This window comes from Agelaius tricolor, unplaced genomic scaffold (genome assembly GCF_023055355.1).
Source record: "Agelaius tricolor isolate 1412-34295 unplaced genomic scaffold, bAgeTri1.0.p SCAF_4, whole genome shotgun sequence".
NCBI classification, from domain to species: Eukaryota; Metazoa; Chordata; class Aves; order Passeriformes; family Icteridae; genus Agelaius; species Agelaius tricolor.
The window spans coordinates 8,684,296-9,837,728 of record NW_027269264.1 but is presented as its reverse complement, the minus strand read 5'-3'; the positions used below and the strand labels follow the sequence as shown (position 1 = coordinate 9,837,728).

General features: G+C 37.2%; 8 protein-coding genes and 2 long non-coding RNA genes across 27 annotated transcripts; 7 read left to right on the top strand and 3 right to left on the bottom strand.

Annotated features, from left to right (window-relative positions):
* Nucleotides 1-217,777: 217,777 nt before the first annotated feature.
* LINGO2 (leucine rich repeat and Ig domain containing 2) lies at nt 217,778-702,359 on the top strand. Of its 7 annotated transcripts, none has more exons than XM_071424531.1 (7): nt 217,778-217,916; nt 220,118-220,174; nt 381,040-381,116; nt 468,061-468,140; nt 525,051-525,093; nt 583,383-583,469; nt 688,063-702,359. In XM_071424531.1, exons 6-7 carry the CDS (start codon nt 583,425-583,427, stop codon nt 689,917-689,919), a joined length of 1,902 nt encoding a protein of 633 aa, XP_071280632.1. In that variant the 5' UTR covers nt 217,778-217,916; nt 220,118-220,174; nt 381,040-381,116; nt 468,061-468,140; nt 525,051-525,093; nt 583,383-583,424; the 3' UTR covers nt 689,920-702,359. The 7 variants fall into 7 exon arrangements, with proteins under 7 accessions (XP_071280632.1, XP_071280629.1, XP_071280630.1 ...); XM_071424528.1 differs by having other exon boundaries at nt 381,036-381,116; XM_071424529.1 differs by lacking the exon at nt 468,061-468,140 and having other exon boundaries at nt 381,036-381,116.
* Nucleotides 702,360-807,390: 105,031 nt separating this feature from the next.
* Nucleotides 807,391-824,543, top strand: C9orf72 (C9orf72-SMCR8 complex subunit). 2 transcript variants are annotated; one of them, XM_071424526.1, is made up of 11 exons: nt 807,391-807,693; nt 809,150-809,635; nt 812,545-812,604; nt 814,993-815,088; nt 815,723-815,787; nt 816,600-816,672; nt 819,656-819,772; nt 820,483-820,718; nt 821,218-821,275; nt 821,770-821,879; nt 821,960-824,543. In XM_071424526.1, exons 2-11 carry the CDS (start codon nt 809,192-809,194, stop codon nt 822,144-822,146), a joined length of 1,446 nt encoding a protein of 481 aa, XP_071280627.1. In that variant the 5' UTR covers nt 807,391-807,693; nt 809,150-809,191; the 3' UTR covers nt 822,147-824,543. The 2 variants fall into 2 exon arrangements, with proteins under 2 accessions (XP_071280627.1, XP_071280628.1); XM_071424527.1 differs by lacking the exon at nt 807,391-807,693 and adding an exon at nt 807,738-808,299.
* A 21,624-nt stretch (nt 824,544-846,167) lies between these two features.
* MOB3B (MOB kinase activator 3B) lies at nt 846,168-932,451 on the top strand. 7 transcript variants are annotated; one of them, XM_071424518.1, is made up of 6 exons: nt 846,168-846,428; nt 858,101-858,272; nt 880,742-880,878; nt 882,768-883,376; nt 914,792-914,994; nt 927,508-932,451. In XM_071424518.1, the coding sequence occupies exons 4-6, from the start codon at nt 882,959-882,961 to the stop codon at nt 927,535-927,537; spliced, it is 651 nt and encodes a 216-aa protein (XP_071280619.1). In that variant the 5' UTR covers nt 846,168-846,428; nt 858,101-858,272; nt 880,742-880,878; nt 882,768-882,958; the 3' UTR covers nt 927,538-932,451. The 7 variants fall into 7 exon arrangements, with proteins under 7 accessions (XP_071280619.1, XP_071280621.1, XP_071280622.1 ...); XM_071424520.1 differs by lacking the exon at nt 880,742-880,878; XM_071424521.1 differs by lacking the exon at nt 880,742-880,878 and having other exon boundaries at nt 858,101-858,276.
* A 9,739-nt stretch (nt 932,452-942,190) lies between these two features.
* Nucleotides 942,191-947,069, bottom strand: LOC139588824 (uncharacterized). Its single transcript, XR_011678832.1, has 3 exons — nt 946,747-947,069; nt 945,837-945,908; nt 942,191-943,012 (listed from the first exon to the last, which is right to left on the bottom strand). It is a non-coding gene; the product is annotated as an uncharacterized lncRNA (long non-coding RNA).
* A 7,523-nt stretch (nt 947,070-954,592) lies between these two features.
* Nucleotides 954,593-1,001,063, bottom strand: TEK (TEK receptor tyrosine kinase). Of its 3 annotated transcripts, none has more exons than XM_071424509.1 (24): nt 1,000,979-1,001,063; nt 993,194-1,000,720; nt 981,152-981,463; nt 975,893-976,003; nt 972,552-972,704; nt 971,548-971,679; nt 970,252-970,392; nt 969,939-970,067; nt 968,830-968,984; nt 968,431-968,572; nt 967,899-968,060; nt 966,971-967,105; nt 965,914-966,207; nt 964,365-964,664; nt 963,708-963,865; nt 962,257-962,467; nt 961,213-961,323; nt 960,686-960,876; nt 960,112-960,225; nt 959,150-959,220; nt 958,537-958,577; nt 957,361-957,457; nt 956,717-956,816; nt 954,593-956,575 (listed from the first exon to the last, which is right to left on the bottom strand). In XM_071424509.1, exons 2-24 carry the CDS (start codon nt 993,243-993,245, stop codon nt 956,501-956,503), a joined length of 3,387 nt encoding a protein of 1,128 aa, XP_071280610.1. In that variant the 5' UTR covers nt 993,246-1,000,720; nt 1,000,979-1,001,063; the 3' UTR covers nt 954,593-956,500. The 3 variants fall into 3 exon arrangements, with proteins under 3 accessions (XP_071280610.1, XP_071280608.1, XP_071280611.1); XM_071424507.1 differs by lacking the exon at nt 1,000,979-1,001,063 and having other exon boundaries at nt 993,194-993,660; nt 1,000,513-1,000,624; XM_071424510.1 differs by lacking the exons at nt 965,914-966,207; nt 1,000,979-1,001,063 and having other exon boundaries at nt 993,194-993,718.
* A 1,034-nt stretch (nt 1,001,064-1,002,097) lies between these two features.
* Nucleotides 1,002,098-1,039,287, bottom strand: IFT74 (intraflagellar transport 74). Of its 2 annotated transcripts, XM_071424513.1 has the most exons (20): nt 1,039,132-1,039,287; nt 1,038,495-1,038,641; nt 1,037,903-1,038,038; nt 1,037,347-1,037,395; nt 1,036,459-1,036,557; nt 1,036,229-1,036,289; nt 1,035,754-1,035,813; nt 1,034,793-1,034,854; nt 1,024,015-1,024,153; nt 1,022,937-1,022,999; nt 1,022,158-1,022,301; nt 1,021,033-1,021,073; nt 1,019,733-1,019,812; nt 1,016,593-1,016,646; nt 1,012,722-1,012,819; nt 1,011,658-1,011,784; nt 1,007,697-1,007,860; nt 1,006,980-1,007,105; nt 1,004,503-1,004,563; nt 1,002,098-1,002,905 (listed from the first exon to the last, which is right to left on the bottom strand). In XM_071424513.1, the coding sequence occupies exons 2-20, from the start codon at nt 1,038,615-1,038,617 to the stop codon at nt 1,002,790-1,002,792; spliced, it is 1,803 nt and encodes a 600-aa protein (XP_071280614.1). In that variant the 5' UTR covers nt 1,038,618-1,038,641; nt 1,039,132-1,039,287; the 3' UTR covers nt 1,002,098-1,002,789. The 2 variants fall into 2 exon arrangements, with proteins under 2 accessions (XP_071280614.1, XP_071280615.1); XM_071424514.1 differs by lacking the exon at nt 1,039,132-1,039,287 and having other exon boundaries at nt 1,007,697-1,007,896.
* On the top strand, nt 1,013,003-1,014,864 carry LOC139588823 (uncharacterized). The gene is made up of 3 exons (XR_011678831.1): nt 1,013,003-1,013,193; nt 1,014,470-1,014,577; nt 1,014,719-1,014,864. It is a non-coding gene; the product is annotated as an uncharacterized lncRNA (long non-coding RNA).
* LRRC19 (leucine rich repeat containing 19) lies at nt 1,029,355-1,034,779 on the top strand. Its single transcript, XM_071424516.1, has 4 exons — nt 1,029,355-1,030,085; nt 1,031,060-1,031,570; nt 1,031,766-1,031,969; nt 1,033,168-1,034,779. The coding sequence occupies exons 1-4, from the start codon at nt 1,030,002-1,030,004 to the stop codon at nt 1,033,491-1,033,493; spliced, it is 1,125 nt and encodes a 374-aa protein (XP_071280617.1). The 5' UTR covers nt 1,029,355-1,030,001; the 3' UTR covers nt 1,033,494-1,034,779.
* Nucleotides 1,039,288-1,039,344: 57 nt separating the features above from the next.
* Nucleotides 1,039,345-1,057,607, top strand: PLAA (phospholipase A2 activating protein). 2 transcript variants are annotated; one of them, XM_071424512.1, is made up of 14 exons: nt 1,039,345-1,039,571; nt 1,041,726-1,041,910; nt 1,042,838-1,042,938; nt 1,043,022-1,043,142; nt 1,043,475-1,043,642; nt 1,044,693-1,044,828; nt 1,045,331-1,045,500; nt 1,046,969-1,047,126; nt 1,048,179-1,048,398; nt 1,050,372-1,050,440; nt 1,052,022-1,052,093; nt 1,052,929-1,053,030; nt 1,053,622-1,053,786; nt 1,055,242-1,057,607. In XM_071424512.1, the coding sequence occupies exons 1-14, from the start codon at nt 1,039,423-1,039,425 to the stop codon at nt 1,055,805-1,055,807; spliced, it is 2,382 nt and encodes a 793-aa protein (XP_071280613.1). In that variant the 5' UTR covers nt 1,039,345-1,039,422; the 3' UTR covers nt 1,055,808-1,057,607. The 2 variants fall into 2 exon arrangements, with proteins under 2 accessions (XP_071280613.1, XP_071280612.1); XM_071424511.1 differs by having other exon boundaries at nt 1,039,346-1,039,571; nt 1,041,717-1,041,910.
* Nucleotides 1,057,608-1,060,584: 2,977 nt separating this feature from the next.
* CAAP1 (caspase activity and apoptosis inhibitor 1) lies at nt 1,060,585-1,078,838 on the top strand. Its single transcript, XM_071424515.1, has 6 exons — nt 1,060,585-1,061,069; nt 1,062,055-1,062,255; nt 1,063,778-1,063,862; nt 1,064,467-1,064,542; nt 1,072,133-1,072,206; nt 1,076,041-1,078,838. The coding sequence occupies exons 1-6, from the start codon at nt 1,060,938-1,060,940 to the stop codon at nt 1,076,382-1,076,384; spliced, it is 912 nt and encodes a 303-aa protein (XP_071280616.1). The 5' UTR covers nt 1,060,585-1,060,937; the 3' UTR covers nt 1,076,385-1,078,838.
* The last annotated feature ends 74,595 nt before the right edge of the window (nt 1,078,839-1,153,433 follow it).

Below are 1,153,433 nucleotides of genomic sequence, written 5' to 3'. Positions count from 1 at the left end.
GACTCTGAGATCACCATTGAAATTAAATTTTGGGAAAATGAGACTAATACATTAAAGTAAGAATTTCATGCAAACAAAAATCTTCCACCTGTTTGACTTCTGGAGTTACAGTCTAGGCACAATATTTCATGCACTTCAGTTAAATCTCATCTCTATTCTATAAAATAAAGAATTAACTTCACAGGTAAGTTACAGCATCTGTTCTTTTATATTTGAGAATTTCAGCATAATTAAACACTCTGGAGTTTGTTTTTCCCATTCATGGGTTTGGGGAGTTTTTTTCATTTTTCAGAAACGGACGGTTTCAAATATTCAGTGTCTACTAATTTAACAAGGAAACTGAAAATTAGTAAATGACTACCTGAAAATATTTTGAGTTGTGGATTACATTAACATCAGCATTGGATGGTGATGTGTATCACTACAGAATATTACCCCAGAATTCCTGCAGTTATGAATACAAACAGAAATTTATGTAGGAATTGCATAGTTTTTACGACTTTAAAGGGAAAAATGCTTTGGGATACATAGAGCTCAAAATTTCAGTGCACTTAATGGGACTTTCTACATAGAGCTCAAACTTTGATTCAGTGTTTCTAAGAGTGTGTAAGGGACAAGTAACTAAATTTGAAATAATCTTCAAATAATCTCAATGTCTTTTCTAGATTGGTGGCATTTTGATGATCTAACAAGGCAAGCAGAGACTGGTGCAGAGAATGCCTGTAAACAACTTCCACAAACATGATAGCTTAGGATATATTTTCTGAGTTTACATAGCATAGAAATGTTTAAATCCATAATCAAAGATGACCATCAATTGTTAGCATTTCCAGAGGCTGCAAGAATACTCTAAATTACATTATATTAATAATGAATCTGATTTGTTGAGATTTTTTACTTTTCATCAGCTTTTGTGACAAGAAAAGAGAATAGAATGACTGAATTTTGGAGGAATCTTTTGAATAGTGATAATATTATAAAAACACATGTCTGGAGCTACCCGAGTCTTACACATATATACATATAAACAATTACATTATCCCAGCTCCAGTTGTACAGCTTATAGTCTTCCATACTCTGGAACCTGATATGCTGACTGCTTAGACATGTGATTGAAAGTTGTTATTTGAGCTTATTGAAAAAAAAAAAACAGGGAAAAGATTAAGTCTTCCAACTCAGCCCGAGAGGCTTTCTTAGGGTTTATTTTCTTTTGGTTTTATTTCTCTGTAGAAAATAAATTTTTCATTGAGTTCTTTTTAAATTATTATTTGCAGACCCTTTTTTCATTATTTTATGATTCTCAACTAGCTTTTGGTTGGGGTTTTTTTGGGTTTCTTTTTTTAATTTTTTTTTCTTTTTTTCAGAGGTAATAATCCAATCTTTTTTATTTTGAAAGTAATAGTGAAAAGAAGTTTTTAAATTTTTCTTCCATTTTCACTAACAAAGACACAAGTGCTGTGGAAAAATTATTTGTTCAAAACCAGTCTGCTCTAGCATTTATAAAAGTCAATAAAAGTAAATCTCTTTGGGTTTAGACCAAGTCTTTTGTGGTACAGATTCCAGTTTAATAATTCTAGCATCTTTCAAAAGTCCCTTATGGCTCAAACTATCTACACTGTATTATTAGTCTATTCTTTCTCTATTGACATCTCCTATATCAAAACATGTATCTCCCATTAGTGTTAATATAGGAAGCACAGTAAATATGAGATTATATTTATCCAATTGGAATTAAACATCATGGAAACACTTTCATTGCAAACCAGAAAGTTCTGAAAAGCAATAATCTTTTTTGCTTAGTTTATATTTGTGAACACCATATCCAGACCCCCTTTTTTTCCTAGGTGAAACATGAAGGACAGGATTCAGAATCTTAATTTCTCCATGCAAGAATATATAGGCTTACGTGAGCACACTATTAAAAAACCTGAGCTAACAGCTGGTACAAACTGCTGCCAGCCTTTAGAATTAGATTTTCAAAGGATATTGTTGTCTGTTTTTCACAATTGTTAGTGTTTTCTTAAATGTTTTCCTTCAAATAATAGGCAATTGTATGAGTAATGCAGCAATATCTGTTGCTTCCTAATATCTGATTTTTGGTTGCAAACCTCCTGTTTGTACTTCATAAACATAACAAAATCTTTTTGCCTGGATTTTTTGGCCTTCTGTAATGGTAAAATTTCAGAAATTCTGTTTACAAATGTTGAGCCATTGCATCCACAATTAACAACGATGGTATGTGTTTATGAGTTTAATGTATTTGATGATACCAAATTTGATGATTTTAATGTATTTGATGATACCAATGGTACTTATTTGGAAAAGCGGGAAGCTTTTGCCAAGACATTGTATAAAAATATTTTTGTTGTGAGAGCCCAACATCATGAGATGGAGTTACTTCAATTTTTCTTTGAAGCAAAATCGTCAACACATAAAAAAGTTTTCACTCTCCAGACTATATTTCATTAGAGAAACAAAGTAATATAGTTGGTTGAGGAAAATAGTAACATAGAATTTAAGTCTTTGGGATGAGTCAAAGCAAATCCACGCCTCAGAACAAAACCACCTTTTGTCCTCACTCGCACCGCATAGAGGAAAAGGAGAAAGAAAAGTGGTTGACCTTTCTCCATTCTAGCTTCACAGCTGAGCAGCTCTCTACAACTCCTGATTCATCCCTCTGTGGACTGCAGAAAATTTGCCTTTTGGCACGCACCTCTGGGACTTCATCAAGTTTCGTCTCTGCTGCAGGCAGAATTTTAGCAGCTTCCTGCTTCATTCCTCTTTGCATTGCAACAAGGACTTGACGGTTTCTGACCTCTTACACTCATTCAAGCTATGGGAGGTTCTCCAATCTGAGTATTTTGGTTAATCTGGAAGAATGCATTAATTCTACCTTCCAGATTGTCTAGTCTGTGTTACATGCAAAGTTAGTAACACATATATGTTTTTGTTTACCAAAATATTGTGAAATACTCAAAATTTAACAGAAGATGGAGAGCTCAGAAACCTTAGGGTCAGAAAAACCAAAGAGTTATTGTTAGACTGTGCAATTGCATGACACAGTAACATAGCACACTAAACTTTTACATGAAATTATTTTTGCCGTACTGCTACTGTAGCAACAAGCCTTAAAAATCAGTTAAAACAATAAATCCAAAAGAATAGAAATGGAGGCCCATGGGACACATGAAACCTGAAATTTACTAGACTGCTAATTAAAAAACTTCTCATTCCTTCTACTGTGTAACAGAGGAATTTGTTTAAAACAATCTTCAGTGTGCAGGCTCACCTGATCAAGTTGTCACAGAACTTGGCACCAGTTCATGTGTGTGCAAAATAAGCACAGAAGAAGAGAAGCAATCCCATCCTTTAAAACATTAACTACAAGTATCAGATATCTCAAAGTAGGACCACTTTATTTAAGCAGTAGCTCTGCCAGTATCTATTGCTAAACACTTTCTCTTTGCTCATGTGTCCAGAATCTGGTGACCCAGAAGAAACCCTACAAGTATTTTTTTTAACTTAAAGAGATGATTTGCAACCTTAAACCTTGTATATTTCAAAGGACAGCTTTATACTACAGATTCTGACATTTTAGGGGTTTGAAGTACAATACTCTACACTGCATTTTGAAAAATGGATGACAAATCTGCCATAGACAGATTGCTATGTTGAAGTAATTTTTTACAGAAGTGGAGAAACTGAGTTCCTGCTCATAGAATAAAGGATGGTAGTGTTTCACAGAAAAGACCATGTGTTTACATTTTTTTTTCTGGAGATTTTCACTTCTTATCACTCCAGAAATCACAATCTAAAAAATAGATTTCTCTCACTCTTGCTTAAGAAAGACATCCCATGTGGAGTTACAGCAATGTAACATTGCAAAGGATTGCATCTGAGAATAAATGAGTAGGCAGGTGCAGGTTCTTCAGGTTTTAACCGTGTCATCCTGTTGCACTGTGAAGGTCAGGGCAGCCCAGCATGGGCTGAGGAAAACACTTAACTGCACTTGTTATTCAAGAGGGATTTAACTGAAAATATTCCTTACATGAAATGGACAACTAAAAGCAAGTCTTGCAAGCAAAATTGGATCCAGTGCCCTGGAGATAACTTCCAAAAAAGAAAGTGGTGGTTTTAGGTTGCATTTAGAGTTTTACTGACATAAGGCACAAACAATTTCCTCTCCTGATTGCTCTTGAGACTGCAAGTATTTGAAACCACATGTAACTCAACATGCTGAGAACAGCTCAGCTGGTGTCAGCAGGCTTCCTTGCAGTGCATGGAGACATCAGGTGCATAAGCCTTTGCAGAGTCAGAACTTGCTCTCTCTACAAACCCAAAGAGAGCTAATCAGTGGCCTGAGTGCCAAAAAGTACTACCCAAATAGTGTTAGGCAGTAAATGGTGGTAATTTTATACAAAGAATTCTAAAGAAAAACAATGGTAAAATAAGACAGTTTGGGTCAGTCAGTTGTGTTTGGTCAGTTTACTTGAAATGGATATGCTCAGGGAAGTTCAGTATTACTAAAATAATATAAATATTGGAAAACTATACTACTTCTAATTGTGCAATTCTATGTTTATATTTCATTAACATTCATGATCTCAGATGAGGCAGAAATTTTTTTCGATTGGTTTCCTTCTCTCACAAATATTCTGAATATTTGTGACATATTCAGAAATTTAAGCATATACTTATTTAAGGCAGCTGCCTGCAGAGGATACTGTAGAAATTGCAAGGAGAAGGAAAAAAAATCAAATTGGCATGCCTTTCCCACCCCTCCAATTCTAGTGCATTTATTTTTTCTCTTTAGTTGCTTTTTTACCTCTGGCTATAGCTATTTTTACTTTAAGCTTGAACTTTCCAGTCCAAAATAACTCATAATGTCATGTTACAGTTTCAGGTCATGTCCCAGGACTATTTTGGATACCTATATCAGGCAGTAAGTATCAATGAAATGTCTTTTCTTTGCTTTTTCTTTGCTGGGGAAAGAGTGTATGGTTAGAAATTTATATACTGAACTGTACAAGAGATGCACTTCATTTAAGGCTCTGACTGCATCATCAACAAATATTTCTGAAGAGAAAAACAGTACAGATTTTTTTTTTAATTAATCAACTTTGAGACAAGCAATAAATCTGTTGTTTTATTTCTTTTCCACTTATAATCCTTCCACTGTTACAACAGGGTAATGTATTTACTGACTTAAATTAGTTCCCACCCACTATTGATTGCTTCACAGTCTTCAGCACTGTGAAACAATTGTGAAATTAAAGTAGACCAAATACAGAATGGCAAGCTCCTTAAGTAACCTAAATGCATCACAGGTCCTTTGTTTCTCTTCCTCCACTGACTTATGCAATCACACATATGGAAATTTCCTGACCCATAAAAATTTTTTTGAGCAGTCTCTGACTGTTGGCCTTCACAGAGATGAGAGAGGAACAAACTTAACAGGATTTCAAGGCCAGATAAAAAATCAAGTGTTTTTTCCTGTTTTCCTTTTCTTTCTTTTTCTTTTTCCCATGGCAGAACAAAGGTACTTGAGCCACACTTGTGAGTTTACCTTTTTATTTTGATGAGAATATTGGAACTGCTGTAAGTCATGGATCTTTGATTAAGTCAGAAATAGCACAGTATGCATTCCTTTTGAACTAAGATGTAAATAATTCTATTTACTGCAGTTGAGATTCTGGCCTTGTATATTTAAGGATTCCTTCTGGGTTACTTCAATAGGAGCTGTAATATCTGTGGCTAACAACCTGATTTCAAAATAATTTTGAGCGTACATGCACACATATATACATACTCCCCTGCTAATGAGGAAACACTCTCTCAAATATAAGTGTATTTTGGGATGTGCTTTTTGTCTCATCAATGTACAAGACTGATGCAAAAGGACAAATTTTTTTCTGCTCTACATGTTTATATTATGGATGTATTATTTATGATCAAGCTCAGTGGATGCAGAACAATTGATTCAACTTGCCTTATAGGAAAATTAGGTTTTAGCACATACTTTTGCACTGAAACAGCACTGCTTTTGTTATTTATGGTCCCATTATTGTAAGAGCTAAATGATCTGAGTTAGAATTTTAAATTCTGATTGAATTTGCCTAACTGTTTTAAGGTAAGTTCTGTCCCAAGTGAAGTAACATTTTGCACATTAAAAATACAGCAATGTCTGTTGTTGTGTTAACCTCTTTCTCCAATATTTTACCACATTAAGTATTTGCTCCTAAATTTATTAGTGCATACACAAGTACTGCAATAAGGTTATTTTCAGTAAGAAAAGATGAATGTAATATTACATTCTTGCTGAGCTTTCTTTCTTTGTACTTAAAGATATTGAGTAAAGTCTTTCTGCTGAATGTATTAAACTGTGCAATATTACTATATATGAAAATGTGCAATATTACTGTGTATGAATGGCATTACCAGATGAACATGAAATGCATGAATTATGAAGCTATGGATACAAATCCCCAACTTCAAAATAACAATCAGTTTTTTAGGTTGCATCTTAGAAACTCTGATATCAAACTATATATATTCCTATTGTTATCACAATAATATATATACTTAGGAAACCGTTTCAATTAGAGTAATTGCTTAGGAAATGCACTGTCTTTTGTGATGAAAATCTCCATGACCAACAAGGAGCATTTTCCCTAAGATTAAACCATACATACAGTCAAAAAAAATTTGTAGCAATGTTGATAATTGCACCATCTGGTGACTGGCAAGAGATTTCATTTGCCATTCATTTACTAATCCATCCAAGAGAAAGGAGTTACTTTTACTTACTCTTTCTGTCTACATTGTATAAATGGCTAAAGGCCACGAGTAATATTATTGCGTTATTTGTACTCCTAATGCTACATTAAACATCCTTAGAAAAGGAAAACTTGGTCAGAAAAGAGTTAAAGACAAGCACAAAATGAACTAACACTTATAACTAACAATCATGATTGGTTTTTTTCTTTAAATAAAATATTTTCTTTTGTCATGGATGAGTTAGTTTAAATAAGTAATAACTAAGCTTTAACCTCAATGTCAGATCACATAATATCTGAGTTCCTTTGCTCTCTCTGTACTGTTAGTGTAGGTCAGAGTCAGCTGTACTGGGAGCTGTACATGCTGTGTGGAGGCTCAGCTTTTGCATGGAGGGATTCCCCATTTTAGTACTCAAAAGACTTTTACAGATAGTGTTGGAAAGAAATTCCAGTTTGCGTGTGTGACGCACAGAAAGAGTAAGAATTACCTTTGTTTTGCTGGAGGGAGTCTGGCATAAACAGAGTATTACCCACAAAACTCACCCAATACCATAACGATTAAATAGACCTTGACTTTACTTTCTCTTGGACTTCTTTCAGAGACACTTCATACCCTCAGTGTCTTGGTATGCTGTGGAAAAATCCTCTAGCCTCCCTCACTCACTAAGATACTTCAGAGGAGCTCCAAATAGATATTCCTGGCTTCTAGCCAGCCACTTCAAAATTACTGTTTGGGTAGAGAACGGAGCCCTCTGAGCCAAATCATACAGCTTTGGAGATTCATCTGCCACAATTTCTCCTTAATTTTTGTTCAATAGCTAGAGTAATCAGGAAATAGTTTGGGTTTTTTTTGAAAAATATATCTGTGATAGGAGAGAAAGTCTTGAAAAAACCTGTTTGGATAGTAAAACAACTGATATGAATTTATGGACATCTAAGCCTCTATGCATGAAACATGTGTAGAATGAAGAATAACAGAACTGGGACCATTCATTTTAGATAATTTGAATGCAAGTGGGTTGGACTTGTTCAGTCATGTGCAAAGTTATTCTCGTAACTGGCAGTCCATTTTGTGATAGTGTCTCAGCTGTAAATGCATTTACTAGCATACAAACTAGAGATCTCTCTCCTGTGTGAAATTTTCAGCCAAGAAATTAAATGCTTGCTTATGGATGATAGGGTTTTTTCCCTGCTGTTTGCAATCTGGCCATGTACAGGAACAGACGCAGTTGAAGACACCAAACAGTTTACACTGAAATATAAATCAGTTAAACAAAATGATGAGCACATTCCAGAGCTGTGACAGATGACTCTATTGTTGGTAATACTGTAAGCGAGAATATGATGATTTGTGGCCCCTGTGGTGACATCTCTGATACCAAGTGAAACAATGCGAGGGAGTGCTTGCTGACATTGAGCCCAACTGGTACAAAAAGGCTAGAATCTGAATCATCCCTGAGTCATCAAACCCTTCTAAAATTGCAAAAGAGGATCTGACTTAGCCAAGATGGGTCTCAAACACCATAATGGTGTCAAGGGATTGCTGGAGAGACTGGTGGTTGATCCACGCTGACTACCTGCCAGCGGTCAGAAAATATATTAGAAGTATATTTTCTACCAGCTGAAAAATACATGCAATCACAACACTTGGAACATTTTCTATCAAGGCTTAATTTACTAGTGCAGATAAAGCCACTTGTTTTGTTTTGTTTTTGTCTGGACTTTTGAACAACCTTTTGGCAAGGGACTGAAACCTGCTTCAGATGTTCACATCAGAAATTAAGTATCAGCCAATTATGAGTCCATTTGTAGTATCTTTCCTGAATGGCATTGCCCACACTAACTTTCATAATTGAGCATTTTTATTACATGCTGCTTCCAATGGCCCTGGAAGGTCAAGGCTTTGTTCTTCTCAGAGCTGTGAAAACACATAATCAGGGACAGTTTTCCTATTGAAGACTTTCCAGTTTTACCATATAAGATGAAAGCCATGACATTTAACTCTGAGAGAGTGTGATAATGGTTGTCATTTACTATAGGAAATTCTGAACTTACCGGACCCAAATCCTGAGTGCATTGTCTCGGGAATATACAATCAAATTGTAATTTTTCAAAAATAAGAAAACAAAATTCATATGATAATGAAATTTCTTTTGGAAATGTATTAGCAAGAATCACATAAACTCACTAGGTGATTAGGTGTGCTAGATCTAATGCAAGTTGCTATAATGTCAACCAGATATTTTATAAACCTAAAAAAAAAAAATAAAAAGGACATATATTTTCAGCCTACCTTGCAGATTGCACTTATTTTGATGAAAAGCTTTTCTAAGATTTGAGTTTCTATTATGATAATATGAATGTCACAGGAAAGACAATTCTCAAGAATGACATCTTTACTTTTCCCACTAGTCATTGAATATTCTGGAGATGGAAGGACAGGGATTTGTGATTTGTGTATTTTCTCAAAGGGAACTTCCAGATTCAGAGATATTCTGAGGCATAAAGGAATAAACCTTCTTATACAATGTGGGATTGTAATTGCATCTTTAAACCCTCAGCAAGCAGGAAAGTAAATTACGTCTTTGCTGGCACTGGCTTTGAGCATGTTATTGTCTGCCTGTGTAATATGGAGAACAGACTGTTTAAGTTGTTTAAGCTTTTTTGTTGTACATAAGTGTTTGATTCCCCATCCCCCTCTTTTACTTACAGGTCAAGCCTGTCCAACAAAGGACATCAAGGAGAAGGCCTTGATGTGAGAGTGTGGATTATGGTGTAGGTAGATGGCTCCTTCACAGGTGTAACCCGCCCTGTGGAATTGGGAATTACTGAAGTAGGCAGGGAAGCCTTCACCCTCGGGACACACAGACAGCCTATTTTGAGCCACATGCTGACGGTGCTCCCGCCTAGGCTCTGCTGCTCTATGCACAGCGGCTGCCAGCAGCTGCACCAGGCTTTATGCACCTTCATCTGTCTTTGGCAGGAATTTTCCAAGGATATATGAACCATCGGGACAGCGAATAAAGATAATTTTTGTCTCATAACAGATGCTTCATAGAACAATAAAAAGGAGAGATGTTGCCAGTTATAAACAGAAAATTTCAGGTGTGAGCAGTTTAGACAACATAATTTCCTTGTATGCAGTTTTGACTGTAGAGGAAAGAAAAGTAATTTTTTAGAAAAATAATTTACTAGATGGGAAGGCCATAATTTTAAATAACCCATGAGACTACACAGTATTTTGTTTGAGAAGTTTTTGAGAAAGTTTTTGGTTTTTTGAGAAAGTTTTGTAAATGCAAGCTGAGATTCCATAGTGGAGATTTATGAAAGGATTTAGTCATAACAATAAACACAAAAAACAATAGCACAATATCTGGTTAAGGAAGGAAAATTGGTAGTCTGTTAATTCTCTAAATCTCTGAATGCTTTATAACTAATATAAATTTCTTGTTGTCAGTCATTGCAGGGACTTGATACAAAATTTTTTCTCTTTGATGACAAAATCTGACCTGAAACCTAATTTCACTGTGCTTGACAATGATACCATTTGAGCATTTTCCCACCTGCTAAATGTTTACACACTGATATCTTTTCCCACAGTAATGACTAGGAGAAAACCAGTGTGTCAGAAGTAGAAACAAACAAACACCAAGTGGTCTTAACCCTTTCTTCTCTTTCACTTTCTAATGTATCAGACTGCTCAAGTTTTCTAGAGTAAGCTTGAGCATCTTTTCTTATCTTATTTCTTAGCAGTCTTCATTACAAATGAAAGTGCCATTTTTCATAAATATTTGCATAATTTCATAGTTTCATAAATAGTTTTTTCATAGTTTCACAGTTTCATAAATATTTGTAGCTGTGTAGGCTGAAAATAAAGGATTAAAAATAGTCAAAATTATGTGTCAATATAGTATAGCTTGGTTTTGAATGTCTTTGAAAGAATACATGACAAGACAATAAAGAAAGAAGAAAACATTTCTTTTCTTTGTATTTTATGTTTTTATAATGTGACAAAAGAAGAATTTTATTACTGTTTAATAAAACTCTTTCTAAATCAGACTGTTCTATTTGCACATAGAAATTGCCAGAATGTTTTTGTCCTCAAATTTATTATAAGCAATTTAAAAAATATTTGGCAATTGGTTTTGTTTCTTTTCAGATGGGTGACAATTTGGACTCCCTAAAGGAAAAAAAAAAAAATCAAAAAGAGGAAGAAACCTTCTACATTATTGTTAGTGTATGCATTTTTATATGTCACCCTGTATGTTACAAAGTAAGGAAAGGTACATCTGGATCTATATCAATTATTTGGATTTTATCAAATTCCTGGTTTAAAGATCTATATGTGAAACAAAATTTGATGTACTATGAAGCCAAATTGCATATTTGTATGAAATAAAATTTATTAAATTAATGAAATCAATAATTGAATGTGGGCTCACAAAAGCTGCTAATAATGATTTGCTATAATCTTTTTTGGTTCGTTTTTGTTTTTGTTGGGGTTTTTTATGATTTTTTTTTATGATTGCATTGTTTTAAAGATTTTTACCCAGCTGGAGATCCAAAGTGATACAAGGTGATATGGAAGGCAAATACTATTTGCAAGGAGTGAATATGAAATGCTAAAAATTATCTCTTGTTATTTTGCTTCTTACTTGACATCTACTACTGCCTATGAAGATAAAGGGTGTTTTTAATGTGCTACATCAGAAAAAAAGTCACATTCACATGTCTATAGGGCCCTGGATCTTCTTTGAGTCAAATTATGCCTTTACATTTTTAAAACATTTCTTTAGAGTTCCTGAAATAGTTAGAACAAAATGTCTCATACTGTCAGACTGCTACAGCTTGGCAATAAAAGCTAGTGTTGCATATTCTTGAATTGCAATCGCACCAGCTGAAAAAATCTTTGAAGGACTGTTACAGGTAGCTGGAATCAAGCTGTTCTGATCAAGTTTTAAACTGAGCTGTCTCATTGTGCTTGAATTTGTGCTTTCAGGGAGCTAGATGGCACAACTGATGCTGTGTGAGAGTTGAAGGAAAGGGGACTTTATGCAACCAAAAGGGTTATAAGTGTCATATTTTTGGGGTTTTTTCCTCTATACCTCGTGATACAGTGGTCTAAAAAACACCCCCAAGAGTAAAATAAAGCAAAGCAAAGTAAAACAAAACAAAACAGCCCTAAAAAAATCCTGCATGAAGCAGAACCAGGAAGTCTGGTCCTTAAAACACTGCTTTTTTTCTATATTGTGTTTGAAATCCCAGAGTAAAATGCTCCCATAGATTTTAAGATGAACAAATCTCCCTGTGAAAAGAAATTGACATGTTAAATTGTGATCTATAAAAACATGTAAGTATGTATAATTTTGCAGACATTTCTGTCCAGTTTTCTGTAGATGTAATGCATTTTTGCTTTGCTTTGCCTTTGAATGGGGAAAAAAAACCAGCACATTTATCACTTTATTTATAATAGACAGTTATATGCATAACAGTTAATCATATTCCAGGGCTGCATTAGCTGTTTTTGTTGAGTCAGTAATTAAGCAATTGCTCATATGATTAATAGACAAATCTATTTCTACAGCTGTCATTTTCTAAATACCACTATACTGCAAGAGTTGTCAGTTACAACGGATTCTTTCAGCTTTAATGGAGTTACTTCTTCCATGTCTGTGGTAGCAGTTAAAAATACTGGGGTTTAGAGACTTGCAGATTTTAATTAGCGGTTGAAAAACTCTGAATTATCATTAATTAATTAATTTTGCAATTAGGTTTATTTAGTGTAATTAAATAAAAGTTGAGGTCTGAAAACATACAAAAAATTTTCAGAATTTTTTCATTTGCAAGAAAAATGAAATTTTCATATGCTTTATTGAAATCAAATATATGTTGATCAAACTAAAAAATCCCCTTCTTATTTCTTGAATTGATAAAAAATTTCTTCAAATATTCCAAGCACCATTAAACTACATTTCATGTAAAGAGTTGTACACTGAAAGAATTATAATTGCATGATAATCTGTGGTGGAAGTTCCTAGAACTACTTTTCCCGTGATACAATTTTTAACACCCAATTTTGTTTGCAAATCCATTAAGTTAAAGTTATGTTTCATCATGTGAAATTATGTATGATTGGAGATTTGCTGACATTTGAAGAAAATGATTAAATGAGTACCTGCTTCCAGGAAGAAGTGGATATATTAGTGGAATTTAGCTGAATTTTAACTAAGCTGAAATTAAGCATTTTTGTCTTGTTCCAATACAGAAGTAATACAGTTTTCTAACAATTAGTGAACTTCCTAAAATACTAAAAACATAGATATTTTTTTCTTAAATTTGCCCACAAACCTCCCAGCAGTTTCTATTTAAATGGAGGACAAACCTGGCTAAATATTTTCAAAATATTGCTAATCAGGTTACATATGTTAAGGTTGCAGCTAAGCCCTTAGAAGGTGAAAATCCATCTTCCATGCAGTGGGTGCTTTTGAAGTAACACTAGGTTTATTTAAAGTCAAATATAGAAAGCATTAAGAAAGTAATTGAGCTCTTAGATTTCCTGTTGAACAATATTTGTTAATGAAATTTAATTAATCTTGCCACAAGGCAAGTAATTACATTTACATCAACACTTATTTTAGTTTAACAAGACCTTACTTAAATGATATTCATTTGATACTGATATGAGTATATAATTTGAATTATTGTAGCAAAAGTTTGAGTTTTTACCTTTGTGGTAAGAAAAACTGTCATTATCTGCAATGTAGGCTTCTTTCTGTTTGACATCTGTAAAGCAAAGCAGCATGTTTGGGAGAGCAAGATACTACCTGTCTGGGAATATTAGAAGTATTATTAAAAAGCAATTTCTATATGCTTTTTACATGAAAATGCAGATAAGACAATTTTTGGTGACATGAAAGATCTAACTCAGCAGATCTAAAAAAGGTCAATAGAGAATGATGAAAAAAAATAGTAACAGCAAAACTGTTATAAAGTAATAAGAAAATAAGAGTTGTGATCAATACAAAATTAATGTACTTTTCAAAACTGAATAACTGTCATTTCAGTAAAAAAAAAAGGAACATTTGATTTTAGAATGCCACTGTGATTGAATTTCTGAAGTCTTTTGAAGTCACACATTTGGGAAATTCCTGGTATTCAAATAACTTGGAAATTCATCTATTTTATTTCCTTGTTCAGATAGCACAGTCTAGAAGTTCCAAGGCCACTCAGTTCCATTAAATAATTGTACAGATGAAGACATCACCTGCTTGGCACAATTACCTGTTATTTCACGTTATCTACCAAATCTCTTAATATATAAAATTTTATTTGAAAAAGTTTCCTGAAAGAAAAATATTCCATTGCTTTTATCTTTCCTTCTGTCTTAAAACTGAAAATGGAGAGAAACACAAAACTTCAAGTGCAACAGTGATTCATTCCACTTCACAGTTGCATGACATACAAATCAGTGAGGTGCTAATTGCTAGTTTCCTCAATTACAAGCTAAAGGAGATTTCAAGGATGAGTAGAAGAGTTTTGATGAGGTAAAAATTACTGTCTCCATGAAACTCTTTGAAACAGTAATTCCAGTTTGTCTGTTCCCCTGGGCAATATTTACGGGAAAGGGACAGCCTGGAGTAAAGGAAAAACATCTCAGCCCTTGTTAGCCTTGTGTATAATCAGTGGTCATCAACATTAACACTATGTAGAAAACCATGCATTTAACTGACCATGCATCCACTGTACATTGCTTGGCTGCAACAGGCTGATTTAAGGCTTCTCAGTATTTCTAGCAGGCATTGTAGATTTCCAATGATTGTGAAAAACAAGCAAAGAAGAATTTACAGAGAAGGTGCTGTTGGAAATAATGGGTAGTTTAAGAGGGAAAGAGGATCTTGACTCTAAATATCGCAGTTGTCTCACAGTTTTCATTATGGCATTTGAGCTGCCAAAGCTTTGCTTGAGGCTCAGAAATCTCCATTCAAGTATGGTAGTTCAAAGCTTACCAAATTCCAATTATGATAGCACATAACTGTAAACTTATTTAGCATGCATGATGCTCACACAGCTGCTTTAAAGTGAAGAACTATGATAAATTCCTCTATGCACTGTCCAAAAAAAAAAATCCCTTAGTGATTATTTTTCGTTCTGCTCAGAAGAAAAAACCCAAAACAAACAACTGAGAACTGTCACTGATCTCAAACCACATCTGTTACATACTCTCATGGCTACAAATCCTTTTGCTTCAGGTATTCCTTTGCCTAACAAAAACATTTCTAAAACAAAAATTCTCTAAATATTGTTTAGATTTAAAATATTAAAAAAGGAAGTTATATTACTTGCACATAATATTTAAAAATAGTAGTCAAATTACACCAAATCACATTATTTTATGCTCAGATATTTCATCAACACTATCAAAATCCTTTTGGAGTGGTTTTGTCTTCATCTGTGATCCCAGATTTTGTGAAGATAATACAAACAATGGTCTGCTGGTAGAGCAGACAACAGGACGAAAGACACATTTTATAATTTAATTAGATGAATCTTGAATGATGATTTAATAATCCTTGAACTAGTTTGGATCTACTTCCAGCATCAAATTGATGAGGGCAAATAAGCAGGACACATTCTTATTTGATATTTGCAGATAGCCAGACAGGCTCAAAACATGGCCTAGTATTTATGCCAGTGAAGAAGAAGTACTGCTTGCTTCTATCTTGCTTCTGTATTTAATCCAAAGGCAGTCATATTTTACAGCAATTTCTTCTCTGCAATAATTGTTTCATCACTATTATTTGATTTATGATAATCCAAGCTTAAAGATCTCAAAAGACAATATTTGCTGGTCTCTGTACTCAGCATGTGTTCTTGTGCTCATGCTGCTGTGTCTAGAAAATTCCATTTTCTTTTGCCTCATATCTGTGGAAATCTGTCTGACCTAAGGATTTTTGAGGCTTTTTGTTCTGATTTTGTTTCATAGCATTTTTGGAAAGACATGTGTGGCTCCACTATTTCTTAATAGACGTGTATGCAACATCCTTGGCTGTATTAAGTGTTTCAAAGAAAAATTTCTAAATCCAATATGCATGGCAGTGTATCTCAGAATTTCTCTCTTAGATAATATTTTTTAGGAAATTATGTGCAGCAGCCATTTTTGTCTGAGTTTACCCTTAGTGCTTGTAACATTTCCCATTAGAACATGAAATGATTAAAAAAAAAAGCCTACCCCTAGAAATATGGAACATTTTTTGACATAGAAAAAAACCCAAAACAGCAATCATTGTGGTAAATTTGAAAAAAAATAAGTTGAATTTGGAGTTGTTCTCAGATAGTATTTATCATCAAAGTGATATAGGGTAATTTTTCTTTGCTTCCCCCTCCCCTTCTTAGTATTATTCATAATATAAGGGACTGTCTTTTCTCATTGACTTTGTCAAGGTAGTTACAAGCAGCAAAGGTAATATTGTAGTATAAGCCAAAGAAACCAGAATTACAGGCCAGTTTTTGGTCTATCTCAACAACTGTATCACAGTTACAATAAAACTCATTACATAATGATACGTTTCAATACAGAGCTTCAAACTGGGCAGCATTGCTTCAATTCAATCACTGTCACTGCCAGATCTCCATGCTGGGGAACACCTTGACATGCATCTACACAGCACCACAAGGCCAGAAAGGAACTAGCTCCCAGCTCCCACAGGAAACCAAATTTCCTCAGTACTCTGAGCTGAACCTATCAGATATAAACAGACCCTGGGATCTTTTTTTTTTCTTTTTCTTTTTGTCATATAAAATCTCCCAGCAGCTGCTCACCCTTGAATTGATGACATTTTATTTTTCCCTGTCTATTAGAGCAGCTTGTTTACTGTATTGCCAAAATGGGATGGATGAGACAGCATGGAAGAAAATCATCACATTAGAATCATTTAACATTATTATTGGTGCATCATTTCTCCCCTGTTGATTATAACCTTCCAGTTATTGAACTTTGTTTAACGTGTTTAGCAATAAATTTTAGAATGTGAACATTTGCTGAGGTTATCATAAAAATAACAGAAAATGTCCATTTTAAATGATCCCTAAGTGGGGAACAATGGCAATAAAAAATGAAGCTTGCAATATGTGCTCTTAATAATGTCTACAGGGAAGTGTAACATCTTACATACCTCCATTGATTTTTTCCCAGTCCTCTTTAATTTTTAACAAATGTGTAACAAATCAGGCCTGTTTCATTGCATGTGAGGAGAGGGAGGAGAAAGGAAAAGAAGGCAAGGAAAAGCAAGGCGAAGCAAAGCAAAATAAGGAAATTTCTTGACCAAAAGAAACAGCCAGCAAAAAAAACCAGAAAAAACATGTACAAAGTCTTCAGAATTAAAGCAATAAAACTTCATTAATCTTGTAGTGATACATTTTTAATAGTTATTAAGATGTTAGGGATGTTATAATTATGTCTAATTTCTCAGAATGTGGTAAATGTGTTTGTGACTTCCCAAATTAAATTGTATTTACTTGTGTCAATTTCATATCTATCTTAAGAATTCATGCAATTTTTATTGAGTTTTTGACCAGGATTGTTTTGACAGAATCCATTTTTCTCCATGGAAACAATCAAATTTGTTGATGGTATGATGTTATCTTCCAGTGATGAAATTAGCTGATGTCCATAAGTCCCTTTTGCTTAGAGGTGACCTCTACAGTAACAGCAGTAACCCTCAGGACATTGGGTTTCACACCTTGCTGTTAGTGCTGTAGAGTGAAGAACATCTAGGAAGATATATGTTCAGAAATACACAGTTATAGATGCCTGTATTAAGATTTCTTCAACTGCAATTTGAATTTACAAATTGCCAAATTTGACAAATGACAAGGCCTGACCCACTTATTTTGTCTGGTTTTTTTCACAGGGCCCAGGCTAAAGCTGGGCTCAAAGCCTTACAGAGAATGGCGTTACATTAGGCCAGAGGCCGGGGTCCTTCAGGCCTTGAATTTAGGGCCGGTATACTTCAGTGTGTTTATAAATTATCTGGACATGAATCAAATACACAGAGTGAGGTGGATGATGATACTAAAGTAGGAGGGACTGTGGTCTCCTTTGGGGTTCAAGTGGCCTTAAAGAAATATATCCAGAAATATCTAGATAGACTGGAGAACTGGATGATTACAAATTGAAAATCACATATGAATCACATGAAATTTAATGAGACCAAGTGCTGGATTCTTCATTTGAGATGAAATAATCCTGGTAATGCTTACAAACTGAGGAGCTGAGGCTGAAAAGCTGCCCTGCAGAAAGAGATCTGGGGGTCAGTTTCAATAGTCAGCCATGCCCTGGCAGCCAGGATGGCTACCTGTGTCCTGGGGTGCATCAGGCACAGCATCACAGCTGGGCAAGAGCGGGGACTGTCCCACTCTGCTCTGCACTGGGACGGCCTCACCTTGAGTGCTGTTTTATTAGGAGCATAACAAACTGTTAGAGCATGTCCAGAGAAGGGTGACCAATACGGTGAAAGGTAAGACTTAGAAGGAATGGTTGAGGTCACTTTCCCTTGCTTGTTCACCCTGGGGAAGGAAGGCTGAGGGGTGACTTCACTGCCATCTTCAACTTCCTCAAGGGAGGCAGCAGAAGGGGAGGTGGTGATCTCTTCCTCTCTGGTGAACAGCCATTGGAGCCAAGGAACAGGCAACAGGGGAACAGGGAAGTTCAAGTTAGACATTTGGAAAATGTTTTTCAGTAAAAGTCTGAGTGGTTGCTGGAAGAGAATACAAAGGGTAGTGTTCGTGACACCAAATTTGTCAAAGTTGAAGGAGCCTCTGGATGATCCTTTTAGTCATATGGATTATTTTAGGCAGTCCTATGACCAGAAAGGAGGTTGGAATCAGTGATTCCAATGGGGCCCTTGCAATTTTAGATATTCTGTGATTCTAAAGCTAAAGTTGAAAAACTAACCTGAAGACAAGCAAATTACCTGACTCTTTTATTAACTCATGTACAAAAAATTTTTGATCTTATGAAGGGTAAAAAGAAGGATATTTTCTCAGCTTCTTTTGTCTTTAAGGAAATATATAAGGGAGAAAAATAGACATCCTCCTTTTTTTTTCTAGAAAAATGGGATTTATTTTCTTTCTCAATATTTGCATTACTAGTTCTGTTTCCCATGTAAGGATGTTTTGCAGATTTTTCCATGTGACATATAAACATTGATTCTGTTTCAAGTGACTCTGTTTAGAAAAAGCAATAATTGCACAAATGCATTTGCTAAAAGATTTCCTCCAAACTGCTTGCTAATAACAATAATAACAACAAAAGCCCTCAGAAAAGCAGAAAAGTTTTAAGTGGTTTTGAGACTGCTAAAAGCCCTCTGAAAAGCAGAAAAGTTTCAAGTGGTTTTGAGACTGCTGGAGAAATATATTTGTTTTCCTATCCGTTCTTGCAATTTAAAACTGCACTGCAAAATATTCATTAAAGGAATTTTTTTTTCACATATTCTTGAAAACTGATAAAAGCTCTTTCTACTACTTGATCCTCTAGCTTTCTGTGATACCAACAGAAAAAATGCCCAATATTAAAAACACATATTTTTTTTTAAAAATCATTAATTATTGAAAAATACCATAATTCTGCTTTAATGAAGCCTTCCCTCTCTGAAGCTAAAAGTTCTGCCATAGTGAGGAAAATATTTTTCATATTTTGAATTTTTATTTTTTTGCAATGAAAAAGTCATTAAATAAAAAAAATAGTTTGAGATCTGGGTACACATGACACTTTGGCTTTTAAAAATACTTTTTACAAAACATTATTCAATTTATATATTATAATAGTTATTATTATTAATTTATTATATATGTTACATTATAAACAGAAAAGAAGATATAATAGTTTGAGTGGATCAAAAAAATTGGGTTCAAAATTATATTAATGTCTCTATATATTCTACATTTCTAATGAGGAAATTCATTGTAACAGTTTCCTTCACAAATGAATGCTTAGATGTGACAGTGTTCACAAGGGTTCTTGGATGAGGCAAGAGACGAGAATGTTGACTCCATGTTCAGAAGGCTTGATTTATTATTTTATGACATATATATTACATTTTAACTATTCTAAAAAGAAATAGAAGAAAAGGTTTCCTCAGAAGCTAGCTAAGAATAGAATAGAAAAGAAGAATGATAACAAAAGGCAGCTCTCCCAGACTCTGTCCGAGATAGCTCCATCTTGATTGGCCATTAATTATAAACATTCAAGATGGCCCCATCAAAAATCCACCTGTTGCATTCCACAGGAACAGATAACCATTGTTTACATCTCGTTTCTGAGGCCCCAGTTTCTCAGAAGGGAGAAAAATCCCAAGAAAATATTTTTCACAAAAGATGTCTGCGACACTTAGAAACCTAATAACCTTTTCCCCTAAAATTAAAAAGTTCTATTTTATTGTTTAATCTACTTCTACCTTTAGGCTCAGAGATTCTTATTCACACCATAGTTTTCCTCCTTTTCTATAGTATAATAAAGTTAATTTAGCAACAATAATTTCTAGAGATAGGGACAGAGATGGATAAGTATAGATATAGAGAGCTATTTATATGGATGATATAGATAGATTATATACATATTGATTGTATAGATAGATATAGATATAGGTAATAAATAACAGATTATTTCAGCTAGAAGGGACCTATCTACAATCATCCAGTCCAAATGCCTGGCCAATTTATCACTGACCAAAAATTTAATGCGTATTATTATACATTATATCTATATCTATATCTATATCTATATCTATATCATCTATCTATGTTTTCCAAATGCCTCCTAAATACTGACATGCTTGGAGCATAAATCACTCTAAGCACAAAGCCTGTTCCACTGTTTGATGACTCTCTCCATAGAGAAATATTACTTTATGTCAGGTCCAAACCTCCCCTGAGGCGGCTTTGATCCATTCCCTTGCATCCTGTGCCTGGATCTCAGGGAGAAGAGCTCATTACCTCCCTCTCCATACACTCTCCTTAGAAAGCTGTCACCTCTCAGCCTCCTTTTCTCCAAACTAAACAAAATCAAAGACCTCATCTGTTCCTCACAGGATGCTTTTCAGTCCCGTCACCAGTTTTTCCCCTTCTTTGGACAAACTTAAGTACCTTCATGTCTTTTATGGATTGCGCAGCCCAGTACTGCACACAGCTCACAAGGTGAGGTGGCACCTATACAGCAGGATCACCTGCTCTATTGACCATATGGCTGTGCTGTGTTTGATGTCCCTTCTTGGCTGCCTGGGCACACTGCTGGCTCACAGTGAGCCTGCTGCCAACCAGCAACCCCAGACCCTGTTCTGCAGGGCTCATCTCCAGCCACTCCTCTCCTAGTTAGTACTTGGGTCCAACTTACTCCATCCTAAGTGCAGAATCCTGCCATTGGACTTGTGAAATTTCATGCCACTGATAGCTGCCCAATGCTCCAATCCAACCCTCTGTGAAACCTCTCATGCCTCAAGAGAATCACCACCCAGAGTGATATCATCAGCATAAAAGTTAATGGTGTATTCAACTCCTGCATCAGAAATGATGGCTAAATAGCAGAGACTACACATACATCTGCAAAGGTCACATCACGCACCGATAGAAAGATAAAAAAACCTACCAGAAAACAGTGATGCCTCTATCAGGACATGGTTGGTTTTGCATCTCTGCCGACCTCAGTATCTACCTTAAAATATCCTTAAAATAAGCAGATGCCAAGCAATAAACAGATGTCAGTTTTTGATTCTGGTCTATTTCCTTTTTGCCCCAAATTGTTTAGTGGGATTTACTACAATGTTGTTATAAACATAGTATATAATGAGAATAAATTTTCAGTTCAAAATTTCAATTACCTTGTACTAGTTTTACACGGCCTGGTTTTTGGTAGTAGGAAGGCCACAAAGTTGGCCCCTGTGGAAAGCTGCTGGAAGCTTCCACCATGTCAGGCAGAGCCTATCCTTCATGGCTCTGAAGATGGACCTGCTGCTGGCCAAAACCAGGTGAGAATGAGAATGGTTGGTAACACCTCTGTGATGACATATTTAAGAAGGAAGTCACAGGTGTTTTCCTCTTTCCAGAGAAGAGGAGGAGGTGAGAACATGTGAGAGAAAGAACATGCAGACACCAAGATCAGTGGAGGAGGTCACCCGGGTCACCAAGGTCACCTGGGCAGGAGGTGCTCCAGGAACTGCAGCCGTGGTGCAGCCCGTGGTGAAGCAGCTGTGCCCCTGCAGCCCATGAGGATTCACAGGGAATGCAGAGATCCACCTGCACCCCATGGAGGTGCCCATGCAGGAGCAGGTGGATGCCTGGAGGAGGCTGTGATCCTTTGGGAGACCTGTGGAGAGAGGGGCCCTATCCCCAGGCTGGAGCAGCCTGTCCTTTAAGGACTGCTCCCCATGGGAAGAGAGTCATGTCATAGAAGTTTTGGGAGCACTGTTTGCCTGTTGGGGGTATTTACATTGAAGCAGTTTTGGGGGAACTGCTGCTCGTGAGAGTGGAGCCATGCTGGAGAAGTTCACAGAGAGCTATCTCCCATGGGAGGGACCCCACGGTCTCACAGAGCAGTAGAAGAAAATCTCAGCTGATGAACTGACCAAACCCATACCTCCTGTCTCCCTCCACTGCCAGTGGGAAGAAGGAAGGGGCTGAGGGGAAAATAGGTGTCTTAAGGGCTTATTTTACTTTGCATTCTTCTCCTCTGATTCTGTTAGGCATACATTCACTTTGCAACCTTATAGTTGAGCCTGTTTTGACCTTAAAGTGTTTCGCCCCATCCTTATCTCACTCATGAAGCATTTTTTAATTTTCTTCCCTCTCTGCTGCCCAGCTGTGGCAGGGGAGAGTGAGCAAGTGAGCAAGTGACTCTTGTGGGTGCCTGGCATTGGGCCAGTGTGAAACCTTGACATACCTCTCCCTTACTTTTTGGGACTCATTTTAATGTTATTCAAATTTCATAAATATGACCATTCCAGCATTGTCTAGTCAAAAGAAATAATAATTCATGGGTTAACCTGTAATGACTATAGTCTATGTGACGTATTCCGGACTTATGGAAAGTAGCAAAAATAAAGCATTAAAACTGCAAATATTCTTTATCATTTTTTCCATTTTCTTTTTCTCAGCACATGTATTTATGCTTATCTAGAAAACAAGAATTATCTAAAGTTGGCAATTGCATAATTTTATATAAAAATACTAGTTCAGCAAATCGCAAATGAATTTTGAAAAAATAATACCAAGTTAGCGTAAAATTTGATACAGACTAATCCTATAATCATTACTATGAGAATCTCCAAAACCACTCACTGGAATCAATGGAATTCTTTTTGATTGATTCACCATCTCAGGATGTCTTGTCCTTTTACCCCTCTCAGAATGTTTTGTTCTTATTCTTCAGTACAGAAGTGTTAGGTCCCTATCATACTGAATGTCTCAGGAAGTCTTGGAAAACCTTGAAACATAATGTTGTGATTTCTTCCCCAACAGCACTCAGAAGTCTGATACTAGGGGTTTTTTTTGGGGGGTTGGTTTTTTTTTGGCTTGTTTTTTTTTTTTTTTTTTTTTTGTAAATATTAATCTGATTACTTCTCTTTTTGTTAGCAATGTACTCCATCCAAACTATGTGATAAATCATTCATCTCTACTCTATTATCTTCTTGGAAGTATGTCTAAAGCATTTCCTTATTGTGTAAACTAGTAATTTGAAAAGTTGCCATTATTTTAGAAGAGAGCAATTTTAAAATAATTATACAGGGATTACATGTTCTTATGCGCCCTTTTAAAATTATAGCTTTTCAAAAAAAGCCTTAAAAGCATTTGCAGGAGTAAAGAATGAAAGGGAGGAGTGTGTAGAATGCTCTCAGTAAGGAAAAAAGTTCCCCTAGTTTGATAATATTAACTAGATACCAACAATTTCTGTCTTTACAGTTTCTCTATGGTAACTTATATAATTTCTTGGTCATTTTCATCTCCATTCCCATAACTGCCCCTCTTAAGATTATTATATAGAACACAATATAGCTTTAATCAAATGGCTTGTCAGGCTAGGCAGATAAAGAAAAAGAAGAGAATAAGGAACAAAAAGAGAAAAGAATATGTGAAAATATATGGCAGTATGAAAGAGATTTGGATTCCAAGCTGGCTTTGATAATTTGCTGTGATCAAAATATTGCAACTGTATTATCCATGAAGGCACCTATAAAAAATGAGAGTAAAATAACTACACTGCCATCAGCTAACTGCTCCTATGTGTCCTATGCATAAACATGAATTGCTTTGCTTTCTCAGTAAGCCTTACCTCAGACCAGGAAATCAGAACAAGCAAAGTCACAATCAGGATACATCATTATGAAAAAATAAACATTAAATAGTTGTTCAGTTTCCTGTGAGTCCTATAGTATGACTGCACAAACCAAATGCTGTAAGAGATGCTGATATACTTTCATAAATTCTTTTAAATATCATATTGATTATTATGACTCAGCTTTCAGTGTTGGACCTATATGTTTGCTTTTTACACTTGATATTCTGTTGACTTAGAGTAGATGGAAGCTCTATTAGTAAAATGTGAAATGTTCATTTATTTAATTTAAAAATATCCAAAGAGATAATTCAGAAGCACTTTGTCCACTATCTTTATTATACTTTGTTGCACAATTTTCATGTATCACTATTATAGCAATTTAGTTCACTGTTCAAAAGAAGTAAAAGTATGATTAACCTATTTCTTAAATGGAAAAATATATTTCCATATCCAGAGGGTAAATAAAAAAGTAACCTTTAATAGAAAAGGACTTTGGATAAGTTGTTTTCATCTCAGCTCGCTATTTTACAAATTGGAGAAATCTGCCACTATAAATGCTTAAGCAGAAATCACTAATGTATTTTGAGATGAGGATATAAGAGCTTCATATCATTTTAGGTAATGTCTTCAAATGAGTGTCTGACATAAAATGATGAGTCCTGAGTACTTTTAAATTACTATTAAAATTGCCTGCGGGCTGATCAAATGTGGTTTGTGCCAGGAAAGATATGCCATCCAACTCAGGTAATCACTTTTTTTCAAAGTGTGTTGATTCCATCATAAATATTTAATTCAGTCTTACTAAATGCACATATCACTTGAGCTTCTGTTATTTTTCTTTTATCACAGGCAATTACTTCCTCTCTTCTCTCCCCCATTGTTTTAGGTTTTGTTTCCTTGCTTTTTGGGGGTCTTTCGGGTATTTTTTGGGGGTGAGAAGGGAGTGAGATTTTTATTGATTTGGTTTGGTTTGTGCTGTTCTGATTTTTTTTTTTTTACATAGTCCATGCATAGTTTATGCATCGACTACGTAGTTATTTTCCCAGAGTAAATACGTAACTATACCAGTAAATAAGTAAATATACCAAGGATATTAGTGATGGACTTCATTGAAATCTGTGAGAAATTACTGGAATAAAATGGTACCTCTCAAGTAGATTTAACAACCTAACAAAACCCCCTTGAAGTCCCCTAAACTTGTTTAAAAGCTCTAGGCATAAGGGCCAATATAATTTTTAAAAAAATGTGTAATTAAACAATGCTGGTTTCAGCTGGCAGTAAGAGAACATATTTCTCTAATCTTTCTAGAATGAGTATTTTAAGACAAAATAAGGAAATTTATTAATTTCTTCTTCTTTAATAAATTCATTTTTTTTCTTTGAATTGTCATCTTTTTTCAATAAAAACTTGGAAAATATTAAAAATATTAATATAAAATATTTATTCAGTGAAAAAAATCAAGTAGTTTGAGCTCTTTGGAAATCAATTAAACAATACCATCATGCCAACCTGAGCAAAATATAAGCTAACATTGATAAGGTCCAATAATTGTTATTATTTCTAAGTCAAGTGCAGGTTTTCTTTATCAAGAAAGTCTTACACTAGATGCTTTGTCCAAGTGATTCAATGTCATTAAAGCCAGAATTATTTAAATGAATCATAGAATATCTGGGTTTGGGAGGGACCTTAAAGATTATCCAGTTCTCCACCCTCCTTGCAGGGATGCTTTTCACTTGACCAGGTGGCTCAAAGTCCCCTCCTACCAGGGTTTGAAGTCTTCCAGGGATGAGGCATCCACTTCTCTAAGCAATTTATTCCAGTGCCTCTCTATACCCATGGAAAAGAACTTCTTCCTACTACCTAATGTAAACGTACTCTCCTTCCTTTTAAAGCCATTGCCCCATGTTCTATCATTACATGTCCTTGTAAATAGTCTCTCTAGGCCCTGTTTACATAGGGGAAGGCCACAATAAGTTATCCATAGAATTTTCTCCTCTTCAAGCTGAACAGCCCCAGCTCCCTCAGCCTGTCTTCACAAGAGGGGTGCTTTAATCCTCAGATGATTTTTGTGATCCTTGTCTTGAATCATTCCAAGAATTTGATGTCCTTCCTGTGCTGAGGACCCCACAGATGGACGCAGCATTTTGGATGGGATCTCACAAGGGTACAGCAGAGGGGCAGAATCCCCTTCCTCACCCTGCTGGCCAAGCTGCTTTGGATTCAGCCCAGGATCCCTTTAGCCTTCTGGGTTTTGAGCACCTGTTGGCAGATTATGTCATCTATTAACACCCCCGGGTGCTTCTCCCCAGGGCTGCTCTCAATCCATTTCTCACTCAACTCAGCTTGGGTTGTCTGGACCCAGGTGCAGGACTTGCACTTCACTTTGTTGAAGTTTATGAGGTGTGCGTGGGCCTGAGAGTCAAGCCTGTCAGGATCCTTCCAGATGGCATTCCTTTCTTCCAGCAAGTGGACTGCATCACGCAGCTTAATGTTTTTGGCAAACTTGATGAGCCTGTGGTCATTCCCTCAGCCCATGTTGCCAGTGAGGAAGCTTAACAATGTCAGTCCTACTACTGCCTCCAAGCAACACCACTTATCTCTGGTGTCCACATGGACAATGAGCCATTGACCACAACCCTTCGAGTATGATCAGTCAGCCAATTCCTTATCCATTGAGTGGTCTGCCCATCTGATCCATGGCTGTCCAATTTGAAAACAAGGGTATCATGAAATGCTTTGCACAACACATGGATGACATCAATCATTACATTCATGTCCAGTTCGGTCCACTAATTTCTCAAGGCATGTTTCTATGACGAAGGGTTGTGCACATAGTTGAAGGGGTTCTAGATTCAGTTCTGTTCTATCTGTGTTCTCTGTCTGCTAGATTGCAAAAAAAAAGTGTTAAAAATTTTATCAATGTTTAAAACTGCAATATTTTCAACATGTTAAAAACAAAAGGAACACACTTTTTCCTGAAGAAGAGGGTTTGAAAACTTGGGAGTCTGACTTCAGACTTAAGTACACTTTGCCTGCTGTTCCCATAAGATGGAACATTTCTTTTAGGTAATGCTGTTGAAAATAAAATCTTGAGAAATGCATTACAGAATGTGGGTGTGATAATCTCAGTCCATCCAATATATAAATGGAAGGGGTTAAGTTTTGATAGTGATTAAATTTATAGAAGCTCTATCTGGTGTTCACTTTGATTTCCATTGAAGTTAAATCTATAATTTGCTATTCCATTATGTACAGAAATGTATCATTTGCAGGGCAGTATTGACTACATTGCAATTTCCCTTCAGAACAGCTGACACAGTATCTACTTAAAGAAACACTGACTTAATGTGCGCAGTACACTGCTGCTCGTCAGGTACACCTTGACTTTGTCCAAACTCCAGCTATTTTGCAACTTTATGGCATCACTGTTGAGTTTATTCTTCACAAGAAGATCCATAATTAGTTCTATAGTAACTAGACACTTTTCTAGCTAAAACCTTTTCATCTTTGTGCATGTTAGCATTTCTTCTTTAAAAAAACACCCTAAAATCTACTTATAAAGGGTTTTTTCAGAGCACTTTCTCTGTCTTCTCTTATTGAGGTAATTTTGACTTCCACCTCAATCTGTTTCTGCATCTGTGTTCTTCCAGTTCATCTGTTCTCAGTGGCACTTGTAAATTTTATTAGCACACACTATGTTCAGCCATCAAAATTGTTATGAGACTATTCGGTGCTACAGGACATTTTTCAGATAGAAGACAATGGTCTGAAGGAGCCACTTGACATTCCTTCACTGTTTGCTGTTGAATTATTTAGACTTACTCTCTGATAACAATCAGTTTTACATCAGGTTTCTAGGACATTTACCAAGACTCTATACTTTGCTTAATTTTATCTGAGACATAAAGTAGATAATAAAAAAACATGCTTTGTGGTTTGAGTAAACAGTAGGATAAATTAATAATTTTTAATGTAATATCATGCCTTCAGTACACGTCAAGCAGTATTGCCCATACCTTTCATATTTGTCTTTTACTATTCTGCTCAAGAAAAATGAGGAATTAACATGCAGCTTTGACTATTGCACAACAGTAATGGAAATGCAAGTCTTTTCTGAATGACCCAGGTGAAGTAGTACCATTTTAGGGTTCGTATACACAGGCTAACATTCTTAAACTATTAAAATAAAGAAAAATTATTTGAAATATTTTTGGAGCATAGTAATTTTTAGATCTCCTAAAAAAGCTCATATCTATGTCTTCTTGACTTTCCCATTTTTTATAAACTATTGTGATCATTAGAAATGCTTTACAATTGAATTGTTAAATAAATACATTTCCTATGACAGCTGTGGTTTTAATGATCACACAATCCATCACTGAATTTTTAAAGAGCCAGAAGGTATTCTCACTCAGCAATGAAAGCTCTTTATGTGACTAGCGTTTTACCCTTTTTATGTCATTTTATGACAACACATCATAGCTAAATATTTAGACTTATTAAAAATGATCAAATTTTCAAAGGAAATTGAAGAAGTAACATGCAAGAGGAAGCTGGAGAGTGAAACTAAAAAATACAAAATATTAAATCTATAATATGCTTAGTTCTGTGGCATTGGATGTGACAAAACAAGTTTCTGGGAGACAAAGAATAGCCTCAATAACAAATAAATCACAACATGGATGCAGACATTCTAGCTGTCCCTGGATCTTGATATTTTACTTTTAATCTGACCCCTTTTATCTCTTTATCCCTCTATTTTTCTGTGCCTGTTTCTCCCTAAATGGTCTAGATATCTCTCCTTCCCACCTCTGTCTCATTCACAGATCATCCCTTAATAAGCCATTACAATAAAAAAATCCCTTCTTCCCTGAGTCCCTGGTGTGTTGTCTGCCTCTTGTAGTGGCATCCTGTGCATGAGAAGCACATGCACAACCCAGTGAAGCTCAAGAACTTTTCTTCTGGCTTGAATGGGTCTTTAAGCAATGATTTAAAAATGTAAACAAGGAAATGTTTCATATTCTGAGACAATAGTGTGTGGAAAGTTACGACCTAACGAGGAATTTTGCATTCGGATAAGTGCGTAATAGAAGCCCCAACTCAGAGAAATGTCATAAATGTAATTGTAATCCTGGAGGGCCATTAACTGTGAGTGGCATGGCTTGCCTGCTCTAATTATAGTGCCTATGCTTATATGCAGTTATGCTGCTTATTGGTGTGCTGGAGTGGGAGTATAACAGTACGCTAAAGTAATTAAATAAACTGAATGTAATCAAATCACTGAGTTACAATTACAGATTTCTACAATATTTCTGATGTATTTCAAAATATGATGCTTTCATTTTTTATTTTTCTCAATCTCCTAGCAAAAATAGAATAAAACATGTGAAAATTGAAAATTTATTAAGTTGGGAGAATTTTTTTTATAGCTTAAAAAAGAGAAATACTTTAAAATAAAAAAAAATGGTCTAGAAAAGGCAGCTGACATGACATTTCTTTAAATTTCAGGTATGATTATTTAACAAAATTGTTATAATATAGAAATTATTCATATGCTTTTGGATTTGAGTATTTTGGGGAGGCTCTTAAGCAAATTCACTTTGAAATTTCATCCTCAATCTGCATACTAAAAGGAAAAGAGAGGGGAAAAATGGAAATGTGGATGTAGAAAAAAGCCTGTCTTGAAATACACCTGTCTATCAATGAAAAAAATTATTAATGATAAAATTCAAATACATTACTGTACTATGCCAAATCATGCAGTATGACAGAACAGTATTCATACCTTACATGACTAGGTGTAAACTAAGCTGTTGATGTTGACCAACCTACCATTATTCACCCAGCAGTGCTTATAATTTTTAGAAGAACTCTTCAGATGTTGTGTAACAAAAAGTCTGTTTACTTCAAGTCATGAAGCAAAACTTATTTGATTCTTTCACTTTTTAATGATGTAGTCTGTCATTTCTAAAGAATAGAAACAAACCAAGAAACACAAGCATGAGGTTTTTTCCAAGCTGTTGTCTTTTTTTTCAGTCCTTTAACAATTAACATGTTTGAACATAGATGGTGGTAAATTTTGCCCATGAAATATGACAGGAATACTTTTTTCCAGTTTGGGTTTGTTTTTTTTTTTTTTTTCTTTTCTGTATGTATCTCCAAGTGCTAAGCATTAATGTAGCCTTTGGGTAGAAATAAGAGCACCAGAAGCTTTAAGCAACCTTTTTTTGTAACAAGACATATACATTTTGGTTTGGGCTAAAAAACCATTCAATAATGATAAACTATTTGAAATCTCTGTTTCAAGATTGTTTATACTCATTAGCAATCATTTTAGCTTGGCTGACTACCACTCTATCTCAAAAAGCTAAAAACCCTACCCTTTTCATTTTTTGACTGAATGATAGTCTCCTTTACAATTCCCTGTGGGAAAGCATTTTTACAAAGAAGAGAAAAACTGTCATCTTCTTCTATGAATGTTGATACGATTATTTGTTCACAGTGACAGTTTTGATTTGTTTGGTTTTAGCTTTTTGGGCTTCTCTTTTCTCTTTTTAACTGTCAGCACAAAAAAAAATGAAGTATATGCTTGCTTCTCTACTCTAAGTAGATTTGAAGTTGGAACTTGCTTGTTGTGTTACAAGGAAATAATACTTAAAGTTATAAGCATATCTAGGAATGTTTGTTGAAAAGTGAAGCTTGTGTAAATTAAATAATCCAAGGGAAGTCTTTCCTCATAAATGTCTTAAAAAATACTATTTAAGTTCATATTCACTGATCTTCAACTCTTTCATCTAGCAGACAGAAAAAAAAAGAAGGGTGTGTATGAGTGATAACAACTCTTCTCTCAAAATCTTCCACTACGCCATCAATACTCAAGCACACGTATGCTCTTACAGTGGCTGTTAGTTTTGCATTATTGGGTACCGCTGCTGTCAGCCGAGTTAAATTGACTAGCACAGAAATTCCAACTCAAGCCACAGCAAAAATCCAGCTCTACACTACTCGAACAATTATTGAAAGAGTTTTGGCAGGCACTGAGGAGAGTGAGAACACTGCAGTCTCTGGATTTCTTTTAGGGTTTGGGTTAACATTTGAACAAAAGGATCATACACTGCCATCCAGCAGGCACCAGCTTTGAGAGTTCAGATCATCAAAATCCAAAACAGTTTCATTTCAATCTTTAATTAAAAGAATTTATAAAAGATTGCGAGGTGAGTTGCTGACATCTGTTTCTCACCCAGGAGCCATAAATTAACCTTGGTAGCTTCACAGATAAAGCTTGCTCTGTTTACTCCAGTGATTTTAACTCTTTGCCATCTGAGTCATGCACCCAGCTTCTTTGCATCCTGACATGTTAATATTGTTTGCTGTGCTCCCCTTCCTACTAGGAATGTTTATTGTTGACAAGAACCTACTGAAATCCAAATTTTTGGGCCATTATTATGTCTGCATTGGACTGCAGGAACATTATTATGTCCTGCATTATGTCTGAAGGATTCCACTTTCTGGATTTCAATGTCACCTGATTTATGGCCGTAATGTTTTTGTAAATCAGCCACATGAATTGGAATCTGTAAAATGCTTAGAGAATTGGAAACTTTATAAGCATTACCTCTGCCTTTTCTTTCTTTTTTTTTTTCTTTTCTTCTATAACTGTTTCTCCAGCTGCTCAATATTCAATAGTTCAGTTGTTTTTTCAGACTTTATCCTTTCACTCCCTGAGAAAACATAAAAAGTAGCAAAAGGCTTCTGTTAACATAAATCATGGTCTTTGACATTTGACTTCCTGTCAGATGTTGCAGCAAATAAAAATCACACAGCTTACAAAGATCTCCCCATATTATGGTCCAAAATTTTGACAGCATGATCACGTTAGTAGTCCAGTATTCTGGATTCTGCATCCTCCAACATCTTCAGTGCATTCTCCAGAGAAATGTTAAAGTTTAACATTTTGCATTTGATTTTTCATTTGTGTGTGCGGCATTTTTCACTTGTTTTTGCTGTTTCATAATAGTGATTTTAAAGACTTATGGAAATTTATTAAGATCAGTTTCAACTTCAATATTTCTTTCTAAATCCTTGCAACTACTTCCAAGGCAAATGACCTAGGTAGACAGACAGATAGATAGCTAGAGATAGAGATTGACATAGTTGTAGATATAGATAGATATAGATATAGATTATCTAGATATAAATATAGGTAGAGTTACAGGAGTAGATATAGATATATATATAAATATAGATAAATATAATAGACACATATTCTTTTCTATCATCTATCATCACTAACCAGAACTACACACTGTGTGCATTTGTATGGGGCTAGTGAATGTTATTCAGTTGTTCATGGAACAGGGCTCAGTAATATGGATCGTATGATAGGTACCTTTGTTCCATGTTTCCCAAATTCACTTCACCCAAAGATGAAAGTTTCTGTGTTTCTATAGAGACATTAAACTGTTCAAAAAGCCGAAATTTTTCTATGCCAACCTTCATCCCTTCAGAAAAGCCTCAACCAAATGAAAAACAAAAAAAAACCCACCAAACCAGACATAGTTACCTGGCGATACCACATGATAGGTAGGTGAGCTACTCAGGTAGAAAAATTGAAGCAGGAAGAGGATTATGTCAGGGAAGACAACCAAACTGGACATATCTAAGCCTGGTGAAAAGGCTGGCCAGGTGAAAAGCAGCTCCAAAGAAAAATATCTGGGATTCTGGAGAATATCAGGTTGAGCATGAACTGACCATGTGCCCTTGTAACAAAAAATAAAAATTATATCCTCAGCTACAGTAGAAGAAGTATTTTCAACAGGCCTGAGGGAGGTCTGGTATTTTCCCTTTATTCAGCACCTGGAGCACTGTGTCCATCAGGTCTGGGCTCTTCCTATTGGACATACCTAAGAAAGATCAATGAAAAACCACAAGGATGATTAAGGGGCTGTTAGATCTGTCCTATGAGGACATACTGAAAGAACTCTGCTATTTAATCTAGGGAACAGAAGCCTCAGGGATATATTGTTAATGTTTGTAAATACCTGGGAAGGGGTATGTGAAGAGAAAAAGGCCAGGCTCTCTGCAGTGGTCCTCAGGGACAGGACAAGAAATAATGGGAACACACAGTAGCACAAGATTCTGTCTGACCACTAGGAAACTCTTGTTTGCTGTGAGGGTTTCTGAACTAGAAGTTGCTGACAGAGTTGCAGTCTCCATCTTTAGCCATAATAAAAAACTACCTACACATGGTCTTGGGAAACAGGGTCTAGATGTCCCTGTTTGACAAGATGAACACACTTCCCAAGATTCCCTCTAACATTAAGATTAACCATTCTGTACAATTCTGGCACATAGTTGCAGAGAAACAACTTTTCCTGAATTATAAAAGCAGATTTTGCCAGGTAACTTTAAAGCTATCTGTCATGGATAATTGTGCATATGTAAGTATCTTAGGATACAAAGAATAATCCTATCCCTAAAACCTGGGATAAATTTGTTTTCTGTGTTCTACATATAGGTGAAATACATTAATTCTTCAATTCCCATTACTACATAAAGACTGTGTTCTGGCTTGGAAGATTTTGATGTGACTGACTGGTTTCCCTGTAGAAAAAATAGCATGATCAAAACAGAGAAAACCCCTAAACACTTCCCCACCAAGACCAACCAACAAGGGAAAAAACCAAATAAAAAACAACAAACACACAAAAACACACCAGCAAAAACAAATAAACAAATAAAACAAACCCAAACATACAAACAAAAAATCAACAACAAAAAACCACACACACACAGAGAAAAACCTAAATCAAGCAAAGCCACAAATAGAGCAACAGTAAATGTGCATATGATTATCATAAATATTATTTATATATGATAGGGAAAGTGCTACTTAATGACATCATTGCTGTGCATTTATATGCCTATCCTTTTTTTTTCTGTTTCACTTTGTGCCTTGGGACAAGATTTAATGTGAAGTTTCAGAGACTGATAGCTGTATTCATGCAAAAATTACATCTTAAACTCTGTCTGACTATTGTATATATTTATTTAAAATATACTGTTGAGTTCTGCATTTTTCTCCTGCCTCTTTCCAGTTGTTATTTACAGTCTCAAGAGTGCTGATGTGTCTTTTTGCAATGCAAAATGCTATGTCAAGTCTTGAACAGGCTTTTTCTTTGCTTGGCCTGGAGTTAAGGAGACTCAGAGGTGACCTTATTAGTCTCCACATCCCCCTGAAAAATGATTGTAGCCAGGTGGGGGTTGGTCTCTTTCTCCAGGCAGCAACTGACAGAACCAGAGGACACAGCAGCAAGCTGCATCAAGGGAAATATAGGGTGGATGTCAAGAAAAGGTTTTCATGGAAAGAGTGATAAAATTCTGGAATGGCCTGTCCAGGAAGGTGGTGGAGTCACCATCCCAGGATGTGCTTAAACACAGATTGGATGTGGTACTCAGTGCCACGGTTTAGTTGAGGTGTCAGGGCATGGGTTGGACTCAATGACTTTGAAGGTCTCTTCCAACCTAGTCATTCTGTGAATCCTGTTAGCAGTCAGACCTAGCTTATTATTTTGGAACTAGGTCAAATTTAGTTATGCAAAGTTACTTAAAAAAATGTCTATATATAAAATGTGTATATTCAAATATAACATGCATACGTACCAATGATTTTTCCTCTCTTTTCCTCCTCTACATTCTGCCATCCTGAAGCTTTGTAATGCTGTCAAACTTCATATATTCTAAATTGAAATATTCCCAGAAGTAGATTACAGTGTTAAATTGTATCAGTTTAATAAGATGAAGCTCAACTCAGAGGAGGAAAAATATAAGATAAAGCTGTTTCACTTGTTTGAAAACCAAACTCAAACTGTGTATATGTCATATTGACATATTTTTAAATAGAACATGAATGAAAAGTGTATACATGGCACTATAAATTTTCATCCTTCTTTACAGTGAGTAAAAGTAGGTATTTACTGCCCTTGACAGCTTGCCCCATCAAGCCTGAGATACACCTAAGGATTACAGGTATCAGAGGAGAGAGTGATAAATACAGCACAGTATACATGAATGTGTTGGTGGACCTAAGGCTATTTCTGATTAGACAAATGTTATCTATTCACTGAGTGCCACTCACTGAATGTCACTAATAAATTCCTTGATTGTTTCTCAGGATGAATAGGACTTTCAAAATAAAGGGTGCAGAGTCTCAGACTCCAGGCTGTTTATTCCTTTACATAATACACACATTTTAGTAAGCCACTGTAGGCACTTGCTACTGTTAAAAAGGAAAATATTAATCCAGAAAACAAAAATATTGGATACAGCATGAAGAATGCAAAATAGGGTGTTAAACAAACAAGACAGTTTCAGAAGTACAATGTGGTAGTCAAATATGAAAAAAAATCTAATAATCTTGAAGGCATACTAGTAACTTTTAAAATAATGAGTGATACAAGGCTTTGGGGAACTTCCAGACTCTACTGGAGCTTTCTACTGTAATTGACTGATTATTTTTCCCTGGGAAAAGTTGCCATGAAGAAAAGTACCCAAGACAGGGCCTATTTCAAGTATGCTTAACATATGTCCTCATCTTTTCTCAATTTATCACATTTCATCACATGTGAAGTTACCATCACACCTTATTATTAGATACTGACAAGAAATTCAACTAACAAAGTAGGTAAGTTGTCTTCTATTTGGAGTTTCTTTATTGACCACAACATTCTGGAAAAAAACAGCACCTTTAATGCAACCAATAACTTCCTTGAGAGTCTGAGAAAGGTAAAGGGTCATTGCAGGGCTTGCTTAACAGGGAAAATTTCAAAACTGGGTTGCAGCAGCATGGTTGTGACTTGTCCTGCACACCTCAGCGCTCCAGAAGCTACTGAACCTATGTGGGCTTCCTGCTGGTACAGGCTGCTGTCACTCTTCACTAATTTGGCTACAGAACTCTAATGTTTGCTGTTAGAGTTCTGTAACAACAAGGTTAAATAACAGAAGGTGCTGTCTGAGAAATCACTGTATAAAATTCAAGGAATACAAAATCCTATGGAAAAAAACAGAACAGAAAAGTGAAGATTGACTGTTGTGATAATAGAAAGAAAGAAAGAAATGCAATGCTCTTTTGAAGACAGTTTTTATCACCTCTCCATCTGAGTTTCAGCATTTACCTGTCATTTCCACATTGATTGTAGCCTTGTAGCTAAATATCAGTATAGCTGCTAGTCAGAAACAGCCTTTGGAAACCCAACCAGTACAGAAGTTGTTGTCTCACATTTACGTCATGGTATCCTTTTTTTAAGTCTTCGAAAGTCTGTTTAGTCACTGGGCATCTATGATCACTGATGTAATTCTCAGAAATATCAGATTACTGTTTTTAAAGGATGTGATTATTTTTCTCTGAATTCTAGACAGCATAAAAAAAAAAAACACCAAAAAAACCAACAAACAAACAGACAAACAAATGCAGAATAGAAAACCGACAGTTATATCAACAAATTAATAGTTTTAGTACTTTGAATCAGATTCCTGAATGACCTAAATGCATTGAGGTTGTGTCTTTCTACAATATGACATTCCAGAGATTTCATTTTCAACTTGCAGCAGGTTGACAAGGACATTTGCAAGATATTTTAGTTCTCTTCAATATCTTTTTTATTGTAGCAGTACTTTGGTACATTTGCTTAGGGCTAAGATTCTCCCATGATCTCTGAAGTTATATTCTGCTAACAGCATAGAGAAGCACTGAAGGAAGCAGAGTTTCATTTAGCCTTCAGAGTGCCTCTGTCTATAACTTCACACAAAATCCCTTTACATTTTCATTAAGACTTCCAATACCAGCACTACTGTGTAGTTTCTTCTGGGTTAGATCTTCTTTAAAATCAGAAAAAGATGGCATATTTCTCTGTGGTATGGGATTGCAGTAGACATATATAACAACAAATTAATTTTTTGATATTATTTAGCTACCAGATGCAGTACTCAGGGACAATTCATTTTGAGCTCAGTCTAATGAACTTGGTGAAAAATCTTGAATTTTTTCAGACTGCTTTTTCTCTCAGTTTCACTGACTGTGAATATGGGACAAAGTATAGAAACCAAAACACATCTAAGTTACTCAATTAACAGCCTCTGAACTCTCTGATTCTGCTGCTATTCCATTGCAGCCTTGGGACTGTATTCTTGTTCCAAAACACAAAACACAAAATTCAGGGATCTTATGCTACTTCCCATGTTAGTTCTGCTTAGCCAAAGGTACAAGAAAAGCACAAAAATTCACCCAAAGACATGAAACCTGACTGTAAAAGTGAACTGAGTCCTGGAGTGCTCCCATTAAGTTTTTCTCAAAATAATTTTAAGGATCTATTTTGACATGCTGATGGTAGAACTAGTCAGAGTAGCTTTGGCAAAACTGCTTCTTTGATACTGAAATATAGATTTACACTGCATTTAGATTTATCATATAGGCAGAAAAAATTTAAAAGTCTGACAGTCATTTTTTAGTGGCTTCAGTCATATAATGGATAGTTAAATATCTGTCATGGAAAGAGGTTATCAAAAAAGCTACATGGTTTAGGAGCATCTTATAGAAAAACACAACTCCTGTCACAGTGGATCTAGTGGCCTGTGTGGTAATTGATGCAAACATGTTCAGTGTTGAATGCAAACAGTGCCACCAGCTTGATGTGCATTAACAGTAGGTACAAGATGTAGTGTGCACATGGTTTCTCTGCTAAAAGCTCATTCATCAGTTTTCCCACAGAGTTTAAGAGGAAAAAGCAGTCAAAGATAGTCCTATATAATTTTAACATATTATTGAATTAATAAATTATTTTTCTCTGCTATAGCTGCAGGCCACAGTTCAGTTTGATTTTAAGATCAAAGGTTAGGCTAGGGACTGATAGGCTACCAAAAGTTTTTGTCTTTCCCAGAAATGCAAGCAAGAACTTAATAGCCCTGACCTTTTAACTCAGCTGAATTCGGATGAGAAGTTATTGATGTGACACAAGTACATTCTTGCTGCATTTATCCTCCTCCTCATCCCAAAACTTCCTAAGGGGTCACATTCCCTGAATGCTGCAAAAGTGAACAAAGATGATGAAAATCTCTTCTCCAGAATTCCTGAAGTTTTCTTTCCAGGGTGATTCAAGCCCAGGAAGCATTTACTTCTTACTTCTAGTCCAGATTTTTCTTTGTCTAGTTTGAAGAACAGGAGGCTGACGGGTGATTTCATTACTTTCTACAGGTGTCTGAGTAGAGGATATGGAGAGGGAGCTGTCAAGCTCTTCTACCTGAGATCTAGTGATAGGATGCATGGGAATGGGTCAAGGCTGAATCCAGGAAGGTTACTGACATCAGGAAGCCTGTTTATTTTAATGACATTGGGATCAAATGCTGGAACAGGACTCTAGAGAGGTACTTGATACCCCAAATTGGTCAATGTTTAGTAGGCATTTGGACAATGCTCTTAATAACATGCCATTCCTTTTGGTCAGCCCTGAAGTGCTCAGGCAGTTAGACTGGATGATGGTTGACACATCATTTCCAACTGAAATATTCTGTTTTAATGTATTTTGTTCTAGTATGCTCTGTTCTGTCCTTTTCAGAATTATACTGAAAATTTTGGTTAACGCCTTTCTGCCATAAATACCTGCTGAGAGAAGTTGAAAGATCTTAAAACCCATTGGTTCCTTGGCATAAACTCCATGTTCTAGTAATCTGTAGCACCAATATTTAAGTTTATCCAAGCCTTACAGATTTTGTAGTGAAATTAATTTGATTGGGTTGCTTGTTACAGTAGCAATATTCCTTCTATGATTTTAGGTGGAAAAGGACCTCTTCCAAACACTTTTTTTAAGTCCTCTGTAAGTTCAGCTGCTGATGTCAAATTCAAGTTGTTTATTCTGCAAATTTGAATGTACATATACATTCAGTAAAAATTCCTTGCAATGTCAAGCTTGATTGTCTGTTCTGTATACACCCCCCCCCCAAATATTGATACATTTGTGTGCATATACAAGAAAAGATGAAGTAATGTGTAGAAATAACTATATCACATATATATATATCAGTCAGGCCACCAATTGACTGTGTTTATTTACTTTTTAGACTTTAATGAACTAAAAATTTAATCTGAAGAAATTTAAACTGAAGAAGGTAATAAAAGAGCCAAGACAATATGCTGAAGGACAGGCATCAAGATTATGCACATATTTTTGAATTTATTACACTCAAAAATATTAGGTATACTCTGTAATTTTATAGGAAGGATTTATTTAAATCAACAACCACGCTCATTCTGAGAAACTAGCTGCCATGAGTAATATTTTGTGATCCTGTTATATGGTCTTTAACTCATTATAAGCCAGTGCACAGTACAGGTATGGCTGATCAAGCTGGAAATCATCTTCATTGAGGGAAGATCAGATTCTGGTAGCCAATATCTTCAAATGCTTGCAGGCATTGCTTGCTGATTTGACTGTCTATAACCTCACATCAGGGATAAAGTGAGGAGCAAAGGCTGTCTAGGGCAACATGTAAAATCACATTAGAACTGGAGGACTTTGTCCCACAAAAGGTGTGATAGGACTGCCACTACTGTTGTCTTTTTTATGGATCAGTCCTGAAGTTCAAGAAGGAATTTTGCCTTCCAGCATGGTTGCATGAAGCAGCATCTTTTAATGCTAAGTAACTGGTTAAATAACTAAGTCTTTTAATCTGCCAGGCATACCTATTCTGGTGGCATTCACAGTCAGCATTAAATCAGAAAGATCTAAATTATAAAGACCTGGATGCCCTGGAGTTTCCAGAACACAGTCAGATCTTTAGAGATGGGACTGGTATAACCTGCAGGTTACATGATGGCCCCTGCATGCAGAACTGACCATTCTAGTGCAAGCACACTGAAAAATCCTCATAGATCTTGCAAGTTACATGGCTATTTTAGAATTCAGTGCTTCAATTCAAATTTAGGCCAGTATCTGTTTCAGTATGATACCACTTGATGCATATACAGCGCTGGAGACTAAAAAGATTGTAATCTCATCAAGCTCTTCACATGGAAAGTACAGTGAATGGTATCCTCAAGATTTTCTTCATAATTTCCAGTGCTTTAACTGGACAAGAGAGAACTTAGGAATTGTGACAAGAAGCTAACATTTTCTTAAGATTGTCTGTCAGAACCATGTGGTCATGGATGAATGTAAATAGACAGAAACCCCAAAGCATTTTCAGAGACCTTACTGTTTACATACACGTATTAAAGTATTAACATTCTGAATTGAGCAAAATGCTTTTGCATTCAGGACTCTGTGTCTGAAGTATAGCAAATATATAAATTCTTTGGCTGAATTCAGACTAAATAAGAGCAAATCTCGTTTTCATATCTTAAACTAATTAAAAAAACCAAACAAACAAAAACCAAAAAACCCAGAAAAACCCCAAACACTACAACCAATACTTATCTGTAAAGACAAAAGTCTTTGGAAGGAAAATATTTAAGTTGCACCAACAGATAATAAGATTAAACGTTTGATATCTGTGTAAGTACAATAACTTTCAGGTTCAGTCTCAGGTAACTAAGAAACCAGAAATTTGTCAGCAACTCTCCAGCATTCAAAGGCATTATCATAATCTGTTCTACATGAACACTGTTAGCTGTGTAGGCATTTTGTTTCTACTAATGTATCTGCCCTCTCTGTTTAATGCAGGACACCACAGACAGTTACAAGGTACTTGTGGGATATCCGGTTTTAAATTGTACTTTTGGACTAGGAATCCTGCAGCAGAATTGTAACAAAAATAGATTAATTGGTTGTTAGAAGCTTTTCTAACAGGAGCAGAAATACTACGGAGAACTTTAATTTCAGTGTTCTCTACAGAGAACTTTAATGCAGAAAATGAAATTATTTTCCTGATGTTCTAATCATGTTTTGGAAGGCAATTGAATATATTTTAGTTCCACATTTCTGAGACTTTCAACGCTCATTGTTGCTACAGAGACAGATGATTGTAGCAGCATTGATTGTTGCTACAGATGTGACATGGTATAGGTATGCCATAACCCTAATAGAAGTGGTTTTCTGCTGAACAAGGGAGAGAATTGGATCTTGGTGAAACAATAATATTTCAGAAGAGAATACTCAGTCTGTATAGGCACGTTCACTTTCTTAGTGTACTGTGGGCAGTATACTATCCTGAAGCCTCTGCTAAGTAGGGATGCATTTGAGGGCAGAGTGCAATATAATATCCCTTGTGTAACAGCCAATTATATTGATGCTGGTATTTTGAGCAGTGCCAGAAGAGAAGAGGCAGGGGTGTTCAAGCTGAAGAGGGAGAACCAGACCTTATTTCTAAGATGCAGGTTAGAGTTCACTGTCACAATCAGATTTTCCAAATGCATGGGAGAGGCCACAGCGATAACATTAGAAGATACATTGAAAACTCTGGACAGCCTCCACATTTTTAAGATTATGTATTGACTAAAATTCTGTTCTCACTGTGCTGACTTTTAAAAAATCTGCTTTTGCATCTCTGATGAATGGCATAGTTTTCCACTTATCACCTTTAGACAAAGGATATTTTAAAATAAATGTGAAGGATTGTGTACATTTACCTTGTCAATATTTAGACATTATTTTTACTGACAAGTATTATCAAATGCTATGAATTTCAATTTAAATATTTTAACAATATTAGATTCTGTTGCTTTGTCTCAGCTCTGGAAAAAAAAGAATTTTCTTATATAATTCTTAAAGCTTTTAAGCAAAGAAGAACTGTTTCCCTTTAAAATAATACATATGGGCAAAAAATAAAGCTGTCATCCAAAATGTAGTATTCCACTGTGAGGAGCTGTGAGGAGTTCTTTTAATAATGGATGGTTGGGAATGAAATTAGGCCAAACGAGACAAACGTTGTATCTGAGAACAACTGGTAATGAAAAAACAAAACACAAAGGAGTTACCCCGCTGAAGAGGGCTAGAGAAGACAGAACAAGAAGCAGAAAAAATGGGAGGGAGAGGGAGTGTTGGGGAGAGAGAGAGGGAGGAGACAGAGGGAAAAGAGGGTGTTAGCACTGGGACTGCTGTCGATGTCCCCAGGCAGGGCTGTGGACGCTGCCTGCCTGTGGGCAGCTCCTGCAGCCGCTGGACATGAGGTGAGGGGGGACTGGGCAGGAGGTCCAGAAACCTGGACACAGTCATGGTCTGGTTCAGGGCAGCTGGATCACAGGGGCTCCAGGCAGGGATGCAGAGATGAAGCAGGCAGGGCGCTGGTCAGGAACACAGGGAGGCAGGACAGACACAAGGGCAAGAAAGAGCCAGCGAGGGCAGGAGAGCCAAAAGGCAGGACTCCAAAAGCAGGTTTGAAAAGCTCCCAAAAGAACCAAAAGGCGAGGGACAGAACAGCCCCCAGAGCTTGGGGTGCAGTTACTTTTTATGCCCCCAGCTCCTGCCCAAATGCTCCTGCTGACAGGAGATCTTTGGCCCAGTCCAATGTCCCAGTGCAATCCATCAGCAGAGACCTTTTGCCATCAATTGCAGAGTGTCTCTGGGGTACAGTGTCTTAAGTGTTCCCCTGCTGACTGCCTGTCCCATGTGGGACATGAACTGTTTGCCAGGCAAAGTCCCCCCAGAGACAATGCTTTCCTCCATCTTCTCCTGGCTGCCTCCTGTGCATGTGGCAACCCCTGCCTTGTGTGCCTCTGACAACTTTTGTTGAGGCACACCAAAACTCACTGGCTCTTCCCACAAAAGATAAAGCTGTGTAAATGATTGTCTTAATGAGACTTGATATTCCACCTGAAAGGAGAGTGGACTGTTTATGTGGTCATATTTGGTGTTCATTTATTCTTTCAGTTCATCCACCAGGTTCAGTGTCAAATGGCACTTTAACACTTTGTATTCCTTCTGTTCTCTCTGCCATTGCTACTGGAAATTTTAGTTTTTCAATAGAAAACTTCATTCAAGCTTTTGAGTGCTGACATCTGCACATTTGCTTTCTAGGAGTGTAGTGAATGAGGGGTCTGGCTACTTAAAGAAACCTCATCAGAGATTTTAACAGAGTTTGCTAGCTAAGTTCACTGTATTACTTATTACACAAGTTAAAGAATACAAAGGAATATCAAACTAGAAGCAATTGGGAATGTTTACAGGCAAGATGGGAATGAGAAAGAAGCTAAGGGTGCAAAGGATAGAAATGCAAAGATAAGGGTGCAAAAGAGTTTAGCAGTACTTAATCATTGAGTACTTTTACACTTACAAAGTAATTTGACAGGGTTTACTTCAATTATAACAATGTCTTACCTATAGATTTGAGATAGATTTGAGATAGCATAGCATAGATCAATTCACAGAGATAAAATGATGTATACACTTTCCCTATATATATAAAGGTCCCTATCAAAAATTCACCCAGTTTAAGTGAAATAGCCACATCACATTTTGTGTTTCCAAATAGACAAGGATTGCACCCTTAGAAGCATGGAGTCTGTGTGGGTGTGACTGTTGGAATATCAGCCTACTCATCAGCAATGATACTTCAAGTACCAGAGACTTGAGGATCTGTGAGATCTGAGAAGCATTCTGTTCATAGGGAGGTGCTGGCTCAGCCTGCTGCAGTTCAGGAGAGTTCAAAGGGCTTCACTTAGGACTGCTGCTCATAGGGTTGCAAAATTATTGACATGATCCTCAGTAAGTATCCGTTCTGTCCATAATCCAGGTCAGTAACTACTGGGCTTTCTTCCCAAAGTGCACTAACAAACATTCCACTAGGGCTACAATTCACAATTGTATCGCTCTATTTATGCTGCAAATTCAGGTATATGTTTTACCAAGGCTATAACTGATAATTGCTTATCCCTTGTTTCCCACCTTAACTGGGTAGCAATCACACCAGGAGTGATCCCAAAGTGTCTCACAGCTTCACCGGTATGGTCAAGGGAAGCCTCAGTGCTCAGATGGTTTGGTCAAGGCTTAGCAGAACCTTTTGAAAACAAGACATGAGTATGAGGGCAAAGTGTGTATGGGAAGTGCACCACCACATTTCTAGGGATAAAATAATTCCAAGACATTGGCCTTTTTTTTCTGCATTCTTTCCATTAACACATAAGATTTCTCTCATTTGGATATGGATTCTGAAAACAATTTATCACATTCTCAGATTTAAGGAGATTCCTTTATTTTCAAGTGCTCAGCAAGTGTTACAGGATCACTGAATGGCTGAGGTTGGAAGAGATCTCTAAAAGTCATCTTGCCCAAGCACCCTGCTCAAGCAGGATCACCTAGATCAGGTTGCCCAAGACCTTGTATTGTAATTTTTAAAATATCTTTGGGGATAGAGACTTCAAAAAATTTCAGGGAAACCTGTCGCTGTGCTCAGTCAACATCACAGCAAAAAGATTTTTTAGGATAGTATCAGAGATGGTGTTCAAAGACAAGCTATAAAATATCCTATTCTCCCCTCAGACACCAAGACAGTCATCTTTTTGTTAGAGGTTATCAGGTTGGTTATGTCCCCTTGATGGAGCCATGTTGACTACTGCTGAGCACTTTCTTGTCCTTCATGTGCACAGAAATGGTTTCAAGAATTAGTTGCATCCTAACCTTCCCACAAATGGAGGTGAAGCTGACTCACCTGCAGTTCTTTGGGTAGTACCCTGGTCCTGCCCTTCTAGAAGCCAAGATTGATATTTTCTTTCCTCCAATTCTCCATGATTTTCATGATCAAAGTTTATTGAGAGTGGGCTTGCAATTTTTTCAGCCAACTCCATTGGCACTCATGGCTGCATCAGAATTTATAAATGTCCACTTTGTTTCAGTATCCCCTAATCTGGTCCTCTTCATCAGGCATAAGCTTTCCTTGCCCCTGACTTCAGCGCTGGCCCAACCTGACCTTGAACACTTCCAGAGATAGGACAACCACAACTTCTCTGGACAACTTGTCTGACCACCATAATGGTTAAAAAAATATTCCTTATATCTAATCAGAATTGACACTCCTTCATTTTAAAACCTTTATCTTATTACAACAGGTCCTGCTAAAATGTTTGTTCCCATCTTGCTTATGAGCCCCTTTCCAGCATCAGACAGCCACATTAATGTCTCTCCAGAGCCTTCTCTTCACCAGGCAGAACAAACCCCACTTTCTCAGACTTTCTTCATGGAAGAGGTGGAAGAGAGGGGCAGAACCACCTCCCTGGACCTTCTGGCCATGCTTCTTTTGAGGTAGCCTCGGATTCAGTAGGTGGCTCATGTCCAGCCTCTCATCTACCAGCACTCCCAAGTCATTCTTAGCTCTCAATCCACTCATCCTCCAGTCTGTCTTCATACCAGGTGTTGCTACAATTCAGATGCAGTACCTTGCACTTCACTATATTGCATCTCATAAGGATCCTATGGACCCACTCCTTGAAGTTGTAGAGGTCACTGTGGATGACATCTCATCCTTCAGGAGTATTAATTGCACCACACAGTTCGCAAAACTTGCTTTGTTTTGTCTGCAAACTTGCTGAGGGTGCACTCAATCCCACTCTCTACATCATTGATGAAGTCATTAAACAGCACTTGCCCCAGTATGGACCTCTGAGGAACACAACACAACACTGACATAAGTGGGGACATGTTCAATCTGCTTAAAAATTTAACACTGAAGAGGCAAAGCTTTCACAAAGAGAGATTTCTACTCCTGGGACAGAAAACTATTGTTGGAAGTTATTATAATTAAGCCTTGCAAAGTCTTGACCTTTTTTTCTCCAAGACCTGCCTTATATGTTCCTTCTTAAATTGTTTATTTGTTCTGTACTTTGCACTAAAAAAGCTAAGATAAGAGAAGGATATTTTTGGTTCTTCTACCAGAAGCATTATAGAAGAAGACTAATGGTTTGCCTAGAAATATAATAAGTGATTTGTTTTGACTTAAAACCTGCTCCTGAAGTAGATTAAACAGACCCAATGGGAGGTGGATGATGTAGAAGGCAGGATCTTTGCTGACTAACTGTGGAACATTTTTACTATAATAATCTAATGAATAAATAAAAAGAAATGTGACACTCTGTTGCCATGGTTTGTTGCAATGTATTATTCATGCAGCTTGAGAAAGGTAACCTCTGGTACAAGCATTCATTCTATCACCAGGGTACTTCTCCCATTCCAGAGGTCCTGACCTTAAGTTCAAGTGCAGATAAAAGCAGGGGAAAGGTAACATCACGTGAGACTTTTTTTTCAAGTCATCCTTAACAGTATTCATTTTTTTGGGCATGGAGGAAAAGGCAGGGGAGAGCAGAAAAGGAAAAAAAAAAAAAGACAGGCTTGGAAAATGAGAAATGGAATTCTCAGATGATGCAATGGGTGCAGCATGTTATGGGTGCATATGGGCCCTACTAAGGACCTTCCAGGGGAGCACAGGGAAAGAGAAACTTGTTAACTGATTCTTATAGAAAGATTAATTGAGATATTTGATACTGTTTGGTTTAAATCAGTGTTCATTCATCTGCTCTGATTTCTTTTTAGTGACTCTGTTGTTGTCAAGTGTCCATGAAAACAGCCACAGTGGTGGGGTTTGCCCTTTTAGCCAGGTGTCCTCTGCCAGAGAGTTTGGGCTTGTTTTCTTACTGACCGAAGATGCAATTTCTTTTGCTGTCTCCCACTTTTGCTCAATAAAGTTTTCCTTTGAAAATTATTTGCTATCCCCAACTCATTGCTTCGTCAGTAATTTCATTTATCTTCCGTATAGCTGCAATTTTGTACTGTATACCACTGAATGTCCTTTATCCATCAAGCCAAATGAAGAAATCAGTCTGTCCTTCCATATATTTGACATATCTCCCCTATTCACGCCCTTTAGTAATCTGTTCATTAATGTTCAGGAAGTGATAATGACCAAAGGAGAGAGGAAATAACTCAATCTGGCCCCTCATACCACAAAAAGCAAAATGCAGTGCAATCCTTTTACTGGCAGGGTGTACTAAAACTTTCAGTGTTTTCCTAAAACTTTTTAACTTCTCATACAAATCTTCATTGGTAATAGGCAAAATTAAAATAGTAGTGCCTTTTCCTAGTCACTAATGCTGGAAAGAATATGTATGACGGCACCATTATAAGTTGTTAAAAAATAGTCATTTATATTCATATGTATATATTTAGGTGCATATTTTTACTGTTGTGAGTCAAATTCCTGGCCAGATTCTGTTAGTGTCTGCAAACACTATTAAAATTTCTTGACAGACACAAAGTCTCCTTAATTCTCTTAATTTAGAAAAACACAGAGTGCAATTAAATCATACGTACTATAGCATTTTTATGAAAGTCAGAGTTAGGGTGTGATCTGAGTGTATACAATATATTAACAGGATGGTTTGCCAAACACATTCTTTTCAAGGGTCTCATCAGCTGATTAAGGAAGAGCATACAAACCTCATATTTTGTAATGTGGTGGGATATTTAACCCTAAGAACTGTCTTATTCTTGAGATCCTATTCCCTTTTTGCACTCCAGGGTCTCATCAGAGCATAAAATCTTGATTAGCTTTCAGATATCCCAAATTAAACATAAACTGGTTAAGTAAGCTGAGGTGTTTTTCTCTTCTCAGTCACAACAAATTTCACTCCTATGAGCAGAAAACAAAATAACAACTAACAGTCTGAAATGTGAGATGAAGGCAACCAGGGTCATCCCACATTTTTTGTAACAGAATGAAAACAAACATTTAGTTTAAAACTATTTTTATGGGTTTGAACATTCAGATTTCAGAGAAATTTTACAGTGACAGAGTTGGCTATTTTCTTTACTTGCTTTTGTGATTTACAAAGTTTTGAGCAGCACTGGGATGTTCTATGTGTTAGAATATTATTTATTTTTCTCTAAATATCCCCTTTCCTGTAAGTGATTTTCACAACTGGACAGTTCCTTGTAGAGTTCCTTGTAGTAAAGATTCCACTAGATACAATTACCTCTGCTCTTAATATTCCACATGTCTTTGGGGAAAATACTAATACCTCTTATTGAGATTTGTTCACTGAATGCATGTGAGTATTCCACAGTATAAGTGAAATTTGGATAGAAGTTAAAAAAAGAAAATAAACCAACAAAACAGCTGTTTCAAAGACATTAATACAGATTTCTGTCAGTTGTCTAGACATTCCTATCTACATATTCTCCTCCCTGGTATGAATAGTATCTGCAACAGAGCAAAGGCTCACTTTAATAAAGATTTGAAAGGAAGTTAAATTATAGAGTCAGGATAAAAGTAATCAGAGTAGATATATACTATTTAGTAAGAAGGTATTCAGAAAAAAAATTAGTACTTTCTCAGGTTGTGTCAATTTAAGAAACATATTTGGGGATGTCTTGTGCAAACTGTGGGAGTATTTTTTAGTTTTCTAAACTTAGGGGATTTTCTAACAAAAAAGATATTAATAAATACATGTGAAAATTTAGGTGGCAAGGTAAATAGGAGCATTTACAATGCTCAAAGGAGCACTAAGGATTTAGGAACATATCTGAATTTTACACACACTCTACCCACATCTGTACACCACTATATGTAGTATGAGAAAAAAGGATGAACTGGAAGCATTGGACAGTTCTCAGAGCTATGATGCCATTGCCGTTAGGAAGATTTTGTGGAATAAATTCCATGACTGGAGTGGTGGCATGGAGGGCTACAGGTTGTTCTGGAGTGATGGACAAGGAAGGCAAGGTGAAGGAGTTGCACTGAGTGAGAAGGAGGGGTTTGACTGCACAGACTCAGCATTGGTGATGATGTGGTTGAGAGACTCTGGGTTGGGGGGGGTAGAGAAAAGAGGACATATTGTCATGGGTGTCTCCTACCAATTCCCCAGCCCAGCTGGTTACCCACAGATAGGTTATTTTGAAAGCAATTAGAAGAAATCTCTGAATCAGTAGTCCTTGTCTTGAGATTTCAATTTCTGAGATATCAACTTGGAATATGAAACAGTTGTGACAAAAAAAGTCTGTGAAAATCCTGAACTCTGCGAAGATGGTATCCGGTCAATAGTACTCAGTAAGACAATTAGAAAATATTCACTTCTAGAGTTGCTACTGTGAATACAGAAGAATTTGTGACTCAATCCAAACTGTTTTCCGTAACTTATATTTCATATGCACCATGGCAATTTTATCTCCTTCTACAATACATGAAGGTTTTGACTGGGCAGGGACAGTTTGATGGGTACAACTTCTGGTGTTAACTGTCCAGCCTGGAGGGGAGGAGACTGAGGGGAGACCTCACTGCAGTTACAACTTCCTTGTGAGAGGAAGAGGAGGGGCAGGCACGGATCTCTTCTCTGCGGTGACAGTGACAGGACCCAAGGGAATGGTCTGAAGCTGTTTTCATGGGAGGTTTTGTAGGATGTTAGAAAAAGATTCTTCACTCAGAGGGTGGTTGGGCACTGGAATAGGTTCTTGAGAGAAGTGGCCACAGCACCAAGCCTGACAGAGCTCAAGAAGCACATGATGTGACTCTTAAGGCTGCTCTTTTGTAAGGCTGGTCTTTTTGCAAGGCAGAGAGAGTGATTCACATACAAGAATGTTTACCATGGATGCTGGCTGATAATGGACTATGGCAGACATATTCCCCACCCTGGCACACATTGGCTAGAAAACCATGTCATTCTCTAAAGCAAGAGACTCACTTACCCTTGCCCCTGGCAACTGACATAATACAGAATACCAATCTAGAAATGCCCACATGGCACCAGGCTCCAGCTACTCAAGGCTACTGCAAAAAATTATCTCTGTCCTGGAAGGAACCAGAACAAGAGCTATGTCTGGTCAGTTAATAGAAACCAGCAATATTCCTTCAGAGCTTAACTTAAGGACCTGTTCTGTTCAATACTTTTGTAAATAATTTGCATGCAGCAATTGTACACACATAACGTTTCAGCTGATGACACAAAACTGGGGTTGCTGTTGACTCTTGCGGCATGAGAAGTCTTCTAGTGGGATCTTTGTAGCTTGGAGCATTTGGGCAGTCACCAGTGGCATGCAACTTAACAAGATAAAATGGCAGATTATGCACCTAAGAAGGATAACTCTGGACACCAATATGAGCTGGGAGGGGAGTGGCTAAAGATCAGCCGTGCAGAGCAGGATCTGGGGTTGCTGGCTGGCAGCAGGCTCACTGTGAGCCAGCAGTGTGCCCAGGCAGCCAAGGGCAAACTGCATCCTGGAGAGCAGTAGAACCAGGCAGCCAAAATCAGAGATTATCTTCTGAGAAATTCTCCTTTCAACAAATTCACAGAGAATCTGATTTAAGAAAAAGAAATACTATATGTTGTTTAGATGTAGATACTTGTGATGAATGGTGGCGAACCATTTATTTAAAAGGACAATATAGAAATCATTTAGAAGTAAACATAAATGGTATCAGAAATGACAATGTGTATACAGGAGCAAAATACTTAGTTCTTATAACTGTCTATAAGTTATTAGATTTCCTGGAAATAACCTTGTGGAAGACAAAGACCTTTTAATCACAAGACTGTGTTCCTACTATTACTCTTTTGCTGTTTATTTAGTGTCAATGTCTTAGAAGTAAATGGAAAGACATTGTGAAATCTTTTGTCACGTGGTGACTTCTTTCAAAGCACATTGAGTAAGACTTTTTTTTTATGAATAATATGATACAGAAATTCTGATCTGACTTATTGACACTTTACTGAAAGCAGTAATGGGCACTGAGAAGAAGATACTTAGGAAGATATAGTGAAACTGAAATTATTTTATAATCTATGAAGTGGGTCATTGATTGCTACTGAAATATATTTTTAATGAGGAAGTTTCACAGATGTAGAATGAATACTGGTAAAGGAGAGAATAATTTGTTTATAGAAAAAACTGGTGCTAAAATTCATAAGAGCTATTAATTGACAAGGGATTCTGAGAGGCTTTTTCCATTTAGGTTTCTTAACTGTGTTTTGCCATGTGTGTGGAGCACTGACTATGAATTGTGGCCAATCTAGCAAGATAACAACATGAAAAATTACAAGGCATAACAGATAGCAAAATCAGGTACAAGATATACAACTTAAAACAATGTTGATTAGTGGTCGGACCAACAACACAGTAACATGGCAAATAACACAAAAAAGCAACAGTGTAAAGGAGAAATTAACATGAATTCCTGGTCAAGGAAAGTACAAAGAGTACAAAAAGTACAAGGATAGCTCTATTACAAACAGTAATTAGGGTATAAATTTGCAAAAATTAGGATCTATAAAGAAAGAAAAATATAGCAGGCAGGTTTCAAAGAAAGAGATTAAGAAAAACTTGAAAAGTGAAAAAAGGCTCTGTAGAAACAGCTAAGTTTGGGTTGTTCCTGAAGTAGTCTTATTTCTGATCTGTGCTTCAGAAGAAGAGAATAATCCTTTCCATATGACTATGTCTCAGTGTAAATCGCTTCTTCAGTCAGGGAACTCCTGGAGGTTATGAAGTGCTTGGAAATGTTTTGATGGCAGAGATGGACCATCCTGACACATGCATTTTATAAGCATTATTGTACCTTACTAGAACTATGTACATTTTTTAAAAGCCTGGAGATTTTCAGCCTACATCTTCCTCCTGTCGCATGAATGTCTTAACATACAGGGTTTTGTCTCCCCTGCTCTTTTGGGGGAATGGTAGGAAGACTAGGAAATACCTAAACAAGTAGAAATATCAATATTTTATTATCATTTAACTGTGCTGCAGAGGAATAGTTACATCTACAAATTTTGAACAAAAGCTTCAAATATTTTGAGACTGCAATAATTTTTATAAGAAATATATGATTCATGGAAAGAAAATAACAGCAGCAAAAACCCCCAAACAACCTAGAGTTTTTCTGCAAAATATACTTGTAGCACTGAATTTGACAGCTACTTGCACCACATTAGTCTTTTAGACTGGTAAGTATTTTACTTTTATGTCTCTTTGATATTATGTATCAAAAAATCACAGAAGCATGATAATTTGTGTTAGCATGATATTAATAACTTATAAATAAAATTTAGGTACAAATATAATTTGCAATAAAATTTTAAATTGTGGTCTTAGTTTAGTTTGTCTTCTGGACAATTTAATTCAGAATTCAACTAATTAAGTTACCTTTGGAAATTTCTCAGCTAAAAAGTTCTTTTAAAATAGTTCTTACCCTCTGGAGGGCATTAGAGCAGTTCATGTGAACAAATTTCAACTTGTTTCTTACAATAAGTGTTGCTCTGTTAGAAAAGAAATCTCTATCTTATTTTTAACATAAAGGAAATGGATAGTGCTATATTCTGTATTTTCATTCTTTTTTATTTATTCCCTGCAAGGTGCAGTGAAAAAAAGAAAAGTGACAAAACGCTATCCATGCCATTTCTACTGTCTTCCAGGGGCAAAAAAAAAAATTGCAAGGTGTAGCTCAAGGATCTGTGGTTTTGGCTTCATTCCTTTGTTCTTAATGTTTGACCATCTCTTTACCACCCTGTGGTTTGACTGTATGCACACAGAGCTCCCACATTTACCTAGTAATTCCAAGCCTACTGGGCAGGCTAGATATAACTCCCTAGTCAGCTACATTTGCAGAATGAACCTTGTTAAATTGTTTCAGGATGCAGAGTTGCCACTTCCACCCTTACCAGAGGCTTCCTTTGCTTTTTGAAGTATTAAGGAGTAAGTAATCTTTCTCTGCTTTAATTTCTTTCTTATGACTAGAAAAAACACACTCTTCTTCTCTGTCTGTTTTCAGAAAGCAGACGATTTTGTTTCAGATAAGGTTTTTAGTGGATTTCTTCTGCACCTGAAATAGTATCTGGGTTGTGTCTGCTCTAACAATGAAAAGTATGTTTTAAAAGTGTGCCCCCATTGAACTATTACTTGGTCATGATGCATTGTAGTTAAGGGTCTTAGACCTTTTATCTCTGAAATCTTGATCTTTTGAATTTCTGGATAATTATAGATGAGGAAAAGCATGTTTGAATGGGAAAATTATAAACAATTTTCAAGTAGATCATGGGTAATTCTCAGCATATCTCTGAGTAATTTACTAACTTGCTTTTGTTCAAAATTGCATAAATCCTTTACAATTGGATCATTTTACCACCAATCTGTCTATTCTCTAAGAGAACAGATAATTTTTTACTATTGTGCCTTTAGTTCTTACTACTTAAGGTATATTGACTGAATTGAGAAAATTCAGTCATATTGAAATAACTAATTTTTCACATAAAGCCACTTTGCACTCCAGCTTTATCAGATTAAACAGTTTCTACTTTAAAAGAAAGGAAGTTTTATTAAATGTTACTTTTCCTAAATCAATAGCAACAGCAGTGGTACCAAACAGAGTAATTGGAAATAAGGTCCCAATTTAGTAGTAAATTACCAGTCTTTTGGACAGAGATGAGCCCATTTTTTTATCTGAGGTAATAAAAGAGTGAAAGATAAGACAAAAAATTTGTTGTATGTTGTTGCAAAATTAGGAGATACTTTCATAAAAAGGAAAAGAAAAAAGACAATCATGAGTATGTGAACCGTCCATGAGCTGTTCATATTCTTCAATAGACATTATGTTTATGCTACAAAGATTCATGAAGAAAAACATAGATGTACAAGAATAAGGAAAAAACCTGGTTTTCCTTATCATATAATTAAATTAAGGTGAAGATTATGGCACATTTTTTTACCATTATTTTGACTGAGAAATGTAAAAAATAGGGAAATCTTCTTTTATTATTTCATTTCTAAACAATTTATAGCATAAACTCCCAACGCAAACCTGGATTTAAGGGCTAAAATTTTCATAAGATGTCTATGCTGTTTGGTTCTGATGGATTTCTTCCTAATTAAGGCAGTAGAAAACAGAAGTGATTTTTCAATTGCTACCTAATTTAAATTAGGAATAGCATCAACTTCTCTTTCTTTTTCACTAGAGCTGCTATTTAATAGTTCCTGCTTTAGAACAAAGGTACCACAATCTTTCCCCAATAAAATAGGTTACCATGTGCATTGCAATATAAAAAAAATTATTGCTTATTTTTTTTGTCTCAAGACAGAAATAATATTAGATTAAAATGCATTGTATGTGCTTTCCTTCTCCAATGACCCTCTCAACTTTATGTTAAGAAATAGTAATTTTTGACTTATAAACAAATACAGCATCGAAAACATGTAAACTCCTCTTTTTCCTTTGTAATTTTTTCCTTTGCAATTTTTCTCCTTATCTCTAGATCTTAATGGTCTATGTAGCACCACAAGTACCTGCAGTCTCTAACTGCTGGGCATTTAATTGGTGTTTTCATCTAACCAGTAGCTTTAAATCCATGCAAATTTTACATTAGGAAGCTTTTTCAACTACCTTTGGGCATGTCCTTTGTGTGAACCTGCTGTGAAAAATTTATCTCTAAATTGTCATTAGATATTAAGATTTCATATTTGAGAAATATGATATATGGAAAAACAAAATTTTCGATAAAAGAATAACTAATAAACATTAATCAAATTAGTCACTCAGCAGCTAACCCGGGCTTGAAGAAATTAGCTCTTCCTGAGAATATTCCAGCAATAGAATAATCAGAAAAAGAATTCATCAACACTATTTCTCCTCAAATTACCTGTGAAAGACTAGTATTTTCCAAATGAATTATTTAATTTGTGAATCAATTTGAGCAGCTGTGATTAGAAGTGGATAAGGAAGTTTTTCTTTCTGCTTGCAGTCAGAAAAGTAGGTTGTAGTGCTCTACACATGAACATAAGAGGTAAACAGGTGATGAGCTGTTTTATTAAGGAGGATGACCTTATTTGCCCCACTATATAGATCAAATGTATCCCTATTTCTTCAATTAAACTTCTGTCTTAGACAATTGTTATCATTTTTTGCTTTTTTTTTTTTTTTTTAATTTCAATGAATATGAGTAGTTATCTCTAGGCAATTAGCTTTGTGCTCCTAATATCTTTGTACCCCTAAGTGTCTGTGTTGCTGAGGTTTCCATTTTTGTTTGTATAATATTTGGAAGCACAGGTGGCAGAGAGAGAGCCAGGAGAAACAGGACTTTGTGCATCAGTTTCTGTGTCCTGTGTTGGGATCTTTTAGATGAGCTGCCAATGGGGCAGGAGACAGCTGAGGACACATGGCTCAGGGCTAAGAAAGCAGACAAATGTGATTGGTGTTGTTAGTGTCTGCCATGACCTCCTAATCAAGAAATAGGTGAAGATCTCTTGAAGGCACACCCACTTCACAGGCCTTGCTGGTGTGGTGCAGAGACTCAAAGAGTATGGTTGCATGTCTCAAACACTGCTAAAGCAACAGAGGAACTCTGTCATGAGATAAGCAAAGAAGGATGGTAATAACTCCAGTCCTGGTGGAGGTGAGGTCTGGTTAATACATCCTAGATAATACATCCAGACAATAATTCCCACTGTGGTAAACTGTGTAAAGAAGAACCTTCTCATAGGCATATCACTGATCAAAGACCACCCCACATTAAGGCATCTGTGACAGCGACCACTGAAGCCCTCCTCCTCCCCCACCCAAATATGTCTCTATGGATACCTGGAAAATAATGTCCTACAGCAGGACCTTGAGATAAGAAAGAAGTGCTACTATTGTCTAGGTGTTATGTTAGACCTAGGGGGAGGATGACAAAGATGGGAAGAAGAATGTATTACTGATAATAGACAAAAAGAATAAAGAATTTACAGACCACAAGGAAAGCCAACTCAGAAATTGTGTTGAAGTCACAACACAGTTACTGTGTCCGACTGGCTAAAAGGTAATTCCGACAGGTGGATATTGTGATGCAAAGACCACCCACCCAAGAAACTCACCAAATCAAAAGAAAAGAAAGACTGAGCATGTGGACTAATTACATCAGAAGAAAGGGAATCCTTCAGCTGTGGTGACCATGAGGTGATGGAGTACAACTTTCTAAAAGGAAGCAGCAGGACAAAAGGAAGATCGCAATTCCAGGCTGCAGAGAAGCAGACTTAGGCAGGGAACCACTTAGAAGAATCCAGTGGGAAACATGAGTGGAGTGGAGTGGTTCAGAAGAAATTTTTTGAATTCAAATGATCATGTCCTCCAAGTTCAATGTCGATCTACTCTATTCTTGATCTTGAATGGGAAAAATCAGGAGTATAAAAAAGGCAGCAGGAGGCCAGTGTAGATGAAAAGAATCTGCAGACAAAATTCAGACAAACAAATGAGTCATATGAGAATGAGAAGTAGGGTAAGATGACCCAGAAGAAATATAGGTATTGCTCAAAGATGCAGAGAGGGACATAAGAAAGACAAACCTCATCCAACTTAGATTGGGTGATGTGGGATCTCAGCACATCATTCCCGATGTCCAGAGATGCCAGGAGAACCCTTGGGGGTCTCGAAAACCCTGGAATGTTGCCAAGAGTGCTTGGTGGCTTGATTTTGATCCATCCACAGAAGTAACAAGAGTCTGAGGACAAGAGAATCACTTTAGAGTAAAAGGTGTAAAAGAGACACATTTAGAGGGTGAGATATAGACTTTAAGGTTTTTGGTACAGGGGGGTTATGGAGACAAGATGGAGAGATCGGGGCGTGTCTTGTCCTTCTTCTTTCTTCTTCTTGTCCTCCATCTCCTGTGATGATGTTGGCACTTAGAGATTGGTTTCTGGTGAAGGTGCACTTGCCAACATGGGCGAAAAGCATTGGGAAATAAAGGTAAATATTGTATACGTAGGTTTTAGTATAAAAAGACATGACCGCCCCGTGGGTGGTCAGAGAGTGCCTGTGACTGCCTGCAGATCAGACCTCTGTTGGGCAGACAGAAAAATTTTGTAGATAAGAAATAATAAACAACCTGAAGACCGAAAGCTGAAGAGTCCAGACTCGTCCTTTGCATCGCGCCCACCAAAGAACCACTCTACCCGTGTCGGGGCAGAGACAGACAGCCGGACCCGACAGGGTGAGGAATATAAAAGTCAAGAAGAGAGGCTCCTGTAGGTGTATTGGCAGCAAAAGGAAGACCAATGCACAAGAAAGTGCTGAAGGAGAGCTGGACAGAAAGGAGTTCTTCAGAAAAGGACCTGAGGTTTCTTTTGAGGGCAGGAAGATGAACATGAGCCAGTAAGGTGCCCTTGCAGCAAAGACAGCCAACAACTTCCGGTGGTGCAGGGGAACCACTGCTACCAGCAAGTAGGCATCATCCTTCCCCTCTGTCCAGCACTGGTGAGGTCACTCCTGGAGTTCTGTGTCCAGACCCAGGCTTCCCAGTACAAGAGACATGAACATTTTGAAATCAATCCAGCAGTCAAAAGATGACAAAGGGAACATGTTGGGTTCGGCTGTCTGTCTCTGCCCCGACACGGGTAGAGTGGTTCTTGGGTGGCACGCGATGCAAAGGACGAGTCTGGACTCTTCAGCTTTCGGTCTTCAGGTTGTTTATTATTTCTTATCTACAAAATTTTTCTGTCTGCCCAACAGAGGTCTGATCTGCAAGCAGTCACAGGCACTCTCTGACCACCCACGGGGCAGTCATGTCTTTTTATACTAAAACCTACGTATACAATATTTACCTTTATTTCCCAATGCTTTTCACCCATGTTGGCAAGTGCACCTTCACCAGAAACCAATCCCCAAGTGCCAACATCATCACAGGAGATGGAGGACAAGAAGAAGAAAGAAGAAGGACAAGACACGCCCTGATCCCTCCATCTTGTCTCCATAACCCCCCTGTACCAAAAACCTTAAAGTCTATATCTCACCCTCTAAATGTGTCTCTTTTACACCTTGTACTCTAAAGTGATTCTCTTGTCCTCAGACTCTTGTTACTTCTGTGGATGGATCAAAATCAAGCCACCAAACACTCTTGGCAACATTCCAGGGTTTTCGAGACCCCCAAGGGTTCTCCTGGCATCTCTGGACATCGGGAACGATGTGCTGAGATCCCACAGGAACAGAATACCTCTGCATGAAGAGAGGCTGAGAGATCTGGGAACTGCCCAGCTTGGAGAAAAGAAGGCTCAGAGGGTGAACTTACCCATTTGTGTAAACACTTGAATGATGGGCATATATAAGGCAGTGCCAGGCTTTCCTCAGAGGTTAAGGATTAGAGGCATTAGATAAATATTGAAATATATGTAATTGCACTTAAATATGAAAGTTTTTTTTCCTCTGGGGCTGTTTGAACACTGGTGCAGTTTGCCCAGAGAGATTGTGGAGTCTCCATCCTCAGGCAGATTTGAAACACAAACACTGTTCAAGACAACTTAGGTGGCCTTTCTTTGACCCGGGGCTTGACTAGATGTGCTCCAGGTGGTGTGCCATCCGCAGTGATGACAGCTCTGTGCAGCTGATACATCTCAGTTCCGTGAGAATCAAGGACTTTCTAAAAGACCAGATACAGTTCTGAAGTAGTTGCATGTCTGGAAACTTCATTAGTATGAGAGACCTTAGATTGATCTTTCCGCCCCCTGAAGTGTACATGAACATATTTGTTTATTTTTAACCTGCATATGTATACTTGAAATACAGAAAAGTAATTTGAAGTCTTTAGGCAAAAATCACATCATGGCAATATAAAAGCCCAAAAGATTAGACTTGGACTTGGTTGCTTTCCAATGCAACTTAGATTTTCACACAGTTTCTTTAAATATGCATGAAGATTAGCTAAAGAACACAGATAGAGTGTTAATAGATAGACATGACAAGAGAATAAAGGGGCTGATAATATTGGAAACCTATGGGGAGACAAAAGGATGTGCTTTAAATACTTAAATTTTAAATTTAAATTCTTTAAATTTGCTTTTAAAACTATTTCAGTATAGCTCAAATTAATTCAGTGAAATTACACTGATTTACTCCTGGAAGGATTTGGTCCTAAACACAGAAGTGTTTGGGAATTTTGAAATTGTACCCAAGGCTAGAAATTCTGCAAAACTTTGATATCCACATTATCACCTGTTGAACATTCTCCTCTTGGTTGCTACTTGATTCCTGCAGCTTGCTTAAACTCTCACTTCTTCTGAAGCTAGCATAATCTTCTCTATCTTAAACTCTGGCTGCAACATAATAGGAACATAATTTTTTTCCAAGGTTTTAAAATAAAATTGACATAAAATTTAAATTGACATAAATTTTCTAATCTATTAAATAACAGGAATTCATTTAATCATTTTAATTTTATTAAAAGAATCTTAGAAATGGCTCTCCTTTAAAAACAGAGAAAATAACTGAGAAAAAAGGATTTGTTGATTCTGGAACAGATTATTACACTGCATGAACTAATGATGAGTGACTAGTGCTAGAATTAATTAGTACAGGTCTTCATAAAGTTTCTGCATCATATTATCATATTACTGTCACTCTAAAACTTTTTTTTCCTTTCTCAAAGTAGTATTGCAGGGCAGATTCTCTACCCATATAAATCACCATAAGCTTTATGGAGTGAGTCTGTATGTAACAACTGAATGACCAACTTTTTTTTTATATTAATTGTACGTAGACTAGCTGTAACAGGTCAGTCTTTTCTAAACAGGTAGATATTATTTTTATCCTATTTTTATTTTTACTTCTACAAACTACAGAAATATGATTCTCCAAATCACTGAAAAATATTTCTAGTCATACCACATGGTACAAATTGACTAGATTGGTTTGTTTGCTGCTGTGTAATGTAACAAGGATTTGTATTTCTTATTCATTCCAATATGGATGTGATCATTTCCGACAGTAATAATTCACAGAGCCACACTTTAGAGAATATTGAACCATATTCTTTCAACTACCTAAATACATAAAATTCACACACTAATGTTTATGTCAGATTCCTAATGTGTACTATCCCATCAGAGATCCACAGACCATGAATATTTTAGAACTCTATAAACATGGGTGATTTGAAGCAACTGAGCATGAAAAACTTTGAAACTGCAACCTCTTAAAACTCTAATGAGCAGAATATCCTTTGGATTAGTTCTTATAATTTTGTAGACTGCTTCCTTTCCAATTAAGCCTACTCTGAATTTTTAAGTCTCAAACCCATATTCTCAGATGCCATGCATTGCATCAGAGAACAACCTTGAAAAATAATCTTGTAATTATTTGTGTATCTCACAAATGAGATGACTTTTTCTTTCTTAAGATAAAGGGCAAAGTTCCAAGTGTGCTGGATAGCACAGAATAGTAATTGTTCCAATTTTTATTTATTTATTTAATCTGTAGTTTTAAAGCAGGATGAGATAACAATTTATAAAAAGATGGAGGAGATATCTGTGAGCTAAAATGATATCTCACTGTGCTGTGTAACTTCGCCAAGAAAACACATAGGAGACCATAACTTTTATGAAATTTAATAAGAGATTTTAGCAAGCTGCTGTGATTGTTTTTATGATAGTGTTCCTATGTGACCAGACACTTTTGCTTATTGAGCAATTACAAGGGAAAAGCACTGAAAGAAGAACAGGAACAGGTCTCAAGGTATTTCTTAGGAACTCAGGATTTAGAAGTAATTAAATCCCGATTTTTAATTTTTTTGTTTTTAATTCTAATTGATTGAAATTTTAATGATGGCAAAAAAGAATTCCAAAGACTCAGGTAAAACCAATTTGGCTTTATTGCTCTAGAGAAGTTAACATATATGCAATTGCTTTTGTGTTCATGTCTTACATTATTCTTAAACTGGTTAAAACACTTCCTCACACTATCAGGCAAACAACATGTATTTATCAATCACTTCAGGTCTAATAAGAATTATATTTGACTTTGATAGCTTGTTTATTATGTTCATGGTAGGTCAGCATTTGGGTTTTCAGTGGTCAAACAGAGCAGTCCCCTTCTCATGTAGGGTTTAGCTCTGGTACTTCCCATGTCCATGGGATCAAGAATGGCTCCTCATTTGTCTGTCAGCATGCAGCAGCAGTGCTTTCCTCTTCCTCATCTCCACAGACAGGTTCTTTTTCTATTTTATTTTCAACCATTGACTTTTAGGTTAGAGGAGGAGGAATACCTCTTCATATCTGTGGTATGTTTTGTATCTGCTCTTTTTAGTATCATTTTTGTTGCCCCTCTTTTCCTTCCCCCATTGTATTGATGATCTCTGATAATTATAATTTGCAGGTTTTAAATGCATGAAAGAAGAAAGAGCAGCGAGATGGGATTAATAATTGTTCAGGTGTGGCAGGACTTCTGGATGCTTTATGGCAGTGAAAAGATTTTAATAGTTGTCTATTTAAATATCTCACTGTTGTCTTCAATAACCTTGTTTGCATTGGGAAGGAAAGAAACCAGACGTATCTTTTATGAAAGAGGCTACAACTTTTATTAGTATTGAGAGACTGGAAAGTGAATAAATCCTCCAATTTTAAGTGACGTTATCAAATATGTCACGCAGATGTTGTAGTAATCCTTTGGTAAACCAAAGAGAAAGAAATCTTTTAAATTATGGATGTGCTCTTCGATCTGTTGAAGACCACTGTAAGGATCTGCAAAGCTAATGGGCCACACCTCTCTTGCAAAACAATCAACCAAGCAACAACTTTATCCTTGTGCAAATTTTTGTATACTCCGCTTGTTACTTCAGCATGTTGCTATTCTGTTTATGGATTCTGCTGCTCAAAAGAACTGTACAAACATAAGGGACAGGGGGAGTAGCTCAAAGACTGCTTTCTCACTGGAAATTTTGTCTCCTCTTAGAAGCCTATCCATTCCAATCGTGAGCCATTTCCACTGTATTTCACACTCCCAACTCTACCCACAACCACTTCTTCTTTTCCAGGGCCAGAAGGCTGCCAGTATCACTGAGATCAGCTCCATCTTTTCTCAGCTGTAACTGGGAAATAAGCTGAAGCAATATCAGAGCTGTTCCCATTCCACCATCCTGATGTTTCTTATTGACAAAGTACATCTTCACAGAGCCATCTTCAAATAGCCTACAAAAATCTGTAGGCTTTAGATGCATATTTTATCTTAGACTTTGTTAAGTAAAATTCTTTCCAAATAAAAGTAAGTATTATCTTAAAACTTGCATCTAGCAATATCTCCATCAGCATAGCTTTCTCTGGAAGCACTTATTGATGGGAAAAAGTTATAAGAGTTTCATCTAGAAGCACATCAGGGTCTTGATAATCTGAGATCTGTCCCCAGTCCCAAAATAATTTGACAAGTGACACATAGATGTCTCTATTTATTAACCTATATAATGCAAGTGATAGGGGAAATAAGCTCTCTGCTATTGTAGAACTACATTGTAGAAGTTTTTACTGGGAGAATTTCTTAATTATAATTTGGTGGGGAAGCAGAAGCTCCAGAGTGATCAGGAGGGCATGATAACATTGGCAGTTCAGTTGTTTGGCCTCCAAATTGGTTTTTTTAAAGGCGAGTGAAAGCAAAAAAATCCTTGGTTTGATAATGTCTGAATATTGTGCCTTGTCTTCTACTGCAGTTTGAAATCCTGCAAGAAGTATTTTCAGGCAAGCCTTGCTGTTTGAACTCTGGACAGCTCAAGCCATTTGCACTTATTTTTCATCACAATCTACAAATAACAGTTTATAGAAGGGAAAAAAGTTACTGCACAACAGTATCCGCAGACACAGGAAAGAGAAGTGAGACATAAACAACCATGAGCTTCTAACAATCATTCCTAACATTAGTTTTTTCGCTCTTAAATTTTCCAGATTTTCATTTTACAAAGAAACATATATATAAATACAGCAGTGTATTCATTCTTTGTAAACTGGAAGATTTACAAATGTTTCGGTAAAGCAAATACAAATGTTATGACCTGAGTAAAAAAAGAAAATGACAGAGTGAAACACTCAATATGAAAAGTTTTTTACTAATTCATATTTGAACTTGAACTTGTAAAGAAGGTTTTTGTATTAAATATTATTTTCTGTATTCACTACCAATTTATGTGTATACAAAGGTATTTTTGTAAAAAGCATAAAGATTTCAAAAGAAAAATGTGCTTTTTTTTTAAGGAAAACAATAGTTAGAAGCAGAATGGTTTAGTGTTCAAGTAATATATTACTGTAGAAATATAAATTTAATGGCTTTTTTACAATTCTTTCTGGATTAATTAACAGATTGATTCTGGTTTGTTGTTTCGGTTTTTTTTCTTTCTAATTATGTTCAGTAAGAAATGCATTGAAATTTTAACTGTAAAAACCATTATTTTATATATGTCTTTGACTTTTTGGCATACTTGTAGATCTATGAAGGAAAAAACCCTATACTATTAGAAACCCCATAACATTAGAAAGACTACACTATTACTTCTTCAGATAATTAGAATAATCAGAACTTCCTTCCCCTATCACTTTTGCACATTCTTCAGTTAAATCATAATAAATAGGTTATTCTTACTGGTTTATTATCTTATACAACAATATCAATATGACGACAGACCTACAACAGAAACTATATATTTTCTTAAACTATTTGCTTGTCTTTTGTTGGTTTCAACAGTAAATTACAGAAACTTTCAGACTGAACGCGTACTTAAGCATAGGTGGCTAAAGAGCTATCTATGCTCACTAAAAATTGTTCCTGTTTTATCTTTATTTTATCTTACGTTTTCAGACTGATCTCCTATTTAAGCATAGCTGCCTAAAGAACTATCTATGCTCACAAAAAATTGGTCCTATTTTATTTTATATTTTAGAAAAGCTGCTAACTCTAGAAGCTGGAAGTCTGGAAATGCATTTTCAAAATAAGTCTCTTACTCAGCTCTGACAGTTCTCTGAAGATGACAAAGAATCTGATCACCTCAAAAATGAGGCTGGTAGGCTTAGTCGTGCTAGAATGTAGACTGTCTTTTAAGTGCATCCTTCAAAAGTATTTTTCCAGACATGCATACTGTCATGTACCTCTTTGATTTCACTAGAGATTGACACTTTTGAGCCTTCTTTTCAGGAGGAGAATGCCCTCACTACAATTCTCCCCGCCCCTCTCATAAGAGTTGTGCCCTTCATCAGCTTCATTGCTCTTCTTTGGACATGCATCAGCACCTCAGTATCTTTTCATTGCAACAGTTCATTGCCTCTTATATGTCCCTGGACAGATGGAGTTTTGATCTTTCTCAAAAAGTCAGTTAACTAAGATGTTTATTTCAATTCAGTTGGAAGAAATGAAAGGAAAAAAACACTTGGAATACTCTTTTAAGTATTAATTAAATATATTACTTGATGTATAAAAATATTTAAGTAGATTATATGTGGATCTTCTCAGACTAAGTGTGCTATCAACATTTAGCAACACTTATTGTAATTACCTGTACTTTAGTAACTGATACTTAATTTTCAGTGAGTGGTGTTAATGGTCTTTTTTATTGTCTGGTACACAGCAAAACAACGTTCCCAAACAACTCTTAGGCCTATGAAGGCAGTAAATTGCAATATGAGCAAAGAGAGCAGGTGTGGCATTCATCTTATCTTTCTTTCTTTCTTTCTTTCAGAAAGAAAGAAAGAAAGAAAGAAAGAATTTTGAAACAAGAAAAATCCTCTAACAAAAATGCAATGTGGAAATGTTTATATAGTCTATACTCATTTGTGTTGTTCTAGTTTCAGCCTTTTTTCAGGTTAACTTATGAAGAGAAGCCATTAGCTCTACTTCAAGGCACCTCAATAATGAACATTTGTAAACTTAAGTAGGGCAGAAAAGATGTAAAGTTGAAGATAAAAAATATAAATGTTTAGAAATTTCCTGCATTTCTCATGGAACAGATCATATCTAACAATATTCACTGAAGAGGTAAATGCTACTTCAAACTTGTAGGCTCTCACTTGCAGAATTCTGGGATTCTGGGAAATTCCAGAATTCAATAAAATGTGAACATGAATTGGAAAACAAAAATTCCCTTAATATTTCCAACATATAGTGACTCCAATGAAATGTAAAATTATGCAATGCTTGTGATCTAATGCCGAAGGAACCATATATCCAGTTATATAATTTAGTTTTACACATCTCATGTCCTTTATTATTCCTAAACAATCTGGAAAGTTTGGATAATACCTTCAGATGTATTGCAATAACCTTGGAAAAGAAATATAGAGTTCTTTAATGGCATAACTTAACTGAATTAAAATAAAATAACTGAAGAACAACTCACAGAAAACAGAAAATAAATTTGTTATTCCTAATGTAACAATTGCTGCTCTTTTCTCCTCTTTTATTGGAGGTCAGCATAGATGAAGGTCATTGATACCTCTGCCCTTAAATCTGAGTCATGAAAGTTTACCTAGAGTTGCATAAATCACTGTAGATCACTTGTATTTAATCTTGAAATTTGAAACTAAATACAAAAGTGCATTCCTCTTTTCTCACATTTGAATGTTTAAAGAAAGGGTCTTCCTGGAGCACAGACAGGAAGAAATGTGCTCCAGGAAGCTCGTGTGTTACTGCAAGGCTTACTCTTTCGTGGTTTATGCTTTACATAAGGTTAGACTATATAACTCTTTGTTCTTCCCTTAGAATCTATCAGTCTTGAAATTTTTCCCCAAAGTACACATGTATGACACAAGTCATTATCGATTATTAATACTTTACTCTTGATAACAGAAAAAAATTAATCAGAAAACTGAAAAAAAACCCCAAAAAACCCCAAAAAATAAAAACAAACAGTAAAGGAGTCTGCTGTGAAAAACTTTACCTTTTCTTCCAAGGAAGATTTTCAAGTGATTCACAAAAGCTTCACCGTTTTGATAATAAAATTGAAGACCTAGAAAACAGGTCACGATGCTCACATCTTAAGAATTACAGCTATTATAGAAGAAAGCAAAAGTGAAAAATGATTGAATTTATAACCACTCTCATAATCAGAGTAATCAGGGGATGCATTTTCCCACACAAATTGGAAATGATATCACCACATGGATTCATTAATCTGAAACACAGAGAACAGGGCAAACTCTGTGTTGCTTTTATAAAAATGATGTCATTTGGAAAAAAGGTTAAAAAGTTCCTCATGCATCAAGGAAAATGTAGAATTTAATCTCAGTATTTTTATTGCAGTTTCATAAACAAAAACTTAGAGTGAACACAAAGGAAATCTCCTGGAGAAAGTGCATACTTCTTTAATTAGAGAAAAAAAAAAAGAGATTTAGCCTGAAGAGGAATCTACATGCAACACATACATGTAAATTCTAGGTGAGGAGCAAAAGAAGAAAAGCCAAAAAACTTTGCTCAGTGTAGTTACCTTTCTACTGATATCTAATCCTTAACATACACAGAGGTACAATGCTGAAGAAAAGTTCTGTTTGGCAGAACTAGTTCCAGGGTGTGGGGTAAAATGGTATCATTTGTACCCGGTTCTCTAACAGGGTATTTTTTTAACAAGGAAGCAAAACATGAGATGGCAACTTCACAGAAAAAAAATATACTCATAAAATCATAGAATTTGCTGAGTTGGAAGGGTCCCTTCAGGATCGCCAAGCTTAGCTTGTACCATAACCAATCCAACACATCATCCCCATTTCTAAACTGAATGTTTGCTAATTAAATATGCCATATCCTCATGTACCATGTGATCTCAGGAGATGATGCATTAAATTTTAGCCTTCATATTTTCCAGTTTCTGTACTGCATTAGTATGTAAGTCTGAATTTCATATAAAGTGTTAGCAAAGTTCTCTTCACAGTCCAGTTAGACAAAACAATCCATTTCCAGCCAAGAACCAAGGACACTGCTACAGCTTCAGGCCCAGAAGGTATAAACAACATCAAATTGAGGAGAGCAATCTGGGAGGATGGAACTTCATAACATGAAACTGTAATTAGACAATTAACCCAATATGTAAATGGAACAAAACTTATAAAAGTGTAAAAACTTGTGACTGATCTTCCATCTTGTGTCCATCTTGGATGCACCTCTGGCTGGGCTCTTGTACTGCCCCAGGTGAATCCTTTGAAGGCCTTTTAATAAATACATACTTTGTTCTTTTAACTCTGTCTAGCCTCTGTTCCAGGTAGCCTCCTTAGGCATCAGAAGTAGGCATTATTTCATTTTTATAGCAGTTGTGTAGTATAGGAAACCTGCAATAGGTATGGATGACATTATTAAAACAGGTGTTTTGCTTTGGTTTAATTTCCAGAGTTCATAATCTAATTATGTTTCCTCCAGTCATTTGCTAAAAATAAACCTGTGTATTTTTGAAATTTAGGCTTTGAGTGCTAAAAGTCTAGGTATCACCTGCAACTGGCTGAGTAAACTTGGAAAATATAAAGCACATCTTTTCCCTCAGTTTAATCATTTGTATACCATCTTCAGATGTTCTTTTGAACACTTTGAAGAAAAGTCACCATTATTTATTTATCGTTTAAGAATTCCCATCCTTTATTTGATTCAGAGACTAGCACAGCGAAAAAGGATGGGAAAAGGCTGAGATAGTAACTGCCTACTTTTCCTGTCTTTAATAGCAAGATCGGAGAAAAATGAAGCCCTCATAATGTGGGAGGGAACAGTCAGTGTACAGTGTCTTTGCCACTTAGACAAACACAAGTCTATGGGATTGGATGGGATCCACCTGAGGGTACTGAGGGACCTTCTCAAGCTATGTTCAATCATTTACCCCAGATGAGATCACAAATGTGGAGGCTCATCCGTAAGAAGGATCAGAAGGAAGATCCAGGGAACTACAGACTTGTCATCCTGACTTCTCCTGATGCCATAGAAGGTCATGGAGTACATCATCTTGAGGGCCATCATGAGATATGTGCAGGATAACCAGAGAATTAGGCCTAGCCAATATGCAATTATGGAAGGTAGATCCCGCTTGATCAATCTCATCTCCTATAACCAGATGATCTGCTTTTTTAGATCAGCCAGGGAAAGGCTGTGGATGTTATCTACCTAGACTTAAGTAAAGCCTTTGAGAGTTTCTCACAGCATCCTTCTGGAGCAATTTATGGCTGCTTATGGCTTGGACAGATGCACATTTGCTGGGTTAAAAACTGACTGGATGTCCTGGCCCAGACAGCAGTGATGAGGGGTGTCACCGCTAGCTCAGTCACAAGGGAGGTTCCCCGTGACTAAATACTGTGGCCAGTTCTGGTTAACAATTTTATCTATGATCTGCACAAAGGAATTGAGTGCATCTTCAGTCCTTTTGTAGGCATCACCAAGCTGGGAAGGAGCAAAGGTTCTTTCCATTTCCTCTTGGTCACTACATTTAGCCTATTTCCACTGTGTAAAATGAGGGAAATGAATGTAGTATTTCATTGTATTCTGTCTGATAATCTTTGAAATGATACTTGGGTTGTGTTCCTACAGTTGCCACAGGACCCTTGTTTCATTTCAAATGTCTGAAATGTACTTCTGCCTTATTAGCAATAATAATAAAAACAATGTAAAATCAGTATTTTCTGAGCATGTCCCCAGGAATCAAATCAGTGACTGCAATTATTTTACTCCTTCTAAAATTAAAATATATTCCTTACCATTCTTTCTTCATTTATTAAAAGAACTTCAAAAACAAACAAAAACATTTACTGTTCATCATTAAAACAAACACAAAAGTACTTGGTGTAACATTATAATATAAATTCATATTAATAAAATTGTATTCTCAGTTGATAACCCTTCAGTTCAGTAAACAAAACACCAGATATGCATGTTGATTAAAGAAATTAAAAAGCCAGGGAAACTACATTATAGCCCTAATTTTTCCAGACTTTGCAGTGTCAAAGGAATTACTTTTGTAGTCCATTCATGCTAAGATGAAGGAAGCCAGAGGTCAATTAAAAGAAATTATAGTCCATGGCCTTCTCAAAAGGGTATTTCCCCTGTAACAGGTCATCCCTTTACAAAAATATGGAGAAGAAATTGTATCTCAAGTAGGTATGATGTCTCCTAAGGCTTTTAACATCTAAAAGCTGTCCTATTCTTACCTTCAAGCACGTTCAAAGATCTCAATACTCCAAACATAGCCATACTGATGGCTAGACAAGTTCAGCTGTTTTACAGTTTATGTGACAAAACAAGTGTTTTATCTTACAGTAGTAAACAAGTATGCATTCACACAAGTGAAAATGGTCTCGGTGAATCCAAATGCTGGGCTGAAGTTCAGGAGTTTAACTTCAGAACATAAACCCATTTAATGGCAATTTTAATAAAAATACACTTGTTGTTTACATTGTTGACTCAGTGATTTGTCCCAGCTTTTGACTTCATGTATTTTCAGGGTATTCTCAAAATAGTAAGAAAAAACACAAAAACTGTTACCATGAATTTTGATTAAGCCTTTGTATGAGGCCAACAATGACAGACTAGGTTTTTTATAGATGTAGTCTGTGAAGCAATGTACAACAGCTGTAATTAATTTTCTAAGATAATGATGTAACTTAGGTTTCAAAACATTGTATTTTTTTAAATAATGCATCAGATCTTTTTAAAAAAACCGTTGGTTTTTCTGTGTGGCAACTTTGTCCTGAAGTTTCTTTTTAAGTGAAGTTATAAGGTGGACCTAAATTACTCTTTGCATGAAACTTCCTATGATTTCCTGTCTAATTTGTAAGACAATAACAAAAGTGATTAATTAGCGCCTTCTAACATAAGTATGAAATTATGAAAAGCAGTTTCTTTCATATGCAGAACAAAGTACACTGATTGCCATATTCAATAGTCTTGCAAATCTTACAAATATAAAAATGAAGAGCTTTGCTTAGTATAGAGTTGAAAAAGACAAAGCTTCCAATTGGTGGTTCAGTTTTCCAATTTCAAAGGAATTTAGACATAATTCAAAGTCCCTTCTACAAAAAAATTACTATGAGAAAATTCTACCCGTCCAATCTACTAATATTGTGCTTATCTTTCTTTTGAGAGATGTAATTGACATTTCCTTCATTTGTGAAACATTTATCCTGTAGCAACATGGGGCAGAGGCTACGCTTGCGTGCCCACATAATCAGGCCCCAGGTGGATCCCCAGCAAGAATGTCAAGCCATTCATTGAATTGCCAAGTGCAGTTCCCAGAGATGCTTCCCTGGAACCTCAGAGACAAGAAAGAGACCAAACTCAGGCAGCGTGGAGGAGGAGAAGGAAAAAGACTGTAAACACAAAGGTCCCTCACAGAAGATGATGACCCTCCCCTGCTCCTAAAGATAAAAGATTCTCTGTTGAATTTTATTCACTCATTGTTTGCACCGTTACCCCCTTTTTTTTCTTGTTGGCTTTACTTCTCTTTAGTTTGCTACACTGTTATCCCCCCTGTTTTCCCATCTGTCTTTTACTCAGTAAAAACTGAGGGGTAAGAGGGAAAGGCTGGAGGGGCTGTTAAAGTTACACACATCTATTTTCTCAAGCTCACAGATCAACTCATCACCCCCAAGCATCCTGTTATGTGTCCAGCAGCAGGGAACCTGCAACTGTTCCAGATGGATTTTGGATGCTCCTCACCTTCCCATCAGTTTGTCCCTCAGCCTAATCAGAACATCTGGGTCACACTAGCCAAGACTTTACAGCAAGACAATCTCTGCTGTCCATGGGCAGCATGGGTAACCCATTGTTGACGTGTCTGGTAGGGATTCCCTTGGTAGCAGATGACTGGCCTGTCACTAACTCAGATCTCCTCTGCACCACAGGCAAGAAGAGGCCCAATCCGGTAGGCACTTCTGAGGAGTGGACAAAGATTCTCACAGATGGTATAGAGGAACCCCAAGAACTGGACTTGCTGGGGTCCTTCAAGGCAAAATATTGTGTCAAATTTTACTTCAGATGACCGAGTCAACAATGGCTTGAAATTGATGCGGCAAAAGGCATATACAGAAAAGACGTATCACCAATTAACAAAGCCTATAATAACATAAAAATTGGTGTAATTACACCAGTCACATACTCTCTGTGTCCTCACTCCATCCCAAAGTGTTGCCCCGGGGAATGTTTTTTATCTGTGGTGGCTGAGTGTGGGCTGGGATCCCTTCACATCTCCAAGGGGGGTCCCTGTAGTCTTGGCAGGCTTTCTATCCGCACTCCAAACATTACATTATTACATAATTGGAAACAAAAAAGCAAATCTGCACGCCAAAAGAGATATCCTATTCAGAATTCAATGAAAACTGTGATAGCCAAGTTTATAATTGGAACAAAGCAAAGAGAGTCATGGTTTCACTTTTCTGACCTCAGTTGGCCGCAGCTAAGGCTCTTGGTGAGCTTTCTTACCTGCAGTGTTGGCTTAGTAAACAGGCAAACACTACGTTCATTGCACTCAGTGACCTCCTTAGTGACACTGAGGCTACCAGACACGCAACATTGCAACACAGAGCTGCCATACACTTCCTACTGCTTGCCCATGGACATGGCTGCTAAGACCTTGAAGGGATGTGCTGCCTCAACATCTCTTCACACTCAGAATCCATACACACAAGCATCCACAAGCTAAGGGAGCAAATAAAGGACTTAAAGGTGGAAAAATACCCAGATTGGATCAGTGAACGTTTCAGACAGTGGGATTTCACAGGATGAGTTAAATATTTTGTCAAAGGAATTTTTTTGATTGTAATAATTGTTTTTATCATCTTGTTTTTATCAGTCATGTTTCCCTGTTGGGTTAAGTGTATGCAGAAGTCCATGGGGGGGGTCTTCTTAGTAAGAAAAAAAGGGGAGTTGTAGAAGCCCATGAACTCTCTTCTCTTGGTCAATCCCCAAGTCCCCAGCCCTGGAAATAGAAGTAACTACTTACCATAGAGTTAGCCCTCCTGCGGGGAAAAACAGACTCTCCCATGGACCTTTTGTGTCACAACTTCCTCTGGTTTCTCCTTCCCCTGTCCCCTGACTGGCCTGGCATCCCTGGTGGCCACCCCCCTTCCCCTGGAGAACAAACACCTCTGCCCAGCCCTTAACTCCTCTCCCCATCCCTTCCCCTTCTTAGGCTGCCTGCTCCACCTGGTTCACCCTCTTTCTGGCTGGGTTTCCCTTCAGCTGCTGTGTTACTCTGCTGGAATCAAATCTTGCAAAAAAGAGTCTTTCTTGCCTCTGTTGCTGAGCCAGTTGCAGTGGGCGTTGAGTGGAAGTTTGACTGCGTTGCCTGAATGTTAACTCAACTTGCTTTTCAACAAGAGAGGTTTATTGGGGACAAGAAATAGGCAGCAGCATCTACCATTCTAACACCCCCATTTTTATTATCCTTACTTTAATTTTATATATACATGTGGTGGAGTGTGTCTTCCCCATGGTTAGGTTGTAACAACCAATGGAGGTTGTGATGGCCCTGTCCAGGTTAATCTACACTTTGGGGAATGGAAGGCAATATGGAAGTCAAAGTCTGTTCCTAAGGGTGCCCCACATGTCATGTTAATGAGCATTTGCTCATTGTCTCTATCAATCATCTCACTCAATAGCAGACATCCCAGACCCCAATGTGCTCCCCTTATTGCAGCTGGCTCCCTTGAATAGAGTCAAGGTTGTCTCTCAAGGTTACCTACCAAGGTTGAAAGATTCCTTTCCACAACATATTGGTCAGTGATGATTAACATGCTAGACTTTGAAATCTTAGGTGACTTATATAAAGGATTGATTGCACATATATAATTCTTTTAATGCATGTCATTGACCAAGTCTGGGATTTGGCATGGAACCAACTATCCCTAGAACCCTATGTGAGAAAGAGTTTAGAAAGTAGACCTTTAAAAAAGCAGTCCTTCTGAAGCTCACAACTCAGTGAGAGGGTGTCCCTGACAGTTTGCCTATCCCTGTCTTCTCTGAAGGAACTGAATGAAGTGTACATTGACACTGAATCTTATTAAAATACTGTGGCATTTACTATTGAGTTTTTAAAACTCATTATAGTGGTAAAAGTTGCTTCCCTCTTACAAATGAAGCACAGAATTCTATCCATTACAGTATATCACAATTCCTTTTTTTAATTTTTTTTTAAATTCCATCTACATAAATCATAAGTTTTCCAATAGCTGACAAAACTGACAGCACACGGGTCTTTAAAGTACATTGAAGGTCCTCTTCTGGGCAGGTGTCTGGTAAGAAAACATTTTTCATTAATGCCTTGGGCCATGCTTGAAAGGCAGTCAGGACAAACTATAAATGAAGTTTCAGGCTGTTACTGTGATGCCAGATGAAAAACATGCAATTTCATCTCTGCCAACATTTTTTCATTGCATAGATTGCACATGTTGCAGGATTTGACATGTAAATATATATTTAGAGAGGTAATGAAAGCACTGTCTGTGTTAGCAGCAGAGATGGCAATGGTGACCATTTCCATTGACAGGGCAGAGCCCTCCAACATGGGACTTCTCTGCAGTCACAAACACTAGGAAACATTTGTACAACACACAAAAAAGGAGAGGAAAAATCAACATGAGAGCATCCTATCTTCTCATCCATTTCTGTGCAATTGGCTTTGATATCTTTCAGAACTCATTTTTCTTTCCTGTGGACAGATTTCCCATTTGCTTTGTTATGAAAAAAATATTACTCCATAGCTAGTTTTTTCCTTCTAAGTCTTTTCATCCTATGGATGCCACCTTATCTTACTTCAGAAACGAGTCTAAGCCTATCAAAGACTTAGGTGCTACTATTTCTACAATCACAAATATGGAAGTAAAACTTTAATTGTTTTGGAGAAAGCTGAAAGTGAGTATACAGGATTTTATTCCTCATTACCTCATATTACTCCAGAAAAGCTAAGTGTGCAGTTAACTGAGATTTTCAGAATAAATAAAGCCAAATAAAATACAATAAAAAAATTTTTAAAATTAAAAATAATATTTTTAAACTCCATCATTAATATAACAAGGCAATTACCTATTCTACTTTGCTTACATGCAAGGTTTAGAGTGCTTATCACCTTGCCTGGAAGCCACAGAGAACTATTCAAGGCATCATGAAGCCTCCTGACCTGCAATACATACCTTAGGGTGAGTCAAGTATCTCTCTGTAATTTGCTGAATAACAGTGATTATATAGACACAACCCACTCGACTGATCAGGATATACAAATAACCTTTAGGTACTTCTGGAGAAGAACTTGGAACAGGGTCACACAGCAGGCTTATTTGTTTTTTTTCGTGCAGGAAGAATTGTTCCAGATAATCTAGCTAATCAGAAGGTTCCTGAATACCCTCCCACCAATCAGGGACTTGTGGAAGCTTCCCAGTTTGACAAAAACAGCACTAGAACAGTTGGATTAGATGATAAGTTTATGTCTCTTCAAAATGAATTATTCTTTTCTATCATATTCTATTATATGAGAAAGGAGAGTGTCATTTCCTAGGGACAAACTGGGGAATGCCCCCTGGAAATACATCAATTGCATTGATAAAACATTGTGAAATAAAGTGATGTCACTGACAACTCTTTGACAAAAGGGACTTCTGTCCAGCATTGGACAGTTGAGGGACGCATTCACAAAACTGGAATGGCCCAAGGTACAGAGAGTGAAAGCAGTAATTTACAGAGAAATGAATAATCAGGAAAATTGACTAATATGGGTTCTCAAAGTCTTTTTTCTGTTTGCAAAAATCTAAAGTTTCATCTTGCATATTTCTATAATGCTCTTTTGAAACACTACTTTGAAGATATATTTTGGGGTTCAAGAAATTGCATGCAGTCTGTAATGCCCTGGTGCCTAGCACAATGTCTCTGAAATTACCCACACACACATCAGCCATTTATTCTGAGCCACCAGACTGAAGTTCAGCCACCAACAATTTAAACCCAAATGCTACAATGTTAGTTCCCTTACATGTTGCTTTGATCTTTGCTGCTTTTTTTTTTTTTTAAAGTCTCCTAGAGAGTGTACAAATGCAGTAGTATATCTTTTTGGACACTTTTATTTTTGTTCTGCAAAATCCTTGATATTTCAGCAACCTCTGACTTTTCATGTTATTGCTTACTTATCCAGATATCAAGAACCCAGCAGTGCATTACTGCATTGTTTGCACTAACTGATAAGTTTTCCCGTGGTCTGCATTATCTTCTGAAAATACCCTACATTATTTGTTTTGGGGAATTCCTGTATCTCTATATGGCCATTTGCCAAATGTATTGGTCCTTAATTACATAGAATCACAGATTTCTCAGTGAGATTTACATAAAGCACAATGTAAAGATTTGTTTCAGAAATCAAAAAGCTGTTCCAAACCTGCAAAGAATTATTGTCAGCAGCAAAATACATCCACTTTGTTAGTCTCAGTTTAAAATCAGATGTTTTGCCCATATATATATATTTCCTTAACATATATATACATACATATATGTACACACACACATATATATATTTCATTTTGTATTTAATTGATTTTCACCACTGTCATATCATACCAAAAGAAGCTAGAACATGTCAAAAGCTCAGCTGCCACCACTGCCCCTTGTCAAATTACAGCTAATGCAGCAGACCTAAATAAGTAATTCTGAATCAAGATCAGGTACATGAAGTGCCTGTAGGCAGAACAGTCTTCAGAATGATGAATCACTGTCTCAGACTTAAAGTTAAAAAATGCTGTGACAGTCAGAGCAGATTGAAATAGAAGAAGCTTAAACTGTAGTATAGAAAATCCACAGGATGAAATCAAGTAGATGATGCTGGGATCTGGCTGTCAAGTATTTCAAAAGAAATGTTTCATAAGGACTATTTGGTGCCATTGAAAATATTTTATGGTTTATTCTTAAGAAAATATTACTTGCAAGGAGAAGGGGAAGGAGCTGTAGCTCCCTAAAAGCTGTTAAAGACCAGCCATTAATTTGTGTTAAATATCTGAAAATCTAAAATATCATGATTATGAGGCATGGCTTTGTAATGCTGTGGGTTTTTTTAAATTGATTTCAAGATTTAACATTGCTTTATACTTTTACAGTGCTCTTTATGAATGCACTTCATCTGACTACACAATTCTGAAGGCTTTTGTTATTATACTCTTAATGTTAATACATTATTATACATCGGAGAAGAGAAAGTGCTTAACACAAAGACAGGGAAGTCTTAAAAATTCCAGATTCTCACAATAATTAGCTCTGTTGGACAATGTCTCTGAGGCTTTACACAGAAAGGAAGTCCTTCACCTGAACATGGAAAAAAGATAATGCATTAAAGCCTTGCAGCATATGTTTGCCATAGGTATTTTTCTCTTAAAGAACCTTCTGCAAGGACCTCTGAAAGAAAAATTCCTATTGTATTTATTTTCTCCTTTCTAACAAACATTTTCTTAATGTGGAATAAATTGCTCCTCTCTTTCTCAAGAAAGACCCCCAAAGCTTAAACCTTCTGCTCTCCTTACTCATCTACTCTATGCTTTGTATATTTTTCCTAAGAAACAAACACAGTCACATAGGAAACATGACTACGGCAGCAGTGTATAACTATGTGTCAATCAGACTTCAGGAGAAGTCTGCCACCTGAATGCATGACAGAAATTTCTTCAGAAAGCAGTGAAGCTTTCTGACTGTAGTTGCCTGTTGCATTGCAGTGGCTTGCATCTCTGAGTGAGTGAAAAAATCCCAGCAACTTTACTTGCTCCATGCATCTTAAGGCTGTCCAGCACACAAGTAACTGTCTACTGCCTGAATGGTAAGGATCTTCACAAAGATACAAATGAAAATGTAGGTGTCAGTTTCAACATACAGAAGGATCCACAGCAATTGGAATGGTCTGTGTTTCTAGTGAATGCTAAATCACAGATTTCAAAACAAAACAAGAACAAAACACATCTGAATGCAGCAAGTAGTCTTTGGGCAAGGCAAGGCAAGAAGTCTTCTGCTTCAGCTCTGCTGAGACAAGTGATTTGTACAAAGACAAGCAGGACTATCGTTTCTGGGTGTTGAACTTGGGCCTTCTCCTGATTCCTTTGCAGCATGTGAGGAACCTATACCCTCCATGAAGGGTTAGACTTTCTCCTGCATATCTATTCACAAGCTTCAGCAGTGTATCTGCTTGCCCAAAATAAGAGTTAGTAAAGAGTTCAAAGAAAAGTGGTGTCACATTCTAATTATGTTGTACTCTCTAGAATCAAACACTGAAAATAAGTTATCAGAACCTTGTCATAATGTAGGTTGTATAAAAATAATTTTTGTCATATCAGTGCTACACATACTACCTTAATCCTTGACCCACTTTGTGAGAAACAACAGAAAAAGAGTGGAAAGCAATTTCTGTATATTCTGTGTTTCTGGAAGCAAGTCACTGTTATTTGTAAATAGCCTGAAACAACTGCATAGATATGGTGATGTACAGTGATATCTGAACTGGATTTTAAATAATCTACACAGTATGAAATCATGCTCTATAATGCAACCCTGTTGCTGAGAATAGATGCTGAGCACAACTGTGAAGCAAAATATGGGATAAATCCTCATAGTGGGAGTTAGCAATAAGTTATAACACAGCTCAGGTAATTTGAAATGAACTGGTAATATTCACTCTTCTGGTTTGGTGGTGGTTTTTTCTTTGTTTATTTGTCTGAAAATTTAACAGGTGAAACTTGGTACAAAATTAATGTTGTTCTTGAGAATGATTTGTTTAGAAAATCTTGTAGAATACCTGTAGGAACTAGACAGCAAAACAGTAGAAAGTGAAATTTCAACATCGTATGACAGCTTAACATAGTGTAGCATACCATGAACTCTCTTCTCTTGGTCAGTCCCCAAGTCCCCAAGTCCCCAAGTTTGGAAACAGAGGTAACTACTTACCATAGAGTTAGCCCTCCTGCGGGGAAAAACAGACTCTCCCATGGACCTTTTGTGTCACAACTTCCTCTGGTTTCTCCTTCCCCTGTCCCCTGACTGGCCTGGCATCCCTGGTGGCCACCCCCCTTCCCCTGGAGAGCAAACACCTCTGCCCAGCCCTTAACTCCTCTCCCCATCCCTTCCCCTTCTTAGGCTGCCTGCTCCACCTGGTTCACCCTCTTTCTGGCTGGGTTTCCCTTCAGCTGCTGTGTTACTCTGCTGGAATCAAACCTTGCAAAAAAGAGCCTTTCTTGCCTCTGTTGCTGAGCCAGTTGCAGTGGGCGTTGAGTGGAGGTTTGACTGCGTTGCCTGAATGTTAATTCAACTTGCTTTTCAAGTAGGGTTTATTGGGGACAAGAATTGGGGCAGCAGCACCTACCATTCTAACACCCACATTTTAAACATAGTACTTATTTGCTAATATCTGTCAAGGGCATTATAGTTTGTGTTGTTCCCTGCATACATAACTGTTCATGTTCTGCACTGTAATGGTCACATTAATAATAATCCTCTTACTACTAAGGAAATTTCTAATATTCTTGTCATTACTACCTACCAGCTAACATTCAGAAGCCTTTGTATTGAAAAAAACCTGTGTTTTTTCTTTTATCACTATCTGAATCATAAACAAGATCAACAATTTTCTTCAAACCACAAATTTTTGCTTTCTGGTCTGTCAGAAACTCTCTTGTCTCTTGCTTGCCAGCTGCTTGATACGCTGTCAAACCAAAAGTAACAACAAAAAAGTTCCAAACTAGCTAATTAAAACCAAACACCTCTAGCATATTCAAGTTTTATAAAAAAATTTGAATAGTTTTTTATTTAAAAAAAAGTTAAGTTCTGTATTTCATCTTCTGAACATCATATTTTGAGCTATTACCGCATACATTGATCGAGTATCCAGTGTCATGCAATTCATTGTACCACAAACCCAGCAGGTACTATAGACACTAAGTAGAGTGGTGAAAAACTGGTAAAAACACTAGAGAGATGTCTGTATGAAAAACCAGAATAAACACATTGAGCTGTTTGAACGAGGATAAACTCCTTGCTTTGGAAAGCAACTTTTATTTTCAATAACATACTAAGACCTCATTTCACTGCCAGGAGTGACTGACATGTTTTGGTAGGATTTGCAAATACAGCTGTTCTTGCAAAACTTCCCAACAGAATTTACATACCAAATAAGTGCCATTACTTTGCCCACATCTTTTACATCAAGTACCCAACAGAAACAATATGAATATGAAGTGATTTTCCTTTGCGCCACGAATCAAAATACCTGTTCTGTTCACACTTCTATACACAAAACTCCAAGCACTTCTGCTTGGATTCCCAAGTTGTCTATTTATGAATTGTCTGTCATTCATACTTGAGGTTTTTCCAAGCCATAACACAACCAGAAGCTTACATTTTAAACTAGGTAAGATTGGGAAGACACCTTTTAAGACTTTTGCCCAAGGTTTGGCCAATATAGATAGAATTCTTTGCTCTGCCACAGATTTTCTATGAGCCTTCCAACACTTTGTTTTTTTTCTTTCTTTAACATAGGAAGGGTAAGTTCAAAGAACAGCTTTTTCAGTAGTCTTCTAATTCCCCATATAATTTTAAACAAGATCCTTGGCAAGGTTTGGCCAACTGCATGTTCACAGGCACATGCTAGGCACTATTAATAATAATCTGAATGGATCAGTCAAAATTCATTTAAATCTTTACCACCCTGCATAGTCCTGCAAAAAGATTTGTGTGCCTTTTCATGCCTTCATGAATGCAATGCCTACTCATTTTATACTACTCTCAAGACTGCTGTGCACCCGCACAGTGTTTTTTGGACACTTTGAAAAAACACACAAAACCAGTCATTAAATCTGATGCTCATAAAGATGCCAAGGCTTGCAAGACACAAAAGACTAGATTCACTATAGTGCAGACATTGCCTTCCCACTGTTCAGCTTCACAGACAAAAAGGTACTAGATAATGTCCTACTTAGAGATGTAGATTTAACTAATGTGTTCCACTTTCCCGTATGCAACATGAGGATAAAAATTTCTAACTTCAGAGTGTCTATGTCAAGATACTTCAATTTTAGGTCATCAAATGTTTCAATAATATTCTAGTGTCCTTTATAAAAAAAATTATATTTCTAAAATTTAGTGCATGTCTTCTGTAAAATCACTAATTTAGAAAATATTCTCTTGTTAATTTATATAACAGGAGTGCATGATAAGTAGAAGCACAACATTGACTAATTTATGCATTCATTCAATTGTTTCAGGTGAACATTTACAACATTGGCAAATACTATTCTGAACCAATGACTGTGCTAACATAAACTAACTAACATAATCAAAGGGTTTTTTTCAGAATAAGTAGGTTTCTGTAAATGTTAAAAGAATGAGTGCAAGAACAACGAAAACTAGGTGGGAAGCTGTTTTAAACAGGATTGGACTAAGAAGAAAATGTGGAATTAAAAGAAGGCTTGTGTAGACAGAGACTAAAGGATAAGCATCAAAATCAAGGTAGCATGTTGCTATGGAGAGCTTTGAAAATAACAGAGAAGCTGGGATTTAAAGCAAAAGCATAAACTCAGTAGTATAGAGATTTAAGAGTAAAAAGAAAGGAAAAAAGGATGAACTAATGGTCTGAATAAAATAAAAGGGATATTTCATTAAATGTATTATAAATCTGGAGGAAAAAAGTAATGAAATGTAGATTGTAATCTCTGTTATTTTAATAATTTAATTTTCCTTAACATAGTCAAATTTTAATTCTATACCTATATGCAGAATATAATTTGAATATAAAAGTGATTATATTTTAAGAATAATTCCAAGAAGATATTTAAGGAAATGAAATGTATTAGCTGAGGAAAATGTGGATCCTACGTCTTTGGAGAACTTCAATACCCAAGTGGATACCTCTCTCAGCAACCTGCCCAAGGGACCCCTCTTGAATACTGGGGTTGGACTAGAGACCTCAAGAGGTGGCTGCCAATCTTGTTGATTTTATGATTCTATCAATTATAGAAAAGAGGATAGAAATATTTTATCACATTGTCCCAATTGCTACATTTCATATGTATCTTTTTAAAATAGTTTTAATGTAAACAATAGGTGAGATCCGTTTTAATATTAAAACAAAAATTGAGGATCTGAACAATTTGCTATTTGAATGATACAGGTTCTTCTCAAAATAAGACCACTATTTCATGTTTCATTTCCGAGAATTACTTCCTACAGTGCTGCACACCAGAAAAGAAACAAAAAGCACCAAAAGACCCAAAGAGGAAAAAGTCATCAACCTACAAAATTATCATATTTCAAGCAAAGACCAGTGCGATTTCTTTTTATCCATTGGGGTATGACTTTGTAGGTTACTTCAAATAGATTAATTTTTTTTTTTTTTGCACGTGTATAATAATTTAAGAGTTAAAATAATGAAATAAGGACAAAATCAGATCAACAACTATTTGAAGTGAAAAGTAAAGAGCATATTCACATTTACATTCATATCAGGAAAGTCTCACAAAACAGAAATTTCTCCACTTTGGCAGTACTAAAAAAATATGAGAAACAAATTTATCCACAAATGCTAAGATCTTGAGACTGAAAATCAAAAAGTAGAAATTGTTTTCAGTGACATAGAGATGCTAATTTGAAGTGGCACAGTTGAATTTTTAATATGATATGGTAATGTGGTCAAAGGGCAGCACATATATGAGCTACAGTGTATATTACAACACAATAACATTTACTGTAAATGAAATTTGAGTCTGCTTTATCATTCCAAAATCACAGTTTAGTTTCATTCTTAAAAAGCATATTACATACATCAATATGACAAGCTCTCTCATATTAGGTAGTTTTTAAGAGCTGGAAGGAGAATTTCTCCTATCTTTAGATAAATAAGATCTGTGCTTATCTCCAAAATACCTTTGGAAAAAAACATGTTGTATGATGACACAGAATGTCAGATGTCATATGAAATATAATTTACCTCATGTGGAGACAGAATTCAGGTTCTAAAGCAATGCTTTTATTTCCCTTTGGCTTACTCTGTTTTTCTTATAATTTCCCTATTTTTGGTGAGTATTTTCCTTATATTTTAGGCCTAACATACAAAATTGAAGCCCAGAATTTGTTTTGAATGTCGTCAGTGTGAGAGGTTCAGTGTCTGGGTTCTTCACACAAAACATCTCTTTCAACATTACAACTGCAAAACTGGAGTTCACTTTTCCAGAAGTTCCAGCATAGAATAAAACAGAGCTTGATCCATGCAGTCCTCATAAAGACCTTCATTTAGAGAGTGAATTTTGTTTGATGAATTTTCCCTACCACAGACACTGCAATTTACTCAGAAACACTCATTTTTACATTTTTGATAAGTGTAACTCTTAGTCTTAAAAATACCACCACCTAAAAATAATGACTAAACAAGTTCAGGTTCATACAAGACTGGATGTGGACAACATTTCAAAACAGACATAGGGGATTATTTCGGAAGGAGAGAAGGCTCAAGGGCAAATAAGCATCACGGAGAAGGGCAGAAAACAGCACTCATTTATGATACTGTGTCCCTTGTGTAATGTGAACTACTGAATAAAACACCAGTACTCATTTTTTACACTGTTCATAAAAGCACAGGAATTCTCGCTGTTACACATGTTAATGTCACAGACCACTTCCTTCCATTACAGACGAGAGGGCATTGCTTTTCTTCTTGCAGTGCTACTGTAGCACAGACATCAAAGAGATTCTATGATAACTTTGGAGTTACTAATTTTAAGCATCAGCACTGACATAGTTGAAAAAACATTGCATTATGTGGCATTATGTGGCCTTTTCTTGGAATAGTTTTGGAGGCTAAATTAGTTTTGTACTAACATTCACAGATAACAAAGACTGTGAAGGTGAAAGAAAACCCATAGTTTTTATTGTAGCGGACAATGTGAAAAACCTTATTTTTCAGAATAAATTAGATTATTTTAAAGGGAGTTAAAGATTATGGATGGAACTCTATGATATAGAGAAAAAATATTGCCTGTGTTTTTTTAAGTTCTTTCTAGATGCTAGAACAAACCTGTTTTTTAAGCTGAAAACTGAAATTGACACCTTCTTCATGCTTTTGTTTTGTTTGGATACTGTTGGATTTTTATAAAGTTAGGAATTTGATGACAAGAAAGAATAAACCATAACTGTAAGTAAACTGTGATATCTAGCTATGAATTCAATGCATTCATATAAATAGATGTGAAATAAAGTGAAAGAATGACAGTGGCTGAAGACTTGAAAGAACAGGATAGTTCATAGTAGAAACCTTGTCAAGGGACCAAGGACAAATTGAGGAACATTCAGGAGAAACAAGAGTTATTCAAAGTAAACTGGGATCAAGTTGCAAGCATTAGACTAGCAAACAAAAACAGTATTGAAGTAGAGTAAGTTAGTTCAGAGGATGTAAAAAATTTGTCATGCAATAGCAAGTTTTTTTGTTTTGTCTGTATTTCAAAAGACAAGAGTAAGTAAAAAGACACCACAAGGACTACTTACAGTACTTAAAGTACTACTGTAGGAATAGTAAGGAGAAAGTTAGGAAAATTTAATCCCTGAATAGTCTTAAAAATGTTAAGCTTTGGGAAAACTTATTAGGAGGAGTAGCAGAATACCCTTTTCTTTTTTTTTTTTTTAAACCAGATCTGAAGTTAGGTAAGTTAACCATGGTTTTGAAATTTATCACAGCAGTTTTGTGCTGCTTTATCTCAAATGTCCTTCAATAGATAAAGAACAGTGATATCAGTAATGGCACTGTCATTTCAATTCCCAGACCTGCAAGTGTGATAACAGAACTTCAGTTTATAAAGGAATTCAACTTATTAGGCTGTAGAACTTCCTATAAGGATTCAGATATAAAAATTCAGACTTTAATATTGGATTAATATAACTAAGTACAGAAAGTGAGAATTGAGGAAGGTCTAATTTTCATCATAAGCTTTTTCTTTCTTATGTACTGTAGATCAAGTCTGGTAGTTGGAAAGAAACAAGATTTGCAAGTATTGTGTATCTGCAAAATAGTGTTGTCACAGACCAGGACCTTGGCAAATAGGTCAGTTTTTCCCCTTTATTGCTGTGTGCCATGTTACATTTGGCCTATAATCTATATGATATAATTTCGTGTCATGAACAACCCTTCTCTTTATAGAGAAGTAAGAGTGGACTTTGTCTGCTTGTTAAGACATCTTTGGGGGTCATGTCCAAGCACAGCAATTTTTTAGTAGCTTTCAGATTTTTCTGAGGGAACTAACATACTTTGCAATCGCAATAACTTCTAAAGAAATTCCCATATTCAATAAAACCTATTACTTGTATCTGCATAGACTCTTCAAGCTAACTTCAGCCACCTGTAAATTTCTGAGATTGTCATGCAACTCTAAACTACCTAGTTTTGAGGCAAACCGGGAAGCACTCATCAGCACTGAGATTTTGGTATTTGCCATATAATGAAAAAAACATAAACCTTTTAAGGTAGTTACTGTTGTCAAGAAGTGTAGACAGAGCAGAAAAATTGCATCTGCTGTAATGATTGTAAAGCAATGATTCAGAAAGATTTATTGTGATTTCAAATTGGTGGAATTATTGATCACTTAATCTGTATATGAACATAAAATTTAATAGAATTGCACATTTAATTACAATAAGAAAAATAGATTCATTTTAACTCATAAAACTGTAACTATTTTTAATTGAAGGTAATGTGCTGATTAGAGGAATAACTTAGATTTTTTGAAAATGTTGCATCAGTTGAGAGAGAAACTAAGCTATCATCCTTCCCCTACCTCTCTGAGTCCCTCTTCCATAGAGATATCTAGAGATATCTGGAATGTATTCAAAGTAATAAAGTTACCCTCTAGATATTGAATGTTAACATCTTAGATTCAGAAACTGTACCACTATTGCCAATCATTATTTTCATCATTTTCACTCAGATGAAACATTTGTTAACAAAATAAGGAGGTAGAAGTAAGGAAAAATGTCTTTCTTTGAACTGTACAAAATTCCAGTCAGGTTTCTTGTTGAAACATCCATTCCAAGACAAATAGAAAGTGAGATGAGTCATAGCTCTTGATTTGAAGGAGTTGGCAGTGGTCCTAAAACAGGATGGTCTCTTATGCAGCCATGTGCCATTCTGGAAGCTGGGCATTCTCCAATCAGGGAAAGGAAGTAAAGTTTCAGGCATTAAAACACCTTTCCAGAGATTTATTTCATTAAAAACTTGACATAAAACTCATGCCTTGAAACTTAGGTCCTATTCCTATGGGATTTTCTAGATTTGCTAAGGACAAAACACACCATTCTTCACATTCTCTTAGCAGCCTTTCTGTGAAGCCAAGCAATCATAGACTGCATGGTCCAACCCCTTAAAAACAGTTTAGTTGTGAGTACATAGGAATAGATTTATTCTCTCTCTTTGTAGGCACCTGCTGGTATTTTACCTGTGCTCAACAAAGGTGGTAGTCCCTGGGACTGGGAGCTGAGACATAAGTGATAGTTAAAGAAGAGATATCCAAATCATCCTTGTGGATCTTCTACATGAAGAGGAAAAGAGAAAGCTTTGACAAGCATAAGATCATTTAGTGGAAATCACAGGAGAAAGGAATTGTTTTCTTTCCCTCAACTCCTTACTGCTCAGATAGTTAGGATAAATTTGTATGCTTCTTAAAAATTACACCTTCTTTAGAGCTTCATTCACAATTAATTTTTCATTTCAAAACCTTCTCAACACTCTAATGAGCATAATAACTGATAGCAGCACAGCCTGGGGATATCAACTAAATCTTTTTATTATTTCTCAGGGCAGACCTTAACAGATAGGTGGGTTTGTGAGGTTTCATGTGTCTAACTTATTTTATTTGAATTCTGTCATCATTATGGTTTGTGGAAGTCCTTTATTTTAGTATAAGTCCTACAAAAAATTAAAAGGAGAAAAAAGAGATCTTCTAAATGTATTACCTTTTCACCTGTCTTAAATGTGTATTAATACATTTTGTATATGGAACTGTGACACTAATGTGATGAAATATAATTTTTATATACATGAACATTTGAAGATTGAGTCTTTTGACAGCAGGTATAATTAATGTGAGTGGGGCATAGGTTTTTTTGTTATTTTACATTTCATAAATTACTGAATATTTTATAAACTTTTCTGATTTCCAGGGGAAGAATTAAATGAAATAGTGTATTAATTTTTGAATCATCTTCTAAGTACTGATGTCAGCCTCTCACAATTATTATAGGGTCAACAGAATTAATTGTACACCTTGAGATTTAAACAACAATCATTTACACAAAGAAACCCAAACCAGGAATCACAGCCCTTATTCCTTCTTTTCTGTAAAATGAATCTTCTTAACAGTTGCTTGTTTCTTGTAGACAGAACAAAGGAGGTGGTAAGAAAAATCACAGAATCATGGAATATGCTGAGTTGGAAGGGACCCATGAAGATCACCAAGTTAGACTCCTGTGCCTTCACAGGACATCCGCAAGAATCACTCAATGTGCCTGAGATGTCAAGAGTTCCTTGAACTTTTTCAGGCTTGGTGCTGTGACCCCTTCCCTGGGGAGCCTGTTCCAGTGCTCCTGATATCCAGCCTAAACCTCCCCTAACTCAGCTTCAGACCTTTTCCTTAAGTCCTGCCACTGGTTGCAAGAGTCTAGATATCAGTGTCTGCCCCTCCTCTTCTACTCACAAGGAAGGTATACTGCAATTTGGTCTCTCCTCAGGCTCCTCCAGGCTGAACAGACCAAGTGACCTCAGCTGCTCCTCATATGGCTTCTCCTCAGGAACCTTTCAATGGAGCTGCTCTCCAGTTCCTCATGCCCTAGTCTGTCACACACATCCAGGGTTGCCCCATCCGAGGTGCAGAATTCAGCATTTTCCCTTATTGCTCTTCATATGATTGGTGATTGCCCAACCCCCTAATTTGTTGAGTTCTCTCTACAGGACTTCCCCACCCCTGAGAGAGTCAACAGCTCCTGCCAGCTGAGCGTAGTCAGCAAACTTACTTAGTATTCCTCTGAGTCTGGCATCTAAGTGGTTAATGAAGCTGTTGAAGAGCACAGGGCTAAGGATGGAGCCCTGTGGAACCCCACCAGTGACAGCTCACAAGTCTGGTGTCACCTCATTCACTTTGAGCCTAGTTCTGAGCCACTTGTTCACCTAAGTCCAGCTGTGTGCTGGACACTTTGTCCAGAAGGATACTGTGAGACACAGTGTCAAAAGCTTTGGTGAAGTTCAAAAAGATAACATCAATTGGGTTTCCTCGGTCAGCTAGGCGGGTTATCCTATCCTATCAGAAGAAAATCAAGTTTGATAAGCAGGGTTTTCCCCTCATGAAGCTGGGCTGGATGCAATGGAAAACTGTGCTGTCCCTCAGATGATTTTCAGTAACTCCAAGGTGAACTTTTCTGTGATTTTACCAGGCACTGACAGGGCTGCATTTTCGTCATTCTTTCCATGATCAGAAATGGGGACAATGTCTACCAGCTTCCAGTCAGCTGGAACCTCTCTGGGTTCCCAAGTCCACTCAAAAATCATCTTGGGATGACATCCGCCAGCTCTCTGAGGATTCTCTGATTAATCCTATCGGGTGTCATAGATTTTTTTATGGATACAGAAGACGCAGCAGATCCTGCACCATTTCAGGTCAGCTGGGGGGTTTTAATTCTTGCAGTCATGGTCCACCAGCTGAGGGCACTGCCCTCCTCAGTATTGCCCCATGTTTTACTGATAGTTGAAACACCTCCAGTACTCTGTGTGGAATGGACATAATGGACATAAATTCACTTGTGCTTTGACTCTATTTTGTGATTTGCTTTTCTGTCTCTCTATATTACTCTTACTTATTAATCTCCCACAAAAAAAAAAAAAGAGCTAGTAGTGCCTATGATATAGACAGCTAATCAGACTTAAAAAATAAACTTGTTCTCGATGGTGAAAACTTTGCTGCCTTTCATTTTTCTCTGTGATAGATTTGCTTACAAAGTAAAATGAGTGGTATTGAGTACATTAAGAAAGTATGCATATTTCTTTAGTACATATGTTTTCAACATATGGGAAATGTAAGTTTCATGAAAGCTATTCAAAGGTGGGAACAAAGATAACTTTCTAAGCCCTGAACTATTTATCTTGTCACATAAAAGGTTACATTCTAATCCCAAGGTAAATGGTCTGACTTTATTGCATTTTGGGCAGATATACACCATTCCAACTGAGATAAGATCTCTCTATATGTGTTTATCCCAGAAAAAATTGTCCTTTTTTTCCTATTCATCCATCAAAAGATCGATCTTCAGGAAAGATTGTTCTATAAAGTGAAGTAAGCAAGCAAATCTGAACTTCTCTATCAGTCTTATTGCATATCATAGCAATTACTCTTGCTGTCATGAGAAATAAAGCCTGATATCCTTTGAGTTTATATGTGTCAAATGTAGACTTCAAATGTAATACAACTTCAGACAGAAAACAGAATTCAGGCTGAAATTTGTAGCCACTGGTGGGATCTGTAGGCACCTGACTTGCAGTTTTCATAGGAAGCAGGGGAGTATATTAGAAATGTGCCACGTGCCACTGCAGAAAGAGGAACCCAAGCTAGGTGTGAGACAGAGAATATTATCTTGTATGCCCTGGCCACATGCACGAAACAAGAAGGTGTGACCACCAGTTTGATATTTTCCACTGTCAGGACTTACATAGTTGTTTATTAAAGGCATCTTCTCCCCACAGTTAACTCCCTCAGTGGTCTAGTTGCCTCCACCTGACTCTTCTGTGTTTATGTTGTCAGAAAGATTTTATGAATCTGAGTTGAAGGGTTTATGCTGTTGGAAAACTGCTTAGATTTCCTCATCTAACCTCTCTTAATTTTGGGCTGTCCTCTTCCTCCAAGAAGGACAATGTGAAAGATAGCACTGGTCAGATGGATCAGTAAAAATACAGTTTCTTCTGCTCTTACTTTTATTTATAGTTATTTTAATTTTTTCTTATTTTTTTAATTCCAACATAAGAAAAGTGCTAAATATTAAGATGGTACTCAAAGTGCTAAACACTTAGTTGGTGTTTCAAAGCATGTTGAGAGAAGTGATTACCTCTGGCCCTGTACAAGAAGTTTTGGGTTTTCTGTTTCCTTCTCTACAAGTGTGGATTTATTGAAGCTCTGTTTTCCAGTCCCTAAGTCAGGGGCCTACTCTAGTGGAGGGAACAAATCAAGCAAAGAAGTTCTATTACTCTTTGGGTAGTGTGTAGCGGCAGCAGTATTCTGTTTTCCAGTTCTACAAAGAGCAAAGCAGAATGAAAGACAGTCTCTAAATAAAAATCACTGATTTCATCAGAGATACTCACTTTATGTTGAATAAACAACAGAACTTACAAAAAGAAAAAAAAAGAAAGTCAGCAAAGCAATGGGCAAGTCCAATATCTGTTTAAATCAACAAAGCATTTTTCAACACTAGTGAGCTCAGAAATCTGTTTCTAGTTAGATGAAATGTAAAATAATAAGATGTTTAAAATTTGAAGAATATAACTTTTTCATTTTAAATCATAGTGTTAGCTGTATTATGGTAGCAAAAATAGTCGTCATATCTTATCTGTTTAAATCAAATTAAAGCAACAAGATTGTAGGCGTTTAACAACAAAAAGTGTTTAGAGATGTCAATTTAATATGAAGTTAATATTTCTGATTTTCCAAAATGTTTTGTAATAATGATCACTGAAGTATTCCTTAAGTTTATAAAAGCTTCTGATAGCTTATTATTTTTCTGAGAAGAAACATCTCAAGAGTACTGTGTGGGCTATTTAGTGGAAACTAAGAGAAGGAACAAGCTATTATTGCTGTCCAAATTCTAGTCTCCCACATAGTTTATGATTGTCTTAATGTTGTTTCACTTATGACCAAATTGGCTCAAACCTGCAGTAAATATCTTTAGCAGCTTGGTAAGCATGGTGATTTAGTTTATTATTTCAGTGTATATTTATATCAATATATGTACATATATGCTGTATCAAAATGGTATAATTAGCATCAAGGTACTCTTAATTATTTGATATGTTTCAGATTTTCTGCATCCTGTTTGTAATGCATTACTTCAGTATCAAATACAAGTAGTATCATTAAAAATAAAATAGGGTCTCTGAAACAAAGAGACCAAACTGGTGTGCAAACATCTCAATTAACATTTTTATTACTGGCATGTCTTTTTTCTTTTTTCTTGATAATATTAATTTTTATGAAGCAGTCATACCTTTTTTTTCCCCAGGAGCAAAATTGAGCACATAAGTGGGAGGGCAGAGCAGGGTATATCTGTACAGCAGAGAGAACAAGTGGAACAAGAGTATCAGCTCCCAAGATCAAGAATTAGACAAAGTGTTAAAAATCAGTTTACCTTCATGGAGAAATAAATGATAATTTCCCTTTTATACTCCTGCATTGGTTTTGTCTGGGATAGAGGCCTTTTTTCTTCATGGTAGCTCATATGGTACCATGCTTTAGATTTCTGATTCCCCGCAGGAGTGGGATACTGACAGTCTGGGGTTTGGCTGCCTATGAAGTTTAAGCCATAACATCTCCCAAAATAGCACAGCAAATTCTTAAATATGTTTTGTTCTCTTTTTTTTACCCTTCCTGTTTTATTTTGGTTTTCATTTGGGGGTGATGGTGAGGTCGTTTGTTTGTTTATTTGGGTTATTTTAGTGGTTTGGTTTGTTTCGGTTTTTTGTTCAGTTGGTTTTGGTTTTGGCTTTGTTTGGGCATTATTTGTTTGCTTTCTTTCTTGGGTTTTGTTATTTTGTTGGTGTTTTGTCATTGTTTTTCTCTGTAAAGGAAAGGATAACTAGTTCAAAGGGGAAATTTTGCTGCAATTAGTCGTTTCTGTTCTAAGTCTCAAGTTCCAAAAATAAATTTAGTGTCTTGTCAAAGGGACAATGTTTCTGTCTGCTAGGCATAGAGAATTTAAAATGATTGCTAGATTCTTCTTCAGTCAGCACACTCAGACCAGACAAGCAGTATTTAAATCAATGAATAAGTAACTACTGATCAGATACACATCTAAGCTCCAAATTTTTCAGGCAGTTATGACACAGAGACCTAGGGAGGTGCCCCGCAGGCTCACAGTGATATTTCTTGATCTTTCTAATATAAAGAGTAGGGACACTGCACCAAGAAAGAAGGCTAGTGGTTAGGGTACCAGTGCTTAGAATTGTTTCATTCCCTCTGAAGACCTGAAAAACTGGAAGTTGGAGGAGACAGATGCTTGGTATAGTTTGCCTTCTGTCTAATTCTTCTAATGGTGAAATTAACACTTTGCTGTCACAAGTGCAGAGAGGCTTTATTTGTAAATTTCAAAAGAAAAAGAGAGATGAGCTGAGTTAGATTCTCCTAAAAATTCAGGTCCTCCATACATATTATACTTTTCTGCTAAGCCCATACCAGCTTCTAATGCTAATGTGACTACACTCACACAGCTTGCCATAGCATACATACCTTCTCAGAAAGTTATACTGCCATGATCTCAGACCCTGCTTAAACCACACAAACACAAACTGACTCAGGAGCCTGTGGTTCCTTCTCAGTGTAAGCAGAGCAGACATGGTTCTGCTTGAAGAAACCTGCCTGGAATTTCTGGGCAAGGCTAAACTCTGTATTTCAATTGGAATATGGTCATATGTACTAAACTATTTTAGCACAGCCTGGCACCTGGGAAAGCAGAAGTAATTATTTCTATTTGTTTCTTTTAATTTAATTTGTATTAAAATGAGACTGTAAGTTAGAATATGGCCTAGAAATTTTCTGAGTTCCTTATAATCACAGAATAAAGCCTAACTCTGTCCCTGAGTATGTCAAGAACAAATCATGCATGGCCTGAAGAATTAAATATAAAGCAAGGAGCTGGTGCTCCTTGATTAAGCAATAGCAAAGAGCTCTCATTTGTGTGCTCACCATAAGCTCAAGAAGAGCTTTTCCTACATGAGCAGCCAGGCAGCAGGGCCAGGTTGAAGGGTGTGGTACCAAGATTTCCAACCTCTGTGGAATGAAACCCTGAGAAACTCGGTCTGACCACATAACTGAATCTCCACTGAGCACTGAGTCAGTCTAGGGACTCATGAGTCCATGCCTACCTGAACTGCCCTGTAATGCATGCTACTGTCATGCATGACTATGGGAGGACCTTACTTCCCTATTAAAGCAGATAAAAATACAGCTTGTTTATTGGTCTGATCACAACAGCATGAAAATACAACCTGTATGAAAAGCTGCCTGAAAGACTGTTGAGGTCCTTGTGTTTGCCTTGCTTGTCTCTGAGCAAGAATCTGGCATGAGGCCAGGTTTCATAAATAATTGTATGGCACTCCTCTGACTGTCTGAGATCATTAATTTAACTTGCTGTCTGTAGACATCTATGCAACCATTGCCCAAATACTTTATTTTATTTTTCATTTCAATAGTAAACCTGAAAAGGAGACTTGAATGGGAGTTGCCATTATTGTATACAGTTGACATTTTTTACATTACTATGTTCCACTCTTAAAAAAACAGTGGCATATGTTTTGTGATACAAGAGCCTGGTTTTATCATATTATATGCATTTTATCTGCTAACTATGAAATTTGGTTCTTTGTAACTTAGATTCACCACTAGCTGTTCTGGAATTCAAATTTACAGAATCTAATCTTTCCAAAAAAAATTCCTTATATAAACTTTTATCTGCAACAACATACATATTTCTTCTTTGAAGTTCCAATAGAAGGTGAAATGTTATGAGTATGAAGCTCCTCTAAATATATAAATGCCACAGAAGGGTTTAGGTAACTCTAAATATCATTTATGTATAAAATTTATATTCCCAAGTAACAAAAATGTATCTCAAGTAAATTAGCCCAAATTATAACACAATTTTTTTATTACAGTGTCTTTTACAGCCAAGTTGTTCAAATGGCCCATATCAATCATCCTATTTTAAAGCATATTGATATTAAGCAAAGAGGCTCGTTTATGAAATTATACTATTATGCTATTAATTTTTATAGACATTTTTTAAAGTAGCTTTCTACAAGATATAATTAGAAATTTTCAGCTAACAAAATTTAACAGAAAGATGATTTTTCAAATTTGAAATATAAATTCTGGAAGATTTCATTTGCCATTTAACAAAAACCTTAGCAGAACTATCACATTGTTTTATTCCAACCTGACTCCTTTGTTGCTAGGATATCAGAGTTTAAACATTCTGACTAATTTGATTCAACAGAAGTACTAGTTTTAATCACTGATACACTTTGACTTTAAGCTTCACGTATATATATCATAGCTTACTGCATTTATTCCTGAATACTAATGGACCTCTCAAGCTTCATACATGATCAGGAAAATGCTGTCATATTTATCTGTGTATTATTTTCTCTTTTGATAAGGCTGCCTGATGGAAGTTTTTGAAGGATGTAGCTCTCAGTTAACTGTTAACACTTAAGAGTCAGTAGATTGGTAATGATTTTTCTAGGTCTGGCTTTACCCGTCTTGCAAATCTTGTGTTTGTGAACTATTCTAAATCACCAAAAGACACCTAGATTATATCATGCTGTAATTCAAATTAAGATATGAGAATATCTTATTAACTTCTTTTGTAAAAGCACACAGTGTAGTGCTTCTTAATACTGATATTCTCTGAATACACAGGAATACTGAGCAAATTAGATTTATCATTCTTCTGCTTCCTATTTAAATTAATGTATTTATATTGCTAGTCTATCCTCAGAGAAGGAGTAATCACTTTCATTTTATCTACCTCTTCATTTTATCTACCTCTCTTCCTTTCCTATTGAAGAATTTGTGATTAACCACAACTCCTTCATTACTTGCCAGAAGCCTATGCTGGTGGAGGAGAGTTCAATCCCATAAGAGGGGAAATGGAGGCAGTCAAAGGTTTCAAAGAAAGTACAAGATCAGCTTGCCCTGTTGTTTTCCTGCCTGTATCTTCATGGCCACTTTTCAGGAATATTTTTGGTTTTGTTCTGTTAGTATTGTGCATTGTGACAGGAAGCAAGCATTTGGATCACACAGAGAAATAGTCCGCCACAGGAGATACCCCACTTGAGACCCTGGACCCTTTCAAAAGACAGTCTGTCCCTTAATGTGACAAAACTGCAACTCTGCAGGAGGAAAATAAATACACTCCAAAGAATGAATCAAGCAAAGTCTATGTGACCCACTAAAACACAGGTTTTAAATGGTCAGAGTGTGCCCTTGTCACTTTCCATCTATTGCTGCCCCTTGAGAACTCAAAAGCCTCAATGCCTGTTGTTCTAACCCTTCCACACCTGGAAAAAGAGCAGCAGCAAAAAAGACTGGAATGTAACCACAGAGACAGAGGACATCCATTAAATAATTATCTGTGAATTATTTTCTCATCTGCAGCCCAAAACAATCTGTTCCTGCTGATAGTCCTGATGCTACCACATCTGTTAATCCAAGAATGGTTTCTTTGACATCTATATATCAGTGTCATTTATTAATGATGGATTCTATTATGCTTCCCATACAAACCCTTATTTATCATTTGTCTCTGATACCAAGGACATAATAGGAACAGAAGCTGAACTAATTTGGTAGAATACTAGGAGTTGGGCCTGTAAGAAGTGAAAATAATTTGGTACTGATAAAATGAAATATCAAGCAAATATTTGGGAGGCCTCAGTAAAGACTAGCAAAAGTATAATTTCTATTCTTAGATGTCTCATTTTCAAAGTTATAATTTTTTATTTAATTTCATTTCTGTCATTTGAGTTAAACCTAAAATTTTTAGGGCAAGGTTGACCTAAATTTGACAGATTTAGTCAAAAAACAGACTTCCCATGGAAAACATTGTCCCCAAGCCTTGGCTGAAAATCTTCCTTCAAGAATTCACTTCACTAATGGCATATACTATCAGGATAAAATATATTGATTTATGAAATCTTTTTGGAGTTTCAAAGGTTCCCAGGACTTCACAATTTAATTGTTTAGTTCTCTCTATTTTCAGGATTTTCAGTTGAGCTACACCTCTTAAGATGAATCCCAGTTCTGAATGCAGTGAGCTTTATTTACCTCAAAGAAATGCTGAGAGAATTACTAGAAAATCTTGGGGTGAAAATTCTCCAGGTGTATAGCAATATTTGTGCACAGCACACCAATAATTTTGTGTTCATTTTGGCCACAAATTTTAATGAACTCGTGCAGATTTGAGAAAATCAAACATGACTTCTATTAAATTGAAGGATTTGCTGTAAACCATATTGTATATTTAACATTATATTGCCAATATACATTTTGCTAGTGAGGAATTGCAAATTCCATTGTAAGGATGTGGCCGTACTGAAGGAAGGTGTCATGAAAGGAATTTCTTTGCCCAGTCAGAATCTTACACTAATGCATTTCTCCTATAGGGCAACATAACAGGATATAAAAGATAAAGGGACTATTTTTTAATATATTTTTCTTCAGAGTCATGTCTGTGCTAATTAGATCATCCTGCTTCTTCCATGTTGACTAATAATAAACAATGAACAGCTGCTTTCTTTTTTATTTTAGCAAAATTATGACTTATGACCCTGATTTTTGATTAAGACAGTCTGAAATTCCATATGTTTTATAACACCAAATGGAAGGGGAAAAAAACCTCAAATATCAGAAATCTTATTTTGATGTTCAGTGGAGCAGGTAATGACAGTGATGAGGAAATTTCCATTGACTTTGATCTTTAATCCACTGAACAAATACACCAAATCTATCAAAAATAATAAGGTTTTGGGGTTTTTTTCAAGTTGTGTTAACCAAATTGGGTCTTATTTTGGCTTTTGAATCCTGTGTTTTCAAAATATCCATTTGAAAAATTAGAACAAAGCTCTCCTGGTCTGTGACATTCATAAAGCAGCATCAGAGACTATCAAAGTTCTAATTAAGACTACACTTAAGCAACTTTTTTCAGGGACAAAAACGTAATGTTTATCCTAAAAATGGAAGTTTACTGCTGTAAAAATTGAAGGAAAAAGTACTTCTATTATTCTCAGGTTTTCCAGTCTTTTAAACCAATTAGTTTCATACTCCTTAGACATCTCAAGTATGTATGGAACAGCAATAATAATGTTATTTCACTGTGTGAGGAGTGACCAGCGGCAAGCACAAAATTACCTGGGCCTTCTGCTTGGCACTGGTGAGACCACCCCTACTGTTTTGTCTCAGGACTTTTTTTCCTCTCTGCACTCTAGAAGCAAGCATAGCTCAATTACATTGTTCAAAATATCATACCAACTAAAAAAAGCATTCTTATCTACCTACCTATGCAGCTGCCAGCTTGACTTCTTTACTCCAGAAATGCCATCTGTCTTAAAATATTCATCTCATTATGACTGAGCACTGAGTCTTTCTCCAGAATAATAGAGTCCATAGTGTAATGCTTCACAGAGGTGCTAAGAACTTATTTGGAAGATTAAAACTATGTCTTAGTAATGCAATACTTTTCTGTACTATGTGAGATAGAGGATATATAGAGGATAAACCTACCCTGTTGCTGAGACTACAGGGTGCGCTATTTTAAGCAGGTTAACTCCTTATTCAGTTCTCCTTTTTACAGTGGAAACTGCTTTGTGAGAAGTCAGTGTCACTTGTTTCCTTACTCAGGTTAAGAGTTTACCAAATAACACATCACAGTGGTTTTCAGAATGTTTCTTTACTGGAATGGCATGAGCAGACTGAAAATACACTTTGTAGAATAAAAAGTGTGTTTGATTGAATACTTAACATACTTTGAATCTACGTATCTGAAAGACTTATGCTTTTAACCATTTTCTTTGAAACAAACTCTCATTTTTAGCTATTTTGCTTTGCCTGAGCTTTAGTATGTATCTTTGCCTTCATATTTTTAGTATCTGAGTTTTTCCTGTGGTGTTTTTCAAGTTTAACATCTTAGAAAGACATGTGTTTGATTTTTAAAGGACTTCCTTAGTTGTTTCCCCAGGCACAGTTTTATCTCTGATGAAGTCAATGGGGAAAAGGATTCTCCAAAATGACAGTATATAGCTCCTTTGAAACCAGGTGTGTGTCAAATCACAAATCCAGAAACAGAATTTCTTATGTTAAAGTTCAAAACCTTGCCTTTCAGACCTTTTATTCTTCTTTCAGAAAACAAGGAGCCAAGAGACAAATCCTAAGCCCCCAAAACCCATGACTTCTGGCTTAAAGAAAAACGGCTTTAACTTGACCATTATCTTTTTTTCTCTCTTATCAATCTGAAGCTAGATCAAATGTCAGTCCTAGAAAAAGTGCTAAAGGTCTCTTATCCCTCTCAGTGTACAAAGGGATATCCATTCAGGTGGGCCCCAAGAGTGCATGGCTCTTCTGGGATTTGAACTGATATATGTGTGCCTACAATACTTTCCTGTGCTGATGTAGATACAGAGATATAAGTCTGATAAATGTTAGGAGTTGGTGGTTTGTAAATCAGCTGCCATCTCTAATTATTTGTATTTAACTGGCTTAAATATTTCTGAGGTTTCTCTCAAAGATCTAATGGCATTTATTCAAGATAACTTTTTTTCATGCTCTAAAATGTCTGTAATAGGTGGTGTTTATAAAAAAAATCCTGTCTTGAAGACTTTTGTGTAACAGATGGCTAAAGAGACTCCAAAAACAAGATATTTGAATCCAAATAGTCTTTATATATGTCTAACCCTAATCAATGAGTCCAAATACCGTTTAGAATTGTCTTTTTTCAATAAACCATCATACTGTATCTGTGTATTGGCTTAAAGAAAAAATATGAGATCACATCTAAGATTATATATATATATATATATATATATATATATATATATAACTTAGAGATAAAAAGAAAATATAAGATCATATATATATAAATCATATATAAAAATAAAAATACAAGAAAAATATAATATCATATATATATATATATATATATATATGTATACATCCTATAAGAATTGTTTGAGTTTAAACATCATCTAGTAAAACCTCCAAATCTCTATCATCATATGACAAAATAATTTAACAGGTAATTTAAAAAATAATTTTATTTAAAAAATAAACACAATCTAGAGCAGACCCAGTGTAAATTTCATTACCTCGTATCACTTACCTTATTTTAGAATCTAGGGGACACAACGTGTCCTGTATAGAAGACTTTTCTGCTAGAAGGAGATGCTTTAGAACAAACTATTTACTTTGAAGTAATGACAAAAATGTCATTTGCTGTGACAGTTGAGAAGATATTGGACTTTATATGAATTAAGTTCAGTAGGGCATTTTTGTCAATCTTTTTTGAAGGCAAACTGAAGTAAGTCAGGAGGAGCAAATGGGAACATACCTAATGCAATGTGCAATTATTATACATTGTGCTGATTTCATAGAGTTCTTAAGAAGAAAATCTGCATGCTCAAGATATTCTGTCCAAATAATAGCGGTAATTTCTGAAAATTGTTTTAGTTTTTGACACCAATCTTTGCACCTCACATCAGGGAGCACACGTACAGATACATTCCCATTTGCTTTTTGATAAACTAAGTTAGCTGGTAAGAATTTGTTTTTTGAACTAGAAAAAGACACTGAAACAACAGATTAAAAATTATTTGCAAGTTGTCCTTTTGGCAGGATGCAGAGTGTTCATGCTTATATTTGTCACAGGTAATATTTTAAAACATATTTTAAATCTGTTTATATTTTTAACCACTCTTCTTGTGTTATAAACCTGAAATACTTATGTCTGAGCTATCTGAGATCTTGTGAAAGAGGGAAAAGATATTTCTCTCTCCAGGATTAAAAATGAGCATCTGCATGGAAAGAAAGTTTTAAAAGATCTGTAAGACAGAAAGATTGACACTGTTACCACTGGCTAAAAGAACTTCTCTCCAAAGGTACACAGAGAAAATACGTAGATGAGCAGACCACTAAATCTCAGCAGCAACAGACTTAGTAGTAAACACCAGCCAGAGTTTAGAATAAACCAGATGAAGAAATATAATCAAAGAAATACAAGAAGTACTGGCCAAAGTACAAGAACAGAGTGTATGAATTTTTTTTTTAATTTTTGCTGTAAAAGACTTTTTCTTCTTGGAAGACACCACTATCATCACATGAGAAGAAAATCTAGGCAGCTCTACCTCGAAAGTCTTGTTTATATCATGTCCAATCACAGTGTCTTGTGGATTTTCTAAGAGTTTCTCTGTTGATTTAGGTATGTTTCTTTCCACCTTATTAAAACAAAAACAGAGATTAGAAACATTTGTGAAAGACAGGTCTTATTAATAGAGTATTCCCATACTCTATTAAAGTATGGGAATGCTCTACTTGAAGGCACATATCAAAGCTGGTTTACTTATCAGACATACACGTATGTTAACTTAAAGAAAGGCTAAGCAAATGGTCAATAAAAAGATAAAACAAATGGTGGTCTTCAGTGGTTAAACTCTAAAGAACATCCTATTTCTGAATGACTGGAAAGTCATCCAGTTCTTATACTGTAAAATTTGCAAATACACTGCAGTTAATTATTTCCCTATTCATAGCAATGTGATGTCATTTCTTCCATTCCCTTCCTCCCATTCTCAAGCACTGCAGGACAAACACTCTCTCAAGGAGAACGCTTTTTTCCAAATAAATGAAGTGTCTTTGTATTTTTTCTTGAGCATGAATTTAGCAAAGCTTCCTGACCTAAAACTTATTTCAAAAACATCTAAATCAATTTTAAAAATCAGTAAATTGTTATAGCTACAGTAATGGCAAATGTAAGTAAGGTCATCTAAGAAAACCATGGGATACAGCAGTCTGATTTCATATTGCATTCACTACATAAAGGAAGAGTTCATTATTTCTTCTTAAAGAGAACTTCAAAGGGAGGTTAGGTCACTGCCAGATAAAAACAGAGCTCTACTCACTAAATATGACTTGATTGAAGAAGAGGTTGAAAGAACATGTTCTACTGTGTATTGAAGAATGTTATGCTTAATTCCCTTATGACTGAAAAGTAGATGGTGCTTGTGAGTATATTTCCTGCCAGTAGGTGAATTAGCATTTCCTAATCATTTTATTGTGATACAAGTCATGAAAGAACAAGCTGAAGCCACAATTAACATTTGCATCCTGTAGATCTAATAAATGCTTAATTATTTCTGCAAGCCTTGCCTTATATGTCATGAATAAACATTTTCAATGATCAATATTCTTCCTGGAAAAAAAAAAAACCCAACTTAAAAAGCCATAAAGCTACCCAGACAATTTTGAAATTGCTTATTTTTATGATATGAGAATCCCTTCACTGGACTCTAAGAGAGTATAGTCAGCTACAGCAATTCACTACAACCCTTCTCAGATATTCCACTCTTCTCTCTAGCCATCTTTATTTTAACTTTAAAACATGCCTTACATTTTTTCTTAAAAAGTATTTAGCAAATGCTGTCTCATCAAAGTCTTTAAGCATTTACTAAATGTAAGTTTTATGAAAAATATTAAGCTGCCTTAAGATAGGAACACAAAACTCATGGACTGGGTTTTTGGGTCACAGCTAAGCTGTTTGTGCTATGATGAAACAATTGGGGGTATTTGACAGAATAATAGCCCACATGTGCTTTAGGGGTACTTCCCCACTAATCTCATGCTTTGCCACTGTGTATTTTTTATATGAGGGTTACATTTCAGACTTTTTAACTGTGTTGTTTGGTTGGTTGGTTGGTTGGGGTTTTTTTAAAAGTTTGAAATGCTAGCAGTATTGTAACTTTGCGAGTTATGTATTAGGTAATTATTTTGTCACGTAGGAATCCAATTGCTTCTCATTTTTCTTGGAGTAATTTTTAAAGTGTCATTTGCAAAGATTAGCATTCCACCATTTAGAAGCTTCAGCTTCTTTTAGTAAACCTCAACTAACTTTGTTTTTCTCTTTATATATAATAATCTATATATTTACTATATATGTACTATAGTATATACTGTATATAATACTATTTAAATAGTATTGTCATCTTGACCAAACCTGTCAAGTAGGCCTAAGGCTAGGTTATTTATAATATACAGGAAATCTGTTGATTAAATAAAGGGGGCTCTGTAGTAATCCACTTTATGTATTTATTCATTCTTAGCATTGTATTTTTCTTATCATTAAATATTTCTTAATAGTATCAGATTGACAAAATAACAATTTTTGATATATGTACTTTTCCCACTTTTGCACATTTTTGGGAGGAGAATGAAGAATTTAAGCCCCTTTGTCATCAAAATCTCCATGGTAAATATATGGGGTAATTTTTTAAAATCATGAATGGAAGGGAGGAGGAAGGGTCATAAGGTTTTAACACTAGTTAATAAAGAGCAGAGGGAATATGAGCACAGAGGTGTCTTCTTAAACAGCCAGTATAAGTTACTGACCTGAATGTTCTCATAAACAGCCATATTACTCTGTATCGATATGCTTACCACCCAAATGCAGTTCTTTCTGTTATGTGTGACTGACCAGTGATACAGTATATTGGTAGCAGATGTGAGCATATAGGAAGTGGGAGACCAAAAAGGATTTAATAAGGGGTAATATATTCACAATCCTGGCCTCCATCAGTCATGTACATTACTTCACCTTCCTTCACCTTCTTCACCTTCCTTCCTCAGGGTCTCCTGCAGTGCTTGAGGAATCCAGCCAGGTGCTTTGGAATTCACCACAGAAGGAGGGCAAACCAAGTCTTTCCAAATCCCAAGTAAAAGTTACCAAAAGCCAGATTTCCAGGGTACAGCAAAGCAGTTTTGTACCAGCTACACTTCTAGCTATAGGAAGCAGAAATAATTTCCTTGTGCAAAATGCTCACAGTGGTAGCAATAAAGTAACATTTTTATGGAAAGTAATGTGGGCTTTTACAGCAAACTGAGCAATTTGCCAGCAAAAAACCAAAAGGCTTAATAATGCTATATTCTAAATGGCATTTGTAGCATCTGTGATTATTTTTATAAAGTTTCCAAAGTAATTTAGAACATAAAGATTAAAGACACTTCCATCTGTGAGCAAGAAAAAATTGAAAAAAAAATAGGAGCTATTTCTCCTGTATTTCAGCAGCAGCTGAAGTACTAAGATTCTAATTGTTAGCTCACAGTCATCTATTTTGCAGAGAACTTTCTAAAGTACCTTTTATCTTCCTACAGTTTCATTAAGTTAATTTCGCACATTGTCATGGGATTAGTTTATTCTTCAGCTGGAAATGAGACTTTTCTGAGAAGGGTCAAAAGCCACCAGATGTAGTGTCAAAGAGGGAATGATAAAGACTATTCTAAGATAGCATTTGGTCAGAAATCTTGTCATCAATTTTGAATGACATTTCTATCAGGAACACTGCAAATCACATTGACTCCTTCACTGAGTGTCCTATTGACTTATTTTGTTGCAGTCGGCTCAGGCTGGGGTGCATTGATGCATATTTGAAAGCCTCTTCATCTCAGCTACAATGTATTATTTAAAAATGTCAAGCCTATTTTGCTGTTCCTGGAAAATAAATGATTCTCTCTGAGCTCCTAACATGTACACGGAATCTTCTCTCACTAATTTTCTTAAATTATGTATTTCATTGCTGTCTGCTGTAGATATAGGGTGACTGTGTAATTTTTTTCTAGCCCACTATTTCCATATTCACAGTTCCTCATTTAACTTTTTGGTAGGGATATATGGATATATATATTTGGTGGTACATGCAGATATATATATATATAAAAATTTGGGAGATATGTGTGTCACACACGCACACACACACACACACGCACACACACACACACACACAGAGTTTGATGCTGGCATCCTTAACCTGTCTATTTTCAAACCTAGGACTCCCTGGTAGTTTTTGGTGTGGTCCAGGATCCTGAATGTATTTCTTTTCAAAAGAGTTGAACTCCAAGCAACAAACTTTGGCAATTAGTTTTTCATGGTTACTAGTTCAGAATGAAATATCTTCTGTTTTATATTTGTTCCTGATACCTTTAATTCATGACTTAATGCACCAAAAATGACAGTGAGCAGCAGATTTCTCTCCAGGCATCCTGCCTTTCTGTAGAAATCTCACATGTCTCCCCACCTATGAACAAGTTGCCTCTTTTTCCTGTCTAAAGAGCTCCAGCTTCTTTGTTCATTATTTATATGTAAGCAGTTCTGTACTCCTTCATCATACACTGTTAATAGATATTTTGCTGCTTTGGACTCCTACAGACCTCTAGTCTCGCTACCATCTGGATCTGCCAAAAGTTTTGGCTATTCCTTTCATTATTTTTTGCCTAATGTGTACTCTCATTTAATTCACAGATATATTCTTTGACAAGTCCCAATGAAAAATGTTTCTTAAATGTGAGATTTTATTCCCATAGAGGAATTTAATGCAGAAAATACGTTAAGTTTCACTGCAAAACTCTTATCTTCTCTAAATGTTTGGGGGTTTTTTTATTTTTTTTTTTATATCCAGGCAATCAATTGGCTCTACAGACTCTGTGGCAGGCTTCCCTGGGCTTCAGAGGATTTAATATTACATTTATTTTGTTAATTCTTAATTTTTAAATTATTTTAATTAAATTTGAGAGAGTTTATGATTATTTTTATTTCTTCTCTCTTAGTAAATAGCTTCAGTCTTTTGAAGATTGTCTTCTTGCTTCAAATTAGCACCCTTTACCTTGCTGGGAAACCATGCTATCTTCATTTTTTGTTTTCTCAAATATTACCTTTATGATAAGGTAATATTTATTATACCAAAACCTGTTATAGGGGTTACTATGAAGAATTATTTTTAAATATTCCAGAAGTTTTCTTAAAGATAATAATTTCTTATTAACAAGCTTCCTGCTTTTTTGTTAATTTTCATTGTTGGTGGTTTTTTGATCTGTTTTGTTTGTGTTTTTTTGTTTTTTTTTTTTTGGTCACGTTTTTTATTATCAGAACTGTGGTGGCTTTTAAGCTATACATCAGTTAGCATTGCCTTCCTAATCAGCAGATCTGTATGAAAGGTAAATACTCATCTTTTCTCCCAGGTCCTTTACTCTCCTGGAATTACCTGTTATTCACTGATGCAGTCAGTTTCTTTGGACTTGATCTAGAGATCAGCTAGGGCATGGACAGAGAAAATTACTCAAAAAACCCCAGCATGGCCTATTTTGAAGATCTTGGGTTTTTTTAAACTCAGTATTGGAATAGCACAACAATTAGTTTCTTTCATCATTATTTTAGTGTGCCTAATGTGTTTAGTTCAGGAGCAAGTGATTAGTTCTCCTGTACATTATTTTAAGATGATGCACTACATCTGTAGAAGACCAGGTACCAGTGATTTGGTTTCCATGTAAATTAATAGACCTTTTATTTTTTCTTCCATTTCTAATCAGTTTCTATTCTTTACCCTACCAATTATCTGAGGTCAAAACAAAACTAAACTAAAAACCCAAAGAAAAACAAACAATCAAAACCAAACAAAAGCCCCCAACTTTTATTTTTACCTAGAATGGAAGTATCATCCCAAACTGAATCACATTCTTCAAAGCTGGCCATCCTGTACTTCTGCCTTTGTAGTTGGACCACTTATACAATTCATTGCTTGGAAAACAAATGAAAGCAGAGAAAGGGCACTCTTTACACTGCTTCAGCCAGAAGTTTTATGACTATTTCAAAATGCAGAGAGGAAGCAGTGCAACTATGGAGTTATGCTGGAAACACAAGGTTGAACTAATTTCAGAAAAGCAGAATTTTCTGAAGTACATGAAATATTTTAGGAAAGCAAATATGACAAAATGAAGAGTAGATTGGGCCACTAGAGGTCTGGTAGTTCAAATCCAGGCAAAAGGCATTGAAGGAGAGAGCAGCAATGAAAAAGGCAGTGGAAGACCTTGTGTGAAGTGAGAGAGAATTTGGGATATCATCCAAATATTTTCTACAGTTGTATCTGCTATTCTCTCCTTCCATCTAATAGGTTTCCTTGGTCATAGAAACTTTGAGGTGTTTTCGTATCTCCAGATCTGTCAAAAATCTGTAATATTACCTGACAAAAGGAGAATGCTGTATGCGAGTTATACATTACAAAAATTACATTTCTAAACTTCTCTTGCCCTATTTGTTTGAAATAACTCACACTGAAGAATCTAGCTTAGAGCTCTGTGAAGGCATATATCCCTTACAGTTCAGCAGGAGAGTTCATTTGCCATCTACTAACCTCCACAAGGACACCATCGCAATTTAAAAATCAGATGACTTGATTTGCAGTTGATTTCCTGAGTCAGACTCAGGTAGGTATTTTCAGTGAGCTCAGAAAGCCACAGTCACTAATTTCTCTGTCCTCAACACTCTTTCTCTTAGCATTTTCCTCCTGTTACCTTGTACAGCATGCATGACCAGAGCCAAAGTAACTCACTGTCAAAAAAAATTCTTGATACAAGGTTATTTTTGCAGAATAATTTATTAAAATATTTTTAATTAACTTCTATGTGATTTTCTCAAAGATTCTGAGGGTAAAATGATGTTCAGACATAGGATTTGAGATTAATAAATACATTGTAAGAACTGAAGAGACTCAACTGTAAGAACCAAATTTGATTTCCTTCATGACATAAAACAGTAATTTCCATAGCATATCCAAAATTTCTCATTGAAATTGAAATCCAGTTAAGGAAAACTCTCCACTCAGGTCATCCTTGTGAAAAAACAGACTTCTCTGTATCCATTTTTGGGGTATAAAAAATCTGATCCTTTAACTTGTGTCATGAATAAATGTATCAAAATTGCTTAGCATATAGATGAAATGAAGTAAATATTTTAATGCCATTCTGGCAATTTTAATGTATGCAGTCTCCAAAAATTTCAAACCAAAATTGTTTCATTTAGGCTTTCCTGAATTATTAGCTTAGGTTCTTTTTTTAATTTATTTGCATGAAACTAGTCAACAACTTAAATGAAATTTTCAATTAATTTCAAGTAATTTAGAGCTCTAGGTACTTTCTCACCCGTGTGTGAATTAAATTCTTAATAAATGTAACAACTGACTGTTTGTTTTGACTATTTGGACTTTAAATATTAGTATCACAGTTTTAAAACTTCAGACATGGATAAAAATATTTGACATCTGAAGAGCTCTCTGTCCTCAGAGGGAAACAGAACATTGGTCTCATGAATCACTGTAAAGTTGCTTATTATATGTATCCTCTCTTATGAACAGTGAAACTAAGTCAAACTGCTATACACAGCAAAATTGAAGTTCTGTCCCACATATAATTTCAAGAGGTGAAAATGTATATACATATTTTATTTTTACTGATTTTTTTTAATTTCCCTAACTCCAGATGTTATTCTTTATAAATTCCTCCAAATGTTTAGTCAATGGTAAAGGTTGGAAATTTTCACTTGTTAATTTATTTCTGTATCAATTGCCATATCTCAGCTGAAGAGATATTTTGTTGTTAGAAACTTTTTTCATGCAACCACTGAAGAAAAAGTTTTCACAGAAGATGAAATGCTGCTGTGGAAAAGCATATCTTTATTAAAAAAGCAAAAAGCCTGAAATTTTGCAAATGCATAGACAAAAATTAATTGGTGCAGAGATTCAGCTGCATCTGTCCACTAGACTTCAGAGGCAAAATGAAACTGCTTAATTTAATCCATCTGCTCCCTAGAATGAATCCAGTGTCAGTAGCACTGACATGACATGCTGTAGCATGTCATCCTACAGCACTGGCATAATTTCAAAGAGTTTCTAGTTTTTTTCTACTAATAATATATTTCTCAGCTGTCTTTTCAAAAAACATATATAACTGGTTTTCTTTATTCTTTTTAAATAATTTTTAATTATTTTGGGAGACAACTTGCATAATTTACACAATAGTTTACACAATATAAGTCCATAGTATCTACATAACATTTTTCTTGTAAATTTGATATTCTAAATTGCATATTTTTAAAAAGCAGAACAAATGTCCTTGCTTGGTATAACACAGTATAGGTTTACTATTAAAGAATACGAAACATGGACCATTTTGACCATGCAAAATTTAACTAGTAAAATATATTCATTCAGTTAAACCTAAAAAATTTTTCTCCATTGTTTTTAAGACACAACATATTTTATATTTATAAGGAGTTTTCAAGCAGAATTGTTCAAGAATAACGCTGGAGAACAGAGACAAGAATTCAACCTTTATTCCCGTTTTGGACCAAAATATATTCCCACTTCATCCAGAGGTAAAGATTTGTTTATTCATTTTATGCTAAAATAAAATGCATCTTTATATCAATCTCTCCTCATATTACTTCTCAGATAAATAATTATAATTGATGATTGCAGTCAATGAGCTACATGAACTGTGTGCTTCTAAGTCTGGTCAGAAGTGATTAGAAGCAATTTCAGATAAATTGTAGTAAGCTGTGAATAGTCTTCTAGGTCAAAAGGTAACAAAAGTATAAGAGACTGCTTAGAAGAATAACTAAAACATTTTCAGAGAAAATACTTTTCAGGAAAAAGTATAGCTCTTTAAGGCTGATTTTCTTGGACTTGTTGTTACAAAATCTACCCCTGTAGTTTTAGTTTCCTGGATGTCTGAGTGGATGTTGATTTGGATCTTTGGAGAAGAAAAAACTTTTTGATATTTTATTTAGCTGGCAAAGTTTCCTAAGAGACAGTTGTCCTAGAGAAGTAATTTGATAACATCTGATCATATTTTTCATCTATGTCATGCATTTGGTTCCAGGAATAAAATTACCAGGAAAAGTTTAAGAATGCAGGTAATTTGTATTACATTGATCTGTATGTCTCTGAGTATATGCATCCTTATATTTTCAAGTCTGAAATTCAAATTCTATGACAATGCCATTTTGTAAAGTGAGAAGCTAATTTCACATTGTTTCTGCAGTGCAGGAGGACGTTTACGAATAGATTCTTGTGTTGCTAAGAAAGGCATTAAGCAGCAGCAACTATTTAGGATAAATTTGCTAAGCACTGTCATTTTACCTGGCACCTCCACAAATGCTGCCACATCATTAACTCAACTCTGACATAATTTCTTTAGTCTGTCTACTAAAGGTAATGTGTTACTGAGTCTCAGGGTGCATATACATCACTGCCTGATGTGGATCCAGACTTGCAGTCTTTACCTCATTAGGCTTCTATTGCACATCCTGGCTGCTTTTTGGATACTCTTTGCATATGCCTTGTCTCTGTGTTTTTTCATGTGCTTGTGTTATCCTGCTTACAGCTCTTTCATATTCTCTCCTACTTTTGATTACTTAAAGGTCAGGTAACAGAGTAATTTTAGAATATTTTTCTGTGTAGATTTTAACCTGTGAGAATGTAATTCTCTTTTCCATTGATTTTACAATATTTTTAAAATATAAAACCAGCATTTAGGTATTTTGCAGAAAATGCAATACCTGCAGTTCACTATATTTTTCCTGTGTATTTGTTGGCTACAGCTTCCTAAAACTTGTCAAATTAAAGAAAATCATGTTGACTTTTCTAAAAGGGCTAAAAAATGTCATAAGAATTAGGTTTTAAATACAGTCTATACTTATTTAAATGTTTAATTATTTTTTTAATGGGTTTTTCTGATTTTACTAGTATTTCCATAGGTAATTCTGGTCTTAGTGGCTTTTTGAGGCATGATTCCACAAGTTAAGAATTTAAAAAAATTTAAAAAGAGAGAGAAAAATTAACCTGCTCAAAATTATGACTAGATGCAAATATCTGATTTAGATAAGTAAGGAAAATAAAACATATTCTTTAATGGGGCTTTTGATTCTTACAAACCTGTTAATTATTTTTGATGCACTTCATCAGAAAGAAAATTATTGCCTTCTACCTAACAATAAGGAAAAAAATCCATACTGCCATCATCCAAAATAAAGACACCAACAAACACACAAAAAACACCCACTTCAGTTTGGCAAGTAATGTTTTTCAGTGCTGTGGGAGATGCCCACATGCCACCACCATGTACTGCAACACTTCCTTGTGTGCTCATACAATACTTGGGAGATAAAACTGCTGTCTCCTTAGGCATTCCTCAGTTTTATGACAACTTGTTGCTAACTTTAGGACAGAAACTGAGTGATCATCAGCCTTTGGGAAAACTACTCCCACAGGTAGGTGGTGGAAGGTTGCAGCTTATAATGTTCACCTCTGAGTGTGCACAACAATTATTGAAACAAATGTTAACGTAATGAGAAGTTAATCAGAAACAAGAACCTGAAGAAATGAAGTCAACACAAGTTGATTACCAAAATACTGTTTTCAGATCAAGAAAGATACAGGAAAAACAGGTGAAGGAAGTTACCCTGTGAGTATTTTCCATGTTATTATGAAAAACTGAGTTAAAGCCAGGCCTTGTAAGTATGCAGATTTCTTCACTTGCATTATATGAATTAAGACTTTAAAAGCAAACTGCAGACATCTACTACTGAAACTAAAGTTCATATGCAGTCTTCTAGTCATCATTTAATGAGTTGTTTGATTCTGTCAGTATTGTATTTGCTGGAAATGTCCTGACAAAGGCAGGAAAAATTTATCTGATTCCGTGTTCTCAGAAGGCTAATTTATTACTTTAAAATACTAGATTATATTAAAGAATACAGAAGGGGTACTTTCTGAATGCTAAAAAGATAATGAAAACTTGTAACTCTTTCCAGAGTCTCGACACAGCTTGGCCCTGATTGGCCAATGAGTGAAAACAACTCACACCAGAATCCAATGAAACAATCACCTGTGGTAAACAATCTCCAAACACATTCCACATGAGCAAAACAGAGGAGAAGCAAACGAGATAAAAATTGTTTTCCTTTTCTCTGAGGCTTCTCACCTCACCCTTCCTGGGTGAAGGGATTTTTTCAGAGAATGTGAATGCCACATGTCAGCTTTTAGATTTTGTGGGATAGCAACCCAACTTTTTAAAAGGAGAAGAGTGCTAACAAAAAACCCAAACAAACAAATCCTGCCCCCCACCTCCCCCCTGGACTGTATTTTCCCAATTAATTAATCAAGGATTGCATTATAATTGTCTAACTATTTCTCCAACAAAACAGGCAATCAAACAGCAATATGTAGTAAATTAATATATCATGCTGAGAAAGAATATAGAATTTATTTAATAAAATTTTATATACAACCTGTATATTTTTGTTACTGAAAAATGTTAGTAGAACAATGCAACAGGTAAGAAAAAAGCTTATGAAAGAGTCAACCCACATAAAAAAAAAGAGAAAGCTCTTTTAAATCATTTCTCTGAGGCAATGGTGAAAAACAAGTTTGGACATCAAAAGGGATGGGATATAAAAATGAAAATCTTTGTCAGGATGAGATGAAAGATACTGACTGAGAAGGACAAAAGTAGCAATGCTCTAAAAGCCTGTAGCACTTCAGCACTGTGTGTTTTGGCCAAAGCCAGACTAGAGCATGACAAACCAACCTCTGAGGCCTGTTCCAAGGATTGCAAAATGTGACTTTGTGTAGACAAAGGGTCTGAGCCATTTGTCACTGCACTATGCTTCAACAGGCTCAGTCATATAACCTAGACATTCTTGGAGTATTCCTTGTGTGCTTGAGCAAGCACATCAATTCAGTGTCTCTCTTGGGTGACATGGAATTAAATTCAGTAATGACATCAGCAAGCACCATGTGAGAGGCTGATATGTAATGGTTAACAGTTTAAACATTGTTATGAAGGACTGTTTGCCCATTATGGCAAAACTCTATAAAGAATCTGCAACCACCAAAGCCCACCCCTCCCTGAGGGGAACCTTGGACTGTGAGTTAAGCCACCTAAGGGAATTCGAGATAAGATAAAGATGACATTATTTTTCAATTACTCAGGTCTAAGGAGAAGTGAACAAGCCTGTGGAAGAAGAATATATATGCAAGAAAGACAAACCCAGCAGCTGTGCTGAAAATTAACTCTGAGTGAGTTCGGAGTGCCAACACAGGCCTCCAGCCTCATAAAATTCACAGACCAGAGAGCTAAAAAGGTGAGCTGTTTCTCACCATACCATATTTGCAAATGCATTACTGTGAAATTAAATTTTAGTAATTGTGGCCAGGCTTTGGTTCAGCCTTAACCCTGTAAGGTAGAGAAAGCCATATTTTCCTTTTAATCAAACTTGTAAAAGTAAAAATAAAACAAATACAGTTTAATGGGTAAGTGCTATTGGTAAAATTTTTCACTGGGAAAATAGCTGATTTTTTTTTTTCTCTCTCTGTCTTTCTTTTGTTTAACCACACTTGGGCAATGGGGTCCAACTTGGATGACTTGACATACCTAAGAATGTTTGGTCTGTATATTTCAATGTTCTTTTCAATTGTATTAGGCACATATGTTCCTATGTGAGATCAAGGTAAAAACTGTGATTTAGGAAAACTTTCTGTCCTTCATGATAAAAAACCTTTTCCTTAAAGGAAAAAATAAGAGGTTGTGGATGTCTGTATTATTTAGATTTAATAACAAATAGAGAACACTTTGTAATTGAAGTATTTTTAAAAAATACAAAAAGTTGAATTGGAAAGGACGTGTTACACATATTGAACTAAAATTGGCTGGTGACATTAGGAAGCTGATGGTTCATTTTTAATGGAAGTAAAATTAGACTTGTGAGGATGAGGGATTTTGAGGTGTTTTCCATATTTTTTGCTACTTTTTTCTTCCAAGTGGACACTGTTGATTAAGCTGTGCTCATAATTCCTGTCTTGTCTTATAATTATTACTGGAAATAGTCTTTTTCATTCACAAACCAGTCAACCAACCAAAAAAAAACCCAAACTGAGAAAAAAAAAAACCCTAAAGTTGAACATTGTTATTGATTCTGTACCAGAATTCATAGACCATGTCCAATGACATGCAGGAGCTCCAACTCTTGTTTCATCTCTGCTATTGATATCTGTCCTGGACTCCCTGAATACATATCTGTAGAAAGTTCTAAATAGTGGAAAAGCTCAAACCAGACATCTGTTCTAAATTTTATTCCCAGATCACAGTTATAAAATTAATCTGGAAAGTTTCTTTCATTAATCAACTCTGAATTTTGAAGCTGTAACTTGAAATGTAAAAGGGAGGATCGGTTGTCAAAGTGCCCTTGGTCTATGACTGTCAGGAGTCACTGTCCTTTAAATGACAAAATGGGGTTGGAGTTTTAAAGAGCAAAAGCCTTATAAGGGTTATATTTTGATTGACGAGTTACATTATGACTGTTATTATAGCAGAGACCTGGATAACTATAATAATTAGCCTGTCAGCTCAATTGTTACTCTTCATTAAAAATGAATGTGAGGGAGCAATTAATCTCACATCTTTAGCATCATTACACTGTTCTGTTACTGCAGTTATGTGCAGTTCAATATGTCAATTAATCTTCAGAACAATATTATTTTCTAATTTAAGTCTTTCCTTATTTTGATGTTGCACTCAAAGAGCAACATTAAAGTTTGAACATCCTAGACAAAATAAAATTGTTGAAATGGAATCAGAGTTGAAATTTCCACCTCAAAGTATAAAAATTTAAAATGGACATCATTATTGTCCCGCAAATCAGGCCTTGCATATCTTAGTACTTCTCTGCAAGGAATAAAAAGCCAGAAGATTATAGGTAATGGAGAAAGAGCGCCTAGGCTTAGAAAAGTGAAAGAGCAGCTGGGCTACTTTGTTCTTTCTCTGCCTTCTTTATGTTTAACTTCGTAATTGAGCCAAGTGGAAGAAGCTTTGCAAACCCAGAAAATTAAACCTGAATTTGGCTACATAGTCATGTCAACTTGTACTCCTGAGACTCTGGAACTCAGGATCCTGTGTGGGTGAAGCAAAGCAGCAAGCAGGACTAGAACCTTGATCTTCCTGAGAGCTATCTTCAGCCTCTTCAAAGACCTCCTTGGAGGTATCCCACAGGACAGGAGGCTAGAAGAGAAGGCAGTCCAAGAGTGCTGGGCAATATTTAAGCATCCCTTCCTCCAAGCTCAAAACCAGAGTATCCCCATGGTGAAAAAATCAGGCAAGGGGTTGCTGAAAATCTGCATGGACAAGGGAGCTTCTAGGAAATCCCAGCTAGAAGAAAGATATTTATGGGATGTGAAAAGTGGACAGGACACATGGAAGGAATGTAAGAATATAATCACAATACTCAGAGATGTGACAATGGCCAAGGCTCACTTGGAATTGGGTCTGACAAGCGACATCAAGGACAACAGGAAGGGATTTTACAAGTACATCAGCAGCAAAAGGAATACCAGGGAACAGATGGAGCCACTGCTGAATTAGACGGGTGTCCTGATAATGGAAGGTGCAGAGATGTTTATGAATAAATATTTAGCACTCCTCTTTATATGTAGTACACACTGACCAAGGCACATTTCAGAAGTATGTCACTGGGGAATCATTAACACCAAAATAAATTTCAAGCTGGAAAAACCATAAAATTTTGACTGAAGAACTTTTTGAACATGTCAAACAAAAGAAAAAAAAAAGAAGTTAAATTGGCCTTTAGGATATGTTAAACTTTTATATTCATTCAACTCAGAAGTGCATTCTGATTTTTGCTCTTCAGCAAGAGGAGAAATCTATTCACCTTCTCTGTCAGCTAAAGGAATATCTGTAAAGAAAGTAGCAGGAATTTTTTCCAGTGCTCAACAGGAGACACTTTCCATGTGGGTAATATCGGAATTATCTGAAGAGCTGTTGAAGAACAGTGAAAATTTTGCTATGACTGTATGCATTACTCTTTTTTTCCCGTGTCTACTTAAAAAGTGAACTGATTAAAACAGAGCAAAACTTCCTTGGCAGAATTGTGAAACACTTCAAGTTCATTGTCAACCAGATGAGACACCAGATAGATTTAAACTATCAAATTCAAGACTTTCAAGACTGTTTCTCTCTCACATACATTTACATATATATAAATATATTTCTGTGTATATATATGCATATAGAAAAAAAAATATAAATGCATAGAGAAAAAATTGTTTCAGATGTTTAGTCATTAAAAATAACTAATCTATACAGTAGAAATACTAGTATTTTTCATCCCAAAGTTTTCCAATAATATATTTTTATTAACAGATACAGATGCTCCAAGTTAGATCTCTTGAATAAAGAATTTGAAGTTGTCTATTCACTGAAAAGAGAGGCAGAACAAAATTAATTTTCCAGTCAAGGTCAGGCGGAAGGGCATTTATCAGTTAATGTTGATTATTAAATGTAATAAGATAGCCCTTTTTTTAGGAATTGTAGTCTGGTACAATGGAGCATGAGAGCAGCAGATTGAAATTGCCTGATCAGCTTACCTTTGTAGGGCACTTTTGGCTCACTATGGAAAATGGAAGAGATCTCTGAGAGGGTTTTCATTTGGTAAGATTAATGGGAGTGAAGAAAATATAAACAATATATGAAGAAAAATTCCTAACACCATAGGAGATAATACATTAAGTCAGCCTTGGTGACCAACACTTCCACCAGTAATATATTGAAAACATTGTTGTTTCATGTTTATGAAAAAAAAAAAGGAAGATAATGGCCTTGCAGAGAAGAGTCAAATTTGTAAAAACTGGCAACACATCAACATGTTTCTCAATTGTGAATTACTTTAATCACACCACAGGATTTGGAGGTACAGGACAGGTACATACCAGTACTAGAGGAGATATGGTGGCACGATAATGCAGACAATGACAGAAAAATATTGCCTTTCTGCATGTAGGGCCAGTCAGTAAGGCAACACATGACACTATGTAGTTCATAATGCCTAGATCATGACTGCTGAATCTAAAGCTAAAGAAGTGAGTCTATGCTCTTGATATAATTTCCAGAGACTGAAAAAATAATGTAGACAAAACAAATAGTAATAACCTGAAAATAATATTTTTTTCTTTTTCTTTCTCTGATAATGTGAGCAATAGCTCCATGAAGCTGGGTTTGAGATGGTTCATCTGAGTAAAAAGTCAAATACTTTTCTGGTATCAGGTAACTGATTTTGAAAACAAAGCAATCAAAATGGAAAGACAAAAATAATTCTTGCTTAAATAAAAATAGAAATGTAAATTGCAAATCTCCACCTCATAGTTAATGACTATACAAGATTATGCATTTTGTGCAGCTTATTTAGGATCAAAGTAGTAGGAGGCTGATTTTTCAGAAAGGAATCACTGGTTATTTTCTTTGACAATTATTTTTAGCCTGGATAACATACATATTTATTGAATGTTCATTGTTTGTCTGTGAATCAGGATTAAATTAAATACAGACTTCATAAAATATACTCACTTTGAAGTAGTTTTTTTTAATAGCAAGCAAACATTTGCTGTAAAGAATGCAGTTTTAAAAAGGAGACAGTAAATATTATGTTAAACTGTATTTCCTTTATGACACAACTCTTTCAGTTTTGCCCTTTCCTTCTTTAAACCATAGGCATATCAAATCAAATAATTAAAAATTATCCTTATTGAGCACATAAATCCAGTGTTCAATTTATTATTTTGGAAATAATTTTCGAAGCAGCTGAAATTTGAATTAATTTTGTATTATGTTCGCGTACTTGAAGAAATTTGGAGTCTTTATATTGTTTCAGCTTTTATTTTGTTTTGCTTGTTTATATTGGTTCAGACATTCTCTAACTTGTCTTGCACAGGTTTCCTGGGGCCAGAGGATATTTTAAGGACATAAACTGGTATCCTTACTTTCTAAGAACCAGTAAAAATAAAAATTATTAATATATCCACTTTTTATTCCTAATTTTTTACAGATCTGTTGGAGAGGTTGTGAGGACTTTATGTGAAGAAATATGTAATTATTTCTTTTGTCTTAATTTGCCTTTCATCCGCCTTCTGTCTTTTGAAAAAGGAGTGCAAAATGACAATGAATTGCACATGAAAGACTTGGCAGCCAGTGAAATTGATTTGCATGCATTATCAAGTGAGTGTGAAAAACCCAAGCTGAAAATGAAAATAGTGATATCTCAGCAACAAGTTGACAGAAAGTTAAACCCTTCATAATGCTACAGTGATGCAGACAGATGAGTATATAAGAGTTAACAACAGACACCTCTTTGCTCTCACATTTATTTCTAATTCCCATCATAATAAGAAATGCAGAATTTAGGTTAGATGTGTATAGCAGCTAAATTCTTAAATCCTTGCTTCTAAGTAATGCTCACAGTACTACTTTGTAATGTAACCATGCTTCTATTTGTTCAACATTTTGTCTGATTACTTATTAAACTACTGAGATAAACATGATAATAAAATTATTCTATGTACTTGCATGCTTGTTAAATCTGAGAGACGAATGAATGACCGTTGGTTTCTCTATAGTAATAAATACCACAATGCCATTTGTGGACTATCAGAGGGAGGATTACTGTGTCAGTCTTATTAGAACATCACCATTCAAGCTTTGAAATATGGGATTTGTCAGTTTAATATCAAACACACAGCCTGAGTCAACAGTGCATGGCAATGGAGATTTTAAAATAAAGGAGGAATTAAGAATACACTCACACACAATCTATAAACTTGTCTTTATACCTGTATGTACTGCTTCATTTAAAAGTGAGCAGATTTGGGTTGCTCTGGGAGTTTTTCTCTCAATTTAGCAATTCATATGTAGGTTCATATTAATTCTGAGACAGTCTCTTGATGCAGAGTGGTGCTGAAAGTGTCATTACTGAAGTCAACCTTTTAAAGTAAAATAAAATCAGATTTGCTCCACAGAAAATCTGAAGCTCTAACAGACTGGTCTTTTTATTTGTATCTTTTCAGCTTTTTTGTTGTTTTTTGTTTGGTTGGTTGGTTGGATTTTTTTTAATATTATCATGCTAGCTAATCATAAAATCTATTTCTGACATCAAGATACTTTTCCAGAGTGCTTAAGCACAGATTTTTAATGTTTCATTTTCTTCAATCACAAACAAGGTTTTGCACATCCTCTGAAGCAAATGCAGCAGTTGTTCAGAAAAGGCACAGAAGAGTGGAAATAAACTTGTAAATGGGGAAAACAGACTTTAGACATAATAGGTGAAGGGACACAGGCAGAGGAATAAGAAAAATAATGGTAACTAAAATGAGGAAAAATAAAATTAAAGGGACACAATGACAAAGAATGTTGGTTAGGCTATAATAAAAGTTCTTTACTTTTGCAAAGAATATGACTCTTGATTTTTTTAAACGTCTACTTTTTTTCTGCTGGACTCACATGCTAATCAGTCACAGTGATACGTAATGGATTTCCCTCTCTAAATAACTTATAAGAGTGGGACCCCTACAATTATTTTTAGGGGTCGTTTGTTTGAACTAGAAAGGATATAAAGAAAATTACAAAACACAGGTGTATCATTCTTTTGCAAATTAAAAGAATAATTTGGCACCTGTATAGTGAAAAAGAACATCAATACCTTAAATATAAGCTGAATAGACACCTTAAAAGTCAAAGACACTTGGGTCTTGTTTAAGTCCTGAGTATGATTCCAGCCCTCTGGGGAGGGGAGGGGTGGGGTGGGTTCTCAAGAGGGCAGAGTTGGCATTCGAATAGCACATTAAGCCATAGAATGATGGATGATGGTCACAGTACTAAGATCTAAAGGTCCATTACATAAAGATATTTCCTTATGGACATATTTTATGAGTACCATCATTCTAGTATGTTGAAAATGTACTTGAATCATTAAAAGTCACTTTCACCTTCTTATTTCTCTTGCTAAAATGTAATACCTTGTTCTCAACAGTCACTTGCTAAGAAGTATTAAGGATTATAAAAAATGAACTTCTGACAAGTGTATTTGCAAGCAATCTGCATCTTTGCAGTAGGATGCTGCCTTTAATGTCATTCTGCATATTACTTGATTTCTATCCACCTTTCAAGACACTTAGGCAAAGCGTTAAATATGTTTATCAAATACAAAACAAAACCTAATAAATATTAATTGTTAGGTTCTTTCTGTCATCACTGCATCATGGAAGGGACCTGTCACTTATGAAATGGAGGGACTTCAGTTATTTGGAGACTTTCTTTTTAGGTATAATGTGCCAGTTTATGGCAGTTCCGGATTGGGCTCTTGGCCGCAACTTAAATGAAGTTCTGATGTAGAGATGTAGATAAGAAGAGTCTGCTGAGCTCTCTGCCCGCTGTGACATAACCCTGTTACAGGGGCAGGCACAAATTCATGACTGGAGTTGGCAAAGTGAGGGGAAATTCTGATGCTGGCACCTGGGAGGGCAGTTATGTGAGCACAGAAAAGTTAACAGTTCTCACTGCAGTTTGCCAGCATATAAAAAAAGTCTTTCCTTGGTTATGGTCAGGGTGAGATATATTCCCCATGTTGGTAATTAGAGTAGATAAAAGTTTCTTTTTGAGGCTGACTAAAACCCTAATTTACCCCTGAGTGGAGGAGGAGAAATACACTGAACATGGATAAACCATGTCTCATCTAAACATTTTATGCAGGAAACAATTAAAATAAGATATGCAGCAGACTCTAAGTTCCCTGAAACTGAGAAACAAGATTCTTAAATGCCAATTCACTCTTTTCCTTTTTCTTATTTTCCTCAATGTTTTCTACTTTGAAAACAGTCATGTGAATGTTGGCTGATCCAACTTCTCTGACAATTTCCTGGTTATGTCTGTGTCCAACTTTATGGAACTTTTCATCTATGCAGGCCTGTTGTATTGTGAAGAGCTTACTCTCCTGATTTGAATACAGAATACAGCATTAGCAATAAAATCTCTCTGAGCAACATGAAAAAGAAAATAAACAAAGAGTGAAGGAACCAAATTTCAAAATTAAAGTTTTGTTTGTATGGTAACATGATATAAACCTGTTAGGCATTTACTAGGGCCCTCAAGAAGGAAAGAATTGCTTTTTACTCTGAGACTTTTTTATCATAAGGCTTTTTTATTCCCTTAAAGTATGTGTGTAAAAAGTAATATGTAACTAAAATATAGTCTGAAAATATCACAGGATGTAATGAAAGACTCACAAAAGCTTGTTGACATAAAATTTATGCATTTGCAATGAGTTTCCTTATTATACCAAATTGTGGAAAATTAATAATTTTTATTTTCCTTTGCAAAATGCATTTGATATGTCTTGCCAGCAACTTCACTAACTTTACAGTGTGGTTTTGCACCTAGATACTGACCATAAGATTAACTTCTGTTCATCTCTGCTTGCTAAAGAGGTCTGTCCTTGTAGAGATAATATTCTAAGAAAATATGATCATATAGCTTTTGTTTTTCTTAGCAGTCTTTGTTTCACAACCCTTTCTGAAATCCATTGCTAAGTCTTTGCCCTACAAAAGCAGTACTGTGGATTTGTGTATTCTAAGGATATCATCATATTGGTACAATGAAAAACAAAGGGGAAAGAGCTGGATTTTATTTCAAGTTTGCTAGATTTAGGACAGGGAGTAACGAATCATTTTACATGTGGAGAACAAGCCACTGCCGCAGAAACTATGTTCTTTGAACTTAGAGTTGTACTTTGCCTATTTCAGTACTGCTTTTCCTCTACATTTGCCATTTAATAACTAGAAGTATAAATCAAAAAATCCAAATGTTCATCAGCTTTTAAGTCAGAAAAAGACCTGTGCTAGGTACAAAAAACAATACAATAAAGTTTATAATAAGTTATTTCATAAAGAAATTTCATATGGAGTAAACTAATGGTAACTTCCTAAACATCAATTCATAGAAATCTTAGACTGCAGAGAAACTGCTCACCTACTGTCAGGAAAAAAAAAAGTAGGAAAGAGAAAATTTAAAAAAAATTTAAAAAGGGGGGAAAAAGGAGACAACAGATATAATTGAGCAAATCCACTTTTTTCTTGTGTCTGTATCTTGAAGCAACTGTATTGGAGAGTGCTCTGTTGATGACCCAAGCTGCCATTATTCTTGAGCAGGTGCATAGCAGAACTAAATACTTGTGAGTGTCATTTTTCTGCCTGGAATATCCTTCTGGTAGCTTGTGTTGCCATATCAGGTCTACAGTTTTCCTCCATTACCTGCAAAATACATAAAGTCCCAGAACTATGTTTACACATGAGAATAAAATGTTTGTATTTTAAAAATTGCAAAAAGGAAATAAATTTGTATAAAAATGTGCAAAAATCACAGTTTTTTCCACAGGTTCTATTAGCTAAAATGCAGTTATAAGAATTGGGTTTTATATATAAGCAGTTAATGAAGTATTTGTCCTTTCTGACATTAATTCACTCATAGCATTAATTCAGCATATCTGCTTGTTTGCCTCCATCTTTTCTCTTTGCACTTTTCTCCACCTAACCTCCACAAATGAGTATCATCATGTGGGAAAAAAAGACTGAGAGGAAAATTAAGGAAAAAATGGAACACTACATTTTAACAGAAAATAAATTGTGGTCAACATGGCCAACTCCCCCCACAGAATGAATGATAAGAGGAATGAAAGAGAATGGAAATTTATAGATACAGCATGGAGATTTGTAGTTATAACAATATGGAAATTACAGGGAGAAATATGTTGCTACTCCTGGGATGAAATCCAGTCAGCATGCCCAGCTTCTCACACAAGCACATGGTAGGGTGGGATGGAAAGAAAGCAGACTGGAGGCACTCTGGCCAGGCTCTCTTCAAATCCTTGCAGAAGAGGAAGCTTGGTGGCACCTTGTAGCTGATTAGCTGCATAGGAGCTGTCAGAAAATGGATGTAGAAGATGTCTTTCTGTTGAACCAGCAACTGTGGTGAAATGACTCTCCTCAGAAGTGATACACATCCATCCCAAATTTGCCCTGCTCCCAAGGTACTGTCATAGATTAGATGGATGTCTAAGTAAGAAGTTCACTGGGAATGCTCTTGCAATTAAACACATTAACACATAAACACATTTTTTATATTTGTAAAAAATTCATCTTGATAAAATTTTCCCATATTTTTCAATAACAATTTGAAATTAATTTTATCACTAATTTTTGGAAAAGTAGGAAGTGCCAAAATAATATTAACCATAAGCCAAGACCTCTTGACAAGACAAGGAAGTAAATACAATAGTATCTCTTATGGTAATTCTATCTTAAATATTTCAGTACATCTGAGAAATCCTTTGTAATTTTATGTCTACTAGTGGTGTTTAAAGAAGTTGATTTGTTTGCATCATGTACTACTGAACAAAATGTAAAAACAATGGCAATTTATTTATTTGCAAAACACTATTCCAGAAAAAAAAAGTTTGAAAAATTATATAACATTTTAATGGCTACCACAGTCATTATTCACTTTGTTAACAGTGACAAAGTTTTCAAGGTTTTGTCAGTTTTCCTGCACCTGCTACTATATGTAACACATGTATACTTTTTACTTTTACTTTCACTTTCAATATATAAGGCAAAATGCATTCACCAAAGAATATTTTTTTCCTGAAGACAATATGAATTCATGCCAAAATTATTTTGCAATATGAAGTTCAGCTTTGGTTTTCAGATCAAGACATAGCTCTGAGGATGAAATTACCATTTTAAAACATTTTGGACAAACATACATGCATCTTTTTTCAGTGATGTGTGTAGTATAACAATTTAGATGCTCACACTAAATTTCCTTATTTTTCATTGGTTTTGTCTTGACCATTGGAAGATTTTGTGGCATAACTCATTGCATGCTTCTACAAAACTAAGTTTCCCATATAAAATTTTAATATTTTGATTCTGTTTATAGTATGTAAAAATCTCTGATGCTTTGAAATTTTACTGTTTCTTCTGAACAAAACTTCATGATGTCAGTTATTACCTTTTACAGCCTGGGGAACTGAAACAGAAAGAAAGGGAGTGATTTACAAAAGTGCATTTTGCATTTTTTTGAAAGATTTTTAAAAATGATTATTCCAGAAAAAACAACTTAAAGACCATAGAATACAGTTCTTCATGTTAGTGACTTGAGTGAAAAAACTAAAATAAGTGTCTTCAATTGATTTAGTCTTGTATTTATTTATTTATCTGGGTTTAACTTGATTTACAGCTTTGAAAAGCACATTATTACCCATTTAATTTTAATACCAAATATTTAATCACTTGACTTAAGTGAACAAAAAAACTTCAAAAAACCTGAAAATGTATTATGCATCATTTTAAGATTTAGACTCCTCTTAACTGATGCTAATTTAAATATACAAAAGATCTAAGTAAACACGCACATATACTTGCACTTAGCAAATTAATATCAGTTTTTAATGCAAAGTAATGGAATGAAATTACAGAAATTCAAACTATTTGAACTGTTATTGCATTCTTACATAAGACAGTGTCCTGTCACAATATATCCAGCCAAAATATATATGATATGTTAATTTCCTTTCAAAAAAAGTGTGAACCCTTAAATACATTGAAGAAGCAACATAAATTGAACTATTAATATACCATAGGTCTTCTGCATCCCAGTCAAATACCTAATTTCACCAGCCACACAAAGATGTGAGTTCCACATAAGTCATTAATAATCATGCCCAGGAATAAGCCAAGTGAAAAAAATGTGAAATTTAGTCTAGACAAAGGTATGCAGGACACGAAAAGCTTGCGATGAAGCTTGTCATCATGATGACTGCAGAAAACATGACACAGTTTTTTCCGAATAAAAATTTGTGTTTAGCATTCCCACTGTTAATAAAGATCCCATAATTGTCAAATATGCTATTGAACTTAAAAAAAAAACCACAAACAAGAAAATCCCCAAGCCCCAGACCTATCTCACCTTTCAAGGTCTTTCCATAGGTTTTATAACAAATGACAAAGGAGATAGAGTCAGACAACTGCTGAAACAGATAGGAAATTCACAAATGTTCCCAGCATTTTTTAAACTCATTTTAACCATGAGCTACATGATTTATTTCAGAGAAATGGGATTAGTAAATATCTTTTGGTTGGCAGATGCAAAAAAAAACCTCCATAAACCTATTTGTCACTCCTATGTGACAACTGTAAAATTATCTGCAGTAGGAAAACAGCCTATGGAGTAAAGAATGAGCATGATACAGAAATATGTTTGTCCAAGTATTATATCTGCATCAAAGTTCTTCTGACAATGAAAACACTGAACACAGGGAATTTGATCATAGATCAGCTTAGACACCTGGTCTGTGATTTCTGTAGCATATGATTTGGTATGTTTGGCCCTCTGATATCATTCCACCACAGAAATCTCTTAAACAAAGGCAGCTCAAGGCAAACTGCTAATGCTATGTAAAGTTTCTCTGCCTCTGGTGAAGCACAGAGATACTCAGGCAAGCTACATAAAAGGTAGCTCAAGACCTGAAGACAGCCTAGCTAAAACAGCATTGTCTTCCCAAGGATGTGTCCTAGCCATCTGGATTTCTCCTAATTCTTCGTCAACCAGAAAATAAACCCAGCTCAAACATTTCCAACTTGAGCATGGGCACATATAAATGGGAGAGCAGAGTATGCTGGAATATGGTGCACCCTCTTCCACAGTCTCTGACAGCAGCAGCAGCAGTGTGTGGCTGCACTGTGGTCAACAAGGCAGTTCCACCTCAGCACCAGAAATGAGGGAGAGCCCTGCAGCCTCTGGACGTAACACAGTGGTACAGACAGGGAACAGCCGTGTTTTACAGCCAACAGTAATGCAATTATACTTACAAAGATGGAAAAATATTTGGTTACTTAACATCTGAGCAACCTGCTTTATTGAAACTGAATAAGTTTCCACATTTAAAATTTCACGTCTATAAATCCTGCTTTAAAAAAAATAAAATTCGCCATTGAAATAATAATTATTTTTCTAAAATGATTAGTGTTTGCTTTTGTTGAATTTCTGTGTAATGTTTCCCTTGTCAATCTCCCTGTAAGGAGGGGAACTTTGTCTAAGAAAGCCATGCTTTAAATTATCCTAACTATACAAGCAGGTATAAATATTTCAAACTTCTGTCATTTCAGAGAAAAGATTTCTTCTCACTCTAACAGAGTGAGAACCCTAATGAGATGCATTTTAGGAGGCTAGTAAACCATGGAAGAAAATATTACTTCCTTTCTCTGCATTCTCTTTACACAAGAAAGGCTTTGCATTTGAATTAGATTACTAGAGAGGAATTGATATTTTAATCTTGCAATTAAGTACTTTATTATCATTTTTTAACAACAACAACAAAACAAAACAAAAAAACCCATTTAAAGTGTGCTGAATTTTCCAAGATCTTTGCTGTATTAAAATAGACATTCAAGTAAGGTTGCATCTGTTAAAATTTTCAGATGTATTTCTATTGTCTATGATAACGTGGCCTTATGTTTTTTCCAAGCACTTTTGATATCAAAATATTTTGCTGTTTAATATGTGAATGAAAAAATCCAACTGAACATTTCTTTATTTAAATACATAATCCAAATGCTAACATGTATATTTTTGTGCTTTCAGAACTTTTCCTCCAAAAAGTAAGCTGAAAATTTGGTGGGGATATGCTTCATATAGTAGCTTAGCTGAGATGTATTTATATAAGTAATTTAATTAATATAAGTTAGGTAGTACCCCTTCCCTGTATCCTTTAATTTACAAATACACATTAGAAACTTTATTTGTAATTTCTAAACATATTTAAAATGAAGGGCATTTTTAAAAACCATATTCTTCAAATGTTGTTAATTAGGAAACAAATGAAGATAGAATTTAATCTCCAGAAGTATTGTGTTCAGTTTTATAGGTGCTTGGAAAAAATATCGGAAATGGTGAGAGAGGAGGGAGGACTAATTATATTATTTTGTGAAGCAAATCTGCGCAACTTTTAAATACTGTAATCTTTCAGAATTCCTGTCTAGCCACATTTTTGGATTGTAGTATCAGATTTAGATTTTAGAAATTTTGGTTATTACTGGACAATACTGGAAGTTATTTGTTTTTATTCCCTGATAAATATGAGACTGGATATTTGTATGGCATAAGACATTTCGTAACTCCTAAAATATGAAGTATTTTTATTTTTCTACCAATCACCAAGAGACTCTTTCAGTATGTGGAAATGCTTTACTCTTATATTCTTCCACGTTCACCTCATTGCAAGAAGGGTGAGTTTGACAGCTAAAAGATGCTGTTTTCCCATTCTGTCTCCCATTTTGTCTCTTTCTTTGTCAATGACTGAGAGAGAATTGCAAGTTATCACACACTTAATATTTAACTAGTTAACTATTAACATACATTGGGGTGTATATTAACATACACCCCAAAATTTCTGTGAAAAATGAGCACTTTTGTTACAGAAAAAAAATCATCTCTCTCTCTACACTTGGCCACATATGCTAAATTTTCCTTCTGTCCATTTCAGCATTAAAAGAGAAACAAAATTGCATGAGAAAAATTGGTCACTAAGGAGATGATCTGAAAAGTGGAGAGGCAAGTTCTTGATCATTACATAAACAGAAGAAAAACTGAATTAAAATACCACTCTGTGATGCTGCCTCTTCTCTGTCACTGAAAGTGAGGTACTTTTCTGTCTGATTAAAGTGACACAGGGAACAAAAAGACTTTCAACTCAATGTGCTGAAGTCAAGGGTATTTAACTTAGTTTTGGTACTGTTGAGAAAAAAATTTTCTCATCAAGTGGTAAAGTACAGAAAAAATATTCTGCAGAAACTAAAAGGTGAATGTAAGAGGCCATAACACTGAAAAAGAAAAAAAAAAACCAAGAAAAAAAACAAGCTTTCCTTGTATATAATCATAATTTATTTGGTATACAACTACTTTTACTGTGTTACAGTGTATGAAAATGGTGATGAGGAGAGAGCGGCCAAAATAGAGGTCACAGACTCTCAATTGGAGACATCGGTTTGGTTTTAAATTCTAGTATCATTTAACTAGGAAAAGTCAGGAGTACCTGTCCTAGAAATCACTTCCTGTTATTCCTGAAATGAATAATTCACTCTTCTTATTCAGAAGTTTCTTAAACAATAATGTTATGGGGAAAAAATACTGTTATATACTGCTCCTAATTCAGTAGGTTACTGCTTCTGTTAATTTGCAGAGTGGTATAAAGTAGAAATCAGAGAAAAAAGGTATGAAATCACTGCTGTCAGTGATTCTTACTTCTGACTTGCCTTACAAGAAAGGATGTATACCTGAACTAACTCTTGGGAAATAACAGTAATTCATAATAATACCAAGATGTGGGTTGCTTTTAAAAAGAGTGGTGAAAGTTTTATAGAACAGTAGGACAGTTACATTGGTTAGGCTACTGGTTAGTTGCTCAGCACATTTGTCTCCAACATTGTTTAAGAGCAGGTGCCTACAGAGAGCAGCAGGAAGAGAGCCAGCACTGTAGCAAATTTCTCTTGACCTCTCTCCCAAGCCCCATAGTGTGATGGGAACTTCCTGGTTCTGAGGTGACTTCCATGTGGTTCTTTATTCCATGTAGGTTCTCTCTGCTGTAACAAATTTTCTAGCATTTTAATTATGAATACCAGAGTTTGTCAAAACTTGAGGTTAATCTTCCATGTCAAAATCTATTCTAGTTTTAATAAATTTTGGTTGAATCAGAAAAAATGGAAGAGGTAAGTTCCCTGATATTGATTTCAAATATTGTAATGATTTTCAAAATGGAATGATCGTTATACAAAAAATAAAGATTACATCAGTTTAGAACATTTGGAAAACACAATTACAGTTTTGAGGTGGTATTACTACTGCTAATACTAAAATTCTTCTTCATTGTCATTATTATTACTATTATTGGTAATAGTAGTAGTAGTAGTAGTAGTAGTAGTAGTATTTTTAACCATCATCAGCTACTACAACACTTGTTCTCCCAGAAGATTTGATTTGGAAATTTTGGTAATTTCCAGTAAAAAAGGAAAAAGGGACGTTTCTTCTTTTCCAGTGCTATAGTACATTACCTCAGCTTTAAGAACAAGAATGTTCTTGTACTCATTTATTCTACCTTTAGGCAAGCACTATTTCAAAAGAGTGAAACTTAGTCAAAGCTTGAATGAGGGCTAGAGACCTTGATGGTGATGCTTTTTCAATGGGGGATTTAGAGTGGAAAAGGGAAATAAAGCATTGTCCAGTGAAAAAGAGAGTGACACATGAGGTCAACCATGTTGTGAGAAAACAGAGATGACTTCTGAAGAAGAAAGAAAGAGAATTCAAGACTTTACCTGCCAATTGCTATTGGCAAAAGACTTATTCTGTTCTGGCTGAAATTTCAACACTCTATCTTCATTTTCTACTAAAGGTGGCTGGCACTTTATGTCTCAGCAATATCTATTTAAATCAGATTTTCTCTATCAACAATAAACCAAATACCCTTGTGTTTCACACAAGGGTATTCTAGTGAACCTTTCACAAATTTAAGGCAACAACAAGAAAAATAGTTTAATTTCATGGGCTCTCTTTTAGATATTTGTTCTTAATTTTCAGGGCATCATCACTATCAAATATGATCTCTTTTTAAACCCAGGTTATGAAATAAGCAAGGCCATCAGGCAAAATTTGTATAACTCAAATATTACTTTATAAGTAAATAAATTTATTCTCTATTCTGGATTTTAAATCTTTTTTTTTTTCCTATGGTGATTATATTATCAATACTACTAGTAGCACTATAAGTTCATGATAATACAGTGGCAAATTCATGATTACCTCAGGACAAATTGAAATTTCAAATACAAAAGCAAGAATGCAAAAAAAAATTATGAGCTGTCTTAAAAACTAGAGAAAACTCCACCCTGAGAAAACTCATATGCAGTTCAAATTTGGGCATTTTATTTTAAACATAAGATTTTTTGGACAATATCTAAGCAAAGGCTTATGGCTTTGAGCATGAGCTTAAAGGCTCATGATAACAACAGCATTTAGTCTAATCATTCCACAGCTAGGAATATCAGATTATTAAAAGCATAAATGAACTTGAGGTCTCCTAATTAGATGTAAAAAAACCCCCAAAAAAACCTCACCAAAACATTCCAAGAGATCAACCATTCTTTAAATTACTTAATTAGTTTTTATAGTAGGTGATAATATTTTTCTAGTAGAATGCCTCGAGGACAAACACAGGCAATAGCTGGAGGAGAATAATGTACAGAGGCTGAGGTTACAGAACACAGAGCCATGAGGTGAAACCGGTCACCTACTCTTGTTATTTCTGTACTGAGGACTTCTTTGGTGCTGCAGACCCAAACCTACTTTTTGGGTAAAACTAAGCAGCTTCCTAAAATATCCACCTTAAGATGTTTGTAGACTAAAAGCAGTAGCAATGGCCAGCCAAAGATTTTTCTGCTTAAAGAGAAAGTGCAATAATGAAGACCTCATTTTTTGAGGCTTGGATCTGCTGAAATTATTTTCAAGAAATCTATAGCACCAAGTCTGCCAAATTTCAAGTTTGTCACATTTGGCTTATCATGGCATGTAGGTCCAAAGTAAGTTTTATGGTATTCACCTAGATAATGTGTCTAGCTTAAGTGATCATACTCTGTAAAACAATTTTTAACCAACTGTAATGTAGGTATCTCCAGCTGTGTCAGCTGGAGATACCTACATTACAGTTAGGAAAAGACCACCCTCCCAATTTCAGTTTCAGTTTACCAGAAGCCTCTATAAACAGTGTAAGAGTCTTCTGTGTACATGTAAAATCTCTTAGGCTTGCTCCTGACACACTTGTAGCTTTTACGGTACTCAGTGATTAGTTTAGGGGAGTTTTAGGACAGTACTGTCACTGCTTGCGAAGAGTGAAGAGGAGGTAATATTTGCAAAGGTCAAGGACCACAGCTTTCAAAAATTTATGATCCTCAATAACATGACAATGATAAAATTTCTCAAATATCTAAAAGAAAAACCATGCTAGGGACAGCAATTTAGATTATTGTAGCTCAAGTAAGCACTGTTGATCAAAAGACAAGTTTCTTTTTTTATTTTGTGAAAATCATCATAAATTTCATAAGTAAGATGACTCAACTATATGTCTTATTCTACCAATTGCTTTAAGAGAAAGAGGGAGGATTTTCTGATGTAAAGCCTTCCCTGTTTTAAAACTGCTGCTGAATGACACTAGAACTTACCCACTGAACACCACGGAGGTATAACAAAATTTGTCATTCTTCTTACAACCCAGGAAAACCAACAAGGTAACTAACTTTCTACTACGATGTATGCTCAGATTTCAGGTGTTGTCCAGCCAGTAAGGTTAGTCTCGTAATGCAACTGCATTGCATTTAAAGTGAAATTGAAATAATACACTGTAAACAAGACTAGTTGGAATCTGACAGAACAAATAATTTCCTAAATTAGAGAGAGGGTCAAAAATAGTGCTTTGTTTTTTCAACCTTCTCAGATCAATCATAAAGAATCTAAACAAACCTCACAGCCAAAACTGTCATTCAGAGTTTGAAAGTGTTTCCTCTAGCCTCTAACCTCTGACCTTTCTGACTTTCAGCAGAAAGGATGTCACTGGGTGTGATAAACAATGGCAGTCTTAAACCACAGATGTGAGCATGCCATCCTGGCCCCCAGCAGTAACCCTGTCACATATGTGTGAGTTTACTGCATTGTTACTAACGCTTGTAGGATTACATCAGTGAAAGGTGAAAGCCTGCATTGCCCTCCATCCTACAGTATGCTCCATGAAGTCAATGTGCTTACCCCAGTGTAATGTTGTTTTCTCAAAACCATGCAGATAAGTTCTTGTAAACTTCAAATATGCACTAAACTGTGCTCTGCAGCAGGAGAATTCTTGATTTTTTTCCTACAGGTGGGAGAATAAGTCTACACATAGATTATCTTTCTCACATTCACATGCAAGTGAGTGATGGTTTAAAAGTTTTAGCTTTCATATTTTTCAGATTCTGCACTGGCCTTTTTGTGTGATACTGAATTTCCTATAAAGTATCAGCAAGTTCTCACAGCTTAGTTAGACAAAACAAGTCTTTTTCAGCCTGAGAACCAAGGATACCATTGCAACTTTGGGCCCAAAAACTATAAACAACAGCAAATTGAGGAGAGCAAAATGAGAGGATGGGACCTCATAGCCTGAAGCTGTAATTGGACAATTAACCCCAATAGGTAAATGGGCCAAAATTTCTAAAAATGTGAAAACTCATTAACAGTCATCCATCTTGGGTAGATCTTGGGTATAGCCCTGGCTGGGCACTTATGCTGCCTAAGGTGTATCCTTTAAAGGCCTTTTAATAAATGCCTACTTTATTCCTCTAACTCTGTCTAACTTCTGTTCTAGGTGGCCTCTCTAAGCTATCTAGAACAGAACAAAATTGGACTTAGGATTTCCTAGTCACAGTGAAAACCTGGAGTGCAGACACCATCTCAGAACTGACAGGCTAACATTAACACAAGTGCACATTAGAATGCAAAGGATTGAGTCAGATCAACCAGCTTGGTTTCCCAGAGACTTCTTTATTTCAACAAATTGGTGTCAAAATTAGTGGTACACAGGGCAGATTATTTGAAGCTCTTAACCTGAGGCTGTTGTCCAGTCTGACCTCTCCTTAACTGCAATGCCCAAAAAATTCAGGTCATTGAAAATGAAGCTTGGGCTCCAGAAGGGAGGTGACTAAAAATGTAATTTTTTCTCTTCCTTCCTGGGACATAACAAATCAAGGCTTTGATTACCAATAAAGACACAATGATTTTGAAACTTCCTGAGTTAACATTATTTAAAATTGTCACCCATTCCCACCATATTTCTCTGAATTTTCTACCAAAAGATGGTACAGAGCAGAAGCTCTTTCTTTACTGATGTAGAGATGTTCAATAATGCTTCACAGCTACTGAGTCACACCTCCTTTTTCCCCAACTGTAAAGCACTGTTAATGTTCAGAAAAACGTACAAACGTACATAAGACGTACAACGTCTTATGACAAGATTTTAATAAACAATGCTCCAGAGTAAGATATTTGATCCTAGACATTGTGAGAAACATTGTAAATAAAGCATGGAGAGTGGAAACAACAGGTAGAAATTAGGTGAGTTGTTAGTCACTGGTGGGGAAAAAGGAAGATAGGTGGAATTAGTGGAGAAGGGACAATGAGATGAGTGCACCTTAAGAGTGTATCACCTGAAAGATACCCCATTTGGTGACTGAAGACAGGCAGTAATAGATTTTAGTTTAGAAGAAAAAAATGCAATATGCTAGAGTAGCACAGTTCAGAAAACATCACTCAGAGAAGTTGCTCCCTACTGCAATGTCAGGAAGGTGGCAGATGGCAAAGCTCTAACTGTACCAGAAGGCTTTAAGAAATACTGGGGAGAAATAAAAATAAGTTATAAACATTTGGGGACAATCCAAGATTGAGGCTAATGAGTTAATGCTGGGAGAAGAGAGGCCTTCAACTCTTGTGGTGAAGACATTAAAAATACAAGAGGGAGGGAGAAAACTTTTAAGCTACAAGAGGCCCTTGATGGAGGTAGGACTGTGGCTGAGTTCATAAAGCAGACTGACAACTGTGCAGCTAACGTGTTTTCAAAAAACTCACCCATGCAAATAGAAGAGGGTGTTTGGCTCTGAAGACTAACAGAGGAGCCCAAATTAAAAGGAAACCTCAGGTCAGCATGTGACATCTGAAACACAGACACAGATCTTTTGTTTCTGCAATTATTGTATGTCACCCTAAACTATGCCTTATGCTAGATAAAGTTCTGTACAGGTTATTTGTGGCAACATTTTAAGAGGCATAGACAAAATCAGTATTGGGGAAGCACCACTGCACCCTATACCTTCCTTCAGAATATTCCTAAAAGAAAGGCTGAAAATTTATTCACCCATCCTCTCTGTGCATCACTGATTTTCAGATGCATTTCAAACTTCCTTAGGTAAAGTTTGCAAGTGATAAAGTGACTGACAATGTTTTCTGAGGTGTTTCCTTAGCCCCTTTCTCCACCTGGTTTTAGTGCATCACAACCATCTAACTTTTCAGCCTGAATTCCTTCCTCATGAGCCCCAAACTACCTGGGGAACAATATCTGTCTATGCAGATACCCCGATTAGAAAGCTGAATCCCGTGACCGCTCAGCATTGTATCTCACTCAGCCTGTGGAATTTCCTTTCACTACTTCTTCAGATGTTCATTTCAACCTGTGTCAATATGTCCAGATATATCTATTATTTGCTCAAAAAAACCCAGTTTAGTTATGGAAGTGTGAGCTGTTGCACAAAGATCACCACACCTTATCAGTGAAGTTCTAGATAACCTTGTGATGATACAAGATTTAATGAAAAGAGTGTGAAGAATATTAGCTAAGAACACTAGGAGTGTGGGGACTGCTTTATGGATGTTTGGTTTTTCTGAGCCATTCTGCCCATCTGGCTGTATTCTATCTCTGCACAAATACTGATGGAGAGTTCATCTTTTCAGTAGTCTAAAGAAAGTCCTGCAGTTCTGGCAGTACTCAGTCAAGTACAGTAGCTACCTGTGGTTGTGATAGCAGCAGAGACACCATAGAATGGATTATGACAGATTACACAATGACAAAATCTCAGATTTTTTTGGCAAATTATTTAATCACAGACTGCAGGGCTATTATTAGAGAAAGAAAAAGTTAATTCAAAGTTAGGTGAAGTAGGCTTCCACAAGTCATAGATATTCTTCTAGACTGCAGGAAAAAATATTTTGGATGGGTACCAAAATGTACTTGTAATAGCTTTTGACAAATTAATCATTTTTTAGCTCAACATTTTGAGCCACTGTAATTTTGCTGCAAGGGCAAGGACAGTGTGCCTGGGGAGCTGGACAATGTGGAAGAGAGATTTGAATCACGCAGACAGCGTGAAGAAATCTTTATTTCTGGTTCTGCTCTTGCTAGCAAAGACCATTAGCAGATACTGGCAACTTCTGCTTTCTAGAAATTAAGTCTTTTGACAGTTGTGTTTCTTCCTCCACTTCATCTCAGTGTTTGATTACCAATGAAAGAAAAAATCATCAGAAATTCAAGGAGGTTTAGCCAACAGCTCCACCACAGCTTCTTGGACAGTATTAACAAAAAATACTTTTCTTTTTCTTTTTTTCTTTTTTTTTTGTTTAATTTGGAATAGGAAAATGTAAAGGGAAATGAACAAACTGATTGACTTGCTCTGAAAGAGGCAGGATGTGATGGGGGAAGAATGGGAATGGCTGCTTCATAATTTTTCCTTTAGAAAGAAATTAGGTCAGGTATAAAAGCATAATAAGGCTGTTTAAAGCAATTATTTAACATTAAATAATAGAACTTTATTGAAATATTTGTTGGATGAAATGGGTATGGTTTCTGAATATTACAAATACTTCACACAAAAAATGTTCCATAGTGTCCTTTTTTGAAAACCTTAGCTTTACAAACTGATGATTTTTTTTCTGGGGATTTATATTTCCTATGGATTTATATTTCCTCTGGCAAATATTTTTGTCTGACACATTCTTCCCCTTTTTTCTGCCTATTGCCTTAATTTGTCTTTAACAAAAAAAATCCATGTGTTTTGTTAATTTTCTTGTATTTCTGACTTGCTAAATCCCATGCTAAAGGAAAATGAGGCATCTGATTTGATTGTGCCAGCAATACAGCTGTTCTGTGCAGATTTTCTCAATGGAGGTTTTTACATGCCACTTTAGTTGACTTGGATAATCCAGGTACTTCTGTATCATCAAATACTTTATGTCTGGACTCTTCAAACTCTGACATTTGCATAGAAATCAATTTTGATATTAAGAACGTAACTGGAAGCTGCATAGAAAATCAGGCCATGTTATTGAATTCCCTTCTATCCACTTTTTTACTTATAAAATATGATGGAGAATATAAGACTTAATTTGCTGCAAAGGGATACATTAAATAGTTGTTGCCTTTAATTATATCACTGGTTTTGGAGATGAAATCTCTTTTCAAAAATTAGTAGCAATCATAGACAAAATTATAATAGAGTCACAAAAGCTGGTGAAGAAATTCAGATACACAAATAAATACATGGCCTGAAATTCAGTCTTTATTGGACTATGTAATCCATAATTACAACCATTAGTGCCTTCATTTTGAGGCAAGTGTCTAGTTTGGCATTTATGCTACTTATGGTCATCAAAAACAAATTTTGCACAAGCTTTATTGGAGTAGTATGTAAAATATTTGACGGTAAAGTACACTTAGCACCTGTACACGTCAAGAAATATGGGATTTAGGTGTCTTTAATAAAACTAGGAATTTCTTTGGGTGCAATATAAGCTTTGAGCTTCAGTGTTTGCAAATGGCATTTTCACTTCTGAAGATTTTGAATATTTTTTGCACTACTTTTATGCCAGTGGCCAAAATCAGGTCTATTCTTTTACTAAAGAAGTTGAGAACTTTAAGCCTTACCCTTCCAAATGTTTTCCTTGCTTTTTATTCCACTTTTCAGAATAAAATGGTGATTAAACCTAGAGACAGCACTAATATATTAACAAAAATGAATACAATTCTGATGTTCTCTTGCAAAATGTATTTTTTAAAATGTATTATCAAGATCAAACATTTTAAGTATGATCAACATACCTCTACTGTCATTTACAGTGAATCTAAGTAACAGGTGCAAAACCTTTGATGAATAATGGAAATGCACCCCAGAGACTCCTATGTACTTTGTGTCAGGTCACAGCAGTGTAATTTGTCATGCTGCTCATTTACAGGAGTGAATCAGAAGTAAAGGTAATATTTTAAAGTGTGATATTATGTAATTGTCACATTTTAATGGCTTGTAAGCATAAAAATATTTTGTGACAAGTAACTTTACTACAAGAAACACCTTTGTAAAACTGCAAAGACTGAAAGATTATCACGAAAATCCACATCATTCTTACAGCTGACTCTGAGGACACTTCCAGTAGTTTACTAGTATTCTAAGAGAATCTCAAGGCATTAGAAGGGCTGTTCATTAGATGGTTGTTCATGTTTCTTTGCTGTTTGCTACAGCAAAATTTTTGAGCTATTAAAAATGGTTTGGTAGTTATTCCACATTTATGGAAACATTTACATATGTATACTGCATATCAAAAATGGAGGTTCTGACCTCTGCTTTGCTGGTAGCTGTGGGAACTGACACTGTGCCTAGCACTAAAGGTATTAAACGTCTGCAAATATATGTATATTAGATTTCAACAAACAGAAAGGCAAGCCTTGCAGATATTTATTTCTGAATGTTTATTTTTATTAAATTAGTGGGAAGAGCAGACAAAGATTTATCCTACATCAAAAAACATCAAAGATTTATCAATGCAATTGCAACAGGTGATGCCGCGCTGCCTGCATTGCTACTAAACACAGAATTCTGATATGGTGAACTAGGAACTCTGAATATGAGTTTATAACTACAATGAGATGCATTAAAAAGAAGTATTAGAAGAACATTATTATGAGGAAGAGAGAAGGATCGGTGTGTCATTTTTAGGGTGTTAGCCCACTAGTACAAAAGCTGATCCTAATCAATGGGTTCCAAGACTTGATGCTTCAACCCAATCCCCTCCATGTCTCTTAAAGAAAAATTTCTTAAATAATTATAGTTAAATGTTTTATAATATCAATACATTTTTCAAGTACTGTGTTTGTAGAAATAATTTCACTGAGACAAACAGCAATATCTATAAAAATTAAATTATTTGTGATTAAATATTTATGAGTAACAAGATCTCTTGATCAGATCTTGAACATTAATTTTTCCTTTTTGACATTTTAAAACATCAGAATGCTTATTTTTTCTTTTTTCTAACTTTTTTTCAGAAGATCATTATCACAAGTTCCTGACTCCAGTGTTAAACAATTCATTCAAAGGATAGAATTTCATTTACCAAAAGGCCAGCTTTCTACTCTAATCTTCACAATGAGTGTTTGCTGAAAAATGTGAGTCTTCATGATATGCATTTCTATTTCTAAGTTTAGTTAGAAATTTTTAATCAGGTAGCAAGTATAACTGTTTTTACTATAAACAGTGCATGAACCTAAGCTCTCCTATAATTCATAGTTTCATTTCTTACATTGATACAAAAAGAAAAAAATGAAATTTTAGAAAGTCCTCTATTTAAAATGCTCCTGAAGCTGCCACAGCAAACAGAATATTTTCATATTGTCATGCATCAGAAGTGTGTTAAGTGCTGTCTGCATGTGGGTGCTTGGGCCCCTAACAATACACAGATTATCTCCTGACACCCTGGGAAAAGTACTGGTGAACAATCAGATATGCACATGTTGAGATACTGTGATAATTCCTGTCAGTTTCAAACAGTGGTTTCTTGTCCTTGTTTTTGTGGGGGAAAGCAGAAAGTGAAGCAGTTAACACACTAGGACAAAGTATGTTTACAAGAAATTAATATGATGGACACCTTAACTCAGAGGAGACATCTAGGACAAGATCTAAACCTGCTTTAGGAAAAAGGCACTAATGTTGGTGGTCCTGTTTTTAGTCAAAGGATGTACATGAGAAAAATGTCTTGCTTTGACTGTCCCAGTGTTTGCCACAACCTCATTTATTAAGAAATCTACAGCATTTGCTCACCAGACTCTTTACAACTAAGAAGTGGAAAAGCCTTATCTGTTAAGCACCTGCACATTATGCAAAGGCACCAGGTCAAATTAGAGTGCTAATCATCCAGCAGGATGCTCCTCTGATCTCCCCCCCCCAAATTTCTGGATTTGCAGTCCAGCAGGTGAGTACCCCCACCAGTACTGAGTGAGTTTGGATTGTAGTTATAATAAGAAGCTGTAATATCGTACAAACAAAATCATAAAAATAAACACTAATTCCGCAATATAATGTGGCATAAAAAACTTCAGATGAGAAATATCTCAACATAAATGTGATATAAATTGTTCTGATTATCACTCAGTACTGGAGGTCTTTTTACAGATCATATTTTACAGATATTTTTCAAAGATCATCTTCTTGCCTTGTAGTGGGATCTGTAACAAACAGTATGAAAAATCCAAAGTTTCTGAAATCATTTTGAAGTGGAAGTAATGAAACAACACTTATATAATCCTTTCTTAAATACTAGGTCTATTTGCAGTTTAATGCCTATGGGTTTAAAATCCAAAAGTTAAGCTGAAATGTAATAATACATTTTTACTTTTACTTAACTCATTAACTCTTAAAATATATTTCCCCCACAAACTAAGCAACATTTACGAGATTTCTAAAAATCTTTTACTATTTTCTTCTGCCACGCATTTTCTAGGGATACTGTAAATTGAAAATATTTTTAAAAGTCACAATACCAACATGCACCTTTCTATAAAGACTTTGACATTTGTGGCTGCTTGACCACTCATGAGCTAAAATTAAACAAAAAGAACATTATTAAAATAAATTTAATATTTATTAAACTCCTGTCAAATCCCTCTCAAAACTTTCTTTCACAAGTTTATTTTATAGAATGTTTTTTCCTCAATAGAAGGGGGAAAGATAAGTTAAATGCAACAAATAAAATTCATTATTTTATGTGAAAAAATAAAAACAATTTTTGCAAATTAAACCTATTGCTATGAGCCATACTGTTAGTTTTCTAGAGGATTTAAAAAACAATATAAACTTATATATAGAAAACAGGGGGTTAGAGGCCCTCTCCTATGCAGACAGGTTGAGAAAGTTGGGGCTGTTCAGCCTGTAGTGGAGGAGGCTCCACTGTTACCTCAGGGCAGCTTCCCATACCTAAAGGGGCTACAAGAGAGCTGCAGAGGGGCTTTTGACAAGGTCATGTAGTGATGGAACATCATGGAATGGCTTTAGGAAGAAGGAGGGTAGATAAGGTTAGATGTTATTCTAAATAACATATTTGCTGTGAGGTTGGTGATGTTTTGGAACAGGTTTCCTAGAGAGGCTGTGGGTGTCCCATCCCTGGAAGTGCTCACGGCCAGATTGGATGGAGCTCTGACTAGCCTGGTCTAGGGGTAAGTGTCTCTGCTCACGGCAAGGGGCTTGGAAAAAGATAATTTTTAAGGTCCCTTCCAACCTTAACCATTCTATTACTCTATGAAAATGAGGAAAATTAAACACAGAAATAGTATTTATATTATAAAGGAAAACATTACCCCTAATCCTGAAAACACTTTGAAATGAGTTAAACTTAATAAAATATGAGCTCGAGTAGTTTGGTACTTACTTGCTATCACAGTTGTTAGAATGGGTAACATTTAAGTCCACAGTTAAAATATAACCTTATATACATGTGAGGTAATTGCCTCTTCCCAAAACCAGTTATATATATATCACAGCAGCCTGATAAGAGGAATAGCTGCTTCCCTACAGTGTTCATGATTGTTATTGAAAAAACAGGTCTCTTTTATGGTCCAAAATAATTGCTCTGTCAGCTACTGGGGTTTTTTTAGTCCATGAGTAGATTATTATCTCTGCTTTCCCAAGACTTTCCTTGCAACTTAATTTTTTTACTTAAAATCTGTCTCTCTGCATGTGTAGAGAAAAGGGTGTTTTCAACAAATAATTGTTAGAAGAGCCTAAATGTTGTAATTATTATCAATTGTATGCATATAGTATAATATAATACCCAACAGTGATGATGATAGGTTTATTATGTCTATACAGCAATGCAGCATAAAATTCAGTGTTGAAATGCTATTGTTCATCTTTGGCTTTGAAGGACTATGTAGGTTCCAAATTTCTCTGCTGACATTAGAAGACACTTATTTAACAGGCCTTTTTTGGCATGATATTGTGATAGGAAAGTATTTTATATCCTGTTTCTTCATTTTGAAAGAAAATTTGCATAAGCAATGAACACTTACTAATTTTTGATGAGTATTGTTTGATACCCAATGAGTCTAAATCTATTCAAATATGCATTAGCTCAAACCACATGAAATGCAGTCACAGTTTAGGACACTACAAGTGTGAATTCACTGCAGAAATAGCAAAAAATACAATTATTTACCCTTTCAATTTTTTGAGATCTTAATCCATCAATAATTTATATAAAATTTACTTTGAAGCTCCTATTAATTATGTTTTACTTCACAAACTGGTCCAGTGATGGCCACAATAAACAAAAAAACAAAAAAAAATTCTCTTTCATAAAGTGAAGGGAAAAAAATCATTGAACTCCACCTATATATCAACTTGAAAATGAATATAAAATTATTTGAAGTAAAAGTAAAATAGGAGAAGTATACCTATCAGCTGTTTATCATGAAGCCATGTGTAATAATTTAGGATGATTAGTTATAACATATAGGTAAATAAGTGACCTAGGATTAGAACTCCTTTCTACAGCATGAACTGCAAACAAAAATACTGCAATTTTAATTTTTATCTTTCATTAAATGCAGTTCATAAAATGCACTGCTTGTGTGTACATTTTCAGCATCAGGAGGAAATTCTGACTTGGTCCTACCTCAATATCACTCCCTCCATCAGCTCAAATAACTTTCTGGGATCAGTGTTATCACATCTGTAATGACATATCTGACCTGAGAAAATTTGCCACTGAAACTAATGCAACTATTGAGCAACTCACATGACTGCCTGGGATCTGAGGAAGCTTATTTTCTTCAGGGCTTTCCATATTCCTGTATTTTTCAAAAGAAGCCCACAATCCCTGATCTTATTGAACTGGTAATTTCAGACAGAAGTCAAAAGACCTTCTCAGCTGGTTTGTGGTGATAATGATTTCTCAGGAAATACCCATTTGAAAAATGTATGTCTCAGTTGCTTCTCTCTCTGAATTTCTGGCAAGAGAAATTATCCAGAGCTTTATATGGCTCTTAATAGATTGTAGGTTTTATTTATGGAAATTTTTAAAGGAGTTTTCCATAGGCTGGCCACATTTGATGGACTTTACAAGCACAACTAATCTGTGTTTCCTTAGTGAGTAGAAAAGTTTAGTTGAGCATGAATGTTCTTTGGTTTTGAAAGTATTTTTCGTGGTTTTTTTATTAAGTGATTACAAAAGCATTCCCAGTAACCATGTAATTTGAGTATCACACATATACAATAATTCAGTTTTAGCTGACACAAATTTATTTTTCCCTTTTGTTTATGGATTAGTACATTGCTTGTTTTGAATTACTTTCCTAAAAACTCATCAAAGGGGACAAAAAAATCCCTTGTCTGTGTCTAATATATATTGTAGAAATTAACATTACATTTCACAGCAATTTGAATTTGTTGAATTTTTTTATGAAGATAATTCTGAACATGAATCTGAGTTTTAAAGGTAGATAATAGACAGTATCCACTGACACAAGGAAAGTATGCATGCACATTGAGTGGAATGCTTTGAACAGCTCAGCAGTAATAATTTTCTTTATTAGACCAATATCAGTGAGAAAACAGTTGCCTTTTGTTCATGGGTCATAGTCAATACAGTGCCCACATGGGGCACAAAAGCTGGTTTTCATCCATAAGGTGAATTTTTTGAGGAACATGTCTTCAAATGGTAGTACTAAAAGGCATGAGTGGATATTTCATTTTTGCTTCTGTAGTTGTATCTGTGGTATGAGAATCTGATGCTCTGAGCTGGATCAAAGGCATAGAAAGTGCCCATGCTAATCTGAACTTGTTTAGTATTGCTTTGAAGCAGGGGCTATATCAGGTCCTGTTGCTGCATTAGGACTGTTATTTTCTTTTTAGTTTGCTTGCAAAAGAAAAATGGCAGTAATTGTACTTTTCTCTGAAGGCAAATATCACAAGGTTTTTACAGTAATATAGGCAGGCTGAGTATTCTCAAAGGTCTGTGAAGGAAGAAAGGGATTTTACTATTCGATTAACAGTTTAGATTTTTTTTTAAGCCTAATTACCTGCAGAACCACAAACCCACAAAACTAGCACAGGCTTGGAGACTGACTAATGACTATGAGCTCACATAAAGAATGACCTCAACACATGGACCTTTTTTAAGTGCATTAAAGACATAATAAAAGAGGAGTACAGCCTCTCCTCCAGAGTGCAGAACTCACTGAGAGCTGGATGATTGCAGCTGACCAGTGGGGATGTACCCCAAGTGACAGTAAAAGAAGATATTTCCAGGCTCCATCATTATAGCATGAGTTGAATTATCTGAGCATTCCACTGATTTCAGCCACCGTTTTTCAACAGTGGTGTGCTGGTTTTGGCCAGGGGTAGAGTTCATTTTCTTCATGATGCCTGGTATGGGACTCTGTTTTGCCTTTGTGCTAAAATGATGATGATGATGATGATGATGATGATGATGATAGTACAGAGATGTTTTTGCTACTGCTAAACAGTATTTGCAGACTGTAAAGGCCTTTTCTACTCCCCATCCCACCAGTCAGGAGACTGGGAGTGCACAGGAATTTGGGAGGGAATGCAGCCAGGAAAGCTGATCCCAAATGACTGAAAGGGATATCCCACATTATATGATGTCATGGCCAGCATATGAAATGGGCGAAAAAGAGGAAGGTGTGGGCCTTTGGAGGCATGACATTAGTCTGCCCAAGTCACCATTACACATGATGGAACCCTCTATGACTTCCTTGTATGCATTGCTAGAATGCATGGCTTTTGCTTTAACTATATCTCAATCCACAAGGGTTTTTTTTCATTTTTACTTTTCCAGACCTCTCTCTGATCCCACAATGGGAAGGAAGAAGCAAGATATTGCATGACATTTACTTGTTGGCTTGGGTAAACTGCATCAGTCCTTTTTGGCATCCAGTATGGGGCTCACATATTCAAGATAATGACAGGTTTTGTTGGGGTGTTGTAGGTTGAATTTATGTCTGTTATTGCTATTTAGCAGTAAATCAGCAAGCTCCTGTGCTTGCCATGGGGCTCACTTTTCTGACTATAGACTGGACTCTTGAGCTTTCTTTTTGCGTTCTCACTCACTGCAGTGCTGCGCTGCTGATCACCTCCCTCTGCTGTGCCTGGGAATGTTCTGATAGCAGCCACGGCACCGTGCCTGGGCTGGCAGGTGGCCAGGGCATCGCTGCTGTGCCCGAGCTGCTGTCCCTGTGCTGCTGTACTGAACAGGCTGCAATTCCAGTGTCAGTTTGAGTCAGTGTCCCTGGGATTAATCCACAGTGGAGCACATAGCCACCACCTGCAGCCCGTGGAGGACCCCACACTGAAGCAGGTGGATGCAGATGAGGAGGACTGTGAATTGGGAAGCCTGCAATGGATCTAACTGCTGTAGACCTGTGGAGAAAGAAGCCCTGCTGGAACAGGTTTCCTGGCAGGACTTGTGAAATGCTGGAGCAGTCTGTTCCTGAGGGACTTTACTCCAAGGAAGGGGTAGTTAACACTAGAGCAGTTCCTGAATGACTGCAGACTATGAAAAAGTTCAAGGGCTGTCTTCTGTGGGGAGAGCCCCACAGTGGAGCAGGGAAAGAGGAGATTCTCCTACAGCCCATGATAAATACCATGGTGAGGCAGGCTGTCCCCCTGAAGACCATGGAAGTTTGTGATGGACTGTAGCAAGACCCCCTTGCTGGTAAAAAATCTAGGGGCAAGGGGAAGAGTTCTACAATATTGAACTACAATATTGAACATGATGCCCTGGCCCAAAGGGACCAGAAGTGCAGATTATAGTAAATATGTCTTTAAGTCAGTGTTTAAGGCCTGGTTGGATAAAACCTTGACCAGTCTGGTCTAGTGGGAGGTGTCCCTGCACATGGAAAAGAGGATTGGGACTAGATGATCTTTAAAGTCCCTTCCAACACCTCATCATTCTGTGATTCTGTGATTCTAAATTGTTGTAACCCATGGCTTGAGCTACAAGTTAGAGCAATGTCTTTAACGGGAACCATCTAATCTGAGGGAGGGGGAGATGTACACTAAGCCGTGCAACAGTGAACTAACCGGAGCTGGTGCCACACAACACTTCAACTCTCCTGTCCCAAGTGACTGCCATACTTGACACCCCAAAGGCAAATCCATGCACTAATGTACCACAAAGTTTAATATTAAACTGTTCACAACCTCCTTGTTTCAATTACTTTTATTCTGATACTTGTGGCAAGATAGACTTATTTATTCTGAAAATGCAACAAAAAAATCCTAACTGCTGCAATGGACACTGAGACACACAAAGCCTAATTACTTATATTCCACTGATGGATGTGTCCTGCAAGTTAGAATGAATTTCTGTCCCACAGGAATTAAAGCATTTTCAGGATTTTAAGCAATGTGAAAACTGAAATGCAATGTGTTTCTGAATGAATAATCACTGATCTTTTCTTCTTTGCTAATAAGGCTGAGCTACAGCTTATGTTACAAAACCAAACCAAATGTTATGAACCAAAACTCTAGGAACACTTGAGTCTTTTGGAATATGTAGCAAGCACTGAAATACACAGGAAAGTACCTATATGGGAAAAGTGCTGCTTTTTGCTTAAAGCAGTTAAAAGTGCTGCTTTTCAGTTAAATGGGGTTAAATAGAAGAATAACTTATGTTAAACCACCCTTTCCTGGTAAATTCCTTGAAAAGGATAGACACTGCTATGATCACTGATAATGTATTCTTCTGTACTGTCATCCCACACTGGCACCCATTCAGCTTTCCCAGTGAAACAGTATAGTATTACAACTCCATTTTCTTTGTAATTAAGAGAGTAGTCAGGATGTCACTCATACAACATCGTTACCTCCTTCAGGCTAAAAGAGAAGCCTTACAATATTCTGTTCAGAAATGTCAGAATAAAGTTATTAGCCATAAAAATTAACTACTGCAACCTGTCTTAATCTTTGCTCATATATGTGCACACTTTTAATACAACTGCATAAAGGCAGAGGTAATATACAGAAGACAAGCAAAGCTTCATTCTTCCCTACCTTGTCTCAAAGCACATAGCAAACCTTGCAATATTAACTGATGCAGACCTGCTTCAGCTGGAGGTAGGATTTTTTTAACTGCTATAGTATTGGATACTCCTACTAGACTCAATAGAATCCCCTTAAAGATGACTTTTTTGCCAATATATCATAAAGCTGAGGAGGAGGACTGGCAGTGTGATGGGAATGTACATTTCCACCTGTGTCTTCCTTGACCATGAAATCTACCAGCAGTCTAACGCAGCTCTATATCTTGCTCAGTGCCAGCTGAGAAGGGAGGCATGGCAGGTACTAGCAATAGTTGAAAAAATCCAGTTCTGGTAATTATAGCTCTTCTGTAAGACACAACTACTTTAGGTGTTTACAGCATTTCTATTCTATACAGGGTAATCATTTAAAAGACTAACCCCAGAGAGAACCAGCTTGCCATAAACTACTAAAGGTAGAGGACCCAGTAATTTCTCATGGCTATTGTGACAACTACGAAAAGTTACAGGACAAATATTATCAGTCTTGACCGTAAGTGTTTATATGGACTGTATTTGCTCCAGCAGCCTCAACATAAAGACTCACGGCTCCAGTACTTCCCTGACATTATACTGAAAAATTCAGAACATATTTTGTCTCAAGACATTCTTCAGAGGATATTTCTGGAACAATAACTTGACTTTACATCCTGTTGCAGAAAAAACAAGCTCCTAAACCACCTTTGAGAAACACATTCTTGCTCTAGTCCATCTCTATTCATTTACTATTCTTTCACATGCCTTGTAATTAAGTGATACCCTGAAGAGATTTTCTTTTCATGAAGTAAAGCTGTCTTCTCATAAGAACAATATGAGAACTTTTGATATAGATTAAGTGTTTCTTATAAAACTCATGTTGCTTTAATTTTAAATTCTATCATTTGATCACTTAATCAGACACTGTCAGATTAAAAACATTCGAATAATTTCCTTTTCACTTCTCTGCTCATGCTTTATGTTTAATCAAATGTGAACAATAGTACTAATTTTCTGCATATTCTTTTTCATTTTTTTATCCAAGAGTGTTAAGTCATATTGTTTAGGAAAGACAAGAAATTTCACTCTGAAGTTTGCTAGTCAGATTGTTATGAATTCCACAGCTTGTCAAATATCCACTTGAAAAGAAATTGTGTGATCTCACAAATGTGGGCTGATTGCACCATCATCTACACATCTTCTAGACACTTGATCTTGATTCTCCATCACTTTGTACCTTGAGTCATCACCCCGTGACACTGAAAGCCAAGAGTGTACAAATACACATCTCTGGAGATCACCCAGAATTTCTATCATTCCCTCCTCTGAGGTATAAGAAGAAATCAGAAAAATTGGTCTGCCAGTCATAATTCCCTGGAACAGGGGAGAGGGGATTAAAAAGAAAGCATATAGGGGTTTCCAACAGAAACCTTTCACAGGATGTGTCTGTATAACCTGCTTCTCATGCTTATTATGAAGATATGAAGATTCTGGTTAGGAATGAATGACAGCATGCTTACACAAACTCATCAGGAATATCAATTCACCTCTGAAAAGCTTTTCATGACTTGTTTCTCTGGTTTTGATGGAAACTTCTCAAGCTTTCTATCCTTTATCATCAACTATGATAACATAAATTATATTTCTTTGCATTAGGGAAAAAAAAAGAATATAGACCAGAATGATCAAATGACTTAATCTATACGTAGTGACTAAGGTACAAGGTATGTGGGCAATTTGACTTCACATTTCTGTATATATGTAAACTTCATGATTTGACTTCATATTTCTGTATATATAAACTACAGTGAAAATATTTAGTAAAAAATATTATTGGCTCCCTTAAGCCCTGCATTTTCAAATCAGTATACGTAAGTGTTTGCATTTATGTGTCTAAGTGGAGTTTGATGTATTTGATTTGGTTCATTTAATGTTGCATAGATAGTTCTATTATGATATTACTATATAACTACATATTTAGGAATATAATATATAATGATAAGGTAGTAAATATTAGTGCAAATGTTATTTGTGTACATAGTGTTTCTTACAGAGAACAAATATTTTCTCTGTGTCCCATTGTTTTTCAAAGATTAATTTGGCTTTTTAATCAGAGGAACTAGAAATTGCTCATTAGGCCCACAAGAAGCATGAAATTTATAGACTGATTTAACTCTTGTCATGACTCTATGAACAGAAGATCCACTCTGCCAGAAAGAAAAAAGAGAACAAATAGAAGGAATCACTGCAGAGTGCTTCCCCTTTTCCAAGATGCTGTCACACTGCAAGCAGATTTTCCTGCACCGCTTCCATGTCCTTATGATGAGCCAACCTTAGGTCAGGTCTCCATGTATCAGTAGACCTGCAGACCAAGAGGTACATCACCAGTTTCTGTGTGGCAGACATATTCTCTTTACAATTTCACCCCCATGTTATGTTGTTTTGAAGAACAAGTTAAATTGGTCCAAGCATTCAAGATCAGAAAATGAACATCTCTAGTTCTCCAGCAGTGTCACAACAAGTATGTTGTTAACAAGAGGGAGGAATTAACTATTTCATATTAGTTAATGGGATGCTTTATTCAGTCCATTAAATATTTCTAGTTTTCTTCTCATACAGCCTAAGGAAAAAAAAACAAAAACTACCTTTCTTTCATCATTTTCTTAGTTTTGTGGACTGCTCTGTACCAGGAAAGCACTCAACAATCTAATTACTGAACACTGAAAAATGACATTTCAGGGAACTATTGCTTTAAGCTCACAGAATTGAGGTAAATATTGATTTGAGAGAATACCTTCAGTCAGGTCATCACAGTATATTCTTAAAAGTCCAAATTTTAACAATCTCTGTTTTAATTTCAACTAACTGCACTTACATATTGAGTATGTATTTGTATAGTATAGTACAAAGATAGAGTACATGGTGGGGGGTATTTTTTATATCAATGTAGATACAAATACATTTGAAATGCAGTAAAATTTGAAGCAAAAGCTGTTGATCCATGGTCTGTTAACATCTTAAGTTAAGAAGGATAACTTTCAGGTTTTACTTATGAAATATATATCTTAGGCTTTACTATTGAACAGAGGAAAAGAAGAGTAAAGAATAGTGCAGCAGAATCTGTAACAAAGCATGGAGGAAAGATGAGTGTACCAGCGTTGTAAAGACCACAAATAGTGCTGGAATTTAGATCACATTTTTGTGATTTGATGCATGTACATTTTTATACTTGTCTGGTTATTATATGGTCTTATTGGAACAGTGTATGAGCAGAGGCTGGAATGTTTTTCTTTTCTGTTCTTGATTGTGGACTTAATATCTTTAACCATTATGCTACCAGGAAGTACATTACTTCAACTCAGTTAGTAACAATTTTCTCAGATGGTTTGATGACAAACATGCCTGTCTACCATTTACACTTTCTTTAAACGAGTAAACATTTATGGCAAGTATATTGCTAGTGTAAATCAGGGAAAGCAAATCTCACCATAGCAGTTTTAAAATTTTAGCCTTCTCAAGAGAGTAAGCCTGAATCTAATATCAGTGACACACCCCTGTACTGTAACTTATTTATAATATTTGGATGTAAATTTGAAATGCTGGACTCAGTTGTTTTGATGTCAATTTAAATTACAGGAGTGGTTTCTTGCATAAGGTTAAAACAATATATGGTGCAGCTTCAATCTGAAACTCAGGGCTCTGTCTTCCTGATTCAAGGTGCCTTAGCATTTTTCCATGTGTCTCTAATGGCATTTCTTGCAGAGGCACACAAATAAATTGTCTCATATGATTTGAGGGTAGTTTCAAATATCTGATTCTAAAGCACCACTGTTTCCTTAGTGCCTTCAAAGCCACTCATAATGTTCAGACTGAAGTGAAAGTCTGGTTCATCACTGTCATAATAACAATTTTCTAGAGATTTGAAAAACGTGGACTTCTAGAGACTGTGTCTTGACATCTGTCATTCTGACAACAGAAAAATTAAAATTCCAGATATATTGTTGGCTAAGCATTTTCAGATTAGTATTTCTACTGAAATAAGGTTTTTACTGGTACAACTATGAAAGTTGAAGCATTACTTGCAATACACTGTCACATTACCACTGAAGTGGACAAAAAATGCCATGTATTGGGCATCTGACCACTGGGAATTTTACTGCGCTAGAAGCTGTAGGTGGACAGCCACTTAAGTACTTGTCTCATGGCAAATACCAGTGGTACTATACAGTCAAAAAATTTTTTATGTGCTGAGCTTTTCCCTCTTTGTATGCCAAATGGATTTAAAAAAAAATATCCCAAGGATTGTAATTTCTTAATTTCTATTTGTAGTATAAGCTCATGCAGTTGCACCACAGAAAGGTCACAGAAATATGGATTTGGAAGATATTTTCTTTTACAACCCATGCTACAAGCAAATTGCTTTCTCTTAATTAGCACTTATACAGTATTATGCACCACTGTCATATGAGCAACTCATCATCTCCCCCAAGTGGATCACTACTTAATATCACTGATAGAATGTTCTAGGCCCATTTTAATTTTTTTTGTTTCCTCTATGTTCTGATCTAATATGAAACTTGCATTGATGAAATTGCTACATATCAAACCCAAATAATCCAAAAATGAAAGTGAACTTATCACAAAAGAGAAAGTGTTTCATCTGCACCTTTTTTCCACACAGTACACTTTACCTATATCCATTCTATACGTGATAGAAATTAAAAGGTATCAAGGGTATGAACAAGGATAATTCTATATCTGAAGGTTTACTTTATAAAATTCCTTAACTTTTGCTGTGATCAAACACAAGAAGAGGCATAATGCTCCTGAAACACAGGATGTTACTTCAGAATATGAAGCAGAAATTCATACTGTGAGTGTGACTAAGTACTGGCACAGTTTTGTCAAAGAGGCTATGGAGTCTCCATCCCTGGAGATACTCAAAGGCTGTCTGAATATGGCTCTGGGTGGCCCTGCTTGAGCAGGGACACTGGACCAGATGGCCTCCAGCAGTTCCTTCCATCCTCAACCATTCTCTTATCCTTTGATTCTATGAATGCCCATCCCGGTTCTCTCAGCATATAATAATATATATAATTAATTCTACAAGGACATGTCACTGTTAATAAAAAGTGACACAGTTTTAACTGTATCACATTAACACATCACTCCTCTGTTAGTGTGTCTTTCTCTAAGAGTTACCAAAACAATTATGTCAGCATACCTTTCTGATATTCCTTCTTTACATCTGCCAGTTTTCTTTGGCTTGGAAATTGTTGGTAGGATCTGCTGTAGCATATTATCTTCATTACTCTTCAGAATATTTTTCTAGCTGTTCTCAGAGGAAACCAATATGTGCATCTTTTTCATTGCATGAGACACGAGACTGGGAAGGCAGAAGAAGACTACACATAAGATAGTAATTGAGACGTAAGATAGGCATTAACCATGTAGTACCCCTCTGTAATTAGCAGGGATATGGACAAAACTTTCAGATGTAAGGATTACACAGTTTACAGCACCAGGCCTTATCTTACAAGTAAAGATTTTGCAGTGATTAGGAACTTCTAACGAGATCTTAGATGTATAGGCAAACATGTTCTCCGTATAAGTCTAAAATGGTGTTTAACTGTAAGTGTTGTCATGTGACAACAACACAGGAAAATTTTAGCCTGAGATTTAGCAGAACTTTTGAAATTTTAATCCTGTAAAATAATGGCAAAGAGGAAGCAAAATGTTGGAGTAGCTGCTAGCTATTTTTGAAATAGACAAAGATTAGTAGGTGGTATACAGAAAGAGTGTTGCAGCCAAAGCCTGTTGAAGTACTTGTAGAAAAAGTAATTTTTCAGTTTTAGATTAGACTAGATTGTTGGCTCTGTATGTTCTGGTAAAAAAATTCAATGTCCCTTACTAGTTCTAAAATTGAAGTACCTCTCACACACTTACAAGTGAACCTTAAAGGCGTAAGCTGAAAGTGGGCCTTAAAGACTGCGGATAATCTTTTCTACCTCACTCTATGTATTACATTTTTTCCAAAGTGGCAATCTAGTGCTTTTTCTATGGTTTCATATTCATAGGTAATTTGCTCTTGAAGAGAGGACTTGGAATAGAAAATAGCAAATTGGAGCAGCAGAACTCACTTTGCTCTGCTGTAAATGATCATGTAAGGCAACAAAGACTTAAAACATTGAATACTACTGAAAAAAAAAAAGGAATATAGTCCTGATTTTTGTGTATGACAAGTGGAAACAAAGTATTATGTAAATAAAACCTTGCTTCCCTAATCTATAAAAGGTAAGCGAATTACATTTGCTTCTTCAAGTTACTAAAAAGCTTTTTCATCTCTGGAAGACAAGGAATTCCCAGTTCAATTTTAGAGACTTTTTCTTAAAAGCTTTTTGTTTCACTGCAGTTAGGTAATGTAAGTGATCAGGTGAAAGTTTTCCTTTTGCTTTTTCTTGAGGCAAAGACACTATTTTCTCAATGGGTACAACAGGATACAGACAGAAAAGAGAGGGTTTAGTGGATTTATATCTTAAATGGAGGTAGCCTTGTGCATCTCCTGGTACTGAAGATTACCATCAGTTTTGCAAGAATAATAGATATAACAGATGGAGAGCCAGAAAGAAAAATCTGTGTTTAGATTTGGATATCTGGCTTAATAAAGTATCTCATGGAAATGGATATCTCTACATGGTATTACAGATATGGCAGGAGATGGAAAAGTGACAAAGGCTTTGCATTCCTTACAGCAAGTCCAGGAGTCTCTTGAATGCTCATATTTATTCAGTTATTAGTTAGACAAAGATCAATCCCTTCACTAAGAGAAAATACCAAAATTCGTTATTTGCATTCACACTGCCGAGATGACTGGTTCATTTTTCTGAGGCCCTATCCTTACCAGGACCTGTCTCCAAATTCTGTTCACCAGAGCACAAGGCTTTCTTCCCTCTCAGTGTAGCAAAGAATATTTGCTCAATTAAAATATGTAGTTCCAGAGACAGCCAAAAATGAGCAAATTTTTGGACAAGTGCAGCCCTGTTTTGAAGCAAAATGCATGGATTTCTGGGGATTACCAGTTATTCAATGGTATACTAGGAAACACTCATACAATACAGTACATTATTTTTAAAATCCCTAGTTTTTCATCAAAACACTGCTGATTAAAAAAAAGGAAGACAACCTATATTAGTATCACAGATTTTAAACCATGGTTTTTCAAATATTTTTGAAAAAGAAATACTGTTCTAGCATTAGTCAGTTAAAAGTAATATGGTTTTTCTTTTTAGATTCTGTTTTTAAAGGTAAAAAGTATAGTAGAGGTGGTTTTTGAGTTATAAGAAAATGCATATATTGTACTTGAATATCTGTATATAGACTTTGCTGGGGGGGGGGGTGTCTCAGTTGTCCTTGATGGGCTGCAGCTGCGATGTCCTTAATTAAGCTGCAGCTATGACCAATGAAGATAACTAAAATAAAAAGGGGTGGGTTAGCCAGTTAGGGAGACCCTTAGAGGAGCCCTGAACTGAGAGAGAAGAACATGTAGAAGGAGGAGTTTGTGCTGTGAAGATCTGCAGCCATAAGAACGTGCTGAGGAGGTATGGACTTTAGAAATCTGATAACAACAGTATGGGACTCTAGAAATAGAACAACAACAAAAAAGAAGGCAGCACATCATTTGCTTTTAAACAGACAGAAAAAACACTCCAAAATATTATCCTATAGTCTGTATTCACAACCAAATGAAGGTAAAAATCAAACTCATAGTTTTGGGGGATATTTTTCTTTTCCACTTATAAAGTCAGGCCATCTGTCAGACATATAAAATGGAATATTTCCATGAGCTGTTTACTTCTATAAAGGGTAGTCTCCATAGCATTCAGAATTTTTTAAAGGTCAGAATGACATGGTTGCTGTGGTCAGAAAAGAAACAATGACACTTCTATGAGGACCAGATTGACTCTTCAGGTTAAATCTTCCTTTGGGGAAAATGTATGTATTTGGTTTATACCAGGTTATATTGATTTACATCACTATTAGTCTCTCTCCATATTCAAACCATATCAACTTCTTTTACTGATAAAACCAAATGTACTTTGTACACCACAAATTATGTGAGTGATGCTGAAAATTATTACAAATTTCATCATTGACCTACTTTTCTTAACAAGATAAGACTAACAGATCTTGAATTTATTTTCTGAGCAGAGAAAAAGGAGAAAAGGGTCAGACTTTTCTGCAACTGAAACAATAGTTGTTACATCAACATAATAGGACAGGAATTTCTGAATGGGGTTTAAACTACCTTGTTTATTGAGTAGTGTTGTGATTATTTTCGAACTGTGACAGATGTAATTAGAATATTCCTGCTACAGAAGACAGTTTTTCATTAATTTGACTATATGTATGTGCATACATAGAAGTATGTGAGTAAGCTACAGTACCACCTGTATTGCATCAAACACAGAGGAGAAATGTGCAAGTAGAAATAATCAAGAAAGGTGCTGAGAAGTTTATATAGCATCAATATTAATATTTTTTTAATTCTATATCTAGAAAATATTTGTGTATGACAAGTAGAAATGAAATATTATGTAGAAGCTTAAAAAATAGTTTTTTCTGGAATCAATATGCAATCATAACAGCTTTATCATGAAAACATATATTAATATATTCCTAACTTCATTTGATATTCATGTTTTTTCCTTACTTTTTTTATTAGAAAACATTCTTCCATCATCTAAAAGAAAATATACCTGCAGATAAACAGGCAACTTTTCACTGTGAAAAATTAAATCAATCTTCTATTCTTTAATTTAAAATCAGTAACAACAATTCAGCAGATAGTGGAGTTGTGCCATGATAAAACAAATGTTGCACAAATGTTGTTTCACTATCTTACAAGAGGGAAAATTTAAATGCCAATGTGGAAGCAGTTTTGATAAGAGATGCATCTTAATGCAAGCAGAAGCTTGCACTATTCTCTCATGTTGTGGATGGTCTTTCTTGGGAGGAAATATAGTTTTATGTCTTTTTAAGACCTTAAATATTTTCAAGAATTTCTGCCACAGTGGAATTGATCTCCTCAAGATATGAACCCCTCAAGATTTGAGTCAAACTTAGGGTTTTTTTTTTTATCATTGTTAATCAGAAGCTGTAGCTGGACAGTTAGGTTGGGTTTACTAGGTTTATAATTAAGCAATTGCAGTGTGAATGTTGTATTCTTGGCTCATATTTTTTTTCAAGGACAAGAGAAGACGTCTTAAGATGAATGGGCTGTCTGGATGAGAGCCACCTGGAGTGAAGTCGAGATTGAGCAGTAATTGGGGCAGAGGTAATTCCAGCAGTGGGAGATCATGACCACCATTTCAGTGACCACCCACTCCAGACAGACCCCAGAGTCAGATGAAGGGAAGAACTGTGCTAGAGGACTAATTAACATGAGAAGTGAGAGATATAAGGAGCAAATAGGGGGTTGAGTACTAACTGATGAAAAAGTTGTGGAAACTGTGACCAATGAATACTGATGCCTTTGTTTGTTAAAATGTATAAACAGTGTAAAGTTTAGATGATCAGGGAGTCAGGCTTTTGTGTGCTACCACCCAGCTCCCCCCTTTGTGCATTCTAGGATAAAACACAGAAATATCTCACCTGGGCATGTGAGGTGCTACTGCACCAGGTAACAGGCCCCTATTCAGGACAACAGCTGCGTTCCTTTGAATTATGATGAAATGCAGGTCCACACTTCCAAAGTAATTTGATTGATCCAAACTCTAAAACAAGGAATGTTCTCAGTGACAAAAATAATCTGAAAGATTCCCATGAATGCAGCTCAGATCATTTGCCTCTGAGAAAACTTAGACTGATTTTGCTAAGCTGTTCAACTGTAGCTTTGGAGAAAACACTTCTCTCTGTTCCACTGCTGTTCTTCTTGTAATATTTCTAGTAAATTTTTTTTCCCCACTCAAGTCCTATGCAAGATGGTCATAAAAGCCTGCTTTTTGTACTGCTCATTTTGTGGAGATAGAAAGGTTTTGTGCATAGGAAATATATATCGACAAAGCTTTTCTTCAGAAAACACGTAATATGATGAGTTGTTTGTAATAGGCTCCAGCGGTCTGGAAGCAGTATGACTCGAGTATCCAAAATGACAGTCTCCTGAAATGTTTCATTCAGTTATAGACAGGGAAGAAAAAACAGAAGCATAACAGATTCCAAAAAGATATTTAAAATCTCAAATTTTGGAAGATGAAATACATTTGCCTCACTTTTTCACTCTTACTGTTTTACAAGCTGTCATGGCTTGACACTGAACCAACACCAGGCAGCCATGGAAATCACTTACTCACCCTCTCCTGCCACAATTGGGCAGAGGAGAGAAAAAATTTAAATAAAAGCTTCATGAGTTGTGATAAGGACTGGGAGAAAACACTCCAAGGAAAAAACAGGCTCTCTTAGAGGTACAAAATGAGTTTATTACTAAAAAAAAAAAAATCAGAGGAGGATAATGAGAAGTAAAATAAGCCCTCAAAAACAACTTTTCTTCCCCCAACCCCTCCCTCCTTCCCCTGAACGGCGCAGGGAGACAGGGCATGGAGCTTTGGTCAGTTTGCTGCTTGAGGTCTTTCACTGCTCAGGGAGAGGAGTCCTTTCATTGCTACACCATGGGGTCTTTCCCACAGGAGGAAGTTTTCTGTGAACTTCTCCAGCATGGCTCCAATCTCACAAGCAGCAGTCCTCCCAAAACTACTTCAATGTTGGTCACTCTTCCCATGGGGTGCAGCCCTCCAAGGACAGGCTGCTCCAGCCTGGGGCCGGGGCCAGGCCCCTCTCTCCACAGGTCTCCCAAAGGATCACAGCCTCCTCCAGGCATCCACCTGCTCCAGCATGGGCACCTCCATGGGGTGCAGGTGGATCTCTGCATTCCCTGTGAATCCCCATGGGCTGCAGGGGCACAGCTGCCTCACCATGGGCTGCACCACGGCCTGCAGGGGAATATCGGTGCCAGTGCCTGGAGTACATCCTGCCTCTCCTTCACTGACCCTGGTGTCTCCATGTTGCTTCCCTCACATGTTCTCATCTCCTTGTCTTCTCCAAATGGAAAAAATATCCGTGAGTGCCCCACTTCGTGTTCTTGATTTTCTTCTTAAATCTGTTATCACAGAGGCATTAACAACCTCTCTAGCTGGCTCATTCTTGTCCAGCAGCATGTCCATCTTCAGAGCCATCAGGGACTGGCTCTGCTGGACATGGTGGAAGCTTCCAGCAGCTTCTCACAGAAACTAGTGCCTCTCACTGCCCTCCACTACTAAAACCAGGCTGCGCAAAAGAACACACAAGCTTTACTACACTTCTTTGTTTTGGATTTAGTTGGTGCAGTGCAGCCCTCAGATTTGTAATGTATTTTTGAATCCCTATATAAGGGAGTGTAGTTTTTATAACCTCCTGTTGTCAACAGCCCGTACTTATAGCACACTGAAAATGGCAAAATACCAATAATGTATTGTATAGTGTGTCCACTTATCATCTAAAATCATACCTAATATTAGCCAGATTTCTGTTTAAATAATCACCCATGCCTGTGCACCTCGTTCATCCTTGTTGAACTAAACACATATGAATCTTGAAGTTCTGCCAGTTAAAGCACTATTTTATTTCCACCATGTCTGGAGTTTTGGTTTTGGTTTTTGATTGGCTGGTTGGTGGGGGAGGGGGAGTGTTTATGTCACAATAACAGTTGCTTTGTGAAAACATTTAAAGAGATACTTGTATTTTATTTTAAATGAATACTAAATGTAAACGAATCTTTCTATTAGGATTCCATATGCCTGCAGAAGGAAAGCTTTTCTTTTTATTGGCTACTAGCTGGAGTTTCATTACATTTTACAATTAAGTGTTATTTCACTGGATTATTTGGAGAAACAGCATATAGTAGGAAACAAAGAGCTTTCTAGATCAGTAGAAAAATTCATTTATTCAGCTCTTAATATCTGACAATAGCAATCAGTTTTTACACTCTCATGGAAATGAATCACAAAGCATGCTTTTTTAAGAAGCTGCTATGTGTATCTGTAATGCTGTATCTGCTATTCCGAACAGGGCATTTATTGACTATTGAAACTAATACATTTTATACATAAAACACACATAAAATTACTGTGTCTGCACTCCCAGTGATGTCCATGGGCAGCAGTAGCACCTCATTCCCTCCATTTTCTGTAGATGAACAGATATTTTTAGTTGTTTTCACTTTTTTTTTTACTATGTACTCATTCTCAAATTGTTTTACTCAACATAATATTGGTAATTTTTAAGCTCATCTTCTTTGAAATTCTATATATTTTTTTTTTCTAATCTGTCAGGAGTTTTTACTGTATCATTCTGGGATATGTTGAGAAGATATTGTCCTCTTGCTGATTTTATTTTTAATCACTAAGTCCTACCTCCAGATAAAGTTGTTTTAGGACTTTAGAAATTAAACAGTTTTGGTTTGTGAAATAAACAGCAATCAGGTGTTGTGAGGCCAAAAGTAAAAGATTATACAATGAATTATTAACACATGCAGTGCTGATAAATTTGAAATTGCCTAGTAGGATATTTCAAGAACTGAATAAGTGGATTTTTCTCAGAACACTGTAGCAGAAGGACAGAAGTTATAAACATTACTGCCATATCAATTCCTTCCATCCCTCGAATAGTCTTTACCACTTCATTAACAGGTCTAGTGATTAGAAAATAGAGTACTAAAGGAAAACTAGATTTCAAGTAAAAGTCTCAAAGTTAAAGTTTCAAGCAAGAGTTTCATATTATTACTTCTGATGTTTACCTAAGTTGGAAATATGGAAAATTTGTTCTCATTTCATTAGAAAAAATGCAAAAATATTAGCTATATTTTATAGTACAACTGAAGGTTGGTTATATTAGATCAAGGCACAAAACAAAAAGCATAAGTGGTAAGCACCAGGAGACAAAACACAAAAAATATTACAACGAGGCACGGACCTAATATTTAAATAAATAGCTTGGAGAATCAAGAAAATTACAAGATATAATTAGAAGACTAGAAAAGATGAGCTACCAAGAAAGACTCATCTATGAATAATGTTGGTTTTGAAATTTTGTTACACTCTGTTGGTAAATCTGGTCTGAAAATGTTATGTTTAATTTTAGCAAATGAGTGTTTTCAAACTTTCTAGTGCTCTTTAGCAGCTCAAGGAGATTTTTTCCAGATGATTCTTGGTTTAACAACAAATATGAACTTCAAAACATAAACCTTATTTATTTTCAAAAATATTTGATAGAACTTATTTTTGAAAATTTATTTGCCTACCATTTACTTAACATTTAAATACGTCCATTTCTAGGGTAAGATAGGACAGAGTAGAAATAGTTTGTGGCAGAAATTTAACTGCTAACAAAACAATTTTTTTTATGTCTTCAAATGGCTTTCTGAGGGAAAATTAATCTCATGCTGTATGTTTAGGTCTGTTTCTTACGCCACAAATTGTGGCATAAGAAGCAATCATAGTACCAAAGGTAGCTTTCAAGGTCCTAGTGCCTCAGAAGCACCTACTTTGGCTCACTTGCTTTACAGTTCTTGGCAATTAATGTCTCAGTGGATGCCAGAGGGCCTCCTGTGTCTTTTCCCTTCCAGCTTGTCGCAGCAATGAAAATAGTTTGGTCTTCAGCCACATACACATACTCTCCCTTGCAATTTTCTCTGATGGGCAATATAATTTATCCTAAGAATGCCAGGTGGGACTTGTCCAAAGATAAGATAAGTGGTCTTCCATTACAATTAGATTTATTTGCCAATGCATATATAATGCAAGCAGTTCTAAAGGGCAATGATATTAGATTGTTCTGCTAGATATGTACTGGTTTCCAATCTTCACCCTTGCAGAATGCACAATATAAAGCAACAAAGGACCTATGGAGCTACTGTAGGATTTTGTCTCCCTATGTGACCAGATCTTAGCCAGGGCTTCCATCTAGAAGCTGCTTATATTTTGTTCTGTTTGCCCAGTCTCTGGAAGTAAAAGCATATCCTTTTGCAGGCCAATGTAACAAAGTCAATCCCAATAATCACAGCTCACACATCTGTGGTATGAGAGCATTCAGACAGCTTTTCCTGCAATTCCCACCTTGTGTTCTTATCTTAGGACAAATCACATTGCCCATCAGTGGAACTCAAAGGACAGAGGGCGTGCATTGGAGGGGAGAACTCATGCAAAGGACCTGCTACCATTACCAGTAGTCTATAGCCACTTTCAAGGCCTTTGATAGACATTGTTAGCTTAGTGATTGATTGTAGACTAACGCTCAAAAAAGTGAGCAAATATGGCGCTTCAGAATCATGGAATATCATACGCAACAGTGCAGTTTATACATAGAATGTATACATGCTTCTGACCATGGTGTGGATTATTCTAATCAAAATTACCTGGCTTGTGACCAAGGAGAAGAAACCATTCTCCATAGATTATATATTGCTAGCTTTTTGCTACTTAATTTGATTAAATTTTTTTTTACAAGATCTAATTATTTCTTGATGTATGAATGAAGATCTCTTCAGCAATGGATAGAAGTATACAAATGAGTACAAGGCACATAACAGAGAGGATGTTTTCATTTGATTGATAATTTCTTTGTATATTTTTGTAAAGTGAGATGTAATTTGAATGAAAATAATTGAGGGAGAATGCTAAATATATATACAAGGTTGAATTATTAACCCTTTCACTGAAAAATACGGATTTTTCTCTTTCACATTTGAGTAAACACATGTATTTTTATAACGGGGAAGGCAATTGGCAAAGAACTTTTGACTCTTGTTTGTCTTTAAGTAATTGATAATTACTGGGATGGTTTCCAAAAATATTCCGTCTTACCATTAAGTTTATTTCTCATTGGCCAGCTAAATAAATTGGAACACATGTAATTTTTTAATGGAGTATTCATTCATACATTTTCCATTTATTCCTGCTCTTCAGAGATTTAATCCCAACACTAGAGTGACATAGAAAAAACCAGAAAACCCTGTCAATATGAAAGCAGGCTAATAAACAAAACATCACATAATAATGAAAAGTATTTTGATTGTAGATGAAAAGATGTCACAAGACATGACCATTCTCATTTATTATAAAAACCCTTTAAGATGGTAGCTCACTAACAAACCTATATTTTTGGCCTTTGTGTCAAAGACCTGGGATGATATTTTAAATAAAAAGAAAAGTAACATTAATTAATCAAATATAAATAAAATTTCCGGAGTGTGAATGCCATATTTTAGGATAAAAATTTTTAAGTGAGTTTGTGAGCTTCATCATTTCTGTATTTGAACCAAAACTTAAGCTTCAAGTACCTCATTTATACAACTTACATGACTGCATCTTCTCATCTTCTTTGCATAGTAAAACGTATGATTGATTCTTCAAATTGATCTTCAATCCTCCATATGCTATATTAGACTCTATCTTTTATAATTTTGGTTAAAAGTTATTTGAGATACATTGTCTATTCCTTTTGGTATTTGCATTTCAATCCTAACAATTTGTCTAATCTTTTCCCAACTTTTTGACATTAGGTTTTCTCTCTTCATAGAGTCCAGTCCAAAAATTTTCAAGTTCATTATTCACTGTAAAAACAAACCAATTATTTTCTCTTTAATGCAATTCCATATTTCAGTAAGTGATACATCATTCTAACTTTGTGGAATTTGGTGAATAACAATTATGTCTTCACTGCTTTTGTGATTTTGTTAATATTTTTTTTCATGACTTCTTGGTGGGATTGCACTTGTTTCCAGGCAAACTGATGAATTACTGAGAAGCCTGTTAGAGATAAACTGAAGAATATTATTGGCAACTAGTGAGATATCCTATACTTATGCAAATGTAATTGCTCCAGGTAATACATATTTTCTACCTCAACACTAGTTAAAGAGGAAAATTAGCAGTCATTATTGCTGAAGGTGACAAAGGATCATAGAATCTTAGAGTATCCTCAGGTAGAAGAGACCTACAAGGGTCACAGAAATTCAAATCCTGTCCCTGCACAGGACAACACCATGTGCCCAAGAGCATCATCCAAATGAACAAAGATCTTCATTGAGACTCACTTTAAAGCAAAGCAAGAAACACCGAAAAGAAGATGGGTCCTGTCTGCTTCACTGTTGCATTTGATTTCAAACCTCCATGTAGAAAAGACATGAAAGAGAATAGTCATATTTAGCAGAAAAGAGAAGGGGTTCTCTGTTTTTCCATGTTCAGCAAAACTAGTATGGTTAATAGTGATTCTTCCATCTTTAGTGACATGATTTTTATACACATTTGTCATACTGTGGCGCTGAGCATCGATTCAATCCTGAAAAGTGCTTCATGCTTCAAACCTATTTATATCCCTGTAGGCATCAGTTACATTCATTCTTTCAATTCTTTGATGTGAGTATAATTTCTGCTGCAAATGTCCTTGGAGCTTTTTTAAATAATGCCACCAAAATAACATGGAAACATATCTTGGGTTCTGGTACTCCCCACTAAAATCTGTTGAACCATCAGTGAAAAAGTTTCCTCCACGGTTGCTTCTATTAAGAAATTATCATATATGAAGTACAGTGAGGGTGGTGATAGAAAAGACAAAGATGTAAAAACTATGCAATCTATGGGTATCTTGCCTCCTTGTTATCAATTAGCAGACATTTCAGATTCAGCGTCTGGCCACTGGCTGAACATTTGTTATAAGTGCCAATACCTAAAGAAAACCCCCCAAAACTTTATTTCCAATAAAAGGCAATGAATGTCTGGGAAATTATGTGTTTCATAAGTATGTTTTCCTGTCTTTTAATCAAATTATTTTTATTACTTCACGGTTTTCACTTTCTTTCATATACTATTTTGTATATATACAACAAAACAGTTGGTTTGGTGGTGAAAATGAGTTTGTCCTCTCACTCAAGTGGTTGTTAATACGCAAATGACAGAGGAGATAACAGGTACAATGATTGTATGAATGAAATTCAAACACATATATTTGAAGTTTTATTTTAACCTCTATGAAAAGCACAGGTAGTCATGCAGTGAATTTTTGCCCAATTTTGCAAGCATTTTGGACAAACACAGAGAGGGAAGTAATTTTTATAATTATTGCTGGAAGTCGCCCCAGGTTGGGGTACATAATTTATGGAATAAAAGTACACAATGATCACCAGGATTTTAGTATACAGTCATTTTCTTTGGTTCTTCATAAAAACATGATTCACAAAACCATAATCACTCATCCATAAGGCATCATGTTCTGTCACTCCACAGGTTTGTGATTTTAAATACTTTCTAAAATGTAAATATGTTGCTCACAGAGTTCAAGCTCTGTGCCCTCGGTATGTGGATTAAATCCTTAAATCCTGTAGATAAGTAGGTAGAAACATATGCAGTTTAAAAACTCCAGTGATTAAATTGTAATATAAATTGCAACAAAACACAATTTTAAATGGAATCATCTTGCTTTTTGACTGCTTAGAGTCAGCTATAGCAGGATTTCTGACAAGATAATTTTTTTCTCCTCTTTGGATTATGTAAAATGTCTTTTTACTGCCTGAATTTAGATAATCTGTTTTGTCCTTTTACCGGAGAAATTTTGCTTTCTTAGATGACCAAAAATTCTTAACTGTTGGAGTGTCCAGGTAATATTTCTTTGAAACAAAGAGCTTTAAAGCTTTTTTTTATTTGTTTGTGTTTGGAAGACTCCAAAATGAAATTCTTGCTAGATCATTAATTCCCACTGAGAATTCTTATTCAGAGGACCTTTTTATTTTAAAGGATCTTTCATCAAATTGAATTGCATCCCAAGTGTAAAGTGCACTTGCATAACTGAAGTGCTAGACTCATAGCTTAAAATAAATGCTTCATTTTTTTTCTCAATTTATAATGTGTGTACTTTACCATTTCCTAAACACAGCTAAGCAATATTCTGTTGATACCATATTTGTTCTGCCATTAAGCTTATTGTCAAACATTTGTAAAGAGACACTTGGAAGTAATGAGATTTCATTATTAAAGCTCTATTTTTTAAATTTTTTTTTTGTGCTGAGAGGTATTGGTACATGCAAACCTGAAAATGCCTATTTATGTGTGAGGTAATTATATTCATGTCAGCAGTCCCATTGAGTTAATGAGATTATTAACAAGAGAAAAGTTGGTCCTATTTTGGTGTTTTCAGAATTAAACCATGTATTCTGTTTCTATGTTTTTAAAATCTTAGAAGCTGTTTAAGCAGCTCTTTTCCCCCTAGATTTGCTCAATCCTAATTGTTAGACCTATATGCTACTGAGTAGTGATATCCAAGTCCTTTAAGCTGCTTTAAAGATCTAAGCCTAATATACTTGATAGATGCCTATGCTAATGTCATCACTTTCCCTGGTCTCTGTGCAGATTTTCATAAGCATTGCTAATCATTATGACAGAACAATATGATTTCTTTTTTAATCTCAAAAGTTCTTAGCCTCTCTGATATGTGGCCCCACATTGTAAAACATAAAACCCCCCCACGATTATCTCCCTTCTTTCACAAAGGGTGTTTCCTGTATGTGAATGATTTATTTTCTGAGGCTGCTGCTGACAGAAGTGGGATTTTGTGGCTCCTGTGGTGATCCAATACGGTTTCATTTATTCCCTTATTTTTTAAGGAGGCCTTCAATTTCCAAACTAGTCTGAAAAGTCATTTTCCTTTTGTTGTCCGGATTCATAAAATAGACCTTAATTATGAATTCAAGGTGAAATTACTTTGAAATGAATTTGCAAATTGGATATAATAACCAACATTCTTCTATTACTGCACTGAGGAACATCTAGGCTTCAAATACCCACAGGATCCCTAAAGTGATGCTTTCATTACTGGTGATAAAATAGTGGGCCTTTTCCCCATGCAGAAATTTCACACATTATTGCAAGCTTATATGACCAATAAGAGAATCATGTCTCACAAAGATACATTAGCTTCTGTTCCTTAATGCTTTAAAGATCAATGTCGGTTGCTGTCTTATTTACTACTTACATATTGACACTTTGGTATTTTATGTCATCTTGCCCTCTGACAGAACAGAGCTCTTTTCCCATTTTCCTTTCACCAGAAAGGTCTCCCAAGCCTTTTTTCTAAAGACAAGTTTCAAAAATAACAATCAATAATGAACAAGATCCTGCTTATGAGTCACTTGAAGAAACTCAACCCATAAAGTTTCATGGGAACTGATGGGCTATGTCTAAGGGTGCACAGAGAGTGTCTTTGAGAGGCTGCACTGGGTTATCTTTGAAAGATCATGGAGATTCTAGGCAATCTGCAACAACTGCAGAAAGGGAAATGTCACACCCGTATTCAAAAAAGTCCAAAAGGATCATGCTGGTAAGTGCAGACTAGTCAGCTTCACATGGACACAAAATGAAGCAGGTCCTCTTGGACCACATTTCTGAGCACATTAATAACCAGAATTTGATGAGAAAGTCAGTGTGGGCTGCTGAGGGTGTGCCATGAATGACCTTGTGATAAAATGGCAGAATTTGGGAATGAAACAGGTAGATATAAACTGTCTCTATTAGCTTGGGATGTCATGTTGTAGGTGTGTGGACAAAAACAAGAGATGAAATTAGCTGGATCATTGTAGTAGTTACTGGTTCGTGTTTCGTGTAGGGGGTAGTTGCAGGTGATGTTCCTCGAGGGTTTGTCCTGAAATATATTCTGTTTAAAACACTGAAAGGGCTGAATAGGCTGAAAGAGTATACACTCACCAAGTTAATTTATAACTTCAACCCAGGAGCACCAGTTAACACACACTAGAAGGCAAGATGGTCATTCAGAGGAATCTGACAGAAAAAAATGAACGGACCAAAAGGAAGTCCATGAAATTCACTAAGGACAGGTGCAAAATCCTGCACTTAAGATGGAATAATCATGCCTCCTGGTATGATACAGACATGGGGCTCATCAGCCAGGAAGCAGCTCTACAACTCTGCAGTAACGAAATATCAGCCAGCAGTGTTTCTGGATGACAACTAAGACTATGTTTTTCTTGGGCTGTATGAACAACACACTCGGGAAATGATTATACCCCTTTGCTCAGGATTTTTAGTCCCTACACAGTTAGCAAATTCAGTTTACAGTATCCCAGCACGTCAATGATGCTTGCAATTTATAGGAGCTCAGGGATGGTCACTGGACAATGGGACTGGAGCACTCACCCTATGAGGAGATGCTATGGGGCCAGGACTTGGAGCAGAGACATCTTCAGAGCACCTGACAGTAATCCAGTGGCTCTGGGGAAGGGATCAAGGGGCTGAAACCTTCATAGAGGTGCCTGCAGGCAAGAAGAGAGACAGAAGAGATAAATAAAAATGGGGAAGACCCAAATGGACATATGGAAAAATTCAATTTAAATATAATGAAGTTTGAAGGAGGTTGCCAAGAGGGATGGTAGACTATCTGTTTAAGTATTTCCAGGAAGGGATGCACCCTGGTACCCTGAGTACCTTGATCTGAAATTTCTGTGCTGACCTTTATTCAAGCAAGAGGTTTTATCAAAGACAGACTCTAATTCTCTGATTAAATAATTTTTTAGGGTAAAGAGGGAGAAAGCAGGTCACTGTTAGTGAAAAAATAGTATAACAGAACATGACATTGTGGGTTAGTGTTGGCTAATATTATTGATATATAATCAGCATACCATAAAATAGAATAGTGTACATTGGTAGGGATTTCTGGAGTTCAAAGTTCAATTCTCAGCTCAAAGTAAAACTAGATTAGGTTGTTCAGGTTATTATTGAGCAATAAAATTGACTGAGACAAGACAGCAAATATGTATTTTAAACTATGAAAACTGTACCCCCATCTACTTATGCTAAATAATAATTAACAAATAACAGTTTTGACTGCAGATTATGACAGTAAGTCATTATGGCCCAGTTTTTGTTTTGAGAACCATCCTTTGTGGTCATAATGAGTCTGCATAGAATGCACAAAAATCAATTCATAGCTTGGCCTTTGCCATATATCAGACACAGCTTATTAAAATGGTCAAACACATACAGGGCTAAAGTAAAACTCATATTTGAAGGATACCTTTCATTTCTGCTCAGGAAAGAAATGGCCTTAAGAGATTAGAAAAAGAAAGATCTAGTCTAGGGAAGCTGGACACATGGAAAGCTCTTCCATGAAGAGCTACATTAAAAAACTGAATACTTCCTAGAGAAATCTGCAAGAAGTCATGTTGTCAAGGTTATGCAAGAAAATGTTCTCAAAGATCAATATTTCTTCTATGAAATTCAATGCACGTTTATAGTGCACAGTAAAAAATTTTAACTGTAGTTACGAACTAGTGTCTTTATGGTGTTTAGCACGCCTTCTGAGCTAGTTTCTGTATATTTAACTCTATGCTGCATTGCATATTTTAAATTTAGCCTCACTTAGAATTGATCTACTGAGATTAGACTAGTTTACCTGCCTACCTTCCATCTCTGCCTTTTAGTCTTCTCTTATCCTGAAATATCTACAAGGGGTTACTTGAGACAACACTATGCAGCACTACAGGAACCGATTGCTTGGGGTGTTTTAGAAACAATGTATGAAAGATTTCCCCAAAGGCTGCGGTTTTTCAGTTTAAAGCCTGGAAGAATTAAACCGTTGCTGTGAAGCTACGAGGACTGAATGAAAAGACACTCTAGAAGTGTCAGCCTCACTTGAAACAATTTCTTATTCCCACTCAGCAATTAAATTTTTCAGCTGCATGTGTCTGGAAATTGCAGCATTATCCTACTGTCTGATTTATCAATTATGAGGGAAACAGAGAAATTAGGATGATTATAAAACTTGAGCTGTTGTTTTTTGCTTGGTTTTTTTTTTAATTTGGAGGTCTGAAATCTCACTAGTACCATTTAAATCCTTTTCTGTTACCTAATTTTGTATGTAATCTGAGGAACACAAGCAAACAAACAAACAACAAAAAACTCATGGGAAAATACCTCCAAACTAAAATGAAATTATCAGAAGTGGGTATTTTGCAGAGTTTCCTTGAAGGGTAAAAGTCTGAAGTGCTCTGTGTGATTAAGTAGGAAAAGATAAAACATTCCTGCAATTTATTTCTTCAACTTCGTGCCTACTTCTGATCAGGGCCTTATTTTCTCAAAATATTAAAGACCTTGGATGCACACCAAGTTAATTTTTCCCTATAGACACATCAATTTCTAAGTGGTCATTTACATCTTTGCCAAATATTAATAATTATATGTTAAAAAATAGGGCAGATTACATCACTCTAGAAATTTCTAATGAAAGCAAGTTTTTCTAATTCTCCTACAACAAAATCAATTTTAAAAAATCACCTGTTCCTGAAGATTGATGTAAAGTACAAATTGACTATTTTGCCTTTCCTTAACATCTCTCCAAGCTAAGCTTAACAAAAAACTAAGGAGTTGAAGTCCAAGTTTAATGTAAACAATATCTTCTCTGAACTTCTCTAAAAAATTAGTAACATTGCCAAATTTTTGCTTATAATTTTGCCAATAATTGACGATTTATGCCAAATTTATCGATGGGGTATGGTGATAGGCCCAAACCAATACTGATTATCAGCCTGGTTTACACTGATGGTAGCATGAAGGTTGAGGGAGAAAAAGAAGGTCACAGCGTGAGTAAGAAAAGAAGAAAAGAAATAGTGGTAGAGGTCTGGGGAGTATCTTTCCTGGGAAGGAAGGTATAAAAGAAAATGTGTGAAGATAGGACAATAAAGCAGTATTTTCAGAAGTGTGCCAAGTCTGTAGGATCTTTGAGGTCCATTTAATTGATTTAAGAGAACTTCAAAAGGTTTTTGAACAGGTTTTGTTGTCATTTCTTTTGACTTCAAGACTTACAGGTCTAATTAGTGTAGTCTAGTGTGTGGTCTAATTAGGTTAGTGTGCTTTTCGAAGTTATGTTTAACTGTAGGTCAGGCAATAGATTATCAGGATTTAAAATCTCCTACAAGTGCTTCAAAGTCTACAGGTACCATGATTTTGTCCTTTTTTCAGGAGTGACAAAAGAGTCATGTCTCACATTTATTTCACTTCAGAGAATTCTTTGGAATTTCAAAAATTTGTCTTAAATACTGGAGTGAAAATTATGTGTTACAGTGAACATATTTAGTTTTATCAAGCTTTCTTTAAGAAAAAAAGTTTGTGCAGAGTTCTAATATCACAATCCTAAGTGTTGTGGATCACCACAAAAATCTGAAATTTACCCTTCACATTTTCATTGGCAAGAAATTTGCAGCAAGTTATCCCTTTTTTAAAGTCTCTGGATGTGTTGGGGGGAGAGTAGATGTGCATTTAACCTCCAAAATTATTGTCTCTATTGTTACTAGCTATAAGGCAGGAGAAGCCTGCCTTAAAAAAAAAAAAAAAACAAGCAAAAATTAAAACTGTATAGTCTCCATGACCTGGTAAGGGGGGGGTCTGACAGGAAGGAAAAGATGCCATTGGCCTAATTAATTACCTCTGGTGTGTTTGGCAAGAATTTCCTTCTTTTCCTTTTGGAGCAGCTGTGCCACTGCCCAAAGGTAAAAGTAGCATACACACACACAAGGGAACCACCAAAGTTCCTTTAGCAGCCATGTGGTATGACTAACAGGCTCCTGTTTCTTCAGCCTTTCCTCTGTGTTCACTAAAAATGCTGGCCCTGCTGAGCTGCTTAGTCTGCTCTCCTGCTGCCATTTATTTCCAGCACTCTGCTCACCACTGTAACAGCAATTTCAAGACTGTGATACTTCTGCTGTGGTTTTCTTTGCTTCCTGAACAGGACAGAGAAAGAAGCCCATTAAGATTGCCATGCAATGCATCAGAAGGCAAAAAGCACTTACTCATATCTCTTTGTACTTTTGTAAGGGATGAGAACTCCTAGAAGTGAAGAATCTAAATAAAGTTTATATTGCTGCAAAATTGCAGTCCAGCTTTCTCTTCCTTTTTCTTCCCTCACAATGAGATCAGGTGAACTTCTCCACTTTCATACATGCAATATATTGAACGTAGAAAGAAAAATGTCCTATTTAGAAGAATTTAGAATTTGAATGAAAATAAGTCTGCCATCATTGTGTCATCCATCATCTATGTGCCCGTGGCAATTTTGTTTAGTCATATGTCAAAACTAAGTGAACCAGAAGCAAACTGAGCTTAACAAATATTAAACTGGAATGAGAATGAAAAAATGAAATAAAGGAAGAAACCCAAACAAACAGCGCAATCTAAAAAGCTCAGAAAAAAACTTGTGCCAGTCTTCTTTTTCCACAATAAATTGTTCTTGTGTCACTCTACTGTTTCTAATCTGATTGTTTTTCTACTCACTTCTTTTAAGTCTGCTTGCTGTTGAAATATTCTGAAAATGTCTAGATCATAGCACCATCCCTGGTTTCACTTTAGTAGTTAACATTGGAGATTTTAGATACAATGAATTACCCACAACAAGAATCAATACTAAAGATGAGCTTTCAGGACATTATCACGTGTAATTAAAGGTTAGATCAACTAAAATGTTGCTTCTCCCTCACTCTGCAAGTGTACATGGGGAGGGTGAGAAAAGTGCCTTTTTCCTAGGCACTTTTTTTTATTTTCAGCATTCCTAAATTTCTTGTGGAGAGGAAATTGAAAGGGGAAATCTCTGAATCACCATTTTGTCTAATAGTTCTAGATTTCCAGAGCATTTTTCTTTCTTGTTTCTCTGATCTTGAAATCAGATCACCAGAGCTGTCTAGTCATACGTGATCTTAAGGGTAATCATCCCTTCATGGAAAATTTCATGCACTCCTCTTGATATTCCCTCTTTGCTGCTGCCTCCAGCTGTTAATATCAATTCTGTTTTGTTGAGGAAAGCCATTACAATCTCTTCTGGTACTAATGTCAGAATCTCACAATTGTCTCTAATCCCAGATTGGTCCTTGTTTACAAGTGAGAGCCTTCAGGCTCTGTCATAGCGCAAGAGAAAATCCTCATTGGGAGAGAAAAAATGCCTGCCCTAACCTTTCCTGATGGAGAGTGACCTATTTGTCAAGGTATAGCTAGGCTGTCGGGTAGGGCTGACACCTTGTACTGCAATGACCTGAAAAGAGGAGCAGTCTTCCAACTCTAGAGACTTCATAGCTCTGGTTAACTGCAGTGTGTGTAGATTACAGTGTTCTTGAGCTGTCCTCTCTTTGTGGCCTTTAATAAATAAGCAGGGTATCTTGACGATTAAGACTCTTCTGAGAAGGCTTGTTTGGAAAATGCAGACATTTCACTCTGGCTTTTCTGTGACAGTCAATTGGCGTTTGTTGCTAAAATGCTGGATTTTACACAGAGCTTTAGACCAGTGATGATGGCAGTAGGTGGGAATTCAATGAGTAGAATGAAAGGCAGTCATGTTGAAATGTTTCACTAAATCCTCATACCTTTAGTGTAACATCTGATTTCATGTCAGTGTGTGTGCATTTCTGTCCCAAGGACGTTCAGAGGTCCTTTTTCATGTTATTATTGATATTCCACTTCACTGACACCTTATGCATTCTTTTGTTAGTGAATGAACAAAATAAATATCTGAGTTAAGAAGAGTCCTTAAAAGCAGTGACTGAGAAATTCAAGAATTTTCATGAAAAATGCCAGAAGTGCAACAGGTGTGAAATCTCTTCCAGCCAAAGCAATAGAGGATTGAGAATCTTGTTTTAGCCCTTGTTTTAGCTCCTCTGCTAGAGAACCCATAGCAATCTGAATACACCAAGGATTTCTGTAGGCCCAAGGGAAAAAGATGTTTTGTAGCTTCCCACCTATACCATTCTTATTTCAAATTCTTTAGTTTAAAGGCTGACATTTGCCACATGTCTGTATGCTGCTTAGAACAATTGGATACTGGTCTACATTTACCTGTAGACATTCACAACATTTCAAGTATTTCTACTTTTTTATTATTATTTTAATGGTATGAATTTCCTTAAGGGAATTTATATTGTTCTAGTGTTTCTCTTTCCTATTATGGCTCTTTCTTAATCCCCTTGAGTTTCACTCCCATAAGTAGAATATTCAAAGCCACAAATAATTACACTTAATAATTATGTCCTCTTCTGCCTATTGTTTTCATGTTCTTTCACTTATTTATTTATTTAATTAATTTAAGACTGTGTGATTTTGTCAAAGAAACTATTAGCTAGAAGTTCATGTCTGTTAGCAGGAGATACACATCTATACTCCTCTGCAATAAAGAAAAACAATTTATCTGTGTTAACTGTTTCCTAGTGACTTTTATGTTAGTAGCTCACAGAACTCTGGAGCCTGCCAGTAAATAGATTCACATATTGTTGTGTCAGGTTACAAGATTCTCACTTTTCTCTGCCTGAAGATGGGAAATAGGAAATAGGAAATGATAATTTGGTCAATGAGCCTTAAAACATATGTGGACTTTGCACAGCAATTACCTTTCTCTCCAAATATACAAGGAAAGTATTCCCTGTAATGATAATACATTCTCTGTGAAGTGATGTATGGTTTTCGTGGAGATCTTTAAGCAGCAGCACACCTGCTTTGCCTCTGGAGCACCAGATGGGACTGAGCTCAGGATCAGTAGATGACTCAAGAGTTTCTGGTGTGATACTTCCAGCTGCTGGTTCACACAAATCTGAAGGAAGGAGATAGGCATTTGCTGAGATTAGTCCCTTGTGACAGATCATACAAGGTAAATTGTCCATGCATGGTCTGGCATGCTTTAAGGTTTAGAGAGTGAATATATAGAATTCAGAACAGCCTAACAGTAAAATAAAAAAGAATAATGCCTGAAATGCAAAAGCTGAATTCTCCTCCAGAGGTGTTAGGAGCGTTTCTGTATCCTGCAGATGCCGTGTTTCAGATGAATAAACACAAAGGCTATCAACAAGGGCTTAGGGATTGTTCTTGTACTTCTAGCTGGTCTGGTTTTAACCAAGTGCCTGACATGAGACAACCTGATCTATGCAGGGGACATGGGACCTCATATGCATCCACTTGCACCGACTAGGCAGGACTGCTTCTTTTGCCCTTTACATCCTGCATCCAGCAGGATGTAAAGGACAAAACATGGAGTAAATTTTTTCAGACCCTTGCTTAGCTGCTAAAACTAACTCCTAATGCTTAGAAACAGGACACATTCTGCAAGTCTATCTTCCTTGGAAAAATGCAGATGTTCTCTTGGGATTTACTAAGAGCAAAGTTCCCAGAATTTGTCTTGTGAGAACAGAAGGTGGTAGTGGTGATGGGGATCATCTTCTGCAATATTCTATTCCCTTGCTGTGTTACATTGTTTTTCAGACATTCAGAATGGTCTTGTGCACAATTTTAACTGCTTGCCAGATACAGAGGGAAGCTATTGCTTAAAATTATTACAAGAAACAAGTGGTGATTATTTCCCACCCTGCTTATCTATAATTTTCAGGGATTATTACAAGCCACCAGATAGTTCAAACTCCATGGTACTTATGTGGAGATTAATATTCCACTTTCATTACATATGTGCAATTATTTCTTTTGCAGGATTGTGTATTATTTCTTATACATAGGTACTTCCTATTAGCATGTGTGCTCCAAATGAAAAGCTATCACTTGCCAGATTAAAAATGTTGGTACTGAAGTATAATTTGTAATATATTGATGATTACTTTGGGGAGGTAGTACAAATTAGCCAGAGGGGTGAAAAAATAAGGGTAAATTACAGCCTGTTAAGGCTTCATGTGAATTCCCTTATTCAGAAGGAAAGTAACCATCACTAGCCTATTCCCTGAGAGATTTCATTCAGTTCTACTGCACTGAAGCCATGTGACTTCTAAATTAAAGCATCTATACAGGGATTCAATAAATGCCTTGCAGTGAGATTAACCTCTGGTGAAATAAAGCATTAACTTCACTCTTTTCTGGAGGGTCTCCTGTAGAAAGACTGTCTTATAATTGTGGATGAAACCAAATGCAAAAGCAGAATTAGGATTTCAAACAACTGCTGTCAAAAATGTGGTCCGAACCTGTCAGTCAGTAAAATGACAAGGTATCTCAGTCCTCCATTTCTAATTTTTCTAAAGTTTAAGTTTCTACAGAAAATATAACTCAGAAAAGAGCATTTTGCATTGCTTAAAATAATTAAGTTAAATTAAGCTGAAACCATTTGAAAATTATTCTGGTGCTTTTTGTGTATCCTTGTGGAATGAGCCATGAGTGATGGCAGAGGCCTGATCTCTTGAACGTTGCAAGAGAAAAAAGATAAAAATCTCAAAACTAAAAATCTCTGTGACTTATAAAAGCACTAGGGCATAAGTCTAATATTGTAAGTATTTGCATCAAATTTTAAAATTTAAACTTGAAGCAATGCAAGTAGAAAACATAATAAATATTGCTAACTGACTCAGTGACTGCGGTATGAAGCTGATGAAATTTATGTAGATTGTTACAGCTTCCAACTGATTAAAAATCTGCACATTTCAAAGTCAAGTCTACTTAGAAAATGTAGTATATGGTAGAGATAATTCATGCTATATATGTATAAAATATTGTAAAAGTCCAAGGTTATGTCTTTGACCACTCTGGCTGGGAGCAGAGTCCTACTTTTATTCAACTAGTTCCCGGACAGCGCTAAGATAATATCAGATCTGTTACCGTATGATGGGACAGTCCTGGGCCATCATCGATGATTTCCCTGGCATCTGCATCTGGGAGATAGCATCTAAACCCTCCTGGACCATGATTAATGGAATGTCTCAGCTACTCACAAGACCTGTACCTGGAATGATTACATCTGCCGTGCTCAGGAACTGGCGTCACCCTGCTACATGTGAATACAGACTTTGCCTAGATGCTCAGACATTTTGTCTGGACCCTTGAACCTACCTTTGTCTGTGTCCGCACATGTATAGATCTGGTTCTACATATGAAGAGGCACAAAGAAATGTTCAGTGACCCTTGCCTCAGGCAGAAAAAACTGTATATAAGCTAGCTGCTTGAAGCACTCAGTGTGAACCACTGGGGAAACGCTGTCACTTTGTCAGTCGGATCCTGCTTCACCCAGCACCGAAACGCGGGTTTGACGCTGCCCGAGGCTGTGGTCGTCTTTCAAAATTATATTTTTTGTTAACGATCTAATAATTCTTTGTTTAATTTTTTTAGAAATTTGGCTATCGATTTGATCATTTATAACAGAAAATTACTAGGTGTGAACTTATTGACTGGAATATCTTTTGAAAGTGAAATAACTACAGTCCAGGCTGAATAAAAAAGAACATTTCCAACAAGATGTAGTGCAGCAGCTCCTCAGACCCATTGTCAATGTGTGGTCCTTTGGCATTTGTTTAGAGAAGAAGATTTTTTATCTTCATGAGTGAAAATAAAAAAGTTGTCTATGCATATATATAAATTATCCGAAGTATGTATATAAATAAAGCATCTGAAGTTAAAACTCTTTAAAACAGCAGAAGCTTTCTTGTGTCATCCAGATGCATGGTATAGCAAAACTAAAAACTCCACACAAAAACCTGTGAAAAGTAACATACATGGTCTTTCTAATAAACATAAAATCAAGCCAGACGATTCTGCATTTCAAGTAACAAAACAGGATTGCTTTTGCCTTACTTGTGTGATATATGTTAGAAATAATTCATGCTAACAAATAATGTATTTTATAAAGATTGTGAAATCCAAACGAATCTCTGACCACAAGCAGCCTGAGGGATGGATGTCTATTCAAACTCCAAAATTCCTGAAGGCAGCCAGGTAATGATCAGCACTTTAGCCTAAGAATAGACACACCCAGTGCGATGATCACTGGTATCCTAAGTCATCAGAAACCGCCTAAGAGCGATCATCATCCTGCAGATAATATCAATCAAGATAGCCAAAGTCACCAGAAAGATACATGTGAATACTCAACTTCCCGGGATTCAATCAATGCTGGCTATCAACCAGGAGACGGCCTTTGTCCAGCTCTGCACAATGAAAAAACCAACTATGAATGTGAAGAGTTACAAAAGAAATTGGGACTCCTTCGCCTCGGGCACAATAAACTGAATAAAACCTCGTTGCTGGAAGCGGCTTGCATGAACAAGGGGGGGTTGATTTGATGTGATAGAGGTCGGATCCAGGTTCACCCAGCGCCGATCCCAGGCTCGACGCTGTCTCTTTGGCTGTGGTGGTTTTGAGGACTTTATTTTGCTCGTGCAAAAACATAAATAAATCTTTTCACATTTTTTATAATTTGGCTTTCAATTGATCATTTATAACACTTGTTTAGTTATGTATACTGTTGGGGATATCCCAGGGTGCTTTTTCCATTGTAAAATAGTTTGGCAATATGTATGCTTTCAGACTGATTGAGCTATGAAGTGCTAGCAGCACCATGTTTTATGAAATTATCAGGTAACATGAAGAATCATTTTAAGAACAGCTTGTTTTATTACAGTTTTTAATGTTGTTGAGTTTGTATGAGCAGTACAGTACTTCAGCTTTGTTTAGGTAAATCAGAGATATGTTTCGGGCAGATTATCTCCTAAATATGTAAGATAAATATTTTCTTTGGTTTTGTAGGTTTTTTAGTTTGGAGCATTTTTCTATCAATTTAAGACTATTAAATTTGAAGATGAACTGTCTCATAAAATTGTGAACCTACTAGTCTCATTCAGAGCAGCTGGAACCCAAGATCTGTATTTTGTGAGTATTCCAGAAAAAAATTTAGGTCATTTTTTTACCTTTACCTTTACAATTTTACATTCAGAAAATACCTTTACCTTTACATTCAGAAATTACTAACTATGGCAGTCCAAGCAGGAATCTGCAACAATTTGCATACAACTCTGCTATGTGAGCCGGCTCAGAAAGCCAGGGAAAATAATGGGCCATTGGCAGACCATAAGACCTGGTGGTTTGTGACAGAGATGCCAGTACATCCATTTCACACACCTGTGTGTTGAAACTGCAGCATGCCAGGAGGAGAGAGAATGGCTCCAGCTATGAAATCACTCACCATGCATTGCATGCCTCTCTATAAATGTTTCAAGAGGCCTGTATTTCATTTTGGTACAAACAAATTTGCACCATCAGTTGACTATATTAAACTTGAGTACAGTCAGGTTTTTTTTGCACTGCCCAGGACTACTCCATGCGGAGATTCTCTTCCCATTTGGGGCCAATCTGGTGGCAGAAGCAAGACTTTAGAACCCCAAAACATCATTCACATGATAAACAGTGCTTAGATGTCCCCCCAGCACAGCTGCTCTGTTTCCACAAAGCCAGGGAGGGATTTCCATGAGGAATCTACCAGCCATGTGTGAAATCATCTTGCCTATAATTAACTGTGTGATTTCTGTGCCAAATCCCATCTTTCAGATGCCACCTGACAGCACTTCCCAGAGCCTTACCGTTCATGCAGTCATGAATGACACCAGACAAGCTGATAGCCCAAAGTTTGCCTCTATCCCTGAAGCAAGGCTCAGCAAGTCTAGGACACCGGCAACACCATCAATTGACCGCTGCACTATTACTGGGACAAGGTATCATGTACTTCTTGGCACCTCTGTGATGCTCTTTGTCCTGCTGGTTTGTAACTTTTCAAGTTATGAGCTTTAGCAATATTTACTCTTTCACACAGCAAGCTCCACCTAACCTCTAACAATGCCTTTCTCTGACAGTAATGTTTTCCTGCACAGTTAATAGGAAAGATAAGAAGTGCAGAATTTTGAGCTAAAAAAGTGTGAAAATTCAAATTATTGTATTTAAGAGGAAGAGCTGAATATGGTTTGATTCAAATGCATATGTGTACTAATTTTCAGCCTAATTACTTTGTTGTACAGAAATCAACAAATGGGAAATTCAAGTATAACTCAGCAGCTTAGATTGTAAGGCCAGTTGTCAAGTTTGTGTTACCAATCTTATCAGTATGCCAATTTAAATGCTTCCTTTAATTATAAGAGTATTTATTTATCAGAACTATTCTAGTTCTGAAAATTTTAGTGGTTGTTCTGATGACTTAGGCCTGCATCATGCTTAAAATTCATAAATCTGAATGTTGATGGTACAGAAGTATGAAAGAATGAGCTTTCAGGTCAAGTGTTCAAGAAAAGTAAAAGCTTGTACTTTTAAAAGTACATTGATGAGACCTCTTTACTTTATTTATCCAAGAAGAAGGTCAAGCAGGTAAGGCATGGCCACACAATAAAAAAAGACCTAGCTGCAATTTTAACACCTAATTAAAATGTAATGTATATGATGTATACACATCATAACACTGTAATATTGTTAGAAGTTAATGTTGAAATGTGTATAAATAATGTGTTTCCCTTAAAGCTGTCAGTCAAAACTATAAAAAAAAATGTACTCCTATTGTTTTAACTGTGAAAAAGTACTCCAAACTTTCTTTGCTTAATTTTTGGATAATGAATTGAGTCCCTTGAAATTTGGACATTTATGTTACTGATCCTATTGTAACTAGTAGTTCTTTTAGTAAGTGTTGGACTTTCTTCCTGTAAAATATGGTAATTAAAAGTTCTAAAGCAATGCTATAACTTTGGCTCTTTTAATAAAATATTTGCAGATTTTTTTCCTGTGTGAAAGTTTGAGTGGAACTTAAACTAAGAAATTTATACTTTTTGTATGTATCTCAGTGAGGAATCTCCTCCCTCCTTTGTAAAACCTTGAAAATAATAAAAACAAAACAAAACAAAACAAAAGGTTTTCTACTTTCCAATCAAATGCCAGAATTAGTAGAATCAATCAAGCTGTATATGTGGCTGTACTGTATTGTGCTCATTATTAAAACAACCTAAAGTACAATTTAGGTGATTCTCTACAAAGAAGTCATGTTCTTCAGAAATGAAGGTATCTGTACTAGCATTTTGGCCATCAGCAATGTAAAAGTCAGTCTAATAAAAGAAGAATCTAAAACATATCTTCTTTTTTTGTTCAAAGAGGATCAAATCCTAAAATGGATGAAGCTTGTGTCCTCTATATTAAGTTGCCCTCAAGTATTGAAGAAAAGGCCTCCTCACCAGGAAGGGCCCTATACACAAATGTTTTTTTAACAACCTCTAAGAAGCCTAGTATGAAAAAAGTTTTCATCATCAGAGTTGATTGTCTGCCCACTTGAGCACAGAATTATGTATCTTAGCATTGCATGGAATAAATACAATGAGCCTTGAATCTTGAGGACAGTACCAGATATAAACTGCTTTAGACAGAGTTTCACTGACAAATTGAGGCTAAACTGGGTTTGTTGGAGGGGCAACCAAGCTACAAGGAGATGAATTATCTATTAACACGCTTACAAGGAAAACTGCTTGGGGCAGAAAATTAAAAACAGTATAATATATGATATGACAATTCATAAAAGAAACTGAAAGGCTGATAAGTATTGTTGCATTGGCATTTAGCACTTTCCACAAGATAAATACTACTAATTGATTTAGATTTGATATGGTCATTAACATGTAGTCTAATTCTACTTTTACATCACTATTAATCAGGATTAAATCTAGTTGAGTCTGTAGCTCCACTCAGCATTTCCAGGCTCCCAAATATCAAATTAAAAAAGGTGGAAAAATTAATAGGAAAAAAAAGAAAAAAAAAGGGCAAATTTTTAATTTCTACTACTGGAGCCTCTGTCCTGAAGAACATAAAATGAGTAAAACCTCTTACATAATGGATGCTTCAAGAGAAGGGATAGACACTTGTTATTGAAAACAAAAGAAATGAAAGCCTCTGCAGAATATTCCATGGACTGCATTTTACCTCTGTAGCCAAGACTGCAATTTTCTTTAGAGGGATGGAGCACCTCTCTGTGAGGAAAAGCTGAGAGAATTGGGACTGTCCACTGGATAAAAGAAGGCTTTGGGGTGACCTTACTGCACCCTTCCAGTACCTGAAGAGAGCCTGCAAAAAAAGTGGAGGGAGACTACTTACAAGAGCAAGTAATGACAGAACAAGGGGAAATTGCTCCAAACTGAAAGACAGGAGGTTTAGATTAGATACTATGAAAAAAATTTTTTGCGAGAGTGAAGAGGCCCTAGAACATATTGGCCAGAAGAGAAATTGTGGCTGCCCCATCCCTGGGACTGTGTGCAGACAGGCTGAATGAGGCTCTGAGAAACCTGCTGTAGTGGAAGGAGTCCCTGATCATGGCAGGGGACTTGGAACTAGATGATCTTTAAGATACCTTCCAATCCAAACCATTCTATGACTCTGTGATTCTATATGTCACCAGAAATCACAGTGGAAAAATGCATGAATTTGATATAATGCGGTTTAAGGGGAAATCAGTATCAAATTAGTATAAAATTATCTTCGTGTTTTTCTCATTTGAAATTACTCTAGATTTTGCTTTTCAAAATGTGTAATTGTTTCCCAAAGTTAGGAGAGTGGGGATAGTACATGAAGGGTCAAATTTTATTTCCATGTGACTTACAGAGCTGGCTGCTATTTTAAGCAGAAACCGATTAGATTGATATTGTGTGGGGCAGAGAGAGGTTTGAAAAATTAACATAAATATAAAAAAAATAACTATCATTAAACATCAAAGTTAAGGAATCATTTTAATAGATAAAACAGGTGATTTTTGTGAGATTTTAGGCCATGTACAGACTTGACATGCAGGCTTTGGAAGTCTGCTTATGTTGATTCTGCATTTTCCTGAGTTGCAGAGAAGCACTTGTAAAACAAACTAGTTTTTATTGGAATATTTTGCAACAAAACCAATGTGTCCCAGGAACCGAATGATAGAAGAGATGTGTCCCTACAAGTATAGATGCCCATTTCCCATTGTTTCAGAGCTGCTGGTCTTTGTTTTACTGGTAATAACATACCTATTGCCTGAACCTGCTACACCTCTCACCATGTAGGGTTTTACATGAGTAATTCTGTTGATGCTCATTGTTGCTGGGATCAGTAGCAGAATCCAGATGTTATTAACAAATGAGGTAAATTCCAGGGGAGAGGAGGGTATGGGAAAACTTAATAAATGCATAAAGTGTATAACTTTAAACACAATACATGGTTTCAGGATTTTAGAAATATTGATTTCACCAGCATGAGAAAGACTGCTGAATACTCCAAATTGCACATCCTGAGCTTCCTCTGATAGCCAGAAAGCAAATATACCAGAAAAATTTATGAATAGTACTAAAAAAACAAGTTCTTCATGGTAATCTAATGCAATTGTCTTAAACTTTCTTCTCCCTTTTTCCTTCACTAAGTTTCAACCTTTTCAGCAACTAGAAGTTCACAAAAAGACATATCATCTCAGTATATCTGTGTTTTCTATACAATATAATTTCAAAGCCACAAAATATAGCCGTACTTAGGGAAAATGCCTATGATTTGGTGGTGTGGGTTTTTTTACTATTTTATACCACCTTCCAACAGATTTTTACTATATTTGACATATTGATGAAAGCAGTATTTTGGTTTTCCACTTGTAGCAACAAGCTGTTTTCTTCTCACTGTTAAACATACTGTTTTTATTTCAACTGTTGCCTGATAGGAGGGCAGCCAGAGATATATTTTGGTTCTAGTCCTATAAGAAGCTTTTACTATCTTTGAGTAGAAAGGACTGGATATCTGTAAAATTCTCTTGGGACTGCTTGCTTGCATAGTCTGGAATTGCATTTACATTCTGCTTTCCTGGCCAGCTTTCAGGTTGTCAGCTGTGTGTTTAGTTATACCTTGAGTCCCTGTAGAACTGCTTGGCTCTAATCTTGTGAAACAAAGTAGTGATGTCTGACGTCTACAGCAGATTCCAAAGTATCTGGATGAGTCTGGTGAATGTGGTAGTTTGAGTAAAGTAGCAGTGTGAAAGCATGCCCCACTTTTCTCTCTCTCTCCTTCCTAAGTTTCTTTGTATTACAGAGCTAAGAAATGCTTTGGTTCTGTGCAGCTCATTTTCACTGGTGTTTGTGAGTTGATTCTCATGTTGTGGAGTAGTTATGAAGCATGGTTTCATGACCACCTGTGCTGCCTTTACTCCTAGAGACACTGTGAAACTCTCAGCAAGAGGCTGGGGAATGGGGAGATAGCATCAGTTGGTGTTCAGGACCTTCTAATACCTGGGCATGAGTAGTCCTGGGCTCCCCACATGGGTCCATGGGACTTTTCCAACACACAGCTGCTGTCACCTACAGCCACCTGTGAGTAACACTTCTGCCTTATATTCTTTATCCTAAGCACCCTTCCCAGACCTGAGGGGCTGGTGAGTTAACTGAACTACTGATGCTGCACAATGCCCATTTCCAAGTGTGGCCTCTAGGCCTACAAAGGCATCTTCTAAAGAGATTGATTATGCATAATAATTAATAATTGAGTCTGATACTGTCTCATATCCATTTAACTTTGAGCTTGGATGTGCATCTCTTTCATGGTTTTCTCACCTACCACATCCTACCAACTCGTTCATCCTTCTACACTGCTATTCCTACTGACAACTAGAAATAAACCTGTAAGCTGGTGATATAGGTGCCTGGCCAGACATGTCTTCAGGGTGCCTGGATGTTTTATGTCATACACAAAAGTGATTAATCTTCACCCTTATCTTGCAGGTGGCATCTGATGGTGCATACTTTGCTTTTCTGCATCCAGCAGCCTGTCACCTGTTCAGTCACTGTTTTTCCCAATGAGCAACAGAACCTACAGCCAGAATGTGCAGATAAATAGGTGCATATAGAAGGGAGAAAAGTCAAACAGAAGGAACAGTTTTCATTTTAGTGAATTGCATAGTCTGCAATGCACAGTGATGTGTTATCATACGCAGTCCTTAAAGGCTTTTTCAAGCAATGCCTTGTTATAGGGACTCAGCGTTGTCTGGGTAAAGGTGACTTGTCTGGTTGCTGGAAATAAAATCAGCAAAAGACATAGGTCAAGCTTTGCCCCATGGATGCAGATGACCCTTACATTATTCATCTATTTAATTGCTTTTTTACTGGTATGAGTGTTGTGTTGCCTATATTTTACCTTGTTGTTGTTCAGTTTGGCTTTTGCATTTTCTGTTCAAGAACTGTGTCTTGAGGCAGGGGATCTGTTCAGGAAGACATCTCAATTTCCAACGTGTTTTTAGACTAAGCTTGTAAGAATAATTTGCAAAGGTGAACCAAGGAGAAATTAGAAAAGGGAAGATACTTGGGCCCTAGTTTACTCTCTGTGTGACTTTGTTACTGTTGCCCATGAAGATCAAAACACTTGGATTGGCAGTTCTCTTGCTATTGGCTCTTCATGGAGTGGTTCTGCTGCAAAAGATGTTTCCTTCTACTGAGGGTGTTGTCTGTCCTGGGTCCACAGCCTCCTGGCCCAGCCCTGACAATCTGGAGGGAGCTGAGGGTGTCACTGATGCCTTTCTGTATGAGAGTGGCTGCATACTCTCATACAGAAGAAATCACCTGCTGCTCATTTGTAGGAATGATTGAAAAAAAAAAGAATTCCTAAAACTGAAGGGAAGGTCAACAGATGTCTTCTTGTGCAAGCTTTCACAGCCTATCTCTCACAATCAACTACTTTCAATCAAATAACAAAGTTTTGCTTTGGAGGCTGAAATGTCAGATCATTGTAGAAATGTGTTTTCTTCTATGTGAGATAGGTTGTTAATGACCAAATGCAATTGCTATGGGAAATTAAGTGATGTCTGCTGGAGATGTTTCTCTTGATCTTTCTTGCTTTCTGAACAACCAGTACCTTAGTTTTGGCCCACCTGGCTATTATTTCTCTTTCTATTACACAAGAATGTGCCAATGGTGGCATGGAACATGCAGGAAAAATCTAGAAAAGTGCAGACAACCACTTGAGTGTATAAGTACTAGAAAAGCATAAATTTACGAATTGTACAAGTTCAATGAAGTATTTGATTACACAACTATTGTTTGAAATTTGCATTAATTACTTGAAGCTACTGCCATTGTGCTCTGTTTGAGGATTTTTTTTTTCTTAAGAATTTTAAAAATATGGTAGGAGAGAGTCAAATATTCAATGTTGAACTCTTTAGATTGCTGCTTGGATTAAATAATGCAGTTTGAGTTACTTTGAAACTAATATTTTGATGCATGAAAATAGGAAAATGTAAAAAGAACTTCATTTTTAGTTTGTCTCTGAATAAAAGCAATATGTAATATTATCTTTGTATAACTGTAAAGCAAATAATTGGACATCTGCCAGAAAACAAAAGGGAACAAACTTATTAATCATTGCAGATTGTCATTTTGCACTGCTCAGAAGGAATCTTTTACAAGTAATAGTTATGCTGTATTTTATATTTAAAATAACTAAATGGAAGTTTACCTATGCAGAATTAGGAAATGATTTTTTGTATTACGTCCTTTGCAATGCCTAAAAAACCTCATGATTTATCAATGAACTTTCCTGCACAATATTTAGAAGTTTTACTGCTAACAAGGTTATTTTTTTAATTTACTTTTAAGGGTGCAAGTGTTTAACCAGCAAAAATGGCTGCAGATCTTCTTCTTCTTCTTCTTCTTCTTCTTCTTCTTCTTCTTCTTCTTCTTCTTCTTCTTCTTCTTCTTCTTCTTCTGACAAGAAAATAATTTCAGAAAAGATGTGCTTTAAACATTAAAGAATTTTCTGTCCTCTTAAGTAAATAGAGGATACTTTCTCTTAAGTATTGAATAGCTTTTTTGGGTTGGGTTTCTATGAATAATTCAAGTTTCATCCTGTCACCACAACTGTTCTACTTTCATTTGCTAGTGGATATGATGAAATTGGCCAGCTCAACAATGACAGGCACTCCTGTTAGGTTTTTCTATGGTTTGTGTAGTACCAAGAGTACTAAAGTTTTGAGTCTGATTAGGTATTAGGCTACTTCTCTGGTAAAATGCAAAAGGAAATAGCGTCAAAGTCTTTACTAAAGTCCAGGTAAATAACATCCACACAGCTTCTCCCTCATCCAATAAACAGGTGACCTTGCTGTGGAAGGAGATTAGGTTGGTCAAGCTGTACCATGCCTTTCCTAAACCTCTTCTGACTGGACCTGATATCACTGACCTGTATGTGCTGCATGCACACTCTGTAAATGAAATCATCCAGCTCATTCGTTTTCAACAAAGTCATTCTTCCATCAAATCAATTCCTCTTCATTTTAGAGGCAAGAACATTGTGTGGGACAGTATCAAACACATTGAACAAGTATAGTCAGATGACATCAGTCACACTTTCGTTTTCCACAAATGCTGTAATACATCCCTGAATGACATTCAATTTGTGAGGCATGACTTGTCTTTGGTGAAGCCACTTTGGCCATCACCAATCAACTTTCTGTTTTCCATGTGCCTTGGCATAGTTACCAGAAAGATTCTGCCCCATGATCTTGCCAGACACAGATTTGATATTCACTGGCCTGTAGTTCCTGAAATTTTCCTTTTCCTCTTTTTAGAAATGGGGTATATGTTTTTCAATCACTAGAAAGTTCACCAGAATGCCACACTGGTATTATGGATAAGGGCTTAACAACTTCTTCCACCAGTACCCTCAGAACTCTCAGATGCATCTCATCAGGTCCCACAGATTTAAGTATATTGATGTTCCCAAGATGGTTTGAGCTTGATCTTACTGCTGTCTCTTCCTTTGGATTTTGTGAATTGGGTTGTGTGGCTAAATTTCTAGCTAATGAAGACTAAGGCAAAAAAAATTTTGAATACCTCACCCTTCTCCATGTCTGTTGTAACTGAGTCCCCCATTTCACTGCTCAAGGCAGGTGGTACACTTTCCTCCACCCTCTTCTGTCAGTCTGTGTGCCTGAAAAAAATCTTATTATATTTTACATTTGTAGGTAAGTTCAGTTCCATCTGTGCCTCTAATTTTCTGATCCCCACCTTGTGCTATCAGGCCACATTCCTATCACCTCTCCAGGATGCATATTCCCTGTCTCCAGTGCTTTCCACTTTGTTTTGTGTTTTCTTTGTTTTCTTCTGCAACAGCTTTTCTACTGAATAATAGGTTCAGCTGTGCCTCTCCTGTGCTTGGATTTTCAATCACTAGGAAGTTTTCCTTAATGCACTCTACTTTCTTGGATGGCTTGATGTTACTTGTTGCACTTTTCTAGCAGATGTCTTGGTGGCTGAAGACCCCTATCAGGATCAGAGCCCATGACCATGATGCTATCTGCAGCCTATAAATACCTTCTCATCAGTCTCCTCATCTTGAGCAGGGGGCCTTTACTGAGCACCTACCCAAAAGTCAACCTTGCTTTCTTGGTCTCTAATTTTCACCCATCAGTTCTCAACCTGTGCATTGCTGCTCTTTGAAGACAGTCCTGTGCAATCAGCCCCATTTTTGACACAAATGGTAGCTCCTGCACTTCTCCTTCTTTGTCTGTCCCTTCAGAATATTTTCTAGCTGTCAGACAAAGCATGGGACCCTCATTCTGCTCCCTGTCTCTGTCTTCCAGCTCAGGGGATTGGGTGGCCCCAGAACAACAGGTCTTACTATTAAAGACTGAAGCAAAGAAGGCCTTAAGTATCTCTTATCTTTGTCACTATGTTTTCCTCTGCACCCAATAATGGAAGGAGATTCTCCTAACTCTCCTTTTGTTCTTAATATATTTCTATAAACTTTTCTTATTTTCTTCTATGACTGTAGTCAGATTGAGTTCTAGTTGGGCTTTAGCCCTTCTAATTTTCTCTGTGAATAACTTGACATCATTGTGGTTCTCCTGGGTTGTCTGCCCCTTCTTCTGAAGGTCATAAAACCTCTTTTTGTCTCTGCATTCCTGCCAAAATTCTCTGGTCAGCCAGGCTAATCTTCTTCCTCACCAGCTCATCTTTCAACACATGGGGACAGCCTGCTCCTGTGCTTATAAAGACTCCTTCTTTAAGGAAGCCCAGCCCAGCCTTTCTGGGCTCTTCAGGACAGACTGCCAGAGAACTCTGTTAGCCAGGATCCTAAAGAGACCAAACTATGACCTTCAGAAGTCCATAAAACTTTAGTAAAACCATCACAGGTAAAGAAATTGTTTTGTCAGCTGTCCTGAGAAGGATCATCCCTAAAGGCAGAAATGGGTACAAATCCATAGTTCTGTCTGTCACTCTTACTTCATTTCTTTATACTTCCTTCTTCATTGCTTATATTATGTGCATTTCTCTCATGTTTTAATACAACCTATTCTAGAGGAAAGAGCTGAAGAAATACTTCTGCCAAGGGTTTTCTCTTACCTTGTACAAGTTTCATGACCATGATCTACAGAAAAAAAATTGTTATCTATAGAATAACTTTTTTGATGCATAGTAATAACAACAATGATAAAGAGGAATAGAACTCTTAATGTTTTCAACAGTCAAAAGAGTGTCTCACTGAAGTTTTGAAGAAATATTTAATAAATTTTCAGAAGAAAAAAATCACAATATAATTCAAATATTTCAAGTAAGAAGTTTTTACAATAAACCAGGTAAACATTTGTGATTATATATTCAAGATTACACATCATTCCTTTCTGAATGTAGCTGGTACATATTTGATCCTCATGTAAGGAAGCCATTTTCTGAAACAGGGATTGAAGCAGAGTTACATAATCTTAAGTCAAAGCTTTTGCTCTTCATTCTGCAGAAAATAGTTTTCCAGAATTCAAAAGTACATATATAGGTTTAAATTTCTGATATATATGCATTTTATAATAACAAGCCTTGAGCCTGAGTAGTTATCATGAACCTAAAATGGAAGAATGAAACTAGAACTGTTTAACACTTCTATGTTAATCCACATATGGGTGTACAGCACTTCACTTCAAACTGCAAGATGAAAAGCTACAAAATAGAAATACACATATCTATGTTCAGTTTGAGTAATGTAAAAGCTAAAAATATTCTCTTGAAAAAATATCCTAAAAATGTTTCAATCACCATTTAAGCGAGGTTTTAGTGTTCTAAATCACCATTTTAAATACACCACTTTTCAAGTCTCTCTGTGTACACTGATATCATGACAGGTGTTTCACCTCTTAAAGAGTTGCCTCAGATGCAATACCATTGATAAGCAATTATATTTGAATTACAGTAATGCTTAGAGATGTCTTCCTTTGCTACTCTTATACAAACTGAAAATATTTTCCATAAAATATTTGCTACAGAACTGACAACCGTGAAAATTGACTTTTAAGACCCCAGTATTATACCTGGCAAGTGTAGGTGTTGGGTCATTATGTTTCATTCACCTGGTAATCAGTGACAAATCTCTACTGATTCTAGTAATTAGAGTGAATCTCTGCAGAAGTAACAGGGCACAACTAATTCGGCTGACCTAATCTCATATTGAGTCATATTCTCTGAGCAGTTCAACCAGGATGGTACCTTCTGCATCACTATGTGGCATACAAATTTATCAGTTACAGTGGTCTTCAACAGTAATTGGAGACTGGAAAGCATCTGCTAAAAATCTTGCTGTAGCTACAAAATACCTGGTGATGATCACAGTACCATGTGTGCAGTGTTGTTCTGTTTAGAGCTCTTGCCTTGAGAAAACTCTAAAAGGTCCATATCTTTGCAAGTTCTAATTTAATCACACTTTGCATAAAGAAGTTTTTATGAAAGTCTTATATGATAATCACTTACTCAATGTCAATATTTTTTTAACTAACTACTTTATATAAAATTGCTTATTTGCTAATCTACCCTTAAATTTAGATTCCCCCGTATCTGATAAGTAGGTCCTGTCTATTTGCTTTTTAATATTTTTTTAAGTAAATTTTGCTCCTTTAAGCTTTATTTCTTCCTCATATGTCATGAAATTACACAGAAAGCATATGTGTATCTGTGTATTGTATTTACTAAAGGTTTAAATTCTAACTGAAATCTAGAGTACTACTGAAAACCTAAAGGAGAAACATCTAATGAGAACATATGTTCTAAATAAAACATGTCTTAGCTGTGTTACTAGCTCAAACAGAGACAGTGCAATTCATAAAATGAAGAGATTCTCATCCCTCATCAACAAAACTGGAAAACCCAAAACTTAAATGTGTGTTCCTGTTAACAGTTGTGTGGCTGCCACGCATTATCATAGAATAGTAGTGCAATGAAGCTGATAAGATCGTGTGTAAATTTAGGTCTCATTTACTGAGTGTTTGAGTTGAAGGAAAATTTGAATGGAAAAGCAAAATGACCAACTGTTTTAGGATGATGTAAGCAAAGAAAGGAAAGCTTTGTCTATTGGAGTTGTCATATAGAAAAAGATCACATTTTCAATGAGCTTATATATTTACATAGCCTATTTCTTTTTCCTTTGGATACCTCTTCTCTCTGTGATTCTTTCATTCTAGTTAAATTGTGTAGTGCTTTAAGAGAATTTTTGCATTTTTCTATCGCAGTGATTGTTCCTGAAAGAGAAATAGTGCAGTGAGGCCACACAATCTAACTGGTATTGATGTCGAAATACAGCCTCCGGCAATCTGGATGGATCAAAAGTACAATTAGCCCAGGGACTCTGATATGTGGACTTCCATAATTTGCAGCTTGTGGAGAAAATAAGAAATTAGCATCTTCACTTTCTCAGCTGCAAAAGAAAGATAGCACTTTTATATGCCTGCTTCTCTAGGGATATTGCTGATGGAATATGATAATCTAATTAATTTGGAGCAGTGTATATTGTGTGGTACAGTTTTTTTCAAAGCTTTCTCTATAAAATATCAGTCTGCCCCTTCTTACAAAAAAGCTGTAGCTAATAACACTACATTATGGGAATTTTCATGTGAACAGACAACTGAATCTGCAGGCTTGAACAAAAACAACTACTGCAAGATCCAAGTCTATTTGTCATAGCCTTGAGAGTCATGAGTCTCCTCCATGCTTTAAAGTGAAGGAGAGAGGAAAATGCTTTTATCATTAAAAAGTATATTTGATATCATGTGATCATAGAAAGTGACAAATATTTTTCCATTAGAGGTTATTTTTTTCTCTAGAGAATCTCATGGATTACACTTAATCATTATTCATTAATTAATCAATCATTAATGACTAGGCAAAAGTGTTGTTTACTGCATTTAAAAGCCTAATTCAGTAACCAGCTTCCAGAGATGTTGTACTTCTTAATGCATGTTTTATATTTAAAGGAGTATTGAAGCATTAAAACAGAAATCTTGAAATGAACCTCAGTTAAGAACACAGAATGTATTATGAAATCTTGTAAAGAGACAGAAGTAAGAATTAATATCTGTTCTTGGCAGAAACTTGAAATGACAAAAATTACCCCAGGAAAAAGGGGGATTTTGGCATCCTTACACAGAAAAATTAGTTTTGCAAAGCTGTGGTTCAAAAAAACAAGACTACTGTGTCTTTATGCATTAAAGGGAATGCATACTGAATCAAGAACGATGGATTATCATGACATGGATGTTATCAGAGTTGTGGAGTTAATGACAACTATATTTCTTTCCCTAGTACTTTTCTGTAATTTTATGTAGACTTGCTATCCTTGCTTCGGTTAAGTCTATTATTTTTGTGAAGTTGAAAACTTTTATGGTGATCAAATCCTTTAAGGCATTTTTAGTGGGATATAAGCATGTGAAAGTGCCAAAAACGACTGAGACTAGTGCCAAATGCCTAGTCTCCTGAGACTTTTATGAAATATTCAGTCTGATTTAATTTCTACCACAGGGTTATTCAGCTGGGCCACCTCTCATCCTACACCTGGCAGTAAAACCTCAGCATCTACAGAATGTTGATATGTCTGTATCTATAGATGCTTCCAAATTAAGACTACTTTATAACAATTTGGTCTTCTATTTCTCTAGCTAAGGAAGAAGGCAAGGAATCTTGGGTAACAATTGCTAAAATGTAGTCCCTGGACTCAAATGTTACTGAAGTCAAGACTATGGCCTTGTGCACATGCTTATATGCTGTTTACATCTAAAAAATCTTCTTGCATTGACTTAAAGAGGTCTGTCTGGTTTTGTTTGGTTACTTATGTCTTGTAAAAACTCAATCTGGTGATCAATTTGTGACTATTTGTCTGCAGAATGTACAAATCGAGCACTCAAGGAAAATGAGCAGTTTTAGGGTTCCCAAGCCTGAATTTGAATAAATTTATGTAGCAACATTGAAACCCAGTGCTCTAGAATGCAGCCCAGAGACAAGTGGTCTCCTAAACACGGAACTATTGCACATAACTTATGATACATTGTTCTGTGTGTTCTAATTCAGAGGTTTGTTTGTATAGGCAAAGCACAGATGGAAATTATGAACAGGTAAATTTAGTGCATGATGCAGAGGGCTGGAGAAAACATTTAAAAAGAAATAATCTACACTTCATGTGTTGCCTTAACTATCATGATTATTTACGTGATATCACAGTATCCATGTATAAATTTATTCTCTCTCTCTTCAGAGGGAAGCTACACTGAATTAATTATGTGGGTCATTTAGCTAGAATACCTGTAAATGTACCCTTTAATGAAATGAAAACTGAATAAAATCTGCAGAGAGTTAAAATCTTAGAGTTCTGCAGGGGGTCAGGAAATGCCCCCTGCACCTTTGGCTACTTATAGTAAGCTGAATGCAAAATGGTCCAAAAATTCCTGATTCCATTAAAAACTCCATTCTGTAATTTATAGCATTCATATTGTAGCTGAAATTAAATCCAGCCTGATCCAGCTAGACAGCCTCCTCTCTATATGTATATGAAGATTTCTTATGAAACTTCCACTGGCAAGAATGAATGCTGCTTTTCAATTCTGTAGTGGTCAGATTTGTAGATGGGGATGGAGGCATAACTCAGCCTTTTCCTCATTGTCCTTAGACTCACACTAGACCTCAAAACTGTAAAAGAATAAAAATGCCAGTGTTCACATACTGAAACAATAATATAGAATCCCAAAAAACCACTGAAACTCTGTGATTTATACATTTCAGATGGCTTATTTTTGTATTTGTGTTTTTTCAATGGATTGGTAAGTGATCTTCTCAAGTTGTTGAAATGCAGCCTCTAAAATACAATTTACGATACAATGACATGCTGTCTCACTTCTAGTGTGCTTTGAAATATAAGTGACAGGCACAGAAAATTTTCAGAGTAGCACTAAAATTATTATTTCTTTAGCTACCAACATTGCAAAGTCAGGACAATTAATTCTAGTTCAAAAATCACCATTCACAGAATGGATTTTTGTGGCTGTTACTAAGGTAACATAATTGTTGATGTGTATCCACAATGGAGTCCAATATGTCTCCCAAGCCTCTGCTCTTAAAATCTTGCACAGAAATAGTTTGAATTTGCTTGTGTCAGGGAAATAAGCATGACTAAATGCAAAGTACTGCTGTACTGCCTTACTTCTTAGCCATTTAGATCCTCCTGTGTGTAATGTTGCATGTAACAGACTCAAAATGAAGGTCTCATGCAAAACGTCAGCCCACTTGAGATCTGTCCCTTCCATAGATGGTTTCTTTATGATATGCTTCTCTATACCACAGTTCTGACATAAAGCTCAATATGTTTCTATTTCTTTCATTATTATTAACTCTTATTTCTCAGGTTTTACTTTTTCTCATACAAGGAAAAGCCACCTAAGAAGTTTATAAAAATGTTTAAATTATTTAAAATACAAGTAACTGTTCTTTCTGTCCTCAAAATCTACTTTGACTTACCCTTTCTCTTACATTTACTTTTTTAATAATACAGCTTTTTTTTTAATACATTGTATTAACCTGGTGCCTCACTGAAAAAAATGGCAAAGTAAAACTGCAAAATGTACAAAGTTTTTCCTATACTATGCTGTAGTAAGAAATAAGCTGCACAGTGCTAGAGCTCTTAGAGCCAATATAAAAATCATTGTTCTAGAGGATCTCCTATGGATCTCTTCTCTAACTCACAAAATTGAAGTAAAAAAAGCATTTCAGTTTTTTCTACGCTTTTGCTGCAACAAATGACTTTTCAGTACTGAGTCAGTCATGCTAGTTATTAAGTTCTCCAACGTTTCTCAAAAGAAACTTTTCATAATATGGATTTTGGTGTTTTGGTTTGGTGGCTTGACAAGTAAGACAAGTAAGTGACATCACAAATACTGTCCGTTTTATTCAAAACTTTTTCAGATGCAGGATTTATTTGACCCCATAACCATTCCCTCTAATCTTATGCAGTCTTCTTTCATCCATTGCAGTCTGATATTAGTTTACTCAGTCTGCCTGTCAGGCATAAAGAATGCAAATTTCTTTCAAAATCTGTTAGAGGCTAACTTGCCAAGTAGGATTACTTGCTGCCTTGATTATGATTTCAGTGGTGTTTACCATACATTTTACTTAACAGAATTTCCTTGTTCTCATCTTTCTAAAGTAATTCTGTATTCAGCTGAGATCCTTTGAGGTTGTCAGAAGACCTAAGATTTGACAACTTCTTGGGCAAGTGCTCATCCACATACCCAGTGCCCAGCTCCTATTCATGCTATGAATACATGTGTTAAAAGCCTGCTGCTGCCCAATTGTTTTGCAGTGAATGTGAGCAGTAAGATAGTATGGTAATTTAAACTCATGGTAATAAATTACTGGTCTCCTGGCAAATGAGCAGGAACACAACAGCACCTCGGTAAAGAAAAGTATGCATAATAATGAGTGCACAGCTATTTAAATTGCTTAGTTATCCCTTGACTGAGCTGAATCATTTCAGTTACAGCAGAAAAAACTCAAGCAGATTTTTTTTTTATATAAAACATGGAAAAAGCAAAGAAAATTGTTGAAATTATAGCTAGTGACATTCAAAGGCAGCACCAGTGTATATGCATGTCCTTTTGTAAACTTAACAAAAAAATAATATTTGGGGCGAAAAGGAGTTTAAATATTGCAATTTTTTATTATGGATTTTCTCTTGTTAAAGGTATCCCTTAATTACAAAATAATGAAAGTTAATAAAAAAGATTTCAAAGTTGGAACTTTGAGAAAATATATTTTTTTCCAGAGGAAAAGACCCAGATATTAACATCTCCTAGAAGTGCTGCATCCTTCTAAAGAAAACATATCATCTTACAGTACCCAGATCTTAAAAGTTTGAAATTACTTGAAAATATTGCTCTGTGAACTTAGCTTGATTTTACATTTACACGATCTTTGCAAGTTCCACATTAATAAAATAAATTACATTAATTTTAAATCTCTAAATAATAACACTGCAGTAATGTAAGTGAAGCACTTTCTCAAGAACTCAGTGTCTGCCTCTACACAAATGTCCTAACCTGTCTGTTTTCTCTGAATGTCAATGAAAAAGTAGTTTCTACAATATTAAAATTCCTTGTGGCCAGAGAGCAGATTGTCTTGTCCCTTTATTTTCCTTTCTTATGTCTTTCTGCTATAATGAAAATGCCAAAAAATGATGTTTCATCCAGTATTTAAGAAATATGCAAGGATACACCCAAACTGCTGTTGCATAGCAAAAGGCTCTGGTATGACTGTCAGTGTACCTCCGTGTACAGAGAAGTCCACAAGCATCTGATGGATGCATTTGTCAATGCAAATCTGGTCAGCTCTACTGTTTACAGAATTTCCTGTAGGCATATTTGAAGAACAGATGATATCCTGAACTAATACTTACTATTTATTAATCTAGATGCAGCTAGGAAAAAACAAACCTAATGTTCTCTCAACCGCTCAACACAACAGAAGTGCCTGGTGCAGTATGGGAGTACAGCACTTGACATGTTCCCAACTTACTCTTCCAGGCACTGGCCATCCACTATGCCAGTGGATGGGTTTTAAATGGGTTTTTAAACCCACGTATCCTAACAAAAGACCAACAGCAAGCAGAATGACCTTGTTCCATATTATTGTACTATTTGTGCTTATTGAGAGAGATTAGTACAAGTCCTGGTATACAGATCTTCAGTGCAAAAAGAGAGGGTGTACACAAAAGTTACTGAGCTTAATGGCAGGAAAAAACCTGGTGCCACTCAAGTAAATTTTTTTTGCAGTGGTTAAATGGATGACCAAGACAGCAATATTCTTTTATATATTGAGGCCTTGCAACCTCTGAAAATTACAGGCAAAATATTAATGTTAAAATCTAAAATACTTCAAATTGTTTCCATATCTCAGAAAAGTTAAAATTAAACCTATGCTTTCTTATTTACCAAGTATCATTTTTTAATTTGGTTTTAAGCTTTAAAACCCTACTTAAAGCAGTTTCAAAATACCTGGTGTGATAATCAATTATTTTTCCAGAAATCTCAGGGCTTGTCAGCTTGTAGAAGTCAGTGTGTGATAGTTTGTACTCTGAATTTACCACAGCCTTGCATCACAGTAAAGCACTTGAAAAACTTTAATTTGCAGGGAGAATGTGGCTAAGAAGAAAGCATGGTGCAATATGAACCTGGAGTTGGGGGCACAAGAAGAACAAGCTTGTGGAGCTCAATGTAAAACACTGAAAATTCATGTATCATCAATCTCACTGGCAAGTAACATCATTTAGGAGACAGCTGCTACTCAGTGGCTGCTGAAACTAGGGTCCTATATGGTTTATATTCTTGCTTTCTTGTCTTTCTAAATGCTAATGTTTGTTAAAATTATCCCATTTTTTTCACTTTTGTCTTGACTCCTGTTTCAGTCATCTCTAAAAAGATTAAAGTCTGTGTATGCTGTTTTGCAAAGATGCTCTAAGTGCTTCTATGTGGACCAAGAACATGGAGCAGCACTGTGGTAGTATTCTCTGCAAGTTAATAAACTCTGTTAAAAAGGTGATTGCTCTAACTCTGCTGTGCTAACATGGGTGTCCTTGTTGTGAGACCTATGGTATGTATTATTCTCTGCCACAGATATTTATTGGTTCATTACAAGCTTGCCCTGAACCTCACATGAGGTGCGTAACAAAGAACAGATATTTTTTGAGTCTGCCACAGAAAAGAATCTCTAAATTGTTGTAAGGAAATACTGGGAAAGACCACATTTTTTTTCCATTAGCTTTTCATTTGGCCTGACAGTGTTGAAGTGATGTAAAGAAATTTAAGTGTAGCCTTTTTTTGTTTTCAAGTTCTTTAGAAAATGCAGTCTTGCTACAAGGAGCTGTCACCCTGATTTTGATATTAAATTCAGTAGACATAGATAAAACCAGAGACTGGTTTTTTTCTACTGTTTTTTTTCTTCTCTGGTATTTTTCTACCAGAGACTCCCTAGTGCCACCTTTTTCAAGAGCTCTTACGCAATAACCTGTTTGTCAGTGAACAGAAGGCAATGTTGATCACCTAATGTCTCCTAACATGTGCCTGCCTGCAAATCTCTGAAGTATTTGCATGTAGCTCATTGCTACAGACTGTGGCAAGTAAAATATCATCATACTACTTGTCCAGGAACTTCTTCCAACGTTGGTACTGACTAGTTCCATTACATATGTGGTTCTTCCTTGCATTTTGCAAATCTGCTACTACAGGAAATTAAGAAGCATCATTCAAGTAATGTTGAAGGAAGTCACACAAATAGCACCAAATAAGAACTAACATCTTTGTCTGATAGAAAATACTAGATAATAGTGATTTCTAAAACATCCCTACTGGAAGGAATTATGTGTTCCCCTCAACTTGTCAGAAAATTCTAGTTAAGAAAACAGAGAAAGACATGGAAAGTTAGCAAAAAGTGCATCAGACACTGTTTTTTTTAGTTCTCAGAGCCTATGATATATGTCTTGCTGCGACCTCATACCTTTCACTCTAAAAGTTAAAAAAAAATATATTACAAGCCTAAAGCCTGTAAGAGAGAGAATCTCACACTCAAACCTAGAAAGAGAGACGTGGGGTCCTTAACTTCTGCCTAACTTACAGCATTAGGTAAAACATTGTGTTTAATAATGTGTAAGACAATACCAATATTTTTTCCCTAGTTTTTAACTTTTGGTTCCAGCTTTTAAATAATGTCTATCACTCTTTCCTACTTATGTTCTCACATTCTTTTAGAATTTGAATCTTGAGCAACAAAACTGGGAGGAAATATTCTACTACTCACATTTTCCGCTTGACACTCTTGTAAGAAAATAAACAACACTGAATTTTTTCTAGCAATTCAGGTATTGCTTTTGATATTCTTTTGATAAGAACACAAAATTCTAAAAAATGCTAACAAGAGTCTTGATTTTAGATGCTAATTATTAGCCCTTTACGTCTATTAGTAAGATATAATGACAAGCTGGAATTAGTTGATCCTAGTTATCACTCATGTGAATGATGTTGCCCAAAAACTCCAATATTGTGAGTCTTGGTTTTTTGTTGTTGCTTGTAGGAGTTATTGATCCTTGTAGGAATAATCTCTCTTCAGGGGAATATATATTGGCAAATGTATAGATGAGAAAAAAAAGAGAAAAGATGCTTGTAAATCATATTGAGATCAATAGTCTATATGAAAAAAATATGATGGGCATTGCATTTTTGAAGGATTATGCCATTTGCACACCAAAGATCTCATTGAAACACACTAAAGTTTCAGGCATTCAATGACTGTCCCACAGATCAGACATTTAGTCTTCCTAACTTAAGAAAAAAAAGGTTTAACTTTTGTCTAGAACTTCAGATGTTTCAAATAAGATAACCTATCTTTCTCAGAAACTTCAAGTCCAGCTTTGTGGGATAGCATGCAACTGATTTGAAGAATTTTTGTCATATTTTGCAAAACAAAAGGTTTTAACTATTTTGTACACTGAATGATCATAAAGGGATATACTTGATTTATAATTTTTTAAGATAACGTTCTTTAAGTTCTTTTGGGCTGTTCACATGTGAAATCTTATTTCAAGATCAAGTTGTAAATTCTATAACTTTGAAGTTACAGAGTTTTCTTTCCGATTACAACTTCTTTCAGTTTCTGGATCAGTTATGGACCAGAGTATGATTTGTCTTGCCATATCATTCACCAAAATAAAAAATGAACAGGCATGGAGTAAATAAATACTCTCATTATGAAAAAACCACAAAGTTTAATATTATTAGACCTTGAACTGGGATAAGACTAAAACAACCCCTACCCAAATCAGTATTATCTTCTCCTTATTCCGCTCCCCTTGCCTTTACTCTGATTCTGACACAGAAGTATCAGAATTTGACCTCACAACATAGTAACAATTACCAGGAAAGTAGGGAAAGGAGATTTCCTGGGCATATATTTGTATCAGCCAGACAATGAATGCTTGACCTACCAGGTTATTTATTTGGGTTAAACTCTTGGAGGAGGAGGAGGTCAAGCACACCCTCTGGCTAGAGTGTGTTCTTTGCCATGAGTCTACCAAGCAGAGTAATTTGTGGCCCACAGAGCTGGATCCAGCGATGAAAAGAGCTTTTTTTTTAAACAAAGTCTGAGAAACCCTGGGAGAAGAAAGACAGGCTTTTGAAAAGCATGAAAAAACATTCCTGATTACCAGTAATGACTGGACAATGGTTACTCCCACTTAGGAAGGTGGGCCATTTCAAATCAATCTGAAAGAATAAATCTGCAAGGGTAGGCTAAGGGAATAGGGGAAGGATTGTGAATAAATATTTTCCATTTCACCAAGTAGACACGTCTGCTGTCTCTGCAAGGGCTGTGTCAAAAATGGCCTTCAGACTTTAAAAACTTCAGTATGCTCTGGAAAATTCACTACAGGAAACATGAGTTCACCTCTATGTTTTAGATAATTTGAACATTATTTTTTTTTGTAGTATTTTTTTACCTATTCACCAAAAACCTCCCAAATCTGCATCAGCTGCATATCCAGTGTGTCGTACTCTAGCACTTTGAAGCAGGAAAGTCTTTGAGCCAAAGGACATTGTTTTCTATTTTCATAATTTATTCTTCACTGACAGAAAGACTTTGAGAATGCATGTGGCACTGCATGAGTAATAACAAAATTTTCATACCTTTCCATAAATTTGTCTGACCTCTTGTTCAAACATGTTCTCTGTGGCTCTGTTGAATGTGAATGTATGTCTGTAAGGAGCAATACAGCAAGAGCCTCATATAAGTGGAATGTCTGCGTTTTCATTTGTTTGCAAAGTATCATGAATAACCTGGTATTATAAATTATTGTACTATAGTTGGCTCTGGAACAACTGCAGTGATACTCTTCAGTAGAAAGTTGTGTTCTTAATCTTAAAGGCATTCTTGGAGGATTTTTTAAATTATCTTCCCCTTTCTTTGTAAAATCCAGCAAAATTCAATGTTTAACACTAGCAATTCTCTGAATAAGAGAAGAAAGGAAATTTACACTGCTTTACTTCTTCTCTGCTTTTCCATATAACAAGAGTTTACAGTCATTCTCCAGAATATAATGGCCTGTTATCTCCATTTACATGCAAAAGCAATCCTACATGTGTCCAGGTGAGGGCTTATATATACACACACAACTTGCTCAGAAGTTCCAAAACGAGTGCATCTAATTACTACCTGATAACTTGACATTTTGATGCTCCATTAAGATAGCTTGATACTATTTTGTAGCTATTACATGACACTATTACCAAAAGAAAATCTTTCACCAAGCTAAGAGCAGACTACACATTTACAGCCAGATGTTGAGAAGTGGTGTTATGATAAAAGAGGGCAGAGGAATTTAAAGTGCCTGGATCCACAATTTAGGTGGCCAGTAATCTGGCAGATCACTGAAGTCTTGAGAATATTGGGCAAGGATATATGGTTCTGATAAAATTACTAATACCTCGGTATATAAAGCTTCATTCCTGAGTTTGAAGCTCTAGCTTTAGAATTTCCTGTGATGCAGAAATTGTAAAACAATATTATCCAGTTTCCACTAACAAAAGTGAAGATGTGCCAGGGCTATTGTGGCCTAGGAATAGAACAGCTTACGTATTTAGGCAGAGTTGCGTATCTAGTGTTTAGCTATTGCCACTCTCCTGGAAAACTAACAGTATAGGATTAAAAAAAATTATGGCTAGCTGTGATAGTACATTTTTCCTCTTCTGTCTTTATTGAAGGATACAACAGCTATTTTTATCTGGAAAAATATTTGCCTCAAACTCTGGGTTCAGTTGTCTACATTTTGTTTAGCTTTTCTGACATTTCTGAGAATGACCCATCTCCAAAGGGTGAATTCAGCAGACCACAGAAGCAAGCACTAATAATGGATACGACATGGAAATGATTTAAGATGAAAGATGCGCTTGAATTTGTAGGAAACTAGAACAACCTAGAAATGAGAATTTTCTCATGCTCTACTATTAGAAAAGCCCATGGTTACTACTGAAGACCTGGTTTTTCAGAGACTGAAGAGGTTTTTGGGTTTTTTTCAGGTGTTTATTATATGAGAAAACTCAGGTTATTCCCACAGAGTAAGAACTGCTGAAAAGCTCAGCAGCCACAGTGGCAGTCAGGCTTCCAAAACAGTTCACTTCTCCTTTTAGACATCAAAATAATGACACCCTCATTCATAAAATTATACAGCATGCTGTAATGAAGATATTTTGAAAATGAAGCTCTTTGTGTTTTATCTATATGACAAATTGAAGTTGAATTTTTTGTTGTTGTTTTTAAAAGGAAAGACAGAATAAGTAAAATTAGTTTTCTCAGCTCAGAAGAAAAAAAAAACAAAAAAAAAACCAAAAAACCCACAAATAATAATAATAATATCTACAGAGAGCATTTACAGAATTGCTCTTACACTTTTTTTTTTCTTCTGATATGTGCTCCCAGAGATCTGGGAGCTCTTCAAATTCCAGAAAGCTAAATGTTTCCAAGCATTTTTTTGTATTAGTTCTCAGGGGGAAAAAAACCTCAAAATATTTCCTATGACAAACACACAAATATTCCAAGGCCAACAGAGGAGAAGCTGAGGTTCAAGGCATCTGTTAAAGCCTGGACTGCTTCAGGCATGACAGTGCACTCTTGCTGGATCAATTAACTGGACTAGCCATGTGAAAATAGTTGGTAGGATGTACACAGATGAATAAGTTCTTTAATTTTTCATACAGCTACAAGCAGAAAAAAAGTCATGAGAGACAGAGTATACAGTCAAGCTTGGCTACATAGCAGACATTAAGAAGAACAAAGGTTTTTACCAAACCAAGTAGAGATGCTACAGAAATGAGCAAATCTGCAGAAACTACTCCAGGTTTTGTTCTGCTTCACTTCACCAAAATGATTCATCCTTGAGTTTACTCCTTCCTCTGCCCAAGAGCCTGTACAGCAGAAATACATGGACACACCAATCTTGCAGAGGCAGAGATTAATTTACTTTGAAGATGATTGTGTCCTTTTCCTCAAAGTCAGCTTTGCCAGGTAAGCTGGCAGAATGCACATACATTCATCAGGAATCCATTTAAATAGTAAGACAGAAGAGTGATTTTGATAAACGTGCTTGTATAGAATGAGAATGCTCCAGATTGTTTGGGTGTGTTTCTTGCTTTTTGCCTGTTTCCCTTGCTGGTGTAAGAGACAAAGCTCTTGTTATCATCTCACACACAAGACCTTTCAAATGTGGTTACAGAACTTTGGTGCTTCAAATTCTAGCTAAAGGATCCACAGATACCAAAAGCCTGTTTTTAAAGATTTTTTTTTCCTGAATCTTTTTTTTTTCCTTTTCTTAACATCCTCATATTGTGAATGCTCAGCATCTCCATAAGTCAGGCCATGGGTAATCCTATGCAAGATCTGAAATGCCAAGAGTCAATTGACTTTTTTAAACACTATGTGTGAAAGCAGTGCACAGGACTTTACCGTGAGTTAGGGCCAACAGGATTTTGAGACACTTGCAGAACCTTTGTAGTTTCCTTTGGAGGGGTTAATTTGGCATATTGCCACTTGGCTCAAGGGAGAGCACGTATGAGGAAAGGAGTATTTATTGTCACAGCCTACAACAGTAACTTTTTTCCTCCCATTACAGAGTAAAGATAAAAAAATTATATTACTGGCTTTAAGTGATTTGCAGTACTCATTGTGTTTGAAAGATGCTGACACCCATACATGCTACACTGATTCATCTTCTGAACATGAGATGTTCACCAACAAAGATAAGATCTGAGCAACTGGTTACACAGTTAATGCATGCAAAAACACCATGACAGAACCATTTTGAGGACAACTTTCCAACAATGTTTTCAGGGACTATAAAATTGCATTACCAGCACATATTTATTTCTGATTCTGTGTCTTGCAGATAGAAAAACACTTTAATACTGAAAATTTCATAATTTCAAGAGCATATAGTACTTGGCATTTTTTAATTCATATCTAGCACCATGGTTATTAAAAAAAAAAAAAAAAACAGAGGAAACAATGTACTACATATATATAAAGAAAAGGAGCCTGCCCTGAAAAAACAGAAATCAGTACCAAAGGCTGCTTCATGGGAGTCTGGGGAATTTTGCATGGCATGATGGAAAACTGGTGGCATAGCTGATGAACAGGCAGAAAGTGACCCCATATTTTACTGCAATGGTTTGAGTGTTAGATTATGTCTAGATATCTGAGCCATTGCTTGAAGGACTGACATGGAACAGTTCTGAGCCAGTGTTACTTGTTTGTAAAGGTGACCCTATCATTAGCTTGTCCCTTACTGAGAAAAGACATTTGGAGTTAGCCACATCTCCATATCTAGATCCACCTGTTTGAATTTTAATTAAAGCCAATATAAAGCTAATGCAAGTTCAATGGTTGTTTGAAGAGCTTGGAAACAATAGCCTTAAGATTTTTACATTTGAAACTGAACATTGAAATTTATATTATTTAATTTAATGTAAATCAGCTTTACAAATCAGCTTTGTTCCACTGGTGTAGTTGCATCAAGAGGGAAGCATGAGATTTATACATTTATACATTTAGCACATTCAACATTTGTGCTACATATTTAAATACTCAAAGCTTTTATTTGTATGCTATATGTATAGACATAAATATTTAAAGAGGAAAAACATTTTAACTATTAAAGAAAAAAACCCAATATATAAGCCAAATTTAACTCAAAGAAAAATGAGGTTTAAGTTCAAAGTAAGTATATGAAGTGTTACACAAAAGATTGGTATGCCTATTAAATGTTTTGTGGCATATTTTCCAATGTATTATTTTGAGGCAATCTATCACGCACTCTGCTATTAATATCAGCCTGGAAGGTTGTACTTTCTACTTGAATACAGTTTTATGTTAGGCTATGAGAATTTCTGTAAGTTGCAGAATTTCTTAATAAGAGACATCCTTACATGCTACAAATTAAAAAATACCATCTGTTTCTTTGGAAGTCAGCTGGGGCTTGGGCCTCACCCATAGTGCAAAGAAATGAGATTACTGTTCACCCTTACTTTCCTCCTACTTCAAACCATGAATCAAAAATGTTTTTTTTAGTGGGTCCTGATACAAGAAGGGCACACAAAAATCCATGAGTTTGTTAGTCTTCCCAGGGATTGCAACACTAGCTTTCAAACTGTACTGATTCCTGAAATTTAGGCATTTTCTTGACATGTGGCTTAAAAGGAACCTTACTGTTGAGTGAATAGGACTTGCAACCTAATGTTGACCCAAAGGAAGAGAAACAGAGGAATGTCCCACCAGCACAAGAGCAGAGATGGGACCTGTGGAGTTGGTGGTCAGAAGATGATCATGTGGATGAAAATTTCTTGCAGTGGTGCAACCTCCTGAAGCTATGAGGTCTCACAAACTGTTGAAAACATGGACAATGAGAAAGAAAAGAGACTAGGATTCTTTGAAAGGAAGATGGGCTCCAGTACCAACAGAAACACAGACCTGGAGCCAGGGCTCACCACTTGAACCAGTTTGATTTTGTCAGCACTCTCCAGTGACCACCAGAGTTAATTCTGTTGTCATATTCCAGAAAGGCAAATAAATTGAGCCTCCAGAAACCTGAGGATGTAAGTCATGCTAAGTGACAGCCCAAGAAAAAGGGACAAATAATCCTGTTCATTGTCCTGAGAAAAAGCATTATCTGTGACCAATAAGAGAGAGAACAGGGCAGAAGGTGCAAGGAAATTGAGAAAAGCTACACTCATGCCTACAGTGGTAGGGAAAACTGTTTCCACACAAAGAATCTTCAGTCACCATTGCAAGTGCTTCCAGTTACTTTAGGTATGTACTAAACTTCCCTAAATTGCAATAAATCAGAACTACTGTGTACAAGTTCTACAGTATTTTCTGTTAGAAATCTTGCAGTGTATATCCAGAAGAAAAGGTACAAATATTGTACTGAGGACTTTTCATGCATTCAGTTGTATTATGGCATCACTTGCAGACTCATGAGACTCTTGTAAAAAGCATAATATGATAGATAACTAGAGAAAGATACTTTGGATTATTAGCCTTTTAAACAGGCATGTGCCCAAACTGTATTCCTGGAAAAAAAACTGAAGTCCTGAGAAAAATATTAACTAAGATGTTACATTATTTGACACTCTCCATCTGTTAACTTTACACTACTGTGATATCCCACAAGTGGTATTTACACAAGACATTTGAGGATTTTAAGCCAAGTCTATTCTAAATAAGCCTTATTAAATATGATGTCCAAAATGAAACAGATTGTCCATGTAGATACAGTAAGTAGTTTGGATATATTTGGCCAGATGGAGTTTGTTTGAGTGTGGGGTGTGATCATTACAGTAATGGGGGGAGGAGCTCATTCATCTCCAGATACTAATTGTTGATCACAATCTGAACAAGATATCTGAGTAGAGATCATATTGTGTTTCAGATTTTCAATCTCAAGATTCTGCATGCTACATTGTTGGATTTATGTTTTGTTTTTTTGTTTTTTGAAAGTGAGTTTTCACAGTTTTATAAAGACAGTTTACCTAGAAATCTTTCAGTTCTATATAAGGAATCCAGTCCTGAATGCTTTGTGGCTCATATTTTTTATTTAAATACTAGTTTTTCAATCCATATGTAATGAAACTCTGAGTCTTACAGGTATGATATTTGCTCAGAGTATTCTTTTATGTGGTTTTAGCAAGCAATTCACCCCTGCAGACAGTCAGTAAGAGTTTTGTATCATCCTTCCATGATGAATGAACCTTATGCTTTTCTCTCTAAAATTTCTGTTGCAAAAATGCAAACCAGAATGTATTAACAGATATGTTAAACTTGGAATTACTTTTTGGAATAACATGAAACCTTCTAGCACTGAGAAGTATAAAAATTGTTTTGCAAACTGTGTTGCTTGTGTTAGTCTATAATTACTCTGCTAACATGATGTGTTTATAAGTCAGTTGCAGCACAAGCACATCATTCTGTCTGTGTGGAAAACCGCCAACTGAAATACAGACTACTGTTGGCAGCAACACTACTGCACTCTAAAGACAGAAATTTGTCAGCTTAAACAGGTGCCGTAGCCTGTGACCTTGATGTCTAATTTATACTCTGTCAGGCATACTAGATTTCATGGGCAAAGTATGTATATGGACCAGCTGGCTTCTTATGGCACCTTAAATGAGCTCCAGCTCTTAAAAGGCAGGTATTTCCCTCTTAAACACCAACAAACAAAATTGTACCTGTTGTGTCTATTATCTTTTTGTATGTGCAATCCCCTTTTTTATTTCTGAGGAGACTGAAAGAAGGGCATTTCTGAAAGGCACTGATTATAGGGACACTTTCCACTGAGGGATACACTACAGCTGCTGCAAGAAGAGTACACAGAAACTTTTGTGTTCCTATGTACTTCCAACTGAATTCACTTGTGATTATCACTATTACTTTTCTCTCATCCAGATTCCTGACAAGAGATTAAATTACCTCAACTCTGTCCTGTTTTTTGGGACTATAAACTGATAGTCATACAGACCGAAAAGCTGCCAAGCTGCTTAACTATTTTCATAATGCTGGATTCCTAACTGACTAAGTTGAACTTTTTTAAATCTAGTCAGTCTTTCTGAGCTGAGAGTGCTCTCAGTAAATTCTAAGTTAGAAACAGTTGATTTGAATGCTGCCATGACTGGGAATGAGAGACTGGACAGAACTAACCTCCCATGCTGGCTTTTTTCTCCTCCAATCTTGTTCATAAGCTTGTTAATAAGCTAACTTGTGAGATATTGAGACTTGTTCATTAGCTAACAAGTGAGATATTGAGACTATAAAACATTAATCAATCCAAGCAATTTTTACTAAATAGTTAGAATATTGAAAAGAATCAAGCAAACAAAATAAGACCCTCGGATTCCTGTTTTAAGAATTTTAAACTTACATGTGGAGTGTAGATATGGAGGAGTAATGGAAAAGGGACATTTTCCTGTTCACAAAGATTATCAAGTATCTTGCCTGTGAAAACACGCATTCACTTCTCTTCTTTCCTCAGAGAGTCTTAATCTTTCAAGAAATCATTAAAAAAAAAAAAAGAGACACAGAGAGAGAGAGAGAGAGAGAGAGAAAGATTTTATTTTCCCCAAACATATCCAATAAACTTACACCAAATGCATAAATGATAGTTTTTGGGATATTTTCCATGGTCATGGTACGCATTGATTCCAAGACTGCTGAAAAGACTGCATACCACCATTTCTACATGAGTAGCCTCCTTTTACATTAAAAATAATATGTGAAAAATTCAGTAACAAGAAAACAGCAGTTTGTGATAAAAGAAGAAATTTAGCAGTGAGATGCCAATGGTTTGTCATTTGATCTAACCTTCACACTACAGTTACTTTGTTTTTCATGACTCAGTTGCTGTTTAAGTCATAATGGCTGGCTAAAAGCTATTTAAGTGGGAGAGAAAAGCCGACCATTAAAATAGCATTTTGAGGAATAGACTGGGAGAGTGGCTGATGACCTGTGTCAGAATCTGCTGTGTGGAAGGAATCTTTCATGAACAAAAGAAGTTTGCATATTTACTGAATATTAATTTGTTCTATGCCTAACCAGCTCAGCAAAACTAGCTGGGACTTTTTATGGTTCCTTTGATTGAAAAAAATTAAAGATTACTTATGTATCTTCCTGAAATGTCCCTCAATCTATTTGACACATGATCTATTCACCATAAAAGTAAAGTGTGTATTTCAACATTTTTGTATTATATGAAGGATAAAGTCTTGGGTGTTGAGATTGTTTATGCTGAGAGTTGGACTTACACAATAGTTTTTCAGTCCTTCTCTCATTTAGGATCTGTGACTCAAGCAAGGAATTGACAAAATGGCTTCTATTCTTACAGCCCCTTTTGCCAAATTACATGGTATTTGTGGGTTGGCAGGTGACTGTGCCCTAGGCTTATCCTATGCCTGCACCCATTTTCCATAGGATTAATGATCTGGTTCTTTTTTAACACATTACTAGCTCTTTCCAAGTGCTTAACATTACTAGAGAGATGTCAAGGAAAAATAATTTCACATGTGTCTTGAATTCATGAAAAGCATACTGTTTGTACCAGTTTAAGTAGGAACCTCAATGTTTTTTTCCTCACCAGAGCTGAAAAATCTTTCACGTGTAAATAGTCTCAGGGACCTTCTTCTGTGCAGCACCACAACAGAATGAATCTTCACAAAAAAATTTTGTGAAAGTCAGCCTTCAAGAACAGAAATATTAACTCTCAAATTTAGTTTGAACTTTACAGTGGCTTTGAATCCTTTGCAGACTCCACTAGTTAGGAAATATAAATCAGCTTGACCTAACTGAGTCAGCACAAATTAATTAACAAAGCAATGAATTATTTGTAAAACCATGCTACTGCCTAGGGGCTACTTCCTACTGCCTCTTCTTTATTTGAATGCCTGGAGTCTCCAGAACTAACCCACACATCACTTATTTTTATTGCAATGTACTATAGTCCTGCTTATCTGACAGGGTATGGTGAAGAACAGACTGTACATCCCAGAGGTATATACACCTGCAACTCTACAATAGCTATAGTAATAAACTGCTCCTGCTCTGACCTCAACTAAATTGAATTCCCATTATTTCTGTGTCTGTAGGATGATAGAAAATTCTCTGTTTGAAACCTAAAATCAATCCCTATTTTATAAATGCCAGATTTTACCATTTTCCTCAGGAAAATCTCCTGAAAAAAGTTTAATGAACATTTAGCCTGAAGACTATGAATCTTAAGACTCCAGTAAGTCTCTTATAATGATACAAGTTTTGTAAGAATAAATTTTTTTTAATGGCTGTGTAAGGATCTGAAGGAAAGATGTAAACTATCAATTTATTTGTCTTCAGTTCCCAAAGAGTTATGTCATAATTGAAACCAATTCCAGTTTAACAAATTCAAGTTTTTGACAGGAAATATGGACACTGTTTTACTTGTGTCTTACAGGCATTGTGTGAAGAAAAATTGTGAGACTTCAATTCTGTATTATTTTACTTTTTGTGCTCCGTTTTCTTTAAGTAAGAAAACTTCATTTATTTAGAAGGAAAGGAAGACAATTTTCACTCTCACAGTCTCATTAATCTTCCCTGTTAACTGACAGTTAAGCTTTGGATAGTTAAGGATAGGTAAAGGTTGTAGTTCTGCTGCTTTCCTTTCTCCTAACTTTTCTATTTTTAGTAAGAGAGAGAAGGAGGCTAAATCTATCCCAGTATTTGTGAAACACTCATACAGCCCAATGGGAATTACACACATCCAGATAAGCATCTGTGGCACAGTAATAACTGGGATTGTCTTCTAACATGCAGCATGCTTCCTTCCTGAGTGAATCCTTAAGCCAAAGTTGTCAGTCAGAATATTTCAGCCCCTGTGGGAAAACCTGATTTCCCACCACTAATGCAGTACTATCCAGCAACTCTAAAAATTTCCATTCACTAAACAGTAGCAAAGATCCATTATTTTCCTCTTTGTTCTCATTATAAAAATGTAGCTCACATATGGTGTGGGAGGGAAATGCTACAGAGTGCACTTAGAGGACATATATTCTTGAGTTAGAATTGCCACTAAAATTACATTTTAAAAGTCACTGAAAACAGAGTAAACCTCTACCAACTAACGCATTAGATAGTGATCTGGTCTGATTCACACACAATAATCTAATAGTCACAAGTACAAATAAAATATTCTTGGTGCACCTTATTTTTTTTTCTTTTGTAATCACAGTTATCAATGTATTTTTCTTATTATGTGTAGTGGCACCAGAATCCAGCCTCTCCCTTTAACTATCAAGATTATCCAAGTGCTATAAGGAAGATGTAGATTTCTAAGGTTTATTTTGCCAGCTTCAACTTCCTGTGTAGACTGCCATTTGACACACACAACCAAGCAACTTGACTTTCAATCAGAGATTGTTGTTGTTCTTATTCTTGCTACACAGTCATAAATTCATAGCTGTTGAGAAGACCAGCATATGAACTCTTATTTTTTAATGCATGATTTTAGGCATGATTTTAAAAAATTTATTTGCATGTAAGATAAACTCATAATACTTTCTAGGATACATCACAGGATTTCTCTTTCTGTGGATGAGAAATTCATAGGGCATCCTCTGGAGAGCAAAGTAGAATAACAAAGCTGCACTGCTTAAAATGTAAAGTCCTTTAAATCCACATACATATATGCTGTATTTATAGAGACTGTGTTCTGAAGATTTTTAAAGACAAAGCTTTCCATGACTAAAGGGTTGTCCTTGAATATAAAAGAGATGTGGTTTTGTACTTGACATTGACCTGCTGTACCTGAAATATACGTTGTAATCAGCATAAAGAAGTGTTTGACTTAGGTCAGAGATTCAAGATAGAAAATTTCTCTTTGCACAGTTTTATTTCATGTGTTGCTTTTTGTTTTTTTAAAGGATCTCTTAGTTATGCTTAGAGTGATGGAAGTCTTCATATGAGCAAATGCTATCTGCTTTTCTCTTTTCTCTTCATGAAGTTTCTGAGGAATGACAGGTATTTACCAAGTCTCTGTGTGAAGGCCAAACAGCTCTTGGTCTCTTAAAGATCATTTGTATCCTCTGCAGTGTATTGCTCCTAGTTATTCAGAATACTGCATCCAATTCAGGCAACAGAAAAGGTCACCCTGCCCTATCAACTGTTGCTTGAACTGGTTGCTTACTTGTATCCAATCACCCTTTAAATCAACTGAGGAGCCAGAAACTATCCCTAGTGATGGGACCTTTGCTGTTCTGGAAGGCAAGATTCACATGTTCAGAAAGGACTGTCTGTCTTGTCATCTGTGCCTGGTCATGTATATATGCATATATGTATATGTGTATATATATGTATCTATGTATATATGTATATATGTATGTATGTATGTATGTATATATGTAAAATGTGTGTATGTGTATATGTGTATATATGTGTCTGTGTTCTATACATGTGCTCTCTATGTGTGTGTGTCTACTGTGAACACATCTTGGGCCAAGCTGCTGATTGGACCAGGAAAAACAGATGTGTCTCACCACACCCTTTATATGCCATTAAAATATGGCCATTTAAAGTGTTCTTTCAAGTTCTTTGTGCATCTGCGTGGGTATAGAGATAATAAAGGCCAGTTCAGTAGAGGAAATATAGTTCATCTTAACATTTTCATAAGTAGCTTCTCTGATACAGAGTCAAAATGGACAGAGCTCTTGCCTATAAGAAATTCTGTGGAAGACAAAACCAGTACTTAGGTGTGGGATTTCAACAGTAAGTACTGCTAAATGTATTACGACCGTTCTAGCTCCTTCTAGGCAGCAAAACTCAAAATAAGGAATATTTGTTCTCCACAGTCTTTAAGGAGTTTCAGGGACAATATAATCTACCTTGTATTAAGCCTTTCAGACAAAAAACCAACCAACCAATCAAACAAACAAACAACAAAAACCCAACAGAAAACAAAAACAAATAACCAAAACCAACCAAAAAAAACCCCAAACCACAACAAACCAAAAAAAAGACAAAGAAAAATAAAAACAACAGGTTTTGCCTTACTCAAACTTTTATGGGGAAGAAATAGATATTTGAGCACAACTTCATGGACTTGCCCCTACCTGTGTATTTCAACTAGATAAGCCACATCTGGAAGACACCATAATATGTAGCTGATGAAGATCAGTCTTTGTATGTGCAGATTGCCCGACAGTTTATGCAACCTCAAGTTCCGAGCCTGGCCAATTCTCTTTAAAAGTTACTTGTAGGTAAGCTAGATGGAGTGAATGGGAATTCACACAGATCCGATGTCCCTCTTTTCTGCAACTCCCAATTGAATCAGAAGACTTCTGCTTGGGAAAGGCTTGTAGAGGAACACTATACCCTTCCACTGAATCCAGTCTCGGTCTCTTTGTGTGACTTTTCTTCAGCTCTGCCAATAGCAGAGATAGTGCAGATAGCAACCTGTGTGCCCAAAGTCAAAGATGCTTTGATACATCCCTAAATGTTGAGCCAGACACCCTTCTTTTGCTAAAGGCAGATCTACTCACCTTATTCATGAATTACACAACTTTCTCTTTCAAATTTTGACCATGAATCCAAATATTTGAATAATTGAATATTGTACAAACTTTATTTCAACTGAAAGTGGATGCACAGCAAAAATATTCCTATCCTCATCAAGCAGTTAATTTTTGGAATGTTCTCATTTTTTGTTCTAAATTCTTGGCACACTGAGCACATCATATGACTTCAGCAGTTGGAGTTAAGGTTACTCAAATAACTGAAGGAGAGGAGCTCTTGAAGTAACAATTTTCTTTGTGTCTTCACTTAAAACATTAGCTATCACAGCCCCCCTGTGACACAGAAACAATGAAATCCAGCATCTAGTTCTTGCCCAAAAGGTTCTACTCACCTCAGTGAGGGTGAATTTCATCCTAAGTCCTACATCCAATGCACAGGATTGCAACAAGTCAGACACCAGTGCTTCCTTTTGTTCTTTTAATGGTACAAAATAAAATTAAAATTAAAATCACAGGGTGCTGTTTTTAGTGCATCAGTAACATTTTTTAATAGCTAGATTTGTAGATAAATAAATTTTGATACCCTTTCTGTGAATAAGAATAATGCTGATCATTTAAAAAAAAAGTTAATTAACTATCTACATGTCCTTGAGTTGCAATTTTATTTACGGAAATTAACATAATTTTAAATAATAAGCAACATTTTTTTCTATTTTTGTTTCTTTTGTTTCACTGTCTGCCTGCCAATTTCAACTTTTGTTTAGCATCTACAGTTGTTGTATTACTTTGGTGAGGCAATCCCGGATGACTAGTGAAAACCTCCTTGTACAAAAGGAACCAAATCAGTAAAAGAACTTGAATAAATTTTAATAGGAGAGTTTCTTACAAAAATTGTCAAAACAATTTCAGTTGAACCTGGCAACTATGCACAACATGTTCTAAAATTACTCTCAAAATTCTTTAGCAAATAATTATCATTCACATATCAACATATATCAACCTGTATATAGTTATTTAGAGATAAAATTTCAGTTTTCATTACATACAAAGCAAAAGAGCATTTTTTTTCTAGGTGACTATTTATCTCAGATTAAATCCATTTTATTCAGGTAATGAAGATTTGTCTCCCCATGTAAAATACCAAGTTGGTTTTAGTTGAAGAGAGTCAGATATTTGCATCTTCTGACTAAAACTGGATTTAAAATTGCACCTTAATTATTATTGTAATATACTTTGGAAATATAAGGTTTGCTAGTGTTTGCACCTGTAGCAGTTTCAGAAATTTTTGTTCCAAAAATGCCTGACAAAATATGAGTAATGTCTGAACAGATGCATTTTCTGTTAAATAGCAATAGCTGGAAATATGAGGCAGAGTAGGGCAATGATGTATTATTGTTTTCCCTCTATCAGCCTTAGTATCACCATCTGGCTTTCGATTATGGAACTGCAACAAAGTCTATTTTTTCTTTATCACCATCTGGTACCACAGTCAAGTGACAGAGTCACAGAACAAATTTAACCAAAAGTTTTAGGAATTTAAACCATTCAACTTGTAAGGTAAACAGAAGCTGCATATGAAGTACTAAAATAAGCAGTGTAAGGATACAGGCACTGGAACTTGGTGAGCTTAACCTCCAGGGAGAAGAGACTGAAAAATAGCCTGGCTCAACCAACAACATCCTAGATGATTTCTGGGACCACACCAGAGTTTGGCGGCCAGCCTTGCTTGGAGACCGTGAGATTTTGAAAGCAGGAGTGTGGACAGGACATTAATTTGCCATCTAATACACAGAACAACCCCCAGGACTATTTAATACATTAGAACAAGAGTCCTGCTGCTTGGAAAAAGTGATGCTATTGTTCGTACCCATCCAAAATGTGTGGAGGACTGAAACCAGATTGTGCTTTTGTTTACCAAGTGACTGAAGTCTTGCAGTTGCTAGCATGGGATTATTATGTAATGCACGGATGGTTTTGGAATATTTCTATCTCCATGTGAAGAATCTTGATGATGGCAAAAATGGCTCTGTGTTAGAGAAACTGTTTTGAATGCATGACAGTTTTGTTAAAATTAATATCTTTAATACTATTCAGTGAACACTGCCAAAAAATGGCTGCTTAGTTAAATGTAAATTATTTCAGGTATAACTATGTGATGGTTTGGCTGGGATAGAGGTAATTTTTTTACAGTAGCTGGTATGAGATTATGTTTATATTGTTTATATTTGTGAACAGTGTTGATAAAACAGGGAGTTTTTGTTATTGCTGAGCAGGGCCTATGCAGTGCCAAGGCCTTTGCAGCTCCTTACCTATCCCATCATCAAGAAGGCTGAGGGTGTTCAGGGAGCTGGGAGGGGACACAACTGGGACAGCTGACACAAGTGGTATCCCACATCATATGGCATCAGGTTCAGCATATGAAGAAGGGGGAAGAAGGAGGGAGTGGTGGACATTCATAGTGAAGATATTTGTCTGCCCAAGTCAGCAGTACATGTGATGGAGTTTGGCTTTCCTGGAGGTGGGTGAATACTACCTAACGATGGGAAGCAGTGAATGAATGCCTTGTTTTGCCTTGCTTGTGTGCATGGCTTTTGCCAGTCCTTGTCTTAACCCACAATTTTTCTCAATTCTACTCTAAAAATTCTCTCCCCAGGCTGACTCTAGGGGAGTGAATAAGTGGCTATGTGGTACTTAGTTGCTGGCTTGGCTTAAATCACAGCACACTGAAAATAAATGTTGTTTATTCATTACAGCAACTATAAATTCTTGCCACGAGCCCTTGTTTCTACAATACTACAAACAGACCCAGTTATCTATCAACTACCATCGTACTTTGGACTTTCATGCAGGTACCGGGCATGTCCTATTAGCTTTTGTTCAAACATATTTTCTTGCATGTACCTCATGTTCAAATTGTATACAAGTATTTTAATTAAAAGCATTGATAGGATAACTGACAACTATGTCAATACTTTTAAAAAAGTTATCATAAGGTTTCAAATAAATGCTGGAAGTAATAATATATACAATCAGCTTTAGGCTGACCACTTAAATTGCCCTTTCTTCAAGAAATGACAATGTTAATTTTCTTTTTCCTTATCTGTCAACAAAACTATTGCTCTTCCTGCTATACATGTATGACAAGTACTAGAAATTAGTCCTAAATAACATTTTATGATTTAGAACAGCTTTTGAACAGCAACAATAGCTACATCCTGTTCTTTAGAAGAGTAAAAATGTTCTGTAGCTAAGAGAAATTGCTGAGAGAAAATGTTAATTTTGAAAATTCAGGTTGGCTTCACCTGTGAGATACTCCTATTTTACACTGGTAAATTACATCCTCTTAATGCTATTGACATCATACTTATAGAAATTGGAGCAAAGTAACAGTGAATAAGATCCAAAAAAACAAATTAAGAAAATGATAAGCTAGTTTTCTTTAAGGTAGATTTCCTATGATTTAGGAATGTTCAGTACTTTTCTCAAAGTCTTTCTACCTCCAACATTCATGCAATCCTCAAATAAAATGGAAGTACATAATGCCCCTCTATGTCCACCTTCTATAATCTAAAGCAGGTGAATGGGAATGCATAATACTTTTGTGAGAGTTTATGTTTACTACAGCCCTCCTTCTGAACAAAGAAAGGAAAGGTGGGTAATTAAGCACAAAAGAGAATGTATCATTCCTGCTCAGTCAGAGATGCATCTAATTCTGGCCTTTCCAACTTTTAAGAGAGGGAAAAACTACAAATCTTCCATCTTTTGAGAGCCAAATGAGTAGTAATTGTGCATTGGAGTTATGCTGCTATCTTTCTACTGGTATTTAAGAGGGATTGTTTCTTATCCAGAATTATTTGATGACCTCTAAGAATTAAATTTCTGATCCGTAGTTTGTAAAGACATGATTTCTATCTGCTGAATACTTTTTAACATAATGGAGACACTTTATATGTGATTAGAAGTAAAAGATATTGAAATATTCACCTCTGTGATGAAAAAAGCAGAACAGATTATTTATTGGGTCTGAACTTATTTAAGTAGTGATATATAGACACATATTTTATGAAACCTCGTTCCCCAGTGAGTGGTGCTTGGGGCAAGAGGGTAGTGTACTGCACTGAAAACTTGTATGGCTAGGAAGAACTCTGGGATTCCCACTGAGGAGCTACTGCAGCATGCACAAAAGCTATGCCGAGTTGCAGAATAGTACTATTTTGGTAAATATTACGATTTGAGCTCAGAGATATGTGGTCGTGATGATTCTCCCATAGCATATCTCATGCCACTAAATTCTAAATTGCATCTATTTTGGCGCAAAAATGTGGGCCCCGTTCATGCAGCAGTTGTCCTTCCAGCACAGGTCCTTTTCTCATTCAGCAAACTAAGAATGTCACCTTTGGTGCAGATGGCAACAGCCCCACCACCACCACCACCTGCTAGACAGCACACCCTGTCCACAGTTAGAAGACCTACACAACACGTGGTGCCCATCACTCAGTTCTGGAGGTTTAGCCACCATTTCCAGCTTTCACCCTACATGCAGAGACAGTGCAAGTACCGGCTTTAAAGGAACAAAGCAGGTTCTCCTTATAATCCACTGACTATATTTCATTCAGCAGAACATTTGTTAATTCCACTCAAACTGCTTCTCAAACAGTCAAATGGAGGAGATGTAAAAGCATATGAACTAAGAAGGTATTAGATCTTAAATTAAACTAGTGGCAGTGTAAGAGGTAGGCAATGGGAAAAAAAACCCCAAAAACCTTTGACTAGCAGTTTATTTTTTGATATCTCTTTCATGGTTAGGAATAATTTTATATTACAAAAAAATATGAATTTTTCAAAATATAATTTTTCACAAGAAATTGTAACTTCGTATGTGAGCAGCATTTTTAAAATATGCATATTTTGAAAATACTTAAAATTTGAAGTTTTGAGTTAATTTATCATTGAAAGCACTTTTTGAAAACTTTTAGCCATATATTGATATGCATATGTAGATGCTAAATAATTTTTTCTTATTTTTAATTTTTTTAATGTATTTTTTTCTCCTTGTAGATAGACATACCATCATCCAAACGATGATTTAACCTATGATTTCATCCTATCTAGATGCCATATAATATGCTAAATACTGGGACAAAACCCAAAACCACCATGAGAACACCATTGCGAGCCCAGTTCTTCAGAGATTCATATGGGTAAGCATTGCTAAAAATCTGAAAGAAACTTATTGTAGATACCAAATCCAATAGGAAGAGCGCTGTTTGAATTCTTGCTACAGAAACCTCTGAGGGCCAGTACAGTTACTGAAGGAAATCTTTACAAGACAACTAAAAATAGTTGAAACACTTTGATACATTTAATATTTTATGTTAAATTTTCAGTGATTCAAAGATTTTTTAATTTCATTTAAAGAGGCACAGTCTTTACTTACAATACAGTTGAAGGTAAATGCATAATCATTCTTGTTTCTATAAGAACTACTTTTTCAGAGGTAATGACAAAGTAAGTATGGTTGTGATCTTCTTTTTCCTTCCTTTTTCAGGCCTTATGGCAAAATAGAAGTACAACACCCTTTCAAAGTCCCTTTTCAATGAAGAACTAATGGGTACTTTTGAAAATGCTTTTAGATTGCGTTATGCACATACCTCCTGAGAGGAAAAAACAAGTCTCATCAGCTTCGATTTTTATATGGAGCCCTAACTGAATGGCCAGCAGTACGGAAACATTTGATTTCTTGTTCTGCAGGGTTGTTTTATCTCTTCTGAAAGCCAAATACCTACTAGTGAAATGGTAGGCTTCTCAAGCTGCATTAAGGTTGGGCATCTTACTGCAAAAGTACATTTTGTGATTCACAAAATACGCACAATACTTTCAACTGGTCATCACAACAGAGATTTGACTGAAGAGACACAGGAGTGCTGTTAAAGCTTTCTAATGCTCCGTTGTTTATTGAAGTTCCCTTTGGTGATCCCTTCTGCTTAAGTTTCAGTCTTCAATTTTTTCCAAATCTCACCTGTAGCATCTCCTTTCTTCAAGAACAACTCCAAGGGCCCCAGATAACCTGAGCATTTTCCTGTTCCTATTTTTATTTTGTTGTAATTCAGTCTTTATGTACAGCTATCCTGCTTTGTCTTCCACTTAGAGTAATGCCCTAAAGGCGGCAGTATTCAGAAGAGACTAATTTATTGTTGACGGTACTCTTACAGTAGATGAACTACTTTATCTTGCTATTTATATACCTCCAGAAAAATTACACTGGACTGGCAAATTTTATAAACATCTATATGCAATATAAAATTTCTATGGGGTATCAGTGCAATTTCCTCAGAAATAATTGTGCTACCATCACTAACTGGAGTTGCTAGCTACTGCTACTAACTCCACAGAAATCATAGAAATGTTTTGCAACTACTGTGCAACAGCTGGGACTCAATATTAATTAAAGTATTTGGGTACTCAATTTGAGACCAATTCAAGGAACATTGCAATATGTAGTCAGTGCTTTATAAAAATGGGTTAATTCAAAGAAGTCAGTGAGTTAATTGCTTTTGAATCCAGATAACAGGCTGTTTATTTTATGAAAAATAAAACCAGGTACCATTTTACTGTGTTCTCCCAACTTTGCAGGAACTCACAATCATTCATTATGGATCATTCCTTCTTATTGTTTCTCCCTGTAATATAGTATAAACCAAAGTTCTCCTGTGTGGATGTTTAGCATGATTCTGGATTAACAGTGCTGCATTTTCCTGATGAGTGCATTACATGTATTATAGCATGATCAGATGTTGGACCAACATCAAGATATTGTTCTTTATATTTATCAATGGTTAAATGTAACTAGCTGGCCTTTGGTTCATCTCCCTATTTGGGTGGCTTATGACACAGAAGGAGCCAAGATGAAACAGAAAATCTCGGTAAGATTTTAACCCTAAAGACTTGGTAAGAAATTAACCCTAAAGCTGACTAAAGAAGCTAAATGGAAAAGCTTCTGCTGTAAAGACAACAATTTTCTTATCTGTGAAGTATGGCTAGCTACCAGGGCTTCTGCGTGGGGATACTGCTTGAAAAAAAAAACAAACAAAAAACCCAAACACTTAACCTTGGACATTGGTGGTAAAAGAATAAATGCTATATTTCACTTGTGTAAGTTTCCTTTATTCTAAGTCTTCCACCATATGGGTTATGTATGTTTACATTTACCTCCCACCCTCTTATGTTAGCAAAAATCTGTGCAAACTGTGTATGTACACACACTCGTACACTTATGAAAGTGAAGGGAGAATGCAAAACATTTTACAACTCAGTTACCATTTGATTCTTTGAAACTTTCATGTCACTGCTCCTACCAGTAAGTAAAACTCCTCAACTACATCAATTTTTCATCCGTTTTAGAATATGCAGGTTTCTGACGATTGCAGCTTCCAGAAGCTTTCTACAGACAGGGATATGACAGGGATAGGACTTGCTGCCAGTAAAAAAAAACAAAACCCAAAAAACAAAAAACCAAAAAACCAAAACAAAACGAAACAAAAAAACCCCCAAAAAACAAAAAACAAAAAAAAACCAAAACCCCATCAGATCACCTTAGAAAATGTTAGGGACCTCGTATTGCTGCTCATTGCTGCTCCTGAATTGCTCAATGTAAACCTGACACTCCGTGTCCGCCATTAAAAAATGTGTTAAATCCGACTATTTCAAAGAGTACAAAGAACGCAGAGTGAGCTACGGAGCTCCAAACCCCACGCAGCACTAACTCCGCAAGTGCAGGGAGGAACGGGGCCAGCAACAGCTCTTCCATCAGCAAACGCAAACCAAGCAAGCGACGAGGAGGTTGGAGACGCCCTCACACCACCGCCGCGGCCAGCGTCCTCTCCGCAGTACCGGTCCCGGGGAAGCCTCGGACGCGGCCGCCTGCAGAACACAAGGCCGACGGCGACGATCATCGCTCCGCAGCTGCACCCCCGTCCTGTCGAGCCCGTGCCCGCCGCCAGACCCCAGGCAGCCCTCGCCCGCGGGGCCTCCCTGAGGCGCCGGCGTCCCCTCGCCCGGTCGCACAGTGCCCTCCTGCCTCCCACCGCCTCTTCTGAAGCGTGCCCAGAGCGGCCCCGAGCGGCGCCGTCGGGCGTGAATCGGGACGGTCCCAGTGCGAGCCGCCGGGTCCCGCCGGCCGCAAACCCGCGCCCCCTCACCGCGCCGCCCTTGAAATGGCCGCCCAGGCGCGCGGGTCTCCCCTCCTCCGCGCCCCCCCGCCCCCTCCCGCTCCCGGGGGAGGCACATCCCCGAACCGCGGCACCCCGCGGAGCCGGGGTTGCCCCGACCTGCATGCCGCGGAGCCGGGGTTGCCCCGACCTGCATGCCGCGGAGCCGCCCTGCTCTTCCCGGAACACGGCGGGGAGGGAGCAAGGGTGGAAGAGGGGGGATCAACCGCGCCGCCGCCCGCGTCGGGGAGGCGGGGGCACCGCTTCTTGCGGGGCTGTGGGGGCGCCGCACGCGCTCCCTCCTCACGGCGGGGAGGGTTAATAAAGGCCGGCGGCCGCCTGCCCGCGGCCGGAGGTGCCTCTCCGCGGCTCAGCAGTCACCGGGATAGGGGTGGCTCGCTCGCTCGCCACTCCGCGAACCGCTCTGCCTCCCCGAGGTGCCGCCGCTGCTTCGGCGGGACTCGCCGGCGTGTGAGCCGCCGCGCGGAAGGAGCCGCTCCGCCTCTGACAGAGACGCGCCCCCGCCTCCCCTCCCCACCGCCCGCCCGCCCTCACCTCGAGCTGGCGCTACCTCCCCGCTCTGCCGCCGGTGCCTCGCCCGTTCGCCACTGCGCCCCGCTGCTGTCCCCCTGGCGCCTGGCTCCGCCGAGGGGCAGGTGGCCAGCCCAGCCCTTTCCCCCATTGCCCTGCTGCGGCTGCTGCGTCTCTCGTCCCCCGCTGCAGGGAAGTCGCAGCGGCGATTGCCAAGCGGGCGGAGAGGACAGGAGAGGAGTGGAGCCGCCGGCGGCTCGGGCAGCGCGCTGCGTCTGGGTCTCCGGGAATGGACTGGGCTTCGTCCTGCGCCTCAGCCTGCCCGTGGAGAGGAGGGCGGTGATCGTCCGCCCAGCCCGCCAGGGAGGAGAGGCACCCCGGTTAAATGCCACGGCTCCCCGTCCGCTCCCCGCCGCCGCCCCGCGCATCGCTCACCTCGGGAGGGGGCTGTGAAGGTGGCGGCAGAGGCAGCCTCGGCTGCGGCGCGCCCCACTGCCGCTCGCCGTGAGGGAGCGCCCCGGCAGCCGCCAGGTAAGCGACGGGAACACTCCCGGTGCCGTCGGGGGTGGCGGCCGCGGGGAGTCCGCTTGTGAGGGCAGAATAAGTTTCGCGGGGGGGCCTCTGGAAGCGAAGAGGATCCCCGCGTCGTGGGGGTCTGCGCCTCCCGATGCGGGGGCTGCGGACGGCGAGAGTCGGCGGGACGCGGTGCAGCAGAGCTCTCCACCGCCGCCCGCCCCGGCCGGCCTCGTCCCCGGCCCCCCGAGGGCTCTTGGACAAGCGGCGGACGGCGCTGCCCGCCGTGGTGAAGGAGGGTGTCGGGCTGCCCCAGTGGCGGGTTGGGAGGGCGGGACGCCATGCCCAGCATCACACCTTCCCTGGGGAAGAGCTTTCTCCGCCGGGCGGGGAACCGTGCGATGGGAGCAGGAGTTCTTCGGGGGCTCCGAGAGACGTTACAAATACACAATAGTCCTTTGTCACCAGCGAAGAGATGCTTCCACACCTGTGTCCGCTGCTGTGGTGGATGTGCTCGCTGGAGTAGTGCATCAGTAAAGTGGGTCTAGGGGGGTGATGGTGCTGCTGCACGGTGAAGGCACTGTTTTACCTTCTGCACAGCAAATCCAGAATAGCCCCCCCTTTTAGGGAGCAGCTCGAAGTACATGCAGGTGCTTCTGAACATACCTGGAAGAAAAATAACGGCAAGAAAACCATCCACTGATTCATCATTGTCCAGTCTCTTGAGTCTAAAATATAAGGTTTTGCAAGTCCTGTTCTATAGTTGCTGGAGTAAACAGCAGTGCTTTGAATGTTCTTAAGCATTTTCCCATCTAGCTTTCCTTGCCAAGCAAAGAACTGCAGTGTGTTTTTATTACATGCTGCTGTCTCAAAATACTGTTATTTCAAAAGATTTTCTCATTTAAAAAAAAAAAAAAACAAACAACCTCTCACATAAAAAAGAAAACGTCTGAGCACAGAACACTTAAAAAATAAATCAGATCTGAACTTGCATTGCTTGCCAAGTGCTGGGTGGTGGTGATGGGGGCAGAAAGAAGCACACAGCTTTACTGTGCTTTTGTCATGAAAATGAGCCATGCAGTCTTTATTTCAGTCAAAACTACAGCTCTAGGGGAATGGAAGTGAAAATTAGTTTGCATAATGTTCATGGAGGTAAGCCATAACCTGTAAAACCATGAACACAATAATTCTGAAGCCTTACCCTACTTTTTTTAGTGACACATCTGGAATCAACAGATCTACAATGTAAAGTATGTGTAAGATTTTACCTCAAACCAATGTATATGCCGTATAAATAATGATCTAGCATTTAATTTACCATTCAGAACTACAATAGCTGCCTCCACATGGCAAAAAAAAAAAAAAAAAAAAAAAAAAAAGAGGCGTTAGGAGGTAGAATAAAAGGATATGCTTTCCTGAGCTTCTACCTTCCAGTGAAAAACCTAAAATTAAAAGAGATGGTCTCTGTTCCTTCTGTATGCAATCAAGGCACCAGTAGTTCCATTAGAGGCTACACCCTTTCCAGGAAGTGTTTCATTGTAGAGTTGGAGCTGCTATGTGGTCTACCTTACTATATAATATGCCACACAGAAGAGTGCACTAATGTCAATATTTTCCTACTCCTACTATATATATATATATACATGTAAATATCCCAGTCAAAATGGGATTTGGGATTTTTTCTTCAGATCAGCACTTAAAATGATTGACACCTCAGCTACTGTGCCACATCCTTATTTTTCTTGAAAAGTAGTGTTTTTGACAGTAGCTAATATATGTGAATCAGAACAGTGATACTATTCATTTTAAGTAAACAGAATATCCCTGAAAACTGCTTTTACTGCTCTGAATTCCCTCTTCAGAGAGTAGGAATAACACCTACATAGATTGAACAACACAAGGTGTGATCAGCTACATAGAAACAGCGTGGTTTGGTAACAGGTATCAGATCTTTTGTTACTGTTCTAGAATCCAGACATTCTGTGAAAGGGCTCTAGGAGGAAATGTTACCCTGCATAGTTGCAGCAAGAGATGAAAAAATACAAAGTATTAGAGAAGCTCGTTAGTTTAAGGAGCTGTCCACAACTACTGTGATTAATACTCCGTTGGCACGCTACTGTGAACTAATACCAGGATTTGGGTATCCTGCAGTTAAGAAAAAAGACCAAAGTAACTTGCCCTTTGTAGTTCTGAAGCCCTATCATTTTTCTCCACCACAGACAGTTAAGGAGGTCTGAAGATTGGAATATCAGTGGCCGTGTGCCGAGTTTAACAATGTAAGTGTATGTTAGTGCCTTTTTCATATCTTGTATTAAAGCCATTCAAATAACATAAACACAGGGTGGGTGTGGTTATTGGAGAGGGAGGGTATCGATAAGGATTCTAGGAGGACTCCTGTGGTGATTTTTCTAAGTCATGCTGATATGACTGTTGCTTGTTTTTAGAGGTTTTGGTTTTTTGTTTGTATACCTTTTGACTGTCTGAACCCTAGTGAATAAAGTGCAGGCAAAAAGATTAAGGAGTTCTAAAGGCTCTGTATATAGCTGTCTGTTGGTTTATTGGCTTGTCCTTTGTGAGAAGGTGGATTTCTTTATAGCTGTTGCTGGTAATTAAAAATCCAGATGATGGACAAATGGAAGGATAAGTGGATCAGTTTCAGTAAATTTATATGATACTAGGTATGTATATTGGTCCTATTGCAAAGGAGCTTATTTGGCTACTAGTACTATGATACATTATGCGGAGTGCATTCTAATTCTCTGTGCTTTCCCTTCATTTTTTTGTACAGCTATTAAGGAAATTTAAGAAAATTCTATTTCTAAGTAGTCACTGATTGACATGCCTCTGCATAAGGCTGATTTGGCTAAGGTGTGTCTAATTATGAATCTTTATAAATTGTTGCTTATTTCTAATTAGTACAGTGACTAGTTTAACTGTTGATTTTCCAAAATGTTTTAATCTCATGTGGTTTTAGCCAGATACTCATTTTTTCACCTAATTTGAAAGCATAAAATCAAGACTTTTCTTCTTTTCTGGAGAGTGTGGCCTTTCTGTTACTTAGAAAAACATTAAAATAGATGAGATGACTCTGTAAAGAATGGGATTGAAATATTTGAAATTTATAGACACTGGTCTTCAAGATATGTAATATACCAATCAATGTTTTCTGTGATGAGATATCAATATTATTCCCATGAGATATGCTGAGTAGAATTCATATTTGAGCTGCTTCCCATATTATAAACCTTTTGATTCCTGGGGGACAATTTAATTTCTTAATGATGAAAATCTGTGGAGGAAGGAAGATAAACTGTCATCTGTATTGTATAATGACATTTTGGTGGCCCATTTTCTGTTGATAAAATGCAAATCTTGTGATTTTTTTTTTTTCTATCAGGAACTATTCTATGAAGCAGTAGTTCACAAGATTATTTATAAACATACTGATCATAGCTGCTATTTGATTACAGCCTAATCTCTTATTGCTCTTGAAACTGGAAGTAGATATTTGTATCAGCAGACTGTAGGCAAGTCTTGTTCTATATTGATATACTGTTAATGTTTTCAGATTGACTATTATTGTAAAAGTCCTGTTAGGTCAGTGTGGATATTTAGTGAACACCTCTTCTGCATGGTGGAATTAGTGGACCATTTAACCCATCTTTCAGAACTATTCCTAATTACATGCAAATAGAAGTAAGGGTGCATTGCAATTAATATTTTATGGAAAGTGGAAATATTTTAAACTGCTTCTTACTATTGATTTGCACTTCTGCTAACAGTTTTCTCATTCCCTTCATAGTATGCAAGCATTGTAAAGAAATGCCAAAATTCTACCTGAGTTGTTGTATTTTAAATGGCATAGTCAAAGTAGGTGATTCTTAAAAAAAATTCAGAAAAATAAATGTTTCTGAAGGGAATGGATATCTTGATTTTCATCTGATGGTCTATTTCATCTATTAAATTTCCTAAAAACAAAGAAAACTGAGAAAATTGGGTTTTAGTTGGGCAATAAAGTGGCATAATTTATTAGCTGTCAATCTCAAAACTAAAGTTGCAATGAAAGAAAAAGGAATAGAGTATTTGTCGACTTTTGTCATCATTGGAAATAAAACTAAAATGTATTTCAATGGAGTAAACAGAATTACTTTCAGCAGAAACATTTGTTTCTATAAAAATATTTCTTTATTGTGGGCTTTGTTTGATTAACTGCAAAATGCCTGTCCTTTGGTCAGATTAAGGAAAAATAATTATTCTAAAGTCCTATTTCTTTTTGCTTAGCTAGTATTTATACAACAGTACTATGATTAATATTTTATAATTTTGAATAAACATGCTTTATTTCTACTTTTTTTTTAAGTAAAATTTGCATGGCTTCTTAAAGCCATTATTCTTCAGGTGGACACAGATTCTTTTCAATGGTAGAAAACTCCAAATATGTCCTGTAAAACTATAGGTAAGAAAAATTAACTCTTACTTTTTTGATATTAGAAGTTATAATTTAGAAAACTGCTTTTGTTCTGATATGCATGTTTAATGCCTAGGAGCAACCAGTGGTCACTAGTTAAATTTATAGGAATTTTATAGCACTCCGTACCCCTCACCTCTCCCTGTCCCTCAGCTCCCTTTAAGCCGACCTGTCTTCAGTGTTGAATATTTATAAGAGCCATGGGGTGGCATTTACTGAGGCAGACCAAAGACCATCTTTGAGCTGTACAAATGCAGATCTCCATCTCTAAGGGAAGAGTGGAATTTCACTGGAGTCTGGTGTTTTTTCTGTAACTGAGTTTAATATATCACATCACATCACTAGAGAAACCAAATAGGCTGGTCTTAGAACACGACAGCTACTTAGATTGTCATCTCCTGTTCACTTTCCAACCTGAAGAACTTTCATCCTATTATTTCCTTCACTTTATCTTGTTTCTGAGAAAACACAAAGTTTTCTTCAAATGGTATTTATTTCTCAATTGCTGCAATTCATAAAATGCATTTCAACTTGTGTTTTGGTGAAGTATTTATGAAATAGTAGTAGATGCTGGTTGTGAAGAGTCTCATGAGAGAATTTCTTGAGGAAAAGCTCACTTTGGCATCTTCAGGATTCTGTTTCCTTTAACGAAGAAAGATTTGTGTTCCTCTGTGACAAGTCATCAAATAGATTCCCATTCACAGCACACATGAGCTTCAGCAATGATATTGTCCCATACACCTTTTGCAGACCAGCATGTACCAAAGTCAGTTGAAATCATCAAAACTCCACCACATCTGGAATGCATGAGTTCTGCAGGCAGGTAATGTGTGTGGGGAGGACACATACAAAGACTCAACTGTGTTTTATCATGTTTATAGAGACTGAGATAACCTCAAAGAGACAAAAAAACAGAAACAAACTTCTTGGGAAGAAGAAATTATGCTTCCCTTTAGGCCCTGGAGAATAAAAAGGAGGGACAGATTTCAAGATTGTGAGATTTTACAACTCTGCAGACCCTTAGTTGGGATAGATAACACCTGTCAGCCATAGTAAAGAGGAGATAGAGTTTGTGACTGTTTGTGACAAAATCTCATGTTTCTGAAGTGGAAAGGACTAGGAAAGATTGAAGCTGGAACAGTGGAGTGTGACTGGGAAAGAGAGAGCCAGACAAGCCCGTGGCCTCTCAGCATCAATTTGCCTAGCTGCTCTCAGAAGTAACCAACTACACTTATGCTTAAACCCTGTGATTCAATTTTCCAGGCATAGCAGTAATTGTCCTGAAAGAAGAGACTGTGTTGCTATTCCTTTCATGGGTGTTAGAAAGTGTTGAGATTCAGAAAGCCACTCATCTTCAATGGCCCCATGTGAGTACAAGACTTGCTTTAGATATTCCTCTGAATGCCTCCAGTGCTGTATGTAACTATGAAAACCAGAACAATTATAAAGAAGAAAAGAGGAGACTTACCTTTCTATTAAATAGAAAGTATTACTTTGAGCATTAGTATCAGGAATAGATTTTTGGTTTGAAAGCCAGGAAAAATGTAATGTCAATAATGTACATCAGGAAGAACCATTATGGAAATGGGTTGTGTTTGTGGCAGTACATGAGGAGGTAGTCTGGAAGAATTCTATGCAGAATTCTACATTGGCCAATGGCTTTATAGGCTTTATAGTACTTTTGATTTTTTTTTTCTTTTGTTTTGTTTCTTTTTTGAACTACAGAGTGGGAGTAACCAAATCTATTGAGAAAATAGCTGTCTCATGCCAGCTTTTCACTGTTCCATTCCCAGTGTAAACTGGCGCACATTGCAATGAAAAAGAAGCACTTTGGGCTATAGGCAACATGTGAAAACAGAATATATTAATTTATTGTAGTGAAAGCCTTCAAAAAGTAAGAGGACCAGTTAAATTTGAGATAAAATTCCTTTGTGCTCACAACATAAACAGACTCTAGTGCAAACAAGAATTCATTCCAATTGGGAATAGATTCAGTTTGCTAGAATAGGTTATAAAGTAGATAAGTAGATTCACATAAGCTTAAACCCCAAGAAATTCTTGTTTCTGTTGTCTCCATAGACAATGAAGAGGAAGTAATTATGTTAGAGTTATTGCAAAAGTAGTGTAAAGATGTATCAAGGTAAAAGGCAGTGGAACAATTGTAGAAATTAAACTGCAGTAAATAATAAGCTTGCAATAGCTTGCTTCCTAGATTTCTAAAGAAAATGCATAGCTGAGCACCTGAGTGACTTCTGAATCTATAATTTATTTTTAAATGCTATGTCTGATCTGGAGGATAGCCACTTATTAGGAAGAAAAATTAGATCAGGAATTAATAAATAGTAGTCAAACCCCAAGGAAGTAATTCAGAAAAATAAATGAAGTCAACATCTCAAAACATCTAGATGAACATATCAGGAAGATATGATTGCTGCCCACTTTAAGGAGACAAATATACAAATGTGCTGTAATAACAGTCTTGTCCAGCTTCATTCTCACTGCCAGCATGGCTTAAAGTGAATGTACAGTTACATTCTTATTATAAAACACTTTTCTTGCTGATAACATTTCTTCAAAATGTTCATATACTGTTTTAAAAAGCTTGATTAAAGGAACAAAGTTGCATGGGTGTTCTTAATAAAAGAAAGAGATTGTAAATAATTTAGTTTTTTTATTCTTTGCAACCAATATTTCTCTGTTTTTCACAGACCGTATTCTGAAAATGGAAGTTATGTTGAGCCATTAAGTCTTTCGTATTCTTTTAGGGATAGAGTTTTCAGAACAGGAGTCATTTGGGGCTTTGAAAAAACTAGTTCTTGTAAGAAACAGATATAATTTCTACTCTGGCATAGAAGTAATTAAGTAGTGGGCAGTGTTATGCACTGGGGACTGCAAAATAAGTCATCAAATTACTCCTGTTAAACAGTTATGGGGGAAAGACAAGTTAAAAAGTCTTGTACATGAAAAAAAAAATATTAAGAACTCTACAAAAATCTTGCTTAGATTTATTCAGTAATTATTTTGTACTTTTCCTTTGTGAACAGTTTTTGCAGTTTTGAAAACAGCCAAAGGTAAAAAAAGAAAAAAAATCACTGTGATGTATAAAAAATTAAAACCCTTCATGTACTTAAAGATTAACATGCTAAAGCTTTGAAATGGAAAAAGTAGAGGTATGATAAAGTTATATAATAATAAATATTCTAGTTTCTATGATTTTTTTTTTCCCCATTAGACAAACAGAAAATCATGTGATGGGTAAAGAAATTTGAATTACTATCTATTTAAAAATTAATAGTCCATTAACCAAACAGTATTGAAGTAAGAATTTCAGGATTTTTTTTCCTAAATCCATAGAGGTATTATAGCCAGGCAAAATTTTTTAAACAGCACTAGAAGAACAAAGCATGAGTAAAAAAAAAATAATAAGAGTGCTCTGAATATCATAAAAAAATCTGTTGCATTAGGCCATGTTGCTCAATTGCTTCCCTGGCTTTGGCAATTTTATCTTTTCCTGTGGGGCTTTAGCTGTTGGCTGAAGCTATTTACATTGCTCAGAAGGAAGGGTACCAGAGAGTATGAACCGTCAATTTAATTGTTGCACCATTGGTTACTGCACCACTAACCAACCTGATTTACATGGCTGTTTGACCAGTACATGCTACTCTTCATAGCCTTGCTTAAAAACTGTTCACTTTGCAGTGTGGGTAGACAGTAGCCTTCAAATACTTACATCAACACCTTGGTACAATCATGTGGTGTGTTATAGCAATACACCGTCTTGATATTAGATTGTACAACAACCAAATCTGCGTTTTTACTTCTGCTTAATATTGCTTGATTTCACTTAAAATCTTTTTATAAGTGGTTTTTTTTTTGTTTTCTCTTTATTTGAATATACATCAGGTGAGAGTTGCAGAGAAGAGATTATGGTTATATTTAACAGCTAGGAGGTTCAAACAGTTCACTGCTCATTCAGTTAGGGTAACAGTACTGAATATTTGGTGCATCTAAAGATAATGGCTTTTTTTCACCGTTGCCTTTTATAAAGCAATGAAGCTATTGCTTGGTCTGCAGTTTAGAGACAGTTGTTTAGCTAGAAAATGGAGTTTTACTGGAAGTAAGGAAATGCTTCATGTAGAAGAATCAATCTTCATTATTGTAGATGTTCAGTATGAGGAATGTATGTTACATCCATGGGTGCTGGAATTTACACTTAAATATGTAATCAAGGTCACTATGTAATCAAGTTTTATTTTATTCACATACTAGCACAGTATTATTGATAAATTGAAGGATACTAAATGAGTGTCTGTAATGTATTGAGAGCCTAAATTTCTGTTTTAATTACATCCATATGGTGCTTTTGTTGGTACTAGTAATATTTTATATGCTTTCTGGACACATGAAAAAAGCACTGTTCAAGGATGTAGAGAAGAGGACATACAGATAACTGGTGCAATTTTTAAACTCTCTACTTTTGATTGAAAGAGATATCATTATTGCTGTCTTCAAGTACTTTCACTCTGGACATCTCCTTAGATCAGCACAGAAGTAAAAAAGGAGAGCAATGAGATACTGAAAGCCGACATAGCTTGAAGTTCCTGAAACTTCTTCAAATGTGGTGTCAGACATGCAAAGTCAGTTTGGGCTATATAACAGATATGCTTTCTTCAGCAGCTGTCAAAATAGAACATGTTCTGCTGTAATATTTTATTTGAAAGCAATATGATCATATTTCTGATTTGAAATTGGGAATAACTCTGGAAATTAGGTAATGGCTTTGGGGCTATGACAAGTTACCAGTACCTTATGTTTCATATAGGCTATTCAGCTAACAAAACTTTATAATTTACTGTTTGTTCAGCATTTATGAAGCAAACAGAAAACTGCAGAAAGTAATCTTGTAATATATACATAGTAATGTGGTCCTTTCTGTTGATCTAAATTAAAGCAATTGCATTTTAAACTAACCAGAAGGATTTACACTAGAAAAACTTACTGAATTTACAGTAAGCAGCATAACTTCAGGTTCTTTTGAAACTTCTGCTGTACCAGTCTATGTACACACATGCAGAAATGACCTGCTACTCTCATAATACAAATAAACTTACGCCCATTTAAAAGTTTAGTATATAGTTTAGTATACATTTTGATGGAAATTTGAAATCTGAATTCCAAAATAATATTTCAGTTACTTGTAGTTAGTAGATACCCTGTGAGGAAGCATGCTATTTTCTTTTAAGAACAGCTGGTAATAATGAAATATTCCACAAACTGTAAGAAAAAAAATCAGTATTTCTGCTTTTTTTCAGTATCTCCCATGCTTGGATTCTTACATTTTTATACAAGAAATCCAATATTTAAGAATATTTATGGACAGGGTTCAGTTAGAGTACGATAGGACCCTTTTCTGCTGCTGTCAGGAAAATAATTTAAACCTGTGTATGAACTATGTAGTTCTCTCTTTCTCCTACAATTTAATTCCAGTTAATAATTACCAGTACATCCTTCAAAGGGAACAACAGAGCTACTGCTCACTAATACTTATTCTGTGCTATTTGTAGAGCACTGGAAATATTAACTCCTTTTCTAACACTGCATTGTGAGGGGTGATGGTAGTTTCTTCCTTTGAATCTGCTACCAGTAGCATTTTTGCTTTGAAATGCAAATGCTGAGCTCTCTTGAAGTGGTAAGTGCATGACCTCTGATATAACTTGTTATTACCCCTGCAGCTTGTTTCAAAAATGTTTTGCCTGAGTAAAGAACCAAGAATACTCATTCTGCATCACATATTAATGCAAACATTTTTTATTTGTAGTGTCAATCACTAGATGGCACTGCTCTATGGTCTTTTTAAGATGTTACATTTTCCTTTTCTTAAAATAATAATTTTCTTCTCTGGTCTATGGCACAATAAATTGTTACTGATTTAGTGGTATTATTTATCTGGGATTTGTGGCAAATTGTAAAAAAATTGAATAAATATATTTTTGAGGAAGGTTAAATCCTTGAACATGATGTTTCAGCTAAGTGTTTGACATGAGAAGAAACATGCTGTTTGCTAATCTCTGTTCCAGAACTAGTAAAAATAGAAAATATCACAAAAAAATCCCCAAGGAGAATGCTCTTCAATTTCTCTGTTTGTTGATATCTTCGCCAGTTGTAAATCAGCATGTTAAGTGTATCTTTTACTTCTTGGCAGGAAGGTGATTGTGTAATCCTGAACTTGCTAGCTGGCAATTCTAGCTTTTCTAAGCTTCAATTGCTCAGTTGTCAATGCAATCTTTAGCCAACTGCACAAGGAACTGCAAAAGGTAGAAGACAACATAATCCCTTCTGTCACTGGAGTGCTAGCACAGTGTATGGCTGATGCTATTGATTCAACACACTTCTGTGAATAGACTGCTCTACTTACAGGTCAAAAATGTATTTAGGACATCATCACTGCAAAAAACACTGTTACTAGACAGAAACTACAAAATTAAAGGGTCTCGCAGACATTAGCAGCAAAACTGTGTCAAGAAAAAGAAGCAGGAGCTGTTGTTTTTGTGTAGCGTCTTTTCAAAGTTTAGGGTAACATCACTGACTGTTAATGAAGTTACATATGAAGTGGTAACAAGTTTTGTATGACTGCTGCAGAGGGGAGTGTCTTAAAAGTCCTTAGGCATTTGTCTATTTTACTCCTGTATTTTGTTAGTTTTTTTATTAGGGCACTCTGGCACACTGTGGCTCCACATCTGTGTGGTTCCTTAATTATTTGAAGAACAGTATAAAAGAGTACATGTGTCTAATGGCTGCATATAAATGGAACTTCTTTTGATCTCCAGTAAAGCTGTCTCAGGAGTGTTTTCAGTTCTGGCTGGAAGAACTGCAAGGCATTTTTTAACCAGAAAGTGACTGAGATTCTCTTAATATCAAACTCACTTAATATCAAACTCACTCTTTCAGGAGTAGGTGCCAATACTGTCACTAATGACAGGCAGTAGGCATTCTCTGTTGTATAATTTTGAATGATTGAAGGTTCAGACACTAATTTTTGAGTTTGGCATTTGCAAAGAATTCTATCTTTTGGAATTAGGATGGTAGTTGGACCTGTGCAAGTGATTTTGGAGTTTATTTCCAGAGACAGAATTTACTAGTCTAGCTTTTGATGAAGATTAAATTTGCACTCCCATGTGTTCATACTGTGTGACATAATGACTATGAGGCTTTAAATGAATGGCTATTTTCAGCTTGGAAATTTTATGTGCTTTCTATGTAGTGGCTATCCTTTCAAAAATGCATTCACAAAAAGAAAACAGTAATTAGGTTGAAACTTTCAGAAAATATTTTTCAAAGACAAAACTATAGATACTTTGACAGAAAATGTTGAAGTTCTTGCATTAATTGCTTTTCAAAAATTGGCTTTTTATAATAACAAAAATGAAATTAAATTATTTTTCTTAAATTACTTCCAAAAATGAAGTTGTAAATTTCATTTTGCATTTACTTAATCTGGTTACTCTCGTGAAATTTTAAATAATTTTAAATAATCTGCACTTTTGGCTTTGGTGATGGTCATTTGCCTTAGAGAGAGCTAGATGAAAATAAATTTTGCAGAAGTTATAAATTAATAATTCTGGAATTTCACTAAAGATTTCCAAAAAATCAATAAAATTTGGTTTATTTTATAATCCATCATTTCTGATGTGAAGATTCTGGGGGCTTGAGTTTGGTGTTCGCATGGTAATACTCTGCTCAAGAGGGTGTCAGTTTACATATGATTTTAGTTAGTATTTTTTGAGAAAAGTAGAATGCAGGAAGAGGCAGTAGTGGTGCTACCTTTGAATTGGAAGAATCTAGGCTGAAGAATTAATTGCCCTAGATGATGAGACTGTTGTTGATATCTCCATGCTGAAACCAAGTGTTTTATATAGGCATATCAGTACAAGAGTACTTACTGGCTTTTATCACCTGTAGGTTTCTGTAACAATATGCTTGTGTCTGATTTCCAAATTTGCTGTATCATTTTAAAGAATGACATTTGTGGACTTTGGCAGTGTTGCAGTGGGGAAACCATCTCTTCACCAGGACATGAGTAAGCAGTCCTGTTTATCAGTACTTTTCACCAGTGCTTGGAATCTGAACTTCATTCTGTATTAATTTCAGAGTACAGTTCACTGAATTGGTGATATATCTTAAGAGATAGTGATTTATCTTAAGATGTATATAATTGGTGAATATCTTAAAAGAGACTGGATGAAGTATGACTGAATTATAGAAGAAAAATCATATAGACTGCATTGTAACAACAGAAATGTCTTAAAATTAGTCACTTTCTTATATAGCTAGGAAAATTATTTTAGTAACCCAGGATAGTATTGCTGTGCCTAAGGCTGTTCTGTCTTATATGACTTGAGTTAAACTAAAATCTTCTTCCCCTACTCCCCTCACTGCCTTGCTTTCAGTTAAAGCTATAAAAAAACAGTCACACATTTTATACTCTGGCAGGAGAATGAGGCTGCTGCATTTTTGCCTTTGTTTCCTTGTAGAAAACTTAATGATAAGGATCCTATTTTAGTAAAAGTTGGGGGAAAAGACCCTCCACTATAAAAGCATAGAAAACTTTTTTTTTTCCCCTTGGGAAATGACCTCTTGGTTGTTCTTTGATGAAGTAGTAATCCAGGAGATATCCTTTGAGATTATTCAATAGTGGTTTATCTACTGTGTCTTAGCAGACTGTGGAAGCTTCAGATATTTCTTCATTTTTATTTCAAAGTTACTGAAAATTGGCTACTTTGTTTTATAACAGCTTTTAGGATTTAAAACTGAAAAAGAAAAAGGGTCTACTTCACTTCTGAACATATGCACAGTTATTGTCATGGTTTGAGAGGAAGTAAGTTTTCAGGGATGCTGTGGTCAAACCAATGGGTGTTCAGATTTGAATATTGGCACCTGGTGTGGCCACTGAGGGTATGGATACGCCTATGAGAACACGGGGGTTAAAAGCAGAGAACTCCCAGGAGGAAGCTCTCTTGGTTTCCGGCGGGGGAGGGAAGGCCATGCAGCCGGGTGAGGTAGGCCTGGCCCCGAGGATGGAAGGGTGGAAGAGCACCAGGAGGCATCGGGTGGAGCCCCCCCCTCGGAGAGAGAGAGAGAGAGCCAGCCATGTGCCACCTTGAAATATGATAGCACAGCCAGCGAGAAGGGGTGGGGGTGCGGCAGCGAGAAGGCGCCTGGCAAGGGAGCCATGGGGCAGAGCCTGAGATTTTAACCCTTTTTTTGAATAATGGGAACCTTACAAATACTGATCCTCCTGGATCTGAATGAGAAGAGAGATAGAGATGAAATGGAGGAGGAAATGAGCAAGTGTGATGAAAGTTCATGCAAGTGAAAGATGTCAGAAGAGTGGAGAAGAATCTCAGGTGGCAGGAGATGATGGAGTGGCCTTGGCTGGACTTTTCTTGTATAGCCATGGATAGAACCATGGGGGAGGCAATGGCTCAGAGCCAAGACGGTTCAGTGTTGGTACCCCTCGGCCCCAGGGGGTGAAATTTGGGGGGGACAGGTGTCCCAAAAGTGAGAGACTGTGCTCTTTTTGGAACGGGACAAAGCATCCTTAAAAGGAAAAACCCTAGAAGCAGATCTGGTCCATGTGCAGTGGTGAGAGCACTGGACATGGAAGGAAGATGTCACGATAGCAAATGATCTCTGGGCGGTGCCATGACTGACATGGAAACACTCGAGGTTTCAACTGTGTTTCCAGGGGAAGCCTACGGCACAAGAAGGACTCCTCCCCTCTTGATGAACTGAGAATTGATTATCTGAAGGGTGGTGATGGACCGAGAGCTGGTGATCCGAGGGATGGATGTATTGGAAATGTGGTGGGGGGGAGGAGGAAATGTTTTTGGAAGGTTTTCATTTTTCCTGTGTGTTTCTTTTCACATATGGTTGTAGTTTAATTAATGAAGTTTTCTTTTCTTTATTTCTAAGTGGGGGCCTGCTTTGCTTATTCCTGGTCACATCTCACAGCAGACACCAGGGAGGGTGTATTTTCATGGGGGCACTGGCATTGTGCCAGCATCAAACCATGACAGTTATGAAGCTACTACTTTGTATGAAATTATGAGACAATAATTTGGGGCTATTTTATTTGTGAGGGTGTAGAGACTGCATTTAAAAAGCACCTTCTTTACAAGTGTTGTGAGCAGAAATGGAGCATCAAAAAAGATTTGTCACAGAGACCCTGCCATTTAATCCTGAGGTTCAGAAAGGATCACTTTCCTTTCTTAACACCTTGTCAGAGAGACGTCTAAGTGCATCTGGAGCCAATCCTAGTAAGACTTGGTCAATGGTTTAGGTCTAAAGGATTCTATAGGTGCAATTGACCCTTTATATGACTTTGTCCTTTGTATGATTAAGGATGGCAACTCAGATGTATTTATAAGGATAAAATAAAAAATTTATTTAAATAGACTATGATCATGTTAATGATTAGACTAAAAGAATTCAGAATTTTTAACTACAGAATATAGTTAGTTATAACTATTATAGCGAAATATTTTTGAAACTATATTGAAGCAATTCTATAAAAACTAGCAAAATAATTAAGTACAGATTGATATTATTCACCCATATCAATGACTATGGGGAAATCTTTTTCACTCAGCCTTTAGGTGTGTCCTGTTCACACACCTTCAGGTGTGTCCTAACTCAAGGAAGAAACCTCCACACACACTCCAAAAAGAGGATGCATATTAGCAGACCCTTCGATTAAAAAGTGGGATGTGGCTTCTCCAGTATAAAGTGGTTGACTATCAGTCATACTTCCAGGCCAGCTGTGTCAGCTCAGAAGCTTTATGTAAGTCATTACTGCTATCACTTGTTTGCTCTCTTACCAAAATTGTGCCATTGACTGGTGCCAGTTTCCTTCAAGAAAGATATTGTTCTTCCCATCTTCAGAAAATTTGGCTTTGAGATTGAAGAGTCAGTCTGGTCTCAGCGTTCTTCAATACCAAAAGCAGTGCAACTCTCCTTCCTCTGTCCACCAAGGATAATTTTTGTAAAATAGGGTAAAGCATGAACTGTTTTGCCTTTAACCCTTACTGAGGCTGGGCATTCTGCTACACTGCATCTCATGACTGCAGTCAGTCTAAAAATATTTGCAGTTTTTTATGTACAGAAAATACAGCTAGATAACCTAACAAATGCACTTATCAAATCGTTTAAGTTATCATGGACAGTTACTGCTTTATAGAATGTAACATATTAAGAAGCTGTAGAAAACACTGAAGATTTGTTATAAATGCTAAATATAAATGCTTCTAAGGGTGAACTGTATGAAGTGGTAAGTAGCTTTGTGCACTACAAGAGCACTTGAGGAAGTTTTAGAGATATCTGACAAGCTTTTCAGTAGGTTGTACTTAGTACATTGCACAATAACCTAGAATTTCAAACGTTATTAATTTTTGCTTACAATATCACATGAGTTGATCCATCTAATGAAGCTGTGTTTTGTATAAGTCTTAGGGGCTTAACTGAATTGTCCTCAAACACGTAGTCTAAATTTTACTTAATAAACACATTGGTTTTGTGTTGTACAACATGGTGGCTTTTTTGTCATAGCAATATTTAGTGAACTTATCTGTACAGATAGTTTGTCAATCTGGATCTTTGACAGTAAAATCAGTAGAATCAGCTAACAGTAAATTTGAGAGGAGGAGTATTTTCTGTACCCATTTATGAAAAGGCATACGCTACAGAGTGCATGCCTAGCTTTTGTTCCTTTGTCAGAGTATTTTTTAAACAGTAAGAGGTAACAGTACAGCTCTTTCCCATGACCCAACATGCTGGTTTCAAAGAATCCAGATAAAAATCTGACCAAAGACTTCTTTCCATAGCTATTTTAGGAAAAGGATATTCTTCCAAGGGAACAGCCAGACTCCACCTGGTTATCTGTATGTGGGTCTTTGAATTAATATGTGTAAAACAGCTGTGGAATAGTGGATATGTAAACATAACACTTTCAGGTTGTATTACAAAGAAACAAGTACAGAGGCCACTAAGTAGGGTGGTATTTTCTTTCTCCTTTAGATTAAAGTAAGACACCATTATCTTAATTATACATTAATTATCTGTCACTTCTTTAAGCATTACTTGAATATGGTACAACAGAAGTTTAGAGGTTTTAACAAGCACATGTATACATATTCATAGAGAACATTCTCTTATTTTTGCTAAGAAATTTAACATTTCTTGGAAAAATTTGATTTTTATTTTAGGAACATGAAGAATCTTTTACTGCTGTCATAACAAGTTCTTTGTAGCTTCTGTCATTAAGAAAGAAAAATGGATATTCCTTACATGGAAATAAAAACTTTTATTGAACAATAGCTATAACAATGGGTATCTTTTAGTTATTTGCCTTTTAACAATTAGCATTACAATGATATATTGGACTGAAAAATAGTTTTGCACAATAATAAGAATTTCACAAATCACTCCTAGCAAAAAGATATCTATTGCCTCATGATTGCTGAAGGAAGTCCTGTGAAGGAGATAGACCAGTATTTTAGATTGGTAGATAAATATGTAAATAGAAGTTAAGTAGTACTGAGCTTTCCAAGTGGTGGTTGGATTAATTTTCCTTTCCTCTCCTCTCTTCCCATCCTTCTCTCTCCTCCTGTCGCCTCACCACCCCTACCGTCTGCTCAAAAAGTTTTGAAAAGCACTTTATAAGTAATGCTGCTATGTTCTTATTTTACTACAGTTAAACAGGCTGTTTTATTATGCCACTGTAATTCAGTTGGACTTTCACAGCCATTCAAATGGTACAAACTATTGTATTAAAACAGTCTTGTAAACCAGTTCAAGATTTACTCAATTTTTTAATAGCATTCTTGCTTTGATTCAACATGAGAGAGCTTGTTCATATTGTTACTGGAAAAGCCATGAAGCATTTGACTTAAGAAAATGTGCAACCATTAAAAAAAGGCATTACACATGCTTTTTAGCTCTTTTCTGAACTTTAGGTCAGTGATGATCTTTTGATTTTGTCTTTTGCTTCAATTTAAGCCTCAGTCTTTTTTGCTTTGTTATACTCCTTTTTGTCTGGATGTTACCCAAATTATGTAATTATTACAAACTTTTCTGGGGCAAGTTTTCATGTAACAGTGCTATTTTTTTTCAGGAGGAATGTAGGTATTCATACTAGAAGTAAGGCTAATACAAATAAAATTTAAAAATGGGTTCTTATTACTAGTAAACATAATGAAAGTATATCTGCTCAGCCTCTTTTTTTCACAGCATTTTTTACCAATATGCTGTTTGAACTAATTCATATTTTTATTTTTCTATAGAGTTACTGAGCAGGAGGTTCTTTAAGTTTTGTTACCACAAAAAGCTGATTTTCAAAGATAAGTCTTTCCTTTCTCTAGATCCCTGCAAGAGGGACTGGTTTGAAAACTGTCATGTCAGTAAGATTATATTCTTTCTTCAGTGCAGTTTTCAATTCAGCAGGAAACATACCATCTGGTGAAGTCACTGAGTCACTGTTACTTCTGCCCAAGGGAGCAAAATGTGTTTCAGGTTAAAACAAACAAACAAAAAAAAAGGTGTAGGGCTGGAACTTACACATTCCTGGTAGGAAATTATTTATCTTTGTCTAGAACTTTGCCATAAGTGATGATGATGTGATTTGTAGGAGGGGTAAAAAAAAAAAAATTGGCTTAAAAGTGAAAAACTTTTACAATATCATGATCATTTGATCAATGTTCATTTGCCGTATGTAAGAATCATATATAAATATATTTCCTCGACACATTATGTGCCACTGCCTTTTATCTTCTATTTGAATAAAATTTCTTGGAAAAAATAAGTTTTTCCCCAAATACAGATTGTGTTCAGTTCAGCTGATGGTTTTGAATTTGTATCCAAACAGCCCCAGCATTTTGCTTGAATACTATTCAAAAAAACCACTGTGTTTTGTTTTCAAAAAGAGACTTTGAAATTAAATTTGTTTCATTTAAACTAGATTTTAATAAGGCCATCAGGAAACAAATAGAAATTTTCTCAAAGATTTTTACAAATGGAAGTCATCAGTGGTTAGGGTTAGTCACAAAAGTCATTCAAGGCTGTTCCAGAATTGATCAGTACTTTCTCTTGAAAATCAAAGGATCTAAAATACAAAAGGCAGTTTCAACATAACATTCAGGTGAAGGGATAAGTCTTTATCTCCTCCTTGCCATTAAGTAGCATCTCTGTGATGCTGTGATACTCAAATATCTTAAGGAATGCTGAGTAATAGTGTTATCTTAGATTATGGGGACTGAGGAAGAGGTATGGCTGCCAGATAAGTGCAGTTGAAATCAATAATGGAGGCAGTCAAATTTATGAAAAGTAAATATGTCCAGGCCAGTAAACCTGGACGTATTCTGACAAATCAGGCTCTTCAAGTTGATAATCAAAGATTAACAGTGACACTTGTATGTAGACCATTTTGTTCTTAAGTTCCTACTCTGCATGACAGATCCAACAGGTTTGTATCAGAATGACAAATGTTGGAAGGTAAATTCCTGTGGGTTTCTTTCATATGGTATAGCCTGGACAGTATTCTTGTTGGAAAGCTTATTTCCAGCAGTCTTTCTTTCACAGTTACCTTCTTTGCTCCTCTTTATACATAATCTGTTATAATCTATAATCTATATATAATCTGTTTCAACTTGTTTCCAGCTGCTTTTACATAGATAGGTTAAGAAGCAGTCACAAAGACAGTCAGTATTTGAGTCCTGAGGTTTCTAAGCCACGAATCATGAGTGTGAGTTGTATAGAAGGCAGATAAATACCTGATTTATAGGTGTTTAGATCTTGAAGACTTCCATGAACTTAAATGATACCGTTGTCATATCAGAGATGGATAACAAGACTTTTCAGAGCTGGAGGTTTAAAATATGAACAGCATGTTACCTCAACTTGTCGCTGTAGAAGGGAAGTAGAATATTTTATAGGGGTAAAAACCCCTTAAGATCATCGACTCCTTCCTCATCATTAGCACTGGCAAGTCCATCACTAAACCACGTCTCTTAAGTGTCACATCTACACTGCTTTTAAATACCTCCAGTGATGGTGACTCAACCACTTCCATGGGCAGCCTGGTCTACAAAAATTTCTTCGCTTTCAGTGAAGAAATTTTTCTAAATATTGCATATAAGCCTTATCTGAGGCATCTTGAGGCCATTTCCTCCAAGAGAGATATTTGACCAGTAATTATTCTTTTATTGACCAAAGGACTGAAAATATTTTCCTTCTTTGAAGTTGAAATTTTTAAAGTGCTCTTCTTTGTTTGACTTTGGTTCCTGAAATATCTCACCCGTCACTCCATATGGTACATACCTTCCTGTCCTTGTTCCTTCATTTGTGTATTGTGTAGTGGGAGAAACAAGATTCCTTATTCCAGAGACCAGAAAGGAAACTATGATTTTTACACATCCCATCTTGTAAAAAGATTTTCCTCAGAGATTTAGTACCAGTACCACATCTCAAAGACTTAATGTAGCTGTCAAATATACAGTGTTTTGTATTACACATCCATTCCCTTAAAGCTACCATGCTACTTCCAGCAACTGAATAGTTTGGTTTTTTCAAAGCACAAGAAATTAGAAGAGAAGGTTTAAAAGTAACAGATAAATGCACTCAGATCACATTCACCTTGAGTGAATTGACCCAGTGTAAAGTAAATATTCTAATTCACTTCTCTGGTAAATAGTCCTCAGGGCATACTTTTGCAATCAACCCAAGCTGGATTGATCTGAATGAAAAAGAGGTTTTTGTTTAAATTGATTTTGTTTGCAAGTAGGCCAAGTGTTTGGTCTTGTTGATCATGAGGCTGTGTGTGCACTGTTGTATGTGCAAATGATATACTGTATCATTCGTGTCGCATTACAGAGGTGGGTTGACTTCAACCAAACTGGGACAGATGATCTGGGAACCATGAAAGCAGTGGGCAACAACTTAACATTCAGAACTGATATTTGCTAATGGTGTTCTGTGTGTCTAGAGCTATATGCTTTTTCTTCATAAATCTTTGTTGTTTGTTTTGTAGTTTGTTTTTTTTTTTTTGGTTGGTTGGTTGGTTGTTTTGTTTGGTGGTTGGTTTTTTGTTTTTTTTTTTCTATTTTCTGTTACTTTTTCCTAAAATTCAAATAAGTGACATTGAAAGTATTCCTGTACTGAATCACCCAGTACGGAGAGCAAATCTTGAATGGATCTAGTAGCTATGAAAAAAAACTACACAAAAACTCATTAAAACCAAATCACCAAAAGTTCAGTAGCTCTGAAATGTTGTAAATATTTGTCACCACTTAGAACTTCAATAGCTGCAAGTGAAAATTTCTGAATCTAGATTATCAATTATATTTTAGGTTTTTTAAATTCTTTTCATCATCTCTGGTGGAGCAGTCAGCCTTGGAAAACCTAATATATGTAGCGTAAAATGTCAAAGATTAAAATGTGGCAAAGATATGCTGGGGGGGGAAGGAAAAGCTTTTGGAGACAAGAGGATGAAAGATCTGACTGTAGATTTTGCTTAGATTTGTGGCAAATCAGACAACTAGATCTTACCAACGTTTCACTAAGATATATTTGCACAATTAAAGATGAACTTATCATTATCAAACTATGCCCTCCAGCTTTTTTACAGGGGAAGCAAATGAGAATGGTGCGATTATTCCACTATGTGCAAGGTGGAGATATTGACAGAGTTAATTGTGAGTTTAGGTTATCTGCTGAGAGAGGAGACAATCTCAGATTCTTGAAGGCAAATGAACTGTACTTATACTTGTAACTAGCTGCCATTTAGATATACCACTTCCAAGAACAGCATGCTGTTTCACAGGTATTAGGTGATCTTTTGTCTCTGAAAGGAGTTGAAGCTTGGATCTTAATTCTGAAATTAAATTTCCTTTGCATATTATTATGCATGTAAGTGTTTAGTGTTTCAGTTTTAATTTCTTCTGAGAATTTCAGCTGCATTATTTGAGTGGAAACCCCAAATCCATGATGAAGGAACATAACATAATGTTTTCTCTAGAAAACCTGTTTAAAAAAACCCAAAACCAAAAAGCATAGGGAACCTGACTTAGAAAATAAAGCGATTAGAAAAAAATTGTAACTTTTAAAAGACAGATGTGTGCAACTGACTTGAGAGTTAAAATAAATTAATTGCCATTTTTCCCAATGTTTGTTATGTCCATATACACAGAGTAAGGAATACATAACAATAATAGATAGAGGAGATACACTGTGTTGGCTTCTGAAATAAGCTGATACATCTTTGTTGTTTCATAATGGAAAATAGGCAGTCATTAATTTTTGCAATTTAAGTCACTTAGGTTGTTTTGTAATCCCTGTTGGGAATACGAAGCTGAAGACCAGATTCTGAAATATGATTTGCAGTAATGTGCATGCAGTGGGAGAGGAAGACACTGGGGTTTGTTTTTAAGACTTCTAGTCTTAAGTAATAATGTTTTTTGACTTCATTCCTTAAGAAGAGGACATCAAAACAAACTCAAAGTTGTTAATCCTAGTTTGCATAGACATTTGGAAAGTAAGATCTGCTACTGCTTCTTGCTAGACATGTTTGTTTTTTTTTTATTGAGTGAAAGAGTGTGCTCTAGGAGACATAATGCCCACTCTCTGCTTTTGCATTCATTTGTACCATACAGTAATACTCTAAGACTATATTTCTATTTTATGATTTTAAAATTAGAGAATTGGTTCTCTTCCAGATAAATCAATTTTTTCTCAACTTGTTATTTTCCAGGGGACAACTAAAAATGAATCAATAACAGTTGATCTGAGATATTTTTGTGTTGTCTTTTGTTCCTACTTCATCTTCATGTTTTCATGTGTCATTTAAATATATATTAATATAAACAGATTTTGAAAGGAGACGTAATCTGAAAGCAGAATAATTTTGACATTGTCAGAACATATTTTCTTTTTATCTCCAAAGTGAATCTCCCAACTGAAAACTGGATTCTAACAAATGTATCTTGTAATAGAATATATGAGATGGAATATAGTTGTAGCTAAGTATTTTTATTCTAGTTTGGTTGATTTTTTGCTTCAAATTTGTCATATTTTATGTCAGGTGTATGTAAAAATGTCCAAAGCATTTGAAAAGAAGAGCGATACAGTAGATAGGACGGGGGGGGGGGGGGGGGGGGGGGTGTGGCAGAGAGGTGGAATAGTGAAAAAATGATCTAATAGTAAATGAGGGAAAAGAGATTCCCTGAGATTCAACATGCGACAAAAATCTACTGTCATGTACATCTGTACGTTGCCCACTGCATAAATGAGACTTCAGTGATCAGTTAATCTAAAGGCTCAGTGTTTTTGTACAGTATTTTGCACTGGGAGGTTTTGCTATGCATAGAAATTTTTAATGGTAATGAAAAATTACCATTTCCAGTCTGGAAATCTGCTTTGTGAGCACTTTAAATAGTATTTGTTTTAGTTGACTTTGGTTTTCTGGGGTTCTTTTTTGCTCTTGTATTTTGTTTTTTGTCAAGCATTATCTTTGTGTGTATGCTGTTCCTTAAAGAATGCTGATATTCATTCTTTTGTTGAAAAATTTTAGATTGCTGTAACATGGTGTTCCTTTGATCGAGAGAAAATAAAATAACTAATTTGAAACATTTTCTGTAGATCCTCTTCATCAGAAGATAAATTACTATTCTTGAGGTTTCTGCAGACAAACACGGCTTAGTATATGGAGAAAACACATAACCTATAGAGCAGATAAAGGACATTTTAAAATGAGCATTCATTTTTCTATTGAATTAAATTCACACCTCTGAACATGCTACTATTCTTGAGTGGAGTATGTTATTTTAGCTATAATAATAGGTCCTACAATGAGTTCAGAAAGCCAAGAATTGTATGTATTAGGCACATATATGACAAGAAATATGGGTATAACTCACAGCAATTAAACCTAGGGGGTGAAAACGCAGGGCAAATTAAGATACAAGATCTTTTCAGGTTTTTTTTCCTGGCATTTTTTCCTCCTTTTTGTTCTGCATTAATTTCTTAAAAAAGTTTGATCAAAAATTTCATTTAGTGGGATAAATATAAAGACATTGAAGGAAGTTTTGTGTTAGTTACTCTACTATTTCATTATTGTCTTAAATTATAGATGAGATTCACTTTTGGATGTGTGTGCACTATGTAGCTCCAATTTCTGCTCAATATGTGGTAATTCTCTCTTCATTATTGTAGTGCTATTAGCAGTAGTTTTAGTGGAATCTTTAAATTGGCAATTTAGGGTGTTTTTAGGGGCTACTTTGTAGTAGTTTTCATTTGTACAGCATTCCTTTTTTTTTGGCAGGGAAATAAAATGCTCAATATTTTCACTTAGAAGTAGTTGCCTTAGAGGTAACAGGAACACAAAATTGGGAAGTTGGTCATCCTTCTTTTTCCTGGCATTAGTATAAAATCAGTACTCTCATAGTAGACCATCACTTCCTTTCTTGTCCTTACCTGCTGTCAAAATTTTCACTCATTTCCAGGCAGAGACTTTTCAGAAATATACTGAAGAACTTGCTTCTCTACTTGACTCTACTATTTCTTTGAAGGGTATAAGGAAAGTGACATTTTGATCTGAAATATTTTGTGTTGTCTTTTGCTCCTACTTCATCGTCATGGTTTCATGTGTCATTGAAACTTTACATATTCATTGTTTGAAGTGAAATCGTGGCTTATGGCTATTGATTTAGTGGATACAGCTCCACAAATACTCCCATCCAGTTCTAGCTACAATTAATGAATTATGTTATGCACCTTTAGCTCCTTTGCTAATTCTGAATCACAGTGCCTTCATGCAGAGGTCTGCTACTTTGCTCATTCTTAAGCAATTGATGTAATAAAAATATTTAATGTCTTTGTTTTGTACACAACCATTTATTAATTTCCTCATTTAAAAATCTACTTAGATAGCATTTGCTTAGGTTCTGAATATGGGTTCCTAGCCATGTCCATATCCAGCCAGTCCAAACTGACGTCCCTCCATAAGTCTATGATCCAGGAGGATTTATTTTTCAAAGATTGGTGCATCCATAATTTTGTCCTTGTTATAATTCCTTTACTGTATATACTCTTGATGGTTGGGTCTACCATAGAATAACTCGAGTTGGAAAATGCCTGTGCCTGTCTAATTCACTGCTTGGCCTGTGTTCATTCCAAGGTTTCCTTATAAAAGCATGCTAGCTGCTTGCAATCTGCTGGCTCAGTCCCCCATATGCATCAGTCTTTTCAGTTTCTCTACCATGCTCACTGTGTTCTCTAGCAGTCATAGACTACAAAGTAGAGTAGGTTGATCTTGTGTCTTCTCTGCCAGTAATATCACTCAATTTTCTATAAAGTTGTGTTCCATCAGTATTACTTCTTACCTGCATTATGTTTTTTTAATGTAAGTTCCTTTTCATTTGGTCACTAGGAGAAGCATTATCCTGTCTGGTCTGTAGTAACTACATATTAGATAACAAAGCCCCATTTCTGTTGAAAATAAAAGGCATGTTCTCTGATTCAGTTATGATAAGTTGTTTCTCGTTACACCTTTTTATCAAGAATTTATGTAATTTGATCTGTTAAAAGGATCTTTTTTCATATCATTGTGGTTTAACTCCAGGTAGCACCTAAGGCTCACACAGCTGCTCACTCACTTCCCCCTAGTAGATGGGGGAGTGAATCAGGAGGGGAAAAATAGAATAATTTGTATTTTAAGATCAGGTCAGCTACTAGGTAAAGCAAAACCATACCCACAAGCAAAGTAAAACAAAAAATTCATTCACTGCTTCCATGAACAGGCAGGTGTTCAGCCTTCTGTGGGAAATCTTGGCTCCACCTTGTGTAGTGTTTACTTGTGAAGAAAAATTCCTAAAAGTCCAAATGTTCCTTCTTCCTCCTTCTTCCTATCTTTTATTGAGCATGATGCTGTGTGGTACGAGATACCATGGGGGTCAGTTGAGGTCAGGTGTGTCTCCTTCCAGTTTGTGCTTTGCATCCCCAGCCCTACTTGCTTTTGGGACAGTGTGAGAAACAGAAATGGCTTTGATATTGTGCAGATATGATATATTTTTCAGCACTAGCAGCAACATGGGTGTGCTACCAACATTGTTTTTGTCACAAATCCAAGACATGACACCCTGTGAGCTGCTTTGGAGAAAACTAACTCTATTGCAGGTAAAACCAGTACACCTACACCTGACAAAGGATAACTGATTATTCTCTGTTTAAATTTCTCCTTTTATTTCTTAAGCCTATAGTTTTTTCTCTTTCAGGGAGATTTTTCCTTTGGGTTTTAGGATGCAGATGTTTCTGAATTTTAGCTATTATCTACAAACTGATTAGTTGGCTTCTGTATTGCTTGGTCAACATTGCCTCTGGCTCACTGAGCTCACCCACTTGAGAACTGTAGCTGAATCATTACAAAGAACACAAGAGCATTGAAAAAATAAATGAGGTGAATAAGCTGTTAACTATCTGCTCCATCCTCAAAGAAAAAGAATAAATCACATGAACAAAATTAACCTTTTGGTGCAAAGGTTTTATTTCACAAGATCCATAAGATCCTGCAACTAAACAGACAAAATAATATGCTAATTCCTAAAATTTGTTTCTATGCTATGTATTTCAAGCATTGGAAAATTTTTACTATTTAAAAAAACAAAAAGAGACCTTCCATCATGATTAGCAACTAGATTTTAAACATCTTGTATCTGATCTTAAAGAACCAATGGACATATGTAAGAATTTTCTGGATCATGCACTTCAAAAACAGCTATTCTATATGTAGCCAGCTTGTAGGCACAGACTCCATTTCTACAGCAGTTTTAAAAATTACAGGAAGTTTAGTGAAAGAGGAACTGTGGGGGACTTTTTCTTCCAAGATGTTTGAATAATCCTGTGTGTTAATGTTGTTAGAGCTCTCAACAGAAAAATGGCATATCACTATCTCAGAAAATTTAGTGCAGAAGTTGAAGGTCTTTGACCTGGCCAGAAAAAGGTCAAAAGGAAGATGAACACAGAAGGGAAGAGTTCTATAGACCAAAAGTTCTATAGACCAAAATTTGAAACTTGTTGATTTTGGATTATCTTTTCATATCACTCAAACAGATACTAGGTAATAGAAAACTTTTATGCTCTAGGCTGAAGCTTTACAATGCTTAAGCATATTAAACTCTTAGAATAGTTTCTACATATTCTAATCAAATGTTTTACTGACCATACTCAATTTTTGTACAAGTATTAACATGCAGTATCAATTCTCTTCTCCATTCCTTCAGTCTCTACTTTATCCTAAATATCTGTGCAAAAAAGTGACCTATGAGGGAGAAAAATTATTCTGGATTCTAGTGACACAGTATTTTAGATAATCACGTGAAAACGGTTCAGTGTTTTCCTGTTATTTTACAGTTACTTTTTTCCTAAGTCACTTTCTTGTACATTATCAGATGAATTACCAGTGACAACATTTTGTATTGTATTTCCTGCTGCTACTGTTTCCTTCATTGTCTTTCTGTTTCTCAGTGCCACATTCTTCAAGGCACAGGAAGAAATGAAGGAGGTAGAAAATGGCACAGCTAAAAAAGAGCAGAAGTTTCAGCAGTCATTGTCCCTATATTTGTACTGTTGCTTGGCAGAGCTCAGGGGTATTAGTTCACTGTCTTTTCTGATTGAAACATCAAGCATCTTGCTTCCCTGAAAGTGATGCTACCAACTGAATACTTGAGAATTCATTTGTCAAGTTTTATTAGTGTGAATAAAATGATACCTGGTGTAGTCTTCAAGCTGCTGCACTGCACAGCAGAGTAGTCATCCCTTTGGCAATGGGCTTAATGTTGTCCTGTTCCATGACTGCCCACTAATGAGTAGACTGCTGGTGAGCTATATGCAAGTCTTTAAGGAAGTACTCAGTCCAGCAGTTCTCTTAATTTCAGTGTTTTCTCTACTCTAAGTGGTATTACTATTGATGATTGATATGTTCAAGCATATGTATTAGGTAGCTCTGCAAGAAAGACAAAAGGTCAAAAAGCAATAATTAAAAATTAAATTATGCCTCAAAGTGCAATTTTAAGGCCCATTTATTGGCACATCATCACAGATAACCTGTGGTTTCCATATCAGATAACCTCAGATATTTGAGGAGACAGAGTTAAATCTACATATTTTAATGAATGATTTACTTGAGGGAAGCAGAACTAAATAGCTTACAAATCATTTCAGCATAAATGGAAGTCAGTAGTTTGCATCAAATAGTGGTGTTTCAGTTATGTTCCATTGTTCTTACCCTTCTTTTTTCCCCTTTTTTTTAGTTAGAAACAGGAATTAAAAACTCTTGTTTCTAATTAAAGGACCACCATAATTCAATGCAAAATATTCTGAAATTTTCTTTGTATGCTAACCTGACAGGATATGAAACCAGTTATGGACTCACTTTAGCAGAAGGCTTGCATTAAACACAGGTGTTTAGTAAAAAATAGGGGAATAGCAAATACAGAAAAAAATTATTATGGTTCTATTATATTGTCTGCTGGACATCTTAATTTCCAAGAGTAGTGCCCAGATACACAAAAGATTTCAGGACCTTTCTTTGGGTCCCTTTCAGCCAAAAAAATGAATTGAACCTTCATTTTGTTAGCAGTACAAGGAAGTTTGGACAGCTAATGTGTTTAATAAGGACATGCTGTTTAGCAAAAACTCTTTCTTCTATGAGAAGTTACTGATGACTCTTTGAATTTATGATGGTGTGGCTCTCATTTCAGAGACATTGCAGATAATGTTTTTTGTTTCACTGGATATACCAAATGGCATATCCCATCTCTTAAAAAATAGTATAGGCATGTTCCATTTCATATTATAAATTACAGCTGTTTTCTCTCTTCTTGGCAGTATTAATTAATCTCTGCAGCTGAATTTTATGAAATTATTGCCTGATCAGAATTTATGCTTAGACTGGAGACCTTGCCAAATTAATTGGTGTTTCTCAGCATCATCAGATAATTTCTATGGTAAAGGAAGTAAGTTCTTTGGGCAAGGCTTTCAAAAATAAATAGAAAGGGAAGGGAAGTTCAGGGAAGGGAAGTTCAGGAAAGTTCAGGGAAGTTCAAGGAAGTTCAGGGAAGTTCAGGGAAGTTCAGGGAAGTTCAGGGAAGGGAAGTTCAGGGAAGGGAAGTACAGGGAAGTTAAGGGAAGGTTCCAGGAAGGTTCTGGGAAGGTAAGATTCTGGGAAGGTTCTGGGAAGGTTCCGGGAAAGGAAAGGAAAGGAAAGGAAAGGAAAGGAAAGGAAAGGAAAGGAAAGGAAAGGAAAGGAAAGGAAAAAGGAAAAAGAAAGAGAGAGAGAGAAGGCAAGCAAGCTCAAAATAAATGTTCTACTTGTACAGTTGGGACATCTTCATTATATGTTTATGGAGGCACTTTCTAATCAATATATCAATGAATGTGATGCTGAGTTTTGCTTCTCTCTCGTATTCATTGTCATAAAGTGATTTCCACTGTCTTTTTGCTATTTTTTTTTTTTTTTTGAGAAAAACCAGCAATCTCAGCTGCTTCTGTCCCCCAGACCAAACCCATCCCCACCTCTAATCTCCAGATTTTGCCTCTATTTCTCCAGGTATGATGGAAGTCTCTATCAGTTCTCCATTAAAATTCAATTATAATTTTTAACCTACTCTAAATTGATTAGGTTCTACTATTTAAATTTATTCTACTACTATGCCTCTAATACCAAGAATTAGATAGGAATTTGCTATATGTATAGAATTCAAGCTAATTCATTAAAACCTTTTTTCAGTGCTGAATTGTTTTTAAAACTGGATTTTGTTAAAAATGTTTTAGAAACCTATAGGTTTAGGGTGTAATATATGACTTGTGTTTAACACAGTGACTTCCAACTCTGAGTGTGAACACTAAGCAACTGGGCAATAACACTGCTAAAATATGAAGCATAACTGAAAATCATGAAGACCATGATTTCTGTTCAGGCTGATTCTATGAGCATTACTATGTGTAGTCCTAACACTGAAAACTTTTAAGCTATTTTTAACTTCCAAAACAGAAGAGAAATTTTATTTGAAAATTTAGTTTATGATGTTCAATCAACATAAAACACTGCACACACTATAGAAATTGCTTTTTTTTTACCTTTTAAAAAGATGAACACCATTGGGGAATATATACATCTAAAACTGCAGTACTTTTCTTTTCTAAATTAATTTCTGTTCCTGCTGTGCTGAAATGCTCTCACATAAAATGTACATAGGTGTAGTCAGAATCTGACTCTACATATTTGGTATAAGTGAATACAAAATACAAAATCAAAAGCTGGAAATATTTTAGATAGAAAACTTTTAGATAGAAATTTATGCATTCAGAATGTGTACACAGGCAGTGATGACAGCAAAATTAAAACATTTAATACTCTAAGAATAATTAAAAAAATTCTAAATACAACATAGTATATTGTTCAGCCAACAAAAGCTGCATTGAAACATATTTCAAAATTTTGTGTGTGGGTATTTTTGTACAAGGATAAACCTTCTCTGCAATGAATACATCAATTTAAAAAAATGTATATGATATAGTGAATTCTGCTTTTCCCATTCCGTACACAAAACAGGGAGAAAAATCCAGAATATTTACTGCCTAATTTGTAAGCTCTTTGGAAACAAATTAGTAGGTCCAAAAGGGATGACTTGGGAACTGCAGATTGTGACCCCCATCACTGGAATTTGTGATGTGGCACAATAGCCCACAGTCTAAAAACCTGCATAGTTTTTGTTTAGATGTGTTATAATAGTTTTAATTGTTTTTATTATAAGAAAAATTTTATCTTAGCATACATATTCTAACTTCCACTTTTCAATGGTACACAAAAATTTAGGAGAAGTCAGTAGGTAGGTTACCCACCCAAAAGGCTCATTTAAAAGCTAAACTAACAATAATTGTATATTTACGTGTCTGAGTCATTAAAATGTGAATGGTGAAAAAAGGCAGAGAACATCTGGGTATGCTGGTTATGTCATATGGTTTAGCCTTGCTCTAGAATATGCCACTTCGGTGCAGAAATTATAGTCTGATTTGCATTATTATGAGGATTCTCCTCATAATACAGTCTTTACATGTGGAACTGGCAAGAGGTGCCTATTTTCCTTTTCATAAGATGAATTTTACCGAAATAAACCAGTGGAATTAAGTAAGTAGGGCCAACTCATAGTTAGTCCTTGTATTTTTTATTTGCTTGGTTGGTTATTTTATTTTGTTTTGTTTGTTTGTTTCCTGTTTGTGAAATTTTACTATTTTGGAAAAAATCATAAGCAACAAGCTAGAATATTATTGATTTGAGACTTGGTAAACATGGGTACCATTTTGCACACCATTATAATTTTTCTTTAGCATTTTTCTTTTCCACAGAAGAAATAGTACGTTTCTTGACTGTTCTAATGTGGATCTCTCTATAAATAGTATTTTAAAATGTTTTAAGGACAATTTGCATGCAATAGCAACTTTAAGGAGTAATATGGAAGCAGTGCCAAACCCTGCTGAGCATTTCTTTTACATGTAGTCTCACTGATAATTTTAGACACTGCACATAAAAGTGCTAACTTTTCACTCAGTTATTGGAGTGACATTCTGCCGAAAGATTTCTGTAACAAAACATTAAGTTTTAGTGTAATTGTATTAGTCTAAATGAAATTCAGGTAATTAAATACCTGTCCTGTGTGTCATAAGAGGGGCATACTTAACTAAAGGAGTATGTTTTAATGACTGGCAGTGATCTGTCAGAAGAACTTGTATGATTTTTTCTGATCTATCTTTTAGCTCCATTCTAGGGAAATATGTTGTCTTGGAATGATACAAGCATCAGTAGGCATTAAAAGATTATTTTGGTAGTTTTGACTTAAAACCAACTTACAACTATTTCAATTTATGCATTCACCTGCTGTGTTACAGCTCATTAGTCAGCATCATTGTACTTTGAGCTGAGTATGAAATTAGAGTTCAATCAGAACTAAATAAAATATATGGTCTCTGGCAGTCTCGCCATGATACTTTATCTATTTTCTTCAATTTCCTGCGATGAAGAAATAGTCACTTTACTGCATAGGATGTGCAAGGTAAAAATTTTGTTCCTTGACATGTAAGGTAGACTGATACAGAGATTTTATATGAAACCTTGAAATGCAGAAAATTAGATGTGGTTTTAATATACTTTTAGCCTTATTCAAGGTCTTTATCTGCCAGTTTTTAGTGTTAATAATAATTTCTTGTTCCTAATTGCAATTACTTGGGTGTGGAGAGCAAGTATATTATTACACTTCCTTTCCTTTCATCATTAAAGTAGATTTCTCATTTAACTTTGATAATACAGTACTTAGTTTGCTTTTGTATAACATTTTGTTGTATTTGGTTATTTCCAGTTTCTGTGATTTTCTTTGCTTCCATTAGATTAAAATTACAGATAAATATAGCAATTTTTATGAAGCTAAAGTTAAGATAATGCAAATGCCTTGAAATATATTTAGTATCCTCTGTCTTTCTATTATCTATCTACTTTCTATTCAAGATTGAGAAAAAAAAATGTCAGGTACTGCTCAGGCACACATGTATATACTTCATCAAAATGAACTTTAAAGTAGGAATGCTCTGGTTTTGCTATCAGGTCCATACGAGTTCTTACACAATGAAGACTTACCATCAAGATTAATATCTTTTCGTTATTCTACATTCCCATCATTGTAAAAAAATACGGGTTTTTTAGAAAATACAAATAGACAAATAAAATTAAGTAAAATTTAAATAGAGCTGTTGATAATTATTTGCTTCTAGCCCCAACACAGAGTAATAATTTTCTAAATATTTATTATAGATTTCTTACTCAAGTAGTCTAGTAAAAATCTAGGACGTCAATTTGTCTGTTCTAAATGGTACTGTAATTGTGTCATTTATGCTATGACAGAAAGGCTTTTATGGGAAACTAATACATTCTGTCTATATACTGTGTGACAGAAGGCATATAAACACACATTGCCTGTTTGTAGTTTATACGGAAACACAGTGCCTACCTTTTCTTAAAACACCGAATAATGTTTCTTCTACAAGTCATTCAAAAATAACTACAACAGAGTCCAAATTTCATGAATTGTATTTTTACCTGCCACTGATTCTGAGCAAATGGAGCTCTCTAACTGATGCAGATGCTGCACAGAAGCAATACCAGGGTTGTAGCAGCTTTTTTCCTCTTCTTGAGGAGTAGTTTTTAAATTAACTCCCCATTTGTGAGAAGCTGTAATAGGTAGTTATATCATGCCTCAGTATTTCATAAGCTCTGGATAAATTTGGTCTACATAATAGCTTGTTTTCAAGAGCAAAAAAACTGTATTTTTCAGGGATGTATTTACTGCCAGTGTTCTGAAAACCATGTGACAGCTCATAAACTCATATAAATGCTAGATACTAGTTTCTATGACAAAGCGTCTTTGTGTTCCTGTCCATGGTGGGGAGATCGGAACTAGATAGTCTGTAAGGTCCCTTCCAACAGAAACCATTCTATGATTATTGCATAGTATTTGACCTTGGAATACTTTAAATTTCTTTATATCAGAATTTTTCTTTGGGCTAGGATCACTACTTAGTTTAGTCACTACTTAGCCTTCTGCCACCATGGGGTGTTCCTGCCTTGATCCAGTTGTTTGGATTTGAAGTGTGATTTTTTTTTGAAACAAACCTCATGGTTGTTTCCAATTGTCATTCTTTGCTTCACTGTTAGCTGTGCACAGCATTCTCAGGAGATGGATGACCTGTTTAAGACTTCTGTACAGTCAGATTCTTGGGCCAGGTAAGACCAAGGCTGAAGTATAGTTTCCTGAAATACAGGACATGTGGATTATTTTGCCATACACATTCATTGAACTACTTGTTAAAGTAGAACAGGCAGTGTGTTCAAGTCACAGAAAACTTATTAATGTCCCTGCCATTGGTTCTAAACTTATCAAGACAAACTTATCAAGTAGCATTGTGTTTTGCTTAAATATTCGAAGTGTAACTGTTGTGTTACAATTCAATTCTTCTGTCTTCAAAGAATTGTCTAATTTGTCCTCAAGTAATAAATTTTCAAGATTACCTGCAAATTTACTTTTTTTAAACTCTTTGAAAATCATGTTTAGTTGTTTTTTGGCTTTGGTTTGTTTGTTTGACTTTTTCCTCTTTTTTTAAATTATAGCATGTTGAATTTGGTAGCACAGATGCCAAACAAAGTTGTTTTAAGACTGGAAATACAACAGAATTACTTTTCTTGTAATTTCCTTTTCTCTGCTGTGGCAAATAGACTTAGTGCCTAATAGATAAGGGTTAAAAGTGTCTTAAAGAAACAAGAAAGGTATGTTACTGAAATAATACTTCCTCTCATGGAGGCTTCTTTCTCTCAGTTAGACAGATGGGCTCTGCCCACCTTCAGCTGAAAGTCATGATTCATCTATGAACAGCAAAGCTCATCCTACACAGAACCTCATAAATATATAAAACAACTGTTAAAGACTACATGATTCAGCACTCTTTTAGATGAAAAATAGTCATGGAAAATAATAAGCCTGTGAAAGTGAATTATATACTGTGTTCATTATAAAGGACATATCAAAATCTGCAAATTTAATTTTAATAGCCCATAAATTTAATAAACCTTTCCAGGGATTCTTCTGTATGATTGACCAATGATACAAATCATATCTTTTAAATCCTTTTCATGTGGATAAACTGACTTGGCTTATCATGCAAGTAAAATAAAGGATGTCTGAAATTATTTTGAGTATTCATACTTACCCCAGGGCCTTAGATAAATAGCTTGTGACAGGTGTAATAGAAATTAGTTCTGGTAAAACAGCTATTAGTTCTAGTAAAAAATATATTTAATTTATACACTCTTATAATACAACAACTTTAGTATTTTCTCCTTTAAAAAATATTATTGGTGAGTTGCCAACAACACAAAAATTAGGATGGTTCCTAATTAGTTGTCAATTTGCTGTAAATATACTACTTGGCCAAGAAACAAATGAGTATAGAAAAATATCCATACTTAATTATCATCAAGAATAAGTTCAGTGTTCAAGCTACTTTTTACCTCTTGCTTCAAGCGGAGAAAGATGCAAGCTTAAATTAAAGCCATTTGCTTTATCTCCTGTTTGCCTAAATTTCTTTAGGACTGACAGTTATATGAAATGGAGGACGTGTAAAAAGAAAATGGAATGCCTGTTGTCCCTCATTAAAATGAAACTGAAACACTGCTTTTTAATTAGTGAATTCTGATGTATATAAAACTTATTTTATCTTGCCAGTCCACCAAGGACAACTGGGTAATTCTTAATCTCTTAGAATGTTTTGATAATTAACCTGTCATGGTGAAGTCTAGCATTGTGGAGCTATATTTCAAGATAGGTTCATGACATAATATGTCATTATATTGCGTGTTTACAAAATTAATTTACAGAGATATTAAACTGGTGAAACTTCATTTAAATATGTGGTTTCTAAACCATGACATTCAATCAAGATTTTTAAAAGAAGCATTGAAATAAGTGCCAGATAAATTAGCACTTAAGATTATATTTGTGCCTCACTGCCCATTTACTATGCTCTTAATTAGGCACTGAATATGTATTTGGTAAGACAGTAACTGAAATAAGCAACTAAAAAGTTATTTATTCTATTTTACATCCTTGAGATGGCAGTGCAAACAATCAGTGATTCCTTCTCAAGTGGTATAAGTTCAGCTATATGAAGAAATTGTTGCAGTGTTGAGAAACTGGGCCTTTTGAGATTTAGGCATTGCATGAAACAATTAGGTTTTAATTATTTCTTATACAAGTGTAAAAACTATGTGAATAAAGCAATAAAGAAGGGAAAACATTTTCCCTGTTTCTTTTTTCTTGCATTATCTTTCCATGAAAATGAAGAATTATGATTCCAGTCAAACCTAGCATCATTAATTTCCATTGGATTATCCTTTTTATGTTATCATTTATCCTTTCTTTTATCCTTTCTCACTTTGGTCAGTATTTTATTTTAGTCCCAAAGCATGTTTCTACAAAACTGCAAGACTCATCTATATCCTTTTTGTTTACAGAATCCCATTAAGAAAACAACTGCCAAAAAGATGTCAACTTAGAAAACAAACAACATCCTAAAAGAATGTATTAAAATAATTTATGGTGTAAAATTGTGAAGCTGTCATATGGCTTTGTTTCTTTTGTAACACTTCTGAGGCAAATTTAGATAAGAGTTGAAATAAGCATATCTACCAAGGACAAAAAGTGGTCAGATTGACCTTCCAGTTTTCTAGCAGGTCACTAAATAGAAATGAAACAGTAAGAATACAAAACTGAGGGATGGATAATGTTTGAAAAGTTTGAAGGTAAAATTATATGTAAGAACTTCTTAGAATGATTAACTGCCATGTGTTACAGCAGCTTGACCCTCAGGTTTTCTACTTAGAAATTATATGAAAGCACAACTGAAATGATGAACATTATATATATATATATATATAGTTTTATTTCCTTCTGAATCTCTTATTTTCTCACCATTTGCTGCAAATGATCTTCATGGTAGAAATCTGACTCTGCAGAAAAGTATGCCTTCTTTCTTTGGATATGTTCTGAACAGCATGAGTTTTCCCCCACATTCATGTGCTTCCTCACAGATATTTGCATGGAATTTCTGATATTATCTATTTTCTTTATTTATTTCCACCTTCTAATTGGCTCTGAGAATTGATGGAATTGAAGAGGCACAAATTAAATCTAAATGCATAATTTAGTGAACAGGTATGGAGAGACTGGATGGGAAAGGGCAAGTAGGACTGAAAATGTGTTCTAAATCAGCACCAGGTTCAGTGTTTCCTGATTAAAATCTTTCATGGAGAAATATCTGGGTTAAATTTAAAAATTTTACTGGAAGAATGGTATAAATTGCTTGAAGAAGATTGCAGTAGTAGTGTTGGATTTTCATTACACCTCCACTGATGTCCTGAGGAACTACACAGGAACTGTAGTGGTTTAGTGTCAAAATGGAATCTGAATAGATAAAAAAAAATTCTTTATAAGCTAACAATTTCTGTCCAGTCTGTGTTCTAACAGTATTATCTATTAATAAAAGATTAAGGTACATTTTACCAACAGTAGCTGGTAGGTTTGTTGTTTTTTGGTTTTTGTTTGGTTTTTTTTTTAAATTTTGTATTACTGTATTACGTAAATGATTAAGATATTAGTTCATTACTACTTTTGGATTGTTCTAGGAATATAATCTGGTTTAATTAATAAATCTAATAACAATAAAACTAGACCAGTCATAGAAAAGTTACCTTATTTAGAAAGTAATCCAGAAAATCATAGGATGAATAAACTGTACAATATGAAAGCTGTGAGACACAAGCTTAAATTTGAATTGCTCCTTATCATTTTGAACTTTTTATTCCCCAATGAATTTGCATGGAAATAGTGATACTTCAGCTATATTAAAGGGAATAGTAGAAATTGAATCACACGATGGTTTGGGTTGGAAGGGATCTTAGGGCTCATCTAGTTCCAAAACCCCATCTTACAATGTAATTCAGAAATAATATCCAGGATGCACTATCATGGTTCTGTTTTCTAGCTCAAGAAAGCTGTTCTGTTGATTTTTTTCTAAACCTTTTTGTTTGGTTGGTTAAGGTTTTTTGTTGTTGTTTGTTTGTTTGGGGTTTGTTTGGGTTTTTTTTTTTTCTTTGTTTTTTTTGAGGGTGGGAAGTTTTCTTTTTGAGTGCTGGAACCATAGTAAGGGGTGTGATATACTTACCCCATACATTGATGTTTCAGCTGCAGTTTGGAGCTTCAAGACAGAGTTACAGACCTTATTAATACCTAATTTTTCAGGAAAAAAAAAACCAAACAGAATCAAAAAACCCAAAACAAACAAAAATCCCCAAAAAACCCAAACCCAAAACCCAACAAACTAAACCACAAAACAAAACAAATTAACCAAGAAAAGCCAACAAACAGACAAAAAACCCAAACCAAAAGAAAGGAACAGGCAAAAAAGAAAAATAAACCTCCCTAAAAAAGTGCCTTCAAGCATAAGTTATCTTTCCTATAATGCACATACAGAAGTTCTAGTCTTCTTTGAAACATAACTTGACTTTCCTTATCAGTTTCATTTTACAGTGAATGAGATTCAATTACTTCATTTTGCAACACAGCTTGTGATGTTTTTAATAGTAGCTTTTAGTATTTCTGATCTCTGATGCATCTTACTAAAAGTAAAGAGAAAATTTTTAAAAGCTTAAGATTTCTTATGACTCCAAACGTAAAACTAAAAATCTTTCATTTTACTTTAGATTTCTGCTGAACTGCTTCCAAATACTTTTTTCATTCTACCTTTAAATTTTGGACAATTACACTGTATGCCACGGAATGCTGAAGGAAAATTTTTTAAATAATGTTTGATTTTTATTTGCTTTGTATCTTGTCCTGTGTAAAGAAGTAGAAGGAAGATCAAGAATTTTTGTGTGTCTGAAAATACAGTTTTGAAACATTGATGGCATTGCAGTATATCTAAGCTATTAATAAAATCTTGCAGACTTTTTAGCCTTTCATGATATTTCTTCCTTTTTCCCCTGAAGGTATAACATTTGAAATATTGATCCAAATTTTGAGAAAAGAACATCATAGTTTCATTCTTCTTTGCAATACCAAGTAGATGCCAAGGTTAATATGTACTGATTTGTCATCTCCACTGAACACTGAGAGTTCAAGAAAACTTATCTTGTAATTTTCTACTAAAATTCTCTGTTGAAGTGAGAGGGGATACCATGAGACTATGCTATTGAAAATACCAACAATACATTAAAAATAGGTATGAAATCCAATAAGAATATATAATGGCTTCTGGTAGTAGCAATCATCTCCATCACAGAAAACATCAAAATCCCATTGTGTCCAGAGGGAAAAAAAAAGTTTTAAATGGTCTTTAAACATTGCTTTTATGAATAAATACTGCTATCAATATTATATGTATCAATGTACTTTTTATATGTTTTCTTTGGGGATCTCCTGTTTTTTACTGATATTCACAGTATTGACATTCACGGGCAACTCATGAAGGTTGTCACATTTGTAGAGATATAAGATATGAAAATGTCGATTTGAAAATATGTATTATGCTTTGCAAGAATCTTTAAAATTCTGTTTCTGTGTTAATTTTAGTGGACTATTTAGTCTTAATTTTTCTTTCTTCACACAGTTTGTGATTTTTAAAAGCACCATTTAAGGAAACTAGTGAAAAGAAATATTTCTGAGCTCAAAGTGAAATATTTTTGAGAAATTTTCTGAGCTAAAAGTGAAATGCTGGTATTGCCTTCCCTTTGAGTACTTATAGATCTTTTTTCTTGGATTGGAAGGAAATTCACATAAGTGAGGCTCTCCATAAGGATATAAAGAAATGTCTCTTTGGGTGTCTGCATAATTTAAGCCTCTGAGTAGAATGAAAAAGACAGAATAAAATTGAAGATTGTAACCAAGAATTTTTTTTTCCAGATCTGGGACTTAACCTAAGGAGGGTTTGTAATTTTACAAAAGAATTAGGAGTTATTTCCTTGTGTTTTAAGAATAATACAAATAACTGTAGAGACTAAAATTTTAGTGCAGTTGGTCTTACATCATTAATTTCACTGCTGATGTATTTTCTTTGTCCATTTTCCTGCAGTATTAACTAGTAGAAAAGATGAGAATCTTTTTTCCTCAAACTATGCTTATTTCAAAGATGTAATAGAAACTGAATACCACAATAAGTAAAATTATCCTGGATATGAACTCAGGTAAACTGAAACTTGTGTCATAATTTTGAGGACTGTATGAGCTCTTAAACAGTATTGTACATAATACAGCCTGGTCATCAGAGAAGAGATATTTAAAATTTCTCACAGTTTTGTTTGTGAAAATGCAATTGATTTTTGAAGCAGGAGCAACAAGCACAACTGATTAATGTTGTATTTTCTCTTTCTATGGATTCCTGCCCCCAAGATTCAATTTAAGAAAAAAAAAAAAAAAAGAAAAAAGGAAAAAAGAGGTTTTTGGTATTTCAAGTGTTTTAGATTTTATCTGGCTAGTTTTCATTCCTATAAGGCAAGAGTGAAATATATATTTTTTTCTTTCACTTGCTTTTTCCTTAAAATTATTTTACTTTATTCTCTGGACTTTGTTGGTCCTCTTCTCTGTACCAAGTATGTCCTTTCATTTCTTACACCAAGTAGCATACAACTTTCACTGGATTTAGTATTGCATTTTTACTAGCTTTGCCCAGCTCAGCAGTGAAGGAATGATATATGGTGGAAAAGGAGGAACTCAATAATTTAATAGAAAAAGCAAGAGGAATTTTTTTTTCTGTAGATAATACTGCACATGGGAAGTCTTTGAAAAATCATCAAAGGATCAACATGACAATTTGGGTCTTTGACCTAGATATAGGAATGACCTTGGTGCTACTGTATGTTAAATGTAAATAGCTATTCCCATTTGAATTTAAAGCAACAGTATCACAGCCTTTCTCAAGTATGATTTTTTAACACTTTCACAGTCTGAAATTGGTGCTTTCTGAATCTGTAGATGACAAGAAGATGGTAAATTCTGCATGTGTGCTGGGACTAGATTTCCACCTATTTTCGAGAAATTGCTGGAAAAGGAGAACTTTGACAGGGATGACTGTGGTGTACTACACTTAGTCAAGAAAAGCCAACTATACAAATACAAGTAATGGCCAATTCTTTAGAAAAGGGCGATAGTGGATCATAAACTTGAACAAAATTAGTAGAAAAATTCTGAACAACAAGTAGGAAAATAACCCACTAGTTATATAAGTAGTCTTTCTTCCCTCAACATACATAAAGGTTTCAGGGTGTGATGTGCTGGTTTGGGGAGATATACATTAAGGAACAGAGATTTAAGGAAAAACTGTAATAGTTTGCCAGGGTAGGTCATAGTATTCTTGGCACTGGGTCTGAGCATAACTGATCTCTCTTATATAGGGAGGAGAAAGAGACGCACCTCCTTGCAAGGTTTTTCCCAGTCTAATAATTTTTTTTCTAATAATATCATCCTTAGAAACATGTTTTCTGTAATCTTAGAACCTGTTCTCCCAGGATCCTTTCACAGAGGTTTTTTTTCCCTTTCTTCATCTTTTTGTAATGTTAAAAATCTTCTTTTTCACCAATGTTATATTTATGCTAAAGTTTTTTATATACTGTATTCCCATCGGAAGTGTTAAGTGCATTTGGTTGCATGACTGAGATGGTTTTGCAAGTCCCACACAGAATGGTAAAAAAGTTCATAAAAAAAAAAAAGGAAGTAGCACTTCATAATGCTGAGAGGTCTTTTGTTCAAATGTAGTATGAATGACTTTACCCTACCTCTATACGGTACATCCTGACAAATAGGGCAATGGATCACAGTTAGGAAGAATAAGATTAAGAGCCTTGCAGATGGTGGAGTATCTGCTTTGTGGATGGAGAGGTAATTAGGTTTTCTTCAATTGTGGAGTAAAATTCAAACTTTTTCCTGAAGAGAAAACAGATCTTTAAATGAGCAAAGCATAAACTTGCAGAGTTCCAGATGATTTTATTTTCCTAATTATTTCTTCCAATTTTTTTTTTTTTTTCAGAGGCAAAATTATATGTTACAGCTTTTTTAAGAGGAAGCTTCATCAGTAAAAAAGGCTGTTGCATCTCAAGACAAAGAAAGTAGACTGCCTGGAATTCAGATTGTTTTTCAAGGTTATCATGGGGTTCAAAGCCCTTGAAATAAAGATGAAAGCCTAGAGTGAGGTAAAGGACTTCACAATTGTAATAGGAGGTTTGTAGTCTTATTAAGATCAGGGTAGTGCTATATATGCAGAACAATGGCAGCTAGTCCACAGCTGTGTGACTTTTAAGGTATGCATATATTTAGATGAAGTATTGGTGCTTTTATATGAGTGGTAGTGGTTATTTGTCATCTAAATACTGAGATAGAAAAATTGCTAGAGCAAAAGCCAATTTTAGTTATTGTTATCATACCTTCCTTTGGGCATTTAATTCACACAACTTGTAAGAAACTTTCAAAAGAAGTTTCAGATGTGCAAGAAGATTTACACTGCTGCCATGTTCCATGTCTGCCTATTCTCTGTTGAGACAAATGCCATACACGTTTTGTCATGATACATTTTTTTTGGAAACACTTGTTGGAATACACTCAAATTCTTTCAAATCCTTGGCTAAAACTCTTTTTTGACATATATTTGTGGGAAAAGGTAATCTGACAGGACCCAAAGCTGAAGTTATCTTGGCTGACGTTGTTTTTCATTGCAATTGTCAGTTGTAACTGTTAATCTTTTTCATACAGAATCCTGTATCCAGACAATAAGAAAAAAATGTATGTTTTTCAAAATCTTTAAAGATATCTTTAGACCCCTTTTCATTGTCAGCTCTGATAGGTAATACTGATTCCTTCCCATCCACTTTCATATCTAAATTTATAGTTCAACCTTGTGTTATTGCTTTCATGGTAATATTGCTTTAATCACACAGAGGCTTACTTTATATTATCTCATGGATTATTATTTAGTTTATCCTATATTTTTGTTTCTATTTTTTTTTCTTCCTCTGTGCTACGTAGTATGAATTGCTGCCTCTTAGGTTGCTGCCTCTTTCTCTCTTGCTCTACTAGAATAAAGAAAATAATTACCTAGAGCCTTTCTGTATCATGTAGTTGTACTAGGGATCTCTTTTTTTCATTTGAAGAGTACTTTATTTTTAAATAGCTTGCAGATTCACTTCAGTTGTTGAAGTCTTATCAATCAATGCTCAAAACATTTAAAAAAGTATATCTGTAAATGGAATGTAACTGTTGCAATCTACCTGGCCATCAGAAAAATATTATACGCAATATATGTGTTTTACTATGCAGATGTGGTTTGTCAAAACAAGCTTTTCTTGTGAATTACATCTACTTTTTTTAAAACAATCTTGAATGACTCTCCATCATATTATATATTTATAGTTAAACTCTAAGTGCTACCTGTTGCCAGTTTAAATACTAGACTTAGCTAAAAACAAATAATATATTTGTTATTATCAAAAAAAAAAAAGGAAGGCAATGTTTCTACTAAAAAGCTAAAGGACTACTTTAGAATACTTTTTTTTTTATGACTGGATATCTTCACATCTAAAATTATTTTTGATAGCCTCTATCTACACTATTCTTTATCCTCTTCTAATGTAGAAGTGCTGTATGGATTAGATTAATTCAGCTCTTTTTTTCTATTAAGAAGGATTGGAGTTTTTTTTTTATTAAGCCTTTGAAATTGATGACACAGAAAGGAAAATTTGCAATATCCTTGAATAACTTTTATTCAAAATTGAAACTGCACCCCAAGATCTAAGATAATATAAAAGAACACCTGAAGAGTTTAGCTGCCTGTCTAATGCTAACAGCCCCAGTTTTTCTAAGGAACATAGAAAGCAGGCAGAAATAATTTAAATTCATATAAAAGGACTTAGAAATGTTCATATTCAATAAGAAAAAGGTTTCATTCTGTGTATTAGAAGTACACCAAAATATACTGCTAGAAAGGTATAATAAATTGTAAGTCAAAGCTGTAAAACTATGTTGGTGTTTCATAGTCATAATGTTGTCTCTTAAAAGCATCAGAGGTCACAGTGTACATCCCCTGTGGACTTCAATTAGTACAGCTTTCATGGGAATAGTTAAGTGTAAAGCTTGAGTTTGAGCTGGAAAAAAATCTCTTTTGCCTGTTCAGCTGATGTGCTGTTGTTGCTGTTTGGGAGCCTTTCTGCACTTGCATGCTCCAGAGTGTCAGACATTATCCATTCTCAGTGGACCATTTTTAGCTTTTATTTCCAGTCCTCCTTTGAGACCTCTGGATGTTCTGGATAGAATCATTTTCTCTGAAGCAAATTTACCTTTCTGATCTTGGAGACAGTCTGGCCATTCACCATAATAAGTATTACTGCACTTTCTTGGAAGTGTAAAATTCCCTTTATGTGATCGAGTCTCATTTCCTGTGCTCTTCTGTTCACTTGTTTATTCCTTTTCCAGCTGTGTGTACAACTGTCCTTCTGCATCACAACCACATTGTGGATGTAGTTGCGTGACACACCTCAGCAATTTACAGGGTAGCTGCCCTGAAAGCCTTACCTTTGAGTATCAGATTGAGATGAGTGAGGGCAGTGAATTAGACAAAGATTGACCCTGCACTTTCTGCAGTCAAGATGGGCTGCATTCTGGCAAGTTAGCTTTGAAAATTTTTTGACCTGGGTTCTTATGTAAACTGGTAAAGCAGAATATTACCAGGATGTAAAGGACAGGAAGTAATTAGAAAGGTACCTGTTTTAGCAAGTATACCTGTTGTTTGTTTCTCTGTTATTACTTAAGGCAAATGCTTAGCATGTTTGTTGCAGTGTGTCTCTTAAGACCAGTCTCATATTTTGTTTTTATAGTCACACTAAAATCTAAATGAAACAGATATGTAGAGTACGTTACCTGTTCTGTAGGTAAAACAGCACATGATGGTTTTAGGGCTGGTAATAAGGCTTTTTTGTTGTTGTTTAAAGAGAGTATAGTCCTGCATGTACATGCTACACTCCTCCATGCACATTTTACATTGTGAAATTACTTCAGTCCTGATAATCTGCTGTAAATTTGAAAGTTATTGATGGACATTTGAAAAAAAAAAATCTAGTTCATCAAACTTTATGGTTAGTTTTGTACTGTACAGGCCACATTTTACGCAGGGTTTATATTGCTCTTACTGTTACCTAGGAAATGGTAAAATGTGTGTAGGTGTTAGACACCTTCTGCAGTAAAGTACAATGTTACAATGGTAACTTACAGTAGTAACTTAGGGAATATATCCCTAGAATTATAATCAGTGCCATTATGAGTGCAAAACCCCTAAAATTTATGTAGCTGTGTTGTACATCATGGATGTCAGTGTTGAAATATTGTCTGTCCTGGGCTTTGTAAACAGTCATTTAAACTTGTGATGTATTAAGTCTAATGTACTCATTTCAAAACATCACCTCTTCTTTGTATTGAGTAAGAAGAATGTTATCTACAGGACTTGAATTTCTATTTACAATGGTTTATCATTTTCCTTATTAATCAATATACTGCACAGTAACATTATGTATATAACAAACTACTGATTCTCAGATTAAAGAAAAAAAAAAGAGGGGTAGTGTTGCTGAGAGATTCAACATTAGATGACCACTGTTCATTGTTTGTTAAAATGCTAGTCTTCCCAACCTCTGTACCTTTTCTACAGTTTAAAGGAGTATTTTAAGGAGGTGAGCATTATCCTGGAGACAGGGAGCCCTGGAATCCTCCACGCACCATTTAATGCGTGAGGGAATTGGGCTTCCTTCCTGATTGGACATTTTTGGAAGCTGCAGCTTATCTTGAGTTGTACTTCCCTCTTAGGAGAAGACTGTCCTCTTTCCTGTCAAAGACTCTTTCCTCTGCATCTGAACAATGCACAGAATTAATTTCTGATGACTGCACTACAACACCTAAAATTGTCATTTTGATCAGAGTCAGCTGACTCAACTTGATTTTGTTGATAGTGCATGCTAAGGCCACATATGCCGTACTTACGCTTTAAAGATCTTCTCCCCATGACAGTAGCAAGGAAGGACCAGTTAGCCAGGACTATCCAACCACCTCACCAGGGAGCAGGGCAGTGGCCAGGCAGCTCCAGTCCTGGGCAGTGGGTGTTTTCTCATGGATGGCGACAAGTAGCCAAATCCTGATAGCGAGTCATAATCTCAAAGTCTTTACACTAATTTCCTTATCATTCCTGAAAGGAAATAAATTATATATCTGGAATGTATATATTTATAAAATAAGATATATCTCTCAAATGCATAAGAGATTTTGAATCTCTGTAAAATATTTTAGACTATGGTAGCGAAGGAAGCACCTCCTCTGAGGTCTCTTATTCATGTTTTGACAGATGATGAAATATTTGAATAAGAAGAAAGTTGTGAAATCCTAATATGTATTTTTCTAGTCTGATTTACATGCTGCCATGTCAGTAAGCCAGTGATTGCTGAATCTCATTTCTAAATGGGAAACATGATATCTGTGAGTATTACTAACAAGATCCCAAGGTACAAGAGAAAACTTATATGTGTATGTGTATACGATAAATCATGTGCACATGCACAGTTGAGCCTAACCTGGCATAGCTTATTATTTAAAAAGATGTGATATTCGGTTGAATATAATGTAGAAAAAACTGTCTCCGAATTTTTCAGTTCTTTACTTTTGACCGAGCTAAAATGTTATCCTGCAGCTAATATGTAGCTTCCACCTACTCTGGACAAAGGATCACAAGTCCTTTCTTTGCTTTGGGAATCCAACCAATAACTAGAATATAAAGTTGTAGTTTAATAGAGTTTTTCTGCTATTATCAGATTCTAGGAAGTAACTTTTTAAAGTAAAATTCAGTATTAATTTCTGTCTGAATTATGTACACACATAAACTAGGAACACAGATACATTATAATGATGAAAAAAAATTATTTCATCATAAATTAGAATAATATTTATAATGACAATATTTATACAGCTATCAGGGAGTAAAGTGTATGTTTTGAAATTTGAATGTTTCAAACAAAGGATTGCACAAAACTTTTAGGGTCTGTGCATTATAATATTTGGGACTCATGCTGAGATCTGTTACTTGATTATACCAAAGAATACAGCTTAAAGAATAAAAGGTCTCATAAGATACTTTGGCATACTGAAGCCACTATCTGGCAAGCCCAAGATGGAGAAGGATTTAGCAACATGTGAATGTCACTTATTGTTTCATTCCTCTGACTAATTAAAAATCTGATTAAATATCAATCAATATTAGAACTTCATAAAGAGATAATTCAGAAACACTATAAAATTACTTCTTTTTTTATGTAAGCAAAACCTTTTCTGATGTTCTTCAACAGCCTGTATACATGAAATTGAAGTATAATTGTTTAATTTTTTTTTCTGCTTTTGGTAGTGTTATGAAAACACACATATATGGGCTACTAAATAAATAATATATTTCAATTTTTGTCTCTTTGAAACTGAATTGCAGGCAGGAAGTCTTTACATTTATAGTTGCAATTTGGAATGTATTCCAGAATGTATGCGCCTGCTCTCTTTATTTCTCTTTCTTACTTCCCCTGCAATACATTGCTTGTGTGGCTTTGACATAACATGGTTGGTTTTGCTTCAGATACTGGTGGGCACGGGATGACTGCAGAAACAAAACAGTGGTGGGAATTGCCATGCATAAGGGAGGAAGCATACACATAAAGTCAAGAGAATTTTGTAATGGTTTTTAGAGCAGTGTCTCCAAAACATGTGAATCCTGAGCTCCTATCTTTTTCTCAGTTCTGCCTGGGAAATGTATGAGAGTCTGCATGTACACAACACACTACTACTTGAAATATAGCTGTTATCTCTCTGCATATGGATGGACTCAAAATACAATTTTTGGTCAGAACCTTCAAAAGATAACTATATTTTTTCCTTGATGATACTACCATTTCATGAATTCTTTATTTAGGTAATAAAAACAGTGGCAGGTGAAAGTATGGTGGCTTCACCCAGTGCAGTTTTAGTACTGAAAATTTTATGATGCTCACTTCTGCAAAATTTGTAATTACAATTCTGGTCCTTAAAAGGGAAAGTTGTTTAGCTCTCATGGTAAATATGTAATGTACAACTGGCTGGCTTCTTCAGTACTCAACTGAAAATCATGATATGGCAGTGTTAAATTTATCTGGATGGGTAATTATGTGCAATGGTGTGGTGGCCTGATATAGGGTGGCCACTAGAACCTCAGCCACCTGAGGCAAGGTGAGAAATTTAAAAAAACTTGTAGGTTGAAATAAGGACAGGAAGATCCCTAAATTATTACTGTCATGGACAAAGCAGACTCAGCTTAGGGAAAATAAATGTAATTTATTGCCAGTTAAAACATATTTTGATATTGAGAAGCAAAGACAAAATTTAAAACCCACCTCCTCCCACTTCTCCACTCCTTTTACCCACAATCCCCTTTACTCCCTCATTTCCAAATGATCTGCCTGCTCCCCAGCAACATCCTGAGCAGCAGAGGGGGATTGGTAATCAGTGCTGTGGTCAGTATGTAACAGATCTTCCTTGCTGCTCCCTCCTTCTCACCCTATTGCCCTGCTCCAGTGTGGGGTTCCTCCCATGGACTTTTGTCCTTCAGGAAACAGTCACCTCCCTCCTCCACCATGTTATTCACCAAGCTCTCATATGGGCTGCAGGCAATTTCCACTCTGGTAACCTAGAGACACAGAGGAGGAAGGACCATGGTTAGAGGGACCACACAGAAAAGGGGAAACAGAGCACTTCTGTAAGCTATTAAAGATATAAGTGATATTTGGGCACTGAAACCAAATACATTTTAATGAATCCTAAGTCTTTAATAACTGGAGAAATGGAAGGTAATTGATATTTCTTTTGCCAATCCAGATGGTGCATGAAATGTTTCAAAAAATTTTGCTTTTATTATTCCTTTGTTATTTTTTTACTGCTCAAATAAAAAAAGAGAAGGAATTACTTGCTGTTGAAGAAAATCAATGACTAAATGTGGAGCTTAAAATGTGGAGGTACATTCTCAGATGTGATAAATTCACTTTCATTTGCTGAGAAAAGTTTTGTGGTTGAATTCTGTACTTGAGCTGATGCTTTTACATCCAGAGTGACACTATGGAATTAAATGAGGTTGTACCAGTGAAAAGGTAAAAAGTATTTTCTAAAACTCTTTAGAGCAAATAACCGTCTTGTCTTCTACTGTGGTTGATAAATTCAACATCTTCTCTGATTTCTCAGCTCCCTAATTTTTTTCTGGAAATTCAGCGATCTTCAGGTCTCTGTTTTGAGACCCCTGAACATTCCTGCTTCTTTGTTTCAGGGAACATGTTGAATTGTGATCAAATTTAACTTTATGCTTGTATAAAATACATAGTCTTTCTTCAACTTAAAGTAGTGATGTATATGCAACTTTGGAAACTTTTACTTAGCCCTGACATGTGCACAGTTGAGAAAAATTACTTTAAAAGAAACAGATAGAAAAGATAGTGAAATTTAATTATTAATCTACTTTCCCTATACTTCTTTGTCTTTTTTTCCCCCCTCCTTTACAAAAAGCAGATAAATTGCATTAATCTGGGAGATGAACCAATTGATCTTTGGCAAATATTACTGACATTATGTTACCAAAATTCCTCTAGGACATGCAAAAGTTGTTTTAATCATCACTTGGAATGAACATAACTTTAGTTTAAACAGGATGCTATCTGTCAAAATATCCTTGACCTAGTTACTTTTTATTTATTTTTATTTTTTTATTTTCTCATTGTTTGCTCTTGATTTTGCTGAGGAAATGTCACTTTTCAAGTTACTGCTGAGAATATAAGAGTTAATTTGATTTTGAATTTGACATCAACACTATCTCCAATAGCTAATGGCCAGGCTTTTCAGAGAGAAATACTGTGCAGGCTTTGTTAAGACATATGTTTTCATTTTAGAATCATAGAATTGCCTTCAGACATTTAAGCTGAATTTTGATAATAGTGCAGATAGAATGCCACATAAATAGTAATGTCACATGAGTGACATCTTCTTTAGTAACTGGAGATGCCTGAAAAGGTCTGATTAATTTTTTGCTTATGGTGGCAATATTAACTTTTCATTTATTGCTAAAATCCTCAAAGACCACCCAAAATGACAATCAAAACCATCATATACATTTTAAAAGTCAACTTGGAATGAAAATGGTCGTCTGGAAACCAAACACTAAAGGAAAAGGTGAAAATTAAAGTTTAAAAATACCATTAGATGCTTCCCTGCATATTGTTCATGTATTCATTTCCTTAAATGAGTGAGGTTCTGCACATTAATAAATTGCAGAGAGTCAGTTCTAGGATATATACACTGCTGACTGAAATAATCAAAGAAATTGAATTGTATAACATTCATAAAAAAAGAGACTTCTTTATCACTTTATATCACTGAAGGGGAATCAGGGACAGACAAAGGTGATACAGAGACTCCATCATCAGAAGGTATGAAAAAAGTACTTTATTATTAGAAATCTACAGTTCTTATAGAAACAATGGTGGATTTAAGACTTGGTTGGTTTTTAGGAATCTTCACTCACTTATTGGTCAACGAGGGACAACTCCCTCTTGTAAATGTCTTTGAAAAACAGAGATTGTCTGCTAGGTGCAGAGATTGAGAGATTCTCTGAGCTTTCTCACAGCTTCTCACAGCTTCTTAAGAAAATTTTAAGAGAGCTATGTCTCTCTCTGTTCAGAAAATATGTAATTACCACAATTTTATTCAAGAGAAAATGTGATCTTTAATCTGTAGTGTCCATTTGAATTGGAGTGCTTTCCTTAGCTCCTGCTGTAAGCTACATTTGCTAAGGCTGACTGAATATTGCTTACAGAGGTTGTGGTTGGTCCATCTTTGCAGTTTGGAAAGACAGACTGAGCAAATATCTTGTGATGGATTCTGAATTGCATAAATAGCTGATTTTGCCTTGAAGTAAAGGTGAGGTATCTTGCTGTGGTACATTCTGAGCTTCTGTGGTTATATTATATTCATGAGTTACTTGCAAATTATAACAGCAACAAAAGGCAGTGTACGCGGGAGAGTAGGGAGAATGAAATACCTGAATTACTGTACTGTGAAACAGTGAATGTGGTGTATCTGTCTTCCAATTATACTGGTTGTGTCAACACTTCCTTTCCTTTCCATGGCAAAGCAAATAGAGCTTGTGCTTATCTTGGTTTTGTTCGGTTTTTTTTAATAGTTGTATCATTAAAATATGTATGTACTGCATTTTCTAATTCAGTATAGCAATTAAGAAAGAAAGAAAAAAAGTATACAGTGATTTCAAGCAATTAATTCCCAACTTAAAAATTCTGGTTAACGTGTTGCTCAACTAAACCTCTAACTAAAGGAAACTGTGGAAGTATTTATTTAAAGGGTTGTCTCAGAGGTGTGAAAAGAGCATTAGGTGCTGCTTTCTAGGAGCTGAATATTTGTGTGCACAGAACAGGGCAATCAGAAGCAGGCAGAACACTAGTGCTGCATCACCCTTTTCTGCACAAGCTGACATGGCAAATCATACAGCAAAAGAGCATAATTGTTTTCTATTAGAGAGAAATTATAAATTTTCAGGTGCAAATCACAGTGAATATATTTGAAGACACGTGCAGCACTACCAATTTGATTTTATGTCATGTCTTTTCATAGGTGCATCCTGAATATAGTCCAGAAAAATCTTAGTTTTTTTCTGGTGTTAGGATTTGCTAGTGTGAATTGAACACCTCCTATCATTCAGTGAATAACTGAGTGATTATGTAAAGAGAATCCATTGACTGTAAAAAATCAAGGGTGGCTTTCTGCCTAATGAATAATTTGTTCTTAGTAGTGAAGGACACAATGTGTTTTGTGTATGGCACAACAGCACATTAGAGTCCTGTCTTTATTAGACAAAACTGCACAGGGCGGAGTGCAAAATAAAGATGAAAGAAAAAATGTGATAATATATAGGATATGATTGGGATAGTCATATTAGCCCTCACATACATATGTTTCTCCAGATATATTTGTGAATGAAAGGGAAATTTAAGACATATGAAGTAGTTCCACTTTTTTTTCCTTCCTAACATGACTATTGATTACTTCAGGTTCCCAGGCTCTATATTAGTAAAGCATACTCTGAAGTCTGAACTTAGGAGTCAGCTTCTCTTTTTTTCAAGTGATCCACTTCTGGAAGAGAAGCACAGAAATAAAATCATTTTGCAGCACACCTTATTGACACTCACAGCTGTAAAAAGACCCTCATAAATACTGCACAGAATTGGAAGCAGAGGCATAAGAAAGGGAAGGACTAATCATTTCTTGTGCACTAAACTCTGATGATATCTTGATAATAATTTTGCAGTACTAAGATTACTTTGCTGGTATAATTTAGATATTAATAGCTGTATAATAATTTTCTTAATAAATATTCAATTCTCAATTCCAAATATCAATTCTCAATAATTCTTTATTGGTATTGCAATTCAGAGTTCTGAGCAACTTAAACTGGCTCTTTATTTCTAGCTATGCACAAGAGGAACTGTTTATTGGAGAACTTCTCTTTTTTTATGGCATTTAGTTTCTATTTCTCAAATTATTTTGTAATTTTTGAATATTTCATATAATTTTGAGTATTTTAATATGATTAAACATACTAGCTAAAATAAAAATTCAGAAATATTTATTGCATGAAGATATGAGAAGAAGACCATGTCTATTCTTCTTTGGATAGTTTCTACAAAAGAATTTCTTTACTGCTCTTTTGGCACTGTTTTCTTTACATTTTATAGATTTATTACCCAGGACACATGTTTAAAGGAGATAAGGGGAAATATTTTTTGTAAATTTCATTATAATAATGCTAACCTACTCTGTCTGCAGTGAATAAATTTTCATGGTATAAGATGCCTATCTGTTAAAGAAAAAAGCAATAGTTTTTCTGTCTCTACAGTTCCCTCTTCTTGGGAAGCAGCATGAGGTTAATAACAGAACAAACATCTACAATTTTGACATCTTTATGCAGGTGTACTGTATCCAAATTATGAGGTTTAAACAAAGGTAGCAACTTCTTTAATACAGTCTCCTATTATTCAGCAGGTCAATGACTGCTGTTTACTTTTATGATCTCCCTTTTATAGACGTGAAAGAGGCTATGTTCCAGTGCACACCTGGTGTTCACTACATCCTTGGCATATCTTGACATATGTAGCAACTAATGAACTAATTCTACAAATGTCTTGAATGTTTTCTGAGACCTGAATGTTTTACATGAAACTCTCACAGTTCACAGTACATTTCAAAGAGAGGATAGAGTGGTTTTGGTGATAGAAATGATGTTTAGACATCTGCTTGGTTTAAGACAGAAACTGTACATTTGCATTTGTACATCTGATTGTGTGTCATTACCCTCTGTAATATGTTAGTGCTGAATACATAGTCTTTGTTAATGCTTTCATAGTGGTATTATGGAATCACAGAAAGGGTGATATATATATATATATGTATATATATATATATATATGTATATAATTTTAATGTTAGAGACTCCCATGCAAGTCAGCTGTTCCAAGTTCCTGGATCAGAGCATGCTAAACTAGAGCAAGTTGTCCAGGCTCTGTCCAGGTCAATATTGACTGCCTCCAAGGGTGGGGAGACTACAGACTCTAAGCAACCTGTTCAGTGTTGAGTCAGTCTCATACTAGAGAAGTATTTTATTTGTATTGAATTTCTTCATTTCAGTCTGTTCCTGTTGCCTTCTGTTCTGTCACTGAATTTGCTAGCTGTCTGGAGATCTTAGCTCTGTCTTCTTGATTCCTTCCCATTAAGTATTTTTCCATGCAGCTGAGATTGCTGTCTGAGAGTTCTCCAGTATGAACAGTCCCAGTTCTCTTAGTTTCTCCTCCTTAGTCTTTATTGTCTTTGTGTCTCTACACTACACTCATTTCAGAATGTCCGTATGTCTCCTGAAGATAAGAGTCCTGGACCCAACACTCCAGGAGTACCTCGCCAGGGCTGGTTAGAGGGGAAGGATCACATCCTTAGACCTGCTGACAGCACTTCTAATGGAGCACAGGAGACTGTCTGAATGCACACTGCTGGTTAATGCTCAACTTATGGTCCAGCAGGGCCCTCAGATCCTTCTTGGTAGACCTGCTTTCCAGACAGCTACATCAACTATTTCTTGGTGTCATTCTTTCCCAGGCAGAGGTCTTTGAACTTCCCACTCTTAATTTCATAACCCATCACTTTCCCACTGAATCTCACCTGAAGTGTGGTGACCTGTGGTGATTTGACCTATCAATCACTCCTGCCTGTTTTCTATTTCTCAGCAGATATGCTGAGAGTGCAATTTGCCCATCATCCAGGCCATTAATGAAAATGTTGAATGGTGTTGGCCTCAACATACACTCCTAGAAGTCAGCAGTAAAGAATGACCTGCACCTAGACTTTCTGCAACTGATTGACTGTGGGTGTTTTAATTGCACTCCAAAATTTCTTCATTTATATCTTGGTTTCACCCAAGATATACAGTTATGTTTGGGATAACACTACTATTAGGACTTGACAAAATTGCTCATACTTGAACCCCATCTGAGTTGTGCCATAAAAAGTTTGTATTTGGAACACTGGATATGATGGAAAATTTATAATAGCAAAAATTAGTAATATTAAACCAACTAGAATTAGAAATTAAAGATGGCCATATACAAGGAAATAATTTCTTTATAAAAACATCATTGGAAAGAAACACCTATAAAAAGGCAAGGTACAATAAGGGTTATGTTTTGACACTGAGAAGGGCTTCTCTAGATCTCTTTAAAATATCAAGGTTCATTTCATTCCCTGAGCTGAGTCAAATTGACTTTGACATATAGTTCAAAGAAGGTTAAAACATTTTTACATTCCATTAAATTTTGGTATAATAGAGGTGTTCAAGGTGAGCTTTTCATATTGGTCTGTTGCAATTCAACTAGACACAGAATTTAGCAGTTTAAGAGCGATTATAATTACTGGAAATAAGAAAATTTTATCCATGTACTATTCCCAAAATGAAAGCCTTTCTTTTTAAGAGATCACCTTTGATGAATAAATCTGCTTTGTTCAAGACTGCTTTGCTTTTTGAAATGTGAGAGTACTGAAAATGAATACCATAAGCAGTGTGTTAAAATGTCTCTTTATTCTGTTTTGCAATTTAAATTGTTCTATAAGACAAGTGAAAAAAACTACAGTCATTACATTTCCGTACACCAATCAAGTAATGTAATCAGCATTTAGGTTTAAGAAGTGCATGTGGAAAATTCTCCCTTTTTTGTAGAAAACAAGTCTTGAATATTTCCAAAAGTACTTTGATCCTTTCCTAATGTCCTCAGTATACTGGCTGGATATGACAAACAGAGGTTTCTTGGCTGAAAATCCAATTTTGACCATGGACTGTGGAAGTCTACACTCCAGATCTGATTTTGGCTATTTCTCTCTACAGAATAAATATAATTTTCTTTCATCATTCTACCTCTATAATTCAAATATGTAATGATTTAATGTCGCTGTCGAGGCCGTCACGACATAAAGCAGAGACTACAAGCAGTCTCAGTTGGCAACACTTTATTATTGAACATGGCTGAATTTTATACACTTTCTAATTGTTTATGCTTCTTCTATCTTTACTATTGGCTACAATAAATCAACATAATACTATTGGCAAGAAGTTATAGTGACTTAACTAACTTTCTAAAAATGCTTCGTCTCGCTGCAAAGTTCTTTTATCTTTCTTCTCTCAGTCTCCTTGGTTACAGCCTTGGAGAGAGCTCCTTATCAGCTTCTTCTTACTTCTCAGCTTCTTCTCGCTCCTTTAGGTAACAGGCCTGCTGTTAGCCCCTTCCACAATTTTTATGATGCATTTTATTTATTAGAATAAATTTACGTTTTGCAATATAGGTTATATATAAAATTAATTTTTAACAGTATTTCACAGAGATGAACAGAATTTTATTCTTCTGTGATCTTGCAACAGAAAACCTTCATACTTGGAGATGAAAAGCTAGGTGATCTCTTACAGCATATATAGCCAGAAGACATCTTTTTGGAAAGCAATAGTAGAGCCAAAACTTGTCCTGAAATATTAATTTGTTGCTTAATATTTAAGGATCTTCTCTGGGTTTGTTTGGTTTTAGGTCACTTTTGGAGAGTTTTTTGGTTTTTGTTTGTTGGTTTTGGTTGGTTTTGGTTTGGTTTGAAGTTCTTTCTTGCTTAGCATTTTTTCTTTTCTTTTTTTTAATAACCTATTTTGACATACATATTAATTTTGACTAATATTTTCTTGGTTGTTGGAGACTAAGAAAATAAAATGGTAATATTTGTCCAGTTCTTCAGTGTTGATGATGTCAAAATTATTTCTTTGCTGGATTTTGTTTATTTTTATGAAGCATAAAGGCAAATAAAAATTCTGAGAATAATCTCTGTACAATTGATTCCTTTTTTTTCTGTAGAATTGTCACTTTTAACCTTAAAATATAGACTTTTATGCTTACATATGGCTGTCAGTGTTTTTTTTTGCTATATTTTTCTCCATTTCTTCTAAAATATTTGTATATTTGTTTGTTTTTTTTTTACTGAGGTAGCATTGGAATAGTCTTCCCATCCACATGATGATGCTATGAATTTGCAGTGACAGCAGCAGACTACAGAATCTCTGGTTCATTCTAGGAAATGGTGCTAACTAGTGGTCCTGAGTGTGTAAGGTGTTGAATACTTGCCAAACTTGCTTTCAGGAATAGTTATATTTATCATTTCTTCACAATTCCATTCACTTCTCCCACCCCCAAAATGCTCTTAAAATGAGACTGCTATGAAATTAACCAAGTGAATGTTTTCAGACTGCCTAGGTCGATTCTGCCTAAGTCTTTTATTATTGGAGCCTTGAGGGCCAGGACATGACTAGAAGCAGCAGCTGACAGACAGCTGTTTTGTGTAGTTGCATCTGGTGATATTAACTCCAGAAAGATACTGAAAAAGGTGAAAGAAGGTTATTGCTAATGTGAACATCCAGATTCTGGTGTTTTTCTATACACTTTTGAACGTGAAGAACTACATTCCACTGCCAAGAAAATTAGCATAATATTAGGTCAGGGACTTGTATGCAATTCAGCTCTTACAAAAAATAAAATAGAGCTGCCTTTTTAGGAAGATAAAACTTGATCATTCAATATGGGTTTTGGAAGCAGATATGGGAATAGATGGTTTTAGCTAAAAGGTTTCTTGTGAAGATTTGAACAGCATTTTTTTGAGACAGAATAATAGAACAGAATAATGAAATGTTGAGATAAAATGAGATAAAATTAAATTATATTAGATTAGATTAGATTAGACCAGAAAATACCTCCAAGATCATCAAATCCAACCACCCTATCAATTTAACCATATCACTAAGTACCACATCCAATCATTTCTTGAATACTTTCAGGGATAGTGTTTCAGGATAGACTCCTCCACTTTCCTGGGCATCCTGTTCCAATGCTTTACCATCCCTTCAGTGAAGAAATCCTTCCTGATGTCCAACCTGAAGCACCCCTGGTGCAGTTTGAGGATGTTTCCTCTTGTCCTGTCACTGGTTTCCTGGGAGCAGAGGCCAGCCCACCTGGCTACAATCTCCTCTGAGATGGTTGCAGAGAGCAGTAAAGTCCACTGAGTCTCCTTTTTTGCCAGGCCAAAGAATGCCAGTTCCCTTAGTTGTTCCTCATATCACTTATTCTCTGGACTTTTCACTGTGTCCATTGCCTTTCTCTCGACTTGCTCCAGTACCTCAATGTCCTTCTTGAATTGAGGGGACCTGAACTGGACACAGAACTTGAGGTTCTGTCTCACCAATGCTGAACACAGGGAGACAATCCCTGTCCTCGTCCTGCTGGTTCCTCTATTGCTGACACAGGCCAGGATGCCGTTGGCTTCCTTGGCCACCTGGGCACACACTGCCTCGTGTTTAGCTGTATGTCAACCAGCAGTCTGTGGTCCTTTTCTGCAGTTCTGCTTTCTAGCCACTCTTCCTCCAGTGAGGCATGGGGTTGAAAACATTGAATCCTAGGATAATTTGAATCAACTTCGGTAAAGGACTAGGAAAACTGAACTACATATTTACGAATATGAGCAAATTCAGAGAATTTCTTTGTCTTGTTTTCAGTATGAATGACAAAATATCTCTGTATGGTCCATTTGAGCATTATGAACATGTTAAGTGTAGCCAAACCCATTGAGTCTGCTGAGACATGCGCAGATTACTGGGTTTTGAGTCAGACACAGGTGGGTTCTCCTATTTATTGAATGATGAATCATACTCCTATTCATTTTCAGTTCTGACCAAAATAAGGACTCTGTAGACTGATTATGGGTTGTTCTGTACACCTGCTACTCTTTCAAAAATGCATTTTTAGTGAAGTGGATAAGAATTGGTGGTAGTTGATGTGGTTTCTGTTAAGGCTGAAAGGTACATTTACTTTCTCTTGCCCACTGAAAAGGAAAAGCTTAATAGAATTCTGTTGTTCATATAAATGGACCACTTTTTTAAAATATTTTAGAGGGTACTGATTGTTTCTGTGATGTTATAAGACCTATTTTTAGTTAGAATAAAGACACTACAACATCTTCAATGCAGAATTGAAATACAGTGAAATTTCTGACCAAAAAACACTTAAATGTTCTCCAACACAGTCCTGGCCATCAACAGTGGCAGATATATATTTTTTTTCCCTTTCTCTGGTTGGATTTTATTTACGAAATAAACTAAGAAGAGCACATAAATTCTAGTTTAAAACTTTACTGCGCAGTGAAGCATATTCTCATTCTTCTACTCCAAAGAGCCAATCCTTATAATTATATTTTCAGGAAGACACATACTAGAAGGCTGGAGTTTTCTCAGAGTTTCTGCTAATTAATTTGTGTAGTATCTTTATCTTCAGTTATATTATTTATCATATCTTTTAACAGTCTATTATGGTGCACTTTTTTTTTCTTCTTTTTTCGTTATTTATAAAAGGATACAGAAGTACTCAGAATAAATAAAATTGCACTTCAATGCTATAGAGCAATGTGGCAATTGTAATTTCTTCATAAAGTTTTCTTTTGCACCTACTCTTAAGTTATGTTAATTTTTTTTTTTTTTAAGTGGCTTACTGACAGAACATCAAATTCAGATGTTAAGGATGAGGAAATGCAAAAATGAGCTTACATTATCCTATATGATTAAAGTCCAAGAGATATATAACACATACGTGATCATATTATTAGAAAATTATACAAGTGAAGGCAACAGTGTAGTGCATTAGGGTGAGTTACTCTCCTGCTTCAGATATCTAAGTTGCTTTCTTCCTCCACTTATTTTATTATGAATGTCTTCTTTTTGAATACTAAAGCTGGCCTTTTGCATTGTGGATTGTACTTAGTTTAGACTTTGTTATTTTCACTGTTGTGTAACATTATCTTTCAAGGGCTTACTGTCACTGAAAATTCATCTTGTCACTTGTCAGCCTATATTTTGATAATACAGGTGTCAAATGCTGCCAGGTCTTTTATTTACACTAGATACCTCTACATCTCTAGAAACCTTTGAATCCTGAGTCAGTACTTAGGGTCTAATCTGATTATACGTTTAGGGTATTTTAAAATTTTATTGAATGTAAAGGTTTTCATAAATAAATCAGGAGTATACTAATTATTAGAATACTAATAATAAATAATTCTCATATTAATCTGATAAAAATTTAAGGCTTGTAGATTTTATTTAGGTATTTATTGTGTTTCCCTTATGCTCTCTCAGTTTTAATTTCCTTTACTTAATGGAATAGACAAAAGAAATTATAATTAATTTGAAGATTTAGGCTGTTTTTCAAATTTGAGGATATGATATAATTTTTTAATTGTAAAATCCTGTGACTCCAAAAATATAAGAATATGTTTTAAAAAATGAAGAAAAAAAGGGGAAAAGTAACGTTGTAAAAAATGGCTACTCATGTTAAGGGGTTTGATCTAATATATTTTTTCCTGAGACAGTCATTCAATCTTATGTATTTTCAATAGTACATTTATTTAGTATTTAATTATAGTGAGGAAGTTTGTTTCCCTGTCCTGTAAATTCCAGGGGTGTTTATAGGAAATTCTTGACTTTGGACTGAAATCCCTTTCCATTAACATTAAAACTTGAGAGAAAGGATGAAATTTTAAAATTTATTATTTTGGTATTTATCATAAGAATTCCGAGTGCATAGGTGGCATCAACTGAATCTTGCGGAAATGACTGACAGAGTGTCATTATGAATTGTACCCAGTTAAGCTTGAATTGCAAGTGTGATACACTTTTAGGAAGCCTTCAAAACATTGTGACACTTGAATGCAGGATATCCTTGCATGTTGCTGTTGAATGAAATACATGCTTCTATCTTGGTTTGTTCCTAAGAAATCCTTGTGTTGATAGATTGTGAAAAAATAATAGTTTTCCTGAAAGATAATATTTCTACTTTTTTTTCCATCTGTTAAATGTGATGTATGTATTGTCAGGCACACCATCAAGAACATTATGCATTAGTGTTTCACTTTATTAGTCACTTAAATGTCTAATGTTAATTGCTAATTAGTGTCATCATCAACTTTTGTTTTTACAATTACAAATAGATGATTTTTGTTGAGTGGCTGTCAACATGTCTGTTACAGCAGCTTGTTTCTGTTCATCTAAGAATATTCAGTAGTGAATGAAATGAGTAAATGTAAAAACCTATGGGAAAGGTTGATCTGACCTAACTGAGATTTATTATTACAGTTCAGTGTGTTTGTAACAGGTCTGTTTGCTTGTAGAGCTGCATGAGCAGCTATGTTCATTTAGGAAAATTCCTTATTCGATGTAAGGAAAGCTTTGTGAAAATCAGGCCCTCTGTGTTTATACAAAAGTTCACCCTTAGATTCAAGACTTCTTATAAATGTCTTTAACCAAATAAATTGAAGGCAAATGAAAATCAGACCCATGGCCTTCCTTGCATAGTTTTGTTTTGTGTGACTAACAAAGCAGAATACAATTAATTTAGCATGATCCTTTATGATTTTAGAATTTTTCCATTAATTTGCTTCCTACATGCATGGAAATATATGTTTTGTTTCAGTGAGCTTTCTATCTTTCTCACAGCAAATAATTTGGGCATATTATTATGCCTGTTTCCTGTGGACCAGAATTCAGTGAATGCTGCTTTAGAGATAAAATCCCCAGTCTCCCCATTCTAGAGATAAAACGGACAAAACAACCCAGATTATTTCTGTGCTTAAAACATGTTGTGGACAGTATGGAAAAACTCTAGCCTTTTGTACTGATACCATAAATATTTTAACATTCTGTTTTCACTTCGGATAACTTTGTAATTAGAAAAAATAATTTAACGGGTATTTGTCTTTCATAGGGTGTATGTGTAAAAGTTTTTTGCAACAGAGATCCCTTGTGTTCCTTTGTCTTTTTGTTTATGAAAATATTTTTTTGATACAGTTAACTAGGAAAACAATTTTCTATTGATCTGTAATCAGCACTAATTAATCCACAGAAAACTCATGACTAAAGAAATTCATTTTAAAATCCAAAATGAAATCCCACTAGGAACTGTTAATCTTTAAAGTACTTATATCATGTGTTCTGTAAGCAATACAAGATTTTGAGTAAATGCATCTTGAGAATCATTCACATTTGGCATATACAAGACATACTTTTTTTTGTTTTCTCTCTACCTTTACATGTGTCTGTACTTGAATGGTTCATATATGTTAAGTGCACTCTATGTAGTGTGATTCCATTGTACAGGCTTGACTTAAATATATTTGAAACTTTTCTGCCCTTACGGTCTTTTCAGAGAATGAATGAGGAATATAAAGAAAAATATGGTGCGCACGCTAGTGAACTTTTAAAACTGTCATGATGGATAGAGGGGATGCATAATTTGGAAGGTAGTAAAGCTAATAAACTTTCTCCCATATTTATTTCTTCCTCTGATTTCAAGCAAGAGGAATGGCATAGACTTTGTATTGGGAAAAAAGAAACAATAAAAAACCACAAAAATCAGATGCTGTTGAAAGCTGAAGCCATCAAAATGCAGGTAGAATCTTCTGGAAGAAATCTCAAATCCTCCAGAATCCTACACAGCAAAACCATCTAGAATCCAAATGATAAGATAAAGTGAGAGAGAAAACTAATTTATTTCATAGCAGTAGTTAGAAACTCCGTGTTTGATATGAAATTTAATTGCATGACCATAAGACAAATGCACCAGTATGAGCAAAAGACAGGACTCCTATGTAAAAGCACCTTCTGGTATTTTCAGCTTTCTATTAAATTTTTTTCTAAAGTTCTAGTGTTTTATTGCTGTAAACTAATCAGCATGCAGGTGATGTCTCAACCTAATCTTGCAATAATTGAACTGGGAAACCCTTTGTTCCTCAATCCACTTAGCTTTGCAGGTGCAAATTTTGAAGCTTAATTGAGACAGTTTAAATGCAAGTGCATTTAAAGGTATCATTAGAGTTAGACATTTTTTTTTCTCCTTTTTTCAAGAAACGGGAAATAATTTTTCAGAGGAAACAGGTCAGTATAGTGTTTGACTTCAAAATGAACACACCAAAATGAACCTAACATAACACATAAATGAATGTGTTTTTCACTTTTCAAAGTGAAAAACAATCCATTAAGAAAAAGGAAAAATTATAAAAAATTTGTGGTGTGGGCGCAAATTACCAAGAAAGGCCATCACGACATACTGTTAAGATAATTAGTTTACATCTATTAATTCAATTAGAAACGAGAAAATTTACTCTTAAAGAAAACAAACCAAAAATATTTACTATGAGGTTAAGGGATTTTTTTCAGAAAATATGTGCTTATTAGTAGAAGAATTGTTGGTGAATATACTATGCATAAACGTTTATTAATATGATTAGTTTTTGGTAATGCTTCTGTGGTGTATCCCTTATCTGTAGCTTTTGACATCTGTAATAGTTGTAAATAGCTGTGCTAAAGATGTATTTTATTTGCTGTTATGAAGATAATGCATTTTTAATCACCACAGAATTTTAGATCTTAATCTCTAGGTATGAACTCTTGGTCTTCTAAGGAAATTAACTGACCTTACAGTAGTTGTACATGAGACTGCAGGCTGACCCACCTGGATCAGACCAGACATGGATCATCACCTAAGGACTTATTTTAGATCAGCTGCAAATCCTTTACCCTCCAATCATGTCAACAGAGCTCAATCCCAGTGCAGAGGTTACTAGCAGCAGATGTAAAATTTCTAGTAAGTATATTTACTTGCTTGAAAAATATGACTTTGCTACCAAATTTTCATTGGAAATCCTGAATATCTCTGATACTTTTGGTACTGTGCAGTTCTAAACTAGAAGGGGCTATGTTGTAATTATATTAATGGTTCAAACTGGATTACCATCATCTTTGATAAAAACTACCTTTTTATCTTAAATGAAAGAATCCTTGCAAAAATCCAGATATGTGTATGCATGTAACATGCACATATTTTATGTTTTTTTTAGTTCTAAGCTTACATCACTATCTCAATTTGACACTGAGGAAGACAACTTATAAGGAGAAGGTTGCATTAATGTATTGAAGTGAGGGCAGAAATTAATTGAGCCTTTTGACAGCGTGTATAGAATCTTATTTGAAAATATGCATGGAATAATAGAAAGGTATTAGGGAGAAAATGTATTTATTGCAATAGTTATCCAAGTATCACTACCTCAAGAGAAGGCTTGCTAATATGGCATAAAAACGGCAGTCTTCAACAGATTTTGTTGATATTTGAAGTGGATTTAGAACAAATAAAACTTTTATTTTTAAAATATTTATTTTATTTTTTAAAACTTTATTTTAGTTAAGTTATCGAAGGCAGGTGCCATGTTGAAAGAGAGTGCTAGTTTTGGTGTGGAAAAAGTAAAATATTTCTGACAGAAGTGTTCATTTAGTTCATATCTTTGAAGGCTTTTTGACACTGCAAAACTACTGTTCAAAATTTAAGGTGAGCATTTATTTCTAAATGCTCAGTAATTACAAATATAAAGGTGTTTTGAAATGTACATTTTCAGACATAATTAGAATGTTTGGGAAGTCAGTGAGATTTTGAAGAATGTTGCATCAAATCTATCGTGTTTGCCATATGTAGAGTAAAACCAAAAAACCCCATTTTAGATATTGTTTGAGAAATAATGTCATCAAAGCACTGATTTTTAAAAATTGCTATAAATGAAAAGGTGTTTATACTTTACAAACATTGTAGTCTGACCCTAATGTATTCAGACAGAGAATCAGAAAAATCTGATTTACATAATGTAGATCAATGTAATCTCTTTTTTTCAGTTTGACTTGCAGTCCTCTGCCATGTTTTATTAATGTTTATCAGAGAACTAAGCTTTATCAATCTGTTATGAATGATCTGACATTTCAAAGGAGTTAAAGTGATAAATTGTCAACTCTGTCATACAGAGAGAAAGCTCAGAAATGTGGAAAATATTTTGGTGGTGGTGTTTTGTTGTTCTTTTTTTGGATTTTTTTCCCAGTAGTGACATCTGGATTCTCATCTGGCTTTCTGGCACATCTCTATTGCTTCTACTGGTCTGACTGCACTGCTGCCCAATACACTCACTATAAAGCTGCCTGCAAAGCTGGTGTATAGTCACCCTGTTCCTAGCCATCTTTGCATCCTTGCATCCCATTGGTTTTGGCTCCCTTGCAGCAGAAAGGAAGTCTGCCAAACTGCAATTCCTAGTGCAATGCTAGGAGAGCATTCCAAGAACAGCATTGCAAGCACAGAGGAAGAATATGAGCTCCTCAATGCAATTTATTTCATTTCCCCTAGAGTAGAAAAGAATGTCAGATGCTGCTAGCAGCATGGCATCGTCACAGTAATGGGGCAGAGAGGCTTCGAGTATAGTTAAGAAAATTTCTTCAGAACAAGCAAAGTCAAAGAAACAGAAAATTACCAGATAGTGACAGTGAACCTGGAACTTAATTGATACATGGCCATGGGTGGAATCTAGAGCTATTAGTCCACACTTGTTAATAATCTCTTGGAATGTTTTTGAAGTAAAATGTTCTTTTATTCAGAGTGAAGGAAGAAGTAATGTCCTGATATGTAACAAATAAAATAGATTAACAGTTTGATCTGTTTTGCTTAGTTGGTTGATTAGTTTGGGTTTTTTTGTGTCTTTTGGGGGTTTTTTTTGAATGATTTTGATTTTTTGGTAGGTTAGGGTTTTGGTAGAGTTTTGGATTTGTTTGATTTGTTTGGGTTTTTTTTCAAGGCCTTTATAAAAAGAAGAATTGAATATATTAATGTATTAGCTAATAAGGTTGCTCAAAGCAGCTGCCAGCTTTCCATTTATCTTGTAATACCATATACACCTGCTCTGTTACAGATTTCTAGTAATAAAATGAGCTGTCATTACCATACATCCTTGTCAAGAAACAATTGATTTTTATGTGAGCTTGCAAGTATTATACTTTTGTACTTTTCTCATTTAAAAGGCAATTTGGCTATAAATAAATCTTCACAAAAATGTTCTTCATTTCCGTCACCTTGTAGTTTCCCACACATCCTGTGAAATATCTCTGCCTCTCACTGTAGGAGAATTTCACAGAATTTACAAATACACCTTTGTAATAATTCTTTTTTCAGTTACTAGAAACAAAGTGTTAGAATAAAAAATTTGCACAAATACAGCTTAAGTCAAAGCCAGCAAAATCCCTAAAGTAATGCAAAACTTAATACAATAAATTATGTGTTAACAAGACCCAGCTAGCTGTTGCTGATAATGCAGGAAAATAAAATTTAGTTCTGGTAATTTTTGGTTTCAGGTGATATTTTGTCATTCCTGTGAGTAGTAAAAGTAGGTCTTTAGAATAAATATAAGGTACAGCAGGAGCAGTATTCTAGCAGGAATATTGAAAAATATTCTTTCCCTTGTCCTGAAAAGTTCCTTTTCAGAACCACTCTAAATCATGTAATGCAGATCAGTTCTGTTATACTACCTTTAACATTTGCTGACAAATCTAATATGGTTGCATACTTGTCTACAGACCAGGAGTCAGAAGGCATTAACAACAGGAAAAGATTTTGTTTTATTTTAATTTCAGAACAAAATTAAATTTTTGTTATTTTTTGACAGTATAACTGGTCTTGACAATTAGAAGTACTAATTGTATAATAGTTGGCATGTTAATCGCAGAATCATAGAATGGACATGGTCGGAAGGGCCCTTAAAGGCCATCTCATTCCAATCTCCCATCCATATAGAGGGACGTCCTTCACTAGGGCAGGTTTCCAGGCTCCATGCAGCCTGGCCTGGGACACTCATAGGATTGGGGCATCTTTGGGCTCTTTTACAAGAGCATGTAAAAAGTCCTTCTCCTCTCTAGTAGAGTCCCTTCAGGTGCTAGAAGGCTGCAATTAGGTCACCCTAAAAAAAGGCCTTTTGTTTTCCAGGCTGAATAATACCAATTCTCTTAGCTTTTCCTCATAGGAGAGATGCTTCATCCCTCTAATCCTATTTTATCCATTTGGAGGACCCTCTTAAGCTGAATTTTGTGGCTAATTAAAATTCCCTCATCATGTTGCTGATTTCTGCTTTCCTCTAGTGACCATTTATATTTTGCCATAAACTTCTTCTTGAGCATGTCATATCTGAAAAAAAGTAATATTATTCCTTACAGATATGTTGTCATAAGGAACAGTAAAGTGTTTTTCACTACCTGACAAATACCTCATGTTCTTATCTGATATCAGCAACAGAACTCATGTCTGTTCATAGTCATCTATCCTAGGATCCAGACTTAACCATGAAAAAATAGAAGAGTACAGTGTCAGCTTTAGTATTTGAGAAAAAACTGAACACAAATATTTTGCCTCAATCTTCAATGGCAACCTGTCTTTCTACATGCCTCAGGTTGATGGAGTGGGAAATGAGGGCAGGGGTAGGAAAGTCCCTGCCACTGTGTATCCTGGGCTACATCCAAAGCAACATGGCCAGCAGGGTCATGGAGGGGATTCTGCCCTTCGGCTCTCCCCACTCTGAGGAGAGAGCACAAGAAGGATATGGACCTGTTGGTGTGAGTTCAGAGGAGGGCCACTAAGAGTATTAGCTTACCAGACAAGATGCTACTCAGGAAATTTGAGAATTAGTGAGAAAATAGCTTGCATAAAGTTCAGCAAGAAATGTAGTTCAATAAAAATATAGTGTGCTTGAAATATACAGATGCGTACATTTATTCAGAAACACTGGACAATGATCCATTGTAAGGAAAACTGGAATTTTGTCCGTGTACCTGAGGCATGTGTTACATAAATTCTCATCGCCAAAGGACTGGGGAAAGAAAATAAGAGAGAAGGGCCTTGAAGGGAAGCCATGTGAGGAGTGGCTGAGGTCACTTGGTCTGTTCAGCCTGGGGGAGACTGAGAGGAAAACTCACTGCAGTTACAACTTCCTCATGAGAGAAGAGGAGGGGCAGGCACTGATCTCTTCTTTGTGGTGACAGTGACAGGAGCCAAGGGAGTGGCCTGGAGTCGTGTCAGAGGAGGTTTAGGTTGAATATAAGGAGAAGGTTCTTCAGCTAGCGGGTGGTTGGGCACTGGAACAGAATCCCCTGGAAAATTGTCACAGCAGCAAGCTTGTCAGAGTTCAAGTGTTTGGACAAAAGTCTCAGGCACACATTGTGGTTGTTGGGGACATCCTGGGCAGGGCTAAGAGCTGGGCTTGATGATCCTGATGGGTTCCTTCCCATTAAGATAATCTGTGATTCCGTGGTTTTATTTTATGTGCCTGAATTTGTCAATGAGATTAATTGGCCTGAGAACAAGGCCAGTCAAATTCAAATTGTACAGAGTTAGTTTGTTTCGAAATGTCAAACCTGCAGTATTTCAGATCACTTTTAAAGATACAAGCAGTATTCAAAGTATCCAAGTCTTACTAGTCATCTAAATGTGGTTCAAGTAACAACTTTATTTTGCAGATTAAACTTCATGGACCATTTTTCAATTGTGTTTTATCTTTTATTTGTCCTCAAAATGTTAATCAGATTTATACTGCATATTTCCATTCTGTAAATAATTTAGAAGCATTAGGTATTGGTTGTTTTTTTTTTTTTTTGTACTTTTGACTCTACATGCTCTTAGTTTACTACAGGCTTATTAATTCGCTAAGTCTTGCTTTGCAGATGGGTAACTGATATGTTAAATAGTAACTGAAAATTGAGTGTTTGGTTTTTAAAAAGGAAATTGAGCTGGGTTTAATGCTGCAAGGTTATAAAGGTCATAACTGAATTTAGTGTATATTTAAATGGATTCCTTTGAAAGAGGCACAGTGAATGCTGCATTTGACACTGTCTGAGGAATCTGCCTTGCCTTACACTCAGGGCTATGTTTATGGGTGAGGTGTTTAACCTTGCCAAATAGATTTCATATTTCGAGGGACAAATTAAAGCGAATAGCAGTACATTCATGGAGAATGATTTAATGACAAGTGTTCATCCCTGACATATTGGGCTAAATTCTGGTCTTCAGTGTGCTAAAATAACAAAATTAATCCTGTCAAAATAATGTTGCTACTTTTGTGCCTTAGCAGCGACAGAGACCAGATGTCATTCTTCTCTAGTTACATGGGGTTTTTTGCATGTTTTGATGCCATGAGAATACATAGTGTTTACTGTAAGTCGCATTGCTGTGAGTTCCACAATCAGGGAATTAATGCCACTGATTTGAAAGATAAGTCAGATCTATGATTGCTTTGGAGAGATCTCTTTTTGCATATTATCTCAAGCCCAGTTTGAAAGATTTTTAGTGTTTCCTTGAATAATTAAAGGTAATAATCAAGAGAAAAATAGGAGTTTTCATGAGAGAAACCTCTTGTCAGTGCATTCTTTCATTAAAACAGATTGTTACAGTGACAAAGAAAACATAAATAACCTTTTGAGAATGGTATTGATAGTCTTATGGTATTGGAAGTACTTTATTGAGCACAATTTCAAGGCACCAGAGACTAGTGAAGTGGGCCGTGGATATTTTTTTTCCTAATTTTTGAAGGTTTTTTCATTATTTTCTTGTCACAAATAAATGCTTGTTGGCATACTAAGACAATTTCTGCCATCAGGAGAATCAAAATATGCAAATGCTAGTTCAAAATTTAAAGAGAAATCAACCAAAGACCTGCTGAGCTACATTTTTTGGGAGAAGGTATGGATCTCTATGGACCCCCACTGTGTTAAAATGCTTTTCAAAAGTATGGCATTTCGGTGCTTGGCTTATAAGTAAAATGATGTAAATTGACAGCATTACTTTTTTGTAAGTTTTGGGGGTTTTATGTGGAAAAGCAAAACAAGTTTTAAAACTTTGGATAATCAACAGATCCAATTATTTCAAGAGAAAATTATAGACTTATGAATGTCATTTCTTAATGCTTCTTTTACGATTTTTGAAATTAAAAAATGATTTTTAAGTTTAGTTTTCTAGAATGACAACTGATAAATTCAGTGTCTGATTCATTGCCTGCAGTATATTCTGGGCATTCATTATACAGCAACAAATTGCCACCAGATTGCTGCAATCACACCTAGCATGAGCTGTTGTGTTATTTAGCTCTTTTTATCTTCAGAGCACTTCTTCCTCAGTTTTCTCAGTGGACAGCTGGTTCTGAAGCTTGCACACTAATGTTCTTTTCAGAGAGATCACTGTTTTAGCCGCGGTTGAGAGCTGGGGCTTGGATTAAACAAGCTTCAGAAATTTGTGTTAAACAGACCAGACAAGTTCTGGTCAAAAAAACAGGGATACTCCAGCAGCAGCACTAAGGGCTGTATAAGCTTCTTAAGTCAAATGAACTGGAATTCTGACTAATCTTTGTGAAATTAGTTGAAGACTCAGGTCTACCTTTTTGGATCTTGAATGGAAATTTTCTGAGCACTTTACACTTCATAAAAGTGTAAAGGAATAACTGTGTCTTTTATAAAGCTATCAGTGTCATCCATTCTGTAACTGAATTCCTCCCTCTCTGTTATCCACTCTCATTATTTACCCTTTCTTTGTTTATGATTTTTTGAATCTTGTATTGACTTGTAGCATTTTGTAGAAATTCATGTAGAGATTCTGACATTTTCTGTACCCACATTGTTTCTTTAGGAAAAATTGCATAATAGTTTGTAAAGGATTATAACATTTCTCTAAAAATTCAGGAAAACAACCTTTCAGTATGATTTATTTTCTGGAAATAGATAAGTTATTTTCCAAACCATAATAGTCAATTGCTGTCATTGCAAAATATCACAGCAAACTTTATGTATGCTTTATCAAAGTTCACTCACATTAAAATTCACAAATTTTTATGTTAAATTGTCAGTGAGAATGGGGTGGAAGACAGGGTCTCCACTGTCCACTGGAACCTGAAAGAAACACTGGGAATACATGTGATCCAAGTATGACAAGCTTCTCACACCATTCTTCTCGGGAAGAATGATTCTTCTAGGGTTTGCAGTGATTTTTGGTTTGGTTTTGAGGTTTTTGTTTGTTTGGGACTCTTGGTTTTTATGTTTGGTTTACTTTGGAATTTGATGCACAGTTTCTTGGGAGTGCAATGTTTACACAAGTGATTGCACAGTAGCTGCTCTTTAAGCTGTTGCACTAGTTTGCAGCACATTGTCCTTTAGCTGATGACACTACTAATCCTAAGGTTTAAAATAACTTCATTTTATGGCTTATTTCACCTACAGTCTTTTAGAGTTATCTCTATTTTTTCACCCAAAATGAGTGACTTTTGAGAAAAACCCAAAATGCAAAGTTGGAGAGGTCTCTAGATGCTAGTTTTTACACAATTATCTAAGCCCTCTGAAGTGTGATGGGACTATAAAACTGTATTGGTATAACATTCTGAAGCCTTTGAGCAATTTAGTCACTCTAGCAGTTGTAGTAATTTTGTTTTGTTTTGCTTGTTTCTGAAAATTGTCAGAGTTTCAAAGCTCTTTGTCGAACAGAGAATTAAAAGAGGAGAGACAACATTGGGGTATCATATGTGGTGAATTGATCACTGTTTGGGAGCACAGGAATGCATTTTCTTGAGAAATGCGTTGTATATACACAAGAAGAGCAAAGGACCAAATAAACTTCCTCCCATCTGTAGCTTTGAACAGGCCAATAATATCATACATTCCAAAGTATTTCCAGTATTTAATTAAGTCACTTTATCCTAGCCATTTTAATTTCAGTTTTCTGGACAATTACAATATATTTTATATAATAACTTCATATAATCATGAGCAATTGCCTCAATCTTTCTGTGGTGTAATCCTCATGTCTACTTAGTATCTGGTAACTGAACATACTGGAACATATCCCGACACTACCAGTTACTTACAGCTGTTCTATTGTCATTGTCAGGGCTAATGCATTGTTTTGCACTAGTGCAAATAAATTATTTGTATGTCATAAGCCCGGAGTTCTTAGGTAAACGTTTTCTGCTAAAAAGAAAAAAACTTTTTCATTGCTCAGGACTGTATCCAGATAGTTCTTGAGTATCTCCAGTGCCACTCACACAGTAAAGTTCTTCCTCATGTTCAGGTGGAACTTGCTGAGCATCACATTCTGCCATTGCCCATCACCCTATCACTTAGCAGCACTAAGGGCCTGGAGCTATAGTGAAGTTGTTCCATTTTGCTTTTTTCCTTTGATCTCTGAAACTACAGTACATCAACCATGATGCAGACCTGTGCAATTACCACATTTAAACCCCTAAAGCCTCCTTTTCTGAGGCTTGATTTGATTTTATTTTTCCTATAGTCATGAAGCTTTAGTATTTAATTCTCAGTCCCAGTCACCCATTTTTTAGTGAAAAAAATGAATGAAATACAGATGAGTCATAACATTGTCACTCAAGAGGGTCTAAAAAACTTGATAGTTATGAGATATTCTCTTTAATTTGTTGTGAGTTCCATCAATGCACACTTAGTCCCTGTATCATGCTTCCACTGTAAACCAGCAGTCATTGCCATTCTTGTCTCTGTTGAGGAGATAGATATATCGTTTCTGTTGTATAGTAGAATTTAATCAGTTATTGGGGGTGTGGGATTCTGTGATAAGATAATGATTTTCCTCAACTTTCCTTTTTACTTTGTCCTCAGTTTGCTTTTTAAGAAAATATTTTTAACGGTCGTAATCAATAAAGTACTGGATATTTTATATTTAAAACTGAGCTGCATCAAGTAATTCTGACTGATCATAGAAATCATGGAAATTAATGTTTTCAAGTCATTAAAAGTCAGGCACTATAGACTATGTCATCATTCCAAGTAATCAATTCCCTCCACCATTGTTTTTATACACGATAAAGTTAAATTGTGGCTGCCAATGGTGTAGTCTTATATGGTAGGGTACCACATAGGTCTCTGCTGTGTTGTTGCCATGTGGTCACATGAATTTAGATAGATAGCCTTTGTCCCTCCTACCGGAGCCCAGTAAAACAACTGTAAGAACTAGTGGATGGATACTAATGAAATTGAAGGAGGAGATTTCAACTCAGGCATAATTAGGACATTATTGTGGCTGTGAATCTCTGGTGGAAAATGACACTTTAAAGGAAGATGACAGCCCAATAATATGATAATACTAAAAAAAGAAATTAAAATTATTTGTTTCCTGCTTCTGCAACATATGTTATGCTCCAGCCCCTTGCCATCCTCCAAGGGTAAGGCTAAGATTACCAGTGCCCTGAAAGTCAAAAATCTGGCTGCTGCTACAACTTCAAAGCAAGATGAGGACCTGAAATAAATATATTTATAAATTTATTTTCAGGGACTGGTCAACATCTGGGTAAAATGTTGGAATTTAAAATTCATTCTGACTCACTGTGTATGTTTATCTCTTTAGACCTGTAGACTCTGTAATCTAATCCTTGTCAGACACACTGAGTTCCTTAATGCAGTGTCTCTAACAAGAAGCTCATCCATTACACAGAATAACATTCTCAGCATAATTATACACTCTACTGCCTGTTCATCAGTAAAACTTCTACTTGCTGAAAAGCAATATGAAAGAAACCTTAAATCAGTCCACTACTTGTGACTTTTTTTTTTTTAGTTGTTTTTGTAATTAAAATTGTAGTTATACCTTACTGCTGATGTAAAATCTGTTTTAATTGTTTGGATGTGTTGGAGAGAGAAGAGAAAGAGGTGTTTCGTATATAATGAAGGAAGTTATTTAGGTGTTCTCATGTTTTAACACTGAAAAACTGTTACAGAAGCTATTGCTGTGGCTGATTTTATTGTGGTCATGAAATGAAGCCTGGACACAGCGGGTTTGATATGAATTTTGTGTTCCTCGCTTCATATTTCATTATTTCAGTTTCATTATTGCTTGGTGCTTATTCTTTCATGTAACATGGAGTAGAGCAAAAACATGTAGCAGTTTTTAATCTCTAATTTAACTTTTTGATCTCCTTTTAAATTCAGTTTGCTTTATGGCACAATCCTGTAGTTGTGCTGGACAGGAAACCTGCAAGTTGCTTTGTCTTTCATATGCTGCTCTTTACTTCAAATTATTTCCTTGTGGAAAATGCTCATGGATGACTGCACCAGCTTTCTGAAACTTACACATTTGTACTTGTTCCTTCCAAAGACAGGGTAGATGCCCACAGGCTACAAGCAGAACCCAAATACAAACAAAAGAGCCCAAACCTGCAAACCTGTTCTTGGGATTGAAATTATTGATGCATGCACAAAAAAAATACCCCAAAAAAAATACCTCATAGCAAAAAAAAAAAACCAGAGAGGGCAGAATGAACAAATGGGAAGATTGAGTTATAGTACCTGGGGCAGCAGTGTTAGTGGAATATTCTTGTTGTCTGATAAACTGTGTAGGAGGACATCATTTTCACTATTGCTAGGGTTGAATTTTTGCAGTCAAAATAAGGTGTGTTAAGAGGATCTTCCAGCAGATGCAAGCACATTTTTTTGTTGGTTGGTGTGGATGGCAGATGATGCTTTAATACTACATTTAGACTTTTTTTGTTTGGGGGGGGGGGAGTTTGTTTTCTTTTTAATTTGACAATTCACATAGCTAAATTGTGCCAGGCTTTGCATCTGCATGTTGTAGCACAGAGACCTGCTACTCATGCTGGTCATAAAGCCAGAGCCATGTCCACCTGAGTATCACTGCATCCAATGTTTTTCAAGGTGTGAACCACAGAGCTCTGCTGACAAAAATAAAAAGTAAGCAATAAAATACTCTCAAAACATATTAATGTTAAGTCCATTTGAGCAGGTTTTATTTGTCCTGTGGTATTTGACACTGTGATGTGTAAGGGAAAGACTTGTAAGCTGTCTTGCTTAACTAGCAGGGCTCAAAGCCAATTGTTTACTAAAGACTTAAAAAGTTCCTAAAGTTTATTGGAACCAAGAATTGAAAAGAAATGTGACTTGCTATAAGATCTCAACGACAGTAAAATATGTTAATGGTGTAAAAAGCAGTTTGTTGCTTTGCCTTTTCAATAAAGATAGAATCCTTGAGTCATCAAAATGTGTCCAAAATTTGTAGAACCTAAGAGTATTTAACTGTGAGAATTATAGCAATGACAGATGGTGTGGCATTCTTTCAATTATGCCTGGAGTTTTTAAATTGCTTTGAACAATTTAATGCTGGTTAATGTGGTTGTACTGATTAATGCAATGGTTTAATATATTCATACAAAGTTCATTACTTTGGTAATATGTGTAAATAACTTTGACTGATAGGAATAGTTCCACAAGGGGTAATTTAATGTAAATGTTTGTGATTGAAAATGTAGCAATCACTCTTTGTTGTACTAAAAAAGTACTCATTTTTTCAATATTTTCCAGGCAGATTCTCCTCAGATTTCAGAAAGTGTCAGGAGTTTCATTTCATGAGACATCTTTATTTCAGTTAGGTATCCAGGGATATAGAAACAGAAGAATGCCAACCCAGCTCCACTGATGTCTATAGTAAGATTTAATACAGTGAGTTACATCCTCAGTTCGGTGTAGTCAGTACAGCTCCATGATGAAAAAAAACTATTCAACAACAACTTGTTCTTCAAGAAGTGTCCTGGGGAACTCAAGGCTTTATTGCTGGAAAAGAACATGAGTTACAAAACAAATATGGAAGCAGGTTTATCCAATATAAATAGTTGGAAATAAAATCCCAATATATTATTAGCACTCAGGTAAAATCTTTGACTATAGTGTTTGTTAAGAATAAATACATTTCTATATATATATATATGAATGTTTTTCCTCCTAGAGACCTACACATGTACATACATATATATATTCCATATATGGGGTCTATATGCATAAATTTTCATGAGAAAAAAAACCTTTTGGAGGGCTGACCCAAAGCAATTCTATTGAAACTGTCCAAAGCTCTGTTGCTTTTCTTTAGTGTTATTGGAGACACATATGTATATACTTCCTTACTTTGTAGAATTATTATATGTGCATTTAATTTTTAATTGTGCAACCATGTGGTAAAAGTTTTGAATTTGCTTCTAAGTTTTGAAAGTGAAAGTGAAGAAAAAAACATAACTGAACTCCCTATTTCACATGCAGTTTTGCCATGGTGACAGACAAGGGGTCCTAGCCTTAGTCTAGGCTCTATTGAGATGTAAAACACAACACCAATGCTGTTCCGTCCCATCAGAAAATTCACTCAAACAGAATACTAGTTTGTCCTGGAAACAGTGAATTGACTGAAACAGTTTCTAAATGCTCCTTTATCACCCTGCATATCATGAAACATTTCCAAATTCCTATAAAATGTTTCTACAATTTAATAGGCAAACATCATTTATCTCTTGATTCTATATCACCCTCTTGAGCCTGAGGAAGACTGTCTTTTTTCTGCTTTATTAGCAGGAAAAGAATTAAAGTTATTTTTATAACTGACAGTATAGCTGTAGTTTTGAATACAGTGCAGATACTAATATTTTGCAGATTCAATGAAGCTTTGGCTTTCTCTTATTACTATGTATAATATAAGGAGGTGACATCAGAATTTGTGTGTTGTAGCTACAGAACTATGGAAATATAACATTCAGTGACTTATAAAGTTACATTCATTGAGTAATCAGGAAATTTCTATTTTGAAATTTCTGAGATTTCTATACAAAATATGTCTACTGGACACACTCACAAAAGACAGGAGCCCCCAGCTGCTCTGCTCCACTCTGGAGGAAGATATCCACTCTGACCACATTTGTATTATCTGTAGATCAATATCTGTTGAAAATCAAGTTGCATAGTTGCAGTTTTGGTGATGTTAATGCAGCGAAAGTAACACAGAGTGGCTGAGTTGTATGTTCTGTACTGCTCTTCTGTAGTACAGAGCATAGCCCAACCCTCCTGACATAGCAGGTTTAGCTATAGCAGGTTCCACAGGATTGTATCCCAGCAGGTTTTGAACATACCCAGAGGAGAAGATTCCTCTCCATGCACCCTGTTTCCAGTGCTCTGTTACCTTCAAAGAAGTTTTTCCTCATATTTAGATAGAACTTCCTGTGTTTCAGTGTGTGCCTATTGTCCCTTATACCATCGTTGGACATCACACTGGGGATCTGAAAATAGTTTGGCGCCATCCTCTTGACACCCACCCTTAAGACATTTCTTGACTTTGGTAAGATTTCCTCTGAGACACCTCTTCTCCAGGCTAAACAAGCCCAGTTTCCCAGACTTTCCTCCTAAGAGAGATGAGATTGGTCCTCACATCATCTTTGTAGTACCCCTTTCCAGTAGCTTTTTATCTTTCCTGAACTGTAGAGCCCAGAACTGTACACAGCAATCCAGGTGCAGCCTCACTAGGGTTGAGCAGATACCTCCTGCAACCTACTGGCAGTGCTTTTTCTGATACCCCACTGGATACCAGTGGCCTCTTTGGTCCCTAGAACACAGTGGCTCATGGACAGCCTGCTGCCCACTAGCACCCCCAGGCTGCTTCTCCACAGAGAGCTGCTTCCCAGCAGGTCAGCCCCCAGCTTCTACTCATGCATGGGGTTATTCCACCCCAGGTGAAGGATCCTGCCTTTGCCTTTGTTGAACTTCCTTAGGTACTTCTCTGCCCAGCTCCAAGAGTGTCTATCAGTAGGATAGTATGAATCAATCAGCAAGTTTTTTAGACTAACAATAGAAATGAGCAAAACCTACAGTTTCCCTCTAAAATGTATTCATTGCTGAGAGCTATTATCCCATCTGTTCTGTTTGGGGGAGAATCACAGAAACAAATCCTCCCAATTGAAGGTTGGGAAAGACGTCCAGGATCAGTGTGTCCAACTATTAACCTAAACCTCCCATGTACACCACTAAACCGTGTCCCTAAGCACCACATCTACACATTTTTTGAACACTTTCAGGAACGGTGATTCCACCACTTTCATGGATAACCACTTCCAAAAGTGTGTTTGTTTTTAGTTTGTTTCTTTGAAAGAATGAGGTGATTCAATCCCCTGTCAAGCTGGTACTTCTTCCTAAAACCTTATTTGTCATATTTTAAGTTCAAACTAGCTGCATTAGCTTAGTAAACTTATGATTTCAGAACTTTATGAAGTACTCCATATAACTGCATCTGTTTCAGTGTACTAGGTTCAAGAGGTTTAAAGGCTATGATAATCATTCAGGGTTAAGATGCAAGCCTGAAAGTTTCTTATGGAAAATATTATATGATTTGGATGAGCAGGTGGTTCCCATGCCAACCTCTTCTACAAGATATTGGATGCTACCATTTAGCACATATGTATATCTGCAAGCTGAGAATACTTTTTTTAAATTTCAATTTCTGCCATATGGAAGTCGCACAGTTGAGTAATTTTTCTCCATTGTCAGTTTTTCTAGCAAAGAAAAGTCTAGGAACCTTAAAGGAAAGAAAGAGGCCATCATATAAAATACATTAATGCATTGCATAATGTTGTAAGAGGGGTTTAAAAGAGAACAGTGGATTCAAATTGAATTTTGTCTCATCCTATTATTATAATCAGAAATCCACATCTCCTCCTGAATTTTTGATCTCTTAAGTAGTTAATATAATTTTTTTTCATAGTCTTGTGTTGTAGTGTAATGGATCTGGAATATTTTCTTTTGTCTTTATTCTGAAAGTGTCATTGACATATTAAGTTATCTGATGGAATTTAAAACAAATATGCAGTAATTATGTACTGTGTCAAATACTTGTTAAAAATCCTGCAATATAGATTAATCTCTCCAAAGCAGTAAAATATGAAAAGTTGATAATTATTTTATCAGTATTTAACAGAGTATTTACAAGCTTAAGTAATGGTCAGAAGACACTGTGATGCCTTTGAATCTAGAAAGGTAAGCATACTCCTTCTTTCTTTGCAATTCTGTGTGGATGTTATTTTACTCTCACTAACACAGAGTTCAAAAATTCTTTCATGCTAAAACTACGATGGGTTTGTGAACTTAAAATAGCACTAAAACATTATTTTCTCATGTCAGTGCTTTCTTCTACTGCATCAGCTCATAAAAATTACCTGTGAAATGTGTGTCTCTTTACATATGTGGTATCATTCCTTGCTCATTGGAAAATGCTTTTTTTTCTGATAGTTCTGGGATATTTTTCCTCTTTTTACCCCTTTACTAATGTTTTTTCAAGACAAAACAATAGATAAGGTAAAAATATTGTACAATAAAGATGGTTTTGTGATAATTATGTTGTTTCGCAGCATCACATAAATATTATTTTCAAATTTAGAATCAATTAAACATTGCACCAAGAGAAAATAAAAATGTGTTGCTTACTTATGCCAAGCTCTGAAGATATTTTCTAACATTCTGTCTGAATAATCTGTGTCATCAATAAGACTTCCCTTACTATGAAGACATTTTGGTGGTCCAAGCCCAGATTTTTCTATTCTTAAGACAGACACATGCCAATGCCCTTTCCGTATAACCATCATATTCCCAAAAAACCCTGCTTGAATGGCATGTGTATGTGTCACTTGAAGACAAGTGCACCACAACCTGAAGCTCTTCATCCTCATCTGTTAAATGACAAGGTTCCAAGTAAATTTAAAGCTGTAAGGTCATCTTTCTCTGCAATGATCAGCTGATAGCTATCAGCATTTCAGAAGGTGTTTCTCTGCACTGAGGAACTAGGAATTTAACAGTGTTATGGGACAATTACCTCCCAAGTATTTTCTATAATAATTTTGGAATATGTAAATGAGAAAATGATTTTAAAAAATGTTTTATGGAATTTGTTATTTGCATCAATTGGTACATATCATATGTGAAGCAATACCTTCTAACCAGACTTTTAAAGCAAAATAGAAAGGACAAAGAGTGGAAGGACTTTTAAAATCTTTTTTGTGTATTTTCCTGAACTGTGTTTTGATAGACATGCTTGTACTAACTCATGTAACATTTTTAATTATCAGAGCCATAGTCAGTTAGTTCTGTAATAAAGGTAGATCACACAGAGACTTCTTTAGATTAAATTATTGTTGTTCAGATTAAAATTGTAATTTCAGTTCATTAGTAACTGCCTGATGCATACACAGTAAAATTTAATGGGAATGCATTTAGACACAATTCACTAATATAACTGATTATTGCTTAGCAAACACAAAGGTCATATTTTATGAAATATTCTGCTTGAATTTAGTAGTCCATATATTTGTTGCAAAGCAAAGAAATAGTAATACAGTGCTTAATAAAAAGGGGTTTTTTTTCCTAGGATAGTGTACGTAACATAGAGACAGAATTAATGTACATCACTAATCCTGAATTTTCTGTTGGGCTCTTGTCACTGAGAAAGACAAGGGTGTCTAGAAATAACTTTTTCCCCTTCAATCTGATAGTCAATCACCCTGATTATTGCTGCTATTAATGTTTATTATAGTGTAGCTCTGGATTAAACTTTCTGCAACCACCTCTTTCTCTCAGACATTACTGCATCTCAAGGTAAGCCATTAGCAGGATGTTTTCTTCTTTCCAGCACTTCTTGGCTACATTTTTGCATTATAGTCAGAGCATTACTGCAAACGTGTATGTTTTGTGCTGGATAACAGTTTTACATTAAACTTTTGTAGACAAGTAATTTTGCTCTTCCCAGGCAGGTGTGGTGTACATCTTTTTTAATCCGTTTTGCCAAGAACTGCTGTTGATCTAAACCAAATTTAGGTTTTAGAAAAAATGGGGGCATGTTAGATGGTATAGCTTGTGTGTGGGAAGAAGGTGAATGGCTGGAAAGAGACATGATTGCTGGATTTGGTATGCATTTGAAACAAGTTAAAAAAAAAAGAGAGAGTCCTGCTGTTGAGCTCATAGGAAAGTAGAATGATATGAGTAGGTTCTCATTTCCATTATACAATCCAGACTTAAGCTGCCTGTTCTTCTTAAGTCAGCATTCTGGTTAAAGATGAGTTTTTTGCATCAATGCATATAAAAGATATTTTATCATAATGGTGTTCTATTCCCTTAGAGGTGCAGAGTGATGAAGAGGGTCTCAGGCATGAAAGAAGGACCTTTTCTAACCATCTGGTATTTGAAAGGTTGGCAGCAGCAGCTTTGTTTTGTGGCCTGTGCTGTGGTAAATGTCTTCAAGGCAGTAGACCTGCTACTTAGTTCTAAACATTGGTTATTATTGTTCAAAATTGTTTAAAATAACAAAGAAATTCTGTCAATTTCTTAATCCCCTTTTCACAGTTTGTTGTTCCCAATTGTGATTTATAGAGAGATTTGATATTTTTCCTTGATCCTAGTATCTGAACCATGATTAGTCATACCCTTTTAATGGGAAAGGGAAAGAAAGGAAGAATAGTTTGATGTGAAGGGACCTGCAATGATCATCCCATCCAACTGCCTGAACTCTTCAAGGCTGAGCAAACAGGAAAGCCTTATAATAAGGTCATTGTCTAAACGCCTCTTAAACGCTGAGAGACGTGGTTTGTTGAGCACATAGGAAGTCTGTTCCACTGTTTGAACAGGCTCTCTATAAAGAAATGTCTCCTAATGTCAAGTCTGAACCTCCCCAATGCAGCATTGAGCCATTTCTATATCTCCTGTCACAGGATCCCAGGGAAAAGAGGTCAACACCTCCCTCTCCACTTCTCTTCCCAAAGATGTAGAGACAAATGAGGTGATCCCTCAGCCTCCTTTTCTCCAAACTAGACAAACCTAAAGTCCTCAGCCACTCCTCATAGAAGCAGCAGTTTTGTTGTCCTTCTTTGGACACATTTGAGAACCTTCACATCCTCTTATAGACTGTGCAGGCCAGCACTGCACACAGGATTCAGACCACACCAGTGCAGAATACAGCAGAATCATCACCTTTCTTGACCATCTGGCTGTGTTGAGTTTGCCCAGGATGCTGTTTGCCCTCTTGGCTGCCCTGGCACACCAGTGGCTCACAGTTAGCCTGCTGCCAATCAGCACTCCCAGATCCCTACTGCAGGAGAGATCTCCAACCACTCTTCTTCTGGTTCATATTCATCACCAGAGTTACATCATCATAGGTGCAGAATCCAGTGTTAAATTTCATGTCACTGATGATTGCCCAATTCTCAGTCTATCTAAATCACTCTGCAAGGCCTTTCTTCCCCTCAAGGGGGAAAAATCACATTCCAGATTGCTATTATCAGCATAATTGCTAATGGGGCATTCAACTCCTGAATCTTGATCATTGCCTAAAAATCTTGAACAGAGCTTGCCCTAGAACTGAGCTCTGAGGAACATCACTGGTGATCAGTCAACAGCCCCTTTCACAACAACCCTTTGGGCCTGCCCTTCAGCCAGTTCTTTACCCAGCATCCTGAACCTGCTCGTGCAACAGCTGGATAACTTGTCCAGAAAGATGATATAGGGGACAGTGTCAAAAGCCTTAATAAAATCCACCCTTACTACATCCACCACCTTCCCTTCATCCAGGAGGCAGGTATGTAGAAGAATATTAATTAATTAAACTTTTTCCCTGTGTGGACCCATATTGACCATGCCTGATGATTGCATTGTCATTTAGACGCCTTTCAACAGGATTCAATATCATCTTCTCCATTATTTTTCCAGGTGCTGAGGTTAGACTCACAGGTCTGTAGTTTCCTAGATCTTCCTTCTTGCTCTTCATGTAAATTGAAATTACTTTGGCTAGCTTCCAGAGATCGAGGACCTCCCCAGACTCATTCTTCTCACAAAGAAACCAAAAAGGGTAATTGAAGAGCCATTATACAGAAATAAATTTAAAAAGTATTCTGTATTGTTTTATCAAACTTAGTAACTAGGAAGCAAAGAAACTCTACTTATAAATGATTAGCAGAGGGGAAGGTAACTGAACCATGATTTTTAATTTTTAGGAGCTTAAGATACTGTGTAAGTAGCAGCAGCAGGAGGAAAGGAAGAAAAAGACAAGCTTTGATTGTTTGCTTGTTTGATTGTTCTCATTTGGTTTCCATTTTAACCAATCATGCTAAGTCTTTGCATAAATAATGTTCCATATTCATTTTAGATTAAAAAATACATAGAAATGACTGCATAAGAAACAGCGCAGTAATGCTTTCAGCAGTGTGATGAAGATTAGGAAACAAGAAACTTTTTCTTATGTCTGAATTAAGAAGTATCTGGGATAATCAGCAATTTCAGATGTTATTTTCAGTCAGTAGGGATTTTGTGGGAGGAGACAAAGGAATAGATTGAAATAGGGAAGTAGAAAGTAAATCAAAATCTGGACAATGTGTAAAATACCTAGCATTTGCATTGAAGTTTATGTCTTTCATGCCATTGATTCCTGGGTCTCTTTTAATTGCTATGATTTTGTGATTTGAGTTCTCTAAAAGTTTAGTACTTTTCTTCATCTCAAAGAGTTTCTGATACAATGTAAGTCCTGTTTCTCATCTCATGACATACCGCTTCACATTCATCTAATAAGGAATTATTAGATGCTTGTTTTTGTAGTGGTCTCATCATAGGATTGGGACACGTATGAGCATCTTTCGAACAAAGAAAGCCACAAGGAGCATATCTTGTAACTTTTCAGGTATAATGAGTCTCCTAGAAACATGAAACCTATCTATCATGAAAAGGGCAGTACAAGCTGATGCAAGTTGTAGAACTTACATCAAGACCACAGTCATGGTTAATTACTTCTCTTAGAGGCAAGATCTCAAGGCACTGTAGATTAAGGAGGATTTAAATCCAATCTTCTCTTTTTTCAAAATTGTTACACTTTTACCCTAAGTTTCTTTTAGTTAGCTGAGTTGCTGTCCTTGATTCTATTTTGCAGTTTATCCCATAGAAATTTCACATAGTGGGATTTGCAATTACTTGTGGTATTTTCCAGCTCTGTATCTCCTCCCAGTCTATCCTTTGAAATTTTCCCCACTGAATACTTTTACCAGTTTCTGTGAATAAATCTACTTTTACCTATCCAGAATTAGTTTAGCTTTTGATTTTTTTCTTTTGAAATAGGAAAAGCTTTGCCAAGTAGCCTTTCTATTAAGCAGAGGATGTGACAGTGGTAGTGCACAAGGCTTCAAAATTGAATATGCAGTATCACACAACTTTTGATAGCTTTTCAAGCACAGCATAGGAAAAAGTTAGTGCTTGGTGCTTGATTTCTTATTTTTCTGTCTCTTGGTTGACTCAAACTGCTTCAGGCTTACTGACATGTTAACAGATGGCAAAAGACCGTACAGCAAGCATGTGAAGAGGGGACAAACAGAGGCAGCCATGTGGCAGGGTTTAAGTACAAATATATCAGGTAAGCAGCAGCAATAGAAATGCCCCCTTGAATTCCAGGATCAGCACAAGGTAACACATTTGTTCTGATCTCCATGAAAGATATTCACAGGGACTTCAGAGTCTTCAGCTTTGAGTTTCATGACTCTGGCATGTTGCATGTGGCAACTGGACTTGGCAGCACTGTCCCCATGACTCTAATAAACCGTCCATTTGGATAATGCAGACAAAAAATCCTGACTACCTTTAAGGAGAAACTTGATCCTCATGAAAAGAGGTATATTAGAGGTAAGTGTGCCTCAGCAAAGGATAGACACTGGGTTAGAAGATCCCATAGAGTCCAGCTTCCTAATATAAAGGGAAGATGGAATTGACCTGCCTTTTTTGCTGCAGTTGTAGTTGGTACATGGTACTTTTTGAGCAGACTTTGCTAGTGGGATTGCCTTAGCTGAACTTTACTGGTTGTAAAGGACTTTCATTAATATGCTTTTGTCTGTGCAATTTAACTTTTTATAACATTTCTAATGAAACTTTTTTTTTGCCCTTAGGTTTATGGAGTTTCTGAAATGCCAGAGGAAAAAAGTAATTAAGTAGAGAGTAATGGTCTTGAATACAGTTCATAGTTCTTTGTCTATACATTCTAAAGTATGCTTTCTGCAGAGCAAAATCTCACAGGAGAATTAATGTGCTCCAAAGGATAATACCTATGCTATTTTATTATTTTAGAAGAAAACAAAAAAGAGGAAAAACTGGGGGTTTTGGTGATATAACAAGGATGAAGGAAGTATTAGCTTTGGCTTTGCAATCTCTTCACTGTCTCTTTCACAGTGATATTTTCTTAAAAGCCAAAACATTTTTCTTGAGTCTAATGTGTAAAGGGAAAACCTAGGTGCATTTCAGTCACCTCAGTCTCAAACTGTAATCCCCAAATCTCATGTCCAATGGACACCTAATCATGGGCATGTCTTAGCTTTGTGGTCACCTCTGTTTCTCAGGGTGAAGTTTCCTTATGTCCTCAGATTTTGTGGGTGTCCACAGGTGCTTCAGTTTCTGATTTCACCCTGGAGTCTATAAAAAACATAAAGCAACACATACCAGAGTTCTGAGGTCAATGCAACTAAAGCCGTCCACATAATTTTCTGTTACTCAGAACTAGAATATGCACTAGGATATCTATTCTAGTTCTCCATGTTTCTGTTTCCTAGTCTGGTTCTTCAGCTGCCCTTCTTTCTGGGTGCAAAAATGAGAGGCTAAAAAACTATTCCAGAAATGTCCAAAAATTGTCACAGCCCTGAAGATTACTGTATATATTACAGAGAGGACTCACAGAATTGTTGGAGCACAAATGGGAAGTCACCCTTCTTTCTTCATTACCAGTTTTGGATAGTATGGTTTCGTTTCCTTGGACTGAATGCAGTGCATTCAGTTTCCTTTTTTTGGAGAATGAAATAGTTTCAGCAGGAAATGATACCGATTCTCCTGCTAAGAGGCAGAGAGCAGAAATGGACTCCCATGAGGCTACTGAACTAGGATATCTGCTTCCTGTTCATGCACACAAGAGCAAGGAAGGTGGCAATGAAGGTCCATGAAAATACAGGTAGGAGGATATTTTGTAATTTTACAGGTAGAAGGATATTTGCATCTAAACATAGTAATAGATTGTCCTACCTTTTTTTGTAATACTGTGACTCCCAAATGCAAATGAATTTTAAACACTTTAAAACTGCACTTTATGCAAGAAGGGATACATACATAGAAGTCTTCCATGGAAACATATGTAAAATATGTGGGGTTTTGTCCTTTTAGACATTTAGAAAATATGAAGAGATTCAAAGTCTTCATCTTTTTCATCTCATTATTAGAATTTTTGAACAAAAGACTGTGCCTTCTCTGCATGAAGACACATAATTTTGCAAAATATGAGCAAACATAGGGAGTTGTTTTCTGCTGGTGACATCTTTTACGGTTCTGTTTCTAGTATACAGAAGATAGGTCTGCAACTCTGCTTTCTAACTTAAGAACTAACCATCATCTAACTAGCTGTAGAGATAGTTGGTTATAACCAAGACAAAGAATAGTGTACCTATAGTGAGTCCTTCAGAAATCCCTATCAGTTTCCAATGGCATTAAAAGTCTGATTTACACAATTAGACCATGATTTTTCTAAGTCTGTTCAGGTATGGCTGATTTTCAAAGGAAAAAAAAGAAAAAAAAAGTTAAAGAAATATGAGAAATAGAAAGTGTTGGGAGAAATGCCCAGTTATGTCTTAAGAAGTATATCATGTAAGACATTTATGCAAGAAAGTAGGGGTTATCAAACCAAAAAGAAGTCAAGCACTTTTATTTTCAAGTACACTGAAAAGGTTTTGGGTAGCCTACTTACTCTTAACATTTTTCATTTATTAATTATTTTACTCTTTACAGAAATGAAACAAAAATTGATTCCTTGCTGTTTCATCTTAGTCAGTGGTATTTACTGCTATATCCATTGATATTTTACATTTTTTACATGTGATGTAAAAAACCATGATGACTGTTGCTTACCAAAGATCTGTTACTGTAATGGGAAAACCTGTGGTACTACAGGTCACTACAAATTAGAGACAAATTTTTTTCAGATAATCTATACTAAAAGTCTGGCTCTGTGTTAGTTTGGACCAGACTCTTCTATGTTCAAGAGTTGTGTTTGTGAGTTTTCCTCATTCCCAAGTCCTTTTATTACAAAAAGCACTAAATAGAATTTTGCTAGAGAGAAACTATCTATATTGATAGCCTAGTAATTAGCAGATGTTTTGGGTTAGAATATAATGTCTCTTTATATACCATCCACAAAAATATTGTCTGATCTGTCATACAATTGCTCATGAAGCAATCGTATGACAGATTAGACAATATTTCAGAATGAGGATTTTTACCCACAATATTTCAAAATGAGGATTTTCACCCACAAATTAACTCGTATTTGGCAATTAACAAACTTGTCTCCCTTATGGCCATCAGGTTGCAAGTTCATTTCATAGGGGAATGTAGTAATGCCTTTTTTTCTTATCTAGTCTAAATTTTTAATAGGTAATATGTTCAGCTACAGACTCTCTGCTGAATTTTTTGAAATGGCTAATTTTATTTACATAGATACATTCACAAAATTGGGGTTTTTTTGGCTAAGGTACGTGATGAACTAGAACTGTACTATTTCATTCTTCTCTTATTTTGAAATTTTAAGATACACATCAATTTTATCATGGCATAACTTTTTATTTTGCCTTCATTTAAATTATACAATAACATTTCAGCATTTAATTATTTAAATTTCTAATAATTTATGGCTTCATTGGACAATTCTCTTCTCATTTACTGATGGGAAAGGTATGTGGTTCTCCTTTGCCATGCAAGTTCATTCATTATGTCAACATAACTGGAAAAGCCCAGGGTTGAAATACTCATTCTCCTGGTTCCCTCATTCCTGGATGTGAATAAGAATCGAATCGGATTTGTGGGTCATTGCAGGCAGAGACTGTGAGACCCTTTTGTATAAAACACACTCCAGCCTCTCCCTGAAAAGTCCATCCTGTGTTGTCCATCCCCCACCGTTCCTGTAAGCTTTCCAAATTGAAGAGGTTTGATCAGGAACTGATGTTTGACAAATCTTGACAACTGGCTTAGTGACAAGGTTTGCTGGTCAAAAACTGGTAGCTCTTGAGCCCAAAATCACAAGTCTTATGTTGTGTCTAGTTTACAGGGGGTTCTGGATCTTCCCTCAGTAGGAGATGGGAGCCCAATCCTATCTCCAACAGAGGCAAGAGTTATTTGCAGCCAGACTGGATATTTCTCATATCCAGCTCCCACTGAGCTGGGAAGGTAGAGGAAGTACCTGTTCTTCATAACCCAGGTCAGCTTTTGAAAATCTTGCTCCTGCTGCATGTTAAAGTAGAGTTTAACTCTTGAGTTTGATTATATTCTCCTTTTTGGTGGATGGCAGCAATCAATGTTTTTTCTCAGAATGTTTCTTTATAATTCAATTGCTTTTCTTTTTTTTTTAATTATTTTTTAGTAAAAACTTCAATTCTTGGCAAACCCATGCATTTTCTATTCTATTTACTCTGTTTTCTCAGTCGTGCCACATGGAAAATTACTGAGAAGCTTAGACAAATATATTGTAAGAGAATTACACATTTTACTTTTTAAAAATGTAACTATATGCAATGTTTTCACAGATAAAACTTTTGAAGTAGTATGGTTGCTTTGGTATTCAGGTATTTCCTTTGGCATAGGAAAATTCCAGAAATTTCCACCATTAACCCATTAGAATATTTACCAATAAAAACCCAACTTTAGGCTTTTTCTTTGATTTGAACCAAACTTTGGAGTGATTGTCAAGGTTTGTGTGAAGATCTGGTAGAAGGGAGATAATAAAGAGCAGCAGGTTCTGATCTGTACATTGAGGCTGACTGAAAGCCAAACCAAGTTTGGCAAGGGACTCGAAGCCTTGGTGCCTTTGGTTTCACCAGGAAAATTGTTGATTTGGAAATCATTCCTTATATAGTGAGGGGTACAAAAGTCATTTAACAACACCATGCTCAAAATCCCAGTGGGATCAGGGGTTGCATGGTGTTTCAATGAGTTAGGAAGGGTGTCAGAATCTTCCTTAACTGAACAGCACAGCCCCCTGTCTTCAGATGTAATCACGAGCAAAGAGGGGTAAATGTAGTTTTTTGTCTTGTGGAATCACCCATCGACATTTGGTGATAATTTGGATTTATTGAAACAGGTTTAATGCTAAGAATACACTTATTTATAGGAACAATTTTATACATTTTTTTTCTAAAGAAAGGCTGAAAAAAATGTGTTCAACAGCAAGTAGAAAAGTTCCTCCTGGGAAGTTATATGAGTAAAGAAAAAAATGAAATTATAATGGAAGTACCTTACAATCACCTCTGTAATAAGTGGTTGTGCCAGGAATCACAGTGAGCATTTACTTTGCATTATTTTTCATTTCTATAACCTAGTATCTACATTATTGGTTTATTGTTAGTTAGCGATGAAAAATTTTTTCCACACTATATGTTATAAGGAAATTGCTGGCATCATTCCATTGTTCTTTGTTCTTTTTTTAAGTGCAGTATGTTTCTTAGAACAAGACACTGAGTTCCAGTAATAATAAGATATTGTAAAAATGGGAAAAAAAAGGAAAAAGTGTGCATATTTTGGGCCTTTTTTTTTTTTTTTTGCTTTTGCATACAAAAAGTTCAACAAAAGAGTGCTATAATTTGCAGTAAATTGCATAAAATTGACTTGTTAACTATCAGCATGTTTATTTACTTAGGTTGCATAGAAACACATTATGGAAAAGTGGAAATAAAGTTGCTACATTTGAAATAGACTCAGCAGGGAAGCAGAAATTCTCATTGAAATAATTTTATGGCATATTAGTTCTCTTCATTTAAGAAATACTTAGCATATAGGCAATTACTCTTTTGTAACCTCAAACAAAAATATTTTATGGTTGTAGGAAGGGTATTTAGGAAGCTGTGTGAAATTTCAAAGGGAGCACTTTGTCATATAATTTTTGAACAAATGTTTTTTAATATTAATTCCTTTCCTCTGTGTTAAAATAAGAATGTTCCATTTGACTTTCTTTTCTACAAGTATTTAATCTTGCAATTAAAACAAACAATCTTCTGTATAAATCTACTGCAATATTTTTGTTCATATGCTTTGATTTTTTGCATTGCAATGTTTGCACTGGTATTATTTAATTTTAAAGACAAAAAGCATCAGCATGTCTTCCAAGTTGCTACTCCCAAAATCCGTCTCTCATCATATGATTCAAGCCATCTCCATGGTGTTCTGAGCTGCATATCAAAGCCCTAGACTTCTTTGTTCAATTAGAATTGTCAAGCTATCTCCTTAGCCTAAAGAAAGTAATGGATTTTTTTCAGAGTTAATAAGTAATTATGCCATGATTTCAGTGAGAATTATATGATACCAGAAACCTTCCTGACAATAATTTCTTTTGAGATATTTATAGTTTATCTGTCCAAAACTTTAATTAAAGTTACGATATTTTTTCATCTCTATATATATTATACAGTGAACATCTCTTTATATATTATACAGTGAAAAACTAGGCCCAGTTTCAGCAAACCATGTCACAATAAGTTTTCAAGCAGGTGGGTGTTTGATTGACATTCTTTCACTTGGCTCTTGATATATTTCTCCTTCTCAGCTCTCGAGCTATTTATCTCTTTTGTAAATTTGGTGAATGTTTTTGTTACCAGGTTGGTGTGCCTGTTCTCAGTCACCAGGGCTTCAGTAATGTATAGCTTTAAAGTGAAAGAACTGAATTACCTGAGAAAATTTCATGGACAAGAAAGTCATCTTATTGGAGACAGAGTATAAGTAACACTCACAGTACTTTCCATGCAACATTTACTTAAGTAAGTCTGCATAGGGTTCTGACTGTATAATCATAGAATAAATATATTGAGTTAAAAGGACCTTCAAAGCTCAATTCTGGGAGCTGATGGTGATTAATGAAATTCTATCCAACTAAATTTAGAGCTGGTGTATCACTTTCAGTCCTCCAATATTTTTTTTATGGGGAATGGTTTTCTGCATTTTCCGACCTTTCTCTAGATTTTCTCAGTTATTTGTAAAAAATTATCTTTTAGGATGCCCTCCTCCTAGCTTTCTGTGACTGCATTCCCAAGTAGTCCCTGTTCTGTTCATTAAATGACACAAAGGGGAACTCCCATTAACATTAATGACACTGTAATGATTTACAGCCACTCAAGTTGTCTGATTGTCTGCAAATAGACTGGACAGCAGATTTCTCTGTTGACTTCTCCACCATTGCTCATTTTCTGTTTGCTTTTTTGTACATTATACAGTACTAAAAACTGTCTTCTTCATGGCAAACCTAGAAGAGGCAGCAGGCTGCTTTGCTGGCTTATATAATTTAGGGAAGTCCCACTTTCACTTTTTTATATGCACTCCTAAGTTAATCCTTTTTGTTTGTGTTCTACCTTGACTTGTTTTGTTTCTCACCATCTTAACTTTTTTTTCTGTTTTCTTACAAGTCATGCCTGTGACATACCAATCCCAACATTTCTGGTGCTTCCTTTCTTTCTTTTGTCCAATTTGGTCATTAATACTTCGCATGGTTATTGATGCTTGCCTTCATTTCCATGTTTACCTCTCTCACCTGTTTTAGTGTTGTGCTTGCTTCTTTTTGAGTAGCCTTCAAGAGGGACATTGTTGTCAGGCAGGTATTCTTCATTCATGCTCTCTCTTCTATTGTCCTGTCTCTTCTAGAAATTTAGGCCAGCAACTGCTGCCTAGTATTTCTCAGAGCTATTTTAATCAAGCTGTCTCAGCCACATACATTTGCAATGCTGTGTCTCACACAAGAAATGAGAACTGAGTGACTTCCAAGTCAGAATGATGTGTCAACAGTTCTTACCTTCATAGCAAGCATCGCGCCTTCATGGTCTTTCTGTTTCAGCCATGTTACCTGCTCTGTCCCTAAGGCTTGTCTTTACTCCTCCTAGATCTTTAATTCCATGGCTTTTCCCAACATTTTATCTGGTCTGTACTAGTTCTTCTGCATTTCTTGTAGGTAGATGCTGCCTCTTTCTCCAGTCATTGTCTCTAGTAGAAATTTTGTTCAAGCTTCTTGCAATTTCTCTATGCTCCTGACCTCAAATGCAGATTTTACCCTATCCCATCACTGGAAAGTTCTGCTGTCTTATTAAGTAACCTCTTTGCAGGTTGTTTGCAGGACATCTGCAACTCCTTGGCTGCTTTCTCCCATCTCAAAATCTTATTTCCAGAATGCTTTCTCTCTATAGTTACTGCTATGGCCCATGAAGGTTTTGTCTTGGAGTTTATTTTCCATTTCTTGCCATGTGGTACGTTATTACCAGATCCATTTGTGGAGCTCTAAACTTGATTCAGGCAAATGCTGTAGAATGGTAAAATTTCTCCCCATTATGACTTCTAGCAGATAATTGAATTTTTTACTTATGGGAGGCAAGAATTAAATTATTACAGCCCGCAAAGGAGGAAAAGATGCCTTCACTGTTGGGCAGTAGAATAGAATGTGATTCTGAAGTATTTTTTTTCTCAATGGATATGCTGTTGAGCAGCTCTTCAAAAGGAGGAGTATTTTCTTGTTGTCTTGTACCATATATTTTACCAAATCTGAAAAAGAAAACTGAAGGTGGGTCTTGTTACTTAATGTGAGGGAAAATAGCTTACTCAATGAAAAGTGTGCACTTCACATACAGCTTTGTTGTCTGGCAAAATAATTTAATGAAGCCTCAGGCTCCAGAAAAGAAAATGTTTAGTTTAGGTGCCATATCACAGGCAATTATTTCGGATAGAAACTGGAACAAAGGTGTAGGCATGCAGTGGCAAATGGTATCTCAGAAGCTAAAATTCTGTTTCTCAATGTGCTCATTCATCAGTGACATTGCAGTTTAGTGGATTGTCTAATTAGGTGTAATCAGCAGCCAGCTGATGAGCACAGCACTCAGCTCAGATTTATTGGAGCATTAATGAATGATCCCTCTCATGCTTACACTGACCATAAGATCATAGTAATTATATGTTATTTCGCATGTAGCCTTTTTTATGTTCATAAGGCTCCTGCCTGAGATTTTAAATACATTTAGTCTGCAGAAGCCTGAAATGCCTACCTTGGGCTGCAGTTGAAGTACAAGAGATGTGCTATACTTAATGCTAGCACAAAAACCGAGCACAAAATGTCAAGTGAAGCTAATTATTTTTTCTTAAAATTTAGTAAGAATCTGCAAAAAGTCAACTATCCTGAATTCAGTGTTTCTGGAAAAAAATTAACTTCCACTTGAGAAGGTTCATTCTCACATTTCTAACTCTCTGGTGCAATGATCTAGTTGCAATTCTGCCATTTCTTTATAGCTGACTCCCTAGAAATGGAGAACAGAAAGTGGAAGGACATGTGTTCTTTTACACAAGCATTTTTATGTTGCCAGATTACATGTTGGCATTCTAAGGGAAAGTGATAATGTAAATTCCTTGTAGCACAGCTATATTATCTGCAGTGAAGAGGGCAAAGCATCAAAGGTAAACAGGATGGAAGTGGGGAAGGTTGTTACAGAAAGTAACGAGTGACTGTCAGTGTGTGACACATACTGTCTTTGGACTGTGGGTTTTAGTTGTCGTTGGCAATACTCTGGGGTATTGTTGGCATCAGTTAGCATCATTTATCTCAGTGGGAGATGCTTTTGAGGTAAGCCAAAGCTGCAATGCAGTTACTATGTCAGGACTAGCAGCTGTGTCCTGAGATCATCTCTGCAGCTCAGCTGTTCAGAAAAATATTTTAATATCCCTGAAGGTTTAAATCTTCCTGTTTGTTACCAGGTAAAAACATTTCCTTGTGAGTGAGTGAGGCAAGAACACAGGGCTTCATTTGGGATGCTATTGTTTTCTGAACAGATTGCATTGACTTTTTTTTAACTTGGACAACAGTTTAAATCATCATCAGAACCCTGATGGTTTTCTATAAAGGGTTTATAAGCACATCGTTTTAGAAGAGCAGTGAGTGTTTTTGAGATTTGTATGTGGCATCTTTCCAATTGTCATACATCTCTGTGGAGCCATGCATTTGGCAGCTCTGTTCCCACAGGCCATTTTTAGACAATGGCAGTTACACCATATTGCATAACTGCATCCCAAGATGCACCCAAGTTCCCCTTTGATGAAGGAGAATGATGAAGGAAAAGAAATAAGTAGTTTCCCAAGGATGGGAATATCAGGAAATATAGCATATTTGGAAAAAGAGTTACTGGCTTAATAGTCTGAATAACATTCTGGCATCTTCAGTGTATCTAGGGAATGAATGATTCTAGTACTTTCTGAAAAATCACCACAGATCATCTTTGCAAACATTTTTCTGTAAGTCCTTATGAAGAAGGTGGATTTGGATATAGAAGAGGATGTTAAAAATTGCAGACCAGATCACAGCTGCTACTGTGACTTAGAAGAGCTTCAGAGTCTTCCCTGAACTTCTTTTGGGCTGCTTTCCTTTCTGGAATGGTTCAGAATAGGCTGACACACAAGGACTTTATCTTTGGCCTACTTTTGTGGGAATTTGGTATTGCATATTGAGACTAAACTGCACAGAAACTCATGCTGTCTTTCATATGCTACAGACCCATGTTCTCTGAGCCTTATATGCTTCCAGAAGGAGACTCAAAATCCATGTGTTGGACTTTCCTCTGTTACCTGCTGTCATTCCAGATGCCACCAAAGGAAAAAAAAGGAAATGTGATGCTTAGCATTTTTCAGCTGTCTAACCACTAGCAATGTAGCTTAATGATGGAAGATAACATCCTTATTCCACTGTTATATCATCTTTTAGAGCTTTTGTTCCTAAAAATCTCAGATGGTCTTGTCCTCCTCCTCTTTATTTCCAAACATAATTTGTTAACAGAGTAAAAAAAGGAAGAGACAAAAATATCTAGGGGAAGAATAGCGAGGCAGTTGACTGCTCCAAAACAGTTTAAAATGAAAGTTTAAAATGAGAGTTTAAAATAAATATTGCAGATACTATTCTTCATTATTATTTCCCAAAACAAGCTTTTTAAAAAGTCACTTTCTTTTCTTGAAAGCAGATTATCATGGCCTCCCCTGTTTTTGTTTAAAAAGATCAGTTTTCCTCGTGCCCTCTCTGTTTTTTCTGTCACAACCTGATACAAGGATTAATCCCTATAATAGTACAAGAAAATTGAAATTGATTTTCATCACAGCAGTCAACAGCATTTTTAGTAGGTTGGGTTTTCAAGATGACTTCCAAAAATTGTAGATGAACAGCATAAACCTCATGGAGCATATACTTCAACTCTTTAAATTCTTAATTATGGGGGTTCCATCTTATTTAAATAGCAGTAAAAATAATTTTGCAGGAATGCAAAAGCAGAACTGCTGGGTTTTATATGTGCATTGAGCAGTTATAGTTTCCTAGCTGAGTGTTACCATTCTGAAGTCTTGCCAGAAATATTCTGTGTATTTTCTTAGGAAATATCAGCAGGATGATAAGTTAGTTTGCATATTAAAGAGTAAATTGGGAAGCAGTATTTCTAGACATTATTAAACATTAATAATCCCTTTGAGAAATTATCATTTGGAGATGCATATTGTGGAGCAAAATTCAGCTTTGACATTTGATTTCAAGCTTCACATACTTTACTGGATTGAGGTTATAAACTATTTCCAGCCTTGCCAACAATTACTTTGGATTCTTTGGAAAGTGAAGTATATTGTGATTATAATAAATAAATGTTAAACATAATTTGATTTCTTTTCAATTAATGTCATGGTACCTTACCTCTAATTACATTACTAGGTAATTAGGGGAATAGAAAATGAAATTATGGAAGCCGACATGAGACATTCTTAGCATCAGTATTTTAATATGGATTACATTATAGCATGTTTGATAAAACTATATGTTCAAACAGCATTTGTAGATAGAAATATTTTAAAGGTCTCCTGTCTTGAAAAACATTTTGCACATACTATTCTGAGAATTTTCTTAAGAGATAACAGAAAAAATACATTTTTGCTTTATGCTTTGTACTGTCTTGTGGCGTCCAGTGTTAGCAAACTGGTCACAACAAATGAGAAGGCTGAGGCACTTAATAACTTTTAAGCCTCTGTCTTCAGTGGCAGCCTCAATTCCCACATCCCTTGAGTGGATGGATAGCAGGATAGGGGAGGGAAGCAAAGTCCTTCCCACTGTATGGAAATATGAGGTTCATGACCTGAGGAAACTGAATGTACATTAGTTACTCCAGGGGACCCAATGAGATGAATCCCAGAGTCCTGAGGGAACTGGCAGGTGTTGTTGCCAAAGCACTCTCCATGATGTTTGAAAAATCATGGCAGTCAAGTAAAATCCCAGGTGACTGGAACAGGAATAACATTGTACCTATCTTTACAAAGGGTAGAAAAGTTAATTCTGGGAATAGCTGACCTGTGAGTGTCACCTCTGTGCCTGGGAGGATCATGGAACAGATCCTGCTGGAAGCTGTGCTAAGGCACATGGAGGACAGGGAGGTGATTTGGGACCAAGGACAAGTCCTGCCTGACCAGCCTAATGTCAGACAGGAACACTAGTGACTTTCTGTGTTGTAGTGACTACATTAGTGGACGCGAGAAGGTTTACAGATTTCACTTATCTGGACTGTTAGATGGATAAGAAAGTGACTGGATGGTCACATCCACAGGGTATTGGCCAACAGTCCTGATGGGCATCAGTGACAAGTGGTGACCCTCAGTGGTCTGTGTTGGAACCAGTGTTATTTAATACCTTCATTAAGGAGGTAGGTTCACAAGGTTCAACAGGTACAACACCTTGAATCTGGTTCACAAGGCCAGATTCAAGGTGTTGTACCTGTGATGGGACAATCCCCGGTATCAGCACAGGCTGGGAGATGAGCAGATCAAGAGCAGCCTTGGTGCAGTGCTGGCTGACAAGAGGCTGGACATGACCCAGCCGTGGGCACTCCCAGCCCAGAGAGCCAAACGTGTCCTGGGCTGCATCCAGAGCAACGTGGGCAGCAGGGGAGGGAGGGGATTCTGCCCCTCTGCTCTGCTCTGCTGAGAGCCCACCTGGAACCCTGCATCCAGCTCTGGGGTCCTCAGTCCTCAGCACAGGGAGGACATGGACCGGTTAGAGCAAATCCAGAGGAGGCCACCAAGATAATTAAAGGGGTAGAGCTCTTCTTCTATGAGGAAAGACTAAGACAACTGGGATTGTTCAGCCTGGAGAAGACAAGGCTTCCAATTTACCTAATTTTGACCTTCAGTATTTGAAGGCAGCCACCAAGAAAGATGAAAAGCACCTTTTTACAGGGGCATGTAGTGATGGCACAAGGGGGAACAGATTCAAACTGAAAGAGGGTAGGTTTAGATTAGATATTAGGAAGAAATTCCTCAGTGTGATGGCAGTGAGACACTAGAACAGCTTGACCAGAAAAGTTGTGGATGCCTCTTCCCTGAGAGTATTCAAGGCCAGACTGGCTGGGATTCTAAGCAAGTTTGTCTAATGAAAGTTGTCCCTGGCCATGGCAAGAAGAATTGGAGCTGCACGGGCTTTCAGGATCCCTTCCAAACCAATTTTATGACTCTGTGATAGTTCTAGTCTACAAGGAGAGTCAAAAATGGGAGTTTATAAGTGGCAATGTATATTCGGCCTGGCTGAGATGCAGTTTAATCCCCCATAGCAGCAGTGCATACCAATGTAGTGCTGTGCTCTACATTGTTAGCTGGAAAGATGTAGATAACACACCAATATTTTGGGTAATTCTGGTGCAGTGTCAGCACTGCAGCAGAGTTTCTATCATCCTGCATCACATCAGCAGGCCAGGAGCAGGCAAGATCATGGGAGGTGACAAAACCAGGTCAGCTGACCACATTTGACTAAGGGCATGTTCCATACCATATGACATCAGCTCAGACACAGAAACTAAGAAAAGGAGGAGAAAGGGAGGCATTTATTATTTATAGTATTTGCCTTCCAGAGTAACCACTATGTGGTTGAAGCCCTACTGCCTGGGAAGTGGCCAGAGGTTTCTTCCTGATGGGAAGTATAGAACAAAATATTTTTTTTATTTGTGCAGGCACAACTTACAGATTTGCTTTAGTAAACTGTCTCATTTCAACTTAGCTGAAAACAAGCTGTTTTCCATCAAATTTTCTATTCCCTGTCCAACTCAGGAGGAGTGATAGAGGGGCTTGGTAGACACCTCTCATCCAGGTGAGGTCAACTCACCATACAATGTTGTGTTATGCTACATGCTATGCTGTGGTTACGCCATGTTATTTTTACCAACTTTTTTATCTAGACACTTACCATTTACATATAGATGAGCCATATTTAACCCTAGCCAGTAGATAAGCACCCCACAGCCACTCACTTAAACTAATCTGTTGGGTAATTCAGAATAGTAAAAGTGAGAAAACACATAGGTTGAGATAAAGGCTAGAGATAAAGCAAAAGCTGCACAGACCAGAAGAAGGAATTAATTTGCCACTTCTCATCTACAGGTGGGTGTTTAGGTGCCTGGACTTTCCAGGAAAGCAAGACTCCCCCATGCACAACTGTTACTTGGGAAGACAAACATCATTACTTTGAACGTCCCATCCTTCTTTCTCTCAGCTTTATATGTGGAGTATAACACCATATGTTGTGGGATGTCCCTTGGGTCAGCTGGATCAGTTGTCCTGGCTGTGTCCCCTCCCAGGTCCTTGCACACCCCCAACCTCCTCATTGGTGAGATGGGTGAAGAGCAGCAAAGGCCTTGGCTCTGTGTAAGCCCTGCTCAGCAATAACAAAAACAGCCCTGTATAATCAAACCTGTTTCCAGCACAGATTCAACACAATAGAATTGCATACTAGAATAAAGAAAATTAACTCTATCCCAGGAAAAAACCACCATGGACAACTATTGACTTCTTGTCACAATGGAAATGGGACAGAACTATTGACATTCATCTTGGCTTTCAATGTGGCTGGTGCATGACATGCAGACCCAGTGTGCCCAGTTAGGGGTTTCTTACAGTGCAGAAAACCCAGAGAATGTGTTGTTCTTCTGTTATCTTCATAGCACTTTATGCCCTCTGCTTCTAGCACAGCCCAGCCCAGGAGTCCCAAAAACACTTTGTTGGATCAGACATTGACTTGAAACATGAAAATTGCCAGGCAGGCTTCTATGTTGTATCTCACACACTAGATGCCAAAGATAGCTCTGGGTGCTTCAGCATGCCCAGGTGGCATGGTTTCTGGCGCACCAGGGGCTTTGCTCACTGACAGCCACTGATTTTTTTCGTTGCCTAACAAGAACATGATTAATTCAGGCAATGCATTTATTACTGGCAAGTTGAGGAGGAGTAAAATCCTGCTGTATTCATCAGCATATGTTTTGTTGGAAGTCTGAAAATGACTGCATATAATTAGTAGTTATTAGAGACAGTGATGGTTATTATGTATTGCCCTGCCGTAGAGGTGTCAATCCCTTGTCATGCTAGACTCAAACCAGTGAACTCTTTAGGAACCAGAATGTGAGGTTTCTCTGAATAATTTTTCAGTAATTGTTATATTTTTGGAGGAAAAAAAGAGAACAAGCATAGATGAAAATTTCAAATGAGTACTTTGCCTTCCTTGTGAGGACCGCTAAAAGCAAAATGCCTGTTCTTGGCTGGTACTGAAATTGCTGTCATCAGTCATCCTGCTTTAGAACATCCCCATGTTGGACTTCTTGCTGCCTTGGTGGATGATAGCTATTAGAATGAGCGGGTGGCCAGCAAAGTGTGCAGTGAGCACTGCTCAGCCTTTGCACTAGTGACATCTTCCATCTCCAAAGAGACTGAGAAGGCAGAGTAAAGCACAGGTAACCGGCTGTGGAGAACGTCAGCCCTCTGTAAACACAGCCAATGGAACAACAGCATGTACAGGCAGTATCAGCAAGGTCCATCTTGGATCCCTGGGAATGATCCAGTTTTGGTGATGTTTTCTATGGTTTTCCCCCTAAATAAACTGGTACCACTTAGCTAGAAGGGACTATTTATCAAAGTTTTGTACCTTTCTATCATTTTTTTCATTATATAGTGTACAGTATGAAAGAAAAATGTCAGATTCTGTAAGGGGGAGAAAATTTTTCTTGGTGCAAGAATTATATTACCACATTAAATGAGCAAGGTTAGTAATGAGATCAGTAGGAAGCACATATGCTATCAAGAGAAAATAGTTTTCTTGTGTGTCATATCTAGTGAGCCAGACTTTTGCAAAATATGTCTTAACTTATACCATCAGGGTACCAAAAACTGTTATGGCTTCTCTGAACTTTAAACATACTCTGAATTGCTGAAATACCAAATAAACCCCAAAAAGCATAGGGTGAGTTCTTTAAAACTTGATATTCAGGATAAAAACAGGAGTTGAAAACCTCAACCAAAATATTTAGGTTCAATTTTGACCCTTAAAGAGATTTTAAACTGTTTCAAAATGTTAACTAAAATTAGCTAAATAAAGAGCACCTAGCATAAAACATAGGTTTTTTTTCCTCTAGAAAGTAGCAGAACAGCCTTCTTCCACTGAGAAAAGCATTTTTATTCAGCTTCCCTAACCAAGTTACTAAAACAAAAATACACCTCCTGTCAGACTCCTGGCATCTTTTCAAGGACATGGGTTTGTATAAGTCACTTTTTATGTTATCGAGTCCCAGTAAAGGGCAAAATCACTTGTCAGAGTAGAATGGCACTGGCCACAGGGAAGAAATGGGGAGCAGGCATTAGCTTTGTATGAGTGTGCATTCATGCTTCAAAACAGAATGAGGAACTGTCGACCCATGCTAGAATTCAGTTCATTAGGATTGTTTTAGGTAATTGATTGATTACATAATTGCATATTGCAAGTTTTATATGTTCCTAAAGCTAAATTTGATGGGAAACTGTAACATCAGTCAAAAAAGAAAAAAAATAAAGCTTTCTCTGCTGCAGTATTTAACCAGAGCTTAGAGCAGAGGCAACTATTGTGTATGTATTTATTATGTAAAATAAAGATAAGAATAAAGAATGTTTTAAATTTAGAAAATATGTTGAGTTCTATGAAGCAAACCCTTAAATACAAGAACAAGATAGAAGGGAGAAGAAAAAGGACAACTGAAAACTGAAAATAAGACAAGCAATTGTGATCTTTGAAGTGGAATAAAGACATTTATACTATCTGTATAAATATATAAAAACAATCTTCTTCAATGTGTGGGGAGAGTCTTTAAAAATTAATTTATATAACTTGGATTTTTACAAAGATACATCTGTGAATTACTGGTTATTTACAGAGCAGTTCACTTTTACCATCCTGTATAGCCTTTGAACCATCAAGCAGTCTACATTCCTGCCCACCTTGGTATCATCAGCAAACTGACTGAGCCTGCACTCAATCCCCTCATACAATTTATTGATAAAGTTATTAAACAGAACCAATCCATTAGCATGCATTGCAGTGGAGAAACCTACTATGTTTACATTAAGAAGAGTTAAAAAACAATTAATTATTTAATCTTGCTATCACTGATTTATAAGAGATCTTCTTGTGTGCTTGAGCACACAAATGTCAAGGTTTTTCTTAATAATGAAGAGAATTCCTTAAAGTATTCAGTAACACAAACTTTAAAATAATAGGAAAACAATAACTTTGGAAAAAATCTGTGTTCTCCTGAGATCTAATTCCTTAATATGTCTGCTACCATTCAAAATTACACTAATTCATGTCCAGACCAACAAACTCTCTATCAAAGATGCAACCTCAACAGCAGAATTGTAGTTAGATTATGGCCTGTGTGTGAGGCGCTGCCTGGGGAGTGGCACAGGTTACACGATGGTTTTTACACAACCACATTGGGGATGCTCCCCTCAGTAAACTTGTAATCCTTCCTCTGCTTTTTCTAGTATACTGAATGTTGTGTGCTATTATTTGTATCTCTAAAAGAGTAGGGAAATGCCTGTGAGGGAGGAAGCTCTGTGCAGTGACAATTCTCATAAAAATGTGCAGAGACGGGGGGAGCCTGCGTGTGTGTACGCCTTTGTACGCAAAATGACCAAATTCATTTTGCTTCAATTGTCAATGTGAGACCTAGGCCAAGAGTCTGTGTGACAGCCTGTGAAGTGCAAGTTATAAGTGGCTGATAGAGAAATATTTCACTGGAAATATTTATGCAACTTCAACTGAGTAGTCATGCCTAATATTTTATACACTCTATACTGAATTATGCATCAAATATCTATCTGCCAAAGCTAATATATTCAGAATTGTAAAGGCTAGTGAATCATCTGGAACTATCAATCCATGCGTACCCCTGTTGTGGTAGAGAGACAAGGGAGATAACAGGTGACATCGACGTGTAAGAAATTAGAGAGCTAGTACCTAGCTTCAGTTCTCAAAGAAAAAAACATGGAACCTTTCCGGACATGATTTTGTTGATAGAATTTTATGTGCACCTCTACTTGAAGGGAAGAATTCACTTTGCATTATGGTAAGGCTAAGAAAATTTTCCTGAATCTCTAGAACAATGGTGTCAGTCGAATACATAAAATTATTTGCATTTATTTATGTGCAACATTACTCTTGTACAAGGTTGGTTTAGTCAAGCAGTAGTTGAATTCAAAGCTTGATCTTCAAACAGTTTTTGTAGTGAAACTCTGCAGCTCTAGAAAAAGCTAAGACTGTTCATAGAAATTCTGAGAAATCATGTTTCTTTCTAATAGGGTGGCATTGCAGGGCAGCATATAGGAATTTGGTAGGCATCTTTTCACTCTTGGGATATAGTTTGCATTCATATCTCTTCAAATAGTGACTATCTTGTATCATTTAGAAAGGAAAATGGCAAAATTAAATTAGAGAGATGTTTTCCTGTGCTGTGCAACAGTTGGATACAGCACCTTCTACTGTATTCAGAATACTTGCCTTCAATGCCCAAATAAGAAGTCCCTCTGCTCTGGGGGCAGGCAGGAAGAATTTGTTACTGCATTGCCTACTAAGGTTTAATAGCATAAATATTTGTGTATATCCAGAGACATGTATGTGTGACGTATGTATAACTTGTTCTTTTTCCTTTAACAAAATGTTTAAATGTAGCTAGGCTAAAATATCAGCTAAGTTATTGTTTTCCCCATATGATTAATATTTTGGTTAAAACCCGATTTTGGTTAAAACTTTGGTTAAAACTTGGCTTTGGTTAAAACTTGGTTAAAACTTAACTCACTTATTGCAGAGAAAGCAGTTACAGAGCTTATGGTGCTACAGACTGGGGTCTCTGTGGTGTTGAATAGGTTTTTTGTGGACATTGTATGGCTGCTGAATATTTGAGGATGAGCAAGCTAAGCTCCTGCACAGATTAGGTTCTGAGCAGCCTTTAAGCATCAAGCCATGCACACATGCATGTGCACACCCACACAGACAGAGCAAATAGTCTCAGCAGGTGGGTTGCAAACCTCTTGTTGTGTGTCTTTTAGTGAAAAACATTGATGCTGTAGAGATACCAACATCAAACCATAAAGTAACAATGTAAAAATAGCTGGAGAAAGCTAGTGATGGATCATCTGAAGCTGGACCATATGCAGGTCGCACTGCATAGACACAAAGAAGGGTTCTGCTTTTTTGTTAGAGAGGATGATGGGTTTCTTTGTCTGTATGTTTTGGGGAATGTTTTTAAAGCCTCAATTACAGAAATAATTGATACAATCTTCTATCTGTAATTGATGGGTTGCCTAGCTCAGCATCTTGGAAGATCATGCTGCTGATTTAGAAGCTTAAATCAATATGTTTAATTTTAAATGGTGGAGATGTGAATTTTAGCTCAAAGTTAATAGAGAAAATGTGGCCTTTCTAATCTTTCATTTGTGGCCACCAAATATTTTAAAGGCTTGTAAAGAAATAATTTCCCAAAAACTGAATAACCAAGAAATCTGTGGCATCCTGTGGGAAATATGGGCATTATGCCTTGTTTGTTCATGTGCATTTTTTCTGTGACTTAATAATAACTAGAGTATTCTAAACCTAGTGTGAAATATTATTGAAGAATAATTACTTTTTCTTGCTCAAATGCACAGCCATTTAAAATAGTTATTATAGTTTGGGAATGTGTTTATTACAGAGAATTTGCTGATGAAGAAAATAATTACTTGGCTCTGTGATGTTTTCAATTCAAGAAAAGCAGTAACAGCCTACTGTTAAGTTTATTGTACTTTTCATTAAAGCAGCTGTTATTGGCTATTCTCAGAGTGAGGATATGAACCATTGTTCAGATGCAATAATTACTGTTTTCATACAGAACCATCTGGTTTTACCTCTGTTCTCAGTAATTTTAACATTGGTAAGAAATAGTGAATATTCATAAAAGCTGAGGTTTTATGTAATTTTCAGAAAATTAGATGTATTTGTTTTGTTTCAATTAATTTAATACAGGAGACTAGACTTAACTTTTAGCTTATTCTTCAACAAAAAACTAAGAATTTTTAAGGACAGGCCCTGAATATGATTGGATGGTCTAGCAGAAACATAATGCAATTTGTGGCATTTTTGTGGGTTGGGATATTTTTGTTTGATTGCTTTTTGTTTTGGTTTGTTTTACTTTGAACTGAAACATTATGTAAAGATTTGACATTAGCAGTACACTTGAGAGAGTCTCCAGTGCTTTACATCAAATGGAGTGCTTAGTCATGGAGTGCTTTTTCACAGCATTGCTAGAAATAAGAGCACAGTTGAGTTAGGTGACAGGGTGGGTGTCCTCTTTAAGATGGATTTAGATCTATCTTAGATCAAAAGATAAGATGTAAAAGATGTAGAGAAGATAAATGTAGCTTCTCTATTCACAAGTTCAAGAGCAGTACCAAACTTTTGATAACAACATTCTGATAAGAATTAAATTCCTAATGGAAATGCAGCCCCTAATCCCGCAGGCTTGGAAGAATTAGAAACATATCAAGGCTATTTGCTTTTTCCTACACCTGTCACAATTCTCTAAAATGGCTCTGGTTAAAGTACTGCTAATGACTAGCTCAATTACCTTCAAAAGGATTTTGTTTCTTCACAGTTAACATTTTAAGACAACTCTGGTTATCAAATGAACTCTTCGTTTTCTCTCAGTGGTTTTCTCTTTCCCAGATACAGCAGGGGGCATTTCATAGTTTCAAGGGCATTCCTGGCAGAAAGTGCTTAATAATATTAATTGCAAAACTATCTGGGTACTTGTCATAGTCCTGAAGAGATCAGCCTGCACTGACATTTTGTATTCAGATAAAGCTCTGCAAGCAGCAGGGTGCTTGAATTTATTATTGCTGCCAGAAAGCAGGCACAGTTTGCTGGTAGTGGTTTGTCAACAGTGCTGTGCAGTTTTGTAAACTGATGGCAATTTTATTTTATATTTTGCATAGGGTTTTTGGGCAGATCCTAGTGACACTTGGTAAAGTTTCATGGTAGCTGAAAGATAGAAGCAGTCTGCTGACTGCAGAGCATTAAGATGGCAAAAAACTATTAAGACTTAAAACAAATCAGCATTGATAACTCACACACATGGGAGTTTTATGCCGAAAGTTGTATTCCAGAATGCAAGCTAGAGTTTTGCCTATATCTAAAATGTATGGAGATGTTCTGCAGTCCTGATTGTTACTGAAGTAACTGAATCATCCTCTCCAAAGAGTAATTCAGACACAGAATTTTACTGAAGATGAGAGGATCTCAAGTGACTAAATTAACCAAATTTTCAAATGAGGAAAGCTGAGTCATGCTGATCTCTAGATGGTTACTATTCTAAAAATATTCACCTTGAAAGTTGAGGTTGTCACATCCTCTTAGTGTGTGAAAGTAAGGAGATGCTAACAGAAAACTGGGGTAGAAAGCTCCCAAAAATACTTTTTCTCAATGGTACCTGAAGCTGCACCTCTTGAAGCTTGTCCAGGAGCCTGGGCAGATCTGGCTGGCCAGTTGGAGCTGAAGGATACTGGTACTATTTAGTTGCTGAATTCTGGAAGTCTGAAAATCTTACAAAGAACTCTTCTGTAGTTACCTTTCGTATTTGAATATATGTTGTATTTCTTACATCATATCGTGCATATATTAACTTCCTCTCATTAAGTTGTATTTGAAATACTAAATTTGGTATCTTTGATATACCCCCGAGAAAAAGAGAATCAGTCTACAAATAATTCTCTTAGTTTTGTGAGAATTTTCAGAGTTCATTGTAAATTTTAGTGGTATATTAATTATTTCAAGACAAACATAATTCATTACTGTTTTCTGTTCTTTCTGGATGGCTCCATATGACTGGGAATTAGATACTTTTATTACCACATTCTCACCTTATTTCCTAACTCTTGCTATAAAAGATATCTGTCTCTCCTATTGCTGGTGTTTAAGTGTGTTTAACTTTCTAGTGTCACTTGTTGTTTGTGTGTTTGTTATAGGAGGTTTAGTCTCAGTGAAAAAAGCCCCATCAAAGTACTAATTTATTTTCTTCCCTATGCAACCTATTTCTTTTTTAACACTACTTAAGCAACCTTCACTTGTTTCAGATTGGCTTCAGCAGTCATAGGGCAATTTTTCTCTACTATATGAAGAATTCCACCAAGTTTCTTCTAATCAAATCATGGTAATGGTAATGGTAAAATCAATGGTAAAAGCAATGGTAAAATCAAGAGAATGTGAAAGGGCAAGCCTGCTTTTATGGACAGAAGTTCATTTAGGAACTTCATTTAATTTCATTTTGAAAGCAAGCATACATCCGAAGTTTATTCAAGAACTAGAAAAAGACAAAACCAGAGATCATTCAAGGCACTGTTCAAATCTGTCTGCTCTTTTTGGTTAATATGCAGCAATTAAAATTTAGATAAAATAATAATAAAAAAAATTAACTAATCATTCAAAATAAGCAATGAAAATTACACGTATTCTTTGAAACAAAACTCCTGTCTTTTATGTGATGCTGTGATATGGGTGTCTTATCACAGTTACTTAGAAAGCAGTTATCATAAGGAAACACCACATCATTTTCTGAATAGATGTTGCATGTAATTGACAGTGTCATTTTTATCTCAGGATACAGCTATTGCTGGTCTTTTGGAAAATGAATATAATATGATAATTGAAGCTGATATTTGCCTGTAGTTTGTGCACAGATTTAGTGGCTGTACTGAATTGCTGTGTCACAAGGAGGCTTAAGACCTCATTAGGAACCTTTGTTTTATGCAAATACTTGGGATGCAGTCCATCCAAATCCAGGAAAAGAAAATCAGCAATAAATATGTAGGAAAATTTATTTCTTTCAGAGAGAAATAATTGGGTTTTCCACATCTTTTCCACAGAAACTGAAATATTTCTGTTTTATATGTTTTAAAGAACATATATTTTTTGAGGTTATTCTGAAGGCTTTGCAGAGACTCTGTATCAACATTTTTTACCTGTCTATAAAAGCAACATGATGCAGCAGCTAGAGCAAGTACAATAAAATCTCTAAAGAGCTTACTATATTGAGCACATTCATCTTATAAAAAATCAAAACATGCTAGAAAAAGGAAACCTTTTACCATACCATAGAAGACTTTTTAATAATGTCTGCACTAAAATTTGTTTAATTCCCACCCAAATATTTCTGGAATAGAAAGGATTTTAGATTACAGGAAAAAAAATATTATGAAATTATAATACCTGGCTAAAGCTAGGTAAGCAAGATGAGGGCATATGCTCGGCACACAATCGTTTTGTGTGACAGAGTTTGCTGTTTAGTGAACAGAATATCTGTAGCTATTTGTAGTACAGAGTATTAGGAATTTTCACAGAACCTTTCACAGCCTGTCTGGGGACCTTTTTACGCTTTACAGAAACATATCTAGTCTATTGTACAAGGCATACTCTCTGGTTTAGCTACATATCCTGTAGATATTCCTGTAGTATTTCCACATCTCTTTAGAATAAAAGCTTCCTTAACCTAAGGGAAAAAAAAAATCAAATTGTTCCAGCAACTCTTGGGAGGATTTCTGATTTCAGTCAAAAGTCCCTGACAAAAGTCCCAGTGTCAGGTATATACATCCTTTTATATCTTACACTGAGGAGAAAGAATTTTCTTTCCCCTAAGTGTAAATTGTTGCAGCAGTGACACTTTGGTCATTTAACCCTAGAGGAGTTCCAGCCTTCTCAATTAGCCAGGTTACAGGACTACGACCTGCCAACTGAATGAAGCATCTGTGAAAGGAGTGTTTTAAAGCTCCCCAGAAAGCACCTCTTGTAGAACAGGTCTCCACTGGAGTTTCTTCTTACTGACATCTTCAGTCAACAGAGAACCCAAGCATTGCAATCCTTGGTTTGAGTAAGAAGCAGATAGTGAAATAGTCATCTATAGGCAGAATCCAACATGCTGTCAATGGGGGGGTTAACTGCTATTTGTATGTAGCTGAAAACTGTGTATATCCTTCTGTAAAGAATTATGCTTAATGACTACTAATGATTTTTTACTGGTTCTGAGTGCACACATTTAGATTTTTTCATTATCTGTACAATTCAAAAGTATGTGTAGCACCTCAGTACAAGCACACCTACATAAATGAAAACAACAGTCAAATGGGAGTAGCCCACAATGTTATTTACAAAAATACTATATGACTCCAGTAAATTATTTTAAAACATTTTGCTGAGTTTCAACACAAACTTGGTGGACTGGATAAGTGACCATGGACATGACCAAATTATTTAAAATGTACAAAAACATCCTGAATGAGAGTGCTAGTGGCATTAAACCTGACTTCCAGTAAAAATAGAGTGGAATACATTTAATTTATCACTGTTTTCTTAAGTTAAGATGTTAAAAATACATAAAGAGATTAATTTTTCGTTTCAAGTGTAGTAAAGTGGAAGTGAGGGAAGTCATAGTGCTGCATTACAAACAGAATAGTTCAGTTGGAGAAGATTCAAAGGCAATGAACAATAATGACTGGGGGTTATAGGTAGTATTTCTCCATAGAAGAACTTCTTTCTTTTAGCCTAAACAAAACACAGCTGAGTTATTCATGGCAGATTTTTGCCTTGACAAAAATATTCCTTCTTCAGATGTAAGCTCTTCAGATGTAAGCATAATTATTCTATTATTTGAAGTGGTAACAAAGAGATAATGAATGAAACCTTGTTGTACACTGTTGTCACTAGAGAAGGGTGTGCATACACTTCGATGTAATACTCTTCTTCCTCCTCTTCCTGGCAAACACAACAGCATTTGTGTTGACCAGAAGTGCCTTGGACTGGGAAAATTATATTTGGGCCAATGTCTGGTTTTGAAGGGAATATTCAGCTTTTGTTTCAGCTTTTGCAATGAGTAATTATTTTGTTGCCTTTTTTTTTTTTTTACACTAATGCAAGGAGGACATTTTTCTTTCATCTTGACCAATGGTGCTGAAACAGAAAATAGCCAGGAAAATAGAATACCCCTTGGCCATTGGTGTTACACTGTGTTCTGCATCATATCCATTCTCTACTAAGTAATTGTGCTCCTCAGATTCTGTATAAAGAAACTGTATGCTGGCAGTCCATATAGTGATGGACACAGTAGTAAAATCCCCAGTAGAAACTATTCAAAAATCAAAATGTGAGAATATAATTTGTTGTACTATTTCTGCATTATTTAGTTCTGTAGCTGTTCCCTTCAATTTACTGATTAAAGCCTTGTAATTGGCAGTAGATCTCAGAAAGATAGAATTTTAGCCCTATATGTTAGAAGAAAAGAGCTTCCTTAGATATTTGTAGATTTTCATACTGAACTGAATGTACTTTTTGAAAAAATCTCATTTTTGGAGATCTCTCGCTTGAAAGCTTAGCTTCTGGGAGTTACTGGAGACTGTAAGAGGTAAACTCAGGAGCATATAATGCCACACAATAGTTTTTGGATTTGGACAACATTAGGGTGCTTCTTTTTATTTCCTATTTTGTGCTTAGTAAGGAAAGCTGATAGGATTGTCTTGTAGTTACAGAATGTGCCAAGATTTATTGGATCTATTTCTCCATAGCCTCTGTCAAACTATATAAACTTTCCAATCCTTTATATTTGTATTTTAATATTAGGAATATGCCTTCATCTGGTTTTATGTAAGTTCTCTGAAATAATGCTTTTTCACTGGTGACTTGCATTCAGACACCAAATGGAGTGACTAGCATTATTTATAAATATATGGATGAAACAGAAAAATGGTGACATTAACTTAAAAATATATTTTGCTATTTTGAAAAAAATAATATAATATACTATATCTGGAGAGAAAATTATTTGGATAAATTATTTATAATCAAAAGTAATAAGAGAAACAACATAAGTTTCAATGAAAATTTGAATTATAGTTGGAAGAGGAAAAGGGAGAGGAATAAGGGGTTTTTATAATGTTTTATTCATAGGCAGCATGACAAGACAGATAGTTGAATTCAGTCCTATTTGTCTATCATAAACAGAAACGTTGGTATGCGGGCAAAATTTTTACCATAATTTGGATCTCTGATTCTTATAAAGATTGGGAAAGTAGAACAGATATTAAACCTGAAGGTAAACAGTTTCTAATTTAAATATCTGCTTGAGAAGCTGTGTTTTATATTTTGTGTAATTAACACCATTTTTATCGCATAAATTATAAGAATTTAACAGAAAAATTGTGTACCAGAAATGTCAGTGGAATGTATACTTATTCTCAAAATTCATGAGAAATACCTGTATTTTTCTTGCACCCCCTGTACAGAGGTCCAAACTTTTTTTTTCAATTAATGTGACTGCAAACAAGAAAAAAAAATCCTAATGGTTTTTTAGCCTTTATCAATGACCATGTGGATTCACTATGGAAAACCTATGTACTTCCATTGCTAGACAGAGATACTTTGAAAATTACTGCATTTAAAACCCTCCTAATACATCTGGTTTACCAATGAGACAAATTCATGTCTCATATATGCTCTCTGTATAATTTTCTTGGTCAGACTAGCTCTTTAATTGACATGAGTTAAATTACAGCCTATTAACCATTTTTGCTGTGTCTCTTGCTCTTGTCATTGCTTCAAATGATGAAGTAACTGGAAGAGAAATGACCAAGCTTGCAGAAAATGTTGAACAGTTCACTTGCGCTGAAACAAGTCCCAAGAGATGTTAGTAACCTTTACAGAAAAGATAGTAAAGGGCAAGATGTTGATTGCTGCTCTTAGGTTGGCAGTCTTCTTATCAAGAGCTGCAGTAATGTCTGGGTTTATGCACTCCATTTGCTCTCATTGAAAATGCAGACCAGGCATATCACATGCTTAACATTCAGCAAGAGTGGAATCGCTGCGCCGCACAAGAAGTTACTCTGTCTTACAAGGAAGTGCCTGTTAACAATGTGTTAAGCTGAACTTGAGAGGCGAAAAGGATATCTGAATTATGAAAATCTAGTTTTTCCATAATATTACAACAGTAATACTCATAAGTAAGTCAATCTTTTTCCAGCAAGGTCAAGTTCTTGTCTTTACACAGCCAATAAATTCCATATCTGGCTTATATTGACAGCTATATGATAAATTTTTAATTTTTTTTTATATACACTCCATTTTCATCTTGTCCTCTGAGAAGATGGTACAGCTTTTTATAGTAGCTACGGAATGAGAGCAGCAATCCCTATTTCTCTTAACTGTTATGTTTTTCAACTTTGAATTCCTTCTGGGCCAAATATCAAAGAATGCAAGCTCACTAACAAGACCAATCTGGCTGTGATGAGGGAAAACCTTGATTAATAATTAAATGTATATTTTAGGCAATTTTGTTGTAGATTGTGAGGATTATTTTCTTAACACAAAATATTGTGATATGAGATAGATGCAGTAGTTTTGAATTGTGCTACTTGGAAAGATTGGGTGCGAAATTCTTAACTAAACACTGACATTAGATTTGTTTTTTGGTGCGAGATGATACACAGCTGAAATAAAACAGGTTTCTGAGTTACTCAGAGCACAGAGTGTTTAAAATTTTTTCCCCTCATCTTCCTGAAGCTTCCAAAACTACCTTCAGTATTTCAGCTGCACCGTCCTTCTGAGGTCTAGTAAATTTACAGGAAGTCTGGAGATTTCATCTTGATTTCTTTATGTTTTTACTTTTCTCTTGTATCGTGAAATTGCCATAATCAGTTGTTTGTCTTCCAGAGGCGAGTTTTAAGCTCATTTTCCAAAAGTATGGTTCTTTATCCCTTTGTACAATGATAAATGCTCCTCCAGGGTCGCACCCTAACTTTTTGTATCTTGTAAGCATTTTGCAGAAAGGTGATGGCATGATGAGTGTACAGAAAAAGGAGCAGATAGATAGTATTTTTTGGATTTTCTATTTCTGTTGCATCTACATTGCCTTAGATAAGGTAATTTGGTGTAATAAAATTAGTAAAAAAAGAATAATGAATTTGCAGCCCACAGACAGGAGAAATGATGGATTGTTAGTTTAAGAAACATCTTTTTCTCTCTTCTATATCTTGTAAAAACCTGCGATACAGTGTGGGGTTTTTTTCAGAATTAATGTAATTGCATGTTTTCTAAATAGCTGGGGAACCTTCTGCCCTCCTCCAAAGCTGGTTTTAATTTATTCTCCTATGGTAACTACAAGAAATTGAGTATGAAGATTTTCCCTTGCTGATCACACCAAGGTTTTCTCAGGACACTGGCTTTCAAGTATGGAAAATTACTATTCCTGTCACATCAGTAGCACTCAGTTTATCAGAAATACTGAATTATCAAAAGTAAAATTCATCTCTTCAATTTATTCTACCTTATAATTGCTTCTGTATTGGTGTTCATATTTGCATAAAGTGTTGAAAATTTGTTATAATGCTTTTTATATTTTCTCTCATGCAAGAAAATGGCAATCACTTCAGTAAGCATTTGTGTCACTTATATGAAGATATTTGAGATCATGTTACAATGTATTCTAGCTTTACAGTGATTTAGAGGAACTAGAATTTCACGTTCTCCATTTTCTCTACAGTAGAAATCATGTCAGTGATTTAAATAAATTAAGAGACAGTCACTGTAATAGAAAACCAGAGATTCAAAACACTGGTGATTAAGTAATTGGTGATGTTTGTGTTTAGTCTTCACCAGTATCAACAATTCCTAACATGATGATCCACTGTACTGAATCATATTTCAAGAAGAAGAATTAAACAAAATAACAGCAACAAAAATAATGTATTTCTGAACATAGCATAAAGAATATTCTCCAAATTTGTAATATATATAGGAAACATTTGTAGAAAATACACGGTAAGGTAAGCACATTTTAATTTAAGAATCCATAATGACATGGCTAATACTGCTTAAGGGAGGTATCATGACTGTATTCATGAAAATATTAAAACATGTATCTGCCATTTATGCTTTTATACTTTGTGTAATGCTATTAGATTATGCAAGCTTTATCTGTATTTTCTTTCTTATAATGTACTAATGGAAATGTTTCCAACCTTTCTTTGGAACATTCTTTGTACAAAAGAAAAAAGCTTTCTTTCAAATTTTTAAGTGAAAGTTTTTCTTTTGAATACAGTATGTGGCTAAACAGTCAGATTTTTATTTTTATTTTTTTACTACTTGATATTTCAGAACCAATGTAGAAATACACAATTTTCCTGTGATAAATCATCTAGTAGGGTTCTGATATAGGTCCTACTCCAGATCAATGTAGTAAATGGTTTTTGTGAGTGCGCTGGCATTTGGCCAGTGGTCAACCTGCTACGGGTATCAAAGTACAAATTACTCATTTGTGCCTCCCTAATAGGTCCTCGATTTTATTTCAAAATAGAATTTTATTTTAATCCCAAATATTTTGAAATCATTTTGTGATCTCTAGTTAGATCTACTTTAAAAGTCACCTTCAATATATTTAACAGTACTAGTTGCTTGTACCTGGAAAAAGTAGAATATCTTCTAAGCTATCTAAACCTCTGCTACTTAAATAGAACAGTCAACAATCTTATAGGAAAAGTCATAGTCAATTTTTTTTATCTCAGCCCTGGGAAACCATACTAATAAATTGATTTGAGAAGTGCCATAGTGCCTCTCTTCAACTAATTCACAATAATAAGAAAAAATAATCTATCCTTTAGGAAATAATCTTGAAGATTACTATTTTGATTTATAAGGATAGGATAGGATAGGATAGAGCAGAATAATTCAGCTGTAAGGGACCTACAGTGATGATCTTGTCCAGCTCTAGTCAAACACTGACTACAGAAATCTGCCAAAGCCGTGTCCTGTAAGAATTGGTTCAGAACCTGTGTTGCTACTAGAAAAGGCAATAATCTAGATTTTGATAGACAATGATGACCTAGATTTTGTAAGGCTGCAAAACCTGGTTTTTCACCTATGAATCAAGCAAGGCTTTTGCAAATCATACTATGGAGTTGAACTCCTGATTAGGGCTAACTCCTGGTGTTCTTGGTGGTCTGTGGTCTTCCCTGTGTAATTTAGTGCCGCTAAGAGGTCTCAGAAGAGCTCACACAACCATTGTTAACCTGCTCTCTTCTTCCATGCTCTTTCACTTCTGAGACGAAAAATAATGGAGCTAAAATTAAACTGGAGATAAATGGAGGTAAAAATAACAGAAATTCAAAAATTTCTGTTAGTACTCTGGGTCTCCTATCTATGAACCAAGGAACAGCAATAGCTAGCTTTGGTTATGACAAGCTGATTTAAAAATCAAGCTAAGGCTGTAGAACAGAGACATCTACAAATTCTTCAGGCACCAGTGAGAGTTACAAACACTTTCTTCCGGGGACAGATTGTTCATGGTTTCAAATTTAAAATACTGTGGCTTAAACTCTAAAATTAATCTCATACTTTTCTGATTTTTCTTAGTGCAGGTATCTGCCTTCTCCTCTTTCCTTGTGTCAAATACATGTGTTTAGAAAGGTTTAATTTTAAGATGGGATGAAAGATTAAGCTCTGTAACTTTCAGATAAGAAAACACTAACTATAAAATAAAGAGTGAATAAGGCCCTTTATTTGTATCAGTTCTGCCTATATTCTCTCTGAAATAAAACTTGAACAATCTTCAGCCCTGTGACAAGTGTCACCAAGAATTAGACATCGTCAGATGAAAAGCAGAATGTCTTTATCTGAATCACTGGAAGGCTGTGACATGTTGCTTTTAAAATACAGCTTCAAGCATAAGCAAGCTGATGTCTTTAATTAGAAGGATAGAGAGCAGTACAGGAATTAACAGTAGATTTGTGAACTATGATGGACTTTTAGATCATGGTTCTATGTACATATCAACATATGGTCCTGGAAAAGTTGTTTCATTTCCTTCTGGTTAATTTTTTTCTTTGCAAAATCTAAACTAATTTTTCAGTTTAGGCAGTACACCCCCTAGAATGGGAATCTTCTTTGTATGGTGTTAACGTCTAACTGCAATGGATCCTGTTTCCAACTCACTTTCTGCTCTTCTGTAGTAGTGACTTCAAAAACTAGATTTACTTCCAAACAGGTTTGAAAAATTACAGGTATTCTCATAGAAATTTCTGTAACATTTGTGTAAGAAAACAAATTACTATTCATGTATCAGGCTACATTTTCATATTTGCTTTTATAAGAAAAATGAAAAGAAATTCATTGATGAATGAATGATTTCGTTGATGAAAAATGAAAAGAAATTCATTCATTCACTCTATTTATGACTGCATAAATAGATTTATTCCCATTTATACCTTTTATGACAGTTTTGTACAAATGTGCTTCATATTAAATATAGGTTGCCTGGAATTAACTTGGTAAAATAAGTACCTAAGCTTTCACAGCAATTTCTAGTTGCTTCATAATACACCTTAATATAAGTTTTGCTGGTCTCTTCAAATATTAATAAATAAATAACATTTTTAACAGTTTTTAGGGCGATACATCATGGCTTAATAAAATTATGCCTCTGATTTCCTAGACTAATTTTTTTCCTACTGAAAAATTGGGAAATATAAGCAGTATTTAAATACATCTTTTGTTTCTTTAAGTATTAGGTCTCAGGAAATCTTTACAATAAATGATATATTTTAAAAACCTATAAATAGATGAAAAATTAATTTGTTTTGTCACAGTTAATAATAATATATAAAACTGAAGAGATCTAAAACTTAAGAGTTCAATCCTACTATAACAGCTAGAGTAATTTGAAATTCCAACCTTTATTTCAGTAGTGCCAAGGTTAAATCTCAAAAGTTATTCTGTGCACGCAGTTCAGAAACCAGAAAATCTCTAAGGGATTTAGGTCTGAGGATTTTCTGAAGACTGCAGATGCCTTTTTACTTTTGAGTTCTGTTGAATGTTCAGAGAAGTTGACAGACCTCAGCTGAGATCTGAGAAGAAATTAACTCCATGGAGCTTCGGGCGTATCAGTCTAGCATATTCCTTTACAAATACCATGACCTGTATTTTTTGATGCTTTGGTTTAATAATATTTATTCAGGTATTTAAAATTGAAGTAGTTTATATACTTTTCAGGCACCAATATAAGTCCAGATTGGACTTGTCATTAGTCTACATCATGAGAATGTAATGACTGCTCAGTCAAAGACATACTATATAAACTTATGGTCAGATGGTGACTCATTTTGTTATTAAAAAGTAATTCTAACTTTTAAAAAAATTAAAATTTGCTGTCCAGAAAGAGTAGATTAAGAATTTAGATTTCCTGTACTGCATTTCTGGAATTTTAGATTTGCAGTCTTAAATGCCCAGATGTACTTTCAAGTTTCTAGGAACTGAGGATTGCTACAGTCACTTATAAAGATTTTTCAAAGACCATAAAAAAGACCAAAAAAATTTATCTAGTATTTCCATTATTTTCTTCAGTTCAGTCTATGAAAATCAACTGGAAATTATGCCTGACTTTTCAGTCTGCTTTGGATCTGCTACTGAAAAAAAAAGGCCCTCTGAAAACACATCATCATAGTCTTCAAAATCAGGAAATGCTGAGTACCAGACTTGTTTCATTGGATTTTTTGCAAAACATCTACTGGAAGAAAAAATTTATGGTAACAGCAGTCCTTGCAGCCAGTTTGTGAGTGCCTAAAAACTATACTACATGAAGTTCTTGTATGTTGATAATTAGCACTGCACCTAGAAATGTTTCCTTTAAAATCAAGGGAACTGTTTATATGCAGATCTTAACCCAGCTTTCTCAGCCTGTCTTAGCAGGAGTGGTGTTTCATACATCTGATCATCTTTGTCCTTTCCTCTGGACTCAGTTAAAAAAATCCAAATGCTCCTGGTGACTCTAGAGCTGAATGCATTGCAGCGGGGAAGGATCCCCTCCCTCGCCTGCAGCCCACAATTGGATGCTTTGGGTGCAGCCCAAGACATGTTTGGCATTCTGACCTGTGAGCACACTTTACAGGGTCACATTCAGTTTTTCATGCACCAGCACCTTTAAGTTCTCCTCCTCAGGGCTAATCTCAATCCACTCCTGATCCAGACAGTGTCCTCATGCCTGTGCAGGACCTGACACTTGGACTTGCTGAACTTCCTGAGGTTGTGCAGACCTGCCTGTCAACCCTATCAAGGGCCCTCTGGATTTACAACTCTTCCCTCTAAAATATCAGCCACATAACATAGCACTGACACACTTCAGAATCCATCATGGAGATCAATTAAGCAGCTTGTCCTGTCTCAGGTTCCTGGACTTTCCCCATAAATATTCAGGTAAGGAAGAGTGTAAGAAAATGGGAATGTATAGGTTCTGGCAATTCATATTCTAGGGACATTTGGGACTGCAGTTTCTCTCAAATCTTCTGTATTTAAGTAAAATCAGGTTATATGAGCTTTCAATTTAAAATTTCTAGATTACACAATGTTCTGAGACATTTATCCCTTTTTTTTCTAGTTCCTATCTTGTTTATTTTCTTCTGAAATGGCTTGCTTAGTTCTTCTCTTTAAAATTAAGGTTCTTCTCTATGCTAGTATTATAGTAAGATATAGTGTAGTCTTGCTTCACTGAATATTATATGATTATGAAATGCACCATTTTACTTGGCAATTTCTAAACACCTTCCCATGTTTCATGGATATTCTTAATTATAATGTCTATGTTTCAGGAAGGCATTGTATTATATTATATTATTATATTATATTATATTATATTATATTATATTATATTATATTATATTATATTATATTATTATATTATATTCCATTCCATTATATTATATTTGATGAAATTACAAAGGTTGCTTTTTTTTTTAAATGTTAGTTTCCATGAAAAAAAGGTTTACATGGTTATACTCTTTGTCAGAAACCAAACTTGTTTTCTCCCTCTGATATCTTCATGTTAACTGTGATACCTTAATGGTCACTGCTGCTTTTAATTGCAAGTAATATTTCTATCTTTGTCTATCAGATAGAAAATTCATTTGTATGAAACTCTAGAAATCTGAATTTGGGTCAAGAGAGCTGCATTAGGAGTTCCTCAGAGGGAAAAGTACTTTACAACACAGAGAAGCTCTGTCTTGAATACCTGCTTGTTTGAAAGACTGTAAGTGAAAAACACATTGGCTGTATAGGTTATGACAAGGAATTGTAATTCAGTATTTCAAGCTAATAAAGGGAAGAAGTTCAAGGAAAGTATGTAGTACAAGGAAAATATGTGGGACAACTATTAGATAGTGGTAAGAGTTAAGCAGAGAAAAGGAATTGTTTTGTTTTCTTTTGTATATATAATTTTGTAGTTAAAATATGAGAGAACAAAGATTAAGGTCTCCAGGAAATGCTGGGATGCTGCATCCATACAATATATGGAATATTTCAGTTTACATGCTTTTTAAAGAAACTATCCAAATATACTGAACAACAACATTATTTTGCAGAAAGCATCTATTCAGATAGTTACGTCAGTATACTGTTTATAGTTGCGAACTAATAGGAGCTAAATAATCATGTTCAATCACTTCAGATTCCACAACATTCCTATGTGTTGACTTCGCAGCACTGGGAAATGATCAGGCAGTCTCAAGAATTTCTGTAAGGCTTTTTTTTTTCCCCTAAATTTCATATTATAAAGGTTTATTTTATGTTACAATTGGATTTAAAGTGTATTCTACATTATTTTAGCTAGGGTAGGAAGCTGCTTGCATTTTTTTTTCTTCTATGAGACTTGTAATTTTCTGTTTTCTTCATGTCATCTGCAGTTATTCAAATGGACTGTTCAGTAGGCAATCAGCCAGCTATTTGAAACACCTGCAGTACCTGTACTGGTAAGGTAGACTGCTCACTGAAAGAAGTTTGTCATTATCTGAAATGTAGGATAAGTTATGGAATCTTCTGCATATTAATAATTAACTGACTGACCAGGTTTGCATTCTTAATACATTCTTAAGGGCAGAAACCCTTATTTGCTATGCATCTTAGACCTAGTATTAACAGCATTTTGCTGAACATTCAGCTGACTCTTTCACGTAATTGTCATAGTGATTGTTAGACTGTGTCAAGGTGATTAAACTTTTTTCTTTCACAGTAGTTCAGCTGTATTGTTCTGGTTAATTTACTTGGTTACAAAAAGCGAGATGTAATCTGCAAATGCAAGCACTCAAAAATATGAAACCATACTAAATATGCTTCATTTTGATTTTTAAAACATGCATTTTTCTGGGTTGTTCAATTCAAACACCTAATACATCAGCCATGAATCTGAGAAGCAGCAGATACTATTTTTCACTTGTGTTTGCATTCTGATACACTCCTTTTTCAATTTCTCAAATCAACAGATCTGATAGGACTCTTAGCAGCAATGATGGTATAGAAAAAAGGACAATCCTTTAGCTAAGGAATTATTCTGAGTCCTCATTGTGAAAAGGAAACTTGACTCATCCAGGCCCATGAATAAATTGAGACTTTATTTATCTGTGTTAAAACAATTGCAGGGGAAAGACCATTGTTGAAACAATGCCATTGGGATTTTCACAAAAAAATTCCAGAAAAGTACTGTACACAAAAAAAAATCTGAGTATAATTTCAGTGATATGAAATTTGCTTTAAATAAGAGTCTTCATTAGGGCAGCCAGGAACTTCCTTGTTTTTCATTGATGCCACAGTATCCTCTTAGCTCCTACATATAATGAATTTTCTCATTTCACTTCAAGTGTCAAGAAAATGTACACATCAGGATGATGGTCAGAATCCCTAGATAGCTTGGTCTTGTTACTTTTCTTGTCCATAAAGAACCAGACTTCTAATATACAAATCAGATTTTATTTGCCTGAAAAGAGCCTAAGAGGCAGGATCAGACTTTTTTCATCTAGGCATGTTTTGCATTGTATCTAAAAAACAGGCAAAAATGTTTCACAGAATCACAGAATCACAAAACACCCTGGGTTGGAAGGGTCTCACAAGGATTATTGAGTCCAGCTCCTGTTCCTTAATGACACCATCTCCAAGATGTGCATAATGTGCTACAAGGCACACCATGTGCCTGACAGCTTTGTCCAAATGATTCATGAGCTCTGTCAGACTTGGTGCTGTGACCAGGCTCCCTGGGGAGCCAGTTCCAGTGCCCAGTCACACTCTGGGTGAAGAACCTTCTCCTGGTATCCAGCCTAAACCTCTCATGACACAACTTCAGGCCATCTCCCTGGGTTTTGTCTCTGTCACCACAGAGGTCAGTTCCTGCCCCTCCTCTTCCCTCACAGGAAGGTTGTAGACTGCAACAAGATCTCCCCTCATTCTTCTCTTCTCCAAGCTGAACAGACCATGGTCTCAGCCATTCCTCACAAGGTTTCTTCTCAAGGTCCTTTACCATCTTTGTTGTACTCCTTTGGACTTCCTAGAATAATTTCATATCAATCTTATACTGTGGCACCCAGAGCTACACACAGGACTTGTTTGAGGTGAGGCCACCCCAGAGCAGAGCAGAGCAGGACAATCCCCTCCCTTGCCTGGCTGTGATGCTGTGCCTCATGCACCCCAGGACACGGGTGGGCCCTTCTGGCTGCCAGGGCATTGCTGGTTCATGTTCAACTTGTAATCAACCCAGGTCCCTTTCTGCATAGCTGATTTCCAGCCTCTCATTCCTCAATCTGTTTGTACATCCAGGGTTACCTCATCCCACTTGCACTTGTTGGACTTCATGTGGTTGGTGATTGCCTAGCCCTCTAATTTGTTCAGGTCTCTCTACAGGGCCTGCCTTGGAGAGAATCAGGAACATCTCCCAATTTTGAATCACCTGTAAATTTACTTAGTATCCCTTTCAGTCCTTTGTCCAAATAATTTATGAAGATCTCGAAGAGCACAGGGCCAGGTGATCACTCATCATGTGACATGTGACACTGACAGGCCTCCTTGTTTCTGTTCTCCTTCTTTCCATTTTTGAAAATCTGGATAATATTTGCCGAATTCTGATCAGCTAGGACGTCTCTGGATTCCCATTTACCATGCTTTCTGGTAAACATAAACCACTGCCATTTTCTCAAGTCCAGAAGTCCAACCATATTTCCACTGGTTTAGCCTGTTCTTTAAAATAAATAAACTTTCCTGCAAACAAATCTCACACTAATGTGAGCATTAGTGTGGCCAGCATGTGGTCATCTCCCTGTGCTTGCCACTGGTGAGGCCTCATCTGGAACCCTGTGTTCAGTTTTGAATCTCTCCCTAAAATAAAAACATTAAAGTGCTGTGTCATATCCAGAGAAAGGCGATAAAGTTGTAGAAAGGTCTAGAAGTTCAAGTCTTCTGAAGAGTGGTTGAGGGAGCTGGGAGTGTTTAGCTGGTGAAAAGGAGGCTCAGGGAAGACCTTATTCCTCTCTACAACTACCTGAAAGAAGGTTGCAGTGAGGTGGATGTCAGTGTCTTCTGGGTAACTAGTGACAGGCTGAAAAGAAATGGCTTTAGCTGCTCCAGGGGAGGTTTATATGGGATATTAGAAAAATATCTTCAAAGAAAAGTGTTGTCAAGCACTGGAACAGGCTGCCTAGGGTTGAGTCACTATCCCTGTTAGATATGTCATTTGGGGATATAGCTTATTGGTGGACTTGAGCAGTGATGAGTTAATGACTGAATTTGATGTTCTTATAGAATGCAGTGCATTACCTTTTATTTTTTTTCCTTTTTATTCACACTACTAGATTTTAGTTATTTTTATTCATAAAGGAAGGAAAAACAGAAAAAGAAAGAGCTAATGGGAGTGGTTATGATGATGTTCACTATTATTTCAAAGTATCTTCTTTTGATCATGATTGAACTTGTTTAGCTGCTGCCAGTCAATATTCTTTGAAGAAAACTGCCTACTAGCAAAGATGGGAGTTGTGTCAGAAAATCACTGTGAAATTAGGGTGACAGGAATAGAAATATGAATCTGAAACAGAAAACAGCAATGGTGTTTATTGCATCCCTTTTTCCTGTATATTCCACTATAAATATTTATGACTTTTCCTATAACTGAGTTTGGCTCAGCACAGCTTTGTGCCAGGACCACAGGGCCAATAGTTCCTGTTTTGTTTTATTTTCCTGGTGTCCAGTCCTATATCTAAAAGTCTATCTGTCTATAATTGAGTGGAAGTTTGAAAGATGTAACTATTAATCACATTTGTGTTTCTAGCAGGATCAGCAATACTGAGAATTAATCATAAAGCATATTGTCTTCATTACCTTCTCAAGTGCTCCATGGTTATAGAAATGTCTGCCAGTGCTAATGTAGGCTTAGAAAAGACCATAATGTGAAGCCATGAAGAATCTGTATAATCTCTTAATCTTCTGTTCTGTCATTCCATAGCCAAACTGATTCTGCTCTAAGGATAGAAATTAAAAGTATAAATACTTCATCAGCTATGTCTCTGCTTTCCAAATTGCATTAGTGTGCCAGATCATTCCATTTACTTAGAATCTCAGGTGGCCGAAGGTATGAAATCTGTGATCACAAAAATACTGGGAGTATTCACTCCATGAAGTTCAGTGGTTTAATTGGCATTTTCATGTATTTCTAAGACTGCTAGCAGACCTGATTTGCAACTAAAGACCCCTTGGAGGAGACCTCGGAATAAAGCCCAAGAGGAAGATAGAGAACTATAGAGAAAGCACCAAGCATGACTTATAGCCTTTCAAAGAAGTCACAACCTTCAATGGATTAAAAGCAGGCCCACTTTAACATACAAATGTAAACTGTTGTGGGTTTTTTTTTTCAAAGTATTCACTATAAAGTTTGAATGTATCTTTATATTCCACCAATAACCATTTTTTATGATCAATGCGAAAGGCATTATCCCATTTTAGGAATGTTGGCTGACTCTTTCTAGACCCCTGTTCCACAGCGATGAAAATCTAAGGCTCTGGCAATCAGTTATGGTGAAAGTTAGCATGATTCCACATACATAAGTTGGGGAATGTGAAGAGTAGACTTAACCATAAATTACAACAAAGAGTATTGTGGCATATTATATGATTTATGTAGCACATGAAACATTTGAGGATTAGTTTTAAAAAGAGCTGGTGTTCAGAAATGAAAACCATTGTGTATTGAGGTTCTTCTCTCTATATATGCTGCTTTAGTAATCTCATCTAAAATTTGCAGTTTGCTTAACATATTTTAAATTTTTCATAACTGAACCCTTGGATGTGACTGTAAGTACAGAGAGATTTCTTGGAAATGCTACAGACATAAGAACTATGTCTAGATGCTGAGGACAACCTGTGACAGATAATTCCTAAAATTTATTCCTAGATCCTAAGTGCTCAGAATTTGGCTGACTGTTCAGAAACTTCAAACAGGGGGGCAAATGTTTGCCATAAAGTTAATTCCTTATAAAATACATTGGTTGGTGCTTTTTAATTTTTTTTCCTTAGTAAAGTATTAGGAGTAATTTGGGGTAACCTAAATGATTTTTTCTCTCTTGAAGCAGAGACTGTGTGTGTCATGGTTGTATTAGTTTTTCTTAAATCACATGCAAGACAATTTATGTTTTATGAACTACCATAGACAATTGTGCTAGAATAAAAATACAAGTAAAATTAAAGTTTGGGACATTTTGTAGGACTTGAAAAGCAATTAAGATTCATATTTGGACCCAGTAACCAGGTCTATGACTCAATAAGTTATTTTAGCAAGCTCTTTCATAAAACACTACTGTGGGGAGCCATGGAAAGAAAATACAACATTCAGTCCTTTCTTTAAAGTCACATGCCCTAGAAAAACAGAATTCAAAAAAATACATTCAAAACCACTGTGATTTTTAGTAAGGGTCTGACATTTAAGTATATCTTTTTGAAAATAATGTCGAATTTTTACATACAAAATGCTCCATGGTACCATTTCCTAAGTGCAGAAGGCCTATAATGCACTGATATTAACATCACCCTTATTTATTAATCTGAAAAGAAGAGGAGGAAGAAGATGATCCATACTTTTGCCTTCTGCAGAAAATAAATCTATTGGCCAGGTGAACAAGTTACACTGAATTTCAGTATATGGTTGATAGAAGATAATTCTCTTTCTTTATGATTCCTAAAACTTCCTCAGATACCATTTATGTGTCCATGAATTTTAAAACTTTCATTTTAAAAAGACTTCTGAGCTTTGGACAGCATAGTTTACTTCCATGCTCTTGCTAGTTTGCAAAATGAAAGACTTATCTCATGACAAATGCTGTAGAAATAAACTTTAGTTTATATTCATCCAAGTGGATGTGTCTGAACAGGAAATTGTAGCATTTAGGGAGACAAAATTTTTATATGAATACTGGTCATGTAGACATTGACTTAGGTGGAAGTGCTTGTTGTACTGCTGAGCTGTATTATACAGTAACCAATCACCAATTCTTTAGTTGTCAGTGTTAATATTCCGCCATCATATTTAAACTGACCTATCAATCTCAAACTCTAATTTAAAATTATGAAATTAAATCTAAAGAGTGTGATCTAAAACATTGTCAGTGGCATAAAATCAGTAAAGCAAAGGAAACCAGAATTTAGATATTGGTTTAGCCGCAAAATTCTCCCTAAATGGAGAAGTAATGTCTTCCCAAAAATGGCATACTTTACATTACATGAGATAGAGACTTTGAACTCTCAAATAGATCAGTGCTCCCATACAACATGGTCTCAAGTGAGGGTACACTCATCCAGGTCTTTGGTAAAGATATTAAACAGGACTGGCCCCAGTACTGAGCCCTGGAGACCAGCATTTTTGACTGTTTTCCAACTGGATTTGGAAAACACCACCACTCTCTAGCCTGGGCCAGTGAGCCATTTTTTAACCCAGTGAAGAGTTCACTCATTCAGACCCTGAGCAGCTACAGCAATGAACTGGATTTCAGTGCAAATCATAACAAAAAATGTCTCTGCATTTTTTTCCAGACACCTACTTCCCAGGTGCAGAACGAGCACATCAGGTTACAGACATGTAAAGACAACTCATGAACCCTTTTTTTTCTGCAGATGAACCCCTTTTTCTTCTAAAATAAAGTGGTATTGTGTTTGCAAGATTTTTCAAGGTCTGTGAATAAGCATTTGGTATGGAATATATGGCGGTTGTCAAAAATTCCACCGAAATGTTCATATCCAAAGAGACGTTCAAAATGCTTAATTAATATTGGAGTAGAATCATCAATATTTTGACACATTACATTACATTACTTAATGAAAAGAAAACAGTATCTGTCAGATATCAACTAGGAAATTAATATAGAAATGTGTGTCAACACTCATTCAAATATTTTTAATCAGAATTTCTTTTTAAATATTATTTAATCAGATGTTTTCATTTGATCTGTAGTTCTGAAATAGTGCATTGAAAGACAAAAGGCTCTTTTAGACTCTGTGTTTTTTGGAGGCTATGGTCTTATGACTTCATAACACATTCTAGTCTGGATGGAATATTTATCTATTTTTCTAAAATGAATATTCACAATGGTTCCCTCTGCATTAAATTATTCAAATGCATCAAAACTTATCTGCCTCTGGAAGACACCTTTTTGGATGTCCCTCTTATAAGTATCATAGAGATAGGATTCAAAGCTATACTTAACTAGCAAAATAGCGTGTTTTAGAGAACAGAGCTTCTGAGACCACAATGGTATTACTGACAAATCAGCATGTTGTTACAGATACATACAGTGCTGGGTTGAGTTCAAGTAAAATACAGCTTCAAAACAGAGGTATTTGCAGAATAAAATACTGGTCTAGCAGGTGGTGCACTTGTTATCCACATTATTACTATTGATAATCCCCTACCTAAGAGATGTAGGTTTTTTCCTGTAATTTTCAATTTTGTTTTCTACTACAAATAAATTCTGAGCACAATTAAGACATGACAATGCTGAAATTTGCAATAAACTCTAAATTTTACTTCTTTTGTCCCGATTACAAATTTGTTATTTTCTGTAAGTGAAGAAATCAGAATATGTTTATTCATGAAAGCTACTAATTCTTAATAATTTTTCACAACTTGAGTATATTAGCTTCACAACCAATTTTAATATTTTAATTAAGCTCAAAGAATAGGATAGTGAGTCTTTAAATGCTCCATTTAACTAGAAAATGGCATCATCTTCCTTTCACTCTCTGACACCACTTTTAATTATTCACCCTTAATTACTATTGGCTGTAATTATTTTTTTTTTCTTGCAGAGGTGCCACTGTATAAAGTAGGGGGAAATGCTTGACTACTACACATGAAGACAGTTCATATCATAACTAATTTCTGAAGCCATATGACTGAATGTAATATAGAAGTATTGCTTACAATAAACCTCTTTTAACCCCAGGGAAGGTGAAGGCTATTGAAGTTCATGGTATGCTCATTCAAAGAGGTAATTAAGGACTTAAATCTTCCTTCCCTTCATTATCCTCCCATTTCCAAATGCCAAAATATTCTGTTAAATTGTTACCTTAAAAAATGGAGATGACAAAGCTTAACTCAGTGCATTAGGCTTGTCTGAACTTTTAATAGTATAGTTCATAATTTTTCTGTCAAATTAATTGTTTTTCAGCATGATTATTCTGTACGTAAATTTAGCATCTGAACTTAGAGTCTAGCTTTCACAAACAATGGCTAAGGAGAAAGATACCCAAAGTGTGCTCTATAAATTCTGTGTGTTGAACAAATTATTTATTTTCAATGACTTGCAAGAGACAGAGGTGCAGAAAAACAGCTTTTTTTTTTTTTAGCATGTGATTGTATACAAGGTTTATTGTCTCCAATTTCATATTCACTTGATACTTGATATAAATCTAGGTACTAAATCACCTTAATTTTCTTATTTGAAAATAATAAAATAAATGTCCAGCATAGAAGTCTGGCAAATGGCTGTTATACATTTTAAGACTAAGGGTAGAAATACTGTGAACAAATTACTTTTGGAGAAGATATATTTGTTTTCCAGAATAGAAAAGATTAGTGTAAAGGGCAATATAATCCCAACTCTACTGCCAAATAATGTTAAGGTTTGTAATTACCAGTAATGATAGTGAGATTATCCCAAGAATCATGGTGAAATTAAAATAATTATTTAGTAATTAATGGTTATTAAAAGGAAATTACTACCCTGAGAGAAATAGTTGAGTCATTTCACTACTGGTGGTAGTGATGCCAAAAGATTTTTGGTTTTTTATATATTTTTCATATATTCATAGCTCTGCTGTCTATTATTTTATATTTATATAGTTTCTTACCTAGCTTCAGTACTTTGTTATTCAAACACATTCCTGGAATCCAATTCTAATCTTGCTTCTTCCGTAAACCAAGACCATGTCACTTTCCCATGGATTTAGACATAAAAATTGTGGGACTAGAAGCAAGGAGGAGGTTTCAATAAGGGACAAACCAAGAAGGGAATTACTTCATTAACTGTACTTCTAACTGGGGATTCTTGTCAATTATGCTAATTTTCTAACATTCTGAAAATATCAGAGCCCTATATCATGTGTGCATTCCATCCTAAGTAAACCTGGAGGACCTCCAATAAATGGTAACTTCTTGAGACTAATATTTTTGGGCTTGTGATTTTAGAGTTGAAAAGTCATCAGTAACAATGACTAATCATGATCATGAAATATATTTTTTTAATTTTGTGTGTATCTTGAATCACAGAGATCTCTTGAAATATCATTAAGCTTAAAAAAAAAAAGTGTAGACTGTACAAATGTAGCTTCATTAGTAGCGCAAGTTAGTTGACACACTGGATTTTCTTCTCCTAATGAGATACCTGTGAAATCTTGTTAAACACTTGATCATCAGTAGTTTCCAAGTGTGTTTGACTGCAAGGGGAGATTTTCTGCTGGAAAATTAGATGATGTAGCTGATTACTTTGGCTGTGGTAATATGGTAATATAAGAGAGATCATTTAGATTTGAAGGCAAAAGCAAAGATTCCATTATGGAATAGTAATAGCTGAAAAAAAAAATACATCTTGAAAATTTAGCCAATGGAATATTAAAAAGTACAAGGTAAGGTATGTTGGATGAAAACCTACAATCATTTTATTCATTTAATTATTTGATGACAGTAGTAGTATGACACCACAGAAGATGAAAAAAAATAGCCAAAAAAGAAGCATTAAGAGTTAGATGTATTTCAAGCAGTGATCATAATTAAAGCAGTGCAGAAACATAGCTTATGGCTATTCAGATCTTCTGGGGAGTAAGAGAGAAGTACATGATTCTTGTTGATAACTTCAATAATCCAAATTTCCGGATGGCAGGAGGTAGTCATGTTACAGACCTCAAGGTAATAACTTTGCATGTTATAATTGCATATCTTTACTTACTCTTTTTAAATAATATAATTAATATGTCTTAATTTTAGGAGTTCATAAAAATTAATACAATTCCACTGCAGAATTTTTGAATATATGAGATTTGTCATGGTGCCCACAAATATATTTTGGTTTTTTTTGGACAGTTTGTTAGGGTTTTTACCCCACAGACTAATCATCTTATTATATTTAAAATCTGGTTGAAAGTCTAGTTTACACTGCATCAAAGTTTTACATATTTTGCTATTTAAATTTGCATTTTTTGCCTGATTTATATCAAGGAATCTTTATCAAATAGGGTCACAAATTTTGACTTACAAAAAAAAAATTGGCAAATCATTTAGAAAGTAAGTTGACAAAGACTTTTAGATGTCTAAGGTATTCATTAAAACTGTTGCTGATTTTAATGTATATTTAATGTACATTTACTAGAGAGCCATGCAGTTTGTTAATGATTTGAATAAAATTCCTTATTTTCTTTTAAGCAAATATAAAATTACTGAATGCTAAATTAGGTAATGGTAATAAGGTACTGCACTAATGTGATTCCAGCTTACTTTAAAGTTTTCTTCAGCTACTACAATAAACCAGTATTTCAGGTTAATTACAAATACTTTTCATTCATGTATTAAGTCAGACTTTCTATGTAGATGCATAATTTAGTTAGATATAGAGTAGATCTGCTCAATTATTATCAACAGAAAGAAAAAGAATGGTTTTATTTTATCTTGAAGGTAATTTTTTGAAGTGTTACTGTAAATTATAGACTCAAATAAAAAGCATGGTTTGCTTTTAGCATATTCATTTATTTTAGTATTTAAGTAATTAATTTAATTAGTTATGTACATTAGCAGAGCAATTCAATTGTTTTCACTTCTGACTAATGGGAAGTAGTCAGCTTAAAGTACAGAAAACCTTTCTCTTCTCTGAAAGAAACTTTAAGTCATTTCAGTTACACCTAGACCCCTGTATTTCCCAACTAAACCCCAATTTGCTAAATTAAGCTCCAATTTTAGTATTGCAGGTGACATCAAGAGGAGCAACAAGTACCAAAGTGCAGCACTAGGTCTGCTATTGCTTTTGTACCTAGGCCCAGCATTCCCTGTAGCTACCCTTGATGCTGTTTTATCTTATATGGGTTCTCAAACTGCTGTCTGTGCCTGCTTTTATGGACAGCTTTTCTTAGCCATGGGTCAGCTACTGATAGTCCTGCTCCTCAAATTGGTAGAAGTCATTATATTGAGAATGAATCACTGTTATTTTCTATTGACTTCATAATAAAAGAATAAGAGTGATCTTTAAACTTTGGACAGCACTTTACCTTTGATCTTTGTGGTAAGTGTTAGGGATGTTGCTTTTAAAACTTTTTTTAGAGGAGCGACTAACTCTAAGACATTTTGAATTAATGGAGACTAATTTTAAAGGAAAAATATTTTCATAAATCCAGATTAAAGTATTTCAGAATTGCTCTTACTGAGGTTATTTGGATTTTTAATTGCCTGTGCACTCTGTCACCTAATTATGTTGTGTTTGATAATTAGTGATTTCCTTATTCTGCCTAAATACATCAAAATATGAATTATTGGAGAATGGTGCCTAAATGTATAATGAATTAATGAGAACTGTGAATGGTTAATTGCTTTACAAATCTGAGAAAACCAAAAAATTCCAAAGCAGCAAAATAAACATACATATATTTTCTCTAAGGAAAAAATATTCACACAGGTCTCAGTGTTATCATTTTCAGAGGTGTTCATAGAAACTTCATTGACTCTGAGAGGTATTGGGAGGAGCCATGAAATGGCCATTCTCTGTTCAATCAAATTCTCTTCATTTATCTAGGTAGAGCTTTTCTTTCAGTTAGTGATTTGAAAATAAATATTTGTTCACATTTGAGAGGATAAGCACTTCATAGTTAACATAGTACTAAATTCAGGGCATAGACAACGAGTTGTGATAGGCAGAGGGAGTCAGTGTTCTGAGGATACATTTGGCTTTGGAGGAACAGTGAGCAAATACTGTTCATTCCAGCTTCCCATTCATTTTGATGAATGCTCTTGTGACTTGGATATTCTTGGCAAATGGATGTGCTAAATCCAGTCCCAGAGCATATTCATTTGAAATGACTGAAAAATGGATGACGACAAGTTTACTCCATCATTAAGCAGTTGTCAAATCTCCATCATAATCTGTTTTCATCCATGATTTCAAATTGACTGGATACTTTTCTTACACTTGGACTGTTTAATTAGTATTGGGGTTGTGGGGATTTTTTATTTGTTTTCTGAGTTGTTTTACAGAAAAAGTTAACTTTCTTCCATGCAAGTCCCAGATTCTGTATTCATAGGACTCATGAGCAAATGCTCAATATTTTTAGGCATGTGATTTAAATTCAAACAACTCATAGGCTTTAAATGAATCATGTGCTTTACTAAATATGAACCAAAATACTGAGCAGGGGCATGAGAGGTGGGAGGAAACTGTTCTGTTAGACACATATATTAGCTCTGTCTTTTTTCCATGGTCTTAGGGCTGACTAACAGGCCATACTACATTAAGAAATAATAAATGTTAATTGTTTTGTTTACAGCACAGTGGATTTGTGAATTGGGCATAATTTATTTAAAACTATTGCATGAGGTACAAGGATGTGGACAGTAGATAGCCTAAATAGACTGTGTTACTGAATCTAGAAAGCAGCAATCAATTAAATGGAATAAAGAAATATGATGATTGGTTAGAAATGTGATTAACTCATTCTTTGTAGTACCTACCATTGGGGAAAAACACTGATAATACAATTACTGCAAATTAAACCAAATTATTGTGTATTTAAAGGGTTAGAAGCATTGTGTGTCTTGTTAATTAGCCAGGGATTTTTAAATTAATTCATCTCTAATATGTTGTATAAAGATAGAAAGCTGCACTTTACAAAAAAAAAACCCCAGAAACTGTCTTACTCTGAGTATATTTAGAAAAGAAAAGAACTAGTAAAATTCTAGGAGAATTTTGGTATACAAAGAGAATAAAATTATTTTGCAAAAGGTAAGTAATTATTAGATTTTTTAAATAATCTTATACTGAGAAGCAATCGCTGTCTCAGCTCAAGATTAAAAATATACCAAATATAGCACATTCAAATAAATCAGTCTTAAAATGGAATTTATTATTTAACTGTGTCACATGCTAGAAAATGGAGTGTACCAATTTGCTTTGCACCTTGAAGACAATGATGCGTGACTGCAGTCATAGATCTGCATTCAGATCTTGTAGATGAGCAGTTCCAGTTCAGGCAAATGTCAGGAATTGCCACAAATATTTTAAAATGTGCTTCTTAGTTAGTAGTCCATTAAACAATTGCATACTCAACCAGTCCAAATTAGTCCTTCCTAATTTTCTGCCTAAGGAACACACTTACAAATTCTCAAGAAAATCAGGAGATCATGATGGCCTCTAGAAACTCTGTAGTACTGTGTAGTAACAATAAGGAGAAATAGCTTGTGTGATTCTTTCAGAAGGACATTGAATCTTGGAGTTGAACCAGAGGGCTAATGAGGTAGGTTAGCTGTACAAATATCTGTTACAGCATTGCATTTTGGGGAGAAATTAAAGCACTGTGACATGAAAAGGAGTGGTGGGAACTGAAAGTGGTGGAAAGTCCAAAATATAAGGGATTTGAAGAACAAAAGGTGCCACAGCATGTCGAATATATAGGAAGAAGGTCATGAATTTGAGTCACCATTGGTAAATGTTACAAAGAATATAAAGGGGTTGGTAATTTTTTAGTTATCTGCCACTAATAAGAAAGCAAATGGAAAGGTATGTATAGTAATGCATCACACTCTCTGCCCCATCAGACAGTCCATGAATGTAGGATAATCCATCATACGCTATGCCTCTCCATCAAAAACCCAAACATTATCTCCTAAACAGATGGTATTCGACCACTACACCCACCAGATACATTCTTGTTTCAGGTACCATATAGCCCAAGTGTTCCTACCTATGGCAAGCGTTACCCACAGACCCAGAAACTTATCTACTGTGCACAACACCCAGTCATACATACTAAAAAGGGCAGAATACAAACATTTAAGGCCTTGTGAAAAAAATGCCTACAAGAGAAAGAAGTAACTTTCCAGAAGATCTATGAAATTAAATTTCTTTTCAACTTTCTCTGAGAAGAAAGTCTCTAGCAGGTATAGTTAGGAACAAAATGGTTAAAACATACTATTCAGTTGCCAGGCTCAAGACTGACTCCAGCATTATGTCAGTGGAGGCCTCACCCAAGCTAGCTGCTGATGAGAACTATTGTTTCTAACAATCCCTTTCTGGATCTAGCTGATTCCAGGCTACTACAATGGGGGAAGGAGGACTGAGAGTGGGGGGAGCTAATATCCTTTCCCACCCATTCTATTCCTGATGTCAACTCTTAACGTTCAACCGATAGCATAGAAAGTGAATTTTAAACGCTAACCCAGTAAAATGTTTCTTTTATCTTCCTAGCTGCCACCCCTCACCATGTAAAAATAGAACAGGTTCATTTAGTTCTGTTATGGTGAGAAGTATCAACTTTCTCTGAAAAAAATACTCCAAAGTGAAAAAGTCAAAGAAAGTCCCTGGACTTCCTCATTTTGGCTGGCAATGACACACTGATCCTTCTGAAACCTTCTCATTAAACTGTTCATGAAAATTAAGCCTGTCCACAAGCAAATGCAAAAAGGTGATCTGTATCAGAGAGCTGTTTCTGAATGCTATAAACATCTCTCTTGGCTTCCTACTAGCTGCAGAGAATTTTGAAAAAGAGCATAATAATAAAGTGACAGAAAAAAATGAATAAAGAAAGCTGCCACTAAGCAAGGGCATCAAGTTTTGCTACTATGCAGTACAACCTGTGAGTTCCCAGAATTCAGATTGATTTTAGATCAGTAATTTTGTCCATGTTTGTCTCCAAAATAATAATAGGTGTTCCTTTACACCTATTGAAGGTTTTTTCAGACCTTGAAAACAGGTAGAAATTGTAAAATCTGTATAAATATAACCAGGGAAAGTGCCAGATTTTGCAGGGGGATGGGGAAACCCTAGATGAATATACAGATAGGGGAAGGAGACCAGTCAGAGAAAGTGATTGTCCTGCTCTGCTCTGCATAAGGTTGGTCTCACCTTGAATATTGGTGAGACCAACCTTGAATATTGGTGGTCTCACCTTGAATATTGCGTACAGTTTTGGCCACTACAAAATAAGAAAGCTGTAGAGCTATTTGAAAGACCAAAGGAGGACAAAAAAAGGCGGTGAAGGGCCTTGAGGAGAAGCTGTATGAGGAGCAGCTGAGGTTACTTGGTCTGTTCAACCTGGAGAAGAGGAGACTGCGGGGGGACTTCACTGCAGTCTATACCTCATTAGGAGAAATAAAGGGGCAGATAATGGTCCTTTCTCTTTTTTTCTCCCCGAGTGTGTCTGGGCAATGGAACAGGCTCCCCAGGGAAGTGGCCACAGAACCACCATTCTGGTAGAATGCAAGAAGGTTTGAACAAGACTCTTGTCCACATGGTGTGGCTCTTGAGGACATCCTGTGCAAGGACAGGAAATCAATAAACCTTGTAGGTCCCTTGCAACTCAGAATATTCACTGGTTCTATAAAATGACAATAGCTATTAAAATTATTCTTATTAGAAAACTTGGATTATGAAGTTTCAGGAATTTCTACATAAAACACACATCTTCTCAGGAACAGCATATTGAATTTTCCAAGTAAAGTATGAACATGGTTTTGTGGTTTCATCATCTGTGCTGTTCTGCTTAATATTTTGCTGGCTAAGATTTATCTGGCCTTAAAATGTGTCAAAAGTTTAGACTTCCTTGGTATTTACATTCATGTATGTTGGGACTGCTCATAATTAAAAAAAGCAGTTGTATCACCACTGCAGACATAGAGGAAATAGAAAGAAAAGAAAAAAAAGCTTTTGTTTCACCAACGCCACAAAGAAGCAGTTGAAGAAACTGTTCGACTTTCTTTTGGAGCAGGATTTTCTCAGTATCTTCATTTGCTGGCACTGCTCAGAACTGAGATCTGTAGGAGAGATAGTTTCCTGTCCTCCTACCCACAGCATTTTCATCACTGCAGTCAAACAGGCAGCAGTATGCAGATGAACCTGGGAACAAGGCAGGCAGGGAAAAAAAAAAACCAAAAAGAGGACTGGTAACATTTTTTCAAACCATGATTTCTGTTTGTGTTTTTCTATTTAAATGTGTCAGATTTTATTGTCACATTAACTTGGGAATACCTTTTGCTTTTACATCTAGAAAAAACTTTTAATTCTCTTTGAAGAGCTAAATACAGTTGGACGCATTCATCTTCCAGGAATGTAATCTTTTCTCAGTGAGGTTGACATATAACCTGAAATTGTAAGGTGACCTCTGGAAAAATGAAAGTATAAGCCTCTCTATTTCATGCAATTTTTCTTGTCCTAATTAGTGGTAAGGCTTCACAAGATGGCAGATATGATCTAACAAATCATAACTGTCAAAGGCTTCTCCCTTCTCTTTCATGTACTCTACCAACTACTTTCTGACATCAAGCTCCTTGCTGGTTTTTTCCCATGCAGTGATTTCAGTGCTTTTTTGACTACTCAGTGTACTGATTCATCTTGCTAAACTGTCAGGATGTTAACCTGACAAGAAAGAAAATTGTTTTATTTGATGTTTGTGAGTCCATTTGACTTACCTGAAAGTGGGGGAAGTGCCAGAGCTGATCCGTGTGGCATGACATGGGTCTAGAAGTACCTGTGAAAGTCAGTGAACAATTAAACCAATGTACCTGTAGCAGGAAAATTTCACTTGCATGGTTTTCTTCTGCTTTTCTTTCTGTCCAGTAAATTACATACAACGTTTCTACTATCTCTTTGGCTGATATCTAGAGCAGAACTGGTGGCAATGTGCCGTGGAAACAGCAGCACAAATTTAATCATTAAGCCAGGTAGATCACCTGTTAGAATAACAAAATGAAAAAGAATCAGTATAAGGTGATAACATAGAAGATATACATAGAAGAATGACAGATTTTTTTCTAACTTTTAACATATTATGACAAAGGTGTCTACTTATTTTGCTGTGTATTAATTGATTATTAGTATTTTCATGGGATAGCTTTATTCTCAATATAAATCAATTTTGGCTGCAAGGACCACTTGCTGTTCAGTACTTCCTTGCCATGAGTCTATACTATAGTGTGATACAATATCATCAGATTGCAGGGCAAGGACTTTTTGCTTTGACATGTTTCTCCTACTATTCAGTGCTGTTATGCTAAGATTTTTCTGGCTGTATAAATAGCGGTTGATTCTGTGTGTGCATGGATGAATAAGAGATGGAGAAAGAGGGAGAAAGATGAAGGAAGAGGAAACAGTGTACAGAAGGGACAGAAGGAGAGAAACATTACATCCAGACAACAGCTAAAAAGCAGCAGGGTTCCCAAAACCTGTGTGGTAATTGTTCTGCTACCTGGCTTGTCCATATGGAAATTGAACATGATATTTACCGTAACCTGCTAGAGGTTAATTTTTCATTTGGAAAGGAAACTGCAAGTTTGGAGCTACCTAAGACCTGAATGTTTTATAATACTGTATGCTGAGAAGAAATTTAAATATCTAAAATGCACAAACAGCCCTGCCTTTACCTGCCAAGACGGACATGTTGTTAGTTATGTGGAGAGAGAATATTCAAATCTACCTGCTGCTTTTAATGAGTCCTGAGATACTTGCTGCAAACCTGGATATCAGATCAAGTGCTGACTAAATGAGTACTGAGCATCACAGAGCTGCTGATTAAAGGCCTTTTTACTCATACCAGGTTGGTATAAATTAACACCACACATTTTGGAGACTTCAATACTCCTTTTGTCTAGCAGCAGTATACTAAATGTAAATAGCTAATTTTAGATCTGTGACTGGACTGTTAAGAAGTTGCCCTTTTCTGCCAGCTGCTTAAATAATGTATGAATACAAGCATCAGACCAAAGAAAATCATAGTATCTTTCCTCACTATCAACTTCCAGAGAAAGGACATTCTAACCTGGTAACATTCCGTTACTCATATTTCTAGTTTTGATGTTGAAGATTTTAAGAGTGAAATAACAACTTTTGTCTTTCATTGTCTGTGTGATTGTGGAATGGCACAGTAAGAGACAGAGGTGATAATTATTAGGAACAACCAAGTACATGAATTATTAGGACAAAATTATAAGGCAATTAGGGTTTTTTTATTATTTCTCTAGCATTTACTACATGACTACATGACCTTATACATTACATACATACTGCATGACCTTGTACCTCCGACCACTGATGTAAGAATTGCTTGTATATTGACAGTATTCATTTAGTAGTGCAATTCACATATTGTAAAAGGAAACTGGTATGGCATCAACTAAAAAGTATTCATCAGCATTCTCTTAATAATATATGTAGGGGCAACTTAAAAAAAGACAGTAAAAGGCATAATAAAAATTTTTAAAAAAGGTTTTTGTACATGAAAGTAGCTGTTGCTAGTGGAAATATCCTCTCAATGTAGGGTTACATGTATATGAAGCTGGGTAGCTTTTCTTTTAAATTTTTCTAGGTAGAAGAATCAATTTTGCCTCCCAAGATGTAGACATTGATTTAGGATTTGTTCCAGCCCAGTTGTTGCCATAGGGTTGTGCTGGATCACACACAATGTGACAATTTTGTGCAGTGATCAGACAGGATGGATGAGTTGGTACATGTCACTGCTTCTCCAATCTCAGACCACCTATAAAGAACACAGTAGTAAGTGTATATAAGTGAAAAAGAAAAGAGATGAGGGAAGAACATGGAAACAGGTAGAAATGTCACCCCTTATTCACACCCTGACACACAGGCTCAGAGATGAAGCTGAGCTGCCCATTTTACAGCTGACAGAGCTGATATTCTTGTCCTTGAAAGAAATGCCACAAAGCACTGTCAGCTGTCTTTCTTCTTCTAATCAGTTCCCAAATTCTTATCAGATTTGAAGTCCCAGGGGAATTTTTTATTGTCTTTTCACTTTTTTTTTCTGCAGGCTTCCTCTTGTCTGCTCTTTCATGGACTTTTGCCATTTGCCTCAAATATGTCCCATGGAAAGCACTGAGTATACTTTAATGTGACAATGAATCATCATATTAAAAAATCTGTCATACTGCTAGATTGCTGTAAAGAAAATCAAAGATTAACAACAAATTTTCAGTGTTGTTCATTTCCAGTAAGCTGGTTCTGCTTTGAGAATTGTATTTTTAGTGATAGTTTGACCAAATTTATGGGAATTTTTATAGACAGACAATTTTTATAGATAGATACTATAAAAAGGTAGTTTTAATAGTTATAATAACAGGATGGCTTTTGTTTTGGTTTTAGGAAGCAATGGGTTTCATTAAAGGATGCAGAGGTTGTCTATACAGCTAGAATAGATATCAATTAGAATAGATATCAATTGTTAAACTATAAACAAGAGGATGAAGTGTTTTCTTTTTTTTAATTGATGCTTCCAGATGGAATGATGTCACGTTGGAAACAGCAGGATTCAGCCTTAAAAATGCATTGTGCATTGGTACATCAGTTACATAAATCCTGCCCTATCTTCTCCTTCCATCTCCTTTCCCTTTCTTTTTGGCTCATATGAGACCTGACATAAAACAGAAAGGTTACTGACTTTGCTGCAGTAACAAAAGTCTGACAGAGAACCTCTTTATACTGATTTTATTTAACCTCATAGTGGCTGAGATATCTCATCCCCGTCTCTCACCCTGCTTAGGATAAGAAAGTTCAGTCCCAGCTCATGCAGGAAGGACTGAAATGCATAAATTTCTGTTATAGTTTTCCCAAATGCAAGAGGAGCAATTGAAGGCAATTTGTGATTTCATGGCCTTTACATAAACTCTTTGCTAATTTCTTTGCTAACTTATAGCTATATGTTCATTTAGGACAATTATTAGGGTGATTGTTGTGTTAGTGTTAGGTCAACTCTAACAGAAGGAAAGGTGCTTCTTAGCCTCCTGCATTTATTTCACTTTCATCATGCTGTATCATGTATATTCATAAGACAAAGAAGCTGATCATGGAGTGGTAGTTAGGCAGTCTGTACACAACAAGACTTAATAAAATTTACTGCAAATGAACTTTATTCCTGTCTCTCAGTATGAATTTTTAATATTTATTTTACACTACTGGAAGTTTGGCAGAATAGCAACATCCAAACACAAGAATACTATAGATTATGTATTATCAAGTTTAAATGTTTAATTCTTACACATTGGAAAGCATTCTCAATTTGCACATCATTTTTTTGGTCTGTAGTCACTATTACTGTGATAGTCAGCAAAGTCTCCACTGAGGCTTATTATGTAGATAAATGAAACTGTAAGAACTTTATGATCTGTTTCTGTATTTTAAAAATACATGTATCTATGGAAACTTGCTAGAACAACAGACAAGAGGTTGTTCCAAGGTGGGAGGTGAGATGTAGTCCCTTCAGGCAAAAGCGTCCAGTTGCATAGATGTGCAGCAGATGTACTGCACCAAAAAGCAGTATCTGGTTGGTTTTGGTAGGGTTTTTTTGGGGTAACCGTAATAGAGGTATTTGTCTAGTAAGGAAAGAGCTTTGCTTCAGTCCTGTACAACTGGATAATTCTTACTTGATTTCTTTTTGCTCTGTTTAACAAGGGCAATGAAGAAGTGGCACAAATTAGTGCCATGACATTTGTAGGGTAATATACCTGGTGTTTGAAAGAATGGAGTCAAAGGAAGCATTGCACTCTTCTTGGCTTCCTATTTTAACTTTTCTAACAGCATCCAAATTAGACAAAACTTTTTTAACAGCACCCAAATTAGACAAAAAAAAATCTAAATACAAATAAACAAACTCAAAACCAAACAAGCAAACAAAAAACAACGAAAAACCCAGCAAACCAAAACAATAAAATTTCAGTACACTTAGCTCTAAATTATATTCTCGTGCTCCATCTTACAGTAAATATTCATTGTTTTACCTGATTATTACATAATCTGGTGATGTCATTGTTTGCCAGTTAACTGTTTTATGGCTAAAGGGTGCGAAGCAAGCAAAATGCCAACAATATTTGCATTCTATTTCCTCATTAACATCGGAAATATTTTTATATTTCATATAATCTCCCATGTTCAGGCAGAATGTTTCTTCTATTTTTATTATGGTCAGTATTGCACATGGTATCTGTGGGAATGCAGTATAATAAAATTAGAGCAACAACTGGAATAACAGCTATGTAATATGTATACCACAATGATTAATTGTATTCTGCAGCCAAGGTCTGCTTCCTTTTAATTGCCATTTGGGGTAATTTTCATCCCACGTTAAAGGCAATTGTTTATCCATAATAACATCTGTAAATCTAGTTATGAACACACTGCAGCAGCTTTACTGAATCTGTAATACCCCTTTGTAGCAAATATTTTCTTGTGATAGTAGCTAACTTTGTTACAGCCTAAGCTAGACAGGTAGTAGCATATTCAAGAATAAGTACAGTAATGGTAGGGCTTATCTTTTCAAATGATGTGATATTTTACCTGAGAAGATGGTCAAGAATGTATTCTCCTGTCCTCAGAACATATTCAGAAATACTTTTTTTTTTTTTGTAAAGGTACTGAAGGAACAGTATTAAGCCAGATCTGGACTGACCTAGCTTGGTTTGAAATTTTGAAATCTTGCAGGAAGATTTACTAGCAGAATGTATATATGATATTTGTCCAGGCATTTTAAAGTCATCTCTGTTTCAGTGAATTTGGAATCCTAATTTTAGCCTGTATTTTCCCTTCAGTAGTCCTGCCCTCTGCTAAGTCCAAATTTTTAGTTAATTTAGATAGACTTGCCGGACTGTTCACACAGAATTTAAGAAGTAGGAACTGTCTCTACTCTAGGGTTATTCTTCTCCTTTGTTTGATAAATGTTTGCTGTCATGGCTCAATAAGGCATGAGCTGCATTTTTTAAATTTTAGCAGTTTGTATTTGCTGGAGATGCTAGGTTTGCCCTTCCAAATATTCCCCTGATTCCACTTGATTTATTGACTTTCATTATATTTTTGCATAATTTTGTGATCAACCGTGTGGCCATCATTAACACCGATTGGACACATAGTTGAATGCAAAATTTTTTTAAGAGAGGAAAACTCGATTTGGGCTTTTTCAATTAACTTGACAGATGCATAGATGTCACTAGATGGATAAATTCAAATTTAAAAAATTACTTCCATAGATATATTGCTTTTTTTTTTTTTTTTAATCTACACACAATGAGGTTTTTCACATAAACAGACCTAGTTCTCAATTTTATGTAGGGACATTTGCATCTGAGATTTTAGTTTTAAAAAAAGTACATGAAACAAACTGAAGAAACATGAAGTGACTCATTAAAAGAGGTACAGCAATTTGACAAAGTCCATTATTAATAATAATTCCCATTAGAAAGGGGAATTGAGGTCTACCCATTTTCCTTTGTCACTTTTAATTGCATATATATATATTTTTAAAACTCTGGAGGTCTAAGTACATTTATTTGAAGTTGTGCAGCATAGCTGGATGAAAGAGTTTTATGTTTCATCATTACTTGATTGTTTTATTCCTGTTATATGAAGAATAATATGTCTCCTTATGCTTTTCCCAGGTCACTTAAAACATATTTTTGATTAAAATAAGTCAACCCTTCTTCACCTTTTTGCCAATATATGTTCTTTGTGCCTGGCATAAAATACAATTTCTTTGTTCAGAATCCTTGTCATTTACAGCATCTTTTTTTTTTTGAGAGAGGGAAACGTATCAGGAAGCATCATTATCTGTTCTGTCCTCTATATTTAATTTCTGTGTTTAGGCAATCAACTAGCTTGTTCTTTTTGCTGCAGGTGTGCACAGAACCACATGCTTTCAATGGCTTTGGGCAGTAACCAGTAGTAACATGTCTTTACAGTTTTATTAGCTGGTTGTTTTGTTTAGCATATTATTCTTAGATAGACTTTTTGTTCATGGACGATGTGAGAAAAAAATAAGGGGAGCTTTGATTATAGAAAGTTTGTGGTTGATAGCCATATTCTATTTTTTTAAAATTCCAGGCCACACAACTAGAAACTTTTGACATTTGCTGCATTTCATTCCAGGGAATGGGTTATATAGCTAAAAGTGTTGGACAAAATGGGGTTATATCCCAAGTTAGGAGTCAAACAAAGAGAATTAAAGATCTCAATCCTCTAAATGAAATCCTGTGGTGGGTTAGTAAAGTTACCCTTTTGTTTGGTATGACCCTCTGAGTCATACCAAATGAAAAAAAAATATTCTCCCTTTCAGGAGGATATTCTCAACTGGAGAAATACTGGAATAACCCAGGAAATGTAACAAAGTAGTTTAGTTGGAGAATTTATTATGACATACTTATCTCTTAAATTGCAGTAGAGAATTGCAGTAATAGTCTTTACATTTTTATGTACTAAAATTGTGATTCTGCTTATGTGTATATAGTTATAACCAGTAGAGTATAAATGGAGAAACCTTTCAAAACTAGTCAATGAAACTTGAATTGTCTCAGTTTTTTCTCTTGTTTGAAATTAATGAAATGCAAATAAAACATTTGCTTTAGAAAGTCCATTTAGTACTATTGTCAAGACTTGAAAACATGAGGATTAAAGGAATAATAGAAAAAAATACAAAATAATCATTCTTTGAAACAATAGTAACAATACTATCAAGAGACAAGACAATCCCTTAAATTATTTAACTAGTCTTATTTTGTGCAATGAACTAGAGAGTATTTTGTGCAGCAAAGATGTTAAGATAGTATTTATACATGCTGAGAGGTTTCAGTAGAACTCTTCGTTGTCTTCATTTTCTAAAATTCCATGCAGATTGAATTTCTTAGTAGTTGTCCTTTGTGTGCAATGTATACCAATCCAGACTGAGACACTAATCAGTAAGATCTGCCTTTCTACCTGGCATTCTGGTGATTTCACTGATTTTATTAGACCTGCATGAGAAGAAAAAAGAATTGGGCTTTCAGGTTTCCTGGTGGCTTCAGAGCCATATACAGCTGCAATATTTTTCAGCCAAAAAAATACCACATAAATATAAAGGTAAGCTTTCTATTTTTGATGAGACAAAGTAGGAGTGTTTTCTGCATATTTTAAGTGGAAGAAGAGAGAATCTGGAGATAACAGAAACCAGACTCACTGAGTTTTGGTTGGTTTTCTGTCATTAGCAATTTCCTTGGCATTCAATTTACTTACAAAAATTTTCTCTGTGAAAGTGAACCCAGTTGCCAGTCTCCTGGCATTAATAGGGGATAGTATCTACTCTGTTCAGTGACAAGATGCCAGACATGGGAGATTGTCACTGAATCAGAGGCTTGTCTTTCCGGACAGATTAGCTGAACTATTTCCAGTGACAGCTCAGCCATTTGGGCAATTTGAAATTAAGAAAGAATTGAGAATAATGGAAGTCTTCTTCTCTTGGATTCATCATCTATTTACTTGTTCCCAAGCCTCACAAATTTTGATATCTTGTGGTGAAAACAACGCAGAATAATGTCACTATATCTGGGACTGTCTCTGTACCTCACAAATAGCCCTTAGGAATGATGCAATTGCATGGAGTTAATCTGCTGGCCAGTCTGAATTCTATATGGTTTGCATGAACTGGAACAACTAAGTCCAGCTGGAGCTTATCTTTTACCAATAACCAAGGTTTAACTGGTTGAACATAAACTGATTCAGGCTTGTCTGCATTTTTGTGAATGTCCTTACACCAAAAATCACAGTGTGCTCTCTAGAACCCTGGTTACCCTGTGGTTTCAGTTGCTTCCTTATGATCCTAGTTAACAGAGTTGTCTGTAGCATGCCAGAAACACTGACACTGAGGAATCAATCTCTTCTGGGGAAGAGACCAACAATATAAATTCACTTTTTGAGTACTAAGTGTCTCCTGTACTGTTGTTTTCAAGAAATGCACCATAAAAGACATTAAAAAGAGTACAGAGAAGGCCAAAAATGTGGAACATCTTTTGTGTGAAGAGACAGTTATTCATTAACCTGAAAAAAGGTAAGTCAATGGGATATGATCTAGATGTCCTGTAAATCTGAATGGTGTGGAGGCTAGGAGAATATTATTAGTCTCTGTTTCCCATAACACAAAACCACAAAAACATCAGAGAGTATTTTTGGACACAGTTTTCAGAATGAGTCAAAGGTTCTTACTTCTATCATGTATTATATACCCTATTGTAATGTAAGTACAGGCTTTATGTCAAAAAAAAAAAAAAAAATCATTGTCATCATGTCCAGTGCAGACAGACAAACCTGCTGTTGTTTCAAAGAAATTAATTTACCCTTACAAGTTTTCCAAAGTTCACATATTTTAGTCTTTATGTCCATGAGGTGGAAATAATGAATATCCTGTGTCTTCCTTCCTTCTTGTCACAAGTTATATGTTGGGGTGTTTTTTAAGTTTCCAGTTAATCTCTGAAATATCAAGAGCACTGGGAAACAGAGCTCTTACAGTGAGGTTTCATTTATAATTTTGCAGCTCCTGCTGAACTGCTTTAGTGCTGCCTAGTTCGCTGTGACAAGTGCTAGGTGGCTGATAGTCCTCCCAGTAAACTTATCCCACCTCAGTCAGCAGTTCTTGGGTATGTGATAGGAATGTCTTGGTGTATCTACCTACCTCCTGATAGGTAAGAATTGGATTAGAATACAAAAAAATTATTGAGATGGTCATAGTTGTCCATATGACTGAGTTTTCTGGATTATATGCAGTGAGAATCTCATAAGAACAGATTGACACTTCAGAGGTGTAATGTTTTCACCTGGATTTAACACCTTCCTCAGCCATGAATCCATCATCAAGTGGCATCTGGCCCTTTAATGGACTTACAGTTTTTAGGTTAAGCAATTCTTTAAATATCAAGTTTTCTCTTTTCAATGAAGTACCTTGTGCAAAACTATCAGTTGCTATAAAAAATAATTTATTTTCCTGTGATACAAACACACAAAATCTTTCAAAGTTCCCTTAGCCCCAGGAGTAGCACTGTCCCAGCTGTTCTAATTGGATCAGCCTTTTCCAGTCAGCAAAATTCTCTCCTGGTAAAAAAGTTTAATCTGATTTTTCACATCTAGGAAATGCATGTCTACAAAGATCTCTTTATTGGACCACATCTGTGTATTGCCATATAAGTATTCATGTAACTATGTATGCACATATATATATATATATATATATATATATATATATGTATATATGCAAAAATACTGCATAAATGTTTGTCATGTGTGTATTAATGTTCTTGTGTTTACACAGCTTTATAAAGCAGTGTAAACACAAACACTGATTTATAAAGCAGTTTACACAGCTTTATAAAGGTTTACATATAGCTAAGATAAACTATAATAGCAACTGCGAATAGTAAGAGTGCAGTGATATCACGGCACCTATATTTTCTTTTGGCCACTAATGCACAAATGTGCTCATGTAATGATAATTATAAATATAATTATTTATCTTTATTTTTTATGAGGTCTGCACTTCTGTTCTTGAAGTTATTGTTCTTGTCCAAAGTTAACCCTTTTTTATAAACAAAGAGACAAATGTGACCTTTTTAAAGGTCACATTATTTTTGATCATTAGCCGACTTTTCTGGAATTGGAACCTGGACCCTCCATGTACTCTATCAGTACAATAGTTGTTGTGGATGAATTAATGGATTACTTAGGCGTTAGTTATATCTGTACATATTCATGAATCTTCTTTGACACTGGTGCCATATTATAGGTCACTTGTTTTAGCATAGAAATCCTAAAAGCTCCAGAAGTACTGATGAGAGCTCATTATATGCAACAGCCTTGCAGATGAGGGATGTCAAAAAGGAAATACAGAAATTTATGCACCATGGCTACGTAAAAGAGCTGAATTGTGCTACATGTTACTAAAAGTAAAAAATGAATCCGCAGAATCTTTTTTTTTGTGAACGTCTGTGTGTCTGTTCTCTAAATTTATACTCTAAAATCAGGTTATCCTTGACCCCATAACCATTTTGATTTGGAACTTTCATCTTTATTTGGGTCTGTTGTGAATAAAGGACAAAATGCAGTAACAGCTACTAATTTTTTTTAAAAACAGAACATTCACCTTATATCCATTACCCTCCTACTGTGAAAAAAGAGAGTGTAACCTGAGTATCATCAAGAATTAGATTCAATTTGACCTGTTTCTTGGCCTTGTTTGGGATTTCATGTAATTTGCATATATTGATCAGTATTCATGTCTCTACAATTTTGAAAAATATAGCATTAGTACCTCATTTTAGAAGCTTAGAATGGAAGCCAAAAAGAGACATGTTTGAAGGTTTTTTTTATGTATGGAATCAGATACTGGGCCAAGAATAGAATTAAATTTTTGATTCAGTTTATATGAGATGATATTCTTTTTCTTACTACTTTAGTGGTTTTTTTTCTTGAGAGTAGGGGAGCCATTAGATTTTTTTATTTGTTTGCTATTGTAAATACAACTGCAAAACCAGGAAGTGTCAGGAGTGTTAGGCAATCATACACATTTATTTTAAAAATGTTTTTACTTTTCTTAAAGTAGCAGTAATTTGTGTTTGAGCAGCTGGGGTTTGCCTGACCCTACACTGATTGAACCACTGTAAGTATGAAAATTGGCTGCATTTCTATCACTCTTTCATCTCTGTTTAGATATCCTGTGAGGCATATTTCAAACTTCAATCTTTTGCCTTTCTGTCAGCCCAAATCAAAATTAACTTGTGTAGAGGTCTTCGGAAAACAGTGGAAAGTTATTACTTTGTGGACAAACAAGTGGCAAAGCTGCTTTACTGCTTTTTAGTACCTAGTTAAGCATGTTCAACACATTTGTTTACAGAAGCTTAGTCACTCAATAAGCTCATGCATTTCCATAACACATAAAAGAATCTATAAGTCTTGTTCATTGCATTCTGGACATGTCAATGCAGTAGAGACAGTTGGGATAAGAAGAAATTTATTAGCATTTAATTAGAGAATGCTGGAAAAACAAAATGCCTGGCTTCTAATTGTAACTGACTATCACCCTTAAACCAGAGTGAAAATATTTATGAAAGGTTATCCTTGAGGTTTGTATTTGAATTTGGGTTCCAGTTTAGGGTGTTCCAGTTTAGCCCATTCTTTGTAATGGGCTTCCTCTGCTCCTGTATATAATATTTTTCCTTAAAGACCTTCAAGTGCTCAGTATTCTTATGTTGCCATTGCAATCTTTCTTCAGATATACCCTTTAACTTTCTTTGGTCTAGCTGTTTTTTGCTACTGTATATAAGAGATATGTCCTTCTTTTCCTTGTGTACTCATTCCTTATACTTCTATGACACAGAATTACGAGTTGCCTTCCTCTAGTTATCACCATGCCTCAGTTTACTGATGCCTTAATTGGCAGGCTCATGCAAGTTCATGATCATCTTCTCATCTTCTTTTCCCACAAGTCATTTCTTAAAGAAGCAGGATCTCAGACTGGTCTTCTGTAAAATTCTTCCTGTGGTCCCATAAAACACAGGCTTTTCACTCACTTGTAGGTACAAGGATGTGTTTATGACTAGCAAATATTTAGCAAGCTTGTGGCACTTCAAAGATTGGGTCATTGTTTTGTGTGGTTTTCAAAGCCATCTGTATGCCTAAAATTTAATGGTCTAGAAATGAAATAGATAGTGTTTTTGTGGGCAATAAAATAACTCTGAGTTGCCTTACTATAAAACATGAAAGTTTAAACCAAAAAAAAAAAGGGAATAATAAGTGAGATAAACAATGTGCAGGATTTTTTTTTTGGTGAAAATGTCATCATGATGTTGTAAAAAGTGTGTGGATGCTGCCTATTAACTTTGTGAATACAGTTTTTTCTTTAATTATGGCTCTTTTCCTTCAGATCTTGTTCCTAGAAGACATTAGAAATGTCTTCTGATTTCAGTTAGACTATTAGAAGGTTTGTAATGGTTAATTATGAGACACAGAATTGTACTGCACTTTGAATCTGAATAAATTTCATCTTCTCTTTCTTAACTCAACTGGTGAATTTTGAACAACAGCCACGTTTACCTCTCCTAGGAGGACCTGGACAATCTGTGGGGCAGAGCTTGATAGTAGAATAGTCATGTCCACCTAGCATTCTTTCTCTTTGTTTTTCTGATTGCATTTTCGCTGGAGTGAGCAGACCATCCTTAGCATTGTGGTAACTATTGGATTTGATAGCCAGTAGTTAGAAGAGTACACAGCTATGGTCTGGAGTCTCAAGGCAGAACACTGAGCTTTGCAGTTTAGGCATCAGCACCCAAGAACAGTTCCCCACGTGTCAGTACATTAAGTTATTTTTTTGGGACTCCCAATACTTTTGCAGTTTTATTTCTGTAGTACTAAACACATTGTTTTCACTTTGAGTCAGGTGCATACTGTGCTGCAAGACTTTGGGGTTTTGCCCGGAATTCGATTTCTGCCAAGAAAACCCCAAACAATGCCACCCTGTTGTTTCTGCCAAAAAGTTACTAATCTGCTGAGGAATGGATACTTTATGGATTGTAGCATTGCAGGACAATTCAGGATGATGGAGACTCCAGGAGGATTCTACTCCAGCACTCTGTCCTTAGCAAACTCAGCTGTGGATCAGGGAAAATTGCTCAGGGTTTTATTCTGTGGCAGCTGGAAATGCTGTCCCCGCCTAGGGCAGGGATGCCCTTTTTATCTGCTGTGGTCACCTGAAGGTCCCACTGGCCTCTTCATCTCTCCACATGTACAGAAGGCCTGTCCTCCTGCAATACGGGCCTGTCTCCTGCCACAGTTTGTTGCCCCTTGAAAACCTGACAGGATGCACTTGGTCACCTTTCCAGGTCACTGATGGAGATGTAACACAGAACCAACCCCAGGATGGCCCCTGTGGGATCACACAGGGCACCAATCAAGGAAAGTATGACCCAGTGGCCATCCCATCTGGGCACAACTACTCAATCCATATTTACCCCACTGATGGGGCACACACCCCATATCCAGCTTGGCTACAGGGACGTTGTGGGAAGGTGTTGGAAGCCTTGCTGGAGTCAACCTAAATGATAGCTCCTGCCATCTCCATGTCTGCAAATTCAGTCATTTCATAACAGAAGGTATCCAGCTAGTTTGCACACAAATAACTTTTGGTCAAAACACCACAACAATTCCCCATCACCTTTTTCTCTTTCATATTCCAGAACGTCCTTCTAAAGGACCAACTCCTTGACTGTACCAGGGATCAAAGTAAAGTTTGTAGTTTACTTTCTCCCTATAGACAGAGATGTCCCAAGACTCCCAGAAATCTCCAAGACTTTTCTTGATAAATGGCCTTGCAAGAACATCAGCCAGCTTCCTTAGCACAACTGAGTGAAACCTGAGAGTTTATTTAGAGCTTACAGTAATTGTGGGCTCATCCTCCTCTGGTCATTATTCTTGCTCTCGAATCCTATCCTTTAGTAAAGAGAAAACCCTCATTAATGAATAACCAGACAAAAGTTATTCCTGTTTTAAGCCAAGCTCATCTGCCCCTGTATGAGAGCCCTATGTGTTGGTGCTGTCACAATGAGAGCCTCTTCATCTCGTTCTCTTCCCCATCTTCCTTTACTGCAAGTTTTTATTCATCCACTGCCTATTTCAGTCATGTGACTTTTCCCTCTGTATCCCAGTCAATGTGGTTTTGTTTCCATCCATGTGCAGTTGTGTGTCTACCCTGGTGTGGGAGCCTGACATCCTGAAACTGGCCCTGTGGTCTATTTTGCTCCCATTCCCAAGCACCCTTTTCTTTTGAATCTAATCATCATTTCTTTACTAGTCTCTGGATTGTCATCTCCCTCCTCCATTACTTCTGTTTAAAAGACTTCTCAGTGTGATTTAATCTTTCCTCAGAAGTCATACTTTCCACATTGTTAATACCAAGGAGAGATATGGGTTTTGTATTGTTACTTCCCTCCTACCAGGAGATATTGTTCCCCACCTTAAGTCTTACCTATGGCTTTTGAAGTCATGATGCCACTCTGTGTAGAGCAGCATTATTTAGATTTTAGAGCAGATGTACACTCAATAGAGGAAGAACGACTGTGACTAGTTGTTTATAGCTGATAAAGCATGACAATCATTTCCTGAAAACAATCTGATTTTGTCATATTTTTCTGATTATAATCTTGAAACTCTTAACCTATCATTGCTGTTTGAATTTCTAATACATTCTGTAGGTGTTTGTATTTGTAATCTGTCTGAGAGTTTGTTTTCATAGTTTAATGCTTTTATTTCTTTACTTTTTTCCTCATAAAATAGAATATTTATATGTGTAAGCTCTTATTAAGAATTGATATGTATAAATTTAAGCTTATATGAATAATTTTAAGGGTTTTGTAGTTTAAATTATGATCATTGCCATGATATTCTCATTTTTTCCTTATATATTCATGCACAGTGCTCCCTTTCATACACAGAAAATCTCATGAACAGGCGTAATAAGTTAATCCTCAATATACAGTCAAGCTAGGGACAAAAAATTTAATTTTGCAACTACATTTACAGAAATCCAGTGCCAAGTATTATGATTAAAATTTTTCAATACCTCGGTATGTCAGACAACTTTTTAGCTAAATGTCCTGCCTTACTCAAAGACTAGTCAAAGTAGAAATCATTCTAGTCACCTAACTGTCCCTACAAAATTATCAGGGTCTGCATGCTTTTGTTTTAGATTAGCAATTTCAGAACATCTTGAACATTTCAGACTTCAGTTAGGTAGCCATTCTTACTAGCATGTTTAAATAACTGTATTATAACCTGTGTAACTTTGGTGGGTTTTGGCATTAACAAGTGCTTATAGTGAAAATTTGAGTTGTTTTAAAGGCAATCCCATTTTTTTTTTAATCCCACTTTGACCATTACAGTTGCAGTAAAGGAAGAGAAGGACAGATTTCCAGCTACCATTTTAGATTTTAGTTGCAATGGCTTCAGCTAAGTCAGGAAGATCTCTTAGAATTAGATCCCTGACAGTGAAGATTATACTCATAATGCTGGAATCAACTTCCAGCTAAAATAATAGCACAAACTGATATTGGCAAAGAACATACTTTTGTGAGTTTGTGTGTTTGAGCTCAGTCTTCACACTGTCTTACTGACTTGCAGAAATGTTCACATAATTCAAACACACACTCACAGTTACAAACAAGACCTGTTGAAAAGCCATTTTTACCCTGAAAATTTAATAGCCATAATATGAAATCAGAGAATGTCTTCCTGCTCATAAGAGGATAAAGATTCACTGTTAGAAGACTGATGAAATGAAGATGTCTGAAATATATATATATATATATACATATATATATATATAACGTAAATAATTTGTTAACAGATGAAAAATACCTAGAATTATTTCCAGTTCTAATAGTGTGCTGTTTGTCATCATTTTTTTCATGAATGGAGTAGCTTATTTCAGGCAATAAATTGCTCCCACACTCTCTGTTATAAGTATTCCTCCAGGTGTCCTGTACTCAAACACAATTTTATGGCTCCACAGGAGTTAGGATATATTTCTGTTACTTGGTTGAATGCATAGAGCAGCTCCTTGAATCATGCTCCCTGGGTGAATTATGAATTGAGAACTTCCCTTCTGCTGTATTTGCTGAAGAGCAGCCATTTCTTTTGACAATCATTCCTGTGACCCAGCAGAAATCTGCAGAAAGTGATTACAGATAGAATGAAAACAATGGGACTTGATTAAAAAAAAAAAAAAACAAACAAAAACACAACTGAATAATAGTAGAAATAACTTTTGCTATGACTACTAGTAGTTGTCATTACCATGTTAGATGAGTTAGCCAAGTTTTTTCTTCTGCAAGAGCATATTGTCATAGGGTCTACAGAAGGACCTATACCATCAACATCTTCTTCAAGGACATAGTGGGTTTGAATGTTCCCCCCAAATGTTTGCAGAGGGCACCAAGATGTGAGGCATGATCAACACACTGGACGGAAGGGTTGCTATCCAGAGAGCCCATACAGGTCTGAGGGGGCCTGTGCAATTCTCTTGAAGTTCAAAAAGGGCAAGTGCAAAGTCCTGCACCTGGGTGAGGGTAACCAACAGTATCAGTATGGGCTGGGAGATGAAGGGACTGGCAGTGGCACTGCCGAGAACAAGTTGGGGGTGCTGGTGGGTGAGAGGCTGGACATGACCCAGCTATTAGTACTCCAATCCCAGAAAGCCAAACATGTCCTGGGCTGCAGCCAAAGCAGCGTGGGCAGCAGGGGAGGGAGGGGATTCTGCCCCTCTGCTCTGCTCTGGTGAGAGCCCTCCTGGAGCCCTGCATGCAGCTCTGGGGCCCCAGCACAGGGAGGACATGGACCTGTTAGAGCAGGTCCAATGTAGGGCCATGGAAGTAATGATCAGAGGACTGAAGCAATCCTTCTATGAGGACAGTGTGAGAAAGTTGGATGATTGACCATGGAGCAGAGGAGGCTCCAGGAAAACATAATTGCAGCCTTTCAGTACTTAAAGGGGATTTATAGGAATAATGAATATCAAAAAGGAGACATGCATCAGGACTGCCTTCATTTTTCTTTCTTTGTTCTGTACAATGTTAACAGAGTAACTCTACTTGTTTGTGTCCTCCCTCCTTAATGGCAGATGTAAAAAACTGGGAAGGAAACTGGAGGCAAGGGAGAGAAGATGAGTATTATGGTATTACTCTCTTGGAAAGGAACCATGAATAAAAATTCCATCAGCACTCTCAATGTTCTTTATACAGAAAGGAATATCTTACAGATTTCATGTATTTTTTTAACAACAAAAAGCTTCTTTATAAGTCAACTTGGGCATCTTTTGAATATATTTATCTTTTCCCTGCAATGGATGCCACAGTTCTGATACAAAATGTCCTAAGTACATAGCAATTGTTTTATATAGACCTACATGTTTTGTAGAGAATGATCTCAGACAGTATTCTGTTGCTTATTATGAAGCCAAAGAAGATTATTCTTAAAACTGTAGAAAGAAATTGAGTGTCTGAGTCCTGTTGCAAGCACACAGAATTTGAATTTTAAAACTTTTTTTTTGCTACTCATTAAAATGTTTTCAGAAAGATTTCTTTATTTTGGCATATCGGGGGCTTTCAAGCATGATTGGAATTCTGCACAGCATCATAGTTCTGATTTGCACGTCCTCTTAGAGACACTATTCAACTGTAAATTGATTATGGAAAATAATGGGACTCTATAATTAAGGTTTGGCAAAATTCATTAAGATTATTTTCTATCGTACTTTAAACATTTTTTATATTGAATGAATATGCTCGAAAATGGGGTTGCAGTTTTCTGTGCCTAAATTTCTTAGTCATTAATAAACTGTTAATAAGCTGCTGAAGTGTCGAGTTACATTGTGACTCTGAAAAATTTAACTCTGAAAAGTTAGTAATTTCTTACCTAAATGTTCTACTTCTTATCATGGTTTGTATGAATCAGCAACAGCACTGTTTGTTAGGTTTCATTAGGAGAGAAAGATAGTCCTGACTGTCTATTGTCAATCTAAACCAGAGTTTCAGTTCATTTCTGATCCTTCTATAAAATGTGGCAAAGTCAATCAGAATTTTTAGCCTTGCTAACAAGTAAAAGAATATAACAAAAAAAGGATGTCCGTGTTTTGCATAAATCATTACATGTTGATGTAACTGTGTTTATTAATCACAGGAAAATAATGCACAATGTTATTTTGTAAAATTAATTATTATTTTGTTTTAAACACAGATGTCTGAAACATACTGGAAGTATTATTAGCTTTTCTGACATAGTGATAGAAAATACAGCAGCAGCATAAAACTAGTTATTTTTACTTATGGAAATGCTGAGCAGATGGCTTAGCTTCTTCTCTGTGATGGTTATATGCTTTCTGGGTTTGACACTGTTCAGGTATAAAGACTACAGCATATACAGCACATAGATGTACCATCCTTCATTTTCACTCCACACCTGACAAGAAACTTGTGCGTAATTAATATTAGTAAATAATTCTTAATAAATTAGTTATTTTCTGGTTTTCAGTCTCAAAAACATAAATGTGCTATTAAAAATCCTTTGAACTCATTTTTTTATAGAAGACTAAGCAAACAAAAGTAATGGTCTTATAGAGAAGTACTAAGCCTCCTAACACATTTGCATTAAGGAATGCCATTTAACAATTCTTTACTTAAAATTTTTTCTTGTGATTCAAGTTGATCATGGACACTTAATGTTGTCCTTAAGTAGTCAGATATGAAAGATGTAGAGACTACTAGCCTATTCCCCAAACGTTCCAAGTATCCAAAAACCCTATTGACTCTCAAAGAAAGGGTGCAGAAAGCAGCTTTGCAAAATTTCTTGAAATAGCTGTCATAGGTTATCTCTTCTGGGGATACAACTACATGTCTTGTTACAACAATTAAACCAATAAGCTTAATATTTTTTAAGGAAACCACTAACTTTCTGTGTCCTGACTGCAGCCTTGAAACTCTTCCTTATACTGTGTTTCTTTCTCTCCTTCTCAGTCAGTACTTAGACACCCACAATATCCAGATGCTCTTAAAAGGAAAAGCTGGTTTATAAACCCATTGCGGCTTCCAGTTGTTATTTTTTTGAGGCAGGAATGTTCTTAAAGATAACCTGGTCCCTCTACTTTTATAGGGAAATCAAATGGCTAAGTTAAAAGACAACATTAACTGGGGATATCATCTACTACATTTTTTATTAAGATGCCTTATTCTGTACCCAGTGTTGGAAACTCTTATTTTAGGCTGCTGACTTCATTCCAGAAACTAAAAAATGTACTAAAGATCCATGTAAATGGAAGAACATATTCAGATGATTTGGAGAAAGTTTAGCAAATGGTGGAAAAAAAATTTTAATGTACAAATCATATCACTTAAGGAGGAATAGTTCTTTATTTTATTAAACTTACTTTTTTGATTTTTTTTTTTAATTTGAAAATTTTAGTAGTGATTTTCACATAATTTTCTAATAAATATAACAACAGCTAAAATATTCCTTTAAAATTCCAGGCCTTGAAGTTATGTAATGTGTAAATGTGTAAAAGTGTACATTTCTGTTGTGAAGATAATAGTTTCTCAAATTACACGGTTGAGAATTTTTAGGTAGGGAGTAATTTTTGTCAAATCAGAATAATCCTTTCTTGAAAAAATTAAAATATGTCAATTCCTTATTATTCTGAGCTTTCTGTGGTAAAATGTAAATTGAATATTTATTCATTTTCATTGGAATCAAAAGGCTTTAATTCACTGAGTTAAAATTAACTTTTCCTTTGACTTACCTAGAGGTTAATTTTTATTTCACTGCATGGGGATAATGGCTCATAAGAGATGCAAATCCAGTCTGATCTGATAGCATTCCAGAAGTGAACAGATTACTCTTTGGATTACACTTGCCTTTAGATAAATATATTTCATTGTAGGAGGTAAATAGCATTTAGTACCTAAATGAGGACAGCCAATTGTTGTGCCTCTGCAAAGTTCCATGTTGCTCTTCAAAAAAGAGTTATCAAATTTCCTAATAGACTTTTTGGTACTGTATTTATTTATTTATGTATTTATTTAGAGAGGCCATCTGTGGTTTAAAAAGAAATTTTTCTGTTCTACTGTAAGCTACCTTCATTTCCACTTAAGTCCTGACAAATTTGGAGAAGTATATTACTGCTTACTATTGTTTTTCAACAGGTCATGCTCATCCTCAGCATTTTTATTGTCTCCCCTTAGTTTGGAAAGAGACATTTTAGCTGTAAGGAGTTGCAGCTACTTAAACTTCATACTGTAATCATCTGTTCAAAATTTATAGTGGATATTTCTGCTGTATCACAAGGTCTGTGACATGTAAACTTTTCTCTATACCAGGCAATGTCATCACAAGGTCAGGGCAGTTAGTTGTGGATTTGGTGTACTGATCCTAGTTCCACTAGGCTTGAAACCTTATGGTCTTTTCCAGACCTGTTCTAAATCTATTTCATTTGTAAGTTCAAAGAAACTTTGAGCAATTATAACAAAGACTATAATTACTGAGAACTTGAAAAGAAGGGCAAGAATGTTCTCAAGTTGATAACTCCTAATAGAAATTCTGTAAGTATTTAGAAACAGTATGGGGGGGGGTGGGTCTTAGATTAATATGGAATAGAAACTCCAGAATTTCATTTTAGTGGCTGAGTCCAGCAGAATTAGGTCCATGTTCATGCTGATTTATACTAAAGTAATGGAGATAAACAAAAGGAAGTCACAGTAGGCACTGCAGAGAGGGCCAAAATTGCTCTGAACCAGTGTCAGTGTTCTGCAGGAGATGTTCACACCATAAACACCAGGAAATTTGCAGGAACTATATAAACTCTTGTAAACACGGACATCTGATGTGATTAAGATCTCCACATTTCCAAAATGGAAAATACATCTAATATTACACCTGTAACACAAGTAAGTGGTAGAGATTCTAGAGGAATTAGCTCAAAGTCAGTATATCTGCAGTAACAAATCAGTAAACATATTAAGTTTCTCCTCCTGAAGCCTTTCCATCCCTTTGTCAGGATTCCAGTGGATTCTTTTTCTGGCAAGACAGTGGAGAGTATCTGTATCCAAACTGACTGCTGGGAGTTTTTAGTACAGGAATAAAAGTATCTATCTTGTTTCCCAAACAGAGTTCACTCAGACAATATTTGCTTCTGACTTTGCCCTTATTTTCTGTTTTGCAGAAAATAAGCATGTCCATGGTACAAAAATAAGGCTTCAGTTTACATTATTACCCACATTTCAGATTATTGGCTGCTATAAAATGTCTTTCTGTAGAAAAAAAAAAAAGTAGAAATTCTTCTGCATGCTCTTTATTGTATAGAAAATTTCATAATACATAATATAAACCTTATGAAAATCCTTTAGTTTGTCAAGAAGTGTGATGTGCATATATGTAGAAATCATGAGGGAAGACTTTATGATCTCCCTTTTATTATTATTTTTATCTCCCTGATTTTATTCTCACAGAATAAGTATTTATTCTGTGAGCTTTAAACCTGTATGAGGATAAGAAGAATGCTTGTGAAAGCCACTTGGGAAAATTAGTTCAATTTGCTTGGGCAGTTACAGTCTTTTCTTTGAAATAATATGCTTTAAGTAATCTCAATATGTTTTCTGTATATTTGAAATTATCAGGAAAAATAAATTACCAGTCCAGTTGTTATCAATGGTGTTGGTTCTTTTTAAATTTATTTTATTTTATTGGAGTAATTATCTGCTAAATTAAATCTTATTGCACTTTATCTGAAATATCAGCTCAGCATTTCAGTAGTGTCTCAAATACCATTTAGGTGAAACACATTTCTAATTCATAGTATGTTAGATCATGCTACACACACTGTACTCTCAAACACAGGCTGCTTTAAGTGTATATTTTATTTTTCTCTTTTATATGCCCAGATGGTAATCTGCTTGCTTTGGGGTGAACTCATGAAATGAAGCATCTGGAGTTTAGAGTGTTTTGATTTGCTTCAATACTTTCACCAAGTTCTTACTATATTACAAAATATTTATTGCTAGAGCTCTTACCCTGAAAATAGTTTTGCCAAAGGGTAAGGAAATCATAAAAGTGTTGCTACTCTTTTCCAGATTACAATTCTGCTAAAACTACTGCAAACCTTAAGTGCAGGAGCTCAGCTCCCCAATTTGAAGATGAATGTCATATATTTTATAAACACAGTTCTTTGAAATAAGGTCTGCTCTTGAATCACCCATCAAGCTACAAGTGCAAGGTCAAACAACCCTTGGCTTAGTGTAAGAACATTCATATAAAGTTGATTTAGTTATTGTGACAGTTCCGTATTCTCTTTTATATTGCAGTAAGGTATCAATTACATTACAGGTAGATTACAGCTGTAAAACATAGTAACTCTTACGTATGCCTGCTGAAGATTTATAGATGTAACATTTTTAATTCAGGCACTTGTTTCTGTATATGACTGAATAAAATAAATCTGGGTGTGGAAGAGAAAGGCAATCTCAGAGGCAATTTGATTTTGTTTCAGAGTAAGGCAGAGAAGCTGTAAGCAAGGCAATTCCTTCATTGGTTCTTGCCCTTTGGTAATCCCCATATATTTTAGCAGCTCTTAGTGAAGCCATGTCACTGGCACTGAAATTGCTCTGTGTATCCATGGGTAAAGCAAATAGCATATTTCTTATCTTTGTCAGCTGTGGAAATGATGCAGGGCAACTTTGAGTAACAAACAAAAGATAAAAGATGCTTACCCACCAAAGCCAGCAAGCAGTGCCTTAACTCCAGGTTTTGTTGTCTCATGTTGGTTATTGTAACTGTGTACTTTAAGTGGCATTGAAATTAAACTTTTTTTCTTTCTCTTAATGAACTTCTCCCAAAGTTCTTGTAGTAAATTGTCCTTGGTTTTTAATGGAAAAAAACCCTAAATACTCACTATTCTGCAAGAATTAAGCCCTACGTAATGGGAAGCAATGTTTCTTTTGTAAATAATAGAGGTGGGAAAGATAGAGGGGTAGGAGGTACATGATAAACATAGATTATAGTCACATAGAAAATACAAGAGTGCTGTTGGACTTATTCTCATACAAATTAAAGTTTTTCTAATATCTATTCTTTTAATTTCTCCTGTCTTCCTATCTCAACAACTCTGTGGTTGAAAAGGGAAACACTCTTGAATGAAGGGCTTACTACCTAATTTTATCTTGTGACAAATCATATTTGCTGGACTAGAAAGGAAAAAATATAAAACAGGCTGTGCAACAGTTTAGTATATACAAAATAATTTCATAAACTTTTTTTTCCTACCAAAGAGCAATTTCTTTGAACTAGCTATCATGCAACAAAATAAAACAGTCTGTGAAACTCTGCATGACTGAAACCTACAGTTAAAAATGACAATTGTTGGTGTCTATACTGAGCCTTTTAGTTATTCATGTTGTCTTTGTCCTGTTCAATGTGACATGTTTAAACTTTGTCTTTGACTCTGCCAGTTTTGAGCTGTTATGTAATGTAGTTTTATCAAGTCTTTGGTTCATATAAGACTGTGTCTTCCCACCATCCATGGTAAAAAGAGATGATTTCTCCTAAGAGACTGATATAATAATTCCCACTATTTTAACTAGTTACTCCTAAATGTCTCCAAAATGAAACAAAATTATAGGAGTGGTTTACAGAACAATGGTCCATCATGAGGTATTCAAAACTGTAAGAGAACATATCTGACAAGTGGTGGTGTTACAGGTTATTGGAAGGGAGCTGATGATGATATTTCATTGCAAGAAATATGTAGAATATCTCTCTGTCCTTAGGGAATTCTTAATAGCTGTAATTTTGTCAATGAGTAACACACCAAGCACTGTTTCATCCACTATGCGAGGAAGTGGGATGGGTTGGAGAGAGATTTGAGTAGGAGGCATATATCTATATCAGTTACCTTAATGTTTGGAATAGCACAGATAAAAATAAAAACCTAAAGATGGTACATATATATTGACGAGACATTAACAAAACTGCCTTCTGGTTTTCAAGATACATGTTAAGTTGATTTTGACAGGTGGCTGTAAATCTGAGGAAATCTCTAGAGGTAGGGAGAGGAATCAAACTAACACTTTTATTGTATTTATAGAGGAATGCTCTTGAAGGGAAAGAGAACAAGCACTGAAAGGAGAGAGTCAAATGATTATGATTTTTTCAGTTGATGCTGTGAAGTTTATCCTGTAGTGAAGGTTTTTTCCTTTCTTGATAAGTTTGAATTTTGTTTGCAACATTTTAATAATGACCAAACATTGTGACTTTCATTGGAAAATTATCAACTTTTGTCTGTAATAGTAATTAAATATTAGACTTAGTAAGCATTCATTGTAACTGAATGTTATAGGATGATGAAAAATGAAGCGAATAACAGAAGTTAATTATTTTATTGCAAAATCCATCCATATTTTGAATAAAAACATCAATAAATTTATATGGGCTTTGTGGAAAGGAAATGAGATAATAATTTAGCTTCAAAAATCTAAAATTGATTACTTTTCAAAAATCTCATGCATAATCATTAGAATAGGAACTGTAGTAATTTATGATTATATGAATCTTGAGGATATTTAAAAAGGAAAATATTTGACGTTTTTCAGATTTATCTTGATTTTGAAGCCAAAAATATTGCCTTTGTTCACTTTTGAATCACTTCTGATTCCTCAAATAAAGTGATGAAGGATTTAAATATGAACCAAAAAGTATATCCAGTTTGTATTGTTTAAATATTAGAAACTATTGAAAATATCATTGAAGATGAGTTGGATGGGTTCTTAAGAGCCTATTATCCACTGCCCTTCCCCAGTGATGCCTTCTCGCTGTGTATGTGTGATTTCAGATAGATATTTACCAATATTTCACAATGATGGAAATATTGGAGGGTCCACAGCTCCCAAAAACACTTTATTTCAGTGCTTAAAGCATCCTTAGGATTTTTCCATTGAAATTTGATCTATTTTTTCTGCAATTTAAACTCAATACTTCCAGTTGTGTCAGCTTTAAGATCTGATTTTGTTATTACCAATATTTTCTTGTTTAGGATGCTGAAGTTCAACTACATATCCAGAGAGGATAGTATGCCCCTTAACTCCAAATAGGAAGCTGTGGATATTTCAGTGTAATGTCTGCCCTTACAAAGCTACACTTCCTTTGTGTCTCTCTGGAACTCCTTGTAGCTGGGGAGCATGGAATGGAGATAGGAGAATATACAGGAGCCTGTGGGTTACAGTGGTCTGGCACAACTTACTAACTGTACTGAAAGCAGCAATGTTCTGAAGAGTTTTGCTACCTATACCTAGTGCTGATTCTTGAAGGTCTTGTCTGAAGATCTTGGTGTGCAGCAGATATTTTTAATTAACTTCTTCAATACCAAGTCTTGGAGATTTTGATTTCAGAGAAAGTGTGTTATCTTTGTGCCACATGGTTTACTTTTTTTATTAGCTAGTTATTTAGGTTTGAAGAAAACTGTCTCTAAGCTTAATATGTATGTACTGTAAGAAATCTAAAACATGCATTGAATTAAAAAAAAAACAAAAAACAAACTCCAAACCAAACCAAGCCAAAAACCCAAAAAAAGGAAAGAAAGAAAAAAAAAAAAAACCAGCAAAAATCTATTCTTACCTTAAGCTTATGTGATTTTTTTTTTTTTTATCGTCCAATCATTAGGGCTTGAAAGGAAAGATACTTTATAAGGTAATATTTTGAAATACGACAGATTAAAAAACAAGCTATTTCTCTCCTCCGTGTATGTTGGGTAACAGCTCTTTCTATAAAAAAATCCTGACCTGTGATTTAATCCAAAGAAAAATATGGCCAGTACCCTTACAAAATTCTATTGTATAAAGATTTTTTTTTTCATGCTTTCATTTATATATAAAATTAGTTCATTATATTTTCAAGATACAGCTCTGGAGGATCTTTTTCTTCTGGTATAGATCATCTTTCTGTAAATATGATGTGTTTATTTTGCTGCAGTTTAAGCAGGCATTTTTTGGTTGTGTTTCAACATTTAGCTCTGTGACATTAAATTTTTTCAATGTAGGTCAATGTAGATCACATGACTTATTTTCCTGTTGCTCAAGTTTATTGTCTGATCTTAGAACAAGACTGTCTTAGTATATTTCACATGTTTGGCATGTGGCTCAAAAAGTCCAATGAAATCTTTAATATTTCCAGGCTGTCTCTGTGTAGCATGGTTTCGTGACTTCTAGTTTTGATAACTGCGGATTTTGATATTGTTAAATTTTCAGCTGTGATTTTAGTGACAGTTTTTCTCTTCCGTAAAGCAACATCTTAATTAAGGCTGCACACGTGTTGTTGCAATAGACAAAGTTAGGTAAAATATTCCAGAGTTACCAGAGGGGAACTCTTGCAGATAATTTTTCCTTCAAAAAACTAGGATAATCAGTATTTGGGGCAAAACATTCTGCATTTTCCATGTACAGTCTATGAATGAAATTCATATTTTACTTTATTTTGGATTTTTATTTTTATTACAAAACACCATCTGGCTTTTTAGTACCACTAAAGATTTGGTAGAAAATTGCAGTAGCCCCTCCTTATTTGTCTATCAGTATTTTCTATTTTTTATCTCTTCCATTCACAATAATACTTACCTTTAAGATTTTTCTTGACAACTAAGCTGATGCCCTCATAAAGCAGCTCTCTCGAGCTCCCAGATCTTATATCCGAAGGGCGCACAATACTTTTTTTCCAATGTGATTGCCCTTTTTCCCCCATGTGTACACACACTGGCACTGACTATCCTCTTCCATTTCCACAGCTGGTTAGTAAGCTTGTGTGTTTCACCAGCATCAGCTCTGTACAACCTAAAGAGCAGCTTGGGGCCAGGGGCAGCTTGTTTTAAGGTGAGATATTAGTGTTATCCTGTGGCTGGGAAAACTGATTAGCTCCTTTTTGTCTCACCTCTTAGGCAATCACTTATCTCTGAAGAAGCTGTGTCTTGCTGCAGAAAAATTTCTCTTCTCTGATAGCCTCTTGTATTGACCTTGTTGAATTCTCACTAGGGTCTTAATAACAACAACCCTCTAGTCCTCTCCTACCACTTGGGTTTTACGCTTAGAAATAATGAAGTAATGAGATGGAGATGTTATCAACATTTGGGTTATCAGCAGTTTGACCCTTGACTTTCTCTAATGGAGAAGTTTTTGATGTTGATACTCTATTTTGCTGCTACATTTTAGTGAGGAGAGAAATCACAGAATCTGGAATGGTTCAAGGTGGAAGGGCCATCTGGTCCAGCAGGTCATCTGGTCCAACGTCCCTGTTCAACAGGGTCATCCAAAAGTACATGGCACAGGATTTCATCTAGCCAGTTTTTGAATATTTCCAGTGAGAGAGACTCCACATCCTCTCTGGATGATCTGTTCCAGTGGTCAATCGCACACAAAGGAAAGAAGTTCTTCCTCATACTCAGTTGGAACTTCCTGAGCATTTGTTTCTTCCTGTTTGGATCTGATATCTAAATATCCTTTGAAGGTTAGTTAGAATATAATGCAGGGTTCAGAGTTTAATTCTCTCAGCCTCCAGAATCTCATGCTCACCCTTGTTTCAGGTTTGTTGTGTGTCCAACCAAAGGTGAAGGGAAACAACTATAATACTTAAAATATTTCCCTTTGGCATCAGCATAAAAAAAATGAAAAAAAAAAAATAGAGTCATGGTGAATTGGCTTATTTGTGGAGTTTTTGCGCTTTTCTTATTTTTGTTGTTTTTTTTTTTTTGTGAGTTTTTTAATTATGATTTAATTTTTTGGGTTTTTCTTTTCTTCTTCTTCCAATTCCATTACATTGTGTGTCATATCTGAAAAGAATTCAAAGAGAAAAAAATGCAAAATCAATAAATAGTTACAATTCTCTAGGAAGAGAAAACCTGGAAAAAATATTGCTATGAGTGTAAATAAATTTTCTGTTGTGTCCTACAGAAGTATTAGAGAATTGATGCAAATATCATGCCAAAACTACAGCTTTGGTGAATATGCAACCCAGCTTCTTCTCTAGGGAAATATTTGTGTTTAGTGGAGACAATACCAGACCCTGGAGTGCTGACAGTTCATTGCTGTCTTTAAGGACTGCTTCTGCAAATTGCATAAATTCCTTATGTTACAGATGTTCTCTGCAGTTCAGCTATTAGTCCACTTACCTTGCCCATTATGAACCACAAACTATAATATAAAATCATTGAATTAGCTCATATATTCGTATACCACATAACAAGCTATTTGAATGAGAGTTAGATAAAACATATTTCATCATGAAGTCTGCCTTTACTTGTGATATCTAACCTTTTCTGTAACTGCTGTATATTTGTATTATATCCTAAGAATACAAATAATTTTAAATAATATTCTTATTTCTTTTTTATATGATGTTTTTCAGTTTACAGAATAATCTCAAATAGATCTCAATATGTTTTATGTAGACATGCAGGGTAACCTTTTTCAGGTATTGGGAAAGGTCTTGGAGAAGTAATTTGTATATGGAAGAAGAGAAATAATTTTGTTATTTTGGTTGGGTTTTTTTGAAAACTTGTGTGAGACATGTTGATCAAAAGAGTTTATGGCATTTTTCACATTAATTTTGAAATAGTGCATTCTTTGTTAGTCTTTCGTATCATTATAGTTCTGTCTTATCAATCTGTGGTTCTTTCAAGGATGTTCTGGTCCTGACACATATGTGATTAAGAAGTTTTCTTAACTCCTCAACCTTCACTGTGTAAGACAGCTGTTTCTTCGTCTGTTAAAATAAATGGAAAGTTCAGATTTTAATTCAATGTGGCAAGACATTCTAAAACCCTCCTTTCTTACTGTAGAGTTGAAGACATGGATGGAGAAATCTGTGGAGGTGCCAAGTTCTATCACCAGCAGAGAAAAACAGTTAATCCTACTGTTGAAGTGATTTTTTTCCCTTTGTCTCTATTTGGGTTTAATGCTTTGTCAGTTTCACCTTCAGATCCTCCAGTAAATGTCTCTCTATCCTACCCTAGGCAGCTTAGTAGCCTGCTCCCCTTGAGTGCCAATGAATGCACTCCATTTTTTGGTGTTATTAGGAAGTTTCAATTGCCTCTAACCCTATTTACCTTAGCAGACACATTTATGGCTCTGAAAATTTTTTCTATTCCTTTTTGGACAGGAGTTAAATATAATTTGAAAATGTCTCAAGGCATTTCCTTTGAGAGTATCACCATTTCAAAAATCTCTGTACAACTGATGACTAAATAAATTTTCTTTTCTTTTTTCTTTTTTACCTAGTAAGTGAGCCGTGGAGCTGGAAAACTTGGCAGAAAACTCTTTTGTCTTTCCTGCTTTTATCTATGGAACCTGGTTTTCAAGGTAAACGTTCCATTCTAATTGACTGTAATTGTATGCTATTAAAATTTTAAATGTCTAAATGATCTTATAATACCTCTAGGTTTTAAAGAAAAATACCCTTGCTTAGCATTTAATTTACACTTTTAGAGTGAATTCTACTAGAATACTCTTGCAACTTTAAATAAATGCAATTAGTTCCTTTGGATTTATTAACAAATAAACCTCACTCTCAGGAAGAAAGGAAATGTATGGCAAGATCTAAGTAATTTTTGAATTTCTGGGTTATTTCTATTACATTTCCATCAATCTGAGTGAAAAAAAAACTAGATTAATGTGAATGCATTCATTATGTCAATATGTATTTTCTGTATTCTGTGTTTATTGGGAATGTTGTGTTTATTCATGACTTTATTAGAAGGAAGACTGAAGGTAATTCTTGAGACCCCTGGCCTATGTTTGCAATTTTCATTGCTATATAGTTTTTAAAGTAAGAGATTCTTATTCCTGCTCTTAAACATAGCTTTTAATAATGATATCTGAAAGGTAATTATATTCTATATTTGGAAAATCTAGTTTTCTAGAGGTCAGAATACCTCAGAGAAGCTGGTTTATTCTGTTATCATGATTTTATTGTAATTAAGTACTGTGGAAGGCCGCTTTTTCTACCAGAAAAAATATGTGACCATGAAAATATTAACCTGAATACCTCCCTCAGGTTTTGTTACTGTTTACTTTGACACTTTTCTTGTCCGAGCCCTGAATTTTATCTTTGAAGTTATCTTAATTGTCATTAGGAAAGAACTTTCTTCTCTAGTCTTTTTGCCATTGAAATGGCCATTTTTGCTATTTTAGACATGGTGAAACAAAGTTTTCAAAATATGTCCTCTTATAGGGGTCCTCAACAGCAAGCTATGCAACAGCCACTCCAAATTTGTGCTGGGGAAAAGAACTGCCCCTTTTGACAGAAGTGCCACTAGGAGCGCTTGTATGTTTAAGGTGGAAAATTGGGCATTTTGAAAAACAAAATCAGCAGCTTTCCCAGCACCTGGAACAAGGGAGTGAATATTCTTCTCTTCAGCATTTGGGTAACAAGCTGATCCCCAAGGCTGGGCATTTTAATATATTGAATTTCCTAAGAAGGGAGAGGAAAGAAAAGTGACTTAGCCTTTGCTTGAGTTAAACTTCCTCTGAGATGGTGGGTGGTGATTATAAAAGAAAAGTAGTAGCATTTCTTTCATTGCTTTCAGGGCTCCCTTGAGGATGGAAGACATTAAAAAAAAAAAAAAAAAGTGTCTGGCCAGTCTCTTTTAAATACTAGAAATGGCAGAAAATGTCCAGATTTTAAGAAGAGCCCAGACACAACAATTTTCCCTGCAGATAGTTAGGCATTTTACAATCAGATTTGTGAAAAAAAAAAAAAAAAAAAAAAAAAAAAAAAAAAAGAGTGGGTGCATTTCAAAGTGGTTCTGGTGCAATTCCCCAGATGTCATGTCGTACATAGGTTTCTTCTATCTTGAGTTTGCAAAGCCAGCAGAAGAGGGAAAAACACGAGCAGTCAGAAGTCTGACGGCTAAAGCTATAATTTTACATGGGTTTAATCTCAATTTCCATGATTATGTTTCATTGTGTTTAATGGAAATTTAAGAATGTACTTAAGCACTTGCAGAATTGGGACATATTTGGATGAATTACGGCAAAAGAACTGAAAGTGAAAACCATGAGTAGAATTTCCAAAGCATCTGTAGGTGACATAGCAGCAGGCTTAAGATGTTCTTCTGCATTACATATGATAATTTTGTAGCTTTTGTAAGATAGAAATCACAAAAAATAATATAATGGTTTAAAAACTATTTGGCAAAGAGCTTTTTTTTTTCCAAACTAGTATTATGACTTTTTATGCATAATAACCACTTCTGACTTACTGGTCTTCCTTTGACTGTATGTGTAATTAAATCTGAAGGTGCCATTGATTCTAATGACTTACGTGCAATTTTTGGTAATGGCATTTCTATAGCAAAACACCAATATTCAATTTCGAGTTAGCAATAAGTCACTGTCAGTAAGACTAGACTAATATATCTTTATGATGATGAGCTTGTATGGGGTAATGAGATGTTTTTAATCAAACAAAAGGGTAGGTTCAGAGTTGTAATTTGAAATTCTATTTTTAAAAAGGTTTGAGGAACTATTGGAAGTAAATTGTCTTTCATTCTGCCTTTTGTTTTCATCCCTCTGAAAAGATTCATTACTGCCTATTCAACTTGTTTTCCTAACATTCTTGTGGTGAATTTGGGATGCACAGTGCATAACATCTGTGAATTTCCATAAAATGAGGCTGTGAAGGTTTTCTCTATACTTTCCATTTGATGTTAGAAACCTCCCTGAGTAGGTTTTAGGCATCTCAAGAATGTTTCTGTCTTTACTGGTCTAGATTATACTAAGTGCTGCTGTAAAGCACTATATACCAATAGGTTTAATGACTTACCATTTCAGAACAAAAGAAAGGGGCGGGGGGGAAGTTATTTCATACATGCATATGTATTTCTTTTCAAAAGAGAAAAGAGAACAATTTGATAAACTGAAATTTTTTGTGTGTGCAAATATTATAAATTTTTGTGCCCAGGGTGTTTCAAATAAAACTAGATGAGAGGTGGTGTTATGTAACTATGGCTGTTGAAAGTGTGATTTTGCAGGCAGATTAACTTAGTTTCCTTCCCTAGGCCAACACTGCTGTAAGAACTGATTTTTCCTTCCAACCCTCAATTTCAGCCTACCAGTGCAACAGATAATTTTAGTATTAGCAGATGTAGCTAAATTTTGTATCAGTGCAGTACTTTATAAAAATAATTTACTATCAGGTCAAAAATCTTCTCTATTGACTCATATTTCTAATACTCTAAATTTCTACATTTCTTGAGTAAATGCTCTAATTTTGGTGGATTAGTGTCTATATATCAAGGAACATTTGTGGCTCTAGAACACTCCTAGAGCAGAACACAAAAGGTTCTGGATGATTGTAATTTTTTTCCTGCTCTTTAACCTTCAAATCTAGGTTATTAAAAGTACTTATCCAGGGATTGGGTAATAAAATTAGTTAAGGTTTCTCATAGTTCTCAGTGTTACAAGAACTGCGTGCCTGAAAAGAAGCAAAGGCTATCATAATGCTTTGCTTTTGAGACCAAAAGTTGATATTCTTCAGCTGTAAAGAAAACTTGGAATAGCTGTGCTGAAATTACTAGAAATGCATATGTGCTGTTGTGTGAATAAAAGAGAGTAAATCCCCTCAGGTTTAAAACACTTATTTTAATCCACTTGCTCAAATAATCTCTAACAATTCAATCTAGTACCTTCAAAAGTAGTAGGTGACTTCAGACAATCAGATTTTACAGCCAGAAAGGGTCTGATATTCACTAAATTCTGACCATTTCCTTCATGAAATTCAGGCTTCTTCTAAATTCAAAATGCACACCCAAAAAGTCACTTAGAGACATCTTAACACTGCAGATGCAAGACCTGCTGATTCTTGAAACTGTTAGAATAAATTAAAACAATCCATTTCAGTTTTCTTTGGATGTAATCTTGTGCTATTATGTATGCAGTCATCTGCATACTTTGAGTTGTACAGGGAGTTGTAGTCCAAGTTACTCTTGAACTTTAAATAAGTGTTTGGATTTATTTGGAGTCCTTAAGTTTACTCAGTCTTGATTTTCCAGATGAAAGTCAGAAATATGCTTTAGACTATGGGCTTTAGGTGTCCACATTCCAATATAATCAACAGATGTTGAAAACTGTTTAAATACAGTAAACAAGGCCTTTCTTTGGAGAGATGTGGTTTATCCAGTGACAATGTTCCAGTTTCTTCCCTGGTGTCTTCAAACATTAAGTGATGTCTACATTTGCAGGGTACTAAAATTGCTGGTTAGGAAATAGAAACTTAACCCCAGTATTCTTTGGTTTAGAAAAGTCAAGCAGAGATGAAAAAAAAATCTTAGAGAATCTGCTGGAAAAAGTAAAGTTACAATCCACAAATAAAAAGATGTTTTCTTTAGGCCTGGAAATGTAGGAAAGCTTTGTTATTCAACTACTCTGAAGACACTTCCTATGTTTGGCAGAACATAAAGACATCTTAAGAAATGCTAGAAGATCTGTTGCCAACTCTTAGTAAAATGTCAATATGCTTCCATTTTCTGTCTTAAGAGAGAAATATCATTTTAGATTGTGTATCTTGGTTGAAACAGTTAATTCAGTCCTCTCTGACTTTCCTTCATGCCTCACTCACAATCCTACTGTGCATCCTTAAATCATTGTAGTTTGCATTTTTATCATTGCAGCCCAATCTTTGGTATGGAATTTTGAAATGAGAGCTCAGCACAGAAAAATACTGTGTTGTATTTCATTAATCAGAAGGGATATGAGCAGGAAAAAAAGCAATAACTTTGTATACTATTTCTGTCAATACAAGGGTTACACCAGAGTTAAAGGAAAAGGTAGAAGGAGAATTCAGCAAGATAATATATGCAACTCTCCAAAACTGAACCAAGTCAGTTGGTTTATTCTGACTTTGGAAAAAGAATTTGCATGCTCAAAGTGGTCTTTAGTTCCTGACTGGCAAAAGCCAAGCCAAACCAAACCATAACCTTGATAATCTTAAAAGTCCCATTTAACCTAGGCCACTATATTGTTCTGTGATAAAAAAATCAGCTATGTAACAGCCCACTGATATACAGATTTTTAATAACTATATAGTTGACCACAGTTTGACACTTTGCATTCTTTAATATAATCTCTATTTTTAATGTAGCTGTGGTTTCTGGTAAAATATTTTCAGTACCACTAGGGATTGTATAGAAGCTTTTGGCATCAACATTAAGTCTCAGTATTGAATTAGAAGTTTCAGAGCTTTATTTCATCCTTGTTTACTACATCAGTATGAATTAAATCATCTTTGGACTACAAAATCAGATGCACTATACCTTTAAGTCTAATCATGAAGACCACAGCCTTCTGCCTCATTTTAGTCACATACAGTGGACTTTCTGACAGGGAATGTTTAATAACATGAGACCTCAGGCCTGAAAATCCAAGAGCTCAGGATGCTGAAAAGCTACAATCAAGTAAGGGACAGTGAGGAGCTCTGCCATCTCCCTGGGCAAGCCTTGCCTCAAATCTAGCAAAAACCCCTTTAGTGTGCAAGGAAGAACAGGTGACCCAGGTGTGAGAATGAGAACGGCCATAGGTCAGTAGAACTCCCAAGTAATGTAATGCGACATGTCTTGAGAAAGCACTTAAGGAGAGAGGCGAAAAAGGACAGTTCTTGGCCTCTCTGGAACATGGAAAGGGAGTTAAGGGTATTCAAAATGTAGAAAATGGTAATTTCTGCAAAAGTCCTTTGGAAGTGTTGTCCCTGTAAATATTAGAACAGAAAATTCTAACACCATCATATTCTTGTGCTTAAAAGCATGAAGGATGAGGAGTGAATCTGGAATAATAAAAAAAAAAATCTCAGTAAAATATAAGCATTTTAATGAAAATTTGGAGGCAAAGGAGCATCTACCTTTCTTTATATTTAAATAGAAGGCTAAGAAAAAAAGTATCTTCAAATTTCAGAGAGGGTCGTCAAGATTTTGTCAAGAACTACTCTTGCATTTGTTAGTTTATTTAGGTAGAGTTCCTGTTTTGTCTCTGAAGCATGCTGACACCACTTGAAAGCCATTATTTGAACTCAGTCTAGTAAGTATGCAGAAGAAATCAGTGCAAAATTCTTTTTTTTTCCACACATAAAGCTGTTTCTGCTTCTGTAAATTTGAGTTTAAATGAAACCTGTCTGTAATCATTTTTCTACAAAATTTGGAGCTCTAATGGGAAAAAATAATTTGGAAGCAATGGCACAAAATCAGAACAGATTAAATTTAAAGATTCCAATGAAAGGAGAGCTATCATACCATTTATTTAAATGTATTTACTCTAAAAATGTCATTTACATTAAGCAGAAAGCAGTCACCATTTCAATCTCTTAATGTCATGTTAGCCTAGAAGATCAGTGCCTCTGTTGGACATAAAGGTTCACTTGGAAGATGGGGTGGATAGAGAAAGGGGACTAAACAAGAACTGTGTTATTTTAGTTTTCCTTTGAACACTGGGATTTTGGAATGGGACGACCTTTAAGGACCCTTCCAAGTTAAGTCTTTCTGTGATTCTCTTATGATTCTGTGATTAGAACAGTGATGCCTTTCAGAATCAAAGACTCATCATTATGGGACTAAGCAGGCTATTTCTGCAGTATTCATGCATATACAAAAATTTCCCATTTTCATTGAAGTCAAATTTGTCATGAAAATTAAAGGTCATATCCTAAACTAATCTAAGTCGTGTTATCTCTGAAGTTATATTAATTTACAAGAAGTTATGTTTTGGAAATTATGCCGATTCTATATTGAAGTTCATGGAAGAAATATTTTGAAATATTTTTGATCAAAGACTTTATAGAAGTTGCCACATTTATTCATTTGAACATTTTCAGAGTGAAGGTGTTTATGATTTTTTTGTTACTATGACATATCCATATACTATGACTTAAATTTTGCTCTACCTAAAAAAAAAAATCAGATATCAAAATTCAGGAGAAGCTTGTTTCATGCAGTAATATCCTTCACTTGGTATCCAGGAACCAAAAATACATCTATTAATTTCAGTCACTAAATATTAGGAACGCCTACACTGTGCTATGAAATCAGTAATAATTTAACAAATGTTATGAAGAACAAGGAAAAAGAAGTCACAGCAATATTGTCCCTACTTTAAAAATCAGTATTTACAGTACCCATAGAAAGCTAATAGCTACCTAAATTTTATAAAAAGTAAAAAAACCCAACCGAAACAAACAAAAAAACCGCAAAAACCACAAACAAGCAACCCCCAAAAACAAATAAAAGCCTATCAAAACCAAAATCAAACTTAAACTAAATGTGCACCAAACCTATTTATTTTCATGCAAAAAAACCTAGTAAACCTAAAATGGTATATACTGAAGGAAATTAAGGACACAAATGCTAAAACTATGCAAACATCTTAAGCTTATGTGTCTCCTAATCACTCACAGCATGCTTTCAAATCTTTGGTTCTATGTTTTTATTAATTATGGCATTTGAATGTAATGTTTTCTTTCAGAATCATAATTTAAGATGAGTCAGATGACTCAATTCTGTCACAAGCAGACTTCCTAGTAGTAATGACATATTGAGCCACTGCAGTTGCTGGTACGGTCAGCACTTCTAAAGCTGTGCTTATCTTATGCACTGCCTGATTTTTCTTTTGCTTCCTTTGCCCCCTTTAGTTTGAAAACGACTCTTATTTTTAGGAAGGATTTATTTTTTTGTGATGGAGTTTCCTCATTGCATCTCAAAATATCACAATTGATCACATTCAGATTTATCTGTCTAGCTACTTTATGCTATTTACAGTGTCCCACTTTCCCACTTTTTCATGAACCACCCTTTAAAGGAAAGTAGCTCTTCATAATTGGGCAGTTGACCTTCGTGAGGCAGGGCTGCTCTTGATAAAAACTGAACTGTAGCATTTATAACTTTAATCAAAAAAAAATCAAGGAATCTGTAGTATCAATTTGAAGTATCAATTGGACCCATAAAATACACTATAATCAGAGAACCAGCATTGAATCAGAATTGAATAATTTTGGTTGGAAAGGACTTTAAAGACCCTCTAGTTACAGTCCCATGAGCAGGGATGCCTCTTACTAGATCAGGTTGCTCAAAACCCCATCCAACCTGACCTTGAACCATTCCAGGCATGAGGCATTCATAATTTCGAGCAACATTTTCCAGTCTTTTACTAACCTCACAGTGAAGGATTTCTTCCTAAGATCAAATCTAAACCTTCCTTCTTTCAGGTTAATGACAATATGACATTACCTCTTGTCCTATTACTATGTGGCCTTGTGAAAAATCATGCATTTGTGCAACGCAAAAACATGATGCAGAGCAGGAAATAAAAAACACAAATAATTAATTAAAGCCTCAGAAGGTAGTGAGGTCATATTTTTTATGCTTGGACAACTCTGGGGAAAAAAATACTTTCAACACATCTGTGTGCACAGGCTGAAAAAGCTGCATAGCATTCTAAAATTATGTCACTGAAGGTGAAAGTGATCCGAATTTTTTAATGGGTACAATAGACAGAAGACAAGATAGAGAGGAAATTTGGAATTAAGTTATAGTATAAAAGAAATGCCCAGTGGGGTTCTAGTGAAAGTCAATTTTGGCAAAATTGCCAAAGATGGCAGGTTGATGAACCCGAAGAGAAAAGTAAATTTCTCAGAGGAAAAAAATAACTTGGTGTGGACACCATTCTGACTAATGCACCTGATCCACTAGCATTAAGACTCTGATTCTAACTATGCAAAATTCCTTCACATTATTTAAACTGTAGAGCTGTGAAGGCTACTCCATACTTTGGGTGTGAAGAGCTTACACTTTTTAAGGTGTAAATTATGTGGTGTGATAATATTCTAGCTTCATTTAACCATCTTATAGAGCTCCTCAGCTCTATTAAGCATGTTTATAGGAATTCATTTTACAAAGATGATATGCAATGTGCAGAAACAAAAAATAGTTGCTGCTGCTGTTATTAGCAAAATGTATATTTTGTGCATTGCAGCAGGTAGATAGATAATGGTTAGCAGAACTGCATCCTGTGGAGAAAGACACATTTTCTGGGTCACTAAAAAGCCAGCTCACTCACTTTAAGTAAAATAGTAATTGAAGGGTAGAAGATTTACTATGGCAGTGGATTGAAGATTCGAGTTCACTTAAATAAAACACAGGTTCTGGTAGTCAGAAAAGGTTTTTTACTTCCTTTATGAACTGACCAGGTTCTGGGCTGTTCCCCTGCTGTTTGAATTCCAGTTTTTGCCTTAAGTTCATTTCTCCCTCAGTGCACAGACAGTTTCAGATAGTAGTCTGTCTGTCAGTGAAATGCTGTGAAGGCTGTCACATTCCGTCTCTCATTTCTTTCCCTTCAGTTACATAAATAACAAGAATTTCAATGCTGTCACTCCAGGATTATGTGAACCCTTGAACATAACCAAGATTGCTTTGAGAGTGGCTGAGACCAGCATTGGATACCTCAAGCTCTGAGGCATTGGTTTTTTTTCTGTCTTCAGCAATGAGTGTATCAGCTTAATTTCAAAGCAGCTGTGAATAAAGTTGAAGTCCTCTGAAGGACTCTGCCATGGGGCTGGGCCTGCCCCTTTGGGGTCTGACTGGAGGGATTGCATTGCCTTGCACTTGTGCTCCTGCCCAAGTCACTTTGGAGATTAGCATGGAAGGTTGGGTTTGTAACTGTAAGCAAACAAGTGACAGCCAAATGGGAGAACCAGTTCCAAAAAAGCACTGCTCATAGAGACAGGTGTGAGTCTTGCCTAAAGACTGAAAAGGAAAATCATAAGTGCCATTTCACTGATCAGAGGAATAATTTTTCCCTTTAAACCAGATGACGGTTTTGTTTCCAAAATGCTGTATTTATCTGGAGGCTGCTGCATAAAGGAAAAAGCTAAACACTTCAGAGGAAAATTTATATAAATAGTTAGGCTGCCATTAGTATAAGTTCTCTCTTTACTACAATGCCTAGTGTTCTCCTTCAATTAAAGTATCATACTTATCTTACATAATCTTCTAATGATATATTCCAGTTAAAATGCTGGGATTTTTATCTCCACTCTCAAATTAACATTGTGGTACATTCAGCATATTCAATAAGAACAAAAGCTATGAGAAGGAAAAATTTGTGATTTCTGAAATAAGTATTTAGCAGAGGAATTAATTTTGAATTAATACATGTTGGAAAGTACTTAGATAATTTTGCCTTTAAGGACACTCTTACTGAGGTCTTTCAAAGTAAACACATTGTACTTGAATATATTTAATATTTTTGAATAATTTATCCTTTCTTGTGAGATGGTTCTCAGATCTCAAGTGCACACAAAAAAAAAGTTAAAAAAAAAAGACAACACAAAATTACTTGGGTAGTTTGGTAAAATGTGTCTGATTACGTTCTTGCTTCTCATTAATTTAGTTTTGGTTGAAATCAAGACTCTGAGAAGTAAAAGCTTTACCTTTTTGTATCCTTTAAAGGACACAGAGGACTAGACAAGAGTAGTGCTTTTATGAGTCTTCTAACTGTGTCCTACTTGGTGATGGGAAACACCACTGAGGATATGGAGTCCTACAGAGTTTTAGTCCTTTTAGTCTCGCATGAATTATAATTGCTGCAAATATGAAAAGTAATAAAGAACTTATTATATTTTGAAATTACCATCCAGAGGGGGAAGAAAACTCACCCCTTTTTTGTATATTTTCCAGCTATTCTTCTGTCCCTGACAAATACATTTTAAAGAATATTTACTACAATAGACTCTTATGGCATGTATTTATTTATTTATGGCATGTAAACATAGAAAACAGCATTTATAGTTGAAAAGAGGACACATATTACAGTAAAAAATAAACAGTAAACAAAAGCATTCAAAAGAGATCTTTCAAGAGAATCTGAAAGTATTTTGAGGTAAGTCTTTAGTTAGGTATCACTGACATTTCTGTCTAACTAGGGAACCTCTGCTGAACTCCATAATACAGTTCTGCACAGTTCTGTAAGTGGTACAAAGGACTAACTTCTCTTTGCAGTGATTTTGCTTCCCTTCTTCTCCCAGGTACTAATAGAAGGTGTTTATTCTTTGGTCTTCAACCTTCATTAAAGCACTGTTTTGTTTAAATATTTAGGTATACTGTAACACAATTGCCAAATCTGTAGTTTAAATTATGTTACCACTATAGATTGTAGGATGTCCTTTTTTATGTCTGGAAAGTGTAATAAAACCTGCAGACAGGACCAATTATGTAGATAGACCTTAAACATTGTTTTTTGGTTTGTTTTGGAGTTTTTTTGCTTATTGTCTTAAGTGTTGTGTGAATGGACAGAGCATAAGTAAAGGCAGAGATTCGTGAAGAACTTTGAAGCACCAATTTTGGAGAAATTTTCTTTTTTTACAATAGGAATTGATTCTTTTGTGAATAGTGTTAGCTGAATTAATTATGTGATTTTGGTTTTATTTTATGTCCCACCATAAAACCATCCTGGAGGTGTCACATTAATTCCTTTTATGGCAGCACAAAAATAAAAGTAAGCACTAAAAGTCTCCAAATGAAAGTTTTTAAAGGTTTCAGAAAGAAAGACAGAAAGAATTGTTCAACAAGTTTAAGCCAAACTAAATAAATCATAGCTTAAAAAATTAATTTCTAGAAAAATGCTTTGTTTTGAGCATATTTAGTTCTAAAAATAAAATTGCTGAAGCCTGTAAACATAGAAAACAGCATTTATAGTTGAAAAGAGGACGCATATTACAACTTCTTTGACATTATTTAATTTGTATCTGATGGCACCATTTGGTGAAACCAAAACTGAGCTCATAATACATCTGTATCACTGAAATTTTTTATTAGAAGTAAGGCAAAAGTTCCCAATTACTGTCCCTTTGTGTGAGCAAACTTTTGTGATAGCCAGATGAAGTGAGCTTTCTCCTGTTTGTTTGTTTGTATGTTTGGTTTTTTCAAATAATTAACATGTATTAGTTAGCCTGGATAAAAACATGTGTTATCTCCTATAGGAGCCTTTCAAAGGGAGAATTATTATGTTCCCTTTCTCAGGTGTTTATTGTTATTAATATGTGTTTAAAAATAGTAGGAAAATATAATAACTATAATGCTCCAAAAATTAGGTATACATTAAATTCTGGCTACTAATCTTAAAAAGGAAGCAGTTGCTATAAATTGATCAGATATACTGGGCTTCCATATGAAGACTGCATCTCTTTCACTTGACAAAAAGACATTTGCAGGAATGTGGGAGATTTTGATTTCTAAAGACAATGTCAATAGGAATAAATAAGCACTTCCTCTCAGAAAAATAAGGACAAACAAAGAAATGTCCTGGAAGAAATATGGGAATTCCAAAGGGAATATTTTCACAGAAAAGGGAATATTTTCACAGAAGGGAAAATCTCTGAAACTGGTTATTCCTGGAATTTATTAAGTATAATTTGTATCTAGATTGAGGAACCAAACAGGAAAGTGAAATGGAGCAGGATCTTTGCTTCTACAACCAGGGTACAATCTCTCAGGCAGGGAGATCTGAATAAGTGGGTTGGCAATACTGAAATATTTAGCTGTTTCACCAGCTTTATAGGGCGCACAGTAGCTCTGTTCAAAAACTGAGCAGCTCAACAAGCAGGAGCACCTTGTGAGAGCCAGGGCAGAGGTGTAGAAGGATATTTTGGCCTGAGGATCTCAGGTCTGTGCATGCAAGCAAAAGTGATTTCTTTGCAGCACTGCTGTGCAATTCCAGTAACTCTGTATGGCAGCCAAGGTGGCTGTTTCCCTAAGGGGATCAGAGGAATGAAGATTTCAGCCATTTCCTGTCACTTTGCAAGGCATCATTTTAGACTGTCTTGCTAATAAGTGAAGTGTAGCTTAGGGCAAAGAGACTTACCTTTCAGATACAATTTCAGTCTGAAAACTTTAGGGATCTGGCTTTACCTGTATATTCAGGTTTGTAATGTGATTATCAGTATTCAGTGATATTGGGCCATGAAATAGATCTGGGTGTTAGTAAGAAATTGGTAGAATGGGCTTTCACCTTCAGGAATTTTTTTCTTTTTCCTCTCTAATAATAAGAAATTTATTAGACCATAATGGTTAAGACAGAAAGGATTTTAAATTTTAAATTTATTTTAATGAGATTAAATGAAACAAGTTTTCTGGGATTACACATTGGAATGCTGAAAAAAGTATTAACAACCTCTAATCCAGCTCTCTGTTTATATAGTTTCAGGAGGTATAGGTCTTCTGAACAGAAAGCTGAACCAAAGATTATTTTGTGTAAGTAACCAATTTCCAAGATCATATAGTCCAATTTATCTGCATGATCCATATCCTTCACTAGATCAAATTCTCATCCAGCCTGAGTTTGAACAGTTCCACAACTTCTCTGGACAACCTGTGCCAATGTTTACCACTCTCATGTAAAAAATATCTTCCTTATACTAAATCTACTCAAATACCCTCAAATATATTTCAATTTAAAATTCTTGCCTTTTTTCCTGTCCCTAAGGATCTTAAAAAAAATGACTCTGTCTTTCATACAGACTCCCTTTTAGTCTGCAATGAGGCCTTCAGGAGTGGTCTCTTCTCTAGGCCAAAAAAATTCCATCTTCTCAATCTTCCTTCATAAGGAAGACGTTTCAGCCCTCTGTTCATTCATGGATTATGGAGCATCATTAAGTGGTCCTCTTCTGGACCTGCTCTGCTGGGACCCCAGAGCTGCGTGCAGGGCTCCAGGTGGGCTCTCAGCAGAGCAGAGCAGAGGGGCAGAATCCCCTCCTTCCCCTGCTGCCCACGCTGCTTTGGCTGCATCCCAGGACACGTTTGGCTCTCTGGGCTGGGAGTGCTGGGTCACGTCCACGTTTTCATCAATCACCACTCCCAAATCATTCTTGGCATGGCTGCTGCCAGTCCCTTCATCCCCCAGCCCATACTGACACTGTTGGTTACCCTGACCCAGGTGCAGGACTTTGCACTTGCCCTTGTTGAACTTCAAGAGATTTCCCCTGTCAGATCTGTCAGGGTCCCTCCAAATAGCATCCCTTTGCTCTATCAAATCGAGTTTGTGTAGTCTGCAAACTTCCTGAGAGTGTACTCAATCCCACTATGTCATCAAGGAAGATGTTTATGGCATAGTTGCCAGTACAGACCCTTGAGGGACATCACTCATCACTGGTTTCCACCTGGACATTGAGACAATGACTATAAAACTTTTTGGGTATTGCCGTCCAGGCAATTCCTCACCCAATTAAACACCCATCCATCCATCTATCCATCCATCTGTCCGTCCATCTGTCCGTCCATCCATTCACCCATCCCACACCTGTCCCATTTAGTGGCAGGAATGTACCAAAGGCCTCATAGGTAAATGACAACTGTAGTTGTTTCCTTGTCCACCGTTCAGTCATTCCATCACAGAAAGCCACTGTATGAATTAGTAAGGCATGATTTGGTCTGTGAAGTCACACTGGTTGTGTCACTTCCCAGTATCCCATACGCTTCAACATACAGAGATCAGAGTTTCTTCCAGGAGAAACTGTACCTTATAAGGAACAGAGATGAGGCTGACTGGTCAGTGATTCTTAGGATTCTTCTTTTTATCCTCTTATTAATTACTTATTATTATGTCATAATTTATTTTAGGTTTACTTCTTTTATGAGAGAGCTTTTTTTTCTCCATTATTTATTCAGAAATTTACATGTGATTTGCATAATAAGGAAATAGAAAATTATATGGCTTGTCTTAAATAATTCTGAAATTCCTTAGGTCTAAGCTAGTAGCTTGTTTTCCATTATTTTGTGAAACTGAATATGAAAAATATTAAGGAAAATCCTTGGCAGAGGCCAGAATTTTCTGACAAGAATATTGCAGTTACAAATACGTATCCCGCAAACTCCTATTACACACACAGTAACAGCTGCTTAACATACAAGTTACCAATGATTTAAGGCAATATCCAGTTGATAGTGTTCTTTCCTGTGAAGCTGCTCCATTGGTCTTGTTTTTCTTGTCAAGTTCTTAAGTTCTACAGAGGAAAACACTGCAGCCATTAGCTCCATTGAAGAGTGCGTAGTGTAATGTGTCTTCTCATGCACAGACACAGCTGACCTAAGTTGCCAGTGTCACTTACCACAATGCTTGTTTTAGGTCAGTGAGTATTTCCTTGGAAAATGTATTCCTGTACGGAAAGAATAGTAATTGTTGGTAGCTACTCTATCATCTTGCAAACACAGTGATTTTAGGGCTACAAGTTACTGCTTTATTAATGAGCTGGTGCAAGACTTCTAATTATAGGAAGACTCACATCTGCTTTTGTATACAGCTAGAATTGTTAATGATGGTGGAAACATTTCTGCATTACAAGCATTGCTGGTTTTTTGCTTCTGTTTATTAAGAGCGAATTTCTAGAAAAAATTTCATTCTACCTCTACACTCTGTGCTGCTCTTAATGTAAATTGCGGGAGATGTGAGTCAGGTTATATTCTTTTTGATCCTCTGTATTCTCTTTCATAATTTCTTTCAAATGAAGTCTGGATGAATAATACCTTTAAGAAGGAAAAAAGGACAAATTAGTTTTATGTCCATTTTTGAACAGAGGTCTTACTAATGTTTTATGAGACATTTTTATTCTAATAGAAGCAATTGTGAATTAATTCAGGTCAATTATCTTTTTAAAAATATCAATAAAATTTTAAAAATAATTACAGTATTCAGCACTCTCCTCCTGAACAAGATAAGACATTTGAGAAAACAGATACTACCTGAATTTTCAATGAATGGGTATTTTCTCGTAAAAGCATATATTTATGCAATTTTGTTTGTACAACAACTTTGTTTGTACAGATTAGTGACACTGTATTAGACTTAGATCATATAAAACACACAAGCCTTTCTTAATAAAAAGTTCATAAATGCAAAAACCAATTGTAAACTCAAATCTTTTAGTTTGGTGGGGGTTTTTTTCTTTTAATTCTCCCCTACATGAATCTTACTGTTAACAATTATCAACAATTGTTGGCAAATTATGTATGTGATAACTGAACACAAATGATCCACACAGTCATCATTGTTGTTAACAGCTGCTAGTGCACACTTCTTTTTTTGGAAAAGCGGCATAAAAACTATTAAAAAAATTCAGAAAGATAAAATTCACCTAGAACAAGTTCAAAGACTTTAATTCTTATTTGTAAGTAAGTCTCTTGAGGTTAAGACAGGCAGAGTAGAATCAATTATACACTTCAGCCTAAAGAACATTTTATGGAATATTTTTATTTAATTAACTATTAGTTTGCCACAAGGCAGTAAAACTCATTGATATTTAGATATAAATGATGTAAAATTGGTTCTCTGGCTCTTCTTTTGTTTGCATTCCTGCTGTATATATTACTTTAATAGGATTTTGCACACTGAATATAAATGCTCATATTAAACAAAGTCAATTTTCCTATCTCTCTATAGCCTCCTAAGGGGAAGCAGATGTATGAATAAGATAATCCATTATTAGTAGCAATGATGTGAATAAAACACACTCTTTAAATACGGCCTGAGAAAGAGTACTTAGCTGGTTAAATTTTGGAAGGCTGTGTAATGCTTTCAACTAAACTTATTGACAATGTGAGCTGGGGTCATCAATCCACTTGATGCTCTACTGAGCTTAAATAAAAAAATGTGAGAAATTTCGTAGGTGAAAAATAGCAGATAAAGACTATCATTGATACAAACTACAAAGAACAACTCAGACCTTGCACTTCCAAGTAAAAAGCAATGCAGTACAAAACAACAAAATGTATTGATGTCCCATTTTAATTCTGGTTAGAACATTTCTTAAGACTGTTTCATGCCAGAACAAGCTACTTTGAAAAACAAGTTGGTTTTATTTTTGGGGTTTTTTTGTTGGTTGGTTGGGGTTTTGTCTGTTTTGGTTTGGTTTTTTTAAATTTGTTTTATCAAAAAACATGTCCCCCAAACATATTCAGGCGAAATTGAAGAAACTCTTTGCTGAAAAAATGACATTTTTAATGTAAAAGGTTTTCAAATGTTTGGTATAGTTTCTTTCCATTTTTATGTATGTACAGCACTTCTATATGTATAATAAGAAATTCGGATTCATGTCACTTTCCTAAAGGATCATAAAAATAAACAAAATAAGCAGATTTTCAGTTGCAACAGACATTCAGAAGAAACTTTGAAATGCGTGTCATAATTTCACTCCAGACAGCAATTAAGTAACTCAGAGCAAATTTCTCACTTCCCTCCAGTCAGATGGGGGTCTCCCCAATTGAAAGGGTAAAAGTGAGAAAACTCCTGGATTGAAAATAAAACAAATTAACAAATGAAATAATAGTGACAAAAATAAGAATCAAAAATGTAATGAAAGGGAAAGTAACAAAAAAGAGAAAAATATAGCCCTAGAAAAACAAGGGATGCCAGTGAAAAAAAAACTGCTCACCACCAACCAGCAGATTTCCAGCCACTCCCCAAGCAGCAGCCCATAGCCAGCTTTCCCTGTAGTTTATGTGCTGAGCATGATGCCACATGGCCAGTTGGAGTCGGCTGCCCTGGTGTGCTCTCTCCCACCTTCCTGGGCACCACCAAACCCATTTCCAGCAGGGCAGCATAAGAAGCTGAAAAGTCCTTGACTTATTTTAAGCACTGCTCAGCAACTGAACCAGCCATGTGTTATCAACATTATTGTCATCCAAAATGAAAAACACAGCACTGTACCTGCTGTGCAGGAAAATTAATTCTATACCAACCGAAACAGGATGGAAGTAACATTGACTTGCTTCATTTATTTGTTTTCCGTTTTCCATTCTGTTTCCATGCTCTACAGCAAACAGCTCCTCCCTATCTCACAGTCTGATCATGAAATGTTATGATAGAGACATAAATGGAATGCACTAATTTACTCTAATTGTTCAGAATGGAACGGAAGGTTCCTTCATTAAAACAGACTCATCACTCTAACTACTGTATATTACTGAATTTACTGTTAGGAAAAATGCATAAAATACTAAACACAACAAAAAACAATAATGGCTGTTAGGCTGTTAGACTTGCAGAAGGTGTAAGTCTTTGTTTAATATCTCCTATATAATTGTGTTTTCTGCTGTCATTAAATATGAACCAAATAACTCCCTAGTCTTGTTACATTTAAAGAAAATAATCTCTTGACACTAACAGGTTTTTGCTCTATAGAATGGAGTAGAATGAGATACTAAGCTAATATAAAATAATTGAACACAATCTAATAGAATTAGCATCCTGATACCAGTTATTCATCATCTGAGAACAAAAGGTAATTTTGCTGTTGCTTCCTTAAAACCTTGCTTTTTTTCCTTTTGGTGAGATAAACTCAGATGCGGAAGTTATGTAGTGGGAGAAGTCAGCTCAGATTAAAAGAAAAAAGTTTGCATGGATTAACTGACAGACTGGGTTATATTCAAGGTTTATGTCAAAAAGTATAAGTGGTTCTCAGCTAGTACACTTTAAACATTCTATATAACATAATTGTTAACTCAAGTCCAAATCCACTGTGCTGTTATTTCTTGTTTTTGTGTGTTTTTAATTGAGCATGGTTAAGATCTTATCAAAGGAATTGTCTTGTTCTATTTTTTGTTGTTTTTCACATGGTATAGTCTGGGTTAATTCATTAATTCAAAACAAATGAAAAAGGAAGAAAGTTAGGTGCACTGCTGAGCAAAGCCAAAATTTTGCACGGTAGCTTTTACCAAATTCAATGGACTTAAATTTCTTGTTTGGTAGGAAGCTCACATGGTTTCTCAAACTAACTCCCAAATGAAATGTTTTAGCAATGCTTGGAGGAAAGCAATAGTGAACTGGGAGAGGTGGGGATTATATTTTATTTTGTTTTGCAGGTTTTAAGGCTAGCATGTAGTTGGCCTGACTCAGGCAGAAGAAAAAAAAAAATCTTCATTTCCATTTAGATAAAACTTTACCTCTAGTATTGCACCTCTTTTATCTCTAGAATTGTAAATAAACCTATGGACACTTAAATTAAAACAATGTAATTGTTCAAAAAAAATTATATGTAAACACCTGTTACTAAATATATTGAACATAATTTTCATTACAGGATTAGCTCTACAAAGATAGAACAGGCATCTAATACCACATGCTATTCATCCTTTCTATAAATATTCCAGTAGTCAGATTCTGATGGGTTTGTTTCACACAATTTAATTACATCTTTTTCTTTAATGTTATACAGGTATCCAGTGTTTTGTTGTCTCTCTCTCAAACAGATGTTGGACTAGATGAAAAGAAGTGTGTTCATATTTCCACTGATTTGGATTGCATCAATCTCTAAAACTTAAATTTTCCTTTTCTCACTGAATTTTAGTTTCTATTATTGTAGTCTTCCATTCTTTTGTCTATTTTCTTTCATACATAATTGAAGCTTTTCTTTAGTATTGCTCCTACTTTTTTTGGACATTCAATTTAAATCAGCGAGTGATCTTTTCACAGAGTATTTTAAAGTAAACTAATGTAAAAGTTTTCTTTGAAATCCATCTCCTCTTTCCTTTGAAGGCAATATTAATATCAAGGTATTCACTATGAATAGCAATGAGTCTTTACACACTGAAAAACATGTGTCTCTGAATATCAGTGTCTGAACTTAGCACTAAAGTTCCTAAAATTAGCATCTAGGATTAGGTTAAACTTTCTTAAACTTTCACCCATACCACTAGTCCAAAGGCAAATTCCTTTGACTTTTCCCAGTCGTGTTGAGACCTATTTCCATCCTTTCTGTATAACAGGTTTAGGCCTCAGCAATATTGTAACTAGAAAAACATAAGAGGCTTTCTTCCCTAAACATCATAATATGCAGTTTTTGGATTGCTATTTTCACACAGGAGGCAAGTATTAATGGGACAGTGCCATTACTAGTAGAACACAAATATTCTGGAAATTGGTGATCCTTCATAAAATACAAAAAGCTAGGAATGGCTGATCCTTCAGGCCTGTTGGGCAGGCTGAGTCTGAGATTCATTAGAGAGCTTTAGATAAAAGATTTCCTAAAAAATTTACTTGAAATATGTAAATATTATCAAGTTGTGAGTTGGAAAATTTGACTCCTTAGTAGACATGAAGAAAAACAATATCTTGTAAAAGCCTAGCTGTATTAAAAATGGCATGTATAAATAAAGTATAGTAGGTTTTGGTGACATGGCACTCTCTTTTATGTGCGTGGGCTGACAGATGTCATTGTGCTGTGTTTACGCTGTAGTAACACCCCACACCTCACTTCTGCTGTTTGTGACATAGAACAAGCATGCAGCAGAGATTATCCAAACTAACCCTCTGTAACCTATTGCACTTATGGTTCTCCTATTTTAATAAAACATGAACCAAAAACATGGAGAAATTGCTCATTTTTACCTCACAAATTCTCTTAGGTGTTCATTTTCTACTCATCAAATATTTTAACTTTTCATGGCTAGAAGTGCATCTTTTTTTTTTCTCTATTTTTTGGCTGTTAACATGCAAAATACATCTTTTAATAAGAAGTATGCAAAGCAAAGTCAGAGAAACCACTTCATATTTTAAATTTATAAATAGACAAAAACTTATTCCAGGTATGGAGTCAGGTTAAAGTTGCAACATACTTCCCTTCACAAAGTCCTAAGGATTTTTACAACCCAGCCCATATATTTATAGTGAAGCTAAATCACCACCTGGGGCTTTTTCCCCCTTTCTTCCTTCCTTTTTCCTCCTGAGCAGATCCTTAGAGAAAGAATGCACTCATATTTTATTGTAACTTATTTTCAGTGATTTTCTGAGTTGCATTGTTTTAAATGCAGTGTGAAAACATTTTGTTTTCCTTCTTAATATATATCTCAAGAGAACAATTCAAAAGTCCCAGAAAGACAAGAGGTACAAATGAAATGGCTGGAAACCTATTCCTTTGGGAATTGCAGTGAGAAGACGCAAGAATATGCAGTGGCATTAAAAATATGCTTTCTAAAATTTGTGTGTTTTGGACAGCAGGACAGAGGGAAGACTATTAAAGACCAAAATTCCAAGTATTTTGTTTCACTTGGTAGCACCCTAGGTTAAAAACAAAAAGGACAAGGTGGGAATCAAAATATTTTAGTAAATAGCTAATTCACTTTTGTGACAGTGGGAAAAGTTGTACCTAAATGACCATCAACTTGAAATCTAGGAGTGCATGGATGTCTTTGCTGTGCCATTCCTCCCCATTAATTCTCTGTTCTTTGGGAACCTGTGAATGGACATTATTCAGGCATTTTGAAAAGCAGCAGCGTGCTTCTCCATTGAGTAGGCTACTTAATGAGCTCCCACTACTTCTTCCCAGACCTAAATGGAGCACCATCTACCATCACTGTCTCACCCAGTGAAAATAAGTAAATAACTATGTGGACCCTTCAAAACCTCTGTATTGCATGTTCTCTATACCAGGATACAAAGTGTCCTATGAAAATTTTGTATTCTTTTTTTACCTCAACATGGAAGATATAGGGAACACCTAATCTACTGGTCACAAATGATTATCCCTTTTCTGTGCTTTTTGATTATACAGACAGTCCTTGATGATACCCATAAAATGGCAGAAGTCTCATTTGAGAGTTTTAAATAAATATAGTTGCAGTTAATAGATGATTTCATAAATGTTAGTTGGCTTTATTCATCAAATTGTACTACACACAGATGCCATGCTGAGCTCAATCATATCACTTGGATGGTAAAAGGTTACTTGAGGGATCTGTAAATACCACTGTTAAAGTCAGGTTTGTATATGCAGATACATGCAGGTTTTCTTGCACAGTATAAATAGGCTTGAAGGATCTATCTGACATGAATATCCTTGATAGGAATGAGAAATTCACATTTTTCCCTGAGCATGGTAGCTTATTATATTCATGGTACCTTATTTATATTCTGTGTCTTTACTTGCAATGCTCTATGAAGTTTTCCTGAAGTTCCCAAAGGGGTTAATTAAAATATTTGGTCTATTCAATTTCATGTAAATTTCATCATCGTGAGTTTTGGATTTACATGAAACCAGAAAAAGCTCTGTTTGTTCATCACTTTGATGAAAAAGCTCTGTTTGTTCATCACTTTGGCCATCAGGGCCTGTATGAATTTCTTCAGGTTTGGCTAAGGGTCAGCTCCAGGTTGACTCAGTCAAGTTGAAGATCAGTGAACTTGGGCAAAGAAGGGCATAGCGCTGTTTATACACTACTGAGAATTGCCAGGAGAGTTATCAATGCTGATGCTGAACAAAAGGAAAATATTTTTCCCACCATCCTGACACATATATACCTAGTTCTTTAAAGTACTGTAGCCAGTGTATTAAAACTGCTATCTTGTTCTTAATATTTGAACAACTGCTGTTCATTGTTAGCCACTCCCTCTTGACAGCTACTCAACACCACCAGAACACAAGCAGTTACATCTATGCAGCCATTAATCTTTTCATGGCTGACTTGCCTTTGGTTTGAAACTTTAAAAGGAAGAGGCAGATATCATGAATTTTTTTCAGCAATTTTGTTAAAAAGCCTTGTATTCTTTAGGTGACAAGTTTTCTTTGTTTAGCTCTTAGGTTGTCACCATATCATGCAGAGAAACAGCGCATTATTACTTCTAGAGATCTCTTGTAAATGAAGCAGACATAAATATAGACCTGAAATATATCTGAAAGGCAAAGAAAAAAAAAGATAAACAAAAGTAGCATCAATTTATCTTCTGTCTCAAAACTGAGTATACAGTTGATTCACAAAACAAGCATCTGGTGTGCTTATCCTTGTTTGTCTAACAAGTTTAGTTAGCTACTGATGGAAAATTGCTGTAATTAAAAGGTATACTAAAAATAGACATTGCATAAATTATTTAACATGAGAAAAAACTTAATGAAATATTTTGTCCACACAATTTTTAATATTTTAATTTATTGTAAATAATACCAAAAAAATAGGACACCATTGAAAATAAAAAGAAAAAAAAAAACACTTCATGATCTCAGGGCTTTACCCTTCCTGTAGAAACTTACACTAGCCTAGAGGACAACATATGTATTTGTGAGTTTTACTTTACAGGAAATTCCCAAGGTGTTTCATCTCAATTCACACTGAGAGCATGACTGGGAATATCTGCTTGCTGGATTCTTGGTATCAGTGATAGCATAAAGCATCATATGTAGCTTTGGGAAAAACTGAAATTTACCAGTAAAGTTAAATCTGGGCATGACTAGTTGTTTCACGTTTACATACAAAGTCAGATGTCCTGCTTCATAGGTTGGTCAACACAGGAGATGTGGAAAACATACATGACGTGGACTTCTCAGAAGAAGATCGATTAAAGCTGCATGTAGATAGAAAGACAGATATATTTTTCATGTGTTTGTTTGTTTTGGTTTTGTTTTGTTTGCTTGGTTGGTTTGGTCTGTTGTTTTTGTTTGTTGTTTGTGGTTTTTTTGTGGGTTTTTTTTGGCCATATTTTGGGTATCAGTCACTGACTTCTTTCCTTTCTGTACAACTTGCCTCAAGTTGTGAAATACCATCTAGCCTCCAATCTCCTAGGAACAGTAGTCTGTCACCCTGGCTCAGTTTTTCCCAGCACCCTGGGCTAGAAGTGCTCACCTGTGTTGTAGCACAGCACTGCCTCTGGGAAAATGCAGAAAGAATGAACCCCAGGGGATTTGTGTGAGTCATGGTTCCCTGTTCTCATGGAAATGCCATGGAAGAACATTTTGTCATGGAAAACATGATAAAATACCCAATCTGACTTCCTCAGTGCATGTGGCTGGTCCAGAAACCCTCAGAGCTGCCTCTCAGAGCAGTCCTCTCTGTGACTCTACTTGTAGAATAGTATCACAGGAAACTGAATCAGGAGGAAGAATGGAAAGAGCAGCTCAACAGGAAATGCATCATTTCGCTACTAGTATGAAGCTCTAGAAGTATGACACTCATATCCTTGCATTGAAGGCTGACTCCGGGAACCCAAGCCTGTCCCTAATTAATAACATAACAAACATGATACATACTGCTTACCAAAACCACTATTATCTCTATTTATCAGAGAAGGAAAAATAGAATGAAAAATATCTCACTGTTGCTGCATTTTATTTCCCAACACATCTTTCTGATAACTGAAGGAGCTGCACACTGTCTGTTTTCTGATTCTTACCTTCATAATTAACTTAGTGTGAATGGAAACCAAAGAATTATCTTTCCCATCTCTTCTTGTGCCTTCAGGAATGTGGCTGAGTAACAGGACAGATGATAAACACTGTGGCATGTGGATTTAAATGTGCCAGTAGAGATTTGTCCTTTTAGATGAAAAGTCCTAGAATCAACAGTTCTTGCTAGCATCCAGCCCATGAAATAAACTTTATCATCACAAAATCTCTGTTTACCTGGCAGGGAAGAACACACTGTATCTGAGCGCACAACCTGTAGAAGTCAGATGATAATTGATATATTGGATTGTTCTGCTATAAAATGTGTAAAAATGGCATAAAGTATTCAAAGGAAGGTGCTGTTATGTGACACTCAAGATGATGTTGAAACTAAGCCTGGCAGTTTTGGATCCTTCAAATTATTGGCTTTGATTATGCTTTACTAATAGCAAGTAGTAAGGCATCTTACCTTTTCCATCTCATCGGTAATAGCTTCATTTACTTTCCTATACCTTTCTATCAAGTCATTCAGAAAATTCTTACTCCAGAGCTGAAAAATGGAAATTACTCTGCCAATCTTAAGAACTCAAAAGTATCATATCCTCAAAAGAGATGTTCAGAAAAATCAAGAACTATTTAATTCTTCTGCACTTGCTGAGAGAAGCCATGCAATTCTGTTCTCTGAGACCACAGACAGGCTCATCAGCTCTGCTGTCTCAGACACGGAGGAGTGAAGTGAAATGGGTAAGAATCTGTAAAAAACCCCACAGCTACCTTGGACTACTTTTTCATTACTTCTCTTCTGCAAAGATTGGGATTTCTTATTTTTTGTGAAAGAGAGTGATTGCATCATAGAATCAGAATGGTATATATTGGAAGGGATTTTAAAGACCATCCAGTTCCAACTCCCCTGTCCTGTGAAGGGACACCTTCCACTTGACCAGATTGCTCAAAGCCTCATTCAGCCTAGTCTTGAACACTGCTGGGGATGGGGCATCCACACTTCTCTGGGCTACCTGTGCCAGTGCCTCACCTCCCTCACAGTACAGAAGAGGAATGAAGTCATCCCTCAGCTGCTCCTCATTGGAGATGCCATTCAGGTCTTTCTCCAGCCTTGTTGACTTCCCCAAGATGCATTTCAGTGCCCCCATGGTCTTATAAAATTGTGGGGACCAGAACTGCACTCAGTGCTCAGGGTGAAACAGCACCAATTCTATTCCCATAATAGGTGAAAAAATTGCTACAACTGAGGTTACTACCCCATGCCTTTTTTTTGGTAACATAATGTTTCCATTTGCACCCTTCTACTTATCCTGGGTTTTATTCAATGATAGCCGCTTTTCAGGAATTTTTAATAGATAATGCCAGTTTTACAAAGAAAAAGAAAATTATGGTTTGATGACAAAGGCATTTTATCATAAAAACACAGAATATGAGTTGGCAGAGAACCATTAGGATCATGAAGTATGACTCCTAGCCCTGCACAGCACATCCCCAAGAATCATAGCATATGCCTGAGAGTGTTGTCCAAAGGCTTCTTGAGCCCTGCCAGGCTTGGTGCAGTGGCCATTTCCCTGGGGAGCCTTTTCCAGTGCCCAGCCACCTTCTGGATGAAGAGCCTTTCCCTGATATCTAACCTAAACCTTCCCTGACTCAATTTTAGGCCATTTCTTCAAGTCCTATCATTGATCAGCAGAGAGAAAAGATCAGTACCCACCCTTCTTCTGCCCCTCATGAGGAAGTTGCAATTGCAGTGAGTTCTCCCCTCAGTCTCCTCTTCTCCAGGCTGAGCAGACCAAGTGACCTCTGCCACTCCTCATGCGGATTCAAGGGCCTTTAGCATTTTCATTGCCCTCCTCTGAATGCTCTCTTCATAGTTTAACTTCTTTCTTATTCTGTGTCACCCAAAACTGCCCCAGCACTCAAGGTGAGGCTGCCCCAATGCAGAGCAGAGCAGAGCAGGACAATCCCCTCCCTTGCCTGGCTGTGATGCTGTGCCTGATGCACCCCAGGACACGGGTGGGCCCTTCTGGCTGCCAGGGCACTGCTGACTCAGGTTCAGCTTGCCACTGACCAGGAATCTCAGGTCACTTTCTGCAGCGCTGCTTAAGAATATGAAACTGGTTGTAATGGGTTAGAATACACTTCCTCCTAGCTCAAGATCCATCTCTGTCAATGCACAATTGATACAGATATTTATGATATGGTTCTGGCATACACAACTCAAGATTTCTGGAAACATAGATGAGAAAACCAGCCCACCCCTGGAGAAATGCTTCTAAGAGAACATTATTCATCCTAGACAGGAAACAAAATGGTGTTCACCTTTGCAGTTCAGGACACAATTATGGAATCACCACATCAAGAAACATGGGAGGGGAGATGGAGAAAGATTAATTAAAAATGAATGGTTTCCACCATTCAAATTATTCAGAGAACATGTAGAGCACAAAGGCAATAACAAGCTTGTCAACAATAGAGGAAGCTAAGGTGCATACAGATTTTGTATTCTGAGGTAGTGGGCTCTCCTAAGTAGTGCAGTAATGTGAAGGTGACTGAAGACTAAAGCCTTGCAATTCAAAGAAGGTTTCTTGGAGCATGGCTTTAACAGATTTTAAGACTCTCATTGTGCACATAACACACAAAGACAGCAGCAAAATTTTCCACTCTGTTGCTAAATCAACAACAGTTGAATCACAGCGGGATCAGGAATGCCTCTGTAATGCAGTACAAAGGTGCAGAAATGCGCTGGCGCAATCTAACTTTGTGCTTCTTATGTCAAGGTCTGTTCAGGGAAAAAAAACCTTGACCCCAAAAAGGTGATATTAGTTAGACTTTATGGGACCTGAAATACAGGTGCATGTAGCATTGCAAGACAATAGGCTCTTTTGAAACCACTCAGTACTATGTGAGGAGAGTGAGAAAATAATCATTAAGTGAGAAAATAGTTGCTACGGACCTTTATTAGCAACATAAGGAGACATTTTAGTGAAGTGGGCACATAAATAACACCTGCAAATCCTAAGCAAAATGCAAAACATAGCATGTGTGTCTGCCAAAATGGATTCAGCTCAGTCCTGATGCTGTTATGAAAGAAAAGTACTCACAGAAATGAGAAGAAACCTCAGTATTTTCACCTATCACTATGGTGTGCATTTGGTGAGTAAGCAATGGCAGAAATGGAATCATACAGTAGTCACACCTTTTTTCATGGAAATATGCCCAATAAATTATTATATGCTTTATTAGGAGATAAAACAAAAACGAGAGAGAAAATATAATCTTCATGCAATAGACTGATCTCTAAGAGTATATTGGAATTTGATTCTCCAGATTCCACACTATTTAGTCTTCAAATTATTTTGCTTTAAAATGAACACATTCCTGGTGAAGTGGGTATTTAATTACATTCATAAAAGGGAAGAACACTAACAGGAAAAATTGAAAAACTATGTCTATAATGTGGTTGCTCTAACATATTAGTATCAGACTAGTATCCTAATCTTGGTCATGTTGGTTACTCTGAAGCTAGCATTTTACCTTATTTTTCTCATGAATGAAAATCCTAATAGCTTTGTTTCATTTCAGAGGATGAAGAAAGTGCTTCAACTTAAACCTTTTTTATGAAATCACACTCTTGGGAACTAGCTATTCTTTCTATGGCATTGATTCAAAGCTGCTGAATAGCACCTGCAAAAGAAGTTGCTGCCTATTACTAACAATTGAGAATGTACTACTTGATTTATCCAGGGAGCTATAGTGATAGAAAAGTGGCAATCTGCTCCATTTGATAAAAGGTCCACTAAAGACTCAGTAAGAGTGTGTGAATATACTTAAAAGGAATATTCTTTGCTCTTTGGAATAACATCATCACACCAGGTAGGTTTGATCATGACTTTCAGAAAGCACCATGAGAAAGCCATTGATGAAAGCATCCAGCTGACCAAAATGCCTGTTATTCACCCTTCAGAGCTGTCAGGTGAAAATGAGGTCTTATGGCTCAGATCACCAGAAAAGTCGCAATATAGTGACCAAGATCACATTCTGGCTCACTGCAGATGTGCCACTCCCTTCCAAACACACAAGATAGACTTTGACAAGAGACTGTACATAATCCAAAAAATACTGAGATGATAGATAAAGGCAATGCAGATAGAGGGAGTATCATATATGTCAGAAACCATTTCAGTAGTTCTAATGCTCTGACAGTATGTTAGATAACAGAATAGACCACAAAATTTAGGTTCTGTCTTGTGTACCTAAAGAGATAAAATGATACTAAAATAAAGAAATAACAAAATTAAGGTTAGCAAAGCAATGTAGCAACCCAGTGCAAAAGAGGATAAAAAGCTTTGAATCCATGACAAGAAATTGGTTTGGCTGCCATCTGAAAAACATATAAGGATGTGGCAAAAAAATCTAAAATGTACTAAAACATAGAATTCATTCTACCACCATCTGGATTAAGAACATCAAAACAAAGTTACAAAAGTGAACATATGGTGCTGTAGTCAGCCAGTTTTAGCCACTCTGAGAACCTTTATCATCTGTTGATCCTTCTTATAAGAGCTGGAGGAAAACTAAGCAGCATAGAAATTATGACACTGCAAAGAACAGAACTTAAAATAAATTCAAATTTCTTAGCAATCACAGTTACATAAATACAGGTAAATTTTTAAAGAACACCTATTGGAGGATGACCAGAACTTACAAACTATAGCAAAAAGACAATAGCAGTTATGTTTCTGAGTGTGAAAATAAATTTCAAAAGAAAGACTGGAATAGCAATACGAAAAGCATAAATAAAACATTCATCAGTCTGTCAGAAATTTGAAGATGGCATCCAGCAGCCAGTTATTCAAACCATAAAATGTAGTAAACAGCTTCTCTCAGTAGATCACAACATTGCACCTCGACAAAGAGCTCTGCATTCATTTGTGTTTGGTATGCAAAACAAAGTAATTGTCAACCATGTAATTGAGGCCATGTAATAAACTGGTAATTCCAATCATGTGTGTCTATGCTCTTAAAAGAATTACACTGTATCCATATCTGGATTTCAACCTACAATATCAGGTACAGGAAGTAGTTTTTTGAAATATTCCCTAGAGCTGCTTTTTATCTCTATTGAAAATTTTAAGTTATTTTACTTTTCAGTAAATCATCATAACGAAATACATTATTGACAATATTATATCACCCAAATTTTATCAGTAGAAAATATTCTCTAGCTTTAACCACAAGGTGAATAGGGTAATATGAAAACTAAACAAGTCCCAGCAAATGGTTTGAGGCTTTAAGAAATACAGAACTTGTGTTGAAAGAACCTACAAGTACATTTCTTTCCATTGTATGCCTGGGACTTTCCAGGGACTACTTCTCATAGCTAATCATTTTTATAAATAACTGATCTTATACATAAAAGGGTATGAGAAAAAAATTGTTCAGAATCATCACAGGCACAAGGCAACTGAAGGTGATCTTAATTAACAATGTGCTGTGTATTCAGCATTGTTTCATCGTCATTTTGCTGTACAATAAAGAAGCCACTTTGCATTGACTCTGGTCATATGTCCACAGGAAGAGTAAACAGTTTCCTTCACAGGATGAGTAAACTGTTTCCTGGAAGCAACTGATCTCCACTGCCCCTGTCAGGGAGCACAAAGTGCAGCTTTGCAAAGAATTACTAGCTGGCAATCAGCAGAGGAGATGCTGTCAGGAGGAGCTGGAGGCAAGAGTGGAAAAGGTTGACAGAATCACACAATTGCAGAATGAACTAGGTTGGAAAAGACCTTTCGGATCACCAAGTCCAACCTATGACCTAAGACCTCCTCATCAACTAAACCATGGCAATGAGTGCCACCACATCCAGTCTTTTTTTTTAAACGTGTCCAGGGACGGTGACTCTACCACCTCCCTGGGCAATTGGGGAGAAGAAGGCAAGAGTCTTACTGTTGTACTTCATCTGTAGAGCAGTTCAGGCACCTGGGTACATGCAAGACTGAGAAATGAAAATCATGGCCCTGCAACTCTTGGTGTAGGGCACAGAACAGTCACACAGTGTCTCTTTGTGTTAACAGCCTGAAAATGTGGTTACCAGTCTCCGGAGACAGTTGTGGCAGCTGCTTTGCTGCCTTTACAAGGACTCTGCCATATCCCCCGGAAGACTACATAGCAAAGTAGCAAACTGTGTACTTACAGAAATATCTTGAGATGGCTAGTATGAATACTGTAGACAGTTCGCCTTCTTTTTTGAGTTTGGTAGAAAGACATTTTTTCTGATATTATTTCTGTAGACCCTGCTGGAAATAGGAATGCTCTCTCAGGTTGTACTCCTCTTACCTAAAGCTTTGTGAAGGTGCGTAAGCACAACAAGAATTAGAAAAAGTAGAGTCTGCCTTTTTTTCATGGTTCCAAAATGTGTCTTTTCGGAAAGAAAGGCAACTACACAGAAATCTTCTGAAAGTTCATGAACATGTAGAACTCCCTAGAAGTAAAAAATCTATAACTATTCTCTGAAAGTTGCTCTGTGGGAAAGGAGGGACAAGTTGAACCACTGTGGCCAGAGAATTTCCCAGTGCTTCACCTTGCAGGAGCATTTAGGCAATTTGATAACAGAAGAATTCGCGCATAATGAAATTCAGCTGGAAAACTGTGCTCTGGAGAGTGAGCTGATATTCACCACTACACTGGAACTCTTCTATTGAAAGGCAACTTGGAGATGTCATGCTGTGAGTAGACAATGTTTTAAAACTGTAGTTTCTAGATCAGCTTGCAACATTTTAAACAAAGGGCTTTCAGGAACAACAACATGGATATATGAGTGTTCTGTGTTACTTTATGGAATGAATTAGTCTTACTGGCATTTTTTGCAAACTTTAGAAATACTGAAAATATCTTCTCTGAGTTTGTCAGACCTTTGTATGAAGACGCAGACATGCACATCCTCAGTATTTTTTATTGACTATATAGAAAATTATTTATAATAAAATTTTATTCTATATCTAAATGTATATTAGGAATGGACCAAAAATTACTGGCGCCTATTGTATGCTTCAAAACACAGATAATAAGAAACAGAGTGCAGTTGATTTTAGTGTAGTTCTGACTGTTTAGATAAAGACCTAGAAAGAATAACACAATGACACTGTAAGAACAGTATATTCGTAAGTTTTTGTGCTTTATTTAATCATACCTAAGCTATAAAGAAGAAAATAGAAACAGGTACAGATGAAAAAGACAGTCATTACGTGTTCAAATGCAAACAATAGCAATAAAATATAAAACTTATAAAACTTTTTGAAAACAAAAAAACCTTTATTTGTAAACTATTCATTTAACTACATTGTTAGATTAAAACTTCAGAGTTTTAACAGACGAAAAATGGGAACAAAGTCAGATATAAAGATTTCTTTATTTCACTTACTGGAAATCTAACTGTTTGAATTTTTAAAACTATTTCTTTTTTTCTTTTCACTGCTAAGTAAACACATGGATTTCCCAATGCACTAAATTTTTATTATTCCTAGAATCCTAATAACTTTTTAATTACTTAGGGATAGATTGCCATTTAAGGAAACAACAAAATTATAAACTTTTCAGAACCAATCTAAGTCAGCATCTTTCTGAACTGGGTACAATAATAAACACTGTGAGTCTCCACACCACTGTAAAAAATCCATGTAAGTTTAAGCAGTATTTGAAATAGTAGTGTTGAAAATTCAGAGAAAGGCAAAGTAAAGGTGAAGGTAGGTAATGGCCAGATATATACATTCTAAGAGAGTGTTAGTTCATTTTCCTGAAAGGATGGATTGTTATTTAGATTACAAAGATATTATGCTGTTCTACCAGAACAGGATGTTTAGGAAGAATAAATGAGAATGAATAAGACTATTTCTAATTTAATGGGACACTATTTATATTACTTATTGGATAAGCATGAATGAAAAATTAAATACCAGATGTTGTATGCATGTGTGTGTCTGTGATGACTTGATAGAGAACTGAGAAACTACTTCCAGAGTAATTCTAGCCTAGGAATAATAAAACACTGAGAGCAATCAGCTCAGTCTTCATACATGTCCAGCAGTTTCTTAACTGTGCAAAAATTCCTAATTTCTCCTTTTGAACATAGCATATTTGCCTGGGTAAAAGTTATTATGCTCTGTATATGTCAAATTTTCCCACAGAAAATCTTGCTTTACACCAGGAAAGTCACTAATAAGATAAGGATATTTCTTGAAAGCAGTGAAGTTAAAGGTCACCATTATCCCAGAAACATTCCTTGCAGTTTTTTATCAATTTTGTGAGGGTTTTAATGGATTTTACTGAATTTGCTCTTTTAAATCTCTTTATATCAGCCTCTGCTAGCCTCTGTTACTTCACTGAAGAATATTTCAGCCTTAGTTGCTACAGTATAGTCAAACATAGCATATTTTTTTCTCGATAATACCGTGTAACTTCATGTTTTTATTAAATTCCACAGTTCATTTCAGTCCTTCCCAACTAGGCATTATTGGTCATGTCAGTAGGGAAGATTTTAATTTCCTAATCTCTTCTCTTTCAGAAATCAGCATGGGCTTAGTAAAATAAGAAATGACTAGTGGAGTTAACTGTTATCACTGAACATGCATTGAAACGTGAACTAAAAAGACAAAGTTTGAGACACACAATGTTCCATCTGCAAGAGTCAAATCCTGCTCCCATTTAAACCTGTTGAAATGTTGCCATTGAGAGCGCTTGAAAAAAAATGAAACTCAAGAAATAATTTGATTTGTTAGAAGCCTTATTTTTCTACATGGAGAGATTTTAAATGGTTGCCCCTTCTTAAATTTAACCAACATAATTGTAGGCAGGTTTTATTCATTTTTATATTATCTTTTTAACTAAGCTAAAACCTGGCCCAGTCCTGTTTAGGTTATTAGGAGGGTTGAATATTTAATCTTGTTATTAAAAGAGTTATAGAAGTCAAATCAGAAGGGGAATGTGAAGTTATGCAACTATTTTAATATAGACAATTTAGGTACTTGGTCCCTGGAATTTTTAATAAGGTTTTAATACGGTGTTTGGTTTCTTGTTACTATGATTTGCACAGAGCCTATCCTATTGATTGCTTCTAGATCAAAATAAAATCCTTTGAAATTAACATCTTTCATTAACTCTGTCTGAAAATTGCCACATGGCTTTTCCCCAGATAAGGCAGAGAAAATTCAGCAAATCAAAACTTTCTTATTTTTTATTTCATAATAAATTTCCTTTCATTTGAAAATGAAAGCATAATGATAAAACTAGGTAACTCTGTGGAGAGGCAAAATGAGTTTCTAGGGCCAGAATATTTGCTAGTCCTGAAATTATTTTTTCTATTTTTCATTTTTCATCCCAAGAAGTCAGCCAGCATAGCATTTATTCAAATTATAATCTGTATGTTTGTTTATTTGATTTTTACTAGTTTGAAATATATTTCGGAATCCTTTATTCAAGCAAACCCATCTGAAGTTGCTGCTTTTTGATTTCCTTTTTCATGGCCATGCAGTAAAAGGAGTTCTGTTCCTTTATGACAGATAATTTTAAAAAATAAATCAATTTTCTAGTCTATTTCATAAGTGGTGGTTAGTGTGATTTTTTGGAGACATAAAGAGGAGATTTTTGTTGTTCTTTTAAAAAGCTGTCAGACTATCAAGAGAACTGCATTGCATATAGCAACCTTTGTCACAGCTACCAATTATAGATCTTTCCTCTCTTTTGCCAAAAATGAGTGGAAATCCAAATTATGCATTCATTATATTAGTTGAGGAACTGACTTTCTGTTCTCCTCAGAGCTACAGCATTTCCAAATATAATGGTCAGAAATAAGGACAAACAAAATCCTTGAGAAATATGCAAAAAATTATTTGAGTAGAACTGAAAATTTCCAAACATTCCAGTTAGTCCTTCTGTTAGTATAAAAACTGAGGAACAAATTGTACAAAATTTGTTTTGAAGAGAGAGTATTTTCACTGAATTCCAATGGATCCACCGGGTTAGCTCTTTTTCAACCAGCTCTGAGTTTTTAATTGGAAATTACAAGCCCACTTGTGGCAATGATATTTTTCTATCTTCTCTGCAGGGGTTATTAGTGCTTCTATGCCAATAGTAATTGTTGCATAGAATATCACTAAGCAGGATCTGGAAAAACAAATGAGGGATAAATTTTGTGCAGGCACAAAAGACAGACAAGTACTAAGGAGAGCACCAGGGATGGATTATGTTCCTTTAAGGGTAACCAGCAGAACTGCTCAGGCAGAACAGAATCTCACAAGAAAGGTCTCAGCTTTTCCTCCTGACAGATAGACTCCCTTGCCATCTACAGACAGGCTACTTTAAAGATTTAAATGGTAAGGTACTGCTGTTTACAAAGTGTCAGGAGATGCTGCAGCAGATAAGAGGAATAACATTTTCTGAGGTACTGACTGAGATGGGGGTGAAAACAGGACAAATATTGTGTGGAATGTGGTTAATATATACAAAGATTAAAATATGTGAAAGAGTAAAGAACCGATGAGAAAAGTCAGAAATAAGGGGGGAGATGTTTTCTTAGCAGTTTTTTTGTCATTCCAACTCTAAATAGCAATTCTTCTACTTATAATCCTTTTATGATGAAAATGTGAAATATACTTCTGCAGAAGTTATCTATAGAGAAAAAGTTTTAAAAGTAAGCTTGCTACATAGATTGACATTCAAATTACTGTATTTTCTTCACTCATGCATTTTAAGCCTGTATGGATGACAGAAAGATGTAACAGAGCTATAAGATGAATAAATTATCTGAAGGTAGTTATTATGGAGGATATTTATTATCACCCGCTCTCACATCTGTAAACAGATGTGGGTTATTTCCTATATTTTACCATGATGTTAGGAAAGTTTTCTGCACACACTATCGTGACGGATATGGATGAGCTTGGGAAAGCTGACAAGGCATTGAGGCACCCCTTATATTTTGCATTCATCTTTAAAGTTTAGGAGGTCACCAGCTTATAAATGTCCTAGCAATAGGGTCTGCAGCTGCGGTTAGGATGGAACTAAAAAAAATTAATACAGAAGAGAAATGTGGATCTAGAGGACAGCTGGAGTCTGACCATTTCATGCAGCTTTGCTGGACAAATGTGGAGAGTTTTTTTATATATTTGCTTTCCTTATTGTTTTTCAAAGATTCAAGATGCTGGGTGAGGTCTTCATGCTAGAGGAAAACTTTCTGTTTTCCTACCGGATAAGTTCAGACCATGGGTCAGAGTAATATTTCTTCAGGTTAATGGGTTTGCTGTTTTGTTTTATTTTATTTTTCTCCTACTCATTGATACTCTGTGTTTAACACTGGTCTCATAAGCACAATGACATTTTTCAAACATGAATGAACAAGAAAAGATGAATTTTACACTTTTTTGGGAATTTCAGGATAACTGCAAAGATAATACCCAGACTTTTTACTCTATCAGTCTCTTTGACAGTCTCATTCAATAAGGAAGCTGTTGTCTGAATGTCAGTTTATTTGAAATTATTTCCTTATTCCATACTAAGACCCATCCAGGTAAGGACAAAGCTGCTAATACAAAAAAGAGGTGTTTGTAGCCACCCATTCTACTTCATCTTGACAGCAGAGTCCAGATTGCTCTTAGCAACCCAATCTAGTTGGAGCTGTGCCTGCCCATGATGAGGGCTTGGACTGGGCAGCCTTTAAAGTCCCTTCCAACGTTGTGATTCCATTCTGTGATTCTCTCACTTGTATTTGGGCACTGACTAAAATCACCTCTTCTCAAAGCTGATTCACTTTGGAATGAGTATCATGCTGCCTCCTTGACAGACGATGAGGATTGTAACAGCAGTACACTGACCTTCAGCTCCAGTGAAACAAAAAGGCAAGGTTTGCTTGGTAAGAAACAGGCTAAGCTAACAGGTCTAGCTACTCCCTTTCAGAGGAGAGTTTAAACTCAAATAACAGACAAAATAGAATGTGGTTGAATTAAAGGGAAGGATGGGAAAAGAGATAATTTGTGTGTCCCTGAGGACATATAGGATTAAGCAGATCTTTTCTTAGCATCCCATATATAGATAAAAGCCTTAATCCTTTCTGCACTCCTGAAAGGTAAGTCATTTACCTTTCTTCAGGTCTCTACCAGCTCTCCTGTATCCAGCCCAGTATTAGGTCACCCACTGATTTTTAGATGATTTTTTTATGTTTATACAAACATGGTATAGTACGATGCCAGAGAAGCAATTAGCCTTCAGCAAGAGAGTTATTTGCTTCAATTTTTGAGAGGATAGTCTTCTAATACAACTAAACCTATTTACTCTCAGGCACTCAGCTTCAGTTCCATTAATTTCAGTTTAGTGTGACACTCTATAATTTATTCTTCCCAAGATTTACATGCATCTGCACTACCATTAGCTGTATTTGTTGTGCTATTAGCTTTAAACTTTTATAAATATCACAGAGATGGCAAATAAAGTGTCAAGGAAAGTGGATGATGTATGAAAGAGTATTAATATCTGTCTGGAAAGATACACCAAATTTCTTCAGGGAATATACCAGCTCCCATAAGATAACTATTAAGGTTATCTTGGGTTTTGAGGCTTATTCCTGAAGTGTATTGATTCTTTATAGTGTTGGTAGTTCTTTAGGTATAAAAATTGATGTTACCATGAGAGTCGTAACTTGTGTGTCTCTCTCTGGTGCTTCCATCTAAGTTTTGTGTAAATTAAAGACACCAGAACACCCAGTTATCACCCTCTAAGACTTTCAGTGAAGCTTCTCTGTTAGAAAAAAATGGCTTTTCTTCCCTAGGGGGTTTTCTTCCCCCTTTTCCCTATTTTTAGAATCATACGGTAAAGGATGGTCTTCCCTAAGGGGTGAGAGCATCCTTTATGGTGTGATTCTCAAAATAGAGAAAATTATATTTGGGTTGCCTTCCATGAAAGTTCCAAATAGCATGAAAGGTGATATCTCCCAGTTCTTTGCAATTTTTACAATCCTGTTTTAAATATTTTCAGGAGATGGGAGGCAGGTCACAAAGGTGAGACCAGATTATAGTCCTAAATGTTCTAAGCAACCAATACATGTCAGAACAGCTCCTATATAATTCAAATCTCAAAAAAAAAAAGGAAGTAAGACCATGCACCCTCTTACCCCATCTTTTTTTTGTGTCACTAGAACAAAACAGTGTGAAAAGGGAAAAAGATAAAATGAGATCAAGCAATTTTTAATATGAATAATAATGTCCTTAAAAATGATTGGGACAACTGTGTAGCTATTATCTTGTTGTCTTGCACAGACTAGAAATTTAATTAGAATCTGGGTCCAGCATTCCTGTTGTAAAAAACATAGTTCTGATTCTGCTAGCCCCAGAAAAAAAGTGTAATCTCTTTTCTGTTTCATTTTTCTATGTACATCTGACTCGCTCTTTTGAAATTTGATTGGCTTCATACAGAAATCCCAATGAAACAAGAAAAGCAGAGGGAAGTTAAGCAAAGTGATGACCTATCAACACATTTTTGAATATTTTAAAAAAGAATGAGCTTTCAAGCTGTCCGTGTAGGTACACAATCATCTTTCATACAAAAGGACTCTTGCTGATTGTTTCAAATCTCAAGTTCTTGTTCACACTTGTTGTGTAACGGTTTTGGATTTCTGCAAAGCTTTTGATACTGTTTCTCCCAGGACCCTTCTGGGCAAAATGTCCAGCCAATAGCTGGACAAATGCATGGTGACATGGCGGAAAACACAGGCATAAAGGGTTACAGTTAATGGCTGACAACAGGTTTGAGACCTGTCACTAGTGGGTTCTGTAATCCTTGGCCCTGTACTCTTCAAAACAGTCATAAATTACTTGGATGCAGGACTTGAAGGGATACTAAGCAAATTTGCCAAAAAAACTACACTAGGAGGAGTTTCCAAGCCCTTTGAATGAAGGGAGGGTCTGCAGAGAGACTTTGATGAATTAGAGAGCTGGGCAATCATCAACCATATGAAGTTCAACAAAGGGAAAATGCTGGATTCTGCATCTGGAATGGGGTAATCATGAATGTACCAACAGAGTAGGGAATGGGATGCTGGAAAGCAGTGCCATGGAAAGGAACCTGGAGATCCAAGCTGAACATGAGCCTGCAGTGCCCTGGCAGTCTGGAGTGTCACCCGTGTCCTGGGGTGCATCAGGCACAGCATCACAGCCAGGCAAGGGAGGGGATTGTCCTGCTCTGCTCTGCTCTGGGGCAGCCTCACCTTGAGTGCTGGGGCAGTTTTGTGTGCCACAATAGAAAAAAAAAAAAACCAAACCAAAACATTAATCTGTTCGAAAGCACTCAGAGGGGGGCAAGGAAGATGGTGAAGGGCCTTGAGGTGAAGCCATATGAGGAGCAGCTGAGGTCACTTGGTCTGTTCAGCCTGGAGGAGACTGAGGGGAGACTTCATCACAGTTACAACTTCCTTGTGAGGGAAAAGGAAGGGCAGGCACTGATCTCTTCTCTGTGGTGAGCAGTGACAGGGCTTGAGCTCAGCCTGACAGAGTTCAAAAAGTGCTTGGACAATGCCCTCAAACATATGATGTGACTCTGGGGATGTGCTGTGCAGGGCCAGGAGCTGGACTCTATGATCTTTGTGGGTGCTTTCCACAGTAAATTCTCTGTTTCTGTGTCTCCAGGTAAAAACTAAACTACAACATGTTTTATGTATAATTAAAATAATTAAATGTTTGAATTTTGTTTTTTATTTCTCTTAAAGAAACTTCATATTATTAGCTGCCTTTTTGCACCATTTTACACAAACTGGTGAAGAGTATTTCTCTTAGTATCATAACCTAAGAGACTGTCTTCTGTGACCCAACGTAAAGCTGACTGCATAACAAAGGTTTGGAGAAATATGGGCATTTGCAAATTAAGGCCTCCATCTTCCTAGACTAAATGACAGTGTAATTATTGGGATAGTGCTGGCAATTGTTCTTAAGGCTCGGTCCTCCTTCCTAGCAGACTATATTGGTGGGATTCTTGCCATTGAGGGGAATAATATCAAGTTTTGGTCCTGTTTCCTCTGCCAGGCAACAAAAATGTGTTTGATTTTGGTACTTAAAGGAGGATAACATATTTGTAAATTCTGATAAGTTTCTTATTTACTAACAATTTAGACAAAATGATAAATTTTTATGACTGTAGAAACTAGTTATCATTTTAAAAACAGAGTAAATTTCATTCCTCAAGCATGATTGTGAGATATTGTCCTGTATATTAATAGTCCAAACAGAAAATTCTGCTTGGTTCTTTGAACTTGCACTTCAAGGCAAGTTTGATCATAATTTTCCAGACAGTACAGCAATAATCTGAAATAAAGGATCATGGACAGTGAAATGGTGCCAATGTAGATAATTCATGTTTTGAGAGTTCATCATGACAAGGGTAATTTGATCTTAGTGTCCATTTGCTCATTTAATCTCTTCTTTTGGTGAAATGAAATAACCCTAAGGGTAAGAAATTGTTATTTGAAACACCTCAGTTTTTTGTACATCATATGTATAACCTTTTGCCTGACTGTGGATATATTAAACTTCATGAAGCTCCAAGCTGTGCTTGGAGGGGGTCCCAAAATAAGGGTCAGACTCTGTTTTGCATCTCAGAGATTGTGATGTCTTTGGATCCTTTTAGGGGCAGTCCTACAGATATTAATACATGGAAAAGGGAAAGCGAGCAAAAGAGAGGGGCTGTGATTAATGCATAGCATTGTTTCTTAGTATTCAAAATGCACTCATGTCTTTGAGCTTACAGGACTTAAAAATTTACCAATTGAGTGAAATTTAAACCTATTTTAGGCATTTAGCTGTTACTAAAGGTTACAACAAAACTCTGGGCTTTTCTCTTTTTTCTTATTTCCACTCATAACTAATATATTTGATGCTAACTTTACCTTTTAGCATTGTGGGATACCTGTGGTACTAACAGGAATATCACTACACCAGCATTGATGATCTCTACTACTTATCACTTAGTATTCTCTTCTTGTCAATGGAGTGATTTTTTTTAAAGAAAATTTTTGTCTCACAGAAATCATGTGGTTAAAATTAAGGATTCAACTGGGACCTAACAGAGAATATCAACTTTAAGAAAAAATGGGCAAACACACATTTAATGACATGGTCTTGTGTTTTACTTTTATGTCTCTGTTAATAGTTACATAATAGTGAAAGGAGAAGGATGACTGTTTGCAGTCAGTGTTGTCTGCAGCTATCACTTCTTTTGGCAAGCAGGAGCATTTCAGGTATTATGTAATTACCAAAAAATATCTTTCAATGAAATAGCACCATCATCACAAACTGTCAGTTTATACATTCTCCTTCCTTGGCTTCCTTCCAGCAAAGCTTATTTAAAATATACTGGCTGGAGCCAAAATGCATCATGCAATTTTCTAATATGCATTTCCTCATGAAAGATAATGTGGTACATCAATTCATACAACTTTAAGTTAGGTTGAAGTTAAGCAAGATTTGTATTGTTCTGTGGGGTTGAAAAATAGTGGGAGAATGAAATTCTGATGTGCTGTGGGTTAGTGCAGTTGGACAGAACATGAAAAAAAGAAAGGATTAATTACTAAAAACAAAATTAAAGATGCCATTCTCTGAAAACTGCAAGTAGTATAGAGCTGACTGTCTTCATTGTAGTGCAACTGATGTGTACTGGAGTGATAACCTTGCCCTCTGCATGTTTAATGACACTGATAGTCACAATAAAAGAGTCCTTTCACCAAAATTTTCCAGGTTGAGCATTCTGCTGATAGAAAAACTGACCTCCTTGTTTCTTTTTGCTGGGAGAACAGGTCAGGGGATTTTTTCTTCTGAAAGCTGCCTTGTGGCCACAGTTATGCCTCAGGTACTGTAATGTCTTGACCTCTGTCAAAAAGACTTGAGGCTGAACCTGTGCTTATGCCTGTAAGCCTCATGGATGTCTTGAGGGAATCTGAGAAGCAGCTGGATTATGGTCAGGCAGGTCCTTGGGGCATGCAAACCCATATATCCAAGAGATGAAGATATAACCTGCTTAAACAAGGCATTTCCTATAACAGAGTTCATATGAAGTTAGGAAATGCATTCACATATAGAAATATACCAGCTATTTAAAATAACTAATAACTAATAATAATAATAATAATAATAATAATAATAATAATAATAATAGTAGTAGTTCCTGTTTTCATTCCTCTAAGAGAAACCTAAACATGGTGGCATCTTTTTTAGTCTTAATGTTAGTCATTTTTTGCAGTTTTTGATGAAAGTGAGGCAATTTTCACAGCTGAAGAGCAGTCATTGATACACATTTGATAGTTGAGTCAAACATAAATCACTAATTTTTTTACACAATAATCTTTAGCTACATGCTGAACATAATATAATATGGTTTAACAAGTTCAGCTATTAAATCCACATGAGTTTTCACAAATAGAAGAAATTATACAAGGGCTGCAGAAAGCTGTGCTCATTCCTTAATTAATTCATTCATTCATTCATGCTTATTTTGTGTTTGGTAGTACCTCTGAGGTTTTTTTTCTGTGTGTTACTTGTTAAGCATTGAAATAATTCAGCTTTAAAAGGTATCACCATAACATTTGTTGCTTTTTTCTTATGAGGAGGTTGTACAAAAGTGTATGTCTGTTCTACTTATTACATTTAAGAGCTGCAAAACTTGGACTGATTGGGTAAACAAGGATGGCTATCAGGCTGTTCAAAGAGGAACATTCAAAACCTGTGATACCTTCTAGTAGATAAAATTTTATCAATCTTATTTACTGGTGTAGTTAGGCTGCATTAGGGTCACATACATACATGGATACTGTGCTGCTATATGAATAAAAATCTCAGTTTCTTTTTATAGAGACCTTAAAATTCTCAAGCAAGACAAAATTCCCCAGTTGAGACTTTTAAAATATACTAACCTGTAAGCAGTGCAAGCTGACAACACTGCAGCCATCTTTCTGTAGGAAAACACAATCCAGTGTTTTAAAGAACTGAACCTGAAAAATTATGTACAGACATACTTTCACAAAATCTTTTGTATAAACTACCTCCAGGGAGAGGAGACAGAGATGTTCTGCATGCTGTTTTGGATTAAATAGGAGCAGTGCTGTTCATAGGAGCTCCAGATTGTGTTATGTTCTTCATTACATTTCTAAAGTATGGAGTGCAACTGCAGCAGTACCCTTGTCTCTGCTACAGTACTGCAAATGTTTCTTGCACAAATTACATCTTTCACTATTTCATATGTGTCCATGTTCCTACTCACAGACCCCTTTTTAATGATAACATAGCCAATCTAGAACATAGATGCTATAATAACTGAATGTTATCTGTCCAGCACTAAGTATCCCCTCTCACAAGTGTGAAAAAGCAAAGTTTTCATAGCCAAAGAAGGACTGTGTATATACATTGTGCAAGGCAGTCTTTAGAGGATGTACATTATTTTTTGCATTGTCTACAAAGTACTGTTTGGGAGAGACATTGGCGAATAAATGCCTAATAGGAAATATCAAAGTTGTGTTAATATGTAATATAGATGGCAGCATCCTGGCACCTTGGTATAATGAAGGTTCTCCACTCCTTAACCCAGTGCTGGCCTGGGCAAACCCAGTAAAGAGGAAAGGAGTTGGCTCTCTCAGGTTCATGCTCTTGTCATCTTGCCAGGAGCAGCCAGCCATAACACATGGTTGTGATTTGAATCCCTAATGAGAGCACTGGTACTGAGCACACAGGAACTAGAGTGGACAGCCCTCACAGCTATCGAGGTTTCCTGGTGGACCAGCAGACCATTTCATTTTTCCATGAGAAAACTTCCAAGCATAAGATACAAAGTCGTAAGTTACAGGCTGTGGAGGTGTAACCACAGGTTTCCTAGGAAAAGAGTATCTTTGTAATGATTGAGAGGGAGTTTTAGAGTAATGTTTGGGCAACATTAGAGCAATACCCCTTTTGAAAAACATAAATAAACATTCAAAAGCAGAGATTCCATACTGCCTCTTTTCCACTCGTAGTCCCCTTAATTCTGTGTATGAGATGACAGCAGAGAGAAATAGGCTGCCTTGCTGGGACAAATATTCCAGCCAGATCATTCCTGTGCAACTGTCGTGAAACTGCTGCATTACTGTATGCAAGCAGCAGCAAACACCAGAAATGAGCATCTCAATCGACACCCTTTGTTCAGGGGCCACAAATGCCAAGTGGTGGCATGGCACCGAGAAAATGTGCCAAATGTGCTGATCCCATGTTGTTTCCCAGACTGAGTACCGCCAGCCCTGAGCTCTGGCAAACCCACATTTCTTTAAGCAAGGCACTGCACTCGAATTAAATATGCCGACAAGATTTTTTCATTTGCATAAAACATCAGGTTGTTTTGGGTTTTTTTTTTTGTTTGTTTTGACCTGCATGATCACCATGTTTATTCTTGTTTGAAACATGGAGGGAAAATTGGCATCTCAGATACTGGTATGGTAATAGGGCTGTTGCTGACTTTCTTATGGTGATCACTTCTATGACACCACAAGATGCCCTTCGTGACCTAAGATAACTTGTTTTACATTTGCTATCAGCAAGTCAAAGTTCAGTTTTCACATTAAGTTATTTTATAGAAGGGTATCCACACAGTAGATTGAAATGAATTATAACGATTATCAAGTTATCTACTGTCATGGTTGCCAAGTTTTTTCTATGGCATGTGGCCAGGTTAAATTAATGGTTTAGGATGAATCTGTAGATGCACTAAAAATGCTTTTTTCCTGATCCCACCAAGTATGTTACAAAATTCCATGTCACAGATCTAAGTGACTCTTACTGTTAGGGAAACAAGGAAGAGCCCTCAAAAATCTGAGTTTAGGAGAAAGATCATAATCTGCTTCCTTTGCTGTTCCTTCAGATGTGTTTCAATTAGAGATGCCATTTAAAAAGATGAGCCACAGTTTCCAGGGAAGGGGCAGTGGCAGCTCTCCGTAAAGGGTAATTTCTCATACAATTCACAGTTAATTAGTAGCCCAATGACTCTGTGTGACTGCCTTTTGTGCCCTGTCTACTCTACAGGCCTCTCAATCCTCTCTGCCTCAAAAAATGCTTCTGAATAACCTTCTAAATTTTCCTCTGCTGCTGTCATTCCTAGGAAAAGACAGTAGCTACTTATGCTTTTAAGACTGGGCTGACTTGAGGCCGTACTGAGAAAGCAATGACCTACTTGGTCTGGCAGTTTCAGTGGGACATCAGTTTTCAAGAATGAGAGCACTTGAAGGAGAATCTTTCTTGCCTCTTGCTAAGACTGGTGCTACCTGTTGGAAGCTCATCTCATGATGGTTGCCTTTAGTTTAACAACTTTTGTTTCCCCTTCAGCTCTAAAGCTTTTGACACCATCATAGAAGACCAGAAAAATATTTGGATAAATTTATTGTGGCAGCAGAGAGCAATAGGTGAAGGCTTTAAAGTACACTTTCATACTTTGTAATTCTAAACACCAGTTCTTTATTCCACTTACAGTTTTCACATTTATTGCTAGTTCATAAGATACTGGTCATCACATCTTTTCAACAATTTTATGTAAGGAAAGGAAAATACTATCCATAATAAAAAGAGTCTTGGGAATGACAGACTTGATAATGGCAGTATTAAAGTGAAATAACTGAACATAAAAACGTGTTGTGAGTGTAAAGAGGAGAAATCAATGCAAAAAAACCCTACACATTACTTGTAAATGACCACTGAATACCACAGAATTTTTGTAGTCAATTGTAGTCAATTTTGATTTATATGTAAGCACAACTATGTATGTTGTGCTTACTGCAAGGTAACCTCCAGGTATTCTTGAAGCAGAAGGAATAGGAAGCAACTACAGGATTTAGGCAGCTGAATAGTATTTAACTTAATTACAGAAAATAGTATAATTGAAACATATATAAAACAGGTAGCTAGATTTTTCAAATGTAAGTATGATTACAACTGTTAAAGACATTAATCAAATGTCCTGGACATTTTTCAGTTTACATATTTATATAATAATGGCTCATTAGAGCCTCATTGCTAATAATGCTTGTCTGTAATAAATGCAATTTGAATAAGAAAGGTGGAGAGGTGGGATAATACAGTGAAATACAAGAAGCTTGCTTTAAAAGAAAACTGACCATTTTCTTTATTTATGTTAGAGCTCTGCAGGTAGTCATGTTATCTGCCCATTTATTTTTATAAGCAGAATATGAAATGTTTTCAGAAGTTATTTTTTTGAAATAAATAGATAACACAATGTAAAATTAAAAAAAATAGTACTAAGAAATTAAAATTCTCATTTTTGATCCATCAATTGAAGAGAAGAACAGAAAACAAAGGAAGAAAACCAGCACATATATTTTTAAGTGGCTGTTCTAGAAATTACAGTCTGAGTAGAAGAAACATTTGTGCAATAATAAAGAGTAGAAAAAGGAAAATATCTGTTTTTCTGATAGACCTGGAAGAATCCCTGCCTGAAAAGAGATTACCTCTTAAAGAGATATTCCCTGGACCTGGCTATCCTCTATACCTAGTAACTATAAAAAAGTTATTTTCCCTATTTTCTCATTTTGTGCTGTTTATCTTCACTATTATATTAGTGAGAGCTAAGTAACTCTCTGGTTATGTCTACTATCTTTTATCTGATCCTTGTTCTGGATGACTTCTATCTTAATTGCTGTTTCTTGGGCCTGTATGGTCAACTATGCTTCAGTGCATTAGCACAATGAACCAGAACCAGGCCTAAGTTACATGAACTCCATCCATTTACATTTACCCATACTTTTATACCCTAGTTCAGGTACAGGTGGATCTAATTGCTCCTCCAGTCAAAACACCATCACCATTGGCTAATTAAGAAACCACCCTTTGGTACATAACACATTCCACATGTTCACAATACCAGGTGCAGCAAGTTAAAATAAGGATTTTTTCTCATTTTTTTCCTCTGATCATCTCACAGCCTTTGCTAGAATGATGCTTGGGAAAGTTTTGTTTCTCTCTGTGGCTAGATAGCTGCTGCAACATCAGCAAGAAAGGTCTTGCAAACAAATTTGTTCGAATTTGTTTGAAATACTCAAAATTGCATGAAAAAGGAGAGGACATAGAGACTGGTTAGCTTGTTCCACTTAATTAACAAGAAATTTTCATCCCTGTAACTTCTACGTAAGATGTTCTCTCACAATAACTTTCTGCTAGGTTTTCTTAAGAGGCAGAGCCACAAGGAAATAATTCTGTCAAAAGTGACAGAAATATACAGAATGAATAATTATTAAAAAAAAGTGTTACATTTCCAAAAACTCTGAAAAATGAATGCTTTCTTTATAACACAAACAGAAAAGCAGCACCAAAACACAGTGCAAATCAGCTGCACTCCCTTTAATTGCTGAATCTGGACTCCTACAGTGTTGTCTTTTTAGCAACACTTTTTAGAGGAAAATCCATTTGAATGTTTCACCAAAGTGTTATTTTGAGAATGTTTAAACCCATAGTGACTGCAGAGGAATTTGAGGACAGTATCTTTTAAAGCTATTGGGCAAGGATTTTGTTTTAGAAGCAGACATCTTGAATGATAATTGACACCTTAAGTTTTCGTAGCAGAGGAATAAGATAAGTAGGACAAATTCAGAAGTAAAATATTGACTTTTCCAACAAGCTTTTTATTGTTGCACCTTTCTTAAGAAAAACAAAGCTATTGTTCTTCTTTATGCAGTTGCACACCTTATGACTAATCGCCTAGGATAATTTTTGGGGATATTATCCATGCAGAAAGGAGAAAGAGAGCAAAAATTCAATATAAAATTAGGAAGTGCTTGAAAGGTCTTAGAATACTGAGGAAGTAGACTTATATGTATTTAAATGGAAAGGTAAGATTTCTATGCTAATTTAATTATTGGGTGCATTTATGGCATAGAGCAAATATGGAGCTCTGTTAACTCAGGTAAACTAAGTTAGTTTGGAAATTTGGAGCAGGTGTCATAGGTTACACTGGGCAGTGCCTGCCAGGAGCTGCTTAGTGTTTCTGCTTGGCCGAGTCTCAGGAGCTCTATATCTTGCTCAGTGGGGTGATGACAGGATGTCCAGTAATGTCTTGAAAACCTGGCCTACCTACAGTTCTATAAAGGATTATACATGTGCATGTGTGAATATCCATAAAATCCATAAAAGTGTGTGTGTGTGTGTGTGTGTGTGAAGTATGCCCTACAGAGAGAAACTTCTTTCTGAAATAGGAGTATTTTCTTGTAGTATTTCTCCTTCATGCTATCTCTGTTAACCACTTCAGTACTGTAAGAAGAATTAGGTATCAAACACCAGTCAGATTCCTAGAATCACAGAAGCATTTTCAGATATTTTGGTGCTTCTCTGAACTGGACAGCTGAAGCTGCAAAGCTCACTGATAGCCAAGTATCTGATTCCTTCTCACACAACTGTTTCAGCTAGACCTAGGGATATTGCAGCAAAATATTTGTTAAAACCAACTACCTGATATTCAGCAATGCTTATATTAACAGTAAAGTCTGCTTGAATGTGTTTACATCTAAAGATGCGTGGGATGTAATTTCTAATTCATGATAGCTATAAGCAATAATTTCCTAAAGAACATATAAATGTTTCATACATGCAATTATAGCGATATAAACAGCTTTAATTATGATCCCAGCATAAAATAAAAGTTAAAAATCTTTCCAATTAAAACATTGTCAAATACATATCTTTGAACATTAAGGAAACAACGGAATAAATTAATCAGCAACATTTTATTCTAAAATTTGAAGGGCAATATTTCTACAAAGGTCTAAAGACAGGATAGAATGAAGAATTATTTAATGTAAAATTGTGATAACTGCATATTATTTTAAATTAATCCTTTTTTATTAGTTTCCTCTTTCTATGGGTAATATAAGCTGAAATGCACATTTCTGATACCGGAAAATAATTATTTGTTATCTTATTGTGTTTCTTTGCAATATTATTGAAATCCTGCTTAATCATGTTCCCTGATGTCCGACGTCTTAACTAGAGTAAGGGTCCCTTAGTATTTTAGACAATATCATAGCTTCTGAATTATTTTCTTATTAACATTATTTTCAAATGGAAAAAAAATATATTTTACTTTGCTGTTTTAATATAAACCAGTGAATGGTCTGGTTGATTATGGTGAAAAAAGCTGAAGCACTTCTTCCCTGCAATCACCACATATTGTCTTTCATAGCACTATCTTTTTCTTCTGATTTTTTTTTTAACTAAATGAAAATTTTGTTAAATAAAATTGAATAGTTTGTAGAAAAATCTGATAATAGATGAAATTGTTCCTTTGAGACCTGATGAACCTATACAGTCCAACTCCTGTACCTACACAGGACAATCCCCAACAGTCACACCACGTGCCTGAGAGCACTGTCCAAAGGATTCTTGAGCACTGTATGGGTGTGTAAGTGATGGCAACTATACAGTCCTTAAGTCAAAGATGCTCCTAATATGGGGCATGTATCCTTGGGTCTCAATCCTATCTTCTGGTGTGACTGACCTAAATATGACAAACCTTTAAAAATCTATTGAGCTTTGCAGAGTGATGGAGAATTGTTTTCTTAAGTTTGTAAACCAATTTTTAAAGTGGTTTTTGTACTTATTGTAGGGGAGTTATGATACAAATGCAAATTACTGTCATTAAAAACCTTGAAAGATTAAAATAGCTAAGAAAAAACTTTTCGAAATGGCTAAGCCTACCTGAAGTTTAAATAAATAACCTTTATTAATAGGTCTTATACCATTCCTAACTCCAATATTCAGAACCTGTAGTCAGATTATGTCAGAATAATGTTTTACTCAGATGAGGTGTGAGACCATTTCTAGTTTTAGGGTTGTGTTTTTTAAGAAAAGACTGCTGTTGACTGATGCACAAATGGACTCAAGAATATCTCAGAGTTTTCTTTACCATACATTTAACTCATTAACTAAAAGAACTTTATGAAAAACACACATAAACATTTTTCACATATCATTGTGCTATGAACATAAATTGCAGTTTCAAATAATTCTGGCAGCCTGCTGAGTCTTTGTGGGTTTTTTAAAAGATACATTCAAGACTGTATAATGTTAATCCATCTGAGTACAGGGGAAAAGGAAAGTCAATAAAGATGTTGCAGAGAGGTGGAAATTACACCTTCCTGTGTTAGCAACAATTTACCCCCTAAGAAGAGCTTATTTTCAGCAATTTTTGCTCTGAGCTTTGACAAGGATGGAGGGACCCAATTACAATCACCAGAGGACAACAGTCTGCTGCTAGTTAGTTTTGCAGCAGGCATGCAGAATTTCTGCATGCTTCAAGGAGCCTTCAATTGCCCTTTTATGCGTCTTACTCATTTCATAGGTAGAACTGCAGCTGTTGAATAAAATTGCAGTCTGTCTGCCATCCTGGGGTGGATGAGGAGCACAGAGTGAGGAGCTCCAAATGGCTTTTTCTTACCACATGCAAACTCTATTACATGTTCATCAGAGAGACCTCATGGAGAAAGTATGGACTAGAGTTTTGTATTACAGATACTTTACTGGACAAACTGAATGATCCAAATATTTTCCAGTAAAAAATTAACTTAAAAGATTTCACACTGAAGAAGGAGATGGAAGCATCTGATGATGCTCTGTGGCTGTAAACTCTGTTCTCTCCATAGAAACGCTTTCCTCATTCATTCTTCAAAAAGGAACTCTGGTCAGACAGTTTTGTATAAATATATGTTTTGTACCAGAGTTGTCAAAGGGCAATGTTAACCAGATAGTTGATCCTTGATCTTTGATGGGACAGTAGCTGCAGTCATTGGGAACCTACTGGGACTTTTAGAGAAAATTGATTTGCACTCTGATGTGAACAGTTGCAAAAGGAAAAAGGAACAAATATGTCTTCAAAGTTTATTTCCCATACCTCTAGCTCATTAATTGGGAAGGTGAAGAACACAAGCAAGCATTTTTCACAGGTTTTTGTGCAGTATTTAGGATTTTCAGAAAAACATAAAACACAGCCATGGTAGGAAGGTACAACCCTCGACTTTGGGAAAAATCTCATCTTCTTTCTCTAAGTATCTTGACATTCTACACAAGTTTCAGAACATGCATGTGTATACCCATCCTCTTCAGCTCTCCTTACATTGGGATGGTTTATCATTCAAGCACAGCAATAGAACTTGAAACTAGTTTATCATCACTTTACAAATAACCTGCAATTAAACTAGGGATTATTACCACTATAGGAAACACTTTTATCTGTATCAATAGCCATTTTTGAAAAGGGTGTTTTATAAACATCTTCTGTATGAAAATGTTTTTTCTAATTCCTTTATAAAACTTATTGGGGGTTTTGGTCTGGGATGGTTAGTTTTGGCTTTGAGTTTGGATTTTTTTTTCTCAAATTTTAGTTGCTTTAGTCTTTTAACAAATTTTGGAATCTTTGAAATACTGGTGTTTCTGTGTTTCCATTTTAAGCTCTTCATGCAAACAAACCATAGCAGTGTTAATTTCTACCTGTTGTCCAGCCACTGAAATTATGAAATTAATTATTCTCTTCTCAGGAACACTTTGCAGTCAGTACTTTATATCTTCTAAAGTAAAACCACAGTTTAAGGTTAGAAGTGTCACAATCACTAATGGAAATCTCCAGCCTTTACATTTATGAGTTACTTTGTGGAAAGGAAAATCCATTATAGGTTTTCAGTTTAAAAACTGAAATGGCTTAGTAGAGCCTCCAAGAATTGCAGTAAGCTTATCACAGCCACAAAAATCTGGTTAATGTAATAAAGTTTGATAAGATGTTTAACTTAGTTTCATAGAGGGAGGGAGAGAGAAGAAATTAATAAGCTCAAAATAAAGGACATTTTTTCTTACTAAATAAAGTAAAAAACCCCTCTGATTTCATTGTGTATTTATTTAACCTCAAATGTCTTCAGGTAATGGTATATCCAAATATTTCACAGTAGAATAATACATATTAATGCAGTGTACATGCTATATCTCCCTTATCTTCTCCCAAACCTAATACTATCAGAGCAGAAACTTTTTCCCTGTTGTGGCTGTTTGTAGCTATCGCCAAATTCCCAACCAGCTGCTCCCTCACTCATCTTCCTCCACCTTTTTTTCTCTGCTAATTTTCATTTTCAGCTTTCCTTTCTTTCTTCCAGAGCTGATGACTGTGTGCTTGTAGTCAGTCCCCATAATGGTTTGCCTTTACTCTTCTTCCTCATTCTTTACCCTGCTCCAGTAGGTCTCTTTCCCACAAGATGCAGGATTTCAGGAGCAAAAACCTCTTCTACAGGCTCTCCATGGGGAATGCCTGCTCCAGTGCCTGGAGCAACCTCCTTCCCTCCTTCCTTCCTGACCCCACTGCTTTCACTGCTGTGTCTCTCACTTTTGCTTCCTCCTCCTCTGCCTGTGGGGTGTTTTCAGTCTTAAGTATATTTTTCCAGAGGTACCACCAGCATGGCTGCCAGGCTCAGCTCTGGCCAGTGGTGGCTCTAGAGCTGCCTGAATCTGCCCCACACCCAGGACAGATGGATCTGGAGTTGGTCCTATGCAAGGAGAGAGCAGACCTTCAGGTCAGCCTCTGAGCTACATGTGTTCTTTGGGGAGATCCTGGCACTCTGAGGGCTACCCTCAGGACTGAGGACAGGTGGCTATGGGAGCCCATGTGTAATTCCTGTTTCTGCTGCTTGGTGATCTCCACATGGCCAGTCAGCTGGTCTGACCCAGAGTCTTTTCCATGGGACCAGCTTGAATGGCCTCCCCTACCTCAGCTCAGTTGGGTGACCTCAGTTAATAAGGTGGCCTGGAAACAAGTGCCATTCCTCCTCTATAAAACCCTCTTTCAGGGGCACCATCCTGCTTGACTGTTAATGTGGTTTCAGGATGATTGCCGGTTTACACAGCCTCAATGCACTCTTCCAAGTGAGATTTTTCCAAAATAACTGCCTGGGTGTTGCAGAATGCTGGGTGCTGCTAGAGACAAGACTAGCAGCCCTATCCCAACATTCCCAGGAATAGGGGCAGGCAAGACTGGACAGAATTTCTGACTGTGGGTAGGGGCAGGATCACACCCAGGGCAGCGCATCAAGTGGGAGTCCAGTGCCACAGCTTCAGAGAGAGCAGCTCCAGGAAACATGATCAGCCTGTAGCATTTACACAGCCATCGTCACTTTGGTCAGGAAGAGATAGAAATAACTACAATAACTTGAAACAGAAAAACAGGCGAAACTGATGCAACAAAAAGTAGTATTTGTTTCTTTTTATGTCTACATGTAAATGAGTGGGATACAAATTTAGCAAAATAGCTTTCTTAATGCCTCGAGGAAAGATTCCTTCTCTTGATAGAGCCCGACTGCAGACTTTAAAGAAATTTTATTTCAGAACCTGTTTTTGAAATCTCCTCAAAAGGGGATTATTTTTTCCTATCATGAAGTTGCCAAAGACATATTTTCCTTTTTAAATATGATTAAGAACTATTTTTCCTAAAGTGAATCCCATTAAAATTCCTGGTCCTTGTAACTTTGCAATATGAGGAAAATGGGGATTAACACTAAGCATGGATTGCAGGTGAATGTGAATCATTGGTCAGCCTTGATTTCTCTCAGGTACAAAGAAGTAGAGAGGATCAGTGACAGTGCTTTGAACCCTCCAGGTTCACTGAGCCTGAGAAGAAGAGACAGTAGGAAGGAGGAGAAGTTTTGAGTTTGTTTGAGATGTTGCAGCTTGAGACAGATATATAGCATGAACTCTGCCTCTCAGATTGTGATCCCTTCCCCAAGCTGCTTCCAGACTAAGATAGAAATAAAACACCCTTCTGATAAATCTGGATATAAAAGTGCTGTGTAATATTTAATTAGTAGTGAATTAGCTTTTAATATAATGTTTTTCATGTAACTTTGCCTTTGAATACTGTAATATTGTTTTTGAGCAACTAAACATGTTGAAAGGATGGAGGTGTGGCAAGCACCTCCTGCATTAATATTTCCATTTTAATTGAACACGGTAATTTAAATTTCTAATTCACAACTCACCATAAACCTAATTTCTATTTTCATAAGTGCCACCAGACAAAAGTTCGAAATAGGATAGTGCTTTCCTGAGACGCTTTGGATAATCTCACATTCTGGAAAATAAAATGTTGTTGTAAGATAATTTAAAAGAAGTTTCAATCTTTGTTAAGAACATAAATTAAGCTAATTGTGATATCTCTGTTGGTATATTTTTGTTTGGACTGAATTCCCTAGCTGTCTCTCTCTAGCCTGGAGTGCCCCAGGAGCAACCATTTCATTACCTTTCATATGTAATATCTGTCAGAGGCCAATTTTGCTGTAGAATATTTCTTATTCTTTGTAGGTTGTTTTTCTTAGATCTGTCGTTTTACTCAAGATGCAGCTAGATAAAAGATAAACTGATTAAAACTGTTATGTTAAATGATTTCAAGCCAAATATTTAACCATTAAGCACCAAAAGGTCTCATGGATGGATTTTTCAAGTTTTTAGGGGGTAGAAAAGAGACCAGAAATATGCTGTCCTTGGGAGCCATGAGGAAAATTATAGCCAGATGCCTTTCAGATATAGGAGGAATTTTGCACAGCCTTTTTGATGATTTTGCCTCACCACACACAGTGCAGCACACAGGTGTGGCACTTTGCCACTCAAGTGTCTGATTATAAGGGCTTCTTCAAGGCTGAATCTTTTCTTTTTTGCTTTTCTCAGTATGCAACTACAGAAGCAGATGTCACTAGGTGCAGCCTGCTGAAGGAAATAGCAATGTTTAACTGAGATCATCAATTGTTTGAAAGTACTATCTTTGCATTATATAAAGGTAGGCTCTTCCTACTAACCCTCACATTAGAAAACTGTTTAAAATGTGATGAGATAAAAGTGTGCACAACACTTTTGGCTCAGTAAAACAGTCTGAGCTTTTTAATTTTCTAAGCCAAATGAAATGAAAGAATTGCATTCAAAAATTAGAGTTTTAAAGTGCTTTCTTAGATGTTAAGCTAAATTTATCCATGTCTTACATAACTCAAAGTCTCTGTAGTCTCAGACAAGTTTCAAAAACAAATATGAAAGTAAGTTTTACTGCTGTTATCAGTTGTTTTTTTCATGGTATACTGTGTTTCTAAGCTATGAAAGTCACTCTTTTGAGGATGTGTAGACTCCAGAGGAGGGAGGGTGAAAGATCTCCACAAAATAGATCAATTCATGGCCACTATACCTGATAGTAGTAATACTAACAGGGTGGATCTGGACCAGAAGTAGCTCCAAGGTATATTCAGCTGATCAGTCTAGTCAAATTCACTGTTTCAACACCTGCTTACATTCACTTTCTAGAACTTTGACTAGTTTTAGAGCTTCAAGTTGAACTAGAAATTTACAGTACATGCTTAGCAGATGCTGTTGACATGTGAATAAAACAGCAACACAATCAGGCTGAAAACAATTTTTGAAGATCCCCTTGTGCCAGTAATTAAAGTCTAAGCTAAACAAGAGCTTAATCTAATGTCAAACTAACCAAATTGAAGCAATATATAGAATATTATAGAATTGTTTTTTTAGTATGAGTCACAATCACCACAGTTTAGCTAACAAATGGTGTAATTCTGGAGGCGACTCCATCTGGTTGCTTGTAGTGAAAGTTTCCCAATGCTGGACTTGGTTATGTGCAAATGATAACTCTTATTTTCAAGCATTCCTGAGTCCATCAGCTGGCTGTTCTATAGAAGATGAAGATATATTTTTTGTAGAAAAATTATGTATGCCTTTCTGCAAGTCAGAAAATCTGTTTTAATTTAAGCTGCTGCCTTTATTTTAAGGCAGTCCATACTGTTGCTTTGATGCTTGGTCAGTGTAACACACAGAACAATGCAGAGGGCAAGAATGGACTTTACGATGGGTCCATCCTGTATAGATAAATCTCAGATCTGAATACTGTCATGCTCAGTTTTGGTGTTTTTTTTTTTTTAATTATTATTTTCCTTCTGCCAGAGATACACTTTGTAATATTTTTAGGTCAACTGACCACCAAAGGTAATTTAAGAGCACCAGTTACCCAAGGTTTTGATTCTCTAATTCTCATTGTGTGTTTTATCATTAGGACATTCTTTTCAGGAGAAAGGGAATAAAAAAAGGTGTTGATCCCACTAGATTGAACAGATAAGTGTTTTTGTTTTGTTGTTGTTGTTGTCTTTGCTGTGGTTTTGTTTTGTTTTGTTTTGTTGGTTTTTTTTTTTCTTTTTTTTGGTAGAACCTCTATGGAAAAGCTATTAAATAGATAACTGCTATGGCAAGCATTTTTTTTTTCCTTAAAGAAAATGTTTGTTTATTGTGCAGGATACGTTGTTATATATCCAAGACTGGCAGTGAAAACTGAGCTGTGATTTAGCAGATACATATAGTATGAAATTTATATTAGTTGGATTTAATGCACTTCTTTTGTTGCTAAATAGCCATAGGAACTACTGCCATAAGTAGAGAAGACAGGGATAGAATCCAGTCACCCAGAATCCAGTCCAATAACAAAACTGAAATGATCTACTACAAATTTTGCTAGATAATTTCTTCACAGATACTACTGAGATTTCAACTTCTGTAATAATTTTCATGTTATTTTGATTCAACTTCTGTAATTTTTTTCTGATTCTTTTTATTTTGCAAAACTTTCCCCCTTCGGTGTATTTTTATAGTGGATGATTTCCCCTGGCATTAGATCATGACTATTCCTAAAATATTCCTAAAATATTTGCCTGAGAGCTTTTCCTTCTCCATTGGGAAGAGACATCAAAGAGTTATCATCTAATTGATTTTGTGTTTTGTCTTTTTCTTCCATGAAAAATTAGGTCAGCACAACACAGGATAAGGGAAGAAAAGCATTTAAATTAAGACATAGCCGATAGCTTCACCAAGACCTACTCATGTCCATTGAAAACATTTTAATAGGATTTTTTTCTGAAAAGATATTTACTTAATATGAATCTTAGGGGTTTTGTTTTTGAGGTTTTTAATCTAAAGTTTCAAGAGATTTGGACACTGAAATACAGTGGCATAGATGACTAGAATAGAGATTGAATAAATTGTCCAACTGAAATGGAAGCTTTAAAACTCCCTCAAGACTTATGGTTAGGCAGACTCCATTCTTTCTAAGTCTGTAAAACTAACACCTTAACTGCAAGCATATGGACTCCCTGTGCTGCCATTTCAAATGATGTTTAGCTTAAATTAGTCAGTCTCTGAAAACGGAAATGGGAAGATCTTCATCTATCTTAATTCTTTTATCAAGAATGTGTATCTCTATGATATTATATTTTATGCAAATAAAAGAGAGGTCAGCATTCTGATAATTTTATAAATCTGTCAGCTACAATTCCTAGTGAAACCAACTGGATTTTCACAGAGAAAGATGAATAGAAAATAGATTGCTACATGTCAGCAGTATGTTTCAAATTCAGAATCTTAGGATGATTTTTTTTTTAGTTATCAAAATGTGCTTATGTTCACAGAAAAACTACTGAGATATAGGACTGTGTTGTGAAAAAAGAAGATCAGGAAATAAATGTGTGCAATGAATAATGATAGCTCAGCTGCAAGACAGAATGGTTAAGATAGCACCTCTACTGGAAGGATCACCACGAGTTTTAGAAGCGGTATTATTTCTTTGAAAATTGTTTTAGAAGAAAATTGTAAAATCTTCTGTAGATTTTTGTAGTAAAAGTCAAGCCCTTTTATCTTCAGTTACTGTCCCTGTTTTGTGTTTCAAATGATGCCTCATCCCTGGAAATTTTCAAGCCAGGTTGGATGAAGCTTCAAGCAACCTGGTCTAGTGGAAAGTGTCCCTATACATGGCAAATCGTCTAGCAGGAATATATGATCTTTAAGCTCTCTTTCACTTCATCAAACTTCATAGATTCTATGAAGAAAGAAATTTGACTAATTAACACATTAATTGATGTTTCACTAATCTGCTTGCAAACTGTAATAAATTGGTTGGCAAACTAAAAGATAATGAATATTTCTAATTCTATGTCTTTAGTTGCTGTATTTACATAGTGCAGAAAAAAAGGTAAAACTTCATGGATATGAGATAACTAATTCCTGAGTTAGATTGGATATTAATTTAAATTCTGAGGCTGGCACAATTCTGTGTTACATCTTTCTCAGTAGCCAAGTAGCTCAGTAATATTTTCAAGGTGAATTAATTGTCCTTCTACTTTGCACAGAATTTCTAATCCCAAGCTACCCAGTCTCTGCTGTCACTGTTTCTATGCAGCCAGGATGATAGTATACACCAAAATTCATGCCAATCTCTTAACATATTTTTATATATCTTCCCATTCTGGTAAATCACTTTATCCAGATTTCAGAGTACAAAAGATAGATCTAAGTTTGGCATTGCAATTTATGATATTTTTTTGTTGCAATTTTTAAGTAGATGTTCCTGAACTTATATTACAGTACAAATGGATATATATAGAATAGATGTAATTCACCACTTGTGTTTACTTTTAAGTAGCAGTATCTGATTTCTTCTAGAATGTGACAATGGGGAACCAATTGTAGTGAAAAGTGGTTTACATTGATACATGCAGTAAAATTCTAATTTTTGTGAAGTCAGGCTACCTTTATGCATACTATGTGGTGGTCGACAGCCCATGAGCTGAATTCACTTCACAGGATGCTTCTCTTTGACTTTCCAGTTTTCAGGTGAAAGAAAGAAAATAATTATACCATTAGTCAGACAAGAAAAAGCTGAAGTATCTATCCTCCATCATGAAGTGGTTGGAGAGGAATTGCAGCACGGTTTGTAATTAGGAAATAGAAAAGTCCCCATGCTTTTGCTGCCTTTACATTGGCTGCACCATGAACCCAGTGCTAAGGATAAGACAGCCAGGCCACCCCATCCTAACTGCTTCCTTCCCCAACTCTTCAGAATTCAGCTTTGCAACAAAAAAGCACCTTAAAGTTTTGAGATAGGGAAGTCAGTGGGAAGGATAGGCCTGAGTTTAATATCTCTACAAATGGGAAGAAGGTCTGGCAAAGCAGGATCTCCTTTCCACACAGCCAAAGGCAAGCCTAGGCTGACTGCATGCTAAGGATCTGTATGTAGTTCTACAAATGAACCAAATGCTTATTCTTTCAGTGAGTTCTAGGTAACACTGTTAGTGATGTCTAGAGAAAGTCTTTTGTTACTCTGTCATACTTGACCATCTTGTGGTGTGCCTAACCAATTTGTTAAGCTTCTACAATGAAATGACTGCTGTGTCAAGAGCAGTGTGGTAGACAAGAGGTTATCGTCTACTTGGACGTCAGTCAGTCCTTTAATGCAGCTTCCATAAGATCCTCAGAGAGAAGATGTCAATGTGTAGGATGAATTATCAGACTGAACACTGTCTGAATGACCAGGCTCAGATAATGATGATCAGCTACACAAAATGTAATTAGTGCCCAGTTATTGGTGGTGTACTCCAGTGGTCAGTACTAGGTCTAATCCTGTTTAACATCTTCATTAATGAACTGGACAATGGGCCAAATCATATCCTCAACAACTTTCCTGATGACACAGAAAGGGGTGAAGTAGCTGATATATCAGAGAATCATGCTGCCGTCCAGTTGGACTTCAGCAAGCTGGAGAAACAGTCTGGTAGGAACATCATGAGGTTCAGCCAGGGTAGGTGCAACATCCTGCATGTGGGGAGGAACACCTCAAGCACCAGTGTATGCTGGGGGCCACCCAGATGGAAAGCAGCTCTGTGGAAAAGGGCCAAAACATCCTGGTGGATATCAAGTTGAACATGAGCCCATGTGGCAAAAAAGGCCAGTGGTATCCTGGGCTGCATTAGGAGGAGTGCTGCCAGCCAGTCCAAGGAAGGTGATCCTGCCCCTCTCCTCAGCCCTGGGTGAGGTCACTGCCAGAGTACTGTGTCCAGTTCAGAACTCCTCAGTACAAGGGACAAAAAGACACATAAAGTACAGCAGAGGGCTACAAAGATGATCAAGGGACTGGAGCATTTCTCATAAGAGATAAATCTGAGTGAGCTGTGAGTGTTTAGCCTGAGGAAGAGCAGGCTCAGGAAGGTTTTACCAATGTATAAAATTTAGATCATTGAGCCAGGTTGCTTTCAGTAGCATCTAGTGACAGAATAAGAGTCAAAGGACAAAAAGTGAAACACAGGAAGTTTCCTGTAGACATAAAGTAGGTCTGGGTGTGTGTGAGGGTGATAGAGCAGATTGCCGGGGAGGTGCTGGGATCCATCCTTGAAGATTTCAAAGGCCATTAAGATATAGTACCGGAACTGCCTCTGGGTAGGCCTGTTTGAGCAGAAGACTTGGACAGGTTTTTTTACAGAGTACGCTTCCAACCTCAACCATTCACTGATTCTGTGAAAAGAGAAAGGTCAGTTAACAATTCAATTTCTAAGCTCTGCTTTCTGTTTTGACATATCTCAATTGTTTACAGTGGGAGACACACCTACATATAGATACCTAAATATATATATATATATATATATATATATATATATATAGCCTTGAACGGAAAGAAACCTGGCTTGCCTTGTTCTCACATAAACAGTAACACATGTTTTTATTTGTTAAGGGGTGTTATTTGAGCCACTTAGCTTTTCTCTATCTCTTATGTAATTTTTTTATTTTATACTTGGGAGGTTTTTTTCTTTTTTAAGATTTTTTTCCTTTCTGATAAAGATCTATTTCAAAATCAAAACTTTCATTAGAAAGTTTTGAGTCTAAATGATTCAGAAATAAGTTAAATGCTTTAGTGATGTAATACTGAGGAATTAATAACAAAAGTAAAAAAATTCTTTAAAGGGCAGTATTAAAACATTTTAGTGACATGGCTCACTTCAGCATGATTTATGTCATTGAATGATTGGGATTTATGTTGTTAGGTCTGCAGATTTACAGGAGTCCATTCTCAAAATGATGTGTATAAAATAATCTTTGAATAAAAAAAAAAGTGATTGGTAGAGGGGAGAGAGAGTGTTACTTGGGAGGCAGTGGTACTTTTAATGCCCTGCTTATGAGGCACTTACATTTAGTAGAAGTTCTACAGGCAAGAATTTCCCATGACAAAAGGGAAATGTTTGAGGTACTCACAGTTTGTAAGTCTTACACAATTGTTAACCACCATCAGAAATATATAAGATATTTGCACTTTCATTGAAGTACTCCAGAGATGCTGAAGATGTAGATAATACCTTTTCCTGACATTTCTTTTTTTTCTCTTTTCAGTCTCACTTATTTTTTTCACACATCATTCAAGTCCTGATAACTTTAAAATTAGTTGTGCAGTGTTTTACTTCCTATTTGCCTGGTTATTTACTATTCATCACTGTATAAAATTTCCGATAAAGAAAGCCCATCATGTTTTCTTCTGCTATGAAGATTTGCATATTTGGTAGCTTCTTCATCAGCTCATACTGCATACATATTTTTCTTTAATGGAGGGAATGCAAATTACCTCATTTGTAATGCAATGTAAAACATTACAAGAAATATCCTCATGAAGAAATAAAAATTTTTGGCATCTTTAGTACTACATATATGTCTACTTTCAAAGAGGAAAACACCAGTAGTAACTGACTCATTTTCCCAAAACTCTGGCCCCAAAAAGTGTGTATACTTTTATTCAGGTCCAAGTGCAGTATTTTGCTGTGGATCAAAGCTAAAAAGCTGTCACAAACAAGTCAGCAGCAAAACAAAAAAAAGGTACAAAATATGGAAGAATAATAGCTTTAAGAAAACATTAATGTCATCACAGTAATCTGTGTGTACAGAGAGTAATTCATCATTTGTTTTCGAGCAGTATTAGCTGCTTTAAAGCAAGTACATATCTCTTGCTTCATTAATATCTGTAGTCTGGAACAAGATACAGTATTACCACTGTAGGTATGGTGTTCTCTTTTGATTTTAGCCTATTAAGAAAGCAGTTCAGTACCCACTTAAGATCTGACAGGATTGGCAGGCTAGTTCAAACCAAAAGATGTGTCCCATTAGAAATATTTCAGGTAAACCTGATCAAGTCTGAGCAAATGTCATATTTACAAACAGTCTTGTCACAAACATAAACTTACCTAACAAGCTGAAGAAGAAAAAAACCTTTTCTAAGGTGCATAAGCTTAATTTTTATTCATATCTGTAACATATTAGGAAAAAATACCTGAATTAAAAGGTGTTATTTTAATACACACTGTCTCTTTAATAATGAACTCCAACAGACAGAAAAGCTGGATCCCTTCTTTCTTGTAGTTAAGTAAGCTTTCATCACTTTTCCCTTGATGTTGGATTACAGAGCAAAGTTAAAAAAGAAAAGTGAATCTCTAGCCAGGTTTTTAAATCCAGAGATAGGCAACAAATTTAAGTGCCCTGATTCTGAAATGCTGAGCCTCTGGCAACTTCCATTTACTTTAAAGGGAGCTGCCAGAGCACCTGAAAATAAGGTCAGTTATTGAGGCACTTCACTGAAGATTGATAATTCAGAGAAAGAAGATCCATAACAAGAGCAGAGAATGATTGTAACCCTTAGGGAGGAGAAAAAATCCTGAAGTGAAAACAGAGGCATGTCACGGTAACACTCTTACTGTTATTAAGCAGGAAGTGCAGTATCCACAGAAGAAATCAAAATGCATCTATTTTATAAAATGTGAATATTAACATATTTAACACCTTCTAAAAACAGAAAAAAAAAAAAAAAATAGAAAGAAAACAAAGCCAAAACAAAACAAAGAACAAAACACTGAAACAAAGGAGGAGGAGAGTTTTAGGGGACAACATGATTTGAAAAGTCAAATTTCAGACCACTGAGTCATGGCTTTACCTTCTACTGGCTTGTCAGCCTTTGAAGGCTTTCATTTCAAAATGGCATTTGTTCACCCACTGTGCAAGAAGCCTATCTGCACACAGAGCTGAGATACTTATTTACTCCTTCTGCCCAAGTGGGAAGCTGGGTTGAAAATACACGGACACAGAAGGAGATGTGTTTATGATCTCAGGCTACTCGCAAGCCTCACTTAAGTCATTACTTGGCTAAGTTTTTTATTGGCTCATCCTTTCCACCTTTAAATGTGAATGTGTCCCAAGAGGTAATAACACAAGCTTTGTATGTAGTGGTCTCTTGTGGGTAGGGGCCATCTGAGCTGGGGTGTACTTTTACTGCATAGTGAGTAACAGTCATTGTTTGAGCAAATTCTCACTGCTGAACTGGTCAAAACCGGAGTTGCAGTTAGTTTATCATGCAACATCCTTGATAAAAAGGATATAATCTTTTCAGTTCCCACCACTTCCAGGACTTAGATCATCAATTTTCTACTTTTTGCATGCCTGTGGTTGTTTCTTTCATTGCTTAACAGCTTTGTTCTTTAGCTTGTCACTTGGAACTTTGCTCCCATTGTTCAGCAACAGGACCCCAATTTTTTGTTTTTTCTTTTTTTTCTCCCACATTGAGATAGATGTTCTGCATGTAGGTCTGATGCTATCAAAAGCAGGAATCTGGGATGAGGAGGTTTCATTAAATCTAATTTTACCTCTTAGTTGTGTTCCTCAAGCTCATTACAGTAGTACCATGATATGGTTTTTTTTGGGAATTAAAAATGTTGAAAGAAGGCAAATGAAAAAGAAGTGTCAGCAATTCTGTAAAATTACATTGCTCTAAATCTTCATTTTCTTTTGAGCTCTAGCATGTATTTTTCATCAGATTTTTCCTCTTTAGAGTCTTCTGTGTTTCTCCAGTACTAAGCTATCTCATGGCATGAGCTGTGCTAGCACTCACATTAAAAACACTAATTTTCAAGGATTCTTTATTGAGCTGTGAAAATTTGCTCTAGGCAGACACTTGCCTTGAGGCTATGATGCAGAAGGAGGCTGGTGCAATCTACAAGGCCATTTTATGACATTGTTTCTTTCCCACAAGTGTTCCAACCTGAAAGTTCCAGAAGTTTAATTTTTGTGTCCTAATCTCCTGAAATACTGCTGAGTTCTGTCTCGTTAATCCAGAGATTCAGAGGAGTTTCCTGTCAAGGAGCACCAACCAGCTCAGAGAATCCAAACCAGGCCTTTCTCCCTGCAAAACATGCTGGTGTACATTACCACCACATTTCAAATCAGCCTGCCTCACCTAGTTGTCCACAGTGACCTGCCTTAAAAAAAAGTGATTTACATAATTGAGCCTTCCAGCAAATACATTTTTCCCCTCAGAAAGAGATTCACAAACTTGCTGGACTCTGGACAAACTTTGCTTGCAGACAGGTTAGATTTGTGTATGTGTGAAAAGCTAACAGTTTGGGAAGGGTAAAATCCTCCAGACAAATGTAAAAAAAAAACCAGAAACCACTAGAAAAATGAACATGAATATAAGTAATGAGAAATTCTTGATTTAATATCTCTCAGCTTTGTAGTCTAAGGCTGTGTTTTAATGCTCTTGGACTGAGTAGCCTCAAATGTAGGACAGCACTGAGCAATAGCTTCTAGATAATCCCATGGGGATTTTACAGGATCAGCAGAGTCAGGGGCTGGAGCCACCATTGCTTTATAAAAATTAGACTAGGTCCAGGGTTAATCACAGTAGGAACTTTGTGAAAATGTTGTATGGGGTTCCCTCTTCTTGGCTGGTGCATAGTCAATTTTCTCCTAGTTGCTCAAATAGTGCTGTGCTTTGGTTTCAATATGATGATTATGTTCTTTATTGGTCCTTGCATTGATATGGTAACATGATGTATAGTGAGATCATGTGTGATATGACAACTCACACTTGTACTGCTCCTCATTTTACTGAGGGAGGGAGGGAGGGAGGGAGGAAGGAAGTGGCGGAAGGAAGGAAGTGGCGGAAGGAAGGAAGGAAGTGGCGGAAGGAAGTGGCGGAAGGAAGTGGCGGAAGGAAGGAAGTGGCGGAAGGAAGGAAGGAAGGAAGGAAGGAAGGAAGGAAGGAAGGAAGGAAGGAAGGAAGGAAGGAAGGAAGGAAGGAAGGAAGGAAGGAAGGAAGGAAGGAAGGAAGGAAGGAAGGAAGGAAGGCTGGTGGTGTTTCCTGTAGAAGTGACATGGTGTGACAAGGTTCCTCCTGTTTGGAATCAAGTGAACCAGCACAGAAATAAAGGTTGTGATTGTGACTGTTCAATTTTGTTTTTCAGAGTAGGGTAAAAGACCTATATTATGACTCTGGGGAAGGAAGAACTAGAAAGAGAAGGAGAACCTGGTAGTTTCATTTACGTAGCATACAAATGCAAGAATACAAGGCGTTAGGGGTACAAACAATCACTAGTGAGTTGAGAACTAAAGAAGCTAGTCAAATATGCTTGTTTAGTTGACCTACCTTAGTTCAGACAGGGAGTGGCCTCTGAGTATTTCCCAGATGTTAAATGAGGCAACATTATGACTTTAAATGCTGGTTAACACTCTGTCCTTTGGGTCAGTAGGGAGATCAGATTTCTTCCTCACAAACTACATTACAGTATCATATGCAAATAAGTTTTTCTTATATTCTTCTGATCACCTTGCCAAGCACTGCACTGATATATATAGCATTTAGAGAAAGCTTTTTTTGCTGCATATACGTAGTCCAATCTTTTTCTGAAACCAGGGCTAACTTCAAAGTCAGACCAGATCACTAATGCTTTTTCTTCAGTGATTTTGGAAATTTCAAAGGATGGTAATATAACAGTCCTTCTGTACCCACTGTGATTTTGAACCACTCTTATTTTTTCATTATGCCTCTTTAAAATTCCTTTGCTTCTTCCCCAAAGAAAGGAGTACCTCAGAAACAGATTATTCCAAGTCCCAAGCTATCTCTGATATTCTTTCATATAAGTGGAATATACCTTCCTGACAGAGTTTGCAGTGACGACAAATTTTTTGTAGCTTTCCAAATACAGTCAAAGCAAGACTTTTTTATGTTAATATAATTTCTGTCAATCATTTCATAAGCTGGCCATATTACCTCTAATGTTAAAACCTTGATTTTAAACTATCAAATGTGGGGAGGATTTTTGTTTGATTTATTCGGTTTGTTTTTACTACCTCTGGTCATTGAAAACTACCATTTTCTTTTTGTGTTAAACAGTGTTTTGTTTTTATTCAAATTACAGTGCTTTGAGAGTAATCTGCTGTTTTTTGGAAAGCATGCAAGGTGTTCTGGTACTGTATTCTTTTACATTTATTGGCAATGTACAGCTAAAACAATATGTTATTTTCAGGATTACTTCAACAATGTCAGGTGAAAAGTCTGCAGCTAAAAAATATAGTCATATGTATAGTTATATCAAACCTAGAACTTCCATTTTTACTGACCTTTTACTATTTGTGAAAACCTAGCTTTTACTAAAATTTCAGATGGACAAAAATATGCATTAAAGATTTTTTAGTCTAAAAATTCCTGTTTGTTGGGATAATTTGAAATATGTTTCTAACAATCTCTCTAAAGACACATTTATGTAAATTGTGAAAATATAAAGTTAAGCACACAGAAATTATGTACCTATTACCTACAAATTTAGAAAAATCTGTTATATGCTGCAAATTTATTATGGCATGGGCTGCAGACATTGAGTTTTGATATAATAATATACTGTACTGGAAAAATCTTCAGTATCTTCAATATCTTTCAGTATCTTCAATCTTCAATATCATTCCTGTCAGTACCCTTGCATAAAGTCAAATAAATTTAATTAGTAATAATACTTTAACTGTAATAAGTTAGCAATAGTTTTCTAAAATTTCATCAAAATTGCTGCAAAATATTTTGAAAACATTGGGCTAAATCTCTTAATCCTAAGAATGAAGACAGTAGTCAATTGGTAATGTCTGAAAAAATATAGTTTTGGAGCTTTAGATATCCCTGGGAGATTTATATAAATAATTAATGAAGGAGTGTCTTTGGTATTACATTTTGAACATGTTGGCATAAAATCAGGTTTTCCAGGCAGAAGAATAATCATGTTTATTATAACAAACTAATACCACAATATAGCTGTTTTTAAAAAAATATTTCCGAAAGTCACTTCAGAAGCAGTGAAAAAACATGTCCCTTTCACAAAACTTGTATTTTAGGTATGCATATGTTTCTGTAGGATAAAAAACTATTGGACCTACATGTAGTCAGGAGGCACTTAAAAGAAAAATCCATACAAGACTGTAAAACCTCAAGAGAGGTTTTACATACCTTTGCTTAGGATGTCTATGAGGAGTGCATTAGTAGAAACTTGGCTAGAACATAAGTTTACTATTATCACAAAAATATGTTTGCATCATGCTTATACTCTTCCCTAGGCACCTGTCTTTGTCCCTGGTCAGATGAGTTTTTGCTCTGATCTGGTTCAGCCATTCTCATATCCATTGGCAGGAAGGCATTAGATTGTTATCTCCATTCTTGTTATGAATGAATATTGCAAATCCGATCCTCAGACTAATGTAATGAAAGAACAATGCGTCTACACTTTTTGTTATCTATGATCAAACCCTCGTATTTACCAAAAGCAATCTCACAACTTCAACAACCTGAAGTTTATTTACAGCACAAGGACAAACAAGCAGAATCTCTTTGGAAGCGAAGATGTTTCTTTGCTAAGTAATTTTCTTTAGGTTTGTTTATTTTTGTACTTTCAGCTACATAAAACATAAAGCACAAGTGCTCAGTGGCTGAAGATGTCAGATGGAAAACATCAAATTTTATGTTTAAATGAACCTGAATCTGTGTTCTAGACCTCAGCTGGAAGTGGATTTGAAATTGACAAGCATAACAGCTGAACATTATGTGCACTTCTTTGAAATGACCAACTTCAAATCTCAATATCCTCTAAACTCTTAAAGATAATAGTCCGGATAAAAACAGAGATTCCAAATTGTGCAGAGCTTTATGCTGTAGGTTGTCATCTAGCAATTTTAAAATCAATTTGGTGCTGAACAGTAAGCCTATGTAATTCTTTCCGAATTCACATTTCCTACAGAGACCTCCTAGTGCATGCTAAGTCACAGTATCTGTATTTTGTATGCTTAGGAAGAAATTGCTTCTAGGGGAAATATTCAGAAAGTCATGAAGCAACCTAATTCTATATGCTAAGATATTAGACAACATATGGCAGTATACACAGTAATAGCACTTTGTAAGCTGTAGCTGTAGTAAACTAAATCCAGACTTGAAGTTCCAAGGTCATATTCCTAACTCTGTTGCTGATGTAGTGCGTCCATTTAAAGTAATATTTCCTTGTTGAAAACTCCAACTAATTATCCTTGTTTTCTCTGAGTATTTTTGTCCATCAGAAGAAAATAAAAAAGGGAATGTTAGAGGAATAAAAGACTGCCACCTTTCCCTAAACAGTCTAAAGTGGGTAGCTCTCAGCAACTTTATATTTACTTACTAGTGTCTGGATAGCGAAAAAGCTATCCCAACATTTGATGAACTGTGTTTTAGATTCTAGGTGAAGTAAATATTTTCAGAAACTATGTATATACAATTTATTTAAAGAGAATTGTGTGCCACTGTCTTTAAAGCAATATTTTCTATTTGATAGCTTTATTTTATCGGTTTCCATATATAATTTTCTTTCCAACAATGAGAGAACTTATTATGCATAATTAAAGGCTTTCATTTCCTTAAAATTAAATGCAAACCTCTGAAACCTATTTATAGATTTTATTAGATACCCTGACTCTTGTGCTTAAATAGAAGCTTTATATTTTAAGCCATATAGATGTTTAAATCTACATTAAATCTACAGCTTAGATTCTAATTTTAAAGGAAAAGAGGATTTAGGAAAATATTTTAAAAATGTAAATTAAGGAAAAATATGCAAAATTTCATTATTAATTGTGCTACTTAAATGAAACAATTTCTGTATTTTTTCACCATTTTGGTGCAATTCATTTTATCTCACTTTGATATATTTTTTTCATCCATTCAGGATGCACAGCTTCAACAAGGTGAATGTAAAATAAATATGCTGCCAAGTGTCTCAGCCTTTGTTAAATTACTGGTGGGGAAAAAACCAACAAAGCACCTCCCAAAATTCCCTCTGTTACTAAATAAGGGTTTTTTGGGGGTTTTTGGTTTTGTTTTGGTTTGTTTTGTTTTTGTTTTTGTTTTTTTGTCTTTTGTTTTTTGTTTTGTTTTTGTTTTTGTTTTCTGGTTCCATCTCCCTCTTTATTCAAAACCTATTTTAATAAGTTCCTCAACAAATTGTGACACCACCTTCCACTAGTTTTTGGGGCAAACAACTTTGTTGTTTTGAAAAATGGATGCTACCTTTAATCAAATTTATTCGTGCTTGAATGTTAATGTATTTGAATGTATTTTTTGCAGTCTTCTTAAATACTACAGAATTACACTCAAAAAGTTGAAGCATCTGTCCTTCTTAATTTCTTTACGAATATTTAGGATGATGCTGGTCTCTTATATGCATCTTTTTTTTCAAGCTGTTAATAATAAGTTGACAACTTATGTCTCACCCTTCAGAATCACTGCAGAAATTCTCTGGTGACACAGCCAATTCTCTGGATGTGTTTCAGAAGACATGCATATTTTTAGATGACATACAGTGCATCAAAGACACGGTATTCTTCAATGTTCTTTCTAGTCTTAGACTAAAAGGTTCAAGTAACAACCAAAAGTAACAAACATGCTTAGACATTTGAAGCCAGTATTGTCTCAATTCATAATCAGGAAATATCGATGATCTGTTTAGACTCCTCCCTTTAGTTTTACTCTTTATTTACTGAAATTTTGATTGATATTTTTGTTTAAACTTGAGGAGAAAATCAAGATTTTTATTTATTTATATATGTATATTTTATATTATAATATTAGATTACAGATAATCAGTTTAGCATAAAGGAACATTGAACTATTCTAATCATACTGAAACTTTTGTGGTAGTTGTGGAGCAGAGGAGGGCAAGGAGGATGTTTTTACACTAGCACCTATTTATTTTAGCTGTTTCCTTAAATGCTATCTTGTAAAGAAATCTAGTGCAGAAATCAAAGAATTAAAGTGATATTGTCTTTTTTTTTTAATTTCAATAATCTATACATTGTACTGCTTGAGAATTTACATTTTTTGACACAAGGACTTAAAAACAGATAATAAAATACTATTTAATTTAATATTTTCTTTGCTATAGTATGGTACTCGATGGTATTATAAGGAAATGCTAATTGCTGAATTGAAATGGCAGTGTGCAGTCTCATGTAAGGCAGTAAGTCGGTTAAGACAGACAAAGGGAGCAAGCTCCTCTTTTCTTCAAAGAGCTAATATAGCTGAATAATTTCTCAGTAACAGAGTTGATAAAACCCAAGAACATGGTGAGAGAATGTATATAGACAGTGCATTTAAGCGTGGGCGGATGAAGGATGTTTTTCTACAATGTATATGACAATCAGACACTCCAAGCTAAATACCTGATGGCAGATTCAGCTGGGTGGACAAACGTCCACTGGTTTGTGAGTTACCAGTATGATCCCAAGTAGTTCAATGATGTGATGTGCTGGAATTCCAGTAGCTGTGCTGACAGCATTGTACTACCGTCATCCGCTTTGACCACAGAGACACCTCTATCTTGCTAAACAAGAGGATGCAGAAATTGCTTTTAATAATGGTAGTCAGTAGTTCAGTGAGTAGGGCACTCCTTGATAGGAAAAAGATTCTCAATTCTCAGCTGAACAGATGAGGAACACAGCTTGAAACTTGAATTTCTGTTTCCTGGGGGACTGCAACAATGCCAACATATATAAGATATCACCTGAGAAAGAACAAGGGGAGTCTGAAAGAGGAAGAGAGGGACAGACCTCAAAAAAAGTTTAGGAAAAGAAAACGTATGCTAAAGAGGTATCACTAAGTCAGAACATCGTAGTATGTGGTTTGAGAAAGCTTAGTCACAGATTCAGCAGTACCACAATCTGGGTCAGCAAAAAATGAAAATAACTCATTTATTTCTTGCTGATTCTTAGGCCTTGTAAGTTGAATTTTGTAAACTGTATGATCAAAGGTAGTAGAAAAAACTGAAGACTGTTGGTGTTTGGTCCTTTTTGAAAGATGTCAACCGTGAAGCTAGTGCTAAGTATGAGAATACTTGCAAAAGTTCAACTTTTGTGTGGTTACTACCACATTCTTTTTCAAATTTTTTTTAATGGTGTTATTGTTATGTTCTTGGTTGTGGTGATTGCTAAGGATTTCAGTGAGTAATTTCTTTAGGAAGAGGATTACAGTACTTCTTTTAGTTAACCTGTCCACACAAAGAACGGTCTTAATATCGTTTATGAAAAAAAATAACATGTCCTTGGTAATGTTTTGTATAGGTGGGGGTACTGTTCCTCAGTTTTTAATTTGAAGGTCTAGCAATACATAGATCTTGGTGAATCAATCCACTTGAAATAAAGTAGTGGTGATTTCCACCAGGAATAAGTCTTTCACTACGTGGACCAACTTTTTTGTTTTAATCAAAGTTCTTTTATCTGTATTGACATCTAGAGTAGGTTTATTTTGAAAAAGAAGACAAAAAATCCCCCCAAAACTCAAAAAAATGTTGTTTTCTTCGATTACCATTAAATCAATGCAAAAACTCTTATTCTTTTCTTTATGAAGAGAGTTAAATTAATAATGAAAACTTTAAAATTCTCACCTTATTTTTCTATTTGCTATTTATTTGTGCTGTTCATTAAATCCCATGGATTCCATCAAATTTCAGGCTCTGTAAAGCATGTGTTTTGAAAGACTATAAAATGTGATTAGAGAGAAAGAGTTTAAATAATAGTTAAAATAACTACGATGTACTGTGAGACCACATGCCCTTCCATAATTTCTTTTGTAGTAAATTTGATGACTAATTTTACCTCAAGGCATTGTTTCCACCAGAGATAATGGCTTATGGCTAAGAGTTATGCTGTGTTAATGGGGTTGCAGAAACTGTTGATCATTCCATAAAGGAATGACAATATTTCATGTCTGACCCTGTCAGCCCTCTTGGTAAAACCACACTGTGCAACACCAGAATTCTGATCCAAGGAATTCTTGGATCAGAATTCTGATCCAAGGACAAGTATATTTTGAATTTTGTTCTTGTTCTTTCTCTTTTATATGAGTATAATAGCAGAAATTAATAGCAGTAATTAACATACTTAAGGACATACTCTGACAAGCCTTGAAAACCACATGGATATGGTCTCTATCTTATCTTCTCTGCTGACCTCGATGAAAAAATGTAAAAATAACCTATTAAAGCACATGTCACAGCTATTTACTAGTTATTAAATATTTTTATGCCTACATTCATAACACAGTATTATCTCTATTTTCAGCTCTTGAAAATGATCGCCAGTAGATAGAAGTAATTACAAAAAGGTATTTTAGGAATTCATGTGATGGCCAGAGAAACAATTATTTTGTCATTCCACTATACCCATACTTCAGGCTGAAATTATACCTTTATATATTAATCAAAATGAAAACGTAAGACTTGAAAATTTAAAAAATAATTGAAAAAGGAACACAAGACATTTTACTGACAATTGGTAAAAAAATTCCTTCCATTTTTGTTTGCCAAGGCATTTATTAAGAATCAAATAACAGGATATGCTAAGTTGCAAGGGACCCAGTAGAACCACTGAGTCCAGCTCCTGGCCCTGCACAGCACATCCCCAGGAGTCACACCATGTGCCTGAAAGCATTGTCCAAACACCCCTTCAGCTCTACCAGGCTTGATGCAGTGACCACTTCCCTGGGGAGCCTGTTCCAGTGCCCAACCACCCTCTGGGGGAAGAGCCTTTTCCTGATATCCAACCTAAACATCCCCAGCTTAAGGCCATTCCTTTGAGTCCTCTCACTGGTCAGTAAAGTGAAGAGGTCAATGTCTGACCTTCCTCTGCCCTCACAAGGAAGTTGTAAAGGCAATAAGATCTCCCCTCAGTCCATTCTCTAGGCTGAACAGACCTAGTGACCTCAGCCTTTCCTCATCAGCTTCACCTCAAGGCCCTTAATCCACCTTCATGGCCCTTCTTTGGGTACTCTCTAAGAGCTCAATGTCTTTCTTACATTGTGGCTCCAGCACTCCAGGTGAGGCTGCCCCAGAACAGAGCAGAGCAGGACAATCCCTCCCTTGCCTGGCTGTGATGCTGTGCCTGATGCACCCCAGGACACGGGTGGCCCTCCTGGCTGCCAGGGCACTGCTGACTCACGTTCAACTTGCCACTGACCAGGACTCCCTTTCCATGGCACTGCTTTCCAGCATCTCATTCCCCAGGTTGCCAGTCTGTTCTGGGATTTGTGCATATTCAATACTCACAGGCCAGTCTGAGGGACAGAGCTATCTGTATAATGGATAGAGTGAAATGTTTGGATAACATTAGAGATTCTGTTTCACCACTTTGTGCAAAGATATTACAAAAAGACGGATTGGATCCTAGTGAATACCTCAGAGCTGTACACAGGAAATCAAATGCCATGTAGATCTTAACATTATAACTTTGCAGTTTCTTTCAAACTTGCTATATTTGAAACATCAAGCCTAGGAAGCATTATTTAATTAAAAATCATAAGACAGAATTTGTTGGTACAATTGTTAGACATGCAAAAATAACCAAAACTTTTTTATTCTGATCATCAGTATTATTTAAGTATTTTTAAATATTTCCTGATAGCTTTTTCTCCTGCATCTTTTACCTCCCCTCCTCACCTCATCAAGGTCAAAACCCACAAAACCCTCCTCTTTCATTTTGTGGAACTCTTAATTAGTGAGAATTAATAAAAAAAGGATTATCTGAATAATTGAAACTGAATATTTTATTTAAATTTCTACCTTACTTTCAAGGTTCTCTTTTTCTTTTCTTCCCAAATATTTCCCTTGAGTAATAAAAGTTTTATGAATAAAGCAGTTTAGTATTTGTCCTGGTTCTGGCCAGGACAGTAATTTTTTGCCGCAGCCAGGAGGGGCGTAACTCAGACCTGGAGGTTGTCCTGTACCACCTCACACCTACACAGGGGTGAGTGGGCACAAAGGGGTCCTTTCCAGCCAGGGTAACATCAGTTTTCGTGGGGTGGGCATTTGCAGGTGAATTGATCATCTTTCCTGCACACAACATTAATATCAGTATTGGTACTGTCCATTTCTTACCTCATTGCTGTTTTCAGTAAATTGTTCTTATCTCAATCCTTGATCCTTACCTTTCATGTATCCAATTCTCCTCCCCTTCAGAGGAAGGGGATATGGGGAGGCAGAATGAACCAGAGATGTGTTGTTTATCAGGAACACTAATTTGAGGAATACCATCCTTAAAAACCACTGCAGCGGGGTAGCTGTAAATTCTTTGCTCACACTTAAAAACATATTAAATTTAAAGTTTATGACAATTTTGTTTTTATAGTTTTGTTTATGCTTCTTTCATCCCATGGTACTCTTCAGAGTGGTTACACTACTAAATATTATCTGGCATTACAAAAGGGATTGCTAGGGAAATTAATTATATCCTTTGGTTGAAGCACGATCATGCAGGTATCAAGTACTGCTGGTAGATCCTTTCTCACTCTTTTCTCTCTTTTTATAACAGTAATGTCCTGTCCTAGGAAGGATATTGTTGCCCATGGCATTTCTTTCAAATACATAATTTAGGAATGTACAATCAACAATATGTAAAAGATTGGGAAGGAAGTGGATTTTGTATATCTCTGGCAGATTTTTAATGGAAAATGTATCAGATAATTTGTGCATCTGGTAGTTTTTAAGATACCATCCTTTCATTTCAGCTTTAGATTACAGTAGTCATTGGATGTGAGGCCCAAATCTTGTTCCAGCCGGTACTCTATATCTTGGCATAAGTGCTTTCTTTCAATTTAAGCATACAAATTCTCCAGTAATTTATATGACACAGAAAAATACATTCTACAATATCTATTTCTCTGTGTTGAGGCCCTGACAGTCAAGAAATCTCGAGAGAGATATAAGCTTAAATTCTGTGTTGTTGTAGAAAAAACTGCAATTCTAAGATACGGTATTTAGGAAATAACGCTGCTTTGTAAATCTGTGAGGCATAGCACCCTGTTAATGTCAAATATTATGAGGCATTCAATTGGTGGCCTCATATAAAGATAAAAATATTTCCATTTATTGTAATCACAAAGCTTTTTTATTAGATTAGCACTGAAGGGTTATTTCTTTGCCACTTAAGTTTAAATTAAAATATTTGTGGCAATGGCTCCACCAATGACTTATCCTAATCATTCATTACCACCATCTATGGTGTGACTGGAGTCACTGAGAGCATATTGAAAAAGCACTTGAGGTTTCTGTGCCTAGTGTGCCAAAGAGGAAGAGCCCAATAAATCAGGAAGAATTCCAGATGTTAATGCATCCTCTTTGTGTAGAGAGAAGTTTTAGAAAGGAATTTATTTGCTTCAAGATTTGCATTTCTGCTCTGGGAGATAGATGACAATAACTTCAGCTATAAAATCTGCTCGGCAGAATATTACCAGTCCTAGAACTGCATGCACTTGTTGTGGTGGTCAATGTTGCCATGTACACGTGCTTGGAGGTGTTTATCCATTACAGCCTCTCAGTCACTTCTGTCAGAGCTGTACTTGGTACAAACTCTCGATTCTGTATGCATAATTTTCCTTGTTGTGAAGTTGCAACTCATCTTTGTTGATTTATCTGTGCTCATAAAAGATCAAGCACAAGTGAAACACAGTTTAATTTTAATTATATTGGATTCTAATTTCCTTCAGAAGCTTAAAAAAAATCACTTATATATAGTATTATAAAGGTTAGCAAATAGATTAATAGTGTGGTCTGACTTTTAAACATTAGTGAAATCTGTTGTAAACAAAAGGTCAAATCTTATCTGTAGGAGCGTGTATATGCAGCAACTGTTTTCTTTGGGGAGTGATAAAAAATAGGGCCACTGACAAGCAGGTTGAAGGAGTGAAGGCAGTCAGTTAAAAAAAAAATTAATGTAGAGGCTTATAGGATATGTCTTATTTCCAGTCTCCCACGCTGTTAAATATACAGGAAAACTGCAGGTAGAAGTTTGTGGAAGTTCAAGATGTTTCTTACTTCTCTTGAATACTAGAAAAATCTTAATGTTTCATTTAGGCTATTATTATTAATTAAAACTGTTTCATAGAGGACTAACCAGCTTCTATCTTAACCATGCTGTATATTTTAAATATGATAAAATTGCTTCACTCAGTTTTTAAAAGAACATCCAGCACAACTTTTTCCTAAATTTTTTTTCACAAATTGGCTCTCCTAGTTTTGTTTCTAATAAAGCATATTTGTTTCTAAGAACTACATCTGACTGAGGTTGTAAGGCTTTGAAGCATGGTAGTACAACTGTCACACAAAATTATATTTAAACATGTTCAGAAAAAAATTGTTCAAATACCATGAAAAAGGCATTGAAAATATATATGTTTTATGTATTCTCATTTTTCAGTCAGGAGTAGAAGCACAGATTGTAAAGGTTAGTCTTATTTATGAAGATATTTAATGTGATGTTTATATTATTGGCATATATTTTATTTGCTTTTATACTGCGTTTATGATACTTTGGATTTGTTTGTGTCATTTTGATGACTACCCCAAGTAGTAGGACAATGTGTTTTTTTAGTGAATCCAGACTAATGGAGTAGGTGTTACCTTTCATACTGGGGAATAATAGCCACCTGCTACTGGAATAGATATTCATATAAATCACAATGCAAATATGCAAATCTTTTTTTGGCATTACTGTTGTTTTATTATTACTGCTGCAAGTCTGTGAAGCCCAACAGGACAGAAAATGCTAACATTTTGTCTTTAAATGTTCAAAACCATAAAATAAATGAAGCATGAGTATTGATTGTCTTTGCCCTATGTTATCTGCACAGGGGCTATTAAGAAGGGTTTTTTTATCTTCTTTTCATGCCTTATCTTTCATGCCTCATACTGTCTAATGAGGAGCTTCACTTAAAATATAACATTTTGCAGTCTTGAAAGTACATTTCTAAGATACTAAAACGCTATTGTTATGCATTAAAGGCTTTTTACTGGTGTTTTTTATTGATGTGTTGTATTGTATAGAATAATAAAATTTTGTAGTGTGGGAATTACTTTTTTAATTAATTTTTACTTTTAAATTATATTTTGATCTCTTTAAAAACAAAAGTAGAATCATGATTTCAAAAAAGCAGATACCTCTGGATTTCAGATTGTAATGCTGATAGGACTACTTATCAATAATTTAGAATCGTGGCATTCCCATATATTTTTCCCCTTGTAAAAGTTCCTACAGTTTCAGTACACAGATTTTTGGACTGCAAATTACAGTGTTTCTTTCACACTGATGAAACTAGATCTTTGTGCTTCTTTGTTGAAATTCAAGCATTCTGGTGAATGAAAATTGATTTTGTGGCATCAGTTTTTGGCAAGGAAAAGAAAAAAAAATAATGCAAAAAAAACCAACTGAAAATGAGTTTAGGCTGGTTAGCAGTTATGTGCATGTACTGAAATATTTGGTGAAAACCTCCATCCTGTAATATTCTAACTGCAGGAGGTGACAGAATTAATCTTTGTGGACTACTTTGAAGTAGTCTACAGATTAAACTCTTGCTGAAGGTTCTGTAGTTTTTTTTTAATACTTTAAGCACTTATCTGAAATGCCCGGCAGTGCTGGATTCTAAAATGTGTTGCTGGTCACCTTTAGGTTATCACAAGACTTTTCAGAATGTAATCAGAAGGACTGAAGATTTTGGAGCAACCTTCATCTAGCTGAAAATCCTATAAACTGATCCAAAAAAAGAAAAATGAGAGGCATTTGAATTTATAAATGAAATCATTTTCCTCTGTTTACTTTTTTTCCCCTCCCTTCAGAGCAGAAGTAATACATCAGTAGGTCTCCTATGTAAGTTAAAAAACCCAAACTCTGCACTGTTTATTTACAAAGGAGAATTTCTAGGCAGCCCAGTAAAGATTGACTTCAGAACTTGAGCTGTGGGATTTTCTGGCACTTACTTCTCGGGGCATTTTAACATCCCTGTAGGTGTACCTTCCTGAGAGGATGATGAGTAAATCTTTGGTATTTCTCAGCCTTACCTGGAGCAATGTGATTTAACTCAGATAGACCGAGTTTTTGAGCATGAGGATTTATGTTGTTGAAGTCAGAGCACGAATCAGGGTCTCAGAAATTCAAGTGGGTTAATTATGCAGGTCCTGGACAGAGGAAGTCTCAAGTGCCTTTAAGGTTATAAAGAAAAAAAAAAAAAAAAACAAAACAGAATGAGTTGCTAATTCAATTATACACAAAAGGTATTGTTGTAGATTGGTTTTTGTTACTTTCTAAGTTTGACAAATGTGAGGTCAACATACGGGTTTTTTTACCAGATTTACTTTCCATTAATTGTGTGTTTTACTTGCAAGCTCATTGTTGAATTTTTTCCAGATACCTAATAGGTACACATGCATCATAGCTACATTATTTGAGAATAAATTCAAAGTTTTTATTGCCACAGCAAAAGTTCAAAGCTCTGTGTCTGTAGAAAGCAAGCTTTATGCATGCTCAGATATCATATAATATTAAACTTTAATTTAATCTCACAGATCCTGATGTTATTGAAACAATATTTAATTTCTCAGGTAGATTTTTGTTTCTAAGGAACATGCAATGAGTAGATGCAAGTGAGAAAGATCTTGAGGTGGACTTCATTATAGACAGGTCATTCCTGACAGATTCATTTCCTGGTTAACAGATTTATGCAAGAGAGAAGTCTTCTACATTATTTAACTGCCCAAAGGCTTTGTTTTCTGAAGTTGAATCAACATTTGCTGTGCAGCTTGCAGTGGAACTTGAAAACAATTAATCATTAGCCTCTTCATGTCAAGTGATGTACAACCTCAGTCTTCTCTTGTGTTGAACAAACTTATTTATTTTTATATTTATTATAACTTAGAGATAAGGAGTATGATTTATTTATCATACCCCTTATCTCTAAGTTATCATTTCTAGCTCTTTCGTGATTGTTGGTTCTCTCCTGGATTCTTCCATAATTGTGTAAATTGTCTTGGGAATTTAACATTTCTTAATTAATATCAGCAATGTCTAAAAACATTTAGAAAATATTTCAAATATAAATATTAATAACTACATAGAACCAATTATATTTATAGTATTTTATAAATGTAGTAAAAATTTAATATGTATAAATATTGTGTCTCTTTTTATTAAAGAAATTTAGGCATATAAAGAACAGAATGGAACTGAACTAAAAATGAAAACTTATAAAATATAAGAAAGACACACACTAAAAATATAGCTTAACTGAATGAGTATGTAATGCATAACAAGTTGAAGCAAGACCTGTATTACAGTGAAATAAAGTTTACAACTAGAGCTGCAAAATGGTATTTTGATATTTACTAGTAAGAGTATTGAAACATTGAAAACAAGGGCCTCTATGAAACAGAAAAAAGAGTAATCACTAAGCTACTGGTTAAGCTGCCTGGACAAAAATTTCACCTTTGGTATGAAAAATATCAAATATATAATTTTTTTGTTACTATCATTATATTACCTTTAAAAATTCTAGTGATAAGTATGTTTCAAACTGTGTTGAAATTACTGAAGGTTTTTTGGGGTTTTTTAAGATGAATAATTTAAAAATAAATAATATGTATTTTGGAAACACCGACCCTAAAAGGGTAAGAACACACCCTAATTCACAACACCCTAAAAGGTAAGAACAATGAGTCCAACTGTCTTTCTGCTTTGGAAAAAAATATCTAGATATGGAATAAAAGAAACAAAAACCTGTATGCTTACACATGCATCCTGGGAACAGGCTTGTATGTAATAATCAAAGTTTTACTCTCTATGCGATGGTGAGAATGACAGGATCTCCTAGACTATGCATATTGTACTTCCCCACATAATATGTCTGAAAATTGATGCTGGACAGGGTCTGTGTTGCAAGTGATAGTGCATTTGTGTGCACGGGTTATCTATGTATATCTGTACACAAGACTCCTTTTATGGAAGTGTCTGATAATGACAAAATATCAGCTATACTGTATGTCAGTCAGTCACTACTTAGGATGAAATTCCTCCCTGTGAGATTCGTGAGACACAGGAGCTGGTTGGCCAGAGAAGTTAGGGATGCCCAGTCCCTAGAAGAAGTTTCCTGGTCTAGTGGAACACATCCCCACCCATGCCAGTGGGATTGGAACTAGATGGTCTTTAGGTCCCTTCCAACCCTAACCGTTCTGTGATATCATGAATCTATACTTTTCAATCTGATTAGTTAAATTTCAAATCAAGTCATTCATAAATTCACATACTGGCAGTGTACTGCAGCATTAATGATTTATTCTACACATTACTCCACACTACCATTATGTATGCAAAATCTATATCCTCACATAACTGTGCATGCAGTGTCACAGAGTGATGCAACTCTGTTTAGGGCTGATGGCTGGGTGCTCCTAAGTCATGGAGGTTGAGTTGCTCAGAAGCACTAGCCAAGATGAACCTGGAAGCTCCCATAAGTTGCTTCCTTTATTCAAGGAATTGGCAGCAAGTTTTATTGGTTATTGGATTACCATGGTGATGTTCCAACAGTAAATTGCCAATAAACTAGAAATTAACACAATGCACCCTACAATGACACAAGGGGTTCAAATTTCCAGAAGAATGAAATTTGATTGGGGGAGTTCAAATACTGTTGTGTATTTGGTGGTGAAATTCTCCCTTTTTAATACTTGCATTCAAATTGAGGAGATTAATAGGCAATATTAACCTCAAAAATTATTAAGATAACTTTATATTAACCAGTTATACATCTATGTTTTGATAGTGGGTAGCCAAAGTTTTCCAAATTTTTCCTTCCCTAACAATAATTCGCCAGCAGGAAATTTTTGCAGCATAAGTACTTTCATATTTAATTCCAGGTCAAAATTCTGCTTTTCCTTCCTGTATGCTATTTTGGAGTTGATCAGAGAAAGACAACATTAGTCAAAGAATTGAAAAGAAGATTGGGGTGGAAAGGATGGGTGCAAATAAGAAAAAACATTATGTTCAACTACTATCATAGATAGAGTCTTAAAGACAAAATCTGGCATGTTAAGAAGATGAAGGAGATTCAGAAAGTTAAAGAAACATAAAATCCTAAGCACTCCAAGCAGATGAAGGTTGGATTTTGAACTTGACTAACATGATAGGAAAATACAAAGTGTTAGTATCTGTGGCAACAGTTCTCTTCACAGAGAGCAGCAGGCACAACCTTACCAGGATTTCTCTTTGGGAAGGCAGTGAGAAAGCTCAGAGAAAGAAAACAATTCTCATCTCTACTTGCTGTATCTGTTGTTCGGCACATGTGGAATGTGTTAGGGAGATTGTTTACCAAAATTGATTTGTTAATTGGACTCTGGTGATGGTTGTTTGGATTGATTGACCCATTAGGTCAAAGCTGTGTTGTGACTGTTTGTAAGGGGTCAAGGGTTTTCCTTGTACAGCATACAACATAGTATTAGTGTAGTATGCAGTATAACATAATATAGCTTAATAAAGCAATTGATCAGCCTTCTGAGATCATGGACATTATTCCCCAGCTGGGGGTCATCTTGCTGCAATAAGCATCAAGAAAGGAACTGATAAATACAAGGATATGATTCAACATTGAGGTAGATTGAGCACCCTTCAGAGTACTAGTAGAGGAGGCTGAAATAATCTGTGCTTGAAAGACAATTTTTAGTTACCGAAGTAGCTGATAACAGATCAAGGTAGTTTTCTCAGTACGGTGTTCTCTAGTATTCTCAATGTAGAATTCCCAATACTATAGTATATGGTATTATCATAATTAAAATAATTAGAAATCTAAGATGAAATCTTTGTCTGAAATAACATTAGCTCTTCTAGCTTAATGTGACTTACTGTATTTTCTCTGTGAAATGTAGGTACTAACCACTAGCTTGACTGCAGGAACTAATGTAAACTAAGAAGTCTGCCTCTGAAAATCATTGTGGCACAGCTTAAACGGGTTGAAGTCTAAGAAATCCCTGAGGAAAGGCTCTTTCAGAAATGCTCTGGTATCGTTCAGAGTTGTCATTGTGGGAAATATCAGAGAAGCAAACATGAAAAATGCAAGCTGTAAATGTGAGGGAAGCGTATTTTGTGCAGTGAACTATTTGGCAGCATGAGCTGTGAATGAGTAGAAATCTCTGAGCCTCTCCCATCTACCATTTCCTGAGGGACAGAGCAGTCACTATTCACGACTGCCTCCAGTGAGCACCCCACACTTCACCATGTCAGAGAATTTTACAGCATTTGCATTTTCTTCAGTATATTTCTAAGTAAAATGTATATCTCTTGGAATAAAAATAATTCACTTTAGTAAATGAGGAGTGTAGCTGGGAAATAATTATAAGTAGGAAGAAGAGGGTCTGAAATTTTAAGAGACCTCAGGATAGAACTTAATTTAGCATTTTGTGAAATTATACAAAGATAGAACACAAAATAAACATACATTTTTTCATCTAATACTGAACTACAAAAGACAGATTTAACATGGTTACTTATAGTTTTGGCATTACTTAGAATAATGCTTGATGTAATTTTTTTTCCTACAGTCTCTCCATCTCAGTGTCAAAAGCCAAAAAATTTAATTGTTGAGGATTATGCCACTCTATTTTAGAGTAAGCTCCAAAATAAAACAACCTTTCTTAGATCTTTTACTTAAATCAATAATTCCATTGCACTGATTCATGCTGTATCTGCCTGTATTTGCACCTGCCACAGCAATACCTTGCTGAATACTCCCTGAATTTTTGCACATTCCTAATTTCTTTATTTATATTGAAACTCGCTTAATTTCACCAAAAAGCTGTTTCCAAAATGCTTGTATTACTCAAAAAAGCACTTTATCAATGGATAAAGTGATTGACTTGCCAATACATACACCATCCTTATGATGTAAGAATATAATCTCTTAGAGTAATAAAGGTTTCAATGCAAAACAATCCAAAGTAAAATATTTTTATTAAGTGTATCTACTGTTTAGAGATCCACTAGCAGGAGTCCCTTTCAAATACTATCAATAAATGGTCTATTTTTTTCAGAGTTACTTTGCTGTTCCTGTTTTCTACTGTCCAGAAATAAGAATCCAAATAACTCGTGCCTTAATTCCATAGACAAATTTCCTAAAACTTTTTTGTTTCTAACAAGATTATGGTCATGTGGAACACCAACTGACTTTTTAGAATAAGAAATCACAGTTAGGGAGTCACTGTATTTTTTAATTGAAAAACGTTTTGCTGGCAATGATTAAAAAACTAATTTACTGCTTATGGGAAATCTTGTTTTCACTGTTTCCTAACAATACGTTGAATCCTTCACATGTGCTCAAACAAACCATGCAAGTCATCTGATTTTTTGTTTAAAAAAATAGTGGGTTCCTACCTGTGATCAACTTCATAAAATATTTAGTTTTCAAGTCCACTGCTCTTAGGCTTTCATTGCATCTTGTTCAAGTTTTAAATTAAGTTGTGGTATCAGTTTTGGGTAGAGAGAGGATCTCTCAGATGCCTTGCAGCTGAAATGTATATATGTGCACACCATCCTTCTAGAAAGTGTGCCATTCAATTTTAATGTAATGAGGGGGATATTTTCAGTTACGCAGAAGAGCATTCTATTTAATGCAGCCATTTGAGAAATCAATTGCAAAATTTATGTTCATCTGTTCATAAAGCTGGGGATGTCAGACTGTAGATAGCTGCTGTTCTGTTAAAAGGTTAATAGGTTAATACTAGGTTTCCTGGTGAAAGCTGCTGTTTCTCCAGGTGCCATTTCATTTTCTTTGGGGCACACAATTAAAAACAACACTTAACATTCTTTGATTACACTGAGAAAGTATGTTTTTGTATAAATAGTCCTTTTGAAATTAATAGGTCCTGTTTAGTAAGTAAGATAACAGCCCCTCAATATTCCTAGCTGTGATAGGTAAAAAAAATCACAGCACAAAAAAAAAAGCCCTCAAAAATTCAAATAATGTCTCCTAATTCAAATGTTTATCATGTCCTCCGTCATTTTTCACATTGCTCTATGGGAAAGATATTTCTGATTTCTCAGCTGGGAAGACACTTAAACAACTTAGCAAAATGTGATTTCTTCACCCTGAGAATTTCTTTATTTACTCAGACCAGATGTTAAGCTCAGCAGCAGTCTGTTTCCAATACTGCTAAGGGAAAGTGAGGATTCTTGTATAAAATGAGCAACCTTTTTGTAAATGCTCTTGGATTCTAGTACTGGCAGCTTAAAGATCAGAGCTGAATGTCACCTGTATGTTTAATAAACCTCTAAAAGTCATAAGCATAGTCAAAATAATAAGATGTCTGTGTTTGGCCGTCATTCATAAGCAGTTTTATTATTTAAACAGTCAAATCCTTACATTTTTGTGGAAAATCTGAACATGATTTGCTATTGAGGATATCTCTTGCTGTTTTCCTTTTTTATTTTCCAAAAAGAGAGAGAGAAAGGGAGAGAGAGAGAAAGAAAGAGAGAGAGAGAGAGAGAGGTTTTTTTTTCTTTTATTACTTTTTGACCATGGAGTAGCTCTTCTTTCAGTGTGGTAAATTCCAGTCAAGTATTAGGAAAATTTTTGGCTCTCTTTCTATTTGTTCTATTTGCAAGTCGTGTAGTAAGTTTATCCAAAAACAAATGAGTAGTCATTGCCCACAGACAGATGCAAACCAAAAATTTGATATCTAATATGATAAAAACATGGATCTACCACAGTCTTTCCATTAGTTCTGTTAGTCTCAAGACATTAATATTTATGTAGATCATGTAACATTAACATTTTTGCCCTAATGTGAGGACTGGAAGAAATTCCTTCTGGTTAGTCCATTAGGAAAGTATTATGCTAGATCAATGATACCTTTGTATAGGTGATTATAATGAAAAATTTGTGAGAGGTATTTTTGCTGAAGCACTTTATTAGAGGAAACAAAATTTGAGAAAATGCCAACTGGCAATTTGGAGTAGAGGACCTTTAAATATCCCTTCCAAACCAAATTGTTCTATGAGTCTATGAAACTGTGTTAGATATGTGAAATAGGGTTATAATTGTCAAGTAAAATGTATTTGGAGAAACGTGGTTCTATGAAAGGAAATTAGGCTTTACTCAAAGCAGAGGACTCTCACATGATTGCTGTGAACATTGGTAGTTAGTGTTTCTGCTTTTCTTTTAATTTTTTTCCATTGTTTCTCCTATAATTTTACTGTCTCGGTCATGTGGTTTCACTGTACATTTCAATTTCATTAATAAAAAATTTAGAGGAAGGAATAAGACATGTGCTTGAAGTAAGAAAATGCCTTTATGGAAATGCTAGGATTCTTCAGGATGGGTGTATCAGAGAAGGGCAGAGGCAGTTTCTGCTTTCTTTTTAGTGCCAAGCACACACTGAATTCATTACATAAAGGTTGTAAAAATTGAACTACAATTTCTTTTGTATTCTTCTGATAGCCATGCTTCCAGAGTAGATTTTAATTTTTCTAACTATTTTGCAGTTTGTGAATAGCTAGTTTTGCTCAGATATTGGCCCAAAGTCAGCTAACACAAGAAAATAACTTCTCCTGAAGCAATGACTACATTATCTCCAGAAAAGAACTATAACTCAATGTCTCAGTTTTCTCTGTTTCTCTTCTTTTCCCAGTGAGACAATAATTCATGATTGATCTTACCATAATGACAAAAAAGTGTAGAATGAAACAAGAACTAAGCTTAAATTCTTGGCCTTGACTTTTCAGTATGAACAGGTACAGGATTCTAAGCAGACATTTATGTTCAGCATATTGAGTTTAAATTTTTTATCATGTCACCCTTTATGCATAATCCAGAAGTTCAGTAGTTGAATCTTTTGAATGGCATAAATATTTTAAGAAGAAATATCAAAGGTCTTGCCTGCCTTAATCTAAATTCTTAAAGAGATTGTGCTTATTTCTATTCTATGTTTGCCTCTTGGGGTTACCTTGACTGCCTCTTCATCTTCATTAACAGATGAATTTGACTTATGCTGCTTAGTTTTTGTTGTCAAGAATTCTACAAAATCCCTCACAAGTCAGCTGAGTATTCTTAGAGCCTTCCTCAATTCCTAAGATTGACCTGTATTATACCTGTGTATAACACAGGTCAATATTAGAGTACCACTTAGCAGTGCATCCGACATAACATAATTCCTCATATTACTTTAGAAGGAAAATTATTTAAACAGTGCATTCTGGAAGTAAAGTAGTTCATTGAACAGTGAAGAAATTTTCTAGTGTTCCTCGTTTATAACAGTAAAAAAACATTCTCCAAGTCATGAAACAACACAAAAATCATTCTGGTAACCTTCATACCATCTAAGTAGATTATTAAAAAGTATCTACTCTTAGAAAACATATCGTTCATTATACAGAGGATGAAGTAACTATTTTTGCTAGCTTTAAAAGTAGTTTGAAGGAAAAGCTTTTCTGTCACATAAATGGGGCAAATTTTAATGCATTCATTGATCCAGATATGGAAGCAGGAATATCTAAAAATGGATGGATAGATAGAACATGTAATGTACTCAAATTAGGGATAGCAATAAGGTAAAAGAAAATTATTTAAAACAATTAATTTTAAAATAGTAATCAAAACCAACTATATTATAAATTTGTAAAAATGACATAGAATTGCTAAAATTATAGCTCTTTATTAACTTTTAAGATTAAATGTGTCATGAAAAGGTACTTTTCAATACTTATGTTTACGACTCTTTGTTCTGAATTCAGTCCTGATCCAGTATATGAATTGGGATATTGATCAGGAGACTTCCAGAGGTCCTTTCCAGACAATTGGTCTGTGGCTTTGTGTTTCTTCATAGAAAAATTCAAAAAGCCTGGTAAGTTAGGTCCAGTTCTCAACATGAATCACAATATTGTGGCTGTAAAAGCTGCAAGGCAATGGAATTTAAGAAGCAGAGACTACTCTAATACAAAGAGCTATTGTGACTGAGATCTTAACAACAGAAAGTGGAGAGATAGATTTTGTGTTAATTATAGAAATAAGCTTTGGAAGCATAATTGTGATAGCTAAGTCAAGGCTCTCTCTTTTTTCTACAAAGCTGTGATTTAGAAGAGCATACCTAAAAGTGCACCTGGAGAAAAATTAGATTAAGCAAAAAGACATTTGCTAAGCAAAGAAGCCTTCCTCTCTGACTTCTCTGGCACCTCAAAATTAAAATAAGCCTAACTAATCTAACCCTGTCTAGTCAGTATGATAAACCAATGGGTGATTATTTCAGGAAAAAAATAACAGCATATGAACTGAGATCTTCTTAAATGACTTGTCAGTTTGGTACTAGTTTTTGGTGATATCTTGTACTGCCAAGTGCTTCTCAAAACCAAAATGGTAGAAGTTGTTTAAAGTCCTGAATTCAAAAGGCCACCTTAATTAAAAAAAAATTCTTAAAAATAAGTCAATATTTTCAAGTCAAACCCTGTGCCAGGTAGAAATATGGAAGACTATTTGATTTCATGAACAAAAAACAAAAAAAAAAAAAAAATCTGGACTATCACTTTTAAGAATGATACTACAACTGTTATATAACCAGAAGGAGGATTTTAATTGAAGAGCCACCACACTGTAGATTTCAGCTCCCCAGTGATGTTTTCCTTTAAACCTGCCCTACCTCCTCCCTCCATAAAAAAGCTATGATTTTTTTTTAATCAATGACTGTGTTTTAGTGCTTTGTAAGCTCTTCCTTAAGTAATATAAACCTGCAATAGCATTAAGTACACTTTGAAAAAAATGAGACATAAAAGACTACTTCTAGTCCTAGATTTCAATGTGCAACAAGTTTTATCTCCTGCCATGTATGACTACAACTTCATATGCAACTTTAACAGTTTTCACGGATATGTTTTTCTTTCTTATGAGTGTTTAATGTCAAAGATGTGCTAGGTACTCACACTTGAAATATAAAAACAGTGAAAGGAAAAAGATCATCTATCTCACTGATCTAGTCAAGGATTTCACTAACTCAAGTTATTTTGTCTAAAATATTATTTTATTTTATGCATTTTATTTGTTGGGAGTTGAGTTTTTTGTTATTTATATTCTTATCAGGTTGATATTAAGATAGTCTGAAGGAGGGAAGTAGTGGCAGACTTTCACCACAATTGTGAAAAATGAGCAGTGTCAACCTGGTAAGTTTATCTTTTTGTTATTGTTGTATTGATGATGGTTTTCCCACTGATGTTCTCATTTATGTTTGTAGCAAGATCACAGTTACTGTTGGTTTTATTCTTGATGTAATATTTCTGTCTTAATGTCTTAAATTTTGATTTATGTTTAAAAAAAAAAAAAGTGCTCAGCACCTCATTAGCTCTTTGACATAAAATTTTGTCATGGATCCAAGTAGTTTCAGTTCCAGGCAGAGTAGTTAGCACATAAAATTATTTTTTTATCCATTAAGTGTGTATACAATGCTCCTATATTTTTCCCAGCCTTTTCAGGTCTATATTTTGCAATTTGAGAAAAACTATGAAATGAAGGATCTGTGTGTAAAATCTTATTTTTCTGGTTTATTTATTTTATTAATGTCATGGTTTAGGAATAGCACTCCAAATCACCAGTCACTCCTCAACCTATCATTCCTATGGGAGACAAAAGGCAAAGATTATGTGTTGAGATAAAAGCAATGTACTGGAAACAGCAATGAGATAAGAAAAATGGACAGCAATTACAAAAATATGAAAAACCAAAGGTGTGCAAAAGAGGGTGTTTTACATGGAAAAATGCTCAAAAGCCTGGGACAACAAGAAACAATTGCAGACAGACACTCTGTGCTTCCATGCTTTTTTTTGCTGACCACAGGCTATGCCCACTTTCTTCTCAGAGGCAAGAACCCCTTACTCTTGCCACTAAGCATGACCTTAGGTGGTTTAGAATAATAACCTAGTCATGCCCACACATCCCCAGGCTCTGCTCCCTCATGGCTACTGAAAAAATTAACTCTGCTCCGGCTAAAAAACAAGACAACTAATTAAAATAAAACAAAAAAGGGCAAAACTCCACAACTCTTCTAGGCTTTCAAATTGTAATTTTAAAGCAGGTATTTATTCCAGCCTTAATCATACAAATGTTTGCTTCAGGTGAGTTTTCCTTTTATGAAAAATCTTTCTTTGGATTTTTTTTCTTCCCTGAAGAAAGTGCAATTAAAGTAGTGCTATCTCTTTTGGGAGGACAAGTAATTTAAATGTTTAGGGATAATAGTGTCTAACTCCCCAGTCAAGTGACTGGAATAAACCCTTCTGTTTCCTTTACTAACACACACAGCCTTTGGCTAATGGTGTGCTGTGAAGTGCTGGGAAATGGAAAGACAGTTTTAGAAATTCAGAAATAATTACAGCACTTAAAAGAATAATAAACTTAAGTTTATAATCTGAAAATACTGAAAAACTGTGGTATCACGTGTCTAACATAGTATAAAAACAGATTTATAAATGCATTAAATTTATCATCAAAAAAATACCTGATAAGGAGTTGCAGCCTTCTGTCAAGACTGGTCTTTTATGACATTTAATTTCATATATATGTGTAAGTGTAGTAATTTATGTTTGTATATATGTTTATGTGTGTATGTATGTATGTATCTATCTATCCATCTATCTCTGATGATCTATATCCTTTGTTTAAAAGAAATACAATGATTTCTCTGTTTTATTACCAGTACTGACAATTAATCAGTAGTAGTTTACCTCTGGACTAACTTTGACAGCATAATACATAATAATGCAAAGCAAGAAACCCCTCTGTCCTAGTTTAGGAGTGGTGTTTCCAATTTTAATTTTCCCACTGAAACACCCAAGATCACACCCTGCTTGCTCACTCCTTCCCTCCTGGCTATGGCAGGATGGAGAGGAGAAGGGGTGGCACTAAAATGTAAAGATCCTGTATTGAGATAAGAACAATTAACTAGAAACAGTAATGAAATAAGAAGAGCAAAATAACACTGCTAATACCGATAACAGAGTGTACAAGACAGGAAAATCATTCACAGGCCATTGCTCACAACGTGGAGCCCAGCGCCACCTGACTGTAAAACCTGCACACTCTGGCCAAACTGGAAACGGACCCAGCCCCCTCCTGACATCCTGCACATGATATGAGAAGGTATTGAGAAACAGGAGTGCTTTCCAGAGGTTAAATTTGCCCCAGGACACTTGGGACTTTCATGCTTTAACATCACCACCTCTCACTTATGTTTCAGGTAGCACAAAAATGCATTGTTTCTCCAATGTGTTTAAAATGTGTTTTAATGTGTTTAAATTGGCAGCTGTTCAGTCCTCCTTGAAAATTCTTGCCATCCAGAAAGTGAAAATACATCTATAGAATATCTTTGAGGAAAAGCTTGTAAATCCATTATGCAGAACACATAATTTTGTGTAAACCTACCAGCATGCCCCACTTTAAGTATGTCAGGGATGCATGCACCTTTGAGAATTATTTTCAAACTTGTAGCTTGCTTTGATTCCCATTAGGTATAAGAAGATTTTATGTTAGTTGGTTAGTTGGTTGGCTTGTTTGTTAGTTGCTACTTGGCTGGTTTTTTCTCCATGAGGGGGATTAGATACTGAAGAAAATTTCCTAGAGCAATTATGAGATATCTGTCCTTGAAGAATAAATTGGGCATGATCCTCAGCATTTTGATTTAAGTAGTCCTGTTTTAAGACGTGAGTGGGACTAGATGACCTCCAAAGTGTGCTTCCTTTCAAAATCATTCTGTAGATTTATAGATTTCTGATTCGATGGTTAAAGTTATTCCCAAGAAGGAGTAGGAAAGTCTTATCAGCATTTTTTCTTAAATTCACTAACCACTTCATGGAATTAGTTATGAAATATAAATGAAACTGGCATGAAATGTCAGTATGTTCTGCTTAAAGAAATTGCCAAGTGACTTAAACTGTGAGAAAAAGTAGCTCAGCTTTGAAAAGAGCTCATGCTCTTAGGTACAAAGGTTTTGCATACCGTTGCTTTTAAAATAGGAGCAATTGGTAAACTACTTGAAACTCTAACCAAATTTTGTATATAGAAATTTGAAAATCTGGTAATTCACCTTCCTTTGGGAAATCTGAGGTTGAGGTAAAAGCTCAACTGCAGACTTCTGAGATTCCCTCTTTGTTTTGGTTTAGTTCTTGCTGTCATCTTTTCCAAAAGCAGCTTATAGTAACGGACATGTAACTTTAAAAGTTAGTTACTAGTATGGTTATTTTAGTGTACAGATGTACTTGTATGTTGTTTTACCTAAAGAAAACCAAGAAAGGCTTTATGAATGTAATTTCTTCATTTTTTAAGGGCAGAAGAGTAGAGTGCTGTCTTAGTGTCATAGGAGCAATGATCAAGGTATAGTTTGCTAGAAGTCAAAGGAATTGCATCAGAGATAAATTTGGACAAATACTGTTTAAGGAAAACAGAGTAATTTGACTGAAAAAGTATCCCACACCCCAAAAGTGATTACTGAAAAAGCACTAATCTTAAAAGCAGCATTGCCATAATTCATGGAACAGGTTAAAAGTACTACTGTTGACTATTTAAGCCTTTATTTTTAACTACTTCAAAATGCCATCTAATTCCTGTTACTCTTTCCAGTGAGTGACAGCCTATATTGATAACTGTTAACATTTTCCCTATCTTGATCTTCTTTGGCATTTCTAAAATATCTTCATTTAATACGGAATTCATTTGGAGCTTTAACAATGATTTATAGTCCTTAACTTTTTTTGGTGTCTATGTGTTTTTAAGCATAATTACTATCAGTTTTGTGAGCAATATTTCAAAGATAATGCAATATTAAACACTCTTAAGAGAAATTAGAATATTAGAATTATAGTATTATAATATTAGAATTATAATATTAGAAAATTAGAATATTTCATTTTAATATAATTATGGTCTTTGATATAGGTAAAAAGTTACATGATGTTACTGTAGCAAGCAGTATCATCAAGATGAAACCTTGTCTGTTAAATTTCCACACTCTTAGTCTGGGAAGATAGTAGTAGTGAAGTCTTTCCATAGGTATGGGAACAGTTTCATAAATAGCTTTTATACAGGGAAAGAACCAAAGTGCTGCCCTGAGACAATGTGTTATTTATGCCTTGGCTCCCTTGTATTGTTCGGGCTTGGAAAAGATTCCGTTTAGTGTAGAGAGTTTTCCCAGAACCAAATGTCACAGTGGTTCTTCTGAGTAATACAGAATTGTACCCTGCCATCACTGAGACAGAGCATAAATATGCCTGGAGTAAATGTTTCAAGAGCTATCATGTCTGCATCCCTTCGCTAAAAAGAGTGGGTGAGTCTACTTGACTATGACTGTACTAACTATACAAATATATTTCTTCAAAATCAGTTTCACAGGTTTAGAATCCCACACCTATGTTCATATTCAAGATCTTATTCTATTCCTGTATTGGTAATCTGAGTGTTTGATCAAGCTCTGGAATAAAGGTGCATGCCATGCTCATGTCACTGTGTTATTTCAATACAGAAGCCACAAGATGCTTCTCTTAGGTTGTTATGTTTCTTCATATAAATTGTAGAAGATACTTCTGGGCATGTCCAGTTTCTCAGTTAGTATATGTTATCAGATTCAATTTAATCAAATAAACTAAGCCACTCTGGGCTAGCAATTCCCTGTTCTCTTGTTTTAATGAAATTTTCTAGGGTTTTTCTTGCATTTTCAGATGTATTAAGAATAGAGAAAATGAATCCCCTATTTCTTCTTTATTATTTCAGGGTTTTTTTTGTTCATATTGTCTTGCTCTTCCTGTCTAGGAGACATCTGTGACAGTGAAAGTGTTATGAAATCATTGTGGAAAGGTTGTTCTTTGATCTGCTAATTTAATAGAGGTATGAAAATCTGTTTTTTACACGCTTTGCAAAGAGTAGATGTGGAGGGGTGTAAGGGTCATAAATGACAGGGAGAGATCAGCTCAGAAAGTAGGACAGGAGTTGTAGCAAAAGTAAAACAATACAGCTGGAAAGAGAATGAAGGCTAGCCTGATAAAATATTACAAAGGTAGTGAGAATGGGAGAGAGAAAATCTGAAGTTTAACAGTGTGTGGTGTATTTTCAGTATGTGGTTATGTCTTCCAGGTCACTGACATTTTTCTGTGCATTATGTCTTATCACAAACATCATAAATTGGAACATTTTAGAAGCAAATAAATGAAAAATTCTGCTTACTTAACAACATTTTCCATTCCCCTTTCTTTAAAATACACCCAGAACTATGACCACTGTCCAATTTATAATGAAGCTGTAAGTTTCCAAAACAAGGAATATCATCAGTCATTTCCCTGATGTCATAAGAAATGTATGATTTTCTTCCCTTCATAATATTTTCTTTAGTTTTGGGATATCATGCAGTTATTAGTAAATATAACCCAAGTTACTTAACCTCTTCATTCAGGAGATGCCCCTTTTTTGAGTTGGACTTGATGATCCTTCTGGATCCCTTCCAACTCAGAATATTCTGTAACTTGGAGAATAAATAATCTGGAGGAAGATTTTGTGATTTTTTTGCTGGTTCTGCTGGACTTTCATCAGACCATGGAACAGTGAAGGAGGTAATGTCAACCATTAACAGTTCAGAAATACAGGGATCATATTTGCTTGCTAAACCTCCCTTAGCTTGTTCATGCATTGTTCTTATACAATTTTACCATTCATTTTGTTTCCATCTGTAGGCCTAAGAGGTTAGTAAATTTTCTAAACCCTTCTTGTTGAACTCTTTCTCCTAATAACACCCTAATTACAGCTCTGTGAAAACAAGTCAGATTTGAGGAAACTCTTTTTTTGCTTTTAAGAATTTCTATGTATTTTGCAGGGTTGGTTTTAAACATTAGATTATACATATGTTTCACTGTGTTCCTGAAGGACATCCAGTCTTCAGCTGGTTTGAAGTAGAATTTATAACCCTTTTATTAATTTCTGATGAGCATTTACGTGTGATGAAAACAGAAAAAAAGTCTCATTAAGGGAACAGAGTATACCATCTTTAACTATGCTCTTTACTTTTTAAAAAAGCAGAAAACATTCTATGATGCGAAATTGCATAATCTTTTTGCTCTTTTCTGATACTTCTGTTAAAAAGTATGCTTTATAATAGGAATGGAATGGTGTCAGATCCACTTTGAAAGCTAACTATCCAATGCTGGTAAAGAAAGCATCTCCTGACCTATGCAGCAGTGAGTTAGGTTCCACAATCTTATGTTTGGATTTACACAAGCATAAATGTAGTTCTTCTGTGAGTTCTGGCTTATTATTGTTTAATTTTTACTTTGCAATTATTAGTACTAAAAACACTCATCCATAATTTCTTTACACTTTATTAACTTTCAAATACTAATAGTAAATAAAAATTTAAGAGCATGCCAGCCCATATAGATTTTATTTAATTGTGGAACATGCCTCACTCATATTAGAAGAAATCATTTGTCAGAAAAAAGTCTTGAGAGACCTTAATATCGAAAAGCATTTTTATATTTGAGAACTCAAATATTTGACTCACATGGTCAATGAACTGAGTTTAAGGACGATTTTATGTTCTTCTGGAAGAGTAAGCTGATCAGTTCATGAATATATGCTACAACAATTTTCACAACAAACTTCTCTCTATCTAGAAGAAATCGAAGGACACTGCACAAAACTGCTAAATATGATCCTCTTCAATTAATATTTAATAAGTAATATTTAAATATACTTTTTGAAATTTGCTTTGTTGAACCTTACCTAGACAGTTGAGAAATGCTTAACCATCAAAGAAAATGCTTAGTTGTGTTATGTTATTAATCAGAATTTACACCTTTAGCAACCATTCCTACAGCAAAATAAAATAAAATGTAGAAGGGGTAAAAAGGAAAATGAAGCTATAGTACCAAACTTACACACAATGTTGTTTTTTTTAAATTTTAACTGTCAGAAAAGGTTTTATTTTTCAGCACTGATGCATAAATTTGCTCTCGAGATGGCAAGATGGTGATATTGAAGGCAGTTGGTGACAAGAGTGGGTTTTCACTTCATAATTTAATGTGCTTAATTTATCAGTAAGTTAAGGTTATTCGGTAGTCTTATGTTAAAACATTTTAATTAAAGTAACTTTTCAATTTGCTACTTTATGACTTTGAGCTAGAACTGATTTATTCTTTGTGGAAGGGCCATAAAGCACTTCTCACCTTATAATATATTAGTAGAGAGAAAATTAATATATTACAATCTTTATGACACGATTAATGGCCAAAGTTACTTTACAAACCAATGTCTTCCCATAATATTGCATGAAAAATCGGATAAGATGTGTTTTGCCCAATCTAAACGTAATAAAAGAAGAAAATGGAAAAAAATAGCAATGCATGCAGCAGGACAGAGCAGACAGGTGGCTTGGATGAAGCTGTCTCAAATGTTAAATCCAGTATTGGCTTAATGAGGAACTTCTGTGAGATTCTTTTTGTTTGTTTGTTTTATGAGCTGTAAGAAGTAGCAAGATTTTTTTTTTCTATTATGATGTATAACAGAAAAAAATGTTCTAACATCTCTGGAAATGCTTTTAGTAGCACAAATATATTTCTCCTGGCCTTTGCCCACTTTTCTAAAAAAAGTCCATAGTGCTTTGTTCTTTTACTGAATTGGCTCCATGCCATTTTACTGCAAGGGTTGAGGAAAAAAAAAAAAGAGACATTGGCAAGACATATGGAATAGCCAGCGTGAAAGCCATTGAATTAGAGAGCTACTGCATAAATGGAAACAAGAGTGAACAGTGAGGGGAGAGAACTTATGAAGGTGAGGAGCCCATTTATCTGTGTGCCCAAGACAATCCTGCATGAAGGAAAAGGGAATACACACTCAGGTACCCCCTCACCTGTTAGGGCAAAGGACTTAAATCACTGGACACTCCATCTTTAAATAAGCTCTGTCCTCTACAAGGGCTGTCTTAGAAGATGCAGGTACATGTGAGGACTGTTTTCAGCAAATTTCAGGAACCTGAAGTCTCTTAGAGAATCATTCAACAATTCATTTAGAACCATTATCCTTTATCCTGTCACAAGAGGTCGTGCTAAAAGGTTTGTCCCATTTTTCTTACAAGCCCCCTTTAAGTTCTGAAAGGCCAGTGCCTAAATGTTAGCCGGGAGTCTTCTACTGGCTAAACAACTTCAACTCTCTCAGCCTTTATTCATAGGAGAGGTGTCCCATTTCTGTGCCATTTTTAAATGTTTTCAACTAACTGTATTAAGGTTTCAGATTGTTCTTTTTTCCTCATTTCACTTTTTCTCATCCCCTAATCTTCTCTCTCTACCTCTGTCAATGTATATTGACAAAATTGAGCATTATTCTTGCTGTTTCTTTTCATGCTTAAGGGACATCCCAGAACACTCCAACTTGCATTTTTATATTCATTTTAATTTTAAATAAATCTAGTGCACTCTCTTACTAGAAGCTCTTTCCTTTCTAATGGAGCACATCATAATCAAAATTACAAATCATCCTCACCTAAAGTAAAAGAATAAATTTGATTAATACAGGAATAGGCTGGTAATGTGTAATAATTATGGCTAATGTGTCACAAGAGGCAATAAATATGGATAGTAAGATGTACAACAGCCATTTTCAGGGATGTGAAAGCCACTGAATATATTCCTTCTATTTCTTCTAGTTTGTTTCAATATGTAAATTCATCCTTTTAAGATTATGCAGCTGTTGTCAAATTAAAAATTTATCTATAGCCTACCAAGATACAGAAGAATTTTCCAGCAGTAAACTTTTCTGGAAAAAGGAAAGGAGAGGAAGCAAATAAAATTAATAAAATCAGAATATTCATTGAAAATAATACATCAATTCTCATGAAACTGCAGATGTCTAAAGGATATGTAAGCATACCTACATTCATGGATGTATGCATTTTTGCTTTTGTAAAGGACCAGCTGCTCTCTGGGGTGGTGATGTGCCTTTAGGAAGCTGATCAGAGTCCATTTCCTCTCTCCCAGTTGATTGTGAGAAAAATATCAAACAAAACAAGGGGGGGGTTCTTCTCATTATGCATTACTATGAATTTCAAATCCAAAGTTAGAATTGTATCTGAAGTAAATGGGTGAAATCCTTCAAGACTTTTTCACCAGCACGTAATTTCATTAGAATTCATTAAGTCACTGTAGAGAAAAAGAATAGAAAAAAAAAATAGCAGTCCCAGGGAGGGTTGTTCCTTTCAGCTTTCTTTTTCCTCCTTTGAATTACATACTAGCAAGACTTTTTGAAGATTTTATGTCTTGCTTTTTATGAGGGTTTGCATTGCCACCTCCAATGTACTGCCAGTAAGGCAATATGGTTGGGTCTAAAATTTTGATCAACATATTCTCAAGTTCTGAGCAGATATAAGTGTAGCATTGTATCTTATCTCTATACTCTACTGAATGTGTTTTATTTCTGTTAAAAATTATGTATTTATATGACTGTAAAACTTGGAAGGAGTTTCGCATATTAAATTTTGCTACAGAATCAAAAATTAAATCCTTCTCTGGATGTTGGCAGGCTAAAGCACCAACATTTAACTGCAAAAAGTCAGTAGCTTAACTAGTTCAGTGTTTTGGGGTGGTTTTTTTCTTCTTATTGCACTGCTGTTATGCTCATTCAATGTTGAAATTTGAAGAAGCTCTATGTTATCTGAACATTAATATTTTCTGTGTTCTATTTTGTGCTTGTGTGTTGAATTTTAATTCCCCTGGACTGTGGTTCCCCTGAACCCTAGACTGTGACTGAGTTAAAATACTAATAGTGATTAACACTTGGACTGAGTGATATGTAAGTAGTGAAAACCTTCTGTAATACTCCATCTTCTAGAAAGAAGAAAATTTGGAAATAAGAAATAAGTCAGTGAGTCTTTTGACAAAGCCTTTTTTGGTTTCAGATTTAAGGAAATTTTATATGTGCTACCATTTTATGAATGGTGTGTTAATTGAAATTCTAGATGTTAAAGGGCAAGGTGTTTGATTTCATAAGCCTGGCAGGATACTAATCCCTCTGTATTTTTGTTTAACTTCCACGAATTTCTCAAGAAAATACAGCTTGCTATATTTAAAAGGCTTAACAAGGAAAATGAGTGGGTTTGATTGTTTAGTTGGTTTAGGAGGACATTTGAGTTTGGCAAATACTTATCTCAATTGTCATACACCTCAGCATGCCCCTTCCTTAAATTGAAGTCATATTGTTTATTGTGGAGTGTAAGAGCTCCACAGATTGTTGCTCCATTTACATACTCAACCAATGAAATTGTGCAAATTTCCATAATGGCACATTTAAGGGACATAAATTTTGTTTTATTATTCTGCAAATATTGGGCTATCCATGATCAAGATGGTTTTTGGTATAAGCTGTAGAAGAGGTAAATTGTCCTATTGTTAATCAGAACACAAGAGAAAAGAATGAAAAAAAAAAAACAATAATCAAACAACAAAAAACCCTCAAATCACTAATTTTTTTGGAACTATGAACCTTTAAGAAATATTTATTTGGAAACTTTCTGCTTCTGTTATTCCTTCAGGAAGTATAGAGGCTCTGTTATGCATCTAGGATGAACCATCATGATGTTTGTCTTAGTCAGTATTCTAGAACTGAATAAAATTATTAGAGATTGGCAGAAGGCAATCTGACACAGGAAAAATTAAGTCAGGTAGAGGATACGACAGCTTTTTTCTTCTTTCCCGCTAAAGAAAAATGGAATATTTTGACAAAAATATTTTAAAGTATTCCTTTTAATCACAAAGGCATTTCAGGGGTCATTTTCTGATTAGCATTATTTATAACATCATCTTACATTAGAAGGCAGAAGTTAGATGTCCATGTTTTTATTTTTATGCAGGAAATATCTATAAACTCTCGACTATATCTTCTTCTGAAAGTTCAGGAAGTATTATGGCCTTTAACATCCCAGCTTACACAAAACCAATTGTGAAGTCCAGGCAGAGTGTCTGCCACGTTTGTGGAAATTTATTGCAAAGCAGGAAGAATATTTTGACAAAGCTCTTTACTGCCTTTTAAGTGCAAATTTCACATTCTTAGTGTGCTTCAAAGAATTTTTTCACAGAATCACAATAAAATGTAGAAATATTTTGTCATTGCCATGTAAGATTTGAAGTGAGACACTACAGAGAATGGCATTTGTTATTAATTACAGGTCTAGGTCTCCTTTGGCATTCTCAACAGCTTATTTTTCAGATGTTATGGAGGATAGCAATTAACTTTTCAAACAGGGCCACTCATGAGAATCCCAACATCTAAAATTAGATCTCTAAGTTAAAAAATCTTGTCTAAAAACCTGACTTTCCTTTGCTGCTACCAATGTTAATAATAAACCTCAGGGCCTTAAGATCTCTTCTCATTTACACTTTCTCTTCTCCTCTGTGGATAGTTTGTTCTGGGTGAATCCTCCTGTGTTATCAAGGCTGTATCTGCTGCATTCCTTTATGATAAAAGACTGCAGTGCCACTTCAGTAATTGCTGGAGACAGCTAGGCAGCGGCATTTAAACTGCTATGTGTGGAAGCAAAGACAACTGACACTGCTCTACCTATTGTCTTCTTACAACTTTATGGCTGAAGTTGTTTTGCAATTATTGGGACATATTTCTTAATGAAGTTTCTTCTTAAGGTTTCTTTAGTTTGGTTTGGGTTTTTTTTTTCTTGTGGTGCATTTTAGCATTTGACTAACACTGTTATAGGCTGCCTTAATGACATTTCTGTAGGAAAGTAGTATTTGAGTTGGGTCAGAAGTAAAAAGTCTATTTACAGGAATTCTTCTGTTTGGTGGTTTGTTCGTTTTCTGATTAGGAGTCTTTTTGTATCCCTGTCTCAGCAGTCCATCAGCTCTTTTGCCCTTCAGGTGTGTTTGTTTTAAAGTTTAAAAAAAACCCAAAACCAACAAAACAAACAGAAAACCCTCTCTTAAATGTGGAGAATGTGTAGGTAAACTGTGATCACATGTGCAGCCTTTCTGTCCCTGAACTAATTATTTTTTCTGTATTTTAAACAGAAAAGGTATTTTAGCTTAGTACTGCAGGGTTTTTTTAACTATGAAAATGTGATTGCTCTAAAGGCCATTCATCTTATACATAGCAGAAATAATCAAAGGTAACTACTTATATACAGTATTACTGTTATATATAGCAGTCAGTTGGGAAAGTAAAAATTATCTGAAATAAATTGAAACACTTTTTCTTAAAAATGCAAATATTATTCTTAAAATGCATCTTATAACAGATTTTTTCTATTTTATATCTATGATACATGTAACTGTAAATGTAGTGAAAATAAGGGCAGGGTCAAGTTCTGAAAGGGCTTAAACTCTTCTTCAGAACTTCTAAATCTATAACTCCAGTAGCATATGTTAGTTCATTTACTGTGCATGGATTTGAGCAATCATGAAATGAAGCATAGTTATCTTGAGGTGGAATAGTTTAGAGGTGCTACTCTTGAGCAATGACAGCATTAGATGCAATACATAGGTTTCTAAATTGACAAGTTCCCTTTTCTAAACACAAAAGAAAAGCCTGGAATTAAGGTAGAATTATGACCTATGAAAAGTATGGAATGCCTTGAAGAATACTCAATTTTTCGAAGAATAAATATTTTTCACTTACCTTTGTTTCTTTGTCATATTTTTAAAAAAATAAAAAAATTAACATAGTCATTAGGATTGCCTATAATAAATTTATAATATAAATAATATATAATATCTAATATATATTATAGTAATAATATATAATATATAATAATAATATATAATATGATAAATATATAATAATATATAATATATAATATATAAATTTTAATTATTTGTAAATATATTTTTCTCTTCGTTTTAAGAGACTATTCAGGGACTATGCATTTTTCACCAAACAAAATGCTTTAATGTGGTTCTTCACTGTTTAGTCAGCGTCAGCATTGAGAATATGGGTGAACAGGCTTTATTTTGAGAAGAATCTGGTTTTTAATTCTGTTATTTAATTTTAAGGCTTTTTTTTAATTGAAAAGCTGCTGAAGTTGGTTTTTAGAGTCTCCCCTCCCTTTCTTTTCTTCCAAGCTTGAATTAGATGTGTTTAACTGGGTACACCGCAGAGCTAAGGTGGATTGCAGGACACCCCCGCACAGTCTGGTCCCATTCTGCTGCACAGCTCTTCTTTCAGACAGCTCTGCTTATAGTACCCTGCTAGTTTGCCCCATTGTGATTTTTTCCACCCACCTTGGAAGTGTCAAAAGTATCCAAAGGGGAAAAGGGGGAAAAAAATCCATGAGAATTACCTTGTTTGGGTTATGACCAGCTCCTATGAAAGTCAGACTTTTACATGTTCTTCCTCAACAAAAGTTCAAGAGCATTATTTATTTGGTATTTTATCAGTAAATTCTGATAGATATCAAGTACCCTTATCCTGAGACATTAAAATCCATTTGCCCAAATGATCACTGAAGTCAAATAGATCATCTATATGTCTGAATCTTAGTATTTTGAAGAACTCCCTGTATTTGTCTCCAGATATGCATACTCTGAGGTGTCATTTTGTCAGTGAACATCTATATGAATTTCATATAGATGTTCATATAGGCAACTTATTACTATTTTATTATGTGTATTGATTTTCAAAGATTTCATTAAAACATATATAGTGTTGAAATTCTCCGTTTTCTTAACAAAAGAGAACACCATAATTTTGACTGCTATTTAAAATACTACACTAATAATGTTCTTTCTTACTGAAGAAAAAATTTCCAGAAAAAGAAAATTACCACAAAATCCTGAGAATAATTATTTGCTTCTTTTTTTCCTTCTTTTATTTTTGTTGGATTTTCTTAAATATGAATAAAATTTTCACTTATGATTCATAAAAAAAATCTTTCGTGGATATCTCATAAATTTAAGATGAGTTTTTTCTAATAATAACTACAAAGAAACACATCTGTGATTTCTTCATTTTTCCAAGCTGATATGGTATTCAGTATTTTGAAGCAAGCTTTATTCTGAGCATTGTCCTGTTCCTGTGTTGGTTCATAAAAATGACATTTACAGATAATATATAGAACTGTTCAGCTGTTTCAGCTACAGCAGCATGCTTGGTGAGCCACAAAAAAAGATTTCTAATGAAGTATAATTATTTTGGATTTATAGACAAATGTAAATAAATCACATGAAAATCAGGCCATCATCAGATTCTAACAGTTAAAAGAATTTCTGAAATATCATATTTTCAGATACTTTCTGCCCTTCTGCTCTGTGAAAGCCTGAAAAAAACCCCATTATTTTCCTCTTGGGGTTTGCATGCTGAGTGCCTAGTGCCTTTACACTTGATGAGCTTTGTTGTTGATTTCTTGAGTCTAGGGCCTAGAGATTATACATGATCAGTATAGTTTTATGGACAGAAAGAATTCAAATACTTCTGAAAACTGTAAATTCAGTATTTTGCAGATCTAGTCAGCTTTTCTTCTTGGAGGAATAGTTCAAACAGCTTAGTTTTTAATTCCAAAGATACATCAACAAAGACTTTCAGTTTACACCATTATTCTATGTCAGTGCCAGGTAACCTTACTCACTGCATGAAGAAGAACATGGCTTCATAGAAGTTGGTTTTGTCAAGGTTTGGGCTTGCTGCCGTCCTACATTTATATTGGATATGGTTGTGGTTTATGAGCAAATATATTAAGTAGATTATTTATACTGGTGTATTGCTTTTCATTTCAGCTTTTCTATTTCATGCATCAATTTTTTGCAAATGGTTCCATTTAATTATTGTTGGAGATGGATGAATGGTCCTACAAACCATCGAGCAAAAGTTTAATTTAATTCAATTGAATTTATATAATGTTACCTGTCTGAGATTAAATTTCAAATAACATAGAGAACAAAGAAATGAGACCCTGAGAGAAAAGGATGCTTGTAAATTAAGTAAAGAACAAGAAATAATTCTAATTAAATTTGAGGGAAAAAAATTGAAGAGATCAGTGTTTTTCTGCCTGAAGATGGCTGGATTTGGATGACATGGTAAGACTGGCAAAGAATTAAGACAGTGAGCAAACACCAACCAAGACAAGTATCAGTGTGGAAATAGTAACAAAAAGACAGTGCAAAAATATATTTTTATGTAATGACCATGTCATTTGTCTGTCTCTGTTGTGACTGTACTTCTATTACATCTTTTTAGCCTGTCTTCCCTTCTTACTGCTTTCTAATTATTATCAGTCAGTCTGAAAAATTATAACTTCTTTCATGGTCATTGATGCTTCAGGCAGCCACAGACCTTGTTAATACAAGAAAGGGTAGTCAGCCAAGTTCAGTGCTCAGCCTTGTAAGCAATCCAAAGACCAAAGGGAGGGTTAGTTCATTAGATGACAGAAAAATGATAAATATGTCCAATCTGGCCGCTGGTTTGTCGGAGTCTAGATAAAGCATGAAGATGAAGGCAGATTTCTTTTTAACCAATGAGTGCAAAAGTCTGTGTTTCATCAGACTTACAGAAGAAACCAATTGGGAAACCTCACCTATCAATAAGTTAAAAATACAGTAAAAAAATAGGGCATCACTTCAACAAGACACAGAGAATAAGGTCCCAACTAGGCCACAGTAAATCAGGTAAAATAAAATAATTGGCCTCACTTTTGTTATCTTCTTGATGAGAAAATGATAGCACTAAATTTGTTTGCTGTTAATTTAGACGATGGACCCATTAAAGCTACCTAGTGAGACAATCCACTTATTTTTCTTCTATATGAAACACAGAGAGGGACAGGTGGAGGGCAGGCATCAGGCTACCTCAGTGTAGCCCTTGAATGACAATGGGCCATGACTGCAATGTCCTTTTAGAAAGGGCATCTTTAACTGGAAGGCTTCTTAGTTCAGGCATTTTCCTTTATGTGAACTTCTCTCTGAACTCCAATTGTGAAACACATGAGGATTCAGTTAGTATATTGATTATACGTATGTTTTCATATGAAAAATGAAACACTGTGACACCTAGCAACATACATTTTTAGAAGCATTTAACACTGTTCTTCACTGCCATGTGCTGTTTAAATACATTATATTAACATTGCTTCAAGGAGATAAATGCAGACATGGTAACAGACACCTCATGAAATTCAAACATGCAGGCACATTTATTTTCTCCTTGTTGTCTCTTCGTATCTTTAGTTTATAATTTAAATTTTGAGGCAGAACTCTATAAATAATCCAACACTTCAGATGCATGTTTTATAAACATACATATATATATATTTATAAAAGCATTTCATGTAAGCAGGTGATATGAAAGGCTATGACTGTCAAATAGATCCAATTCAACATATAAATATTTAAGGAAGGACTCCTTATTCTGTGTCTTGACATTGAAACTAGAAAGATAGGAAGACTCCCTCTAACCACTATTTATTCCTCTATTTATTCCATTCCTTCATGGAGGCTAGATTTAACTTTTGAACATAACTTACTTTGCACTTCAGTCTAATGGAACTTCTTGGGTTTTTTCTTACATTTATTAATAGGTAGCTTTGCTTTTGTGACATTATATGTGTAGCAAGCATGACATAGTTGTTTCAATTAGCTTTTTTCAATATGCTGCTGTAGTAAAGGTTTTTTGTTAGGATTAACCAAAGCATTCACAGCACTCATGCCTGCATGAGGTCTTAATTTTGATGATTATTCCTAAATGATTTAAGACCTAAATCAAATAAGATTGAAACAAAAATTAGTTATACTGTTCCAACTTGTTTAAATTAATTTAAATTGAGTAAAAACTAATGATAAAAGCGTTTTTTGTCAAGGTTTATTGAATTCCAGAACACTGGACACTCACTGAGCACAAAGCCTATGAGGATTAGCTGAGGGATACAGGGTTGTTTAGCCTGAGGAAGAGGAGGCTCAGGGTACACCTTGTCACCCTCTAGAATTCCCTAAAAGGAGGATATAGCCAGGTGGAGGTCAGTCTCCCACGTAACAAGAGGTAGGATAAGAGGCAATAGTTTCAAGTTGCAGCAGGGGAGGATTAGATTGGATAAGAAAATATTTTCTCACCAAAAGTTGCCAAGCACTGGAAGATGCCAAGCAGTGACCCAGGAAGTGGCTGAGTCACCATTCCTGGACTTATGTAAAACACTCATACATCTGGCACTTCGAGAGATAGATTAGTGGTGGACCTAGCAAAAGTAACTTAATGGGTGGACTTGATAATCTTGGAGGACTTTCCAAACTAAATGATACTATGATTCTACATTTTTCTATGTGAAACTTTTATTTTATTTTATTTTATTTTATTTTATTTTATTTTATTTTATTTTATTTTATTAACATTGGTATTAATCTTTAGCTCTTCTTTCAAATACTATAATATCAGTGGATTTTTAGAGATTACTGTAATCTGAGTATTTGTGGTCCTTCAAAGCAGGCCAGAATTTTAGAAAAAACTCTATCAGGATCTTACCAAAATGAGTAAAACCTATGCTAAAAAGTTGAAAGAATTTTAAGGCATTTTTGCAGAAGGAAATTATAGCACAAGTTTTCCTGTTTTTTTTTTTTTTTTTTTTTTAATCTCTTAAATCTGTGAATTTCACACTGGTTATTTGGCAATTCTGTAGGGTTTTGCTCAGTTTTGAATGTATTCTTCTGGTTCTCCTGCACTTCAGAGCTCTCCCACTGTATCAAAAACACATCTGAAAAATTGCCTGTGATATGTTTGACAATTCTGCTATTTTTTTTCCCTGAATCATGGAATGATTAAAAAAAAAAGAACAGTTGGAAAAAAAACATGCAGTTTTGTTCATGACTTTGGAATTGTTGCATTAAGGAGATGTTGAAAAGTGCTGTCTGTCAACACTGGCACATATTTTCAAATTATCTATGCCAGTTTATGGAAAGTCTGGGTTGTAACAGGTCAGTGTGATATTTTATGTCTGTGAAAAATATCAGCTACCTAACTAAAACTTCAAGGTGGGGTTTTTTTGGGTTTGTATGCTTGTTTTTTGGGGGTTGGGTTTTTTTTTTGGTTGGGTAGTTGGTTTGGGTTTCTTTGACAGGTGGGAAAAGAGAAAAAGAGCACATGAACATTAGACTTCCAAGGTTTGAAAGAAGATATATATCTTGAGAAAAAGTTCATGTAATAAAGTTTTTCATCATTTATTTACAATGAAGAAATATTCTTTCATATTTCTGTTGTGACCTTGACTAATTGCCTGTCCAAGGTATATAATATTATAATTTCTTGTCATGTCATAACATGTAATAATATAATATAATATAATATAATATAATATAATATAATATATCAGTATTTATATCTGAATATATATATTTAATATAAATCTAATATAAATGCTATATATGTGTATATATATACACACATATATAATCCCTATTCATATGTGTATATGTATATATATGCATATGTAGTGTTAATTACCTATATTCCATGGCACTTCAACTATCAGTAATCCAGTTAATCGCAGGTATTGAGCAATAACAGCTTTCAAGCATTGCAGATAGATAAAAATTACAAAGAGACAAAAATTTAGATTTAATGGTAGAATCCTGTTTTCCTGCACACTTATGCATTATTTCTTTCACTATGAATATAACTTCATTTTTTGCTGCAAAACCAAACCAAAGTAAAATGTAAAAAAACAGAAAAGCAGTAGAAAGATAGCTAAGACTTGACCTCACTCAGTTTAAATTATGATATAACAGACTACTATACTGTCAAAAAGGAATAAAGGAAATACCAGAAAATTTTAGAAAAAATTTATGTTATATTAGATAAATTGGAGTTAATTGAGTTAATCTAGATTTATCTGTGATTTTTTTATATGCTACTAATTTGAAGCTTTGAATTTATAAGTAATGTGGAAATTTGAACAATTAGTGCAGCTTTTTAAAACTTTCTTTGAACTAGTAATCAACTTGGTAGGTAGAAGGATTCTTCTTGAAGCATATGGAACATAACTGAAAACTTGACTTTTGTTTTTATTTCTTTTGTTTTCTTTTCCACTTTATATCCTGTGATATTTAACACTGTGAAAAAATAGGAACAGTGAACAATGTGATATGATACGATCTTGAAGAGTCTGTCTATAGGACAAAAAACTGGATTTTAGTATTTGACGTTTCTTTTGTTTGCTTCTTTTCAAAGCACTTGCTGCCTTACAGGTTTTAGTATAGGCAAGACTAATTTCAGAGTCTCAGAACAATCTGTGGAAGTACTCCTTGGAAAGGAAAGATGATTTTATCAGTTAGATTGAAGAAAGCTATGCAATTCTGAATATGAACTGAAGGAAGAAAAATTTACAATTAACTTAGAAATTTCCAAAAGTGGCATGAAAAAATTACAAAGGGAAAAAAAAAATAAAAGGTAGAAGGAGATCTGACATCAGTAGATACTAGCATATTCTAGCATACTTCAAAACTTTAGCTGAAATAAAAATGAAAGGGATGTCATTTTGTCAGAAAGACTATTCCTCCTAACTTTCAGGGTAGTCTTTCTTCCCAAATCTTGCAATGAGTAGCTTGATTTAAGCATCAACCAGAAAGCATAGAATTATGGACTATCCTGAGTTGGGAGAGACCCATATAGTCCATCAGAGTCCAACTCTTGGCCGTGCACAGGACAGTCCCAGGAGTCACACCATGTGCCCGTGAGCCTCGTCCAAGCACTTCTTGAGCTCTGTCAGGCTTGGTGCTGTGACCATGACCGTGGGGAGCCTCAGTGGAAGCCAAAGCCTAAACTGTCAGTAACTCATGTGAGACCAGAATTTTAACCATAATCCTTGTCCATATCCTTCAGATTTCCTCTGCATATTTTGGTCATTAATTCATTATTCATGCTTTTATAATTAATTTTACTTGGTCTGTAATTTTCAATATGCAACAGGCTGAGATATCCCTGAAGAGCTTTAGACACTACTAGAAAGCTTTGTAGGATCAGAAGTCTGTTAAATTAAAAAAAAAAAATGTTTATTTGGTTATTAATGAAGCCGTGAAACCATCGCCCATAACAAAAGTCACACTTATAAATAGGGTTTCTCATGCTTAAGTGCCCTCATGTTCAGTGTAATATTGTAGAAGGATTGCATCCATGTAATACACTATTCTGAGGACAGGTAGGTTTAGACATGTTTTTGAAGTATTGGAAAATCTTCACTTTAATAAAACACATTTTTTTGTTCACAAAAATTGATTTGTAACATTAAAGTACATTTATATATTAAGGCAGAACCTTGGCAGAAAGGTTTCTTGGTAAGTCATTCAAACTTCTAAAAAATTCTAGGCAACTGCATGAATGATCAGATTTAGCCAAAGATAGGATGATGTAGTTCTGCCATAAAAATGTTTACTATTTCTGTGTTTATATTTCACTCAGTGTCATTACCAGCATTAAATCAATGCTTACATTTATGAAAATGGTTTCTTTCTAAACCACTGTGAAATACACATGCATCTCTAACTCTTTTTAATTCATCAGAATCAAAAGTGATTTTTTATTAAAAAATATTGAGCATGTGCAACAGACAAAAAGAGTCCTAATATAATATGTGTCTTTACATTAAGGAATAGTAAATCTTACCTCCTGTATAATTTTCATTACTAGTGGGACAAAAGAAAAAGAGCATTTTTATTTCCAATAAAAATGGTACATTTTTTGAATTTTAGAACATCTTTAAAATTAATGCTACTAATTTTAGCTTTCTTTGATTGGTAGAAAGAGAACTATGCTTTTTTGGCTTTGTAATGTAGATTTACAGAGGATATTCAGTTTCTATCTTAAAAAAAAAAAAGATTTTTCACCATCAGGGAGGTCAGGCACTGGAATAGGTTGCCTAGGGAGGTAGTAGAGTCACCACCCCTGGAGGTGTTGAAGGGGCCTGGATCTTGCTCTGGGTGATGTGGTTGAGTGGTTTGGGGGCCACACTGGCAGTGCCCGGTGGATGGTTGGACTGGGTGACCTTAAAGATCTCTTCCAACATTTACAATTCTGTGAATCTACAATTTGATTGACAATGCAATGAATGCCAGTAAAAGTATATCCAGATGACTTATAGCTAACAGTAAATGAGACATAGAAAATTCAGTAATCCAAATGAGGAGTTCATAAATTTTCTCTGAGGGGAGTAAATGAATGTCAGGTAGGATGTTTGGTACCCCACCCATAACTGTTACTGTCATAACAGTAGTCAGTATCACTCAGAATTTCCTGCTGTCTGTGGAGGGACACAAGCTGGAAAGTTGTAGAGATGCTGGTTTTCTTTCCCCTAGTTATGTTATAAAGCAATGGTGGAACAGCAGTGGAAACCTGGCAAACTCCCTGGCATGAAATACCTGGAAACCAGGGCATCACATGACATAACCCTGATTATATTTAAATTTAAAATTGTATGTGCAGAATCCCTTTACTTTTTCCTAATTTCCTCCTTAAATTCAATTATCTGACTACTTAAATATTCACTCTTCTATTGTTACCTGCACATAAGTTGGAAGAATACATGGATTCAGGGAATCTTCTGCTCCAACATTCTGTCTTGATGACTTTACCATTCAAGCAGGTTGAGGCCTGAAAAGAAGCCTGATTCCATGAAGAAAGCACACAGCAGCCAGTGCAAGCTGGTTTGGTGCTTTTAACCTTAAAGGTGACTACTTGTCATGAACAAAGACCTTTTGTCATGACCTTTGTCCAGACGACAAAGGAAAACAAATCTTAAGTGTGGTGTTATCACTGTCAAATGGAATTCCTGTAATCCTTCCAGAGATAGTTCTGAAGGTGGATTATGATACATTATGCAGGCTTTCTGGCAGGTGTGGGGCAGGCAGATCATCCCAAGATACTTGATGCTCAGAAAACAGATGTTTTTCCACACAGCAGCTGTGTTGACATATTTCAGTCACCTTGAATGCTGGTGTTTCTTTAAGCATCACTTACATTATCTACCAGTAGATATTTGATCCAGGAGTATTTCTGATCACTTTCTGAGAGAATTGCATGAAAAACACATACTATTAGTTATCCTGAATATATAAAATAAGCCTAAATTTTTTTCAGGCTGTGAATCCTAGTGGAATTTCAGCACTAAATGCTGATTCAAGTAGCTAATTTAGCAGCAGATTAGCTTTTTGCATGCAAATGTTCCCATTAACATCTGCAGGCTTGATTGCAGGTTTACATTTAAACAAATACGAGCACTTTTATGCATCAGAGACCAATAGACATTATTTATGTCTGAAACTTTGCAATTAGTAGTAGCTATTATTTCAGTGCATTCTTGTTGCCCCCCAGATATTGCCTGGAAAGGTATATTTGAAAGTTGATACATTTCTAAAATATTTCATAAATTTGTAGCTATGACACACTTTCCTCCTTTCTGTACACTGAATTTGATAGCCTGTTGAAAATTACAATACAAAAAGTGATTTATTAAAATGAGAGTATTATTAAATATTTTAGAATTTCAAAGAAAGACGGGGAAAAGAATGAGTCATGATAATATATCAAATACCATATTTTGTTTCTATCATCTTTACCAAAATAAGAGTCATGATACATACTTCAAATGCAGCCTCTACATATGTAGGTTCTGTGAGCAGATGCACTCATCTCAAGGAGATGTAAATCAAGGAGATGTAAATCTCCTTTTTCATAGCTTCCCTTTAGCATGCTCTGAAACAGACTTAAGAAACCTGAAACTGGTAAACTAACTTGGAAGGTAGATATCTTCTGTGCTAGTACTGAAAATGCATATATATTGTTTTAAAGAATTGAAATAACCTTCATTATTTTGCATATAAGTTATCTCCAGTTTCCGTCAACACTAATCACTGGAATCCTTTGAATCCTGCAGACCATATTTGAAGTACAGACTGGACTGAGACTACTTTCCCACAATTTTTGACTCTCACTTTTTCCACAGAAGAAGCTGAATTACACTTCTAAGTAACATATAGAAGGAGAGATAATAGCAAGAAGAATTTAAAAACCCAATATAACAAAAACCCTACCAAAAGCACAAAAAAAGCATTGCAAAAATCTCCTGAATTAAGGATATCTAAAGGAGGTGGTCTAAAGTTTCTAATTTTTCAATTATTTTGCCAATTAAGGATTAGCTTTTCATATTTCAGCATCTTTGTAGCAGAAAGATTGATGCAAAATCTGTGAAATGTTTATGTTCTTATTCATCTTCTCAGTAACACTGTTTAATATATGGCCCATACTCTGATTTTTGCTCCTCCATTTTCTTTTCCATGGATCTTTTCTTGTGCTTAGGTATGTCCCTCCGTGACTTGTCCCTCCTTCCACTGTTATCTGTTCTTTTTATAATATGCTTGAAACAACCCTAATTTGTAATCCTGGCTAGAGTGAGACGTAATAATAACGCACAATAAAAAAGGGAGCTGATTTCAGGCAAGCAAGAAGCCTTCTGAAGTCTACCATTTCAGGTCACTTTTTCCAGCATTCATTACCCCTAAGAGTCTAGAAGTTGTGCTTGCTTTAGTTCCACATAGAAAATTATGCATAAAATGTGTTAATCACAGTGTATTTATTTTGGACTCACTTTTTTCACTGATTTGCATAAATCACATACTTAGTACACTTGTGATCTGTAATAGATTGAAATATTACTGCAAATATGGTTCCTCTCGTAAAAAAAATTATTAGCAGAAATCTTAAGTGACTTTTTTTTCAGTAGGTTTCAGAATTCAGTGGAATTTACTATTTATTATTTACTTTAAAACAGCAAGGAAAGGTTTGTTTCCACATCTGGTCACAAGAAAAGAAAGCAAAAACATATCTAGTTTAGCTAGGATTCAGTCCACAGTCTTTTTGGGTTTTTTTGAAAATATTTGTTATTTAACTCATTGTCTCATATAATACAGCCTCTATAACAAAGAATGCTAGAACGTTTTCAGCATAAGAGAGGTAAAATATCCACCAGCAAGTGTTGAAATGGTGGTGGGTTTTGTTACTCTTTGTGTCTGACTTGAGAAATCTTCTACGGAATAAATAAATAGGAATATCCAGTCATAGCCAGTAAGGCTCACAATTGGAATATCCTGCTGGACATAATTTGTTTTTATGACAAGGTCACCCATCTAGTTGACCAAGGGAAGCCAGTAGATGAGGTGTTTTTTGACCTTAGCAAAGATTTTGACCCTCTTTTGCACAGTGTCCCTCTGGACAAAATGTCCATCACTCAACTAGACAAATCCATGCTACATTGGGTCAGCATTTGGCTGGTGGGTCAGGCTCCAAGGGGTAAGGAAACTGAGCTACATCAGGCTGGTGGTCAGCCACCAATGGGGTTCCCCAGGAATAAATTTTAGAACCACTGTTTCTTAACTCTATCATAAATGCTGTGGATGCAGGAGCTCCCTCCAACCAATTCCATTGTAAAGTCTCAACTGTACAGAAGTAGTACAACCTCAAAAACAATATACACAGTTGAAACCATATGCTCTCAAATCAAATGAGAGGCCATGCCTGGTAAGTATAACCACTTTCACATGTGTTTAGTCCAGGTTCAGTTAGGCTACCTTTAGTCTAAATGTTGTCAACCATGATAAAAAAGAATGGCAGAATGTACTGGTTCTGGGTATCTCCCAGGAAGTAGGAATTTGGTGTTTGAGTATGGTAAAAAGGGTGTTTGAGTATGGTAAATATTGGAGTTTTGACGCTGTAATGGCAAACAGAAAGCAAGTGCTGGTTCTGTGGTCATTACTAGCATGCAGCAGATAAATGTCTAGAATGTTCATGTACACTAAACGTCCATCTACACTTCTATTTAATTGGTGTCTTTGGAAGCACAGTGGTTTCACTAGTTAATGTGTTTTATTAAAAACATGTATGAATCCTGTGTGTCACAAATATATTGCTACAGGGTTAGCATTTCAAACTATATCAGCCATATTGACCTTCTATCTCTATTTAAGGTATATTATTTTATTCAATTGAGACAACAAAGGTCTAGCATTGAAAATAGTTGCTACTGATACCAAGAGTATCCTTGCTACCAACCCCATTTACTGTCTTACCCAACTGCACTGCTATGGGATTTAAATGGATTTCCAGCCAGAGCACATATCTAAATGCAGACTTTAGTCAATTTGTGACCTTGCCCACTTCCCAAACCCACTTTGTACTGATACTAAAGGCTGATGATCTAACTAGAGGTGTTTGTAACTGCAAACCTAAGATAACAGGATGGCTACAATTTAGGATAACATGGTGGTCCAGTGTGTTCAGACATATTTATGTTCCTAAATAAAATTGCTTCGGTTTTATTTATACCTGGAGTTCTTTTCTCTGTCACAGCAAGTGCATTGGTGAAGGACATCTGGTAATGACGTCTTCCAATTACACTAGAAACTAGAGTATTTACCACTGAAATAGTCATATGTCAAACTCATCTTTGCAAGGACCTTGTAACAGCCTCTTGTCTTTAAGTTTTGTTTTGTTTTGTTTTTTTCCTTTGAGAAGACAGTCAATAGAACACAGTGATTCTACAGAATAGGTTTTATAAAGTAAATTGTGTACTATGCATAGTATACAAGCATGTAATATCCAAGTCACTTTTTGTTTCAGAAAAGTAACTTAGGAGCTAGAATTTTTAAAAAGTGGGTTTTTTAATTGCAATTGAAGTATCAAATAAAAAAAAAAGTAGACAACTGATAATTTTCAACATATTTTTTCCTGTCTGTCCTACCTCCTAAACCATGAGAGTTTAAAGCCATAATACACTGGCAAGGACCACAAACATACTTACTGGCACGAATCATGCAAAGGGCAACTACAACAGTTGTTAAATATACTAGAGGACATCACAAAACTGAATGGTGAGTAGGATTGCAAGAATATTACATCTGTATTGGTTTGACTGTGTTGCTTAGGTCTTCTTTTAGGTTTGAGCATCTCCAAGGAAAGGGATGCCATAGCCTCCACAAATGTACTGTTCCACTGTTTGACAACCCTTATAAACATCAAATAAATTTTCTTTATATTGAACTTGAATTTCCCATGTTCCAAGCTGTGCTTGTTCTGGCTTTACCTTCTTTATTCTTCCTCATTCCTCAGCAATGAAAGAATCTCACTTCACTAAGGTTGAAGAAACCCATATTTCTCATCCACATGCTGTAGCCTTGGCCATCATGGTGAACTCCACTGAAATCACTCCTGTATGTCAGTATCCTGTGCCAAATCCCAGGAGCCTGCACTGTTCGGATGATCTCACTGGTGCTGAACACTAGAGCAGCATCTGTGCCTGACCCTGCTGCTGTACCTGTGCAAGTGAATCCCAAGACTCAGGGCATGCTTTGCTGCCCAGGTGCACTTCTTCCTGGGAAGAGATTGCTACTTCCTAGGAACTTGCTGCCTCTCAGTGTCTTTTCTGCAGAGCTGTTTCTGCTCAGTGAGCCCTAACCTGTCCTGCTGCAGGGGTGAGTATACTTTCCACGACTATGTGGAACTCCATAAGTAGTTCATCACTACTATTACTACTTACTAAATCCCTTACTTATGCCCAACTGCAGCTCATTTCTTCCGCCTGATTGAATTCCTCTAAATAACAGTTCTACTCTCCAGCACAATGTACTCCTCTCAATATTCTGCCTCCCCCCCCTCCCCCCCCATCACTGTTGGCATTGCCTTGATGTCCATCCAACAGGCAATGAAGGCACTAAGATGGTTTGGACTCAGTATCAGTCTCTGAGCAATGTCACTCTTAACTATCCACTATTTGAGCATTGTAACACTGATTCCCACGCTTTAAGTGTCTTTTTCCAGAGCATTTTCTTCTCACTGTTTCTTGTTCATTCTTAGCCTAGACATTCCCTTGGCTACAAGGAGTCTTCATGTGATCATGTCAAGGGCGTGCTAAAGTTAGTGTGCAACATCCACTTCTGTTCCCCAAACACTCTGTCAAGTCACCTATCGCAGAACCTTGGTAGATTTTCATCAGCACCAGGCCACTGCGGCTTCCAGAATAAGTCTGGAAGCCACAGTGGTCTGATAGCACCATGTGAGAGCAAAGCAACTCCAGGTTACTCTTGGTGAAGAGGTAACTACCTATTTCTTAGACAGTAGCACATGGAAGCAGTCAGAGCAAGAATTTTTTTCAGGACCATTTTGTACTTAAATGGGACACTTCTTTCATGTTTTGTTTTTTGTAAGTGAAGGATTATTTTTTATAAACCACAGTACTTTCCTTAGGTACAGACAGTACTTTGAAAGTTAATTACTGAATGTTAAACTGGAACAGATTCTGCTCTCTCCAGTTTTTGGAAATGAGTCTGCATTAGAAAAGTTCATATGGCCCATAAGGTGCTATTTGGTCAGTTGACTCTGATACATCTCATCTGATTTCTCCCAAAGCCTATTAACTGTCTCATGCTTGTGCTGGTTTTAGAAATCTGTTGTAAGTCACCTTAAATGGGGGGGTTTTCTTTCTGTTCTGTAGATGGGTTATATGTGATGTAAAAAATGTGTTGATTTTTTTTTTTTTGTGTATTGCACTGTCTGTTAAAGTACATCTTTCTTTTTTATTACTTTGTTTATCAATTAAAAGAGCATTAAGTTTCCCCTCACTTTGGATTTGATTATGAGGATTTTATCCTTCACTGTCCATATGCATATTTGATTATAATGTACTGAGGTTCAGCATGGTAAGTATTGGTTGTCATGATTACCTCTGAATTATGTTTCTGTCATAAATATATACACAATGGAAGGATAAGAAATGTGTGATAATACCTTTGGTGAAGAGTAATTGGCAAGGTTTTCTGTGAAAAATAGGGAAACAATGTCTGTGTTTCATTCTGTCCCTACTCTGCTGCAAACCAATGTGTTTGTAGGAAGATTCTACAGCCTCTCTAAGCTACTTGCATTCCTCCTGAAGGCAATTAACTACTGTTGTCAGATTTGAGTTCCCAGAAGAGCTGATGCAGTGGTATTTTATTAATGATACTCTGCAGTAAAATGTGTAATGAATTGTGCTGTTTCATTACACAGAAAATCCTTTTGGTTGCTAAGGGTGTATATTTCTCTAGTAAGCTTATACTGAGGGTAGCTACTTCACTAAATGTCTCTTTTTAAGTGATGTGAATATTTTTTTTTTTTTAATGTAAATTTTGCTTTTTAAAATTGCTTATAGATCTCGGATTAATAAAAAATTTCGTCATCTTATGTATAGCATAATCAGGAGGTCTCTGGCACTGAACTTTGCATAAATGTATGAGTAGTGTGTTTTTTATATCAACTTGGTCCTTTTTTCAGTTTCTTAATATTTCTCTACCAAAGGGAATTCAGTTTCCTGAACGTCTTCCTCTTTACTTCACCAAATCTGACCATATCAGGCCTCTTTTTTTCTAGAAACAAGTGTTAGGTTTTACTTCTCTCCATTACTTCAATCCAGTAGAAAACATAAAATGAAGAAGAAGGAATGATTCCTACTCCACTGAGAAATCTGAAGGTTACAGCTAACCACAAGTTGCTATTTTCTGTTTCAGTACCCAATTGATATTTCTTATGATTCAGTTAAATTCGCCATATTTATATATGCACATCAAGGAATCACCCTCTAGTTTTGGGGCAAACAGTGGGCATGATATCTATACCTTGGTTGTGACAAGAACATAAATAATTTCTGCATCAGAAACCTTTACACAATCTAGTCACTGAACAAAATTCTTTTGCTGCTGAGTCCACGTGCTGTGACACTGTTGAAGCCCCACTGTTCTGAACTAGAGAAGACACGATTTAGGTAAACAGTGAGGCCTAAATCTTTGAATGTACCAATCTGCTTAGTTGCACAGGACTTGTTCAAGATGCAAATTGAAAGGTTCTAGACAATCTCACCCCGGCTGCCTTTCCCATAAGGACTGGACCATATAATCTTTCAAAGTCCCTGAATCCAGTCTTTGTCTTTATGATTCTGTGACATGGCTCCAGGTGCTGATTATGTGGATTGGAGGTAAGAGGTACAGTAGTAAGTCAGGCATTTGAGAAATGTATGAGAGCATCAACACAGGCAGGTGCAGACAACCTCAGATTCACCATTTCTTCATCCATACCTAAAACTCAGTAGGTGACTTATGATGAAGTCCATTTCAAACACTATTCTAAAAATTGCACTCATAGTAACCATGACCTTATAGTGTATAAATTCTGATTTAGCAATATAAAAGAGTTTTTTTGTCATCAATATGTTGGTTTTCCTCCTGTCTGAATAGTTAAGGCTCCTAATGATTTTCCCTTGAAAACTGGAGAGATCTCCACACATTCTTTTGTATTGAAAAAGTCGCCAGATGATAACTATATACCTATAATTTAAGTGGCTTTTAATATTTTTGGCAAAAATAGTGGAAGATTTTTTTTTTCAATCTTAATTGTTTTTTCTTTCAAGAAAGAAATTTAGTAGTCCCATTGAGCTCTTTTTTTCTCACCAAATATGTTGTATCAGAATGAGACATTTTTAGCACTGTAGAATCAAGTCTGTCATTTTTGATGCTTGGCTTCCAAGCATAAACTGTAAAGAAAGTGTTTTGCAGCAAATACTGGGTGCAATCCACAGTCAGTGAAAATGAACACCTTACCATGTAAACTTCAGTGGTGTTACCTAGATGACATTTCCAAACTGTGTAACAAATGGCCAAATATTTATAGATAATTTCAGTCAATATGTCATTGCCAAATTGGAGTGGTTATGTATCATAAAGTGTAGACTGCAACTCTAGCTTTGTAATACTCCTTTCACCAGTGTTTTCTATTGGAACCATTTCAAATATCTTCCTGTGTATGTAGTGGAACTAGTGTAAATTATAAACTTTGCTGAAGTTTCTTCGTAATTTTTAAAACCCTGGTGGTTTTTTTTATTATTATTACATGTGACCAAAGGCTAAATATCCATCTGTGTTTTACAATCAACAATCTTCTGAATGTCTTATAAACAATAGATGTTACAGTATAGTTTAAAAGGAAACTTAGTGCAGAGGGGTAGTGGAATGCACTTTATTAAAGTCTCCAGAAAGAAAACACAAGAGCAATATAAAGCAATATAAGAATTGTATTGAGGATGCAGCACATCTGGGAGAGGTCTAATTTTCAAATCGAACATGTTTGCAGTGGTAACTGTATGCTCAGCAAGTTCTCTTTACAGTAGGGACATTACATCAGCAGTAAAATTAGAGACAGAAAGCTCCCTTGAATCTGCTTAGGTCATATGTGAATTCCAGGTCGAATGCTTGCTAGTTTTTGTTGGGAGGGTTCTCTTTCTTTCTTTCTTTCTTTCTTTCTTTCTTTCTTTCTTTCTTTCTTTCTTTCTTTCTTTCTTTCTTTCTTTCTTTCTTTCTTTCTTTCTTTCTTTCTTCCTTCCTTCCTTCCTTCCTTCCTTCCTTCCTTCCTTCCTTCCTTCCTTCCTTCCTTCCTTCCTTTCTTTCTTTCTTTCTTTCTTTCTTTCTTTCTTTCTTTCTTTCTTTCTTTCTTTCTTTCTTTCTTTCTTTCTTTCTTTCTTCCTTCCTTCCTTCCTTCCTTCCTTCCTTCCTTCCTTTCTTTCTTTCTTTCTTTCTTTCTTCCTTCCTTCCTTCCTTCCTTCCTTCCTTCCTTCCTTCCTTCCTTCCTTTCTTTCTTTCTTTCTTTCTTCCTTCCTTTCTTTCCTTTCTTTCCTTCCTCTTTCTTTCTTTCTTTCTTTCTTTCTTTCTTTCTTTCTTTCTTTCTTTCTTTCTTTCTTTCTTTCTTTCTTTCTTTCTTTCTTTCTCTTTCCTTCCTTCCTTCCTTCCTTCCTTCCTTCCTTCCTTCCTTCCTTCCTTCCTTCCTTCCTTCCTTCCTTCCTTCCTTCCCTTCTCTCTTTCTCTCTTTTTCCTCTCTTTCCACATATTAAAATATTTCTTTTTCTTTCTTCTAATATGAGAGATTTACAAGTAGAGTCATAGAAACCAATAACTGTGAAGATCAGAATGACTTACCATATAATACAGGACTCTATCCCCTGCACTATTGGGTAACTACTACTTTTCTATCAACCATTATAATTGTATCAATTTTTTCAAACCTCTTCTTGTTTCTTTGAAGACTGGAAAAGACAGGATGCCATCATATTTCAATAATATTATATGTAGAACATTAAGTGATAAATTTATCTTTGTCAGTTGTTATATATAGCTTGTCATGTTGAATTATTCCTGAGATGATTTTGGCTTAAACGTGGCTCCATAATTTTGTGACACAATCTACTTAGGACTCTCAAGGTAAACACTTTGATATGAGGCTTTCTGTTAGATAAATGAGTTTATATTACATTATTGATCATCACGGTTACAAACTTGGTAACACAGTGTTGATTTTATGGTCAGTTGAATAGCATACCTTTGAGGACCCAGATATATCTGCAGTTTATTATTGATATCTAGGTGCCACACATTGTAAATCCCTTGTTATTATAAAAGACGAAAATCCCCAGGATTTGAAACTGAAGAAAATTTTTTTTTATTTTATTTTATTTTATTTTATTTTATTTTATTTTATTTTATTTTATTTTATTTTATTTTATTTTATTTTCAATTTTTCATTCTTTAATCACAAATTCATTGTGCTTCCTTTTGTGAAAGATATTTGGGAAACCCTGAATTTAAATCTTAGCATTTCAGTACTAATGGCTTATGTAGCATGACATTTTGGATTTGTACAAGATAATACCAGCTGTAGCCATTGAGGTGAGAAACTGCTCAGAATCTACATGAACTACTAGTCAGTAAAAAAAAAACCTATCATTTGTTTAAAATTTTCTGATTGTGTTAATTCCTGTGAGAATTACTGGGATTTGCCTGGGACATGAACTGATTTTGTTAATTTTCCTGAATAATAATTTCAAAAGCTAGTAAGATTACTTTTTTGTGGCTTTAACACACTTCAGCTTGCAGATGTCTGTATTTTTTGTAAAAGATTTTATGACATAGAATTTTACTTTTTTTAATAGAGTAAGAAAATATTAAAATATTTTCTTATGGAGAAAGGAAGGCTAAAGATATAAGCAATGTCAAAGAAAAATGTAACTTGAAGGAAAGTCTAGTATAGTCTGACATTATAGTCTGATAATCACAAAACCTTGCACTTAAGTTGACCTGAGCAAAAAATATGGTAGTCCAGGTCCCTTGGTTAGTAAAAGTATTTTTCTTTCCTGGATATTGAAGGATTATGTCATATACTTGTTTAACTTAGGCATACATGTGACAAAGTAAAGTTGATTTTTCCATAAAAGTCCTGAAATAAATATGATTTTCCAATAGCATTTTTATTTATCTTCTAATGAAGTTTACTTTCAATCTATACTGTCTTCTATAATAAATTGGAAATATTCATTTGAGCAAACATGTTTTTTTCTGGGAACTAGAAGTGTTTCTGTGGATAGACCAGAATATTGAACCCACCAGGCTGTGTAAAGGTGATATTTCATGTGCCTTTAGTGTACATCTTTTGGAAAGTGATATCACTGTAGAAGAATATGAGCTGGAAATTTGGCTTCTAACAAATCTACAGATGGAGCATTGTATCCAGGTAAAGATGTAAAGTGAGTCAGGAGTGAATATGACTTGAGAATGACACAGTAGTCAGTCAAATCCAAAACTACAAAGTCTGAAGAAACTGTGGATGGGAGAACCAGAACTCAGCAAGGGAGCACAGCTAGGGATGTTCTGCTGTGTTATGTTCAAGCTCATTTCAAAGTACACTGGAGAGAGCTGATGTCTGAGATTAGTAATTCAAAGAAAGCTGTTGGAGGCAATATGCTATGGACATTCAACTCCTATTCTCTAATAACAATCTTTCTGAATAAAAATCTATTTGCAATGACAGACCAGATAAAAAAAGTTTTCCTCTGTAGTAAAAACTCAAGTGTTCAATAAGAGTCCAAGAAACCAAGTGCAAATTATTTAATTTAAATATCATATCAGTTGTAAAAATAAAGGTCACCTGACAGTTTTAATTTCTTGAACAATTAAACTAGTCTTGGGACTAGTTTTAAAAAGTAAAAAATCTGGTGAAAAGAATAATTAGTTCAGAGAATAGATATCAGATCATGGAAATAGTAAAGAAAAAATAATTAATTGGAAAGTCCAGCACAAAATAATAATTAATTATAAATCTGATTTTGAAATATTTCAAGGCATTGAAACAATGTCTTCCTGTGGTGTTTGCTATGGAGTTAAATTTTTATAAATACTTTTAATAACTCCAAAATTTACCATTTACTTAAAGAGACAAGAAAGTGAAAATAATAAAATTCCAGAGTTATTAAACGCTCTTTTTATGATTTAGGAACATCTGTTTATACAGAATTACATCTGTAATTATATGCTGTATTCTGTCCAGCAACAGAGTATCAATTAGCACATTATACTAACTTTTTGAACTTTTAATTTTGGGTGTAGTAGAAAAATTGCCTAAATTAAGTATTATTACTATGTACAGATTTTATATATATTAAATATTTATTTCAAATAGATGTCTAAAAATTAAAAACTAACTTTTAGCGCTTACAAGCTTCTCAATAAAGTCTTTCAGTGGATTTTTTTTTTAGCTTCCAAGGGGTAATCTTGAGAAAAGCATCATAAAATCTGTCAAAAAAAAAAAAATAGAGCAAAAAGACCAGAAATATTGAAATGCCAAAACAAGATTCCAATTCTAAAATTATTTTCCTTTTAGAAATGTGCATTTTTATGTGGGTATTTATGAGTGAAAGTATCTGCTAATTGCATTGGCAAAATGTGCCTTTCAATGTATAGACTGTATTATATTAATTAAAAAATCTTCTGTCCTGGTGTTATTTTCCATATCTTCACTAGCCATAACAAAGTTGCTGTAAAATCTGCTTTGTCTCCTGTTCCACTTTTAGGAGAAATTAAATACATGGTATGTGATTCATGTCCTATCAAAAGTGCATTTCCATAATCTATTATTATATAATTTTATTGCTTTTTGGCTTTAACAGAGTTAATACTTATGTGATTAGCCAGCCTTAATCCTTTCATTGCACTTGCTCTTGCAACTAGCTACGCAGGATATTCCTAGATATTGCTTTTCATCTATGGCCATATCATTATGCAAGAGTATCCATTTGCTGCAACAGAGATATAGTTATATCATTTTGCAGATCAGCAAACTGAACCACAAAAAAAATTGTAACATAATGTACCAAAGGTCAGGTGTGAGTGGCAGTGGCAGAACTGAAAAAAAATTTCCAGATTCCAGTGCTAAAAATTGCATCACTGTGAGAAAGATTTTTCCAGTGAAGGAGGGTGTAATAACTTACATGGAATTTATGAAATTTTTAAAAAAGGTGCAAAAGATGCATGGTTGTCTCAAATCATTCATACTTCAGATCTCTCCTGGGACATATGGTGGAGCTATTTTATGCTATTTTAAACTGGACTGAAATTGATACAGATATATAGATAGAGATAGATATAGATAGATATAGATGGCATAGACATAGATATGTTTGTATCTTAAGTCTATTCTATATACATGTTATTTGTGTGTGTGCATTTTCTTATATGTATATTTACATCATAGGAGTACTGTGTGCGTTGCACTTCTGTTTCTCATGGATATATGGCTTGGAAGTTACTCAGATTAGAAATGAGGGGTGAGTGGTGTATCACAAAAAAAAAGAGATGTGGTCATTTGGGTGGGGAAGGCACTTCATTTGCTGTAATCAAATTGCAGCTCAGGTACAATGAAAAGAAATTTACAGAAGAAAGTTTTAGCACAAGTAGAAAGCATTATCTAAGTATTCAGTCTTGATACAGAAGGTCATAAAAACAGAACAGAAATGGTATGGGCAATGTCAATATTTATTTTTGCACACCTATGGTATTATAGGATGTGAAGGTAGTGACAGGGACAGCAGCCTCAAGGCAGTTATATGAAAATTTTGCTTGGTAATAGATTTATCTACTCACACTCTCAGATACTGATATATACAGATACAGTGCTCTATTTTAATTAATCTTTTTCAAGTGTTTGAAGCAGGTAGGGGGCATTATTAATTTTTGATACTTGAGTCCTTGTAGCTCATTTGTACTTATTTTAATATCGTTTGAGAAAGTAATGCACTATAAATTTTCTCCAGAAGTTGAAAGGCCCACAAAGGTGATATACATTAGCTTTATTTTTTTCCCCCAGTTTTTATAACAATAGTAGCCTGGTGATAACCCTAGTCTATTTTAGCAGAGAATGTTGCCCATAGAGGTGAATCTCTATGGGCAAATATTTGTCCTGTTGTCATGTTTTGAAAAAGGTTAATAGACTGCTATTTGCTACCTGTTTTTCTGGTCATGTATGGTCTGTGCTGCTACCTGGACAATTATCTCCAGTCATTGTGCAGATTTAAATTCATCTCTAAATATACTTGCCTCACTCTGCAGGGTGCTCTTTAAGACAGATTACCCATAATCCAAGCTCCCTTATTATGACTCTTCATCTTTTGCTTGGCATAATTGTAGTTGTGCATGAAAAAGGTATTACATTAGATATTAGCAGGTTATAAATTTTCGGTTAGCTTCTGCAATTTGTTTTCACTCTCTAGGGAAGGAAATAATGCTCAGGATTTTTTTCTTTTTTTTTTCTGCTACTTGTTATGTTTGTCTGTTGTAAGCCTCCCTTCTATTCTAAGACATCACCAATGTCCCGATGCTTGTATCTTGCACACACCTCAACCTTGCTTGATGCCCTTTCTTCCAAAAACATTGCTTATCCATCATCTCTCCCTGATTTCTTCAGATTCATCTGTGTTTCTCTTTCACTTGTGTATCCCTCTTCCTAATATATATTCCTATTTGTCCTTTTTGCAATAAAGGACAATTCTAGCTCATGCCTCATTTGATTGACTGACAGCTGGGACTATGCTTTGCTTTCTGCAATCACTTGTTCCTGGCTCCCTGTTTCATTCATTACTAATTCATTGTACTGGAGAAGATGGCTCAGATGGCTTCCTTCACTGAATTTTTTTATGTGCTCAACTTTTTCTAGGCCTCTATAAAGCCTTTTTTCTAGAAAGTCACCATCTTTCTGTGTGCCTTTCATAAAATTGATTGCAAGTTCCTGCAACATTTCATTACAAATGTCTGGAGATTTAATTTCTGTTTTAAATGAAAGACAGCAAAAGATCCACAGCTTTAACTGTAAATAATTCTAATTCCAGTACATGATAAGATTAAATAACTAAAAATTAATGGATTAATGATGATCTACACCAGACAGGACTCTGGCCCCAGAAGATGACTTTAAATAAAGCAGGCTTAGAAATCTGTACCTGTAGCAGTGTCTTTTTGCTGAGATTATTTCTCAAATCTCACCATCTGTTCTGATTCTGAGTGTAAAACATCCCACCACGAGTAAAATTTTCTAGTAGATCACATGTTCTTAGTGGATTTAGAGAAAAGGACTTGTGCTAGTAAGAATTTTAGAATGGTTGGACCGTTAGCGTTCTTGTAGATCCTGCTAATGTTATCAGTAGTTCCCTAGTCTCTTGCAAAGCCAGTATATTTTCCGAAGTTCTGAACGTGACCAAGTGCCTAACTAAAGATTATAAATGGCGTTGTAATTTCTTTGGACTTTGATCACTATTCACATGGTTATAACCTGTTCACTTTTTATCACTTTCTGCAAACCCTAATTTCCAAGGGTCCATAGATTTTTTTCATTATGTACAACTTGCAAGACTTCATATGCTCCTTAATGCAAAAGTGGATAATGGATTTTCTCACTCAATGACATACTCAGTTAACGGGAATGAGATCTCCATGGGTGCGTATCCTTTGTATAGCACCATCTTCATCTTTCCAAAGCCAACGTTTCTGCCATTCTTCAGTCTGTACCCACATGGAATGAAAGAGGGAGCACATCCCCTCTTGTGTTTCTCCTGTCTAAATTGTAACTTTGCAATAGTCTTCTTTCGGACTTTGCTGCTATAGGACTTGGAGCAAATCATGGAATCCATGATAAAGCAGCTTCTTTCAAAAGCTGGTCTGTTGCAAAGGCCTTTCTTAGATCATCAAGAAGTACAATTGTGGAAGTTCCCAGCTGGAAATCAGTGTGCACCTGCGATTAGTGTTTGTCAGGGTGATGGACAGGACAGATGAACTAGATAAAGAAAAGTCATTGAAAGCATTGGCATCCTCCCAGGCCATCCTAGAAATCTTCATACTTGATTTCTACTTCCTCACTTTCTTCCTTCTTTTTTCAATTGAAAAAATTGAAAACCTTCATTATTTTGTGTGCAGAAGTGCTGCATACTCTTCTCAGCCTTGCTAAATAGGAACATATGTATTACTATACAGTGGTTCAAAATGTTGGAATGAGATTTATGCTCAAAATGAACTTTTCAAGGAAGTCAGTATAGTCGAAGCAGTATAATGTCAATTGGAAACTGTCTTCTGCTGGAGAAAACATTATTCCATTATTCCAAAGATTCCATTTTTGTTAAGTTTGTTTTCATTTACATTTCCTGGTTTAGGTTCATTCTTGTAACATAGACACTGTTACCTGCTAATTCTTTTTTGATTCTTTATAGGGAGCCCTTTGAATTTCCTGTCCTAGGAAACACCTTTGCCAGCTACTTGAACAAAGAATTTTTATTTTCTTCCATATTCTGTAGCATAGGGTAAAAGACTTCATATAGCATTTTAAATTTGCTTCAAATGAAAGGATTGCTATTTTAAGGGGTCTTTTTGGTTCAGGTTTGTTTGTTTAGTTTTGTTTTTTTTTATGTGTAGTTAATCAGCTCAGGCTTGCAAGTCCTTAACTTTATTCTATTTAAATTCCTGTCAGATAGGACTTTATACCTGAAATACCAAAATTTATACCTGAATTTGGAATTAAGCATCTATACAGAACCTAAATAGGTTCAGGAAGTAAAACATTGAAAACTTAATGCAAATAAGGAAAATATATTTTAAACAAAGAAGTGTTGGTGTGAATAAATAGTATCTTTTCATTCCTTTGAATCCAGTTGGAATTGATTGAACTTGCAGCCTTATGGTATAGATAACATCACATGTATTTTGCTGTTTTTTTTTTTTTTTTTTTTTAATAGAGGTGACATTTTTCTGCAGTTCACTCTTTGTTGTGAAGACACATTCAGGCACTTCTTGATGCATCTTCCTTGTAATGTGCCTTATGATAATTTAACCCTTGAAGCTTCAGGAAATTTACAGATGCAGAAAATGTAGATGAAGATAAAGAAACTAAACATAAGCATCCAGATCTTTGATACTGGTTCAAATTAAGTATTTAATCCTTTAATCGTTTGCCTACTGATGATTTCAGTATTGATAGTCTTTCTTTCATCAAGAGTTTCAAACATTCCCTACTTAGTTTTGAAAATGTAACTAATGGGAAGAAAATTTATCTACCACTGGCAGCACTCTATTTTTGTGTATCTTACTAAAGTTACCTCTGATACAAGGAGATTGCTGACTATTACTTTGATAACAAAATATTGATTCATAGATGGCTATTAATCCAAATTATTAATAAGAAAATATTTGATGTGTTGAAGGAGAAGTGCTTCTATTATGACTAGTTTCCTACTTTGGAGCAAACTAATAAATCATGCAGCTTTCTCCAGTTTTGCTGATCTCCCTCACATCTTTAGATGATAGAGGGGGTTAAGGGCTCTGAGCATCTTGGCCTAGTGGCCCATGGTAGGAGTTTGGAATTGATGATCTTCAAGGTTCCTTCCAACCCAAACCATTCTATAACTCTGTAATAATCTACAAAGAGTTATAACCTTATGAAGTGATATCACCCTATTCTTAAGCGTAACATTTTCCATGATTCTGATTAACGTTCTATTACTCTGTTCTTCATTATTTTTCTGAAAATAAATATGAAGAAATCTTTCCTATATCCCTAGGCAAGCTTCAGATCATATGTCTAACTGAAGCTGGCATACAGCAATTACTGTTGACATGAATTACTGCTAAAGAGTGCCAGTGAAATAAATGGCAAAATCCAGTATTCTAAATGTGTTATAGGCATAACGAAAATAGTTGGCCCTCCTGAACCTACAACAGAGCCAGCAATATGTGCTTAGAGCACAGAAAGCCAACAGTATCCTGGGCTGCACAAAAAGAAGTGTGGCCAGCCAGTAAGGAAGTTGACTGTCTCTCTATACCCTGCTTTGGAGAGATCCTACCTGAATTCATTCTGGGGCCCCAGTGAAAGAAGAACACAGATGTGTTAGACTGGGTCCAGAAGAGGGGTGCAACAATGGTCAGAGTTCTGAAACATCTCTCCTATGAAGAAAATTGGACAGGATTGAGTTTATTCAGACTGGAGAAGAGAAGGCTGCAGGGAGATGTTATCACAGTTTTTCAATATATAAAGGAGACACGGGAGAAACATAACTAAACCAAACAAAAGACCCCCAACAACAAAACCCCAACCAATCAAACAACTAAAAAAAACCCAACTTTTTACCAAGGCCTCTAGTGACAGGGCAAAGAGCAACAGTTTTAAACTGAAAGAGGGCAAATTTAGTTTGGACATAAAAAAAAAATCAGAGGCATTGTGAGTGCCACATCATTGCAAGTAGCAAGATCAGGTTAGATGGAACATTGAGCAATGTGATCTAGTGAAACATTCCTCCCACAGTGAGAGTGTTTGGCTAGATGATCACCAAGTGACTCCTCTAACTCAAACCATTTTATGATTCTTTAAGAAGAATGCTTCCCAAGAAGTATTTTTCTTTTGTATTGTAGACTGAAATATCTGTTTGTAGCCACCTCGCCTAGCATGTTCAAAGTGACCAAAATGTTTATCTGTTCACTATATTTTATAAAAAAACATTATCTTCAAAACAAAACAAAACAAAACAAAAATTCTAGAAAAGCCCTTCATTAAGGCCTTTATTGACCTAGGAAATACCTCCTTTACTCTTGAACTGAAAATCCCTGAAATGGAGGGGGACTTTGGCTAATTTACAGCTTGTTGCATCACTTTTTTATAGTTGCTTCTTGTGAATAATCGTCAATTGCTCTTCTCTTCCAGTGAACATCTCTCAACCATGCTAGTGTTCATGGAGATAGAGCTGGCTTTCCCTGAAATGCAGTGTTATGATGCTTTTATATCACTGAAGAAAAATAACTTAAAATATTTGTCATTCCATAATCCTTGTGTGCAATACTGGGAAGGTAACTCTAGATTGTCCCTCCAGCTTTGGATCTGATGGCAATTAACACAGATGTGCATAGTGTGAAGACAGGCATATCACCCATAATTGCAGCAGAATCATAATTCAGTTCTCCAGGGACTGCTTCTACATTCTATGAAAGTAGTCTGGAAAATAATCTTGTACTTTACAGCTTGGCAAGAAGAATTAGAACCCCCAACTAAAAATAGTCTTAGTTCTTACCTTCTTTTTTTGACACACAGTTAGGTCAAAATGCAAAGATCCTTCTTCCTCATCAGGCAGACATAATGATGTCCTACATTCCCTTTCAGCAAACATAGCAAGTTAAATCCTCTGCTGTGAGGGATGGGAGGTATCTGAAATTCACTAATTTATTCTGTTTACTGCACTAATCACAAGGCAAAACACAGTTCTGTAAGCCAAGTTTTTCAGCCTCTTCCTCCTGTGGTAATGGAAGCTCTATGGACCATATTCCTAAAGGCAGTCTTTGTGCCAGAGAGATGGGAAAACCTCAAAACAGAGGGTGAAGAGAGAAGGTATTTATTTTCATGAATACAATTATTCATAAATATATCAATATACATAATATTTCATAAATCAATTATTTGCATCTTTTGGAAGTAAGTGAAGGGTGGTACTTAAGGGTTTGTTGTTTTGATTTGGTTTGATTTTTTAAAATCTATGTATAAAATATTTTTCTGAATCTCTGGGTTTCTAAAAACTTTAATATCATAGTATCACTGAATCACCAAATGGCTTAGGTTGGAATGGACCTTCAAAATTATCTAGTATACCTGCATTATAAGTGCCACACAGGCATGTAAATGTCATTAGCTTGAAAGTGCCACTAGATTATGAGCTTGGACTTTTTTATTACTTTTTCTTTCCTCATGAAAGTATCCCCATTTCAAATGTTCAGAAGACTGTAGGCTCCCTTACACTTTATTATGCAGATATAGTCAAAGCCAAGATTTATAACCACAATCCACTGCTTCTATCCAAGTGAGAATTATTATTGCAATCACCACTCCATTCGCCATGTACAGATATCATAACTTTAATCAAAGTTCATAAAACTTCTCATCTGTAGAATGAGGCTAGTCGACAACTTTCCCGTAATATTAGAGGATTTAAAACAAATGAGAAAATATGCAGAACTGAATCCTCCTGGCAATTTAATCCAACAGAAAGCACTTACCTGAGGTGTTTTGATGTTCTCAAACCCTCCATTTAGCTATAAATATCACTTTGCAGTTTAACAGGATTTCAAAAGCAAATATGAGCAACATAGTCCAAGAAGGGATTCAGAATCGAGGAATTTATTGGATCCTTCTTTTTCTTTTCTTTGTTAAAGAATTATATAAGAGAGTTTTTAAAGTCAAATACTATTACATTACCATGTGTGTGACATGCTAGTTCTCAACCAGTTTCTTTTTCTGTGCTGATCTACATAATTTCTGTGGGCCTTCTGTAATATTGTCAGGCCATGGAGATTTTGTTTCTAGAGCAAGAGTTATTATATTTTGAATGGAAGCACACTGGAAAAATGAGTGGGATAAACACTGAATAGTACTGAATACCACTCCCCTACCTAGAGAGGGGATCTTGTTAAGAAACACAAGTGTGGTGCTACTAGAATAAGAGGAACATATTGTGTTGAGTTTGCATGGCCTGGTTTTTGATAGCAGGGGGAAGGCACGGAGGTTGGCTTCTGTGAGAAGCTGCTGGAAGCTTCCACCAAACCCAGCAGAGCCAATCCCTAATGGCTCTGAAGATGGGTGTGCTGCTGGCCCAATTAGAGAGGTTGGTAACGCCTCTGTGATAATAGATTTAAGGAGAAAATCAAAACAAAAGTGTGAAACCATTTTAATTTTGGCCAGAGAAGAGGAGTAGATGAGAACATGTGAGGGAAATAACATGGAGACACCAGGGTCAGTGGAGAAGGAGGAGCAGGAGCTGCTCCAGGCACTGGAGCTGAGATTCCCCTGCAGGCCGTGGTGCAGCCCATGGTGAAGCAGCTGTGCCCCTGCAGCCCGTGGGGATCCATGGGGGATGCAGAGATCCACCTGCACCCCATGGAGGTGCCCATGCTGGAGCACGTGGATGCCTGGAGGAGGCTGTGATCCAGTGGGAGACCTGTGGAGAGGGGGCTCCTTGCTCCCATCCTGTTCTTGGAGGATTGCACCACATGGACAAATGACCCATGCCACAGGATGGGAGGACTGCTGCTTGTGAGATTGGAGCTGTGCTGGAGAGGTTCATGGAGAATTGTCCCCTGTGGGAAGGGAGCCCATGGTGCAGCAAGGGAAGGACTCCTCTCCCTGAGCCAAGCAGAAGAAAACCTTGTGTGATAACTGACCAGCCCCCCACCCCCTGTGCAGCTGGTGGGAAGGAGGGAGGGGCTGGGGAAAAAAAGGTGGTTTTAAGGGCTTAATTTTGGTTCTCATTATTCTCCCCTGATTTTGTTAGTGATAAACTGACTTTGTATCTCTAAATTGAGCGTGTTTTGCCCTTGGAGTGTTTTCTCCCAGTCCTGATCTCAACTCCTGAACCCTTTATTTTCTGTCCTTTCCCCAGGTGTAGCAGGGGAGAGTGAGTGAGTGGCTTTTGTGGGTGCTTACTGTCAGGCCACCACTGGTACCAGATTTGATAGCAAATCTGCTTGAAAGAATTTCTTCCTTACAGCTTTTAATTCTCGTATGAGCAAATGAAACAGGTGAAATAGGTGCTTTGATGTTCTCAAACCCTGAGAACATCAAAACAAAACGGTGAAATGTAACTGTAGTGTTCCTAATGGTGGAACCACAGACCTGACACCTGGTCCTCAACTGCACTGCCAACTGCAGGCTGAAGGCCCTTCACCTCCTTCTCCTTGGTTCCTTCACAGTCATCTGCTGTGTCTAGTCCAAATTTTATGCTTTGAAACAATATTGTCTTGGGTTTTGTGTCCCTCTGGAACAAATAATGAGTGAGAACAGTTGAGTGAGAGTGGTAGGCAAAAGTGAGTTTTTGAAATACATGTAGAAAAGGGCGATACTGAGGTAATTACCTAGGTAGTGCCTTGAATTGTATTTGATACTAGACCATCTTGGATTTTTTTTCACACTTATTGCTGATTTTAGTTCTTCCATTCAGTATTTCTGTATTGTATTCCCATCTTAGCTGTCAGACATTTGCTACCATTTTATCTGAGTTTTCCCCTATCTTTGTTGAGTTTTCCCTCATAGCAGTCATGTCATGCCATTACCTGTACTAACTGATGGAAGACACTAACTTACCTCTGTAAGGTTCCATATAGAGTTAATGTTCAAGAGGGAACTGAAGCTTATGCTCACACATTCTTCATTGTGCATTATTAACTTCATATCTTATATACAGGTAGGTGACCACTGCTTATCTATCACATTTTGGGGGTGTCAGAGGAAGTCACTGGCCTGTTAATTCAGGGGGTATACCCCCTTCTGCTAACAATTCAGTCAGAATAAGAGATGTTTTTTCTTCACCCCTGCACTCTCCTTGAGGAGCTGAATATGGTGATATTTTATAACATGCTTCCTGCAAAAGAAAAACAGTGTAAATAAAATGTTCATATCAGTTTTTCAGTAGCATAAAAATTCTCCCCAGTTATTTTGGAGAATGAAAATAATTACATATCAAATGGGAACTGGAGATTCAAGTAAGTTTGGCTTTCTTTGCCATCTTTAATGATCTATAAATAGTTTGTAATAAATTATCTAACAACAAGGTTTTTGCTTTTGTACTCTTTAGCAGTGTCAACACTGTGCTTCTTCTGGGCTTCAGTTCAGTGAGTCACTCCTGCTTAAGGACTTTTATGAATGTACATTATAACAACTAAAGTCAATTGGAACTAAAGCAGTACTTAACTGCTTACTCAAAAATAAGACTTTAATTAACCTTACAATTGTACTCTTCCCTTTGAGTTGAAGAAAAGGATTACATTGCCTCAATTTCAGCCTCTATAACTATTGGTGTTTACAGATCCAGTTAAGCACCGTCAGCTTTTAGAAGTTTCAGCCAAGGTATTTCAAAGACAGAATTTGGTTGCAAATTTAAGAACAGAATTAAAATAGAAAATTAAAAAAGAAAGAAAATGTTTTCTTTGAACCATCACATTTCATTTAAATAATTCTATTCTTGTCTAGTGTCTTAAGAGCCTTATTAGCAGGAACTTTTCTTTACTTCTGTTTTATTTCACCTTGTGGTATATGTAAGTCTTCCATGAGTTAGACAGAAGCCAGTGTTGTAAGAATTCTAAAAAAAGCATGGTGATCTAAGAAAGAGATATAAGGGTGAAAAATTGCAGGATTTGAAGGAAAAAGTTGAGGACTCCAGGAGTGAAAAAGCAGCAGTGATTACCAGGGGAATTAGTTTAAGTAGGGTAAATAGGAAAAAAACAAGTTCTGTTTCCTGCCTACTCTATTTTCTTTAATAAATATTTATACATTTTATCTTGATTTCCATAGAGATATTCAAGTATCCAGATGTAAGAGCTGACATTTAGAAGAGGAGTTGTCAGTATCCTTCTTAATTCAGCAGAATTATTGTCCTTGAGATATTCCAGTGTAAAAAAATCATTTTGGGATACATGATCACCTTGGATTGTTTTTATGTGCTTTGTAGATTATTACTAAAATAAATAGTAATGATCTGTAAGGTCATCTTACTACAGCATTTGTGTTGAACATGTGAAGCAAATATATAATAAACAGCATCCCTTTATTATGATTTTTTTTCCTTAAATAGGAATTGAATTCCACAACCTTAATTTCATTTTCTTCAGCATGATGCATGATGGCAAATAAACCAAATATCATTTGGAATATGATCACTCCATTTGCTCCCTGCATAATAAAAAGTGCTTTCAGAGCTCTTGGAGTGTTCATCAGCCAAGTTAAGCTCTGAACCACCTAGTGTAGACTATTTACTAGTCTAGTGTGGACTTATTTATTAGTCTACACTAGTTCTTATGCTGCTATAGTTTATATGAGCTAATTATAGTAAAATAAACTAATTCTTAATCAGATTAGCCTTCTGTACCACAGATGGCACTGATTTAAGTGTTCTTTGATTTTTAATATAATATATCTGTGTTGAGAAATCCTATGTAATCACATTACAAAGTATAAGTGGCATTTCAAGATATCTAACAAAGGAGGTAGACTCTATGTTTGTAAGCTTCAGATACAGAATATATTTTCATTTAACATAAAATCTAACAACATTAGTTAAAAAGTTAAAAATTCAATGTCATTTGCCCTGTAATCTAAGAGCATTCTGTAAGCTTTCTTTTGGTTTTAAGAAACAAGTTCAGTTTTCAATAAGAGTAGATGTTTGGCTAAAAAAATGTGAGATTTATAGCCCATGTAAATCAAAGGATTTTTGTATTTAAAAACATCTAAAAACCTCAAAGCATAGTTCATTTGCTCTATTAAACAATGTCAACTTCTTTTGTAACATTTGAGGAATGGGAATTGACATATTGTGCAATTCTATTTTTTTCTTGCATTCATCTCTATTATTTCTAAAGCATTACTGTACTTAGTATTATTCTCTAACATATCTTCTACTTTTCTATTTTCCACTTAAATGATGTTTGCCTTCATCAGTTTTCCAGAGAACTGCATTCTGCTGTGTGTTTGATATAAACCCTCTTCCTGCTTCCTTTAAAAGACTGGCTTGTAACTGGGTTGCATCCACCTTTGCTGATGCCACCTTCTTGTTAAGGTCTTTTCTTATAGATAGGGCTCCCAAATAATTTTATTTGCACTTCCTGTTGTTAGTCTTGGTTATCAGAATGTAGTGATTCCTCATTTCAACTTCAGTGCTTCTCACTAATTAGTAATATCACAGGCAAATGGTAGCCAGTAGTAATCCACTAAAAAGAATAGTAAACACAGTATAAAACAACTCTAAGTTGGTTTTTTTTTCTTGATAAGCTGAATTGCAAGTTTGGTTTTAAACATATGCCATATACCATTAAAAATGACAATACAAAAGAAACAAAACTCTATCTGTAACTACATGGAATATTTTATTTGAAGACATTAAAGAAATTAATTTTCTATTAGTAATTTTAATTATTCATCTCCAGGCTTCCTTCGTTTTAGGTATTATTATGAGAATGTCAAATTTTAGTGAGTATGTATATACACACCACCTATAAATGTACACAGGATCTAAATAGAATGACAAAAAGTTTATTTAGCTGTATTATTCTTTTAATGGCTTTTATCAGTGTAACAGCTGCACACCATTCAGTCACTGATGGAATATATACTTGATCTTCAAACGTGAAACATTACCATTACACTTAGTTTCCAAAGGACAAAGTATCTGTCTCTGAAATCACATAGTAGTCTGGTTGGGGAGCAAATTATATTTTCACTTGTTGTATTGAAGGTGCTGTTAAGACAGGGTGTATATTCATAGTGTGGGCTTTTTGTTTCAAGTTAACTCATTCTAATAAAAGAAAGACATAATAGCACAATATAGAAAAAAATTGTTCTGCTGAAGTGGTTTAAATCAGTATCAAAATTGTTTGTGTTAAAAGCACAGAAATAAATTGAAGTCAGTGAATTATATATTTGGTATCAATATCAACAAAAAAGACATATAACCCACAATACTAAACACTTAAAAGCTTAGTAAACACCTGCAAATTTTCAGGCAGCCTTCTGTGGTAAATCTAAGAAATACAATTGCCATTCACACACACACACTCACATGGAAGACACCGCAGTTGCACAGCCCCATAGCTGCACACACAGCACCTTGCCTTACAGGTTCTGAGCATTGCAAACCTCCTCCTTGGCATCTGGGGCCATGCACACTCTCAATCCTCCATCCTCTGCTGCACAGCAGGCACTGCAGCCCCACCTGCACCTGTGCTCCCCTGCAGCCCAGTGACCCATGCACCACCTGGGAGCAGGGTCTCTCCTCTGCACCCTTTGCTGGAATGGCCCATGGTGGGGTGCATGCTCCTCACAGCGAGACTGTCCTGCTCAGGGTTATTCTTCTTACGCAGCCTTGCGCACTAGCTGTATTGGAACAGCCTTGTGTTCTTGGATATGAGGCATAAATACAGAGTTAGTAACTTTTCTTTGGCGTTATAGTTGGAGGGTTACCACATGCAAGATGGAAAAATGTAGTATGGTGGGAGAATCTGTGCATACATACATATATACATATATATATACATATATATATTTATATATATATGTATATATATATCTTCCTCTATGAAGGTAATGAACTTAATTGCACTTGTATACTTCTGATCTTTGTCTCCAGGAAAACATATATACCTTCCCTGGAAATCCCCCTACATTTGGTTGCTTTCTAAATAAATATTTATACAGGAACGTCACTCTTAAAAAGGGAAATCAGCATTCCAAGGAAGACAATGATCAATAATAATGATCAATCAATGATCAATCAACAATGATCAATCATAATCTTGTTCACCAATTTTAATTAGGAAACTGTCTTTAAATGAATTATTATTGTTTTCAAATATTGTTTTCTAGTTAAATGAATTATTATTGTTTTCTAATAATGCCAGTTAATAATAGAAATTCTCATTCACCAATATGGTCTTTTTCAATTCTTTTTGTGAATGCTTTGAAGTTATTTACAATGGCTCTTCAGGTGCAGGTGGTAATGAACTTTGATTACAGAATCACTAGTTTGGAAGAGACCTTCAAGATCACAGAGTCCAACACATCCCCTAACACCTCATCTAAACCATGGCACTGACAGTCACATCCAATCTCCCTTTAAATATATCCAGGTGACTCTACCACCTCCCTGGGCAGATAATTCCAGTACTTCATCACTTATTAACAATTTCCTTTAGCACATTACCATCCCCATTCTTCTCTGAGAGCTTATTTGTTTAAAATTGAAATCTTGTGTTGTTTACAATATGGGGATAGTTTCACTTTTAAGACTGATTTTATTTTATTCACCATTTTTGCTTGTCTCCCTTCTTCATGTTCTTGAGTTTTTGTCCATTATTTGCTCTCTTCATTCCAGGGAAAAATACTTTGCTGGACTGCTTCCAGCTGTAGCTGTAGTTTGGATGCCAACTGCTGTCAATCTCACCCTTGTGTTGATTTGTTGAGAATTCATTTTTTATAAAAAGCAGTTAATTTTCCAAGTCCAAAAAAAAGTCCATTCAGGAGGATTGAGTGTTTTCACATGTTCAGCTAATATTTTCAAATCTTATAAAGTCAGTGTTTATCTGTGTGGGCAAGTTTTAACATAATAGTCTGTGTCTTTAAGTTGTCCTGGTTATTTTAAACTGTCATTCTTCTCAAGCTCCATGCTGTCAGAAGCCAGACAACTTCAGCTTGATTAGTGAAGCATATTGTCAATATGTTATAGGTGTAAGGTGGGTTTGGTTTTTTTTATAGAAATGGGGGGTTTTTTTGTTTTTTTGGTTTTTTTTTTTTTTTGTTGTAGGATCTCTTTCTAGTAATACAGGGGTTGTTAAGTACAGTCAGGTAGCCTGAAAATAGGGACAGATTACTATTCAAAATTGTCATATTGATTTCAAAGAGCACTTTTGGATAACATCATATGAATTTGAAGCATTATAATTCTCATTTTGAAATATGCACATATTTTACTTCATTTGGAGTTGGGTATTGAGAGTACACATATCTAGATTAAAATTGCTCCAGACTCAAATTAATGGCATGGCTACACCTTAGGAGAATCTGTCCTAAAAATCAATCAGTTAGGGCCCTTTTTATAAATGGACCTGGCCCTTTTTTTAAATGGACAATGTCTATTTACAATGACATCTTCTCTGCCTATTTCATTCATTTTTAAATTCCCCTGCCCCAAATCACACTCAAGAGAACATCTGGGGATTCAGTGGGATTATTTCTTCCCATGGGCACTAGCAACTAATGCTCTATCATGGACAGGGCTCTCAGGGCTTGGTAAGGCAACCTCTGTTGTTAGTATGATGATGGAGGGGGAAAAAAAATGTTTTAGTCCAAACTATGTGAGAAGAAACAGAGCTAAGATTAATATGTAGCAATTCTCTGTTCTTCATTCTGTGCTCAATAAAACACCTTGAGTATAAAATAGCTTGTTTCCTGAAAGGATACTGTAACAATAGGCATGAAATAAGGACAGTAAGTAAAAATAAACTACTTAATTTGGTGCCTGATTTTAGCTCAGTTTGCCTGCTGCAGCCTTTTCTACCATCATAATTTCATGTTGTCTCTCTCCTCCCAGGAAAAAAAATTAAAATTTTTTTGAACATTGTGTGCAGCTTTGGTCCCTGAAATACAAAAATGATATAAAGCCAGTAGAGAGTGTCTAAAGAAGGGCAGTGAAGAAGGGCCTTGAGGGGTGGCTGAGGTCACTTGGTCTGTTCAGCCTGGAGGAGACTGAGGGCAGACCCCACTGCAGTTACAACTTCCTTGTGAGGGGAAGAGGAGGGCCAGGCACTGATCTCTCTCAGTGGTGACAGTGACAGGACCAATGGGAATGGCCTGAAGTTGTGTTGAGGGAGGTTTAGTTTGGATATCAGGAAAAGGTTCTTCACCCAGAGTGTAGTTGGGCACTGGAACAGCTCCCCAGGGAAGTGGTCATTACACCAAGCATATCAGAGCTCAAGAAGTGTTTGGATGATGCTCTCAAGCACACGGTGTGACTCCTGGGGGTGTCATGTGCAGGACCAAGAGCTGGACTTGATCCTTGTGGGTCCCTTCCCACCTGATATATTTGAAATGTTTTTAAAAAAGGAAATAGGTATGCATTTATAATTGTGTATAAAATTGAAAATATGTCAGGACAGGAAATATATTTTTTATTTTTCTTCTGCACTCTTCTTCATTCTAGGATAGTCCACATTGGCTGCATTTTCAGCTAATCTAAACTGCCTGCAGCAGAGGTATTCTTATTTATATCTTCTGAAGCAAAATGCTATTAGGACTGTTATTCATGTTCTTTCAGCAGCTATATTTGGTTGAATCCAACTGTACTGAGTTAGTCCAAAAAGGAACAGAATTAAAATTGCTGAGGTGTGAGTAACCCATATTCATATTCTTCTTATGTTGATTTGGACAGATAAGAGGTGGAGAGACTGATCTGAGTCAGCAAAACTATTTATAGTCAGACTGCTTTAAACTAGTTATATCAAGGCTGTTGGCCAGCCGGTCTGTTGATTGACACATACAAGCAGTTACAGCTAAGCAAAATTTCAGCTTGCACTTAATACAGACCTCAGCTTTGAGGTCTGTGTTGAAAGAGAAGGAACATTTATACAGCTTTAGGGTTTTTTTCTAAATTAGAAACTTTGGAACCTCAGAAACTACTGTTGAATGTCATCATTATTCCCTGTTCATTAATCCCTAATGGCATTCCTAATAATATCTGATTGAACCAGTCTAAAGGAACATACAGATAGGATGTTGAAAATCTTTTTAACCAGTACTTGAAATCTTTGCTGTGAAAAGAATTTGAAGCATAGCTCTTTTAGCTCTTTCTAAACTGTCTTTAGACACTGGAGTTACCAGAAAACCTGTGAGTGGCAGAATTATTGTTAGTATAGTTGCTATATATGGACTTGGGGAGGAACAATTGAAATATTAGCCCCGCTGATACACACTGCTGAAACTGTTCTCATATCCAGCTGCTGGAGAGCATTGTCTTTAACCTGCTTTACTCTCAAGCCAGGTGCACCTTAATCCATCAATTTACTTATGGTTTTTAACATAGTGTGAGAAGATTCATACCGACAACAAAGCATTTAGTGGTTCTAAATTTTGGTAGTTCTTACAATCTCAAAGTATGCGTCGGTGCGCATCAAGCTCTGGTTCAACTGAGCAGGATGTATTTCTGACAGCACTTGTAGAGTCAGAATCACAAGATATCCTAGAAACAGCTGCTCTTCAAAGATTTACTGCTCTCTTAAATTATGTAAATATGTAAGTAAGAGGAATATCTCCATTTGAGAGTATTACTATGGCTATGGCACTCTTTTAGTTTGCAACATAAATAGCAGATTTTACTTCCCATCACAGCAGCCAGCCCGTACAAATAGACTACTTGAATTCTGGGATGATGTTAAAGGAGGCAAGAAAGGTACAGTGGATTCCTTTTGAATAGTTTAAACTGGCCTAGTATGACGTGTTAGCAGAATGTGTAAATTGAAGGTCAGTAGGGAATTGTAGCAACTTACCACTTCAAAAAGCCTTTTTCTTAACTGCATTTTTGGCACACTTATTTTCTAGTTTCTGGTTTTTACTTGTTCCATTTTAGGATGTGCAGGATACTACAGCTTATGGAAGTTTATTTGTTGCCCTCCTCCAAGTTCCTGGTTCAATGACATGTTTTCAATTACAGTTAAATTATTCTGGTAAAAATATTCTCAAAAATAGGTTAGCTGAAAAGTGTTATGAAAAAGCTTTATAGTGGATGACTTTTATTATGGCCTTGTGTTGTCTACAATATCGCATGAAGAAAAAGTTTAATAAATTGGTTTGGATTTTACTTTATTTAAAAGATAAAATATAAGAAAAGAACAGATGCTGTAAGAAAACAGTTTCCACTAGAGAGCATTGTGCAAACCTGACTGTAGCAATGTGATCTTGGCTATGGCACTGTGAGCATCTTCTACCTAGTGCAGCTCCTTCACACAAGCACAGACCTTACCTCTCACACTTTGCTGCACAATCCTGTGTCTTTCCATGAAGAGCTAAAGCTTATTGCCTGTAAGGGACACCTGCGTGCACAAAAGGCCTTTATCCTTCCTGAATGTATTGCTGTCTAGTGGCTGAAATGCACTGCTATGCCTGCACTGGCATTTTATTAAAGTCGTGATAACCCAAAGCACAATATAGACAGCACAAGAGAAATTGGTCAGCTCCTCCTTTGGTCCTCAGGTATTGTTTTGTGGCTATGACTCAAACAAATTTTAGTAGAAATTAAGCAAAATTTCCATCACTGTCCTCTCAAAAAATTTCCATAGAACTGAAATTGTTCACAGTGGCATATCATGTTCTGATAAAGTCATGAATTTCAAAAGTTCTACTGTTGTTTTGACGGATTTGACTTTGCTTAATTTTCTGCTACTATTTTGGATGCTTTTTCAGTTCTATGAGGTTCATTACTCTTATTTTCCATAACCTTGATTTAAATACAAAGTTGTCAGCACTAAGGTAAGTTTTGGCTTTTAAGTATTAATGCTATGATTAACTCAGCAGAAATCAATCTATAGCATATCAAAGACTATGCAGACTCAATTTTCTTAGTGAAAGATGGAATTTTTTAGTGGTAGAGGAGGTGGAGGAACATAGCAATTTTTTATTCCATTTAGTAGCAACAGGTTAGTTACATTGTTCTCATCCTCATGTCAGGAAATGTACGTGTTCCTATGACAATCAGATTGTCACTTGAAAGGTCTTTTAAAATACAAGAAGCAGCTGTCAGTGAAGCATGTGACTATGCCACTAAGAATGAAGAAATGATGGAGGCTTTTCTATGGGTAAAGAAGCCAATGCTATTTAAGGCAGGACAGAATAAAAAGGGATGTGATGTGACCAGCATGGAAATCTGCTGATTATGTGCCTTCCTAAGCACATTCTGCCATCAGTGCATTCCTTCTGTGGTTGTGATGTTAATTCCTGTTAGAGAGTCCTGGTGATGCATGCTTAACTTCGTGAGAAATTTTCCTGTGGGGCTGAATAATTTTCATTGCCCTGTAGCTGCAAGACTGCACCAGTCTTTGTATTTGCTCAAAGTGAATATCCACTGTTATTCCTTGAAATAAATGCTAAATTTTCTGATTTTCCTTGCTTTTGCAATGTGTGTGCTAGATATTATTTTAGTTATAAAATTAGGATAAAAATTCATTCATCTGTAATTATATTATCTCATTTGGCATCTAACTCTAGGACAAGAAATCAGTGATTTAATTTCCTTTCAAAGTCTTTGTCTATCAGATACAGAACAAGCTTAATAATTACCTCAGTTATTGTGAGAACTGTGCTTTCAATATTACATTCCTAATTGTTTTTAGATAAGGAAATTTATTTTTATAGCTCACTCAGCTGACTATTGCAGGCTGGGTGATTCTCCCTTATTTTCAGTGTAGATAGCAAGGTCTATAGATTATATTAAGAGAAATTAATATTGTCCTTCTGGTTCATACAATAGGATGCATTAAAAGTACTTACCTGAGTACACAATATATTTTGATTTTATATGAGAAAATTTAATCCAAAATAAACATGTTTAATAAATATTCACAGAATAACCCAGTAGAGATCTGTAGTGTACCTGAAACTTCCAAGAGCTTAATCATCACATTAAAAATAGTTTTATATTATAACTGCGAGTGAGATAAACCCATCCTTTGTGTGGAAATACCATGTTTATGGTCCAGTCAATTGTGCAGGAATAATCTGTATATTTTCAACCACTAATTCACAAGTCTCTGGTTGGGAAAATTTTACTGTATGCCTTGAGCTGAATTAAACACTGGCTTGTGCTTTAATACAGAAGATTTAATGTACAGTGCACTGGGCAGTCTTATCACCATAAGCTGTTCTTCCTGGTGTATGCAGAGGTGCATCAGGAGTTGATTCCTTATGTACACATTCAGTGGTACCAATCCCATGAACATTAACTCAATATTGGATCCATTCTCCATCACAGTTCTGCTTCCTGATGGTGGCTTTCGGCCTTTGAGCACTTATGTCCATGAGTGATGGATTGTTGCAAGACAACTCTGCAATGTACCTCCTTCCCAAGGGAAACCTCACTCCCTTATAGAGAGTCCTTCTGTCCTGTCACTCCTATTCTGTCCAAACCGTTCAACCTCTTCTGCAGTTGGACCTTCTTGTCCTCCATGCCACATCATCTTTTGGTCACAAATTACCAAGTTTTAGCAGCTACAGTTTGATTTTCCCCTTCACTCTACTGTGTATGCACACAAGCCCCTTAACTTGATCACTCTTTCCAGATTTTCAGAGGATCAGCAAAATGGCAACTGTGGCAAAAGCTGCTCTTTCAGCAGAGAATGAGGGCTTCTTTGAAATCTGGGAGCACTAGAACTATAACATGACAACCCTTGAGAGAAATTTCTAACCATAACCTAACACCATAGGCTGTAAATCCTTCACCAACTGAACCATCATACTTTTGATACTTTATGATTCATCACAGTCCATCTTGTTCTGTCATTGATGCAAAGCTCAATGTCTCAATTCCATCACTGGCATAATTTTGTTTCTAAGAGCTATTCAATCATAACTAGCAGACAAAAGAAAATCCAGTCCATAGCTCATTGCTCCTTAGAGTAAACTAATCCCACCACCTGATGTGTTGATATATGTATCTTTTTGTTTTACAAATCAGAATTTCTATTTTTGCATTTGAACAAACTGTGCCAGAGAGTGAATTAATTAGTTCTTGAGATGAAATAAATTGACTAGGTACATGAAGTATGTTGGTCTCTTGTGAGATTGTTCTAGGCATATGAAAATTGTGGGGTTTTTTTTAATCAAATAAATGTTTCAGAATATATGTACATTTCAACGAGTACTGTTCCTTAGTGAAATGCAGGGTAGTCATCACTGAAGAATGTAGGGTACTTTCTCATCAGTGATTAATGGAGCTGATAGTCTTGGCTTCAATGTTGTTTTGTCAACAATCCAAGAAATATATCATTGTCAAAAATACAGTAATTGGAGGATCAGGACCTGTGAGGTCATTGGTAATCTTTTTCTGTATTGAATTTGGCAAAGTACAAACCAAGTTGACAATAATTTTTAACATTAGCTGTTGCATCAGCTGAAGTCTGAACCACGATTTCAAACTGAATGATTGAAAAGCATTTTGTAGATAGTATCATGAAATAAGAGTTGTGGGATTCTTGAAAAGAACATTAGCAAAGGAGCTGTTTGGGAATACTCACTTAAAATCAGAATCCTGTCATATGTACAGCAGAAAGAAAGCTTTGATAGAATAAACTTGATAATCCTTATGCTTACAATGTGATAAATTAATGTATTCTATTAAGTTCAAATTAAGCTAAAAACTTATATTCTTCAAGTGCTTTTTTTTCATAGCTGGAGGGAATTTTTTCATACTGTTTCAAACATCAGTGTGTTTATCTGAATCATTCCAGTTAGAAGGAAGATCTGTTTCCTTGAATTTAATGCATTTCTTTGAGGTTCATTTTTGAGACAATTGATTCAAATAAGTAAATTTTAACTTTGGGTGGTTGCTGTTTCATTTTGTATTTTTTTAATTTTATTTTTCTGCAACAATACTTGTCTAAAGATAAGTATTTACTTTTAGAGTAAAAAAAGTAAATTTACTTTTTTTATATGCAGGTTAATGCAATTGAAAATATTTGTCAGGAGTTTCAGTGTCTTTAAAGTTAAGTAAATTGCTGGCGTGTTTATCTGTACACACAAATATATAATTAATGAGAAAACTATCATTTTGGCACACCAAAATATCAGAACTTATCTCTAATAAGACACAGAACATGTTGTTAAAGGTGAGCTACTTATGCTAGCCAATAAAACAACTGCTTTAGAGACAAGGTTACTCTGAGTCTTAGACCATTGGGATTGCTTTTACGGAGACCATTTAGTGATATGAACATAATGGAAATGTCTTGGATCATCCCCATACAACTGTATATTTTGCTATAAAACATATCAAGTTGTGAAATTTGGGTGAATAGGATGTTTCTACTATCTATATTATAATAAGGCAAGCTTTATAATACAGTAACAGTAGAGTACTTGGACTATAGCTTTATCATATTTCAAGGGGGGAAGGTAAATTCACACTTACAGAAAATTGGATATGGCAAGTTTGATATTTTATGAAGACATTTTCAAAGGGATGAGGGATAAACAAATATTTTCAGGCAATATTTAAAAAATATGTGCCAATGCTATATACATACATATGCAAGTCTGTATAGATCTGCAGTAGTATAAGTATATATTTATAAATATATATCTAGGGTAGAACAAGGGATGGCAAGCACACACTGCCACAGAAGTATCTTCTCTCAGAAAAAAATATGCTGGCATTGTCTGTTAGTCAATGGGGCTTTGATATCTTGAACTCAAGGGGTAAGATACTTATATAAAATAATTTTTATTATTTTTCTGAAATCACTGCACAAATAGACGAGCAAAGGATATGTTCCAATTATACAACAGAGTATGAGCGTGTGTGATGACATTCACCTAACATGTGCAAAACAAAAGTTAGGATGAGAAAAGGCTTATCAAGTTGTTCCTTGGCAAAATAAACTGTTCCCAGTGCTGTGCCTATAACGCTTTGTCCAATGTGCTGACACTGGTAAACCAAAGGTCCAGTCATTACATTCTCCTTCATTACAGAAAAGCTGAGTAAGAAGTTGGTGCTAGGTATTTTCTTTCTGTCACCTGAGAGATTAGTATTTATTCTTGAACAGTTTGTTGGTTAACTGCTGCTGCAGTAAACGGTGCTGCAGAGGGACTACAAAATATAGTTGATACCTACTTCATAAAATAGTTGCTTTAGAAAGGTTTCTTGCTAGGCTTCATAATACAGAATGAATGTAAATCCAGGAAGGGAGGCTGGACTGAGGAAGACTGGATAGTACAGTGAAACTTCTTGGGAAACTCAAAAAAGGAACTGAGGGACTGAACAAATTGCACTCATCTCTTGAAGGTAGCTGGAAATCAGACAGGAGCAGGCTGCTAGGTAATAAAGGAGTTTGAAAACCGTGATAAACAAAAGCTTTCAGAGGACAATGACTTTTATCCTAAACTAAATTAGTTTCAATAGTTTTAACGAAGGAATTTTCTTTTCAAAGGTGCTGTGATTGTCTCCAGGACTTGGACCCTCTAAGTCTTAAGGTATGTTGTTTATGATTTCCATAGTAAAACAACTCAATATGCGTATGCCTTCTATTGCTGTTTGTGTATATGTTGCAAGACAGTTAAAAATTAAATTCGTTTAGTCTTACATTTGCAAATGCTATGAATTTTTTTCTCTGTATGGAAAAGGTGGGATGTATGTATTTTTTCTTCTTTTGCCTGGCAAGTGGGTCGCAGGTCATATATGTCATCATTCTTAAATGGATGAAATAGCTTTAAAAAGTTTTGATAAGTTTTATTGTGTTTTGTGGTTTACATTTGTAAATCATGAAGTCTGAAAAAGAAAGAAAAATACAATCTCTGCATGATTATATTGAACTTTTCTTTACTGAGCCTTCATTTTGATTGACTGTGTATCAAAAGTCCTGTTCGTGTAACTCATTATTTGAGAACATCATCTTTCCATTTTTTTATAAAATAAGGTGCTTGGTGAAGCACTGTGGATAGGAATAGAGGGGGAAAAGGAAAAGAGTTCAAGGAAGGGAAGTTCTGGGAAGTTCAGGGAAGTTCAGGGAAGGGAAGTTCAGGGAAGTTCAGGGAAGTTTAGGGAAGGGAAGGGAAGAGAAGTTCAGGGAAGGGACATTCAGGGAAGGGAAGGGAAGTTCAGGGAAGGGAAGTTCAGGGAAGGGAAGGGAAGTTCAGGGAAGGGAAGTTCAGGGAAGGGAAGTTCAGGGAAGTTCAGGGAAGGGAAGGGAAGTTCAGGGAAGGGAAGGGAAGTTCAGGGAAGGGAAGTTCAGGGAAGGGAAGTTCAGGGAAGGGAAGTTCAGGGAAGGGAAGGGAAGTTCAGGGAAGGGAAGTTCAGGGAAGGGAAGTTCAGGGAAGGGAAGGGAAGGGAAGGGAAGGGAAGGGAAGGGAAGGGAAGGGAAGGGAAGGGAAGGGAAGGGAAGGGAAGGGAAGGGAAGGGAAGGGAAGGGAAGGGAAGGGAAGGGAAGGGAAGGGAAGGGAAGGGAAGGGAAGGGAAGGGAAGGGAAGGGAATATTTAGTTGCCAATTGGAGTTTAAACGCAGCAGTGATTTAGTGCCCTTCCTTCCTTCCTTGACTTCCTTCCACCACTCCCTTCTGCCACATCCTTTCTTCCTCCCTCCTTCTCTCCACATTTTTTTCTGCTCCAGGCTGATTACACTTGTGTTATAGAACAGTGAAAATTTTTTATATCCTTTGAATGCCCTTGAAAACAAACTGGTCCTTTTTCTGGGATCCAGGATGTTGCTGAATTATGGTTGAGGTATTTTTTACATTGGCTTTTGTTTCACTGTACACTATAGCTCCGAAATGACCTCCAAATCTTTAAGAGATTCTGATAGCACCTTCACAATACTTTCTATTCTGAAAGTTCCCATTCTTTGTTCCAAGCACCTTTCACCTTTCTTCTTTGTTTTGTTGCTGTGCTACCTCTGAAATCACTCTGTCACAAACCCACTGAAAGGTCTCAAAATTCAGAACGAGCATTTAAAGCAAGTCGTCAGAACTGATATTATATTGCATCCATGTTCTTTTCTCTCAGCCAGCTCTTTTTCTCCACCCTTTGTCTGCACTCTTAATTTAAGTGTTAAACCCTTGGGTCAATTAATGGTCCATAACATTTATACTGTCAGATGCAGCACGAAACTCCTACTATGGTGCCCTCTTTTTCCATTAGCACTATTAAAAAATTATGATAAAAAAATAGAGTGAGAGATTAATATCTCCCTGGAGTTTATAAAGAACAAGCCAAAGAGCAGTTATCCACATTTCCCATTTCTTTCTTCTTTGAGACCTAGGCACAGTCATGAAATTGCTAAGCAAGACCAGCAAAATGCTAATAGTGCAATTAGCAGTACAATTCTCAAACCTGAGTGGAATTTCAGGCCATCACAGAATCTAAGCTCCCAAGGTGTAAAGAAATAGCAGAGTGCTGTCACCAGTAATATCATGAAGTTTTTCATATGCAGAAATTGGATTCTGCTTCAATAAAACATCCCTAAACAAAGGAAATGCAAAACATAGCCATTTATTTTGTTTCCATGATGGTGGAAATGCAACAGAATGTGTAGGCTTATTTTGCATGCCTTGCTTGTTTGAATTTACTAGCCCCAACTAAGTAGAACACTATTAGGTTTTTGTTCTGTGGGAAGATGCTTTTAAAAGTATTCTCCAGACTTTACCCTTACTGTCTCTCCAGTATTACCTCAGTTCACTTTCAAAAACTGGAATGCAGTTATGGTAAAAATGAACAAGTAGAGGATGAAATTGATGTTAAATATTAAACCTGTCTATTTAAATGGGGTTCTTGGGGGTTAGATATAGTGGCATTGTCCTTCTTGTGCAGATTCTTTATTTAAATTCCAGTTTTTTTGAATATCCATGACTTCAAAAGTCACAGCTAATATTCTTGCATGAAACCCACTGTCTTAACAGAGAAAAGACAAAACTAACCTTCTCTTTTCTTGCTATTGTAAAAGAATATGTTATTATAACAGAGTTTACACTGATGCATCTCAAAGTACTGTGAAGTAAACAGAAGTTGTGATGATTTTTTCATTCTTTCAACCATTTTACAAGACTTCATGGAATCACAGAATGGATGAGGGTGCTAAGCATCTCTGGAGATAGCCTAGTTCAGAGCCTCTGCTCAAAGCAGAGTCATCTAGAGTAGATAGGATAATGTACAGTCAGATTTTGAGTCTCTCCAAGGATGACAACCTCACAGTCTCCTGGGGAACCTACTCTCGTGTTCAAACAGCATCACAGCAGAAATTCTTTCCTTAATGTTTAGACAGAACTTCATTTATTTCAGTTTGCGGTTGTCTCTTGTCTCGCCACTTGGCATTAGTGCCGAGTTTAACTTCATCTTCTTCAGTCGCTCCAGATATACATTTGTGCACATTGATAAGATTCCCCCAAGTCCTTTTTCTCCATGCTGGAGAGTCCCAGTCACTGTCAGCCACTACTCACATAAGACAAGCTTTGGTCCACTGTCTCTGTGGCCCTGTGCTGAAGTTGCTCTAGTGTGTTCATGTCATTTGTTTTGTAGAGGGCAGAGCTGTGCACAGTCCCCTCAGTCTGTCTCACCAGGTGTAAAGCAGAGGGGAAGGACCAGATGCCTCGATCTGCAAGCAACACTTCTGCTAATGCAGACCCTCTTTGCTGCAAAGGTAACATGCTGCAGCATGGTCAGCTTGTCTCCCAGGAACTCCAAATTCTTCTCTGCAGATCTGGTTTCCAGCCAGTCACCGCCCACCATGAACTTATGCTGGAAGTGTCCTTCTTCCCCAGACATAGGGGTTTGCATTTTCTTTTACTGAACTGCATGAAGCTCCTGTTCATGCATTACTCCAGCCTGTTAATGCTCTCTAACAAGCAGTAGATCCATCTGATATATCAACCACTCCTTCCTGGTTTGTATCATCTTCAAATTACTGAAGGCAAACTCTTCTTAACTTCTGTATGTGGTGGTTGAACACTCCTGAGCCTCGTAGATGCGTAGATGTGTTCCTTGAAAGTCCATCATCTTTTCCCCTAAAAAGTAAGGAAAAAAGTGACAGTAAACACAAGTGGGTCTGCTGAAAGAACTCTTCAGAAGATGACAAGAAATCTAATTCCTAAATATTTTTTTTTTGCTTTTGCTGTTCACAGTGATCTAAATTCCATTTATGAGCTCTCCTGATCTAAAGCTCTGCCATAGATTCTGATTCAAAAATTGCTGGCAAGCAGTGGATGTTATCATTGTTCAGCCTTTCCTTTTCTGAAAAATTAAAACTCATTGAGTAGTCAAGGTATAACCTTGCATCTGGGATACGAACACAAAATTTGAGTCCTGTGCTAGGTGAGTTGTTTTTTCTGGAAATATCAGACACTATACACACCAGGGAAATCACAGGTAGTTTGCTCTTTTGTTTCCCTGCTTCCCCACTTTGTGTTGATTCTTAATTAATTCATATAAATCCTCCTAAATTCTCATGACATTGTTTCTCTTTATTGCTCAATATTTCTTCCTCGGATTTCTCTACAGACCTCAGCTCCTCATTTATTTATGTTGGTATCTTCTTGCTTTGTTGATTTTTATGGTGGATCTGATCTATGAAACATAATTTATCAGGTGTCAGTTTAACCCTGGCTGGCAACTAAGCCCCTCCTTATATAGCCACTCCTTCACTCCCTCCTGACGGATAAAAGTGAGTGAACTTTTGTGGATAAAGATAATGACAGTTCAATAGGTAAAGCAAAGGAAAACAAGGTAATCATTCACTACTTCCCAGCCACAGGCAGCTGTTCAGTCATCTTCAGGACAGCAGGGCTCCACTATGCCTAATCTAGAATTGGGCAGACAAATGCCATTTCTCCAAATCTCCCCTCCCTTTCCCCTTTTCCCTCCAACTTTATATGCTGAGCCTGATGCCATGTGGTATGGGATATCCCTTGGGTCATTTGGGGTCAGCTGTCTCAGCTGTGTCACCTCCCAACTTTTTGTGCAGCCCTCAATCTCCTCACTGGTGGCATAGGTGAGGAGAAACAAAGACCTTGTGTCTGTCATAGCACTGCTCAGCAGTAGCAAAAATATGCCTTTGTTATCAGCACGGTTTCCAGAACAAATGCAAGCAGAACCCCATACTAATTAATAGGGAGAAAACTAATCCCATCCCAGCCAAAACGAGCAAAGCAGGGGATCAAACATACCTTTTCCTTCACTTTTTTTTTTTAATGCTCTGTCTTCAGAGCTTAATTATTTATAGGAGATCTTGCAAAGTTACCTGTGGCCACATATTTGAGTTTTATCCTTGAAATATTTTCATACCTCTCAGCCAATGCTTGTCTTGCAAACAGTCCATATTCTTTGTCTTTCTCTTCCCTCGTTTCACCCTCCAATCCAGTGAAGGATGGCTTTGGGCCTTTCTGAAGAAGGAATCTTCCTTTGTGGTGTCCTGAACTAACAGGTGATCCCCATTTGTTAGCACAGGTGTGTGGGTTTGGGTTAGCGCACTAGTGGAAATTTTGCCTGCTGCTCCATCTATTGGTATTTAGAGAAAAAATACCTACCCTCACGGGGTCAAACACCATTCCTATCTACTTTTTCTGCTCTAGATTGTTCTATTTTAAGCAGTTTTCTTTTGACACCAAAATTGGCTGGAGAATAAACTTTCTAACACAATTTGAGGTATTAGAAAGCAGGTGCTCTTTATTACAACGTTGGACACATTTGGAGGATTTTCCTCTACTCATTGCAACATACTTCCTAGCTAATAGATAAATATAACCTTTCCTAGCACTAACTTATATACCTCATCCCTTTTACTGGAACTCCTTTTGTGGTCTTAGAGGGTCATGTAAAGGAGTTTCTGGTGGTTGTATTCACTGACAGCCCCCAAAACTGTAAGTGGCCCTGCCTTACACTATTCTTAGGGCATGCACTGTTCTTTTTTTGTTACAGAAATTTGCCACAAAAATCACTTAGGTTCCTCATTGTGTGTTTATCCACTGATTCCAGCTACATTTACCATCCTGTGTGTCTACTTTCATATTCTTTTATCTAATTGACTGTTAGTTTTAGGCTTTATCTTGCAATTTCAAGGGAACTGAAAATTTGTTATTTTCCATGCTATCACTTTAGAGAAGTAAATGGTTAAGGTCAGGCATCAGTTCTCATTTTGACCATTTCAGCCCAGTTTCTCTTTTTCTGACTCAAGAATGTCCCCTGTGTATGTTATTATCAAATTCTAGTTTCTGGAGAAACTTTATCCCTCGTATTACCTTCTGCCTTTGTCACTTACATTAAAGATCAAAGTTGATCATATAGTTTGGATGTATCCAAATCTGAAATCTTAGTTAATTTCTTTCCTGTAAGATGCAGAAATATCACAGAGTTTTAAAAAATATTTGGAGTATTTAACTTTGAACATACACAGTCCAACATATTCTGAAGATTTTATGACAACAATTTAATAAAATTTTCTTGTGCATTTCTGGAAGATGGTCATAAAATCTTTACTTTTTTTTTATACTCCTTTAGGTGTCTGTGATATTATGCTTTTGGAGAAAAATTTCTTGCTGCTCTACAGGAGGTGTTATGATGGAAATTACAAGCAAAGATAAAGAATCCTTTCCCATGTATTTTGAGTTCCACAGTAGATTTATTATGATAGTGTGAATATTAGTGCATTCATTCCTCAATTTCAGTAAAATTCTGTTCTGTGTTTGATAATGGAGACCCAGGCATCAATCAGTGACTGATCTATATGCACTGGATTAGATAAAAAAAACCCATTAGCACCTCAATGCAACATATTCAGTTGATTTTTAAAGTATGTTCCACTAATCTTTATCTTTTCCTGCATTCATCTCACCTAGTGTATGATGAAAATAATACTGTAATTTCTGGTCATTTAGTCCAGTACGATCCTAAAACAATGGATATGGTTGCTCTTCCATTTGAAGTCATGGATGATAATTTTTTTAGGCTTGGAACTTTGTTTTTCATGGAAATGCATCATGCTTCAGATGCATTGAACTCTCACTTCCAAACTGGGCAAAGCCTGATGAAGGCTGAACAACAGTTTCTCCTTTGATTCATTCATTTTACTTCAGTTGCTTAAATGCAGGTTAAATGTAGGCTGAAGGCTTTAATTTGTTTAGAAGCCAAATTATTTTTTAACTTTTGAAATATTTGCAAAACTAATTTTACTATAATTTTCTTTCAGATGTTTCTCAATGCAGATAGAATATTTTCTTTTTATCATACGTACATATGCATGGAACTAACACCTCTGTACACATGTTTTCCTTCTCTCTATTAAAAGCCATATGCAACACTTGTGGAAGGGGAACGTACAGAACTTTTGAGATGTTTAGGAGCAGTGCTCTTTAAATTTCAACAAAGACTGAAATAACAATTTGGGGCTCTTAAGGAAAGCATAGATCAATGTATCACTTGGATGAACTTACCTTATCTGAGGGCCATTTGGTATTTTCCATGATATCTGTTCATTGGTCCAAACATTTCAGTGACAGAGAACAGATGGTAAAACAGCTTTATTAAGTAAACTTATCTAAATTATTCATCTTTTTAGTGAAAGAGGTAGGTGCACTGTAGTTTAAACTCTGAAAAAAAACCAGCTAGAATGTAGCAGAAATGTCCACTTGATTTCTAAGTCATATGAGAAGTGTCTGAGAGAGTAGGGGTTGTTTACCCCAGAGAAATGAAAGCTCAGGAAAGACCTTATAATTCTCTACAAGTATATGAAAGGAGATAGTGGAAAGATAGGGCTTGGCTAGAAAACCAGTGACAGGCTTCTTATCCCAGAAAACCAGTGACAAAACAAGAGAATGTAGCCTTGAATAGCTCCTAGTAAGGTTGGGGTTTGATATCATGGAAGGGGTTGGTAAGCATTTGAACTGACTACCTGAGGTGTTGGTGGAGACACCATTCCTGCAGGTATTCTAGAAATGACTGGACATGGCACTTGGTTGTACGGTCTAGATCAATCACAGGTTGGACTCTATGATCTTAGAGGTCTCTTCCAACATAAATCCAAAAATAACAGAATATGCCAAGGTGGAAGGGACCCACGAGGATTGTCAAAGTCCAACTCCTGGCCCTGCATAGGGCATACACAAGAGTCACATCTTGTTCCTGAAAGAATTGTCCAAAAGCTTTTGAACTCTGTCTGATCAACTTCTCTGAGGTCCCTGCTCCAGTGCCCAAATACCCTCGGAGTGAAAACGTCTTCCTGATAGCCAACCTGAACCTCTCCTGACACAACTTCAGGACATTCTCTTGTGTCCTGTCACTGCTCACCACAGAGAAGAGATCAGTGTCTGCTGCTCCTCTTCCCCTCATGAGAAAGTTGTAATTGCAATGAGCTCTCTCCTCAGTCTCCTCCAGGCTGAACAGGCCAAGTGACTTCAGACACTCCTCATATGTCTTCACCTCAAGGCCCTTCACCATCTTTTTTGATCTCCTTTGGACACTCTGTAATGGCTTTACATCTTTCTTACACTGTGGCACCCAAAGGTGCCCCCAGCACTCGAGGTGACGCCACCCCAGTGCAGAGCAGAGCCCCACTGATGATGCTGTTTCTGATGTCCCCAGGACACAAGTGACCCTCCTGGCTGCCGGGGCACTGCTGACATATGTTCAACTTGCCACCGACCAGGACTCCCAGGTCCATTGCCATGGCACTGCTTTCCAGTATCTCATTCCCTAGTGTGTACATAAACCCATGATTGCCCAGTGCCATCAGAATCTGGCACTTGCCCTTGTTGAACTTCATATTTGGGATGATTGCCCGGCAGTCTTATTTGTCCAAGTCTCTCTGCAGGGTCTCCCTGACTTAAGGAGAGTCATCAGTCTCTCCCAATTTTGTATCAACTGCAAACTTACTTAGAATCCCTTCTAGTCCTGTGTCCACATAACTAATGAAGATGTTGAAGAGCACAGGACTGAGGATGGAGCCCTGTGGAAGGCAGCCAATGACAGTTCCTCAGTCTGATGTCACCCCATTCACTGTGATCCTTTGCGCCTGACCTGTAAGCAAGACACACAGACTTGTGATTGCTCACCTACCTCATGATGTGTTTATCCAGCTGTGTGCTGGCTATTTTGTCCAGAAGGTTTCTGTGAGACACAGTATCAAAAGCTTTACTGAAATGCAAAATGATTACAAAACTAACTTCCCTTGATCAGCTAGGTGGGTTACCTTGTCATAAAAAGAAGAAAGGTTTGACAAGCAGGACTTTCCCCTCAAGAAGCCATGCTGGTGACTGTGCTGTCATTCAGGTTCCATTTAGTTTTTCAGTATCCCCCAGAATAGTCTTCTCTATAACCTTACCAGGGAGTCAAGTGAGATTGACAAGCCTGTATTTTCCAGTCTCATTCTTCTGGCCCTTTTTAAAGATTAGAACAATGTTCCTCAGCTTCTTGTGAGCTGGGACCTCTCCAGATTCCCAAGACCATTCAAAAAACCATCAAGAGAGGCTTTGCAAAGAAATCAACCAGCTCTATGAACTATTTTTGAATGAATTTTTTCCCTAAAGTGGTAAGCAGCATTTCTGTAGTCCTCCCACACTACCTGATGTTGCTCCCACTTACACCTTCCTTTTTTGCCTTATCTTCAAAAGAAGATCCCTGACAGGCAGGCTGGCCTTTTGTCCTGCTTGCTTGACTTCTGACACTTTGGAATTGCCTGTTACTGTGCCCTTTGGAGGTGGTGCTCAAAAGGTGTCCAGTATTGACTGACTCCAGTGACTTGAAAAGCACTTTTCCAGGGACATTCCTCATTAGTTCCTTGAGCAGAAGTGAGTCTGTGATTCTGTGAATTACTGGCAGGTACTTCTAAATGGTAGCAAATTTTTTCAAGAAATATTGCAACTATACAGAAGCAGAGATCTAGATTAATGTTGCAACCATCTTTCAATATACCACCTGATTACTTGTTTTGCTTAGTAAAGAGAAGAGCCTACTATTGCTATCAGTTTGCATTGCATCATCCAGTTGGATGGTACAATTTTCCATTAAAGATACTCAACAAAATGGTACTAAGCAAAGCTCTCATGGAACAACTAACTACAATTGTACTGAAATATTTCCATGACCTTTCTCAAATAAGATTCTGTTTTGTTCAGAAGAAGATACTAATTTTGAAATTCAAATGAGAAAGGACTTACAAGTCTATGTCTGAAAATCTGCGATTTTTAAAAAAAAGATAAATATGATTTCTAATTCCTGAGAGTTTTAATGGATCAATAAGTGCAACAGAATTGCATATACTCAGCTAAAATATGTTTTCTGGAACATGCACTTCTCAGTCCCCATCTTGTTCACCAAGTGATATTGATGGTTTTATACTCCTTTATAATGTAGTCATTGATAAAGTGCTTGTATTTCCTTATATTAAGACATGGTTGAGTATATTTCTATAAAAATGTAAGAATATCTGCATTTTCCAGGTGTTTTCAAGCATTATGAGTGTGGTGCCATGAGAGATGCTGTTGTCCATGAGAGGCTGGGATTATTATGATCAAGTGCTGTATTTTGACTTCACCCAGTGGCTTAAAGATTTGTGGGGTGAAGAAGAAGTGTTGAACTTTTAAGAGAATTAAACAGGTAAGTCTATTGAAATAGGTTTTGGGTTTTTTTATTGTCAGTTTTCAGGTTTTTTCAATTGCAAGTTCTATCTCAGTGCTCCCTCTGTGCAAAAAAAATCTATTTCACAATCACAATTGCAAATGACTTTCATACTTTTTATTCTGAGCAGCTCTTTATTTTGTACAGTAAACTGTTTTCTTTAGAGAAAAAAATTTTTGACAAAAGGAGACAGAGTTATTTCCTTACATTGTGATAGCAAGAAGAATTTCTACACCCAATAGCATATAACCACTATGAGAGCAATAAAAAAAATGTAAATAATTCAGTTAACAGAGTTTAGTGTCATCTATGTATGTTATTTTATTAAAACATTGTTAGATGTATTAATTTTAGGGCTGATTTTCTGTTTATTTTACCATAATATTTGGTTTATTATTAGATACTGAGAAATGTCTTTCATCTCTAAGACTCCTGTTTAAACAACCCATCTCATTTCTTAGAATAACCTGCAGAAACCAATTGACTTAAGATAAGGCAATGTGGTAAGGACGCACTAAAACATTACCAAAAGTCAGTCTGTCTTATCTGATTTTGATGGATGTTTCACAAGGCAGGGGGAAGATCAAGAACAGTTTTGTATCTTTTTTTCTGTATGTTGCTGTAGCTTTTATCTTTTCAAGTAAAAACCTTGAAAACTATTCAGGATCATGGCACTCTGGTACAAACTAAATCTAAGAATCAAGACAATGTGTTAAACTAAGATGCTTCCAGCTAATGGGTAATTTTCTCCTTGGTAAAGAATAAAGAATTGATATATTATTTACCAGATCTAGTCAAAACTATCCTGAAGTATGTCTAGGGCAGCAGTAGATACTGCTGAACAAATTCTAGGCTTATGCCAATGTGAGTTGTACCATACAAATACACAGTTTGGCTCAGGAAACATTAGAGCAGTGTTCAGGTGACACTGTACTTTGTGATCTGGACTGTACAACCTCCAGACATGACCCCATGAGTAAAAGACAGCCCATAGAGAAGTACAGAAAACTGTCTTCACATCCATTTCTCCAGACTTCTAGGTTTGGAGTACACTCAGACAGATGCAGGTCAGCTATATCTGTATCTATTTCACAGCTGCACTACCATTGTATTCTGCCTGTTTTCAGAAAAAAGTATTTGCAACAGAATTATTTTTGTAACTGTCAAGAAAAATACATATCAACCACTTAATCCTGCAACTGAACTACTCTCTGTCATAAAAACTAGTAATTTAACTAATAGATTTTTAACAGACTGCAGTTTTTAACATTGAAAAAATGATTTTATAAAAAACTTAAAAATAAAAGGGAAAAAAGTTGGCAAGTGACTGAAATATGACTAACAACTTCAGAAACACAATGTTGCGACTCATCATCCCCATCATAATTGGGGAATTTTCATGCTGATATATAGTGAGAAGAAAAGTGTTTAAAATAACAATATATATAGTATTATATATGTATATGTGTGTTTCTAGTTTCATTTTATTTTCCTATAGAAATCTACAGCCTTTTTAAAATGCTCTTCTCATGTGTCTGTATTTCTCATGGTAGCTTTATTCTGGTGATATGAATGGGAAGTTGAATCAGGATTGTTATTCAGGATTCTGTTGCATCAGGATTGTTTATGCTTCACTAATATTTATCTCCTTAAGACTCAATTTTTTATCCATTTTTAAAAGAAATTGTAACATTTAATTTAAAAGTTAGCTATTAAATAGAAGTAAACAGTGATAGAGGTCAAGGCTTTCAAATTGTGTAGTATGTGGAACACAAGAAGCTAATCCCACATGCAATTCATATTTTGCCTTTCAGAAAATATTACTTTTTCTCTATGCTGTCCCTCATTTGTAGTAGTCTTTTGTGATCTGCACTGTAAAAACTAAGTACGCTTAAACTGTTATTACGTTTGTTGTCACAATAACGGTTCAAACTTTTCACCATTTACATCAAAGGATAAACTGTTTCCAGCTTTCTATGATACACTTCTGGCTGAAAAAATGGGCCAAAAATTAGGAGCTTTACAAGCAACTGGTGGGAGAAATCCTTTCTCATAAGTCTTAAATTGCTTTACTAGCCAATGAACTTAGAAAAAAACCTCCAAGAAGCAGTGGGAAAATTAACTGCTAAATCAAGATCTTCCTATTTTCCCCTCAAATTTTGCATGGTAGCACTATGGCGCAGGGCAATTGATATCCTACCAAGGCCCAGTGCTCTTTTACGGACTGGAGGGAGAGCAATGGTAACCTTGGTCACCTAATGAAAAACTCAAATATTTTTGTAAGAGACTCTTTTCAGTACACGGAAGCTTAAAGCAATTCTTCAAACAGTAAAATTAAGGCACTATTTTTTACAGGTTTACTTTTAGTGGGACTTTTTGCTGAGAAAACTTGTTTTCTGTTTTGATTTGGTTTGGTTTCTACTTTGATTTAATGGCAATATTGCTAATGTATGAGAAGTCTGTCAGGATATTTCAATGCTGGTTTTAGCCTCTTATGACATGGTTATAAAATGATCCCCCCCGAGTTCATGCCTTTCCACATCTTATTCTGTTTTCAACAAATAATATTTATCTTTTAAAGTTTCTGCACAACAGAAATTTAAATATTATATAAATACACATGGCAAACTCAGGATATTTCCATGAGTATTAACAAAAATGAAAGTGTTCCAAAATTTGGTGAGTTCATATCAGGAAAGCTTTACATTTGCCATTCACAACAAAAGCTGAATATGCTATGTAAACTAGCTAACTGAACTGTACTTTCAGAAAAGACCTGGGGGCAATTGTATGTTTTATATCTGGAGGCTTTGAGTGACTAATAATAATACCATGTGCAATAGACTGATAGCTCCAAGTTAATCTAGGGCTGTTTACAGTAGTCTACTCACAAAAATGAAGTAGGAAGTGAGGATATCTGGGAGTTCAGGGATGAGCTGATCAAGTTTTCGACTGCTCCAGTGATTTATGGAGGGTATTCTGAGCTTGACAGACTTGGAACTGATACTACAACTTTCTTTCTTTTTGATTTTTCTTCATCCTTTTTTTTTATTTTTCTTTTGAAATTGTGTTTTCTTAATAATTCTCTTTAATTACTTGTGATTTCTTGAATTTAATTTAGAGGCTATTGTCTTCTTGGAATAAAAGGCTCCTAAGCCATGTAAATACTTGAAAATATAGTGTTCATTTCTATATAAGGTATTCTGTGATTTTTAGAGGCAGAAAATGGTCCTTAAAAGATTGTGTCCTTTAAGAACCAGAAAGCAAAAAAAATTAAACCTTTAAACCTTTGTATTTTTAATTTTAATTGTCTTTTTATTGTTAGTCACATTTTTGGATTTTGAAGCTATAATGATAAACACTTCCTGAAAGAAGACAAGTTTCTATAAATATTTTTCCCTTTCCATTTGAGGTCAGGTTATTAATTTTATTACAATCATCATAATTTTTAAAATTATTATAGATAAAATCTATTTGCATAGTTAAATCAGGGAAAATCTAGTCAGTAGACCTCTGAGAAAGTCTTGCTTTTCCTGTGTAAACACTGTGGGAATGTGACTGACAGTATACTGATCCTTTTATTGGTACACTGTCTCACTGGAAAACCAAGGATGATTTCTTCCTCTTCTTTTTTTTTTTTTCTTTTTTACTCTTCTATCCCATTTCAGTCTTTTAACAGATTTTTCCACATCTGATAGTTTATGATGTAAGCAAATTGTGTTGTCAGTGGTGCACATTGGAACTGTCCATTTCCCTGCTTTGTACTCTAGTTGGTCCTCCCCACTGAGCCTTTACTGCCCTTAATTACTTAAATACAACTTTACACAATGGGCCATATCAGCCCAGAAGGGCTCATTTTGCCTCTTCAAACTCACCCCCATAAACATTTGTAGAAATGAAATCTCATAACCCTTTTTCTCAAATTTATGTTGCAATTAAAAACAAAGTCACTTCTGAATTTTATTTCTCTAACTTAGCTCCTGTCTTGGAGGTTTTATCCTTCTATTTATCATTTTATCACCCCATCAATCAATAAGTTTCAATTGTCTAGCAATTTCATCAGGCCAACAGAGGAAATCGAATGTACCAAACACCACCATGCTCCCTAATAAAAAAAAAAATTAGCTCCTAGGGAAAGTTACAAAAAATTGTTTCATTACAGAGGATCTTACAAAAAGATGAGGCAAAGAGAAGTGTGGAAAAAGGCTTAGGGACATCTTGAGTGTGTCAACACAATTATGCTGGCGCTGACAAGAGAAGTTAAAACCACATAGCACTGTGACTTCTTCAATAAAGTCTTCCCTGCCACAAGTCAAGGTGCAGCTGAAAAGCAGAACACATCCAATCCAGATCAGGTTAGCAATCAAGACCCTGAATATAACATTTTTCAAGTATTTTTAAATACCACCCCTTTGGATGTTCATCACTTCACAGAAATAGATAAATTGGAAAAAAGAGAAAAAAATAAGAAAAAAAAAATGGACCACTGTATCAAAGGAAATGTCAAGTTATTTGAGCCATTCCTTCTAGTTCCCAACCCTTTGCTATGCAAAGTGTGGTTACATAAAAATTGATATAAAGGTCTCTTCTTATTCTTTCTTTTTCTCAGAGTGTCCTGTTGGGTTAGATTTCCATTCCACCATAGGCACATTTAAAATGTTCCATTATTTTTCACAGACATTTCTCTACATTACATTGGTTCGGGTTGTAGTTTGGTTGTCTGAGGATTTCATCAAATTCAAATGGCACTTTGAATTTCTTTCTTTACAATTCCATTATTTCATAGTTCAAGTTTTATGAGAGTTTGCTTTTCTATTCTTATTGGCTGATCTTTTGTGGCACTGTGAATAAAACAGGTATTTGCACACATCTGAGACCACAAGACCATCATTCTGTGATGAGATGGGAATGAACAAATGGCTGCCTCAGTGTGATGCAGCTTGATGATGCTATTATAGTTGGGGACAGCTCAATACAGATTGTCAAAGCAAGCACACTCAGCAGCCAGTGTATATTGAGATATAAAGCTCCTAAACTGGATGTAAATCTCATGCTCTGTGAAATAAACAGTAAGCATTTTAAGAACTCTCTAAATGAACATTGGAAATGATACATTTTAGAAGCTTGAGATGAGCTGTCCAAGTCAGTTGAATAATACCCCATTCTTTCTTCCTACAAAAAGTCAGGAGGAAGAATGGAAATCTTCTAGCATATGGTCATACAATAAAATCACCTTTAAAATGTCCTTTGCAATCTCTGTAACTTGACAACTGAAATTTCACATGTTTCATAGCAGATTCAGTGTTCCAAATTTCTGTGAGTGAAAATAGCTTCCTGGAAAAAAAGCTGAAACCATAGAAATAAAAAATAAAAATAAAAATCTCCATTCTTAATATTGCAATGCAATTTTTTTTTGAAATCTATTAATTCAGGTAAAATACATATGTTATTAAGATTATTAAACATCCCTCTTAATGGTGAAAGTTAAGATCATGGCTGTAAGATATTTTAAGACATTATTGCATAAGATATTATGTATGAGGAACATTGAACAACACTTTTTTTCCAACAATTTATGTTTGAGACATTTGAGTAATATTCAAGTGATATTTCCAAAAACTTGAGAGTTGGATCTGACACTGTTGGTATCTTTGACAATTACTTTACTTCATGGGTTGCTGCAACTAAATTGTGAGTGCTTATTAGGCACAGACTACAATAAAATTATTCTAGGCATCATATCAAATAGCCATTCATCACAAACAAATATTTAGTCCTAATACAGAGCTTCCTCTCTGTAATGAGGTATGTTTAAGATCAAAAAAGTATTTTTGAGAATAATACACTCTTCTATTGCTGTAGATCTAGCTTAAAGCATAAGTGAAACTAAATGTGCAAATGGTATATGCAAGTGGTAAAATGGTATATGTGCATATTTCATATATTTTTAGAGACATCTTTATACATTATTCCTGTATGGACAAAATCACATTCAAAGGAATGTGTGGTAATGTCAGAAATTCTGCCTACAGACTATACATATGTGTATGTATTTACAGAAGATAGATTTCATTAAGCGATGACATGAATTTTGGATTTCCTCTATCACCTTTTCTGTGCTGCAACTATCACAGTAATAATTGTGTTTGCAGTTGAAAGGCAAAGTTATGATTCATTGTAACAAATTCTTTCAAATTAGAACATTAGTGTTCCTCTTACTTTCCTCTGGTAGTTTTTCCTCTAGCAAGGAGGTGGACATGTTGTATTTCTCTTTGTGTTTGGGAATATATTCTGCTCTCTGATTCTGTTAGTTCCACTGCTGCCTCATATAATGGGGAGAAGCAATTCTGCAGTTTCTCCTAAGGTGGAAGTTTCTTCCAAATTAAACCACAGCATTCTGTGGGTTGATCTGGTCTGGATGACTGATGTCCATCCAAGCAGTTCCTGACTCCCTTTCTTCAAGAGGACAGAGCAGCAAAAAAAATATAAAAATTCATAGGTTGTTTCAAACACAAGGAGTTCACCTACCAGTTACAATCATGGGCAAAACAAATTCAACTTGATTGACTATATATATGGGGAATTTAAAATGGAGTAGAATAGTGAAGATCAAAGACAAAACTAGACAAACCTACACCTCTCTCTCCATTCTCTCTGCCTCCCCAGCTTTTCCCCAGGATCAGCTTTTTTCCTCCATTGCCAATCCTTATACCTCCTCTCTGAGTGGCGCAGCCAGATGGGGAATGGAGATTAAGCCATAACACTTTATCACTGTCACTCCTTTGCATTTTTCTTGTGCTTCAGTATGGGATATCCACATCACAGAATACCGTTCTTTCAGAACTGCTCAAGTGTGAATTCTTCCCACAGAGAAGAATCTTTCAAAAATTGATTGGTCCAGAAAGGATCCCCCACCAGCCACAACCTCTGCCAGAAGCCCTGCTTCTGTATGGACTCTTCTCCACAGGCTACAGCTCCTGCCAGGAATGTGGTCCAGCATGAATTTTCTACACAGCCTTCCTCAGGCACACCCTTGCTATGGAATGGCATCCCCTTATGGGCTGGATGTAGATATGTACTCCGTTATGGACCTCCATGGTATGCAGGGATACAACTTGCATCACCATGGTCTTTTCCAGGAGCTGCCAGGAATTTCTTCTCTGGCACCTGGAGCATCTCCTCCTCCTCCCCGTCATTCACTGACCTTGCAGCCTGCGGGGCTCTTTCACATTTTCTCACTCCTCTTTTTTACAATTTGTCTGCAGGATTTCTTTTACTCTTTCTTAGAACTGTTATCACAGAGGCACTACCATTACCATGGCCAATGGGCTTAGCAAGGACCAGGTTGCTCTGCAGTCTACTGGAACAGACATTGTTCTGCCCTGGCAGCCTTGGTTTCTATTCACAGAGGCTACCACTGCAGCTCCACAACCATCAAAACATTGCCACTTATATGGAATGAAAATTTTACTGATGTAACACAGACCATAATTGTCCTTGAATATTTAAAGCTTTAGGAAGAAAGAGGAAATCAGCACCGGTGACAACTTTTTAATTTGTAAAGGACACTGGAGAATAAGAAATTCCATTTCTGAAACTGATAAGACCTGCCCCTCAAGGCAGAGGTAACTCAGGTTCTTGTTAGCAGTCTTCTTGCAGCAGATTAGAATATCCCAGTACCTCCCTGGGGAGCTTTACACCTGAGCTAGTTGTGTAAGGGAGGACATTGGTGTGATCAAAAGCACTGTGGTGCCTCCACAGGGACTGCTTCTTATTTGCCTTCTCCCTCATCTGGATCAAAACCCAGCTTGTGTCATCCAGGGGTGGGTGTTCCTCTGCTCTGTCTGATGTGGATCAGAGCTTTCACCACCACACTCTCCTCCTCCCCTTCTTTTCGGGACAGGGGGTGCAAACCTGACCTCAGCAAAGTAGCCATTGCATTTTTACATTGACAGTTTTTTTTAGTCATTAACCACTAATGTTTCAGTACCTCACAGAAACATATCGCACCAAAATTATACCATTTGTATAATTTTATGCACAACTCCACTTTTTGAAGTTGTGGATAATACATTTAGTAGCTTTCAGGTATCTTAGTAATACAGGTTACTGAAGTTGTTAACTCCTTAAATGAAAATACATTGTAGAAATATCCACTGAGAGAAAAGAGAAACCATGAAGCCAGCATTCCTTAGTTATAAATGTAAAAAAAAATTAGGCACACCCTGTGCTCAAATCTGAATTCATGCAGGTTTTTTTTGATGATTGGATGTTTTTTATTAAGTCTGTAACAACATTTTTTTGCATATTGATATATGTGCTTTACTACCTGTAAGTAGTATATTTTTTTGTGTCAAGCCTGATATGTTTCCTGCTTCTATACCATCTTTTAATGAGATTCTCAGATATCATGATTACTAAGTCTTGAGATTTTTGTCTTGGATTTTATTAGAATGACACTTAAAAACAGAAACTTATGTTTTTGCTCTCTGGGTTTTTTTGTTCATATTATATACTCATGCTGTTAATCCATTTGGATTTGTGCAATAACCAACAGGATTTGCTATTTCTCTCTTTTTATTATTATCAGTGAAAAATAATTCCAACTATTCAGGACTCATCCATTTAGCATATAAATTGTGGCATCTTGGTCCTCTGTTAAAATATTACAGCACGTGACAACACAACCATCATAAGAAAGGGATAGGAAAGTTTTAATTTTTGCATCTTAACCATGCTAAAAAGTAGATCATATATCATTCTGTTAGCCTGATATCTAGGGCCCTCTCCATTCATTTTTCATTTAGTTAAGTAGTAATACCTTTACTTTGATCAGAATTACGTAAAATATGAAAGCAATTTAAGCTGATCGATATACTTTCCAACTGAAATAAGTTAAGAATATTCACATGACACATTTTTACATCTCAGCTGAGAAGTGGTCATGTCTTAAGCTGAACTAAGCACATTGTCTATAGTTATGTGAATGTAGTGCAGGAAGAAACAGTTCCAGCTCATAACTTATTCAAAAAAAGAATGATTTGTGAACAGTTCAGTGTCAGTCTCTTCTCCCTAGTAACAATTGATTGGACTATAAGAATGAGCTTGCAAAGATTAGATTGGATATTTACAAAAAAAAAAAAAAATCTTCTCCAAAAGGGCTGTCAAACATTGGAACAGGCTGTCCAGGTAAATGGTTGTCACCATACCAGGAAGTATCTAGAAGTCATATAGATGTGTTATTTAGAGACATGATTTGATCATAGACTTGGCAGTGCTGGGTAAACAGCTGAACTCAATCTTAAAGGACTTTTTCAATCTAAACCCTAAAATGTAATCTAGATTTCTGTAAGGCCTTTGACATGGCCTTCATCTCCAAACTGGGGAGGTATGCATTTGAATGGTGCAGTATTCTCTAGATGGATGGACTCAGACAGGGAGTTTTGGCTCTGTGTCCAGGTGGAGGCTAGTGACAAATGCTGTCCCTCAGGGCTCTGTCCTGGGACCAGTGCTCTTCAGTATTGTCATCAGTGACATGGACAGTGGTATTGAGTGCATCCTCAGCAAGTTTGCAGAGGACATGAAGCTTAGTGGCGCAGTGGGCACAAGAGAAAGAAGAGAAACCACCCAGGGCAGCCTGGACAAGCTCAAGAAGTGAGTCCACAAGAACCTCATGAAGTTAAAGAAGTGTGTTGGCCCAAGGTGTTGGGTTGGGGCAATCCCAAGCACAGACACACACTGGGAGATGAACTTATTGAGACCAGCCCTGTGGAGGACAACTAGGGAGTTCTGATAAATAAAAAGCTGGACATGACCCTGCCATGTGCACTCTCAGCCCAGAGAGCCAAACGTGTCCTGGGCTGTAGCCAAAGCAACATGGCCAGCAGGGGAGGGAGGAGATTCTGCCCCTCTGGAGCCCTGCATCCAGCTCTGATGTCTCAGCATAGGAAGGACATGGACAAGTTAGAATTGTCCCAGAAGAGGGCCACAAAGATGACCAAAGTGTTGGAGCACCTCTCCTGCAAAGACAGGCTGAGTTCTGTGAGGGTGTTGAGGCACTGGAACAGGTTGCTCAGAGAAGATGGAGATGCCCCACCCCTGGAAGTGCTCAAAACCTATTAGGATGGTGCCCTGAGCAATATGATCTAGGGGGTTGGATTCCTGCCCATGGTAGAGTAGTTGAAATTGTGTGACCTTTAGCGTTCTTTCCAAAAGAAACTAGTCTGTGATTCTAAGTGATTTTGTGATTCTATAGGTGTTTTCATTTGTACAATGGGACAACTGATAAAAAAATACTTTGGTTTTAACCTCCCAAAATGTAAAACCAGTGAAAGACATTTGTTGTCTTTAGAGGAAAAGGCAGATGGATTATATAAGTTGCAGTTAGAGGTTGCTTATTATGCTTCATCTGAGCATTAGCATAATTTCCTTTAGGTTTCTTTGATCTTCCTGTGTTTGCCTCAGGTCGTTTCAAGAGTTATGCTTGAAATGCTTCATTCCACTGGAAAAGCACTGTTGTGAATTTTTGCTGCTGCATAGATTTTCTCAGAAATGAAACTGTACTGCAGTGTCTAAGGGTGTCTAAGGCAAGCAGACACAGCCCATGCTCTATAACTGAGGACAGAAGAAGGTGAGGAGGCTGAACCCTGTCCAGCCAAGGAAAGCTAAATAGAGTCATACACTTCTACAGACATCCACTGCGCTCTTTTTTAATCCCCATTACTTCAGAAGAAAAGCATTTTAACTGTGTGTTGTATAGGAATTCTCTAACTTCTAGTTTCTCTTTTTTCTTTTTCATTTATATTTTTATTAGCATGACATTTTCAAATGCTAATCAATGTGTGAGTTTACTACAATTAATATTTTACATAGCCAGTGCAAACTGACCTTTATGTTGTGAAATAAACAGTTGGGAACAGGAGTTTTGAGATGTCTCCCAGCACATGAAATCTTTAATAAGATTTAAGAACGGCTCCTCAAGTAAAACCTTCTGATCTAGTTGGTCTGGGATAGGATCTAGATAGTCACAAATGCTTTAAGCATTGGGCAGGAAATTGGGTTTTATTCTTACATCTAAATGTAGTCTAAAACTCTTCCTTATTTCTATTGCACATGAGTAATGCTAGACTGGCATAAAACACATGGACACTCACGCACAGTTCCCCTTCTGTGATGCCATAAGTAAAAGGTATAAAGTGTCTGTGTGACCCAGAACTATTTGCCTTTAACTCACTTTTATGGCCAAGACCAAATTCTCTGCTTGGGCTCATTTTTCTGCCACACATTAAGTGTTTGATCTTAGATTTGTTACTTGTCTCTGGGAGCCTCATGCACTGTCTGTCAAGCTCTGGTAATGGTGCTTCTTGGCTCCCACATGTGTCCCATTTGTTTTGATGGCAAGCAATTTGGAGAGTGGACTGTTGAACAGACCACCCACACAGCACTTGGCACCACAGCACCACACCACCTGAAGTCTTGCCTATTTGAGTGAAATCCATAAAGAGTTATATGTAATAACTCTTCCTAAACCCTCCCTAAGCACTTGCATTTTCTGTCCCATCATAAGCAGAGGGCACTAAGAGTTAGTAGGAGAGACAAAGTTTCTGTCAGTAGAGTGAGCAAAAAGAGGTACATTTTTTCTCAGTCTAGTTGTGCCTCACCTCTGGCTCAGAGGATTGACTTTTCTGGGTTGAAGGGCAGTTTATTTTCAAGGCTCATTCAGTCTTGGCCTCTGAGCCATGGTTGCAATCAAAGATGTCAATCAGCATTAGCTGAAATTGTTTTATGATAGAGAACTGGAATGAGGCCACCAATTCATTTCCTATAGGCCACAAAGAAGCCATCTAATTGTCACAATTTTCAGTCATTGCTGACCTCAGGCAATTTCATGCCATTATCTGGAGGTTAAAAGCTCCCGATATCATTACCTGACAATAAAGCCATCTATGCCTTTGAATTCTCATTTCTGAAAGGGTTTTTGGTTTGCCTACACTTCCTCATGTGCTCACAGCAGCTGTTGGTACCAGGACAGAGAAGTGATTGGTGGTGATTGGATTTAGCGGATTGGATTTAGCCAGCCCAGATGCCACCTGCCTCTGTGCACAGTTGTTTTTTGTTCTGTGGCCCAAAGAGCCACAGTGGCTTTAAACCATCTGAATCTCACCCAAAGAGGGAGTCAATATTTACAAAAACATTTCAACAAGTAACTGCAGGCGTTTTTGTTGCCGTTCTGGGGACTGGTATTTCAGAAGCTAGACAGCATTAGCAGATCTCTTTCCATTAACTTGATAATAGGTTGATAGTAACTTGATATTGGCTTGATATTGCATTTGAAAGCGTTTACTCTTTTGGGAGTGAGGTTCTGAGGTTCAGGCCATTAGTTTTATTTGGGTGGTTTTTGTTATTTTTTTTCCTCACAGTGAAATGTTTAATGAATGGTTGTCTTTGCATTTAGTTTTCCATTTTACTTAGAAAGCTGTTTGAAAGACCAATAGAACATTTCACTCTCAGAGACAGTCTTGAAGATGGCTCATGATATTGTCTTCTTCTTTACAGTTCCTTTATTGCATTTATATGATACAGCTATTGAGATTTCCTAAACTACACGTAACTAGTTTTAAAAACAGAAATGTTGGTATCTCTGGGGGTATTTACTAGTATTTTATTGCAAAAACAGATCCCAGAAAATTGAATAGGTTGAGAAGAAACATTTCTGTGGAAGTAAAATCGGATGGATTTGAACTTCAAATTATTTTGGCAGTAGTAGATATCCTTTTTTCCTCTTTTGTGCAATGGGGGGAAAAAAAATCCAATGTAACCATAGAGCTGTAGGATGGTTTCGGTTGCAAGGGACCTTAAAAATTGTATGATTCCAACTGCTATGGTCAGGGACACCTTCCACTAGACCAGGTTGCTCATAGCTCCATCCAGCCTGGCCTCTTGAACACTTCCAGGGATGAGGCATACACAACTTCTCTGGGCAACCTGTTCCATGCCTCATCGCCCTCACAGTGTAGAACTTCCTCCTAATATCAAATATAAACCTAGTTTATTTTACTTCATGTTTTTAATAAGCCCTTAGAAGACAATTTCATATGTGTGTGTGTGTATCTAGATATAGATAGATATAGATATAGATATAGATGATATAGATATAGATATAGATATAGATTAGATATAGATATAGATATAGATGATATAGATATAGATATTTTCCAGCCTATAATTTTTAGGTCAATATTTTTTCTCCCTTTTGATTAATAAAAGTAAGAGTAGAATAGCTTGAAAAATACCCCAGAATATTGTAATAATCTTCTCTGCTTTGTTAAATAATCATATACTTAAATATCAGGGATATGGTCTTCCTCTACCTTTTTTTGTATCACATAATCCACTAAACAGATGATAGTGAGATATTACAAAATAAAATTAAGAAGAAAACACACGCTCCTCCCCCAGAAAACAGTTTTAAATAAAAGTCTCTGGCTTGCAATGCTAAAAATTGCTGAAATATTATTTGAAAGTTTTAAGCTACATTGCACTCAGAAAATGTTTAAACAGCTGGAAGTCAGAAAGAAGGTACTAATCCATGCTAAATTTTTCTAGGACAGCACAGGTGCATACAATATCCTTTACTTGCTATTTCTTCCTACAGTCAGTTCCAGAGGGGCAACAGTGGACCTGGATGTACTACTGTCAGGACATAATAGGATACTTTCAGAGTATAGGTAGAAGAATCTTTTGAAAGATTTGAAGCATTAATTTCTAAAATTAAATTAAATATTTGCTTGATTTATTTTAGTGTATTTTATTAGATAAAAACCTTCTATTACTCTTTATTACTTTGTCATTTCTCCAGTCCACAGGGATGACATCTATTTCTCTTATGTATTGTCTAGAATTTCAGAATTTTTTTGCTTTTAAACATGAATTACTGCTGTAAAAAATAAAAAGGGTAAGAAGAAAACAAGAAACAAACCTTACACCTTTTCAGAATATAGGTAGACATTAGTTTCATGTCTAATAGCTCTGCCCACGGTAACTGAAGTTTTGCAGCAAAGCAGATGTGTCACAGTCCAGCATTCAGAATACTAGAAGCACATGTAATTGGATTACTAAATTATATACTTATTTTGAAAATATTTACTGTATTATACCAAATAAATTCTTAATAATTTTTGATGGAAAAATAGAAACGCTAACTAATTTCTCCTTAACCTTGTGAAATGCTGAAAGATTTCTGGTTTTTGGTTGAGGAGTCAGAAATCAGATTAAAGTGCATTTTAGTGTTTCTTAGTCTAGTCTTTATATCCCTTGTGCTTCCTCTCTACTTTTTTCTCTGTCAGATGTATGGAAATTGAAGGTTGGATGACTTTTCTTGAATCAAAACTTTAAAAAAGTATAGACAGCTTTAAGTGTCATTGTATTATGAGCGGCTAGAGAGTGAGAAAAGGAAAGAGTGAGAATTCAGCTTTTCAGTCATTTTTAAGAGAGTAAAAAGGATTCCTATTGATTTCATCAGCAAGATGTTCAGAAGTCTCTGATATAGTCGCCCAGTGCTACCACAGATGGAAAAAAAGAAATGCTCATTTTACTCCCTCAAGCCTTATCTTTTGAAAGTTCTTACTTCCAACTTGAGCAGTACTTTTAAGAATAAACTTCTGGAATGGAACTGAACTCTGGCTCAGAAAACATTTCTGGTTTAGATTAAGGATCCACTAAAGGGGATCTTAATTAATAATCTTAAAATGGGAAAGATGAGAAGGAGTGGTGAAGACATCTAAGGGGACAATCTTCATTATGTCACCTGGATTTCAATGAATGTGTGTGAAGTCTTGACAGTGGTCAAAGTAAAAATGGCAGTGTGCTATGTAATGTTGGCTGAAGTTTGCTCACTTAAACTTTCCATCCCATCTCTTTTTCACCCTATCTCTTTTTTTGCTGCGACTGTTGCACCATTTATTTAGTAAAGATCCTCTGGAACTGCAAGTATGTAAGACTTTGAGCCTGTAAACTATCATAAACATCCCTCATTTTCACCCATACAGGTAAAAGCTGTTACTCCAAAGTTGAAAGTCTTTTTCCATGGCTTTAGCATTCATTTGGTTAAGTTCTGTAGCAAAACACTACACGGGAAAAAAAAAAATGTGACTGAACAAGGAACAATATTTTACACTAGGAGGGTCATCAATTTCCTTGTCAGAGCTGAAAGGAAACATATTTGTTGTTTCCCTTGACTTTATTTTACCTTCTACAAACACAAAAATTCTACCAATGATCAATGAAAAAAAAGGATCTTCTCTCAGCGCAGTGGTGATTAGACTTCCCCTCTGAGAGCATGGACTGAGCTTCATAAAAAGATTCTTCTACTCATTTAAGAAAATGGGCCTGATGCTTCACATTTTGCTATTTATGCAGTCATTTATACCCAGATAAAAGCAGGTATGAAATGCAATCAGTTCAGTCTTGTTCTCTTACATCTGCTATATACAGACATAAATCATGCATGAGCTGCTTAGTAGTGAAGAATCAAGTTTGAAGTATCTATGTTTTATGAACTTCAATAGTTTCCTGTGAGTCAAAACTAGGCTTGGAAAAAAAAAAAATACTTCAAGGAACTTCAAGCAGGTAATTGTTCCAATCTGTTGTGTTATCTCATGAGCTTTGTCAGCGGTGATCTGCTGCCAAGTTCTCAGTCTGTTGGCATTAATCCTCTCTGCTCTGGGACAATGTTAACCCCCACCTCCTTTGGCCTCCCTGAGGAAAAAACAGATTAGATGCACATGAATTTGCTGCTGAAAACCTTTTCTCTTTTAAGTAGCATAGACAAATGTAAGATACACAGTACAAGTTGTTGCCACACAAGTCACAGATTTCCTGGGGGTATGTATGACCACAGTCTGTTCTATTTCTCATGTGTGTGAAAGTTAATTTGGAACCAGAGAAGAGGAAATGGGAGGGCAGAGACTCAGCCTTCCTTTGGTGTCTCTTTCGTGGAAGTGACTGAGCTTCATACCTCATAAAATATTCATCACATTGTTTGAAGAGTAAAACAACATGTGTGTGTCTGCTCTCAGCCTTTAGGAAAGAGAGCAGTTCCTCATGGGTATGATTTATATTCATTGTGTAAGCTTTTGTGGGGCTGGTAAGTCAGTGAGAATAAAGATTGTGTGGAAAAATGGTTTGAAAAAGGTGTTCTGTGGTGTAGCTCACATCCCTCATTGTGCTGCAGAAATATGATTTATTTTCATACTTCACTAACAAGACTCTCTAGTGAGATGAACGTTAATCTCCACAGACTGCACATCCCCTGAAAAAATATTCCTAGAAGACATTTTTTAATGAGTTATAGGAACTGAGTATCCATATCTATGCATCATATTAAAAGGAAGGCAGCCAACTTAAGATTATTTTACTACTTATTAAAGAGCAACAAGCATTCAAAAAGAAGGAGTGCTGATAGCAATTCCCTAATATATTACTACCTTGTAATTCCTAAATTTTCATTCTGACTCCCCTTTTGCTGCCCCCTGCCAGTCTCAGAAACAGTGCTGACTGAAACAGTGGCACCTTGCCACAATGTCCCTGCCTTTTGTTCAGCCCTTCCCATATACTCCAGAGTTTTCATAATTTCTTCAGTAGCATAGTCTTGCTCATTTTTTGTGCTTTCCTGTTAAATTTCCTTCATATGAAAATAAATACATTTTTGAAATTTTTGAATTTTTTGAATCATTCACTTTCACAAATAAGGTCAAATAGTTTGTAAATTTTTTCTTTGTTGATTATATGCTATACTATGATCAGTCATATTGCTTTATTGAAGTTAGTGATAAAGTCCAGGTGGAGAACACTTTGGATCATGCTCTCAATCTTCCAAATAGTGCCTCATGCTGTCCATAATCCTAGGATAATTAAACTAACTTTTTCTGAGCATCATGTAGCATCTATCATCCTCCAAACTTCTCTTCCTAAAATCTCTTTTACTCCTAAGGCTAAACCTTTTTTGGAGGCTATAATTAGGTCTCATCTCCTAGCTAAAAAATATTTTCAAATGGCAAAGATGATGTGCATCTCCACACACAATCTCCAGTGTTCCTTCACAGGTGTATAAATAAATTATATATATAATACATATATAATATATTATATATATAGTAATGAATAGTAATAAACTATATAATTAATATAATATTAAACTATATAATAAGCTATATATTTGGTGATATGTAGTCCCATGTTTCTTTTCTTGGTACCACTTATCATAATGACACATGACATAAGCTGACCCATCTCACAGTATCAATGACATGACACAGGGATGCGATTTCTGGGAATGACTGCTTTTTCTACCAGTTTGTCATGGTCACCATGGTTGCCTAAACAATGTTTTAGGAGACTTTCCAGGGGGTGAGATGGTCCCAAACTGCATCTGTCTTGGAGGAATCGAAGCAGCAAATTCTTCTATAGTTATTTCTACTGTCAGACAGGTGCTACTCTAGTTTTATTCTTCCACTGTAATTGGAATTACAGAGTAGCTGGGTTTGGGAAAACTAATTCTCTGCAGATGTGAATATTCAGTAGTAACTATTAGGTGATAATAATTCTAACAAAAAATGTTATCTTGGGGAGAAGACGTACTACTTGTATGATCTGAAAGAATCACAGTCTAATCATTTTATGGGCTTTAAAAATATGACCCAGATAATTACCTGCTTCAGAAATGTTTTGCTTTGTGATATGCTGTCATGCTTTTTTTCCTGTAATATACTGGTATTTGCACTGTCATCAGCCCGTGGCCATGGTCCAGGGCTCACTTTTCCTAGGTAGTGTATGAAATAATAAGAACTCTCTTTCTCAGGGTGTTTGTATATTTAAGGTGAGACAGCAGCTAGAAACAAACACACGAGGGGAGTACAAGATTAAGGCAATACTGATCAATATGCTGGGCAGTACCTAATTGATGCAGTTTTTTATGCAGACAGCACCACAATAGTTTTAAGGAGACTCTGAGAGAACTTATAGGAAATTCTAAAGTTATGAGAGAAAGCATAGAAAAAGATGCACATGCATTATATTGTGTCAAATCTGTAAACGGGGAGATGACAATTATGTTGTGTTTGAAAAAATGTTGGTAATATTGGGGCAACACACCAGGTAATCTGAAATGAAATATTCTCCATCTACCACTTAACTCTAGAGGGCCTTGACATAAATAGTTTTTTGAGTTTTCCGTGTTTTTATGGAGCATCAAAGTTTATTTCAGGTTCATTTCAACTGTCTCTTTTTGTGGAAAGCCCCGTCAGCTGCAGACTACCTGAAAGGCTCTGCTGCATATTCTGCCTGAAGATAGGATGACATTATGCTCTTTCTTCTAGAATTTCCCTGAATTTCTATGCCTGTGAGTCAACTTTGTTACGTTTAACAATGAAATGGGAGAAATATGGTTCCAAGGGACAAATCCCTTTCAGAAGAACAGTTTTAGTGACAGTACTTGATTTTAGAAAAGATGTTAAATATTTATATAAAATACAGCAAAAGACAGCAGAAAGAAGTCTGCAGGTCCATAGGTTCATTAAGCAACCTGTTCCAGTCTCATCCCCCTCATAACTGTCTTCCTTATATCCCACCTCAACCTTCCCTCTTTCAATTTAAAACCTGTGCCAGTTGTCTTGTCTTTCTCTATATTTGATATAAACATCCTTTAAATATTGAAAGTCCACAAGGTTATATAATTTTTTGTTAAGCAAAATACTACCTACTACAATTTTATGGAAAATTTCCATGGCAATTTTATTTTCTTAATACTTATCTGGCTTATAGCTGTATCTCAGTGACAGACTGTGGAAAGCTTTGATTCTTAGACCAGAAAAAGAGTCACCACAGATTTATTGGGCCCTCTGTATGCAACCTACAGGATAAATACAGGCTTCCATTCTATGACATCTGAAGTAGAAATTGAAAGGCATCAAGCTCAATAAAACAGGATGCATTTTTCACCTAGTGTCAAAATTCAAATTTTGTCCGCTAATTTTTTTACTCCACACTAAGATTTAGCTCATTCAACATCAGTGCTACTTTTTCACCTTGAAAATTGTTTAAAAGTGTATTGAGACTTCTGCCCTCCAACACTAAATATTGGAGTTGCTGGAAGTACAGCTCTTATCATTAAAAACCTGAAAACCATTTTCCAGTTGGTGCCTGAAAATAATTCAGCTATACTTCCAAGAGTGGTGGGTATTTTGTGGCATGTGCTAAGGCAAAAATTTTTCTACTAAACCCATTAAAGACTTTTAAAAATTAGAAGTGGTATATAGACAAGAGAAGGGAAACCATTAATTTTATTAAAGACAGATAGTTATTCTTCCTATATAAAGTTCAATTTAAATGTGCTACTTTCTTTGAATTAAGAGTCAATTTAATGTTGCTGATCAGGGAAGTGATGCCTAAGATTTATAGTTTTTAAAATTTTCACATATTGAATGCTTTGTAGATTGCTCAAGCATGGCTGCCGATTCTAGTACTTTTCCTATCTTTCTTCCCAGCATTTAGGAACAATAAGTTAACCTTCTTAATACATTCCTAAATATTATTTAGTCTTATGCCAAGAAGAGAAACAGCTACAAGGATGTTCTGTTTTCCAACCAGAATCTGAATCAGATATAAAAAAAATGGGGCAAAGGAAACCTCTGGAATTCTCCCAGTGGGGCAGGACCGCTAACCAACTAGCCTTTTAATTGGATGGTACATGATAAGTGTACTAATCAACTAACCTTATAAAAATTGTAGAATTTTTATACCCCATGCTATTTTTGCCATTTTATGTACCTGAAAGCTTTCAAGTAAAGGTTTGCTTTCACATTCATTCCAACATAATTGGGAAGATCTATTTTGTATTCTAGCCATCAGAAGAATTTTTATTTCCAACTGAAAGAATTGTAGCTCATTTTTGCTATAATAAGAACAGTAAGTAATAGTGATTACTCATACATGCTTGCCATCTCATTAGACATTTGATATAAAAAAGTATCCAATAAAAAGTCTAAGTAGGTTGTGGTATTTTTTTTATCATTTTTGAAAGGTTAGGCTGAATAAGGTTTATTATTTCCATTATGCCTTAGAATTTGATTATTCAATCAATCTGCTTCAATCCAGGAAGTCACTTATGGTCCATCAGTTTAGTGATGCTTTTTGGTTTCTGACATGATTGATTAAAGAAAAAAAATGTTAGAAATAAATAAATAAGATTGCTAGTTTATTTCAGCTTCACTTTCTTCTCTGGCTTGTGTCACTTCTGCAGCAAAATTCACATGCAGAGAAGGTGGAGAATACTAAAAAAAATATAAGCAGGACAGAAGAGCCAAGATATACTGGTAGTTTTCCTTTAGTAACTATCAATCTTGTCAAGTATAAATTAGCAATTTTTTTCATTTAAAGACACCTGTTTAATAATTTCTGAAGTCTTGGAGAATTATTCTGGAAACAGACTTATTTCTTTGCTCATAGACTAAAGAAGAGCATACAATAGGATTGTAGGCATATTAGGAGTGTTCTTACCCACCAATTCCTAAATTCTTTGTGACTGACTCATATGGGCTTAAAATCATTATAATGGAATACATATAAGCTTTTTTTTTACATACCTGAGTTACAGGAGACAGTTGCTCCTGTGCGTGCTTGAGACTTGCATTTTCAAACATCCTTGAAATGGCTTGAATGCTGCTAAAAGAAATAAAATTTTAAGCACCTAAATAACCTTGTAATATTGTCCCAATAAGGCTCAGAAATACATAGTCATGTATTATATCACCTGACCTTGGTAGGCAACTGTATATTAATAACAACACTTGCAATATCCATTTACAGGTAGCATTTATGTTTCCTTAATGTAGATTTATTCCAGGAAAATCGATAACACAGTGCAGAAAGCAACAGAAATATTGGGACTCTACCCCTGTGGTTACAACAGGAGATCTGAGAGGGAAACCTAACCTGCTTTTGTGTCTTGAGCTAAAACCTTATACCATGGGAAGTAGATCTCCTAAAGCTGGCAGTCACTTTTGTTGATTCTGAAGCCTGGAATGGGGATGGGATGAATGATGAACTCATCTGCTAGATGTGCAAGTCAGATTCCAGCACTCTGGACTGAATACAGCAGAGAGTCCCCACCATGGCCAGGGCACAGGGCAAGCAAACAGGGGCTGAGAGCTGTGTCAGTCCAAAGCAATGGTTCACATGATTAGTACAACTATTTCACTTGATATGAATAAAAAAGAAACCAGCCACCAATGGCATTCTCCTGATTTGCTTGGTATGTAATTTTGCTGGGGTCAGAATATACAGTACCCAGTGGCACCCTCTCACCCAAAACATCCGTTTCTGTACCAGTACCTCACTGCAAATGGTACCCAGGTCAGTGAGGCACAACTTAGCCTTGATAAATCCATTCTCCCAGTCATCTTGTTTATTTCTAGCTACATGAGTCCATAGGGGAATGCACTTCATCCCCTTCTCAGAAATTGAGATAAGTTTGAATTACTGGTCTGTAGTTCTCCAAATCCTTCTTTTGCCCTACCTGAAAATCAGTGTGATGGTTATGTCCTTCTTTTTTTTTTTTTTTTTTTTTTGATCACTTACATCCTCATGTTGAACAGAAACCAATCTGGAGTGATAATTTTGGAAAGGGAGCAAAATGAAATTTTTTCCTTTTTAGAGTTTGAGAAGAACAAGTTTTCCAAGCTGCTTGCGAGTGTGGCTTGTGATTTTTCAATTTATTTCACTAATCTTTTCTCTGCCACAGCCTCACTTCATTTTGATTGTTTTATGTTTAAACACAAGAGGAAACCTGATATTTTAAAAATCAGGATTTTATTTATTTCCTTCACAGATCAGATTGCTGGTCTCTCTTTTTTATAGTCTCCATCAGGATCCTTTTACATTTAGACTCATAGTTTTCTTGCTTATTGTGGAACACTGTAGCTAAAACAGAGACACAGTTTTCAGTCTTGATATTAAAGTAATACAAATTTCCAAATGTTTAAATTTACTCTTCGACCATGTCTTTGAAAAGGTTTTTGTCACAAGCCTTTGGATCTGGTCATGTGTTAATATGACTCCCAAGAAATTCCTGGAATCTGTAAATAAATTTCAAGCTGTACAGACAAAGACTTAAGAATTATCTTGGTTGAAGAAAAAAAATTATTTTGATTTCTTTGACTTTTAATCCTCTATTGCTTTCTTTGTTTTCATTCATATACCAGTAAGTTTGAGAACTAAATTTTATTGCCTGCATTTTAGCTATAGTTAAGTGAAATATTAGTTCTTTAGCAAATAGCTCCCCATCCATGCATGTGAATATGTATGTCAAAATTTTAGTTTTCATTATTTTTCTGAGAAAACTATTTGCATAAAGAGAAAATTGTCAGACTTCCTACAAACATTTTTGATTTTTAAGGAGTTGTTGACAAGGAGGCCTGCCTTTTATAGAGAAGTAATGGTGTTAAAATAATAATAACAACAATAAAGTTGTTTGTGCTTTTTTTTAGTGTTGGTGTCTTCCTGCAGTTGCAACTGAAGAGTTTTCTGTTTCAATGTATCACAATTGACATAAACAGAAAGAATGAAGCAGTCTTTATTTTATTTATTTAACACATCTGAGACGTGGTCTTAGCTATCACTTCTAGGAGACAAAGTGTTTCTCATGACTGAATCCAAAGCAGCAGGTGGACAATTGTCTTCTCCTTCCACCTCAATGTCATTCATTGAGGAATTTTGTCAGTGTAAAGACAAACTTTCTTCATGTCTGATACATATAATACAAAGCTTTGTACTTCATCACCACTCATGGCAGTCTCAATTAATTTTTGTACATTGAGCTTATGATCAGTGCACAGGCAGTTGGGTAGCTCCTATCTGAGCTAGTATGAGCACACAGCACAAAAATTCTTGCCAAAACTACATAAAAATGGTAGGCTCCTATCCAAATCCAATTGACGCACGTTTTGCAGGCCTCACAAAGCTCCTGGGCGCCCTGTTTCCTCTGTTCATTTTCAGGAGTCAGCTGCACATGGCTTGATGCTGCACTCAGATGTACTGCTTTTGTCCAGTATTTGGGCATATCAGAATAAAAGCTGGTGTACTGCTTCTTAAAGGACATCTTATTAAAATTGTCTGTCTGACTATAAATAGGCATAATGCAGCATTCATTTGTTCTTCCACCCATAATCTTTTTAATTAGAAAAATACTGAGCCTCACTTCATCCACATTTCACCACTAACTATCTTGATGTTATAGAACTCCTTATTAATTCATCAGTATCCTGCTAGATCAGGCAAGGAAGTTGCTCTGTATAGTTACTCCTCCAAGCACCATTTGGAAGAGCTGATGTTAAGTTAACACACAGTAGAACAAAAAAAAATGTGCTTTAATTTCAGCTTCTTTGAAAAACTGTCCAAAAAACAGAGTAGAATTTGCGAAACCACAGAGGTGACTGACTGCAGATGTAATTTCAAAAGCATTGCAGGAAATAGGATTGTATTACTCAAAAAATGGGAGTTTAACAGACAGCGATGGGTTGACCCTGACATGATGCCAGATGGTTACCAAAACCCCTCTATCAGTGCCCTTCTCAGCTGGACAATGAAGAGAAATTATAACAAATATCTCATGAGCTGAGATAGGGAAGAGAGAGATCATTCACCTGTTACTGTCATGAACAAAAAAGAGTTGACTTGAAGTTAGTTTAATTCGTGTTAATCAAATCAAAGTCGTATAATAAGAAATTAGCCCAAATCTAAAAACCCCTTTTCCATACTCTTCCCTTTTCTTGTCACAACTTCTGTCTTGAATTCTCTCCCTCCTCCCCCCACAGCAGCACTAGTGGATCAGTTCATCTCATGTTGTCACTGCTGCCCTTTCCTTTGTCGCTTTTCTGTGACTGAAACCTTGTCATGCAAACCCAACACACAAATCAAAGTGATAGGACTGCAAGTGACCATTCCTGCTGTAATCATCTGTTAGGTGGACAAAGAGTGATTTTACTCTCACTTTCTGATTAGATATTCTATTTAGGCAATGCTCTGAGGAATTTCAATTCAGGCCAACAGCTTGTCTGCTGTGCAGTAATTGTATTTCTCTTGCATTAACCACTTTGTTGGTTGTCTTAAACCACAGGACAACAAGTTTTTTCTTGCTTCTACACAACATTTGAGCACATAGCAACGACTGAGGAGAATGACTTATGACATGCTGTTGTAACAGAAATGATTGGAGACAGATGTGTCTGTGAAGCAGTACATGAGAACAGTGTACATTTCTTGAAGCTTTTAAATTAAACCCTGTGTAATGCATTCTTGTTGGGAGCAGTGCTTATTTAAAAAACATTCACTCCCCAGAAAAGCATAAGCAATTCATCTACAGGCTAGCAATGTTTTATCTGTTGCTCCTTTTTAGACAGAAGATCAATAAATATGAGTAACTTGAAAAACTAACAACCTTTTGATGTTCGCTGTTGAAGAGAGTCAGAGAATTGACTTTGCACTGGGAGAATCACAGGAGAAGTTGGTAGCTGCCTTCATTCATTACTGGTGTCAGTGGGCAGCAACCAGGGCAGACATACTTGGGGAGTAATGGTGCTTTATATAACCATTCCTACCTCCAGTGTCCCTCGACTTTATGTAGCTCTTTTATATCTGATAAGCTAGATAAGTTGTTTCAAATTGCTTCTCTGTTATGAGTAAACAACTAGAATGCCTTTTGGGGATCAATACCTTTCCTTAGCATCAGATGAGAGACAAAACAGAACCTATTAAGGATGCATGAAAATAAATTGGTAGCACATCTCTATACTTGTAAAGCTGACCTTTCTAGTAGCACATAATTCCAGGGAAGCATCCGTTTTGTCATGGTGCTGTAAATTGATCTGCCTCTAGCATTTTTGTTTCTTTTTGAGGAACTGTGCTTTGAAAGGTACTATTTGGGATGACTGTTACTGTTCTCATTGGGATATGCTTGATGTTATGTTTAATGGTTTTGAAAATTTTGGCCTACAAAAGCAGTATTTCAGTGTTATGCTGGAGTTATGCTGGTAGTCCTTACAACCACTTTGTAAGATTCTATGTAGCATAATCATAGAAAACTAATTTTTAAAAAGTCTGCTATCTTAGTATATTATTTTCTCTACCCTGTTATAATGCTTATTATCATGATATGACAGGGATAGATCCATGTAAAATACAGTAAATTAGTATAAGCTATCATATTCATTCTGACCTTTTTGGGGAACATTTGGGATATTATATTGTACTGTAATTTTTTTTTTTAATATGCACTGAACTACTAATTCTTAATTGAAATGAAGAACACACTGAACAAAAACCACCAAGTAACTGTTGCTCTAAACTAAGACTTTGATGGAAACTAAAAAAAAATTGGATTTCAAATGTATTTCAACCTCACTAGCAACTCTCTTAACTAAGCTAGATTCCTAAGAAGAGAATAAAGTTAATCGTTCAATTCCAAGCCTTTGAAAATAAAAGACACTCATTGATGATTGTGTGAGTAGTTAATTCCTTGTTGTATATTTCCTCAGTGTGCTCCCAGGTGCTGTTTAGAAGGGAATAAGGAATCCTTGCTTCACTGAATTCCACTGTAATTTTGCCACTGGCTTCACTGAGGACTCGTGTCACTGGTTTTCCCAGAAAAGCACAACTGTCAGATCTGATTAGTGAGATTTTACTTTGATTTTTGCTAGGATGCACACATCCCAATGTGTATAAAGATTATGAAAACTGGGCCTGGATTTTCACCTGAAAAGCAGTAATAGTGGTAATCTTCCTAACAGAATTGTATGATAATCAAAGTGATAATATTGCTGAAATTAAAGTGTGACACAGATAAGTCAAATGTATAATCTAAAAACCACGAAGTACAAGCAGAAAGAATTATTGTCTATGAATATTATTCACATGAGGTTATTACTGACATTCATAGTTCAAAAAAGTTGCAAGAATCAATGAAAAAGATTCAGAAAAAGCCTACGTGACAGAATTAATAGCTTACTTTTTTTTTCTTCCAGATGTAATATTAGAAATAAAATTACATATGCCTACATGAATAGTAAAATTATTTATAATAGTTAACTCTTAATAGACAAAAAAAGTAGAAAACAGCATCAAGCACATTTAGAATAAAAACCACTTTTAACTATAGTGATAGTTAATAATAATTAATATCAGTGACAACATAATTGCTTAATAAGGAATGATACAGTCCTGGTTTATGTGAAATTTTGGGTTGGAAGTCTATGTTTATATAAAAAAATCAGCTGTAATTGAAACAAACAATGAGTCTAATATGGGAATTAGTAGAAAGCTTTTTGGTATGCTGTAAGTGAGCAAATAATCTATGCAGTCTACTGAACTAGTTACTATATGACCTGTTTAGGGTTTTTTTGGTTTGTGAAACACTTCCTACTTTAAAAATACAGAATTTTGCAAATAATTTCTCACCAAAAAAAATTATTCTCTAAAAACTATTTCAGTTATTTCTTCCATATTCCAAATTCTCTATACCTGTTATGTGTGTTGTCATAACTAATATCAAGTATTGACGTCATTACCTTGATAATATTAATACATTTGAGTCTTCCATTGATAGTTGAAAATTATTTCAATATTGTCTTAAGCTAATAAAAACAGATTCAATTTTAAGGTGATGTAAAAAAACTATAAAAACTTCATAGAAAAATATTTTTGAAGAACTACATCATTTGCCAATCAAACTAGTTTTTGAAAATAAAAGTAGACACCAGCAGACTGCTTGGTAATATTTTTATATTCTAGATTGCATTTGGATGAAAAGGAGAAATTATGTCAACTTAAAGGATATGTGGGATTGTATTTGACAGAGAGAAAGAACTTCAGCTTTCCAACACAAATTTGACACATTCCACATTTAGAAAAGAAAAACAAAAACAAAAACTGACACAATTCAAAAATCTAAATCAGACATAAGATTAGGACAGGTTCTATTGTTCATCACCTTGCTTTGAGGTAGATCTATACATTTTTATGGAACTGTGCATATCATAAAGAAATATTAATAGTCATGTCACAGCTTCAGGTTGTACTGAGTCTGTCTAAATGACATGTCCACATAGATTTTTTTTTAAATCTATTACAAATATTTTTAACACTTTTTCTTCTAGAAAAACAGTAAAATAGCAGTCTAAAGCCTAAGAAAAGAAAAGACCATAAAACTGTAGAGCATGCTTGCAATTTTAGAATAGTTGTATTTTTTATATTCCAAAATTTTATTTCTTTTTTATTATTATCATTATAGCTAATCTTATTAAAATATTGTAGTCCTTTGGCAGAATTTCTCTCAAAGATATCTATGATAAAAGAAAGTGGTTTTGCATATTCATTCATACATATCATCACATTAAAATATAGCAAGTAGTAAAGAAAAATAAAAATATTAAAGAGTCCAAATTTTCCTACACTTGATTTACACAATAGCTGTCCTGTATCACTGAGCACTGGAAGAGGAAAAAACCAAGAAATTATTTTCTCATCCTGTGTGTGTGTGATACTAGGGAATTTTGCTGAGCCTCTGAGGAGCAACAGCTAAAGAACAAGTAAGCTTAAGAAAAACTAAAAAGATTGCCTATAGTAATGCTAGCCATGGCAAAGGAATGGATTTATAATTAAAAAAAAAAAAAGGTACTACAGGACTACATTATATTCATCTAAGACATCACAGCAAAATGAGTAATGTCTTCTAAGGAGAGTATATGATTTTCTCTAAAAATTATTTCCTGTCTTGTACAACTTTCCCCAATGAATTTTTTAAGCCCTCTGATTTTCTAACAGACCCATCAGTTTTTATTAAATAGTGCACTAATATCCTATATGCTCTTATAGGACAGAGAAAACTGTCCTTATTTTTCCTGAAAATTTTGCACCCTGAAAGAGTAACATGCAAGTGTTTGACCTGCTCAGGGTAAGCCAAAGCCTTTTGTTTTTTCCCTTAGGAAAAAGAGATCCCTTCGTGAAGAGAAAAAGTAAAAATAATCAATACCAGTGCAGCTGAATTAGACAAATTTAATGGTCACCAAAGCATTGTTTCAAATAGTCTGCAGAACTCAGCAGAATCATGAAGTCCTTGAATTAGCCTATTCATATTAAATGTGAAGTGTTATTTGTTAAAGTCACTTTCGAATAATGCACTCTACATAAAATTACTGACTTTATTTATTTATTTATTTATTCATTTATTTAGTTTGAGTTGTGTTTGAAGAGTATTGAAGGTAGCACTAAAATTTAAAAAGCATATTTTTCTTTATTCCTTATGAAGAGCTTACTCTGTTAAATCCCTGCACACTGAGGTAGAAAACAATTCTTCATGTGCATGGGACCCCAAGCAGGGATCATAGCTCTGTTCAGAGATGGCATAGCCCACACTGAATTCCTTCTGATGCTGTCTGAGCATTTTTGTGTGGTTCGCCTCAAAGAAGAGAGAGAAGTAATAAGCCATGCTGATCTCAGGAAGAATTTCTGAAAACAGCCATGGTCTGATTCACCTCAGCTGCTTCCAATAATTGCTTTATTTTTTTTATTTATAAATGCATTAATTTATTTTGTATGTCTTATCTTCTACCCAAGTGGGTTGTTGTTTCTCTTCCTGAAAAGTTAATTTTCCCAATTTATTCTCTGGTGAAAGCTGCCTGTCTCCTTCCTCCAGACTAAAAGCTTTTCATCTGCTTTGGAGTGATCACTTTCCAAGATGTATTATATGACAATTACATTCAGTAGGGACATTGCCTCCCTCTTAGAGTAAAAATACTTGTTCTCTTACTGCCACAGCTGTTTTTCAGGTTTCACTGAGCTGTGATCATTCACTGTAATACGTGAGAAATTATTTTAACCAAATTAAACTGGTTTGGTTTCAGTCTTTTCTGATAACTTTTAAATAAAACTTTTGTATATTATCTGGACAAAAAAGATCCAAAAACAAACTATATAAAAAGTGAGTCTGTATGAAATGTCTATGGTTTTTCTACTGGTTTTTATCCCTGAGTAGATTGATTGAACAAATATATTTTGATGGGTTGACATGGAAAGCTGAGGCCTGAAGAAATGAACTTATTATACAAAGGAAAAACACAGGCTGTTCTCTAGACTTCATCTTTGAATTAGCACTATGCTAAAAGGAAAAAAAAATAAAACAAAAATAAACCTTGGATAAATGTGTCCAATGTTGGTTTTGAATAAAAAATTTACATTAATTAAAAATTCATCAATTGATTGACATGCTTGATTCAATGCATATTTGAGATGCAACATGGACCTTCAATCTTGCATCTACATTATAGCCATGTGGTGATTGTTTTTAAAATGCCGTGACTTTTCTGTGCCAGTATAGCAGATGATTTCCCACAATGAGATCAGAGAAGTAAGAGTCATTACAAGGCAATTATAAGTTAATATAATTTTTTCTAGTTGCATTTTCAAAGAGATAAATAGATGTTAATAACCAGAAATACTTTGTCATAACTTTATGACGTTTTTTCCACATTTTCCTGTTCCTCTCAACCTACAACCATGTAACTCACAGTTTATACAAAATTTACTTTCTTATTAACCTCATCAATAGATTATCTTTCTTTCATTTGCATCAGTGCATCTGAAGAAGAAAATATCACAAAACGCATTCACCTTAAAAGCCATGAAAATGAGAGTACACTATTTCCAATATTGGAACTCATATTTTGTTTGTACTTATTATTACAGCAACATGCCAAAAAAGAAAAAAAAAGACACAAAACAAAACAAAAACAGGGCAAAACAAAAAAAAGCCGCAAAAATTAGTAGATCAGCCTCTCTGCTTCTGTTTTAAAATGTGGAAGTTTTCTGTTTGCTGTTATAAAGTGTGGAAGAAAAAATTAAAAAATTACACAAAGTACATAAACACTACCAGATCCCAAAAACATTTAATTTTCTACATGTATTTTTTGAGATTCAGGACTAAAAAAAAAAAAAAAAAAACAAAATCAAAAAGCATTAAATATGAACTAGAATTACAAACTAAAATTCTTGCAGGGTAAATTCTTTTATATGAGTTGAAACACTTAGGTTAATCTTATTAAAATATATAGATAGACTAGAAATGGATTATATGACGTAAAAGATATCATGACATGTCAGCAATTTAAAACAATTCCTAACATCTATTTGAATAGGAAATGTCTTCACAGTGATTGTGTAAGAAGTTCTGGTATTCAAATAGTGCAGATTCCTTACCTGAAGCATGTAGTATGCTTCTCTTCTGCAAAACAAAATTATAATAGCTTCTATTGAAGATGCATGTTTAATGAGAAATATTGTCAACAATATCAGGAACCCAAATACTATATTTATGCCAAAACCATAAAATGCTATAGAGAATGCTGCTGTAAAATTCTGAACCGAAGCATATCATGCAAGAAAGCCTCCAAATATATCATGTTTTAGTAGTTCTCTGTCAGTTCCATCCCCTTTCTGCTCTAATCCTAAAAACTTTTCTTCCTGCTCTCTGATAATGTTTCAAAGCCTGTCCAAACAATAGTGGTTACACATCCACTAGAAGGAAACGAAACTCTCTGTTGCCACTTACAGTGTAGTTTAACTCATCTTTTGATAGTCTTATAATATTATCACTGATACAGTGTAATGATGCAGTACCTCAAAATAAACTGGTCCATTAAGTTTCAAATGATCTAAAATAGGAGGGCTAGGCATGGCATCTCATTTTAGATCCAGTCTTACTGGATTCTGTAATGTTGTTGTCTATCTGTGGGATGTAAAGGGTTGTATATAGGACTTTTGCCTGTGACTAAAAGCCACCTGTACACTCAGAAAACTGAAACCAATTTGGGAAAATTAGATCAGAAGGTGCCAATACACGGGGCATCTAGGTACTGATCTCTAGAATTTAGAGCAGCAAGCACATAGGCTAAAGTCCAAGATCACAGTGAGTCACACACAGGCATTATAATATTCAGAAATGCAGAGTCTAATTTGACAGATAATAAAACACAGGAACATGAGTGTACAAGCATAAATAATTTCTTATGGGGTTGCTTAAAGCCAGTTTTTCATAAAACAAGATTTTTATTATATATGAAGAACCATATCTTTGTCACTTGTGAATCCAGCAACTCCTTTTTTTCATCAAATGAGGCTGTATTAACCAGGAATTAAGTGACAAAGTCACACACCCCTCAATCCCAAATCTGAAAAATTATCAAATTTAAATTTAAGCAATTCAAAGAAGGATGACTAAAGATAGATGTCTCTGACATCTGTTTTCTGTTAGGAAAACAGAAGCGTGAAAGAGCATTTGTGTGAGAGACCATTTCACTTTCTCATACATGTGAAATGAGAAGGATTGAGCCTTTCCTTAAGTATAATGATGAGCAGAACCCTGGTGTTGCGTTTCAACCTGCTTGCTTTCCTTTCTTTCTTCTTTTCCTCTACTTCTCTCTGTTGTGGTGTGCAGATCCCGTACTTACACTTAAAGGTTACACTGAGTCTTGTGGAAGGTTTTAAGATCTACCTGTGTTAACGAAAAGAGTTCTGGGTCTATTTGGAGTAGCATCAGCAAAGACTAAAGGGCTGCTGTTAGTCCTGGCCTTACTGGGTGGAGGAGGGAAGGGGTGGGGCAGGGGGGGGAGGGGTGTGGGGGGTGGGGAGGAGTAGTGGGAGGCTTTTTCTTCTGGGAATAAAAAGAGATTCCAACAGCCATTGGTTTGGAAATCCCTAGAGCAGCACCATCAACTACTGGAAATTGACCATAGTAGGAGATGGAAGTATCATGTCTGGAAGGAGATGGCAGGACCATACATTGCCACCCACAGTCATCAAAGTATTTTGATCCCTGAGTTGTCATGGGAGCATCCATTTAACACAGAAGAATTTGAAATCGATGATTGTGTCCATCTGATCATCATAGAAATGTAAAATCATAGAAGCATAAAATATCCTGAGTTGGACAGGACCCACAGGGATAATCAAGTCCAACTCATAGCCCTGCATAGAACTACAAGAGTCACACTGCGCCACACTTTGTGAGAGCATTGTCCAAATGCTTCTTGAACTCTTTTCACTTGTGCTATGACCACTTCCCTGGGGATCCTCTTCCAGTGCCTGACCACCCTCTGGGTGAAGAACCTTTTTCTAGTATCCAGCCTAAACTTCCCAGCACAGCTTCAGACCATTCCCATGTGTTCTGGCACTGGTCACCACAGAGAATAAAACCTGCCCCACCATTTCCTCTTGGGAGGATGTTGAAGACCATGATGAAGTCAAGCCTCCTCTTCTCCAGGCTGAACAGACCAAATGACCTCAGACACTCTTCATACTCCTCACTCTTCCCCTCAAGGCCCTTCACTGTCTTTGTTGCCCCCCTTTGGACACTCTCTAACCGCTCAATGTCTTTCTTACATTGTGGCACCCAGAACTGCCCCCAGCACTCGAGGTGGGGCTGCCCCAGAGCAGAGCAGAGCAGAGCAGGACAATCCTCTCCCTTGCCTGGCTGTGATGCTGTGCCTGATGCCCCCCAGGGCACGGGAGGCCCTTCTGGCAGCCAGGGCACTGCTGGCTCATGTTCAGCTTCCCATTGGCCGGAAACTTCAGGCCCCTTTCTACAGAGCTGCTCTCCAGTCTTGTCCACTGTTTGAATGCACAACAGTGGTTGCCTGACACAGATGCAGTATCCATCAATTGTCTTTGTTAAACATTGTGATTGTGCAGCACTCTAATTTTTCCAGAAGGCTACTGTAAGAGATGGCATCAGGACCTTAACTGCAATCTGAAAGGTTTATGTCAACTGGCTTCTCTTGTTTGTCTAGCTGGGCTACCTTGTCATAGAAGAAAATTTGGTTTCACAAGCTGCACTTTCCCCTCAAAATCAAACTGTCTGTGACAATGAAGTCAAACTGGCTGTGGCCACTTGCTGTTAACAATAATTTTTGCTAACAGCTCCTACCTAACTTATCCTTAGGCATGGCTGGGCAAGCTGTTCTGTTTAGTCCTGGTGTCTTTGGACTCACTTCAGCCAGCATGGCTGTGAGTCACTGTATTGCCTGAGCACAAGCAGTGACCTCTGCATTACAAAAGGCTATATGACCTTTTCTGAACTATCTCTTCTTTACTGGAATTTATTGTGTTTAAAATAATGAACAGTAATAATTTCTTGCTTAGGTATTGCTGTTAGACTATTGTGCTTTTTGCTAGGTTACATAATGATGTATATTTGGATATAATATTGTAAGCACACCTCAATATAACTATTGTGAAGCGGTAACTTTGAGAATTCAAAAGGTCAGACTTCAAAACAAGTATTGTTTCTTTTCCACTGTGTTACATTTTTACTTTTTTGTTTGTAAGCTGCATGCTGCAGCATCTTACAACAAGAGAGAAATTGTTTAGGGATAGGGAAAGTCAAGGGAGAAGAGACATAATAGTGATTAGTAAAAGAATTTCTTCTCACAGGACATAATTAAAAGCCCATTGAACTTTCTGGACTCCAAAACGTGGCATCCCTCATACTAAAGCTGTAACAAAAGGTTGTTTGTACATTCCTCAGCAACACAGTAATTTTATTACTTTGCATGAATGACTGTAGCCTGCTTAACCTGATCTCTTTCGATCTTTTCAACGCCAGTAGAATAGAAAGATGCTCATTTGCCCAATTTGATGGCAATTCTCTATAGTTTTACATCCAGTAAAGAGCTCGAGGAAAAGGAGGTGTGTGGGTCTCTCTGCTCATATTGAAAAGTTGACTTCTGAGAAAAGATTGAGATGCAGAGGTCTAGATTAAATCTGACTATAGTAGAGGAGAAGCATTATAAATGTCTCAGTATACACAATCATGATTCAAATGGACTAAAAACTTTTTAGTTTTTAGTCAAAAAAAAGCTAGCAAAAGCTATGCATATTGTCATGTATGCATATATGTATGAGTCTACATGCAGCTTTATATAGATGTAGACAAAATTCTCAATCTTCCAAAAGATAATTAGACTGTATAATGTTTTCTGTAAGGTAGTCACAAGCAGTCAATTCTTTCTTATAAGCTAGACAAGTGCAGCTACATGGGTAATTTGAGATTCCTTATACATGTATCACTGAGAAGTGAAAAATAAATCTTTCTTTTACTATCTTCCGTATTTTCAGAAGTTATTCCATTAGGCAACTGAATTTTCAAAATGAGCCATCATTTTGCTGTGGGATGTTCACTGAGCATTTCTACTCTCATGCAGAATCACATCTATACAGGGTGAAATAATGTAGACTTTTTTTTGACCCCATGGAGTGTTTTTTATTCAACAACACATAAGTCATGAATGGTGCTCTAAAGGAATTAAAGAAATAGCTTCTGTAAAGCTCAGTGAAGTGTTGAATGCCACATGCTTGAAAAGAGTTCAATGTAATTTACTGCTCTGTCAGACAACTGAAATAAGAAAGATGAAAAAAAGTTATTTAAATAGCCTCTAAGCTTATTTATATCTGTTTCACTGAACCTCTGGGCTTTTGATGCACCACATTCAGCTGATGTGCAATAAAAATCGTTAATGCTAACTTCACAGATTTAGTCTCAGAGTATTAAAGGCTTCAAGTGTTTAAATTTTCACCAACTTTTTCTCATTTTTTTGTTGTATGACTTTTCAGATAGCAGAATAGCTGATCTCAATGTGTTTCACATATATTTATCCAGCAGCTGCTTATAAAAACTTTTTTGTTCTTATTATATCTAGATATGACTGTTCCTTTCTTACAGGATGTCTGCTTTTTTCATGACGGGAGGAATGTCTTAAGATTGGGAATTATGATCTTTTAATGCCTCTTAGTTTTCTTTTTTGACTTTATTTCTCATGTTCTATATGGCCTGAAATAAAAGTGTCTTTGTGGTGATATGGAAAAATCAAGGCAAGAGCATATTATGGTATCGAAATGACATCTATGTGTGGATGCTTCACTTTTGCAACACTTTCACAATACACCTAGAGGATTGAGAACGGCTATTATACTCACTGAATTCATAGGAGGCTGAAAAAAATAGACAGAAGACCAAATCCAGAATGTTAATTAAGGTGTCATGATCTCCCCTGATTTTTGTTTAAAATTAAAAAAAAAACCTTTTTATTTGATCACCCAGTGTATGTGCTTTATCAGGAAAAACAAGATACCTGGAGCTGTTATGTCTTAGCCTGCCCATTTATCAAATAGGACAAATTTTTTTTTTTTGAGAGTAAATAGTAGTTTTTTTACTACTACTGTAATGAATGTAAATAATAATTGAAACTGTGTCTATATATACTCTTATTTAGAAATAGTTTTTAGAAACAATTTCTAAATAAGAGTATATATATACACAGGACACTTCATAATGGAAAGTAAATAACTCCTGTAAATTTGAGATAAAAAAATTTCAGATGACTTCAGTAAGTAAAAGTGATGGGAAAGCATTTTTAAGAGTTCTGCACTTGCATTTGAGACAGACTGAAATTGGACAGTTGCTGCAGAATCTAACCTTCCTGCTGAAGGATATCTCCTCAAATTTGCTTGATTTTGTGTGCTGGATAACAAGTATGCTTTTGCGTCTCCATGCTATAATTCACAACTGTGACTGAAATTAGGTAGCCATATATAACACTCTTTGAGAAGGAAAAATAAGCAAATGAATTCCTACCAAGACTTATATCTGAAATCAATCCTCTCAATTTAACTAGCATTGAAAGAAGAATTGATTTTGCAAATTTCTCCCTGAAGCTTAATTCTGTCCTGCATGTATATTGTACTAGTAGAACTGTGTCTAGGTTCAGAAGCAAGGTATTTTTTCCAGACATAATACCTCTACTAATGTGGCTCTTATTGGGCTGAAATTATTAAAAAAGGCTGGGAATTCAGAATTCCAAGAGATGCCTGCAGGTTTTTGCTGGACTGTTGCTCATTCCCTTCTGCATTTGCTCAGTTTTCTATTCAAGTATTAATTTAGTCTTTAAACCTAATGATAGCCAGTGACTTGGCTCAAAAACAAATTCTGGCAATTTGTTTACTCATACTTGTGGAGACAGGGCCAGACAGCGTGCAATACTCTGAGAAATCTCCTTGTCCCATAAGGAAAGAACAAGTCTCAGGAAATGTACTGATTAACAATGAGCATTGGATTGGCATCAACTAGGCATCTCAGCTGGCAAATCTAGAAGATAGTGACAGAGCTAGGAGACACAGAGAACTGCTCTGGCTTCATAGATAAGAGTCCGAGGGGTAGATAGTCCTGAGAGATGTCAGCTCAGAGCACACTGAGCTGATGTTTTAAATGTCCTCAGAAAAGGCTGACCAAGTCTTTTGAGAAGATAGCACCTTATCACTGTGTCAGACTGAGCCTGGTTGCTTCATGCACAGAGGTAGGAGGCTTTTATAGCCAGCTGCTGTGGTCATGAGGCAGAGAGCTGGGCTACTGTCTGAACTGAGCTTTTGTGATAGGAAAATATTTATAGAAAGCTGAACAAAGTGTAGAAACTGGGAGAGCAGTTTGAAATTGAGACAGGATCTTTGCAGGGCATAAGATGGCCTTGTCATATCAAGCACAGGATATGTGCAAAGCTGGTGAAAGCATTTCTTCACCATGGGGCTGGAGAAGTATCCCTGCAACACGACCCAGCTTTATTGGATAACAGATATAGGAAGTGGAAGGATGAGTTTGTATCTGTGGTGAGCAATGCATATCGAGATTGCAATCTATGAATGCCTTTGTGCTCCTAAATGAAGTCATTCAGCAGGTCTAGATTTTACAGAGTGGGAAGTCCTGCAGGTCATCAGCTTGACTAGGAATGAAGTCTTGACTTTTTCAGGTCGTCTTCGAATACTTAAGAGGGTGTGCAATAGCCACTTTTCTCTCCTGCTTTACCCAGATAATGAACAGAATAGTTGAGAGTCCACAGACCTTTGCCTTTCGGTCTCCCCTCAACCTAATGCCTTCCCCAAAAGCACATTGATTTCTAAAACTCTTCTACTGATCTCGTTTTATAATCACTTGATCTACCTTACTTGACACAACTCAAGACTCATCAGAGGATCAGAGACCTTGTGACAGTCTCCATCAAAATAAGAATTCTTTTAAATTCTAATCAAAGTTGAGACATATTGAACCTTCCCTCACTTATCACTCATAAGAAAAAGGGATTAGCAGCATTTAGTCTCCAGGGTGACTGAACCATCATTTATTCGTGAGCTATGAACTCTGAAAGGAAGAGAAAAAGTAAAAGGATTTTGACTGCAATAGGTAATTTGAAAAATGGGAACAAAAAATTGAGAGTTTCTACTTGTAAATCAGGGTATTTTAAACACCAGGAATAAATGCTAAAAAGAATTTCTTAAAAGGCTTAATAAATTATTTTCCAATAAGATAACAGTTGATAGGAGCTGAATATTTAGGGTTTTAAAATTAATAACTGCTCATGTTTGATTTGCTTAGGATTGCATTTATAATTTAAAATTAATTTCCCCAGTTATAGGAACAATTTACATGATGAGTTTTGAATCTATGCAAATATTATGTTTTATATAACCTGTAGATAACTTCTAATCTAACTAGAGATTTTGAAAGTGCTTTCAGCAAATTTCACATACAATTCTTAACTAAAATTTTGAAAAATTTTCTGTACAACTGGAGAAAAGACATATTTGAGTTGAATTCCTGAGTTTTATTTAGATTTAATTCACATCATTCACCACTTATTTCAAGATTGATTTACATTTATTTGACTACATTCATTAAAGTGTATAGGTTCAGTCTGTGTTTGCACTCATTTCAGAGTGATAGGGATCTCTCTAGTAGCAAGTTCTAAGTGAATAGCAGTCTATTCCAACTTCTATTTTTCTGCATTAGAAAACTTGGTTTCACTTCAAAGAGGACACTGAGGTGCTGAAGCATGTCAAGTTCTCATGGGTTGGCCCTGGCCAGATGCCAGGTACTCACCAAAGCTGCTCACTCACCCCCTTCTGCAGCTGGACAGAGGTGTGAAAATTTAACAAAGGGTTCCTTGGTTGAAATTAAGGACCGGAAAGAGATCACTCATCAGATACTATTATGGGTAAAACAGGCTCAACTTAGAGATATGGAGTGAATTTTTTATTAATAAAAATTAATAAAGAGCAGGATAATGAGAATAAAATGAGCTCTGAAAAACCCACCCTGCCTATCCTGCCTTCCAGCTCTACCTCTTACCTTGGTGGTGCAAGGAGACGGGGAATGGGGGTTATGGTCAGTTCACCACCTGAGGCTGCTCCCCCTGCTCAGGGAGAGGAGTCATTTTCCTGCTGCACCCTGGGGTCTCTCCCATGAGAGACAGCTCTCCATGAATTTCTCTGATGCAGCTCCATCTCCTTAACAACAGCTCCCTGTGACCTGCTGCACGTGACTCCCTCCCTTGGGCACCAGTCCCCCTCAAACTGCTGCAGTGTGGGCCACTCTTCCATGGGGTGCAGTCCATCAAGGACAGGCTGCTGCAGCCTGGGGGCAGGGCCCCTCTCTCCATGGGTCTCCCAAAGGATCACAGCCTACTCCAGTTATCCATCTGCTCCTGCATGGATAACTGGATCTCTAGGTGGATCTCTAGAGATCCAGGTGGATCTCTGCTATCCCATGGACCTCCATGGGCTGCAGGGGCAAAATATGGTCTGCACCACAGGCTGCAGGGGAATCTCAGCTTCAGTGCCTGGAGCACCTATACCCATCCTTCTCCACTGATCTTGGTGTCAACATAGTCATTCCTCTCACATGTTCTCACTCTGCTCTTCTTTTATCCAAATTAAAACTGCCCACAACCTTTGATTTCTTCTTAAATATGTTTTTAACAGAGGTGTTACCATCATCTTTAATTGGCCCAGCCTTGGCCAGCAGCATGTTCATCTTCAGAGCCATCAGGGATTGTCTCTGCTAGACATGGTGGAAGCTTCCAGCAGCTTCTCACAGAAACCTCCTCTATGCCCTCTCACCCCCCCCACCCCCACCAAAACCAGGCCATACAAATCCAATACAGCAGTGAAAGGCAACAAGGCTCATGAAAGTCCTAGAAAATGTATCTTATGAGAAATGGCTGTGGGAGCTGGGGTTGTTTAATTTCCAGAAGAGGGGGCTCAGGGGTGACACAATCACCCTCCACAGCTCCTGAAAGAAGGGTGTAGTGAGGGGTTCATTCTTTTCTGCTGTGTGTGCAGGGCCAGGACAAGAGGAAATGGCTATAAGCCATTGGCCATAACAAAGAAGATTCAAATTGTATATTCGAGAAGAATTTTTTCTTATATGCAATTTACATATTAGACCAATATACAATTTGTATATTATGATCACCTGTCAAGGTGATCAAGCAATTGGAATAGATTTCCCTGGGAAGTGGTGGACTCCCTATCCCTGAAGATGCTTGAGGCATCTGGATCAGGCATTAGTGATGTGGTTTAGGGGTTACAGTGGCAGTGCTGGGTGGATGGATGTATTGGGTGACCTTAAAGGTATCTTCCAACCTAGGTAATAGCCTATGTAGCAAAGTGTACTCTATCATTGAACACATGACTTCCAGGCTCTCCAGTGGCCAGTTTGTTTTGCTAGTTACCCCTTTTTTTGTCCATTCTAAGAGTTGAGCTGTATGAGCTTAGACAGTGAATGTTACCAAGCAGATACATAGAGAAGGGAATACAAGCTATGCTGTGGCTGGATAAAGGTGCCCACTAAGATATTCCATCAGTCTCCTCCTCAGTAGGATGAGGAGGGGAGAAAATAAGATGGAAAAAAAAAATTACTTAATCCTGGGATAGTCTTGTGTGAACCAGTAAATTATAGGCATCTAGGCTAAGTTACTTAGCAAGGTATTGTGTGGGTTTTTCCCTTTCAAGTATAAACTCACCTAAATTGAAGAATAAGACTTTATTTCTAACCTCCTTAATCACTTTTTAAAAACCTTGAGTTAAAGCTATAAAAATATATTGTAGGATTTAGAATCAAAGGCTGTTCATAAACATAGCCTATGAATTAAATATGCAATTAATAAACTGTCAGAAAAAAAAACCTATAGATTTTTATTTTAACTACTAAGGAGATAATAAATCATTCTGAAATGATGTTGACATCCTTGTGTTCAACCTGTACATTCTGCTATGCATGATGCCTTCTGAACCATTTGCTGTAGTATGTACAGGATTTCTTATGGCAGTAAGTGCTGGATGATATACTGAGGGGGAGCCAGAAACTTTTTTATTGCAGTAATTTTTGCCTTTTTCTTGCACTCAGGCATTACAAGGATTTCTGAAGAGCAAACAGCCAGACCAACCCCGGAAAATTAAAACGTTTTCCCTTTAATGAAATAAACCAAATAGAATTTTCCCTTTAATGAAATAAAGTAACATTTGTGGCAGAAGGGAGACCCATTTGTTACTGACTTACATACAAAATCTTGGGGAGGTTCCAGCCATTAGCATAATTAATTAGTTTTCCCACTAATATTCAGTGTTCTTTACCTTTATCCATAGATCATCCATCAAGATAACAATTGTTATTCAGGTGTATTTTTTTATTAGTGTAATATGAATGAAGTTGTCTCAGATGCTCATAACATTCTGAATGGGATCTTGGAGTTTTTCCAAGTGTAGTTCATGTTAGACATATTTAAGGGTTCCTAGATTTTTCAATGTTCTTGTAAATCCTGATTACATAGCAAAGGTGAAAAACATATACACATACTCACTCCATACTCACTGTATTTCTATGTACTTGTCATCACAGTTATTACCGTGTAATAACTTTATATGATTGAATTTTCCTATTTTCTGGTTACAAAACTCTGCAGTAAGATACAGATTATTCAGTAAGATACAGGTTATGGAATAATATTGCTCCTATTTTCTGCAAGAGAAAGAATTATGTTCTCCCAAAACTATTTTGGATAATTAGGTGGTTTTGCAGAAATTTGCAGTATTTGGGTGAAAGTCTTGAAAAGTGAACAGTGGAAATTTGAAAGGTGTGTGGAAGTTTTAGTCATTTAAAAAGTGATTCAGCTGTCCTTTCTGTAGGGGAAGTGAATCAAGACAAAATCTATGCCTACTTTTCAAGCAGAAACTGAACTTCTGTGTACCCGCTGTCAGGTATAAAGCTCATGCTGACGATCACAATATAAAACCCAGATTTTTTTTCTCTTTAGCTAAATTTGCAGAAGTGTTCGTGTATATGTGTCTGACTCTATTTTTGTTTGAGCTCCTTTTGGGTCAACACTGTAGAGCTGTATAGGATTTCAAGTTTTTAAGCATAATTTTCAAATGCAGTACCTGTGAAACAAACCAAAATTCTAATGCGATATGACAGTTACATTTGTTATATCTTCCTGGAAGCAAATGGGACATAATAGTTGAGACCCATTCACAACTTAAGACTTTTTTTTCACTCTTTCACTTTAATTGTTTTGATTCAAGGATACTTTCCTTTAAGTAACTGGATTTCCTGAATATCTCATGCTACTGTTGTATGTTGTACTCCAATGGATTGTAGCAATAGTTATAATGAAATCTTGTAATTTGCTGTGAAGTATGCTTGACATGTTATTTCAAATTTTTCTATTGCTTTTGTTTCATAGCTAGATTTTAATCCTTGACTACAACATACCTTGTCTGTATTTGTTCTGGCCTCTCTAGCTATATTTTCCCTTTTTATTAATACTACCCTGTATTACTTTGATTTCAAACACTGTACTGTAAGTACAGTGTTTGAAATCAAAGTAGAAATGTGATAAAGAACAAGGTCATACATGAAAATGGTATGTAAAGTTGCAAGACTATTTTCAGAACACTGTATGAACTCACACTGCTATGTGAGATAAACTTGTATAGTTTGCCTTTATTTACAAGCACTGATTTTGATTTTTTCTCTTTACTGCTAAATTTAGTTATGCTAATTTTCTTACATGAACTTCAATTCCATAAATTGAAAACTTGATTTAGATTTCATCTTTTTTCCTTTCTTCCATGACCTCAAATTGTTTCCCAGGGTGATGTCCTAGAGTAAGTGGTTGTTCTGACATATTTCCCAATCACATCTCCTTAGCAGCACAAATGCATTTAAAAGCATTACATTAAAGTTTTGTTGTCCCACAGATCTTGATAACCTTTAAAATACACTGTGATAGGAATCTTTTCTATGCCTATTCAAGCAAGGCACATCTGTGACTTAATGCCCTTATTTTTTCAGTTACCCATTCCTGAACATCAGCTCCTTGATTCATATAAAACCCTATATCTTATACACAGAATTTTTGACTTTTTGCTGCCATGACTAAATACTGATAGAGAGAAAGATTAATGAGTTCACCAAGAATAGTGTCATTCTTCTTCCTTAGGCACGTTCAGGAAAATCTCCCACTGGTTTCAGTTGCTGGAAAATGGAAAGTTAAATTCCTTATGTAAATTAGATTCTGTACGGAAAATGTAAGGATAGTGATATTGTGTGGGTTTTATTGTTCCTTGATGTGCTTTTATTTCAGCTCTCAACACGAGAAACATTGATAGTCGTGGAAGTAGAGTCTAGCTGAACAGGTCTTATGATTGACATTTAATTAACAGATTTGTCGATATGGATTTCAGAGTACATTTCTACATTCTGTTCTCTACGCAGAAAGCTTACTAAAGGTGCCAACAAATTAACAGACCCATAGGAACTCTTGATTTTGCTCACAGGAATGAGGGCCAGGCAGCAGATTTTAACACTTTGCAGCCCAGACACTTATTTGATTCTTGACTCTCTAACAGGCCTGTTTCAAAATAGATGAGCTCAATATGGTAGCCTTAGTGGTGCAGTCACTGCTGCTAGAAAAGAGAGATGGTAGAGGATTTGGGTTTTCAGGGCATTTGATTTCTGTTTACTGTTCTTGTTACTAAAGTCACACTGGATTGGGTTTTTTTATTTGGTAGGAAAAAATATATATGTGTAGAGTCTGTAACATTCATTTTCCAGACTAGTAGGAAGCACAGGCAGTCACAAACTCTTTAGCTTTTAGGCTAAGCCTATGCAATTCAGAATTATGGAGACTGCAGCTGCATTTATTAAGTCTTTAAAGACTTTGGGACTAATCCAGCCCAGGAGAAGCATCAGCTGTATTTTCTCCCTTTTACAAAAAGTACATTATGGTATCTAAATGATATAACTTTCACTTGAAGCCAAACCTTAACACCTATACCCTTGTGAAAGGATGGGTTGGTAGGCATCTTTCTTGAATAAATTTTGTTCAATATGAAGCAATTTCCTGAAGTGTCATCTGCATTGTATGTGTTGGGTTTCCATATTTTTCAAAATTATATCTGTAATTTTCTCATTTAGCTCAGCCATCATCCTTTATTTCTGTGTCATCTACCAACTGCCTTTGAACAAGCATCTTTGTCTTTGCATTGACAAAAATAAATGTTGTCAAATGAGGCACGTGCTTTCAAAGGGAAATGAAGTACGTCACGTAGTTTGAAATGTGAAAGCCATGTTGTGCTTGTTTTTCACTGTCATTATGTAAAGATGCAGCATCTGGGGCATAAGAAAAATTCAGGAGAGATGCTGCAATAGAAAGTGTCAGAACAAGTCAATCGTTGTGCTCTCCCTCTGCCTGGCAAATCTGTATAAAGTAGAGGTCTAAATAGGAAAAACTTTAAACTGTGGAACTCTTGAAGTGATACATTGTATTTCTCTTGAAAGCTTTTACATGTACAGGCAATTGGAAAAGGCTCCCTGAAACATGAGAACAACTTTAATAACTGTCAAGTGAAGTAGACACATAAACAGAAGAAATGTCACAGTCCATCAGCTTTTCTTTACTTCTCCTATTCACTTCTCTTTTCTTAGTGACCTAAGCATATATAAGGAATCTGTGCGTCAGTTCTGCACTTTATCTCCTGCAGAAAAATGTTGGTACATCTGCTTTGCACTTTTCCTTCTGCACAGCTCCCACCTAGGATTCAAATTGGATTTTCATTTTAAAACTTAAGAATAATCTGTCCTTAAGAAATTATTATGGTAAAAAAAATGATGGTATTTCAGATTTATTCTCCTTCAGTGATTTCTATAGTGAATCTGCTCATTGCACATCCAAACCCAAAAGCTTTTTAGTTGCTGTGCAGACAAACTCAATTTGGTACCTGAAAGTAATGTCAGGGGCTTGATTACTGGTCTCCACCAATTTTATCAATGGAAAATGTGATTTTTAGTGACAGTTTAACACTGTAACATGAGAGATCAGAGGTGCACTTGCATTTCAAACATATGGGAAAAACAGAAAAGTAAGTCACACCAGAAATAGAGACCATAGATACCCAGTTTAGATTTACAGAGACAATGTGTTAATTTTGCTTCATACAAAAGTGAGGACTGCAGATGTTTTTTTAGCATAGGAAAATTATGGGAGGGGGGGGGATTAAATCAAAGTTATTTGTCAATAATAAAGTTCAACTTAAAAACAAAGGCAATAGAAATATAACTACATTATTCTAATCAATAAGTAAACTGAGATAGTGCATTTCTGGGTACTTAATCTTTTTCTACAACATTTTGTTTGGTTTTCATTGGACGTTTTACTCCACACTTTGAGAAAGTCAACAGAAGGCTTTCCCAAGGATGTGCACTGAGGGAGAGAAAAGAGTTAATCCCATGTTTCCTAGAGATTAAAAGATAAAACATATTTCTAATGTATTTCGATTAAAAGGAATAAAAGAGAATTTCAGCTCTTCTGCAGAAGATACTGATAGTCTCCCACTGCTATTCCAGCAGTCAGAACTCCTGGCTCAGCATTTTAGAGTCCTGGAGAGCCCATTTGTTTCAATTCCAATTTCTGACAGTCTATTAAAGACAGTAAGATGATATTTATTCCTCTTCTTCTAAGGGTGAAGAAAAGGAAGAGTTTCATCAGCAAACTAAGCAAATATAAATTTTCTTATTATATATAGAATGTATATGCTGAATATCTATAAATCATGAAGGAGCTAGTTTGTTAGGGACTAGGGAAGGGATAATCTTTAAAAATAAGGGAAGACAGGCCCCTAAGAGAAATATAATACTGTTTCTTTTTAAAACATTACAAGATCTTTTGGTAATTCAGAGTTGTAGGAAGACTGGAAAGTAAGTTGCAATTTTCATATGATCCTTATTGCTGGGCTATGGATTTTTTGTATTCTTTCTCTCTCATAAATAGTATGCAATAGCCCAGTCTAGACAATAGAGAAGACAAACTTTCTCACAATTCAAGGGTTTAATCCTTGGAGTCTAAGATAGTCACATTCTCATTTTCTTGTTCTGTTCATAGATCAGATATTGTGAGGAAATGTCTTATAACTGTGCAAGAACAACTCACCAATTTAAATATTCTTACCTATGGGTCAGGAGGCAGGTGGTAGAAAAAGAAAGGATGTTTTCACTTATTTGAAGCCAGTTATAAGGAACCACAGAAACATGAGGGAAGATGACATATTAATAAAAACTCAAATCTGAGGTACAAGATAGACCAATGTTATGCAAATCTTTTCAGGATTTAAATAAATAAAATTTTTCTAGTGTAATAAGCATTACATATGCTTCTCTTTATGCCCCCCCCCTATATTTTTCCACTCACAGAAGAGACCATTAGCTTAAAAAGGAGTTTGAGGGTGGCCAGGTTTGGTTATAGTTTCTTCTAACCAAAATTTTACGTATTTTGTGTTGGAAATTAATTTCCTCAGAAAAATAATAAAAAGGAAAAATATTGTGTTGGACAATGCAAGTTGTATAGAACTTGGGAAAGAGCTGCTGAGACTTCCGGGTGCCAAACACTCTAAGGAAGGATGGGCTTTTAAATTAAAGAAAAACCTGTTTCCTTACTATGTCAGCAGGGTAACTATTTTGTCAGCAAAAACTGTTTTTGTCAGCAAAAACAAATTAGGTAGTTTTTGACAAAGAATGCTTAAATGTACTGGTTTGAACAGAATAGGTTTATGCAATACATATATATATATATATATATATATATATATATATATATATATACGTTAGCTGTTCCCCTACTTGCTATGTATTTGCCAAGGTGGATCCTTGTTTTTTGTTAACATGTGACTATCCAAATTGTAATGCAGTTCGTCTCTAGAAACAATTATTTCAATCTGTTGGAGGCTTATGTTTTTATCCCTTAGTTTAGCTTTTCTGTCTTTGAATGAGATGTATTTTCCCAGCTAGAATTCTTTTTGCACTCTCTGAAGTTTCAATCCCATTCCATCAAAGTTTCAGGAAATCTTCCCTCCTTACAAAGATCTGATTTGGATTACTCTTCCCAAAGAAACATAACAGAGGCCACAGAAATAGAACACTCTGTAATCTTGGTGCATCTCTTATTTCAAAGTGGACAATTAAACCTGTATTTTAAACAAAGTTGATAAGAAGTCACATTGCTCTCGAAAGTCTGAGATGCTGTAAGCAATGCCAAGAATCATATGAAATCTTGTGGAGGAACTTCTGCTACATAATTTGAGAAAAATTTTTATTTAATGAGTTCTAAGTTTAAACTTTGGAAGACAGAAGTAAAAATGATTCCTTCAAAATTAAACTTGGAAAAACTAGGAATAAGATTTATCTCCTTGTAAAGTATTTCAGCCCTCAACTGAAGAACCCATTCTCTTTAGTAGTACCTTTAGGTATATTAAGAAATCAGGAAGTCCAAAATATGCTTAGATATATTATTAACATGTCTGTTTATTTCCTGGAAATTGTTTAACTGTTATGGCTTATTGATTCAATTTCATTTCATAGTGAAAACATCTCCTGTGGATATGAAGCGGAACATTCTTACATCTTACTAATTACAGCTAGAACAGTATGTATAGGTAGCAAATTATTTTCTCCCCTCTCTTCCCCATGTCGTACTTTCCTTGGAGAAATCCACTCTACAGGGCATTTAAACAATGAGGAAGATACAGAGGTTGCCACAAGAGCACTATGTAGCAGATTGTCAGAGTATGATTAGATTGGGGCGAGGTCAAGCATGAAAACCTGCTGATATTGTCAGCATGACAACAAGATGCTTTAAAAAAAATCTTACCTTCAGTTGCCTTTCTATGATGCAGTTACCTCTATAGAGCTGTCTGACAGCACTGGGCTGGGGTTTGAATTTTATTCAGTTGGGATGAAATTTTCTGTGACAGTCTCATATAATTTCAAACTAATTTTGGGAAGAAATGTTGTTTATTGCTCTTCATTAAAACATCCTCTTGAAGTCAAATGAAGCTTGCTTAGCGGCTCTTGGAAGATTGTTGTTTTCCTCCTTGCACTGTTGAAACTCTTCTCTTCTGAGGTCTTCAGAAGTTTTTAATTACATCATACTGACCTTACAAGGTGAAAATGAAAATTTACTCATCTATTTTCAAAAGCTCTAAAGTCTGTATCCCCACAACAGCAGTATTTTGTAGAATGTGGCATCAATAACTAAGCATGTCAGCAAATGCTGATGCTTAATTTTGAAGAAATAGGATAAATATTGTAATAATTAATCTTTTTTTATGCTGAAAAGAGAGAGGAGAAATAATGTTTTACTGGAATAGACCAATCTATTTCCATTATGGAGCAGTTCTTGCCAAATAGATGGTCCATCAGCATTAAATATATCTTAAGAATATGTTTTAGGACCTTCCTGTGCTTACACTTAACCTCAGATCACAACATATGTATAAAAATCTCATTCCATCTGAGTAAATCAATAGTCAGATTTTAATAGATTCTTAGTGGCCCCCATCAAGAGGGGAAGTGTGAGGTGGTTCTGGTGGCCAGCACTAGAGGAATGCAACAGAATTCTGCTCTGCTTTTTCTATATAATGATTTAGAGTTTGTCACAAAAATGTCATAGAACCTCATTTAGTAGGTAATTTTGGGGGAAATTGTTCAGCTTATTCAGTCTGTACATTGCTCTGTCTCTGTATTTTCCATTAATAGGCATTTAAGAAGTGCCTAAACACATTTAGATATTTCATGAAATGCTGCTTTTTGACCCAGTGTTGTACGTGCTGTCATCACTCTCCCTTGTATTGTGTGTGCCTAAGGAAAGAATCCTACAGAATTGGCTGCTTTTTCTCATTCTCATTCCTCCAGGAACCTGGAGCTGACAAGTTTGGATCAAATACAACACAGTAGATGCCTCAAAGATTGGAATTTCTGCAGATTTTGTTGAAGTCAATGGTGAGTAGAGGGAGGAGTCCTAGATCAGTTTTCCATGGAGGCAAAGGCTGATGTCTGAGCCTTGTGGACACCTGGGCACAACACCTGTTCAGGTAGGGTGAGATACACGACTTGTAATCTTCAGGCCTGTGGGAGGAAATATGGGACACATGGAAAGGAGAGAGAAAAGAGCGCAAGTATTGGAATGGCTGCAGTGGCAACAGGTTTTAAATGAAAGATTAATTTTCTACAATAAGAGAAGTGAGGAAGGCATTAAATGGCAATCTGGATAAAGAGCTTTCAGTGTGTTTTCTCTCTGTTCATTGAATTTCTCTTTTATTTTATACTTTATATTTTCAAGAGTGTGAAAGGGATAAAAATAAAAATTTACAACTCTGAAGTTTTAGCAAATTATTTAGAACAATTATTTGCACAGAAGACAGAACAATTGCTTTAGCTGCTTTTATAATGGTCTATTTTAATGCATATGCATTCAGGTTTCCTTTTATTTCTCTTCCCATCCAGCCCTCAAAGTAGAGAAAATGCTTTTTGATATTTTTTTAATCCCTACATCTTTACTTGTAGTCTGTCTTGTGAGAACTAGCTAAAACTATAAAAACCTGAAACTAGTTAGCAGATATATTGAAGAAAATAGATAATTCACTTCTGGGATTGACATGGCATCACACTGAGTATATTGCTGGTGGCATGGGGAAAAGGCAGGTTCTTATGGGAAAGGAAAACCATTTCGTTTCCTTTCTAAGACCTCAGTAATGACAAGCTAGCGCTCCCTATTTTATGAATTACCTCATGGGAATAACCCACTAGGTTGTGACTTATCTCTGGACCTACAGAGAGCACACTGGATGGAAAAGAGTAGCATTTTTTCATGTAGATATTTTTATTTCACATAGACATTTTATCTTGTGCCTTTGTACCTTCTCAGAAGTACAAGATAGATTTACATGTTCTTCTGAAGTTTTTCATCATCTGGGCTTGATTTACATCCAGAAATTACATATCCCAGCTTGTGGGACACAAGCTCCTGAAACCATGCAGCCAACTTGTGTGTTGTACAGAAATGTGCACCTGACATTGTCTTAGACAGGAACTTTAATTATTTCAATATTTCTATAGTAATTGATTACTCAATGTTTTAAGTAGGCTAATGAGAGGAGGATTCATGCGTCTTGCCACATAAATTGACAGGTACAAGGTGGCTCTATACACCAGTGAGCGAAGTCTTCTCTGAAAGATAACTCTTAACATTTGGTTCCCTGTGATGTAAAACAAACCTCCTAGACTGCCTGGACAGCTTTCCAGCCCCTGAGAACATCAGCATGCCATCATGGTGAATCCAGCATAGGCAACAGGTTTTACTGATTGTTCCTAAGCCACAATCCTATGCACATGACAAAATAATTTTACTGATCACCTGTCCACTTTCAGGTCTGTTATTCACAGCTGTGTCTCATTTGCATAATTAACACATCAAACCAAATTTGCCTCTTTCTGAGAAGGTTTAATGCTCCATACAAAGAAGATATGTGGAAATTCAAAACTATATAAGCTCAACATATCCTAATTATTTATTGAAATAAATTCAGGTATGAAGCATTCCATGTGAAAAATACTTTTAGAGATGGAGAAATTGTGTTCTTCTTTCCCTTGTATAATAAATCAGGTCAATGCAGAGTAATGCTGTTCTTTTTTGGATGGTAGTCAAATGATTTACATGCCAGGAATAGAATATTAGACAGTGATTTGTTTTAATGGAACCTACAACAACTTTTGCCACATAGATATTGAAATAATTTTTGGACTCCTATCAAGTTCATCAGTCTTCAAAATCTGCCCTTCCCTTTCTTTTCATTTGATGCCTATTGCGTAAAAAAAACCCTGAAAAACAACTATTTTCTTTAAATATATCCTTTTTCCAAGAGAAAATTTATTCTAACAGCAGTTGAGAATTATAGACATATCCATAGGTTGTTAAAAATCCTTTCTGAGTAGCTGCTCTTCAAGCAATTATTTCTTTTATCTATTAAAGTAGAGTTTCACTGTTTGAAAATTTGAAAGCGGCAGTTATTTTATATTATGTTTCTTATGAATAGCTTACATGCTTGGCAACTTCCCCATCAATTCAAGATCAGTTTCATTTTTTAATTTTTATTACATTCATAGGAGAACCAAAACAAAACATGAGAACAAAATCATTGATTTGACCCATAATTTAGAATCAAACTCTTTAGCCGAGAGAGATGAAAAAAAATCTAAAACTTGAAAATGCAGCTATGATGTATGAATGCAATCTTCTACAAGTATCTGTGTCTGTGTTTTGTGGAAGTGGTGTTGAAGGAGCAAGTGGAAACTCCTTTCTCATGTGGGAGAATATCTTTAATAGTAATATAAAGGAAAGGAAAGGAAATTTCATATAATTTTCTGTCACATGCTTACTGCTTGATGCAGGATGAGGCGAAGCTAGTATTAGCCATCATTCAATAGAAAAGATTTGAAGCATAAATCAAAACACACAGACAGCTATATGTGTAGATATTTGGACGGGCAGAAAGAATTGCAAATTTTTTGAGAATTCTGCATGTAGTCCTGCATGTGCAGGTTGATTGAATTATTTCAAACTTTTCTAAGGATTTGTAATGACCTGTTCAATGGAGCCGAGATTCACTGTACATAATACAGTGAATTATGTACACCATCTCAAGAAATAAAACAGCATGTGCAATACATTTATATAATATGCAAGAAAAAATAATTTATTGAGTTGAGCCTTGAAATGCTAGTCAAGCACATGGGTTGTAATAGCAGTTATTGTTGCATTCCAGTGACAAGGTATGATTACCTTGTCAACTTCATGGCAACAAAGAGATGACTTCCATGTGACAGAGTAGGAGTCAGATTGCACCATACAACACATCACCCAGAGCAGGTAATGTCTCCACATCATACAAACAAACTTTTATGCACCCTGTAGTTTTCATACCAAATAAAGGACAACAGCAGTGGCATATGACCTGATCACCAGGTTAATCCTGTGAAAAAACTGATAAAGGAAGAATGGAACTTCAATGCAGAAAAGGCCAGAAAAATGAAGCAAATGTGAAACTATAAGAACAGATCTACAAAGTCAAATTGAAGACCCCCCTGTCCCAGCATTCCATTCCTAGTGATAAGTCAAAATAATTTTTCAAGAAGAATATAGATTCTAAACAACCATATACAATGCTTTCCTGATATATTTGCCCAGCCTCTAAGAAGCTGCTTTAGGAAGACTATGATATTCCTTATTTTTTAGCAACCCATAGTGGATTTCTTTTCAATAACTATTTTGAGTCTTGCTTAGAGCAGGGTAAACCTATGATCAGTCATAGTGAGAAGGCTTTCATCACTTAAGTTGTTCTCATATTCTGGAAATAATCAGTTCCTTTATTTGCTTTGTACTTGTTAAGTACAAATTGTGTATGTTAGCTCCTAGTTATGCTTCATGAAGTTACACCAGAATTTTGACTAGATGAGTATACAGAGATTTCATAAAATAAACCACATTAATTATTATCTTTTGTTATGTTTTAAAATAATTCCGACATCAAAAATCACGTGTGAGTGAGGTGGAAATCTTTGCCAATATCAACACTATCTTCCAAATTTCCTCTGTCCCATATTTTGCAGACTTTGTTTCTTTGAGAAGTCTAACAAAAGACTTGAAGCAAAATTGTTTGTTTGCAGCATGCTTCTCTAGACAAAATCATTATTCAGTACTTGTAAGAGACATAATTATTTTTTTCTTTACAGAATACTTATAAAAACTACAAAGGCAAGTTGAAAATCCACCTGATCCACAATAATTCAAACCCAAACCAGCTACATAATCACCAGTTTTCTTTGGTACTAAATAACTTAAATTTTATTATTTTATTTGCTAACTGCTGCAGATTAAATAAAATACTTCAAATGCTAAGACATTGCTTCAGAATATATATCCCTAAATGAGACAAATTTGGTATCTTCCTGTAGAGACATATAGGATAGATGTAGAGAGATGAAGTACATGAAAAGACAAGCTTTGGGTATGAAGCAACATCTTGCTTTTTGTTGCTTTTTCGGTCATTCTTGATAAATCCTGGTTTCCAGGCTTCTTGATGATTCTTGTTGATTTATCATTTTCATTGGCTTGCCTCAGTTTTCTCTTAATCCTGCATCAGTGGTTGATCACTGACTGTAAAAGCGGCATGACCAAGGTATTTCTTCGCTGATCATTCAGAAAGATTAGAAACATTTTCCAAGCTGAGTAAGTCCCAAGATGGATGACCTCCCAATGGTCACATAAAACACATTGCTTTACTAACTCAATAACTAACTTAAACAAGTAAACTTCCAAACCTCACTTTGGTGCTTCTCCTATCTTTGAGATTAAATACCCAGCTCTTCACTGCTTATGCTTTAGTTTTCACAGCACTGATATTCAGATAGTGGAAAAAAAGAAGTACACTTATGACTACATAGCTTTTTTGTGTTTCCCACCACACTGTGTCAAATTTATATGAAATAATAGCGTATCAGCAAACTATTCACTTACATATTTAGTATTTTAATAAAATTCAGTAATAAATAATAAAGGAAATTACAAGTACTAGCACAAGGGCATTATAAAATAAGAAAATACTTTGAATCTATTGGAACATAACCCAGAGTTATATGCTAAAGTCAAAGCTTAAGTGTTGTTCATATTTTTAAGCAATAGTAAAAGTCCAGTCAGACAGTCTGTCATAGAAAGAGCCCCACACAGAATGCCAGTTCATTCCAGGGGCTGCATGGTTTTGTCCAGTCTTTGAAAAATCACTGAAAGAGAAAAAATAAAAGGAGATTAAATCTATGTTGAAATCATGCTTTTATGAAATGTCATGATAAACTTCCTTTGAAAATATATATAGCATTAATATTGTTTAGTTTGAGTTCCCACTGAATAAAAAGTGAACCTCAGCAGTATCATCCTTGTTCTATAAACCTTAGAGTCTGCTTAATTAAAAACTCCTCATTAAATTTACTGTCTAAAACTATTTGTCAGTGAACTGGTTTTGCTTGTTTGTCAAAATTCCAGTCTAAGAAATCTGTATCATTTTCTGCTAAGGACTATTCAGGTTAGTGTTTTTAATGATGGCTATAACTTCCTGTGAAGTTCTCCAAATGTCAGAATTAATTTTTCTTATCAGTATATAAAATAAAAAATATACTGAAGATTTCTTTTTCACCACTCTAAGAACTCATCTAGAAAATAATTACTTCTGCTGATCCATTGCTTCCTAGCAGAGAATAATGTGATATATATATATAGGGTAGCCAGCAGCTCATTTATCAGAGAAGAAAAGTCTTAGTTTAGTTAGCACTGCTGAGCTTTGTCTACAATGAAAACTTAACCAGTGTTAACAGTGTTTGTGAGAAGCGTATGTAATAGAAATGGTGCTAAAAATAGTTCAGCTGCAAAAAAAAGATGGGGTAAAATACATTGCACACATATCTAAAATTCCTTCTTGACATCCAGAGCAGGCAAATTTTAGTTCACAGGCTCAATATATGGAGATGTGGTCCACATCTTGAAGACTTTTTGAAGACTTACTGCTATTTTTAAAATACTGTATAAAATTTTGCAAAGACATTTTTCTTACAGATTTCTTGATCTCTAAATAAGGTTTAATGAAAAATTATATTCTGCCTGTTTTTTGAATGGGGGACAAATCTTCATTTTATCTGTTTCTTTTTGCAGATTCTGACTGAATTTTCTTACAAAATAATTTTTTTACAGAATTTTTTTAAAACAGAAGAATGACTTTGCTTTCACATTTGCTTTCTACTGGTCTTACACAGTTGTAAAACCTCTGAAGAAAGAAATCTATCCCATGTAATTGGCGCTTACTTTGCTTACTTTCTTGTTTCTGAAAATGAAAAGCACTTTAGACATTGAAGAAGTAATACTGTAATATTTGCCCTAATATTCACTGAATAGAAGGATTTGAAATTTTTTCTGTCTCACCAGGTATGTAAGTGCAAGGAGTTTTTGATTCATTTGCATCTTGCTTACATTCACTATTAGGAAAAACAAAACCCACGAAAACTCCAACCCAAACCAAAAAAGCCATGGTCAAATCACAATAAAAATCTGGGCTCAGCTGAATACTCCAGAGCTGAAGGGCACAGCTGTGATGCATGGTCTGTCACCTGCATGGCTGTCTCTGATGGCTGAGGAACATCACAGCAGCGTGAGAAGTATTGCAGCCCTAAGCCCTGGTCCTACCGACTGTATAGCCTGTGTCATCATCTGCATGTGAAAGGGATTGAGGTGAAAACATTGCCACACCTGACAATAAGAACGGAATCCATTTAACAAACATTTTTTCTCAAATCACCATTTCTAAACAAAATTGTTTGCTGGCTGGTAAGAAACTTGCACTTTTTTCCATCAATCCTGTACTATCAGTTGGCTTCCTTGAAATACATGTGCAGCTGAGTATGTACAATTCTTTTCTAACCTTGGGTCTTAATCTGCCATTGTTCATTTTGAAAGCTGAATTCGCTGAAAAAAATTTGGTAAACCAATGACTCATGTATTATTTAGAATTCAAATGGTAAAAATCTGATCCTGGATTTAATGTATGCTATATTAAAGTGATTCTAAAAGGCTTTTATCATTTTCCTGTAATTCTAAGCAGAACTCTGCTTGCTTGCTTTTTGCAATTTTACTTATTTTTTTAGGCTTCCTGTGGGTTCCCTCATTTTCAGTAATGCTGTTAACATAACATTAACCAGTTCTGTGGTTCTGTTTTCTTTTTCCTTTTTTTCTTTTCTTTTCTTTTTTTATTTTTCTATTCCACTCCTAGTAAAACAACTTCTGTATGATTATGTATGCCAGGTTTGAAACAAAGATCAAGTGCTTTATCCACCAGTACTTCAGAAGAACTTTGCTTTATGGAGCCCTTTCTTTCTCATCTCTTAACATTTTGAAGTCATTGGATTTAAGACTCCTTTGAGAATCACTCCTTTTGGCGCAGTCTGGAGAGAGAACAGGAATGTAAAAAGGGGGTGGTGTGGAACGCTTCTCTTTTGCAGAAGGGTGAGACCATGGCATTGGCTAGTCTAGTGCTAAGAGCTTATTGATGTAGAAATGGTGTTAGAGGCGTGAGATGCCAATCACAAAGTGAGTGAACTTCAGAAAAATATGGAACAAATAACAGGCAAAAACAGCCTTTAAGAGAGTGACTGCACAGTGATCAGAATCACAGCTGAGAATACAGGGAGAGTTTCCCAAATGAGGGATGATATTTGACTGCTTAGTAAAGGCCTGAGGCAGTCAGCCCCAGGTGCTTAATGGAAACATTTTTTCTATGTAGAGTTATGCCTTTCACAGTGTTTTTAACAGAAGTCTGCTGAGCCTTTCAATCCATGAAACAAAAGTTTTTCACTTATTGATGATTTTCCTAGGCTTTCTGTCCTTGCAGTAGTGCATCTAACAGGAGGAAGTATATGTCTTGACTGTAAGATGAAAGAAATAAAAGTCCTGTAGGTTTGAAATTCACTATTTAGTCAATAATTGATCAATTGACCGATCGATATTCTCATCACATAAAAGGAAGATGCACAGTTAAAAAAGTAACAAGTCAGAAGAGGAATCCAATTTCAATCAGTCCAGTCCACTCAGCTAATTGAAGGGGACTTTTCCTCTACCTTAGCAAAATGGGGAGGTTGTCTCTTAGTTCTTCCAAGGGAAAGAAAAGGAATTAAATATTTTCAAGTAGGAGGACATGATCTAGAAAAGAGAAAAACAGCATGATGGCTCAAAGTTGAAATTAAGTCAATTGTCTTCCTGACTTGAAGTTAAGAGGATGAAAAATTTTACCTTATTGCTTTCTATATCTGAACTTTAAGAAATAAAGATCAGGGGGTTGGAACAAAATGGGAAGAAAACTACTAAGAAGTTGGGATAAATCACAGCTACATTCTATCTCCATTCACCACCACCCTATTTCTGTATGTAAGGTCTTTTTTATTTAAAATTCAGCTAGGTAATGTTCAGATTTGTTTCAGTTTCTATTCTCTAATTGTATTTTGCAGTGAGTAACACTTGTCATCATCAAAATATAGCTGCATGTTTATGATATATGTTCATGTTTTTGGAAAGGGATGAAAAGTTAATCTAATAAGTGCACATTTACTTGGGTTCTTTTATTAGCCAGAAACACTACTATGGTCTGTAGCTATTAAATAAAAATTCCACTTTCCACTTCATCTTACTTATATATAATGTATTCTTAGGACAGTATATTTATATTAAGGGAGTGATGAATCATGAAGTAGAACAGGAAAAGCTGTGTATCGACTTGTCTTCATTTTCTGCCAAATTCCTAGACTAAATTAAAGTTCCTCAATTTGGAAGTTTGGAGGTTTTTATCTTATTTCTAGTTTATTGATCAAACAGTTCATTGATTTATTTTATTGAGCCTGTAAAACAAACATCATTGCCTTTGGTCCCTGTCTACATTCTACTTTTACCTCTTAGTCTAAGTGCCTAATGGATGACAGATGCTATTGTGGGAAAGCTTGAGACTATAAGCAGCAGGTACTCAGCTGCTCATGACCAAAATGCAGTACCTCTGAAATTTTCATTCTTTCCACTCTTATACATATGACTCATGCTTAATTTGTGTAGTGATTTTAATTTTATGAGGAAGAGATAGATGCATAAAAATACTTATGCATTTCCTGTCATGCTTCAGGTAGACACATGATTAAAACCTTATAATCAAGAAATAATTTTTCACATTCATAGAGTGCTTGTCCTGCTACTCAGGACCTATTTTTAATTAAAAATCTGAGCTCTAGTATACATGCAAATATCACTATGTTAACAATAATCACCATGAAAACATGAAAGACTCACCCACTGTCTTGATAAAGCAACAGAGAAGGAAAGCAGTGAGATATCTTACACCTTTCTTAGCTTCACAAAATGAATTGTAATAGACACAGTATAACATGAGGTTTTCACAAGATTAGCCCTCCCTGAGGGATTTGCTGTCTGAAGATGAAGGATGCTGTAAGGCAGAACTGGGAAACTTTAACTCTTTCTTACTATTCAGCAGGAAAACATTAATATTTTACAATGGTAATGTAAATCTGATACAGCGCTTCATTAAGAGCAGTTAAGAACTAAAAAATACAGAATTTTTACTTTTTGAAATGTGGTAAAATAGGGTAAAATGACACAAAATGCCATAGAAGAGTATAACTAAATTCCTCATTACCTGTGCTCTGCATCATATTGGAACCTTTTGTTTCAGTGGTGGAGAGTAAGAAGTTCTTTCTAGTTCCTATTGTTAGAGAGATTAATATAGGAAAGCCAAGCTTATATTGCAAGAGTATTGAAGTTTATATGAAGAATCAAGGTCTCCGTAATTTGGACTTTTCTGATGATCAGAACCCACTGTACCAACACTCTGGTATCTGTAAAGCAGAATCCCTGCATAATCTTTAAAAACCACCAGTAAGTGTAGCTTTGTGTCGGTCCAGACACAATGTTTTGGTCATTCATCCTTTATTAATACATATGGTTATTTGTTTATATTCCTTTATAGGTATACCTTGTTATGGTATACCTTGTTAATGTTTCATTCTGCAGAATGTGACTTTACAAAATATATTGTTGTGTATCCAGCCATTACTTACATAGAATATACTTGACTTGCACAGGGTGTAAGTAACTGTGTGGCTTTTCTGACTTTGGAGGGAAGCTAAGTAGAGATGAAGTCGGCCATAACTGTATTACATGCCAATTCTCATTCCAAACTAAGTGCCAGTGAAATCCTTTTGGGGTCCATTGCAGCCACACTACATACATATGCAGAACATCTGCCTGAAAGCTTTGTCGTCACCTCTCTCTGAATGTCTCTCTCAGAATGCTTATACAATTGAAATAATTATACAATAATTATTTATTAATAATTATTATTAATAATTGAAATAATTATACAATTGAACAAATTAGCAGGTATGGATTACCTGAGAAATATCAGAAAGTAGTAGCAATAAACACAGCATAGGGAAAAATCTCTTCGTTTTTATTTCTATAGATTATAACAGCATGGTGAATATTCATATTTATAAATATATGGGTTGGTCCAGGCAGCCCAGAAAACATGCAGTTTTCTGTATGGTTATTTTCCTGCACCAGATCATGTTGGCAGATATTGGTACTTAACTGCTTCATCTTAAGACCTTTCTTCTTTTATTTCCATGTGCAAAGATGAGGTTTCTTGCTCATTCTCATTTCAAAAATGCTCTTCATTTAGCAAAACAGATGTTCAATTCAAATAGGCTTCAGGTAATATGGACATCTCTGCCTTTCCTTAGTGAATCCATCATAACCAAATTACATATGCATAAATGCAGCCTAAGTCCTTCAAGGACATACTAATTAGCTGTGTCATTTCAGATTCACTCTTTGGAATAAATATACCCCTGTGGCTGTTTGAAGCATTTAGATTCACAGATTCTATTTGAAAATAGTAATTTGAAATATATTAGCTACATATTGTTATGTACACAGAAAGAAAAAGGGACAAGAAGATAGTTATTCACTAAGGTGTAAAATAAGTTGACTTATTGCACAATCATATATCCTTTTTACACACATACAAGTTGAGACTCTGATCAATCATCTCTACTACTCCTAATTTATTCACAGTGATATAGCTTAGCTAACTGGATTTTTCCTATTCATAATGAAGTGACAGAAAATATTACTAGCACCAGTAATTCACTGTCATGAATACAACCATCATAGGTAATGGAAGATTTTGATTTCTGTCAGTGTAGGTAAATGAAATATTTCTAAAATATGGTATATGTTAACATAACTTGAGATAAAGCAAGTTCAATGGAATGTCTGCTATAGAGAAAACCTATAAGGAGATCCATCAACTTCAGAAAAACTTTAAAAGAGTTGAAGCATTTTTATTAGGTGATGATCTTACACCAAGATTTGTTGAAATAGGCAAACTATGTTGTATGAGATTGGATATCAAGACACAGTAAAGAGATACTAGGTTATTCATAGCTGCTCAAACTTCATGACAGTGTCTATCTAATTAATCAGATGTGCCACTTTAAGTTCCAATTTTTATGCTCTTATTTGTAGTGTAAAAACAGGGAAACTGTAGTGACAAACTTCTCACTCAGAGCTGATAGTAGCTGTGGTACTGTCAAAATCAGGAGAAGCTCTCCCTTGGTGTGAATGCAAAGCAGTGGAAACCTACATGGATTAAACCAAAACATAGTAGTGCTAGCAAGTATTGCAGAGGACATTTGGAATAATCATTCAATCACTATTTCTTTCCTTTTCTCCTTTATCTACTAGGCAACATTCAACCTTACCTAGCTAGAGGTTTTGGTTCTTTTGTTTTAATATAAGGAATTTTAGAAACAAACACGCACACTTCCATCAGGTTCTAAGGAAGATGAGACTGACAACAAAAAGTACTTCAAATCTAGGAAATCACCAGTAGGCTGGAGTGACAGATTCACCAGAAATAAAGTTGTGTTGTATATTGGAAACTGGTATGTGTGTACAGGGAATGTAGCAATCACAGAGTCATAATGTTTGATTATAAATTACATTTGAGGGCTCATTAAGGCACAAGAGCATGCATTTCAATAGAAAAACACAAGGATTTAATACAGGTAAAAAGTCATTATGGCACTCAAGGGCAAAATAAACTGAGCAATTCAGCATGCCTTTATAACAGTAAAGTAATATATATTCTGCTTCAAGCCTTACCCCAATAAAGAGGCCCTAGTTCCAGACAACGCTCCAAATAACTGAGAAATAGAAACACATTATTTACTGATTGGCATTTGTCCCATTTGTTGCTTTGCCTGTCTTCAAATTTTATTTAAGGGTCTTTTTTAATTGAAATTTGGCCTGAGAAGAATTTGACAATACTGCTAATACTGATATTGTGAAAGTCACATAAATACTAAAAATGTGGCTGAAGCACAGTCATGTTCCACCTTCCTCTCAAAATGAGAAAGTTTTTCATACCACTGTTATAAGGCAAACTAGCTAGATTACAAATGCATATCTAAGCAGCACTTCGGCATTTTGTAACTTTTGTACGGTGTAAGTGTTAAAAGCATCTTTTAAAAACAAACACATCTTTCCACTTCCAAAAAAGTTACTTACAACATTCCTCTCATGTTCTCAGGGAAATTATTACACTCATGACTCCATTATGCTGATCTTTCTAAGTTAGTCTGAAAACCTGCATAGCTGTGGCACTGTGGTGTTCTGTGGTGATTTTCCAAAAGGCTAATTATCTAGTGTCAAGAACATTGCTAGTAGAGTAGTGCTAACTACCTTCTTTTCCTCTATTTGTTCAACTAATGAACTTAATTAGGTTCAACTTATGGTTATTGCTTTTCACCGGTTCTTAACTTGAAACTAGCCGCTGCTCTTGTCAGTTTTAATGAAGAAACCTGTTTTTTTCCAAAGATATTAGTTCTGTCATTTAAACATATTAGCCCTCTGAGAGATGGCAGGGGGACCAAGACTAAGTGCACAACACAGCCTCAGTACAGCTGCAAGAATATTCATAGACCACGCCCTCTTGGTGCACATTTGTGGGCACGTGAGAGAGAAGGGTCTAATGGGGAACTTTAAATGTGGCTTGGCTAAGGATAAAATGTTTTCCAGCTTGGGCCAGAGAGCAGGAGAAATACTAACACCTTGGAGGTTCTCACAGAGACAGCAGGGCTGGAACACTCACTCAGCAAAGGATATTGTGGGACTGGTTCAGTGGGAGCAGATTTGGCTTCACAGCATCTGACTGCACCCCAGTAGAGAGTGATCACAGGGCATCACAGGGATGGGGATGGGGATGTTTTCTTCACAGTGATTTCTGGTGGGAGAATGAAAGACATTGCCAAAACAGAAGTTTTAAGGTTTAAGACTAGTTTTTTTTCCCCACAAGGACAACCAGGCATCAGTGCAGGGCACAGGGAGGTGATGGTGCCCTTCTCCTTGGAATATTTCCAAACTCCTTGCAATAAATTCCTAAGAAACCCAGTCAGACCCCATGTCTGAGCCTGTTCTTTGCAGGGGTTAGGACTAGAACCTTCTGAGGTCTCTGCTGGCTTGATGTTTTATGTAACTGCTTTGATCACCTCCATGGTATTTCACCACTAGGTTCACCTGGCTTATTCATTTTTACCCAAAGATCAGCCACTGTAAATCACATACATTTTGAAGACCTGCCTTCAACAAAATGAAGCAATAGAAATTCTGCTAACTAAGGTGTTAGTCCTAGCAGTGGATTTCCCCTGCTTTTCATAGACTTTTATTTTAGTTAATATCTAAATGCCTTAGACAGAGAAGTCCTACCCAAAAGCAAAAGAACTTTTATTTTTATTGTAGTATAGAAAAGCCTTAGTAAGTGTAGAGGTTGCAAGCTTTGTGCTTTAAATTCTTTACCCTCCATTTAGATTCAATTTTTGCCTCTTGTGAATGATTCTTCCAGTATCAAGGGATACCTCTGTCATCACAATATTTTCAATAACATCCACAAATCCTCTGAAAGTCAAAGTATTAAGAACTATTCTGCAGAGAAAACATCAATTCTACTATATTTCAACTATGAAATATGACACTTGCAAACAAATGCAATCCTTGAATATAGTGTAATATAAAAACTGAATGATATATCACCTCGGGCATGGCAATAGTTCTAGGAGTAATAACATGACTGTGATCACTTCCTGCTATTAAGAAATGAACATTCCCTCCCATGTAAAGTAGAAAAACATTTCTTACTGAAGGGCAAGTGTCCACACCAGCCACTGACAGATAATCTTTTGCAATAGTGTATGAAGTGAGTACACCAGAGTAAATACATCCTCACTTTTACCTTTGAAATTTTACCACTTTCAAGGATTATACATGGATATAATTGTCCATGGTTAAATAGAAAAGTCCAAGTGTAGTAATCATAGAAATTACTCTAGTTTTAAGATTTGCACCATCAATTTATGGGTATTTGAAAATATTAGAAATATTGCTTAAATAATTTAAATCAAATATGATGAAATCTACAGGGCAGAATTATGCTGCACTGCATATATGGCCATTCTCAGCCAAGCCCACATGCTCAACACACAATTATACAAGGCAAATAGTGTGTGTGAGCAAATAAGAAGAAATATGGACCTCGATATATTATCTGTAATGATCAACAGCCTTTCAAGCCACTGAATAGGACCATAGATGTATTTAAGATCCTGACATGACTTAATAGATGGATAGCATACAGCTGTCTTTGAAGTTGTTTTCTTTCAATGTATTTACAGTTTCAAAGAGAGGTTCTTCTCCAGCTGCGTCGTGAAGTTTTAGACAAGCCAATTACCTACACTCTTCTAATTGACCTGGAATGGATAAAGTTGCACAGTTTTTATATGTTGTGCATTTAGGCTGACCAGTATTCAAAGCTCATAGTTGGGTCTCCAAACAAAACTTGTGTGTACCATTATTGTAGATTGTGATGTATCTGCACCGATGTCTTCCTCACCAGTTGGCATAATTTCATATCATTTTCTCTTTTTAAAATTTAGTTTGGATTCATATGTTTACTATCTCTGTAATCTCATTAGCATACACTAAAGATATATAAGAATGTTGTTAAAATTTATGTCCTTAAAATATAGACTCTTTGCTTTCATTTTTTAATTTAATGCTTGAAAAGGCATTGTGGATCCTGTGTAAGAGATGTGTATCTGGACCATAAATTAGAACTCTTTGGTTGGAAACATGGCTACAAAAGCCAACTCTTGATCACTAGTTTCCCTTATGCAGTCTTCATGTCCGCTCCATTCTCTTACCCTGCCATTGTCTCATTATTTCCTCCTGAACAGAAATAATCTCATTTCCTAGAACTGACCTGTAGAGAACTGTCACAACACAAATCACTTGATCACTGGCTCAACAACCTGAGTCATGTCAGAAAGTCACTGCCCTGCCAAATCTATTTTAGAAACCCCTGAGGAGCTGACATCATTAATCAGTTCTCCCTGGTGAGGCTTGCTGCAGGGTTTTTTTAGGTTTTTGGATTTTGGTTTGTCTTTTAGTGGTTTGGGTTTTTGGTTTCTTTTGGGTTGGTTTGGGTTTTTTTGTTTGGTTGATTGGTTTGTTGGGGAGATTTTGTGTTTATTTTTGGGTTTTATTTGGTTTTGTCTAAATGTTAAGAATATGTCTGTTTTTCGCTTTCTGCTTTTTTAGTGGCAATGTTGTTAAAAAAAAATGGGATGTGTGCATAAAGCATGCACAGCACTGCTAGTTCACTACTGGAACTGCAAAGTTGCCACTTGACCAACAGAAATGTCAGCACGAATGAACATTATGTCACACAGTGATTACAGTTACTGTAATCTCTCTGCACTTACTTTGCTTTGCCTATTCCTTTGGTTTTTCCTGCTTGACATGAAAGTCTTTTTATCTCATAAGAAGAGAAGATTCAAATAAATTGATTTTAAAAATCTATCCAAAAATTTACAAAATACCTGAAGAAAATTGAAAAAGAAAAGAAAAGAATTCTTATGTTGTTTACATATCATTGCTGTTTTACATTATTATGTCTTCAAAGATGCAGATGGACTATTAATAATTTGTCATATCATCAGTTGTTAGGGTGTGATCTGTCATCAGAATTCTCAGACTCCAGTTTCTGTACGCTTTTGCTTTTGCCAAAGTGAATTGATGCAGCAGGGTCAATGTGATGACTTAGATGTCACTAGTCTTGTGCAGGAAATATGGAAAGGATTATTAGCTATGGAAATCTGTAAGAGAGGATTAAGGCATTGTAATTCTGAAGCTAAAAGACAGTTACATAGATATAGTAAAAAGTTTTTGACTAATATATCGGTTTAGAAGAATATTGCAGCAAGATGCAAGAGGAATTTCCTTCTTGAGATTGGGGTGAAAGTCTTCCAAGCTTATTAAAAAAAAGTAAAGGGATTAATCTAGGATAGCCCATCTTTATGTTTCCATTTATTCATAGACAAAAATGCCCCATTTCAAATCCCTCCTTATGATACTTTCACAAACCAGCTAAGTATCATTGTTTTGCAAGAATGCCTTTTGTCCCTTATTGAAGTTGACAACCTCTGTATTAATGATTAAGTAACTGCTAGAAGGAAATTCATGAGGGAAGACTTTTGAACCATATTAATAGCTTTCTCAATATCTTTTGGACTTCTTGCCTGCTAAATTAGTTCTGTGCTTGAAAAATAATTTCTTAAAATTTTTATTTGGAGTTCCATGTTCCCTTCAATATCTTCCAAGCTGAGGAGTGCATTTGGTTTTGACTATAAACTTTTGGATTAAAGAAAATCCCTTACCACCCCTATGCAAAAGCATCTCTGTATTCCTCTGTATTCCTAATAGGCCTAGAAACATGATGGGTATATTTAAAAGTGTAAACAATACAACTAAGTACATGTGTTCCTGAAATATCTTTGTTCTACCTCCCAGTCCCATTAAACTTGCTTTAAGACTCTAGGCTGTAAGAATTTTATACCTTCTTTCAGTTTGAGGTGTGGAGGTAGCCATTCACCTCTGGACTTATAGTTTTAGTGAAGATTAAGTTTAACTGGTGCTTCCACTAAAATTACGCAGCTTTAGTTGCAATTTTCCATCTGCAATTAGATTAATCGTCTCCAAACTAATGAAGTGTAATTTGTAAATGAACTGTTTGTTTCTCTGAAAGGACCACTCCACTCATCTAACTGTCAAGTCTCTGCCAAATGGATGCTTTGTTAATCATGACTGTCAGAGTCTAGCCTTTCTGAATTAGGTTGACTTTCTGGAGTTGTCCCTTGGCTTGACTCTTTGACAAAGACTAGGAAGGGCAGGAAAGACATCTGTTTCTGGTTTTCTTCAAAGCCACAGAAAAGCAGAGGTGCAGTCTTCTTTATGCCTTCCATCTTTCCTTTGGCAGTGTTAAATAGGTCTTCGGGATTGGGTCTTCTTACACAACATTTTCCTGTTACACGTTCATGATGATATGGCATGCCTGAGATAAAAAATAAGAACAAATTCTTTATGATTACAATAAAGATCAAATACGGCACAGTATATTTTACACAGTAACAATAAGATGATATAGAACCCTAGGACTGGTTGGCCTTGAGCTTAAATTATCCTTTCTCAAGTCATTTCTTTCTAATGTTTCCCCTGGTAGTGCCTTATGATTCCAGGAATATGTTTTTAATGGTTCTTTCAGCTTTCAGGTAATATATCCTCATTCTCCTCAGAATATATTCTTCTCTCAGATTGATGCATCTGTGTATGTGTGTTTGTGTATGTGTGCACATGTTTGTGTGTGTGTGTGTGTAGTTTTGGGGTTTGGGTTTGCAAAAGGGATGGAGCTGCTGGGGTTTTTTGTACTTAAGAGCAGCAGTAGCAGCTAATCTTGTTCTGAGTCCTTTATACTTCTGATAATAAAGTTCATCTGGTTTATACTGTTCCACTAGCATTTATCTAAAGGGTTGGGCTGAGCTAACAGTTGAGCTTTGTGAAACTGCAGATGCATTCGTAATGCATAATTCAGAATGGCAAAACTAATAGTCAGATCACACTACTTATATAAATTCCTTATTTCTTATTTTTCTCATGCTTCTAAACTTTGACAATGAACTGCTTTACTGCAAGCTGTTATTTGCATCCTGATTTGTTACAGTGTGTGCAAGCTCCAAAGCAGCATTGTGCACCCTTCTGAATTTGAGTGAATAAACAAGTTTGTCAAGTGGGGTTCAGGATTTGTAGTGATTTACAAGAATTACAAGTAGATTATTATTATTACCAATTCCAGTGTTTTGGGATTGGCCATTTTACTCACAGAGAATGGTATCTTTGAGGACAAATATATCAAGTAAATAAGGAAAAAAAAAATGCAAAGACAGCTGAGATGCCATTATTTGAAATTTTGGGCATGTATATTTTTAACATTTATTATGTATATCTTTAACATTCACTGCTAGCCAAAAGCCAGAAAAGAGGACAGAAAGTGTTGTGTCAGAAAACAGATCTTACTAATATATTTTCTCTTTTCTCCTTTAGTAAATTGAAGTTACACTTGTTTTCTTGTGTAATAACTTGAAAGAATTTAAATTAATTCTTTATTTAACAGTTTTGTTTTTCAATTAGTGTATTAATTGCTCACTAATCAGTGAGAGTATTCTCATTCTACCCTTCAAATCCATATTTTTCTTATGCATGTTCTTCTTTATGTTCAGAGAGCTTTAATGTCATTTTGGAACAGTTTTTGTTCTTGTATATCAATATCAGGGTTTTTTTCATTTTTAGCTATCAAAGTTACAAGCCACTGATTCCTCCCACCCCCATTCCTCTCACAATGATTAGATTATTTTGGCAATATCCAACAGGGAATGGGCAATAACTCTTAAAATCAAATAGGTATTTCAATATATGAGGAATTAAGATTAAGATTACAGTTCACTTATGTTTTTTCATGCTAAAATGTTTGACAGCTCAGAACACAGCTGAAAACAATGAAAAGACACTACAAACATGGCAAAATGAAAATTAATTTTGCAATTGAATAGACATTATTGGAAAATTGCCTTGCAGTCTGTGGCAGTTTTCCCACTTTGCCTCTACAATGGTAAATATGGACTTAGTGTTCCAGTAGAGCCAAACCAGCTTTCCTGATGATCATCCCACTCTAAGCTTGTCTCTCTTCTGCCAGCCTTATATCTCGCACCTAAAGTTCTGCTAACATCAAGGTGTCTAAAGAGTTATCTTTGTAGTGATAGAAATACGGTAACTTCTTCAAGAGCAGAGAGTTGCTCTGGCCCAGGATAGATAAAGGCATCGTATGAACTGGTAACAACCAGTTCTTTCCTTCCCCTAACCTCCAGTTCAGTCTGGTATGCAAGGGAATGGGGTAGGTTATCTCCCTTGTCCTCCTTTAACTTACCATGGCATAGCTTATTTCCTTCTTGTGCTCAAGGGCAGCTACTCTTAAGAAACAAGGGTCCACCTTTACCCACTTCTGAGTTTAGGCTGTCTCCAGCCACCTCCATCTGTCACAGGACATTAGGCAGGCATTCCGACTCTACTGTCATGTCCAAAAATTAAGTAGCATTTGTAAACAAAGTTAAAAAACATTTGTAACTGGGATGGGCAAACATTATTAAATAAGAGCTGTTTAATTAAACAAGAGCTGTGATATTAGCGTGGATAGCTAAGATTTATGAAAATCTCAATTCAGCACTATTTTGCTAGACTGAAATCACACCTAGGAGCTAGTTGATGAGTACAAGGATTTTCACAAGAGAACATTTGCTGCAAATGTAGGAATAAGTGTGTTGGCAATTAGAGACTTTGGGGGAATATAAAAGATCAGCCTCTGAAATTGAATTTAGATGTGACTGTTCTATTTTCTGTGATTGATCAGGCTTGTGCAATGCCTCAGCTTTTCATTAATGTCAATGGCTAGACTCATGTGCTCTGCCACATCAGCAGAGGGAAGGCCACTTGAATTCTGCTTTCATTCTCCTTTTCTTATTTCCCTGGGGTTCAAGGGTCAGCAATCAAAGTACACATCAACCAGCCAAAACTGAAACTTTTCCTGCCTCACTGAACAGACTCTGAAAAAGACCTGTTTGTATGGATCATGTCTATTGCTATTTGCCATTGCTATTTATCTTACAAATAGAAGAAAAAACATCACCTGCATTAGTCCTGGAATCCTGTATGAAATTATTTCTTATGTCTGGGCAGACAAGTATTTGTATTTTGTATTTATCCTATAACAAGTTATGATTTCCATTGAGAATGTATCATTCTAACACATATAAATACTCTTTAGAGAGACTGAAAGAGCTAGCTTAGTTCAAGGGTGATCTTCATTTATGGAATAGACTGTGTCATTTGTTTCCCCATAAGCAAAATGATTATCATGCTTACTGGACCATTGAAGGCCTCTCAGAATGTAGAGCTAGAACTTATCTTGGGTTTTATGAAAGCTTTAATCATGACAGTAACTTAAAAACAAAACGAGCAAAAAATCAACAAAAACAAACAAAAAAAAAGCACCCAACCAAACAAAATTAAAAAGCTGTAACAAAAATAACAAGGAAAAAGTAGAACTTGATTGATAAGTGATGAAATATCCTTGTTGAAGTTTATGGAAGTCAATTTTTTTCTTATCTAAGGTACTTGAAATGTAAATAATATATGACTATCTTTAAGTTCATGTGCAACCTAAACCATTCTATGATTCTGTGACTTTTTCTGACACAACATGGAATCACCTTCTAAGGAAATTTGTCCTACAATGTCACTGTTAAGAAAAGAACAACTTTTTTAGGCACCACATGATATGTGGTTGAGTGAAACTGAACAAAGGGAAATGACATATTATGAGCAACACGAAGGGAACATAAGAAGTGATAGATCCACTTAACCTTTCTCATATTTTTTTCTAGACCAGCTCTCTTCAGCAACTGCTTCTTGTTCTATGTTATTCTTCAAGCTACTAATGAAAGCTGGCAGCTGTCCTGCTAGCTACCTGAGTCTTTGGTTACCCAGTTAGAGAGTGTTGATGAAACCAGCAGCTATTAACACAGAGGCATACATTTTCACCTTCATGGTGTGTTTGGGTTCTGCCCAACAATCTTTAAAAAATAATCCCCAACACCAATTATCAGCCGAATGTTTTAGTTTATTTATATACATATACACACAGGCACACAAGCTTGACAGACTTTTTTTCTAATTTTTATTTTTACTTAGCAAAATGTAAGTAGATCGTTTAGTATGCACTTGTATAAAAGCTGTAATTTGTAGAAGGTTGGGCTAAAGATGTATTAAAAGAGAGAACCCTGGCAAATTGTGTGTGCATGGAGTAGTTTCTTTTTTCTCTCACTGCTGTGGTTGATGTTTTATTCAGACGATCTCTAAAGACAGTTAATTAGCTCAAGGAAGCAACACAAAAATTTAAGTTAGGTCAGGTAATGAGTTCTGTAGTTTCAGTTGGCTTCCCTGGGTGATTTAACAGAACAGCATTATGTTTTCTCGTGGCCTTGGAAATCCTCAGGCTTAACTCCCAAACTTTCACTTGAGCACTCACAATATCTGCTATCTAACTGATAAATTAAAAATGACAGAGGATGAGAAATGGAGAATAAATTGGCTGTTCCGAGTTCAGCACTAAAGGACAGTAGCTTGGATGATTCACCTTCAAGGACCAAAGGCAGAAATAGCCTTTGAAAGTTGAGTGCTCTCCCTGAAGGTATCTACCAGCCAGTATGAATTTAAGGGATATACCATCCCAGGCTTGATTTCCACTGAACCATGAGGGTCAGTGCCAAGCAGCTGGAAAGGGACTCCTGCCAGCAGGGGCCCATCAGGCAGCTGGCAGAGGTGGAGTAGTGCAGGCAAAAGCACTGCTTGGGTCATTATGGACGCACAATGTGCAGACATATGCCAGTGCTCTCAATTAAACCATGGATGTTACTGTACCTAAACAGAAATTAACTGTTTTTGCAGCAATAAGGCAAAAAAGGGTTCCTTAGTTTCTTTTCTTTAGTGCATATTACATACAAAAAAATGCAAAAAAAAGAAATATGATTAGCCTATGTTCATACCACTAACACAGTTTGTTGCAGTGTTTTAAATCCCAAAGAAATGTTTTCTGTTCACTCCTTTTGCTGATTAGTAAAAAATCTCATATACCCTACTGCTGCAGTTGTTTATGCTGTTTTTATTTTTACTTTCTTCTGGACTGCAGGGCTTGTCTCCTTTTTCTGATATTGAAAATTACTTAATGTCTCAGTTTGAATATGGCATCATTTCCCATCTCTCTAGAGAGTGTGAAAGTAAAAATATTGAAACAAAGCAATGTCTTCATTAATTTGTTTGGAAAAAATGCAGGAATAAAGTAGTTTATTTTTCCTGTAAGCATGAATCAAGAAAAGGTTATGACCAAAAATGGAATGTTCAGAGACAGAATATATTTTGCAGCAAGAATATATTTTGCAGAGTGGAACTTTTATATTGCTCTCCAGTCAAGACTTGCATTATTTATTTAGTCATATGAAATTTATCTCAGAAAAAAATAAATTGGAAATTGGATTTCCCAGACAACAGACAGTATCTTTATCATTAATGGCATTAGTTTCACTGTGGCTGTTTCAAATCTTTTTACTTTTTTTTTTTCTTTTTTTTTTGTGGTTTTGGTGTTTGTTTGTTTGGGAGGGTTAGGGGCTTTTTGTTTGTTTGTTTGTTTGTTTGTGAGGGTTTTTTCTTTTCTTTGGGGGGGGGGGGTTAGGTAATTTTGTGTGAAACAAAAGAGAAATACACATGTGGGGATGTGTAATTGTTGCCAGTCAGGGCAGTATTATTATAAATACCCCAAAGAATGCCGGACTACCGAGCCAGCTAGAAGCTATGTTGATCAGATGCTAGATGCAGTCTAGCAGTACAGGAATGATGCTTTACACAGATTCATTCATTCACATCTAGTTGCATTTTCAGCATACAACTGTACTCTGAAATGCAACATCACTTTCTGTACTAAAGGTATTTTTGTTATGTAAGATAGCTCTTACAACCCAGGAAAGGTAGTACTTCAGATCTCTGCTGGATTTCTCAAAATCAGAATTTCTTTGGCCTTTCCCAGTTCATAGGAACTCACACATTTAGTCAGCAGTGTGCCCTGCCCAGACAAGAATGCTGTCTGTGTCCTGGGGTGCATCAAAACTGGTCAAGGGAAGGGATTGTCTCACTCTGCTCTGCACTGGGGCAGCCTCACCTTGAGATCTGTGAGCAGTTTTTGGCTCTACAATATAAGGATATTAAGCTGTTTAAGAGCATTCAAAGAAAAGCAATGAAGATGATGAAGATCCCTGAGAGCAAGTCATATGAGGAGCAGCTGAGGTCACTTCGTCTGTTCAGCCTCGAGGAGACTGAGGGGAGACCTCACTGCAGTTACAAATTCCTCATGAGGGGACAAGGAGGGGCAGGCACTGATCTCTTCCTAGTGGTGACAGTCACAGAACCTGAGGGAATGGTCTGAAGTTGTGTCAGGGGAGGTTTAGGTTGGATATCAGCAAAAGAGACTTCTCCTAGAGGGTGGTTGGTCACTGGAAGAGTCTCCTCAGGGAAGTGGTCACAGCACCAAGCCTGATTCAATAAATTTTTAGGCAACATTCTCAGACACATGGTGTGATTCTTCAGGCTGTCCTCTTCAGAAACAGGAATTGGACTCTGATGATCCTGATGGGTCCCTTCCAACTCAGGATATTCTACTTTTTATGATTCCATGGAATGCACGGTGGAAACATCTATGAATGAAAAACCATAGTTAGGACTGACACTGATGAATGACTAGTCTGCTTGTGTCACTTTCTTCCATTTAAAAAATATTTATTAGTATAGAATCAATAAGGTTGTAAAAGACTTCTAAGATCAAATTCAACTATTGGTCAGAAATGTGTGTGCGCACATTCATATGTATACATATATATATACACTCAATATATAAAAATATCTTTATAGTATAAGTGCATGCATTATACATGCATGGCTGTAAATATCATGTTAGCTGCAACCATTCTGCTACTGTCTTTTTCCTAGGCTTTGTATAAGAACCCTGCCTTGAGTTATCTGGAAGGTAAAGGAGATTGTTTTTTTTGGTTTTACTTCTGCCTTGGGTTGCTGACTACACATTAATTTCAAATGCCATTCTACCAAATTTAATTCATAGCCAAAGCATTGCAGAATGCTCCACTTGAGTAATAAATCTAGAGGAAGAGCTACTTAAGCGTGCATGAAATCATTTGTCAAGAGATTCAGAGCATTACCTTTGGGTAGCAGGCCCAGGTGTTGGTAACAAAGGGACTACCCTACTGTGAGAAGCTGCCGGAAACTGTGTCCATGTCCAGCAGACCCAATCTGTGTGGGATCCAAGGCCAAGACCTTGCCAATCGAGATGTCAATAACACCTCTGTGATAACATACTAAGAAGGGGTAAAAGAAAAAAATGTGCCGATGTAATTGGGGTCAGAGAAGAGCAGGGTGGAAACATGTGAGAGGAAGAGCTCTGCAGACACCAAGGTCAGGAGCAGATGCTCCAGGCACCAGAGCAGAGATTCTCCTGCAGTCCATGTTCCAGACTATGATGAGGCAGGACGTGCCCCTGCAGCCCATGGAGGTTCCTGGCGGAGCAGATATCCACCCGCAGCCCAAGAAGGAGACCCATGCTGGAGCAGGTGGATGCCTTAGAGGAGGCTGTGAACCCATGAGAGGCCTGTGCTGGAGCAGGGTCCTGATAGGGATCTGTGGCCCCATAGAGAGAGAGGCCCAACTGCAGCAGGTTTCCTGCTAGCACTTGTGACTTCTCATGGGACCCTCCCTGAAGCAGCCTGTCCTTGAAGGACTGCACTTCATGGAAGAGTGACACATGTTCGAGCAGTTCATGGAGAACTGTCTCCTGTGGGAGAAATGGCACACTGGAACAGGGGAAGTGCTGCTCTCTGTGAGCAGCAGCAGAAACTTTTGTGCGATGAACTGACCATAACCCCCACTATCTGTCTCCCTGCACTGCTGGGGCAAGACTGTGAGGGACGGAGGGTTAGGGGAAAAGCGGTTTTAAGATTCATTTTACTTCTCATTGTCCTGCCCTGATTTTGTTGGTAATAAGTTTGCTTAATATTTCCAAGCTGAGCCTGTGTTGCCAGTGATGGTAATCGGTAAGTGATCTCTCCTGGTCCTTATCTCAAACCACAGCCATTTTGCTATATTTTCTGTCTCTTATCCAGTTGTGGAAGGGAATGATAGAGTGGCTTTAGCAGATACCTGGCATCTACCCATGTTGAAATCACCATAATATTAACAGCTGTACAAACTGGAATAATATGACACTGGAATTTGTCATATTAGAGACACATCTCTATTCTTTTAGCACAAACTTTGAGAACTGGTCACATGTGGTGTTTTGAAAAATAGAGTGTGGGCCAAATTCATCCAAAGCAATTTATTTTTCTTCAGAACAGACCAATTACATGTCTCTTAAGTGTTTATAATTATGTCAGCAAAAATAAACACTTTCTGCATTTAAAAATATACCATAGAGATATAAAATGGAGGTATGATTTCTTCAAGTTGTGCTGAACTATTTTGGTTAACCAGTGAAATCTGGGAACCATTAATACTTACTATCTGGAATATAGTACAAGGGAAAATTCCAGAAACATTCATGTAGTTTCTGCTTTACCTAAGACACCTTTGCCTCAATGGACAGACTGATTTGATTTGTGTGGGGCTCTTCCTTTAAAACCTCTTCAAAAGAAAAACAACATTACTAGTGTCACCTTGGATTTCTTTTATCACACACCTAAAATTTTCTTGTAAGAGGGATCAGTATCATTATTCTTGTCATCCATGTTAGTGTTCAGAAACACATAATCACAAGAGCGATTATATGTTGGTGCTTTTATTAAGAGCTCTGGGTGTCAGGGGTATTCAACCCAAATCTGACTCCAACCATACATTCGAGATGAACATGTTTTTATATTCTATTGTTATATAACTTTCATATTAATTATTAAACTTATATTGTTCTATTGTATACATAGATTTCAGTCAAGCATGGCTTCTCGTGGCTCCTCCTTAAATTTCTAACATAGTGTCTCATTATTCTTCTTATGATTATACAATTATATTTAATTACTAAACAATCATCACATCTAACAATTATATCATTTATCATACTGCTTACGCAGGTGCAATGATCTGGCAAAACACAAAGCCTAGTATTTTCAGAGTCTATCTTTAACATTTTCCAGGGCTCCACTATCATCCAGATTGGAAACAGAGGCCCAGAGAAGTAAAAAAAACTTGGGTGTAATTAATCAGCAGAGGTGATAATGCAAGGCAGTGTGCATGGTCTGCAGACTTGAACTTGGCCACACCACCTTTCAGCATATTTATTAAACCTCTCTAAAAATGTTTAGCATCCTAAGTGTACATTGTTTCCCATTTGGTCATCCTTCCTTCTACCTGTGCATTGGAGGATCTAGGCCATGCGGGACAAGGCCGTTGTTTACTCTTTTGGGTGGAAACCGCCTACTTCTTCAATTTCTTATGGAGCAAAAATTAGTTCTGCTAGTCAAAGAGAATGGATCTGGTTAAAATAATCAAATAAAAAGTAATAAATATTTATAGCTATAATGAATTATGTGATCCATAATTGAGTGTGTACTGTATAATACATAATACAACTCTGTATTGTAGCTATCTACAATATATAATTTATATTATACAATTATAATTATATTTAATTATAATCAATCTGGTAATAGTTCTCTCTCAGTCTATGTACTTTGACTACTCTAATTTATTATTCAGCCATTTAATCATTGTTGTGTACTCAATATCATTTTAATATATTTTGAAGGCAATCAAATTTGTGATTTTGCATTTGAGAGTCACTTCTCAAGGACCAAACGTTTCACCCCTCCTAGCTTCTGTGGAACTGTTCTGAGGGAACAAAGTATCTGTGGATTTGAAGGCCTCCTGACAACTATGACTTTATCTCCCACTGTTATTCCCTCCTAATACCAATGGCACAGCAGCCACCATACATTTCTCAGAGTGAGAAGTCCAAGAACTTTTGTAGACTTTTCAAATTTAGGAAAGTTCCAGGAAAGACATGGTGGCATGTAAGTTTCCTAACATAAATAATTTTAAACTGATTCAACAGGTTTAAACTGAGATTAAAGTGTGCAATATCCATGTTCCAAGAGACTATGAGAAACTGCATACTGCTTTGCTTGATTTTCTGTAAATATCCTAAGTCCCTAAGATGTTCTGCTTTCCAATTTATAATGATTTTAAAAAACCCAAATAGGTAGAGTTGTCTGCCATAAACAGTAATTTAAACAGTTGCCATGCAGTGTTATTTGTGTAAAAACAACAACTCAGAATTTTTCACACTCTTATGCTTAGTGCGGAGAGGACAAAATAGTCAAGCAAAACTAGCAAGCTCAGGCAAGAAGTCATCAGTCTCAGCACTCTGAAATTTGAAGGCTCTCTTGGCACCAAGAAAAAACATGATGAAGACAAATACTGCTTTTATGAGTAGAATTTCAACACCCTCAGACCAACACAGATGATTTTTTTGCTTGCTTTCCAATTTTATCAGATAAGAGCCTTTCTGATTGACAGGATTTCATTCACTGAAGGGCCTAACAGGGCTGTTGCTTAGCTAGTGATAAATTAAGTGGTTATTGATCATTAATTTTTTGTCATGTCTTATAGAGTGCAGATGAAAATCAGTATATATGAAAACTAGTTATCCCTTTCCTTCAATTATGTTTGCAGCACATGTGTTGCCTCCAGTGCTGATTTAAAATAGTCTTCTCTCTGACAAAAGCTGCTCTAAACCCAGCTAAAAATGGAAACACAAAACCAGGGAGGAATTGCAATCATTAGGGTTTCTCTTGACATCTTAGGAAGGATGTCTATTCCTTATTCTTTAAGAATTTTTTCTTGAATTTCTGTACAAGAATTAGCTTTCTCATTATACCTGCTTGATGCTGAGAATAGCTGAACTAGCTTCAAATCTTAGTTGCTTTCTGACATTTTATTTACACTGATATTGATGGGATTTATGTATGCTCAGTACAATTCAGAATCAGTTTCTTCATCCCTGTGATGAAACAATGCTCTGCTGACTTCTGCATTTTCTACGCTGCAAACTGCTTCTGTGTGAAAAACCCTGTTGCAAGTGAATTTGTTGTGGGTTTTTCTCACAGCAGTCTGGGTCTGATATTTATGAGTTTCTTTTTGTTTCTGTGCTCCCAGTTTTCTATAGTACTGGTGTAGAAATTGAGTATCAGCTTCCCTGGAAACAATAAGTATTAGATATTATATAACTTCAGAAGGTGGGGGCTGTAGAAGAGGTGGCTTCAATCCTTTCTAGACTTCTAAATGGAAGCTGGGGATGGAGTTACCATGGTAGATACCAGTACAATTCGAGGAACACAGATTGATATGACAGACACTGTGACTTGGTCATACGAACCACTTCAGATAGCTGGACTCCCAAGCCCTTCATCACCCTGGCTGTGCTTTGGTTTCAGCTAACAGAGCAAAAACATCCACATCTCTTCTCTTTAAAGAGAAATGTGGGATTCAAAGAATATCCTCCTTTTTGTTGTGTTTTCTGATTATTTTTTTAATAGACAATAAAAATATTTGTTCTGACATCCTGGTAGAACAGAAACTTCAGTTTAGTCCTTTTTAGAATGCTTGTTTATTCCTAACTTGTCTTCATGCATCTCAGAAATCAAATAAAAGAAAGACAATATTTTCCTCTATACGGTATTATAGGAGTTTATCTTGTGCAGTTGGACAGTGTCTATAATACCAAAAATAAATGGTAGGGAGGAGAGTACTCCCCTCATAATCAGACATTCAGAGGCTTCATGGGGCAGTTTGCAAGCAATCTGCATCTGAGAAATTGCACTATATCTCATTACCCCAAGGATGGGGGATAGAGCCCCTAGCACAATGAGGATCATTCTGCTTCTGCACTCATTAAAGTAAAGCATTGAGAAGAATGAATTGGAAGTGCAGAATATTCTTTAAATTTTTCACAGCATGGAGAAGTGCAGGTTATCAAAAGGCAGCGCAAACAATGACTTTGAACAAGGCTGCATGACAGAAGGGATAGAGAGGTTCTGTCACGGACTCCCAACCCCACTAATTTCATCTGAAGACAGGGTAACATTGGAACCAAATCTGCCAAATCAGCTGCCACTTTGCAAACAATTTTTTTTTTCCTCCTATGCTTTCTGGAAGAGATGGTATACCAGAAGATTAGCTTTTGTGTGAATGACACACTGCTACAGCAATTGTATATTGAATGATTTCTAAGCTTACTTCAATTTATGAGATGTTTTCAACTAACCTGAGAGTCATTTTGACCACCTCACATTTTCTACCTCAAAATGTCTCAGAATATCATCTTAATCCCATTTTTGCAACACTGCTGAATTTGGTTTTGCCCTCTCAGATAGCTTTAAGTTTCTTTGTAAGTACACTCATCATTCTTATGATTCAGAGCATAGAGAGCAAATAACAATGTGACTCAGATCTGAATTGTCTAGGTCCATCTCAAATAGATTCTGAATGTGCCCCTGGCTCTTCAGTTGTCTCTCTGTTACCAGTGACAGTGAAATCTTGCCTGCATTAATCTCATAGCAACAATCCCTGCAGTGGCAATTAAGGGAGAGTCCAACAGATCCAGATTCCTAGTTAAGATTTCAGTGCCTGAAATAGTTATTGGGTATCCATAATTGTTTGTTTCCTGTTATATAAGAAGAATGCAAACCAAATATAGCTTCTTGAGAAAGCATGTAATGACTTTGGACTGGGAAGAAGTAATTGTTCCTATAAGAAAGTTATACCTGAAGACATGAGAAGATTTTATACTGTATATGTATATAATGTATGCCATATAATATATTATATGCCATACAAATATATGTATGCCATATAATCTTACCATAAAAATATATGTTCAGATTTCTTTGATCTTTCATTATTATCATTATTGAAAAGCAATTTGTTATGAAAACTGATTGATGCTGTTCCAGAATTGCATCATTCCTCTGAGTTGCTCAGCTGGATGTACAAATCACCCTCAGTGTTGGTGATGAATAAATTTTAATTCTGGCACTCTTCTCCTGAAGTGTATTGTCTGAAGTACCTTTGGCTTAGATTCTGTAATTGAGTCATTTGAAGACCCTCTGTCTCAAATTGAAGCACACAAACAAAAGGGAAGGCCTTAAAACAGAAAGCTAAAATGTTGTATAAGGAAATTGAAACTTGGACATGAGGTAAAAAACAGGATAGATGAGGGGTGACTTGATTTTTTCTGATATAAACAATCATGTTGTGCTCCTTTGTTCTGGAAGGATTTTGCTACTTTTTTTTCTGGTTTTGCTGCTGTGTCAGAGTAGGCAGTATAGACAAACTCTCACCCATTCTTTGAGAAATGGTGCACCACCATATTTACAGGTACAGAAGTGTCTCTTTAGGCCAGACATTTGTAAGGTTCATCATGATATCAAGTTTCATCAACTTGTGATAATCTTTCAGACAGAAGAAAGAAAAGGCATAGATTGTTTAGGGAATTATATTTTTTGAGGAAAAAAAAAAGTAAAAATATTGGGCTTTAGTTAGATAAATATATTCTTAACATCTAATGTTGATTTGTAGATGTTTTAAATGGTTATGCCAGGCTTCTTTTAAGTCTGTATTTCAAAATAAAATACTTTTTTTCATTTAAAAGTTTATTTTTTAGCCAATTTTACTAGAAGGTGAATTATGTGAATGCCATTCTCTCATCAATTTTTTCCATTACTCACAGCATACTGGTTTTTTGGTATTTTTAATATTTGGTTTCCTTTAGCCAAGATGGTTTCCACTTTCCTTAACAATGACAATAAGTGAAAGAGCTGCATAAAAATTGTTTGGGTCTATAAGCTTCATTTAGAATAATGGCACCATTTAAAGGTGGCAATAGCAAGATGTTTGATTGTAGGATACAAATCTTCTCTGCAAAATCCTTTTGATATTTTGACAGTTAAATTTAATTGTGATAGGGAATGTGTACACAGTTATATACACACCCTTGTTTGCCTTATCACTTCACCATAGTGGGAGGTGGAAACAAATTTTTAAAAATAAAATACCAAAACTTCTGCTTTTAAACTGCTAATATTTTATAATACTAAAGCTTCTGCAGTAGGAGTGAAGGAAATTAACTGGTGGGTTATTTCTTGCTAGTTCATGCATTTTCTTGGTGTCAGTAATTGAAGTGCTGTACAAGTCACTTCCATTTCATGGTGAAATTGTATATTCCTATTTCTTTCTTTTAGAAAGAAAGTTTAAGTTGTGTGCTTTAGAAAGAAGGTTTAAGTTGTGTGCTTGGAGGTTCAGGTACAGAAAAAAGAGCAATTATGTGAAAAAAACTATCATGAAACCATCACTTTCATATTCCTCATACCTTTTCTTTTTGCATGGCATTTAGTTAATTGCTCAGTTAGCTAGCCATGAATAGGTTAATCACATGTATATCTAGTGTTCTGATTTCTCCAGAGTTATTATCAGAATTATATCTGTGTCAAGAGCTAAAGGAAATGTATTCTTCTGGGGAGCTGAATTAAAGCCAACTTGTTTCTTTTTCATTATGGCTTTTGGAAGTGTAAGAATAATGGGAGAATGGTCTTTTTTCCCATCCGTGAAAGCAACAAAAGAAATGCATCCATCAGCATTTCCACTGGTTCAGGTTTCCACCTGTGACTCAAGTGGACAGCTTCTACTTTTGAGCTTTATTTCTGGTTATCATAAGCAGATTCTTTACATGAATTGAAACCACATCATCTGTTTTCAAGATCCTTGAGTAGTTCAAGTCTAAAACACAGTTCTGGAACTTTTTCTAACTGGTTTCTGTAAGTCTTGAGGGATTTGTAATGTCACTGGGGAAAATAAAAATAACTTGAACCACTAATCTCAGTCTTATTTCTGTTCAGGTCTTAAAACGAATGTTTTTTCCTAGCTTCTTCCTATGACCCACCTGGAAGAGACAGGGAATCTCATCTACAGAGTAGTTTCTAAAGGTAGGAATTAGTCCTCTCTATTTCTTTCTCCTTTTTCCTTTGACATTTAAAGATCAGCCAAATCATGACACACAACACCAAAATCCTTGGTCTTCTTAAAATACAACTAGTGGTAAAAAACAATGAGCCTAGTCATTTCCTTTAGGAGAAACATGAGGAGGAAACATTGATAGGCTTCTCTCCAGCACATCAGCAGAGATATTGAGCACTTGAAAATACCCCTGGATGAACACAGACAAAACATCTTCATGATCAAACTCAGCATATTAGCCAGAGAAATGTATGACTAACTGTCTGTGTCTCATGGAAGTTCTAAAACTCCTGCTCTTGGCAGTATCTGAAAACAAATATAGGTTTGCCTAAGTTCATTGAGGGCTGTGTACAGAGAATTACACAACAGCGTGGGTAGTTTTCTGAATCTGGGGCATGTCTTCCTCTCTTGCTGTAGGCAAAATATGTTTTGTAGAGAAGTTATTCTAAGCACTCAAAGGAAGAGGTTGCTTCCCTGCTAGCCTCCTATTTACTTAATTTTTCCTCCTGACTGTGATTGACCATGGGACAGACTGCTGTGCCTGTCCCAATGAGGAGTTATTGACTCCAAGACGCAGAGTACTGAGTGACTCAGCAGGCAGTACTTTCTGTTCCACCAAAAGTTTGTCTTTTCAGTTCATAGCGTATGTCATTCTCCTGAAACAAGAAAAGCAATAGTTTACATTTTATCAACCTCTCCAAGAGCCTTAAACCTGAAACTATCACAACAATATCCCAGGCAGTATATCAATAAAGAGTTTGGCATCTTTTTTAATAACAAAAGTGTATGTCTCCAGTTCTGATCTTCATTTCACACATAAAAGTTGGGGTTTTGAAGCACTAATTATATATATCTATCTATCTGTATCTATGCAAACTTGATTCTAATGACACAGACATTATTAAATAAGGATTAATTTATATTACATACATGACTAATTGGTAGGGATAAAATCTGCTTCACCTTTAATCATGACCGATCCATCTTCAGCATGTTTCAACATGATGCCAAGAGAGTTTCAAATTGAGTTCTACACTTTTATTCTTCTTTTCTCTTTTAAATGTACATAATGGCATTAGAAAACAACTTTTTTCAAAGCACTGAAATTACCTTTTTCAAATTCACTTTTCTACACAGAAGGCTAACATGGCTACAGAAAGGATAATTGCAAAATGAAAGAATCTTGCAACCCTCAAAAATTTTCTCTGCTTCTTAAACAGGGCTAATTTAAGAATTGCATTTTTGCATTAAACTATTTTAAGAATTACATATAATTACATTGCAGTCTGCAGTGAAGACTTTCAAGCAGGCCTCTAAGAATTTAAGTTAAAAATCTATCAGTCCACATAATTTTCATGCTGGACATTAGGACTTTGGTTTGTAAACCAGATTAGCCTCAAGGACACTTATGTTCACTTTTTGAACACCTGTGAACATTTAAGATTTATGTACCTCCCTTAAAACTTTTTTGTCGCTCAAGTTTTTAAACTGCACAAAGTTAGTGAGCAAAATGGAGGTTTCTTTACTTTGTTCTTTTATGTCTGTAATATCCTTACTCAGCTATGCCCTGAGGAATGATAGGAAGGCTAAAAATGCTTCTTTTTGTCTCTTAAGCATACCATAGTTATTAGAAAGACAGTTTTGTGCTAACTTTTGGTATGTTAGACCTTGCCAGCCTTTTCAGGCTGAAATGTCCTGTTACTTTAAAAAATACTTGTGTCTGTTTTGATGTTCTTTTGAGAAATTTCTACTCTCACGCTGCATTGAAGACAGTTTTTTTGGGGAAATGCACAATGTAAAGGAATTCTCTTATACATTTGACTCTTGAGCTACAGGATTAATTTTTTTTTTACTTGCACTCAAATGTGTACATTTTTGTTAATTAAAGTAACGGGGATTTTTCTATTGTCTTACCTGTTTTATTCTGTTTTAATACAAGAAAATGCTATTTTCTTAATGCAGCCTATTTTTTTTAATTGCATTATCTCTAATCCTAATATAATGACAAAATTCTTCTATGCTCTAATTTTTTTCTTCCTCCTGGCTATAGAATCCTAGTCAATAATTTCCAGAAATAATGGCAACAAGAGTTAGGAACCTAAATCATTTTTTGCTATTTTTTGAATACCATTTAATTCAGAGTCCTGCTACGGACTTATTTTTCCTGGACTGAATAAAAATGTTATTTTCATAATCAAATTAATCCTAAATAGTATAAATGGGAATAAAGGAGCTTGAATTCATTTTAAGGACAAGATACTTGTTAACAAATGAGATAAATCTGTGGGAGGAAAGAGGGGGTGTCAAATGCCATCTCATGTGCAATAGAATAAAAGAGAATCATTTTAGTTGGATGGAATCTACAGTGATCCTCTAGCCCAAATGCCTGGACAATTGTGGGATGAGAAAATATCAAAACTGACAGGCTTGTTTGTTGTAGTTTAACCCCATCCAGCAAATAAGCACCCCAAACACACCCACTCACTCTCCTGCCATGGGATAGGGGAGAGAATCAGAAGAGTAAAAATGAGGAAACTCATGGGTTGAGATAAAAAAGGCTAAATAGGTAAAGCAAAACCCACACTTGCAAACAAAGCAAAACAAGGAATTCATGCCCCACGTCCCATGGGCAGGCAGATGTTCAGCCATCTCCAGGAGCATGGAACACTCTCTATGTCTCCCCCATCCTTCTCCCTGCCTACATGCTGAGCAAGACATCATATGATGTAGGATAACCCTTGGGTCAGTTGGGGTCAGCTCTCCCAGCTGTGTCCCCTCCCAGCTCCCTGCACACCCTCAGCCTCCTCGTTGGAGGGGTGGGTGAGGAGCTGCAAAGGCCTTGGCCCTGTGTAAGCCCTGCTCAGCAGGAACTAAAACATCCCTGTGTTATCAAAACTATTTTCAGCATGAATCCAAAACACAGCCCCATAATGCCTCCTATGGAGAAAATTAACACTATCCCAGCCAAAGCAAGAACAATAGAGCACAAAACACCTCTCTAGTAAGCCTGTTCCAGGATTTGATCACCCTCGGCAAAAAATTGTTTCCTATTTCAAGTCTGAACCTCTCCTGATGCAGCTTTGAACCATTTCCACATCTGCTAACACGGAATCTTAGAGAGAACAGTTCAGCACCTCCCTCTCTGTCACTACATTTCTCTTCTCAGAGAAAAGTAAGGCACAAGTCTTCCCAGGAATATTTCTGGGTTTCACATTCTCTGAACATCAGAGAAAAGAAAACACAATTCTTATCTTATTTGCTGTGCCTGTGTTTGTGCCAAAGTAGAATGCAATATGGAGATTGTTTACCCAAAGTAATGGTGTTTTGTTTCCTTGGCCTATCACAAGTGTGTGTGTGTGTGTGTGTGTGTGTGTGTGTGTGTGTGTGTGTGTGTGTGTGTTGGGACTGTGGGCTGACAGTCACAAGATTCTGTGCAGTTGTGTGCAGAGTTGAGTGCTTGGCAGATTCAGTTTAGATGTAATGTAACATAATGTAATATAGTATAGAATAATAAATATAATATAGAATATAAATAAATATAAATATAATAAATGTAATATAGTATAGCATAATAAAGTAATTAATTAGCCTTATGATAAGACGGAGTCAGATGCATCATTCTCTTCCCATGGTTGGGGGCAAAAATATCATCTATACCCTCTCCACTCCCCTTCCTCAGGAATCTGTAGAGAGCAATGAGCTGAGCCTCAGCCTCCTTTTCTGCAAATGAGGTCAGTCCTGAGTGCTCAGCCACTCCTTACAAGACAGGCTAGCCAGCCCTTTCATCAGCTGTGCTGGCCTCCTCTGGACACAATAGGGACCAGCACTTCCTTCTCAAGTGGAGTGGCCCAGCACAGCTCAGGTCACACCAATGCTGGATACAGCAAGATAATCTCCTCTCTGACTGTATGGCTGTGCAGTGTTTGATGTCCCCAGGATGCTGCTTGTCCTCTTGGCTGCCTGGGCACACAGTGGCTCACAGTGAGCCTGCTGCAAACCAGCAACCCCAGATCCTGCTCTGCATGGCTCATCTCCAGCCACTCCCCTCCCAGTTTTTCTTATGTACAGAAGGACTGGGCATTACCTATCCTGCTTTCTTGATTCTTGTTCACTCAGCATATTACTCCTTCCACCCCTTCATTTGTTTTTTTTTTCTTTTCATACAAAACTCTGAAGCACAGTGCTTATCCCTTTTCACATGACACTTTTATCCTGCTACTTTTCTTCATCTAGTTAGCCATTTTGTCAAAAAATCATGTACTCTTCAAAATCTTTCTAGCAAACTCCATTTTTTATCAACAACAATCTATCATGGCTGTTAATTAATGCCACAGTCCTTTAATCTAGTTCTCGCTAATTATTATTATTATTATTATTATTATTATTAGTATAGCATCTTGGAAAAACCTCTGTCCTCTCAAAATTGTTTTTGTTTGCATCATCTGCTTTGTTCTTTTTCTGTGTATCTTCTATCTCTTAACAAGGCAGATGTAGCCTGTAAGGATCCTTTTACCCCATAAATATTTATAAACAGTTCCAAAAAATAGCTTAAGCCTGGAGATAAAACAAGAAGATAAAATTAAATTTAGTCCACTGCAAAGTTATTTACTTTTGCTGCGCCATATGCTTTCAATGTTTTCTAATCTTCCATTTCATTCTCTGCATCCTGACATTTTTGCTCCACTGTGCCTTGTTCTAGTCCTTTTCTCCTTTTCTCTGTCATTTCCCTTCATTTTTTCCCCTCCCTTTCTTCAATGCCACCCAATTTAAAAGCTATAGTATTTCCTGTTTTTCTCTTGTTTTCTGAATGCAGTCTTCCTTCTACATATTTTGCCTTTATTTCCTCTTTCCTGCAAGTTATTCCGTTTCTCTTTCCACTTGTTTTGTTTCAGTTTGGAGGTGTTTTTTGTTTGTTCATTGGTTATTCTTCTGCTTTTTTGTTGGTTTTTTTGGTGTTTGTTTTTTTTTTCAAAACCAATCTAGATCATGCTTATTTACACATTATCTCTTTGTGTCACCTCTTTTTCCCACCTCTACTTTTCCTGCATTACATAATTGTGGGAGCAGTGGAAAGGGCTGATGCTGGGATTCTCAAAACAAGAGGGGAAGTTTGGGCATCATGTCAAACCTCGGTAGAGGATGGCATATGGATTTCAGGCATCTGTATCTATTCAAATTGCAATTTTCCCTTGCAGTTTTGTGTGTAACCCACTATGTATGTTATTTTCAGTTGGCCAAATAACACCAGTTCAGCACTGGAAAGCTAGTTGAAGGCATGCCTGTGTCCCAGTACTCAAGCATTGCTCTTTGTCTGCAAGGAGTAGGAGGGAAGGAAGATGGGCCGTGATTGACTCCATCCACTGTTTGCCAGGATCAGGACATTCTGGAGAGCCCCTCAGGGGTGGAAAAAACCCTGTCTGTGCTGTTCTCTATGTCTTCACACCCACAGAGTGGATAGGAATATGGCCTGGCAGGGTAATTGAGGGGAAGATGTTGGTATGAATTCATGCCACCTACAGTGATTTGTTCACTAGAGTTTCAATTTCATGTGAACACCTCTCAGAAGCTCTCATTTAAGCCAAAAATGTCAAAATATTTCACTGTGAAAAACATACCTGAGTTACCACAGCTGACTATTTCTGAGTTCACACGTCTTAGCAAACAACTTCTGAAATGAGTTTTCCCTCCTCCTCTCAGCTAGGGGTAAGCAATTCATATGTTTTAAGGTGTGAAGGGCTTTTTAAATTTATTTTTTAAAGCTCTACTTTAAAATAAAGTGCTTCTCATATAGAGGGAGTGATTATTTTCCTAGTGCAGTGAATTATAAAACTACTGTGGACTACGAAAAGGCAACATAGTTGTCTCTATCTTCAGCTGTGTAACGCGTCTTGAATCCATCCATTCTACTACTGGGAAATGAAAGACGTGAAAACATTAACTCATCCAGGAAAAATTGAAAGTGGAAATGAAGAGAAAGTATTGTGATTAGAACAAAATCATCTACTGCCATATGCCTTCCCTACAGAGAAAACAGTTTAGACGCCCCTCGCAGGGAAGAACTCAGCTAAGCTTTTCCCTGGAAATAGTCTACTTACATAGTAGCTAGATAAAATAATGTTTATTGTTTATTAGCGGTTCTTCTGTCCCTTAATTTCATTTGATTTATCAAAGACTTTTCAGAACTTTAAACAGAAATACTGGCTTCTGATTAATTCTCAGCTTCAGGTGAGAATTAAAGGTGAAAAATTGTGGAAAAAAAAATACTACCTTCTTTCTTTTTCTTCTGCTTATTCTTATTCTTAATTTTTTTTTTTCTTATGCACGTTATTGTGTTTTGTTCTTGGTCCTATTGAACTGTTTCTCCCTGTGTCCAAGGCTGTCATCACTCAATGAAGTACTTGGAGATTTTTAGGAAGTACTTTGTAATGCAAAAGCTAAAAGCAGTTTTGAGCATCTGCTGCAGGTATGCAATGGCTGAAAGCAAAGTACTTGTTCAGAAAAGCCTGTGTTTTTATATTTCATACTGGAATCATCTGAACTAGTCCTTTTTAAATTAATCTTTATAGAATAATAACTGACCCATCTGAGAACAATAGCCATTATTAATTTAAAGACAGAATTAAATAAATTTTAACAGCAGTACTTGTTTCCCATATTACATTCATTGTGAATTTAAAAATACTCAAAATAGCCTGACTTTAAAGTCTACCTGGAGATATACAACTTTGTCTTATATTTGATGATGTCATTTTGTGTCACGACCATTATCTTTTGCATTTTATTTGTCCCTGTATTAAAACTAGAATCATCCTACAAACATCTGTGAACCTCATATCTTCCTTCAAGTGCCTCTATAATTCTCATGACAGTTTCTAGCAAAAGCAATACTCACAATACTTGTAACAACCTTCTAATTCTCTGATGAGTTCTTTAGAGCTGTCTTTTTGAGCACCCTCACTTGCCAAAGACTTTATTGTTTTCTGTCACTTTTTCTAGTACACTCCTTGCAAGAATGTATATAAAATGAAGGAGGCTGTAGCAGCTATGCTCTCTGTCTGCTCTCTCAGACAAAAAGTTTGGACTCTTCAGCTTCAAATCAAGTTCGGCAGAGGGCTGTATCTCAAAAACTAGAAATTTCCAATTAGTTTTTTGAGAAGCCTACCAGAAGAGAAAGATCCTAATTCAAGCCTTCAGTAAAACAGTCTTCAGATAATACACAGTGAGAACACATGGGAACTAAAATATTGAAAGAATACACTGTTGTTTAAATTACAAGTCTTCATTAACTCGGAAGGTCGAGGAATTCTTGCTCTATATTTCAGTGTATCACAACACCATAAGATCCTGGTTCATCTCTCTAATATATAGGTAGTGTGCTACTGTTCATGGCCTCATCCTATAAGTTTCTGTACCTAATATCTTCACATTCACAGAATCCCTTAGGCACATCATTTAATCTCATTTGAAAGGTCTTGTGCAGTAGAACTAGGACCAGTTCTGGGTACTGCTAAAATTTCAAAGTAACCTTTTTTCACTCATATTTTGCCAAAATGAAAATTCATATTGTCATCACACTTCAGTCAAAATAAAATTCTGTTATTTAACTCAGGAGGAAAATGCTGTTAGGGAGAGCCTACCTGAGTTACAACATAAAAAGGGAGGATAGTTCAAGTGTGTTTAAAATCCATAAGTAATTCAGTTTGACCAAAACCAAACTTCACTGCTCTTCTTCCTTTTCTTAGGATGTCTGTCAATTATTTTAAACTGAATTCATTTTTATCCTGTGACTTCAATAAAGATAGCTAGTACCAAACCATGTTACTCATGTGAAATGGAGAAAGCACTCTTGTTTTTCAAGAAGCAATCATTACCCTACCAGTTGTATCTCATTGAATCTGAAAGAGCTTTTATTATTGTAATTATATTCTGATTGAATTTTTCTGGCATCTATGATTATAGTAATGCAGCTTTTATTTTCTTTTAAACCATAGATTCCATAATGACATATACAACGGCTGGCACCAAAAAAAACCCAAAAAAACACAAAACCATAACCAAAGAAAGTTGTGGTTTTTTTTTTTACTCTCTCTCTTTGAAGGGAAAACATATTTGTTAATCAGAAAACAGCAAAGCATAGTACATTGTCTTGAAATCTTGCATTGTGGTTTGAAAACAAGCCAATTTGGGAAAGTGGATTTCATGATGGAAATATCCCTGTATCTTGGCTTGGTTTATTTTCCTGCTCTGCCAAGCAAAAGTCAAAGGTCTTATAATTTATGTTTCATGGTTTGCAGTACAGTATGTATTCTTATATACTATCCTATATTATTATTATATTATAAATAAAATATTATATATTATTATATATATAATATATATTAGTTCATGGGGTCCCTTTCCAGATTAAAAAAAATAAAAGCCACTATGACCTAGTTCTGGGTAACTACGCTTCCCATAATCTTTGTGAGGAATCAAAGTGATAATGGCAATTATCTGAAGTAAAAATATGTGAAATGAAAAAAAACTGTAATTAACAATCAAAATACAAAATAGAGATGACTTGACTATACTAGACTAATTTACACTAGAATAGACAAGTTTGGTTGGCAGAACTTACAATGGTAATTCAGTCCAACTGCCCGACCACTTCATGGCTGACCACAAGTTAAAATATGCTTTTAGGATATTGCTCAAGTACCTCTTAAACACTGAGAGCCTTGGGGCATTGTCTGCTTATTGAGGAAGCCCTTTGCAGCATCTGACCATGCTCTCAGTGAAGAAGTGCTTCCTGACGTCAAGTCCAAATCTTCAAACCTGCCCTGACACAACTCTGAGCCATTCACAGCCTGTTATTACTGGATCCAAGAGCAAGGAGCTCATCACCTCCCCCACAATTCCCCCTCCTCAGGAAGCTGTAGGGAGCCTTCTTTTCTCTAAGCTAGACAAACTAGAGCTGCATCTCACAGGACATAACTTCCAGCCCTGTCATCAGCTTTGTTACCTTCCTCCTGGCATGACAAACATATTATTTTGTTGAAACCCTTTGCTCATCATGTGATCCTGTCTGCATCAAAGAAATGTAAAAATCAATTCAAGAGCAGATTTGACTTTCCTTTTTTTAATGACTTATCAAAGTCTAGAGATATGTCTTTGCAAGGAGCATTTCTGCATGATTTTACTTAGTCCACACTTCCAATTTTTTCCATTGCTATGAAATATAGCATAGCATGTTTAGAGAATAATACAATGACATACAAAAAAATACAGTGGGAGGTATTGATGTAAATTCTTCAAGGTATGGAGTAAATGATAAAATCATCTGGATCCAAACATCTGAATTTCATCTGTAGATTATTTTTTACACTCACAGTCCATGTTTTTCATGAAAATCAGCATTTATATTTCTGCCTATTTATTAATCTTACATGTTTGCTTTCTCTTTTTTTGCTTCATATTGAAATATTGATTTTCTTTCTCAAAATAATTTTTTAAGGTGGTAGTATTGTCCATAGGGCCATCAGAACAACCGCAGCGCCATGTTATTTATATATTATCATTTCTACAGCATTTGAAGATTTACAGATATCTTCCTAGGCAAAGGTTTCAGAATAAAAATTTTCCTGAGCTTGGGTGGACCTAGAGAACATCCTGCAGAATTTTGCTGATGTTTGTCATGTAAATATCCTGTGTAAAAAGGTTCATAATATAATACAAGGAGCTAAACTGTCAGATCTTGAAAACAAGAGAAAATGGTAGGAACAGAGATAGAAGAACCTGTCTGTTTATGTCTGATCTTTTCTGTGGGATTTTGCCCTCAAATACAATTTCGAAAGAACTTGTGCAGTTTTCACATTAGACATACCCTTTCTGCCACACCCTTATGAAATCAGCCTGCAAGGCAAGGATTATCACATCCTCAAATATCCCAAGATAACCATTTCTGATGGCTAGACTGGAATAACTGAAACCTGATTTTACTGCTCTGGTTTATTTTCAAACATTAACCCTTCACATCTGCAGTGTTATAGCTCCTTCTTCTGAACATATTTTAAATGCTAGTTAAGGTTAGCACTTGCGCTATTGTTTTTGACAGAGTGCAGCTGGCTTAAAAATATAAACCTCTGAAAGCTTCTCTGGCCTCATGAAGCACAGCAACATCATGTGAAACTCTGAGTGTAACATTAAATTTGGGCTCATTTTATTAAAATTTTGATCAAGTGTCATCTACAGAAAACTTGGTTTATTTGCTCTGAAAATATGTTTAAACTACAAAAAAGACTATTGATATAAAGAAGATGATTCTTCAGTGATTGCTCCACATCTGGAGTATCCTAGATGGCTCCTGCATGAAGCTGATGTCAGCAGAACCACAACTTTTAAGAACAAGAGATATGTAAAAGCAAGGAAAATATCAGCCACCTGATTTTGCAATAAACATACTTCCCATTAGACAACATAAACAATGGAATTGAAGCATAGCAAACCTAGGTAGTTTACCAAAAACACAAAAAATCATATCTGCCTGTGTTCATCAGTTTAATGATTTGAAGGATGGCATAGAGACTCCAAACTCTAATGCTTCTTTGGAGTCTGAATTGTGTCAAGGAAGAGTAGCTGAGAAGTCGATATGGAATCTTGTTATAATCCAACTAGTGAGAGAGTCTTCTGCCCAAATTAAGGTGCAAACAACACCATATGCTGAAGTCAATAATATGGACCTTATTTAATAGTCAGTGTGAAGTAGAGAGGAAGAAACAAAAAAGGGGATGGGGAGAGAGGGAGAGGAGGAAGAGAGTGAAAGAGGAGGGAAGGAGAGAAAAAGGAGGAGGAGGAGGCAGTGAGGGGAGGAAGAGACAAGTAGATCCAGGATCATCCCATTGATCTTTCTTCACCCTGGGGTTCTGGGTTGTGGGGGTCCCAGAGTTGTTCTTCTTGGGCATCACCTTTGTACAGTCCAAGCTCTGCATCCATGAGGTGATCACAGATGTTGGAGTGTAACTTGGAGTATCACATGCTTGAGCAGTTGCTTCCCTCCCACAGTCTGTCACATTACTGTATTATAATATGCATTGTAATGCATTAACTAAGGTGTGGTAACCAGATTTCACCTCACCAGGCCTGGAACTAACACCTTCCTGTCACAGATTTCTCCCTTCTGTGCTTACCTCAAATTCCCACTGTGGTGGCTTGTCTTATGGCAAGTTCTGTGGCCTTGACAGTCTTTTGAGACAGGCAACTGCGCTCCTTTAAGTCCTAATGGACCTGTGTACAATAAGCAGTTCCTCTCTGCTACTATCCTGTGTGTAACATATGAAAAACTGACAAAATTAATACATAAATCCAGTGCACTCCTTACATCAAATCAATTTAAACAGAGAAAATATTGCATTTACTATGAAATAAAGTAAGCGTAGCGTGGTTTTCATAATTTTGCTAGGCACTTGTGTTCTTCAAATCTTTGAATAGAAATGTTAAGTTAAACACATATTTTTTCCCCTGAATCTCTAAGTTCTCAAATTAAAATAAGAATAATTTATTTTATATTCACAGGGCATGGGTAAATAACATGGAACATTTAGGTATTACAGATAATTCAGACATAAATGTGTTAATCCCATTGTTTTAAATATTGGTTTGTTTCCTGCCACATGAACTGTAAAAAGGAAAACATATCTAAATAATGTATTTTGATACATATTTTTGGTACTTGGGATGCTGAAAGGGAAGGCTGAAGAACTTGCAAAATACACTTTGGTATTCTCTTCATGCCTTGCAATACTTGATCTCAAATATGCATGAGGACGAATGCAGATCTGGACACTGAGCTGAGCAGACAATAGAGCAGGAGGAAATTCTGTGCATTGAAATCAGACACAACTGGAGCATTTGGTTTGGTTTTGCTGAGGCACCCTGACCTAGAAAATACTTCATTATAATTCTTTATTACTTTAAATCAACTATCTTGATTGTCTGTGAAAAATCAGTCCTGTGTAGAACTATACCATTATACAAGCAGGCATCCCTATGATATCATCAAGGTGTAGATAAAAACAGCTTTTTATATCACACAAAAGGAGTTAGTCTATCTTCTTTCTTATTCCATTGTGACTCTCTTGACATTTGAGGCATTATTCCATATTTACACTAGTGAGACATGATCACAAGTGAGTGTCCATCAGGAGTTAAAGCCAAATTGTGGAGGGAAATGTGCTCCTTTGAAGGGAGCATATAAGCAATTCTACATTAAAATGTATTACTTAAAAAACCATTAAGTGAGTACAGTTAGACAGAATGTTATTGTACTTTAAATCTCTGGAGGAAAGGTGATTAGATGCAGCTGCTATTTTTTCTATTATCAATTTGAATAGAATATTTTACTTGCACATGCTGCAGAAGCTGAGCACAAATTGCCTACTAAACTCTATTATTCTGGGGAACTGCAAGAATAACAAGTTGAGACACTGATGAACTCAGAGAAATATGAATAACATAGTAGCACTCAGGAAGTATCAATGGCATGATGTCTGACACTGGGGACAAACATTCTGAGGATACATACAAGAAATTGCAAAAATGGGTTGTCAAAAGCAGGCCTGAAGATGGGAGATTTTCAAGACCACTTCTCTAGGGAAGTCAGATGCATCTGCAGGGGGTGAGAAATCTTGTCAATAAAAATCTAAGGGATTTTGTCTCTCAGATATTGCCATTCTCCATGTAAAAATGGGGGGAAGGCTAAGCAGAAGGAGTGATTTCTATTTTCACAGACAAAGAATGTGATATGGGGATATTTATGGTTATATCTCAAGCTTACTGCTCTCCCAACCCTATTTCCTGCTTAAAGCTCAGGAGAGTTCAATGTATGAGACAACTTCACGGAGGGAGGGTGAAATACTACCAAGAAGTGTTCCCTAGCTGGCCTTGTTATAACACAGCACAACATAGTAAATGCTGTTGCAAAGGGTTCCAGACACACACACAAAAAAAAATACAGCCTTTATTGAGAAGTGTTTAGAGTGCACAAAGAGGATTTTTTTTCTTTCAAAAGATTCTTTTTGTCTGCATTTGGTGCAGTCTGCTGGATTAGCAACACTTACACCAAAAGTCCTCTTCCCAGAGAACAAACAGCATGCTCCTTTTCTTGAATGATAGGCCCTTAAGCTTTTAGGGCTTAGCTCTATCTGTCAAGTTTCAGTCCTTTCTTCTGAAATTGCCCAGCAGGATTCAGCTGGACTGAGCACACCAGTTTAAATCATATACCTTACAAAATTGCTACAGTAATGATAGCTTTGTCACTTTCATCCCAACATCTGTAGCTTGCTCTGATTAAGGAGGAATTTGCAAAATTAAAGAACTGAATATTTATGTCAATGAGAATTTAAGATTCTCTATGCTGTAATTTGCTATTGACTGTAATCAATCAGAGAAAATTCAGTTTTAATCTTGATCACTTTTGAAAGCTGAGCTATACAGGGCAATCTAAGGTACTACTGAAGGAGAGCAGCAGGAAATTATACTGTACTTCACTAGCACAGCCAATTGATTTAAGGAATTCAGTAGAAGGCAATAAATTCATAACTCTGATATAATCAGCCTGAATGCAGTCTAAGAATTTCTGGGATTATAAAAAGCCTATCAAACTGAATGTTAGTGGATCATCATAGATTAAAAAGTGCTTTGATAATTTTCAGCTTCTCCCCTCAACTCTGCCCTTGTGAGACCCCACCTGGCCCCACATTGCATCCATGTCTGGGATTTGCAGGACAAGGGTGTGGACCTTTTGGAGCTGGTTCAGGGGAGAGCCATAAAGATGATCAGAGTACTGGAATGTCTCTTCTGTGAAGACAGCCTAAGAGGGCTGGAATTGTTCAGTCTGGAGAAGAGAAGATGTCAAGGAGACTTCATTGCATCCTTTCAGTACTTTAAGTGAGCTTATAAAAAAAGAGACAGAGTGCTTTTTACAAAGGCTTGTAGAGATGGGACAAAGGGTAGTCCCCTCCTAAAAGAGGAGAGATTTATACTAGATTTCAGGAAGAAATTCTTTACCCAGAGGATAGTGAGGCAGTGGCATAGCTTGACCAGAGAAGCAGTGGGTATCTCAGCCTTTTCAGTGTTAAGGCCAGGTTGGATGCAGCCCTAAGCAACTTGATCTAGTGGGTGGCATTCCTGTCTATGGCAGAGGGGTTGGAAATAGATGATCTTTAAAGTCCTTTACAATCCAAGCCTTTTTTTGATTATATAATTCTATTATTTAGATAGAAAATAATACCTTCTACTCCCTAAATTACTCTTTCTGAGGCAAAAGAAAGCTGTAAAAGTATATATAGCTTCAGAATCTTCTTCTGAAGATTCATAAATTTCCTAACTCAGAAACTTCTCCCTCCAGAGGGTGGTTGAGCACTGCAAAAAGCTCCCCTGGAAATTTGTCACAGCACCAGACTGACAGAGTTCAAGGAGTATTTGTAAAATGCCCTCAGGTACATGGTGTAACTCCTGGGATGTCCTGCGAAGGATCAGGAGTCGAACTTGTGGGCCCCTTCCAAATCAGGATACCCTACAATTTTATGATTCTGTGAGAAGGAGGGGGTATGTGAGATATTGCAGCATCCTGTGAATAGGATCCAGCCCTGAGAAGCCAGAAGTGCAAGTTCTACTGGTTTTACCACTGAAGTAACAGTCATTAAGTATCACCTAGGTTTCACAGCCCAGACTGTGGTGACCAAAATAAAGAGAGCCTTGTCTTAGTATTTTCCTCTTTACCACCCCAGAATTATGACCTTGAAAGAAGGGTGTTCTGAAAGTTTTTATTCTTTGGCAAATGAGACCATCTCTATTTTTCAGGATACCCTTAGATGACTTCAGATCACAAAACTGGGAAAGTTTTAGCAGAGTGCATAAAATATCAAGTCAAAACAAAACCAAAAACCCATATTTAACCCTAGTCACAATGTTTGGAAGCATGAAAATGAAACAGAAAAGATTTTGCTCAGTACATTACTTTTGTATGTGGTCATTATTGCAAGTCAAGATTTTAATGTATTGGTGTAGGGTACTTTTTTCCTTTCTAACAAGCACTATGCCTTGAATGTGCAACATATTTCCTTGTCATATTCACCTATCAGACTACAAAGTCAGGCTAACAACAAGGACAAATCACACAGCTACTTCAGCTATGGTTTGGATCTCAGATGAGATGCTTCCTATATGCAGCACTTTCTTTGCAGTAGAGTCATTAATTTTCAGCGTGGAATGATTGAGGTTTTGAGTGTTTTTTGGTTTTGAGGTGTTCTTTTAGCTATGACAGCTAAGTGGCTCTTCATGTCAAGAGTGTAACTTAAATGGACCATGACCTAGATAAAACCTTCCCTTTCTTTTCCCTCAGTGTCAGCCTATCCATAAAAATGCCTTGTAACACTCAGTAACTCAGATGTATACTCAGTCTACTTGGATGCATAATATCCATTTAGAAGGCAGCACAAACGCAGGCACATTTGACATTGAACAAGAAGCAGTTAATAAGGTGATAAACTTCTCACCAGCTGGTCATGGGTCTCAAGCTTTTCTGCACATACACACCAACACCCCACCAGAAATTTAACTTCAGTATGAGAATAAGAAATTAGAGAAACATAGACTTTGTTGCTTTGTAAATTAGGAAAGAAGCACCATTTATGTCTAGTTCTTGCTGAAAGGAGTCATGATTTGCTTTTCCATTTATCTGGAACTGACCTGCTCTGGATGTTTTACAGATGTGTCTCTACTGCATTCACTTGCACATGTGAAAAACTGCTCATTTTTGATTTAATGTTCAGATTAACATGACTGAAATGTTCAGTGAAAACTGAAGAGAAGGAATGAAAATAGGAACAGAAGGCACTAACTACCAATTAATAGATGTGTTGGTCTTAGAGGTCTTTTTCAACCTTAAAATTCTATTTTTCTGATTTTTATACTCTTGTAGAAGCACCAAAACTTTTCCCTTCCAGTGAGGTACATCTGATTGTATGTTGTGTATGATTGTTCCAATACATTTTCTGTATTCAAGTGTGTTTTCCATCCCACCACTGTGCTAAATGCCTTTAACAAAACTAGTTAGCTCTTTTTTCTTTTCAAAAGTTAAGGTCAGACACCTTAATATTTATATCAGATTAAAGTTATTAATCATTTAGAAAATCTGAATTTCTGAACAAATAGACATTCTTCTCTTTTTAGGTACCTGCAATTACCTGCAAATCACAGAATTTGAATGTAATTTGCTGTCACCAGCCCTCCCCAGTGGAGTAGCTGGGCAATCTTTCCTGTAAATTCTCTTGTCACCAAAGACATGCTTTATGGAGCATTATGTCACTGTGAGCACTTCTTTCTCCCTGATGCTATTACATCATGTCACGTTAGGTACCTCTGGGAGTGATGTAATGACACAGCAGTTTGGCATGCCACAGGGAGCAGCATTTCTAAGAGTGCTGTGGTAATGGAATGAATACCTATATGAAAACCTGCTCTGAATTAGCATCAAGCCTTGAAGCAAAACACACGCATTAGGAAATGCATTGTTGACGAAAAGCTAATACTTCAATTCTCTGTGGATTAATTAGGAAAGGAGTCCCATCCAGCACCCACAACTGTTTACTTGAATAGTTTTCAAGCAAACTACAGTGTTCAGCTGAGGTCTAATTATGCCTGATAGACCCATAACTTTGTAATTTGAGCAGTATTGTAGAATGTGCCTGTGATTAATTAAATTAGAGATAGTGCCCAAATCTTCACAGAAAGCAAGACCACTTAATTTTTTCACAATCTCTGCCAGAGTTTATTTAAGTATATTTTTTAAAGCCAGTGGGGTCTTCAACCCCTCATTCCCTAGCTTTGAGAATAACCCAGGCTGGTGTGTGTCTTTGTTCCCCATCATGGCTCTGCCTTGCAGATGCCCATAGGGAATCTCATAAGTCCCAGGAAATCTCAACTGCTTTTCACTTAGGCTTATTTCCTACAAAGGTAGTTTTCTGAATAAGGTTAAATGTGCAGCAGTTGTGAAAATGCCTGTGACTGTAGCCAAAGGCACTTAGAAGACAGAAAAGCTGTCACTTAAATGCTGTCCACTTCAGAAACCACAGAGGGCAGCAGGAAGTGAAAAGAATGGTAAGATGATTGCATCTTTTACAATTTCTTTTCATTGCTGATACTGCTACTGCCCTCTCAGTGATCTGGCATTTGTTATTTGATCTTTTCTTTCTTTCTTTCAATGCTGAGTGTTTTTCTGAGAAAGTTTCTGACAGAAAATTTGCCTTGTGTAAGTGCAGAAAACGTGGGGGAAAGAGAGGGATGAAGAAAGAGAGCTTCTAAAATGTTGCATGGAGGCTCAATTATAGTCCAAGAAAAACAGAGAAAAGTAATGATTGAAAGGCTGATCTGTGAGTTTTAATACATTTCTGAGACAAAAGGGTGAATATTTGGACTATGTGGGTTCTGACTGAGATGTTAATAAACCTGTAGTCTTTAACTAAAATTGTTTCAATATTTGAACTGAATTCATGCATTTACATATTTAATGTGTATTGAACTGTCTTTCTAAGAGACCTCTTTCCATTCTTGAAGTAGCTTGAGTTACAAATGTATTTAATTCTGAGGGGTGTTGGAGCTATTTTTACTGTAGATCCCTTAAGAAGTTTGTGTGAGGTCTGATGTGCTTAGGCACATTGTTGTTCGTAAACACGGACACCTCTAACAAGTCAAGCATTAAATGAAGCTTTCACCCACTGAGAAGTTCATGAATACAAAAATTCTGTTTCAGAAATTGATCAATGCTAATTGCATCTCACATTTGCTGAGTCAAGGACGGTGGTGTTACAACCTGTGTTATTAAATTCTTGTGTAATGGGTGTTCTTGTCCCCACTACATTTATCTTTTTTTGCGATTTTCGCACTAAGCCCCAAAACACCAGGCAGAGTCCAAAATTACACACACAGTGCATCCTGCAGTGCATTATGGTCATTACAGGTAACCCCAAGGTTGTTAAGTTCATACCAAAAGCTCTGTGCTCATGTGCCTGCACTACATGTAGGATTGAAACTATACACAGACTCATTATCTTCAAACCTCTATATAGGATATGGAACACCAATATGGTATTCATCTATTTATGTGTTTAGAAGGCATCTCTCCCATCTGGGAAATGTCTTCTGTCTTGTTTGCATCACCCAATGGAGCCATAGAAACTATAGGTGAGAAAAAAGTTCCATGAATCATTAGGGCTCTTGCTATCATCCAAAAGATGGTAAAAACATTTTAAATTGTTTTGAAAATTTTGACAGAGGTCATTTTTTTAAAAGAGAAGTGGCTACATTTTACACAGAACTCTGATACCAGAGATATAATTTGTTAGGAATATCAGTGGTTTATTTGAAGATCCAGCCTGAAGATACTCTGAGTTGTTAATTTCATCTAAAAGAAAAGCAGTCCATTGAGAAAATTTAAAAAAGAGAAAGCGGCAAATGATGGCAAACTGCATTGAGTCTGGCTGAGCTGGAGTTCATTTCCCTCCAGCAGCCCCCACAGCGTTGCTGTGTTGTGCCTTGGTGGCTACAAAGGTGCTGATAATGCAGCAGTGTTTCCTGGGAGAGGACACAGCTGGGCCAGCTGACCCAAACTGACTGGAGGGATGTTCCATGTCAGCCCAGATGTAAAAGCTAAGAATAGGAGGAGTAAGGGAGGACATTCATTGTATACAGGGTTTGCTTTCCTGAGCAAGAGCACCATGTGCTTGCCAATGGGAAATAGAGAATAAAATCTTTTCTTCTCCTCTTTGCTTGCGCATATGTAAGCTTTCACTTTTGCTTTAGTAAACTGCCTTATATCCACCTAGAAATTGTTTTCTTTCTTATTCTCTCTCCCTTGTGCAGCTGAGAAGAAGCAGTGATAGAGAGGCTTGATGGGCACCTGGCATCCAGATAAGGTCAACCCTTACACAAAATAAAAAATAAACCAGATTTTACAATTCTATTTTATTCTTTGAAAATACTGGTTTTGATCAGTGTTTAATTATAGCATTCATTAAAATAACTATTTATTTGGGAAAGAATGCTTATGAATAATACCCACTAATGAGGTCTCCTTTGCAATGTGAAACTTATGGAGAATTAATCCTCTCTGACAACCTAAAATTCCTTAGGAAGTGCAAGGACTTTGCAATTTCAGCTACACTCTTTACCTAATAAAGATTGAATGCTCTGCAAAAAGTTAGAACAAGAAATAAGAAAAGAAATTCAATCTAAATTCAGAATCTGCACTTTGATTTGGTTAATTCAGGCTTTTCAGCCTCTGAATTGAAAACCAGTAGATATATATTTTCTGCCCTTAGAGGAATATAAAATTTCTATAAAAGCTTGGTCATTTTAGAAATTTTTAATGCAGTAAAAAGAAGAATATGATAAAGAATATGATATGAGAAATTATTTAAGATAACAAGTATTAAGCATTTTATAAGTAAAATAATCAACTTGTGTCAGGCTGACATTTTTAGGCATTGATGTTTTGTATGGTAGGTTGCTCTCTGTTACTTAGGGAAAAAAAAAATAGATTCAAACAAGACCATAATTCTTTAAGAGTACTCCAAAGGTGAATTGCAGGAAAAAAAAAAATGCACTTTCAAACCACTAATATTTCTGAAACCTTGAAAACCATGAAAGCTTTCCCCTCTATAATATAATAATAAACTAATCAGACAAACTGTATATTCCACAACACATTTTTCCACATGGGATATAGTGTTAATCTTTCAGTTATTGAAAACAATTTATTCATTAAAATATTATTATTTGTAATCCATCACGAGGTATAGTTCCCAATCCAAATTACTTGTCTCCAGTACTGCACAATGGATGTAAGAGGCAACTCCTCCAGACAACTTGCACTCCAAATGTACAGTATATATATTGAGGGTTATGGGTAAAAACTGCTGAAGTGCTGAAAAAGAAAGGACAGTGAATTCCTTTGAAGTCTAGTAGAAAGTGCTGAATGAAAACATGTGTCCTTACTATAATGTCTGTATTTTGAACCACAAGTCTATCTCACCTGAATATTTATAGTACCATAGAAGACTTTTCCATTTATACCATTTCTGTACGAGTGATCTAGCAGTTTCTGCCTTGCTCTCTTGCTCACCACGAAGCTGGTCACCTGTACCAAAGGGAGTGAGTTGGAAGTAGAGGCAGTCAAGACCAAGCAGTGATTTGCTTGTAACTGTCCTCCTTCATTACTTGCTTGGGTGTTGCAGGATATTGGTGTGGTTTGGGCTTTTGTTTTTCAAAGTTGTGAATGGATGCTACTTCCATCTGTGAGTCAAATATGGCATTATTGTGTAGGCAGTATTGTCAGGCTCAGCAGGACAGGCTTGGACCTGCTGGTCAGTGCACTTATCTCAGGGTTGGACTGCTGCAGTTTCTCATTGTCAGCAACGCCCCATTTTGTTATCTCAATAATGCAGATTCATCTGAGTGTTCAGCTACCCCTGTTTGCAGTCATTTTGTGGAGTTCCTCCATTTCATAGTCAGGTTGTACTGATTTCCTTCTTGCAAGAGTGTGATGTGCATTGTTGTGATAGTTTGCATCCTTAGAGAGAGGGAATGTGAGGAATGACAGACAAGGTAACCTTTTTATTTAAACCAAGAAGTTGTGAGAGCTGTGCCCTCTCCCACAGCAAGAGTCAAATTGTCAAATTGGAGCTGTTTTGTGACAGGACTCTCAGGATGAGGAGGAAAGCAGAAACAGCATCGTGGGCGTGTGTTTGGGGAAGCCGTTCCCAGGCTTGCTGAAATGAGCCTTACAAACCTTGCCAGCAGGCATGGCCTAGCTACTGAACTACCAGCTGCCTGGTCCTACACTTAGCAAGGGAGCAGCTGTTTGAGTGATCTCATACAATTGATTTGCTGCTGTTTCCTGACAAATGAGTTTGCTCTTTATTAGCCCTGTTCATAGTCTCAACAGGCAAAGTACTGCTCATGTAATTCTTCCCTGCACTTGCAAAGTGCACTTGTTATTATTCAAAGTGTACTGTTCTTTTACAGAATTTAAAAATTAATGATTTATTTTTTTCTCTTTCTGCCAACTTAAAAAAAGAAAAAAACACAAAAAAACCCAACAAAAACCCTTTTCAAGTTTGTTTCATTTCTTCAATTAAGATGTCCACAGACACAGTGGAAATGTGCATGGACTGTAAAAATCAGAGCGTGTCTTAGGGTCTCTCCATTTAGTGTGATTTTGTTGTGGTTTAAGAAATATATTCTCTGTGCCATAGAAAACTGAAGAAGCAGCCTTGGTGAGATCCCATTTTGCCCATGGTGTCACTGCACTCCTCATCCACCTGCCAGGCAGATGGAGAACAAATCTTAAAGACACAAAAATTCCTTTTTCATGGCTATGTGTGACTTTTGATCTCATCCTCTGATTTTAGTTTAAATCAGGAAGGACTGTAAGACTACTAAAGCCTCATAGCTAAATACTATTTTGGAGGTTAAAAAAACATAAACAACAACCCAACATGAATTACTCTCTAGTCTCTTCAGAATCAATTATTACCACTCAAGAGAACAAAGTGTTGTAGAAAGATTACAATCCACAGTAGCCGAGCACCATTACAATCCAAAGCACCTGAGAAAAGGAAGCAGAGATTTCCTCTTTTTTTCTGAATTATCTCAGAGAACAGATAACACTAGATCAGTTCAAATTAGTCACAGAAAGGGAGAGAAAAATAAATGGTACATGTGAGAAGATGTGAGAAGATGCAGAGGATGAACTTCCTAGAAGATGTTTGCTAGTTTAAAAAAAAAATTACTGTGATGAAAAGTTCTGACATCTTAAAGTTATTGGAAATTATAAATGAATCATATAAACTGGCGGGATTTGATAATAGTAATTAACCTTGAGATACATTAAGACCCTTGGATAGGTTTTATAAGAATGCTCGAGCCTTGATTTGGCATCTGCTCCCAGACTAGTCCCACACCTGCCACAGAACTGGGAAACAGATCTGCTTCAAATTCTATGTTTATATAACAAATACTTTTCATTTACTCTGAGCTTAAGCCTCTGAATTCTTTCACATCTTCACTACCATCCTACTCCACCCCTCTCCCAACCCGTCCCAGGTCTATTAGAAAGAGTAATTTGTAACAACTGTTACAGTTTCCAGACACAAAATGTGAATTAATTCACATCACCAGACCAGGGCAAGAGACGTCTAATTATTTGTGCTACGTCTTTTCATAGCCCTTCTGTAGCATAAAGAAACACTCAAGGGTGTGCTAAACACAAAATAAAAATGTCTTCCTGTTTTAAATAGAGAGAACTGTGGGAAAAATGCAAAGCAAAATCCATATCAGAAGTCAGTTCTAACATTTGCAGGGATTACAATGGAAGTAATATTTGGTTATAGGCAGAGCCAAGAATATGATGCAGTTAAAAGTTAAAATCAAAGCAAAATGTAGAATATATGATGTTAAAGGAAGAATTTTCTTCTTATTTACTGAGTGATCAACATCCTTTGTGGTAAAAAATATCGTGTATTTAAAGGCTTTCATAACACATGCATCTAAAATGCAGGAGGTAATCTGGCAAACTGGTTGAAAAAAACTTGACTCTTTTTTTTTCCCCAGCTTTTCACTGTTTTTCTTTGCAATCTTGATTTCTTCTTTAATTGAATGAGGGTTTGGGTGTTAAATATGTGTATATTTCTCCTTCATAATGTTCCAGACTGGATTTGGTTGAATGTGATGTAGATTTGTACAAGTATGTGTCTGTAGGTATGTTGGGCTTATGTATATAAATATAATATATTAGATTAGGAATCAAATTGCCTTTAAGGATTTATAAAGCAAGTCATTTTCCCTACCAAGAAATATCTCTTGCATATAGTAATGGCACCTTGGAGTTTGAAACAAATTAATTCAGAAGCAACCTGGCATCACAAAAGTGTGAATGGGAAAAGTATTATTAGATGAAACATGACAGCAAGTTCAGAACAAGAGTATCTTTGTTTTTGTCCTAGTGTTTTTAAGGAATAATGCATTCACAGCCTGGTGAATTTTTCTGAACTTTTAGCACATGAGACTTAAGGGACTACATGTCAGAGAGGTTCAATTAATCAAAACATTAGTGCTTGGAGATGTTTGATTTTAGAGACCATATCCTTGAAATTTTAAAATGGGCAGAATGTATTTCATTATTTCTAGTATGTAAGCCACAATGCCTTGGAGAGAAGGATTAAATGAGGAACTGCAGCTTAAGAACCTGGCTGTTTTTTTCAAGAAGAATTAAAGAGCAGCAGTGAGTCTAAATGCCTACATTTGCACAGCAACATTGGCTTCTGGAGGCAGTTTGATTCTTCTGTTATTCAGAAGGTGTGCTTTCAGCATTAAGTGTGCATTCACCATCTCAGCTCAGGAGGGAGAGAGGCGAAAAGTCAAGGTTTATGAGGTTCTGCCCACTTTCCAAAGACTTAAAAATTTGCTGTGTCCACCAGATCCTGTGACTCAGGAGAGGCCTGTGGGAAGACAGACTTCCACAGCTGCTGTAATAGTCTCCCCTGGAGAACCTTGCAGAACACTTATATAAGGACTGAAAAAAAAGGAAAACAGTGAAGGGGAGAGACAAATACAGGCATAAAATAGGAAAGAACTTTTTCCTATCTGCTAGGCGTCTGCATCTAGTCAGTAGAGCTGCAGTTGCAATATAGTTGCAGGGCTCTTCTTCAAGTGTAACTTTCAGTGGCCTTTGCTCCTTTCAACCATATTGAGCTCAACCACTTAAAATCACCTTTTTTTTTTGGTCACTGTTTTTTATGTATATGACAATGTTTTGTGAACAGCTGCAGAGCATGGCTGAGAAGAGGTGGATATCATCTGAATTGTCCTCAGGATGCTACATAACCAGGAGTATCTGTTAGCACCACACCTGTTTAATTAATGGGGATACATCTTCACACATTGCTCCATTCTAGAGTTGCATTAGTCATAAGTGAATCCTGCTTGTAGTCACCACAAACCTAACTGACCTAACAGCTATCCATTCTCATTGATATATACTGAATTTTGACTTAGTTGTACCAGCAATCTTGTCTCAGCATCCATTCACAGAAAAAAGAGAACATGGATAGCAAATAACAAAGGAAGTGGACTAATAGGATCCATAAATATAATAAAATAACAATAATAATCCCAATAGGCATACAATTTTGCCTTTGGGAGAAGGTTGAATGATAGTTGCCTAGTAATGAAGAGAGGCCAGGTTATGAGCTCCATTCTGCAGCAGGAGCAGCTATGGAAGTGGAGGCTGGTACATAAGGGCTAAGCCTCTGACCCAGAGCTGCTTTCACACACTGGTAGTAACCTGCTGGAATAGCAGCAGCAGCAGCAGCAGCATATAGCTCCTCAAAGGGATTTTGGGGTACAAAGTGAGAGGGTGGATTGTTTTTGATGAGATTCCATGTCATGTGGTGGAGATTTATTAGCACAGTAAAATCAACTCTTTAGCTCAAAGTTTAATGCTGATACATCATGGTGCTCTTTGGATTTCCAGTATTATTTGATCTTTAAGATCTTTCCTAATGAGCAGTGAATTGCTCCTGGACTTCTCGGTCATCATTTCAACTAGGTTTATCTCTTTGAGTTGTTGGTGGTTTTGGGGGGTTTTTGGGGGCTTTTCCACACATTTCATAGCTAAATTAAAATAATCAGAAGGTGGAAAAACATAAAAGCAAAGAAAAAAATTGTGTATCCTCCCTGTTTCTGAGTTGACAGATCCACAGACAATGAGCTCTTTATCTGCAACCCTAAAGTTGTATGTCATTAGAAATTACAGCTTGTCTATTTTCTTATTTAAAAATTAGATTTTTAAAAATTAAATTTTAGTGGTCACCAAGGTCTTTGAAGCTAAGACAACTTCAAAAGAAAATAAAAGAATAACCAGCACTGGTTTCCCAGTGCACTTTTTCTATTATATCATTTAGGCATTTTTTAAATTATTTTTTCTGTCTAACACTGTTGAATATAAAGTTAAGCTAAATCTCCTTCCTCTTATATTCTCTGGTGTGTTTCACAGCCTCACCTTAGATTATACATTTAATGATAATTTTCTTACCAGATGGGAAACCACGACTTTTCTTATTATGTTATTCTGACAAGTTCAGTGAATATTTCCATTAAACACACAAGGATTATGTGTGTGCATGTACCACTGCACTAAATAATTTTGCCAATTGGTACCTGATTTTATTCATGGTGATTATTAGGTGTGGCTGGAAGCCAGCCATTGATACTCCCATGGGACAAAACTGAAATCACAAAAGTTTTACATACCTTGTACCTGTGCTACACAGCAAATATTTGTTCAGTGGAGAAGATAGAGCAGTGCGTGACAACCTGCTCACTCTACAAATGTCATGGGAGACAGCGAAGAAAAGGTTTGCATATGGTAGTCTCAGAGTTGCCCAGGTAAGCTCTGAAATCTTATTAGAAGAAGATAAAAATCACATTTTTGTAACATTTTTCTGGTCAAAAACACACTTGCCCCAAAGACACAAACAGACGCACATCCTTGTTTTTCCCTTGTTTTCTTATTTTTTAACTGTGCTACCAAGCCATGTAATTAGTTAAACTGTACGTATTAGGATGAAGAACAAAGATATTACTTTAATTCAAACGATTTTCACTACTCCATTCAAAGTACTAATTATCACCTACTTACTGATACAATACGTCTTAGGAGGAGAGGGATAGGATGGGAGATGCTCTTTCCTGTGGTTGTGGTGAATGCAGAGTATGTTGTGGTGTTACAAGACACCAGCACTGTGGCAGCACTGACTGTGAGAGGAGTTGCAAGCAGGTCACAGAAGGAGAAGTGCTGCAAAATATAAAAACAGTTTTTGAGGACTTGAGGAATACCTGCATCCTAAAAATGGTAGAAGTCTGCAATATATGTGTTCTGTTTCCTGGCCTCAGCTTTTGTGTTTGCTTTGTTTAGCAGAGATGGAGGTCAGTGGAGAGAGCCATCCATCCATTAATTCCCTAGCAAAGGTACTTGTGTACATCTCAGATTGTTCCCTCTGTCTGACTAGGTGCTCTGTTCAGGTGACCAAGCACTATGGGAGATTATTTTTCCTAGAGGTGAAAATACAGGTATATGCATATTGTATCAGAGAAGGAGGTAAAGAATAGAAATTATACATTTTAGGGACATCTTAATTCACTATCTGCAAGTAAATGCTGATGGTTTGTTCAGTCTGGTACCTTCTGAGTAATGATGCAAACCAACATTACAGCAATGTCAAGCAATCATTTCTGACATTGTCCAAATTTGATGTTTTTTACAGGAGTAAGGTGTCATAACTTTGCTTGGTTGCAGTAGATATATGTACTTAGGCCTCTGAATTTCCACAATTATTTTTAACTAATACCTCTTATCATGCACTTCAATGAAGTGCTGAAAAATGGCCAGTGAAATTGAGACATTAAGAAATAAGGGGGAAAAAAAAGAAAATTATCAATAATCTATGATTCATAGTATAGTAAAACCTATGTTTTTTCCACATCTTATTTGTCATCGTATATCTTAGCCATTTCCCATTCATCTTTATTGCAAAATATATCCTCACACACTCGGAATAACATTTGTCTTCTTGGTTCTGCAGGTATCTGGTAGAAATATTTTCATTATTATGAAATTCAAGGTGGAATTTTAAGACACATAACTGCAAAAAAATAACATGGAGGTGAAATTTTTAATACCTCAAGTACAATATTTGCATATTTTAAGGAAATTTTAATCTTTCATCTCATACTAATCTATCAGATACACCATGCTTTTCTTTTAGAGGAAGAGTGAATAATAAGCAACAAATACACATCAAGTTCAACATGTATGCAAACCCTAGAAAAGTAGTGGTTTTTAAACAAGATTAGTTGGAGCACATCATAATAGAAAAGAAAATAAGTGCCTTTTGCAATATGGAAGATACTTTAAAAATCCATTTATATGGTTTAAAAGATACAAATATCAAAAATCCTGTTTTGTACGACATCATGAAATCTTACCCTTGCCCTTTTATAAAAGCGCACACATATCTTCCTTGGACGTGTCCTTTGCCTTTTGTAGCTGCTAGGCAATTTCCAGATAAATGCTACCATTTTTCAGATAGTGTCAAAAAGCCAAAATGGGACAATTACTTAAGAAATAATTTAAGAAATTTCTTGAGAATATTTTTTTTAAATTAGCTGCTGTTATCTACTAGTTTTTTTTCCTATCTTCTGCCTTTCTGAGCACTTAACAGTTTGCTTGTGGGACCTCCATCTATAAATCAAAATTTGGAAGCACCTAGTTTTTAGTGAAGGGATGTATGGAATGGCTAAGCAATGCTTAGGTTGCTATAGACCAGTTGCAGTTGTTCAACTCTGCAGATAGTATACATATGTACACAGATCTGAATATATATCGCTGCATATATCCTTACTTTCAAATTTAAAAATGGAAGTGTTTTTTCCAAACATGTAATGTAGGACATATGTCAGAGTTAGCTTAAAAATTTTCTAAATGTTTCAGGCTAGCTCAAAAAGAAGTAATTTTTTTAAGTGCAGAAATAACCACTAAGTGGGCTAAGTAACCACTATTTAGTAGTGGATTAGAGTTATATTTAATATTGTCCCCTTGTTAAAATGAAGCTATACTACTTAATAAAGCTATTCTACTTAATAAAGCACTATTCTCTGCCAATAAGCATAATATGGATATGTAGGTTGATATTTATTTGGTTACAAAATACTGCAGGGCTTTATTTTTCCTCAGGAACTGACGGCAAAATAGAACATAAGGAAGCATATTTCCAGAGCATTGTAAGAACCTTACTTTTCTCAAATAATTTTGTTCTGAGTAGGATATGGATCTTACTGGAACAACTGCCTGAAATCTTGCTATGAAACTGTAGTAATGTGATGGTTTGGTGTATTTTTGGGGTCCTTTTCTCATTTGTTTGTTTGTTTGTTTGCTTGTTTGCTTTTAAGGAAGACTCATAAGACATTTTTACTTAATGTATCACGTACTGCCTAAAAGAAAAAGAGAAATCCTTACTATTAATGACTGCATTAATAAGTCTTGTCAGACAACTGAATTAGTAAAAATGCTTGAAGCAACAAATGGAAGGGAACACTGTGTCTAGTTCTGGGCTCCTCAATACAAGAGGGACCAGGAGATCCTGGTGTGCATCCAGCAGAGGGCAACAAAGGTGATAAGGGGACTGGAGCATCTATCTCTTGAGGAAAGGCTGAGGGATCTGGACCTGTTCTGCCCGGAGAAGAGAAGGCTGAGAGGAGATGTTATCCAGGTATACAAGTGTCTGAAGGGAGGGTGTCAAGATGATGGATCCAGGCTCTTCTTGCTGGTGCCAGGCAACAGGACAAGAGGCACCAAGCAGAAACTGATGCACAGGAAGTCCTATCCAAATATGAGAAGGACCCTCTTTACTGTGCATGTGACCATGCACAGGTTGGTTGATCAGGTTGCCTAGAGAGCTTGTGGAGCCTCCTCCTTTGGAGATATTCAGAAAGTGTCTAGATAGACCCCCAAGTACAATGCTCTAGAGGATCCTACCTGAGCATGAAGGTTGGAATAGGTGAGCTACAGTCAACCCTTCCATCTTACCTATTCTGTGATTCTGTAAAAAATCCTATTTTTTTCCCCTAGGAAATATCTTCTATCTCTACTATTTCTGGCCTACAGCTACAGAGCACTGCCTCCCATTTTCTATACAAAATAATTAAATATCATCCTTGGAGGTATAAACTATCCAATTAAAGATTTGCAGAAATCTATATAACTTTTAAAGAATCAGTTGGCTTTGTCAATAAGAAAACCACAACATTATTGGGGAAGTAGTATTATGAACCATCAGGGAAGTAAGAGTTCCGACAGAATGAAGGTCAAAATCTGATCAAATCTGAATCCTCTCTAGCCACAGTCCTGCTGCATTGTTGGATGGAAACTTAGTATAGACTCCTTTGCTTTGCCCAAGATACATATCGTGTGCTGCTTGCTCATCCCTTGAGGAACTAAGGAGAATTCACCAGCAGCATATGTTATGATACACTTTAAATAACCATGTATTTTGCAACTGTAGCCCAAAGACATGTAATTCTAAAGTATTTGAAAAAAAAGTGCTAGTTTTAAAGTAGAGAACACACAAAGATGTGTTAACATAAAAATATGAATAAATTTTCACCAAATAGGGAAATAGTGTGAATAGCACTCTGTAATTATTAGAAATACTTGTGAATAAACGTAACAGTGAATGAAGTATTAAAATCTTTTTAGCTGTATGTAATTGTAATGTTTAAGCACCTTGTTGTGTATGCTCTGAACAGACTACAAAACATTTCTGTTGTCAGGATTGGCCAATAGGAAATGGCAATACTCTGTAATCAGTAAAAAATGGAGAGGTCTCTCTATCAGAGAGCCCTCAGAAGTCCCATTCCCATTTGCACAGCAGACTTGCCAGGAATGAAGATTACAAGTTTCAAGACTGAGTTTAGGGTGGTTTAAAAGCTTTTCAATGATCATTCAAACTAATAAGTAAATAAACAAATAAGTAAATAATAAACTGGAAAGCACTTTGTGTTTTCCCAGCTGGTTCATCTAGGAGCTTAGGAACCTTACAACTAATTGAGTTTATGTCCAGTTAGAATATTTATTGGATCAAATTTGGTCTCCTAGATTTTTGCAGTAAAATTCACAAGTTCAAAGCCCATGTTATGAAGTCCTGCCAGATCACACAAAGTTCTTTCAGTCCAGTTACATTAATCTCTCCACAGTTCACTAAACTCTTGCTTTTGTTGTTTTTTTTCCCAAACACAGCAAAGCAAAAGATGAGTTCTCAGTTTACAGATGTCACTTTTAAAACACTAAGGCTGTTTAACATATCTTTTCTATAGAAAATCAAAGAAATAAGAGCAGAACACTACTTAGATAATGATAAAAATGAATTCTTGGTTATTATCACATTGTACTCAAATTTCAAAAATATAGATTTCTTGGCTCAAAGGCAGGTTTCCTTCAGGACCTTGAAAGAACCATTTGTTTTACCTTGGTCTCCGTTCTAACCCCTGTAAAGTGAAGATAAGAGAAATGTGCTTCACACACCATTTGTTTTAGTTTTGTGAAAAAAAAGTATGTAGCCTGAGGAGTATAAAACATGAATACCAATGGAACAACAAGAACTTTAATGGAAGGTTTCATGCTCAACACTTTTGCTGCAGTGTTTGTTTTGTTTTGATTTCAATTAAAATGGTGAACACTGATATATGAGTACAAGCCATTAGTTTATTAAAGAAACCTCCACTTTCATTTCTGTGATTGCCTTCTTATACTCCCCTTCATTTCCCTTTATTAAATCATGACAACACAATTATTTCATTAATTAAAGACTTAATATGACAGTATTGCTAAAATATTTCATTGCTTCATAGCACTTATCCAGTGTTAGCACTTGAGTTTTCAGCTATTTTCATCTGAGAAACTGTAGAAAATAGGGAGAAACCAGTGCCTCATTTAGTGTTGCATGGGCTGTATTCACTGTCCTGTCAAAGAAACCTTCAGCCACACTCACCTTAAAGTGTCGTGTTTTCAGAAGGGCTTGCTTTAGCTTTGTGTTAGCTTTTTTCCATACCTAGGATGTCAATTGGATATTTATGCTACTTGCATGGTTTAGTAAAATAACAGTTTAAATGTTCTTCTACCTTTGTAGCATCTCCATTCTTTCTTCTTTCTAAGGTTAACTGTTGTTTTGCACCTTTAGTCTGCTCAGCAGCAGTATTCTGCTGTTCTCTGGCCCAACAGAGCTTTAGTACCTTCTGTATTCCCTCTCTTGATTCACTGTCTTTGTAGGAACAGGAGACTGCTGGGAGCAAGTGGATTACAATAAGATATGGCCTTGTCCAATCTTATTGCCAAATTGTTTCAGAACATCTAATATTAACTTTATATGGATTTTCTGTGATGGATGATTATTGTTCCTATGCAATCGTAATAGCCTAGCATTGCAGAAGACTGGATTTATTTCTCTCATTCAATAGGACTAATCAGGTGTGGCAGAAAAGGGTATAAAAAAACCTGACTCTCTCTACAGAATAAATAAGCTACCTGAAATCTGAAAAAATATGATGTCATCAAACAGGTATCATGAATGCAGTCAATGTTAGGGTCAGACTCACTGGGAGATGTATAATTTCGTGCTTGTAGAGATAATAAGTACACTGCTCTTTAGTCTGAATAGGGTTGCTAGATTGTCACTTTGTACCCTTCCTGTGATTACAGATTTCTCTATTTTTCTCTTGATCTCACTTTGCCCCTAATAAATATTGCCTACTCAGCACAGTACTTGAAGTTCAAAATGTTGTCCTCTGAACAGCAGAGCATTTCTTTCTCTGAACAGGTATTAAAACTAGAAAACATGTACTAAAACTAGACTTATTAATCTTTGAGAGTTTAGAAAAAGTGGACCCAGACATGAAGGAGTGGTTTAAAAAAAAAGCATTAGGCTATTAATATTTTGTAATATCTTTCATTTATAATTAACTGGAACAGGAACTCACACAGGCCCTAACCATGATAGCTGTAACCAGCATAAGGTTAAGAAGTATCAGAAACAAAGATCAGTTTGGGTAGCAATGGGCTAGTGATTGTATGCAAAAGGTTTTATATACAAAATCCCCGTTTTTTTCACAGTAGCACAAAGAGATTGCTCAAATATGCAGCCTAATAAAAACAAGCCTTCCACATGCCACAGTTAAAGAAAGTAATTTATATTGCACTATTGTGACTTTGTTATAGTTTCTGGTAGCTATGTATCACGTTGTGATAAGCAAATTATCTTGGTTATGGATGTTTTAATGCTATCACTAGAGAAAAGACCTGATTTGATATCAGTCATTTAGGTCCTCAGCTGTTCCCATACAGTCAAGGCAGCCTGAGCCATTTTTTCCTTCTTTTACCCTTAAATAGCATAATTTTCTTATCTTTCTCCACTAAGTGGCTTTTCTATCACCACCAAGTGGCCTGCACACCAGTCCTCTCCTGAGCTTCTCAGAGGTGATTCTCCCATGTGTTCAAAATATTGCCACTGTAGAAAGATTCCTACATGACACTCTTCTAGTTTTTTTCATTTTGCAAGGCTCTTCATCGGACTTTCAGACATACATTGTCTACTTTTTAGCTGTGCTTCGAGTTTCATTTTCTTTCATATGCTACTCCTTTGTAACAAAGTAAATTATGCCTTAAATGTTCTGGTTTTTCTGTATCTCTTGCCATGATGACCCATCACCTAGAAATATTAATTACTGAATTTCTTTGTCATGAAATCATATCTGCTTTGTATTAACATCTAGAGATTGAAAGATCTCTTCTTTCTTTGCACTCATGTGAGAGAAATTATGAAAAGGAGTAAACAAAATGTACTTAAACTATGAAGTATTTGAGTACCCTGTGAAATCCTTTGCTGCCTTATTGAAGGTGTCTGCCTTCACAGATCTCAACTATCTTATAACTTTGAATTCTTAGAATGAATTGGATCAATGGATTTGTGCAGAGAGCCTAGCCTGTAATTCTCTTCAGGATGAAAATGTTTCTGTATAAAGTTGCCTCCATATGAAGTTAAATTCTGATAAATTTGACCCCCTTATTCTCAATTCATCATTTCAGTTAAGTACTTCTCAACCTCATGCTTGTTTTGCCTCCATTGTTAGAGCAAAAAATTGCTTACAGTGTCAATTACAAGCTCATACAGCATTATTTTTAATGTTGAATTGGACACGAGGTGCAAACCTTTTGAGATGCAGTGTGTATTTATGGTCAGCTACTAGCAGACCAAAAGGTGAGCACATGGAATAATATAGTGTTTAACATACCTATTTCCTGACAAGATTGCTGGAGTATTTTCAGCTGCCTATAATTAAAATGAGTAGATCTTGAATTATTCATACATAAATCCTCAAACCAAGTCAGTGCCTAGTGGATTTAGACATTTCACTTCTGAATATCTTGGTCATTCAAAGTTGCATAGCTAATCCTTCACCTCATCTTTAGCTTCTGAATTCTTTCATAGAACTGAAGATGTCTTGCTATTGGACACTGTTAGTCTTTTGAATTTAATAAGGGTTCTCAACACAGGGAAGAAAGCAGTGACACAGATTTGTATTCTTTTCTCTTCAAAGGTGCAAAAGACAATGTGTACCCCAATAAAAATGTATATACTTCATATTCAGTGACCTGAACTCTTGAGCATCTTCTGTAGAGGTGCAAGTAATTGTTTCGCGATGATTATTTTCATCAGCCTAAAGCATGAAAGCAATTGACTGAAAAAAATCCTCATGTTACATAAAAATGATTACTGCCTGTGAGCCATAATAAACACTGTTGTTCTCACAGTGGTGATGTTAAGCAGCAGAACAAATGAGTACAGCCTGCTGATTGTGCAATGCCTTGATCATTACCAATTGCTGTAACTCCCAGTAAGTAAATGATTTAATTATTGGGGTGCCTGCATGATCTGTTTCTAAGAGGAACAAATGATAACGGTGAGAATGCACCACAGTCACTTTTGACTACAAGTGACTTAAACGTCCAAAGCTCTAAAGGTTTCTCGTTGTTGGGCTTTGCTTCTGCTCTGCTGGATGTCCAGGACATGTGTTAAAATGCAACCACAAAGGAATGCAAAGCCAATTTATATTCAGGAGATAAGAAATAATGAGCAGAATAAAAAAAACTTCAGGAGAGCAGAAGGGAAGAGGTAGGAGGGAAGGCTGGGAGATTTATACCTACAGTTCACAACAGTAGCATCACTATAACTTCAGAAGGTTTATTGCTTTACCATTCCTGGAAACCTGGGCTTCATCCAGAAACTCATCAATCTAACTATGTTATTACTATATTTAGAATTTGAACTAAATGCTGATTGGAGAGTAAAACTGCTGTAAATTGATGAGTCCATGCAGAAAAGAGGTTTCTCCTGTATTCCATGAGAATCCTCCTTTACGCAATGCAGGTGGGCAAGCACGATTTTCAAGTTGAATAGCAAGTTTGTATCTACAGTGATACAGATTGTCAGCTGTCAGCATTGAATAATGAGTCCTGAAATTGAGCAAAAATCATTCTCTGACTAAAGCAAATTTGTTAGGAGTTGCAATTTCGTCCTTAGTTTTACCTGCGCTTCAACCAGATGGGAGCCAGATCAAGTATCTCAATACTGTATTGTAGCTGGCAGTGTGCACACACACCAAATGGCTTACAAACAATAATCCTGTCACCAACAGGATGTTCAGCACTTATGAACTGAAGACTTCATGGAAGTCAAACAACCCTCCTTGATTCATTTTTGCCCTTCTGATCAATCTGGTCAATATGAGATCACCTCCTAATTTTGGAGTCCATCCTTGCAAATATAAGTAATGAAATCACAAGGTTTTTAAAATCTTTGAAAATCCTATTACTTTGACTACTCTGTGGATTTAAATATAAAAAGGGAAAATGTAAAAGTAAATTACTTTTTTTAGACATATCATAGGTTCTCTGCACCAGTGTTTTAGTTTTTAAGGACAGCTCTTTGAAATAGGAACTATCTGTCTCCCTGTGTATGGAAAATGTTTAGCACTGTCTGATACTTTTAGCTGCCAAATGCATTAGATTTCTTGTTGTTTTTCCAGGTTGGTAACATGCATGTAAGGTGGCTTTATCAGTCCCAAGAAATACTACTTTCTCTCTCTTACTCATTTTGAGTAGATTGCACCATTCTTCCTCATTAGACTGTAATTGCTCTGTAATTATTTTAACTACAGCTGGGACAATAAGTCTTGATGGAACAGTACCATAAAAGGAGCGTGGAGGATTCAAAAATCACCTTCTTACTTGATTTTTATTACTTTCCGCCTCCTCCTAAGTACCACAAAAGGTCACAATAGCAGAAAGAAAAAAGAAAGATTAAATAATTTGATTCAGGATGATCACCTAGATACCCCTCTAGTTATAAATCCTCTCCAGAAAAGCTACATTTGTTAGATACATTCTAGGGGGAAGGGGGAGGAGGAAGTGAATTTTTTTACTTGCATATGCAACATATGCAACCATGAGCACTTCACTTACTAAAGCATGTATCCAAGGACTAAGGATAGAAAATAGGAAAAAATATTACAAGGCCTTCATGAGGTCAGTTTCAGTTTTCTCTGCTAGTGTTTTCTGCTTCCATCTGTAAGCATTTGTAAGATTTCCTAACTCATCTCTAGTTCTGTTGGTTAGATGGGAAAAACAAAGCTCTTTTAGCCTTACTCCTCACGCCTACTGCACGAGATGTATAGTGTTTAAGGATCTGTCCCAGGCAGGCCCAGTAAGGCTTCACAAGATATTTATTTCCACTCAGAAAAAAAAGGTTTTCTTTCTGTGACCTAGCTCAGAATGCCTGCCTGTTGGGTCAGTTTTCTGAGAATCAGTTACCTTAGCCGTGCATTTCACAGGAGACATGTTCCTGCAGAGAAATCTGCCAAATGAGTTTCAAGATATTTTGTAAACACTCACAATTAAAAAAAAAAACAAGTAAATTTACTTTAATGCTAGGATTCTTACCCTTTGGGAGGTTCAGTTCTTCATGTCTTTTAAGAAAAATTGTAGATTATTCCAATTTTGTCCAAATTAACACTAACCAATCTAGTACTTTTCACTTTGCCACTCCTTCTTTTTCTTACCTGTTGTATCCAAATCTGTCTGCGTCCAGTGTGCCCTTCCAGTTTTTCCCATGACTGGAAAATAGGTTATATTAAAAAAACAACCTGTTAGAAATCAGCAATGTTTTTTTTTTCCAAGGTCTGCAAGCTAAAATTTATACAAAAATCTAGGAATTTCCCACCACTTCTTTAGTTTCATCTAATTTATTACCACATCTCAGCTCTTCTTAGAGAGCTGTCCATAGTGGGTAAGCATGGAAAGGTAGCAGGAGGGTTAAAGAGGTGCCTTGTGTGAGAAACTGTGGGAAGCCCCAGGACAGGACTGTTAGTAGTCAAGGCCAAGTCCCTGTCACTAAATAAGATAAATATATTGAAGAAGGGGGGAAAAGTTACTGTGCAACAATTGCTGTCAGGGAAGAAAGAGTGAGAATAAGAGAGAAGAACAACCCTGCAGACACCGAGGCCAGTGAGGAAGGAGTGGCAGGAGGTGCTCCAGCCACTGGAGCATGGATTCCCCTGCAGCCCCTGTGCAGACCATGGTGAGGGCCCCTGCAGCCCATGGAGGTCCACTGGAGAACTCCTATGCTGGAGCAGGTGGATGTCTGAAGGAGACTGAGACCCCATGGGAAGCCAACACTGGAGCAGGCTTCTGGCAGGGCCTGTGTCCCCATGGAGAGAAGAGCCTGTGCTGGAGCAGGTTTGCTCTCTGGACTTGTGACCCCACAGGAACTTGTGCAGTCTGTTCCTGAGTGACTGTACCATGGCAGGGACCCATGCTGGAGTACTTAATGGAGAACTTCAGCCCATGGAAAGGTCCAGCACTGGAGCACTTTGGAAAGGACTACTGTGGGAAGGACCCTTTATTGGAACAGGGGAGGAGTGTGATGAGTCCTTCCACGGAGGAGATAGGAGAATCAGAGACAACATCTGATGAAATGACCACAGACCCCAGTCCTGTCATCCTGTGCTACTGTTGGGGAACATGTAGAGACAATCAAAAGTGAAGTTGAGCCCAGGAAGAAAGGGAAGGAGGAAAAGTGGCAGGGGAGGGGGGATGCGGGGTGTAGGATTATGGTGTTTTTAAGATTTGGTTTTATTTCTCATTGTCCCACTCTGACTTCATTGGGAATAAATTATACTAATTTCCTCGAGTCATGTCTGTTGTGCCCAGGACTGCAACTGGTGAGTAACCTCTGCCTGTCCTTATCCCAACCCATGAGCCCTTGGTTTATTTTCTCTCCCCTGTTCAGCTGAGGACTACAGTGATAGAGCAGCTTTGCTGGGGACTGGTGTGCAGCTAGGATCAACCCACCACACCAGCCTTAACACACTGGGGTCAGACACTCATAAGCTTTTTAACTATGTACAGTAGCTAACAGAAACTCATGCATGTGCTTCTCTTTCATGTTCATAAAGTAATAATTTGCATTCATGCTATGTGTATTTTATTGTCTTTATAACAAGCACAAACAAGCCCTCTAATGTGAATTTTATGGTGTGTCATCTCTTCTCTTCTACTCACCTGTCAGGTTTTAAAATTCTGCTTGTGCAGAATAATTGTCTTACAGGTGCCCCAGTTTCTCCCCTTTTATTCCCACCTCATTCATTAAATGTAGTGCAATATGTGTGCTTGAACTGAATTCCTAATTTAATGAGTCTCCTTTAAAATACCTGCACATCAGGAACACATATTTGTACAAAGTTGTCGGGTAACTTTGCAATCTGAATGTCTTAGCAGCAGATTTCTTGTAAGTGATTTGCTTTTTAAAGTAGTGTGTTTACAACTCACCATTTAATTACTTGAATAAATCTTTCATTTATGACTAATTTCATGCACAATATTAATTTTTGGCATAACTCCACAGGTATCAGTGATGGATTGGCATAGAGATCCTATGTAATAATCCTATTCAGCTTTACTTTCTTAGTAAAATGGAAGATGATGTTCAGAAAGCTGTGGTAAAATAAGCTTAAACATGATAATATAATTGCAATTACTTCAGACATCTTTTCTTCTATGCTGCTATCATAAAAAGGACAACTGTGTAAGAGTAATGGGTATCAGTAGAAAAGGTCTCTAATTGCTGTTCCTTTGTTGTGATGCAGGCATGCCTTTAAATAGCTACTGAGCTGAGCCTGCTGTGGAATTCCACCTGCTCACTCATCAGGTCTTCTGCCTTGGAAAAAAAAACAATTACTGCATTTGCCAGCTTTCTGCTGACATTGCTTTACTGGGTTTGCATGACAAGGTTTGGGTGGTGGGGTGGACTATAGGAGTGGGATGACAACTTCTTTGAGAAGCTGCTACAAGTTTCTTTCGTGTCTAATGAAGCCATTGCTAGATGGCTCCAAGACCGACCTGCTGTTGACTGTAAGTGAGGCCATCAGTGATGATGATATCACCTCTGGGGTAATCTATTATAGAAGAGGGGGGAAAAATACCCAACAACTTCATCCAGAAGAAGAGTGAGAACATGTGAGAGGAACAGCTCTGCAGACGCTAAGGGCAGTGAAGCACGAGGGGGAGAAGGCGAAGACTCTCAAAGCTGAGATTCCTCTGCAGCCCCTGGTGCCTGTCAGGTAGCAGGTACCTGCCAGCCCCATGGTGAGTCAGGCTGTCCCCCTGCAACCCATGCAAACCCCAGGAGGAGCAGACATCCACATGCAGCCCATGGAGGACTCCTAGGCTGGACCAGGTGGATGCCCAAAATAGACTGTGACCCTATGGGAAGCAGGATTCTGGCAGGACCTTTGACCCCGTGGAGAGAGGAGTCCACACTGGAGCCAGTTTTCTGGGAGGATTTGGGATCCTTCAGGGGAGCCACACTAGAAGAGTCTGCTCATGACAGACTGCACCACAGGGCAGACACATGTTCAACCAGTTCATAAAGAACCACAGCCCACAGAAGGATTCACTTTGAAGAAGTTTGTGGAGAGCTCTGTCCTGTGAGAGGGACGCTATGCTGGGGTGGGGGGGGGGGGGAAGAGTGTGAGGAGTTCTTTCTTTGCCAAGAACCTTAGGGGGATTCTGTGTGTTTATTTTACCAGGACTAAATACTCATGTTTTTTTACTAACTCAATTCCCTTAGTTAATTCCACTTTTCAGTTTGCCCCCTCCTCCAAATGATTCATATCTGTGTGTGATGTGTAGTCACTGCATGTGATAAGTAATCACTGCATGCTCACCAGTTTATACAATGTTAAGTTTCACACAGGATCTGTTTTTCCTTTTCTGTTGAACCAAAAGATACTTCACACTTTCCTGGTCTGCTGCATTAAGATGGAAATGCCCATGTTTCACTGGCTCTTGGAATATTCATATTAAAAGTACTCTGAGCCCCAGAAGCTGTCCTCAGCATACCCACCTCCCTAACTGAAAAGGAGTAACTGCTAAGCCATTGTGGACTCAAAAGGGAGCAAAATTTGTCTTTTTCTGTGTGTGCCAATCTTGCAGATAATTCTTATGGACTGATAAACGTCCCTCCCATAATGGAGGTGCTGCCAGCTGGGAAAATAAGTATCTGTAGAGACTCTTCTTCCTTAAATGGAATGTTGAAGATTTGTAACTAACATACACAGCAGTCCTTTGGCAGTATCAGTTATCAGGGAGAAGTTTTTATGGGTGGCAGGAAACAGGACAGAAAGACATGGATAATTAATAGTGAGAGTCTACTGCTGATTCTTGCCTTGCATTAGGGGAAGAGAAAAGGTAATAACCTGCAGTTATCACTAGGCAGTGATAAGCCCTTTTAAATGTATATGATTATGCCTCACAGACAGAATGCGGTCTATAAACACCAAACACGAAGAGGCTTAGTGTAGTCCTTGATCCAAAGCCAATTAAAGTCAATGTGGAGCTCTAGGAAAATCAAAGTGCTGAATCTTGCTTACAGTTTATGACTGAAATAAAGCTCTACTGTGGCTGAATTATTCCTACTCCTTTCTCTTTGTGATGAAGAACTGGTAAGTTCTTAGAGCATTAATGAACTAATTCTCTTTCCAATTATTCAGTCCTCTAGAGCCAACATACAACCTGAACATTTACACCCAATTGTTTTGCATTAAATCTGGAGGAAAAAATGGCTGTATTAGCCAAAATGCTTAATGTTTTTCCAGGCTAAGAAACAGCTTTATTTCCATATATCTAAGCTTTTAAAAAGGTAAAGCAGTTGATTATTTTTTAAAATTAAATATTGTTCACAAAATATGAATAAAATGACAGTGTGTCCTCCCAGAGCTGCATTACAGATTGCTGTGAAATTCCTACTTGAGAGAAAAACCCTGGCTTTGTAAAGTAAAGAAGCAGACTGGTTTGTGCTGATGAAATCCCTCCAGGATTCTGAAGGGCACCACCTCATTTTTTTGCATGCGTATTATATCCTCCTACTGATTCCATTAGTGATTCATGGAAATTATACCTATTAAACAAAAAAATATTCATAGATCTGATTGCTGACATGAATATACTGGTTACAAAGGCACTAAGGTACTGGCTGTAAATTGCATGAGACTTTATTTTGTGAAGTTAAAGCATGATAATAGACGGGTATTTTCTTTAGACTTTTGAATCCCTGCAAGGTAAAATAATTTCCTTTGTAAAAAAGAACATGTCGATTTAATGTGTTTTGTTGTGGATGTAAGTGATAGAAAAGCAGACTTCCTAGCTAGGAAGCACAGTAAAGATATCTATAGGATGCAGTAGGTTTCCTTCTTTCTCCATGACCTGGGGATATGTTCCTTTGTATCCACAATCAGTGTATGCAGATTTTTGCAGCCTGGCATCTGCAGTCTGAGCTCTGAGCACAACACCAGCAGCATCTCTTATTTTTGGAATAGCACAAAGACCATGTAGAGTTTGAAAGAATAGGAAGAAAGCACTGAAGTATTAACACAGTAAGCTTTTGTCAGACTTAGCTAAAATTGGGAGAAGGTCAGTGAGATTATAACAGAGAGTCTGAGTAAGCAGCACTGTGCGTTTGATCTTCTAAGAAACATCTGTACAGTAGGAACTATGACTGATCCCTCCTTATCCCATCTTCTGGGAAGATGTTCTGTTTCATTTTGGCACTCTTGTCTTAAGTCTGTACGTTGATGCTATCAGGTCTAGTACAGTTACCTTGGCTTCCAGATTGACTGGTCTCTACACCTGGGAGTTCAAACATTGCAGGAAAGCACTTTCCTCATTTTTCGTTTTGGGGGTGAAGTTCATTGCAGAGATTTGTTCTCATACGATCTCAGTTCTTTTCTAGATAATTACAGCTCTATGATCTTCTCTAATCTGAAGATGGCATGGGAAAAATGTGCTAGCACAAGAGGTTAGTCTTGAGGTCTCATAAAATTAGACTAAAAACGCTTAACCAATTTGAAAATGGTGAATTTTGAAAATATCAAGACAGACATTTTGGGGAATTATTGAATGGAGGATACCCTCAGGCTAATAAACTAGATGTTGCTTTACATATATACCTTACTTGTATCTAAATCTATACCTATCTATCTGTATCTATATCTATATATATAGCTATAATGCTCTTTCTGAACTCATTTCTACTATTCTTGCTTATGAAACTAAATAAATTAAAGTAATGAAAGTGTCAGAGAAACAGGTTTGAAACAAAAGGCATGCTACTAAAGCTAAGACCAGTATATGTGACAACCATGTATGATACTGGGATGATAGCTCACCTTGCTCACATGCCCTCACACATGCCTGTGGTTGTTCAGTTCTGCTGACCTTGCTTATGATAAATTGCTGCCTGGGATGGAGATTTTCTGGCAGTTCATTTTGAGAAGAAGCATTTAGCTAATCATTACCTGCAATCAAAGGTATAATCAGTTTTCTGAACTACTCATAATATTCTTACTGAAAGGGCTCTCTCAAGGAATTAGGTGGCTGGAGAGAAGTTCTGCATGTCTGCACCATTCCTGTAAATGGAAATAGGCAGACGTGAATTTTTCATATCTTGACGACTCTTACTACCAAGAGATTGGATTGCCCTATCAGGCCAGATAGCTAGAAGTAATTATTGATGCCTCTGCTTTGATGATATTTAGTGTTTTCACTCATCATCAGTGTGATATTGTAGCAGAACAGTTTTCTAGGACTTCCTTAGCTTTGAAGTTAACTACTAGAGAACTGTTTGTGGGGCTTTTTTGTTTGTTTTCTTTTTGCCTCATTTATTTGCTGTCAGAGGCTGGTGTTTATAATTCAGCATAGGTGTTTTCATTCTGAAGGGACCAGAGGTTCGAGATAGAATGTGCTCAGTTATCATATCTAGAAATACTGTGACTTCTCACTGCAGGTCTCACTAAGATGAACACAGGAAAGTAAAATATTTTAAACAGGAAGAAAGTGTACATAGACCAGTACCTGTGCAACAGCTTCTCCTACATTAACTATACATTTTAATTTCATCTTAAATATCTTCCTGCACTGAACTTTGATATAGCTTTGATAAAATCCAAATCTCTAAGTACGATAGTATAAACTGTCTAGCTTGCTGTTCTCTTATTAGGTGTATAAGACTTTTAATTTTGTGTGCATTCTTTCCCTCAGGCACATAGATTTCTTTTCACATCCTTTTTTCCCTATCCTTCCCTTTTATTAGCCTTCTGTTCCATGTGGTCAGACTGCTGCTATTTCAGCCCCATTTTAAAATCTATCACTTGACACTGTTTTCAGAAATCCAGAAGAAATTTATTATTAAAGCTCATGAAAATGTGCTAATGACTTAATTTCTTTGTTTATGTATTTAATTGCATTTAAATTTGTATTTAATTTAATTTATCTTATTATGTCAGATAAATATGTTCAAGCAATCGAACTTCCTACATGTTTCTCCTCAGAAGGAACTACCCTTACATAATTGATAACACTTGAGGTGAATGGCACTGTTCTTCTGTCTGATAGACCAATGCTTTACCTTGTCTCCTTTCATGTCAGTGATACTTGCTTATCAACAGAAGCAGGTTTCTTGGTGTGACTCTGAGGCCACCGAGTTCATGATGTGCAGCAAAGACATAATAGGAGCTGAATCCAGTGTACAAGTTGTAGTGGTTTTAATAGAAAGTGAATGATGGTGACACACTGTGCATGGCTGAGTATGGTCCCTGAGGCTGACAAGCCTCTTCCATGGGCTAATTTCTGTTATGCTGAAGCCAACATGGGTAGAAACAATGCAAAATATTTTTAATCTAAACAAAAAATATTTGCTGCATTCCTCATTTTCCCATTAAGAATGCTTCTAAGTGCACCACAGCTTTCATCCCCTCACAAGTCCAAAGATACAAAGATAAGGAACATCGGAGTACATGTGGTTCATGTTAATAAAAATCGTCTCATAGAATTGGATGCTGAAAAAGCAGGGGCAGCACTAGCTTTGATGGAACTAAGCAACAAACTCAGAAAAACTTTGGAAAAAATCTGATTGTCCTTTTCTGCTCTGCACTGGTGCAACCTCACCTCTAGTGCTGGGGGCACTCTTGGGTACCATATATAAAACATTGAGTTCTTAGAGTGCATCCAAAGGAAAGCTGTGAGGATGGTGAAGAGCCTTGAAGGAAAGCTGTATGAGGAGTGGATAAAGTTTCTTGTGAATAGGATTCAGCCTGAAGAAGTGGATAAGGTTCAGCCTGGAGAAGACAAAACTAAGGGGAGACCTCACTGCAGTTACAACTTCCTTGGGAGGGGAAGAGGAGGGGCAGACACTGATCTCTTCCCTGTGGCAAATGGTGACAAAGTGTGAGGGAATGGCCTGAGGAGGTTTAGGTTGGATATTAGAAAAAGATTTTTCACCCAGTGGGTGTTTGGGCACCGGAAAAGGCTTCCTAAGGAAGTGGTCACAGCACCAAGCCTGACAGGGCTCAAAAAGCATTTGGACAATGCTCTCAGGCACGTGGGGTGACTCTTTGGGGTGTCTTGTGCAAGGCCAGGAGTTGGACTCAATAATCCTGATGGGTCCCTTCCAGCTCAGGATGTTTTATGATTCTATGATTTAGGTTGCATTTTGCAAATGCCAACACCCTTTGCTTTTCACGGTACTAATACCAAAGAAGTTGTTGTGTAAGTAAAGGAAGTGGAATGTTTCTTGAAAGGTAAAGTATCTAGGGATAAGAAAGGGATCTTTCTTTCACACTTCTTAGCCAGTGGCCATGACCCCTCACACAGGAGTTCAGCCATGGGGAAACTTGCTCCACGAGGGAGAACCATGTCTCCTCCTTGTGCCACACTCCAATGCAGTCAGGCATTTCTTCCCTTACTCTCAGCTGGCTGCACCTGGTCTGTTCTGCCCATACCACATGAAAGAGGGGAGATCCAGGGCCCTCAGAACCAATCAGGGAGGAGATGCTGGAAGTAGTCATCTGCACACAGGGCAACATGATGCCATTTGCAGACAGGGATTTGGAGACAGCAGCGCAGATGGTACTGCACATGCGCACACATGCACACAAACACAAGCGACCATGGTGCCAGTCTACAGCCATTGCCAGGGGCAGGGCGCAACCTGCTGAGCAGAGAGAATATCAAAAGCGATTTTTATGTGAGTTACGGGTTTGTGAAGAGGCAGCAGTTAACACTTGACTGAGAGCTAAAAGGCTGTCAGCAGTTCACGCTCCTATGGCAAGAGGCTGTCAGTTCCCAAATGGCTTACAGATCAATTACACAAACAAGGAAAGTGGTGAGAGGAAGGCTGTGTTGAAGAACTGAGAATAATGCAAGACCAGAACCTGAGAATGACTCTTACCTGAGCTGAGCATCAGTGGCAGAGGCCAGGTATATGCCTGAACTTCCCGAATCCCAGTCTGAGCCTTAAAACTTTTCTGCACATCCCAGTGGCCTTGCTATGGGACTCTATCTTTTTATCTCAATCACAAACAATCTGCTTTTAAAAGGTTTTTTTTTTTCCTTTTTTTGTTTGATTTAGCTAAGGTGATAAGCCCTACTTTATTCAGGGGTTATTATCAAGTTATATAGACCAGCAGTGGCTTGTCTAACAGGGTAATAAATAAAGTCTTGAACCTGGAAAAGTACAGTCTCTTTCATCTTTTATATCTTTCCTTCTCTTTTTGCACTTTAGGAGAACATGCATCCTTTTCACTAGCTGTCTTTTTCCCCAGTTCCTCTATTATTGGGTCATAACCTGTCCTGTGTTACTGTTTTTGCTTCTATTCTATTTCCCCCTTCATCTCTACTCTTTGTTATTTTATTCTCCTGTTGCATCCTGTTGCTTCATATTATGCAGCTTTATTCTTGTAGAAGGATTGCCTCCTGCAGAAACTGGCCTGCCCTTCCCTATATCTTGGTCTCTTCCCACAGAGCTGGTCCAGTGAAGACCCTAGAAATCTGAGTGATCTTTGAAACACAGCATCACTGAGGAGTTGTCAATCATGTCTTACTGTGGTTGACTGGAGCAGCAAAACAAAAGGAAGGAAAGGGAAAAGTAAAAAAAAAAAAAAAAAAGGGTTCTGAGCCTGATGTTTGCAAAACAATTCCTTTGTGTCAAGGCTAAGAGTTTTCTTTGCAATGTAAAAGTTGATTCCCAGAAGGACTCCTTTTTATTTTGTAGACACATGTTACACTGATGACATGTGAGGCCTTGTTAGCTCTTGTGCTCACCCATGTGCTGAGATTTCATCCTATTCTTTATTGGTTTATATTATTCTTACTAAGCATTCTGACCTCAACTCTGTTTGCAGTTAAAATATTCATTTTAAAGGATTAGCAGTGTATGACTGTCAGCAATGAACTGAAAGGACAGCCCTGGCCAATGGTAGGGCAGCTGCGCAAGGGTGTTTCCTTCTAACATAAATATGTTGTGTGCAGTGTCTTAGAGTGTTATAAATATACATCAGGAGCAGAACAATACAACTGGCCTCAGCTCTAAATTAATCACCATCAACCTAAGTAGGTAATGGTTGAAATTTTTCATAAATAATAGTGATTTCTTAAATATTTCATTACTCCTATTTTGCCTAAGAACCATCTGTTACTTAAAGTCAATATTGAAAACTTGATAGCATTGATTAAGCTCTTATCTCCATTGCTTTTAACTCTTGTACATACATTAGAGAGTGCCAAGAGGGGCAACCAACAGTAGTGAGTAAAAATCTAATGTGTTTTTTTGCTTTTATAGCCACAGAATCAAGCTGTAGTACCTTGGAGATTTAAAGAGCTCTCATGTTTTAAAAAAAGTCAGTCATTGAATCTTGTAAAAGTCACACTGAATTTCTTCAGAATTTCCACATAAACTGACTGAGAAAAATTAAAATGGGAAGGTTTTTCTAGTAATGAATTGCAGTGTAAAAGTAAGAATCATCACCAGTGAGGAAAAATGAGCAGATTATCTTCTGAAGCCTGGTGTCAAACACCTAAAACTTTAAAACCAAATGACCATATAAAAGTGGGATCAAAAAAAAAAAAAAAAACCAAAAAATCTACCATTGAAGTATTTTCAGTAAAAAAATCTCAACATAATTTGCACTGTAAATAGCATATGTATATTTTCAAATGTTCTGTAATAATATTTTCAGCAAACTACTAAATATTAGCCTTTTTTTGGTCTTTTGGGGTTTGTTTTCTTTTCTTTTTTTTTTTTTTTTTTGCAGCTTTTTCTTTCTGGCAGAATTATTCCTATAAAAGTGTAACATAATTGTTTTATTCTTGTAAAATAAACTGTGTCTTTTAAGGAAAAAATAGCAATGCATCCCAGAGGGAAGCACTGCAGCTTGTAGAAATCCCAGCTCATATAAGTAGGATATAGTCAGACTGTAATTTCAGTGAGATACTGTCATGCCCAGGCATTTTGGGCATCAGAAAAATAGAGAAGATTTTAAAGAGAGTGTCTGGGGTTCTTTTTCTGTTTGAAGGGGACAAGAGGAAGGATAGGCTTTTGGTGGGTTTTTTCCTTCTTTCCTAGAGAAGAAAGCAGTCCTTTCTTATGGTAAAAAAGACAAAGCAACCTGTGAATAAAATATTTGGGTTTGAGAAGCTCTAATTTGTAGAAAGCAAGTTAGAGGGAGTTAACAGCTACTGCATGAAATGAGACTATATTCAAAAAGTATCCTTTTTGTTTCAGTATTAGAAGAAGCGTAGAATAATGGAATAATTAATGTTGGAAGTGCAACACTGGGTGAGCACTGTTCCCAGTAATGGTAATAATAAGCATCTTATTTTTTTGCATGTGATATAAGCTTTTTTAAAATAACATGCTGCAATATTCATACATATAAATAACATGCTGCAATACACTTGCTTGAAGAGCCCCTAAATCTGCATATGATTTACTGCAAAAACTATCCCTTCCCAGAAATGAGATTTTAAATCAAATCACGTGTTTTCATATAACCAAACTGAAAAAATGGAGCATTAAAAAAATGGCCCCTTAATATATTTGTTTTAGTCAGTACTAAAAGAACAGCATCTGTTTCCTTTTCAATAATGCTGCATAATTCATTTTAATGCACCGAATGCAACAGACACCACTGAAAACTTCCTGGCTTTTGATTGAGAACTGTGTGGTCTCAGAAAGTTTCCAGTCTCAAAACACATTTGCCAAGGACATACCTGGTTTATTTAATGAACAGGAAACAGTGCAGTCGACTAGTACTGACTGACCTTGCCGTCAAGTATTGCATCCCTGATATCCTGCAAGGTAAAAGTAATGGACAATACGATGAAGTGATGCACAGCTGGGCAGATGAGGCTGCCTGATTTGGTAGTGCGGTATTTTTTTTGGACAGGTTTATGAAGTGTGTTTGTATCTTCCAGCAGGACTTGAACCCGCCACTGCTGCTGCAGGTTAGCAGGGACACCTAGTGGCTCCGGTAAATGCAGCTGGAATTACTTCCCCTTACCGATACACTGCCAAGGTTTTTCAGAACAGGCTCTCAGTGCCTCCCTGCTTCTGTGTTGTCTCAAAGCATTTTGCACCACAGTTCTTCTCTGTACCTTTTTCTGCATTCAACGAAGCAGGGAAAAAAAGCCCTGCGTGTGTTTTAAGTGCTGTGACAGACTTTCAGAAGAAAGAGGGTTGGTGCTTATTGCATGACTGGTGTAGTCAGGGGTTTCAGAACAAAGCAGGAGGTCACTTAAAATCACAAATTCCACATATCAACTTTATTATTTTTTTTGCCATTAAGGCAAGGAAGTGCTTTTCATGATCGTGGGTTTTTTAAAGCTAACCATTCCTAATGTAATGCATATAGAGGTTTTCTTTTGTCATATAGGTATTATGCATTACCTCATTTTTATTTCTTCTGGGACTAAGTAATTCCCACTAAATCAATAATTCTTATGAAAGTGAGGCACTTAAATGACACTTGAGGAATCTGTGCATGTAAAATGCTTTTCTTAGAAAGCCACAGGTCAACCTCTCAGTGAAATTTAAACCAGTAGATACTGAGTGTACAAGGTCACCTTGTAGTGCAGCAAATACACTGCTGCCACATCAGGTTAGGCAGGATCTATCTAGCCCCATATTGTGTCTCATTTGCTGCTGGCAGCAACATCAGAAGTGTACCTGTGATTAATGTGAGTGAGCTGTAGTTTGCCAGGGTCTTGGACACCTCCTGAAGAAACCAGGAAAAATCTAAAAGCATCTGAAGGTTAGATGAGTTCACCAAGAACAAAACATGGTTCTCTGTGCTGATATGCTGCTCTGCATTGGAGCTACATCCTGCCCTAGTAACCTTCGCAGACAACAGCTGCCATTGCAGCTGCCAGCAAGGAGCAGCATTTCATGGCCAGTTTGGGAAAGACTCCTCAAGCATTGCCAAGAGAGCATCAAGTTTGTAAAGTGACAAAAGAATAGGTAGCCCAGCGGGTGAAAAGCTTAGGATCCAGTTGCAGGGAACTTGGTCCCTTCAGTCAAGAGCTCCAAAGAGAATGGCTTTACATAGTAGAGAAAAACACAACTGTGTTTTTCTCTTCTATGTAAAGCCATTCTCTTTAGAGCTCTTAAATCATTTAAATTTAAATCAGAAAAGATCTGACCCCATACAGCTGGAGCAGAACTTAATTATGGCCCATTGAAATCCTATGCAGATGAATTTCAAGCAATCTTTCTCAGCAGGTATGGAAAACCAATGTTTTAAGGATTTGCTCTAAGGTAACATTCAGTAATGATACACAGCCATTAACAAGTTGCTAGAGAAGTTTGAGGCCATCCCTTTCCCAGACAAAGTACTTTTATCGAAACAGAGATAATCTACATAAATTATCTCCCCATAATTTCATTGCTTGTAAAAACTAGATATGGCATCATTCATGGCTGGTAACAAGCCTTGTTGATGAAAATTAAGTCATTACCTGGGATTTTTCTTCTCTGACCTCATCAGATGGCATAAAACACACCCTCTGATTCTATTCTTTAGCATATGTCTATTAATGATAGACTGAATAAATTATAATCATCCTCTGCTTTCAAACAGATGACACTGAGCAGAAGTGGCTTTGATAGGTTTCAAGATCATTGGATTTTGCTAGTCCTCATAAGCCCATGATATCCTTTTATAGTATTTCAGTATAATGGCACCTGGTTATACATCTTTGAAGAGACCTGCCTGTTCCATGCAAGGGAGATGGGCTTTTCTCCCAGCTTTGATCTAAAATTTCCATATGCTCCTTGAATATTTGTGATTGATATTAATGATCATAGAATCATTAAGGTTGGAAAAGACCTACAAAGTCATTGTGTCCAATCTTTGATCAAACATCACCGTGCCTGCTAAACCATGACACCAAGTGTGACCCCCAATCAATTCTTGAACACTCCCAGAGATGGTATCACCACTACTTTTCTGGGCAGACTATTCCAATGCCTAATCACTCTTTCAGTGAAGAAATTCTTCTTGATGTCTAACATGAACTGCCCTTCGCCCAGCTTGAGGCCATTTCCTCTTGTTTTGTTAGTAGTTGCCCAGAAGAAGAGGCCAACCCTACCTCCTACAATCTCTTTTCAGGCAGTTGTAGAGAGCAATGAAGTCACCCCTGAGCCTCCTTTTCTCCAGGCTGAACACCCCCAATTCCCTCAGCTGCTCCTCCTAGGAATTACCTCTGGACCCTTAATCAGCTCTTTCACCCTTCTCTGGACTCATTCCAGCCCCTCGATGTCCTTCCTGTAGTGAGGAGCCCAGAACCTAAACCAGCACTCAAGGTATGGCCTCACCAGTGACAAGCACAGAGGGACAATCACTGCCCTGGACCTGCTGGACTCACTAATGCTGTTACAGGCCAGGATTCCACTGGCTTTCTTGACTACCTGGATGCATGTTGGCTCTTGGTCAGCTGGGTATTGACCAGCACACCCAGGACCTTTTCTTTACTGCTGAGCAGCTTTCCAGACACTTTGTCCCAGCTGTAGCTCTGCATGGTGTTTTTGTGACCCAAGGGCAGGATCTGCCACTGGGCTTTGTTGAACCTCATGTGGCTGGCCTCAGCCCTTTGATTCAGACTGTCCAGATCTTTCTGCAGAGCCTTCCTGCCTTCCAGCAGATCAGCACTCCCATACAACTTAGTGTCACTGAGCTTTGCACTTTTAAACCTCAGTCTTGAGGTCCTTTGGTAGTTATAGTCCCAAAACTGTTTTACTGTGTATTAGGCTGATGAACAGCTCCAAATATCATCAGTCAACCAATGATTAAAATTTAGGAAGCACTTCTTCAAAGTGCTATTATTTAAAATATTGTACAGGGTAGCGTAAGATCTGTCTCCTGAATGATGGCTCTTTGTCCCTTGTCTTTCCCACAAGGTGCTCTGAGAGGAGGCCTGTGAGTAAATATTTGCGAAAGAGATTTTTGAAATTCTCTCTTCTCATGTCTTTTGCCTCTCTCTCATTTGCCTACATACAGAACCGTTGTAAAACTTTGCATTTTTTTCAAATTGCAGTGAATACACTTCTTCATTACATATTCAGTTAATTTCACTTTGCTTCTATGTTACTTTTTTATTTTAAATATGAAAAAGCTTCCATGTGCTACTGCACCACTACTATACACTAATACATAGTTCATCAAAAATGTGGATACTTTTGAATATTACTTAAGGGATTTTTATATTTATTAAGATAATATAAGGTTTTAGAAAAGGAAATGTATTGAGGTCTTGGCAGTTTGTACACCAGCAATACCTACCTTTTGCTGAAGCTGTCATTCTTAATGTGACTTGATTCTGGCTTTACCTCACTGTCTGAGAATCAAAAGCTGCTCTAGCCATCATTACAAATAATGAATGGCTTGTTTGCATTAGAAATTTAATTTCCTAGACTTCAACTAGAGAAAACAAACCCTAATAGCATGGTTGTTTTGAGACTTCTTTATTCTTCATAGTTTGAAGGGGTCATGTACTTGCTTTCTTCACACTCTTTTTTTCCATTTGCCTTAAAACATTCCAGTTTCACCTGTGGTCTAAAGAGATTTTGGAGTCTCATGACAACCAGGCTGAATATAGGTACGAAAATATTTCTTCATCAGTGTCTTGCAAACTTAATGATTAACATATATCAAGTACTATAGCATGTGTTTAGAGAAATAGGCTCTGAATCAGAGATGAGAATGATGTATTCAGCATTTTCTTAAATGACACATATAATTTCATGCAATAAAAGTGTATATTTCCAGATAATTTTTTCATATAAAAGTTACTGAAATGTGTATGAGATTTTTTTTTGCATTTCTTCTGGAATTTATGGTAGGGAACAGATATTCCTCTTGCTATGTTTACTGTATGATTCAAGTAGAGTGTGATAGAAGGAAAAGTTTATAGACTATGTGCCAATATTACCCTACAGAGTAATGGAGTGATGGAATGGAACGGAAATCTGAAGGGCTGACCTCCAATGCTATCTTAATTAAAATTGTCTCTGTTAAAGTACTTGTACTACCAAGAACTGACTACCACGCTTCATACTGTGTGATGAAGTGATTTCATACTTAACATTGTGCAAATGTAATTTAAAATTTGAGACAAAGGAGCAAAGTTGTCACTTCCTAGCTGGAAAAGCTATGAATCAGACATAAGAAAAAAGTCAAATCAAGGTGGTAAATTGGATTTTTGGGTCTCTGTTACTGATGACTAGTATGTTTCATTCATTGTACCTCAAACTAGCAAGTGCATATGCTTACATCCATCTAAAAACAGTTTCTGAATGCACAGCAAATGCTCTGACGGAACAGCCAGCTAGCACCAGATGGCATGGCAGGACACTGTCTAAAAATTTTGTGAACTAAAGTGTCAAAGATTTGCTTTTCTGCAAAGAAGGTCATACGTAAAACTCCCCAAGAAAATTCCTATAAATACCTAAATATAAGATACTCCTTAGAAATAGAAGTTTGTTTGAACTGTCTTGCTTATTTTTTCCCATTTCCTCTTAGGTTTGTGTATTATTGAAATAGCAACCTCAGTGTTAACCCACTTACCCAGTTTTGAGACTCTGTGAATTTGAAATGTATATTTCAGAATAGGTTGAGGGTTTCTGGAACAATTATATAAGCTTCAGTTATTTGTGTTACAGGTTTTGTTATAAAGGCTCGTTATTTATTCAGAAAGAGAACTTTTGCTGTTTATATTAGTTATAATATTTTTCACACGTGGAGGGCTCTTCAAGGAATGAAAAGGAAGATTAAAAGCAAACTTTTCTTTCCCAAGATCTTGCAAAAATGTCATGGCTCCTGTTGAGTCATCCTTTTGAGATATGATAGAATTGGGTTTTACAAGTCAGATGCTGCTGTGTACATACAACAGATGTGTCAAGCTGGACTTGGTCCTTACATCATCAGGTCCTTTTACAGTCTTGTAAGTGCTAAAAGCCACTCAGTCAGATAGAGTTTGAGCATGCCTGAAATGTCGCATACAACAACTAGGTTTCGTTGTCCAGTGGTATTGTGATTTATTTCCATAACTAAAAAAAGACTTTTGCACTGCTAAAAAAGTTAATAATACAGAGAGTCATTAAACAAGAGAGTCATTAAAAGGAAGGAAGAACTCTTGCTCAAAATGATGACTCAGTTAAGAAGACAGATTTGGGAAAGCTGCTTCATACAGCAGAAATTCTCAACCAGAAGGTCCTCCCACCAGCCCCACCAGATTGTGTGAAGAGATGCAGAGGACACGCTTGCTAGCCAGGCATTGGGAAGTGGATTAGAGACTGATACGCCTAATCTGCTTTGCATCCACCTCACCCGTGCTTTTTTAAGGATGCGCTGCCATTCCAAGCCATTAACCAAACTGATGTTTGGAACTGATCAGAAGGATTTCTGGCCTGAATTCAGAAAACGATTCCCCTCTCCTCTGTGCCTTTTTTTCTTCATCCTACCCCATGTGAAGTCAGTGATTCATTCCCTTTAGTCTCATCCATATGGCAGTATGTATTAGAAAAGAAGGATAAATGTTTAAACAGAACTTACCCTTTCAGTCCCAGGAGAGGCAGAAGGAAACAAACAGTGTTTACTCCTTATTTTCTTCTCTTCATATTTGTGAATAAGTTGGAAGGCTTGGACTGTTTCTTTCCCCTTACAGTGAGAATTTCTGGTCACTGAGTCCTGACAGTATGCTTATTTATGTGCTAAGCAGATAGGAACACTCTGCTACTACTAAAATCCTATTCTGGGCAGCTGATAGTTCAGAAATCAGTAAAGTGTTTATCAAACTCCAAGTTCCACTCTCTAAACATCTGCCTGATGTTAACTTCATCTCATATATGTTTGTTTGTGAGATTTTTCCAGACTCAGTATCAGTATTTGGATGTTGTGACCATGCAGAAAATAAGCTAAATTAGCTAGAATGAATATTTCTTAAAGGAAAACTTATCCATGTGTCAGTCAGTTCAGGCAAAGTTAGATACCACATTGTTAAAGAAAGAACCACCCACTTTTGCTGACAGTAAATATATACCAATCAACGGCAACAATGAAAATTTACCAGCATAATTCCTTTTCACAAAAATAGCAAAGCAAATATTGATCAACTATCTTAACTGAGTCAGGCATTAAGTTTCCTGATTGTGAACAAAACTGGCAGCCAAGTGATGCATATATAAAATGCATACATATTGAAAAGAAAATACAGATGCTGGTAGGGAAGAACCTACTATGTTCACTGCTCTCTAGATAGATATAATGCATTTTCTCCATTAATGATAAGTTTTAATACAAGAATTTGAGTCAAAGCTTCACAGAAGAAACATCTGTTGCCAGTACTCATTTTTTATATGATGTTCTCATGGTTCTGTCTCAGATGTCATAGTAGTTATCTAAAATTTTAATTTCATTAAGGATAAAAGTGACCTTCTCACTCTGGCTGATTTTGGACAGGCCATCTTTGAAATAGAAGGAGTCCCAGAATTTTGTGGGTTTCATGGTTTTTATTCTGCATTTCAGAGGTAGTGAATAGTGAGAATCGACAAATAGTCTGTTGTAAAATCTCAGCTTGTTACCTTTTCAGACACAAAACTGAACTTTGATTGATAATTAACCTTCATCTGTAGACTCTTCAAAGCCTTTGTTGCATTTGAGTGGAAGACTGGACTTTAAAGTCACTTAAGCATGATAATCTCTAATTGTACATACGTAATCTGCCTTTCCTTAAACATGAATTGAAATTATGTTTAACAAATTAGTCATTTTAATTTCCAAATTATCAGTGACTTACTCAAAAGTTATAAATATATATGCACTAAAATAATCCATATGAAAATGGGTCAGCTTCCTTCCAAATGATTCTGTGATTCTGCAAAAATCTGTTCTCACAGTAGCAGGCAAGAACACTATTTGATTAAATATATGGCTTAAATTTGTTTGTAAATGAAATAAACATGGAACTTTAGTTCTGAAAATTCAAACAACACCAACTGGCAAAAGATTCTGCATCATTGTTCTGCATCATTGCTCAAAATCCCAGTTCATTATTTTATACGGAAGTTATTACAAAATATGTCCAAATTCACACAGGAATTGCTTAGCTATCCAGCACCAAGCATGTCTGGAGTACAATAGGAAGCTACTTGCTCAGCTACACTGGTCAAAGGCTTCATAGCTCATATAGATTCTTTTAGTATTATTTGTAATATTATATATTGTATATATATAATATATATATGCATGTATATATATATACATATATATGTATATATATAATATTGTATATTAATAGTAAATTATTTGCTATCTATTCTGTGTAGCCTGCAGTTAATTGATCATCTCTCCGTAAGAGTATTGTATTTATTTTTATTTCATTTTATTTAATTAAAGATCCCCACAGAGTGGCTAACTGCCTAACAATTCTTTCTTTTATGCAATACTTTTCTTAAGTCTTTTTGGTAACACTCAGTTCATGAAGACCTTCAAGCAGAATGCAGAATGAGGCACTCTGAATCATTGACTCAAAAAAAAACAGTTAAAAATGCCTGTTATTAACTCTGTGTTCTTCTCTGTCAGGTATTGGATGAAAATTAAAATATGCAGCTTTCCTTTCCCAGGTGATTGTCAGAGGCCCCAGACACTGAAAATGGAATTTGGGCAGAAAAGTTCTGTATGACAGCACTGAGACTTAACCTGTGTCATTCTCACCTATCAGTTTTCTGCAGAAAAAGCTTTTATTTTATACATGTACAGACAGCACAACAATTCTCTGCTATTTATTCTCCACCACATCCTATTACCAGTTACCAACATGTCCCAAACTGCCACTGGATAAGCAACGGCAGATATTCAGACCTCAGTAATCAGAGTGTAAATCACAAATTTAACATGATTTAGTCTCAAAATTCTATAAAAATAATTTTTTTTCTTTTTATCATTTATGCTTTTTTGGTTTGTCTTTGTTTCTGTATTTTAGAGCTCACAGTTCCTAAACATGACATTTTGAACTTATGTCTATAAAGGAGGGCTTGGTTTCTATGACTAGATTCCAGAAGCCTAGACAAAAACCTGGAGGTTCAAAATTTATCAGAATTGACATTATCATTGCACTATAGTGCATCTGTGCACTTTAAAAAGTGCCCTGTATTTTTCTGTTTCTACCTCCGAAGTGTATGCTTTGTATGATACTGACTGATTGAAGATGGGATGTCATTTTCTAATTTATTTTTTTCTTCTAGCACAAAGGATTATGCTTAAATGACCCTATTAAAAATAAAGATTTCCTATGATGGAGCAAAATATAAAAACCCCATGCCCTTCTAGGAATGCTAGAGTGACAGAAATGGAAAAAGTAACACAATCTGTTGAGCAAACAATTATCCTTTACCTGACTGACTTCATGTATATGAGTCATCCTGTCACAATAAATGCATCATGTGCCTTATGTGTACTGTGTGATATTGCTGCCTTTGAGAGTACAGGAACCTGAGTGCAAGTGAAAAGGGCTTTTGACTTGAACTCTGTTTATATAGTAAAGAAGGAAGGAAAATCCAGGGTTCCAATCTGAGATAGCCAATGTTGATAATCTAAAAAAAATGCTTTTGTATCTAACACTACCTGAGGAAGTCCTGTCTGGGTGCAAGAGACTATACTAGATGCATCAAAGCTGATGGAAAACTCATAAGCCTAGGGGAATCCTGACAGTGAGTAAAGAATTGTTACTATTTAGTATGAATCTGATCATTCATTTTGTTCTCAAGTACACTGACATTGGCAAAATTCCTTGATTGAGGAAATTAATTGAAGTTTGATTCACAGCATTGCAGCTTCCAGCAATATCGCTAGCAAGCTGCTTTGACTTCAGTGGAACAAGCTCCTTTTCATCTTCTTACCTAGCAGAAGATTTAGTTGGAAGTGAAACTAGTCTGCAAGACCTCAACTGTCTTCAAAAACCACAATGTTATTTTAGGAAAATGTGCCTCTATTAGCAGTGGTAATGACATCTGACAGCATGCCCATTCAGAATTGAGCACAACAGATGTGGTTCCCATATCCACGATTAGTCCAGGTTTTAGCTGTCCACCTGCAAGAGGCACAGGAGTCTCAAGGGTTGTGAGTACGAGGCAGAGGTTCACATTTTGCAGTGCTGAAGTCATACATACCTTCATGCGTTTCAACACAAACTTGCTCACTCTTAGCTCTCTCTGAGACAGGAGAGACATGAATGCACATTTGCACCAAAGACAAGGATGATTCTCTCTGTTCTGTTGAAACGTCTTTTGGTATATCAGACTTTTACCAGCTCTTTGGCCAGGCTCTTTTTCAAATAAAACAAGATACTAGAGATACATCCTTACACCCTAAAGTAAAATAGACATTTACTTATATAATCTGTGAAAGTTTGATTTGACCAGCATGGGTGCGGCAATGACAGCAACCAAAGTAAAATCATGATGATATGATCAATGTTAGGTCAGATAAAAAAAATAAAAGAGGTGCATGAAATAACAAACCTGATCACAGGTGCAAATAAGATGTGGGGGATGTCCTCTCAGCAAATTGGCTCTGTCCTCAGTCTTAAGCTGAAGTATTCAGTCCTTCTGTCATGGCATGAAGGCATAAAGTAATATTCACTAATGAATATTAAAAGAATATTAAAACATTATTTTAACATTCTTTTAATATTCACTAATGAAGTTCTCTAATAACTGAAGCCACAGTTTGTGTTTTGAAGGAGGCTGAAAATGGAATTTTGGGTGACTGTTGTTTTATTCTAGTCTATTCTCTCATTCAATTATGGTATATAACTACTTATAATCATGAAGTTATGATAACCTCAGGAAAGAAAAAACAGCAAATAATTTTTATTTTTGCTTAGGCAGAAAAGACAATATTTTGGAAACACTGAACACTTTTCACATCTTTGAATCATCTGCTAGGGTGAGATATTTATTTCCTTTAAATTTATGACTCAGTTCTGTGTATTTATAATTATATGGAGTAAGGAAACCTATAGTCATTGCTCTTTTCCCTTTCCAAAAGACACCCCTAAAAAGATATTCATTTTTACCTCTGTGAATCTTATACCCAACAGCAGCTGCTTCAGTAAAAGACAGAGGACTGGTCATTGCTGCATTCTTTTCTTCTCCTGGTTTCATTTAAAAAACTAGTGGAATTTCTGAGCCATATTATTACAATGTTTTTGAACCAGTTGGATGTGGAACCAGGAAATCAAATGGAAAAGCATAGAAAGCTTTGGGAAAAAATTAGCTTGGGGAAGAGAGGGAGCTGGTTTTGTATTTCTGTCATGCACAAGAATAAAGATTGTTGCTTTACAGAGGATTTTCTAAGCTTTGAATTATATAAAAGATGTTGAATTAAAATAGTGTGCCCAAAAAAACAAGATCAGTGCAGCCCAGTTGTTCCTTTTTGAGTATCATTCTTCTGTATTCTGAAACACAAAAGCCAAATTGGGCTGAGATGCAAGACTGAGAAGTAACCTGAGTATATCTTAAATGACTCTATGTGAGGCTCTGCACATGAATAAAAATTCATGGACCTTAAGAGTTTTTTGAGCGCTCAGTTTGGCCAGTAAAAACATTCCATTGAGGCTTATGGCTTCTCCTTAAAACATTCGTACAGTTAGAGATCATGAATAATAGTGTGGTGTATTCAAAAAAATGCTAGGACAGATAACCATTTCTGATAGACTTACAGGAGTGAAGACTGTTGGTGTTGTAGGTTTTCATGTCTTTCTGTGTTACTCATCCCACTTACCAGTTCCTGAACCTAGAATAGTTGCACATCTGGCAATTTCATACCATATGGAAAGTTAGCTGTTGTTAATTCCAGTGAGATTTATGGCAGCACGAAACAAAATTTTTCTACACTACTGATCAATGGATTTCAGTCTGTTGAGCAGTAGAAATCTCCATCTCAGTGTGTCATTTCAAGGATAAAATCTTCTTTTGCAATTGTGTGGAGTTCAATTTTGATCCATTAAGTTGGAGCTCACAAAGTATCTAAAGCTACTCAAAGACACTTTTAGATAACTAAATGTATTTTTGCTATCTAGACCTCCCAGTTGAAAACGATCATTGGGTACTACATGTGTGACTTTGGCCTGTAGCTGATTTTCAAGTTAATTATTTCTGAAGACAAAGTAATTTAAGTTAATATCCCATAGGAAAAAGAAGGTTTTCATTTTTAATCTCCTTGCTAGATTTACAGAGCTGTGTCTTAGTGGTCTTGGATAAATTAGTAGTTTATATAGGATTTTTGAATTTTAGCAAAATTTTACACCATGTCACACAGTGTCATTGCAGACAAAATGTCCATCACAATGCTAGACAAGTCCATAATATTTTGGATAAGAAACTGGGTGATGGGTTGGGTTTAACCAGTTATAGTGGCCATACATGTGGGATTTCCCTGTGCTCAACTTTAGGGCCAGTGCTCTTTAATGTTTTCATAAAGTCTCTGGATGCAGGAATCAAGTGTATCTTAAATGAGTTTGCCAATGGTACAAAGCTAAGACACCCTCAAGGGTAGAGAGGCATTACAGAGAAATCTGGATAGACTAGAGATCTGGCCCATCACCAACCATGTGAAATTTAAGAGCAAGTGCCAGAATCTCCACCTGGGACAGAGTAATCCTGATTATACATTTAAATTGGAGGAGAAGAGATTTCACCTCTGCAGAAAGAGATCTGTGTGTCTGGGTTGATTACAAGTTGGACATGAGTCAGCAGTGCCCTGGCAGCCAGGAGGGCCACCCGTGTCCTGGGGTGCATCAGGCACAGCATCACAGCCAGGCAAGGGAGGGATTGTCCTGCTCTGCTCTGCTCTGGGGCAGCCTCACCTCGAGTGCTGGGGGCTGTTCTGGGTGCTACAGTGTAAGGAGGACAGCAAATCATTAGAGTGTGTCCAGAGGAGGGTGTTCAAGATGGTGAAAGGTCTTGAGGGTTAAAACTTTGGAGGAATGACTGAGGTCACCTGCCTTGTTCAGCCTGGGGAACAGAAGATTGAGTGACCCCATTGTAGTGCAAACCTTCCTCATGGGAGGCAGCAGAGGGGAAGGTGCTTGTCTCTTCCCTTTGGTGATCAGTGATAGGACACAAGAAAATGGAATGAAGCTCCATTATGGAAAGTTCAGATTGGAGATTAGGAAAAAATTCTTCACTGAGAAGATCACTGGAACAGGCTCCCCAGGGAAGTGCACATGGCACCAGGCCTATCAGAGCTCAAGAATTATGAAGTATGATGCTCTTACTCTTGTGATTTACTTTTAGGTTGTTCTGTGAGAAATGGGGAGTTGAACTCAATGATCCTTATGGGTTTCATTCAACTTGACAGATTTTATGACTCCATGACTGAAAAAATGATCATAGTGCTGACCATAGCCCTTGTTCAGGAGCAGCCTGAAAAGAAAATCTCATTTTCCATCTAATTGATATCACCATTGTACCCATACATTCAAATAAACACTGATTTTATGATTATTCTTGAATTCTAAATAATTTTAGGAATATTTGTAATTGTGATAAGTAATAAAGCTTAAAACTGCTGTGAATTTTTTAAATTGAGTGAATTATAACTAACTGGCAAGGAGCTTAGAGAAAGTCATATCATATATTTCAGAAAAAAGGGACATCATTAGCATCCATTCCTTTGTGGATATCCTTTCACCTCCAGATTCAAATGCATAATATTCATATTATTCATACCTCAGCATTCAAGGTAAATAAATGTCTCTCTTGTTTTTTCTTAGCCACTGTAGAGATTTTGCGTTTATATAGTGTCTGCTCAAAAATTACACAGATGCGCAAGATCTCTTCTGGAGGAGATGCTGGAAGATCTCACAGCTTCAATACTATCCTTTCTGCTCATGTACCCTCCTTTTGCAAACCCCTTCCTACGCCCATGCACTAGTAATGCTGAAAATGTGCAGTGCTTTTGAGAATGAATTAATTCAGATCTCTTCAAGTTCCTCTCTTCTTTGATGTTTCTGGTTACTCTGTAGCTTAAGTTACTTTTCAGAGCTAGAAACTAACAGAAAGGATGAAAAATCACATACAGCCTACATAAAGAGGTGCATCAATGCTTTCTGTAGTATAATTATTTCACACACCACCTACAGTAGTTTTTGAATAAGTGATTTTGAGTTGACAGGGCGAATGCCTTCAATTTTAAAATCCCAAATGATATGGTCTCATCTGGGTTTCTTACAATTGTCTTTGATATTAATGAGCTTTTAATTAGGAATAAAATGGAGACATCATTATGGATATTCATGCAGACTCAAGTTTTTTTTAATTAAGGCCATCTGAAAATGCTCTGGCAGTAGAAAGCTATTCTAGCAATAATTTTATTTAGGACAAGGACAAGTACATTAGTATTGTAGAGTATTAATACAGATGGTATGAAGAGTGCTCTCCTTTAAGGACATCTAAGTATATATGCATTTTTGTGAGTCCTAATATGCATGAAATGGTTGAAAATTATTAATTTAAACTGTTTCTAGATAGAATATTAGAATATTATGGTTTTAATGAACTATAACAGTTTAGAAAATGTTTTGAGGAAAAAAATCACTTGAAAAAAATTCTCTAGGAAAAAAGTTTTCAACAAATGATAAAATAATTTCAAGAGAAAAAGGCTTTTGTTTTTTTGTAGATTTGCACTGTACATCTGTAGAGTCAGGCAGAAAATATAACCTAGATCACCATCTTTGAGCTGAAGTCTGTAGATCTAAACCAAGAAAAAAGTTCTGCAAATATGTTATGCATTGAGGTTTACTCCTCACCTTGATGTGAGAAGTACAGCAGTACTATAAAGAGCTGTTACAGATCTTCCAAGAGACTGTAAGTCTGCAGATGAACTTGTTCTAGGTACTGGACAATGCAGCAGCCACAGTGCTTGCAGCTTTGCACCAACTCTTTGCAAGGCAAGGGTCTTCTGACTGGCATCAGCCTCTGGACATCACACATAGATCAGGACAACTGTAGGACGCAGCACCATCCACTATTCCTGCAATATGTCAGTTTCTTGAGGAAGCAGCAAGGTTACATAGACATAGACTGTGTTCTTATGAAAAAGTAAGAAAGAAAAAAAATGTTTACTAGCTTAAAAACTATACACAATTACCTTTGTAACTAGTGCTAGTACATTAGGGCAGCTCAGTAAATTCAATTTGGAAAGCTGTGCTTTCTAATCCCTTTATCTTGATAAACCAGGAAATGTATTTGCTATATTGTTTTATTTGCTATATTGAAGTATTAGTCGTCTTCTGCTAGTAATTAAAGAAAATGTTAACCAAATACATACTAGTAGCAGAGGCTCTGTCTTGTACAAAAATTGTTTTCATTAGATTTCATACTAACTGAATGAGGTGCAGTTTCTTGGGAAGTGACTTTTTTCTGAATAAATTTATGAATACCAAAAAAAAAAAATACTGAGGTAACAGGTCTCCATTACCAGGATTTGGAAAGTTGTTTCTGACACCATAGCAAACAAATATGGGCACACATTTCAAGCAAATGAGCAACTGTAAATTCTCAGAAGAATAGGTTTCATTTGTGTTGAGTAATTTGTCTGTGAAGCATAGAAAAGTTAGCAAATTTCTGTCTGCATCACTTGGAAGCTACCTACAGCACTGCTGTGACACTAAGAGCTCTGCAATGGGCCAGGCTCAAATCAAGGGCTGAATTATTACTGATCCAGCTGAAAAAAAATCTGACTACCAAATTTCATCTGCTTGGTGTCTTCCTCAATGTATCTCTTTCTGTTCCTTTTTTGCTGAACATAGAGGCTTAGTTCTTAGGTCAGCTGACACCAGTAAATATCTGGAGTAACATTCATGGAGTATGGGTATGAATAAAGCAGAGAATAATGGTTGCGTCTTGTCCACCTGCAAATATGTCAGGTCTTATTTCCAAATGTCCTACCTTAATCCATCTGCAGGCTGATATTGAGTCTAAGTATATTTTAAGAATGCCTTTAGCAAACAGGGAATCTCCAAGGCAGTTTGCTATTCTCTTCTTCTCTCAATTGTATAAATTATAATCAACTTTATTTTAATTCAAAGTGCAGTAGTTTTGTGCAGCTGTCCCAAAAGTATCTTCCTTATCTGAGCTATTACGTGATTTCAGTTAGGTCTATCATGAAATTTCTTCACACATGCCCAGTTACTGTTGACCAATGTGTTGACATATATCCCTTCTTTCCTTTGTGCCACCTCAAATGCTGACCACAATTTTCTGCTAAGATAGCCACTCTGAATCCAAAGCCATAATATGAACTGAGGGCCTTTTGGCAAGGACTAAGAATTGTACTCATTTCCTTTTGCTTATTTATAATGTTCCAAATAAAATGCTGCAGCACTTGTACTGTCCTTCCAGACTTTCCCTACTCCCACAGTCAAAAAGAGCAGCAGCAGATAGGTCAGCAGCTTGCTGCAAGGTTGTACTGTGAAGGCCTTGTGCGTGATAGAATGAAGACAGTCCCCAGAGAAAATACACCTTGCTTTGTCTGATAGGGTTTCAGTGAAAGATACAAATATAACTGCTGCTAACAGGCTTAAGGTGTGAGAAAATAACACAGGATGGGTTTCATTTTTTTCTTGTGTTAGCAGATAAGTTGTACTGAAATAATTTGTTGCAGCTTTGCTATACTTTTGAGATTCTTATCTTAGTACAAAAGAAAATATATTGGTTTCAATTTTTTCAGCTTTCCCATTTAATTCAATTTTAAGCCATTTTCAAACAACTTATACTCTATCCACTTCTAGGTAAGACAGATGAATGTTACCCTTTAAAATGCATTTGCTTTTTTCAGACGTATTTAACAAAAAATGTTTCTTAAAAATACAGGTGTAACTATTCAGACCCTTTTGGCTAAAGATCCTTTGAAATGTGCTATGAAGAAACAGCCCTTGTAGTGCTAATTAAATCATCTCTTATCTTTCCCGGGCACATTCTCCGTACAATTTAGCCTCTGCATATCATGATTTGTCACCAGGCCCTGTGTTGCTGCCATAAAAAATAAAAATAAAAATAAAAATAAAAATAATAATAAAAATAAAAATAAAAATAAAAATAAAAATAGAATTAAAATTAAAATTTTAAAAAATTTGAAAAAATACCCTGCAGGGACCCATGTCAGTGGATTAAATAGTTTGAAACCTTTTCTGATGACAGTAATCACAGGACTGTGGTAAACACTAGAATTAACTCTACCAGGCCTATACTCTCTGAAGTACTTTTGGTTTCACTTTTGTCCTGCGCAAACATAGAGCTGCTAGGGAAAAAGTTCTCAGCTGCTAATGGCACATTAATCTGTTTGCCTCTCTTAATAGGAAATAAGGTCATTGTCACCTAGTGTTCATGTGCGGGCAAGATAGCAAATAAGAATATTTGCCTTTAAAGCTAACAAAAATGAAATCATGTCAACAGGTAGAAGCTTGCAAAACATATTGTTAAAGTTACCAATGAGAGCCTCTGTTTACAAAAGGTGGAAGTCAGCACATTACTGGGATAGCAGAATTCTCTGGACTTAAATGTTCACGGATTTGAAGGAAACATCCATCTATAACAGGTTATATCAAGAATGTTTCTTATTATGACCTAGATATAGTGCAGATTGTATCTTCCTAATTGGACTACTGAAGTGAAATTCAAATATGTTTGAATGTACTAGCCCTCAAAATTCTTCTACCAATCCAGATTTAAAAAGCAGCTTTCTTTCTTTTCAGTAGCTTTCCATTATTGACATCTTCACTCATTAAAGATGAGAAGTAGCTGGATGTTAGAATTAAAACTTCAGAGGAAATTCTATCCCTGTTTTTCTACATATGAGATATTGTGCAGGCTGCAGTGGTGTCATCTGTTCTGTTATGCTCAGACACTTTTAGAAGAAAGACTGTCTTTTTCATGAGGAAGATAAACTTTTAATGCACAGTTGTTGAAAAAACTTCCTAAACTTTAATCAATGCAGTTAGCCTTCCTACTGTTTTAGTTTTCAATTAATTTATTCAGACTTCATTAGCTACAACAGATATGGAAAGTGAGCATAGTATTTAACACTTTCACATTATCCCAGCTGTGTCCTGTTTGAGGTAGCAAAGAATTTTAAGATTCACCTGCCTAGACACACTAGAAACATATGATCTTCTTTGAAGTAATGAATCCTAACTTGCAAGAGATTTTTAATCTTTTCCCAAATCTTTACATATTTGGTCTGCTGCATTCTCCAAGAGTTACAACTTTAGCTCTTTGCTGTCATATGATTTATCCTCCTGTACTACAATAACTTCATGTTTCAACCACACCTTCCAAATACTATCACCCTGTGATAAGTTGTTCTCAGTATTTGGAACACTAAAATCTTGCAAGAATCATCAGACAGTGCAATGGAATTTTGCTTTGCAACACTTAAGACAAATCAACTTCATAAAAATGTGGGCTCATGCACTGTTTTTGAAGTCACATATAACTCAGGGGGGCTACCATGCATAGATACTAAACACCAGGTCTAGGGATGGAGTATAGCTGCAACAAGAGGGTGGTCTTTCAACACTGAGGACCCCTAACAAAACACAGTACAAATTACTTAGGAGCTTTACTGTTTTCAGAGGTACAAGTTCCCTTTCTCTATTATTGCATTATCATATCAACACATTTATTGTCATGGTGATTATGTTGTTCTGGTCTTTGCCACTGAACAATTATCTCTTAGTGACATCACTTTTTACTACTGAAATAGGAATACAATTTAATAGAACTAAGGGAACTTTGCAAAAGAAATTTTGTTTAACTCTACCTTTCAAAAATCTGCTTCTGCATTCAGAAGGAATAGATGGTAGAAGAGATCTGTTATTCACAGATGTTAATTCTTTAATTTATTCAACTAAGAATTCTTTGTCAGAATGTGTTTCTATGCAATATTTTCAATTTTTATAAGGTAGGTAATTGTGTGGGTATGAAAGTAATGCTATCCTCCCTGAATGATTGATTTATATCATTAACTTGCACCAAAAAAGTCTGAATTTTATTTTACATCCAAGCATCTTATATCCCTTTGCATAATTGTTCCTATCAGCTTTTCATAAATCTCTTCCCCTCCAACTTAGCAACAAGTTCAGTTGAAATGTCAGTGGAAGTGTTTATAACTCTTGCAAACATTTCCACTTTCTTTTCCTGTTACTTATGCATGAAATTGTCTGCATTGTCTCCTGTGAGACAATCCTTAAGATTTATTATTATTTTTCCTTCAGATTTCTTCCTGAGGTTCACTTTCTCTGTGAAAACTGAAATAAATTTTTAAATTAATCTTAAAAACATTGGTTTAAATACAGAGGGTGTAGTGATGGCTTCATTTCTTTGCTTAATTCGGAGAATGTGGACTTCAAAGACTTGTACAGAAAATTTGTATAATTACATCAATTTGTCACCATGATTTTCTTACCTTCTGCATTTTGGATGCTTCTTTCACTTTGATTCAGACAAAAATATAAGTATTTGGGGTGAAAACTATACCCACTTGTTTGGTTTTAAAACATCTGATACAAATATTTTAAGCAATCTTAATATAATTCTAGTGGGTAAGCTTATGAAGAATGTTGCTGTAGTTGCCTTTTTTGCTTTTGTTTCCTAGTTCTGTATTATGACTTTTTCAATGACCTAAATCTCAATATTTTCTCTGAAAACAAATGCTACTTGAGTGTAATTTCTGAGTTGATGGTAGTCCATGAAGTTTTTGCTGATGACTTAGTAGATGAGAACGATCCTAGTACTGCAGTATAATTGAATCAAATCTTTGCTTCCAATTCAATGAATTGTGAGACTAGTGGTTGTTGTTACTGCTGCTATTATTCAAGGATTCTTAAATCTATTTATTATTGGAATCCAGATAGCTACTTAATGTTTTAGTTTATTTAAATGCTGAAATGTTTAAGAGATCAATAAAGGAAGGGTGAACCAAATCTCTGCCTAAGAACAAAGGCTTGATCAAAGACACAGGGAAAGTAGAAACCTATATTCATTCAAACCATTTGTGAGATGCTCTACTTTAAAGAAAAAACATCCTTTTTAGAGTATCTAGGCAGTCTTGACTTAGTCTATGATTGAAATCGGGAACAATACACTAAGCTTAGACAAATTTCAGGCATGAGACACAATGAGGCAAAGCCTTTGCTTTTACAAACTAGGTCTTACATTGAAAGAACATATGATGGCAATGTCTAAATTACACAGTCAGGTCAGAAAATGACACAGGCAGGATTTCATTCATTCTAGTGGCATTGTGTCCCACAGTAAGAACATTTCTAAATGTCCCATATTTTCATGTGTATTTTGGCTGTCCCTAAAACCATCTCAGTTTGTTTTTCATCTTCCCTTCAACTCCTGGGCAACACTTCCCACCACTGGCACCTTGGGTACAGTCCACCAGGAAAGGTTACTTACCCTTCCTGTCCTTACCTGGTCTGGTGCAGCAGCAAAGGAGAGTTGAAGAAAGCCAGGCCAGCTGCTCTTCCAGCATAAATGTAACAGGTACTTGAGAGATAAAGCTGTGAATAGAAAATTTCCCAAACCACACTGAGCTGGGCAAAATTTTCCACCACAGAAGTTCAGTAGTTTTAGCTGCATATATTCAGTATCTGTCTGCTCAGCACACGAGCAAAGGTGTTTTGTGGCAAAGTTTTGAACAATGGCTTTAGGTGACTTCTTGCTGAAGTGTGAAAGATGATGACAGCCATGCAAAGACAGAACATTTATACTCCTCAGTATCTGCTCCCTGCTTTAAAATACAGCAATGCTAAAATTCGACATTCATAGGAGAAACAATCTTATATAGGCAGAACAATTTACTATCCCTAAACACAGTCTCAAAAAGTATCCATCTCGAAGGACTGCATACTGTGCAAGGGGGGGACCCACGCTGGAGAAATTCATCAGAGACTATCTCCCGTGGAAATGACCCCATGCTGGAGCAGGGGAAGAGTATAAGGAGTGACAGAGGAAATGTGATGAACTGACCACAGCTCCCATTTCCCAAAACCCTGCACTGCCATACTGGAAAGGGAGAAAAGATGAAGTGAAGTTGAGCCCAGGAAAAAGGGAAAGGCTGGGGCAAGTGTTTTAAAATTTGAGGTTTTTTCTCACTATCTTACTCTGATTTAATTGGCAATAAATGAAACTAATTTCCTTTGGCTAAGTCTGTTATGCTTGCAATGGTAACTGATGAGTGTTCTCCCCCTGCTTTATTTCAATGTGTGAACCTTTTTTTATACTTTTTTCTGTTCTGTCCTGTTTAGGAGGACGGTGGTAGAACAGATTCAGTGGGCACCCACTGTCCAGTCAGGATCAATCCAGCAAACACTTTTCAAACAGGGAGTTCACTGTGTTCTCAGGATTGCCTGGTAGCATTTAAGTGAATAATAAGTACAAGTCTGTTTTGTCATGCAACATTTAATCCTAGAACATTTATTGAATACAGTATGTTTTTGTAAAGGGGCTTTTAGAATGTAAATTACTAAGTGACCATCAGGCAAAATTGTCATCTCTGATATGATCCACTGGGGTGGATTTTGTCTGAAAGGCTGAGAAAAGGGGTGGGAAAGGTGAGATCAAAACTACCAAGTCAGAGCATCAAGTGATGATAATGCAGCTAATGACAGAAACAGATCTTGTGACTCTCACCTTTTCTGGCTAAAGCTATGTCCCATAAAATGCATACGAGACACAGCATCAGATAGGACATGGAAAGGACCATGGTCAAGTGCAGTCTCGCTTTCAGTTCTAAAGGCTTCAAAATTAGTCTGAGGGAGAAGTGAAAAAATATGTAATACATGCATGATTTGGCACATTCCTATATATATTTAGAATTGCACTGCATTCTAGGACATCATTGGATTTTTTTTTGGTTTTTTTTTAATTATAGTTTTTCAATTTAAAAGCTACAGGGCACTGTACATTCTTGCAAAGCACTTTTGGGAAGATTCAAAGCTTCAGAACTTTTTAAAAACTGATTTGCATTTCAAAGTAGTAGTGGCTGTTTTGGGTGAGATCACACAGAAGTATTAACTAATAACTTTAATAAGCTTTCATAATTGCATAGCTGAACCTTGAATAGGGTCCTCTTTTAAAAAAGAGTATCAGCCAACAGTAACTTGACTCTTGACTTTGGACTTAGAGAACAGAGCCAAAGACAAAAAGAAGGTAATTAGTTTATTTTTATTTTTTTAATAAAAACTCCTTCATATAATTAATTTCCCAGAGTCTATCAAAGCATGACAAATACCCCAGAAAGGACAGGAAAAAAATTTTATATGTTGTCATCCACATTCAAACAAAGAAAAACTCTTAGTTCATAATAATTTATGTTTTTTGAATTTTCATCTAACAAGCTATAATTTTAGAGGACTATTATGTAGTGAAAGGCAGGTCACAGATCAGTAAGACTATACTTCTAGCTTGCCTCTACCTGTGTGTGTGGGTGTGTGTGTGTGTGTGTGTACATACTTGCATTCATACACCTTACTACCCTGTATGTACCACAATGAAGAGAGGGAAGCAAAAAATGACAGTGCCACAGATGTTTAGAGGGAATACCTACACTGGCAAAGATAAAGTATGTAGTGCTGATTGTTTAAGCAGGAAAGAAAGTCATCATGTTCAACACTGACACTAACAATTCAACCCTGTGCCAGTGAAGTCACCAATTAATTAACATCCCACAAGTCTAAAGAAATGCAGAAAATAATTTTTCGTTTCAAGAAATCATCTTGCAGTGAAAAATATTTTTTAATGGCATAATTTCTTTCTTTTTAAAGTAGCATTTTTATTAATGGATGTATAAACAATAAATAATTGTGATCACACTGATATGGAAGGTACTTTACAGATGAAACTGTATATCCTTTCAAAATGTACATAGACTGGAGGCACATGGTAGGCCTAGCTAGTGATGTTATTGGACATGTCCTGAAAATACAATTTTATATTCACTCAATTCAAATGGGGCCATGTGCAATAGATCGTCAAATTCACTCTAGGCTTCTCCCAGAATTTACCTTGTCCCACGTGTTTTACTTGCTAGACCTTTTAACCCTAGCTGGAGATAAGGTTACATTTTTTGCATAATGAAGATGAAGTCATTTTTCCATAAAGCAGTTCAAAGTGAAGGATATAGTCACAGATTTGGTTAGCAGAAAGAATGATAGTATCATCTGGCTCAATATAAATTGTAATAATAATAAATTTAATCTATACTTTCTTCTAACCTGTACTTATTGATCCACCTAATCTTTTTTTTTCTGACTTGATATTTAATACAAATATCAAGTCAAATAATTTATTATTTGTCCTTATTGAAATGTATCCACTCCAGTTTATATCTCAGTCCTGAATCTTGCTTCCCTTCAAGTGCATACACACACATGCATCCACCCTTACAGATAAATATATATCTCATTATCTTTCCACATACCTTTGCAGAAGACTACTGTTAATTTTTGAATTGCTTTTTCTATATTCCAGCCATAGTCAAAAAAGCCTTTTATCATCTTTTATACTGTCTACCTTCTACTTAGTACTCCTCAGAAGTTTTAGTTACCAGGTGGATTGGATAGCTGCAAAAAGTGTTTCATATTTTCACTGTCTAAACCAAACACTCCAGGATGCTCATCTTCCACTGAACCTGTTTACTTTGTGCTTCATACATTATTAGATGGACACAGTAGGAAATGAAATCCCTGTGGGGTAGAAGTATCACTATGAAAGCACTAACTTCACAGACTGAGCTCTGAAAGTAATGATCGGAGCACCCAGAAGCCTCTCTGATCTAAATTCATTGAAAACACCTAACTCAGAATTCCTGTTGGTTTCCAGTTTTAAGCTAGTGCCTAATGAAGTCAAGTTTATCTCTGAAAACCTTTGTCACAGCTGGAGATAACTAGCAATAGTTACTTGCAAGACTACAATTTAAGGGGGAAACTGAATCTCAGTAGGTTGTCCTTCTAGAACAAAGTGGAAATGTGCTTTTATAAGTAATATAATACAGAGTAATTTTCATCCAGTCTCCAGTCTATACATCAAAACCAGCATGCAGTGTGCCTCACATTAATAGTCTCTGCATAGAAGTGTAAAAATGGAAATACAAAACCACATCAGTCAAGAGTGAAATTCTTCCACAGAGTTGTTGTGGGAGGAGTAATATGCACATCATTCATGTCTGGTCAGACAAAGAGCACAATTTATACGAAGTTCCAAGATAGATGCTTTTTCACACAGTTTAGTTTGTAACAGTCAGAGCACAACAGCTGTTTATTTCTCAGTCCAGTTACAACAGTCCAAATGCGTACAATCCAAACCTCAGAGTTCCTGTTTAGAAATTTTTTAGATACAATAAGATCAATAGATCCAAATATCTGCTCTTTTTCTTGTATCTTGAATCTCCACTGTTCTGATCTTCCATAGTCTGAGTGCAACTCTTCTCCATCGGGAAGGATTATTGGGCGAGTTACCACATTCCAAGTTGTGACCATTGCACACCATCGGAGTGCAATGTTGCTGTAGCAGAGTTACTGGTGGGACTTTCTTTTTCATCAGTCTGTGATTTACACAGGACTGTTTTGATGTGCTTCAAAGAGCTTATTTGCTCAAATAGCTGTCTGATTGCCTCATCAATTTAGCTATACCATATTTGTTTAAATGCATTTATCCTCTATGTATGGGAGGATTTCTTTTATGTTACAATCCATGTGACAACACATAGACAAAAAAAATTTGATTCAAATGCAATTTACAAATTTCTTACACAGTATCCAGATGATCCTCAAAGCCCAAAGAGGCAGATAAGTTGGTGGATTCTTAGCTATTGGGTAATTTTGTCATTGTACCTTGGAGCAGATGGGCCATAATCATCTGTGCAGGTCCAAGAGGTAGTTGCTGGTGGGAGTTATTTAAGTATTTTTACAAGTACAATTAAAATGAAGCCCAAATTAAACAATACAGAAAAGTCATCACAAGCCTGAGGCCCATTATAAGGCTTATTAATATTTTGAAGCCTGTATCCCAGCACTATACCTTAGCCTCATCAAGTTGGCTGTACCATAGGAGTTAAGGCACTTCCATGGTCCTTGCTTGCAGTTTGCTTTACTCTGAACATCTCAAACACACCTTCCTTTGATGAACACCTATATCCTTTTCTTCTTCTTCTTTTGAAATGGGTTTGAAATTGTTTGTCTTCATTTAGTAGCTTCTAAGTAGACTTAAAAAAAGTCTTTTGCCTTTGGTGACTAAACCAGAAAAGTGCATTGCTTGGACAAGGGTAGCTACTGTAGTAGAAGGTATCTTGCCTTCTTCTATCCTCATTTTTAACCTGAAGGTAGGAATGAATAAATCCTTTACAAACTGTGATTTTCATTAAATCTGTGGTGCTTCTTTGGACACTGTGCTGCTTAAATACAGACAGCTCATCTTACCTTGTTTTTGTCTTCCTGAAACTAGTTTATATGTCTTGGAAGCACAAAGATGTATTCTACAAACCCTTCTTGGATCTTGGGTTCTAAACAGTCACAAAAAATATCTCTGTGCAGTAAAAAGCAAAGAATCAATTTGACCTATTATAAATTCTAATCAGAGATGCACCAGTTCTTCCTTCCTCATCTGAGCCATTGCGTATGTGTATGCATGAACAAGCTTCATCTCTTTATAACTGTAATATATGCAAAAAATGATAAGAGGAATCTTTTCATTGTCAAAGACCTCCTTTTCTTGATTATAATACATCATTAACATTTGCCTTAAAACACTAATGGGAGGCAAAAGCTTGGTTTCATATCACCTCACAGAAATCCAATGCTGTAAATTTATCGCAAATGCTATAAGCCCTTTTTGCATACTGAATGGTATTTATCTCTGGGTTAATTATAGAACTGTCTTGAGGAAACTTACTGAGATTGAGAAAAGACTGAAAAGTCTTCTACTGTTTGCAGTAGGAAAAGCTGTTTTGTCTTCATCAACATCTGGAGGGAAATGCTGGATACACAAATCCTTTGACTAACCCCATGATACTGAAGTAAAATCTGCTTTATGTAGGTCATGACATTCACAATAGGTTTTATTGATTTGCTCAATATGAAAACACATGCATTTGCTTTGCAATGGTACTGTTCTTTTTCTGCAGACTTAACTTCTCCCCTTTCCCATCCTCACCCCACAGGCCCGTGACGGAGGGTTAGCCCAGATCAGTGGAGTCATGCGTCACAGAGCTCTATCATGCTGGCAGCTGTTCCTGGGTCTGGCTGTGCTGCTTGTCTTCACAAGCCCCACTGCGGGCTGCCCAGCCCGCTGTGAATGCTCAGCACAAAACAAGTCTGTCAGCTGTCACCGAAGACGTCTGATGTCCATCCCAGAAGGCATTCCCATTGAGACCAAAATCTTGGACCTCAGCAAGAACCGACTGAAAAGCGTTAACCCTGAGGAATTCACATCATACCCGTTGCTGGAGGAGATTGACCTCAGCGACAATATTGTCTCCAACGTTGAGCCTGGAGCTTTTAACAATCTCTTCAACTTGCGCTCCTTGAGGCTGAAAGGAAACCGTCTGAAGCTGGTTCCCCTTGGGGTGTTCACTGGGTTGTCAAACTTAACAAAGCTTGATATAAGTGAAAACAAGATTGTCATTTTGCTGGACTACATGTTTCAAGATCTGCATAACCTAAAATCCCTGGAGGTTGGGGACAATGATTTGGTGTACATATCACACAGGGCCTTCAGTGGGCTGCTTAGCCTGGAGCAGCTCACCCTGGAGAGATGCAACCTCACAGCTGTACCAACAGAAGCTCTTTCTCACCTCCACAACCTCATCAGCCTGCATTTGAAACAGCTCAACATTAATGCTTTGCCGGCATACGCCTTTAAAAGACTGTTTCGCCTGAAGGACCTGCAGATAGAGGCCTGGCCCCTCCTGGACATGCTGCCTGCCAACAGTCTGTACGGTCTCAACCTGACTTCTCTATCCATCACAAACACCAACCTGTCTGCAGTACCTTACTCTGCTTTTAAACATCTGGTTTACCTGACACATCTCAACCTCTCCTACAACCCCATCAGCACCATTGAGGCAGGCATGCTGTCGGATTTGGTGCGCCTGCAGGAGCTCCACATGGTGGGGGCACAGCTGCGCACCATTGAACCACATGCTTTCCAAGGGCTCCGATTCTTACGCGTGCTTAACGTGTCCCAAAACCTGTTAGAAACCCTAGAAGAGAATGTATTCCATTCCTCCAAAAGCCTTGAGGTCCTCTGCATTAACAACAACCCTCTGGCCTGTGACTGTCGTCTTCTTTGGATTTTGCAGCGGCAGCCCACCTTGCAGTTTGGTGGCGAGCCACCAATGTGTGCTGGCCCAGACAGTGTCAGAGAGAGGTCATTCAGAGACTTTCACAGCACAGCTCTCTCCTTTTATTTCACCTGTAAGAAGCCCAAGATACAAGACAAGAAGTTGCAGTACCTGGTAGTGGAGGAAGGACAGACCGTGCAGCTGATGTGCAATGCTGATGGAGACCCACAGCCTACCATCTCCTGGGTTACCCCACGCCGGAGGCTGATCACAACTAAATCAAATGGTAGAGCCACTGTGCTGGGAGATGGCACCCTGGAGATCCGATTTGCCCAAGACCAGGACACTGGGATCTATGTCTGTATTGCAAGTAACGCAGCTGGGAATGACACCTACTCGGCCTCCCTGACAGTAAAGGGGTTTACTTCAGACCGTTTCCTTTATGCCAACAGGACCCCTATGTATATGACAGACTCCAACGACACAAGTTCTAACGGAACTAATGCAAACAGCTACTCTCTGGACCTTAAGACAATATTGGTGTCCACAGCTATGGGCTGTTTCACATTCCTTGGAGTGGTTTTATTTTGTTTCCTTCTTCTTTTTGTGTGGAGCCGAGGGAAAGGCAAACACAAAACCAGCATTGACCTTGAATATGTCCCTCGCAAAAACAATGGTGCTGTGGTTGAAGGGGAGGTTTCTGGACCACGAAGGTTCAATATGAAAATGATTTGATGGTATTCTGCTAGCAGTGCTTTTTCTGTGGCATTAAAACCAATTAAAACAGCCTGGCGTGTGGAATTGCTAGGCAGAAGCAGCTTAATGCAGCTGTCAGTGTATCAAAAGGTTATATGAAAATGGAAAGACTATTTGTGGTTATACAACAGAGCCTCCAGACCTTGAGGCAGATGTGTCAGGGCCTTTCATAGAACTGGGAAATTGTACTAACTGTTTGCATTGCAAATATTGGCATTCTGGGGATATCAGCAATGAACCACTGGCTCATGCTCATGGACAATTGTTCAACATTTTCTACTGCTACAAAAGGAAAAGAAAAAAACCTACAGTGTAGGATTTACATACTTAAAGAAAAAGACACATTTGTCTAAACCACACTCAACAATGAAATTTATATCCATATATCTCATTTGGTAAAACTTTGCATCCTCCCTTCTAGTTGGTTCAACACAAAAAAAAATTGGTAGCTTTTTTTTTTTTTTAATCTACATCTATACTGTGTACATTTTGAAGCAATACAAATGAGAGGTTGTACTTTTAGATATCCACCAATACTGACCCAAGTGTGATGTCACCCATCTTTTAACTACCATAAAAACCCAAATTAGATCCTTGTAGTTACTAATTAGAAATAATATAAGATATTTTTCTCCTCATGTAGAAGGCCAGAGCTGAATAGCTGAGAGCAAAACCACTCAACTCTGTCGATCTACTCTTCATATAAATATAAGGCATGTGCCTAGTTTTGATACAGAATGGAATATTTTTTATATCTGTGATATCACACTGGACCAGTTTACTGTAATACAGCCCTGGCTCTCACACAGGGAAGGCAACCCACTAGTCAATGCTGGCATGGAGGAGTTGAGTTCTACCTTGAAGAGAGAGAATCAGTTTTGTTAGCCCTGATATTAATTTCAAACATAATGTTAAAATGTTAATGTGTACTGGGCCAAATAAAGAGTATAATACATTCTGCAGACTCCTTGGGAAATATGGTCATCTTACTCTTTATACAAGTGAATTAAAACATACAAACACTTACTAGGAATGAACTCTTCTCCAATGCCAAATAAACTACAGTTGTTCATGCATAATATGGGGATTTATAATACTAAAATAATGTTTAAAACATGATAGCCTCAAAAAGGCTGACATACTGCCAGATATAATGAACCTCTAGCCACTGTCATTCTCATCTTGTATATTTGTAGATAACACAAAGCTAATTTCCAAGAACAGATTCCTTAGCTATTCTTGATGCCATTTTAATAACAATGTGGTTATGTTTCTTTCAGGGGCAGTATCTTAGAGCAAGAGGGGCAAGTTTTTCCAGATTTTAGGAATCTTTTTAAGTGGAAAGAAGACAGAAGTGGAACATTAGTTCAGTACAAGTAACCCTTTGTTTGTTTTATGTTTCCAAAGAAATCTTCAAAAGACTGAGAAGTGAAATTTTATTCTTTATCATAAGTACCATGATTTTATTTTTAAATCCTCAGCAATTGCAAGAAGCAAAGTTGTTCAGCCACCTCTCAAGTTTTCCACCAGTTACAAGCCATAGGTTTGTCATACATGGTTGATAGCAAATACCATTTTTAAATGATTGGCATAATCTGGAGAAAGGATGACAATTAGTATATCTATGTTTAACCAAGATGAATATGAAATATTATAAGACAGAACCTTCAGTTTAATGTGATTGAAGAGCCTGTGTTCAATCTTAGATTTCGGCATTTTGAAACCAAAATCAGGCTGACATGATAGGATGCAAGTGCTTCTAATATTAGTATTCACATTCTTTGCAGAGATTTTATAAGCAGGATAAAAAGTCTCCCACTTCTATCAAGGGAAATGTGCCAAAAGTTGTAAAATCCAGCTGTGCTCCCCAGAGGTACCCATAACTTAACTGCAGGACCCAAGGCTAGGCAGTTTTGAGAATCTCTTTTTTTAGTGGTTGATCATTGGTTGCCTCGTTGCTTCATTTTATATTGTCAAACTGAGGAGGTTGCAAGGGTTCATAGAATTTTTTTCATTTAACTTGGCTTTAAGTTCAGAGTTGGGTTTTCTTGCTTCCTTTTCTTTTATGCTCTGAGCTAGATAGTTGAAGATTTATGGACATGCTTGATAACAATACTCTTTGTTCTATGACATTTGTAGAACATTAATAAAATGGAACAACCCCTGACTAAATTCTAACACCAGGGAAATTATTTTTGTTGACATAGTAACCACTGCACTGAAGTCCAAAACTCTACTGTACCTTAATGCGGGCAGTTAAAGAAACAAATGGGGATAAAACAAAATGTTTCTGAACTGTCCCTTGAAGACATTTGCATGTGCCTTTCCCTTGTAATTGTAATTTTTTCCAACTAGTTATCTATTGCCCCTGCAGTCATTTCATGTTAAATGTTAAAATCAGTGTTAGAAGCAAAAATTTACCTAACTTCTAGACATTTTCAGCTGATTTCTTCATATTAAATTACACAATAAAAAAAATAATCTCAAAAAGCACCACCCTAGAAAACATGTACTTTTAGGATTAATTATGAGTTGCTGTATTCCCCTATTCCTTTGGAATGACTCTAAGAAGTGATTGCAGTTAGTGCACTGCAAGGATTTGTGAGCAGAAATGTGCTTAGTTATCTATGTGAATGTGTGCTGGTGATGGAAATCACCCCTTGCTGTTGCTGAGCACCGCCTTGCAGAGCTGTCAGCGTTCTGTGTATTGCCTTGAGTTCAGTCAGTATTCAGTTTTTCAGAATCAGTGTTCGTTCCCTGCCTCTAGCAATGTTCTACTTTTTGCAGCCTACTTATTTCAGCATGGACTTAACAAGGCATATGGCACCTCCTAACAGAAGTGAGGACAGCAAGACTGAGAGACACTTTTGTCTTGCTCCACATAGTCTCCTTCTTATTTATTTGTGGGACACATACTAACTACGGCTCTTTTGGGTGAATAAGGAATACAGTGTCAAAGTCAGACCCAGACAAGCACCTTTTTGGCAATTCTTTTAAGAACAGTGGCTGAATGCTTACCCTGCCTCTTGAAGGAGTCAATTCTCTGCTAGAGATCATGGAGATGCACCACAGTTTATTTTACTGCAGGGGAGAAAAAGGACTGGGCTGTGAGAAGGCATCTGACCCACGTGGCTCCCCTATCATATATTCAGAAACAGGTTGGTAGTGCATACCTGGCACTAAAAGAGAAATCAAAGGTTTTAACCTACCTCTGACTTGTATACTGGCTGGTCTCCATGCTGACAACAGCCTGAATTTACCTGGCAGCCAGTGCAACAAAACTGAGGAGCAGCAATAGTTCTGCAAAAAAGGAGAAAACTGAAAATATCCGAACAAGCATAGGAACTTGAGAAAACAGGTACTAAAATATCCTTGTCAATAACTCCTATAAGAGCAATGCCTGGGCCTCTCACAAATATGTTTTGAAGTCCACTTACACAGATCAGTATGAAGATAAGAACAGATGAATGTACAAGTGTTTACAGAATAACGGTGAATCACAGAATCATTTAGGTTGGAAAAGACCTTCAAGATCATCAATTCCGACCTTTGACTGATCACCACCCTAACAACTAGACCATAACACTATGTGTCACGCCCAGTCATTTAATGAACAGCCCCACGGATAGTGTCTCCACCACCTCCCTGGGCAGTCTATTTCGAAGCTTAAACACCCTTTCAGTGAAGAAACTCTTCCTGATGTCCAACTTGAATCTCTTCTGGTGCAGCTTGGGGCTATATCTCCTCCTCCTGTCACTGGTTGCCTGGGAGAAGAGGCCGACCCTCACCTGGCTACAACCTCCTCCAAGGGAGATGTAGGGAGTGATAAGTTTCCCCTGAGCCTCCTTTTCTCCAGACTGAACACCTTCAGTTACCTCAGCTACTCCTCGTAGGACTTACACTGTAAGTCTCTCCTAGCTCTGGCTCCTCCCTAGCTCTGTTGCCCTTCTCTGGACACATTCCAGCACCTCAATGTCCTTCTTGTAGTGAGTGGAAAAGGACTGGACACAGGACTTGAGGTGTGACTTCACCAGTGCCAAGTACAGGGGGACAATCACTGTCCTGCTGGCCACACTATCACTGATACAGGCTAGGACACCATTGGCCTTCTTGGCCATCTGGGCACACACTGGCTCATGGTCAGCTGCTGTCAGCCAGCACTCTGCTGGGCCACTTTCCAGACACTCCATCCCCAGCCTGTAGCTCTGCATGAGGTTGTTGTGACCCAAGGACAGGATCCAGTGCTTGGCCATTTTGAACCTCATTCCATTGGCCTTGAGCTATTAATCCAGCCTGTCCAGATGCCTCTGCAGAGCTGTCCTTCCCTCCAGCAGACCAACACTCACATCCAACTTGTTGTCACCTGAAAGCTTACTGAGGGAGCACTCCAGATCATTGATAAAGATATTAAACCAGATTGGGCCCAATCCTGAGCCCTGGGAACACAACCAGTGACCAGAAACCAACTGGTCGTGGCAGCATTCGCTTTTCTTTGGGCCTTAAAAACTTCAAACAGTTTTTAATCTAGCCCTTTTCCAAGCCAGTTAAACTTTCCTTGAGTTAAAGAGAACATTGAAGCAATGTACACAGAAAAGGGTTTTTTTGCTATGATTTGCAAAAAAATCATTTGCAAGCAGCACCCCACCTCAGCCTTATTTTTAAGTTTTGAGTTGGTTCTCTGTTTTTTGTCCCTTCTTCTTTCTTCTTAACTTTGCAACTTTCTTTGCAGAAAGGCTTTGTCCATTAAAACATAATGTTAGATTCAGACTGGGAAGCTGCTTTTACCCTTTGTAGCCACCTTATTATATATTCACACATGCTTCTAAGTGCCAGCACAGGTAACAGCTCCTGATACAACTGAACAGGAGACACCAAGGCCCCTAGAGAACTGCTGATCTCACTGGACATTTTTTAACTGAACTTCATTTCAGCTGGCTTCATTATCATACTGCCATTCAAGGTTTCCTTTATTTACTTAAATGGTAGCTATCTTTTTTTCCTTATTTGCTTAATTTTGATTTTGCATCACCTATGACAGCAGCAATTATAACACCATGAAGAAAATTAAGAAATATTATACATTACATCCTCAGCACAACAAATTATAATTTAGGCAGATGAAATAACATAAGAAGTCAGCATTAATATTTAATAGAAAGTCATATATAAACTTTGTAATAGAAGAAAAAACTGGCAAGGAGATTACTGAGGTATGTAGGCCATGTTGCAACTGAATCACATCTAAGATGTGAAACAGACTTTTATACACCATACCTGGATATCTGGTTTTGACATTAGACTTTCCCAGAAAGACTCTCAGGATGTGTGAATGTCAGATATCTGCATTTAACCCATGAAAAGACAAAGCATTGGCTGGAAATCCAAGTGAGCCAGCAATTTCTGGCTGCCCAAGGACAACAGCAGCTTCCAGCAAGGATAGACAAGAAACTATAATCATGCAGTTATTTTGCTTTATTCACTACTGCATCCTGTGACAATACAGTCCATTAGCCACCAATAAAATGCACAGTCCTTACTCATTTTTCTTCACAGGAGGCAACATTTGCATAATAGGCTACAGTCTGTTCCACCTCCACTTAGAGCAGTGAAACATTCAGCAAGAAGTGAGGAAGAGGAAGCCCCTTCTGACCAGCTTGCTAATAAGTTTTACTATTGAATGGTCCTAGTCTACCTGGGGCTATCACGATGGCTGTTTGTCCATTCCCATCCTCTGCTCACCATGTGGCTTGGCGTGGAGTAGTAGGGAAAATAATATACAGTCAAGTCCTCCTCACTGAACTGTAATTCTGATGAGCAGCACAGCAGTAGTGTCTTATAAATCTCGGTCTGCTGCAGATGATCCATGGTTTTGCCATAAAACCACATGTGGGAAAAAAATGGATACATGCTTTCTGATCTTCTTTCGGTATCCTGTGTGATTGACTGCTCTTTGCGCTAAAAAGAACCAGGAAAGAAGAACTAAAAGCTCTCATCCAGTAATTTAAAACTCAATTGTGTCTGAAGGAGTTAAAGGAACATCTTTAGAAATGTCAAAGGGCCTGATTGCTGGAGAATGTTTCAAGAAATGAATGAGATTTTTCAAGTTAGCCAAGCAATTTGGATGCCCTGTTCTTATTATCTGTAATAAGGATTAAAATCTCAATTTTCCTTGGCAGCTTAGAAGAATCACAGTTATTTCAGAGACACATGCTCCTTTTGTCTGTCTCCTTGTTCTGCTCAATTCCCTTCTCGATTTCCGATGACTGTGATGCCAAAGGAAGATCTCTGGATTAGGTTAAATTTCATTGAATATTCACATGGCTTTTGAAATCTAAATCTTAAAGCAGGATCCTAAACCTTCTTCAAGCCAAAAATAAAAGTAAAAAAGAAAGAAGTTTGAGTAAACCTCCTCTTGTAAATTAAATAAATCAAATTTTGTGAGAATCCTGCTACTAAGATAGCTACATGTGAAAAGCCATCTGCAGGAATTTTTTGGGGTTTGGGGTGTTTTTGTTTTGTTTTGCTCTGTTTTGTTTTATCTTTTTCACTAGAAGCAGGTGGTTGGGTATAAAGCCAGTTGGAAATAAAAATCTGTATTTATAGCATAGCAGAATGAGGAAAAAGATGGCATAGTCAATAAAATGCTCCATGTTATTTCAGCTTAAATTGAAAGATGTTTTCATATTAAAATAGGTTATAGATACATACAAAAGGACAGACTTTTGCCTCATAATTTGATTTTCTGTATTTATTTAACTGTACCAAAATTGTCATGAAGCAGAACTGTGGCAGTAAGAGACTGAAAACAGATTTTCTGCTCTAGTCAGGCAATATAAATCAGGAGAAATCCTCTTGACACCATTCTGTTGGTCCTGGTTACACTCAAAACTTGACAAATTAATCTATGTTTTTTGATTTCTACTAAGCAGGCTGCAGTGGACAATAAGCAGAACTTATGTATTAATTATTTCTCATCTTGTGGCATCTTGTGCCTTTTATTCTGGATTACGTTAATATTTACACTGCTAGCACAGCAGCAGAACATGAAAATATACATTCTGGGAAGAGAAGGATAAAAGGAAAATGGAAATCTCTGACCTTGAAGAAGTCTGCCTATTTCTACTCATGGCATTTGCAAGTCAGAAACATCACCTCCTCACACTTAAGGCCAAGAACAATGGCTTTAAAGCATTGTGCATAGGCAGCTGCACAGGCATCTATGAAGACGATGGTCAACTTTTAGTACACATTTTAGTAATTTTGGTCTTTCAGAAAACAAAATATTATTGCTTCTTAAAGAATTCATTTATGTCATTTTGATACTAAAAGTAAACACTTTGGCTTCATTACACTGGGCACTGTATAAGTAGGAAGTAAATTATAACACTGATCTGTTGAGCTTACAGCCATATAGTAGGAAGTTGGCTTTTGAGCAAGTACACATGATAACAAGTCTCTCACTGTTTGTTGAGGGAATGCCATAGTGCAGATATATTAAAATATCATCACACTGAAATCTGTTTGCAAGCACATGTAGTTCATATGTACATGTTTGTGTGTGGAAAAAAATAGTTATATTTGTTTTGTTCCTTTCTTATTTCAAGTATTAAATGTATATTGTTTTTAAAAAGTGACAAGTTTAACATGAAAAATTGTGCTGTAATTTATTTTGATATATGATCATGAGTATGGATTGGAAATGAAACAGCCTTGCTGTCATGATCCATGAAGCACGTGACAATTCAGGTTTGTCCATAAGTTTGCTTCATGTTTGAGCAAAATATGCAAATATAATGGAAAAAAAAAAAAAAAAAAAGCGCTTTGTTGTCAAGACAGTTGTCCTGAATGTCATTTTAAAAGTTACTTTAGGGCTTATGTCATGATGTGTGTCATACTTATCCACAATGAAACCCAAATAAATAATTCCATGGAGTGGCAAAATTTACTTGCAAAAGTGAAGAAAATTTACATTGTTTTCCCTATTGTGGCTGATCACTTTTTTCCCCAAGGTGTAGTGTAGAAAACTAACACCAGAAAAATACACTTTCCTTACAGAGGTCCTTAGTGCTAGGTCTTCACAACAGGCTAACTTTTCAGGCCTACCCCTCTTGAACTGAGAATCTGAATGAACACAGTGAGAAAGAGAAGACTCTGGCAGGTATTTTTCAGCTACTCACTCTCCTCCTTCATTGTATGAAGCCCTCAAACACAGAGAAAATACCTAGGTCTCATTCAGATGCGTATTGGGATTTATTATCCGTACAAACTATCAGTCAGGCTGTGTCCTCACTTTTACTCATGCAGTGTGTTCAGGTAACTGATGGGCATACCAATCAAGCGGATGCTGGAGGAAGAAAAGCATGGCACTTAACAGCACCACAGAGAGAACAGCAGAAAGATAGATTCCACCAGCTGTGTCACTTGGGAGGCAGCAAATACTGAAAATCTGCATTTGAAACATGGTTACTGGGGAAATCACCAGTATTCAAACGCCTCTGTAATTACAAAAAAATTAAGTGGTGGAAAGTAGATTCTGCTGAGGTTGAAACCTATTTCAACCCCCTGAGACTTGCCACAATCTACCAATCCTTTATCAGAGATCAGCTTTGAAGAAGGATGCAGGCTGTAATCTAAACTATTGCTACTCCTATTTTTCCACAGTTAGATACTTTTACCAACAGCAATTTTTTTTATGGTTTCTGGGATAATCTGAATTAAGATTTATCACCCGAATACCCATTATACTCTAATCTAGGGTCCTGTTCTCTAGAATGGAAAACAGTTACTACCTCAGGAAAAGAAGAAGCAGCTTGAAATCCTGATAGATTGCTAGGAGCAGAGACAGACAGGGGCTGAATCTGAGCTCTCCTATGTCCCCTGAAATATGTCTTATCCTCCTGCATTTGCATTTGACACCCCCAAAAGATTTTGACTGATTTACACCACTGTACCCTCCTCTGGAGCAGAATGTCAAACGCAAATGCAAATTGTCAGAGAAACTTTACTATTCATTTTATTACAGTAATCTACTTTATTTATAATATTTTTAATCTGATTGGCAGTCAAATGTACTGCAGTACTGCCTTCAGTATGACATGAAAAAAGAGCCATTTCCCCTACCACTGCACAGAGAACAGCAGTTTATCTCCAAAGGTTCCTCCATCCTAAGATTACTCTATATCAAGAGGTAGAACCTATTCCTATATCACAAGATCTATTGAGCAATTTCCAGCTCTTACAGTAGAAGCAGCTACTAGTTTTCTCCATGATAACCAGGTAGAGAAAAACACCATCACATCAGGCAATCACTGACGTATTCATTAAAATTAAGAAAAAAAAAATTAAAATTTATTAATAACTACTAATAGACAAACACACTTTAGATTTTTAAAAGCATACAAAATTTTCTAAGGCAATCACTTTCAAAAATTTTTAAGAATATTTATATTATTGCACATCTACTATACAGGATTTGCCACAGAGTTATTAGCCCTATATTGGATAATGTAGACATGTTTAAATAAACAAATCTTGGCATCCAAAGTTTATTTTAAGAAATGCCTGGGTTTAATATTTTAGTATTTTTAAAAGCTGATGGGAAATTGAAAATCCCAATACCTACCAAGTAAACTCAATTCACAGAGACTGAGTTATTCTCATATAAGGGAATGCTCACAGTGAATTTTCTGCATCATAAAACTTTCCCACGTACAGCTGTAGATGACGTGCTATTAAAAAACAAAAAAAAGGGTTTTGTTCATCTCTGGTACTATATGAAACTGGAGGAGAGGATGGTAATTCATGCTGGGAAAGCACAAATAAAGTGTGAAAGTGCTGGATTAAGAAACACAGAGTTATTGCAAAGGAACTGGCCTTTCTGTCTACTCAGGCTCAGTAGCAGTCTGGGAAATTTAGTCTAAATTCCTTCTTTCATAAATACAGAAAATTCCTCATTTTCCCTCTCTTCTTGGAAAGTTAAATTTCAACCTTAGTAATCAATGGGAAATGAAACACAGTAAGAAGTTAGTAAAATGCAGGACTGGATAGTAAACATGAATAGAAATTAAAACGTACCTAAAAACTATGTTACATTGGTACTTAGCACATTGTCTAATAATTCTGGAATTATTTTGGTTTGCAGGATCTGGTTTATTAATTAATAGCTAGGAGATTCATTCAGCTAGTTAATGCTGTAATCACCAGCTGGAATATCTTATTTACCTCATCAGTCCCTAAGTGGAAGTTATATTTTTCTGAGCTATTTTCCAATAACTTTCCTATTTATATTACTCAAAAGCACAAGTGATGGAGAGCACACTTATTTTATTATCGGAAGACAATGATAACAAATTTAATCTATTACTTTTGCTAAGAGACCTCTTTGCTGTTTTTACAAAGATTAATAGTTTACATCCTTATCAAAATTATTGTTATCATTAAAGCCAAACATCTCACCTTAAGAATCTATTGACTTTTTTGCATCTGTGCAGTGCACCAGTACTAAAGCACTGCAAAAAACATTGTGCTTTCACATTGAACAGGCATGCCATGAAGAGGGGTTAGAGGCAATGCAGCCTTCTGAGTTGCAGAAACATTTGCATTTTAATGGGCCTTATTGAATTTTTGTTGGCTTTTACAGGTTTGGCAGACTGTCACATTTTGTTAAAGGATATCAGATCATCCTTTCCTGGCTTGGAGAAGGCATAGCATTCAGTTTATAACACAAACAGAAGGCTGCAACTCAGGATTTCTTAGCTGTAATCAAAACCGTGGGCCTCTAACTCTTTGGAGAATACAATAATAGTTACCTTTCAAAAGGATGATTCTAGCATTTTCCTAAGGGTTATAAAGCCAAGCAGTTATAGTTCACCCATACCTGTGTGAGGAATGAAAATTTTGATGGAGGTTGGTACCAAACAAAGAAAATCTTTTTTAAGAAATGCAAGCCCTGCTGCTCAAAGTGCTCCAGAGGAGTGCTCCTCTTGGCAAGGTGGTGACAGCAGTGGTTTGCCCTGTGGTCAGCCTTTCCAACAGTTCTAAATTAAAGGATCTTGCAGAGCAGTGGCAGTGTATGAAAGAAAATTGTCATGAGAGATGCACACCAACTAGATGCTGACTTTTATGCAGTTCAGTGGTATATTGGATGAAAGGACCTCTTAATGCCTCACTTAATTAGTGGGTTTGCAATGCTTGAAAAACATTTTTATCTCCTAAAGCATCTACAAAATTTGTGTCTTTGCCTTTGATTATAGATGAGAAATGCTGAAATGAATGCAAAACACACACCGATTGTCAAGTGTCACACCAAGCACTCAGACTACTACAAAAATATTTCAGTTTCATCCTTATACAAGACTAACAAAACTAAGTCCCACAATTTCTCCACTCTCTAATCCAAGTTTCTTGAAAGAAAACTAGTATTTCCACATGTTTCCCAGGTCTTTAATAGATAAAGTAACAAGGATACACTTTTCAAATTACTGCTGCCAGTGTTTATCGCAGGGAATTTGTCCTGACACAACTCAATTTGCCACAACATTGAGTTGTGGCCAACCTCATCTTCATCTTTTAATCAAGATTGTTTTGCTTATACATGAGCCAAACATTTGGAACTTCCCCATTCCCAGCTTCTGCTTTAGAACTGAAGCCAGAAGATTTTGCTGTGAATGCCAGTGAAGTACGTTTGATAGTTAATGGTTACAGCCTTGCATCCAGCAGTCATTGGGAACTATTTCTGAGGTATGGGCCTCTCTGGCATGATTAAAAGTAGCAACTACTCCCTGGGAAGAAGATTAACCAGTACCTCCATTTTATTTTTCAAGACCTCCATCAGCTTTCAGGACAATGGAAGGTGTGTGTCCAAGTCATTTAGAACTGAAGGAAATATTTGCTGAATGTGCTTGTCATCTTAGAGAACTGCATAAACAAGGCATGTGAGAAACCAATTTGTCCTTTAAGGGTTAAATTACTGAAGCAGAAATCTAAAATGCTGCAAATAAAAGGAGGTATGTATTAAAAAGAATACCTCTGGTAGGTTTTACACTGTAAGAATGAAAGTCAGAAACATGAGTAAAAAGTGAACTCGTTGATGAGAAAATTATTTTTTCAATGTAATAAAATGCTCCCTTCAGAGAGGAGGATCATAAAATACATTTCCTCCAGTATTTAAACACAAGGATTCTCCTCTCTCCTCGTTCAAAGAGGAGATCTACAAACCACCTCATTTCAGTACAAATACTTTCTTAAAATGCATTCTGTTATGTTCAAAATATCAACCCTTCCTGGATTTTCAACAGCTGTTGTAATTGTTTTTCATAGAAATCGATTTTAATTGTAACACTGTTCTGCTACAAGCCTATTGTCTGTGTCCTTCTGAATTGTCAATTACCTAAATGAAGAAATAAAGGCTTGAAAGCGCATTGTTGTAATTAATTTCTATGTTTAAATTATCTAATCACAAAACAAAGTTATGAATTTCATCTATTGAGGCACAAAGAATACTTTCCTTGAAAAATGAAAGAAAAAAGATAAAAAATAAATATAGAAATCCACTACTGGTTCACTTGTGGTTTTTAAGACAAAAGTTTAAGGTTGTCATTCCAGTCCTCTTCTACACTTTTGGAAATATGCATACAATTTTTAGTGAGTATATTGCTTTTAAAGAGAAAAGGTTTTTCTTAAATAGTCTAATAAAGTTGCTTTTCTGCATATACAATCTAGTTTCCCCCAACTAGTATAGTATGTGCCATGAAGAATCATTTCTCAGACTGTCCTTGTCACACACTTTCCAAGCAGGGTGTGATTGGTAAGTTCCACATGTTCTCATTGAGTCTCAGGACCATTAAATGTATGAATTTAATGGTGCCTTAAATGTATGAATTTAACAGTGCCTTCTTCCCAGGCAAGTGTGGGCAGATGGGTCTGGGTGCTGAGGAGCTGCTGATCCATAAATTTTAAATGGTCTTTTCCACACTTCAAGCCCTTTTTCTGCTGTCCACTTCTGCTTTTATGCTCATCATTGCCAAAGAAGAGACACATCTGCCTCCACAGGTGGAAACAATTTTTCTTTGCTGTGGAGATGAACATGCCCTCAGCATGTGTTCTGTTAAGGTGCTTATAGCTATGGGCTCTGGTTTTGTGCTGATGTTTGGCTTCCAGACAACAGCTGGAACAGTTCCAATGGCAACCAGCCTATGTGGAGGACTGTAGAGTGGCATGAATAGCAGACAGGATCACCTGAGGCACAGACAAGCCTTGGGACATGTGTATTTGTGAGCTACCAAGTGGTATCTAACAGCAACAAGAGGAAGTAAATGCCAGAGGCGTCTAACAGGGCTCTGGAACAACCCAGCCAAGTCCTTGGTGACAAGCACAAAACATTAATTCTGAGAAGAAGACTAAAAAATTAGAGAAGTGCCCTTCAGGAAGCCCCAGCAGAGTGAGCACTTCTGCCACGGCCCATTGCAACAGACCAAAATGATGAACTGAACCACACTTGGCACTCACCCCCAGGCACTGGCAGAGTGTGTCCAGCCTGGTTCAGCCTGAAATCTGCTAATTGTGTGTATAACACCTGGACAGTCGAGTGTGCCTTTGGTTGGTGCTGATTCTTGCTTCAGGGGCTGTGGATGGCAGCTCTTTATGCCCACCCCCAGAGATGCTCCCTGAGTTTGCCTGGCCCTTCCTGGCACAGGCAGCAGGCATTGCAGGGTGATATGGTGGCCAATAGGAAGCCAGACTGCTCCCTGTGAGCACCTGCCTAACCCATCAGGTTCTCAGTGCAAACTGCAACTGACTTCAGAGCGCAGCACAATGCCTGCCGCAGAGGCAGCTGGCAAGAGCTCCCAGGCACCCAAAAGCCCACAGATGTCATCACCCCATGGCCTCCCTGGCATCCTCTCCACATCATACACCATTCCCAGTGGGCAGGGGACTGCTGGGACTGCTGACCCAGAGCTGCAGTGGGTGACCTCCAGCATGATGGCTGGGCAGTCCTTTTCCACAGCCATCCTGATATTTTCAGTCTGATGTTTCAGCTGGAGCTCAAAGAGTTCTGTGAAGCCAAATAACAATTCACTGTTTGTATCTCAGATCTTCCAGCCAGTTAACGCTGGTGCTCTTTAAAAACCTCTTGTAAAATTTCTGCCTCTGTTGCAGAGATAAGTACTATCTCAATAATCCCCATAGATATTCACTGCTAAGAAGTGATACCTTTCCACCAAGAAAAGAAATTGTGGCTTTGGAGTACTATAAAGGTAAATGACAAAGATGAACTCAAACAGACCTGTGAAAGAAATAATTTTACAGCACAGAGGCCCAGAGCAAGTTGGAACACAAAGGTCAACTAGAGTGAGAACAATCAAAGCCAAGCGTTCTGTGCCCCAGAACAAGGGATTGTAAAAGATATATCCTCTTGCTGTTATGAGCATGCTGGAGGTTGTCAAGTAACTGCATATTTCTTTGGTCTATGTGTATCACAATATTTTTGAAGCTGGTGGGATTTTATGCCAGTTAGATAAACAGAATTATTGGATTTCACAAAAACAAGAGTGACAACACAGCCCTTGCATCCAGCACACAACTAATACAGTTAAAGCCCTTATCACCCACAAATATTCACCCTGCACCTCTGCTTGAGGTTATGCACAATTTTCTTCCAGAAAAGATTGTTCTTTAGAAGATCAAGATTTTATAGATATATTTTTAATATCAGGAATGGTAATGAGTGCAATTGCAATACTGCAACAGTTTTCTGTTACAGCTTAAATCAGGGCTAAGAAGGCAGTATATCGGATTTCTTAATTACCTTTTTAGTTACAGCTTGCATTCTTGTGGGGACATCTCAGAAATCAGCCAGGTCTTTCCTATCCAGGACTGAAACACAATGGTGGAAGAGGGTTTTTTTTGTTAATGTTCTGTCTTGTAATTCATACATTTTCCTGTGTTTGATAGGCTTCATTGTTGCTGTTTCCTCCCTTTGAATGAACTTTACAGGAAAATTATGAGGAAATATTAATTTTGTTTGTACATTTTTAGATAAAAGCATACTCTAGATTAAATACAGGCAGTCACAGTCTTTAGCAGTAGCTCTTTACAGATTTGTCTTCTATAGATATATGGCTGGCTTCCTCATGACAGGTCACATAGAACCCTTATTCTAGAAAGGATCTAATACCATGCAAGGAAGTCCTTGCTTTTATGCAGGAATAACATGCCTTAATTTAATTTTTACATTTCTTTGGCTTTCAGCAGCCAGAATCAGGAAATCAGCCTCCCTTTTGAAAGATCAATATGGGTGTTTTGGGGTTTTTTTTATTTGATTGTTTGTTTGGTTTTGTTTTGTTTGGTTTGGTTTTTAACAAGAAAGTAGTCAGTTTTGACGAGAAGACCATCACATTGCACTCTGGATGCACCATCTTAGCAAACGCATATAGAGAAGAAACTTCAGCCCTTCTCAGAATGCTCTAACACGCAGCAAGGCAATTAACCATGCTTGTACCCCAGTCAACTTCTCAATATGAATTCTGAGAGAAGCAATACACACCACTTGTTTGCTTGTTTCACAGCCAAGTCTCCCACCACTATCTTTCCTCAATCCCAAATACCCATTTCTATAATACTCATTGGTCCAAGCCAATAACTTTCTGTTGCCTTCTGGTGCACTCCCATCACTGAGTGAAAATGATCTTTTGCTGATAGCAGCCTCATTTCCCATCATACTGATTCCTCTCCACAATTTTGTTTTGCATTTTTCTCCTTGCCTTTTATGTTGTCTGTATGTTGTGTTCCGAAAGAATGTGATTCTTTTGTTTAGAAATTCATTAATATTCAGAGTTTGTGCACTGTACAATGTGCTTATTAAGTAATGAGCACATAGCATGCAGAACTCCCACTTTCTCTCTTGCATTAGTTAGAGGTGGTTGTGGCAAACATTAGTAAATTAAATAAAATTTTTATTACATATTCACCACATATGCCTTTGAAGCCTGTACATGTTGTGCCATGAATGCATAACTAGCACAGAGGGCACAAACCAGAATTCCACAAGCCTTTCTTTGGGACTTTATGACACCTTTGACTATAAGAAAAAGCTCACTTATCTCCAGTCAGCAAGAAATTAAATTGAATGAATGTCAAATAAACTAGAGGGGTAAAAAAAAACCCATCAACTTCAGCCAGAAATGGAGAGAGAATATCTCACAGAAATAGTCTTTCAGACACCAAGGTCACTGCAGAGGAGAGAGGAAGTGTCCTGGTGCCAGCATTAAGATTCCCCTGCAGCCATGCTGAATGCCACATTGAGACAGCTGTGCCCCTGAAGCCCATGGAGATCCACAGGGATGCAGAGATCCACCTGCAGCCAATGGAGAACCTTACAGTGGAGCAGGTGGATGCCTGAAGGAAGCTGTGACCACTCATTGCCACAGACTTCTGTCAGAATCTGTGGCCTTGTGGAAAGATGACCCCACACTGAAGCATATTTGCAGGCGGGATTTGTGACTTCACAAAAGACCCCACAATGGACTGTTACAGAAGTTCATGAAGGACTGTGGAAATGACTCACACAGAAAAACTAATAGGACTGTGTCCTGTGAGAAGGGACCCCATGCTGGCAGAGGGGATGGCTGTGAGGATTCCTCTCAGTGAGGACAAGGGACCATCAGAGATACAAGGTGAACTGACCACAGTCCCTCTTCCCTACTTCAGTGCTGGAAGGCAGCAGATAGAGAAAATTGGGAGTAAAATTAAGCCTGGAAACAAGGGAGGGATGGGGGGGATGACGTTTTTACTAGGTTTACTTCTCGTTATCCCATTCTGTTTGATTGTTAGTAAATTCAATTTATTTCCCCAAGATGAGTCTGTTTTGCCCATGATGGTAATTGGTGAGTGATCTCTCCGTTCGTTTCTCAACACACAAGCCTTTCATTATATTTTCTTTCCCTGTTCAGAAGAGGAGGTGAGTGATAAGAACACCTTTGGTGGTCACTTGGCATCCAGCCAAGTTCAAAGCTCGGCAGAGAAAATCCATCAAATTATCTTATAATGTATTACGATTGAAATCAGTACAGGATCATTTTTGTTTACCTGAACAAACCTTAGGAGATTCACTCATTACTGGTTTCTCTTCTCATTGCTCAGCACTCCCCTACTTCCTTACACAGAACTGTAGCCACAAGTGGCATTTTACTTCTCCATTGATTTAAAATAATTCCTTTGTTTTAATGTTGTGAATACACATACCTTAAGGTTCAATAGTCACATTTTTCTGGCTGAAAGCACACCACTTTCTCAGCTTTCCCCATCAGGCAGTTACCTGTATTTCATGCATAAAAACAGCACTGCCTGGTTGTATATGTACTATTAAGCATGTTTTTAAATTTGGATACTTTTAAACAAACAGTATTTTCACAGCTTCAGCTATTGAAATATCTACTGCTGATTGATAATTTCCCCTAAAAACAATGGTGCAGGCAGGTTGGTATGTCTGTTTGGTTGTCCAATGAGTCCAGCCTCTTGCAGGGGACTTTTAGAATCCTTGTTCTATGAAGCAAGGCTACAGGCCACAACTACAGCAGGTCTTCATCAATCTGCACATCTGCACCACTCGCCAGCCCCCTAGGCTCTGCTCCTGTGAGTCTGTAACGCACAGCACCCTTCTAAACACTTCCTGGTATCACTGATTTTGGCAGAAGTCTGTCATGGGCTTATGAACACTCAGATCATCATGTACGTAAATGTCAAATGGACCATGCCCCTGATATTTTAAACTATTCATGGCAGTTTGGGGATAATTTTTTTGTTAGCATTTTGGTCAGTTTCATTTCTGGAGGTTGTTTTAATGGCAGAAGGGTTTAAGAGGATTTTGCTTTTAACAGCCTCTCCTTCAGAATAAATTTGTAGTAGACACTACGGAAGAATAAATCACAGAGCCACAGAATCATCAAGGTCAGAAGAAACCTTCAAGATTATCTAGTCGACCATCAACCTAGAACCACCAAAATATCACCTAAATCATGTGCCACATTCAGACACCTCCAGAGATGGTGATTCCACCTCCTCACAGGGCAACTGATTCCAATATTTAACTACTCTTTTAGTGAAAAAGAATCATTTCAAATATCTAATCTGAACCTTCCCTGGTGCAACTTTCTGCCATTTTCTCGCATTCTTCTGCTTGAGAAGTGGCAGAAGATCCCAACTTCCACCTCACTACAACCTCCTTTCAGGTGGGTGTGGGGCAATGAGGTTGCTTCCATGGGTCTCCTTTTCTCCAGGCTAAAGAATTGCAGTTCTCTTAACTGCTCTTGGTAAGAGTTGTGCTTCAAACTCTTCAACAGTTTTTTTGCCTTTCTCTGGAAATGCTTCAGCCCCTCTACATCCTTTTTGAATTGAGCGGCTGAGAACTGGACACAGGACTCGAGCTGTTGCTTCATCAGTGCCAGCACAGAAGGACAACCACTTCCCTGGCCACAGTATTGCTGATACAGGTGAGGATGCCACTGACTTCGGCCACCTGGACACACTCCTGGTTGCCTGCCATCCCATCTTTCTTTCTATTTCATATGTAGTAAGTGTGGGTTATGGTCTTTGCACAAAGTATGGGGGTAACTAATTGAGCTGTCATTTTTTTCTTCTCTCTGCAAGTACTTTGATAACTTTTGCTGCTTTTCTTTCCTTTGAGACCTTTATTTTCCTGTAAACAAGCAAACAGTAGATAGAGAGGCAGAAAATTAGTAGACATATGTCCCATATTAGTATGGTAATTTATTAAATATATAATCAGATTTTTCCAGATTGGCCAAAAAATTAAAATTTAATCCAGAAAAATCAACCAATATCAACAAAACCCTCTGCCATACTCTTATACCCTGCACAGATTACTGTATAGGACAGTGTGCTATCTGTTTATTACAGTATCAAGATTAGCAGAGTAAGTGGGTTTGCTACAAGAGAGCAAAAATGACTTTAGAAGAATTCCAAATTTATCTCAGAGGCTTACATCTAATCATCTCTCTCTTTTTGGCTGTTTAATATCTAAAAGGAATTCAACTGCTTGGGCAGTTTTAATTGCCATATCCATGAAAAAGGGATCCAAAAATCTAAAATCTAAACATGTATCCAATAAATGTCTTCTACTAATGGCTTTATTTGCATAATAGCTACATTATTATGATTATCTGGCATGGCTGCATGTGTCCTTTCCAAGTAAGAAGATTATTTTGTTCAAAGAAATTTTACGGTGATGTAACTTTACTATAAAATAGATTGAATCCCTCCTTTTTGTTTCTCAGCTTGGGAATTTTATAGATAAATGTAAGCATCATTTGTAACTTGTTTCTTTTGGATATCATGAATCAATGCAAGCACTTTTATTTTTACCTTAATCCATTTTGTGCTGGATGTGATTTAACGTTTCTGGTTAGCCACCCATCTACTTGGCACACAATATTGTGAACCTGCCATCTGGGTTTCCCAGCACAGCACTCATCAGAGGACAGGAAAGATGAGCTTGCATGGTAGATAGTGCCTGCACCCATGAGCAGTAGTGATGACTGCCATGACTTGTGATGATGCTGAGGGCCCTCTACCATGCAGTAAGGTACCAGGCTGCTGAGCTGATGCTAGAGAATTATTGCAAGATTATCAACATTCTCTCCTTGCTATGTGTTTATAGCTACTCATTCATCTTATCATAGCTCTGTAGGCCCAAAGAGACTAGAAAAGCAGGGAATTGCCATAGAAATTTCACTGAAGGAAGGCATTGCTACCACAGATCATCTGAACATGTCAGATATTGTTGGAATGCAAGGCACTGATAGAAGCAAAGAGTGGTAGGATGCCTCTGCCTACAGAGTTCTCTTTCAGCATGTTGTGACATACTGTCTTCTATTACAGTTTCTCTGATACCCACAACTTGATTTGATAAAATCAAGCTGCAGGATGGGATTAGGATGGCTGAAACAAATTTTACAGAGTGTAAAACTCACAGAGCACTTTCCACTTATTCTTTGGCTGATGGCCATTTTCACCTTGAAAGAGCATCAGTAGGAAATTCAAGTCCTGTCTGACTGATCAGGCTGAAAAAGAGTAAAACTTCTGTCAAAAAATATTTTGCTGCTCACCCTTGTGTTTGTGAGTGCTCACTCTTGTACTCTCATGTTAATAAGTACAGCATTTTATGTATACGTTCAGGCTGTTTTCTCCCATTTGACTTTACATTTATACATAGCCTATGTATTGGACAATGTTTTAGAGAGGACTGTACAACTGTAGAAGTGAGATAATCCAGAAATTCCCCCTTTTCTGTACTCATTTTTTAAAATTATAGTGACATAAACTAGAACTGAGTAATGTTGTGTTCTATATCTCTGAGTCCCATTTTCTACTCTTCTCTCAGCCAAGGAATTCACTTCATATTTATTCAGCAAAACAGTAATTCCATATTAGTTATTTGGCTAAATATGGTCTAATATAATAGCATTTCATAATGCATAATCACTACATTTGCCACTGCAATTAATCTGATGTACCTTCTGAAGAAAAATATTTTATTTTCCCAGTCTACCGTGGAAGTTTTCTGAAGAAAAGAATTTACTGGCTGAGCCACTGTTTTTCCCACTTCACCCCACATTCAATATTTTCAACTCCGGTGCAACAGAAAATTATGCAGAGATTTTTTTTTTAAGCAGTCATTAAAAATATCATCATAAGAATGTACTGAAGACTACACCTAAAAATGGAGGAAAAAAACCTTTGAAAAAGCTTTTTAATATCAAGTAAAATTACTGGGATTTTCCCAATCATTCTTAAATTTAGTGACTACAAAAGGAGAAATCTTAATATTACATATAACTCTTAAAATAAATCTCCTTTATTCAATGAAAACTAAGACAAATATTTTTCTGAAAATAAAATTTCTTTGAAAGCACAACAGTTATTTAATGGTCCAAAGCCACTGTAGAACAGACAGAAATATGTTTTGCAGTATGCCAAACAGCTATTCCACTAAAATAAAACACATCCTAGAGTACATGCATGATTACTTGCATTCTGGATAACTCAGCTGGAAAATTTCATCAGTCTTCTTACGTTTCAACCCTAACTTACCTTCTTACAAGCCAAGTTTCTATTGCCTCTCATTTTTCAATTATACGGGATTAACATTTTTTAAATATCTTGATATAAAGTGTATTTTTTTTTAACTTATGAAACTAAAAAAATAGCCAAAACACTTTTTCCTAAATCCTCAAAAAGAAACCCCAAAAATAGAATAATTCCCTTGAACCACTTATGGCTATGGTGAATTATGAGGCCAAAAGTTTTTAGCCATAATTAGAAATATCAAAAGAGGGTTCTACTTATAACTGAAATTTTAGTTCTATTTTAGCATCTGGATACAGCTGGATAAACACTTCATGTGATGGGTGAGCAGGAGCCTCAGGATCAGGCACAAAGGGTTACAGAGAATGGGGTGACATCAGACTGGTGACCTGTCACTGGTGGGGTTCCACAGGGCTCCATCTCAGCCCTGAGCTCCTCAACAGCTTCATAAATGTCTTGGACAGTGGACTGGAAGAGTTACTAAGCAACTTTGGAGACAATAATAAATTTGGAGGAGCTGCTCACTGTCTCAATGGCAGAGAGGCCCTGCAGAGACACATGGACAAATTAGAGGGATGAGAAATCACCAACCATATGAAGTTTAATGAGGGCAAGTGCCTGTGTGGGGCAATCTTGGTTGTACACACAGACTGGGGAATGAGACATTGGAAAGCAATGCCACAGAAAAGATCTAGAGATCCAAGTTGAACGTGAGTCAGCAGTGCCCTGGCAGCCAGGAGGGCCATCCGAGTCCTGGGGTGCATCAAGCACAGCATCACAGCCAGGCAAGGGAGGAGATTGTCCTGCTCTGCTCTGAGCTGGGGCAGCCTCACCTCGAGTGCTGGGGGCAGCTTTGGGTACCACAGTATAAGAAAGATAGAAAGATAGAAAGCTCCACCAAAGGAAGGCCACAAAACTGGAGAAGGGTCTAGAGAGCAAGTCGAGGGCTTGACACAACAATATGAAGTTTTGTCAGGGCAGCTTTAGATTGGATATCAGGTGAATGGTCTTCACCCAGAGGGTGGTTGGGCACTGGAACAGGTTCCCCAGGGAAGTGGTCACAGAACCAAGCCTGAAAGAGATCAAAAAGTGTTTGGATAATAGTCCTAAGGTGTGATTTTAGAGACTGTGAAGTGCAGGGCCAGCAGTTGGACTCAATAATAATCCCTGTGGGCTCCTTCCAACACAGGATATTCTGTAATTCTATGATTCTGTGATCTGCAAGCTAAGTCTTCTAAACATATAGGCATACATACAGTCAGTACTTATCTGCATGAAATCATTATAATATTACCAAGATATTTTCCTCGGTTTGAATAGTGTGTAGCACTTGTTCCTCTCCTGCAATCTGATAATACCTTATCTCTCTTTTATTGTATTTTTAAGTAATACAAATATAAACAAAAAAAGAAGGCATTACTTAGTTAAGTAGTTCATATTCATCTCCCAGGAGGTGATAAGAAAATTTTCTATTTACTTAACAAATAGCCCAGCTTTGTGCGTTTCTCTGTAAAACCTATTTCTGCCCACTCCAAGTGAATCCCACCATCATGAATGAGTAAAAAATCAAATTGTACCTCCTTTAAATGTTGAAATCTGTAGTTTTGCAATATTCTAGAGATAAAAATAAAGAAAAACCTTAATTCTTAAGACCCCACCCTGAATATTTGCTCTTAAGGTAAATATGTGTTAACACCTTGCCCCATGACCACATATATTGGCAGTATAGGCAGAATGCTACCCATCTTCCATGGCATAACAGCTCATAAAAGCTTTATTTAATAACTCTCTTGCTCTTCATAACACAGAAATGTAACAAATAAACTGGCTACAACAGAGACATCACTCTCTTAGGCCAGTGCTCAGGGCAGAACCATTTGCCACAAGTTTGTCTCATGATTATCAGGATACAAGGGGGTGGGGAATTACATTGGGTAAAACCTTTCCTATGTCTGTATAATTCAATGGCTCCTTCTATGATCAGTTCTTTCTTGAGGGTCCAGCATGAGCACTGACACCCATCCTAGGGATCCAAGCTGAGTTTTCATCTGATTCTTGCTCAAAATTAAATCATCTGGTCTAAAGTCTAAAGAAGTCTGAGTCTAAAGAAGAAGTAAGCATGGTTGTTCTTAAGTAACCTGAACCGAAAACTACAAAACCAACTGACTAGACACAAGATTCAGAATAAAGGAATTTAAATGTTCCAAGAGCCAGAAAGGAAGACAAGGGCAATGTTGATCACCAAATGTTTTCCTGAAAATTGTCTAAGAATGTCCTGACACTAAGTCCTGTTTGAAGCTTTCCACAGTTTCACCTAGGGCCAACACACCATATTTTCAATGGCACATATTGTGTTCTCTATCACATAAAGGGACCAGGAGGCATAAAAATGGGAGTCTATCAAGTGAGGTTCCTGAGTCCCAGGCTTTTGCTTTCTATAGTTCATCTTGAGGCTACTTTTTAAATTTTACTAAAAACCATCATTTTCCAAGTGAGTTCTGCTTTCATAGTCTATTCAGGCATCAACCAGGGAAAGCAGAAAACTCAATCACAGGGCATGATATTAGCCAATATAAGATTTCAGGGGAAAATTCCCCCTAGAGCCGCTATGCTGCTGAAGCACAGAAAAGGTTGGCTAATGTGGGGAAAGGAAAAGTTGTAGTTGGTTTCTCTGGAAGAAATGGTTTAGACTCTCATAAGTGTAGCAAAATCTGGATGACACCTGTCTTTAGTGTACGTTCCAGCTCTAAATGTATCACTGATTTTCCATCTTATCCTTTCACTTAAAATGGAAACTTTAAAAATATCCAGAAATACACAGTGAAACTAATCTATGTAGTAATTTAAGTTAGAGCTGGGTTGAAGATTGGGATACACAACAGTTTCATTCACCCAGAATGGGGCAGACAGTATCCACCTGCCTAGCCTCCATCTACATGTGCCCCACAGCAGCTGGTAATCTCATCTGTTCTTCCCCTTCTGAAGTGACCGCAGCGACAGGAAAGGAGCATCTGCTGACCTCAAGGATTTTGTCCCCTGAAAATGCCTTCCAGAAACATGCTGAATTTTTTCATCTGGTGCAGCTGAACACTGGTTTGAGTGGTGTTGCTTCACTGAAAGAGCCCAATCCAAGAGGCAGATGTTGAAGGTTAATCACTACAAGTCAGCAAACTTTTAAAACCTTAGATACAATTTCTCCAAGAATCAACTGAAGGCCTCATTCTGGTTGCAGGTAAGAATATTTGGTTGGTGGGACTTCTTCCAGTGTAACAGAGTAAGCCTAAGAAAGAATCAAGTGCATGTCTGCTCCAAGAAGTGATAGGACTTGACGAACCATCTGCACAGAGACTACTCTATACAGCTCCAGAGTGACAAAAATGTAGAATGCTAATTTGTCCCCAAATGTAGACTGACAAAATGTAAGTCAACGAAAGGATTTCAGTAAAAGAATAAGTACAATGTATTTCATAAATTCCAGACTGCTGTCCAGATTTTGCACAGTATGTCATAGAAGAGGTGCAGAATTATAGCAGTTATAAATTCACAGAACTTCATCAAAAACAGTAGGGTTCTTCTAATTTAAATTAGCTGAGGATTGTGTCTCAAATCTTAGTCATAACAGCATGCTGTAAGCCAGGAGAAAATTGTTAGAGAAAATAACATTTAAAAATGGTGCTGTGATGATTTTCAGTGATAAACAACTTATCATAAATATTTAAAATCCATTATAACTTTTTATTTATTTTTAAATACAGTATGCTAATTTTGTAAAGCTAAAATCACTAAGTCCACTTATTTGCATAATTGCTGCACAGTAGTTTGGTTAAAGTTTTTTTCAAGATACTTGCTAGTGATAGCTTGATTATATGTTCAGTTGAATTAAGAAGAAAACATACAATAAAGAAAGCTTTTAATGCAAAATACATTATAATAACTAACATAGATAAGAGGAAAGAAAAATTGCAATCTGGTTGAAGGCAGAGAAAAGCTTTCCATAAATTAAAAGTGTCTGCTGAGTTCTAAGACATTAAAATAGCCTGAGCTAACATTGAGTAAGATGCTCTGAGTAGAATGAATAGTGTTGCAGTGATTAAAATATTAACTGGTGGTTAACTGAAACTGGCAACATTCCATTAAAAGTGATTTTTCCTAGAGATGGGAATAATAGCATCAACTAGCAAGAAAGAAGAAGAAAATAAGAATCTGGGAAAATAACTGTCTCCTGCAGATTTTCTTCCTGATTTATTTGCTATTTGTATCATCCTGCACAGTTACTCTCTGTCCCAGGTCTGTGCACATAGCACTCTCAAACTTCTAGGATTCTGAAGAGAGCAAGCTGGAAATACAAGTACCTAACAGCCAGCTGGGCAGAATCTGATCAAGCACTGATATGTAATAGACCTTATTGGAGTTTCACTGGTCGACAGTCTCACACATACAAAAGAATTGCAAACCCAGAGGGAGAACTGAATGGACAAATGAGTCTAACTTCAGTTACAGAGTCCATTGTCCCATCTTTCCAAGAGCTGGAGACAGCTCTGCCCTGGAGAAGCACAGGCACTAGGCCATCTCTGCCAATGGAAACACATAATCTGCAAGACTACCAGAACCTAACATTTCCAGGGCCCCATTTCAGCCCTGCTGACCACTTTACTGTACAATCCATTAGTTTAGAATGGTACAGGATATGGCTGAGGATAAGTAAAAGCAATTATTTCAATTGTTTATTCCAAAATACTTGTTTTAAAAATCTCATTGAGCACCTTTCCAGCTGCACTGTATATCAGATAAAGCAATGTGGCACATGAAGAAGCAGTTCTGAGTGGAAGTGCTGATACTCATCACACTTAAAGAGGAGTAAAATATGAAAAGAGAAGTACACAAAATATCCTGCAGAGAAATTTCATGGAAAATTTTCATGAAAAGAGCAGGCTGCCAGACAGGAAGTCCCTGGCTGAAGCATGAGACTCATTGAATAAACATCTAAAAATCTAAACAGCATTTTTCCACACTTCTTGGAGAAAAATATTTTTTCTGCAGAGAACTTCAAACAGATCAACATCTTGTTGCATAAATCTCAGAATCTGTCAGGATAAGATAACTTTAACATTCCACTAAATCTATGGTAAATGCAGATGAGAGACACCAAGCTAAATAATAAAAGCTCTCAGTATTTAATCATGGGCACCACTTAAACATTCAGCTGGGTTGTTGCAGAAGACAACACAAGGTGAGGAAGGAGACACAGGAAAGGGAAGCCTTCATGGTTAAAGCCTTCCAGGGAGGAAGAACATCACTTGCTGAAAATGAGGGATGTTGAAACAATTTCAGAGGTTCTCACAAGAAGAAATTACACAGCATATCTGCCCAAGGAAGGTATCAGGAAGTATCTGTTAGAAGCTGCAGCATTTAATTCACATGAAGCAGATTCTGATCGGACTGTAATGGTCTGGATAGCCGTGATGGTGTTGGAGATGTGCCGGCATCACCAGTGTTCAGCCTGATAGTCAAGTCCTTGTTGTGTCCAGCACCAGCAGGGATGACCATAGTTGCAAAGATTTGTAACACAGAAATAGTTGAAGAACTGTAAGAAATAAATTTCTCTGTTCTATACCACAGAACTTTAAGAGCATGACTAATTCCAAACACAAATTAAATCTGTACTTTCAAGAGCATATTACTTCTGGTTCAGTCTGAAATACGACAAAAAAATCAAAGGTGCATATCTGCTAGGAGGCACTTCACACTTGATTGGCAAAAAGGAGTTTCTGTGCTCTTATTTTTGCTGGCATATTACCTTAAGAGTTCCCTCTGTATATGTTTGTACAGCACCTGATGCAGACTAACCTTGAACCTTGACAAATCCAGCATAAGTAAATAGATATGATGACAAATCTGGATATAACTTGCAAAGACTGTACTTACATGTCGTGTAGGCACAACAACACAAAATTAAACAAACAACCAGTCGTTCTATTGGTTTTATTTCATAATTAAGCAGAGAAGGTGCCATTTCAAATATTTAACCATACTAAAATAATAATTGTTAAATGAAGAGGGTGATAAGAGCTGTGAAATATGAGCTTTGTCTTCCTTACAGACACCAGCAACTGCATACACCTCATATGGAGCAAGGAAATGCAGCTTTTCAGAAACCCTAATTAGTATGTGTCTGACCCATTTCCAGTGCTAAAAGTTAATTACTTTTTTTTGTGTTTGTTTTTAAACTACATCCAGAGAAGCTGGAATTCAACACCTAACTGAGTTAAGTTACTAAACCCTCATACCTAAAATATCATGCAACAAAGCTGGCTTCCCAGCTCAAAAGCAGACAGAAAATACCTTTCCCATTCTGTTGACTTTTTCACGACAGCAATAGGAAAGCTCTAAAACAGATGTATTACCTATGTGCTCTGTTGTCTGACACAGTGAAGCCATTACAGTCCTGGCATGGCTGGAACTCTCATTTTCAGACTGTCCTTCATATTAACTGAGATTTGGTGGCGCCCACAAGCCCAGCAGCTACTAATGTTCTTTATTCTCATAAGAGGATCAAGAAAGCCTTCCATTTCCAAGTCTATCAGCTGAGTGCTTTTCTCAGCTCTTACCTACTCTTCCCTTTTTTAAAAGGATATTTAGAGTTTACATAGAAACTGATAGCAACACAGGGGTATTATGGTTTGACAATAGCCCAACACCAAGTACCCACAAAAGCTCCTCGCTCACCCTCCCTTGCCACAGCTGGGCAGACGAGAGAAAAATTAATGAAGGATTCATGAGTTGAGATAAGGACCAGAAGAAAATACTCCAAGGGCAAAACAGCCTCATCTTAGAGGTAAAAAGTGAATTTATTACTAGCAGAGTCTGAGGAGGAAAATGACAAGTAAAATAAGCCCTTAGAAAACAACCTTTTTTCCCCAACTCCTCCCTCCTTCCCACTGACAGTGCAGGGAGACAGGGCACAGGGGTTTGGTCAGCTCATCACCATGGTTTTCTTCCACTACTCTGGGACAGAGGTCCTTCCCCTGCTACGCTGTGGAATCCCTCCCATAAGAGATAGTTGTCCATTAACTTTTCCAGCATGGCTCCAATCTCACAAGCAGCAGTCCCCCCAAAACTGCTGTAATGTGAGTCCCTCCCACAGACAAACAGTGCTCCCAAAACTACTGCAATGTTGGTCACTCTCCCATGGGGTGCAGCCCTCCAAGGACAGGCTGCTCCAGCCTGGGGCCAGGGCCCCTCTCTCCATGGGTCTCCCACTGGATCACAGCCTCCCCAGGCATCCACCTGCTCCAGCATGGGCACCTCCATGGGGTGCAGGTGGATCTCTGCATTCCCTGTGAATCCCCATGGGCTGCAGGGGCACAGCTGCTTCACCATGGGCTGCACCACGGCCTGCAGGGGAATCTCAGCTCCAGTGCCTGGAACAGCTCCTGCTCCTCCTTCTACACTGACCCTGGTGTCTCCATGTTGTCTCCTTCACATCTTCTCACCTCCTCCTCCCCTCTGACTTGAAAAATAGCTCTGTGTGCTGCACTTTGTTTTGATTTTCTTATTAAATCTGTTAACACAGAGGTGTTATCAGCCTCTCCAATTGGCCCAGCCTTGGCCAGCAGCATGTCCATCCTCAGAGCCATCATGGATTGGCTCTGCTGGACATGGTAGAAGCTTCCAGCAGCTTCTCACAGAAGCCACCTCTGTGGCCCCCCTGCTACCAAAACCTGGCTAAGCAAAACCAATACACGGGCTAGAAAGCAAGCCAGATGTTCTAGGGCTTTATTAGTTTTACAAAGATTGGGTCCCTGTGTGCCAAAACTACTAATTTTAATATTCTTGTTTTACTATCAGCAGACACATTGCTTTTGGCATAAGACTTGCAATGCTGGCTTGAAGCAGTTTTTATCAGTCATTTTCCAGTGTATTCATTGGAAGCTGCTGTTGCCTCACTTTGCACAGTTGCACCTGGCAGATGTCTTCATTTCTTAGTGAAAGGAAAACTCCTGGCTCTTTACAGTTGTCTTCTCACTGAACTTAACTCAATTATCCTCATTTGTTTTGAACAAGAGCAGGACCATTCCTTGTCAAAATGTATGGCTCCTGAATTTCAGTCAGAATTTATTTCTTGGAATGGTTATCAGCAGTATCTATTAATCAATTCCTACTGGAGACAATTATAAACAACTTATTCTAAATTTGAAAGTTTTTTGGTGAAATGAAGAACTATAATTCTACATCAAGAAAAATATATTCTAGATCCAAACAAATGGTGTTTTGTGGATGTTTCACACAGCAGTTATGGTGTCGATTCTCAAAGCTGAGACTACCTTCTTTTTCTCTGGGAAAAATCCCTGAACCTCAGACAAGTACCAACCATTGCACTAGATGATCATTCAGTTTAACAACGATGTGAACATTACATTGAGACACTGTAGAACATAATTCTTACCCTTGACTCTGTTCTTGGGAAGCCCTACCTGGAATACTGCATACCGTTCTGGTGCCCCCAATAAAAGAAGGACATTAAGCTGTTGGAGCAAGTCCAGAGGGAGGCCACAAAGTTGGCAAGGGGACTAGGGAGAAAGGGTGAGAAAGTTGGGACTATTTGGCCTAGAGAAGGTTGTGGGGATACCTCACATCAACCTTCCAGTATCTGAAGGGTTCTACAGGGAAGCTGGAGAGGGGCTTTTCATCAGGAACTGTAGCAGTAGGACAAGGATTAATGGGTACTCACTAAAAGAGGGTATATTTAGGTTAGAAATACAGATAAAATTCTTTGCTGATAGCAGTAGGCACTGGAGTATGTTGCCCAGAGGAGCTGCAGTTGGTCCATCCCCAGAAATATTCAAAGCCAGGTTGGGTGGGGCTCTGAGCAATCTGTTCTAGTGGGAGATGTCCCTGCCATGAGCAGCTGTGACTAGGAGATCTTTATGGTCCCTTCTAAACCAAACCCTTCAATGATTCTGTGATAATGTGGCAGATGTAAATGCCAGCTGAAATGTCCACTGCACAACAATGCAGAGACTTTCATTTACCACCTGTGAATTCTATTTGACAAAGGGCACTGTGAAGAGAACAGCATTCTTGAATGCCTGCATAAAAGTTTATTTCTAACTCTTCAAATAAATTTAGATCAAATTCCTCTTCATCTGTCAGCCAGGGAAGTACATTGTTAAAACTAATGAACTACCTACAGCAACAGTCTCTTGGACAAGGGATTAAATGGAGCAAGGACAGTGGATTTCCTTTTCCTCCACCTGAAGAGGAAGGGCAGGAGAAATTGTGGAACAATATCTGCTTTTAAAAGGAAAACTGCTAAATAAATAAAGTTACATCCGACTTTCAACAAAGAAAAAAGGGTACAAAAAAAAAGGAGGGATTTTGTTTTGTTTTTTTAAGTGCTTCATTCTCCTTCATTGCTTCCATACAGTGTGGGAGTACCCTGGAGAGGAAACAAATCTTGTGAGAGAGAAGCATGAAACAGGATAAAACATTGAGAAGATCTGCTGCTTGCTGTTGAGGGGTTGTGGTGCATGCAGAGGAACTGCTGAGAGCAGGATGAAGTTGGCAGATCTCAGAGGAGAGGGAAAAGGCACTTTCTAGCTTCTGGAATTGGCTAAGCACTTTGCTGCAGGACAGAAAGCCTCTGAGATGTCAGGAGCCATGCCTAAATGCAAGATGTTTCTTCTAAAGGGACACAGTGAATTCAAAAAAGTACATGTGAACCCCTTATACTTCTAGTCCATTACAACACATGAGCAAGGCTTTCAAACACTTATTGAGAATCTTACCTTACTTATTCTAGTAATACTGATTCTACACAATAGTAGATTCATTTAAAATCCTTTTGGTGTTCATCAGGTTGCTCCATACAGGAGATAATTTCAGCATAACTGACTGGGACTCACAGCAGACTTGACTCATGACAGTACATGGGAAGACAAGGTTGAATGCAAATGCAAGGGTTCAATTTATGTAAGGGCATATGTCCAGTTGAAAATTTATGTAAGGGCATATGTGGCTGCAGGACAAAGGCCTAGAATAGTTCCAGTACTTGTCTGCAGTCGCTAGAATGCATCCCCTTCTAAGAAAAATAAATATCTTCTATATTATCACATATACCTAAGCCCATGATTGCCCCTTATAAACATGTTTTTGCATGACAAAACTATTTTAGTCATGGCACAAATTATGTTGCCATTTTGCCATTTTTATATAGTGAAAATTAGTCATTTTCATGGTGTTTCCACAGAACATTTGCCATTTTTGTGTCCAGATTCTCCATTTCCACCTTCTGATTGGAAACAAATTACTTTTTGTTACACAGCAAGGTGTTACAGAGAAAATAAAATTGAACATAAATTAGGTTTTTGTCTTTCTAGGGACATTCTCCTGTATTCAAGTTGTGTGCAGCTTTAATATGCTTATTTAAGAGGAAAAAAGAAATTTTGAAAAATGTTCCCTCATGAAATGCTTTTCTTCCGGCAAATTTGGATTTACAGAGCAGTCAATGAACAAATTCTAGTATTGCATGAATGTCGGATTTCTGTTCCTGGCCCTTTTTGCTAAAAAACTGCTCCATTTTTCAACATGAATGTACTGGAGAAACCTAGATTTTCTCTAGTACTGAGTTGGCTGCTGTTCACTAGACTTTAAGCAATGTAGATGGTAAAACAGTGACAACACTCAAAAGTCTCTGTCTTAAAACACAACTTGATAAACACAATTCAAAGGAACCGAACCAATCTTCTTCTTTGTGTTTCCTTCACTTCTACCCAGCACTGCTTCTGCAGGTTGGAAGTTTTTCATATGCTGCACATCTCTCCAAGCATAAAAATTTACTTGTGTGCTGACAGAAAAAAAAAAAATACTCAGGTAGAACAAGTGTAACAGTCTAGCATGTTGGGCATGTGTCAGAGTACACCTACATGGGCATGGCACCCATATATAATCTGTAATAGGTAAATGTAAAATGATGGTTTAGCTTTCAGCTAAACTGAACTTTCAGTTCCTGAAGGCAGTCTGTTTTGAAGATAGGGTAAATAATATAAAATTTTAATTAGATTCCTCAAAATGTATCCTGACAAGCAGTGTTTACCACTCTTCAAAACTATATATCTTAAATTATTCCTTTTTACTGGAAATTTAAGATATACGTAAATAACATGTTTAAGTATCCCAGTAAACTTCATTCTCAAGTCATAAGAGTGGCGTGCTGCTGCTGGAGATAAGAATCACTGTGAAGAGAACAGAAGACTCAACATGTATCTGCAAGTTAGTGAATCTGTGTGTGGGAGGAAGCCATATAAATTTATTCAGACTCTTGTTTTAATTCAGAGAACCAGTGTGAATTATATCAGAAAGCAAAATTCATCCTGGATAAAGAGTGTTGGCAGCTGTCTCAGATAATAATAGAGAGATTTAGGCAATTTTAGAAACTGTCTCTGGAAGACAAGTATACAGAAGTTATTTCCACATTTCAGCAGGTGGTTTTTTTGTTTATTTTATTTTGCTTTGTTTCATTTTAACTTAGGTACATCTTTTGATTTTCTTTTTGCAAGCAAAACTGTATTTTTCTTAAAATAATCTCTTTCAGGGGTATGATGAGAAACACTGTAATTTGAATATATATCCTGGCCAAATCCTCAACTTTTTTGTCTTTTCCTCCTCACCTAGTAACTGGATACTTCAGGTATATTTCCCTTGACCCCAGAGACAGACAACTGTCATATTGCAGGAAACAAAATATTGAGTTTTGAAGGAGTGAAAAAAAAGGTTTCAGGAAAGAACTAGGACTACTTAAAGACAAGGTAAAGTTACAGAGGAAAGAATCAAGCATTCAAGGTTATAAACTGAATGAATTTCTAAATTACACACATTTGCTGCAGAATGATATTCAAGGTGCCACTTTGCAAAGCGGTGAGTGGTGATGCTCTGATAATATCTCGGCACAGGGCCTCATGTAGTGTCCTCTGGTTTATTTTTCTTCCCACCATAATGGATCAACAATCAAGACAGTAATGAAGATGTCTCCGAATAAATGCAGGATCTGGACAGAAAAATTTGCAATCTAGTCAACATCAAAATCAGTATGTAAACTATATCCTACTGAGCTAGTTTAAGGCTTAAAGATAAGGGCCTGAGGAGGCTACAACTGTCAAAATATTAAACAGATAATTTCATCTGTAATTTAACAACTTTTTTCTTTGACAGATACCCACAAAAATCCTTGTGAGGAGAAAATTCTATATTTTTCAAAAATTTCATAAAATAAATATAATTGATGGTGATAATTTGAAAGAGGTACTTTATAAAAAATATAACATTATCGTCTAGCTATTTATAGAAATATATTAGTCTTTGCTGAAGAATTAATCCCTGCCTCATTAAAATCTATTAACTTTAAAACCTATTTACTAGTCTAATCAAAATATATTGAAATACTTAAGGGTACAAAGGGGACATACTTCATAAATTCTTTAGTCCTATATAGTGTGCAGTCAAAATCTGTTAATCTTGAATGCACATTTTGATTACCTGAGAAACTGAGTGATCAAAACAATACAAAGTAGTAATACTATCAGTATACATGCAAATAGCTGGATACTTCTGTAGTGGCTTTCTAATGCTCAGAATATTTAATAATTTAACATCCCAGTGCTTTAAAACAATTTAGGATAGAAAGACACTTATTCAATCTTAACTCAAAGGAAAATTAGATCGATTTATTGAGGTCTCATCATGGCAGAGTTTCTATCCTAAAATTTGGAGTTCAGTTAATGTGATATGATGGGAAGTAGCCACAGCACAGTAAGAGGAAAAGTTTACACAAGAAATGCTGTACTTTCTAATGCACAAGACAGTTCCTATGACCTGAAATACATCACTGCTAGAACATCAGCTCAAACCTAAAAGATATGTACAATTTTTGTTTACTGGCCTTGAATATCAGCACACACTAATCCATTCTTCCAAGTTTAACAACTTGCAAGTCTAAATGCTTTACTAACTGAAAACCAAGAATAAAATACATCAGCAATTCTTCGACCAATCGTGCCCATTGCTGCTGGTCAGAGCTTCATTATCAATGTTTAAACATTCAGATGATGATACTGTTATGTTTTTCTCTAGTACAGAAAGGGTGATAAAGGACTCATGATTGACTTTATCTCAAAGTGGTCAAATGGTCACAGTTTACAAAGGACAAAGCAGGCAGGAGATAGAGTACACAGTAAAGCCAACTTGAAATGACCAAAGGGTCTCTTGAATGCATCTATGTAAATGACTATGGTTGCAAGCAAAGGAGTCGTATAAATACAACATTTTAACAGGAGGGTGAAAAGAGGTTGGTCGTGAAAAACATGGTCATACATAATAGAGACTTGGGGAAATATCCCCATCCTGATCTCTTGCCTTTTCCAGACCTCTCTGGTTTAAAGTGCTGAAGATGCACTCCTCAGTTTCAGTAACAGAATACTGTTGGCCTCTTTTCTGGAAAGAAAATAATCCCATAATGTAGTCTTTGGTTCCAGCAAACATGCATGCAGCAAAGTTTGAAAATATCATATAAATTACATAGCAGTTGATGTCCCATTCCTTTTGTCAGTAAACTTTAATGAAATCTCCTGAAATGTATGCATGACTATTCTAAAAACAGAGAAGCTCTTCTGGAAGCCTCCCTTCCAAAATTGCAGATTAGTTTGGTGTGGCCTACATTATTTCTTTAGAGTCCATTGATGTCTCACTTTAATTACATTACTAATTTGTGATTCTCTGTGAGGGGCTTCCCCATGGAAAGTAAAGCCTTTTATGTGAGCAACTGATACCAGTGGGAAAAAAGGGGCAAACTTTCATATGTTCTAGTCCTTTAAGATTTTAATTTGGTAGTGTTCATATCAGTGTCAGCTGTAAATAGAATTCTAAAACCAAATTAATATAATTTCAGAGGAGAACTGGTAATTGAATCTTCATTGGTTTTACTAGGCTAATATATACACAAAAACTCCAAGTTAAAACATAATCCTACAAACATCAACAATTCTTGTCCTTAAATTGGGAAGTTTGGACATATTACATCACATCGTCCTTTCCTTTTCTATTCTGCAATCAGAATTCTTAGTCAGATCTAAATGACATCAGCTGAGCTTACAGAAACATCCCTGGTGAAGATGAGAGTGAATTCATGTTCATAATCCATCATGTTGGAACATTTATTACATGAAACACTAACACTCATAATTTCAAGTAGCATAATGACTGTTCCAGAGATAAAACAATTCATTCAACCACAAGATGGTTGGATAAGACTTTTAACCTTAGCATTATTCAATACATCATTCCTACTATTTAATTACATTGTTAAAAACAATACATTTCATCGCCTATATCAGCACTTGGGACTTTATTTCCCTTGCTTGCTAGCAGATGCTGCAAAGCAGAATGTCTCATCCAGTCAGAGCACCTGGACAAATCCAAGTGTAGCATCTTTTTCTATCACTCACCTGTTTGTGAGTAACCAAAAAGTTCTGTGTCAAAAGCACAAAATTTTTGGTATGCCTTCTTTTCCTTCAACTCCCCTTCACCTCCATTACTATTTTTAGTAGTTTATTCATTTTTTTCCCTCCATATTATAAGGAACTGAGGTAATTTGAAGGAGTTGTCAGTGAGGACTCTGCTGACCTCACCAAAGAAGTTGGCCCAGCAGTGCTTGCATGTGGTAGTTCCCTTAGAATTGCAGTGTTTGGCAGAAACAAAGGCCATAAAAACTTTCACATGATGATTTGGCTGCGTATTGGAAAAATATAATTAATATTTTGGTAGAGGTGTTTTTCTTACTTGTGTTGATTTGCTTTTTTGGTGTAAGTGTACACCAAAAAAGCACAGAACACTCTAATGCCAGAAAATAAGGATTTATATTGAGTACAAATCAAATAATCCCGAAGGTGTTGCTGGGGCTACAAGTACTAGTGCTACAGCTGGTGATGTAACTCTTCCACTGATCAGGCTTCATTATTTTTAAATGAGCATGCACTATTAATGATAGTTTTTATGACCAGAGTACCGTCATGTGCTGAGGTATTCAAACTGAGAATGCGTCATGCAGGCTTGCTGAGACAAAGTAACCTTCTATCTCCCCAAACCCACACTCCACCATGCCCTCCAAAAAAAAGGCACATTTTTGTAACACATCTGAGCTCAAATTATTAAGTTGCTCACACTCAATGTTTCACATCCTATGCTTAAGCATGTCACTCTAGTATTGAGCTTCTAGTTCCAGATTTATTAGAAGATAAAATGAGGGCCCTGGACAAGGACTGAAATAACAGCGAGCTGAGGAGGAATTTCTAGTGCTTTCAAGCTGGAAGAGAACTCTCTACACAATTGGATTGTGTAAAAACCACTACACTTGTACTTAGGAAAATTCTGCTTTTTACGCAACTGGAGTGAGCCATTGAGAAAGTAAAAAATTCAGCAAACAGTCCAACTGTAGACATAGGGGATGTAATGCTATTATTCTCTCTTTGGAAGCATAGCATCTGCATGAGTGGGCGTTTATATGAAGTGTTTCTCAATTCCAGTTTAAATTCAGCAGCTTGGTGTCATATATCTTGTTCTTTCTCTGCTAGATTAAAAAGCTTTTACAGTTGGAAATATAGCATCACCCACTTAATCCCTGAAAAAGAGAATGAAGTGCTGGCTATCAAAAAATTTCTCTTAGCAGCAGTCTTGATGGCTGCCTCCAAAGGGTACCTGTATTTCTCAGTTTAGAAAAATCATTACTAGCTTGCAGAAAAATTTTAAACCCAAGTGAAGAGAGGATAAATACTAACCAGAGCAAGGGAAATTTAACATGCAGGCTTAAAGTTCAGAGGTAGAGACAATAATTGGACAAGTGGGAGTCAGTGAAATGAGTAATGGGATTTTTCACTGTTTTCATCATTCTATAATTTCTCAAGCCTTTGAGATAATGATCAGGGCTATACTATGAATGATTGCCTATTATCTGCAAGGCACTTATAGGGTCCAGGGACAGCCACCTGACAGATTTGAAGGTCTTCCTTTTGCACAGTTGGGCTGATTAATAGTATTCTGAAGATATCTATGACCAGATTCTGAAGATCTGGTCATAGATTATCAGAGATTAAGTGCTGATAGCATTCTCTCTCCTGTTTATATAATTTACAATTTAATTAGTCATGTCTCTTTTTCTGTGAGTTATATTTAACATCATCCTTGAGAATGAAAACCTAGAAGTAGTTCTGAATCCATATCTTTCTTCTAGATGCTGTCTTTCTTCTCTGATATGAAGAAGTTCAAAAACCTGTAACTCTCAATATTAATTCAGATTCTGGATTTGCCCTTTAGAATCTGCAGAATGCCTTTACCAGGAAGTTCAAACATGGACTTATAGCTTGAATTTTTGCTCTTTGGAACTGTAAACAAGGCAGCAAATACTATTTTGCTCTTTGGAACTGTAAACAAGGCAGCAAATACTATTTACACTCTGTGAATTTGTGTTTGTGCAAGTTTATCTGAGCTCAGGGCATGTGATACAAGGATGTAAAGCATTATGCAGGGAATTAGAGAGTATGACCTGTGCATCTTCGCATGGGTCCTGGGTTGGTGCACTTCACTAGGCTGCACTGCTCTAATTCAGTACCTGTTAACTGTGAAAACATATCCTTTTCATCTAGCCAGAGTATTTTCGAATAAAGGTGGCTTTATCAGTTTTCATGCTACAAAATCAGAACTTCTTTGGCTGAGTTTAAGTGAAATCCATGGAGCATAAACTATGTCCCTAGGCCACACACACTGAAATCGCCCTGAAATGTTGAAAAAGAAGAGCGCTTATATTGCAGTAAGAATATTGAAAGAGGGAGCCCTTCTCCTTTTAAGATATCTGAAATCTTTTGAGAAAGGTACTACAAATAGTAGTATATTTTTATATTCTCAAATGTAAGCAATACAAAGGTTTCTTGAGTATGTATTAAGCACTTCCTTTTGCAGCCCTACAGAAGGTGAACAGCAAATATTCCCAGAGGTAGTGAAAGTAGTGAATACTTAACTGGGATGCATAAGTCTGAACAATGACTATATAAAAACCTCAGATGCTCACTAATTTACTAAAATACAATTCTCTGAGAATTTAATGGAATAAAAACTCCTAAGGAAATTTATGAAGAAGAAGAGAGTCATATTATGTCCTTTATCAAAAATGTAAAAACAGGAGTTTTTTTCCAGCCCAGAGTTGACTTTTAAAATTATCCAGCAAAGACCATCATGGTATCAAAGTCTATTTTATTCACACTTACCCTGGTTCTCCTTTGGCCAGCAAGGAGCTTTGCTAGCCCACATCTCACCTATGTGAATTTTGTTGACTGCTTCAGCAGTGGCACATATGGGGATGACATTTCCTTCCCTTTTGCCACAAACTTTTTAATCTAAGAGAAGGTAGTATTTGCTACTCATGACATTGGTAGGTTTTTCTCCTACCCTTCTGAGTGCAAGCACTCCAATGCAGCTTCATAAACTCATGAGTTACACATAGGGCTTTTTCATGTGACTAAAGGCCACATGTACACTCAGAGAAACTCATTTGGGGAAATTAGATCAAAAGGTGCCTATACTTTGGGATCCCTAGGATTGAGGGTAGAAATTGCATAGACTAATGGCCAAATTATCAATGAGAAAAACACAAGGAACATAATATGCATAAATTCAGAAACTAATCTGACAGAAACTAAAACATGGGAACACGAGTGTATAAGCATAAATCATTTGTGATAGGGCTGCTTAAAGCCAGTTGTTGGTAAAACATTTTTTATTATAAATAAATAAATACATTATATTTTTATTTCTATTATAAAATTATTTATAATAAAAATAAATGAAGAACCATATCTTTGTTCACTTGCTAATTCAGCAACTCCTTTTTTCATCAAATGGGGCTGTGCTAACCAGGAATTATTCTGACAAAGGGCACATGCACACTAATTTCCAAATATAGAAAATTATCAAATTAAAGGAATTTAAAGAAGGATGACTAAAGATAGATGTCTCTGACAGTGTTAGGAAAACAGGAGTGTGAAAGACCATACAAGTGTGTCTGAGAGACCACTTCACTTTCTAATACAAGTGAAATGAGGAGGATTGTTGCTTGTTCCTTAAGTTTAATGATGAGCAGAACCCTGGTATTGGGGTTTGACTTGCTTGCTTTCCTTTCTTCTCTTCCTCTACTTCTCTCTGTTGTTGCGGGGTGCAGACCCCATACTTATACTTAAAGCTTATACTGATTGTTGCAAAAGGTTTTAAGATCTACCTGTGTTAACAACAAGAGGGTCTTAACCCAGAATCCCTATTTGGAGTAGTATCAGCAAAGACTAAAGGGTTGCTTTTAATCCTGACCTGCCAGGGAAGGGATAGAAGGCTTTTTCTGCTAGGAATAAAAAAGAGGTGCTGGACAGCCATTAGCTTGGAAATCCCACGTAGAGGAGGATTATCAGAAAATGAGAGATGTTCATGGTAGGAGATGGAGTTATCATGTCTGGAAGGAGATTGCAGGATCATTCATTGCCACCCTGCAGTCATCAAAGTGTTATGATCCCTGAGTTATCATGGGAGGGTCCATTTAGCACAGAAGCTTTTGAGATTGACAGTCATGTACATCTGATCATTATTGCTAACAGCTCCTGCCCAGGTCACCCCCAGTTGTGGCTGGGCAAGCCCTCCTTTTAGTCCTTGTAGCTTTGGATCCACCTCTGCTAGTGAAACTGTGAGCTGGTGCATTGTTGGACACAAGTGGGAAATTCTGCCTTTTAGGCATGAGAACTCAACCATGTTCTCATCAAATCCAACTGACATCCTTTACAAGGCTTTGGTTACCCCTACAACTTTTTGCTCACAAGTTCAGTCACAGTTGTGTAAAAAGAACTTTTTGGTCACTATTTGGTGACTGACCATTGACTTAAATTCTTTTAAAAACCCCTACATGAGGGAAACTAAATCCTTTTGGAAAACTGGCCTCTTTCTCTTGGATTATTCCAAAACGTCATATCATACTGGGCTGAGGGGAGATGATGAATCTAAGGGCAAAAAATGGTGTCTGGAAGAATGCCAAGTGGTTCTTCGATTGCCAATAGGTGCGGAAACAACACTAATGTGGGTTATTTTTGTAGTGTTAGAAGCTGGCAAGGGGTAGTTCAATTCTGTAATCTTTGTTTCACCCACGTCTCTCTCCCAAAAAAAATTAATGACTGCTACATGGGCAGTCATTCTGTGTAGTCTCCACTTACAAATTGCTTGGAGTTCAGGCTTGATGGATCTTTCTTATTATATTTCCAGTCTTGAGTACTGAAATAAAGACTAAAGTTAAAATTTACTATAGAAGTCATCAGCAATTTCCAAGGAAATTCAGACTCTCACTGGGTAACCGTAAGCAGGGCAAAACAAGTAATTTTAAATTCTAGTCTCTGTTCATTCCTTCTTTATGGGTCTGATATAGTAGCTCTGCAAGCAGATGAAGTTGGTTAGCTCTATGCACATGGAATAACATTGTCCTTAATGTACCCAGGACTATACTAGTGATGGCTTTCCTGCCAAGTCAAAAGATCACTACATTATAACTCATAAATTTTATCAAATCTCTTCCTGCAATCTCATTCACAGGCAGTGGTGAATATGATTTTAAGCACTAATGAAAGAAGAGAGGATAATTCCAGCAGATGGAGTGGAATACTAAAGACATTATACCAAATCATACCTACAAAGTGGTATCAAAATCAAATAATTTGCACTTACAAAAGACCTGAAAAAAATCAGAAAGGTGCAGAAAATGATGATTAGACTAATCAGAGGTCTGACAGGAAAATTGCATAAAGTTAAAGAAACAATTGTAATAAATAGCATGAGGCTACTGAGAATTGGGATCCCCCAAAATACCTCCTGATTCAATCATTATAGTTTCTGATTCTTTAATTCTTACCTCTTTTTCAGCCTGTAGAGACAAAGTAGATATGTTTAGTTTGGTCTGACAGGTGCCTGGTCTTTTTAGAGCAACTCCAGTAAATGACTGAGGAGAGGGAAGCATTATAAGGCATATTTCATACATGAGGTCTGCCCAAACATATAAAACATAAAATGTTTTAGATATTTTAATCTTGATGTGCTCTGATCTTTAATAACTTCTTGGACAATAACTTCCACAGTCTGACAGCATGGTAGATGAAGAGCTCTTTGGATATTATTTAGCAGTTTGCTACAATTAAATATCTTGAAATATTTGCTTTGTGTTACAAGGACAGGGGAGTAACCACTCAAAATTAAACCATTTTCCTATTCAAACCATTTCGTTATTCATTATTTTCCATACTCTGCTTTCCTCAACTGCTCTTGTTCCACTGTTTTACTAGAGCAAAATATTGTACAAGCAAACCAGTCTGTGGATGAAAACATCTCCAGACCCACACTGAACTGCTCACTGACCAAAACTGCTGAATTCTTTCATCTGCAGATACATTATTACCTTGTGCTCTCTCAGTGTTCCGACTGATCCAATCAACCATTGATTAGTTCACCGCAAAATGGAAAAATCTCGAATTTGCTAAATTTTATGAAATAAAAGACATAGAAGACTCTGTAAAATATTCTGTATAAAGGATAAACACTTTCTCATGTATTGAAACATTTAAGCCCCAACTTTTTTTCAAAGGTCTGAAACTTAAGCACTGAGGGTCTGGCACTTTAATTCTGCTGTCTGACTATTCTGCCACTAACTTGTGTCTGTATTCATTTCTTCAGCCAGGTCCTCAGAATTTCTAGAAGTGCCTCTTCTAGAAATTCCTTTAGAAAAAGTTTAATTTCTGGCTCAAAAGCATACAGTTGCATATTTGTTTCCTTTCAGTTCAGTCTATGGTTTCCCCTAAAAACAAAACACATTACAAAATGTAACTGAAAAGAAAAATTAGTAGGTAATTCTGAATAGCAGGTGTTCCCTGAACAGCTAGATAACTAATAAGTAAATAAGAATGGCTGCTTTTCTTTAGTGTTTGCTTATTTCACGCTTCTTTATTGCTTTGATATTTTTAATGTTCCTTCTGAAGTAATAGCTTGTAATTACTCTATGTTACTGAAGTGATTGAGGCAAAGAACTATTGATTTCCAAATCAGACATGCCAGATTTGCAGGGTGCTTAGAACCCAAAACATACTACAGAGGTCTGGTATTTAAGCTCCTTAATGTCATTTTACTTCTGATCATTACTACATTGTCCTGTAGACTTTTTGCCCCAAGATCTACTGGTTTTTTGATTCTGGAATAGTCAAATAGGTAGTACTCAAATGTTTCAATACCCAGGGGACCCATAATACCCTCACTAATCAGTGGCTACTGAAATCACCACTCCCCTAATTCAATTCTCACCCATTCTTTAACATAGCTATTTGTTCTTCATTTTGAACCACATTCCTTCTTTCAGCAAGATATCTGATCTGGGAACTGATGATTTCATTATTTGCTACATTCTTGAGGTTTGTTTCATTTAGAACCACCATTTGGTATAAAAGTCCTTCCTGAACTGAGGGCCCCAGAACTGGATATAGAACTCAAGCTGTGGCCTCACCAGTGTCATGTACAATGGAAGAATCACTTCCCTGTCCCTGCTCACCCCATAATTTCAGATATAGGCCCGGATGCCACTGGCCTTCTTAGCTACCTGGGCACACGCTGGTTCATGGTCAGCTGCTGCTGACCAGCACCCCAATCCCCACCTTTCTGCTGAGCCACTTTTCAGGCACTCTTCCCCCAGCCTTTATCTCTGCATGGGGTTTTTGTGACCCAAGGGCAGGACCCAGCACCTGGCCTTATTGAACCTCACACATTTGGCCTTGGCCCATTGATCCAACCTGTCCAGATACCTCTGCAGAGCCCTCCTGCTCTCCAGCAGATCTGTACTCTCCCACAGTTTGGTGTCATCCACAAATTTGCTAATGGTAGACTCAATCCCCTTAATTCAGACCATGAATAAAGATGTTAAACATGACTGGGCTCAACACTGATCCCTGGGGAACACCACTAGTGAGCAGCTACCAACTGGATGCAGCACCATTCACCACCACTCTTGGGACCAAGCTGTGCAGCCAGTTCTTAACCCAACGAAGAGTGCACCTGCTCAAGCCATGGCCTGCCAGCCTTTCAAGGAGAATGCTGGCAGGAGATGGTGTCAAAGGCTTAGGTGAAGTCAAGGTAGACAACATACAAAGCCTTTCCCACATTCACAAAACAGTTCATCTAGTTCTGTTAAAAGAGCTGGACTCGATACTTGTGGGTCCCTGCAAAGTCATAATGTTCTGTGAAATTATTTTTTAAAAAAATAAAAGGAGATCAGGGAGTTGGTCAGGCTAGACCTGCTCTTCCTAAACACCTGTTGGCTGGGTCTGCTCTGCAGGTTGTCATGTGCCACATGATCACACTCAAGATGATCTGCTCCAAAACCTTGTCAGACACCAAGGTCAAACTGAGATGTCTGTAGTTCCCTGGATCTTTCTTGCGGCCCTTCTTGTGGATTTGTGTCACATTGGCCAGCCAATGCTATTGTCTGAGACCTCCCCAGCTATCCAGGAATATGATGGAAAGTGATTTAGTGAACCACAAGTCTTGTACTGTATCGCACCTTAGAGAAAGTACTACCAGGTAAGCATTGCTTCCATTACTTTTCTCTGATCTCTCAACTGAATCCTTTTAATATAGTCATGTTCATTTGCTTTAACTCTCAATTATGAGTTAAAGCAGGCACAATACAGAAATAAACTACATGTATAAAGTAAATCACTGAGATAAACTATGTGCCAAAATCCTACAGAGTGGCAATAATAAATACCAGAGTAAAATGTACTATGCTAAATTTAAACCCTGATATTATAGACATCATGTCCACATCAGAATGGCTTAGTTTTATTTTTACAGCATGGCCACTTATTTTTCTGTGTCATGGAAAAACTGAATTCTGTAGCAAATGGTACATTCATAGGGAATTTGCAACATCAGAATGAATCTCCCAGAGAGTCATTTGGAAAATATCCATGAAGAATCTTCTCTCTTGCATTTCTGTCACTGCTTAAATATTCTTTTTCTGTTTAATTCCATTATGGATGTTTTCCAAATTCAAAAGACTGGCTATGGGACTTGTGTATAATCCTTCTAATCTGAACAGCAGTACGCATAGTTTTTGATGCTTAGAGACTGTAAAGATGGAAAACCTATGGAGAAAAAAAGAAAGAAAAATGAGTCAGTAGAAGTTTGACAATCACAAACTGGGCCTTAAGCCTTAAGACTCAAGAGGAGTCTTGCCTAGTCTTGATCCCTTGGGCTAAGAGGCATACCCATCAGGCTAACCTCATAGGTTATTTCCCATCCTTCACTAGTCCTTTTCTGGCAGGCTGACATCACAGGAAAGAGACGTGAGGTATAAGATGCAAGTTCTCCAAGCACAGTGCCATGGTTTTGCAGGAGCTACAGCATAAGTAGCAACAACTTCCACAACACAGAAGCAACACCAGGGTATTTATCTGATTCACTTGCTCCTGATCAACAGGAGCTTCCCTTTACAAAACAACCCTTTTAAAACCTTTACTCAAAGCTGCCCTCACCGGGTTTTCTGTCTCCGTGCTTCAGGAGATTGTGTGTATTTTCACACTGTCCCCTGGGGTGCTGTGCACACTCTTACATCTCTTGCACAAGTTACAGAAAATTGTATCTCGTCCACCATCTACAACATAAGATATGCTCAGTGAAGGTATAAGAGAAACAGCTAAGGAGTCATTCAACTATGATTTCCAGAGGTTCTTTCAGAAAGTGATATATTGACTAGAAAGAAAAAATAGGTTCATCTGCATGGCAAAACCACACTCCACCAAGAAACCGTTCACCTCTGGAAAATAATGTTTAGTGTTTTCATATTGCCTTTGACATTCATTCTAGGATTAGAAGCTGGAAAACTTAAGGAAGTTTAACTTATGCTAAGCTTTCCTCACTCTCAACAGTGTGAAACTGTGCACTCTGCTGCAATACACAGCATGGCACAAGGCCAGGTTTCTGCTCATCAGAGTTCAGCCCAGCCCCTGGCTTCTATCAATCCAAACTAAGTAAAGGACATGCATCTGTCCATCACCTGAAATACAACCATCACGTGCTTACCAATTCATTTACATTTAATTTTAGAGTTTTATCAGCAAACCTAAGTTCTCTCTACAGTGGTATTCCTGACTGAATTAGTGCCTTTGCTGCAAAGAGATTTTTTCAGTGGAGTCAGATTTGCCCACCACAATGAAACTGTTGGTGTAAATGACACACAAAATTATATAGTATTCATTTGAGAACTTAGGTCTGAACTCATGGACTATTGTATGCATTTTTATGGGGTAGAATGGCCTGGACACCTTTCTATGACACAATAACTTTTTGAGCACTTATCCTCATGGAATGGCTTCTGCCTAGACTGGGTTTTTTTGTTTGTTTTGTTTGCTGGTTTGTTTGGTTTTGTGTGTTTGGGGTTTTTGTGTCAAAAACATTGGTGCACACAATGTTATTGGCTGCTGTCTGAAATTAGAGAACTAGCATACCCAGTCACTGTGGCTCACTTGTGGCCACTGTGATGCCAGTGAAGATCACCATTTTCTTACAGTCACTGGTGAGCAGTGAGGTGTGGAGGAGCACACAGGCAAATCAGGTAACCTGAGAGCACAAGAAGTACTTGGAAAACACTGTCCACATGATTTCAGAAGGCACCATATTCCTGTAAGAGGTGGCAGACCAGATGTGTTTGTCTATTCAGTCACAACTGACTGAGGGTTTTCCTCCAAGTGCCCAGGCCGGGGAGGAAGGCTGCTGGTTTCCGGCCTGGTTGCAGTGTCCTTGGAGGGGTGAAAGGTTTGGCACAGGGAATATCGTGCATTCCCTGAGTGTAACAGCAGGGAATACTAACAGTAACTAACAGGCCTAGGAGAAGCTCAGTGAGAGCCTCTCCCCTTTGGAGGTCTGCTTGGTATGAGTTCAGCCACAGCTGCACACACCGTGTTTTCTTCCTCAGTAAACCAGTTAGGAGCCAATTATCCTTTGCCAAGTCCATCTAAAACTGTAGGACTACAAAAAACCCTGTGATTTAAGAGTCAATGTCTTTTTCCTCTCTTGGACTTTACTTAGAGGTTAGTCTAGCATTTCCTAACCTGTTTGGTCTCAAGTCACTCCGCAGAGATCTAATACAGACACATCACAGACCTTTGAAGAGCTTTGCTTGTGCTCTTCATGCACAAGCTTTCCCAGTACAGCAATCTGGGTGCATGGGAAGTTGTAGAAGGTTATGTCACAGCTTCCTCTTTCCTCTGCTATTCAGAGATGGTTTTCTCTTTCACTGCTCAATCTTGCCTTGCTTGGAAGGAAAATCCCAGTTTTGGATGAAGCTGTCTTACTCTTCATTATCACAATTTTAGTACTTGCACCTTTCACACCAAACTATAAACCCAACTGTGTGGCTGGATTGCAACAAACCTAATTTCTCAACAGATTCACATGAATGTCACATTCTTCTGAGCTATTTGGCCCACCCTGGACTTTAGCAGCTTGACGGCTATCTACTCTTTTCTCCAACCCAAAGCAGCTGCAGCTTACATGAAGCTATTCCATTGCTGAGTAATGAAAAAAGGCATCGAGATCAGAAACATTATTCAAACTCCTGTTATTCATGGCATCTCTGGGGCTGCTGTAAAGAGTCATTAGCAGCTACCCAGATTTGCTTTCACAGAAGCAGATGCTTTGGTTTCTTTCCTCCTTGCATGAGTATGGAGGCCTCTTTATTCTCCTTCTGGTGTGATCAAGGGCTTTGAATAGGTCTACACAGAGCTGTAATAAGGCACTGAGAGAGAGTTATTAGGCTGATAGCCTAGACTGGCTGGCAAACACAGACAAAAACCCATCCCTCTGTATGGCAGTCAGCTGCCAGTCTTCAAGGGGCTTTTATGGTGTTCTTTCAACTACGTGTAAATTATCCGTTCTGCAAAATGGACTGTTCTCCTGAAGGATTAGGCAGCTTATCATTACCACATAATTTCCTCAAAGAAAAGCTGGCTCGCTGTTCCTTTTCATGTCATTAATGAGTTACTTGAGCCAAAAAACACAGCTTGTAACTATGATTGCATGAAGAAGGCTTTGTGAAGATTCCCCTGATCTTCTCTAATTAGAAAATAGACTGGACTCAAAATGGACTTTGGCCTGGAAGGACAGCTTCAACGTCTTCCACAACTGCATTTTAGGCAGATTTCTGCAGCATGATATTTATTGGGCATGAAATGACCAATCATGTGTCTTGATCTCCACAAAAGCCTAGAAGCTGATTTGTGTTGAAGGGCAAACTGTGCCTATCACTTTATTCTCAGCATATTTTCCTTTCTGAGGTGAAAGTACACAGTCTGTTTTGATTGCCAGAGTTTAACTCAGAAAAATAAAAATCCACTGGGGCTCTATGATGATCATCCCAGGTGAATAATACCAAAATAATGTAGCAGAACTTATTGAAACTGGTGAATGAATTACGATTGATTTATATGCCTTTTCTGGGAACATATTTGTGTAACCACACTAATAGTTTAGTCACTACGAAGATTTGGAGAAATGTGAAGGCTTGTATGTTTAATTTCTCTTTAAACCCCAACTTTGTAAAACCTCCATACTTATAAATAGTGTCATCCTTCTCCATAAAAGGCATACGATACATATATTATGGAGGAAAAACCTAAAAGATGCTCTCAGACAATCTCTTTTCCCTGGAATACCTTATATTAATTTAAAAGCAAAACACAACAGCATTTTAACCACAGAATTAGAGGGAAAACTTGAGGCAGCACTTGCAATGCATGAAAATTTTAAATATTAATGAAATGTAGTTCTGATAGGACTTTAAGTTTCAGCCATGGCTTAAACTGTACAGAATTCCCAAATTTTTGTGAAACGGCTTTGATATTATGTTCATCACTCCATCTGATCCACATCCTTAGCCTGTTTCTGCAGCTTTGGTACAGTAGACACTTTTCTAACTGACTATTTTAAGCCTTCATCATATGCTTAACCAGAGATGGAGTACATAATAATTCTGTTCTTTCCTTCTTCATCACAAGAATACAAAGCAAAAACAAGAATACAAAGCAGAAATAGTTGTGCAGGCATTGGGCTGGGTTGAACTATTTTTTAACTAAGAGTCTGTTTTTGAAGGGACAGATCACTAAAAATTAGTACAAATGAATGACTATTCCAAAGCATGCATGAGAAGTCCTTTCATATCTAGGTACCCTATGACTGCTAAAAGGTCAAAACAGAGTGGCAATCAGAAGTGGTCATGGAGATCAATTTATTCAAACTTCCACGAACAAGCATTTGGGATATTTGATGCAGACAGAGTAAGAACAACAGAGCTCCTTTGGCATTTTAAAGATGCTCAAAATTCTTAAAGTACTTCTTGCATAAATTCAGGTTGACTTATCTGTTGCCACTCAAAAGGTTTTCTAACCTTGCCATTTGCCTCTCAAGAATAAGCATGGGAAAGTGAGAGGTAATAAGTGAGAGGTAAGCACTACTCTTGCTTTCTTTTTGAATGCATTTTCATGAAAACAACTTCATATTTGGCCAAGAAACTCATCTGCTCCTGCCGTTTTATGTCTTTTCTAGAGTCAGAATCTCTCTAACACCACAAATTCTTTGCATAGATGAGTATATATTTGGAGTTAAACAAATTAAAGATGTTTATAGCAACAACCTTAGGCTTGTACAGCTGCATTGTAATTAGAAATTACAAAAGGCTGAACTTGAATCCAGAAAAAAAAAAGGACTGGTAGAGCTGATAGCTTCTGTTAGTCTCATCCATATTTTGAGTTTAATCATCCAGATGAAATGGAACTACTTTGTCCTTCTTTTATAGTTAACAGTCCCCTATATTTCCTTCTACTTTTCCCTTCTCTACCTGCAATTAGCACAAAATAGGACAAGCCTATTTCCTCTGAATAAGACAGTGGTGAAGCCCACCCTTGATGACATAAGAATCTCATCCTGTCAGTTCTATTCAGTCATACAGAAATCAAGATACTAACCCCAAGCCTTGGTATTTGGACAAACTCTGACATTTCTACCTGTGGAGTTTCTAAATTCTTTGATATTAAGTTTATGTAATTTTAGACGGGAGATAAAAGGACAGGGGCAATCAAGTTCCAAATGGTTCCTATTGCAGCCTGCACAAAACTTTCCAGGATTCAAAGATCAACTCTCCTGAGCAGCTGCAGAGAAAAAGCAGCCGTAGCATACATACATACATACACACTTACACTTGGACACTTTGATGGCATACTGCCAGTACACAGACACACTGGGCTTGAGAGGTTTACCAGCCTATGGGAGATCAAATCACACTAAAAACATAAGAACCACTTGCGTAGTAAATGTTTGCAATATCACAGAAGAATTTCTTTGGTTTTGTCAGCTCTGCAGTACTTGCAACATTTAGACTTACAATTCCTTTTGTTTGTTTATTTTTATTTTTAACTTTTTGCTACACTCAACACAGCAAGAGGACTTCTGGTGTTATGATTTTCAAGTTTTTCAGTTTTATGCCCTGGACTGCTCAGATGGTTTCGGGGAAAGTTGTCTGATTCACTGTGGACAGTGCACAGGAGAAACAACAAAACCCTCTGAATGTTCAATGGCAAATTCTATTTGCAAACTTTAGAACATTAAGGTAGAAAAAGGTACTTGGCAAATTTAAAGCAACATCCAGACAGAGTAAGGCATTTCACAAACTTCAATTTAGCAGACTTGATCTTAGCCAACTTTAACTTATCCAGACATGAAAGAAACAGGGCAAGAGATCTTTCTCCTTTTTAATGCCTTTATTAAGGTCGGGTAGGGGAGAACCAGCAGGTCCGCACTCACATTATTGCTGCTATGAGAAATAGCATGGAGGAGAAGGAGAAAGCATGCATCGTTGTCCACTGACCTGTGGGCAAAGCTGCAGCTTGCATCCCCACATCAACATCAGGATATGCCCAACTTTTCAGTTTGACATTTGAAATCCTCTGTCCAGCTGACATCTTTTGAGTTTAGGGTGAAGAGTAAAAGGGGTCATAGCAGATACTGGATTCTGTTCCTCACATCTAGACATCACTTTGACCCATCAATTCTGTGTTGGCTCATTGTTTTTAGGGGTTTCTCACTAGGTTTGGTGAGGGGTTTCTTCCATTGCACGCTGGTTCCAATGTCATTTGCATGCTAACTCCGATGTTCCCTCCTCTTCACCGTACAGGTCCCATCCTCCAGGAAGCAGCAGGGTGTCGCTCGACAAAAGGGGAATTCTTCTCCATCAACAACAGGTAGTTAACTAAAACAACAGATGATTACAGTAACAAACAGTTAGAACTCCACCAGGGCAACAACTGGCCCAACCTGTGAACTCTGCAACCTTTTAAAAAAATGGGCAGCTTTTCTACTCATAACAGACACAAGGTATAACTAATTTATTGACTGGGATTTTTTAGTCTGGCTTATAATATATTTTGAAAAGAAGTTAGGAGAAGAAAAACAGAAAGAAAGAGAGAGAAGGAGTAAGAGTAGGAAGATGTCACCACCCATGGGTCAGCAATGAGACATGATTGTTGCAATATCAATGTCCGCTGGCTGAAGTGATGGTCATAGTCTGGATCTGTCAGGGGCAGGGGAAGCCGCACAAACACAAAACTGAGTTCAGTGGGTTAATATATCTTTAGGTTTAGGGGAACACCCACGCACCTTCTAAGACATGACAGCTGCCTCTCACATCAGAGTAGCTGAGCCAGTTTTGCCCCATCAGAAGGGCCAGATACCTTCATATCCACAAGTATTGTCCCAGTCTGCCCCTGGGCAGGAGGGGGGAGTTTTACACCTATTCAGGTTGTTTGAGGGAGGACAATGGCCTGATAAAAAGCACTATCCCACTATCTGCTTCTTACCAGCCTTCTCCCTAACCTGGCTTAAACCCTAGCTTGTTGCTAAACAAAGGTTGATTTGTGATGGTCACTCTCTGGTGCTCACCCCCTCTGCACCTGGGCTGTTATCTTACACATCATTAGCAAAGCAGCCTCTGCCTTTTCAAAAGGCCAATTATTTGAAGCATTTGCAGTTAACATTTCAGTCTCTTACACCCAACTCAGAAGCAAAATTTGAAAAAAATGTATGGAATTCTATCCTGGGGACTCAACTTCCCCTCAAATGAAAGACAAGGAGATTCCAGTTGCAATTTGAGAAGAATTGCAGTCAATTTTCATGTTGATTCTTGATTTTGGACTCTTTATGATTCTTGTTTACACAGATAATAGAGCTAACTATCCCTTTCCAACACTGAGTTAAATAATATTATTTTTATATAATTCGTTGTTAAACTTCCATTTAGAAAGGGTCAGCAAAATGCTGGAAAGCCACAAAAGGCCCCGCTGCAGTGAACTGAGAGATGTCATTGACTGTCCACTGAAGCCTTTTGGTTTATAGAGAGTTAGGCCTTATTTTCAGCCATCTCAGCAGTCCTTCATATGCTGACATGATTTTCTAGATTGTGTTTTCAGCATTCTAATATTCCCTGCTAACATCTCTGTACTTGGCAGAAATTTTAACTATTGCTTCAGAGGACCAGAACTAAGATGATGCAGGGAATATTTAATAACAGCCTCTTAATTCTTCACAGCCAGGATTTTTGCAGGACTTCAGGGAAACAGAAGTGTCCTGTACACATTTTCACATTCTTGATTTAAATGGATGTTTGCTGCATGAATTACATTCTTTACACTACGATGTTGTGCATCTTTGATATATATTAATTTTGTCTGGTACTCCTGTGCAATCTGGAAAGCAATTTACACCTGTACAACAAAGAGGCAAAGCAAAGCATGCGGCCTGATAAGGTATTTTAGGTGGGTTATGTGGCTACATAATATCCTAAACACAGTAGTGAAGGGGTTACTTTGTGGTATCAGTAAGAAGGCTGATATCAGATGAACTGAGTGACTGTAAATGCTGTCCAGTCTGGCTGAAGTGAAAGGCAAATTCCTAATTGCCTTGCCAGAAAAGCACAAACCATTAAGAAAGAGAAGTAATAAAACATGGGTCTTACCGTGTTACCTAAAATTGTTTTATTCTCTCTCCTCATAAATTTTGACTGAAACAGTACTGCAGATTAAAAGCCATTAGCCTAGAGAGGGAATAATACTTTCCTGTAGGGAAACAGGATAAGAATACATAATTGTATCCCTAGGAACTCTGACTAAGAACAGCTTGGTGCAACAGTATAAGCGGATCAAGTACAACAACCATTTTTTTAAACTCACGGTGTTTCTGTGATCTTTTTATTGATTTACTATTTTGCTTAGTATTGAAATCTATCATTGTTCACTAAACCATGAAACAGAGCATCACCCCATCTATTCCTGCACAAGATCTTCTAAAAGCAGATCAGCCCTAGTTCAGGTTTGTTTGTTTTGTTTTTTTTCCCTTTTATGTAAAAAAAAAAATTTATGTAAAAAAAATTGTTGTTTTTTTTAATTAATATTGCATATTTGCTTGCTTTTTCTCTTGTCCTGGGAATAAAATGAAAAGTAGGAAAATTTCTATATTTCCATTACTTTTACAATAATTGGGTGACATATTTTTTGTAGAGCAGCGCTTATAAGTAACTGGGACTTGCTAAAATGTGTGAGAATAGTAAACATTGAAGTTAATCTGTGCAATTTTGCATTCAACCATACAAAACACAACTTTCCTTTAAATCTTTGAGATAACCAGAGATTCTCTTTTATGCTTACTAGGGAAAGGGACGATAGAAAGAATAGAATGATGCTTTAGAAAATGTAATTTGTCCAATTATGTCAAATTTATCCTACTCTAAGCCAATGGAAGTATAAAAAAAGCAATAAAAGATGTACCTATATCCTGTTGTTAGAATTGCATTTCATTATAGAAATAAGAAAAAAAAACTATTTCAAAAGACTTATAATTTTTTTTTAAGTCCTGTCAAAAATGAAGTTGTCCATGTCACATAAAAATAAGAATAATAAAACAATTTGAGATAAAAATTGACAGAATTAGAGAAATTAATACTTTTACAAAACACATTGCATGCCACAGAAGAAAATGTCCTTTTGCAAGATCTTCAAAATGCTGTCCAATGGAGACTTTCTCCAAAGCTGCAGCACCTATTTCTGTTTGAGAAAAACTCTAATTACAGACCTTCTATCTGTTTCCATGTCTCGATTCAACAAACACTGCGTGTACTTCCAGTCCCATTTCTAAATTTTCAAAAGGATGACTGTGTGTCTGCTCTGGGAGAGGCATGTCCATCCCAGCTTGGGCCTGAGCTGGGCAAAGGGCTCCTGTTCCACTTTTAACAAGGTTTCACTCTGTCATTCACAGGCAGGTCTTGTAAGTGGCTCTTCAACTTTTTGCTTTCATTCAGTCACTGCCATTAAGAGGATGTTTTCAAAGCTACCAAGATACCTCAAATAGAATTGCAAGTTATTGTTCACTGAAGTGCCTGTTCTCAGTTCAGCTGAGGCTCTCTCCTCAAAATGTTCACTCACCAGTTCTGCAAGATGATGCTTTTCCACTGCATTAAAATGATAGATCAGCATGTGAGCAATTGTCTCTTGATATAGGAGCGAAGCAGGAATAAAAATTCTGCTATAAATCATACTAAGGAATACACACAAATATTACACATACAGAACACATGTTTTGATCAGGAAAACAATGCCTATTAAATGAGGTCATTTGCTTAGGTTTACTTAGCAACCATGGTATTATATAAATCATTTACTCTGCATTGTTCCTCCTTAGACAATCTTCTTTCTCTGTCCCTCTCCTTCCTCCAAAGTAAAAGAAGTTTTACTGTCATATATCAACTACTTTGATAACTAACTGAGGCAACTGAGTGGACAGATGATGAACTGAGGGTCCCTCTTGATAAAATTTTAAAATGACAGGCATCTCGACACTTAGATATATCTATGTATTTATATGCAACTGCACTTTAACAGTAGGAAAAGAATGATCACAGCGTTGCTTTCTGAATATCTATATTTGCAAATTGCATGCAATGTGTACTGCAAGCTCAAAACACCCAAACAGCATTCATAGTTACTTGTATTGGAAAAACTATTTGTTCTAGAAGTATACAGAAAACAAAATCATACAAAGACCAGGATACTGTTTTAAATGCAATATGTTTTAGGGTTATTTTAAACAACCTCATGGAGTTAGCATTGATTGTAGTACGATCTACGATAACCAACTTCTGGGGCAAGTGGCAAAGCTCACCCAGATGACTTTCAAGTCAGTAGGTGATCTGGTAATGGCTGGATACAAGAATCAGTAATTTCCATGGCAGATCTTACTTCATGGCAAGCAAGGTATCTAAGTGAATTTACAATATATCATGAACTGAAACCTATAGTTCTATTTTCCACGAGTTTCATGCATTGATATTCACAGTGTCTTTCCTCTCTTTTTTTTTCTTAAAGGGATGAGCTATTTTTCTATACAAAAAGTGCAAATGCAGAGATGGACAGTTTTTCAAGGCCCTGAAAAGTCTTCATCTGTTCTCAGCTGTATCTCTACATGTGCTTATACATTTGGATTTGCTGGCTTAGGTACAGACCTGCAGCAGAACAATGAGCCAGAAATAAATTCATTAGCCATTATGTACATTCTTTTTCCTTACAACATTTCTAAGCAGATGGCCTGTCTTCTTCATTTATTCACTAGGTCAATGGATTTCAACTAACATATCTCTGATGTTAAGAATTAAAGAGATCCGGGGATTCTTAAAAAATAACTAAGGAAATACAGACTGTTGCCAATCTGCTTGTTCACTATAGAGGGATGCATATCACTACCAGAAGGCAGAAAAAGACTTTGAAAATTACCCATCTGAGTTAATAAAATTTTGTTATTGTGAATAGAGTGTCACTGGTTTCCTTAAAGCATGATTAATGCCACACAAGATATGCCATCACATTCTTCACTTGGTGACATTGTGTTAGGTATATCTCAGTGAATTCATTACTGAAATTCTGATAACACCTGGAAAAAGTGAATACATTTAAGTGAAGACTGGACTCTGCTGGTCTGAACAGCAAGAGGTAGCTGAACTTGAACAGATAGGATTTTGAGGAGATGCAATTAAGAAACCAATTACATGTAATGATTGATAGCACAGGATAACAACTTAAATGTAAATCGTGGCATTTTATGACTGGCAAAGTTCCTATTCTCCTTCATTTCTGAAAGATGGACTTGGCTTAGACAGAATATGGATACAAGTACTCATTACAATTTTTGATGAATTTGAAAAGCATCAGCTGAAGGTCCTCCACTGTCACACTCCAGTACTAATTGTATTCGACTGAAAGCTTCAGAATAGATAATATTAAACTATTTGACAAGTGTTCCTTCTAGGGGACTTACTATTGCATTTGTCTTAATTATGAATATAAAAACCCTACAGAATGCATCTTTTATTAAGACTAACTATAAGAAATTTGAGAATTCTTCAGCAGTTTCATATCATCTTCAGAAATAAATAATGAAATGAAAATAATTTCAAAAAAAGTACATGTCCTCTGCCACCAGAACTTATCATGTCTTTTCTGTGTAGTGCAAAGAGGTTTGTAATAAAAACACAGATGTACATGGATTGTAGATGAAAAATAAGCTGTACCCAATCCAGTACTGAGTATAAGCATTCTTGACAAAAAGAGTTCAAAGTATCCCATAAACAGATAACTTCATTTTCTTGCTATATTTGGATGGAGAAGATGGTTTTAACTCAATGGAAAGAACTATGCTCAGGAAACAAAAAACATTTTCCAGCTCTCTGCAGGAAGACTCCATAAATCTGCTCATAAGACTCCAGTGTATTCCCATCTGTTTCAAATTTTTATTCTCCTTAGAGTTTTAACACTACAGAACAGAACTCCAAAGTTACTTTACCCCTTAAATGTCCTTAGTGTTAAGACAGACAATTCATCTTCCTGTTGTGCAGGTACAAAATTAGACTCTTAAGAAATCAGCTTTTAGAAAGAGTGGTTTAGGTGAAGCAGGAGCAAAAGTCCATGCAGAATATCTGTGAGATAAGGAGACAGAACTTATTCCTGCATAATGACACATTATTATTTGAGACAGCTTCTAGTTCCTCAGAAAGAGTATGCAGATTCATTTGCTGAAATCCTTTGTAAATTGTAAACCAAAGGAATCATGGAGAAGCTGAAAGTTTTCCAAGTCTTAGCATAACATAAGTTTAAACCAGCTAAATTGTTAACTATTCTGTCAGAAGACAAGCCTTAAGAACCCGGAATTAAGAAAATCATACAGTAATAGTTGGTTTTCCTTTAAAAAAAATTGTATCACCTCTTGGAGCTAGCACTGTTACAGTCTTTCAGTGAGAAGGCAATAATTGTTTAGAAAAGATGCCTAGGGTAGTTTGGAAGTCTGCAAAAAAACTGGTTAGCATTTGTGGGAACTCAGCACATCCCTTCGGATGTCCAGAGCTGCCGAGAACCCCGTCGGGGGGCTCGGAGACCCTGGCATGCTGCCTGGAACACCTGGTGGCTTGATTTTGATCCTTGCAATGAATTGCCAGCTCTGTATGAGGACGTGAAAGTCACACAGGTTTGAATGGTGTAATAATAAAGTATTCACAGGGTGAAAATGTAGATTTTAGGATTTTTGGTATGGGGGTTATGGGGGCAAGATGGAGGAATCAGGGCATGTCTAGTCCTTCTTCTTTCTTCTTCTTGTTCTCCATTTTCTGCTGTGATGTTGGCACTTTGGGATTGGTTTAGAATAGAGGTGCACTGTCTAACATAGGTGATAGTTATTGGGAATTAAAAGTAAATATGATATATGTAGTTTGTAGTATAAAAAGACGATATCGCCTCGGGGGCGGTCAGAGTGCTTGTGGCTGCCTTGCTGAGCAGATCTCAGCTGGGCAGAGAGAAAATTTTATAGATGAGAATTAATAAAAAACCTCAAGACCAAAAAGTGAAGAGTCCAGACTCATTCTTCAAAAGCACGGGCTGCAGCGGAACCATCCTATGCATCTCAGGGCATAGAACAGACAGCCGACCCAAGAAGCATTTTTCTTGATTGTTTAAATTGTTTTCTTGTAAAAGATTAATTTCCTGGAAAAGTTATTCCAGGTAATTATTGCCATGCACCAATTTGTGTATCTGTTTCCATAACAAGGAGAAGTCTTGAAACAAGACACTGAAGAAACAGAGAAAATAGCAAAGTCAATACAGACCCACGGGATTTTATAACAATGCATTTTCAGCCTTCTAAGAAGAAAATGCTCATCTTGTGCTCTTCTAGCCTAAGGCAAAAATTCACAGGCCCAGCTGCATAAGGTTAAGCTGCCAGTTCTCCTACACAAAAGCAGCTTCATTTTCATCCTTACCTTCCAGCTTTAAAAGGTCGTTTTCTGCTTTCTTCAGCTCAGATTTTCAGTGTGGATTCATAGTTGATATTACTTAGCATATCCTCATTAATGTGAGGGTCAGCTAAATTTCAGAGCTTAGAAAAGATTGTTAAATATACAATTAAGGATAGATTCAGGCCATCAAAATATATCCTAACCTTAAGAAAGGCTGGCATTTTCCTTTTTATGCTTTTTGTGTACTTTTTTCAATGTAATGTGTCTTTTGGACAGATTAAGCTCCTCTTTCAGCAAACATACATTTGCTCAAATGAACAGCAGCTTAGTTTGCAAATTGTACATGAATCTCTAGTTCTACAAAACCAGTCACTTCATGATTATGTGAGGAAAAAGCACACCAGAAAAGAAGGATGAGGGTGTACCTTGACTTGCACCTGACTAAAACAGTTCTACCACTGTTTTACCAGTTCTACCATAAATATGTTATATTTATACTGATAAAACTTTGATCCTTGTTCACCAAAAAAAAAGTTAAAATTCAGATCAAAGTCAGCCTGAAAATCTGAAATTCACAGCTGAACTTAATTCATGCTATACAAAAGACAGAGAAATCTATCCCATTGCTACTTGTAAAAGGGAACTGTTTGTTAGTGCTTAATTAGCATAGTTTCATCATGTCAAACTCTACACATCAGACTGTTCTGCAACTGCAGATAGAGTGCTCATGTCAATTTTCATATACAAACACTACATCTCAAAAACAGACCTTTTCTGAAATAAATAGATTTCAGGTAAAACCTCCTTTAGCATCCTGACCCTTTTGTATTTAAGTCTCTTAGAGCAACTTTGAAGGTCTTTTGAGAGAGGCACTACACATCAGCAGTACACAAGGGTGTTTGACTGTGCATTGCTCCAAGAATAGACATGGTTATGAGATGAGTTATTCATTTCCTAAGGTCCCTGGGAGTGAAAGTGCCTTTTACTTGGATGATATCTTGATTGCGTCAGAGTTGTATGTGTATCCAAAGCTGCCTATTTCTGCCACAGTCCAAGTGTTTAGAATCCTAAAGACTTTATTAAGTGTAGAAAAATCTATATGACCCCTTCTTCTAGCTCTGGCCTGCTGGGATTCACAGTGAATGTGTGAATACTCACTTCTCAGAGAGGGAAGCTATTAGCAGTGCAAGCTGTTCTGCTGCTTCTCTCATCAAGGTGGTTTCTATATTTAGGAGAGTTCATGGGGTTGCTGGAAGCCCTGCTCCCTTCTGCTGTTATGACCCTACTTGTTTTAACACTTCAAAGACAAGAGGAGATCAATGAGAAAGAAACTCTGCTCTCTTGTCACAGACATCTTTAGCAGAAAAGAAAGAAATCCATCACTGTCCTGCATGCCCCAGCAATACTGAGTCGAAGGCTCAGGTGGAAAAATTGTCCCAACTCAGGAGAAAGATAGTGATTTCCCAGGAGTGATTATTCTATGCTACCAATAAATAAATATGAAGTAGTATGCATGCTAGTTATGCTAATTAAAGGTTTAGCTAACCCCTGTTTTAGCACTGTCCCTTTCCTCCACACTTTTATGTGTGAGCTGAGATTTGCTTTACTGAGGGAGGAACCTGAAAATACTGCTGAGTGATAGAGAGTGTCTGAACATGGAGAAACCAAATACTTCAAACAGCAGGGCTGGGAAGATATCTTTGTGGATTAAAGGCTAATCCCTTCTTGCAGCTAAGGCTAAAATTGGCACTGTGCTCATTTCTCCCTCTATCTTCAGTTCATTGGAAAACTATGATGACATTACTGCTAAGACTGGACATAGCCTAGTATACAAACAAGTTAATGGGGAGCATAGCCTTTGTAATTAAATTTTCCTTATTTCCAAGTATTATTAAGCCAAAAGCATATATGAGCTTCTAAATAACAAAAGCTATTCATTTGCAATAAGAAATTAAATTATGAATGTTGCAAAATGGAGAAAGGCAATGTTATGTGTAAGTAATACACAGACTCTTCATTTTGATATACAATAATCATGATATTAAACCCAAATAGAACTCTAATGAAAAATGAAAGAAAGGAAAAACCCAACCCAACTCAGAGCTTTATAAGAAGCAGGAGTCACTGCAAGGCTAAACAGACCACATAGTACCATTGAATGCAACAGGAGAAATTAAAGAGATTGAAAATGCAATATGTCTGTATAAGTTGCAGTTCTGGAGACCTTGTTTTTGGGATGAAGGCAAGAGCATTTAAGAGCAATGAAGGAAAAGTAATGCAGAACTGCAGGCTCCTGATGCTGGGTTACTGGAAGGCTTGCTAGCCAGCACGTCTCAGATTGGTGTTTCCTGCTGCCTTACTGCCACTAGTTAGCTTTATGGCCAGGTTAATTCCAACTCTAATATGTCCACATACTTATGTTAACTTATTTCCAAGATCCAGCCTGTTTATGAGCATTTAGCCTATTGGCACAGCATCCAGCAACTCATCACCCTACTCAAAATTCAGCAGAGCAACCTTATAATCTTCTTGCTTTCAGTACTTGGAAAACCTGAGATTAAAAACTGCAAGATGAACCTCAAGTGGCTTTTATTTAAGAAGATCTTTATTTCTTGGCAGTTTAACAGCTGTGGTAAACACCTGAATGCACGCTCAGTTGATACTTAGAAATGTACCAAGAAACATAGCATCTCTGCCACTATTATTACGCAATTTCCTTTGAATGTAGAAAGTTCTTCTATGTTTCTATACTACTGTATTACAGTACTGTGTTCTGAAGTATTGGTGAACCAAAAGTGTCCCATTGATGCTGGTATATTTTTTAAGATTGAATGAGTTTATAGGGTGTGAAGTTCTGGTCAACAGCATGCTTGTTATGATTTAGAAAAAAATTAGATAGATAGACTAATTTTCTGGTAATGCTCAAATGTTGTAAAATGGTAGAAATCCATTGAATGAGCAATTCAAGCAATTTAGGAAATTAAATAAATGGGGCTAATTTCCAGAGGAGGAAAAAAAAACCTCTATAGGGTCCCACCTGAATATAATGTTTTAGACCATTAGCTTAAGTGTCAGAGAGGGAGTAAATTTCATAAACTGATACTATAACTCTCATTTCAGTATGTAATGTTCCCCATTCATAGGTAAGTGCATGTAGCATATAAAGAGAGTATCCTGATCCTGTTGAACAGAAGCCAGCAATCAAGAAGTTAATCTGGAGAGGGCTCTGTAAACCACAATGCCCTTTCTTCAGCTCCCATTAACCTGTAAAGCCACAGCCGTGACAGATCTCTGAGAAGAATTGGGATGTGCTTCTATTTTTCTAACACAATATATTGTAAGATTTTACAAACAAATGGAGTTTTCCATTTGTTTTCCATTTTGAGGAAGGCATTTTCCTCTCTCTTTTCTCTCATAAGATGTGGTATCACGTGATGTAATGAGGAGAACTGTAACTTATCAATATCTGCCAATATCTTTTCCTCCTGCATCACCTCTTCAGGATTCTTACCCGCACAAAGGTTTCCATTGCAGAATTGCTATGGTTGTTATACTACAGAGTTACAGAATCTTTTTTTGAGACATTGTCTTAAGCAAGACTTTTTGATACTTATCTGAATGTTGTGACAGAGGGAGATGCCTGTCTTCCAGAACTGAATTTCTTGTGCAATAATTGTCTTGGACCTCAACAGAAATGTTTTTGCACATCAGTCATAATATAAATAACTCAGTTATTTCAAAGAACACTAGTGCCAGCAAACAAAGTCTCCTTTTCTGTCTTTCTTAATTGTCCCAGTTCAAAAAATATAAACACATTTACCATTAAGTACCAGTCCATGAAGTTGAGTTATGAGATCTGTTTACAGTAAAGCAAACCACATAAGTGTTTCCTCAGGACTAGGATATAGGTTGGTTTTATTTGGTGTGTACCCAGCAAACTACCATTGCCTGATCACAAAAAATAAGTTATGCAAATAAATTTGAAACTGAGTTTTCTTAAATGTAAGCTTGGTCTTATGGTAATTTAAGTGAAGGATGTGGCACTAGTGTCCTGTGCTGGATGATATATCATCCACCTAAATAACCTTTAGATATATGTATCTCCTTAATTTTAGGCCATAGTCAGGAGGATATCTATGTGTATATGTTTGTTGAAATTAAAACAACAATAGAGGAATGTAGCATTTTTTAGAGACTTGATTTCTGTGAATTGAAAAAGTCATCCACTTCTTTATTACCTACTGATTCAGTGTTTGCAAACACCAAGCATGAAACTAAATTCCCATGTGAGACATTCCCTTTTGAAATAAGCTGTGAAGACAATTCTGGAGAAAAGAGATGCTTGCAGCAGATCCTGAAGCAAGCAATGGGAGACCAGCTCCTGCCATTCTTTAGAAGAAGCTCCTCAACAGCTGATGAAGGTGCTGTCTGGTCTGAGATATGACTTGGTTTTACTACAGCAAAGACAGAGTCCCAAAAGGAACTTGGATCTGCAGATTAAAATCAGTGGAGAAAAGCACCAGCCACCTTGTGTGCAAGCAGAGGCAGGTGAGTCCAACTATGTTTTTAAAACATCAGATATGTGCAGGGAATCTATCATTACTTCACAGGATGGGTCAGCACTTTAGCAAAAGCTCCATCACTCAGCTTTTACTGGCACGCAAATAACAAAAACTGCAGCAGTTGACAGCAGATGCAAATCCAACCCATGGCCCTTGCCTGAAGATTTTCTTGGGTATGGGCCTATCAGATGTCATACTTCATTCTAGAGAATCCTTGTTACTATGCTGCTAGAGAAAAAAATGCACTGGCAGCCTAGAGCCAGGCCTCTCTCCATCTCCATGACCTAAAATAAGGTTTTTCTTTCACCTCTAATCTGACTGTTCAGGTTCAAGGATCAGGAGGGGGCCAAAGCATGTGTCACATGGGCCTGATCACATTTGGGAAACTCTGGCAAGTTCAATATTATTGATCACTCCACTCCAGCATTGCACAACAAGATGAATAGCAACATGAAGAAGTAAACTGCTTCTCTGACCCGTAGCCAAGCAAACACATTGTTTAAAAAGGATTTAAGTCTTTGATGAAAGAGCTTTCTATCACAAAGCTTTCTTTTAGTGGACAAAACACACACCCACGGCTCAATGAGAGCTATCTGTGTACTCCATTAGTTCCAATAACCATGCAGTATCTTTAAAACAAGGCACTCCAAATTTTTATGACGTTTTAATTTTGAAAGAATTACTGAACATATGTTCAGTTCCTGAATCTTTTAAAACATTAGTATTGTGGTAATTTTTTCTGAAAAATGGGGACACATGAGTTATCTCTCTCTCTCTATCTGTGTCTTTCATAAAAATGAAACATAAGAGATTTCAATAATAACTGAGATGAGACAATGAAATAAATTGACCTCTTGGTCGCAGGGCATGGCCCTGTAGGTCATGTTACAGTGGATTTTTGTGGCTGTGTCAGCCTCATAAATCCTATATGCATAGAAATGTGTAAAAGAAATGTTGATACCATCTTAACTCTAATTCCAGTAACATGAGGGTATAATTTTCTCTGCTATTTAATCTGGTACAGTAACCTGTGCTGCTCTGGAAAATTTTAAATCTCATGGGGAAAGGGGAGTGAAGAGGAAGGGAAGATGTTTTCTGTCTTGTGTATAAAAAGAGCACAGTAAACTGAATTAATGTTCAGAGTGATTTCACAAGCTCTTTAGATAATATTAAACAAATTATTTTCTTGTGCTAAAATATGTGGCTGTATGCTTTACTCTGTGTCTTCAAATCCTGCATTTTGTCGAGTTATTTCACAATGCAAACAGCTGCAAACCCAGCTTTTTCACCCTTCCCTGTCTAATTTCTTTTTTCTTGTCATGTATGCCTTGGATGTCAAGGTCACCCAAGATAAGTTTTTTCCCATTGTAGTGTGGATTTCTGACTGACATTGCACCTTCTTTTTTCTCTCAAGTTATTGACATGCATCTATATTTCTCTTCATTGTATATTTGAAATGCAGATTTCTCCTCTCTGTGCTGCTGCACAAAGAGCTGGTGCCTCCCAGCAGAGCATCACCATTGCTGTCCAAATGTCCTGGGGCAATGCCTGCTACAGTGCCTCAACCTGGGAGTAGCACATCCTTGACCCATAAAAAAAGAGGGTTTTTTGCCTAGCCTTTGACCTTCCTACACCCTTCAGATTTGAGGCAAGGTCTGTCCATTAATGCACATATGAACCATGGCCATTGTGCAGCAGGCTGAGATTTGGACAGCTGAAGGAAGAGCTAAGCATTTATGGGGGTGAACACAGTTTAACTTCCCACATAAAATGATTAGGAGAGTTTTTGCAGAAGGGATGAAAGTTTGCCTCCACTCCTTTTTCATGTGCATGCCTACCTACAGCATCTCTTTAGAATAGCCAGGTCACTTTGTCTTACCATTTCCTGTCTTTACATGTTTTTCTTTTCCCCATCTTCCCTTTTGCAGTCCTGGAAAGTTATAAGCTTTTGTATACTACAGACCCATTTATTTCATACTTCCCCTGGTGACTCTCCTGCCACACTGTTTTCATTTTTTCTCTTCCACTCTTCAGAGCTCTCCTCTTGAGTGCTTCAAAGGTAGAGTGTAGGGTCAGATCTACACCTTCACCCCAGGTGTCTGCATTTTGGTTCCATGATCTTCACAGTGAGCCAGTGAACTGTGCATTGCACTAGGCAAAGACAGAAGAATGGGGAGGAAAATCGAGTGTGCAGGACTTCTGAAGTCCTGCCTCTGAGATAAGGGTGTATGGAGACAGGATAGCACTTTCTAAGTCAAAGTGTTTTTTCAGATTTAGTCTTTTTTTTTATAGACCAATGTCTATAAAAGACAAGACACAACTTGTGGGTGGGAAGTGACTTTATTTGCATTCTGGGTATTGTCCATGGGCATGAAAGCATATGGCTATGGCTGGCTTTTGTGTACACTGTGTGGCTTGCAAAATTCTTCCAACATGTGGAGACTTGTCCTGGATGCAGCCGAGTAATTCATTTCTGCAACACATTGTAGAAAAACAGTATAATGGATCCATGATCTTCCACAAGGAGGTCACAAAGCTGAAAGGTATACTTGGGCTTCAGTTGGCCTATGAACCAATCCTTATTAATGAGGGATCACTGAGGAAAACAGGTTAAAATTCATACACAAGAGTCCCTGCAAAATGCTTATGTGGGGCTGGTAGAATTTAATTTAAACAATATTGGCATTCTGCTTCAGCAGAGAAGTTCAGAGTTTGGGATTATTATGACAGTTTTTTTCCTGCATTGTTCCACAAATCATAAATCTATTCAGTATGGAATATTAATCCAAATATTTCCAGGTGGGACATGCCTGGGCCCGTCTGACCCTTGCTGCTGGGCCAAAGGCAGCAGCTGTGGTGTTTCACCTCAGAGACACCTTTGGCCAGCTGGATGCTGCAGCTCGGCACTCGGAACAAATCCAGGCAAAGTAGGAACTCAGTTTACCTCTGGTGGAAAAGGTTCAGGCGATGGTGAAGAGAAAAAGGAGAGGATTCTGCTGTAGAGTTTTAATCCAGAGTTTTATTCCAGGATGACAGACCTCTGAATCTTGTAACAGCTCCCAACAGAATGCAGACCACATGGTCCCGTCTCCTTTTAAGCCCAGGGGGAGGGGAAAGGAGAGGTTGGCCCACCTGGGGGATTGGGATAGGTGAAACAGGAAATGGCATCACACTGCAACAATTCAGCTTCTTTCTTTCTTCATTTTGAGAAAGCCCCAGGCTTTCTTGAGCAAGAGGTCAGTGAGGCTTGGTACTGCTTCTCATTTAAGAAGGAAGAATCTCAAGGCTTTCATATTTACTCCCCTAAGGTAAATATCTCCACAATGGTTTCAAGTGAGGGAACTAGTCACGGTCATGGCTGTGCATTGTGCTTTCTTCCCACTAATGGTCCACTTTAAAAAGAATCATTCCTTTGCAAGAAGGAAATCTATGCTGTGCTCACATCCAAAGAAAGACTTGTTCTTCCCTTCTTCCCAGCTGTATACTACCATACTCTGATGCAAAGTGGGAGAATCACACTCAGTCTGTTAGTAATTCTCAGTCTCTCTCCCCCTAACCCCAGCTGGATTAAGGGAGGAGGTGGAAAGGGAAGGTTTGCATTTGCCTTAAAATTCTGCAGCATTTACATGCATGCCAACCCAGAAAAACTGAGTACCCCTCCTCCACGCTGCATTCACAACAACTCTACAACAGGAAGTGCCTGACACCAAAGACTCACATGAAAAGATTTTCAACCATAAGACTCCTTCCAGGACACCTCCATTGGTATACTACTCATTTGCTGTTCCATCTTCACCTTGCCACTGCTCTTGAGCACTTACCAAATTTTCTTCTGTAGCTTCAGGGCTTTGAGATAAAGGATACTTTGATATTAGTCAGTAGTCAAATTACTGCAAATTCTCTTTTCATCTAAAAGAACTAGACCAGGAATAAAATGTGCTCCCACACTACAAAAACAAATTGTTCTTTTCAATGTTTTAATGAATCCTGGGGTTAATTACTCATTGAAAAAGAGTAGTCTAAGACTTCAAATATTGTTTATGCTCATGAAAATTGCATAAAACTCTTGCTCTTTTGGACTCAGGTGTCAACTTACAGTTAAAAAATTTTGTTGGTGATGAGTAGAATTCCTCCTCATCAAAATGCAGTTGGTGCTTGTAAAGTTTTGGAAGGAACATACTTCAATTTATCACTAGAAATAATCTAGGTCAATCATCTCCCTCAATAGTTGTCTGTCTTCCTTTTCCCTAGCTACTGTTCCTAAGGTACAGAGAAAGCTGGTCTCCTTTTTTAAATGTGTTTTTCTGCTTGCTGGCTTCCCAAGTGAGAAAGATAAATGAGATTTATTCACAGTACTGAAAATCAGAGGCTTGATTCCTGCTGCAAACTGTTGGCTTTTTCTCATTGCAATTCAGGGGCGGGGAGACGCCCTGTAAGACAGAGCCTTGTTTTCATTAAATGCAAACATAAAGACATGTATGTTGTTTCAGCAGGAGTTAGGCTGAGTTTGTAAGGAGGAAGACCTAATGTGATTAAAAGAACAAAACCAGTTTTACATGGAGTCACTGTACTGAGCAGTATTTCCCCTGGAAATCCCTGCAGTACTGATGTGGAGCCATATGTCTGCAGCAGGAGGTGAGATGGGGAGTGGCTGTTGCAGTGGCTGGTCTCATCTGGAGCAGGGCAACAGCCAGGGACACAGGAAGGGCACCACAGAGCCTCAAAAGCAATGGAGCTGGACACACATAAGGAAACGCCACACTTGGGAAAGGTGTGTGTGCTGTCCTGTTGCTTGTAACTCATCAGCAGGCACCTCCAAACAAACTTGCAGGCAGTAGGTACACCTTCAGAGGGCAAGTCAGTGCTTTGCTACCTATGCATGGCCTAGCACTTGGAGTGGTTAAAATTATTAAGTCTTAGAGTCAGCTGAATTTAGCCATGAACCTTCTTGTATCTGGTGGATACTGGACCATGAACAGCATGAGAACAGAAGATTTTTTCACATCACAGTGGCATTTCCACAATTAACCCTCCATACTAATACATTCATTCATTCTCCTGCTAAGCTATCTTTTGGTATCCAGTCAGTACACCCCTTGTCATGTTTCCAGCTCAGGAAAACCAAAAACAGCCTCAACAGGAAACTAGGCATTTCTATGGTAAATCACAGAGCTGGAGAAAACTGAAATAAATCAATTAGAAATTGGAAGGTGAGAATGGAGAGGGTTGGGAATCCTTCTGTCAGTTCTGTTATTTGCCAGATGCTTACTTAAGTGGCCAGATTCACATGCACAAACTTTCCTAAAATGCTTTATTGTCTTATGTTTTTTCAAGAAGTATGGCAAAACGTTATGTAACAGGGACTACCCAGAAAGGGCATATTACAGTTTGCAAAGCCCTACCTTGCACTGCAATTTCAAAAGAAAACATCTTTTGTCTGCCTGCCCCCTGCAGAATAAGAAAAGTAAACCCTTGGAATCTGCTCTTTCTGTATTGTTTTGGCCAAAAAAATTTGTAGCACAAGAGCACACCATTTTTCATCTCCTTTGACTCAGGTGTTTATTATTTACTGGATTAATGCTTTATTGAGGTGAATAAAGGATAAGTGCATTAATTTTTAATTTCTCCATCTGGATTTTGATCCTTTGTGGACTGAAAAAGCCCTTTCTTGGACATCTTTTCTTTCACCTTCAGGGAGCCTACAGTCTTGCAGAGGATGCCTTTCCTCCCACTTGGCCTTTCTGAGCCCCTGAGATGCTGAAGACCACAGATGATCATTGTATTCTGAAATAGATATATTCAAAAAAAGACAGTATTTTTCCTGAAAAAATGTTTTTGCTTCTATATGTATGTATTATTCACAAATATATTGTGTAATATCAGATGAAAACATGGATATAGACAGGTCCAATCTGGGTTCTCTTGTAACTGAGCTGAAGTAAAAGCTTTGTCATTGCCACAAACTCCTATCTATGGTTCAGAAGCAAAAGCTAGGAGAAAATACCCCACAGGTGTGGCAAGGATTATAAGTACATGGAACTGGGTAGTGATAGTGCTTTCTAGCAACTGGTATGACAAAGTTGAATTGTGAAATATACTGTTGTGCATCTACAGCAGCTGATGAAGTAGGTCGTTAAAATACCTGGTAGGATTAAATGCTAAAGAAATATTACAATTCACTAACCACAGATCCCTTATTTAGCCGTAGCATGCTATTATCGACCACATTCTTTCTAATAAAAACATCTGGATTTAATGTTGTGTATTGTGTTGACAAGACTATTTACACAGTTTGGCCAGCCAGGATAGCATTTGCAGGTTGAAAGTGAGTACAAGAAGAAGAAAAGAAAGAAATTTTGTACTTCACAAAGTGTGTTTTTGACTGACCAAGTCCTACTATTGGTGTTAATCTGTAGTCAGGACAAATATCCCTCCATAAATAGAGTGGGCAAAAGAAAATGCATAAGTAAAATCTGTGACAAAGGAAGCACCAAGCAAAGTAAAAAGCAAGAACAGATAAAACAAAACCATTAGAAGGTAAAGGTGAGAAGGGTACCAAGCATATTCAAGTCATATTGAAAATAAGTTTGGGAGTAATTCTGAAGTGGAAGTGTAAATATTGCTTTCTTGTCCGCGGTCTGAAAAATGCCATGTTTGTTCACACGTGTTAAAGACTATGTTAGTATGATAGATTTTGTGCAACTCCTCTGATGTCTTTAAAAAACTTTGACTTTTATTTATTTGCCTAAAATGAATATCCATTTTGAAATTCTTGTTGTGCACTTGACATTTTAAACACATTATATCCAATTAATAAATTGGCAACATCTGCTACCCCACACTAAATTCCCTGTAACTAAAGATGTGAAAGCCCTGAAGATTCAGCATTACATGAATTTGTTTATTTTACGTAGATTTATTTTATTTATTTATTTATTTAAAATATGTTGATTTGTTTAATATAATTGAACATAATTGTGCATGTAATGCTTTAACATAATATTACTCAGCAGATGTGCAAATAATTGCTAGTTTATTTTCCACCAGCCATATGGTGCTGATGCATTGTAACACTTGGCAAGACAAGTTAATTAGTCTGAGTGAGTGGACCAGTGCACTGAAACTGATGTTTGGTGGTGACATGGGGATGGTGATGTGTGCCTTGAGAAAACACCAATGTTTTAGTCTGGCAAAGAACTTAATGTTTTTTGCCCTCTGCTGGTAAGAGATCCTGGGTATTACTTTCACATAGCTGGTAATTCAGCTATCTGAAAAAATTCAAACATAAACAGATGTTTAATATGGGCCTGTTGTGAAACCCTGAACAGTTTATTGCATAAAACAGGAACTACAAAGTGAATACCTGATTGTCTGATGACTTTGGATTATCTCATTAAATTCTTCAGAAAACAGACAGAAAATTCAGTTTTCATTTATAAAAATTGTGGTCTGAAACATATTTCAAACACGTTTCAGTTTTAAAGAACCTTCTTATATTTGGGATTCTGAAGAAAACAGCCATCCTAATTCCTAGAGCAATTGCTGAAAAGCTGTGTACTTTTACTATGTAAAAGAGTGTAAAAAACATGGCCAAACACTAACACGACCATCTTAGTAATGCAAAAGAAAGAAAAATACAGCTAATAATTGCCAGCATTTGATCTGCCTTCTTCTAGTCTTTTTCAGCCAACCAAAAAGAAATTAAAGTATTCCTGCTCTTTCAGGAATAATAAAATTAGGCTCATGGACTCTCAGCAGAAATTGGGAGTCTTCTGTATACCTTACGTGTTTAAAGACCCTGAAATGTGACCTCCTAATGGTCTAGTGTTTGAACACTGACCCTGCAATGCTGATCGAAATAACATACTTGCTCTGACTGAGCATGCCTTCATACGAATTAGACTTCCTTCTTCTGTCCTGTTTTGGGTACAGCCTGGACTTAATAGTAACTGACCTAAGGATGTAAAATAAAAATCTGCATTTGTGTGGTGGACTGTCTTAAACATTTCACACCTTAAAAGAGAATAATAGCTGCTGTGAGACTGAGGTTACTTGTGGTCTGTGTTTGATCTTTTATATGCCATGGGCAGCAGTTCCCATGTTCACATATCCATGGCTGCTAAGCCATTTTAAATCTGTGGATTTAAAAGCGGTAAGTGATACTGACAATATGAGAACGGGACAACTGCACCATCGTATCTTTGCTTTCTTTCTTTCATTTTATTATTTTGCTAAGAATAATTCAAATTTTTCAAAAACACACAAACTTATAGAGCAAGGAAATTTTTTGAACCTTATGCTGACACTGGGTTCGAGTGCTGACCAGACTGCAGCAAATAACTTGTGCATGTGCAGTGAATACTTCAGCACTGTAATCAGAGAAATCCTATATCCTTTTTTAATTGACTAACACAGCTCAAGACCAGAAAGATTCATTATGGTTATCTAGTTTAATTTCATTACTATCATCAGCCATGAAATTATGCCCCAAGATTTTTAGCATCAAGAAGACAAACTAGACTATGGATTCAAGTCAGACTAAGAAGTCTACCTCCTAAATCTTCTGTCATCATTTCAATAGTGAAAAGAAAGATGCTAGCCCAGTGATGATCCTTCAGTGGTAATTTTTTGTAGAATTTTTCTATCATCCAGGTTTCCATAATGGATATGATTTTGGATGAGTCTGGACATTTTAAATCTGGATCTGTTTATTTCCCATTTTGGGGTACAGTATCCAGGAACAAGGTACTTGTCTCAACGATCCTGTTAATGAATGTCCTATTGGATCCAAAAGGAGATCTGGATGAAATGCTCCCTATGGCAGTTTGGACTGAGTCTCTCACTCCATGAGGCAGAGGTCCATGCAGCTCGTGAATTCCCAGAGAAAATGTTCACAGGCCATGGGGATTTGAAACTTGAACTTTAAAATCCTTTCCTACCCAAACCCCTCTGATTTTATGGTTTTGAGGTCATGTCTTTGTCACAGATTGTGATTCATTGTTCTGCAGCTCCAGTAGCTCCACATGTCCAAACTCATTCTGATTTATTTAGACACGATAAGAAATAGGACACTATTGAACATATGCTAGGAAAAAGTGACCTACACTTCTCACACTGTATTCTGTAATAGGCTGAATAAACGTTTCCTGGCTGTATACAAAGTTCAATGGGCTCACTTTTGCAAAAAACTGGAATTATAGTTGGTCCCTGCAGACTGAACCATAGTGTGACCCTTTATTGCCAGAGCTCTACTTCCTGGGCAAGATCTCTACTGTAACTCTGAGGCAGACTGTCATGGCTGGAGAATGCTGTACCTGTCTTGTTCAAGAAAAGTCCAATAACAGCACACTGCAGCAATCTTCCCTGCTAAAGTCTTCTTCATCAGCAGTCTTAACTTCTTGTCTTAACTTCTCATTCAATGGATCACAGCTATTCTAGACAGTCTTTATGTGAGACTTTCTGTCCTTTGGGATTTTGTAGGAATTGCTTAATTTGTCTTAATGGCTTTAAGTCTAATCCTGTATAGAGAAAGTAGTTTATGTATTTGGGCTATCTGACTTGACTCCTTAGAGAGTTTGCAGCAGAAGTGTAGGTGCTTCCTTGATTCTTAATTCTTCTGCTCATTTAGACAGACCTGTTTAGGCCCACTTCACAAGTCTCCCTTATTCAGTATCTCACCTGGCTATCTTTTGGGCAAGCAAATGAGTATTTCTTGCTTAATTTCATGTATCCATAAAGTAGTAATTATTTGGATTACAAGTTTTTTTTAAGAACACAAACCTTATGCATTAAATACTATTAAAAGCATTAATTTAAAAGTTGAAAATCAAGTAGCACTCATGAGTAGGAATTCATTGTACACAATCTTGGTCTCACTGCATATTAGAGGGGATGGATGTACAGATAAGTGCACCTGACTTCTTGCTCATAAGAAAGAGTTAAACACATTTCTCCCCCACAAAAAAAATCTGATGTAATTCAGTATGCTTTGCTTTAGCCTGAAAAGTACCATTGCTGAGGGTTTACTAAAGTAATGGTACTCTCTTCACTCCTGGAAGCGCCTGGGGATTCTTTGGATGAAAGACAAAATATAAATTTAAGATATTATTTGCATTACTTCTGCTAATAATAATAATTCAACCCCAGAAAAATGTTTATGGTGAAGTTATTATAATCTGCTAAACAAATGGGTTTATACAGAATCAGAACTGCTGAGACCAGCCTCCTGTAACAAGACAATGCCAGCAGGCATTACTATAACTCAAGCAAGGGCCAGTCAAAATGATACAGCCATTGTGTTGATGTGTTGTATATGATTGTGAGTATTGGTGCCAACTGTGTTATAAACCACTCCCTGGAAATAATAAACCCGACAGATAATAGGAATGAATCAGCATTTTCTCCTTAATCAGAATGTTTTGTAAGCCTGGCTATACAGTCTCAAGATTCAGTAGGGAATATTTTCAGGGAATATTTTCGCTTCCCCTGAAAAACCCAGAAGTTTTTATTAGGTTATGTCCTTTATCTAATAAAGTTAATGGTTGTTTTCTCACACCTTCTGCAGCTCTGCATGAGATAACACTTTAGGGGAGAGTGACAATTACAGATGAAATAGCAGGATGCTTCCTCATACTAGTCCTGTTTGTTGCATTACACCAGAGCTGGAAAGCTGCTCTGGAGCTGAAGCCTCAAGCTGTAAGTGCAGCAGGGACTCAAAGAAGATTCAATTTGGTAGATCATTTGGTGGGGGTGGGGAGCAGGGGGTGGCCTTATAGATATACATATTATGCACTCCCTTTGGCTCATGGGAAAATAAAGTTGATGGAAGTTTAAGCCAAATTAAAAATCTGACTGAGGAAATATGTGATCTCATTGCTTTTCTGCAAGCCTCCTTCTGACTCTGCTTCTTAATGTACCAAAGTAAAGAAGATGTTTGTTTGAATAATATGCAGCTTCTTCTCTCTTGAATCTTCCACACAAAAAAAAATATTACTTTCCGACTAGAATCTGGATTGATTATTTGTGCCTACACTTCAAATATTTCCTCCTACAATCTTTTTTTAAATGAAAGTGAAGGTAGAAAAGTTGCCAGACAAGCTGTGTTGCCCTCCCCTTGTTTTCTGTAAATGCAAAGCCATTATAGTTTTCCTGTTACCTCAGCAATATGTTGTCTTTCTATTCCTTGCAAAAGCTGGATATTTGACTTTGTTGAAGGGAAAAAGTAAAAAAGATGCCTTACAAGGTTTATTTTTATATGGGCCAGCCAAACTGCTCTAATAGAAGCTGAGCTATCCAAGGGTTCACTTGGTGTTTGCCCATTGCAAAGTGAAACTCAGAAATGCAGTTCTCTCCTTATTCCCTCTGGAAGGTGATATCCACCTGGAAGATTTGGCTTTGAGCACTAGGAGAATGCATTAAGCTCATATTAAGTAAAGCACTGACTTGTTTCAATTAATGTGATGGTAAGACCTGCTCCCTTTTTCAGCTTGAGTTTTTGCTTCAGGGATGATAATTATTTTTAGAATAATTTCTAAGAGCATTTGATATTGATACATGTGGCTATTTAAACTTTTTCATCCTTTAACTACCACTGCATTTTAGCCTGGTATCCTGAAAAGTAATGGGTAAGGGTTTGCATGGGCTACTCAAAGATGTACAGGGAGAATTCAGGCTCTTTGTGTCACAACTAATTTGGTAAAATTAGTGGAACCGTTGCTCCAGTAGTCATCCCAAGAGTCCAATAACAAATTTTCAGTTAGCTTGTTAGCACTGCCAATGCCTGTGATCTACAGCATGGCCACAGAACTGCAATGTCAGCATTTGATAAAGGACATTCCTATTCATAAAATCTCCTGGCACAGACAGTAGTGACATTTAGAGTTAAGAAATTAAGGCGTGCAGGTGAAGACCAAGTAAGCTGCTCCAAGTCATAATTAGGGCAGGCTTCTTGGCCTCAGAGCAGCTTAACAGGGGCAGCTTCACAACCACGGTATCCTTTCCCTTTCTTTCACACTTCAGAACACAGAAGAGATTCTCTCCTGTCATTGGATATAGGAAATGTCACTAGCACTCCCCATTCCCCTCCTAAACTGGTTTTTGCTACAGATCTGACTGCAAATTCAGTCCTTGTATTGTAGCCATGTTCATGGATCAGCTGGAAAGTCCTAATTTCCTACCTTTTTATTCTGTATTAAGTTCTGTATCAGATAGATTTAGATTAGATATTAGGAAGAACTTATTCACCTTTGATGAGGGTGGCAAGATGCTGAAACGTATTGTCCAGAGAATTTGTGAAAACTCCATCCCTGGAAGTGTTCAGGTCCAGGTTGAATGGGGGCCTTAGCAACCTGGTCTAGTGAAAGGTGTCCCCTTGTCCATGGCAAGGGACTTGCCATGGGAAGATGACCTTTAAGGTCCTGTCCAAGTCAAATCAGTCTATGATTCTATTTTTCAAGAGTTGATACTCTGTCCTGTCAGCTGAACAGACTTACTGATCTGATCTTTCTGCTCTCTAACTGGTCCAACCCTGTGCTAAGGACTAATTTTTCTTTGGTTTAAAGGAGAAGGAGTAAAAGAGGGGAAGGCAGGTAACTGTAGTCAAACTGATTTGTGGCAGAGTGACAGGGAATCTCCTTCTGTACATTTAAGGGAGGGTCATTCTATGTGTGAAACAGGACAGACACAGATTTGAAGTTTTTAGAAACAGAAGCCCCGCCTTTATTAATGCTCACCCCTATAGCAATCTCCTGCGCATAAATAGTACAACTTCTAGCCAGTGTGAGATTTATAACACCCTCTAGGCCAAACAGTGACCCATGAAGGATGTTCTGTCTTTAATTTGGCATCCAAGCTGTGTCTGCACTGTTACAGAGAAAGCTGCAACACAGTCCTTATGTGCACACTTGGATGCAAGTGAGCACAAGCTGAGCTAATTGCTAATGCTAAGCATCACTTAAGACTGAAATATCTGTGTCTGTATGATACACGAGTTTCTGAAAGATTGTCAGATCCCTAATCAAAAGTCTTTTGCCTTGGGGACTGCCAGTAACCTCTCTGCAGTATTACTCATTCTGGCAGGTAGCATTTCAGAGTCTCATAAATGCAGGAGGCCATGAAAAATTAGGGGATGAAGAAACACCCTTTTTATCTATAGAAAGCAGTATCAGGATTGCCATTGTTCTGGCAAGCTTTGAACAGGCTTTCAGAACGAGAAGGCTAAAGACTAAGCTGCTAAAAATCAGAAAGGATATCCTTGCCACCATGGCATGATGAAAAGCAATGTTTCTTTATGTAGAGGGCGGTCTCTGCTGTCTCAGAAGGAAAATGTGGCTTAACACTGCAGACAGTATTTAGGAGGGAAAAAAAAAGAGGTAAACCCATAGGTTTTATATATATGCCCTTGAAGAATATTTTTTACCTTGTTTTATCATACCATGCTTTTATGCTGTAACTTAATATACATAAGAGAAATTTCAGGACTGTTGAGCATGCAGATTTTCCTAGGGGATGACTGCAAGGTTATTTAGCACAGGTGTTTCTGTAATTGTACAACACTCCCTATTCATATGCCCACAAGCTTTTATTCCCTTGTGAATGATGCTGTTGTCTAGTATTAGAGCACCAGGTTCTAATAAAAGCTCAGATAATACTGCTTTACAGTGACCTCTTCTGCAGTCATCTTTCATTTCATGAATGCATGCAACTTAGGGAATAGGCACTTCTGTACTACATATTATTTATTTAAACAAGTGTGAGTGCAGAGTTTTCCTGAAGATTTTGTTTTAGACATTAGCATAGTTCACACTCCAGGCTGTAGGTACTGTGCAGAACATCACCAAAAAAAAAAAAAAAAAAAAATAGAGAGAATCCCCTCAATTCTTATTATTACTGAAATGGTCAGGTTGTCCCCCGTGTTAGGCTACATCTGGCATGTCCCCACTGAAATGCATAACATTGTGCTCAAGGTACTTAAGGAAGCTGTGATTATACTGTTGCTATGCAGATTCCACTCCAGAGGAGCTGCATGCCCTGCTTGCCTCATTCAGCACACACATCTGCCACGTCTGCAGATCTGAAACTCGTGTGTGCAAACGAGCCAGTGGGGGATAGTCAGTCTGATTCCTGACACCTGTCTGAAACCTTAAGATACCTTTCTACATTTTCACTCATACACTTAACTCACTTGACTACTCTAGCCCAGAGACTGTAGCAAAAAAGAAACAAAAACTACTGGGTAATATTTGTCTGGCTTTTATTTTCTTTTACAAAGCCACATATTTGTAGACACCATTGTTTTAAGGGCTGTGTTTTAAAAAGACAGTATGATTTTTTTCTCTTTAACTTATGCCAAGCACCCAGACATTTGTGAAGCATTAACAGGATCTGGCTGGGAGGAGCATCTCTGATTATCATCCCAAGGAGCAGGAGCTACAGTTACTGAGCTGTCCTGTGTTCTGGTATTTGCTGCTGCTTGGTACCTGTCTTTATAGAATGGTTTCATCTATTATTTGTTTCAGATTTTAAAATAGAGAAATGCAGCAAAAAACTGCCTTCACTGTTCTTCAATTCTTTTGTATTTTCCTATGTAATTTGGATTCAGTCACCCGAGTAAATACCAGGTTCTCTAGAAAAAGGTTACTTCTTCCCTCCTCAGCTACAGAGGGTTCTGCCTGATTCTGGATTCAAGCAGCCCTACTTAATTACTAAGTAGTGTTCTTTCAATTTCTTCCCATGTCAGTTGTGTCTGACAGTGAAAATTACTTAGCAAGTTGACTTAGTACCTTTGCTAATTGCTCAGTAGTGCTATGCTTTGATTTATATTTTTTTTCAGGGGTTTTGAAACACATTGGTTTCAGTAACACTTTCAGATGCTTCTATTATTCTATCATCTTTTATTCTATTCTATAACTTCTATTATTGAAAATTTTCCTGGTTGGAAAAAAAAAAAAGGAGCTTGTGGTCTTTGTTTGTGGTATAAAGTGAAGTTTGTTGTTTTTTTGGTTTTTTTTTTACTGTGCACTGAAGAGGAGTGAGATACCAGCCAAGGTTGCATTCTGTAAAGGTGAAGTTGAAGGTGCATAGCCATACAAAATGTCAGAGATTGACAGTGGAGGGCAAAAAACAGTCCAGAGTGTGACTTGAGAAACCAGAACTGAAGCTGACCTTCCTTTAAGAAAGATTTTGTTGTTTGACTCCCGAGATGTACTGGCAAGTTCCCTAATACAATTGAAGTTTTATGGCAGTAGCATTTTAGAAATATATTTTCTGGGTCTCAATTCCCCAAGGGTCTCCTGATGTCTGGCTGAGATCTTACATGTAAAGAGACAAGTCAGGTTTAATGCAGACTAAGTCAGGTTTGCTAATCACGACCTTTCCTATTACCCATCTGACTGCAAACACCACTGGGGAAAAATACACACCAATAACTGCGTTAGAAAATATTGGAAAGAAAAAAAAACTGAAAGTAAAATTAAAAATCTTGATCTGAAAGAATACAGAAAGGACTGGGGAAGAACTTGATGGAATAATAGAAATAGTCCATTTCAAAACCTTGCTGTTGCTGTGATTACATTATGTCATATGCATATGCCTTTCAAAATTCTAGATGCTGCACTTCTGGGAGCCACAAACTTCCAGCTGCTGCCAGAGCTGTGAGTGCTCACTTGTATTCTACACCTTCTTTTTTTTTTTTTCCTGAGTTAGCAAGAAGAACTCAGAGGAGCAGGAAATCTGTAACTATGAATATTGATAATAGAGGAACAACAATAGAAGAAAAATCTTACACAATTTTTCATTAGTAAAGAAAATCCTGTTCTCCAGATCTTTTCATCCATAAAAGAAGTAGTTACTGCTACTTCATTTCTTACTCTTGAAGCCATTGCTGGCCTCATAGTCCTATCTTCTCAGAGGCAGAGAATGAAAGGGGAGGGAACAGCAGGGGCAGATGGCCCCTTTCAGAAGCAGCCTGCTGGCTGCCCTCCCTGCAGAGAGAGCACTCATTGCTGCCTGGACAGGCAGGAATCAGGCAGACACTGAGCAGGGCAAAGCCCCCAGGCCAGGTTGCAGCAGGGAGGGATCACAGCTCTGCTCAGAGACCCCTGTCCTTCAGGGATGATGCGTGGCCAGCATGGAGAGGAGCTGAGGTTCTGTGCAGCAGCACCCTCCAAGCTGGATCCTTCTTCTGCTCTGAGCTCTGCCCAGGCTTTGCATCACAGGGGGATGCACTCCTTCTAATTTCAGATATTTGTTATAGGTTTGGGTGAAAGGTAGAGCCTTCCTCTGTGCAAAGCACTGCAGGAAAGGAATTACAAAAGGCCATATCACTCCACAGGGTTGAACCAGGGAGGAAGGCAGAAAAGTGTGCTTATAATAATACAAAATATAGTGAAGCAGTTTGAAAGATGAGGAAAGATGAGGAAAGATAGGTGAAAAATAGGAAAGTTGGAAGTTGTTGCTAGAACTCAAAGAAAAGAAACCTCTGTTAAAAAACAAAATGATAGTCTGGAAAATGGAAAAAGTTTTAACAGAAGGTTCTGTAATGTCAGGAAAAGTTACATTTGAAAGCAATTTTTCTGAACTGATCAGAGCTCTTTGAATTTGCAGAGCTGTCACCTTCAAAAGGGCTCAACACACTGCAATTAAATGACCTGAAGAATAGAGTAGTACTTAAAGTCAATTGCATTTCTGAAGAGTGATGCTGAAATGAGAAGCCCAGACGCTGTCAGCAAGTATTGAATAAAATGAATGAGACCTGAAGAAACTGTATGACAAGAAGGTGAATTTGTGAAAGTAACTAAAACAGAAAGCGTCAGCTGAAGAGGCCTGTGTAAGAAAATACTCTGCCTCCTAATCAGAAAAAGAGTCATTGAAATGGTTATTAAAATCAAAGAGCTCTTCTGTTAAGAATGCCTTTATCAAAATATCCATCAAGAAAAAAATGTCCTGTAATGTTTAAGCTCTGGGCAAGTGCTGAAATGGTAAGCATAAAAGTACTTCATTGGAACAAAGTTGAGTGCTCCTAGATGCAGGATGACAGCCAGGCATGCTTTTCATGTGCAGTGGAAAGCTCTCCTGCAGCCTGTAGGACTGTCTTTGATGGCCTCCAAGTACAGTCAATAGACAGTTACCATCTATGGCTGGCTACCTTGAGTATTTGAATGTGAGCACTCTAAACATGCAGGCAGTTTCCTCATACATTACTTTCTTCTTCAGCCTATAGTTACAACTCTGTAGTCACACAGAATTTTACAAATCAGGCATTCAAAGCAAATCAGTTTTAAAAATGCGCAGTGGTCCCAAGAGATCAGAGCAGGTCCCAAGAGATCAGAGCAGAACAGTATCTATTACTGTGAATATCCTATGATGTCCCTTTCATAAACTGCTATTTCGCTAGAATCGCTTCAGATCCATGAATTTCAGGTGCATGCAGGGTGGGCTGGCTCACCTCTCCAACCGTTTTGCTGGGAATGGACAAAGGATTATAATTTATTAGGCCAGAATCTAAGAGGACAGAAGTCTCCAACTATCTTCAGCCTGTGCCTTCAGCTGAGAAAGTGTCATGATGCCCAGCTGTGTTGACCCTGCTATCCTAGGACTTGCTTCTCTAAGGAGAACTCTCTCACAGAGAGAGTTCTGAGGCTTGGGCATCCCCAGGCAGGTTGTCAGGCAAATATTCTCATGGCAAGGAGCCCATGTCACACAGCAGTGAGTGAAGGGGAATGAAGAACCACTGCACCATGATCTCTGTCTTTTCATTTTGCTAATCTAAAGCCACACCCTGTGTTTCCACCACAGGAACTTCACTCTGAAGCTGAAACGCTGCAAGGCAGTAAGCTTTGCTAATCAGTCAGTGTATTGTTTAGTTGTGATGAGCATGAACATGAAGAGAGTTTTGGGTATTTCTGGCTGGATTTTGTGTGACTGAGAGTTAACAGGGAGGGTCTTCACTGCTTGGAGAAGACGCTTTGGTTTTGCATGTTTATGCAAACAAATAAGAACAATGCAAGAAAAAACAGAACTGTTCTTTTGGAACTGTGGCCTCCTAACAGGTTTATGATTCCCCTATGTTCAACAATACTGGAGGTTTATTTTTTTTCCATCTCCACAATAGATTTCACACACATTTTTTCACAATTATTGTGCTACATGCAAATTCTTTATTCTTCCCCAAACGTCAGCCATTTCTTTCCAATTACTTGGGTAATAAGCAGAATTATACTTCTGGGCAAGTATAATAAATGTTTATCCTTTTGAAACCAAGGAGGTTTGACCTTGGAAATGTTTGGACAATATCTTGTGATCTCAGTGAATTGGCACAGAGTTGTTTTTCTAATAGTCTGTATCACTGAGGTTTATCAGTAATATTTCTGCAACCATTTCCTCAACTTACTGTTCAAGAAGAACATGTTCAAGTGGCAGTGCTACTTTCAAGCCTGTCTCAAGTTTGGCACAGATAAATTCAGACATGCCATTAAAAGAATGTTACTGTGAGTAAAAACTGGGAGAGTGGGTTCCTAAACCTTAGCATTCCCCAGAAACACAACCCACCTGCTTTGGGATTTTTGCAGCTTTTTCTGGTTTGATCATGAACTTTAGACTTGCAGACAGGATGTGGAGTGACACCAGCCTGAGGTCAAGCAGTGCAACACCACATTTTATGTGTGTTTGTTGCTAAATTTTTCAACAGTCAGGCACTATGATTCCACTAATCTTGCATCTGTTATAAATGAGCTGTCTCCCCTGTCTTCTAGCATCAGATTCAATATCTTTAGTAACATCAGCTTCCACACCTGCCTCAGTAAGGCACCACCTGGCTAACTGCCTGTCTCATCACTTTAGTCTCCTTTCTGACATTATTAGCCTTATTATATCTCTGACTTCTAAAGGTGGCCACCTGAGGCCTGCTCACCTTTCAAATGGCATAAAAGTACTCAGAACAGAACCTCTGGGTGCAAGACATCAGCTAAATTCATGTAATTGGTTCATTGTAGTGGTTAAATAAAAGTGTCTGTCCATGCTAGAAAGCTTTTATGATTGTTTCTGAGTAGAATGGAAGCTTGAGTAGACTGCAAGCCAAGAACATTTTACAGGATACTTCTACCCTATTTCCACATTTTCATTATTTCTGCATGGCAATGGTTCTCAGACCATCTCAAAAGTCAAGTGCACTTTCACACATGCAGGTATGTAACAGTGAGATGTACCTGTGCAGGTGAACTGACTCTAACTTACAGATGAAAATCAAAACATTCTTGAGGTACAGGCAGCAGTTCTGTTACACTATGATAAAGAAGCAATCTTATGATCCTGACAGATATGTAAGGGTCTCACCCTGCTGGAAATAATTTGGAGTTTTGATTTACATCTCCTTTCCTGGTTTTATATTTATTTTTATTTTTTGTATGACTGAGATGAACACATGGAAGGTATCAAAGAGAACTGACCTTGTCTAAGTTATAATTTATTTCCTCCAAGATGTTCTTAGAGCAAATTATGTTTTCCAAGTGTAAAAATGAAAAAACCTTTCTCACTTTAGCATCCTACTATTTTACCTTCATAGGTGCAGCTGTTGATATCTGCAGGGAAAGAACAAGAGTAACCCAGAAAAGGTAAATAATTTTCTCTCCACAGGTGCTGTTTACATTGTCCTTGTCATGAGACCACTAATCTCTTTCTAAAAAATGGCCCTAAAATTTCTTTGGCCTTTGTAGCTATTGCTTCTTGATAATAGTTTGCCTGTTTTTTTGAAAATAATTTCATATAGTCTTATTTCATATAAAATTCTCAACTGACTTGCTTGTAACTTATAAAACTAATATATTTACATATTTGCCTTTTTTTTAAGATCATATCCAGAAATTTTGCAGATTTTTCATAAATCAGATACTCAGTTTTCTCAATTTTAACTGAGAATTCTCTCCTAGTCAGTTCCAGGCCAACTCTGGGACATTGCAATCTAAGCCCTACACCACAGCACAATATCTGCTTCATATCTAACTTGTTATCTAACTTGTCCTTTTGTGGTCACTCTATCCTAAAACACAATATCACAAGATTCCTGAGCAGCCTGATTGAGCTCTGAAGATACCCTTGCTTTGAACAAAAGCCTGGGCTCTAAAGATCTCCATGGGTCCCTTACAACCTATGTATGTCATATTACAGGTAGTCAGAGGAAAACAGCCTCTAACTGGACAGAACATGTGTCTAAACTGACTTTTGGATAAGTCAAAGGTATATATGCACTGCTTTTGGAGTCCCTTTGGGTGGGGAAAGGGGGAAGCATTGAAGATATGAAGCCATGTAGAGCTATTTACAGCACAACAAGTGTAGACAATTTGCTAAATAAAGAAACAGTCATCATACTTCTTTTCAGTTTTGAAGCAGTGCCATGACTGTGAGATAGATGAAATACAGTGTTGAGAACTCCCAAAACCAATTGTGATATGCATTTGTAGCACTACCTCCTCAGGTGTGCCTAATTTGCTCTTACTGTTTTAAGTAAGGAGGTAGCTAAGAAAATAATGCCTATATGCACACATGAACATAAGTGTTTGTTTAGCAGCAATAGCAGAAATTGTGACACTGGCCAATAAAATAAAAGGCATCACTGATAATAAAATAATAAAAGCCATGAAAAACAAAAAACTGTGAAACATCTCTTTATTAGGCAGTTGGAAGAGTTCAGTAGGAGGTATTGCATACCTCTGAGAAACAAGGTTTATGTAGTAGGAAGATTTCTGGTAAATGTCTTTCGGAGTTGAACATACAGAAATGTGTTTTCTGGACCAAGTGCAACAGCATGGTATGACTGTGTGGAGAGCTAAACCTGAACTTTGGATGAGATGCAGTTTCCCAACCAGAATGAGAGATAGGACAGTTGGTGCAAAATGGGTTGGCATACACCACTGAACTAAAATCGTAGTACCTCACATTGGTAATGATGAGTGTTTGGACTCTATCCTATCTGCAATATTTTTCAAAGTTTAATTTCAAAGTGGAATTTTTGCTCATTTTCTGTCCTCCAGTTCTTTATGGCTCATCTTCTACTGCTGGTGTACTATCCGAGGCTTGAAGACAATTTGGGAGAGCGGGCATTGCCCAGTTTGGAGAAAAGAAGGCTCTGGGGAGGCCTTATTACAGGTTTCCAATACTTAAAGATGGCTTGCAAAAGAGATGGAGAGTGGCTTTTTACAGAGGTAGATGGCAACAGGACAAGGGGGTACCATTTAAAACAAAAAGAGGAGATATTTAAATTAGATTCTTGGAGGACCTTCTTTGCCACGATGTTGATACACTGGCACAGGTTGCTCAGAGAAGCTGTGGATGCCCCATCCCTGCTATGGAGCCCAAGGCAAAGTGGGATGGGACTTTGAGCTACCAGGTCAAGTGAAAGGGACCCCTGCCTAGGACAGCAAGCATGGAACTAGATGCTCTTTAAGGCCCATTCCAATCCAAACTGTTCTGTAATACCATGATTCTAAGGACTTACTAAGGGATACTCATTTTATTCACAGCATGACAGCTCTCTAAAATCCTTCGAGAACTGGCATAAGCACTAAAATCCTGACAGGCAACTCTTTTATTTCATGTCTTCCTCTGGCCTTTACTTGGAAAATTCCTTATGTCTTGGCCTTTCCAGACATGCCTTGTCAGGCATATGAACAGTTAGGATTTCTCTTTAGCTTGTGCTCCCAAGCACATTGTGTTCTTTTAATCTTATTAGAAAGGTCTGTTCAGAAGCAGATGTTATCTACAAAGGAAAGAATTGCATCCTCAATTTCACATGGCATGTCCTAAAACCACTAGTTTCCTGCCTTCTGTCAACAGACAAGTGAAAAATGTAAAACTACTATTGCAGATGAGAGGTTAGTACCTTCAGTGACCTGCCCTACCCTCTTGCTTTACCCTCTGGTGTAAGGAGACCACACCAGAATTTATTTCCATTCTTACATGCTCCCTCTGTTTTTCCCCTGTTCTTTCTACCCACTCGTGCAAAACCACTGTGCACCATACGGATGTCAGATGAGTTGTCACTGAACATAACACATCACAGGTTTTATGAGCTGTGCTCCATTTCACACTGGTGAAGAACACAGAAAACCAGGTTTATTTATACTTACTTGTATAGAGAGCCAAGAGACTCACTTTACAAGCAGGTGGGCTTGCTGGGAGGAATAAACTAGGTTTTGACAGCTCTTTGAAGGATAAAATCTCTTGTCTGCAGCAAACTCCATCCCCTTTGCATGCATGGGTCCGGGTCAAGAGTGTGGATGGTCACTTAAGTGTCTCATAAACCTGCCTAGAACTTTTCATCTTGAGATTTATATGGGATGCATTAAGAAGAGTTTTGCATGAGTGAGGCCCATATGTACACATCCTCCATGCTTTATTAAAGTGTTTCTTTCTTTAAGTAATAGAGCCCTGTGGAAGAGAAATTTAAAAAAAAAAAAGGCAAACTTACAAAAAAAAAAAGCAGCTTAAAAAAAGCCTTTTTTTAACATAAAGACCACAGATACCAGGTCTTATCTAAAACTACTCATGTACATCTGATGTCTTACATAGATAATTACAAGGTGTTCTGGCAGAACAAGTACTAATTCTCTACCACTTAATTCCTCAACAAGGAATTATCCAGAACAAAAATGAGTTTTTTGTGTGACTTAGGTGAGCAGATGCTTGGCTATTTTTGACATGGAGATCTTGACAGTTTTACATATAGGGCTGGCTGATACTTAGCTGTCTCATTACCTCTTAAATGAGCTTGATCCTATCTGAATTTCAGATATATAACATAGCATAAACTACAGAAATGGCACAACTATGAGCAAAAAGACATCTTTTTTCTCTTGGGAACATCTTGCTTTGCCATCTTTGTAATAAGCCTGAAGATCCAACTAGAAGCACTTAACTATTGGGAGAAAAGGCATTGTTAGTACTCAAGTTTTAATCCATTTTGAAGGAGTTCCTTTCTGCAGCTATCTTCAGAAAGCTCAGGGAGTGTCCTGTTTGCAATGAAGGATGCAGCAATGACACATTGCCATTGAAAACAGCAACTCCTGGTATTGTCTTATTCAGTAATATACACATATGTATTTAAAACAGTGACTCACTTTTGAGAATGGATAGAAAGCATAAGCATGACAGAAGAGAGATTTCAAAGAGCAAGTCCATATGTTTCCTTTAAAGGTAGTCTTTTTGGTGGTGGAGGAAAAAGTTATTGCTTGCCTTTACTGACATAAAATCTGCTGTGAAAATGAAAAGTAAATCTTTTTCTGCCCACAGGCAGGAACAGTTACCCAGCTGGGGGATGTTTCCTTCAGTGATATTGAGTACTTTCTGATGGGATTAATTTTTTTCTACAAAAAAGGGAAGATCAAAGCTTCATCTAATATAGGTGAAGTCTGTTTCAGGGAGAAGATACAGAGTATACTAATGCGCAGTGTCCCTGATGTGCAATGCAATGCAGATTTATTCATAACCTGATGGAATCCACAGTTAAACTGGTAAATCTGCTTTCACTGATTGTAGTTAGTTGGACCTGGAGAAATGGCAGGAATGCTTTCCAGCACACAGCTTGTCCCATTGGATGCCTGCCCAAGGAATCAGGAATACTGAGTGTCTTATATATGCACAGGGAGAGAACTGCAGCTTTATTTGGGTCGGAGTAGGAAGATGTGTTGGACCATCATCCTCTAGCTCTGTTAAAACATCTGATATTGATGCAGAACGAATGCACAGAAAGAAACTTTCCCTCACCACTGTCACGCTAGAGGCTTTGCAGCAAAGTAAAATATTGCTCCGATAGATTTATTTGCTTTAGAGTGGTTCTGCACAGGGGAGTGCTGAGGGACATGCCGTGTCCCACGAGAAAAGTCTTGCCCTTTTCAGTCGTCTCTCCCTCTGTGATGTCAGGCAAGCACTTATCATGCTGCTGTCACAGCACATACTCCATTTGTGTGTGCCAGGAAAGGGGAGATGGCATGTTCCTGTACATACCTGTTTCAGGGCATGCCCTGCAATGCCACCACAGAGATGAGCAATACCAAGTTGTCCTCAGGCTAGATAAGCTTAACATGCTGACATGGGCACTGACATGCAAAAATACTTCTTGTGCTCCTAACCACTCCGAAGAAGAGATCAGAAGCTAATATCCAGAAATATATTGGATTATTTCAATTTATGGAAAACCAGTGGCAAAAAATCCTGAATAAGAACTGAAAGAATCTGCAAAAAAATCTCCCATTATTACTCACATAAACAGGCATTTGTTCTATATAAATATTATATGCATCAGCACATACACACTTATATCTACACAAGTATGATAAGTACAAAAATATACACTGAACTATAGGTGAACACTGACAAAGAGTTAGAATGCATCATAATGAAAGCATGCTTCTAGAAATCAGGACATCTGGTTGTGTTTAACACTAATGTCAACAATCAAAATCCTAGAGTCAAGAAAAATTAAATTACAAGTTCAGTTGCAAAACTGGCCAGCTTTGCAAAAGGCAGCATTGCAGCCACACATAAATTTTTAAAAGTATATACAGTAATTATGCAGCAGCTGTAGTGTAGCACTTATGCACATATTTTGGAGTAAGTAGGGTGTTTTCCCTTAGCAAGACACATAGAAGACTAACTTTAATGCTTGTTTCCTGAATACATTTGAAAATATCTACTTGTGCTTCTGTGTACTCATTTTAGAAGCATCACCTTGGCCTCAAGTTGTAGTCAAGTCATGGTCTGAAGATGTTTGTACCCCAAAACGGCAATAGCTTGAAGTACTACCATATCACAGATGCTCTACAGATGGAAGTATGAGAGTTTTCCTCTGATATTCAGTTTTTCTTTGCTATACTTTCAGGGCCTCGTGGACACAATTTTTTACTTAAATTTTAAGGCAAGGACAGGTCTAGATAGTGTGCTTTTGTACCTAACACAGATCACAGCTCTTTACCTAACAATTTCTGTACCAGTCTCATAACCTTTGTGCTGCAGCATCTCTCTGGGAGAGACAATCTTGATTTTAAAATGTCAAATGATTTGCAATTATTTGCTAAGAACTATTATGAGCATGATATAAAATGTGAAATGAACCCTGCTCCTTTACGCAGGGAACTTGGCATATCTTTGGATCAGATGAACATATTGTAACAATCTATTTCCGTATCTGAAAAATCGAAGGAAAACAACTGGTTTGATCAAGCTAATGCACAAGAATTGGAGAAACAGATTGGGCACAAGATGCTATTTTTTGCTGTCAGTTCCAGGGGCCTAGAAATGGTTGCGTGTATAAACACGTCTGCTTGTCATAGATCACTCCTGGGTAATGAGGCAAGCAGCACATGGTGCTGCAGAAATTTAAAATGTGCCAAGATGAAGGAACTGGCACCAACACACAAGCACAAAACTAGTCATGCAGAAGATTACCTAACAATGCTAACTGGAAACTTAAATATGAATCCTTTTTATTACAAAAAAAAAAAAAAAAAAAAAGCTCTTTTCTGTTTACTGCATTGTAGCCATCAGTTACTTTATGAACACAAATGTATCACAATTATAGGAGTGCTGATGATAGAAGTAATTCCTACAGCCCCACACAGACCTTCCTTGCCATGCACACATGCAAGTAGGACAGGCCCACAGCAAAGGCAACACATTGTCCCAGGCTCTGATGGCCTTGGACTGCTTGCTACTAACTCCCTAAGAGCAAAAACGTTACAAAACTGTCCACATTTTCTTCTCTTTTCCTAGAGAAATTACCTACTTGACTCTGTTGAACATTCAATCACTGAAATTTAAATCATGTATTAGAGATCTTTTTTTTCCTTTCCAATATGCAATGTTCAGAGAAGAAATCTTTCAGAGGCCTGAATATGCAATCTCTGGGGAAATTCTTGAAGGCTTTTACCGCATTTTATTTGACCATTGATTTTTAAAGAGCTGGTTATCCTCAACAGATTGCTGCTAAAGTCAAGCAAGAGGTCACTTGGTCTGTTCAGCCTGGAGGAGACTAAAGAGAGAACTCACTGCAGTTACAACTTCCTTGGGAGGGGAAGAGGAGGGGCAGGCACTGATCTCTTCTCTGTAGTGACCAGTGACAGGACCCAAGGCAATGGCCTGAAGCTGTATCAGGGGAGGTTGGATATCAGGAAAAGATTCTTCCCCCAGAGGGTGATTGGGCATGGGAACAGGCTTTGCAGGAAAGTGTCAGGAACCAAGCCTGACAGAGCTCAAAAAGCATTTGGACAATGCTCTTAGGTACATGCTGTGACTCCTGGAGACATCCTGTGCAGGGCCAGGAGCTGGACTCAGTGATCTGTGTGGGCTCCTTCCAACTCAGAATATTCTATGATTCTATGTCCAGTAGCTGTGGTGACATAAAGGAAACTAAAATCTGCAAAGCACAGTGTTTCTAAAGAAACTCCATTTAATAAGGTTCTTATTAAGGCTCGTTCTCTACACTCCCTTCTGAAGTCTTGCAGAAATATATGTTGTGTGCAGCCAAAATGCGCTCCACAGAGTGAACATTTCACATTTATATGGAACTGATGAAAAATCTCACAAATTTGTCCGACTACTTTGCAGCCAAGGATCACTTACATGTACTTCTATGCATAGGTACACCTGCACGTACATATGCAAGGCTGCAAGATTGCTGCATGTGTTTGATGTCTTAGCACTTATCATGTCTGCAGCTTCATAATTTATATGGTTGTACTAATATTTTCTAGCCCCTAAACAAACACTCCAGATTGGTGCAGAGATGGGGTGTCTCATTTATCTAGATTCTTTAAACACATGTTTATTGCCCTTAATATTGGTAGTGTAAGTTTTAGTTAAGCCTGGACATTTTAGAGCTATTTCATGACAAGGCATTATACATCAGGAAAATGGAGAAAAGCAGTTACATGGATTTTTATTGCCTTGTAGGTGCAGGCTCAGGTATTTGTACTTCGCTGATGCAGTTTTGGGGAAGATGATTTAGCTTTCAACAGTGACCCCTTCTGGTGCACGCGGGGAAAGTCTCCATGCACACACTGCCCTGACACTGTCATTTCTAATACAAAACGCTTATAAAAATTATTACTTTCTAGTCGTCATTTGAGGAGCATAAGTGGAAAAAAGGAGTCTGCCATAAAGGCCTCACTTCCTTCCTGACCTTGTGTAACTAAGATATCTCCAAGCACTCTTGATTTTTTTCTTTTTTTTTTAACATGAAATGTCATTTAACCAAGATCAATGCCTCTTAACAAAGCTGCATTACTTAGAGAACAGGAATCAATGTTCAGCCCGGTGCTAAAAGAAAAGACTATAAGTAGGGATCTCAGGCAATAATACCTGTCAAACAACTAATTTTCTTTCTGGGGGTGAAATACTGGAATTTTCATTCTTGCAAATCCATTACTCCCTTCCTCTCTTTTGCTTCTTCCTTTCTGAAGAGCCTTAATGCCATTTAAGATTCGCCTTTCAAGACCATTTTACTGCAATGATCAGTGTTGTAGAGCTTTTAGTCTCTACGCTGGCTCTGAAACACTCTTCATTAATTTATCAGGCAGACACCTCTACTTTTTAAGCAGAGGGGTTACAATCCCAGTGTTGCAATTGAAGTTTCAAAAACATACAGTATACAACATAGTCAGACATAAAAATCTTGAGCAGATTCATACTTGCTGCAATCTTTATCTTTGCTGACTGTTAGCTTGTCTACTAGGCATGCCACCATTTCATTTCACTTGATAAGCCTCTAAAATTTGTGCCTTTCTATATGGAAAAAAAAAAAAAGTTGTTTCTTCTGGACTGGAATGAGAAATTCTATCACGTTCCTCTGTGAAGTGACAACATTTCCTCATTAGTACAGCTTTGCTTCCTCAGCGCTCTTCAAGCATTTTGTTCCATTTTTTGCTAATTTGAGTGGGGGTTTTTGGCAAGGGGTGGAGGCCCAATCAAATTAGATGTGATTCCACTGAGAACACTTCATAGCTTGTGATATTGTTGAACTTCTTTTTAGTTCTATACACTGCAATACACTTGTAAAATCATAAAACTACCAGGACCTGCAATCAAGTTACTAATTCTCCTGCTCTGAGGCCAAAGCAGAACCACCACAGTCACTGCAAGATATCCAACTTGTTCCCACAGACCTATAAAGAAGAGCCCACCACCTCCAGGATAGTTTCATCTGGGGCTTGAATAACCCCATTAACTACTCCTGACTTCCCAGCAGATTCTCCCTTACTGTTATTTAACACTGCTACCCTGTCAATTTGCCTACATGGATGCAGAAAAGAGACATCTACCTTTTAAGTGACTTGGGTTCACATGTCTCAAATAACTGAGTTGCCTCACAGCCATCACCGCATCTCAGGCTTGATCTCTGGGAATTACTATTTAGAACGCCTCTGGTTGGGAGATAGAGAGCCAGGCAGCAAAGCACACAATAAGCAACCCAGCAGAGAGATGGCTAGAATTGCTACCGTATCCTGTCAGCTGAGGTGAGTTGGTCATTACAGAAAGAGCTGTGATAGTCTTTCCCTAGAAAGATTCATCCTTCATTTCGCATGAAGGAGGAATGCTCCTCAGCCTCTTTGAACTCTGCATCTTTCATATTTCAGCCTATGTCTCTCCTAAGTTGCATGTTTTCCTACTTGCTTCTTTTCCCTCTTTCCTGTTGTGGATGTCAGGCACTGTCTTTAAAGCCCAAAAGATTGCTCCCTGCAGACAACTATGAGCAAAGGCTACAAGCCCAGACAAGTGATTTCAGTGGGAGCTAAAAGGTATTGCAGCTTTTTGGTAGGGCAGGAAGCAATGAGCAAGGAGGATAGGCTGGGTGGGATAGATCTTTCAACTGAGGAAAAAGATGCTAATCAGAACACTGCGTAAGGCCTTTAACAGAAGGTGCTGCCGTGGCTGAGACTAAGATGGGACAGGAAAACTGGGAGAGCTATGACGGACAGAAAAAACTGAAACTATGCTCTTTGAGACAAGTGATGGGACTAGATGGGACAGAAAGGAAAGGCAGAGCTGTTGATACTCCTCACTGAAACCCCATCAGACTGGCTTGCTGAAAACGGTTGTAAACTGGCTTTCATGGCTTACTGATTACATTCACAGTGGAAAAGAGAGTATGAACATGGGGGTTATTTGTTCTCTGTTTCTCACCTACTGCAGGATTAGCTTTTACCCAGACTGTTTTAGAATCGAACTCCTCTGCTGCAAAAGAGGAAGAACAGCATCTTCTGAGGATCCTGTTAAAAACATTCAGTAGTTTCCAAAGACATAATGTTTCCTTACTTCCAAAGCCATTACATGGCTTACTCATGCACGATAGAATCTCATAGACTCTTTACCATTCACTGAAGTTTATTTCATTACAAAAAGCATGTGGGATGAATGGTCTTTACCATATTTAATACTGGTAAATCTTCTGATGTGTATCCTTTTTGATATCATTAGGATATCATGTAACTCTGCCACAACTTTCCAAATGATGAAGTGTGCTGAGATTTGGAAAGGATGGCATTGCTCCTTGTAGCATTATTGATGACATTTATAGTATCTCCAGAGCACCAAGAACTCTGTTTGAAAGTCTTTTCTTGGTTTTAAGGTCCACTGGCTTATAGGGTTCTGATCTCATTATTTTTCATTGCTTTCTTTCAAAAGGGCTGTAGAACAGTTGATTAAAAAAAAAAATAAATCCATAGGGCAGAAGAACAGTTTTAATACAAACAAAAAATACAAAATATGATTTTTAAGACTTTTCCTGTGTTTTATTGCTAGCTATATGAAGATTTCCTTGTTCTGCTTGCTGATCAAAGTCACTGCATTAGACCATGGAGCATAAAAATTCTTAATGGAAAACCTCTAGAGAACAATCACTGCCAGAGCATTTTTGTACTGAAGTATACTCACAAGAAAAAATATTAAAATGGGTCAACCTATACATGACAATTTGTATCCAGAGTTAGCTTTCCAGATTTTTCTTCATATTCACTGTCAGTGAATAATTTTTAAGCAAAGATACACAAAAATTAGAAAGCAAACAACATTAATACATAGAGATATTTTTTCACTGTTACATTTCAGGGCCTCTTATTCTGCAGGATGACATAGGAACCCAGAAGACTACATCTGGCAGGTCAAGGTGATCTGTGAACCTGAAAAAAATGTTTCTTAAAAGTACAGACTACAAAACTTCCACTGCCCAGTTCCACAAACCTCAGCTAAATGAGGGCTGAAACACGGATGACAGGATAAAAAATTATTTTATGAGCACCCTACACTCTTCTGTGTACAAAGTAAGCACTTATGCAGTGAATAGGTGCAGAAGTGTTTCCACTTACAAGAACCTGTCCAAAGGAGCCTCATGTTTAAGACATTACAAGTTAAAATATTTTCTCCCTTTTTTGAAGTTTTTGCTCTGTTATCAAATGTATTATAGTTCTTACTCTTGGATTCATTTTTCTACATCAGTCTGCCTCAGCACACAAGTGAACCTGTCAAGAATCTTTCTAGTTGACTGACCAGTCAATGGCAGCCAGCAATTTCACAAATGAATCTGTTTAATCAAGGTACCTAAGGTGAAGAAGGCACTTACAGAGTTTTGCAGGAGCAGGAGACTGACTTGTCACAGCTGTGTTGTTCTTAAATTGATAAGAGCAGACTAACTTGGGTCAAGGAGGAAAATCATTGAACAATAAGTCACTGAAGTGCTTTGCTGAATCAGGTTTTAAGTGTGTACTCAGACACAGTGGAAACTGTCCATCAACTGAAGTTTGGGTAGAATGAAAAACTTTTCAAAGTTTGTCACATTCTTAACTGATATCCTGAAGGGCCATTTGCTGATTCAGTGCCTCAGGCCTCATCTGCAAGCTGCCATGTTCCCTACACTCCCACAAAAAATATCCTTTATCAATGTTTAAAGGATTCGGGGTCAGGTTTTTTCCCCCAGCAAAAGGTATCTGGCAATGTTACTAGTATTTTTTCTCCCTCATTAGTGTAGTTGTCAGTGTTGTTGAAAAACTGTGTGTTTCTTTTTCATGACCTGTATGCAGTCAGTCTTCTGAATGTTCTGAAGACAGAAAAACCCCGTCTCCCCACACCTGCCTGGCCTCAGCATCCCAGAGTGCCGGCAGCCATAGGTTTCTGAGGCATTGCATCTGAACCCTGACACTGTTCCACTGAGCCTCCTCAGCTCCACTCCCATCACCTTGTGCAGCCTGGCAGGGGTCACGGTACAAAGTGATAGCATAGTACCCATTCCATGGAGATTATTCCAGATTTAATTGTGTGTGCATGCAAGACTGAACCCACCTGCCTCCCTGTACGAAACCAAAAATCTTGGATAGAACCTTGCCAGAACCAGTAAAGGGAAACCATGCTGCTTTTTAACAAATACTGTCTGTAAGGTGGAGCCCTTCAGAGGAGGACTGCTCCTTCCAAAAAGTCTGACAAACGGTTATCAAATCACTTCAGAAGCCATGGCCTTCTTGCACTATTTGTCCATACATTTTCATGTTTACAACTCTCCCTTTCACTTTTATAACTTGTACTAACACCTTCCAAGCCTGGTGATGGAGAACAAACCTTATGCCATAGAACTAATAAGCTCAGCTTGTCTCAATAACCAAAAAATGGCTTCAAGAAAAGGATGTGATTTTCTCTGAATATAATACAAAAAACAGTAGGGAAGGATAAGGACTATTTAACTAATGGATGATAATGCAAATTACTGTGACAGTCTGTTTGCAGACTTATGGAAAAGCATCTCGATAGATCCTCGTAATTCCTTTCCCTTTTGGAAGAATTTCTTTGTCAGCCTGGTGTTACAAATCATCCTTTTATTTCTTTTTCTCAAATGGAAGATTGCAAAACTCTATGCAGTTTTGTAGCAGGTAGCCAATGCAGCAAATGAAATAACTGCAGAATTAAGAGAATGATTAATTCAAGTCATTCTCCAGATCAGATGTGTAGATCTTTTTAACCCATGAAAATCTGTAACGCACTTGTATCACCAGTGCTTGTTCTCCCTCTGCTGTTGTGCCTCTGGGATGCCGTACTGGCTTTGTGCTTCATACCAAAATCTTGGTATGACAGAGAGCTACAGGCCAGGTAACCCAGAGGGAAATAAACTCCAGAATAGCTCACTGGTAGAAGACAACAGCTGTTTATGATGGCTCTCATTGCCCCCCTGCAGTACAGGATGGAGGTGTGCTTGCAAGAGTCTAAATCAAGCTGAGTGCTGTCTTCTGTGGCCCTAATTGTTCACCTTTCCCTGGTGGTCAGTGGTGAAGGTTGCTCATTTGCCATTCTGCCAGGCCAGTTCCCCCTTTTCATGTGTTATTCCAGGATATGCATCACATTCCTCCCCCAAATTTTACAGTATTTAGAAAATACTGTGTTACTCTTATAACTGTCCATTACCACTATTGTGTCAAAAAGCAAACAATCAAGACTTCTGAGTACTTCATAAATCACTCAATCGCAGCAGGATTGAAGAGAGAAAGTGCTTCTTTTACATCTGAACTGAGCAGCCACCCTCACATAAATGGTGCCATACACAGGAACTCCAGTTCTGGCTGACATCTGGTGCCACTGGAGCCATTCTTTGAGCAACAGGGTGGCTTGGCCGAAACCACACTAGAACAGAGACAAGGGCAGAGCCGTTCCTAGATTTCTGCAGGGCACCATGGCATGTTCACTGCTTTCTGTGGTTATGGTGAGGGTGGTTCCTGGGCTTATCACCCAGGATGTTACACAACAGACAATATTAAGAACATAAACATACATTTACCTACAGGTCTACAGCATGTGTCTCAGAGGAGAGAAATGGCACCGTCCTGTTAAGCAAGAAGAGTAACTACTGAAAAAATAAACCACCTCACAGCTAACTCAGAATAGTCCTTTAAGCAAATAAAATCTACCTTCTTCATTAATGTCTAGTTGCACAAAAACTTGTCTTCTTTTTGTACTGCAAAAGTCCCCTGTCCTTACTTGTTTGCTGGTTTTTGCTACAAATTACATACTAATACCTAATTTACATATAAATTAAATATTACATTGGAGCTTATTTAGCCCTTTGTGAGGAAAAGCAGCAGAACACTATATGGACATACAGGTTCCATTATGACTGTTTAGTGGTTCAGTTTTGCTTGGTCAGTATCACAAACTGGACAATGGAAAAGTGATGTTTTCATATCTGTTTAGTACAAAGTACTATTCCAACCAGTCAACAGTTGTTAATACTTTAGAGCTTAAAAACTACAAACCTTGCTGTGGTTAACAAAAATAACTCAGTTTGTTCCTAATTAATGCCTCATTAGCTTCAGCATGTATTATGAAACTTTCCTCTTCCTCTCCCAGTCTCAGACATACAATGTGCTTTCAGATCTGACACCATTAAAACAGCCCACCCTCCTTCTCTCTCAGCTATGCCTTTAAACATTAAATTTTAATAATTCCCTTTTCCATTAGTTTCCTAAGGAAATTATTAAAATTTTCTGTATTGATTTACAGACATCATCATATATTCTGTGATGCATAAGCTTCATTCTTACAGAAAATTACCTATCTTTTATCAACTCTGTTTGTTTTCAGCTTAACAAGAATAACAAAGGGAACAATTGCTGAGAATGAGAGAGGAATATAGTGTTCCTAAGACTACTAATTTTCTTTATGCTCCACATATTATTGGAACTCTGTAATCAGCTGAAATATATCTTCACTGATGTTTTTTCTGTCTTTTCTTAGAAGAGGATGATGCATATTTTCTCTTTCTGAAGAATGTTGCAAGCAGAGCATGAACTGTCTTTGTAAATGCATTTCAGGTTGTCAGTGTGCTGTCATACACAGCTCTGATGGAAAAGTAAGCTTGAGGCCCTCGCTGGGGCACGTGGCAGCAACCTACTCCTGGCACGGGCCAGCCCTGCCGTCCCCAAGCACCCACACCCTCATCACTTGCTGGGTGACATTAATGACATTGAGAGGTTGTGCTCAGATTTAATACACAGGTGAAGTGCATGCTGGTGGACCTCTAGCTAGCTATTATCACTCCTCTGTAAGTTTAGTCTAGACTGCAATAGATAGTGAAAGGAGAGTACTTGCAAGCACAAAGCAGGCTGAAGACAGTTGCATGTCTGAAGTTCAGTTGCACAGAACAATAGCCATAGCTGAGTATCCACAGTTTAACAATCCAATATTCACTTTGTAAATTAAGGGATACTTCCTTCACAGATAGATCAGGTATAGAACATTGTGCTAAAAAAAAGTTGATGAGAAAATACATTCTGTCAATTAAAGAGATATTTTTTATTGTGTCTCCTCTTATTAAAGAGGAGATATAACCTAAAACTTCATGGAAAAACAGCTTTAATGATGTGTACATGTTCCTTAACAGGCATGCCTTTAAAGAGGGTGCTATAATCAGTACTCCAGCATATGCAGAATCATAGGTTTAGAGCATCCTTAAACCCCAAGGCTTTGACTGTGCCTGTAAGCTTGAGCTACTCATTTGGAGTAGGTCACCTCCAACACCATCATTTAAAACGATTGGGATAAATCAAACAAGGAGACAGAAGACATAAAAAGGCATATCAGTATCGTAAAATGACTCCGTAGAGGGTTCTCTACACTCCCAGAATGGCAGCACTTAGAGCTCACTTAGTACTTATAGGATGACTGAAGGAGGATCACTTTTCTGGGAAACAGGAGTAAGGAATGTAGCCACATCCCTTCCCAGATCTGAAGATACAAGTAGGAGAAGCAGCTCTTATTGTTATTCTCTCCTGCACATCTCAATCAGCAATAACATCCTTTCCTGGCTTGTTTTGTGCCCCGTCACTGCCTACCTAGGCCTCTAAAAGATGCTTCTGTGCTTGTTGCCACAAAACAAGAGGCATCACAACAGATTACAAAGGAAGGACATTAAACAGCTTTTATTTTAAAAATAATGCTGTTGTTTGTTGTTAAGCCCCACAAACATTGCTGGAAAACAGGCAAATATCTAATGCAGGAGACAGGGTGCACAAAAGAGCACAGTTGGCTATATCACATTTTCCTTTCTTCACTGTAAAATGAAAGATACAATAAAAAATTGTACCTTGCCTCTTCAGCACAGTATTGAATCCTCAAGTTGTATCAAAAAGTCGTATCATTACTAGTTTCATTAAAAAATTACTGGTTTCATTTAAATCTTTCCACCAAATATCTTTTAGAAATAGATATAACCCCTTCACTGCTATTTTTTCTTTATTCTGTTCAATTTCACACACATGATATAATTTTAACACCATTCACCATGGATCCATTGTGAGAGCAGTAAGGGAAACCTTGCTGCAGCAATTTTTTCTCAGTCGTCCAATCTCTTTGATTTCAAAGGAAAGGACACCAGCTTCATTCTTAAATGGTTGCTGTCATTTATGCCTGGGCATATACTCACCAAATCCAAAAAAAAGGTCAGCTGGGTCAGCAAGCAAATAACTGAGTGAACTACTAACTCAGCCTGCAAGCAGTTAAGGAGTAAGGACTGTAAATAAGGAAGCTGTGATTCCACTAGAGCTGCTGCTCAGTACGGATAAAGAAGGCACTCCAATGCTGATCACTTATAGACAGACAGACTGGATGACTTGGGTGTCTATAGATAGAGTGAAGCAATCTCCTGGGCAGTGACATGCAGCTCTCCAGACAGCACTCTCACTCCTCAAAATCCTTGCTTTCCATATAGGATATTATTACTGCACCATATCCATCATCCTGAAATCTCCAGCTGACTCTGTCATGACAACATTTCACTGCTGATGGAGCATATTTTATAGATCAGACAATACTGTGAATTTTTGATAGTATGTCTCTTCAGCCTTTACTCAAAGGGCTGATTTTTTTTTTCCCTGAGTAAATTAGGTATTAGTTTGTGACACAAAAACTCCGCTTTTTAAAAGTTATGGCCTAGAATCACTGTTTTATTTCCACCTATTTTTCTCTGCAGCTACTAGGGTACTTGTCCTAAAGGTCTTTTTTCCCCGTTGAGTAAGGGGACTAGTTACTGCAACAGCTGCAAAAGCCTCTTAAAGGATGACTTTTGGTGTAACTTGGGCACTGAACTACTGCTGTCTTGGAAAATGTCTCCCTTAATGACATGCTTTGGCATCTGTTTTAATTTTAGTTGTGCTGACATAGCAGAGAGGATTTTGTTTTCCTTCATTTTTGTTTTCTCTAGAGAGTTTCCACAGAATACATAACACTCATAACTTTCTCTTACAACACCTGTGAGATGGATAACACTAGCAGCTCCTGTATTCTTTCTATACCTCTAGTCAGGTCTATTAAGAAGACCTTTGTTTAGTCTTTGAGAAAACAAAATATTTCTTTTTTTACTGCCATCCTGAGAAACTGATTATTTCTCTGCACCATACTGTACTACTGCCTTCAGTCACATCACTCTGGAAAGAATCCATGTGTCTTTCCTCTATTATATTATAGAAGAAGATTAAAGTTATTTATTTCATTTAAGGTGATCTTTAGTTTCAGATGTTGCTCATTGAGAGCGTTTATGCCCAATTAGATACTCAGGAGGTTTTACCACTTAAAGTTCTTTCAACTGGCTTCAGAAGAGTAGTGTTCATTCTTTAGAACTAGCTAAAATTAAAACGTAAGTCATTGCAAATCATATGAATTTTGAATCACAGTCTCCATGACTGGAAGTTTCCAGATGTACAGATGCTGACTTCTCCTTCAGAGCTTTCTGAAGGGAAAGGATGTGCATTTTCTAGCTATACAGGGGCCTGCATTAAAAAGAGAGTGCAGCATAAGAATGGTACTGAATAGCACTGGTATTCAGTGACATGCCTTTGGTATAAATATATAGAAATAAATAAGCCATGCATCCAGTTCTTGTCTGAATTTGGCACACAAGTGATGCAACTAGAAAATGACAGCGCGACCTCAGATGGCATTTTGTCCACATAAAATAGTGTTCCAAAACAATATCTAGGGATGACTGAATTGCATTAAATCTAATACCTTCTGAAAAATACAAAATTTTATCCACATTTTGGGGTATTTTTGTCTTTTCATTCTCGTAACTGTTTGGGAAAATTATTGATCTGATCTTGGATGAGACATACCTGGCCCTGATTTGCATGTGTGCGTAACTTTTGCATCCTCTTTTAGATGTTTGTCTTCCTTAGATATTTCAGGCACACCCACATTGAACATATGAGAACTATGCCATATTTTTAGCTGCCCTCCCCACTTTGCTTCAACAAATCTTAGTACAAACAAAACTAGGATCTAGCCTCAAGGCAGGCAAGGACCTCCCCTAGATTTCAGAGTACCTTTTCAAGAGCATTGCTTTTAAAGCCTGTTTTCTCCTGTAGGGACTGACAAGCATGAAATCAAAGCAGCTTTTCCTATGCCAAAATAGACAGCCATGTTTTACTACTCCTGTTGCAGAGAAAGATTAAGTTCGTTGTAGCTAAAGCAGAGCTTTGTGAAACCTAGAAACTGAGCATGCACTATTTAGGGTATAACTAACATCAAATTGCCTTGAACCCAATATAAATGTAATTAATAGTGTAACCAATAGAAGCTTATAAGCTTCTTCCATATATTTTATGTATGTATCTGAGTAATGTGACCACCAGCAGGGGAAACAAGTATACATACAGCAACACATGGGAAGAATCAATTCAAGAAAAAAGCTGATAAATACAAAGATGCAAAAGAGATAGATACAAAAGGTCGCAGGGGGCAGGACATCTTGATGCGTACAAATGAAGAAAGACTGACCAGAACCAAGGTAAGCAGTAAAAGAAGTAGATCATACCCCTCTTTCAGAAGGCAGGCAAAGAGCAAATTAACATCAGGCAGCAAGAGGAAGGACAGCAAAGGAAGCAGACAGGCCCACATATGACCAGACATCCCCTATGGAAGAGCTATCTAGCCTTATTGCCTCCACCTCCATAACCAAGACTACCAAGGACATAGCCATCAGCCTTCTTGGCATCAGTGTCATGGCCCCAGATATACAGCAGTGATTTCAGATATCTATGCTAAGGACAAATAATTTTGCATATGTAGTGAAGATGATGAATATTGTTTAAGCATTAACCATTAGCACAAAATAAGTTGTTAATGAATGTATTTAATAAAGGCTTTTGAGTTTAAAATTGGCCTGCTTTATCAGTCTGCTAAAAACTCCAGTCATAATGATCTCTAATTCCCTACATGTAAACACATATTTAGTTGCAAGATTACGCTCTTTTTAGCTTTAATGATCACAAAGTAAGAATATGAATTTCTGCCTGCTAGGCTACTCCAATGAAATTTAACTCATTGTTGCTGTGAGCATAGTGTGCCTGAATCTTATCAGGACATGTGCCTCTTACTCGGTGAAAATTGTTAAGTAGATGCGATTCATATAGCAGCCCAAGCATTTTAATGATCAGTGCAATATGGTTTATGAAATGATTCATGCTTAAAGAGAGAATGTATTTTTTAAGATCGTAAAATCCAAACGAGTCTCTGACCACAAACAGCCCAGGGACAGGTGTCTACTTCGGAATGTCGAAATTCCTGAAGGCAGCAGGGGAACAATACCCCATTTACCCATGAATACACATGGCCACCACAGTGATGATCGTTGTCTTCAGTCATCCTCCGAGGTAATCAGAAGACACTCAAGAGTAATCATCAATCGAGATAACAGAAGTCGCCAGAAAGATACATCTGAATACGTGACTTCCCCTGACATGATCAGCGCCTGCCAGTACTCAGGAAACAGCAATTGTCCAGCCCAGCACCGTGAAAGAAACTCTCATGCATATGCGTGGTTACAAAGGAAATCGGGGCACCTCTGCCTCAGGCATAAAAAACTGTATAAAACAGCCTCGCTAGAAGTGGCATGTGTGAACAGAGGGGGATCTGATGCGATAGATCCTGGGCTCAATGCTGTCTCTTTGGCTGTGGTGGTTTTGAGGACCGTATTTTGGTCACGGAAAAAGATAAATAAATCTTTTCACATTTTTGATAATTTGGCTTTCAATTGATCATTTATAACAATCAGAAAGTGGAAAGCTGGGCAAGGCTTATGATATTACCACAGCACTAAACAAACATAAAAATTTTCACTGTAATCTGACTGCTGACATGTTGTTTGCAGGACATGTCCTTCTCTGGTGTAAATGGCCAAGCTCCATGGCAGTCCATTGGACCCAGCAGAAGTACCAATCCCATGCATGAAAGTTACTGTTTTGTCATTTGGTCACCTCTCAAATACTTGCTAGCAAAATGTACTCCCTGAAAACTCCAGCAACTAATTTTCTGTCTGCCATTTTTAAGGTGTCACTTCTTACAGATCCAGTATGGAATCTTTTGCTGTTGTCAAAATACACTCTATTTTTTATCAGCTCTCATTTTACAAAAGCACTCTTTGGCATATTAGAAAATGTGCACATCTCACTGTCCTTCAATAACTAGAATTTCACCTCCTCTTCCCCTTTCACTGTAATTTGTCTGAAGACATTTTTCTTTTAACTTCTCTTCATAAACTTCATACAGAAATAGTAGTGACTGATTACAGGAGCCTTATGTTTAATCAGCAGTGCTGCCCACTAGCCCTAAGCATTTGACTTGCAAATTCTTTAGTCAGGTGCCACATCTTCCTCAGTATGACACCAGAAGGATATAATCCTGCTAGTCTGCATCAGATGCTGTTGTTATTACTTTTGTGGGCTGATGCTGTAACTGAAAACCTTCTCTGCCTGAATGTTGGGCTTACCATTTTGGTGTCCTTACCTGAAAAATTGCTCAAGCATGCCTCTAACACTGCATACAATTAATGGCTTTTGTAATTTTCCTTTTTAAAAATCTAAAAATTAAAATATACTTCACTAGGTATTAGGAATTTGAAAATATCTTACAATATTTAATAATGCACTCAAGGTTCAATCAAAAGTGCACCTGTGACTTCGTAGGTGGAAACCGAATGTTGTTATAAAAGATCCCAAAATAAAGTTTCCTGAAGTAGAGATAAGAACCAGTTATGCAATAGTAGGCAAAAGAGAGATTGTTTGAATCTCCAAGCTGATTATGCTGCTTCCTTGCTTAGACTAAAGTGCTGTGGTTGTCCCATTTCAAACTCCACTATAATGCAGTAAATTTTCAATTCCTAAAATAACATATATGTTCAATTAGGAATACACTTAGCATCTCTGATCATGAATTGATTATAATTTCTGTGAGACTTGATAGGTGTTTGTGGATCAAGAACTTATGACTTTGAGAGACACTTGACATTTTGTCTGGTCCTTGGTCCCAGTGGGAGTTACGAACTGACTAGGATTCCTGACTACTGTCTTGTTAAAACCTCTTGTGATTTTTGCACAGTCCTGTGTATTGTAACATAAAAGAGAAAGCCTAGGCAATAACACTACATCATTTAAATCTCTGAGGATTCACATACATTCTTTGTATCTCATTGCATGCCAGGGTAGGCAACTGAGACCTTGATAGCTACCTCTTTTTCTGATTCCAGGGATACCAGGTCTCAGATACCATGCCTGCCCTGTTACCAACTACATTTTCTGGGGTTTATGCCTATTGCTGAGATAGCTCATTTTTCCAGTTTACAAATTTACCATACCACTGCCCCATATAAGAAATACTTCTCTTTGTATATAGCTCATTTAAAAACATCCTTCAAACAAGCTTTCAGTGAAAGGCAAACATCATAACTTCTCATAGCATCATTCCAAATGTTCTTAATAAAGTTTGCAATTGGAGTTGGGGCAGGAGGTAGTTAAGAGTGGATACTGAACACACTTGCATCATAATCATCCTTAGATACCTCAAGTTTCAGGCTGCAGGCATTACAGACAATCTCCTGATGGGAGAGCTTTCTGCTTATAAGCAGTTTTATTAGTTACTTTGGGCATGGAAATGTTCCATGATTGGACCACAAGACCTGCACTTCATCTGCCTATGCAACTTTTGTCACATAAACCTACTTCCTACCACCCAGGTGACTAAGGGTGATGCTTTTGCAGAGTGAAGTGTTCACCTGTTAAGCAAATTATTTAAAATATTTTGTACACTGACAAAATGCTCCACAGAAATATTTGAATAGGAAAATTGAAGTGGCTCATTACCAGCTCTTGACTGAAAGCAGACATGACCATAATTAAATCACTGCAGGGTGACATTACACTTCATGTGGCTGATCCCTACCACAGTGTTTGAGAAAGCTTAACAACTACCAAATGTAGATAACAGCATGGTGTAGCTTCCTCATTTGTGTTCTTCACTTTTAGCACTGTTTACTATTTTATACCATTTATTTTATCAGCAGAAAAGCTTAACTGGCTTTTGCATGGGTCCTCTTTGTTAGTTTTCTCAGATATTCTTATCAAGATTGGATTAATAATTTACATGAAAATACCTGGAAAACTGCTTATTAGTTAAAACTTATGGAGCAAGGGTTGCCAGAGCAATCTTCAGAACTATAGCACACAAAACTCACTCGATATCAAGCCCATCAAGATTTGAAAACCTTGAGATTTTTGGCAATTTAATTTTTTTAGTTATTTATGAGTAGCACAGATGGACAATTATGATTCAGCAATTGCACTGTGAATTTGTTTTCCTTGCCTAACATTTTGTTTCAAGAAAAAGTGAAGACAATTCCAAGATAAATGAGAGTCACCAAGAGTGAAACCAGGACTGAGGAGTAACTGGGGGAAAGGTAACTCCAGCAGTGGCGGATCCTGACCACCAACTCATTGACCACAGACTCAAATGGAGGAAAGAACTGCACCTGAGGACTAATTAGCATGAGAAGTGAGAGATTTAAAGAGCAAATTGGGGGTTGAGTACTAACTGATGAAAAATGAATGGTCACTAACTGTGACCAATGAATGCTGATGCCTTTGTTTGTTAAAACATAAAAACAGTGTAATGTTTAGATGATCAGGGAGTCAGGCTTTTGTGTGCTACCACCCAGCTCCCTCCTTTGCACACTCTAGGATAAAAAAATAGAGATACCTCAACTCAGTGTGAGCATTGGCATTTAGTAATGAGCCCACATTCAGGACCACAATTTACATTTGAAGTTGCAAATGACAATCAATGAACATGTGTGTTCATATCATACCCAAAGTCATCTTGACGACTTTAGCTGTAACACACTGGAAAACAGGCCAAGAAGAATCTATCTCACTTTATTCAACAATATTCTAAATGGCATTGTGTTGCAGAAATTCTTGGATCTTTTGAACACACTAAAATAACTGGGTTTTTTATTCCCTCTCAGAAAGTGGAAGCTAGGTAATATAGTGGGGGTTTCTTGGTCTTCATTTTGGATACACATTCTGAAAGATGCTCTGGAAACTGAACGTTTTTCTTCAGAAGAGGTTTAGAAATAAGTATGTCAAAACGTCGTTTGAAATATCATCTCAGAGTGAAAGCATGCAACCTGGTCACATTTTGAGGTTGTCAGCAGCGTTGCTCTAGTGGCCATGGGTGTTGGTGTTTAAAAATCTAGACACTGGAAAATCATGCTTTGTCACATGCTAGGCCATGAAAACCTGTCCCCAGATAGGACCAAAGGAGTAGATGAAAACAAATGGATACTCATGGCCTTTTTGCTGATAGCCCTAAAGGTCAGCATATCCACCTACTCCACCAGAGATTGGAAATTTCTTCTCATCAAATTACAAAAAGGGGATGTCAAATGAAACCACTGTTTCTTCTAAATGACCTTCCTGTCATTGACATTTCAAGTACATGGGAGTTGCTAAAATACAAGTTCACTTAATATAATGGCATCCAAGTGTGTTCCAAGTCTTTGGCTCACATATGAATTTCTGTGGCAAAGGGCCTAACTCTCAGAAGTAATTTCTTCTGCTGCATATAAGCTCCCATGGCATCTGAACAGTAATTACAAGGACAGATTTAAACAACTGACAGTGGCAATATTACTGAATATATATTTGACCAATGAGTATCTTCACTTCCCTGAATTCAAAAAAGGCACTAAAAATGTAAGAGAACTTGTAAGGGACTTTGAGCAGCAAGGAAAGATGGAAGTGCTCTAGGGCTTGCTCACAAAAAAAGAATCCAGAAGGGAGTTTTTCCTTCCCTAGGTGAAAAGCACACTGCAACCAACAGGTCACAACATACTGTTCTCTGTTTCTTTAGCTGTGCTGTGGCACAAAAGAGAGAGCATTCAAATTGAAAATCTTAAAAAAAAAATTGAAACAAAATCTTGAATGTCAGCTAGCAACTGCATGATGGGTTGACCCTGGCTGGACATCAAGTACCACCAAAGCTGCTCTATCACTACTCCCCTCAGCTGGACTGATAGAAAATAAACAAAAAGCTTGTGGGTCAAGCTAAGGACAGGGAGAGATTACTCAGTGTTACAGGCAAAACAGACTCAACTTAGGGCAATTAATTGAACTTGTTACTAATCAGATCAGAGTAGGGCAATGAGAAGTAAAAGAAAATCTTAATGCCATTTCCCCCAGGTCTCCCTTCTTCATTTCACTTCCCTTTTTATCTACTTCCTGCTCACCAGCAGCAAAGGGAGATGGGGAATGGGGGCTGCAGTCAGTTTATCACATGTTGTCTCTGCCACTACTTCTTCCTCAGGGAGAGGTCTCCTCCCACTGTTCCTCTGCTACAGCATAGGTCCCTCCCGGGAGTGAAAACTGCATGAACTTCCCAGTGCGAGACCCTCCCACAGGTTGCAGCTCTTCATGAACTGCATTGTCGTGGATGCCTTCTGTGGGGTGCAGTCCCTCAGGAAGACTGCTCCAGACTGGATCTGCAATGGGGTCACAAGTCCTGCCAGCAAACCCGCTCCAGGTGTGGGGTCCTCTGTCCATGGGGCCACAGGTCCTGCCAGGAGCCTGCTCCAGCATAGGGCCTCCACTAGGACACAGTCTTCTTTGGACATCCACCTGCTCTAGGCCTGGAGGTCTCCATGGGCTGCAGGTGGATCTCTGCTCCACCATGGACCTCCACAGGCTGCAAGCAGCTGTCTAACCACGGTCTTCATGATGGGCTACAGAGGAATCTTCTCACAGAAGCCACCACCCCTGCAGCCCCTGTGGCACCAAACCCTTGCCACGCAAACCCAACACAAACTGCCTTAAAGAGCTGTTGCTCACCCACCTCCCATACATCATCTTAGCAGCACTGCTGCTTCAAACTCATTAGTGACAAGCATGTTAAAGTTAACTCCTGCTACAGGCTTTGATCTGAAATATTTATTTCAGTAAGAGATGAGCTCATTCCTTGCCACTTTTGGTATGTTTCTTGATAGAACATAGTAAAACATATAAAAAGATGTCTTTCACAAGTAGACATGTGAAATAGAATAGCATGGGGATTGAAGATTCAGCACTGCAGTATGTTAAGTGTCTTGTAAAGTGCATTATAACAGAACAAAAAATACAGGGCAATTCTCCTGTCCTGCTACAGTAGCCATGATTGATAGATTCCTTATATCCATCTGCGAACAAGGAAACAATTTTCAAGATTTCTAAATTATTTTTACACAATATTTATAATCTTACATGCCGATTTGGAATAAAAAGTGGAAAATTTAATCCTTGCTTCCAATATTTTGAGTTTGCTTCCTCCGCTATTAATAAATACTGAAAAAAAAAAAAATCAGCCAGTAGTGGGGAAAATGTGTTGCCTTTTTCCTTCATCAAATTCAATTCTTCTTTCAGTATTTTTAGCTTTTAATGTTATGAAAATAAAAATTACACCATTTCCCCTCATTACTTCTCTGGAAAGAGCTTATTCTTCAGCACCTGAGCTTTAGTTCTAATAGCTCATATTTCTCTTATGCATTTCTGCCCTGGAGGCCATCTACTTTGTCCTGCATTTTGGAAAGAAAACAATTATTAACCTCATCAGTGAAGGTATACAGATTTTACACTTTGCTTGAAGATTTAAGACATGTATGGGACAAATTCCTGTGGAGTTAAGTGTTGCAGAAACGCCAAATTCATGTCACTAAGCGCTCTTAGTGCCTTATTTCTCGCCTGCCAATTTTATTCCTCCCTGGATGCATTATTTTTAGCTACTAATCCAAGCTACTCTCTCAGGCAAAACTGCCTCTGGAAGTTTTATAATTCTGCCAAATGGAAAGAAGAGAGACCCTGGTTTTGATGTGTGTTTCTCTCTTTTTGAAGAGTAAGCAATGCTATATGTTCTTTGGTGTTTCAATCTGAGTATTTTCTTATATTTCCTAAATATAAATATTTTTTATACTTGATGTGGTACCTTGCTGCTATAACCAGCCTTCAAAAGAAAATTAGAGCTTAGTCTGAAACTGTTGATTGTTTTCAGCATCATCTAAAAGTACAATTGCTTTTTCCAACAAGGCAATGACACAAGGCCACATCAGTCCCCTTTCAACAGGGTACATAGCAGAGTAGCTTTAAAATGCCTGATAAGAATTTAATAATCCAAGCAGAAAATTAATGGCATGCTACCAGAAAAATGGACAAGTAAGTCCATTTCAGAAGTCAGTTCAAGACTAGAAAAACAGAAAGCAGACGATAGAATAATTTGTGTTCTTTACAACTTTTAAATGTTGGTATTTTTAACTGTTGTGGACAATACCTTAGATTGTTAACATCAACAGGCAGCAGATAACCATAGATATAAAGGGTGAATGTCCAAAATTGAACTTCTGAATTCTCAAGCACAGGTCTGCTATTTGCTAGCTAAAACCTGTATAGGCTTGTTGTAAAACATAGAAATACTCTGGATTTAACAGAAGTGACACGACTAAATCCTGCAATAAAGAAAGGCATATGCCATACCACAAGGCAAACCCCTCAAGTTAGAGGCAGATCACATGTGCTTCTACATATATTTATATGAAGAAAAGCAGATTTATAAAATAGGAAAAATGGGAAATTCCTTAAAAATACACCCAAAAAAAAGCACTCAGAGGTGTTTGGGGATTTGGCCATTGACATTCAAGATCAGTAACTGCAAGCACCAGAATAGCACAAAATCAACACTTTGCCCCAGCAATCTTCCCAAGAGAAGAGAGAAGTTAAGACTAGGTGAATGTTACATTCAGAATGGGTGTATACCTGAAGTTATTAAGGATGATAATGGTGCCACTACCCCCAGTTTTTAAAAACTCAGTATCACAACACACACTGTGTTTTTCATCATGCTTTTGATGAAAATACATAAAATACGTGAAAGTAAAGCAGAAATAAAATGTCTAATAAAAATGCCTTACTAAGTTATGTAGACAGAAGCTTCTGTAAGACACGAATCTACCATAACCCACTCAAAGTTTAACCAGTCAACCAACAATTAAAACAAATATTTGATGAATCACCTTTTTTCAGAATCTCTTAGAAAGACTCTAATATTTGAACATACCAAACAAGATAATCAAGCCTGAATTATAAGGGCAGAGAAAATAAATATTGAAGTCAAGATGGAATGCCAGAGAAGTGTCTGTTACCAAGCTTTGCTTGCAACATTTCAAAGCAGGATCAATTAAACGAGGTACAGAAAGATTCCACATCTTTTCTCCAGTGAAAATAATTGTACACATTATGAGGCAGTGTTGAATTATACCCACATTGTTGTTCTAAGATAAAGTTGTCATTGACAGCTGCAGTCAACATCCTGCACTGCGCCTCAAGGCAAGGTTTTCCTCTCCTGCAAATCTAAAGGAAATTTTGCCACTGATCCCAGTAGAAGTAAAAGCCAATGCAGAGAATGAAAAAAGATACAGGAAAATAAAAACATTTCCAACACTGATATATTTCTGCAGCCCTCACTGATACTCAAGGTTTGCCTGCATATTGTGTAACTGTTTCGTTTAACTGTACAAGATGAATGAGTATCTGGAATCATTTAAGTATAATGAAATCCTATTTGTATTTCTAAACCATACACTACTCAGAAGTCTTTACACATAGCTCAGAGGTCTTGCTAAATGCATTTGATGTGATTGCTAGCCAGTTCTGTGGATGCTTGAAGAAACTTAATCACTTTCAATTGTCTTAGAATGTTCAGCCTGCATACACTTCATCATGGCTTGCACTTACCATCCAGAGAAACTCTCCTTCCAGCTGACTATAATAAAGAGCTGAGCCGTATTTGGATTTTAACTACTTTCTCATATGGAAAGGCTATGTCACTTGGAACTACCATGATCCTAAGAAACCATTGTGCCTCTTCAGTGCTCAGTTCAAGTGTGTGTAGGACTGGCTCTTTGGTCACATGCAGCTCTAGGAAATTCAAATGTAGTATTTGTGCTGGAGTTGCACACAGTGATGGTAGCAAGGTGATAGCACAAGGTTGCTGGTTGATAGGACAAGGCTGCTGGATGATCAAGTATGCAAGCGAGCCACAAGGGAATGCCGAAGGTGGCCATTCTTCACTGCCTTGCTGTCTAGCTGAATATACAACTACCCCTCAGTGACGAACTGCTGCCATTTTCTGCTTACAAATAACTGCCGAGCCTCTGCTTAAGGAGTAGGTTCCTCGTGTCTTGTGGATCTTGGAAGACTTGGATACACACTTTGAGTCTGGCTAAGAAGTGGAATATACTTCTTTGGCCTTGGAGCTGCAGGAAAACAGCCATAGTAACTTTGTTCTGCTAAAGAGGAGGAACAAAGAAGTTTATGTATCTAAGAGTCCATATAAATGCTCTGCATGAAATCCAGTTGAAAAGTCTTCTGATACACAGGTGGAAAAGCAGCAGAGAGATAAACATGCTGCTCTAACAACACACGAATTTTGGATACCATTTTTTTGTTGGAATTAGAAGTCAGATTTGTCAACACCTGTAAAGGTCTCAATAATGACAATAGGATTGTGGAGATTAAAATAAGCTACCAGTAAGACAATAAAGCCAAATAAGCAGCTTGATAGACTAGCTCAACATTTACAACTTCATGAACTTGTGATTACCCTTCAGCTGCTGCCATTTCAGGTGCAGAACACACTAGTATCACTGAGACTCTTTTTAAAGTATTTCAACCAAAGAATTACCTGCTCAAAACACTATCAGAGCAACAAAAATACATTACCTAGCTTATGGAACATTCTGAACAGGAAGTCCTGGTTACAGTTTGTTTTGTTTTAGAAGTAGGAGCACTGAAATCAGTAGTAGAGACAGACAACCTGGCTTAGCCATACAGCATGGGTAGCAATAAGGCCATCTTCAATCAATTTTGGGGGCTTTAATACAGAATGTTCTGTCACACACCTGAAAAGGAGGAATTACTAGAACTCTAAGTATGTGTGGAAGTGTTTTCCATCTGGAAATCAAAGCAACAGTATCCTTTATCCAAAGTGTAATACTGTCCTGGTTCCAAGGTTACATGCTGTATTTTTACTCTTATAATGCCTTCTGCATTATAAACTGAAATACATTTAAATATATGGCAAGTCATAAATATGCAATTAGACAGGACAGAATTTGGCTCTTCTGGATCCTCATCCTTTCAGCTACAAACCATCTTTCTAAGGTTAATTCTGTTCTCAGATAGCAAAGGCCTAGAGTTCAAGAATGAGTCCTGGGGTGCTTGTGAGGGGCCTCTTCTTGTTCCAACAGACAGGTAACAAGAAAAGATCAGATAGGGGCATCAGTGTAATGGTGAATGTGAATGGGACTACCAAAATTGTCTCGGGGGTGTTCATCCAAATCTGATAATGCTAAAAATTAAGATAACAATCAGATATATTAAACGGTAATCAGACAATTAACAGAGACTTTGGTGGGGGAAAAATCCCCCTAAAAAGTAATATAAAAGCAGCAAAAACATTTGCAGCAGTGGAGACAGCAGCTGCTGATGCTGGGCAGACAGAGCAGCCTCACTGAAGGGCACTGCTGGGCACTTGCACCCTCTTTCTGTGAAGGACACAAGGGAGGGAATCCCCATAGGCATGTGCCTATGTGACCTTGCAGGGGGCTTCCTCAGTGGCTTGGCAGTCTGAGCTGCTGTTTTTTGGTGAAACAGGTGAAAGTATAATAAGGTGCACCCTGGGGTTCATTATTCCATGAGTATGGTCATCCTGTGTGAAGCACGTATATGTTATCAAAATGTTATATTGTTATGCCAGCTCTGATGTGTTGTGATACTAAGAATATAAAGGTTTAGCCAAGGTAACAACTGAAAGCCAAATGGCTTCTTATTGTAAAAACACTGAAAAGGGGAAGTGTAACAGTTGGCAATTTAATCAGGTTGACTGACTGGAGAAAATTGCAACTACGGATAATTCAGCAGTATTGTCTGCTTTTGGTGACAGTTGCAACCTTGGCTGGTATTCAAGCAAATTTTAGCACTGGGTCTAAAACTGGACTACACTAGGAGAAATCTACAGGCTGCTTCCAAGTTTGGTACTGGTCTTCAGTGACCCCTGAGGAAACCCGTCTGTCCTTCTTTGACCTCTAGTTTACATGAAGTCTTAAAGAATGTCAGATTTACAGCAGTCTTTTGGCGACACCAAGAAGATCTAGAAAAGTTGAACCAGAATAGCAGTGACATTCGAACCCTTCTTCTTTCTCTCAGCACAGATATTGACTTCAGAAATTTCCTAGGGTTTTCCCAGGAAAAACTTCCCAGTACTAACCAAAGGTACTACACTGGAAGACTTTTTACCTATGTTGGGCTTGTTAGTCAGCTACCAACCAGCTTCTGCTGATTATCCAGCAAGTGTCTGACCCATTCCAAAGATAAAACAGAACCAGGATCTTGCCATGCTATTCAAGAGTGTATAGTAATATATTTTGAAAGAATACGATGGTAATTTTATAATACATTACATACTTCCTCCAGAAACAAGAGGTATTCCTCGCATGTAGCATGGTACAATAACATCTCTAGCAGCAGTAAGGGACATGCCTTTGAAAGCAGTGACCTCCTTTCAAGTGGAAATGGCATTAGAAATAATGAAGAGAAAATCAGTGTTTTTAAAAAGTGCGTATTTTAGTATTTTGTTGAAAGTGGAAAAAGACTTTCAAGTACAGAAATGCCATGTCTCAAAAAGTTTTTATGTTTGAGAGTATGAAAATGCTATGCATCCAAGAAAATAGCTGTGCAAGGTATTGCAAAAGATGTGATTTTTGATTCAAAAGATGAACAAACTGAAGTCCCTATTTTGAGTTTTAGTACGAATATTTTGGGTTTCAAAAAGCAAGTATTTTCCACCTTCCCTGACTTCCTTTCTTCACCAAATAAAAGCACAAGTATATGCACAACCAGTAGAACAGAAAAGTGTCCATCAAACATCACACTTCGTGATGAATCCTCTGCAGCCATACCTGATTATGAAAGACATGCATTTTTTTAGCACAGTCTGCTCATGATGACAAGTATTTGGTCTGTTTTGCTACCCAAAATTCAAGAGGGCCTTTTAAGGCAGGTAGAAGGTCCATGAGAGTACTTTACATTCCCCTACTCAGTGGTACATGAAGGCTAATGCACTCATGTAGATTTTAAAACATCTTCCAAATATGACTATCCTAATAGAGCAGTACTGGGCCATTTTCATAAGCTTTGGAGAAAAGAACAAGATTTTCTCCTTAAAACCCCTTGTTGGTGGTAATCAGGATATCCATGGCAAACTGCAGGGACTATCTACCACCGTTAAAATCAGTGTGCTCCCACAGATTTTCATCAATACATGTCAGAATCTCTCCTAACAAGAGAAGTAAACCTCTACAGAAGAAGTGAAAATGAGGAAGAAGTGGTTTATGTTGTAGTCCTAATAAGCAGTGCTGCTATAGTTTCTCTGGCCTTCTTCCTTTGTAACAAGTCTTGAAGAAGCTTTCTGTTGTTTTCCCACTATCTTTCATACTTGAAAATTTCCCAAAACACACATCTCCAATTTTAAAAGATGGTCTTGGGTTACAACCATCTTTGTTTCATTGTTAGATCAACAGGATATGATGAACTTGCTTCTGTGCAACATTATTCCCAGAGTTAGGTTTGCCTGCCTACATACCCAAACAAAAGAGAAACTGTTTTAAACCGCTGTAGAGGTTAAGACAGGTTAAGGCTGATCTATGATAGAGCTAAGTTGTATTGTCACACAAATATGAATACAGAAGAAAAAGGAGAGAGGGAATACTCACCTGCAATTGGGAAGTCAGATCAGATGAGACCAGCTGTTTTCAATAGGTTTGTGAATTTAGAATTTATACAAGTCTGCTGTGTAACTGCATCTGAACAATGCCTTTATTTGAAAAATACACCCAGCACAGGAACTTGATTAATGAAAACTACCTTTAGCTAAGATCTTACAACTAGAAGAAACTTGGGTTTCTTACTTAGGGTAAGTATATCTGAGAGATATATATACCACATGACCTTATTTCTTATTTATCAAAAATATCGTGTCTATTTCCACTGTCCAGCTAAACTCTTCATGGATAATTGTATGTTTTCTTTGACAGAATTTATTATCTTACCGAGACAGCTCTCCCCATCAGTAGTGTTAGAATAAAACAACACAGCTGGTTATATCCTGGGGCGAATTCTCCTTTTCTTCAGTTTTGTAATTTATTTATTTATTTCTAACTGATGACACAGAAATATAGTGTAGATTCCACATTCCTATTATTTTTGCCAGGTCAAAACTACTCTAGTGGTTAGTATAGCAGATCCTGTCTTACTGTGATTTAAAAATAACTCTGGAATCAAGAAAACACTTGGAACTCAAATGACTACTGATTCATCATAAATAAAACAGTATCACCATTTTCTTTACATGTTTCCAATTGATGGTAGGCATCTTTTAAGACACTGATTTTGGTTTTCATTTTTTTCATTTCTGGCAGCTGAAGAGGAACTCTCAGTGTGAGTTCAGCAGTCAAGAAAGAGTTAACTATCTTTACTGCCTAAATCCACACTCTGTAGCTTCAGCCTGTACAAAGTTGAACTGCTGTTGTGTAAAAGTAAGTGACATTTGTTCAGAGAAAGACCACCGTTTCCTGAGCTCCAACGCAGCTATTTTAAAAGCTCTTTTGTCATATACAGCTTCCTCCTGCCACCCATTTACATAGATCTCTTGTAGCTGTTTCACCAGTCATGAGGACTTGAAGATATAACACTTTTCTTTAGGGGATCAAATCACTCTTTCTATGTGTGTAACAATCATGGGGAGGGGAAGAGGGAGTTCTCTTAAAATGAAATACCTCAGCACTTCAAAATTCTGTATCCTTAAATTCTGTTTGAAAATTGTTAACTTCAACCGAGTGGCTCTGTAATTTCAAGCTGCTTTCTGTAACTAATGGGTCCCTACACTGTCATGCTTGTGCATTTAGCGATGGCACTGGAAAACGTTGTCCCGAGGCTGTGGACACTTCCTCACTGGAGATATTCAGGAACCATCTGGACACAATCCTGTGCCATGTGCTTTGGGACGACCCTGCTTGAGCAGGGAGGTTCAACCAGGCGACCCACTGAGGTCCCTTCCAATCTGACCCATTCTGTGATCAGCAAAGTACTAACATAATGACAGCAATCTGGAATAGCACCACTCAGATACAAACAACTGGTGAGGGGCAGCTAGAATCAATACCAGAAGTACTGTGTAATCAATTTATATTCAGGTCAACCTCTAATTTGCATGGGTCCTAGTACATACCAAAGCCAGTAGTTCTAAGAACATGTTAAAACTAGCAACAAGAGACTCAATGAACATGCAGCGAGAGTGCCAAGCACATTTTACTGGTTTTAACATAGATACAAAACTGCCTTAAACCATGAACCAGAAGTACTGAGGAAAAGCCCATCATTCACCTCTTATAAGAATGAATAGCTGGGGATAGGGCAGTGCAAGCTTTGTTTTCTCAAAAATCTGCCATCACGTTGCTTATATGTACATAAAATGTAATCTCGGCACTGATACCTGTACTACCACTGAGTGCCCCTGTTTCTTGAAGCCTCAGCCAACTATTCCCATTTGCTCTCTTCTACCTTGGACATAAATTTTTTGCCAATCTGCTCTGCCTGAAAAAGAATTTCATTACAGTAAAATTAGTTTTTTCCAACATCAGTTTTATGAAGTGATGCAAGCCTGCACTGTCTGAGTGCATGCATGGTTTCACTGAAGCAGGGCAGCTAGGTAGCACCACGTTTCCCTGACCTTACTCCACCAGGCTGAGCAACTGAATTCCACTATATTTTATTTCTTTCACTTTTTGCCTATGAACTCCCTTATTCTCCCTTATTCTAAAGCATTAAGTCATAATGATGATTCATCTTGCCATACTAAAAACAAAAATAAAATTGTGTTTTCACTTGAGCTCAGTGTCTGAGCTTGTTTTCATCTTCTCTGTGTGGCATACTCTCTAATTTCTGTGCAAATGTGCAGCATTAGGTTTCATAGCCACATGTATTTTCTGTCAGGGGAAAAATAACTGCTTGCACTGCAGCCTGTCACTTACCTGATGTGTCCACAAAAAGCACCTGCAGAAATATTGTTAAGTCTCTTCGGATTATATGCAATGAGACTTACTGTCTTCTCCATGAGAAGGAAGTATTCAACAGTGAAGGACAACCACAGTGCTATGATAGACAGAAATTTCACACTGCCAACACTATCACCATAGCATTTACAGAGACTCATCTATAACTTTGAGAGAAAAATAAAGGACTTGTAATTTATGATTATGTTCCTTTGGGTAGAACATGATGATTTGACTTCAAATGTAGAATTCACAAGGTAGTTTATAATGGGATAACTGATACAGGAATACTAAGTGCCTTATGAAAGGCTACATGAAAATCCAGTTACAAAATGATGACAACCCTTACATCTTAATTTCTGAAGTCCACTTATTCAGTACCATTACTGATTTAATACCAGTTGCATTTTTTTTTTTACTGTACAGCTTGGTGTCTACAACTGCATGATAATTAATTCACACTAAAGACACAAACCTTTTTCTTATGAACTGCATAGATTACCATTTAGACAAGAGATGAGTAGTTAAATGCCCCAGTTTGACATCCAATCTTTGTATTAAATTAAATAGCAGTAACTTTTCAAACTACTTTAATTCCATTATTCCTCCAAGCTTTCCTGTAATGATTACAAAAATTTTGTCTGGTTTTTTTTTTCCTTTTATTGGAGCTTTGCTTCTCAGAAATTAAAATTACAATCTAACAGACGTAAGTAATTTCATGTTCAGCATGTTTTTAAAATCATTAATTAAAATAATCTAAAAGGCAAATTTTAGCTGGCTGAAGACTACATTTTTCAATGTGATGCTATTCAATAGTCTGTCATTAAAGAGATTTTTACAGGTTTCCCAGGGAGGTCATGGAGTGTCTCTGGTGACATTCAAGACACACCAGGACACCTTCCTGTGTAATCTGCTCTAGATGATCCTGCCTGAGCAGGGAGATTGGATAGGATCATCTCCAGAGGTCCCTTCCAACCCTAACGAATCTGTGAATTTTGAGGTGAGTGGTTTTGGTGATAAAAGTTGGAGGGTATGAATAAAAAAATCCCAGTTCGGGTCTCTTGTGTCCTATTAAACCTTCCTGTATGGGCCTGTTCAAGCTGCCAAAGACACAAGTCCCCAGGGTACTTCCCAACACAACCTGAGGGTACTTCAGGATACTCCTATTTTCTAGGCTGTAAATAAATAAATGCCTCTAATATGTGTCTGTGTTTATTTCAATCATAGAACCATAGAATACTAAGGGTTGGAAGGCACCTTAGAGACCATCCAGTTCCACCCCCCACACACATCCAGGGACACCTCCCACTGCACCAGTGGCTCAAGGCCTTATCCAATCTGGCTTTAAACGTTGCCAGGGACGGTGCATCCATAGGTTCTCTGGGCAACTTGTTCCTGTGTCTCACCACCCTCACAGTAAAGCATTTCTTCCCAATATCTAATGTAAATTTCCCCTCTTTTAATTTGTACCCATTTTTCCTTGTCCTGTCATTACAATTCCTAATGACGAGTTACTCTCCGGCCTCCCGCAGGCGCCCGGACAGGACTGCTAATTAAGTAAGAGGACTATACCACCACCACGTACCTGCAACACTACACCAAACCCGCTCACCTTCACCACTCGCCCTGCTCTATCTTTGGGTTACCAACCCAAATCCGTCATTACCAACTTCCTCTTTTAGGCCGAAAAGCCCCTCCATAAATTGTGCCGGTTGCTCCCAGCACAATGCAGCTTCGCCTTTCGGCTTCCTCCACAAATTGCGCTGGGCCGGGCCTGTTTCCTTCCACTGTGACCCGCCAGACGTGAGACACTCCCCCGCCAGGGAAAGAGCGGCACGGCTTCTCCTGTCCGGGGAGTCACACCGGCACCCCTCCCCCGCCAGGGAAAGAGCGGCACGGCTTCTCCTGTCCGGGGAGTCACACCGGCACAGCTTCCTACGGCCCGACCCGGGGCGGTCACACCGGCACAGCCTCCTACGGCCCGACCCGGGGCGGTCACACCGGCACAGCTCGCCGCAGCTCGGGCCGGGGCGGTCACATCGGCTCGGCTGCACCGGCCCGGGGCGGTGCCGCGCCTGCGGATCCCGCGGTGTGCGGCAGGGGCGGGGCGGCGCAGGCGCGGGGCAGCGGCCGGAGCCGAGGTGAGGCGGGCGCGGGTCCGGGGTGGCGGGGCTGTGTTAGTGTCGGGGGTGGTGTTAGTGGCCTCTCTGCTTTGCGGGGAAAGGAGCGAGGCCATCCTGCAGCTGCCTCCCCGCCACCTCCCCGAGAGGTTCAGACCAGATCCGCACGGTGCGACACGGGCCTGATCCGGGCCGGGAGCGCGGAGGTGCCGCAGCCGCCGAGGTGGCAGTGGCCGCGGTGGAGAGGCGGTGGTGAAAGCGAGCCTCTAGTCAGCCCGTGGGTGCAAGGGGTCAGTTGGGGTGGCTGGCGCCGTGTCTTCCTGAAAATCGTCAAGTCAGGGTGTCAGATAGCCAAGTCAGATGGCCTTGACTTCCCAGCTGCCGCTCGGGCGGGGCACCGGCTGCCTCCTGAGAAGAAGCCGGAGCGAAAGACATTTTACACTTCTGCTGTAAGGTGATAAATAAAAAAGAACTTCAGATACAGAGTTCTGCCGAGTTAAGCTGTGGTAGTGAGGTGTGTGTTCCTGCTCCGTTGGTGGGATTCCCTGCTGCTTGTCATCTGGAGTGCTGCAGGCAGAAAGGAGAGGAAAGCTGCCAACTGCTCATGAGAGGTTTTCCTCAATATGGGTGGGTTCTAGCTGTTAAAGTTTTCTGTCCTTGGTTGAATTTGTTGGCAAACGTTTTTGATTTCATATCGTCCTGTGACTTTAGCCTAACTTTTAGGGAAGATGGAACTTTCTGTTAGCTTCTGCAGCTTTATCAGAATGGGGAAGCTGTAGAGTTGGTGGAAACAGCTAGGGGAGATATTCAGGGATTGTGTCCACACAAGATAAGAAGTTGTCCATCACTATATTCTATAAATTGCTGAGTGCTTGTGTCATAACACCCTGCATAGGATGTAAAGGATACATTTATTGTGTCAGTTTTTGTACACAAGCTGTACGTTGTGCAGGTTCATCATACTTCTCTAGTGAGTAAAGGGCATTTGAGGTCTGACTAATGATTGTAAAGTATGCCACTTTTTTATGTGAAACATACATATGTATATACACAAACTTCCTTTCTGAATGAAGTCTATGATGAAATCTCGGGTGAAGAAGCCAGATTGTTCTTGAAAGTGTCATTTGGAAAGAACTGTGGAAAGACTTTGATTAGAAGGGACCTTAAAGATAGGATGTAGTTCCAAGGCCCCCAGCTCTGGGCAGGCATGCCATCCCACTAGTGTTGCTCAGTGCTCCATCCAGCCTGGCCTTGAGCATTGCCAGGGAGTGGGCATCCACTTCTCTGGGCAACTTTTTCCTGTGTATCGCCACCGTCACAGTAAAGAACTACTTCCTAACATCTAATCTAAATATTTTCTGTCTTGGTTTAAAACAAGTCCTAACACTATTTGCCCGTGTAAAAAGAAGATGAGATAATTATGACGGCTGCTCTAACTTTTTTTCCCCTGTAATTTTTTTCTTTTTTTTTTTTTTAGGTAATGTAAGCATTTTAGTTAGACAAGAGAAAGGAAACAGGCATGTCAGCTCTTTGTCCACCACCATCTCCTGCAATTGCTAAGACAGAGATCTCTTTGAATGGCGAGTCACCATTATTAGCTGCCACTTTTGCTTACTGGGACAATATTCTTGGCCCCCGAGTGCGGCACATTTGGGCTCCAAAGACAGAACAGGTACTTCTCAGTGACGGTGAAATAACTTTTCTTGCTAACCACACCCTGAATGGAGAAATACTTCGGAATGCGGAAAGTGGTGCAATAGATGTGAAGTTCTTTGTTTTGGCCGAAAAAAGAGTAATCATTGTGTCATTAATCTTTGATGGAAACTGGAATGGAGACAGAAGCACATATGGACTGTCAATTATACTTCCGCAAAGTGAACTTGGTTTCTACCTGCCCCTTCACAGAGTGTGTGTGGATAGGTTAACACATATTATAAGGAAAGGAAGGATATGGATGCATAAGGTAAGTTTTTTGTTCATTGCTTAAAATAATTGTTAGGTTGTCTTAGTGCAGTAGCAAAAATTGAGATGCTGTGACGTCTGTTATATGGAGTCCAGAGAGACAAACTCAGAAAAGGCTGGTCTCTGTACAGTTTGATGGTTAAAGGTTGTGAGATTATAAATCAGCAAATTCAAGGCTGGATTTTTAACTGGGATTATCCTGTTGATACTATATTGATACTCGACAAGACTGTGTAGTTGAAAGAGGTTTCCTGTACAGTTATTTATCTCTCTGAATTTCATATTAATTGTTGCTTTTAATTGTGTTAATTTATGTATTTAAATTAAATATAATTGTAAATTTACTGTGTTTCCTTGTTGAGGTCCAGAAAAGGGAACTGATGCAGTTAATCTTCCCATTTCTGTTACATGTTTATTTTAAAAAAAGAGGGTGTTAACAGTTTGTCAGGACTTAAACTTTGGAGAACTAAAGGGAGATCTACAAAAATTCATCTGCTTTAGTCCAAGTATTTTTACTCCTGAAACTTTAAAATGAAGACATGCTAAGTTTTCTTAAGTGGTGAAACTCTGACCTTTGGATCAATCATCAATATTTCCTTATTAAGTGAAATCTTTTATGCGTTTTTCTTTAAACTAAATAAAACTCTAATGGTAAATTTAAAATTTTTGTCATCTTTATGGAGTCCAAGCTGTCTTAGAGCAGTACAGGGCCCATTAGCTGTAATGAATATGGTGATGTACATGTGTCTGGTATCTTCTGTTCTGAGGCTTGTAGTCAACATACTTTAAACTTACTCTTTGCGTGCTCTTATCAGAACTAATTACAGAAATAACAAACTGATATTACTTTTGTGGTGGTGTTTCCTTTTGCTGTATTGCCTGATGATGGCTGGTAGTGCTTTCTGAAACACTGGCTTTTCATAGTTTCTGGGGCTTATTTTTTAGAGGAAGGATAACACATGAAGTTTTTTCTCAATATAGTAAAAACACATTTAATTCCTTATCTAGTCTTTTAAAATCCTGTTGGATGTTAGTAGTTTTAATATAAGTGAATGGTGTCTTATGTTCCTGATTACATTGCTTCTTTCATTTAGTGTCGTCTGCACCGAGTTCTAATGAGAGTGGTCAAATAAGAATTATCCATAAATTTTAGCTGTAATACATTTTCTCAGTTTTTATATTGCTCCATACCAGTATGTTTTCACAGTAGAAGTGACCTTCAAGCAGCATTGAGGATGACTTTTTTTTTTCTTTAAGCAGGTAGGCCAGTTGAATTAGCTGAGACAGCAATACATCACGAATTCTGAAATAGAATTTTTATTTGTTTTAAGAGAGACCACAGATCCCTGCATATATTTGCAGTTTTTCAGTCTAATTCAGAAAAGAGAAAACTGCTTGGAAAATTTAGATTAAAATTTAGACATGATTTGTAGAATAATTGTAACTATGATAAAAAATTAAAACTGCTTCATTCTGTAGTTTGCATTTTGAGTAATTTTAGCAGCTATGGTTACATACAGCAAATAAAAAAAATAATCAAGTCCTATCTGGATCTGTTCTGGATGCTTTAATAGTTGTGAATATTAGCTCTCATTACTTCTGTGTAGAGTCAGACAACATTTCCAGCTAGACTTGAGATGAAAAGAGCCTTTTGAACTCAAGAATTAGGAGAAACATGGAGCAGTGTTCAGACTGGCAAAGAAAAACAGGCAACTGTGAGCAAGTTGTCAATATGGGATTAAAAACCGCATTCACCTACTCTGGTTTATGCTTTGTATGTTTTTCTAATAATTTTCAACAGTTATATTTTTGAAAAAAAGTGGCATACACCATTTGTTCAGCCTTATCTTCAAGAAGACTGAGTTTTTTAAAATGATTGTCAAGAATGTCTTCCTTCTCTGACTGAAGGGTGGAGGTGCCCTGAAGGAATCTGCCTTGTTCCAGTATTGTTTTCACTGATGCTTCTTTTAGATGGTTAGAAAAGGGTTATTGCTGTTTAAGGGCAAACTACTGTAGCTTGTTCCCTATTCATCTGATCAAAAAAATCTCTCGCCAACTCTTTTCTCATTTGAAGGTGATTAACTCTGAGTAGGTCAGTCACAGGAAACCAATGATTAACCAATAAAAATGCAATATCGTGTCAGCATCTAGCAAAAAATATTAGTTCTCCCAGCATCTGCAATTTTTTCTGACTTGTATTGATGCTCCAGCGATTAATGCCAAATCCTCTTCGTGAATAATAATTTCATTCCATTTTAAGTTCATTTTAAATGCAGTTCGCTATTCAGCTGCTGATGAGCCTGTTTTCAGAGCTTTGTTCAGCCTCTTGTACATTGTTTTGTGTACTCTGAGGTTTTGTGTCTCCTGTACTTGGTTATAAAACAATGTTTTGAAGACCTGTAAGTGCCTCAAGACGTGGGAAAAAAAAGTCTTTTGTTTCCTACCCTCCCCAGTCAAATAATTTTTCTCATTCTGAAGATCTTATTTTTCTCCTGTTATGTCAGGAATCCTCAATCTATGCTAGATTCATTTGAAAATGAAAATCCATACATAAAGTGGAATTCTTCACCATAATCTAATCTCATTCTTCACCATAATCTTCACCATAATCATCTCTCATCTGGTGTTTTCTTGATCTGTAATGACAAAAATGTTTTGACATTGTCATCAAATCCTTCCTTTCCTGCCCAAACATGGGAGATGTGCAGTGGAGGGCAGAGCAGGGAGCGTTGATCTGCGTTGCGTGACATCATTTCTTCCTAAAGTCAACTCTGTAAAAGAAAAAGTACTTGAACATCAAAATTTGAATGTAAGAAGCCTGACTCCACAGCGAAGAAACTGAGTGACTGGTGTGTGCATATATACATGAACAAATGCCAGAGAGTTTATATTTATCTGCTTCTCTTGCAGGAGAGGCAAGAACATTTCCAGAAGATTGTCTTGGAAGGCACAGAAAGAATGGAAGATCAGGTAAGGGCCATCTGGTGGATGCATATGGCACACCATTGCAAAACCATTTGACTGCCTCTTATTACTGTAGAAGTAGATGTTGCTTCTTATTTTTGGGATCCGGGAGGATGCATTAGACTGGCTAATAATGTGACATGCACACTAGGCAAAGTTTCTGAAGATAAAGCTTCAGAAATGGAAGCTTTATCTTCAGAAACTGTGATCAGATGTCTTAGAGCAGTTGGAAGCTGTGATCAAATTAAAGGAAATTATATTTCATCGCTTTAGGGATAAAGTAGAAATTTGTGAACAATATTACTCCCGTTCGCGAATCGCAGCATTATGTTTTACAATTTTGATAATTAAAAGAAACAGCCGCATATACCCTTCCCTGACAGTAGGATTGCTTTTCTTGGTACTTTCAGTTAGCTCGCAACCTACTGCCTTCCAGAAACTCTCATCTTTGACCTCTCTAGCAGTCAACTGCGGGAACTTAGAAAACATCCATTGCACAAAGCTTTTAATCAACCCTTTAGAAAATCTTTCACCCCCCTCCCGCAGGAATCCCACAACTTGGAAATATACCTCCTTCTGCTGAGTCGACAGCCTATTACCCATGCTGCCAACTCAGAACACTTCTACCCACTCGCTGCTGGAAACGGAAAATTTAAAACTTTGAAAAGGGTCCCAAAAGCCGCAGTGGCGACTGCTCACGCTGTGCAAGGTGTGTCCCCTCCCCTGAGATTAACAGTCACCTAAAGGGAGCCCCCCCGGCCGGGTCCGTCCCAACACCACCAGGGGAAAACTCACCACTGACTTTGGGGAAAAAACCAGCAGGAGCAGTCCGCAGTCCACGAAGGCGCTCCTTTATCTGCACGCTGCAAGATGGGAGTGCGCCCTCGTTCCCCCGGGAGCACCACCAGACAAAAATCGGCGTGCTCATGCGGAGGTGTTGGTGCTGCCAGGAACCGGTAATTCCAAAAGGGCAATGCCTACAGGACAGATCCAGCACCGTCAGGCGGCTGCTTCCGAGCCGCTCCGCCTTTAAAGCCGTGTCGCACCGGCAATGTCTTCAAAGCCGCGTCACGTTCGGTGCCAAAGTTGACGGGTTCAGGCGGAGCTGCCCTGTGGTAGTGCGCCAACTGCAGTCTTGTCCCGCGGCCACAGGAGCTGACGGGTGCTGGCTAGCCGCTCCCAGAGTGACCGGTGGAGACTACAAATCCCGCCACTGCCAGGTCCTCTGCGAGAACCCTGAGTAGTGGCTCCGTCTGCGGTGTGGTTACTCAGGCGAGAGCAGGACTGCGAAGCACTGAGGTGAAGGAAGGAAGGAGTGGACACACCTATGGGTGCCAAGGCGCTTTATTGACCCAGGCAAGGCCAGTAACGGTGTCAAAGGAAAACCGTTAGGGAGGCACCGATAAAGGGGCAGGGTGTAACGGAAGGAGACACGAGGGACCAATGAACGAAGCCCAGGGGAGGAGCGAGGGACACAACTGAACCAATAGGAATGGCCCAGGGGAGGGAAAAGGCTCAGGGGACAAATCATATGTTAGGTAAGGGAAGATTGACATAGAAATTTCTAGAAATGAAAGGGGATGGTTACAATGATGGACAGGTAACTGGTGGAAGGAACGAACCATTATGAGGGAGAACGTGGAGGGAACCGAGAGTCAAACCAAATTCTTAACTTCTGAAAAATAACCAGCTTTACCATAAACCCATACAGGGCACACAGTGCTACATATTACCTTTCAGAAAAGGAAACTCATTAACTTGAACTTGAAGCTCTGTAAAGGTAGCAGCTTCCATAGAGTCATGCCAGCCTCCTATCAAGCTTGTTTTTCCATTAGGTTAGGTTCAGAATTGCGGAGACATATGGACTCTGTGACGTTGAAATGTTCTTGGAGATTTAATGGATGAGACTGTGAAAAGAATTTGATTTCTGAAACTCTAAATATGAGACTGTGGCTTCCTTTTCTTGTGATAGATAAGTCAGGAAAGTATTTTTGTATGTTAATGAGTAATATGCCTGGTTTTGTTTTCCAGTCATTGTTACAAGATCAGACTTGAATGTAAAATGCTTAACAGTGATTGAATGTAACATAGTATGATCAAATTATCTCACATCAAATACTTGTTGTCTAGGCCAGTCAAAAATGATGCTGAAAATTAGCATGAGACCCAGATACACATTTTAGATGTGACGTTGAGAAGCCAAATATATTTTTCCAGTTTATAATTTTTGATGAGCAAAGCCCAAGAAGTCTATGCATCAATTTCTGCTCATACTACCCTTCTGAGCAGTAGGAAGTTAGGATGTTTTGCATGTAATACTGCAAGTTCATGTTAGTAGTAACTTCTGATACTACCCAATGTGCTTTTACTTCAAGCATCTTATTTATTGTTCAGGGTCAGAGCATCATTCCAATGCTGACAGGAGAAGTCATTCCTGTAATGGAACTCCTTTCATCTATGAAATCACACAGTGTTCCAGAAGAAATAGATGTAAGTTCTTGTTTTATTTTTATCCTGAATTTTTGAAAAGTGACTTTCTTCTTCTGGATAAAACATAACTTTGGGCCTTTACTTTGGTACTCACTTTGCCAGAGAAAATGACCATTTTCCTAAATTCTTGTACACTTCTGTTGCTTCACGTCAAGTTCTCCTAAGTGGTGCAATGCATGACAATATTTTTTATTGTCATCACTTAGCTAAATTGACTGCATAGAATAATGTCGTTGTACGAATGGAGAGACAGTTTGATGCAAACCAAAATGAATGGGCAGATTAATGGATTTGATGTGGATACCTGTTTCAGCACATTATAGTGTTCTCATGGAAGAAGTAGAAGTGATACGACATGCACTAATCTAAAGTATTCTGGATATTTTTTACAGAAAAAAATACACTAGGAAAAACCTGACTTGTGACTGGTGGAGATTGAATAATCAAGTGACTTTCTCATTTTCAAAATGCTTTGTATGAAGACAGGTCTTCTTAAGATTATGCTTTTTAAGGAAGCCTTACAAGTTAACTTAAATAGTTTCCAAACAGTTCCCATGTAGCAAAGCGAAAATCAATTAATTGGAAGGTGATCAGATTCTTGTCTAACTTTTGTTTATATTTACTTGCATTTCAGATAAGTGACACAGTGCTAAATGATGATGACATTGGGGATAGTTGCCATGAAGGCTTTCTCCTCAAGTATGAAATTCAGTTTTGATTTATGCTGTAGTAAAATTATTTAAACTTGTGTATGCATCTAAATGTATCTATCTGCATGTGCATGTGACATTGGATTGGAATAGATTTCTTTATAAGAGGGGGAAAAATGACATATATTTGGCTTTTTGAGATTTTTGTCAATAAAATGTTATAAAGTTTCTGTCATTTTAAAAGAATGATTCTGGGCTAATAGCTGCATCTCTGTAGACTTTGTTGTCACAGGATTATTGGTTTGATAATAGAATTGCTATTAAATACATGTTTTTCTTTGATACCTACATCTAATTTTATAAGACTTTAAGTCAAAGCCTTGCATTTTTTTAAATAGCAAAAAACCTGGGTTGTGCGTAAAGTCTAAATAAGAGTCCTTAATGGTATGGCATATAGCATGCTTATTTTTGAGTTGTGTATTTCTCTTTTACCCCTGATTTTAATTTTTAAGTGGAAATAGTTGAACTTGAGAGCAACTTGGCCTCTTCATGTGGGATAGTGTATTTAATAGGTTTTAATTGATGTTCTGTTACATTTCATTGTATCTCCTGCATAACTGCATTCATATATGTAATGCTTGGTGCCATCTATTTACACACCATCACATGTGCTTCCAATACTGAAGAAACCATTGAACTTTTGGATTTCAGCAGTAACCTATGCTGCTGTTTAAAGTCCTATAGTTATGGACATGTAGGCTATATTTATAATTGAAACACTTCTCTTCTTGTGAAGGTGACAATTGTTTCATTTAAAAAATCTGATTAAATGTATTAACCTATGTCTGTTTTTACTTGCAGTGCAATTAGTTCACACCTGCAGACCTGTGGTTGTTCTGTAGTTGTAGGAAGCAGTGCAGAAAAAGTTAATAAGGTAACATAGTTTCTAATAAACTGAATTTAAATGCTGATTATTAGGAGTGTTACTTGGAACAAAGTTAATCTATAAACATTCTTGAGGCTGAAGAAGGAAGGAGTATTATTGTCTGGCTATCTTCAGTTGACTGGTCTAGCAGAAGAGAATTCTGCCAGAAAATTGCCTTTCAGTTGTATTCTGACAACTATAAGAAAACCAATGTATTTAACTGATACAATACATAAATGAGTAGTAAATGAGTCTGAGCTTTTAAAATCAGATTTTTTAGCTAAAATACACAAATAGAAGAGACCTGACTGGCTTGTCCATTTCAGCTATGTCATAGAATCACAGAATGATCAAACTTGGAAGAGACCTTTAGGTCATCCAGTCCAACCATCCACCTGGCACTGCCACTGTAGCCCCTAAACCACTCAACCAGCACCAGATTTAAGATGCCTCTTAAACATGTCCAGCTATGGGGTCTCCACCACCTCCCTGGGAAACCTATTCCAGTGCCTGACAGCTAACAGTGGAAATTTCTTTTATAATAATTAATCCGAGTCTCCCCTGTCTCATTTTAAGACCATTTCCTCTTGTCCTTTCACTGCAGGCACAGCAGAGACTGGAGACATAGGAGAGACTGGTCCTCACCTCACTGCACCCTCCTTTCAGGGAGCTGTAGAGAGTGATAAGATCACCTGAGCCTCCTTTTTTCAAGACTAAATAGCCACTCCCCCTCAGACATGTTTTCTAATCCTTTCCTTGTTGCCCTTCTCTGGACACATTCCAGCAGTCCAGCACTTCAGTGTGCTTTTTGAAGCAAGAGGCCCAGAAGTAAAGACAGCATTTGAGCTGTGGCCTCATGAGAAGCGGTTACAGGGGGACAAGCACTGCCCTCGTCCTGCTGGCCGCAGTATCCTGCTGGGATACTGGCCAGGATGCTGTTGGCCTTCATCATTGCCTGGGCACACTGCTGGCTCATATAAATCTGGCTATCAACCAGCACCCCCAGGTCCCTTTCTCCTGAACAGCTCTCGAGTGACGCTGTCCCCAGCCTGTAGTGCTGCATGGTGTTGTTGTAACCCAAGGGCAGAACCCAGCACTTGGCCTTTTTGCACCTCATGCAGTTTGTCCTTGGCCCATTGATCAAGTCTGTCTGATCAAGTCTCTCTGCAGAGCCTTCCTTGAGCAGATCAACACTCCTGCCCAGCTTGGTGTCATCTGCAGACTGACTGAGGGTGCACTCAATCCCCACATCCAGATCATCAGTAAAGATGTTGAATATGATCAAGCCTAGAACTGAGCTCTGGGGAACACTGGTAGTGGTGAGTATACAGACAATACCCATATCATTGGGTATTGTCTGTATGCTCTTAAACAATTAGTGTCTCCATAATTTCTCCTGCACTGGGCAGTAATCAGGCTTCTGTGTCATGAGCTGCTTGTGTTTTGTGGAACACGTGTCTATTTCTTCAATGTGAAATAAAAACATTATGAACAGTGGGCCTGCTGAATAAATTGTATTTTAGTTGTAGACTATACATGCTATATATGTACAGCATGCTATATACAAGAAGCCCATTATACTATTTTATAGCATAAAGAACTTCTTGCCTTAATGAAGTATAAAAGTTGGGGTTTTTTTAAATTTAAAGGTACCTATGTTTTGAAATAAACAGTTCATTATGCTTTATAAAAATTGGGGCAAAGGGAATGCATTGTTTCATGTGTATTACCAGCAATGATAAAGGACCTCTGATGAAATCAACAGTAAATGCAGATGCCCACAAGCAACAGGCAAATGAGAGAAAAGAAAATTCTCAGATCTTAGCTGCAATCACAGCTAGCCATAGTTAATATGTATTGTTTCAGAAATTTAAGATTTACACACAGTTAAGTTACTGGACATGTTACATGTTTACGAGAAATGCTATCATGCTATCTATGTACACACATATGCTATATATAATACAAGAGGAAATGTTAGAAGCTTAAGTGGTTATAAAACACTTATGGATCATTAAATAGTTAATAAAAAGGACCTAATGTCTAAATGGTTATGAATATGTAAAGTAATATATCAATAAGCTAGACAGTATAGGGAAAAAACAGTGTAAAAGAATGTGAGCCTCAAAACATCGAGGGTAAATTCCATAAATTAATTCTACACATGTTCTTATCAGCAGCATGCTCCTTGTGTCATGGTACAACTCTTCTGAAGTAACTGCTTTCTTAATAGCATATTTCAGCTTGCCTCAAAGGAAAAAAACACTTGTGGCATATTGTGACAAAAAGTGTCAGTCACAAATTATGTTGTCATTGTTTTAGGTACTGCAGAAACACATTGTGCAAGGACAGAGTCTTTTCAAATATGTTACAGACACAGATAAGACACCACAGGTTAAGACTAAGAGATGAGTGGAATGGAATATGTGTTGTATTTGGAGTGATAACTTGTAGCTTTTTCAGCTCAGAAGATTGAAGATGGGTGATGAAGTACCTGTGTTCATTGTAGTAGAGAGTTTAAGGAAATTGCTGAGGAAATAAGCATCAGTGCTTATTTACAAAATTGACTGTGCCTGATTTGAGACAATAACTGCTATTTCAATATGGAATGAACAAAAAAGAAGAGGCCTGAAAGGCTAGGAAAGTAACCACAGTAACTCATGTTTATTAAAAGAAAGATGTAGAAGAAAATAAGTGATTTGTTCTACATAATTGGGTAAAAAACAAACTTGGTTGCAAGAATGTGTAGGATTTTTTTCATAATTTGACAAGAAGTTGGAGTAGTATGGCTTACAGTGCCAGTAATTAAAAAATAAGTAAAAGTAAGCATGTCACTGTTCTGTGGCCTGTTATTAAGTTTTGGCTTTTCTAGTAAACGTGGTGAATTCTTTTGTTCATAATTTGAAATGCCCAGTACAAGGCATTTCAATAGTCTAGTCAGACTTATTTCCTTACATTTTCCTGTTTTTCAAAACTATTCTTTTTAATGCAGATTGTGAGAACATTGTGCCTGTTTCTCACACCATCTGAGCGGAAGTGTTCCAGACTCTGTAGAAGTGAGTCCTCTTTCAAATATGAGTCAGGACTTTTTGTTCAAGGCTTACTCAAAGTAAGTATGCTTAGGAAAGTTCTGTTCTTCTGTAGTTTAAGAACATTCTTCAATGTATGTTTTTGCATATGATATGCACACACATACAGACATTCACGTTCAAAAACGTGTCATTGTCCCGTGATGTCATTTTTTCTGGCATTGTAACTCCTTGTAATTATCTTCATGTTAAAATTCCAAGCCAGTCTTTTCTATGACACATCTGTTTCTTGAGGATTGTTCAAGATTGTTCCTGTACTTTGAGGTACAATAATAACATGCTCATGTCTGCTTGGGGCTAGAATTCCAAAAGTAATTTAAGTTTTTGTGTTTTAACAAAACCAAGGAAGAACAGTCATATCAGGCCTGGAGTTTCCAAGTATTTTAAACAGTCTGTAGCAATGGGTGGAGATGACTAGAAAAATAATGCTTCTTGCTCTAGCAAGCAGTCTGAACTTACCAGATAATTACAAGACTGTAATGCTAATGGGCTCACAAACCAGGTGATGCAATACTCTAATACACAGGTCACCTCAGTACCTGTTTTCACCTTTTTGTTAAAGAAATCATCCATTATTAAGGACTTACTAGGCAATACAGCCACCAGTTGTTCCAAACAAAATGCATATGAACAAATGGGTTATAAATGTAGGCATGATATTTTAATATGTTTTGTCCCAGTACAGGTTTGTGTTTTTAACTAAAATAGGGGTTTTTTTCCACTAAAACAGGATGCAACAGGAAGCTTTGTGTTGCCTTTCCGTCAAGTAATGTATGCCCCATACCCTACTACACATATAGATGTGGATGTCAATACAGTGAAGCAGATGCCCCCTTGTCATGAACACATCTATAACCAACGACGATACATGAGATCTGAACTGACAGCATTTTGGAGAGCTAATTCAGATGAAGAAATGACTCAAGATCATATTATCCACACAGATGAGAGTTTCACACCTGATTTGTATGTATTCTTCTCACATCTCACAAAGTTACTTGATTTGTGGTAAGAGTGTAGAGTACAGAACCTACTTGCTAATAAAGTACATGGAGCTTCTTAAAAGCAAAAAACTTCTTCAGTTCTGGAATTTACACTTGTTGTGGCAGAATAGACCAGGTCCTTCAGTAGTTTGGTTATATCAAATACTATTGAAATTAATTTTTAGTGATAATTCTGACCATGTCATGTTAATTTTATTGCCTGTTGTAATTGGGGGTATAATAGAGATAAGTGTATTTGACAGAGACCAGTGGCATTTCTAGATTTCGTTAATTTCATCTAAGTGCTTTAAAATTCTCTGTTATCTTTAAAAATACCAGAATTGTAATTTACTACAATTTTAAATTCACTTTTAATTTCAACCTGACTATCAACAGTAATGCTACTCCTGTGTTCAACTCTTAGAAGGTTAATATCCCTTACTAGCAATAACTCACATGTTCGTTTGTTTTCTTTTCCATAGAAATGTCTTTCAAGATATCGTGCATAGAGATACATTAGTAAAAGCCTTCCTGGATCAGGTAATTGTTGCTTTTTTCAGAAAAAAAGAAACACAGTTCAGTACTTTGACCCCTAGGAACAGATAATTTAACACAAATACATTAATTACATAATTACTCAAATATCATTCAATGGTTTGGTAGCTTTTCTTCATACTACTGCTGTGATTCTTCTCCACATAAGTAGAAAGAAAAATACTGCTATAAAACTAAACCCCCACTTAAGTGTGAAAAACAAGGGACATTTTCTATTGCTGTGCAACAGTGTCTACAATTACAGTATTGAAAAAACTGCCTGACCGGGAATAATTTCAGATAACTGTCCATTCATCTATTGTATCTGAGCAGATAGAAAACATAGGAAGCATGCTGTCTATGTACAAATCTGCCATTATTTGCCTGCTGTGTTATAATTAAGGATATCTTATGTGTGTATGCAATGTTTCTTTATTTTCCAGATTCTTGAAATGATTCTTGAATTTCCATATCTACCTAATATTCTTAATTTTTAACAGATCTTTCACCTGAAGCCTGGCTTGTCTCTAAGGAGTACTTTCCTTGCACAATTTCTGCTAGTCCTTCACAGAAAAGCCTTAACTTTAATAAAGTACATAGAGGATGACACGTAAGTGAACAGATGATGGAAAGCAGATTTAGAGAAGCTTCGTTTGCTCTTTTTTAAAACACGTTTTTATTTCCTTGCAGGCAAAAAGGCAAAAAACCTTTTAAGTCTCTTCGTAGTTTAAAGATAGATCTTGACTTGACAGCAGAGGGCGATCTTAACATAATAATGGCTTTGGCTGAGAAGATTAAACCAGGTCTACACTCCTTTATCTTTGGGAGGCCATTCTACACTAGTGTACAAGAACGTGACATGCTCATGACATTTTAAAGTCTTCCCTGCATCTGATATTGCAGTCCTGCAGAGCACAAGATCTGTCAGTGGGACCCCCAAACTGGTGACAAGCACTATCGACTGAGGCATCAGGAGCACAGTAACATTGAGGTGTGTCTCAGGCAGTAAGGGTCTTCTTAGAGGGAATTTCAGCTTAGCTATATAAGCATGATTTTAATTAATTGGTCTCTTCTGTGTGTTTTTTAAGTTGTAAATGTTACCAGAGGTTACCAAGATTCCTTGGCCATATTGGCTTGGTGGATAAATGTGGATATGTTTTGGTGTATGGTAAAAGGAAGCATTTTAATTTTTATTCCCCAGAAACTTCTTTCAAGTGTGTGTCAGATTTTCTCTGTCCTGCTGTGTCAGTATTTTCAGTGTTTCCACAGAAAACAGTATATATGTCCTCACGAACCATGGAGGTTGCAGAAAATGTTCCTTCCAAGAGTTTCAGAGTTTTTAAAACCGTTGTTCTTATGTATGTGGTGCAAATCTTAAATATGACTTTTATTCTTCTGCCTCTTTTAACACTATTACCTTCTTCCTTTAGAGCATTTAAGCATGTTTGCAGTTTTAATATATTACAAATTGCTATTTCTGAGTGCAGACCGTTGATTATTTGCAGCTTAAATAGCAGTACGTTGCACTTGGGAATTAGATCGTTACTCAAGCAGCTTTGTGCATGTAAGTGCCAGCCAGGACACTCTTATCACATATTTCTGGACTGTCCTGCAGTGGAGTCAGTGATCCTGGTCAGTGATCCTGGTCAGTGGTCAGCTAACTGAGGTCTTTCAAAACACAAAACAGAAAACTCGTGTCATTCCACAGCAGTTGTCAGTCCTTCTGTGTGTAAACTGCTACTGGTAGTTGCACTGTCAGTTTCCATGAGGCTCATAGAATCATTTAGAATGGAAAAGACATTCAAGATCATTGAGTCCAACCATTAACCCAGAACTGCCAGGTCCACCTATAAACCTTGTTCCTAAGTACCGCATCTACACATTTTTTGAATTCTTCCAGGGACAGGGATTCCACCACTTTCTGGGCAGATTGTTCCAATGCTTGACAAAATATTCAGATTAAAGTATTAGACCCTTCCAAAGAACATCAAGGTGATAGCCGAGGTAAAAGATAAAACAGTATTTTTTTTTCATTTACATCACCATTAATATATTTAATAATCCTTAATTTAGAGATGTGCATGGCTATGAACTAATATGATTAGCATTTTAGGAAGTTAACTCTAGTCATTAAGCTTACCTATCTTCTTAGTTCAGCTTAGCATAACTCCAACTTAGCTTGAAAATCAAAACACATTTTCTATTGGTATGTCTCAACCTTTCATTCTCAGTAACATATAGAGCAGTGCAGTGTCAGGTGAATCCAGACTTTTTTTTTTACCCAGAAATCAGAGGTATATCTGTAGTGCACATTGTTGTATCTCTGCTCTTTTTGGACAAGTTTAGGAATTTCTTTGTGTCGTGTTTCAGCATAAAGTCATTACTCAGTCTTCACTGGAAAACAGAAAGAGCTGCATTGACTGGAGAAGCCATGGCTGCTTTATTGCTTACCTTGTTTATAGCTCTCCTTTGTAAATAGGTTTCTATTTTCAAGATAGTGTTTTAGTATTACTTTCATGCAGTGTGGCAGAAAAGTTAGAAGTTGGAGTCACAGTTTTTCTGAAATGTCTAATACTCAGATTTTAAAAGAAATTTCTTTATTTAGATGCCCAAAATTCCAATACGTTTCCTGAAAGACAATGATTCTCTATCAAATGTTTAGAGCCTCTAAAAGATGTGAAATAGAGCCCCATCTGCGCACCATTTTTGTGAGCTTGCATAATCAGTGTTACCGGGTTGCAAAAGAACTGACATTTTGTGCAGCCAACTTTTTGCTGTACATGCATGTAGAACTCTTGCAGTAAGCTGAGTGATTCATCAAAGGAACTTGTCAGAATTACATAAGTTACTTGTGCTGAGTTTGTCATTCTACCACTACTGTTCCCTTCTGTGTTTTCAATCAAGACATTAGAGCCTGAATGTGCTTAAGTTGTTACTCTCACGGGTAAATAGTGAAAGAAATGTAATAAACACTGCCAAAACTTCTAATGTAGAAGTTGTGTCAAAATATAAGACCTTTAAATCAGCTGCTGAAATTAATCCTTTCAGCTTGATAAGCATTGGAAACTAGACACTGACACTACTAACAGAGAAGCTTTTGTTTACTGAAGATTCTGTTATTTTTTGAAGTTACTAAAACTGGAAATTCAATTGCTACTTTTGTTGCACAGTGTCACAAGTGCAGATTGTATAGTTAAGTACATTGTTAAATGCATCTGCATGTTGTGTTGTAAATCTAGCTCAGGAAACAAAGTAATAAAATTCATGCACAATTTTTGGACTTTGTTGCTGATTTTTTTTCACAGTATTTCTGCTCTGTATCTAAAAGCATCATAATCTTTTATGCTTTGAATTAAAGAAGAAACCTTTCTTCCTTCTTGTTAAATTTATTTATGTTTGGTTGCTATCACTGATGAAAGTCACATGTTATTTAGCTCCTTCATTTGTTAAGGACTTAGTCATTTCAAGCTGAGACAGATGGGACTTGCTGTGCCTCTGATGTACTCAATTATGAATTTTAAAAACTTTAAATCCCATAGGTGAGAGGTTAGAATGTTTTATCTAGCAGTCAGTGAATACCTTTCTTCAGGATTTTCTTTCCTTACATTTAAAAGAAAATGGCAAATTTATTTCTTCCAGCTGGATTTGAAAAGAGAGTACTGTTTTCAAGCATTTTTAGTAGCACATTATTCCTGGTCTTTGCACACCTAAAAAGGTAGCACAGAAAGATACCCACTGAAATGTCTTACGTAGTAGGACCACAGAGGATATTCCCTGTCTATATACCAGTATGTTGTAGTGTCAGCTTTATTCTAGGGCAGAATAGGCGTTTGGTTCTTATATCTAAGCAAGCAGTTTGTTACACCAATACAGAGTGCCAGGACTTCCGCACTCAGTTCTGTACTGGCAAACAATGTTAGAAAGCTTTCTCTTCCTATTCTCAGACCTGTGAGCACAAAGGAATGTGATCCAGAACATGAGGACAAAGAGGTAGGGTGGTCCCCTCTGTTGTCTAATCAGAGCCTACAAGCAAGTACTTTGTCCTCTTCAGCAGTGAGGAGGCACAAACCGTACTCATTAGTATGCAGAGTAGGTTTTTGCACAAGAGTAGAACTTGTCTTACTTGCCTTCATCCTTATACAGAGCTCCTGTTGCATTTCCTACTTGGGCAAAACACTAAGGAAGCTCCAGGGCAGCATGTGGTTATTTGCAAGGTTGTTCACATGATATTTCAGTTATAGAAAGTAATCATCTCATTTCTCAAAGACATGCTGTTCATGTGCCTGCCCATAAGTTTCAAACACAGAGATTTTCAACTAAAGTTCAGAAGTATGAAGTAAAGGATGCATTCCTGACAACGGCCATCAAATAAGTCCAACTTCAGTTCTAAATAAAATTAATAGAGGTACCCTGTATTGCTTGATTAGCATTGCTTGATTAGCATTGCTTGATTAGCATTGCTTGACTATCATTGGGCAGCTTTTGAAAGCAAAAGATCAGAGGAAAGAGAAATTACTTAACACAGAATGGCAACTGGTAATTGTTCCTTTCTCTTAGATAATTCTGTCTTTATTGTCACATAGATGGAGGAGGCCTTTGACAACTGGAAAAGAGCCAAAAGACTGAGCAATTGCTGGTTGACCAGTTTTACTCAGGTATAAAGCAAAATCATGCCATGTGTCCTCTTAGACATCGTGTCTTACCACATGAGGGAGGAAAAGGTAATTGGGAGTTACCAGCACAGAAAAGTTAATAATGCTTCATCCACCTCATTATGTTGTGTGATAAAATGACTGGATTTGAGGATGTGGAGAATGGGATGTAACAGGCTGACTTCAGCAAGGCTTCCAGCACCCTCCCACAATCTCCCTGTAGCCAAGCTGGTGTTGAGGTGGGGATGCCCCACAAGAGCAGTATCTATCTTGTTGGGTGTTTGGGCTTAGATGTGATGGCCACTGGGTCATATCTGACTGGAGGCTGCTGCCCTGTGGGATCCCAAAGGGTCTCTCCTGGAGTTTGACTTGTGCAATGTCTCTGTCCGTGACCTGAGGAGGTGACCAAGGCCTTCAGGTTTGCAGGTGGTGCCAAATCAGGGATCGCTGTTCAACATGTTCAAAGGGCAGGGCAGCTGTCCATAGGGACCAGGGTGGGAGGAAAGAATGGGTTCCCCATGTCCTTGGGGCAGCAGAAAAGGGCAGCCCTGCCTTGGGCTTTGGAAGCCACGAGACCATGGGCAGCTCTGGGGAGATGGCCCCGGGTCCTGGTGAGCTTATGGCCCAGGAGGACAGCTGGGCAGTGGGGATGCACTCAGAGAAGGGTGCTGTTTCTCTGCCTGGAGGGTTCCCAGGCTTCACAGGATAACATCCTGAGCCCTGGTCTGACCACAGGGCTGAGCCTGCTCTGAGCAGGAAGAGGAATGGAGACCCTCTGAGGTGCCTACCAGCACAAAGTGTGCTGTGGTGGCAGGCTGCAGCCATTTTTCCTCAGGCCAGAGAAAACAGGTGGGCAGTGACCTCTGGAGGGTAAGGGTCCAACCCCCTATGTGGACCAGGCCAACTCCTGTCAACATTACTCATAGAATTGTCTGGTCTGTTCTGACCAGAACTTCATTCCAAAAGCTTTGAGGTGGCCTTGGGCTCACCAGTAAAACTGGAGATAAGCTAGTACATGAATCCCAAAAAGAAAAGGATAGGTATCAGGAATACTTCATCTATAGGGTCTAGTGCACATGTTAAAATTAATGGCAGCATGTCCTCTAGTTGAAAGATGGGGGTTAATCAGGACTTTTTGTAGAAACATCTCTCTATAGCAAGGAAACAAAGACTTAAGATAGAAAAATGTACACATCTAAGCAAGGGTGAGTAAGTAAAGTTCATTTCTGACTGAATTTCAAAGTAAAAATGTGATTCTCAAAGGCAGATATCTGAAGCTTCATCCCTAATCTGTATCTAACAAAAAGCCAAAATGTTTGAAAATGTGCAACAGCCAAAAGCTAATGGATGAAACTTTGAGTTCAATGCCAGTCTCTTCCATTTATAAAATGGTCTCATTAAAGAACAAGAGAGTGTCTTACAGCTTCAATTAAATATGATTAATGGACAGACTTGTTGTTTTCAGTAGAAGCAGGAATGTAAGAAATTAGAGGTCAGGGAAATTTGTACTGCAGCCTATACACAGAATAATTCAATATTTTTTGCTGAAGTGTTCAGCTGACTGATGAAACTGCAGTTTTGGCCTTCAACATTCATCCATGGAAATACAACACAGTTTGTCCTGTGTGTCTCAGGCTGCCTCTTCACTGGAGACTAGTCCTGTGTCACTTCATCACATTCTCTGCCTCGCCTCTGTAACAGCAGTATATGAAAATAGTTTCTGATAACCTGGCATCTGGAGGAAGGACCTTCTGGCATTTTGGGTTTTTTTAGTAGCCAAAGGCACCTCTACAGACAAAGCACAAATAGCACAAGGGACCTGGATAATAAGTAATGACTAATTAACTTTATACCAGCTGTATACCTGCTGTATTGTCTGTTGGCAGAGAACTGGATGCTGGCAGGACGAAGAACATTTTGGGTTCAGTCTGCTTTTAGCATCATAACTGCCAAAGTCTTAAGCTTTCCCTTGAGGTTGGAGACTTGAGAGGCAGCTGATGCAAACATGATTGACATGTTTTTGAATAATGATCACACTAGAAGGAAATGTGTAGGACAGCAAAGTTCTCAGTGATCTAGGCAATCAGCTTTTAATTAAATAACAATGCTATTTAAATAACAATGTTATTTTAATTAAATAAGTGCATAATAAAATGCTTTTAATTAAATCAACACAGCCTTGACTGTGACAGTGTTAATTATAGGTTTGAAGTCCAGTGAAACCTATAAGCATGCAATTGCTGTCAAATTACATTTTTGTTAGTGTGCAGATGCAAAGGTGCAAAGTGATTCCCTCCCACACCACATCTAATGGATGATGGGTTGTCCAAGATAGGTCCCTTTAGCATCCCAGTGTGTGGGGGCATGCAGGTCAGCATCACTGTCTGCCAATATTCATGCTGTTGCTGCTAGGAGATTCACCTTCCTTTTTTCTCTACCTGACTTCATACTTTACTCCTCATTTTTTATTATTTTAAGCTGACATTTTTGCCATCTTTGCATCTTACTCACCAAGCTCCTCTCAGCACCCCACACCTGATTTTTTTTTTTCCAGTAGTCCTAGTTTTGCTACATCCACACACAAACATGTTATTTCTGATACTGTTCACTTAGGCAACACTGGGCATACGTGGCTTTTTTGGCTATATTGGACATATGTAACTTTACCAACAGTGAAGCTCAGTGTGAGTAGCTTTGCACTCAAAGCTGTCCAGCCATTGTTCACTTCAGCCTGGTTGGACTTACTCCTAGACATAATTGCTTGACTTTATTCTCCATGCCCCTGGCTAGTTCATAGTGAGCATGAGCAAGTTCTTCTTATACACACCAACAGTTTACAGAGAAGCAGAGTAACATGTTTTTTCACACATCTGCTGTGGTCTGTCACAGGTCTCCCATAGGACCTTGGCTGCTGTAGGGACATATGTCCCACAGGATCTTTGTAGGCCAAGGCCAAGAGGGTTGTGAGCTGCAGAATGTGCAGGAAGCCAAGCTTTTAGTGCCAGGACCTCCAGGATGGGGAAACATAGTCATTAACAAGGTTCTTTATAGGGCATAAGAGCATAAGGTAGCAGTACAGCACTTCATAAAACAAAGTTGTTGTTATGGTTCAGGGAATTGCATGATGCCAGCATGTCTTGATTGTAGTGCACTCAAGATGGACGTAGATGTTTGCAGTGGATGTTTGCAGTGGATGTTTGATTTCCTGTGACTCCATCAAATAAAATTACTCTTTGATGCCAGCTAATAGTTGCCATAGTAGCTCTATAAATTGTGAATTGTACTTTGGACCCTTTTGCACTCTCTCTAGTTTGACACAAAAAAACAGCTATATTTTTAAACATGTTTTGGGATAGTTGCAGCATGACTGAGCATTGGGCTGAACTGTTTTTATAGCTATCTGTATTTCAGGCAAGATTTTCACATAGATATAAAACTTATATAAATAAAGTGTAAACTGTGAAGATGGAACAAAAATGAAATAAAATGTTCCAGTCATCTTTCTGATAATGCATTTAAGAAAAAAAATATTTAAAAACATTCTTAGCTAATAGACTTCATTAACTTTTGGCACATCTCTTTTCAAACTAATCACTGAATTTTCATTCACATCTTTCCATATATCAATAGATTTCTTTGTCCATTTGTAAGCAAACATACCACTCTGTTACATGTGAAAATAAATGTCTGTCTGTTTAACTATTCTCATGGATGTGGTGACAATGTGATGTCTTTAATTAGTTCCAGAGAAGTCAGCCTGTAAATGTGCTTATTATCAATAAAAGGTAGCCAAATCTATAGCATCACACATTAGTGTATCTATTTTTTAATTATGGAGTTTTCTTAATAGAGTGTATGCATAAATTATAGTATTTGAATGAGAGTTATGTTGGTGGAGGCTGTATTTAATGCTACCTACAGGGGTTTTTTTTTAATGTGGCTTTTTTGTGGCTTTCACTGCTGGTAATTTTATCTTGGAGTGCAAATTCTTGAACTGGATACAGAGCTGTCCCTTGGTTTTGTTAATTCCTGATGCTCAGTAGTGTCAAATACTATAAAAAACATGACATTGGGATAATGCCAAAAGGTGTGTGTTTTGGATCAACACAACCCTTCAACAAAAGATAATATTTGGAAACTGCAGCAATTTTGAGGCAGGACTCTGACAACTGAGAGCTACCGGAGTGATGCTGAAGCCACAGACTGCGACCACGGAGGAACCTGAGAGTAACAGTTTTGAAACAGTTTCAGCCCCATTTCTGAAAGCTGCTGTTGCCCTCTGTGGGAGGAGGCCTGCTCAGATTTTCAGACACTATGAAAAACTATCAAATAAGCTTAAAAAAAAGAAGAGGCAGGTGGGAAGCTGAAGACTGGTAGAGAGGAAGAGAGATAAGTTATTTTGAAAGAAAATGAAGAGAGAATCCAAGAGGCAACAATTTGGTGTTCTGAGTCCCAGACCAAATGTTGCTCTAGCAAGTGAAAAGGAGCAGGACAAGAACTCCGGTCACCTCCCACCAGTCCCTGTTATTCAAATTCTGCCTTTTACCTTTGCAGCTCAGTGAGAGAAACAGAGGTTTTTACTATAAATAACTATAAATAGAGAAATCTCCCCATGGCCTTAAAGCAGTTTCAATAGGAAAGAATTAAGAATTTTTCACTTGAGACCATTTGTCTGAACTCCAAAGAGCCTGATTGTGCAGAGATTGAAAACATTTTTACATTTAAACCCAAACAGGGCCACTACTTTCCTTCAAAACAAGCCAGTGTTATTTTGCTGTGCAATGAAAGATTAATTCTTTGGGCTGTGAAAGGAAGGCTTTTAGATAACTTGGGTAACAGGGGTCACAAAGCCATCCTCTGCCCTGCTCAGTGCACAGAGACCTCTTGTCTATCTGCAGGCAGCTGCTGGAAACAGCTTTGCTGCAGTCGGTGGAGCCTGTGACTGAACCAATCCAGGAGCAGCCAGTGGGATTTCAAATGCTCTCTGTTTGCAAAGAATTCACAGAATATTTTGAGGAAGAAGCCGAGAAGAACAGCCCAATGACACATCAAGAACAAACTTGATGCTTATGACTGTGCTGAAAGGGTAGCATTTACTGCAGTGAAAGCAGAGGATTTGGTTGGAAGGAGGAAGACTTGGAGTAGTTAGGCTCTTGGGAAATTCTTCCCAAGTGGGAGGTCAGAGAAACTGAGTCAAGACTTCTTGAAAGGAAAGAAAGAGGAACAAAAGGATGCTGGCAAGAGCAGAGCAGTGGTGTGCTGGGGAGCCCAGTGGTCAAGGGGTGCAAAGGGAGACTGTCAAAGCTGTGTGTGACAGCCACAGCCCTGAGATGAAAGCCAGCATTAGCACTCACAGGACACAGCCTCAGTGGGGGGGGGACGGACGGACTCAAATGCATGCCTTTTGTTTTGCTACATCGTGTTAGCACTTGGTGAAATGCTGTGAGAGTGTTTTCAAAGAGCAAAACAATTGGTGCTGAGGACCTGAGATCTTTATTTCAGTGTTTCAGCAGTACCCTGTTTCCGACAAGCTTTAGTTCTATCCCATACCCTGACTGCCTACTGACTGGAGTACCTCTTCCCATTCGGTTTAATGGGATGCAATCCAGTTTATGCAGGCCATTAAGTGAGGCAAACCACAGTGAAGAAAAATGATGATCAGGTGAATGATTAGGAGAGCATTCCCCGTGTGAACTGAAACACTACTACAGATGAACTCTCTACCCTAAGTTGCTGATCACAAATAACAAGTAGGAGTGTTTAAATGAAACTAGAGGTAAGAAGGAAAACAGAAAGGAGAAAATGTGAAAAAAAAAAGAAAAATGGTCTCTTTTTATCACAAATGCATTTGAATGTTCAGCACTAAAAAAAATCTGAATGATGGAAAGCAAATAGATACCAGAATGACCATATTTATGTGCTTTTATTTTTTCACCTCATCTGGTCTGGATTACCATACTTTTCTTTCTTCTTGCAGAAGGCTGTTGAAATGCATTTATCCAAATTCTTCCTCCTTTCTCCTCCCTTTCAACTTATCCTATCACTAAATGTAGGCAGTGTTTTTATTTTTAGCAGAAAATTCAAGCAGCATGTGTCAGAAAAAGCAAGCAGGAACATGCCTCAGCAAATATTTCAGTACATGCTTTATTATAAGGTGAGTTTTAAAAACTGTTATAATACATTGAAAAGCCTTTCAGTACATGTGACGTCTTCAGAAGGAGTTGGAAGTGGACTGAAATACATCTATTGATATCAGCCATGGGAGGAATTTGTGGAAAAACTTAGTATGTTTTAAGTTTTTCACCATTTGTTTGAAAGAGTATACAGATAAAAAATTGTTACTATGTTCATTGCTATAGGTTCCTGTATTTCCAGTGTAGGCCAATTTAATTCCCTTCTACTTTTCACAAGGTTCCTTGCCCAGGGCTTTTTGTGTTGCAGCATCTCCAATTATTATGAGTTTGGCTTCTCATTTTAAAAACTCCTACAGTACAGAGAAGCGAGGCATCTTGGAGCCATCTCACACTTGCTTGTGGGCAGAAATTGTGGAATGCTGACTATTCTGCATGTGAGATCTTGCCAACAGCTGGAGAAAAATAAAGCCATTATTTAAAACAGCATTGTTACTTTTTCCAAAAAGAGCAAGACCCATCTGGTTCTTATAGTGTTTGAAGCTGTGTTCAGCAATGCAGATTTTGCTGACTTAGGATAGACTTCAGAACCAGAATCTTTTTAGTGTTTCATGTTTGAAATTTCCTTGACTCTGGGCAGGGGAAGGCTGTAGGTGAGGGGGAAAAAAAGACAAGGGCAAGATCTATGTGTTTCCCTGAATTTTGAGCCAGGAGAGAGCTAAATGTCATCTACCACAAGCTGGAAGGAGCTAGTATAACCACAAGTTGTTTATATTGTGGCAGCATCTCGGGGTTATTAACTTCATCTGCTGAACATTCCTGGGAAAAACAGCTCCAGTGATTGTACAGTCATCTGGATAGAGTGACATTTAGACAGCTTTTTGATGCTCTGGGTTGTTAATTTCACTTGTCTTGTTAAGAGACTGCTCTGATGAGTACAAATGACTTTACTGATAGGCAGCTGCAGAGATAAAAAGTGATAAAGTTTATACCTCATTAATCTACCTAAGTGATTGTGATAAGCAACTTGAAGCCAGCTAGAAATAGTCCAGAGGAATTATTCAAGGTCTGATAGGTTTTAGTACTGGTTTGCTTTATTAAGCAACTTCTCTGAAGGAGACATTTTATTTGCTGTTAAATTTTTGGGGGACTGTATTACAACTGTTCTGGGTTAAAGGGTGGCAGAAAACATTCATTAAAGTAGAAAATTTTATGAAATTTTCTACTTTAATGAAAGTAGAAAATGAAACAGCTAGGTTTTGCCCCAGGAAGAGACATGTCCCAAAGTAAATTTGCACCAAGTTATGGCTTGTCAGTAAGAAAGCTAGGCTTTGCTCTGTGATGTACATCTGCAAGATCTCACAGCCTTGGTGATGCAGACACTCATGATCAGCTTCTGACAGGATTGCTCATTTGGAAGCCCCAAACCAGCAATGAACCACAGTGGTGTTTCCACAACACTGATCTTCAGTCAGTAAGGGAAGGCAAAAAAACTCAGCCCCCAGCCTAAGTCTTCCTCTCTTCTTTTCTTTTACAGTTTAATCTCTCTGTTATGCACAGAAGTTTCCTTGCTGGCTGTGCAGCAAAATTGCTCACCCAGTCACTCTTGAATCTTGCTGATGGGAAATGACAGGTATATTTCTGATGGCAAGCTTGTCTGCTCCCTTTTCTGGACCTAATTGTTTTCAGAAGGAAGGGAAGGGGAAATGGAAGCAGAAGTGGAAGCAGAAAGCAAGGGAGAAAGTAAGGAAAGCTTTTACTAATTACCTTCCTGAAAATCTGCCATATGACTAGTTTTCAATAAGGTGCTTAGAAAGAGTGAGATGAAAACTCTAAATCATATATAACCATTTTTGTAAAACAACTACAAGCAAGTTAAAAAAATCACGAGAGAAAAAGAAAACAAAAGGAAAACCCTAAATAATAACCCAAATGCAACAGATTTCTGATTTTTGAGTGATTCAGTTGCATAAATGCTGCCTTATTTGAGATTATTTTGTTTGCCCTTTAAGTAAGTGGTGAAATGTGAAAGTTGTAATGGAATTAACTTCTCACATACTTTTTACTGTTTCATTTCAAATCTTGCAAGGACATTTTTTACATAGTCATTTGTTATATACAAAGTGAGTTACATCCCATATCATTGGCAGACTCATTTGCTAAAGAGACAAACTGATGAACTAAAATTTCTCTCTTCTTTAATCTCAGGCATTCTGAATTCTTGCATGTTTTTGCATGCAGTTTATCATACCCTTGGACTCCATTCAGAAAGAATGATCACAGAACTAGTTGGAATGGAGCAATCCTGATGGAATAATTTCCCAATTCAAGTAATTCATGAAAGTTATTTAGTGACTATAAAATCAGAAACACCCCAGAATTACATAGACCTTGAAAAATATACAAGGAAAAATTCTCTCTGATGTAATTCAAGAGTAATTCCAATATTTTCAGACAAGGATTCACTCCTCCTTTGGTTTCTCCTTCCCTGTAGGAGTTTGAGATAGGGTTTTACATTCTTGATCCTGATTTGTGAATGGACATTACTGTCAGGGTTGTTCAGGTATCTCTTTTGTCTCTTTACTTTGGAGATACCTGTAAAGACTGTTTTGTCATGAGCTAGGCTGTGTCAAGATCTTCACTGGACAAGAAGACCTTGCTGAATGCATGGTTTGAGTGGATTTAGAAAACACATTTCTTTGAATGTAGTGGGCTCAGGGAACCATGCCTAAATCTGAAAATTATGATGCAACTTGGAGACCAAAACCACTGGTCCCAGAGTGGAATCTAAAATTGTGAGATGGTAACAGGAACAGAAACATCTTGCATTAGTTTACTAAAACCTGATACAAGTGTGTGTGATTAAAAATGTATGGGGACTTTAAACACAAGGACAATTCAGACTGATGTTTTTTCTCTTCAGTTTCAAATCTTTTTTTTCTAGAGTATAAAGTCTGATTCAGAGACCACTGAGAGTTTCCAGTGACATAAAGAACTTTTTCTGTCATCTACCTATGTATAGAAGGAATTAAAGTACTATTGCAACCTCTGTCTTACTGTATAGGTATTGCACCATCAGCAAGAACAGAATACTGTGGACAGAGAATTTTTCAGGTGAGGTACAAAATGGCACTAGAAACTGAAATTTGAGTTTTATTTTTCACTTTCCTTTTATGTTCATTTTGATTTTAAGTCCTTCCCATTAGACTGTTGTAAAAGGTTTTTCAGTCATCTGGATATCAAGCAGTGATTAGTTTATGTAGTCTGAGAATGTATTTACATAACTATTCATAAGATAGTATCCTGGAAACAAAAGAAAGTGTCTGGACATGGCTTCATGCTCAGGCTATAGAATCCCACTGGAGTTATACCAAGAAGATGATCCTGCATGTAGCCAGGACACACTTATGTACATTTTATTTCATTTATTTGAACCCTCTGCTTTTCACTAGAGAATTATATTTCTAGGCAAATTGTACCACTGCATATAACCCACAGGAATATTTAGACTAGTTCTGTATTTTGAAATACATTCCCCACTCACTTCCATTAGTCTTTTTGACCAGCTGTAATGTACAATTTATCTTATAATGAAATGAATTTGGTCACATTTTCGCTGCTCAGGGAGGGGACAAGATGTGCTGTTACCTTCACTTTAACGAAAAAGTACATAATATTTTACCAGTGGTCAAGGAATTGGTGCTCTAAGAGATGGAACTTTTACTAAAGCTAGCATATTAATTTAAAAAAGGAAGAAATGCTTAAAGATGAGATTTTAGACTATGAGTCTGCCTCTATTATCAAGTGAGTCTTTAGTGTTTTTTGAAGGAGAGAGTCACCTTAAAAAATGTCAGCCTTGTGGCGTAACTGTGTTTTGAAGTTGCCTTTACCTTAGTCCTTTAGTCTTGTACACTTTTAAAGGCAGTACTGAGCCCTTACCTTTCCTTCAATTGCTGTGGTTGGAATAACATTGCAAAACTTGTAGGACCCAGGTGATATTGCTGTATGTGAATGAAGAGTTATTGTGTTCATCTGAGCGTTCCTGTAAATCCACTCAGTGAAACAGAGTGCAGACAGAAAAAAATTGCTCTGCCCTGGTATACAGTGCACATAAGGCTGGTCAACACATCCCTGCTGAAAACTGAGGCTGCAACCATTAGGGCCAAAGAGAGAACCAGGTGGCAAGTAAAGAAAGAACCTCAACATTTTCTTCTCCCATTGCAGAATGCATGGGTCTGAGCCCTTCTTGGGTACCTCAGACCACTCATCTTGTGGGCTGTTCAAGCAAGTGCATGCGTTTCACTGAATCAATACTTTGTCCATGCTTTGGCATATAACACAGATGTCCCTGTATGCAAAAGAGTAGGGTTATCCTTAGATAAAAGAGTGAATTAAATAACACTTTTTTTTTTAAGAGAAACACATGACATTGTGCTCCATGGTGTGTGTTGTTATTCTGAATCCAAAGTTAATTTAGCATTCTGGATTTGTGGAGCCTTCAAAGAATAACTTCATAGAGTGTATTTTATTTAGGTATGTTTTACAAGATGTAAACACCAGAAATGCCTTTCCAAGGACTGCATATTCTTCCTAATTAATAATACTGTTCAAAATTACAGGATTTCATCATCTATATATTCTTCCAGCTGATGCTATTGCACTGAGCTCCTAAACTAATTATATGCTACAAAAAGCTTCTGCAAGCCTTCCCTCTCCCAGTCATCAGACTGGAAAATAGGCTTTAATAACACGTGTGGGAGTTCAATCTGGGGATTCAATCTGGGGATGAACAGACCTGAATATTCAAGTGCTCTTCCCATCCACTTCTATTCTATATCAAGGCTTCTCAACGTTGAGTGCCTCTTCTGATCATAAAATAACTAGATCCAAAACAATTAGGGCCTTGAAAGCTTTGAATTTTCCTTGGGGACTTCCACGCAGCCAGTGCAGCTGTCTGAGCAGCAGTGTAATGCTCTCCTGTCACAAAGTCCCACTTAAGTGAGCTACCAGGTTCCAAATTAGTTTTGGTGTCCAAGTGATGTCATTAAATAGAAGATTAAGGCCAGATAGGGAATAGGCCAGCCAGAATCTGAAACATCAATCCATAGCTTCTCCAATTGCAGATACATCTTTCTAGAAAGTGTTAAAATGCTATGTCAGCACTCATCAGGTAAGGTTAAGTGCTAATCAAAAATATTTATCATTGTGGGGAGGGATATATTTTAAAGTGCATGATCATACCCATACTGTTCTGATGTGTCATTCACAACAGATTTCATGCAAGACACACCATTAGCTTTTCTATACCTCCTATATATTGTCAAGTATTTAGTAACAAAGCATGACAGACATTGGTTCATGGTGGGTCTCTCTTCTTGAAATATTAGAAGAATTGTGAAATTCTGCAGTTTTCATATTTGTCTTCCTTTCCTAAGATATTTTCCCCATAATGGCAGGCCAAACTAATACAACATGGACTGAATGGATTTTTTTTCATGAAAAATAATTCAGAGTGTGTTTGAAAAGGGATATAGCTTCCCTAATAAATAGTGGGATCACTGGGAACTGGGGTGAAGAGGACAGTTTGCATATGATCCTTTGATGATCTTATGTAAGCACCGATGGAGCAGGGATCATGGTAGCTCTAAGCAGGATTTTAGATGTTCCATGGAGGACTTCTAAGAGTAGAGGGAAAATAGATTAGGAGAAAATTTGTAGGCTAGTAGATCTAGTAGTAGTCCTGCTTAACAATGTATTTTAAGTAGCTCTTGTACACCAGGAAGGAAGAATTCAGGTTGAATTCTGAGGGATACTCCTCTTGCCTCACCATACCATTGTAGCTATATATTTCTTTCACCTCTGTGTGTCCCACGTTAAACAGAATATTTTTCTTATTCATTTCCTACTGTAGCAAATGCAGTTGAGTAGGCTGGGCCTAGGTGAGAATATAAGCTTGTTTGATATTTGATGAAACCTGGAGATCTTTGCTTCCTCTCCTGAAGAGGTTATTGTGCATTGGCGTCCTCTTACAAAACTCTGGCAGCAAGGGTTGAAGGAGCGGGTTCCACTGTGCAGAGCTCATTAGTTCAGCTGATGTTCTCAGGCAAATCAAACATCCAGGCTGTCCTGTCTGGTGCTCTAAAGGTTACAATGATTTTCACTTATTGGAAATATATCCTTCAGCTATATGGAGTCATTGGGAAAAGCTGGTTTTCACTGACCCTTTTTTTAAATCTGCCTTGAGTGGCTGAAAACGAAATCCTTCATCAAATAGCTCTTAGCAGAGCCAGAAACTCAACCAGTGTGTGCTTTGTGGACCTGACAGAGTCCTAGGCCCATTCATGTTATATTAATGTTGCAGCAATCCCAGGAGGAGACAAAATTCTGGCATTAGTTTCAGAAAAGCATTATTTCTGCCGTTGATAGGAGAGAGGAAGCAAAGGTTTAAAAACATACAAACAAACAAACAAACAAACAAAACCCCCACCAAATAAACACCCACAAAACCAAACCAAACAAACAAACCCACAAAAACTATAAGGAGAGGACTTACATTTTGTCAAAATACACTAAGATTATAGCATTTTCTGATCCACACATTTCTGAAAAAAACAATCCTAAAGAGATGTTGTCAATATAAAAGCTAAAGTAAGTCCAGAGAGCATTTTGAATATAACCATTGTCCTGAGAGAAACCTTAAGCAGTGTTTGAGTCAGAAGAAACAGTGATTGAATTTTGCTGTTTACTTTTTGCAGATAGGAATAGCAAATAATTCTCTAATCTCAGAGGGACAAAGGGCACTGAGTTACACTCTTGGTGACCTTCATATAAAACATATAATCTTTTCATTCTAGAAGCAGAAGATTTTCCTAGTTCATGCTGCTAAAATTGGGTAAAACTTGTTTCCATGTGCTTCACAATAAAATCTGGAGGATGATACTTACTACCAGCAGAGGAGTTATATTTTGCTTTGGAGAATTCTAGGAAAATTATCTTAATGCAAAAGTGAGGCTACTAATTTGGGCACATGTTGCCTTTCCCCCCCAGGTACTCCTAGGTGTTTTCTCTTTAATTTTAGCATCACTCACACTGCTTGGCAAACATCAAAGAGATTTCATTACTGTAGAAATGCACAAGTCTCTGCCTTTCTCTTTCAGTTTTCAACCACAGAAAACCGTGAGAATATCCCACAGATGAGCAGAAACAGGCACATAGCAAGGGAAACAAGATGATTCATGCCAGTCTTTTGACCTCAGCAAGGTTTCTCTTTCACTCATGAAACCACCAGCAAATTTAGTCTGCTGGTGTTCACCTGCTTTTCCAACAAAACATGATTCCTTTCATGAGACACTGCCAGAGCAATAACAGCCTGTGACCACCCAACCCACAGGTTAACGCCAGTGTCAGACCTTGGATAAATGTTTTTCTTCTCTCCTTACCAATTTTTTGGCCCAGACCCATAATGAGTTCTTGAGGCAGTTGTGACAGAGCTGGAATAAAAGCAGGCAACCAACAGCACGCATGCAGCAAAACATGCTTAGGCTTCTGGCACCACCAAAAGACCACCAAATGCTCTTGCTGATGCCTTTCAGTTGCTGGAAATAATTTTTTCTATGGGCAACTATAATTATCAGGACAATCAGCAGAGGGAATAGCTGCCTTTCTGAATCACTGAACCAAAAAATAGGCTTTTGACACGATCACCATAATCTCTGGCCAACATCAACAAAAAAAGGATTCCAAACCTAATAAAGTTGTTGTGGAGCCATCCAATGGCTTTAGTCAGAATTCTTGAACTTTCCCTCCTCATAACCTGGCTCTTGGCAGTTCTGTGAATAATGAAGTCTGGTTGTAAGAAGTAGCCATTATACAGGAGGCATTTGTGAATGCTCCATAAGTCACCCAAAAGAATGACAAAACCAGGCTTACCATGCTTTTTGTAACATGGTATTTTCAGCTGTTGCTTGCCACTACACTGTATTTACTGAAACACCTCCAAATTGCAAAAAAAAAAAAAAAAATCTTAAATTGGAAATTAAAAAAAGCCAAACCACAAACAAACTAAAATGGACACACACAAAAGTCCCCAACACCAAAACCAAAGCAAAAAAACCCCAACACAATACCCCTGAAAATTAGCAGATATATGAAAAGGCTGATTCTGTGTTTACTTATGATAGCAAGGACCCTGTTTGAAATTTACCCTAATGTGTTCTTTTGCCAGGTATAGCAGTGGGAGATTTCCAGATTGTGTTTCTTTAGAATAAGTAAATCAGGACTGGTGGCACAGTTCCTAAATATAACAGAGAGAAGATTTACTGCTATAATATTTGTGCTTCATGCCAACAGCTTCAGTACAGTCTCCATAGTAAAAAAAAGAACCACAAAAAATCAAAATAATGCACAGTAGCATGTGAGTCATGGACTTTGGAGTAGAGAACTTAGACTTTCTATTAAGAATACTTACACCAAAAAGAAAAGGAAAGAAAGGAAAGGAAGTGGTGGAAGTGGCGGAAGTGGAAGAAGGAAGGAAGTGGCAGAAGGAAGGAAGTGGCGGAAGTGGCGGAAGGAAGTGGCGGAAGTGGCGGAAGGGAGGAAGGGAGGGAGGGAGGGAGGGAGGGAGGGAGGGAGGAAGGAAGGAAGGAAGGAAGGAAGGAAGGAAGGAAGGAAGGAAGGAAGGAAGGAAGGAAGGAAGGAAGGAAGGAAGGAAGGAAGGAAGGAAGGAAGGAAGGAAGGAAGGAAGGAAGGAAGGAAGGAAGGAAGGAAGGAAGGAAGGAAGGAAGAAAGAAAGAAAGAAAGAAAGAAAGAAAGAAAGAAAGAAAGAAAGAAAGAAAGAAAGAAAGAAAGAAAGAAAGAAAGAAAGAAAGAAAGAAAGAAAGAAAGAAGAACAGAAAAAAATAGAAGGAAAGAGAAGAGGAGAAAAGGAGAAAATTCTGCATCTTCTTTTTATAGGAAAGAAACAGTCTCCTTCTATCTGTAATCACAAGAGCACATGTGTGTGGTATGGAAGATAAATTGTCTATTTGTCCCACATGAACAGGAGGTAGAGACCACACCTTCAGGCCCAAGTTGTTCTGGCCATCCCTAGAGGGTGGCTAGGGACTAGAAATAAAGCTATTAATGAATGTGTGGAAGAGGTACATTGTATTTGCAGCAGGTGCATGATATATCATGGTGGTGGCAGCTCTCAAGAGAACAGTTCTTTCACCACTGTACTTTGGACACTCCCTCAGCAACCCCATCATCATCCTGCCTTCAGCACACATCAGCAGTGCAACCACAGCTGTTTGCAGCCCATCTTCCTGTCTATTGTGGCCTTGGCTAGGCTGGTCAACACTCTGCATGTTTCCAGAACTATCTGAGAACCAACTGTGCTAGATCTGTGCCATATACATAATTTTCATGTAGTGTGGTGTGAACGATCTGGTATAGTATGAAAGAGCACTCTTGTATTAAATATGTCTTTGTGACAACAGGCCTTCACTGTGTAGAAAGGTGGAGTTAAGTCAGAAGTTAATGCTCAGTACCACATGGTCATGCTGTGAACAGCAAAGAGCTGTAAAAATCATGAGTCAACCATGATGGATACTGATGTGAAGTACCCTCTGGGTTACCAACTGAAAGAGTGTAGGGAGAAAGCATATTTAGGTTTGCATACATTGTGACTTGAGGCTATTCAAGGTTTCATTAATTGATTGCCCGCATGTGTTGAATTTTTTGTATGCTTTCAAATTTTTATGTTTGTAATTTTTCTAAAAGTAACAGAGGAAAGCTAAGTCATGCTGGTGATGAAAAACGAAAACTCTCTTAAAGAGGGACATAAAACAACTCCTCTACAGATCCAAAGGGTACCTAAAGGGCTGAGGTAGTAAATGCCTTCTAGCCATTTCTGTGTGCTTTGAGGTTGTGTATCTGACCCTGCTTGAGTCCAGGTGGGCATTGCAACACACAGGGGCAGTCTGGTGCCAGCACCTGATCAGCTGATTCAGGGCTTTCACATAAAATGAAACCAGTACATTTGATGTAGAAGGGAGTAAAAATGATGTACTTTGAAGTCTGTCATAAAAATTACCTTTAAGTTTAAATTGGGCTTAACAAAGCCACAGCAATTTCTTGTAGACTCAAATCAAAACCATAAGCTGGCCACTTGAAAAAGGAAAGAGGATGAAGTAGGCTCGGATTTTATCCTCCTTTCCCAAGAAAACAGTGGTTATGATAGCATCATGGTTATATACGTGCCTGTATTCTTATTGTCCCCTGCTAGCCCTTTGTATAATCAAGGGATAAATTAAGGGATGAAAATATAAAAAATGTATGTATTATGCCAGGGCAGAAAAATAGATGTACACAAATTTTGTTATCTACCAAGGAGACAAAGTGAATTTAGTCCTATCAGGCACAAGACCCCAAAACAATACAAAAAAACAGGCGGAGAACAGCCACAGGAAAACAATCCTTCTAAGATCCACTTACAAAATTTTGGTTCTTTCAGAGCATCCAAGCACACCTAATACTAAACAGCAACATCACAATATGTTATTCCTACTAGTTCAAATTATCCAATCGGTGTAATTCTCCATCTTGTATTCCCAACAGTGGCAGAGACTAAGCAGTCCTCAATCATTTGATGCTAAATTAAATTGCATTTCAGTTTGCTTGTACTGACAAAAATTAATCTGAAGACCTACTTTCTTTTTTTTAAGCTGTGTATTTTGCGTAGTAGGAAGACGAAAGAGCCTTAACTTTAACAACTTTGCAGTATGAGATTAGAATAATAGGGCATAGATGACTGAATTGACTCCTGGTTAAATTCAGCAGAAATAAATTGACTGATTGCGTTCACAGCTCTGGTTTCTGGCTTCTCTCCCAGCAGCAAAGGAGCAACTTCCATCAAACATGCTGGTGAACGTAGCCATGGCAATGATCCAGACTGCAACATGACTACAGGGAATGGAGAAGCAGGCACCTTTCTGTTCAGAAAGTCAGCTGTCCTTGATGTGCTTTTAAGCACTCTAGTAATTTCTGATGGTTAGAAAATAAAGGGGTTGTGGATTGAAGTTCAGGAAAAGAATTGTCTGTAGTTTGTCCTTTCTGGGCTCTTCTTTTGTTACCAAAAATAGGTTCTGCCTAAGCAAAGCTGGCAGGTTCTTGATATGCTTTAATTATTATAAATCACAGAAAAGAAAATGCTGTCCTCAAAGGCACTGTCTGTCCCTGTTTGAGTGTATATAACCAAATGGATCTTGTCAACTACACCTGCATTTTTTGAAACATCTTTCCATGGAGCATTTAGAGGGATGCAAACTTTTAACTTTTGGGGACAATGGAAAGGCAGTTACTTGTTTTCGTTGTTCAGTTGTTTTAACAGGGAGCTTGTCTGAAAATTATTTTACTGTGTCACTGTTTTTTAACCTGGCATTGTCCTTATGTTTAGGCCTTTCCAAATACCTTAGGAAATTTGGAGTTTGACAGATTCTCTTTTTTAACCTACTCCTTCTTAGGGCTGTGATCCTGCAGACTCTCTGTATGCATGTTTTATTGTCTTTAATTTTGTACATAGAAATATGAAACACAGTAATGTCAATGTCAAACCGTTTCTGCAGGGCAGAAAAAAGAACTGATTCTGCCTGAAAGCAGGGAATTGGTAATGATATAAAAAAGCAGTTCTACCAGTGACTTAAACCTTTCTACTATCAGAAAAAAGATTATTTCTACTGCTATTTGTTCAGATATCTTTGTGAGGAACATTATGGTTGCCTCATAAAAAATAGAAAATTGTTTCAAAAAGGGTCACTTTTCAGGCTTTACTTACAGTGTTTGTGAAGGTTGCAAGGGTTACTTCTATTATCTTTATTTGCAAGTGTTAGGAAATAGAAGTTAATCAGTCACAATAGAGTATTTCCTTCCAAGCAAACCAATCTTCTGCCCCAGTCACAACATGCTGGCAGATTCTCAGGTACCCATCCACCTTTTCTCCTCCGGTTTGGCAGCCAGCAGTTCCTAATCCAACCTCTCATCTAAGAGGCCACAGATTCGGTCCTTCCCTCAGGCCAGCTAAGGTTCTGCTTTGACTCTGCCACATGGAAGCTGCTACCTCACTTCATCTCCAGTTTGAAGAGAGACAAAAGTTGGGCCCTTCTGTGACAGTACAGTTGGGATCCACAGCAGGGCAAGAGGCCACCTTCTTTGCCTTTCACAGTGGGAAAGGAAGCACAGTAGTTTTCAACAAACCTGGTTGATTTGCTGCTATTTTCTGCAAACCTGTTAAGTGGACGGTTCTTGGTCAATGTTTGCCCCACTGCTCTTATTCACAAAACACCTTCAATTTCGCATGATTATTTGTCTTGCATCTTTGTCAGGTTGTACCCTTGTGGGTCTCTGCTGCTTGAAAATAGGGAAATTTGGGGTTCGTTCACTCAGTAAAACCAGGATTTCCCAAACTCATTCTGCATTGCTGTTAGGTTTGCATTTTTTCCACCTAAGAACAGAGACTTTGGCATATAACCACCCTACTTTTAGTTGAGTGTCAGTGAAATGGGTCTCTGCTGTTATTCTCTCTTTCCTCCCACCTTCTGCCTCTTTTTTGTCTGCAGAAAAGATGGGTCAGATGGGAAGGTGTAAGAAATCTTTGTAGGCATGAAAAAGAAAGAACTTTTTTTCCAGTTTGTGTGTGTATATATAGTCAGCTGGGAGAATGTATGTTATGGTTGGGTTTTTTCCCTACTGAGACAATCAGTACAATATAACTGCGAAGGTGAGTATTTCTGTACACATGACTGTGCATCAACATACTCCCAAAAATGCCATGGGTTAGATAAATAAAAAATCGCATTAGCTGATAAAACAGTAACATGGATACTGTTATTTATTCTATCAGTCAACCCTGAGATAAGGGTTTGTGTCTATGCTGATGACTACCACATCAGCTGGGATACTGTTATGAAGGCAAACTCCTCCAGAGCACTGTGTCTGCAAGGAGCTCTGTGAAAGAGGAACATGGGGCCAAGGTTTTTACTGCTACTGCTACAGGTTCTATGGTTGGTCAAAGTCTCACATTTGTTGCCTAAACTAAAGTTAGGTTTTCTCCCAAAACCTAATTTAGGTTTTAGGTCTCTTCCCAGAAGCGGTCTCTTCCCAGAAGTAATTGTCCTGCTCTTGTCTGCAGTTGGGCAGCCTCGTCTGGAGACCAGTGCACAGTTTTGGGTGCCATAACAGAAGGTATAAAGCCATTAAAGAGGGTGTAAAGGTGGTGAAGGGCCTTGAAGGGAAGCCATAGGAGGAGCAGCTGAGGTCACTTGACCCGTTCAGCCTCGAGAAGAGGAGACTGAAGGGAGACCTCAATGCAGTTGCAACTTCCTTGTGAGGGGAAGAGGAGGGGCAGGCACCGATCTCTTCTCTCCAGAATGTGAATTTGTGACCAGTGTCACAAACTCACAAAGTTCATGGATCAGGTGACCAGTGACAGGACACAAGGGAATGGCCTGTAGTTGTGTCAGGGAAGGTTTAGGGTGGCTATCAGGAGAAGGTTCTTCACCCACAGGGTGGTTGGGTACTGGAACAGGGTCCCCAGCACCAAGCCTGACAGAAGTATTTGCACAAAGCTCTCAGATACAGGCTGTGACTCTTGGGGATATCCTGTGCAGGGCTGGGAGTTGGATTTGATGATGCTGGTGGGTCCCTCCCAGCTCAGGATGGGCTGTGATGCCGCAGGACGCGGGCTGACCCTCGGGCAGGGTCGTCTGTGCTGGGTCTGGGGAAGTCTGTGCTGGGGCTGGGGCAGTGTGTACTGGAGCCAGGCCGTGTGCTGGGGCTGGGGCAGTATGTGCTGGGGCTGGGGCAGGGTGTGCTGGGGCTGGGGCAGTGTGTGCTGGAGCCGGGCCGTGTGTGCTGGAGCTGGGGCAGTGTGTGCTGGGGCTTGGGCAGTGTGTGCTGGGGCTGGGGCAGTGTGTGCTGGAGCCAGGCCGTGTGTGCTGGGGCCGGACCGTGTGTGCTAGGGCCGTGGGGCGCGCTGGGCCCAGGTCAAGCCGCGCACGGGCAAGGGCGGAACGCTCGCCAGGGGGCGCCCTCCGCCGCGGCAGGGCTGCGCGGGGGCCCGGGGCCGTCGGGGGTGGCGCCCGGGGGGGCGGGACGGGCGCCGAGCTGAGCCGAGCTGAGCCGAGCCGAGCTGAGCCGAGCTGAGCCGAGCCGAGCCGAGCCGAGCCGAGCCGAGCCGAGCCGACTAGACTAGACTAGACTAGACGAGACTAGACTAGACGAGACTAGACTAGACTAGACTAGACTATAGGCGGGGGAGCCAAGCCAGGCTGTTGCGTTCTTTTCCTGGCCCTCAGGCGAGGAAGGCACCTGAAGGAGCGGCGGCGCCCAGAGGGGTGGGAGGTAAGGCTGGGCCGGCGCACGAGAGGGTGGAGGGTCGGTCCCGCCGCCCACAAACTTTCCGCCGTGAGTGGGACGCGTTTGCGGTGCGGCAGCGGCTCGCCTGCTCCCTGCTGCGCTCGGTCCAAGCGGAGGTGACAGCCTTGCCCAGCTCCTCCAAGCCCGCGGGGACTGCCGTGCTTGGGGGCTCGGCCGGTGCCGGCCCCGCGGGGTGGGGCTCCTGCTGCTCCGCGGCCGCGCTGCCCTGGCGCCCCCGGGCCTTCTCCTGAGGCGGGCGCGGGCGGAGGCGGAACGTGCCCCTGGTGCCGGCCGGAACGACCGGTGGTGGGCGCTGCCTGGGAGGATGGGATGGTGCTGGTGAGCGCGCTCCACTCCGAGCAGCAGCCCAGCACGAAGGTGCGCTTTCCCAAGTGCTCCTCTTTCCTTTTACTTTTCTTTTTTCTTTTTTTTTTTTTTCCTTGGGGGGGGAGGGGGTGGGCGTTATCTGTTCATTTGTTCCTTTCCCTTTTCCCCATCCCGTCTCTCAGAGGTAGGTCTCCGTGTCCTTCCTCCAGAACTTCAGGAGCCGGCTCGGTGCTGCGCGGGAGCCGCGGGCTCTCTGGACCTGCTGCCCTCGGCGGGTGCCCGAGCGCGGCTGGACGAGCTGGGCTGGGCCGGGCTGGGCTGGGCCGGGCCGGGCGCAGAGCTCCCGCCGCCTCTCCGCACCGTGCTCTGGCGCAGGGAGGCGAGGTCCGGAGCCCTGCGTGCTGGTCCTGTTGTAACCGTGTTGAGCAGAGGGGTGGGAGACTCAGCAAGGAGCTTGTCGTCTTCCGTGGCAAATGCTGAGACACAGCCTCTTAAAAAAGGGCAATTTTGCTGCCCTTTCTTTAATGCTGTGGGCGAAGTTAGTGTCTCAAGAAACGTGCCGTGCAGCTGACCTGCCAGGTCTGTTGTAAAGACACAGGTTCGAGGTGCTGGATTTTACTTTTAGTTTTCAAGGTTGCTCAAGGAAAAATGATTTGTGTTAAACTCCTTGTTCCCTAGTGGAACACAGTATCTGAAATCCCTGCAAGTCTTTGCAGTCACAGTGTGACAGCCTGACAGCTGCTGTCTCAGAGACGGACCCAGGGCTTGTTACGGAGAAATGCTTAATTGCCGGTGCAAGGACTCACACGCCCTAGAGGTACCCACTGTTGGCTTAAAAGAGAGCTGCAGTGCAAGTGCAGGCAAAGGCTATTGGAGAGTCCTGCTTGAAGGTGATTGACCCTGCCGATCATCTGTCTTCTGGCAAGACTGCTGCCAGCCAGCATTTGAAGGTGTAGAAGCCTTCTTGCTCCCATTTGATGTTCTGGGACTGGTTGTGGACAGCTTTCATAAATAAAATATTCTGATTGAATAGCTGTATGGTGGTCTAAAGGATAATGGTGTTTGAGGACTCTTCCCAGCCCTGCCTAAATTTCAGCAACTTTTTATATAGGCATCAGGATTGCCTCTATTCTCCAAGATTTTTAGCTGTATTTTACACACAGATATAAATTGTATTTAATAGGAGATACTTGTTAGACAATGTTCTGGACATACCTAACTGGACAATTTATGTGCTGGTTGCGCTGCAGTAGGTAGAGGAGAGCCTGTTTCCCACTTTTCCACAGCAAAGCATGTTATTAAAGATTTGCACAAGTCTCTGAGTGGACCAGTAATTGTGACCTGTAAGCAGGTTGTGCTTCCCTGCTCCATGGCACACAGAAAGGAGCATTCCGGGAACACAAAAACAGCCCAAAAAACCCCAAACATAAGAACAACAACAAAAACAAACAAACAAACAAAAAACAAAACAAAACCCCCAAAAAACCCCAAAACCAAACAAACAAAAACCAAAACAAACCAAAAAACAAACCAAAACAAAAAAAACCCAAAAAAACACCAGAAGGAGGAAACTGATGTTTTTTAAACAGACAATATCCACATCTGAAAGTGGACTGTAGGGTAGAAAGAAAAGGAGCACAAGGTAGAGTACAGTCAAGCAATACTGAATTCCAGAAAGTGCTAAAGAGAAAAGGAGGTGGGTGCAGAATGGCAGGATGTTGCTTGGCATCAAGCCTCTTGCAATGATGATTTTATGCAGTTTGCTGGTGTGTTGGTGTAGTAGCTGATGCTGCTTAGAATGCATTAGCGAATGATGTGAGACTTGGGACTGGACCAGATCACTTCAGTTTCTTTGCTGGTGTTTCTCTCCTGAAAAATATTCTTTATTAACTGCCAGCAAAGTACTTGGAATCGTTAGGCCCCTGGGGAAGGTATTTGTGTTTTGGAACAGAAACTGAGAGAAACAGAGAGGTCCTAGTGCCCTGGGAACCATGACCACAGAGTAATTTGGAATAGCAGTTGTTTAAAAATGTTATAGGACAAACATGGTGCTCATCTTTGTTTAATATTTAGTCTTTATCACTAGTTAGGTAAACTGATATTTTAGATGGAATTTTTTAGGCAAAACACAGTGCTATTTTCAGTCTTCTGTTTTAGGGTATTGTCTCAAAATTAGAGACTTTGGCACCTTTGACAGATAGATAAATGTCTTGTGAGCCTCTTCTGAGCCAGTGACTTAGGCAAGAACTGTCCAGATAAGATGGAGAGAGAAACCTAAAATGAGTCAGCTAGAACTGGAATTTTAAGCTAAGTACTGCAGAATTAAATTTATTTCCAGAGAAACTATACTGTGCTATTCCACTAAGGTTGTGGTGATGGGTAATTAGCGTATTAGTATATTAAAGGAGAAATACTTGCGGAGGAACTGCAGATACGGCTGAAGATCATTTATGTGTGGTGTAACTGAGAGGTTCTTTTAAAGACATTTGGACCAGACAAGAAAAGCAGAGGAGGTTTTGCTCACTGTTCTTGTTACCCAGTCTTGCTGCAGCACTCCCCTTTCTCTTTTGTGCTAGTTCTCATATGCAGTGGGTCTTCTTCTCTGATTTTAAAGCTTTACCTTTGAACAAAACTATGGATTTTATTTGTTTGGGTATTTTGGATAATTTTTTGTTTGTCTGATGGGCTTAGGAAAAGGTTCAACAACTATTAAAGCAGGACAAGGATGTGAGATTGGAAAGAGGGAAAGGGAGGAAGAAAGAATGTAAAACTTGGCCATCTGGTCTTGTGAACCATCACTGTTGTTTGATTTCCCCTGGAAGGATATCAGGGGACTTTGCCTAATCAGGTAGCTTAATGGGACCACACTTTTTAACAGCAGGGGGCTCTTTAGCCAAGAGTTTCTAAGAACTGTTTGGTCTAGGAAGTCTGTCATCGGTTTTAATCTAAGACATGTGCTGCTTCTGCTGTTGAGGTCATTTGCTTACCACACCAACACAATCAAATAAAAAATAAAAAGGTTGTTTTGTTGTTGTTTTTTTTTTTTATTTTGAAGATTCAACATACCCTTATGCTGACAAAAGGTGTAGGTTTTTAATCTAGAAAGAATTTAGTAGGTTCTGTGGATAATAGCATGCAGTATATCCAGGTGGTTGGTAATAGATGACCACTTCTGTCTTAAAAATAACTTTCTTTCCACTGTAGTGAGCATTAGTTTTGGATCTCGGATTTTTGTTTTTTGTGATTTAGCCCTTACTACCACTTGAGTATAGAAAAAATGAAAAAAAAAATTATGCCACTCTAAAGTTTCAAAGCAAATTCTACCAGGTAGAAGAATGCACCCTCTGGAGAGGGTGCTGAACAGGTGTTTAAAGCAGCCTCATGAGCCCTCATACCAGACATTGACTTGGATGGCACTTCCAGTGTCCTGAAACTGGAAAGGTGTGATGGGGGGCTGATTTCTTGCCCTTTGGTTATTCATTCCTTACTTCAGCTCCTCATCTCCGCAGAATTGCAGTTTATCTTTTCCAGCTCACAACTGTCTGTATTTCAAAGTAATCCAACCTTTCATTGATCAGTACAATACAGTACAAATGCTAGGAGCTTTAACTTTTTCTTCTTTTAACCAGGAAAAAAAATTAAGAAAATCTTGAAATTTAGTCACCTTTTTTTTCTTAAAAGAAATTTTAAGTGGCTTTGAAATTTTTACTAGTTTTAATGATTAGTAATTATTTTCACTTTTCCATTTTGGTGTCTCCCTCCCTCCCCCCACCCCCTCTTTGTTCTTGTACCCACTGGCATGGTATTAGAGTGCTTGATGAAGATAGACATTGAAGTGGTGTCTATTCACAGATATATTGAAGCCAATACAATAAAAAAACCTGAACAAACAGACATGGTTTTGTTTCTTTTGATCTCCAGTTACAGCAGAGATAGAAAGTTACAAAAAGATTTATTGTAAGAGTTATGTGTAACAGCATTAGTCTAGAATTTTTCATGAGAACGTTCAGTACTTAATTTTTAAGTACTCTTTTAAAGAAAAAAAGTCAATACTTAGTTATTTGACTTTAAATAGTAGAAGACCATATTCAATTTCAGAAAATGCAGTTCTTTTCACAGGAGTAGAAAGTTGCATATTGTTTCCTCACGGAGGGTTAAGACTGAATTCCAGGTGAGAAATGTGAAAATAGTATTGGTTACAGTTACTTCTTTTTTCTTCTATAAGACACAGTTAACTGTAACTTGTGAAAGCACAGATTTTTTACAGAGAGCTAGCATGAGCAGTTCTTAAATAGCTGTGTTCCCTATAAAAGCTTGGCTGATGTCAGTTAGGTAAGCTTACCTGAATACCCCAGATTATCATCTAATGAGGTCTCTCTTCCTCCCTTTCAAAAAACCCCAAGCAGCCTGCATTTTGGAAGTGTGAGTCACAATTGACAATGAGTTAATAGGTATATCTTTTTTCTGTTCATTGAAGCACCTCTCCAGAAGAGCAGATGGAGGAAGTGAATGTTTCCATGCTGTCCAGGGATGAGCTCTTTTTAGGTCAAGGTGCTGTCATTACCTAACCAAAACATGCTGTGATTCCATGGAGAACTGATAGAATCCAGTTAGAATCCACTAGGCTGTGCAAGGTTGTTACAAGTCGTAGCTGCTGAAGTCTGTGCTGATTCTTGGCGTTTTAGAGACTGGAATCTAAGTGTAGAGCAGAGCAAAGAAAGTAAAATATAAACATAGGTACATATTGATACAACCTTATGTCATCTTGCCTGATACATTATGCATAGGGAGACCTTAAGGTCACGGCCTTCAGTTTGTCAACTTCCTTGAGTTTGGTATCCAAAATTGGTTTACTTTAATTCCCCACAGTAACCACACATTAAAGGCAGCAAATTAAGGAAAAAAAAATCAGAGTTAAGTGTACTTGAACATATTTTGCAGACATCAAACATCACTTCAGTGTCAATGTAGTTGCAAAGTGTTTAAATTAATAAAACAGAGACTGACTAATAAAGTTGGGAATGTTACATTATCTATGTGCCGAACTTATGTTCCCCAAAAAAACAGTTAAGAACTGAGCTCTTCTGTTGGTAATTGAAAGCAGAATTATATTCAGGAGTCTGAAGCCCATTCTTTCCTCCCTGTCTCTGTAAAGAAGGAGCATATGAGAAGGGAGTGGGTGGGCCTGATTTCCCTAGCCCAGTGTCTAATTTGGATGCCTAAAATTAGGCAGTTGAAAATACCCTGTTGTTGCATTCCTGGAATAAGGAATTATACCAATTCATTGCAATAGCTGCATGCAGAATCAGTTTTCTTCCCCTCCACCACAAAGTGGAAGGGATTTTTAAATATCTATTTCATTTGAATAAAGGAAAGGAAGGCAACCCAAGGTACAATCCAGCCATTAAACTTCTTAGCAAAATCTTGAGATTCTGTCCACAGGTAATGTAACAGTACATTAATTTTTTTGTCAAAATAATCCCTTTTTCTTCCCCAGTTCCAGAAGTCATGGACATATTTTAACTCCTTCTTACATTCAAGTTTGACACGTTTAATTTATGATGAAAATATATGAGAAATGAGATATTCTTGAAGATATATGAAATCTGAGGTGGAAAAAAATCCATGTTAGAGGTTTTCCAGTTTTCAAATTAATACGGAGTGATACAGAGACCATAGGGTATTCAAGATGTCTTGAGTAAAGGTTAAACTGATGAAGATGATAATTTGAAGTGTTGCTTGATTCTGCCTGAATGAAGGAAAGAAAGATAGAAGAGGGATGGAAGAAATTTGTTAGTATATGTTCATTCAGTAGTTCTTTTCAGAGTAATTTTGTCTGCTTATGAACTTGAAGCACATTGAATGCATACATATTTTACATAGTGTTGTGAATCAACATGTCCTGAAAATCTATGCTATAGTTATTCAATATGCTGTATAGAAAGCTATATATATAAATCTGTCTATATATATATAAAAATATAAATATATAGTTCATATATATTTATTTCATATTTGTATATTTCATATCTATAAATATATCTCCCTAGGCTATGGAGACAATTATACTTGCAAAATAAAGATCAAAGCTGGTAATTGACTTTTCTTGTTTGGGATAATCTGTCATTATTTTTTGAGTTTAAAGATGTCTTGGTCATCTTAAATTCTCATCTGTTTTGTAAAATAAGATCTTCATAATGCATAAGACTACAGGACGGTCTGTCTTCCTTATGCATGTCTGCATCTTGTACTTTTTTCCTGAGTGAAAGTACTGCAAATAAAAAATCTATGCAGTAATGTATGTAAATTTTTCAGGTTGTAAAACAACTGTTATTTTATGTGGAAAGACTACAAAACCTTTTTAAAATAGTGCAAAGAGACAATACAGGAGCAATATCCACTTGTATTTTTAAAGACCTACAGAAGCAATGATACCAAATGCCCTTTCATTTGAGTACTCTGCATGTTTAACTTAGAGCACTGAATGTTTTTTGAAAACAAGTCCCAACTGTCAGTTTGAAAATTATTAAAATGTGGATATGAAAAACATACCAAGATGAGGGAAATTATTGTATTATTAAAAAGAAACAAAACATAAAAGAATTTACCTCTTTATGTAGTTTTTTTTTCCAAAGACTGTCAAAAATTCTGTGACATGTTCTCAGTTCCATTTGAGCTACTTTCCAGGAACAATGGCTGTATTGCTTATCTTTTAAGAAATTGGTGATTCTTTGAAAGTACTTTTTTATGCTATATGTCGAGCTTTTTAGGATCCATGTTTGAAAACTGTTTCTTGCTTTTGATTGTTCTTCTGACAAACATGTCTCCAGTTCTTCAATTTGATGATTAATTCTATTTTGGAAGCTCTCAATCTTGCTTGTATTCCAAACATCAACAGGAAGATTTTGGGTAAATAGTTGGAAGATGTGTTGAAGAAACTCATAGATGATCCTTATGATGTTCTTCTGTGTAACCTTGGTAATCTCTACAGGGAATCTGAAATCAGTTGTTTTGTTGAGACATTGCTGGGGAAAATAACCACCCATTTTCCACAGAAAGTTCGTGATATGGTAGTTCACTTTGTTTCCTTGGAAAAGACAAACTGAATGTGAGATTTTGATGTACAATGCCATTATCATGCAAATTTGCAGTAAACTTCTCTGAACCATAATGGTCATGCTGCTGAAGCAGTCAGCACTATTTTCCTTTCCTTTTTGCAGATCCGTTAGCTTGCAGTTTCTTGGTTGTCTTATCTTGCTTTCCTGCTTCTCTTTCACATCTCTGAATTTATTTCATCTGTACAACACACTGGGTATTACTCACTGTGTGGGAGTTGCTCTTTCTAACAATGGTCCTGCCAAGGTTTACTGTTTATTTCAGTTTCACATGGTTGCAAAGGTTTTGCTCATTTCTGCTGTATTTAATTGAAAAATGAGTAAATCAGTCAATCCAGTGATTCAGAGGATATTGGCAGATTAGCAGGTTAGCATGTGGTAAGAACACTTCATCTTCTTACATTCTTATTAGAATTGGCAGTCCTGCTTGAAAAATTTTACTTTTATGCTTAAGTTGGCAAAGACAGTAAAAGATAATCACATCCCTGGCTAACAGATATGCAACCAAAGCAAGATGTAATTTTATTGATTTAAGAATAAATATCTTTTTAGTAGGATAAATTGTTTTGTTTGGGCAACGGCTTAAATTTTATTAGCAAAATAACCTTGTTGTTGACACAAGCATTGACTCTCTAGGGCATATGTTGCTGTGACTATGTTGGCAAAAAAAGTAGTATATACAACTCTTGAGACAGATGCCTTTTTCTCCAAAATCTTGATAGCTCACTGTTCAGAGAAGCTTTGTTCTACTCCATCACTTGATGAATCAGCCTCAATTTTTAAATCCATTAAAGAAATCATGCTTTTACCTAAAAAAAGGGAATTCCTTACATTTCAGATTAAGAAAATTCTTGTTCTGAAGCCTCCTCCCATTGTCTCAAAGTGGGTTCTTTCACCTGGTTTGTGAGAGAGTCTGGCTCTGCTCATCCACTGAAATGCAGAAGAAAGCATCTTTTAAATCCAAACCAGTCACATCAGTAATTGTCCACAGTTATTTGGTGTATTGCTCTTAAATCCTGTTCCTTCTGACTTTCTTGTTCCTCTGGAGTCTGGGTCACTAGTAAACAGATTTAAGCCTTCTGTGCCTTACCTTGTGAGATGTATAGAGCCTTCTGACTCAAGCGTTTAACTTGCATAATAAATCTCATCCTAGAAAAGACAGCAACATTCTGGCATCTAGAAACTCATGAGTGAGTTTAATGTCTCCAATTGGCTACTCTGTGAGTTGCAGGAATGGCCATAAAGTTGCCCCAAAAATCAGTGTTGTAACTTCCCTTAGCCCTTACAGATAGTTTTTATTCAATATGTGTCTCTGCTATTTATAAAAAATACTTTTTTTTCCTCTGGTTTTACTGGAACTAGAGGGTCTCCTGGGGATTCCTTGATATGTCCCCCGGGTCCCCTCATTCATTGTAAAAAATTCTCCAGCATCATAATTTTTCCATGTTTTCAGTGACCCTTACTGGCTACAAATACCATATTGATTTAGGCCAGAATAGTGTGTGTGTATTTGTGCAGAGGAAGTTGGGGCCTGAAAGGCCTTGCTTGCCTGGAAGCCCCTTGCTTATCATGTTTCTTTCACCTTTGTAATACCAGTCTCTTTTCTTTCCACAGTAACATGGTAATCAATCTAGCCTAAGTATGACCCCAGTTAGGGTAACCTGTTAGGTTAACAGTTTTCAAAAGTTGAAACCAACAGATCACTTCCAATTTGACAATTATGAAATATAAGAAAGGACATGTATAAAACCTGGCAGACCCCTGCCGCTTGTTTTAAAGTTGCCTGTATCCCTGCTTGCTTATTTCCCTGAGTCTGGCCAGCAACAGGACTAAAATCCATACTTCTTATATGCTCTTTATTTTGATCCATATTCTCTTCATCCATCCCCACTCCTATGTTATATGGTGTGAAAAGGAGGGAACTAACATTCACACATCTTCTGCCTCATCCCCCCTGCAACACACTATCTTTACCTTAGTACATGACATCAGCATATCTCCTCCCAACATATACTTTTTCTGAATACCTGGGTCTCTATACAATGTCATAAAAGCATCAGCATAAACCAAAACTTATCCCATTTACCAAGTCAGCAACAAAACACCAATTCCAAAATAAAACCACAAAAATCCATTTTCCCTATTCACCAATTTATAAGGTGTCCACTACTGCTTACAGTATGTATTCATTTTATCTTTAGTCATTGGATCTTCCCCAGCTTACTCCAGCTTTTCAAAATAAGACCGCAAGAGCTACAGGGTAGAATTGTTGGACTAGTTTGCCAATACTCAATTGCCGAATTCCATTATCCTTAGGTCCAGACCCCTAATACAAATAATTTTTTGCTCTCTGTTCTAACTTCTTGTTAGAAGAAGTTAGAGACAGAGAAAGGAAAAGCTCTCTCTTCCATCACACAGTTTTGTCTGTAACAATTTTAATGCCTAGTCATTTATTTCCCAGTTCTGATCTCCTGTTGTTATTTACACAGTGCCCTGACCTTGTGTCAGCAAAGACAGGAGGACACCTCCTCTCTTTCACACACTATTTATGTTGTGTACAGTGATAGTCACTGTTCCAAATCTTTCTTATCCAATTTACACAGAGCTTGAAGTTTTCAACTACCAATCCCACTGGTCAGCCCAGGACTGCTCACACTGATCAGTTACAACAAAATGAAATTTGATACTCACCAGTCTAGAAATTCACATCACTTTTGCCCTTGTTCAAATATCTCTGGAGTGTTTTACCTTTGAGTTGCTCACCGCCTCGATGCTGGAGAGGATTTGATGGAGTCTCCAACCAAACTGGTGCAAATTCTATTTGATCTGATTCTCCTTTGCTGGTAGCAGAAAGGTGATCCAGGCAAGGCAAGCTTTATAGTTCCCATTTGGATCACCTAGATTGTTGTCCCAAAATAGGTTCTTTCATCTGTTAATGCAAGAGATGATCCACACACAAAGGTGAGGTATTTGATTTATTTAGAGTTCTGCTCAGAAAGGGGTGCTGGGTGACAAACTTGCAAACCCAGCACACAGACTATCAAAGCTTTTTACTGTTTCTACATTTTAGCAAACAAAGGCATTAATGTTCATTTGTTAAAAGTTACATAATTCTGCTATTAATTAGTATTCTGTCTTCTCTTGGTTAAATTATTCCCTTGCTTCTTTTGCTAATTAGTCTGCTCACTCAGTCTTTCTCTTCCTTGTGTTAGTGTGTTTCTTCAGTCCCTGGTCATTATTTTCCTTTGCCAGAATTACCCTTTACCCAGCTGAAGTGTTGGCTTTTTTACTTCCTTATCTTGGGAGTTCTGCCAAATGACCTTGTGGCCTATAAATTCTGCATTCTTTGTGTCTACTATCAGTGGTGCATCATTCTCCCCCAGCTCTGCTAACCTCCTGCTAGGTCTGTGGTCATTGAAGCATGACAAGCCCTAAACCTTAACAAGACTATTCTACGAGCAAGTAAATAATATTTCTAATACCTGGATATCACTCCTGTGAAAACAAGCTCTCAAGGGGACTGAATTCACTTGTGTTGGTAGGAAAATGTCCCATCTTCAAGACTACTCCAGCTGGTGTAAGGCTGAAATTTTTCTTCCAGGGTCTGGCTGCTATACTTCTCTGACTGTCAGTTCTTTGGGCCAGGTTGTAGTAGGACTGCAGGTAGGCACCACTTGATGAATTCTAAGTGTCTGAATCAATCTGAGCCTTTGATAATGACACTTCTAAGAAAGTGCCACTAAGCACTCTGGCTTGAAATTGAAGTGCTTGGTTGGTTCCTGAATATGCATTAGCAAAGTGCCATGTTTCTATGTATCACTGACTTCCTCTAGTGCAGTACCACCTTTTGAATTCATTCCTATAATCACAATATAGGAAGTCACTGGTGGTTGGAAACAAAGACTGAATTGACCATTAAGATAAGCAAAAATTATGAAGTATTCAGCAGGCAGATTTGCTTTTCTTCTTGTGGGAATCTTTATGGATTGCTAATTCTAATAGTGAACAAAAGTGATTTACCTTTATGTTATTCAGTCTGCATAATTACAGGATTATTTGAAAAAGAATATGGGAAATGTATAAGTTCAGAAATATTTGATGTTGTCCTGATTTCATTTGGAATAGGATTTGTTTTTTTCCTCATTGCATGATGTGTTTAGATTCAGCAGGAGGATAGTGTTGATGAAACACTAATGATTTGGCTGTTGCCATTAGGACTGTTGTTTCCTGTGTTCTGCCAATGAACAAGTGCAGAAGAAGTTGGAAGGGAGCCCAGTGAAGACAGCTGACCTGAGCTGGTCAAAGGGATATTCCACACCAGAGAACATCATGCCCAGTATATTAACTGGGAGGAGTTGTACAGGAGCTGCAGATCTTTCACTGGCCAGTAGGTGATGAGGAATTGTATTGTGTATCATTTATTTTTTTTGGGTTTTATTCCTCTTTATCACTATTTTTGTGGTTGTTGTTGTTTATCATTGTGATGATAATGATATTACATTATGTGTCGTTTATTAAACTGTTCTTACTTAAACCTATGTGTTTTACTTTTCTTTCAGATTTTCCTTCCCACTGGGGAAGGGGGAGGAGTGAGTGAGTGACTGTGTGGTTCTTGGTCACCAGCTGGGGTTAAACCATGACAGATGCAAGCAGTGAAGGAATTCCACAATGATCTTGAGATTAGAAAGTATTTTTTTTAAAGGAAAAATAAATCCTGTTAATGCTTGGAAGGATCTATTATTGTCTGACAGAGTGAAACATTGCTATGGATAAGCAGTTTGTTTTAGCAAACTGGTGAATGACTTCAGTAGTTACACGTAGTATCCTAGTAATATAAGAACTCTCCCACAATTATTCTTGTTTTGCTTCTGCTGATGCTAAGGCTGTAGTTATGTTGTGGTATTGTCACAAATTATCTACACACAGAGGTCTTCAGAGAAGTTAGTTTATGAATGAAATATGTGGTAGGGATGTCTTAGTGTTTGAAAGACGGAAAAGAGAATCAGGAGGACTATGGTAGATTTAGCACATTGATTTGCCACAGATGTGTTTTTAATTTTAATTTGGTGTACATGTGTATGGATCTTTTGCATTAAATGGAACATTGATTTAAGTCAAATAAGGACCAGTTCTTTCATCTACTAAAGTAACTTGAGAAATGGCTTAGTCCTGTGTAACAAAGTGGATCTGATTCACTGTTCAGTGGTTCTATTCTGTTTATACACTCTCATACCTCTTTTCCTTCCATTGTCATTTCATAGGAAACCCATGAAATATTTGATTGCTGTGGGAAAAAAAAATAAAAATTCCAAGTGGAGATTAAGCAGTATGGAGTGATTGTAAGTGATGAAGAAGAGAATATCCTGTGTAAGAACCTTCAGGTTAGGGTTAGGGATCAGTGACCGGTTTGCTTTGTGCAGCTTGTCTAAGGACAAATCAGGACAATTGCTTCTCAGAGTAGCTGGAGAGGATTTGATGGAGTCTCTAATCAAACTGGTGCAAATACTATGTGTCTACCTAATATTATACGTCTACCTAATATTATGCATAACCTCCCTAATTTGGGGACATCTGAGGATCCACATGGAGATTACCATCTTCTAAATCAGAACTCTTCTTTCCTGAAAAGAGAGGAAGGAGATAAACACATTCTACCTTGTAGTGCAAACCAGCCACCCTGTGACCAAGCACCTCACACTGGCCCTTTCCTTGTCTCTTCCTGTAAATAAGAAAATACTTTTCCTGTGGAAATGAGAAAAGTGGGCTTGAATGACTGAGTCAGAAGCTATGCATCTGTGCTTTAGTTTCAGTGCTTCAGGATTTTGCATTTCATTGTGTTCTTGCCTCCTAAACACTTCACTGAAGTCTGGTGGATAAACCAAGATCTGCTGAAAGAACCTTTTTTTTGTCTAGTGAGATAGAATATGGTTGTTTGGTTTGGATTTTTTTGGTTGCTTCTTTTTGTGGTTTGTTTTTCTCAACAACAACAACAATAATAATTTTAAAAATCTGTCTGTCACAGATTTTGTATGTCTGTAACAAATGTGAGCATCAAAATGTCTTGTAGTTTTGCTTACATAGCCTGTTATGTTTCAGTGAAGGCTAAAGAACTTTTGGATCCCATTTTGCACCAAAGCAGATAACAATATGAACATTTTATGGCTCATATGGGAGGTGAAAACAAAATCCAGAGGATAAAGCTGAAGGTCTGGTACAAAGGACTAGGTGTCAGCTGAATGGAACTGAGATCCCATATCTGAATTCACCTAAATGAATTTATCTAGGTTCAAAGTTTCTTAGTTTTCCTGTATTTTAACTACATCTTTCTTTACAAAGTAGATATATCTAGTTAGTACGTGTCTTGGGAGCGTTATACAGTTTTACCCAGACTATTTGTCAAGATTGTCTAATGGAAGCATTATGAAGAATGCAGAAAAAAAAAAAAAAGGCTGAGACCTGAAAGTCAGTTTTGACTTTGGGCAACCCTAAATTCTGAGAGATGCTACTTTAGCTACTTTAGCTTCCATATTGTCTTTGTTTCCCTCAGCATTGCCCTCTTTTCTTGCTTAAGAAATAGTAGTGATAAACTCTTAGTTTATGTGATAAAAACTTGCCTGTGCTCCACAAGGTAGTGCAGAGAAACATTGGCAGGTGTGGACGAGCCTTAGTAACCCTTTCCGCGGCTGCTCCCAGCCCCATCACTGGATCCTATCTCCTCAAACCCAGAGGAGCACAAGGGACAGTGGCAGACAAAGACCCAATCTAAGGATTCTGAGGAAAGGCCCCTTCCAGCATTGTGCTGGGGCAGCCTCATCCCCATGGCGTGGGAGAGAAATGCATCAATATGAGCCCGTCCTGGAGCACCTCACAGACTTCCTGGTTTTGCTACCTGGAGGTAGAGGACACATTGCAGCACACAGAGGAAGACAGGACTTCTTATGGGATGCTTAGGGGAGAAACTAAAGGCAGGAAAAGGAATAGAACTGGGTTGTTTGGGAAGGAAAAAGCATGTGAAAGTAAAGGGAGGAAAATGACTGGTCATGTTTAAACAGCAGCTGGTCAAAACTCTTCTCTATTATGACCTGAAGACCATCATGCCCTCCCAGTAAACTCCATTTCTAAATATTTTCCTGGATGAGGGACTGTTTGACTTTCCAAAGGAATTTCCATCTGGCTGCATTGTCTGACTCTTTGGGTTAGATTTTCATGACTAATGTTCTCATCTGCTTACAATCAATTGTAATAAACAGTTAGACTAACTGTTATTGTTCATCTGTCTGTAAGAAGGTCATCTTGGCAGCTAGTGAAAGAGTGGTTATGAAAACACTACCCCAGAAATAGGAGATACAAGGTTCCTAATGCTTTTTCACCTGTATGAGTTAGTGCTAGTCTAGTTAAAGTTGAGGTGTCGTGTGATAAAAGAAGAAATCAAAATGCCACATTAGATTTGCTTGGTTTTCCTGCTGAACAGTATTTTTGTTTCTGGGAAGCATGCATCACTTTATTTTTCCCCTGGAAAACCCTTACGCCTGAATCACAGAATCCAATAAACATAATAGGAAAAGCTCCACTGACTTGTTTACCCACAACTGCAGAGGAAATATTTCACACTGCATGTATTTTAAGAAATCTCCATCAGCCAAATTACTCCTGGGAGCAAGCCTCTAACAGGACATGAATGATCTCAAGCTTAAGGTGAAGTTTACTGCACACAGCCAAATTGATGTGATGGTTAACTCCTACCCAAAGAGCTGGTCCTTTTTCTCTCCTGTTTGGCCTTATTACTGTTTCAGCTTGGAAAAATAGTGTGACTGGAAAGCTAATCACCTTTCCTTTCTCTGAGCAGGAATGATGGTGATGAGAACAATCCAGAGGAGCACAGCCAGTAGGGTGAAAGAGTGGATTCTGTCCCTCTGCTCTGTTCTACCTTGGTGAGACCCCACCTGGAGCACTGCATCCAGCTCTGGGGGCCTCAGCACAAGAAAGATGTGGACCTGTTGGAGCAAGTCAGGAGAAGAGCTGCTAAGTTGATCAGAGGGCTGGAGCACCTCTCTTATGAACACAAGCAGAGAAAGTTGGGGCTGTTCAAGGCTCTCATAAACCTTGCCAGGAATGTGTGACCAGAGAGGTTCCTGTAACAGGATGGATTCTATGTTAGGAAAAGCTCATGTAGCCCCATGAAAATATGACTGTATATGTTCTCCTGTGTTCAGAGAAGTGCCTACAGTACCGTCCATTCTCACAGAATCACAGAATAGGTAAGACTGGAAGGGGCCATAGTGGGTCCCACATCAGCTCCAACTTCCTCTTCACACTATATCAGAAGCAGTTCACATTTCCTGCTTGAAGACCCTCAGTGAATCCAGTGATATTCAGTTGATTTGCTGTATAGATTGTGACTCTAAAAACTAGAGAAAAAACTACTGGTACTGTCCTGTTTGCTGCTTAGAATTTTTTCAGAAGTCTGTCTGTGGAAGACCTTGCACAGAACCTAAAAATTAAGTGGGTTCCTAAGCCCTGTCTTAGTCTTTGCTGAGTAAGCAGTTGGACTGTATGGGAGTATATCACTTGTGGAATTGGTGAACTGGCATGAGTCTTTTAATTGTGTGACATTAGTAACTGGTCATTGGCACCCTTGCTTATTTTGAAATTGCTTAGCCACACACAACAGGCAATTGAAGAAGGTTGCATATGACAGATCAATGTTTTGGGCAGGACAAAAGTTCTGAACACAGGAACTTTTGATGTGCTGAAGCCATGAACAGTTCACTCTAATGCTTATTTCAAAGTCTATTGGAAGGAGAGCTTTGAAACCCGTGATGAATGTACATGTAGAAGATGTCAAGTTTGTGCTATCCATCAGATGTTTCATTTACACTGTGAATTTATTAGATCCAAAGGACTCCATTATCCAGTGGAAATTGGGATATATGTTGTGTTGAGCAGGTTCAAGCTGAGAGGGGCCAAATCTGTTTAAAGAATGTATTTGGAGTACAGCTTTATGAACAGATGGCAACTCCAAATGAGGCAACTGTGTTTTCCTTCCTTGATCTCTATTGGCCTGGTGTGCGACCTTGGACAAATGGCTTGCTCTCCTATTTCTTGCTTCCATCTGCTGTTCCCAAAGCTTTTGAGGAGACATAGTTTTTACATGATACAGTGGTTTTGATGAGAATTTTGTGGTTATATCTTACAGCAAAGAGAGCAGTCATTTGAAAACCTGGTCTTTCACTATTAAAATAAAGCAGCTTTCATAATCTGATTTCTTTTGTTTATTGTACTGATAAAACTACCAAACACAACTTAATTACATTAATGACCTTTATAGAATTATAATGAAGGAAAACTTCTCTTAGATTGTATATCTTATTATGCTTGCAGGTGTAATTTCTTATCTTCTTCATTTTTATAGTGCTTTGCATTAGTAATTTACTGGTTTTTGCAGGTCATCAAATGTGGCAGATTGCAGGGGCAGTGTGCTTCCATTGGGATGCATGGAATGAGACAATCCAGAAGTGTAACATATAGTATGTAAGATATTGCTGGCATTCCACTGTAATCCCTGAACAACATCTTGATTTCACATTATCCTTAAAAAATCTTGTCGTGCAATGAAAGTGCTTAGGTTGAAAAGCCTTCTACTGAAGCAGTTTGGAGGAAAAGGAGAGGATAAGCTGCTAAAAAACAGAATCACAGAGTATCCTGAAGGGATACATGAGGATTGGAAGGGATATATGAGGATTGTCAAAGTTAACTCCTGGCTGTTATCTGTAGGGTACAACACAGGTTAATATGATATAACTTCCTTAGTCTCTTCTTTAGTGTTTTTTATTTTCAAAATCCTTTGCAAGTAAAGGGATTTTGCATTCCTTCCTGACTACATATTTAAGCAGCTTCTCTCTCTTTTATGAGGAGTCTGAAGGGTGCAGAACAGGTAATCTTAAGTTCTGGTGTGATCTGCTTTACAAAATACAATCACCCAAATGCAATCCCCAAGTCACATTATTTTTTAGACAGAATTGCAAATTATTAATAATCAATCTCTTAGCAGTACAACTTGAGCACCAGCTGGGAGATGCCTGTGTAACCCAGCTCTCCCACTCAACCAAATAGGTTTCCTGCAGAGTCTCCAGAGTTTTCAAAGTTCTCAAGGCTTTTCCATTGAGACAGACTGCAGAATCCACGTGGCATGAGGCATCAGAGTCTGCTGTGATAACCTCAGTAACTAATAACCTCTTTTCCATGTACTATATTCTGCACCATACTGTAAACTAACATGTTAACATAACAGAACTTAGCAAATAAATAAAGGCCTGAGAGAGAGCTGTGGATCACCAGTACAGCTTCCTGTTTTCCAAAGTCTGTCCTACTCATGTTCTTATCTAAGAACCTAGTTAGGATTAAAAGATGGTGTCATCGCTTGGCCCTGGACAGTTGCCAGATACCCACCAAAGCCATGCATTCACTCCCTTCTGCAGCTGGACACAGGAGAGAAAATTTAACAAAGGGTTCCTGAGTTGAGATAAGGACCAGGAGAGACATCACTCATCAAATTATGTCACATGCAAAATAGGCTCAACTTAGAGGTATGCATTGAATTTATTACTAAGAAAATCAGAGCAGGAAAATAGGAGTAAAATGAGCCCTTAACAACACCTTCCCCCCACTCCTCCCTCTTTCCAGCTCTACCTCTTACCTTGGTGGTGCAAGGAGACGGGGAATGGGGGTTATGGTCAGTTCACCACCTGAGGCTGCTCCCACTGCTCAGGGAGAGGAGTCATTTTCCTGCTGCACCCTGGGGTCTCTCCCATGAGAGACAGCTCTCCATGAATTTCTCTGATGCAGCTCCATCTCCTTAACAACAGCTCCCTGTGACCTGCTGCACGTGACTCCCTCCCTTGGTCACCAGTCCCCCTCAAACTGCTGCAGTGTGGGCCACACTTCCATGGGGTGCAGTCCATCAAGGACAGGCTGCTGCAGCCTGGGGGCAGGGCCCCTCTCTCCATGGGTCTCCCAAAGGATCACAGCCTCCTCTTAGGCATCCACCTGCTCTAGCATGGGGCTCCTCCACAGGAGGCAGGTGGATCTCTGCATCCCCCGTGGACCCCCGTGGGCTGCAGGGGCACAGCTGCCTCACCATGGGCTGCACCACGGCCTGCAGGGGAATCTCGGCTCCAGTGCCTGGAGTACATCCTGCCTCTCCTTCACTGACCCTGGTATCTGCAGCATTGTTCCTCTCACATGTTCTCACTTTGCTCTTCTCTGGTCACAATTACAACTGCACAACCTCTTATTGTTTTTCTTTCTTCTTAAATATGTTAACACAGAGGTGTTACCACCATTTCTAATTGTTCCAGCCTTGGCCAGAGGCACATCTGTTTTCAGAGCCAGCATGAGTTGGCTCTGTAAGACATGGAATAAGTGTCCAACATCTTGTCACAAAAGCCACCCCAGAATCCCTCCCTTTCCTTCCCCCCTGCCATTTCCAGAACCAGGCCGTGGAACTCCAGTACAGATGCTCATAACTCAATGTCTTCTAAGACAAAATAAGGTAGGTATAAGAAGTTAATTTACACCACAGTAGAAAGGTTCACACCATAACAGGGAGTAAATATGATTTATTAGATAAAAAATTTAACTTTGAGAGTCTGAATTCAACTGGTTAGAGCCTTTTAATTTAAAGGCTCATGGCAACATATTTAATACAGTGAAAATAAAATAAGGTGACTGATAGCCTGTAATGGCACAAGTGGACGCCACAAAAGATCATGTCAGGCTGCTAATTGCCTTGATTCTAACTGTAATTCCCTGTATCTTACCACTATCCAATGCCTTTTCCAAGAGGAAATACTCCAGGTTTATGTACTTTGCTATGAAAATAACCCACACAACTTACACAAAGGCTTTAGCTTTTGCCATGTTCTAGCTGTGGCAGTGGCTGCTGCACTTGGTCCTGCTGGACTGCTGTATTTATTTGTGCCAGAGCCAATGGCACAAATGTTGTACATTATTGAAGCATTGATTAGCCTGAACATACTGCTGGGCTAGTGCACTCCAGAGGGCCAGAAGGCTTCCCTGGTTTTCATGCTTTGAGGAACAAAAACATTGAGAACTGGGCTGGGATGGTAACCAGAAAGCCAATACATTTTTATGTCCTGGGGGCGCAGTGATGAAGCATCAGTGCTGGCTAGGTCACTTAGCTTGGGTGATCAGGCTGTGTTCACTGTGGAATTGTCTATCTGTCTCTTCAAATCATACAGTCAAAATTCAGTCCTATGCCTTTTCAGAATTTAGTCCTTTTTAGACCATGCCAGTCCAGAGGCATAGTTGTCTTACTTTCTATTCTTCATGAATGGTTTTCTACTGAATTAAAATACTGATAGATATGTTAATTGAGAATTCCTGGGGTTGCTTGTTAGGAACTTTGTTCAGCATTTATTTGTTGTAGTATGTGTGACTGTTTATTATGCCATGCAATTTGACATATAGTCCAGAAAAGTGGTGTTGCTGAGTTATTTTTTGTAATCATTGTATTTCTAAGGGAGGGCCATTAGCTGCTCATAATATAGACTTGTTCTCAGCAGTGCAGTAAATTAAGCTGATGCTACATTGTTGTATTGTTCATATTGCTTTCATTTGTAAATTGTGGCATTTAATTATGCCCTAATGATTGTTTTTAGGTAGCTGCAGTAATACTATCAGGCATTTATCCTACATTCACCACAAACTCACTGTTTTTCATTATCAAAGCTAATTTTCTCTTTAGACAGGTCAGACTAGTTTTATTAGTTAAACTAGAGGAAGGGACATGCAGAATGTTTTTAAACATCTCTCAGACTCTTGAATTCCAAGATTTATTTCAAAAGCACTTCATGGGAAACACACAAGAAATCAGATCAGGGCAAATCTTTGTTTGCCCTGCAGACTACTCTCTTACCTCTTACATTCAGTAGAAAGAAGATGGTAGAATTACCATCAGTGGGCTGGTTTAGAATGGTATTATAAAAAGAAGCAACTGTGACCAATTCTGAAATTGTTGTGGTGAGGGAAACTTGGACGCTCAATATGAGTGTTTACCAAGCTTCGTTTATTGAAGAGAGCATCAGACTTTTATGCACAATAAGTAATAAGCTCATACATATTCTGCAAGCTAAGCAATCTATTGGCTATACTACAATATCAGCTCTTCCTTGTACCTTAGAGGTTACATCTTTCTTTTCTCATGTCTCTCTCACTACTTGTTATTGTACCACAGCTATGCTCAAGGACACAGTGTTTTGCAGGTGCAGGGGCCCAGATTAGCTGCATCCTCCCGATTCTTGGTCCAGAACGTGGCCCCTGTAATGTAGCCATTCTTCCACATGAAATGCTAAATCCTCTTTGAGAACTCTTTCTAAAAGTGTCCTAGTTAGGAAGTCCTTAACATCACATTGCATCTCATGGTTGATAGGTAAAATATTTCCAGAGTTGTTTTTTCCCTTAAACAGAAATAGGTAAAAGGGACTGTTACTACTTACATTTCACAGGGTCATCAAGTTTTCGCCTGCAACTAATGTTCCACGGCTAGCAAATACTTTTTTCAGATCTGTAAACATGACAGAATGTGTTATGGGTATGATAGCAGAGAAAACTGATACACAGTCTGCAAAAACAGACGTAGAAAATTGATTTGAAATTTTACCTAGTGTGGGGAACATGTTTACCCACAAAAAGACATCTGCTTTACTTTAAGAAGGTGTTAACTGGGTCATAAGTTAAGTCTTCACGAGACAGTTTTGTGCTATTCTGTGCTTCTCTTTACCTCTGTCTTGGGAGAAAAAAGTTTGCCTCAGTTCTTATTCTCTGCTTAGAGCTTAAACGAGAAGTTGTGTTTCTACTCAAAATTTATTCCTAAAGATTTTTCTGTGTGCATGCTAGTGTTTCAACTCAAATGCAGACAGTAGGATAATAGTAGGGATCATTTTAGTTTTCTGGGATACTGGGGCCTGGATTAGTTAGATGATTCCTTGTATTCCCCATAGATGTCTCTACAAGGGATTTCCTCAGTCCAGTTCATTATACCTTCTCACAAAAAAAGAAGTGCAGTTGAACCAATTCACTTGTTTGGCTTGCTGCCTACACCTTGGAATATGTTCTATCAAAGTTTCATCTTTTGATGCTCCTGTGAACAGTAGTACAGTGCACCATCTGCACCCTAGAAATTATCATTCTGATAATGTCTTAGAAACCAAAATATTATGAAGTCATAAACAGACAAGAAGCATAAAGCTTGACATAATGTTTCCTTGCATTTTTTCAGTGGAGCTGTTCTGTAACATCTGCCTGATGCTGGAATAAACCATGCAATTAATCTAATAGTTCTAATGACAAAGGGATGTGAAAGATCAGAAGAGAGCATATAAGGTTACCTCTTACCCTTTAGCAGCTGTATGTTGAAATCGCTTTTGTAAAAGGCACAGTTCAGGCATGGAGTATGCAGTTTCACAGTCTAGGTACGGTATCTCTGCCACGGAGCTGAAATATGAGTCAGTTTATCTAAAGACTGCTGTCAACAGATACATTTTATGTCTCCAACCTACCATAGATGACATCTGTTCTGTGGAGTTTTTCAGGGTATTGTGTCACTTGGCTTTAAGGGTGTTGGATGGGCACCTGTGTTAAGTTTTATGCTCTACTTCCATGGGTGTGTCTTCTGAAAAACTGGAGATTGCATCAAATTTACCAGCTTTGAATTAAATCTATAGAACTGCATAGCACCTACCATATCTCTGTGGGACAGAAAAGCTACATGCCTATATCTGCGTGACTCTGTAGACAGAATCTGCTTTGCTATAATTACCTCGGAATTATATGGTTTGCTTGGGGCCTACACATTTACAGAAACACCCTTACTTTACATTTTTATTATATTCACAAGACTATCAGTATGTTGGTAATAAAGTAAATCTCATTTAACCCATTGGATAGGTCTGGATGGACTTCTGAAAATTATTTTTGTTGAAATATAGACATGATCATTTTGCAAGCCTTATTTGACTGCTTCTGTTCAATACAGTGACTGAAATATATTTGAATATTAATGTATGCTTGCATTGCAAGTTAGGTCTTTATTTTTCAATATCTAGGTCATAACGAGTTTTGTCTGTTGTTCTGCCTACTTTTTTTTTTTTTAAGTAAGTAGTGGAAAATACAGTGCCAGTGTCCATGTTTGTTTTATAATAAAGAAGTTGGAGCTGAAAGAAACAGAAGAATTATAGTGTTTCGCAGAATTTGGAAAATCCTGATTTTCTGGCAATAGTAGATTTTCCATTGCAATTATAACTGGCAAATTCAGTATTTGAAGTATTTTATCATGTTCCTTTATAGTGACCATGTTCTCTAAATACGCGTGCCACTTATATCACATTTTTCATGTCAGTTTAAGCAGATGTATTAAAATTGAATAACAGACGGAGTAGTGGTTTTTATCTTGAATTCCCAGGTGTGCCACATCAGTATGGCTCTGACCTAAATGGAGCTTTTATTTTAGAGCAAGCAGGTGAAGAGTTGCATGATAGGTTCTGGTCGTACAGGATGTAAAACTGATAGTATGTTGTCCTGTTGTAAAAACAGGAAGTCCACAAGAAGAATAATCCTCTAATTGCATGTACTCCCACATACATGCAATAATTTAAAAATTGAACCTGTCTGAACATGATTATGTAAAGGGCAGCAAATGTAGGTAGTTTACACTATCTTTGTATATATGCCTGATTGTTTTCTACAGTTGAACCTAGAGTTAGAAACTCAGTGGAGACAAAATGCCGTGTGGCCAACAGCCTTTGCTGTAGTGTCTGCCTGTCATTCTTCTGGACTGCTGTTTAGCTGACACTTAAACCAAAGCCTGGTGCAGTGTCTGGGTGAGTGAAGGAGATAATAAAGAAAAAAAAAAAGTGTTAAGGTAGGGAAGAGGGTGTTTTAAAATTAAGAAAGGAGTAGAAGGTATAGAAGTTCCTCACAAAGAACAATATAAGAAAGCATTTCAGAATTTAGCCTGATCTTACAGCATCAGTGAGGTGTGTGTTTTCTGCATGTGAAGCAGTGTGTTTATTCATTATCATCCAATTGGCTGTAATCATGACAACTGCAGATGCACCTCCCTTTTTTGCATCTTGGTACTCAGGTGTTATTCGTGGCTCCTAAAGAAATAACCCATAGTTGAAGTTTCCAGTCTTGCTGACACCAGAGTTATGATTTCCAAGACAGTGACAGTGGCTCTTGCCTAGAAACTTGGTTTTGTGGCTCGTTATCCAGGATTCTCACTCCTTTTTCTAAAGAAAATTTGGACTTCAGTCCCTGCTGTACTAAACAGCAGGGGATACAGTCAGTCACCTGGGTGGCGTTCTTTTCAGAGAACAGATTATTATTTGGGAGTACTCTTGGGATCTGTGGTGATTGCTGCCTCAAAAATCCTGATGGTATCTGCCTCTCTAATAGCAGATCTTGTTTGTGATACAGCTGGGTATACTCAAATAATTTGTAGACTGGATCAAAACCATAAACATATGGAATGCATGAGTGGCAAAAGATGTAATTGAAGTGGGGGTAAAGAATAGCAAGGTAGCAATGAGATTTCCTAACCATTTATTATGTAGCAATTATAATGATGAAAGCATCCTAGGGGGAAGTAGGTCTAAGGTTGTTTTGGCTTTGTGCCAATTCAGGAATAAATTCCAAGTGCTAAAATCTGTGTGAATTTAATCAGTATCCTGTGTGTTGTTAAAAATTCCACAAAATTCTAGTGGATAATAAAATGTTAGAATAAATATAATACAGCTATGTAATAGAAGTGCTAAATAGATAAAAAGTTCTAGCACCATTATTTTTATTCATTGAAGAATGTGTGTCTCTGGCAGGAAGCAGTAGAGGAAAGGACATAAAACAACCTGAGCATAAGGATATTCAAAAATACAACAAATACTCTTGTTTCTGTCATTGTGTTGAGAGGGCATGGCATCTAGGCCATGGTCTGGATGAATGGGTGAAAAACCTATTGCCAATCCAAGTGCTTCCCATTTGGAAGAATGCACAGAAGTGAGGAGAAGACTGCAGTAGGGTAGAAACCTCAGACACTAATCAAGCAGTAAGTGATATTTTGGGAGGATATTCTTTGTTGTCATTTTTCTACAGTTGAATACAATTATATTGAATGTATGAACTATTATTTGTGTAAGGTTCTCCAAATTATCTGCAAATGTTTATTTTGAAGCTCTCCTAGCTTTTCTTTTAACTCAGTCTTTCACCAGCTGAGTATTAACTCATAATAAAGTGCCATATATTCAGATTCTCAAACTGAGGACAACCTGTTGAAAGAATAAGATAGAAGACTCAGACTGAGTGCAGGTAGTTCAGATAATACAGGGCTATTTGCCCCAGTGACTTCTCCACCATTTTGGTGGCTTTTCCTGCTTATCTCACATGTTTTCTCTCCAGTGATTTTCTGGCTTTTGGACTTTTTTTGAGTTGGGGATCTGTTTGGTTGTTTGAGGGTGGGGGTAGTGGGGAGACAATGTCTTTGGCAGGTGATTTTGTTTGTCAGTTTGGTTTTGGTGTTTTTGTTGACTTTAGTGGTGGTGCTTTGGGGTTTGGGTTTCTTTTTTGCTATGATTACTTTGAACCAACCTCTGCTTCTGATGTCTTTAAGTGTCATGCGAGTGTGCCAGTCTTATGAAATCTTACTTTGGGAGAAAAGGAATCTTACTGGTGAATTGGTTATATGCCTGGTTTAGTGATATACTGAAAATGCTGTGAATTGCTCCACTGCTGTAATCACAGTAGCCATCTTTTGGTTTGGATGTGCCTTTGATAAGACAGCCTGTCCTGCAGTATATTTTCCCAGCATCTACACTGTCATAGAAAGTGCCAAGATTTCGATGCTTTTAACAGTTCCCACTAAAATTCTTCTGTGAAGCCATGGGATGAGATATGGTGTAAAGTGGCCTTAAAGTTTCAAGGGGTCCTGAATAAACATCACCACAGAACCCCGCAGTGACCTTTTAATTAGAGCAGCAAATTAAAGTTTTTTATGGTGTACTCTGATTGGGATCTGAGACAAAGACCTTCCTGTTGAGTCACAGCATGTGCTGCACAAAAATGTGCAAGTAGACACAAGAAGCTACTAGGCTTTCCTTTTTCTTGATCAGAAATTATGGGGGACGTAGTGTGGGAAACATGCTGCGTAAATGCATTCTGTAGGAGGAAGTTTATCCACCTGACAACTCCTGCATTCAAACTGTGCTGTCTTTACTATAAATTTTTTGATAAAATTCAGCAATTGACTTTTGTTTAGAGCTAAACCGGGCACTGCCAGGCTGTGGGGAACCACTGTATTGCAATGCAGATGCCACCTTCCAGAGCTTATCATCTGTGCTTTCCCTGTGTGCTGGCAGCTGTGGCCACACAGACAACAAGGAGCACTCATTTATTTTGCTTCATAGTAAACTGCTTGCAATGGTCATAGGAGAAAGAACTCAACCCTGCTGGCTGGTTATGTTCATATGCTGTGTGAATAATGAATTTTGTTCCTTTCTTTTTTAGTATTGGATATTTATTGGCCACAGCTGTGGGCAACATGGTTTGAAAAGCAAGATCCTTAACTGGCAGTGAAGGTAGTTTTCCTATATTTATACCTTTTAAGAGTTTGGTGCTATAGCTCTGTTACAGTAATTTTTTTGGATATATGGTTAGAAGGAGAGCTTGTACTGTGTGAAACTTGCTCTGACCACAAATTGTAAAGAGTAATAAAATACCGTACTTCTGACTATAAAGGGCTTTGCCACAGTGATCTATTTATATAAAAAAATTACCCAAACCCTTATTCCAGATCAGTTTGTGATTAGTTTTGTTTGCTTTGTTAAATTCCTTCTGAAGCACACCATGGGTTAGGCAGTATGCAGAAAAGGTTTTCAAAGTAGTTTAGTTCACTAGAAAGGTAAAGCAGAGTCATAAACTGAGAAGTTACTTTTCAGTGTGTAGAGGGAACAAGGCAATTCCACAGTTGTTCCCTGGGGCATACTGCTAGTGCATTGCTCCTCTAGTGCTGGTACTTTATGGTCTTTTCAGAGCTGTGCAGTCAATACAATGCTGGCTGGTTACTGTATGCTCAACTGCATTAAAAGCAGCACATTTTTGCTATCCTAAACTCTCTCCTGGTGAAAAATCCTTGTTACAGCAACAATTAGTTGTATTGTCATTGGAGAGGAGACTGGCGTTCCTCAGAGGAAGTAGTTATAATGCTCAAGTGTCAAATGTTCTTTCTAATATTGTTTTTTATTTATGATGTCACTGACTTCCTTTGCTTGCTTTCATATTTCACATATGGCAAGGAAAACAGTTTTTTTCCTCCAAGTCCTTCAAGACTGCTGATTTAGAGCTCTAGAGTGCGGATGGTTGCTCCACCCTAGGTATTCTGTTTCTATCTAGCAGATTCTCTTTTTTTCCTCTATGCATGGTAGTAGGTCTTTTTGGCCAAATGGTAAGTTTGAACATGCTAAAGTCTACATGGTGGGGATCAAAATTATTCTCCAGAGAAAATTTTTTTTCAGCCGTCAAGTCAGTTCAGTTCTGCAAGTTAAAACCTATGTAAAATCAACATTGTGGATGATTTATTTCTTGAATTTTGAAAGCACAAATCCCCCAACTAGACAATTATGACCCCACCACCACTTGCAGAGGCTATGCCATGTGACTGCATGCTTCTAAAGCATCTTATCACTTGCCAAATTGCAGGCTATTACTACACCATGCCCTTGACGTATAAAACTGTGAAGTCGTAAATCTGTGAAGTCTTTAAAAGACATCTGTACAAATACCTTCCCTTTGTCTCCTTCATATAAGTTTGAAAATGTCCATCCTGGGATGTATCAGGTACATCATTGCCAGCCAGGTGAGAGAGGGGATTGTCCCAACTTTGCTTTCTACTGGGGCAACTTCACCTTGAGTACTGAGGGCAGTTCTGGGTGCCACAATACAAGAAAGACATTGAGCTGTTAGAGAGTGTCCAGAGCAGGGCATGAGGATGGTGAAGAGCTTTGAGGTGAAGCCATGTGAGGAATGGCTGAGGTCACTTGGTCTGATCAACCTGGAGGAGACTGAGGGGACTCATTACACTTACAGCTTCCTCATGAGGGGAAGAGGAGGGGCAGGCACTGATCTCTTCTCTGGGGTGACAGTGACAGGACCAATGGGAGTGGCCTGACCTTATGTCGGGGAGGTTAAGGCTGGATGTCAGGAGACGTTTCTTCCTCCAGAGGGTGGTTGGGCACTGGAACAGAGTCCCCAGGGAAGTGGTCACTGCACCAAGCCTGGCAGAGTTCAAGAAGTGTTTAGACAGTACTCTCAGGCACATACTGAGACTCTTGGGGATGTCATGTGCAGGGCCAGGAGCTGGACTTAATGATCCTGATGGGTCCCTTCCTACTCAGGAATTTTGTGATAATCAGCTGTAGTTGCTGCCACTCTGTCTATTGCCATATTGAGTGCTTTGATCCAAACCACAGAAAGTGGACTTCTGCTGTTATTTCATACACTTAACTTTTCTGATAATCATGCAGAGCTGTGTTTTAAAGTTAATGGATTAGGTCCTACAGCTGCTGGAGGTCTGTTTCAGAACAAGATTACAGATTTATGGTATAAATAATTGGAAGATATTCACAATTAAATTATCACTTTTGAGTTATTTGCAATTAATTTGAGGGGCTGCACTAGCTACCACATGATTTTGTTTCTTAGCAACATGGAGTTAAGGGTAATTTTTTTCTAACTGAAAATCATCATGTTCATGTACAAATTTATCAGTGTTTGTTAAGAAAGGGTGCAGTGCACCAACTAAAGGATGTCATAGCCTCCTTTGCTTTGGAAAATCCCTCTGATATCATGAATATCTTAGAAAAGTTGCTGAAGGCACTGTGTCAACAACAGTGTGTCTATGCTGTCCATCCCGCTGCATTAACCTGAGCTTTGGTGGGAGAAACCAGACTAAGGCTAATGGGTCTGAATGGGTGTCAGCTGAACTTTTTACATCTTGTTTTCAGTGTGTGTGCTTGTGGGAAGTGCCATTTTCACCCCAGTGTTAGCTATTAGTCTCTGCCAGCATAGTGTTTGTAACTTTACTCTGCCATTGTATCCCTGTTTTTTGCATGCTTTACTTGGACAAGAAGGTGAGTAGCTTTATTTGAAATGTCACTGAGATGTAACATATGATTTAGACATTTTTTTGTAAAGCAGAACACATACACAGTTTCCTAAAGCTGAGATTTAGACCAAAAATAAAATTTCAGTTTGGCCAGGGCATGCAGACTAGGACACCTGAAGTTCTAGGGCGTATAAAATTTCTGGCTTCTAGCAGATAGGCCTTCTACAGAAAGGCCCTGGCATGAGGTCTGAAATCACATTTTTGCATGTGCACATTTTTCTGTTTCGTATAGCTCATATGAGCTGACTAGCATCTTCAGCGGAATTGAGTGGAGTTGGTTTTAGGCTATCATATATGGGAATTGCATGGATGATCTGATAATGTTGGAGAAGGCAGGAAATAATATTTTAACTCTCTCAGAGTTTACTCGGTTTTGTCAGTACTTTTAACAGCCAGAATTTAGGTTTAGGATTTAAGCTGAACAGAACAGAGGGATTTTTTAAGTTCAACCACAGTTTGATAAGGATATGTTATTGTTTTGTAAAGGAGAGTTTTCAGAGTGTAACTGTAAAATTTTAGCTCTGTTTTCTGAATTCATTATCACAGTTCCCACTGAATGCAGCTTAGTCAACATTTCATCTTCAGGAATGGCTTGGAATCAGAAGTTAAGCAAGCTGGAGGAAACAAATGCTATAGTATAATAGAGAATCAAAATGTAATTTGATTTGTGTCCTCTTCTTTAAGGCTATTTTAACTTAGTCCTTTCACCTGATCTTAGTATATTGACTTTAAAGGAATGGAGGATTACTGTTCTCTGTTGCAGCAAATGCTGCAATATGCATACTACAAAAGCCTAACAACCATCCACTGTTGGCATGAAGTCTCTGTCCCCAGATACCAAGAGATTTTGGGGTTAGTGAGCTGGTTCTGTTGGTCTTCATACTGCAGTTAGTAAGCTGACCCACGCAGTCCAACAGTATAGTCAGCTGTGTACAAGAGCAGTGATTGTAACAGCAGCTGGTGAAACAAGCCACGTGCAGCTGTAAAGGCTTTGTTTTGTTGGTGTGGAAGGATGTAGCAGGTAACAGGGGCTTGATAACTGAAAGCAGAGGCTGGTTTTGTACTTAGTAAATGTGGTTTAGTGGTTCAGGATTAGTGGCACAGGATTCAGTGTGCTTGCACACTGTTGGTGTACTACCAACAGCTGTTGGTGTACTACCAACAGCTCAGGTCAGTAAAAAAGCCTGTGAACCAGAGAGAGAACTGGAAAAACCTGTGTGCAATTAAAAAAAACAGCATTCAAAGGGAATGTCAGAACTGCATGCTTCACTGTGATCTGTCACTCTGTCAGTAGTTGCCTGAGCTAAAGGGAGTTCCCAATCTGCTTGAAAGTTTGGGAGGTCTGAAATTGTTATGGCAAACGTAATTCACTTAAGTGGCTGTGGCTAAATAACCACTCCCATAGGGTTTTAGTCCATCTGTCTCATCCTCTGCCTTCCACACACCTTTTCTTATATTCTCCTTTTCTCTGTTTTGTGTGACAAAACAGGATCAAAGAAGTTGATTGGGATGAAAAATCTGTGGTTTTTTTAATTATTAAAGTTTACGTGTGAGTCTCATACAGCTCCCTACAAGGGGATGTATAAATGCTTGGGCCAGGTATCATAGGGGAGATGTCAAGAATGTAGGAACATGAAAAGAGAGAAGAGAAAGTGGGACTGAATTTTTAGAAAAATAATGTGGCCATATACAACCCTGCATGACTTTCAGCCTGTAATGGGTTAAGACCTCATATTCCTGGGTAACAGGGGAACATAAGCTGAATTTCAGTGTAATCTAACTAATGTATCTTTTGTAGTTTCTTTACTGTAGTTCTGAGAGATACTTATTTCAATTCACCTGACATTATATACTACAGGAAGTGCACATTCCTCACTAGAATGCCATGGATGCTGTAACCAATATAAACTTGTAGCAAATAAGCATCAGGGTATTTTCAGTTCCTTTGTGGTGATCAGTGTACTTTTGCAGAATTTCAGATGAGGTGTAATTGGATTTAAGATTTGTAAAAGGCACTAGAATTTTACTACTTGAGCAGCCAGTTATCTGTTAAAACATAAACATTTACCCCATCGAGAAAAAGCATGCTTCATTTGCATTATTAAACAGCACTTATCATCTAGGATTTGAGCACTCATACCTGATTCTGCTGCTGTTAAACAGCTGATGCACTTCATCATAGAAATTACTGCTGTTTAAGTCAACTTCTAATTGTTCTGTACAACCAATTTTCCTAAAAGGAAAGAGGCGCATCTCCATCTGTATAGGAGGGAACTTTGTTGAAAGAATTGGAATTAAATATTTTTAAATAAATTATTGGGATACATAAATTCAATAGTTCTACCTAACATCACCTAACATGCTCATGGAAAATATGATGCAATATTTAAGGGCATCAGTCTAAGAATGACTGCAAATGTTATCTTTTGTGCCCTGATCTAAGCCCAAGCCATTCCTACTCAGTCATGACAGTGATTGTGTTCTTTAGCCAAATATTATTTTTCAATTTTATCCCTATGAAAACCTCAGTATTTTTTAAGAATCATAAATCATTTATTTCAGGCTGATCCAATTTAACAACTATTTATCTCTTGTTTCATAGCTGCGTTCATTTTTAAAGCACACAGTTTTATGGACAGCTATCCATTGTATCTTGCTTTCCCTTTCCAGCCTTCTACCTTAGAAAAGTATCAAAGGTTACTTATATTTTCTCCATTGGACCTTAATACTTTCATTATGGAAACAATATGGTGATTCCTGTGATTGTTTACGATTGCAGTTTTTTGTTAGTCTTGCAAAATCACTTGCCCCTTTTTTTCCCCATGCCCAGACAGAGCATAAGGTAGTTATTGCATGTCAAATGAATGCATATAGTTATATGTTAGAAGTGTTTCTAACTGTGAGAAGGCTTCTTTCTAATCTGCCTGAGTGTCTTGAGTCTGCAGGTCATTATTTTGGTTACTAGCACAAAGTAACCCCAGCAGCTTTAGAGGAAAGGAAATTGCCACTCAACCAGTATCACTCCTGATAGAATGGGGAGTGGAGACTTAGATTTTAAAGAGAAAAATATAAAAATGTAGAAGCGAGCTGATGCAGAGTTGGTTTTCATATTGTGCATTGCTGGATAATCATCTCTGTGTGTGCTTTTTCTTGGAGAAATAATGTTTCTTCACTGTCTGGTTTAATAAAAGAGGATTTATATTAGCTACATTCCCAGCAGACCTCTAAAGCTTGTGTAACTCTCCCTAGAATATCATGATGAAAGGTATGTGTCTAGAAACAGTGTGTCATTTAACATTCTTGTTCCCTGTGATTTAATAGAAAATATGTGGAGAAAGTATATAGTATGCTTTTAACACAGCAATGACTCTGATATGATGCTGGTCATGATGTGTGTTTGTTGTGTTTTTTTTTTTTTTAATGGTATCTGCATCAGTAGGACTGGTTTATTATTTCCAGATGTTGGTATACGTGATTTTGGGCCAAGTTTCTGTCTCTGTCTGTGCACAAACTGGAGGACAGAGTTGGTCACTATGGTGATGCCATGGATGAAGCTTATGAGGTCTGGTTGTCCTGAGACCATCTCCACATCTGTGTTTACCATTCTCAGGCATAGCTCTGAGAATGGTAAATTCCCCAGCAAGGGAATTCACCCAGCTGCATTATAAATGCTTTGGAATAGTCCACCAGGAAAAGATGTTGGTGACTGTCCCAGAAATACATTGCTCTAAAAAAAAAGAGAAACTAAATCATTGGGAGGAATTACCTTTCTGAGCTGCCCATACCAGGACAGTCATTTAGTTCGGAGGGATGTGCAGGACACTGTCCCAGTATACCATTAGGCCAAATACCATGAGTGATAACGTTATTCTTTATGCCTTTATGTATAATTAGAACCTGTCATAAAAGACTAGAAGCACGTTTTTATCAGTTTTGACACAAGTATAAATCAGGAGCAGTTCTGTTGGCATTACTGTAACAGTAAACTGCAAAGTATCTCTTACCAAGAGACAAATTTAGTTTTATGTGGAATGAGAGTGGGTGCTACTGTACCACGGGTTTCAAGGAGTTGTGATTCAGTGTGACCCATATCACATTGTCCACAGTGTTTCAGTTTTGAAGCAGTTCCCCCAAGACCAGTTGAGATCATGAAACTGGAAGCATTTTTCATTCTTGTAAGGTGAAAACTGTCATAGAAGTGAATGTGATGACTGGCAAAGCAAGTTACATTCTCAGTGCTTTAAAAATGGTGAGATTTTGTTTGTCATTTGTTGTTGAAGCTATCTGATGAGTTTTCATTTTTGCTGATGTTATGCAGTTTTGAAGCAATAGCTTTGATTTTTAAGTTCCGCCATACAAAGTTTTAATTGACAGTATGTGGTTTAGGATGAAATGAAAAACCTCTTGTCATGATTGTTGATTCAAGCGCAGTACAGGGAGTGCTGGAAGTCTAAAGGTAGAGTTCCTGAAACGGATTAGTGAATCAGGCCTCAGCAAAGGAGTGGCCATCCTGTCATTAACACCAGCCACTTTATTGCCTAAGCAGAAAAGATGGTCTTAGAGCACAATGATTTTGTCTAGAGTTCTCCCATTAGCATCAGCCTCTGAAGGATCCAAACCTAAAATGCCTGTGCTTGATCACTACTGAAAATAAGGTGAGCCTGCTCCTTTGTCTCCTGTCAATAAAGGAAAAGCTTCTTTATTCCAAGGAAGTAGTGGTAATGTTGTTTGTAAATGTTTACAAAAGCCTAAATTTTTATTTCTTTGATCATTTCTGTTAGCTTTTGAGTAAAGATAATAGTTAATTAGATAGCAAATACCATCAAGAACCAGGATGCAAAAAAAAAAAGTATTTCATAGGGTTGATTCACTGCAGTATTTTGTGAAGGTCAGGTCTTATAGTTTTCTATTTTTCATTCTTGTATGTGAGAATACATGAGAAAACAAGTCTGTTCATCCCCTGGCATTGCACAGTCTTCAGTCATATTTCTAAACAGAGAAAGAGGGAAAAAATAAGCTCTTAGCAGAGCTGTATCTCTTAAGAGAAGTTAAACAGTGAGATACAAGCTTTGTACTCTGTATTTTGGAAGGTTACAGGAAGATGAAAGAGGAACAGCCTTGGCTTTTATTGCAGGATACTGAACAGAAGATTCTCCAGACACAAAATGTGTAGGAAGTTCTTGTTTGTTCTGATTCTGCCCGGGTGAGGTAAAGAACAGTTTCATCTGGCTGCACAGTAGAATAATTTTTTAGATGAGTCTTAGAGGTGAATTTGACCAGAATGTGTGTGTGCTTCTACAGAGACCTTCAACATCAACATAAGACTTGAGATAATGAGTTGTTTGCTGAATGTTTCGGTTGAATTTTCTCTGAATTAATTAATTTTATGCAGATTTCCTGAATATATGGAGAGGAGTGGGAAACATTATTTAATGTGATTCATTTTGTTTGCATATTTAGTAGAAAATAGCTTATAAAATACAGTGTGTTCTTTTTTTCTTGAAGGAGCTTTAATTGCTGTGAGTACTGTGTTTCAAAGTGTCTCTTTTGAAGATAAATTTTATTTGCTGCTCAGCTTGTCGCTTTAAATAAAACTCCTTACATATTCTGATGAATATTTGCAGGTGATGAAGGGAGTCAAACCACATAAGAGCACCAGGTGTATTAATGTGGGGAAGAAAGTAATTACCTGAGCTGTAAAATTCTGGACTTAACCTGCTTATTATTGCAAACTGGGACATTGGCTCCATGCCATCTTCAGGTGTGTCAGTCACAGGCTCAGTCTATGCAGCACTACTCACCTATGTTTTTAAGGGCTTTTAAATAAACAGATGGCTGCCACAGAGTATTTGAGGCTGGAAGTTTTGGGTCTTAGTAACAAACAACAAATTGTAGGGCAAAGTTGACTATTTAAAAGTACCTTCATTTCCTGCCAATGACACTTAACTGTTCCAAGGCTACTTTAAAGTCTTCTTTCCCTGATCTTTGTCAAGGAAAGAATTTCTGGACTGGAATATTCAGGATCTCAGTCTTTGAATATTACTCAAGGGTCATGTCAGATATGACAATAATCTCCCTGGAGCTAATTCCAAAACTTCTTGGATTTTGCAAATGGATATATTCCATATTTTTGGGTATGGAAAAATGACTGTTTACAAGGTAATGATTGGAATATCCCTCCATCATGCCATCAGGAAAAGTTAAAGCAAGCACTTCTCTGCTGATTCCATGTGACTGCTGCTTACCAACAAATTAGCTTGCATGATAGTCTTTCACATGTTTGGAAGAGGATTTTTTTGTGGCCACTTACATCCTATTGTGGGGACACAGGGTCTAGCACACCAAATTTCTCTTTGCTAAGGTAGGTGTTACTTTCTTGTGGATATTAAGAAGAAAGCAACACCTTTTTCTCTTCCTTTTTGCCCCTCAGCAATGCCTCAGGCAACTGTCTTCAGAAGAATTTAGTGCTAGGCACACACTGCCTTGTAAAATTTTCATGGACATGATTTTGGTTAAGGAAAACAGTGCAACACAGATAATCCCATAAGAATTGGCCACTGATAAGGGAGGATTTTTGTATTGCTATGCAGGTTTAACATATATTGTGTTATTTAATTTAATATTGCACAGAATGAAATGTTTATTCTCTGTATTTATTCACAAAATCTTTAGTACTAAAACAAAAGTCTAATTGAAGCAGCTCCTCTCTATCCTGTCACTCCTAAGTGTATAGATTTAGTGATAATATACTTTCTTTCTTGTACAAATATGAGAGCAAACAAAGCTGTAATGCAGTAATTTGTTCAGTCAGGCTCACTGTTGAAACCATTCCACTGCCTGCTTAGGTTAGATGGAACAACACAAAGTCTATGCTCTTGCTTTTGTAAGAACAATGCCAAGTATTTCCCTGTAAAGAAGATGAAGAGAGCTATAGAAAAGTGGTGGCTTCACAATTGCTAATAGTTGTACACAATCCAATAAAAATCTAAGTCTACTACTGAATTTCTGAAGGTGGGTCAATAAAAGTAACAATCTCCATACAGTTTTGTGGGAAACAGGAATTATTTCTGTGCAATACCATAGTTATCCTTCTTATTTGTTCTATGTGGTTTGCAAAAGTGAACACCTCAATAATTTAAAACAGAGAACAAATATGGATAAGTTTTGCTTGCTGATTTCTTTTTGCCACAGAGATGAGCACTGAAGCTATGGCAATTGCTTAGAGGCCCCATTGGTAGCTACAGGAGCAGTTAGATAAAGATTCTAAATTGTCACATAGTTTTTTTTCCTACTTGACTTATATGCACATTTTGAATGTTATACAGTGGCTGTAAAAATGTAGCAAAGTGAAAACGTTGGTTTTAAAATTTGATCATACAAGATTTATTGAATTCCCATCTTTATAACTTAAGAACCTCTATTGGGGTAGATATTTTAAAAGAACAGAGAAGTTAATTCCTTAATACTTCAAAAAATGAGTCACTTAAAAAAAATTAAGTCATCTAGTTAGGGGTTGGGCAGCTTTTAAGGCTAGCATATTACACATTATATTTCATCTTATAATTGCTAGAAAATTCTGGAAAAAAAGTAGCAAACTGATGGGACCAGTCTTGAATTTGCCATTGATGTGTATTGTTTCTGTATCCTTAGGGAAATGAAGTCATTCAGGGGGGCTTTCAAGAGGAAGAGCTAATAAATTGCTCTGAAGTTGATACAAGCTTCTCTGGGAAAAAGAGCAGGGCCTGGAAAGCCTGTGATAGAGAGCAGCTGTTTCCAGATACTTGCATTAAATCTCAGACGTGCTTTCCTGCCAGCTACTTCAGTGCAGAAGATTAACAGACATGTCCATAGCACTCAAGCAAGTCTTCAATAAAGATAAGACTTTCCGCCCAAAACGTAAGTTTGAACCTGGAACCCAGAGGTTTGAACTTCACAAACGAGCGCAAGCATCTCTCAACTCAGGTGTGGACTTGAAAGCAGCTGTGCAGTTGCCCAGTGGAGAAGACCAGAATGACTGGGTGGCTGTTCATGTTGTCGACTTCTTCAATAGGATCAACCTCATTTATGGGACTATCTGTGAGTTCTGCACGGAGAGGAGTTGCCCAGTGATGTCTGGAGGCCCCAAGTACGAGTATCGGTGGCAGGATGACTTGAAGTACAAGAAGCCCACAGCACTGCCTGCACCCCAATATATGAATCTTCTCATGGACTGGATTGAGGTGCAAATCAACAATGAGGATATATTTCCCACAAGTGTAGGTAAGTGTAAGGAAGAAGTCCTAAAGCATAAACTGCCTTTCATTCTTGTACTAAGCGTGTTCTCTTCCCACATATTTAGGGACATAAAAGCTGTTGAACAGCAGGTGGGTAGTAGGAGGGATCAGAAATAGTATGTAGTTTATGAAATGTTAACTATGGTTTCTAGGTATGGTAGTGTTTGTTAGCCTTAAATGTTTATCCCTAATGAGCCTCTGAGTTTAATCACTGAGTGTGATCAGCATTGCATTAATACCTTCTTGAAACTAATCAAATGTGTAAGGCTTTGCACTTTGGCCAGCTACTTACATACAGAATGGATGGAAAGCAAAACTGGTCAGACTGCTCTCATAGTGTACATTTATAAACAAGACAGTGGAGAATCAAGAATGCAATGAACTTAGCCCTCCCACCCTCTCTTGATTTCTCATCCAAAACTCACAAGTTGTTAATTATTCTCCAAAGTATTGTTTTCAGTACTACATATAACTAATAAGCATTGTTATTATTTAAGCAGACAGCCTAGATGAGAGAGCTGTTAACAGCTTCACAAATGTCCTTTTATAATATTCTCTCTGAAGAGTGGCACAAGTAGGTTAAAGTATCCTTGCTGAAAGTGGAAGAATGCATTGTGTAGTGTAGACAGCATAAATATTTAGCTATGGCTGCATGCAACAACAAAAAAGTTATGCTTTCGAAATGTACTCACTTGATTTTTAGCAGTTTTAATTAATGGGTCCTGATTTACTATTTTCAAATGGAAACGCTGGGGGCTTTCTGTAAGAAATGCAAGTTGTTGTGTATTAGTTGTCCCAGATGAGTAACAAACAGGAAGAATGCCATATGTTTAGATAAGCTCAGCCCAATATTTTGGAGTTTATAGGCAGCTAGGTCCTGCAACTAATTGGTAGATCATGCATCGAGAGTCTGTGTCTATCAGTGTTTACAGACCTTTGAAATACCTTACACTTGGACTTGATGGCTATCTATCTGGACAAATCTGTGGTTTGTTTCATAGTTTCTATCACTTTTCTGTTCTACTCTAATAGGTAGAAAGGATGAATTAATTACATTTTTAATCTGGACTTTGACAACATGGCAAGAAGATGGATGATATCAGAAGAAGCAGTATCATATATTTTTTGTAGGTGAAAAATGGGTTTGATTTCTCAAGCATTGGTTGCTTTTTGTTTCTTTAGGGTAAATGATTTTTGGAGTTGAAGATTGTTTGAAGGTGCAGAGAAATAGATGATTTTGCTTCCACTGGTATTTCTGCAGGCTTTCGTTATACCAAATTTCTTCCTTGGAGTATTCCAATATTTTTCTGGTTTTGTGTCATTTGCATAAGTAGAAAGTGTTTGTCAGCAGATATAGGGAGCAGGTAGCACAAATGGTGTGCTGATGGGTTTTACTGAACCAACTAATAATCTCTAACACACAAGCATTCAGCCCTAGATGCTCTGCCATTATATTTGTAATAAGACGCTTCTGAAGGAATTTTTGTCCTGATGGTTTACCTATTGTAAGCTAAGAATGACATCAATAAATACTCTCAGTCTACTTCTCCCATCAGCTTCTGCTGTTGTCAATTAAATCAAACATGAAACAACTGAAGGAGGGGAAAGACGTCTGGTCTCTAAAATGGGGCTGGACACTGCTAAAAGTAAAAACAGGAAAGCCCAATGTTCATAAAAATCTTTGTCTTACTCTGAATTGATCCAAAGGAAAGGGACAAGTCTGCTTGTATTGCTTGTATACTGTGCTGTATTCATTTTACAGACTGAGATGATTGGACCGTCCTGTAAAGAGATTCTATAGATACCTTTAGAGCATTATTAGAGCAGCGCTTGTACCCCTATTACTTTCTTGCCTCCTCTCCAGCCTTTGTTGCAGATACCATGCTGGCCCCCTGCATATTTCTCATTTTCTTTTTGATTAGCCGCTTTCCATATGAAACTGTTGATAAAATTGTTTGGGAGCCTTTAGATCTTTCAATTCAGAGACAAATATATGCTATGTTGTATTTAGTATTCTGGGTATCTCTTATGTGAACAAGTCCCTACTTAGGAGACATGCGAAGGGAAGTTTGGATCTGTTCCTGGGGTAACTTGCCTTACAAAAGAATCTTTTTGGTTGATTTTCATATCAGTCCCAAATTTGAATGTGATACTACCTGTAAACCTATCTGAGTAATGCATTATAAAGCTGTTGAATGAAATTCACTGAGCGTGTGTATTGTTACCTGTGCTGCATTTCACAAGTGATCAGAGAGGGAACCTTGGTTGCTGTGTTAGGTACTGTTTATTCCTACCTGTTCTGCAGCAGCCTTTTGGTTAGCCTGTGCACCATAGGCATAGTGCTAATTAAAATATCTATTTTCATTCACATAAATTAATGGTGATGAATATGACAATTCTTCATTCTTCACAGCAGCTGAAATAAATTTTGAAAGATTATATACTCAGAAAACAAAACAGGCTTATATATGACCTTACTAATAGGACAACAGTTTTAAAGTATTGAGTGGCTGTAAATTAGAGATTGCTTCATTGCTTTGAATCTTTCTAGTCTAAAGATAATTGTTCTAGGAAAAAAAAATGTGTCCAGTGGATGGTATTTGGGCTGACTTTTTCATTAGCAGAAAAGTTTAATGAGGAGATCCAGAGTTGGGTTAGTAAGTGCTGTTCACAGAAACCCTGAACACACTTTTCTCAGCTTAATCCTATTAAACTTTTGCTCTTTCATTTAGCATGTCTCATGGAAACTATCTAAAGAAGGATTTCAAGAACTGTAATTAAGTGCAGCTTTCACTGAGGAGCTAGTTTCAAGGTGTCATGGTTTGACACTGGCACAATGCCAGTGCCCCCATGAGCATACCTTCTCCCTGGTTTCTGCTGTGACATGTGACCAGGAATAAGCAAAGCAGGCTCCTGCTTAGGGAAGAAAGAAAATAAAACTTTATCAACTACACTACAACTATGGATAAAAAGGAACACACACACACAGGGAAAATGAAAACCTTACAAATACATTTCCTCCTCCCCCCACCAAATTTCCAACACAATACATCTATTCCTCAAATCCTCTTAGTCCAGAACCACCCTTCAGACAATCAATCCTCAGTTCATCAAGAGGAGAGGAGTCCTTCTTGTACCATGGGCTTCCCCTGGAAACACAGCTGAAGCCTCGTGTGTTTCCGTGTCACTCGTGGCACCGCCCGGAGTACATCTGCCGTCGTGACCTCTTCCTTTCATGTCCAGTGCTCTCACCACTGAACACGGACCAGAGCTGCTTCTAGGGTTGTCTTTTTAAGGATGCTCTGTCCCGATCCAAAAAAGGCACAGTCTCTCCTTTGGGACACCTGTCCCCACAATCTCTCCTTTGGGACACCTGTCCCCCCCATATTTTTTCACCCCCTGGGGCCGAGGGGCACCAACACTGAACCCTCTTGGTTCTGTGGCCATTGCCTCCCCCTAGAATGCACTCTCTCTCTCTCTCTCTCTCTCTCTCTCTCTCTCTCTCTCTGTGTCTCTCAGGGGGGGCTGCCCGATGGTTCCCAGTGTCTCTCTCTCTCTCTCTCTTCCACCCCCGGGCTCAGGCCTACCTCGCCCGGCCACATGGCTTTTACCCTCCCCCTGGCTGGGGAAGAGACCCGAACTCTTTCCCGCCAGAAACCCAAAGAGGAGGCTCCCAGGCGAGAGCCCTGCTTTTAACCCCGTGTTCTCAGAGGCGGATCCATGTCCTAATGGCCAGGTTAGATGCCAGTTTTAAAGTCTGAATATCCATTGACCAAAACACAGCATCCAAAAAAACACATTTCCTGTCAAACCACCACACAAGGAAAATAATTTCAGAGTAGGAATAGCCAGGTTTGGTGGGATCTTCATTTTGTGGTGGTGGTTTTCCTCAGTGGTAAAAAAAAAAAACAAACAACAAAAAAACAAACCAAAAAAACCCCACAAATGCAATTGAGTTATAAATTGTTATAAATGTTATATTTAACCTTGTCAGTGTTTATACTGGCACAATGGCCTATGGCCTCTTACCAATCATCTGTGGTCTGATGTGGTCTGATTTCCTTTCTGCTTTCCCCTGTCCTTCTGATTTATTCATTTTATTATAAAGAGCCTTATCCCTCAACCACTCTCCCACTTACAGGGAGCTGGTTGCATGGAAAAAGAACTGTCAAGAATTGTGTGCATGTGATAAAAGCAGGTGCTGAATATCTAGACCGCTTCTTTGTATAGCAAAACTTGAACAACTGTTTTTATAAAATGGCCTCACCATCTGTAGAAGATTGTATACATGATTATGTTCTTATGTCCTTAGTGGATGAGAATGCAGTAATAGAACAGAGTCTGTACACCTGCTCAGCCACTACTGAAGCTATCCATCTCCAAAATTAGTTTTTGTAATGTGCCTGGTGTTTATTTAGCTTTAGAGTAAATTCTTTGGTAAGTACTAGTTTCTCTTTAGGGCACCTACTAGTCTCACTGTTTAACACTTTTCAAGGAATATATTTCTCAGCCTTTGGTAAACAGTCTGAAGAAATAATTTGGAATGGAAAGCAGTAGATCCTAGGAAAAGATGCACTTTTTGTTGAACTGTATCAGCTTTCACCAAATGAGTTTTGGCAACCTCAAAAAAGGAGCTAAGAAAGATTTTTTTCTTGGAAAGAATTCTCACAGAAGAATTCTATTTTTCTGTGCTCCCTTTAAATCCTGATTTCAAAACATGATAAATTAATTTGCTTTAGGTTCTTTTCTGTACTTATTGCAGCCTTAAAATGAGAGTAATTATGTCTTGTTGGGATTCCATTCACTTTTCAGTGAATGGAATGCTGAGTTTTTTTCTGTTGTAAGAGTCACTGGAAAAGATACACAGAAATTTAAGGCCACAGGGCATTATGTCATTTATTCTAATCTGAACACCAGCATAACACAGGCCAAAGAACATCACCACATGATTTCTTCATCTGGTCCACAGATTGAAATGAGAAGATGGTCAAGCAACAGAAAATGTTGCTGAAACTAACAGAAAATTCACTTCTTTTTTGGCTTGACATAATTTTTTTTCCCAATAAAAAAAATTGGGAAAGAAGAAGAAGAAAATTGAAGAAAAGTAGTTGACAGAGACCAAAGGTTGTGCCATCTCCATCCTTCAGGGTTTTCAAGACCAGTCAGAATAACACCCCAAGCAACCTAATCTGATGGGATGCAGACTTCCCAAAACCAGTGCTAGCTTTAAATATTCATGATTCTTAATTCCAATTTCAGCACTGCCAGGCTGCCTAAGGAACTAAAAGAGCTAAATTTATTAAAACCCGATTAAGCAGTTTAACATTTAAAGGATGTACAAAATCACTTTTAAGGTATGAGAGTTCTCGTATAGGAGGATTTTAAAAGTTATTAATTAATCAAATCGCCTAGTCATGGCTGATCAAAATAAAAATACTTCAAACATATTTAAAGCCTAGGACTTCAGCTGAAAAATTAATGTATCTTTATCAATACTTTGGCTGTTCCGTGTTTGGCTAGCAAATTTTGCTATCTAACAGCTTCAGGTTTTGCAAAGAGCACGTGTGTGATGCTGCTTTCAAAGAAAGGAGCCTAGTATGTCACAACAATTCACCTACAAAAGCAGACCAAGATTCTGGAGGGACTTTGTAGATATAATTCAAAATTTTCTATGGTTTCCTACTAATATTGTGGTATTGTAGAATTTTTTACAGTTATTATTGTAGAATTTTCTACAGTTTTCTTTTATTACAGTTATTCCTGTCTTATTTCTGTTCAAAAGTACGAGGAAGTGTCCATAGTGTGGGCAAAGTGGTGCTTGCTGGCATTTCCTGCATACACTTTTTGTTCATTTTTTTGCTGCTGTTGCAATTGCACTATCTAGGAACTGCCATTGTTTCAAGCACACCCACCCCACAATCAAAAATATGCAATCTCTATAGCTGGTATGTTTCCATTTTTTTTAAGACAAAGCTTTGCCTGGGAGCAAAGGGAGAGGTCAGATTGCTGTCTGTTAACTGGTAATTCAGTCACCCAGTGCTAGATGCATATAGCTGTAGTCTACCACCTGAAGACCAATGTAAAATCCAAACAATCCTTTCTGCTTGATCTTTGCACGTGTCACACTATTGATGAATTTGGTCTGTAGAAGGGTTTTATTTTGTAAGGTTTACCTGCTTGTCCCTGTTGCTGCCCTTTCTTGGTCACTCCTTCAACATGGATGTGCCTGCCAAGAGCTTTGAATTATTCTTTATGTCAATGAAATAAAGAAAATTCTGCAAAATACAGACTGTCCTATGGCTACAGTTTTTTTCCAGTTATTAAACTTTATGAATTCTGTGCCTATACGAATGTTATAGCAGCAGCACAGCTATGCTCTTAGAGAGTTTGGTGTCTTGAAATATATGTGCTTGGAAAATATCAGGTAGATATTTTACTATTAGATTACACATTTGAGCTTCCTCCTCCTTGCACCTTTTTCCTGCCCCTGTGGTTCAGGATCTAACAGATGATTCAAAGTAACCTAAGCTGGCATATGAACCAGCCCACAAACCTAGCATGCTTCAAGAGTATCATCACAAAAGATTGATGAAAATTGTATTAAGTCCATCTGGATGGTGAGTGATGCAGTTTAGCAGTTAGCAATCTGGTCTTCTTAGCATTGAATTACTTTCTTGCTGACTGATTATATCTTGGAGGAATTTGATTCCCTATTTGTATCTGATATCTAAAATGCCTTGATTAGTTTAAGTATCCTACTTTTACAATAATAGGGACTGAAGCTTGGGAGTAGTCTAGACTAGTAGTCTGGTCCTGAAGCCATATCACTGACAAGCCTTCCTCAGTGTACCCCCTTGGTCTGTTGCTCTGTGTATCATTTGAGGTACCTAAAGGTCCACTGCCAGCTCAGACATATGAATTAACCCATTCTGCAATCTAGTTTTGATGATAGAAGAAAATACGTGCAGTAGAAAGTAAGTGCAAATCTATTAGTGTATTCTCTGCTTTTCCATGGGAAGGATTTAGCACTGCTGGTACGAAGGAATGCTGTCTCACCTGGAGAATGTGTACTGGGAGTCTGATGCCTTGTGTGACATATTTTCAGTATTGTGGTAGTCATTAAGGGCTACAACGCACTTTTACTAACTGACTAAGAAGCAGGTCTCAGTGGCTTTCTTCCTCCATTCTCCATGTCTCAAACTTGAGGGAAATAAAAGGAAATCAACTTAAGTGGGGGCATGAATGGTGGTGGAGGGAAAATTTGAGAGGAAAGGGATGTATTAACTGGCTCTGCAAAGGTTTCAGGATCTCTTCTCAGTCTGATGCTGGTTTTGGAGGAAGAAAAAAGTACAGAACACCCACAAGAAATGGTGTCCCATGTAGGAACTGGGGTGGTTTGTCCAATATCTGCCATCTCCCTTGTTCTTGAGGAATTCAGCTTTCCAGCATGTTGTCAGTACATATGTTGTGGGACATTACTTAAATTAGTCTCTCAGAGATTCAGAAATGCCATGACCACAACTTCTACCCTAACTGAATTTGTGACTTCTTCTCTTTAGCTGCCTTCACAGCACAGCCAATGTCTACAATGTTTAAGTAGGCATGCTGGGGTTGAGCTTGTGCCCAACTCAAAAGGTGTGGGAAATGTGATACCTTGAACATACTTTACCTTGGAAAGTGGGCTTTTGTGAACTGAGCACTCTGCATTCTGCAGTGATGTGTGAATTCCTTCCTGTGATGAACAAGAAGAATAGCTTCTTATGTAAAACCTTCTAAAAAAGACTTTATGTCACAGGCTGCAGGCAGAATGTGTGTAGGAGAAGAATTTACATATCATAATGACTTTGCTGGTTCATTGTTTGGAACACAAACAAAATCAGATTCACAGGAATAAATTTTTTTAGTGACTACCTCTTGCTTATGTTTTTTTTGCCAAATTGAAGTTGTTGTTTAAGCTCAGAAATATTGTAGAAAATATTGTAGAAAATTGCTCCATGAAAAGTAGTCCCTACTTTGAGAAATGTATTTTCATCCTCAAGGTCAATCTTCTGAGCACAACACTGGTACTTTGGGGCATGTTTTATGCACAATCTGGCCCAGGGAAGAGATGTATGCCCTGATAACACGGCATCATCAGCTGCACCCAATATATGGTAACAATCATCAGAATGAAGTGTGATCATAGAGGCATGAAAATAAAATAATTTAGTCCTAATTGGTTTAAACAACAATCTCAATTTGATTTCACTGTTGAGTGGCTGGAGTGATGCTTAGTGTGGCTCTTAGGGAACTTTTGGAAGTCCTAAGTCTAGGAGAAGATTTTTGCTCCAGACAGAACATCAATACTCTCTTTTAAGTTTCTCCATTCTCTTTCAAGTAGAAATTTGGCCTTCTAAATTCATATAGATTATGAATATATGATATATGGAGCAAAAGCAGAAACTTTAGGAGGGAGAAAACTTATTAGTCGCTTTTAAATGTGGTACTCATGTATTTTATAGGTATTTTTTGAAGAAAGTCAAATATGTATGTAGAAAATACTTGGATAAAAAAAACATTGTGCAGCTAAAAGCCAAAAAATAATGTGGCCAGCAGGACCAGGGCAATGGTGAGGTCCACCTTGAATCCTGTGCCTAGTTGTGGGCCTCTCCCTACAAGAAAGACATTGAGGTGCTGGAGCGATTTCAGAGAAGGGCAACAAGGCTGGTGAAGGGTCTGGAGCACAGGTCTTTTGTGGAGTGGTTAGGGACCTGGGTATGTTTAGTCTGGAGAAAAGGAGTCTGAGAGGGGCATTGCTCTCTACAGCCCCCCTGGTTGCAGCCAGGTGAGGGTCAGCCACTGATCTCAGGTAGTCAGCAACCAGACAAGAGAAAATAACCCCATGTTGTGCTAGGAGGAGTTTTGATTGAATATTGGGGAAAATTGCTCCATGAAAAGCATTGTTAAGCACTGGAACAAGCTGCCCAGAGAAGTGGTTGAGTCATTTGGAAGTATCTAAAAGACATGTAGATGTCATGTAGAAGGTACTTGGACACATGTCTTAGTGATGAACTTGACAGTGCTAGGTTTATGATTTGACTTGATCTTAAGGGTCTTTTTTTTCAAACCTAAATAATTTCATTCTTTTATCTTTAAACACAAAGCCAAGAATTATATATTCAGATAACCTGTAAGTACAGTATTCATTCTGATAATGCCACAGAGAAAACCATCAAACCTTTTAAAGTTTGATCGTTTTCAATAGGAGTATTTATAGGTGTGATTAAGTCACTTGTGTGTTAACGATTAGAAGACAACTGTATTTGTACATTTCTGTGCTTAGTTCTGCAGAAGTTCTCTGCCTTGAGGAGCTTTACATGCTCATAGAAAAAAAAGTCAGCAAGAGATTACAGGAAGAAAAATTATTTATATATATATATATATATATATATATATATATATATATATATAACAATACATATACATATATATATATATATAAACATATAAAATTATTATATTATATAACAGGAAGAAAAGTAGTTTAGTATGGCTTCTGCGAGGATGGATTTTTCTGCATCATATTTGTTTGGTCAGTGTTTTCAGCTGAATACTCACTGATAGTGCTGCACATGACATGATTAGTCCTTGTCTGCATAACTGTGTCTTATGGATCTCTTTTCTTCATGAGTGTGTTTATATTTGTTAAGGCGATACCAAAGAAGTTAAAGGTAGGGATGATGGGGGTCATTCTGAAGGGAGTTCATTTCAGACACTCTGAGTGGCTTCCCTTTAGCTCCGTGGTTGTTGTATACACTATTTTTATGGTATGTGGGCCACTGTATTCCCTCATGCAGAGGATTGTCAATACTCTATTCCTCAGCTACTCAGTACTTTGAGGTAAGCAACTTGAAATCTAGACTATAATGTGATTCTGAAAAAGACAGCTGTATTTCTTCTAGCGTATTGATTATTAAGGGTTGTAAGAGGTCTGGGACCTTAACAGAGAACTTTAACCTTTTAGGAAGGACAACAGTATCCTTTTTCTTTTTGAAAAATATAAGTGCATGCAACCCTGAACATGAACATATAAGGTTGCTTAGGAAGTAGAGGAGGAGAAAAAAGCAGACGTCAGTCTTGCACCATTGCCAATCTTTGCATTGTTAAGGGCAATGTTAATTTTATTAGAAAACTTTTCTACAGTCCACGCAAACCTCCTGCTTATTCACTGTCCCTCTGTCCTTAGCAAAGGGACCCAAGGCTTGCTGTATATGTTCCACAAGACTGTGATAGAGTAATTCAGCCATTCATTAAAATAGAACAGATTTAAGTTTATGTGCTACATTCAGAAAAAGCTGAATTACTCTTAAAAGCAGGTTCAAGTCATCATTGGTTCACTAAGGGAAAAGAGTTTGTTCATGCCTTTGTCATAACTATCAAACTATCAGTACCACACAGGATTCACAGCTGGTGCTGTGTACACAAATACTAGTGGCACTGCTGTAAAACATGTTTCTTTATTTAATGTTCCAGTAATGAGTTTAAAGTAATGAGTTTTTCCCTGTTTATGGAAAATTGAAAATGGAAAATTGTTTTCCTGTCAAAAATGGTGTTTGAGCATAGAATTGTTCATATTGGCTGGCAGTCCTGTAGTACTCCCAACACAGGTTTTCTACAACTTCCTAGCTAATGGAAACTTCGAAAAGTATATAGCTGAAAAGTTTTTGAAGTATGCATAGGTCCATATTGAATGGTGGAAAATAAAGTAACTGAAAACACTAGAACAACTCAACAAAAATGGATACTCACCAGCTTATGCTCCATGTTTTGATAGGGCAAATCTGTGCTTTGGTTCTAGCATGGAAATCTGTTATATGCCAGGGGACTGCCTGACTTCAGAAAACCTAAACAAAACTTAGAAGCTTTAGGAGGTTATTCCTTTCTGCTTTTATGGGTCTATCCAAGAAAGTATAAAATGCCCTCTTACACTTTTTCAATGGCCTGAAAAAATCAAAGCAGAAGCCTTGAATTTTCAGAGCAGCAATGCAAACACTTCTATAAAGATGACCAATATAAAGAATGTCTGTAGGTGGTGAGAGCTAATTGGTGTTGAGTCCTTGATATCTGGGAGTTGTGTTTTCCCAGTCCACCAGCACAGGCCTTTCTATGTGACTTGCTTTCTTGCTCCTTAAAAAACCATCCTGTGGTTGTTCATGGGAGGTGTACAACTTCACAGGGTCATGGTTTTTAAGCCCTGTAGAATTTCATCTACAGTCTCTAATCTATCCATAAGTTACCTCTGTGCAGAGCTGTTACCCCCATGAAAATCTACTTTCTATTTGACTGAAATTGCACGGATTTGCAACAGAATCTGGAATTTAATAATTCTCTTTCATTCTCTTCTTAATGCTGTAACTGACTGTAAACTGAGCAGTGTTGATTGAAACCCATCAACCAACACATTCCAGAAACTACTTGCAGTGAAAAAAATGTGCATCCTGCATATGCTTTTTGGTGTTCAAAGCCAAAATATTAAAGCCAATCTTATAAATGTATCTGTGGCAGGGCCAAATGCTTGAACTACAAACAGATCTGATGAGTAAAAGAAATAATGTAAACAGTTGCCTTCTCTGTTATCTTCTTCAGGCCATGTGGATGTGGATAGGCCTGCATAAGCTGTATTCAGGCAATAAACTTTCCTTCTCCTACCCTAGTGTTCAATGTAGGCTCTGTGTGCCTAAGCAGTGAATGAGAGACACCAGGCAACTGTTACTACCCTGTAACTCATAGTAATGACAGGCTCCCCAGAGAAAGGCTCTGCAGCCTGACAGTCATTCTTGGGCTGAGTTGTAAGCTCTGTGTCACAGGGATAAACTGCCTTTATAGTACAAATTCTTCTGTTACAGTGCCACAAAACTTACATGTGCATATTGTGGACTGTGGAAATATAAAATAATTTTCAGTGCCTGAGACTGTTTATATGAAACCGCAAGTCATTACACAATTTTTGGTTACACATTTAACCTGAAAGAATTGTTTCTAAGTAGAGAAAAACCACAAAAGCCAAGGCCTAAATAGTTTCCTTTTCCCTGAAGACTCACCCAAGATGCTGTCCAGCAGATGATTTTCCATGGCAGTAGCTTCCTCCCTGTGCAAATGAACATAGGAATTTCCTAGAAACACAGATCTCTGTAGTGATTCATGTGTCTCCCTTTCCAGAAGTTAGCTTCACTTGGAAAATCCTCTGAGTCATGGTTAGAATGCTTGTAATAGGGGGTATATGTGATACCTGTTCAGTGACTGTTTTGTATTGCTGAGCAGAAAATAATGCTTGCAGGAAACTCAAAGATTAGGAAAGACCTTACAAATGCTGACAGCCTCTCAGCAACACTATGGAGTGAAACAGGCTTTACTGACAGTGCTGACACAGGGGATTTTTTATTTCTTTCCATCTCACAGTGAATCACGTCTAGGAATTTCAGAAAGGCAGTGTCATTTCATATGCTTGAAAATATGCAGTGGAAGCTTGTATTTCCTTCTCATAATGTGAATCAGTGGCACTTTGACTCATTTAGAGATAAAAGGATGGTTGCTGGTAATCAGCAGGAATCAGAGATAATCGAGAAGGGAATAATCAAAGTCAATTAATAGTTAGAGGGGAAAGGGGAGGACAATGAACAGCATATCTTTGATAGACTAACCTCTCATTTGGATATGGAAAGAAGTATCTTTTCATTTAAAAAGATGATGTTCAGGTGAACTGAGAAACATTATATTTTACCAATGAATGTATACCGTCAACATTAGCATGGTGAAATAATAGTGATTTTTATTTGTACAGCACTGACTGTAACCAGACTTAACAGACAAAATTCAGTCCTCTAATAGACAAATCCCTGAAGCTGGCTATATAACTAAGCAGGAGAAACATGTCCAAATCACATGCTGGGTGACATCATATCTTTTGGAAAAGTGCCAATGAATATTTAGGCATTATAACAACACATTTAGAATTTATATGCTTTAAAATTAGTTGCGTTTCTTGATTGCCTTTCTTTTGGATTTTTAAGGCTTGGTTTTGTTTGTTTTTTTTTAAATGAGATGTAATTGTTCAAGAGCCCTATAAGGCATGGTAAATGTTACTATTTCACTTGTCAAATTGAAGGCCAAATCTCAGGTAATCAAAGTAGTCTACATAGTGTGCAAGTAGCTATTCAGGTTGGAAATTCTAAGTGAAAATTATTTTTCTTGAATTGCAGTTTGTTTGTTTGTTTGTTTGTTTGTGGATCCAGAAACAGGTCACAAATACATGGTAGTGTCAGTGATGCCAAGTGTACTCTTTATCTGTTCCTAAACTCCTAGCTCCATTTGTGCAGGAGTACAGAGAATGAAAACTGAAAGGCTTTAGAAAGACCCCCAAATCCCATGCATTTCTAGCCTTCCAAGAGAACACTTGATGCATTTTCTGGGGGGATTAAAATTGTAGATCAAACAGAAAGATTTCGCCCAGCTGTTTGTTTACTCAGGACCCATAAGATCCCACTTTGAACATTTGGTTCCAGATCCCTGGCTTTTAAATACACAATCTGCAGAAGCAAGGCTGTAAAGGTCAAAGCAAGGGTCCGTTCAGCCAAACAGGGAATGTTCATTGTTCAGTGTAAGAAAGGGAAAGGGAAAGATGCTATTTCCCAATTTCCAGCAATCTACATGATAGAGATTGTCTTGGAGGAGTCAAAATATTCTCTGACTCCTGAATGAAAGAAAGAATGAAAATCTCACAAATTACAATCTTACTGTTTTATCTTGGTGGTGACTCCCTGTTTTATGCATTTCAATTTTCTACTGTTTTGGGCTGCATTGAAAATTTCTGCCCATGAATTTTCCTGGCAAAGAAATGAGAAGATGATAAATTTTCCTTGGACAGGCATATGTTGAAAACATTTTATGTCACAGTAGCAGTCACAGCCAGACCCAAAATTTTTGAGCAAAAAGCAATGATAATTTCAGTATTCAGGTTGTGTTGTAATTGGAGCTGGTTGAATATCAGTTAACTAACACGATATATTTTTGCCACAGAGATTGCAGACTTTTATAAATGTCCCAAAGCATGGCAAAAGGTGTCAAGAAACTTTAAAAAATTACAATAATGTAATTGTCTTCTGATAAACCAACAGCAGAAAAAGAGAAAAGAAGGAAAAAAACCTAAACACAACTGAACCTTGTTGACTCAAAGAAACTAGCATTATTCACTCATGTGGACATTTGTCACCAGCATTGGGATAAAGTTTTAGTTTTGCATAGTTTGTGCCTCCTGCAGATAACTGGGCTGCAGGACACTGAGGGTGTCTTTCTAAAGATTCAGCTGCTTGTGTGTGAGCTGAAATGTTTGACATAAAGCAAGCAATGTTGTATGTATTCAAGATGAAAAAATTATCACATGGAATATAGCCTTATCTAAAATGAAGGTTTTCCTTGTTAATCTCTCCTGTCATCTGCTGAAGCTTACTCTAGCATGTCTCCTCTTATGAGGCCTCAGCTGTTAAAGCACACAAAACTTCATTCACAATGTCTCAACAGTTCCTCTTTAAATAAACCATAAAAATCTTTTAATTCTCAAAGTGAATGCTGGTGACAACAGGACCTTCCTTGATTTTTTTGAGCAGGTTTTTCTGTATGTGTGTTTTTATAGGGCTAATTTACAAAAGCTATATTTATTGTATCAGGTTTGTGTTTTGTTGGTAGTGCAATTTACCCTGATATTTTTTATCATCAGGCTTGGTTTCATAAATATAGGGGAAACAGAGTCAGGCTCTAAATATCATTGACTTTCAGTGACACTCTTGAATCTAAAATCTGAATCTTTTATAAAACCTTCCTAAGACAGGCCGATTCTTTATGGCATAACTGGGAGCAATATACTAATGATTTCTGTCATTGGAAGTATGTCAGAGTGTTTACGCCAAAACAAAAAAATAGATGAAAAAGAACTATAACAGTTCTTTCCACCACTCGCAGTTAGTGCCACTTAGCACTTTGGCTAAGTGACTGCTTAGCCAAAACTGTCCTAAAGGTCACAGAAATTTTCTTGAGCAGGTGGGATCCTCAGACGTACACCAGTACTACTGTAGTGCACCAAACCCTGTCTATGCACGGCACAACAAAACTGGATTTCTGTTTTGAAAAAAAGTTCTGTGTCAAGCAGCTGCAGTTAGCATGGAAAAAAATGCAGCCACCTTTGAAAGCTATTTCAACTCTTGCTTCATCCTGCAGTTAAACCCATAAAAGCTCACTGGAAATAGTAACAGCTAATGAACTGTAGTCCTTTCAGCATCATGGGGATATATAGCTATAGAGGCCACAAATGGATTTAAAGGTCTTATTAAAATACAGTTCCTTTAGAGAATTCAGTCCCCATTTCTTTTAATAGTTTGACTTTTGAAATATTTAATTTTTGAACTGAACAAGTCTTTTTCAGTTTTATTTTGTGATACATATTGTAATGTAAACTGTCACCTGCTAAATTTCTGGCCCTAGACTGCAAGCTAGATATTTACAAATGTTTCTAGTGGCTAACTACAAAACTAGATTTCACTCTTCCAGCAATGAGAAAACAACCTGTCCAGTGTCAAAGACATATTTTGCCTTCACCAAGGTGGCTGGCTGAGCATGTGCCTAAGCTGTCTGCATCCCTGAATCTGTTTCCACTCTACGCTGTGCTGCTGGATGGAAGGGCAAGTGTTTGTCCATTTGTCTCTCGCTTTTGGGGAATGAATTGCTTTGTGAACCTGTCAAGATACCTGTAACCTGTAGCATTTTGTCTAGGTCTGGTACCTAAGTTATTCTCTCAAAGTACTTCTATAGCTGTGCAAGTAGAGATGGGAGCTGTGCAGTACAGCTCCAAGTTGGTTGATGGGAACAGGCCTCCTCACCTCCTAAAGGGATCATGCTTAAATCATACCCTAGCAGTTCTGGTGTAAAGATGCTTCTTAAAGGCTATGAGTGCAGCGTGGTAAGACAGTGAGCTCTCTGGTACTGATCCTCACATTTGGGGCTGTACTGGACAAAATTAGAATCACAGAATAATTGGGGCTGGGCTGGAAAAGACCTCTTGAGATCATCTGGTCCAACCATCCGGCTCAAAGCAGGACCATGTAGAACAGGTTGTCCAGTCCATGGATGGAGATTCCACAACCTTTCTGGACAACCTGTTCAAGTTCTTGACCACCTTCAGAGCAAAAACGCATTTTGTTGTGGTCATGTGGTATTTCATGTCTTAATTTGTGCCAGCTGCCTCTTGTCCTCCCAGCTGGACTATGCAGAAGAATCTGCCCCCTTATCTTCGTTCTCTCTCATCAGGTACTTTTGCACATAGATAAAACCCCCTGAGTGTTCTATTTTCAAAGTGAATAGTCCTACCTCTGAGCCTCACTACAAATGAGAGATGTTCTAGTTCCTTCATCCATTATCTCTTGGGTCCTGCACTTGACACTGTTCAGTTAAATTCTTTCTTCTACTGAGGAGCTCAGAGCGGGACTGAGCACTCAGGTGCAGCCTCACCAGGGCTGAGGAGAGGGAAGGACCACCTCCTTTGACCTGCTGATAGTGCTCTCCTCAATGCAGTCGAGGGTGCTGTTGGCCTTTTTCACCCTGAGAGCATACTGTTCACCTGTGGTCAGCTTGGTCTGCCAGAGCTCATATGTTCTCCTCAGCAAAGCTGCCTTCCAGCTTCTCAGCTGCCAAAGTGTACTGGTGCCTCCATTGTTCTTCCCCAGGAACAATACTGTGCAGCTACATGTGCTGAACTTAATGAGATTTCTCTGTGCCTATTTTTCCAACCTCTTTAGGTCTGTCTGAGGAGCACTGCACCTTTAGGCACTCCTCCCAGCTTTGTGTCCTCTTCAAACTCTGACCCAGTATACCAGGTCATTGGTGAAAAGGTTAAACTGTATTGGCCCCAGTATTGAGCCTTGAGATACACACATACATATACAGATACGCTGACTTACCTCCAGCTGGATTTCAAGCCACTCTATGGGCCCAGCAGCTCAGCCCACTTTCAATCCATGTCATTGTCCACTTTTCTAACCCTAATTTTTCCAGCTTGTCTGTGATGGCAGAGATAGAGTGACTTCACTGGAGTCAAGTTAAAGAACATCAGCTTCTCTCCTCACTTTTATCTGCCTAGTTAGTGACCTCATTGTAAAAGCCATCAGGTTGGACAAGTGTGTTTTCCCCTCATAAATACATGCTGACTGCTCTTAATAAACTTCTTGTCCTTCATGTGTTTGAAAATGTGTTTCAGGAAGATTTTCTCCCAGTAACTCCCAGAGACTGAGGTGAGGCTCTGTGTCCTGGAGTTCCCCACATTTCCAACTCAGCCTTCTTGAAGATAGAAGTGATCTTTGCCTTCTCCCTGTTTCTAGGAACATGAGATCACCATGACCTTTCAAAGATAATCAAGAGTGGCCTTGTTGTAACAGTTTCGGGTGCATCCCTTCAGGCCCCATGGATTTATGGATGTCAGATAACACATAGCTTAACCTTCCCCTAAGTCAGTTCTCCTCACTGAGGGTAATGATTCTTTTTTCCATATTTTTCCTTTGGTCTTAGAGGCCTTGGGTTTCTAAAGGCTGATTTAATTAGTAAAGACTGAGCCTAGGAAGGCTCTAACTTTTCTGTGTCATTTGTCACCAGTTCTCATGCTCCATTCAGCAGCAGACACGTATTTTCCTTTGTTTTTCTTTTGCAGTTTGTTTGCTTGTAAAATCCTTTATTGTTGCTGTTAACATACCTTCCAAGATTTCAGCTCCTGTTAGGAGCAATATGCTCATTGCACATCCATGCAGGCCTCCTGGAAGATTATCCTGCTTTATTTCATACTTGTCTGGACAGACCTTTCTTGAGTTCCAGGAGGTGATCCTTTCATATCAGCCAGCCTTACTGGAACCTTCTTCAACAGGATTTTATGCCATGGCATTCTTCCAGGGAGACCCCTGAAGAGATGGAAGTGGATTTTTGTGTAATCCAAGGCTGTGGTCTTGATTTTTGCCTTCCTATCTCCTTTTAGGATCTGCCCTCAACCACTTTATAGTCACTGCAGCCAAGGCAGCCTCTAACTTTCATGTTTCCTAACAGTTCTTCCATCTTCTTTAACAATCAGACTTGGCTGAGTACCTTTCCTTCTTGGCTCCTTCATTATGTGTTCCAGGAGGTTGCAATGCACACAAGAAGTATCCTAGGTTACTTGAGTCCTGCTGGACTGTCCTTCCAAGAGACATTAAGGGTGTTAAGGCTCCCCTTGAGGGCCAGAGGCAGTGAAAACTTCTGCTTGTTTGCTGAAGACATTACCTGCATTTTCCTGAGCAAGCAAGCCATAGCAGATTCCCACCTTAACAGTGCCTGTGTTGGTCTGCCCACTAATCTTGATGCAGAAGCTCTTCACTGACTGCCCCAAGGCACACCTGTTTGCATTTCAAATGCTCTCACAAAGCAGGTTATTCCCCACATAACCGTGCCTGCCTCTACTGCCTTAAAGCCTGCATCCCTTCATTGCAGTCCTCTAACTGCAGTCCTTCTGTCAACATTTATAATGTGATCACTTAGAACAAGTGTTACAGTTTCTGATGTGCATGTAACTACATTTAAATGGCATTTTGTGGTATAACCCTAGGTGGCAAACTAGCTTGAATCTGACCTGCCAAAATATTCTCTGCTGTATCTGGTGGAGATCAAACCCCTTCTTCCAAAACCCCTTGAGGCCATGTAGCTGGCAGCTGCTAGGAGACACAGGCAGGTGGCTCTGGGGAAGAATAACAGAAGGTGTGACGAGCAAAATCCATTTCCATAAAACCTCTTCGAGTGTAGCTACTTACACACACTTACTTGTTCAGAAAATACATTTGGATTATATGTCTTGTAGGCAAAGAGAAAAAGATAGGATGGAAATGCAGATTATTAATCAAATCCCAGATAATTTTAAATTATTTAAAACTGAAAATTGCCTTCACTGTAGTATGCCTGACTATGAAAACTAGAATATTGAAGATCAGGATTACTAGTTTCAAATTATTTTTGCTTCTCTTTTTCTTCATAATATTTTCTTCTAGAATAGAACAAATAATATCTTTCTCTTGTTTATATTTTCTCTCTTCTTGGCTGCTATATGTTCCCCACATTCTCCTCTATAATGCATATATTCATCTGGTCTAGATTTATTCAGGCAGATAAGAATTTAAAGCTCTTACCTTCCACCACCAAGTCTGTTACCAATGAGTAAAGTTTTGACTAACAATCTATTTGTCAGAATATGATCCCCAAAAGGCAAGTAGGGGATCTTCCAGTACTCTTTGCAGAATGAAATGGACACTGCTTTCTTCTTTAAACTTCTATTGTTAATTCCTGTTGACTGTGATAGACAGAGACTTAAGTGCAAGGTCTCTCAGCCATAGACCCAGACACTAATTCAACCAGCCAGCCCCTGCAGGCTTTGGCAGATGGCTCCTTCTTAGTACTGCATCTTTAATAACCCATTTCCCCTTGTTAGCCAGGGACAAGCTGTAAAATTACCTAATGGTGCTTAAAGATACCTTTTAAACTTATCATCTGCATACCACATTTGAACTCTACGCAGTGCTTTTTTTCTAATATGGTTATTCCAAGAGAGTTAGCCACAAAGTTTCCAATTTATATTTCACTTGCTTTTTAATGTCATTCACATTTTGAATTGGATTTTTCTTCTTTTTTTTTTTTTTCAAGCAGAAGCATGAAACTCTCTTAATGTTTACTTTTAATGCTGGTGGTCTCAAAGGAAAAGGAAAAGCTTGGAGTAGTTTTTAAATTTTCAGAAATTATTAATGATTTGATCATGCGAATGGCAGAAGAACAAGGTTCTTTGGATAAGCCTTAGAGTGGGTGCTGGGAATGTATAAGAGGCAGCACATGATTCACGGCAGTGGACCATCTCAATCTAATGCCATACACAGCATTAATTTCTAGGAGTGTGGTGAAAATTAACTGCCTGAAGGAATAAAGTAAAGTAGGAAAGTTTTAAGAGATTTCTTTGATCTTGAAAGTGGGAGGAGATGTTTAGAAAAGTCTTATACACCGAGGGCATAAGATTATTCTTGATGATGCAATACACCTGATCACTGAGTTGGAATAGCAGAAAATGGCTCAACTGCCAAATGAGTGACTGGCAAAGAAAGTCAGGTATGCCAAGTTGTTATGAGTGGGTGAGCTAAAAGAATAAAGAGCAAGAACACAGAGAATGCTGAAATAGATTGCACTGCAGGTTCAGTGGCTACTGAAATTGGTCAACCAAGAAAAATATAAGCTTTCATGTTAATGAGGTGCTACTGCAGGGAATGAAAAAATTAACTTTGTTACTGTTGCCTTACTTCAGAATTAGATGATGGATGCCAACTTAGGGAAGAATTCAGTTTGTATTAACCCTGTAATTAATCCATAAAAGAGAAAAATTTACTCCAGTGAAATCAGGGTGCCTCCCTTTTTCAGCTGAATTTGATAACAGAGCAAATTAACTTATTTTTGGTTAGTTATGTCTTAAAATAATTTGTTCTCTTTCAAAACTTTTGACCCAATTGTGCATTTGATGTTTATTGATTTATTTTTCTTCCAAAATTTACTTGGTCCAGAATGTATCTTACAAGTCATTGGTGTAGGTCTAGTTATTTAATCTTTTGAATTTTTTTCTGTAACTATCCTTTGCTAATGACATTAATATATTCTTATTCTGCTTAAGGTTTTTTTTCTTTGAAAGAGGTAGGATACTTTTGCTTATTGATTTTCCAGACTTATTTTCAAGGAAGTTAGTGGCTAAGCTTTCTTTGATTTCCATGTACCAGATGGACCCCATTGCATCTGAAAAGTCAGATGTTACCATCTATCAATGACATACTGGAATAATCTGTTTAAGTGATAGTGGCTCCTTTTGCACAGACAGTTGTAGGTTTTGAGTGCCTTGTAAATCCAAGCATCTTTGGCCTATACTTTATCAGTTAACATAAGAGTTATGGAGTATATGCAATCAAAATATTCAAATTCTCTTTATATGGGTTGTGTTCCTGCTTTGGAATTATGCTGGACCCAAAACCTGTCAGTCAATGATAGCTTTCATGCAGCCTTCCCTGTATTCCTGTGTTTGAATTTGCATGTGTGTGTGTGCATGTGTGTGCCTACTGATACAACCTAAAATTTCTTGGAAATTCCTGTCACCTGTGAGTGTAAACTCCTGTGTACTCTGGTTCCTTTTCTGGAATAATTTGAAATGGCTTTCCTTTTATGAATCATCTCCTGATATGCACTGAGAATATTGTCATACACATACAAGCTTCGTAAGTCGGCACAAAGAATCAGAAAACACCTTGCATTAGAGGACATAAGGGCTGCAGTGTGAGGAGTTAAAGTTGCCTATTTCTTCTAATGGTCTATGAAAATGAATTTAGCACAGCAATCATCTTAAGAGAAAATTTTTTTTTTGTGATATTAACCTGTCAACTACAGCTGCTTGTTAGTGTCATGATGAATTTTGTCAGATGTGGGACCTGTGTTTTTCAGCTGGAATATCTGTGTGCTGTAGACAGGAAGTCTGGTTCTGAGTGCATCACCAAGACTGTAGCTGCTTGCTACTCCTGATAATGTTTCATTTTGCTGCTTCTTGCAGCCCTTCTGGAGAGGGGCCCTTAGCACAGCATGTGTCTTCCAGTGTCCCTGTGAAATTATTGGGCAGCCAGAATGTTTGGTATTGAAGACATCAGGAGTTAAAGAAAGTAAAAGCTGTGCTGTGGTACACTCAGCGTGGAAAGCCAAAACCACATAATTGCCCAGAAATTGTCAGTTCATTGTAAGTATTGTATGAACAGGGCTATTAACAAGTAGGGAGGAATGCTTTTCCATTGATAACTTGGCCAGGCTCCAGTGTTGTACAAATGTACATACTTTTTCCTTATGTTCATTCAATGGGTTAATAAATTCTCTTTTCCCGTCCTAACCTGTTATACTGCCAAATGGCTGCTATATTTTCTGTCCTAGGAGAGGCTGCATTTTGCACCTGCACTATGGTTTCTGCTCTCAGAGGTATTCTAATAGTTTTCCAAGCTAGTTTAGGATATATGTATATATGTATATATGTATGTAAATGCCATACAGACTTGCTCAAATGCAGCAGTCCAACAAACCTAATTTTGTTACTATATGGAAAATGAATCTTCCATGGCAGATGAGTTATACTGACACATAATCATGACTCTGCAGCTTTTTATGTCAGTGTTCTCTTTGCCTTGAAGAGTTCCAGAGCTGTTATAATGAGTTTATCAGGCTGATCATTGTCTGGAGTAAAACTACCTTTGCTTGGAATAGGCAGCAAGAGTGTTCTGCTCTGTGGCATTTCAGAGTTTCTCTTCTATTCATTCCTCTGAAGCAGCAGCAGCAGCAGAAGTAATCAGTAAAGGGGAGGAGGTTAGATTGCAGTCAAGTAACAGCCTCTGTAAATTTGCTCAAAGTCCAAGGGATCTATCTGGCTTATGCAGGGCAGGAATTTAAGTCTCTGTACTCTGATTTCGGGAAGAGTTTAATTCAGGTACTTTGCATACTGTTTCACAGTATTTGCGTTATAAGATTGGCCTTGTGGTGAAATTGACAATTAAATTGCAGATTTTAGTGCCATCACACATTTCTTGAAATAGAGCAGCAGAGGGAGCTGTTAGGGATGTTCAAATGCTGCAATGCTTCCAACAATTTTCTGATTTGTAATTTGTTGCCTGTAAGAGTTCCCTTCAGGACAGCACATGAATACTTTTGTTGAAGAACTGACAGTGGACCTGCCTGCTGATTTATGTTACTGAAGAGTTACACTGTTAGGGGTATTCCTATTTAAAAAGAAAGTGGTACACCACTTTGCTAAGGAAGCCATATAATCTCAAAATTGTTTTCCTTCCTTCTGCTCCCTCTGATTTGGCAGCAGAAGGGAGGGCAGTATCATGACGATATAGGTACACGGTAGTGTAGATTATCCCTAATATTTTGCAGCTATCTACTTACTTATTTGAGGAACAAAGTCCAGCAAAACTAACATTGTTTTCGTTGGCCTTTCAGATAGACACTTCCTTGACTAACACACTATGAAAACATTACACATTGGCTTAGCTCAGGATAGATGCTTCTGCAGCAAAGGGCAGCTTTTGCAATTTTTTGTGCTTTGAGAAGGAAGAGTGGAACGGTTTGGTTCAGCTAACTTCTCAACATTGTTAGAGTCTGGTAACACTGTTACTTTGATAGCTATTATAAAATTGGAAACAGTTCTTATTTTACCAGGTTGTTACATTCTTAAGCTGTGTTTGCAATAGAATAGTGTCAATCCTTTTGACAATGGAGAATGCAATCTTTTTTCCCTCCACATGTATTTTTAAAAAAGAATGAATTATGATTGGAGCCTGTAAAAGGATTTTCAAATGTGCATCAAAATTTCTGTGCACAATTGCCAAAGGTCTTAACAGCTGCTTTGACTAGAGCATGACTTAAAGCCATACAGATACAGAAGGTAAAATTGGTAATGCATCTGGATCACTCAAGGTTTAACTAGGCAGTCATTTTCCTTGCATGTTACAGATAGGAGGACTGTGGGCCAGTTGAGAACTGCAGGTAATGTGGCAGACAAAAGGCCAGGTTGCTCTCTCTGGCTCCTCAGCATTGTCTTTCTGTGACCTTATGCATTCTGATTCTTGCCTAGAGAAAATCAGGCAACAAAGACCATGTGTATAATGACTTTTCTTCTATTTTCTCTCTCACTTGTACCATTGACCTACTCCAGGGACATTGTGATGCATATTGAAGTAAGAAGATTCAAGATTTATATGTCAAATGAGATAAGCTTTTTGCCTGTGGCATACATCTCAGATGTTTAGCTACCGTCTTTTATTCCCACCTAAGTTAATTTCTTTAATTTTTAATCTCTCTTTCTTAATCCATCTCTTTTTTTCCATCATGCAAAAAACAGGTTTTTTACCAGCAGGATTTAAATTAGGGCCTTCAGAATGACATTAAAACATCCGTGTTTTAAACCAGCAAATCATTACCTTACTAGTAATCACTGTGCAAGATGCTCAGCATATATTTCCATGTGATTGTGACCAGCTTTTTGAGCAGATAGGAGTTGTAATTGTGCCTTTGGAGAGTGAGTCATGAGGGGAGGGCCATGACACTCTCTGCAGTTATGGAGGTGGAATATGCAAAGAAATAAGGCAAAAGATCAGTGTCATGATTCACTTTTGTAGCACTGTGCTGTAGATCTGCTTGATGATGGTAGATGAGATCTGGATCCTCGCTCCAGCACAGGAGCAGATCACCTGACAGCAAATTAGGAAAATGTAACAAATGAAATTGATAGCCATGGAGATCCATGGATATATGGCCCTTTTCAAAAAGAAAAGGCAAATCCCTCTATTTTCTGAAGACTTAAGAAAGACCTTAAGTCTTTCTTAGAACCTTCAGGAATATATTGGGCCAATTGAGTTTTGTAAGTTTTAGAGAGCCCTACTTTATGTGAGAAGTAGCCTTTCCAGCCAGTCAACAGAAGCAAAAAGATCAAAGAAGCATGGGGAGACTGGCACGCCAAGGAATGGCAGATATGCTGCTTCAAAGGCTTTTATATATCCATGAACAAGGCCAACAAGGAGAACCTCACCAGCAGGAGTTTACTGTAAAAAGAAACACAGAATTGTAGTGGGTGACTCTCTGTTAAGGGACACTGAGTTGTTCCTCTGCTGGCCTGATAGACAGTCACAAGGGGCATTCTGCCTTCCAGGAGCTGGGTTCCATGGTGTTGCCAAGAGGGTATCCTGATCTGTCATACACCACTATCCCCATCACTTTTTCACATGGGTACAAATAACACCACAAACCAAAAACTAGATGGATCAAGGAAGACTATTAAGTGCTGACAAGACAGGTGAAAAATATCACAAGGCATCATCGTGCCCAAGTGGTCTCCTTATCTGCCCTGCCTGTTAGAGAAAGCAGGACAACCAGAGACAGACACATTGTGCAAATCAGTGTCTGGGTTTGTGGCCAAAAGCATCAAGAAGGTTTTTGCTTCTGTTACAGTGGGTTGTGTTTTTATGATTTTTAGCCTGTTATGGGGGAAGGGGATCCCCCTGCCTAAAATGGGCAAGAGAATCATTGGCAGCACTCTGGCCAGTCTGGTGAGATGGGCTTTAAACTGAAGGACCTGGGAGGCAGGGTGCAAATGGCAACGATTGTGCCATCGCTTCCTCCTGGGAAGCAGGTTATAGCAACCACTGCAGAGTCAGATGTACCTTGGCTGCCCCTGGAGTTGAGGATCAAAGCACAAAACATATCATAGGTGCTTATGGCTATGGTGAATCCTCTTACACCCCTTCCAGGCAACGTGGCTTCTTGATTCTATTATTTTATGTATATAAGATATATATATATATATATATAGAGAGAGAGAGAGAGAGAGAGAGAGAGAGAGAGAGAGAGGAGGTGGTAGAGTTGCTCTTTATGTGAGAGAGTAACTGGAATGTATCAAGCTTTACCCACCTAAGAATTTATGGGTAAGAATTAAAGGATAGCCACAATTTGGGTGGCACTCTTGTGGGCGTTCACTGTAGGCTACATGGTCAGGAGGAGGAAGGTGATGCGGCACAGGCTCTGGTTCTCCTGGGGGACTTCAGCCACCCTGGTATTTGCTGGAAGGGCTACACAGCCCAGCGCACACAGTCCAGGAAGTTCTTTGATGCAAGTGGTGGAGGGGCCAGCGAGGAAAGGTGTGTTGCTGGACCTTGTATTTACAAACAAGGAAGTACCATTTGAAAACATAAAGGCTGGGGGCAGCCAACCCTAACAATTCTGTGATCTCTCACCAGAGCATTTGGGTGCAGCTTTTCTGCATGTGTACATCATCCCTTAGTACAAAAGTAGCATGTATCGCCCACACTCCTGAGAGGTACAGGAACAGTCGTATTCACAATGCTTGTTACCATGCCTATCTAAGCCCCACTGTATTATTTCCCAATTACAAATGTAATTCTGAGCCAAAGGAACTTTGCTGTGTGACTGAAACATTTAAAAGCTGCTTGCACATTCTTGGAACATATTGGGGAACTCTAGACTTTCAAATGCCAACCTAACCAAAATTATCCTTTTGTTACTTTCTTCCATTATGGCAGCACTGGGGCTCATCCTGCATATGAATCAAGGCTGCCATTTCACTCATTTAGAAATACTTCTTGCAGAAAGAATCAGCTAGCTCAAAAATTTCAGTAACATCTTTCTTTGTCTTTTAATAACCGTAACTGAGCAGTCTGGTTTGGTAGGTTTATGTTCTGTCTCTTTACAGTGTCACGTTGCTGGTAGCAATACAGTCAGTCTTTTAACTGGGTTAGAAGGGGAAGGGGATAAGGCCAGGCTCTCTAGAGATGAGCCTGAGGGTGACATACCAGAGCTGGTGCAATGGACAGCCCAGCTGAAGTGCACCTACACCAATGCACGAGGATAACAAACAGGAGAATCTGGAAACTGTTGTGCAGCAGAAAAGCTATGATGTGTTTGCCATCATGGAAACTTGGTGGAATGCCTGCCATGGCTGGAGTGCTGCAATAGATGTCTATAAATTCTTCAAAAGGGAGACGGGCAAAGCAGCAAAGGGGTTGGGGTAGCATTGTGCCTTAAGGAGTGTTTTGCTGGTATTGACAGTGATGATGATGAAGATGACATGGTTGAGTGCCTATGGGTGAAGCTTGGGGCAAAGATCATCAGGGTGGGTGGTGGGAGTTTGTTAATCCACCCAACCAGGATGAACAGGCTGACGAGGCATTCTGCAAGCACTGGCAGAAGTCTCACAGTCTCCAGACCTAGTACTTGTGGGCAACTTCAACTTGCCAAGTGTCTGCTGGAAATACAACACAACAGAGGGAAAGCAGTCTGGAAGGTTTCTGAAGTGTGTGGAAGACATCTTCCTTACACAACTGGTAAATGAGCCTACTAGAGGAGGTGCTCTGCTGGACTGATTGACTGTGAACAGAGAAGGACTGGTGGGTGATGTGGTGGTCAGTGGCTATCTTGGGCATAGTAACCATGAAATGTTAGTTTTCAATACTGGGTGAAGTAAGGAGGACCACCAGCAGAACTTTCACCTTGGTCTTCCAGCAGGCAGACTTTGGCATGTCTAGGAGATTGTTTGACAGGAGTCTATTGGGACTCAGCCCTGAGGAGGAAAGGAGTCCAGGAAGGATGGCTGTGTTTTAGAAAGGAATTGTTAAATATTCAGAAGCAAGCTATCCCCACATATAGAAAGACAAGTTGTCAGGAATAAGACTGACCTGGTTAAACAGAGAACTTTGGCTGGAACTTGAGGAAAAAAAGAAAACTATTATCTGTGGAAGTAGGATGAGGTAACTTCACAGGACTGTCAGGATGCAGTAAGGCCATGGACGGAGAAGATTAGAAGGGCCAAGTTCTAGCTCAGCTAGAGCTTGATTTGGTCTTCAGTTAAGGACAATGAAAAAACTTTCTATAAATACATTGGCAGCAAAAGGAGGGCCAAGGACAGTCTCCATCCCTTGTTGAGTACAGAGGGTAGTGTAGTGACAAGCAAGGAGGAAAAGTCTGATGTACTTAACGCCTTTTTTGTCTCAGTCTTTAATATCAAGATCAGGTGTCCTCAGGATATGTAGCCCCCAGAGCTGGAAGTTAGGGACAGGGAGCTGAGTGAAGCCCAAATAATCCAGGAGGAAGTGGTTGGTGACCTGCTATGCCAGTTAGATACAAGTCTATGACACCTAATGGGATCCACCCCATAGTAATGATGGAAGAACTTGCCAAACCCCTCTCAATCATCTACCAGCAGTCCTGGTTAACTGAAGAAGTTCCAGCTGACTGGAGGTGGGGATTAGTCACTCCTGATGTGCCTGCAGTGAGAGGACAAAAGGAAATTGCCTTAAGCTGAGACAGGAGAATTCAGATCAGTAACTGGAAAAATATTTTCTCTGCCAGGTGGTCAGGCACTGGAATAGGTTGTCTATTGTCTATTGTCTAGGGGTAGGTGGTGGAGTTGCCATCCCTGGAAGTGTTCAAGAGGCACCTGGGTCTGGTGCTGCTGGTGTGGTTTAGTGTTTAGGGACTACAGTCATAGTTCTGGGTGGACAGTTGGACTGGATGATCTTATAGGTCTCTTCCAACTTTGATGATTCTAAGGCAAAGACTGCTGTGGCTGAGATGAAGGACAGAGAACAGGCTTCTTAACAAATCAAATGAATCTAAATATAAGTTAGTCCAGTCCCAAGAGACACTTGTAATTACTCTGTTCTGTGGCTGATTTATTTATAACTGTAGAGTTGCAATGGGAACAAAACATGAGGCCAAATTCTGACCTCAGAATATAAATCTAGAATCGTTTTGCTCTGATTTTTTTCAGTTTTGATGACATTACTTGGAGTTCATTATATTGTGATTGAGGTCAGAATCTGTTCTCTTTTATCTGATTTTGAGCACAAAGAGCAGCAGGGTGTATGTTCAAACTAGGACTGCTGGCACCTTGATATGGGCATTGGTACCTTGAGGCTGACCAGATTTTGAGCCTCTTCTTTGTGCCAGAGATAGATAGACAGACTGACAGGCTCTCCAAGATTGAGGAGTATAGGTAGCTCACCAAAAAGTTATCAGTTGCTTTCAGTGATACTAGGAGATGCTTTTTAACTCTTTAGGACACTGTGTCAGTTTGTAAATCAGTTTTGCTGAAATATGAAAGAAGAGAGCCACTACCAATTCTCCTGTGCCCAAATTATATATTTGTGATAGCAGCAATGTTTCAGTGTTTATTTAAGAGTAAATGAATCATACACAACTCCATAAAATAGGAGAGATTCTGCAACAGCAAGTGAAACTATGCAATTGGTCTGAAACTTTGATTCATGTGAGGAGCAGGAGGAAACACTGCAAGTTTATTATGAATCCTAGGCTGTTCTATACCAACTATTTTTAAAAATATGTTGTTTACATGTCCTCAAATTGACAGTGTAATGCATCTAAAAAACTGTCAGGTGAACATCCTCTCTTGCAGCAGAAACAGTGCTCTGCGGCTCTTGTAGTTACTGCCTGTAACTGTGAAGGAACATGGCCTGAAGAGAAATTAAGGGATTTATCAGCTTGGTTTATTCAGATTGTTTTAGTCAGTTAATACAGAAGTATGAATATCTTAATTATAGCAACATTCTTCAGTAACAATTATGTGTCAGCCCTTGCAAGATTAAACTAATTATTCTCCATTTTGGAACATATTTGTTCTGGATTACAAAATACAGTGCTTTCAAGAATTCATCTCTCAGTTCAGCAAGCCAACTTGCAGTGAAAAGTGTCAGTTATTCCCCTTCCTCCTTTTTAAAGACTGGATATTTTCTTGGGTATATTTTTTAATTTCTGGTATGGGTATATTTTACAGAAATGCAAAGCAGGTTGCTGCTATAATAATTCCTGAATTTAGCCGTGCTCTGATGGCTGGAATGTGAATGTGATCCCCCTTGTTAAAGAGCAACTACTTGGAGTTTCTATTATGTTTTTGATAGATTATGTTTATTTTGCCCTTGGAAATAACAACAATTGTTATAATCCAGGTGCTTGGGTAATTGTGTGGACTTGTGATTTAAACATTGCCTAGACATCTGTACATACTGTCATTTCTGTAATTTAACCATGTCTCAGTTCATGTTTTGATCATTCAAGCATTCTCTGTAACCTTCTATAATAGCTTTAGCATTTAAATGAATGGATTTGACAACAAAAAGCAAACATTTCTTAAGATAAAGCAGCTGTGCTTTGATAGATGCAGCTATTTTCTGATCCTTGGTTTGTACATCAGGAATAAGAAGAGTAGCACTGCATGTCTACAAGCTACTTAAAATTATTTCAAAAGGATTTTGAAATATCTGGTTAACCCAGTACAGGCCAAAAAAACCCAAGACATTTCCCAAAATTATCTGCACCTCAGTAATGGCAAATATAGAAGCAGTTCAGGGATACTTCTGCAGGCTGATGTGTTTCCCTACTCACATGCTGATGGACATACCAATGTTAATATCCACAGTGGGTATATCTTGGTACCTCCTTGGCCAGGGATTCCAAAATAAGATGCATGTTTATGTCAATCAGATGCAGACTGGTTACAGCACAGTTGATAATTTATGTCATCTGTAATCAAAAATTTGGGTATGGAAATTCTCTCTGTATGTCCTCGCATCACCCTCAGTGAAACCGGGCAATTTGTCTGTCAATTCACCACTCTTATGAGTGCTGAGCAACATTTAACAGGGGACTAAAATTTGAAAACTAGAGAGGTTGCAAAAGTGTTAGTTTAGTACCTCCACCTTCTTTCTGCAAATAAACGTTTTTCTTCTTCAGAGCATGAACTGGGCTTTTAGACATGGAAATGCTTGGCTGTGAGGGTTTTTCTAATTTTTTAAGAGGCAGTAGCTGCATTTATGTGGTTCAAATCCAACTACAGCATGAATTAGATAACTAAAAAATCAGGAAACTGTGCAACAAAGCAGAGTAGCAGTAAAGTTCCAAGCATGGCACTAAAGTCATTATGTCTGAGAGACAATCATAAAAGGAGATAAAATTTTAGGATTTTGGGGATAGCTTAGCGGCACATAACTCCATGCAAGACCAGTCTTTAATGGAGAGCAGTTCTGAAGAAATTATTTGTGCCTCATTATTGATGCCTGACAGTTTATTAGCAAATGGTGCTTTTGCAGCTGCTTTGGAATCTCCAGGTACAAAGTAGTGTAACTTTAAAAGTGTTTTGAAAGAGCCATTCCTGTATCTCTTCAAGAGATTTTCTATTAAAGGAGCAATTGGATTGGTACATGCAACTGTGAGGAAGTTGAAAGCAAAAACGTCCTTCTGTCAGTTATTTAAAATTTGTTATTAAATTTGATGTTGTGAAATGCCACTGTTGAGAAACATGAGCAGGAAGTGTATTACTTCTAAGTGCTCTATATGTATCACTTTGGGGAACAGTTACTGTATGATGTAAATCCATCCATGTTAATAGTTAGATGTGCACTGCAGTGAAAATCACCTATGTTACAATACTGGATAGATTCACCAGTATATTAAATACACTTAAATATATTCACCAGTAAATTATATATAGGAAAAAAATAACTTGTTCCTGTCAGTCTCGATCCATTAAAGTTGTTTATTCATTTGGCTATCTTTGGTGCTAGCTCTCAAACAAATGCATGCATAAAGTGATATTCTGGATTGGAAGGGAGGCCTAGGAAGTCATAACCTAGTTTGCAGTTACAATCTCACACTTGGCTATAAAGTTTTTGTCTCGAGGGATTGACAAGATGGCTATGACAATCTTGCCTTCTCTATTCACAGGTGTTCCCTTTCCAAAGAACTTTCTCCAGATCTGCAAGAAGATACTCTGTAGGCTTTTTCGGGTGTTCGTTCATGTCTACATCCATCATTTTGACCGTATCATCCTTATGGGGGCTGAGGCCCACGTCAACACCTGCTACAAGCATTTTTATTATTTTGTGACAGAGCTCAACCTCATAGACCGCAAAGAATTAGAGCCTTTGGTAAGTGTGGGGTCTGGGCAAAAGCTCTAGGAAGTTTTCCTTCTCCCTTCACCAAGACATTCTCATCCTTGTTGCAGTGAGTTTCCTCTAGGAACAAGGTTTTTCATCCAACACAGACAATTTAAAGGGATTAACTCTGCCTCTCTGCATAGACCCATTCCTTCTGCTGCACTATTTGTGAAATCCTCAGTAGGCTCTGTAGGAAGAAAAAAGTGTAATGTATGTTGTATGGAAAAAGATAAGGTGGAAAATCCTGGCATTTGAAAAGAAGAAGTTCATTTGTCTTTTGCTTCCTGCTGTACTATATACTTAGTATATAATTTTATTCAGTCTGTTTTCACTGGTCAGTAACAGCATGGCACTAAGTCATAGCAGTCACTTAAATGCGTGTAAAGGGAACAGTTATCTATATAAACGTGAATTGTGAGGTTTTTTAAGTCCTTAAGTAGGTGTTTGTGAAGGTATTGAGTGTGTTAGATCCAGAGCACACTCTGAATCTAAGGGAGATAGATGAAGTGAGACAGAGGTTCAGATAATTAGCAGTTTAACAAAACCAGACACTTCCTCGTGGACTGAAATAGATTAAAATTAAAATCATTGTTTCCAGAAGCAAGGACCCAGAAATGGAAATGTTTTTGCTGTTGCTTGCAAATGCAAATAAAGAAAAATATAAGCAGAGAAGGAAAAGTAAGGAACAATTCAGAAAGCAGTTCAAATCCTCACTGTGGGTGTCTAGCCAACTTTAAAAGGGATTGGGGAGACATTTCCCCGTAGGTTAGAGTTTGGACTATACTGTATCATACAGCCTATTAGGAAGTTCTGGAATCACTGGGTTGTGTTTTTGGTTTATGGTTTTTTTTTTTGCACAGAATCACAGGACAGCTGAGGTATTGGCTGGCACCTGTGGATTATCATGTAGTCCAAATCCCTGTGTCACCTAGAACGGGTACCCAGCACCACATCATGTTTTACTTGTTTCATATAACAAGACATTGCAAGGCCGTGTGTAGCACAGTTTATATGAAACAATTCTGAAAGTGCAGCACAGTGATGATTGCCTGTATTTCTGCAGGAATTGGAGCTGTTGCAGGTGTGGTTCTTGTATATACTTGAACTGATTGGAGGAGAAGTCTGTGAAGACAAAATGTATCATCTTGTTTTCAACAGTTTGCAAGGCCCCTGAAAGACACTTATTTGGCCTGTATAGATAAGCTGAAATGTATCTATGTTTTTTTCTATACAGGAGAATTTAATATGCTATATAAATATGTCCTAAGGGGTAGAAGGCAGACCTGCTAAAGAGAGTTTTTCTGCCAGAGTAGTGATGCTAGGTTAGCCTATAGCTATTAAATACTGAAGTTGAATCATAAGCAAGATACAAATCAGAATATCTCAGAGATAGGAATAGAGGTGATGTTAAGTCTATTACAAGAGCTTTAGAATACAGAAAGGACAAAAATGGTTGAATGCTGCAGTTAGTGGGTATCAAAACACCTGCACAAAGTTGACAGATAGGGACAGAGTGGTGCAGGAGGTTACTCAAGCCCAGCAACAGAGCAAGATGGGAATGTGCTCTAGTTGGTGTGTGCTTTCCTTTTGTATTCCTCCCTTCACAAAATTATCCTTGGAATCATTGTATGATTATTAACTTTGCTGGGATTCACCATCTCCCAGATAAAAGTCTCACCTGCTTCCCTCTTCCTGTCCTTGAGTTGGGTGGGTGTGAGCAGTGTGGAAATGCAGAAAAAAAAACATGCCTGTATTTTTCTCTTCAGCTGAGCAAGGAGAAGGGAGGGAATTGCCAAACAAATCAGGCATTACAAATAGTCTTGGGTAGTTGAGGACAATCTGTGGACTGCCGGGTTCACCATGACAGGAAATGAGCCTGCATTATCTCCCTTTATTAGAAAATGGGCCAAGAGATGATTAAATAAACAGACTGCCACATGCTTTAATAAATGGGAAGACAACTGATTTATCAACATAACTTTAAGAAGGGAGAATTGGGGAAGTTGGCAGTAGATGAATCATAATATTAGTCTGCAGGACTTATGCTCTATGTTTAAAATAGATTTTATCAGACTTTTGCAACCTAGTGGAGCAGTTATAAAATCAAATGAAGAAATAATTCAAACAGAGTTCTCCTTCCCATGTGGGAGTTGCATAACTCGTCCTTTCTGCAGTCAAAGAGGTGGTTATAGTTTAAAATGCTACATGTCATTTTCCCATACCCATCAGCAGGTTAATTTGCAAGATTCTTGAGTCTTTCATAGAGTTGTTTTATATGGGGACAAAAGAGGAAACTGACATAGTCACTGACCCCACAGGGCATCCTGAAGAAAAAACACATGTCCAATTGGTTTATTTAGGGAAAAAGATGTCTGAAAGTATATTATTTCTTCTTTGCAGCCAACAGACAGACAAGGTAGCACCATGAGAGCTCTCAGAAGACCTTAAAAGTGTGCATCCATGGGGAGGCTATGGGGAAACATACTTAGCTTTAAGATATGTTATTTGTTTCATGTTGTTTTCCTGTGTGGCTAGCTTTATTTCCCACTGTCAGTAGTTCACCTTAATTCACTTCTGAGCCTCTTCCAGTGGCCAAAACACCAGAGGAATGGGGTTGCTATTACCTCCATCCCACCCTCACCCTTTGTATGTGACAGCTTCTCAAATTTCAAACACAGCAACTAAATATACTTTTTAGTGAGAATCTGTACGCAGCTGCCTCAGCACATAAATTTGTTGTTCAAATATTAGTACAGCTATGGCAAGTATTGCCCCTCTACTTCTTTCCTGGGATCCCTTTTCTCTGACAATGTATTCTACAGTATGTAGGACTTCAGAAATATACCATATAACTTTATGAACACATCATGAGTAAAACAATCTTGGTTCATGGAATTTATTTAATTTATTGCCAGTTAACAAAACTTTTGATTACTGATCTGTGTATTGAGGAGAAAAAAGGGAATTAAACAAAACAGTTGGCAAAGAAACACCTTTCTTCCCTGGGCTCTAATTCAGTATAAAACTTCTTCCTGCTTGCAGGTCTCCACTCACCTTGAGTTTGCTAGGTTACATTCAGATACTTCTAATCCCTTCAGGGAGGTGAGGAGCAATGCAGGAGACTGGGGAGCTGTCTGTTGCTTCTTGATTCTTAGTTGTGTTCCTCCACCCCAGCGTGGGTTTACTGTGGGACACAGTCCCTCCACAGTGTCCCTGCTCTGCTGTGCTGGGACCCACAGTCCCTTCAGGGCTGTGTCTGCTCTGGCACATGGCCCTTCCTTCCAAAAATATGTCTCCAACCACGTCCCAACAGTGCCACCATTTGTCTTCTCCTCTTAACAGCTGCTGCTTTCTTAAATATCTGAGCAGAGGCACCATACGCTTGTTTAGCAGAAATTTTGGCACACGATGGGTTTATTGCAGTGGTGTCAGGGGCAGATGGCAGTAGCTGGCTGGCACAAGACAGTACATGACCTCCTGCCACCATAACCCACCCTGCTAGCCCCTACCACCAAAACCCTTCCAGTAAGGCCCAGTACAAAGCAACCACTTTTAAGTAAGTCATATGGGATCTCTTGGTTAAAGACTTACTTTCTGTTTCCAATTTTGTTTTAGGCTTTTTGCCTATCTCTGGGTTATAGGTATCTTCATCAATCTTCTTATGTGACATATAAAAATATCTAGCATTTGACAGAAGTCTTATGAGCCTGAATTTAACAGTATTTGCAAAGTACTCTGGTGCCACAAAATAAGAGTTGTACCAAGAGAAGACCTTGCTCTTAATTCTACATCCTACCTTCAGCAGCAAACTGGATCCTTGCCACATACAAAAGAAATGGGAAGACCAAAGCTTTCTGTGTTCCTTAACTTGGTGTTTGCTGATTTGCTTTGCTGTTTCTATGGGAGTTACACTGGTGGGAATGGGAAGTGAGCAAGCTTTTCCCTGCTGGGCATTGAAGGGTCCATCTGTCAGAGGAGGGGAAGAGCATTTTCAGCCATAGTCTTGCCAAGCTGGTGAAGAGGTTTTTAAACTAAAGGTGCCAGCAGGAAGGGAACCTCAGTCCATCCCACTCCTACTAGTTTGATAGCAGTGCAAATCAGTTAGTTTCCCAGCAGATTCCTAAATAACTGGAAACTATTGATGGTAGCAAAATTTTCTTCAGAGGTCGAGGTAATAGAGTGCAGAATATAGTAATCTGCTTCACTTATTCTTCTCAAGCTGTTTTTTTTTAATAAATCACATCCTATGAAAACATTGAGCTTTTTCTCAAAGTAATTTTTATAAACATTTTTTCATAAGAGCAGAAAGGAATAATTACATTTGAATGACAAAAAGTAGAGAAATATATTGCTTATATGCACTATTCTGCTTACTTTTGAAATGTTGGTTTCATTTAGATGCAGAGACTATCAGCCACAGTAGCAACTGGCTGGAATTGCATCTGAAAGTGGTGACCATCAGTGGAGCTGAGTGTATAAAAATGGTGAAGTTGGTAATTGCCTCTATGAGTATGGACTTCCTCTGCAGGATAAACAAGGAAATTAGGATTTCCTTGCCTCATTATTCTCACTGTAAAAGCTTCCATTGGCTATGTGGTATGATTGGTTTCTGAAAACATTTTCATCTGGTATTTGGAGCTGCCTAAAAGTAATTGTAACATGGAAGTCAAGATACCAAAGCAAGAAGCCTCTGTTTTCACACAAGTTCCACCAAGTTTTCTGTCTATTTCGGGATGTGCCATTAACAGTAAAGTAGTCATATAGTGCTCAGGTAAACACTTGAGAATTTCTGTTTTGTGCTTTTTGTTTTTCTAGGGTTATAGACCTCATAAATATCAGTCCCTCAGCTCTGTAAGTCTTGTCACTCTGCCTCTGTGCATGAGGCCAAAGTAGCTACTGGTATATGTCTAATTTATATCTTTTCACTAAAAAATTAGCAGCTTTGTGGCATCTTTATCTATACCACAAAAGAATGTTTGCTCATCAGGCAATTCATTGGCAAAATGCCGTAAATGTAGTAAAAAGACTATAAACCTAACACTTCTGGCACTAATTTAATTCAGAACTCAGAGTGGAAAACTCAGCTGTAGCAGGTTTAGAAAAACATGGCAAAAACATTGGCATTTTGTCAAAGGTATCTCAGATGAAGCACAGCTGTGTAAAACAGGATGATTAGAAGAGACTTTTTATGCAGACGAAATTTTCAAAAATATATTTTAAAATAAAAGTATTCCTATTTTAATTCACTGGAGTTTTTCCCAGAATATCTGTTTGTCCACTTAGCTATGTTTTTATGTTGATGCTGAAAATTAGAATTTAAACTTTCCAGTCCATATTCTTTGTATATCCACTTATAATCTTCATGAAAGCAATGAATGCATCCACAAATCAGTAGAGTCTGAAATACAAATTATTTGCCAATCAGAAGAGGACAGTTTGAGCTCAAAAGTACGGGAGAACTAATCTCATTATAGTTACTGTGTTCTTGTTGTCACTATCCTTTATAGCTACCCAGTTTTACTTTCATACTGCTGCTCATTGCTATCAAAGTACAGCCCTTCAGGTCTTTTCAAGGTGTCCTGTGTTACCGCACTTAGAAAAAGCAAGACAACAGTAATATTAAGACACTCTTTTAAAGATACCTCCAGCTGTTTATCCTTCCAGACTTCCCCGTGTGTTTGTGTGTGCTGCCAGGATGGCTTAAGCTTTGGGCAGGTAACATGTAACTTTTAGTCCTGTTCAGACTTGTTCAGTCACTGCTGTCAACTAGAAAATAGGGGTTCATTTTTTCTTTCAGAAGTGCAAAAAAAACAACCAACCAACCAAAAAACTCAAACAACCTGGTATTTCCTGCCCCCAGTCTAGTTACAGTGTTAATATCTAACAGGATTTTCTTTACATTGTACAAGCAGTGTGAATTTCTAAAAAAACTGATCTGATCACCAACTAAAGAAACCAGTTATAGGTAAATGCCATCTTTTCCATGTTCTGCAGGAAATTAGAAAGCAATTGAGAATTCTAGGATTAAACATTGCTGCAAAACAGAATTCTCAACACTGGTGCTCGAAGAAAGCAGAGAATTAAGGTGCACTGGATTTTCTGAATATATAATTCCTGGCACATTTTTAGTAACTATTTCTATTGCATCAGCTGCTTTGCTTGTACTTGACTGAAGACAGAAGGACTTTCCTAGTGAGATTTTGGTTAACTGTTAAAAAAGTGGCTATGATCTCCTTTATGTAGCACTTAACAGCTCCCTTCAATAGTCTAGCTAGTCATAAGGCAAATGTAAAGGCAGTATACAGAAGAAATTTCAGAAAAGCTACTTTACTTAAGTATGGGTTTTCTTAATTGACCATACTTGTTGAGTGACTCTATTAGTTTGATTGAGTGTTGGATTGAACTGTTAATATTCTCTCTAAACCTTCAAGAACCAGAAGACTGAGAAACAAGTCCGCTTTTTCTAATTGTCAAAGGAAAAAAAAAATCTCATGTCACGTGAACTTAGAAGTTCTGCAAAAGAAAAAAGAAATGAGGAAAGATGTATTTATTGTCCCATTTAATCAGATCTGTTAGTATATAAAATAATCTATGCAAAATACCTAGTATATGCAACAAAATTGTAGTTCATAGTAGAGAACTAACATGTCTCCTGATTAATGTTATGCAAAAATTTTAATGCTAAATATAGTTGTAGTGTTTGCTTATTCACTCTGCATCATTTCAGTGTAAAAAGTAACACATTTCAAGTCCATTTAATATGGTGAGGTACACTAAACCCAACTTTTATTTTATTGTTACAGAAGACAAAAACATGCAGAAGGTGAAAATACCTCCTTGGAATATGACAATTTTAAGCAAGTCAGTCATCCAGATGCATGTAGTTTGTATCTAGCTGGGTCTAGCTCTACTCACAAGTGTATTTGGCAGGGTAATTTCCTGATCTGTTCCTGCTTGCAGTCAGTTGATAAAATACCTTTGTCATCAGTGATAAGGGGTTACATTTGCAGACAGGAGTTTTATCTGTGTCCTGCAAACATTGCCAAACAAATTCAGGAGGAACCAAATAGGATTATTGTCAGCCTGTCCTTAGCTTCAAAATAACTACCCTGAAGCCAAAGAGATTGTCTGAGAGATTAATTTAATGCTGTGCATCATGATAATTGAGACTCATTCAAGTGGAAGACATTGTGAAACCTAACAAAGGAAATAACTGAATGATCAATATACCCACTGGACAGCAATTACCAGTCTGTTGGGGTTTTTTTCAGTCAGGATACAGAGAGAGCAGTAACGGAAGAAGTAGAGGAATTTCTTTTTTACTAACTTTGGAGAACAATTTCTAAGTTAATATTCAGGGTATGGTTCTAACTAAAATTTCCATTAAAAAAAAAAGTTTTGTAGATTAATTTATTGTTTCAATTCTGTTGTCAGTCTTCCTATCCTGATCAGTCAGCTATCTGAATACAGATTAGTTGTGCAGCACAGGATCACAGATGCAGTGATCTGGTGCTATTCCATTGTAAACGGCTTGTTTTGTCATCAGGACACAAAGAACTTTGTCCACATGTTAGTTATTTGTTAACTATTGAGAGGTTTGTGAAGAAAGCAGCAATAAAAAGCAGCAGATATCATAGCCATTTGTGCTTTGATGAACTGATCTTTCTCTTTTTCATCTGCTTATTTTACAGTTGTGATGTGAACTACAGAAAGACTCTGAACTGGCTGCACTGGTGCCTCTCTGTGTGCATATACCATTCCCTGTGGCTTGCTTTTCTGTCCATGAGCATAGGGAGGAGAAATGTGTGTCCCAGGGATGCTTGTGTTTGCCCAGCAGAGCCTCAGGTCAGGTTGGAATGGACTGTTATGAGTCCATAAACTGGGAGGCCTGTTTGTATATTGCCTTTCTGCCCAGCACTGCCTCACAAGATGGTTGAATAGACTGTAAGTTCCTTACCTGTGAGACTGCGGTTAATGCTGGGCAATGTTTTTTGTTTGTGGGGTTTTTTTTGTTTGTTTTGGGTTGGGTTTTTTTGGTTGCAGTATTTGGTTGCAGACATGAGTGGCTCCCTGTGGAGTCAGTAAGCTTGGCAAGTGTATTTGGCACGGTGCCCGCTGCTGGCATGTCCTTCTCCTTGCCTCTTGGTCAGGTCTTCCAGGCTGAGGGGTGCCTCCAGGCAAGGTATCCCTGCCCGTCAGCAGGTAATGCTTTCTCTCTGTCCACTTGTCTGTGAATACCCTTGTATATACATTTAAAAACCTCACTATGCTTAAAACAGTTGTCAAAGGGTTAAAAGGAGACGATTCCACATCATCCTTAGGCTTGCTAAGTAGCAGCAGGAGGAGCTGAGGAGAGGGAATATCAAGACATGCTTTGCTTCAATTTGGAGAACTGGAAGTTAGGATGAGACCCAGGCACTGAAGGAGGATTTGAGTCTTTAAAGTAACACTGGTTTTAGTAAAGGTCATTATTGCATTTATTATTTTTCCTATTTTTCCTATTATTATTTTATAGAATACTATTACTTACACAGTTTTTTCACTTCATCTACTTTCTCATCAGCTTTTGCACAGGAGGGGCCTCTGACTTCTATTATATACTGGTTCAAAGGTGATGTTTGTTTGAAGGGTTTTTGCCTTGTGTTTTGGCAGCTATATATTATACTTGCATAAGCATAGAAACACAATTTTCTTTGATGAACATCATTCTTTATGGGAAATTCATTCTTCTTGTAATCCATTCAGATGCAATCAATATCTTAGCACAGGTAAATTTGTCATATTAAAAAGAGATTTTCTCAGCTACTTCTGGCTCTGTTGCATTTTTTCCATTCTTCTCCTGCTGCATTTAAAGGTGAACTGAGGAGTAAAAATTGAAATAGTCAGGTATAGATTTATGTGCTGAATGTATCTGAAATTTATGTTGGAGCATTATGGAAGGGAGAGGGCCAGACATTTAGATATAAATATTGATTACCTTTATAAATTCTTATTTTTTCCCTTCATCTGTGAAATCAAGTTGGTATTCCCTGAAAAATGTTCAGGAATGTGTTCTTCCGTGAATTCACAAATCCTAACAAATCAGATAGATTCTTGATGCTTACAGAGTGGCTTGTTAGCATTAGTTTCAGCAAGTAAGTAAATATTTGAAGGACATCATAAAGAATAGCAAATGTTTCTCTTTATGTTCCTTAGAAGTGAGTTCCATGTTAAATTCTAGTTACTAGTCTTGGGCATATCCAACACATAGAATGGGTCCAGGCTTCTGATTTGCATTTTGGATTTGAAAAACAGCATCTACTTCTGCCTTCATTTTTTTTGAGTTAACTATGTAATCCAGAATTGAGAGCAGGAGTAAGTCTGAATGCAGAATAATGCTCTGGAGTGTCTCGTAATTAATTTTCAAAAGGAAGTGCATCTGGTATCAAAAGTTTTGGTATGGAGAGTGTCTGTTAACAAGCAAAAAAAAAAATTTGAAAAATTTTCAGTGCTCCTGTGTGCCTATCTGTGTCTCTGTGTTTGACTTTCTGATTCCCTTGTTTGTCTAGCCTTTATATTTCATTCAAGATCCAGCTGGGATTGGGCATCACAGTACCTTAAGGCAAAGTGCATTTTCAGTCTTCCTGCCTTTTCAGAAGAGTCAGTTGATAGCTTTTTGTCATCTGCTGTGTTTGGGAAATACTCTTTTGTGCTTTTAATCAGTAACTGTTAGTCAAGACCATTCTTCTCCACCTTTCCCAGTTTAAAATGAACAGTGATGTTTCACAGAAGCACAAACCCAAGGAGACTCAGGAGAGAGTGAAAAACTTTTGTTAGCTTTTTGTTAGACAGTGCTCCACCCAAGGCTATGCAGCAGCAGAGTAACTAAGGATCAGATCTTTCGTGAAGTTTGAGAGGGACTGTTCTGCAGAGTTAAGTGGAGGGGGGAATGTGTGCTAAGTTCTCTGGTTCCCATCAGAATCAGCAAGAGATATGCCAGCAGGCTCTGAGAAGAGTTGAGAGGTAAGTATCTCTGAGGGGGCAGAGTCTGGCAAGTAGGAGCCGCTTGTTCAGTAACAGGCTCAGCAGCAGGCTCTGCAGCACACAGCACGCCTCATGCTGCCATGCAGCCAAGACTGGATGCTAGGGATATGACCCTTCCTCACCTTCTCACCAGCATTTTGAGTGAAGCTAACTTTTTCTTTGCCAGCATCCAAATTATACCAGTCTCTTGAGAAACTATTTCCTGGTTGTTTTGTGAATTCCTCTAAGAAAATAACAAGTAGAAGTGGGTCACTCCCACAAAGCTTGCACCAGTTCACTATCAGAGGAATCATGGGCTTTATCTTTTTTTAAAGCACATCTAATTCACTGTCATTGGGTGATATCAGTAAAAGCTCACACACATATATGCAGGCATGCACTGTGACTGTACCTGTGTGTGTGTCCTTCATTTACCACTAACAATATAGATCAATACAGAGAATGTTTCTATGCATCATTGGTGTCAATGTTTATTAAGGTTAAATGTTTTTCTGACTTTACAGTTTTGGGAAAATTTCCAATACTGTAGCCTAGCCGCCATTGGGACAGAAGGCCTTGCAGGAAGGAAGTTACAGTTACATTGCTGCCATTTGCAGCAATGTTCTCCTGACAGGGTGGAGAAATAGGATCTCGGGAGAAGACTGTGGATTTAATAGTATAACCAAAAAAACCTTAGAAATTAAGGGAGAGAGAGGCTTGGGGAGAATTTGTATTACTATGAAAAATAAATTCTGCCTCTAGAGAGAAGTTAGAAATAGCATGATAGGTTCATGCTTCATAGCTGTCATAAAGGCCTCTTGTTTACATCTTATGCATAGATCATCTAAGTTCCTACTCTGCCCTTTTCCTGGACACATTTATCCATATCTAGACTCCTACCTCTGATGCTATTGCAGTTTGCCTCCCACTGTGTCAGAAGGAGAGTGGCCCAGTTTACAATGGCTCTGATATGGTCCACATTACTCCCTGGACTGTTTTTATAACAGGGCAAGATGATACAGTCTGACTGAAAATCACTGTTCAGCAGAAGTTGCAGAAGGAAGTTGCAGTGTTTTACCTCACAGATCTATCAGCCTTGATTATAGGAAGTACACTACAAACATGCAGACACTGAATATGTGTAAAATTAGGGGCCAGGAAAGATAAAAACTGCCTTGAAATGCTTGAACACCTAATTAATCTTCAGTAGGAAGCTGTCCAACACTCTGCTGGATTTTATTTAGTTCTGCATTTGTGTTTGTTGCTCTAATGAAATAAACCTAATCCCAGCTATTTAAGGAAAAAAAAACCAAAACAACAAAACAAAGCAACTCCCAAAAAAATCCACAAAAACATTTAAGAAGAAAAGGAGACAGATTTTTCCATGAACAGTCAGCTTTGTCATCTTTAACAAATTGGAGGAGAAGCCAGTACTAGTTCAGTTTACTGTATATATCACTGTGGAGATCACTGTGATATATATTATACATATTACTGTATAAACTCCCGTACTAATTACCATTGTCTTTATAACAAATGACAACATCCCATTCTCCTACATGCATGGCAACAAAATAACAAGTAATGCAAGATAAATATACAAGAAAGAAAAACTAGTTAAAGGTTTGGAAAAGGAGGAGAAAGTCCCATAATTATGTGTAGGATTCTAGGTGGAAAAGCAATTTGTTAAACACAGAGGAAGATACAGTTACAAAATTGTCATGAAGCTATTTGCATTAGATCTTAATGACCTTAAAAATTATAAAAAAATTATTCAAGCAAGCTAAGAGATTTTTCAGAGACTTCTGGTAACTTGGTAAATCTCAATTGATTTTCCAAGGTAAATGCTGTGTGGTCTGGTGTATGTGTTTGGCTGTTAGTCAGATAATGCCTTTCCAGAAATCTGCTGACAAATATGAAGTTTTATAGAATGGGGCAGCCAGTTACTAGAGAGTTTGTATGAGAGTGTTTGTAAATCAGATCAAATAAAATCCTATGTGGATCCCAAACCCCAGTTCCTGACGGAGTCTGTGAATGGTCCAAAACCCTATCCTAGAGATGAATGCCACAGCTCTGGTCAAGTCCTCAAGGTTTGTGTTCCCTTTGTGCCTGAGGGTAAAACAGCTAGGCAGAGAAGATATATCTAGGACTCGTGTTGGCTGCAGGTTCAATGACAATGATTTGAATCCTTTTTCTTACATTAAATTAAAAGGTTTCTGGCATTTGCAGTTGATTTATTTCTTAGGGCAAGGGGATGCAGCACCATTTACCTGACATGGGTAGGGATTTATTACATTATTAAAGCTGTCAAAATGACAAAATGCTGTATTTTACATGCAGGTATGTTCATTGTCCTTGAAAGTGACAGAAAGGGGCAGAAACATGGTGCCATATAAAACCACATGAATTTGCAGAGTTGCAGAAATACTAACAGTGAAGAGGCCTGTGCACACTTTATCATAAATGCCATTTGTTTTTTTATTTTCTCTTCTTGTTTTACAGAAAGAGATGACAACCAGGATGTGTCACTAAAAACTATCCACTGAACAAAAGCAAAGTCTAATTTCCTTCTTACTGCAGAGTTTAAGAATATGACAGCCCTCATGGACTGAGCCTGCTTGTTAATCCCTGAAAGCAGGAAAGTTGGGAGCCACAGTTACTGTCACAAATGCTTCTCTCCAGTGTCAATGTTGTTAACCCTAAATGTGCTGCTAGGAACCTCAACTGAGCAACATTGGATTATTGAGAAAAAGAAGAATTATATCAGTTCTAGCTCCTTTATCAGGGATAAGAACCTCTTCAGCCACAGACAACAGTAGATAGTGCCCCTGCTGCTAAAGCTTTACTGAAATTCAGGTCCTTGGGCTGACCTCCAGACTAGTTGTTTCGAAATGAAATCTGCAATTTTGTTTTCTTTTTATTTTGTTTCTTGGTATGTGCTTTCTTTCCTAACTGCAACAGACTATTAAGAGGTTCTGGAATGAAAGAAGACTTTGCCTTTAATGCCCCCTACCCTGCTCCAGGCCACCCAAATCTTGGCCACCATTCCCAAATGCTAGCAAGCCTTGTGTTTCCGGGAAGACAGCCATGTCCTTCAGCTGAACAGACAGAGTATGCTTCATTGTGACTCATAATTTAACGACAATGGAAGGGTTTCTGATTTCAAATACATGAACAGGGATCCAGATATAGCTCTGCAGTGCTGAGGTATTTTCCTTGAATTCATGCTGTGACTGACAGCAAATGTTCTCAGTATCTCTGTATTACATTTAAAAAAAACAGCTACAATCATCATTTTCCTGAAGTACCCAATGAAGTACACCAATCTGTCATGTAATTTCATACCCTTTTATCCCTTTAGGAAAAGGATCCTTCTCAATCACCCTAAAATTTCATCTTTTCAGAGAAAAATAAATTTAATTGGGGTAACTTGCAGGAAGATACAGTAAAGATGAGTAGTAAAAAAGGTTAGAGCAGGAGGGACTAATTGAAGGTCCCTGTTGCAGCTAAACAGTGCCCAGTAATGTGACTTGCTTTATACACTGGGCTAACACAATACATTTTTCCAGAACTTAATTCTGGAAAATGAACACGTGTATGGATAGTCTAGAAGGATCCATTGCAGCAAATCAAATCTTCTATGCCAAATATGCCCTGAGGAGGCTTTCTTCTAAAAAAAAAAAAAATTAAAAAATGAAAGTGAAACAGAATATCACAAGAGAAATACTTCTGAATAAATGGGAATCAAGTGGAACACATCTATGTATTCTGTGCCTTGTAATGAATTTTGCACACTTGTGTTATTGTGAAAAGTTACTTTTTCCTGAGTGAGTGCTGAACCGTGTTGCTGCCTTCTCCTCGAATAAGTTTAGGTATGTTTACATCTTCTGAGACAGAAACAGAAGAAAATCTCATGGAGTATCCAGTGATTGGAACATTTGAAATAAAGAGGTAGCAGACACTAAAGAAGAACAGCAAATATTTTCTAGCTCAATGTTGTAGCACATGATGATTTATTTACCTGCTTGTTTAAATCAGGGCTTGTAAAATTCTTGCTGGGAAAAAGTGCTTTTGTCTGTGAACATTTGGTATACCTATGATGGGAGCTTTTCTGCATCTCTAGAACTACATAAGCAGCATTATCCTTTGCTTTCAAGGGGATGGACCTAAGTGTTCTTATCTCCTTTGGCAGTCTTTGCAATCAGGTTAATTCTCTGGGGATTGGAATGCACACACAGATGATTTCTGTTCTGCTGGCACTTCTGCAGGATATAACTAGCTTCTGGAATTTATTACCACAGGTATTCTTGAGCTTGCCTCATTTTAAAGAAGATGAAAAATATAACTTCTTTGGGGTGGTTCATGTAGCTGGCAACTGCCAGGAATTACAACTTCAATTGCTTATAAAGGGTGTCTTGAACTCCTCAAAGTGCCTGGGCTATGGCACTCCTTGAGATGGAGCTGTAGCTGATGCAGTGTACTTGAATTTCACTGCCACCATGGACAGCTGCCATGTGGTGCTCTCAGTCTGGGCAACACTGTATTTGAAAGATTAACATAAAGATGCAAAGGTGTGGAATTTAGCGCATAAAGATCAAAGTCACTACACAAATTGAAAAACATGTTTTTATGCATAATTTTTATGCATAATTTAGTCTTCATTTTATTACATTACTTACCATATGCTGTTTCGAGACTATTCACTGCAGTTGAGTCTGAAGATTAGGCTGAGAAAAAATTACCTGAGAAAAAATTCAGTTACCTTTTTGTGAATGTATACATTTTTTGAATGCAAAACTTATCAGTTGGAAGTGTTTTCCTTTTTCTTAATTTTTTTTTTTCCCCACAAACCCCTATGTTTCATTTTCTGGTAGGGCACACTGTATGAAGCAAAAGAGTGAAATGGAAAGTTGAACCCTAGAGGATTTGTGTTTGACCTGGCCAAAATCTCTGTAATGGTAAAAGCCCATTTTTACACAGGAGATGAACCAGCTGCAAAGGAGGGAAAAGTGTACTTGTTTTGGTGCTTATTCTGCTAGGAAGAGCATGGAGTTTCCCTCCTCCACCTGCTAAGGTGTGGCCTTCTGTTGAGTATCTCCCAACTGTGCTTCTGCAGCACAGCTAGTGAGCCACCACCAGGCCATCACATGCCACAGGCCATCTCTCCTGTTCCACTCTGTGGCAGCTGACAAGCAAATACAAATGTCTGGAATGTGGCATCACTATGTAAAAGTACCATTTTACCCCTTCCCATAGGGAGAGAGAAGCAGCTTCCTCTTGAATCTTCTGATCAAGTGTTCCAGCTTCATCAGTAATTTGCTCAGGGCCACAAACAGACAGAATCGTGTTTCGCTTGTTAATGCTTTTTCTACCTGATCGTATTATTACATATGTTTCTAATAATGCCAGCATTCCACATTGTTCTGGGACTGGGAATGGTGGGGAAGGAGAGAGAAAAAAGAGGTTATTGTTTGGATTTTTTGTTTTGTTGTGGTTTTTTTAATCACTTTTCTAGTTCTTCAATCAGGTTCTGTTTTTCTTACATATTCTTTTCCTTGATACTTACCTTTAAAGATGCTGTTGTGTTAAGCTTCAAGGCACTTCATAGTGCCTTTATAGAGGAATCATTTCAACTGATAGAAACTCAGCAATACTCTGAAGTAATAAAAGGTTGTGAAAGGATCCTATGAAACCAAACTTTACTTCAGTTGTTAAAGACTTGAGAACTTTCATTGACTGTCTCTGTAATAAGAGATTTTGTAATGAACTTCTGGTTTGTGTTAACATAGATTAGTGACAACTGTAATATGAAACAAATCTGAACATAACTTCCTTAGGTTTTATGAACAATGGAGTCCCAGAGTCTTTTGAAGGGTGGGGTTTTTTTACTAAATCCACAACAGCGAAATTGATTTCTATCAGATTTGAGAGAAGCTGGAGACTTATGAAACTTACTAGTTTTCTCCAAGAACTCAGGCTCTAAAGCAGCAAAACTTATATCAGGCAAGTTGACTCTCCTGATGAATGGATTCATTAAGAACAAGGCAGGGAAAGAGAGGAAAACAGATAAGGTGTAACTCTACAGGGACCTACAGACAACAGCTCAAGATGTGCAGAAACTTAATGGGTGAACACTGTCCTCAGGGACCACAAATTCCTTGTCTGTGGAGAGAATACAGAGAATGATACTCTTTGTAGTTGGGAAGCCACTCTTGTCAAGTCTCTATTAACAGATTAAAAGGACTTTAAGCACCTTTGGGTTAAATAAATTACGTATTTTGGAGATGTCTCACAAAAAGCTACTCCTTCCTGTTGCTTTTTACCTTCTCTGCATGTTCTTGAGGTTTCTCATTTTCTGGATGGGAGGTCTCAGAGCCAGCCTTCAGCCTTTCAGTGTTCCTTTTGCTTCCCCAAGGACACTGTTGTTACAAAAAGTAGCTTTCTCACCTGCTTCCCTGCCTCTAAAAGGGCTACTTCTCACCTATGCCCCCTGAAGAGAGACCATCAAGTCTCTCTGGCTTTCTGGCTGGCTGTTTACCATCTCTTCAGAAGAATAAAAGCGAGAACAGGAGGTTCCTGCAAGAGCAGCAAAACGTTAGTCACTACATGTAAAATAGAAATATGATTGCTATAATAAAGCATGCTTGCTCTATGGGCTTTAGAAAGGGGATAACACTGGGGCATCCAGTATAGTGGTCAGATATTTCTTCTTACCTGTTGGAAGAAATTTTTAATAAAAGACATTTTTAATAATTATGGAGCATATTCCAAAGGCAAAGCAAGCCAAATCAGCACTAAGAACCTGGTGATGGTGTACATTTAAATAGTTATCAAAGTTGATTTTTTTGTGTGTTCTATGCTAAATAGGCAGTGATTTCCAAGGTTTAGCCAAATATGTTAGAGCTTTTAAAGTAGTTTCTGTTCTGTGTTTTAATAAGTTTTCCTGTTTTAAAGACAGATATAATTAATATAATTAAAAGTTATAATAATTTTCTCCCAGAGAAAAAAGTTACTTGTCCAGTCTAATACATGTGTGTCTGTGTTTGTGCATGTGCGTGTATATATACATATCTTTGTGTGTTTGGGGATATGGATGTGGAAGCATCAGCATATGCACGAGTACACTCCCTGCTCTTTCCCATAAAATACATTTTTTTTAATTTTGGTAATTTTTTAGGGGAATGCATCTTTCTGAGAAATAAGTGGTTGATTCCTTTTCTTTCTCCATGCATCAGCTCTGTTTGGTGTGTTGATTTTTTTTAATGCTGTCACATTTGTCTTGGACTTTTTTAGTTGTTTGTTATTAAATAATTGTTCAACTGTATGGGAAGAGAGACCAACATTAACTGTTGTAGTCATTAAAAGAAAAGTTTACTTTTCAAACCAATCATAATGGATGAAGCAATGGAATGCAAATATAAATAAAATAAACATAACAATGCAGAAGTGTTGTGGAGTTATTTACCTTCTAACTCTTCAGCAAGGAAAATGTATGTGGTTTTCATAGCACAGAGCAGACGTTTCTGGCAGGCTCCCTGGACACAGAGGTGAGACCCATCACTGCCAATGCACCAGCTTCACAGACCTCCTGTCACCAATGTGATACCAAGAAAAACTGACCAAATGTCATGCTGATGTGGAGCGGTGTGGCCGGTAGAATGAGAACACCCAGGCTAGGAACTGTCCAGCCCACCTCCAGCCAGTAGGGCACTTCCCCAACCCGAAGTCAGGTCGTGTGCCTAAGGCGATGTTGTGCCTTGCGGACGTTGGCCGCAGAGATACTCCAATGCCGCAGGAGAGAAGGAAGAGGTGACTCTCAGGTTCTTCGGGGTAGGAGGGTTTATTGGGTGAGGGGAGGAAGAGCCAGGGAGAAGAGACCGAGAGAGCCCCGAGGTGGGGAAAACCTCGGATTATAAAGGGACTAGGAGGGGTAAGGGTTGACAAATCAGAAGAGGGGAATGAAGGATACATTTGGGATTGACATAACAGGGAAACCAATTGAACACAGTTGCGGGAGGGGCCCTGGCCCCGTAGCCAATCACCCGACACCCTGACCAGAAGATTCTGGAAAAAGAGGCAGGGGCGCCGAGTGACAGGCAGGCAGCCAGGGGTGGAGAACGAAATGATACATTTTGTAACTATGGTAACTGGGGAGGGGTTTGAGGATTGACAGAAACTGGGAACTGGGCAAGACTCTCAACTCAAACAACAGGGGGAAAACTGAACAAACATGAAACAAACCACAACATCTCCCCCTTTTTTGTTTTAAAAAAAATGGTAGGGGCAAGCACAGTCTAGATTGAAGTCTGAGCCTGCTCCATGTCACCGGAGTCCGAGCAAGTGTCTTCAGGGCTGGAGCTCTCTGAAGAGGCTGAACTCTAATTCTCGCCGCCTTTGCCTGGGACTTCCACTCGGCTGATGTCTGGGACGTTGGTGGCCTTGGATACAAGTCTTTTGACGAGTCCCCAGACAACGGAGCAGGCAATTAGAATGATAAACAGAACTAAAAGGGTGGAGAGTACAGTCTTTAAGATTGACCCCGCCCAACTTGACAATCCCCACCCTTGAAAGAGGTCCCCCAGCCAGTCCGATGTTTGTTGCTTTATTTCATGAACAAGGCCCTGCATCTTGTCGATGGCCACCCTCGCGTCCTCGGCTCGGGATGACAAGTTCAAGCAGCAGAGGCCCTCGAACTCTTCGCAGCGATGATGGTGGAGCAACAGCAAAAAATCAATCGCTGCGCGGTTTTGAAGTGTCGCCTTCCTTGTAGTTTCCTCGTCTGTGAGGAGGTCTGATAGCGTCGCTGACGTTAAATTTGCTTGCTTAGCCACCCAACACTCCAGGCGGGCCAATTCACCTAGAGATTTTGCCACAGATACCCAAGGTAAAAAAAGGGTGAGGGCTACTGTTTTTGGTTTCGACCAATGTTCAATTTGGGAGTCACAATCCGGGTCGAGATCCTTAAGAGCTCTTTTAGGACGGGCCGAATTCGGTTGTGCTCTTCTTAGCTTCCAATCACGGATTTGGGTCATGTTGGGGGTAAGCAGCGACAGCCGCCCCAAAGTACAGGTACCTCCGACCAGGCGAGCGGGGATGCCTGCCCAAGCTCGGTCTCCGCAAATGAAAAAGATCCCACGGGGCAGGGACACCGGCTTGCTACCCAGGGTGGAAGCAAGTGGTATCTTGATGGCCGTTCGACACCACTGGGCAGCTTGATACTCAGGCTTTGATGGTTTGGCCCACGAGTATCTATCGTCCCAAGGACGAGGGGCAAACTGAAACAGAATACAAAGGGAAGCATTGGCGGAGCCGAGCAAATCAAGCTCTGGAGGTTCGGAACTCAAAGGGGCCAGCCCTCTGATCCTGTCCCTCCAGGCGTTCTGAGCATTGATTGTTAATGGGGGGGTCTTGGATAAGGCTGAGGTAAGGGTAGTATTGAAAGGGGAGGAAAATTTATTAAGGGAGAGAGGGATCCCCACAAGGCAAGACGACATTGGGTCCTCTGCTGAACCCATATCTTAACAGATATGTTCCTGGCCGAGGGCACTCGCGAGGGTGCGCCAGACATTGGCCTTGGGCTGGGGGACAATCCACGGGCCCGCTGGTGGTATCAGGGTCCCGAGAAGGATGGCTGCCAAGAGGGTCGAGATGTTGCTGAGGTCCATGGGGGAGAAACTGAAAACAAACACAGAGATAAACGTGAGAAATGAATCTGAATGTGGTCTTGCCTAAGGCAGAGAGAGGGTTAGGGTAAGGATGGCTCCACCCCATGGAGCTTCCGCCGCCATTGCCAACATGCCTCTTTAACCTGCTCCACATTTTCTGTCTTCAGTGTCTTCCCAGGGCGGAAGGGCCTGACCCACTTGGCTGGTATCCATCTCGGCCCGGAGGGGGTGGAAACGCAAGCGTATCCCCTCCCCCAGGTGACGAGATCGAAGGGCCCTTCCGTTTTCCAGGTCTCCGGATCCTTAATAAGGACTGGAGGCCTGGCCCTGGGCTGCAGCTGCTCGTGCTTCCCGAAGTGTCGCACAATAGGCGGGTTGAGATTTTCAAAAGAGCAGTTCAGAAAATTGATGGTGAACAACGCCTTTGCGAGACGGATATGGGGGGACTCCACCTTCACGGCCACTCGTTGTTGTTCTAGGACTCTTTTCAGGCTCTGGTGGACCCTCTCCACCACGGCTTGGCCTGTCGGGGAATAGGGGATGCCGGTCTTGTGTTCTATTCCCCATTGTTGCAGGAAGCTACGCAGTTCCCTGGATTTATACGCCGGGCCATTATCTGTTTTTATGACCTTGGGGATGCCCAGGACAGCAAACGCTTGAATTAGATGTTTCTCGCAGTCCGCTGCCCTTTCCCCTGTGTGGGCAGAGGCATAGACTGCGCCGGAGAAAAGTGTCTACTGAGACATGTACATACTGTAAACGGCCAAACGAAGAAATGTGGGTAACATCCATCTGCCACACCTCGCAGCTAGACAAACCTCTGGGGTTAGCTCCCAAGGGTATAGCTGGGAGCTGGTGGGACTGGCATTGAGGACATGTAGCCACAATCACCTTGGCCTGTTCGCGCGTTAAATGGAATTGCCGAACAAGGCCAGGGGTGTTCTGATGGAACTGCTGGTGGCTGATCTTTGCTTGACCAAACAGATCAGGGAGTGGGGCAGCTTGAACTGGAGCGGCAAGAGCGTCAGCACGCCTGTTGCCCTCCGCAATACTCGAAGTCACAACCTGCTAATTCTCTGATCCGTGATCTCGCTTTTCTGATCAATTCTGCCACCAGCTCGGCAGGCTGTGTCATCCTTTTGGACCTATGATGGCTGAGGAAAACCCACTCTATGATTAAGAGGGGATCCCCCAAGCCCCAGTCCTTGCTCTTGGTGGAATCGTCCCACTGAAAGATCACCCCATGGAGGTGTGGCAGCTTACCCAAAACGATGAACTTAAACGGCAGGCCCAGGTGACATCTGTGGGCCTGCCTGGCCGAGATGGAATCTTGGATTTTCTCCAGTGCTGTCTGGGCCTCTGGGGTAAGGTACCTTGGAGAACTAAGCTCTTCTCCCCCTTTCAATAAATTGAAAAGGGGGGCTAGGTCTTCTGTTGGAATGCCTAGCCAAGGCCTTACCCAGTTCAAGGACCCGCACAGCTGGTGGACATCCGCCAGGTTTTTAATGTTAGTTTTAATAGCCAATTTTTGTGGAACAATGGTCCGCTTCGTTATTTCCAGACCCAGGTACTTCCAGGGTGGCATCCGTTGAATCTTATCTTGCTGAAGCTCAAACCCTGCAACAATCAATGCATCGATTGTCAGGTCAAGCGCGTGGGTAAGTAGGTCGCTGGTCGGAGCACAAACTAAGATGTTGTCCATGTAATGATAAATGATGACATTTTTTGCGGCTGCACGCACTGGGGACAGCAGGGAAGCGACGTACCATTGGCAGATCACTGGGCTGTTCTTCATGCCCTGTGGAAGGACCTGCCAATGATAGCACTTGCTTGGGGCTTCACGGTTGATGGCAGGAACCATGAAGGCAAAACGCGGAGCATCGTCCGGGTGCAAGGGAATTTGAAAGAAACAATTTTTTATGTCAATTACAGCCAAATTCCAATTTTGGGGGAGCATCGTCAGGGACGGCATCCCTGGTTGGAGAGGCCCCATGTCTACAATGATGTTGTTAATTTGACAGAGGTCGTGAAGGAGCCACCATTTATCTTTGTTAGGTTTCTTGATGACAAACACTGGGGAGTTCCATTCTGACATGGTCTCCACCAGGTTGCCCTTCTGTAGCTGCTCCTTGACGAGCTCGTTGAGCGGCCACTGCACTACCTGTACTGGTTTATCTGATTTCCAATTCAGCTTCCAGGTAGGGCGCTCGTCAGTGACCGCTGCCCGAAAAACCTGGGGAGCCACTGGGAGGTCAATTCAGGCTCCCCACTGGGCAAGGAGGTCTCTCCCCCACAGGGGTTCCGTATAGTCTAGTACGAATGGGCGTACTGAAGCCAATTGCCCATCCGGCCCCGTAATTTGCACGATGCTCTTTGATTGTCTAGCCAATTGTAAACCCCCGACACCTCAGACATGACCTGACGCATCCTGCAACTCCCAATGTGACGGCCATTCCCGGGAGGGAATGATCGTAACATCTGCCCCTGTGTCCAACAAGCCCCGAAGAGGCTTCTGCTCCCCCCCTTTTGAAAGTTGACAGGTGATGTGCGGCCCTTCCCGCCCCAGGACTTGGGCCCAGGCCACTGCTGGGCTCTGATCATCAGATGGGGGGAACCCCAAGGCCCAAGTCATTTCAGGGACAGGGATCGCTTGCGCAATCACCTGTCCCTTAGGCAGGAAAGAGGGGGGTCGGACACAGTGCAGCCCCAAGGCGAACTGTCCCGAGTCTGATGGTAAGAGACCCGGGATTATGTTCACCTCTAGAGGGGTAAATTTTGTGTCTCCGACGACGACGTACTTACACCTTATCCGTCCCCAGTTTCCTGGGCACTCCGGGCTGACAGACACGAGATGAAAGTCGGAGTTCCGAAGATGTAAAGGCTCCGTCAGCTGCAGCTGGAAGGGACTGAAAACAGAAAAGGTGGTCAGTACAGGTTTTGGCTGGAGACATGAAATTAGTGTCACATCCGGTGAAATAGTGTCATTGTTGGCGAGTGGCGGTCCCTTGGTTCTCCCCTCCCTGCATGGTGTTAATTGACCCGCCTCATTTTTGTCTTTGCGCAGGGGGGAGCTGCGCTCAGATATTAGTTTTTTGGCAGGGTTTTCCCCTGAAGTCCTTGCTCCTTCTTAAATTCGTAGAACTCCCTCCGCAACGGGCAGTCGGGCATCCAGTGTCCGACCTTCCCACATAGATGGCACGGGGAAGGTCTGGCTGCGGAAGGGCCGGGAGCAGACGAGCAGCATGTTGCTTTGGAGAAGGCGTCGTTGGGTTGTTCTTCTGTGGCGTTGACTCGGGGCGGCGGCTTGTTCTTCCTCTCGCTTTCCCGAGATGGTGTAAGCCGAACCTTCCGGGCGCAGACCTCCAGCATGTCGTGCAGCGTGGGGGGTGGGTGCACCGGGAGACTGAGGATGGCATCCCTGCACGCGGTGTTAGCGTTTGTGGACGCCACCTCTTTTAGGACATGCTCCCGTGCGATCTCATTCCCCACCTGCTGCTCGACAGCTTTGCGGAGCCGCTCGACGAAATCGAGGAACGACTCCTCGGCGCCCTGGAAGATCTTAGGAATAGGAAAGGAGAGGAGCCGCCCCCGGCAGCGCCAGGAACGCCTTCTCAGCTGCCCGCGCTGACTCCCGGAGAGCCTCCGGGGGGATGGCACTCGCCTGCGAATGCCCATCTGCCCAGTTCCCGGTCCCTAGGAGCTGATCAACGGCCAGGACGTTACCTGTGAGGTCCAGCCCCGTATGGGGCTGTTCCCACAGGCTAGGAAGGGCCTCAGTCACCCCCCTCTTCCAAGCCGCCTCCCACATAGCCCGCTCGGTGGGATTGAGCAGGCACGTGAAGAGGCGACGGATATCAAAGGGGGTGACATCGGCTTCGGTGAGTGTCGCCTGCAACACTCCCCGAAAGTATTCACTGTCCCGGCCATAATCTTTTTGTGCCTCGCACAGCTCCTTTATCTGTGAGTGGTGCAGTGGGACCCATTGCCTACGCACCCCACCATCCCCCTTTGGGTGGTAAACAACCGGGGCTGCGGATGGCATTGCAGCAAGCTCTGGCTCCCGGCTCCCGACGCCCCCCCCCCCCCGGACTCTGAAGCATGGGAACCAGAAGGAGGGGCGTGGGAACCGGAAGAGAGGGAGGTAGAGGCGTGGCTGGGAACTTGGGCAGGGCGGTCCGATGTCAGGGGACCCTCCCAGGAGGCGGAGTCAAGGGGTGGAACTTTTAGAGACGCAGGGGGTGGAGAAATGGGAGGTGGCATGGGAGGGACCGTGGGAGGAGCCATGGTGGGAAATGTGGGAGGAGAAATGGGAGGGAACGTGGGAGGAGGGATGGGAGGGACTGACAAGGGGGAGGAATCAGGAAAGGAGGAGGGACCGGAAGGGAAGAGGGACGAGGGGGTGGAGAATTGGGAGTGACCGAATGGCAGGAAGGGGTTAGAACTTGGAGCGAAGGGATTCTGGGATAAAGAAGGGGGTTTTTCTGCCATGGCCATGTGGCTGCCTCCATCTTGAGCTCCATGGGAGCCATTCTGTGGAGACGGAGGCAACCGGGGATAAGTTAGGGTTTTTTCAACAGGGGTTTTCGGGACTGGGGAACTTGAAACCAGGGACTTAGGGACTGGGGCAGGGGAGGTAGGAGAAGACGAGGAGCCCCTAAGAGTCTGGCCAGGACTCTTAGGGCGGGGGAGCCGAGGATTCTGAAGGGGGCCAGGGGACAGATGGGCACCCTGTGCCGGGCTGGAGGGAGCTGCGCCCTTCAGAATTCCAGTTTTATGTTTGGAATGACGGGACGGGGGTTTAGGGGTAGGGGTAGGGGTAGACGAACTGGGGTGTGAACTAAAACTAACTGATGGTTTTTCTGAGCTCCCCCTCGCTTTCAGAAGGGACCGAATTTGCTGAATCCAAAACGAAAGTGGGGAAAGCGAGGCATCCCCCACCCTAATCAAGTGCGACAACCTAGCGTTCACTTTCTGCCAAAAGGCAGGATCCTTGATTAGGTCGGGGGAGACTTCGGGGAACTCAGAAAATAACCATCGAACTAACTTTTTAATTTCTTTTTTGTTAACTGAACAACCCCCCCCAACAAGGATTCCCGCAACTTGGTAATAAAGCCCCTTCTGGGCTACCAAGAGCTTAGCACCCATAGCTTAAAGATTTTAAAATCGGCAGCCACTGAGAAGCCCTCCCCGTTCCAGCAAAGGCAAAAGAAAAAGGTATAAGGGTGCCACCCACCGGCCCCTGTCTAGAGAAAGGAGAAATGGTGACGAAACACCAGAAAAAGGGGGGAAAAGCGACAGGGAGAGTAAAGAAAAACTCACAAAGTCCGGTGGTGACAAACGAAAAGCCGTAACAGCGACGGTCCTGCAGCGGGACGACTCCGAGGTGCGAGGAGCTGCCGTCCGTGATCCCCAGGGAGCGCTACCTCTGAAACGAGGTCTGCTACCACCCTGGGGTAGTTCCGCGACCAGTGAGATTTGGGAATCTCGTCCGTGGGGCTCTGTAGCTGGCGTCCGAGCTCTACTGACGTTGGCGCGGTCAGGAGCAATCCAGAGAGGGCCCCACATTGGGCGCCAGAACTAGAGCGGTGTGGCCGGTAGAATGAGAACACCCAGGCTAGGAACTGTCCAGCCCACCTCCAGCCAGTAGGGCATTTCCCCAACCCGAAGTCAGGTCGTGTGCCTAAGGCGATGTTGTGCCTTGCGGACGTTGGCCGCAGAGATACTCCAATGCCGCAGGAGAGAAGGAAGAGGTGACTCTCAGGTTCTTCGGGGTAGGAGCGTTTATTGGGTGAGGGGAGGAAGAGCCAGGGAGAAGAGACCGAGAGAGCCCCGAGGTGGGGAAAACCTCGGATTATAAAGGGACTAGGAGGGGTAAGGGTTGACAAATCAGAAGAGGGGAATGAAGGATACATTTGGGATTGACATAACAGGGAAACCAATTGAACACAGTTGCGGGAGGGGCCCTGGCCCCGTAGCCAATCACCCGATACCCTGACCAGAAGATTCTGGAAAAAGAGGCAGGGGCGCCGAGTGACAGGCAGGCAGCCAGGGGTGGAGAACAAAATGATACATTTTGTAACTATGGTAACTGGGGAGGGGTTTGAGGATTGACAGAAACTGGGAACTGGGCAAGACCCTCAACTCAAACAACTGGGGGAAAACTGAACAAACATGAAACAAACCACAACACTGATGCAACCAAATGTCATGCTGATGCAACTGGCCAGCCTCTCACCAACACTATGGGATCCAACAAAGCATGTGAGTAGCTGTTCCTCAGCTAAGCTGGCCTGCTCATTTTTGCCTGTCAAATGTTTGAGCTTGGGTAACTCATGGGTTTCATCATGTCATTTAACCTGAGTCCTGGTGAGACACTCCAAGGAGCCTCCAGTGGGTAAGCAGCACCAAGCCAGTTAAAGCAAAGTTTTGTCTCCTAAAAACAAAACTCAAGAGCCTCAATTAGAACTTGGCTGCCACAGAGGAAAAAGAGCTCTAATAGGGCAATAGAAACTATCTCTAGCATATGGACTGGGGCACTCACTGCATTGTTCTCTTTGTCCTCATTCCTAAAGCACCGATAAGCACATGTATGTGCATAATTACATGTTGAAATTACTGTACCTAATACGAGTCAGGTCTGGAGCTCAAGGGCAGCAGGAGCATTGGGGTTAAAAATCGCACAAAAGAGACAACACCCAGTAGGAGAGCTAATGCTGGACTCTCTCTGTGGCATGCGGAGGTTCTGAAGATTAGAGATGTTGAGACTAATGGAGTAACAGGAAAACAGCTGCTGAGGGAAGCTGAGGAACTTGGCAAGCTGAAAGAAGCTCAATGGCAAGAGTAGCAGGAAATTTTGCAGGGCAGCATGTGCACCTCTGTACACCAGAGGGCTGTGCCACCATTCAGAGGGCCCTCAAAAGTTTGTAGAAAAATACCAAGAGAAAGCTCATGAAGGGAGTTGAATAAAGAGAAGTGCAAAGTCCTGCAATTGAGAGGACCAGGCTCAGCCTGTATATGCAGGAGTCACCCAGCCAAAAAACAGTTGGGAAGGACCCAGGGCCCCAGTAGACACCAAGCTCACCACAACCCAGTAATCTGCCCTCATGACAAATATGTCAAATAGCCTCCTGGACTGCATTAAGAGGAGTGGTACCAGCAGTGCAAGAGCTGATCTTTCCTCTGTGATTAGCCCTGGTGAGACATGCCTGGAGTGCTAAGTCCACTCCTGGATGCATCAATACAAGAGACAGTACAGACTGGAGGAATACAGAAAAGGGCCACAAGCATGATGAAAGAACAAGGGCATCTCTCACACAAGGGGAAGCTGAAAGAGATGGGACTGCTTATCCTGTAGAAGCCCAGTGGGGAATGTTATCCCTATATATAAACATTAAAAGAGGTGAGTGAAGAAAACAATCAGACTTTTCTCAGTGGCATCCAATGACACAAAGTACAGGAAACTTGTGTTAAATATGTTTTCATGTTAAACATTGTTATAAATTATCAAATTGAGAGCCAAATTTATAGGAAAATGTAGCAATGATTTATTAGATTGTCAGCGAAACAGAATTTTGATCAGGAAAAAACCACCACAGCCAAGGGCAGCGCCGAACCCAGGATTGACACTGGGTGAACACACGGATCTGACCCCCAAATGTCAGAGTCTCCCCTGTTCACACATGCTGCTTTGAGCAGCAAGTTTTTATACAGTTTATTCCGCCCGAGGCAGAGCTGACCAAATGTTCCTTTGTGTCCCTTCACATGCAGAACCGGGGCCATACATGTGCAGAGTTAGACAAAAATCCAATCCAGGTGTCTGGATGCTGCCTGAGCACTCTGGAGAAGTCGGCATTCACACGTAACAGGGTGGTGCCTGGTGATCACTGTAGTAGATGCAATCTTCGAGGTGCAAAATCATTCTTGAATGGTCCTGGCATTCCAGGGAAGGCAGTGATCAGGAAGGCTCAGGAACTCAGGAACTCAGGAAGCTTCCATTCTTATGTTAAAGGACCTGATATTATCTTAACGTCTTCCTCCCGGGGGAACTAGATGAATAAGACTCTGCTCCCGGCTGGGGTCTGGTCATAGCTTGGACATAGCTTGGATCTTACAATATTTTATACATTAATAGCATTAATTATCTCTACCATATACTACAAACATGAAGAACCTGTTCAAAGTGACCTTGCTCTGAGTGTGGCATTGGACTAGGGACTGCCAGCAGTGCCTCCAGTCCAGTGGTGTGGTGGGCCTGCTACCACAGCAGCCTATCTAGGCTGTCCCGCAGTGAAGAAGCTCTTCCGTGTGCTGTTGACAATCCCCTTGTGGAGGCCAGAAGAGACCTGTCAGGGGAAAGCACAGTAGGAAACCCTCCTATAGAATGTTGTTGCATGCCTTCCTATCCTGATTCCATACAGCAGTGAAAGGTGAGCAGCAAGAGGAAGGCACCTCCCTGCATCAGCCAAGAAGTGAAGGAGTGGGGCAGAAGTGACACTGGCTATTGCACCCCACATGCCTTGCTACACTACACAAGTTGTCTCAGCTATCCATTACCACCATAAATGGGACAATTTTTTTCCTGCTGCTGCTCAGTATGATGGCAAAGCGGGATCCAGCCACCTTTTCTATTCCAAACTGCTCTTCACAGTCCTTGGAGAGAGCATAAAGTAAAAGTGAGGCAAACCTAGCATGTGATGGGGTGAAAAACAAGCAGATCTTCCTGATTAAAAAAAAAATTATATCTGACATGGAACAGATTATGCTCATGGTTTGAAACCTTAGATTGTGTTTAATGTCATGGCAATTAAAGCAGTTAAAGTAAATTTATAGGTCATCTGAAGGTGTCACCCACCTGATGCATGCATTTTGGAACGTGGAGCCATTCTGGCAGAGTAAAACCCACACGTTACTCACACCCTTAAAAGCCACACTGTAGGTAATTACTAACCATTCAGGAATAAATATGGCACAAAGGGTAGCAGTAGTTAAGAGGAGAGGCGCATGAACAGTAGGGCTGTCTTGGTGTAATCACATTCTATCCATTGAAAAGTGAAAAAAAAAACCACAAAAGCGTAAACCAAAACTAGACTAGTTATGAAATTTGGCATTTATAACCTATGAACTGTGCCGAAGAGTACTCCTAGAGCATCATAAAATCTTGTCAGGCTAGTCAGCTCTGCAAATCAGGACATTGGTTTTTTTTTTTGGTTCAGTGTTAACCATGTTTCATGTTCCTTTCTGACTTGCAATGGGCAACAGCCACCGGCTCATGCACTGGAAAGGTCTCATAGCAAGAGACTGGCTTCTAAAAAGTGACATCACTTTCACCAAATGAAGGACAGCTCTTGCTGAACACACCTAGCCTTGTGTGGATGGAGCAGTAAAACATCAAAATGGCTGGGAACAAACAAACTGAACAAAGCTGCATCCATTATTGCTGGTGGTCTCTGTCTCAGCGGTGCTGTCCTTTTAGACAAATCGTCAATTTCTTTTCGATACACTGGCATCAATGTTCATTAGTAAAAACAGAATCACTGGATGCAGTGATAGTTATAGAATTCTAGCCCAGGTTTGGAAGACCTCCTGAGTCTGCAGATAGTCCTAAGGTTTAAAGTCAGCTTTACAGGATTATCCAAGCCTCGTCTCACCATGCTGTGCTGGAGTGCACTTCACTCATAGTCTCTGTCTTTCAGCCTCCCCTGGTCTCAAGCTGTAAAAATCAGATGTTTCCACAAACTGTTCCATGTGGTCCCAGAAGACAAGTGTTCAGTAAACTAAATGTACATGCACTTTATACCATGTTAACAAAATAAAGAAAACTACTCCACCTCCTGTTTAAACTTTCTGAGGCTTTATCTTAGAAAATAATCAGAGAAATAAGCTAACAGTGCAGTCCAAACCCTCTCATAGTAACCAGTAGCTTCAGGGACACACACAGGTAAGACCTGCAGAGTTAAGTCCAAGAATTAAGTCACCTGATCCCCCAGTCGCCATTCCCAGACTAACAATCGCAAATTAATCGATCTACTTGATTTTCAGGGAGCTATGACATGATAAAGTGTGAAGGGACAAATGATATTTGCTAGTTGAAAAACTCTTTACACCCCCAAAATCCTAATAATCCAATATACTGCATTTGTCCTTCTCAAACAGGGTGGTGTGTAATACCTAAATAGGACCTACAAGAAAATTTTTGACAAGGGCTTGTAGTGATAGGACAGGGAATAATGGCTATAAACTGAAAGAAGGCAGATCTATGAATCTATGAGCTCTCTGAGGCAGTGGAACAGGTTGCCCAAGGTGCTGTCCAAGGAGAGTGGATGGAGCTCCGAGCAACCTGCTCTAGAGGGAGGTGACCCTGCCCAAGGCAGGGGGTGGAACTAGGTGACATTTACAGTTTCTTCCAATAAAAACCACTCTATGGTTCTATGATTGTGTCAATCAACTTATGAGGACTGGGAAGGAGAGCTAATTTCCTTAAGTAACCTTAAGTAACAGGTCTAACTGACAGGACACGCTTCATTAAGCAATCCTGCGCTAGATTTTCCTAGCAGAAAAAAAATCAGTATGAAAAAAAGAAAAGTGCACAAAGAATACTGTTTTGATTTAGTAGTGGCGTTCAAAATGCATTGATCAAACAATCTGCTGATCATTTTCTTCTAAGGATCATCCATGGCAATGAAATCAGACTTGCCCAGTCTGTGTTTCTGCCTCAGAGTTACTTGGACATGACATATAGATATAAAAATGGGAAGAAGGTTGAACTAAAGGAAGAGTCTGAGTTGACTCAAAAAAAATTGACTTTTAGAATCACCAGTGCATGATCCTGAGCTTTGTGATGTATGTCTGACCCTCAAAATGTCTGTTCCAAATAACACACCAAAAACTGAATTTTACTGGTAGATAAATGTCAAGTGTCTGCCAGGGTTTCTATCTCAAACAACCTGAATGTTCCTGAGGATGGAATGAGCAGGAACTGTGATAAATTGTTACCTTAGTTTGACATAGCATTTTGTTGCTATTAGCCAGCTTTTCACAAGCTGATTTCATTCAATGGGCCTACATAAATCATTCTTTATACCAGCCCATTGGAAAAAAAAACAATTCCAAAATACAAGATACAGCAGAGGAAAGAAAGAGCAAAACAACTAAAGCTGATGGACTTACTTTGCAGGCCTTGAGTGTGATGTTGAAGGCCAGCCTGTACTGCTGTTGTTTCTGACATTGCCCTTTCACGTGCTGGGGAAAAAAAATGTCTTTAGTTTGTTACTTCTGATTTGTGAGCTCTTGCATTTCCACAGGTTACAATTATCCAAACTGGTCTCCGAAAATTAATCAAACTATTGTAATGGGAACATAATGAAACTCCAAACTCACACCTGAGATCAAACTCATGGCTGAAAAACTGACCTCTCTAAAAGCAAGTGTTATAAAAACCTTCTTAGAGCCATTCATTCATTCAGTGACTGGAATGACAAATGGGACTGAATTTTGCTGCCATTTCCTGTTCTTTAGAGGTGGTTTTACAGGATTCAAGGTGGACTTAAGGCATTCATTCAAAACAGTTACTCTAACAGGTTGGCTATTTCCTGCACCTGTGGCACAGCCAAAGGCTCATTATTTGATCCAGCCCAGTCATGAGACGTATTCAGAGGGATGAAATAAACTTCCCTGAGAGGGACCAATCTGATTTTTATTTATGCCTCAACGCATGGTATACATGAGGCAAACGATTCCTATAAGGGCTGTACACGTGGTGACAGCCCTGTCCCCCGAGAGGCTTCACCTGGCAGGGGACCACGGCAGAAAAAACTTCCACGATCGGGCTGCAAGAGAACCCGCCACAGGCTGGGGGTGGTAGATGCCCGGGTGCCCGCAAAGAAAGCCTCCCAAAAACGCCCGTGAAGTCGGGCTGTGGCAGAAACCTTAGCACATTAAAGCAAACAGCTGCGACGCCACGCCAGCCATTTTTGCTTCCCGTTTCTTGGAGGGATCAGAGGCTCATTGCGAGGGTCATCCTGGCCCTTCTCCCCCCGTCTCCCTTTTTCCCCCCGTGGTCCTGCTTCCCTACCCGTACCTGCTTTGCCCTGCTTCACTTTTTCCACGAACCAGCTCAGCACAGGGACCTCGTGCTCCACTGCTTCCCCAGCGGAGCGGGTGCGACTGCGGCCTGCACCCAGCCCAGCCCAGCCCAGCCCAGCGCGCCGCTGGTTCCCGCGCTGCCCACCGCACGGCCTGCTGCAGCGCTGGCCCACAGCCACCTGCCTGTGGCCGCCAAGGGCACCACAGCCGCAGCTCCGCCACCGCCGCCACCTGCTCTTACGGTGCCCCTACCGCCCTGAGAACCCGCAGTTCTCTCTAGGAGCGCACCCATAGCCACGGCAGCCCGTCCGTCGCCAATGGAAGAGACACACAGACCGCTGCTGCTTGGAGATCGTGCCCCGCCCGCCACAGACACACCGCGGTTGGCAGCAGGCGTCCTCCGTCTGCCGTGCCGATGCTGACAGAGCGTTCTTATGGTAACGCTGTCCCTCTCTTCTGTTTCTTTCTCTATCTCTCTCTTTTTTCCTCTGCTCCTTTTTCCATCCTCTTTTTAGTAGAAACACTTACCTTTTTGCATCAATAAACGGTTCTCAAGATATAATATTGCTGCATTTGCGTTTTATTTTCATCTGAGAAATCTGCCAAAAAGAATCCTCTCCGACTTCCCCTTTTATAGTGGAACGGGACATTCTCCTTTTCTCGAAGAGGGCGATGTACAAATCAGAGAAACCCACAGTACGAGTGAGTGAATGAGAAAGGTCTTTGTTTGAACCAATAAAAGACAGCAAACAGAGATAGGGTATTTTACTTTTCCTAGTGAAAGGTCTGGAAACTGTTACTGGTTAAATATTTTCAAGTCCAAACACTGAAACAGTATTTTCATTTCTTTTTACTCTTCTTATGTGAAAGTAAAAATATCAGCTGTTGCCCATGTACTTTTATATTTAAATAAAGGAAAACAAGACTGTCTCTTCTGTACAGACTTTAAGCTCTTCAGGTTGTGGTTTTGGGGTTTTTTTTTGCTTGGTTGGGTGGATGGGTCGTTGGTTGGGTTGCTTGGTGTTTGGTTTGGTTTTCTTTTGGTTTTTTTAAGTATCTCTGCTACTCTGCCTTAGGCTTTTTGTCCTAAGTCTAGGAGTAAGGGAAAAAAATAGATCAGGAAATGTCCAAATCCTTTTGTCTTGTTCTCTCTGTAGGCTAAAGTTACTAAGCCTTTTTCTTGGATGTCAAACCCAAGTGCATAAAAGTGAATTGCTAAAATTCTGTTCAGAGTAAAGCTGTGGCAAGGAATCATCATGTTAGAAATGGCATTGGAACTCCATTCTTTAAGGAATACACTACATATATTTTTAGTTATGAGACGGAAAAATCTGTGTTTTCTTTCCAAGTGGAATGCAACATATTCCATTTGCTAGCTTTAACTAAAAAACTAATTCTGTGATTGATGGACAGAAAGCAATTCATGAGGAGAAATTCATTAGTTTCTAGACTAGTATGAAGTGTCTCATATTTTTTCTGTTCTGGAGTTTAATTCTTTCTTTGCTTTTTGGGGGTGTTGTTAGGGATTTTGTGTGTGTTTTTGTGGGCATTTTTTGTTAGCAACAGCCTCCTCTGGTACTTGTTTCGGAAAAACCAAGAAAAGAAATAATAGAAAATGACATAATAGAAAATCTACGGGCAGGAGGTATTGGCTCTGGTACACTCAACTGGTTCCCTCCTGGAGCACTTAATGAGGGCAAAGAGGGGAGGAGATAATCCTAAGTAGAATACATGTTTATGTGTGGAACATAAAGCATTTTCAAAGACCATGACAGGAAATTAGCAGGATAGATCTCATTAACTTTGCTCCTCTAGCAATGCTTATTCATTAAGATGTCAGGCAGTATAATTATTTGTTGAAAAATGAAAAAGGAAGACAATCTGTGATTTGTGGTAAAAGGAGAAAAGTAAATAATAAGAGAATTAGATTCTTGTAGATCAATTGCAAAACAGCTAAGAATAGTAGCCTGAAATTAAACCTTTTATAGATTATCTGTACCATTCAGGTGCGCAGATATATATCTTAACTTTCACTGTATGGAAGCAAAAATATGCCCACAACCAATCTGGATAACTTCAGTGTCATGTTGTGGGGGCTCTTTTCCGCAGCTTGCATTTACCATGTGTCTAGTTTTGCTAGCCTCTCAGCTCAAAATCACATTTTCTCATGTCTTGCACTACAAACACCCTGGTAGCTCTTTGATATTGCTTTATACCCCTATTCATTCTTTAGCCAATCAGTCATTCCTAGACTGCTTTGGATATGAACCCAAGTCTTTAGTGTCACATACACTATGCCTAATCTTAGCCTGAATTCCTTGCACAGCTCTGTGCACTGCCTGGAATGGTTGCAGAGGGGATGACTACATGCCAGTTGCCTCTGTGCCATTCCTCTCCTTTGCAGCAAGGGATTTAACACTTGAATTCAGTCTACCTCAGTCAGAGGTAGCAGCCTTCTGTTCCTCCAGAGAGACACACACTCACCTCCAATGATAATAAAGATGTTACATTTTTCACCAGAAAGAGTTCAAGTGCTCATGCCCGAGTGTAAAGTTTGGAAGAGTAGTGACTGCTACAACCAAAAGTGAATACCTCTGGGAATGGAGATGGCCGTAGGATCATAGTCCATTTCACTGAGTCAGAAGCCATTTTATTGAATTTCCAAGGGCTGCAACTGGATCCAAGTGTTCCACACCAGAAATGCTCCTCCTTCTCATCTTTGCATTATTCTGTCAACTTTTAAAGTCTTGCTTATGTGTATAAAGTGAGTCAACTCACTTTATACACATAAGTAATTCAGCTAATGAAGGTGATGATTTAATAAATATTTAAAAACTATAGCCCTCTATTGTCCTAATATAATTTCTCAGCTGCTGGATTTTATTAATATTTTGTTCTGCAACTCTCCTTTTTTTTTTTAGTTTATATTTTAAAAATCTGACTTGTCTTTCTGTAGTCAGCAGAGGGAGCCATATCATTTACTTATGTGAGACCTTGTAGCTTCAGATCTGAATTTGCTCTTTTTTCACTTCAGCTAAACTAGAAACATTCTCCAACCTTAAAATTTCTTTCAAGTGTACTGGTACAGGGGTGGTAACAGTTTGGCAGTTTGGCAGACTGTTACAGACTACAAATAGGATATATTTCCCAGGTATTTAATTTAATGTTAATCATAACAAAAATTACTTAACGTCTACACTGTGCATTATCTTAAAAATTTTTTAAGGTTAGAAGTAATTACATCTTTAAACAAAAAACATTGTAATCACTAAGATGTTTGAAAGAATTGTAGCTTAGTCAAGCAAAAAAAAAAAAAGTGAGGATGGAAAGTCCACATAAATGAGGCTCATCTGGAATTTGGATGCTACTGAAACACATAGTTGCAGGTGACTGCAATCTGTCCAGTTGTGCTTTTTCATCTCATTATATTTGCACATACAATTGAGTCGGCAATGAGCATGAAGTTCCAAATATCTCTGTTTCTTTATCCAAGGAACCAGCTGATGGGTTTCACTTTTTTCATCTTGTGAGGAATGAAATCCTGGAGATAAGAGCTCTTTTTCAGAGTAGTAATTGGTAATTGATGATAGTGAAGTTGATAAGGTCTTAATTTGAAGTGTTGGTCTGTTGTTAAACATTGAATGTTAGAGTTCTAGGACTTGCCTTTAATTGCCGCTGTTAGATGTTACTATTTTACCCTGTATTTGTATCTCTCCCCATCATACTCTCTATTTCTACCCTTTTCCGTCTCACCCCGGATTTGTATCCATTCCCTTCAGGAACCACTTCCCCTGCTCCCCTGCTCTCAGAAGGACTTGCACCCGGACTGAATTCAAATGAGAGGCTGTTGGTACTATATGAACCCTCTCAAAACAACAAACCAGCACATAAACTTTGACTTCAACCCACCAGAACCACACTAAGTCACCCACTCTTGACCAAAGCCAGATTCCGTCCTGTCACCATAATTTGGGTAGGACCCAGCTTGGAGGATACCCCTGGGCTACAAGCCAATATGGTTTTCCTAAGGACTCCCGTGAGGACGGAGGCCCCAGCTCTGCCCCAGAGAGACAAAGCTGCACTCCTCCTCCTCAGCATCGTCCAGTGGGAGCAGCGGCGGTGTGCGCGACCCCTCGGGTTCCCCACCCAGAGCTGTCTTTAATAAAAGCCTTTTAAAGGAGATGGTCTCCTGGCCATATTTATTACAATCTGGTTATGATTTTTATGAGGAATATATAAGGATATGAAGAAGATATTTTTGTTAAGTTCTGTGCCAGAAAATGGACACTGTACTTCAGGGGCCAGTGAGCACTGCAGAGATGCATTTTTAATATCAATTCTTGGAAATAGGATAGTAAAGCAAACTCAGGGTTTAAAATAGCCGTAAAGCTGGTGTCAATCCTCAAAGAAGAAAAATGTGCTTTTGATGGTGTAGCTCCTACTAAATAGGTCAACCAATAAAATCAGAAAAGATCCTTTGGATGTTGAATAGCCGTGGCTGCATTGGAGTCAGTTTTTGGTGTAGAAAAATCCCCTCTAGGCCTCTGCAAGGGAAGAAACTGACTGCAGACTGGAGCTTAAAATACGGGGTCTAGGTGAGCATATATGGATATGAAAAAAACAGGTAGAATTTCAAGTTTGCTTTTTCTCTAGTCACTGAGTCTCAAAGCTAGGGAAGAAATAGAAAAGATGCAGAAGCAACTGTTCCTTGTGTTCCACAACTTTCTGAACTGCTGTTTGTACATGGACAAGGGCAGGTGAGGGTATGCCAAGGATCTTTTGGAGGCAAAATGCAAAGTGGCTGCAAATAAAAAAACTGCCCATCCACTAAACTCCAAAGCATCAGATGGCACCCACTCATATTAACCTCTGATCTCATAGCTTTTCAAACAAAAATAAAGTAGACTATTACAATGGTTTGGGTTGGAAGATACTTTAAAGGTCACAAACTCCAACCATCCCTGCAGTGATCAGGGACTTCTTCAAGTAGATCAGGTTGCTCAGAGATCCAGCCAACCTGACCTTGAATGTTTCTGGGGATATGGACTCTGTGTGTGCACCTCAGCATGAGCTACAGCACATCTTCCTCCACACTTTGGTGTCGGGGAGACATTTTAGGCTCCCTACAGAAGGCATTGTTGTGCTTGGAGGCAGCCAGGGAGCATTTTGGGGCACTCCTTTTGCCTTTGAGGGCAGCTGGGTGTGGGTGGGCTTTGCCTGAGCTTCCGTTTGCAGTAAAGGCAAAAGCAGGGATTGTTTCCTGAGCAGCAGAAGGCTGAGGAATGAGTCAGCATGTGTGTGCTGGTCTGGCCATATTTATCAGAATAGTTGGCTTCCTAGATTACCTTTAGACTGTATTTGGAGACAAAACACTTCAGAGAAATTGTTTGGCTGTGGGGCTGGTTTCATACTGGTGGTGTTTTCATGACTGGTATCACTTCTACTATTCCTTCTACAGATCACATGGGTCCCACCATGTAAATCTCCACTCGAGGTGCTTTTCAAATGAAAGGGAAGAAAACTGAAGGAAAGTCAAGCAATCAAGGAGGTGGAGCACATGACCAGGAGCACTTCAGGATTACTTTCTCCAATACGAGCTCAGAGCCAGACACAGAATAAAAATTCTAGAAACTCTCAAAAGGTAGAAAGATTCCCCTCCTTGTCACCCAGGGAACAGTGCCCTATGTTCACTTCTGAATTGTCCATTCTTTCTTAAAGATGGAAAGTCCCTCCTGTGACTGTTCTGGTGTGGCTTGGATTGGAAACAGTCTCCTTCCTTAATCAACTCCAACCTACACTGCTTTTGGAATGCAGCACACTGCTCCAGCTTTGCCCTGGCAAGGACTTCTGGATGAGGAAGAAAGTGCAATTGCATTTCCAGCCAAAAGGCAATGAGGAGCAGGGCAGCCAAAACATCCTGTGGGGACACAGGTTTTCATCTGTGCACAGAGGCCTTGGTTCCTGCCCGGTGCAGATGGCATGTCTCCCCTGTGACTGCTCCCACTTCCCAGGTGGCCATGGCTAAGAGATACAAGGCTCTGCAAGTGGAACCAAAGAAGGTGGGCATGTCTGCTGCCAGTATAGGAGAGGGGAGAGCAAAGAGCCTGGGTGTTGCCTGGCGAAGGAGGAACAGCACCTGCTGGACCAGCTCTTTGTCATCAAATAAGGACTGGTGGGTGGCACCACTCTTGGGGGCCATCTGGGGCTCAGCAATCATGAAAAGCCTCTGTGCTTGATTGGTTTTGTCCCTCTTTCTGTGCCTTCTGTTGTCCCAGTGCTCAGCGGCTGCTTCCCAGGGCTCTGTAGCTGGCACAGCTAACGTGCACGTGCAGGAGAGCCTCATATGTCAACCTTTTCCATCTGGAAGGTCAGTCTGGAGAGTGAATTCTCCCCTCTGTTTGGTGGCAGAGGCCAGGGCCTGTCATCTGCAGTCCCAGGTGGCACTGAGGGCTGCCCGGTGTCTCAGGCTGATGTCACCCTAGCGCAACAACAGGAGACAATGGCAGGTGCTTGTTTCCAAAGTCACGTTCTGGAGGGGCAATGTCCCCTGTGTGTCCTTTGTCCAGCCCAGCCCCAGACCTAGGGATCAGATGCAGGCACTGCTGCTGCTGCTGCCGCTGAAGTCAGTGAGGATTTGGTAGTTGGTTTCCATCCCCACAGAACGGGTCACTTACGAAGCCGGGTGGTGATGGTGCCCTGCAGATCTCTGGGCTGCACGGCTGTGAGGGAACTGTCCCTGCTTGTTACTGCCCACCAGGGAAAGTTATGCCAGCCAAGTGTGCATCAACACAGCAAATAGGGAATACAGAAGTCTCCTTCATCTGTGTGAACTGAGAGTGGTGACCTTTGAGATTAAGTGGCACAAAGTCAAATTGCTTTAGGTCCCTCTCTCTATTGTGTTAGGTAGTGCTGCTAAATTGGTCTTCATTACAGCAGCAGGGGAAAAAGCCTCTCAGCTCAGCAGGTTTGATAATTTGCCATTTATCCTAGGAATTTCTTTTTATAAAGGACAGAAAAACTTTTTAAAAAGTGAGACAACAGGGAATGATGGTTCCAAATATTGGAACAGCTGTGGTTTCTGTTTCCCTAAGCCCTCCTCCCTGTAGCTTAACTAGTTTCTGCCTCACATCTCCCATTTCTGATGGGCTTGTCCATTTTTAATGAGTGGTTTCCAGGCACCACCATTTACTAAGTTCCACATTTGTTTAAACTGTTTTGTCTTGCTTTCTTTACGTCCATTACAGCCAGTTCTCTACAGATATGTCCAGGGAAGAAATGTAGAAAATTGTTACATGCAACAATATAAAAGAATATAAGAAGAATATTTAAAAGGAGACCTAATTGTCCTTCAGGAGTGACTTAAGCACTTAAAATGCAGGCAGTATTAAAGCTATTGAGTTGATGAATGACACTCTGATGCTTTAATTATGTGATATAATGTTCCCAGTAAAAATTTGCCACAGATGGAGATGTTCACATCAAGTAACAAAATAGCCATTTGTGTCTGCTTGTTAGAAATGTGTGAGAGTATGAGACAAGAACCTCTTTGTACCTCTGACAAATTCTGTACAGAAATTTAAGCAGTTCCAGCAGATGGTTTTAGCCACATTTGCCTGGAAGTCTAGAAAACATCCTTGGAGGTATAGTCTTAGTCACCTCACTGATTTGTAAGAATGTACTTCAACTCCAAATTGCAATGCCCATGCTACAAAAAACACTGGCTAAGTAGTCTCTTTTGAAAAATGTGGTGGAATTTGGTTTTTTTTTTTTTTGGAGCTGTGCTTTGGTCCAGTGAATCTGTTTGCTCTGTGTAAACTTGAAAGAAGAGATCAGACCCTGGGTTCTAAGGCAGAGTTGGTTTATTTCAGTTTGAGCTGGGTGCCACCAGAGAGGGACCCTGACCGAAGAAATCCCTGGGCCTTTATACCCTTACAGTCTGTGCACCCGACCTTCACGCACTTGTCACGTGCCCTTCATGAGCCTCTTAGTCCTATGGTGATTTATGGTCTGGGGTCTTCTAACCCCTCATTGGATTTTCCATGAGGTTCTTGTGCCATTAACTGCTCTTATATTCCAGCTTGGGGCAGTCTTGGGACCCTCCAGGGTCTCAGCCCTTACCTGAAGATAACCAGTCTTTCTCTGTTTTCTCCCCTGCTTAGCCACTATGATAAGAGTTCATTTAAAGTTCACCTACTTTAAGTTTTGAGCAGGGCCCTCTCATTCTAAGGTGAAAGCAAGTTACAATTAAACTTAAACCTACACAGATAATTTTTAATATTCTATAAGTAAACTTATTTTAATCCCCAACAATAAACTCCTAGTTTACATCTAGCACCTGGTTTACAGTGCAAGTTCTGCCTATCTCAAGGCCACACAAGTCATCTCAGCACCCTTGTTTTTGGCTTATTCCCTTTTAATAGGGAATATTATATTTGAGTCAGTCTGGTGTGTCATTAATGTTTCTCTATACTCTGCTGTGATACCCCCACCTTGTAACCAATCACATACCCATCCACAAAGAATCAGAAGGAGAAATCTTGCACTCTCTCAAGCATCTTTCTCCAAGTCTGAGGGGATGACCTGTTGCACCCAACTGGGACATCATTGTGGTCTGATGGACAGTTGTGAGCTGGTAAGTCAAGGGCAAGAGGGGGACATATGTGCAAAACATGAAGTTGGCTACTATGTGAAATTTGGATAGGGTAAATCCACCAAAACCCTTGTACTTGGCTTGACACCAGAAGTTCAAACCAATCCTTCCATTATTTGTCTTACCTAAGGATTGGGACCTTTCTGGCAGGACAAATACCACTGTTTTGAAGCATTTGAGTATGATATTTTGTAAGAGGCCATACCACACTACAGACAGAATGAAAGGGTAAAATAAACAGAAGTAAGTAAGCCCTGCTTGTATATAACAGGTAGTAATTTATAATTATGCACTGAAATTATTAAATGAAATACAAATTGAGTAAGTCTCATATATCCAGGCGAGTTGCAAAAATGTGTTTTACGATATGTAGTACGCTCCTCAACACTATGCTTCATGAATATTGCTGTATGGCTGCCTCTGATAACATTAAACACTTCAAAATATATGTATACTTTGCATATGGGCAAAACCTGATAGTCATGCTAGGCAATGAAATAACAATAGCATGCATTTTATCTTACGGGTGTCAACAGAGCTTTTGAGTAGATTACTTCTACTAGCTGACTTTTGCATTCAAACAGGAGTCTGTCTTAATTATCCTTGTTGAGCACACTGGATTACAACTTCCATTGTTGCACTGCAGCTGCCCTGTTTCACTGTTTGAAACATTTCATTGTTTCAAACACAATGAAATGTATATGGAATACTGCAATAAGTTACCACTTTGCTATGAGTAGCTCTTGGAAAATATAAAAAACCCTCTAAGATGTCAATACCTAACGCATTACAATATGTATGTAGACATTATATCTACATATATCTAGGAAAAAAGAAAACCCCGTGAATGAAACAACAGATTTCATTACTTTAGTTTATACCTGCTTTGGACAATATATACACTTCTACAGCCTATGAAGGCAGAGATGTATATCACTGTGTGATATACACACACATAACTGTGGTAAAACAGTATTGCTGTATTATATATAGTTAGAGCTATACACAGTTCTACACAGCACATCACATTTTGGGCTCCAGCAGATTGAATTTTGGTTTTCTGTAATACATCATTGATGAATGAAGATTTTTTTCTGTCTTAAGCAGCTTCTTCAGCGGAGCAATCAATGCCTGCATAAGTAAATTTCTCATAGAGCGTAGTATTCACATAGGTCTGGAAAGGAAATAAGCAGAGAAGATGTGATGCAAGGTGCATTACCTCAAGAACCCTAAATAATATTGAAATTATGCATAGCCTAATTATTTATATCATTGTAAGTATATATATTTACATAAAATAGAGTTTTATTCTTACCTTCCTGTCTTCTAACATCCTGTTCAGCGACACCAGTATCTGAGCAAATGATGGTCTTTCATATGGTTTTTCTTTCCAGCACTGTCTCATTAGGTCATACCTTTAAAAATCCAACACCAGCATTTGATAGTTTAGATACATAGGTAAAAGTTACAAATATTTGATAATTGAAAGATTGTGCACATTCCACTTTTCACAGGGAAATGGATTTCTACATAGCTGAAGTTACATTTTCCATAGTTTGTTGCTGTCGCAAAAGTTGGTTGGTGACAGGAACCAACTATGGAAAATGTAACTTTAGCTATGTAGAAAATTTTTACTCTGGAATGATCAAAAAGCTCTCTTTGAGCTAAAACCCTGGTGTTTTTGTAAAGAACAGGATAACTGGCTGGAACAGAGAGCCTGAGAAAGTATTCATGGCAAATTAACATTGTATGTTGTATACAAAAGGACTTATGCACTTTTAAATTTTCTTAATGTAGTTTTTATGTTTTGTGCACTTTTTAAATTTTTAATGTAGTTTTTAAATTTTCCAGTAAAAAAAAATTGTTTGCCAGTTTCTTGTAGAAATCTTCTATCTTCTATATCTAAGGTTGCTGTTATTCTATTTCTTTTTTGGTTTTTTTTTCTGAGGCAATACTCACACTTCATCGTCACAGTTGAGAGGCTTTTCCAGTCGGTACCCTTGAGGGAGTTTTTCATATAGTTCTGCACATGTCATTCCACAATATGGTGTTCCACCTAAAGTTTAACCATTGTCATGAATAGAAGCAGCTTTTAATTAAAAAAAAGTTTAATTTCATAGTAGAAATTGAAATTACTAACATAGTAACAGCTAAATTAATCCTAAATTAGGGGGCATTTGGCAGCTACATTTTTATTGTAATGCTTCCTTACTGCTTGATGGAGGAGAAAAGAAAAATTAAGTGTCAATTTTCTCATCTGTGTGGCTGGCCTAATTTTCTCTACAAGTCTGAGGGCCAGGATCTGATAATATTAAAAATATTTTTTCAATAGCATTGATGTCACTGGGCAAGTCATTCCTTCATTAGCATCATAATAAGATCTGGTATGGGCTCATGGAGCTCTTACTGTCAGCTGGTTTTGCCCCTTTCAGTAGGTATTTGGTTGCTTAGACTTTCCACACTGCATCCATATCTAGTGCAAGCCCATTTAGTAAGGAAAGCCAGGAACAAATCAGAAATTCTGAGTCCAGTTGGCAATGTGCACCTCAGTCAGTAGCCTCTCCTGGCCAGCAGACCATGGGCACATCTTCAGGGCAAATCACAAGAGAGGTGTAACACAATGATTTTGAGTGGTGCAAGGCTGTATCACAATCATGATGGGTAGAGGTATTTGCAGAAATGAACTCTAAATTTTATTTGAAGGTTAATGTTCAAAATTTTTCTTCATGCATATTTGGAGTAGGAGGTGATTACTTCCCCACCCTACAATATCATTAAAATATGTCTTGATTTGAAATGCAGGAAAGCTGAGGAAAAGTCACCCACCAAACTCAAAACATGTTGTACTAAGGCTATATATCATATGATATCCTGGAATTTATATTTAGGTATTGCCTGGGTTTTACAGTGTAATGAAAACATGGTCATTATGATTCTTTCTTATTTAAAATGGTACCTGGACTGAAAATTTGACAATTGCATTTCCAAGCATACTGAACCTAAATAAAATGTAGCAGAATAAAACAGAAAGAAAATTGAAATCTATTGTGAAGCAATATTTTTAAAAAGACTTAGTGAATAGAGCTGCCTTGGTGCAGATTGTTTATTTGTGCAGTACAAAATTCAGATACTTACCTAAACTAACAATTTCCCATAAGAGGACACCATATGACCATCTGCAACAGAGGGATATTATGAAGTGCAACAAGAATTAATATTTTAAAATGGTAGGTAGTTTTGCTAGTGTTCAGGGAACACAGGGAAGTGTGATGTTTTTCTGTATTTTTTATAAAGTTTTGTATAATGATGGGGCTAATAACAGGAAAATTAGCAAAATTAATTCACTCTGAATCAACCAAAGACCTTTATCAGATTGTGAGCTTTCAGCAAATACTGAAATTACAGAATTTCTTTTCCAAATACAATTTCTAGTTTCCTAAATAAAATACAAATTTCTTCTGGATTTCCCAAATATTCATCAGGTCTCAAATTTTGAATAAGAAGCACAGCTAAAGTAGCAGGGCACATCCAAGTAGTTTGTGAACACAGAACTTGATCAGACTCTGAGGAAGAAATAAAAATAACTTTTTTGTTATGGGTTTTATTTTTTGCTTCCATTGCTTACTTATGGTGACATTACTACTGAGTATTTTGAATTAAGAGTGGATGTCTCATGTTAGTTATCAAACTTCCCTTCATATGGAAAAATATATATTTTTTTTTTAATGCCACTTGAACACATACTTACACATCACTATTTGTGGTGTAAACACTGTAATTCAAAGATTCAATTGCCATCCATCGCACTGGAAGCCGTCCCTAGAAATTATTTAATGAAAGTTTATTTTCACTTGCTGGTATAGCAATATTGCAGTTTGTATGCCAACAATCATTCTGTGTTGCCTTAGTGAAAACTGACTTTATGCAAGTAAAATTTATCAAGTAAATAAACTTACTAAACCTGAGCAGTTTTACAGAAGAAATTCTGTATTGTGAGAGTGGTGAGACACTGGAACAGGTTTCCCAGAGAAGTTGTGGTTGTGGGAGTGTTCAAGGCCAAGTTGGATGGGGCTCTGAGTAACCTAGTGTAGTGAAAGGTGGGTTTGGAACTAGATGGTGTTGAAGGTACCTTTCCAAACAAATCATTCCGTGATCCTATGATTATACGATTTGCTTCCCAAAGGAACAGTTCACATGAAAGTTAATAAAAGAATTATCCAATCAGCATCAAGGTGAAATGTAAATAATACCTCAGATGATGCCTCTGACCATCGTGTTGCCTTGACAACAAAGTGCTATTTCTGGTCTTTAGCTACATCATGCTTATTACATATCTTCTTTCAGATCCTCCAAAGCACTAGTTCTGGACCCATCCTGGTGTACGTCTGGTTACCTTCTTGCTAATTTTGCCTTGTTCAATAGAATTAGACCTGCTTGACTCATCTATTTTACTGTCATTCATATGCATATAAATAATTTTAAATTAAATGTTATATTATAGACCTGGTATAGGATTTATTTACAAGTAGATGTATTTATATGTATATTAATAAGCATTCATATTTTACATGGTAATTAATAAAATTTAAATAATTGGTTCTAATCGGTAATACCCATAAATTTGCGTTTTTCTTCATATGAAAACACAGATTAAGAAATAAGAAAGCAAAATTAAGAAAACAGACTGTGTCAATTTGTTTTGATCCTTACCATGGTCTTCTTAACGTAAACTTCCTGACCTCTTGATAAGCCAAAGTCAGCTATTTTTGCAACATAATTTTCTCCAACCAAGATGTTTCTTGCTGCCAAATCTCGATGAATAAACTAAAATAATGATGATGATGATGATGATAATGATAACAATAATAGTAATAGTAATAATAATAATAATAAAAATAATAATAATAATAATAATAATAATGTAATAAAATAAGGGAATCAGTATAATTGAGTTTTACATGTATTAATTTACTGCCATATTGAAAATTGCAACCCTTTGGAATAAGAACCTAAAACAAAGAAATTGGCTTAGTATGTCACTACCAAGAACATTTAAACTTTATCTGAAAATGAAAGCAGTTAACTACCATGTTGTTTTAAGTTTTAATGCCTCTTCCATGATTCCCCATGACATAGTATTTGATAAGTTTAAATAGAGACAAAAAAATAAATCTCATTCAGTGTGTGCTATAGAAGCTAAAATTAAAAATTTATGTAATTAAAGGGCATATTCCCTGGAAAAGTATTTTCCATGCTTTCAGTGCGTAGAGAGTTGAAGACTGACCTGTTTCTGGCTCAAGTAGTCCATCCCTCTGGCAACATCTGCTGCAAAATGCAGAAGCTGCTGAGAGGAAAGTGTAGATGCAGTACTGTTGGCAATAGCAAATGCTGGGTCTGTCTCTAGTACTCTGCTTTTCCGAAGGAAGTCCAGTAAATTTCCATGGGGAGCATATTCAATAGCAAGGTAAAGATATCCTAACAAAACATCAGATAGTGAGCATATCATAAAGTAAGAGATGGTCAGTAATAGTCTTGGGAAATTTACACTACCTTGAGTGAAAAAAGGAAATAAACACTGGAGTGAAATGTCAAACAGGCTAATTTTTAGGAGTAAAGGAGAATTTAGAGCAAGTATTGAACATCGTTTCTGGAGTATTAATGTGGGCTTGTAGATCTAAACACAGGTTTATCTGACCTTTTAACAAAAGTTGCACAGAGGTCTGCTAGTGTTTCTCTGGACTATGTGGGCTATATTGTGAGAGGGATTTTTTAAACTAATTTTTAAAGTACATGCATTCAATAGCATCTTACCCCTATGTTCACATGCTCCCAAAAGATTTATGATGTTGGGATGGTGACCAAGTTTACAAAGAACTTCAAGTTCTCCAGCAAAATCTCTGTGATCATCTTTTGAGGCATACTCTGAAAATCAAAAAAGCACGCATTTATGTTTTAGTTGTAAATGAGTTTATAACAATGCATTTTTTTAATTATGAGGACTCCATGTTGCTTGGGTTATTACTGTTTCAACTCCAGTAGAAAGAGAAAAACTGTAAAGTACAGTAGTATTTCTAGAAAAAAATAGGATTTTTCAATCAGAGGAAAAAATTGTGAGAAGCGACTGTCCGTAGAAGCTATCTGCAGAGAAAGGAAGTATCTTAACACACTCTATCACTCTCCTTCTTACCTGAGAGTGTAAAATGTTGTAGCAGATCTTATGAAAAGGAGCTGCTTAAAAATCCTTCCATATGTATGCTGTTGATTATTTCTGCCAGTATGCAGACATTGGCTATTTTTAAATTAATCATCACACTTAAAAGTGTTTTTCAATTTGCCTACATAATGACCTGGAGAATTACAATAAAACATGTACATTCTTGCAGTATTGTACATATTGTAGCTCTGTCTGGAATGTAGCTGTCATGCCCAGTGAAGAAAAAGAGACGTAATGATGCCCATGGTATGTGCATATATGGATGCGTAGGTGCAGTTGTCTCTGAACAGCTATAGTGAACAAGAGGAACTAAGGCTGTGCCCCAAGACATGCTCTCTGCTCCTGTCTATCCAATGCCTTGCAGATGAACTCACATGAAGCTCATACTGGTCTATGAATTGAAAAATACACGATAGTTAATCATATCAACCACTGAGGAGAAATGGAAACCAACTTTACCCACCAGAAATACAGCCCTTGACAAATCTTGGCCTTGTGACACCTGATACAATTTAATTAGCAACTTTGAATATTTATTTTAGCTTTAAAAGAGGGCTACTAAGCATTTTGTATGACAGAGAAACATTTGAAATACACAATCAAGAAAACTCTTTAGTCACAGAATCCCTGGTCTTTACTACCTTTCATCCTTTTTATTGCAGCATCCATGCGTAAGCCATCTTTCTTAATGCGTGCTTTCAGGACTTGCCCAAAGTTACCTTCCCCAATCACATCTTGAAATTTTATGTCATTCCATTCAAGAACTGGATAAATAGTAGGATCTGGACTGTTTTTGGCTTTCCTACTCAGAGTGAGAGTACCTGAGTTAAACTGCAGAGCTGGCTCTTCCCTCTGCAACGGAATTAAGAAAATGACATTAACTGTGATTTCTACTTCACTGAGCAATGCCCTGATTACATTTCCAAAATGACTATGCTCACTCATCTACACACACACACACAGAGCTCAATTCATCTCTTACAAATACAGCAGACAGAGTACATTAGACAGTTACATCTACTTTACCTGCAACAAGCAGTTCTGCCCAGGTCCACAAAATTAATCAGGCTTCTAAATTGATCCTTTTAGATCTGGGCCTCCTGAACAGTTTATAATCATTTTGAAGATGAAGGACATGGGCAAAAATAATGCGATAAAACAGATCTCAAAACCAGTTTTAAGTCTCAGTTTTAAGCTTTATCTCATATTAGGCTTAATTAAATCTTGTGCTGGTCAGGCTGAGCAGGAAAGGTGGTACAAGAAGAAGCAAGAAAATAAAAAGAGAGAGGAAATTATCTTCCTCTATGCTTAAGGAGACATCTCCTCTTCAGTTACACATTCTCATGAAATACTGCTGTGGGAAAAGTTTTAGGACTAGGAGACAAAGCTATTCTGTGTGGCCTGCAGTCTGATCATAGAATTGGGTGAGGCCCTCACCCCTGTTTCTGAAAAAATCTATTTAGATATGAAGGAGCTCTTTGGGCCAGCTTCATTCTGCCCCACAGGTTCCCCTCTGGAGACAGAGAAAAGCAGCAGAAAGCAGAGTGATTTAGAGACTGCAGCAGGATACAAAGAAATATGTGTGTATAGAGTGATATCTCCATGTGATGTTAAAATCTTCAGCAATTTCCTCACAGCCAAAACTGTGATGTTGCCATTGATAGATCCCTGGTGTACTGTCCCCAGGTTGAAAATGGATGAGCATGTATCAGCAGCTGCTGATGCTCAAAAGCAACACTAAATATTTGGTAGTTTTCAAAATCAGGCATGATTTCATAGAGGCAGAACAGGCTCCTCTATTCTGTCTGGCTTGGTACTTGTCATACACAAGTGTGACAAGGCAGAAGAGGGATCACAGCAAATGGTCTGCAAACATTTTTTCAAGTCAAGTTTTCTACCTCCTAGCCTGTAACTGTGCCCTACTAGCTTTAGCTTTGGGGTCACTAGTAGAGAAGCTTTACAACAGTACTAATTGCACACATAAAGAGAAGACAGTGTTTGGGAAAGCCAGGAAAAAGAAATATGAAGAAAACACAGGAAAAGATGAGCTAAAGTTAATAACCAAACTGACACAGGAAAGCTGGAAACCCACCACTACATTTTGGAAAGCCTGAGCCATTCGACGCTGGAAGTTGGCTCGCTTTAACTGCAGCATGATGAGAAAGGCCAGGAGAATTGTTACACAGGTCATCCCTGCAGATCCAAGGATAGCAATAAGCAGCATTTTGCCTCCTTTTGATTCATATGGAGCTGTTGAGGAAGGACAAAAAAATACATCATCATTTTCAGCTTATTCTGAATTTAGCAATACATTAGCGATCTGTGATTGAATACTCCTCTCCTGTAAACTGTTTAAAGAGCTAAGGATACATCCTGTTGTTTTCCAAAAATGTCAGGAACACTGAATGCTCTGAATTTCAGGTGTATGAGCACCTAAATATTCTATTTAATTCAGTCAGAGCAGAGATGAGGCCACATTCAGTGATCTAATGATCTTGCTGTATGCAGCTCTTCAGTTTTTGAGTCATTGGGTCCTTTTTAGTGGATATAGAGAAACAGTGCATGTTGTCACTTCATCAATACCATGCAGTGAAATAAGAATTAAATTTTGGTGGTGCTGTGTTGTGTGTCAGAATTAATAGCAAAAGAAAACTCAGATTAAAACATTAGTATTATGATAATGTCTTAGCTAACTAGTTTATACAACCAGTCCTGGTTTGTGCAAATCCAGTGTGGTGTATTAACTAACCTTTTGTTTCCGGAAGGGTCTTCAGTTCAAATGATGTGTTCGGGTTGCTCAAGCCAATGTTGTTCTGAGCATTAATCTGAACCTGGTACACAGTGTCTGGCTCGAGGCCCTTGAGCTGATATTGAGTAATGCTGGTGTTCTTTATGATAATGTCAACGTGGTTGTACTCAGCCTTGCCATAAATTTTGTAGCTGATGATGATGGAGGAGATGGAATGACCCTCAGCAGCTGTCCAAGAGATGACTGAGGATGTGTCTGTGGTGTTAGAAAACCTGATGTTGTTCGGTGCAGGAGGGATTCCTGAGAACAAACAAAACACACAAGGCATTGGCGTGTACATCCACCTCTTTCTCCTTTCCACAGAGAACAAAGCATTTTCCTCGGTGCTTTTGCTGTTCAAAACACAATTTGTTGATGAGCTATGGTAACTGAATGCAATGATTTTATGATCTTGATGTGCTGTAATCCTTGTAGCAGTATTCCATACTTCCAGCAGAGGTTGGAGTGGCATTCAACATACTCTCTTGGATGAAGATACACATACTGTATGCAAGCATACCATGTTTCCTTTCAGATTAATGCAAAAAGGATTAATATCCTTCTACACTGTATCATCATTCCCTTGTAATTCCCATGTCCTGTACTTTCACTGCTTCAGAGAGCAATCACCTGTCAGGCTGTTGAAAGAAAGGAAATTGATACCAACACTTCCAAAAATCTAATCAGAAAACTGCCAGCAGGGGTGAGTGCTACACTTGCAGATGCAGCCATTAATATTAAGCTAAGTACCTTCTCCTGGAAAACAGTACCCTTATGTGTTTCTTAGAGCAGTTTGGTGTCAGAGCTCAGGAAAATGGAGAGTCCCATGACAGCCATTGATACTTCCACTAACACATGTAGGATTTCAGTGAGGGCCTCCTTACATTACCTATAAGGAGGAAGAAGCCCACCTTTCCAGTGTGTGGTAAGGGCAGTGTCACCCCTCAGCCATTCAGATGGACAGCTGTTCAGATGGTACTTCATTCAGATAGGGCGTTTGTTGTGGTGTTGTGAAAGCACAGTATTCACACTCAGGGAGTTCAAGGGCGGTCTTCAGTGTAGCACACTTAACTACTCTTTGCTCACAGGGGTTTTACCTTGCATTGTATCTTCTCTTCTTTAAGTGCTGACTATTTCTGTATTGTCATAGCCGAATTGAGTAACAAAAGAGCTTGGAGTAGTGAACTCTGATGGCTCATCATTCTGAGGAGGAAAAAACGCTACTTGTGTCAGAAGCATGACTTGCACTGAAATGAAGATGTGAATTCTCAAGCTTGTTTTTCTCCATTTAAAAGAAACCCACATTAATAGTTCCTGACAATTTCCAGCAGAAGAATTCTTTTGGATGCTGAGCTTTCCAAATTACAGCAATAACAACCATAAGCGATCATCAGGAACTAAGCTTTACCAAAATAAAGGATTACATTTAATGTAGTCATCAAGTGACAATTAGTCTGATCACTGGGGGTAACATGAAGAATTAAACAGAAGGATGTGAATCAGCACTTACTGTCACTGAAAGTCCATGCATACAGATAGTTGCTCCATTCTCCTTGGGACCTGGTGTTCACCCGTACCCTGCACATGTATTGCTGTCTAGGCTCAAGATCTTTAATGATCAAGGTGGACATATTTCCTGGCACTTGAGTAATAACACTGCTCTCGTCACCGTTGTCATTCACGCTCTTCCTTTCCACTTCAACACGAATATCATCCTCTGTCCTCAGTGTTAAGGGATGCCATGATAAATTCAGTGATGTCATACTTTTTGGAAAGAGAGTGATACCTTCTGGTGGAGGAAGACCTTGGAAAAGCCACAGTGAAACAGGGAACAACATTTCATGTCTGGTATCTGAGCTAAAATAGGGGTACAGTTATTCCCAACCACTTGCCCCAGTTTGGGGTGACATAGGGTAATTCTCTCAGCCATCCCACATAATTTGGCTGAAGTTACATCTAAGAGGTGTTGATAGTCCCACAGTATCTTAGCAACAGATGATGTGTCAATAAAATGGCATCTTCAATGAGCTGGTGTTGCAGATGCACTTTTTAGATGTGAGAAGCCAACAGTTGTTGTCTTGCTAGATAGGTCCTGGTGCAATCCTCATTTATTCTGTATGTCTGTATTCAGTTTGTTTAGTTTGGGATCTGTCCTAAATGAACTAAAAACTTTCCAGCTTGTTAAAACATCTTCAGTTTTAAAGTAAATTGATCTAACACTAGGAGGAAGGACTACAAAAAAGTGATTCTTATATCCAACTCTGTTGCATAGCCAGCCAAAATATATAATTTTTCCTTTCCTAGATCCCTCATCTCTAAATCAGGGACAATAATAGCTCTGCTTTTTTCTGGTTTTCTTCACCTCTGATTTTTGATTTGTTTTTTTCTTTTCCTTCCTTTTTTTTTTTTAATATCCCTTTTGCCTGAGATTCTTTTGAAAGAGTCTACAAAGTTTTCAAGTCCAACTTTCTTTGCTCAAGTGAAAGTGTTATAACAGATCAGGGAACAGACAGCAGAGGAAAAGAGCTGAAATACCCCATTTGTGAGAAACCACAGTGATCCCTTACCAAGAGCAGCTGTTGTGAAGCTGGCCTGCGGTCCAGGATGGCCTTCTCCACCTTCCCCTTGCCGACTCAGCTGAACACAGAACTGATACTCTGTTTTGGGTTCCAAATTGTCCAGTCTTTTAGTTGTGCCTTTTACTGACAATAAAAGTCAAAAGTAAGTAAAGCCATGGCCCATGTTGAAATATGTTATGGAAGAAAATGTTTGGAAAATACAAGGTAAGATACACAGACTCCTTTTTTTGTTGTTGTTCTTGATTCAGTAGGATAAACTAATTAGAAGTATAATATAACTTTTTAATTTGAGCTCCAACCCCGTCCAAAGGTTGCTTCACCTGCCATTCTTTCAGGACAAAACAATACTGGTTGCTTAGTCAATGTCCTTTCTGTACACAGATCTTGGGTTATACTGATTTAGTAACAATAGTTGTTACAGGTCCTGGAATGTTTTCTGTAGTATTTTAGGCTGTGCATAAAATTTGAAAGCATAGCTGGAGGAGGTCATCCAACTCATAAGCAGGTTTCATTTTGCCTATACCATTACTGATAAATATTTTGGTAAGTTATTTGTCTCACTAGGGCTACAATGAACACAATGCAAGATGGTAGATGCCCCAGCATGTCTCCATACTGCTTTTGAAAATCTTCCATTTACATGGAAGTTTAAAACAGCTGGGCCCAATACTGAGTGCACTTAATCCTAAGGAAGGAGGGGAAAACCTTTTGTTCCTGAAGTGAATATACACTTTCAACAACCGTTGGTGTAACACGTCCACGTGAACATCATGTGTAGTGATAAACAGTCACACATCCAGTCACAAAATTTCTATACATTGTTGAGTCTTTTGAGGCTAATCAAGAACAGAAACACATGATGTTTCAGTTGGTAGGTAAAGTTTGTCTTTAAGGGAATTAAAGAATATCCTCTTACCTTCCACAGACATCCAGGACTGATAACGTTTTGCTGGCTTGTACAGAAGTTTTGTTGACACAACAGGTCCATCTCCATTGTGTAACTCAGCATTGATATCAATTATGAGAAAATTATGTCCTCTGTCTGTCAGCCTCGGGGCATATTGTGGCACAGGAGGAACTGAACAAGAATGCATGTATTAAACTAATGTTTTAGCTCCCTATATCAGTAAGACTCTTGTTATTCCTAGATCTGTAGGAAAATGAAAGATGCTCTTCAAAACTCACATAAAATAGATGGGGTTTTATGCGCTAAAGCTGACAGTTATGATATTTAAAAAAAAACTTGGGTGTACTTCTAAATCTTATCATCACACTTATTCTTTCAATATACATAATTAGTATGTTACTTATAATGGATTTCTGTTCATATTCTAACTGTAAATATTTATTCAGGCATTTTCCAGCAGTGCAGAGAAAGCTCAGACATGCTAAAGTATAAAGCTGTCCTTAAAATTAGAGAGACAAGGACACTTGAAGAAAGCTTTTACCTTTGACTGTAACTTGAAATGGTTTCTCTGCCATTCCTGCTACTGTCTGCACACTGCAAACCCAAGTTCCTGTATCACCAGGCAGGACTCGATTAATTCTAAACATGGCTTCAGAACGATTACTGGTAGAAATTTCATCAGGCTGAAATGAAAAAAAGATGTACAGACCTGAAAAATATGGGCATTTTCAAGTATTCCAATGATGCTTTGAGTTTAGTGATATCTATAAAAAGCATCTATAATGGTCAACTTCATATTTTCATATGTGCTGAGAAGTTCATGGGGTACTCCAGAATACCAAAATTTCATATTATGCTTGAAAACCATAGTATGCATTAACTACAGATAAAGTCAATATAAACATTAGAAATAGCAGAAAGCAATTGATCAGGAGCCTACCCTCAGAACAGTTCCATCTTGCTTCAAGAGTTTGAATTCTTCAGATTTAGGAAGCGGCATCCCTGTTGCTATACAAAATGGTTTGAACTCGACGCCAGAATTGAGTTCCACAGGATCTAGTAAGTTCACTATCTGAGGTGAAAGATCTGCTGACCCTACAGAAGATATATAGTATAATGTCACCCTTCTAACAGACATTTTAAAAGACAGGTTTAGGTGCGCGACAGTGTAGGTGTCTGGTTCTGCCTTCCCTCATGTGGGCATATGCAAGAATCATGCTTCTCAAAGACAACATTTTTACATCTCTTTATATATAATGTGAGAAGGAACAAGCCCTGTGTTCACTCGTCTTTCTTTTTCTGATCCCTCTCCTCTCCTTGTTGTTGACATTTTAAGCACAAACAGTCTAGCCATGGCAAAATCATGCACACATTTTGTTCTGAATGTACAGTACCTCCTTGCTCTCTATTTTGACTGTTTGTAAGACCAGACAGATCATAACAGTATAATTTGGCTGGTTGGATCAGAGCCTTATTTCTCTATTTGGTTTTGTTCTTGAAAAGTTTCACAAACCAGCAGTGAATTTGTCACTTTATTTATCTAGCTAAAATAATAAATGCTGAGTGCATCTTATAGAATACCTTGTCTGAATCCAATGAGACAAGATGTGTTCAGCTTTGTAAACTTAACTTTCTCCCAGCGAGACAGAGAAGTTTTAAACTTTGGTGTTGTCTTAGTGTCTCAGTCATCATTTTCAGGTCATGAAGCTTGTGGTATAGGCATGTATGCAGCCAACCAAGAGGTAGGTAATGATAAAATACCATGAGTTTATACAAAAAGCTTGATGTGCAGCTTCTGTCAAGGATTAATGTTAAGATCAATTAAGTCCTATAGAGTAAAGCTTGAAAATCTAATGATGTCATCCTGATAAATGCAACATATAGGTCAGAGGCTAAGAATACTGCATTACAATGCAGCTGTACAGAAGTGTCTGTGCTCCTGGAAAGTAGTGGGTGGAGCAAGAATACCAGCCTGGAATGGTAATGCTGTACCAGCATTAAGATCTGTTTTAGTTACACTGGGAACAACCATTTAATACCTTACTTTACCTTTTTTTTCACATTGTGGACCATGCCATCCGAAGGAGCAGATGCAGCCCTTAAATCTGTCGCATGTTCCTCGATTGTGGCAATTACATTTGAGTTTGCAATCTGACCCATAAAACCCAGGTTTGCATTCTGCAAATACATATGTTGCAGTTAGTGCAAAAGTGCTAGAAAATGGAAAATGTCTTCCAGTATTTTTCATTCTCATTACAGAAAAAAACTTTTCACATGACTGTAAAATATATCATCTATTACTCTTCTCTTTGGTTCCCTTCTATTAAGGATCCTCCCATTCTTTTTTTTTTTTTCACTATACCTTTATCACATTCCAGTCCCATCCATCCTGTGGCACAAGAACAACCATATGGATCTGGTAGACAGAACATAAAGTTTCTGCAGCCATAATTTTCTTTACAGGTCTCTTCACATGTTTTGCCAAAAGTGTTGGCTCCACAAGCTGTTGAAGGGAGAGAAGGAAAGAATAACCCAATGGCATTGTCCATGAAAGAGCTAGTGCTTCTTATGATACTGCACTAGACAAGAGAAAACATGAATTTAAATTAAAAATAGCACTTTGATCATTCAAATATATTAACAACCACGACAACTTAAGCCACAGCTGTTCTAATAGTCGAGTACAGGCAGCAGAAACAATTTTCTCACTGTGAGGATCTGTCAGCCAAGTACCCTTGCTTTAGATCTATGGGGACACAGATTCAGCAATAAAATGTGTTTATGAGTCTTTCTAATGTAAAATGGACAAGCAGTGCCATGAAACACAAATATTCTTAGTGGTGAATGCACATGAAACTGCTGATGTCAAGGTTTTGCTTCGATGATAAGAGCAGTGCTATGCTGGAGTGTTTTAATGCCAACTATTCCAACAGCTTAGTTCTAGTATTTTCAGCACTGCAATTCAGTCAAATAAAAGGATACATATTTAGCAATGAAGCCAAAAGATGCTTGGAGAAGTCAAAACAATGTGATGTCAACCCTAATTTTTCCAGAATCCAGATTACTTGCCACACACACAGATTTGCACAAAAATATATACACTGTTGATGTCCCTACAGAGACAAAGCACCCTCTGAGCACATTAGCAGCTTCTTCAGAAGCAGCCAGGGAATCTCTAGCATATTTCCTAGTGCCAATGTATTCTTAAGGTGTCCTGTACCACTATGCATTTAAGTTAGTCAGCAGCACTGAGCATACTCATTTCAAGGGAGTTGTAGCACAGCCCAGATTGGAAGTGACCTCCAAAGATCATCTGGTCCAGCCTTTTGTGAGAAAAGGAGCCTAGGAGATATTAGGTAGCATACTGTCCAAGTGCATATTGATCAAGAAGTGTTGGAAACATTCATCATCCCTAGCAAAATAATCTCTACTGGGTGAAGAGAGAAAGAGAGAAATTAAATCACAGCTGCAAGAACAGCCAGAACAGAATTCAGGATTCATCTCACCCAACTCTGTCCTGTCTCTAGCACCAGCTGTAAATGCTGCAGCTTTCAAGAATAAAACTAGGTACTCCATATGATGCTTCCCTCAATAACATGCCAATTTCTTTTACTGAGAACAAATTAATAAGCAATCACTGAAAATATTATTAACTTACCTTTCTCACATGTTTTTCCCATAAATCCTGGAGGACAGATGCATTCCCCAGTATCTTCATGACAAATGCCATTGTTTGTGCAGGAAGGGCAGTGGAAGCTACAGGAAGGGCCCCATTTCTCAGCTTCACATCCTTTTATGGAAAAATATAATGATATATTCATTGTCTTCTTATTCAGTAACCCTTCAAATCATAATATTCTTTTTGGAGCAAAGAGTAAAATACATAAAAGTACAAGCTATATGGAACCCTACATGCCAGCCAACTGGACCACTGTTTTTAGTAAGGTAGCAGTGACTTCAAAATCCAAATTTGGGGCATTACATTTATTTATTCACAACTCCTGGAACTATCGTGTGGATGTTCATGAATAAATGTGTATTACCATCACAAATATCTTACATCAAAAATGTAAGATATTTGAACAGCTATCAATTTTTTCACATCAAATTTATATTTCTGTCCAAGTTAACAGAATATAATTTTCTTTATATCTGATGGACACAGCAGCTGAATAGCAAATTATGTAAAATGTTTGTTGGAAAATATCCCAACTCATTCTTTCAGCCAGTAGGAAGTGAACCTTAAGGGCTAATTAAAACTAAGGTAGTTTGTGAAGTTATAATAATGTATGCTAAAGATGATGAACCCTAGGATAAGTGAGGTATGGATATAACCCACCATAGAGAACATGGAGATCCGGTGAAGAATTATCTCTTTTATTAACTCACGGTGTTTGAAAAGCTGAGATGCTGAAAAAGAATTAACTGTCCTGGCAATAGCTAAGATGAGCTCAACTTAAATCTGATGGGGTGTTTGTTTTTTCTCTCAGCTGTTGACATCAATATCAGCTTGTGCCAAAGGCCCTTGGTACAAAACTTTCTTCTGACATTATCTGATAGCAGCAAATGTCAAGAAATATTTTGGTCCTTATTTGTGCACAATATGTTTCATTTCAGATTAATTTTGACTATTAATCATCACCACCCATTAATAGAACTTACGTCTTACAATAAGCCTCGTGTAAGCAGAAGTGAAAAGGTTTCCTCCTATATATCTGGCAGAGTAAACCCCTGCATCCTGTGGTTGAACTTGAGGATAGGAGACTTCCAGTTCTCCTGGCACTTCGTGCCTGGGCACAGAGTGGATGAAGGAGCCTGAGGAAGGAGCACACAGATACCACAGACAAATGTCATTCACCCTCTAAATAAATACATGAGCTTGCATTGGTAACTGAAGGACAGTTGGGGGAAGCTAAGCAGCAGAATCTTTTTTTAAATTAATTATGAATTTTCTGAAAATTCTAGCTACACTGGTTTTCCTAATTGGAGAAGTGCAAGTAAAAAGGAAGAGACATCTTGACACGATTTAGTAGATAAACAGGACAAACAACTTCACACTCAGCTTTGAGCTTAGTGGTTACAAGTGGTTATGTTTTGTTTCTTGGTCTTCTCTGAAATAAGGGATAACAATCCAAAAGGCTTCTAGGGTGGCTGGAATTGAAGAGCAAATGCCAACCAGGTCTAATTCAGTCTGACTAGCACAAAGATTTACTTAGGAGACAAAAGCAGGAAGAACTCAGCATATCTTTATCTTTTCCTCCCAGATTTAACACACTTCTGTTTCTTCCAGGTTTTTTCACCAAAGACCATTTTTATTTTATTTTAAGATTGCTGTGCTTAGTCATACATGTTTGCTAAATAAGGCAATTTGGTCTTCTTCCATCGCTCTTGGTCAACAAGTAACAACATTTGAACACTGGTTGCTGTCAAAGAGAAGCTGCATCCATTGAACTTCAGGACCCCCAGGAGTCTTTCCACTCCAGTCTGTTAGAGCAAGGCTGCTGCAGTAGGTTGATGCCAGGTCCAGCTAGATCTCACTAAAATATTTGTGCACATGCTCATCCACACTGTATAAGCAAAGTCATCCACCAATACACCCACACAGCACAACTGTGATTTTATGACTACTGCATGTCCATACGACACTCACTAAAATAGTTTAGGTTGGAAGGAGCCTGAAAGATCATCCAGTTTCGAACCCCCTGCCATGGGCAGGGACACCTTCACTAGATCAGGTTGCACAGGGCCCCATCCAGCCTGGCCTTGAACACTTCCAGTGGATGGAGTAACCAACACTTCTATGGACAGCCTGTTCCAGCAATTTACTACACTCACATACAAAAATTTCTTTCTTGTACCTGATCTAAACACACCCTTTATTCAGATTAAAGCCATTCCCCATTGTCACTGTCAAAAGTCCCTCTCTAGGTTTCCCTCAGCTCCCATTAGCACTGAAAGGCTGCCCTAGAGGTCTCCCTCTGGACTTCTCCTGGCTGCAAATCCCAACTTGCTCACATTAACAACCCAGACAGTCTGATCCAGTTCTGATTCACAAGCTCAAATGGCTGAATGAGTACTACCAATGGTACTCTCATGAATCAAATTGTCCTCATCTTCTACATTCCCTTACAGTCACACTGAAAATGCAACAACTTTTTTCTCTTTTTTTTCCTTTTTTCACTTTTCTTAAATTAGTAAGAAGGTAAACAGCATCAGGCAGGACCTCTGCTGTCTGTGACTATACATACTGTCAGTTTGACTGTTGTCAAATTTCAGGGAGCCTAGAAACATAAAACTTTGCTGAGGGTCATAACCAAAGCAGCTGAAAGACTGTGGGTCACTTTAGTCCATGACAGTTCATTCTCCATGAAAACAGGGCTAAATCAAAACAAGAAATAATTAAAGTAATTTGTTTTGAAACTGTGGGGCATTTTCTAGTATCTTTTGAGTTAAAAGCTGCATAACAAACTTGACAACAAAGCATTAAGAAAGGCTTATGCTTACAGGCTGCTAAGCAAGGCTCGATTCTTATGACTTGTTTTCCAAGATGTTATGCCAATGTCTTAAAGCAACCCTGTTTAGCAGAACCTTTTCTTTGTCTAGACAGCCATTGTGAGATTCTGTAAGGGGGATGCAGTACTCGAAACAACTGAAGTGAAAGACTGCAACAGCTAAATATAGTAGAAGACTTTTCTTTTCCAGCTGCTGTATCAGGACTTCTCAGAAATGTTGTTTCAACATCAACCTCAGCTGAAAAACTTGACCTACTGTCTAGAGGCATTCTGAGATTTTTTGCTGAATTTCCAGATGGAATCGCAGCTAAGGAAGTACCATGATGTTAGCAGTCTTGCTCCAATATCTCATCTGGTTTTTTTCTGAGAAACTGGTGACAGGAGATCACAAAATTTTCCTAGGGACCCTGTAATGACAAGTGATGGCAAACTTGTCTGCTGTGCCCTGACACAGCTGAGTCTCTGAAGTCCAAAGAAACAGGTATTTGTGAAAGGCTATTTTACCTATTGCCTCTTTAAAAGACACCTTTTATCTATTTAACTCTTCCAGCCTGTTGAAATGCTCCAGGTAATCATTAACTGGGGTTGAGGCTGACTCACTACATGAGTTCTTTGGCAGTGTGCTGTCACTTCCTTACCTCATCCTGCTCTATTTACCTCCCTGTTTCCTCATGGCTCACTGTAAGCTAGACTGTCAAAGTTGGAGCACAACATTACATGTGCTTTCCACAATCATAATTTGTTGTGGTTTAACAATTTGATTATGAAGGCACTGTGAGTTATAGTGACCTCTATTTTTGTATTTTTCTACAGAAGGTAGAGTGCAACCTGCACAAATTTCTCAGTATCAAGCAGGAGCAACACACAGCTGAACAGTGATTACATGTGGTTTAGGTGCCTTGCTAGATAGAAGAGTTGGTGTTACAAAATTACAAAATTTACAACCGGACTAACTCTTGTAGTTGAATGAAACAAGGACTAGATTTTGTTTACAATTTTTTCTTTCTAATAGCAGAGTACTGGTGATTAATTTCTTAGCTTGAACGGCATCGTAGAAGGTAAATGGCCTCAAAAAACCTTCTGAAGAACACAAAGTATCACTTGAAGAACTGTAGAAATGCAATGAAAGATACTCTAACTGGGCTTTTGCAGCGGCCCAGAAAGAAAAACAAACAAACAACCTAAAAACAATCAGGCAAATATATCAAGGGATGTAGAAGGAAATAAAAAATTAAAACAAAAAACAAAGCAGAGATATAAACAGAGGTTTGGGAATTTTGGTGGAAGAGAAACAGACAGAACATATTGGGTCAGACCAACATATTGGATATGGAAATTCACCCCTTTAGGAGACATTAAATGTATGAGGAATGATGCCTGCTACAGGCAGATGCTGCACAGCATGGGAATCAGCAGCCATAACTTTCAAAGACTTACTTGGCCCTCAACTAAAACAATTATAGCAGAAAGAGAAAAGACAAGATTCCATACCATTCTTGTAGATCACTGCATCTTCCTCTTTTGATGCCATTCTGATGAAGGAGATGTTCACATGCTCTCCCTTATTTGCTGTAACAGTTAATGCCACTGGATGGAATGAAGCTGAAAACAGAAGTATGTGATAAATAGCAGTTACTGTCTCTATGTGGTCTCTTGCCTGATAGCTGAGAATGGTTTGCAGCATGAGCCTCACTCAGATTTTGACACCTCAATTTCATTAGAGCATAAAGTGATTCTTTATCATCAGCAGCCTCAATCTATGCTTTGGCAAAGACAGAGAACTTGCCTATACCCCGAAACAACAGACTGCCACTAGAACCTGAGGCATGAAAAAAATAATTGGCTTCTGGCTAACTGGAAACAGTTTCTAACTAGGAACTCCAACTGGCTGTTTCTTCCTCTCTTAAGACATTTTTGAAGCAGACTGGAAAAAGTACTGGAAATTGTATTGTAGGGAACAAGCTGTCACTGGCAAATAAATACCTAAGGTGATTTAAGTTCTCTTCTACTTAAGCTTTATAATGCAGAAGTGTGAGATAGTTCAGGAGACCACAATCATGCAGGGCTGGGAGAAGGTGAGGTAGATGTAGTAGGTCTGTGTTTGTGTTAGTTCACCAAATGCTGGAAATACAGAGCATGTTGGATTGCACTAAGAACCAAAGGAAAAAAATCATATTCACAGGCTGTGGGACTTTTACCAAAATAGTCTCACCTGAAAATATGGCTTAATGAAAATTCTGTGTGAGAGACTGGTGTAGATCAGCCAGTTTTCCAGCAGGGAAATTGAAGTTCATTTTCCTGCTTAAACAGAAAGGAACTTTTCTACATTTGTTTGTAGATCTTGATTTAAACGAAAAGAAAGCAGTAGATAAAATGATTTTCCCAACATTTCTGTCCAATTCTTATCAGTACATCAGAAGATAACTGGGGAAGGGACAGAAGAAACTCAAGAAATAATAGCTCTTTCTTGAAATGGCAGTTTTAATGAAACTAGTGAAATGGTAATTTTAATTACCAAATTACATTGAAACAAGTTAGAAGTTAAGGATGCTTCCTTTCATTTACTTGGAAAATCCAAAGGAAAAGTTGTGAAGTGTTTTGAGGACAAATTCAAGTTTTCAGGCCATTTCTAGCTCTGAGGGTTTATGCCATACTGTCATTTATATGTCCTATGGGGAAAAAACCGCTTCTAGAATTAGCCAAATTGACTTCTTAACTATCAAGCTCCTTACCTGACAGAGAATTTGATACCTCTGTACTCTCCCTTTTAGAGCACTCAGGGGAATGATGTATTGATTTAAACCAATCCCTTTGCTCTTTCTAAATTTTGAATTTTTTAGCCTTAAGGGTTCCTCCTATGCAAGTTCCTCCATGTAACTCCATCTATCTTTGTTTATCCTTCTGCTGCCACCTGCCTCCCTAGCCAGGTGAGTGGGACTACTCTGACATAAGACCCACCCGAGTTTAGCTGAAAGGAATCCTTGAATACCCATTCGTGCTCCTAGACACCTCTGCATTTTCAGAGGTTCCATTTCACAGCAAATATTTTCAGAGCAAATATTTATTTCACAGCAAATATTTTGTTAAGGAGCATATAAGGAACAGTTAATATAAACTGTTAGACAACTTATTAACAAAAAAATTGTCCTTTATCGAGAATCATGCCTCCTTTCTTGGTTCGTTTTTACAAAACTGTCCATAAAATATCCTTTGGTTCATACCAACAGTTGGAGAAAAAGAATTTGGACCTTGTAGCTGGCTAAAATTTGGTGGGGAAGAAACAGAGATAGAATCAGAAAGCAGAGAAAAAATTATAAAGTAACTTTCTGTCATATTTTATATGTAACAGAGTTGTAAAAAATGAGCAGACAGATTCTATATCAAAGTTTGTATGAGGCAGATATTGTCAGTACCTCCACAACATTATTTTTCAAAATCTGAGGGAGTAAAAAGGATGATATTCTTGCAATAAAAGAAAGAACACTTTGATACTTTCATTACAAAATAGAATTTTAAGTTAAAAATAAAAATGTTTGTAACACATGATGTAAAATAAAGAAAGAAAATCTGAGCAAGAAGGAAGACATTTTTATCAATCCAAGCCAACTTCTCTCCTAGGATATTAATTCCTTGACAGTTTTGACATTTTAATGTTTTATTTATCATTGGAAACAAGACAACTACTGAAAATACACAATTCTTTGCAGAATGGAATTTCCATCCCCTGCACAGTTCTAGTGGTTATGTTCTGAGACTCTGCCACACATTTTCATTCCTTTGTAAGCTATATACACATCAAGTACAAGCTTTTGTCATTTTACCTAAACATTGGTATCTCCACTTACATTTTAGAGAAACAGAAAATTCTAATATAGAATAATGAACTAAGTTTTCATTAGAAACAGGCAACAAAAAAAAAACTGAAAGCAATTCCAGCTTACTGTCAGCTCCCCAGTTAGAAGTTATTTATTAGTAACAAATGCATAGTGAAAAATCATTACCTATTTAAGAAAAAAATAATTCTACAGCTTTTGCAAAAAATAAATTGTTAACTACAAATGATCCTAAGGGGTTTAGTTGCAGTCCTTTTTGGACCAAATTTAGTGAGACAATGCTAATTGTTTTAACAAGATATTGAACTTTTTTATTCCCATCTACTTTTCTTTGCATGTTAGGCTAAACCACAAGACTTTTCTACAGGGTATTGTTGCAATGGAAAGGAATGCACACTCCCTGTTGGGCTCAGCTCCAACGTATTTTTAGATTGTGACTTGTATTACATAATTTCACATCTCAAGTGTGCCAATTCCTTATAGAGACATAACGAACTGAGCTGCAGGACAAATGCCATAATACTCTACTACTAGCATTTCCATTATTGTCCCTTTTACAGGTCTGTGGTTGAGTTTCTGTGGGGAAAACTCAATCAGATATATTAAAATAAACATTTATTGTGTAGAGAAATTGAATAAATTGTATTTGACTAGAAGGAGAATACTCTGTGGTGTTTTATTCTAGAAATGTGTACTTATACAGAATAAGGATCACTCCCCATAAGAAGATAAAGCATAAAGTGTTCCCTCTCATTGCATGTATGAATATTACATTTGTAAGTATAATGTTTCAGTATAAAGAATTCAGGAGAATGGACTTGTTACTTTCAGAATAGCAGATGGTAAAATAAATCAAGAAAATGAACCTGTTTCCATATTACACAGCAAAATTCTTCACTATATGTTCATATTTGATAATAGGTATACAATCAGGGAGATGGCAGTTCCCACTGAGTCAGTAGGGCTACCAAAATGATTACACTCACTCAGTGAGTGTTTCACCAGCCTCTTGCCAGAAGGATGCAAAACAGTGGCTGGGTTTCCAGAAGTGCTGCTTCTTCCTTTGACTTTGGTGTCTCCAATGGGAAACTACACATTTTGAACTCAATTTTTACTGTTGAAAAATATATTCTGCCTTTAAAAATTATGAAGTTAACAACAGTTAAGTGGAAAAAGGTCTGTTTTCCAGATACATATGTTTTCTCAAACCCAACAATCTTTCCTTAACCCCTTTCTCCACTTTCTGTGCACTTTAATAGCTATGAGAATTTCTGATGTACCTCTCTCTCACCCATTTAATCTGATTAGATTATATACTTTCACTGAAGATTTGCTATCTTGAAATTTGTTATTGAAAACTTTTGCAGAGAAAATCTGAGAAAGGTACTCAAACCTAGAAATTAATCCAAGAAACCTACCAACTACTGGTGTGAATGCTGCTTCTGTTTAGAGCAACATCTGTCACATAAGAAGACTTCATAATTTGATTACTTAAAGTTCTCTGCTCCTAGGCCCACAGATGCCAAATGGAAAGAGCTGATCAATTCAGAAGACATTCTTCCTCCCATGTATGTTGCTCTACAACAGCTAGAAATGTGCTCAGCTTGCTGGCAGACTGCCACAGGCAGGGTCACAGTGACATTCCATGGACTGTTATCTTATCTCCTCCTCACTGCACCCTCTTTTGATACAATGGAGTTGTCAGTTTGCAGCTGCAGATCTTTCTTGGTGACCAATCCAACCCTTCAAAGACCACATTTGGTCAGAGAAAACATAAACCAAAGAAAAATGTATATATCCTACTTAGCTTGTTTCCAACCTACCCATGTTCAAAGAAACAATAATGGGCACTAGCTGCAGCTCTTACAAATGAAAAAAATCTCCTTTTATAAATTTGTTATGTAATTTCAGAAGATACCCACAACAAAAATTGCTCTTACTAAAATCTTATAAAGATCAAAATTGTCAAACATCCTTACAGACCAGTTGCCATGGCTCAAAACATTACAGTACATTAAAATCTATTTTAAATTATCTTCAGATTTGAAAATGTGATTTGCTGCAGAAAATTACTCAAAATTTCTTGTGCCTTTCTGTAGTTGATGGTGACCTCTCCTTTGGAAATTGTCCCAGAAGTCTAATGATGTCCAGAAACAAGAGAAATTTTGGACATATGTAAATACAATGTAATAGACCTTAGAAATCTCACCTTCTTGTCCCACTATATCCCTGCACATTTGCTTTTACTATTGTGCATAGCCTAAAACCAAAATCAAATGAATAGTGAAATCTGTAGTGGATTTTTGTGAATAACCTTCTCAGATTGTGGAAAACTTCTCTGGGCTTCCTTTCCAGTGCTGAGAGGGATGCCTCTTTTTTTTTTTTTCCCCACACTGACACAGACAATGAAGATCCAGTTGCTGATCTGTGGTTTTACTAAACCTTAGGCAAGGCAATTATTTTCTGGGCTCAGGTTGCCCATTTACTTAAGACAGATAGAAAAGTGATGCTTAGCTATCTACATCTCAGACCTGTCAAACTTTAAAAATAGAAGCCTATTTGAAATCAAGCATCTGGCATGCAAGAAACCCAGTGGAGGAGTTGTCACATATATTATTCCATGGGGTCAGTGAGGCCACTTTAACTGCTGACTTCGTGTTCCTGGCAGTAGCCAGATGCAGGCAGAATACTTAAAGATGTCTGACTAACTTCCACAAGGAAATGACTAGCACCTAGTACCAACCAGTTTCTCTGCACTGCAGAAAAAAAAAAAGGCCCTGAACCAAGTCCATTTTTATTGACTCAGGACTGCCTTGCCTGCCTGGGACCCTGTTTGTGCCCACTTGTGTCAGCCAGGGGGAGCTGCCACTCAGTAAGCAGTGCCATGGCAAGTTCAGATCTGACCACTATACTGTACCTCCCAGTGGCATCTTCATGGTATGTATCCTTGTCACCTCATGCTTGAGTTTCCCTTCACAGTAATATGCTCCAATAGTTTCACTGGCCTGTTCCCTCTTCCACACCACTGTTTTGGCTGCTGCTCTCTTGGAATCTTCATTAACTTCCAGTGGCTCCCGGTGCTGGTTTGCTACATCCTCCTGGTCCCGGCCTATCGTGATAGACTCACGGGAATGCCATTTGGAAGTGACACATATAAGTGATGTCTCAGAGTTGCCCACCAGAGGGAAGGAATTGATCAGTATGAGGTCCAGTGCCGCTCCTACTTTACCTAAAAAAAAAAAAAAAAAAAAATCAAATGGAAAAAAATTTTACTGCAGAATTTGATGTGGCCAATCAAATCACCAGGTAAGCTGTGTCACCCAGTGCTCAGGGTTTCTCTGGCTGGTGCCATGCACAGCATTCGTGCAAAATTGGATGAACACAGATTAAGTACTCTGTTACAATAGGACTTGAGGATTTATTTTTTATGAAACAAACAGATGGAATTTGCTCTTCTTAGAAAAGGCAGTGCATCTTGCAAACATGTTGAATTTCTTTCAAGAGGTGTTGTAGAAGCCCAAGGAAAACCATAGGTTGCCAAAGTAGATCAATCCGTGTATAGTTAGACATGCACATAAATGCCTCAATATGGTGCTCTTCTGGCAACAGAATTGGTGGATGATAAGATTGTCAGTTTAATAGTGTTTCCTCAATCTCCCTTACATGGATTTAGTACACATGAACTGATGTAAAGCAGGTATGACGTCAGTTATAGGAGATGGTAGTACTTTGAACATTTGCGGTATTTTTTTGCAGCTGTTTTATGAATTTGGACTAATGATTTCAGAGTCAATCACATTAAATATTTGAAGCCCTAACAGACACTGACAAGGCCCATGGCACAAAGCAACTTATGCAAGAAAAAAGAGCAAGTTGGCACCGCTAGATAAATGAGGTCAGATTTAAATCACTCAAAATTGCTGCTTTTGATCAATAGGACTGCCAGAAATACACAGAGGTGAAAGTTTCTTTGAGAATGAGAGATACAAGCCTAATTAAAATATCTTCTAGCAGAGTGTCACAGTTTTAGCTGTTCAAATGTGCATAGTTGGAGGGAAATTCAGCTCTCCTATAATGAACAATTGGCAAATAATAGGCGTTTCCCTTTATTTTTTAAGTTCAGGGTAAGGAGAAGGGAAACACTAACATTTTTTCCAGCTGAAACAGGAAGAATAATTGATTTCTTTTATTCATCACATCTATTTTCCTGATTTTGATACAAGTATATTTTGTATTTACATAGAGAGACCTAATGTTTAGTGCCGGTCAGCTTGCAAATGTTCTCTGATGGGAAGGAAGGGGTATAGTCTTAGATAAGGAAGGTCAAAAGGTCGCAGTGCTGACTGCAGTCTTTGCGTGTGTCTCTGCAGTGCTCTGGGCAAGGGAGGAGGTCTTCCTCTGCTTTCAATGCAAGCAACCACTCTGGGGACTGAAGTATCTTGACAGCACATTGACACTCACCACACCCAACCAGTCTTCCACTGCCGCCACCCTTTCATGTGCCAGCCCAGATAATTTGCAGTTACATAATGGAGAAATGAAACCTTCTGGAAACGTTGCAACGAGCATTAAAGCAAATATTGCATAAACGTGCAGGTCAGTAAAGTCAGTTCATCCTGCTGCACATTGCCAAAATGAATCCTTTGAACAAAGTTAAAGAGGTATGTGATAGAAATGAAGCCAATTCACACATTCATTTTATGGGACATTTGTCTCAAGGCTCTTAGTTTTATACTAGGAACATTTGTGCTTTCATTATGGATCTGATGCACCAGCCAAAGGCCAATATAGCTCAACAATCACCAGCACTGAGAGAAGCTTCTGTTTAGATCAGCAAGGTTCACATGCCAGGTAGAAATATTCTTTAAAATCACAAACTGCAAGATCCTGGTTTCTGCAAACTTTTGCGAAACTCAGAATCAAATCTGGATTCAAATTCTGTGACTTGACGTGACTTTCTGCACTGAGGTCAGGCCCAGTGTCAGAAAGCAGAAATGAAATATTTTTCTGCCTGGCATCCCCAGGGCACAGAGCTACAGCTGCCTTTCCAATACAAAGGTGTGAGCCCAAGGGCTGGTGTCCTTCAGAGGACAGCTGGTCATACAGGGCTCCAGTTCCATTTTCCCTAGTATTTCTCCATTCCTCTGACTTCCACCAAAGATTGAAAGGTGAAAATAGCACCTCTTTCCTCCCCTGAATCTCAGCCTTTTGGTACTCTGAGAAAAAGCAGTAGGAGAAGCCTGAATTTTGAGGACCAGCTTTCATGCTGCCTTTGATCCATATGCAAAGCAACATTCTACCAAAATCGGGGTATTTGCTGCATAATATTTTCCTTGTAGTAAATTCATGCAATAAAGGTGTAGAACAAGTAGACATATTGTTTTTTTAAACTTGAGAATATTCTGGGTGAATCAAAATCTACCCACCAGTGAATGGATAGTGTTCTGATTCACTGTCTAAAGATAGGTGGCTGTTTGTCATATTAAACACTGTGGGGTAGCCCAGACACCTCAATGAGGCAGCTGTAACACAGATGGAGTTTCTTCCCAGAGAAACATAAGAATTTTCTGCCTCTAAAAGCATTTTATATCTATGTGTAAGTATGGAATTATATGTCAAACATGACTTTGCAGCTAAGGTTTCATAGCTGGAATATATTGCAAGCAGAAATAAAAATACTGAAAGTTTTGCACTAAGAAAAACTATGCTTGAAATATAATTTGAAAAAGAAAAAAAAGGCATTTTAGCAATATAAGGCCTTGGAGGTGATAGCAATGTTTTCTTTGACTCCACTTGGTGGGGATTCATGCAGCATCTCTTTATGACAATGCAATTTCAAATAAAACAACTGCTCTTGCTAGAAAGGAACTTATCTAGTCTGGCAAAATTGAGGTCAATCATGTCCTAGATGCTAACGAAGGTTTTGAGTATGTAAGAACCAAATAAGGCAACAGAATTTAGCTTTGAGAAAAGCACAAAAAATAGAGAGAGGAAGCAGCCTATCTCAGCAGCAGGGACAATCCTTTGTGCTGCCTTGAAAAAGTCCTTTCACTCCTTCCCTGGTTCTCAAAGAGCAGACCTTATCAGGAAGGCAATTTGCTGTGTGTGCAAATGGATTTTGAGAAGAGAAACAGCTTGCAGAAGGCCAATGCTGTAAATGGGAAATACCATGCAAAGAAGACCCATTGCCAAGTATTTATGACACATCACTCACTATGCTGCAGTGCTTTGAGTCTTTCCAGCACAGTGAAAATGGCATCCTCTATAGAAGTTTAAATAACAGCTCACTGACTATAGCCCAGACAGCAAAACAAACGGAGGGAAACGCTTACAGTTCCTCTTGGCCCACTCCAAATTACAGGATTGTCCTCTCTCTTGCTGGGTGATATTCAGCTGATGCTCAGTCTTTGACAGCTTTTCTAGTACAGATTTCTGCTGCCCAGAGAAATCTGTATCCTGTGCTGCATCCAAAGCAGTGCAGCCAGCAGGGCAAGGGAGGGGATTCTACCCCTCTGGTCTGGTGAGAGAGGAACCCTCCATCCAGCTCTGGGGTCCTGACACAGGAAGGAAATCGACCTGTAGAAACAGGTCCATGAGAGGCTACCTAGATGATTGGAGAGATGCTGGAGCACCTCTCCAATGAGGAAAGACTGTGAGAGTTGGTATTGTTCAGCATGAGGAAGAGATGACTCCAGGGAGACCTTATAGCACCTTCCAGTTCCTAAAGGGGCTACAAGAAAGTTGAAGAGGGACTTTTGTCAAGGGTATGTAGTGACCGAATAAGGGGTAATGGCTTGAAACAACAGGAGGGCCAATTTAGATTAGATATAAGGAAGGAATTTTTCATAATGAGGGAGGTAAACCACTAGAACAGGTTACCCAGAGAAGCTGTTGATGCCTCATACCTGGAAGTGTTCAAAGCCAGGCTGGATGGAGCAGCCTGGTCTAAATGAAGGTGTCCCTGTCCAAAGGGGTGAGCTTGGAACTAGATGACCCTAAAAAGGTCCCTTCAGCTCAAATTATTTTTTGATTCTATGATATTGACCTGGGGAAGTTGTGCTAAACAGAGAATAAATTTGTCATGCTGTGTCTGTAGTCCCTGTGTGTCTGTAGTCCCTGTGTGAATGGCATTCCCTACCAAAATGCCATTCATACAGGCACAGTCATCATATTTTCTGTGCTGCATTGCACCAGCAAAACTCACCTAGGATCAGCTGAAAGAAATAGTTCTCAGAAATTCCCTAGAACACATCCCAGACATAGGAGCAAGCAAGCAAGCAAGCAAGCAAGCCTCTGATAAAGATTAAAATATAACTGCTCTAGATCATTATTGGTGCTAGATACTAAGGTTCATGAGTAAATTTGGCAATCTTGAGCTGAGATAGTTTGATGCCATAGATGAGTACATACAGCAACTCTTAGTTCAACAAAATCAACAAATCAACAAAAGTCTTGATTTGTCCTTTCCTCTGACAGTCCCTGCCCATACTCTTCCACTGTTAACCCTTGTCTTGTCTCCAGGAAAACATGGGAAAATTCTAGGCACCTTCAATCTAGTGTGAGGCCTTTGCTAAGTTGTCTGTTATTTGGAAAAAATGTTCAACACAATGGCTTATGCTCATCTTCCACAGCAAGCAGCCAGAGTTGTCAGCTCCATCACAGGGTAACCACATCTCACTGAACTTCAAAGTTCATATAATATGGATAGAAGTCATATTTGCAAAGGGTATTGAGAATTCGAAGATCTGAAGAAGGCTTTAGTTTTTGATAATGATTGGTAGCAGAAGCAAAGAAATTGTTTAGACATCACACACCTAAAGATATATTTATTTCCTTATATTTGTAGAACTTTATAACTGATTGCTTGAAATTACTATAAGGAGGAATTCTTCCTCCTGGTATTTGGAGTGTAACAGATCGAGGTGAAGATCTGTTGTAGAGGTAAGCAGAAAGATTAATACTTTTGAAATACTAGTTATTTAAGAGAAGATGAAAGGGCAGAAAATTCCAGTAAATGCCACTCCACTTTTCACCAGGTGAAGCAGAGAATAGATGTAATATGAAACGCTTATGTAGGTTTTTTTTTTTTTTTCCATTTACTGTTATTGCTTGGAACACTAATGATTCCTGCTATTAGGCATCTGGGAACAGGAATATAACATAAAGCTACTATATTGGCAGGGAAAAAGTAGAATCTGAGCTTAGATTTCGTGTTATGCTGAAAGTAAAACAGTCAGTTGCATATGACACTCACTGAAGGATTTAAAAATAATTTAAAGACTGGTGAAAACTTTTAAGTCATCAATCCTTCTTCCTGAAAGTTTCTTAAAATATAACAATGAACACTCCATCTGCTTGAAATGATAAGGTTTTTATTTAGAACAAACCCAACTTGCTACATAGCCTAAACCTCAGTATTTCTCATTGTGTCCTGCTTTATAGTTATAACTTCAGCTGTACCCTCTCCAGTCTTATTTTTTTGGTATAAAACAATGTATCAGATTAAAAGAATTAAATTAATCTATTTAGAAATATGAATGGCAACTATACAAGCAATTTTACTGAGGAAGTATAGCATTTGATTAATTCTTGCGGAAGTACTGAATAAACAATGATTTTTAAAAAATTAATTAACTAGACAATGTGGAAGATAATCAGGCTGGAAATAATGCAAATTGAATATGAAGAAATAAATAAAATAGAGACTAAATCAGCATGTCTCCTCCTCCAAAAGGAAAAAAAATAAGTACTCCTTACTTAATATTAAAGCCAGTCAGAAACTAACCCAAAACATTAACTGTTTGGGCATATTTTTCATAGGAAGAGTAGAACATACACCAAACCAGAATCTGGCAATTTTGGATGTTTTTTCCTGGGCTCTCAACACTTATAATATTTTTGGTTCATTCTCAGAAAAGAAAATAATCTGATGGACTTTGAAACCATGTATTCATTTTATGGGCTCAGTGATCTTTAAGTGTCCTGTTATCTGGAATGTGAAGATAGCAGCGGCTCAGGTAATTTCTCCCAGTGAGTCAGATTCTCTTCTGACAGCTCATTCCTCCACAGGAAAATAAGTTTGAAGTTACTATTGTCCAAAGAGAGTAAGATTCTCTACCATAGAACTGGAACAATAGGGGTGAAAAAATGACAGAAATGCTCCTGGAAAACATCTGATAAATGAGCTAACAACCAGGTGTCCCAATAAAATCTTTTTTGTTGTTTAAGTAAAGAATCAGCTTGTTGTATTTTACATTATGCTACTGTGCAGCTGTGGGATGCTTCACCATTTCAATAGCAAAACCACTTGCCCTTAGAAATAGGGCACTATTTGTGGGGGGAAGGTATTAGGTGAAACCAATAAGAGAGGAGAAATTACTGACAGGCTGTCACTATGCGGTAGTAGGAAGACCAGAGCACATGTGTGAAAAACAAAATAGTTTCAAAGCTAGGAGGGCTGCCTATCTCGGTATCTACTCATCTGCCTTTGGGTACCTCTGGTGCAGCCTAAGGAAATACCACTGCCTTCTTGTTTTCTCTGCATGTCTGCTGTTTCACAACCTGTCAAAACAATATTTTAAGATGAAAAAGCTGGAAGAGAAACAGCGCTGCAGCTTTGTTGGGGTTTCCAGGGGAGAAGCTGTGCCAAAATTTGTGTGTGTGTGTGTGTGTGTGTGTGTGTGTGTGTGTGTGTAACCAAAACACAAGGAAGAAACCAAAACATGGTTTGTCATGATTTCTCCTTAGGCCTGGTTGACCACAAGTGAGTAAAATGGGAAACAACCTAGCAGCACCAATGGTTATTTGAATAACTAGCTGACAGTACACCAGGTAATGCTGAAAATGTTGAAAGAGGCTGAAGAATGTGGGAAAGCTCCAGTAGGACTGGCTTGTAGCAAAGGTGCATATGGTTGGATTTGCAGCCAGCAAAATATGGGTATCATATCATCAAGAGTGCATGTGCACACCAAAATACGTCCCTAACAAGGCTGGCCCTTGTCAGTTGCATTATGAAGCTTGTATTGTACTGCAAATGTGCCAAGCTGAAGTAGGTAAAATAACACATGTAAACAATTAACCCGTGCATACAATAAGCATAAGGTTGGCTGACTGTGAGCACCGACTGCTGGGAGAACACATTCTAATGCACTCTTGCCTGTACAGAAGGGCACCCTCACTTTGCCACTTACTGATTTTTCTGACTAAAGTAGCTGGGAGATGTTTCTGGTGCTAAGCACATTTTGTGACTAAGGAGGCCAAGGCCCCTGACCAGTGGCTTGTCTGCGATGAACAGCCAGGAAATAACACAAGGGAAAATCATCAGCACAACCAGAAGTGCAGTTGGAATTGCATTGTCAAGGAAGGCTTGTTATACTCCAAAGGAGAAATTAACTAAACCACTTCATTAGTCATGCTGACAGCACAAAAAAATAAATAGCAGGCAAGAAAAAAATACCAGCCTTGAAGTAAAAAGTTTGCATTTCTGAAAAGAGGAATGTCATTTGTTAATGTATCTTTCAAAAATCCTTTCAGAACATAGCAAATGCCTAATATCTTTACATTGTAAAGGGGTTAAGGTTCCAAGTGATGAATTACAAAATGTATTTTTATAGCTCTTTGACTTCTTTAAGATGTGACCCTTGTTTAACAGTTGGAGAACAGTTATCAAATCTGTAATACAAACATTCACCATTTTAAACTCTTTATAGGAAATTCTCTATTTTAGACATGGGTTGTTCTTTGCTGCATGGCTCCACTGAAACTACAGTGGAACAGCATCCTAAATACAACCTATGCAGTACAGGATAGAGACTGTCTTTGGAGGCCAGTTCTTTACTGCAGATTCTCTAATATTTTCACCCCTCCATTCCCAGATAGATCTTACAGAGGGACCTGGTCATGAAACTAAATCAGTTTCACACAAGTGTAGATGCACCCATTTTTGGTTCATTGCTGCTGTGCCTAAGCAACACCCTCCATACCTCTATGACTTCTTGGTCTTCCAAGAGAGCGGAACAGAGTTTTTTGTTTGTTTAAGAGATGGGTCTAGGTCGAGCATGCTTGTGTATGTGACTGATACAGAGTCAGTTTCCAGCCCAGGTAATTCTCATTGAGCACGTGAAGGACCAACTGCATCTCCCTGCCCTAGAGACAGCTGTTCAGTGACAGTCAGTATCTATGACTTCTATTCTCCCTCTTGTAAAACCTTCCAGATAAAAATCTTGTGGGTATCAGACAATGTGTGCAAAATACTACAGCTTCAGTTTTCCATTAAATGAAAATTCAGCAAAAAAATAATCTACCCATCTTAATTATGACTAAATATAAAAAACATACAATAGATGTGTGTTCATGTATCTATACATGAAAATTGTATCTAAAACAATAGCATATGTTAACATTTACAAATGTAGTGTGGCTTCATTTCACCCTTTCAGTGCTGATTCCTTTGGTCCTGATGCAATGCCTTTTCACTCCTGACCACTCCCAGCTGTTGAAATGACTTTTGGGAACACAAGCTTCCTGAGAGCTACTCCACATCTCTGTAGGTGTGAACCAGGCACAGTATGGCAGGCAGATGCAATTTCTGTGTCTCACAAATCAAACACACTTTAGGAACGAAAGATAAATTTGTTAAAAATTCCTCCAATTCACATTACTATTTGGATAATTTAGGTGTCAGCAAGGTTGTGCATCAGTGTAATGTCTGGTCATGTGACAAATACCTGATATTAAAACCTTACAGTTACAGTTATGAAATACCTGAGATTAAAAGGTCAGAAGTGGTTTTCCTCCATTTCTTTGAGGAAGGTTCAAAACTCCAGCACTCAGCCACATGACACTCTGAAGTTCAGCTGCCACTTTGATCTGACAACAGCCTATTTGAAGATGCTCACAGAGGCCTAGTCCCTTTAATTGTGGGAAGAATGATATTCTTGTTCACTCTCACAGGCATGGATTAGCCACTGGTTAATACAGGTTTTCTTTTGGTTAAATTAAGCTTGAAAAGAGAAAGAAAAGTCTTGAAGCAAAATTGTTAGAACTTTCCAATCCAACTAAAATTTTTGACATGTCATTTTGAAAAGCCTACAGCATTATAAAGATGCTTGTGTGTCTGGTAATGTGTGTTAAAAGCTGTTCAACTTTCCAAATATGAAAAAAAGTCACATAATACAGATAATTTAGATTTTTTCATAACACCTACTGATCCCAAAGAAAATGCATAGAAACCATCAGCATAGATGATAGAGAGCAATTGAATGCTACTGAGCTGGTTTGCTCCACTGTTACCTTTTTCTAAAAAGGCTATTATAATCTTTTGAGTCTTTTACCATAGATGGGTCCAACAGCTAAACCAGAAAAAAAATCCTGTATTTTTAGAGAGCCACTGGATCTAAGATTATTGGCAGAGAAAAATTGCAGCACAGAAAATCTCTGTCTTGGAGAATGGAGACATTTGACAATATATTTGCTTCCTGATAGAAATAGTCAAAGAAATGTTCTTGAAGCTAATTGCAATTGTGGTTGATTTTCACCAATCCTTTACTAAAGGATAAATAAAATAAAGCTCACACTTGAACATTTCTGAGAGTTAGCTCACTGTGAGAAACTGCAAGTGTATTTCTAGACAATCTGAGGACACCTGAGGATGCCAGAGGCATTTCTGAGGCAAAATGCGAGTTGTGACACTCACTCCTTTCCTTCAGAGGAATAAATAAATAAATAAATCTGCAGCTCTTCTTTGGTCAGAACTCAACAGACCGAACCTAGCCACAAGGCTGGCATTTGAATCCATACTTCAGGATAGATGTCAGCATAATTTTGCTAGTCTAAAATGTCAGGGACATAAACAACCAAAAGAAAAAACATGTGGTGATACTCAATCTAGTTTGAAGAACTGAAGCAGGATTAAATTCAACTTCTTATCAGTTTAATTGAACATTTGCTGTGAAATGAAGAGAGTGCAAAAGTGAGCATTTGTGTATACTTTGAATGCCACCTTCCAAACTGGATCATTAGCTCTAGCTGCTAATGAAGTACTGCTATTAAAAGTAAAAAGACATTAAATCAAAGGCCATTTTTCCTAATGGGAACCAAGTCAGTGGTTTTCACCTTGGAAAAGGGTGGAGTGGATTTTGTGCTTACCCAGCAACACACCCAGAGAAGCCCACAATCATCAGGGACAAGGTTAAGCCAGTTCAGTGTCTGTGCTCAGTGTAGACACTCCCCTGCTCAGGGAATGTCATTCCTGCTTTCCTGAACTCCGCCTGCAGTATCTAGAGGAAAGCAGGCTCGCATTGTCTTCCACTGCTAGCCCCAGGAAACATGATATCATTCTCAAACAAAAGCGGGAAAGCTGACAGATCTATTGAGATGGGTGTGACTACAGCACACACCTCGCTGGTCAGCCCCTGTGGAAAATTCAGGGACTGGTAGCTCATCGGCAATGGGCTGTCTGTGATCTCCACATTTTAATCTCTGCAAATGACTTGTTTCTGCTGTACTTGTGACTTAATAAACGTCATTGCTGTCTGTGTCAGATACGTATATGACACCATGCAGAGAAACAGGAGGGACAAGGAAAAAAGCTGGAATTACTGGACTTTCTTTTTTTCTCCATCCATAATGCTCACAGCACCAGATATTTTCAAAAAGTATAAAGCTGGGAGTGATCTGAGGACTAAATAGGTCGAATCCACGTGCAGCTAAACAACCAAAAAACTGAAGCCACGGAAGAGGAGTTGGCAATAACAATATGCAGCCTATTACAGCAATTGCTAGATAAGAATATTTCCAAACATGATTTCAGCAGATTAAAAACTTTTTATTTTTTGGTCTGCATTAACCTCTAGCCTTTTATCGATGCCAAAAGTAACATCTCAAACTTGCAATTTTATTGTTAACAGCTGTTAGCATGCTGCTAATCAGGAAGATCTGTGCAAAGCAATCGTGAAGAAAGTTGCATGGAAATGAGGACTTCTGCCTTTTCTTCCTAATTTCTGGTTTTCATTGCAGGACAATTTGCAGTTCTACAGCACATTACATTTTCACTGTGAGATGGACTGGAACTATATGTATCTCAATACAATGGTCAGGGGTGAGTTAAGAGTCTAAGATTATCATGTGACTTATATTTTTCTTTTACATATTTTTACAGAAGAAACTGACTAGAAAATCAAATTGAGGATTGTTAAAGTGATACTCAAATGTGGAGCAACTCTGAATCTGATGGCAGGAGGACAGTCGTCCTCAGGGCTCTGCATGTGATAGATTCAGCAAGGTATCTCAAATAAAATTGTTGAAATTACTGTTAACTAAATTTGAATCACTATATTTCTGTATACCTTTCTACAGATATCTCTTATGATAACTTCTGACTTGCTGAACTAATGACATTTCCTGATAATACTATATAACCATATTTGAAGTGGTTTTAATTGATCTTGTATTTTTCCCCTTTTTGCTCACTGACTTCCATCTAAAATACACTTGTGGAATATTGTCTAAAATCAGATACTGGATCAAGCTACACACATCAAGTGTATAGCTAGTTCATAAAATCAGTCACAGAAGAAATTGACATTTAATCTGTATTTAGAACAGATTTCTTAGGGAATGACACCAATGGTTTTAAAGTTATCAGCTGTATGAAAAAAATTGTACCATTAGACAGAAAAAAACCCCTGCTGCAACGTGTGTTAACAAATCCAATAGTCAAAAGTTGCAGCAGTGGATGCTACATGTAGTTAAATCACCCCCAGTTGCTTGGCCCCAGTCCTGCCCTCACTGGCTGTAAGAGCTCTGCACAGAGAAGTGGACTCACTGAAACGAACATGTGTACTTAAATCAGTAAAGGTAAACATTCGAATGAAGGGTAGACAGTCAAAGGGTAGGTGCATACTGTGTGAAAAACAAAGTCATGACAGGTCCACTACAGCAATTAAAAGAAAAAGTTTACCTGAAATCAACAGGCTGAATCCACAGAGAACTAGGTGTGCTAGAGGGTCCATGCTTTCCAAAGTGTATCCATCCAGTTCTTACAGTTGCTCATGGAGTATCCTTTCCCCGGGGTAGCCCTTTAGCAGTTATTCTTGTCCTGCATGGTACGCTGTTTACAAGTCACAGGCAAGAAATCAGAGCACTGGCGCAGGCTGGAACAGTCTCATTGCTGTCTGAGTACAGGGAGTTTAAGTTCCTTTTTCCTGTTTCCTTTGTAGATTAGGATGGGAAAGGCAGGATCTTAAAGGCATTTTTGTATCAGCAGGACTGCAGGGCAGTGCAAATCCCGTCCATCCAGCAATACATCAAAACAATTATCTGAAGCTCTGGGAGAAGCAGGGGACTGCTGTTGTTCATAGTCAGCAGAATAGGAACAATGATGGCATCCTCCAGTAGGCGGGAGAGGGCAAGTAAAACATCCTCCACCTAGGTACAGTAGGTGGAAAATGTTATTATCTCCTTCTTGGAGACCAGGTCTGCTAACTTCTCAGGGTGCTATTGTGTTTTCCCTTATTTATTTAATCCACATGTAAGCTGCTGGCTGCAATGCATTTCTGCACACAATAATGAAAATATGAAGTAAACAGTAACAAAGCAGCCAGCTGAATCCAGTATAGACCAAATCCATCCACAATCCAGTGAACTATTCCCTTAGTTCATGTGTTTTATTGGAAACGATTTTTCTTTACATTTGACAATTGGAACCAGACTGAAAACTTGTTGCAATAATAAAGCTCACACAGAGTTATTATGACTTCAGTAGGATTAAAATGCCCATATCACTCAGGGAGGTCTTGGAAGCTATAACAAAACTCAAAGAAAAAATACAAAGAAAAGCAGAAAAAAAAATTAAATAAATGGAAAGGCAGCACTCAAATGTATAAACTGAATTGAAAATAAAGAGCAATCTTATTTACCACTTTACTAAACATGATCCATTGCAATATAATATTTGGAAGTTCTGTAGTCCTGCCAAGATGCCAACAGCCAGAATTACTTTTATGGAAGTACAGAAAAAGGAATGTTCAGCTTAATTTTGGAAAGGGGGCATGGGTTTAGCCTACTTTAATTTAATTTCCTTTTAGCTTTGACTTGTAGTGTAGATTTCACAGAGGAAGTCCTTCATACCCAAGATCTATTGCCATGTGGAGAGAAATGTTACAACCACAGCAAATGGGAAGGCAGCAGCCCAGAGTTCCTCACCTGTGTGCCTCCTGGCCCTCCATATAACTGAAAGCCAAATCAAGTAGAAATTTATACTGAAAATACTCTTTGAGTGCAAAAACACAGTGTGAGGTACAAACATCACTAAAATTCCTTTTTGATGCTTAAAGGAGGCAGAATATAAGATATTAATGTGGTTTTGTTTCATACTAAAAAAGCCCTTTATATATATTTTGTCCATTTTAAATTTTGGAGAACATCTCCTCTTTTTCAACTCCTAGATGTAATTAGTGATTACCCCTTTCCAGTTGGACCTTATGACAAGGTGGTTATTTATAAGTCTGCAAGCAGCGATCCCTCCAATATCAGAATACCTACTGTATTAGCAGATACTAAGTATAATCATACTTCCTATCTTGTGGAAAACTGTTTTGTCATTCATTTAATCTCTTTATAAGTTGGCCAATCCTCAATTATTTTTTAATGTCCTTTGATTTGTTGAGGGATGGGGAGCAGGGAGGAAGGAGAGGGGAGTTAAGCAACTGCAGTCAAGGCTGTGGTTCTTCAGATTGCTATTCTAAATTTAGAGGGGTTTTTGAAGTTTTCACTTAAATCTCACTTTCCTGCTGTAAAGAGGTCACTGAGGAGAAATGTGTCATGTCTCCATTTGAAATACACCTAGATACAAAGCAATGCTCCTGATACTGATTTTGCAGTATGAAAAATGAGCCAAGTGAGCTCATTCATTCTTTCTGACAAACCAACTTGTATTACTGATAATTTCATCTGCCATGATGACAAGGTGGTTATTTATCTCCAGGACAGAGTGGACAGGCTGAATATGCAGCATTCCACAAATTCAAGAAGGTTGTGAAGGCCTGCTGAAGCCATAAGAGAGGAGATATATACTAACCCAAGTCAGAATTTGTTTATGGTACCTCCATCAGCCGATTGTGTATTTGATTTCTATTTCATTACAAAATTTCATTTTTGAAGAAATAAAGAATAGCATCTATAATTCAGCCAACAATAAGGTACTCCACTTAGGTCTGTTTCTATTTGGAAAGCTTTTCAGTGCCACAGTTTAAATACTCCTCCCACTGAAGTCAAAATGAATCACATGATAAACTTTGTCTACTGCAGAATTTAAAGGATTTCAATATTCTGACTTACTCTCACTCACCATTAAGTGTCTGCTAGGTCTACCTTTATTATTTTCATCTTTATATTTCATGAGACTAGAACATAAGTATTTTTTAAGGTAAGTGATATAAATTTTGTGTCCCATGAATTAAAAGCTGTATGATCTGATCACCCTCTCATTGGTGATTGTCTGTCCCCACCACCAAAGAGACAGTCCTTAGCTAACAGGGATACTGAGTCTCAGCTGGCACTCACTATTAATGACATGAAGAATTCCAAATAGCCTTTGGCAAAACCAGGTGGCCAGTAAAACAAACTGGGCTAAAAGGAAGGATGGCATAAGGAATAAAATATGGTACTGAGTTACTCTAACTTTTATTCCATGTCAGGCTGTTGACTACCAGGCTGTTCAATGAGCATCCTTGCTATATCCTCAGTCAGGTATGTAGCTGTATTTTGGCCCCTTAGGCCACACTCTCATATTTTCTAAAGGTATTGGAAAGACTCCAAAAGTTTCAAAAGAGTTCCCCTCTAAAACATCAAGTTTTTTTTGTTGTTAACTGTTGATTCAAACATATTCACATCTTAACCCCTGACACAATGGCATGCATGAATTCAAATTAGTTGCAGCAGGGAAACAAATTTTCTTCCAACATGTAAATAGAACCCTAGAATTAAACATGGCTTTTCATAACTCTCTTTGCTGAAGGCTAATTTTATGATATGTCAAGTGCCCTGAACTCCTGACACCAGGCTTTCCTCCTTAGATAAGCAGCATAGTTGTCTCAAGGACAGCCCATTCATACATGCTGTACCACATGGAAATATGTGAAGAGGAAAAAGAAACAATGCCACTATACTTCTTTAGTCAGGTAGATGTGTTAGCAGAAATCACATATCCTCTTGCAGTGTCTGGTTGTATTCTATTTTTTGGAACCAGGCCATTACTTTGGCCTTGATGTGATGTTAATGTGTTAGTAGGAGGCAGTAAAGGAATTTCAGGAATTATTACTCATCACAGTCAGCTAATGTGAAACAAAGGTTCACAAATGATAGGGTTGAAGCTTAATTTCTCAAACAGATCATGTTCTCCTCTGCAGCAATTCCTGTGCCACTGAGGCCATCTATAGCCCCTAAACCATCTATCTGGGACCACCTGGAAGTGAGAGGTAGCAGCCAGGAGGCCAGGCAGAGGACATGTGCAGCTGCTGGTGCAAGCACTCAGGATGAGCACTGCCCTACCACTTCAGTGGCAGAGGTAAATGCAGGGAGGTAAAGGTTTCTGGGGTACATGTCATGCAAACAGGGATTGGACAGTATGGAGCAATGGTGCTATTGAAATGAGTAGTTTTGAGAAACTTTCGGTGAGGTGGAGAAGGTAACGGTGTTTTTTGCTGCACCTCATTCTGAGGAGGTGCAGTTTCTTTATGCTTTTTCTACTGCTTCTCCTGCATATGCATACTTAGAAGGCAATTCAGGGTTGTAAACATAGCTATGATCTACTTTTTTTGCTCCATATTTTTGTTTTCTTTTCTAAAAAGAGTTTCTCCTGGACAACATAGCCTGGAAAATGGCTGAGTACTGAGCAGTGTACAGAATAGCCTCAGCCAAAACGAGCTGGCTTTTCCCATCTTTGTGATGCTAAAATGAAAGGGAATCTACTGAATGGAATTAAACACAGGACCTGATGGGAATTTCAGGTTTCTGTCAAAGGGAAAGCTCAGCTGATGAAAAAACACAGGAGTGCTTTAGAACTTCTGTATCAGTAAAGTCATTGTGAATGACATCAGGCCATTTTTCTAAAATCTGTGCTCTGAAAACTTCGACTTTGCAAGTCACTTGTATTCCTCTGTATGTTTTAGAATGGCCTGGCTGTTGTCAGCAGAAGGACAAAAAGATTTTGCTTCTCTGCTCTACCACTTTCATTTTAATTTTTTACAACATATTTTGAAGTATAAATGAGTCTGTGTATCCATGTTTAATGGCAACAGTTGTATATCCAAATATCTTTAAGATATTGATATTGAATCTCCCCAGATGATGCACATAAATACTACTATTACTGCTTAAAGTAAAAGGGCATGAACAAGGCAAATTTCATATTTTTACATCTGGAGAAATAAAGATTAATTTCATAAACCTCTTAAAACATGTGATCTTTGAAGACCGGACTATTGTTTTCAAGGACCAGGAAATGGGTCATGTCAACTGGATCTCAGGGGTAGGGTTCTCAGCCATTAGGGTTACAGAAATTCATTCTTAATATCCTGTTTGCAGGGCCTACTATCTTCCCTGACTTACTATCACACTGTTAGAATGATTCAATGGTGCTTTTTAATGGTGATTTTAAACAAGTACAACTTAGTGATAAATTTGCTGTCTACCTGCCTCTTCTTCCAAATTTGGGATTGGAAATCTTACAAATTGGAAATCTTCCAAATTTGGGATTGGAAATCTGAAGGCTTCATTTAGAATTCTGTCTCTCATGTATAACTGTTAAAGTCACTGAGGCAACTGATAATTTCTACTATAGTCACAATTTTCTTTTTCTTCTTAATTGTAAGAAGTGCTGAGCCCCCCTTACATCACAAGTATTTGAGTTGTATGTTGGAAACAGAGGTCTTGCACCTTACTCATCCTTTGCTGCACAGCAGGAATCTGGGGGTTTGATACAGAGATACCAGTGTTCAGTGAATCAAGTTCAGTCACTTTAAATGAACGCAGCTTTCAAGGAATTAGCTCTACAAGAGGAAACAAGAGTGGATAATTTTACATTTCTGGCTCTTTTTCTCTCTCCCCTTTTTTTTTTTTTAATGTGGAACATTTCCTCCCATTTCACACATTTGGCATATTGTCCAGTTAGTCCTCCTTCCTTAAAAGAGGAACTCTAAGTGTTGAGCACAAGTCAGGGTAAAAACGTTTCTTCCTCTGCTCCAAGATTTTGTCAATCACAAAAAATGATTGATCAAAGCTGGGATTTGAATTCAGATAATCTCTGTAGTAGTGATTGCTTAAGGGCTTCCTTCCTCTTTAATCAAGAAGACAAAGATGATAACTATTTTGTTTGGGAGGAATCCAGCTCCCTCCTGAATACTTGACCTGCATTTCAGAGCCTTGCTCTGCACATACAAGACATGTACCATTTGGTGCTCAGCTGCTATTCACACCATGCAGGTGTTCAAGTGAGCTCCAATTTTAGGACCACTTTCAGAATCTGAAGGGTTTTCACTCTAATTGCTACACCTACCACACCCATTATCACCATGAGAGATACTTCCAACGAGCTCACTCAAAGCAGATATTTTAAGAACAGTTACAAAGGAAATCTAATCTCTTTCTCCTCAAACTAAGACATTCTAATGGCTTGCACCTCTTCATTAGGCCTGCATTATGCCTTGTATTTTTGTTTTATGCTTGCAGCAGGGAAATAGAAGTGTACAGAAAGAATTTACAAACATTTCACCTTGGAAACATATCCCTACAATTGTGAAACAGCACATACTAGCACTAAGAGCCATTAACTAAAGTTGTCAGGCAGAAAGAATTTGCAGTGTTCTGCCTATCTGGAATTGCTCACAGGAATATTGCATTTAAAAAAACCCCTTATTTTTGCAAGAAAAACAAGGTTTTTAAAATCACCATGAAAAGTAATGAAGGCAAGATGAAACAGGAAGACCAACAAGAGGATTAGCTTTTCTTGCAGCAAAAATACAGTTTGCTTGGAGATATGATATCCCTGTATATATGGGAACAAGGCTGGAGTACTGTCATGCCATCATGAGCTGGGAACAAAAGCAGTAATTCCTGTGCTCGTTCTCAAGCACAAATAACATGGCAGAAACAGATGCTTTGATTGAAGGCTTTGAATTGAAATGCTTCTTTTCATACAGTGTGCCATTGAAGTGAGATGTGGAAGTGACAGTAATTGTCAAACCTGGTATCCTTATGCCCCAGTAGCATACTGAAGGGGGACTAGGTAAGGGAACTGTTAACAAACTGCCTACATGTAATTACATGGAACTTGTTGAGATGCACCCACATGTGTAGAGAGATAGCTGACTTAAGGCATTGCAAGGTCATTCCTGAGTACTTTTTTTATTTTATGGTGGTAAGGGAGAGGCTTCTGAGTACTGAAAGCTAGAATGTGTCACTTCAGGAGAGCAAGAAGAGTGATTTGTCCAATGACAGACTGGTCAGCCCCACCTCAATCCCTGAGAAAGTTGTGAAGCAACTAAGGGGGGATACGATCTCCAGACACATGAAGGATGGGAAATTGATTGTGAGCAAGAAGCACAGACTTATGAAGCAGAAATTATGCTTAACCAACCTGATAGCCATCCACAATGAGGCAACTAATAATATACAAGGAGAGAGGTGTGGATGTTGTTTACCTCAGCATAAGCAAGGTGTTTGCCAGAGTTTTCCATTAAATCCTCACAGATAAACTGATCAAGTATGGTTACATAAGCAGGCTTGGGGCTCCCTGTGTGGTCAGTGGCCTGAAGTCCAGTTAGAGGCCAACCAGTAGTGGAATACAACAACCATGGATATGAGGGCAATATAGTTTAACCTTTTCACCAGTGACCTGGATGATGGGTCAGAGATCACCCTCAGGAAGCTTGCAGATGACACAAAGCTGGGAGGAGTGGCTGATACACCATATGGGTGTAGTGCTGGTCAGGGGGATCTAAACAGGTGAAGTGGGCAGCCAAGAATGTAATGAAGTTCCACACACTGGAATTTCACACAGATGCATGCACAGTCCTGCCCCTGTGGAGGAACAATCCAGGCACCCATGCACACTGAGGGCTGAGTGGCTGGAAACCTGATTTACTGAGAAGCACCTTGGGGCCCTTCCTGGTGTACACCAAACTGACCGATAGCCAACAATGCACAGCAAAACAGGCCAGCAGTATTCTGGGTCAAGTTAGGAAGAGCACTGCCAGGCAGACTGAGGGAGGTGATACTTACTCAGCCCTGCTGAGAAAGGTGAGCAGAAGAGATTTTAAGTATCTCCACTCTGCAGATGTTGACAGTTAATTCATGTCCTCTCAGTCTGAAGTCATAGCATAAAATGAATAAAAGATTGTCTGGGTAGAGAGAAAGACGTGCGTTACTGAATTCATGTCCTGACGTACACACAGGAGCCTTAGTGAAAAAACATTGTCTGGTACTCAAACTGTATTAAAAAGAAAAGAAAAAAAAATATATATATAGAAAGAGTTAAAGAACAAGTGATTTTCACTCAAGAAACTATGTAAGGGTACAACTTACACAGCTCACTACTAGGAGTGAGTTAATAATGTTCCAGAGGGAGATGAAACACTTGCCACACAGCTTACCACTCTGAATCTATACAGTTCTTTTCAGCCATGACTGCTATCAAGGAGCATATGGGTGGATTGTTAAGAGAAAGACTGAGTGATGAGATTCTTACAAAGAAACAGGTTATCTGAAGATCCTTCAGTAGAACAAGGAACAGAACTGCATACTGGAGAAAGGGATTTCATGACAGGCATCTCCTGGGAACACAGCAAAAACCTGTAAGCTTTACCATGCTACCTTACAGAATCCCTACCAAGGAATAAAACCTTCCCTTGCCCTGAGAGAAAGCAAAGTCAAAGCAATCTATTTATTCAGTCTGCAGCTTTTTTCCATTGTTTATTGCATTATGTTATTCTAGCACAAGTGGAATTCAGGAGGTGATCTCTCTGGCCGATGGTTCGATTGGTGAGAATATTAGACTTCAACTTTATCTCTGCAAATAATGACCTTTCTCTGGAATAGCTGAAATTCTGACAGGAAGGAAGAGACTTTAGTGGGAATTTCCCCTAGATAACAGTCCTTAGTTTATAGAAATCCCGTTCCATTATCTCTAAATATTCTAAACATATACAGCAACACTATTCAGTCTGCTGAATTAGCAAACACAGTGCTTTCTGTACAAATCTTCAATATTTTTAGCTTACAGATCTTTTTATACTCAAAAAGACAATCATAGATTTGAGGAAATTTAGTGACAAAATACAGAACTATTTTAATGGGCTCAGAACATTTCCTAATAATTTCTCTATTCCAGTTTCATGAAGTGAGGCACATAGTCCACCTCTTTTCTGGAAAAATTTTCTAAGAGAGCAGAACAACTATAAATCCAGATCCCACTGCTTTTTTGTAGTTTCTTTCTATAAGACTAGCTTACTGTTCAGGTAAGATTTCTATCTATAGTCAACTGTGCTATTTCTATTTGATCGGGACTAGCTTACAATATAGGTGAAAGAAATGATCAATATAGGTAAAAGGCTTACAATATAGGTGAAAGAAATGATCAATAAGCAGGTTATAAAATACATTACAGGTAGAATGTGAGACAAATATATAAATGGAAATTTTTTTAAATCTAAATGTTTTCTGAAATTTCGGTATCATAAAGCACATTGTTATTTTCTATATATAAGCCCTGTTTTTATTCTATGTTGAAACCCTTCCTTGTAGATTTTTCTCAGAGGTTTCCTTCCGCTTGAAACTGGAGGGAAAAACACATTGCAGAAAATACAAATAAGTTTCTCTGCTATTTCCTTTACTGGTGAATACTACAGCAGTAAAATGCTTCACACAAAATCAGTGTTAGCTATGTTTCACTACTTTTTATCAGAGTTTGCTCTTTATAATTACATTTTAAAAAATAACAAAGTTAAGTCTCCATTAGGAAATGAAAATTTGCTGGCATTTGCTTTTATTGTAAGATTTTACACTATGAAGCAATTTTGACTTTAAAAGATGCTTGTCATCCTTAGATGCTTTCCTTACTTGGTATAAATTGCTATATATAGGTATGGTATATTGATGTTACCATTTATCTTATTATGCACTTAATTTAAGATAATGCATATGACAGCGTGTCAAGCAGTCCTGTTCTGTTTGACAGGGGTAGGACTACAAGGCAATTAGAAATTCAGGGTGTAAAGCAGACTAAAATTTCACATTTGAGATGCAATTCAGCAATGGGCCTCAGTAACTCATTGGGCAGTATTTCCTTTTTGTTTCTAAAATTCAGATGTTTATTTCCAAAAATTTTAAACAGTGCAAAAGGAGAGATAGTATTAAAACCTGTAACTTCTAAAAACCTGGAAAAATAATTCTATCTTCCACCCTGGTGGTGAATAAATTATCTCAGTAGTCCAGCTTTCCACACAGCCTTTGCACATCTCTCATTGTTGGTCCATTCGGGCAGGAAGGAAATGCCTGGGTTCAGTTCTTGGTGTTCTGTAAAGCTTCTATGAGAGCTTTGTTGTATTCTTTGACCAGCTTTCTCGAATTCTTCATTATTGGCTGGTAGTCACTCTCCTGACTTTTTGTTGCTATGACTGATTAAAAGAATTAAGGAAACAAACTGCCAGTATAAATATGAGCAAAATCACAGATCACAAGGGAACCACAAGACCATACATTTCCTTCTGTGAAAACTGTCAAGGGATGAAAATAGTGGAAAAAACTCTGACCAGGGCTAAAAGATCTACACTTATTTACTAGCTGCCATCTCACGACAAGCACTTTAGAAAAAAGGAGCGATTACATACCTAAGGCACTTTTGTTCACATATATATATATATATATATATATATATATATATATATACGTAGGCAATAAGTTCCTCATGAAGGACTCTGCTTATTGTTACATTGCAAACCAAATCACAGAAGTCCCAGTCCAAGAAAGCAGCCCTGCTCCAGTAGCCCAAGAAGATGTAAGTACTCTGTATAAGGGTCTGCAGTTGGATAGGCAATGTTTTATACTAAGTTAGGAGATACTTTAATATCCTGATCAACTTTTTTTCTTGGTTTGTTTTAAAATCTTTTCTGTTGAGAAAAACTGTGTTTAAGAGTATTGCCTTAATAAAATATTCCTGTAGAGCCTCCTTCAAAGAGGAGGTGGCTCCAACTATATTACACTATCCAAGACTTTTTTCAGATATTTTTCTTGAAATTAGAGCATGTAGCAGATTTGAGAAATGGGATATTTGGTATTTGCAGAAAACAACATCATATGTATACATGTAGCTATGTATATGCATTAATTACTAAATAATTATCATCATCATCAGTATTATTTCTGTGACGGCTAGCCTAACACAGAATTGCCTGAAATATATCCCCATGCCATTTTAATTGCTCAACACACTACACTAGATGGTGGGGTCTAGTTTTGACGTTACCTTTACCAATTACATTTGTACTGTAATCATGTAACAGTGATTTTGTGCATCTTAGAGATTTCAGATTTTTTAAATAACAATTTGTTTCTTAAATAATTTTAAAGAAGTAATTTTATTGCAGTGAATTCACTGTCCCTAGAATATAAAATAAAAGCACAGCCTGGTCCTATTCAGATCTCTATAATAAATAAAGAGAAAAATAGAAAAATAGTACCAGATGAGAAGAACCATCAATTTTAATTAAAACAAATTTCAGTGCTTTTCCTAATTTCAAAAACTATCTTATGAAAGCCATTTGCAAATCAGCAAGTAATGATTTTGCTGACATGATTACTGGAATGCAACTTGTTAATCTGAATTCCATAGAGAGCTACAAGATAGTTCCTCTACCCCAGCATGTTTTTAAACAATGTTACACTGGCAGATTAATATCAGATAAGACTGGAGAGATGGGAAGATAAACTTTATATGTAACCTTGCAGAAAACCTAAGAAAGAAGGAAAAATTCCAGACCACAAGGCAAAACTTATGTTTTAGGACTCCGTAAAACTCTTTCAGACAACACATGCAAGTTTCGCTGTATATAATATCTATCAGCTAAGCAGATATTTGCAAAGGATTGCCTTTCCCATTCTCCCCTGTCTTTTGCAGCCCATTCCGTCCTGTCTTGTTCTGCTGGAGGAAACAGACTTCTTCCTCAATTAATACAGGGTGTGAATTTGACTCTTACTTCTTAAAGAAAAGGATACATTCCTTCATCATAAAGTTGTTTTGCTCATGGTGCTGCCACTTCCTCTCCAAATTTGTAAGCTGAAAACACAAAACCACAAAAAGAGCCAAAAATTAAAATGGTAATAATTACACATATATTTACATAAATAATTTTGTATCAGTACCTTGTACTCTATCAACTGATAAGATTAAAGTTATTTCACATAAAAACCTCTCATTTTTATGTGAAATAAATTTTTATTTCACATAAAAATGAGAAACAATGGCAAAATGCTTTTAAAGCTGCTGCTGATTACCCTGCATATATAATTTAGCACTTTATAATCCATCTGTATAAAAACACTATGCAACTGCAGCAACAGATGAAAAAATCAGATGAGAATTCAAGATTTGTCATATAAGAAAGTTAACAGGCAAGTCAGAAGTAAAAAGGTGAACAATTCACGGAGATACTAATTCTAATTATGCTCCACATATCATTTAGATGGATCTCTTCTTAGAATCAGTAAAATCTAAAATCATCAGAGATACAATATTTCCTGACACTGTCTTGGACTTTGCACTACACAGAAGAAACTTCCTTACTTCCATAGTTAAGTTTCCTGTCTGATGCCAGAAGTTGTGATAAGAACAGAGCTGCAGCGAGAAGATTGTAGGAGTGTGGGTTCAGCGCTGGCACTTCTTCAATACTTTCAGCATCAACAGGAAACTAATGTGGACATTATATTGATGGCTGCTTCCTTACAATACAATTTTATATTTGTTTTTCTGATGCTACTGTTCAAGGTTCTGCATTTCAAGATATGAAGATGTTATTTTTAAAAGTAAAACTAAAAACCATTCTGAGACTAAACTTTAAGTGGAAACTAAGGTAATAAATAAGGAAAATATTGCAGTATTTTAGTTTAAAGCTTTCCTTAAGCTGGAAGAGATGAAAATAGTTTCCATATAATTCAAACCTTAACAGTAAGAATCAGTTTATCTAGTGTACTAGCTTGCAGCAAACAAGGCAATCATTTGTTTCCAAGACTAGGTATTTCTGGCTAATTAGAACTATTATTGTCCTTTTGGTAGACATTGCTGCACATAACACAGCCAGCAAAGGAGCCTGGAACTGAAATACATGTTATCTTGCACAGAGAAAAGGAAAGAGTCAGTGTATTTTTACAGTAACTGCTTGATGACCAGCTGACCTCTTGCAAAATTGCCCAAGTCCTCCACATTTATGAACACTATTTGTACCTCAAAATGCTTGACGAATGTCAAATAATCAGTTATTATAAGACATACCTTAATTCACCCTCATTTTTTTACACTCAGGGCATAAAAAGTAAAGAAACAAATCCTTTTCACCCACATAAAAATAGAACTGCCACATTTAATGAACTGAAGAAATTACATACAACTACTATTTTATATAAAATGCTTAGATTCATTATGCAAGTGTCTTAACACTGAGTATGCATTTCTAATTTACCTAAACCCCAGAATCTGATCTTGGCAAAAAAGATTCACAGTATCTGAAGTCTTTCACATTTTGGCGTGTAGGTTTGAGGATTTGTATCACCAGCCTAGAATGATTATCATAATCCTATGCTACAAATGGACACATATGCCTCAGTCAGAGCTATGTCTTCTCATCTGCTCCACAACATTAATTTCAAAAGAAAGTCAACTCAAACATATACAATATGACCTTCAGCTTTTGACTGTACGAGAAAAAATAACAGTTCTAAAGGACAAATATCTCAACAACATAAATCAATAAAACACAGTGAAATGCATTAAAAAAAACCAGTTTCCCTTTCCACCTTATTTTAAGGTTATCTATTTTTCTTCTGTGCATTCAAACATATTTACCAGTAAAGTTCTGCTGCCAAAATGACAGCAATTTATGTGTGTTTATAATGAAAGAATAGAAGCTGATCAAGAAGTTATAAACATCTTTCCCGATTCATTTTGAAATACAAATATACATATATACCAAAGTTGTTTAAATGTGAACAGACTCTAAAACTTCAGCGGCCTGCAAGGAGCAGAACTGGAAAAAGGAAAATGGAATTAATAGTACAGATTTAAAGGAAAAAAAAAATCACAACGACTTTAAAAGCAAAAGAGATCTTAGCTAATTAGCAGTGACCTTTTTTTTCCCTGCTGTTTCTTTCTAAGTTCGTCTTCAAACTACTTAAGCAAAGGAAGGGCAGAAGGTAGAGAGTTCTGAGCAAGATTAACACAAACACTTAAACAAAGGACTCACATAACTTTTAGCTCAGAAAGATCTCTGCTAATAATCCAAAGCTTACAAGCCATTTGTTGGCACAATATTACCTTTTGTTTGAAAACAGCAAATACAGTTACACACTTACAACACATGACTTAGAAAACTCACTGAGAAGGAACAAACAGATTCTGCCTGTACAATGCTTCATGTGTATGAGAAAGCCAAAACCAAGAAACAAACAACTGAAAGAATAATATGTAACTTGACCTATACCTGAGAATGGGTCTCATTTTCTTGCAGCTCCTTCTTTAGTGTCTCATACTCTGTATTCAAATGCTCCATTATTTTCTTAAAAGCACGACTGCGTTTTGTTAATTTTTCTTTGTCGTCCTCGAGTTTCTCGAGTTAGGGAAAAACCCAAGAGAAACTGATTAATGGATGAGTTCATTTGATGTGGGCTTCAAGCACATTACTTCAATTTACCTTTTAAGATGCTATTTTTTTCCTTTTAGAACAAGATCACATGCATATGCGTAAAGAACTCACATGCTTTTCTCTAGCACTGCATGCTCTATCCCAAAAATAATAATCAATGATTATGACCAAGTTGTATGCTTAGACAATACTGTATGAGCACTAGTGGGAATGCTGTTATTAAGAATTTGTAGGAAATTCTCTTTTGCTTGTGTTCTGTGTTAGATTACTAAATTCAAAACTATGGGCAGTCATAAATTGCATAAGAGTTAAGCTGAATTGTGAAAATAGAAAGGGGAAATTTTGTGGAAAGCAGTTATTAAAAGATACCCAGCTGAATACCTGCTACATGTGCCCAGTTAACAAGTCACACATATAAGCAAAATAGTATTTGGATTAATTTGCACTGATGTGCAATCCTGTTTTTCAGCTGTCAGAAGGACTGCCAGTCACAAAACTGGATTCCCCTCCACTAACTGCTCAAAAGCACACACTTTGTTTCATCCCTTTCATTACCTTTTTCTTTTCTTCTCCTGATGCTTTCAGAGCTGGCAAATTATTGTAGATCTCCAGCTCTGCTTTTGTCTGTTCAATTTTGTCTTTAAGAGAAGCTAGTTCACCAACCATCTTGCCCTCCAACAGTTCCATCTTCTGTAGGTCCAGCTGCAGTTTTTGACTCTCTAGATCACCAGAAACACAATCTCTAATTAACAGTACTTTTTGTTTCAAAATACACAGCCCATTACATAAACATTTATGCTATATTTAACCAATATAAACAGCTCCTAAATATACTTCTGATTTTTTGTATTTTTGGGAGTTATTAATATGAAGGAAACAAAAAATTTGATCTTCACAACCATGCCACAAGTCAGACTCACACTACACACTACAATTACTATATTATAATCCGTAAGTGAAGAATAATGAAAATGGGATGATCTGTATCACAGTGTTTCTATTTGTAATGTTTATAGCACCATGCAATAAATTATAGCACCACAATCTTAAAGCAGTGGTGATAACATACAAAAAGTTTATTGCAATGCAATAGAAGTGCAGACAGAACGCAGACAAACCAAAGAAGTATTTTTATGAGTTTTTTAGCATCATGTTCTTTTTCTTTGTGGTGCTTGAATATGGATGAGACTTGATTTTAGGACAACAAATAGCGAAACTTGCTGTAAACATTTGCTTTGTAGAGGAAAACATTTTCATATATCCTTCATATATTCTTCAAAAAAGAAGTGTCACAGCTTACAACATCAACATAGGCTACAATATATAGCATTAACTTCTGAGATGCCATTAAAAACATAGCAGACTTACGTAATTAAAGGAATTAGAACTGTGGGTGGATTATGACATAAAGAGGAAGGTAGAGACTGAAACTGTCCAGACATGTGGGAGAGAAAAAACTATATATACACAAAGTAATAAAAGTACTTTGACTCAGTCTTGGGGTAAGTTACTTACCCAGAGTCAGGAAGGACTAGATGTTGGCTAGACTTAGTTTGGATGGTTTTGTGATCTGACCTGTCATTGTATTTCATTCACATTCCTGAACATTGAACACATGGCTATTTCATCTTATGTTTCAGATCTGTGTCTAACTCAGAACAACAACAGAGATAATGCAGTTTTCTTCCTACATTCCAAAGTATCAGGCAACATGGGCTATTGAGAGGGATGAGACTGCACAAAAAACCGTTTCTTGGCATATGTTTGCATCTTGAGATTTGTGCTGATCTGCTGAAAAAAGGAGAGAAAATTTCCTCCCCAGTTTAATCATGGCAGTATAAATCTTTAAGGCAGAAGAAAATAGGTGTGTCCATGTGACAGAAGGAGAGTTCACTTTTTCAAAAACTATGGGTATAGTTCTGCCAGTGGACTTACATGGGAAAATCTCACCTGATCAAAACATTCAGAGCAAGATTTTGCTACTCATCTCTCTGCTTGTGTATTTATATGCCATATACTTATATTTTAGAGTGAAACACTCACTTTTATCGACATTTCTGGCATATTACAGAGCGCTTTCATGATTTCTTTAGGAACCTCAAAATAAAAGAAAAAGACAAACCAAGATTTCTGTCCCATTTGCAATTATCCTGAGGAAAGCTTATCCATAAGATAAGATTGAAAGTGTCCTCTATGTGCAAGGAGCATTTATATAAATATGAACAATTCCCATGCAAATTAAAAGAAGTATTTTAAATTATAATATTTTTGATTGCTTCACATGTAAGTAATTCACAGTCTGCCTTCCACTGCAAAGGACTTAGGAAAACACATTCAGTGTGTCTACAATATTTTATAACTGCTCAGTCTTTCACAATGAAGTTTCTGGCATTGGTCAGTGACAGATTGTAAACCACAACTGAAGAGATCACCTCTTTCCTTTCTTGTTCCTAGAGTACTGAGGTTTAAAGACAAATCAATAAATGAGAGTTTTAGATCAGAAACAGTAAAAAATAAAATTAAAAAATAGACTCAGATTGGAGAGAAAAAACAGAAAACAACTATAGATGTTCATGAGTATTTACCTGGGTCTGATCACAGCATTTTTACATAGCTGTTCTAATATCTGTATTTTGTTATTTTTAAATTATACATAGTTGACCAGTTGAAATTTATTTTACATGTAAAGACTAGCACCAACCCAAATGCCAAAAAGGCAAAAAAATTTCTTGGACTGTTCTGTCTAATACAAGCAATGATGAGACTGCAATGGATATTCCTATCCATTCACACTTTCTGGAGAAAAAGAACAAAACTGGAAGGGGAAAATTTTATCCTTATCCAGCAGCAGACTCAATGAAAAAACCTCAAAACTGAAAAAACCTCAAAATTCCTCTAGGGGAAGAGACAGGAAGAGGATGCAGACCAGTTCCTTCTGATAGGCCATGAAGTTGCAGCATCTAGCATGCAGTGTGTACACAGTGGCAAATTCTCAGAACAAACTACAGTGACCCAGGGAAATGTTTTTGGGAAACTATGCCATCAGCACTTTTGTTTACCCTTCACGATTTCCTTTTCTTTTTTATTTTTTTAAGGATTCTGCTGGTGGACTTTTTGTATCTTTGTTATGACAAGAAAATATGGAAATCCAGATTTTAATCATAACAAAAGAATTCTGAAGATGGCTGTGCTATAGTTCAAAGATTAGAAGGAACCTCAACTGTGCAAATTGAGCATTCACTGTATTTCTGAAGGAATCTTGTTTGTTATACTATCTGTGAATCCCAGCTGTCAGACATTTACTTAGGAATAACTTGTCTGCTGAAAATTATGTACTGTAACTTCCTCCTCTTCCCTTACAGAGAAAGAAATTTTTCTTTCAATAATGCCTCTATAGTACTACATGCTACCAAAACATCCTTATATTGGAAAACAGTCAGAAATGATGCTTATATGGAAGAACAAAAAGTCATAAAGTCATACTATAAGGCCCAAAAATTCAAACTACACTACAACTGCAAAATGAGTTATTTTGTGTTAAATCACACAACAGAAAATCAATTTCTCTAAAATTTTGTGCCAAATAACTTATTTGCCCGTAACTACTTTGAAATCACAATACTGGCTCCTATTTTGAAAATTACTGTGAAGTACAACATGAAACAGCCTTCTAAGAAAATGATTTAACGTTCTTAATTCCTGCCCCTTCCTTTCAGCCAAACAAACAAGGAAAGGTTTGCTGAACCAATAATGATATTGGCAAAGACACAGAATTAAACAGTGCAAATAATGAACTAAAGAGATACTTCTTACGGGAATGAAATTAAACTACTGTCTGCTTTTTGAAATTACAGAGAACATCCTCAAGATGTTAATAAGTATTTGAGTGTTTAGAAAATAAAGTCAAAATGAATATTCACTCTGCAGAACTGAAGCTTTGGGATTTGAGAGCTATTCACTGTTGTCAGTTAATTGCCTGTGGAACATACCCATTTGGAAAAGCATAAACCATAAGTAAGTTATACTAAGAACTACATTTACAAATAATTCATGGTTAGATAAATGTGCAAGACTCTGTTTCAGTTTATTAAACACTCTATCAAGATCATGGAAGATCTTATTTTGAGGCAAGTATTAGTAAAATAAAATTCTAGCTCAATTCAACCCCTGTATTGAAATACACGTGTTAAACATATATCTGTGCAAGGAAGATGATACTTTAATGATAATAGTAAGGTAAATATAAATAAGTATACATACCTATTATAAATACATAGTATACAATATCTAATAGATAATAGATATAAATAAATAAATAAAACAAATAGAAATAAATTGATGAAAATAAATAACTTGTTACCCAGAAGCATTTCAATTTGTGAACTTATCACTGCATTTTAATATTTGGAGATCACTTGATATCTAATAATTGGAAATCTTCTACATGATATCAGTGTAACAATGCAGGTAGTCTTTATTATTTTAAGGAATTAATTAGAAAATTCGCTGATCTCACCTGTAATCAGATTCTTAGCAGTGCTCTGTGATTTCTGCATTTCATTTGATTTGAAAGTGAGGTCTTCCTGCATAATCTTCAGCTCTTGATTGGTAACAGATGAAATTTGTTTCATATGATTCAGATTCTGTGTGTTACCAACAACAATGATATGAACATGCTGTATTTTTGAAACAACAACTGGTAACTGGATAAGTAAGAAACTCTCCTGTCCTATGACACTGTCTGTTATTTGGGTGATTTAAAAGTGAATGACTTGCATTCTGCCAACTTCTGATAAAAGATGTATTGACAGGCCAGTACAGATGAAATAAATATGCAGCAAATATAAACTGTGCTGTCATATAGGTCTGTTGTAAAGTAAGTGACAGCGCCTAAAATACACCTTATGGTATACTATATTGAAAGAGGTAAGAGACAATTAAAATAATCATAGAATCAAAGTATTACTCAGTTGAAAGTTTTCTATAACATAAGAAATCCATGGGAGCCAAAAACATTAAAAAGAATACAAGTCTTGAAAGTGAGAAAAATGGCAGACTAGAAATGGGAACAGTTTCTGAACTGCTACATTATTAATTTATAATATTTACATTAAATATTATGCATCAGGGTAGTTCAGACATACTTTTAGTAGAGGGACAACTGAAATATTTTTAGTTCAGTAAAACTAGTGACAGAATAACCCATGAACTGAGTTTTGCAAACTGTGGATAAACAAAATATTGCAGTAGTTTTATTTGCAGTATTTGGAAATGTTTATCATTATTAATGTTAGTTATAGCAGAGATGCAGAGTTATAGAAATTATGAAAATATTCCTTTGTTCTGGTTACAATATCACACACTGCTCAAAACTCTTCCCCTAGAAAAAGAGAGAAATTAAACAAATCCTTTTTTTAACTATGGCTGTACATGGTTTAATGTTTAATCATTTTAAGAGATAATTATGTAGATAAATATAAATATATAAAATCCACCATCCTTCTTTATCCAGCCACCCTCCTGTTTTGTGCGTCTGGAGTCCTAGCTTGCCAAAGGAGGATGAAAATGCTACATGCTTACCCTGCTCAAGTGCTCCAGGAGTGCAACAATGTTGGCTTCTGTTTGGGCCTTTCGTTCCAATTCCTGATTCTTCACATCTTCAAAAGTCGCTAGAAAATCTAGGGATTAACAAATATGAAAAAGAAGGCTCTTACTTTTATGGCTGCAATGTTGTTTCCAATCAAAACTTTGTATTATACTGGAAGCAGTACAGTTTCAGATAGGTTACTGTAATTGTTTATTTAAAAGCCAGGTGGTAGAGACCTTGAAACTTGTCAGCTTATTGACCTTGTTTCATTTGAATGCTGTGTATTTCACAGATTCATAAAAACTCTTGAATGCAAGAAAGTGCAAGAACTCATCAAATTAATTCACTTGCTCCAAGACAAAGCCAGCTCTATGTCTGTAATTCAGATGTTTGTCTATATTCTTCACAAACAGAGCTCCTGATACACACTCTACAGTTCTCCTGGATAATCTATTTCAATGCTTGGTAAGCTTTATTGGTAGGAAGTTTTTACTAATATCCAACCTGAAATCTTTCTGCACCTAGTGTGTGGTGGTTTGACAGGAAATGTGTTTTTTGGGATGCTGTGTTTTTGGCCAATGGATATTCAGACTTTAATATTGGCATTTAACCTGGCCATTGGTACATTGGACACGCCTCTGAGAACACAGGGTTAAAAGCAGAGCTCTCCCCTGGGAGGGTCCTTTTGGGTTTCCGGCGGGAAAGAGTTCGGGTCTGTGCCCTGGCCCAGCTGCTGGCTGGGCAGGGGGAGGGGAAAGCCATGTGGCCAAGAGAGGTAGGCCTGAGCCCGGGGGTGGAAGGGTGGAAGAGAGAAAGAGAGAGAGACACCGGGAGCCACCGGGCAGCCCCCCCTGAGAGACACAGAGAGAGAGAGAGAGAGAGAGAGCCGCTACCTGGGACTGTAACCTTGAGACTGGATAAACATGGGCCTGTGCCGGCAGCACGGCTGGGACGGAGAAGAAGGGGGGGTTCAGCCGGCCACTTGTAGGAGCTTTTAACCCCTTTTTGGAGAATGAGAACTTTACAGATCATTGACCTCTCCTAGAAGATAGAGTGGAAGATGAGGAAGGAATGTGCAAGTGTGAGAGAGGTCTGGGCGAGTGAGAAGTAGTGGAAGAATAGAGAAGAATCCTAGTGGGAAGAGATGATGGAGTGGCTTTTGCTGGACTCTTTTTGTATAGCCATGGACAGAACCATGTTCCTTGTGACACAGAGACTGCATTCTAGGGGGAGGCAATGGCCTCAGAGCCAAGAGGGCTCAGTGTTGGTGCCCCTCGGCCCCAGGGGGTGAAAAAATATGGGGGGGACAGGTGTCCCAAAGGAGAGATTGTGCCTTTTTTGGATCAGGACAGAGCATCCTTAAAAAAGACAACCCTAGAAGCAGCTCTGGTCCGTGTTCAGTGGTGAGAGCACTGGACATGAAAAGGAAGAGGTCACGACGGCAGATGTACTCCGGGCGGTGCCACGAGTGACACGGAAACACACGAGGCTTCAGCTGTGTTTCCAGGGGAAGCCCATGGTACAAGAAGGACTCCTCTCCTCTTGATGAACTGAGGATTGATTGTCTAAAAGGTGGTGCTGGACCGAGAGTTGGTGATTTGAGGAATAGATGTATTGTGTTGGAAATTTGATGGGGGGAGGAGGAAATGTATTGGTAAGATTTTCATTTTCCCTGTGTGTGTTCTTTTTTATTTGTAGTTGTAGTGTAGTTAATAAAGTTTTGTTTTCTTTCTTCCCTAAGTAGGAGCCTGCTTTGCTTATTCCTGGTCACATCTCACAGCAGCTACCAGGGAGAAGGTATCTTCATGGGGGCACTGGCATTGTGCCAGTGTCAAACCATGACATAGTGGTATGCTACTCCTTTTCTATCTTCCACACATATGTAGAAATAAACTATTCCATTATTATTTGAAACAGCCTTTTTACACATCTGACAACTGTCATAAATTTTCTAAAATAAAAGACAAATTCTTTTTATATCTCCTTGCAGGTCATGCTTTCTGCATACTCCCATCAGCTTTCTTAAGGACTGACAGCCCCCTTCTTTATGAGCAGAACTCCCATCTGAAGAATTTGATGCACAGGGAAAAAAATACTTCAGATGTCAAAAAAAATCACACTCCAATGTACACCTTCTGTTGTGGTATTTTCCTTGTTAGTTTGATACTGCTCAGCCATGTTCACTTTGTCTTTCATTCTCCGAGCTATACCACAGAGCTGTACCTAATGAATCGCTCTCTGCTCTGCATTTTCACTGTTGATTACTCCATCCAAGTGTAGAAACTTACACTAAGTCATTTCCAAACTTTTTTGTAATTGATTTCTAACATAACGGATATATACTAAATTCTAACTATGTCCTCCAACATGATTTCAGCTTTTCTGGTGGACCATTTTTTGTAACTGCTCTGTCAGATACTCTCTCCCAATATCCAACTGATTAAGAAAATACTGACTAACTTGAACACACTGACAATCCGACACACTGCAAAACCCCACTTAGTACATCCTTTAATTTTGGCACCGAATCTTTCAAAACTAATGATTTTTTTAACTTAATGCACAATATAGATTAATAATTAATAGACACTATTTGCCTAGCTTGCTTCTAAAAAGACCACAAGGCAGCAGAAGTTATATTGAAGTTAAAGTACACATAATCTGCTACACCTTCCTTTTTCTGCAGTATTTTTCTGACACCAGAAAAGGAAAAAAAGTTGTTTGTACTTGACAAATCAATACTAGTGTTATTCATATTCCCATTCCTGTAACATTAACATATTGTTAGCTTGCATAGTTTTCCCAAATTATTTCTGGAAATTGATACTAATCTGACTGGCCTGTATTTCCCTGTCCCCTCTTCCTCTACATAGGCACCGTATGTCTCTTTCCCCATCCTCAAGACTCCTGGCATGTTCCCCCAAATCTCTCAGGTCTCAGGTCCCCCAAATCACTAACCGGTCTAGAACTCTAGCAATAACCTTTAATGATGGGTAGAAGCAGAACCAAAACCCAAGATGTCAAGCCCTGCAGACCCCATCTGCATTAATATGGAAAATCCAGATCAAGTGAGCTTTTGTCTCTGCTTCTCAGGAAACCTGGCAATTTGAAAACACAGAAACTTGCTGTGTTTTTTATTAATCTTCTTTTATTATTAGCTGAGACCTTTTTCTCAGTATCATGATAGCCATAAGTTATATTGAACATTTTTGGAGAACACTTAAAAAAAGGTATTATATCCCTTGAACCTCCATGGCATGTTTACTGACCATTATCCCTTTTGCTGAGTAACAGACCAACTTTTTTGGTAAGCTGTCTCTTACAGTATGAAAGGAATAAGGTATACTTAAGGTCAGTTGTTTTCACCCTCTGTTAGTTGCTACTGAAGTCTCTACAACATTAAAACTTTTTGACATGTAACAAAGCTTTAGAAACATTCATCTTGAGTAAATAGATACGAGAACTTCTAATTTTATAGAATTACATTTTATCTACAGTCTTCCATGCTGAAGTTCTGCTTTAATCACTCAATCCATTGATTACAACTTCCCTTTCATAAAATAAAGTTGTGTTCCTAAGACATTTAATGGTTTATAAAAAGCCTTGAAAGATGCTCTGAATATTTGTGACTGTCATGTAAGATATCAATTATCTTGTCTGCAGAACAAGACTGCAGAACTTTATGCAAAGATCAGCACACCAGTTCTTTGCAGATATAAATTAACTTTTTTAACAGTAAAACAAAACCTGTAATTTAGTGAAATTAGGCTTAATTATATATATATATATATATATATATATATATATATATATATATCTATCTACACATACACAATATTAGGTAAAAAATATTAGACAACTTACTGTCCATGCTCTCTTCCCTCTTCTTCAACTCCTTGTACTTCCAATTTTCTTCCCCTACAAGACATGTACCATTGATTTAACTTTATATTGTCTCAGGCCTGGATTCCTTCATGAAGGTAAAATGTCTGCTTCAAAAATAAAATTTCTACATGCCTAGGAACTACAGGATTCATCCTATTTCATTTAATGTAGTCAGTTCAACTAACTATATTATATATATATCTTTATATTAAAAAAGAAGATAGCCTAATAAATCAGCCTCAATACAATTTTGACAACATTTCAAGGTTACAACTTCTGATAGATAGGAGGGAGATAAATATTTGGTTTGGGCAAAGGAAATTCACAGGGGTTTCTGAAGTTAAGTGAATTTCAATAATGGAGAACAAATGCTTCTTTGTATTTGCACCAAGATTAGTTAAAACTTTCTGCAGTCCTGTTTAATGTATAAGCCACTTCAACTGCACTTTCACCTATAAGAATGGTCTTTCATAAGGATATGCAGCTTGCAAGTGATAATCTCAAGGAAATAAACAGGAGAACTATACGAGCAATGGTCTAGGAAAATAAAATGCACAGAAAGCTTTCTACAGTTAAGTTGGAAACATTTCCATACACCTTCAATATACTGGTATTAGAAATAAGGAATAACATTCATAGACACCGTATTTTTAAATTCAACTACTGATTATAATTAACTCCTAATTTCTAAGTATTAGTAAAGTGGGACACCTGATATATCTGTCACAAGAAGATGAGACAATTCATTTCCTAGAAATAATTTTAAGTTTCAAACATCTATATTTTTAATTGAGTCTGTTTTATTTTTAACATAATTTTTTAATTTTAAAGGATACAAAGTAAAAGAATCAAATAGGTACAGATAAAAGTGAGCAAATTTCTCTAGAAGTTTTTATTTGTGCACCCCCATGCTTTCCTTTTTATCTGGTATATACAAACAGTAAGAACACCTGAGGGGCTGTAAGTGACTTCAATTCTGCTTCAGCTTCCTTGCAGCTGAGGCTTTGCTCCTTGCTGGACTCTCTCTCTCTCATTTTGCAAGGCAAGGCTCCATTAGTTAATGACTTAGCCTGCTCTACTCTTAAGAGTTCCAGTAATGGTGAGCCATGAAACAGAGTTACATAATCTGTCAAGTGTTTATAGAAAAAAATATTTGAAGTCCACAATTTTGAGATGTCTTTTCAGAAAGTTTTCTTTCAAATACACCACTAATACACAACTGTCTTAACCTCATCTTCAATGTATGAAGGGTTAAGTCTGTTTCATTATGAGTTAATGCTGATTTTGACTAATCATTAAAGTTTACTGCTACTATACAGGCCAAGTAATAAGTGGGTGAATTATTTCCTTATTTAGATTTTTTCAGGTAAAACCTAAAAATAGTTATTCCAACATCGTATGTTTAGTCTTTTTCCAGCTCAGAAATATTTCTAACACTGAAATATTTATCCTAAAATATTAAATAATCCTTTGTTAAAATGTCTATTTTTTTTACTGACTATTTCACCTGATATTTACATTAAAAACTCTGGAGCTGAATTCTGGGAATGCTATGTAATAATGTTTAAATACTGATCCAGAAGTAAAGTCACTGGGGAGAGAGAGAGCACAGGAATTTCAAGGACACACCAAGATACTGATTTAGAGCAGAAGTATGAATGGCCCTCTGTGATCTTCTCTCCATTCACTAGGGAAGGCAGCACTAGCAGTTTACATTTCTGTGTCCTAAAGATACTCTTTATGAGTATCTTTAGTCCCTCTGTGTTACACAAAGAGGTATAATTCCCTCTGTATTATAACTCTAAGTAACTTGATTCTGAATATTCTGACTGGTTCTGATATGCTGACAAAGAACATGTGCTTTTTCCTACATATGCTTCAAACTCTTCTTCAACAAATTTATTTTTCTAAAACAAGAGACAGTCAAGCAATAAATGACTGTGCGTGTGCACTGAACTATAAAATGTGAAAAGTGACTCGCTTCTTACCTTCTGTATTTCTCCAAAGTTAAAATAAAAAATGGTTGCAAGCCAAACAAAAAGGAAAAATTGAAGAACAATAAAGTTTGCAATGATATTATCTGGAAACACAAAGCTAATAACGCAGTCTTAATAAATTATTTCCAAAAATATGAAGTATCTGTAGAAATATGAAATATTTTGCCATGCAAAAGATGATAAACAGATGTCTGAAACATTTGCTTAGAGGCAGATTTTTAGATATTTATTCAACTGGAATAAACTTTCACCTACAGCTAGATTTTACGTTGATTGCACAAGAAAAGGCATAAAGTAAGAAGAACATAATTCCTCAATCCTACAGAAGTTACAAAATTTGTAAAGACTTTCAGAATGCAAGCATATATTTATCTAATTCCTATCTGAACAAGATTTCTTATAATCAAAAGAAGGTTTTCCTGTGCATGGATCTTCCTTTTATCTATAACCTTTTACAGCTTTTTAAGGGCCCATGCTCAAACTGAAGTTGCTTCCTCCAGAAGGGGAAGTAACCACAGAACCATAACTTCCAGTGCTAGGGCAAATTCCAAACCAACGTAGCCTAAGCAACAGCAGCATGTGTTTGCTGGAGGTCAGTGTAAGCTAAGGCCATTACCGGGCAGTTTACAAACTCTTCTTGCCAAGATCAACCCAAGAAGTTTCAAAGACAGATAAATATAATACTGAACTCAGTCTACTTTACACATTGCTATTAAATATCCTCAATTCCACATTTGCTGACAGTGTAACAGATAATGTAAAAGGTAAAATTACTTAAAGCATTTCTAAATATGAGTTTGTTCTGCAGTGCTTCCAGTAAGACAAACTTCTATTCCCCAAACAATATTAAAAATAAAATTGGACAGAAAACCAGACAGCTGTCCTATTATTTTATATGGTAATTTTCAATATGAACTTGTTGAATGTATCACTAAAGGTGGGTACTCCCAATTTGTTATGTCTGAAAAGAAAAGGCTGTACCTGTAGGCACAGAACTTCTCATGCTGATGAATTTTTGACTTACTGCATAAGCCTCAAAATTTTAAGCAGCTCCTAGGTATAACAGTTATAGAACAATCAGATGCAGCTCTGCATAGTCTGCTACAACTCTAATCATATTACCTCGATGGTTCTCCAGATCTGTATCAAGTCGTTGAATGACCTTTTTAAAATAATCTATTTTTTCTTTTACTTCTGCCAACCTAACAAATAGATAATGAAAGTCAAGGTTAAAACTGTGTCATAAAAGACTTACTTTATTTTAGACAAAACTGAAAAGTCAAGAATAAAAATAGAAAATATAGATTTAATCAAACCCTAAAGAATAACAGGATTCTTGTTATTATAAAAGGTATATGTAAATCATCTGTCACTTAGTCCTCTGTTTATTAAATAGAAGTTCTGTAGGTCCTTTTTATTAAAAAACAATTTTTGTTGAGTCATCAGTAATTCTTAACTTACTCAACTAGTCCCTCTGCTGGTTGCTATTCTTAGAGGTACAACATAACTGTTGTACCTTCAAAGAAGTACAACATAACTGTTAAACCGCAATAACTGTATTCCTTAAACTGTATTTAGAAAAATCCATTAAGAAATTTTGAAATAAATCACTTTGCTATGCAATTAATCAAAGTGTGAAATGAAACTACCTTTAACATATTTCTACATAAAATCTCAAATATAATTCTTTGTTATTATTATTTATTCAAAAATTCTGTTAAGCAACTCATTATCCAATTAAAATGCATTAAAAATTAACAAATAATTATAGTTGGAAATATTGCTTAAAAGAATTTAATATTGTTTATAAGAGATTTTATGAATTATCTCAGTTTTTCTTTCAAGAAAGAGAAATCAAAAGGCTCAAAACCAGAAAATATTGTACTGTTTTTATCTCCCCCTCCATACATTACTATTTATTATAAAATTTACTTGACTTTCTGGCCAGTCTTTGGAAAGGCCCAGTACCTAAGAATCAAGAAGCAATGCCCTTCTACTCTTTAGAATGGAACTTTTGTAACTCTTAGGCTTTAAGAACACATAAACAAACTTAAAAATGTGACTGCAGTGTAATAACGGTTAAATTTCATAGCTGTCTCAGAGGAGCATCCCTTACAAATCAATGTCTTCTTCAGCCTTAAACAAGTTTAAGTTAGTGCTATTACAAATTTATATTCTCAAGGTTTGTTCCCAAGGGATGGAAGTACCTTATTATGCAGATCTAAATGTCTTATCACTATAAAACTTGTTTACCTGAAACAGAAGAACATACTCTATTCTCTATGGAAGGTTAGACTAGTACAGGTTTGAAGATATGGTGATGTTCTAAAAGTCTATACAAATAGACATTGTGAACGAACACAACTGTGTGTCTTTAGGGTGTACATGTAATTTATAGCAATAGTATAATAGAGTTACTCACTGTCTTTCCATGCTTGCAATTTTTTGACTATCATCTTTAACCTATAAAAAAGTTCAACAACTTTAACATACAAAATTAAATCTACAACTGAAAAAAGGAAAATTATAAAAAAATCTGAATTCAAAATACAGGGAATAGAAAATTAGCATTTGAAATCACAGATTTGTGACAGTCCAACAAAAAGTGAAGATTTAAGCATTGTCTTCTAAATGTTTAAAAATCATACTTTAAAAAATGAAATACACTTATCATTGGTCATTCAGACCAATAATCTATAAAGTATCAATGGTCAGTTACAATATAGGCCATTGTAAACTGCTCCAATTACTCCTGGACTAGTATACCTGTTCAGTACCTCACAAGGACACTCTGGAGTTAGGTTACAAGAGCTGTTCAACTGGATCAGTTTTCCCAACCAACATCTCTCACGAATAGGAGCAAGTGAACCACCTGAAAACCTCACCATACCAAATTTGTTTTCTTAAAATAATAGAATGGTTTGGGTTAGAAGAGACTTTAAAGATCGCCTGTTTCCAACTCACCCTTCCTCCTACACCCCAGCCCTGCCATGGGCAGGGATGCCATCCACTCGATCGTGTTGCTCAGGGCCTCCATCCAACCTGGCCTTGAACACTTCGAGGGGTGGGGCATCCACATATTCCAGTACCTCACCATCCTCACAGTAAAGAATTTTGTCATAACATCTAGTCTAAATCTTCTGTCTTTTAGTTTAAAACAGTTTCCCCCATCCTATAATTTTCTGCCTGTGTAAAAGTCACTTGCCCACTTTTTTATAAGCCTTCTTTAGGTACTGGACTTTGCTATCAGGTCTCTTCAGAGCTTTCTCTTCTCCAGAATGAACAGTTCCAACTCTCTTATCTTGTCTTCATAGAAGACGTGCTCCAGACCTGGGATTATCTTCACAGCCCTCCTCTGAACCCACTACAATAGGTCTCCAGGTTTTGGCTGGACCCGAAATATCCCAACTATTTTTAATGTCAGATTATTTGCACTGCCTAGAGGACAAATAAAGGCAAAGTTCAAACCTAAGTATTTTCAAGTATTATCACCCCTAATAATACTGGCTTGGAGAATCTTTTACATAACAACATTTTCTATTCTTGCCTGCTTTAGTAATCTCTCTCTTTCCTCCTGTGGAGACTCCATGTTCTTATCCTCAGCAATCATTCGATCACGATGTTCCTTGAGCTCATGGAGCTTTTCGTACAACTGCACAGCTTCCTGTTTCACCGCAGAGTGTGCTATTTCCTGTTGGGAAAAGCAAACACCTACTAGCTGTTTTTAGATGGGAAGAGAGCATTGTGGCAATCATGTTTTAGTTAAGCAACACTTACCTATACATTGCAAGTGAAGCTTATTTCTTACAAAAAGCACAGAGACAGTAAAAAGCACTTTATAAAGTACTTTATAAAAAGTAAAATTTATAATCCATATTGTCAATATTTCATTTTCTGGAATAGAATATTCCCAATCAGTTACTTCTTGATTTACAAGTTCCTCCTTGGGCCAATTTTCTGAGGAGATTTATTACTTCACAGTTTCTAGGGGATTTCAAACTATGTACAACATTCAAAAGGACTGAAAAATATCTAGCAGTATTTGAAAATTATACTTTCTGACTGTATGCTTCAGGTCATAGATCCTTTTATTCATGAAAGACCAAATATGAAAAAAAATTCCCTCATTAAGATATTTTTACCCAAATCTGATTAGAAATTATTAGTGGAAACCAAAAAGCAGATTTGCCTTCCCATACTAGAGCGTGATCCTACAGTATGTGAAAATTTAAGGAAAAGAAATGATGCGTATTTTTTCAATTGTATTATTCTTTATACTAGCATTCAGTGAAGGTTAGTATAGAGACCACTTGCTATCATACATACAGCTCTTAGACTCTCTTCCTTCACATTTAGTGCATCCAATTCCTGCTGTTGAACAACCAATTCCTAAAGAGGAAGCAAAATGCAAAATTCAGATAAAAAATTACTACTCAACTAACTTTTTGCTCTAAACCTTAGTATGTATCAAATGCTGTAAACTGTCCCATTGCTGCTCTTAAAAATTTGAAAGACAAGACTCTGTCCAACTCCTTCACATAACTCAGATGTAGTAAACGCTTGCTTTCAGCATCCAACTTTCCATTACTCTTATCATTGTTATTTGCAGTTGGGCTACTACCAAAAAATTGTTTGCACTTTTTCTACTTTTTTTTTTTTTAATCAGTACCACTGGTAGAATTTATTATCTGTATTTCAGGAGTTTAGAGTCAAATTTTAAAATCTGAATCATGACAGTTTCTTCATAGTCCAGAAAGAGACAGGTAAGCCTTGACTACTGATTCAGCTCATTCTAAGACGGATAGGAAACATGGAACTCATCTCTGTACACACCATACAGAGGAACTTTTAAGACAGTATGCTTGAACTAGATCGTCCCAGAGAGCCTGGAAATGTTGTTCCTGTTGTTAACATAAGGATTAGTGAAGTAACAAACATTTTATATAGCCCAGTTATTTTTTTCGGATACATTCAGACATGCAATAACAATGATAATAATAATAATAGAAAAAGCTAGTCAGATTCACTTTTTTACACAAGAAGAAAACTTTCTACTCAAATGAACTACAAAAATTGCTGGGGTTATTTTTCCTTTTTTCCTACTTTTTACACATGATGAAACATCTAAGTATCCCAGTGGCTTTTAAAAACTGCATGTAAAACCCTAAATTCAAACAGAAAATTGTGAACATTATTTCTTCCTAAAGTATGAAATATAAGAAGGTAAAGCACTTGGTCTTAGCCAATTGCTTTATTTCCAGGTACTTCTACAATTGATTAAGATACCAGCAAGCTTTTTCATTGTATTACTCTGTTGTCAAGTTCTTCCGTATTTAAATTTTATCTAAACCCCCAAAAGTCAGTTTAAGAAATATTTTAGGTAAGCATAATGGAACAAGCCAACCTGTGAGAGTTTCTCATTAGCAGCTTTTATCTCCAGATATTTAGCCTGATTTTCCTGTGACATGTCTTTCATTATGTCATCTGCCACAACCTTTTCACGCTCGATATCTTCTTCTACAGCTTGAATTAACTTTTCTGTGCTGTAAAAATATAATGTTTTTGTAACTTTTACCGGTAAATACATATTGTAAATACTCATTTCAAACTCCAGTATTCCTTCAGCTTCACTGAAGTGCTCAGTGTAACAGAAAAAGCCTAGATGCTATAAAAGGGTGTTACCAATTCATATCCAATCTTCTTGGAACTGAATTAGCAATACAAACATTCACAAAATGTAGAGAAGATGAAGAATTCTCTGCCTTTATAATACTGACATGGTATTTTCCAACACTCCCACACTCTCTAACTGCACTGGTCTCAACATTCACAAAAGTATGGTACTACCTCTCAATCAGTGAATTTCTGGAGTAACAACAAGCAGTTTGAAGTAAGGAAGTAGATATGCAATTTGTGAATGCACATAAAGAAAATATAATACAGATATCAGGATTTGACAGCATCAGATGATGATGATGACGAACAGATTACTCTTTGCAAAGAATTGTTAATTACTTTAGAATGGAGAGTGGTTTCAGAGGTCTGAGAATTGTAGTTTTTAACTATGCAATAATTAGGAAATTAGGTATTTTTTACATTCTTGAATCAGGACTTTATTCTTGTTAGAAAATTGATAGTTTGCAAATACAAAAACTTTACCATTCCAGCTATAGTGAGCAACAAGCAACTGTCTTAGCAGATTTAAGAACACATAAAGAACTGTTCTCACTGTTTTCTGATAAGTCTAGTAATTTCTATGCAATTCCTGAAAGCTAGAGAGTCAACTTGAGAACATACTTAAAGAAAATTAAAACTGAGACCCTGAAGAGTATACCTTAATTCTCTTCATTGTTCATGAAAGATTGCTAAAATGGTTTGCTTGTTTCCAGAGTGATTTCTCCTGTTAAAAATTACAAAATCACACAAATACCTTCCTGCAGGACTTTTTTTCATCTGTTTTTCATTAACTTTTCCTGAGTTGCAAGATGACAAGTTGTAAATTGTGTAAATGACACTATTGGATCAAAGACTGCAGACAAAAATGACCTCAAGTTTAAGAGATGAAGCAAAATAGTGGAACTGCACAATGATAATTCCAGGGTAAGGAAATAATAAAAAATAAAAATATTGTAGAAGCAAGGTAGAGCTGACATTGGAATGGACTTCTGAAGGTTGTCTGGTCCAACCTGTGCACTACTCGAAGCACTGTCACCTAGAGAAGGGTGTCAGTGTCTTTTTTTAGGTTTTCAGTATCTTGAAGGATGGATATACCACAACGTGTTTGGGCAATGCTTTGATGTTTGTTCACTCTTACAAACAGAAGAGTTTTTCCTGATTTTTAAAGGGACTTTGCTGTTCTTCATTTTCAGTCATTCTCCTGCCCTTAGGAGAATCAGCTCCATCTTCTCAACCCCTGCTCATCAGGTATTTACTTCAATAAAATATCCACTAAGCCTTTTCTTCTGGAGATTAAACAATGCCAGTTCTCTCAGCCTTATCCCACAGTATTCATCACTTACAAGGAATTCTCAAAAGAGTTTCAAAAATGTAACCACTTCCAACCAGCTTCCAAGAAAGATCCATAATCTCCAAGAAACTGAGGATATTATGTAATTCTGTCAGGTTAGCAGGTCATGCTAACAGTAATGTTAGCATGGCCATTAAATTTAATACCCTCTTGAAACTAAAACTAATTTATACAGACCCAGTCCAAATATGAGTCCCTCACTGCAAGAACAACAGTTTATAAATGGTTAATTATGTTACATGTGTTAATGGAAAAGAGATTTTTTTAAGCTACATGAGTAGTTTGATCAAAGACCTTTTGGAAGGCATGGAGCTAGGAGATGCCAGGGAGCTTTCATGTTCCTTGTTTATTGAGTGCGCCTCATGCCTCAGTGTGGACCTAGGAAAGCTGTTGCAAGGTCTCAGCAGTGATAGTTTCTCTCAAATTAAGCCCAACCGTGGACATGGAAGAAAGAAAATTGAGAAAGTGCAGTAAAAAATTCAACAAAATGCTAAGGGTTTTGATTTTCAGAAGAAATCTCCACTCTAGATGTAATTCTCCTGGAGACATTGTAATATGGCTTAGAGGGAGCTTGTATTTGAATACAAACACAGTGCCTTTCCTGGCGATCACTGGAACCTTCAAAAGAGTGAGAATACAGTTTTCTACATGTATAGCAATACCACTCTTGAGGGCAGTGAGGTCTCCAAGCTCTATAAGATTTCTCTCATCTTTGCCAGAGATTTAAAGTGTGCAAGACAGGACAAGGAAAGAAACTTGCTGTTCCAGCCCCCTCTATTTAAAGTGTGTGGACACATTACAGCGTAGCCTCTTTACATGAGGCAATTCTCCTTTTCTTACATGATAAATACTCCTGATTAAATGCTTCAAGATGATCCAGCATGTCCTTGAGACTAGAAATGTCTGACTTACAGTGATGCATCCTCTCTGGCAGAAACCTTGTGAGGGGAGGCTGCAACTTAGTGATTTTTCAAGAGGTAATAAAAAAAAATCAGCAATGGCTGTCACAGAAACACAATTCATTACCAGAAGTAATTTGAACACTATGCATGAAGTTGAATCAGAGATGAGACTTGGAAAATTTGTAGAATGTTTTGAGATATTATGCAAAACAAAAGCACCAATAACAAAGACATAGTGAAGCAAAACAATTTATAAAGCCACATATTGGAGGGGAATGGAGATAGAAAGGAGATTAACTGCTCTGTAGTTTGGTGATATGTATTGGACAGAATGAGCACTAATGCAAGTAAAAATGCATAGGACACAGCGCTTGTATATCAATATAATCCCTTTTTTTCAGCCTGTACATAGAAATTCACTCCAGAGAAAGTATGATTTGTTTTTATAACTTCCTGAAATACAGCCCTAATTACAGACATCCTTACAGGGCATGTAATTCTCTGTAAATAACAACCTTATCTGTGACCCTGCAGCTCCTCTGACAATGATATTTCCAAAACACAGGCATTAAAATGGAGTTAACTAGCTACTAGGAAGCTTTACTTTGGTATGCACATATCCTGACATTTTCTTCATTTGATGAATGATCAAATTAAAAATGCAAGTCTTTTTCTGTCTCCATCATTTCTTTAGTTGATTATAACTCAACTTGCTTGTAAATCACCTGTGGCATTTAAACTCACTGCTTCCTCTACAATCTGGAACTTGACACTTCAGCATACTACAGTTAGACTTTCCTATTGGCTGCTGATCCAATTAAATCCAAGATGATTATAAGAAGTTGCTCAACTTAGTCAATCTTTTGCTAAGGATTTTCTAGGTTTATTATTTTTTTACACTACCTGGTTATTCATCAGGTACAAAGGTTGAAGAAAAACAAAGTGCTGTTTCACCATATTATTTCTTGTCACCACACTGAAAAATCTACACATGTGTACATACGATACCTCTCAGAAGCAACCAAAAGGTAAGATACTTGGCAAGTCTAATTCAAAATGCAGGCAAAGATTTATTACTATAACTTTGTTGCTAGACAGGAAGCCAACACATCTCAAGGTACATTAAAATTTCAGGAATTAGTATGAACCTTGGACATGCTGAGTTGTTAAGTAAATTCTACTCCATTAAAAAGCTGGGGAACAGACTCTGAAAACCAGACCAATTCTATAAACACAATCACCTTCCCAGAAAATTAATTACATTATTTTAAAATCATATAGTTTTCAAAGTTCTCAGAAGGAAATTTTTAAGAAGGCTCTTGTAATTACAAGGAAATATCAAAGTGCTACCAATGTATTGCCAGTGTTTTGCCAGGCTAAGTCTCTTTTCAAAGCAGTTAGTTTAAGCAGCAGCTCATAAAAACTGGTTCCAGTAAAATGCTAAATTGCAACTAAAATTACAGATTCTTTCCTGTTCTTTTACTGATTATACAGGCTCACACACAAAAAATGCAGACAGTCTTATTTGTAAGAAATTCCTACCTTTTCAGTAGAAACTTAAGTAAGAGCTAGGAGTTATGTTTTGGACTTAGACATACGTACAACTTAGATTTTTCAACTTGGTCATTATTAACATACAGATTAACACAAAAAACAATACTTAATATATTTTCCCATTCTATTTAAGACAGCTCTTGTCTTCTAATCTGAAAACTACAATAATACTATTAATCTGTATTTATAAATTGCCAGGTTAAGATCTGCTCTGTTTCTGAACTTATAGGAAGCAGTATCTTTAAAGTACAAATACGCTGCAAGATCCAGATGTTAAAATGGCTATTTTGGGAGTTCTCAAAGTGCATCATGTCTTCCATTAACAATACACAAACTGACTAAAAAAACTTGCAGGCCACCAGTACCACCACTGACAAGTGCAAAACTTAATACAGAACATAATTCCACCGGGGCTGCTGTTGCTAGCACCCCTTGTCCCTGCCAGGGATAATGGCTAAATGGCGGAAGGCTTATGAACTCCCTCTGTATTCAGTATAAGTTTCTGACAGAAGTAGAAATACACAATGGATCAGATCATTTTAAGTGGCATTTATCTTCCTCTTCTTTCCAAGAAGTTACGAAATTTCCAGGCTGATTCAATTTAGGTGAATGAGGTCAATCCTCTGGCATGCAAATATATAGAAGTTATCAAAAAGACTTAATCAGTTTGTTCTATGACCTCATTTATTTCATTATGATCAGCAAAGGCCTTCCAGCACTCATTTTAAGGACTGGTGGAGGTTTTGTAAATCTGACAGGCTGCCTATATTTAGCACTGTTCGTAATTAAACTTCCTCATGTAATTTCTCCCGTTCTTTTCTATTAAATTCAGTGAATGCTCTGTACAGCTTACTTTAAACAAGTATCTTACACTTTACCTTTTGGGTTTCTATTACTTTGCAAGATAGAAATCTGGCAAGGAGATACTAATATTAACTTGACACCCTATCTTTTCAGATGTTTAAGAAAAACTGGAAAAATTAAAGGTTCATTACCTTTTACATAACATTTTCATTCAAGTATAATGAATGGCATAAACAGGGACTAACTTAACATCTCACAGATATGGTGTAACATTTCTGCTCAAAATTAATAGAGACTACAAATAGTGTCTGATTCAAAGGCAATGACTGAGAGACCCTTTCTTTGAGAGATGTTAATGTCACAGTAAATACCATTTGTAGGATCTTTCCTAACTTTCAAAAAATAAGGCTTGAATCTGTACAAAAATTCCATCAATAGAGATTGAATCATTTTTACTTAGTTCCAAAGATCAGAGCAACAACTATACCTTCATGACAGAAAAGTGCCAGTTTATGTGATGTTATAGGTTATATTATGCACAAGAAAGAGATTAAAAGATTAATCTTCTAAGTAAATATTGACAAAAATGCTTAGTAACTTACGTAAGAATGTAAAAGAAATCTGACTGGAGAAACCAACAGTTCTCTAGTAGAGCACTCTGCCTCTGTCAGAGCAACAAAAGAAATTGTATGGGGAGAACATGCAAGCTTCAATACTTTCTGCAGTTTACTCCAATCATAGTCTTCCATTACCCATAACTGCTTTAACAGGGATAATAATGAGTACAGCCCTGCCAATTTGTTTTATACATTTATGATACTTTTCTCTATTAACTTGTCTAATCAATCCCTTTTCTAGTTGCTGATACAGTCTGGACACTGGATTTTAGGTTTGGCTCAATTAAGTGAAAGCTGAATTCATTAATTCTGATAACCCCTGTTTTTTCAATTAATTTTACATTACAAAGTATTTATGTAGAACAAAATTTATTAAACTATCATTGAAATAACTGTGTCTATTAATTTGTTAAACAACACTACAGAAGACACTGGTATAATTCTGGTCTTGATATGCAAAAGTGTTGTTTTTTACTAGGCTCCAAACATGAAACTCTATTGGCTTGTGATCTGGGCTGGAACATTGTTTTTGAATCCAGTCACTGCTGACTGCAACATTACATCCCAAACTGTAAGTTTTACATTGATCTGAACTACCCTTACTTTTGGAAGATACACTTGAAGTAGAAGGCATTTTAAAAACTGTTTCATAAACATAAAAGTCCTGAAGAAAGAAATACAAAAATGCAAGTAAGAAGTGGTTTTCTGTGTAATGGACAATTAGCTGATGGTAGTCATTGTAAGTGGGTAAATAACACTGAAGCATATTTGAGATTATTTTGTATCTCAAATTTTTCCAAGCAACAGGAATGCCTCTTAACGTATTTAAATAAATATACTCTTTTCAGAAAACAAAACTATTTCAAGGTATTGAGAGCAAAGACTCAAATCAGAAAAGACTCTAGCTATGCTAACCTTTAACACAGAAAACCAAAATGAAGTTAAGTGCCATAGAATACATATATATAACAAAAGTTTAGTTGAAGGTCTGTTCTAAAGATGTTATTTTAAATTAAGAGTAAATGTAGAATTTTTTTAAAAAATACATTTTAGAAACTATATTTTAATTCATTTACAGTCTTGAATAAATCTCCTCTATGACACCTTCTTTCCAGATTATGTAGGAAAGGAATTCTTTTTATACCCAACAAATAACACATTCCAAATATTAATTCCAAAATGGTATGACAAACTGGTTACATTTTGGATGATCATCACTTAAAGACCCATGTATCTAAGCACTAAGTCCTCTGGAACATCAGGTCTCTAGACACTAGGATTCATTCCACTAGGAGGATTCATTCCACTCTCTCACCAGACCATGAGTTAATTAAGAAAGATGTAAATAAAACTTAATGAAGAGCAATATAACTTTTCTTTTAAAGTGACAGCATTAAAAAATAGATTATTTTCTCTTGCCTTTAAGAGTCCTCACTGAGACACCATCTTTAGCAGACTTTTCTATGGTATTTAATTGTCATTCTCTTTTTTCTATGGTATTTCTTTTTTCTATGGTATTTAATTGTCATTCTCTTTTTTCAACAGGTTGCTTGTGAGGAGTCAGCAAAGAACCTCTTTAATATCTCCCTCAACCTTTTTCAAAATGTTACTAAATTAAGCCTCAAAAACAACAAAATTACTTTGGAAGATCATGACAAAGAGATTCTTGGGCGTTTTATTAACCTCACTGAACTTTATCTGAATGAAAACAACATTACTGTACTGAACAATAACAGCTTCTACAATCTGAAAAATCTCATAACTCTGGATATTAGCAACAACTGTATTAGCACAGTTCATAAAGCAGCATTTGCAGGATTAAATCAACTCTCAGTGTTGAATCTATCCTATAACATGATTGCTCAACTGGATTCTGATACATTTACTTCACTAGAAAGTCTGAGAGTTTTAAATCTACAGTATAATTTTCTGAAATATTTTCATATAAAATCATCCTTTAAACTGACTACAATTGCTTTAGCTGGAAACCCATGGAACTGCTCCTGTGACCTCCTTGACTTACAGATATGGCTAACCGCCTCCAATGTGACATTGGGTAAGTTTTGGTAAGAGCAGCATTTAATATTTTTTTACATCAAATAACTTTACTGTGCATTTTTTTCTGATGTGGATAAAATCAATCATCAATTTACCCATATTATGCAGTAATACAATAGCTATCCGTGAGATTTTTTTCAAGTGCCAAAAAATTACCAGCATCTCATAGCCTTTCCACTGCTCACATTCACAGAAAATGAACGCAACACCACATGTACATTCCCAAACACGGAAAAAATCTCCATCAAGATGGTAGCTATCCAACCAGCTGACTGCATAACTGAAAATACTCCTTTAAAAAACACTGTAACTTCCACTCCTGCTGTTAATCTTAGAAGTAGTGCCTTAACAGCTCTGACTCCAAACAACATCACTGGAAACAATGGAACGCGTGCAGGTAATACACAGATATTTCACTTTACTGCTTATGAGCTGTTTGATTTGCTGTTCAATGACTTTATAGGGGTTTGCATCCCTAGTACACTCTGACTCTTCCATAAAAGCCAGGGCTACAGAGCAGGCATATTTCTATGTCCTGGTAAACAGTCACAGACATTGCAGTGAATATTAAGGTCTATTGAGTAAGTGTTCAAAACAGATAAACCCCACAACTCTCAAATTATACTAAAAAAAGATGATGAAATTTCAAAGCCCTAAAATTCAGATAATTGTCTAGATCTCTGCCCAACAGAACTAGGGAAGCAACTTTCAAAAAAATTTGCTTTTTCCAAAATAACCGCTTTCTAGATGCAGTTGTCTTCCTTAAACATGATAGCATGAACTTACAGATTTTACTCCCATCCTAACTGTGCTCAGTATAAAGGATGTGAATGTGCCTGCCACACATTCTCTGGAAATTTCAGTGATAGTCTCCTCACCTTTCAACGTTAATCTGACATGTCAGTTAACCCTTCCATCCTGAAATGCTTTGCTTCTTTCTTCTGGCTAAAGCAAGAAAATTATCTACAGATATATACACAAATTATAAGCTTACCACTGTGACACATTTCTTTAGCTGTACCACCTTATAATTTATTTATAGGGTAGTGGCCAGCACACAAAAGCAGCTTCTAGATAAAAAACCACTTGCAACTACAGTTTACTGAAATTTTTTTTATTAAAGAAGCACAGCTGAAAGGATATGCCAAACAAAAGGCATGATATTTTAGGGTTCAGACATGAGATTTTCATATAAAAAGTAAAGCCTGGGAAATAGAATTTGAAGCCAATTACTGATTATTTTTTTCCAAAGGTTAATCTTGGAACTTAACTTTTGTAAAAAGAAATATTTATATGCATTTATTATCTTTTATATGCCCCTAGAGCTTCGTCTTTGAAATGGACTTTGAAACAATTCTTTTTTATAAATATGCAAGGTAGTTTTATATTGCTGTGAAACATGCTATGCACATACATTATTAGTCTCTGTTACTGACTTCCTAACAACACAGCAACAACAAAGCTCTGGAGACAGTCATTCCCCTATCAATGTTTACTTGGCGAATTTTCAATTTAACTATGAAAAAAATCATACTTGAACTCTTACTAGTATTCCTCATGAAGATTACTCTTCTTTTTTTCCTGTTTTTTTAAAGAGTTACCGCTTGTTGGCAAAAGCTGGACCTTCCTAGCAGGCGTCCTAGGGTTTGTCCTAGGCACTACACTCCTGATTTTCACTGCTGTAAAATGCCCGGCATGGTATCACTACTTGATCAGCTACCGTCACCGTCGTCTGAAAGAAAATGACTCAGAGATGTTTGAACAGGAGTTCTCAGCTGACATGAGTCCTTCTCCTTCAATATCGGGCACAAGCAGTGAAGAACCCATTGTAATATTTGAGAAAGTTCATGAATGTAGAGATGAAGAAGATGGATTTATTGAGGATAAATACATAGATATTTATGTAAATGAGGAGTGTTAATGTCTTAAACAATGGATGTTGAACTGACATTTCAAAAATGTAGTACACCTGTACTTCAATTTTATGCTTTAATACATACAATACAGAATGAAATTATGCAGCCTATCTCCTTTCATCTTGCCAAATTCTTAACAAGATTTTGCTGCATCAATCAGGAAGTTAAAAAATGGGGTCATATGCATGCATTATTGGCACAACAAATACTTTAAAACTTGCAAAAATACTCATAATCCACTTTTTATAAAAACGTATTTGGCTACCTGTATTGGGGGGCTTACTATATATTCTTTAACATGAACAAAGTAGCAGGTGAAATTGGCATAATTATTAATGCTGTCATTGTGAAGAGGTCTAGAAGAGAAAAATAATTTCTCTAAAATGCTGAAGCAGACCACAGCCAGACTGGGGGCTGGCTCCAAATCAATCAGAGCTGTAACAGCTCTGAAGTCTATTAGGCAAAACTAACACAATCAGAGGATGGAACATTTGGGTATTTTTTGACCCAAATTAGCAGAGCAAGAAAGACCAACTGTTGTATTCCCAAAAATGTGTATGTACAGTTCAATGAAAAATTACCCTTACTGCATTGGTACTGAATCAAGTATTTTCTCTTCATATTTTCTTAACACTTAAAAATTAATTCATACAGGGTGGAACAGACAAACTTGTGAGCTGTTGAAATCTACAGTATTAATACAATGCTGTAAATATTATTAACTAGTAAATTTGTTGCTTTAGAGTGGTTATTGATACATAAAATCTCATTGCTGAGATTGCTTTCACTGGCAACAAGCAGGATCATATCTTCTCCTGCACCTATCTTGTATTATCTAAATAGCTATCTAAATTAGCTACCCCAAAAACTCACTCTCAGCCTATCACTACACAAGCCATTCTCATGGCTTACAAATTCTTATTTCAAGCATCTGACCATCCTCATCTGTCCCTCTGCACAAACCTATGCTACTAGCCAAGCAAAGGTCTAGCTCCCACTCCTGCTTGCTTTCTTCACTCTGCTACTCCACAACAAAACTCCCAAAACTTGACAGCAGACTGCAAAAAGACAGGAGTCTCTACTGCCACCTACTTCTTCCTGGATGGCAGGGTAAATATCTTCAGAAGAGTTACTAAAGTTTAATGCTAGGAACTCCAACTACAACCTGGCACTATTGTATCATCTTGAAATTGTTCATATGCATTGCACTGGTATGGTAGCATGTAACATCTCAATTTTCCCAAGCTGAGTTATGAGAAGTTGAGTTATTCAAAAATGAAAATCATACACATAAATGTACTTACGCTTGTCTTTCTGTGAAAATTTTATCTATATTCTGAGTGTCTCGGTCATTCTGAACCTTTAACTTAAAAAAAAAAAAAAAAAAAATTTAAATACAATCAAGTTTGTAATAAATCATGGAATCATATAGGTTGGAAAACACCTCTTAAGATCATTAAGTCTAACCCTTAACTCAGCACTGACAAGTCCACCAATAAACCACAACAACATGTACACATCTTTTAAATACTTCCAGAGAAATTGATTCACCTCCTATTTCTGTGGGATCTATTCCTGAAACACTTCCTAATATATATGACACAGACATTGTACCTTTATTATTCAACCAAATGCAAGCAAAAAAAGACCAAGAAATATTCAGGTCATCTTTCAAGTTACCAAAACAACCTTTACTGAAACTGGTTTCTTTTGTTTATGGACAAATTGATCATAAGAAATAAAATCTGCATAGTGCCATTCATGCCTTAACACTTAAAAGGCTGTATTAGAAATAAACAAGGAAAGCACAGGAAGAACAAAACTCTTTGATACTGTGGTGGCTATGTCAGAGACCTATTTAATATTTTTTACACTGGAGACATTTAGAAGGCTGAAGACAAAAGAGAACTTAATGCACAGAAGACCAGGCAGATTTACAAGGCAGTGCAGTCTGCTTAAATTTGCCTAAGACTAGTGTTTTGTGCTCCCAAAAAATAAAAAAGATAATTTAACACTCATAATCTGGGGTGACACCACCCTTGTCAAATGTAAATCACAAAAAACTATCATGGGACAGTTAACACAAGACTTCAGGTAATTTTCTTAGTGCTAACATGTTGCCAACATTATGAATAACTTAATTGGAAAAAAATGGCTAAGTTTTAAGTCAGTGCTATGCTTTTTTATATATGTCACACATTCAAAGCACCAAGAAAGTAACACATCCTTTCACTGTTAAAGCATAGCAAATATCCTAATTCTTACCATATTGTAATCACGGATCACTTCTGCCATATCTGTACTGGTGTTAAGTATATCCACAACCTGAAACAAGAAAGAATTCCAACCTGTTACTGCTCTCCTTTTCTTAAAAAAAAAAGTCAGACAAAAGGTTCATGAAAACAGCAAGTTTTGGCTATTGCAATTGGAAAAAACATGATTTGGCAATCTGAATAGATCACATGTCATTTTTAGAAATAATCATCATTATATGTTGCTCTTATAAGCACTGAAATATTACACAGCACCAGTTTCTTAACTCCATATGCAGATGCTTCTCCTAATGTATAGTACACTTTTTGTTTTCCTGTTTCCATCTCTTTCCTTGCCAATAAATGAATAAAAGCAGTATTAACTAGTAAATTTTCACATAGAAATGTCAAAAAATGATTCAGAATAAAGCAAAAGCAGCAAGAGAATAAATAGGAGCATTCAGTATCAAAATTCGACAGCAGCATACCATGTTGTAGTCTGCTAGTTGACCTTGAAAATCTTTGATTTCACCAGCTAAAGCCTCTGCCCTAAATATGAAACAAAAAAATCAAACTTCAGATGGTAAGATTTGCACATGTAAAAATAAAATAATGAAAAAAATAAAACTATTCACTGATTCCTTGAAGCCTGCTCAATACTTGAAAACAGTCTTGTGACTTAGAAAGTTAGCACTGCATTAGCTGCAATTTATCTCACCGTTTTTCATAGGACAAATAGACCGATTTCTCTTGCTTGTACATTTCTACTTCTTCCTGCAGCTTGTTAATTTCTGTTGTAAGTTCATTTATTTTACTTCTGAAAAAAATAAAGGAAAAAGAATCATCACCATTTGGCTATCCAACTAAAGCACAGCTAAAACAGTAAACATATTTTACGATAGGAGGTTTGCAATTAGTATCTCTCACACTGCACTTTGTTTCAACACAGCATTTCTAAGAAGAGGTAAGTGTAGAAAAAAGCAAAATGGTTGTATCAATTAAAGTCCTAAGTAGCTGCTGGAAAACCTTGGTATGAAATAAAATGTTTTAATTAGCTTTTTGTCTCTGCTGGTAAAACAGATGTGGAAATAAAAAAATCACAGTCTAATTTCACAGAATGTGGGTACCATCCATATTTAAAATGACATATTTTAGGACTAATTATTCAAAAGTCTAATATGAGCAACTGATAAATCCTGCATGCAATAGTTTGCACAAGGTCTTGCCTTTGCCACTGCTAGCTGAATGTATAATCCAAGCAAATAATCTAAAATGTACAATAAAAAATTTGTTTTGCAATGCTACTTGTTACAAATGGAGCTATCAGACCTAATAAACTTTGGAGCTGGAAGCTCAGAAACACTGACCCTCCCCTTACTAACACTGTGAGAGAGCATTTAACTTAGCAAGCCTAACAAGAAAAGCTCAAGGGAATCTACTTCCTTTCCTCCTACAGAATATCTACACGCAAATAACCTTCACTTTTACAGCAGCACTCCTATAAAAGTTCATTATACATGAACACCACTTATTTCATGCTATTTTCAAGCTTTAAGTCTGTGTCTGAAAGGGAACAGACCATTAAATGTGTGCTGTTAAGACATACCTCAGCACGCCAAGATAGTACGTTTTATCCATTATCTGTCTCTGAGGACCTGATAAAAGAAAGCAATATGATATTTTGTTTTAAAACCCCTAATTTAGATGAACTGTAAATTAGGAAGACAATTTGCAAAATTTACATTAAAAAATGTACAACTAATATCTTTTGGTGTCCCTATATAGTTATTATGTAATTTTTAAAAAGAAGACATTTTTGGACTGCTGTGAAGATAAACATTACTAATACAAATATACAAATAGTTACTATGTAACAGAGTATTTTAAGTATTCTGTAGTGATGGAAGAAGACAATAACCTTTTTTTATTCTTTTGAATTATTTTTAAAGACAGCTCAGTTATAGAAAAATGCTTATCTTCGGCTACCAAGATTAATGACAGAAAGAGGGATGCTTTAATTTTCTCTTTCTTTTTGCACCTCTTTTTAATCACAGCTCTTCACTCTGCAATTTACACAATGATGAAAAGCTTTCCTTTAAAAACCTAAATACTCTTTCAAAATGTTTGCAGACATCTTGAGGGTTATTTTCAGTATAAAATACCTTTCACTGCAGTTTTTATTCCACTTAATCCCTGTTGAGTCACTGGACGGTCTGCAACTTTAATCTGAGATGATAAGACTCCTCCAGGAGTCAAAGAACCACCACGAGAACCAGGTCTTGCTGTACTAGGAGGCATCTATAAAAAAAACCAAATGAAAAATCTACCAAGTCTGAAATATTACTTTATTATCCTTAAGTAATTGCCAAAGCAGTTAAAAACTTCAGTTAGTCTCTACACTCTTTCTGTAGGAATCTTTTAGCATTTACATCTCTTCAGGGAAGCAAAGCTTCAGATGAATATCTGCTGTAGAAGGTAAGGGATTACTTTTGAGCAGCTGTTCATTGTCCCATCTATCTGCAACATTAATGCTATGCTGGTCTCCCAGGTGAACTCTGGATGCTGGAGGTCCCTGATCTCCTCCAGGCAAGGTTAGCAAAACTTTATACAAAACTGAAATCTTAAATTCTTCTCAAAAAAGAACTTCTCCTCACTCTGCTCTTGGCACTAAAAAACAAGATTAGCAAAAGCAAACAAACAAACAATCTAAATACATAAAAATTAATGATATATTTTTAATATTTTCTAACATACCGCTGTTCCTACTCTGCCTGCTGACGGAGTCCTTGATGAAGAGGCAGGCCTTGACGAAGAGGTCAGTCCTATTCCCGATCTTGAGGCAGAACGAGCTGTGGGAGGTCTGTTACCGCTGGCCATACTCGTTTCCTCTTTAACTTCTCTCTGGTAAGAAAAGAAATCATCCTTTGATTTGCACAAGGTCCTTAAAACTATAAGAAACCGACTCTTTAAAGCATAACTCTTACTAGAATGCTATGGGGGGGGATGGTTTTGTTTCTTTCAGCAATCTGCAAAATACTTCCTTACTGGATGGTACGAGACCATGAGCGGCAGGGCTCGGGAAAGACCACTTAACGTAAGTTGAGGCAGCACTCTCTTTTCAGTGTTTAGTGAGCTCTCAGCTTATTCTTGTAGCATTTATTTTTTCAGTATCTGAATGCAAATCTTTAATGAAACAAACAGGAAGCAAGCAACTGGTGCAAATACTCATTCTGGTTATCTACAGAGGGTCCATAAACCATCACCCATCACTACAGCAATCCCAAACGGCAAATTTCGCCGCCCCTAAAGGAGCCCGTCAAGGAGCCCATCCCAGCCGCACAGCAGCGCAGAGCCAGCGCCGCGAACGCCCGGGAGGGCCGCGTCCCCTCACCGCGCCCCTCAGCCGCCATCAGCCCGCGGGCAGCGCCGCCGTATCGCAGCAACCGCTCGCGCGGATATCGCGATGGCCGCAAATCTCGCTCCAGCCTGCCCTGGCTCCCGAAGACTACGACTCCCAGAGGGCCTGGTGAGGGAAGAGCGGGGGCACAACCGCCTGCGTGAAGCGCGGTGCTTGCCGGGATAAGGACCCTCGCCTTGGTCCGGCGGCGCGCCCTGTGACGCCACTTCCGGCACGACTTCCAGCGGCGCGCGGCCCGTGCTGTGTCAGGCCGGCACTGCCGCCATGGCGGGTGAGGGCAGCACGTTCCGGCTGCGCTGCTCCCTGTTGGGGCACGGGCAGGACGTGCGCGGCCTCACCCGCGGCCTCTTCCCGGAAGGCAGCTTCGTGTCTGTCTCGCGGGACAGAACCGCGCGAGTCTGGGCCCCTGACGGGTGAGTGCTGGGCCGCGGCGGAGAGCGTGGAGGTGGTGCCACAGTGGCTCCGCCCGTGCCCCGCCGAGTTCGTCCGTGCAGCTGAGTTCTCCTCAGGGGCTGCCGGCAGAATCGGTGGGGCCGAGAGGGGTGGCGGGCGGCGGGAGCCTGTTCGCAGGCGGCGCTCGTTGTTGGCATTGTCACTTGTAGAGAATCACGTTAGAGGTTTAGAAGGGACTTTCAAGATCAGCTAGTCCCAGTCCCTCAGCCACGGGCGGGGAGACTTTTCACCAGAACAGTTTGCTCAGAGCCCTGTCCATTCTGGCCTTGAGCACTCCCGAGGGTGGGATATCCACAACTTCTCTGCAGGGGCCCTGTAGGCCCGTTTAGATACTGGAAGGTTGCTATGAGGTCTCCATGTAATTTTCTCTTGTCCAGGCTGAACAGGCCTAACTTCTGCATGCCTTTGGGGAAAGTTGTATGTTTTAAAGCCGTTTGCTGCACATCGATGTTGTAGTGTGCTTTGGAAATGGGAACAATGTCATTAGTTCTAGGCATCTTATTTTCTAGGTGGTATTAATAACGTTGTTTCTACCTCATGGTATTCAGTGCCCAAGTAATCCTGCTAAGTAACAGTGCTGCTATTTTGACAATAAGGCAGTGGGGTTTTTTTTGAAAAAAAAGCACATAAAAACCCCCCATCCTTTCTCACCCTTGTTAAACAAGCTTCTTTAAACATAAAATGGAATATGAACAAAATACTGTACAGAAAATTAAATACACAAAGACATAGAAAAAGAAAAAATACCCCAAGATTAATTTTTCTGATATTCTACTAATATGTCTCTTACTAATTTGTGTAGTTGAATTCACAGAGTGAATTTTTCAGCATATTACCTTGACCAGAAGCAGACCAGATACACTGCTAAGCAATGTGTGTAGGAGATGTGGGGTATTGCTGGAAGGTACAGGATGTACCTCCTCCCAGACTAGAGTTGTGTATTGTGATCTGTATTCTGAAGTTACTGGGCATGAATATTCTTCCCATTGCCTTCATGTAACATAGAAATAATTGGCAAATTTGCTGAGTGCTTACATGTCTCTTTGTATTGATCTCTGGAGCTCTGCGACTGAGGTGAAGAAAAACTAATCTTATTAAGGGGGTCTTACTAAGTCTCTTATCACAAGACAACTTGCTAAATTGCACAGAAATTTGCAGGAGGAAAGGAATTCTAGTTCTAACCCACAGTTTTTGAGAACTTTGTGAGGAAGAAGACATAACTTACTTGTATCAACTTAAAATGTTGATATTGATTATGCTTCTCTGCTTTGAAGGCTCAGGAACTACATTAGTCAGGGTTCAGTGGGTGAGGACACTGCTGTGTGCTGTTTTAGTTCAGGTTTTCCAAGAAGAGATGTTGCTCCTATGATTTGTTTTCTGTGCCTTAAAGGGAGATCTTTTAGAATCTAGAAGAGTATCATGATTTCCTTACATATTTCAAGCTTGCCAAGCCTTAGGGTTTGAAGGATAACAGTATGATATCATATGATAGCTTTTGTTTCTGAGGGAGGGGGAATAAATACAGGAAAACCTAACAAGCACACAACACCACAACCTACGTGTTTATTCTATGGGAATAAGTAGCTTTTTTTCCATTAGTGCTGTAACTGCTGAGATTGGCTGAGGATGAAGAAATGAGGGTGCTGGTTGAGTCAGTTATGATCTGTTTAATTTTTATTCCTCTGTAGTGCTCCTAGTGAAGAGGCAGTGAATACACGTGGCTGGCAGTAAACTACATTTTTGTGCTCTTACTTTAGCATGTACTTGGACATACATTTGAGTTTTCAGACCAAAAAAAGATGGCATAAAGACAAACTGTAGCTATTTCTGATCAAATTTGGCAGAGTGTTTGCCAATGAGCAAGTAAGAACAAAAGTCCTTCCAGGCCTATCACTGCATTGAAAAATAAGTGGAAAGCTTTAGTATTGTGTATGGGGAAGAATTCTGGGATGTAATTTTTCTCTTAAATTTCATTCTTTCTAGGCCATCTATAGTACTCACTCAGCACAAGGCAAGCATAGTTATTAATTAATAAGAACTGTAATTTACTGAAATAAAGTGCTGTTTCTGTCATGATTCTAAACTGATTATCATCTATGTTTAAGTCTTAACAGGGGTTTTACTGAGATGCACTGTATGAGTGGCCACTCAAATTTTGTATCTTGCGTGTGCATCATACCTCCAAGTGACCTCTATCCTCGTGGGCTGATTGCAACTGGTGGCAATGATCATAATATTTGCATTTTCACAGTTGACAACTCAGCTCCTCTTTACGTCCTTAAGGGTCATAAAAACACAGGTATGTAGTAATTGTACTTTGGAGATTTTTACATAAAAGTTAACGTGATTTATTAGAGAGGAAATTAATTCAAATTTATGAAACTCAGTTTTGATTTATTTGGTATATAATGTAGCAAACTGTTTAATTATGTTCTCTGCAAATAGGATTTTATAATCTTAATTCATGCAGTGACCATTCATTGCAAGGACTTCCAACTTTGTCCTGATGAATGTTTGAACTTTCACTGTCTCTCTAAATTCCTGGCAATTCACAGAATGATTACCCTTTTGTCAAGAATTGCACTTTAGTTCTTCATGTATTAATTTTTTTGTCAAAGCTGATACAAGTGGAAAAAATGAGCTTCCTAAATAAACTTCCTCTGCCCATTTTGTTACTTAGATGAGTATTTAATATTAATTGGTGCTTTAAATACAGAGCTTTGCAGTGTGTAAATTGCAGATTACCTTTCTACTAAATCTTTGAATCTCACCACAATTTCTTGGTGGTAGTATTTTACCCTCCAAGAAGGTGAGCTAAGTGTTTTTCATATGAAATAACTTCTTGAAGACATAAATTAGTACCTATAGAAAAAACTTTTCTTTCTCTTAAAAACTACACATTTGCATTAATTGTGTGTCTTGACTAGTTATCTCACCTGTTTGTCTTCATATTCTAGTCCAAGAGAAGAGATCTGTGACTGAGAGAAGTATAAAAATATGAGTGGCAAAAATATTTCAATTTTTTAAACGTAAAATTAAGAGAATTTTAAGCATCTTCTGTCTGGGTTGCAATGCAAGTACACTTCACTTAATTCTTCTCTAGACTCCTCAACACTAAATATGCTACTAATACCAAATAAATCCTCTTAAATGAATCTCTTGAAATTACTTAAGATTTGTGGCAGTGCAGGATACTTGTCAGTTCTGACTTAAATGTTCATTCCAGTTTGCAGCCTTTCATCTGGGAAATTTGGCACATTATTAAGTGGATCATGGGATACAACAGCAAAAGTCTGGTTGAATGACAGATGTATGATGACATTACAGGTATGAAGTTCCTCTACATGAATGTGAAATAAGTACTCTGAATTTGATTCTGACATGTCTTAACAGTGTTGGGTTTTTTGCAGGGTCACACAGCTGCAATATGGGCAGTGAAGATTCTTCCCGAACAAGGATTAATGTTGACTGGTTCAGCTGACAAAACTATAAAACTGTGGAAGGCAGGCAGATGTGAAAGAACATTCACTGGTAAATGTTGCTGCAGTTGATAATTTCATTGGTGTGGTCTGTTCTTGTCAAAAGAGAACAAACATTAAAATCTTACAAAAGCATGGATAAACTGAACAATATTTAGGCAGGATTTTGAAAGTAAACTACTTTTTGAAGTAGTTATATGTCCAGAGGCCACATGACTTCTAAAAAAATAAGATATTTTTCACAGAATTGTGAGCAATTAATTTTTTTTTAACTGTTCCCACAAAGATTTGTTGCATGGATTTAGATGTGAGCTATACAGAAGTGGTATACTGCTGCTAATGGAGACAATAACTGCATTAAAATTTTCTCTTCGTTTTGTAAAGGACATGAAGATTGTGTGAGAGGTTTAGCTATTCTCAGTGAAATGGAGTTCCTTTCCTGTGCTAATGATGCTAGTGTTCGAAGATGGCAGATCTCTGGCGAGTGTCTGCAGGTGTATTATGGACATACAAATTACATATACAGCATTTCTGTCTTCCCTCGATGTAAAGGTAGGATTCCTTCCCAACTGTTACAGAACATTCTTCAAAATGAAATGGGAGGGTGTGTATTCTGATTTTCTGTGCCACTGCCACAACTGAAGAACACAAGTATCGTTTAATTTTGTTCTTACACCTAGTGCAAATAGGTGTAAGAAAATACACCTATTTTCACTAGGTGGAAGAAAAAAATAAAATACATTGAGGTTGACTCCAAGTTGCACTGCTGTCAAAATTGCCCTGGCAGTATGTGGGATAAAAGGTCCTGGGTTAGGGCTAATTGAAGGCTTAAGTAAAACTTAGATGAAACAATAGGCAAAACTGTTGTCTTAGCTGACACCTGTATTTCAGTGCTGTTGCAGAGTAGTAAAATAGTAATGTGTGGCATGCCAGTAAAATAGTAATGTGTGGCATGCCATACTTCCACAATGTGCATTATATGTAGTTTAGGTTAAGAATTTCATGGTATGAGGCTTAGTTACGTTTGTTTTCAGAGTTAGAGATTTAGAGGTTCAGAACTAACTGTTGAGCCAGTTGCAGAAGAAATTCCAAGTCAGCGACCTTTGTGGGGTTTACTGGACACTTGCACATTTGTTCAATAGGTCAAGTGCATGTATATGGGTTAGTACATATATTGTAGACCTCCTATGCCTTAAAATCCCTCATTGAGGAGTTTGCAGACTTTTAAAATTGCTTTATGTGTGTTTCCTGATAAAGCAGGCTTACCTTCCAAAACTCAATTTGAAACAAATGCGAACTTAAGCAACTATAGTGCAAGATGAAACTATGATGATTATAAAATTGTTCAAGACCTTTAAAGGATGAAGGGATCTGTTTTGTCTTGGGCACAGTTTTATTCACTGTCTGGCTCCTTAATCTGCAATTTATGCACTTTGGATTTTTTGAGAAAAAAAATCTCGACTTGTAATTGAGAGAAGTACTAAATTGCAGAAAGATTCTTTTACTGTTGTGATTTTTAGATACCCAGTTTCAGAATAGCATCCATTATCACAGTATGCTAAAAATATACTTCAAAACTTTTTTTTATCTTTTTATTTTCAGATTTTGTAACAACAGGAGAGGATAGATCTCTTAGAATCTGGAAACAAGGGGAATGTGCTCAAACAATCAGACTCCCAGCTCAGTCTGTATGGTGCTGCTGTGTCTTAGACAATGGTGACATCGTAGTTGGTGCAAGGTATCCCAAGTTTTACTTTAAATATATTTGTGGATCCAAATCTGACAATCCTTGAAGAAATTGCCAGCATCACTTTGGATGTCAGTTTCATTTATATCTAAAAATAAAGCCATCAGAGTGTATGTGTGTTAAATATAAACATGCACTACACTACATCCAAGAAGTAATTTTTTTATGTCTTTCATAGAGGTAGAGTGAGTTCTTTGGAAATGTGGTAAATCATGAATAGACTTGAGAATAAATTTAGTAAACATGGTATAAAAACACTTTGCATAAGCATATTGTATCTTGACTTGAAAATTATTCTGAAGACAGGGTTACTTGCTTGATTCCTTCTCTGTATGGTTTTAGTATGAGAGTGAATTCCTTTCATAGCTATAATTGGGAGGGGTAGTTGGAAATAGTGATGGTTTATTGTGACATAGAAGTCACCATTAGAATTTATGTAGTTGTTGTGATATTTAAAATAGTATTTCTATTTGAATCTTTTCTCTCCATTCAGTGATGGAATTATTAGGGTGTTTACAGAGTCCTTGGAACGTACAGCAAGTGCTGAAGAGATTCAGGCTTTTGAAAATGAGCTTGCCCAAGCATCCATTGACCCTAAAACTGGTGATTTAGGAGATATCAATGCTGATGACCTTCCTGGAAGAGAACACCTTAAGGATCCTGGTAAGTTACTATACTTCTGTCATGTCAGAGGTGCCTCCAAATCTTGGTTGGAGGTATTGAAACTTCTGATGGTTTCCAAACTTAAAGCTTTAATCCCTTTCGATAGGGTTACTGAAGGAAATGGCTTAATTTGGCTCTGGTATCCTTTCACAGATTCTTTTGGAAACAGGACTCAAGGTTTTTTGGTTTTGGGGGTTTTCTTATTCTCCTATGAGATAATTTAGAAAAAGGTGGAATTGATGCTACATTATGTTTGAGATATTTTCTATCTGTTCTGCCAGCTGCACCAAGAGTATGTGAAACAGGTAATTTGTAAAAGGAATACTGAATATGCAAGCTTTTTTCTTAATAAAAGTAGAAATGCAAATTTTTTGCTTTAGCTTTTGGCTTGAAAAGTGGTCTTGATGGGCTCAGTTCACACTTTGTAGGTACTTGAGAATGCAGTAGAAGCAATAGTAAACATTATTCTTAAACAGACAAATACTTTTTCCCAAGGTGAAGTAACTGGTGACTTCAGCCCTTGGCTATGATTAGGAAGTGGCATAGATTTTAGATCCATATGAAACTTTGCATCTTGTTAGACTATGGGAGAATGCCACTTTTCTTAATTGGTATCTCACTGAGAAGCTGATAAACTTCTAAAGTACTTGACCTAAATATTGGTTTGGCCATTTAGTCGGCTGGCAGATACTGTTACCATAATTGTAAAATGCTCATTAAGATAGCTGATATTCTTGTTGTGAGATGTAGTATTTTGTCTGTTTTTTGCTGGGATAGAGTTGATTTTCTCCATAGTAGCTATTATGAGGCTGTTTTGGATTTGTGCTTGAAAACAGGGCTGATAACACAGGGCTGTTTTTGCTATTGCTGAGCAGGGCTTACACAGAGCCAAGGCCTTTGCTTCTCCTCACCACCCCACCAGTGAGGAGGTGGAGAGTGTGCAGGGAGCTGGGAGGGGACACAGCTGGGACAGCTGACCTCAACTGACCCAAGGGATATCCCCATACCATTCAGCATATAATATAGACTAGGGGGAAGAAGAAGGAAGTGAGAGGGGGTTTGGAGTGTTGGCATTTGTCTCTCCAGGGAATTGTTGAGCCTGATGGAGCCTTGCTCCTCTGGAGACAGCTGAACACCTGACTGCCCATGGGAAGTGGTGCATGAATTCCTTGTTTTGCTTTGCTTGTGCATGTAGTTTTTGACTTACCTTTTTAATTGTATCTCAGTCGCCAGATTTTTCACTTTATTCATCTGATTCTTTCCTGCACCCCAACCATGAAGCCAGTGAGTGTGTCTGTGTGGTGCTTAGTTGCCATCTGGGGTTAAACAATATATCTGCTTAATTCCCGTGCTTTTGTTTCAAGTGTTGTTGAACTATTTTTAAATTTTTAATGCTGAGCACCATTTGAATATTTTTCTCTCCTAAAGTAAATCATATCCTTGAAATTGTTTGAACTCCTGCCTACAGGAACAAGAGATGGACAGACACGGCTTATTAAAGATAATGGGAAAGTAGAAGCATATCAATGGAGTGTAAGTGAAGGAAGATGGATAAAGATCGGTGATGTTGTTGGTTCTTCTGGAGCCACACAACAAACGTCTGGAAAAGTTTTATTTGAAGGAAAGGTATGTCCAAACTTTAATTTGTTTCATTCTTTCCTAAGTAACTGGTCTTTGTTCAGATAAAATAAAATTTAGAAAACAGGTATTTAAAAAATATCTGTATTAGAAAACAGGAACTTTTTTGTTACCTTTGATCTCAGAGGTAGAAGTGTAAGTAAGTACAGTTTATTACTTACAAAACATATTTTGTAAAATGAGCAAGCTAATGGGCACAAATTATTTTGGAGAAAGGTAAACCATTAGTAGAGAAATTGTCAAGTTCTATTGCATGTATTGTTAATACCTTGAGAAGTTAGTTTAAATATCCGTCCCAAAGGAAATGAACTTTGTAATGCAAGGCTTACCTAAATTGTTAGGTACCAGACTTTCTGTACCGCTTCTCTATAGTAACTATTGAACCTCAAGGTAAGCTGACCTAAAGACATATAAGCTGAAAAATGTTTCCTTTACTGAAACATACACAGAAAAGCTGGTCCACCACAGAAGAAATGCCTCCAAAATACTGATTTTCACTCTCACAGATTTTAAAGAAGCATTAGGAAGTCGTTTGCTAGCATTAGAAGTGTGCTTTTAAGACTCAAATTTCTTGAGGTATCTGATTGCTCTATAGCATTGGAGGGAGCCAGAGGTGTCAATGAGAGTGACCTCTCATTGTAATTTGTAATATATCTGCACACTCATTACAATGATATGTTGTTTTACTCTGCTCTTCTTAAGCAGAGAATTCTGGAAAATATAGGTTTAAGTCTGTGATGATTTTGGCTGAGACAGAGTTTGTATTCTTCTTAGCAGCTGGTACAATGCTATGTGTTTTGGATATAGTATAGCACCAGTGTTACAACACAGTGATGTTTTGGCTGTTGCTAAGTAATGTTTAGTGTTTACCCTAAATCAGCAAATGTTTACTTGCAGTCTCTCAGGAGAGTATTGCTGATATGTTCTGTAAGTAGCAGTGGTTTAAGCTTTTAGGCTTAAGTTAGACTACATTTAATACATCATTATGTAAAAAGTGCTGGAAGACTTCTAATGTGTTTTTATTTTTATTCCACTTAAAGGAATATGACTATGTTTTCACCATTGATGTAAATGAAAATGGGCCTTCCTACAAACTGCCATATAACATTACTGATGATCCTTGGCTGACTGCATACAACTTCCTGCAAAAGAATGATCTAAATCCTATGTTTCTGGATCAGGTGGCCAAGTTTATTATGGACAACACTAAGGGGCAAACACTGTTGAGTACAAGTAATCAATTTTCAGATCCATTTACAGGTAAATATTTAATATTAAACTATGTGATGACATTAGATACTCCTCCGAGTTTTGTGTCTTCAGCACACTCTGACTGATCTTCGACACCATCATTAGTGAAGATGTGGAGTAGGACTGGATGCAGTACTGACTCCTGGGGTACACCACCAGTGGCTGGCTTCCAGTAAATGTTGTTGCATTGGCCACCATCCTCTGGCCATGGTTGTTCCAATCCATTTCACTTTCATAGAATCATAGAATCATTAAGATTGAAAAAGACCTCTAAGAATATTGAGTTCAGTCATTAACTGACCATTTCCATGTTCACCCCTAAATCATATCCTCATATTCACTTAGTTCTTTGGATACTTCAGGGATGATGATTCAGACACTTCCTTGGGCAGCCTATTCCAATGCCTGACTACCCTTCCAGTATAGAACTTTTCCTAATATCGAATTAAGCACTCTCCTGGCACTGGCTTGAGACCACTTCTTTGCATTCTTTTACTGGGAGAAGAGACTGACGCCTACCTTGATACCTTTGAAATTCTTGTAGAGAGCACTAAGGTCCACCTGCACCACTTAAACATCCCCAGTTCCTTCAGGTGCTTCTCATAAGACCTGTGCTCCAGACCCTTCACCAGCCGCATTGCCCTTTTCTGGACTTGCCTGCAGCACCTCAGTGTGTTTGTTGTCATGAGGGGTCCAGAACTGATCATGGGATTTGAGGTGTGGCCTCACCAGGGCCAAGTACAGAGGGACGGTCACAGCCCTGGTGGGATAAAAGCCAAGATACTGTTGTCCTTCTTGGCCACATAGGCACACTCCTGGGTCATGGTCAGGCAGGTGATGATCAGCATTGCCAGGTCCTTTTCTTCTGGGCAGCTTTCCAGCCACTCTGCCCCCAGCCTGTATCTCTGCACAGGGTTGTTGTAACCCAAGGGGAGGACCCAGTACTTGGCCTTGTTGAGCCTCATAGAATTGCCCAGGCAGGCTTCAGTGTTGTAGCTCTTGAACTTCTTCTGCAGATACTTTCATATCTTTAAATGATTGAGGGCAAAGGCACAGATAGTTCTGAAAAAAAAAAAAAATCCGAAAAACAAAGAATATTCAGCAAAATTCTAATCAAGCCAGTTGTATTTTTCAGTCTAGTCTTTTTTTCCAGTGAAGGAAAGGTCCAGTTTTCATACAAGAAGTGCCAGATGCTGTTGAGGCAATTAATAAAATACAAAAATTTGGCCAGAGAATTAGTCAAAATACATAAATGTGAAATACATTAATTTTTCAGGCAGAAAATGGAACTAGAACAAGTTGATTACTGATAAGCTAAACCATTGTTCATCAATTACATCCTGCTTATCACATTTACAAAACAAGCTAATTCAATTAATTTCAAAAAGATGAATTTTAGAAGAAAACAGCATTAAAATAATTGAGCTAGATCTTTTTCTTGCAAGGGACTGAAAATGGGAATACAGGCTTGTTGGTTTATATGTAAATCTGAGAGCTGCAGTTGTTCCAGAAGTAATTAGTTTGGAAAAGACCTCTGAGATCAAGTCTTACCTATGACTGAACAGCACCATGTCAACTAGACCATGGTACTAAGTGCCACACATTCAGTCTTCCCTTTAACACCTCCACCACCTCCCTGCTCAGTTCATTCCAGTATCTTCCAATCACCCTTTCTATGAAAAAATTCTTCTTCATGTCCAACCTCCCCCAGTGCAATTTAAGGCTATGCCCTCTCCTGTCACTGGTTGCCTGGGAGAAGAGGCCAATCCCCAGCTGGCTACAGCCTTCCTTCAGGAAGTTGTAGAGTGAGGTAAGGTGTCCCCTGAGCCTTCTCTTCTCCAGGCTAAACCAAACCCAGCTCCCTCAGCCACTCCTCATAGGATAGGCACTCCAGACCTTTCACCAGCTTTGTTACCCCCCTCTGGATTTTAATAACACCAAGGTGTGTTTAATAGTCATTGCTTTTCTCACTGTTTGACTAGGTGCTGGACGTTATGTTCCAGGCTCTTCATCTGGATCAAGTGCAATACCTGGAGCAGACCCATTTACAGGTAATGTGAAATTCATATCTGTCTGGCTAGCACTTAAGATACGCATTTCAGTCATTTTCTGTTGCATTACATGTTTAGCCCCAGACAGCTGTTTCTTAGAGTTCTCTGTTTGGGGCAGTAGTGTGGAACAGCCTAGTAAGATGGGCTCTGCCACTGCAAAGCATACTGAGATCTGTTCAGTAGAGGTAAGCCCTCTGCTGTTGGGTCTGCCTCATGTCACTCTGTCCACTACAGCAGAAGAGTAAGGACCTAAACCTTTTGTTTTGCCAGACTTCATACTCATGAACCACACAAGATCGGGTATATTCATAGAGGTAGTTTTCCATTTTCATTTTTACTTGGTTTTTTTACATGATCTTTGTTGGTACCATGCACCCCATACTTTATATTCTGATCCTCACTGGTGTAGCTATTGTAAAGTCCTCCTCACTAATTTAGTAATCTTGTTTGCAAAAACATTCCCAGTTCCAGCCCTGCATCAGCAGACTTCTCCCATCCCTGATTAGGAGCTCTTGGTCCTCAAAGAGGTTCCTGTAATCACTTTATGCCAAGATCTTGCCTGCAAAACCAGCTGTGCAGTCAGTTGCGGACCCACTTGATAAGTATATTTGTATTCAAGCATTTCTGCTTTGTTCAGAGTAACAAAGAAATGGCCTGAACTCTTCAGCCTTGTTCTCAGAGTTCTCTAATCACACTTGAAATCCTCCAAGACCTCCTTGGCAAAACCATTGATTGCCATGTGGAAGAGTAGCAGGGTAACAGTCTGAAGGCCAGGCAAGGCTTGGCAGTGTCTCTTTGGCATCCTGAATCCTTGCTCCAGCAGACACGTACCTCACAAGTACCAGGCCATATGCATAGACGGGTGCCTCCCTACCATGCAGGAGGTTACTCTGCTTCCCATCACTGCTGCTTGCCTTTCCTGTTTTTGCAGACAGGAGGTGTAGTTTCAGCTGTAGTTTCTTAACACATCACTGCTGGGTGTTGGTCCACACCAGTGCCAGAGCGCTCACTGCCTGCTCTGCAGTTGCAGATCCACAGGTAGAGCAGAAGCCTTTGTGCTGTTAAAAAAACTCACAGCCTTCAGTCTTCTCAGTCTTGACCAGCCTTCTGTGTCCAGCTGTTTCTCCTCCATGGCTTTTGTGGCTCTGTGGTCTCTGCAGATGGAGGCCTCACTGAGGCCTCAGTGCAAGAGAGTCCAGCTCCCACAGGAGAGACCACTCATGGCTCAGGCACAAGAGATACACTGCCAGGGCAGTGTGCCCTCCTGTTGGAACTTGTCATGGATAAGGTATCTGCTGTGCTGTAGCCTTCTTCACCTGTGAGTGCCAGAGATCCCACAGTGTCCCACAGTGATGACACAGTGTCTCCCAGCTGTGGCTTACAACTTGTGAATGCTGTCATCACCAACATCCGCACACAGGCATTGATTTAATCCTTAAAGAGGTGTTGAGCATTACTTCATAATTCCTTTAGTGCACAAAAATAATTTCTAATAGTTTTGTTTGAAAAGTAGTAACTAAATACAGGTATACATAACCTCTTTATTGGTGGTGGTGTTTAAAAACTTGACATCTTTGTTAGGAGCTGGTCGCTATGTTCCTGGTTCAGCATCAAACACAGTTCCTCCAGTGGGCGGGGTTGATCCATTTACAGGTAAGAGACAATGTCTGCCAGTGAAAAACATTCCTGATTGTTGGGTTTGGTTTTTTTCTCTGACATGAATTCTGCATTGATGCAAATTCATACTTTATTAAAAATAGCAGATTGAAGCTGCTTATACTCTGAAATTAATCATAAAAGAGGGATAACAGAGCCTTCTTCCTTTGCATACAGGAATCATGCACACAAGCTTTAAAATGTATAATAATAATAATCTGAGAGGATTATTGATCTCCTAGTAGTTGTGTTGTTGATCAGAGAAACTGGTATATAGTTAATGGGCATTATACAATATCAGCCACTAGACCTGTGAGTTTAAGAAATCATTATGGGTGATGATAAAAGCTCTATATTGCTCCTTATAAAAAGACATTTCAGGCTACTATTGCATGTGCCCTAACTTGGTCATGTCTGCAAATCTTCTAATATGTAAACAGTTTCATTGTGAAAATAATAAAAATACAAGATTTCAGGGGCAAGAGGGATATTTTTCCTAAAAAGATCCTTGCCATTTTTATGTGTTAACTACAATAGCCGTTGCTATAAGTGACTATGTATTTAGTTCACATAATTAAGAAATGACTGTTAATAATTTCAACTTGTAAACTTTTCATGAGGGGGGAACAGTTTGTGAAGATATTGCTTTCAGTTTTAACCCCTGAATGTAAAAATAATGTAAGAAATGACAGCTGTTTGCATAGACATTCGGGGTTTTTTTCAAGAGATATTTTTCCGAGTAATGTCCAGCAGTAGAGAGTTACTGCTAGGACATCATTCCATATCAGACATCTTGGTACACTGTTGAATGCTCTGTATTGCCCTTCTGTAGGAATGGATGCCTACCAGTCAGCTGCAGCTAAAGTTGAAAATATTTATTTTCCGAAGAAAGATGCTGTCACCTTTGACCAGGCCAATCCTACGCAGATACTGGGTCAGTGTTTTAATATCAAGGATTTTTTTTTAAATATTTTTGAAATAATTTGACTAACTGAGCTTTTTAAAAAAAACATTTCCTTAATGCTAGATCCATTACATTAATCTAATACTTTGGTTTTTAAATCACACTGAAGATTGAATATAGCACATGTCATAAGCAAAACATGATCACATGATTGAAGTAAAAATAGAAAAATTGTGATCACACTAAGAACATACACCTTTATTGTTTTTACTACTTAATAAAAGAGCAAAAATAAATTGTATTTCAGTTATGAAAGCTCTGTTGTTCTTATGACTCCTTTCTGCATTTTTATCTTTGTTTTCTAAAATTTTTCTACAAATTCTGAATCTTTGTGTCGCATTGTTAAGTGGAATTAATAGTAGCAATCATTGTGATAATTAAAATCTTGAAATGAGAAATTGTCAAATTGGAAAACACGTTTAAAAAATCTTACCTCCCCAAAACCACTCAATTGCAATAGTTGCTACTTGTTTATAAAGTGCTTTTGTAGCATTTCAGTTGAGATCTCAATTTCTAAGGTTCTGTTTTGGGAAAGTTGTGCCTCTTCTTTTGGTATTATAGGCAAATTAAAGGAACTTAATGGCAGTGCAGCTGAAGAACATAAGCTTACTGAAGATGACTTGATAACCCTAGAAAAGTTACTGTCTGCAACATGCAACACCTCTACGGAAACACCTACAGCACAGCAACTTCAGACTTTATGGAGAGCAGTTAACTGGCCAGAAGGTAAACTCTTACAATTGTTTTTTGCATCATCTCATCAGTACTTCACCATGAATAAAAAGTCTCATCATGCTGTGTGTTACACTGAGTCAGTCCCAAAGACTTGATAGCCCAAGTAGAAAAGAGAAGATGAATAAGAGGTGCTGACAGCAGTGATCAGCTTCAGGGGCAAATTTGGTAATTGGTTGTCAATTTTTGTTGGCAAAATAATTAACATAAAGAGGAAACTTGATATAAAAGTCAGTTATGATTATTTCATTAGCAGGGCCATCCTCAAAAAGGTGTGAGACTTGTCAGGAAATAGAGCAAGGAAGTGCAAACTTGGCATCCTAAGCCGTTACCAAATGAGAGATGAAATTATGAGATAAATTATGGGGGGAAAAAATCAAAAATAGCTCTGGTTTAATATGGTAGAGAAGAAGTTACTGATGCTATGCTATATGACCAAAACTGCATTAGTGAAATGACATGCTGGAAGAATGGAAGTGGAGGTGATATAATTACATTTAATAATATTGTCAGCACTGATGGATTGGAAAAGCTATTTTGGTTGTTACAGCACATTCTGGAAGAAACAATTCTTTGCATATACAAATATCTGAGAATGGTTAAAATTAACTGCTTTTTTAAAATTGCAGTTAAAGATTTACTAATAGGAAAAACATTTCAATATTTAAAATTCATGTTCATTTTATAATATCACTTAATCAAACAGTGTTTTGCATAAAGAGGAGCTGGTGATGGCCAATGTCATACCTTCCAGACTCTTTGTATTGTACAAGGCATTAATTCTGAAGATTCTGCATATGTGCAGGAAAAAACCTCTAATAAGATAAGTAGTTGGGCAGGTTCAGCTTTGATTTGGTAGAAAGCATTGGATACCAGTAGTAGATGCAAGGAGACATATGTATTCAGAATCTGGGAAAGCAGGGACATTACAAGGTTTCAATTCAGTTTCCTTACAATGATTTCCAGCTCTTCAGTTGAGAACATATTTTTTATTTTCTTTTCTTGTAAGCAGTTTTGTAGCTATACTGTACTGTAAGTTATGGAATGAGGACAAAGGGAGATGCTGTCTATGTAGGGGTGTTCAATCACTGAACTTGCAGCTTTCAGAGACTTTTTTGGATTAGTTACCATATCTTGTGCTTAACTTCAGTGTTATCAATTTGAGATTTTAGACAAAGAAAAAATTATAAGATTTTCTGCAAAGCCCTGTGTTAATCCTAAATTAAGGATTATGGGTTTTTTAATGATAATTGAACGTGACTAGAATGGATTTGTCAATATTTGTCTTTATGAATGTGAAACAATTTATGCTTTACTTACGCTTGAAACTGTTAGTGTCTGTTTCCAAACCTGCAGGGCTAAGAAGGTCAGCATCTGAAAGAAACTCACTGATAAATTTACACATAATGCAGTATTAATACTATGATTTTGTTTTGTTTTGTTTCTTAGATATTGTTTTTCCAGCGCTAGACATTCTTAGATTGTCTGTCAGGCATCCCACTGTGAATGAAAACTTCTGCAGTGAAAAGGAGCATGTACAGTTTATCATCCTTCTTCTTAAATTTCTGAATCCTAAAGGCAAACAAGCAAACCAGCTGTTGGCACTTAGAGCTCTTTGCAATTGTTTTGTCAGCCATGCAGGCCAGAAGCTCATGATGGAACAGAGGGATGAAATAATGACACAAGCAATAGAAACGAAATCAGGCAATAATAAGAACATCCACATTGCACTGGCCACACTGACATTGAACTATGCTGTATGTTTACATAAAGTCAATAACGTTGAGGGCAAAGCTCAATGTTTATCAGTAATCAGCACAGTTATGGAAGTTGTTCAAGATCTTGAAGCTATTTTTAGACTGCTTGTGGCTCTTGGGACGCTAATCAGTGATGATACAAATGCTGTGCAATTAGCTAAGTCTCTGGGAGTTGATTCTCAAATAAAAAAGTATGCCTCTGTATCAGAACCAGCTAAAGTAAAAGAATGCTGTAGGTTTGTTCTTAATCTGTTATAATAATTTTTTCTTAGCACTTGGAAGACAGTATATATAGAAAAAAAGATGCTTTTGTTCATATTTTATGACAGACTATACTTGGGAAAATACTGTGGATTAATTACACTTGTTGCAAGATACAGAAAAATAAAACTTTTTTCACTGTTTGTCATTGGACTGCTTTTCTGAAGTGATCAGTGCACAGAAACTTCGCAAGGAGTCTGGACATTGCCCAGATAAAAATAGGACACCAAGAAGTCAAACTATATCAGTACTTACAGGTCATGCAGACAGCAAGGTAGGAAATGGCTGTTATTTAGTGACTGTCAACTCTGGCACCCACCCCAAACACATTCTGTGTTCCAGCATGATTCGTCTGTTTCTTCACTGTGGGGTTTTTTTCAGTGGATGAGGGGCCCCGTGATCTCCTTAAGTTCAGCAGTGCATTTCACAAGCTTATTAGTTAACCTCAGTTAATATTAACCCTTGTCAAATAGCCTGGTAAGGAAATTTTTCAGCAGCTTTCTCCACTTCCTTTTGAAACTTAACTTGCTAGATGACTTTTTGAGGGGCAGAACCTCTACCTGCCATATGGATATTGTGTTTCACTCATAAATTTGTATCTTGCAGCTTGTAAAATGGCGTGAACTTCTAGAGAAGCCTTTAACTTGACTTTTTAATTTTTAAGAACAGGAATACCCCACTGGTTAATAGCAGATGTCTTATTCCATGTTGTAAAATCTAGATGATTAAAATAGGTCATTTTGAAGAGTGGGAGAGCTGTCTACACCTAGAGAAGAGATTGAGCAGGAGAAGCTTGAAGAAGCTTCCTAAAAGTGGTTGGTGTACCCTGCCTGCCAGTGTTTTGAGGCATTTGGACATTGTCCTTGAGGCTCTAATTTTTGTCCAGAAATGGTCAGGTCTCTTTACAACTGAAATACTCTGTTGTAAACTGCACGTATTTGAAGTCAAGTTTTATGAATCAGCTTTAACTTCGTAACTGTGGTGACTGTTGACAGGGGAAAATAATACTTTGCAACTTATTCCAGCAGATCTAAGATGTTCAGCTGAAAAGGGAAATGTTATTTTCTACTGCTGCAAGCGTTGCAATTGGGTTCAGAATTAAGATGAGCTAAAGAGGGTCAATGTTTAAGTTGCATTTTTCATTAGACTAATAAAATGGAAAATAGGAAAAAAGGGTCAGAATTCTGGCCCATGAACTCCACACCCCATGATACCTGCCTATGTTAGATGTGAAGAATTTTGTGACCAAGAGCTCTTAACTTTTGTTTTGCTCCAGCTACCTGAACTGAGTTACTACACTGCTTCCAGCAAACTTTGTCTCTCAGATCTTTAGTTGCACACTTGTACACTTACACTTTGGTTGGATTTCCAGATAAATACCGTCACAGTCCTGATCATGGTCTGAGTCACACACTTTCTGATTTGATCTATTGGAGGTTCATATATGAGGCAGTCCGACAAATTACTTGTGATTTACAGTGCTTGATAGATGAACCCCTTCCTGGGAAAGCGTGTAAGAACCTACCTTTAGGAAACATGTCTGTGAAATAATGTGCCTGTCTGTTGAATTTTGGTTGCCTACTATACAATTGTTCTTGAAGCTTCAGCATTCTAATGTTGTACTCTTCAACTGTGTTTGTACCTGTATAAGAAATTATACTTGTCTTAATATTTTTGGTTTATTATTGTGGGATGGCTCTGTTACAGGTTATCTCTTTATGTGAAAATTGTTATGAATTTCTCAGACCAAAAATTAATGTTTATATTAATAAACATATTCTGGCAACTCCCAAGAAATGGTATATTAAAAGGTATTACAAAATTCACTTAAACTTGCAGAGAAATTATGAGGCACAGCAAAAAATCCTTCTGGGGACAGCAGCATTAAGTGTTAGGCGAGATAAACAAAGCAGGCCAGGACTGTTTGGAGAGAAAGACACCTGCTGCCACAGGGTACTGTGTTACCAACCCTTCCATGATCTAGCATCATCTGAGGAAACAGGGAGTGGGGAATTGCTTTTGATTTTAAATGGCACTGTTTAGAACTCCATTGTGGTTCATGTCAGCATCCACATGCATAAACACATAAATGCGTGTAAGGGTACTGCACAATCTGCTGCTGGGGTCACCAATAAGAAGAATTCCTTGGGAATGTCAGCAGGATGAAATTACTGTTGCAGTGAAAGAATGTTATATCCGTAGTGGGAAATGTGCCAGACATGAGATCCACAGGATACAATCAAAAAATTTTGAGACCAGAGGCCATTGAAAATGAGTATGTGCCTGGCACACAACTGGGAGCTGGCTTACTATCTACAGTAGTACATTTTGAATAAGTTGATCTGCATGCTACGGGTTCCTGATTTCATTTATCAGGGGAATAGTTGAAGTATGTTTGAGAGATTTCAAGAGCCCCTTGAAGAGAAGCTGTGTCTTCTGCTAAGAATTCAAAGTCTCTCAGTAGATGACACAATTCTTTTGGCATCTTTTTCTGAGATATGAAGATTTTAGAAAGAATAGCCAACAGCACACAGTAGCATCTCACATTAAAGCATTGCTGTTAGGCATGGCTCGGGTTTTATGAAGTGGAAAAACTTGGGATGTAGTTAGGCCAAAGCTCAGGACAAGTATAAAATGCCTTCCTAAGGAACTAAACGAGGAGTCAAAACAGACTTCTGTCAGCACCAACTACTGGACTTTCCAAGATAGAAGAAGACTACAGTAACACAAATTGGTCCAATCTATCACAAGGTTTCTTTAATGTCTGTTATTATGATGCACTTTGCTCATATCAGAACCCAAGTAAGCAGTGTTAATTACTCAGTCGTGTTCAGGCTACAGCCAGAAATAGACTTAACTTCAGTCTGCAAACCTATTTCATTAAAAGTAGTGTACACTGAGCTGTACATTCATGAATAATTGGATGCAGTGACTTTTTTATAATGTAACATGCTATAATAATCTACAGGAGGAGTCTTACCATAAATCAGTATTACAGAGGCAACTCCAAATGCTTTAGGAAATGTAATAGCCTGCTAGTTTCAATTGTGTGAAGTATTTTTCTTAAAAATACTTAGTTAAGCTTCTCAGCTGAATGTGATCCATTACTGTATACTGTGATCACTTGCCTCTTTTTGTCACTTTCTCCTTAAACCATCAAAAAATCCAAAGTATAGGAACAGTAGATCTTTCCCATCTTTTCAAAATGTGTACTAAATAGACTGAAATTAAATGTTTGGCAACAAGATTCCCTATACAGCAGTTGAGAGCCTGAAGAGTATCTGGGTGTTTTCAGATGTCCTATTCTTAGAGTAGTTTTTTGATGCTTATCCACTGTAGAGATTGAGGTTTCAAATTTGGTGGGAAATTTTGTTTCCAGACTTTCCAGTTGCAAAGATAAATTTGCAATGTTCATGACACCACTGTTGGTCTGTACAAAACACATTAAAATATAGTTTAAAGTATGAACTACCCCTTTTTGACAGCAGAATTTGAAGCCTGTGAGTACATAAATTTGTATATTGTTACAAATCTTTCTATCAACAGTCCAGTTAGCTTCTGTATTCTGTATTCTACATTCATTTAAAACACAGTTTGCATGCCTAAGCATACACTGCTAGACTTTTTATTTTCCTTACAGTTGCTCAAGGGATCCCATTTTCATCCCAAACTTAGACGCCTCCTCAGTGTTTCCTAATCACATTACCTCTGCCACCTTTAGAGTATGCTGAGGCTGTTATTCAGTGATGATAAATATGAACATCTATTCCCACAATCCAGGTAATTTTAACAACATATGCTAATCAGGATTAACTCTGATACTAATCTGCCTTTGCAGGGACTCAGGCTTGCTGAAAAAAGAACTGATGGTACTTAGTAAATTCTAACCCTTTTGGAAACGGTGTCAGCCTATGCAAATACATATCATCTTCCCACAGAAATTCTGATACCAGTAGTTTTATACAACTTGCATTCAGCAGACTTCTGCCTAAATGGGCCAGTACCTCCCATTTGAAGATCCAACCCAACATGGACAAACTGGATGGCAACATGTTTGAATCTGGGAAAGAAAGCAGACAAAAAAGAGCAGACATTCAGTTGTGTTAAGTAAAGAAGAAAATTATTGCATATCTTTGCACAGTAAAGAAGATATTTAATACAAATGCTCTCTGCCTAATTATGGACATTTGTCTACCCTAGTCTTTAATTTTGACTAACCTCTTTAGGATAATAGACTGAGTTCCCTCTGTAACTAATCTTATTGGTGGCAGAAAGTTGATCAGTGTCTTCATGAATTGCACAAAACAGCCGCCTGCCTTAAACAGGCTTCTCTGCTGCAATTCCTAATCGTTTGCATCCCATGAAGAAACTTCGCCAGTACACATTAAGTATCATGGAAAAAGTTATTGTTGTTCCAAAGTTATTGGCAATGCCAAACAGCTGCCAAGGGAGGAGTTTGCAGGTCCTTGCAGCATTGAAACAGGTTGAAAGTCAGGGAAAAAGTCAGAATTAAACAGTAGCTACAGAGGATAGAACTGTGGAATCATCGTTGAATCATCCATGTTGGAAGAGAACTTTAAGTAATCATCAAGTCCACTATCCACCCAGCATTATCACTGTAACCATTGAACCACACCACCAGCACCAGATCCAGACATGTCTTGGACACCTCCAGGGAAGGTGACTTCACCATCAGGGACACCTATTCCAATGTCTGACCACCCTGACGGTGACAATATTTTTTCCTAATATCTAATCTGAATCTCCCATGTCTCAGATTTAGGTTATTTCCTCTTGTCCTCTCACTGCAGGCACGGCAGGAGACTCTCCTTTCAGAGAGTTCTAGAGAGCAATAGGGTCAGCCCTGAGCCTCCTCTTCTGGACACTAAACAACCCCAGCTCCTCGAAAGATGTGTTTTCTACATCTTCCACTTGTGTAAAGAGGTCCCGTGCCCTCGTGTGGCTGCACTTTTACTGGGGCCTCGCTCTCTCCGAGCCACCCCCCACCGTACATTCCCAGCTCCTCCATCTCGAGGCTGCGGCGCGGGGCCGGCAGGGGGCGCTGCGCCCGAGTCCCGCCGGAAGCGGCGCTGCCGCGGCGGCGCGCGGCGTGCGCGCGGCGCGGCCATGCCGGGCAGGAAGTCTTCCAAGGAGAAGAAGCGGCGCCGCTCACGTTCCTGCTGCCCGGAGGGAGCCCCGGGGCCGGACGGCAGCGACAGGAAGCGGCGGAGCACCGAGTCCAGCCACGGTGCCCTGGAGGTAGCGCGGGCGGAGTCGCGGGGTCTGGCCGGTGCCGTGCCGCCTCTGCCTTCCCGGGCGCGTCCCGGTCCCTCCTGGCGGCAGAGGCCTGGCCGCGGTCCCTGCCGCGGCTGGCTGCGGGAAGCGCCGGGCTCAGTCGCGCTGGTGGGAGGGCGGCGCGAAGACGGGCAGCCCAGGCACAGGCAGCGGCAGGGGCCGGCCGAGCCCGGGCGCGCATCCCGGGAACGGCGGTCTGTGCATCCCAGGCGTGAGGGATGTGGCGTACAAGCTCGGGTAGCACCCGAGTGGTTCTCACACTTCTGGCCTTCGAGTCTTCTCAAGGATGTGTTGGTGTGCAAAAATTGATTGTGGCATGCACGCCTAAGTAAATTCTGAGGCTGACAAAGTATATTTCTGGCTGGTGGTTTGGTTTTGGGTTTTTTTTTTTTTTTTTGTTTGTTTGGGTTTTTTTTGTTTGTTTGGGTTTTGGTTTTGTTTGGGTTTTTGTTTGTTTTAATTAGTTTTTTTATTCTAGTGGTCCTCCGCTGATGTATGGAGGATGCACTTTCTAATACGAATCCCATTTTGATTCTGTGAAGACTCTGCCAGACAGGGAATTGTATGCCAATCTTAGCCGGGTAGCTGTAAATGATGAGCTTTCTGATTTAACTGCTCAGCTAATCAGATGGATTTCTTCTGCATTAAAGCATGCTTTCATGTGTAAGCACCAGCTAAGTATTTGCAGATAGTATTTCCCAGTTAATATTTAGGAGTAGTTTTCACTTCATGGAGGTCTACAAAATTTTCCCAGCACAATAATGTTCTCAGTAATAAAATACGTAACTTCCGTAATGCAGTTACCTTGCAATATGAAACACTGGAATTTGAGAAGTCCACGTTAAGATCTACCTTGCATTAATGAAGGGAAAATTATTGCAAGCACAGGTGAAGCTGTAATTTTCTGTCGTCTCTAATTCACTAGAAGATGTGCCTTCTTTGATTTTAGGAAACAAAATGCAATGTACTCTCTGGAGAAAAAGTGGAAGAAGCTGAACAACCCAGTGATATAGAGGAAGGAGGATTAGATCTCACTGTGTCACTCAAACCTGTCAGTTTCTACATTGGGGACAAAAAGGAAATGCTTCAACAGTGTTTCTGTGTCATAGGGGAGAAGAAACTACAGAAGATGCTGCCTGATACTTTAAAGGTACTGAAATACACTGACCATTTATGTATTTACCATGATCCTGAATGCTTGTGTAACAAAAAAATACTTCTCTCTCAAGCCTAGTGCATTTACATTTTAAAAACTGTCTGTATATTTCTCAGCTAAAGAAGTTTCTATGAAGTCAAGTACGCTTCTTAAGTAGTCTCCCAGTCATGTGTCTGGAAGTGAGACTTTTTAAAGATTTGCTGTTGTTATTCCAGGTTACTCCTTTTGCTACTGCTCTATCATTTCTAAACTTCAAGTTTAGCTTTAGACTGTCCCCCTCTACTGGTTGGTTAAATGGAAAAGGATTTTCATGGTTATGAGGAGTAAATACAGTAGTTGTTCACTAACTAATATGCTGATTTGTAAAAAAAAATACTGATTTCTGCTTGTGGCAGCTGATTTTATTTGTATGGTATTAAAGCAATGTCTGAGATAAGAAAATAAAGCCCATTCTTCATAAACAGCTTCTGAAGCTGTAACTCCTATGGACTAAAGGTGGAGTTTTACTGGCTTGGATCATATGCTTTTTGACTCTTGTGAACAATAGGACTTAAAATAAATTAGGTTAGCAGCCTGTACAGAAGAAGAGGCTGCAAGTGAAATGTCATCTGTGTAATGCTTGTTAGTAGTTGTAAATTTTTTATCTCAATTTTTTATCTTAATGAGTTGTATTATCAATAATATAAGTGAGACAGGACTTCATTTTAAACACATGGCAAATTGCACATAGGCTCATCCATTTTTCATCTCTGGCAGAAGAAGAACTTGAGAATCTGGAAGGAAAGACATTACTGAGTTTGTAGGGAAATTGCCCTCATAGTGTAGAACCAAACTTAAAATATGACTGAGTATTACAACCTGTTTATCAGCTCCTAATTTTGGTACTTGTACATGGTATCAGAGCTCATTTGAAAATGGGAAATTCCCGAATGTCACCAAGAGGTATGAGATTTGAAGGTAACTGGAATACCAGTAAAATCTGTGGCAATGTATGGGATGTACCAAGCATGAGAAATGAATCGCAGTTTACATACTTTCTTTATTTTCTGTGTTGTGATATGCATCTGTTGGTGTGTTGTCAATACATTATTTTCTCCAGTTTTTGAACTTGCATTCAACAGTTGCCTCTGATCTTTGTAAGCTTAATTACATAACCCAGCTTCCCCCCAGTGATGGGGGAAAAAACTAGGAATAACCAGGTGTGCAATTGTTTGCTGTTCCATGCTTCACAGATATGATCTGGTGTTTCTGGTGCTCAGTGTTGTAGCTGCAGTAAAGACTCCAAGCCCTAGGTCAGGTAACTGATAGAGTGTATATTGCTTAATTTTTCAGGTGAAAGCCACACGTATGCTATTTCTTGTCATAACTGAAACACCTGGTTTTCTACAGCAGTTGCATCAATGCAGATCAGAATATGGGAGAGGCTTTAATCCAAGTTAAATCTTCATTACATCTTTAATTGCTGTCTTCTCAAAAAGTTTTAGTAGCTTGTGGTTTGTCTTATCTGTCTTCTTAGAACTGTTCCATGGATGAAATCAAAAGACTTTGCATGGAGCAGTTGGAGCTGTTATCTGAAAAAAAACTGTTGAAGATACTTGAAGGTATGAATGAAACTTTAAGACTCCACTGTATACCAGAAAATAGTCTGCCTCAACCGAATTTGCACTCTTTTTAGCAACTTAAATATATATATGTATATATACAGACACACACTAGTAAGTATATTTTAGTGTGTACATAATCGCTCAGTTCCACCAAGACACACCGTTCTTGTACTTTGGTTAAGGATATGACATTCCAGCTTTTCACAGCTTTATTAAACTCGCACTTGATATTTAAGGAATACAGAACTTATTTGTAAACATATTGCTGTCTTGTCAATGAAGAAAAGCTCTTCAAGTCTGAGTGCTCCAGAGTATCTTGCTGTTAATTCTGTACTTTATTTTTAGCACCCACAGTATTGTACTAATCAGAGTAGCTAATCAGATTTTTTGTAATCCAGTATAAATGTATGTGAAGCCAACAGAAGACTCCCAGATAAGGGTTTTGGTTTTGACTAAGTCTAATTTTAGAACTTCTGCTTTAATTGGGAAAAATCCTCTTCTGCTGATTGTTATAGAGTTAATAATTAAAAGTAAACCTAAGTATGTAGTATTAATTATATCACTTTCCTAAATTTTCATGTTTGAAACTGTGTATATCTAGGCAAGATTGGAGCTGATTCTGATACTGACGAGGAGGCAGATGGAGGAGACAAGACTGGAGGTGATTCAGTCAGTCAGTGAGTAAAAGATACAACACTTAAACTTAATTTAAGGAGACTGAACAATTCAGAGATTTTTCATGAGAAATGATCAAATATATGATTGAAAGACCCAGTTGCTATATCCTTAATTAATTACTCTAGTTGAATGACAATGAAGTGTGGCTACTAGCAAGCCCTAAACTTACAGACATGATTTTGTCACTTTGTGACTTCAAGTGTGTCTTGAGCACATAACTGGGTTCATAGTGGCATAGTACCTATCAGCCGAGTTATGGTAATTAAACTTTCATACTTGTGTCCGGCAACAAAAGTGGTGTGATTTAGGTTGTCTTTGTGTGAGCTAAAGCAGTAAACCCCTCCCACTTAGGTCAGTGAATTGTTTAAGGGTACTTTCAGTTCAACTGAGATTTATCCCTTCTCTTTCAACTTTTCATTCTGGTCCTTCATTCCTGCCGCAATTGAAGAAGCACTTACACTCACCTGTTCAATGCACTCTGTATAAGGAGTGCTACAGAATGTAGAGTTTCAAGAACAGAGGCTTCTGGTCTCTTGCTCTTATCTTGGCATCTGGCAGTTTTGTAAAAGACAGCACTTCTTAACCTTTTCTTAAAATGCTTCTCTGTTTTTTAAAGACCATTTCTTTGTCAGGAGTTCACCTGTTTGATAGTTTCTATGGAAGTAGTGAAGGGGAAAGGAAAGTTACTAGTTATCAGGCACAATGCATCAAATTTAGTGAGGCTAACTTGTTTCTAGAAAGCTAATAAGCTTTTATGTTTTCAACACTGACCTGATTACAGTTGGTCCACAGATTCAGGACACACTTAATAAACCTCTGAGACAGTACAAGACAATGCACCAGAGATGCATTTAAATAAGAACAAATGGATGGAAAATGTAGTAACACCAATTCAACTTTCACATTCTGGTCAGTATTTTTCTTTAGCAGGGACCTAGTTTCTGATCCCAGCTTTTATTCAGAACAAGCTATGAAGTTATCACCAAATTTTCTTTGATGACTTCTCATCATACAAATATACTAGAAAATGGAGTGAATACAAAGTTAGGTTTCGTTCTTTTCCTTGTGATACAGTTTTAATACCCTTTGACACTGTTTCTTCTAAGATTCCATTTGGAGCCCATTGTTAATGTATCCTGCTGTGCTATTTGTTGCCTATGTGATCTGTGAATGGGGTCGTCAGTTTCAAAACCTAGTTTTCTTATTTTGGACATTGCCCTCTGCTGGCTGTTTGGAAAAGCAGATAGAAAAATTAAAAAACTACTAGATACACTAAATATTGGGTTTCTTTATGTAGTGTAGTGGTCTCTATGTGGAATAGTCTCTGTAAAGTGATTGATAATTTGTCAGTGAAGTTCTAAATAGAATGAGAAGACAGACTTGCTGGCTAAATAAGCCATAAAAAATACCCAAGTTTTTTGATTCCCTTATATGTCGTTTTGGGTTTTTGTTTAAGGCCTAACTCACAAGCTATTTACTATTGCAAAATATGCAAAATATGTTAAATGTTCTTTATCTCCAAGATGTATGGCAGGAGTAGTGCTGCTGGATTTCAGTAAGGTTGTTCTGTGTCTTCAAGATGTTTCAAAGCTACTGTTGAGACATGAATTTATGATCCTTTGATATAGTAGACTGTGTAAATTCTTTCTTATATAGAAATTATTTGAGCTGGTAAAAATCTAAAAAGAGGAAATTAATTAATAAAACTATCAAATAAGAAAAATCAGAATTTACCATTTTTTAGCTAGTGGATATCAATGACATTTACCCTATTTTCCTATGCCAGTTAGGAAGGTTTCAGTAACTGACAGTAAATCAAGAAGAAATTGTGTTTCAAAAAGGTAAAAGAAACTGAGAGATGTTGTTCACAGTTGTAGAGCAAATTGCTTCCTGGGACAAACAGTGGTTGAGGTGCCCCTTGTTCTTGTATCTGTATCCTGATAGTTCAGGGTTTCAGACCCCTCCAAGCTGGGCAGGAAGTTTTAGGAATTGGGGATTTTCTTCTCCCTTTCAAAAATAGCATTCTGCATCAGTGGGTGCTATCTGAGAACCTTGGCTCCACGGTTCAGCTGTGTGGTAGCATTAACAAAAAGAAAACAAAACAGAAAAGCTGTTTGGATGATAGAAAAATAAAGGGATAGGAGAAAATGAGGAGAATTAAGGCTTTATGTTAATCTTGAAGTTCAGTGCTCAGTAAGTAGACCAATATGATGCTTTTACAATGGTAAACAGTCACAAGCACTTTTTACTAAGTAGTCTAATCTTTGGGCCTTGGGTCAGCTTCTTTATAACCTGTGTGTAAATAATTATAAATGCAAGTTTTCAAAACTTCAGAAAAATGTGTTTCAGCAACAAGTTAGCCACTACAAAGGCTTAAGGTGCATATGTGAAGAAATATTGAAAACTGCATTGCTAAGACAAGCAAGCATTGTTTGTAATCATTAATTATACTTCTAATCTGGATTTAAGTAGGTAAGTTTGTTTGCCTTGGGAATAGAAAAGACTTTCCATAACAAAAAAGACAGTTTCTCTATTTTTTATAATCACTGTTAGTTCTTCCTAGGTAATCTTCATTGCATATATGAAGATTGGCTTTCATATAAATTATTTCTTTTTCCTGCATTCTATTATAACTTATTTGTTTAAAGTCTGACTTGTATTAGTTTTTACATTCAAATGTGAATGTGGAAAGGGAAAATTGAGTAGCAAGTTGTACGCTAATCAAAAGTGTTTTAACTGATTGGAAACATCCCTTTGTTTCTTTCATTATTGTCCTTTGAAAAAAATAAATTCAACAAATATACCTTTAGCCATCTGCATATATCAGCTGAAATTCACAAAGCTTGAACCAATACATCTAGAGAAATTTTAAATTAAATAAGCAAATGACTCTCAGTCTCAAAAGAGCTGTTTCCTGTCTGTACCAGCTAAAAGTAGCAGGAATTTAGGGAAGTTTCTCTAGTTACCGGAAATTTGCAAAGTTCAGGTCTTTATGTGAAGCTTTTAGATGGTATTGCATCTAATTGTAAATTGGATCTTCCTTTTTTGGTTTTTGCACATATCCTCATTCTGTTACTAGAAGTGGAAATCCTGAGGCTTTTCTTGAATTTCAACTATGTAAATGCTTCACATGCTTACATTAGCATGTAAAACATTTGCTCTTTTATTTTATCACCAGCTTATTCTGTGTGAAGCATTAGAAATCCTGCAATAACCATGCAGAAGAATTGAAGAAGCAGGGCGTATATTTGGCAGTAACTGGAACATGCTGTTGCAATAGATAAATTTTGTTATTTGTCAGCTCTGTATAGGTTTTTGAATATGCAGTTCTCAGATTTTTCTTTCTGTTTCTGTGTTACTCTCTGAAATGGAATACTGTTAAAACAAGAGAATTACTGTATATGAAGCTTCCAAATAAACATCAGATATTTAATTGACAGGAGTCAGATAATGTCTTGCAAAAACCAAGTAGGTATTCTTCATCTCGTTCAAGAAGTGTTAGCATGTTTTTGAGCTGTTTCTTTTCTTTTACCTGAATTGACTCTTCAAATATCCTCCAGCAGAACAAGTGAAATTAAGTTACATGCTGTGTTAGTAAAACATTAAAAGAACAAACATTCTAGTGTCATTATAATGATCAATGTTCATACGGGTCTGAGTAAATGATCTTCTGCCTTCAATATCTTATTGGGCTTATTTTTTTCACTGAGTGAAAATTTGCAGTTTAATATTTGCTCTTTCAAGAATTTATAGGCATATTACTACTTTGCAGTCAAAAGTGTAGTTTTTGCTTGTTTTCTTTTGGAAATGTTAGCAGTTAAAAGTTTTGTCTTGTTTTGATGTGTTGTGCTCCTGGTTGCTGGGTGTTCACAAGCATGCAATTACCATCTGATATTTACCCCTGTAAGACAATTTGGTTATTTTCAGCATTTGGAATCACTGGAACAACCAGCTACATGAGTCACTGAACAGATACATCAGCATTTGGCTAATTTGCCCCACTGCCTTCTGTACTTGTGGTGTCCTCAAACATCACCTGTAACAGGACTGATGGACTTTGCATAGTTCATTAAACTATTTGATTAACACCTGTCTTTTGAGATACCTTTCTTCAGAAACACTATTTTGTAAGAACTTTTTTCCCTTTTGTTTTTTCAACTTGCTACTTAATGCTTGTTAATTATTTTGGTTCTCATTTGTCATTGAAAACTGTCCTTGGAACAAAAATTTGCAGGAATTTTTCAAGGACTTGGGTCTTCTAGAAATGGGTTTTAGGCCTCGAACTGAGTGCAAAGGCAAATTTTAATTCAGGAAGGTACATCATGTCAAAAATAACAGAGGTCCCAATCTCAAGTCTCACTGGAGATTTAGGTGAATAATACTTTTCCTTCTGGTCTCCAACCCCAGTGACCACTGAAACCTGGTATCCCTGCCACCAGTATTGGAGAGCTACTGTCAATCCTTAGGCATCTGCTTCTCTGCCAGTACTCCTTTTCCTAACCTTTGCTGTGTTTTTACCCCACTTTGCAAAATCTACTGGAATTGGGTACCAAATCACCTTCATACCAAGATGCTTTGAGAGCTGTACAAATTCCTGTTGCAAATTGTGTACAGAAACCATTTGTGTGAGCCCAGTTAGGGATTATGCTAGTGTGGCGCATGACAACATGAAATGCATGCTCTGCATAAAATAAGGTAAATTTAAATTTACAACATTTGTTTTCAGCAAATTGTCAGCAAATTGTAGCTGTAGTTAGCTTCTTTCTGCTGAAAATATCATACTGTGAAAATGTTGTTCTGTTTAAAATAATAAATTAAAAGTGCTGAGTTTATTGCTTGGAAGATTGACTTGGAACTTAACTGTCATCTTGAGGGAGAAATATAAAGGCTGGGCAAAAGGGAGACACTCTAAATTACTATTGTCACTTACCAGCACAGCATGAAAAAAGAGAGTATTAAGTGTTTATAAGGTCCCTTAATTTTAAAATAACGTATCTTCTGCTCCCGTTGTTTGAAGACCCCCCTTTCTAACATGTATACCACAGTACAGATAATTAGGGAAAAAATGTTTTTCACTAGCAAACACATAAAACAAGGCTAACAAGTTAAAAGCCAAACTTAAAATGCATTTGTTGAGCCAGTAGATGGTGCAAAATGCTTGCCTACAAAGCAAAGTCATGAAGGTTCTGCAGCAATGCAGTCCAATCCAATCAATTCTGAGAGAGTAAAACATGCTGTAAAAGCACTTCCGTGTCGTAAAAATTCTTTTGCTGACAGTAGGTAGTCTCTAAAGGAATATGGGTTTCCTGTAATTATTGTTAAAGTCAAAGCATCAGGAAGAAACTTTACAAGTTTCAGTGTGTGGTTTCTTTTAAAGTTGGTAGTTTCTTTTTATACGGCTGTTAAAATGGTTATGGATAATTTCACAGCCAATGTTTGAACTATAGTGGTCACTTTGTTTTCTCTGAAAGAGATGATTCCAGTTCCTCATCAGACATCAAGGTGATACCAGAATTCTGAAATCTACTGTCTGAATACTACTGGTGCAAGATCAGGCTTTTAAAAATGACACTTTGCTGTCCACTTTGCAGACATAACTACTGAGTTCTGAATGATGAAGTATGTGTGTGAAAGAGGATTAGACAGGAGCAGCCAAAGCTGCTTCTGCTCTTAGTGATGATCAGGGTATATCACAACCTAATTTTGGTCAAGAGTTAAGTAACTAGATACAACAAATTGTTAGGAGTTGCTTTAAAAAAAAGCCAAAAACCAAGTGGTTCCATCCACATCTGCTGACCAGTAGCTGGTCTGAAATCCACATCTCTCCCTGGCTGCTGGCACAGAAGCCCACAAGGTTTGTATCCTTGTTCCTGTTGCTTCTCAGACTTCCTTGTGCATGCAGGCCTCTCTGATGGCAGGTGTAGGCCTGTGATTGTCCCTAGTAGCTGATGCTGTTCATCTCTGCGGTATCTAGTGCTCTATTATCGTCCCTCAATTTGCCTACTTGCAGAACCTAGTCTATTTTTGGAATTTTGTCTCTGATTTTATCTGTTTGATACCTTAGTCCCAGATCTTGCATCCTGCTTCTTGTCTAGATAGCTTGAGGTGCTAGTGAATTACAATCATCTACTTACAGCTGCATGACACTGAAAATCCTGGAGAAGGTGTATATTTTTCATTCTGTCTGATTTCTGGCAGCACAGTCCTGTAGGCCCATCTGACCTATGGTCCTCTTTGCAGTTGCTGGTTGCAGTTGCTTACACGTGTGTAGGCATATTTTGATTATTCTCATCTCGTTTGGAAAAGGAGTTAGTGTAGTCATGTGACTCAATAAATAGGCAGAACAGCCTGGTGTTCACATCGTTTGCTAGGCAATTGTATTGACCTGCTTATTGTCCTTAATGAGTTATTGCATGATACTTTACACAATTATGTTCCAATGGCTAAAAAAAGTGGGGGAAAAAAGGAGAGTCTGTTGATGTAGCCTTTGCCACTTCATTAAAGGAAATAGAAATGAAAATAACTGTCTCTCCTCTCAGACCATGATTTCTAGAAACACTATGGTGTTCCTCCTCCTGATAAAACCATTGGGCATATGGGAAAAAATGCAGCTTGTAAAACACAAGGAAAATAGATCTGTGTTCACTTTCAGGAAAGCTGTAAAGGCCATTATTGAGAAACAAGTTATTAGTCATCATATTTACATCTGTGACACCAGAATACTGCTTCCTTTTTATAGTGTTGTTAAGTTCCCATGGCCAGGAGAGCTGCATTGATTCCATATTAATACAGATGAAGCCAATGACACACTAACTCCAGTTTAGAATTTGGCAATTCTGTTGTCAAAATGCTCACTGGATGTGGCAACTGAACTCTTCCTGTGATTCTGGATTGTTCTACCTGTGCCCTTCCTGAATGTTTTCACAGTTTGTGTAACTAGGATGTGTGAAGTACATGAAGGACATTAACCTTTCACTGAAATGTCTCTTCCTTACACTTGTGTAAGAGTTGAAACCCTACACATCAGGGGTAGAAGTCTTTAAGTAGGAGAAATTGAGAAATGCGGGTACTGAATACACTGTAATAGCTGAGCTGTAAATACTTTTGTTTTAAAAAGTATCCCTTTGTGAAACAAGAAGATTCTGGTTTAGAAGAGGTTAGTGATGGTCTGATGATAATTTCATTAAAATAATTTTTTACTTTCAAAATAAGACAGTAAATAGTATTTGAGTGCAGCAGAAATTATTGTTTTCCCAAACAATTTAATTATGTGACAATTTATTTTGAATTTTACAGAAAAGCTCCTAATATGAGGAGCTTTTCCTTTATAACTGCTCAGCTGTGGTTCCTCAGTTATAACCATTGAGGATTGTTAGTCTAAAAGGCAAGGATGCAGTGGAAATAATTGCACAAGGCAAAACAAAAAAAGTTTATTTTCAAGTACTCACATTAGCTCTCTGTATTCCTTCTGCCCTTATTCCTACTGTAGCTGGCTTATTGGCTTACCACCTGATAATTTTTTAGTTTCTAAAAATGTTCTGTTAAATTTTAAATTATGGTGATTAAAATGTGTTCTTAATTGTTTCCAGACAGGACAACAGTATAGACTCAACTTCTTCTCTGAGAGAAGACAGCAAGCTGGAAGGTCAGGAGTCAAAGCAAGGTATGTTGTTGAGAAAGCTGAAATTTTGTGTTCTCGATGTTGGCCAGTGACTAATTCCAGGTAGCTGACAGCTGTCTTGTGAACAGAGAATGAATATACATTGGGAAAGAGTATTTTGTTTTGTGTACTTTCTCTTCTTAGATGCAAAAACATAGCTTGTGAGACATTCAAGTACTACAGTGATTGGCAGGATAGAAAATGCAAAGGCTCATAAGTTATTGGTGCACATTTGTACTTTTTGCACAAGAAAACAGTGCTTTTAGCCTGCAGTAGTATTTGTTCCATTCCAGTCATTAAATCAGCACATATAACAATTGCCAATATTAGTTTGTGCATGAAGCACTAGAACTAGAGGTGTTTCTGTCTCAGTCTGTTTATTTTCATTTTGACTGGCTCTAAGCAGAAAGATCAGAAGTAGCTTTTCCAGTCAAAGAATGTTGAAAATTCTTCTAAGCTACATTTCTTTTCTGCAAAGATCTAACTTTATTTGCTTCTTGCAGCTACTATTTCACAATTCAGAATGTTGTCTGAAAGATGTCTCTTGGAATGACTTTTGAAACATGTTTCTTTTTTGAATTAGTTAGTGGGAAGAGTCAAATGGGAAAGAGTCATACATAATAAAAGCACCAAAACTCTTAGGTGTGAGTTGCTATGACTGTGGATAATCCTTTAAATGTTGCTTGTTGTACTATTGGACGAACCTTAGAACTGACAGATTTCCTGCAGATTTCTTCCGCTTCTGTGTTATCAAAAGGAATTGATGGTTACTGCAAGTGATATCATTGTTGTTTTTTATGACTTAATCACCCAGAGCATCATGATTGCTTTGGGCTAAAACAGTGGCTCCTCTCAAAATGTTAGCTTTTAAGAACTTTTGAGAGTATTGTATAGATTAGAAAGTGTAACTCCAGTCATTCTCTCCACTTTTGCTTATTCTCTCATGCTCTCTTCTTTTTCCCACAGCCTGAGAAGCTGTGGGAAAAAGAAGAGAGAATGAGAGAATAAGCATAAGTGGATAAAATTAAAATTTAAAAATGAAATTAGTGTGCTGAAATTAATGTTGCAACTGTAGATGAAGAAAAAGTAAAAGTTACCAGAATGAAAAATATAATGAGTAATGCCAGCCATGATCCTTATTACTGTAAAAACACAGGAGCAAAAGAGGGAAATAAAGCCTGTTAGCTCATTAAACATCTGTAGGCCAAAAAGCCTGAATGAACACTGAATTCCACAGTTTTGGAGGTTCCAATTTCTAAATAGAACCCAAGGTTGTTCTGCCCAGCTTCTCTGGGATAGACATGAATGACTTAATATTTTGTTCCTTCTTAATGTGTCAATTGATTCCAAAAGGAATCCTGTGGTGGGCTGACGCAGTAGGCACCTACCCACCCCTGAGTCGCTTGTCCCCAGTGGAATAAAGGTGACAGTCAGCAAAACAAAATGAGGACAACTTATGAGTCAATATAAAGACTCTTCAATAAGTGAAGCAAGAGCTGTACATTGAAACAAAGCAAAAATCATAGGCTTAGTTACAAGTTCCCATTGGCAGCCAGATCTTTAGCCACTTCCTGGAAAGCAGAGACTCAGCATGCATGACAGTTACTTGGGAAGATGTCAGTGCTGTATGGTGGAGCATATCCCTTAGGTCAGTTTGGCTCAGCTGTCCTGGCTCTGCATCCTCTCAGTCTCCCAGTTTACTCTCTGTGGGGTCAGAGTGAGAAACAGAGAATGCCCTGAGGCTGTTCAAGCACTCTTCAGCAGTAGCCAAACTTGTCTGTTGTCAACATGCTTCAGAAACAAATCCAGAAGCAGCATCATGCACTCTGCTGTGAAGAAAATTAACTCCGTCCCAGCCAGACTCTGTACAGGTCAGTTTGACTTTGGTAGTATAATAGGATGGTCAGGCTCAGATGTTAAGTTTCAGGCTTTGAACTGTGATCCAGTAATGCAGCTGATTTTTTGATCCATGGTAATGCTCCTTGGTTGGCCAGCATGTTAGGTAAACACTGACTGATACTGTGAAGAAAGACAGTTTCTTAATCCTGTTGTTTCCCATTCTGATCTTTCTCCATAAATTGTGGCTTGCAAGGTAAAGTTAAAAAGATACTGTTCAAAGATGACTAAATGGTAGGGGAAGTAGGGGAAACTGCATATGAAAATGAAATATTAATCTTGAAAATCTTGAGGTTTCTGTCACAGTAGGAACAGGCCAAGACTACTTAGGATCAAAGAAGGCCTTTGTATGTTCATCTCATTAGTAGTTTTCATACACACTGCTGTGAGGAGAATTTTTGGAGCCTTGTTTATTTTTTAGGTTTTCAGATTTTATTATTTCAAAATTGTGATTTATCTTGCTTTAAACAAAAGGTGAAAAGTGATCTATAAACTTCTTTTGTATGTCTTAACATCTATTTTCATGAGCTGAATTTGCTTTCCTGTTAGCTTTCTTTGGAATTTTTGAGGTGCCACATACCTTAGCTGTGTGAGTGCATTCTCAGGGTGAGTGTGCAGAATTCTTAAATCTGAACTTAAATGCTGTGATGATCACAGCCTGGTACAGAGTGATCATGAGTGAGTAACTGAAATGTGTCCTATAATACAAAAAAATTTCAATGCTGAACCAACAAAACGCTAATGTTTTAAAATATTACTATTGTTCATAAAACAATTCTGAGCTGTTTTGATCTTCTTTTCCTCCCTCCTTTTATTTTTTTAAGTAGAGAAATTGCATTTATAGCTTTTGAAGTAGTCAGTATTGATTTTTTTCCCCACACCCTCAGGATGGGAGGAATGTTGTAAACACCCAGAAAAATAGATCTTCCTGAGGTTTTTGAGCACTTTTCATGTATTAATACCAAGTGCATACAGCTACCATAAAGCATTTAAAATGTTTTAAAAAAAATAACATTTTTCTAAAATAGTTTTTTCCCTGTGCAAGTGATAAAAATAGTATTACCAAAAGTCATAATTTAATAATAAAAACTTAAAAGTAATAACTTAATTATAAAGTCTGTGTAATCAGTAACTTTATTATCATCTGACTACACAGTATTCATTTTAAGCTGGAACCAATCCTGCTCTTAATTTCCACATTTACAAAAGATGTTGAAAGAGTGTGAACTTCTGAGGCCAGTGTGTCAAAAGCAAGTCTTGCTGCAGCCAAACTGGGAGAATGGTTAGTTAGGTTCTGTTAGAGCTTTGCTTTTATTTTACTGAGCTGCCTGTTTTAATTATGTTTTTAAAAATACACTCCAACTTTCAGCCACAATTAAAAATATAAGTCTTAAATTTCTCCATTTTTTTTTATATGGAGTTAAATGCATCTGGAGGACTAATGATAAATGCTGAGTAGTTGTACTATGAGTTTCTATTAATTTTTAGTCTTGCATCTCACTAAAGTCCCACACCTCTTAAAATACATAACATAGTTGAGTGTAATTTTTGAAGTTGCGTTCTGAAAATTAGGTTTACTTAAGAGATAAACAAAAATCAGTTTTGCACTGCAAAAGTTTTGTTTAATATAAAATTTTTGACAATTTAATTAGGAAAATAGGTAATGTAACTTCACAGGAGGGAATAAATTTTTCCGGTATTGCTGTATTGCTATACTGCATGTTCTTTTATAATTGCCTAAAGATGCATTAAAACTTGTATAAATTACCTTTAAAAGTTGAAGGAGACAAAGAAGAGGAATTGATTATCATATAGATTTTTTTTCTAGATTTTTTTCACTCTCTTAATTTGCAGAGTAACACTTTAAGCAGAAGTTATTTTGTAAGTTGAGGTAAAAGAATTCTGTTAGTCAACTCTGTGATAATTATGTTTGTGTTACAGGCAAGGGAGAAGATAGTGATGTCCTCAGCATAAACGCAGATGCATATGATAGTGACATAGAAGGCCCATGCAATGAAGAAGATGGTCCAGATGTGCAAGAGAGCACTGTCAGAAGTGGAGCTGGCCAGATAGATGACCTTCAGAAGGACATTGAGAAGAGTGTGAATGAGATTCTGGGGCTGGCAGAATCCAGCCCGAAGGAGCCCAAAGCAGCAACCTTAGCTGTTCCTTCATCAGAAGATGTTCAGCCATCAGCACAACAGCTGGAACTTCTTGAACTCGAGATGAGGGCCAGAGCTATTAAGGCTCTGATGAAAGCTGGTGATGTAAAGAAACATCCATGAGACTGTTCAGATTTCATTTTCACTATTTGTTTTGAAGAAGGTGATGTCTGTTCTCTTCAGTGCTATGTTTGGGTTGGGTGTGACATTCCTCATTCAGACTGTATCGTGTATCCTGACCTGTGGTTCAGTGGTGCTGTTGCCTTTAGTGTGCTGCTTCCATGACATGCACAAACAGTGGTTGATGCTTCCCTGAGATGAGGTGTCCTTGTGCTGGGTCACTTCCTCAGGGAGTCACACCACATATGGAGCTGTACCAGGTACCTGGTGCCTTCCAGAAAGGTTGTTGTAGAAACATAGAATCATTGAATGGTTAGGGTAGGAAGAGATTTGAGACTGCTTAATTCTTCTTGGGGCCCATCTCATCATAATGTAGGTATTCTAATTACATTGTGATGCTTTGTGTAAAAGTATTTTCAGTTTTTAAAATTTTAATTCCTAAAGGGAAGGATTTTTACCTTTCAAATAAACAGTTGAACATGTTATTTTCAGAGTTATGAAAGTGCCTGAAAGAGACAGAGATTATTACACTGCCATGTAGTTTTGTCACTTTCCTCCCCTCTTATCTTTTGTATTATAACTGAAGAAAACAGAGTTTCTTCCTAACTGGAAAGCTTTCCTTTTGAATATTTGGCATAATATTTAACAAATCAAACAGTTCAGAAGACCTTGAGCTTTTAACATTCAATTGATGTAGTCATTTCATGTCCCCTGAAAGTAGGAAAATCCACTTAATTTCAGTATGCTTTTTTAGAAAAGGCATTTAATTTATTTATGACATTTTAAAATATAAATTCTATTTTTGTCCATTTCAGGGTATTCCTTTATAAATAAATTGAATTTCAGAATTAATTTTCATGTTATAATATCTTACAACAATTATTTCAATTTTTTTACAACTAGTGCTCGTTAAAATATTTGTATGTTTGTTTACAAATTCAGACATCAATTTTTTTCTTTAAAGGTATGAAGTTTACAACTGTACTGTTTGTTAAGTAAAATAATGTATTATGTATTTTTGTTCGTGAGTTTTCCTTGGTTGTTACTTAGAAAGCCAGTTACATGCTTTGCAACAGTAGCAGACAAAATTTCCCCTACTATTGTGTAATATTACTGCAGACTTTAGTCTATTCAGATATTATGTCTTGAATTCTTTGAAGGTTTATAATTTTCTTTTTATTCTTTCATTTTATCCCTTTTCTTCCTTCTCTTTATTCTCTTTCTTTTTAAACCCCTTTCTGTAGCAAGCTTTCTGTATATTTCTTAAGTATGATTGATTTCCTCTATGACCAACATTATTGTAAAATGTTAGTGCAGTGTAAATTTGATAATAAACTAAAACCTTCATTAAATACAGCTGATAAAATAACAGTGTGCTTCTACTAAGTGATGTCAGTGACCTGGGTAAAGTGCACCTGACTCTAGTGTTATCCACATTGTCAACGTTTTTTCTGTTATTTTGTAGCAAATGGAGATTGTTAGTGAAAATATACACACAATTCAAAAGGTAACTTTACTCTCTCAAAATCTGTGGGTGTTGTCTTTGGTCAGTTCCATTTAGGTGTTTGGTGAACTTGTGTTTTATTTGAGTCTGGAGAAACTAAAGAAGTAATCAGAGAAGGACAGCTGGCAGAACTTAGATGTGCTGTCTTCTCTTTTACAAAGTCATAGACTGGTGGAGCTGTGTTAGATTTCAAAGATACATTTCAGTGCTGCTGTACTTATGTCATTAAGGCACCAAGTACCTCACCTTGCCTGCTGTGCAAGTGCAAGTCTTGCTTGCAAGGGCATTTCCTGCATCACCAGAAGAAGCCACACATATGAAATTTATTCAGTGATGTTGGAAAACAACATATTTCAGTTGTTTAGCAACACAAAAATACTGGTGGAAGTAATGATAAACTAGAATGTAATTGCCTTCTACCGACTACTTTGTGGAGGTGTATGGTATTTATTTTTCTACTGGTTTCCCAGGTCACCCTTAAAAGTTTGTTATATAGCATGTTGAAAGGCTGTTATTTCAAGCTACACTACACGTTAAAGTTAGCTAATGCTAACTTTAACGTGTAGTGTGACAGAGGTGAATCAGGTTTACTATGCATATGGCAGAGAAGGTTTGTAATTACAGCCTAATTAAATTCGAAATTGAAAGATGAGAAGTATTCCAAGAAAATTCAATTAAGCTGTTTACAAAAAATAAAAAAGAATCATATGAGATACTTAATGTGATTGGTTACACAAGTGCTAATTCATTTTTAGGATATTGTACTGTTGCTGCCTAGGTTAAAAACAGATCAGTTAAATTACACGTGTTCTTGCATTGATTTGTATCACTGAAGAGATAAAAAAATCCAGTGTATTTGAAATGTTTATTATACAGCTGTTTTGTTTTTCACTTTTAAATATGTCTGTGGTCTTTACTTGAAAAATAAATTTATTATTTCATTTGGAAGGAGAGGCAATTTGTATGTAAAATATATTGAATTATTTATGAAACGTTAAAATAGTGTTACTGGGTTTTGATCAACCATTTTGTCAGGAAACAGATATTAAACACTGGGTGTTAGCCAGCCTGAAAAATATCCTTTGAGGAGGAGGAGGGTTAACTGTGTACTAGATGAATAAAAAGATTAATGACTCTCCCTCAGAGAATCAAAAGTATTTATCTCTGTTTGGAGGCTTTGCTGTTATGGTGATTTCATAGAGAACAATAAATTGATTTCAAGATGCCAGTTTTGAGAAGCAAATCCCAAATATTTCCACAGAATAGAATTAGTTCCCCTTGTAACACACTTTTCAATATAGTATTTGCTCTCAAAAATATTTTGCCCAGGAGAATTTATTTTAAGCTGTGTTATAAAATATGTTCCTTGCTGTTTGAAATTAGTGTAATTGTTGATTGTAGTAAATGAAATTTTGATCACTGATAACAACAGGTTATTTCTAAGTGTATTTGAAAAAACATGGAGTCAGATAATGTGTGTAGGTAATATAAGATGCTGCTGTTCTAACTGGGTACTGTTGAGATGCCAGATGAAACATGAGCAGTTCAGCGCTGCATTGTGAATCTTGCCAAAGGAGTCAGCTGGGTAGCACTTTACTGTGGACTTGTCTGTATTTAAAGGAGCACAGTTTCAAAAACAGCAGCCACCTCGGGGAAACCTTGCAGTGGGACAAAATGTACAGAGTCAGAGCTTTAAAGCTGGTAAATGGGTGCTTGGTTGTCACTATTTACTTTTTAAATAATGTTTATAAAAGCAGTTACTGTAACTAAAGATGCTTTTTTTCCTTCTGTGGCTAAAGCATTCTCTAAAAACATCAGCTGAAGAAAGACTTTACGCACATGAGTGCATAGTAGGTTTTTATATGGCATTTTATGCACTTATCTTAAAATTATAACCACTGATTTTGCTTTATGAGATCACTGACACTGGTAAATATACCCTTTTCACAGAAGATAATTGAAGATGAATTGTGAAATAAGCCCTTTAGTCAGGAAGGGAGATGAGGTGGTTAATTGATCCAGAAACATAAGAACAGCATAACTTTAGGAGCATAGGCACCAAATTAAAAATTGATTATAAAGTCCTGCAATTTAGTTCCAGTAGTATAAACATTCATGTTTATTGCTAATCAATCTGCAATGTACATAGAGAAGAAAAAAAGTTTGTTCACCTTATCTGTGGCCAAATATAGATGTTAAAATACTTTACTTTTTGGGGGAGGGGCTGAAATCTCATGTTTCTTGGCTCTTTTTTAGCTTTAATATTGAAATATGCAAACAAAATACATAAAAGGAGGAGAAAAATTACTGCTTGTAGGAAGGGCTAGCCACATATCCCTTAATCAACCTGACTCTGTGGTCAGGTAAGGAAAGATCGCAAAAATTTAAATCTAGATATTACATATTTATTGCATTATACAGCCCAATAATAGCAAGTAAAGAAACCTCTAACCAAATATAAACAGAGAATGGAACATGTTCTTTTGTTCATTCATTGCATCATCATTTTTTTAAACAGTGTGTAAAGGTAACTTTTTGTCCCTGGGATTGTTGATTACTGTCAATCTTAAATTGTTTTTTTTGATTTTTTGTTTGTTTTTATTTTTAATCTAATGGTTCTGCAAAGCCATGAATTGTCTAATCTAAAGCCTTGCCCTCCATCTTGTGTTTCCAGACTCCAGTCAGTCCTACTTTACATAAGAAGTCTCAGCTTCATTTCACTTGAATACTGTGTGCAGTTCTGCATGACTTTATTGAAGGCCTATCCACTGGGAGAGGAGCAGATGCAGATGAAGTCTTCTAAGGTTGCTAGAGGTGCACAGGGCAAGAGACACAACTAGAAAAGTGTGTTTAGTCTAAGCATGTTGACACTAGCCTTAAAGGCAGGTAGAAACAGTACTGGGAAAGACATTTAAGCTGAATATGAATGCTGGTGAGGAACCATGCATACATTTTGGTGTAGTTGCTTATTCCCAGGCTGTGTCCTGGTCCCCTCCCTGCTGTTGTGCAGCTAGTGTTAATGTGGATATGTACAGAACCACATCAGGAAACTTATTCACACATTATCCTGCCCATCTGCTTCTCACCTGGGGCACCATTCTGATTGAATTTGCTGTGTTTGCACAACAGAATGAGTAGTGAAAATCCAACTGCTGGGTTATATTACATAAGTGATAACCCACTTAAGAACAAATTCTTCCATTTCTTAAGATATGAGGCATGAGAAGTAAGGGCCATGACTTAATTCTGTCTTTTTGAAAGCATCTAAATCTTCACTCAAAACTGTTAGCTGAACTGTTCCAAATATAAACTATCTAAGCTATAAAATTTTTGTTAAGTCTACATTCTTAATTATTGGCTGGTGCAGATTTTCTTTGTATATGGTTTTGAGTTTTTCCTTTGTGTCATCATTTAGTTAGAGGTTTTTTGTTGAAGTCTGTGTAATAGTTAGTACAAGTAGTCTGGTGAAAGCTAGTGCCTCGTAATTGTATGTGAATTAAATTTTGGATTACATCCACACTAGGGGGCTGTGTTGCTTTAACAATGTCTGTTTCAAAAAGTGATGTACTAAGAGCAGAGTCCAAACTGTATAAACAACTTGTAAGCAGTACTTTTCCCTACATAATAAAGTGAACAGGAGAAGAATAGTAAAGGGGAATGACTTGCAATTTAGACAAGTATAGTGTAGGAGCAAAGAAACTTTATTTTCTGTTTACTTGGATAAAAAGTTGAAAAGTTGAAGGATAAAGTGATGGTCTCATTGTCATGAGATCAGTAGAAAGGCTGAGACCTGGTTACTTCAGTCATGGCATGGCTCCTGAGATCTAGGATGCAATAGCGCAGTTTGCTGGAACTGGGGACTTGTAGGTTGCTCTTCATCAAGATTTATCAACCTGTAGCATTTTTTCTTCATAAAGGGGGATTTTCTATGCAGAGCATATCCCAGTTACACTGCATATCCCAATGCTTCTGTTTTAGTCCCCTGTTTCTTTGACTGCCCCAGTTCACGTGTCGCTGCAGGGTGTAAGATTGCTTTGCTACAAACATTGCACTCCTTAAACTATCATTTTAGGAAGCCATTTGCTCTATATCCCAAACAAAACTCAGGTGCATTGTTTGGTATCTTCTCCAACTTGCTTTGCAGGCCTCATCAGGGCATTGACGTAGAGGTATACTGAAGCACACGTGGATGCAGCATTGGAAAATTAACTGAAGTCACCTCCCACCACTGTAAAGGCAGGTAATATCTTTTCTATCCTCAATTTCTACTAAACCTTCTAAACACTTAGTGGATCTAAACAACTCTATTAATATATTCTCTTCTTTAAAATATATAAAAAAAGGTACTTTAAAGAAACCGGTTTCTTATGGAATATATCTTTGTACTGAAATGCTGAAGAGCTGTTGATGCTGTTCCAAGGAAGTTAAAATAGGCAGCATTTACTATAGTAGGACCTTTTTTAGACAATATAAATTCCCTTTAAGTTGCTGAGTGTTATCTTTTTACATTGTTTGTATACCTCTGAAGAGCTACAACCTCCATTAGAAGGAGGAATTCTATCAAGATTAGGGAGAGTTTAGACCATTCAAATATATCTCTTCCTACCAAGTATTAACATTTGATCATATAATAGTGGAGTTTCCTCACTTTTTTCACTAACTAATCTGCATATTATTTAAAAAAAAAATATATGCAGGAGAGCACATTAAGAAAATTTCTGTGTTTTCACTGTTCATGGAGAGTGCCTCCATACATATCTTATCATGGTAATATTTTACGTAAGTAAGTTACTCTCCTTTGGTGAAATAAACTGGTATAGGGATTGGTAGATGATGGTTTTACTAAATTTCTGGTCGGTGAATCTTGTGTCCTTAGCATGAATAATGAGGCTCTGCAGGCATTTCTGCCTGTTTTACTGGGTACGGTCCAGCCTGGTGGATCCTGTTTCTTCCACTTTTTCTAAATTGTGCTTTTTTGATAAAAAAAAACTGTCTAAGAACTGAGAATGAAGTTAACTGAGATTTTTATTGTCTCATGAAAATAATTGCATGTCAAAAATGTGAATGCCTGAAACCGGCAGCGGACCGTTTTTTAACAAAAATATATTACTTCACTGCCACCTAGACAATAAAATATATTACTTCACTGCCTCCTAAACACTAATTTTAACACTAACATTTGTACTGGGAAGCCAAACAAAAAACAAAGAGGGGAGAACAGGAAGCTCTTAGGCCCCTAATTGTACCTCCACTTGCTGCAGAAGAAAAGTAGTGTTGCCAGTATTTTTAACTAAATTTGTACTGTCCAAAAGGAATGAATTTACCCAAAGTGAGGGCCAGTGATGAATTTCAGCCCCTGGAATTGTTGGGACATAATACATGCTTATCATTGCAAACTGGAATCAGGGTCAGAAATCAGTAGGCAGTGTTTGACACTGTTCATGGGTATCTGTAGGTGGAATTGCAATTCAGACTATCCCTTTAATCTTCTAAAACTGTTTTGGATGCAGTAACTTTAATTTATTGTTACTTCAGCAATGGTACTTACTAAGCAGATCTCCAAATGCCAATTTGTCCTCAGACCAGAAGATTTCATATTTACATTATTTATTTTGTCTTTTATATTTATTTTATTAATAAGAAAGGCTTCCCATCTTAATTTTAATATTAAGCAAAAAACAGAATCCTCTCATGAAGAACAAAAATTCTGTTTTCTACTCTCATGATGTCTTAAACAAGGAACATGTAGGAAACAAAGCGCAGGAGGAAGGGTGGTACTGTACTGATTATGATTGATTTTATATATCTGTGATTATATTTTGAAATGGCAGATACATTTACTACTAATGTTCTAAATTACATACGTACACATGTACATAAATTAGGAATTTTCCTTTCTTTCTCCTTTGTAAGCAGATGAGAGAAAATATTTGCTCTTTGCAGCTCCCTGTATTTTTCTTGGTAAAATGTTGCAATCAACACTTTGTCTTACTATTAAATTCTTCCTTTTGTCCTGTCTCTACTAATATCTTTAGCTACTGAATAAGATTAATAATCCCCATACTTTAGCTGCAGAAATTTAATGAACAATGTTTAATTAAAACAAGAGAAGCGCAATAAACTTAAAGGGTTCACCCTTCACACTGCAGATTCTAGTAATTCTTTTCTGGTTTGTTGTGTGTTTTTAAAATTGAGAAGGAGAGAAGGTTGGAAGAGAACTTCAGGTTTTTGTATTTAATTGAACTAACAGCATGTGCTGATAAGTAATAAATAACCATGACACAGTGACTAAATAAATTGGTTTCCTCAAGCAGTGATTCATTCACTGTCTTTCATAGCCATCAGTTTAAGAGACAGATTCTTTTTGTCAGCTTAAAGGAGAAATGTTCAATAGTGTAACAACCTCCTTTTAATTCCAGCCACAGCAGCCTTTAAAATGCATTGAATTAATATTAATAAAAATGGAGCAATTAAACAAAACTTGGGCTCCTCATTGACTTACAAATAAAATCTGCAGAATCGGTTATGAAGAAAGCATATTGCAGTGATTCAGTGCACTTTTCTGGAAGAAACATCACTGATGATAGGCAAGGTTCTTGTACTTTTGCAGAAGAAAGACTGTTGGTATTGAATCTGGACATCAGGACATCAGAAGGAATTCTGGACACCAGGAGGAATTTCTTCACAGAAGGGGTTGTTAAACATTCGAGTGGGCAGCCCAGGAAGGTGGTGGAATCACAATCCCTGGAGATGATCACAAAATGACTGCGCCATGGTGTCTGGATGACAAAGTGGTGATCAGTCAAAAGTTGGACTACATGATCTCAGAGGTCTTTCCCAACCAAAAGCTTTTCTGACCTTTCCATCACATAGTCCAACAGCAGTGTGATAGAGTAGCCTTGGAGGGATGCTGCCAAAGGGAAATTATGGGCTATTATAACTTGCACTGATAATTCAGACTGCATTTGTCAGTCATTGACACATTATGCTTATACTCTGCAATTTTAAAAATTTGATTCCTTTCAGGTTTTTGATGTTGAAGAACCCAGCTGATCCCAAACCCATTTCATCAAAGATAATTGGGGTGGTTGGAAGCATATGCTTATAGAGGAGATGACAGTTCAGAACTTGTTCTTATTGCATGGATCTCTCTTAGAAACCTTACCCTGATCATCTGCATGGCAAGGCACATGACTTCAAATGTAGTAGACTTTTTAGATAAAATAATCTTGCTACTTGGCTGCTTAAGTGTTACAAAAGGCAGTTTTAAATCCCAGAAGGCATCTTTAAACTTTTTTATACAAGAAACCGTGCCTACTCTAATTTTTTGAATCAGTTCTACATTTTCCTTTGTCAAAGCTCTTCACTTGCCACACCAACAACCCTAGGTAAGCAACAGCCAACATTGGCTGTAATACAAAGAAAAAGGTTTGCTAGCTATTTTCTATGTCCTTTAAAGAAGAGTGAATCTGATAACACTGAAAACTCTTTATAATATATTCTTAATGTCACTATGGTGTTAGAACAAGTTCTGACTGTAGCTTCTGCTTTTAGCTCAGCACCAGACCCACAAACAATATTGAAATTACTCATTACTTATGACATTTCCCACAAACACCTATGGTTTAGGCCTACAAGTATGCTTGCTGCATTTCCAGCTAATTATTGCTCTCTTCTGTTGTGTTTATACTTGGAAATAAATATTAACCATGTACAGGCTGTTATTTGTCTCTAACATTTATCTAACCTTCTGATTTGTCTTTCCATCCAGTTGTTATGAAACTGTAAGGCCCTACACAGCATTGGTTCAAGTCCAGAACACAATAAAGGACTGCCCTGCCTGTGCATCAGCATTGGTCATGCTGTTGTTATGCCTTGACAGCAACTCCTAATGGTACTGCCCAGCAACAATACAAGAGGCACACCACATTCTCAACACAGAAACATGGTTCCTGCTCCACATAATCTTTCTTCTCCATGTGTGCTGCAAAGTTATTGACATAATGCCTGATTTGCTGGTCATGTGAGTTTTTGATAACTCTAGAGAGCTGTCAAAACAAAGCCAGAATGAACTGAATTAGTGCAAGTATCTCTTTTTTCAGTCTTCTCTATCACGCCAGCTTATAGTTGTCACCTGTGCAATTCCATACTTTTGTTTCCTTTGAACTTAGGTTCCTTTCCCTCCATAAGCTCTGCTCTCTTCCTAGACTTAATTTGTGCCTCTTCTCACCCAATGGCTGATATATGTATTTTCTAAATTTTTTGTTAGAATGAAACCTCTGACCCATGTTGATTATTTAAAAAAAAAAAAGTTACTCAGTGCTCAAGGTTCTCAGAATAAAAGGCTCATATACCAGCTGTAACTGAGCTTACTTATATTCTGTTGAGACCAGAGAATTTTCACAAATCCTGACTTAATTATGTTAATTTTATAAATGTCCATGCTTTTCCTTTCTGTAGCTTTTCTTCTGTCTTCTGTCTCAATCATTGGATCCTGTTGTAACTTCTGGCAGACTGAATAGCCCTCTGTTACTAGGTTTGTTCTTTCTAAGTCATGCTTAACAACAATGATAAATGCACTGACCTGCTTCTAATACAGTAAAGATTGAGATCCTTAAAATCTTCCTCTGCACTGCACCTTTTCCAGTTACTTAATGAATCCTTAATCAGGTCTTCCAGGAATCCTCTCCAGCATTCTGATGCCCTCCTTGACTTGAGAACATTGAATCAGTATAAGATATTAAGGCCAGCAGGAACCTCAGGAGGTCTCTGCTCCAACCCCTTCCACCCCCTCCACCTGGCTCAGCCACAGAGTTAGGGCATTATCCCATGGGAAACCCTCCAAGGAGGGACACAGCACCACCTCCCAAAACTCAGTCATTGATAAGGGAAAATGTTTCCCGTATCTCCAGGTATCTGTCCTTGCTCAGCTTTGTGCCCAGCAGGACACAGGACCTTTTCCTCAGGCCTGTCCTGAGCCCCATTAGCTGCTGGAGCTCTACCTGACAGGAGCACAGCTGAACAGTGCTTCTGCCCCAATGGATGGGGAGATGCTGGACCCTTTCTTCTGCATATCCTGGTCTCTGTGATGGACATGAGAACTAGAAACATTATTTTATTAGCATTAGCACACATGCCAGCTGGAAAGTACATCTCTGATCTCCACTCCTTGATAATTTCTTGTTAATTTTCTCCACTCAGGCACGTCCTCCTGTAGTAATGTCCCACCTTATGAATTGCAACTGTCCTGGATATGTGATCCACAGCATTTTTTGTCAACTCTTTGGTTTTATTTTTGTATGCCCGTTATGAAAACTTCCTCACTCATCCTTATTTCAAGCTCTATATTTAGAATGAATGAGGAGCAGGGCAATCCTAAGATATATTTTACTGAGCTGGTCAGCTAAGGCATAGAAATTTGAAACCCAGTCCACAAAGCTACTCAAACATCATGCTGACAATTGGAGGGAATAACCTTTTTTAGCTTCTGTTATATGTTAGGCTTGAGGTTCCCACCTTATTCTTTATTTCCTCAATAAAATGGGCATCAGGCCTCCTTTTCACTGTATCTTCATGGTGTCTTGCTCTGCTCTCAGTCTACTGTTGGTGGTGACAGAACTGCCTCTTTCATACCTTTGAGTGAAAACTGACACTCTCTTATGGGTAAACTGATAATCTATAAATCTTGTTTTGGCATATTAATTATGGTCTTTCAGACTTGCCTCTGAGACTAGAGGTGTTGGGCAGTTATAGTAAATACAAATGGGGTTTGCATAGTAAAAGAACTCATACACCTCTCAGGGCAGTTGCCTCTGCAGTCATGTTCAAACTAGTTATTGTCTTTTTACTTTCCCTGCACCTGTTTCTCATGCATCTTCCTCCTGTGTCTCTGGCTTTAGGTTGTGGCTCAATCTCCCCGTGAAGGTTTTTGCTAGCCATATTTTGATCTCTTGGACCACCCTATATGCCTTCCCAGATAACTAGAAATTTTTCTTATATCTTTAAAATACAGCCAGTTCTTGAGGTAGGCCTGAGGCTTATACGGAAGAAAATATTAGAAATAGAATTCTTACCTGCCAGACATTCTTCCTGACCCTGTCCTTTTCATGTCTTTTTTTCTCTTCCTTTTCTGTGTGAGAAGGACAGTCTGGTTTTAATGAGCCCCATTTCTCCCTCAGCTACTGAGAAAAGAAAGGATTTTTGTTGTTCATAGCCAACAACTCTTTTGTTGGCAGCAACTAGAGATTGTTAACATACTATATGGTCTGTGGAGAAAAAGATGTTGAACAGAGGTTTTATGAGAAAAAGAAAGAAAAGAAAAGAAAAGAAAAGAAAAGAAAAGAAAAGAAAAGAAAAGAAAAGAAAAGAAAAGAAAAGAAAAGAAAAGAAAAGAAAAGAAAAAGAAAATGATTGTTTTTTACAGAGATTGTTTTGATTTGTGACCTAAGTTATAAATTCCAAAGAAGTTGATAATATGATTTCTTGGTGGTTTTAATATAATGTTGTCCTTAATACAGACCTGAAAAATTCCAATATGCATTTAGCTTTCATAAATGCTTAGGACTGGTATAGTAGAATTTTTGTCAAAATTTGGTATAGAAAGCTTTTTTATTGTACATATTTTACTTTACAGTGTTCAAAACATGTTTTGGTACTCAGATGGTACAAAGTTTCAAGCAGAAAGAAAGGTAATCACAAACTGCCTAAGTAGTGAATAACATTAGAAAGTATTAAAGAGTCTATATTTCTAATAGTTAAGAATTAAAAACTGAGGGAGAGTGTTTACAGTAGCCTGGCACATTTTTTTTTTTAAGAACTGCATGCTCCTCATTAGAGTCTTAGTTGTATGTTCTTTTCTGTAGCCTATCCTCTTCTTCCACATAAGACCAATTATTTCCAAATGACTGGACTATCATTTCCCATACTGTATGTATTACTTGCATTTATAGATTATTATATAAAAATAAAAAAATCCAAAAATCCTGAATAGTGTTGTGCTTGTTTATACAATATGATTAGTATACTCGTTAGTATGATTAGAACTCGATAGTTCCTTTACATTTAATGTATTTTTGTTACTAAAATATTTATTTTGCTGACATTACTAATGAATACACTGCTGTTATATTTAGATATAAGTTTCAGGGGCCATCTGCAAAGAATCAGGAAGAGATTTCTAAATACTTTATTAGACTGCCTGAATTTCTATGCTAGTCATACTGCAAAATTAAATTGAGGGGTAATTTCTTTTGTCAAATTTTAGGCATGCTATTATTTCAGGTCTCCAGATTTTTTGTGGCTCAGAAATGCGGCAGAAGTGTTGATTTGTGAAGGTTTTAACAGCTACAAAAGCCTGTTTCTGTATGGCTAAAGAGGAATAAAAACACACTACCACTGGTTCCCATGTGTTCATATATGCTCAGCATGTATGTCCATATGTACATAAACAAGAAACCTTTCCTTTTACCAGCAGATGGAAGTAGCAAAGGTTGCCCTTAGGAAGGGAGTAACTGGAAAACAATATGGGACACTGAATGGATGAGTTTGCTGCACAAAAATTATTGAAAGAAAAATCAGAAACAACTCACGGCCAGTATTGATGAATTTAGTGTCTGCCAGTGTTTTCCTCAAATAAATGTTTTCATTCCATGAAAACCTACTGCCATAGTTTATGAAAGCTGAGTGGACTCATTTGGTGAATATGTCTGAACTAAACACTCTTTAGTAAATAGGATTCTCCTCTGAATCCCTGCCTTTTGCCAAGAGGGTCACGGAGAATCATAAATCACACAACAAATTGTTTATTTTAGTAGCTGCTTAATATGAGTCTCTCTATGGTGTAGTAGTGGAGGTTGGAGGGAATAATAGACAAGACATTGCAAGAGATTTTGTGGACAGTTTAATTTCTTCATCTGTAAATGGAAAAACTTTAAGTAAGGGCAGGAATAAGGTTGGCTTATTGTACTTTGATGGTAGGATGTGAGCAAAGCAGGATGCATTTCTTCAGTAATAAAAAATTGTATGTCACACCAATTAACTTTTAATTTTTTAAGAGCTAATGAAACATTAAAACATAAGCAGAACACCTCTCTTGTGAAGACAGGTTGAGGAAGTTAACACTGTTCAGCCTGGAGGAGAGAAAGTTGCCTGGAGACCTCACAGCAACCTTCCAGTATCCTTGGGTGGCCTACAAGGAAGCCAGAGAGGAAATCTTCATCAGGAGCTGTAGAAGTAGGGAGGGGGAAACAATGGTTTCAAAGAGGGAGTAGGTTTGAATTAGATAGATTGATTAGATATTACAAGGAAATTTACTGAACAATTGTGTCACTGCAACTGTGGGACAACATGGAGAATAATGCCCAGCTCCTGTACTCCTTAAACCAACATTTCCTCTGAAACAAAAGACTGTGACATGGTGTCTTAACATCTGCAAAGCTCTGAAACTTAACAAGGGTGAGTGCCATATTCCACACCTGGGATGGGGCAGCTCTGGTTGTGTGTGTGGACTGAACGAGAAGCTGAAGAGCAGCTCGATGGAAAGGGATGTGGCCAATGTCAAGTTGAACATGAGTCAGCAGTGCCCTGGCAGTCACGAGTGCCACCCGTGTCCTGGGGTGCATCAGGCACAGCATCACAGGCAGGCAAGGGAGGGGATTGTCCTGCTCTGCTCTGCACTGGGACAGCCTCACCTCGAGTGCTGGGGCAGTTTTGGGTGCCACAACGTAAGAAAGACATTGAGCTATTGGAGAGTGTCCAAAGGAGGGGGAAAGAGGATGGTGAGGGGGAAGCTGTAGGAGGAGTGGCTGAGGTGACTTGGTCTGTTCAGCCTGGGAGGCTCCTCAGGAGGAGACTGAGGGAGAACTCATTGCAGTTACAACTTCTTTATAAGGGGAAGAGAAGGGGAAGATGCTGATTTCTTCTCTGTGGTGACAGTGACAGGACCAAAGAGAATGGCCTGAAGTTGTGTCAGGGGAGGCTTAGATTGGATATTACGAAAAAGTTCTTCCCCCAGAAGATTGGCACTGGAACAGGGTCCCGAGGGAAGTGGTCACAGCACCAAGGCTGACAGAGATTGAGAAGCATTTAGACAATGCTCTCAGACACATGCTGTGACTCTTGGGGATGTCCTGTGCCAGAACAGGAACTGGACTCGATGATCCTGATGGATCCCATCCAACTCAGTACATTCTATGATTCTGTGATTCTAATACACATGTGCATCATGGAACTGTACATTCATCTGGTTTTTCCAATGAGATTTTTCAGCACAGGAATTGTTAGTCCATTTCCTACATGTATCATTTCTGTAACATATCAAGTTGCTACATCATGGATAAAGTTCCAGAAGTAATTTCTTGCTAGGTTCACCTGAGTGATAAAAGCCACAAAGTCATTTTTGTCACTACTCAGAAGTCATTGAGGCCTTTGGAAAATTACACTCCTGGACATGCATTAACCAGGTTAACTCTTTGTAAATTCACACAGCAGTCTTAAGAGGTCTCTTGAAGGAGCTGACTGAGCTTTCTCATCAAAGAAAAATGGATACTATACAGCCTAGAGTCACTCCTGGCCACAGCAGTGGAACTCAGTACTTAGAGAATTCACAATGTGTAGCTGGAAAACGTGTGCATAATTTGATGGAGAGCTCATTCAGGCCTTGCAACACTCTGCCTGAGGGGCTTTTCTGTAAGATGGAAGGATGAACTGAAAAACTTTGCAGGCTCTGTTTGTAGTGATGTTCTTTTCACTTTAACAATCAAAACAAAGTTGTATTTTTAGCAGAGCTATTACAGGAATTAGCATATAAACAAATGTAGGAGAAAGACAAGAAACTGTTCAAGCTGTTTTGCTTCTGATATAATTTTCTCAAATGAGTTGACTTTTCTCTAGGGGAAGGCAAATTATTGCATATGAATGTGAATAAGAATTGACAAACTCTTCTGTGCCTGCCACATTCATCTGAGAAATGTCAGCTTCCTCTTCCCATTTTCTTTTATACCAAGAGGAAAAATTGTTGAGAGTGGGATCTGAAACTCAGAGATTTCAAATGTCTCCCTCTGACCAATAAGTCTGATGTCATTCCACTCAGGATTACAGTAACTGTTGTGCTTTCTTAGGTGTTTGTGGTGGCACATTTGCACCTCGGGAAAACCTCCAACCTTGAGTGCACCACTTGGCAGAAATACATATAAGGAGCATTGTCGTAAATTTTGTCAATCTGTGTTTCTAATCTCCTAAAAGAGATTTTACCTCATTCTGGCTCAATTGGTGTTTACAGGTCCTCTACATTTAGTATAATTTGGAGCTTTCACAAATGTAATATTTATTCACTCTAAAATGCTTTGCAAGAAAGACTTCAAATAGAACCAAAACTGACTGTGTTCCTTTTCCATGAGCATCTGGGTACCTTTGAAAATTTACACCACTGCCTTTCACTCCTAACTCTGCCACTCAGATTCTGTAAAAGATCATCTTTGTCCAAACAAATTAGAGTGTGAGTTTTGAGGTAAGTTTCCTTAAAAATGCTGAAACCTGAAAACATGAAAGTGCTGTATCAACATCCAAATACAGTTCATTTAGTCCCATGTTCCCTTTATTTCCCAATCTTAGAAGTCAAATAACAGGAAAAAGCTGTTCCATTTGGTCATGTTTATCTTGAAATCCTCTGTCTGGTGAAACAACCAAGCAGATATGGGAATGAACCTCTGTGCCAGCTCAAGCAGTTGCCTTCTGAAGGCTGAGTAAAACCAGTGCTCCTCCTTCAAAGAACTGCTAACAGAAGAAAATAAAACATTCTAAAAGTGCCCTAGTACAGTTCAGCAAGTATTTTACCTACAGAAACCTCTATACTGTGAACTAACACTGCATTTCCACTGTTAGTTCTTGAAATTTTTGAACTTCCCTCATATTTTTGTCCTCCATTTCCTGCCCCCTCTCCCCTCCATCATTTGTCAGATTTGTATGTATGAGATGGTGATTAGCAAGATGCCTTTTTATCAGGGAAAAGTAGTTAGCTTTTCTGTGCAGAAAATTTGAGAAAGGAGTGAAACTGAGCTCAAGCATGATGAATATCAAAATTTCAAAGATCTTGAAAATTACATTCTGTAACATTTAAAAATATAGTTGCTTAAATTTGAAGTACTTTTTTTTTTTTCTGCACTTTTAACCTTGGGCTAGTGTCTTTAATCTCTTCTTTGCAAATGGGACTAAAAGCTTACTTTGGAAATATGAACTCAAAACAAGGATTTCCCTGTCCCACATGTCTGCAGTAGCAGAGGCTTTATCAACATAACATGCTGTGATATTTGTGATAAAATCACACATTTTTCTTCAAGCTTGGCAGTTAGCTCCTTTAGTGCCCAGATTTGTATATCAATGTCAATTTGTATATCAATTTGTATATCAATGTTATTAAAAATTTTCCAGGCAGAAAAAATCAGTGAAGATTCATGAGAGAGGTATTTAAGTGATTTGCCCATCTGACTTTTGCCACTATTTGGAGGTCTATGTCTGCCTATTTTTTTTTTTTTTCTTTTCAAAATATTCTCAGTTTCTGCTTTCTGAAAGTACATTTTACAGAGTGGAGAGCATTTCTGCTTTCCTCAGTTTGGATTTCAAGCCACCTTTACTTAAAATTCTGTCACATTTCACTAGCTCTTGCTTTTCTATTGTTGCAGATATGCTTTACCCTGGAAGCTTAAATCAACCTTTAATAGTTATGTTTCTCTCACCTATGTTTGTTTTTCTTTATTTGCTAGTTTTTCTTCTTGAGCTTCTGTGTCTCTGAACTGTTAATCCATGGCTTTTGTATTGGCTGCCCTTTCTCCTCCTTATATATTTTTTTTGCCTTCTTATTTTTCAGAAAAGTTGATGGCTGATATGTGTAAATTGTAGAGCCTTCCTCTGCCTGCCTTTTGCACACTCTGCCTCACCAGCATCTACATAAAGTTATCCTATTTACTTAGAGTCACTGTTCACTTGGCCAACTCCATGTCTCTCTGGACTCCTACTCATACTCTGAAATCCTTCCTGTAAACACAGGGGTGCTGGGGTAGTTTTGTCCAGCAACCTTTTTGGGGGACTTGACAGCCCTAGTGTCATCCTGAAGGTTGCAAGCAGAACTGGTGGGGGCAGGGATGGGGAGGCATTAGCTATTTCACTTTTTTACTTGTTTGTTGTGCAATTACCTTCATCTGTCTGTCACAGATGTTGGAAGTTGAGCAGGATTACAACAGGTTATGCTACAACAGCCAAAGCAGAGAGCAGCACTTAGAGATGGCCACACCTGGAGTGCCTGGTCCTGGGCTCCCTCACCCCAAGCAGCATGGACACACTGGAACAAGCCCAGAGAAGCACCACAAAGATTATCAGAGGTCCGCAGCCCCTCTTCTAAGAGGACAGGCTGAGAGAGCTGGGACTCTTCAGCCTGAAGAAGAGAAGGCTGGATCTGATCTTATCAAAATGTATGAATTCCTCATGGGGAGGTAAACAAGATAGAGGCAGATTCAATGTGCCTAGTGACAGGACAAGATGTAATGGGCACAAACTGAAAGACAGGAATATTAATTTACACATAAGAGAACCCTTTTTTCCTGTGTGGGATTTTGAGAAATGGGACAGGTTTCTCAGAGTGGTTGTGGAGTCTCCATCCCTGAAGATATCCAAAATGCAGCTGCCCACTGTCTTCAGCAACCTACTCTAGCTCAGCAAGGGAGCTAGGCTAGTTCTTCAGAGGCGTCTCTAGTCTCAGCCCTTCTATGATCCCATAACTTTTCAAGCATCGCCACAGTGGATTCATCATGCTTTCAATTTAGTGAAATTTGCAAGGGAATTTTCTTGCTTGCAAGAAAAAGGGATTCCCGGATTGCCCGGTTACTCTGATCTGCTTTTCAGGTATGTTGTAAGTGATTCCTGACTATCTTTCCAAGGTATCCCAAAATCCTGTACTCACAGTAAGACATGTTTTTAGAAGAAGGGTCCACCAAGAAATTGCAGAAATGTGTGGGCCTCTTCTGCATTTTTTGAAAGCAGCTAAGATGCCTGGTTGGTTGGTGATCTTGTTTTTATTCAGTCTCACTATTGATAATGTTCCATGTGACAATAACTTCACCAAGAGATACTAAATGAATTTAAAAAAAGTTTTGAATATAAAGGTTATATTATCAAATGGTGGTTTGAAAGAAATAAATAGGATTATGAAGATTATCCTTCTTTAAAAATGCCCTAAATTTTTATCTCCTTATCCTTTTCTCACTGCTTTCTCTCTCGAGACATTATGGTTTATTGTGTCTCCACTAGGTACCTTGCATATGATTTACACACTGAATGACTCTGCTTTCAGAGCAAGGTAATGATATAATATCCCCATTTATATTCAGAGCAGTCAACACTTTCTAGCTCTCTGAATAATAAAACCACCTGCATTTAATATACATGGAAAAATGGGAAGGCAAATAGCAGATATAGCACAATCACATAAGTGTAATCAGATAAAATATCACAATATTAGAGCAGATCAGCATCTGGTAATGACTTGAATTTTAAAAGGCTGACAAACAGCTTAGTCTAAAGCAATCAGGCATACCTCATTCAGAGCTACTTATCCCAGATTTGATTGCTCTTCTCATGTTTCTGGCAGATTAAACATTCAAGCTTTGTTATTTTAACTCTTCCTGTGCTCTTCCTCTTTTAGTGGAAAACCACTAGGTTTTACCTCTTTTTTCCAGGGTGAGAAAGCAACAATAAAATAAAGGCATGGAGGAAGGAGCCCTGTTACCCTGGCTGGCTGCAGTAAATAGAGCCAAACCCTTCTGCAGTATGCATGCAGTCACATATCAATCTGTGTCCTCTGCCTCTGCAGCTGCTGCCAGGGCTTTGGGATCCATTATATATAGTGGAGAACTACTAGAAACAGAAAAGAGATTTCCTTGTGTCTGGCAATCTCTGGATGAGTGGCTTGTGGAAGACTTTATTTGTGCATTCCACTGCACCCTGTTGCACCTGATGCCCTTTAAGACATCCTGCAGATACACTAACACAAATAATATAGATCAAGTAAAGTCAGAGTAAAGGTGGTGCTTTATAGAGCTGGGATATTGCCTGTCCTATAATTATTTCTATGCATTTGTCAACTGCAAGTCATAGTGCAGGTGCTGGAGCTACACCCAGAAACAATGTTAAGAGCATGTTCTCCCTTTCTCCCTCTCCCTCTTCTTCTTCCTCACCCATCCCCTATCTCCTCACCCTCTCCCTCTCTTTCCCAGCTTGCTTCAATGCAAGCATCAGTGATGAGGAGCTGCCCAAATTTCTTCTTTCTGATTTTGCATTCTAGGAGATGCTACTTCCAGGAATCACACAACTTGCCTCACTTCTTGGGTATGGGGAGCTCATTCACTTCTGATTAATGAGCTTGTGATTGGACTTTGCATGGTACAAATTGAATGACTGTGTCCCCAGAGTATATTGGGAGCCACGTGCTTGCTCCTGAACAAAATGCCGCACAAACCTTCCCCCTGCCCTCCCTTTTTCATTCTCATCACGGGACTCTGTGCTTACGGAGAGAGAAGAAGACATTTTACCATAGTTAAAACCATGCAACGATAGAGCATCTGAGGAAGAAAGGGAATATTCCACAGCTATAGTTTTTCCCCATTTGACCACACCTGAGGTAATGTAATATCTCAGATATTTTGCATGTAACTATGAGAGACATTCTACAATCAGAGATCAGCATTTTTTATGAATGTAAAACCTGAAAACAAATGGTGCCGATCCCCATGTACATGCTTAATAGTAAGCTCCGCATACTCTAGAATAAAAAATAGAGATTTTCACCTCAGAGAGTGACATATAGGAAGTGTTATCTTATTAATGACAAGGAACTTTTTATATTAACACAGTTGAAGTGTTCATTTTAGCTCACTGTTCCCCTCTGAGCCCTCTTTTCATCAGAAGCAGTCTGAATACCATTTTCTCTCCCATGAACTGGCACACAAAAAATAAAAACACATAATCCTCACCAGTAACTGCAGAACTAGAAAAGGACTGTTTCCTGCTTTCTGGATTATAAAAAAGAAGATTTTAGAATCTCATTTACAGCTTAGACCCAACATAACTCTTCCTATAAAATTCTTCCCATAAAATTCTTCCCCTATGATTCCCTTGCCTTTTTGGATGCAGCATTCTGTCACCTGCTGCCTCCTGAGAGGGAACAGTTGGGGAGTGGAGATGAGGCTCTACCATCTTCCTTGGCTGCTGGTGCACACTTACAGCACCAGATAGAGAGAAAGGAATAACAGAATTGAAACAGTGATCAGAAAGTTTAAAAACAAGTACTCATATAATTCCATTTATCTTATACAAAGTCATTCCCACTATGGACAAAAAAAGGTAAAAAATGCATGGAAGGTATGATCAAAGTGCCACTGCACACCAGTAGCAGAGCAAAGAAAAGCTATTCTTTCCATCATATGTTTAAACTTTGTGAAATGCAAATATATACCTTTTTTAAAATTATTTTTTAAATAACACAGATTTCTTAAGTTAGGAGAGGGACACTCAATTTAGTCCTGTCAGTGAATTTGCTGTCAGGACTGTATATTCTTGTACTGCTTCCTTACTGCAGCAGATGAATGACCAATTATATTAGGCATCTATTGTGTACAAGGAAAATAGATGAGGGACGATTTGTCATAAGTTCTTTCTTTGTATTAATAAGTCATATGGCACAGAGATGAGATTATATTCTGTGTTCTCTTCTGCCTTCCATCTCTTAATGCTTCTGATTCAAATTTCCTTGTACTCATATCTTTATCATGTTCCTTTGGTTTGTAGTGTTCTGTAATAAGGACTTTGTATTCCACAGGTCAGTGCTGTTGATTGCATTACACCTGGCCTAGACTGCAGGTGAATCAGTTTTGGGGTACCCAAAACAAAATTACTGTTGCTACTGGCTACAGCTTGTTCTTTGGTACAAGAATATGTTATTGCTTCTTAAAAATGGACTAACAGCAACTAGAACACTAAGTGTCTTTAGCCAGGGCCTACCAAAATCAAGAGTATGAAGCCCAGGCTGCAATGAATTAAGACAGAAATCTTTCCCCTTTTCACTGGAAAAGAGTTGTAACTAGTGGGCCATTCTGAATTCAGAACATTCACTCTATTTTTTGGTTTAAAGGATGGAAAGGGAGTCGAATGGAGTTGAACTCTAGCTACATCTTTTCTATTTCTGAGGCATATATGGGTAATTTTTCCCCTTTCACAAGACTTTTTTCCCCTGTTCTCAGCACTGGTGAGGCCACACCTTAAGTACAGTGTCCAGTTCTGGGTCCCTCAATTTAGGAAGGACATTGAGATGCTTGAATTCATCCAGAGAAGGGTGACAAGGCTGGTGAAGGGTCTGGAACAAAAGCCCTGTGAAGAATAGCTGACGGATTTGGGGTTGTTCAGCTTGGAGAAGAGAAGGTTCAGGGGAGACCTTATCGTTCTCTACAGCTGCCTGAAAGGAGGTTGGAATTGTAGCTAGGTGGAGGTCAGCCTCTTCTCTCAGGCAACCAGTGACAAGATGAGAGGACACAGTCTTAAAATGCACCAGGAGAAGTTTAAGCTAGGCATTAGGAAAAAATTCTTTACAGAAAGAGTCATTGGGTATAGGAATAGGCTGCCCAGGGTAGTGGTGGAGTCACCGTCCCTGGATGTGTTTAAGAAAAGACTGGATGTGGCACTCAGTGCCATGGTCTGCCTGACAAGTTGCTCTTTAACCATAGGTTGGACTTGATGATCTCCAAGGTCTTTTCCAACCTAGTGAATTCTGTGATTCTGTGGTTCTGTGACTTTTTCTTTTGCTTATCCTTCATAGGATAAGCAAACACTGAAAACATCTGAAAACATTAAGTATGGATTTGGTTTGACAACAACTTGGGGCCTAGCTTTAGGTCTGGATTTAAGTTTGACTGAGGGGTCCAGCAGGACCACTCATGGAAGAAAGTCCCCAGTGGTGAAGGAATCTAGGCACAGGTTTCCAAAGACATGGAACATGAGAGACCTTCTTGCACCATCTGATGCAAGCCCCATCCTTCACCTGGTGTTGGATGTTCAGTGTCATGACATAGCCAGACAAAAATCTTGTTTGAATTCCACATAGAGTATGAATGGTTAAACTCTTGTCAGCAGGAGCCTACACACGACTTACACTCAATTACAGTTCATCTGTATAAGAAACTCCATCACACCTTCTTTTCCAGTTTTTATGCTGAGGGATAAAAACTAGCAATCAACAGAAAGATGCTGTCAACTTTTGAAATATAAGTTACCTGCACTGTCTGGTTGGGCTTGGACATGCCTCTGCATATTCTGCTGTCCAGCAGCTGTAAATTCATCAGCTCTGTCATGGCCTCAAATCAAACTGTCTCCTCAGATGGCTGCTAATGTAAAATCACAGGTAGAATGGTCAAGTCTGCTTTGTTAAGAATTCTTTTCTTTCTTCACAGCATTGCTGTGATGATGTATAACTTTGCATGGAATGTAGTACTTATACAGATGCATTTTCTTCTCTCTGTTTTCTGCTAAATTTAATGTTGAACTCTAGGCTTTTTTCAATAGATGTGCAAAGAATCTAGTATCTTATATGCAATTTTAAGGATTTGAGTGCCAGGCCATACAAAGGTTTCATTGAAAATCTGAGTCTAAATATTTAACTCAGAGAATTTCTAGGTCTGGGATATTGTTTTCCTTTGAGAAAAACTTGAACAAACACAGTTCTTCCCCTCTTGACATTTTCAACCCATATCCTCCTTTTCCATCTACATCTCGGTTGATTCTTTCTTTTTCCTTCTTTTTTCTTCTTCTTCAGCTTGTGATCTAGAGTCGTATGTACATGAATACGTGCAAAATGAGTGTGGTTTAGTGGTCTTAGGAGTGAAATTTTTCTGCACCCCTTGGATATTCTGAAATTCTTTCCAGTCTTCTGGAATTCTTTCCTGGAATTCTTTCCTGGAATTCTTTCCAGTCTCAGAGAAGAGCAAGATACAGTAACATGGCAAGGAATAGAGAAAAAAGAGTCGTATCCCATAAAATGATTGTCACTTATTTTAAAGAGCATAGCAGCAGTGAGAATTACCAGCTTTTGCACATGCATGCAGTTTCCCCATGTTTTTCCCCCCACACTCTTCTTTGCCTCTCTCTTGCTCACATTTGATGTCAGGGAGACATTTCCTGACTTATTGCTTGAAAGGCTCCCATTTTGCTTCATCTCGAAAGGGAAGAGGATTTTTAAAAAATTGTGTAATAAGATCTCAGTCAGCCCATACGATATTGCAGCCCATTAATAAAATACCAAAATGGGAAACTTGACATCTAAATGTTAAAAGAGTTATTACTCCCTACACATCCAAAACCCTCACATCTGGTGTCCTCCCAAAAGCTAAAATGGAGTAGGACCCTCCAGGATTGCAGGTTTTCATACAGAAAGTGGAAAATTGTTGGTAAATCACCACTAATATTTGTTATGCTTCCTTATACACACTGACACACAGTAAACACATCCTTTCACAGTCTGAGGGGAATATAGAGTCATCATTGCACAGGCATGTCAGTGTTAGCATTGGTAAGCATTACCAGATGTGCTGGAGATGAAATTATACTCCCCGGATTCCATGCCGTTTTACAGCTATTGCAGATATTTTGCTACAAAAGTGTGATTGAACTGTTGGCAGCTGCTCTACGCCCAGGCTGAGAACTGCTGCTACTGAAAGAAAGCTAGTTACCAGTCTGCTGAGTTCAGATACCTTTCATTAGTATTTGAGGTCGAAAAGCAGTCAGTAGCGTGCACCAATTGTACATTAACTTTTATCTCTGATCGGTGATCTCTCTACAGGAATCCTCATGAAAACTATTTTTCAATTGGTAGAAAATATCTGGCATTTCAAAGGAATTCAGATATTTTTAATGTATAGAAGTAATCTCTCATGACTTGTATTTAGTAAAGTAGTATTGGCAAGTAGTTAAGTAGGCTAAATAAGGAGAAAGACACAATTAACATATTTTCAAATGCATCAATGTTATTCTTTTCATGTCCTTCTTCCTGCTTAAAATTAGCAATGACAGATACTGAGACCCTATTAATTTCATAATAGGCTGATAGGCACAGCCAAGCATGGAGCAAAGAATAATATAAATTAGCACTTGGATTTATCAGCTTGCAAACCCTGGGGATGATATAGCGCAGAGTATACCCAAATTTCTGTTCTAGTGAAATTGGAATCAAATTCTAAAATAATTCATTAATTTTTCTTGAAAAAAGTATGCTGAGCCAAGTCCAAATCCCATGTTTCAGAACTATAAACCTAAATTTAAAAAAAATTTCTGTTGTGAATTAAGCATTGGGAAATTTTAAAATTTAGAAGTTCCTGAGTATATTTGTATCACTAATTCAAGATGTGTATTGTGATGTCACAGGGAAAAAGTATGTGCAAGTGGGAGAAAAAAAACCCAAAACATTCACATAATTTATAGAAATTGTGAAGATATTTATTTTGACTTTCATATTGCCTGTGTGTATCTACCTTCCTCAACCTCTTCCTCACAACACTTAGCAAGAATATTTAGAGAGGTGTAGATACTTTAGTTAATCTTGGAGACCTGCAGTAGCAGTTGAAGAAAATGAAGTTTAAAGTTTAATAACTTCTGAATAGAAAAATAATTCCAAAAAGAGATATACATATACATATATATATATATATATATATATGTCCCGAAATTTCCCTGATAAATAGAGATTAAACACATATGCAAATAATTAGCTTTAATGAACATGTTCAAAGCAGCATCTATTTTTAACTAGATGCAAAAAGCTTGCATTTATTTCATCTGGAGATTTCAGGGAGAGTCTAAAGTTAAAGCTAATTTTAGCTTTCACTCCAAGTGGTTTAAGCAAACATGAATGATGTGATGCATCTGTCAAATCATCCAACTATTTAAGAAGGAAGCTTAAGTGCTCACTTTTTAGCACTTTTGTTCTGGTTTTAATTGTAGGAATAGTGGACATGTTTCACTCTTTTGAGAATTCAACCCCAAGGTTTGTTTTCAACACAGTTTGGTTGGAGGGACACAATGGGCACCTTTGTAATTTTCTTTTGTTTTTAATTTCAATTTTCAATACTAGTGAATTTAAAATAAGGTATGATAAACAGGTGTATTTGAAAATAATTTTTTTGATTTATCTTCTTTCTTCTGAATCTGTCAGAAGACACTTCTAGCGGGCACAAAACACACCACTGTGCTACATCCACAGGGATATTGCCCCTGTACAAACAACCAGTGTAACACCTTTTTCTCTGCTGTAAGGTCTGTTTCTGTTGTTGTTGTCTGCAATTTTTTACAGCATGCCTCACAAAGGGCACCAGGACCACTATGCAAAAAGTGAAACACAGATGCTGAATAAAAAATAACCTTACCATCACCATGAATTAGTTGGATTACAAGGTAATTCTGCTTGTTTCTGGTGTAACTCCATAGAATTCTTCTCCCTTCTTTCACTTCTTTCAGTACTTCCTATCATTCCTTGTCATGGGAAAATCATGTGGTGCTGAATGAACATCCTATGTATTCAACCACATATTTATTTTAACTTTTCATTAACTTTGTTTGGTTTTTTTTTCCTTTGGCAATGTAACAGACAAATAAGCTGGAGGTTGTACTCTCATTCCTTATATTGCCAAGTGACTAATTCCAAGGAGACTGTTACTGGTTTAAACAAAGTGCCATGGAAGAATACATGCCCTAAGACTAAACTCCATAATAGACTTGTGATATAGTCTTAGGAAGCAGCATAAACCATTTGTGCTTCTCCTCCTTTTCTTACCCCTTTGGGAGATTTGGGTTCATTGTGATTTCTCTCAAGAGCCATGCCCTGTATTTCAGCAAGGTGCAGTCCCCTTGTTTTGCACAATTTTTCTGATTTAAACTTGTTTCTAATTAAGGTGAGGATCAGCAGTCCATATGTCAGTGCTTTATTTCAGCTGTGGTGAAAAAGGATGGTTTAAAAGTATAGGCCATGGGAACTGGCTGAGAGGATAACTGTGAAAGACTTTGGTAAATTATGGCTGTATTTATGAATTCTGTTCAGGATCATGCTAACAGTACTGAATTGAGGTGAAGTTGAACTTGTGCTTTTAGATTTGGGAGCTCCATTGGGGAGGGGAAAAGGAAAGGAAAGGAAAGGAAAGGAAAGGAAAGGAAAGGAAAGGAAAGGAAAGGAAAGGAAAGGAAAGGAAAGGAAAGGAAAGGAAAGGAAAGGAAAGGAAAGGAAAGGAAAGGAAAGGAAAGGAAAGGAAAGGAAAGGAAAGGAAAGGAAAGGAAAGGAAAGGAAAGGAAAGGAAAGGAAAGGAAGAAAACCAAGAAAAGAGACTCCAAAGAATGCAAAAATCAGATCAATTTCAAGAAATCTTCATTTTCTTGTCTAGTGGATGTCTATATTTAACCTCTCCCTCAGTAACAGCAGCTCTTCTAGCAAACTAAAAGAGACAAGGCAGGAATGATGTGGGCAGCCTGACTGAATGATAATAGAAAATGATGTCTTTAATATTACAAATTAAGAAGCAGGCTCTTAAAACATTTGCTTCTGAAACCCTCTAAGGTAATGGTGTTTTACTGAAAGAGTATTTGGAGGACACAGGTTGTGAGGGAGAAAATTGAAAAGCTCACATCCCCTCATCAAAGTTTTGTTCAGATTTGAACATTAAAGTTGCACATTGCTTGGAGTAGTGACTTAGATGAGGTATATGATCTTAGGTGCTTTTTCTACCGGGCATAATAAACTATTAATTTTTATTTATGTTTTCTCTACATAAGAAATGCATCTACAAGATGCATTAAACTGTTAAATGCAGAAGAGTCACAGCTGATTTGTTGAAAAATAGAAGTGCTGGAAGAATATATATATATATATATATATATTTATTTATCCATCTTCAATGTATCCATACTTCTGCCTATCTACTTTCCTACATATGTGCATATATACAAAAATATTCCACCTAATATAGATGATATTGGTATATCAAGTAGTGGAATTACATTAATGGGCCCTGACACTGGATTTTTGAAACAGTCTGCAAATGTTGGTAGATTTTTTTCAATTGAAGAGTGATAGAATGACTGAAGTATTAGGATTGCCCTGCTCTAGGGCAATCCCATTGCAGGAATGGGAAGGCAATCAGAAAAGTCTCTTACATTTGTTTCTGAAATATATTTTACCAAAGCCAGAAAAACGTAACACTCCATTTAATGTAGGTATCTCATTGCAATATCTGGTATATCTGTTTATGCTGAAACTGAATATTACTAGAGAAGGCGGGTAGGGAGCAATATGTTGTTATAAATAAAGAAAGTAAGTGGTAAGTAGGTTTAGTAACGAATCCATTTTTCCATGGAAAAAAGAGACTTTAAAGAATTTGGGTTTAGAAGTAAAGATAATTTAAGTTGCAGAGATCATACCAAAAGTAGAAAGCTTCTCTAGGACTCAGAGTGCAGAATTTGTGGAGGTGAACTTTCCTCAATTAAGCCACAGAGCTAATTTAATTGGCTTAGAAGATACAGTCAATAATATTTTTGTTCTGGTTTTATTTTTGTACTTTTGTTTAAAAAGTATCCGTAAAACTCTTTGAGCCACACATTGATTCCATAGATGTGCATATTTGCGAATTGGTCCCTTCCTTTATAAGAAATAGTCTGGAGAAGATATTTTCCAAGTTGAAAATTAGTTATGTTTTCCATAGGAAAAATACTACTTGACATTTTTAATACGGCAAGTGGAAACTCTGTGATCATGCAAGGTTGTTCTATGTTTTGGTGCATAGTATTCTTAGTTATAAATAGTTACACTCTATTGGATACTAGTGAAGTTGTTTTGATTTATGCTTATGTAAGAATAATGGCATGTACCTTTTTCTTGTACTTGAAGAGGAAAGGAATATCTTTTTCTTGTTAAAGAAATGCCGTGGGTTGTTCAACTCACACCAGAAGTGAATGAAACCAGACCTCATCTTTAATTAATGAATTCTGCCTTAAGGTGTTTATTATATGTGGGTCTCATTCACCTAAGCTCTTATCTCCTAAACTAATAGCACCAGTGTGGCATGACATTCTTCTTTGCAGTATAGTGTGAACCTATATACCTAAAACTTATGGGGTTGTCTCATAATTTTTATTTCATTCTCTTTAAAAGGTAGCAGAATGTAACTTTTGGGAAAAAGAAAAACAGATGCTAACAAAATTATTACCCTCAATAGCATAGAAAAAGTTAGTTTCTGAAGCAGCACATAATGATTAAAAATTATGTTCATACTTATTGTTACACCCACTCAAACACTAGCAACATTTTCTCTCTAAACAGAAAATATTTTGTTGAAATCTTCTGGATAGTGTGGAAGCAAGCTGTGTTATTTCGTTTATGCTTTGACCTTATCCCCACATGCTTCAAGTGTTACTGTGTTATACTTCAAATTGACTTTATCTAGAGTTCTTTTCACTGGACTGCAGATTTTTTTTTTTAAAGTTGGTTTCATTTTGAAGTGGAGATGTGAAAGAAATAATTTCCTGTTCTAGATGCGATCAGGTTTTTTGAAGTTTGATTCATCTCCCACTGCACTTACTGACATACACTGTCCTTGAGTCCTGCAGAAAAGTGGAACCTGTAGGGGCCAATCCTTTCATCTATCACGTGCCTCAAACTAGGGCTAAGTGGCCTTTCTCTTCAATATGGTCAAACAGAGTTAAAGATGAGTATTTTCTCAATGTAATAGTGATGTATGAAGAACTGTTGTGGTGATTTACAAGATGCATAGATCTTTTCCTGCTCCCCTGCATCACAGAGGATATCCTCTGAACTGTATTGTAACAGGAGAGTTAGAGCTGACAGATGTGTGTAACAGATAAAAAATCTTTCAGATGTAACCACAACAGAGATATAGGATTAAAAATCTTACACAACATGCTGAACTGCCAAGTCAGACCACACGGGGAGAAATATAAAACATTGTCTTAAGCCTTATTTCCTGAGGTGGTATAAATGGGCCCAGTGTTTGCAAGCTGACTCTATGCTGCTATAAATCTGTGAAGAACTGAAGTAACACATAGAGATGCACTTTTTTTGAGGCTCAGCCTGTATTAAAGCTAGCAGCCAATTATCATTTTGTGTTAAAACAAATAATATCTTGCCAGCTTAGTGAACATCTATTCATTATGTTAGGTGCTATGATGACTTAGAAGAAAAAGTGAAAATTCTTTGGAGAAGGGATTGCAAGCCAGGCAAAGATAAGACAGCATCAGAAAGGATGTAGTACAAAAATTCTCACTGGATTATAAAATGGGGTTTAGCAGAACTTAAAAGTATTATACTCAAGCAGCTATACCCACAAGCAGTCCTCCCAAGAAGTCCTTTTTCCTCTTGTGCCAGATTTTGTAAACTACTTTTGTTACCTGTTGTCTTTTTGCATTCTGAATACATTACAGTTTGTGACACACAGTGTAAAGACCAATCCAGCTATGGTTTGAAAGCAATAGGCTCCTTTTAGTCCCACCACTGGACCTACTAAATGTCCAAATATATGACTGATTGGTATCAGTGCACAAGTGTGAATCCCTTTGAGACTGCAATATGCTCAGATGAAGCCAAAGAACCCTGGGTTTTTACGGGATATATCATAATGCATAAACCAGGGCAGAATATTACATGTATAGAAGAGGTCTTAGATGTGGAATGATCACTTCTGGGCTCTCTGCCTGTCATACAGAAACCTGGAAGTGTTCATCCCCCACACCACAGTGGCTACATAGAAATGGACCAAGAGTCAAAAATTATATTCTGCTGCCAATGCTGTTAAAGTTTGGAGAATTACTTCCTCAGGAAAAACTGATAAACAAGAACTTAACAGAGAGATGAGCACAGAGGTGCCTTTCCTTTCTTTCTGAATGGAACATGACCCATTTAAAGCAAAATCTCCTGCTCCACAGGCTCATGATGCCACTGAAATGGCTGAAACTCAGTGTACATTGGAAGATTAGAATGCAGGGCCTGATGATATGGGAGTAGAGGTGTGCAGATGGAGGATGCACATTCTCCTCTTGCACGATTGAAATATTTGAGTGCCCACATGTATGTAGCATGAGTGCACGAGAATTTTGAGTCTTGGAGCCCTACATGCAGTTCTTCTGAGGCTGTGAAGTATTTCTAAACACTCCAAGTAATTTACTCACATGCAAATGTAGTAGAAGGAATTGCAGTCAAAAGTGGCTCAGAGCCAGAAATTTTAACTTCCCCTATCTTTGAGGTACTGCCTTAGCCACACTTTTATTATATGGGAAACAATAACAAGAAAAGATCAGGCAGCATAAAATACAGAGTCTAGGTAGCTTGATACCTACCATTAATGTCCTTCTGAATCATCTTTTCTGAAATTTGTTAATTAATTTTGTCTCTTCTTGACCTTATAACTGTTTTAAGAGAAGTGTGCAGAGTGCATATTGTGCTTGTCACTATCTCCTTGATTCACTTTGAATTAGGGGTACAGGAATTAAAGGGAGAGGCTTTTTGTAAAAGATAGTGTTTAGCCAAATTTCGAGGCTTTTTTGCTCCTCTAATGTTCCAGAAACCTAAAAGCTTTTGGTTCCAAAAGAGGGGTCTGAATGCAATAAGAAGATTTTCACTGATAACCACAGGAATGGACATGGTGTGGAAGATTGATGTCTGCCCAGTTGGCTTTAGTCAGTTTCAAACCTGAAGTTGAAAGTGTGCTTGCTGTAAGAGGGCCTGGAAGTTGCAGTCTCTCATTGTGCTCTCTCAGTAGTTACTTTCAAAGCCAAGTAATGGGAGCAAACACCAGTTTGAAAAAACCATGCTACTTCATTATCCTGACATGGTTTTCTTGGCAGGGTTCTCTTCATTACCTTAAACATGATATTTTCAGAATCTAATGATACTGGAGCATAATGAGTGCAAATGTCTCTGAAAAATGTAAGTGCAGGTTTGTCTGCAAGGGTTGTGCAAATATATTAGATGTACAACATTTGCATGAAAGCCTGACTACTCAATATGAGCTGACACTTTCAACATTTTTGTGGCATGTAGTGGGCAGAAAAATCAGGATTGTAACCCTTATGTGAAGACAGCTCTAGTTGGACTGTGTTATTACTTGTTTTACAGTACCAGTTGTCAACCTGATTAGAGTGACCTTCTGTTGAAGGCTGGCACTGAGAAAACCTGTCTCATTAACCAGGGAGGAAAAGGTCACCTCTCTTAAAAATGATGCCTACTCTGCTTAGCTGCAGCTGAATGGCTGTGAGTATGGGAAATTCCAGAATCAACCATAATCTTAAAATACCTGAACTCAACAGAGAAATTCAGGTCTCACTGAAATGTTCACAGGTCCATATTGCTTTAATAGGGTTAAGATTCAATGCGTGTGGCCATGGTATTTTTTGTAGAGACTTGCAACTGTTTAGTTTGGAAGATCCAAGATTCTTGGCTAGCAGGACTGGAAAAGTCTTTTGTTCTGTCTTAATTGATGTTGGCCCTAAGTTTAATTTTAACAGCAATCATCTGACAGTGTTCTCTAAAAAAATCTTGACCATTTTTTCTCTATTCTGTGCCAGAAAATCTAGTTAGGTGTTCTGGAGCCTGCTCAGCTAAACTGAAAAGAAGGTACAATATTTTCATTCGGTTAATATGTAGAGAAATGTTGGGAAAAGAGCCTGTATTCAACTTGTGATTCCTGACTGCAGCTGGATAAATTTTTCCACAAATAAACACAAAGAAAACCAGAAAGTTTTCTGGTTTTAAGATTGCACCTCAAGTTAAATAGTTGTGGGAAGGCGCCCTTTAAATTAGGGAGCCTAATTAATTAGGGAGCCTCTAATTTACTTACAGAGTAAATACTTACTCATGACTTATTGGCTAAACTTGCAGGCATATGCTTGAGTCATAAGTTTTCCTTTTTCAGGTAGGCAAAGGTTGTGCCAAGTGTGCTTTAGCACAACCAAGGAAACATGGCCTATGTGTGCAGCTGGGCAAATGCCACTGGAAACCTGTCCATGGAAACCAGCTTCATGATGGTGCTGCCACCACTTCCAACATGCTCTCTTATACTAGAGCTCATCTCTTGGCTCTTGAAGTAATACCTCTATGGCCAAAATAAGCTCTTACAGAAGTTATGCCAAAGGGTCTGGGGAATCCCACCTGGAAAATTATGTGGACCTCTGGCAGTACTAAGGGGTGTGTTAGAAGGTGGGTCTACCTGTAGGCAGCTAACAGTACATGCAAAGTTATCTCCCCAGCCAGACACAACAGCACAACTGCTTCCAGAGAATGTTGACTACTTTTTACTTTAAAAAATGTACATGAATTCAGTAAAAAATGCTTGAGAAGGGTGTTGAAGATGCCAAGCAGAAAGAAGAAGAAAAGAAACAGAGAGAACTTGAAAATCAAGTTCTTGATGAGCACACGTGCATTAAATAAAAAAGAAGACTCGTGATTCATTAAATTGCCTTGTTGTAGTTCTACTGGAAAATGTTGAACAGAGAAGGGAACTTGCCACCTTATCAAGAGGCATGCTGGTTTTGACACTACTTTGGCACAGCTAGTGAATTAAATCCTGACTTTTACTAGCATAAAAGACTGGTTAATATTTTAGTTCTAAAGACAAAATGAGAGAGACTCAACTTTAAAAAAAATGATCCAAGTTAATCAACCAAATATGTCCCAGGAATTTTTACCTCTCCTCTGCTGTTCCCTGAACTTGCACTAGTCTAAACCTAATACTTTAAAATATTTTTAAATACATGGAATTTTACCAAAGTGTCTGCTTTTCAGCACTCCAAATTAACAGTTACTTGCTAAAACACTAACTTGAAGATGTTATTCAAATCTCTTTCTACCTACTTTGGGGCTGTGCATACATCTGGGAGTGGGACTGTCTCCCATCTCCATACTCTACATTGTAATTCTGTGCTTTGATTTCCCCTGATGTAAATCAAGTGAGTTTCAAGGTGTTTCTGCAGAAATCATAATCACATGTAACATTTTCATTGCATGGAGTAAGTCATGAGTTAAGTGATTATTTTCCAGAACACTGCAGCTATATGATTTGTTGTTATTTTCCCATGCAGTGGAGTTTTAAGCAGCCAAGAAGTCCATCCATACAAGTGTGTGACAAAGTACCAGCTTTCATTCCAGAGGCCATGCAAAGAGTATGATTATTTAGTGGAATGACTTCACTCTTTAATGGAAAGTAATCCATGTCAGGGAAACTATCAGATATAATTTGATGCAATTGAACTTTGTCTTTAACCTTTTATTATGATTTATGTGATTAGGTCACCAGAGGAAGTGGTTTTGAAAAGCATGATTAAACACTATAAGAAACAATTTCTATCTTCAAGCACCTTGTGCAACTTCATTTTTCAAGTGTTTGTCCTTCTTCATCAGCCTGGCTGCATTGAAATATAGAAAAATGACCTTTGAAATGCTATTTTATTTCTTTAATATAAAAACAGGTGAGAACAACTGAAGCTGCAAATGAATTGCTATTATTCTGATACAGAGTTTCTTTTGTTTTTATTCCATACAGTTGCAACATCTGTTTAACAACTTTCTACTGATTCTAAGTATAGCATAATAAATATAATTTTTGTGTTGTTAGTCTGCTGCAACTTACCTTGTTAATACTAGTATATAAAATTATAAACAGTAGATATTGCCTGGAGAAATGGACACTAAGACACAATTCAGAAAGAAAAAAGTTTTGAATCAGTTCAAATTCTTTGCTTAGTACCTTTAGCTCTGTGGTGAGCTTACATTTCTGAAGAGGATGCTTTTTTGTCCATACACATCCTACCCTGTTTGGCTGTAGGCATCAATGCCAACAGATGATGAGAACCACATTCTATTCCAATGGTGATCAGGTTATCCATCAGCTTATGGATAAACAATGAAAATTTAAAATGTATGCAAACTAGTCTCCTAAGTTCAATAATGTAATGCTTTGAACCTCTTCACTGTCCTTGTAAGGAATCAAAGAAGAGAAGTAGGATGCTTGTCAGTAGAAGTTATTATCATAAAAGGCCAAATTCAGCACATGGCCCTTCCGAAACTTCACCATGTTGCCAAGTCATGAAAAGGCAGACATAGTCACCGAATATGGATGTGAACAGGGAATATACAAATTCCCCATGGTCACTGAAATTTGTTTCCATCTGGTAATTTGAATTAGTTCTGTGCAACTGGATCGGGTTGCAGCTGTTAAGGTTTGGGTTTAAATATCAAAGCAAAGCTGATTTTCCTCTGAAATTTTCATAGCCTGTCCCTGCTGAACTTCAGAGAGTTCAGCTATAAATTTGTGTACATTAACTCCATAAAGGGGCATCACAACTCAAGTCCAACCCCTCTAACCAGGGGTATTGTGCCTGTTTGTCTGCACTGCTTTGTATGACTCCTATCTAGCTATGCTCTCCTCTTACAGTACCTCTGTATGGGCAGCAAACACCACATAAGCCTTCCCCTACTGCTAATGCTGGGGAAGAAATATTAGGCTGGAGGACGGAAAACTGGGGAAGGTCAGGGTAGTGCCTGCTCAGTAGTGCATAATTTATGTCATTATTGTCCCTTAACTTTCTTTATCTCTGAAACGCTGACAAGAACCTTTCTTTTATGCCTGTGCATGTATACAAAGATAAAGATTAGGCTCAATATCACAACCTGATGTTGAATTCTTCACATCACTGACAAGCCCTCAAACCTCACAAGAAACTTCAGTACAGAGTAAGGAGTAGAATATGATAGCCTCGCTTTGTGAAGATTAGGCAAGAGAGGAGAGAAAATTAAGGCATAAAAGAGAGAAATAGAAGAAAAAAGATCACCAGTCCTTAGATCCTGTGTTGGTCCTGACGCACGGATGGTCCAGATCTGGGGACCACAAAGAGAATAAGACAGAGAGAGAGGAAAATGAGAGCAAGGGGGACAATTCACTTGCTTTCATAGAAAACCTGGCATACACCTTTTATGTAAACTTCTGTGGACCTTTTGTGCCGTATGGTTGGTGCATGTGCAGCCAGCCCTTCTGAGCCCTTCAGGAAGTGAATCAGCGTGGGAGGAGTTGATGGAGGTGCACTGAGCACTAGCCTCAAAGTATTAAAGGAAGCAGCTGAGAATAGTGTTGCCCCACCTCCGTGGGACCCTTTCTTCTAGTTACACCTTTCCTGTCTAAAAAATCAATATATTCTGGACAAATCCTGCTTATGCCTGGTCCTTTGCAAGGCCATGACATTGTATCTGCCTGATGATGAATGATTGCATGTCAGAGAAAAATTCAATAGCAATAACGCAATATTTTTACTATTTAGACCAAATTTAATGAGAGAAAAAAATTACATTTCTTCAGATATTTTCAATTAGTTGCTGGCCTAAAGAAGAAAAAAAATGCATTTTCATGAAATTTTTACAGATATCACGGTCATTAGATACTCAATGGAGGCAAACATGTATAATAAAAGCCAGTGTAGTAATATTATTTAATTTGAAGGATATTTTCAGCACAGCATAAGAAGCAAATGCAGAGAGCACTGCTGTTCAAAGTTATCCAAAGAGGGTTGTTTGGTTTTATTTTGGTTTTGTTTTGTTTTGTGTTTGTTTGGTTTTTCCTCCCACAACAGCATGTGAATCATAGAGTCATAAAATGCCTGAATTCCTGCTATGCAATGTTTCCCACCCCCTGCCACCAGCTATTTACTGAAAACTAAAGCAAAATACATTGCTTTTCACTTATTCATACATTGATACAATGCGCCAGAGGGTCAGCTTAGTACCATCTTCTTCCCTCGTACTTGAGCCCTCAAATTTTGGAACATCTGTGCCAAGAGGAAATGGCTGAGTTCTGCTCCTATAGTGGGTCTTGCTGAAGCTTGAGTTTTCAAAGAGAGAAATAAAATACAGGAAGAAGGACAAAAGAGCTCTTGTAAAGAGAATTACTGTTTAGCTATAAAAACTGGAGAAAATAATGGAGACAGATCTAGTGAAAAAAATTGTCACCATTAAAAACTAATTAAACATTTGTATTTCAGAGGTAAGTTTCTGTGCAAAAATTTGGGAAGCAGCAGCTTAATACTGAAGATTGTTGGCTGTAAATTGCTGCATATTTCTAAGTAAGTTATACAAAATATATTGAGGATTTAGTCAGCTTTGCATAGCTACATTATTATTCTTTTGAAGTGAGTAATTTATAACTGTTCTCAGAGATATTTTATCAGGCATTTATCTCCTCTAGCTGGACTTGTGATATGGAGGGATATAATGAATTTCTCTTTAATATAATAAGAACTAATCAGCTGACAACAGGAGGAGAATAATGTCTGCTTTCATGGCTAAATATTTTATATTTGGCAACAAAACTGCAATTGAAAATAAAAGTAATTTAATCTTTATCCCTTATCTGAAAACTGAAAAATGTTGGTGACACAGTGAACTATGGTATATTTGCTGCATATTGTAATTTTAATTGTTTGTAACTAAAGAGAATAATTTATTTTAGTGAGAAAAGTTCCTTGATGTCTACTCACTTCTCCCACCCACATATCCTCTGGTACTGTGAAAACTTTTATCCATCAGGTAGGCTATATTCTTTACAGCTTTTGTCCACTATTACAACCTTTAGGCAAATTTAAATCTAAAGTACTTTTATGGATTTTACCTGCTAAAGGAAAACTCTTTGAGATCACTATTTTCCCTAGAGCAGCAATAGAACAATTGTGAAAATACTACTTGTATGCTGTTGGAATGAATTAATTCTCCATATTTTCCTGCAACATAATCAGTCTTTTTCATATCTCCTCAACCCTGTAAAGAATGTTAGAAGAAGATAAGAAAAATTCAAATGTACTTTACATTTCTTACTAATTTTCCATAAATGATGTGTGTTCTTCTGAATGTGAAAATCTTTATAAGAAGTATATTAAACAAAGCAGCAAGTATACCTTCATACTGGCACCATTATTTATTTGACTTCTAGTGAGGCTATTTTCTTATTCTTATGAATAAGACAAACGGCTTATTCCAGAACCTCATTGAAGGCATGGATCCCAAAGATGGAGACAGAGGTGTTTCTGCCTGAATCAGTGCAAGAATTATTATTCTGAGGTGCTATTTTTGACAAGCTGATTTGTCATGACTTCTTTTGAACTTCCTTGAACAATTTCTTGAACTGTTTGAAGCTGTAATTTAAACCCAGGGGGAGATTAAATATTTCCTAAAAATGCAGTGACAAGCAAACATTCATGGAGGGGCTTGAAAATTCCAAGCCTTGTTTTCTCACTTTACAGTAACAGTGCACATAAGACATTTAGTAGATGTTTTTTCATCACATAAGAATAACTACCTCAATCTTTTCTAGGAAAAAAGGGAATATTTCTGTGTCCATAGATCTTCTCAGTTGCTCAAAGTATCCAAACTACAGCTTTTCTCTTTCAATCCTGCTCAGTTTGTGGATTAAGTAATGGATATTTTCTATCTGGATTTTTCCAATGCTTGCCATGCAGTTTCCCACAGCTTCCTCCCAGAGAAACCGATGCATGATGGTCGGGAAAAGAGGTCTGTGGGGTGGGTGGGGCCCTGGCTCTTGGGCCCCCAGATGGGGGTGCTGCACAGCTCCTTCCCAGGCTGGCAGCCTCTCACAAGGGGGGTGCCCCAGGGATCAGTGCTGGGCCCAAAGCTGCTGATTGTCTTCCTAAGTGATCTGGACAATGGGATCAAGTGTACTGTGATGATGCCATGGTGATACCAAAGAGAGTGGGAAATGGGTTCTTGGAAAGGAAAAGTGCCCTGCAGAAAGGCCTGGATAGGCTGGAAGAGTGGCTGGCAAGAACCTTATGAAGTCAAGCAAAGACAAATGCAAGATCTTGCACCAGGGAAAACATAATCCAGGAGGGTAGCACAGGCTGGGATCTTCCCAGAAGGGGAACAGCCCGTGGAAAGGGACCCAAGGGTCCTGGTAGACATCAAACACACACTGGGTGTACAGAGCATGCTGTGGAAAAGAGAGCCAATGCTGGGCTGCATCAAAAAGTGCATCACCTACAGAGACAAAGGCACCACCATCCCACTCTGCTGAGTGCTTGTCAGGCCACTCCTGGGATACTGTGCTTGGCTTTAGTCCCTAAATGAGGAGGCTGGAGAGGGTCCAGAAAAGGGCCATAAAGATGGTCCAGGGGCTGGGAAGCCTGCTGAGTGAGGAAAGGCTGAGATATATGGTTTGTTCAGCCTTGAGAAAAGACTGCTGAGTGGAAACCATGTTCCAGTGGCTAAAAAGAAGATAGAAAGTCCCTTTTTGCCAGGAGTCACAGGAAAAGACAGAATGGGACAAGAGTACAAATTACTCCTGGGGACATTCTAATTGGACAGAAGTGGAAAATTTTTCATCATGAGAACAATCAATCAGGGTAACAATCTCATCCCCAGGAAGTGGTGGATTCCATGTTGCACACTTTTAAAATCCAGCTGCGCAGTGTGTTGGCCCATCTTGCATAAATCTTGCTTTTGCCAGGAGAGTTAGGATCAGATGATCCTTGAGGTCCCTTCCAACCTAGTATTCTATGATTCTGTGAACTCAGGCCAAACTCCACTCAATTTTATCAGAGAGTTTAAACATGTTAATTGTACAGGCTTAGACTCCCTAGTTTCTGTTCACAGTTTCTGATTTGTTTTTTTTTTCAGCAGACTGTAGTACAAAGAATATTTGTATTAGTAGTTCTTAACATCCAGAATGTGTTCTTCTGTGATTTTCTTATGCAGCAGAATGCAACAAGATTTTATTTTATACCTAGAATAAAGAAGATCTAGACTTGTCATAGCTACTATATAGTGCAAAATAAAATCATTACAAACATCTACTAATCCTGTTGGTCCATGGTTACAGTCAAGTGGTTTATTATATCACAATCTGACTCTGCTATGAATAAGTCAGGGCAATTTTCTTTGAACTGTAATTACTCAGACAAGAAATTTATTGAGTTTTTTTAATTCTCTCATTTTATGTTTCTCCTTCTAACTTTTAAATTTTATTTATGTATTTATGTGTTTATACATTTATTATGTATTTATTTTCCTGTTCCAGGGATACTTCTGCCTTTCTGGACCCTCCAAAAGCAGAACGTGTATTGTAAAAGCAGGGTGCCCAAGTGCAGGAAGAAATGATGCATCTGATTCCATGATATCAGAAGGCTAATTAATTACTTTATTATACTATATTATTCAATACTATATTACACTATATTACACTACATCTAAACTGGCTCTGCACAAGCACTCAACTGACCCAAATCTCCTGACTGTCTGCTGACCGACCGTCAGGATAGCGCTTGGCCCTGATAGACCAAGGAAACAAAACACCATCACTCTGGGTAAACAATCCCCATATTGCATTCTACTCTGGCACAACACAGGAGCAGTAAATGAGATAAGAATTGTTTTGATCATTCTTTTCTCTGCTTCTCTCGCTGCTTCTCTCAGGTTCAGAGAATGTGAATCCCACAAATGTGTTTATGGATTCTCTTCCTTCCATTTTGTGAAAAGTTAAACAAAACCATGCATGAGGCCACTTCCATGTTGCAGATCATCTATAAATAACACTTTAGGTTCTGCAGCATAAGTCTCCCTGCAACCAGTACAAGATTAACCACATGATAGTTCACATATGAGCAAGAACATTCACATAATAAGTGTCAAGCCCTTTGTTTTCTGGAGATGTATTTGAATTGAAAGCTGTATTTTAAAAATTTATTTTGGCTTTGCTGAGAAAAAGGAAACAGAAATATTTTCACTCTGTCATGACGATATCTGTGATGTGAGGCTCAGAGGAGTTAAGAATGCCTTCCCACAGCTGGCAGGACCAGGAAAGATCATGGCTATTCAGTCAGGATGAAGACTGCATTTTCCTCTCTGGTGTTTATGTCACTTCTCATTAATTTTGAGACACCTGTTACTGTACAAATCAGGATAAACAGAATCATGTGTTGGCTTAGACCTTTGTCATGAATTAATTTATTTCCCAGCAAGTTGTAAAAATGAGCAAGGCCAAAATCCCTCAGGGCAGAAAATGTTATAGTGAATGCTAACACATATTGTGCAGAGAAATGCCTAATACAACCCCTGTTAGGATATCATACCTGCTTACTACTGAATTCTCCAGAAAGTTTATTTGATATGTCTAAGCAAATTATCAAAGTCTTATTGATAAGAAGCAGCTCACTGGGCCTGAATGTGTCTGAACATAATGACTAAATTGTGAGAATTCATGGGCCTCTGCTTTGAATAATTAACTTACTCTTTGTAGAAAGCACACAATTTGGAAACTAATTTTCTCTTTGCACAAAGCAATTTGTCCTTGTGTTGCCTTTGAAAAGTAAACTGTTCAAATGTGAGGCTATTATCATCTCCATTCTATTAATCTCTGAGCTTTCTTCCTCTCAGTACATAGTGCATTGCTGCTCTTGCATTAGTACTTGCTAAAAACTGAAATGTGAGATCTTTTCCCTTCAAATAGAACAGCTGTATCCTTTAAGCATTGGCTTTGTGGCAGAGAACCTTTTTTCTCTCCATGGTGTTTAATATATTCAAAAACAACAGCTTTTCACTGGATTGTTAACGGAAACAAATGAAGTTGGTATGCGCAGGGAGTACAACAGACTTGGCAGGAGGGAATGTCCCCTGGGTGAAATCTGGACAATATTAAAGTTAACCCCAAACCCTTGCCAGTTGCTGTGAGACTGGGATTGCACTGTTCGGATCACAGGTATGATTCTGTCCCTGCTGCGTCACTGCTGCCAAGAATATTTCTCTGACTACTATGTGATTCTTTAGCTGAAGGGAATGGTTCCCAGTCTTCTTCCCAGTGAACTATTTATGGCTAAATGCCAGAAGTCACCAATGCATTTGGTACTTTCAGCATAAGAATTAAAGTATGGAACCAAGCATTTTTTTTCTGGTTTGTGTCTTCCCTTTCTAGAATTGAAGAATAATAAGCCTGTGACAGTGACAGGCTTATTGTGACAATAATAATAAGTGAGAGAAAAATGACAATGACAGTGATAGCTACCTTCTGCATTAACAGGTAACTCAGATCCCTCTTTGAGTAAAACGGGAGGACTGCCCAATGTCTCGTCCTGTTGCAACCTCATTGCCAGGGACTGAGTGAAACAATGTGTAGCTCCAGCCAGAGAGCACTGGACACGGCCTGTGGGTTCTTTGACTTGTTGCTGACCCTAGACAAGGAAAAAAAATCTGTATTTTAAATAGAACTGACTGGTTCAAATGCAGTAAAACAATAATAATATGTCCAGGTGAGGGTTTACTTCTTCCAAGTCAAAAAATCATCCATCCCTCCAGAAAGAAGTGGTGGCATATTACAGCCTTCTGCTCAGACTTTTTTGAAATGGTAGAGTACTTCAGTATATTTTGAGCTATCTTTGCAGGCAAATTTCCACAGTTATATTCCTCTGCTGTATTATATTGGAAAACACACTTTCCTTCAAGTTCTGATGGAATGCATTATGAACAGGAGCTTATCAGTCTCTGATGCCAGCACCATGCCTCTAGGAAATGCTTAATATGCTTGTCATTCAAAACACTTCCTCATATCCCTGAATCCATTGTATTCTGTGAAATTTAACAGGCATCCATCTTTGTCACCCTAGTAGTGTTATTTTTGAGATAAGGAGCATGGACCTCCAATGAATTTCTCAAATCAAAAAATACCTATTTTTTGCTTTAGCCCTGATTTTTAAGTCAATCTCTTTTTAGAGACAAGAGACACATAAAGTGACATTTATGCTAAATGTGCATTGTCTGTTCTGGTCTTCACCTGTAATTATTTTTATGGTTTAAAATTTTCTCAGTTTACATTAAACTATATGAAAAGTCTGGATTTAATATAGTGAAAGATAAAATATAGTGTGTATTGCCTGGAACAGAACTCTAACAATAGATATAACTGTGTCCTCAAATTTGGAAGGAGGCAGGGTGTACAACGAAACCTGCTTTGTAAGAAGAAACCTAATTAGATGTGTTAAAGAAGCCTGCCAATCTCCTTGGCTAGCATCAATCATCATCTTCAGTGTGAGCAGAGAATTTTTCCACTGTACAAAATGTGCTCCCCCCAACTATATTTCCATATTCCTACAGGCTGTAAGGACTGAAGCCCATTTCTTTTCCCCATGCTGGATTTAGAAGTACTGTTAATAATGAAACTGTGTGCTGTGGATAATAAACTTAATAAAACTTATTCCTTCCAATCTTGTGGTTGTTTCTCTAAAATCTGTACAGAGTTGGGCTGCATCTGGCAATTTATCAGCTTAATTCTGGCTTACTATTTAGTAAGGTTTACAAAAAAAATATTTCTTTCTAGAGGGAGAATGGTGAAATGTGCAAAGTATTCACAGTTGTGGCTGCAAGTTATCTAAGAAATATGCTGCATGCTTCAGAGACCATTACTAAAATAAGCAGAACCAGTGTTTTTAAACTTTTTTTGTGCTGCTTTGTATGTGAAATGAAGATCATCAAAACACATGATGTTTATCCATGTATCTAACCCTAGTTATGGAAACCTCTTTTCTTGCATCTAGCTGTGAAAAGCTAGTGTGTTCAGGGAAACTTACTCTTGAAAAGCTCTGATCCTCTTCCTTAATCATCGATCAGTAGTGCTGGGAGGGTGTACTGGGAGGGCATCCCTGCTCTGCCTGTCCTGCTATAAGTTCAAATCTTGTCTTCAGCTGCTGATCAGAGTCACAGCAGAGGTACTGTTCCAAGCTGGCATGATCTGCTACGAGAGAATGCTGCGCTATATGTCTGCTGTGCAAAACACAAACTTTGGAAAGCAGTCTTCTGTGTCAGACCAGAGTGATCACATCTCCACATTTCACACCACTGAAGCTGCTCAGCATTTGTTTTGTGGTGATTTGTGGCATTTGTTTTCACTAGTTTCAATCAAATGCTTCCATTTCTTTTGACCAAAGACATTCTTCATTTATGCATCATATCCTGAGTATGAAATAATAAGGAAAAGTGGCTTAAAAAATCAACTGAGATTTTCCTTTCATCAATGTAAAAACCCCCTTATTCTAGAATTTTTTTGAGCTATGTGTTTTCTTCATTGAATAATTTTTGTTGAAGTTTTTTTACCCCATCTAAGAAATATTTCAGGAAAAACAGGAAAAATTTTATCCTATTTGAATGGTGAATTTCTGATACATGATTTTATAGCAGTAATAGTTATGTTCAAAAAATGAAACAAAACAGCTGAAATAAATTTTAGTTTTAACATTAGCTTTAATTGTGGCTAACTCATGGAGGAGCCATATATTTTTTGGGCATACTGAAATTCAAACAGGATAAAATTGCCATGTGTGGTTATTCTTTAGTCATGAATGAGTTATACTAAAATAGTTTTGTTGTTATTTGAGATATTTTTGTGCTTTCTAAAACCACATTGCTAGGAATTTTTAGAGTTCTGAATTTTGGGTAACTTGCTTAATGCATTCCTTATTTCCACTAAATTTTTTAAAATGAAAATTTTAACATAGTGTTGTGAGTAGGGACACTTTCAGCACTATATGACTTTTTCTCATTTTAGGGAGAAAAGGTTTTTTGTTTTTTTGTAATTGACGGTCTGACTCTTGATCTAACCCCAATGCATCACTGCTCTCCTTTTCTTCTGGATGGGGCAAAAAGACTAATTTGTATAAAGTGTCAGAGAGACAGTGGAAGAATATTTTTATTCAGTAGTATTTTATTCAGTAAAGTTAAATAAGAACTGCTAAGAACAAAGCATTTAAAGAATATGGGCTCAGATTCCCTGTCATCTATCTATATTTGGGAGGACACATGAAGTAGAAAACTGTGCTGGAAAGGAGCTTTATGTGCTTGAAAGGTTGTTGTAGAGTGTGTGTTTCTTGAGGTCCTGTTTATTATTGTAGAATTGTCCTAGACAAACTTTATAAAGAATTTCAACCTGGCTGCATGACTGAATTTTCAAGAGACAAGAGCATTCTTAATATACTTTTTATACTCCTGTGTAAATAATTTCATCTAAAACTCACAAATTTCTATATTACCCTCTTGTCTACAAATGATTTAGAGGAAATAAAAAATAATAACAGTAAAGGAGAAAGGATGTAATTGTGGGAGATGATTGATTACAACACTGTTCTTCCATTCAGGGTTTTACAGAGGGAGTATAAATTATGAAGCAGAAGAGCAGGAATGGGCAGTTTGTGGGCACTGCTGATGGAGTGACTCCAAGTGGGACATCATAATAATGTTCCATCTAATTCTCTTTCTTTTATATGAAAACATATTCAGAAGTTAATAGGGAAGATAAATGACATTACTGCAGTTTTGTTGGTGCTTTTCCACTTTTCTACTTTGTGCTCTTGGGCTGTTTTGCATTCTTGTGCTATTTTCCCACTCAGGGATAACACATCAAAATAATTTGTGTGTGTGATGACAAAGAAGTTCATTGCTCTTGCAAGTGTGATAGTCTATTGCCAAAATTTCACTGTCATGGGCTTCAGTGAAACAGATCCAATATACAAAATTTTAGAAAATATGTATAGTCTAGGTTAGTTAGGCATATGTGAGTGGAAGAGGAATTACTGAAATTCAAGTAACAAGTGAGGAAAGCTAAGAGAGGAAATTTTGAATATACTTTTGAATATATACACACACACACACACACACATATATATACGCATACACATGTGTGTACATATATATATACATAAAGAACAGTGAAATTACTTGAGAGATAGAATGCATTTGTTGCCAACTGGGAATTACAACCTTGCCATGCATGAAAAAATGAGGATGTTTTGAGTGATTACTTGTGTCGCTATGGTCTATAAATAAAGCTTGATTTTTGCGTGTCTTACAATGTCAACTACAGCAATATACTCTAGTGCAATTTCAGAATTCTGTTATGGTATCTTGCTTTTTGATACATTTTTGCATTTGCTTTATGCAATCAGGAGTGAATATTTGAGTGATTATTCAAGTAAGAAGATGATAATGAATAAAGATTTACGTGACTTGAACACAGAAAATGACGGAGAAATTATCCACTTAAATTGTCCAGTAAATTACAAATAAGGAGAAATGTCATGAAAATGACATATTTTGCATCTTTTGGCAAATTTTTTACTGGTTTCAGTGGGAAAAACTTATATCCTGGGTGTGTTTTGTTTGTTTGCATTCTTATTCTTGTTTCCTGGGCTTTTTTTCCTCCTTCTGCTTCCCTCTGCCTAAAAAGGCTGGTTTTCATTGTGTTCTTTGTAGTTTCTTTTGGTTGTTTGTTTTGGTAAAATAAAAATTTTTTTTCTTAAACTGAATTTTTATAGGTTTCTGGTTAACAAAAGAAGATCTATGCCTGTGGAGGTAAAACCCAGTCTCTAATGTATTTTGTTCAGCTCCAGTGGCTGTATGGCTCTAGGGCTTTTTCACTGGGACAATGCCTGGTTAAGTTCATCGTGTCTGAGTAGAGGCTATGAGCAACCTCTGTAGCTCCATCTACTCAAATTAACCCTAAAATGTTGTACCACAAACATAAAAGTAGTGAAACCTACAGTTTCCCCCTTGTAAATGAATTTCTGCCATTTTGAACATGAAGACATGTATCATTTATCAAGACAAAGACAGTGGTACCTCAGATGTTTTTACCTTTTGAAGGAGTAGGGCTATGGAAGAATTCAGTGTTTGTGACAAAATCCATAGCTCCAAAAACTTTGCATAGTTATTAATTTTGATGCAAATCACGCCTTTAAATGACTCTAGATTGCAAACACTTTCAGACTTTTTGTTGTTCTGCTCCTATGCCACCAGAATAGACACATGTAATCTAATGAGCCATATGCATGAAAGGCTGTTGCATCAGAGGAAACTTGGATTTGGGTTGAAGAAAGTGTGAAGGAAGCCTATAATTGTGCTTCTAGGTTGTAAGAGTTCGTGTTCTAAGGAGAAGTTTTAAAAAGAAATTTTTTCTGAGTCAAGTCTGTTTTGTCTGTGATGGAAATTGGTGAATGGCCTTCCTATCTTCATCTTGACCCACAGTTTTTCGTAATTTCTCTCCTCTGACCAGCTGAACAGGGTGGTGATAAAGCTGCTTTGGTGGACAGTTGCTGCCCAGCCAGGGTCAACCTACCATGATCTTAAATCTGTTCAGAAGTTGCAACTTGTACAGAATTTATTGACCACTTCATAAATAAAACTGTGTTTCTTTCCTGAGAACCATAAATCTGTGGTCTACAAAAGACCTGGGTCCTCCATACTACAGAGAATGCCTTTTCCCCAAGGTACTTAGCCATGGTTGCCATGCAGGTGGGAAGCTGCCTGTTCATGGGATTGGAAAAGGGGTCTGTGCAGGTGGACAAGGCCTTATGGCTAAGATTACTCATCAGGTTTCTGGTTTGGTGGAGCAACAATTGTTCAGAATCGTGTTAAAGCCACCATCTTCCTGCTCTGGGGCAAGGCTTCACTGACTGCATAGAAGGAATTAATTTTCTGTATTGTCTTTTCACTCTTTAAAACATCAGGGTTTTCAGTCCAAAAAAAACCTGTTCTGGTTTAGTCAGGATGGAAAAGAGCTGACGATTTTAATTTTAGGGTGCACAAAATTTAAAGATGGATGAAGAAATGCCTCATGGGAGCTGCAAGAGTTCTCTGATGAAGTAAAGGCTAGACCGAACTAAAGTGAGAGATGCAAGCTTCCCTTGCCTGAAGTCTACTTTCCACTGCTAATAATCCTTCTTTCCTTTTGCTTCTTCATTCTATGTCATGTCTTGATTATCTTTCTCTTTAAATAATTTCAGATATTGAAAAATATGTTTATTTTCAGACTGACTTACGCTGGTAGTTTGCTGTCATTGTCAGAGAAAGTGAAAGGGATTGAATAAGCTTGATTTCAGAAAGGACTTCTTGACCCATAAAGTACTATTCTTCATGTTGCTTACCCTTCTGTCAGGTATTTGGATTTAGCTGATGTGCAGGTAATAAAGTTTAACTTCTAATTCCTGTGGAGCTGTATGCCTGAAAGGGTATGTTTAAAGATCAGTGGTTCTTGTCTCTATAATAAGCACTGCCTTTAATTTCATGATCTGCTCTAGTAAGTTGTATTTCTAATTTTATTTTAAATGGACAATTCTCTTGATCACATTGCTATTAAAAAAGAGAATAAATTTTAATTTTTAGTAGAAGGATCAATAATTTCAGTAGCTAAGAGAGAGGACTAAAATTTAAAAAAGGAAATAGATCAAACTCCAGAGTATCATAGTTGTGATATTTTAAAAGATTTTAAAAGAGAAGTAAACTGAGGTTAGTATCAGATTATATTGCACAGAACACTTTAGACCTTTTTCTTTTAAATTGCTGGGTATAAATGCTTGTAAAAAAGGCTATATTTGGCTGTCAAATAATATTAGCCTGAGTAAAAAATGAGATAGAATAGAATCACAGAATCACAGAATCACTTAAGTTGGAGAAGATATTAAAGTAATTTAGACCACCTGTAAATACAATATTCCTCAGTCTACCACTAAACCAAATCCCTTATTGCTGCATTTATAGATTTTTTAAATACCTCCAGCGGTGGTGACTCAATTTCTTTCCTGGGAAATTTGTTCCATTGTCTGAACACATTTTCAGTGATTTTTTTTTCCAACATCTAACCTAAGCATCTCATGATGAAACTTGAGTCCATTTCCTCTTCTATCATTTGCTACCTGGGAGAAGAGTCTGAGTCCCACTTCTCTGAAGCCTTCTTTCAGTTAATTGTAGGGCTCAATAAGATCTCAAGATGTTAGAAGAGAAGGAAGTTTGGTAGAGTGGTATAATTTCCGTAAACTTGATGTTTGTTAGGTACAAATAATAGGCCAGTTTCCAGGAAGTCTAATACTTGTGGAAAGTGAAATATAAACAGTTAGCAGAGCATGCTGCTTTCTGACTTGAAATGATGATTTTCCTTTTGGGACTATAACACCCAGCTTGTGATCCAAAACATGGGAAGTGCCTGATAATGATAGCATCTTCTAAGCTCATGTATTACAGGTGCCCTTGTCACTCAGGTATAATGACTTTCTCACTGTTTTTGTACACCCAGCTTATGAGTATCTTATTGGAATGCACCGCCTCTGGCAGCTATTCAGTCCCCACCACTTGGACATCATCTGGCCCCTAACTTATGCTTGCTTTTTATCAGGACCAAATTTCAAAGGAGATTGTTGGATCGGCGGGAGAAATGTGGCGCACAATATGAATGATCAGCAAGTCTCGAACTTTATTGATAGTCACACATATTTATATTGGTGTTAATGAAGTTCATACATATTGCAAAGCTGAGCTCATTATTGGTTAGTTACTTATCGGCCAACTACGCCTACTTCTGTATTCTTATGGTTATTCTGTTGCTACTTCTACATTCTTGTGATTATTCTGCTGAAACTATCCTCATATTTTTGGCAAAAGATCCTCTCCTCTATCCTATTGTTGCACCAAGGGCACAATGTCCTTGTCAGAGGTTGGACACTGACTGCTGACTCCTAGACTTGTCTCCTTCTAGTTTGACCAGCAGTATCATGTCTACGTGACCTTTCTCAGCTAGCCAACTGTCCACAAAGCTCTCCACAGGAGATTTCCCTGCAGGGCCTGTCATGAGATTCTCAGCTGGTTCTTCTTCTCAACAGGAGTTGCCTGTGCTGTGCTGTGTAAAGTGAGAAACACCTGTGTCTGAATTGAAAAGGTTGCACTAAAAAAAACAGGCTTCAGTCAACATCTTCATCTCTGATTTCTTCATCATAAGAGATCATATTATCTCTCATGTCATCATGAGAGATAATATTTTTGTCTATTTTTGGACTAGAAAACTGCGTATTGGTGTATCTTGTAGATTTCAACTGCCTCATGATCACAACTAATAAGATACTTTCAAAATAATATCAAATTTCCATTCAGAGATGGTGTTCTTCTATTAAACCTTAATACAGATTCTCTTTTTGGCACTAAACTTCTTGAAAGAATTTTGGGAAAATCTTTTTATCAGGACTGATACTTTTTTTCTTAAGATGAATCCAGGTTTCAAAGAAGTATAGAATTTTCCATGAATATGGAGTGCCTGATATGTTTTATTTTGGTTTACATAAATACAATAGTTTAATTTTTGAAATTGACTTGTTTGTCTCTGAACATGAAAGGTGTTTTATCATCCCCACTGCTATACTGTTTTTTTAAATCTGTCTGTCTAAGCAGAGTTAAATTCTCACCTCTTTCACTGACCTTTTCTAACTGAAATCTATTGAACCAGCTGCAGGCTAGTGACACAAGATACTGTAAATTTCAGGATTGTACCTAGCCTAAATGCACATCCTTCTCTCCTGCCTTCTTTCTTTTTCATAGGAAGTTCTATCTTCAGGGACCTGATTAAATTTCTCCTTCAGAAGCAATATTAATTTTGTATTCTGTAGATAACTCTTCTGTGTGCATGCCAGTGTTTGTGTATGCTCATGCATGCTGAATTCAAGTAACCTCTCCTTTGCTTATGATTCTTTTCCAATCACATTGCAAAGGCTATATAAAAGATTTCTATATTAAAATATAGTTACTACTTTTTGATGTAATAGCACAGATTAAAAGCACTCAAATATAGCTGAGTTGCAGTAAACACAATTAGAAAAACTTCATCACTCTTGGGCTGTCTTGAAGGGTAATGATTAATGTACCATTGCAGGATGATATATATGCCCATAGATTACTGTTTGAATTACTGTGACTTCTTTATGAATTATTGTTTCCAGAGATGTCTGAACATTTCATTTAAAGATCAGAGAAGAATTAAAGCCTTTTTCTTTTCTTTGCAGAAAGTTAGGGAAAAAAAAAAAAGAAGGAAAAAGAAGTTCTTTCTCATATTTGGAAGAAACTGTCTGTACATTAGTTTCTGCCCAAGAAGGGGAACAAAAAGGAGTTTCAGCCATTCCAGCAGTAAGTTACTTGTATCAGGGGCCCAACTTAAAAGTCTCTATGCAAACCCACACAACACAGGGAATAAAGAAGAGAAGTTAAGAGATGTGTGAATGCCTGCAGGGGTCTGATCTTATTGGCATCACAGAGATGTGGTGTGATGGCTCTTATGACTGCAGTGTTGAAGTGGAAGGATACAGGATCCTTAGGAAGGACTGACAAGGGAGATGAGGAGGCAGTGTTGTCTTCTGTGTCAGTAACCATCTGGAGTGCATGGAACTGCACTGGGGGATGGACTGAGAGCTTATGGGTTGTTAAACCCCAAAATCTTGCTTGATGAGACTTTAAAAGAGCTTATGTTTGTTCATGTACTCTGAATTAGACTCACAGGAGAGATACCAACAAGATATTCTTAAGAGGTCAAAACAACAAAATAGACTTTACTGACAACTTTAGAAAATATGAGAACTGGGGCAAAATGTTTTGGGCAACATTCAGTCAACATAAAACCCTTCCTTCTCAAAGCATTACCTTAGCCTATTCAACTTAGCAAACTGTAAACACATTTGATTTTAAGTTACTAAAAAATTCTGAGAAGGGGGAATTAAGAAGAAAAAGAAAGAGTGGTGTGGTACAGTTGACACACTGAGTAAAGGGATGCCATCTAGAGGAACTTTGTCAGGTTTGAATCAAGGGCCGGTGAGAGCCTTGTGAATTTCAACAAGGTCAAGTTCTGTACCTGGGTTGGAGCAATCCCAAACACAAATACGACTGGGGGCAGAATGAATCAAGTGCAGCCCTGCACTTCAAAGGCTTAGCGGTATTGGTGGACAAGAAGCTCAACATGTCTTGACAATCTGCACTTGTAGCCAACAAAGTCAATTGTGTCCTGGGTTGCATCAAAATAAGTGTAGCCAGGAGATCTACTGAGTGGATTCTACCACTCTACCCTGCTCTTGTGGGACCCTACTTGGAGTACTCATTCTTCCAGGGAGTCCGGAGGAGAGCCACTAGAATGATCCGAGGTCTGTAGCATCTCTCGTGTAAAGAAAGGCTGAGAGAATTGGTGTTGTTCACCCTGTAGAAGAAAAGGCTCCAGCAAGACCTGACAGCAGCTTTCCAGTACCTGAAAGGTGACTTTAAGAGAGCTGGAGATGGCTTTGCTGCATCATCAAATGTGACAGTCCACAGAAAAATGGTCTTGAGCTGAAAGAGGGTAGATTTACATGGGCTATTAGGAATAAATTCTTTGCTATGAGGGTGGTGCAACACTGGACAAGGTTGCCTGGAGAGGTTGTTGATGCCCCATCCCAGGAAGTGTTCCAGGCCAGGCTGGATGGAGGTCTGAGAAACCTGGTCCAGTGGACAGTGTTGCTGCCCATGGCAAGGCAGTTGGAACAAGGTGTCCTTTATGGTGAGTTCCAATCCAAACCATGTACAATTCCATTATAAATGACTGTGGATGGACTAAATTCAAATGGGCTACGAGAGCTGGCACAAGTGGCTTCCATTCCTAAGGGATTATAGACATCACATAGAGAAATACTACAACCACTTTCCTCCAAGATAACTTGAAAATTGTTGTGCAGTAGACTAGAAGAAAGTATTTTTATACTTTAATATTTTTAACACTTTTATACTTACTTTAAAGAAATTATCATGAAGCAGAGTACATTTTATTTTTTTCTAATTAATAGCTTGTAATAAAATAGCTGAAAAATAATTATAATAAGCATTACATTGACACAAATAAGAAAAAAAATCTGCAATATTTCACAAAAATATTTCATGCTTTTATTTGAAGAATATTAAAACTCTCATGGATATTTATTCAAGAAATAAACTGTAAGATTTCCAATTAAAATAATGATGAAACTTTAGGAGGGAATTCATGGGATGTAATTATTTATCTGTGGACATAATTTGAAGATATATATTCATTATAGTTAGGAAGGAAAAATTCCACTAAGTAACATCTCTAACCAATTAAAATGAACTCATCTTGACCTTGAGTTCTGAGCAGTTAGAGACCCTTGTGGACAATATTATTTATTAAAATAATTATAGAGTTATTGAGTGAATAATTTTCAGAACCCTTTTCTCACTAGAACTAGTAATGAAATGAGGTTTCACTCCTGCAGTTAATTCAAGCTTATAAAAGATCATTGCCATTATCTATTGGATCTAAAAGCCAAGAACAATGGAAGAAGAGAACAGAATTTACAAAAAAACATAGAATAAGTGTGATTTCAATGGAATATCTAATTTAATATATTTTTGTTTTGCTTATATTGTCACTTCTAGTATAAAACAGTGATGTTGCTGTTTAATAAGGTATATCAAATTAGAACAATGGACTAAAATATAAAATGTAAATTTCAAATGACATGAGCTGCAATATGCTCTTTCTTGAATTGTTTTGAACATTTTCCTTTCATCTTGATGCAATCAAAATGTTTCAATGACAATGTAACAGCAATATAGAATACATTTTTCTGTTAAGAAAATGTTGTTTTGAAAATTCTCCAGTGGATTTAACACTTTTTCCCGGCAAAATAAGCAATCAGCTAACAGATACAGTATTTTTTCTTGTTGACAGTGCTTAACATTCCATGTGACTCCACTGCAGCATCTCTTACATGTGGGTCCTTAGTTTTATTTCAGATCCAGCCATTTGTAGAAATGCTGTGTGTTATTTAATTTGTTCTGTGATGTAAAAGCAACAACTGTGCCAAAAGATATTCCTCAATTGCCAAAAACTCTGCAAGGCTGTAACGGTGAAAAAGAAAATTGTCCAGATACATTCTTCTGCATCTCTTCTGGCTATAACATTTGCTATCCATATGAGTCTGCTCCAATGTGATTTACAAAGGAAAAAAATAAAAAGTAGTTATACTGATAGCTTTTTCTTTTTCTTTTCCTTTCCCTTTTCCACTAGAATTTTTTTCAAGTTTCTTCTAAAATTTCAGGTATTTATTCAAGCATGAGAGTAGGTACACACATGGACACATGCATGCATGTACCTGCACCTACAGAAACACAAACACGCCCTTTAGAATAGGAGGGAAAACCTGGTTTAACTTTGCTGGTGTAAATCTGTAGATCATTGGATATGAAGATCACAGAAAAAAGCCATTCTGTTTAGCTCTAATTCCATTAGGACCATGTATGTTTTGAATAATAGGAAAGAATTAAGACCAAAATTGTCAGATTTATTTGGCTTCACCGAAGATTTATGGCAGCTTTTTCAAGGGAAAATAAAACAAGCCACAGGATTCATATTTGTGTTGCTTTCTTTCTTATCTCTCAATATTTTATAATTGTTACAGGCAAAATCAATCTTTGGAGACAATAAAATTAAAAATCTTCCCCCTGAAACTTCAGTAAGGTCTTCTGTGTTTTGCAGCTTCCTTCCTCCTTCTATGCTGATTTTTTTTCCCTGTTCCCTAACGTTTTATACACATTTGTCTGTCTGTTTGCCAAACATGATTATGTTTTTTTCCACCATTTCATACTGAAAAATATTATGTTTTAGTTTAGCTTGTTAGTGTTTCATTATCCATTCCTATTTGCCTTTGACTCAAATTGATTTTTAAGACAAATATTTCAGTCAAATCTGCTGGACAGATGAAAAGACATAGCCCGTTTAAACACAGACACGAAACAATGAAATACCAAATTTATTCTTTGGATGCATAGAGAAAAATGCCTTTTTCTTTTTGTGTTTCTGTAAAAGAATAAACTGCTTTGCTTTCTTTTAGATTCTTTGAAATAATCTTACCACTAGAAATATTTCTTCCATTCATATAATAGCAGGAACCTTATGTACTTAGTAATAGAGACTTATTACAATTAATAATAATTGTGAGACTTTGGAAATAGTGGAACAATATAGGATCTGCTTGAGCAAAATATGTTATTTACAATCAGAGAATTACAATATGAGATAACTCAGCCTTCTTATTTATTTTTTCATGTCCATTGTCTTAGATCCTAAAGCCCATCTGTTATAATCCAAGTTTAGCACTGTTTTACAATGCCTTTTTCAATGTTAGAAAGCTTTCCCAGCTGGCATAAATCAATAGGACAAGTGTTTACTTGTTTACTTTCTTTTAGGCCTTTGTGTCCCTAAGTTTCAAGGAGCCCATAAGACCTACAGTGACAAAAACTGTTTTTGAATCCCTGGAAGGGACTAGGACTACTTTTTTTTGGGGACAATGAAATATCTATTACATCATTGCAGATGTCTCCATTCTTGTAATAATGGACAGTTATTTTTTTTATCTAAGTCAGTTGTACCTTCAGACAAAATGTTAAAATAATTTTAATAAGGTTCAAGATAAAAAAAGAAAGGTAAAAAATGTGATTCATGGCTTATATTTAGCAAGAGAAAATCCGTATTGGTAAGGTGTCATGGCACCAATTAAATGACCTAATAATAGCTACAATATATTTCTAAGAGATATTGCAAAAATTATTAATTTTAACATTGCCAGTTATATTCTTTACTTTCCTAGGAACAGCTATTCTTCAAGATGTCGTTCCAAGCCCATTGAAGTAGATCTTTTCAACACTGTTAGGGTTTGGTGTGTTCTCCACAGATTCATTAGAAGTCAGAACATGAATGAATGTTAACAGAATATTAACTTTTTTTTTTTTTTTCCTATAAGAGTATTGCATTGTAACCCTTTAAGACAGAAATTAAACCAGTTTTTCTACAGTAATTAAAACTGTTTGGTATACAGCTATGACAACGAATTCATAGGTAAGCTATGGGGCGTATCCAAAAGTGTTGGTCCTTTCAAGAGAAGAGGTTAGACTTGTTTTGAGGTTTGCCATATCAAATAAACAGAATCATTCAGGATTCAGAGGCTTACTCTCAAATTGCTTTTTAAATAAATGTGATTAATCAGAAAAAAATTACAGTTTTGTAGTTTTAAATGGGCTGTCTGTCTTGGATTTTCCAAAGGCCACAATTACAAGTGAATAGAAACGAACAGAAACATTCCAATCAGGACCATATCTAGTTTTCCACTGAAAAATGCTCTGTCACTACTTACAGTTGCATTAGGAAGTTATCAGAAACCTTACATCATTTGTAGATGATTATTTTGTTTCTCCTGTCCTCAGAGATGAGATCTCCACTATTTTTTTTTTGGTAGTCCAAATCCATTTAGCAGCTGTTTAGATTCTTATGCTGCTGCTTATGGGGATTCACATGAAGGTCAGAGAATCAGAAAGCTCAGCTGAACAACACAGAGTGTCAGATCTCACGTTAAAGTAAATCCTGTTTCAAGTCCAGAGTTGAATTATATTTTTTCCAGAGGCACTTTCTAAAATATTTTGTTATTCTTTGAGCAGAGCTCTAAAGACTCTCAGCTGCCCACACACAGAGCTAAGAACTTCTTGTATTCTTTGTTAAGCCTGTAAGATTGTTGACATATTATGAAGCACCAGAACTCCTTCCAATTTAAACTATGACATTGCTCAAAATCCCAGGTTGATTTTTTTCCTAAATACATACACTGCTCATTCCAAGCATACACTTATCACACTGACAAGTCAGGTTCACAATCAAGGTGATTGCAATGGCACAATTATACTCATGAGAGCTGATTTCCTCTTCAGGACTATAGCTTTTACTGTCTACTGCCACAAAGTTTGACACGTGAGAGTTGGAGTTGACAAGATCAAAATACTACAGTTGATGGCAGAATATTTTTGGTTTTGTGGACTTCAAATATTGATATGATTTCAAAAATTAGTGTTCTTTCTTTATTTGATATTCTGGAATTTACTGTGCATAATGGATTTAAAATTTTGGGTACTTGTCCTCAGCCACCCTGACTTTGTAGAGTTTTGCAGCAAAGTGCTGAAATTATATATATTTTGGTGTCTCAGCCACTTCAGTTTTCACATTACAGTCTCAGCTTGAAAAGTGATCCAGTGTAGAACTTTGTGAAATTCTAGCAAATTTTGATAAAGGGGGAGTAAACTTGCCTTGAGACAGCATGACATGATGTGCTGTAACAAGTTTTGGAAATACATATCAGTAAGTGACCAAATTATTGGCACTGGGAGATATTTGTTGGCAAAAGGATGACTGGGTTTTCATTTAGGGTTAAAAATATATTTTCATGATTTTATTAAATGTGTCAAAAAATTGTGCCAAAACCTAAGAGGTTGCTAATAAATTAAGTATTTTTAGATGGATTTAGGTATATGGCGAAAGCGTGTGTGTGCTAAAGCTGAAATGTACTGTTGCTGCTTTAGGAAAGGCAAAGAAGAGGAATGTTCTGCCATTTATATTTTTCTCAGTTCCTGTTTCAAGGCCGTAAACCTTCTTAAAATAGCTGACAGGAAGATTTCTGTGCTCATCAGTATATCAGTTGCACATAAATCTGCAATATAAGCAGAATTTAGAAATGCCATTAGTAAAGAAAAGGAGAATGGTAGAACGAGATCAAGTTACTTTGGACGCTGAGTCACACAGACTAAAACTACCTAGTGTGTGGGTGACACAGACACCAGAAGGAAATATATAGAAAAACTGAAAGATGTGGCTAACTTTTTTTGTCTGTATGGAAAAAACTATTTAGAAAAAAATTGCAGATAGTGGAAGACACTGAGTATTCAAGACTTTCAAGTACTAAAGCCATGGAAAATATGTGCTCAGATTTTCTTGTTTTCTATTGATAATTTTTTTGAACTCTCTTAGACTTTAAATACAGATTTTTTGAGGATTTAGGTGATAGAAGGTTAATGTATGTTGCATAGAGCATCAAGAATTTGCTTCTTTAGTATTATATAAAACTACAGTCATTAAGTACAGTTAAGTTCAGTATATCGTTTTGAGGTCTAAGCTCAAAGGGGTCTGAAGAAATAGACCCCTTCCAGATGAACAGAATCCCATTTCAGGCCTTCCCTTGCCTCTTTAGAATCAGATTTTAGCTCACTGACTTCCTTCAGTTTAAGTAACAGTATTTTATGCAGAAATTGTGGATGCCTTGTAGAAGAAAATTTACTTCATTAACAATTTTCTCCTGGTTAATTCAGAAACTGTCCATATTCTATGAAAGCCTTTTCAGGCTCTTTAGAAAAATATCTCAAGTATATTAGTTATATTCTTTTGATTACTTTAGATACTCAGAGAACATTAATGCAGTGCAAGTGGTATCTGCTATATTTAAGAAAGAGTCTGTCAGAGTTTCCACAGATATACTTGGTGTATGCACTGACATGCTGATGTGTCACTTCAGAGCATCAAAACCTTCCCAGAATATGCAATAAGCAGGGTGCACAGCTCAAGAAACAAAGACAAAATGTTCACTCATCAACTTGTGATACAAACTGCTTGGTGGAATTTATTTACCCAAAAATATTGAAGTGAGATATGCTCATGACACCAAACTGGAATATGTCGTAAAAACATAAAACTTTTTAAACATTAATTTATTTGTTTTCACCCAACAATAGTTTTCCTAAATTAATTTAAAGCCAGAATTTCTAGGTTATATCAGGTCCAGACAAATAACCCAAAATAAGTTAATGCACAGAACTTTGTTAATTCTTGACCATAACATGACATTCCAATGCCCCTAAGTCTAAAAGAAAGAGGTTAAGCATGCCATGATTTGTATTGTATAAGATGGAGTAACCAAAATCTGGTGAAACTGACCTAAAACACAAATAAGCATAGCCTGCAGATTTCAGAGAGAAGTTTGCCTAAGAAAATATTTGAAGAGCAGATTTTTCGGCCATGAATATACAACTAGAATGTATTTTGATACCAGTGTATGGTACCCTATGGAAATGTAGGGGAGTTGTTTTATAAAATACTTTTAAATAAAGGGGTTTTAATATTAATGAAATAATTACTTTTATAATTATGTCTTTATTATTTTACTTATTTGTCATTTTTACTTATTTAATAAGTATATTACTTTCTCCTTGATGTAAATGTAAAAACAATCAGGATTGCTTACTAGTAGTAGCAGAAACTGAAATAAAATCAGGGTCTCCTGCAGGCCAGTCTAAAAAACTTAGCAGAGCAGATAATTTGTTTTTCTTCTACTCAATTCTTATCTCCTTCATAATTTTAATATTCCTATAAGCCCAGTGAATTGGTAGGAACGTGGCAGAAAAAAAATTCCTTTTTTTACCTTTTTAACTACCGTCTGAGTGCTTTTGAAATGACTGTAAAGAAAATGACACCACAGTTTGCTTCTTGTCTTTGACTGAGTTTAGCATTGAGTCATAATGTTGCAATGTTAGGTATTTTAATTGCTGTGTTTTCTGTGATATGTACCTGCACTATGGCAAAGCTTTAATGAGCACCAAGATAAAAAAAAATAATGAGCTGAGTTGTAATTAAATTTTGCAATATATTTCTAAAATTTTTTTTAAATTAATGCGTCATCTACCTCTTACACTTCTATCCATTATTCTGAAGGTCAAGACTGGTAGGATTGTTGGGAAAGAGGTAAAGAAGACTGCCTGTGGTAATTTTACTGGCTTCATGGGATGCAGGATTAAATCATGCACATGAACTAATCACTACATGATGTCTGTTTAAGTAAATCAAAGGGGTTAATGATTTGCATATGATCACTGCATCATGAAAAAGAGAAAATACAGCAAAATTTCTGTTGTCCCAGGGCTCAATACAGAAGGAAGTTCTTTTATGGTCATTGGATGGATCTTCCTTTCTAAAATCTGAACACTTTATACTCAATTCTAGAGCTTTGAGTATGAATTTATTTCCTCATTGTAAGGAAGGATTGGTTTGACCTGACATACTGTTGAACTAAAAAATGTGACACTCTGAGGAATACGTTTGTGTTGGTCTGTCATTTGCCACTGGACAATACCATATTTCAGCAGTTTTTCTGTACAATGGTAGGTGTGCTGCATGTCATGAAATGATGCTGTGCTCTGTTCTCTATGTAAACAACATGTACTTGGTTTCATTTCCTTGCACACACTGTTTTTTGAAGCAGCTGTTAATCATACATTTTTACCTTATATTAGGAGCTGGCATAAATTTTGCTTGGTTGGCTTATCCATATGTCTGGTCTGTAAACAAATTTTCAGTGAACGAGGACTTGATGATGTGTCAAGCCATCTCTGACTCGATGTAAAAATGCAATTTTTTGAGAAACATATATAAACAGGGTCAATTTGTTTAACTGAAACTTTGACCCAAATTTTGATGGAATTATTTCAAAACCAGGCACAAGCTTGGCTGAACATATATCTTGGTGAAACTTTTTTTGCTTTATGTGTCAGGTTATTTAGCTGGCACGCATATGTTGACAATAGTAACAACTTGAAAAAAGCCAAGCATTTGCTTTTCTTTAATAAAAACACAGTATTGGAATAAAAAATATTTACTACTTTCTGAATTAGAAATAGTTCTGAAGGAAATACATTTAGGATTTTTTTTTTCTGTCTTTTCTTGTAAATTTTTTTTTTCTTTTAAATTATAAGAAAGTTGAGTGGAATTCGAATCAAAGGGACAGAACAGACAGGTATTTTTCTCTAGCTGTCCAAATGAGGAAGTTTGTGCTGTCATTGTTCATAGCGTACAACAAAATTCTGTAAATCCATCGAGAAGTATTAAGTTGGCACATCATGAATGAGCTTTGTGAAACAGTCTTTATTGTCTCCCAGAGGCTGGGAATACAGAAACTAGAGATTATGGTGTCTGTGTTGTGTTGTGTTTTATATGCCTTGATTGTATAAATTGTAGGCTGGACTGCTCTGTCTGCCCTGGTTCTCTCCTCCCTCCCTTGTATTGTCAATCACCCTGTCTTCCTCCCCTGGAAACCAATGTATCCCTTCCCTGATCCCACTCTGGTGCCCTGTCTGTTACTCGGTGACCCATCCCTTCTCTCTAGAAGCTTCCAGCCCGGGCAGGGCCCCACCCTAAAGTTATTCCCATTGGTGTATTCTGAATGTGAATCTTCTGTACCCTACTCCCCCTTGCAATACTGGTTGTCTGGGGACCAACTCCACCCCCATTTCCTCCCCTCTTTATAAACCCTTGTAAGCCCTTTGCCGCTGTCTTTGGCTGTTGGTTCCCCTGGGGATGTTGTCTCCGTGCCAGCATTCAATAAACCCAGATTCACCCCAGCTGGAGTCCACTCTCCTATTTCTTCTGCTGATTGTTGCTGTGAGCCACATCCCTGAACAAGGCGAGAGCCTTAGACGCTCTCCTGACTCTTGGGAGAGTGTCCCACAGCTGCTGGCAGTGTTGGTTTGCTAGCTGGGATGTCACGAAGGGACAGTCTTACACAGCTGCCGCTCCAGTGTCTGTACTGTGTCCTGCATTTCCTGCAATGGGCTGAAGAAGCCATACAACTTATAAACTCCAAAAATACTTTTCTATATTAATTATATTGCATTTTTCTGATTGATATGTTCACTGGTAGTCATGGTTTTATTTCATTTACTTATTTTTCATAAACTAATTTCTTTTAAGACTTCTTCTACTATATAGCTTTTTTTTTTTTTTTTTCTGATTAGCTCAGAGGAAAATCTCAGTCCATGTTTATGCCAATTTTTGTGTAAATACTCCAAAGACATGCTCACAGATATTTTCCCTAGATGTCTGAGGAAAAGAAGACTGTTCTCATCTGAAACACATTTTATTTACCCAGGACCAAGGGACTAATTTATAGTAATTTTTTTGGGCACTTGGAAGGCATAGATACTGCTGTTAAATCAGCTATTTGGTTTGTAAATAACTATTTTCTTTGTTAATACCTGATTTTAACTTTTCTTCAGAAATCTTAATTTGAAACAAAATATTTCAGCTAACAAACTGTCCAGAAAATTCTATAAGCTAGGAAAATTGCATAAGAGCAAGAGAAAAAAGTTATGGAAGTTTGATTAAACATGGCACTTTCATTTCATTTCTGTCAAAGTCATGTAGTTTTTATTCCAGCATAAGACAAATCATATTTGGCCTGGCTCTGCAAACATTAATCACAGCAATACAACTAGGCAGTTGTATTAACTGTTCTGTTGTGTTAATAATAACATGTTATCATTAACATGGTAATTCATCTTTGCTTTTAGGTATAATTTTGTGCATAGAGGGGAAATGCTAACTTCAGAAGAAAGGCACTTCAAATGTTTTCATTGATATTGAGCTTGAGGAAGAAACCAAAATACTTGGGAAAGACCGTGGACAAGTTAGTAGATTTTGCCTGATGTAGACATCTTTCAGTTATGACCTAGAAATTTCCCCAGGTGCCAAGAACCTTTCTGGGCAACAGTCCTTGGAAAAAAGACCAGGAAAAGCTGATCCACTAGGCAGCCTATGCACTACAGCAGGTGCATCAGTAAGAGCACATAGACCGTACCCCTACATGTGGTGATATGCTAATTGCTATACTTTATCTGACAGCCACAGTTCACAATGACTGCCACGAGTCTGGATACTCTTAGGATGTGCTACAAGTGCTATGGCACCATACTGTGATAAAAAAAAAAATCTAAAGATCATGGAAATTAGATAGAAGTGAGTATAGAATCTTAATTTTATGGAATGATTGTGAGTCTTGTTTTTTTTTTTTTTCAGAACCTTGAAGAAGTTGGTTGTCAGTCCTGCAGTAGCTAAAATTTGATTTTATCTGTAGCTTATCCAAGTTAGTCCAAAGACCTGGCAGGACAGGCAGTATGGAGTTTAGAATGAGCTGATTATCTGGCTCAGGTTATTTATTTTATTGACTTCCATTTTAGACCAAGTTGTGCCATCTTGCAGTATAAATTTACATTGGATTTAGTAGTGATGTCTTATGAGGAAAAAAAAAAAAGACTAAGATTTTTTGTAATGCATAAACAGTGTTCTTCTCATACACATGGTGACCCAAACACAGAGAAACACACATCCATGCATCTGTATTCCTCCTTCCCTTTGGCGTTGAATGTTGTGGTTGTTCTTCCATTCTTTCAGATAACCTTGACAAGAATGCTCAAAAAGGACCTTACTTTCATCTCAAAAGGCAAAAAGGTAAACTCACCAATATTGTCAGGCAAACTCACTTAACAATCTTGGCTTTAATCATAAGTTGTACTAGGTCACTAATGGGTCACTGTGGGCAAATACATTTTATAGGTTATTATATTGTATCTACAGCCAGACTTAAGGTTTTGTAACAGCAACCTCTCTTTTTTCTGTAAGGTAAACATTCACCCCAAATTTATAAAACTGGAATCATAAGAGAATGGGGAGAGGTGAATTTATTTTTTATTTAGCTGAGGACATTTTTATAGGGTGATAAACTTCTTTTGAGCCAAAGGCATATTGTACAGACACACCCTCTTAATGACAAACACTAAATGAAGAGACTTTAGACCCATTAAACCAAGATAATTATCAACTGTAAATCAGTGTCATAATCACCATTTAATAAATAAAGGACAGAGATGACAAAAAAGTTGCAATGGTAAGAGGATAAAATTTGACTAAGTCAATAAAATTCATTTAGGAACAAAAAAGTTCTAACAGTTATTTTGTTCCCTTCTTTCACTCTGCATACTTCTGTATTTGAAAAATGTGGTGATTCAATTATGTAATTTCTCTGAGCATTTTCATGTCTGTAGTCAGATTGGTTTGTAGGTCCATTACATCCTGCACTGGGCAGTAAATGCTCTGTCTCACAATCTGTCTGGGTTACTTGAAAGGCTACTCTAATAAGCTTTAGAGAAGGGCTAGTTCTCATTTTATTACCTTGGAAAGCAAGGCCAAATTGTCCTCTCTCTTGTGCCTGAGCTGTGCAGTTGCTCTCTTTTTGTTTCAGTCAGAAGTAGCAAAAGGAAAGCAGAGAGAAAGAACAGTGCTGCACATGCAAATACCATGCTGGCTTTTCTCTGCAGTGATGTCTCTCCTCTGCGCTTGGCTGCTGCTCCCGGAGATGCAGGTGGGTAAGCCCCCAGGGAAAGGGCAACACAGGAACCTGTTCCTTCATCTGAGTGAAAAGGGATGATGAAACAAAGGAGTCATAAAACTTTGGCACTAGATGAAACAGAAAGTCCTACAACAGAAGGAGCTAAGATTGAAAGCCTGGATAGCAAAAAGTTAATGGTAGAAATGTAAGAGCTCTCCTGAACTTGGTGGGCTTAAGCATATGGACCATAAAATGTGCTACAAAACCTTAGGTTTTTTCCTGGAAACACACCTAGATGAAGCTCCAGATTCAAGACTAAAGATTTAACATTTCCCTATTAAATAAATTTCGTCTTGCCCCTTTCTAAAAAAGATCCTTTCCATTTATTATCTTTTCCTTCTCTGAGATCAATCTTTCACAAAGTGGTACTGAAATGACACTCAGCACAAAAATACTGAGACTTTCGGTGTTTCCATCTTGGTGCAATTTATCAAAGTATTTTTAACAAGAAAGAGTATGGGTTTCCTTCATAGCTTTGTTCTGTGAAAATCTTCAGAATCAGACAAGAAATTTCCTTTGTTTACTCACCAATATCAAGTATATATGAACTCATTTTAAAATCAGCAAATTTATTTGCTACAGTTAAAATATCTCTAGTTTACCCAAACTGTTAATGAACCTCTGTTAACCTACAAACATATCTGAAGTGCTCCGTTTTTTAGTGATAATTTTGAGAGACTTTGTGCAAGTTCTAGCTTTTTGAACAGAAAATAGTACATCAATAGTAAAGCAGAACGTATTTTATACATTATGCGAAGGCAAAAGGGTTCATGAGCAAACATTGCCATTGGTGGGAATTGGAACTTTGCCTTCTTTGATTTTATTTATGCAAATTTTAATTTTATATTCAAAAGGGAGTATGGCACACTGATACAGTGGAGTGAATTCAGCTTTTGAACTTTGCACATTCAACTCAAATGCCCCAAATAACAGACTACCATGTTCTACTGCTCTCTCCCACAGTGAAAATATGGCTTCATGTCACAACTATAGAGAAGATGTCTATGTCTTTTTGGCAGCCATTGAAAAAATTGTCCTCTCTGATGAGTCATTAAGAGCCTAATTTCACAGAAACACAGAATCATAGTATGGCTTTCATTGGAAGGGGCATTAAAGGTCACCTAGTCCAATACCCATGAAATGAGCAGGGACATCTTCTACTTGATCAGATTGTTCAGAGGCACCATTCTACCTAACCTTAAATCTTAGCAGGGATGAAGCATGTACCACTTTTCTGGACATCTTGCTTCTTTGTGTCACTACAGTTATTGTAAAAAATTTCTTCCTTATATCTAGTCTGAACTTGCTCTCTTTATCATTGCCATTTGCCTTATTGCTACAGATTCTGTTAAGAGTTTGTCCCCATCTTCCTTATTAGCTCCCTATAAGTACTGAAAGGCATCAATAAGTTGTTCCTGGAGCCTTCTCTTCTCCAGGCTGAACAATTCTAATTCCCTCAATGTGGTGAGATGCACCAGATGTCTTCTTTTTTGTGGATGTCTTCTTGACTCACTGCAATGGGTTAATGTCCTTCCTGTGCTGGGACACCAGAGCTGGATGCAGAGTTCCAGGTGGGGTCTCACCAGAGCAAAGCAGAAGAACAGAATCCCCTCCCTCCCCTGCTGCCCACACTGCTCTGGATGCAGCCCAGGACACGTTTGGCTTTCTGGGCTGGGAGTGCCCATGGCTGGGTCATGTCCAGCCTCTCACCCACCAAGTATCCTCAAATCCTTCTTGTAGAGCTGGTCTCCCCCTATTCATTCCCAGCCTATATTGTTAGCAGGGATTGCTCTGACACAGATGCAGCACCTTTGCAAGGTTGAATGTCATGAGATTCACATGGACCCACTTCTCCGTCTTGTCCAGGTTCTTCTGGATGGTATGCCATCCCTCTGGATGACATCCTCATGTGTGACAGTTGCACCAATGACTTGGTATTACCTGCAATCTTGTTGAGGTTGTAGAGCACTTCCATCTGCCCCAGTACTCACAGAAGCAGAGAATCAGAAACAGTATTGTTACTTTTGGAAGGGACCTCTGGAGATCATCCAGTCCAACACCCCCACCAAAGTAGGGTCACCTAGAGCAGGTTACACTGGAATGTCCACATGGATTTTGAATGCCTCCAGACAGGGAGACTCCATAACTTCCCTGAGCAGCCTGTTCCAGTGGTCTGCCATTCCCAGACTAAAGAAGGTCTTCCTAATGTTGAGATGGCACTTCTTTTGGCTTAGGTTGTGGCCATTGCTTCTTGTCCTCTGCTGCTGGGCACCACTAAACAGAGTTTGTCATGCTCCTCCTGTATTTGAGATGTTTATATGCAATAATGAGATATTCTGCTGGGATCTGCTGGGCTCAACCCACCTCAGTTAGATGAGGTGGCTGTGTCTGTGTTATCTGGCTATCTCTGATGTAGCTCATTTTTCTCTTTTATTTGCACATCCTTTGCAACATTCTGTGTGCCTTTAAAAAAAGAGCAGCTCAGGTAAGCTCCTTCAGAGAAAGGGCAACTGCTGCTGTTGGACAAACCCAGAAGAGATGCTGTGAGCAGCTGAGATGGTTTTATTGAGAGGCAAGCAGGTGAATTTCCAAAGAGGACATAGAAGTCTGTTGCTTCTACAGAGAGAATACAGGGAGAAAACAACTGTCAGCTAGGGTTTGAAGGGTAAGATAAAGAAACTGATCAGGAAAGGCACAGAGCTTGATGCAAAGTGCTGCGTGCCACTGCACTGCCTGGGAGCAATGCTTAGAGCAGATATCTTCTTGGCATGTTCAGTGGGATGGTTTATAAATGAATACTTTGCTTCAGCCCTGTTGGATTAAGTTGTTCAGATTTTTGCCTTTTAAAAAGTAAGATTTCCTAGTTTGCAGTAGAATAATACAGCTTCTTTAAGTCACGAAAACTTTTTTTGCTGTTTTTTGGAACTACTCTCAAACATGTGTGGCTGGGCTCCCATCACAAACCCCTTGAAGAAGGGTTACATAGGGGATTACCATTATCATGATTTAGGGGCAGGTTAGATGAGTGTAGGAAAGGTGAGGTAGGGGTGTGGCTCAGGCAGTAATACCAGAGTATTCTTGCTGAAAGCCTGGCTGGATGCACCTCACTGCACTCTGATCTAGAAGTGCCCCTGAGCTCCCCAGTAGAAGATGACTGAGCCCAGAAGCTCTGCTCAAAGAAAACATATACTTGCTTACAGGTACATGTGTTGGTACTCAGGAGCTTTTGCAATTGAAAAAAAACAAAAAACACCACCACCAACACCAAAACAAAAAACAAACAAACAAACAAAAAAAAATCCTGTACAAAACTTACAGTGTCTTGTGTTCAGGAGTCTGCTGTCCTTTCAAGGGAAGTGAGGACTGATGTCAATTTTGCTACATCAGGATGCAGGCTATTAACATTGCAGAGATCAGTGTGGATAATTGAGTCACGCATTTTTAATTACTTTTGACATCACTCTTTTCATTGCCATTGACTTCCAACTCCCCAGCAAAGGTATATCCAGAAAAAGGCTATGAGAAGTGAGCTTGAAGTCAGACTAAAGTTGTTCCCATAGAAGCCTAATATCAAGTAGGGCCAGAAGTAACTCTGTGATGTTTATGTCTGAAATGAGTATTGTGTAAGGACAACCATAGTACCCAGTTCAGATGAAAAATGGTAGCATAACTGTGAAGGAACAACTCACCAACTCAGAACTCAAAGCCCTGGCTACTGCTGCTTGGTTGGCCCCATAGCTGAGGTAATTAAAAAACAGCTCTGATGCCTTGACACAAGGGACAAGTCTCTAAAAACATAGATATCCAATAATATTTACCTTCCCTTTACTGGTATGCATTGGTGGCAGCTTATGGAGCTTATGGCAAAGTGTGGAACTAGAGCTGTTGATTTTATCTTTTATTGGAAAACTATGCAAGAAACAGTAAAGTTTGCTGTTGGGACACTTTTGATATGTCACAGGAGAAGAAGGTACAAACTTATTGAGGAATAAAATAAATGTGAAAATGACAAAAGCTATAATAAGCAAAACAAAACCAGGTCAAGGAAAAGGTTTAAAACCCTTCAAATAAAATTTGAATTTTGATCAAATCAGCCAAGTACTTAAATTATCCAAGCATCAGTTGATAAAATGCTTAGAAATTAAGTAATAAGTATGTGTCTGTTGCATTTAGAATCCTGTTCATCCAACTGTGTCTTGTAAAGCTGTTATTCAACTGGGATGTTTCAGAGACATAAGATACAAGCACACAGCCCAAGTAATATGATAATGTCACCAGTACACAGGGGTGGAACTTAAAATGAACATCATTGCTGGCAAATAAGATCTCCCCATTTTCTCATGAGCTCGGTGTTCTGTCTCGAGCAGTGGATGATCCCTGAACTTTAAACAGTGACAAAAGCATCTGCAGAATGAGCCCTGTCTGTTCTACAATACTCTTCTGTATGTTTTTTATTTCCCCCCATTTTTAACATTAAGAAGTACCTATTTCTGGTCAAGTCGTGCCCATCCCCAGCAGCCCTGGTGGAAGTAAGCACAGAATGTTCTAAGATCTTATGCCTGTGAGCAGTTGTTACAAGTGTTAAATTGCAACCATCATAATAGCCCTTAATGTGCTTGGTGAATCAGGGGAGGATGCTGAAATAATGGTAACAATAGGGATGATATCTTTTAGAAATTACAATTGCTTCTTAACAATGCCAATGATACACTCCTACACAGGTGTGGTTTTAGGGGGTTCCTGTGTTTTTTTGTCTGTTTGTTGTCCTGTGGTAGTCATGGTTATTATTTAGAGGGACTAGGATGTTCTGATGAAGGGCACATAATAAGTCTTGCAGCCTTCTAATCTTTCTTCTTAATCTGTACTTGGAAGTTTTTTAAACTGAGCAGCATTATGTGGTTTTGGTGTTTGAATATCTCTTCTAAAAGATTCTGAAGTATTTTTAGCTTGCTGATAATGTAATTATGGTGTTTTTCTTCTGCTCAGTAAAAGCACTAAAACACAGCATTATGAATCACTGACCCTGTTAATCACTCATTTTATTATTGTCTATAACCTATCCTTCTCCTTCATTCTATGTTTTAATTATTTTATTTATTTTATTATATTGTATTTCATTTTATGCCATTTATATCAGTCTTGAAAATGGAAATTGTCAGAAAATACCAGTGCAAACGCATTTGATGAAAATTCTGATAATGTCCTAATCTAGTCATATTGGTAAAAGCTACACTAGAGAATCTTTAAACTGTAATTTGAGAAACTGCATTAAATCATTTTACAGTACTGGTAGTTCAGTCCTGCAGAGGCAGGTGGTTGTGGCTTTAGAGGAATAAGGGAATGACATGTAGATGCTTATGTGTACTGGGAACAGAAGAGTGCAATTGACAGAAAAGAATTAGATACTCATGTAGAGAAATAATTTAATTATATTTTATTTCTGTACCAAAAAATCCTAACCTCTGTACATTAAAAAAAAGGCAAATCAGTAATCCTAGCCTGACATACTGGTCATAAATTCCCATAAATTTCTTGCTTTTCTTTCAGTGCAAAGTTTATTTCGACCAAAAAGAAGAAAAGTTTGTTTTGTTGTTTTAAAAAGTTTGAATATTAAGTACCATGCAGCTGTTCACTGAACTCTCCCTCTATTCCCACCATGGTGGAATCCAGAGGAGAATCAAAGCAAACCTTGTATGTTGAGGTAAGAACTTTTTAATAATTTAAAATAAAGTAAAATACAACAATAGGGGTAAATAATAATAATGAAATAGAAGGGGAAAACAAGTCATTCACAACTGTTCACTGCCCACTGACTGATGTCAAACTCCCTTTCCCAGGCCCAAATAAACTATGCTTCTGGGTAACTCCCCCCATTTTATATACTGGGCTGGACATTCTATGGTGTGGAATATCCCTTTGGTTTAGGTCATCTGTCCCAGCTTCTTCTGTGTACTTTCTCACTGGAAGAACATGGGACCAAAAAAATATATCCTTGACTTACATGACTTACCAGGACAAACATGACTACAAAAACATCAGTGTTGCCAAGACCACTCTTATTCCAATTCAAAACACAGCACTGTCACTCACAGCTGCTGGGAAGAAACTAATTCTATCCCAGCTAAAACCAGGACAGTTTTCCTTCTCCTCCTCCTCCAATACCCTTCTCCTCCTCCTCCTCTACCTCCTACTGCTCCTCCTCCTCCTCCTTCTCCTTCTCCTCCTCCTCCTCCTTCTCCTTCTCCTCCTCCTCCTCCTCCTCCTCCTCCTTCTTTTGCTTACTTTCTCTTTCTTACTTTCTTCTTTCCCTCACTCTTTCTCAAACCTTTTAATGAAAGTCTGATATGGGAAGTGGAGGCACCCACACACCCACAAAAAACATCGTGTTTACAGCTGAAAGGGTGATGCCAATCAATCACTGTGCTTTGGTAACACCAAACAAAGTATTAGCTCTACACAGATTGAAATGCCTTCATGGTATTTAAATTGTGTAAACTATGGAAATACTAATCATCATCCTCCTAGTTAAGGAATAAACTGTGAAGATATTTAATGGTTTAAGGTTCCCTCAGGAAGCCTGTCATGAAACTGGGACTTGATATCAAGTTTCCTTAAGCCTGTGGAGCATAACTTGGAGAAAAGTCATGCTCTCTTTCTAAGCCACAATGGGTAGAAATAAAGTGAGAAACAAAGTTGCACCATGGTATATCTTCATCCTGCTGCCTTTGCTTGATAACTTCTTAACAGTATTCAACTCCACAAAACATGAAGTTTTTGTTGCCATGCCTACTTTCTTTGCAGTTTTTGCTGAGTGAACATAATTTTCTAATACATTTGCTTGTTTGGATGCAGACTGACCTTTCCTTATGTGCAAAGTATTGAAAGTGTTTGAACTGACTACCTACGAATAAAATTCTAAAAAATTCACTGTGCCTTTGTGTGCTGCACAGATGCATCACATAATTCTGTCCTTGGTACTCCTCTGCCCTTTCTCTATCCATTTAATTTTATTCACCATAGCTTACAGGATCATGTATACTCACCAGACATAAGTTTTTAATTAACAGGGTATAGCAAGTGACTAGATCTTTTTCAGGGAGTTTATTAAATGGAGGAAAAAGTTGTGTGGTGTTTCAGATTACAAATACTCTGCAAGCAATAGTAATTTTTTTATACCTGAAGCCCATTCCATTCAAGATAAACAATGTGCATTATTTTCCTTTTCTTCACACCTACAGCCTTTGTTTACAGACTGATTGAGAAGTCTGATCCTGTAGAGTGCTACATTCATATATCTCTCCTTGCTGCAGAGTACAGAATCAAGGAAGATTAATCCTTTCATTCCTTAATGTTTCAGGAAGGCTCACTTCTCAGGTAAATGAGTGTAACTCTGCTAGCTGAATTGCTAAGAACTTAGTTTCTGATGTATAAGTCAGCCCAATTTACTCCTTCCTCAATGTTTAAATGCATATAGCTACCCTCTGCTTTGGTGAGTGGCTTTTCTTTTTTAGGTATTAAACAAGAATGAGACACATTGTGAGTAGTTTCAGTGTTTGGCTTGACAGAAACATTTTTGTTAGATAGCAAAGAAGATAAAGATAATGTATTTCTAAAAAAGCGAAAATGGACTAAGTGTGTGGAGGAGATAGTGCAGAAAAGGAATCTATAAGTCTGCTCAGAAACTTGGGTAAGCATTATGGAAACCACAATCATACTGCAATTTTTTCTGTGTGTCAAAATGTAGCTATGAGTACTTTATCTTCTTGACAAAATCACCTTTTATAAGTCATTTGTCATCAAAACTGTAGAAGTGGTAGTTGATCACTGCAAATGACTTTGCCATTAAGACCGTAACTTTGGTATTTTTCTTTCCTTTTCAGTATTAAAACTGCTTTGGGAGGCAGTGTAGAGGAACCTGGAAGAATCAATAAGTGATTAAAGCCAGCTTTACAGAGATACGTGTGTTTGCATAAGCTCCATGGGTTCCTTTGTTAACTTGAATTATTTTCAACAATGAAGGAAACATTTGTCAGAGTCAGAAAGAAATTACACAAAATATTCTAAAATATGAGCCAAAATGCATTTGGAAATAAACACAAAGACTGGTTTATTTCCATAAAGGAATCCTCCAAGCGAATTTTGCATTGTTTTTGCAGTGAGAACATGGTATTGAGGGGTAACATACACAAAAAAAGAGTATTTTATCCAATACTTTTTGCCATTGCAGAAGCATCTAGTTCCCTACAAAACTGAAATTGTGCCACACGCAACACAAAAAACTATTTGAAAACTTTCCTTTTGTCTGGCCCAAAATTCTACAGTTTATCAAACTGGTCTTTTTCTTTGCATTAAGTTGTAAGAACGGCCACATTTAGCATTTTGGTGAAAAGACTATCCCAATATTTGTTTAATCAACAGGAGTAATCCCCTTCTAGATATTTGGTTTTGAAACCAAAAGAAATAGAGTCTTTCTCTCTGGAAGAACAAATAACGTAAATTAAAGTTCAATAAACTAACATGGAGTTTCTGCCTATTGAGTGTCTATTGGGCTTCCTCCACAATGACAGTAATCCTAGTGGATTATTAATATAATAAATTTTTAAAATATAATCTAATTGAATATATGATGATTTCTGAGAACAAGGTAATGCAAAAGAGTAAGATTTCTCTTTTTCTCCAAAGATAGCAGGGATTTTTTTAAATGTTAGGAGAGTCAGCTTTTGTCTGACTGCCTGATCACACATGTGTTGACAGAACATCATAAACTGCATCATTCAGGTAAATACTGGTGGATTTCAATGGCAGAATGGTGAGTCTTGTGATATTTTTCTAGTCACACCACTCTGAAAATTTGTGTTAAAGGGGAGCACCTGGATTTCCTTCTTCCTATTAATGAAAATGAAGGGTAGTGGATTGTTTTGAAGGCTGTATCTGGATCAACTTGTGTCAAAGTCACACTAAAATTTTAATTTGATTTTCAAAATGTGTTTCATAAAACTTCTACAGCTGGTAGATGAAAGACGCATATCTGGAGTGCGAAATTTTTAGGCAAGCTTCTAAATGCAACTTTTGAAGCTTGACTGATTAGGCAAACATTAACATTAGAAAATGCAAAATATTATAATTCAAAATAGAATCGCATATTTAGGGCATCTATTCCACATGAGGTTTTATTTGTTGGGTTTGTTTTTCTTTTTTTTTCTTCCTTTGTTTATTTCACTGTTAATCTCAGTCTGTGTTAACTGGTCACTAAGATCAGTGGGACAATTTATGGAAAGGAATAATATTGAATTAGGATCTAGAGGTCTGGGTGTTACAGCTGCATGTGAGGGAAGGGAAGGGAAGGGAAGGGAAGGGAAGGGAAGGGAAGGGAAGGGAAGGGAAGGGAAGGGAAGGGAAGGGAAGGGAAGGGAAGGGAAGGGAAGGGAAGGGAAGGGAAGGGAAGGGAAGGGAAGGGAAGGGAAGGGAAGGGAAGGGAAGGGAAGGGAAGGGAAGGGAAGGGAAGGGAAGGGAAGGGAAGGGAAGGGAAGGGAAGGGAAGGGAAGTTTCTGCTTGCAAGCATAAGTCCACCCACAGATACATTTTTTTTCATTAGTTCAGAATAAATGGCTTTATTGGCTATTTGCTTTTTATTGATATTTTTATTTCCAAAGACTACTTTTTTGCCATTATTATTTTTTGCCTTCCCTTCACCCATGATGCTGAGTCTAAAAAAAAAATAATTGTAAAAATTACCTGCTGAGCTATGCAATATCATCTATATATTAACTACACAAGGTAATTTTTAGTGATGCTACAAGTGCCATGGAAACACAGTCCCTGGAAAGGGCTTTGACTTCACAGACACTGAGAGGATACAAATGCCTTGTTTAGAGATGAGATGTTGATTGGACTCATTAACTGGAATTTGCACTACTTTATTAAATATTCCAATGAAAACAAGGTAGGTGAAACTGCATAAAGCACTACCTATCATGCTATTCCACTGCTGTTGTTCTTACATTAATTCAGTGCTAGAATTGAACCTATTAAGCATTTAATTCTTCTTGTAATCCTGGAGCAAGAGAAGAGAATTTCCAGTGCCTTCTTTGCTGCTTGAGAGTTGCAGTTCATCTCATTTGATCTCAGTGTTAGTCCCACTGTGATCAATCACTCTCATCTTTCATAGAGCTTACAGCAAGGAGCTGTGGTCTCCCTTGCCTGTTTTCTCTCTCACTCTTCTGCAGAATTCTGCATGGCACCAGCCTTGAACTGGTTTCCCTTTCCTGACTCTCATGTCCTCTGTTCCTGGCTGCAGTCTTGATTATGCCTCATGTCATGGATAAGGTGGCTCTGAATTTTCTGGTTTATTCTCCAGTACTTCCACTGTCCTTGTGCTGTGCTGCTCTGTATCTGAAACACTGCTGCTGCTGCTAATCTGCTGTGCTGCTTGCTCTGCTCCAAGTAGTAATTCTTTTATTCTGTACCTCTTTTACTATTGATTGCGATTTAATTCTTTGGTAGTGGAGTTTATTTCCCACAAGTTGGTTCATACCCCTAACTCTTATAATTTACATTAACTCCTCTTTTTCAGCCTCTTGAAATGGGTCTGCCCATTTAACAGCTCCTGAACAGAGCTGGTGTTGATGCTGTGGTTACTCTCCCTCCACTCCAGGCTTTATCTGATGTCAATGTTCTCCTTTAGTAATTCTCCCTTCATAGCTATATAGTCACAAGGGTTTCAGGAGGCTGAGTTAAATATTCTCCAGAGAAGTGACACCAAATCACCTGCAGTCTTTTCCATAGCCGTATGGCCACCATCATTGCTTGTCCTCTCAGCAGCTGCTTCACCCTCTTCCCTTTTTGGAGGATGCCTGTCAAAGTGTCTCCCAGTTTTACAGAGGGGCAGACACTCCAGAAACTGCAATGAAACAGGGTTGTGACTGGGAATCTCTGATGGAAATTAACTTTGGGTATTAAAAAACAAAAATAAGAAGTTTAAGGATAGTATCAGTGATAATTCTGGAAAAGTTTATTGCAAAAGGAAATTCTCACTAATTTCAGTCAAATTACAGTACAGCTGTCTTTCAGTTTAGAATTACATATATATATATATATATATATGTATATATATATATATTATACCTCTCATAATAGTCATGCTAAGACAATTTGTAGCAGTATTTAGGCATGGCTTTAAAAGCATCTGAGTGTCTACTCTCCAATACAATTAAAATTCTACTATGGACTATTTTGCATCTTTTGAATTGTCTGGGTATCTTGAAAACCTGCCCACCAGATATTAAAAATATATGAATATTAGTTTCCTTTTTATATTATTTTTTTGGAGTTTCTTTTTTTTTACAGTGGACAGTTTGCTATAAATATAAGTAACATTTTCATTACTCTTTTAGTAACACTTATTTACTGCCTTGAAAAATGTCTCTACACAGCTAGAAGAAGCATTGCATGTTTATTTTCTTTCTTGCAGTTTAAAAAAATTCTTTTTTACTATATGGACTCACACTGTCATAAGAAGTCTCCAAATAAGCACCAATACAGTTTTAAGCCTAATATGTTCTTTCAAAACCAATACCTTCTTAAAAATTGCATTTTGATTTAACTTGCCAAGAACAGTGGATTTTGCTACAGAAACAGTATGGTTTATTGCTCTAAGAACTGTATTTGTACAGTTACTGTACCACCTATATGGAAAGGAGCTTATAGCAATTGAACCATTAAATATCAGGAAATAATTGTTACTATTGGCTCATATGTTCAATACCTTAATATTGTAACAACAGTACTGATGCTGAATTTACCTGGAGTTCACTGACCTAAGTGTCCACATGACAAGATATTCAGAAATATAGTAAATTTGCAACGAATTATCCCAATCTATTATGCTACCTGGCTGACAAATGAGTTTATTACTGCATTTGGTATTTATTGTCAAGTTATACAAATGAGGAAAGAAATAAGTCTAGAGAGAACAACTGACTGTATCTGTTTGCATTGACTAATAGTGTATTTCTAACATTTTTGGTGTTACCATGAAATGATTAAGAGATTTTGGTAATAAGTCTGAGATGTCATGTTACCACAGCTTTCCTAATCCAAAATGGTACATTCCTAATTTCATGATGGTGTTGGATAGCAGGCCAGAAAGAAAAATTTAATTCCTAATGAATAGTTAGAATACTTTGTGAGGAGATCCCAACTGAAATATTCAACTCTCTTTCTCTTCACGCAATTAAGAAAAAACCCAGCAGCATTAACTTCTGATCAGATCACACCTTTTTTAAACTCATTCATGTGATTTTGAGGGAAGAGGTTGAGGGACTGGGTATTAATGGGAAAATCACATTTCCACCTGATGGGATTTGATTTTGAGTTCCCTGTGATCAGAAAAAAATATGTTAGTGTTTGATATTTAATAGGATTTGCACCCTACTTTGAAATTCTTCTCATAATCAGATTTATACTGTTAAGCTTTTTCAGAACAGAAGATTGAAAAAAAACCCAACTGACTTGATCAGTCACTATAGATAACTTCAAGACAGTTGTGTTTAAAAAGCTAAAACTAGTTTAACGTCAAAATAACATGGATTTTAGGCCAGAGGGTTACCTTCTGGGATTTTAAAAGGCAGAATGACTGAAGTACACAGTGGAGCTCTGGAACCTCGCATCAAACAGGGCTCTGTGACCTCATAACGAAGTGGTGTCTGTGAACAACCCAATGTATGCCCACGTTGCCTGTGAATTGTCGCAGACATCTTTTTATGAAAATCATCCCTTGGGGTTTTTTCCTCCTGAGAAGCTGAGAGGCCTCAGGAACAAATGTAAACAATGATTATCTGCTGCTGTGGAATGCAACAGGCGAGTCTGTGATTGGTCTCATGTAGATGTTTGGAATTAATGGCCAATCACAGCACAGCTGGCTTGGACACAGTGTGCGACCCACAAACCTTTGTTATCAGTCTTCCTTTTCTATTCTTAGCTTAGCTAGCCTTCTGAGATGAAACTTTGTCGTCTATTCTTTTTAGTATAGTTTTAATGTAATGTATGTAATAAAATAATAAATCAAGCCTTCTGAACATGGAGTCAACATTCTCGTCTCTTCCCTCACCTGAAAACCCCTGTGAACACTGTCACAGTGAACTCCTGGACATCCCCTCTACTGAATTTCCTTATTTTGCATAGGAATGGAAGGAGCAAAATGGAGAAAGGTTGAGGTACTCCGTGCATGGGAATGCAGTGGCACTCCTGTCTTATTCCTCAGAAATCCCCATTAGAAGCCCTGTATGAAGGCTGCTGTAAAAAACCCAAATGCAAGTGTCTTTCTTTGGTAGTCTATTTGGCTGACAGCATCCTGGCAAGAAACCTGCTTTTCCCATTGCTTCTGCTACAGTTCCAGACCTCTGATGGCAGCACTGCTTCCATCCTCCACTCTCACTCAAACATGGGTGTGCAGAGCCTTTCCACTTCCAAACCTACTTAAAGCTCACTTAAGGAGCCCCACAAACTCCTAAGCCAAGATCCTTTTTTCCTCTGAGGCAGATGTAGCCCATGTGCCACCA

Excerpts from the sequence above, each read along its gene's own strand:
- LRRC19 (XM_071424516.1), top strand. The coding sequence starts at position 1,030,002 with ATGAAACTCTATTGGCTTGTGATCTGGGCTGGAACATTGTTTTTGAAT. Across the intron at positions 1,030,086-1,031,059 it reads GCAACATTACATCCCAAACT|GTTGCTTGTGAGGAGTCAGC; the intron begins GTAAGTTTTACA and ends TTTTTTCAACAG. Across the intron at positions 1,031,571-1,031,765 it reads CGCCTCCAATGTGACATTGG|AAAATGAACGCAACACCACA; the intron begins GTAAGTTTTGGT and ends TCACATTCACAG.
- TEK (XM_071424509.1), bottom strand. The coding sequence starts at position 993,245 with ATGGACCCTCTAGCACACCTAGTTCTCTGTGGATTCAGCCTGTTGATT. Across the intron at positions 971,680-972,551 it reads CACGAGGCTTATTGTAAGAC|GATGTGAAGCTGAGAAATGG; the intron begins GTAAGTTCTATT and ends TTTCCATAAAAG. Across the intron at positions 967,106-967,898 it reads GTCCTGGATGTCTGTGGAAG|TAAAAGGCACAACTAAAAGA; the intron begins GTAAGAGGATAT and ends TTTTATTGTCAG.
- C9orf72 (XM_071424526.1), top strand. The coding sequence starts at position 809,192 with ATGTCAGCTCTTTGTCCACCACCATCTCCTGCAATTGCTAAGACAGAG. Across the intron at positions 812,605-814,992 it reads CAGAAAGAATGGAAGATCAG|GGTCAGAGCATCATTCCAAT; the intron begins GTAAGGGCCATC and ends TTTATTGTTCAG. Across the intron at positions 820,719-821,217 it reads GAGAGTTTCACACCTGATTT|AAATGTCTTTCAAGATATCG; the intron begins GTATGTATTCTT and ends TCTTTTCCATAG.
- CAAP1 (XM_071424515.1), top strand. The coding sequence starts at position 1,060,938 with ATGCCGGGCAGGAAGTCTTCCAAGGAGAAGAAGCGGCGCCGCTCACGT. Across the intron at positions 1,063,863-1,064,466 it reads ACTGTTGAAGATACTTGAAG|GCAAGATTGGAGCTGATTCT; the intron begins GTATGAATGAAA and ends GTGTATATCTAG. Across the intron at positions 1,064,543-1,072,132 it reads GGAGGTGATTCAGTCAGTCA|ACAGGACAACAGTATAGACT; the intron begins GTGAGTAAAAGA and ends AATTGTTTCCAG.
- LINGO2 (XM_071424531.1), top strand. The coding sequence starts at position 583,425 with ATGCCTCAAAGATTGGAATTTCTGCAGATTTTGTTGAAGTCAATG. Across the intron at positions 583,470-688,062 it reads AGATTTTGTTGAAGTCAATG|GCCCGTGACGGAGGGTTAGC; the intron begins GTGAGTAGAGGG and ends CTCACCCCACAG.
- PLAA (XM_071424511.1), top strand. The coding sequence starts at position 1,039,423 with ATGGCGGGTGAGGGCAGCACGTTCCGGCTGCGCTGCTCCCTGTTGGGG. Across the intron at positions 1,043,143-1,043,474 it reads ATGTGAAAGAACATTCACTG|GACATGAAGATTGTGTGAGA; the intron begins GTAAATGTTGCT and ends CGTTTTGTAAAG. Across the intron at positions 1,044,829-1,045,330 it reads GACATCGTAGTTGGTGCAAG|TGATGGAATTATTAGGGTGT; the intron begins GTATCCCAAGTT and ends CTCTCCATTCAG.
- MOB3B (XM_071424519.1), top strand. The coding sequence starts at position 882,959 with ATGTCCATAGCACTCAAGCAAGTCTTCAATAAAGATAAGACTTTCCGC. Across the intron at positions 883,377-914,791 it reads TATATTTCCCACAAGTGTAG|GTGTTCCCTTTCCAAAGAAC; the intron begins GTAAGTGTAAGG and ends CTCTATTCACAG. Across the intron at positions 914,995-927,507 it reads GCAAAGAATTAGAGCCTTTG|AAAGAGATGACAACCAGGAT; the intron begins GTAAGTGTGGGG and ends CTTGTTTTACAG.
- IFT74 (XM_071424514.1), bottom strand. The coding sequence starts at position 1,038,617 with ATGGCCAGCGGTAACAGACCTCCCACAGCTCGTTCTGCCTCAAGATCG. Across the intron at positions 1,021,074-1,022,157 it reads GAGAGAGATTACTAAAGCAG|GTTAAAGATGATAGTCAAAA; the intron begins GCAAGAATAGAA and ends ACTTTTTTATAG. Across the intron at positions 1,004,564-1,006,979 it reads AAAATGAGACCCATTCTCAG|CTTACAAATTTGGAGAGGAA; the intron begins GTATAGGTCAAG and ends TTGTGTTTTCAG.